The sequence below is a fragment of the Neodiprion pinetum genome, chromosome 3, assembly GCF_021155775.2.
Source record: "Neodiprion pinetum isolate iyNeoPine1 chromosome 3, iyNeoPine1.2, whole genome shotgun sequence".
Classification (NCBI taxonomy): Eukaryota; Metazoa; Arthropoda; class Insecta; order Hymenoptera; family Diprionidae; genus Neodiprion; species Neodiprion pinetum.
The window spans coordinates 39,836,752-40,869,589 of NC_060234.1; the positions used below are offsets into that span (position 1 = coordinate 39,836,752).

The 1,032,838-nt window shown below is 42.6% G+C and overlaps 27 protein-coding genes and 5 long non-coding RNA genes across 78 annotated transcripts; 15 read left to right on the top strand and 17 right to left on the bottom strand.

The window, feature by feature from the left end:
• Positions 1-288: 288 nt before the first annotated feature.
• LOC124215074 (ral GTPase-activating protein subunit beta) lies at positions 289-10,432 on the bottom strand. 12 transcript variants are annotated; one of them, XM_046617996.2, is made up of 24 exons: positions 10,280-10,432; positions 9,544-9,964; positions 9,135-9,161; positions 8,813-9,027; positions 8,323-8,506; positions 7,873-8,133; positions 7,062-7,247; positions 6,508-6,612; positions 6,272-6,412; positions 5,924-6,162; positions 5,568-5,798; positions 5,319-5,472; positions 5,127-5,234; positions 4,352-4,453; positions 4,018-4,158; positions 3,898-3,912; positions 3,544-3,704; positions 3,286-3,459; positions 2,796-3,205; positions 2,273-2,684; positions 1,813-2,125; positions 1,302-1,565; positions 814-1,063; positions 289-471 (listed from the first exon to the last, which is right to left on the bottom strand). In XM_046617996.2, exons 1-24 carry the CDS (start codon positions 10,313-10,315, stop codon positions 354-356), a joined length of 4,668 nt encoding a protein of 1,555 aa, XP_046473952.1. In that variant the 5' UTR covers positions 10,316-10,432; the 3' UTR covers positions 289-353. The 12 variants fall into 12 exon arrangements, with proteins under 12 accessions (XP_046473952.1, XP_068990741.1, XP_068990743.1 ...); XM_069134640.1 differs by having other exon boundaries at positions 4,340-4,453; XM_069134642.1 differs by having other exon boundaries at positions 4,340-4,453; positions 10,381-10,398.
• A 642-nt stretch (positions 10,433-11,074) lies between these two features.
• Positions 11,075-17,597, top strand: LOC124215076 (E3 ubiquitin-protein ligase RNF8). 3 transcript variants are annotated; one of them, XM_046618003.2, is made up of 8 exons: positions 11,075-11,738; positions 12,096-12,966; positions 13,322-13,759; positions 14,171-14,305; positions 15,271-15,380; positions 15,655-15,762; positions 15,845-15,952; positions 16,234-16,402. In XM_046618003.2, exons 1-8 carry the CDS (start codon positions 11,622-11,624, stop codon positions 16,267-16,269), a joined length of 1,923 nt encoding a protein of 640 aa, XP_046473959.1. In that variant the 5' UTR covers positions 11,075-11,621; the 3' UTR covers positions 16,270-16,402. The 3 variants fall into 3 exon arrangements, with proteins under 3 accessions (XP_046473959.1, XP_046473958.1, XP_046473957.1); XM_046618002.2 differs by having other exon boundaries at positions 11,077-11,738; positions 13,325-13,759; positions 14,171-14,297; positions 16,234-17,597; XM_046618001.2 differs by having other exon boundaries at positions 11,078-11,738; positions 14,171-14,297; positions 16,234-17,597.
• On the bottom strand, positions 17,197-22,801 carry LOC124215077 (putative lipid scramblase CLPTM1). The gene is made up of 7 exons (XM_046618004.1): positions 22,765-22,801; positions 21,861-22,013; positions 20,139-20,738; positions 19,758-19,875; positions 19,491-19,694; positions 19,194-19,331; positions 17,197-18,835 (listed from the first exon to the last, which is right to left on the bottom strand). Exons 2-7 carry the CDS (start codon positions 21,990-21,992, stop codon positions 18,075-18,077), a joined length of 1,953 nt encoding a protein of 650 aa, XP_046473960.1. The 5' UTR covers positions 21,993-22,013; positions 22,765-22,801; the 3' UTR covers positions 17,197-18,074.
• A 10-nt stretch (positions 22,802-22,811) lies between these two features.
• On the top strand, positions 22,812-33,013 carry Mnn1 (menin 1). Its single transcript, XM_046618005.2, has 4 exons — positions 22,812-23,634; positions 24,571-24,881; positions 24,961-25,100; positions 25,225-33,013. Exons 1-4 carry the CDS (start codon positions 23,070-23,072, stop codon positions 26,024-26,026), a joined length of 1,818 nt encoding a protein of 605 aa, XP_046473961.1. The 5' UTR covers positions 22,812-23,069; the 3' UTR covers positions 26,027-33,013.
• LOC138190688 (uncharacterized) lies at positions 23,789-27,480 on the bottom strand. Its single transcript, XR_011176730.1, has 3 exons — positions 27,377-27,480; positions 25,724-25,811; positions 23,789-24,746 (listed from the first exon to the last, which is right to left on the bottom strand). It is a non-coding gene; the product is annotated as an uncharacterized lncRNA (long non-coding RNA).
• Positions 32,134-101,637, bottom strand: LOC124215073 (signal-induced proliferation-associated 1-like protein 1). Of its 7 annotated transcripts, none has more exons than XM_046617981.2 (15): positions 100,466-101,637; positions 43,836-45,031; positions 40,574-40,775; positions 39,560-40,042; positions 39,157-39,405; positions 38,632-39,027; positions 38,291-38,502; positions 37,940-38,181; positions 37,725-37,831; positions 37,221-37,455; positions 36,719-37,093; positions 36,374-36,640; positions 34,731-36,245; positions 34,400-34,597; positions 32,134-34,324 (listed from the first exon to the last, which is right to left on the bottom strand). In XM_046617981.2, exons 2-15 carry the CDS (start codon positions 43,965-43,967, stop codon positions 34,123-34,125), a joined length of 4,815 nt encoding a protein of 1,604 aa, XP_046473937.1. In that variant the 5' UTR covers positions 43,968-45,031; positions 100,466-101,637; the 3' UTR covers positions 32,134-34,122. The 7 variants fall into 7 exon arrangements, with proteins under 7 accessions (XP_046473937.1, XP_046473942.1, XP_046473943.1 ...); XM_046617986.2 differs by lacking the exon at positions 43,836-45,031 and adding an exon at positions 88,068-88,271 and having other exon boundaries at positions 100,466-100,552; XM_046617987.1 differs by lacking the exon at positions 100,466-101,637 and adding an exon at positions 50,418-50,486 and having other exon boundaries at positions 43,836-43,948.
• Positions 101,638-107,892: 6,255 nt separating this feature from the next.
• LOC124214048 (uncharacterized) lies at positions 107,893-110,159 on the top strand. The gene is made up of 4 exons (XR_006882056.2): positions 107,893-108,115; positions 109,294-109,726; positions 109,823-109,900; positions 110,025-110,159. It is a non-coding gene; the product is annotated as an uncharacterized lncRNA (long non-coding RNA).
• On the bottom strand, positions 108,825-111,401 carry Dbp21E2 (putative ATP-dependent RNA helicase Dbp21E2). Of its 2 annotated transcripts, none has more exons than XM_046616015.2 (7): positions 111,164-111,401; positions 110,842-111,048; positions 110,409-110,717; positions 110,006-110,263; positions 109,797-109,910; positions 109,322-109,719; positions 108,825-109,130 (listed from the first exon to the last, which is right to left on the bottom strand). In XM_046616015.2, exons 1-7 carry the CDS (start codon positions 111,245-111,247, stop codon positions 108,887-108,889), a joined length of 1,614 nt encoding a protein of 537 aa, XP_046471971.1. In that variant the 5' UTR covers positions 111,248-111,401; the 3' UTR covers positions 108,825-108,886. The 2 variants fall into 2 exon arrangements, with proteins under 2 accessions (XP_046471971.1, XP_046471969.1); XM_046616013.2 differs by having other exon boundaries at positions 110,409-110,720.
• Positions 111,402-112,452: 1,051 nt separating this feature from the next.
• GABA-B-R3 (gamma-aminobutyric acid type B receptor subunit 3) lies at positions 112,453-215,656 on the bottom strand. Of its 5 annotated transcripts, none has more exons than XM_046616010.2 (19): positions 215,537-215,656; positions 206,108-207,435; positions 152,235-152,549; positions 150,436-150,540; positions 148,571-148,636; positions 142,484-142,687; positions 137,102-137,326; positions 133,248-133,308; positions 123,007-123,130; positions 122,579-122,695; positions 121,673-121,811; positions 120,799-120,915; positions 120,292-120,453; positions 120,085-120,188; positions 118,967-119,260; positions 118,583-118,827; positions 116,437-116,634; positions 114,546-114,773; positions 112,453-114,471 (listed from the first exon to the last, which is right to left on the bottom strand). In XM_046616010.2, exons 2-19 carry the CDS (start codon positions 207,368-207,370, stop codon positions 113,798-113,800), a joined length of 4,641 nt encoding a protein of 1,546 aa, XP_046471966.1. In that variant the 5' UTR covers positions 207,371-207,435; positions 215,537-215,656; the 3' UTR covers positions 112,453-113,797. The 5 variants fall into 5 exon arrangements, with proteins under 5 accessions (XP_046471966.1, XP_046471965.1, XP_068990324.1 ...); XM_046616009.2 differs by having other exon boundaries at positions 214,879-215,656; XM_069134223.1 differs by lacking the exon at positions 152,235-152,549 and having other exon boundaries at positions 214,879-215,656.
• Positions 174,697-177,445, top strand: LOC138190721 (uncharacterized). The gene is made up of 6 exons (XM_069134848.1): positions 174,697-175,468; positions 175,541-175,725; positions 175,848-176,201; positions 176,282-176,359; positions 177,029-177,351; positions 177,442-177,445. The coding sequence occupies exons 1-6, from the start codon at positions 174,697-174,699 to the stop codon at positions 177,443-177,445; spliced, it is 1,716 nt and encodes a 571-aa protein (XP_068990949.1).
• On the top strand, positions 193,789-194,999 carry LOC124214049 (uncharacterized). Its single transcript, XR_006882057.2, has 4 exons — positions 193,789-193,849; positions 194,109-194,188; positions 194,494-194,654; positions 194,739-194,999. It is a non-coding gene; the product is annotated as an uncharacterized lncRNA (long non-coding RNA).
• Positions 215,657-226,112: 10,456 nt separating the features above from the next.
• Eaat2 (Excitatory amino acid transporter 2) lies at positions 226,113-245,638 on the top strand. 6 transcript variants are annotated; one of them, XM_046616031.2, is made up of 13 exons: positions 226,113-226,342; positions 227,859-227,926; positions 230,720-230,863; positions 234,687-234,812; positions 235,859-236,066; positions 239,465-239,507; positions 239,749-240,002; positions 240,075-240,308; positions 242,454-242,648; positions 242,719-242,853; positions 242,939-243,047; positions 243,120-243,274; positions 243,566-245,638. In XM_046616031.2, the coding sequence occupies exons 3-13, from the start codon at positions 230,737-230,739 to the stop codon at positions 243,609-243,611; spliced, it is 1,632 nt and encodes a 543-aa protein (XP_046471987.1). In that variant the 5' UTR covers positions 226,113-226,342; positions 227,859-227,926; positions 230,720-230,736; the 3' UTR covers positions 243,612-245,638. The 6 variants fall into 6 exon arrangements, with proteins under 6 accessions (XP_046471987.1, XP_046471990.1, XP_046471984.1 ...); XM_046616034.2 differs by lacking the exon at positions 230,720-230,863; XM_046616028.2 differs by lacking the exons at positions 226,113-226,342; positions 227,859-227,926 and having other exon boundaries at positions 229,812-230,863.
• A 1,985-nt stretch (positions 245,639-247,623) lies between these two features.
• Positions 247,624-250,754, bottom strand: LOC124214444 (juvenile hormone esterase-like). Its single transcript, XM_046616716.2, has 7 exons — positions 250,512-250,754; positions 250,153-250,300; positions 249,508-249,853; positions 249,012-249,374; positions 248,706-248,866; positions 248,250-248,587; positions 247,624-248,157 (listed from the first exon to the last, which is right to left on the bottom strand). The coding sequence occupies exons 1-7, from the start codon at positions 250,691-250,693 to the stop codon at positions 247,983-247,985; spliced, it is 1,713 nt and encodes a 570-aa protein (XP_046472672.2). The 5' UTR covers positions 250,694-250,754; the 3' UTR covers positions 247,624-247,982.
• Positions 250,755-251,801: 1,047 nt separating this feature from the next.
• LOC124214446 (carboxylic ester hydrolase-like) lies at positions 251,802-255,710 on the bottom strand. Its single transcript, XM_046616717.2, has 7 exons — positions 255,273-255,710; positions 254,924-255,068; positions 254,297-254,642; positions 253,799-254,164; positions 253,496-253,656; positions 253,075-253,385; positions 251,802-252,982 (listed from the first exon to the last, which is right to left on the bottom strand). Exons 1-7 carry the CDS (start codon positions 255,527-255,529, stop codon positions 252,808-252,810), a joined length of 1,761 nt encoding a protein of 586 aa, XP_046472673.2. The 5' UTR covers positions 255,530-255,710; the 3' UTR covers positions 251,802-252,807.
• Positions 255,711-258,986: 3,276 nt separating this feature from the next.
• On the bottom strand, positions 258,987-260,786 carry LOC124214058 (uncharacterized). Its single transcript, XM_046616027.2, has 4 exons — positions 260,564-260,786; positions 260,262-260,422; positions 259,857-260,137; positions 258,987-259,774 (listed from the first exon to the last, which is right to left on the bottom strand). The coding sequence occupies exons 3-4, from the start codon at positions 260,132-260,134 to the stop codon at positions 259,600-259,602; spliced, it is 453 nt and encodes a 150-aa protein (XP_046471983.1). The 5' UTR covers positions 260,135-260,137; positions 260,262-260,422; positions 260,564-260,786; the 3' UTR covers positions 258,987-259,599.
• Positions 260,787-266,997: 6,211 nt separating this feature from the next.
• Tbc1d15-17 (TBC1 domain family member 15/17) lies at positions 266,998-271,197 on the top strand. 2 transcript variants are annotated; one of them, XM_046616026.2, is made up of 9 exons: positions 266,998-267,457; positions 267,703-267,795; positions 268,096-268,594; positions 269,132-269,236; positions 269,522-269,616; positions 269,763-269,961; positions 270,074-270,291; positions 270,415-270,729; positions 270,821-271,197. In XM_046616026.2, exons 1-9 carry the CDS (start codon positions 267,431-267,433, stop codon positions 271,115-271,117), a joined length of 1,848 nt encoding a protein of 615 aa, XP_046471982.1. In that variant the 5' UTR covers positions 266,998-267,430; the 3' UTR covers positions 271,118-271,197. The 2 variants fall into 2 exon arrangements, with proteins under 2 accessions (XP_046471982.1, XP_046471981.1); XM_046616025.2 differs by having other exon boundaries at positions 266,999-267,457; positions 269,063-269,236.
• A 3,456-nt stretch (positions 271,198-274,653) lies between these two features.
• LOC124214610 (uncharacterized protein F10E9.5) lies at positions 274,654-276,509 on the top strand. The gene is made up of 2 exons (XM_046617037.2): positions 274,654-275,187; positions 275,380-276,509. Exons 1-2 carry the CDS (start codon positions 274,880-274,882, stop codon positions 275,909-275,911), a joined length of 840 nt encoding a protein of 279 aa, XP_046472993.1. The 5' UTR covers positions 274,654-274,879; the 3' UTR covers positions 275,912-276,509.
• A 16,448-nt stretch (positions 276,510-292,957) lies between these two features.
• ds (dachsous cadherin-related 1) lies at positions 292,958-533,313 on the top strand. Its single transcript, XM_046619356.2, has 16 exons — positions 292,958-296,027; positions 481,900-482,080; positions 485,470-485,937; positions 499,315-499,475; positions 499,916-500,320; positions 502,081-502,489; positions 509,608-509,886; positions 510,518-510,741; positions 511,352-512,018; positions 512,276-512,623; positions 515,563-515,889; positions 515,956-516,439; positions 519,517-520,447; positions 520,525-520,810; positions 525,054-525,350; positions 529,439-533,313. The coding sequence occupies exons 1-16, from the start codon at positions 294,324-294,326 to the stop codon at positions 532,078-532,080; spliced, it is 9,813 nt and encodes a 3,270-aa protein (XP_046475312.1). The 5' UTR covers positions 292,958-294,323; the 3' UTR covers positions 532,081-533,313.
• LOC124215682 (uncharacterized) lies at positions 397,575-399,110 on the bottom strand. Its single transcript, XR_011176532.1, has 2 exons — positions 398,130-399,110; positions 397,575-397,692 (listed from the first exon to the last, which is right to left on the bottom strand). It is a non-coding gene; the product is annotated as an uncharacterized lncRNA (long non-coding RNA).
• LOC124215680 (serine/threonine-protein phosphatase 2A regulatory subunit B'' subunit gamma-like) lies at positions 532,821-536,303 on the bottom strand. The gene is made up of 7 exons (XM_046619368.2): positions 535,852-536,303; positions 535,603-535,736; positions 535,079-535,465; positions 534,655-534,980; positions 534,324-534,537; positions 534,090-534,217; positions 532,821-533,973 (listed from the first exon to the last, which is right to left on the bottom strand). Exons 1-7 carry the CDS (start codon positions 535,895-535,897, stop codon positions 533,862-533,864), a joined length of 1,347 nt encoding a protein of 448 aa, XP_046475324.1. The 5' UTR covers positions 535,898-536,303; the 3' UTR covers positions 532,821-533,861.
• A 3,850-nt stretch (positions 536,304-540,153) lies between these two features.
• On the top strand, positions 540,154-543,683 carry LOC124215678 (putative fatty acyl-CoA reductase CG5065). 2 transcript variants are annotated; one of them, XM_046619363.1, is made up of 10 exons: positions 540,154-540,229; positions 540,319-540,458; positions 540,599-540,721; positions 540,778-540,903; positions 540,958-541,118; positions 541,320-541,429; positions 541,796-541,994; positions 542,087-542,329; positions 542,462-542,719; positions 543,433-543,683. In XM_046619363.1, the coding sequence occupies exons 1-10, from the start codon at positions 540,181-540,183 to the stop codon at positions 543,557-543,559; spliced, it is 1,536 nt and encodes a 511-aa protein (XP_046475319.1). In that variant the 5' UTR covers positions 540,154-540,180; the 3' UTR covers positions 543,560-543,683. The 2 variants fall into 2 exon arrangements, with proteins under 2 accessions (XP_046475319.1, XP_046475320.1); XM_046619364.2 differs by lacking the exon at positions 543,433-543,683 and having other exon boundaries at positions 542,449-542,627.
• On the bottom strand, positions 541,848-545,538 carry LOC124215681 (uncharacterized). Its single transcript, XR_006882425.2, has 3 exons — positions 543,440-545,538; positions 543,114-543,313; positions 541,848-541,984 (listed from the first exon to the last, which is right to left on the bottom strand). It is a non-coding gene; the product is annotated as an uncharacterized lncRNA (long non-coding RNA).
• A 3,317-nt stretch (positions 545,539-548,855) lies between these two features.
• Positions 548,856-552,925, top strand: LOC124215679 (fatty acyl-CoA reductase wat-like). 2 transcript variants are annotated; one of them, XM_046619365.2, is made up of 10 exons: positions 548,856-548,947; positions 549,092-549,231; positions 549,397-549,519; positions 549,597-549,722; positions 549,778-549,938; positions 550,090-550,199; positions 550,621-550,819; positions 551,329-551,571; positions 552,341-552,598; positions 552,683-552,925. In XM_046619365.2, the coding sequence occupies exons 1-10, from the start codon at positions 548,899-548,901 to the stop codon at positions 552,768-552,770; spliced, it is 1,497 nt and encodes a 498-aa protein (XP_046475321.1). In that variant the 5' UTR covers positions 548,856-548,898; the 3' UTR covers positions 552,771-552,925. The 2 variants fall into 2 exon arrangements, with proteins under 2 accessions (XP_046475321.1, XP_046475323.1); XM_046619367.2 differs by having other exon boundaries at positions 549,778-549,923.
• A 682-nt stretch (positions 552,926-553,607) lies between these two features.
• Positions 553,608-566,969, bottom strand: Ndg (Nidogen). 2 transcript variants are annotated; one of them, XM_046619358.2, is made up of 21 exons: positions 566,701-566,969; positions 561,615-561,893; positions 561,289-561,497; positions 561,118-561,209; positions 560,589-560,735; positions 559,888-560,121; positions 559,240-559,762; positions 558,994-559,160; positions 558,714-558,842; positions 558,535-558,630; positions 558,120-558,353; positions 557,324-557,467; positions 556,593-556,721; positions 556,305-556,430; positions 555,786-556,129; positions 555,375-555,711; positions 555,041-555,269; positions 554,696-554,871; positions 554,500-554,608; positions 554,295-554,413; positions 553,608-554,182 (listed from the first exon to the last, which is right to left on the bottom strand). In XM_046619358.2, the coding sequence occupies exons 1-21, from the start codon at positions 566,908-566,910 to the stop codon at positions 554,046-554,048; spliced, it is 4,170 nt and encodes a 1,389-aa protein (XP_046475314.1). In that variant the 5' UTR covers positions 566,911-566,969; the 3' UTR covers positions 553,608-554,045. The 2 variants fall into 2 exon arrangements, with proteins under 2 accessions (XP_046475314.1, XP_046475315.1); XM_046619359.2 differs by lacking the exon at positions 557,324-557,467.
• A 1,143-nt stretch (positions 566,970-568,112) lies between these two features.
• On the bottom strand, positions 568,113-878,587 carry LOC124215676 (uncharacterized). Of its 2 annotated transcripts, none has more exons than XM_046619357.2 (17): positions 878,399-878,587; positions 844,782-844,858; positions 825,282-825,460; positions 798,680-798,818; positions 767,629-768,447; positions 764,369-765,132; positions 663,562-663,751; positions 599,722-599,910; positions 589,282-589,375; positions 583,418-583,615; positions 577,493-577,705; positions 575,438-577,045; positions 574,985-575,233; positions 574,044-574,499; positions 573,569-573,847; positions 571,937-572,200; positions 568,113-571,452 (listed from the first exon to the last, which is right to left on the bottom strand). In XM_046619357.2, the coding sequence occupies exons 3-17, from the start codon at positions 825,452-825,454 to the stop codon at positions 571,265-571,267; spliced, it is 5,823 nt and encodes a 1,940-aa protein (XP_046475313.1). In that variant the 5' UTR covers positions 825,455-825,460; positions 844,782-844,858; positions 878,399-878,587; the 3' UTR covers positions 568,113-571,264. The 2 variants fall into 2 exon arrangements, 1 of the variants encoding a protein (XP_046475313.1); XR_011176625.1 differs by having other exon boundaries at positions 571,315-571,452; positions 571,937-572,246.
• LOC124214519 (uncharacterized) lies at positions 690,556-969,012 on the top strand. 9 transcript variants are annotated; one of them, XM_069134330.1, is made up of 3 exons: positions 690,556-690,574; positions 958,024-958,144; positions 965,117-969,012. In XM_069134330.1, exons 2-3 carry the CDS (start codon positions 958,030-958,032, stop codon positions 967,684-967,686), a joined length of 2,685 nt encoding a protein of 894 aa, XP_068990431.1. In that variant the 5' UTR covers positions 690,556-690,574; positions 958,024-958,029; the 3' UTR covers positions 967,687-969,012. The 9 variants fall into 9 exon arrangements, with proteins under 9 accessions (XP_068990431.1, XP_046472806.1, XP_046472801.1 ...); XM_046616850.1 differs by lacking the exon at positions 690,556-690,574 and adding an exon at positions 933,646-933,760; XM_046616845.2 differs by lacking the exon at positions 690,556-690,574 and adding an exon at positions 934,641-935,254.
• On the top strand, positions 909,329-914,157 carry LOC138190636 (EF-hand calcium-binding domain-containing protein 11). Its single transcript, XM_069134404.1, has 4 exons — positions 909,329-909,589; positions 913,598-913,693; positions 913,762-913,909; positions 913,997-914,157. Exons 1-4 carry the CDS (start codon positions 909,329-909,331, stop codon positions 914,155-914,157), a joined length of 666 nt encoding a protein of 221 aa, XP_068990505.1.
• LOC124214142 (ATP-binding cassette sub-family C member 10) lies at positions 914,177-922,388 on the bottom strand. Of its 3 annotated transcripts, none has more exons than XM_046616217.2 (17): positions 922,119-922,388; positions 921,448-921,608; positions 920,547-921,308; positions 920,036-920,305; positions 919,560-919,845; positions 919,259-919,482; positions 918,827-919,064; positions 918,473-918,741; positions 918,166-918,393; positions 917,875-918,086; positions 916,919-917,780; positions 916,609-916,835; positions 916,030-916,536; positions 915,753-915,944; positions 915,366-915,609; positions 915,076-915,215; positions 914,177-914,927 (listed from the first exon to the last, which is right to left on the bottom strand). In XM_046616217.2, the coding sequence occupies exons 2-17, from the start codon at positions 921,589-921,591 to the stop codon at positions 914,810-914,812; spliced, it is 4,923 nt and encodes a 1,640-aa protein (XP_046472173.1). In that variant the 5' UTR covers positions 921,592-921,608; positions 922,119-922,388; the 3' UTR covers positions 914,177-914,809. The 3 variants fall into 3 exon arrangements, with proteins under 3 accessions (XP_046472173.1, XP_068990406.1, XP_068990407.1); XM_069134305.1 differs by having other exon boundaries at positions 920,036-920,301; positions 920,543-921,308; XM_069134306.1 differs by lacking the exons at positions 921,448-921,608; positions 922,119-922,388 and having other exon boundaries at positions 920,547-921,007; positions 921,219-921,307.
• Positions 922,247-924,175, top strand: LOC124214143 (coiled-coil domain-containing protein 97). The gene is made up of 3 exons (XM_046616219.2): positions 922,247-923,403; positions 923,597-923,759; positions 923,853-924,175. The coding sequence occupies exons 1-3, from the start codon at positions 922,484-922,486 to the stop codon at positions 923,907-923,909; spliced, it is 1,140 nt and encodes a 379-aa protein (XP_046472175.1). The 5' UTR covers positions 922,247-922,483; the 3' UTR covers positions 923,910-924,175.
• A 10,577-nt stretch (positions 969,013-979,589) lies between the features above and the next one.
• On the top strand, positions 979,590-984,196 carry LOC124214447 (nose resistant to fluoxetine protein 6-like). Its single transcript, XM_046616718.1, has 10 exons — positions 979,590-979,852; positions 980,493-980,856; positions 980,932-981,208; positions 982,206-982,366; positions 982,540-982,708; positions 982,965-983,167; positions 983,238-983,358; positions 983,455-983,644; positions 983,803-983,945; positions 984,014-984,196. The coding sequence occupies exons 1-10, from the start codon at positions 979,591-979,593 to the stop codon at positions 984,194-984,196; spliced, it is 2,073 nt and encodes a 690-aa protein (XP_046472674.1). The 5' UTR covers position 979,590.
• Positions 984,197-988,456: 4,260 nt separating this feature from the next.
• Positions 988,457-1,016,564, bottom strand: MESR3 (misexpression suppressor of ras 3). Its single transcript, XM_046615255.2, has 4 exons — positions 1,016,108-1,016,564; positions 992,786-993,046; positions 992,393-992,605; positions 988,457-992,310 (listed from the first exon to the last, which is right to left on the bottom strand). Exons 2-4 carry the CDS (start codon positions 993,038-993,040, stop codon positions 991,972-991,974), a joined length of 807 nt encoding a protein of 268 aa, XP_046471211.1. The 5' UTR covers positions 993,041-993,046; positions 1,016,108-1,016,564; the 3' UTR covers positions 988,457-991,971.
• A 10,161-nt stretch (positions 1,016,565-1,026,725) lies between these two features.
• LOC124213701 (uncharacterized) lies at positions 1,026,726-1,030,705 on the bottom strand. 3 transcript variants are annotated; one of them, XM_046615256.1, is made up of 5 exons: positions 1,030,010-1,030,705; positions 1,029,418-1,029,578; positions 1,027,888-1,028,286; positions 1,027,551-1,027,688; positions 1,026,726-1,027,216 (listed from the first exon to the last, which is right to left on the bottom strand). In XM_046615256.1, exons 2-5 carry the CDS (start codon positions 1,029,479-1,029,481, stop codon positions 1,027,014-1,027,016), a joined length of 804 nt encoding a protein of 267 aa, XP_046471212.1. In that variant the 5' UTR covers positions 1,029,482-1,029,578; positions 1,030,010-1,030,705; the 3' UTR covers positions 1,026,726-1,027,013. The 3 variants fall into 3 exon arrangements, with proteins under 3 accessions (XP_046471212.1, XP_046471213.1, XP_068990700.1); XM_046615257.2 differs by lacking the exon at positions 1,030,010-1,030,705 and adding an exon at positions 1,029,764-1,029,973; XM_069134599.1 differs by lacking the exon at positions 1,030,010-1,030,705 and having other exon boundaries at positions 1,029,418-1,029,708.
• Between the last annotated feature and the right edge of the window lie 2,133 nt (positions 1,030,706-1,032,838).

A 1,032,838-nucleotide genomic window follows, 5' to 3' on the forward strand; every position in this document is an offset into this window, starting at 1 on the left:
CTAGATTAATTAAGACCTCATTACTTTTTTCATACATGCAATCAGTGCCATTATTATATATCATATATTATATAAACACCGTTTGCATTAATAAGACCACAGTATTGTTATCACATGATGCAGAAATGTGTGAGCTGGATTTCATACATTCGTGATCTATTGTTCGCGGAATTTTTCATTTTGCTAACTGAAACGAAGAGATTGATATTCTTGTCTATATATTCTCGAGTTGAAAGTTCAGATCCTAACTGGGTTTGCTGTTGGCTGTAATCAGGGAGCTGTAATATGTTGTGGATATCGGTATTGTTGCAGCAAAAGTACTAATAGAGACAATAAACTGTTTTTTTTTTTTTTTAATTTTGAGGACTGCTGAACAAAAATGTTAACAATTCGGGCTGACTAAGGTTGCATCGGTATTTTTGAACCATGTCTTGGACCTTCAATCGTCTGCGAACATGCGGTGGGTGATAGCTGAAAGAATAGTAATTAAAAACTCATTATATAAATTCTTCTTTTGAAGTTTGAAAATTTGGTAACAATTTCATTCTCTTCACTTTAGACTCTAAAAATTTACGTAAAAAAGCAAATTACATATATTGGTTCCATAAAGTTTGAATATCGAGCGTTTCGTGGTCACATATTTTGTATATCATACATAATTAATTGCTAGATAATCACAAGCCAGAAAAATGCATTATTTTCGTTGAGGCAAAAACTTTTTTACTAGCATTAGTTGTACATATACATTCAAAATTACCTCTTAACTAAAATTTGAACAGTCATCTGTGTGCTTCATTTTTGAAAAACACTTACCTATCATTGTCCAGCCTTCTTCGACGTCCCATATTTAAAGCGGTTTGTCTGACTAATGTGCCCAACACCCGTCGAGACAGCACCATGCCATCAACCAATGGAGTAGCTAAATTTATTCTAGATACAGGGCCTTGTAGTCTTACTCTCATCAAACCACTCGACAGTGAATGTAAAAAAATGACTTGAACGTCAGAAGGCCTTACACCATTGGAATGCTCGAGACCAGTATGAGTGCAAGATAGAAGGTCAGCTGCAGTAAGTGTTCAGATTGTTATTGATTAGCTGTACATTTATAACAATGCATAAAAATGGGTGACGGACACATACATTCAATTGTGCTTGATAATTGAAAGGTTAATAAACTAGTCGATTTACTTTTATCAAATGTTCAGTTTAAGGTTCTATTTTCACCTCACAATAACTATTTAACGTTGAATAGGAATTGCCCTTTGATGTAACGAGTGGACGAAGATTTATTGTTCACTTACCGATTGGAAATTGCAAGTGATCTTCTAAGCTCTCTAGCCAAACAACTAATATTCTTGTATCAGTTTGCATAGGGAGACTGTGCTTCGTGCTTCTTCTAGGTTTAATTGGATCCCCACTTGATGTGCTGGATGGACCAGAGCCTGGTAAACTGGGAGGCTGTTTGTCAAGGTCTAACGACATAGTTCGAGAATTTTGACTTCCTGACTGATTAACCGAATACGAACGGGTTCCAGCACTTTCACTAACGCTTCGCTCGAACCAAGCTAGAATGAAAATTTTTGCCACAAATAGGATCAGAGAATTTGGTAAAGCAAAACTGAAACAAAGAAACAAAATTATACCAATCAAAAAAATATGGGCATGGCTAAAACATATTTCAAAAAATCTTTGAGAATTACCACAGAGTATTTTCATATCTCACATCATTGTTTAAAAATTTGTTGAGTATCATTGAGGTGCTACAATGAAACTAAAAAAGTAAATAATCCAAGTCATGTGTATTTGCATTACCTTGGCCACCGCTTATATCGCTATTATAATTAGACTCATCAATGGAATCGGAGCTCATGTTCCCCATCAAATGTGTCGGCACTATAAACGCCACTTCTGAGCTCACATCAGCCCAGTATAAAATATGCGTGTCGCCGTTATACAAAGCACCGCCATGATCGCTATGAGCCGGTTGCGGTACAGTAACTGGAATTGTAGCACGCCACGATGTAGAGACATGTCCTGTCCATCCTGCATGAGATGACACTGAGACTGGCCAGCCAAGTGAACTCAGGAACTCCAAAAAATGTGGAGATACGCTCGTTTCATGTAGCTGTCGCGTATAATTTATCGACAAAAAGAGATGATATCAGTTTCAGGTGTAGGTTCAAAAATCAACCCCTCAAGTATTCATTTGGCTCCATTGAATTCTTCATTCAAATCTGTACATACTGTAAAAGTGGACAAGAATCGAACTCACCACATTAGAGAGTATTTCTTCAGCAGATTTTTGACCAGCTCGAACGTAAAATACGTGTACTGTGTCGCAGGTTCTCGGACTTGTGTGGTCCAAACTTTCCAAGTCTGTGCAGAATCCAGGCATTGACGGATCCAAAGCTGTGAGCCCGCTCGTGGTAGAATTTTCGTTGTCATTTTGGTCTAAATTCAAGAATCCAAAATGGCTGAGGAACAATCTGGCTGTTTGAAATTCGTGACAAATTTTTGGCGGGGTACATTCTTCAATCTTTTCATCTGCGTTTCGAGCCAAATCATTACTGGACTTTGATTCCAGATTGATTTGTCTCTCCAGTAATTGTGACAAAAGATGATGCTCGTTTTTTACTGTATCATTATCATTCATTACTGCATCCAAGCTTGGTATTGACTCATCCCTATTATATCCACAATCAAGAATATCAATAATTAACTTGATGCCAAATCAACAGCCTCAATTCTTGTTCAATCATTTGAATAACTGTTACTGCATGTCAATATCTACTTACACTCTACAATGTGGAATGCGATCAACATTATCAGGGAAAAATCTCGGCTTATAATCTGGTCTTGGTGTAGCCTCGGCCAAAGGCAATGGGCGCCCAGGATTTGAGTTCATACTTCTCACGCTGGATTTATGCCTGGGTAAATGTCTAAGTTGCATTGTCCACGCATGTCGACCGAATGGACCTCTTATTAACACTGTAACAGTAGGTTGTGGATCCTGATCATTCCCTAACGGCTCTTCTAGCAGAGCTAGCATCGTAGCATTTTCAGCTACAAAGTAACGGAATCGTTCAACTGCAGCTTGTCGAGCTACGCGGCCGCCCGTCCAGCTGTTACAGTGACGAAGTAGCAAAACCTCGTCAAGTAGGGAAGAAAGAGATTGCGCTCCACAGGCACTTGGAAAATATCCTACCTGATTGTAGAATTATTGAAATTAAAATATTTAACTAACATGATCGTTCGTTTACAGACTTCATTCCGAATAGAACTTACCTGTTCTAATATAATTGTCAGGAGTGCATCAGCTGCGTCTCTAACTCGCATTGATGCTGGTTTTAATTCTTTTTCATCTTTCATTTTAATTGGTTCTCCTGGCTTACCAATGCTCTTGGTACCAGACACACCTAATTCAACTACTTCCAAAACTGTTGTAAGACAATCCTTGTCCTGTAAATGTTTATCGTTATTAGTAACCAATTCAGCTGGCATAAATAAGAAATCATTCAAACGTCTTGATTGTCTTGTACAAACTTGTAATAATTGTGGGTGAGCAGATAACCATGTGGTTAGACAAGTGAACGCTGCGACAATAGATGAATGCAAGTCCTTAGAATGAGCTGGTGGTGGTCGCCAACATTGGTAAGTGATATAATCACACAACCATTTTACTGCTCGTTTACACTCAAGAGCATCTATGACAATATGTTGTTATGAGGTTTTGAACAACTTATTCAAATTATTTCTAGGACATTCTTTATACTATGATATTTTCAATATTTCTAATATTCCTAAAAACTCAAAAACTTTTTTACTGAAGAAATGATAGAGCGTGATGGGAGCTAATTGCTTTTTGGGCATTACACAAAACATAATTGGAAGTCCAACCTGTTAGCTTCCGAGCTGCTTGACATATGTAATGTTGTTTTGATTAGTCATGATGTTTTAGTACGAAACAATCGCAAATCTCTTGTTATAGTACAACATAGAATAAACCGAAATATTTACCTGTCTCTCGAATATGCGTCCTTGCTAAACCTGCTAGCAATTCTAATGCTGCTAATGAAATGTTCAAGTCTGTTTTCCACGATGATATTAATCTGTGACATACCAAGTATGTGGCTCTTACAAAAAGAGCATGTGCAGAATCTGTAACAAAATCAGTATACGAATTTAGCCTGAAAGTTCCTTTGATGAACGTTTTGCATGGATGTGGTAGATAAACAGTCAAATACGTTTACAATTGGTGATATTAACGTCAAGATTAAATTACATTTTGGACAATCGGTGAGTGCACAACAATTCAGTACTGCAGTACAGAAATAATTACCAAAGTATTTACCAAAGGCAGAGTTTTCCTCTTGAAGTGTGACAATATCAGAGCCATCTCCAAGTGAACGTAGATCACTGGAAATGCTTACTTGACTTGTTGAATCACTGGCGACTATCAAGCAGGTGATGATGGTACAATGGTGAATGCGCAACGGAACACAACCCAAAATAAAAATGAGAAACAACACGTCACAGAAGCGTGAGAAGCAATCAAAGATAAAATGGTGATTGTTACGACAAAACTAAAGTTTTAAGAGCAGGTGTTTGTGTTGCAAAATCAAATGCAAATTTCACACCGTAGCAAACCTGTTCTCTTACGGTCGATACAAATTATCGCAAGCTAAAAATTACAATAAAAGGAGATGCTTGCAGGTTAAACTTGTGATTAGTGTGCAAGACCGCCATTATTGAAAATATACCACGTTTCGATGAAAACGAAAATGGTACAATTAGCCAAATTCGTTTGTATAACAAATCGAAATTGAGAATCACTGTTCATGTATATTGTTGAATTTACTCTTTGAACCCTGCGAGTTGTAGCATACTTTATTTTAAAAAATATTGTGCTTTGAGCAAACTGATTAACTTTTCAATTAGTACATGCTATTTATCAAACGAAACAGTGCGAAGGCTCAGTTACAACGTGGCAATCAATAACAATGAAATTTTGTTCTGCTTGAAAAATTCGGAAAAAAGTGTGTCTTTCTTAAAAAAAATAATATCCCAAATAATAATTACTGTTAATTCAATCGTAATAACAACTGATTCCTTAGACGTCTTATTACCTGATGATAGCAAATTAGTTGTAGTATCACTGGTGATTGTATCAGGTTGAGTTACTTGTTCAACCTCTTCAGCAGCTGCCGAGTCTTGTACGCTCAACATCAACCCCCCTGTAATAACAGTGAAAAATGAAAAACATCTTTGCAGAAAGAGAAGAGTTGGATAAAACTTGTCAACTAATATCTCAATCATACCTAAGAGCATGTGTGTGTTTAAGGGATCAGATTCGACCTGTAATGCATTTATTAGCAAGTTCATGAGTCTGGGTTTTAATTGTACAAACGTCACTGGATTCTTCTCCTGATTGATTATCGCTGTTAAAGACGGTAACTCCTTGATAGGCAAGTTCTAGATTAAAAAAAAAAATGCACATAAGCCAAAATATAACTTTTACAGAAACCATTGAAATCATTGATTCACCAACAAACGGATGTTACCATTACCTGTAGATTTAGCGGAAGTGTCAGCATAGATATCAGCAGATGTATGGAAGCTCTTCTCAATTCGATTCTGGACACAGCATTTGACTTTAATTTCAGTTCCTTTTCTGGTAGCACAATTTCCAAAGCAGATATAACAGCTGGCACCAATACTTGTACACCGTCAAGATCAAGACGAAATAAGTCTGCTGAATTTAACAAAATACTGGCCAAAGTTTCTCCACATTCTCGTGTCTAAAAAATGTAAAATGAACGTTTCATCATTTCAGAATAGCGTAGTGTAAATTGCTGATAAAAGTTTGCCCATCTGAATACACGATTGTTGAGATCCAAGAGAAAAGACGATTATTTGCGATTACCTCGTTTATTTTAAGGCCGTGATACATAGCTTGATAGAATCTAGCTAAATAAACTGGCAAAATTTCTTCCCCAGTCTTCTTTGCACAAAATATCCTGCAAAGTGCTCCCATAGCTTCGGCTCTACCTGATTCATAACGGTCAATACCAAGCGATGGTGGGATTTCACTAGTTGTTTCTTGCAATGAACTTGGTCCATCGACAAGAACTGATGATGGACGCTTTGAAGCACCTGATGGCTCTGTAATAATTTTACAAATTATAGGTATCTGTTAACTGACTTGGATGCAAATTCAAAAATATTTCAACCTATTTGCAGATTGATATAAAATTTGAAAATGAACGCTTACGAGGCAAATTTTGTGACCATCCATCTGTGCCTATAAAAGCTGCTTCGAAAAGCCATTCTCCAAACAAATGTAATATACTGTTACATTTTGGCCTTCCTGGTGCTAAGGGAGGCCTGATGTCTTGGCCTAGCGATGTTACAGCTAAAAAGGTAAGATTTTAACATGATTTTCAACATTTTTCTCATCTAAAGTTTCATTCCATTATAGCAGCTTCTTACAACCTCATTTAGCCTTACACGTTATGCTCGAAGTTGATGAGGGGCCAGAGTTGGGGGTCGATGCAGGCGGGTTGCTAGATATGCGACTTGTTGTTAATCCAATTAGAGAAGCTTTTGGGATTCCTGATCAATAAAATTAAGCACATGATGATAAGTTGTAAATATATGATTTTTTTTTAAGAAGCACTTCAGTTAGCTATAACAGATTTTCCGAAATCCTATAAATATTTTGCATAAGAGTCGTCAAAAGTTTGGTAAAAACTGAAGCATATGCTGAGATGGTAAATGTGCCAATAAATGAAATTTCCTAACCATCTCGTGTAACAGAATAGCAACGTGCAAAGACAAGTTTCATACTAGTGATGCATTGTGCTAACAAGTAAATTGTATTCAGGAAGCTGCTCTCATAGGTTTATAGATATTATTTGTATGTATAACTGTAAAATACAAAGTAATTTCGCAGATCTCATAGGTTCAAAGGTATTGCATCTTGCGCTATTACATCATGAATGAGATAAATGCAGGAGTTCTCTAAGAATTGTAGTGGTAAATCAGTGCACTAATAATAATACCCTTAGTAACAGCAGAAGGTGTGACACTGAAACTTTTGGCCAGTCTTCGCTGTGTTGGTGGTGTGGGGGAGGGCTGTGGCTGATCTTTACCGCCAGCTTTATCTCCCGCCACACCACCACCTCCGCCACTTGCAGATGCAACACTAGTGATGCAACACTCCTCCCAGCAGCAAGCCTGTGATACCCCTGGAACATTCGCATTACCATGCGACCACAACCAAAAAGTAGAAAAGGTTGCGAAAGTGCTGGATTTGGCATTGATAGCCATGTAAGTGGTATGTGATATTTGAATTTGAATAAGACTTTACAATGTAATATGTACATTTAATTTATACTTTGTAATAAATTTTTTTTTTAATCTGTAATACACTGAGAAATTGAACAAAAACAGAATATACAGATTAATTTCACAAAAGATATCAAGTTTTCATCAAGGTGTTATCTAGTTGGTGTGTATCGACACATTTCTAATGAATCAAAGGATTTCACTAACGCCTCCCCCATACATATAAATATGAAAAACGTGCTTCAAACCACCCACATTTGTATAAGTGAACAGAGAAACAACTGTAGCCACTACCGCTTTGACAAACAGTAATGAAATGGAGACCCAGCTTCTTAGCTTGAATTATTATTGTATTGTATGGAATGGGAAATATTGCTGTTGAATTATTGATACGTACAGTTCGAAAATTGTACAAATATTTGAAACCTTTTATGAAGATATAACGAAATTCATTAATGTGGTAAATTTTATGATATATACACATGATATTACAAATATAATCATAATGTCGGGGATTCTACTCACCCAAAAAAGCATCAACTTGACCAGCAATACCTTTGATAGCCTTTAGAAATATTTGTGGTAAGCCCTGTAAGCAGGGATGCTGGCATGGATCAACCACGTTTTGACTAGCGATAGCGTACTGCAAAAATGCTTGTGTTTGAGATACTACAGCTGGTCTGCACAAATCTACTGGATCGCCAACAGTTCGTAGTAATCTGTACCACGATTGTGCCACTGCTTCATCAGACATTGTTTGAGGTACCAGGTGTGCGTCTTCGTCACCTAGTTTGTATCATTATGTTCAAAACTCTGACAATTCATACGTTAATGTTAGTAAAATTTAATTAGAGTTTCATTATTTCACATTTTCGAACAAGAAAAAGTAGTAATCTCGTTGATCAGTCCAAATGTAGGACACTAGAGTTAAGAGGATCTCGGCAAGCAGATGGTTCTTAATCTGAAACTACTTACTGATTTTTAATTCTGGAAACATTGGACCGTACATAACTTGCAGTAATTTTGCGGTCAGAGCTAAACAAACACGATTCCATTGCTCTACCAGAGCTAATCTATGACGCCATCGTAAACACGATTCTCGTAATGTGCGCCACAGTGGAGGAGATGGAAAATTGCGTTCACAGGCGACGAGCCATACCTGAAACAAAGTGACATTCTCCATACATGAATTGGTCTGAAATAAACGAGATTGAAGATAGCAGCCAGAATTAGCAGCCAAACGTTCTAATGTTCATTCGAATAATGTAGCGAAGACCGAAAATCAAATTTTTGTTAAATACCTTTAATCTGTAATACTTTTATAGGATTATGAGAATAAAACTGAACTGTATTTTTCTATTTCCGAAAAGTTTAATACGTTTGGCTGTGAATTCTAGCTGCTAGCTTCAGCTTCACTAATTTTAAATGCTTGTTATTTTTCTCAAAAGCATTGAGTAATTTTTACCTCCAACAATACACCAAGAACTCTTTCACATAGCTGTTCACCTGCATCCTCTCTAACAGCAGGTGGCGCTAATAAAGCATCGTTTATTCCAATTAAAAACAATAATAAGCTTTCCCATGTTTCTCTCTCCAAAGTTGCAGGTCCTCTTGCGACTTGCTGGAGAGTTCTGAGCACCCTGTGACATAGCACAGCTTGTCTATTTATTGTGTCAGCCCCTGCAAAAGAGTGTAACAAATTGTTATACAACAAAAAATGAAGAAAATACTCAAGATACCTAAGATATTGAAAGACAAGTGCAGAAAGTGTTAGTTTAGTCCTTTACCTAAATCCTGGTACAAAAATGGCCAGACTATGGACAAGAAATATAGAAAAAATTGGTTAGTCTATTGATAAGGGTTACGTAAGACAATAAACAATTGGTACAGTTTTGTCAAAGGAACAAAAATAGTCGCAAAATTACTCAAACTGAGCCTTAAAAGTTATTTTGTTCCCATTGTAAGTTGATACAAAATAACTTCAACTAACTAACTAATAGAACTTTAAAACAGACAAATGATTCTAAAACTGTGCTCAGATTATTTTCTAAAAGACTTATATGTTATAATTATAAATTAATTATTATTAAACTGATCAGTAATATTGCATTAACTTGAAAGACATTCTTGTTATTACAATCTCACCAACTGAACTAACAACAAAAACAACAAAAAACAGTGTTAAACATATCTTACCTTCTCCCTTTCTTGGTACAAATAAATTATGGAAGTGGCTGATTATTTTACGTGCATAAAAATTTGGGTCCTCGACAATGGGTCTTGGTACAGAAATTTTTGGCGATGAATACAGAGCAGATAGCCATTCGCAATAGACATTAACACAGTCTCTGACAGTATCATGCTCCGCCAATGGCAACGAAAGTCCGAAGCAAATGACTTCCATACACCACTGAACTTCTCGATCCGTAGTCAACGGGCTGTGCTCAGCTGCCTGTGTTATGCCAAGATTGGTAGCTAGCTGACGAACGATCGAGAGCGCTACTTCTCGTCCAGCTACAGGGTGGAATTTTTTTAAAACGCTCTGGCTGTCCTCTGAGCCATTCTGAACCAGTGTGCTCAGGGAGGCCCATTCTGAATACATTCCTCCTCCAGAATCCTGTGCAGAGGTAAGGTTACGATATGAAAATAAAAACATGGTTATTAAACTCTGAAACGCATATATGCGATGTCGTGATATTTAATTTTCTACGAGAATATCGTTCGGCCGTAATTTCTCCATTGTTATAAGACATCATTAACCTTTCGTTTGCTATCTCCGACGATTATTTAATAATTTACCGAGATCGAGTTTCTTGGCCCAGTCATTATTGAGGTTATACATGCAACTTTGACAAGTGTCGGGCTTTGCATCAACGATAGTCTACGTGTCAAACGTAATATCGAATGCTGGACTGTAAGGCGTATAAGTTACCTTGAGATTAACCCTGTTGAATACGCCTAAATTCATAGATTACCATGCGCAAGTATGACGTACGATTGGAAAGGAATAATTAATTAACTTCCTACTCTGACCTGTCAAACTCAGCCAGAAAACTTCGAATATAGCTCGTGTAGCTGAAAAGCTGGTAGTAGCAACGCAAACCTAATCCGAAATCCATCCACCTAGCGGTAATTTGGCAAAAGTAACTCTGCGCGCAATGCGCATGCGCACTAGCTGATTTGCTTCATGGGTATTAACAAAACTACGAGCCTAGAATAGAAACAAACTGAGTGTGGGCGAGTTATCAAAGATAGGTGTAAATGATGAAACAGATTTTTGGTCATACAAATTTAATCCGAACAATCAACTCTTTGTAATGAAAAAAATGAGAAAACCTGTGGACGTCCAATAAATAAATGAACCAAACAAATCTGATCATTAATCATTTTAAGTGAACTACGCATAAGACTCTGGGTTGAGAACCAGTATTTGAGAACACAATTTTGGCTTTCTTGTTACATTAGCTTTATTCAAGGGAGGACGGGTAACTAAATGATTGGTACACCTGGATGTATCACAGATAATGAGTTATCGTTTATTGAAGAGTTCAGAGGTAAGTATCACGCGGTTCTTCTTGCCACCGCTCTGGCTGAGTGTAACAGGTCTTGCTTTCTTGGGCGCGCGCGCGTGGTGAGTTCTCGAACGATCATTCGTCGCAGAGACGGAACGTCAGCGTCTGCTTACGCTGCCGCTTACGATCTGGGGCGCTGCTCTCAGCTCTGACGACGGGCGAACCTGGTCGTTGTCGAGAGGTCGCCACACAATAAACTTCCGCTGGTTGCGCATTGCCAGAAATTTGCTGCAAGTGCATTGACAAAGATAAACAACGGTATTTTAAGTTTGATGCATAACTTCAAGTACATTAAATCATAACGGTGTATTTATCGATTCAAAGTGGGATAAGTGAAATATCAGTGAGGGTTCAGAATTGCGTCAATTCGAAATACTACTGATAATACAAAAGATTTAATTCGCTGTGATGAAAGGTTATCGTTTCGGCGATAAAAAAAAGAGAGAGTGAAATTTTTCACTTCCTATGCTGCGCGAGCTGCTTTTGTTTACATGAGTTTAGCTTCGGTAATAGGATAGTGTTTTGCAGGTTTTGAAGCAAGTTCCCTGAGCGATTCCTCGTTCCCAAAACAAAGCACGCAATGTTATAACATGAATTAACCGATTTTGATGTGATATTCGGCGTGTTTTTGATAATTAACGCAAGATCGGCTGCGGTCGCCATCAAGTTTTTGAAAATTGTCAAGAACATTCATCAATCACGATGGAAGAACAGGAAAGTCATAGTTCGAAAAGAAACATGTCTGATAGTCTGGAGGCCGTGCTTGTCAACGTTGAAAATACCGATCCAAGTAGTTTCATTCACATTGACAAAAATGAGGTATTACAGTTGGAATAACATTACTCACACTATAAACTTCACCAGCTTCTTATTGGTGTCAGGAGTTTCATGCACGAATTTTACCATGTTCTATCAAACACTCACTCACAAAAGATTTCCTCATCTTTGAGCCGCGCAGTTAGTTTTAATATATTTCAGTTCAGTTCTATTTCAATCATTGCATGTCATAGAACCCGTGTTCTATTTTTCATAGGTTAACAAATTGCCGAGTATATATATTCTTTTTTATATATATGATTTTACCACCAAATTATATCCTTTTTGTATACATTATACAGTTACGACAGAATCGATAGCATGATTTATACATCATGAGCATTTCCCATTTTCTCGCAGTTTAAAATAGGTAGAGGACGATCGAACGACGAGATACTGGCTAATATTTCGATATCAAGGCAGCATTGTATTATCAAACGCTCAGACGTTGGCGAATGGACGATACAGGATTTCAGTACGACTGGTACTTTTGTCAGTGGGAATCAGTTGGCACCAGGAGAAATACGGACGATTAAAATAAATGATTCTGTACGGTTTGGTCCGATGTCTGAATTTTTGTACAAAGTGCAACTACTCTCTAAGAGTGAGCCGCTCGCCAAGAAGGCGAAGATGTCTGTGCCAGAGATGGATTTACAAGATATTGTTATGAAGCAAAAGACTTTTGAAGAATCGCAGCAAATGGAAAGGGATAATCTTGCGGAACAAATGAAAGCCAAACACAACGAGCAACTGGAGTTGAAAAATGAACTGCAAAAGTTGTTGAACGAAAGAGAAGCGGCAAAGGGAGTGAAGGATCATTTAAACAATCAGATCAACATGCTGGAAAAAAATATAGAGGAAGTCAAACAGGCCGAAATGAATCTTGAGAAACTGAATCGAGAGTTGTCGGAACGATTAGATAAGGAGAGGCAAGAGTTTGAGACAAAATTGAACGAGGAGAAAAAGAAGCTGGAAGAAGCCTTGGAGATTAGTAGGAAAGAAAAAGAGATGTTGGTCAATAATATGAAAGAACAGTTGGAGAAACTGAAAAATGAACAACAGATTGAGTGCAAAAAGCTAACCGAGTCACTCAGCGAAGAAAAGAAAACTGCTGAAAAATTACAGAGTGAAAAGGTTGAAATCGAACAAAAACTTAAGGAGACGGAAGATGCTTTACTCAAGATAGAATCAAAAGCCAATGAACTTCAAACTACTCTTGAAAAACAAAATGGTAATTTTATCTACTGTGGAAAGTATAGTTGAGTGGGTACGATGGGTAAAATAGATTAAAGTCATTTCTTCATTTCAATTCTGGAGTAAATGACTAATATTGAAAAAATCGTGAATAGCCACTTCAGTTTTGCATAATATTTCTTGTCCTATTCTAATGAGTTAATGTTGTTTTTTACGTGAACGCAAATTTCGCATCTACACATATTATAGTTGATTTTTTTTTTTTTCTCTCAAAGTTATTAAGAATAAAAATTGTATCCTTTTTAAGTTTATTATGAAATTGTGGCAGTGTTAATCTGAAAAAAAAAATCAAATGTTTCTTGTTACATAATTTAGTCATGATTATTTTTCAGCAGAGTCAGCTGCAAAAGTTGTCGCCCTCGGTACTGTGGCAGAAAACGTTGAGATTATTGATGAGTCACATCTGACGATTCTAGATACGATAGATTTGACTAAAGAAACACCTACGAAGAAAGCTGCTCCACCGAGCAGCACAGTGTCAGCTAATGAAGACGTCTTCAACAAAGTTGGCGATATCATGGATGAACAGTTGACATGTAGTATTTGTTCAGAACTATTCGTAAAAGCAACAACACTGAATTGTACTCACACATTTTGTCAGTATTGCATAGATACTTGGGAGAAGAAAAAGAAAGAATGTCCGGTGTGCAGAACGGCAATAATTGCCATGAATCGATCTTTGGTTTTAGACAATTTCATTGACAAAATGGTGGAAAACTTGTCAGTGGAATATAAGAAACGAAGGACAGATATTGTTGAAGAACGGAGAGGTAAACTCGGCCTTCCTCTATCTGTTGTAAAATCTAACGCCTACCAGTTTTGCACTGTATTATAATTTGTAAAATTGTTTTTAGTATAAATTACATACATTTTTTTCCAAAACGGTGGGTTTTATTGATTCTATTAGGTATTATTGACTTTAAGTAAAGGAAAATTAGTTACAACCATCTGACAGTGAATGTCGGTGGAACGATTAGTATTTCCAAATCGTATGCTATGATTGATTTATGATAGTGTATCCATCATACGAAATCTGTTGAAATTTTATACCACAATAAACTGGTAGGTGGTGTAATTAATTGTACTAATCTTATTAATATAGAATACGATACATCAGAAGTCGAAATCAAGATGCCATATATCCTACATTTTTCTCACAGCTTTAAACTAATATTTTTCAGAATATGAAAGGGCAGCAAAGCAACCGGCGAATCAAGCACGTGGAAAGAAAGGTCGAGGCCGAGGTAGGGGAGGAAACGCGAATACAAATACTAATCGTACTGGAAATACTTCTACAGCAGCGACTAGGTCAGTAGGTCAGTGTGTAAATTCATCACAATAGATACTGACATGAGCTTTTAATTCGAATCGCATTACTACGTAGGGCGATGTATACATGTACCGTTTATTCATTCACATTGAGTAGAGTAGAAATTTCTGGTGGATTTTTCAAATCGACATATACTTGTATTACCCATCTCAATTTAAAAAGGCGCCATCTACTGAAATGTTGAAATATGTAACCAACCCATGAAAAATAACCACCTTGCGTTTGAGGAGTTCGAAACTTGTATTCATGATTAGTTTCCTTTATTTTTACGTATAATCGAAATGTGCGCCAGCCTCTTGGTGCTTTACTTTTTTCGTGAAAACAATTTAATATTCCTGATGCTTTTTTTAATTTATTTTTTAATGGAATTTTCATTGCATGTATAATATACACACTCAAAATCTTTTATATTGTACTTCTTACTAAATATGACTTCCCTTTGTCAATAATTAGTTAAAAAATTAATTATCGTTATGACAGTCTCATGTACTTTAGATTGAGATTTTCACATGTTTCGACATGGCTTTGTTAATGTTATCTACATCCTGAAGTTGATTTTACTTGTCGAAAAATGTTTACATGTAAACAAGAATGATAGTTACCATATTATTCAAGTTTGTAAGCAACTTTCGTCTGATTTGGCCAAGTTATTTCTCCTTATTAGAATTAACATATCTAATTGTGTGCCTGTTTAAGAATATGTTCGAACTTATTATTATTTTTATATGAACGTGAGACTGTACGTGGTTTAGTAACATTTCCTGTTACCTAAGTTTCACCAGCAATACATCTATGACAATATTAAAAGGTTTTCATAATCGATATACTGTATTTTTCGAATTAGACCCTCGGGACAAAAAAGAGATTTTATTCAAAGATAAACCGCATAACTGTATGAAAATTGAATCATATAACTATGAAAATATCAAGCGATTAAAATTTATCTGACAGTCGGACAGCCGGTAACAATCACATCCCAGGCAGGACAAGCGGTAGCAATCCGGATTGGAACAATGCCTCAGGGTCAAGCGGTCAACATCGCCAACAACGCTCAAGTAGTGGTAGGTGTAAAAAGAAAGGACCTCATTACCCTGCAGAAATTGTGTTGTGCTGTTCCATTCTATTCTAGGAAGTAGTCTTACCATTCGTTGATGAGTACTGAAGAGCTTTCTTGGAATGTACATATGTGTTATGGTATATTCAATGATTGGTACAAGATGTGTACCAAAATGTGGTTTCAGTAAGATGAACTAAAAATGGGGTTGATTTTTGATAGTATTTGAGAAAACACAATATACGTTATTTATCAGTCACTTCAATTTATATTTATTTCAGGTGGTACCACAAATCATGAACAGACACTCGCATCCACCCAGGGTTCAGGTAATACAACCCAACAGACCAACGATGATGATGACGGTTCAACGTGGAGCACGTCGACAGGTATATACAATTTTCTATCTTTATTGACCTGGCAAATGAATGGCACACAAATACCAATTTTTTTGGATTGTGTTTGCAACAGACGGCGACGGTGAGGATACCAACTCCCTCTCATCCGTCTACTCCTATAGTCAGACCTCTGAGGATCCGGAGAGCCACTCCGCAAACATGGACATCTCAATCGACTCAGGTATGTCCGATCCTGTGTATAGTATGTGTTTTTCGAACTGAAGGATTTAAGGCTGAACCGTTCATGATTAAAGTTTTGGAATGAATTTTTAAAGGATGAGTCAGTAATGACTCATTCACTATTGAAATTTACGGTTTTGAACATTAATTTGCATATTTTTTCGGCAAATAATTAAAAAGATGATTAAAAGGGTGTATTGCCATTTAGAAATTTTTTTTATGCGATACTTGCAAGGCGATTAAGGTCTCTTTCATGAATCTTTTCTCAATGTCTGACTTCAGATGGCCACAGCAGCGACGATAGCTGGTCGGGAATAGTCGATGGATATGAGGATTATTGGAGCGAACCACAGGACGACTATATAGAAGGTCGAATTGGTGCCCTTTACGGTGGATATGGTAGTTGCTATTCCTGCGGAAACAGGGGGCATTGGGCTCCGGGATGTCCATTCACATGATTTTGTGAGATTGACAAGTGACTGAACATATTCTAGAAACGATTTTGAGGTGTATGCAATATTTATCATTTTCAATCCACTCGATTGAGTAAAATTTCGTTGCTTCGTTGAGTGACTTATGGACCAGATTTATTTGGGTCATTTACGAATAGCATTATTATTATTATTGTCATTAAATTTTGATGATAATATTAGTTGAGCACTTACTGTCGAAAATTATACGCAGTTATTTAAATCTCATCAATCTCGTTCATCCCGCGATATTCCATATTCAGTGTATCAGCTATAACCGAAAGTACTCGGAAACTTTCGAAAAGCCATATTAATAATTTGAATGATATCTATTTTCTAAGTTCAGACATCCCCGGATATTGATTAACGTTATCGAAATTATTCTGTTACAGTAAGTTCGTCAGTAGTGTTGTCATTATTTACGTATAGGGTTGATAACAATTTTGGAAGGTGAAATATTCCCGAAAACTTATAAACGTTATCATATTTAATTTTGAAAGATTTTGCAGAAGAAAATCGTGCTCATAAGAAAAAAAATTAAAATTCAGCACACTGGTTGTACAAGGCTTTGAGATGATTACTTTTCATTTCTTGGATTGCAGCAGCATTATAACTTCACTGTACATTTTACAGTGAATGAATACAAAACTTACTGCTGGAGAAATGAAATTAAATTGAAAAATAATTACTTGTATACAAATATTACTTTTAAGAACTTTGCTCCAAAATTTACGTTGTAATATTTGTAATAATCAGTTAGAGAATAAATGAAAAATTATTTTGTAAACAAGGAATATTCATCATTTATTAAAAACAATTGGTAAATTCATTTCTAATAGTACGTATCTACATTTCATCACACAGTGGTACATACAGATCTTATGTCGTACTTCTTGTAATGTCGCGCGATCGAATAAAGAATGGAAAATAGTTGAAATTAGTCATAATGAGGCAGATGGTCTAGTGACTTGTAAAGTTACAAGTTGGACTAGCACACAGACGAGATCCGTGTTTTATGAATTTTGGTAGACATTTTTTTCTCACGATTAGTCATCACATTAAACTTATTCTTGTGCCAATCGACGTTATATGCACTGATTATTAGATAACAGTGAACATGTTTAACAAATGTGTGATAGTTTAACTGTTCAGAAAATCAGGCCATACTTCATGCAATCTTTCGTTGAAAAATATTTTTCTTTCTAATTAATATTACGAAATATTAACGAACAATTAATGCAAATTGTAAGATGTTGAGTTTGATGACCTGGTGAAGTTCAACAATTGGAACTTGAAAAAATTCAATGTTGTATTACTGAACCTTAAATTGAGCTGCATACACGCATACAGCACGGCTGCACAATGCGCACACGGATTTATATCAACGATAGACAAAAGCTCAATAATGAAAAACAGTACACCTACGTTTTTACTTATCTTGTCCTTCTTTGTTTTTAAATAAGGTTAATTGTAATATTAAATCGCAATGATACGATATTATCACATGAAATATGTGTTTGTTCATTACAAATTTTAAATATTGTAACTATTATATGACAAACGATGACGTATTTTTAAATACTTTAGGTTCGTTAAATTTATTTAAATTTAATTAACTGAATACAAACACTTATTTAACACATTTGCTAAATGTTAATCTTTTTTCTTATCTGTTTCAGTTTTCGGAGCATTTTCTATAGCTTTTTGTCCTTCGCCATCCTTAATCTCAGCTTCCATCTCGCCAGAAAATCCAAACTCATTTACCCTTGTGAGATCAGTCTTGTAAATCCAACGCTGGTATAAGAATATAAAGAACACAATATCGTCACGGAAACAGCCCAGCCTGTATAGCGTTGGCATTTTTATAACAAATGCAAATATGTCATCGATGAAAGTGTTCAGGAATTTATAAGACATCATGCGCCAAGGTAAATGCGCAACACTTTTCAATTTGTAGTTAATAAAAAGTTGGGGCGTCATCATTATAAATCCAAAGGTGAGTAAAAATCCGTAGAGCATATTAAGGACCCAAGAATACCATCCTTTGTGCTCGAGGTATAAGAGGGAATAGATAGCGTAGCCACCCAGCAACGGGTATAATGCCCACGACAGGTATCTAAATGCGAGTCTATCATATTCTTTAGTGGAAGATTCAACGTACGACCCTTTGTCGTGGAATGATAATTTTGGAATTATTCCTAGGATCCTATCATCTCTTCTGACTGTGATATCCACCACTTTGTTAATTTTCCATATTTCTATGCACAATCCAATAGCACAGCTAATCCTCACCACAGTATTGGTCTCATTATCCAGTACGTAAAGTAGAACTATTAGAGATTGGAATACGTTGAAGAATACTGAACGGACAGATAACCCTTCAAGGGATTTTCGATTATTCCAAAATTGAATGTCTGAAAAACAATTACAGTAAACATGGTATTAGCCAGCTGTTTAAGAGAAATAAAAATTATGTGCTTCATATTTAACCCTTCTGAACTGAAAAGAAAATATGTTGAAGCATAAGCAAAAGCAGTCAACTTGTCGATTACAAAAAAAAAAAAAAAAATCAGGTCTTATATTTTTGAGTCAAGGTAACAGTAAAAGCTATGTTGTAAAGCAGAATGTTATCTTCACCTGTATTATCACAAATGTTTATCTATTATTTGAACTGCTTTATAAGATATGCTACTTGTGTATTGAGAAGGTTGTATTTCAATAATTCACTATTCAGGTATACTGGAAAAGTAATGGGTGAAAATTATTACTCACCATTTTTGAAGGCTAAAAGTTCAAAAACGCTGTGCAAAATTGATACAGCAATGGTCATTCCTAGCAGATACGGATTTGTTTCTAACAACGTTTCTTTCAAAGTGTCTTGATCACTGTCGTCCTCCTCTGCTGCATCACCTAAGTAGAAAAAAATAACTTCTGAGTTCAATAATTGTACAAACTAAGTTAACAGTTCTTCGCGAAAATTCCAAGGCATTCAAAATTGTGCAGGGAGACGATTTTCCACATTACTTTCAAAATATATTTTGAAAACTTCCAAGCTTAAGGACTAAATACCCATAAAGGATGAAGTCCATTTATTCCTCATAGTTTGAGCAGAATAGAGTTGCCATTTGAATAGAGATAGTGGCTGGTATGTTAGATGAAGTTCAAGTTCCGTGACTGTCTCATTCAGTGGCTGGTAATCACGTTGCATGTTCCAAAAATCATTGGTGAAAATTACTGGCTTGTACTTCGCTCCCCCAGGTAGGAAGTAAATATCTGTAGAAAAGAAACAGAGGTCATGTATTTTCATCGAGTGATTTATTTCATCAGCACACTCACATTCGTCTAAAGGTGGTGGAACTTGTCCTTGGACCCAGTTTGTTTGATCTGTCACCAGATTAATTGTTAGGTTGGGATGCCAATGTGAAACAATTTCTTCCTTCATTGATTCTGCTTTCTGAAATAATGAAGAAATTTATAGGTAAATATGCCCGCTAAGTTTGAAATGAAAAAATGAATAATCATTTGCCATGATCATTTTCTTTTTTCTTAGGAATTCTACAGTACAGTTAAATTAAAATCAGAACAATAGCAGTATTCTAGAATTTACTGTGGTTATCTAAATTTTGAAGAAACAACAAACAAAGTAATCGATATGATCATAATATTTTTACAAAATAGGTGCATATCCGTTATTTTGCTAGACAAAATTAATGTTACCTCAATTTCTACGGCTGTGGCTGATGTTTCCCCAGTGAGTAAATTGTGCGTCCTCTGGTATTTGATTTTCTTAAATTTATTTAGCATTTTCTTTGTGTACGATACATACTGTCCGGCATAAACACCTTTTCCTGCACCAGGATCTGGTGATTTTCCATTTGGAGTAACGTAAATGTGTAAATAAATGGATCCATTATGTTTTAATTGGTCTGGCGGTGCAAATTTGTGCTTCAATACTTTAGTGCCATCTTGATCAGGTCCACTGTACCAATCGCCATAAATCATCCCTGACTCCAACCAAATTAGGGCATTTGGATCTTTGTAATCCTTAAAGTCTTCAGCTTCTGACAAGTAAACGTACAGATCGAACAGTGTTCCATTTTCAAAAATGTTTACCGCAGGTACTTTGGCAATGCCTGGACCAGCACTGCCACTACTTCCTGCTGCTGTTGTAGCTGGGTCAGTTTGAGGACGCCGGAAAAAGGAACTTATGAAGTAAATTATGAGAGCTCTGATAATCAGTGATTTGGTGACAGCGAAAAATGACTCTAGACGAGTCGGTTGATACTTTTCTCTTTGTTGGTCAATCTCTGCATTAATCTGAAATTTAATGACATTGCATTAATGAAACAGATTATACTAGAAAATTTAGATTCGCTAATAGAAGAATACTATTGATAAAAATTGTAGAGTGGATTATTGGAAAAATTTCACTTGGTCCAAACTTGCACAATAGAGAATAATTTGAATCATACACAAGAGTGTATTAACAAGCAGCAAGCGTAACATTAGAAACAGGTGACTTGCATCTGACCTAAATGGCCTAAATTAGAAACTTGAACACACAGGGTTTGAAAAAACACGAGCACTGCCAACTGAAGCGGCACACAGAACAGTTGAATAAATCTGTCACAATCTAAGATAAGAAATATTATTTGCAGACTGTACGATTTTTTTAAAACATGCACGTGCACAGGTTTCTAAAACCTTCAACTTTTGCAATAATATATTAATAGCGGCAAAAAATTTCGCGACTATATCAAGGCCAGTTATTTAACAGATGTCCGAAACCTTGTAGTTATGTAGCGAGTATCGAGGCATGGGGATATGCAGCTTTTTACTGATGTCCTTGCTTTGTCAAGCTGTCCTATTACATACCAAATATGCCTTGCAATGCAGAAAAATATGAATTTGTCATACCCAAATTGCGACATTTGAGGTGCTTTCTATGAAATTGCGAACTGAAGTGCGAATCGTAGATTGGCGAGACCCTGCATACCGTCATATTCTTACAATCAGTTACTTGAAGGTTAACCCATATGATCTGATAATATTAACGAAGAGCCCGATTTCAAAGTAATATTGGATTTTTAGAAAAGTTGGCATTTCCAGGGATAAGCCGATGCAACGTGATAGATAAAAAATTTCGGACTATTTTCGTTTATTTCGATTCCCATTTCGCGTATTGATCTCACATTTCGCGAACTTGTCATGTATGTTAGGTTAGGTTAGGCGTGGGTTTATTTCTCACCGCAAACAAGTGGTCATTAATTACGTGTGCACAGGTGACGTATGGTATTAAGTTGTCGTCTGCGTTGCGGTTTTTGCAATCGACACTTTTATCGAGAGTAAACTCCCGCAGACTAATTGGTATTAATTAATTTTTGACACAACGAAACGGGAGTTTTCGTCCTGGCGGGGTTGTAAATAGGATTTACTTACGTCTCGCGGATTATCGGGGTCATCTGCTGTCACTAATTCTCCATTTCCTTGATGGTTTTCCATGTTTTCTTGCCTTTCCTCACCGTTAAGATGATTTTCGTTTTCCTCTCCGCCCGCCATTTTCGTTTTCATGCAATTGATGAAAAAACAGTGCTAGAGAGAGAGAGCGATGCGTGAGACGGGAGAAACAAAGGGGGAGCGAGTCTGACGGAAGTCACTAGACTATGCGTGGAAGGGGATTCGATATTCCCATCAAGTAGGTTGCAATTGCGCAACACATTTTTAACAGGAAAAAAATGATCCCTAAGGCCCAGTTCCACAACTTTAATCATTGAAATCTACAATCCGAATTGGAATTCGTTAAGGATTTTGTGATAAATGTTTACTGAGTTGAAATTTGTTGCAATTACGTTGGATGCAACGCTTATCATACTCATATCGATGAATAAATTGTTAGGTATAAATTTGTTTGAATTGCTCAATTCTGTGGAAATTGTTGACGGAAAGTAAACTGATTCGACTACACATATGGATAAATGATCTAAGCAAAAAAAGCAAAATCGATTCCACTCTAATTGATGAGAATTTGTAATTTAAGTCCTTCAGTCAACGTTTTTGTGAGTAAAAAAGGAGTAAAGTTGCTTAGGCTTAATAATTCAGTTATACGTATTAAAAACAATCTATGGAAGGTAATGCCATTTCGTCTGCGATAAATCAGTGTTGATAATGATATATGAAACAAAATGAATTTCAACATTTGTATTTCTGATATTTAGATCAACGGATGTCACGTGGATGACGAGACAGTAAACGTGTGTCAAGCATGATGAGATCAATTACACAACGTGAATAACGCGCTTCAAATTATTTAGGTTACCGGATAATAAAATAAGTTTAGAATTACCGTCGTGTAAAAATTGCTGTAAATTACGTAAATACACTTGGTTATGTAACTTGAAAATATTTCGAAATACAACGACGCTGTCCGCCATGCTGGCGTCTGCGAGATTCAACGTTTTCTGTCAAAAATGGTTAGTTTTAAAGTAATACGATGAAAAGGATCGACTAACCGGGTGAAGTAAAACGTTGATCGTTGACGTAACTCGATCCGAATTTCCTGAAATAAAAGTTTCAGTCAAGATAAAGGAGTACGGTAGAAATTTCTCCTCGGGCAAGACATGGGAGCCCGTGAAGGGTGCCAGTCGCGACATGGCGGGTTTTCGAGAAGAGGATAAGGCGCTATTTCCCATTCAAAGTATATCTTCGGTAGTAGAAATATTTAAAAATCAATTGGAAAACAGCTCGGAGCCCGACTTAGCGTTGTTGTCAATACTCGTTGGTGCGGTTGAGAATTCTTTGACGTGTAATCGGACATTTGCGTCGCAAGAGACCGCTGTTTACGACGAGCCGAAACTTCCAGCGGTAGAATTTCACATCGCCGAAGCTTTGTACACGAAATTTCACGCGGTTATTAAAGGAGCCGTCGACCTCACAGTTTACGACACTAAATACGCGACCAGAGAGCTCGTCAAGAAAGTGTCAGATGTCATATGGAATTCTTTGACACGCAGTTACTACAAGGATCGAGCGCATCTTCAAAGTTTGTACAGTTACTTGACAGCTAATAAGTTGGATTGTTTCGGTGTCGCTTTCGCGGTCGTCGCCGGCTGTCAAGTTTTGGGATTCAAAGATGTTCATCTTGCTATGTCCGAAGACCATGCATGGGTTGTATATGGCGAAGACGGTGTCGAGACTGCTGAGGTCACATGGCACGGTAAGTTCCTTAAGGATTATTCATTTCCTATAGAAAAAAACTATTCGTTAGGATCGCTGTAACCCGTATCAAGTCATATTATACGTTGCGACTGTGCGACACGCTCAAGAGACCAGTTGTACGTTATGCAATTTTACTCATACGAAAGGTTTGACATTGCGTCATGGTGGATACGAGTATTCCTCGAACTTAAGAAACTGGCAAATTACCACTTGAAAAATTTATTGTATCACATAACGGTGAGGATCTAAAATAAGTTTGATCGGTTTGTAATACACGGGGCATTTTGTGAGCTTGTTTGAAAGACTGTAAATCATGCGAAGCCTATTCTGTTGATTTAGAATGTTGCCTCATTCTTACGTGTGCTGATACTTGAAGTTCATCGAACAATTTATAAATAATACAATCAAATATGATATAAGTGAAAGAGAGTTTAGAAACTCTTTTTCAACTCAATTCTTTCAATGTACCGAGAGAAGTACCTAGCTACCAGCTCTGAAACTATCAGCACGTTAGTCCAACATAAAGTTCAACTATTTCTATTTGTAAAAAATGTCTGACATCGAATACCTCACCGTTTAATTTCATCTTGCTTCTTGCTCTTATGCTCCTAAGGGTCGAGAGACAAGTTCTAGATACATTTATCTAAAATCTGAGATTTTTTCTTTCTTCAAAGGAAATGTGAAGGTAAGTTGACTTTAACTAACAATAAGACATTCTACAAGAACATTTTATATACCTTGTCCTCACAATTGCAGAGTTAAGTTGAATTGAACCAAGCAAGTGGTTCGTAATAATGTTTGTTGGATGCTATTCGATATTTACTCTTAAGGAGTCAATGGCGATTTACTCATGGATGAAATGTTTGAACATCCCATATTTTACTTGGTCTCGTATGATAATATTCTGGATAATATATTTTCTGTTGATTATCAGGAAAAGGGAACGAGGATAAACGTGGCCAGCCAGTTGAACCGGGGATTGCATCTAGATCCTGGTTATACGTCAATGGTCAAGCAGTTGTATGTTCACGAACGATGGAAGTTGCTACAATTGTTTCTGCCATAAATCCGAGTCTCAGTGCGACTGCTGATGCGGCTGAAGTGGCTCTACTACAACAGGAATTATTGTGGTTATTATATGATCTGGGTCATCTGGCAAAGTATCCAATGGCACTTGGAAATCTCGGAGATTTGGAAGAAGCCGCTCCTACACCCGGCAGGCCACCTGCCGTTCACTTGTTTCAGGTATTTGCCCATCTGTTGTCAGAGCCAAGGATTGACAATAATAGAGAATTGCCTAAACGTTACTTTGATATTTTTGCAGGAGGCTGTCAGATCAGCGAGAAAATATTATGGCAATGCGCATGTTTACCCATATACTTATCAAGGAGGATATTTGTATAGGCATGGGTTACATGCAAACGCACTTGCATCATGGGCTGGAGCAGCAGATGTTCTAAGAAAGTTAGTGAAGCATTTCAATAGTATAAAAATTAATTTAATACCAGGTTGCTGTACATGCAAAGTTTATCGTTGAATAAATATATAACATCGGTAAAAAAGTATTGAAATATCCGTTTTGCTTCAGGTATGATTATTCAAGAGATGATGGTGAAATATACAAGGAGCTACTTGAAATAGCAAATGAATTGATACCCCACACAGTCAGGGCAGACGAGCGTCTTCTGCGACAACCGCGCTGTTTTGCTTATCTTCTGCGTTTTTATGATGGCATATGTCAGTGGGAAGAAGGTGCGAATACACCAGTTTTGCACATTGGTTGGGCGAGACCGTTGGTGAATACAATATCGAAGTTTGACGCGAATATCAGAGCTCAGGTCATCATAGAATGTTATGAGGCAGATCAGAAGTCTGAAGAGGATAAGGCACAAAAGCGGGAGACAAATATTGACGAAACGCTAAATAACAACAATAATAATTATTGCAAGACGAAGGAGAGGGGTAACACAGCTCGCGATTTAATAAAAAGTCTCGAATCAAAAGTCCCCGCAACTCCGGCGCCGACGCATCCGAGTATTCAAGCTCTGACTGCCGCATGCAGTGAAAAAATACTAAACAGGGATTACCTGCTACAAGGAGGTGGGGAGCCGTTCGTAGCACCACCAGAAAACGCCTTGCCTGTTGAGCCATCCACATCGCAGGAACCGCTTGATCCTGAAATTGAAAGCGATTTGGAAAGTGAGAAGCCAAGAATAACTTTGTACAGTCAGAAAATGAAGGGCTTGAAAGACTTGTTACTAGCCGAGAAGTTGAACACGCATGCAATATCGTTGCAACTAACCGCCCAAAGCCAGGTACAAATTGGTAAAAAAGGTAGAGGTAGCGACGAAGGTGTTAGTCAGCGTCCAAAAAGGACGCGCAGGGAGTAGCATTGGCATACATGTTTTGTATGATTGAATATTAAGATACAGTATCTTATATCTTCCTAAGAAATCTCTTAATAACAATGATAATAGAAGCAATCGATCCATTCTTAACTATCAATTATTACAGTAAAATAGATTGATAAATTAGCATCAACGCGGTTGCAAATTCAAATATCACGTTGTTCATACGGAACTCATTTTTTGTTCGGATCAATGATTAATTTGATTAATTTGTTCATACCAATAATGGCCGCGACCTAACCTTTCGCTTTGAATTATATGTTTAACTGGATTCTTGAACTGGTCCGTTACATCGTTTGGTAGTATGAATTGGTACTCTATTATCTGTTGGTGGTGCATAATAATTATACAATCCAATGTAGGTTTATCCAGCCCGTAAAGATAGGATGCTTACATTACACATGAAATAATAAATATTATTATTATTATCGATAGGTGTAGGTAGTGTAGAGAAAGTATGAGAAAAAAAATTTTGTAGGAGAGTACAAAAAAGTTATTTGATTTTCGAGTCAAATGAAAAATAGGTGCTTGTGTCATGTCTTTTTATGTGAAATTAATGAGGCCTAGTTAAGATTAAGAAAGAAATGATTTGTAAGTATTGTAAAAAAAAAAAACGAAACAAAGGAGAAGAGAAAGAAGTGACGTTAAATTTTTCGGAGTAAAATACTTCTGGAAAATCTCGTTTGTAAGTGAAAAATGACTGAAAAAAGTTTTGGGCAAGTACAAAGTACCAGATCGCGATGGCGTATTTAATCAAACGCTCAACGTCGCGTAGTATTAAATTGCTCGTTACTCGGAATCTAGATAATAAAAAGATTTGACATCTGCATCTGTAAATAAAAATAAGGTACTATGCTACCTGTTCTATTAATCACAATGATTGCTCATCAGTGATGATGGATTCACACACTTATTAGTCTATTTCTATTTTCTTGTTGCACTTTTGCTTATTTATTGATTCAAGTTTTTCTAATTATCTATTGCACTATTAATTATAATTAACAAGTTAATGTTAATGTTTTTTACGTGAAGTAGATGAACTTTTGTTAGAATTACGCTTTTAAAATCTAGTATCAACGAAAGATAGAGGTAAAAAATAACCTACAAACTACAACATTCCACTCCATAGGTGGTGCAAAATGATTCATTTTATTTAACTAAGATATTTTAAGCATCAAATGCTCGCTTATTTTTATAACTATTTATTTCCAGAGTAATTATGAGTATTTTTAGATTAATTGTAATTTTTATTTTCCGGCCCTTTTATCGCCACAGAATTACTTGTAGCTCGGATATTAATTTGAAAAGCTCGTATAACATATTTCTACATACTCATTCGATGATCTGAGGATGGAAATAGAATTTCCAATGGATACCTTGACTAATTCAAACGCAACTTTCCTAAGCTTTAAAGCGCGTAGTAGGCAAAACTGGACTTTATTACCAGTCAGATATTTCTTTGGTTTCTTATAGATACTTGAAGAGAGAAAAAGGTTTAAATATATCAGCAGTCAGCGCATTTTGTATACAACTAATTATCACCTTAGAATGTTTGAGTTACAGCATTTTATGGTAATATCCATGCAATAGAGTAGCACATAAATCAAGTTTTGGTAATTGCGTGTTATTCTTTGCCAGTGTTAGATTTTGATAGGGAAAATTTGTTTTTCTAATTGAATCGTATTTATTGCGCGAATGATAAGAGGCTATGTATTCACGTAGAAAAAATTTCAACCAAAAATTGTCTCATTTTTAAATGTAAATTACAATACTTGTTTAACCATGATACGCGAAATGTCATATAATCAGTTAATCTGTATTTCAGAATACGATTTAGACAAAATGAAAAATCGAAATTCATTTTTTATAGCTCATAAGCTACTCTAATAATATTGAAATTGTATGTGATTTACGACACTTTTTGATCAGGAAGTTAATTTCACTGAATATACTGATATACGTATAATATATTTATCAGTACTACTTGCGAGTCAATTTTTAGACCGTATTGTATGAAAGGTATTTATCAGGCGCCAGCTGAATACTATTGGCTTTATTTCTTCATGTAAACAAAGAGCTTGATAGAATTTTTCAAAATTTTTACGTGTAAAAAATTGGTCGTTAATTTACCAAATAATTTGCAATTATGTGTTGAAAAATGACGAGAGAGTATATTATCAAAGAATATTCTATGGATTTTAATGATCAGTACAACTGATGACAGCTAATAATTTACAGTTGGCAACTGGAACTAAAACAATTTGTATATACAATAATTCGTTGCAAAGTAGGTACATAAATAGTATTATGTAGCATCTTTCCGTAATTACCTCGATGTTTCATAAACTGAAGTACCAATTACGTAGCTAAATGGAGGTGAATATCCATGTTCGACAAATATATGTCATGACATTCTTATTTTCATTTTTTTCTTTCATCTATGAGCAGCATCGTGAGGTATTCATTTTATAATGTTTGATAGGTTGTTGAAGAATGGTTTGTTAGATGGGAATGAGAGTAAAAAAATCTAATAAAAAGAACAATGGTCACATAATATTGAAAGGCGCTATCTTACTGTGATGCAGAATATGCTATATTATACTAGTGATGATAGTAATAATATAGGAAATATATTAAATATGAATTGTCTTAATGATATCGCTTTATCTTGCAGTAAAGAGTCTCCGAGTACAAAATTACAAATGACACGCCTGTATATGAAGCTTTCTTCGTTGGAAGATATTCATTCAAAACTTATCATTCACGGCTCATTTCTTAATTTTCCAACAATACGATACTGCTTGGGAAAATCGTATTCCCATTTAAAAGTATTAAGATGGAAGATATGACGGAATTGAGAAAACGTCAACGGTCAGTTTCGAATATACTTTTTCCAACTAAGACATTCGATCGATGTAATGAACTGATTTTTTATGTTTAGTGGATAAACTCCTATTTTTATTTTGCGATCTCTTGAAGTTGTTATTTTTTTATATTCACACCGAAAATGGTGTATTCACAAGAAGCATATTACCTGATGTAACACTAACAATTGGCACATTAGATTCAACATTATATTCATAGTATTTTATCACGATTATCCAACAATGGATGAGAAAAGATGTAAGAAGGCAGTAAATTGTCATGTATTATGTCAAAGAAGAGGCACGATAAAAATTGCTTCAAGGTATCGCGAATTTATAAATTAAAATATGCAAATCCTGCAGGTGAGAACTGGTGCATAATGTGTAGCATGAAATTTCTATAAAATCTATCATATAGTAAAATTTGTAGCGTTAGTCACTAAATAGCGCTCACTGGAAGAAAAAAAAAACATGAATTTTTAACGCACAGTACATTTGACTGTTGTCGGCAAAATATTTGCAAACTGTTACGTTATGTAGAATCAGCTCCTACATATTATAATAGTCGTGAAACATTTTGTACAAGCATGATATCTTCTTCCACATTATAACTTATTGTATACGAAAAAACAATATGACAAAAAATGAATTTGACGAATGAATTGCAAATGATGTTCAGTACTTGGAAAATTCAACTTTGTTATGAGCCATTGTTAATTTCCAATTAAGGTATTTTATAACAATTTCAATATGCATAACTTTATATTTGCAATTATGCAAATATTTCTATATACGTATGATATACCTATAATGGAAGTCGTAGGCTATTTATGCACATTTAGATCGTGTATTAAGCGTAGTAAGAAATATATTTGACTCGAGTATGCTGCGCGCCATTCTCAGTATTTGATGTTACATTGACTAATTTATTAGTAAATGGTAAATGTGAAGGTGTTAATGTGCATAATACTAGCAACGTAAAAAAAATGAAAAATATGGTAAACAAAACAGTATTTTTATATTAGCAAAGTATAAACGTGAACTTGGCTTTTTAGTTGGATTGAAAATTTTGTAGCAAAATTGTATTGCTATGAGCAATTAATTTTTTTCACTGTTCCGTATATAATTCTGACAAATGTTATCTCTGAACATTAGCTATCAATGCTTCGAATTTTTAATTCAAATTCAATTTACTTTATGTGTACTTGTACATTTTAATCAATATGACGTATATTGAAGAATATCAGAGACAAATTTAGAATATCTTAGAGGCACAAAATATGAATTATATTATAACATACCTACTTGTACCAATAATCTCTTTCAACATTTTCTTATCATTAATTTAAAATACGACGGTTGTATAATTAATATTATTACGAATATTATATTATTTTATTTCTTGAAAATTGCGTGTCTAATGTTACTGAGCCAAGTCCACTCAAACATTCATCTGAGTTTGGCAAGGAAGTGTTTGGCATAATTAAAATAATACAATAATATATACATAAATATTTGTCAAATGTACTTCTTATTGTCAAAAGAATATTTAAACTCCATTGGGCGATGCAAAGACCAAAACCGTAAAATATTGACTACTCAATCCTCCAGTACTTTCGATTTTTCGGATCAAAAAAGAATTGTTCAATACCGCCATGAAAAAGAAAAAAAAAAAAAAACTGCCGTGACTGATAGATTATGATTTTTCATCTAATTTATTTTTTCTATTTTGTATTACGTTTTATTAATTTTACATAACTGATCACCCCGCTATTTCCTTTCTGATACATACGAGCCAACAGGAACTGTTGTGTGCCATAAACTGTAATTTTTAAATTAATAATAATAATATTATTGATATTCCATGTAGCATGTTACATGAACCAAGTTTTTGAACATCCAGCTTATTGTTTCCGATGATATTTCTGTAATTGGAATCTATATAATACCAACTATTTTATTTTCCCAGCAATAATTACTACTTAATTGTTGTTTGCGCACAAATTGACCTAATGTATCAGCTATTTGGTTTGTTATGTCGGCCGACCTGTGTTTGAGAAATGTAAATAAGTAATGCTTGAAAATTTGGATATTGTATAGATGTATAATACTAGTGTTAGTATATACCGAATAGGGAAATACGTATACCAAGTTGAATATATCTGCTCTTTGTTGATAGAATCTGTTGAATTAAATTTTTTAAATGCAGCATATTCGTTTCCTTGTGACGACAGGAAAATTTAAAAAACTACATGCAACAAAATCATAATCGCTAAATTTTAGGCAAAAGTCGAATATACCAACAATGAATGTAGCATATGCGTTCACTGAACTTTTGTGCGGCATGCATATTTTTGTATTGAATTTGCTTTATCGTGATGCTTTAAAAATATTTTTACCGACTTATTGATCGCTGAACAAATGGCGCGAAGTATTGCATCTATATTTTATCTCTGTCTTCGAGCTGTTATTGAATTTAAACTATTTAGAATTTCTCAATTAATCGTCATAACTTCCATAGTGAAAAACTTGTTAGAATCAAAGCCACTAAGATAATGCAATTGAATAATTCATTTCAGTTAGTATCTCTCACGTACTTAAAAAGCTTGATTTCAAGCTGCATCGGTGATACATTAATAGTAATAATGATGATTCTGAAATCCGCAAGTGCAATCTGTTTGCGATAAGAAGAAGTGACTTTATTCTAATAATACTTCTACATTGTTCGCAATGTAATTACAAATCTTAGTGAAAACAATTCAATCAGAGAGAAATTACAAGCTATGTTGCAAAGTGATGAACAAAATTTATATCGAGCCATGCTACTGAAAACAATCCTTCTTCACATCGCTGCGGGGCATTCATAGAGCACCATTTCAATTTTAGTTCAATTTTGTATGGAGTTTTACTATACATCTGGTACTTGGTGGTGGCAGTAAAGTAAATGAAGAAGACCTTTATTGTCATTTGCTTCGGCCCGTTCTTGAGACTTATGGATGAAGTGGTGCTCTGCAAAGTATGCAGATTTTATGTTGATTATCCACACATTGTTAAAAAACATAACACTTGAGTTGTAAAAAATATTGAAAATATGTCTTGTTTTTCTGTGGATCATAATAAACTATTTTATTCTAAATTGATGACGTGTCCAACCATTATTTTAATAAAATAATTAAGCTTCACATTGTCTTAGATTGTGCAAGATTGATACTTTGTTACAAGATGTAGAGGATACATTATACATTTATTGTATCATTTACACAATTTTAACAAATGATGTCTTGTCTATTTCAGTAAGCGGTAAAGAAAATAATACGAATCGATGTTGAATATATATTATTATCATTATTATTACTATAATTATTATTTGTAGGCACGAGGAATGTCCAGAAATAGCAATTTTTTGTGACATAAAAATGATGAGTCTATAACTAGAACAAGGATTGATTATAATATAAAAGATTTAAATAAATTACAATATTAATTAGGGTAATTCTTAATCTAACAGTAATATTTGGTCATTGATCGCTTTTAACATCAAAAGCTTACGAATAGTAATTCATTCGATTCAACCAAACCCATCTATTTAGGTGCACAGAATTTAGTGATAGTGGGTAATAATTATCATAAACGAAATCAAAGTCTAATACAAAAAATAATAATCATTTCTTTCAAAGATTAGACAAACGAAATTACATATCAGTATCAGTTTAATTCAGTGCATATAAACCGTCAAAGAAGTACGGTGCGTTGGTAACTTATAATTTATATTATATTTGAGGTTTTTACTTTGAGAAATTATAGCTTTTTCTTAGTTAACGCAGTTACAAAAAAATAAAATAAAAAAATAAAATAAAAGTCAAGATCGCTTATGGCTATTCAGTCACATTGTAATTGGTTTTACTCTATTGTAATACCAAATGATTTTTGTAATGTGGCGATATGACTAATCCTCGTGAGTCGTAAGCTTCCTTTCTTATGATAGAATGATCTGTGTTACAGAAAAAGTTTGGTGATACGATTTTTAAGGTACGTACCTACACGAACATGTAGGATTGATACCATTTTGAATCAACTCCTATAATTATGATAGTATTATTGTTTAGCTAATTGAAAAAAATGACTATAATATATTCTTACCAATAATTGTGTCGCGCAAAAATAATAAAACAGAGAACATATCGCACTTAGAGAGACAGTTGAATTATCCCAAAAAAAAAAACGTTTATGTTATCAGTGCGTCGGTAATTATATTTTCAGCGATAATTGTAGCATTAAAAATGCGTTTACCGATAATTGTTTAAAGGGATTTAACGTGAGGGAGTATTTTCAAAGTGCTTTTGTCATAAAACTTATAAATCAATTCTTAAAAATTAGTTTGCCTCGAGTTTGCGTTGTAAGTCAAATTACATATGTCGATTGGTGTTTTATATTTAAACTTTAAATTCTGTCCTTAATACTGTATTTACACGTTATTACTAAAATAACTTAAAAATAATTACAGCTAATGAAATTGCTTGATTAGAATGCTGCGTGCGGTTTGCACATAGTTCTCGAAACAGTGTGCAATACTTGAATGACTCACCTGTAACTGTTTTCGAAAATTTATCTACTATACATATATCATTTATTGAAAATCAACGTGTCACTCGTAAATAACAGATGCAAAGGAAACGGACATCACGTAGAAAGGAGCCACCTGAAAATGGTACGGTTACAAGTCTCAAGATTGGAATGGTGCGATGTAACATTGATCTTTATGATACGGTTCTACAGAACGTTGTTAGAAGGTGATCAGAAAAGAAGTTTAAGAACTGAAATTGTAATTTAGAAATGAGTTGCGAGTTAGAATACTATTGTTTTTGTAATCAATGAAGCACCAGTTTGATTTGTAGGTCATTTCAGGCGATGCAAGATGCATGATTAGATTCAATTTACAATCGCTTAACATTCTCAGGCATTGTATTCTATTCTGCTTATATCAGTCTTTAGTCTTTTGTATTTCCACAGATTCTTAGTATTGACGTTAATCTCTGGACAATTAATTATATTCCAGTTGAACTGGATTATATACTTCTTAATATAATATGAGGGATGGTTCCATTCTACATAATTATATATTGACAGGGTATCGTGTTACTCATATTATTTCTCTACTCTACACATAGTTCACATCTACTTTAGATAAGATATCAACTACAGAAAATAATATATTTATTGATGATCAATTGTTTGGAAGAACCATTCTGTGAACCGACGCAGTTGCTGAGCAGCCGCATGGCTTTCATCTTGCAATCGGCGATTTTCATCTCGAAGGCGACGCACTTCATCCTCCAAAGAAAGACGACGCCTTGTTTCTCTTGCCACTCGCAATTCTAAAGTCGATAAATGAGATTGCAGGTCGCAAACGTTTCCCCTAAAAATTGAAACCAACTTAGTCGATACAGGAGCTTAGCCTTTAGTATTTCAAAATTTAATTGTCTGCACTTACGAGACAGTTGTACCTCCATCGATGACTCTTTCTTCCGACCAGTCCTGGCCTAATTGTTTTATAGTTCTATTCGCGGAGTCCATGAGACTGGGCCAATCTATCTCTCCTTCAATCTGCGATTTTGAATCTCGTGCCACGGTTAAATTACTTATTGGCTTTGACGTGGTATGAGGGGACTTTGTGACACGTGGAGATAATCTGAAATATTTTTTTTTAAATTTATTCTCAGGGTTAGTATATCGATCGATGATTTATTGAAGATAGAGTACAGTGCCAAAGGATTGCGCACTTTAACAATAATAGTTATTCAGTAAAAGTTCAACTGCCTCACCTCTCCTCTTTGGATAATTTGTTTTCACTCGGTGCAGGGCTAGATGCTGTACTCGCATTAGAGATCACAGTAGCAGGCCGGGCCATCGTCAAAATCACTTCCGAGACGTTTCCATTTTCCTGTCCATTTGTTGGCAGGACGCTCAGCGTTGAGGTGCTGTTTCCACATAAATTTTCCCTCGATCTACATCGATTCTGTATCTCAATCATATTATTGTTCAATTTGTTTGAGTTTTGATTGTTCGATATAATAGTAGGTACATTGTTATTTGGAATAGGATTATTTGATAGCTGCATATCATCAGCAATGTAGTCAGGGTTTATCAACTTCATTAAATCCTCTTGCAGTGTACTAGACGATAAATTGGCTGAATTCCTGTGTGAATTTCTAGCTCCAGGTTTTGGCCTCGGGCTCTGATTTCTAGAACTACCACTTGACGGCGTTAAATTTCCACCTCGATGTCGATTAGCTCTACGCAATCTGGGCGATACGTTTCCGGAACCATTTGACAACTCGTCTTCACTCGGAAGTGTCGAAATATCAGTTGAATTCCCGTCAGTCATTCTCGTATCCGGAGGTAAACTAGAAGTAATGTCTTTTTGTCTGTATTCAACTTTGTGAGGCACTGGCCTCTCTGAGATACTGGTTTTTAAGCAAGTCACCTTCTCACCGACTTTAAACTCATGTGGAATCTCGTATCTTATTATATCTCTGTTGATATCAATTTGTTCTGCTTTCTTGCCATGATGTTGATGGTCTATACCGTACTTTGTGTCACTCTGAACAACCTCAGTTTCGTACTTGCTTTTCCTGAGTTCAGAATGTACTTCTTCGAACTCGTAATTGTAAATCCGCTTATCATTAGTTTTATTATCGTGATGTTCACATTTTCCATTCCTGTCATTAATTTTCACATCATATATATCAAATTTCGAGTTTCTTTCATTCGCTTTCAGGCCCTGTTCATACTTGACGTTCCCTTTGTCGGGCGTTGATTGTTCGTAATCACTAAATCTCACCAGATTATTATTGCTTCCGGATTTTGGTAAACTGTAAGTAGCGTTTTGAGCTAGTGGTAATGAATTCGAAACTGTTAATTTCTGATGACCGTGGTTTTCATTTTTATGCAAATCTCTATGCGACGCGTAAACGTTTTCTTGTTTAATTTCGTATTTTTCTTTCTGAAGCTTGACGTAGTTTGACGTAGGTTCTTGACTACGTTGCATGTTTTCAATTCTCTGATAATTTTCATGTCTACTATTTTCCAAAGCTCTTTGTGACATATAATTACTCTCTTTTGAATAATGTTCATGGTTGTGGTACTTCGCACTACTGCTGGTACTTTCGACCATCTGTTTTGTCGTCGCATAGTGACCATGTTCCTTTTCCTTTTTTTGAGTGGGTCCGTTTTTGTTCCCCGTTAATACTTGATAGTTTTGTCTAGCTGGAAGCGGCGGAGGCGTTCCGTCCACGCGTAAATTGGTATCATGTTCTTGTGGCTCCAGGAGTTCATACCTGTTGGAAAAAGTAATATTTCTTAACTTAAACGGTAAGAACACTTGAATCATGTTCATATAAAAATCGTTTTTACAAGTATGTGGACCTGAATTAGTACTTGCAGGTATTCATCAAAATTGAATTACCATCTATCGTCGGCGCTGCTGTGCCCACTGCTGCTGCTTGTCATGGTGCCTTCAAGAGGAAATCTTGGATCATTGAAAGATCTCGAACTGGAACCTGTACCATATCCAGAGCTGTTACTTGACCGTGGTGGACTGAAAGATCTGTCGTAGCGTCTCTGGTGTGACATAGCAGTCTGTTGCGTCGGAGTGCTGTCAGGATTTGTGACATTCTCGTAATCACCTTCGTAGTTATTTGACAAGTATTGACAGTTTTGCAAAGTGCACCCTCTGAAAAGAGCATAATATCATTCACTGCTGATTCTATCAATAATGCAGCTTAAATTTTTTCAGTTTTAGTAAACTGACCTTCGTGGGTTGCCGTCAGGCATTGGTGGCACCACAGTGACTGTAACCTGTGCGCTGGTTTTCAAAAGATCAACCATTTGATCGTGACTCAGGGTTGAAACTGCAACTTTGCATATCTCGACCAGCCTTGATCCTTGCCTGAGTCCAGCCTGCCAAGCAAGTCCCATGCTCTCAACTTGGGTGACAACGCCATCTGGTTGAACGTGAAAACCTAGTTGACCCAAATTATTCCGTTTGAGTGACAACTCGGAAGCAGGGAATCCTTGTGTTACAGCCCGTAATCGCGAAACGATCTCCATCAACTCATCCCTTTCTCCATAGTCACCACGAACGTGAATCGTCACGCATTCACCTTGGTGATAGTAAAGCCTCAGGCTAAAACAAAACAGATTGGGAATATTTATTACTTGAATGGCATCGGTTAATTAAGCTAAGCCAAGAGCAGATCGATATTTGATAATTATCAACGTTTAGGTATTTGAAAATGTTGAAGAATTATTACCTGTTCGTCTGGGCATGCCAACCAAGGATGCTGACGCAAGCAGCTACAAATACAACTTGTCGTGAATGTTCTTCGATCAAAACTATTGTGTCTACACTTATGCCTAGGTAACAGTCTGTGTTTTGATTGCTGTCTTCTAAAATCACTTGCCAGCATATACCTCCTCGCTGTGTCGCGTCGCACGACAGGCGAGGACGAATTGGTACCTTCTTTTTACTGCTGAACGAGAGCATAGCTAAAGAAAAAAGAATATTAATTTAATTACAACAGTTTTAGAATTTCGTTCTCGTTTTTCGCAAAACGAAATGAACAAATGTAGAGAAACAGTTATTAGCGTTCCTGAACTTATAACTTTGGAACATCTTGATCACGTTTAATTTACTACTTATCATCAGTAGATGATGCATAATCAAAGAATGTAATTCCAATTCTAGTAGAGGAAGAATCGTAATATGGGTTCTAGGATATCTCTATAGTTCTACAACAGTATAGCATCGCACTTACAAAATTTTTGTCCGGTATCAACAACAGTGGTAGATGAGTAATTCGTAGCCAAATCTTTGAGGTACTCTTGCCTCGTTCTGGTAGCCATTGTTGCAAACTTTTCAGATCTGCGAAAAAACCATACACAAAATTCGTACATTGATTCGATAAGAAAACTGTATTCACCATTTTTTTAAATACCAGCTTACACGCTGTATCGTCGCTGTTATAATTACCTGTGCGCAGCGTTTTCGGCATTTATTACTTTTGCAAGGATAAAATCAGCAAAACCTTTTCCTTTGCTAAAAGTAGCGCCTGCTTGAATGGGTGGCCCAAATATGGGGACTTCCTTACTTCTCGAAACAGCAACGGCGTACTGTGTATTTTCCGAGCACGGATTAATCGCTCTTACAATGATGAACACATGTTGAAACTGAGATCGTATTCTGCGAGGACTGAATGGGAGCGCTCCTGGTTCCTGTAGAAAAGATGAAATTTTTATTCACTTACACAGAATATGTGTAGAAGACCATGGAAAAGTTCAACACACAGCATCGAAGAAACTAAAGGTATACACGATACCGCACCTGGAAGACTATGGTGACAATATCATTTCCGATGTGTCTTTTCCTCAGCAATTGTTGTCTGTTGTTAGGTGTGAAAGGAAGCATGGTAGATACGTGAAACGTAACTTCCACACCTCTGTGGCTCGCAGCGACAGCATGAGTGCCGGTCGAGTCTGTTTTGGTATCCAAGCCTGCTTTGTATCCTTCAAAACCGCGCAGTCTTATTCTTTGGCCTACGTAGAGACGTTACATTGAACCACATTAGACGCACCGTTGAACGCAATAGCATCTTCGAATGTCACATCGAATGAAGAATAATTAACATTAAACAGAGAATCGACAATGAGCAAATAAGTTCTTACCCATAGTATCTAAAAATTCTAAGAATGCTGGTCCAGCATGTTGATTATTGTACATTTCTTCCTCAGTCCTTTGACCGGATCTACAGTAAAGAACGCCGACTTTATACTTGTTGGAAAGTCCCTGCTCGTCCAATCTTGCGACAGCTTCCTCGGCCGCGGGTGTTCCCAGCTTAAGACATCCAAGTTGGACCTCCGGAGCGACCAACTCAAGGATTTCTCTCATCGGCGATCTACCTTGCGGTCTTATTCCCAAGGCCTCCTCGGGAACTGTTCCGCGAAGAGTCAGTAGCTCGGATGTTCGAACTATTATTCGGTACTGATTCGAATCCTTTCGAATGCTTATGGCGACCGGCCCAAGCTGCTCGTCCATGCCGAACCAGTTCTGGTGTTCCCGACCTGACCGAAAGTAGAAAAATTATAATCAGTCAACGAGCATGCTTGTTGGGTTACTCAAATTGTGACTTGAGCGATTATTACTACGCTTTAAATGCAAGTTTCGCGTTACAATTGTCAGCACGAATTTACCCAAAAAGTATCGCCGGTAATAGTGAGCTCCATCGTCGACGCTTTCGATCGGCAACGGTCTTCTCTGAAGAGGGCAAGTGTGTTTCCACAGAGTTTCACCCGGCGGTGGTTCAAGAACGGATACTCCGTAGGCTAACGGAGGTCGATGAATTCCGTTCGCCATCGTGCAGCGAGTCAAGCCGACTTCTCGCTCACCCTCACCGCCCGTTTCATTCCGGAAGAACGGACAGGACTCCAAAAGCTCGTTGCCTGGTATGATCGTAGAAAAATGAAACCACGGGTTAGAGTATTAATAAAAACCAAATCAACCAAATCTGACCAAATCATGATCAGATCATAGTGCCATTCAACAACCCACAACCACTTCCAGCATACAACATTTATCAGAATAAAAGAAATTAACCTTTCCCATCGCCGATGTCATCCTCTGGAGCTTCGTCAGGGGTTGACGCTCGGAGCGAACTGGCAGCAGAGGCTCCGGTGGCTGTGTTTCGCCTCCTGGCCAAAAGGATGCCCCTGAGTTTGGCGGCATAGCCAAGATTAGCGGTGAGAGATTGGCAATCGTAATGGGCGAAAGCGCGTCTTCTGTGTCTCTCCTCGACGTCGGCGGACACCGAAGGACTAGCCGGGTTCTGGCATTGTTCCTGGTCGACGCCGCGTGGAGGTTTTCCGCTCCAGAAGCGATTCAGTTTCAGTCGCAACTTCGGACTGGAGCCGGTCGGCCCGCACACCTCGTCCGTGTCCGGCGACTGGCCGTCCTGCAGCCGACGGAGAAGCTCCGCGTTCGAACTTGGGCTTCGCTGATCCGGGGAACGAAAGTCCTGGAGCATTGCAGCGAAGAAATTTTCTCCAACTGGTACCGACTGCGCTACGACATCGATGCTCCCTGAAGCAGGATATATTATGTGTTATTACGAACATTTGTCACGTACGTTACACACGAGGATCAAGATTTTCTATTCTAGTCATATTCCCAATTATTAACGTTTCATAGCAGAATATGCCGAGTCGCGTTTCTAACACAATATTTTGCTAATCCGAGTCTGTCGGTGATTTTTCAATATTTTCAAAGTACCAACAAAATCTTAAAAATTTCCGTAGCATGGTGAAATTTTTATTTCAATCCATTTCAGACACATCTCGTAGATATAAACAGTTTTACCATAAAGCGCAATATTTTCATCCTCTCTATGTTTAGGTCAAAGTTCGCAATTGACGTGAAAGCATTGAAATGTTCAACATTTAATCACGGAATGTCAAAGCAAAATTCACTTTGAATCAGTTGCAGGGAAATCGTAAAGCACGCGATAAGAACTACAGCCGGGACTGACCGTGCACTTGGAATAGAAAAGAAAAGAAAAGAGAAAAAAACAAGAAAGTGTCCCTCAATATTTCATTAAAACCATGTAATATTTACCGTGGGAGCCATACTCTCGGCGAAGAGGAGTGTCGGGAACACGAGAAGCTGGGTCCGGACTGTGGGGCAGCTCGAGACTGGAATTCGAACGATGAAGTGCTAGACTGCGTCCCACACGGCTCCCCGGTCCCCCGTTACTGCCACCGCCTCCACCGCCGCCACCGCCGCTGTTTACTGGAAGACTCGCGATCATCTCATCATTCTGTAACAAAAATAAGATGTAAAATATGAGTAGGTTTGACAATAAGACAATAATAAGGGAAATCATTGATCACAAATCAGAACTATTAAATACAGGTAGTACAGTATTTGCATTAACACCCAGATGATTACTGATTTTTTAACTATAATAAATGTGAGGAGATGTGTAACATAAAAATTCGTATCATTTTTGTAATAATTGAACCAAGGGGGGAATGTTCGTCTCTTTAACATTCGAACGAACTGATGGTAAACCTTAACAAGAAGAGTGGAGAAAGAAGCGTCGAGGTACTGTTTTAGTTGATATTTGTGACCCAGTTTCGAAAGCCACCCTCTGATAACGTCGTGAAAAAACTTTTTTTCCAGTCTTCTCAGCCACTTCCACTTATAATTGTATACAAGCTTGGTCATACGTTTACGTACATTAGACTTCGTTGAACGAGTACATAGTACGTAAGCACATAGCGAAAAAGTCACGTGCGAATGCAGCGACTTTTTATTATTGTGCCTCCGAATAAGTTTCGTAGTGTTACATATATACGTGTCACGAGACAGGAGTAGTAATAATGGTTAGCGAGCTATTCTAAATTTAAGTGCTTCTAAACAAGACCAAAGTAGGACAGCTAATTAGATACCTCCCAAGAGAACCAACGCGCTCTCTCTACACATGGTACACATGGTACACATGGATCTACACACCATCTATACATATACCTAAAATGTACATGTGGAAATAAAAATTGAAAAATAAAATTATCCATGTGATATACCTATGTATGTCTACGTGTTTTTCACGTAGGGATGATGAGGGCAGTCCTTGTGGTTCGTTGTATACACGTTCGCTCATTTCGTTGAGAGGCTTTTTCCGTGGTCTTGCCACTTTTTAATTACGCTAGTGGGACATTTCTCCTCTCCCCTCCGGCCCTCCGTTTTTTTAAATTTATTTCTTCTTTCCTTTCATCTCTTTATGTCATTTTTACAACCTCGTGTGGATATAATCCGGCTCTCATGACTCTACGGATAAGATTACATATGCCCCAAAGGTGCTGACGACTATGCCCTGCGAGTTAATTTGCCCAACTTTAATCGGTTACTCGACTGAAAAATACTTCGTGCATGAGAATAATACGTTATTATGATTATATACTGGCGTTGCAGAAATAAAAACAGGAAAATTATCGATATTTGAAAACGAGTATCGTATGTGTAATAAATTCGTTCAGAAAGGAATAACTTCTTGCAACGTACGCTTGACGGTTGAGATCGAGCTATAGATGGAAATTCGTTACATGATCGTTAATAAAGCTTCATACTAGCAGATATCGCGTGATACAAATTTTATTAGCCTAAAAATTTTGAAACCCAATTGCACGCGACAGATTACATAAGGATTTCTATAATTGGGTAATATTCGAATATAGAAATTGCGTTTAGAGGTAGATAAATGTGAAATCTAGGTAGGTTTACAAAGGAGCAACGGTACGAGGCCATCTTTGATTGCAGTGCGGTTTATATGTTTGAACTCATATGGAACAGCTTCTAAAAATGGCGCCGTCTCGGTCCGCAAGAATCTCATCTTCGTATACGTTAATTAGCTTCGTTCTACTTCCAACGAGCTATGCTCGCAATGTTCGGCATGTTTTGATTGCTCATCTTGGAACGAAGATCGCGGCGCCGTTGTCTGCCCATCGCTTTCCTCTTTATGCGACAGATTTAGTACAAGAATTTTCTACGATTTTCAGATATCAGACTCTAATTTGGGGTGGACGTCGCCTGAAATAGAGAGAACCGTGCGATCGTCCGTAACGAAGTTCGATAATTAAACCTTTCAGTACGAGGATGGGAGCAATTTTTACTAGAGGATTCTTATAGTCAAAGGATTTTTTTTTCGATACAAAGATCTCGCACGAAACTGTTCGTGTGGGGAAAGCAGGAAGTCGTTGGTATTTCGTGCCCATCCGGGAAAATTCCTTATCTATTCGATACACGTTATACACGTTGCACATATCTCATTGTAAGTAAGTGAGTCTAAAAAAGTTCAATAACCTCACAGCGCTCGGATTCATCAGAAATTAAATATATAAATGAATTTAGATTAATGATTGAAAAATAACCACAAAGGAGACTAAAATTTTTCCAAAAATTTGACTGGTGAATGAAAAATACATATCCACCAAGGATACCTACATAACTATAATAAAAAATGAAATTGAGCAATGAAAAACTAATCCAACGTTAGTGCATGATTTGTGCTCCTCCCGTCTAACAGCGTAGTCAAAGAAGAAAGAATTGGATCTATGGGGGTTAGATTCCTCGTGAAAATCTGAAACCGAAGTTTCTTTACCAAAACTTCGAGAGACCGATAGTTTTCGAGTTACAGAGCTTGGAAGTTCTACAACCAATAAGGAGCTCACGTTTATTGCGCATGCGTCCCAACGAGTCACGTGTCAGTCTCCCGATTGGCGAATCACGAAATTCCCTGTAATTCGAAAACTATTAATCCCTCGGATTTCCTGCAAAGGAACTTTAGTCTCGAATTTTCACGGGAAATCCACCCACAAAATTTAATCTGTCATTATCCGACGTCCACCCTTCGTATCGCATGTCGTTTCGCGAGACGAACGCGTAAAACGTGCGAAGACGGATACATGTATAAAATACATGTCACACATCTGCGCACCGCAGGGTCGAGAGTGTTAATAGAATTCTGCTCCCATATCCGAGGGATCGGACGACCCTACAATCAACGTTTCTACACCCTCTGCAGTGCGTCACGTGGTTGTACAGAGTACGGTAGACAAGGGCTGCCATCGACCGGCACCAGCGGAACGAGCATAAGTTTGGAAGTCTGCAGCGAAGAATGAAAAATGGTTATTATTCCCGGAGGGGATGGAATCGAACACCGGTAATGCGGGTCTAACGGGAGGTCCGTTCTGATTTCCATCACCCTTTGTTGTGTCAAGTGATTCTTCGTCACGCATTCACGCACGCACCCACCCACACACTTCATTATCACGTTCGCCTTTGTTACCACGGTGGTTAATTCTTCTACCAAACTTGCCATTGATCGCTCAGGATGGGTGTGAGCTGTTGCTGCAGTAGCTAGCTTCTCGTAATTGATGGGGGTAGGGTAGCTGCTATCTGTCGCTTTCAGTTGACCCATAAAAACGACCACTGTTTCCAGAAGTTGCATACGAGGGGAAAAAAAAACTCATGATAATATTCAAACAATTATAAGCACAACAAATTCTGGTATAAAATTTCCGGTACCAATAACACAGTTACTCTTTTTCCTTTCGAGCAGTGTTTGGAATTGATTTTTACAAACTCAATCGTATATTGCGATCGTGCGTACCAGAAAAGGTGAAACAAAAACTGAATTACACAATTCTCCGTCGATATTGAAGCAAGAATTTTTGCCCTATAATTTCTTTACTGCATTTCGATAATAATTCGATTTTAATTGCACACCCAAAGAAATTACAAAGAATAAGCTAGGCAATCAAACTTGGTGTTACAAAATGATCTCCTGATATTTGTATTCTGAGATCTCTCACTCAGGAGTTAAATGTCAATGCCTCTACATGGTTTAAGCATGACCTAAATTTCCAGGCGTAACCGTCCATCATAGCTACATGCATATAGAACGGCAAAGTAGAGCCTGGGTTGCAATTAATATCACCCTATTAAACGTCGTTTGGAAGACAAATGAATTGAACGTGTTTCCTGAGAGTCACAACGTACCGCATCAGCGGTATCAACCCGACTAATCGAATAAGGATGGAAACAGGGAAATCTCAAGTGTCTCGGTGTGGTATTCATTTGGAATGTAGCCGGGACCAAATTTCAAACGAACACCAAGTTGGGCGGCAGAGCTCGGGGACTGAACATTGCGCGAATGCCATCCATAGCTGTTCCTCGATGGTCGCGTATAGAAACTTTTATCTTCTATTCCCTGCAGCACGTAACCCGGTCCAAAGACCGGATGAAGGACGACACAACAATGTCGATCCTCGCATAGCTACTGCGTAGTTTCATCGCATTCCAATTCCAAGAACGAGGAAAGCGGTATGGTCAGAAGGTCCCAGAGAAGGAAAAAGAACCAGAGCCGCGGGCACGCCTCATTATCTCAGGATGGAACCTGCAGTCACGTTGCTGCCTACCCAACGAATCACTGCCTTCTGTCCCTTTAATGCGTGGTTAGAACCTCAGCTCCGCTCTTCTATGCACCGAAACAGCTGCGATAATTCCACGCTGCTGCAGTCAGGTATGTAGAAACCAAACCAAAAACGAGAAACAAATAATTTTATACGAAAGAATTCAAGACTGCAGTTCCAAAAAAAAAAAAAAAAAAAAATAATCCGTTCCAAACGTCCCGAATTAAAAGTGTACACTGTACAAGTAGATTTGATATTCTTCAGTTTCTCCGAGTGTACATAATACGAGTATAATGTAGCTCCGAAAATCAATTTCGAGATTTAGGAGCGTCCGCGATTGAAATTGAAAATAGGAATGAAGTTTTAAAAATAAAGTAGGCAAGAGAGGAAAAAAAAAAAGAAAGAATTCTTGACACGCGATCGTCCGGTCAGCTGTTCATTGACATTTACACCGAACACACACGATCGTGGCACGTTAGCCGGTTACAACGTCTGTAACGAAATCGCTGCAGTACCAACATCGTTTCGTTTCATTGAAATTTATTTTTTTGTTTACAAATAAGTCGACCCGGCAATATCACCGTCGTAATGACGCGAGTGAGGAAGAGGCCGGTTTTTTAAATGAAATATTTCGGTTAAACGTTTCGACCTTGTGCGCCGTCGTGTGTGTATCCGAGTCTCGAGGCGCCACCGCGGGATAATAAAAAATAAAATCCACCACGCGGCGGCGCATCAGGTACCCTAGCCAAGACAGCTCAGAGAAACCAGTTATATAATAATATCTGAAATATTTTTGAACAAATTTTACGACAATGACTGACAGTGCGAGGATCTTCCCGACTATCAATTAACCCACACAACCGTCAGTCTTCTGCGTTTAATGTATACGTATACCTTGTACCAAACGCCTTTTACCAACTGCCATGTAATAAAAATAAGGTAAAGGAGGTAAAAGAAAGAAAAAAAAAAAAACAAAAAAAAACAATAATTATGTACCCTGCAGAGGTTTTTCCATTAATATCATAGTCGGGGAATCCGTAAATCAATTCGATCGCAATCAATCGATTCCAAAAAAAAAAAAAAAAAATAAATAAAAAATAGAAAAAACGTACGGATCCTTGTAAAATTGAGCATATCAATTAGGATCCGGCCGACGCGGCGGTCGGCATTCCACGTATCAAAAGTCAAAACATTTATTTTTCGCATCCTGTTCCAGTATCGCGTAATTGATGTTAAATGTAATTTATGCAGCTACTGGATATTGACACCATGAAACCAGCGAGTTGATGCAATCGACGCAGTCATAATCGGGTTCTATGGAACAACAACCGTGTACTAGTGTGACAGTCGTCGCACAGACGACGCACATTGCAACAACAACCTACCAGAGACAAGACCAGTTACCTGCGAATTACTGCTCCATACATGTCCGCACCACGTGACCACACACATGTGCTGAAGTTTATTACCTGCACCACGTTTCATACATGTGACCGTAATTGCAAACCGTAAAGGGTTCGTTTTATTCTTGTTTTTCTTCTTTTGCAAAAGCACAGGTTCACCGTAGAGAAAAAAAACATACTTTACCGTTAAATTAACATGTGCTGTTATGCTGTAACTATGCTCTCCTGCCACACCATGTCTTCGTTATATTTAATTATTTCAAGTTTATAATGTTATATTGCATCAATTAACCGTAGCAACAATATTCACAGAAAATGAACCAGTAGCAACTCCTGTACCCTTATAACTGATTGCCGTTGAATGTCTAAAGGAAAAGAAACCCGGCATCAGCTTCGGAAATCGACACTCGATACAGGCGCGATTAAGGATCACACAACGGTCTTTTTATGCGGTGGATAGAATGGGGGGGATGGACTCGGAATGAAGAAGGGAATTAAGAGAGGAGAGGACTATTCGTGAAGGGATCAATTTAGCTGACGCTTCCGCCTACACGGGTTTGTATTTCAAAAGCTGAAAAGCGGACGGGATGTCGTGTTATTTATCGAGCGTTATACACACACACTATATATGTGCACATAGGAAACGGGATCTATATATATTTTTTCGGAGGCCTCGAACCAGGCCGCAGAAAATACCTACAACTTCCTCCACCTTCGAAGGGTTTCCGACACACCGTTCCACGCCCGATTTTCGAGTTCACAGGTATAGCGTAATATTTTTGGCTTCCTAAATCCTGTCCCTTTCATCATTATTAGAGGTGCAAACATTTCGCGTTTCCGTCATCCCCTGATCACACGATGTATACGGTAAGTAGTAGGTATGTAAAAATCACCAGGAAACACAGAGTCGTTCCCTGTACATATTGTACATACCGGGGCAATCTCTTGGAAACTTGAAAATCAACCGATCATGCGCTAAATAATTAAATCTCATTGGTCGGCGAAATCGTCCCGCCACGTAATTCTTGTCTGCGACGCAGGCGTGCCAACGTATGAAAAATGAGTACGTTTGAATTTTCAAAGAGCATAAGCATTAAATTCCGACCGTTCTTTGAAGAATCAATTTTCCGAGCAAATAACAAATGCTTTCCAAACCTTTCCGAGTCGCTGCCTCAATTATTTGATATTCTGACCTCGAAAATTCACATCAACCAGATCGCCGACAGAAACAGTTTGACAGCTGAAAACTCAGGATGGGCAGCCTGCACGAACAACCGATAAAACTCGCGCATGCGCGGTTGATTTTCAAGTTTCAAGAGATTGTCCCGGTACACAACACGTATAATTATCGTTGCCCAAAGAATTTCGATATGTTAATTCAACGTATAAGATGATTAACGAGTTTCTCTCGAGTGTAATAAAAATTGACCAGCCAATTACTCCGCGCGTTGGTTGTTTCTTCGTGTAAATGACAACCCGCGGTGCTTTTCGCTAGTACATGATACGTATAATACGGTAACTCTGGGCGCAGCATTAACTACATCGAGGGTAGCTAGGTGGGTACGTATATATAGATAGGCGGGTAACTAAGGCTGCGAAGACGAGGTTCATTCAACGGTTGGGTACTCGTAAAGCGTACTCCCACGGTGGTTTACCTCCCGGATAAGCGTGTACAACCGAGAGGAACGCTGAGAACGCCGCCCGTCTCTTACTCGAGAGAGAGCCGTACCGCGATAGGATGAACCGGTACCCGGTGCATGCCGTTGGCTTAGGCTATAATTGGAATATGTGCCAAGAGGGCCTATGGTACAGCAGACAACATCGAAACGAGACCTGCATTCACCGAGGTGCCGTTTTCGATCGCGGACTCGTTAAGTTCGTTCCAAAGTCGACCGAAGACCAATCGAATGGTCCACGTGTCCCAAAACGCGCCTCTCCTCCTGGGCACGCTGATATTATATTTCACACCAGAAATATGTACGTTTTACACGTTCAGTGAACGTTTGAAAAGGCACTTCGGATCATTACCCGACCCTGTAGTTTGGAAGTGTCGTATCTTCTGCCGTATCACTTTTCAAAGCGTCTATATGCACTTTTACATCGTTATGTAATACAACTATACGCGATAAGCTGTCGGTAAGTATATAATGTAAAAGACTGACGCCAGGCAACCTCACCCTGCGTTATATCCGTTTCATGAGTTTCGAGTGCCATAAAATTCTGACGGGAGGGTTATACGCTATGATCGTCTTCAGCGGCTCTGAAATCCTATCCAGATCAGGATTACATAACTATGATGGGTATACACTAAACGTTGCACGCACTACGTAATAGTTACTGTAATAATTTAGTAGATACGTTCTCGACGACGCGACATGTTTTACGACTGAAACTAAATAGTAAGCCATGCCGAGGATATAAAAATAACGTATATATTCTGCCATGAAAGTGCCTCGCATTCGAATGGATACATTTTTCAACGATCCGGCTATTTCTATCACTTTCGAAAATATACACCAACTACAAAGCCAGGTTATCATCAGTTGACTCAAAGTTCATTTAAAAAATGCACTTACGCTGTGTTTCTTTGCACGCCAATTTTACTTGGCTTCGGTAATAATAAAAAAATAATTTGGCACCGGCAAAACGAGTTAGAAATCGCAACGCTCGGTTATCATCGGTGTTGGTTTTTTGAAAATTTCTTTTCATTTTACGCATTCCTCGTTCCGATTTCCGTTTATATTCTCTTTAGTGTTGTGTTTCACGTCCGTTAGAGATCATTGGTCCAATTGTTTTTGTTTTCTTTTTACCTGACTTCTCGCGATTCGATCCGAGCACGATATCCGCGTTCACCGCCAGTTGCATACATCGATGCTGCTGCTGCTGTTGTAGCAAAGATCTTATCTCGCGAGCAATGTGCGTCGCGTCGTCGCCTTATATACGCCGGAAGGCACTCGTTTCTCCGTCTCTTTCTACAAGTCCAGAGCTTACACGTACATACGTATAATATACACGCATATGTACACCTATGCAAGCGATCTCGTATGCAAAGTACTTATTCGGGAGAGGCTCCGGTCAGCCAGAGTAGGCCAACGATATTCGCATACACGTACCTGTGTGTATATATCGTTAAACGACAATCACTGTGTATACATATCGACCCAATGGAGGAAAATCACTCTTGAGCTCCACAAGATCAGTATAATCGTACAGGTTACCTTGTACACCGGTACATATCATTCAACGCATGCGGTGTCTGCTTCTTAACGTAAATTAAACGGAGCTACTTGTATTTGTTGTTGCACGTTGCAAACACATCATATACTCAGTGGGTTAAAATCGTAATTCTCAAATCGAGCAATCGTTGAACAAGATCGATAGAGCAAAAGTTCGGTCTAGACTATCATGTACGAAACTCGTATAAAAGAATGGTACCGATGTTCACCAAGTACCAACGAACTGTCACATCATAGTTCTCACAATCAGTTTTCCATACTCTGAGATCACTGTGATAAAATGCCAAGAATCCCACGGGTATGGTTACTAAGGTACCAATTATTTTCCCCCCCAAAATGTGCCCATGACGTTATAAAGACAGCGATGCGCAAAAAAATGACGTATCAATCGAAGTTGAGCATATTGGCAAGTGAGTTCTCACTACGAAACAACCACACTACTGTTCAACAAAGCTCATTACTGAAATATAGTAACTTGTTGAAATGACCGGTCGAGGTTAAAACATCGGCGTGACATTTAGTCGGTCAGTGTCTGGAGTTTGGTTAGAGAGCTGAACCTGCGGCAGTCTAGGTTTCAAGTGGCTGCTTCGTCTCTCATACAGAACATAGCCGCGTGTACGTGCAACCAAGTTTATCCGACGCGTGACGATGTCCAAGCTGGTGTATGTTCATGGGAATATGCACGATGCGTGCAGTGCGTGCAAGCGATGGGTGGTGGAGTACGCGCATGTTGGGTAGGTTGATAGGTGGAAGGTAGTCGGTGTGGCCGTACCTGAGCCGCAGGTGAATCAAAACCAGTGTGTGCGACATGCGCATGTCGTGTATATATACCCATACGAATACGCACCTCGTGTGTTACGCTGGTTTTGACCAGTTGCTGTGCTGACTCCAGGATATTTGCTTCGATAGTTTTCACGGCCGGATCGTTTATTTGAATGAAGGATCAATTACAGGGGGTCTATGATATACATAGAGCCAAATGGAACCTGTCGAACAGACGAAGTACCAGCATTTACGAATCCATGAAGTCAAGTTATTACTCGGAGAAATCTAAATTCAAAGTGAACAACGTTGTGGAAAATGATTCTCGTACATGGTTCGATGTGAAATAAGCATACTGAAATCGACTATCGGCACTTTTGTGACAATGGAAGTTAACGTGGCATTCCATCTGATACGGAGTGACTGTTTTTCTCATGGATCCAATTTGCAGTCATCCTCCACTTCTTCGCTGTCATTTGTTTCAGTATGGAGATGGTTCGATCTCCCATTGAATTTATTTCTGCTACAACACGTCAGCTGGGTGTTCCACACCTGAGAATACCAACTTTTCTTGCTTTTCCAGACCGATGAACACCCTAGTCACTGGTGTAACTGACAAACGAGTACAACCATACCCTGCACCATCCCTGTTCTTCCGCAAATTCAAAAGTGCAGGCAAGGACTGTCCTGCTTTTGAAGCATCAGGTATGTACAATGTTTGGTTGTGTTCCTGTACGTAAGGTGAGTATGGGTACAGTACATATCGTGTAACACATATATACCTGTGACTGGTCAAGTGTTCGACGATTCGCGTGGGATCGCCTCGAAGGACACGAGTTCCGTTGAGGATATAACCAAGCAGGCACTGACCGTGGCATCGAAAACAGGTTTCTCAGTTAGATTTTATACGTTATGTAAGGCAAACGCGTGCAGTATGTCATAAGCACCGGTGTTTTATTACGGACATTGATTGTAGGCAGGGGTGAAAATTTGCCGAGAGGGTGGAAATTTCGACCGACGGCCAGCGTTAGGTAACTCTTTGTAAAACCATCAATTTAACGTTCACTAAAGAAATGCACAAGAGGGCAAAGTTATTGACGTTACTGTAACGATGCATGTTTAGGAAACATCGTTACTTCGTATCTTTCGCAGTGTCGGAAATTTAGTAAACCTTGATAAAAAAAAAACCATATTCTTATTTTCGAAAATCAAAAATCAACTCCTTCAAAGTTGTTCGAAAATTGCGCAACAATGATTTTTTCTCTAATGTTTCGTTACGTTAACGTTACTAACTTCAGCCATATGACTTCTTTTTTTTTTTACATGTATCGGAAATCTTTTTCTAAATTATAATAACGACGCAGGAGATCATTATCACGATTCAGTTGAAATGAATTCCATCAATTTGCAGTCTACTGAATACGGAAATCATTATAAACACACGAATAAGATCCATCCCATTGATTTTCAAGAAAAAAGCCCACTTTGTACAGTGTACACTGTATTATATCTGCTTAATTCATACGATTGTTCGAATCTCGAGTACCGATCTCTACCCATGCGTATTATGCCTTGAATCCTTGATCAATTCCCTTGAAAGTTTGTCTGTGTCTTCAAATGTTTAATACCTACGGCTACGGTATAAGTTCCGGTTGGCAAGACATTGAGCATGACGACAAATAAATATATGTACGTATATCAACAGTTTTGTCTTTGCCGATGGCGTTAGTATCTACAATGTTATACACAATAGCTATTCCTAGGAGCAACGATTTCCTTTTATTGCGGATAGAAATAGATGCGAGAAGAAAATACATTTTTCTACGTGATATCTATTACACAAGACGAAATTTGTAGGCCAATATAATTATAATATACCCGTAGTACCTATTTCGAATAATCTTGTTCACAGTTATCTCCATCCCACGATGCTACTGCCTTTTATTTCAATTTCGTTTTTATTTTTTTTCACTTCACCTGTTAGGAATGTAATATAATCCAATTGTCCCACGCACGACGGGTTTTGACGTACAACACGTATAAGGCAAAACTAAAACTGAATATATTGATAGGGTCATTTGAAAGCTTTTTCGTTAGTTAATCTGACTAGAAAAAAAAAGAAGTTGAAAATTGCGTAGATTATAATTTTACAGACCTGGGTTCGCGAGTAATGATGAAGAATAATTACGAAACTGAAACAGACACAATGAGTCGAAGACCAAGTTTCCGGTATTTTACTACAGCAGAAGGTCGTCTCGTCTGCGAAGTAATTTTTTATTATTCGTGGGCGGTCAGCCGAGCAGTAAGAAAAAAAATTAGTAAAATTGAATCGCATGGCGAGAAACTGGTAGGTCTAATTGTAATCCGACTTGACGGAGATAATGTGAATAAAAAAAATTGAAAATAACATTCAAATCGATCAATCATCATCCACCGATTCATGTCACGGCCGAAGTCGGCGACATTTTGTTTTTTTCCCTCCAATGAAGTTGAAGTTGATAAAATTCACCCAAAGAAGAAAAAAAAAAAAAAAATAAAAGGAGAAATAAAAAATCATTTTCTGTAACACGAGGCTGTAGAGTTCGAGGGAATCGATTTTGTAAAATTACACGAGTATATATTTCAGTCTTCCAAGATAAGAAAGCACAAAGAAAAAGAGGTGGACTAAGAAAAATGTCGGCTGACCCCAAGACTGGCGATCGAGACGATCGCAGATGACCTTTTGCTAATTTTCTGATTCCCAGCACGCGACTACAACTATGTGCAAAATTATTGAAGGCATGAAATGCAGGCAAATTTGTTCAGGGTAAAATTTATTCATACAACTTCCGCTGAACGTTAGTGTAATAAAAAATACCGACGCTATGCATATTAATATTAGCAGATTCGTGTTAAAAAGAAAAAAAAAAAAGAAAACAAATCGTATGTACAGAATAATTAAATCCCCTATATAATCAAGATTCATTTGATCACAACTTTCAATTCGCGTCTGAGGCGCAATTAATTACGCTGTAATTAACTCATTGTTGGGGTTTTTTCATCACATGCCTCTGTAGATAAAGTGTGAAGAATTTCGCACGGGATGAATATTTTTCTCTCTGTTCTTTGTTTGTTTATTTATTTATTTTTTGTTTTCGATTATGACGTTTAATTTGTTATTACTATACTGTTTTTATTATCGAATGTAACACGAACGCGTCGTTAGGTCACTGTACGAGTTAATTACGAGGTGTAGCCACCGGAGTCCATCCTGGCTGGGGCTAATGATAGGTTCCCATATCCAGAGCATCGTCGCCCCGGGCCGGTGAAACGCCATCCTCCACCTTCTTCTTCCTACCATCTTATTTCAGGCCTAAGATTACGCCTTAAATTCGTTATTCATCGAACCTCCCAACGATCATATTCCGTTTTAAATCGTCCTTCAGGAATAATTTCAGTTCATTCAATCTCACGTAAAGCTCCGCAACGTCTGTACGATCATTCGAAATCTAACAGACTTAACAACATTGTTTCAGAGCTTACAAAATATTCCTTTTTATTTTATTTTTTTATGTTTTTTTTTTTTTTTTGTCTTTATCCTTCCCGTCCGCCGTACACGGTGCGTGAAATATGATATTGAATCGTTTACACCGCTCTTTGAACATTTCTCCAGCCGCTGAAAACGACAACAAATTCATAACCGGAAACTCGAACGTATATAATTCCCATCGCTGATTCAACCGGAATATACTCGCAGCTGAGGTGTGAAAACTTTCTTGCAAATGGAAATTAGTTCTCTTCGATGCTCGGTAATAAACTTACACATTAAATTCATTGTACATTGTATAAAATCACACGCGCACAGAATCGTAACAACTGTCTAATGGGAATGACTCTCCTGTAGGGCATCGAACCCTGCTGCTCTGCAGGACTCGAGAGATTCCGTCTGTCTCTCTGTCCATTATTCGTCTGCGGTAAGTCGACGACAGCTGGTCTGGTACTTATCCGACTCTCTTCTACCTCCCTTCGGTCGTTTTTCCTTTCCTTTCTTTTCTTTTCTTTTTTTTTCCCTCACACCGTATTGTTTATATGATTGTTTAAAAAAAAAAAAGTTCCTTCACCATCTTTTTATTGTTAGTCCCGCGAAACTCGCGCACTGCGTTTCACGTAACATATATTATGTATACCTATAAGCATAAATTTTTTCCTCCTCCCTCCCTTAAACGACACATGGGTTTCTTTCGAAAGAAAATCTTATGGGAGACATTCTTAGCGGTGGTCTGTCATAACTTTTTTCTGTATATATATATGTAGAACGCGTAACGTATTACACGCACACTCGATCAGTCATGTATGGCACAGCTTACGCAAAAGGCGTTCATTTCTTACTCGCGAATGGAGTGCATCTTTTTTTTTTCTCGAGTGTTTGGCACGAAATCGTCGTTTCTTTTCAACTTTTATTTGCAAAGGGCTTGATCTTGCAGATCGGTAAAGAAAAAACGTATTTTAGATATGATTTTTAAAAAACCAGGTCGACATTTTTTATTGTTTCTTTTTTTTTTTTTTTTTTTACACTTTTCACAAGGGAAAATTATAATTTTCCAATTTTAGAATTGAGTTTAGCATCCGGTAAATCGTAATGTAGCCAAAAATTATGTATCATATTCAGCAAAGTAAACTCCTGCATATTCATTCCAAGGTTATAAGTTAATGATACTGTTTTAAAAATATATCATCACGTTAACTTCACTTATAAATTTAACATCGTTCTTATAACTCCATTACTATAATCTTCTTCGCAAAATCTTTCACACGTACACAATTTTTTTCCCCTAACACAACTTTCTGCAGTCAAATTTTAAATAATTATCAGATAAATTTCATCTGCTTGATGAAAGATTTAAAATAATTAAAACAATGATTCAAACTGCACTTTGAATACTGTCCGTATAATGCCAACACCTCGATTTCCGTATTCGCTGTATATTAATTATTTATTTTCACGCAATATCGGTGCCAATGTCAATGCACGCATGCGATATATATATATATATATATATATATATATATATATATATATTCGAAATGTATACATATACCTATACAGGATAGGTAGCTGGATGCCGAAGGTATCTGACTCGATGACTAACGCGATTCTCATTGGGATATGTATATACATATACGTAATACTACTTCGTAACTCTTTCAATTCCAATCGATTATACATGCAAATATTTGTGTGTGTGTGTAAATAAAATAGTCACCGCCTAAGCGTACATGGAATGCCATCGGGGATTGCCTGCGCGTATACATAAAAGACTATGATGCTAAGGTACCCGAAGTTTACACGCGTTTGCCTGTACATAATTATACGGCGACACGAGTTACACACCGCGTGAGACGTTGGAGTGTACTTACGCGTAATGAGGTATGCCAACGCATTTTTCCAAGTGAAAGGAAACAACGGGAATTTGAATAGAAACATAGAGTAAAAAAATGAATAAATAAAAAAATTGGTAACGTTATCCCGTCAATTCACGATAAACAAAGCGATCGAATTTGTTACTGCATCGGATATAAGTGAACATTGTTGGTTTCGGTTTGCTTCTTTTGTACCAATTTGGAAGTTCAGTCAATAATGCAATCTCGTTACGTCTCAAAGCCAATCCAACTATACCGATGCTGGAATTGAAAACAAATTGCAAGCCTTGTTCGGTTATGTTTAACGATAAATAAATATGGTACTGCGGAGGGCTTTGCGCATTATAAGTAATTGCTTAATGTACTCTTTGTTTTTATACCGGTGGTCGTCGAAGTGCATAGGGTCGCAAAATCTTACGTCAGAGACGAAGAAATCTAAGACAGTATAAATATAAATGAGAATATCGAGTTTTCACTCTCTCTCTCTCTCTCTCTCTCTCTCCCTTAAAAAAAAGGGGGGGGGGGGGGGGGGGGAGGGGGGAAGAGAAAAACAGTAATAAGAGTGAGGAGTATGCGAACTGCATAAAAGAGTAGAAGAAAATAAAGACACTCAAACATATTCTAACAATCTCTTCTTCATTCACGGGAATAATTATTATATAAATAGTTATGGGCAATGATATAAAGCAAATATTATCAAAAAAATAATATCGTGTGCGGATATAATTTCATTGCCGTGAATAAAAATACTGTAAAATTACAAAGTAAAAAGGGGTCAAAAGCCTAGGACTTCCATTTCAAATTTTGGTCAATAATTGTGTCGGAATGCGGGGCCCCGAAATTCCGACGCTGATGACGAAAAGGCCCTTTGGCCGGTTTGGTGATTCATCGAGCAACAACCACCACGTGTCCCACCATATCCTCCGTCCCTTACTCCCGTAAGAAAGAAGCTTCGAGGTATGAGAAAAGCAGGCGGTCATGCACGTGTGTTTCTTTCTTTTCTTATGTAACGCTGTACTGCAGCATGGAATAAAGGGCGGCGGTTCAGGGCCCAAAAATGGCCCATCGAGAGATTCCGGAGCAGAAAAGGGCCGCCCACCCTCCCGCCTTGCGCTTCTGCACCCGGGATCGCATTCCGGAACGCGTGTACAAGCAGCAGCAGCAGCAGCAGGCATCGGAAACAGCGGCGTAGGATTCGCGCCAAATTTCGTTTCTGTTTTATATGATTTATTTATTCGTTCGATAATTTTTTTTTTTTCTTTTCCTTTTTTTGTTTTTTTTTTTTTCCCTCCACCGTGCCAAAAATTGAAAATCAGGAACAACGAAACGAGGATCGGGAAGAGAGAGAAGGAACGCTGTGTACGGCATTGCGAAAAATTGAACAACAATCGTGCGGAAACAAGCGTAATAATTGAATCTCTCCGTGAATGCGCGCACATTGATCATGATGCGATCTATTAAAAAATATGACACTCGGGAATTTGTCCGTGAACGTTGAATCAACGCGTCATTCTCGATCCTGATGCCCACACACACCCTGGACAGCCTACGTAAATCTAACCGTAAACGGGAGTAAAGATTACAGGTGTAATCCTGCTGACCGAGTGTATGTATCGATCGTTCGGAAAGAATTCGCGTTATTGGCATTATTTCGATTAATCGATTAGTTGGTTAATTAATTAATCGAAGGTGAGCGCAACTACGCGTTAAAAAGACGGGAAAGATTAGCTTGGTTTGTTTTTTTTTTTTTTTTTTTTTTTTAATTCGCCCTAAGAAAACGATTCGTTTCAAAGATCCACAGTAGAGAAGATCTTTCTAAATATTTTACATCTGGTTTAGTGTACGATAAATATTCAGTTCGTAACATATAAATATAATTCTGTACAAGTAGGTGTTTGTAAAATATTTTTTACATGTTTTTGATAGAAATATAAGAAAAAAAAAAAAAAAAAAAAACAAACCAAAATTACATGCAATTCTTTCGAAAATTTTATAAATCCATAACTGAATACTTTTCACCGTGAATATTGAACCGTTTTCAACGTTCCATTGATTTTTCTGGTGAATTGAATCGAACTGTAAAGCCCCCCCCCCCCCCCCCCCCCCCCCCCCAAATTAATCAATTTATAATTTGCGAGAAAAAAAAGTTTTCCTCCTCTTTCATTATCTCGTAAATAATGCAGTCGTAGTAACGGCATTAGATCACCGAAGTTCACGATAAATGTACGATTCAGCGAAAATTTTCAACAAGAATCACAAGAATCACAAAAATCGCAGGCATCAATTCGTGAAATTCTTATGGAACATGAATGGATGGATGAGTCATGCATCTGCATGATCACGCAATATGTGTTATATTTCAGACGCGCGGAGCATGTGAAATTCAATTAACCGAAAATGAATGAATGAACGAAGAGATGCCGGAGTATATCAAACACGTGCATAAATTTGAGGACGATACCAGAAAAAAAAAGAAGAAAAAACTAGGAAAAAAAAAAAAAAAAACAATGGCCGGAGAAATTACCTCTTTCACTGGTTCTTTTCCGCGTCGTTTTATTCCGCACAACGATGACGAGATCAGATTGGCAATTCCTTGAAAACATTCGCCACATTTCATCTTTCGCTCATCGTCAAAATTAAAAAAAAAAAAAAAAAAAAAAAAAAAAAACACAAATAAAAACGAACAGACAACCGAATAAAAATTCTCATTCGCAAAAAACGAAACACAAAAACAAGCGTCGCAATATTATCGCGTAATAATCACTCGCAAATAACTCTCGCGCACTATGATTAACGGCATAATTATATATTATATCATTCGCACGGTCGTACTGTATATTACTATTATTATTGTTATTATTATTATCGCACAAGTAAATCGCGTACAACGAACAATATATTCCCGATACGTCGACGACTTCTCTCATTCGCGAATCGAATATAACTGAAAATCAAGAAACAGATACGCGCTTTTCCACCTCTCAAACCGTCCGCTCCCCGACACGTTCTTCGCCTGAGTGAAAGACAGGCCACCGATTTTGTCGTTGCCGAAAACTACGCGTTTACAATGTCTAACGGATATCCGAACCTAAACGTGCTTCGACAGGCAAAATCATGCCTTACCCCCCCCCCCAACCAAAAACAAAATAATTGCTTGCGAGCTGTTTTCGCATGGTTCTGCAAGAATGGAATTTGCGCGAGCTGATATCCTTACACACACACACACACATAAATATACATTTTTTTATATGTATAGTTGTACGTATGAAAGATAGGAAATACTTGGCAATATGAGCATTCGAACGGCGCTACGCCGTTGTTCGAAACGCAATTCACATCATCAGCTGTACCCTGTACGTTACTGACACGCTGCGGTTTATCTCTATGGTGTTCGTACGTACGTAGATACCACATGCGCGTGCGTATGCATGGGGAATAAGGGGGAGGAGGTCCTTCTCTTTGACCAAGGATTTGGGTCAGATGGTATCGGTGAAGAGGAAAACGAGCCTATGACGTCAGTTTACGGTTGAAAAATACATGTTCGACAAATTTGTTTCACTATAAAACATATTTCTATTTTTCACTCTCTAATATTGTCATTATACGTATATAATACAGATTTTTCACGTTTTTTCCTTCATTTTCTTTTTCTTTGCACGCGTCGTTCGGTGATGTAATAAAAAATGAATAATAATGAAAAAGGATGAAAAAATGGAATGAAGAAAAAAAGTTTTCGCAACATTTTTAGCATGCACAAGTTATAGATTTTATGCAGTGATTATAAATACTTCTTGTATCGAGCCCACCGTTTCATTTATTTATTTTATTTTGTTTTTTATTACACGTATATCGAATGTATTACGCGTACATATTTCTACATTATTTATTCATACATACCTAATATACCTATTTACGCGTATGCATGTAAAAGCCGGTTTACATATTATACCTTATATTGCCGGAGTAAATTCTCACTCATTGAAATAGAAGATAATAAGAAAGATTCCCTTTTTATTCTACGTTCTATAAATAGGCGCACCGATTTGACTTATCATTTTTATCAGAGGCAAGGCTTCGATAATCATCAACCAAGTTACAACAGACTTGCGTGTATGAACGTCTGAAATAATCGAAGTATGGACGACCCGTACAACATATGATACGTATATGGACCTACGTAGGATCCTAAAATATATTATCGAGGATACAAACTGTCGACAAGTAAAACCAGATACCCATTATTTCTCACCTACGAAGAAACACGAACCGACTTCCAATTAAATATAAAAATAAGTAGGTGGATAACATACGTGTACGTGTACGTGTATGTATATGCATATACATTTGTAATATATTATAAATAAAATAAAGGATGTATATTTTAGCCGTTTCGAAATTATCAATACCGTAAGTTACGGTATAATAATATGCAAATGGTATTATGTGAATATGCTAATAAGAGATTTGAACGTATAATAATAATAATAACAATAATAATAATAATAAGCGCAGCTTCCTTTCTTTGTCTTCGCGTTACGTCTTTTCGATTTGACGCCAAAAGTCGCAAAGAAATTGAAAATTAAATCACTGCCTCGCTTGGACCAGTTTTGTTGCAAATATTTTCCTTACGTGTCGATTTTTTTTTTTGCCGTGTCAAGTAAAAATTTCAAAAACCATCTATAACCGGTTACATATTTCTTTAATTTACGTACATCGTAATTTTGCTGAAAGAGAAATCGCAAACACGTTATGGGCGCGTTTTATACAGAACTGGCGCTTGTTAATGATTAGAAAAAATTAATTAAAAAATTAAATAAATACTCCACCCTTTCAACAATGAGTTGGCAGAGTGATTATGGAGTTGTTTGCCACGGAATAAAAATACTCGTAGAGATCCGAAGATTTCGGTCGAAGCCGTACGTATAACGAAGATTTAATACGAGGTACGCATGGAAATTATAATATCAATATCATGTTTAGGTATTATCGATATACGCGTTTATATTCTGTAAAGATCATGCAAAATGGATGCATGCATCTGCCTCGCGTGACAAGAAACGATCACTGTTCAAGTTTTACGTATTACAACTCACAATATTAAATCCTGTACCTTATAGAGTAAGATGATTATAATTATTGTTCTTCGGTTTTTCAGTTTTTCACCTTTTTCCTTTTTGCATTTCGCTCGTCGACACACACGCACGTGTATGATACGTACGAACACCTCTCTTCTATATACTTTGCACACATATTTGCTGCAGCGTAAACGCGTAATTTGCATTTAACCCGTCCAATTATACAGTAAAGCATCATTATGCACAATCAAGTTTTGTCGTAAAAAAATCAACACCGAACACCTATTGTTTTCAATAAATAAGAAGATAATTGTGGAATACTGAGAAGTTGTTGCCGATTTTCAAACTACTTTACCTCTGCATGTACGAAATCTTTTCAATCATTTTTTGCGTCGTTGATGTACAACATAATCGGGTGTAATCTGACACGACTGAATAAATGCGCCGGATTAAATGAACGGTATTGAATTCGTTCATTATACGCATATAATTTGTCCAACAATTATTCTCGTAAGGTTTACAATGTACGTAACGTATAATTGTAAACACGTGCAGAAATAATTCCTCCGGGTACAATAAAAATGACGTATTATGTGTCTACATATACCATCTACATGTTTGTACAATGTACATGTATACAAACATGTAGACGAAATATACTCGCGCTTATTGTTAGTTAGAGACAGAAAGACAGAGCTTGAAAAGGTTAAGGACCGGATCAAAAGCCGATTGTAACTTCGCTCAAATCGTTCATTGTCACTTCTCCAGGTTGGATCAGGCGATAAAACTTTCGAGTGCAACGACTGATTCTTTGTTACTAGCAATAATAATAGACAGTGAAAAAATGCACAAACTTGATACACAACGCTTAACGAAACATACAAAATTTCAAATGATCTTCGTTTAAGTAAAATACGTATCGAAAGCCGGTATGAAACGCGAAGGCGGCTGAATCTGCGTAAGAAGATCGAAGAGGTGAGAGAACCTTGTGCGAGTTACCGTGAAAGGCGGGTGGTCATTATTGTTCCAGGTAAGCGTACATAAAGGAAGGATGAGAAACTATAATGAAAGTACGGAGAGAGGGAAGTGATGCAATAAAAAATAATAAATAAAAAAATAAAAAAAATTAAATAAAACTGTTTCAACAATGATACGCCTCTCATCCCTGACAAATGACTATCGGCGTATAACCACCTCTTCTGACATAGATGAATCGTGACAGGGTAACGAACGTTTCAAAAATCACGCCGATAGGATCGTCGCGTTCTAAGAATTATTCACACATATATACAGTGTATATATATTATATATATATATATAAAAACACACACACAACATATATTGTATATTATATTATATAGCTGCCAACGCGCGTGGGTCTGATTTAAATTGATGAAGAAAACGAGGACGACGACTATCGTCTGTATTATACGGACTCGGTTCAACCACCACCAACCACTTGAAGCGATGTTATATGTGTATGAGGCAGGATTCGTTGTTCGACGATTTGTATAAAGCCAGTCGCTGCTTCGCCTGCGAATATTTTCAAATGCCTTGTTGTGGGAAAACTTTTACGACACAGCGATACTATGTTCTCGTAAAATTTTTCGTAGGTTTCATCGAGACCTCGAAAACACTTGAACGTAACTTTTTGTTCATCTACAGTAAGAGTTTATTTAGTCAGCCTTCCCGTATAAGTTTGTAATTCAGGTTCGGCTTGGCTTAGAAATATCGTTACATCTCCAAAAGTATTTATCTGGTTGTAACGATACTGTAGCCTGAAACTTGTCCAGACGTGTATATCAACAGAAAAAAAAACGGAGTCAAAATCGGTTTAGGAGTTCCGGAGTTATAAGCGAAGTAAAGAAGAGGAAGAAGAAGAAGAAGAAGAAGAAGAAGAAGAGAAGAGATGAGGACGCTGTGAATTTAATGGAATTACAAAGACTTGGAGAACTTGAAATCCTTCAAGTAGATTAATGAGTTCAAAACTAATTTGCTATTTCCATGATGTTCCCAAAAAGTGTACAAAACGGAAATACTTGAATTAGGTATAAACAAGAGTTTACAGATATCGAACTGTCGTTTGAAATTGCTTTGAATGGTAAAACATCTGGTAAAAATTCATTCAATTTTAATAATATGACTTGGATAAATTTTTATTTATTTTTTTTTTTTTTGAGAAAATTAATTTGAAACATTTTTAAAAAAACTTTTTTTATACTGCCAAAGTTTTTTGATAAGAATCTAAATCAGTGCAATCTTGAATAGTTAAATATTGAACGATGCAGTCAATGTGATAAACAAAAGTGTCTCTGTGCAGAGATTCCAGAGAATAATCTTTCGACTAAAATGAGTTATCGTTGAGTAAAATCGAACGAATCTACCAAATTTTCGAACATTTTTAAACGATTTCAAACGAATAAACGTGCAGTCCAATCTTGGCGGACAATTTCCACAGCTGCCGAAGAGATATACATTACAGTGGTAAAAAACCTAAAGTAATGATACGAATACAATCGCTCACTTATGGCTTATCATCGGTCTCGAATCAAATATTTACTCGATCGATACAACTCCGTTTACGTTGATGCGTACATAGGTATGGCTCTATAACGCGATAATATAACACCGGATGCATTGCGTGCTTTACGGTCGAGTTTAACAACCGGATTTGAGAAAAGCCACGCCCTGCACTGCAGTTACCGATATTTGCCGTTTAATTTTTTGTCGTTCTTACCGATTACAAAAATGTATTACTCACTATTCGCGGAACTATGTTATAACATATAATATATATATCTCAAATTTGATAAAACGAAGAAACCATTGTTTCGTCGATGATAAGGAAACGATGACGATAAGAGATGTAACGATTGTATCAAATACATCTCATTCGTACGCCGCTATCGCGAGCGAGTGAATATTTAAAAATAAAATCATATCAAACCACGACCTTAATTCTATAGCTATTCGATGTATATCTTCATGGCGATAAGAAAAATCTAGGTTAAATTCTATTAAAACATTGCTGAAATTTTTTCTTTACGTACCGCTTGTGGCCTGCTTAATTGCCCAGAGTAGTAAATTTTTAACCAAGTAAAAGTTCACGTAGATTCATGAATGAAGATGCGCAGCCTACGGGGAGGGGTTGAAATTGCGAATTTTAAGAGTTCCGAAAGCGCCAAATTCGATCAACCTTTGACGAAACATCAACGTCTCGAATGGTCCGAAACTCGACGCTCAAAGTTCCGAAAGTGCGAAAATGAGAAAATTTAAAATCCGAAGCATCGAAATTTCGAGCGGTCAAAGATTATCAGGTATGTGAATTTCTGATTTGATAAAATTTCACCACTTTGATCTTTCTTTGTTTCGGACTTTCGATATTTTTACTTACCGAATTCTGGTCATTGTGATTTTCGGTTTTTCTCATTTTTCCCACCCGCTATCTGAATAAAAATACGCTGCGCAAGTATATTTTAATTTGCGAAATTTTACTCCATCGAAACTTTGTTCTTCGGCATTTTGCTCTATCGGAATTTTACTTTTCGAAACTTTACTCTACATCGTAACTCGAATTTTCGGAATCTTTATTTCAAAACCTCAAGTCCTCGGATTTTTTGTTTCTTCAAAGTTTGCTTCCTTTACTTCAAGTTTCGCCACCGAATAATTCGAAATTAGGCGTTTTCGAAACTTCAACTCCACCCCCAGGCTTCTTATCCGTTTCTTGCGATCCGTCGAATCGTCGAGATTTGCCTGACTGTATAAGAATAAAATACATCCGCACAGCCGTCTCATCGAAGAGGACCAAGCTTAAAGGATGCTGGCTGCAGCTATGCGGGATTATTTAGCATTGAATTAACACGAAATTAACACGGCGCGCTAGCAAGTAAGAGTAAATATTTGCGGCTGGCTCCCCTTTTCCCACAGGCAATTCACTCGCTCTCCCTAAAGCCTGTTCCCGACAGCAGGGTCCAGGTTTTTCACCAGTTTCCCGCACATGTTCCTGCCCGCAACACGCGCACATCCAACCCACGTGTAATTTCCGTATTTTCGAAGGGACTGCAGGCACAGCAGGAGGCGAAGCAGATATCGTATACCTATTTCGTATGTTCGGTGTCAGTAACGCGTCACTGCACACATTTTCGTCAATATTTGTTTGTAACATAATACGATAGTTTAAGTTGCGCGCACGTAAGCGTAATATAATTTGACACACCCAGAAAATACGTTTACGGAGAAAATAATGGAGTTCAGTTGTACGTACGTAAAGAATTTTCGACGCTTGAACGATCAACGACATTTTATAACAGTACACTGAGAGAAATTTTTAGTCTTTAGCTATTTTCATTTTTTACCACAATCGAAAAATATATACTTCTCGCAAAAATTAAGGGAACAACAAAATTTTCGAAATTTTTTGGTGATTTTCAACAGGCTTTATTTCAGTGAAAAATGGTCGTACAAGAAAAAAAAAACAAAGCTTTTGAAGCTTGAAGACTCTAGTTTTTGAATTTTTTGGTTAAAAATTTTTCGAAGCACTATTAGCCATGCAATCCTTGGATAAAGCACGAAGAAAAAATTTTCAAAATTTTTTACATTTTTTTTTTCGCTGTACGGGCATGGAAAATTTTTTTCGAGCTAAACCAATGCATAGGTCGCATAGCCTGTTTATTCAGCTTCAAGATGCTTTTTTTTAAACCTCGATACGACCATTTGTCTTCGAGATATCGAATTTTGAATGCCAAAGGATCCTTTTTCACTCAACTGCCGATATCTCTGGAACTACTGGTCGCACAGCGAGCCGAAGGGCAGTTTCTTTTTCTGCAGAAAATTTCCTACAAAAACCTGTCATGGTTGATGTCAAAAATTTTTGATGATGTCAAAAATTTGAAAATGATGTCAAAATGTCAAAAAAAATGTAAAAAATTTTGAAAATTTTTTCTTCGTGCTTTATCCAAGGATTGCATGGCTAATAGTGCTTCGAAAAATTTTTAACCAAAAAATTCAAAAACTAGAGTCTTCAAGCTTTGAAAGCTTTGTTTTTTTATTTCTTGTACGACCATTTTTCACTGAAATACAGCCTGTTGAAAATCACCAAAAAATTTCGAAAATTTTGTTGTTCCCTTAATTTTTGCGAGAAGTGTAGTTCTAGGTAGAAAATGAAAATTAGTTGTCTAGTTGTTACCATAAAGTCTAGCATCCGTTACTGTTCTTTTTCATTGCGATCACTGTTGCTATATTTTCTTGCAACTGTTGCGAAAATTTAATGCTTGTGCAACGATAAATTGACGCTAAAGCCTTGTTTAACTAAAAAAGTAGAGTAAACCTCAGAAATTGATTTTGCGTTGCAATTACCAATAAAGGATCCGCAATAGCGTAAAATGTTTACGCGTACCTCGTTTTTCGTAATTCCAACAATATTCAAACAGTTTTTTTTAACGATACCTGCATGACTGAATATTTCTAGTTACCATAACAAATGAAATTTTTCTCAGTGTATCCGATGATCATGTGCAGTCGATGTGATAAGAAAAGGAAAAAAAGAAAGTCACACCGATATCACATGAAAGAGTTACACTTCGGCTTTTAACCGATTACACACACACACACACACATATATATATATAAATTTTACGTAAATTATCACCGGAAATAATATGATACGCATATATGTAAATACATAAAATACACTTGCGACAAGTTTTTTTCAATTACTTTAAAATGTCACGGTTACGTGACGTTTTCGTTTCGCAATGAGTGAACGTAGATTTTTACCGATCACAAAATTCATTGTTCAGTGCTTTTTCAGTATCTAAAAATATATTCTCATAATCGTACTACCGACTCCTTATATCTCGTTATAAATTTTGTTCACTGACCTGAAAAGATTATGGTTCATCCACCTTTTCTCTCCAGTTATACCTTGTACGATATACTCGCTAAATGTTATACACTGACGTTTGTACATATAACGGTGGGTATAAATATACTGAATATACGTACACATGTGTATGGATATCGTATATCTACGTTCAATCTGTATACCTTTAGGTATATTATATATGTAACAAGTTGTCGTGTCCGCTGCATTAAATCGAATCAAGCGAAAAAAGGGTTGTTGAACACCGTTTGATATCAGGTCAGTGACTGCTTCCAGGCTTCGATCGAGCGGATATATGTGTATATATATATATAGTATATGCTTATGTAATGCGCCATCGTTACATAGGTATGTAATACAAATATGTACGAAAACGAAGAATTCCGTCAGTTAATTAAAGAAAAGCTGCGGTACGTGAGGTAATTTGATCCTCCGGATGAAACTGTACGCCTATGGTTCTTATCTTACGTAAACAAACAATATAAGCAGAGCATTGAAACATTGTCAGTGAGTTTTTCTTATCAATCAACCATGCGCATTATACAAGCAACTTCCTTTTCCTTCTACACATCTGTAACGCATGATATAAGGATGCGTATCTCGGAGGAAATACATCGTGTGATTTTTCTTTATTTTTCCACGAGAAGATATTGTATAATCCAAAAACGTATAAGACAGTCGGTATCCTGATCAACGACGATTAATTCGATTCAATCCTTAGAATTTTCACTTTATGTAGAACGTGCAGGTCCAAAGTACAATTTATCTTATGTTTGAAACGGTTCGACTGGGTTTTTTTTTTTTTTTTTTTTGCCTTCAAATTACAAATTTCGAATGAGAACAGACAAAAAATCGACAATTTTCATTCTAGTAACTCGTCAAGATTCTCGGTATTTTTACACCAATTTCGGAAAAAATCGGTGAAAACAGTTCGGCGCTTTTGACAAGTACATGAATAACATAACAATGTTCAAAAACGCAATGCTATGTGTATATAACATTATACGCATAACGCGAAGCTATCACAGGTCTAAAACAGCGGCATAATATTACCTGCAGTCTCGTGGGTATAATACATATGTATACCGTATTTGTATGTATGTATGTATATATATATATATATATATTACATACATGCATACATTGCGTATATATATACACCCGCGTGTAAAAGCCCGTACGGCTGGCATGCTTGACCAACGTAACGTAATTAACGGATTTGAATTAACACGTTAATTGCTGATTGGTGTAAAAAAGTTATACGCATATAGTAGGCGCCTTGCCTGGAGTATATTATACCTCTAGTACTCGTTATTTCAGGTGCTTGATCCCTGACTTATGACCCCTATTCATATTCCGATCCAAGTTGATACGTAATACGTATACATATATGCAAGTTGAGTATTACACCGTGTGTAATGGACAATGGGAGGATATAAAGGCAGAATCAAATTGAATGAAACTTACACGCTGAACAAACTCGGCCGTAGTATAAAACGAGTTTAATTCTTTATTTTTTCTTTTCTTTTCCTACCAATTATTGAACAACAACCGAGCTCGTTCGTTGATCGTTTGACAGAAAATATTTCAACGAGTCGACGTAAGGAAAATGGGAAGAGTTTTTATCGTTTGTATAATATTTGAAATTGAATTGAACGGGCATCGAATTGGATTGCTTGTGAAAAAAATAATATCGTCTTTCATCTTATTCTTCTTATACCTTTTACCTTTAAATTTTTACCGGGGAGTTGAATGTAGTCCCTACTTGCTGCCGGTTTTATAGCGGTATACATAAATATATGTATAGTGGTAGAATTTACTTACATAATATATATCGGCCAATTAATTATGCCGGTTAATTAGGCATTACAGAAAGACCAGGCGACTGTATAATCCGTCTACACGAATGTTATTATGCGCTTGTCAAACATGGAATAATATACGTGCATGTGTATATATACATATGTATATATTTTATATAAACATGTGTAGGAAACAGCGAATATTTAAGATGCCACATAAATCAACGGACCGCTATAAAATGTATCATAACTCGGCCCGCATCCGAATTCTGACTTGTTAACATCGTTACTTATAGACGCCTCGCCGCTTGTCGCTTCGAAATTTAGATACATAATATACTACTAGGAAAGTATTGTACAAGTTCTTGATAGAGGTAAAATTTATCAGCTGTAGTAAATAGATGAAAGAAGTTGAAAGAATATGAAGTATTATATTTTAGTATCGCGTAATAGCGAGATTTTCTCTATTTCACTAATGCAAAATTCAAGTTCAGGTTTGAATATATTGAAAACCGGAGGTGAAAAAATATTTCGAGCAAAGGATCACGATGACGAAAACGACGTAAAAGCCTCTGAGGATGAGATAGGATCGAATCGGTCTAATCGTGAGCTCTTGATGAATTCGACCATGACCATGCATGTATGGATTGATCCTTAGAAATGATTCCATATCAGTCAGTCCACTTGTCGACGATGGACTGTTGTACGAAAATGGTTTGTCCATCATTCCGATCACGTATCAGACCGACGAGTTATTCACTTTGGAACTCCTACGGTACGCTGGTCTCGGAAGTCTTTGTAATTCAATGGAAGTCATTGGTAGTCTTTAAAAGTAATTAAAAGTCGCCGGAAGTCACTACGGAATCATATGTAGTCTTCCGCAAGTCATTGGAAGTCGATGAAAGTCTTTAAAAGTCGGAAGGTCAGTTGCACACCCAAAATTAAAGCGAGTTGTCCCTCGTATCGGAGTGCGTTTTTTCACAAAACAGGCAATTACAAAAGTACTCGCGTGCACCGTTGTTGAAAGGTGAGTAAATTATTCCTCGTCAATGATGAATCGCAGCTCAAAATTGGAGGTAGGTTATAGCAACGAAGAAGAAGAGGGCCTTCGTACGTCCGAAGGAGCGATCGGTATCGCGTCCTTCGAAGTTCTTCGACGGAACATCATCGAGTATATATAATATACAAGGTACAAGGTGTAATAATAGTACAAACAGGCCTTGAACCTGGTGCATGCGGCACGGTTCAAACTATTTCTATAGAAACTATTACGGTAACGCATTGCGTGTTGCCCGGAGGGTATCCAGGCCTAGATAAAAGATATTACGGGCTTTGGTATACCGTGGATGCTGAATGTCCGCCGGACATCATCGAGGATGAAGACGAACCGTCTGTTATCCCAAGGGGGGGAACGAGCACAGTGCGGCCTGGAGCGTTTCTCAGTTTCTTCTCGGTCTCTAGGGCTGAGACCTTATCCCGATGGTTCCTCACAACTCGACCAAGTCTTGCTTCCTCGCTTGCATTACTCACTCGCTTGCTTACTTACTTCCACGCACACTGCGCGTGGAACTCCAACAACGCCACAACCACTTCATGGTGGTGCACAATGCCCCTGCAGAGGTAATGCTTCGGTTATATGCATGCCTTCCTCCAGAGGAGAGTGAACCAGCAAGCTAGTGAATGGTTCAACAGCGAACACACTCCGCATGCTGTACATAGGTATCTATAGTGTAGCCTTCCTTTGTTTAGTCACTGCTGCTGCCACCATAAGAACGGACTGCTTCAGTCCTATCCTCGTAAAATATACATTGGTTTGGTGTGATGCGGTGTGTGTGTTCGTGCGCTTCACTCTCGACCATAAGCGACACACACACACACTCGCACATGATTCGTTACATGCCTACTCCTAAGCATGTATCAATGTACCTTATAAGCTGGTACCTCATACATGCACATTTCCCGATGCAATGTGTAAGGTACTACGATTGTTTCCTTGTCCCATGTATATACCCAGTGTTCGTCGCATTTCGCTGCACAAATTGCCAATTCTTGCATACTCTGTTCTTACTCGTACATATTGTATTGTTCCGTATATCGTCATCACTGTACTTACCGTACCTACATCGTGAACATGGTTTACTTCGTACGGTCGGATGCGTGGATTGCGTAATGATTGATTTCAGTAATTTTAACAACTTGTGTATTAGTTTCTACAATTGTAATAATTTTCTCGGAGAAAACATTTCCAATTAATGTAAGAGCTGTGATGAAAATTCAAGCGTTCGCGTTGATGATGAAGATGGGATGTAAAGAGAGGAAGGATGAAATAAAGGAAGAGTGCCCGAGTATCGGTACTTGGCAAACCTTGTAAGGATTTCTCTACTTAATATTCATTATTTCATGTAAATTTATACCCTCCACCTCCTCCTCCTCCTCCTTAGTTACGTTTGTTTCTTGCGTTACGCATTTGTAAATGTATAAATATGTGTAACAATGCGTGATTAGATGTGTACGCGAATGAAAACGCTTTCAGAGTTTCATTCAGGAAGTACGTACGTGTATTAGCTGACGTTTTATACGTATTTATGTACCTATGCACAAGTTTCCTGCAACATCCTGCGGCTGATGGAGTCGGCGTTATGCTGCTACTGCGTTCACATTAATTACAATCTTTAATTAGCGCTGCGCTTTGTAATTCAATGGCAATCTCGTACCAACAATCGGATATTAACGCACGGGTTATATTATATATGTATATATGGGATATAATGCGTTATTACGAAGGCGCATTATAACAACCCCGTAACCAAATGGGGTAAGTATGTTGCATGCACTTGCACATTACGTACGTTGCATCGCGATCCTGCAGAATAATATCATACTGCCTGCATCGTGCATTGTTCGTTCTCAAGACTTATTACATTTGATTATACTTATAAGCGGGTATTTCGTAAGAATTACATGCGTTTAATACATTAATTTATCATTTTCACACGTAAGTATTTATTACGGCATGTAACCTGACGATCTACCCGTTATAATACACGATTATAAATTGTTACACGTATGTCCAAGGTGGAATTACTTTACTGTTCGTATTACAATAATCGGGATATAATTGAAAGATTATGATTTACGCTTCACGTTATATTATACACGCATGGCTAATTATAAAACATCTCGCGGTTATCTCACTGATTGACGATACACTTTTCACAAATCTCATTACTTAGATCATCGGAATTAACACTCAGAAAGACTAGCCTTAAAGATATATATTCGTGATTAAAATTTCCGACTTTGCCGTCACGGGCGTTACAATAAAACTGGGTGAGCTTAAATTTTTCGGTTCATTCATTCGTGCGTTAATGAATGGCCAGACCTAATGAATAAAAAATAAGTTTATCGTCAGTAAATCAATCGTGTATACATCAGACAGAATTATCTCGGAAACAAAAACCGTGTCAAAGAAATGGAAAAAACACATTCTTTGCAACAATTTTTCACCTTCGGCGTTACCAACAACGTTTGACTAAAGAAAGAAAAAAAAGAAAAAAAAAAAAACGTGCGATAAGATATCGCCTGTGTTTAGAACGTGTTCAATGATTCACAGGAACAATTATTTTTTTTTTTATATCATTAGGTAAACGCGTCTTTTTCTCCAAGAACATGAGCATTTATCTGATTGACACAGAGTTGACGATGCCAGGCTTTGGTGTGTGAACGACCAACGAATGGGCTCGTGATAAAAGAAAAAGTAAGAGAAGAAATGTAATAAAAATCCGGAGCATATGCCGTTGTCGCCGCATGTGAATGCCCCGCGATGTCCCACGTGGTCCAGATCGTTTTTGATCGGCATATGCTGTCTATATCCATATACGCGTATACAATAATCCTAAACTACAGGACAGACTCTGACTCGTCGACCGTGAATTCATTAATAATAAGTATGCTAATTTCCGTACGCTTTGGTATATCATGCCGGGACTAAGAAGCATCTGTCGGTTTCAATTTAATTAAAAGTAGGTATTTTAGAGATGTTGGTAGGTAGGTATAGAGAAGTAATCGTTGATTAAAATTGGGATTGAAGCATATGGCGCGAGGCGCGTGGCACGAAGGTACAATATTTATTTAACGATTTCACGATGTAGTCGTTGTAGTCTGATTACCACGTTCTCGTATCACGTCCATTAATACATCAAACTGTGATGAAATCGTGTAATTTTACCGTATAAACGTAAGAGTGCGGTGTCAATTTTTTACAAGAATGTCCTGTGAGAAGCATACATGCGTACGTATGCCATAATATCGTAAACGTAAAAGTTACAACGCGTGCTTTTAATCAACCTAAAACATTTTACATTGATATAATTAGCAACGATATGAAAGCGTATCAGAGCAGGACTGACTGACGCAACTCGGACACGACGTTTGTGTTCTACACCGCCGAGTCACGAAAGAAGCCGGGGGGTTGGATAAATTTTACCAACTGACTATATGTATATAATTACTGCGAGACGGAACATGTACGCATATATATGCTTGTTATAATTACCGGGCAATTTGGAAATTGAAATTTACCTCCAGACGTTTTTTTCGAACTATGTACTAAACTCTCGTACGATGATTATACAATTACTTAAAACACACTGCTCGACATTGCGCGCATGTTGTATCTTGAAATTCTTCAATTACGGAAAATTTCCTCAAGCCGCGGTACACTTTGTAATAATTGACGTTACATGCCTGAATTCATTAACTCGCGGCGAAAGTTTATAGTTGAAATAATTAGAGTTGTTCTTGATCATCGCCGCCGCACGGAACGTATATCCAGTGCAGCGGTTGACCAGACTTTTTATTGTGTCTTCCGGCGCAGCCGTCTGTTTAACCGACAAAACACAATGGGTACCTTTATTGGTGGAAGCGGGATTTACGGAAGATGAGGAGCAATTAAAGCAAATGCAGAATAGGAACGTAAGCGTTTTGCGAACGCGATCGAAGTGAAAAGAAAAGATGGGAAATAATTGAAGCTGTTGCGTAGATAACAAATCGAGAGAGAGAGAAGGAGAAGGAGAAGGAGAGAGAGAGAGACGAAAGACTGCAGCAGCAGTTCCAAAGATACCAAAGCGAAGAAATACGGCACCTTTATTGCCGCGGATGCATCAACGAAATTTATTACTAAAGGCTTTTTCTGATTTATCGCATAAAAAATAAAGACCACTTTAGACGAGGGCTTATATTATAGGCATATGTATGATACAACAAGCCGGGCCGCTACTACCGTTAATTTTAGCCGATGTATTTTAAGCCTTAAGGCGAGATTAAAAGGCTAATATCACGACGAGGGCGCTGTACGTGTAGGTATACCTCGTGCCACGATTGCAGAGACCACATGTCGGATTACTTTTCTGTAAACGGTAGATTACGCAAGCCTAAATACCGCAAATTAATTCTACAACGCAGCAGGAATTTTACAGGAAATTTTTCACCCTCGTTGGTACTTTTCCTTGCATACATTTGTAGCTCGGTGCAGTGGATTTGTAAATCATCTGCAATTTATCTCAAGAGTGAAGTCGAGGCTTGTAGGTACGCAACTCGTTCCTTGAAATGCTGTAGTGGTCGTAACTTTAGAAGCTGCAACGCGCGCATGACGCCTTCGAAGGACGTAGGTACGCAGATGCCTTCAACTTTACGATAGCAGTGCAGAAATAAATGCATTATACAGCAGACTGTCGACACTACACCGGCTTCGTATTACAGTTGGGATTCGTACCGGCGTTGATTTACAAAACAAAAAGGCCGGTGATTCTTCGTTAGGGTGTATAATTTATTCCCACACGCGTGCGGTCGGATGGATGAAGAATGTTACATGCTGCGCGAAACGTCAAGTTTCATCGATATGATTAACGAAATTCATTGATAAATTTTCCTTAGCAGCTAAGAAAGTCTCACGCGACTTGACGGTCTTGAGAAACGTGACATCGAACGAAAATTATGAGTCAATCCAAGTATTACCGGGAAGTAAAAAGTCCTGTGATTCTGTTCTCGACTCTACCTGCATGTCTGTAGGGAGTCTCCGAAAGTCGACGTGCTTCGGCGTTACCGATTCGTTTTGGAGACGGTAAACGGTATAAGCCGGTACCAAAAGAGAGACCCCCTCGGTCTATTTGTGGGCGTCCCTGCAGCGATTCCGTAGCAGTTTTCGTCTTTTACTGCTCCGCCGGATTTAGAAACCATGGCACCGGCGTCGTGTTACTTATACAGAGAGATACGATTCAAAGAAGAAAAGCTGCCGGTTCGTATATAATTGACCGCGGTGCGTAAACGGGGTCCTCCTCTCCTTGGCAGCCTGCAGTCAGAAACGTCCGCCTCCGATGTAAACCCATATTTCTTCGCCACGTCCAAAAACTGTCATTCATTCCGTCTTCCTGTCTCGGCTATCACCCTGCACGAAAAATTCTCTCATCTTCTCTTCCGCCGTTGCACACGATACTCTTTGCATCCACCTTGTTTGTTTTTCGATTCGTTAATAACCGTACTACGCGAAGGCTTGTATCGCACGAGCCGGAATGATTATTTTTAGAATTGTACGATACCGGCTCCAGATTTCCTCATTATCTCAATCGCCTTCAGGGCAAACAGGCTGGAGATACGCTTTTGCGATTACAGAAGGCGGGAGATTTCAATGAAACAGACAATTGAATGAATTCATTCCAGGCAAGTTTGCAACGCACGGAATGGGTTTCGTAACAGTTTACAGACTGCTGCTGCAACGTCCTCCATCTGGTCTTACGGTCGAAGGATGTTACGCGTTAGGGTTTACGTTGCAGGGGGAAACTGAAACAACCGAACTGTGTAAACCGGAAAAAAGTACAGTGTTAAATACCTTTTTATTAGATGTTAAAAAAACACCTAAGGGGATGCAGAGGAATTAAAGCTCCCAAGATAAAATGGTTCATTAAAGTTTACTAATTATCAATGTTTTCACGACTGTACTCACTTTACTTAGTAATACGAGATCGGTAGCAAAAAATTTGAATTTCGTATTACGTACACGATAGTTTGTGCGGGAAACGGATGTGATTAAATTTAATACACATTAAAACAGTGAGAGAAAAAAAAAAAGAAAAAAATTGCCGAGTTTCCACGGTTCGCGCTGGAAAAGTGTTATAAGCGTAGAAAGACTTCCTGCCTAAGAGACGACGAGGGTCTAACAATCAGCAGCAGAAGTTCTTCCCCCACAGTCAGGTCTTTATAAGGCTAGAATAGCCAGCGAAGGTATGCAGGACGTGAAATTCTTCGTATTATAATAGAAGTTAATGACAGTGAAATAGGGCAGACTTAACCATGTATTATTTAGACGTTATTCGGCTTTCCAACTCCCGCATCGAGAAACCTCGGTAATAAATTCGTTCGATTTGAATACAGCGTGAGTTCCAGGTCATTCTTCTTCAAAAGGAACGAGTAGAAGGGTCAATCGTATACGAACCCGGTTTTTATCGTGCCAACATCTCACCGCTTCTGTGGCATCGTCGGATCAATGCTTACTCGGAGAAATCAGTCGGAGGATTTTGAATGAAAAAAGAGAGAGAGAGAAAAAAAAAGAAACGAACTACACGCGGAGTCCGGAGGAAAATCTCGTCATGCCGAGAGTGTAACCACACTTAGTGAGGATTATCTTGCTGCGAGGTGAAGCCGGGGAAGCGGAAGTACCCGTTTCCCGTTTAGGTACTGCAACAATGGGTAGGTAAGTAATTGGGGTCGGTTATAGGGCCCCATTGAGCCGATCCAGGCCTCCTTAAGCGATTAACGGATGACAATTGCAATCAGGCTGGCTCGGCACAAAAATCCTGAATTTCCGAAATTCCTGATCCTTTCTGACTTAGGCCCAACGAAATCGATAGATAGTGGGTTTAAAATCGACCAATATTGACAGATGCGGATTACTGATGATAAAATTTTTGCAGTCGATTAGAAAATCCACCATCAGATGGTTTAAGAACTTAGATCGACACAAAGTGTAGTGTGTGCAGAAGAAGGAGAAAAAGTAAAACGATAACTCCGGTGATCTTCCAGTTTACTACAGAAACTCTGGTCGCTCTGTAGGCAGAATTTTCGATTCATTCAAAAATTTTTCTTTTCTTATTTTCCACGAGGACGAGCGGCGTCATCTGGCAAGAGGGTAACACTAGAGTATGCGTCAAGCTCGCGTGGATCGACGTTGGAAAGGGCCGTCGGTCAAACCGAGAGAGCGAGACAGGCGACGGATGAGACGATGCATCCTGGGTAGAAGAGAAGGACGCTCAAAGGCACCGGAAGTTCCTCCTCGCCCCATTGGCCGGAGCCGCATACTTGTTGTCCGCTTCGAGGCTGCAACGGGCCGACGACCATGCCTCTCTTCAGTCCTTTCCTCCACCCTTCGCTCTCTCTCTCTCTCTCTTCCTCTCCGCCTTGTCCGCCCTATTATACCTGCATGCACGGCAGCGGGCTAGAAGACTGGTAGGTTAACCAAGTTACGAGTTGTGCACAGAGTTTGATGGAAAAAAGACGAGATAGAGAGAGAGAAACTAATTTCGAAGAGTATAATACCAATGATGAAAATAACAATAAAGCCTTGCTGCAATTAGTCGAAAAAGAGGATTGATGATTATCCCCATGCTGAAAAGGAAAGGAGAAACGAGAACCAAGGCAAAAACAGTTTCAAGTCCGTGGTAAATTTCAATTAAATAAAACAACGGACGATTACACTGAGAAAAATTTCATTTTTTACAGTAAATAGAAAAATTCAGTAATGCAGGTGTGGTTAAAAAAAAAACTGTTTGAATATTGTTGGAATTACGAAAAACGGGGTACGCCTAATCATTTTGCGCTATCGTAGATCCTTTTTTGGTAATTGCAACGCAAAATCAGTTTCTGATGTTTACTCTACTTTTTTAGTTAAACAAGTACTTTAACGTCAATTTATCGCTGCACGAGCATTAAATTTTCGCAACAGTTGCGAGAAAATATAGCAACAGTGATCGTAATGAGAAAGAATAGTAACGGATACTAGACTTTCCGGTAGCAGCTGAAAAACTAATTTTCATTTTCTACCTAGAACTACATTTTTCGATTATGGTAAAAAATGAAAATAGTTATGGACTGAGCGGTAACCGGAACTAAAAATTTCTCTCAGTGTATAAATCCTGCTGATAAAACGAACGTGGATTGAACAAATGCGAAGAAGGCTTGTTTAAAACCGTGAACGGATCTCAAGTGTCTTGGGGGGGAATCGACGTCGTAGAATTTTTCTCCCACGGGTGGTGATCGCGTCGTCGTGAGTTTGAGTTCAGGTCATGTAGTCGGTCTAGCGTGTTAAGAGATCGAATCCTCATCCCCTCCCGCCTCCATCGGGGCTTCGTTCAAGTTTTTTCGCCTTCCTTCACTGGAGTCTCCGTAAAGAAGTTGAACCTGTCGTGGCTCGGTATAAACTACAAGGTGCCCTCCTCTCCGACTCGGTGCCCAACACCAGTGATCTGCAACCCCCTCGACGTTTCTCTGACATCCGCACCAATACCCCGAAACCGTGCACGCATTGCGCGATCCAGTTGTAGCAGGACTTCGAAGGTGTTAGGTAAGGTGAACCAACGTCAAAATGGGACTTTTCAGCGGTTTAAACACGCTTCACCTTCGGTCGGCAATCTTTCTTCCACTGCGTTTTGCTCCTCGACACAAATTCATGGTGGTATAATCTTCTCAAGAGCAATTAAGCACTCGCGGTTCAAGATACTCTGCATCAAATAATAAGAGCTTTGTATCTAGCCAGAGGAATGGCTTTTGCATGTTTCACAAATGGCCTCGAACGGTATTTAAAGTCAGAATCCTGCTCAGTCGCAAGACGAAGATCTTGATCAAACCTGAATTAATACAATACTCAGTTTGAAATCACGTTTTACAGTCGCGTAATTTTGTTTAAAGTTTACTGCTCGGATAATGCACAGATTCAATTTTTCCTACGACACGGTCTCTTATCTCGTGTCGTATATGTAATAAAAAAAAAGAACAAACTGTAAAACTGCCATAAAAGAGCGTTCATATCAAGATATTCATTCGGGACAAGTCGGCACGTTTTTCGATACAGTCACCACGTACCTTATCGAAAGATTCAATCCAAGGTTCACGTGGTGAAAAATTGCATCAAGTAACTCCCATGAGGTGTGTTTAATGCAATGATAGTGCGCAAAGTTTATTACTTATTCATAACGCACGGCAGGTTTTACCGACGCACATGTCCGCAGCATATCACCGCGCATCCTGCAACAACATATTGCATGAATATATCCGCGGATCATATCTGACCGTATCTCTGTGCCAGGGGCGAGGGTTTCAACCGCAGCAAAGTCGTTCTTTTCCTGTTTCTCTCTTTTTTCTTCCCCTCTTCATATCGGGAGAGTAAATTGCTATACGGAAATGTTTCTCAACGGCGCATCATAGCACGAGGTAGATGATATTGAGCCGTGTTTCAGCGGCATGGCCGCCGCGCGCACCTGTCCCTCTAATAATTGCCTAGAGCAAAAGCGAGATCCATAGATTAGCAGGCGCATCATCATCTCTCATTCTCCATCTTCCTATCTCCTCCACATCTCGAGGAACGATTCGTCAGTCGCGGTTATAAAGACACCGCGTGCTCTGCCATTCGCGAAATATTGTAACATCTACCACGAACCAATCATTACTCAATCGCTGTGCGCAATGTAGTTTCGTCAAGAACCCGTTGTCTCTCGATCAAGGATTGCGTCGAACTTTCATTCGCCAGGTATCACTGGTAGCCAGACAATTGTCTCCCTTGTTACGTAGGTGTAAGAGGGTCACACCCAAAGTGTCCGGATATCGATTCCATAACCACAGCTGCAGACTTTCTATAACCTTTTAAAATTGTAACACGTATCACGTGCGGAACACCGGATTAATTAACTTGCGAAGCTTCTTCTCAACCGCTTTTTAACGACTCTGGTATTTTTCACATGATAAACATCAATTTCAATGCAGTTCATTTTCCGCGGAAAATCGTTAAACTGCGTATAAACATACACGTATGTTGCGTCAAGGATGGAGTAAAACAGTGGCAGCAAGCTAGCGGTGTGAACACTTTTTTCGTTTACCTATGACTAACGATAAGCTGCGAAGCGATGTAGTGTAATAAGTACATGGGAAATGCATCAACTGCAGGTAACATATACACCCAGAGTATAATCGCGCCGTCTCTCTATTTTCCACGAGTCTGCTGCCACGGACACGTGCATAGGGTACATATTGGAAGTTGAGTAGCAACGTTATAAGTGCATCCCGCAAGCTTTCACTACTCCGTAAAACCGTAGTTATATGGGATCGGATTTGTATACTACACGTATTACAGCTTCGCCGAGTAGAAACCCAAGTCACGATATACGCGCCGGTGCTTTGAAGAGCAAGTTTCATCCTCCTCCAACAGTATTAAGGCCTTGCGACTGACAGATCGCGAGAAGGTTCATAGAAGTAGACAGTATTTATTCATTACAGATACCCTCCAAGCACTAAGCTGATGCAATTATGCACTATCCAAGCGTCCCTGCGTTACGATATACTCGGTGTCGCTTTGACATCATATAAACGTATCTAATCGAAATACACTAAATAGTAGTTACGGTCGGAATGTCAATGATATACAAATGGAATTGCAATGATAATTAAAGGAATACAGCATAGACCAGACATTCGCGAACTACTTAAAGACTGTGAATAAAACAGGTTGGACTAAAATACCGCCATTTTTCACTCACTTTTCACAGCCAGAACCCTGATTTTTCACTTACTGTTAGTGTGGCTAACAAACTGTCGAGCAAACCAAACGTACTGTGTGGTAAACTAGTTTGAACTCCGGACTTCCTGATCGTATAGCGCTTCTTCCTCATACGTGAAACAGTATCAGATTTGATGACGTTCAGGTGGAAAACAACGACACCAATAACCAACCAAAAACGATCGAAAAGTAGAACGCGCGGCGATCATCAGTATACGCCATTGGTACCCACGTGGTACGGGAGTATGTATCAATAAGTTAGAATCATAATTCTCGGGCAGCTGAAACCAGAGAAACGGTCAACGGATCTCACATGGGCAGGTGCGAGAAGATGCATGGACACCGAAAGGAGTGCCGCTTATAGTATTGGTAGGAATGCACTCGGCATACCTCTGAGAGACCTTAACGCGACGTGTACATGGACCAGAGTATAACAAAGGAAGACAATCCAAACCATGCAGGGACATTCGGCGTGGAACGACTGTCACCAGTGACAAAGAATACATTGTGTCAGCGACGTTCGTGATGCCGTCTTGTTCTCGAAAATTTGCGCATAACTAGCATCGCGCATCTTGGTAGGTTTCGTTACGTTGTTGAGGTATGAAACACGGTAGCTACACAATGACGTCCATTTTCAAGCGACGGTTGGATAAAATTTTCATCATCGGTAGTTAATGACTTGCGATCGCATGATTCAACAGGCGTGATGTTAATTTCGTCGTTATTATGAATCACGCGCGTGAATCAGCGTAAGGTGTAAAGATTGAGACCAAAGAGTTGTGATGAGCTTTGGTAAACAGGCTTCTTATCGCGCTGTAAGTCTCAACGTGATACGTAGGCATTACCTATACATGTATATATGTATATTATACACATCCACACAAAGGTTGGAATTGGAACGCAACGTCGCTAAAGCCGATCTTGTCAACGGACATCCATTGCTAGGTCTTCTTTGCCACGATGGAAACTTGTCAAACCAGAAATACTGAACATCAGCTGTTTTAGCCTTGCCAAGGTTTTTCCGCGGCGTGACTATTCAGCTGCAACAGTGTTTGTAACGAGCGAAAAGGATGCAGTGATCATGTTTTGCGTTAATAGAAATAAAAACGAAATTACACTTGGTCCAGGTAATTGCGCTACAAGCAATTATAGTTCATGTTAGCTTTCTCGTATTTTGACTACACCAATAATAAGATATTCACAAAAATGTAAGCTTGTTTTTCGCAAACTGAACACAGTGTTTCCTCACCTCGCCCTGAATGTTATAATAACAAAAATTTGCGTCACATTTACTAACAGAAATGTAACAAATAACCCAAATATAAAGTGGATCCGTTGGGATATTATATTTAGTTAAACTTTTTCAACAGTGATAACTGTAATGGCGTTTCTAAAGTTTTATTTTTCTGGACCTTCAAAATATATGCTAGAATATTCAGCACGCGGCGTGCTATTTCAGTAGGTACCTGGCACACGGTCAATCAATAAATAAATTACCACCCTCGCGTTTTGTATATTTAACATAGACTGAGCAAGTAAATCATTAGAAGACCGCTACTCGCTAGCGAAGGCGACGATCCGCGTGCTACGAATTCGATTTCAATCTACAGCAGACGTACATATGTTTTCACATGACGCGAACGCATGTTTCATACTTGCACGCATATGCAAGAAAATGAACGACAGTTTCGCGTTAGCTAAGATGGTTTATTTTCACACTCTGAAGAGTCCGCTGTTGAAAACTGCCGCGATGAGCGAAAGAGTATAAGAGAGATTCTTTCACGACCAGTACTCTGGAAACTTAATAGAATCACCACAGACAGTGCGTTGTTGGTCATCCTACTTATATCATTCCAATGGAATGTTACATTGGCCTGATATACCGTCAGTGTTGAATCTTAAGGGGGTGACATGGTCGATTTCGACGTTAACGTACCTCCAAATATCCAAGTGCACGTATCGGAAACGTGAAAAAGGACTCAACGTCGTAACTTTGAATAAAAACATTCCAACACATTTTCATTTGACGTAGGAACAAAGAACCTCACCCCTTTAACCATAATTCATTGTCAGTATTACTTGCAATATGACGTAAATCCGACATTTCTACATTATAACACGTAGTTAGAAAAGGGATATGTCACATGGCAAAGTCGGACCCAAAGTTGACTCTAAGGAAACCACTTCAGAGGCGTTTCCTTCAGCTGGTCGACGACCATCGTCTTGCGTAGACAAAAGGGAAAAGGCAATTGTCACGTGTAATACCAAGAATCGAAGTCAGTTCACAAAGAGAAGAATTTCGTTCGTGGTGCCATGCTGCGGGGCCAGGGGACCAGGAGGATGAAGACAAGGTGCGGAGGAGGAGGAAGTGGAGGAGGAGGAGGAGGAGGAGGAGGAGGAGGAGGAGACGGAGAAGGAGAAGAAGGAGGAGGCGGAGAGGGCGACGCCGACGGGAATCCGGGGGCAAGTTTGTGTATCCGACATGCCGGGAACCCAGCATATGCCGTTATACTTGCGAGGTAAATCTAACCCAACCAAACCCAACCGGCGACTGTTACGGGCAAGGCCTTCGACGGCCGGGCACCTTGGCCGAAGGTGTACCTCACATCTCCCAGCATCTCGCATCACTGACCTAATCAACAGACAGAAAGGAAAGGGGGCTAAAAACATAAAAAAAAATTATCGCGGATACGAAAACGACCAAGCGTTATGGTTTCCATATCGAACGGTATTCTTGGTAAACCTCAATTTCCTTTTTTGCCTTCTTTATTTCTTTTTTTTTTTGGAAATCGTGTCGGTTAAATGGGGAGTGAAAAACGTCTGGGTCCGTGAGACAAAAAAAAAATGTAAAAAAAAGAATCGTCATTCCCTCACCTTGATCGTCACAAGTTCTGACGGTATTTCAACGAATGAATGTTAAAAACTTCCGTTGTTGCAACGTGAAACATGTTCTCACACTGGACGAACAAAAAGAACGGAAGACGGGGTCGAACCGGCGGATGTTGAGTTAGAAACAAAAGATAAACAAAAAGACGCTTTGGTACCGGACCACGTTTATACCACTTTTTGCCCATCCAATTATGGATTCGTAATAAATGATGCTGGCAATAACGGCGAGGTGTACGGAGCAGAAAAGAAAAATGACTTGTGTGGTGTTAGGTGTAAAATTTTGATGAGTTTCGATAGGTTCGGATCTACCGTATGCATGTATAATACATATTCTTCACATTCAGCTCGACTATTATGGATTTCCGGCTGACTTCTCAGTGGCGTCTTAGTGTCTACGCGTTTATCGATTTAGCGTGAGAAGAAAGGCGAACTGACTTTCGCGAGGTACGTAGCAGAGCGTTGTCGTAGCGCCGAAGAAGAAGAGTCCAAGAGGCGGAAATTGAAAAAGAAACGACTTACCATAGGATCGCGTAACCGATATGCCCGAGCATAAATTTTGAGGTTTATCGCACCGGCGGATATCTCCGTGAATTTAACCGCACGGCAGCGGAATTGCATGACGGAAAAAGATACGTGCTGCTGAGTTTGCTTGTTTGCGATAGTCGAGCATCGTTATCTTATTCTTCTTCTTCTTCTTCTTCTTCGTATTCTTGTCATGGTTCAGACTATATCGGTGTATTGAATCTATATCATAAAATCGTCTCCGGGGGAGGAAGAGAGATACACGGAATGGTAATGGCCTGCTGCAAGAGGTTTGTTCCAGTATCCGAACACAGATATCGTATACACATACAGGACATGCACGGAAAACGTGACCAAGGAATAAATATGGTTTAAATGTAAAGAGGTCAACAGTGAGAGAGCTGCGGGAAGAAGATGCTTGAATCGTAAGAGCTGCCGTGTCTTTTATTCATGCACATAAGTATTTACTCAAGAACGTTGCAATTCGACCATAAGACGATACCGAATCAGGAACAAACCGTTTCCGTCCAATAAACGAATGCACGTTTCTACTCACCATGATATTTATCGTCGGTAAATAGTTCATTGGGTATATACCAATAATTCTCTGAAATAATTCCTTACGTTGGAATCCAGTATCTTATAATACTATCCGAATCCAACGACTGCCAAAGCTATAAAGACACGATCGGTTTATGGAATACAAACACAAGTAGTAGGACAGGATCAAAGTATTATAGGTAGAAGAATTGAGAAAACAAAGCAATTTGTCATTAGGACATACAACGTAATCTACCCTAGAAGAGGATATCCCGATGTCGTTGTATGATACGTTAGTGCTTGCACGTGGATAGCAATTCTGATATTCGAAACTTGAAATTCGCACCTACTCGGAAAGTTTAAGTATCCAAATAAATCAGTGCCCTACAACTATTCAAATAGTTCGGATAGTACGGATACCCGGATTTGATCCGTTGGATTTGGAGGATCTGTGTTGTTCGTATAAGCCGAGTACCTGAAAAATTCGTAGCTCTAAGTACCCATGTATTATATATATTGTCTCGGGATTCACTAATCGTCTTAGAATTATTACAGATGATATCCGAAAGCCAGAGGCTAAGGACGCGATGTCCGCACCGCACGTTTCATACTCGCGGCAAAAGATGTACATAAAGTACCGTACGCATAATATACACCGATGACGGTATCGAGGTGTGAAGTTAATTGAATATCACAATCTGTTAGATCGTTTGAGAGTTGACTTGCGATTAGCAAAATTATTTTTACGTTGGCGAATACGCCAAGAGATTTATCACGGGGGATCTTGCAATACCTTACACACGTTTGATCAAATCTCGTACCGTGTAACCACGACGAACAAGTCGTGTGTTGTTTTCATTGCCAGAAGGAAGTGTCCGACCAGACTCTGCGAATACCGATTTTGCCGAGTTACCTAAAAGTCCATGCAATGATTGAACTATCTTCCTACATCCGAAATTCACGATCGTTCGCAGTTAGGGGTTCAGCTACTTTCAATTACACACAAATCTCGCTAACTATGGTCCGACAATCGTTATCTAAAAAACCACCAATTACGAGATACGGTACGCAACACGTTGTGCATAAAATACGTCCAGGCATACGTCAAATCTACTGTTACAATACATTTTCACTTGGCTAACTGTAAAGCACAATCCATCCACTTAAGCTCAACGGTGCTGTGTAACCTACTGCTGACAGAATACCCACTACGTGGATATACGTGCCTACGTCACACGGTTCGCGGTTGCCTCGTTCGATTGTTGTTACACGTTATTAAGTGCATTCAAACTGCACAGCAGTGAACACACTAATAATACTGCATACAGGGATGCGGAGGCGTTTCAGGCAGGATATCCTTATGCAACACCGATTCCAATGCGCGACGAATTCTGATTCGACCTCCATTATTTTCGATCCCCAACCGAATTGACCGATAATTTATTCACGCTGGTCTGCACGGGGGCTGCAATAAGGCAACCTGTACAAGCACGCGTGTGCCGAGCTGCTGTATTCCCGGTACCGATGGTCTCACACGGTGTATGAGGATTGCGTATCACTCGTCGACCATTATGCGTGAACCGGTACTTTTATATTATATATCTATAGTCTATACACAACACCTTCGTGGCATATACATATACGGCGTAGCAAGTGTAGTAAGCCAAACACACTCGATGGTTACAAGCACGCATCGGCATGAATTGTACAATAACGTGAAAACAAATAATTTTTTTTTCTAATGGTGTATGACGCGAAGGAAAAACTATGATGCTGACAAGTGTGTCATTAATCGGAGAAACCGTCTTTTCATTTAATCTTCGCTATCTCTCATTCGTCCTCTCTAGTTTAGCAATTTGGTAGGTAAAAATTTAATACTGGTAATCGTGATACTACGAAATGGTTATTGATCAGAGGATGCGCTGAGTTAATGAAAATATTTGAAACAGCGACGAAACTGATGGAAATTGTAGGTAACGTACACATCGTCCCTTTTTGTTCGATCAGTTTTCCAACTTCGAGACTCGGAATTAAGGATTCTTCAATGTTGTATACTACTGTAGTTTTTCAGGGTAGTTGCTGTTTCGACAATTTGAGTACAATTGACACTTTGATTACGTATTTCTCATGATTCCTGTAATCCTAAATAATTTCACACGACAATCTTGACGATTACTAATGCAAACTTTAATCTTAATATTAATAGAAGTTCTTGTACTATTCTAAGCGATAGGCGATCGGAAAAGTGTTTCGAAATAGTGCGTGAGCTTCGAGCATCGGGGTGCGGGTATCTTTTCCTGGGTAATACGAAAATCGTGGTTGAGTGATTGTTGTATAAAAGGCGATAGAATACAGGGGCGATGTTCGCGTGAGGTGATCCCCGGGTGGATTAATTTATGCCCGTCTCGTCCGGCAACGTCGTTCTCTCTTATCTTCTCCTCTTTCAACCCCTCCGATGTGTATACATATAAGTCACGGTACTCAAGGAGTATTTCCGACAGTTCCAGACCTCGCCCTCATCGCGATGATGGAAGACGCGAAAGGGGGGGAGTGAAGAAGATGACTGGTGTAAACATTTCGATTTAGCTGAATCGTCAAAAGCGAGGAGGAGTCTCAAGGATCTGGGGACCGTTTTGTCCCGCTCCCAACCTCTGACCCCTTCCTCCTATTCATCAACCCCTTCACTCGTGATGAGTTCGACCCTCGCTCCTGAAAAATGAAACGCACCCTGTGCACAGGATCCTCAAACTGTGGCAACGATGACGCACAGCCGAGTCGAAAGTTCAGAAAAATTAACGCCCGTTTAACGGTTTCCTCGTTTTACAATTTGCGGATTTTTAAGAAAAATCAATCAATAATCGAGTCTTTTTGAATTCCTTGCCTGTAATTTTGAAAGACAGTTTTGATCGGTCGTTTTCCAAAAATGTCTTGTGTCTGCGTTAGCTAACTTTTTAATGGTTTCACTTTCTCTTATCTAACCCTTTGAGTCATAGTGAAATGTAGGAATTCTTACTACCTATTTCATATCCATTTTTGTATGTTTATAGAACTTTTCAATATATTTCTTTGCGGTTGTTTTTGCTATTTCTGATAGAATACTGATGGGTTTTCAATACTCGAAAGTAATTATTGCGATATAACGTTAATTGTAATTGTTAGAAACAAATTGATTGAAATAAACTTGTGAAAATTGAAGGAATAATTCGATTCCGAGAAAGTTACCCCTCTACACATATCACGTTTCACATAAATTATAAGTTTTCTGGGTCGCCGATTATGAATCTGAAATCGGATTTCAAAAATTCAAGGTGGCGGATCCAACATAGCGGACAAAAACTTCAAACACGATCGAACCTGGAGAAAAAACTCTGTCCATGGGGTTTTTGGGGTTGCTGACAACGAATCTGAAATCAGATTTTGACAATTCGATACGGCAAGTCAAATCAGCGGCCTCGAAAACCCTTGCATAGAGTTTTTTGACCGTATTCGATCAAATTTGAAATTTTCATCCTCTGTCTTGAATTATGAAAATCTGCTTTCAGTTCCGTAATCAGCGACCCTAAAAACCATACGATACCATCTTGTAACAAACGTTGAGTCAGCACAATAACGTTTGACTCAAAGGTTTGACTGGAAAGGGCGAAAATATGCGACTGTCGATGAGGAGGGCCATAATTGTGGCCATTTTTTTATCCTATCGGAAAAGCCTTTGCGTTCGGAAAGCCTCTTTGTCCGATCGTGAATTTTGGGAACGGCTTTGCAAAGTATGCGAGGGACTGCACATCGTCTCAGGAATAAAAATATTCACCCTTAAAGCGTAATTTTCGTCCGTCTGGCGATCCCCCGCTTTTCTCTCATCTTCTTCGCACACTTTTTTCCCCCTTTGTTCCCACCCGCTACGAGACGGCGGGGGCGGCGCGGCGTTCCGCAACACCATCGAACCAGCAGCAGCAGCAGCGGAGAGCTTTGGAATGCGCTCATATTGCATCCTTTGTGCTCTGCAGCCAGTCTTCTATGCACATATAGACACACGTATATAGCAACGTCTGAACACAGCGTTCCTCGGATTATACATGTGTAGGTGGACGTACGTACGCGCATTAACAACGCTGAGGAATTTCCGGAATGGGGAACAGCCGAAGGGCCGAACACACATTTTCGCATATTGTGTACAGAGGTGCAAATACGTGTGAATCGTTTTTTCTGTCTACTGAATAACAGGGAGAGAAATCGCTCGTCGGAATTTCTTCGATAAACGTATCGAACAGTTTCCGGCTTGCATTTTCATACGGATCCTTGATCAGTGAGGCGAATACGGATTACTCGGTTCGCAGGATGGACGAAAGATACTAACGATATGCCTTGAGAGAAATTCATGATCTCAGTTTAGCGCTTACGAGAGCTGATCACCCCCCAAACTGACTTTTGAAATATAAATGTCGGAAAAATCATTGAAAACGTGTGGAATTATTGTAAAATCTAGCACAGTCGACGATGAATAGCTTTTTTTTTTTACCGAGCCTTCAGAAAAATTATCATTTTTTCTCGACCATTCAAGATTTTCCAAAGTGTAACGGCGCTGCTACAGATATAAATTAGGGCGTAATTTTGTACCTGAGCCGGAGGAGTAAGTCGAAACGAGATTCCTTGTGCGTGCTATTTCTCTTTTTTCTCTACTTGGCAAAGGACGCGAAATATTTTCACGTTCCAACGCTTCGCCCCGTGAGGTTGTTTCACAATGGATCGGTTACAGTAGGTACCCTACGTATATATTTTAGTTTTTCATTCTGTTTCTTCATGATTATTATTCCATTGAACGAACCACTCCTAAATAATTAATACGATAGTTACGGTACCCGTACGCATTTAGGGTCGTTACATACGTTTAGGTCAATGATTGGGTCACGTATTACACAAATATACATCATGGGCACGGTAAAACGGGTGCAACGTCCTTTAATATCGTCAATATAGTAGAACGATCACAAGTGATAAGATATAAACGAATCAATGCCAGGGTAATAGTTCAATTGTCGCAGATAAAATTTTACTCGCAAAGATAAATGTGTAAAATATGTATATGTATTACATATACGTATATCTGACGAGTAATCGATTGTCACGAGGGATGAGATCTGAGCGAAACGACTATCATAGACTTTTGTTAGTTAGAAAATATATTTTTTATATTAAATACAACTTCTCCGCACGTGTTGGCAAGTTTCAAAATTTCTCGATACTTCGTTGATTATACGAATAGATGAAAACGAATTATAAATCCATAAAAAAAAAGAGAGATTGATTTGAAAATTCGTTTTCACTTTCAACACCCTGTATAAGAAAGCGTATAGGAGCCACGGGTATAAGACTTGAATGAATTTGCTCGGGCGCCAGAGGGTCCTGTTGGTAATATTAACACGCCAATCGTCGCATCCGGCTTCAAATAAAAACCGCTCTGTATTATACATATACATGTGCATCATACAGGTATATGTGTACCTACTAACTCGTATTGCGATAAGAAGCTCTTCCTGTTCGCGAACTTTACACTTTACATCACCCTCCAATATTATGTTATTACGTATTACAGACGTGTCACACACACCCCAATCTTGTTGTAAAAATTTGTTCGGAAAGATACTGGGCAAAAAAGCACTAGTTACAGTTTGGAAAAAATATATCCATTTTTCTTTTCTCCCTCGTTTCAAGACAATTTATTAATATTCACCGCGTGATATAAATACGTTTGAAATGAAACGAGAACGTACAATATTGCACATTCATCGCTCCTATAGATTTATTACCTTTTTTTTTTTTCTCTCAATTGTGGAAACTTAAATTGTAACTCAAATCTATTTTTCAAACCGCAAGTTTTGCCCGCAGAAAATAAGCGAGAGCGTAAAACCTCGCAAGAGCAACAGACTCTCCGAGTTCGTAGTAAATTCGCTCCATCATCCGTTAGAATTGCCATAAATTGCCGCGAATTGCCGTAAATTACTACAAGTCTTACGATGATAACAATAACAACAACAACAACAACGACAACAAAAACAATAGCCGCGACTTTACACGTGATGCGTGCGGTTACAGCAAAAATTGCATACAGTCTTTACTACAATCTACGTATAAACTTTTATCGATTACTGTGTATTTTCTTGTAAAAAATTGATAAAAAATTTTTTTACTTAACACTAGAATGCGATAAAACTTGCACACGTATTTTTATTTATGTAGGTACACATTCAACGACGAATGTATTCGCAGCTAGATAAAAATCTCTTTTTCTTCTTCGTTGTTTATTCTCACGTCTTCCAAGAATTAATTCAGTATTGGCATCAGATCAAACATTTTTAACAGCCTCGGATGAGGCAGAGTTTGTGTAAACGCACTGCTATTTACTTTTTTATTCTAATTTTCCATTTATCTTCCAAGTCCGTGTCAAATAAGAAACAAAAAAAACAAAAAAAAAAAAAAAAAAACACGAGGGTCGAAGACCTGACACTAGATTCCACATACCGATTAACGTATTTTCGGATCTAGGTGTGAGCAAAGTTATGCCCTATATATGTATATATACTAGACTGGGCCAAAAAAAACGAAGAATTTTTTTTTTTAATGGTACTGTAATAACATTGTTCATTACGACAAATAAAAATTATCCTCAAAGTTTGAGCCCTTAATATTAATATTAAGGGGTGTATCGTTACAGCTATTGATTTTTCAACAGTTACCGCATTTTTTTACCCAAAATCCGTCAATTATCAGTCTGAAAAATTTTATCAATCCATATTTAAAATTTATTAGACATTGAAATTACTTTTGAATACAATTTCAATGTCGAATAACTTTTAAGGGAGAGAATTTCATGAAAAATGTCAAGAGACCTTTTTTGTAGAGCATCAAATTTACCACAAAAATAATGGTTTGATCTATGAAAATATTGATTTTTCTGGTAATTACAAAAATCAAAAATTCAAAGAAAAATTTGAAAAAACAAATCAATGTTTAAGGCACGATTACAAGGAAACTGCTCGATCTACGTCCATTTAGTAAGAGAGCTTTTTTGTAGGAAATTTAACTTCCTTCAAAAGTATGGATTGATAAAATTTTTCAGATTGATAATTGACGGATTTTGGTTAAAAAAAAAGCGGTAACTGTTGAAAAATCAATAGCTGTAACGATACACCCCTTAATATTAATATTAAGGTCTCAAACTTTCAGGATAATTTTTATTTGTCGTCATGAACAATGTTTTTACAGTACCATTAAAAAAAAAATTCTTCGTTTTTTTTGGCCCAGTCTAATATACACAGGAGAAACCTTGCCTATTTCTTACAATCATAATATCGAAAATAATCAACTCTCGCATCAACCGATGAACAAATTAACGAGGTGAAAGTTATTAACAGGAAGGAGGAATTAATTGGGAAAAAAGCAGAAAAAGAGCTCTTCAAATTTTTTTAACAAATCGGAGGAATTATAACGATAAAAATATATTCAATGGCCCGCAAGTAAGCGGAGTCGGAATTCAAATGACTCAAGGTTGTTGTAATGCAAATTTCAATGATTCGCACGATTGAAGGGTTCGAGGAGGCGATTCGACGGGAAGATCATCGTGCAACAACTAAACGCAGCGAGCGACGCATAATGAGAAGTCGTTGCACTCCTCTTCTCCTCCCGCAGAAGGATAAGGTAGCCGTCCTCCTGCAGAGTCAACCAGGACGACGAGCTGCAGGATATATCTAACTATCGCTCTCCTCCAGCACAGGTTGGTTGGTATAGACCAGGTATGCGGTATTACGGAGATGAGGTGAGGTGAGCTCAAGAGTGCCTTGGGATTGAACGTCATTGAGCTGCGTGTCCGCAGATACACACCCGAAGAGATCTCGGCTCTTCTATAAGCTGCGATGCAATTGGAAACTGGCTTGATTTCCACTCTTCTGCTCGCAGCGTTGAAGCGTCGACGTCTTACGGTTTAACCCTTTGCGTCACGCATTATTGTGCTGACGATAAGTCAAATTTTTAAATAAAATAGTGTTCTGTGAGTTTTTGGGTCGCTGATTGCGAATCTAAAAGTAGATTTTCAAAATTTGGGACAGCGGATCCAATATGGCGTGACGAAAATTTCAAATTTAATCAAATACGATCAAAACACCGTATGCCGGGGTTTTCGGGGGTTCCTGATTGAATTCGCTGTACTGAAGTTTCGAAATCTGATGTCAGATTCGTAATCAGCGATCCCGAAAACTTGTAATTAATGTAAAACTTTCTAGGAATCGAATTGTGCCGTCAATTTCCACGTTTTTTTTGCACTTAATTTGTTTCTAACAATAATAGTTGACATTATATTGCAATGATTACGCTAGAGTATTGGAACCCTGCTATCGGAAATAGCAACAAATAAACCGCAAAGAAATATGTTGAAAAGTTCTCTAGATATAAAAAAATAGACGTAAAATAGATGGTAAGAATAACTCATTTCCACTATGACTCAAACGGTTAAAGAAGAAACACTTGCATTTTTTTTGACCATCGATATTCCAAACAGTGGAAAAAAGTTGATTGGCATCTTGTTGTGCATAATTATTTCTGCGTCTAGATACATGTAATTGTCATCTTCATTCCATCTTCCTTCTTATCTCATCTTATCATATTATTTTCTGATACATCTTATTATTTTCAGCGAAGAATTTCCTTTTTCGAATTTCTTGCCGCACTAAAAGTAAGATAGCGGAGTCAAAAATAGAGACAGCCAAATTAGCCAATCAGCGTTTTAAAGGTGAAAAATTCACCTTCATTTCGATTTTTTAGAAAAGTTTTTACCATTTTTTATTTTGCATCCAGTACGCATTTCGGATTAAAAACTTGGAAAAATCAATGCTCTTCTTCTGAAAAAAGTAAGGCTTTTACGGACGAGTAAATATGGAAGGGGTAAAAAATGTAAAAATTTTTTTTAATCATTCCGATTCAATTTGAGGCGTGTGACCTTCGAAATTCGATTTCACTCTTCCGAAGGACGAGTCTAATATACATACATGTAATATAGTTATGTATATATATAATTCAATTGTTATAATATCGTACAAGGCGTCGATTCGCGATGATAATTAGTTTCGATTCAATTATTGCTCATTGTGTGACGCATTCGTTACACGCTTATGACTGACCGAATAGGTAAGTCGCCATTGCAGTGTCCGCGTTCGCTAACTTAACGATACGTACGCCACATGATAAATTGCGTTAGAAATATTTGCCAGTGTCTTTAATTATATAAGTAATGAGCTTATCGCTTCTTGACATATAGTCGAGTTCGTGAGAGAAATTTCACTCGCGACGACAAAGTTTCTTTTTTTTTCTTCTATTTTTTGTTTCGAAACGGACTTGAACCTAATTTAAAACTAGATACACCGCGAAAGCGATATTTCTACAATAACTCTGGCTGGGAGCAAAATTGTAGGGTCGATTTTTCAGAGGTTCGTCGTTGACGGGTTGCGACGAACCTTGAGGATATTTGCGAAGATTGGAGAGGTCGGAGAGGAGTGCAATTAAGGTTTCCCACAGGAAGTCGACGCATATTCAAGAAAACCGCATTCCAAACCACAACGGCGTTCAGCTTAGGTATACATAACGCGCATGTGTGCGAATGCAGCGTATAATACGTTACACGAATACGCATGCGTGAACACATAACGCCGAGGTACGATACAATAGCCATTCTGCGTGCAGGTACGGCGAATCTGAAATCGTAAATTCCGTTTCATTCAACAATTTCAGCTCTCCTCTCGATGCACGCACGCGAAGAAACGAAACGCGAGAATTTTCTATTTCCTTTTCTCACAAACTCAGCGTGAAAATTGACATCCCGATGCAACGAGAATTGCTACGAGGAAAAATCGAAGTCCTCGTTCTCACAGACCGCGTGCTTACGGTTTGCTTGCGTTTCTTCCTCTGCACGTGCGAATATCTACATCCGTTAACAAGCCGAGAAGGTCGCTAATTCTTATTCCGATCGCAGAGTTTTTGGTACACGGGCAAAATAATCACGTCTGTCCGGCCTGCGGCGTGTCATACGAACACGATTCTGACGCAGGATTACGTTTATCGAGTAACGAAGAATTAATTCTGCTGATTCTCAATCACGGAAAGGAATTTTTACTTTACTTTCCTTTTCGTTTCAATTAAAAATGGCTCAACTGTCATTCATCATCCTTTTTTAAAAATCTATATTAAACTTTATCCAACTTGGCGCATTTCTTTCATCGCGTATAGTATTTGCGAAGTGTAGAAAATTCGTGTACATTCGTACATGCAATAAATTACACACCGACCGAGCTGAATAAAAAACTTCCGTCTGTTTCTTGCTACATTACGGCCAGTGTACGATGATAATAACGATGATAATCGCGCGGATATATTAAAAATAAACTCTTTTCTTATTACGTCTCACGGTCGTGGGTATAAAATAATACATATAACGCGTAATTAATTAGATCTCGTTACAACGTGCAAACCGCGAATGGACGAATGCACGCACGGCGTGCATGCAGAGCCACCTTATTATGCATCGTGCATTGCACGGTGGTTGCATAAGACAAACGAGACGCGGGTATCAGATTACAATGGAAACCGTTGTCAAGGATATATTTCGACTTCACCTTCAGCAGCAGCAGCAGCAGCAGCAGCAGCATGGACCGAAGTTTCGCGTATATCGGATGCCGAGACGTCTGCCTGCCATTGACACCGGCAGGTTACAGAATTAATGAAATTCTACACCATCGCCGTGCGTGCGGAATGACACAGACACGTATGTACATGTATACGTATATACACGGCATGCTTGTAATTTTTTAAAGAGCGACGTGAGAATAAGACGAGAACAACTCGTGCGTGTTATTATTTTTGGCATATCATAGGCATAATATAATATTTTTTTTTACATACAACAGATGCACCGAGGCGAGGTGAAGCTTAAACTACAGTCTGATAATTAAGCTCCGGATTTTCCCGCAGCGTAAAACTATCGTGAATACAGGATTTTTTTTAACACGATATTCAAAGTTTGTAGAAGAGGAATGAAAAGGATCGATGAGGTAAAACGAACAAAAAAAAATAAAATAAATAAATAAAAAATATGTCGTGAATTTAGTTAAAGACCAACTAATTATATTTTCGAGATTGGTTTTTATATACGATTAAAAATTAAAAGGAAAGAGAAAAAATTCTTTATGACGTAAGCCTGCACCGATCCTTTCAAAAATTTTAAAAGTTGTTAAAATTTTCTCGATTTCTCTAAAAGCATAAAATATACAAATAACATTCGTAATAACGTTTCAACGTTATTATCGTAAACTAAATAACCCCGTATCGAGTATTGATTACAACAAACGAATGCATGTATAAATCAACGCCGTATTACAAAAACCAAAGTCGTGTCGAAATTGTCGTATTTATAATACACGCCAAACTCTCATAACTAAATAAAACGTGTAGGTATCTGTTTGAGATAATGCGTAAATAAATAATTATTCATCACGCAGCCGCATAGAGCGAATCGCACGTGTCGGATTAGTGAAATTCAATCCGTAGCACGAGTAACGCCGAGGGGCAAATTTTTTTGCGGATTTTAAAAACATGCCGTTTTGATTTCTCCTTTTCCCTCTCCTCCTCCTCTTCTTCTTCTTCACCTTCTCAATCTCATTCTTATTCTTCTTATTCGTATGCACCACTTGCGAGGATAAGTGTGTCAGCACGCCAACAGCTCTGCAGAGAAGAGCCCCCAGATATATCCTTCTCGTAATCGTTTTATTGCTAAAACTGTTCATCGAACCAACCGCCTGCCTCACAGAGTACTTAAGTAAGTACCCTGTGTCGATTCCGATGCGCACCTGATACCTCTCGAATCTCAAACGGGTATCGCACTTTTTATTCGCCATTCAAAATCACCGCTTCCGCGCGTTTAATTATTTTATTTTTTTTTTTTAAACTTACTTATTAATTTTTTTAATTCTCTTAGATTCGTTTCTGTGTACAATTTTCAATATCATTTTTTCTTTTTCAGAATATATCACATTTCGTACGAGGTATGCGGTTGAATATAAAAATATATGTCATATTATACAAGCGCTGTGCGTAATAAATATGCGAAGAGAAGTTATCGATACCGTGTAACTAGGCAGGTAGAATAATAAACACGGTCATGTAAACAAACTCTTGTAATACTTTTGAAATTTTTTCAAGTAGGCAATTCGGTCAGCGTAAATTATGTTATTATACTATACCTGTACAGATATAATAACCGAACGTTGTAACCTCAACAGTACCTATATTTATTTACCCATGTTTAATTTAAACCGCTGCAGCACGCGAGAGCATTAAATTCGAATTAAGTATACGTAGTATTATTATATTAAATTTCGTACGCGTGAAGAATTTGAGAAGAAATGTGCATGAATATTTACACGGTTCGTATTGTATTATCAACGTGCGACGTTTGTATCGATGATATTTGATAACACAGGTCAACGAAAGAAAGCCAAATTCTTTCCGAGTTCATATCTGAATCGACAAATTTCGATTCTATACATCGAACGATAGCCAAAGTCTTAATTTATTACTTATAAAGTTTTCTTTTGTCTTTTTTACGTTGATCGTTGAAATCGAAGTAAACTTTATCTAATAAAATTATTTTTTCTCTCTTATTAGTTACGCGGAAGAAATCAAAATTTCACATCTGGAACTTACCTCACGTGTTTAGCAAACTTTATTACATTGTGTGGACGGTATAATCGCAATTCTTATTTTCCTCTCAAAATCGGTCGATATATCGGGACATTCTTTAACAGAAATCTTTGTATTTATTCATTTATTTATTTATTTATTTATTTATTTATTTATTCCTTGAATTCTCAAACTCTTGACACAAGCATGCAGGAGGAGTTATATAGTAAAAAGCATCGAATTTCCGGACGTAAAACATTCAAGGCCACTGTCGTTCACCGTGATCACGAAATGCCGATGGCGTCGCTCGGTCGATGGACGCCACAGCGGCGGTAGATCGGTTGGATCGGTTGTTCGTGACACGCACACACACACATGAAACAACGGTAGTTGTTGAATTACGAAAGTCGAAAGTATACCGCGGTGTATGTATACTATACTTTTCTGCACTGACTGTACAAAATCCACGCCTCGTTATTCGAAAGAAACGATACAAGGCTTTGAAAAGGAAGAAACAAGAAATGAAAAAATTACGCCGATTTTCAACGAGTACAAATAATATCGTGTGAATATTCTATGAGTTTCAACCATGCGTTTTTATAACCGTTATTTACGATGTATATGAGAAATCAATTTTCTTTCACGGAGAATTAAAAGTCGAAGGATAAAATTTTCAATTCTATTATTACTGTTTCTCGACGAAGATGGATTGCCGATTGATTTGACGATTGGTAGATAATCAAGACGACAGTTTCGTTTGTAATATCGTTGAATTTACTTGCGATTTTCGTTTCCGAAAAAACTACCGGACACTCTCACAAAATGTTACTTAGGTGTGGTGAATAATAATATTTAATAGAAACTCGACTGTATCGTTATAGATTTATGCTCTGTGGTTTTCTCGACTGGTCAAAGTTCAATATTACGTTAATTTTCACCGCACGTTGTCGATTCGTTGAATCGGAACGTTGCAAATCTGCGGTTATTCGCGGCATAATTGATCGTACATAAATATTGTACGATTAATCCATTTCGCACACCCTATAACGATACACACGCGGAAGACGAAGTTAAATATGTATAGAATTGGCTCAGTCTCTACAGCCGTAGTTACTGAAACCCAAGTAAAAAAAAAGAAAATAAAAAAAACCAGCGTAATATCGAATTGTATTGCACGTACCTACTTTGTAATGGAATGCTCGTAAGCGAGGTTGAGAAACGAGCCGATTGCGATACAAGTGAAAGAAGAACCGCAGAAAATTTCAACTCTTGCTTTTCCGCACGATTTCTGTAATTATTTATACGCTAGCCAAAGATTCGGACCCAGATTCATTAACTATTTACCGATCTCGGTTACACGCCTGATTTAACTCCAATTTAAATTCGATCAGCGAGATAAGCCAGGAATGAATTGTGAACATTTTACAATATATTGAATTTATACGCGTATTACACACGCAGTTTTATAAATAATCGTACATTCGGGCCACGTGTGTTTTTGCGTAAATCATTTTTATTTCAATTCGTATAAGTGCGAAATTTCAAATCTATTCTCGTCAGAATTGCATATTTTTCCACCATCGAAATAGCTTTAGGACTGTGGAGCAATAACTAATAACCTTAGCAGATAAGATTCGTAGTTCGTTGAATTATTGAATCCATAAAGTCGTATCTCAGGTCACGCGCAGGATGAAATTGAGTGTAGATAGTTTTTGAATAATGTTACCTACGGTCTATTATGTAGAGTCTGTACTGTGCCAGATTTGAATGACCGGCCATCGTGTAGAGCGAAGTGAATGGACCGCAGACCGGATCTCGGTCAAGACGTCTGAAATTGAGTTCAAAATTATGTCTGACATAATCCGAGACTCGTCATATTCCCTGCAGAGAGGTCGAGTAGGTACGCATACATATTACAATGTCCGAGCAATTTGATGTTCGTATTAAGCTGAAAATTTTTACGCCCAAACTTATCACCATTTATCTTTTCTGCGCTTCGACGAATTACAATCACAGTTTGATCAATATTCGATTTTTCAATTCCTTCCATAATCATCGATGGACAAAAATTGCTGCCGTTTTGAAGCCGCTTAGCTCCCATGACATCGAAGTCGGTAAGTTATCGTAACGAAATATCGGGGAAAAAATCACTTTTTCCTCAGTTTTACGATGATTTTTACGGAACTAAGATTTCTAAACATGATTGTGTTTTGTTTTAATACGGTTTACTGAATTTCGGACAATTCCAAAATCGCGAAATAACGATTTTTTTTCTACTTCGATATGATCGGCTCCCTGCAGTCTCATGACGTAATTACAACTACAATAGTCGTTACTCATTGTCATGACTATTATATGCTGTATGAAGAATAGCACTGAATTTAGAATTTCATACATTCAGGTTGAATTGATGATCGATTATTATGCATGGCAAGGAAAGCTCTACTCGTTACGGCATCGACTGAATCATATTCCGTCTCAGTCGTCAGTTTCAAATGGAACAACGATAATAATACATAATGTAATATAGGCATATAATCTTGACTACAGGTCTACGCCTATAATAGTATAATAATATAATAGTCCATGGAAACAAACAAACAAACACCGGCTGTGACACGAATCGCTACAAATTGGCACCGTTCTTGCATTGAACGTTATTAAACTTTTTTTATACGGTGAATAATTTCGCTCGTTGTGTGCATCGCAAGTGGAGGTTAAACACACGGAAAAATTTCTCAACCGAATATAACATACAGCGTGAATCGTGAATCGTGATACGCACGCTTGCTTCGCTTCCATGTTTTGCTTCCTTCGTACGCCTTGTTTTCGTTTCGGTCTTTCACTCTTCGTTTTTTCTCTCATTCACCGGCAAAACCGAATAATCCGGACGACGTGTTTCATAAAACTACACAATAAGTGGATAAGAATAAAAAGCGAAACACATACAGAGTCGTAATATTTCAGATCGCTTGTACGAGCGCGTGCATTTAGCGCTGACAAGTCGATATAAATATAAAACGAATCGCCTTGAACTCCGCTGTTAGTGTCCGCCTTGAACGTTGACGGAATTAGGTACCTACGAATAAATCGTTCGAGAACAGATCTCGCGGGGCTATAATAGGCGCGAGTGTTTGTAAAGAAGAATACATAAAACGAAAAACAATCGAAAATTCACACAGTGTGGAAAGGATTTCACGATGCTGAAGTTAGTAACGTTAGCGTAACGAAGAAACATTTCGGGGAAAAAATTACCATTTTGTAACTATTTAGTGACTTTCAAGCGGCCGAGTTTTGAAAATATGAATTACCGCATTTCAGAGATTCGTCAATGTTAAGGATACGTAAAAGAAAACGTGTTGTTCGAAACGTGAATCGTTACAACAACGTTACTAAATTCAGCCTCGTAAGATTTTTCAATAACCACGTGATCAAATGCGCAAGTCTGATGACTGATTAAAAATAAGGAGGTTTTGAAACTCGACTTACGTTTTCTTGCTGCGATGAGCGTCTCTGCCGCGGCACACAGAACAGCGGCACACCGTGCTCCTTTTTTCTCTCCAATATAGCGGCTTTCGGTCTCGGGGTTCACAAAAACAACAACAACAACAACAACGACAACGACAACAACAATATTTAACCGTGTAATACGGGCACCGTTACCACGCCCAAATGCGACTGTACCTGTGTTATACCTAGGTAAATAGGTAAATTCACTCTCAACAACAAGAGACACACAAGCACGCACGAAAACAAAAGAAAACAAAAAAAAAAAACCAAGAGAAAAAGCACTATATTTATTTTTCGCGCGCAAACGTCGTTTGCTTTTGTTTTTCACGTGATTTCGTCGTTGTTATTCTTCCTACAGTTACGACAAAGATACAGTAAATATGCAGAGCCTAGTGCACCACCGTAACAGGTTGTTTTTCCCCACCGACTTTATAGATTGTTTAAAAGATATAAAACGAGGGATTGTTTTCGCTCCGACGCAGCACACGGTTGATTATAGTGGAAAACCACAAGAATAATAAGAAAAACAACAGACCGTGGATCAAAATCCCGCGTGCGTATTTCACGTCGTCGAGACTTGTGCTTCAAGCCAGTTTCCACGGAACTAGTTTCCACAACGCACAATCCCACACATAACACCTAAAACCGCTGGAAACAAGTTTCGGCGGTAGTTTAAACGACGGTAGCGACGCAACGGCGTTGTACTTTTGTTTCGCAGTTTTCAAATTTCCCGCCAAAGGTAAAGCGGGAATCGCGGTATCCCGGATTCGAGATACGAATGTGTGTGCGCGCGTCTGTTTCACCAGCCGCGCTTCACTGATCGGCGTGTCAACGTAGTTTCGGTCGGTTTTCGCCGCCTTCTCAAACTATGTCACACTGTGTGTATATATATATATATTCGTACAAGTCAAACCACGCGAGAGGCGCGATTTATCACCACTGTCCAAACTCTTATAACTGCACAGGGGTAAGCGAGCGCACGGATCGAACCGATTTTAAAATCGGCGATCAAAATCGGTTGATTTTACTATTCGCTGAATAATGTCCACGCTCCGTTATTCGGGAAAATCAAATACTCTCCACGACACGACACACGCACCGCCGGCTTCGCAACCACAACTAAACAGCTCCTGACTGCTGCTCCTTCGTCCGGCAGTCGGCACCGACTCCGAAAGCACCAGCCATCCCTACTCCTCCGATTTCAGTGCTACCACCACCCCTTCCCTGCGCCCCTCCGCCCCCACCCCCCCCCTACTTGTCGCCCTCGCAGGCGAACGCCGAGCGCTGCGAACAATGCAAGCGCGCGTGCCTTTGCTACGAAACACCCGACGCGAGGCTATCCCTCCCTGCCTCTAATTTAAACGTACACAAACAATCCTTTCTGGACGGTTGTGATGCTGCTAGTTTCTGGTTACATGACTGCAACGCAATTGTTTTTATTCAAATCTTGGAATAATGTATAATGTACCGATTCAGCTGACTGCCTGATGGGTGAATGATAACTTGTTGTTTTGCTCTTTTTTTTTTTTTCTAACCATGCGGTTGAGTTTATATATTCAATAACAAAATGAAAAGGTGTGTTATTTTCATAGGATATATGTATTATTAAGATCGTCGCTAAGCATGTTGTCGGGGGAATTACGAGACACTCGGAATTTCCGCGCTTTGTATGCATCAGGGTAGAAATTTCGATCAGGATTTTATCAAGCTTGTCTTATCAAGCCCTGATGACGATGAATCATAATGTAACGTAGCGTTCTACATGGGATCTAGTAGAGTTTTCCTGACTCGCGCCTGATTAGGTATCCTGGCGTTGACCTGATCACGGTTGGGTGGAAAAAAATTTCTGCGCGGGAAAACGTAAGGATTACGAACAAGGATTGGACCGTAAATTTAATAGCAAGGAATCGAATCAACGAATGAGGGCACAAATTACTGTACACGGTAATTTCGAGATACGGAATTGCGGAATAGTTCTTGGGTCCGTGTTTATACACGGATATATATTTGTATATTATTCAAGAATACGTTTATGCTCGATAAAAGGAATCCCCGTCCGCGTACTTTATTAATACGAAAATTTCGCAACGCATCGTGTGCATTATTTATATATGTCTAATTGTAAGATGTGTATGTATAACCGCAGGATGGAACTGCAATTTTCATCGAAGTATATCGAGGACGAATAGAAACGAAAAAAAAGCATGACTGACAATATGTTATGGAATTGTTCTGTGAACTGATCTTTTTCAAAGAAATCGTCGTATCACAACAGTCGGTTAAAAATACCTACATCGGTATTATTTGTTACACGCATTACACACAATCCTGAACTTATTTACAATCTTTTTTCGATTATAATTCTGTACGTCACTGCAAAATAAAAAATAGTTGAAAAGCAAAATAATGTGATTTATAAGTTTATTCCGCACATGAAATTTTATAACCGTGCAGACGAGTGAGATCTAATGAAATACCTTGTACCGTTGCTGATGCGTAATCACGAGGCGTGAGAATTTAGCACACCTACTACGTGATATAATGACGTATACGCGAAATATTCGACGCGTTACGCAGGAAGTTTTCGGCCGAATAAAACCGCTGATACATACCGAATCATTTAAGCAAATTTTAAAATCCTCTACACTTGACTTGTTCGCCGAATGCGACGAGTACTTATCTTATATACCTTCGTGAAATAAAAATTTCCGAGATCTGGATAGGTACGCGCTATATAATACACGAGCAGCAATTTCCTGTGCCGTATCGTACGAGTTAAGCCCACTTCACGTGAACTGTTTAGGTCCTTTTTAGTCGGTCGTAGCGAACGTCCATAGTGTGAGTATCGGTATATCAGGTTGCGCAAACAGGCCTTATCTCACCGTAGAAGAGAGTCACATGGCACTTATAATATTATATGTATCCAGTATGTGAAATTTTCTTTTTTTTTTTTACTTTTTACGGCTGTACAACCCTTGCCTGCACGTTTCCCCTGATTCTTGCTTAAATATTTGAGAGCCACGCGGCAGCCTTATCAAAAGCAATTCCCGCGAGAACCACACGGCATCCTTTTACAGTTCAGACTCATAGACAGGTTCCGCACCTGCCTTGTTTAATTACAGAACGAGCATTGTCTTTTTCTTCATTCTGGATTTCTTCATTTTTTAAACGACGATGCAAGTAAGGAGTCGTGCTGATGATCCTTGTACTGTTTTACGAGTCGCATTAAAATCCAATTTTGCGACGAGCCATTCCACGGACCAAGAAAGAACCCCCGGTATACGTATAGGTAATTTTAAATCGTAATCTGTCTGGGACAATCTCAAATTGCACGTTAAATTATCTTCACGCTAGTTACGTGCTTCAATTTTAAACCCGAAATTCTAGCGTAATCCCTGAAAAAGCCTTGAATACTTACAATATTATGCGTATTGCATAAGGGAGGATGTTGTGTGGTAATGATTACAAAAATGCAAAAATGTCATTTATTTGGCAAACTACAATATTGTGTTATAATAGAATATCGGCATCTTCAGAACGTTTCATGTAACGTATATTAATAATTCTCCGTACGTTCTATCCCTTTCATAATATCCTGATCGATAAACCACTTGTACAATTTAAAGACCTAAATTTAATGTTAACATTCTGTTGGCTTTGATACCTATCTCCAGAACTTGTCAAAAGTCTAAATTGTTATTAAAAGGTCTGCAGGAATGTCCTTTGGTTAACTGCATCGTCACTTTACCGAAGGTTGAACGATTTTAGTGGCAGATAGAGTCATTACTACATCAACGGTCACTCATCTCAATGTTATCTACATGTATGCATGCATCAAGTTAATTTTATTACCCACAGGGCGTAAAAACTACAATTATACAGTACAAGCCACACTCGTCAAATGACCATACTAAACACTGTGTACTCGACATTCCAATTTTGATAAGCATCGCGGTCTTAATAACCAAAGGTGATATCGTTCCGTAATTACTTTTGTGGATTTAAAAGAATGTTTCGTTGGAATAGTTCAGTTCAATTTGTTACTCCACAAAAACATGGAGATCTTGTTTGCTCGGAAACGAAATATAGAAACGATGCGCCGGTTTCGCATTTAGTTTTGCAGACTGGTAACAATCCCGAATGTCATAATTTGTGAGTATCCCCTATTGCGCACAGAGACCAGCTGGTCCCATGACGAATTTAATGCCCTCTCAATTAGTTGGCTCCAAGTAAGGCATGCGACGTAAATTTTGAAACTCTTCATAAATGCAGAGGGCGTGCAGCTGCGCTCAAGTTTTTTGGTGTCATTGGCGTTACTGCATAAGCGACGCGTGTGGCAACGCCAAGATAAGATCAGGCTGCTCTTATGTGGTCTCATAGAGTTCGCCCTGCATGCTCCCGCATCTCTCTTACGATGTTTCGACCGAATCCGTCACTCGACCGTCACTTTATCCTACACGTCTCTCGTGTCACGGCCCTAGTTCTGTTAATTAGACAATTATATCATCAGAACGTTAGAACGGTACCACATTTCATACCAATTCACGGTCACTTATTACGTTCCGCATACACGTATACTTTCATGCCTCGATGTAATAATAATCATGTCCCAGAGACAAGCATCCTCCAATGGCAGCTTCGAGCCTTTGCTTCACGTTCTTGTGTATCATCCGGTTTTCCTGCTTGCACTTGAAACTGAGCATGTCTGGAAGATCATCCGATTCAGTATGCATCTGAGAACTAAAATGGAGGAATGACGTCGCGGTCGCGCGGTTCAAATTACTGGAATCAAGACGGAAATTGCCAGATGCTCGTATACTAGAATTCCTGTACTTACCGGACAGTAACCACTGAACTATTCACGTCAGGGTATTTCGACACTAATTTCCGTAATTCACAAAGTGAAAACGTCGCAGCATCAGTCTCTGGCCTTAATTTCATCGTACAAAAGCGTAGCGAAAGCAATGATTCTTATCTTCTTTCCTACATCAAGAATAGTACCTTCAGAGAGAATAACTTCCGTGAAAAAATTTGCGTAACCCAATAATGCCTGATGTCGAACAGGGACGTTCTTCAGTTTGTTTCAACGATCTACCCAAAACTAATACCGAAACGAGCGAACTGCGACGTCCAACAAAGGTATAACAGTAACGATTCATGTTCGGGATTTCCATAGTTTAATTGACGTAAAAGTGCGGGTTCCCCTTCGCAATGATGCACGTTCATACCGTATGCAGATTACGAGGTAATAGCCAGAGAGAGAGAGAGAGAGAGAGAGAGAGAGAGAGAGAGAGAGAGAGAGAGAGTAGACAGCGCGTCTAGACGGCCGTTCATAGCTGGGGGTCAGTATTTGTACGAGGGGAATTCGGTAGTGTGTGCGAGTATTCATTTGCGTGGGTGCAAAAGCGTGGGTGTGTCCGTGCCGGACATACCGGACATAGGACACAGGGCACGAGGGGCGATCAGATAGGGAGATGCATGTGGGTGGAAGCTTCCTCCGGAATCCGGTGTGAAACCCGGCTGATGTATGTGAGTTCATGAATTCGTTGCGATAAAACTTTCGTCCCGACAAAGGAAGCCCGATCATGGGTGATCAACGAGGAAGTCGCGGGAGAAAAATACAGGCGACATCCTCCGGTCGGGATTAAAGCTGTTTAAATCCGCAGGATGTTCACCGTTTGTTGATAGTTCCTGAAGTGTTTTTTTTTCTCAACCATTTCATACTCGACTTGGTCGAATTTGGTGCAGTGTACGGCGAACGAGGTATTGCTGGCTTCGAATTTTTTTCAGTTCTATGTCGGGAGAACGGGACTGCAATGCACTGCAGTTTGCTTCCGGGTCTGCGATTCTCGAGCAGTATAATCAGCCCATTCGAACGAAGAAGCTACATCACGGACTGTAAACAAACCGCAACGGGCGCCTAACGGATCTGCTCAATCTGACAATGAGCATGATTTGCTGTGTGGTTTGTACTGGTTCACGAACATCTGCAGTGCACCTATTCATACTTGACACGGAGAGGAACCGGTGTGTTTACGGAATTGGTGTTGGTAGGGTTGATCTGCCACAACGATAAACTGGATACATTTCATTTCAATTTATAGTACGGAAAAAAGTGAAATATCTGACAAGTGTAACAGATCAAAAAGCGATTTCAGGTATATTAGGTCGAATTTTAGTGTATAACACCTAGGTTGATGAAACTGCTCAGATAAGCGGTAGCCGATGACACGCTCATGAATGAATTAGGTGATTTACCGCCTCTGATAGAGCGATCCGATTATACGTAAGGACTCATTGATAATCGGTACCAACGACAGCGGTAATCACCGTATGGATGCGAAGCTTGTTTTAACGAAGGAAGGGTGTGTAATAACGATGACCACTAAGCTAAAAATAATCGATGCATCGATTAATCGAACACGACTCGATTGAATTGGCAAAAATGAATCAATTAATGGATTGTTTCATATTATTTTGAAACGGTGAATTTAAAAGTAAGGTTTGGTAAATTTCAGTATGTAATCTTAATAGCGGAAAAGTTTTCTTACGATTTATAGTTTCATTAAAAATATTTTTCAGTTTCACGTATAAATTTACCGTATCAAATAGGTACTCAGTAAGACGATGATACTGATCGATATTTTAATCACACGAATCGATATTGTACTGTGTCGTTGACGTGAGTAAAAAACAAAAACCGATTTTGAGTAAAAATAATCGATTCTACTCGATTAATCGGGGAAAAACGACCGATTTTATCGAAAATTGATTATTTTTGGTCGTTCTTAAGTGAGCAAGTCCCGTATTTTTCTGCAGATGTGGAACTTCGAATTTGACCGAGTTATACTTCAGCGACTGACTAATCACTGAAATGGCTTCCGCATCGGTTATGCGGACATGAACGTGTATCTACACGTGTACACGTGGGACTAATTGGCAGCTGAAGGATACGTTATTACGAAAGATCTGGTGGGGCTGCCGGGAGTAGCTGGTTGCGCTTTGATATCGCACTGGTGTTACCCACTTGCGTAACAGCGATGCAGCGAGCGTGGAATTGGAGAAATGGAATCGCGAGACAGCGCCGCAGTTGTATTGCAGATTCTTCCTTTTTAAAGCGGTGTAACGCGAACTGCACGGCTTTTACTCGCGTTTTTCATATTATATATCGCCGTTGATCACGCGCAGGTGTTAATATTGGTAGGTAAACATATACGCTGCAGTTAATGCGGTAGGTCGTATAAATGCCGCCTGTCGAGATATCTCCATCTTGCAAATTATGCCGCCTTCTAGTACCCGTTGCGCAATCATTACGTACAGTATCCGTACATCGATCATACATTTCTTACGGATTCTTTTACGATCTGATTGGTCAGTGGCTGGGCTCACAGTAACGTACGTGGAAATCTACGCTGTGTTTATTCTTAAATTGCATTTTTCGCGTTGAGGTGACAGGAATTGATTCGACTCACTGGACGATTATACCAGCATAGAGATAAACGTTCGAAGGCTTTTTGCTAGCGAGATAATCACATCAACGACGCACTAGAATGGCTTCAACGTCGCGATCTTGCAGAAACGAATGAGCTTATAGCTTGCAGTCAAGCCGGAAGTCACTGAACTAAGCTGGTAAATTGTTGAAATCCGTCTATCGCTGCCTTGATTTTTTCATTTCCGAATGAAACTTAGTGCTTATTTTATTCGTGAGGTGTATGAATAAGCTGTTTTCGTATCAAGGGCGTAAAGTGTTATGCCCGTGATGCGAACAATATTTTTCGTTTTAAGTACGCGTAAGACGGGATTGAAAGATCCGGGCACCAGCGTAAAATCCCGTTTTCGGCCGACTATGACGAAAATCTCTAGTGTTGGTTCGTCGTTTCGTAATCGTGTATAAGTTAGATTTCGTGAAAATTTAAAGAGTGTAGCGATTGCGGAGATAGGAGAAGCAAATCATTCCCATTGTTGCGAGTCCGTATAGAAAGTTGTAGCAACGTAGTATCGTAATTACACACGTTGGTTGCTCGGTCTGCTTTCGCTCTTCCGTTGTGAAATGAAACTTCTTCTTCTTCTTCTTCTTATTCATCTTCTGCTCGACAATGCGAATGTTTGTGGATATAAGCAAGTACTAACAGAGAGGATCGCGGTTTTTTCTCTCAACATTTTCGATCTCGCTGTCTATGCGAGATTTTGTATAAGATAAGAATGTGTTTAATCGTCGGACCAAACCAAAAGAAAATTGTACGAGTGCGGTAAAAGTGAGTCTTATTTTACGGAGATTCACGCACATTATGCGTTGCCAAATCTAATATAATACGGATAATATAGCGATGCTTTCGAATGATCATAATATTTCTATTTATTTTATTTAAACAATGATTAAATGAAACATGTGAATTCGAATTATTCTTCCATTTCCGAATACCGGGGACGCATGTTTGCGTTCAGCAATTCTTTGACCTTTGCAATATTTCTTTCAATATTATCTTTTACAATTTTTGTTATGTTACCGTCAACTTTCGGCAGTAGTTTACCCTTCCTTATTGACATTTCGATTTTTTGAGCCAATTCGACGTCTCGGTCACCAGAGATGAAATTCGTTACCTGACAATCCACCTCGCCACCCAATCTCCCGGTTCTTCCGCACCTGTGAAACGAAAACAAAAGTACAACGAGAATCAATGTTTCATAGGTAGAATCGGCGTTTTTGTCAGATCGACCAGCAGCGAATAAACCGATGACCCTTAAAACATTAAATTACAAATTTTCTACTTTCAAGTCATTTCGAAAACTCGAAATTTTATTTATAGAATTTCTCATCGTTCAATTAACGCTCACCTGTGAATGTAATCGGCCGTGTGAAGGGGAAAGTCGAAATTAACGACGTGCTTAACCGTCGTGGTGTCAAGTCCCCTGGAACAAGCATCAGTCGTAACGAGAACAGTGGTGTGACCCCTTTGAAATTCAGCAAATCTATCTAACCGTACTCTCGCTGGTAAGGTGCCGTGAGTGTAGGAGCAGTTCACACTCATTTCGCTCAAGAACAGGTATAACCATTCGCAAGACTTTACGGTGTTGCAAAAAATCAGTGTTTGACGTTTCTTCTCCGAATTTTTTTTAGCAATTTTCAACACTTCGCCTGAACGAGACGAGTGGCTAACTCTAATGAACTTTTGCCGTACTTGGGGTAAAATCCGGTGCAGTTTATCCGTCGTCAGACGAACAAGGGAATTGGTCTGTAAAGCAAGTGGTCTTATTTAAAATTTTTCCCATGAGTTTTGATAGTAAAAAACAGATCAGACGATATTCTCACGTCAACGATTGCCTCCAATGTCGCAGGTATCTCTGTCGGCATCGTTGCTGACACCAGGGTCAATTGGGCGGTACTTGGTAATTCACTTGAAGTTCCCATACCAGGTGAGTCGAACTGTAAATGTCAAGTGTTCTGAGTTACATAATTAATAGATGTGAAAAGGGCATGCCATTTCGATTGAACTGAAGATTATACATGGTGTGACTTACAGTGATTTTCTTCAAATAGTGACGAAGTTTTTCCGTGAAGCTATCATCGAGCAAGGTGTCAGCCTCGTCGAGTACCATGTGCCGTATGGATGAGGTCTTCTGTATACATGTAGTTGTGAATTTACTAATAATTCCAAGAGATCCGATCAACAGATCGACTTCATCCACTACAGGATTAAGCATTTTCTTTTTCGTGTGTCCACCGATTAATACCTGTATCTTGATATCCGTATCGGCAGACATTTTCTTTGCAACTATCTGCAAGAGTTAACAACTGAATCAGTGCAGTTTTGTCAAATTTGTATTTCAGCTATTAAACACATGCTTCTCAGCCAATAACTTGTCGTATGAATATGAAATTTGAAGAGAATGAAATAGATAAATCTCTTGAAAGTCAACAAACCCCGATCTGTTGCGCTAAGTCTCTTGACGGTACTATGATCACTCCTAATGGCTCGTTCACGCTGCGAATTGCCAGCTTTTTCCAATGGGTTATTTGTTGGAGCATAGGAAGCAGGTAGGCCAGTGTTTTGCCACATCCTGTTTCTGCAGCTATGACGCAATTCTTTCTGGACAGCAAAATAGGGATGGCCTTATTCTGAATTTCCGAGGGATTATCGATATAATTTGTTCTTAGATTCTCGATCAGCTGTTTGTTCAAGCCCAACTCCTCAAACGACGCTAACTCCGTATTGTCAAGTGCGGGCTCAGGCTGCTTTGGAAACATAATTAATGCATTGGTATACATTTTTGAATAATACGCAAGACGTCTGTTTTTTCATTTAATTACTTTGCATTTTTTACAAAGGATATTCATCGCTGTTGTATGTACGTACAACATAATCTGGATAAACGACAAAATAGTCACCAACGGATTTGTTATGGCGCCATCCCTTGGATGCCAGTGGTATTGGTTTAAATTTCTCGTAAGTTCGACCGGCAGTATAATTGAGAGATTCGTTCTTACACTTTATTACTATAGGTGGTCGTCGCTTTGGTTGGATTTTTTCTGAAAATGGAATTTCCAGCGCGACCGCCGGACTCTGAAACGATTCATGAACATTTACGGATAGATAATGACCGCTCGGAGGCCCCGTGTAGAATAAGATTTATTGATGTGATAATAGAACAGGTTAGATTAGGTTAGGTTTGACTTACCGCATGTTTTCTGAGGATAGAAGTGAACGAATTTATCGTGTGATTCAGCGACCCGCGGCATGAGTTGTGAAGTAAACAGAACATTTCAAGTCCTGGTTAAGTTAGATTCTTTTCAATGTGTTGCATTTCTTCGTCATTTCATCATATAACCTATTTTTTTAACCAATGTAGACATTCGATTCTCGATGTGCACGAAATCTCCGTACCATCTTTCAACTAACTCTGAAACCTCTGAAGTCCGACCAAAGTCGACATGTGACTCTTGAATTGGACGATTGGTAGCAGCACTGTCTGATGTTACAAAAGGCGTTACATCATACATACCTATATTCCATGACTAGAAAAGTCACGTTCGAAATCTGAGAAACGTGATCGAGCTACGATAGGTGCTACGACTGTGCTCCGTCGGTAAAAAATATACGTCGACCGCTAAACGACACTCGGACAAGACCGTCTAATGGTAACCGTTGACTAAAGTGGTATCTTCACATTTTGTTTGCACGAGCAATTCGCTTGAAATAATTTTATTTTTCAGACAAGTCTTTTTTTTAAATACAAAATCGCTTTCAGAAATGAATATGAATCATTAAATAATTGTACCTAGTGAAATATTGTTATCGGTACATCGAGTCTTCTTGCAATTATTGGCAAATAGACGAATATGATATCTTCATAGGACAAAACACGCTTGATTTCAATTACGCACGAATGTTTGAAATTGAGTTGAATATCGACATTTTTTTGTAATTTCAATTTATCACGTATACAAAGCGATAACTAGGTCATTATTGGTCTATGTATTTACTTATTATGTTGTATTTTTGGGTAAAGACCGATTTAGTAACAATTGCTCACATGGATCCACGGCCACCGAATGACAAGTTTATACAATTATTACATTTTCACTGTTCAAATAATTATGAAAATGTTGTCAATAAAGGGCAGTTCAAACTTGATTGGATTAATTTAATTCATGTAATAATGTATATACGTATATTTATCGTACATTAATGTGGCTGATGTACAATTATACATATAAAATAACTTATTACAACAAATAATATAGGATTTCAAAAATATATCTGTACATGCCACTGATTATACATGTAAGAGCATGAGAACACCGTGCAGTCGTATTAATACGAGCAATGCTGTAGTATTACACGCGAGTATATTAATATGAGATTAGTTAGCCAACAATTTTTTCGACAACCTTTCTTCGTCGTAAAGGGAAAACAATAAATAGAAAAATATATAAGGAAATACAAGGGGAGGAAAAATAATCGATGTACAATATATATATATATTTATATTTATCGTATATGCTATCTTTTCTTACGATTATTGCACAGACAATGCTGATTATTGCTTATTATTTAAAGATTGATCATTGATTGACACATCGAGACACTTATGTATTAGTACGAAATAAGTAATTGCAGTTTACATGATCTCCGGATATACAAAACGAGGGGATGCCACCGCTCGCGTATCTGGTATAATACATAACAGGAGCACGAAAATATGTATACGTTTCATCGTCATCCTCCATCGTCATACTGGTCAATAAATTTCATTTACCCTTACCTAATATGTAGATGTAACATACGTATATGTATATGTATACAGAGGGACCACGTGATATCACGCCAATGCAGGTACTAGAGAGGGAGCTCTGAACACTTTGGCTCTGGGCCCGCAGAATTATTTCACCAAATATTACACGCTCGATTTACTGAGCCCGATGATCCCACATGCAGCTGCATATCCTACAATCCCCAGGCGACGACTAGATACAAGATTATTATGATTGACAGTAAACGGCTTACAGTCGGATTTCGAACAGATGCAACTGTTTGTACATTGGCCCCCAAAATATTATGCCCAAAACGGCAATCTTTCCCGTTTCTTCAACCACGCTGTGTATTTTTAAAGGAAGGATTTATTACATATGGATATTTTAGTCAAGGAACAATTGATAATACGACGAATACAAAACTATTGTAGGTATCTATGACAAACTATTCCAGGGCAACGAGGTTGTAGCAGAGAAATTTCGATTTTTTGCTTTGCTTGCAAGTTCACCATATAACTAATATACACGACAGCTTGGTCACTTCAAAAACGATTTAATATTCTTTCGGTAAATTGATTCTACTATGCGTTGAACGCAGAAATTTTTATATCAGGTTCATGTTCAGTGACCCCAAGGATATAAACCGTGAAAATGACTCTGCTGCAAGTCGCTTCCGGATAGCGAAGGAATCGATTAATAAATTGCATTCGCATCTTCTATTGTTCATATAAATAGTCGAAACAAATCTACCGCAAGGTGCAAGAATTTATCTATTTTACCGTTGTCCTTTCTACACTTCCGTAAACTCAACACACCGTCTAACATGCGTCTAGCTTTATTTTTCCGTGCCATTAGACACCGTTATCTCACCTTTCCCATATTCACCTAGATAAAAAGTTCCCGCCGTCCGAGGTTCTGCGGGAACAGGATGTCTCGACGAACGCCACTCATACAGGTGTACACCAACCGTTTCCTCCACTCATTAATTACTCGTTAGATACATATATTTCTGCGGGACCTAATTGGCACACGACTATAAGGAACACACAGATTAGGATCTAGGTGGATCCCTCGTTACCGTTTGTCTCGGCCACCCGCCGTTGACCTTCGACCTCGGAGGATCCGGGATGATGAAGAACGACCTCCTGTAAAGCTTTCGCGATTACTTTAGGGCTGTGATGATCCGGGGTGGAGTGGAGTGAGAGAAACCCGGAACCGTTTCCACCGATAGGAGATTCGGAATTCGAGTCACTGACCGGGTCACTGGACACGATCAAGGGTACGGTCAGACCCGATTCTGGCCTGATACCGGACCCCTCAATTTCCGGACTTACATCATCGTTCCGGTGGCAGTCTCCCGGTGATTGCTCGCCGAAGAGCATCCTCAAGTCGCTGCCCAGCCAGCTGTTTGGACTTACGTCAGAGACAGCTGGGATGGTCAACGGCAGGGTTTCCGGTGGTTTTCTCCCTCTCGCACTGTTCGCCAGCTCGCTGAGGGGGATCCCGACCTCGGACGTCGCCCAGACGTCGCAGTTTGGACTGAGCGAAACACCCCGTGGAATCTGGGTCGGCTTAGGGCTGGTGGCCGCGACTTCCATGGACCGCCATCGTTGCGGTTGGTCAGGGCTAAGGGTGGAAATGGTGCCGAGGCTATTGGCCGGGACAATGCGATGCGGGAACCGAGGGGAGCCTCGGATTTTTTCCCGCGAAGACGACTGGCTCGCGCTGGAATCTGCGGAATTTGAGCTTTGGTCAGTGCGTCTGCCGCCTCTCGCCTCTTCGCGGCAAATCCGACGATGCACTTACGTGGCGGAAGCGTGAAGTTCACCCTTGGCTCGCTGCACTCCTTCCGCTGGAGGCCCAGGCTCAATCTTCGGTCTTCCTCGCTGGTTATGCTGATTATAGGACCGGAACCGCACCGAGGATGCGGTGGTCGAGTTCCTTGGGTGTCCACCTGACAAGTTGACGCGGCCTTCGTACCCGGAACCAAACCAGCGATGTACCCCATGTGGACACGCAACGCCGAGGCAACCCCTGAATCGCGTTAATAACTGTCGTTAGGTAATCACCTTCTCGAGCAATTTAACCCTTTTCGGTAAGCTCGTGGGCTTACAGTTATATAGGGTGGGTTTTATGGGAGGTTAAATCGTTGCTTTGGATGCTTGGGGCTGACTAATTACGAACCTCATCTTGAAATTATCGCGACGCTCAAAACGGCGGAGTGCTGAATGGTTTGGATTTCACCGTTTCGAAAGTTTGCAATCGTTGCAATTATAGTTGTTCTGGATTCATAGTTCAATATTTCACAGTCTTACATCCGATACGTAACGAGTGTTGGTAACTCCAGCGAAAATCGCGCGTGTTCTCGTATTCGCTGTTTTTGAATTCCCGATTTTAGCCTCAAATACGAAAACAACAATCTGCGATCATCATGGACTACAAATCACCGAAATTTTGTCAAATGTACGGCCAAGGTCCGTTCGCGATGGTTTAAATAAGACGCAGCTCGTGCACCGAGACAGTTTGTATATTGTACCTAAATACCCAGTTGCAATAGTTAAACCTGCAGGGTACCGGTAACAACTTACTTTAGGTCGTGTTCATAATCGTTTGCCTAAGTGTTATGCATGCGAAGTCTTATAGCCTCCTATTAAATAAATATGCTGGGTAACCCGGGTATATACGAGGATAGTTAATGTAATCGTCGAAAACTCTGATATTATACCGGGTTAAACCGGTTCTTGAAGCTGTCTAATACCCTTGTAATGAGTCCAGAAATTTAACTCGAGTGAAACTGCAACGAAGTAGTTATGCGCGCAATAATATCTATGTCATACGAGAGAGAATAATATGAGAAGAGTAACTGTAAAAAAAATATATATATAAAAAAAAAACGTAAAACATGTCATGTACAATTATTCCAAATAAGCAAAGGATCGAGCCCTGCGTATTATCTTTTTAATCAATACTTCTCAATCACTAATAAGAGTAAAATGCATCGACTGTATAACTGATAGCGAAAAAGAAACGGAGTCTTGCACCGCAAAAGCGTCGGTCTCAGGGGACGGCAGGCTTTCATAGTGCAGAAACTGAGCTACTGCCGACCTTTAGCCATGCATAAAACAAAGAAAATCCTCATCTAAATCCTTCTCCTTACCAATATTTCCGACATAATGCTCATATTCTCCCGGCTTACCACTCCATATGTATAATGGCTGGAAGTTTGCAGCGACTCGGGAGTCCTGACTAGGCTCACCGCACATAAACTCTGTCCCATTTCACGTACGTATGCAGTCTCTTTGTCTCCGTCGACTCCGTCGGTTTGTAAACAAGAATCACTCGGCAATATTGCAGAAATGTGAAGCATCTAAAGAGCCGCTGATTGGTAAGCGTGAAATTTATACCCATACAGCTACTTCGTGGCGACGTTTGAAAGGTCATGTGTCGTATGCACGTAAGCCAAACATGCAAGTTCCTGTTGCATTTCCTATTGGCATTTCGGAATCGACATCGCTGACCTAGTTCAGGGCTTACCATACTTGACGTGGGAACGAACACTTGAGATGAAACCACTGTGAAAGCGATTTGAGTCATTTCAAGTCCTGTCGAGTCGTTTGAATTGGGGTATCGAGTCAATGTCCGGACCATGGTTTGGGATGGGAACATGTTAAGGAGTCGTTCCCAAATAGTTTCTTACCGGTGAAGGAGGCGGTGGATGTTTTTCGGCTGTTGGGTCGACTGCCGAAGAGGCTGAAGAGTCTGTTGAAGACGCCCAGCCGGTTTGGTCCTTCCGTTTCTCTGCGCTGATGGAGCTTGTAGATGTCGGCGAGACTCCTCCGAGGGCCGTCCTCGAGATCCGGCTGACTGCTAAAGGCTACGGTTCCGCGGCGCATGCCTACGTTCACGGAGGAGGACGGGTACAATGTCGCGTTTTTTGGGAGAGGACTCACTTCTCGACGAGTGGTGAGAATTGGAGGACGGGGCACGGTTATTCGACAACGACTGATGGTCGTGAGACAGGCGAATCTTGCCTGGTGCAAACGGTATCATCGTCTATGGGTCGGCTCGGAGGCGTGCATTGACTCTATTATACACGCGGATCATTGATTCTCGGAGAATTTTACGATTCTGGCTATTTACATCTCAAACGGAAACTATACAGAGCTACGAGTATGCATATCAGGGTGGTTTTTGTTTAGTTTTCTTTTCTTTTCTTTCTCACGTACCTTTGGAAAAGTTAGATTTTAGCCTGAAGCAAAGCCTCGCGAAACCGAAACTCGATAGCAAAATTCTAAAAGATGACTCATCCGGTTTCGAGTTTTGCAAAGAATCCAACCGAAATGACTCAAAAAGTATACAAGTTGGGAAGCTGTAATTGGTTTCATTTGGTAGATAAACAAATTTTCTTCAAAAGTGGTGCCAACCACTATTCACCTAAAAGTTCATCTTGCTTAAGCATAATAAGCTTCTTCATTCATTCATTCAATCCACTCAACTTTAAACGTTCGTGTCGAATATAAGATGAGCATTTAGGTGTGTAAAAGTCCTGACCTTTTTTATAGAAAATTTTATTATATACAAAACGAAAGAAAAAAGAACTTCTCAACTTGTATAGTTTTCGAGATATTTGCGTTAGAGTGTTTGAAAAAATCAAGCCGAATGAGTCATCTTTTAGAATTTTGCTACCGAGTTCCGGTTTCAGGAGGCTTCGTTTGCGGCTAGAAACTAACTTTTCGAAGGGTGAGTAAGAAAAGAAAAGTTAAAAAACAAACCACCCTACTACATAGGTATGTATTTCTCTTCAGATTAATATATGTACACGGGTTATCTGTCTTGATACAAAGAGAGGTGGATTCGAGAAAGATAGCGAGAAGAAGAGAGAAATAGTGAATGAGAGGTAGAGAACAGGGTGAAAAGTTCTCGAAATTTATATACTAACGGCAACGGAGGTGGGTGACTGACGAGACTATTCATACGTTATTTATTCGTTTCTATAGGTGGTAGAAAACGAGAACGATATTGATAACAAACTATAAATAAATAATATGCACAAACACATGCAGTAATACGAAAATGTTCACCTTTTAGAGGTACCTGAACGGTGGAAACGACAGGGAGAATATAATTATTATCACGATAGAGGCTTTGAGAGGGTCCGTCATATATACGCGTTCGCAAAGGTACGTTTGAATAAAATTTCAGGCTTGAACATCGCTGCAATTACGTATGAGGGTGTTCTTTTTCATTTTCCCGTATATCCCTGGCTATTCCTACCAATTTGACAAACTCTGGGGAAATATCCACGGGCTTTCAGTCCCGTAGGAATATAAACCTGGACAAATAGATCGTTGACACAATGTCCAAATATTTTGTGAAAGTGTAACGTTTCGCATGGAAATTCGCAGTCGGAGATAAGAGAAAATTCTTCGTTCAATATTTCGTCACATCAATGCTACGAGAATGCTTGTATCGGTTCTGCACTTTTCTCAAACCTGCGAATACTGCACGGAGGGAAAAGGACATCCTACCGCTGACACCAAAATTTATAGAACGTGTCGTTGAGGCGGAAATTTATGAAAGGAACGACGAAATCTTGTCCGGTTCACTTAAACCTTTTCAAGCTTTGAGTATCGCATGGAATAGTGACTGTGCTTTTATCGTACAAGCGCGCGTTAGGCACTCGTTCACTCGGAACGGCTAAACGATTCGAATCCAAGGAAAATGAAAATGCAACTTCAAACGAAGGGGATGCGAGAAAGTGGCGCCCCGTTTTCGTCCTTGGTAGGCACATATGACGGACCTTTTTCAAGTACGTAACCACGAACGACGCGTGAATCTCTTACCGGACGGGTCGGCTGAAGGCCAACTTGCCCGCGGAATTACGGGCGGCAGAACACTCAGGAGGAGAAGGGGAAGTCCGCCCCCTATGCTCGGGTTTCTCTGAGGGATCGAAGCGTTTGAAGAAGCCTGGGAGGGACCCGGAGGTTCCTCGCCGAGCTGCTTTTCCAATCTCGCAAGCTCCAGTTCCAGTTGAGCCATCTCTTTGCGATACACTCGGTTTTGTACCTCGACTCGATACTGCAGCTCTCTGTGGAAAAATAGCGCGTACTTATTTCTCAGACTCGCTGGGTGGTTGGATTTTATTCCTTAGAGGAAATGTAAATCAACCCTTGAACTTCCATTCCCGCCTTCGACTGCGGGACGTTCATACAGGGATGAAATCGCACCTTCTGTCGTCCGTGACGAATCGCCTTGTGTTACACTCGATCTTCAGTCCCAAGCTCTGCACGACCGGATCCGCTCTTTCTCCGGCTAATATGTTCGCCAATTGAGGCAGAAAGAGGAGCGCCAGGGTTGAAGTCGTTGAGGCCAGAATTAAAGCCGTGATCGTGACAAAGGCCAGGGTTGCTCGGTCGGACATCAGATTGGCCAAAACCACTACGATCACGGAGGTAATAACCACAGAATAAACGCTCATCCCGATGTACTGAGAGTCGTTCAGTGCAGGAATTTTCACGTGTCTGAAAAGTTCGTTCGAAAGCTGTTGAAATACTTGCGATTCGTTGCCGCACCATTCTGACAGAGTATCGAAGTTGATCGTTTTCGAAAGAAGATCAGTTTCGCTGATACTTCACACGTATTTTGGTCAGTTCTTGAAGTGATTCTTCAATTGTTACTGAATTTCGCTGGTTGCAATCGAGTTCCAGTGGAGAGTTCCGTCAATGTTTCTCAACGGCTAAGCTGCACCCTTCATTGTGGATACCTTCTCTACAATTTACAAAATCTATGCATACCAATACCGATGGAACGGACTGTTATTACAACGTCCCAAACGAATTCACAACATTTTTTCCTCACGGTTTATATTGGATCAATCGTTTCTAGCTGTCTAAATATTGTCTAAAAAAAATGTTGTAACTTCGAAAAGCAGCATTACGTATTCTTTGAAGCGAAGAACACATCTTCGGCAATTGAGCTTCGAGAATCGTTTACAAAGGGTCCGTTTTCGACACGTCATGAATAAGAAATGGTGTTGAACAGAGAAAGCAGCGAGAAACAATTGACCCCGAGTATTCTTACGAGTCTTCTCATCGATGGTGAGAGTAGAAGTGGAGAGGATAAAGACCGGTGCATCATCTACCATAACGGCATTGAAATACAGTGTACAGAGAATGTGTGACAATTAAGGGTTGCACGGCATGCCGTTCATTGTCTTCCCGAACAAAGCGAAGCGTCTTGCGTCGAGAGGATCAGTTTGTCCAACTCGTTACAAAACTTCTGTCAGTATGCGGCTGTAACCATGAGGCACATTGTCTGGGTTGTTTGGAATACTGAATTTACAGACCTCGTTTCCCATGCCATGTAAACGCCGACGACAAGCAGAAGTCCCTTGTAAGCGTAGAGGGCTCCAAGCCAGCCGTTGGTGTGCTGGGACCGGCAGACTTCCACCTGGGTAAGATGGCCCGGAGTTAATTGGTGATCATTAGGGATAATTGTTTGGAGAAACCTGCGCGGAAGGCTTGCTTCGCCTCGGCGGTCCTGCCTCTCCTACCTGGGGCTGATAGACGACACCTCGATCCTGCGAGCTGATGTCCAGGGTGAGATTTCGCAAGTGTCGCTGCATCGGATCCAAGGTCACCCACAAGGTAACGACCAGTCCGTCAATCAGCAGCAGAACGAAGATCAGGCTTATCAGCTGCGTGTCTTGTAAAAGCTGGAAAATCGCGTGTTTTGCGACATCAGACACGATGGGTCGCAACAAGTTGGTCAACTTTACGGAGTATAATTACCATATACAAAGGTATAAAGAAACTCGAGAGGCTCGTCGGCAAGAATTGATAACCCGATCGGAGGACAGGAACAAAATTGATGCTTCTTTGAGGAGAAATAATTAAGTCTTCCAACCACATTTGCGGAATTCATTGCTTCGGAGATGAAAACATCTTTATGAATAACATTGTTATTCAGCGGATAAGAGGGTGAAATTTTGTAGGGTCGATCCTCTCGAATTTCCGTAACGGTTCGACCGGTGTGTACAATACGATTTAACTTGGTTTACCTTATTCTTAACAACGCCACTTCTGCTCCTCGTGAATATCCTGTGAACCCTGTAAGTCTTGGTGAACATCGAGCCAAAAGCGAGCGAAAATCCAGCTGACAATAGGTAGACCCTGGCCTGGATAAATACACCTAGATATACATGTATGTATATTTCTTTGTGAAAGCTGGATTATTGTTCGGCAACCGTTGCCGATTTTTTGTTATACCTACACGAGTGTAATGACGTACCGTGTGCGTTACGATTTCAAACGCAGTATCATCTGGTGATTAGAATATTCAATAGGATCTAACTCATTGGCCAATTTTCATTTCTTTCCAATTAGACAATATATGTATGCAGCATACGTAGAAAACAATGAAAGGTAATTACTGTCATATCACGCAGTATGAAAATGAAATGAATAAAACTAAATCCTGGTTCTTAATTGGCTTTTACCGACGTTTTGCAAAAATCCAGAGGCTATGGAAATATTCATGCAAATATTCAACTGCGTTTCAGTTTGAAGCGATAAAAAACTGATTGTTATTTTATTATCTTATCGACCTAACCTTTGTACCCCCTGCACACTCTTTTGAACGGTACTCATCTTCTGCCAAAACAGTTATTCAAACAATTCCTAACTTGTAAAAACTTGTCAAATCTATAATTAAACCGTAAAACGAGATTGCAGTTGGAAACGAATAATTAGGGAATAAAATACTGTATTTTAATTGACGTTTCACTCTGTATTACGGTTTACTCAATTCCCGAAAATCCTAAGGTTGCAACATCGTTATGATTTTTCCTAAACATTAATCGTCATTACAATACTAAGCGTTCACTTTCGGCTTAGTGTATCGGTTTAAAAAATATTTGGTAAACATAGACTTACGGTGCAGACTATCGGAAAGTATGCGTCACTGTCAGATAGGGTAGCATCGTCGAGTCCCAAGAGAATCACAGCTCCGTAGACGAGGGCGCAACCAACGGCAGCGATGTTATTCAGTTTCGGACTTGACAGTTTTATACTTCTGTTTCCACATAACGAGTCGCGTTTTATTTCATGAATTATCATTACACGTCGACAATAAAATGAACTCTTTCAGTCACGCAATTCTGTTTTTTTTTTTTTTTTTTTTTGTCACGGAAGTGTAATTATACGTTTCCTATGTAATTCTCGACGCTGAATGCAAATCTGATGTAAAAAATTTAATAAAACTAAGAACAACCCATAAAATGGCATGGAAACGAGGTGAATTATCAACATTGTTTCAGACAGTGTTCTTGAATGAGGTTTATATGAATATTTATTTTGAGACAGTGCGATTTTAGGCCGAGAATAGGTGCAACACTCAATACTATTTATATGCACCCCTGAGGAGGGTAAAGACTACCCCTATGCATTGAATTTTGTAAATCCAATGGCCATTCTGAGATCTCTGTTCGTCAACCAATGAATTCCAAGCGTTTTTAGTATACGTTTGTTACAAAACATCTCCGCTACCGAATGACATTGACGAAAATACATTTTTTTTTTTTGCATGTGTTTATTGATAAAAACTGACAGTGACTGAAAGGGTTGAAGAAAAAGAAAACAAGAACCGGACAGTAAAGGTTGCCCGAAATTCTAATTCCGTAAAACAGAAAGATTCGAAGTACAAAGAGGCAAAAAATGATTCGCATATATATTGCACGTTTTCAAGCAATTCTGTACGCTTATATTCTTAGTTGGGATCGTAATTTCGCTCAACCTTATTCAGCGCGTATAAAACTGCAAGGCTGCAAGTTTCTAGCTTACTTGTGCTTCCGGAAGTGGAGGTTGAAGGCGAGGAAGGCCAGGGCCAGGGTGGCACCGACGCTGGCGAGGCAAGCGACGGCGAGGAAAACTCCGGGGGCGACGGTAACTACCCTCAGTCTGAAATTGTGCCGAGATAAGGGGAATAATTATTTATATAGTCGATTCCGCACGCGGAGCTCAACAATTGGAATAAGTGTCAATTAAAAACTACTTCTTTTTTTCTTTTTTTCTTTTTTCATTGTAATCTGTATTATATTCAATGGTGTTTATTTTTTTTTTTTTTTTGTTTTTTTCATTTTGTTTCGTTGCTTTCGCTTTTGTATTCGTTTTGCTTCTTTCTCCGCCCATTCTTCCTTCCGTCATTAATCTCTCGACTCGACTACGTTCGCGTATCTTTCCCATTTTTCATATTCATTCTCCCTTCGTACCGGCAGACTCGGCGAGCTGCTGGCGGATGTTCACCTGGCCACTGCGGAGTTGCACAACCTGCGCAAGTCATCGTCAAACTTCCGTTCGTCGGTGTGTAGATGGCTATTCTTCTCAACGTGTGGCCTGGAAATTTTTCGTAAAATAAATCGTGAAATCAATGTCGAATCAAATTCAAAGTACGTCGATCAATTATCGTTACAGTTATCATCAGCAATACATGAACCGTTAATATTTAGCGCGTTGATTGGCTCGGGGCTGTGAAAATTGTCGACGATGAGAATATTTTTTAATTATTCAGCTCAGTGGAAGATGAAATTATTATCCATTTTCGCTTCATTTTTATTCGCGTATATCGAATCGGACGCGCAATATTTTCTCTTATATACGCAGTAAATTCGGTCCGTTATTAATCGAGGCACTGTAAAGGTTTGCCCGAAAAAAATTACCCCTCTGATTCTTAATCTAATTAGCGTTTAAATGTATAATATAGACGTATATTTTCCACTTCCTCACCGCATTTAGCAATACGACCGGCAATTTAGCAATACCTTGGCATATTTTTTAGGACAAGGAATCGAAAATGAAAGACTGGAAATACGTGACCCCTAAAAACAGGCGAATCGAACAATGCTACATTTCGCGATAGCAAACGTCGATCTTACGGAGTCTGCAGCACAAGCGCATACTTAAGTGTGTATTGTTTTTTATCCTCTTCTCATTTCTTTACATCCATTTTTTACGAACAGTGAACAACGCACGACGAGCTTCAACTTCTCTAGTGCGGCTGCTATTCGATCAAACGAATGTTTACGGCATGGTTAAGAGGGAAGTTTTGGGATGGAGCTAGCAATAAATGCGTGAAGTGGACCTACGCGTTAGTCTGAATAACCGTAAATTAATCTGTGCGTACCTACAATAACTTCGGTATAAATGATGGCTGTGTGAAAAGAAAAAGTGTAATGGAATTAGAAACAAACGTTTGGGTATCGATGCTTCGTTGCAAACCGTTTAAAAATGGTTTAATGTATACTAGATTTATTCGATTTTACTCGATTGTTCAAAATTTGGTTCATCTGTTCAACATCCTATTAGCAGTAGATTCACTGAAATGCTTCCTTTTCACCATGTTGACATTGTTGAAAATTTAATTTCACAACATTGCATCGATATTGATTACGTTCACGAAATGTCAATATCGAATTGACTAGTGAATAAAATGAGCTAATGTAGAGTGAAATCGAACGAAGCTACTAGACTTTTAACCATTTTCAAGCGATTTGAATCGAAGAATCGGTATCTAGGCTTTTATTTGCGATTCCAGCGTTTTTATTATTGTATTTATGAAAGTTTTTAGTAGCTCAGGAATGTAATACTTTTGATAAGCAATCAATTTACGACTATCACATTACGAAATTAATAAAAACTATCGATTTCAATCCGACCGACCGACAATCTTAAATCTGGGAGCTAATTCGTTCAAGCAGATAACGCGACAATACAACAGGTGAATATCACATTTAGATGACTTGAATAAGTTTTCCTGATCCAACGAGTGGAAGCATTAATCTCCAAGAAGCATGAATGTTTCATAAAGAACTTATAAAGACAGATGTGTATATATTCCCGATTATTTAGAAGACCTTCAATTATTGGATGTTATAATCGTTGGACCATAAGATAATTAGTGATAGATTGATTAGCGTTATAAATTATACAGCATTCTACGTGTTTGGCTGATTCACCCCTTTAACGATGCTTTCGCTTATCACTGCACTCCGCTATATGTTTTCTCCCCCATCGCGAGATGATTTACGTTTAAATCCGCGTTATAGCGTTGAGCGTAAAACCGTCGAGGACCACAAAATTTTCCTCAACAAACATCGATAATTTTGGTGATACTCGTATGCCAGATAGCAGGTGACAAGCTGTCGCATAGCATTTTTCCTCGTTTCAACTTACATACCTTTAGCCACTGAAGGGCAGAGAATTTCCAAGAAACGGAAAGTTAAGTTCCAAGTGTTAGGAGGGTTGGAAAAAACATAAAGAAGATTGGATACCGATGTTTGGCAGAGTGAGAATAACGAATTGTTCGACAAGGTGTGAATCCTGCTGATTGGATCGACTGAGACTTGCGGTTTCAAGATTCCTCTCCGTGCGTACCCGCATCAATTAATTTTATCAAAGAGTTTGGCAAAGGACGGTTTGCTGTATCTATTCTACCATAAAATGATGCAAACGAGATAGAGAGTGAGTGAGTTACCGATAGAGATAGAGAGGGATAAAGAAAGAGAGGGACAGAGAGAGAAATTAATCTAAACACAAACACGACGCGTTTCTTTGCTCATGGATGAAGTTTAATTAACCGCATCCCCGCATGAATTGGGTTCGCTGTCATTAGAGAATATCATAAAGCGCTGAATTTACCCGCCTGTAATCATCGACCTTGTCCCGAGATATTCGGAGGGTGTTTTATTTGTCTTTTTTATTTCGGTTCGTTAGGCATAATTTCCCAAGTTGCAAAAATGTACGATATTTCGTAACGATCAGTGGCCGGCCGTTTTTTGTATACAAAAGAAACTGAAGACGGATGGTGAGAAAAAAGACTCGCAGGGTTATCCTTTGAAATAAATTGACCGTTATAATTTAACCACCGCTTTAGCTGCTACATATCCCGCCATAATTTGGTCGGTCTACTCACAATTAGTCTCTTATCTTCTCCTCGGAGAGGCTTCCTCCAAATTTTCACATAGCCGACGGTTATATTCTAAGCCGCTTACGCGAGACTCCTTTCAATTCACGATACAGTGATCCTTTCATTACTTGCACATATTCTCGTAATCCGCGGACCATCGTGGGGATAGTTTTTTAATTATCCCTGCCCTTTTTCTCAGAGCTGAAAACTTGTTCATTTTTTCTTAATCTTAAGCCATGTTCGACTAGACACTTATTTTCAAGGACTGTGTGAATTATTCAGAATGACAAAATTCGATTTCGACTTGAAGGTGCGAAACGGATTTTCAGCGCGAGTCTGTGTTACAGGTTTCGATCGTACGGGGCTGTAGACATATAAAGGACTTTCGTAATGTGTTTTACTTTCGCTCGTCTGAGAAGCTTCGTCAACTTTTCCAAGTACGCAAGGACGGTCGTCGGGCAGCAGAAAAGGTAATTCGAAAGTTGGATCGCTTTTAGTAAACGAGAGGACGGTCGTTTGTTCTTCTAGATCCCTGATCAGGATTTAAGATATTGATCGTTGACTGTTTAACTTCCGAACTCCTCCACCGTGGGGCAAACTTTCGTTGAATGATTGGCAATGTCGTCGTCGAGATAGAAGTTTCTCCCAAAAACCACGTCATCTTCTTCATAAATAAAAATTGATAGTTGCCCAACTCACAAGTGGCTTCAGACTGGCAATGAGCCAGCTCTCCAAATTCCCGTTCACACACTGCAGATTCCAAGTTTATAGTGAAAGAAAAGCATAATATCCAATTCGAATTTCGAACTAAAAATTCAGATTTGTGATTAATGCTTCTGATGCCTTTGGATACCATATTACGTGAAAATGTGACGATTTGAAAAAATTTTTAACAACCATAACGGATCCACCATTAACAAATTCATCGCATACGTGTATAGACACACACACGTCCATCTAAAAACGATTAAAGATGATTCTCTGTACTTCAAAACGTGGAGATCTAGCGAAAACTCAACTTTTCATTTTCAGGTTGATCACAATAATTGCTTTTTTTTTTCTCTGAGAACGGAGAAACGGGGGACTTAATAAAAAGGAAAAAAAAAATCAAGAAAGTAAGAAGACGAACCGAAGATCAGAGAGAATTACCAATCAGAGTGTTAATATTCGCCAGGGCATAAATGGGGTGAAATTTACCGTAAGAAGGGGAACAATTTCGTTCGACAACTTGATCAGGTTGATAATGATAAATGCGATAAAATGGGGTGAAATTCATCGGATTAACAATCACGAATGCAGCGAAGTCAAAAGACTCGGTAATCCGCAGCGTTCCATCTTACATCGAAGATGTTCCGTCAGAACGACGGTACAAGGTTTCCGGATTCTTTTGGTGGGTTGAAACGCGTAATAATACTGAATTCGTAACACATTTGGAAAGTGCAAAGAGATAAAGTGCGAATCCTGCTGATTGAAAAAAAAAAAAAACAATAAACTGCTCGTTTGAAATTTTGCAAAACGAATTGCGTATCAGCGATGACAATGTGACGTTTTGCGGGATGTATGTTCCCCCTCCTCCGACGCTCCGACAAAATTTTCAGCGACAACTATCCCTGCCTGCGACGTTATTGCGTATGCAAGAAGAGTCCCAGATGGGGCAGCCCAAGAATTCCCAGCGACAGGCGGTGAATTCCGAAGTCTTTCCGAGGCCTATTTTCGACGGAGGCTTCGCCTCGACGGCCATAAATTCAGTCAATCCCTTCGCAAAATCTCGTAGGTACGTCAGGTGTCACTGTCGTAATTGCCCTGAGGAACTTTGCGTCCTTTCCTCCTCTCTTCCTCCCTCCGTCACTTTGGCTTAGGATTTTCTCTTTCGTTTTTCACGCCGCCGTGAGGAGGAGACCAAAGTTAGTGTCTCGTGATGCCGGTATTAGTGCAACACGTTCAAGGGTCGGGAAGAATTCTGTTCACCGTATCTGATCAAACCCCTGCGGATAACCAGACGCGGGAATTATTCCCACTGAACGACGTCGATCAATCGAGGCGTTAACAATCCTCAGGTGCGATCTATTTTCCTTGAGCAAAACTTTGGGTCGAGCGAATGGACGATTATCATTAGATCGTTGATCCAGACGGATGATTTCGTCGCTCGACGTAATTTATTTTACGCTCGACGAGTTCAACCCCGAGTCTCAATATTGATCAAGATACTGGGTACACTTGTTTTCTTATTTTCGGTTTGAAATTATCGGCGTTCGTGTGACTTCGTAGCCGTGAAATATGGTCGATATTGTTATCGTGATTTTCAACGCGAGTCTCGATGCTGTTGTACCCCGCTGTTCGGTTCTAATTAAACGTTTCAAAGGGAAGGTTGACACGTTGATGAACTCAATTAACAACCATAGAACGAACGTGCTTGCAGGAAAGGTCAAAGGTATGGGCATATTGTTCTTCTGTTATAGCCAGACGATCATCGTCTCCATCCAAAGTTAGATTTCGTGAATACTTAACTGTAAATGATGGTGGGCGTATGATCGTAAATTATTTAACTTGCAGAAGGGTGAGAGAGGAGGGTGAGATTAAATTTTGGATGAAAATTAGAAGCCGTAGGTATATACAAGCGTATAATCAAAAGCTGGAGTGAAAAGAAGCTTCCCGTTATTGATGGCTTCCGAAATTTCGTTTCTGATTCTGCCGCCTGCCGACTAATTACAAAATAATAATACGGTAATCCAATTCCCACGTAACAACATTTGACGCGAAGTCAATCGAGTGTTTATTTCTGTAATCAACATCGGAATGCTCAAAATATCGGAGACAAAGTCTCTCCGGATGAGAACCAAAAGCCCGCAAATCATGATTTACGCGAAATCAAGAGTCAACGGCATCGTTTGCGTCGGTGAAAGTCACGGTTCTTGACTTTATTGGTATTAGTTGCGCTAGAAGTGGATTTCAGATCCGGTGTATCGAGAGGCCGGAAGTGCTTACGCGACGGTAGCGATTCTAAACGAATCGCAAAGCTCGAGGACACGGCATAAAAGATGTTTCTAAGTGTCCAAAGATGCGGTAGATGAAAGCGATACTCTCTGTTGGAATCCGCTTCATCAAGTTCGGAGAGCACAGCAATTTGCCTTAATTATATGGAGTACCGACGGAATAGATTGCTTCTCAAAAGTAGAAAGTTCTTATTGAGTTGTCGCCTCGTTCCTTCATTTAGAATTTAGTACAGATTAGCGTGAATTCTTCACGGAGAATAATTAAGCCGCTGTTCAAAGGTGTTGGATATTCATACGTCAAAACAAAGTTTCGTTGAGTATCTGTATTATACAGGGTGTCTCATCTTAATCAATCCACTCAAATATCTCTGTGAGTAAAAACTCTTCCGGAAAAAAGTTGTAAGGCGCGAAGTGGGAAAGAAGACGAGAGTGTCGGATTTTCCGCAAGTGGACCCGCCAAGGTCAAATAAAGGTCAACTTGGTTTATTTTAAATGCAACAGTATAGTTTTCTCGTCGGCATTTAAAAGGGAATCAAAAAGTACCGGCATTCTTACCACCTAAACATGACTGGTAACGAGATACGAGCCGGTCCATTTACTTGTTTTTCAAGTTGTATCTTTAATTTTCTAAATTATTAAATTTTTCTAATTTATAATTCTAATTGTTCAGTTTAAATTTTGGTTAATTCGAAATTTTCATATTTCGACTATTTTTAAAGGATGTTTATCCATTTTATCAGAATCTTCAAGGATGAAACTGTGTTCGCGAACCGTATTTACAATAGCAAATAATCCAGAAAATTAAAGATAAAAGTTATAATAAATATAACCATTAAAAAAAAAAAAAAGGTAAAAAGGGTCACAGTGGGAGCGTTTACTTCGTCCCCTGTCAGATGCAGACCTTTGCGAATCCTGTATAACATGCGAAATTCATGAACCAAGTACTGCAGGAATCTTCCATTTATAGTAACTTGACCGACTCGTATCTCATTATCAGTCATGTTTGTGTGGTCAGTACGGCTGTACTTTTTGGAGCAAAATTAAATGCCCTTTCAGATGCCGATCCGAAAAATATACTGTTCTATTAAAAAAAAAAAAAAAAACAAAGTCGACATCCATAATTACGGAAAACTTGACACTCTTATTTTCTTTCCCTCTTCGAACCTTACAGCTTTTCTCTGAAACATTTTTCACTCACACTTTTTGTTTTCGAGGTATTTGACTGCATTGATTAAAACGAGACACCCTGTATAATAATTACATTTGAAATTTTTCGCCAGAATTTCTAAATCCGATTTTCATTCGCTGTATATTTGCTGATTTTTATTTTGAATTTGTCACGTTTTACAGGTACACAAAGTGCATGCACTATGTGAAGAAATTAAACCGACCCACCCTCGGTTTACGATGCGTTTATTACCGTAATTTTACCGTCGAGGATTTTAGTAGCACTTCGCACTTCCGACTACCGAGAATAATTTCTCCTGCAAGAATTTTCGGTATTCGCGTTGTAAAATATTTAATGACGGTCATGTAAAACCTCTTTTCACTACATGCAGAAATTAACTTTTTTCTCATCTCTCTTCAAGTACAGAAAATGAAGTTGCGAAATTTTGTATTACATTCAATTACAGAAATCGGCAGCATCCGTTGAGCACTTTTCGCAGACTGACAATGAGTTTGAGGTGACTGAATTGCGGTAGAATTTTAGCAATCGCATCGATGCTTACAAGCCACAGTTGCGAACTAGAAATTCATTACGCCGATTCCAAATCGCCGCGCAAGCACCAAGAACAGGGAAGAAAAGTTTGAGGTTCCGACTCTCACCTTTTTGTGACGAATAATCAGCACGATTTCTAATCACTTTGTCAGATCTGTCGAGCCAAATTCTTTTCGTACAAAAGAGGTATCCGAAACTCTCCGTCGCTGATCTATCTATCAAATCGTCGGCGAGTTGGCGTCGTTCAAACGTCCCCAATGAGCAATTCTCGATGAGCTTAGTTGAGGGAAGTTGTACTCGTGCTATTGGAAGTTAGAATTAGTTGATCAAAGTCAAAACTCGAGTACGCAGTAACTAATGACATTCGATCCAAGTTTCCCTCGATTTCGCTACCCTCAATACGATACGAGGATTGTGATGGCCACTGGAGGTTAGCTGTGATTTCACTGAAAATGAGCATGAGAAAATTCACTCGATGAAATCAAGTTGGGCGAGCGTTTGACGGTCTGAAAACGGGACTAATAATAAGGCAATCGATGTGTTCCAAGCCTAGGCGGCCTGAGTGTATATATCCGTTCACGGTCCTCCGAGAAGTCTTTGAAATTCGATAAGCCGAGGGACTCTTTGGTTTTTATCATGTCAAACGATAAATACATCAGTGCTAAGCCGGCTCACAGTTCACATCGCATTTTTTCCCGCCTCAACCGTTTTTATCTTGTATGAATAATAAAAAGAGAGAGAGAGAGAGAGCGGAATAAAAAAAGAAATCAAGCCTGGATCGTCAGATGCGTGGGGAGCGAGGGAAATTACGATATTCAGCGAAATGGATATTTAAGAGGGTTTCGCTTGCCAATTCCTTTGATCTAGTAACGATGGATTCTTTCCTGTCGTTTATTTTATTTCTAAATACTCATTTGACATTTGCAGGGATTTACCGTTATTGTTCTTCAATTTTCGATAATTCCACATCGGTGTTTGCTGTCTTCTTATCGGAAATACTATCGTTTTACTCGCCGAGTTAATTTGTGTTTATAAAAATAAATCATCGACTTATGTAATTTTGCACATCGCTTTGCGAGTCTTCGTTACTTATTCCTTCGACTGTCTAATTTAAGATATAGTTTTTCGTTGAAACTGCGAGTTTTCCGTTACCTTGATAGGATTAAAGTTCACAAGCATGTGAAGCTTACCTCGTTTAAGCTGATTGGTCAGCATATTTTGTAATTAGTTTACCTCTGCAAGCCGCTCTCCGTGAATAATTAATTTGAACTTATACAGCACCGGTTTGCTTGATAAAATTCCAAAATTTCACTATCAGAAATTTCCGATAATAATCACCGCGTTAATATGCATATAATCGAAAATTTCATGAAACGAAATTCACGTCTGCGATATTCTCCGAAATTGGAAATTGATTGACAACACAGTACTCGTTTAATCAAAGTTGCTCTGCAGGATTATTATTCGACAATATTTTGAAATCAGATTCAGTATTCGACAAGTATAGGAGGAATATATGTGCAGGGTTGTTTTTTCACTCTTGCTCAAAGGCGGGCAAGTCACTTGGGAATCGGCGCCCGCGGATTCAGATTCGATCGACTTTTTCTTCTGATAAATTTTTTTCCGTTTTATCAAACATTTGGTTCAAAGTTGAAAAGAGAGTGAAAATGCAAAATATCGCGCGTATACAAAGAGGAGCGCGGAAAATAACTGCAATTTATTCCGAATTCGTAACAGTTTAAATAATTGTCAGAGCCAGAATTCGCGGGCAGTAAGTGAATTTTCTTTTGTTTAATCAAGCAAATGTGGAGGAGGGTCAAAAACACGACCCTTAATCTATTCTGTAATGCAACAAGGCCGACGTACGGTTGACAAGACCCGATGTTCGCGGTAAGGGATGTCGTTAATTTGTTTTCACAGTGAGGTATGAGGGTGCGCTAATTACTTGCATCCTCGATTCGAGCCTGGAGAAATTATTTCAACGATATAGAATTCACGGGGAAAACTAATTTAAATAGTTTTCTACGGTGTGTTAATGCGCAGTCGTGGACGGCCGAGGAATTACGGTCGTAGAAGTCAAGTTGCACCCCTCGGGATCTCGTTTGGCCCATTAATTACAAACGTATTATGGAGAGAGGAGCTTTGACAGCGTTGTACGAATCTGCCTAAGTTCTAAAAGAGAGCAAAACTGGCAGTGAATCGATTGCGATATTTGAAAGCTTTACTCATCGCGTGAATAGCAAACCGCAGGTGTCCCAATTTAAATCGCAGATGTGCTACAAGGATGGAAACAGTTCGTGATCAGCGGTGAAAAATTTATCGGGATAAATATTGTTATCGTCAAATCGTCAAATGTTATCGAAAAATTTGAGATGACGGAAGTTGGAACATTCATTTAATTTGCCCAAAACAATGATGACGTAATAATGATAATGGCGGTTCTGAATTTCGAGAGCGTCACATCACCGCAGCTGCATCGCATCCCGCAAGCAGGGACAACCACAATGCATTGCGTTTGCCCCTCAATTGCTTTCATTCTGGCCGGTCTGCAAGCATGGCTGAATTATCAGTGTGCAGCTCATCGCGCGTGACGAACGTTTCCAAAATGCAGGACCATTGTCCTGCTGCCAAATATGCAGAATTACCGCGTCACAATTGTTCGTAAGCGAGTGACTCTAATGTTGTGAAAAATATGAGGAGGTTGGGAGTTTATTGGTGGAGTATTTATAGCAGCGATCTATTTTCAGCAATTGCGTGAAACAGCTTCGAACGATCGATCACAACGATTAATACATCTGATAAGACGAAGACATTTAAGAGATTAACGAGGCTTACCGTGCATTTGATAAAAAGCCGAGATGCCGATTCGATCCGCACCTTTAAACGACACCGGACCCTGAAACAGAAGGAGAAAAATGTTGATACCTGATATGCTCGGAATCGATAAGAAGAACGCATCGGTTACAGAAATCGAAAAAACTAGCAGCGGCAATAACTCAGCTGTTTCTGAAACTTCGGGTTTCAACTTAATCTTGACAAATTATTCACGCGTGATTAACCACAACGGCGTGACCCTGAACCAAGGAGGGAACATTCAACCTCGGCAGTCTTTGGGACAAGGTATTCGGCTGGCCATGAACGAGCCCATTACGCTTCTGAGATGAGCTACTTAGTTCGCTTCTGATCTGCCATTATTCCAGTAAATTGAGCTGCTGCTTTTTCATCGCTGACTTGTAACCCACGCGTCTAAAAAATTGTTCACGCAATGAGAAAGCGTCGGTGGATCCACGGGTTGCACCAAATTCAACCGATACAAGCCGTGCATTGGAATGTGGATGAAAGAAAATGGCGCAAATAACGATCCCAAGGGTCCAACCGTGGATGAACCTCGCTTTATGAGGTCTTGAAATTGTTTGCACGATTTTGCCTCTACTCGGTTCTTATTTTTATACCGGGCAAGCGAGGCCCGATAAGGGCGCTGCAGCTGGTCTAACTGGCGTAAAAGCCGCGGCCAGTTTACGAGGGAAACCTTTCCAAACAGTTCTGATATTCACGCTTATTCCCTGCTTGTTTCGTGGCGTAACGACAACAAGCTCTTCGGACGTCAGAGGCGTCAATCAACAAGTTTGCCCTGTGGCTCAAAGGTAAATCTTTTTCCTCCGATTCCCCGGACTACATCCATCCGGAGTCTTTTTCAGCAAATAAAGGTTCTCTTCCTTCCACCTTCCGGAGCTGGGTCACGATGTGCGATTCGCGTGTCATACGTCATGGTTAAATTTCAGTCTGCGATTCGATCCCGGAGTTAAGAATGATGGATCGGCCTGTCCGAATCAAAAGTTAGGATCAGAGAGAACATATCCGGTGATGTTATTTCCCTCGATGATGTAGTGAACACTAATTAAAAAGCATCCCTACTTCGCGACAGGAATGGATAGAAGCAAATCGGAATGATTCAAGCTAAGATGTTAACAGTTTGAGAAAAGCTTTAATAATTACAGGCTTCAGAATTATAGAAATCTGGTGTTTTTCATCCTATTTCAAAGTTTTCGATTCTATTTCGTTTACTTTATAAATTCCCAGGAAATCATCGACAATTTTTTTTTTTTTTTTTACATTTTATAGTTATATCCAGATAGGATGAAAATAGATTTGTGTCAGTGCGTTAATTATTGCAACAACTGTATTTTCGCCGTTAAAACCTCACTACCTCTAATAATGCAAAATGTCTTGAATCTGTATCGGACAATCCATGTGGAAAATCTACCCATCGAGTAGAGCCCAGAAACATTAGAATCGTATCAATGTCACCAATGTGTTTAATCATTTTAAACGTTCAACTTGTAGAAACTTTTCTCAAATTGTTGACATTTAATTATAGCTTGTGTTATTCTAGCTTGTCCAGAACCATTTACATTACCTATTGCAGAGATGAATTGATTCACTAGTGTTCACTGCCATTAGCGCAATTAACAACAATCCTAACTTTCGATTCAGGCGGCTTGCCTGATCCATCCTGAATTCGGGTGGAAGTTTTCGTCACTTTGTGCCAAATGGTGCGTAGCTGGCTCCGTTAGCCAGCGACCAAATCTGCGGAGGGTTGTCTCGCCATCCTTGTCCTCCCGGAGTCAATCTCTTTCCCCGTATTTCACCCTTCATATTTCCCTTCGCCGCATCCTCGCCGATTCCACAGAGTCACCTTGTCTTGAACCCTCTCGTTTCCGCGCGGTTTCGCATCTATCAGCATAAACGTGACATTGTCAGACCTCTGGACCGTTCCTAAGTGTGACGGATACCTACCAAACACTTTCAAGGCATTAGACGAGCTATAACGGCCGCGAAATGTTTTACCATCGTACCAAATTCCCCTCTTTGGAGGGCGTTAATGTGATTGCTTTTTCGTCAATGGTAAATGATATTGATGCTTCGGAGTGCCGTGATTTGTACAGTCCTGACGTTCCCAGCTGGTCCCTCAAATTTCCTACCTTTCTTTCGGCGTAGAGAAAGAGAGAGAGAGAGAAAAAAAAAACGTAACATGATTTTATCCACCTTCCGAAATGGCTTGGATATTATAACGCTTGGGGGAAATCCCAGCTTACGTTGAGATCGATACGTTATATCTGTGCAAAATAATGAACGAATACATAAACTCGACTTTCAGACACGTATACATTACCCGAACTTTTAGTCCGAATCATATTTCATTTGATTTCTATATGAAAATTGTATTCGTTCGAAGATTTTCGGTGATTTTATTTTCAGACCTGCATGATAAAATTGAAAAAAAGCGACTGAATAGTTCAGTGAAATTTGTTTTCCGACGTTTCGGAATTCTGGAGCATCGATTATCTGACGTATGTGTAACAAAACATCGAAAACAAGAGATTCGATTTTTCTGAATTGTTCAACTTTTGTGGGCACCTACATCTGGGAATTTTTCGCAGGGATTCAGATAAAAAACCACCAATACTTACAAAAATACATTTTTAATAATACCTACGACCGAAAATAAATCACCAGTTTTTGATCACCTCTTTTTTCCCATCTCTTCAACATCTGCACAAAACATTTCAAAGACAATTTCGTTCGCTGTCTCCCACAACTAATTATCTACTTCAATTTGTAGGGTAAAATTAAACCTGAGATTTTTCCCTTGGTGAGTAAAAGCGGAAGAGAGAGCAGGGACGAGACGATCGACCGGCAAAGGGTTGCCTGAGTGCCAATTTTCTCTGCTAAGACTGCGGAGAGGCTGCCGAAGCCGACAAACCCCGGAGCTTCGTGGCAGAAACAAGCCTAGATGTACACACGGGGATAGTAATTCCCGGACGCTTAATTTTTCGGCCGAGTCGATTACGTTGGCAATGTAGAATCAGCCCGCAGCGCCACCGTCGGCTGCCCGCGAAACAGGCTCGAGCAATCTTCGACACATGGAGATTAGAGCACGGTCGTAGATACGGATCTGGAAAGTCCGATAGTGGAGGGTGTCACACCCATTGTGTCCCTCAAATTGGAGTTTTTTTTTCCTTGCTTTTTCTCTCCCCGATAAAAATAGATCACAAAATCATGAAAGTAATGTGATTCTGCAATACATTTAGATCGAGGCATGTAAAAAGAGTAAAAAAAGTAAAAAAAGTAAGAACAATTCCGACATGAAAATGCTAAAAACTGTTTTGGATGAAATCTAAAAATTTGTAAGGGCGAATTTTTCGTATGTTCCGAATAGAGATTTGACTCCTTTACTCTGGTCTCCATGCTTCGAAACCTAACAAAGCCTAAGAATACAAAATATGCCGGCGGTGGCGTTGCGAGTCTGCGTCCTTGGAGTTAAGCGTGGTCTTGGCCGTATTGCGCGCATGCGCATTCGCAGAGGAATCTGACATTGGGAACGATTTTTCGAAATGGACGATAATCAGATTTTACGTTTCGGTTTTTTGACACCGAGAAATGGTTCCAATAGACTGGAACGATTGAATCAATAAATCATATTTACATTTGAGATTCTACGACGCTTGAACCTAACCTCAATTTCATGCAAAAACACGTGACACGCTTTGGTTATGTAAAACACCGTGTGCACCATGGAGTCACAGTATTTCTACGCCTCGCGTATTCGCAATATTTGCCTTCAGCTCACGCTAGGCTTCGAAAGACCGAGTGTGCTTCCTTGGTGCACGGTATACCATTTCACTCACCGAAACGCCCATAAATTCAAGCTGGCTGAGCTGGCGCAAAATGTGGTCCGCAAGGTCTCGCCTGCCGTGCGTGTACTCGGCCATGCTGATGTTTCTGTGATTAAGGTAATTCTCGGCGTTGGACAAGGCGAGGGCCATGGCCCAAACTGCGTCGAAGGTCTGCGCGGCGTACCTTGACAAGGTCACGCCTCTGGCCGCCAGCTCGGTGGTGAACTCGGCTGTTGTCTGAAAGCGATAAAATACGAAGAGAGCTTTATCAAGCTGCAAAACAGCGAAACATGCTTGACGTTTGCAGGCGGCGGTCCCGCAACTCTATACAAAGTATCAAAATACAACACGGTTTGTTAAGGGGCAGGCAAATCATACTTATGTTTGGAAGTTTTTTTCCAGAATTCAAAAACACTCAGAGTAATTTGAGTTTGAGGGATTTATCATTCATAGTTTCGAGAATATTTTTGAGAATTTTTTCATCGAAATTAATTACAAAATGGCGCCATGGCACATGTAAATAACGAATGACAAAACTTGTTTATCGATTCGATCTCGTGGCTAGATTTTTGAATTTCGATTTTTTTATATAATTTTTTCAACAACCTTACGGTAAAAAAATTAAACTTTTTGTTCATAATCGTATATATTTGAAACTTTCTTTTTTAATATTTGGGCTACGAGCTCGAACCCGAAAATGTGTTTTGAACTCGAAAAAATGTTTCTATCTGTTATAAATTGGACAGTGATGTCAGGAGATGCGCAACCCCAAAAGCCTCCGAGTTCGAAGTCGTTCGCTACTTCCATGCGCCACGCCGCCATTTTGTCATTTATTTCAATGAAAAAATTCTAACCTGTTCTAGAAACTACAAATAATAACTGCCGCAAACTCAAATGACTCTAAGTGTTTTCATTTTCTTGAAAAAAAAAAAAATCCTAAAAATAGGCATGGTTTTAGACCGTCTAAGCTGTGCCACCCTTTAATCACGTTCCAGGAGCTTATTAATCCAAAATGAAAACCGAAGTTGTAAGAAGATCACTGCGATGCCTGAAAAAGTTTTTGTCCTGTATGCGACCTCTGTGCAGTTACAATGAGAATTACTGTAAAAAAAAAATACGCCAATTTTAGCATTTCATCAACGTTTCAGAAGGGCGCGGAATTCGGCGTATAATAAGTGAAAATTTTGCCAATCGATTGGCTGTCACGTTTCACGTTATGATTACGTCTCCGATTTCTGATCAATGGGATGAAGCAAAAATGAGAAGACTTCGAAGGCTGCTCAATTATATTACAAATTGGGGATCATTTTTTTCCGCTTGGTTCTTTCGAATCAAATCAGGCGGTGCAATTTTCCACAACCGAGTATCGGGCAAGCCCTTCCATCTTTGCCAAGCGTTTGGGTCTGCGTCTATATACGCGCAGACTCTGTGTACTCAGTCATTATACCTTCGACGATAGGAGAGAATAATATATCGCCTTTTCAACGTATCTATCTGGAACACGCGAAGTTGGAATCGGGGGCTACCGCAACGAGGTGTACGCTACCTATCTTGTGCACCATACGAATACCGTAACATCCGAGTCAACGTGTATTCCACACTCGTGCAATATCTCAAATTACCGTACAGGCAACAATGTAACCCAGCAGACAAAGATTTGTTAAACTCTCAAGGTTCTTCTCGGTGGCGCAGTCAATGTAACAAATTTCCGAACTCATGCCGGGCGGAATGAAGCTTCTTGAAAATAAGTTTGCAGACTTTCAGACCTTCGTCTTATAATATCGCACTCGTATTTTGACCCACTTTGAAGGGGAATGTGAACCGAGGTGAGTGAAAAAAAAAAAAAAATTAAAACCCTAAGGTTGTCAACTTGCGCCGTTCAACTCAACGAACATTTGCAAAACTTCACTTCACGGTTTCCGCATAACCTGTAGCTCTTTCGTGAGATTCTTCGGGACCGAATATTCTGAGGGCAAAAGAATAACAGAGGTTGAGATGAATCGTGAACGAAAGCAGGATTGGAGAGGGTGTGGAAAACTCACCCACGTCGGAGTTCAAAGACGTCGAAAGTCCGTCAGGAGCTTAGGTCAAATCTCGTTAAGAACACCGCGAACGCTTCGGTGGTAGCATTGGTTTTCGATATAGCAGGCAGTCAGTTGAATGGAATGAAGTGAGTGCGGAGAAGAGGATCTTGGCGTGATTTATTATTCGAGGTAGAGGAAGAGGAAGAGGAAAAGGAAGAGGAAAAGGAAAAGGGTGAGGAGAATGTATAAAAAGCGGGCGTGGAACTCTGCCTGGCAAGCTGCTACCGATATCGGTTTTAATCATACATCCCGAACACTCTATAAGCTTTAGCCTGCAAGTTGAAAAGAATTTGTGATTTCGCATTCGGTCAGAGGTTGATTTGAATTGTCTCTCAGAGCGGATTTTTCGAAACACATCAAAGACCGGTTAGAAAAAACGGTATTCCTGAATAAAAATCATGTGAATTCGATTTTCCAGCGAAATCGCGATAACGAACGGCATAGTGGAACAGGAGGGAAAATGGAATAGAAACAGCCACCGTCACAGCTGCAACTACCAACGATAAATTCCCGCGAAATACGGGGAGCGGAGACAAAACATGTACATACCTGTACATATTGGCATATGTCGGGTGGAGACGCGTCGTTTATTTTTTTAGCACCGACTCTGGAACAAAACGCAGAATTTCTTGTTTTTCTCTGTCAGCTCGTTATTATTTACAGTGCGTGACGAAAACGTAACTGCACAGTTTTAATTTCCAGCTGCACGGCGAGGGATAAAATACACGCATTCGCACTTTCCGCACTCGCAATTCACTCTCCGATGTTGCATACCGGTTTTATACGCCAATTGAGTAATTACTGAATTCAGAATAGATTCGTGTATCGCGTATTAATTCTGCAGTTATCACTGATTACACATATGCATGTATCATAGTTCGCCAAACATTCAGTCAAATGCACAGTCGTGTCTGCCACCCTTGCACGATTCCCAATTCATTAAGCGTAGTCGATTCCAGGGGTAAATTGTTTGATCTCAAAGGTCACTAATTCCAATAAAGCTATCTCTCATACAACTAGGCACGTATAAAAGCTCCGGTTAAACAGATTCAGGCGGATCGTTCACGGCAGTTTGTCTTATAATTAACCACCTGCCTTTGTAGGCAGTAATAATAATTGTCCAACTATTATTAGTCTACACGAGATAATTATTCCCATCGTTTAATATTCACGTTACCCTCAGACGCGATGAAATTTTCTAAATTTAACATCGAAGATTTTTCTGAAGACCAAAAAATCCAATCTCGATAATGAAACGTTAAATTTATGTTTACACGCACGTGTGTTAAAATCAGATTTTAACACAGCTCACCCGTCTGCGTATAGATAAAATAATTCCTCGCTTGTCGTGCCTTTGATTGTCTTGAAAATGGTATGAAAATTCTTATGTTAAAGTCGCAGAGTCGCTCGTGCGTAAGACTGATTCTGTATTCATTTTCGATAGATTATCCTGGAAAGGCAGCCGACCGCGTAATCGCAGGACCCTATTTCCGATAAAATTTCCAGAGTGAAAAAATTATACCCCCGAATTTGCACCTGAAGCTAAAACGTACAAATTGTGGTTTCGCCGCAGCCACGACGGAATCGAGTTTTCATTAGTCAGTGGTATCGCGTATCGGTGAATAATTCAACTCTCGAGTATCGATTTCAGGCTACTTTTGTTTCACCCACCTGTGTACGTTAACAAACGCGACCGTGTAGCCGTAGGATTGAGGCAAATTTTTAACCAACGTGTGGTAGTTGGAGGCAAACGTTTGTTCAAGTTGATTAAATAATTAAAATTAGAGAGTAACCGTCGACGAGCAGCCACCGTGCTAATTTGTCATTCATTGCGTTCCCGTTAAAAGTTTCCGCACAACCGCTGCTGATGAATTTCACGGAAACAAACACGGGATGTGATTAAAACTGCGGACGGTACTGCAGGGTGGAAAATATAGCCGAGAATTCTCGATCGTTTAAAAAGAAATTCACCAACGTCGCATCCCGAAATTTTTGAGGCAACACGACTCGTCCACTCCTGAATAATAGTCGAGAAACCCAGAAGCCCGGGTATTATTATCGACTGAACGTGATGAATTCTTGAAAAGCTTCGTGTCGGGAGCTTCGGATGTTATCCGATCAGATTCGAGACTCGGTTCGGCTCGCAGGACCCTTCGATCATCGAGGTTCAACGACAAGTCGAATTAGGAAGCCGTGTTCGAGATTAAGGGGTAACACCGCTCTAAAATTTTGGAAAGTTCCATGTTTTTTTTTTTTTTTTTTGTTGGCTTAAACAATATTTTAGGGTCATAAAGACAATATCCAGTTGGTCCTATAGTGAAAATTTTATGTTGAAAGGTTCAATTCTCGATATTGCCACAGTACCTCGGAGCGCGCGCCGAGTGCTCGTAAAACTTGAAACGTATTTTTCTCGAAACCACTTTTTTCAAACTAGGAGGACGGAATACTTGAACACCGTTGCACGGATCGATTTGAAATTTCGACAGTGGCTTCAAAATTACATTCTCCATGAAAGTGCCTACCCGTTTATTTATTTAATGTGAACTTTTTTCTTCTTGTAAACAATTTACTGCTTATTTTTTGGCAAAAAATCGATTCATTTTTTCAAAAGTGCACCATTTCTGCAAAATTTGATAGAAAAAAAAAAAACAAAACGAACCAATCCCTCCGTACCTCCATGGGCAACAATATATAGAATCGAAAATTTGTTGGGTTTTTTGTGCCAGGTCTTATACCTTGCGAGAAATCCGTCCTCCCGTAAAGGAATTGAAAAAAAGGCGATTTCAAAGATTGGCTCTGTCGCCGCCAATGACGATGACGTTTTTTTTTCACACTTCAATACGTGTTAAACAAACCCTATGAAAATAAATCCTATTCCTTTTTCCATACTCCTAAAACAAATCGTCAAAGTTGGGCCTTTTTTCGGAGCACTGAGGTTCAAAGGTCGGTAATCAGGCAGTCGACGTTATCGACCGCTGCAAGGTGTAACAATTAATGACACCACCTCCCCCATCTCGGAATAATAAAGCACCGCAGAACGGTGTGCTAGAAAAAATGAACCGAACCGGGCTCGCTGTCAGTTCGTGAATTATCCGAGGGTAGTTGGGTTCAGTTAGCAGCTGCGCCTCCCCATAGATCTCGCAATTACAGATCGCCTTTTTACTCTTCTCGTTCAGCTTAAATTCCCCGCCAATCAGACTCCGAAGTGGCTGGTAACCCGTCCGTAGATCTTTCCGGAGATTCAGACACCCGCTGTTTTTGGCCCCGGGAGATCTCCCGGAAATAATATAAAACAAATTGGGTCCCTTACCCAGCCGGCGTCGCTCTTACGCGGACCCAAGACCACCGTGTGGCTCTTGACGATGACGAGGCCGTCCAAGGTCGAGGCCAACTCGGAGGACGAACAGTCCTCGGGTCTTGTGTGCCACCATTCTCCTGTCACCCCGGAAAGGTCGACGGCGTCCCCTGGAAGAATCCAGGCGTAGTCGCCACCGTGCATCCCCAGCTTCCAGGCCTGAAACGAGACGAGTTAAGAGAAGTTTTGTTGCACCGGTGGTAGGATGAGGAACGAGGTCGTGTGCCTGAAAATCGTCAGGATTTCCCGAAGGATGTATTTCGATTTTTTTTGGGGCTTTTATGGGGGTATCGAAATAATTGTAGTAAGAATCAAGAGTTTGAGAAGAAGGAGAAAAAATGTTTACAGGATCGTGAACACGAATTTAACACGACGTTCTTACTGTGTGATTTGATGATTGATCTGAGAAAATGAGAATTACACGAGCTAAGATACGAACAGTTTTAGGAAGGATTTTATAATTAGAACCTTGAAAATGATTAATCCTTGACGTTTTTGGTCTGATTATAATGTTTTTGAAACCTGACTGAAAAATTTTTACAGTTAAATTAATTGAAAGTAATATAGGGAATCCTAACGCAATTTCGAGGCTCTCGAGAAAGTCTTGTGGATAATTTGGACCAGTGTCGAACCTTGAATTTCACTATAAAAATGATTTTCGAAGATCAGTGAGAGTAAATCACTTGTTAACCTTGACCACCAAAGTTCTTATTTTACCGTAGCATATTATACTTTGCAATAGCTGCAGGCAAAGTATTCCGAGCTGCATTTTTGAATTTGAACTGAAACTGGGCATGTCTTCGAGACATGTTGCATACCTAGTTTTTTACCGTAAAAATTCAAAGTGCGCGAGGCGTTCCAAATGACTGAAAATTACACACGGCGCCGCTTACGGTGTGTAATACACATACTTAACATATCCGACTTACGCATCTCACGTTTCCATATCCCGCACCATCTTTTGTAAATATTATCCTGAACGAAGGATACGACACACGTGTATGTGTAATATAAAGCGAGAAATCGCGGATCTATTCAAAGGAACAGCTTGAATTTAAAGCTAGACTGTCGCGTGGGTTAGAATCTCGCGAAAAGTGTATCGTCTGCAGCACGATGAATGTATGTCAGAGTGCATTCGTTGATTCGGTGACACCCGGAGGTTTTTCAAATGATTATATTTGCATACCGTATGTATCACGTACTCGCTATCAACGCGACTGCGACCAATTGAAAAACCAACGCGATAAATAAACATTGATATACGGTTTCACGTTTACGTAGCCCACTTTGTTTCATTTGAAATGGCGATAAAAAATATTTCACAATTTCGAAGCTGCAAGGATTATATGCAGGCGGTATTCGTGCGGCACCGAATCTTCGATATGTGTGTACCACATTTTCCAAACCAATCACGTCTGGCCTTCACGCCTGTGCTTCGTGGGGTGAAAAGACATGAAAGAATCGCATTGAGGCTACGCGAATTTATAAGCCATTTTATATTTTCAAGCTAATTACGTCTATATTCCTATTAAATGACAGTGAAACATTCTAATCACGTGGAGTAATTATTAGCTTGGAGTAATCATGGTTACAAATAATCCTGACAGCGTACGTTGAGGCTGGTATAAAATTCCTATGAAATGTGATGTATAGCTTTTGATAGAGGAGTAATTAAAACCGAGAAAAAAATCCGCTAAAAATGTAAGTGTAACAGGGAAAGAAAAGCAGCGAAAAATCCAACGCGGAAGAAAAGCGTTTAATCATATATGATTATCCTCGGTAAAAATTAAATCCTTAAGAAATAAAATTCCTCCGCCAATGTTACGAAATGACAATCCTCAAATATCAGCCCGTATTCTTCCGTGTTGCGAAGAGCATTGAGTTTCGTAAATGCCGAATCGTGGGTGGATCTGGTGGATGGCACTTATTCAGTTGCACAGTAAGAAGAGTTGGCTTCCGGGAATCGAATGGCTCGGGAAACTCCATCCACCAAACGGATTTGCGCTTGATTTTTACCATTTTCACAACGTTCGAGTGCCTTCCAGGGCCAAAGAAACGGCGAGCGTATTTAGTAGCTCGCGGAGTTTGCACTTTTGCAGTTTATCTCGGATTACTGAACCTGGCAGGTAATTATTTTCCTTTTCCACCTTCCCATGAATACGCTTGTTCTATGAGTCTGCTACGAGGAAATTAACTACGCGTATAGTATCCGAGTGTTTATAAAGATATGGAAATATAATATATATATATATATATATATATATATATATATATATATATATATGTATATAGATATATATACAATTGAAAATCAATCTTCATTTATTGAAAGAGAAATTCCTCGAGATAAGATCGACGGCGAAATTGGGGCGTTATAACGCGGTAGAAAGTCGGGCTAAGCTTATTCGATTTGGCAGCGTTTTTAACCCGACTGAAGCGGCATAAATTAGAATTCCAATGAAGCGATATTCGATTCATTCATCAGAATTCTATGAAGCGAGAAAATTGGCGAAGTTAGTGAAACCGCGAAACGAATCAACCTCGCAAATATCTCTGGAATATTCACCGTAAATACCGGAATATTATTATCAGTATTTACACACTATATTTTTTCACATCGAAATACCTAGACTTGCTTCAAGGGGAGTTACACTAACACAACTTTAGTTTTCATCGCCCGTATCTTGAATTCTCCAGACCGAACGACAATATCGAAAGATCGATATTCCTTTGTCTGGGAAACCTCGATAAGAATGCATAAACGTGTTTCAAGCTGCAGCTCCGAATAACAACCATTCGCATTGACAAAATTGATGATTAGAATAAAATCTCAGGGAAATTCTTTGCCGAGATCGAGTAAGGGGAATAAATTTTTCAACAAATTTGTTTACGAAGGTTTCAGAATTCTTTAAATCTCCGTAGGACGTTAAAATTGTTACATTGAAATCGAAAAAAACGATGGAAAATTTCCTCAAGAGTCGGTGACAAGTGAAGAAGAAAAAAGCGTCTACTTTCGGAGGGCGTTCTCACCTCTCTAAACGCCGAGATTTCGCGACGATGGTTCGCCCCGAGCAATATCGAACCTGGCTGGTCCCTCGTATAATAACGGCAGCCCATGCGCTCATATATTCCGAACAACCAAGTTAATGAACATAACCGCGGGCGGTTTTCGCAGCATAAGAGCAGCGGCTGAGGGCATAAAGGTAATAAAGGCAATTAGGAGTGCGAGTTTCGTATTTCTCTGCCCAAGGAGGCAGCCTTTGTGCCATGTAAAAAAATGGTTCGAGACTTCGAGTAAACAACCGGTTGAGAAAGCGTTTGGCGGAGGAACGCCGCGTCAAAAAAGATCCGATCTGCAGCCATCACGATGCAATTGTCAAACAATTATTATCCCAGCAATAAATTGACTCAAACTCCAGTGACGTCACCTCCTGTTAGATATCGCCCACCTCCTTCACCGAGGTTCTCTCGACTAATTACGAAATCTCATCAGAGCCGTTGAAAAGCTGATATTATACCGAGCGTCGACTAGAACCATTCCGGTTATGTAATTATAAGGAACGTACCTTCAAAGGGAAATACTTTCATCGAAGAATATACTAGAGGCGAAAGCGTTGTTGCGTCGGTTGAATTTGGTGACAGGAATTTTTTTCTCCTTAACGATAAACTCGAATTTTATATGGTTGAAAAAAAATCGCGCTCACAATCAGGGAAAAACAATATTCTCTTCACGCAAGTTAAACATATGACAGTTATATTATCACTTTGCAACAAATGTTACGAAACTTTCCCGCGAAGTAATAAAATCTCCTTACGAATCCGGCCGACGTTCATTTCTCGCACTTTTTGTTTTCATTCGTTTTTTTCTTTCTTCTCCGGGACGGGAACTCGGTAAACAGAAAATATTGTTTGAACGAGAGAGAAGAGAGGGAATAAAAATGTTAGAAGAAAATCAATCGATACTAATATCCCGTGCAGGGAATTTGTTTGCGTTGCGATGTGAAAGGCAACGGCATGAAAATTAAAATAACTGCGTTTTCCCTGTTGGTTTTTTGGAAAGTACTCTAATTCGGACGTTGAAATTGAATCGTTAGTTTTCAGGCGAGAACGAATTTTGCGGAACGTTTTAACTATCTGTTAAAAATATTCTACCTACGAACAAGTCTGATGGACGGACATAAACAACCTAGAGAGTTATTGCAATGGTGTACAATATTTCTTTCCGAATTTTCTGCTCCGAAGATTCGCACGCCGATTTTACTACGCGTAACGCGCCTATTTTCGACTGCCAAGGGTCTGAAGAATAACGATAGCAAAGGAAGAATGGAAACCGAATTGTTTTTCGTGGCGAAGGAACCGTTCAACTGATCACTGCCAGGGACAGCGACTCTTAAACCGCAAAGTAGTGGAAATAGCTGTTCCATATTCAAGCGATCAACGAAGTCGATGTCCATTTATTTTCGTACAAGCGTTGAAGTAACAGACGACGCGATTACGAAGACTGCAAGTAGGAGTAAAAAACAAGATCGTTTTTCCCCGCGAAATACACTTAAATCTGTCAATCGAAAAGAACCCTCCCGTGTCTCGCGAATTCTCAGCAAAAGCTCTGGGGTCGGGTGAAGATCTGAAGAATGCAGAAAGCCTCGAGGCGTCTAAACCGCAGCAGATGTTTCTCGGGAGCTTTTGTTCGTCGGACTTTTTCACGGGGCGCGTGCAAACGGGAAAATTTTGAGCCGAGTTGATCGAACTCGCGAAAAACATCGCGAGAGATTTTCGGCACCTTTTTGCACCCTCAAAAGCGAATTTCAACCACCCGACTACCGAACTTATGATGTACAGCGAATGTCGGCAACAACTCAGAGTGTAAAATATCCTGCAGGACTATTCAAGCCTGGCGAAACTCCTCGACAGGGTATTTCGTGTAGTTCGAACCGCAGGACTTACTTAGCGTCAAACTCCTCGCCTGAAACTGGTTTTCATACAGAGGATGCGAAACTTCTGTTACCGGAAAGCAGACGACCCGGATTTCGGAAACAATTCCGTCCCCGATTCGAGGCTTTTAAACGTCGTTCATTACCAGACTTGCGGACTTGATTAGTCGACGAATATTCGAGGAGGGTGAAAATAAGACTAGGATTTCAAAGATGACCGCGAAGATGTTCCCGACGAGTCGAAGAAAATTGAACCCTGCTATTTGGCTTTGATAGATTTTGGGAAATGCCGGAAACTCGTGTTCGAATTGCGCAACTTTACGAACAGTTCCAATGAAAAATAGCCCGACGATCGTTATAAAGTTGAACTTCGCACCGGGAATACAGGCGAGTGTTATAAGTTTCAAGCATTTCGGTTCCACGGTTTTCACAGCATTAATTACACCCGAGGAAAGTTTGCCACTTTACTCTACCGCACAGAGGACTACACGTACAGGTATATGGTGAAGTGTGCTTACGGGGCGATACATAACTTATTCCCACAATAACACGACGTGCTTAGCAAAGTAAAAGTCGCTTGAAAACGTGTCGACGTAGCATAATTTGCACCGGTGAAGATGAAATATTACCGCCACGTGGCGAAGCGAAGAGGAAATGGACGTGGTTTTCAGCGCTGCAGCCACGGCGTTTTAAATTCATTTAAGAGGCTCTGAGAGGCTCTCGAAAATCCCTTCTTTCAAAAGCCCGACCCCCAACCCTGCACATCGGGCTGCAGACTGAACTTCACTCGGACTTTGAATCTGAAAGATTAATAGGAACTGAAAGCTCGGCGTCTCGGCAACAACTGGAGAAGACTCCCTCGGGATCAGCGATCTTTACAGGTTCGTTCTTTCGATCCGGGTCTTTTTGAATTCTCGATCCCTCGATGTCTCGGCCAGGAGGCTAATTGCGAGTCGACGGTAGCTCTTCTTTAATCCCCTGCACCGAGATTCCCGGGTCAAGTGTACGTTTTTGTTTCATCTGAAGTTTATTTGGTAGTCTTTCCATTAGGAGAGTCCGAGTTATTAAGGGTTGAGGGTTTTGTTATATTCTGAGTTCCGTCTTTGCTTACCTCGCAGAAAACTCGGGGTGCCAAGACCGGGGAGAAGCTTGCGATGATTATCCGTGTGTCCAGTTCCTGCAATCCAATGAAAAAAGGCTTTTTAATTGTGAGTTGACCGATGCGTTCGCTGTTTTTTTTTTTCAACTACCCGTTTCCCTGTTTTCAGAGAAAAAACGGAGGTTATTATAATCGCCGAGAAAATGAAAAGTTGAGGTTTTACTAGATCTACACGTTTTGAAGTATAGAAAATCACCTCCAATCATTTTCAGATGGGCGATTGTGTGCGTATGTAAATACCTATGCGATCAATCTTTTGTCCGATGATATTTCGAGAACGAGTTATCGGATTTCAATAATTTTGGTCTCAACCAACGCAGCTTTTCCAAACTTAAAACTGATTAGATTTTGACTTTGATCGGTTGGGTACATTTTGAATTTTCTAAATAAAAAAATTTCAAAAAATTAAATAAATATGATGATATCTTGAGACCGAATGAATGGATTCGAATGTAAACTGGTATCGTAATACAATAGTTTTTGGGCTCCTGATTACGATTCTGAAGTCAGATCTGCCAAATCCAGAATGGCAAATCGAATTTGGTGAAAGAAAATTTTTCAAATATTCGGATTTTAGTAAAAATTGATAGGAAGCAGCATTTTGCGTCACCGATAAAGAATCCAAGGCTAGAATTACAAAATTTGTAATGGTGGATCCATTATAGTGGTTGAAATTTTTAAAAAAGCCGACATTTTCCTGTAATTAAGCTTCTAAATCGTTAATCACGAATCTCAATTTGCAGTTCGAAATGCGAATTGGATATTAGTATCTTATTTTTTCTGTAAATTTGGAACCTGCGGTGAGAAAATGGGAAGTTCGAAGTCGGCTTGTTTTTTATCTATTCAGAATTCCTTAGCCGGTTCTCTTACTTGATACTGCGAATGATGAATTGGCCAGTCGATTAATTAATCACACTATCCCACGAGGCTGTCTGTCGCGAGCGGCCTGAGAATCGTAACACGAAATCGCACGTATCGGCAAGTTTATCTTGAACAAAGGGACGGTGAATTAAATGCTCCCAAAAAAGTTTTCGCATGGCTAGGGAATGGGGGTCTTCGTCCAGATGCGAGATCAAGCCAAAGACGATGGTTATGAATCATCCTGTCCCGACGACATTCAAAGGTCATATTCGAGGTCTGCTTGTTCCCGTGCCTATGGGGACTGTGCAAGAAGACGGTACGATTCAAATTGGGCAAATAAATTATCAGTCTCTTGTTCAAGGGTCCCACGGGGTATTAAACGTTCGTAATGCATAAAACTTGGCCCCTCGCATTTCAGCTCTTCACTTTCAGCATCCTGAGGGAGATTCGTCCGCATATAACATCCAAGAGAGCAAACATTCCTTATATGTACAATTTTTAATCCCCTCGACATGTTACATAGTTCAAAACTTCGTACGCATCAGCCGAGGAACTTTTACTCCCTGTGATGTTGGAGCTTCTCGTTCCTACAACGAAATAATCCGGGTCTCCTTCCGTTCTTCTCTTGTAAATTTGGAGGCAAGACGCGGAAGAACCGAATAACAATAAGTCGACTACCGCGGGGAAGACGGGCCCAGAAATGAAATCTTCGTTGTCCCGGAAACGACCGAAGCCTCGAAAATTTGGCTCTTTGCGTGTTTTCCGTTTTTTTCAAATTAACCCATTTCAGCCGGCGGTGTTTTATTCTCTGTACGAATAACCGTGATTAAAGTGCGAACGAGTTTTGAAATTAAACTGAAAGCACCTTAGGCGAAAATCCCTTAATTCTAGAACAATATAAACGGGCAATTTCTTCCCCGGGACAAAACCGTCGTAAGAAACAAAGTCAGGCTCACCTTTAAAGTGCGCAGCTGCTCTTTGTAGTCGTTCGCTGCAAACGTGATGGTGGCGGTACACGTGATGTTAGCTTGTTCCAGCTCCGTGACCAAGTCATTTACCGCCTGAAACGTGAAACATGTACATCAACATATTTTTTCCACCCCCGCAAAGAAAGGCGAGACATTCTCTCCCCTGCCGAGAAGCGAGAGAAGGTCGGCCTAACGCGGGCCAAAATCGTTCCGGGCTGAGAGCTTTTAGTGCTTGACGCTTGTTCCGCGTACGTTGGCCGCTTCTCATCAGGTAATGTTACAGGATTCAGTTCATACTATAACGCGGCGTCGATCACCCCGAATTAATATCGCGTGTTTTCTTGCCAATTCTTTTTCACGCTTAGGTATATCTGCGAATGAATATATATTGTCTCTCCGAGGCGTTCCGAATTTCTTTTATTGATCGAGGAGCAGCGTTCGATACGTGTTGACCTTTTACCGCTAGAGCCGCAGATGAGCCTTCCCGGGGTATGAAAAATCTATCGAATATCCCGCCAAGATGAGACTTTGACCGATCGGTCATCCGATTTTAGGACCGGCTCTCGATCGTCCGTCCAGAGATGTAACTCGAAAATGTGAAAGTTGATAACAGAAATTCCTCGGAGTCTACCGTCACCCTGGACAACTCCGTAACTTGTGATGAGCAAAGTTTTTGATCCGGGTGTTCGATTAGCACGAAATCTCGGAGAAATTCTGCCGATAGGCGGTATTAATTTAATCTCAAAAACGCTAACAGCCCGAGTCGAAATGTTCCCATTTTCAAAGTCCAATGCTCAGGAGATTCCGAATGGTGGCTTCTCGGATTACGCGAAGAAGCGAGCCTGAGCCTGTAACACGGATTAAACTATAGATCTTCCGGATTGCTGTCGTTTCACAACGAACGCTCACCTTCGATGGTTTTGTATAATTTGGTTTTATAAACCGTAGCTGACCCAGAGAAATTTCTAGTTATATGTAGTTACTGTACGGTCCTCGACTATTCTCACGTCTTACAACAACCGAAAGGTACAGTTCTAGGTAGAAAATGAAAATGAACTTTGTACGTGTACCTAATCAGATAATCTGATGTTGGTGGAGCGATAAATAGACGTCACGGATTAACTAAACGTACAGATTTCATGCCGCATTTAATGAGCAGAAAATGTGATATCGGCAACTATGATCCCACTAAACAGTGACTTCTACCACACTTTCCCACAATTTTAACAATTGCAACGACACGCGTTTTACTATAATTATATAGTTACTGCATGACAAATTTTCAATGATGTTTCGATCTTATCTTAATATGTATAGAATTCTCGATATCGAAGGTCAAAATGAATGGGAGTCAAGATTTGACGTTTCGATTGTGAAAGGGGCCCTGATCCTCAGAAAAATTCGATTAAATATAAAAACTTCCCGTTGACTTGGATGATAAGTGAATTACCATCAGGGTTGGTGGATGCGTAATGGATATTATCTGGTCTGTGGATTATTAACTTGATTTTCACCGCTGTTGCGGGTTTTTTTTTGACTTTCTTTCATGTAGAAAGTCTCGTCTGATACGAGGTTGCATAAGTATAATTAAATTTTTCTACGTATCAGGACCCCCCTCAGGGCCGAAACGTAAAACCTTGACTTTCATTAATTTTCACCTTTGACATAGAGAATTCTACACACGTATAAAAAAATGTCACATATTTCTCAGCGGTCAGGCAGTTCTTCGCATTCGGGTAAAAAATCGGCGTCGGGTATGATCCGGTAAGAAAACTGGGCTCACCCACCAGGGAGTACATGTCCCCGTTCTGCGATAGCGCCGTGACCGTGTCCCAGCCGAGGTGCTTGATCAGGGCGATCCTGGCAGGGTTGTGACTCGAGTCTGGTGCGACGGTGCGACGGAAAAGTGGAAACTCTGTGGCGTCGGACAGCGCCGGAGCCGTAGATCCGAAGGAGACTTGGGCAATGCTCCAGTAGGGGACGATCTTTGCCAGGGTTTCAGTCACCTCGGAGCACGCTGTGCCCAGGAGAAGAGGCATCAGGGCGTCTCGCCTGGAGTAGAGAGCGTGGAAGAAACGGTCGACACCGACGCCCGGGTCGCACTGAAACAGAATTTGGCACAAGTTGGATCGTCGCTGGTTCGATTTGGCGATTTGGAAATTGCGAGTTGACTCCCGGAGGCGGCTGCAGATCCCGTAGATGTGCTTCCGGCTCCGAGGGAATCAACAGGTATGTACCTGCCGCCCAGAAATCTGCGAGCACGAGTCTCTGCACTCTGAGCTCGGCATATCAGGTGTCGGAATAATCGCACTCAGACCCGCCGTACTCCAAACTCGATTTCGCAAGCTTGAGTTTGGCCGGTTAAAAGCTCCCTACGCTCCGCCACAAAGGAAACCACCGAGCCTCTGCAACCCCTTTTTTGAGGGTGTAACTTTTCCGGACGAGGCTGGCTGGTCGAGTCTGCGCCACGTGTGTCGTAATGGAATGGAATTACGCGTTATATTCAGTTTCGAGGGGGGGTGACGAGCGAGGGTGAAATGAGAATGTTTTATCGGATGTAATGGAAGGCGAGATTTGAGAGAATTCCGGGATCTGCAGATGGAGAAAATTATACGTAGAGTGAATTTTAATCGGGCATTTTCTGCAGTTCAAGCGGGCAGTGTACTTTATTTGGCAGCTGAAACGGCGAGAGCTTACAAAGCTTTTGGTATACTTGAGCCAAAAATGTGTTTCCGGATCTGCGCAAGGCTCGGAACATCAAATCTCTCTCTACATCTCCATTTCCTTTACGCGCAAGGCTCGCTTCACTCTAAATTGTAATCTCTGACTGGGGCGAGTCGAAGGCGAGCTTTCGCTGTTTGCAATACAGTCACGATTCCACGGGGAGGCCTTTTGTATCCACGTACCCACTTCGGCTTGCCGAAGTAACTTTCCGCTAAATGATTGATAGTGGCTTTGTGAATACAAATATTCCCCGTAATTTTTCGAACAATGTTCGAGAATCCGTAAACGCAAATGCGTGATGGAAATATAAGTGGAGAAATTTCGTCGGGAGAAAAATAAGAAAAATAGAATCCAGAAATATAATCGAAAACCCGAATTCAACCCGATAAAAACGAGAAAATTAATTAGATTGAAAATCCGTCACTTATACGTAAGGCATTATAAATTCTGCGTTGGACTCGTGATGACGCGTTTAGATCGAAACCGCTTTCCCGTTCACACGCTAGGCGAAATTGGAAAGCGTACCTACAATTTCTCACCTCGTTACTAAACTGGACGTTCAAACGAATTTTGGCAAAACGCCTGACCAGTAGAGAACTGAAGCTTTCTCTGCGTTGTATTCGCCCCAACATTTTGCCCCGAGTTTCAAATAAAAACCATTATTTTATTTCCGCAGCCGTATGTTCGTTTTCTCATTTGTTCGTTCGTTCGTTCTACGATCTCGGTTCGCTGATTATTTTTTTTCCGCTCGAGGCGAAAATTGCATATGTAGAACATGGGTACAGTTATAGGTATTTACCTACGTATAACAGACAAGCTTATGCAAATGTTCGTATTCACGTCCCGTTGCAAATTTGAAAACCGGAAAATATTCACCTCTTGTAATTTTCCTCGAACAATAATAACACGGAACTGCATAATTTTCTCATCCTGTGATTTCACCGGGTTTTCTCTTTCGCAGCTCTTCCGTAGAATGTTTCAATCGATCGACATTTCTCGTTCAAATCACTTCAGATGTGGTACTTTGCTAAATGGCGAATGTGCACTTTGCAGTTTGGAATTAAAAAACTGGTCGTTTTAAAAATGTTTCATTTCCCCATTTCTCTTCACGTGCACTCTCCGCGTTCGAGGAAAGGTCGTAATGGGCCACAAAAGACTGTCAGTGGTTTCACAGACCCTTCAGGGATCATGAAAACCTTTTCCAACCAGCAACCCAACTTTGTATACGTCAAACAAACAACTGGGCTAATTTGTGAGGTGGAACTAGCCTTTATTACATGAAAATATTACCGAGGGTGGATAAAACGTACAGCATTACAGTATGTCTCTCGCTGTTGTGCAAATTCAAATCAAATTTGCAACATGAACCCACCCCGTGCAACCGAGCGGAAAAAGGACTCGCGGAATAAATAAAGCTTGATACTAACTCGAGGAATATCGTGGGGTCAATTTTCCGCAAAAATCGTAGCCATTCCACTACGTAAAGTTGCCACATCTCGTTGCCCGCAGTTTCGCGGAAATCGCGATTGCGAAGTTCACCGACCGTCGGCAGACTTCGGAGGAAAAAACGAGCAAGAAAGCAGCATTCATCGAAGTGGCTCAGTGGATGGAAATACTCACGCGATAACGACGATTAAAAGCGAAAAGCGACCGTCGCACAAAGGAGCAAGAATCAATTGTGATCGTTGAGAGTTGAGGCTAAAGTGCTCTGACAAAAACCTGGGCATATGCGTTGCTTTTGTTATAGGAACGTTTCGCAATGGGTTAGGAGTCGAGACTTCGGTGTGCAACGCGATCGAGAAAAGAACCAACCGCTCCCTTTATCGGCATAGATATCTGATAGTTTTTGGAAACAACAATGTCGCCGAGCTGCAAAAGTTTTTTCATCACTTCCGTACATGTAAGTTCAACGTGACACAATGAATTCTGCAAGTCGATTTTCTATTAGCCGAGATAAAAATCCGCTATTCAGCGAAGGTTTTCCAAGTTTTTGTGAAAAAAGTTTCTTACGTCAAGTCGATTCTTATTATTTCCCTTTGCGTGTAAGCAGAAACGTTGGGAAATGTGGAGATCAAGACTTTCGAAGATAGTTTGATCAATGAAAAATTGGTGTTAAAAAATATCCTGCTTTCTTATCATACACTGCAAATATTGGAAAAAAATCGTACGATTCATCGAATTTCGTCCTCCTTAATTGTTCTAGTGATGAGGTTGAGGTTACTTCATTTTAACTAAAAAATAACAATCTCCCAACATTCTTCTACCGCGTTACAAAATTTTCACGCGCCATTTAGAAAAGCTTTTTAAACGTGCCACCTCGGTCACGAACGTCTTCGAGCTTCCTACGCTGTCTCCTTTAAATGGCGGCCAGCTTCTAGTCAGAGTAGGGCTTTCGTGAAACGTGACATTGTATACATTCACGCGATTCGATTGAAATTTTGAGTACTTGTGGGACCGGCGTCGAGATTCACGACTCACGCATCATATCCGCGATATTCCAGATTGAAGAATCGAGATCGCGTTGCCGCTCTTTTCCCTCTGGCAACACCTGACGAACGGATCCTCGTCCATCATATCTTAGCCACCAAGACGGGCATCACTACGTGCCTTAAATTCCGGTGATAACCGGAGGATGTTGAGGTCATTGGGGGTGGCAGATATTAATGACAGTTCGACGCGTTAGTGGCATTCTTGCCATGATACGTTCAGCCAGTCGTTTTTTCTGGTACGTCATACAGCCAACGGCGTCGGAGACGAGGGCCAGACACGTCGACGGCAAGAGGGGAGTCTCAAAACGCCTCGAGGCCTTCGGGGTGTCGAGGGTCACGTTAACCAGCCTAATTCAAATACCGGGTCCGCCATCTCGTCGCCTGAACCAATTTCGCAAACTTTTTTTCGAAAGGATTCTCAGCATTTCCTCTCGTCGAATTGTTCGATTGAATCCTGAAACTTCTGGCTGGCCGGATGCTTAACAGGCGACGTTCGGGACGTTTGCATGAATAAAAAGTGAGGTAAGCAAGACGCGAAAGAAATCGATAGCGTGAAAATATTTCTTCGGAGTCTCACGAGACCTGGACGCTGAATCAGCCGGCACAGAAAACTGTCCTGGGTCACTATGCGGATGCCACCCGGTACGTGGGGTTGATTTAAAATAAACAAGATCCTGCAAGAGTGGCAGACGTAGCCGTAAGCAAAGAACTTTTCGAAATTTTCTCGGTACCAGGTTGTGTATCTTGTACAACGTTACTCGAGGAGGCATCCGTACGTATAATTTCAAGCGAGGGTAGCCGAATCGTCGGAGAGAGGATAAGACAGTGCAAGGACAAACGTTCTTTCGTATTCCTGCGCCATTCGGCCCCGATGTAACGGAGAAATTGTGTACTGCGATATATGGCGTAGATTGTAGCTACCGTGGTTCCATTGTGATATCCGAAAGCTCATATCGCTGCAGCTTTCCAGGCTTTTAAAAGTCAGGACGACCCGCGTCGTCAAAAGACTCGCCAGATCCCGTTCCACTCTTGTTACTCACTTTTATTCGTGCATTGTGTCAGCTTTTCTGTACGGTTCGCATCTTTGCTAATGTATAATAGCACAGCATTGCCTTGAGACTTTCGGGGACAGTCGGATTTGTATTTTCTGCAGGAGTATTTTGCTCGCCCTATTGTCACTAGGAAACTAGGATGTGAAAAAATTGGTAGTGCAATTCGACTAGTTTTCGCTGCAGATGTTATATTTCTTAAAACATGAACTCTGGAAGAAGTTTGCGCGACGCCTGTTTCGTTCTACTCGAATAAATTTTCAATTCAAACATGTACAGTACGTGAAATATACTTTCGTTTGTATTTATCACTGAATAATCCCTGCGACATTCCAAATGGAGGAAAGAAACGCTCAAGATTTTCTCCCCTCTCGAAAATGACGAGTGTTTCGAATTGTCAAATTCATCGGAAAAGTTACTATCCGAGAAATAATTCATTCTTGAATGAATTTTGAACAAGTCTTTACAACCCGTATGCACAGTTCAATAGATAAAACGTCTCCACGGTCCGAGAACTTTGATTTGGCAAAATGGCGATGTTAATATTATCACTAAAGACACTCGCCTGGAAATTGGTTAATACAGCTTTATGCGATACATAAAGTTACTTGATGTACGAAGTATATTTATTTTTCCTTCTTTTCTTTTTTTAAACGAAATTTCGAAAACGTAGCGCGCATCCGGGGCTGAGAACGGAATTCAAACTTGATCCTATCCATGCCGCGTTTCAATTAACGTTTCATATGGAACCGCGAAGTGATTGTCACTTGTCAAATTAGGCAACGAGTGTATACCATGACTAATTGAGCAAAATCCATCGGTTGAGACCAACTGTATAAACTGACGCCAAAACAACCCCCCTATTCGAACTCGCGACCCTCGGAATTCATCGGCCCCCTCTGAAGTTCACAATACCAAATGCGGTGGTATAAATGACCCGCAATTTCAAACCTAGATGCACAGCTCTGAACTAAATGTTTAACGAGTGGTCAAAAATCAGCGGGCGTTGCACGCGTATCGGCGTGAGTTTGACTAGACCGGAAGATGATAAATGTCACTCAAAACGAGACGATAAATTATAATTTTAGTACGAAATTCCTCCAGGGGTGAACATTGAAACCAAGGCCACTCGTGGACGGAGCTCAAAAACCATGCTCTCCGAAGTTCCGAAAGCCGGGACGAGGGTTGAGTTAGAATTCAATCAACGGGGATTCTAATTAATACGTCAGGCTGCAACGTAGGCGTCAAAGGCGTCGGCCTTTGTTTCGGTGTGATGCGTGACGGATCGGCCCAACGCAATTAAGTCGCGAAATGCCCGCTCATCGTGTGCCTCTCCAGTTTGAAATTCATGCAGGTTATACGGAGATCGTCCGAATGGCGCGGGAATACCGTGAAATATTAATATCTGATTCGCGCTGGTGCTGAATAAATTTCCGGCCAGATCCAAATCACCCTAATAGACGGGACGAGACGTTGGCTACCTCGATGTCAGAGTTACGATTCGGGATCCGAACCCCGGCGCCAAGTTGAAGACTGCTGATTGTTGCTGACTGGTTACTAACCGGAAAACCATTCGTGACGTAGTCTTGTAATCTTGCATTTAATTTTCGTGTGCACTTGTTTAAGTTCAGCTGATTACACAGGCCTGCCACGAAATCCTCCTTCAAACAAACATATTACGGACATGAAGGATTTCATTTTCCGGATCCATATCTGCTTTCCTTTTTTTCCATTGCAAACCCGGATCATATTGCACATAGAAAGATGATGCAACGGAAAATAGTCAGAAGGAATGCTTGCGGGTTTTTGTTGGTCGATTCGCTGTGAAACTCCAATTGATGATATCAATAGAAAGAAAACTACAAAATAAGTAGAATTATACTAGTGGATAGATTTTCTCACGAGTTTAATGTTTAAACTTGTTGACTTGAAAACTCTTTTTTTTAGCTTGTCTGTTTAATTATAATTTATAAGCAAAAATAACGTTTACATGAAAAGTATACGTTGTAAATATTTTTTATTAGTATATTTCGATTCAAAATCATCAAATATTTTATAATTACACATAATTTTATGGAGAGAAGAAAGTTTTTTTTCTCGCAGATCAGTGTTAATGGGTATAAACTTGAGTCACCAGCTGCTTCGGTGCTTTCCAATATCTTCGATCTTCACTTGCGCTTACTTCCAGTTCAGGTGATTTAGTTTTTGATTGATTCCAACTTGACAAAGTTGGCTATTTTTCCAACCATATGAATGGTTCTGAATCTATAAAGCTGTAAAGTGAGAGGGATGTTGAGCTTGGACTGAGCATGGAAAAGGCGACGAGACAATCTTTCACGCAGTTTGAATTACATCCCTATCCGAGCCTCTTTATGGTGAGTTACGTGCCAAGCTGTCTCGAGATGGCCACTCGAACCGCTGAACGGTTGCCTGACTCTCCGAGTGATTCGTTCGATTCCTCTGTTTTTTCATTTATCGAAGGGAAGCCGGTTGACAAGTCGACTGAGGCATTGTAATCCGATTAGAAGAGCAGGCGCATGCCTCGTCGTCAGTTTTTGGGCGTCGTGTACTTTGAGTTGTTGAAAATTTATAAGCAGCGTTGCGACGCAAAAAAACGTTAAGCACATTGTATTGGAAGCAGGCACAACAGGCCTGCGTGTATTTTGGTAGTAGCAAAGCGTTACTGCGATAAGATTAACGTGAATTTTTCACCTCCGTTTTTCTTTACGGGCATACAGCAAAAATGTCGATAAGTCTTCATCGGTTTCCCGTCGATCGATTCAAATTCACTATCACCACTCGACCACTGCTCATACTAGAACTCGCCTGCACCCTCGGTTCGTGCAATTTTCTCCATCGTAAAAACATGTCCTTCAGTAGGATGACCTGGCTCACAACATTATCTACGTCCTATTCTACTTCAGCGTGCTGGAAAGCAGTCACTCTAGATTATTGAGGAATGATTGAATTACGTATTTAGATTCAAAGGAACGGTTGTGCTTCTCGAAGGACCGTTTTCGGTTCCACTGGCTTTGCGACTGACAGATGGCGAAGTACTCGTGAGATAACTCGCGGAAGCTTAGCTTCGATTACTTGCAGAAATTAGTGTATTTATACTTTCTGTTCTGCAGTATCGGATAAGTAGCCGTTCTAATTTGTAGGTATCGTAACTCCGAGAGTAATAGAATGTTCTGACTGATCGTTTGATTTACGACCTGTGCACAATTATACGTGTATCAATATTTTCTGGCATGGAAATACATATTTACATAATTTATATATCGATAGAACTTTGTTGAAAAAAAGTAACTTTACGAGGAGTGGGAATTTCGAGCCTGAAACGTGACAGCAACGTGACAATTTCTCGTTTTTTCCGAGAAAATTTACCCTGCAGTAAATAGATAACGGTAGTTGGTGGCTTCAAATTTGTTGTCTATTTAGAATCGATCGGGGATTTGTGTCACTTGAAAACTGAGTTTAGTCATTCGAACGCAGCAGACGGTTTGGCATCTCTCCGTAAAAATGCTGCTGATAATAATTTCTGTTTCATTGATGTGCGCGATCAGAGAATCGCATTCCAGAGTGGAGGATTATAAAGTAGAGGTACAGGTGCCAAATGTAATGTTCTGCTTAAATACCGCGCTAAAAACGCTCTACAGGGAGCAACGTAACATTCTGTTCGTTTCGGGACCGCCAGATTATCTTGAGAATGTCATAATAAAAATACCTCATTTTCGTACAAACGACTGGGACAAATTGTCGAGTTCAGATTACGCAAATTTGGGATCGTCGATAATATTTCTAGAGGGAAATGCGAACATTGATTTGAAGAACTTGAATCGACTACAAGGCATCCGTATGATACCGCAAATTCTTATGGTCTGCGTCTCCGACGCGGTTTGCGGCTCGGAAATCTACTTGACGACAATTGTCGACGTCGTGGACAGCACCCAGTTGCATTACATTGCAATGGATAGGGACGGATCAATTAATATATACCAATATTCGGCTGTAGCCGAGAGAAATTGCAGCGGAGCGCAGCTACTGAGACGAACCAAATGCTCTGAGAAATTGAATGACGATAAAGCTTTCCGGTCACCGATAAATTTCCACAGATGCCCAATCAGAATAGTCACCTGGCCCTGTCCTCCGCATACGCTAGATTGCGGGCCTGGCGTCCCGAACACGTTATGTGGAATCGAAGGGCAAATAGTCGAGGAAGTGGTCAAAGCTTTCAACGCAACTCCCGTTTTAACTATGGTCAAGAATCCTTCAGGTACGTTCAATACCGGCAGAAAGGGCTCGTAAGGCACAACTTTCTGCTCCGAATTTGTCTTGCATAAGGATAAACTGGGAGCTGATAGGACTTTTTACTTTTGTCTCATCTGCTGTGCACATTGGAATAAAGATGATAGACGCATAGGGAAAAGTGAATGTAATTGTCCTCAACCTACCAAGAACTGATTCTCTTTCCAATGGTGTATCGACGGCACTATTAACACAGATTAACAAACTATTTCTCACGCCGGCTTTAACGCAGAGGTCAAATCGCTCGTTGCAAATCGACAAGCAGATCTGGGTTATGGATTGCTGGATGTCCGTTCTTTTGACGGCGTTTCTTATTCCACACCGTATATATTCGTTGAGGCGACTGTAATCGGACCTCATTCAATATGGGCTTCCAAACGGTCGCTTGTAAACGTTTTGCTGCCGTTCGAATTTCGCGTAAGTAGTGCAGATACCATTGCATTTTGAAAAGTTTTTCATTCTTTATCAATTATTCCAAGGTTTGGATCGGCATCGGTGTTGTCGCAGCTTCTACTTATATATTAAGGAAATTCGTTCCACATTTTCGTCGAGTTCCGTTGCTTAAGCTGTTGGGAATGTTCCTTGGAACCACCGCAGCAATGGAGCCTCACGGTACTGCTACCCGAATTTACTTCTTGTGGTTGGCGTTATTCGGCTTCTACCTCATGCAATTCTATTCGGCCGAATTGACAAAAGTTCTTTCGGCTCCTCGGGAACAGAGAATCAGGACGCTGGATGACTTGGAAAAGACGGATATCCGAGTCGTTGGACCTCTTGCAGCCAAGCAGAAGTTCAGGGATGATTATCCACGTATTTTCAGAGATTTCCAGGTTAGAGATCGCTTTTCTCCTCCTGTATCGTCTTTTCCTCATTCACGAACTATTATACTTCATCTTTTTAAGACATTGACACGATTCCGCGCATCTTGTGATAATGCATTGACAGATTTGCTTCCTTTCAAGCTGATAGAGTTCCCGACGTATTATGACGAGCTCTACAAACTACTGGAGGGCCATTCTACCTCGGTATTCTACGTCAAGGTGGGTAAAGTCCTGGTAATAGAACGTGCCCAAACGATAGGATCACATTTTCGACGAATATAATATTTTTTCAGAACACAGGAAGAACCCTTTCCAAATGGAAGAACACCGAACCCGTAGAAGACAAGATCAGCTGGTACCCCATCGGTCTGGTGGCAGCGAATTCTAGTGCTCTTCTGAGACCTAGTAGCAGAGTTCTCTCAACGTTAGTAGAAAGTGGATATACGAAAGCGTGTGAAACTTTCCAGATAAACACCGGGCCACCTCCAACGTTCTTCGGGGTCAAAGCGAAAATCGATCACAAAGCGACCAGGATGAGGCTGGATGATTTATACTTAATATTTCTTCTGCTTCTAGTTGGATTGAGTATAAGTACTAGCGTACTCTTAATCGAGTTCGTAACGGCATTTGTAAAACGGAAATTAGCATCCAAAGAGCATGGCAGCGTAATTCGTCCTTTTCGACCGCGGCATCCATTTTGTGACCGTTATAGACAGGTAGATAGAGTTTTATTAGGCTCTAGTACTAAGTCCCGTCAAGCTGAAGCCAGAAATAGTTTGATAACTTAAAAAAAAGGGAGCTGTAAATCCTAGTGGATAGTAACAATGAAAATAATACAATAAATAAAAATAAACAAATTAAATAAATAAAGATAAAAGTAGAACTAGAATACAGATAAGTAATGGGGTTGGTTATGCAATTTTCGACCGTTTCCCGTCTCACCACACCTTCGAGCTACTCGATCCATTCTTCGGCAAAGTTTGACGGGGACGAGACGAAAGCTACAGCAAGCAAGTACACCTACCATAATTTAGTCATTGAATACTTATCGCTGAAAGTGAGAGAAAGCAAACCAGGATTTATCGCATAAAGTGAGCGAGACGAAATCCATTCGTCATAAAGAATAATTGATTGTGAGTTGTAATTCATGATAAAGAAAGTCGTAATAAATTTGCACTGCACGTGTAAAATTGCGAAAAAATATTGTATCCACTGTACTTGACCGACTTTCCTAGTACCGATTATGGATCGTAGAAAATTTTGATATTTTCCTCAAGTTGGTCAAGCTCTGCAGCTCTTTCTTTGTTGGTTTTTCCTTTTATCGCATAAATATTCAAAAGTTGTGAATTGCTCTTCGTTACTGACTATATTTTCTCACCCTTGCATTGACCTTGACTGAAACAAAGAAATGCGATTACTTGTTGTTATTTAACAAGCAGATGTGGGTTACGTATTTCCGGACATCCATTCGTATACAGGTATTGCGTACATATAATTGAACTCCATTTGAATTTGTGACGCTATGAACTGAATGGTATGTTGAGCTTGAAGACTGAAGAGGCGACGAAACAATCTATATCGCAACTTCGCCGGTGGTAAGGTTTAAGCTTGAAATAAGTCCCGATTCGAGCCTCTTGCAGGGTGAGTCACGCGCCAAGCTGTTGGAATGGACACTTAAATTTTTAGTGGTTCTCTGACCCTCCGAGTGATTCATTTGATTACTATATTTTTTCATTCGTCGACAGAAAGTTTGTTTATAAGTTACTTACAACACTGTAAGACCAAAAGGAGGAAGCACGCGTTTCGTCGCAGCTTTTCTCGAGCCGTGTACTTTCAGTTGTTGAAAATTTATGAGCAGAATATCAAAGTTAAGGGTAAGGTACACATTGCGTTATGAGAAAGCCCTACAGACTGTGTATATTTTAGTACCAGTGATACATTACTGTGATAAGATTCCTGTGGATCTTTCACGTCTGTTTATCCTTCAGGCCGTCCATTAAAATGCCAATAACGTTGGAGTGTTTTCATGTTGGTGGCATGACCTGGCTTACGATATTATCTAGGTGCAGACCTGTGTCAATGCGCTGGCATGCAATTCACTCCAGATTATGAACGAATAATTCAGTTATTAAGGTTGGACGAAATGGTACCGGATCATAAAAGTCTGTTTTCGATCAAATTAGCTTTGCGATTGACCAATGGTGAACACTCACGGGCGAACTCTCATGCCTTCAGCGTGGATTACTTTCGGAAATAAATATATGTGTCCTTTATTTAGTACAGTATACCGGATGTGTAGCGGTTCAGACTTACATGTATCATAACTCCGAAAGTCATAAGATATTCTGATTAATCGTTCGATTTAGAAGCCATACACAATTATACGTGTATTAATATTTTCAGATATAGAAATGCATATTTGCATAATTGATATATTGATTCGACTTTGTTGAAAGGGACTAACTTTATGCGTGAGAACTTCAACCCAGGGACATGACATCAATGTAACGATTTCTCGTTTCTTCTGAGAAAATTTACCCGGCAGCAAATAGATAAAGGTAGCTGGTCGTTTCAAATTTGTTGTCTATTTAGCATCGATCGGGGATCTATGACACTTGCAAATTGAGTTTAGTCGTTCAAACACAGCAGACGATTTGACGTCTCTTCGTGAAAATGCTACTGCTAATAATTTCCGTTTCGTTGATATGCTCGATCAGAGAATCGCGTTCCGAAGTGGAGGATTATAAAGTTCAGATACAGGTGCCGAATGAAATGTTGTGCTTGAATGCCGCATTGAAAACGCTCTACAGGGAACAACGTAACATTCTGTTCGTTTCGGGACCGCCAGATTATCTTGAGAATGTCATAATAAAAATACCTCATTTTCGTACAAACGACTGGGACAAATTGTCGAGTTCAGATTACGCAAATTTGGGATCATCGATAATATTTCTAGAGGGAAATGCAAACATTGATTTGAAGAACTTGAATCGACTACAAGGCATCCGTATGATACCGCAAATTCTTATGGTCTGCGTCTCCGACTCGGTTTGCGGCTCGGAAATCTACTTGACGACAATTGTCGACGTCGTGGACAGCACCCAATTGCATTACATCGCAATGGATCGGGACGGATCAATTAATATATACCAATATTCGGCTGTAGCCGAGGGAAATTGCAGCGGAGCGCAGCTACTGAGACGAACCAAATGCTCTGAGAAATTGAATGACGATAAAGCTTTCCGGTCACCGATAAATTTCCACAGATGCCCAATCAGAATAGTCACCTGGCCCTGTCCTCCGCATACGCTAGATTGCGGGCCTGGCGTCCCGAACACGTTATGTGGAATCGAAGGGCAAATAGTCGAGGAAGTGGTCAAAGCTTTCAACGCAACTCCCGTTTTAACTATGGTCAAGAATCCTTCAGGTACGTTCAATACCGGCAGAAAGGGCTCGTAAGGCACAACTTTCTGCTCCGAATTTGTCTTGCATAAGGATAAACTGGGAGCTGATAGGACTTGTTACTTTTGTCTCATCTGCTGTGCACATTGGAATAAAGATGATGGACGCATAGGGAAAAGTGAATGTAATTGTCCTCAAGCTACCAAAAACTGATTCTCTTTCCAATGGTGTATCGATGGCACTATTAACACAGATTAACAAACTATTTCTCACGCCGGCTTTAACGCAGAGGTCAAATCGCTGGTTGCAAATCGACAAGCAGATCTGGGTTATGGATTGCTGGATGTCCGTTCTTTTGACGGCGTTTCTTATTCCACACCGTATATATTCGTTGAGGCGACTGTAATCGGACCTCATTCAATATGGGCTTCCAAACGGTCGCTTCTAAACGTTTTGCTGCCGTTCGAATTTCGCGTAAGTAGTGCAGATACCATTGCATTTTGAAAAGTTTTTCATTCTTTATCAATTATTCCAAGGTTTGGATCGGCATCGGTGTTGTCGCAGCTTCTACTTATATATTAAGGAAATTCGTTCCACATTTTCGTCGAGTTCCGTTGCTTAAGCTGTTGGGAATGTTCCTTGGAACCACCGCAGCAATGGAGCCTCACGGTACTGCTACCCGAATTTACTTCTTGTGGTTGGCGTTATTCGGCTTCTACCTCATGCAATTCTATTCGGCCGATTTGACAAAAGTTCTTTCGGCTCCTCGGGAACAGAGAATCAGGACGTTGAATGACTTGGAAAAGACGGATATCCGAGTCGTTGGGCCTCTTATGGCCAAGGAGAGGTTCAGGAACGATTACCCACGTATCTTCAGGGACTTTCAGGTCAGAGATCGCTCTTCTTTTCTTGCATCATCTTTTCCTCATTCACGAACTATTATACTTTATTTTTCGAAAACGTTGACACGATTCCGCGCATCTTGTGATAATGCATTGAAAGATTCGCTTCATTTCAAGCTGATAGAGTTTCCGATGTATTATGACGAGCTTAACAAGTTACTGGCGGGCCATTCTACCTCGGTATTCTACTCCAAGGTATGTAAAGTCCGAGTATTAGAATCTACTCAAATGATAGGATCACACTTTTGATGATTATAATATTTTTCAGAACACACGAGGGACCCTTTCCAAGTGGAAGAACGTCGAACCCGTAGAAGAAAAGCTCAGCTGGTACCCCATCGGTCTGGTGGCAGCGAATTCAAGTGCTCTTCTGAGACCCAGTGGCAGAGTTCTCACAACGCTAGTAGAAAGTGGATATACGAAAGCGTGTGAAACTTTTCAGATAAACACCGGGCCACCTCCAATGTTTTTCGGGACCAAGGCAACTACCGATCACAAAGCGACTAGGATGAGGCTGGACGATTTATACTTAATATTTCTCTTGCTTCTGGTTGGATTGAGTATAAGTACTAGCGTACTCTTAGTCGAGTTCGTAACGGAATTTGTAAAACGGAAGTTAACATCTAACAATGCGGGCAAAGGTACTATACGTCCTGTTTGGCCGCGGAATCCCTTTCGTTATAGATACTCTGCTTAACTTCCATTGCGGTTCATCGACATGCAGGCGAAGTGATGAAAAAGAGAATTGTACTAATCATTCGATTGAACGAATCTGGGACTGACTTCTGTATACCATGCACATTAATTACGAGGTGTTTCATGTCCACGTGATCGCAATTTCACTTTTCAAATATATTACAGTCCATGGTTGATAAACTAACAAATGATCGTTACTCATTGAGAACTTATAATGTCAGCACTATCAATTAGTAAACAATTCAGGCCGAGTCAAAGACTGGAGCGATTCGTCAAATAATCTACTGCACTATGGATATTCTACCCATGTTTTACGTCTTGGCATAGGGCAACTAGTTTTCACTGCTGTTGTCTACTGATTAACATTAACCACTTTGTTTACATCGGCTTGCCGCAATTTACTACGTCGTAAAAATATGCCTGCGCCCTTCGTTCTTTCCACGAAAATTAACTGGGCAGCAGCGACATAAAACCACTGAATATAAATTCCGTACACATATCGAGCACCTGTGTTACTTGCAAACAAAGTTCAGTCTTCTCAACAAGGTGCAAGGCTCAACGTCGCTTTGCCCAAGATGCATTCGGTGATAGTTTTCATCGGCTTGTGCTTCATCGGAAAATCTCATCAAAGATTAGAGGCTCACGAAGTGGAAACAGTATCATCGGACGATATCTCGTGCTTAAACACGGCACTACAAACGTACTACGAACTCAATTGCAACATACTTTTCGTCTCAGTACCACCAAACAACATTTATAATGCTGTAGTAGAAGTTCCTCACTTTCTGACGAACAAATGGAACGCTTTGGACACGGTAGCCGGCTTAGTACCAGGAACGGTGGTTATATTTCTCGAGGGAAATGCAGACCAGGATTTGAAAAATTTGAAGCGTCTTCGAGGCACCGATTTCATAAGATCGGTTCTCGTTGTTTGCGTCTCCGACGTGGTTTGCAGCTCAGAAATTTACGTGAAGATAATTACCGATATCAAGATTAATGTACGGTTGTATTACATCGCCATGAACCAAGACGGGTCGATTTATCTTTACGAATACACGAAGAACGCTGAGGGAAGATGCGGCGAGGCTCAGCTTCTGAAGCTCACCAGGTGCTCGGACAAGTCGATTACACGGAAAACGTTTCGGCCGAAGTTGAATTTTCACAAATGTCCCGCACGATTGGTCAGTTGGCACTGTCCACCGCATTCGGTAAGTTGCAGACCTGGTGATTCGAAAAGGCTATGTGGAATCGAAGGACAAATCATTAACGCGTTCCTTCAAGATTTGAACGCAACTCCTGTATTAACCATGGTTCAATCTCCCCAAGGTATACGCATACATTTTCTCAGTATTGTCTTCTAGTAATTATATATGGGCAATGTTTCCTGCTTGCAAGTTTTTCCAATCATTCACATTTCGGCCACGGTCATTGGCACTGCAGATTTAGGTATTCATGACACCTCTGTCAATCCTGGCAACCCGGAATTTTCTCTTTTTAGATTATCTGACCCAAAAAAATATCAGGTGTAATCAGAGCGTGTAACTACATGCAAGTGGTTGGAATTATTTGAATATCGTTTAATTGAATAATCGACTATCTTCTCGTTTTGAAATGAGAAAAAGAAAAACAATTGTATTAACGCGAAAAAACTTTGAAAGCAGAAGCAGAGAATTTTAGTGTATTCAGTTAATTATAAACGGCTTTGTCTTAGAGACATGTTTGTTTACTATGTAAGAAATAGAGATTCTACAATTGTTAATGGAAAAACTTATTGTAATGAAATTGATATTTATTTCCTACTCAAATAAAGAGGGACAGGAAAGTGGACTTTCCTACAAAAAGTGAAGTAAGCAAATACTATCAGTAGTAAATATTAACTCAGGGCGAGTTCAATTCATGAAAAAAAGTCGTAATAAATTAGCATTCAAAAATGACACATTAAAGTATAAATAATCGTAGTTTCGATAGAAAAAAGATTACATTGTACTTGCCAATTGACTAACTTTTCTAGCTTGGAATGTGGGTCACAGGAAATGGTGTAATTTCCTTTTAAGGTTGCTAAGCTTTGCAGTTCTTTTATTTTCTCTTTATCTCCAATGGTACGTGTATCGTAAAAGTGTTAAATAGTTCATAGCTACTAACAGTGTTTTACTATCCCCTGCATTGCCTGGCTGAAACAAAGAAATCAAATCACTTGTTGCTAGCGAACAAGCAGATCTGGGTTATGGACTTCTGGACTACCGTCTCTATGAAGGCATTCAGTATTCGTTGTCGTACATGTTCGTCGAAGGAACTGTCATTGCACCTCATTCGGTGTTGGCCGACAAGCGATTACTCGAAAATCTCTTAACGCCATTCGAACCCCAGGTAGGAAGATATGTTTAATCATTAGAAAAGGAATGTATTGATGAGATTAATTTGAAAATGTATCTTTATTCGGACAGCAACTATACGTATACCATGTGTGTACCCCTTGATGTAATTTTCAATATTCAGGTCTGGGTGGGTCTCGGAGTGGTGGCTGTCTTGACCCTGATATCAAGTCGACTTTTTCCTCCTTTGCAAAGAATTCCAGTATTGAAACTATTCGGCATACTTATGGGGATAAGCGTACCACTTCAACCGCGAAGATTCGCCAATCGAATATTCTTCATATCACTGCTGTTCTTTGGATTCAACCTGATGCAATTTTATCTAACCAATTTAACGGAAGTGTTCGCAGTTCCTCGACGACTCAAAATCAGGACACTGGATGACCTAGAAAAGTCGGAAATCCAAATCGTGGGGTCACCTTCGTACAAGTTTAGATTCAAGGATGAATATCCACTCATTTACAATAACTTTGAGGTTCGTATTTTCTTGACGACGAACAAAACGAAGACACAAAACGTTGTCGAAGGTGTGAACGTCATCATAAAAAAAAAAAAACACTTCCCTTTGTTCAAGGAACTGGATTTCCCAACGTACTATAACGAACTTTACGAGTTACTATCCGGCAATTCTAGCTCAGCATTCTACGTTGAGGTGAGTCGAGCTAACCCTGACACTGCAACAATTTCCCTCCCTCGCATGACATTCAAGAATTTTTCGTTTCCTCAGAACACAGAGAAGACCATTGCTCAGTGGAAGAATGTCGAATCCATAAAAGAGAGGATAAGCTGGTACCCCGTGGTAGCAGTCACACCAAATTCAAGTGCTCTTGTTTACAGCCTGAATAGAGTTATTATGGAAATTATGGGAAATGGAATCATCAACCAGTATGAAAATTTGTATTATTCGTTGAAAAAATCTGCAAAAATGTACAATCCTAACTCGACTCGTGGTCAGGCCGCCAAGATTAATTACGATGAATTGTACGGTACATTTATTCTGCTTGCCATAGGGTTGGTTACGGGTACTGCTGTATTGTTACTCGAACTTGCGGTAGTATTTGTCAAAAGAAAGTTGACGGCAAGAGACGGAGAGTATAGACCTCGTCCTTTTTGGCCATTGACTCAAAGACACGTCCTTAACATACCTCGTGCACATAGACACTATGATTGAGTCCGGAGTACGAGATTATAGTATTAATTATTACAGCAAATAATCAAGTGGGCACTTTTCCACGCTTTGCAATGATTCCCGCGTAATTTTACCTCGTACTGTATTATACAATTTTAGACTTATCAGTTTGAAAAAGGATTAGGAGGATCATTCGAGGTGCTTTGTATCAATTTATAAAGATTCCCAGCTTACGTTAGATTTTTTTCGGCTTTGAAAGAGAAGCTTCGTATACATAATTTTGGCTTGATTATATGTTTGTGTAACGTACCAATTGATTTAAAATAATACCCGAGTAATGGGAGATGCTTAATTTATATGTGTGAAGGCATTTTCGCTTCAGCATTCAAATCGTGTACTCCAGCAATAGTAAAGTTGTGAAAAATATGTCATGCCAATGTTTTCTGAAACCTTATATCGTCCGACATCCCGACAGCACAGAGATCTTACTCGGTTTGTTACTCTTGTTCCTCTGTAAAAGTCAATAATTGCGGTCTAAAGGAAAATGATATCCTGTAAAACCGTTGGCAGAATCGCGATCTAATTTTCATTATAATAGCATTCGTAGGGCATGGAATTTCAGCGGCGGATTTCCTCTTTTGTTACAACTTCGTCCCATTATCGGTTTCATCTCGTATGTCAGACGCAAATTGCCGCCGAGTTTTACCCCTGAATTGAAATTCAGGATAGCGAAATCATTAGCAGAAGCTTGCCGTTTGCTGGGTCTGATTTTCGACGCGAGAAGAATGATCGTATCGTTACGAAGTTCCCAGGGACGAATCAGGGTGCGTAAAAAACTTTTTCCTTCTGGTCTGCTAATTGAGCTCTGTATTTTTTGAACAATTCCTATAACACAGAGACGAAATCCAGATTTAAATATTGCGTACGAACCTGTTTACATTAACAAAATTGTTATATCGACAGCTAATGGCTACTCCGCTGATTTCGTATTTAAACACTCGTAAACTGTTCTTCAACGATTTTCCTGTGGTATCACTTATTTTTAGTCACCAATGAACTGTAATTGCACATTTCAGTTTTCCCCTGAAAAGCTACAAGCCTGACTACCCTACAGCTTCGGAGCAATTTCGAGGGCTAGGCGGTGTATTAGATGGAGATACAATCGGCAAGAGAACGAAATACGATATTACGGGGGGAATTTTCTTTGCAAGAGTAACTTTTGCCAAAATTTTTTACCTTCACCGACCCTTGATCATTTTTGGCTACCGCGAAGACAAGATCTCGATCTACTATCATCGTTTCTTGATTCTGTCGTACGAGGTGAAAGATAGCGTTCGCATTGCCTCATAAATTTTCATGACATCGACATCGTCATCCTATGGATTCGGTGTACCTGGATTCAAAAGTTTCTCATGTAACTCCCGGCTCGTCTCACTTCAGATCCTCCGTCTGACACCGGGATAGGTTATCATAAATAAATTGATCGCCCCCCTCCCGTTCTTCGAACCAATCGCTGTCTAAAATGTAATTCCGGTATTATTTCGCGGCTGAATATATGTCAGAGGGAAAGGTTATTTAGGTGACCGAGTTGTACGAGTTTTTTTTTTTTTTATTTTCAATTGGACTACATCTTATTTCGTAACAAGTTGGAAAGTTTTCCTGCATTCAATAGCGTTCACCCAAAAATGTTCTTAACAAGACGATCGTCGGAGTTCATCTCCGTCACTTCGTCACTCGATCGTACTTTTTCTTTCTACCCTTTGAAAAGTATCCAACTTCTGAATCGCCACAAGTTCTATGGGTTTTTTGTAACCGCAAGCAGTTTGAGAATAAATAAAAAAAATTTCAACCACATGAAAAGCATTTCTGTCATTTCGTCTCTTTACTTTCTTAAATGTTATTTATTTTCGCAATATCGTACCAAAGGAGAAAGGAAAACCTTCAAAAGGGAAAATCTTGCGTATCTGGCTACCTCGATTAGTAAACAAAATCGTAAATACTCATCGATTAGATATTTCACGTGTACAGCTGACTGATATTCTCGATATCAGTAATGAGGTACGGAATGTTGACGTGATTTTTCACGCTCAGTATTTTATTTTATATCAATGAAAGAGTGCGGTGATTCTCAGAGGAAATTCTATTACTCCGAATCAGATTTCAATGCTTGTTGTTCAACGATTTCAATCTCGTACGAATCGAAAGTTACACGAACATGTATACATCCTTTTTCTACAGTTAAAAAATTTTTTTTTTTTTAAATTGTATAAAACGTATCGTCGAATACTCTGATTGAGAGGTGATATACGAACACATTCTTGATTTTGTGGCCTACTTCAGCGGTCTGAAAGTGTTGTTGAACGTAAATTCATCATTATCACAGATGGTTGCAGATATATCCTCAGTTTGCAGAATTTTGACGACACTCGGTTTATCCGGTGAACTTAATTTTCTATTCTACATGTCTATCATGCACCGTGACATCGGGCCGAGCTGTACATGTTTGAAAAAAACTATTTCGTTTTGTACATTTGTTTGATACAATTTGACAAGATAAAATTGCCCTTAAAATTATACCGGTCATTACGACTTATGAAGTGTACGTCGTTCGTACTTTTCACTTTCACCTTTATATCACTAGACTCAGTTAATTGCATGTTCGTTTACTTCGTTAACTAAAATCAACGATCGCATACCACATTTCACATAGTTTATTTAAAGTAACCGAAACGTCAAGCGCATTCATCGTGTGTTTACACTCGGATCTATGGGGCACAAGACGTCGTCGCGTCGCTTAACGACGACTGCTTCTCAAAAAAAGTCAAAAAGCGCTTTCATTTGTGACGATGTATATTTGGATAGACGATAGTAACAACCGAAGTTCGGACGGATCAGCGGATCAGCGGATCAGCAAATTAGTAGGCCTACGACTTTAGAAGGAGAGAGTTGTGTATGGAGGTGTCAGTAAATAATAAAGTGTGTGAAATTAACCCGAATCCTGATCAGGTAACAAATTAAATAAATAACGACGAAATGAAACAATAAAGAAAGTCACACCATTCTAAAATTATAAACACGACACATCAAACACTCTCCCTTCAAATTCTCCGAATAGTTGTTCCGCTCGATTTTATCTATATACCCTTTTACCGTCCGCTTTTAAGTTATTGTTACTATTTTGTTTTATTCTTACTCGACTATTGTCTCTTATATCTTTTAACTTATGCACCTGTGCCGTCCACTTATATTTTTTAAACTATCAAACCAAGTTTGTTGGGTTGCGACGTGCAGGGACTATAAATTTGGAATTATGTACTATTAAATTATAATTGACTTATTAAACCAAAATGACCCAAATAAATGCATAATTTTCTCTTTGATCGTCAACAACTATTTCTCGCAATTGTCTATTTATTTCCCTTTCTTTTATATTTGACTTATAATCAATAAACAAAATTCATTACACATTGGTTCTCACGTAATATCAACTAATTGAATATGTGTGTACTTTGTGAAATAGTATCTTATCCATTGAAGTTATCCATGATTTTCGCGTGTCGCGCGAAACGACCAGTGTAAAAATACAGTTGTGTATGTGTACACACACATGTTTACTTACGCGCATGTCGCTCTAGAGGCGAGTGTACGTTGGTCAACAGTAAGACCGCGCGTGTAACCTGAATTCTTAGGCTCGCGCACCTTTTTTCCCCTCCTGATGAACAGGAGGTGGTGCTGATCAGTGGCCACAGATCAGTTACTCCTCATTCACTGCGGTAAACGGTCGAGGGTTGAAACGAGGCAGAAAAAGAAAGAGAGATAAAGAAGGTTGGTGTAAAAATTCGACCAGAATCAGGGCTGAAAATTTACGGAAACACATTTCAACTGATACCAACCTCTAATTAAGTATCAATTCCATGGAAATTTTGACTCAGCGTTGGCCCATTTGAGTATTGACCATCTGATTGAATCATTGTTTCGAATTACTTAGTAACGGGTGTAAAAATCGGCAGATGTACGTAGTTCTATTTCCATTTTTAAGCGAGTGCAAGGCATAGAGACTTTGTAGGAACTGGTAATAAAATGGAGTTGAGGTAGCTGGTATCAATATCGGATGTTTACTCGGGCAACTGCACCTGTTTGCGTACTCATTTGATATTCCGCTTGCAAATTTTCCCCGGAAACACTACAAAATTCACGGGCTCGTGTCCCGGTGCGATTCCGCGGTGTTTCGAAACCCATGATACCCACGTCCCTATAAGAGTTGGCGAAAGCTCGGTGAGTGTGCTTTCGTACGGCACTCGCGGCTCGAGGCAGCAGTCAAGACTCGGTGAAAGATCGTGAACTTTCAAAGGTAAAAATGCGTTCGACTCTGGCTTTAACGTTGGTGGCGATATTCGCGATAAGGAGTAGCGAGCAGATGTTGTCTTTTTACTCAAAGCCCCCAGACGAGGGGTGCATTTTATCCTGCGTAAATCGACTAGTGAAACGGCACTTCGATTCGGAGCGTCAAGTGACTATTCTGAGCCCAGGATCAAAGGGCGACTACGTTAGAGGCATAAAGAGCGAGGTTCGGTTGATCGTGAATACATCTAAATCAGATAAGGTGCCTTCGTTTTCCCGGACGAAGCAGGCGGTCGTTTTACTCGAAGGAGATATGCATCGGGACCTGAAGACGCTTCGCTTCATCGAGACCTTTCCACCGCGTACCCGTTTCCTCGTCGTTTCTTTCGTCGCCGGTACCGCCGGTTCGTCGGCGAACAGTTACCTCGAAAAGCTCGTACAGTACCTCGACGAGAACCACCGATACTCCGTCGCCATCGCCGTTAAGTCCGTTGATCCTGACCCGCGTATATACGGGTACACAAAAACCGCCTACGCGAACTGCGGCAGGCCCCAAATACTGGATTTTGGAAAATGCTCCAGCGAGGAAAGCGTGTCGGCCGTATTTCCAACCACCGTCAACTACAACCTGTGTCCAATAAGACTGGCCACCTTCACCTGGCCACCCATGACCCAATTCTTCACGGAGAACGGTGAGATCAAGTCGAAGGGAATAGAGTCCAACATGGTCAACTTCATCGTCGAACATCTAAACGCCACTGCGTCTTTCCTCGAAATTGCGCCGTCCGGTAAGCATCGATTGATTGCCTACCCATCTAATTTCACCAAGTCAAACCCTAATACTCCTTTGGGGTCCACAGAGATCAGGAATTTCGTCAGTAATTACCGAGCGGACATAGGTTGGGGCCAGTTGGTGATGTTCGACGACGACGAATGCTCCTACACAAAGAGCTACGGTTTTGTCGAAGGATCAGTGCTGGTGTCAAAGCGGTTAACCGGGGCCATCATGTCACCGCTGAATAATTTAATGCCGCTTGAAACGACGGTGCGAATGCATTTACGTGGAGAATATGAACCACGATTTTTACACTGGCTTTGTTACATGTACCTAAGACACTACCTTTCCGATTTTGAGCTCTTCACGCGAATGGCACGTTTCCTTTACAGGTTTGGATCGGCATAGCTGTGGTCGCACTCGTCATCGTGATATTGAGGAGCTTTTTGTCAACGTTCAAGGCTATTCCGTTGCTCTACGTCCTGTCACTTTGTCTGGGCACTAGCGTTACCAGATCGCCGCAAGGTTTGTCGAAACGGTTATATTTCCTGTCATTGCTGATATTTGGGTACTTGATCACTCAAGCATACTTGGCCAAGTTGATGATGATCTTCACCAAGGCCGGTGACCAGACGGAAATCAATTCCCTTGCTGAACTGGATGAGTCGAAAATTCCCTTCGGCGGCAGTGTCACATCGCGAAAATTATTCATGGATGTATATCCAAGAATCTACAGAGAGTACCAGGTAGTATGAAATTGTTTTTACCTTACACCGTTGAAGCCGCTCTCTAATGAATTTCATCGCGTCGAACGCGCTGATTTTAGGTTATGAACTTGAGCGAGTTCAAGAGAAACATTCAGAGATTGAAGACCGGGGACGGAGGCTTGGCTACGTACGTAGATGTGAGTTGTGGCAGTGAATTCGTCCCAAAGACGGAGCACTTTTGATAGATTAATTATTTACTGAACGTATTTCTCGTTAACGCAGTTTTAATACTTCAGCCGGGATTTTTGAGACGTCAACTTTCACGGTTACTTAAAAATCAGGCAGATCAAATCGGACCGCGATTCGTTGCCAAAAACAAATTTAGCCCCAAATACTTTTGAATTGTAAATTCTGCTCGTTTATAGCTAACCTGTCCCTCGGTGGATAAACATTCATGAATATTGCAAGGACAAAGCACAGTACATACTGTTGAATAAATAAAAGCGACGCAGATGTTGCAGACGTATAGTTATGGATTGTTCCGGAATTTTACATAGTTACGTAACGTTCAATCGAAAACATTCTGCCTGTCTGCCATAAACAAGACGACGCGACGTGTTCGCTACAGCAACGACTTTTACCTTGACCGTTTCAAGATCCAGACTGTTTTATATGCTGTAGAATACTTGACAAGACTTGTGAAGTGCTTCGGTGTAATTGTTTTATGACAAATTTCATGGCGACGCATCAGCACTTTAGAAATACTTCTTTCAAAGTGTAGAATATATGTTCAATAATATATTTAAGGATCTATCAAGCAGCATGGCATCTGCAATACGACTAACAAAAACAAATATTTCAACCAGAAAGTCCAGTTTATCACCTACGGAAATTTGGAGAACATCGCCGCATTACCAGAAGTACTTACTTTACAACCGATCGCGATAGTTGCCGCTAATGCGAGCAATATATTGTCAATTTGCAACCGGATCATCACTGGCGTCGTGGAATCTGGCCTTCTGAATCATTGGGCAAGTGCTTCGACTTACGAAAAATCCGAAGGGGACATTTCCTTGAACAATTTTCCAGTTGAAGACAACATTGATCTAAAGTTGGATCACTTAAAAACGATATTTCAATTGGCGCTTGTCGCTAAACTTGTCAGCCTTCTAGTTTTTCTCGCTGAATTGTTAGTAGATTTTTTTCGAAAAAGAGCACTCCATGTTCGGTCATGAATTGAGAAGGACTAAATTTTCTTTGTTTTAATCGTCATTCACAGTTAAAATGCAAAAGGGGCTTACAAGATTTATTGTTAGCTCCAAGTAGTTAATCCAAGCATAACGCAATCAGAGTGAAAATAACAAAAAGATGAGACAATTAGTTCAGTCTTCTAGCTATAATGCTGCTTGTCTCAGACTTGAGATAATTTTAAAAGATGTTGATTTCTCCGTCTGTGTATAATCAGATGACATTGAAAAAGAACCTGTTTGAAATTATTTTCATAATGCAATTCTGAAAAATGGATATGCCTTTATTAGCTATTACTTGGAACATAAAGGTCGTAAATTAACTGTAGACTATTTCCAAAATTCTATAATGTTAGAAAAATTATGATCTGTAAGGTTTCTTATTCCGCATCTGTTATCAGAGAATATTTTACTTAATGTATCAAACATTGAACAGCGTCGAAAACAGACGGAAAACTGCATTTTTTTGACGATTTCTTGCCAGAAACTCGTGCGGGAATTCTTTTCGATTAGACCGCGGTAGAGTTTGAAAGTTTGATGTTTCGCTGAAAAGTTCGCCGAAAGGGTGCAACTTCATACTTATAAACTAAGGAGAAAGAGAGCCAACGTAAATGTTTGCCGGACATTTAGCGCTCCACTTAACTGTTCCGTCAGGTTCTTAGCAGCCATTTGAAGACGCGTAATTGCCGATGCTTTCACGCGACAGTCTTAAAAGCGTCACCCTTGGCTTCTGTAACTGTGAAAGAAAAATGACGAAACATTTTTCACCGAGTCACTGATTATCCTTCTGTTATAACACGGTGTTTTTTTTTTTTTTTTATTTCTTTATCCACATTTAATGTATTTATGCAAGACTTGTCACACCCAGAAAACAACATTAGAAAACCCGTTGAGTGACACGAAGGTTAAAACGAGGGGGCAGGGAATAGGCATTACTGAGACGCAAAACTCAAGTGTCAGGCGCAGGCTAGTTGAAGAAACTAACTAACGTCGAACTGGTCTGAAAGTTGGGACCGGGACAGGGTCATTAATCGTCCTAGCAAATGGAGGGTAAGGTGGTTGAAATGTTGCGTGAGCATAAAGTGTCTGTTCCACATGCAGTCTGGCCGCAGTAGTGTTGGTCCGTATATGGTCAGCCGATATTCGAGTGTTTTGCTTAGATGTTAGATCATGTTTGGGCGGTAATGAAACAAAGATACTGCTGTTTTGCTGAAACTATCGATAGTTAAACCGAACTTTATAGCTGTGAAATTTCGCACGCGTTCCTTACATTAGTCTTGTTAGTTAACATTTTAATTAACTCCCGCTTATTCCGTCAGGATTCAAATTACAGTATGAATTCTTGTGGAGAAATTATGAGTTTTGATCAAATTTGCGTAATGAAAATGTGAAATTTTCTGCAAGCTTTCTGAGAATGTTCTTTGGAATAGGATGTATGCTGTTTAAAAGAGTTTCAAATCCAAAGAAATTTCAAAACATACACACGCACAACGCATTCACAAGGTACTAAAGTATCACGCAAAAGTGATACTGAATAATCTTGATTATACTGAAAAATGATCGCGATTGAACAGTCACATAATCTCCAGTGATTGAGGAAAAAGATTTCGCAGCCTGTAAAAGCTTTTGAATCTTATACATAAGACATTCTTTAATGTTACATCTGATTTAGAATTGTAATGCGGTATTTCGAAACATCCTTAATCCGTTCGTGAAATTGTGAAGAAAAACGGTAAAAGAAAGCAGCGTTGGAAAAGTGGCATATTTTTTGCTCCTTTTCGGCTTTTAAATACACGGACTCTCCCTCCCTCCCTCTCTCTCTCTCTTTTTCTCTTTCAACAAAATTGCAGAAGGTTTGTTTTAAGCCGGTCGTTGTTACACTACCAGCTGATGCAGAGGCTTTTAGATTCCAGCAACTGGCTATACATTATCAAAGTAAAGATTAGTTTCTCGCTAAGAATTCCTCGCCATTCAAGTGAAGTTGCCACTTTTTCGCGGCAGCTGAGCGTCTTCAGGAATCAGAATTGGAGGATAAAACACTCTGGATTTGTTTATGTATTCGTTCCATCGATGTTAACGGAGAGACGGAACGTAGTCACGTAGCTTCTTCGAAAATTCGTCAACTTCTGCACTTACACGTTCAAGAGAGAAATACTAGTTCCATTTCTAAGTGCGAACAGCCCAAGTGGAGCATAAAGAACGAGGAAAAGAACGGCGAGGAAAATTGTTGGGAAATTCCTGCAAGGCGAAATAGCAGAGTAGTAGACGAGTGAGCGTATAACTCGGTCTTTGACGTGAAATAAAGTTACGTGTTATGTACCGTCCATAAAACAGCTCTCCGGGGGTAAAATGTTTCTGTGTTTTTTCGCCCGCAAACAGGATTCTAATTATCCACGGCGTGTGCATTGCTCTGAGAAACGAGTTACGCTAATTCGTTGTCAGAAACATGCAGGTAGGTATTAAACACATACACACCGAAGAATGACGGTGTTTACCCTTAATTCAAGATAATTTCTAAACTGATATTTCACACGACTAATAATTTTAGTAGCAAAAAAATACTGTAGAAATAAATACTTTGTCTTGTTAATAATAATGATTGATAAAGAGGGAGAGAGAGAGAGAGAGAGAGAGAGAGAGAGAAATATAAAATTGTTGTTGTAACAAAGAAAGGGTTATTAATGATGCCCGCATTAGCTGCAGTGTGTAAGGGAGATTGCTATAGCTGATATCGATCCAGACGAAAGAAACAGAAAACCGTTTCTGGAGGTTCGTTAACATTCATTTAAAGTTTCAAAGAGTCAATCTTTATTAGTAAACGTTTGTATCGTACCGATGAACCTGTCAAGCACTAGACAGCTGCGATAGCAGAGGGTGTACTTAAACTGACAGGCGACATTCGGAACAATATTAATGATCTGCGACCGTGGAATGAAGTGGATAGAGTAGAGAAGAGAGTAAAATTTTGAGACAGCATGACGAATGATTATAGAAACGCAGATCAGTTGTTTTTTGAGGCTTTAATCAAAGTCGGCAGTTAAGAAATAAATTTCTTCAGCAATCTTAAAGAACGCATTTTAGTAAAAAAAATTTCAGCAAAAGTTGTAGCCAATTGCGTGAGACCAAAGTCAAGAAAGAGATTTCGCCAGCCACCGGAAACGCTTCTATATTCCAGACGAGTAGTTGCTTACGAACTTTAACAGTGATAAGATTACAAATAGATTCGTATTTTCTGTTCTCCGAAACTACTTTCTCCGTTCTCATTTTACCCCGGTGACTTGAAAAGCTCCGGTGAAATAATCTTATTCAACTACTTCGATGTTAATCTTATTATAGCTTCAAAGTAAAGGAGACATCGTGTAATGAACATTGCATAAATTAGCCTTTCTCTTAATTTTTGGACTAACAATAGGCTGTCGCATTATTCCGCGCAGCCCAGCTGGGCCTGCGACAGCCACTAATTAAAGATAGACAATTAATTTATCTTGGGGTGATTAAAAAGTTTAACACTTAACGCTCAAAAGTTTCGTCAAAAGGATATAACCTGCGGGGCTATAAGCTGTATTACCCAGAAATTTACCGACAAGTCGCGCTGGCATCAAAGATACGGCTCTTTGTATAAACGGAGTATTCCAAGCTATTTTGACCTGACCTTGCTGTCATCGCCATTTTCAATTTTATTCCTCTCTTGGTTTGTTACAGAGCGTTGGAAATGAACATGACCTACAAAATTTTAGATCAACCCTTTGCCGGCGATAATTTTTTCCCTTTTAACTTCTTCAATTTAACGTCTTCCAGAATAAATGTACGACGGTTTTCGCTCTGGGCTTGAAGTTTTTCAAAAGTCAAAATTTCGAGACAAAATTTTCAATTATCAAAGTCGATTACGGCTGTAACAGCGATCACTGAAGAATCGATTGTATTTTTTTCAATTCGAAACTCTGCAGGCCATATTTTTTTCTCTATTGCCTTATGACAAGACGCTGGGAGGAGAATAAAATTAACCGCTAAAGGCCTGACACATTCCTCATACGCTTCTGAAATATACAAACGTTTAATCGCAGTAGGAAGATTAAGCCGCGCCTTTCGCTCATTGAGGGTATAAATGATCCGGGTTTAAATGGGAAAACAAATGGTTTTCAACCGTCGGTGTTTTCGGGGAGAGCTTTACTCCGAGCGATTAGAGCAGAGCTCGGAGGGGATTTTCGCATCAAGGCAATAAAATCGATATTATACGTGCAGGCGAAGACACGAAAGTAACGAGTCTCCGTAGGTTTATTCATTAAGGTGGAAAGGTCCTCCGTCGCTTACAATTATTGTTAGAGTTGACGCTTCGCCGCCTTCCCCGTAGGCGAATTATGCGACGACATGACTCGGCCGTCCTTTGCACATGAAAAAAGTGACAGGATTACCGGGTTAAATTGGCAGGAATTAGGCCTTCGACGACGTACATCGAGTGGAATAGGCAGATGACTAACACGTTTATCATCGAAGAGAATCTACCAGCCCATCCGTTTTAGTGTCCACTCGCGTGACGCAATTCTGATGCTACATACGATGTAGGCAAAATAGATCAGCAGGACTACGTTGCATGAAAAAATTTTTTCCTCTTGAAACTGTTGTTTACAATGAAAAAGATTCAGAGGCCCCGCTTTCGAGTTTTCGTTTTTCCATTGAAACAACGCGTCAAAAAATGCTTAACTTGACTCGCTGTCGATTTCGCGTGAAAATATAGATGAAAATGAAAAATATTAAAACCTTTTATTTTCTCTGTATTTAGTAGGATTATTTTTGATTTTTCAATTTTTTCTCTTTTATGTCAAAATATTTCTGAAAATATGCAAAATTGACTAAAATATCCGGGGAATTTTTTTGCCCTTAATATTATTGCCTACCAAAAAAGTTTCTTTGATATTTTTCATTTTCGTTTGTATTTTCACGCGAAATCGACGGTGAGTTAAGTTAGGCCTTTTTTTTACGTGTTATTTCGATGTGAAATAAAAACTCGAAAGCGGGTTCTCTAAATCTTATCCAAACAAGCTCAAATTTGCAGAGGATTCATTTTTCATCGTGAACAACAGTTTTAAGATAAAGCGACACTGAAAAAAAAATTTAATTTTTTTTGGTTATCCACCAAATCTCTACTGTGCATACTTGAGGCGATATGCTTCAGCTGCCAGGATATTTACTCGGCAGTTTGAGCCGACGTGACGTCATTAGGATCAGATCCTTCCCAGACCATGCCAGGGTTCGTTTCTCTCGAAAATGGCAATGTCGCTTCAGGGAAACCCTGGTAAAGGGGTAAAGACTCCACTAATGAACACTTCCATACACTTAACGTCATGCAAAGTCCTACACGTAGGATTATTCGTTGGAGCTGTTCTCGTCGGCTCCAAGTGTTCATTTACTTTCGCTATTTCCGCAGTGTCGAGTAATTAATTTTGAGAAATCAACAATCACAAATTTAGTTACAGGTCTAATCGCCCGCCACTGAAAGCTTCACCGTTCTTCGCCACCAACGTCGAAGACAATTATATTTCGCAGAAACAAAAGGAACGAAAAATTTTGCGTCGTTATGAGTTTTGTTCAAATTTCTCGGGGGTACACAGAAATATGGGCGAGCTTATCGCCGGGACCTGCTCGAAACCCGGCCGTTTGTTCTTCTTTAATACCATCAAAATCGTATCACTTTCGAGTCCGTAACCGGCTGATGGAATTGTTTGAAGCCTGTTTAATCCCTTTCGGTGCTACAGAGCCTCGTCCGAATGGATCCGAGCGGTCCAACCCTGCAGCTCGTCAGGTTTACTATTAATCTAGGAAAGCCATTCGCCCACGTTAGCTTCTGGATTCTCATTTGCCAAGCAAATTGTAGAAACTAAAATCCGCATGGGCGATCGTCTGTACGAAATGATTCTCATTTATGTACAGCGTCGAGATTTTATCCACCTCGATTATTTTCCCGCTTTATTGTAATCCACACAAATTTTACTCTGTTTTTCACCTCGAACTGTAGAGTAAGTATGTAGCGAATATAAGCTACGCTATAGGATCAAGAGAAAAGTTACTTTTCTGCTTTATGTATTCAATCTTAACATTATCAAATACAATTTACGTTGCGCGATATCCACTCGGAAATTCATATTACCATTTCAAAATCCCATTTTCTGCTGTGTATTAAGAAGATAAGATTCACGTTTTCTCTTTCGGATATCTCGAGCTCTCGAGGAATCCGATTATGCGCAAAAAATAACAGGTCGATTTTAATTTATACGTATTATTTCACATTTTCATCTTACCTCTCCAATATGCGAAGACTAGCAAAATTTCAGAATATATAAGCACGCAGGTCTCATAATTGTACTGTCGTGTCGTACGCAGTTCCATTTGCTAAAACAATTACGTAGTTTCATGCATGCCAAAAGTAATTATAGCGTCCAAACGACGAGGATCAGCCAAAGAGAGATAAGTGACGAGACTGTTCCATAGGCAGCGAGCTAAACTTGACATTAGGCTACTGTCAGTGTGCGAAAATTCAGGGGTTAATGAATACAGCTTCGAATACTGGTAAGGCGACCTAAGAGAAATTGAAAATCGTGCTTTTTTGTAAAAAGAAATACGATCGAACAGCGCTCAAAAATATTCTGGAAGTGTGACGTGATTTTGGTTCTCATAGAAAGAAGGAAGGTATCGATCAATAACTGCCGGGTAAAAAACTTCAAGAAATTATGAATCTCTGGACATTGGCCATGGTCCGTGATGTGCAAATAAAATCCTTATCTCTGTCAGTGATTTATACTTATTTGTCGCATGACATAAGCTTTGCTTCTCAAACCTGCATCGAGATAACTCAGCTTGCAACGGAATAATACCCGATGGATATCTCGAACAGCGGAAACAATATTAAGGCCTAATAACCATGAAAGCCCACCGATATACATCCGCGATGCTATTTCTGCAAGCGTCACCGCTTTAACGCGAATGAGGACGAGGTCAGAAAAACGTTATTAAAATGCAAATTGCGCGCACAAAGAGACGTTCGTAGCCCCAACGCTTATAGGAACTTCATAATGATCTGGTTGTAATACCGTTATATCGAATTGTTGGTCCTCCACGCTAACAACAATTTCCAGTTTCTTTTTTTATTAAAGAGGCAGCGTACCTCAAAGCGGCTGAATGAATCGCGTTCACGAGACTCGTGATTGCAAAGGTCAGTTTGATCTTTTTTGATATTGAAGAGAAACGATTAGTAAGGGGAAAAAGTTTATCTTCGAGGGATATTGATTCGCACAATTTTTTTTTACATTTCTCTTCTTCGCGCCGGTTCATTTCGCAGCGAAAACTGAGAAACAAGCTAGAAGTGGATAGAAAACTCATTATGAGTTATGCATTATTCCCTTGATTTGCTCCGAAACCGGATCACGAGCTTCGGCTCAAGTCTGCCAATTATCTGCTGCAACTATCGGTAGTGATCGATCTGGATTAAATTGGCGTGGCCTTTTCCCCGTGATGGGAAAATTGAGCTAGTAAGTAATAAGTTCCGTCTCGACTTTGTTCGTTCGGTATGAACTCTCGACATAAGAACGACCATCCCAAACCTTTCCATCGGATTACTCAAGCTGGTGGTATCATATTCTGTAAGGATATATCTCAGAATTTCATTAACGACTTTTAAACTTGTTCCTCGAATTCTCGAGTTCGTTTTCAATCGAGAAGCAAAAAAGGCTGCAGGGGAGGGAAATAACCGAGCAGCTGCGGCAATTAACACGATTGCTTTAATTTACTTTCTATGATCGTAAATGAGGAACCGATCAGCTTCGAAGAGAGGATTTATAAATCGAAAGGAAATGGATTTTTCAGAAGGCATTGCGGTAAGTTTAAACGAATAGACAACTACCTGTAGTCGTGTTTTTGTTTTTTTTTAATTTTTGATTTGTTAGCGTCTTTAACTTGCGATATTGTGTTATAGAATTGGAAAACAAAAAAAAAAAAAAAAAATGGAGAGATAAGTTTTAATGGTATTCTTAATACGACTGTTACAGAAATGCCAATTTAATGGAGATTCCTGGAAAAAAAAAAAAAAAAAATAAGATTATCCGTACTCGAGGAAATCGCAAATTATATCCTAGTCTTAGGTGCAGATTGAAATGGATCCAGCTATAAGTTCCAATCGTAAAGAGCGAGAGGGGGGATAAATCTCAAGGGTGAGACTAAGCCACGGTAAAACGAATCGGAAAAGTTGGCAGGGTGCAGAAAATTACAGTTAATGCCCAACGTAAGTAGGAATTGTCTAGAAAAAATAAAGTCAAATTACAGTGCGGCGTGAACCCCATAAATATACAATTATGGATATAAATTGGACTTTTGTTAAATCCGCGGTTGAATTTTTTTTCCTCGCCAATGAAATCGACGAAAAGAGGTTCGAAGGTTTTCACTTGGGGATACATTTTCAAACGCGTTCGGAAATCGATCCTAGCACGATCAAATTAATCTTCTCAAAGGTAAATACTTTCCGTGGGACTCAATTCCCCTGGGATTTTTTTAGTCCGAAGGACTTGAGATTTCATGCTGGAGACCTGATACGGAAACATACACAAATTTTCTGAATTTCTCATTATAAATCCCCTCCTAACTGAAGATTGTGGCTTTGCCTTCCTCGTCCTTGCCAGGTCTTCTTAATTCCGCAAGATTACGGAGTCGGTCGATCCTTTACAATTGTACAAACAAGAGAAAATAAAACTTTATTCCAGCTTTCAATTACAACGAAAGAATGCAAATCAATCGTAATTACTGTATAAAATTACGCGTGTTTCCTTTGTTAGACACCCGTCTTACGAAATCAAAGAAAAGGAAAATTGTCCTATAAGAAGTGAACGATTCTTCCCGAACTAATATAATCTGAACCTAAAGGATCAATTTATGAATATTTGTCACATAAGCTTGAATATACGTTCATTGATCATTTTTCCTAGGTCTTGAGAAATTCCCCACAGTTTTTGAGACGCGTAAACATTTAATTACAACAAATCTTGAAGGTATGGCAGTCAAAGGGTTGAGGATTAAACGCCCATCTTGTCCAATATATATCCATCTCTCCAAATAGTCAATGGCATCGAGGAATCTAGATGGTTTCGTTACGATGATCCTCCCTGAAATATGCTTTTCCCCCTCTTCCACGTTAAATCATTATCACTCTTCGTTGAGTTCATTGGCTAATTCCGTAATGAGATTTGTTGCTAACGATACTCCAAATGGTAATGGATGCATCTCAACTATCCCAAATACCACCTGCGACATTGACAAACTATAAGTCAAAGCGAAAAGGCGGAACATCCGCTTATCTCATCTCTCATTTGATTCATACCAGATTCAAACTTACTCATCGATGCCATTCAATTTGTCAGAATTGTGTCGCAAATATCAAGAAAAGTATTATATTGTGAAATAATTATTAGTTGTTCAAGAAAAGTTCCACGTAGAATTAAACGAGATTCATCTCAATGGAAACATCGTTTCACCGCTTGGCTTGTTTAAATTCTCAATTGTAAGTTGCAAACGAGTTCACTGAAAATTTATTTACTGAATTTAGTTTAAATTTTAATGGTTTAGAAATATATTTTATCTATTTTTGTGCTCACTTCTATAATAGCCAAACAACATGTTCTAAAACTGATATATGAATACTTAAAATAGTATCTTGATGAAGTTACACTGGTTCTTGATAGAATTAGGAACATTTGAGACTTTTAGATTTTTCACCACAGCCCTCGATACATCTATCTACAACCAATCTAGTTTCTTTCATGTCAAGTTTTAATTGGTTTTGACAGATTTAGCCTCGTTTTCTGATATGAATTAAACGCCTGTTATTATGACAATATTCAATACAAAATCCAAGAAAATATTCCCCTTGCACTCTTAATAAACAATTTCAAAAAAAAAAAAATTATTAGCAACACGGAAACGGAGGCCGTTGAACAAAAATTGAAAGGACGAATTAAATTTCTCTTTCCTACGTTTTATTCGTCAAGCTCCACTCAAGCAGTTCAGAGAGAACTCGTTTATTTTGAAGGGGAGTGACGCGGATGACTAGAATCACGAAAATAATTAGACCTCTGGTTGTTTCTTCCGTACAATTGCAGACCGTTTTACCCGTCCTCGTAACGACATTTGTTTATGATATTATTTCGGTAAGACAACAGGGGGGTCCGTTTTCCCTGAGATTGGTGAACCCAAATTTATAAAAGCATCGTACTCAGTATAAAGTTGAGTTGAAATCTGTTGACTGAAAAATGCATTCAACTACTGACACGAAATGGAGCAATGAACAAAAGAAACTCTATCTGGATTTACAGGAAATTGTTATTGATTAGTCTTATTTTTCGATTCTCTCAAGGATTTTTTGAACACATTTTCCAACGTATTTCAGGCGCCGTTAAGGTCGCAGTTCAGTTTATGCAACAATGAGTGAACTGCATAAGCAGCTCAGCGAAAGGAACTGCCAAAAAAAAAAAAAAAAAACACATTTATCTTGAATGATGAATAATATACATCAACCTGACTAATTTGAATACCAGCCGTGCTCAAGATCCGGGCTAATTGTTAGTTGAGATTTTGTATTAGCATTTTATCCACTTGAGTAAAAATAATTCACCGAGAGAAATCCAGCCATGATTACAAGCTTCTGTGGAAGACGAGTATAACAATAATAATAACTCGAGACTTCGGTCACGTTGCATAACGAATACATATAATACGATGCAACGGGAGAATATGTTTCATTGTGAATCTGTTATTCGAATTCAACCGAAGCAACTCGAGTTCTTCATCGCGTGTATTTCGCCATCATGAAATGCAAAACTTACCTGTGAAGTTTCACAGGCATTTCCGCAGAATTTCGCAGAAAGCTTTGTTTGAATCGGAAGATAAAAATTCATAGCAGATTGTCGCAGAAAAAGATAATATTTATTTCGCTCGTTTTTTTTCCATCAATTTAATTGCCTACTCGACTGTATGATTTCAACTTTGTTCTCACGATTATTCTCTAAAATTCTGCTAACAATTTGAAATCAGCATGCTTATTTGCTGCAGACTTGATCTAAATTTTTTTTTTTTTTTTTTTTTTGAACGGGAAAAATTACGGTGTTCGAACCTTGTTTCGGTGCAAAAATAAATGGTATCTCTATAATATTGTCCTTGTTTAAAACAGTGTAGTACATAGGGATTTGAAAAAAGAATGCGAAAGGAAGAAAAAAAAAAAAAAGAAAAGAAAAACTGCACAGAGCGAGAAATGGGCCTTCCCATTATTCGGAGGATCGAACATCTTCAGGCTAACGCATACACAGGTATACAGAAGACGTCTGAATTTCGGCGTAAAGATTTTCCATTGTCCGACGCAAAGTGTTTGGTTAAACAAAGGGACTCTGGATACGGAGAAAAAGCGTCGAGTAGCGGTTAGAACCACCCATCCAACCACCAACGGCAGGAAAAATATCCATTAACACACGAGCAGATGAGTTGGGAAAACTGAGCTGCTCGTGAAGTAAGAAGCCGATCGACTGTTTGCTCGAGCGAAGTACGAGAGGGAAATTAAAGCGATATTGGTGCGGGATGTGACCGGGGCGGGAAATCAGGTGAAATAAAACTAGGAGCACCCCAAGGCGACTAATCCGTAAACCTCGGGGGTACAAAATAGCGGAAGCAGTTGCCCGGATCCGCAATCAGCTTCAGCGTAACTCGCGAATCCCGCGAGACCGGCAATTCGAAAGCGTTCAGCAAGCGGCGTCGATCGGCGGCCGAAGTAACATTTGAATTTCAATTCGCACGATAGAAACTTCAGCTTTACGCCCCGTTTTCCACGGACGCGATAATCCGGCTTCGACGAAGTTCGTCAGGAATAATTTTGCGTTATCGACGATCGACGAATCGAATTGGAAGAGAATAAGAGATAAGAAAGGTAAACAAAAGAAAAAAGAAAGAAACAAATTTCATCGTCCCAACCCAACCTTGCATCGATTTTTTACACAACGCATTTTCATTTTCTTCGCGCCCTTTTCTCCTCCCCTCCGTTCCACGTTGCCTCTGAACTTTTTCGTTTTTTGTTTTCACTGTATATAGGTTAAATTCCAATTTTAAATTCAGCGATGTTGCGGCGTCCACGGGATATCTTTTTATTCCTTGGTATATCGGGGAGGAAAATATAAGAAATTGCAAAAGTGCTTCGGGGTCTCGCCTTATACGGTCATGTGCGAGGGATATGTTGAATACAATAATTCTTTCTCTCACCTCGAATACAGACTCGTTTTGCGGGTTTCTCTGGCTGCTGATGCACCGAAAGAATCTGAAAAACCTGGACGAGCTCCTCTTTTTTTTTTTTTTTGAAAATTAAGGCGAAATAATAATACGAATCGCGTATATCTATAGATGTTGGGACGGCCTGCTGTGATCTGAAAATGGATGGACGCGGTTTGATCAAGTTATTACCGAGACTCGATGGGAAAAGGTCAGCGTCTATCCAGGTGTAGTCGTTCGACCCATCCAATCTCGATGAACGTCAATTTGTTACCTCTAATGGATGAAGTCCTTGTTGGCGATGGGTATTCCCGCAACCGGTGCAATAAAAGTAGTAAAAGACATCGAGCCGAGAAAATCCTCCTGCTTTTTTCCCCTCCAAGCATCGCGTGACGGCTGCAGAAGCGTCGAATGGCTTCGAATTGCGTGTTGATGAATTTATTTCATCTTGTTTCGCAAAAATTGACAGATTTTTCAGACAGCGTTGAAAATAGACGGCGATATTCAGGGACCGAGAAACCGGGGTGGATTAGCCTCTCGGTATCGCAGCGACCCGCGGTTACAGTTATCAGAATGTTTTTATTGGCCTTCACACGATTCTGTCAAGCCGTCCTTTACGGTACACTCGAGGCATTATTTCCAGCAGGGAAACTCGTTAAAAATGTATTACCGCATCCTCTTAGGTCCTCGCTGCCGGAGCGTTGTGTCGTTTTAGAACGAAAATACATCCGACGCACACACAAGCGCACACATCGCGACTGGGTGCGTGGGCGGCGATAAAAAGTCGACTCGCAGGTTCGCGAGTCGCCTGACAAGGGAGAAATCGCTGTGAAAAAGAGAGCAAGTAAGTGCAAAACGAGAATGAAAAGCTCGAACGCTGTGGAAAAAAAAAAAAATGGCCCAAAGACGAAAACAGAGTTTCGTTCGAGTAAAGAGATTTATATCGAGTCTTGAAAAAATTTGGCATCGGTGCTCGGCGCACTTCGCGTCGCGATGTTTTTCAGCGATAAACAATTCGAAATTATTTCGAAGCCCGTACTTCGGCAGCGTTTAGGCGAAGATGAACGAAGCGAAGCGTGCGGTTCAGTCGACTGTAAATTCGCATGTTTTAAAAATTTTCTTTCCTTCTTGGTTCAATTTCAGTTCTCACGTCACTTCGTACGTTAACGCGAACATAAATCTCTTGCGTCGTAGTAAATTGCCTGCGCTTTTTGGCGTGTTATTCGTGAAATAAAAATTTGTAATGCGCGGTATGAGCTTTTGTCTGTGATGGAAAAAAAAAAAAGAAAAAAAGAAAAATAAAACAAGTACACGCTACTCGCTATAAAGCAGAATCGATTCCAGAATGGAACCTTTGCAAAAGAATTTGATCGAATTAAACGAATTCAAAGGCTTCGATTCACCAGACCTCCCAATTAAATAAAAGCTTAATCGAAATGGACGTCATACCATGGCTTCCCGGTACAATTTCAATTTATTCAAGATACGCGAAACAAAGTTAACTACAAGTTTTGTTTTTTTTTTCACAATAAACCAATTCCTTCATCACGGGATGAAATTTGTGCTGAAAATCAGAAGATTTTCTTATTCTTGATATAATATTTGGAGTAATTCTTAATTCCTTTTCACGTAATTTCCGAGTTTCAATCAGGAATTCTAATTCTCATTAATAGCTATGGTTCGGCACGCGTGAGTGTCAAAAATGAGACTATACGTACAAATATTGGGAAATGAGATGCCTCGTAAAGGCGTGAAATCAAATAATTCGCAGATCAAATATCCGAAGATCTTGCAGATGAACCGTTTCTTTGATCGTTGGAAACTCGTTGCCTTTGAGAACTTACAACTCCCTGTGCGCTTTGTTTACCGAGAGACAATTTCGTCCAATTTGTATTTTTCACCCTGCACTTTTCCTATTATCAAACTTTGAGCGTGCGGAAAAGAGTTCCGGTGCTGAAACCAGTATTCGTTCTACGCGATTCCGATAACAACTCGCGCAATACTGGCTGCAAACAAATCTCTCAACTGACCCGTATTCTCGAAATGAAGGGAAGGCACATCATCTAGATACCTCCTTCCATTAAATCGTGAATTCAAACAGAAGAGAGTAGATTTTCACGTCGCGGGGAAATTGCATGGAGTGAAAGACGCGGAAGAGATTGCGACTTGTCGTGGAAGACACTGGCAATTTTTTTTTTAACATCGGTTTCTGTTATCGCGTATATTCAGTATATGTCACGCATGAGATCATGATCAGAACGAAGTGTAAAAGTATTCTCATGCTATTTTTTCATATTCGAGATCATGATCGGAACGAGAAAGCAGATCCTCGCTATCTTTGGTACTTGAGAGCATGGACCAGTCTGTGAATGTTTGTCTCTTCTCTATGGGATAAAAATTACAAGGATATGCATTTCGATCGATAATATGATGGATAGCGGAGAGAGGGCGGATGAAGCCGAGACGAAGTCAACTTTCTCAAGACAAATATATTATAACTTTCACGTGATGCTTCAATTCACTTTATTTCCTGTTATGAAACAAATTATCAAAGTTTCTTCCACCCCCCCCCCCCCCCCCCCCCCCGGGTAAAGTGCCATCCACATTCGTGAGGTTCTCGGATTTCAGGAAATTCACTTTTCGTGGTAACTCTGTTGCCTTAGTTTTCGATCGAATGTAGACGTTTTTTGGTACACTTGAGGATTAGCGTAAATCGAGACGGTAAAGCGAGTCGATTCGCACTTATTACTCGACGTTTAGCCACGGATATAAAATTATTAACATTCGGTGCCGAATTCACGAGTCGGTATAAAAACCGCGGGAGAATGAATCCCGAATTGAAAATCGGCCGGATTTACGACACACTGCGCAGGAAAATTTTCTATGCCCCATCAAACTAGGATATGAACTATCTTTCAGAGCTGCTGTTCCTGCAACTATACCTATAGGAGAAGATCGTAAAGAGGGCCGACTTTACAGCTGGGCAAAATCGGATTCGAGGCAGCTGTTACCGGATAAAAGGGTTCTTCGTTTGTCGGTAAAGCTTTCCGGCTGATTGAAAATTGGTTAGAATAAATATTATATAGAGATATAATATTTAGGTGACTTCAATGAGAAGAAGCGAGGTGAAAATGTCGCAATGCATGCGTTAAAATATAGCTACCAAGATCCGAGGTAACGATGGATCGGTGCGATATGGTTACCGATCTTGTTTCGAAGATACCACGCAATACGGGATTATCCGGGCTGTCAGGCAACCCTATTATTCTTCAAACGTTCGTTGCCCGAAAACTCCCTACTGACAGAGTGAAAGCGATCCTTTCTGCAGAAGACGTCTTGCTCGAGACCCGGCCATGTGGGTTGTCGCACATCCGGGGAACGGTCAAGGATCGCCGAACATTTGCTGCCTGTATTCTGAGATCGTGCAGTCACGCGAATTTTGATCGGGGAACAGAGAAGAAGAGATAAAAGAGGGTCGAGCATGCGGGGCGAGTAATCACTGTAAAAGGCGCCGGGTCCGCACATACCGATGAAAAATACCGGCTATTCTCGAGCCAGTTACCATGGTGACCATGCGGAGACGTGCAACGCGGATATGAGACAAATCAAATTCCTCGGCGATTGACTTTATAGCCGGCGTAATTGACGCTGGAAATTGGGTGGAAAACAAGAAAGACGTCAGAAATATTGCGGGGTGTTCGAGGCTATTATGATGCAGAGGAGGAAAAGAAGTGAAACAATTCAATTGCCAAACGTTATCTGGTTTTTGTGGGTAAATAGAATGGCTGAGAATTCCAAGAGCATTTTGTAATTTGCTTTCTAGGCGTAAACGTTACTCGTGAAACCATTCAGGCGTGATGACACTAATTCTTGTCATTTGTTCAATTGTAACCAGCTCGCAGAACCTAATGATGATCGAAAAAATAGAAAAAATAGGTGCTTTCGGACCCGACAAACATCTGAGTCAATATAGACTCTGGATTGCATATTTATAAACTAAATCGTGTCAACCTGCAGATGTTCACCTTTGTTGCGAGTAAAATAACTCGGCGTATATAAGTCGACACTATTCTAAGCGACATCCAGTGTAACACCGTCGACTGGATATAAATTTACCTGAATATAAATTCTTGTCGTCGTCTTTGAAATGGGGTAAGGTATATACTTCGCGTATCGTCTAAAATATGGTATTGCTCCATTCCTCATCTTGGGTAATTTTTTTTCGAAAACCACGAAGCACCGTTAAGCTCAGTTCAATGTCAGTATGATGCGAATGCAATCTGATGAAAGAATTTTCATCGACGAAATTTATGAGCTATCAAAATTCCGCATAAACTTGATAACGACCTCGAAGCAAAGATCGCAACCCCATTGTATACCTACCCTTTAATGTAACAAAATTTTGTTGCAGGAGTCTTGTGAAATTTATATTCGTCGCAGCTGCGTTCTTCCTCCTGTTATTGCACCCGTCTATCTGCTCTCCGTACTCAGGTGAGCAAAATTGCCTCAGTGTCTCGTGAGAACGTGTGGAATTGAGTGATTCATCCATTCGAGACTTGACCCAACTAACTGACTGACATGTTCGTCGATATGAGCGACGAATTGACTTCGAAAACACGGCCATGGTTAAAACCTAGATAAAACCACGGTGATTTTATCCCCCCTCTGCCCTCGTAACAACAAAAAAAAAAAAAGGAAAAAAACAAAAGAAAAAATCGAGCCAAGAAAAGTGAATCCAGTATGCTGCTCGTACTTGAAACACTGATTTGCTACTTTCTTTGTTCGTGCCTATTAAGAGCTTGGAGAAACGTGTCCCCCTTTCGATCAACATCAGGACTCATCCGAGGCGCGATGCGAACCAGGCACTGCCTGCAAGAAATTGGGTCGAAGCTACATGTGCGTGGTGGAAGGTGATTTGAACGAGTAACGAGGGTCGACACTGTGCGTCGTTATTAAGGTGGTTTCAAAATCTCGCCACTTAAGAGGCTCAAAAAGTGATCGAGGAATACGAGTGTATAAATCGTTTGCAATGATGTTCCAGATTTAGATAATATATATACGTTATCACCGTAAGGTCAAGAGGCAGTTACGAAATTTTCGACACCGTGGAAGGCGATAAGTTTGAAATCGAAAGGAAGAATTTGGACTCTACTTCTGTTGGTTTTCATCCAGCTACGCTGTTATTTATCATGTATTTATTGTTTGAGATTCTGATTCATTTAATCACCTCATTAATTTATAGCGCTCACCATTTTAGTCGTAAGTTCATTTATTTCAAGAGTGGATTCATAATATACAAATAAAGCACACCATTTAACTATATGATATCCTCAGTGTACGGTTTCAGTATCGCATACCAGATGTTTTCCTATTTATGCCCTTTAATCCCACCCCATGCAAAAATAATGTTCTCCAGGAATCATCGGAAATTAGTTTACAAAACGTACGGAGCTGCGACGCGTTAGGCAATGATTTCTGTCAGAAAAGAAGATCCTGAAAGCATATCAATTCCATCGTCCGGCCATTATACCCTTTCACAAAAAGAAGAGGGGCACATGTTAGAAAATTCAATTTGACTCTCCTCACTCTTTCGTTCGAACCACTGCCGGGTCAAAAATTCTCTTTGTGCGGAAGCTGAAAACGGAAATGGTACGGGCGGGGGATTATATTGGAATTGTGAATTCATTCGACGGTACGAAGCTACCGAGCTGATTCTGGGTATGACAGAGGTTTATTTCCATTCCAAAATACGGTTCTAATTTCCTGACTTATCTCGCGTCCGGAGATCGCGGATATCAGATTCGCCTGACACACACAGACCCTGGTCGAAAGAGTCCGGATATTTCCAAGCGGAAAGGCGATAAGCAAAGGACTATCCGCCGATACGGTGTAACTTGCTTCAAGAGTCTCGCATTCTCCGAGATGCATATTCCAGGTGAAAGCGCTCTTTGATGGGCAGCGGCTCACGAGCCAGCTCATCGTCGTTTTGCCGAAGTAAAAGCGAGACTTGCTGTCAGCATTAGACTTTTGTCGTTGGTGCGCAATTTCCAGAATCGACTGTTGTAACGCTCGCATACAAATCGTCATCTTTGTGTCAAAGGTTATCTAGTATCGCAGCTCCGACACTCATCTACTCCAAGGGATGAAGGATTAAGTCTGTAGCGCGCGGGATCCATTGTCCATTGTCATTTCTCGTTTTTGTGCCGGGAGACCGTCGTTAGAACAATTCTCTTCGGGGGCGAAGTAGTATTCCGTGAAAGTGAACACTGCCTGGGCTCTCTGTAACCATTGTGTGTAATACCTTGTTTTGGGAGATGCTCATTACCGGGGTGAAAAATGCGAGGCTCTTTGTTACAATTTCGAACATCACGATCGCATGTTTCGCGTTTAATGTTGTTTAAAGTTAGATGAAAACGAAACATAGAACGCCTTGGAAACAGACACGAAAATTAATAATCGGGTTGAATTTCATTCAAACAGTGTCTCATTAACGTGGAAGAATATTCAGACATTTCGAAACTGAACTAAAAAGCTCAGATTTTCAAGTCGACCAGATTATTGTGTGATTCATTTCTTACATCAAACTAGATACTGTTTTCTAAAGGATTCTTGATTAAATTGATTTTTTTTTTTTTTGTCTTAATGCAGTTCTAAATGTATTTTACCAGTCAATCTGCAACGCAGTTTAAACAGAGTATCGCAAGAAAATAATTCTTGAATCCTACGAGCATACGGTGAGTGAGTGAAAGTTTGAAAGGAACTTAAGGCGCTAAAAATTCGTTAGGCTGCATAATATTAATAATAACTTTCGTAACAGCAGTTCGTAAACTGGATAATTATATTCAAGCTGAAGGTTCGCCCGAATCTCTCAAGTATTCATTCATTCCAGAGCTTGTTTGCATATCCGTAACGCATTTTGTTCAAATCTCTTTCCACTCTCTCGCATTTTTTCATCAAGCAAACCGAAGTTACGTTTAAAAAAATTTTCCGCTCCTTGTCGGCAGGCATTCGAGCTGCCTGATTTCGCTTTCAAAGTGGATTACCTGCCAGTTGACAACCGTTTCACTGACCATTTGACATACCGACGGCGATGCCTTGCCGACAAAAATCCCAAACTCTTTCCTCGGGGATTTCAAAGTCCGCTTAGAATATAAAGAAGGGTAAGGAACTGTAAAGCTCGGATGAAGATGGGATTCTCTTCGGATTCCGTGAGCCAATGATCCAGATGAAAATCTTCCCAGTAATTGGAAGAACTTCTTTCAACCCAGACACCGATCTGTTCCCCTTTTTTCCTGGGACCACCGAAAGAACGAATCACCCTCACAGCGATAAGTACTCAATTCGCAATCAGTATGCATCTACGCTCGTTTGTATTTGGATTTGATTATCCATCGCCCCGTCACAATGTCTTTTAACGTTCGCACGTGTACGTAGATAAAACGAGAACATCGAACGAGATACGAGCCTGTAGAATATAATGGACGTAGAGCTTGAAATTATTGGATGCGCGGACATAACAAAACCCGCTTGGAGTGTTATTGCGTGATTATGAGCTGTAATCGTCTCATCAACGTCCTCCATAAAATGTGCACCAACTATAACGCGCATTGAAACCTCGATTCGTTTTAATGCTGACATTATCATTTCGTGTTAAACGCGATGTGGATACCTCGATACTCCGTGATCCGTACTCTGGTTCTATTTGCGCAATTTTGCGACCCAACTTTCGACACTCAAATTAGGGCAAGTCAACTTCTGGGACTCGTTAAATGTTTCAGATACCAACTTCTTACTTTTGAGCAAATAGAACCTGAGTGTGGATTGAAATAATCACACGCATTAGGCTAGCGGCGCGAGTATCACACCACGCGCCATTATAATCTTCATTATTCCTGTGAGGCATTAATTATTGATGCCAACCGTGCCTGCAGAGCTTTGTTACAAGGGATTGTGCGAGCTTCCAGGTGTCGGAAACGGTCCCCTGCAACCAGATGGTGGCTGAATTTCGTAGCGACGAATTGGGCGGGGTGAACACGAAGACCTTTGCAGCTAGTTGTGCTTGTCGCCTGAACGGAGATTCGCGCTTTTGGACGCTAGGGGAAGTAATTAAAGCTCGAACCAATACGAAATATATTGGATTTGGGGACTTTGTGGAATGCAGGTTTACAAATAAATTCATGCATTATACGGAGTCGACGTTTTAACGAATCCGTACGTGCAGTCAGCTCAAAAGTGTGTCGAACCGAAAACTGGGCCAAACGAAGGTTCGAAAATCATACGTCGTTGAGAAAGTATCCGTTGAAAGAACTTTTTAAACATTGGGGTGAAACTGTACTCATGCTGTTACGTTAACAATACAAGAGAAATTACATTATCTAACTATTTCCTTTACTAAAGAATCCATACAGTTCATCTGATCTTGATGAATAATAGTTAATTATCATCTCATTCAAAAATGAATACCTTTATTCAGGAACAAAATGAGTTATAGTGGATATAGTATAATATTCAAGGTTTTTCACATAATGCGGTTTTTACTTTTTACATTCAGTGTTTAAAATGTCTCGTATCAGCGGAGATTTCTTTATTCATACGCAATACTGCGCGGTTACCTGAAATAAGCATTCTTTTAGCGTGCGTTTGTTTTATCGGGTAATTTTTGTTTCAGTTTCTTTTCACATCCCGTACATCCTGCGGGTGGATGACAAGGGCAACGTATGAGCTTGGCGTCTCTTTGAACGGAGCATGTGCGCCTTTGATCTCTCTTTGGAGAACCGGCGTCGCCGGCAAGTCGGAGAAGGATATTCATTACAAGAGTCGTGGGAGCGTGAAGCTCAGACGAAAGAGAAAAAAAAAGGAAAAAAAAAAAAAAAGAATTTCAAAATCGTGCCGGATAATCAATCAAATATTTGATGTGTTTGTTCCGACGCAATGACAAACACGATGTGAATGAGTGTGTCGCGCGTCGATCGTCGCATCGCGTTAGGTGTAAGGAACGCGTAGATAAAAGTGTCCGTGTAGAATTCCATCCACTTGGATTAAGATCGTAGATATATCTATACGGGATGCGCGAAGTGGGTCGAAGAGACGCAGACACGAAGCAGGCGGAAAATAAGGCGAATGAAAATGTTAGAAAAAGATTCGTACCGAAGGAAATTGAGAATTCTTGAATTTACCGAGTCGATTCGCGTGCGATTCTGGGGGGAAAATGTGTGTTCGACAAATAAAAGCCAACGTTGTTTAACGTGCTTCGAAGCAGATTGCTGATAAAATATTTGAATTTAACCGGAGTTTACGTACCCACGATATCCCCGAATGATCGTGATACACATACATATATACATGTACGACACCCTTATAATCTTGATGGAATTTCTTTCCTTGACGGATAACAGCTCCGTTAGAAAATCCATTAGACATTATCGAGAATTACGCTTCAGACGCCGGGAAACGAGAGGAGAGATATTCGAGCCTGAGTTTCACCTTGTCCACTCGACGATAATTACATCAGGCAGCTGAAGTTCAAGACTTCGCCAAAACGGCGGAGTTACGAGAATTTTCTCCGCAATCATCTGGGCCTAAAAATATCTCTTCATTTGGCAAAACGGTCAGCGCTTCTGCCCGATGATAGTAAACGCGATGATACAAAGGTGGGTACCTACATACGTTATTTTCAAGGATTCGAGTCGATATTTCGGGCCCACATTTGACCCTACCACGATTCTTATAAGCCTACTTTGAAGGAAACTGAACCTAGGAATCCTACTTTAAACCTCCAACTCTTAAAAATAAAAGTACTATACCGTACTTTGGCGCTGTTCAATCTCCAGTTTCTCCATTGGAACTGTAACTCTTCCTCTGTGGATATATTATTACAGCGAAATTCAAGTATTCACAATGAATCGTCCAAGGGCTATTTCGACATAATTTTGATAAGTTTGAATAACATTTGGCAATCAAGTATTGCATATCAACTGTATTTATTCAATATTATTACGGATACAAAAATCCTATTAACGAAAGAAGCTCCAAGTTAATATCAGTACAATATTCAAAAATTTATCGATTCATTGGACTGCGCTATCATTGAAGGTTTAAAGGAGGTTCTAAGCAGACCCTACTTTGAGCCTAAGCTTGGTAAATCAGGAAATTTCCGATATTTTTAGCGTCAAAGTAAGGTCTGATATTGCATTGAAATAGAATCGACTTTAGGAGGTAGGTTTCGACTCGGGGTGATGCCGCATATTGTAATTAAATTGTTATTTCTTTTTTTCGCCCCCATCTTCGGCAAACACAATGCGTAATTTTCCCTTACGCGTATAATTTTTCAGGCTCGTTTACGTAATTGGTGTAAATTTATTTAGTCAGAGTTTGTCGCCTGCTGCTATTACAAATGTCCGTGACTATCGGTAATCCGAAAGTATATTGGCAGATGTCCAATCCTGACTGCTGTTATCATTAGCGAACCTATTTTTATCTTTACTTTTACGCTGGGATTAAAAAACTGACAAAATGTGTCCCAATCGAGGAAGAAATCCCCGTACGGCGATTTCGCCAAGTTACTTACACACACAAGCCGGGCGCTTTTTAGTCATATCTGGCGGGTAAAATCGGGCTGGGTAGAAAGTCGCAACTGTTTCGAAGTCGAATCAAGAGTTTGTCAAGGTGAAAGTATACCCCGAGGTCCTTTTTCTCGTCCCGAATATCTAGATTCAAATTTGATTAAATCTGAATCCTCCACCAGAAAAAGGGTTCCGTGAGCGAAACTCACGATCGCCTGCACAAGAATTTCTCGAAGCGAATGTGTAATAGTTTAATCTGGCGGATGAAGATTTGTCGCAATTAATGTCACCCGTTTATCGATTTACCACGTCGGCAGCTGTAGAAAAAAATTTGAGATCTATTCTGGTCGCAAAAGGAAACCGTAATTTTAGTATCACGTGTGATGCGCAAAGAAAAGAAAACAAACGTTTTTTCGCATCGATCGTTCGTTCCTTACGCGAACTGGTTAATCCCTATCCCGTTTAATTTCTCCAGATCCCCGACTATGCCTGCGGGACTTGAATGCGAAGAAGGTGAATTGAATCTATTCGTTTTCTTAACGAGAATGAAATATATAGGTACCTAACCTGCACCCACCCTCTTTCCTCGGGACTTTCCCTCTGGATTCTCTCCAGGTAACCCGCGATGAAATTACGTTTGCGAAAGGTCTCGAGAGCCGTACAGCGTCAGTTATCAGTCTTTTCGTTTCGACTTTCTATCCATCGAAGTGCAAGTACTTGCAGTTTTTCCCTCTACACACGGCCATTGTAAGTGTGCACTGAGAAAAATTTAATTTCTTATTGTAACTAAAAAAATTCAATAAAACAGGTATCGTTAAAAAAACTGTCTGAATGTTGTTGGAATCAGGAAAAACGAGGTACGCCTAACCATTTTGCGTTATTGTCGATCCTTTTTCGGTAATTGCAACGCAAAATCAGTTTCTGAGGTTTACTCTACTTTTTTAGTTAAATAAGGCTTCAACGTCGATTTATTGCTGCACAAGCATTAAATTTTCGGAACAGCTGCAGGAAAATATAGCAACAATGATCGTAATGAGGAAGAATAGTAAGAGATACTAGACTCTCCGGTAACAGCTATAAAACTAATTTTCATTTTCTACCTAGAACTATATTTTTCGATTATGGTAAAAAATGGAAATAATTAAAGACTGAGCGGTAACCGGAACTAAAAATTTTCCCTTAGTGTAACGATACTGCATTTTGAAATTATTATCACCGTTTTAGAACCGTAATAATTTTCAGTTCCGACGCCATAGGGAAGTGTGCTTCGTCTCGCACGAAGTATACGGATATTATGGTGTAATAACTTGGCGAGAGAAGAATACAACCGCGATGATAAGCGGACCGCTGACCTTTACCGGTAAATTATCTTTTCCACCTGAGTCGGAATAAGAGAGGAAGGAAGAGGGTGGAAGAAAAGGGGCTGCCGGTTATGTACCGCGGGGATTTATCATGCCTCCGATTAATAACTTGGCGAGATGTATAACTTTGGAGATTGTTCGCATTTAATTAGTACCGTAAATCTACTCCACCGAGACTCTTGGCGTTCGTGTGCGTGTATAAGCTTTTATTCGTAAGTGGTACAGTTATACGACAGTAGAAAGCACGGCGCGTGTCCGATTCGCAGCTTTACAGAAAATAACGCGTTCCCGTAACAGCGAAAGACGCATTAAAAAATACCACCTAGCTTTCGCCTTACGGAAACAACGAATTGCACCTCTCGCCAGTTTTTCAAGCCCCGAAGAGATTTGCCAAATTATCAAGGCGGAATCTATTCACCTGCCGACAAATTACTCCCGGGCCTATTCCTGCGGAGGAAGAGGCTTTCTTGGCGAGACGAAGGGCGACGCACCGCATAAAAGCCGCGTATCACCCGAGGCCTGCATTTAATGAAGCCGCACACGTTCTTGCGACGCCCCCGCGACCGCAGCGAGGATCTGAAGCTGCGCCCGGAGGAGACGTGGGGATCCTGAGGGAGCGCTGGATCGCCACCTGGGACCACTTCAGCCACCCCAACTTGTTGAATTAACTCATTCTTCTTCTCTGTAACGGAGAAAATAGGCGGAGAACCACGCAGCGTGATGCGGGATAAGTAACGGGATGGTTGATTAAAAATGTCTAAAAATTGCCGGGAAGTAAACGTCGGGAAACGGGTAACAGAGTCCCGCTCTGTATACGGAGAGAGAAAGGCCTTTTCATTTTATTTATTTACTTTGTTTTCTTTTTCGTGTTTCGTATTGCGGGCAACAGAAATATTTCCTACTAACAAAAGATCGGGAAAATTTTAGTTCTAATTTTCAACTCCCAAAAGTCACTTACGTTTAACTCTTTAATCTTTTTCGTTGAAATTTTTTCCTACGAATTCTACCGATATATCGTCTTGTTTACCGCGATTTATACTGCCTTTTATTCGATGCCTCGATCAAAATGAATTTTAGCGATCATTTTCGCGGCATAGAAGACTAATTAGTTATTTATACTTCGATGAACTGTCGCGAATAAACGAGGATTCACTTTGAATCGTAGATATATTTGGAATCGTGCCTGATTACAATAAGAAAAAAATTAATAAATGAAAAAAAACTGTTCTTAATTCGGCTGAAATCTTCTGGAGATAAATATTTCGTTTATTCAACGTTTTTCTTGAATAAAATATAAAAAAAAAGTAAACCAAACTTGAATAAGCTTCGAAAACAGTTTTTACCGACTTTTACCAAAAATGTTATCGCACCATTTTTCTTCTCAATCGATCGACAAGGAGAATAAATCGAGGCACCCGATTTTTTTGTAATGTCCACGAGCCTCAATTCGTCAATTGGAAGTCAAGGGATGCCCTTTGGTTTTTATTTTGTGAGATATTAAGATATTCTTTCGCAGAGAAGTGATCAATGCGTTCAACGAACTGACGTATAATATTCTAAACCATGTGCCTGTTAAATTTCTTCCACGTAGCCGAATTAGGGCAGAAATAATCGGGTAGGGAAGTTGACGTCGGATTATCTCCGGATACAATTAGTTCAAGGTTGTGAAAAACCGAAACAATATATACATATATTTATCTAATTGAATACTTCGTTTGAGCTTGAGCTGAAAAAAGTTTAACGTCAGGATGATTCCAACCCTTCGGATTCGAGACGAACGGTCTTATCTCCGACTGGCGAGTTCTGTTGCAACTGTAACTTTGGCTTACGAATTTGAACTATTCATCATGGAGGTCGATTTTTCTCGCGGCCTCCCGGCTATTAAGAGATCCTGTCACTTGGGAGCGCGATAATTTTCTTGCCGAAGAAACGGATTTCAATTTCGCGATCTCCCAACTCCGGGCTCCCAGTGCCCTTTGGGTCAATGGGGAATTTACTCTTTCACGATGAATTTTAGTCATTTAGACTTGCGCCAAACGAACAAGGGAAAACTTTTACCACGGAAGCACTAAAATTGATTACTTTGACCGCAGTTTCGGAATTATTTTTCGTATCAGGCTTTGGTTTTTTCGGCACGAAATAACGAGCTCGCAATTAGTTGGCGTTGAACAAGAGAATGACGCACAACGGTCGGTGAACTAAAATTGTATCCGGTAATTAATGGGGGGGGCTTTATTCATTCAACGAGCTTTTAAAAAATTGGTATCCATCTTTCCAGAAGTTTTATGACCAATCATTATTAAAAGCCGGATTTGAAATTTAACAAGCTTTCGCCCGGGCACCGTTTTAATGCTTCTGTAAAATTGGGAAACTTTTTCCAAACCCTGAAAGAAAAACTTTGAACATATATTATTATACGCGTATATATTTATGCTGCACATTTATACACAGATTTTTGTATTTTCCACTTGTTCTTTTTCTCCACGTTCTCTGCTTCTTCGAAATATTTACTACCACACGGGAGAGATTCGTATTAGTCGGGTAAAAAAAAAGAGACACAATTGCATCGAACATTAAGCATAAACGATTATGAAGCAATTTAAACTTCGAAGTGACAAAACTGATTCATCCGTGTCCTTCGAGTTTGGCATACCTATCTTCAACGCCTTACATTCGATACATCAATCCCTGAGAATACACGCTGCACGGTGTAGTCGAGATTGCGCAGAGTTTGAGAAGATCGAACGAAGTCGGACCAAGAAGTTTGAAGAATTTGGCGAGGGCTCAGAAGCCCTTTGCTATTCGAAACAGGTCGCGAAAGTTGGTGAAGACTTGTAGCTGAATGCAAAAGTACCCGACTAAAACCACTTTGTTGTATTTAATCTCGGGTTACGCTTTGCTAATTTCCGGGAGCTATGGAGTACCCACAATACCCCCCCAGTCATCCTTTCACCCAGTAAGATCAATTGGCGCTGGAGAATTTTCGCAGCAAGATTTGAAAAGTGCGCGTATCACCGATCCATTCAATCGCAGTTCACTGTTCGAGTACCCGCTCTTTTGGATTCGTGTTTGAAAAAATTCAGCACAACTAGCAGCGCGGTGTAAAAGCGACGAATACTCGTATATCTGCTGCATCGGGTGCGCTTGGCTTTTTGCTGAATCCACAAGCCAACTTTACACGGCCAAGCGGTTCAACCGATCCCCTGATAGAATCTGCATCTGGCAGAAACGTTCGCTTTGCTACTTCGAGTAATTTAAGCTCATTCAAAAAAGGTTGGAGGTTCTCAAACGCGGGCCAAGAGGATTCTAAACTCTATAAACTTTCGAGGATCCTCTCGAAACCTGGCAGCCACAAATGCGGGCGCATAATCACTGCGGGGAATTCAATTCCTCGAACATCTGTTGTCGTTACGCATCCACTCTCTTTGGCGTATTTTTTCTCTTAAAGATGTTGACGATAGTTACGCTCGAAGGGGGTTGAATTCAATTCATCAATCTATCCAAGTTGAGACTCAGACAAATAAGGTGAGTGTACCAGTTATTGACACGCTTAGGTCCACTTTTCGGACCTTTTTATTTTATACAATTATAAATTTACTGCACAAATTGTGAACTTCTCGGTGACTAAAACCAATTACTAGAGAGTTAGACACTGCAAATTTATGTATTGGTAATTTTAGAACTCAGGATTAGACAGATACAAACAAAAATGGTCAATAACTGGCACACTTACCTTAGGTCAGAACTACCTTGGGTGACGGCGTAGAGTATAATGCAAGTCTACGGCAATCACTTTAGTCTCACATTGTTCTACGTCCAAACTGATTGAACTTTGGTGTTTCTGTTACGATTATGACGTGTTTAGACTTGTTTGGTTCGCCAAAAAGATCTCCAGAAATCGCACAAATATTTATTTCCATGGTAAATAGAGACAAAGTTTTGTAAATACGGTACAACAGAATTTTGTCAAAAATCAAATTTGCGCGTCATAATTATTATTATCAAACCTAAAACACTAGAATCGGATCAAAATCACCAACTTTCAATCACGTTGAACATTCTAACTTTGAAATAGATTCTCAACTCGTTAATATCCTTGTTTGTATCATGCGATTTTGTTCATACAGTGAAACTTCTCTTAACGGACTCCCAATAACGGATTCCTCTTTACAACGGACAGTATAAAAATCTCCAGCAGCACAATTTACACGTTAATGTTGTTCTGAATAACGGACATTCCTCAATAACGGACAATATTTTCAGTCCCGAAGGTATCCGCTGTTGGGAAGTTTCACTGTATTGATTTCACAGATACGTATCAGGGATGTTTCATTCGTCTTCACCATCATCGTCGCAAATAACATTTCTGGCGATTTTTCAAACGGTTTTGTCAGTCCTCCAAGCTTTCGACTCAGGCAATGGGTCGCGTTCACCTTCAATCGAGTTCATCGCATCGTCCATGTACCGCAAGAGGCAAGCTGGCTTACCTTGGTGTCATTATGCACGAGGTGTATCCTGAACCTGGGAGTCTTGTCCATCTGGTTGATCCTCTCGACGGCGAGCCTGGCGGCCTGAAGTTCGCTGAGTCCTTCGGGTCTGGGTTCGTTGCCTTGGGTCAGCTCGAATAGTCCGAGAATAGTCACGTTTATCTTGTCACCTTCACTATCACCAAACCGCGTCCTGTCGTTCGCGAAACCGACGGACCGATTCCTGACCGATTCGAATCCGCCGTTCAGGTCCCTCAGTATTCCAAAGTCGTCGATACGGACGGCCGGGGTTTTCGGCAAGGTCAGGTTCTCCAGATTGGCTTCGAAGCTTCCTCTCACGCCGCCGGTTCGACTCCCCGCCCCGGAACCAGGCAGCGTTTCGTTCCTTCCATCGAACAGAGAAGCATTCGACATTGTTCCTAAAGCTCGGAGGCCGGGCGAAGTTCCGGGAAGAGCTGCCGAAGAGTTTTGGTGAGTCGCTTCCGGTCCGACAGCGGTCGAGTTTGGATCAAGTCCGTCCTCCCGCCGCTCGACCTTCGGATTGTGCAGACCTACATCTCGACTCGGGCTTTTTGGCAGATCCGGTTCCGACGTCGATCCAGACGAGCCGCTCTCCTCCGTTTCCGGTTTGGCCAGTCCAAAATGGCGCCTGTCAAACTTCTCCGGGGGCGGCGGAGGCTTGTAGGTCGGTCTTACCGGAAACTTTTGGGAACCAACGAACCCCAGGAAAGGAGCCTCGCCCCCAACTTTCGCCTCGAGATTAGCCCGGTCCGTTGTTCTTTGTCGTCCCGTCGAGCCTTCGTCGTCTTCGGCGTCGTAATCGAGGCCTGACTTCGTTACTACGAGTTCGTTTTTATCCCGAGTCGTCGTTATTCTCCCATCGCTGTCCGAAATTTTAGGAAAACTCTGCCCTCTCAAGTTCAAAATTGCGACGCTGGATTCTCCGGCATTGCCACTTGCGTTTGATAAAACCGTTCGCTTATCGACGTTTCCGATCTCTCCGTAATTCGTACTGTTTATCAACTTTTCGAGATACTCCCTGCTGCTGTCACCCGCGGCGAGAATTTTCGTCTTACCGATGTCAAAAATCTCGGTATCATTGCTCTTCTCAATACCATCGACGCCGTCGCTCCGGGCGATTTCCTTCGTCGAGATGACATCTTTCAAAGAGAGCGTAAGAAGGAGAGCAGATAGAAGGTGGAGGGTCGTCGAGGGGGATAACGAAAAGATGTTGGACCGACGAGAGCGCGCTGCTCGCGACATACTCAGTCACCCCGATATCAACTCCTCCAGACTTTTGGTCCACTGCAGCCTCGCCTCGACCTCATCTGAAACAGCGTCGAAATACTCGGTTAACAACTTCGAATTACCAGCTATGGAAAATATTTTTTTTCCTGTTCTTTTTGCACATCATTGATTACAAGTTCTTCTCCGAAATTAGTTGTCATTCGTTATTCCTTCGAGGAAAAACTTCGTCGTATGTTTGGCAGATACTGGAAAAATATTCTTTGAAATAATATCGAAGAAGGGAATATCTTCACGAATATACGTACGCGGGGTATGTTTTTGCCGATTTATTTACATCGCATGCGGAGCAATTTGAAAAGAAAACTCGAACTTGCGTCCTCGTAAGTTATGAATGAATGAAAGTGAAAGAATTTTTCTGCGTGTTTTGATACTTCAATATAAAATTTTTTCGATGTTTTGTTTTCACTTCTTTTCGTCAGTCATGTTTCATTTTTACTTCGAAGGAGTTACAAATCTATTCCGACTCCTTTACATATTTATGTACCTATCTCTGTTGGAAAAACATATTGTACGTGTTCGAGTTCAGTATACGTATAAGATACGTGGGGCAAAGATGCTTCCGACAAATTCGAATTTCATGCACATATGTACACGCATTTGAGAGGGTACGGTATAATGCATGCAACTTTAAGAGTCCTGCATTTTATGAATTTATGATCTTGATACGCCGTATAATACTCTCAGTCGGTCTTTAGACTATCAGTCGTTCAAAATTTAAAATCAGAAATTGGGAACGGGGGTAACTTTTTTCGAAACTGAACTGTTTAAAAGTTGTTAAACTTACCGAGATGCGAACTCGATAACTCGAATAATCTTATAATAGTATGGAAAAGTTTCATCACTTCCAGGAGACGAAACGACCTTTCTTAGCGAGCAATTGCATACGAAATTATGTAGGATCGAATCAGTATGCGATTTGATTACCGACGTAAAATTGCTTTTTCGTCGCATTACTTGTACTATGTAATTACGTTTGCTCATGGTGAAACGTACACCAGTCTTGCAAGTCTCGAATTGCCCCGATTATGGTTCAAAAGATTAGCCACTTGCTGTGACAAATTGCGTTAGCAAAAAAAAATACCCTTGAGACACCCCGGTTCTTCAAATATATCAGAAGGGCGTACGCCCGAGGCTATGACTGAGGACGCACCCCTACAGCTCCCTATTTCACCCCTAATCACATTTCAAGAGGCTTGTAAGCCTGCGTAATGAGACCGAATGATGGAAAGTTTCTACTCTCCGTACACACCGGTTGTTGGTCTTGCTACGAAAACATTCGTACCTGATCCTTGGGTCGGGTTTACAGATCGGCTTACTGCACTTGAATGGAAAACAAGTGCAGCTGATTGCGACGTCGCTGTAAAATCATATCAAGAATAATTCTAACTGTACCAAGAACTCCAACGGCGTCTGGGATCCGATCGCGGATCTCGGTCTCTCTGTTCAATTGAATGAATTGCGCTCTCAAGCAACGTCTGCCGGAAAGAAAGGAGTCGTCTTGCAGTATTGTAGGTCGAGGACCAAATCCGCACATTGTTTCGTACTTAGGAAACAATTCATGAAAGCTTCGCTCACAGTCGGCGAAGCTCCCTCTGATATAGACCTCGCGCTGCCATTGGGGCTTAAAACTGCAACGTGAGTTTATTGGCACTGAAAGTTTTTACCGGGGTGTTGACAATTTATCACGAACAGCGTTGTCTGACCTGCTTGTAAAGCTCGCTCTTTCTCTCATTCTTTATTTTTCCTTCGAACAAATGTGAGAGTAGAGGAGAAATTGTCGCGAGAATCAGCGTCGGGCGTCTTGTCCTCGAAAAACTTGGCATGCCTGAACATGTGCTGGAATTTGATGATAGGAAGAGACGAGGGTTGAGTTCGATCGTTAGGAAGAACTAAATGGCGTGACTAAGGCGTTCAATTTGCAACGCTTTGACGTGTAATAAGATTTTCCACTCCATTAGTAAGGCAGTGCCAAATACATCCACCGAAAACGGCGGTGTGAAAGTGTCGAGGAGGAAATCTTGCAGCAAGTAAGTTGACGATATTAAACGCGTACTCAGGTGGTCCGCAGGAACCGCGGGAAGGTAAGAAAAACAAGTCATTGTTTTAACTGCCGCGAACAAAAGCGGCCTATTTTTGTTTCGGTTTTCGCTCTTCGTTCGGGGATTAATCACTTTAGTGATTGATTGTGCGGCGAATCAATCACCCGCAGAGTTTTTATTACCGCCGAGTGGTGATCATTCTAATCGTCGTGTTCTTGAATCTCGAATCATTGATAACTATGCTCCTAGTTTAACAACACACTCTACGTTTGATATTAGAACGTGGTGGAATTGGGATTGCCAAATTTGGGGACAGCCGGCGCGTTAATTAAAGCCGATAATCATGTATCATCGTTTCAGAAGTTTTCCGAGGTCAGCAGAGGGTCGATACTCGCAAAGCGGACCGCTGCTAATTAGCTTTGTTCCGAATTTCGCAATCATGGCAGATTAGCAGAAACGGACGATATCCAGCCCCCGTGCTCGCAAATTGTAAATAAAATAAAACAATATACCGTTGGGAAAATCCGCGCAGTTGCGAAAGTTCCTCAAACACTGTCAACGCCATAACCCTGCCTGCAGTATAATACCTTGATTGAAGTAACCCTAATCGAATCGCTTCTACCTTAGGCGCAGGTTGTTTGCCGATCGGTGGATGAAGTTTGGGTAACATTAGTTCGCATTCATCCGACGAAGGTTATCGGCGTATCAACGAGGCAACAGTCCGAGCATAAACCTGCCTATCCGTGCTGTTTCACCGTGGCTGTTGGTCTCAGCCGTCGAAACGATCGCTGAACTGCCAAACACTTGCTGCAGCGTGTATTGTCAGCACGGACCAATCTCCGGTTAATTATCAGCTTGATTGGAAATTGCAAACTTGGCAGTGCCAGGAGCCGTAAGCCCGGTCGAACCGCAGCGGCGTGGTGTGCCCGTGTCTTCGCGAAGTGATTCGCTCTTCGTCGTCGCAGAGGAATTGTTGTGCCTGGGAGAAGCGAGATAAGTTCAAAAACACGCGTGCTTCGGACTCTCGGCTTCGGCTTTAGTGGCCGTTTTGCCTTTTCTGGAAGAAATAGATCCGCCTTGGCCGTTCCGCTGAACTTTTTAACTCTTTTTTTTTTTTCTAAATCATTTATACGTTTCGTCGGGCTAAGCTGCTACCCTTTTCGGATTTATGGTGACGGGTATGCCCCGAACCGAACTTAAGGCTCCCATTGTGTATTTACGAGGCAAATATCTCGGGGGTCGCGGACCACTGCTATTTCTGAACAAAAAATTGTACACTTGGCTTTTCAAGTTCTCTCTCTCTATATATATATTATATATATATACATATATTTATATGTCATTGCTAATGTGAAGTTTTGTTTCAATTATGAGTAACAAAAATACGATCTAATCTAATCTAATCGGTCTCTCTCTCTCTCTTTTTATCATTATAATTATCATTAACTATCACTAATTTTTTGCGAGCATCTGCGTTCTACTTGTATTTATAACCAATTACAATTATTAATTAGAATAATTATTGCCGTCCTACCTAATGGACTGTCCTTAATTATTATTATTATTAATCATACGTTACTCGACTTGATTGTCTCCCGTTTTCTCGACGAATTCTCTGTGTTATGTTGTTTTTATTGTCTGTAATTTGTTGCCTCAAGACATAACCAAGGCATAGATAAAAATCAATCATTAATCATCAATCAATCTCTCTCGTGTCTTGAAGCGATTCGCTCCGGTTCTGAAAATCGACACACATATCGCAGATTCCACTTCTCTCGGAACCCAGATAAAACCTACTTTCCAAACTATCCAGCGATGTGTCTGCCGTTAAACCATATATACGCGATGCATCTGACCGACATGAACATAAAGTTTCACGACTCGGTATTAAATTTTTTACTCCGATTTCGTTTTGACTGTCCATACCCGAGATGGGTGATCATTGCGACTGTAAAAGTAGTGATTTTCTCTTATACCGTCGGCATTTCATGGGGGAAATCTTCATCGCAGTCGGTTCCAAGGTTCGTTGAGTATTTTCCTGTGACGCTGGTACCAGTGAGATATATCGATTCCAGCAGACCTTTGCTCATCTGGATTCCTCGAGTCACCGGGGTATTATCTCGTAGCAGTTTCGAAAGAATTACTTTATCCAACGTGATAAATCAATTCGACTGCATAGTCCAGGTAACTCGTATCCAACTTATTGTGATACGAAGTGTTGCCGGAACGTGGTGTGGAATAACAATTGTGTACACGCGAAACAGCTTCTGCAAGTACCGAATGATCGCGATACACCTACGTGGACGTTTTACAGAGTGACTCATTTGAATTAATGAAAGATTCGAGCACGTAGATCGCAAATATGGTTTTACCCGTTCTCATGCACGTATCAATTTTAATCGCCCCGAATTCTGCAATCCGGCAATGAATTTTTATCGTTGGTCATAACACTGCAAAAATATTTGCGAGAATCTGGAGAATCTGAATAAAAATTTGTTGACATAACGTGAAAGATAAGCTTGTGTTCTTTGTCATTTTCAAACATTGCTGTGAACCATAGAAATTCATCGAAATGAATAATTAGAAGGAAATTATGGTATCAGTTGTCCATTGAAAAATGACGGATCCTGTGGACAAGAATTTGCGTGATTTTGGAATTATGTCATATATTATTTCAGTGTCACGCTCAGCGATGAAACTGTTTAGTCTTGATGGTTATTGGGTTTGCCTCCGGAGTTTGTCAGGTTATAGGCACCTCGTGTGCAGGTAAGAACGGCTGTCAGTGTGCAAAGTCGGCTAAACTAACATGAACAGAAATGAGGCAAACGGAAGCTTCATCGTTTACTTTGTTAATTACAGTAAATAACGAATAATCTAGTCTGCGGGAGCCCGGCGTAATCAAGAAATGTAAATTGGTGTAGTTTACGCAAGGAGTTGAAAAAATTTCGGTAAAAGTGAGAACAAACAACACGCGAGAGAATGAGGAAAGTTTAATTACTCGATGTCAATTGAGAAATTGCGGTAACGGGATGGAGAGAATTTCCATGGCAAAAAGCGGTTCAAACTTTTTCTGCAAAACTGTTTTCAGGCATTTGTTTGCGATGTATAAAGCATTACATTTACGACAAGATCAGGCGCTTTCAGTCTCGAATTGAAAGTGGCTTGGATATATTTTCTCGCACTGACGATGAGAAAGAAAATTAGCTTGGCCTCTTGCAAAAGCTCTTCAAATTATTTCTTGAACGAGTTGCCGGTACTTGATGTTCGACATCGGAAGTTAAACTTTTCCAACTTTCCAAGTAGGTATACCTGCTTCTTTTCCCGTACAAGAGGCGGAGTGCAATCGTGAGGGGTAATGAATTTTCAAATTGTTCACCACTGCTTGTATTATTCTTCGCGAACTCTTGGCTAGAATAATTACTACGTTTTTTCTACACGGATTATTTATGCGAAATTAAAAATCAGTAAACACCGGTAAGGGTTCGGTATTATTCAGCCGTGGTATTCGTTCCTGGATTCGTTCATTTTATCATCCAGAAATTGAATCCACGTTTTTGCACCCTCATGTTAATGAGCCTATTGATCAAAACGACGAGTAGAGAGACCCCGCGCAGAAAAACCGAGCATATCGGCAAGCGCTGAAAATATTTTCACTTATCGGGTAACTGAGTGGTGGAATTTCAATGCATGCGAGAGTTGGAGACAAATTGGGGTATCCGAAATGTCATGTGAAAACGTGGGGGAAAAATGAAACGGTGAAAAAATGCGGTCCTCGATATTCCCGGCACGCACACACACCCGGTGTATTTCCTACACGTTCACGGGTATATATGTACGTCACGTAAGACACGCCAAGACATAAACTCATGCATACATGGTCTCCTAGTTATTTCTAGTGCTTCCCGAGCTGAATATGTAAGGGAAATCCTTCGCCACTTGACCTATCGGCGAATCTAGGAGTCCACCCACTATCTGCAAACTCGAAGCTTCAGTTTTGAACCGCCAGCCATTCCTCGAGCCTATTCTGGCCGGGTGTCTAAGCACGATTCGTGCCGCACCTAGATCCAATAATCCTGTACCACTGAGAGGGGATTCTGGATTGAGTTACATACTCTGAGGTACTCTGAGGTATTTCACTCCATTACAGTTACTCCGAATGTATACTATAACTACTGTAATGTAAACAACTATTTTCACGCAGTACCTACGGTAGTCACTGAAAGAAAAATTCGTTTAGAACTTCATTTGCGCAAAGAACTAACGGTTCATAATTTTAGAATATCAATCAGAGTTTTACACAGATTTCATGAAATTCGTTTACAACATTATTCACGACATTATTTGGCTATTACTTCATAGAGGTAATGAGAAATTTCTTTAACTGAAATATACTTTCTTTTTTTTTTAAATAAAACCGAATCAATTAAATTGTAGAATCGAAGAATCACGTTCACAGATGGTTCGAGAAAAATTTTTCCTCGTATTGTCCGTTCATTGCGTTCGTCAGAATTTTTCAGCAGAACAAGATCTTCACATCACTTTGTACGTAATTGCATCATAACCGAGTTATTATATCCGAAAACAAATTTAGTACGAATGACAGAAAAAAAAGTGTGACAAAATAAAAGTATTCGAGCCTGTTCCAAATTTCCCGAATATTTTAAATTTGGAGGAGAAGTTTGCGTTTTTGTAATTATGGCTTATACCTTCCGTCCTTGTGTCTAATAAAAATACCAATAACCGGTAGCAGAAAATATTCCGAAAGATGAATCACGGTCGGTAGATAAATCAAATTGCAATTCATGAGCACGGTTATCTGGGATTTGTCGGAAATTCCGGTAGGCACGAATACCGCAGATGCATGGACCAAGTATCCCCGAGGCGTGCATTAACTGCACGAAGGGCAGCAGTTGCCGGATAGTTCGATAACGTAATATTCCGCCGGAGAGAACGTGTTTAGATGATGGAAACAGTTAGGTTCTACAAGCTATGGGCATTGAAGAAACCGATAGTACATTCACAACTGCATGCTGTCCTGCACCTGATTGCAGAAATTTCGAATTGTCCGGAAACAGAGCCGTGCGAAATTTCTGGATCACCGATTCAAAGACGTAAAAGTTAATTTTCTGGAAAAGCTCGAGGTGTGACTATGAATCGGTAAAAATTACCGCGGAACGTTAAACGTTTGGGGGATCTAAGCCTTTTTCCATAAACCAAACACGAGCGCAGTTTACGGGTCATTTTTTATTTTATTAATAGCGGTGATTTCGGAAATCGTTACGTGCATGACGGATCTAATTTCACGGTCGTCACGTGATGGCCGATTGGGGTCCCTGGGTCACGGGACATTATAAATAACGGTCATTTTATACGAGGACGTAGAAATATAGCACCATAACAAATGCGAATAACCGTATCCCTTACCTCCAGAAGTACTCCGCACGCCTCACTGGGCAAGGGTTTTCAGCACTTTTTGACCTCCGCCTCATCCTCGCACTGACCTTTTCAGCGCACCGGATCGACCGGATTAATCGGTGGGAACATTTTTCCCCGACGTTGGCGAACTCCCGAAAATTCAGTAGCTCTCCACCTGCGTCACGGGTGTCTCTACATCGCTGAATGATCGCGAACCTCGGGAAAAAGCTGACGTTTTTCAACAACACCCGTAGTCCGATTATTTACCGCGCATTCACGCGTGACGCAGATATTATCGAAACAACTTTTGTATCGACCTATAAGTTAATTGTGTTAATTATACATTCGCCACTGGAGTCCGTTCGCTTCCTATTATCGTAAAATTATCATTTCCCCACAAAGTTTCTATATTCAAGAAAATTGTGCAACTTATTCTCTGCCCAAATCGCGCGAACAGCTTACTCACTAGCAAAGATCTCAGCTTTTTCCCCGCTGGTTATCTAAGCATCGAAAAACTTTGGCCAAATTTAGATCGATTCGCGACTTGATCTAATCCCGAACTTCGTCTCCACATAACCGATTGAGTCAAGCATCTCGGTCGTTTCCCAGTTAATTTTTCATCGATCTTTCCGAATCGTCCACCATGATCATTATGGTCAAAACCTACTTCAAAAGCTTCCTCCGTCCGTTATATAGCGACGAGGGTGATTATCGGTATCGGTGATTGTCGAATGGCCTTGACATCGGATCGAGCGAGGGTCAACCGGGAGACCAGCGCATCGCGTGGAGGCAGTGCGCGCACTGGTTGCCTCTTTGACGTGGGGTTGATTTTCCCCGCAACTCGAGGTGCTACCTGTGGTGGTTTGTACCGCGCATGCGCGCCGAGGGATGAGACGGGATCTCATCTTCTCTGTGCAGCTTCTCTTCAGGCCACAAAACTGTCGGGGATAGTAGATAAGTAATGTGGTCACTACCGGAACAGAAAAGAGCGGCAAACGATTCGACGTTTTGGCAAGTACCTAAACTCCCGGGTACACATGTAAAGTACTCGAGCTATGAAGTTCACGAGACCTCGAAGCAGAGACTACGAATCGCAAATACACACTTTGGGTTGACGGTTGATCTCACAAGGGAGGTTCAGGATAGTCCCGAGAATGGCAAGGTTCTAGTTTTGCTTCAATGGAAGTTGCCGCAAAGATGGGCACGTACTCCAAACTTCGTATCTGGGGTATCATAGTTTCACTTACAATGAAATTATCCACTCTGGCTTGTAAGCAACACGCGCTATACACCTGTATGTTGATAAAGCTCAGACAACACGTCGGTTGTGTCGAGTATTGATCCAAAATCTTTGTTTACGTCGACGATATTCAGACCTGGAATGTCGACTGCGAATTGGTGTATTATATGAAGGCTGTTTTCCGTATTGCCGTGTCAATCGAACCAGATTTAATCTCGGTCACCGCGTGCGGAACGATCCAAACGTGGATTGAATGATCGAAAACCGTCGTAAAGTTCTATTTGCGCAATACCTGCAGGACGATATAATAATTCCCGTCTATCGCCATAAATAAATTCTCATTCATCTATCTTTACAGTATATAACAATCATCCCTCTTTCCTGAAAGTTAGTACAGGCACCGAGCCACGGTTAAACCGTGGTTTATTACCTTTCTTGATCTTATCTGACTCAGCTCTTACCTACCTTGTTGTCTCCAGAGTAAATACCTCAACTATAGGACGCGAGCAAAGTTTTCCAACAAGCTTAAACCAGAAAGTAATATTCCGGCATCATCCGGGCGTGAATAATGAAGCGTTTACAAAATGATTCGGTACAACAATTGCTACTCGTGAACAACCAGGTCAAGTAAAAATGTGGCGTGTAGGCTGCTTCGCACAGATCACAGAAGTGGTAAATGAGTTTCAAACCAATGTACGCACAGTTCGAGTAATGTGTGAATGCTGCAATTATCCTCGATATCATAATTGAATCAAATGGCACGACGCGACGGTGGGATAAGCCACAACGCCACATGTGCCTCGACATGTTTTCATAGGTATTTGATTAACGATGGTGTAACGCACCGGCGTACCGAACGACGTATGATATGAGCAGCGATAAAATCTTGACATAATTTACGAGAAAAGAGGAAATATTATTTTCTTCTTTTTTCCCAGTGAACAAACCCTAGATTTGTCACGTTTCTCACAAAAGCGTGACGGCCAGGGCAGGAGAGCACTTCTGGGTTTCGGCCTCGCTTTAAGCACTTTTACCTCTTTAAGTATTTCCTCCTGACCCAACTTTTCACCTACGAAGTTGAGGCTTGATTCGACGTTACGTACTTTGTGCTCCGTGCCACATGTCGCCCGGAAACACTAACGTCGTAACGTGTCTGACAAAAGAAATTGAAAATGAGAACAATTCCGGGAAAGTGAAACGTGTTTCATACAATGAATAAGTACGAGACAATTCATTGGATTTTAGAATCAAATAATGTAAATTTCTTCAATAATTTGAGGAGCAAAACCGACTGGTATCATACATGTAAAGGAAAAAGGACTATCGGTGCTTGCAATGACTTCTCCACACTTTCATCGTAACGTGTTTTTCGCGAAATTCTTGTCGCCGGTAAAAGTCTTGGGGGTATTTTTCCAATCTCGTCAAAATTCGATCGGGCTATACGAGCGGCCACTCCGGGAAAATGCGATTACGAAACCCTTCGGCTGCGGGCTGAGCAATAGCAAATCGCCTAACGATATCTGGAGACGATTGAAGATATTTTCGAAAAGGCGGCTGTATATCGAAAAACAGGAAATAAGAGTGGTTCCGTAACTTGGAAGGCTGCTGTCCGAAAAAAAAAAATTTATATATAACCCGCGGTTACATTCCACTGGCAATTCTCATCCCAAAACGATTTATCCTCGGTTTGACAGACTGCCACTGTTGCTGGCTGGAGGAGCAAAAGTTTACATGGATACCGGAAAAGGTATCGCTTATGTACCCACCCAAAGTATGCATAATGCATTTTAGGGATCCGAAGTTGGAAAGCTCGTACATTCGAGTTTCTCCTGGACACGTATAAGTCTGGACGCACTTTCCGTTGAATAATCGTGGTTCCAGACGTTCCTGATAATGGTGATAATAACGTCGGACGGATCGCTGATGCAATTTTTCGTGATTTCACGTCTCTTCAGAATCGAATCTCTCTCGTTACTCTCCCCTTCGATCAGCCGAATTGCCAAACGATTCCGACGGGATGATCGAAGCCCGGAGGACGGATCATCCGACACCGTTGCTTCGTAAGACCCCGAGGGATGGACGGTTTCTGAGTTACAGTAGACACTCGATGAAAGCCGCGCTCTCTAAACAGCGAGGGGAGAAATTCTCCGAATTGCACAATGTAACGAGATTCCAGTCTCGATGCAGAATTAGAAGATTGGATTACTTTGAACTCTGCCTACCCAGCATCCGCCGGTCAAATAGCAGGTACCTGAAATTAGTAGCTGTAGCAGCAACGCGATATCGATCAACTCGTATTTCGCTGGATTTAGAGATCGATAAATTTCAAGGCATATTTCGCGAGGAAGCCCTCGTGCCTAACGGCAGTGCTTCAAGTCTAATTCATTCGTTCGAGTCGACACTTGCTTTATACCCTCTGCGAGAATGAGCCACTTTCTATGCCTGATCCCGATGCATGCCAGGTATTGTAACCATTGTTTCAATTAATCTTCGTTAGCCCGAGCGCAGCGTTCCGGTAGCGTAGTTTCATCATCGTGAAATTTGAATGAAGAGGATTTCTGCCAGAGAATCGTCGGATTGAAATGTATGTACGAATGTACGTCTGGCATTGCTCATTTCAGTTTACGACGTTACAATGACCTCGGACATTTTGGATCTGTTTGTTTCTTCGTTGGCACACCGGGAAACGATATCACGATTTTATCTCACTCGCGAAATCAGGTATATTCGCTGCAGTTCTGGACTCGTGTGATCATACGAGATTTTATACGGTACGCAGGCTGAACAGTCGTAAATCAACTTCACTTTTCACAGTGTTAAATGTAACTTTTGAATCTCAACAAGAAAACGACCTTTAAATTCAAATCTAATATCCGAGGTACCTCAAAGTCTCGTTCATTGTTGGAGGTACTTTTTTGCCCTTCTCTTCGTCTACAGATATTCGATTATTCACTCCGCGATCTTTACGTAAATTTTCATTCATATATCAAATTTCTATTGCGAATACCAAGTGACCGCTATCTAATCAATGCTGCAGTATTCCATCGAAAAGAAATTGGAATGCAAAATAGAAACCGATGCTAAGAAGTCGTTGAAATGGTTGACGTTTATAAATGAGCCCCTTGTTCAATACCTTTTTCTCGCATAACTATAATACCTTCTGCCGGTAAAAGGATCACCTTTGGAGGCACGTTCTTTCGGACAGCAAAGAAAAATGATCGGAAAAAAAAAATCTATCGGATGGAAATCACGAGCCTTCCGTTGCAGATCTTTTTGTAGACTATAAAAACGAGACACTCGAATCGCTCTGCGCGAGAATGCTGTTATGAATGCAAGATTCATTCAGCATTAGGGATGAAATATCTGTATAACCTGTATCACAAGTTGTCTTTTCGCCAGACGAATTAATTCTGGTACAGTAGACAGACCCAAAAGCTGGTAATTCATTCCAATCGTTACTGCAGGGGAAAGGAGTAACGCGGTTGTCGCTATGAAACAATAAGCGTGAAATGACCAGTAATGAAGTTTCCTCCTCCCCCCTGAATATTGGGGAACAAAGAATCACGAGGCTTGTGATAAGATTGGTTTCGGTGGATCGCTACTATCTCTCATCACTCGGCAAGTCCTGAGATCCATTTCACAGAAAACCACGGCTACATGTGAGCTCTTATAACGTGCCTAGAGGAAGGGAAAAACTGAGCTCTATCGAAGGCACCTGTGCTCGTTGACACGTATTTTTATTTGTCGTTAGCGGCAAGTAGAGTTTCTCGGATAAGCAACAGCTGCAGCTGACTGTAAATATCGAGTCAGGTGTGGTACAGTCATAACGACAGTGTGGAGGAGACGGAAAAATTCTTCAATTACAGCGAGATTTTCGTTAACGAAAAGGCGTGGTTTTAACGTAGACTTAAGCTCGTCTGCTGGCACAATGATCGAGCGAAGAAATCGTGACTTGACTGAAATCAAAGTTGTTTTCAGACGCGACTGCATCCTTCAAAAGCATAATAGATGCCACGTGCACCAATAAGAAATCAAATTTGAAAGGATTTTTTGTAACCTTCTCACCGGAGAACGCTTTGATCGAACGCAAGGGATTGCGTCGTCGCCAACGGGATCGTGTTCAACAAATTTTCAAGTAGAGCGGTTTCCCTCGGAAAGCGATTTGCTCGGAAGGATTTCAGAGATACCGCAAGGTTCAAAGACTTTTCCAGGCCGGTCTTTTAATGGCCCTCCTCCTTATTCGGCTCAAGGATAACTGGCTTGTCTAGTGACCGTCTGGCCGACGACTATTGCACCGACGCGACGGTCAAGCGCTCCTAGACAAGGGTGATCCGTCAGAACGACCTCCCTGTCAGACCCGCGGTCTTACGCTGTCCTCAAATCAATCCCAGCGAGCTTCCAGACAAAGCGTTGATACCAGCAGTCTCTGCACATCCCGATACCTCGGGTTTCCAGGTACATCTAACAACGAGCAGCCCTCGAGGTTTCGCAGGAGCAAACAGGCAGCTACATCCACCTTTGTCGCGACGTGTTCGGTATGCGTCTGACAATGATAGTGTTCCACGAATGCTCGAATTAGAGGGTGGATATATTACGTGGGGATGACGTCGTTATACTTATCACGGGTTGTCCTACCACCCTCACAACCTGCAGCCTCGAAGCTCACTTGTCAGGACCTCCCTTTGGCTTGCGAGCTTTGGGCTTCGCTTATCCTTTGCATCCTGACCTAGCAGTTTCTCAAATTTCTCGGGATTGCGGGCGGAATGTGACGCAGGATTCCGCGAAGAGTAATCTTCGGGTCGAGGTCCTGCCGCTGTCCCAACGCAATCAAGGACTCACGATGTTCGTGTACGGAGTATCGCTTTCGTTGTGCTCCTGACCCAGTCTTCGCGCCATTGAAGGCTTGGATCTGTACCGGCTGGTTAGACACTCGACCCTCGCTGACGGCGCGCTACGTGCCGGCATAATGGCCCTTGTCCTGAGCAGCTCAGGGCGCCTGGCTTCCCCCGGGATCCGTGCGACGTCCTTTTCTTTCTCGCAGCCTCCGCGTAACCTTCGACATTTGTCGACTCGCTCACTCAGACATCGAACACGGGGTGTTTCTATTCAACGACTGAGTGAGTCTGGAGGTATCTTTTCGGTCGAATCTGCTGAGCAAGTTGCGCAGGGCGTGACCTTTCACCCTGTACTGTTTAACTGGCCTTTTTTGATCGAGCCAGACACTCTAGTTCATTTTTACGAGTTCAAAGCTTCTTGTTACTTTTCTGTGGAACTCGATTTTCTCGGGTCCAACGGTACGCAACTCGCGAAAGAACGCGCTCGAGGAAACTCATCCCTTACCTCAAACCAGACACGATTAATTTCCGTACCACGTCAGCTCGCCGGTTATAACTCAAAATCTCATGCATCTATACACGATTTCAGTTGCACCTTAAATCTACCATAAATTCTAGTTTACTGCACGCCCTCTGCAACGAGGTCAATCTGGGTCACAATCTGGAGCTAAACTACCCGTCGGTTCAACTTACACTACACTATATCAGTACCTTTTAATGGACTAAGGCTTTGACGGAAACACCTCTGTTACACAGTATTTCGATATTTTCTTCTCACAACGGCGGAGCACTCAAGTGTTCGAAGTATATCAACACTAAGCTTCCATCGCAGGCATGTAAAGTCGAACAATAATCAGTCGTCTGGAAAGAAACGTGAAAAGTGATCGGCGAGCGAGAAAAAAGGTATAATTAGATCTGTTTAGCCGTCGGCGGACCTGTAAAGTTTAAACATTCCACGAAGGCAGTCCATGGCAGATAATTGGCGAACTCAAGATTCGAATACCTGGCGAGTTTGATCTACGTGGCCGAATATTAATCATCGAATACGTTAACCGCCAGCATTTTTCGAGCTTTGCCCGCCGCTCTCTGTTGCTGGATTTTCCTGGGAAGATTGTGATATGTTGTAAGTATAAACGGCCTTCGCAATTTATGTTTCAGTAAAATTAGCGCAAAGGGTCTAATCTCCTTCTGCGCATATTTTACTTCTTTTTCTTTTTTTTTTCTGCAGGCATCAATCCCAGGTGAATTTTAAAATCCTTTCGAATTGCTTCGAAGATTTTTCGAATTTAACCAAGCAGTTCTTTTACCCTGGGGCCGATGAAGTTCACAGACGAATAAAACCCGGGCGAATTCAGAGCATGACTTGCCTTAAACCAAGGTCCTTTGTTCACATGAATGATCTCGTTATCTTGGAAGAAGAACGAATGTATAAGACGAAAATGTCTTGAAGTTTCAAAAACACTTGGAATTCACTTAGAAAGTGTTTAATTAGCCCAAGAAGCTAAAGTTCAGAAACTCCGCTGAAATCGAGGTTCACCCTGTTTCGCCACGAACTTGATTACGCTAAATGGAATTAGCACGAGAGATATTTTGCAACGTTCCACTGTTGTTTTTGTTTACCTGTTCAGAACCTACCCATAAACAGAAGTTTATACGGTGGGAATGGAATTCATTGCGGCCACATAAAGCGCAATATTATGCTCAGAGTAAACCAAAATTTCCAGAAAGCAAATACCATCAAACAAGTGTCTATTGCCTCTTCAGATTTTGAAGAATGCTATGAAGTCTGTGGAATTTAACTCTCTGGTGGAGAGAACCGCAGACAATGAAACTCAAAGAAACGAACGGACAGGAGTTACTGACTTTCGTTGAATTTAAATTTCACGTCTACGAAACCAAACAAATGCTCCAGCGAATCGATTAGGATTCACACGATTTGATACTTATTTCAATCCAGGGCATAGCTGGGTTTAAATACGAAAATTTTTCAACATTTTCAACTGGGGAAAGCAACTTTATCGAATTTGTCGTAGTCACAACAATATTTTATTGATCGTTGAGCGGAATTTTTTTAAACTTTTTGACTTTTGCAGCCTGGCGATCATATTGACTGTCAAACAAAGTAGTGATGGATTAAATTTTCCCGCGTCAAAGAGTACCAAAGGTGGAAAAACAGAACGGTACAGAATTTTTGCGATAATCGACAAGCCCGACAGTATTGTGCTCTAGTTTTTTATCGAAATGAACGACAACGGGGTAAAAAGGGGTCTGATCGAGGTCCAAAGTTTTTTCACTCTCGTTCTGCGACCAATGACAATGCAAAGTCATATTTTCACTCTCGACGATGTCGCCGAGCTACAATAATACATAACCTTAAGTTTGGTCTGGTTTTTATTCGGTGAACCGAAATCTGACTAGCATACGGAACAAGTTGACCGGCTAGCTGCAGCTTCAATTCCTTTTTCAAAAGTCTCGGAACAAGGTGGCGCTTGTTAAAATCTTGCAAAGAGTGCTGCTCAGTGTTGATTGGCAGCTGCCCAAGTGGCGGGGAGCCTCGAGTGCGGTAGAAAACGAGAACTGTGCGTACTTCAGGTCGCGTCCAACCCCGGTTCCTGGAGGATACGAGACTCTGGATCCATCCGGAATCAATACCTAGCTCGGAGTCTGTATCTGCACTGATTCCGGATCCTCGACCCTCTCTATAAACAATAAGACCTCGAAAAGTGACAGTCAAAGTCACGGTTGTGCAGCTCGCGCTATCGGCTTTCCCTTAATTCACCAAGGAGAGGCGCCAGATGTGCGACAAAATTGGAAAATATTCCCATTGAATCTCAGGGCTCATACATCAGCTTTCTCCCGGCATCCGTGTTCCTTGCCTATTTACGAGACAGCTTTAAACCCACGCAGTATTTCGATTCTTTTCATTACTAGACCCAGACGTATAAGATAGGTATGCCAGTTTGTTTTTAGATGCACTTTCGAGCTTGGAAATAGTTTGAATTTCAGGAGTCACGAATACTGCCACAGCATTCGTCGCATTTTATGCACACTGTCAAACGTACGAAATGCAGTCTCCGTCGTTTGTTCACGATATAGAATACGGTTGATATTTTGGTGAAAGTATAACTCACATGGTTCGCCACTTCTTTAGTCGCTTCTGCACAACGAACGTTATCTGGAACTGCTGCCGTGATTTTCGAACAAACGGAAAAATTGTCGAACCAATTTTGACTCGTTTTGTCCGAGGAACAATGATGTTTGATGGCCGTGAAATTGGCGAAGTGAGTTTTCAAACAAGTTTCTCTTGTCTCGTATATATGCTGTCATAATGAAAGATGAAATTAATTTAGAATTTGGTGATGGAATTCCTGACTGATTGGAAAGTTTTTAAAATATAGTTATAACCGTTGTAGAACTATGATGGGTAATCAAAGAAAAAAAAATATATATATATATATAATAGTTAGTAGTAATAATGATGATGAAAACTACGTAAAAACTGTGACAATACTACCAAAATTTGTAGCTCGAACGATGGGAATGCAGTACCTCTTCGCAGGAATTCAATTAAATAGTTCTGCGTAACAGGGTGAAATTGTCGTATTTTATACCTCTTCAACGCAAACAAGCTGCAGTGTATTATGAAAGTTAGTTAGCTGTCGCCCATTTCCCTGTAATGATTCAACTATTTACGCACTAATGGCGCACGAAGCTCATATTCAGTTCACGAGCTACCATACGTGTCATTTTGATTACACGATCGCAATAAGTAACTTTCGAGACGAAGTATTTTCAGTAATTATTCGAGATGTGCAAGGAGTCTGAATGTCAGTGTTGGCGGATCAAAGTGGCTGGAATTTGGAGTATTTCCTGCATCTCAAGAGGTGCAATTTGACTGCCAGCGTTCATATGTAAAGAAACTTTTTCCCTGTACCTATTAGAATAGCTTCTCAGAGCTTGGTGCATGAAAATTTGCTCAAAAGCTCGTTAAAAGACGGAAATGCGACCTAGAAATTCGCCATCTATCAGCATTTTATGTGTAAATTGACCTTGTTTCAGGAGTCTACAGTTTCACTTGACACCCTTGGAGCGAGTCTGCAAATACCCATAGAGGGTTCAGGAATTTCAACGTTACCAGCGGATGTGAAAAGTAGATTCCACCGACCGTTGTAAAGATGATACTGGCTCCTCTCCCAATTTTTAACCCCACGGTAAGTCGCGCATTGTTTTTGATCGAGGATAAAATTGGTGGCTGTTTCTCGATCCATTATCCTACCGTACGCTACGAGGGTATTTCTTTTACAATGACCGTCCGAGCGGTGTTCAATAATAATCAGTAAAGCCAACAATAAAGACATTGCTCTATAATTGATACTTTATTGTTTCTCAAATTACGCGTAAAAGAATTAACGTCACGCAATATCATCGTTTCCATTTTTAACGTGCTTTAGTCTTTGTCTGTACCTCAAATAAAACTGACCAATAATATATATAAAACAAAAAATTATAAAAAAGACGGCATTACCCTGCGAACAATGAATGTCAACTAGTATACCAAAAATATAATATAATCTGTATCAATAGTGAGCAACGCAACGAAGTGCTCAATCAATTTGCTAAAAATATACTTGGAGTCGTAAGGCCAATCGCTTTTGGCAGAGAAATAAAACCTTGGCCTTTCACAGCGTAATAAATAACAAGATCAGGATTAGGGGATACGGTACGTTACATAATATACGATGAAAAACGATTGCCGTTTGCGCAGAAAGGCCGCAGTTTTTCTGGTTTATATTCATCCGTCGGAATTGATCGCAAAATAAATCACTGAGACTCGGGAATATTGCTGAATAAATAAAACGTCGCTGTCGATCGTTCTTAAGCCTGCAGTGTAACATGCACAACTAACCTGACTAGACGAAAATGGTCAGCAGGAATCACCGACGTGGTGTCCACGGAATGAGATAAAGAAAAAAAAAATAAATAAATAATGACAGTGGGCGTTATTTATTTTCTGTACGTGATGTTAATTCCTGTGTAAGACATTTCCAATAATTCTTCAGGCGCAAATTAGTCACGTGTCTTCCTCTTTCTTCGCCGTCAGAGGTGAACGAAGCCCCTTATGAAATACCGCTTGCGACCTCGTTGCATTAAGAATGAAAAGCTCGTTTCATTTAGTCAAGTTTCCGTGGGCGTCTGACCAGCACAGACTCACACTACTGTCGAGTTCCACATTTCTGCCTCTCGTCGCAGAGGCGCAAAAGTGCTAAATTAAAGAAAACTAATTATCGAGGTAACTACCTTGGCTAGAGTAAAATGCCATGCATCTCCAAGAACCTTGATAATTTCACGGTCAAAGAGGAAAGAAGACTCCATTTCAAAGGGCTTCGTGCAATTGCAGGTGAGTTTTCATTTCGCGATGATGAAAGTTCCGTTCCAATGTCAAGACTTCAAAAGAGAAAACAAAATCAGTTTTGCTATGTTCGGATCTCGATAGAATCTATACAGTTAATTAGTACACATTAGTTTCCAATTCACGAGCTGAGGCTAAAGAGACAATAGAAACGTTGGAAACTCTAGAGCAAAACGTAACTCAGGTTTACATTTTCCGTCGCATCTTAGGTAATCGTACGTTTGAAAATGAAATTGTCCAACTTTTCGAATACTTAGAATAAACGGTTTCGGCAACTATCGTTAGACGTTTCAACACGATTTTGGAGCACGATCAGAAACAAAATGAGGAAAAGTTTGCGTAAGCGTGAAGATCTTTCCAAACATCGTACTCGCCGACCAACAACTATGAGCGTATTTTACTTCCCCTCTGAAAAGAAAGAAGAAAGAAGCCTGAATAAACGGACAGCTGCGCAATAGACAAAAAACACTTTATACAGCCTGTGGATAAATACACAGTGTCGGTTTATTGTCCGGCCAGTCGGCGTTGAGGAAGAAAGTGATTTTCCTGAGTAGGAAAAAAATCCACTTCTTTTAATCACCTCGAGCTCGTAACTATCAAAAGCTCCAAGCATCGTTGCCGTGTCGCAAAACTTGCCGGTCGGGCTCGGTAGTTAGACGATAAAATTGTCAATCGATAATTCGCCTTTGACGTACGTAGTCCGATTAGTCTTTTCACGATCGCAAGACTGTAGAAAACGTGTTTCAATTCAAGATGTGGCAATCTGGTCTCGGGGTAATTACTGCTACGATTTTGCACAAGCTGTTTTCCAACAAGCAAACAGAGGAAACAGCAAACAATTAACGTCTCAAGCCGCGGTTTACAGACGCAATTGATGTACGGATAAACGATAATCCAGTGCGAATCGGATGACGTTGGATTCAACAGACTTGCAGAATCGAACTCTGCACAACTGCATTTAACCGTGCGATGTCGGAAGAAGCGGTTGTAGGTAAGTGGCTTTGTCCAGTATCGCGAGCATGATGTTTTGAAAGATCTAAATCCAGCAGCTGTACCGAACATCTTCATTCCCGAAATTGAATCTCAACTATCTCACTTACAATCAGCTACAGCATTGAAACTCCATTTTTTGCTCAGCTCGGTTGAACACTCGGTTTGCAAAATGTTTTCTTATAATTTCGAGTCTGGACATAGATATCGGAGAGACGCGGCCAAGGGCATCTGCGATTACAGTCCTGGCCCAGCGCCAGAAGTCCGCCAAAATGTTTCACGTCTGCCTGCAAGCGGATAGTCCGATTCCTAAAAAACGTAAAGGTTTCTAAATTTCAGGAAACTTGGATAGGAATTTGAGTTTTCTGTGGCAAAAATTTCACTCTACAATGATAAGCGAAAACTCTTATGGAACTAAAACACAGAGCTAATTCCGACGGCTGAGCCTTGACAATATACTTGAAGTGAATTTTCCTCTCGAGATTCGCTTCCACTGATCACTTTTTCTGCACAGGGTAGCCGAGGCTTAGATTCGGCGAACAAGCGGAATCACCTGCTCCAGTTTCGCTCTGTATTTGTGAGGTAAGCGAGTAGCTTAACACGTTTTAAACCATTTCGAATTAAGCGCGTTTAGTACCGACTACTTATTGTGAGTGGATTGATTTTAGTCTTGAGCGGGGGCTGGTGGGGCCATTCGGATCGGTTCGACCGGTCGAATGTTTCCCTAGTCGTAGGGTACGTGACCTCTGACCTCCGTTCACATTCGTTAAATATAGATTCGCTTCTGGGAAAAAGTCCGCCCGGTGATTGATCGGCGGAAAACTATCCGCTGATCGGATCTACACGCGTGCAGAGAAATCCGAGTCAACGGTTTCTCGAATCCACCGGTCATATCGGTTTTGCGTCAAGCACGCGTGGACCGACTCACATGTAACGATCGGCCAGGTCCAACCCTCGGCGGAAGGTCAATCCGTGACATTCGTTTCACTACGAAATTGCTCGGGCCTTGAGATGCTGATAAGCAATCAAAAAACGGAAGAAAAGTGAACGGAATAAGGATCGACAGAAGAACAGACTTGCTTTTATGGTTGGATGAAATGTCAATGACACGATTCTGAAAGTGTAATCTGCAATGCCACTGGTTCTGATATGTAATAATAGAATACTATAATGTTTGTCAGACGGTGTGTCAGAATTTATAACATTTTTGAAACGTCGTGAGCAAGTACGAAACATGCGAAACAACTACTCCTTTCAATTCGGGGTTCAAAACAGTTGCAAAAAATTAGTTTAAAGCTAGCTTTAAGTGCGTATGGAAGATTGTACCTCGTGTTACTTGGAACGAAAATTTCCCATCACATACTCGTTACATGTCTGCAAAAAGTGAAATTTTTCAACGACATCAGGCTTAACGAGCGTATCGCGTTATTCGCGCGGTCATTTCAGCTGGGTGATCAACTGGTTGTTGGAGCTGCGTAAAGGCTGCGTTAATAGACATGGCGATTCGTTGCCATTCTTCGAAATGGCATTTTGACAGTTTAATGTCAACTGTCGCAGTGATGCGAGCTGGGAAATAAAATTCGCACGCGATTCCCGGCTTATCTGGGTCAGTTGAAATTGAAAATTAAACGGTAAACTGACGCATGAATACTATAGGTATAGGTATTCGCGCGGATTGAGATATCCATTAATTCACAATTATTGGTTATCCCGCAGCCGGGTAGCTGGCACCACACGAATTGATCTGCTAACATTAAAACGCCCGTCTCTTCTTCTATACGGTGTATTGGTAACTCACGAATCGAAAACAAGGGGCTGAAAGTCCTTGGGGAAAAAATTGTTGTATAGCGGTCAGCTGCGAGTGAGCTCGCCGGAATTTTAATAGCGTCAAAATTTAGGTGGATTACGTAAACTCTAACGAGGTTGAAAAAGCAATTTGGTTAGGAGTCGGTTCCGCTAATGGCTCGGAACGCAATATCTCTTCCGTTTTATCTAATTATATACACGCTCTGAATTCGATCAGACCCTAATATTTCGCTACTGGAACTAATGAGGGGCGTCTGCTGGAAGTTTTTGTCGGGTTGAGATCTAACGGGGAGCGAGTTAACAATAAGATTCCATCGTTCGTCAAAAAAGTCTCTCTTTCTCTCACGTTCTTGAATTTTACAAATCAAAGATGCAACAGTCTTACAGTTTGACCGAGAAAAAGGACAGACACTGTTGCGGGAAATATCCGACTCAACTTCAACGTGGTTGAGAAAAATCAGAGAAAAGCACTCGAGCGTTAAGCTGTGGGTAAATTTTTCAACGTATATGTGAGAATTCATCGAAAAATTATTACACCATAGCCAGGAGAATCGTAGCACGCGTATAATTATTATATATTCAACGTGTGGAAATAATGAAGTGTTTGGCGTGTACTTGGAACGGAGATAGATCGCAGCTTGCGCAAGCGCTCCAAAGGTCGTTGCCGAGGAGCTGGAAGCTCGGAAGCTCCCTTGCAATCAATACGGCAATGGCCGACGTCGTACGGCAGTCAGGGCTCGACTTCGGACGAAAACGCATCAGGCAAAAATCCCAGCGACGCTTTGGCACTCCTTTGCAGCCTGTCTGAGGGGACGCATTATACCGCGAAACTGCACCGGTCAGCAGCTTTCCAAAAGTACCGAAGGATCCTCGGAAAGGATGCGCTGCTGCTGAATCCTCCGAGGTGTTCCGCAGGGTCGAGCGAACCCCGCAGGGATAACTGACCGTGCCCAACGGTGGGAATTGACCCAGGCATCGGTCGCATTGGCGCGCCGAGGTTCGAAAACGGCAGGGTACGAAGCGCGAAACCACCCCTAAACGGAGTCATCCCTTCCTCGCGATTTAACATCATTCTCGAAAGCTGCGAAAGTACTCGCAGGACTTCGACTCGGTTCGAAGACGAAAGCGGTGACTTTTGTCTCTCGGTACACGTTTCCGAGTCGGGCTGAAACACCGGGGGTAGCTTGAAATCCGGGAAAACGGAAATCCGATCGAGCCTGATTCCCGGTAAAGGGAACCGAGATCCGATATTCCCGGAGGGAATCGTCGGGCGAAGCACGTGCCGGGTGTCTGGGGATATTTGGGCGACGAAGCTCGGTATCACGGTCGGATTTTTGGGCTCTGTGAACGCTGAAAGGATCCTCCATCTCGTTTTCGGGGGTAGCCGCAAGTCCGACGGGAATTTACAAAAACACTCTCAAAACGGCAACCCGGCGACGCGATTCGAGGGCCCCGCCAACCACCGAGCGAGACCGCGAACGAGCCAAGGGTCCGGTTCCCTTAATTCTACCGCTCCGGAAGGCATTGCGACCCGTGAAATGGAGGAGAAATCATCGGCCCGATTTTCAGAGTACCTCTTTGCCAAAATGGGCGGGCAGGACGTCCTGGCCTCGCAGGGTCCCCGCAAGGTGACAGCCGACACGAGGAAGTGGATTCAGGACAACCTTCTCCTCCTCATCACATTGTCGGGTGTTCTGCTTGGCGTCATCCTCGGTGAGTAAATCATTCTTCGTATTTCGTACGATTTTCAAGATTTCCTGCCGGCCCCGCCGGTATAATAAATTTTGGTTTATTCAGAAAGGAGTAATTGCCGATCCCATAAGATCGCATGTTTTCCTGATTGATAAGTCCATTTTCGCTGGATTGATTATTTTCATCGTTGAAATCTTGACAGTCATCGTGTCTGACTTTGCAGTATTTTGTGATTGTATAATGTAGGCTAAATATACCGTTCCTTGTGTTTTCTCAGCTATTAACCATTTTAAATTAAGAAGTTTTCTTTGTTCGATCGACCTAATTGTAAGACGAAATTTCACTCACAGAAAATACTCTCAACTTGGAAGTATATTTGTACCACTCATTCCAGTAAAAAGATTCGAGAATACAAACTCGTACCCGAGATAAGGATTTTTTTCGTAAGGGTTCAGAGATGAGAAGGATGTTTTATTGTTAGTTCTGAGAGAAGCTAATCTAGAAAAAATTATTTCTCGCAAACCTTCCATAGCCGCGATACTGTTCAGTTCGAATCATAAAACACAAAAATTCTTAATAAGGTTGATCATCTTTTGCCTCTCTTTGGTCGGGTTGAATTCACTTCGAAAAACAATAACAAACAAACAGCATGGTCTCCATTGTGTTACAGCGACTAAAATCCGTCAATTAATAAAATAATCACCAAGCACAAAAAGAACAAAAATTCGAATACAGGTGATAAGAAAAATTAACAACAACGTAGTCATGGCGGCTAGGTGGTCTAGTGGAGTAAGTCTCCGGCAAAGCATCTCTAAATGCTAGGTTCGATTCCCAGCTCCGTCGTGAATTTTTCAAGTCACCAAAATGTTAGATTTTAACTTTCAATAACAAACAAAGGTAGAACATATTCTGAAATCATGGCTGCTAAAATGCCCTAAATGCATCACGAGCCTCTATTACCTGCGCCTGCATGCACAAGATGAAATTAGAAACACTTGAACGAGTTTACCACTATACGGAGCATACGCCGAGTTTGGTGCCTTCACAGAAGCGTGGATGTATGAAGTGCAAGTGCATATCGAGCGCAATATTAATTTTATCTGCTCGGAGAAGCAAGCCGTGTAATGACCCTCGATTGATACTTTACCAAACCAATTGTCGATGCTTAACTTATTATGCTCATTTGTGTAAGGGATCTGGTTAAATAAGTACTGGACAAAGGACGAACAAAAATTCAATCATTTATCGAGAACAGACTAAAAATACGCAGAATATTGAGAAGAGAATGGTTCTGAATTGCAAATGTTCATTGGTCGTGACTTTACCGACTTGTTGGGCTTGCGTTCATGCGACTCATTTTATTTTAAACGTGCATCTCGTGGGCTTTTCTCCACAGTGCTCGCGATAGTCGGATAAATGTTTATTGGTCCGTGTATTGTTAGACTCTGAAATACGGGATCAGTTTGATTTGCTGAATGTATCCGCGTGACGGTAAGTCAAGTACCTAATCGTGGTTCGTTCGAGTGATTGGCGCAACTAATGTCAACTGGTACCAGTTGATCCGGCTGACCGCCAAATATACTCGTTTAACTTATCGTTATTAGAAAAACTGATCTTGGAATTGAAAGTAATCAAGTAATTGTATTAGAACTATTCCACTGTAACAAGAGAACGAGTATTATTCCAGTTTTCACCGATCCCGTGCGAATTTTCCTCTGGTGAAGCTTGTGATGACTCCTGGTTTTGTAATTTACGAACCATCGCTTTACAAAATCTTACGATCTTACAAATTTCAGTTTTTCGAATTGGGCGAAAAACCTGCATCCCTTCTGTAAAAAATATTTCATAGAATTGTGCGAAATTCAAAGTTAAGTTCCAGCTCCTTTTCCTGGTCGATATAACCGCGGGACAACTCCGAAAATAAAGATGAATCGACAGCGTCAAGTTTCGGTGCCAATTGAATAATCAATAGTCTGAGCCGCAACAAAAGTTTCATAATATTATAGTGGTTAATTAAAATTGGTGTACTTAATTGGCCAAAATTATACTTCAACAAGGAACTCATGCGACATGGGCATCAAACCATGAATTGAGTTAGGCTACTACTTAGGAAGGCCGCAAAACCAACCGACAAAAGAAAAATTCAATAAAAAGCAATTTCGTACCAATTATCCTCGTGCGAATAATGTGAACGACAATCAAATCCTAGCTTCAGCAATGCGTCGTGCTTGTGAGTCACGTGAGTCGTACCCAGAGTAAATTACAAGGTCCGAAAGTTGGTCACGCGAAAACGTTCAATCAAGTTCGTCCGACTAGGTAATGGAATGTCATAAGCACGGAAAGTTTGCTGGTTAAAACTGGTAGGCTGATTTGATTGACTAGCTCGAACGTCTGCGCCAAATGAACGACGTTGGCTTACCTTTTGAGGGCAATTAGACGGTATCACCCGGATTGCAGTCGAGCTTCCGTTCATCACTACGTAATAGTTCAGCAGACGTTGCGAAAGTAAGGGATACTAATATCCTTCAAGGGCTTCCGTCAAATGTCGCGTCTACTTAAAATTAGCTGAAATACCCCTTCTGCGTCGTCGGTTACGTAATATTATTATAACGAGATCACCGCAGCAACAATCGACCCTGAAGTTTTAAAAACCATTCGCACATCGCAATAGCAGCGCAGCACGCAGTTGCGAATTATTTGAATTCACTGGGGGGCATCAGTCTTCGTTCCTCATGGCGAATTGTTAAAATGATCGACCATTCCACGAAGGATAACGTTAAGCAACTTAAATCATGAACAGTCCAGATAGAATACCTATAGACTGGCTTGTGCTAAACAGTGGGAGGGATTATCTCAGATCACGCAAATCGTTCTAGTTAAGTCTAATCGCGTAAGCTATTGCCTGATCAAAACTATACACAGTGGGATAGTTGGACGTAATGATCTTGGCGGTCCTCCAAGAGGCTCGAACTGCACGAAAGGCACATGCATCAATAATAGCGAGCTTATACGGTGTGTGAACCTGATCTAATTAGACCACCGAATAACTGTAAACTTTATTTGATACACCAGTTCTTGATGTACGGATCGACGAGGAGCAATTAGATATAAGTGGTTTAACTTATACATGCTGCTCCACGTTCGTTCCATAATCGAATTCTCGATATTCCGAAGGATAGAACCGGGCTCTTGTAAGTTCTCACGACATTTCGTCCAGCTTAGATCAATGGACAAATGATTAATCATCAGCGTATATTCTGGAATACTATATCATACATCACTCACGTTTGTCGACGAAGACGCTGCCGGAGATCTGTATACGATAAATTTTTATTCTGCTTGGAGAATTTCTTTCTGCATTGAAAGGACCTGAAGTTTACGAGTCGTGGAAGCTTTCAATGTCGCAACAAAGCGAGCAATGGTCCGTAGTCATTATCGACTGACTTCGAGTGTCCTATTTTTATTCAAGTTTACAAGGATTTCTTTGTTCGTTATATTTTCACCACTTTCCGCTTCAAATCGATCGACATTGAAGAGCTTTCCGAAGGCTTTGAAGAGCTCTCAGAGATATTATTTATGCTCGATTATTTTTTGGCCAAAATTAATCAACGAAAATAATTATCACAGCAAATAATTTTCAGAGACGTTGCATACGTAAAAATGCAAATAATAGCCACGGTGGGATTCGAACCAAGAAATCCACAACAAACCTGCAATCGTCGTGGAATGAAGATGATTGAAAGCAGCTCTATTGAATGCAAATAAACATTTTTTCGATGTGACGACCAATTGTGATGAGTTTTAAGCGAAATGCGATCTGAGACCGTGACATTTCTGTTCACAGGCTTCGGATTGCGACCCCTTGAACTAGGCGGCAATGCAGTAATGCTGATCAGCTACCCCGGAGAGCTGTTTATGAGACTACTCAAGCTGATGATTCTGCCCCTGGTAATAGCCAGCCTAATATCGGGTAAGTCAGTCAGGCTGAATTGAACTCTCTATAATTCATCTAATATGGAGTACGATGAACTCAAATGTTGACCGAAAACAATGCGCGAGACGAACTGTGTGCCTGCACCTAATTCGCACTCCTTTTATTCAACATCACGTTATTACATCACATTACTTTCAATTTCCAAAGAGTTATTTTTGCCACCGAGTCACTTTAGCCGAAATCCGAGTTGGCTGACCCGATTGCAAGAAACATGAATTTCGCTCGACTTCTCGTGTAACGCCGTAAGTCATGATAACATCGCTGATCCTAACACGAATTCTAAATTAATGACGACGTCAGAATGTCTCGCATACAATATTCATGATAGAACGCGAAATAATAATCAATCATGTTGTCGCTGATATACATATATATGCTGAATTAATATAATACAGGAAGAAAATCCGAATATATTTTTTCATTCGTGATATTTTTCCTACGCTAAAATGCAACCCTGAATTATTATCGGGCGATCCGAATTCTCGGAAGTTAGATTTTATCAAACAACTGACCCGGGCACCGTAAAATTGACAAACTTCTGATATGCAACGATATTCGCAGAAATGCAGGCAAGGTCACATCGATTCGAATATCGCAAATGGTACCGTGAATAATTTAGTGAATAAATAAAACTCGGATTCCCCTCAACAACAGGCAACCGACACGCGCAGAATATCTATCCACCGGTTTCTCTGCAAATCCGTGCTATACACGTCACATGTGTTCAATAACGGAGAAGCCATCTCAGCGGACAGGATCGCGTGCAAGCCCTTTGAAATTTCTTCGATTATCCACCCACCGTCCATCAATTACATCGGTTAAATTTTCAATTCTTCACCCATCCATCAACCGATTGTTTTCCTCAAATAATCGACCTTCTTTAGTGACCTCACCGCTGAGCATCGTTCAACGAACTCCGATCAAAGTACTCCTTGTCGATCACCATTGCAAATGAATGCAAGGGAACGATTTACAAGGGCAAAACTTAGAGCGTAATGGTTTGCATCTCCGTATCTCCCCAGGGTCGGCGAGTCTGAACGCTCGAATGAACGGCAAGATTGCGGTGAGAACGCTGGTCTACTTCATCCTGACATCTCTCTTCAACGCCATACTCGGAGTGGCTTTAGTCATAGCGATTCACCCGGGAGATCCGGGTCTCAGGGAGTCACCAGCGACGGCGTCACGTGCCAGAGTCGTCAATATCCTGGATAGCCTGTTGGACCTGGGAAGGTAATGGAATTGATAATCTGGCTCCGCTAAATCGGGTATCCACCACCAGCTCCCATCGGTATTAGCACGGCCCTCTTTATCTACTCAAATTTCTTCAGTCAAGGCCACGGTTAGTGGCTGCTTGAATTGCAAAATTGTAAATGGAGAGCTCCTAGTGACTTAACGGTAATGAGCTTCACAATGGGAGGCCAGACCGCGAAGTAAGGAGATCAAGAGTGAGCTCGGCAGTTATATGACACGCAGGAGAGCTTGTGGCTCAACTTGAGTTGCGTAACGCTACAGCTCGAGGCAGCGTGCATGTCGATTATTGTGACTAACCTAGGCAAGTTTCGTGACTTACCAAATAGTAGAAAAGATCCCGAGCACCCTATTTGAGCTTTTGTCCCTGGTACAACCATCTGCAATCGCGACTTGAACTTACGGTGAAGCAAACGGCTTCCCCTCGGTATTTCATAATGGCCACGCGTTGCCAAATGATCAAACAGTCAATCTGTTACTATTTATCTCCTAATGAAATACGGTACAACACACTGCTAGCGAATATCAATTAACGGGAAAGGGGAATTATATGAACGTTTCAAGCAATTGCTTGCCAGCGCCAATCATGAGGTACGTTTGATCGGGGAAACAATCCGTCAAGTGAACAGAAGACTTTCGATTGTTACGGACTACACAGAAACATAGCAACGCTACTTTGAGACCTGACAAAAGTCACATTTGTTCTATTATGCTAATTCCAGTTGGGAAAGTTCAGGAAAAAGGCGATTATGTTTATTCGCAAATGCTGCTTCGCGCGACTTGAGGTGTCTAACATTAGGACTTCATGTGTCACAGTTTTATTCCTTTGACTTGCCTCAATCGTCTTATGCCAATTTACGAGGGCATTTCTACCCCTTAATACAGCGGTGTGGATATCTACCCTCAATATTCACCGTGCTCTTTGTTTGACCTCCGCGGTTTGCTTTATGATAGCAAAGGATTTGAAATATTTGATCCAAAAAAAAAAAAAAAAAAAAAATGGAAAAATCATAATTCCGTAATGCCGTGAGCCAAGCACGAGGCATTTATTAATCAGCCGCTATGACGTTAGGGTAGTACAGTTCCTGGTCTTAGTGTAGGTCTGGGGCATGTTTATCGATTCGTGACGGGTTCTTATTCCCACTGTTACCCCGCGTCAGAAAACACCGAGCTTACCGAGTGTCGCATCCACCAACACCGAGCTTTCCGCAAAGCCCTGAATCTCCGCGAAACAATGTATGTGTAGAGTCTCGTCCGTAGAAGTAAACGGTAGACGTCATTGGGCAGCGCGCTGTGTGTGCCCTCAGGATCAAAGCCGGTTCTTTCGAATGAGCGAATCTGTGTCACCGTGTGACTCAGCGAAGCCTTGCAACGGCGGGTAAAAGTTTTAAGGTGAAAAAATCAGGGCAAAAATACATTGAGAGCGACCCCAATTTTCAAATACCGTGAGACCATTCTCGATATACGATACCAAGGTATGCACTTGTGCTTGCATTCAAGACCTCGAAGCAGCTTCTCGACTCGACGTCGATAATCGTTTTTGCGCTGTAACGCAGAGGATTTAAGCCGTGCGAAAGTAAAGAATTTGCGATTTGGTACATTTACGTAAGTGGAAAGCTATGTTTTGCCCACTTGTCTACACCCTGTGACGCGTAATATTTTTTCACTCACTTCAGCACTCGTTGTCAGTTGTCGGCGATTTGCTCATTCCGCATATTCCGGCTCAAACAATTCAGCCTCAACTGCAGAAAATAAAGCCTGCCAAATGAAGTTGGGCTAAAAACTTTTAATTACATGTTTCGACGCAAGCCAAGAGTGCTTCGGTACTTTCAACAGCGATAACCGTTACAGCGATCGAGTTTCAAGTCACGATCAATTCGCATTTCCTTAATGTAAGCGTATCTTATACTGAAAAGTTCGAAACTTTATAGACACTTTATATGTATAATCTTGAAAACTTTTTCTATGATTTGTATTGCGATGCAGCCGACAATGAGAACGGAAATTTCTGAGCTCATCACCTAAATTTTACCTTCTGTTCGGAATCTACTCACTAACCACTCTTCAATTGCCATCCATCATTTCCTTTTTTTTTAACTCTTAATAAAAGTTACATCATTGCGGTCTGATTTTTCCGGAACGCTTGAAAATTACTCACTGACTTTAAACTGAACGACATTTTGATTTTTGTTAGCAACGTATTACCCAGTGAATGGAACTAAACTTTTACGTTCCAACTGGTTGAGAACAGTTCAATTTTTTTTCCTTTCATTCGATTCAAAAGAAGGTAAATTGGTTTCGTTTTGTACCAGTGCAATAGATCAACGTTGCTGTTTCAAATTAATTTGTGAAATGGGACGAACGTCATGTCCCCAAGAGGTCTTGAATTGAAGTATCGACTGAAGCGTACATAAAACATAAAACTCAGACGCCGATAGATAGGATAACATCGACATTTGAAGAGTTTGAGAAGTACTACCTACCATAGTTCAATAAATTACGCTGTTCGTGCAGTCGTAATATCGATCAATACGGCATGTCTTGACTATATCCACCAGGCAATAGAGATCCAAGCGCAGAATTTTCACCAAGTAATAAATTCTGATTCCAAATCTAGCTGGTTGGATAAAGTTGCCTCTTGAAATTCAAAGGCATGATGAAACTTTGACCATCGAGTGGATTGCCAAAACCAAAGAGACCCCCCGATCTCCTTTGAACCTACAGTTGATAACATACGTTTGAACGTCAACATCAATGATCGTTGCTTACGACGATAATGACATACAAACATCTCACGAATGTTCCTACTCCGAGTTAAATTAAGCTAAAGTCTTCAGCAAAGACTTGTAAATATCTGATTGGACACAGAATCGCATAACGCTCACAGGGGGTGAAATTCACCCAAAACGTGATATTTTGCGTAAAAAATGAATTCTAAAAATCTAACAAAAAGGATTTAAGGATTGCAGAAAAATCTCTTTCAGTTTTGCCAACTAAAATTGATTGTTTAAGTATTGTAAAATTTAAAAAAAGAATTTATTTCGCATGAAGAATGGCGCCAAGAGGCCCAATTCCACGACTAAGTGACTCTACGATGAGTTTGAAAAATCTTTGGGGTGAAATTCACCCCCACTGACCTATATGAGGGTTAAAAATTCCTTTGCTTCAGCAAGCAGAATGCTTATCATCTCCGTTTCTGCTTAGTATAGAAGATTGCGAAATCACCCGAGTGTAAAATAAATTTATACCGAATATAAATCCACCATGGGAAAAATTCCTTTAAAGTTTAATATCAGAACCTTGCGTTTCCTGTTCGTTATACCGTGACGTACAGCAAACTTCATCGTCATACTAATCCCAGATTTATATTCCATTCGCAGGAACATGTTCCCGGACAATCTGTTTCAAGCGGCTTTTCAGCAGGTTCGTAATATCCAGCCATTCAGTGTAAAGTATGAATAATAAATCCGCGAACATATAGAGCAAAAGACGGTGAGAGTAAAATTGCGACTTATGCTACGCTCTGATTACGTGACGTAGTTTACAATCCTGGTCAATCTGTCACTGTATGGGATCGATGAGATTACGTTGCTGTTTTTAACGTTCGAAAAATTCCTCACTTCACGCACGGACAACCGATTGAGCATTCTTACGGACCTTTCAGGCACACACTGTATATGTCCCGAAGCATCAGTCGATCCTGAACGACTCGGTGAAGGTGCTTCCGGAGAGTCTCCCCGAAGAGGAACTGACCAGGGTGGTGCAGTACAGAAGTGGCACCAATACGTTGGGCATCGTATTCTTTTGTCTAGTGTTCGGCACCTTCCTGGGCACTCTAGGCGAGAAGGGTCAAGTAGTGATCGACTTCTTCAAGGCGGTATTCGAGGTGATAATGCGAATGGTCTCCAGCGTGATGTGGTGAGTGATTCCTTACCCCGACGATTCCTTGCTACTGGGGCCCAGTTATGACGCATCCTTTCTTTCGAGCAGGTTGACACCGTTGGGAATAACATCAGTGATCGCCGGTAAGATACTCGGGGTCGATGATCTTGGTCTCGTGATGTCGCAGCTGGCCTGGTTCATCATTACCGTCGTCGTCGGCGTCTTCTTCTATCAGCTGGTTATCATGCAGCTGATCTATCTAGCCTTTGTCCGCAAGAACCCCTTTAAGTTCTACGCGGGTCTGGCCCAGGGCACCCTCACCGCCTTCGCCATGGCTTCAACGTGAGTCCCCGGCCATCCACAAACCCTGTAATCGAACCTATCGCTTGCCTCACAGGGCCTCGGGCTTCGTTTGTCTCTTGTCAACCGTCACTTCGCAATTGGTCTACCCTTCCAACACGCAGTATTACTTTCCTTTGGATTGTATAGTTCGTACCTTCTGACGTTTGTTCACAATATATGTACAATATCTGATCAGTAGAGGAATCGGACTTCGCGAATCCGAGTCCCCGGAGCAAAATTAATCAACCTAATTTAAGATGGAAGCGACTCTGTTACAGCCGGCGTGTAAGGAGGCTTTGCGAGGCCGCGGTGTTCCCTAGCCCATTATCCCTTTGGCTAGCATTGCACAGCGTTTCCGAAAATCATTCGGTAGTTTTCAGCCCGGTGAGACGCTGTGAAATGCCACGGCCTCTCCCGTCAAACCTCTGGCCATCCTCGATCGCATTGAGGGACATTTTCCCGTCCCCAAGAGGTATGCAGTTCCGGGTGATACTTAGAATGCTGATCCGAGAGTCCTTGTAACGTAATTCCACGAAAAGTTCGCAGGTTTCCGGTATCGCTGGCAACTTTCAAACTTTGAGTTTAAAACAAGTAGGTCAACATAACGGAGCAACTGTGTTGCGATGCCGAAAGACGTGGTTTGCTTTGTGCAAATGTGCTCTAAGGCAAATCTAGTGACCATTGCAACGGTTCGATTTGATATTTATGGGTCGGAGATCGGCAAACTCCGTAACACCTGGACTGATTCAGGCGTGGAGGTGCGAGCTTGGATCAATCAAAGCCAGGACCTTCACTCCGGAGAAAAATGTTCTGATTTAATTGATAGGATATAGAAATAACGTGCCTTGAACATGAATGCAAACTGGGAAAATATTATTCGTTCGCGTTGACTCTAATCTCTGGCAGGTGATGATTGGTGTTGACGATGGCGAGCAGAGCAGACCTTCCCAAGACTCTGAAAGCTAGGTCACGTGTAACAACGATCATTTCCCCAGTTTTTCACATTTCATCATTATACCTTCCAACCCTCGATCCTTATACTACACGGCACAGTTAAACTATTTACATCTTCGCTGTGACGGTGAAAACATTAAACTGAATTTAGAATGTTTTTTATAATTCTTACAAAAAATGTTCTCAGTTCGATGGCTTTCACTCCACGTGATTAAACGTATTCTGCAATCTGTATACAGAACGCTTAATTATAATGACCGCTTCAAGTACGAATGGATAGAAAAAGAGACGCGTGTGTTTTTCATCCGTTCTTTCATTCTCGCCTTTCCGCAATGTGTGTGCCATACCCTTGACCTCCGTTATCCTGGTCCAGCCTGTCATGTCTAATACACAAATCGCATTAACCGAAATCTCATTAACTCAACATTGTGTGTGGATTAACTTTTTACAGAAAAGCGTACAGTACAGTACTGAACTGAGTCAGTCTCTGAACATACTATATGGTATCATGATGATGTATTAGAATGCAGCATGCGGCCATTTGCAGGTGGTCTCTATAAGGGTTTTGGTAAGTAAAATGGCCGCGGATAAACGATATTTGTATGTTCCAGGACAGCGAAGACGGCCACGAAACTGCTTGTGAAACTAATTCAGTCCTTCACTCACCACATGTTAAATTTCAGTTTCGCACTGGGCATTCTGGCTGATTTTTCACGGCGACAGTTCAATTGACGTTTTTAAGCTTCCTAAATTTGGAAGTGTACCACAAATGGCACTGCACGATCCATATCTCTCTTTCTTCTTTTATCTCAATCTTCCACTCTCCTTTCTTCATCTCCTTTGTACAGGAATGAATTTCTTCATGCAATTACTCGCAAAATTATACTCCAATATTTTAAGGTCAACGAACACGTTCCAATATACGAAATCAAAGTGAATGGAACACTCGCGATTCCTCGACCGTAAAGAAATGCGATACCCTAGAGCACCCTCAGTAAATACATGAATGGTAAAATAAACAAGTACACGCGAACATCTTGTTATACCACGAGAAACAAAGCCAGAATGGCCTTGTACCCGGCAGTATTCGCAGAGAGGCAGACGTCGTTAAAAAAAAAAAACCAAAAAAAAAAAAAAAAACCCCTAATGAAGCGTGAATTTCGTAGATTTTTCTAACGTAATTTCATATAGGGCCGCCGCTCTTCCCATCACCTTTCGGCTGATGAACGAAAAGCTCCGGGTCGATCCGCGGATCACGAGATTCGTCCTGCCCATCGGTTGCAACATAAACATGGACGGCACTGCTCTCTTCGTCGCTGTAGCCAGCATCTTCATCGCTCAAATGAACGGGATCTACCTCGGCTTTGGAGAGATCATCACTGTGATGTGAGTATAATTGTGATTCACCGTTGCGTCAATCCTCGGCTCTTTCAACTTTTCGTCTCTTGGCTCGCAGACTGACCTCGACTGCCGCTTCCGTTTCATCCGCATCGGTGCCCAGCGCAGCTTTGGTACTTCTTCTAGTTGTCCTCAGCGCCATCGACGCTCCTGTTCAGGACGTCTCGCTTCTATTTGCTATCGACTGGTTTGTGTGAGTCGAGAATTGTTCAAGAAGTCTTTACTGAAACGATCGATCGTCTCGTTGAGTATAATTTTTTCTGCTGATAATTTTTCAGCGATCGCGTTCGAACCACGAATAACATGCTGGGCGATTGTTACGCGGCTGCGGTTGTCGAACAGTTGTCGAAAAAGGAACTCATGGCGGTTGACGCTGCCGCGTATCAGGTAACGATGGAACGCCCAATTCGAACCCGATATTACTTGGCTAATATACGCTTGATTCTCCAATGGTTGAAGTCAGAGACTAAGGTAGGGCCATTTTTTTACACGCAGTCAGAAGCTGTTCTGCCCACCACAGTTGCAAATGGCTGCATTTCGGCGAGCAGAGTACCGGACCCAGACACCGTGATCGTCGAGATGCAGGATGATTCAAAGAAGAACGGCATCGCCAAGTAAACATGCTTGTTGGTAGGGCTAGACTCGAATTCACGATTATAAATAGCAGCTATCAAAGCTGATTGTCGCTCATTGTCAGCTGTGTTCGTTTTCCCGAAGAATGCTTTCGCAATAAACTCATCTTCTTTCGTGGAATGAAAATAATTCTCCTCACGCTTCCATAATTGCACTGAAGTTTGTAGTGTTACCAGCTTTTTTTTTTTATTGGCTTTTTATAACATTTCAGACGATAAGAACCTTAGAATTTTTACTAATCGTTAATCGCTTCAATTTTTCTGTCCTCACAGCGGAGCGACGAAGGCGACAAAACCGATCAACGAGGAGACGGTTTAACGTAATGAGCGTATCATCTGACGTGGTAGATTTGCTGGAATTAAAACAGTAAGGTAGCACCTAGCGATGAGGTTACTTATTCACGGACTAGAAGGGTATATTGAAGTTAAACTTGTTAGTGAGAGGGCAACGATTTTTTGTAACATTATAACACATCTGCGCCCCGTATATAATGAGCTAGCTTTTACGCTAGTACATGAATCATGTGCAGCGTCAGGTACGCTACGAAATGAAAAATAATACAGTTACAAAAGTAGGGTACGTTTATTTTTTTTTTTTATCATTGTTAGAAAACAGAGAAAAAGGGAGAGAAAGAGTGAAAGTCAAGTCCTACAACAGTTAAAATTAATATGTAATCATAGATTGTAGAGTACCGAGACCCTCCGTGTTTTTATAATTTTATAGTTTCAACAATTTGCGGTTGTTCGCAAATACATAAGTATGCAATACACTTTTAGTATACGTAGCAAAAAAGGCCTATAAGATATCGATGAAACGGTGAATTATTGGAATCTCGTACGCTTCTGGTGATTCATTAAAGTAATTTACATATTCGTCTCATATTTTGTAAAAGAATGTATAATTATTATTTTTCTTTCTTTTGAATCATGAAGAAAACACATCAAAAAGTTACGAAAATTCCTGGTACCGGAAGGGTGCAGTTGTTACTTGAACAAATTGTTACAACATTTGCAATGTGAATTAAATTCGCGATCATGTTACTGGCAATAATATGTATGAGTGCGGAAAAGATGCCGCGGTGTTAATTCAATTGTAAAAAATCAGGTAGCTTGGAATTTTAATAGGCTCCACAAACTCCCATCTATTGGAAATACATGATCCACATCACTCTACAAAATGCGGAAACACTAAACTTGGTCCAATAACGGAGAACTTTGCAAAAAGCTTGTAAAAAGTTTAGTGTAAATGAAGCGTCGCTGTACACGACTGAGTAACTTGACAGATCTGGCAAGAACCGAGAACAAGTTACTACAGGATCGTGTGACGGCAAGCGTGACGTATTCTCCTATATTTAATGCAAAAGCAACAATATTGACGTATACAACATATAAACTTACCGATAATGCATAATAATAGTAATAGTAATGGTGAAAAAATGACGTGAAATATTAACTGAGAAAAATTGTACTTTTATATTTGTCACTTTTTAGGGTCAAATTGTCAATATAATGAAAGTGTAGTTTAGGTATATCACTGTGATACGTGTAATCGAACCCGTACATTCCAGGAACACTTGTTTCGGGGATTATCCAACTTCAGTAATTAAGGTTCTCGCGACCTACAAGTTCCACTAAATGACATGACTTCAGGTCAAACGATACGCTGATTTCACCCCATCACTTGGCCAACAAATAAATGCGAGTGCTGTTCGCCAAGAACAGCGTGTGTTCAGAAACATCAACAAGCGTATGCAATTAATGAACTTTCTCTGAAGCCATAAGGTTAGTGAAACTCGTATAGTCTAATGTGTACCCCAGTCATACGATTGCCTTGCGTTACACTTTCAGATCCAGAACAGTAGAGTACAAAGTGCAAGCTGAGGTGAATCGGTTATTTATTCTAGCAGCGGTACCGTTCAGGGTGGTTGTAAATGAAGTTCATATACCAGTTCAAGGACATATCCAATTAGAGTAACACGGGAATTGAGTGAATTTACGACTTTCTGAAAACACGACGAAACGTTTCAAAACTATCATGGAGTAAATTTCATCCCCGGAACAAGTAGTTGCAATTAGCGTAGCTCGATTAAGATCCGGCATTAAAACTTTCGTTCGTACATTCGCGATTGGAAACAAAAGGAAATTCGAGTGTGGTGCCTTATTTTGACGTTTAAAAGGTGCTGGATTTGTGAAAGTATATTTTGAAAATTGGTTTCCACCGTCGGCGCACGATCTTTGAAAGATCGGGTCGGACATCGGACGAGACTCTCTGACATAATTTGAATAACTGATAAAAATGTATCCAAGATCGGTGACTCGATCGAAATAAAGTCGGTATATAATTTCGCTTTTGTATATTATATTTAACTTTTCAGTAACTATACTCGCATAGAAATAAGCTATGATTGTCGAGTTAAGTGGTAATACCTTTGGTAAACATTTCAAATGAATTTAAATTTAAAGTAATCATTATAGGTAATGGTTTGAACAGTGTTCTACCAATGAAACTGAACTGTTGTAATCATTGCGGAAAACGGTGAGTGAACTGTCGTCATTCTCTTGAATTTTTCAAATACGTCTTTATCATACTTCGCAGTCTTCTTTGGAGGTAGTAATTCTACGAATCGCTATTCTATCGTAGTAAAAATTAAGAACGCAATTGAGCGACTGCATAAGAAGAAAAATAAATTCCTAATTTCAAACTTCGACTCATGATTAAGCTACATGCATTTGTAAGCATCGCGATACCATACTTGCGGATTTGTTATTGATTGTTGGCGCTGGCTCAATGTTCCATATCACCCAAAGCGTATTATTTCACGGTTTACTACACGCCTGGGTCTAACGAATGTTATCACCATTCATATGTACGAACAATAAACAGTCGTGTAAGCTCATAAAGGTCCGGCTTGAAAGCACTTCTTGCAGCAAGACTGCCTGCGAATGCATCACCGATAGCAATGAATGACCGTAAGCATTGAAGAATTATTGATTATAAGGACGGTAGATCCAATGTGTTTGTCCATGGATCGCGCGTATTTTGATCAAATTGAACCTTGTCAAATTGAACAATCAATCCATACTGTTGCATCGAGCCGGGCCAATTAATTTAGAATGTTACATCTGTATATTATAATACCTACATTTCATAGCTGTATATTACTATAAATGTAAAAAAGTACTATGATTCTATGTATACTTAGGAATTAACATGTTATATCGATATATACAGGTTTATACTTCAGAAGGAACTGTTTACATTATTCGATGACCTCCAGTTACCATCTAAGTTATCTTCAAGGTGTTCTTTGTAGGTTTGACCGAAGACCAGAAGAGGGTAAACCATGAAAACAGTCGTTGGCAGTTAAAGTACGTCACAGCGTTGGAAAGTCGCCAGTCCCTCTCAAAATTGATCATTCGAATGTCAGAAATGTGAGAAGAGCTCGAAATTCGTGTCCAAGACGTGAGAGCTATTACTTCCACGACGTGGCCACAGTGAGATGATCCCAGAACTGCATCCGTTCTTGAGGTAATCGTATCTCATTTCTAGCGTCACGTGAGATTCGTTTCCTATCCGGAGGCGATTACCACGAAATACGAAAGAAGTCCAAAACTAGACGCTAAATAGAGAAGAACCGTTGTCAACTATAGCCTAGAACGAGCATCCTCTTTGATTATCGGATGTTCTATCGTGGACGTATTCGAGATTTACCCAGTAGTGGTAAAGGATGTCCACAGGTTCATAGTGTTCGCCATTTTCCAATCAGTATCGATGATATTCCCAATTAGCGAGTTCAGAAAAAATAGAGAAACGAAAAGTTAAAAGCTATTACGTATCACGCAAAAATAGATAATGACAGGAAGCCAAAATTATCGAAATCGTTTACAGTAACTTGTAATTACATTATCGTGTACAACGTCTTATTGGATAGGTGTTTGTTTCGTTATATGTATTTATTGTTTAAGTTTGATACATGACCATAATTAACTAATAATACAGGAATGCAGCAAATTCGTCGAAGTAAGATGATATTGAATAATATGGTCAACATCAGAGTTGACAGTATCTTTTATTTGGTGAAGGTTTCGGTGCAACTTATATCAATTTATAATTTACCCTCACAAAATTTCCAAAATCTAATTTTTATTGTAATCTGAAAAGTTTTTAGCACAAATTTCGCTGTATTGAATCTCCCATTTTGTTTATAATAATTCCTTCTTCAGATTTGTAATCAGTGATGTCGAAAGCCACGGTATACCAATTTTTGTTAAAATCCCACTTGTTTTTCAACGCATGAGTTTGCTATTTTCGGTTCCGCCATTCTGTTTATGAAAATTTCGACTTTAGATTTGTAATCAGCGATCCCAATAACTTCGAATTACTAATTTTCTATCGAATAAAATGATGCTTTGAGGTCTTGGCCAGCTTCTCCAGACTCGGGACCAATATGCGCCGTTACATGAATATTGTATGACGAGTATTTCAATAATATCATTTTCGAAAATCCATAGATTCCACGGTCGAAAGAAAATTTCTTCATTTATAATATCAGGTATATGTTATTAGTTTATGAAAGCAGATATTAGTTAGATTTTGCCAAGCCAAGCGTTCAACTTTGAAACACAATCGACTAAAAAGATACGTACAAGCCATGCGGTTCAGGACGTATTCAAAAGAATTATCCAAAAGCTATTTCAATGTCGTAGCCCTGGTCAATTTGTCCCAAACCTGAATTCGTTCTTTGTGGAAACCATACTGAACTTCAAGTACTACGGCAGATCCATTACCAATACGAAGATAATTATCACGAGACGAAAAGGGAGACCAAATCGTTGAATCATCCGAATCTAACGTCGCCGGTACTCTGAAAGTGGGATAAACTTGTATGAACGATTTCTATTCAGACTAGCGACATCGAGATTTTAGCCTTAATGGTTCCGCAGTATTCACAATTACCCAGTAGTCGCGAAGGATGTCCACAGCTGAACCATCGTGTCCACCATTTTCCGATCAGCATCGCTATATTCCCAATCTGTGGGTCCATACCAACTCTTTGGTCCAGGAAGAAGATACAGCAATTCGTCAGCATGTGCAACTCCGTGGTTGACTGGACTACCACTGTGATAACTATAATTGAACCTACCGTGATAATAACTGTAACTGAACCTACCGCGATATTCAAAGGAACAAAAATACTGGAAATTCTTAGCTTTAGTCAACTGTTCTTTCACCACTCTGTATGTTGGATATGTAAACATGGCATCACCTATGAGTTGAGTAATGTTCCTCAGTATCTGAAATATACGTATACCTCAATGAATGAATTCACATGAAGAACGAATATTCATACATACAATGATAAATGACGCCATATCCTCAACGGAGTTAGCTACTGACTCGCAAACAACTTACCAAACTTCTATTGGCAGTAAGGTCGTTTAAGTAGTATGACTTCAAGGTCGAAGTGAAGTCTGTCATATTTTCAACCAAGCCTTCGTATTGTATCATTATAGGTAAAATGAAATCAATATTGTTCAAAAAATCCTGAAGCACGTCTCGATTTTCGAATAATGCTGATAACCCGGAAAGAATTGGCTTATTACAAGAACTAACTAGTTTGGTATGAAAAACAAGATGTATTATTCATAACTATACAAACTTGTGCAATTGCATGGACAAACCAACAACAGCACTTAGTTTCAACCGGACAATACTTACGTAAGCTCAATTCAAGTCCCTCGTCTCGAGTGACAAGGGCGATCGAAGGCAGATCGCGAATTTTTCCAGCAGCCAAGAGGTTTGCAGGACTATCGGTCAGTAAGGCCCCTTCTACGTCTGGTTCGATAGTTGGGCCCCACACGACGACTGGGTATTGGCCCCACTCATGAAACATTGAGGTCATTTTGACGAGCTTAGATGCACTAATACCTTTTAAGCAATTAACAAGCATATTTGATGAATCCGTCGGACACGCTAGATATTGACCAAGCCGAATGGCACGATTCGACGATACGCTTCTAGGTGTCATGGCAGCGGGCGTAAACGCCGTTCCACTTTGCAATATGTACCTATGGAAGAGTCCTGCCAAAAAAATGTGTGATTTATTGCCCAGCTTTAAGAAAGCTGGATTTTCGATTCTTGAGCTAGAGCGAGCGATGTCCACCAGATGAGTAACTTATCTCATTGGTTATTAAAATCTCAAAACAGAGCTCACCATCAGTCAAGTTCGACAAAGTCAACAGGTGAACCATAACTGAACCCGAACTTGACCCAAACAGAGTCACTCGGTTGGCATCACCCCCGAAATACTGGACGTTATCCTGAATCCATTTGAGAGCCTGAACCATGTCTTTCAGGCCATAATTTCCTGGTAATACTTCGTCTCCCGTGGTGAGGAATCCTAGCACTCCAAGGCGATAGCTAGGAACGACAAGGATTACGTTTCTGTCAAGAATGAAACGTGGGTCGCATCGTGTAGAAGTAATGTTTCCTAATTCAAATCGTCCGCCAAATATGTACACCATTACCGGCAACTGCTTGATGTTGTTGCTAGTGGAGAGCTGCAGAGTCAAGATGCTCAGAATTAATCAACCAGGTAGCATTAATGGAATATAATTGTTCATTGGTATGAAACATTCATCCGTCTACATGATATTGTTTTTCGATAATTTATACATTATTGCCTACATGTGGATTAAATTCGAAAAAGACAGTTTTAACTGATCGGAATGTACAATGTTAAATGAGTTTTGTTTATCAGTCTTCTTGTATATTTTTCATTACTTGGTAATGAACGTGACCGATAGCTAATGAATGGTAGTACGGACTACAAAGCTATCGACCGAATAAATGTAAATACCGGGGGTGTGTAGATGTTAAGATACAGACAGTCTTCATTTCCAGTTGTGTCTTCATAAATGAGGGGTTCAAATTGAATACATTGTTCAGATTCATGGTTTGAATCTATAGTCCCATTCCAAGGGTCCGGTGGCATTGGATCTTTGAACCTGTTAATTTTCCTTTGAATTATATATAATATATGGAAATCGGTATTAACTTTTATTATTCCTATAGTCGAATTACGTGGACATATCCATGTGCGGATTTTAACTTTTCACGTTCGATGTTACACTTGACATCCATAAATGGTTCCTATTTACCGAAATCAAAGTGAGATCGTGTCGAGATACTAAATATCTTTTTGGTAACATAGCAAACCTGAGATCTCCAATGGGCGGCTTTGCGTACGGGATTCCATTGAAAGCAAAGAACGTTTTGTTGCGGTAACTGACCATCTTTGCACCACGAATTGTTCCTTGCGGTAATGTCACTGCTGGAGGCGATATTTGTTCGTCAATTAGAATTTCTCCATATGCTTTAGAGACTATACCCCAACTCATGTTCCAACCGCCCAGTAAGAACAATACGGCATATGCAGTTACGTTAAAATACCACACCGACGCCATATCTGACACCTTTGTTGTGCACTAGTTGAGTGTTCGACTCGGTATGTAGAGTGTCGAGGTAGGAGAGCGAGAGTGAAACAGTACCTAATGACAGAGTAATTAGCTAAAACCAAACTTATCAAAAAAGTTTCCGCCCACTACAAAATGTCTCGGGAATGTTTCGGAAGTTGTTTATTCATAAAATAACTCTAGAAATATTTTTGGAACGTTCTAAAGCGTTTTCCGTTTCCATCGACAAAGTTTCGCTACACTATTGTCGATTGAGATATACCGTAAGTTAGTGTTAGTAACTCATCGATGCCTCTGCAAGCATTTCTAATTCGTTTCTTCATATTTTCTGGAGTGGTTGGTATGGTGCTGTAGACTTTTTCTCTGATGTCGTATAAAAGAAGTTTGGAATAAAGGTTTTTTTTATTTTTATGTGTAAATTGTAAATGTATGAAAAAAAGTTCATGTTCCTATTTAAAGAAACAATGTTGACCTCCAAATGACCTTGTAAATCTCCACCAAATCAAAAGTACGATGACACAGTGTTTTTCTCCTTTCGAACCACGAAGCTTTCACTAAAATGGCTGGTTCTCGAGATATTTCGCTGTGTCAACGTAAATGGACCACCCTGTATATACTAATTAACTTTAAACGGTAAAATATGTGCATCCATCAGCAGATAAAAATCCTACGTATCTCGAGCGGACTTCGGACCTGAAAATTTACCATACATATAATCAACACATACAATCAACAATTATTCCAAAGTCCAAAGTTGTGGAATGTACCAGCATTTATCTACGTTTTTTCAATATATGGTATACACATAAACATAAATATAGACATGAAACCTCGCGTGATACCAAAATTATTAAAATTTTTTACGGTATCGTGCAATTACTTTACCGGGTACAAGGTCTTATTTGATAGATTTTTGTTTCGTAATACACGATTCATGTTTAAGATAGATTCATCACCATAATTATTTAATAATATGGCAACGCAGCAAATTGGTAGAAGTAGGATGGGTAAACATTAAATGGTACAGTTCGTATCAAAGTGCACAGTATGTTTTATTTTGATAATGGTTTTGGTGCAAATTATATCAAATCGTAACCTAGATTCACAAAAATTCCAAAATTTAATTTTTATTGAAATCCGAGAGATTTTGGACACAAACTTCACCAACTTGAATATCACATTTTATTTATAATAATTCCGACTTCGGATTTGTAATCAGTCATCTCGAAAGCCCCAGTATACCAATTTGGTTGAAATCCGACTTGTTTTTCAATGTATGAGTTTGCTATTTTGGTCTGCCAATCTGTTTATGCAAATTTCGAATCCGGATTTGTAATCAGCAATCCCAATAACTCCGAAGTACCAATTTTCATTCAAATAAGATCATGCTTCGAGGTTTTGGACAGTTTTTCGGGACTTGGGACTAATGTGCGCCGTGATGGACTTGTAGAAAATATAAGTTGCCGCAGTAATGGACTTCCGTTTGATACCCATGGTAATTACTTTATATCGCTTTAGTGACCGTTGTGATAGTCACTTTCTCCATGTGCTTCTGAAGGACGCATTATTCTAAGGAGCCGGCTCATAAATGGGTGGCAAGCCCATAAAAGATCGGTAAGCCCACCTCATTCTAGGGAACGTGTCTTAGAACTCCCCCCTTATAACCATCACGTAGCAGTTTATCATTCACACGACCCTTACAATTGATGTGGTGTCAAACGACTCCCAATTGTATCCACATGAAATACCTCGTTGTTTGATTTTGATTTTATTCTTAAAAATTTAGTGATCGTGGAAGCATTCGTCACATACATATTTTATTACGAGTATTTCGACCATGTCAATTTCAAAAATCCACAGATTCCACGCGGTCAGATGAAAATTTCAACAATCATAACATAGGAATATATTATTGGTCTTTTAAGGTAGGTATTTAACAGATTTTTCCAAGCCATGCGTACTCCTTTAAGCCACAATTGACTGAAAAGTTGTAAACAGACCATGGGTTTCAAAACATGTCCAAAAGAGTTATCCAATGGCTATTTCCATGTCGTAGCAGCGGTTAATTCATCCCAAAACTGCATTCGTTCTTTACGAAAACCATACTGAACTTCAAGAGTTACGTCAGATCCGTTACCAATGCGAAGATAATTATCAAGAGACGAAAAGGGAGCCCAAATCGTCGAGTTATCCAAACCTAACGTCGACGGTACTCTAAAAGTGGGATAAACTTGCATGAACGATTTCTATTCAGACTAGCGACATCGAGATTTTAGCCTTAATGGTTCTGCAGTATTCAAAATTACCCAGTATCGGCGAAGGATGTCCACAGCTGAACCATCGTGTCTACCATTTTCCAATCAGCATCGTCGTATTCCCAATCTGGGGATCCATAGTTGCTCTTTTTTCCAGGGAGAAGATACAGCAATTCGTCAGCATGTGCAACACCTAAGTATACTGGAGGGGCACCGTCATAACTGGAACTGAACTTACCGCGGTATTCGAAGGAACAGAAGTACTGAAAATTTTTAGCTACAACCAACCGTTCTTTCATCGATCTATATGTTGGATATATAAACATGGCATCTCCTATGAGTTGAGTAATGTTCGTTATTATCTGAAATATACATAGACCTATGAATACACATGTAAAAAGAATATTCATGTATAAATGATAAATGACGCTAAATCCAGTACAGGATTAGCCATTGACTCTACACAACTTACCAAACCCCTATTGACAGTAAGGTCGTTCAAGTAGTATGACTTGAGGGCCGTTGTGAAGGCTTTCACATTTTCAACTTTGTATTTGTACTCTAAGATTACAGGTAGGGCGGAATCGATATCATCCAAAAGATGCTGGAACATGTCTGGATTTCTGTAGTACGCTGACAACATTGATAAAGATGGTTTACATGTGAAGCTATCAATTTAAGGAAAAACACACAGCGTTCTTCATGGTGGGACAATCTTGTGCAAGTGAATACATAAACTAAGGGCAGCATTTCTTTTTAATTGGACAATACTTACGAACAAGAGAATAGATAAGTCCCTCATCTCGATTGACTAAGGCGATCCAAGGCAGATCTAAAGTCTTTCCAGCAGCAAGTAGGTTTGCAGGATTATCGGTCAGTATGGCCCCGTCTATATCTGGTTCGACAGTTGGGTTCCATATGACTTCAGGGAATACGCCCCACTCGCGAAACATTGAGGTCTTTCCGACGAGCTGATAGGCACTGAGACTCTTCAAGCAATTGACAAGAATACTCGATGAATTCGTGGGACACGCTAAATATTGACCAAGCCGAGTAGCGCGATTCGATGATACACTTCTAGGCACCATTGCATTGATCGTTAGCGCTGTTCCACTTTGCGTTATGTACCTATGAAAGAGTCCTGCAAAAACATGTGTGATTCATTGGGTCGTTATCAGAATGCCGAGTACTCAAGTCTTGAGTCAGATCAAGCGATGTCCACGAGATGAGTAAGTTATTGCATTGGTGAGTCACGTCAAAAATCAGAGCTCACCGCCAGTCAAGCTCGACAAAGCCAACATGTGAACCATAACTGAACCCGAACTTGACCCAAACAGAGTCACTTGGTTGGCATCACCCCCGAAATACTGGACGTTATCCTGAATCCATTTGAGAGCCTGAACCACGTCTTTCAGGCCATAGTTTCCTGGTAATACTTCGTCTCCCGTGGTGAGGAATCCCAGCACTCCGAGGCGATAGCTAGGAAGCACGAGGACCACGTCTCTATCGAGAATGAAACGTGGATCGCATAGTGTAGGATTAATGTTACCTGCTTGAAATTTTCCACCAAATATGTACACCATTACCGGCAACTGCTTGATGTCATTGCCACTGCGAAGCTGTGGAGTAGAAATGCTCAGAATTCATCAACCAGATAGCATTAGCGGAATATGTCTATTCATGGGTATGAAACATTAACTCGTCTACATGTTATTCCTTTCCGACAATTGTTACGTGATTGAAAATGGTAGTTTTAAAACTGATTGGAATATGCAATTTCGAATGAATTCGAATTATCGGTTTATCTGGATTTTTTTATTACTTGGTTATGAACGTGGCTGGGGTCACTGTTAAATAGCTGTGCGGACTACAAAATTATCAACTGAACGAATGTAAATACCCGGGGTGTGTAAATGTTGAGATAGAGACAGTCTTCATTGCCAGTCGCCGCATGAAGTTGGGGATCAATTTGAACACAGGGTTCGGGATTACGGCTTGCATCCATAGTTCCACTCCAAAAAACAGGCGGTACAGGATCTTTGAATCTGGATTAGAATCATGAACCGGAATAGTATCTACTGTTATCACTTTTGCTCCACTAATCAGTTGCAGATATGCACGCAGTTTTGACGAATACAAAGAATTTCGCTAAGCTTAACTTCACTCTCGACAACCGTCAACATATATTCCTTATTAACGATTTTGAAAATGAATTTTGGGGATACTGATAGTTTTGTTATCACACGAACCTGAGATTTCCAACCGGTGGTTTTGCGTACGGGATTCCCTTGAAAGCAAAGAATGGTTTATTACGGTAACTGACCATGTTCACACCTCGAATTGTTCCTTGCGGCACTGCTACTATCGGAGGCGTCATTTGTTCGCCGATTGGAATTTCCCCATATTCTTTCAAAACTTTTCCGTAACTTATGTGACAACTACCCAGCAAAAGGATCACAGCACATGCGCTCACGTTATAACACCACGTCCACGCGATATCTTTCATCTTCTTTACGAAGTAGTAATTTGTTCACTTCGGTAACCAGCTACTTGAAAAGACTAATTAACTATAAAAGAATACTGCAATGTTATCTTGGCTTATGCAGGAAAGCGGAAATAGAGAATAGAAACATATGCTGCAACGAAATTTGTGTATATGTTGGCGTTGGCGGTGTTGCGTGGCTCGGAGCTTACCGTCCCATACGTTACGTTCAGCCGATAACTACGGCGACGTTCTCTCTTCGCCTCACCTCTACCGATGTGCAGTTAAAATAACAGAACCTTCCGCACCTTTGCCGTAGTTTTTAGCGTTACCGACAAAAACAGCTGCCATCATAATGTCCAATACCCTTGCACTGCGAATTCTCACACGCCTTATTACCCGTTATTGCATCAGCCACATTTACATCCATGTAGCATTAAACAATGTCTATAATATAATTTTCGTATTTGACCATTATACCTTTTAATACTAGCTTTGACATAAAATCCTTAATTTATGATCTCAGCTGCAAGGACTGACACTTGCAATAGACGATGAGTTTAAAATCTGTTGCGCTAAACACCTGCGGTAGATTTTAAACTCATCACTTAGTTGAGATAACTTCATAGACTAAACAGAGGAAACGTGGTAAGAGAAATTATGGATAGCGCACAAAAAGATAAGCCCTTATTCTTAGAACTGGGGATAGCGCCCTTGTTTTAACAGCGACGCGACTAATTAACGCTTGACTGCTTATTTCCCCGAATGAACCGTATCACTCTAGCAGCCCGCCAAGATATTATTCACCAATCAGAAACCTTACACTCAAATATTAAGCAGCCTCAGCCAATCATTCTAAACCCATGAGAAATGGCTGCTCTTTAGAACTCATCCTACTTTTCCACCAGTCCAACCCCTATTTAGAATGGGACAGAGTACCATGTCAGACTTCACAAAGTAGAGATTCAAACACCAAACTGTGTAAATAAACGTGTATTAATCCCAAGTGTTGTCATCAATAATTACTTTAATCACGCATAGTGATGCTTGGCTGGACCCAAAACCCAATGACAAACTCTAAGAATTTGGGTGAGCTGAACGAAAAGACCCGAGGAGCTGATAAGCAGGTTTCCGAGATTTATATGCATCAAACAACGTAAGTCAAGAAGATGACTAAATCACGTAGCGAATGAGGGTCAACTTGCAACGTTCTTCTCGGAACGTAACGCATAGGTTCCCTGTAGATTGGTAACAGCCACGTGAGACTTTCAGGGAATCGAGGCTCACATGCACACGTTACGTACACAAACACTCTCAAAAGTAATAATAAAATATCCGAATAAACAGAACAGCTAGACTCGTGAGATTTGACTTGTGGTCGCTACCATTCGTGATTTAGAATATAGTGTAGCTAAAACGCGATGTTACAAGAGATTCTTCAGCGGAAGTAGGTCGAAGTATATGCTGCGCTGCTGTTCGGATGAATAAACTTCAAGCAGCGAAAACTTACGCCGAAAGTGCTAGTAACTTTCAGTTACTCCATTGTGCCGCTTCTTTTTGCTGCCCATAAAGACCTAGCTGATGGTGACGAATATTTCAATTATTACTAAACTTCTTTACAGGGTAATATTTGACGATGTTTTTAAATCGAAATCTAACAGCTAAGTCTTTCATTTGGACACAGTTAGTGACTATTACAATTGTATGATCACTTTAAAATAAGTGACTCTCCGATAAAGTGAGGACTTGCAACAAGCACAAAAAAATATGGGGAAAAATCTGCATTTCTTAATTATATTGCTCTTGCAATAATATTGGTTGACGTAGCAGCCTAGTAATTCATGTATTTACGACATGCATTTATGTTTAAGCATTGTGATTCCCTTGTTTGATCATACAGAGTGAGAGGTTGGCTTTGTTACACCATTGCACGGAGTACGATACAAAATTTATTCCAGTGCTAATGAATCTCAGATTTTGAGGTAACTATCAGTTGTCTCACCTGTGTGGCAAGAATCTACTAGAAGAAAACCCGAAATTATTGAATTGCTGTTTTCACAGACTCAAACGATGCGTGCCGTTGCTGCATTCGCTTGGACTCGGGCATGTGATTGCCGTCGCTATATTTTATTCCCAGACACGGACTTAGGCTTTGCCATCGTCGCCGTGTTCCTAATTCTTTGTGAATATCCAACAGTCCACAGGGTTTATGCCGTGGCTGCCAACCACACTCCGGTTTCATCTAGGTCTATACGTTTGGGTATGGCATCGAATGCTTCACCTGACGCATTGAAACTGATCATTTTCTCTATGATATCCCTATTTGACCCGGCTAACAATTTACAATGTCAGTGAAAATCAAAAACGAAGGTTAGATGAGTGCTTGAATAGCACTGTTAATTTCATATGGTAAGACATAAAAAATACTAGAAACTATGGATAATAAATCAAAGCATGAAATCAACTGAGAGATAAACTCGGTCCGTTATTTTTAAGTTACCATTCCTACTCGGTTTAAAGAGAGTTATGTTAATTTATAGTCTTAATTGAAGAATAAGTTTTGCTTCGAATGGTGTAGAACCTTATCGGAAATTGAAATATCCAGCAATTTGCTCCCATTTCCTGAAAGTTTGCAATGACTGATTTTCCGAAAGAAGGCAATTTACCTGAATATTTCCCAGTTATTAGATTGACTCTGTCTGGCTCGCTTTGAGTTCAGCAGCTTATCGAATCCACTACGAGTCAGCCTAGCGCTATGCTGAGAGTCTCTCTATGAAAACGCGGTATATATGAATTAATTGTAAGTCTAGGTTACGCATTAAAGGAATGTACACTCAGGTCTGTATGAGACAGTGTGACAATATTTTAAATTCAAAAGTGCCCGCGAAATTTTACCTAGTACAGCCATCACGATTTCGGCGTCAGGCGGACGAAACGGCTGAGTATTTGAAAGACTCTGCGGAAAGACGCCAACCTGAATAGTGCTCCGATGGAATACTCCGCAGCAGTCAAAATTTCAGTCTTGTCTTAACTTCAATACCTATTTCAATTATTCACAACACGAATTTCACCAAATAAGAGGAATCTGTGTGATCTTCGCTACTGTTATTACAACTTCAACATGTGCAGTCTACGAAACCTGTCGGTCCCTCAATACTGAGATGAGGAGGGAAAACTTTTAAAAAGCCGTGAATGTGAACCTCATCGAAGAAGTTACAACATAATTTAATTGATTACACGACGGAGCTGCTGCCGAGTATTTAAATCAAGGGATAAGTGATTTTTAATATATTTATGACTGACCAACTTTTTACCTCATCACTATAGACAATTTTATATCCCGGTGTGAATTCTGGCGTATTTTATCTTAATTTATTTGTGAATGTTTGGAATGAATGTGTAATTTTAATCGTTAGAACAATGGACTGGATTTAGAGAGTTTTTATATGTTATTTATATTTTAGTTATATTTCATCTACATTTTATTTATTTTTCATTCACGTTTTATTTATATGTTATTTATATTTCATTTGCATTTTATTTATATTTAATTTATTCAATTAATAGTCAAAGTCGTATTTATTATCGTTCTTGTCATTTTTTTTTCCAAGCCTGTCCATTGATTTCATCTTTTTCTTTTGTGTCAAAAAGAGATTCAAATTCTTCACCGTCCCCTTATTTATATTATTTATCTCCCCCTATTGACATATGTTTTTGACCTCCCACATTAAGCAAAATATAGGCTAAAACAAAAATAAAAACAGTTATTTACAACAGGACGTGAATACCCGGAGATGAGTACCTATATATCAGAGGAGATAAAGAAATAGAAGTCAAAGTTAGACCTAGTAAACGTCACGTCACAACTTCATTGAGTTAGGGTGAGGTAAGGGGACAGCATCTGAAGGTGCGTCAAACGCCAAGGACAACGGAGGCAAGGAAGGAGGGGAAATGGCATTAGGCAGCTATGTCACCGCCGGGAGGTCAGGAAGAGGAAAGGTGGCAGTGGGTCATTCTCTTTTACGCCATAATCAACTAACAACTCTTATACAGACTATGGGTTCCAGGACATGGTCAAAAGAATTATTCAGTAGCTATTTCCATGTCGTAGCAGCGGTCAGTTCATCCCAAAACTGCATTCGTTCTTTATGAAAACCATACTGAACTTCTAGTGCCACGTCAGATCCGTTACCAATGCGAAGATAATTATCATGAGACGTAAATGGAGACCAAATCGTCGCGAAATCCGAATCTAACGTCAGCGGTACTCTGAAAGTGGAATAGAACGATTTCTATTCAGACTAGCTACATCGAGATGTTATCTGTACGGGTCCTCAGTAATCAGAACTACCCAGTAGCCGGGAAGGATGTCCACAGCTGAACCATCGTGTCCACCATTTTCCAATCAGCATCGTTATATTCCCAATCTGCGGGTCCATACCAACTCTTTGGTCCAGGAAGAAGATACAGCAGATCGTTAGCATGTGTCACTCCGTAGTTCGCTGGAAGACCACCATCATAATTAAAACTGAACCTACCGCGGTATTCGAAGGAACCGAAATACTCTAACTTCTCAGCTTTAACTAAGTGTTCTTTCATCACTGTATGTTGGATATGTAAATACGGCATCACCTATGAGTTGAGTTATGTTCGTTAGTAACTGAAACATACATACACCAATAAATACATATGTAAAACGAATGTTCCTACATGAAATAATAAACGCCGCGAAATCCACTACGGGGAAATAACTTACCAAATTCCTATTGACAGTCAGGTCATTCACGTAGTATGACTTGAGGGTCGTTGTGAAGGCTGTCACATTTTCAACCAAGTATTTGTACTGTACGATTACAGGAAGGGCGGAATCGATATCATCCAAAAGATGCGGGAGAATGTCTGGATTTCTGTAGTATGCTGACAACATCGAAAGAGATGGTTCATGTGTAAAGCTATCAATTTGGGCAAGAAACACGGCGTTGTTCACGACTGTACAACCTTGTGCGACTGAACAGACAAATCAAGGGCAGCACTTCGTTTCAATCGAAGAATACTTACGAACAGTAGAATGAAGTCTCTCGTCTCGAGTGACGAGGGCGATCGGAGGCAGATCGCGAATTTTTCCAGCAGCCAAGAGGTTTGCAGGACTATCGTTCAGTAAGGACCCTTCTACGTCTGGTTCGATAGTTGGGCCCCACACGACGGCTGGGCAAATTTTAGACTCGACATTCGTCGATGCATTTTTACTATCGATTTCAAAAATGAATTTTGAGGTTAATGAACATTATAATGGATACCACAACGTATCTGAGATTTCCAACCGGATGCTCTGCGTACGGGATTCCCTTGAAAGCAAAGAACGTTTTATTACGGTAGCTGACCATGTTCACACCTCGAATTGTTCCTTGCGGCACTGCTGCTATCGGAGACGTCATTTTTATAGCAACTTATATAGCAACTGCCCAGCAAGAGCAAAACAGTACATGCCCTTACGTTATAACACAACGTCGACGCCATATCTTTCATCTTCTGCGTGAAGCAGAAATGTGTTCACCTTGGTAAAGCGGACGGTGTGTGAATTGAGGAATTGTAACCACACAAACCGACTGCTTAAAAAGATGGATCAAATATGAAGAAATACTGCGATGTTATCTAAGCATATGCAGAACATCGGAATAGAGATTGGTAAATACGGGGTCATCGTAACATGACATCGTTACGTACGATATTAGGGAAATCTCTGATGAGAGAGCAGATTCTGAGCCACGGTCACACCGCCGACGCCACACACGCACAACTTCTACGCGAGTCGAGCAAAGCGGACAAATGCTCTGAATGAAAACTTGTGTACCCTAAAGCATAGATTTTTCCACGTACTCAGTTAAATTTTGTAGAGCACCTGACTGCAGTTACTAATACGCTCAAGATTCTCGTTGGATATATGTTTTATTTTGAAAATAGCATGGGTGATACAGATTAGCATAAAGGAGCATAATTTTGAAACTGGTCGGCATCAAGAGAAGCGCCTAGAACTATTCTGTTAGATAATTTTAAAGCTGGCTGTACTGAGAAAATATTCATACGTCTACTTCGGGGAAAGCCAACAAGGGCCGAAAATTTCCGTCGCAGAGTCATAGCTGAATCCTGGTTTCTATAGGCATTCGTAAATTTAGTTTGTCAAGATGACACCAGCTGAACACCAACTAATTATGAACTGCGTCATTCTTATGTGAATAGCAAAAATTGTTACTTATTTGTGAAAATTACCCGCTGCATTCTGGGCTCAAATTCATAATTTAATCCTTGGGGTCGACGATACATATCGGTATACTGGAATAAAATAACTTGAAAATATTGATATTATGTCATATATGTGAATGTGTCATTTTAACAAAATGCGACAAGTGCGTTAAAAAACTATGATGAGGTTATTTTGTCCCCGAATCTAGTAGTTACAGTTAGCGCAGCTCGGTTGAGAAAAATTCAGGTGTGGTCCCTTATTTTGACGTTCCAAGGGTAGCTGGATTTGTGGAAGTATGTTATATCAATTGATTTCCGTGTCTTGTAGCTCTGTCAGCGCACGATTTTTGAAAAATCAGAGCGCTCGTCGGACAAGATACGGGCACTTCAACATCATTAAATAAGCGATAAAAATGTATTTAATATCGGTGCATCGATCGAAATAAAGTCGGTGTATAATTGAATTTGTCAGTAACTGTACCCACGTAGACATGAGCTATAATGTTCTAGTCGCGGAAATATCTTTGGCAAACATTTCAAATGAATTTAGATCTGGAATGATGATTAATTATTACTAATGATTTGAACATTGTTCTACTAGTCAAATTAAACCATTGTTATGATAGCGGAGAACAGTGAATGAACTGTCATTATTTCCTTGAATGTTTGAGGACGTCTCTGTAATACTTTGCAGTCATGTGTAGACGTGGCACGGAATTACTATCTATCATGGATCAAACTTATAAATGCACTTGAGCGAGCAAAGGAGAAGAAAAAGAAATTCCTGCTTTCGAATTGAACTTACGAATAAGTTATATACATATGTATTCTTAAGTATCACGCTGACCCGCCTAATCATGTATAATGACTTTGATTATTTTAGTATAAACTCCAATTTATAGAATGGGTGCAAAATTTTTGAATCTTAAATAATAACTGATCAGAATGACGAACCTTTTTCCATGCCACCGTTTGAAGGTTGGCGATTAGAATATGTACAATTCCAATCGTCGTTGTCACTACCGTCTATTGTATGATTGGAATCTGTAATCTTGTGAATAAAAACAATTTTTCTGACATATTATGATTCATATATGATAGTCATGAGAGATTAATGTGAACTTACTCCTGCTAAAGCTGATTCTCGCTTGAGCTGATTTACGTTTGCCATCGTCTTGCGTTTCAATGTGGAAACGAATACTCGAAGTTTTACATCACTTCAATATAAAGATTTTATTAATTGATCATGATTTTTTTGAAGTTAGTGCATCATTTGGATGACGATGACAGAAACACGGTTATATTCTGTGAATGAAAACATAGCGCCAACTGTCAAACTGACACACGGCATATCGACCAAGCAGAGAACGAATAAAATGCCAACAATGTGCTCGATATTTCGAGAACTTTGAGATTCGATCGTAGCATCAGTTTTTTATAAGTGGATTTCATTATCATTTGTAATTAGATAAGTTTGGGGTCAGTTTGACTCCACCGTGGCAACAGTGTAATTTCAGAGAGATGTGCAAACTCCGGGTTAAGTTTCAATCATGCTATTATTGTGAATTAACAGACGTGTACTTACTTGGTGGTAGAATGTGATTTAAATCTTCTATGATGAAGGATGACGATATTTATGCATATAGTGTTTTTGTGAAATGTTATTTTTGTACTAGGTGATTTAATGCATATTGCATAATGGTATATCGTGATTGAGAAATCAGTTATAAATTACAGCATCGAGGCACATTCCTTTCCACCCTCTTAGAACGAAAGTCAAGTATGAAATATCGAAATTAGCAGGTACCAAGAACTAAGCTAAGAAATACCGAGTCAAGTACAGGTAGCTCAACCTATGAGTACATTCAATCTAAAAAGAGAGGTATAATTATAATCAACTTGCCAACTGTAGAACCAATAATTGTTCAGGATATATGTTTTGATACCGACAATATTCGTACCAAACTTAAATCATGTAGTAGGTACAACACTTTCAAAAGAACGTAAACGATTGAATTAAACCGCTTCAGGCAAATTTAATTAATATTTGGTCTGTGGATTATTCGAACCTTGCACGTGGTCTTTTTGCCACGTTTATAACTCTACACATGCTGTTATTTCGTTGCGATTATTTGTTGAAAATTTAAATATACGAAGTACAAGTACAGAAAATGTTCTGAGATGATTGAGACATGCTGCCACCTGTAAAAATATTCCTCGGAATATCGGCTGTTTCACTGTCTGTCAGCAGTGTTTGTTCACTCTCTGGCGCGAATAAACACCGTTGATCCGAAGCATGTATAAATACGGAACAGTTATTCGCCAAAAAAATTACTTTCCACAAATTTATCATGCAAGTTGAAAATCATTAAAGAGTCCCTTGTATTGAAATTTTTGGTGCCCTCACACTGTCAGCGCGAAGGAATAATTGAGATACCGAGTTTTTAGATTTTCATCATGTATATTCAAACAATGAAATCACAACATCTGAAGATAAATGCGTGCCATTAAATAGATGAATTACTGGGTGACTTCGTCAACTATTGCCCTTTTTGTTTCTGGTCTTTGTATACTTAACTGCATTTGGTGATATTCGTCTTTTTGTAAAATACCGCATATTCATTTTAAAAGAAATCGAAGACACGCTTTTATCGGAAAAGGTGAATTCTAATGCAACTTCGCTTACCTGATACGCCTTGTTATTTGATATGTCACTGGAAGAAAGAATAAATGACGATGATTTCAAAGTCAGAATTGCCCTGTCAAATTCTGATAAATATTTGTTTCTTTTTTCACCGTGAAATTTTGAATAAATATTATGAATGTATTACACCAATATTTATCAAAAATGTTACAAAAATATTACGAATACTATTTTTCTGTGTGGACAATATGATGTTATGATAATATTACACAAACATGACTAGATTCGTTACAGAAACGTGAGATATTGTAGTCGTAATATTTCTACAATTTTGTTATCATTTGATTGTACTATGTGTTATTTGTCTACAGTAATCTTGTGTGTTAGCGTTTTTTCGACTTTCGTTAATGTAGCAAAGCTGATGATAATCAGCGAATGACCAGCATGTGGTAACGACTACAGGTACTTGTAGTTTCAAACAAATAAAGGCCAAATAGCTTGCGATCACTTGAAACGCTAATTGGTTTGAACTGAACACAGATAATCGAAGAAAAAAAAATAAACATACTATCGAAAAGAACGCCGAAATTACTTGGGGCTAACAAGGTAGTTAATACTTCAAATCTTACAAATGCATATTTCTAGTGATAATTTTACTATTCTGTCATTCGTTTTGAATAATAGTCTGTATTGAAATTGAATCCGTAACCATTCATATATATGATTTAATGGGTGTGGGTAAGAATCCCGAAAGACCAAAACGTCAACTGGTCGAAAACCCGACATTTTCGAGATACGAATTTTAAAACAATGAATGATCAGCGTACCGATGTTGGGATTTTCAATAAATCACTCAGTAGAATAACTCTTCGCTCCAAAATTCGTTTATACGAACGCTCTCTTATCCGAAAAAGTATTTTCAAAACAGGCGGCATTCCGAACGATCCAAGCACAGAATGTGGAGGTACAAAAAAAATGAAAATTCCGAAATTAAAAATTGCGTACAGGTGATACTTCGAACTGCCGCAAAACCCATGAAATTAGTTCTTGGCAATCAAAGTTCAGAAGGAGCAAAATTACGATCCGCAAAATGCAGAAGGGCCAGAAAGCCGAAAGGTCGCAATACGGTTGTCATAGTCACGTAGACTTATACTAAATGGCACTAGACACCAGCCATCGGATACGTGTGGCGTCGCAGAGAATATATGGGTTTCCAACCTTATTCAACCTTTCGGAATTTTGGCCATTTTGTCTTCGGCGGCTGTCGGAATTTCGACCTTGCGAATCGTTGGCCAGTCGTTATTGATAACTACGAATTCGAACATTTTTGATAAAGACACGAGTCTAAGATTTGAAAAGTTGACTTCACAACTCTTCGGTATCTTCCAAATTCAATATTTTGTTCTTCGTAATCTTGGCCATTCTCACAAAAAAAAAAAAAATGTCGGTATAAATTTATTTCCACATTTTTGCGTTCTCAATTTTTATGTTTCTGCCAGTCATCTTTTCGTATTTACGGTCTTTTTACGTTTTTAACTTGCGGTAGCTTGACTTTCGAGATTTCGTCCCATCAACTTCTTGGTCTTTCGCATTTTTGTACCCCACCCGATTCAATTCAATCTGTCGTGAGTTATAACCTATTCTAAAATTGTGCAGTAAGCAAATCTAACTTTGATACAGTAAACCGACAATAATCACCGATTCGGGGTACTCTATATGTTTTAGAAACCTCTCTATAAGATAATACCATCAATCAATATAACATTTCAGATTGATCCACCGTATGTACTCCTATAGAAATTTGAATGACAAAGTTTTCCCGCATGATTCTCTTCTGTCATCAGTAGCGACATTGCGGCATAATTGAACACTAGCAGGCCTGTTAAGCCGGTCAAGTCCACATCTATAGCGCCGATCCATAGTTGATGTACAAACCCAGCCATCTGATTGGTTTGTTCCGGTGAAACGGCGCTGTGATTCGATGAATACGCAGATTCACTGCTGGTTGATATGAAGCGAGAAGCAGGTGCAGCGGGCGTGGTGTGAGTATACATGGTGTGCCTAGAACTCCTACGACACGCCCCTTTCTTCGAGATCAAAGCCTTTAAGTAATTTTGTACCAAATGTTCAAAGAAATTTCTATATTTAAGGAATTATTTTTCTTGTACTTCCTATAGATTCTTAAATGGGGCTCAGTTTTATTTTATATACTTTGGAAATAGACTGAACTGAGCTTAAACTCGGTTTAGCCTTGCGAAAATAGAGTATTATTCATTTATTAATACATAACAGTAATGTCATCGTGCATTTTGCGTAACACCTAATTTCCGTAATTCATTTTTTGTACCTCGCATTGATATTAAAATTATTCAATGTTTCAAAAATTAAGTGTATTCTCCAGAACACGAATCGCGTAATATTATCGCTACAACTCCGAAGATACTCAAAAGACCCGCTCATCTTTTCCCCGCGCAGATTCAACGTTAAAACAATTAATCACCACAGATCTAGGGTATTTTGACGCCATTGGTATCGGGTTTACGTAAGTCCAGTCCAGCGCGAGAGAGAAACTTTTTTAGAGAGAGAAACTGCACTCCTAGGCACACCATGTATACTCACGCCACGGTAGCGGGGCGAGCTCACGGAGAGTTGAGAACGTGTTGAGACTAGAGGGGCTGCTGCGTAAAAGTTGAGTGAATCACCGAAATAACGAGTGACTGCAGGGGACGAGTTGAAAATTCTTCGATATCCGTATTTCAATTCGAAGCATATTCGAACACAATACGGTGACTAGACAGTTACGCTAGTGGCATTTGATGGTTCGGAAAAACATGTCAAAATTTTACGGGGACATATGAAGTGTTCTTCGCCACCACGATTCAAACAGTGTCCACTACTTATTTCAAGTCTGTAAATGAGAGTATCATGCGCAAGTTTCCCCGTTCAGCGATCCCTGCAAATCACAAATCAGTAACGCGTTTCGAGCCTGGCGTACCACATTAACCTAGTTTCAATTCGTCAGCACGTAATCAGTAGTTAGAATGTTTGAACCAACGGAACAGGGAAAGGTAACAACGTAAACATATCGCTTAGACTTTGCCTAATCCAAGTATTGTCGCTGCTGTCAACGCCCACGATTGACTTTCATTTCAATATTTATCCTCGTTGAATGACGTGCGTTTTCCATACGCCCACATGGTACATCAAAGTCACAGGGTCACGACACGGCCAATTATACCTCGAAAATTCCATACATATATGTATATGCATACCTCGCCAATACGTATACCTTTTCTTTGATTTTTACTTCTAGGATATATCCATCCATAGCGGCGTCGTGCTGAGAGGTGCGAACACGAGGGAGGATGATGTTCACAGCACGGGGACACTTTCGATTGTTGAATATGTGAGCATTTTGCAATTTGAGTCCAAAATTATAAGGATGAAGTTAGTAACATTATTGTAACGATTCATGTTTAGGAAAAATCGTTACTTCGCACCCTTAGCGATGTCAAAAGTTTATTAAACCCTGACAAACAAAATATACTGTTATTTTGAAAAGCCAATGCCTTGAAAGTCATTATAAAATTTTGCAACAATGATTTTTACCCTGATGTTTTGTTATGTTAATGTTACTAACTTCAGTGTCATCTGAAATTACCAAAGTATACATTTCAATAACATTTCTCTCACATTTCTATTTTAGACCTTTGGGAAATGCCTGGAATGGAAGCCGACTGAGGTTTCGGTGGTTTCAGAAAGTCAAGACCAAGACCCAGAGTGGTCGTTGGTCAACACGCACACACGGACGCGAACAGTTTCAGAAGGAACAGACTCGTTGGGTCGGTCCAGAACTGTCAGAATATTGTTGTGCGATCTGAAATCGTTTAGGATAAATAGAAGCGGACAACAGCTCACTCTTATGCTGAAAGATGGAACGAATTACGTTGTTTATTTCCAACTTTTCAATGCTGACTCCTTCGTCAGTTCACTCAAGGGTTTCCTGAAATTCATCAAGTCAAGGAAAGACCGAAACATGTACATCGTCATGGAGGCGGAAGATTCAGTATTAGAGAAATCTTTCGCTGAGTTAGATCTGTTTCAAGAAAACGCCTCGGACTATGTGTGGAAGTTTGTAAAAAACTTACACGACAGACCTTACGAAACAACGATGGAAGCTTGCAGCAAACTGACTGATATACTTCGTGAGTATATGGAATCAACGCACATAACTTAGATCGTGTTTAACATACTTTTTTTCGTTACATTTCTTCCGTAATAGCCTTTGCAACAATGGTCAATAAGGTATTTTATATCATAAGAAGTAAATTCACTCAGAATACTGTACAATAAATAACCTAATTAAAAATGCACCGTATTATCTCCTGCTTCTGCTGATACGCATTCAAATTATATGATGTTTCATATTTCCATAACATTTAGTTGTGATCAATTACACCTTTAATTCGGTGTGAGCAGTATAGCAATAATTTCCGTATTGTGTTGTTTCTAAATAATCTACACAATTATGAAGTATTTTGAGGTCACGTATGTTTACTGCACGAAAGATTACAATACTCTTACAATAATCATTGTCTCCATTGCGTTTTACATGAGCTTGAATTTACAATGACAATCTTGGAATTCAGAATTTAAGTACGAATGCTTTTCAGTTCATAAAGAACCAACACGGCCTGTAGAAGAAGCTGTTGCTGACCTATTGAACCGTTCCCTGACTCTAGATATTCCTCAACCAACGATTTTAAACGTAGCAGGAGAGGAGTATGAAGTCATTGGTGAACCTGGAGTTAGTGTGGTTTTACCACCAAGACCTCCATGCCCAAGAGGTAAAACTATTCACGTTTCATATCAAAATGACTGTTTTTACCTATTTACAGCAAGGGTGACTCTAATTTCCTCTTTTCACTGTCGGTTGCCGTATTTTGAAGTATTATTTTATTTTTTGTCACCAAACCGTTTTGTAGCTTCAAGAATAATGACGTCATAATAACAAAATCTTGATAACTGTCATTTTCAAGCAATATACACCTATTATTTCACTTTTTCGTGATGGTACAACAGGTACCAGTCCTGTTATAGTCATTATCGATGCAATAAATGACTATTCCCAGGTGCACCATTAACGCAGGAACAATGGGAAAGGTGTAAGGATACAGATGGAAGAATAACGAATTCCGAGGCTCTCAAAGAGATGATATTCAGGGGGGTATGTGAAGATTTTATGAATTAAAAATATTGCAACACTGCCATTGTGTGGATATAAATTTTTAAAAGCTTGCTATATTTCAGTCCGTTATTGTGCGTATGACATTCTCGCTATCTTTGAACATCTGGTGTGCTTTTCTGATTCAGGGAATTTCGCCAACTCTCCGTTACGAAGTATGGAAGTACCTTTTAAACTACTATCCGTGGGAAGCGACAAATGCGGAAAGAATAGAACTGAAGAATAAAAAAACTGAAGAATATTTTGCTATGAAATTACAGTGGAAAACCATGACCCCAGAACAGGAAACTCGCTTTTCCGACTTCAGAGATCGGAAGAGTTTAATTGGCAAGTCCCATTTATATTTCTGGCCGCTCACAGTTTTCTTCAGATATAATTCAATGCTGCATTGAAACAGAATCCGATTCCACGTATATCAAACAAAATTCTATATTTTCAGAAAAAGATGTAAATCGAACGGATAGAACACATCCGTATTATCATGGAGACAACAATGATCATTTAGTACAGTTATATGATATACTTATGACTTACGTAATGTACAATTTTGATCTGGGATATGTACAGGGAATGAGTGATTTGCTCAGTCCAATTTTATGTCTTATGGACAGCGAAGTCGAGGCCTTTTGGTGTTTCGTTGGATTCATGAACAAAGTGGTATGTGGTATACAAGATAATGTTCATATTTTTTCATGCTGTCTCTGGTACTCTCGCACATCCCTTTAATAATTATTTCTTGCCAGATCGGAAGAAGTTTTATAATTCATTACATGTTTGCAGAGTACAAATTTTGAGATGGACCAGGAAGGGATGAAATTGCAGTTGAGTCAACTACATTCTCTAGTAGTCTTAACAGATCCCCAGTTAGCGCAATATTTGGATAGGCATGAGTCCGGAAACATGTTCTTCTGTTTCCGATGGCTTTTAGTTTTATTTAAAAGAGAATTCAACGCAAACGACATATTGATGCTTTGGGAAATATTGTGGACTGATCTCCCATGCAAGAATTTCCTGCTCCTAGTGTGCGTGGCAGTTTTAGACACGGAAAAAAATGTATTGATGGAAAATCGTTATGGATTTACAGAAATTCTGAAGGTAAATACTATTTCACTAACCAGATATTTTTCCAATCAATCCCACAAATTTCCAAATCCTAGAAGAGAAATATATGAATATATTTTTTCAGCACATAAACGATTTGTCACTACGCATCGAACTCCCGTGGACTTTGTCTAAAGCAGAAGGCATCTATCACCAATTGATGGCTGTGGCTGGTCTCTTACCTGATCACATTCGTGTTATAATTGGACTCGAGCCGCAGCTTAAAACAGCGATAATCGATTCAGAAGAAGAAAATGCAACAGCTGAACCACAGCTTGATGTCAATGATAGTCGCCCGAGGCACAGTACTGGTAGTGGGAACGTTATATTTGGTAATAATGAAGTATCATTCGAGCGAGGGATAAATTTATCGTATATGTGAGGTTACGACATGTCCTTTGTGATGATTTTTTAATAAATTGTTATCCTCTCCGCGACAGAATAAATTACAACCTAGACATATTTTCACGAGAAATTATAGAAGGAAACAAAAGTACCAAGCCGTTTGTCTACAGGTAATCCGACAGTATTATCGCATGAACGTTGCTGTTCAAATTTTCTTTTACAAATTAAAGAGAGCCTAAAAATTGAAATGTTTCACTGTAGAAAGTGTAGTCGAAAATAACAATAAGTCATAAAAATCAGTGGACCGTAGAATTTTTTTATTTTGTATCTCCGTATGTGGTAAATATTACGTTACCTTGAGAGCAAACAAATGTTCTGTCGCGTAGTGTGAGTTATTTGGACATGCCAATTTGTCGAATCTTTGAGAATTGATAACTTTCCGACTATTTGCAAAACCGGGGAACCTTAAAATCTGCCTTAAAATCATTATCTACTATATCACGATTGAATCTTTATAAAAATTTTCATGTTCATAGATACGTCGTTTATATATTTGTATTTGCACGACGTAGTTGCAGGAGGCTTGATCCAGTCACTGTGTAAATGAATATAAATGCCTGATGTCACAAGTTCTATTAATTGTTAGACGCACAGTTCTGTAATAATTGAACCTTAATCCTACCATTAATTATGAAGCAATCAAGTGAAATACAAAGTATGAGTGTAAATGGCCAGATCTCTAGTTCAACGCGTTTTCAAATCCCAAATCTGTGTACCATTCATGATTCTATTGCTAAAAAACCATGTCTCATTACATCTTTGCGATCCTGCAGATGAACTCTTTCTGCAAGCTTGCCAGGTTCGCGGTCTTATTATCAATCGTACCAGTTATAATACCACATTAAGATATGCAATGTTCAACAGTCATTAAGTAATGAAACCTTAAGGTTTATACAGTATGTATTTCAAAAACATCGAAAGCAGCTATTCCTAAATCAATGTATGCTCAGCCATAATTTGAATGTATGGAGTATGAACTCTAATGAAATCAACCCAAAGGAGTAATTTACATCATTTTTTTATTAAGAGGAAAATTAATTTGAAATTAAAAATATTCGTAATAGTGTTATGTAATTACGTGTAATTTGTTACTTTTATAAATATTTAATAACGAGTGACTCGCTTATAGTCATTGCTAAACTTGTAGCCATCGTTAAAACTTACTACACGGTGAATTTTTCTAAAATTTGCTTTTAATAATGGTATAAGTTATTTATAGCCCACGCACACATAAACACGTTATTTATAATAATCTCGATTAGAACTCGTGATGTTTTTTTTTTTTTTAAGAAATATAAAAATTACGTATAACCCAGTGATACCACAGAGCAATATCAACTGATGAAGGTTGCGAAAAAGAGGACTGAAAGGCCATAAGCTTGATTTAAATTATATATTTACATAAGTAATGCTGTGTCGTAACGAAATTTTAAAATCTCCAACTTACGGTACCTCAGATTATTGTTTCAACCCCTCAAACCAGCAACTAATAATCACTATGCTGAATACTAACACCTTATTTAGTGATGTAACCATACGGGTTATATAGCAGTACAATGATAAGTTATAGATCATATATTCATGTTTCAACAAATGTTACAAACGTTCAGGTTCCGATTAAAATTTCGATAAATAAAGAGTAATAGTGTACAATAGCGATCATTACAATGGTGTATATTTCTAATAAAAGATAATACCAAACTCGCGTTTTCAAATAGTAGCATTCGAGAGTCATACCGATGTAAACATGTTTCATGTTTGCATCAAAGTTCATTGTGTCGATCATACCGTCAACGAGTAGTTTAAGCGTTGACTGAGGATAATCTTCAGTCAACGGTCGTAAAGTCCGTAGGGTCAGACGGGTATTCTCATGAAAACAAATTCACGAGGAATCACGAACATAGTCCGTGGTCCGAACTTTGCCGAGTGAACGGCCATATTGCAGCAGGCTTATAAAAGTAACCCGAACTTGCGCAAGTCAAGACGCGTTCGCCGCCAGTCCCGGAAAGTTTTATTCCGTTAATATTATAATATAATAATAATTCTTAACCAAGACACGGAGGATTTGCGATTAAATTCAGATCTCGACGGTTGTTAAATCTAGTGAATTACATTTGCATGGACGGAATCGGTTTGTTTTATCGATGAGTTAACATGCCTGCGGATGGATACGATTGTTTCGGCTGAATTATTACTTGTGAATAAATTGAAGTACGTATTTAACGTAAATATTCTGTTTCGCTAATATCGCAGATAGGTTCACTCCGTTAATAGTTTTCTTTTGTCTTTCAATTTGCAACACTTGTGTCGCATTGTTGTCATAGGCATAGACATAGTTGTTGTCATACGTGTGAAATGTAATTCCAAGTGTTCCTTAGGAAAAAAAGTATTGTAAGTTCTGTACTTCCAAATGGATACTCTGGAAAATCAGAATCAGCGGCAGTTGGTTACGAGTACAATGTGGGCGACTTTTATCTGCAGGCATCATGTGACGGGTAAGTTTTGTAACACGTGAAACAGTTCTGCTGAAAAAGCGTGCTTTGTGCTTTTATATGAATATCAGTTTTGTCCTCTCTCTTTTTGTCCATCTTGTAACGTTCTTAAACAGCATTAAATTGATTGGACTTTTCGAATCTGCGTCATTTATCGCCGGACTTAGAGCGTAATGGTTCTAAGGTTGAAGGGATCAGTGCGTAATTGAAAATTGACTTGCATTTTAATCAAAGTTCATTTCACTTCGAAAAATTTTCTGAAAAACCAAAATTTGTTTCCGAAGGAGTTACACTAAAGGCTCAGCTCACCCTTGCGATGAACCATTTCTCATCATATGAATGTGATGATTTGGAATAATTGATCATAGACTACTCGCATGATTTTTTGTTTTCAAAACCCTACATTGAAACAATGAGTAACAGTTTATCGAAGGATATGAGGTACCGAAAGAATGAATCAAGCCATGTATATGTAGAAAAATCCTCAAGACTCAAATTTTATTTCCAAAAACATTTTTTGTGTCAAATAAAATTTTGTAGGAAATGAATCGTCTTTAGCTTATGTTAAATTTTTTACAAATAGCTTTACTATTTGTACTTGGGCTCGGTAACTTCAACTTTATTTTTTGTAATCGGATAAAGTGTTGAAAGTCAGCATTTTGTCTAGTTAGTTTCAAATATTTGGATTGTCTTTCATCACATATTTCTCGTAACTATTTAGTGAAAACATTCTGAAACTGGGGACTTATTATGGTTTTTAATTTTTGACATTTCCCACCATCCAAGTATTTTGATTGGTTTGTAAAGTTTAACCAACCAATCAGAATGCTTGGATGGTGGGAAATGTGAAAAGTGAATAATTGTAATAACACCCCTGTTAAATTCCCGCAAATACAATTTTGACTTTCCGCCTTATTAGCTTCTACCAAACATACATCAATGCATGCGAGCCCCTTACCTTCAATGTACCAACCGAAGTTGCACGATGCGCTTGAAGCAAAAACTCACCTCGCTGCGTGTCGAGATGCATTTGTAATTTCGTATCAAACGAAAGTTGTTTACAGACGCTCACGCAATCGAAGCGAAATTGTCTAAAAGTTTTTCCAAGTGATATGGAGATGCATTTGCACTCTGTACTTCATTTTTGTACGCTCAAGGAAAGCAAATTGTTACAATTCGATTTCGTTCCTACTTCTGTCAAATAGAAACAGAAAGTTACGAGCGATTTTGAGGATGTCTCGCTACCCATGACTAAACCTATACTTATACTCGGTTCTGTGTTTGACAACCTTCCGGATTGCGAAAACGTCATTAACCAAGAGATGGACGTTAACTTAAACGCGAAGCGACCGAAGACAAGAAAGAGAAAACGTCACTCGAAGATTAAACGCCGGGAACAAGCCCGCCTTGAGGTTAGGTTTGCCAAACGTCGTAAACTCGTGGCTGCCGAACGTAATGTTTACGTTTCTGTTAAGTCGAAGGAAAAACTAACGAACGCCATGCAGGCGAACACATTCTGGGAAAACTACAAAGCCGCTCACGAGTGGCAACAAAGGTTACCTTGAAATACAATACTTACACGAGATTTTTATTCCCGTTCATATTTTAATTCAGCTCAAGTATCTCAAGCTCTGCAGGAACACAAATTTAACAATGTCAGTTATTAAAAACCCTTACGTGACACTCAGTTTACATTTTAATAACCAAAATATCTGCCCGTTAGACTTGTTTTTCATTGTTATTCCAGGCATAGTGTAGAGTGGTGGAAATCACGGTGCGTTGCACTGGAACATGAAAACGTTATTCTGCGTGATAAAATAAGGGAGTTGACGTCAAACTCGATTCGACACGGAGTCAATGATTCCTCCGTCAAGCTAGGCAGACGTAGAGGAGCACGGACTGAGAGCCTTCGACGAAGTAGTCGCAACAGGGGGGACGACGAATGGCAGGAGCAAGAAGAAGCTTCAGATAATGATAACCTGGAATTTCAAGTTGACGAAGATATGATGAAGTTTTTCGAACAAACTATTAGGCACAAGATAGAATTAAAGGAAAAACGGGACGTCGAATCTGCCCGGGAAAAGGCGGAGCTCGAGGAGGAGGTTCCAATGGAAGGTGGAGCCGCTTGGATGCGGACTAAACTTGAAGGGGCTAAATTACTTTACGGTACTGCTAGTCCCAGAATCTTGGCCATGGAAACCGCTCTGCAGGCTACAAACGATCGGCACAAAGACCGAGCAAAGCCGCAGTACTGGCCAAATATTCCCCTGAAATTGTAGATAGTTATTAACGATTTTTATTTCACTGGTCGCTGGTAGCAAACTTCATTTTCATTTTTAAAGGCAGTTAGCCAGCTGTTAACGTATTAGATCCTGCTATGAGCATTGCGTATTTATTAAACTAAGTATTATCATACAGCAATTGCTTTGTGGACTTCATAGTTTTATGCGTAATATTTGGTTAATATCTAGCGATAATGTGTATATATATATATATATATATATATATATATATATTTTCTAGTACAGTTATCCAATGTTTAAACATAAATTGCCAACATTAAACTGCAGTAAAGTCATTATCATTTCATTCTCGATTTTAACTCAGCAATGTGGAATTTCTTATCACAACCTTGATTGATTTAAGAAAAGTTCATCCGAATAGCGTAAATATCGAAAATTAATAATTATGCTTTAGCATCTAAATTAGATCTAATTTTTCGTCTGTTGAATACTAAATGTGTATGAAATTTAGCTATTATCAAACCTACTCCAGTCATTTTTCAGACCAACATTCACTCTATCAGCAAATTTATCTGCGTTCATAATTAATTCGTGTGACGGCTAATTAAATTCAAATTGCAATATCGCCCAGAAATGTGTTTCAATTTTACTACCAGAGTTATTTGTTCCGTTTTTTTTTTTTCTTAATTTATTCTTACATTTCTTCTACCTCGCTACATATAAATCAGCAAGTATAGTTTATAATGCACACATATATGGATACGCGGATAATTTATTCAAATGTCCAAAAGATATTGCAAATCAGTAGCAAGACCACGTTTCATAATTACGAACATCAAAGTTGTTCCGGTTATTTCAAAGTACATAAAGCGATCTATTTGATAAATTGATATTCAAATTATACAAGAAATATATTTATATCCGTAATATTTGATAATTCGCGTTGAGACGCTTGATGGTAAATTAATAGTTCGTATCCTATTACAACGACCGGAATGATTAATGTGTTTCTAAAACCGTGTTACGAATCCCTTGTCCGAGATTCACTCTCACCAAGCGATTGAAAGAAGTATAATTACCACATTGTATTACAACTTACGTGTATTTTTGATATATCTCGGATGGATATTACATTCGAATAAAAGAATAGAATCCCTTTTTTCGACGTTGATTGCTAGAAATGTAATAATAATAATTACAAAAACTGTGAAAGAGCGGCGTGGGATGCAGGTCTTAATATCTAGAAATACGCGTCATTATCACGGGAGTTTGGGATTTGATGTGCCTACTTACGGAACGGAAAAAAGTTTGCGATCGAGCTTATTATTTGTTATACATACAGTAAAACTGACGACTTGACTCGCGAAAGAAAAGTATAACGACCCTCTCGCGTTTGTGCAACTTCGCTGTTTTTGGCATTGCGTAGAATATTGTCGGAGATATATCCTTTTATATAAATCTATAATTTCTTACTCGTTAAAGTCGCGGGGAGGCGGGGAGAGGCCATGATTTCTCAATTAACTTAATGCCCTTTTAATAATCCATTCATTCAGTAGTTGGCCTTTCTCTTGAGTCTCGGAATTTTTGTCTCCGTCGGCGGAGCTGTAAGCAAGCATCATTCGAAACTTTTGAATAAGGAATGTTTTCCTTAGGAACGAATCTCATTGAGGCCTCATTGCAAATGAGTACGCAAATTGGTGGTACAAGTATTCATTTTCGATGTAATTGTATTATTATTTAAAGATAATTGTAAATCCTTAGCACAACACTTTGAAAAAAATTATCTGCACGCTACAGCTATAACTTTGAGTTTTTTAAAAAGTTGTTGCAGACGATTTCTCGTACGATGAACAATTTGTACGAAGATTCAATCGAATTTGAAGAAAAAAAAAAAAAAAAACATGAAGCATGATTTATCTGTGATATTTGATCTTTGTAAATGCGATTGGTGAGGGAATCTGCGCGTTTTATTGATACTCTCGTAGGTCTGCATGTAACAAGCAAAATATCCAGATTTATTTATACAACAGAAAATTTTGAAGCGTGACGCGCGTTCCTCGATACTTGTAGTCGATCGCTTGAGTGGATAGCGAATAAAAACTTCCCTAGACTATGTATAGGTGTATAATAGAGAGCTACAGGGTACAGAGTACAACCACTATTTTTAGCAATCAACCAAGTGAAACATCTCCATAGCTATTATTCCTGCTTCAGTCTCTGCACAGACTTGTAGAATTAGCATCAGCTTCAGAATCGTCGTATGATCGTCGACGGAAATGTACAAAAATCCGATGTAGAGTTGGCCAAGAATATGATGTGGAAATTTATATAGTTTTGTGTTTGACTATTTCATTCAAAGTTATTTTAATTCGTAAAATATCACCTCGATTACTATACGATACATTAATAAGAATAGCTTCTAAAAGATTTTTTTCCATGTACCTAAGGCTGCCTGTACTTGTAAGGGTTACGCGGTTGTGAGTGCAGTTACGGCTTGGCAGTAAATGACACTTATCTGAGGAAATATACCAAACCAATTAATGAAGGTAATCTGAAATACCAAGCAATACTTTTATGTATTATTATTACTTGCATCAGAATTATAATTGTTTGAGTCGAGCTGGTATAATTTTATCACCGCTGGACAATTGGAATTGTACCGGCTTATTTTATGTGTTATACCATGGTGCACGTTATACTTAGCATTTCTTCATACTGCATCTTCTGACACGCCATGTTATAGATTATTACGTTACTGTTTTTAAATCACACCTGAAACCCGGTGTTATTAATTTCACAGAATTATCTTTCATTTAAAAATTTTTGAATGCCTTTTTTGCTTGTATTTTGACTTCACTTTTCTACATTCATTATTGATACTTTGGAAGACGTAACACCAAATCTTAATGCCAAAAGATGAATCGTATCTGAGACAGCTATTGTATTTCTACATAGTAGATATAATTAATTTCTTTTATCGTCTTTTCGCTTTTTTTCCCTTCCTCTTTGTTGCCGTCATATTGCAATAAATACGTCATAAAATCTTTGTGAGAACATCCATCGCGTGAATAATATAACATGCAGTGACATGCTAGATAATAACGAAAAAGGTCGCCTGCGGATAGGCAACCCAAATTTCTTGGTCAAGTATTTGTGCAAGCGATGAAATTTCGGTTGCCGATCCGCAGGCGAGGCTTCTTTTTCGGGATAATCTCTTTGCAGTATGCATGCGATGCGTAAAAATGAGAATCGTGTCCGGCTAAATTTCGTTTTTTCTTTCGCTTCTTTCTGTCCATACACATGTTTCTGATCTAAGGCGTGTAACTTAAAACCTTCACAATGAAACAGACTCCTTCTTCCTCCGTCGGAGCGTAACCTTGTAAAGTTGTGAAGTTTTCGACGCAGCTGATCCGGATCGACCGGAAATGGACACCGCTACTCATCTAGCGATCCCAAACGACTATACCAAGGAATATAACGGCGATAGAAACAAGAGTTCCGAGAACCGACGGTCGCGATCCATAGATCGGATGCGCAGATCGATAGGCGAGCTACTATAACCACAAGCACTTGGGATTATAGTTATAAAGCATGCAAGCGAAATAGTTGTGTCACGCATAGTATAAGTAAATTATACAATCTAGGAGGTAGTTATAGTTAGTTACAAGTATGTATACATAGTATCGTGTATTCGAAAGGTCGGTTAATCAGCAACGCGAAAGCTAATAAAAGTTTCAATATTTTTGCAACATGTATCGTAATCTCTCAGTGGGAGATCAATCCATCTTCCGTACTGTGAAATCAGTTAATTCTCACTTACATAGTTTTCAGTCATGCGGTTTTCGCCACGTGTTTATTCTTCCTTATCTATAATGCTCCTCTAAGCTATACGTATACCATTGATTTTCTTACGCGCGACAAGAAGTGGAAAAATGAGTTTTACGGTCGTTCCATTAATTCCCTCCGGACGTCGCTGTTATGGTGGCGCAGCTCATTTACGGGCAACATGTCGGTGCACATACTACGTTGGTTCATGCAACCATCTCTCGGGGAAGTTGACGTGCGTATACCAGGTATACTCATATACCCTTGAAACAAGTTATTAAACCGATGCTCGAATCAGATTAGTTTAGACTCGCGTTAGTGTAGCCAATACCCGGAGGATCTTTGGTACGTGTACGAAGGTACAATACATATTTCGTGCACCTTATTGACGCCCAGGTTAAGGGTGAAACACTAAATCTGTCCACGTGCAAAACGAAATTGCCACATGTACAAAACACGGTTGTGTGGTAGCACTTTCGAATTTTAACCTTTGTAGTACAACGGACGCGATGCGAGTTCTCTTCGTGATTCGTACAACGTGATAATCGAGGTTTCAAAAACCAATCTCTCAAACTGGATTCATATTTTTATTCGTTAAAATGGTTCGTCCTCGAGGAAAATCGCTATTTATTCGATCGTCAAATAAAAAAATATGGCTGAATGAGTATGAATTTCGCGATTCCGGATAGATCACTTGATTTAAACAAAGATACAGTAGTTTCAATGATAATTTCGACTGAGAATTACTTCAAGCGAACGATTCTTCATTACTAATTGTAAATTAACTTGATAATTCAGCAAATCCTTTGTGCGTTTTTGAAATTACTATAACTGTATTCGATAGTTTAAAATTTTCGCATACATCGATCATGAACGTTTAACAATTCATTCCATTAAACGTCAAATTCAACACATTTTTTCACCATACCATGTTTCTTGTTACCTCATATTATATGGAATAATTAATGACCTCCTAAAAATATCATTTCAACGACTTTTGTATAGGATTCAGTTATACTGTACAGAGAATCACAGAAAATTCTTTAAGAAACCGGTGTAACCTCTCGAAAACTTTACTTGTTAACTCCGATGGGTAGTAAAACTTACTGCTACTACTTATATAACTTGAGATTCATCGATTACCGATGATTCAGTCTGTTCAGCCAGGAAAGAATAATGGTTGAAATGACCTAAGTCTTCCATCGTAATGGCAGTGAATCTATAATGTCATTCGGAATCACTGCAAATTTCACAATTGAATGTCATGTACCGTTAGTCAAGATCGGTGTATAAAACCAAACAAATTTTAAACACGGAAATAAAATCACAGTGCACTGCGTTGATTTCATAGCGCTGCAAATAAAACTGAATTACCATCGCGTTGCTTGTATGATTAATGATTTATCTTGGTATTCTTGTGTAGTCATGACTCGGTTGTAAGGTGTAATTTATACCCAAGAATTCTGTGCAGTTGCACGAAGAAATTTTTTTATTTCTTCTAGTTACTAGAAAATTTTAGTAAAATGGGTATTGTTACAATAACGCTTCAAATATTGTTGAAATTATGTTAAAAAATAATACAATCACTAACTATTGACCGTGATTATAGTTGTCAGTGCTAAATTTTCTGGTTGTCGCAATATTAGGTCCATTTTCTTTAGATGACTACATTTTTGAAATAAAGAAAGCTTATCTTTTACCAACATCGTCAAATCATCGCAATATTTACAAAAAAAAAAATATATATGGGTCGTTCCATGTCAAATCGACCAATGGTTGTACTCGACCCCTTTTGTTTTGGATGAAATTTGGTCAGAAGTTTTCATTTATCATACAAAGAAGTTCTGCCAAAGTCAAAAAATTAAAATGGTTTTTTTCAAAAGTTATGCAACTTTTAAAATTCCACTATTTTTCCTGTTTTTTAAAATTATGCTTCAAAGATCTCGAAAACTATTATAATTACTCGAATGATCTGAGCTAGATTTTCAAGGTGATACTCGAAGCTACCAACAAAAAATTTTTTTATTTTTATTTCTAGAGCTATTCATTTTCATTTCAAGAGCTATATTTCTCGGTCATGGGAAGAAACGAAAGAGATATAAAGAATGTACAATAACACGAATTGAAATTTTCTTCGATGAGTGAAAGGCACAGTTAAGTAAGTAACGTGCAGGGTACTGAGAATCCATAGATATAACCACCGGCCGACGGAGCAGCCCGGCAATCCATCATCCACGAAAAGTTAGAAGGGAACTTGAGAGTTAAAAATCACTCTCACTTCCACCCTTGCATCTTGGCGGTTCCACATCGGCTTCATATATACATCGGCCTCTCTCTTCCTCTCTTCCTCTCTTCCTGTCTTCCTATCTTCCTTCTCCGCTCACGTCCGACCGTTACAATAACAATTAGTTACTTGACCGTACGTCCAGCCCTCTAATTCCCTTCTCGGTATCTATATGCAGGTAAAACTGAGGGCTCGGAGACCTTGAATTAAGGTGCGTTGTATGCAAGGCGCTTCGAGTAGCATCGCGGAACGCCGGTGAAGGTTCAAAGCTTGGTTTGTTCCGCCTACACCTTTCGTTCCTTCGAAACAAACCTGAAACCGTTTTTAAGGAATATAGAACCTGACAGGGGAGCGAGGTCCAATGAAGTGCACTTTTTCTTTCGCCCTCTACAAATTTGCAAAACGTAGTCGTAAGTTTACCTGAATTATGGAAGGCAATTCCCTGCGCGGTGTAATTAAATTAGTCCTGGACTGTAGCGGATGAATTTATTGCGTACTATCGTTATAAATTCTTTTCCAAAGATTACCAACTTGTAGTTTATCAACAATTTCAAAGGCCTTACCGCATGACGTGTATAATATGGAAATTGCGCGTCCAGGATATAAAGACAGAATCGTAACTGTCTATAATTAAAACTAGGTATTTTACGAAGAACTTACTTTCAACGAACGAATGACTTACATTCTGACCGACGGAATTAACGGATCAGCAACTAGTCTCGATTTTCCTTTCTTCTTCACCTCTTCGCCGACCCCTCAACACGTTCTCTGGATTTCCCGGTTTCCTTTAATCTCGGTAATCTAAGGGGGAAGAATTCATTAATCGAGTCGGTTCGAGGCCCCATTTTTAACCCGTATTTTCTATCAATGTATTCTCTTCCCGCCGCACAAGTCGCACGGCGATAGCCGTACATGTTACACAACATTGTCGCCATCGGAAATGAATAATAATTCGAATTAACCCGCAACGTACCGATGCGATATGAGAACAAGGAGAAAATCATTCCACGGATGTAGATTTTGAATCGACATTTGAATCGAGTGACCACTTTATCAATCGTCTCAGGCATTAACGCGTCGATGCTTTGAAAAACGGACCCCGTCGTGTTTTAGGATTCTGTGTTTCGACGGCGACGGCGGCGGCGGCGGGGTGGGAACGGGTTTTAAAAAAAGTCGGAGAGCATATAAGGCGGCCGTCTATGCAGGCCGTCTTGGAAACACAGTATTGGGCTCGGCTATTCCATCAATAGTTATCTCTGGACCCAGCGGTTGACACGGGACCTGGAACTTGGAGAAACCAGTTCGAAGTCTCGCCCGATTCCTTGCCCGGGGAAAGTCCCTAATTACCGAGATAACGCGTGTCGCGATGTCAGCCCCGGTTACGAATCGGTCTCCTAGTCGTCTGAGCTTCGACTTGACTAGTCAACGGCATATCCTCACGGCGCACCTACACGCGTTGCAGAGGACGTGGTCCACTTTCGGTCGATCCTGGCTCTCCGAGCGACGGATATTCCTCTTGTGAACGAAACACGAATATTCGAAAACTTGCGCGTCGGGGGATTATCAAGACCGAGTAAATGGAAACGCTACCGAACGTGACGTGCTACAATTAGTTGATATCGGATCCAATTATCTCGATTCCGCGGTGATTTAGGCTGCACGATCGAGGTGAAAGATATGAGGGATACAATTTTTTTTAGATGAATTAAAAAATTCTACGGACATGAAAGCTTTGAACGATACTGTATCGTGATGGCGAAGAGATAGGAACCGAGGTCGCAAGAATTGTGCAAATAAATTCTGCCGATTGCGACGATCAAGAAATAGATTCAACGTTGCACCATCCAGAATATATCGTATCGACTACAATCGAAACGTATCGAATTACGCTAAATAATCACCGTGCCATGTTTTCTTGGACTTTCAACGATATTGAAACCGTAATTGTGTCGTTACAGAAGTGAAATTTTTCTCCGTGTAATAATGAGAAGAACGCCTTTACCAATACGAATTCGAACCTGATACGAAAAATGCGGATTCCTTGGGACACGGGATATTGCTGCGGAGAAAAATTGAGCCCGTGAAAGGGGAACGGAGGATTGAAAATTGAGGAACGGCCGGGGTGATGGGACCAGCGGCATAATGACAGGGTGCACGGCTCGCTGCGGACCGCTAACGAACCAGCTTTGGGTCGGCCGTTGGTCCGATGCCCCGGCCCAGACTCGGCTAGGAGACAACACTGTGTTATTTCACCACTTCGAAGGTCGGAGCATCATCAGAAATCATCGCCGAATCCATATAATCAGTAGAGGGTTACGTGCAAGCATCATTTTAAGAGGGCTGACTCCTAATTGCGAGAGGTCCTTTGAAGCAAGGAAAGGATCAACGCGGAGAAATAGGAGCTGGAAGATTCAGTCGTCGACGTAGACTTGACGAAAACTCGAATCATTTTACCACCGATATTGAGATGAAATTTTAAATCGTTGAAAATCGTGGGTGGCGAATATAAATTTGCTGAATTGAAGTTCACGCATTCTCAAAGTTGTTCTTTTATCTTACATTCATGATTACTTGTATTGAAATATATCTTAATTCTCAATTCCAAGATCAGTCAGTACAAAATTAACATTTGACACGAGTCAGGTGTTTTTTTTTTTTTTTTTTTTGTTGAGTCAACATTAAAATTTGCAGCAAATCTGGTCCGTCCTTTCTTTTCCTGTAGCATTGAAGGATAAAATGGTCGTCGTCGACCAAGGCTCTGTGTGCCTAAAATTTCGATCGATCGAGATTAATAAAGAGCTCTGAAAATAAGGTCTCGAAGAATATGAATAGAAACTCTATCATAAGCCATTTAAAATCACGAGCTGCAGGTGAACGTTCCAGCTAAACATTCCGGCACTCGTACCGTATTTTGTCATCATTATAACTTCGAATGAGCGAAAAATTTCGCCATTCGATGAAGCTTGATCGAGCTAAGCATCAGATACGTACGTTATAAAGCTGCAGGTTATTTTATTCCCCCGATCGCAGCTCGTTCGGTTCTCTCTCCCCTTTCTCACTTTCCTACTTTTATCCATCATCGGAGTTCTGACCTATCCTCACCTCCTCTACCTTACGGATGTGCTGCATAAATCCCGTAAGTATAATGTTGAGCCGGGGCTTCATGATAGCCGAAGAAAGAGCGTTTTCCTCGCTTGGCATTTCGGCGGAACGCGATATCGTGACCCTTGGTAAGACCTGCTGCCATATGTAACCTCCTACATAAGCGACTGCAGGTGTGTGTGTACGATGAAATTATACGCGAATCTATAATTGCGAGCGCAATCGGCATCATGTGCGGAGTAGCGGCAGCACCGGGGATTATTATAGTTTCTGCAAGCGTTGCAGGCAGTCTGCGGAAAACGCCGCCGCGGGCGAGACGGCGTCGAATTGTGGTGAACTAATCAATTTTACTGCAGTGAAGGTGCAGGAATATCGTGATAAAATTGAAATCGCCTTTACTATAACATTTTCTACGCTTTAAAATATACCTCGGAATTTCGTTGCGAGTGGCTGAGCCAAGAAATTACAATCTATACCAGTAACCTGTAATATCTACGCGATCGGGAATCGGTCAGATTCTTCGATCATTCACCGTACTTGCTTCGATTTAATACCGTTTAGTCCGATTTCAGTCGCTCCTGCGTTTCACAAGCGCGAAGGTATGGTGAAAAATAAAAAAGTGTAGTTACAATGTACTCATTTTCTGAGAGTGGCTACAAGTACCGGAATTAGGGCCAGAACAGAGAGAGCAGACAGCGAACTGCTGAATCCTGTGCAGGTGAACAGTTATTGAGATATGAATGAAATTAATGGCTTACAGGTAGGACACGAGTCATTTCGCAGGTAATGACGGCGTTAAAATTAGTTGGAAAGTCTTTTGAACGCAGAATCTAAAATGCCATGTATAGCTCATCCGCAAGACACAGGCATGTATCAGAAAAACTGTACACTGTGAAAAATTTCATTTGTTACAGTAACTAGAATAATTCAGTAAAGCAGTTGTCGTTTAGAAAACTGTTTGAATATTGTTGGAATTACGAAATACGAGGTACACGTAACCATTTTGCGCTATCGTCGATCCGTTTTTGGTAATTGCAACGAAAAATCAGTTTGTTCGGTTTACTCTACTTTTTTAGTTAAACAAGGCTTTAACGTCAATTTATCGTTGCACGAGCATTAAATTTTCGCAACAGTTGCAAGAAAATATCGCAACAGCGATCGTAGTGAGAAAGAATAGTAACGGATACTAAACTTTCTGTTAACAGCTAGAAAACTAATTTTCATTTACCTAGAACTGTATTTTTCGATCGCGGTAAAAAATGAAAATAGTTAAGGACTGAGCGGTAACCGGAACTAAAAATTTCTCTCAGTGTAGGTACGTTATGTTCAATAAGTCAATAAATATTGGTTAACAGTAAATAACAGAGCGATCGAGCGTCTGTCGATCTATCGGATCATAATGCCCGGTAAAAACGAATCTCTGCGTAAGTGTCCGATATCGACGAGAGATTATTCCGACATTTTTCAATTTCAAATTCCCGCCTGCAATGATCGGGAATTGATGAATCTCATGGCGTGACCATAGACTTTCAAAGTCCTTGTCTATGGGTGCAGGTTTAGATATAAAGTATTATACGCAAGCTGTTAACGTCGGCGAATTAATTATTTTAATAATCATAAACTTGGCCTACGAGCAAGAAGTTCTTCTCTCTTTTTCTAACCCCCCCCCCCCCCCCCCCTTCTCATCTCCTTCTCCCTATCGTTGCTTTTCGCTGTTGTTCGTTCGTCTACTTTACGACTTGCTCGAACTCCCGAGTTTCGTTTTATTTCATTTTCTTTTTTATATTTCTTCTTTATACCCGGCTGTAATAACGTTGAGAAATATTATCGACGGGTGGACAGAATATGTATGCATATATGGTGTGACGTCACGCTGTAATTATCGCCTACTGCTAATTGCTTTATACCTCTATCCTTCCTCTTCCTTCTCCTTCTATACCCACTCCTTACTCTTGTACATCCTTCAATTTTATCCCACTACTTCATCATCGCGTGTCTATCTTGTAATCATGTCGAAACACCAAATATACTATAACCTAATCATTCTACATCATAACGAATAATCGAATTGAATTTAATATCTCTCTTACCGTTAGTCGTAATTTTATAGACGATAAACATAATGCGATAATCATCGTACAACTCGGATTCTGGGAAGTTGAATTTTTAAAATAATATCTACAATCAGGGTGGTTATTTTATTTCACAACGTCTCTCTGCGTTATGACAAGTATGTCTTGCCCTGTATTGTCACCAATCTAATATTTCGGATGAGAGAATGGATTGGATTGATAAAAATGTTAGGAAAAATCGAGTTCCTTCAACAACAAAGACGAAGAAAGGCGAAACAAATAATTGTTACAAAATTATCGAACTCTTATATCACCATAACGAGTTGTTAGATATTCCTTTCGAAGTTTATAATATTTATCCTCCGAGAGGATGTCTCCTACAATTTTCTCAAGTCATACTGATGTAATCACGATCCGTCCTTCACAGATCTATATACAAGTGTTTTTACGATCAGGGATATCTGACGAGCAAAAAACGTGCAGGAGTTTACGCGATTCGGCATTACGTCTAATTACAGACCCTGCAGAACGCGCGGCTCGGAGAAGCCGACCTAATCCAATCCGAGTCGAAGAAATGACGAGCAAATTCGCGTCGTAAATTCCGCGTATCAATTTGCGGTTGCGGATATAATATTGACAAGATGTCGGCGAGCGGGATTGTCGACAAGTGCAGGAGAGCGAGGTGCTTTAGAGCGTGGCCTTACATCGTACACAGAACCGAATATGTCCCGAGTTGAGAAAAAACCGCAGACCGCGGATTGCGGATTGCGTTTCGGCGAAAAGTTTATCGAGCACACCATGCACACGGGGCTATAATTCGAGCGGGGGCGAGCACTTACCTTAATTTCGACATAGGTGTAGAGCGTTCGGGGTGTGTATTGGTAGCTCGAAATGCCGTAATCATTTTGTTAATGACGCGCGGGGACTCTGCTAATAATAGATACCGAGTTGGAGCGATTTTGTAGTAGACGAATTACAGCGGCGGCGGCGGCGGCGGCGGCTGTGTCCTTTTCGGCGATCCGTGATCCTTAGCCGTCGGACCGATCCCTCCGAGCCACTCTGTAATTACACATCGCGACAGTCCAGGCGCCGTTCAGAAAGCTTTCCAAGGACTACAGCTTCCGCAGGCTGCATTCAAACAATCGTCCAATCAGCTTCTCGGCAAACAACCGGACAAATTTAATGTTCCTTCGAGATGAAAATACAAATTTTATTCGAAAACTAAACCTCGTTGTTGAACCATTTTATTAACACGTCTAATAACGTGGTAATGGAATCAGAAATCTTATCCCCTCGAAGCAATAGCTTTTTGCCGAGAGGATGAAGTTTATTTGATCTTACAATTAATTAGAACGCAGGTGTTTGCTATCTCGGTGGAAAATTGAGGTCTGGGTTTAATCAAAGTTCTCCAAATGCATTCGAGTTCATGAAGTCAGTGTCTCGCATTCGTTTCTACGGTACATCGTGCGTCGGGGTAGAGATATTATAAAAGATTGCTGAGTTTTCAAAAGTTGAGGGGATGCCAATATTTCAAATAAAAAGCTTGAGGTTTGAAGACTTATTGCCTGACAGGGTAAGCTCGTCTGATGCCATGGTACCTCATCCTATTGTCAACATCTTGCCAATATCTCGTCGCGTCACTAACAAGTGCATAGATTATCTAATTTTCAAACGCTATGCTATAAAACTTGATCAGTTGAGCGCAATAACGTTGCGCCATTTATCACTGTTCCAAAGCACGATTTCGCTTTACGATCTTCCTTCCATACGTTTCCGTCAATGAGAGGCAATGCCGATTTTTCTCCGTTCGTTACAACTCGTCCATTGTGCCTTTTTTCGCAATAATATTCTGCATATAATAATGCCCGTCACTCCAGGAGTGATGAATCGCCATTCAGGCGTCTATTAAGACGATGATAAAGACCCATGGAAAATCATCGAAGGCGAAGAATTAGCGCCGTCGTCTACGCGGGGTGATTAGTGCGGTAAGAGGTTGCCTACGTCATATATTCAACAATACGTGCGGTGAGTTTACCGCCACGCAGTGGTTAGAACTTTTCTGCAAGTCGCGCGCGACGGACGGACGTGGGTAGAATGGACAATTACGTATTGACAGCTCGCGGAAGAAGAAGTAAGGAGCCTGAATGAGCTCGACCCTGCTCAGCGGGCAGTTCGAGGATAGGAGGCGTTTTCCGGGAGATATAACGCGTACAAACCGAGTCATAGTTCACGGTCTGGGTGCGGAAAGAAATTGCATGGTGAAATGAAATCCCCTTGCACCGGACCGACGTGCATTCGCTCACACGTAAAGTACGCAGGCACCTCCTCGTTCACGGCTATGAAGAAACTGATACCCATTGCCGTCGACGTTAGTTACAGCTCTCGGTCTAACCGGTCTTTCGCTGGTAAAAAGCTCGTTTCTCTAGTCAAATTGATCCGGCGCTCAACGATAGGTACTCTAGCTACAACCGTCATTAGAGCCCCAGTTTCAGTACCAACTTGCCGCGCATCCTCTTGTATGGGATGCACTTCGCACTGGCGGGTAACTGCATCTCTTGCCGGCCATCCACCCCTCGCACTCTTCCTCAGCGAAAGAAAGAAAACTAACAAACCGTGCCAACGTCGGACATAAATCGAAGATTCGTTCGATCTCTTGCACGCTGTTTTCAGTTGGTTCATGATTGTTTGGTTAATTGGATATCAGGGTGCAAAGTTCTTTCGAGTACCTATGTGCGATAACTCATCCACGTCACTGAGGTCTGACAATCAATGAAAGAATTTCATTTTGAACGAGTTTCTCGTGGCACGGTTGTTACAGCTATATCGTTAATTTCCGAACCGATATATTAGATCGAGCTTATAACCCACGTACGATGTGGGTGAAGTGAAACACAGACTCTTTTACACGGTAGTCATCATATTCAGAAATTCATCCGTAATGCATGAAGCCGCGGCGGTTATAGTTTAACATTGCTACTCGCTTTTATCACCTGCAGAAATTGAATTTTTACGATCCTCCGTTGCAACAGTGTCAATTAAACGAAACCCACGTTACGTAGAAGTGAAGAAAATTGTGATAATGAAACCTACGCGTTCAGACCGTTACCGTAACGAAAAGAGAGAAAAAAATATGTATCTCTTTTCGTTGATTGCAATTTTTATTGCTACTTTCGTTCACAGTCTTGTTTATTTATTTATTTATTTTTTTCGTCATACCCAAAGGATCGTAAAATTGATACCCTATAGGCTGTGGCCTCGGTGTTTAAGCGGTTCGCACCTGCAAAATGCGCTTTCAGTTCACAGCCCGTAACCTGCAACCTAGTGTGCCCTATACAAACACAAATAATGCCCCATTGTAGGCATTGTCAGTGGGACCGGCGGCAGGTCTATCTGCCCACTCTCCGAGCCAGGTATACATACCTCCCTTGGTCTCCCTTCCCGGCCCTTAACTCCGCGTTTCAAAGGATACGCGTGTGTGGAAGAGACGACTACGGCATCAAGGAAAAAGGCGATGACTTTCCGACAAATTTCCATGGCTTTTTATAAAAGCTTTCTCCCCGTTTCCACGTTCTTCGCGTCTTTTTTATACTCCGGGAATTACATTGTATTATCATCTCGGTTTCTGTGTCCTTTGTACAACAAGGTTGAATTGCGATTGAAATGACAGGAGTTTTGAATGAACTCAATTCAGTGTTGAGTGATCTGCATAATTATTTTAATCAGCCCTTTAAACCTCTATAATACAGATTCTTATGTAGATATCTTTGGATAATCAAAATGCTTAACCTTTTTACATATCAATTAATCGCGTACTACTACGCTTTGCATCCGCTGCAGCGACAGGAAGATTCCATAAGGTCGAAAGCTCGAATATCTGATCGGTGCAGGTCCAAGTCAGTTCGTCGTTAATCGCTGATCAATCGCGTGAAATGCAATATACCTACACACAGAAATCCACCATGTAGCGTGCACGTTTAGCTCTTTGCGTCAAACAATCGCTGCAAGCTTACAAGAAGATAACAGTGCATGCACACATGTTCCGCCGCACTTGCGAATGATGCAGTTTGATATGAAACCACTGTAACAGGGCTCCGCACGGCGACTCTATAGCTGCGGTATCAAAGAGAGATCGTACAGCGTATCATGCGCGTATATACCCATGTAATATCTACGCACATGCACACGGACGATTCACACGAATGATACAGCGCCCCACCAACACAGGCAAATACGTTACGGGAGTGAAGATTTGCATCTGGTATGTTAACGGAGTAAGCAATTAATAACAATTGCTAGCTGGAGTAATCTCGGCCCACGTGTGTATTCGTGTGAACGTGTTTAAGTAACCGATGCATATGCTGCAGTCTCTCGAGTGTCGACTTACAGAGACGCGCCGGTATCCCAGGTCGTAGGTGTGGAGTACACGCTGCAGGTTGTACTCACGGATAAGTGGATTCCTCCAGAACTGTGGAGAAAGGTCTTCACTCGAAATTACTATACTTGAACGAAAATTAAAAGAAGAAAAAAAGAAAAGAAAAGAAAAAAAAAACAACACTCCGGCTGATATTCAGGACGACTGTCTGACTGACGTTACGTACCTACGTTGTTGAAAAGATTATAGTTGTTCGTATTAATAGTCGGCTTTGGTATGTGAAATTCCCATAATACTGTTTAAATAGAATCGTCGAATGAAGCGAAGGCGTGCTAAAACCGTCTCAACGTTAGTGGCAAGATTGTCCGGAACACTTCGATTGTAAAGCAAACGAGTCTCAAGTTCGCGTATCGAAATTTCCACAATTTTTAAGCATCGTTGATTTTTTTCGTGTACACGTGTACGTATAATATTTAAATAGATACGAAGATCATAACGGATAGTATTCGCAGAGAGTGATTAAATGCCAATAACCCGCGCAGATATGGTACATATCTTTGAAGAGATCATGTATGCAAGCATGCAAGTCACCTCATATACACGCACGCAATATCGTTCTCCGTTGCCGTATTACGCATCACGTAGGAGTTTCATTTTCTTTGGCAAGGGTAAAGATTTACAACTCGTTAGTCTCGCGTCAGTTGGAAGTGCAGCTGGTTAATATTGTATTGGTAATAAAGGCAGGCTGTGTACCTACGAGCATATCCGCCTCGTCCCCGACGAATCGTTTAAATAGCCGCTGCACTCCGATCGATGGCGCGAATGCAATATATCATGACTCTGAATCATTATACCTATATACAGGTAAACGTAGAATGAAGACGATACGGTATTCGCGTGTGAATGGATATGGGAAAACTTTTGCGGAATGTATTTTATTTTTTTAAACAATTAGCTAAAAAACAAAAAAAAGTAACGAAAACAATTGGCAACATTGACGGATGTACAAACGAGACCATTTACCATGCAGGCCGGTACTCGTGGCACGTATCAGGCCTGCATACCAGAACAATGCCGGTGGAAAGACTGGGCAAAGTTTGAGCGTTGATCCGACGGAGGAAAACATACTCGTCGGGGCCGGTAAAAGGGGGCTCTTCACAGGCCGGTAGGCAGCCGCGAAACTGGGCCCGTACACGTAGGCAAGCTGGAGGCTGGGGCATCACGAGGCGAACAGGCAAGCGGGCAAGCAGGTACGAGTTCTCGGCGCGACGCGGTGAGTTGAATGCCGGGGCCCCGAAGCTTGGGCCTGATCGGACCCCCTCTCCAAGATGGCCGCCAGGTAGTGGGTCCCTCTGGCAGGAGTTGGAGAGCTGGTGCCAGGGGAAGGGTGCCGGATCGCAGGTGCCGCCATGTCAGTACATGCCTAACTTCGAAGCCGCGTGGAGCAGACGGTCGTAGTCACGCGAATCCGCGGCTCAAGCACCACGTTACCACGGGATTCCTCAGCGTCGGTTAAGGCCCCTCGCAAGCGTTTATCCGGTCGTGATAACGGGGCCCGCTGTCCGAATCCTCGGCTGGAGTGCGCGGCCGATACCGATAACGACACGCCGCTCCTATCGAAAAGCAAACTGCCGCGTGCGAGTTACGGTCCGATCGCTCTGTACGTACGATACTTCGTACTGTAACCGAGGCCGCAGTGTAGACCGTAGAGTGTTTTGTGCGTGCGTGACCCGGGTTTTTTCGCCGCCTCTTTACCCTCGTTTTAGTCCCCGTTTGCCAGTACGCCGGCCGCTGGACCGACTCGGGATCTTGCTCGGAGAGCCGATCGGGGCCCGCTGAGAAGAGCGGCACGATACTCTGTGTATGTATATACGTGATACTCGAGTCTGGCCGCTTCAGGCCTGCCCAGGCTGCAGGACTCGACCGAGATACGTAGGGACGACAGAAAAATATTTCAGGATCATACCGGTGCACTTGCCTCGATCTAATCAGACTCCAACGAGTCCCGGTCCGATAATTCCACCCGCGGTCACGTGCGAAACTTTATTCACGGGATAATTAACCGCCGCGTTTACTTCGGACTGATTCGCAATATTGTACGAAACAGATTTTATTCTCCACGTTCGCTTCGCTGCGACAGTATCAAGATTGAAAGTAGACGGAAGTTTTATCCAGCTCACAATCTGGTGCGAATTAGGGCGATTGGGATTACGTTATGACGGTACCGGTGTTTTTCGCGCGTTTTCATTCGCCATGACGAGATGTTTGTTGGATTTTACACACTGCAGGACGTACGAAATTTTTTTCGACGATTGATAAGTGCGACCTTTTTTCAAGTGTCTTATTCGGGTGAAAAGCAACCGTTGTTGTAATTTATGGAAGAGATATTATTCGTCCGGATCGTAATATCATACTGTGACAGTGAAGTTCGTATTTGTAAATACACACATGTATGTATATAGTGAAAATAACATGTACTATTTGCCGACCGCACGGCATATGTGTGTATAATATATGCATGTATATATATGTGTATATATAACCTTCGTGATTAAAAGTGTTTTGTGGTGTTAAAAAATATCTCTCCATCCATCTCTCCGACAGGATATTATTCTATCAAGGATATAGCACTCGGTAAGGGACGGCTGAGTAAAGTGATCAAAGTGCGAAGGGGGTAAGTTCCTCGAAGAATTTTGGAGGATCAAGAATCCCGCAATAAAAGTGAGAAACCTGCAGCGCGAGAGGTAAAATGGAACCATCTCGCAGGTGATCCTCGAGGTACGAGGCACCAGGATGCAGCCAGCCCAGGTGGTCCTTCTGCTGGTCCTGGGTACGTCCTTCGTCCCGGGACCTCGAGCCGAGCTCGTGCGGCACCTTGAGGTGTCGGAAAATGCTCCAGCGGGAACCCGAGTGGGTATGATAGACGCGGAGAGTCCGCCGTACCTGATCGTCCCGGTTCTGGGATCGGCGGTCGAGGCCGATCTGGTCGTGGACCAGGCGACGGGGGAGATAAGGACGAGGGTACCGCTGGACCGAGAGACCAGGGCGTCGTACAACCTGGTCGCGCTGCCGCCGAACGGGGAGAACGTCAGGGTGGTGGTCAAGGTCCTCGACGAGAACGACAACGCGCCGGTCTTCCCGGTGGATTCGGTCGACGTGGAATTCCCGGAGAACTCGCCTCGGGACGCGAAGCGCGCTCTGCCGCCGGCCAAGGACCCGGACTTGGGCCAGTACACGACTCAGCGTTACGAGATCGTCTCCGGGAACGTCGGCGAGGTCTTCAGGCTCGCGGCTCACCGCGGCAGGGACGGCGTCCTCTACCTGGATCTGCAGAATTCCGGATCCTTGGACCGCGAGGCCCGGTCGAACTACGATCTGGCGATCGAGGCGCTTGACGGCGGAGCACCGCCGCTGCGATCGCGTCTCAGGGTGAACGTCACGATTCAGGACGTAAACGACAACCCTCCGATATTCAATCAGACCCGGTACTCGGCCAGCGTGCCGGAGAACGCGACCGTCGGAACGGCGGTTCTCGCGGTGAACGCGCAGGACTTGGACGCCGGCGATAACGGGAGGATAGAGTACTCGATAAACAGACGTCAGTCCGACAGGGAGGAGATGTTCAGGATAGACTCCGAGACGGGTATGGTTTTCGTGAACAAGCCTCTGGACTTCGAGTCCAAGGACAGACACGAGCTCGTCATAGTCGCCAGGGACAGGGGCGCGCAACCGCTCGAAGCAAGCGCCTTCCTCTCCGTCAGGGTGACCGACGTCAACGACAACCAGCCGGCCATAACCGTGATATTTCTCTCCGACGACGCCACCCCAAAGATATCGGAGAGCGCTCAGCCCGGTGTGTTCGTCGCGAGGATATCCGTAAGCGATCCCGACTCCAGGACCGAGTACTCGAACGCCTCGGTAAGCCTCTTCGGCGGAGACGGACACTTCGAGCTCGCAACCAGGGACAACATCATCTATCTCGTCGTGGTCGAGAAGCCCCTCGATCGAGAGGAGCAGGCGGTATACGATCTCTCCGTCGAAGCGACGGACGCTGGAACGCCGCCGCTACGAGCCGCCAGGACCTTCAGACTCGTCGTCACCGACGTCAACGACAACGCGCCCAGGTTCGACAAGGATCGCTACGAGGCCCATCTCCTCGAGGCATCCGAGCCCGGCGATTCCGTCGTTCAGGTGTCCGCCACCGACCTTGACGAGGGACCGAACTCGGCCATAAGATACTCGATCCGCAACACCACGTGGTTTGCCATCGACGAGTACACCGGTCTTATCACAACCGTGACCCACATCGATTGCGAGGCTGATCCCGCCCCCAAGCTTATCGTCGTTGCGACGGATTCCGGTCGCCCTCCGCTCAGCAGTAGTGCCACAGTTCAGGTCACCGTTCACGACCTCAACGACAACGAGCCCATCTTTGAAACACCGTTGTACAACGTCAACGTATCCGAGGACTTTCCAACCGGACGCTGCTTCATTAAGGTAAGGGTGAAAACAACGTTATACTCACAGGGTCGTCAGTTTTTGCGACGATTTTTCTTCGCCTTCTCGCGGTGGTCGCGGTCCCGAATTTTCGTCCGAAAGAATCTCGTCGCGAGGAGATATTTATTATATTCCACCGTCACGCGCGACGTCAATGCTGGCGAACAATGGACCACGCGATACCCGAAACAATCGATTCAGGAGACAGGAGGGATCACAATGGTATGGTAAATTGGATCGGCGATACCGAGATGCTACACGTGATTTTCATTCGGTATCCGCACATTACGGGTACGGATAAAGCGGTGCAAAAAATAATTGTTAACCTCCGGATGGATATCTCGAGGCTCGTTTTTTTACACCGTTGAGTGAATACCCGCGTGCAGGTTGCGAGGAAGAATGTGCGGCGATAATTCACGCGGAGCTCTCGCCAAGTTTATTCCTTGTAAAATGTTGAGGTACATCACGCGGATGATGTAGGCTTGAGAGTTACGTCTGGTATCGTCCGACGTCGGTTGGGTTCGGGCTATCATTCACGAAGGAAGGGATCGCGGTTTGGTCAGTTTATTCAGCCGGGATTGTCATCCGCGCATTGATACCCGACGGAGCGCCGGATACCCTCAGGAAATACGAAAGTGGAAGCTGCGGTCTTGCGAGTGCATTGGGTTTTATACATGGGAGGATGATCACCGTATCGTTTGGTGCCCGAGAGCTGGCTGCCAGGCCGGCAAGTTTGGATGTTAATTGTTAGCCCGATGTCATATTTTATTGGTGTGTTTCAGTACCTAGTTCAATGTTGATTTATAATTGTTGTCAAGTCGGCTATAATTATTATAATTACAGATTTTTCGTCTTCCCCTCCCTCTCCTTACCTCTCTCTCTCTTTCTTCCTCTCTATCTCCGCCCGGGAGAACCGAGTGAAATTGACCGGGCGTTGCGTGTATACACACACGTAGGTATGTATGTACCCGCCTTGGACGCGCCCCACGAAACTGGTTTAGGACCCGCTTGTATATACACTCAAGAACGATGCGCCAAATATTAATTAGCAGTTCGTGATTCGCGGCTAGGCGACCCGCCGACCAACCGACAAACCCGACCGTTGTTTTCATTATCCTCTGACTAATATGAAACTATTTGCCGTTTGACTGTAATTAGCGAGGAACCCATTAGTTCAGGGATCTTTCTACATCTGTCTCTCTTTCTCTTTACCTCACACTCACATTCGCACGCACGCACTCCGCGTCCACGCGAACATTCGTGTACGCATTACTGCAGCGTGGCACCGTCAGTCGGAGTCAGTGAATAAACGAGTCGATTTTTTTTTCCACCTCGTGCAAATCTCGCGGTCCAATTCTCTCGATCCTGGAACACTGGAGGAAAGAAAACGCACGCGGGCCAAATTCTAGCCGCATTCCAAACGTCCTTCGCGGATTATTCTTCCTCGGTTTTTAAAAATTCTCGTCAAGATAGATCGATAAACGGAATCGCCACTGTCCTCGGTTTCGTTTAATCTAGTTTCTTAACGCGTCCGAAGCTTCGAGGAACGAACCCAGGCGACGTGGCAGCATCGGATCCTTAAGGGGTGCGGGAGGCGGAGGCAGTTAAGACGAACATTAATGTCGCCTCCTTCGCCGGGACTTACGTGTGTATAACCCAGAGGGCAGTACAAAGTGGTGGCCAATAGTTAACCACCATCTGACATCTGGTGTAACGTCAGACTCGTCGTACAAGACGCGGATGACTTGTCGTCGAAAGGATGCAAAGTTTCGAGTATCCCTGGGCAAAAGAAACGGACCGTTTATCACCTTCCGTAGCCTCTGTCTTCCACCTTTGCTTTTTTGCGCAAGGCTAGATGATCATCGACATGAATTTCGAATGCTTATGCTACACGAGGCTGCGATATTAACGTTTATATGCTTCCGCGAGGAAAGTCTCTCCGTGCGTTGTCCATTTGTGCAGGAGCGATTTCAGGGGATATGTTATGGTTATAGAGGAATTGCACGCGAGTTGTGAAGGGGGGAGTTTAAAAACTCGGGTGAACAAACCTCCGAGTTAATCTTCCATATAATTACTCTGGCATCGCTATGCGCACTGCACCGAGCGAGAGTAACTAAGAGAGTGAGAAAGAAAAGAGCGGCTAGTCGTATATATTGTGTTTCATAAATTATCATCGGCAAAACAGTCTCCGGCGCTTATAATACATGACTTAGCTTCTGTAGCCGAGACAGCTATTGCACAGGCATCTGTGCTGCGGTTTAATTGTTCAGCACATGCCGGTTTCACCTCTTATCTTCTTCTTCCTGGGATTATTTACTTCCTGTTCCATGTTGCACTGTGAGAAGAATCAGACCCCCGAATTATTCATTTGACGATTACCCTGCGAGCTCGTTGCAGGTTGGTTCGTTTTGCGCAGCGCGTAGAAAAGTTGCGAGAAATATGCGGAACCCGTTTCTGTTAATTTCAAAAAATATTTTAGATCTTACATCTCATGTGGTCAATGTATGGACAACATCTTCTGGCGTTAAATCTACAGTAATTGTGGCGAGAGTTACCAATCCCGTAATAAAAGTAATAAAAAAAAAAAATAGCTAGTTCCAACATGCTTAGATAGACATACCGCAATTGATGTAGATTTGACTCCAAAAAACTGCTCTCCACGCATTCACCACAACAGATGTAAAATCTACATTACATTTTTTTCCGTTCATCGCTAGATAAACTCCTATAGTACACATCCTAGGTCGTTGACACGGTGCGGAATACATACGAGAATTATGAGCGACGAAAAAACACCGAAGCAATCCCGCATATGTCTTTAACTAGCAAAACGCCACCGGGTATGATTACAACTGCGGCGGTGCAGGTTCTGACGCACCGCATGGGCAAATTTCTTTCAATTAACCGTATGTTGATGTAAAATTACCCGCGGACCGATCCTCTCTAGCTCCTCATTACTGGCCAGAGGTCGCCGGTGTCTCACTACCGGCATATTGCCGAGAGAAGAGAGAGAAAGAGAGAGGTAGAGAGAGAGAGAGAGAGAGAGAGAGAGAGGCGGAAGTGCGTTCTGCACTCTCGAGCCCCGCGATTTCGCCGTTCGCGTTCTCTCGCCGCGAAGCTTGCGGAAAAGTTTAACGTTTAGAGATAGAAAATTTTTCTCCTCTGATATTCAGGAGGTGCCGGCGATTATGTTGATCGGGTGAAATTATCGGGTAAAGGAATTCGACGATGGGCATGGCCTCGCACACCTCGAGGACCGACTGATCTATCCCCCGTAGGTATACCACGCGGACGGGAGAACGCGGAGAGTCAAATCCCACGCAAGTATATCCCGGTGAAACAACTTTCGACGAGTGTGCATCGCGCTCTTGCTCTTGCTGCTTCTATCCACGCCGATGCAACGATGCACACGTTGCGTATATGTATGCCTCGGCTAACGTCGTAAGGTAATCGAGGGTGCGATTATGTTGGTGCCGAGCGGAGAAAGCGGCCTTACTTACTCGCGACTACCAGATATCACGAGCAATTTGTAACACATGCATGTGCATCATTTTCCGCCTTGGATTATAAGCAGGTATTAGCATTTACATTCACACGTATTCAATACCGCTGCCAGTGTGGGTCGCGTGTCCTCGGGAAAAACGTGAAGCCTTCCGGAACCGATTCGCGTGGGTACAAAACTCGCGAACGATTTACTAAGTTTCGTTTCACCTGAGTTGGAGAAATTATCGCCTTAATATTATTATGCGTGAAATTGTTCGTCTATACCTATTTATTCCGCACAGATAATTATCATGCTCGGAAAATTGTTCATATTATTATCGTAGGGATTTTTTTTTTTTTGTAGAACAACTGGGTGCAGTATAGTGATTCGAAGGATTAGTACGCGTATTTACTGTCGAGAGATGCGTGGCAAGATAACGCGCTGTTTTTTTCTTTCAAGATTTTTTTTTAATCCTCTCAGGAAGGAATAGCCGAGGGAAACAGGAGAGGAGAGAGGGAGGATGTGTATCCTGGGCTATTTTTCTTCTCTCGAGCGTCTTTTTTCCCCGGGCCGGTTTCCCTGGGTGAATCCGGGGATAAACTGACCATGGTATATTACCGGCATATCCAGACATGCCTGGAACGTGTGAACCACCCTTAAGGCGTTACGGCGCTGACATGAATGACCTATTGAGCTCACGTGGTGCGCCTTATGGAGGCTCGGAACACCCGGGGAAACCTATATCAAAGAATGACGTCCGGGGAACACGTTCAAGTTTCGTAACCATTGCGTTGGAGTACCTATACGTATGCCGCGTACCCACCTACAAATGGAAAGGCGGCCCCGGAAAAAAATCCTCAGACTACACGTCGATTATAATGGAATTAACGCTAATTCCCCGGTACACCGGAAAGGACATTCCTCCCAGCCATGTATGCCTGCATAAACTAGGTACGCGGGAATCGGATAATCACCTTATACCACTTCGCTTCAACGCTCCGCCAATATGTATATGTAGAATGTCCAGGTTTCACACCCCGCGTCTCTTGTCACTTATGCTCGATCGAAACAATGGCTATTCCTATTTGAATGGCGAATAAATTTATGCGGCGTTGACAGTGGGCGGGTCGCGATGCAACCCAACGTTTCCTGCGCGGGGGTAAATTCATATCGAAAACATTTTCCACGTCATGCTTTCACTGTCGGCCAGCCAAGTAGAACGAAATATGCAGATATGTTACGTATTTTCTTTCATCGTTGTCGCTATTCTTATTTTTTAAGCATACACGGTTTAATTCTCATAACTTCAGAAACAAGTTTGAAAAAACTCAAACTCGATGATATTCAATCTTCGACCAAGTAACTTGAAGAATTCTATACTCAGTTTTCCTTTCTTCGACAAGTGCCCTTAAAACGATCATTAAACATTGTTCCGACTGAGCTTTCTTTCACGAGAGAAGATTTGAAATTTCCGAACAGAATCCGGGAATGCCGGCAATCTGCGAATATTCTCACTCATACGTGAATCTCTGTATTACGTGATCGAGACCGAATTTTCATAGGACCCAATCATTTTCATTAACCGATCGGCGTCGACTTGTGATGCCTGCGGAAGGAATATATCGAAGCATCACGGTATCTCGACGGTCGTAAGTTCACCCGGCGAAGATCGTCACGATGCAATTTTTTCCCCAGACGTCACGCTTCGCCGTGAAACGAGGTTAGTGTTACAGAACTACGCGATCTCGAGTGATCTTCCTACGTTGGCTTGGCCAACGGAAGATTCTCACATCCGAGCACCGATTCTCCCCCGCGAATATCGCAAGTATTCGCAGGCGCGTACCGATCCCGATTTATGGGCCCAGAGTCATTAGTCCGATACTTTCCCCTTCCCTCCTCTCTCGCCTCGGTGCAGATGAGAATCTTCACCCGCAGTCCGCGGCCGATAGCCGCCTTAAAGACCCCCAAGAAACGCAGATTAGCCGGATGATGGCACGGGCGGAGTCCTAAGTACCCGAGTATAACTCCGGCAAGGAGGATTACCGGCATCCCACTATCGCCCTTATCACTCGTTCATCTACACCGGGAACCAACAACCTCCTCATATTTCTGCGCTGTCCAGCCTCGCCGAGCAACCGCGTGCGCATTTCATTCGAAATCCTTTACATCGTACATGCCATGCGCTCGTACAATATACCTTCGTATAATTCCTTATATACCCGCACCAGAGGATCACTTCATCCCGGTTCCCGCAGTAACTGCATATTCGTAATTGTTATTATACGGTTGTATTCCGCAAGTTGCGGACACGGAATAGGGGTTTATACTTCTCGCCAAACGTGGATAGCTATCATCATCCTTCATTTTTTATTTCACCATCCTGCACTGATCATTCGTAACCAAGTGGTCAACATTAACGGGGGTTTTTCTCTAATCGATACAATTCATATCCTTCAAATCTACAGTGCAATACCTTTTCCAAAACGGTTTTCCTCGGCGAAATCCTCCCCGAAATGTCTGTAAAAAAAAAAAAAAATTAAGCGCGCCCGCAGGACTCACATTTCTCGAGGTGAACCCTGCGGTATACCTTTGCGTTACAGCCGGCCAAGAAGTGAGCGAATCTCACGTGCGAGGACCGTATCACCTTCTGTTGTATATTGCGTATTAAAGCTGGATATGCGGAACTATCCGCTGCACGAGCGGTATGTGCCGGGTTCTCCGCTACTCCCGCAGGATTTGTACACACGTGCACACGTGGTGAGTCGAGCGAGGAGAGCGAGACGTCGAAAGAGGGCTAGAGAGGAAGATCGAGGTGGACGAAGCGGGGAGAAAACTCTTGACTCTCCTCTCCGCGACCCACGCTTTCATAACTCCTGCATTAACAACCGCCTTCACCCACACCGAGCCGGTACTCGATATCCTACACGCCGGTGTTCAGATACGCTATCGCCCCGGCCTGCACCCTCGGGCTACGCTGATATTCCTTCGGATCGAGAACCCGGCTTACCGGGGCGTATTTAGCGGTAGGCTCGTTACGGAATGAGTTTATAAGGCTCGTTGCGCCCCGATTCCATCCTCTTCTGGGGCTAGGATGCGATCCTCCGAACAAAGATTCACCAGTTTTACACCAAGATAGGCGGCGAGACTTAAAACTGAGGCACATTCTAACAATTCGTTGATACTTGTTGGTAGCTCTGAACTCGATATTTTCAACTGATCTATCGGCATTATTCGCATATTGTTCGGATTGAATGGAAATTTTCTGCAACAACCTTTTGAGAACGAATGAGAAAGAAAAACACTTAATATTAACCTACAGCAATGTTACTGGGATCAGTAGTAACGAACGCAACAATATCCTTCTACTGTGTGATTGAAACGAGTCTGAGGAAATTCGAATAACACAAGCCAAGGTATTGAAAAATTTGAGAAACAGAGGTTCGAAATTATTAGACTCTGCTGTTCTTGACAAAATTCTAATGTTTTTTTTAACCTTTTCCCCATTCGTCCCGAACAAATTTATTTCAACAGTGGCAAAAGATTTCGTTTAGGTATTAAAAAAAATATGCAACGCCGCGTAAAGCGACATAGAATGATGATTAGACCGTCAAATCATGGTGATGCATGAGATAGAACGTAACCTTCCTGTATTAAGCGAGAACAAGCTGCGGAGTCTGCTCACGAAGTCCTCGCAATCCTGGCTGGGCGCAATTAATCTCGAGCAAGCTTGAGAGCAGCATATAAGACGTTACCCGTAAAAAATCTTTATACCGCCTTGGAGGAATTCATCCTGAGTATCGATCGTTATAATAACTACCATCAGCTCTGTAACCAACCAACCAGCCAACCTACCCCGCTGCAAGCCTGTTAATAGTTCAAACTCGGATATCGAACGCGGCATCTGTTTTAACCAACGACGGGACAAGAAATTGCAAACGCATCAACGTCCATGCTCCAGCCAGCTAGCTGGCTACGTACTGCAAGTGCATACACGTACGATTTATCGCGTATATTGTATACGCGGACTGCACACACGTGCGACTCTTGCACAGGCATTATATGCCGGGGGATTATCGTTGCATGCGTGCCCGATGATATGCACATATCCGTGCAATACGTATTTGCGCTATCGTGACTAGAACTGCAGATTCTTCCGCATTTCCCTAATTGCTCTCGTCACCCGCGACGCCGTTCTTCGCTGTCAGTTCAAAGCTGCACGCTGCGTCGACGCAGCATCGTCGCGAATGGTTCTCACAGTCTGCACATGTGTAATTAATCCGATGCAGATTCGGATCGTCGCGGTATCCTCCAAGATGCGTCGGACCTTTTCTCTCGGAATATGAGCGAAGGGATGCGAAGAATCTCCGGTATTGAACTACCTCGAAAGCGACAGTTGGCGGTTCGGTAATAAAAGTACAGTGGCAGGTGGAGCTTTCTCTTGGCTGCTGCTGGAGCAGCGGGCCGGTAATGCGACATGTGTTGATCCTCATTAGCCAACGCGTAGCTCAGCTCCTCGTCGCCTTTTATTGAGCATCGAATTATCCGAGGTGACCCTGGGAGCAGCTGCCGCGATCTGGATCGCAAAATAGGCGAACAAGATGCAGGGCTGGACCCTGGTTCCCTCAGGAAACGAGGGACGCGAGCTGCGGCGGATACAAGATCCCGACTGTTATGACGGCGGATACGCTAAACCGATTCTTGGGAACGCTTTTGACCCGACCACCTGCTGTTCGCGCGCGTCCCGGTTCTTCTGGTATGTCGTGTTCACCTGTGGTATAACACCGAATACAACCAAGGCTTCGTGGTATGCCGCGGTCACACGTCACCGGAACCAGATTACGCAACCTTAACCCCGGTCAGCCATCTCGACGGGTCGCCGACTGCACCTTGCGCGATTTCCTTATAACGGCGTCCTTGCATCGGACGTTTCGTTTCAACTGGTTATAGACTTGTTTTTTCTCTCTTACCTATTCTTTTCGTCGTTTTTGCAAACAATTATTACGAGACGACCGGTCCGGATCAAGGGAAGGTAGACTGATGGAAATGGAGGATTTTCATTTATGTGAAACCGAAGTACGTCTGGCTGAGGGATTTAGAAATTTTTAAAAAAGAATAAAGTCTCACGAAACGATTCCCAAACTGACTACGAGCGGTAATTTATAAGTTTTTGAAAAGGAGATTATACGGAAGATCAGTTCTGAATGGTCAACTTCTGATCAGTCGTAACAAGGCAAATCGATCCATATTACATATTTCAATAAAAGTAAACAGAATCGAATCAAATTTTTACCCTTAATTTAATTTTGATTTTCAAGTTTGTTGGCATCCGAATAGATTGAACTTTTCATTTTACGTAAATTTTTGTTGTTCATTCGAGCATTCTTCGTTGATCGAGGTTCCATTTTACGCCTTGTCTTTGATGCTTTGCGATATTTAACGAAACGACAATTTGTTCTTAAGAATTATGTTATTTAAGAATTGCACTATATTATACACTCAAAAATTTCCAAGTCCTGCACGTTTCGATTTGAGATATCGCGGTTCGCGAGTCGATCGTTTCAAATTTCCCGCCAAGTCGGAACGACGATCCGTAACGATCGTAGGCGGATATCTTCGCGCGTATAAATTCCAAATCGCGTCAATTCTCGATCATGCCGCACACGGTGGTGGTTGAGCCGCTAAGATGTACCCGGAGCATCTCGTTTTATGCCGTATATATATATGTGCCGGACGCCGAGACGCCCAGACGTTGGAGGACAGTTTACGACCTCGGCGCTCTCTAGGCCTTCGACCGACCACCTGTCGTTGCTGCACCAGCGTCCTGATGTGCAACAACCGGGATAGAAGGAGAGAAAGAGCGGGAATATCGGGAGAGGAAGCGAGAGGTACGAATCCTAGTGAAACCCACACGTCTCCGAGGTATATCCGTAAAGATGCGCGCCAAGTAGGCCTCCCACAGGCGCAGGAACACGGGAACCGATACGTGCAACGATAGCCGCGATTTCCTCCCGCGGCAGGCCGGAAGATCGCCGGGATGATCTCTGTAGGCGAGTTCATGCGAGAGCTAGTCGGTGAAATCCTGCGAGATATCTCTATACTCCATGAAGTCGGGAAAGCTGTCTCGAGGGATGCGATGAGGCGAGGGGAAGAAAGGAGGGGGAAAAAACGTCGACCCAAAAGTGTGGCAGACTCGATAATAACGGGGTTAGGGAGAGAGAGAGAGAGAGAGAGAGAGAGAGAGAGAGAAAGGCGGGGAAAGGGAGAAAATTCGATGGTTCGTCGGTTCTCACACCTTTTATAACATATGTAACAAAATGCCGCGACGTCGACTCGCGGCACCCGGTGCAAAATCCCATTCGCGAAGCCCTCGCGGGCTTCTACCGTCCAATTATAACAGCTATAGAGTATAACCTTTATGTCAGTTAGTATAAGTATGGCCGAGACGGTATAACGCGATCCCGGCTTTACCTAAAGCGTTTAATGCTCCGTCCGTCGTATATATATTCTCTAATTAAGCGTATCATTAGATTTTTACCCTACCCCCACCTCCTTATTCCTTATTTCTCCCCATCCAACTTTTTTTCTCATCTCCTATTTTATACACAGATGTATAAGGAATATAGATGTGTGCACGCGTGTATCACGCTTTTTCTACGCGCTTGCTGTCCGGTATATAAGATTGCTTTCTTTCCTCCTTGGTTACTTCCATGATCATTACGGACGGTCGACGGAGAATCTTGCGACGGATAAAAAGTGTACTGTTGACGGGTTAAATCTAACTAACTTATACAACGCTTTAGAAATTGTGAAAATATCGTTTTTATTAGGACTTGCGGGGACGAGTTGTCAGCAAATATTTTTCGCCGATGCAGACTGATTGATAAAAGAAACTGAATTCCTCGAAATTTCATCGAACGTTGTGTAAATCCAATCACAGAACGGAATGCGTGGAATATACCTGACAAAGAGACGTATAATTACACGTTTCTGCAATAAAAGTCCTATGACCAACATATTCCAAAAATAGAAATCAGCAATTATTCGAGTTTTACGTCATGCTGAATTTTTATGTAATAAGTATGCACAGTCACTTAGGCTAAGACGTTCTTTAACGCTGTTACAAAAAATGGTCTGAAATAAATTATGCAGGGATAATTTATTGCCTGAATTGATGGTCGCGACAAGTTTTGTATAGCATTGATGTTTTTTGTGGCATGTTTTTATTTTCCTTCTTTACATAAGCCAACGACTTGAACTGCACAGGCTTGTTGTATCTTTTCTGCCGTTTTGTGGGTTAAAGAATAGCTGAACGATACTTATCGAAATTTGGTACATTTTTTGTTACCATTTTTTGTAGAAAAATGTGATTCACAGAACAAGCGATAAAAAATACATCGTTTTATTCATTTCAAATTTGGGCGTATACGCTTCTTTCGAATTGGTAACGAAATAAATTGGTATCCAACAGATTCGCCATCTCGTAATTCACTTGGGCAGATAATTGGGTCGATTTCTTTCTCTTAAAACCAGCAACGATCACGTTCAATTATTTCGTCTTTCGTTAATTTCTCCTTGTGGTTATACATATACCGTACACTCAATCTCGAGTTGCAAATGTAGTTCATTAGCGATATCGACACACTTTCCGTTCGTTTATTTTCCTCGCACGTTTATAATATTTCCCTGCACTCGATCAACGTAACAATTAATTTCCTCCATCCTTATCCTTTAATCGGGTGGTAGAATTATCTTTCAATGATTTTTATTTCTCCTCATACGCGTACGCGACGTTCAGGTTGACATTGATGATTTACCACGCCCATCACTTTCGCACTTTCTAATTCCTCGTTCAAAAGTAAAAGGAAGAAAAAAAAAAAAACTTGTAACCTGCATAACCTGCGTAAGTTTATTAACAGACAATCTTCACTGCAGCGTTGTAGCTTTCTCATCGATTTGATCGCGCACCTCGCAATTTGATTCTGAAATTTCTTTTCAAAGGAACCTGATGCGTTGCGTAATTACTCGTTAATCGGATTTCGCTCTCCCTCCTCGATTCCTGTCGTTCTTTCAATCGGTCCAAGACCTGAAACGGCTCCAAACGCGTCTTCGAGAGTTCGGAACGCTGCTGCGGTTCGGTTGCAAAACTCACGAGATCCCCAGGGAGACAGGAGATGAGAGTCCGAGTGAATAACGCGTATCTGATATCAGTCGCGCGACTGGCATTTTGCAGAGCGCGCGAATATCTTGCCGCGTGCGAATGTGTGCAGGACGAAGTATACATGCGCGATATTTCCGAGCTGCGGCGAGATTTACCGTCGACCTGAAACGCAGGGAAAGGCGAGGCTAGACGGTCAGGCGAACTTCTCGGCAGCTTTTACTTCAGCGCGTTCTCGAGTTATTGCTCGAAACCGTGGATTCTTGAAAGCTGCAACATTGAGCAGCGCCTAGTTGCATTCGCTCGGCCGATGTGCCACCTACACACCTGCGGCCTACTCGCCTACCTTAGCAACCTCGCGGAAATACAAACCAGGCAAATGCTAACGACTATCGTGTAGGTACTTAGCGCTGACGATCAACACCGAGCTCTGTAATCTAACCACCGAGAGCGACGATCGCGCTTTCTTCCACCTCGTGTCGCGAATATTGGTAACTTACGACTCAAAGTTCACCAGGAAGATCTACGGTCTGTTTGGCGACCTGAAAAATTTGCAACTTCCTTATAAACACTCTGAAATATACTTTCATAATCTTTGTTGTGGTTAAATTCTCCATTTTATACTTACCTAGGTCCTTTTTGGGTTATATTTGTCAGCTGGTAATTTTTAATTTTTGCCATTTTTTCACCGTTTCTAGATCACTCTAGATGTTTTCAGACCACGAGTCTTTCTTCTGTTGTTCTTTGGCCATGCTCGACTAGTTTCGAATGATATTTAACTTTTTAACCAACTCTTACCTCTTATTCGACTATATTGGGTCAGCATTAACGATTTTTGGTTATTTCTACTTGTTTCGAGTATTTTTCCCCCATAAATATATTTTTTCATAATTATGTTAGTATCTGTGCGTCTGTCTCTGATTCTTTTGACCTTTTACACCACTTTGATCCTTTTTTACAGTGGCTAAAAGTGTCGATAGACCGTTGGACGAATGTATTGATACGAAACAGGTTGCAATAAAGATTTTTTTTTCTCAACGCGAGGAAGAAACAAGATCAAAGAAAAAATCAAGCGTCAGGTTTATCTATCCAGCAAAAGTTGAACGCTGCTAGGACTTGCTTATGACGTTCGTTAATTTGAAAATTTACGATTGCTTCGGTTTAATTATTGCTTATCCACTGAGGTTAGGGGGTCCGCCATAACTCAGCATCCGACGAGATGTATACGCATCCAGACACACACGCATGCGCGCACGGGAGTCGCAGGAGCTGGACCGATCGTCTCTGTATTTTGAATTCAAGCCTTTTTTGTCGTCTTATTTGAATTTTGTCCTTCTAAAACTGAATTATAAAAACATACATGTCCGTGAATTTAAATCTAATCATACGTTTCGCGTCTAATATACATTTATACCTAGCGCGGGCTTAAAATCTAAAGTCATACAAATTACTCTATAATGTTGCCTTCTTAATTACCGGGAACACTGGTCCGGCCATAGTCAAATTCGAGAGGAGGCATAACGCTGCAATTTTAGATATAATAAAAAAGACGACGAGGAACGTGTGCAGCCAACAAAAATGAAACAACCTTGTTCATTTGTTCGAAAATTCTAAGTACGTACATAGCGTGCATCGTTTCATATACGCGTACAAGCTGCGTGTAGATGCATGTACGTGCATACGATATATATATGTATATATATGAGATGGGACATTTGTGTGTAAGAGGTAACGTGCACGCGGCTTTGGCGTCGCGAGATCGTACGTGTGTCGTTAATTCACTAGACTTTTTCACGGTTGCAAATTACACTTTGTTCCGGCGGGTCTCCGCGTGCCGAGGGGAATTAAAACTTTTCAATTCAAACGTACGGAATTGCAACTGCAAGCAGTTATGCCAGAGCCACGGAACGAAGGGAGCGGAAGAAGGCAGAATGGGGAAAAAAAAACGTGAAATAAAAATAAGGGGCGATGAGAGAAGAAAAGGGAAAAGAAATAATAATTTGCAAGTCGTTATGAATTTGCTTCATCCGGTGGAAAAAAAAACAAAAAAAAACAAAAAAACATTAAAAAAAAAAAAAAAAATTAATTCCCAACGTGTGTTCTTCGCATCGCGTATTATACGTATATATGTATGTATAAGAAGCGACATTATATAGATACGCGGGCATGCGAACCGCGTCGAGGGAAACCAACCTCCCGACTGAGAGAACATCACGAACCTCCTCACTGCAAATGAACCGCCATTTTTATACCTCTTCTTTGGCTGCCGCAGTGCCAATTCCTGCGCGTTTTCGGTCGCGTGAATAAAAACGAAGCGAATTGAAATAATATACGAGATTCATTGTGAACCCTTTCGGATCTCGCCTGCATCTTTTCACATGCATGTGTACACACACACACACACACACACATTTGTCAGTTGCAGATGTGTAACGATTATCCCGAGAGGCGAGAGGCATCCTCGAAATGTCTGCCGATTTCAATCACCGGATAAAAATCTGGTTAGACAAATCGAATTCGCTTATGCGATTTCACTAACTGGTATTTTATCATCTCACGCAGTGTCAAAGTGTTGGCCAATCATCGGACGTTACTGAGATGAAATTTAGATTTTTCTTTCAGCATGAAAATGCAGAAAAGAGTCGATACGAATCCAGAAGCGTATACTTTCAGCATGAAAAGAGCGACGAGAGGTCGGAAAATCACAGTAATGGCCGTGTTATCTGATTGCCGAAATCAGGGGTCCGGACAACCCTTCATTCTTCTTCGCCGGGGAAGAGAAACCGATCTTTCGGACGAGGAAGAGAGAAGAAGCGAGAACAGAGGCGAAGAAGAAGAATAAGAAGAAGAAGAAGACTGTTGGGTTCGGCGCTTTTTCAACCGGGTGGGTCAAACTGTACAATGACAGATTGGCTTTTAGCGAGAACATGTTTTGGCAGTTTTTCTAAATTGCTTCACCTTTTCACCCTCGCCCAGACTCGGCGCGCATGCTTTCTCCTCGCTATCCCAGGCCTATCGGAACCGAGACGCGTCGAACTCGCAGGCGTATATTCTAACCTCGAGAAAATCAGGGACGAGTCTTCGGCTGCCTTGAGGACATTTCTTCGTGACAAATTATTATTCATCACTGTACATCACGCTGCAAGTATTCTTTGTGGAATGAAAAAATTCTCAAAAAGAATTATGCTTCAACTTCGGTGCCGCCGACCTTGCGGTTTTTGTGAAATGATGAAAAGAGTGGTCCCAGGTATTCTACCTGGTTTTCAACGTGCGATTCGCGACTGATTAAAATCCATTCGAATCTTGGACGCGAAGGGAATTCCTCTCTACGGGGTTATGGATGAAAAAGGATTTTGCATCGTAACGTCTGGTTAGTTTGGAACCAATGTGCAGGGAGGGTGAATTCTATTTGCCCTGCACCTTATATATATAAGTATATATATACCTTTGCCCAGGGCGTATCGTCGAGTCATGAAAAATTTTGTGCAGCAGGCTGGTTGGTTTAATTAATCTTCTCGGGTTAAGACAAAGGCGGGTGTATGCAGGGTCATCCGGGCTCCCGGCTCTTTACAAATGGACAAACGTCAAAACTGTGATGATGAGAACAAAACCGCGGGCGGCGCGGCGCGCAGTCCGGCTCTTGAAAAGCGTGCAAAATATACATGGCCTCCACAGAGGCGTGCTACAACATCGTGCATTATACCACTGGAAGCGGTAAAGTGAATTCTAGTCCAGAACCTGGGCTAACGGTTCCCAGTCCGCTCATGCGATAAGCGACGACGTCAGGCGGAGGCTGTGCCGAAGCGACACTCCTGCCTTCTCCGAGAAACTGGATTCCCCTAATCAAATAGTTACCTCTCTTGACCCTGGACCATTTTTTCTTTTTTTCCATTCGATCACACTCACTCCGGTTCTCGAAGACCTTCCGTTTCTGTCTCTCTCTTCGCGCATACCTCGAGAGATTTTTGTGAAGTAAGGAAACAACGAGATTTGGGAGCTTGAAATTCACGATTAATGGAGAATCTGAGAGTAGTTCACGTTGGCCGAAAATCTCGGCCGTCTTCTCCACCCATGGGTCAAGGTTGCTCGGAGTTCGCTCAAACTTGAATGACTTCTCTCGACCCGTTGAACCAGGCTGCAACTGCATTCGGTCCCCATAAATTGCATAATAGGGTTACAGTTACAGGACCTGAGGCATGCGATCGTTAATCGGTAATATTTCACGGTGTGTCTTTAGTGGGTTGCGTCGTGATCCATGCAACCGACGGACGGACGGGTTGTGTGCCGCATGAGTCAAGGTCCACCCAAGTTTCTATGCAGCAGTCTAGTTTTTAATGAGGACGAAGGCCCGTGAGGACCGGAGGTATATAAGGTACCCTGAACTCGGGTATACCGGATCAGCGGAGGATCGTGGCTGCATCGGTGTCGAGGTTGGAGCGTTGGGCTAGGTCGACACGGTCTTCTTAAAACTTTAGATACAAGTTGGGGGTTGTGTGGCGCGGGGCTCGGCGAGCGGGGACCGAGGATGGGCCAGGGGTTCGGGAGGGCCCCGAGAGGCCCAGACGACGAGGGAGAGAGCGAGAGCGCAGGAGCGAGCGAGCGAGCGAGAGGAGGCCGGCATTCCACGGGGCCCGTATTAATTATACCGGGTCCAGTGATGCGCGCGAGTGCAAGCGAGACTCGCCGGACCCAAGCTAGTCGGAGAGAGACGAGAACGCCTACAGTGGAAGTACGGTAACGCAGATCTATTTTCTTCAAAACCTTCTATACTCTGCCTTCTATACGTGCAACACGCACGTGCGAGGAATCCAATATCCCGGCCACTCCGGTTTTTCGTCCAATTTAACTAATCGATAGGAATCGACGTTTTTCATCGCCTTCACCTATCTCGGCACTGGATCGGTAGGATATTCCACCGTCGCAAAATCCCCGGTACTCCAGTTCTCGACTACGCGTCTTCCATGCTAATCGTCGTTTCTTGTACTTGGACTGCGGGCTTCCATGATCACGTGTATAATGGTTGGAAGCTCATCAAGTCAAGCGGACAAGCGACCATGGAACGGGAACGAATGAAATTGGCACTGAGCCGATGTGTGCCGATGTCGATTCGAGGGGCTCTTCGGAAGGTTTGACGCGAGAGCGCCATCGAGGATGGACAAAACGGCGCGCAACGTTGTTGCCTCGAGTGAGTCCGGAGTCCGTAGAGTTAGCTCGGTCGAAGTATAAGTGACTTGACCACAGCGAGACGAAGAACGAGGAAGAGCCTCTTGGACAAGGGAGAAGGATGGAAAATAAATTACCTCTAGGACCGACGGAAGGTAGGGGTCGGGATCGGATGGGTTGGGTTGGGTTGTGGCGGCGATCCGGCCTGGCCCCCTAGTAAAATTGCACCACTAAACCCCAGGCCGCTGTGGCCACTGGAGCCACCGAAGTAGCGTTTAAAATTCTTCTCCTATATTCTCGCTCCTCTCGCGGCTTCTTACACGTATCAGTAAGTCGGATCCTTGTCCCTGTCCCGTGCTGCACACTCGACTGTCGGACCCTCGAGGAGCCACGGAACAACGTCCGTGCCGTGCAAGCTTTGTTGACGTTGTTTCATCGCGTGCGGGGGCGAACGCGGTTTGTCCCGTTTTTATCACGCTCGTGTGCTCTAGTCACCGCGGTGCGGATCAGTAGAAAATGGAACTCCCTTCTTGCGATCCGTCGGTAGTCTCATTTATTGGCAGAGTTTTCGACTCGCTAAAAGTTTTCGATGCTTTTCTGGACAAGAAACTACATGCATCGAGCTTTATGGATGTGCGGCAATCCTGTGTGGATATAATTTTTGTGTATCGAGTATCCAGATATCGTCTTGAGGTTATAAGTCATGAGAAGGGTTGACCACTACCGTTTCTAAGGAATTATTTGAAACCGTTCGTTCTGTGGTCCGAACTAATTCCACTAGAATTCCCATAAACCCATTGCTCAAGATGGATAGAGCAAGAAGTTAAAATTTGCGGCCTCTCGAGGATCAAGTTCTCAGTTTTCACCAAAGGACACCGAAGCCGCACAAAATCGGAAGTGAGGCCGACCGGTTGGATCATTCTAGTGAACTCTCGTGTTCAGCCTACATGTGACCGCGAGATAGGTTGAGGTCAGGGACAGTCGAGTAGGTACGATAGTGGGCAGCATACCTGTGGCGGTTTGCGTGTATTTCCGCGAACCAATTTGTCGGTTGTATTGGAGTAAGAGAGTGGCGGAGGAGCACCGGGATATCGGGACGGGGCTTCTTGCCTTGCCAAGCATCGGTTGGCGTGTGAGATGATTTCAGTGTCGGGGCCACGCGATCGCCGCGGGCGTCTTTGCCCCCCTTTACTTCTACCAGATATGGCGTCCTGGACCTCGTCGTCCTTCTGTTATCCGCGTCTCTCCAAGGAGCGACCCCACGAGAGCCATAGCTGCTCGAAAACTTTGTATTCGCGGGTTTTAATGCGCGAGTCACGCGATCCGGACGCGAACGTGGATCTGCAGGGCCGATGATGGAAGCGCCACGTCTATCTTTGATTCGGAAGTAGCCAAAAAGTCGAGGTGAAAGAATTGGCCCACACCTCGCGACGCGAATCAGGCACCGTGTTTCTGACCCAATTTCTTCGTCTCTGCCAGGACTCGCAAGTCCTGCGGTACGCGCAGGATACGATCAGCGTTAACCCGAGTCCGTTGTGAGAAATCGAAAAACAAATTAGATCCGGGGTTTTTTTTTTTAGTTTGTTCGAGTCACCGGCGGACGATTTATCAAAAATTAATTATCCATTAGGTGGAGGATTGAGTAGAAAAATGTAGCTTTGTGCCGGACAATGGATAGGGAAACGGCAGGTACGTATTATACGCGCACTCACACAAACCTCCGTAGGCGTGCTTTCCTCCCTGTATGTGAATGCCCGGGAATACGTGTACGTAACCACGAATAGGCCAGAGAAGAGAAGAGAAGATCCGAGAGTCGAGAGTTGGGAGGGAAGGCACAAAAAATACATCCACGCCTACCGGCATCCTGCTGGCCGCATCGCGGAGGATTTTCTTCTCTCCGCCACATCGGCAAAGCATCCCTTTTCTTTTGCGTGGGTGCTCAAGCTCTGCCCGGTACTGCGACCCTCCAATTTCTCTGCTATACCAACGACTCGGCGTCGCGTCGGGGTTCTTCTCTACTTCGATGTATAATGACCAGAGTTCGTACCGATTTCTGACTTTAGTGCCAAACTTTTACAGCTCTCGTGCTCATCCACGAAATCGGGGGAAGATTGACGATTGATTGAATATTTCTTCGCAGGTTTTCTGCAGATGTTTTTCACACCAAGCCCTTCGATTTAACGGATGCAAATGTACGAGGCGTTAGTCAGAGGTCGCGATATTTAACTCGCGTATATAGTTTAGAGAAGTGAAACGGCCCGAGGCGAGGTGACACGGCATACCTTTGGGTTGTTAATAACGTCGGAGGAGCTTGGCTGCTGCAGTGCCGTGTCAAGAGATGCAAAAGGACATTTTAGCAGATCACGTTAAATCGTAGAATTAGTCTTTCCCGACTTCACCCCGCCCCCTCTTCACGCCTCCATCGCTGATTCCCCGACCCCCGGCTATAACTTATGGTATTTATCTCGTAAACCTGGCTTTCGCCCTGACCCCGCAGACCTTATTTATAACTGTGGACAGGTTCACACTATTCCAGGCTCCAACCGACGTCCGTACAACCCGGAGAGTATCGTCCGCCTCCTTTCTGACGGTTACATGCAGCGTCTTGGCGCAACCAGCGAATGCGGTAACCTTACGTTCCGTATCCAAGACGTTGCGAGTAGGCACGCGAAAAGACGCCCAGCAATAAGGCGTTTTATTTTTGTGGGTGCAGCTTGAATCTCGGCTATTCACAAGGCAGGAACGACGTGCTTCGTACAAGCACCGCGATATTGGATATCCCGGTGTGTGCCTCTTGAGCGAACTCGAACTTGACTCGCAAGAAGTTCGTGAATTTGAACGACGAGTGAAATCACCGTCTTGTAATCGTAATTCGAGAGCTCGAATCTGCGAGTGAAACATTCCCGCAGTAATTTTTCGAGGAGCCTTGGAGTTTTACGAGCTAAAAGAACCCAGCCTTGTTCTAAGGCAAGGATCCCGGCGCGTGTTTATTTTTGGCTCGAAGATTTAATTAGACCAGAAGAGCCGCTGCAAGGGCAGCCTTTTCTCTCCCTGGGTTTAATTTGAAATCATTTTCACCAAAGCTTTTTTACCGCCGGTGTTCGTAATTAAGCATCTAGCGTTAAAGAGATGCAGTGCTGCGTTTCTCTCTCGGTCTTTCCGTGCAGTCATCGTCCTTTTCGACCAGAGATTCCGCAGCTTCGACTCACACGCAGAGTGCGTTTTATTCTCGCTCCCGTTTGCGGCCGGGGATATCTGAATTGCACGCCCTGCGTGAAATATTTTCACGAATCATAAATTTACGAGTTTTGCTTTCGCAGCGTGGGCCGCAGGGCGCGTGTCACGAGTATATTTGTTTCTCAGTCTTGACTGGTGCCGTAGTCGACCGGACCGCGCTGATCCTCTGCCGCCCGCTTACCGTGCAGGACTTTTCCTCCTTCCGAACGCCCCGGTCTTCAGGATCGGCGATATCGTGGTTACGCAACGAACGTGTTGTTGCATCAAGACGCCGTGCACTGGCCGAACGAACCGTACGCGACGCTATGTTCTCTGCACGATCAGTAGCGAACCTAGGACAGCGTGTACGTTCCTGCGATAGAAGTCCCCGGACCCCAGGGCCCGTGGTACTACCCGTCCAGCGGAGTTGGGTCGGTTCCCCGGGGGCCCGATGTTTGAAATTGGTTCAAACGGGGAGAAGCTCCGAGGAATTTGTAATTCAAAGCCAAAGGACGCGCGACAAGGTTTCCAACTTAAAATTCCTCTTTTTTTTGGAAAGGTCCAGAGATGGCGCTCCGTGCCTGAGCGCATGAAGCCCGTAATGAAATAAGCACACACGGCGAGAGTGAGGGAGAGTGGCGGGGAATCTTTCCTCTCAAGAATGTCGTCCTTGGGCATGTTCCCGCAATCGTATTTCCTAACGTAAGGTCGACTCCCGCAGGACGATGCCCAGCTTCCCGCTCGGCTGGCCCTCGAAAAATCCCCACAGCTCGCGCAAAGTCGGTAGCCGAGGTTCCGTTGATCGTCGGGAAGAACCGGCAGCCCAATGCCCTCGAGGAAGGCCGACAATATCACGTTGCGCGAGCGTAACGTTCCCGTCGTCGTCGTCGGACTCTCGGCTCTCTTTATTTCTTCCTACCTCCGTTTAATTGTCTCTCCGACCGGCGGTTCCCCGCCACCTCTACGCAGTCCCCGCTGCAAGATCGGTGATTTTGTCGGCCCTCCGCTCTCCCTTCTCCTCTTCCTCCTCCTCATCCTCCTCCAAAGACGACGATCACGATCGCGACGACTTCTCGACGGCCGAGAGAGGAGCAAGGAGAAAGATGCCTGTCATAGCTTCGGCATTGGGAGAGAGATTCCCAAGTGTGTTTTGTTGAGCCGCGTGCCGCCCTCGCGCCTCTATGACACCGAGTCACACCTTCTCTTGGATATTATTGTTACCCATCGATACGCAATTGCCGATTATTTACAGAATTGTTACTGCAAATCTGTATATTTCTTGGAACTGATTTCTTCGAGTGAAAACAATTCGATTTGCCATTAATGTTCTCTCTTAGTTTTCAATATTCAACCTGTGAACTATTGGAAAAATCACGGTATAAATCTTTCTATTCCTGACACCGAGTGGTCTTAAAATAGAGACCAAAATAGCGTGGACGTCTGAATAATATTTTCGGTGTTACATTTAACACCATATTTCTAACGGTGTGTGATACTTTTGAACTCACGTAAAAAACCCCATTTCGAATTTTAATAAATCTGACAACCTATCGTCACGCTCAGAATTGCTTCTATTCAGGTTGAAACCGAAGGGGTAATAATTTCAAAACCGTATTTATTCTGCAAAGAGTTTGCGTTGGGTTCGAATGTATAACATGGTTGAATTAAATCTGCATGAATGAGAGTTGCAGCCATAGTTTCTTAATCGTTTTTTTTTTATTGACCTAAAATATGTGACGTGCCCAGGTGACCCGATTTTTTACACACTGCAAGATATTCATTGATTTGTGGTCCACAGAATTGTGTCGAGCTACACTCGAAGCGTGTAATATCAATATTTAATTGATTTTTCTACGACAAATTATGAAATTCTGGTCAAGATCGATCGGCGGAAAAGCGTGGCAACATTTCACAGAATAGGGTGGTCGTACGATGTTGAGCCGATTTATTGTTAGGTTACGAAATAGAAGGTACGGTGGTAAAGGTCCGAACGTGGCGGCGTCGTCCATCATCCTAATCCCTTATTAAGAAGTCAACCGGTGAAATTAATACTGCGCGAGCCGGCTCTTCCTGAACCGGGTTCTCATCAGGGACCGTTGGAAAAAATCGAACCTGAAGTCGCGTCGAACCAGCCAGAGTGCAGGGCGGTCGAGCAAGGCCAGTGACACTCAGAGTCGTTAAAGTCAACGCGGGATCATCCACCTGCATCGATTCAGCTAGCAAAGACCAATCCACGGTCTAAAGCCAGCGCAAAACTGACGCGACAGACCAGCGCTCGAATTCCAGAAGTCATTGCTCTCCGTGAACCCTTTCGGAAGTTTCGAGATCCACGTTTCTTTGACAGCTTCGAGCACGGCTGCAGGCAAATAGATCGACTCTATAAAATCGTAAATCGAAGTAGGCATCGGCCGGACAAACATGTGTGCACACTAGCCGATTCGTTGCAGGCAATGCAACTGAACTCAGAAAATGATGAGACGAAGAGGAGAGAAGAGAAGAAGTTGAAGAGTCGGCGAAACGTTGAGCACTAAATACTCGACGTCGGTGCGACGCGTTCATGGGCATGCTGGGCATCCAGGACTGTTGGATGTGTGGAGGAGTCTGGCACCAATCCTGGGGTGTAATGGCACTGCTGGTGTGCTCCACCACGGTTGCGGGGTCAGGAAATATCGAGCGGTGGATATAGAAGCATGGTTAGAAGAGAAAAAAACGCCCGCGGTATAAATTGTCAGCAATTATTGGTATACAAGTGATTATTTGCTGGGATGCGAGCTGAGATAAATCAATAAGCGTACAGGTGACTCGTGGCTGCGTAATCGATGCCTCAGTACGAGTCCTAGTAACAACGGATCTCACATCTAATGATCTGTCGAAGGAGTATGTTGGACATTGTTTCGAGTGGAGTTGGTTGAAACTTTGTCATTGGAAATGAAAATTGGTGAAAATTGTAAGGGTTAGAAAAGAATGAAGGTTTACCAGTGAGACCTACGGAAGCGGATCCGCGAATGATATTCGTATTGGTGTTCGGCGCGGCAGCCCCGAGTTACGTGGAGTACAAAGAACGCGTGATGAGACGTGCGCGAGATGGAACAAGGGTAGGATAAACGGGAAGCATCGAATGCGTGGCAAAAGGACGTAATTTGCAGTGATGCGTTTGGAATTAGGACGTGTGTAATGTAAGAGGGAGCTGCGGAACGCCGTGAATGCATGCATCGATGGGTATATGGCTTTGGCGGGGAGAGAGAGTAGAGAGAGAGAGAGAGAGAATTCCAGAGCGTTCGTGATTTCGAGCAGTGAAGCAGTGGCTGTAATTATTGATTCTGACTGGGCAGCGTGGCTCCTATGATGTAATTTTCGCAATAAATCAGATCACGGCGTAAGTACTGGCCTTCGTTTTTAGAAATGCCAATGCCGGGGTGAATATCGAGTGAAATCCGAGCCGGTCTTGAATCGGACGAAATTTTAACCGGACCGCAGAAGAGTGGGGTTCATTTTTCAGGAAGGTATCCTACACATGTATATCCGTGAAAAGAAACGCGCCCGGCATGCGTCGGCTGCCCCCGAGTTCCGAACGGCCAATAAAAGACAGTCCCAAGTTTTATGAACATCGGCATCGGTGCGGCTCGATCGCTGCGTGGTGTTGGGGGGCAGGCATTAGTTGCGCCGTGCCGCGTATATCCCAGACGCCGCCTGTATCCACACACACACACACACACACACATAGCTCTGTTTTATCATATAAGCGAACAAATTGGTTCTGCACGCTCTTGACGCCTCTCTCGGCGCGATACACCCGATTTCAAATTAATCTTCTCTCTTACCTCTCGCGCGCGCCCTCGAAACGAACGAGAAGAGAAGGCTTATATGCATCGCGAGTTTCTCATCCCCGGATTCCGCATGCGGCAGTCCCGCGAAACCCTCGCGATCCCGCAGAGCCGGCGTACTCTCTGTTTCTATGAAATTTATTGCATCAACAAATCTATATAACTCATTCGCGCGCCGCTAAAGTGCTTTGATCTGCTGCACCGGAGTGTGCAGCGTGCAACGTGGAGCGCGCGGCGAGCGCGTTGCAAGTATCGCCGATATTCGCCCCCCCATATCCTCGAGACTTTACTCAGTTTAAGGAATGCACTTAAAAACGCGGTTAATTAACCAAGATTATTAAGTCATTTCCCGTTCTTGGCCGCTGGTGAACACGACTCGCTATTCGGAAACATAGATCGATTCGATACCGCCGACACTGACCGTGATCTACTATTACTGGTCCACGAGTCATTGAGAGCTTTTCTTTAGCGCTACGGCAGTACGCGATATAGATTTTCCGACGCCGCCGCCAGGGCGAGCTTTGAGCGAGTTGAGGACGGCCGGATAAGAAAGAGAAGAAACTGGAGCTGGTTGATAGGCGAGGAAAACCCGGTTTCGGTCTTTCGCATTATGCTAGGCAGAGATTGTATACGTATACCTCCTACCGATCTTCAAGGCTGTAACAAGTTGTAACAGAGCCCTTCCCCCCCCCCCCCCCCCTCCCTTGCTCTCGCAGACGGGGATGGAGAAAGGAGCGAGCCGTACTGCCTCCCGGATTGTAACTCTATAAAAGCTTAATTGTTTCTCATTTTACGGTTCAATCCTGCCTCGCTCTCCTTATACGCGCCGTTTCTTCTTCTTCTTCCTATTGCAGCTCACCCGTGAGCCTTGGCTCTCATCTCCGGAGCGGTTTCACTCCGAACCTCTCCTTCCCTCCTTGCCTCCCTCCCTTCACCCCCTACCACCTCCCACCCTCGCCCAACGTTCATCTCTTCTCTTCTCTTCTCCTGTACGCATTATACTTACCTACTCGTTCCCATTGCTGTTTCTTCTTACACGCTATTTTTATCTATAGACACTGAGTTCTATTTTCACTTATTTTACCTCCTTCCCCCCCCCCCTCCCCCCCTCCTCACCGCAGTGCCCTTGGTACTTGAGTATCCACTCTTACAGCATCCACTTTATTCCAGAGTAGTCGGTTTTATACTTGCGGGAAGACGAACCATTCTGTCGCACGGTGTATCATCAACCTGATGATCAACTATTTGCAGTCCGTCATTGAACATGTGGAAAATTGACACGGGCTCGATGCTGATTGCAATTTTATCCAATTGCTTTCAAACCCTGAAATCCAACAAGTGTTCTTCAGGTCGATGGTGTGAAGTTTGACTATTTTGTACATGTATAAAAATGAACTCAAGTTGAGCTGCTCGGCTGAAATTCAATCAAACTTCATCTTAGCAGTTACTTTAAACCATGACTTAATAAAAATTTTCGATCGTATTGTCTCAACGAGTATGAAAGATCCTAGGAACTTGTTTGTCAGAGTATTGTGCTGTCCGTTCTGATGTTGAACGTATATATATATATATATATATATATATATATATATATATATATATATATATATATATATATATATATATTTGTATATATATATTTAGTGATGGAACGAGCGTGTGTGTGGGAACTTGAGAAATACCGCTAAAGTTGAAAAAGAGATAGTCTTGCTGTGGAAATATGAAAAATTCATAGATTCATGAAAAACCGAATAACGAGGTTAAGCCTGCGATGGGACGGTGAGATTTTTTCGTCGCATATAATCAGTATCCTATCCACAGTAAAGCGTTTCTTTGTACGATACGGAATCGCTGTTTCCAAGGATAATATTGCGCTTACTTATACGCGTTCGTCTCCAGAACGATAAGACGAGCCGAGCTAGAATGCTCATTTAACCGCGGTAAGACCCAACTTCTCGGTCATTCTCCCCATCCCGTAGGGTAATATTAACGTGCGGTTTGCTTTCTTGAGTTGGAAGCTGTTAACATGACGGGATAGTATAAGGCACTCATATACATATATATCAGAGATGACGTAAACGAGGTCGTCCACCTTACTCCATAAGCGGTCGAGCTGCGGTTCCGCTCTTGCACTCGTCATGCCAAAGAATTTCTACAAAACGCGTTCGGCTAACTGTGGCGCAGGCGTATCGAGCCGCGCTCGTAAATTTTCAAAAACAAGATTATTCGGGGCACCCAACCCAGCTTCAGATCGCGTAAAACCCGCCGCATGGCACACGATCACTTCTTAGAAACATAGTTCTTCCCGTCGTTAAATTGCCCAGGGACTCCGAGCTTATAGCCCTGCAGGGTATCGGGACGGCGGCGAGTATCGGAATGTCGTAAAATATCTTTCGCTAAACAAAGAAGTGGAGCGGGTTAAAAACCCTGTAATAACGGATTGCCGGGTCGTAGTAAGTAAAAATAAATGAAATGGAAAACAAAGAAAAAAAGAAGCATGAAAAAATGCCAAAAAAGTGAAAATAATTGGGGTGGAAAAAAGTTATCACGCAGCGAAGAGACGACTCTTGGTCGCACATCGATGAGCGTTGCCTGCAATGGGGTGGCGAACTTTCCAAAGTCCATAGGTTGTCGATTACAACCGAATACGACGTGCCAGTTGTGTCCGACATCGGGCCCCAACGACAGATCGAGTAAATAACCACTCGGCGAAGGGATTGAGAGGAGGAAGAGGTATGTAGGCAGCAAAGGCGGACGAACGCGCGCGTGCTTTTTGGCTGACGCGCCTACGCACCTCGATCCACGGACCGCGTCCAGGAGGCGGCAACCGCGAAGGGAAATCCGACGGTATTATGCCTGCAACGGATCGAGTCGGTACTTCAAGGTCGTGTTCGCCAAAGGCACGATGTGTTCCTTCGGCAGGCTCGCGGTGTTCAATGATTCACTGCGCGCTGCCACGACGAGGATCCGACAGGGGATTTTCCGACCGGGATTTGCCTACCCCGCGTGATCCACGTCTCACTCCTGCAATCGAGGGAGGATGTCGAACCGTGTCCCAGAGATACATGGCGCCGCTCGCTTCATCAGCCAAGCGATAAGAAACGGGACGCTGCGCGTCGGATGACTCGAGCTGAAAATTACAGTCGAGACATCGTCATTATTTCACTTCTTTATTCGTAATCTCTCATCGTCTCGGGCGGGGATAAAAACCGGAGAAAAGAAGTCGAGTATATTATATGGTACGTTTGAATAATTGAAATTGGTCACGTTGGTCCAAATTTTCAGAGAATCGGAAGAAACGCGAGTAAGACCGCAATTTTTTTTTATTACTTTTTTCAACATCCTCATTATCGGATCAGTAATCTTGTAACACAGCAGACGGAAGTCCGCTATACGGCCAGTAATTCTCCCGAGACCGAGTTTCCGAGAACCGGGTTTGGTGTCGGTCGTGTAATTGTAGTGATTAGGGCTGGGTTGATCGGCGTGTCTTTTGGAAATACTAAAAATTATCCCTGGCAGGAGTTCCCGGCTTAGTTTGGCCGCTTTGCCCGCGCATCTCGCGATGGTCCCGATATCCATTTGCCCGGAGGATCGCGTCAGCGCCTGCGCTGTTCGAAAAACGTTAAAGGCTACCTTAGCATCGTCCCGATAGTCGTTCGGTGGTTTATGTTTATTCCTCGAAGGACAATGGTCCGTAAAAGTTCTGTCATTTTCCCGGAATCATAACCCTCGCAGCACTCGCTTCGCGACCTCTGACGCGATCTTTGTCTTCGCTTCTCTCAAATTGCTCGACTCGGTTTCGCCGGTTTCACGTGTACTCCGCGTGCAACGCCGCTGATCACACACCGCGGGTAAACGACGCTTGTAACTCCGGTTCGAGGAATCAATCTAGCCTTGCGGTATTCGGGATTCGCTACTCCGGGAATCCTAATTTCATCCTCGATTCAATTGCCTCTTGTCACGCTTCGATTATACTTCGCATTGGCAATCGAACCAGACGGAGTGCGTCGAAGACGGGATGTATTCCCACATTTTTTTTTTCTACCAGACATGTATGATTTATGTCCTCGCCATTGTACAACCTCTTTCACTCCGGTATAATCCTGCTAAAAAATTATTGTGCAATAAATTCACGCGGCTGCCACATTCGCATTAGCTTGAACCCAGTTGTACATTTTTATACAAACAAAGCGAACGGACGTTAGTAGCTGGTTAAAGACAGAGACCCGCGGTCATCGCGTACAGTCGTGTCCGCTAATAAAGTCGGAACCGTTTAGTCATTTGTAATTTCCAAAGACTCGGCGGACTGAAAGGAATTAAAACGAGCTGAAAGGAACTGGTTTTGCTTCAGAATTCATTCTAGTTTCGCTCCATTGCAAAGCATGAGAATCTCATCCTAAAATGGATTCTGCATCTCCGTATCTTTTCGTTTCGGGTCAATGACCCCGGTTCACCGTCCGAGGCAGAATCCTCAAACACGGTTGAATTTCGACTGGATAAAACGGAAAGCGCGCTTCAACGCCATTAAAATTTCTCCGTTAGCAATTCCCTGAATTCCCACAGGGCGGGGAAACTAGCCGCGTTACTATTCCGCTCGGGAATGATCGCTGCCGAAGCAATGCGTGTTGCCATAACGAGGAGGGGGGAGGAGCGGTCGAGTGCATAATAAGTGTGCGCGCTCGGTTGGCGGATACCAGAAACAGCAATGAGGGGCGAAGGACAGTTGATCTCGATCAGAAGGGACTCCCCCGCTTTCGAGAATGGCGGGGAAGTTACGATCGGCTGAATCGCGGATCTCGCGGGCGAGCTGCCGGCAGGAGAGTCAGCTACACTCCAGTCCGCGTCGGTCCAGCTGTATATCACGTGTAAACGACACGAGAATTAGCATATCTGTATCTCCGGTTGTCCCAATGGCAGTGCTGCCAACTACCGGGGTTAACGCTCCGCGGGTAGCGAGCGCCGGGGATCCTGGAGCAGAGATGGACCCGGAGATGCGTTCGGCTAAATGATGTGACTTTGTTCCTCGGCGATGCTGCAGCGAGGAGTCGGTCGGTCGGGCCCCCTGTACCAGGGGGCCCGGGCCCCTTCGCCCCTGACCGTGAAACACGCGAGTCCTTAAGCTTTAATTGGCCGCTTACGCGATAAGTCGGCCGTGACGCCGCTAGTAGGCGAGGCCCGCGAATTCGGGGCCTTGACGACTGACCCCGGTGGATTGATTTTGGGAATGCCAAGTTTCGGGGGCACGTGTGTATGCGCATGTTACGTATGGAAGCCCTGGAGATAATCGTCGAGGAAAGTGCAGCTTATACACGCTTGGCTTCTGCAGCCGCAAAATATATCGCTATGATCTGGACATTTCACGAGGCTACCAGGTATACGTGTATAGCCTGTGTTTTGTACCCTTCTGCCTGCCTCCCTGATACCGCGGGAGGGGCGGTATTGAATTTCCGGAGAGAAACGTGAGACGCTTAAGCCTAGACTGCTGCGGTGCCTCCTTCTCGATGTCCGTTTGTACGTCACGGTTTCATTTCTCCTCGGCTCCCGAGCGGTCCTTTATTCATTCCTACCTTGCCAGATTCGACGGTTTTTTTCTTTTCTCTTGCCTTCTTTTGTTCTTTCTCGAGATACATACGCTGTGAAAAAATTTTGCTGCGCAGAAATTAAGTAACCGGTTATGACCTTGCTTGAAACGCGAGAATCGACCACGGAATTATGTTTGTTTTTTCAATAATTCTGTTAGCAAGAATTTGAAAATATTCACAAGTATTTTTTTAATTGGAATATTCTTGAAAATTCAGAAGCTGAGGCAATCAAAATTCAAGCTATTTTATCAAGCGAGCGTCCAAGCTCGAATATATAGGAAGAAATCGAAGCTTTCTATCCTGTTTCCCGGAAAACGTATAGACAGAGAGGGATGGAAGGATAATAAAAAGAATGTTTTGTGCGATGAAATTCCTTTATGTAAAATGGTTACGAGCACGGTGTGAATGACAAAGAATAACAGTCCGGTCCTTAGATGCCCTACACCGTTTATCGTGTATTCCGAGAAATGGTGAAAACAACAACTCGTGCCTACAACATATATGTGCGGCCCAGTTAGCACGTCCACGTTGAAAGTCTGAGGGTTGAATAGAATCGAAACAAACGTTCATAATGAGGCGCAGGAAGAAGCGATTATTGTGTTTAATTTTTACCCCGAATAAGAAGAGGGCGAAAGAAGGGGAGTTAAAAAGAAAAAAAAAAAAAAAACAGAACGAGAATAAGTGTCTTTGAAAGAAGACGAGTCCGGCATACTGAAAATCGAACGTCAGACAAAGCGTTTCTAAAATTGATACAACCCTCGGGCATTCGAAGTCGAAGAATGGAATTGCCGGTGCAGGCACCGTGGATTACCGCCGTCTGGCATGCTTGCTTGCGATCATGGGTGTAGGTAGTGTTGGAGGTAATTGACTAGAATGCAATCGTAGAATCGTTCTCTAATCACCCTCGAAGGAGGGCCGACGGCCGCCTCGAGCCCGGAGCCTGGATGGCCTGGAAGCATAATTGCGTCGTCCTTTTTCGCCGGTTCCTCTCTCGTTGCGGTAGGGGGGAAAGGGAGGCAGCGTCCCTTTTTCGTATCGAATCCGGCTCGTGTAATTCGACGGAGCTCTGCTATATTTTTCTAGCCAGCCGTATAATTTCGTGTCATTTGGACAAAACAAATCGACGCTCCTGATTACGGGGCTCCCGCTCCTCGGTCCTCAGATTCGACCGGCAGCCGCCGCCCCGTCAATTGCCTCGGGAGAGTGACCTCGCCGCCACCGCACCGCCACCTTCTTTTTCCCCCCTCCCATATCCTCGCCGCAAACCGTTTCGGAAATTTACCAAATACTGGTAGCATTGCGGACGGGGTGATCGGTTCCCCGGTTTACGTTCCTTTTCTCGTTTTCCTCGCCCCCCGTTCCCGAGGGAGCGTCTCGGAAATGTGGGCGGAGGGTCGGAGGAGGGGGCAGAACGTGGGTGTCCGCATCCGCTGCCGTTTCGTAATTGCGACCAACCCGCTAAACATGCAACGACATTCTTGGGCACGCGATGCACTCGTCGAGGTGGAGGCCCGACTGACACATGCGAGCCTGCAGTGCTCCTCGCTGCTCCTGCGACGCTGCTACCGTTCGAAAGTGAAAAATACACGCCGAGCTGCCCGGGACGATGCGAGGTTGAGGACCTTGGGGCATCAGGCCCCGCGTATGTGGGCATGCCCGCGTCCCGCGGCGTACGTCGACGTAACGTAAACCGCGGAACGCGTCGCTCCGATACTCGACAATCGTCTGCACGCATGCAATACGTCCGAGGGAAATATTACGTAGCCGGCTTCCTCGGCGCCACAGCTGCACCATGGATTCTATCGCGGTCTTTATATCATCGATGCAAACCGTTATTATCGGCAATGGGTGACACTGTCGATCGTCGATCTACGTTGCGATATGACATGTTTGAATGTTTTACGCGCCTCGTTTCAATCAAAAATTTGATCCTGCGGCATTCGTTTCCGTTTGATGTAAACACCGTGCGATCGATTGTCGCAAAGTACGTTCTTCATCGAACTCCAATATCTTCGTTTGATCCTTTAGGTTGAATTCTTCAATTGATCAGACGGTATGCGATCATCGATAACTGACGAACGCTGAAAAAGCGAAACAACGAATATAGACTCTGTTGAAACCTGAAAAAATATCATGGATTCAAAATTCCGGATTTGATTCAATGGTCATTCTGAGAGAGGAAAAATTAATACAGAGACCGTGACGTAATCGTCGGCTATTTCGAGGATGAGTGCACGCCCGGATGGCGACAGGGGGAATTCGCAATTCTCAGCCGGAGTTGCGGGACGTAAGTGCACGATTGCATTCCCTGAAGCCACCTTGAAGCTCCCGAGGATGCTGGGAGGGGCTTGGCAAGGAACACGCGGTGTGAAAAACTTGGTGAAAGCTTCTTACGCGGCGTCGATGATGCCGGTGATGTCGGCGATGGTCGGAGATGGTTCGAGTGTTGCGTGTAAACCGTAAACAGACAGGGGGTGCGGTTGCGTACGGTTTGCACCGTGTTTCGTTATAGCTGTACAAAACAGTGTATTTTGTTTGCGCAAATAAAAGAGACGGCTCTCGGACTCGCGCCGCGATCCTCTCTCTCTCTCTCTCTCTCTCTCTCTCTCTGTCTCGGCTCTTTAAAGCGCAGCTTCGATCCGTCCCGCTTTATTTTCCGTGCACACTGTCATGCGGGTATTCACACGTAAGACAACGCCTTGAAGGCCGGGCTCTTTGCACAGCACTCCCCAACTCTAACCCGCTCTCATCATTCTCCACTCCTGGTCGCTCATCCAAGGTACGTAGGTAGGTAGGTAGGTAGGTGGTAGGTGCGTAATTAGCAGTCTCTCAGACCGAGCACGGGTTCCTTGGCAGCTTCTCTTGATGAAATACAATTATTTACAATGTAGCACTGCGCGGTCTGTTGTGCCTTGGAACTTCCTCATTATCCGTTCACGCGCCTCGCAAGCTCGGGTGTTAAATTTTCTTTCTGTGATCAAATTTTACCTTCTTTCGGAAAACCACCCGGTCAACTCTCGACCGCTTTTCGACCGCAACTTCTCGGAACGCGATTTCTAATTCCGGGCGATGGCGAAGCCCCGAGGGTCGCGGTCTGCGAGATGGGAAAAGATTGTGATCTGCCGGTTGACGGAGGCTGCAGACGAACACTGCGGGGTAATAGCTCGGAAATTTTCCCATCATCGCGGTTTCGGAGGAAATAAGCTTTTTAATGAGAGCTCCAGTGGTAATAAGGTGCGATTATATACGCCGCTATCGTCTTTAATACGTCCAAGCGTGCGGCGGGTTTGTGTGGGAATAGCTGGGATTCGAGGTTGAAAGCTTTTCACGTAATATCGTCGTCTGATGCGCCTAGCGAAAACAGTCTTTCACGTAATATACCCACTAAAGATATATTTCGGTGCGGCCCCGATACCGCACGCCAGCCTTAGCGCGGTGTTATTATTTACCGTCGAAACGGACCCTGGGTTGATCGATCTCATTTTTCTGTCCGTTTTCGGCGCTGCAGCTTTCGTATCCGACGAATAAATGAACGAACGGTGGGACGTTTTATTTTCTCGTTCGTGATCCTTGGGTTCTTCGCAGTAATTGCGACCAATTTGCTATCGTCCCGTTACCGGGATTCAAACCGTCTGTTTTAGACCCGCGCGTATAAAGTCTGTTGCGCCAACACGCGGAGGCGAAAATTTCCCTTCAATCAAACGGAACGACCTGCCCGCTACGTTTGTACCTACGGGCTTCGAATCGCTCGACGGACTCGAGCTTATTGTCCGCATATGTATTTCACACGGGTTCGAAAACAAAAATAGATGAAAAGATCGAGTAGGATTCAATGAAAATGAATCAGCCATCTCCCGAGGCGAAGAGGCGGTGTTTTACACTTTTTTAATAGTCCGATCAATTTGGTCCGCAAGAAATTTCGAACCGCATAAATCAATGCTCATTAATCCCACACAAGTGAAAGATTACAGAAGCCTGAATTACTTTAAAAACAACGCACATGTAACACGTTCGCGGACAGTGGTATGTAATACATGTTGTTGCACGCACGGCGCCGTTGAACCGTAGAGTTGAACGGTTATTAAAATACAATTTTTTATATTCTCGTCGTAACAATATTTATTTTCCTTCGAATTATACGATCCACGCCATACCTATAACATATCTACTGTTATACTAACCATATACATGTGTATTCGTTGTAACTGTCGCATCGCAATTTGTAACGCACGGTTCACAATTAAGAGTGATTCGATCATGGTTTATTATTTTATCGCGTTCCCCAACTGCAGCGCCGTGGTTTTAATTACCGTGTCTCTCCTCCTCCTCCTCCTCCTTCTCCCACCACCCCTTCACCCTCTCTCTCTCTCTCTCTCTCTCTCTCTCTCTCTCTCTCTCTCTCTCTCTTTCTTTTTCCCCCATCGCTGGCTCGTTCGCTTCTTGTTACACTCATTATACCTCACAGGCTGATCACGCCACAGAGTAGTCGTGCGGCTTGCAATCGCTCGGGATCAAACCGCTCACACGTCATTCACACGGCCGTTTGAGGCGCCCCAGCTACCCTGGGTTATTGTGAGAATACACTGTAATACACTGTGCTACAATATAATCTCTACCTTGGCAGAAAAAAAAGTGGCACAGGAATGGCGGGGTGGAGGAGGAGGAAGAATAAAATAAAAAAAAAAATTTTATGAGCCCCCCACCCTTTTATATAATCGGAATCTTTTTCTTACTTACAAACGAAATTGAATATCAATCGCATTCGTTAGCTAATTACAATACATTACGTGAGGTGAGGTGAAGTCGACCATGTTTGTTGTTCTTCCTATTATAATATACCTACACTAATTTCAGTCCACCTATCTTTATGTCGGGGACATGTAAATACATCGAGTTAAGGTAATCGATGGGAGACGGTAGGTGAAAACAGAAGTATCGGGGACCCATGCGTGCTTCCGGTCGTGAGATCAGTGGCAGGCATAGCGAAGGCCCCCTCCGAAGTGACTTCGAAGTGGACAACCGGACACGCAAAACGAAACGTCCTACGATTTATCAATTGTGTCTTTTAACGTTACAAGGTATTACGGGAAAAATGCTTGTACCGCGATAGCTGTTCGCCACGGGGGGCGGCGGCCCTCGTCCTCCTCTTCCTTGCCGCTGTAGGTATATAAGGCCACTTTGTGAACACAGGATCACACGTATATCTCTACCTCTTCTGTAAGCGCCGACCAATCTGTGTACGAATGAAACATCTACTCGGCGAGGATGCCGCGCATTCGTGCATCTCATATCACCGCAGCGTATTCTTTCAATGATTTCCACGAGGTGAAATTCGTACGTCGCGTCTAAGCAGAAGGAGGATTAATTAAAACGTGACTAATTTTCATACTCAGGTTGCTTCGGGCTGACGAAGCGTGAGACCAGACTTGATAAAATTATCCTATTCTGCTTTGCTATTGTATTGTATGCTCCACCGTACGTTACGGTACGATATGCCGTACTAATTGTAATTTACGTCATCAATCATTCCAATCATAGCGAAGGAGATTCATATTGTTCAATTCGTTAAGTCCACGCGTTATTATCTTTCAGTAGATAAACGGAATCACATGAAATCATCGAAATCTTTAAATATTGGACCATGAGTTCGAACAAGAGGTCAACACAAATTTGTCGTCACTAAAGTTATCCGGTCATTTCAAATCTGTAATCATTCGTGCCAGACTAATCAACGTAGGAATGAAATAAACTTCTAGTTACTCTGTATACAACCTCACAAAGTGTTGAATCAAATTGATATTTCATCACAAAAGAATTATAACAAAGTGGAACTATTAATTCGAGAGAAACTTGACGATAGATGTTGCTTTTCAAGTCACCGTGTATATGTGTAGCTATGAATAACACGCGAGTACCCGAGGGCTTACCGCGGCAAAGTGATAGAACGTGATTTATCCGTCGAGCTGGGGGAGTTGCGGAATTTTTATCACCACGGCAAAGGTGCTTGCGCAGTTGCGGTTGTGCGGTGCAGATATGCTTTCGCGCATGTGTGAGTATAAAACGTGTCGTAGACGACCTGCGAAAACCGAAATATGCAATCCTGAAGGATGTGCAGGTTTCGCTGCATTCTTAAAGAGACGAGTCGTCTTACGAGGTGTTTAGCGCCTGTTTACAGAAGATTAAGTCGCGGTTCTGTGCAGGGCACGCTCAGCTAGTCACGGTGGTGACGGTTAAAGCGTCGAGTGCAGCGCAGGCTTATTTCCTATTCGGACTCGAGCCAGAAGAAGTGAAAGAGGAGGGTAATGAGAGGGAGAAGAAAGACGCCGACAGGCGGATGCTGCAGATAGGACTGGCTATCAAGCCGGAGCCATAAACTGGCTAGGATTTTTGGTTAATTTCTTTTAAGAAGCCGCAAATTAGCGTGAAATTAAGAGAGCGAGTCAACTCCGGGGGAGAGAGCCGTTCATGTACTGCAGCGATGCGGCACACGCATGCATGCTGCCAGTAATTTATTGCGATGAAATTCCACAACGTTTTTGAAAAATCTATGCTTGGAGTCCTCGATGTGCAGTTTATTCTTCGCTAGTTTTAGTTATAAATATATTATAATTGATACGGGCGGTAGCGTCGAGATTATTTGCTAAACCTGTAACGCGGGTGATCAGAGAGCTCTACTTGTACGCACAGTAACCCAAAGTTCTTACGCGGCATTGAGGTCTTTTTTACTGGAAAATTTTTCGTGTAATAGATTTCTTTTCGTTTCTCAATCTTTTATTATACCCATAACGATATTCTCTGTATGTATAACGCTGGAGTAACACGAAGATGAAACTGGTGTACTCATGGAGATGGAAGAATATGCAGCCTTATAACGTTCACATGAAAGATCGAGGATCGAGCACTTGAAGCTGCTTACGTATTAAAGCAGTTAGACTCTCCGTATCCGGAGAGCTACAGAGAGATGGAAGAACCTGTGGTGGATATGAGAACGGTGAACGACCGGTTTATTGATATTTCCATGAAACTAATATACGAAACCAATAATGACTGTGAGATATTAGTGGTGTTATATTGTATACCTGTTCCCCGATAGATGGGAATTACATGCCAACAAAGTCGAGGCGCGGGCTGGGTGGAAGCCACGCGGACATTACGTACTCTACGGAACGGTATAATAATGCGTTACACGGGATGCGCGTGCGTGTGAAACGCGCGCACTCGGCCGCAGCCTCCCTAAGTGCGTGATATGCAGTCCGAGATCTATAAAGACGCGTCGGACTTAAAGGCGCGAGAAGGATGAGAGCGGCGCGCAGCACATTCACATATCCGGTTCCTGTGCCCGTTGCCAGCTAATGATTACAAATGACCGCCCCCGCCGCCGCCGCCGCCGCCGCCGCTGCCGCTGCCGCGGAGCGAAGCGTCAAGCGTACTTCAAATCGGAAATTAAATACCGGGGGGACAGAGATACGAGGATGATACGAGAACGGAGAACCGGTGTCGAATCACGAGAATTCGCGAAAATTGAATAAGAATATTATGGCGGTATAACAATCGGTACCGGCGGGAATGAAGCCGTTCGCTTTCTTCGTTTTCAGACCTCCGTATAACATTGCGAGATTCCGGCTCCTTTATTCCTCTGGCGCCAATCGACCACCCTAATCGTCCTGCCGCGTTCTGGCTGCAGCCTTCCAGAGAATACACGCCAAAATGTCTTGGCTATGTACATAATTGTATAATTTCGTGCCGAACGCGAAAGACGGCCAGCAACGCAAGAATTTCACATCCCGACGCCTTTTAGCCTCTGGCTGTCTTGTTTCGGGAATAATTCTCTTCTACGTATAATCCTCATTCTCATTCTTCCTCCTCCTCCTCCTCTTATTCTTATTCTTTATTCTTCTTTCTTTTCTGCAGTTCGTTCCGAAACGTAAGAGAGACTCCGCTGGTTCGATTATCTTTGTGTACGTACATAACTGAGCTTTGCATGCTGAAACAAACTCGCCAGTTCAATGATGTATTAACCCCGATCACGTATCAGTTTGATTCGATATTATTCGTTCATTCGTTGCGCAGATCCCAACCACGGTTCACTTTCTAAATCATGCAATTGCGCGGCGTACAAAGTAGTTACAATCGCACGATCAGACGATAAATTGGCAGGTGAACCGAGACGTGCGATAGTGTGTCTGTGTGTGTATAAGTCAATTCGCGTGTTGTTTCTCAAAGACCGTTCTTCAATTATCGTACTTTTATAATTGAAAAATTTAGGGACAAAAAATTCAATCAACCGTCGGATCAATTAGTCGCTAAGAACGAGTGAGATTAGACGAAGTTACGGGTTTATTTTTGTCTCTACAAAGAGATGAACGAAGTATTTGAACCGAGAGAGGTGATGACAAAAACAAGAAAAAAAAGAAAAAAAAAAAAAACGAATCCACTGCCTTGATCTCAGAGGTTGGATTTTGAACCGCTCCGTGGGTGAATCTGCATGAGAAGAGTCATCTTGGCCTGAGTCGACTCGGTGTGTATGATTCATTACCGTAAGCGACGTGATCGGGCTCACTGCACGGGGGCGAAGCCGCATGGGGAGTATAAATTAATTCTCGATGTACACGTATACGCTGTATAGGGAACTGCGCGAGCACCGTGATATTACAATATTTGTTGCTCGTCGAGCGTTGATGATGATCGCGAATCGAACATTGCAGCCGGCTATATATATAAGTCGCATTATAACCACGGTGAACCGCGTGAAGGGAGTGAATGGGATGTAAGGCACGAAATGAAGAGGCAGGTATGCGATATTATACCCATTTAATGGCGAAACTGCTTTTCCACCACTTTGACGGGTCGCGTTTTGTCCCCAGTGATATACTGCCTCGAGGCACGCACAGCTGCTTCTCCCCTCTCCGCCTTCCACCCCACGCTTCTCGGCCAAGCTCATTTATATCGGCATACGTATGCGCAGGCTAATTAAACGAAAACCCACAATTAGCTCACTCCTACGGAAAATCAAGTCCTACATGAGAGTCTTACTGAACCTTGCAGGTATAGACTTTGACTAGTTATGAATGTATGTGTGCTTTTGTGGCGTTGAAGCTAATCTAGAGCCCTCGATAACTCTCGCTTTCTTAATTTTTATTCTTTGGAAATACGCGTCCGGGTGTGAGATAAGTTCTTCTCATACGTGCACTGGCACAAGTAAGAATTCACGCAACCGCGCAGAATCAATATGGCTGCCTTTGACGCGCTGGCGTTTTTATTTCAGCTGTAAGATTTATCCTGGAAGTATCTAATTTACGAATTAAATTTCTGAAAATAGAGAAAGATGGCAAGATTGATTTCATCGTAATTGGACCTCCAAATGTTAACCAATAACTAAGAAATTAGCTCTTAAAATTTACCAGCCAGTGTTCGCATGTCTGGCCAGAATTTTAAATAAAAGAAAATTCATACTCTTTCTGACATTATACCTTGTGCTTCCCACCTTGGGCGAATTACGTCGAGAGTAGTGGATTGTATTAATTCTTGATCAACGGATGTCGCAATGTGCGCAATCCTTCGCGTGTGGGTTTTGAGGAAATAAATTGAGCGCTATCATCTAAGGCGAGATAGAGGAGAATGGAGAGCGAGAAAATAGAGAGAGAGAAAGGTATAAAGTTACACGTGCTAAGAGCGTCTACGCCCCACTAACAGCAGTACCGAGTTGCATGGCAGCGTACGCACACCAGTCGTTCCGAAAGAGAGTTTGTAGGAATCACAGGTGCAGTTTGACATGGCAAACTGGTATGCTGATGCAATTAGTAGCGGCCATATCTATGTGTAGTTTCTACGTTCGACGTACGCACCCACACAATGATCGATACATGCCTGCAGGGGCTGCCTATGCGAAGTTACACGCACGCAGTCTCACAGCCCACTGAACCAGGCGCAACTCCGAGGTACGTGTGCTGTTTATAAATGTGTGCCATTGGAACGCGTCTGTCGAACATGTCGAGATCACGAAGTTGTATGTCGCTGGAACACGTGAGACACGGGTGTTTTGATTTGCTTTAATTAGACCAAGTTCGTGTTTACACAAAGCCTACTGCGGCTGATGGAAACTTGTGAAAAACCGGTAAATCACCGCCACCTATTCCTGCATGGCTATCCACACCTTGCAACAACTGCAGGTTTCCTCGCCTTGTTCAATCAACCGTATAATCGTCGTGGTCTCCCCTTGTTCACACCGTAGTCGTTTTCCCCTCGCACGTGAAGAGGCTTTTTCTCAACTGCGATCGGTTTGAAAAATCCGATCGATCTTGATCGGAAATATTTTGCAAGCTCAGAAAAATTATTTATTTTATATCAAGTTTTAAAGTAACGATGGCCACAAGGCTCGACCATTACACCGGTGAAACAATATACTCATCTTGTCGAAGTTATTTGTAGTCAAGCAAGATCACCTGTTTCATGATCCAGACTCTGAAAATTTTTGAGACGATTTTTGTTTTGCGCAAGCCATCGTCGAACTGTATTTTTACAGAATTGATTAGGCACTGTTCGCCGATCAATCATCTGCTGCATAGTTCTGCGTGCATCTGAAATCGGTTAAAATCGGGACAAGTTAATAGTAGCTGTTAGATCGTGGTGCAGCATAGCGTAAAAGTGCTAGTATTTTCTTAGAAGAATAATCTAGGTCCGCTAAATCGTTGCCAGCTCAAAATGGGCGCGCCGCAAATTGTGCCTCATTTTCCCAGAGCGTGGGAAACTATAGCGCTTGGTTTTCACAAATCGATTTACCCACTGACGATCCGTGTAACGACCGTCATTTATCAAATTACATAGGTTACCAAAAGTGGAGAAACGATTCTCGTAATGCATTTCAAATTTAATAGTACATTACTAGCTGCCCAGTCCCAAGCATTATTCGCGGTGTCGCTGATCTGGTAATTAATTTGAATACCGACATAAGAATCTTCATAGTAGGTACATAAAAATTGACACCGATCAATGCCGATAACACGTACAAAAGAAAATATCACAAATCGGTCCAGCTTAATTTAACGGACGGTGGATTTATCTCGGTGGAATTTCGAAGCCGTTAATTAGGCTAAAAGTAGTTCTGGTATACCCACATATATGTATATCAAGCGGCTCGCGAGGATATGGACTCGATTGCAAGTGCGGACGCGTCTGCAGCCTGTCCTACGTGTGTCTGTGAAGATGGTGCGGGAATGTTTCAGGATTCGTTAAGGGAATCGAAGCTAATTTACGCGTGTGGTGAGTCAGGCGATGTGCCAGTAATCCAATAAGATATCTCCCACCGTATTTTATACCCAAGGCTACACTCCGGTCGGTCTCCACGCCGTAAAGTGGCTTCTTTCAAGGAGGAGTTCAGGAATCTCGAACAACTCGCGGAAACAAGTTACGAGTATGGAATAAGTCTCTCATACGAGAAAGGACTCGCCGTAGCCGCGCAGGGTGCTCCTTCGCTTCGTCGTTCTCTTCGATATTTAGTACCCTCAAACCCACGGCTTTATCCGCTTAACCGTAATTAACTTAATCAAGACCAATTACCTCATGGATGCGAAATTATCTCAAAAGTCAGAATAATCGCAACGAGTTCTCGATCGGATCAGCAGTGGGTCCGACACCGTGAAGAACCATTCCGCGTGTCTCGAACTTTCAATCGATGGTCTATTCGAGCTAAAACGTGATATTCACGACCATTATAACCGCCAAGATGATCTTTGTGAAGGGTTATTCCACCGTTGAGTTCAGGTTGAGGCCAACATTCACTGCAGCGTGTTCCCCGAGTGTCCTTATAAAGTCACAAACATCGCTGTATCAAATGGTCTTGCAGGCAATTACTCGAAGCAGTGTTGAGGCCAAAAGTAGGTAGCACGCGTGTCTGATGACGCCGGATGAGAAGAGATTCGGTGCGATCTTCGTCTCCCGGGGAGTACACACATGCCTATCTAGGTATATTATGCTCGTAGAGTGTAGACGAAGCAGCCGGATCGAATCTGACGTTTACAAGACCCCGTTGATGCCTCGGATCGGAACCAGTGTGAGGTGAAGTCGCGTCTTTTGCAACGTATCGGCGTTCCGACTGCCGTTCGTAAATTTCCTCCCCATTTTTTCCCGATGACAATCTCACTCTCACACGCAACCGCGGCAAGGGATGCTGTAGCTCGAGATAGCCTCGCTGGAGAAAATAATTTGTCGATGTCCGCCTCGCGATGTCTGTGGTTGAGCCCCGCGGACGAGGGAAGGCGGTGAGGAGGCCGAGGGTCCCGAGCTTGGCGCTCGACCCTGGGTTTATTAACTCCGAGTAACTCTATCCACTCCTCACCCGGTCCTCCGGGTCCTGCAGTGCACTCTCTTTCTGCTTTCCTCTCTTTTTTTTCACAGCGTTTGCGACCTCCGCGTCCCGTGAGCTCTTCGCTTGTAAGAAGTCTTAGAGTTCCAGATATGCAATTATTTAATGTTCTAATAGTATTGCAAGAGATGAATACCCGGGGAGAGTGTTATGTTCGTCATCGAAACGAGCTAAAAATGACGTGTGCGAAGTCTATGCTGACGTTTGAAAGAGCTGGGATCATCGATGCAGGACTGGCGAATAGTCGTAGAAACATATAAAGCGGCGTTCGAAGTAGAGGGGAAGTAATGGTGGTGGAGGTCTCCTTATACTCTGGCCGCTGACCACTGGTGGATACAAGAAACGCATTCCTTCGTAAAACACGGTATAGGCTGCCTGATAATTATCTTTACTCGAGAGCTCTGGTCTGGCCTAGGAGAGCTCAGGCTCACTTACTCCGGCCGTACCGTGCCGGTTCAGCCGCGATTGTAAATTCGTGTCGCTGTAAATTCATAAATCGATCGATTCGATCTTACGGCATATAATGTACACGCGGGACTAGTCGGCTGTTCGTTTCTCCGCCTAATTTACTTGTCTTATAACTACGCGGTGCCACGACGATCGGAGAACACGGAACACCGTTACGTCCCAATGGATAAAGCGCTGAGAGTGGACTCGGAGAAGAATGAGGTGGGGAAAGAAGGTAAACAGTGGGATGAAAAAGTGGCATTCGGTCCGAAAGTGGTAACGTTCTGAACTGAAGTTTGAAAAATTCCGGGTTAGTCGAAGTGGCTGAGTCACTTCATGGATTTCGAAATGATTCAGGAAGCTGCGAGTAGCCAATTCGTAAAAATGGTACGAATAAATTGCCCTAAAAGATACTGACTCATAGTTCTTTATATCACAGCGATACCATGGTCTCAGGATCGAGGGAAAATCATGTTATGGAAGTTTGATTGGCACCACCTCTTACGTCGTCGCTGAATGCTTCGAAGGTTCGGTGAAATCCAACGGCTCCGTGTTTTTTGTGGATACAAGTGCAGCCGAGGCAGTTGCTGGGAGTACGAAGGAGGTTAACCTCCATGCATGCACGCGTGCGTGCGTGACCGAGTTTGTTCGAACACGCGTGTAATTATTATATATGTATACATGCGCACCAATTGCGGTTGTTGACGCGAAAGTCTCGCGGTACGATGGTCTGGAAGCGAACCGCTGCGGCGAGAACTGGCGGCGATGATGCAACCGGGCCGGTGAAATATCTCAGAACGATTCAATTTCAGATATTGTACCAAACGGAGGAGCATCGGGTCGGACCCCGGTCTCGCACGATGACGCTGGAATTAATGCACGGGCATATCGCCGGCTCGCTAATAGAATACGGAGGCCACTCGAACCGTAAGACCCGGGAGTAGTTACCTAATGGGATCAGTTTAGCTCGGCAGTCATGTCGCGAAGAGCTACTCGAAGACAGCCGTTCGGGATTAAATTACTCCTTCATCCGCCGCTTCCCCTCGGCCGTTGCTTCCTCTAAGCCAAGCGAACACGGACCTCGGACTCCTCGAGGTCTTCCGAGTGCCGACAACGCGATTAATAAGCATGCACATTCCAGTACGTGTACGTTACACAAAAGTCGTGATGGCTAATTTCAATACTCCGATTCTCATCGCCATGTATCTCTTTGTTCACCCACGATTGTGAATGTTCAATTTATTACAGGTCTCTACTAGGTTACCATTATAGTACTTGTACCAATCTTTCTCATCATTGGATATTGATATTGGATTGATATTTTGAGGAAACATGATTGAAACGATATGAAATTCGCCTGAAGATGAGCGTGTGAAGAAGTGAAAGCGAACGGAACTGGTAGGAGAGGAGCGGGTGTTGACCGCGCTGGTCTCCAATCTTCCTTCCTTCCTTCCTTCTTCTCCTCTCTTCTGGTGATCCGAGCGCGGGTCGATCCCCCCGTGAGCTAATCTCGCTTAATGTCAAAAACATTGTGATTTTATCACTCCTTTCAATTAACTTAACAATATACCAGATATACAACAAGAGATAGCCAACAGCTGCGCAGTCGTGGGGGCATTGGAGGTGACGCGGCATGGAACGGCGGTCCCAGATCGACGGCCAATATTTTGTCGCAACGCCAGCAGCGTGGAGTGACGGGCCCGGATTTCGGCGTGCCCACATTTGTATTTCGGGTGGTCACCAGAGGGCGACACGGTATCGGCGTCATCGGGCCTCAGCTTCTTCTCTCTTATTCCGGATCGTCGGGGTTATCGGGAGTCGAGGGGGAGTCAAGGTCGGTGGAAGTATTTGCGACTGGATGAATTCGGGACCCCATTCCTCGCTCGGGGTCACGATACCCGGGCCCCGAAGAGAGCCCCGTGCGAAGGAGTTGAGTCGCGCCGAGTGCAGAGCTGAGCAGAGTCGAGAGTCGAGTAGAGTCGGTGTTACCCCCCGTTGAAACCAAACGCCTCTCTCGTGTCCTCCGTATCGCAGAGTCATCCCATCGCCTTCGTTACTCTCTCTCGATAATAGATTCACTCCTTCCCTTCCGTAACCTCGCGCCTCTAGGCCGCACGGGCCTGCTGGACGGACCCCGTGTGCTATTCAACCTCGACGAACATCCCGTGAGGCCCAGCCACACGGCTGATGCGGCTTTGCTCGCATGTGGGTACGTTCTAGGTACCCTACAGGCTACGTCGCCACTGGCTAACAATACATCGAGCCGCACGATGTGTGCTGAGCTGATCACCCGGCTCCAGCTATCTACGCAATGAGAATAAAAAATTGATCCAGAGGAGAAGGGGGAACGAAAAGGCAATATTACCGCGCATCCTTACTTCAAGTCACCGAATTTTCCCACCTTGCTTCAGGCTGCTTAGTCCGGTGATTGTGAATTGTTGGTGATTCTGCAAGATTGCATTGTGACGTGGACAGGTTTGATTGTCCTGACTTGCATCCTGCGGTAAGGTTCCAATAGGACCTTTCATAAACTTGGCGGACATAGTTGTTTCCATGAATACAATATCACCATTAGGGGCTTAGGTAAGGCTATAACAGTAGTTTTTTCATGTACCGTTGATCGGGAGTATCTTTTTTTAATATCCGTAGTGAACACGATTTTGGAACATTAATCAGCGAAACACTGTCCGTGGAATCGCATATCAGGGTAGAACTCACAACCGCTTTTAGCTGTCTTGAATACGTTGCCGGTACGGTGCAGCATGTTGCCTCTCCAGCAGAACCTCATGATTCCGTGCTTCGAAGGAAATCCATTAGATACCTGATGACGTGGTGACAGGGACACGCAATTGTGGAAGGGATAACTAATCCCGACTGTGACATTAACGGTCCCGACTCCATTCCGAACAAATTTCGACACGAGTGATGGACATAGGAGGCTCGTTGCGAGTTATGCAACGTTGTGCGCAGTCCCTTTGAGAATAGGCACATCATAGGTGTGTACTACGCGTGCGTGTAGAGCGAGGCGCATGGTGCCGTTGGGATTAACTTGCAGGAACCGAGCGAGAAAGTTAACCAGGGAATATAATTCTTGAGCTAGTTGGACGGGTTTTGGCCTCTGCTTCGCCATGCTGGTGGTGATGGTGGTGGTGGTGGTGCAGGAGCCGCTTTGTAAAAATCCGGGACAAAACCGTGTGAGATAAACCCTGCCTCCCGTGTAGGAACTGCTTCAGTTACCCGCATTGTTCACGCACATCTGAGCGATCTACGCCGGTTCTCGTACGTCCGAAGCTGCACCCCGCGGTCGCTCGTCTGGGATTCAATCAAGTCTGCTGGGCGCTCTCATCTTTCGGGCCCTCGGCCGAAGGAGCAGAAGAAGAGGAAGAGGAAGACCTCGAAGACGAGGAGGCCCCCGCTCGATGAGCGAGAGAGACGCCGCTGGGCCCCTTCGCGCGATGCACTAGGGGCCAGGTGTCGAACATTGTGCCGAGGCAACGAACTCACCGCCCGTAAAGGGAATAAAACCGTTTCCATCCTCCTTCAATGCTCGCGCGGTGTGTAATGATTGAAATTGCATCCGATGGCGGGTCGTGCAGAAGGACGGGGCGAGCGCGTTGCTCGGTCGGTAACCGAGATGCGATGATGCATATGGTTACGTATGTGTATATTCCGAGAAACGGCGAGCGTATTTTTCGACCGCGTTTTTTCTCTGTTAATTCCTTCTTTTCTTTTTTTTTACTGGCTCAAAAATTTAATATCATTTGTACGCTGATACGTGTGCCTGCACGCTGCGGGACGCACGCGTGTGTCCGCGCATAAATCCGCGTTATGACTCGCATTTTCGTTTATATTATAAGAAATTCGTACACGTTCCGGCAGCTCGTGCCGAGCATATCGTATAAAGAAACCCTGAGAAATCTAAACTACAATTCCATCGTAAACCTTATCAACGGTTCATCTTTCTCATCTTTTACGAGGTTGCGTCCAGGTCACCGCGGTCGAATCCGCTTCCTCCTTTCCTCCCCTTCGGTGCTGGCTCTTCTCGAATTCTTCATGCGGTTCTATCGCTACCTTCGTATCTCTGGAAGCGGTACAGATCGCCGCGCCGTGAAAAAATTCAACAAACTCATGGTTACCCAAAAGAAGCAGGAACACCGCACCCGTGATTTAATAAACACTGTAACCTCGTAACGAAAATCGCAACGTGTTCGTTTCTCGCTTGTGTAAGAATGAAGGATTCGCTAATGGCGACAGCGTCAGGCTAGCCATCATCAGCAAGCCAGTCGTTAATTATCGCGAATATAATATTCCGTCCATTCGGCGCCTGCGCAAGCAGCTAATATAAATAATCTATCAACTTTCTTTCGTTTTTTTGTTCCAGGTACGTACAGCTGCGCATTTCTTTTACACACGGAAATGCCGACGAAGTAGCGAACTAACGTCTAAGCTCTGAACCCCGACCGATGTCGTTAAGCTCATTGGTAAGTCGTCGCGGCGTGATTACGCTTGGTAATTAGCACCGTACAGTCTGAGGTTTTATTTTTCCCCCCTCTGCAAAGGATAACGCCAAGGCAGGGTTTATATATATGTATACCCGCCCCATTCGTAAAGATAACTTGTTGTTTATTACGCGCACGCAAAACACCCCGGCAAGAATCCGGGAGGCACTTCACTTACACTTACTCGATACCCCTAACTAGCGGTAATTAGAATCAGCCTCGGCAATCTCCGGCAATCCAACTATTCCCGTATGCTTTTCAACGCCGGGTTTTGCTTTCCCGTTGCTTAAGTCTTCGGATTACTCCTGGGTGAAGGATTCTGTAATTGAGACCAGTACCTCCTTATACGTCGTGCTGGACGTGTGTCTGACTATTTATCCGGAGAAGCTGCCCAGACGATCAAGAATGTTGATCACGATGCTGCGAGTGGATTTTCTCGAAAACGCCTCACGATTATTCGCTTTCACGGGTTTACGCGCGATAAAAATCTTCGGAATTCAGGTGCATTGCACATTCCGCGTTTTTTTAATTATTGTTACGGTGCGGGGATGTTATATCGATGAATCGCACTGTCGAAAATCGGTATTTTAAATTCATTACCGTTTTACCGAAATCAGAATCGTCTGAGCTGCTGACCTCCTCCTCCTCCACCTGATCCTCCTTCTCCTCCACCTTCCCCTTTTCTTCCTCGAGTTGCATGGAAGAGGTCGATTGAGACGTGCCGGTATCTCGCGCCTCGCGATCTAATCTCCGGAATCGACACCACCGAATCGCAATTAGCGCCTTCGTCTGTAAAATCGAATTAACGCTGGGTTTCCGATTGGTTGCCGGAGCGTTAATTAAAATCTTGAAATCGTAAACGGTTCGCAGTCACCGCATGTAATTAGCTCTTGGATATCAAGCCAAGGCTGAATCGATTCGCGCGTATCGTGTTCGTCTATTCGGTCGCGGTTTTTTCACCGGGTCTCCTTTTTTCGTTGATCGCTTCTCTCTTTGATGGAAAAATAATCGTTAAAATACTCCGAGGATCATTCGATACTGCCGCGTTTGACGCCTGCGTTCATCCTTATACCCGAAGCACGCCACCCGAATCAGCTGCTGCAATTGTTCACGGTTATCAGGTAATTAGAATCACACCGATTGCTTGAATCGTTAATAACCAAATGGCCCTCGGCGCTCGATCCTCTTTGTTCGAGAGGCTGTATACAGTTGGAACGAATAATAACAACGATGAAAAATAATCAACATAAAAAGCACTTAGCCAACATACGTGTACACCTCTCGCGGTGTCCGCGTTCAAACGGTGATGAGAACTTGAAAGCGATCCTGATCAATAATCATTACATATCATGCCGTTTATAGTCGTTTACGTCTTGCTGAGAGGAGATTTTGTCACACGTCGTTCTCAGCATGCGGCTATTTCTATTGCAGAGAACAAATTCGAAGATCAGTATTTCCGACTAATCCGGGCTTCGTTCTTGGGAACATCAAAGCTCGGACGGAATCGTCATATTATCACTTGATCGCTACAGGGGATCGGGAAAACCAAGGAACCTGTTGTTTTAGCATAAAAATCTACCGACATATGTATATACATCCCGTTCAACTACAGTCGTTGTATGATGCAACGAAGGTTTCTTCCTGTAGAAATAAATCCTGCGCGTTTGGTACAGCCAGCTTTTACCGCATAGTCTGTACAGAGATCTCATATCGATGGTCTGGAAGAATTTCAGCGGAAGGCAGTATAGTGCGGTTGCATGGCTCTCGACAGTCTGGAATCGGAATGTTCTCTTGCAGCGTTGACCGAGTACCCAGCATCCCAAATTCGAGCAAGAGGAAAAAGGCTCGTATCAAAAGAGCACAAAGTTTCCAGTCCATTCATCGATGAGCGTGTGTGGAGGCCACCCTAATGAAGCGCATCGAAACACTGCACCGAGTGGATCTGACGGTTAATAGTTAGACGTTGGTCGGGTCCGTGTCGATTTTCCATAAATTCCCATGGCCGTTCTTGCATGCGCTTCAGCGCGGGGAGGAGAGGGTCGATCGGTCTATTAATGAGGCCAGACTGCGTGGTCCTCGGTAAATGAGTAACAGAGTAACGCATATCATGCGTGCGTGTGAGGTGAGCCGATCTTCTTCTTCTTCTTCTTCTTCTTCTTCTTCTTCTACTTCCCCGGCTCATTTTCTCCGCATCCACAACACAAGTCTGTGTATAACTCACGTACTTTATGGAGTCACTCCAGTAAAATGAAGGAAGACTCGATTTGGGCGTCGATATTCTTTACCCTCCGGCTAGTTCACCCGGCTGCGTCGCTACCTGTATATAGGGTACCCTGCACACCCTGCCTCAGGTGCAACGCTGCTACAGGAGCGAGTTTTCGAGCTATCGCTTTATACTTAGGAACTGTATATTATGGCCGATCAAGATCCTGCCCATAGGCCATTCGGCCTCGTCAACCACGCTAGGTGATTTTCTCGTCCGACGATCTTGCTTTCCGCGGCTATAACGGCACCACAGCTTGCGGTGCGGCAACGCGTCAAGTCCACTTCATGCGTGAAGCTCCGAAACGTTCCGCTTTTTTTTCACATTTTTGATGCTTCATTTTACATCTCCCGACGAAGTGCAATCCTCAAAAATGGAAGTTAACGATTAACGTCGTGGAAGTGGCGTCGTCGACGAAGAACACGACGCGTAGCCCAGTCCAACGCAGGCACCTGGTGCATTGGTAACGCGGACCTCGAGGGCTTGCGGAGTGGACGTGGCTGGCAGGTAAAAGCGCGTAGGAAGGCGAGTCTAGTTGGTTCGGCGTAGCGAGCAACGTCATTTGGATGGTGGACGCGCATTCAAAGAGACCCCGGACAAATTATCCCTTGGCTTAATACGACAATGTGCCATCAACTGTGGCCTACGCGCTGACAGCTACTATTTTATAACTATCATGGGCTCCCGCGGTGTCATTCTTGCCCAAACTTCCGTATAAAATGCGATTAAGAGCCTGTAGTAGAGTCGCCTAGTCGGTAGAACGCGGTGCCATGCGGGTCTACATCCATGCTACCTGCGCATGTGCTGCGCGTGGCCCATGTCCGCATTGTCGGAATATGAGTGTCTCGTGCTGGTGCAGAGGCAGCAGCACCAGCAGCTGGACGCGTGTTCGGAACGGGTTTAATTTCAAGAATTGATTCACCCGGCGTTCGTTCGGTTGCATAATCGAAATACCCGCGCCTCGGTCGGATTAAATCCATCGAATTACGAGCGGCCGGAACACCGCAGATTTTGAAATCACACCTCGGGTGATTTGTCTACTCCGTAGAATGAAGTTCGGATGCCGCGAGGCTACGGACACTTAACGACCTCCAAGACTCCTCCCAAAACTGTCTCTCAACCTGTCCCGGTATACGCGGGTAGAAAGTTCCTTCTTTATTTCTAAACTTTTTCGACTATTCCGACTTCTCCACAGCTGCATAAATATTTGTATATATAAAGCGCGTGTCCTCCACTCCAAGTCTTCACGTAGATCTCCTCCTCTCGCTTTATACGCTGACGTAAGGCACCCAAGAGTCCTCGTGTGTGCGCTCGTACATACCTGCAGTTTATCGACGCCGATGCACATGCATCCGCGCTGCAACCGCATATGCAAGACGAGCATTCGCGGTGAACGACCTGAACCTAGTAGAAAATTGTGCGCAATCGTCGCGGAGCCGGAAGTCGGGGGATACTTGGTACCAATCACGCTGGAATTCATCCTCGGGATATTGATTTTTTCAAACAATATCAATTGAAACCTTGAGGAAATAGCGCCGAAATGGTTGTCTCAATGCCGCGGCAGCTATTTATATTAATATACAAATTTTACGTTATTAACATCAGAAATGTGAATAATTAAATCAGCCAATGAATAAATGAATCAGTAATATCCCCGTAGTCGCCACTTGATGACACCGAGTGATCTATGCGCGTCAAGTTAATAGGTTGCAAAACTCTTAATCGGTGGTTATTGGTTTTTAAATGATCATCAGATCCGTTGGTTCCCTGCAAAATTTTTCTCCCACTTCTTTGTGTTCGATTTTCAGGTTAAGACTGTAGCTTATGGGTTTGACAAATGCCTAATTTATATATATATATATTTTTTTTTTAGTCCCATTCTGCTTTTTTCTTCTCATTATTTCAGACAAGTTTTAAGGCATCTAATACCTCATTTGCTGCGTATACGCTTCCCAAGATTCGGTACAACCAATTTTTAAATTAAAGTACCCATAGTTTAGTGCACAGCTCTCGTAGTTCAATCAGTTTTTACTGTGGAATTTTAGGTCCAACTTTCGTAATGATAATTCTTGCAGGTTTCTTTTTACCATCTTCTTGTACTTTTTACACACGCGTGCGCTCTTTCTCTCTACCTCCCTCTCCCCTTCTTCCCAGACACCATGCCATGCAATCGGTTCTCTACACGTCAGCTTGAAATGAAGTTATGATAGTTTCCTGCATTTTATCTCTCATCAATCGCGTCCCACTATGCTTTCATCTTCACAAAACCGCGTTTCCTTTCTAGTCACGATTATACATCAGCGCTCGATCAATAATCGTGCAACCACGTCGTGGTAAATTTGATCGGACGTCATTAATATTTGATGTGAGTTCTTTTATTACGTTTTTTTTTTATTTGACCGTTTGTTTGTTTCTTGTTTATCTCTTCGTTATATGTAGACCTGAAAATCACTAATCTCACCATATTTGTTCCGAAGACGACATAAGAGAAACGTTCCGTGGATGGACAAGAACCATTTCGGGAGCTTCCATAAATCACGTAACGCGAAAATTTAGATTTTCGCACCCCTCCAATGTGACATAATACTTTCCATTAGCGACACCCTTTTTTCGAAAATATTTAAAGCCAATTGTTGATGAGAAACAAAATGTATTGATCAATGAAGAAATATCGTTACGTAACGACGATATGAAGCCCTCCCCCCCTTCACCCCCTCCGTCTCCTCGAGCCGCGTTACGTAATTTATGGAAGCTCTCTTCGATCATCAGTAATTATTAACAAAATTGAATTTCAACTTTCGATCACGCGACGTATGTTGTGAAAAGTCAAGTTACACCGGTGATCGCTTGGCGCGCCAGGAAATGAGTGGCTTCTTTTTATTGCGGGTACAAAGTTGACTGTGTTTATGCCGGCCTCGTAGAAGAACAATTGATTCGTCCGAGTATGCACTTGAAGTACATACACGTACCACAGTTAGTACGAGTAAGTTGCACACGTACATGATCGTGGCATGCGCATTGTGAGCCGTGGCGAGTTGATCGTCTAATAATAGAGTGCCCTCTACGGGCTGAGGATCTCTGGCACGTGAGATATCTCTGAATCATTAACAGCAATTAAAACATTGATCAACCTTAGCTAGGCGAGGATGCCGTTGCGGCTTGACCGGCGCGGCCGAGGGGGGCGAAGACGTCATGCGGCGAGAGCATATTACTCCGCGGGAGGCTGCGTAGCCCACCTCTCTTCTCTTCGGCCTCTTCTCTGGTCTCCTCTTCTCATCTACAGCTTCGTCCCGGCTCCCCTCTCCTCCTCCTCCTCCTCCACCGCCACCTTCGTCCATCCCACTCCGCCACCGCCGCCGTGACGGAAGATACCCTCAACATAGGCAGGGGTTCTCAGGCGCGGATCATCCGCCTCACTGTTATAGCGGGCGCGATACACAGACGCGTCACACCCGTACGGAAATGACAAAAAAATCGCATCAATCACTCCCGGTATTTTGATAAGATCGCGCGGATTGTTCTACCCGCACGGAGTTAAGTCATTAAAATGTTTTAAATTCCCCGGGTTCCACAGATTTTGTATGTATGTGTTATATATATACGTACATATATACCTCTGTGGGTATACATATATCTAACCCGTATTCGGTGTTGTTGGTTTTTCTGATTCCTCTTTTTGTTTTTTTTTTATTTTCGTCTTTGCGGTCAATGTGGGGAGGTTTTTCTTTTTGATGTATGTTTTTGTCTTCTATTCTTTTCAGTGGTGTCATCAATATTTGAGGGGTTACCCTAGTCGATTTCGACAATGTCGTATACATCTCCAATTATCGAAGTTCACGTACCTCAAACGCGGAGGAGCCCCATTTTTTACGCAGTTCCGAACAAAAACGCTCAATAACATTTTCACTTGACGCAGAAATAAAGAAATAGCATGGATTATATACGAAGTAGAATTTATGCCATTTCTTTACTTCAGCGTCAAATGAAAATATGTTGGAGTATTTTTGTTCAAGATTGCGTATAGGATGAGGCTGTTGAGCCCTTTTTCTTTTTCATACCTACCCACTCAAAGACACGAATAGTGGTTTTTTGAGCGATACAACCAGGACCCTTTGCGCACTCCTTCAAATCGCACCACGAGCCCGTATTTCCATCCATTCATCTCCGCGCAGCGCAGGCATACATATATACGTTCGTTAATTATTAAGTTTCGTCCTAATATTATGCGGAGACTGGCTACCTGCGTCTCTTAATCCGATTCTTTGAATAAATATCCAGGAGCCAAGGCGGCGTCGGTGACCGTATTCGGTCCACATCCACACGTGGGGCCCGTGCAACCGGGGCTTCTGCTGCAGGGTCGAGGGGACACGGAAACCCGGGGTCTCGGGGACTCGGGGACCACCTCCGTTAATCGGTTTAAAGACACCTTCGCTGCGTGAACGTCGCGGCATGACTCCCGTCGCCTTTCGAGGATTAGGGCACCTTCGCTTTAACTCGATCCCTTTCGTTTTCTTGCCCGTCGAGATGCGCAACGCGTATGGCACGCCCCCGAGATCCAAAATTCGATAGAAATTTGCAACCCTGAAAAAGTCTCTAATTTTCTCGACTTCTTAAACATCTATTTTCACTTTGATCGCAAGGTATGCCGGGAGACTTCGGTGAAACTTGCTGCTCAACGCCGGTGGATAGACAACCAGGGCTGCATTCGACAATGGCGGGTATTCCAGACGCACCTTTGGTTGCCTATCTGCCGGCGCCCAGCGGCAAGTTTCACTGAAAACTCCTGGTATAATCTAATCTTACAACCGAGATAGGAGGGAACAATTTTCGTATCACTCCTCGCTTCGCCCGTTGCCCTCCCGCTGGGAATTGACGCGTAAACGCTGCTAAACAATCCTGGTAAGTGGTTGGAGGAGCCGGCTTACCGCGAGTACATGCAGTCCGTACGCATCGCGCTGTCCTCATCTTTATATAGGAGGCGCCGCGTTCCGTAATAAGCTAAAACGAAGCATGAGCAGCCGAGAGAAAGAGAGGCGGGGAGGAGAGAGGAAAAGGGAAGAGACGGGAAGAGAGAAGAGGTGTCGGCTATCGTGTTGTCATTTCTCAACGCGGAGGACTCCGGAGACGAGCAAGTCCGCGTGTCCCTCCCTCGGTTTCTTCTCTCTTCTTCTCTCCCTTCCATCTCACGTCGGCGCTCTTGTCTCCCGTGTCTCTTGAACTGCGGCTATTTATTTAATATTGTCATAAGTCAGGATGAAGGCGTTGTAGTAACCCGTGAAACGTCGACAAGTCGCTTAGCTGCCGTCTTCGAGATCGATGGCGCTTCCTGCGTCTAGGACTTTGACATCGTCTCCAGTCTTCGCCCTGCCAGCTCTCCGTTGTTGGTATTTTCCTACAGGCTCTGCATGTTCTTGAATCCGGCTGAACGCCCCGAAACGCGTGGGTGAGAAAATATTAAAAATTCTTTTTACACCCGTCGAGGCGTAGATTATATCAAACAGATTATACGCCTGACCATTCGGAATAGAGATATATGAACCCACGAAGAGAAGTCGACGGCCGTCGAAAGCAGAAGGAATTATACATACGCGGCGGTGAAAAATAAATTCGGTACACGGTACACACGAAAAATGAGTCCGGAAATACGATTTCTACCCACGATACGTTCCCCCACAGCCCCGAGGCCGCTCTTATAACGAGAGACGACTGCCGTGTGTGGTCGACGTCTGCGCGTGCGCGTGAATACACAGACGAAGATGGGCGCGCGGCACTTATCTTTCGGCTAACGCCATCAGGGCAGCCCCTTTCCGCAATATCCGTTTCTTCTCCTTGCTCTCCTCTTCTTTCCGCGACTCTCTTTCTCTCTCTCGATCTCTCTCTGTCCCTTGGAACGGGAATTTTTTTCGGTTTAAACGTCGGAATGCTTGGTTGTCGTAGCGCTTGCGCGAGATATCCGTGGCATGTGTCTCTGGACAGCCGCCACTGCTGTCCTGCATCGCGGTCCCCTTAGCTCCGCGATTCTCTTGGTACGACTGCTTATTCCACCGGGGGCGTCGCGGACTGAGAAAACGAGAGGACCGAGCTGGACGGAGATACAGCCGGTCGAGAACCGCGGCCAGGGCTTCCCCATCCTCCGTTTCTGACATGCCGAGGATATATTCAAGTGTCAAGACTCCACCGGGTCCGCGGCTTTTCTCCGCCCTCCTTGTCGATACACAAGCAATCGTAGGTAACCAAAACTGACGTCAGTTCCAAAACACAAGGTGATCCCCTTCTTTCACGGGGGATGACAATTAGGGCGTTGCGTTCGGATTGTTACTTTGCAATGCGGCGTCTGATGGAAAAAAATCATACCAATGCAACCAGACTGACTGTCGACCGTTGACCGTGTTTTTTCGCGTATGAATGGCAGAATAAGTATGTTATTTAGTACGTCTTATCGATTTACGTGGCATGAGTAACTTTTTTTTGTTGCATTGATCCTGATTTGATCCTTAGTTCTGGAGTTAGAAAATAAAAAAAATTTGTACCGTCTGAGCTTCCAGTAATCAGGTTTAGTCATCGAGAAATTGACAATTTATGCCGTCAATTTATAATTTTATAAAATAAGAGGGCACACAATTGGGTCTAAACGTGTGAACAACTGGTACCCTTAGCTTGCAAAATGAAAATGAGTCTCGTAGCTGTGGCTTCAAAAAACCATAGCCATTTCACTAGAATCATTTATAATAAGACTTTTACAGCGCACGTTTGATAAACGAACGCATAATTCTACCAAAACTTGTTGTTAAGAAATTAATTTGTTGCGAGGGAACGCAGCTTTAGTGCACGGTCAGAACTGCAGTGCGATAAGAATTTTTCTCAGGCTAAAGTTATTTTTTCACTTATTTCAGGCAATTAGCTTTTTTCGGTGAGTATAGGCGCGCCTTGCACTTTGCCTGCACGGCATTCCCCTAGCTAGAGTTATAATGTCCGTACCTATACGTATAATAATAATCGCGGGTCTCCCACACCCCGCAACTCGCGCATTACCTTTGCCCGTTTCTCTGTATACATGATGTTGCCCCTCGCAAAACTGCAGCTTATACGCTGTGCACGTTGGAGGAATTTAAATTGGGCCCGTTAAGAGCCGGGGAATTACTTTAAAAATCACCGGCTCGCCCACGCGCTTATGACGGCGGGAATCTTCGGGTGCATGCTCTTGGTCGCACAGCTCTCGGGATGCTGCAGTTTAGTTTTAACTCCGTAAGTTTTCCGCGTCATGCGGCCGGACGACCCTCGCAGTTCGCGGAGTCTTTATAGGCGCGAGCCGCTCCCCCTCAGCATTCGACTTTCTCATTTATCCCGAACCAGTCGGAGATTCTTGCGAAAAGATAGCCTGACGAGACCGAATTTGGCGAATCCTTTACCAAATTAACTTGGATGCTAAATATTCTGATCCCGATGATTAGCCTGGAGGGGGGGGGGGGGGGAAGATTGCGGCCCTTCGGCCATGTGTCTTTTCACTTATCTTATTTCCCCGGCTCTCCTTCTAATTCCTTTATTTCTCAAACGGATCTTCCTGCACCGAGCGCGGCTACCGCAGCTGTGTATCTTCCTTTCGCGGAGGATTTTTTCTTCTCATCCTTCTCTTCTTCACAGACTTATCTGATTATTTCCCCGTACGACGCCCAATCTTGATATCCGATTTCCTGGCTAAATGCTGCGTTGCAGTTTCAAAGATTTCGTGTCTCTGGATTCCGAATATTCGTTCTCCGGGAGAAATTCAAAGCAAAATAGTTTTTCAAGGCGGAATTCGCTGGAGCTGGACAAGACCTCCGCCTGCTGCTGCTGGTGTTGCTAGTGTCTGCAGATGTAGGCGAAAACGAGAACGGCCACGCATTATTATTTGCTGTAATTTCAGTCGGAAGAGGAGGTCGTCTCCGCTATTCTGCAACGTGATATAAATAAAAGTGACCAATAGACGCTCGACGGTCGCTGAGTGGCGAAAGAACCCTAAACGCTTCTTCCATCCGTCGAGACGATATCAAGTTTATCGAGTATAAGGTTACCGGGTTCCCATTCCCTTCTGATCTGTCGCATACGGTACCCTTCGAACACTCTCTCGCTTCTTGGCGGCGGCGTCCTGATCCTTATTCAATGTCCTTGCGCTTCTCGTCGCCTTCACTCATAACTCCCTAATCTCGTACTTCAATTTATTATCGCAATATTTTAGCTCGAGGATGGAAGAGTCATTCAAAAACGTTTGAATCGGACTGTGAACCGTGCAAAATTCGTACATGGTACATTCGTGTACCTGAATTAATTTCGGTTGACCAAGGTGAACCGAAAGCTCTAACGACAACGTCTTGAAACTCGGAAAGTTATCGAAAAGCACTAAATGGTGAATTTGAGGCTAAATATTCAATTGGCTTACATCCTTTTATTCTATTGAAATAATGACGAGTATACTTGAGCATAAAAAGCTTGACCAATCAAAACTTCAGATACGTGATTCATCTCGGGTCTAAATCTCTCCTGTTAAATTACGAGCCTGTATGATGTCACTGAACTAATTTCGCATTTAAATACGTATTCGTGGCTTCAAAATTGTTCGTAAACCCATGACGACTGAATTACCGATAATCACACCCGTGGTTCCCTCCCGCCATTATAAGACCGAAGAACCCGTTACGGAACGCTCGCACAAACTCCGAATCCTCAGCATCATATTAGCCCAGATATGCAGAACCGGGAGGAAACTTGCCCTGGCCCGTGAACGCGCATTTACAATCTTTCGCGACGAAGTTCTGCTCGTCTTCATGCCTCGCGCACGCGATCCTTTCCCTGAGTTAATTTCAGAAGAATTGACCTCGGCTGAGACGCCGGCTAATTGCGTGGCACTGCAGTTTTCAGCTTGAGTAAAAGAAACGCCCGAAGAAGAATCTCGGAGTGAAAATAAACGCCGGTTTCGTTTCGTGAACAGATTTTACGATCCAGGATTACAAAATTTGGTGACGGTGAGAGAATCGTATTCGTATTTGTCGAATTGTGTTTTCTCAATTTTTAATCCTCTTCCTCTTTGATTTTACGTCTTCTCAGTTCTTATTTCTCGGCTCTCTTTCGGTGTCCAAGGAGCGGGGCGAAAAATGAAGTGATTTGTATGCGCACGGACATTCACGAAACACAGAAACGGACGGAGAAATGGACAGCGTACGTTCAGCGGCCTGTTTTACGATCTAACCATAAGCCGCCGCGCAATGCAACGCGCGATACCTTCGCAGCCGTCTGCAACCCGCCCAGACCGGAAGTAGAACTCGTATAACTCGGCTACGCGTCGTGAGAGCGGACTCGTCACTTCGTCGCTATAACTAGTAATTTACATTTTTTCCACGCACATACATATACGTATATGTTTCATTTCGTCCCTCATTTTTGTCATTCTTTCTTAGTCTCCAACTTCTCGTTAAACGATCAGGATATAATTTTTCATTTACATTTCTCCGGTTCGTACAAGTTTTCTTCAAATCTCGCATCATTATAAATAGAATACCCAACCCAGAAGTATAATTCGATTTCGTCTATGGATGTAAGTACGGAGTACCACTGAACTAGCGTGACCGGATAAATTCCCTTTATCTATGCGAAGACGCGATTAGCATTTGACCCCGTCCTGGGGCGAAAATCCGAAGGGCAGAAAAGCGATGCTCGTAAAAGCCGGATGACGTTTTGTCCCTTAAGTTGACCGGGACCCCGTTTCTATTAGCAATAAAATTTCCTCGAGGAAGCGGGGAATTGTTTCCACTGCTAATAATTGGGTGATACAAGAAAAAGGTATTTTTTAGAATGTATCCTCGAAGCTGGAGGCGGTTCTAATTTAATTATGTTTATCTGCGTACGTCTATAAGTATGCTTTCGATTGTAGACAAATGACACGCTTGCTGGCTTCGGTTGCTTCGAATCAAAATTCCGTTTGTCAGCTTGAGAACTACAGAGGAAGAAGAATTAGAGAGTCGATGACTGAGTGATTCAAGCGATTCCAAATTCTCGTTAGTACTTATTCTATTCGAGTCAATGAATTCGAGATAGCTAATCTAGGCGAATTTGTGGTCAGTGAGTTTTTTCACCTGCAGGATAGATATTCGAATAAACATTTTTTATTTGTCACTTTTAGTGAACGTTATGCGAGTCTGGTTCCCGTACGTAAGCGAAAATATAAGAAACGGATGATTTCTTGGAGAATCAGAGGCCGGAAAACAAGGAAAAATCCGATTCATGCACAAGGCGAATGGAAGGGGGCAAGGGGTCCGAATCTTGCATGCGTAATATCTGATCCAAGGGTCCCGGGAATGCGTCTCGACGCAACTCGAGCTGGTGATTGTTTTACCCCTGACATGATAATACTTAGCTTAAGCATATTTAAGGAGCGTGGAACGAGGACGATCTGCAGGACGAAGGACGAAGGACGAGAGGGTGGCAGAGCGCGGGCCCCACTCTATTGTCCTCGTGTCCGCAGCCTTTTTCAATTCAAATTGAAGAAGCCGCAAAAAAAGCTCTCGGCACACCGGCAGGTCTTCCGCTGCTGCTGCTGCTTCTGCTGTTTCTGCTTCTGCTTCTGCTTCTGCTACTGCTTCGGCAGTTTCGAGCCTTCAGCCGCTTCTCGCTGCCCGGCGACGTATATAACCGGCTGATTCTATCGGTCCCTAAATATCACCGTCACAGACCCGCGCATCAACCGATCCGTGCACGCACCTTCGACGTATGTGCGTAAGTTTCGACCGGATACCTATGCATGTGTATTATATACATGCGCGTGTGTACGTATGTACTCGAGATATCTACTCGCGCTGCTTTCGCGGAGAAACCGGGCAGCGCCGATCGCCGATTCCTTCTCTCGTCTCCTCTCAGTCCTTGCCGCTGGGAAGATCCTGATACCAATACTCGGCAGTGCCGAGAAAAGGACCTCTTTCTTCGATTATACATACCATATACTCTTATTCGGAAATGCGAGCCAAGCCCTTACAGAGTGCCTTATACCCGACTTTGCTTTCACATTGTATTTTATTACAGGCTTCTGAAATAACGATATTCACCCGCACCCCTTGATTCATCCACAATTTTATTCAAGCATGAATTTATCAACGCTCCCCACGGCTGTTTTTTTTTGCGTGCAACGTTCGTCAAGAAAATTATAAGTAGATTTGATTTCTGAAAATCTGACGTAGTTCGCAACGAAAGAGGTACGGATCTGATTATTTCTAACCTAACTTTAAATTCAACGTATATATAATTTACGGTTATCGATGAAAAATCATGAAATTTGTTTTGGTATTTTGGAATTGGGTTGTCTTTTTAAAGATAGATCAAGGAAAGTGTTATCATTTCGCTACAAATCCACTTTCACTTAACAAAACTCTTTCAATCAACCTGAAACGGTATAAAAAATGAAATTTGTAAATACACATACGATGTTCCGACAAATTCAGCCTCTAACCTTTATTTTACACCGCAATGAATCGGAAGGACGAAATGCGTCAGATATAGAATCAGTAATCGCTTTCGTATCCCGATTCCGCCGCACTTCCGTCACGAACAAACAACGCGGCGGAATCTTTTTGCCGTAAAAATTCGAATAGAAGCCGAAGCGAGTCCGTCGAAAAGGTGGAAAGATCGCGATAATGGCCGTCGAGTATACCGGGCCGAGTATACATCGCCGTTCCATGATCCTCTCCGATCACGTTTAATGGACCGCAAATGTACGCGGCAGCGGCAGACGCCCACTTTGCATTTGCAGTCTTGATCCGGGATCGCGCGGTGTCCGTTCTTTGGAGGTTCCCCCGATGCTTCCCCGGCCGGCTGTCTCCTCCGTTTCTCCGTTCGACCCTTTTCGCGAAGGCCCGCGGACAGCCGTCGGTCCCTAAATTACGGACCGTAGGGCCCCGGCTGGCAGAAGAGAAGACGGAGAGCAACTGCACGTTTCGGCTTCCGTGTGCTCCCGTTAATTGATAACTGATATCTGATCGCCGGACAGTTTTCTTCTCTCTTCGAGGGCCGATTCACCCTCTCCTCCCTCCCCCCTTACCTTGCGGCTTACCTCTTCCCCGCCACCTCGTCGTTTCTTCGACGGGTCCCTCTGGCCAATGCAGACGGAGATCAGGAACGGGCCCGAAGGAACGAACAGTAGACGCGCCGACGATCGTTTCGTTTTTATTTTTCCTCGATTCTCTTCTTTCTCTCCTTTTTTCGATCACCCCTTCCACCGTTCGGGGTCCACTTTTTTCCTTTATTTTTGTCTTGTTTTTTTTTTTTTTTTTTTTTTCATACCGTCTTCTGTCTTACCCATTCACTTGCTTTATTTTCTTGCGCTCTCTCGCCGACTTATAAGGCTATTCTTCCCGCACCGATGAGAATAAGAAGCGACGATAACAGAGAAAGGAAAGAATTCCTCAACCTTGTCGAAAAGTATTGAAAAATCGGTGGAAATCTCCGACAATCGATGCGTTCAATTAATCACGTACGTTGCGATTTTTGTTACAGCTGCATGCATCGCGGATGCGAATATAAATATCGCAACTGCGTCTCTAATTATATTGTAAGCGTGCGGGAACAAGATACTTACAATTAACGTTGGTAGAAAATCGTTTGTCTTATGCTGCGGTATTGCAAGGCAAACGGGAAATCGAGCGGGGAAATCATCTTCGGGGATGTCATTTGACCGGGATTCTCCGGTGAAGTTATCGCATCTGCACGCAACTCGGAATTCTGTTGATAATGAATCGTAGCAGACGATCGTTGGTTCAATTTCGCCTGAAAACCGATTCGAGGGATTCGTGCGAGTACAACTTCGGCTCTGATTGGTTAGTAATTACCCGTGGCTTAACGTTTCACGCTTCACCAGCTGCAAATTTTTCGTAAATCGAATGTGCAGCAGGTCGATCTCGCGAATCACGCGCGCTACTTACGTATGTTACAATATACTTACCGCCCATTCGTGCTGCGATAAAGCGCGCGGAGAAAGTGATTAAAAAATTTTAATACTAACGAAAATGAATTGTGTACGCCGTGTAGAAAGTTATTTGAGAAACACCCGTAACAAAAATAATAATAAAAACAACCCGTACAACGTTAAATCGTTATACTCTCGCGCTGATCACTTTGCCGTCTTTTTCTACCCCTTGTGTTCTCTATTTTTTCCCTCCATCCGCGCATTATATTCGGCTTCCCTTGTTATGACTTCCTTGTCTGCCGCAGTGAATGTGTCCACACACGGACACACACACCTGTCCGTGCTTTTTCTTCCGCGAGCGTCTCTCTCCTTCACCCTCCGTCTCTCTCGTCGTTCGTCTTTTCGTTTCCATTTTTTCTTTTTTTTTTTTTATTTTTCGTAACTCGCTTTTTCGCCTTTTTGCTCCTTTGCTTTGGTGCGTTGATCCTCGGGATGTTGGCCCCGTCGATACAATCTGGCATTCTCTCCCCGCACTCGAAACCACTGTATGTGCTCCCATACACGTATTTTATACCCCCGTGCACACACCGCATCCTCCGGCTCTGCGTTTGGCCAGCGCCGTGCACACAGTCTTAAATATCTTCTCCCCGCTGCGCGCGCACCGAGATGTCACTCGAAACGGTGAACGAATGTGCCGACGATGGACGCATTCTTCTCCGTCGCGAAATCTCCGCCGAAGATACCGGAGGCTCGGGATGCTGGATCCGAGGTAAAAGTCGAGAAAATTCCCTCGGCCTCGCCACCAAGCCCAGTTGTTAAAAATTGGCAGTTCGGAAGATGCGCGCGGATTTGGAGCGCGTTTTTCAACCTTTTCCTTCGTTTTTAAAAGCCCGTTTTGCGAACGTGGGTGCGGCGGCGATTCCCTTCTAACGAATCGCGGCAGCTGACTCTCCGCCATGTGAACCGCAATTAAGGTAGAATTGCGAAGAGGCTCGGGGAATGCGAGGTGCTTCGCTATAATCGCGAGCCATGCGCTTCGCGGAGAAGGTTCAATTTGGAGAAACGCGGGCCGGATGTTTGGGATCGCGCTCCACCAACAATGGGGAGGGTGATAAATGTCCGTCGAGGGAGCTCTTTTCCCTCTTTGGAATCGGCCCTCGAGTCTAGGGTTCTCGCACTCACGGCAGCTCCTATCTCCATCTTGAAACGGGATGCCGCTCCTCCGAGCTGCCGCGGTCCGCTTGCATTCTAATGCACGTGCCTTCGTCCTGCACCGCCTGCAACTTGTTTTCTCCTTCCTTCTCATCCACCTTCTCCTCGCAATACGAATTCGACCCTTTCTTCGTCATTGAGAGACACATTGTAGACACCAATCCCAATAGATTCGCAAAATGTCACTGGGGTGCAGTGCGGATCAACCATTCTTCAGAAACTGTCACACTCCACGATACGTAAGGGAATGTTTCTTTCTGAAGTGTTTAAGATTTCCTCAATCACAGGATGTTCACTTCTAGACAATTCCAAAACGGTATCGATCACCATCGATTTCCATCAACGACAGTTTGCCTTCTCGCGATGCTCGCAAGTTGCCTCACGGTTTGGGTCTGAGGTGACGAGTACAAGGACCGTGATCGAGGCGCGTTGTTGTTTTCTTAGAGAAAATGGGAATCTTGTGAAACGGAGTGATGGGGCCTTGGCATACGCAACAAGAAATGAAAAACACATAGCGTGTACCGTTACCATGGGTCTAATTGATAGCTTCCCCCGCGTTCTTCCTATTTTCTAGGATGCGCTCGATGCCACGGCTCCTGCGTACGAAAACAGGCCGCGGGTATTTCAGCCGGTAATAAATCCCAAGCTCTTTTCCCCGGAATCGGAACCGTCATATCTCAAAATTTCGTCGTCCCTGTGATTTGTGAGACTTGTGGAACCTGGTCGGCTGTGTGGAGACGAATATGCACGCTGGTTATCCCCGAGCGCTAACACAGATTCGTTCGCCGAAGCGCTTAGTATTCTTGGGCCGAGTCTTTCCTGCGCCGGGCATAAGAAGTAGGATATGGTGCGTGCGCGTATTGTCCTAGGGCCGACCGAATCCGTGTTGGTGCCGTGTTCGTTTCCCCGGCGTTGTATCAGAGCATTAATAAGCTGTTAACATAAGAGCGCACGAGGTGCGCGCGGCTCGCTAGGCTCACCGAGCGTATGTTGAATTTTAAATACACGGAGAATGGCCAGCGGGCACTTTTTTTATTTTCATTCTTCTACTTCTTGCCCCTTTTTTCACTTCTCTCCGGGTTTTTTTTTTTTCGACCCCTTTTCTTCAATCGTTAAAAGAACTTTCGCCTTATACCGGAGCACTTACTCGAGGAGGAAGAGATCACGTGCATCACGCTTACGATCTTCATACCTGCGTTTTTCTCTTTATTTATTATTTCCTAGTCTCAAGTCAAGTTATATATCCTTCGTCGCACTTTGCGTCGTCGAAGTGATTAACAACAAGCTTGTGTTTTGCTCAACAGTTCAGAGCTTGGCTCTCATTGTGCAAGCTCAGATAAAAATTACCTCACGTAGCGTGCGGTTATTTTTGTCAAGCTTCAAAAGCTTTTTCGCACGTTTCGGTACGTCTGAGTAACTCGATGAAAAATTCTTGCTTCTCGACAAGTGTGCTTGTATTGCGAATGTAAAAAGAAAGAGAAGTAGAGAGTACAGAAAAGAAACCAGAAACCGGTGAAAAAAAAAAAAGAGACGGGACCAACAACGGTGTTAGCAAATTTTAACCGAACGAGATATTTTTAAGAACTGAGTGAGTTTTAAACGGTCCTAATCGCTGTGTTCCGTGGCGAAAATAATGGTAGGTTTTTTAAACAGTGTGTATAATACGTCGCACGGTAATACCGAGCCGAACATTGTTGTACCCGTATCTTATAGCCGTGTGTGGAGCGCATAGATGATTGTTGAAGGGTTTCGTTCACGTTCACGAGTTTATGGCGGACGGTTGTATAATTATAAAAATAAAAAAGGAACGTGGAGAAGCCACGTACAGCGGCTCCCTTCCGGGCAAGATTTACAATATAATACATGCTTACGTAGAATAAGAGTTGCTAGGACCACGTGGTGAGCACTGCGCGGCTCCTAATCTCCGATCAATAATCACGGCAGCAGCAACAACAACAACAACAATAAACACGCGGTGGCCGAGTCGAGTGGAATTGAATTGGCTCCGCGTTCAAGGGCGCCGTAGGTATAATAAGGACGTAGAGAACAAAATAACAAACGTCGCGACGAAATCCCCGGATTCGTGGGTGCCGTTGATCTCCTCGAAATCCATCGAACTCGGGTGGTTCCGGGCCCACAAATCCCGCACCGCGGGGATTCCCGTTGTCCGATAAGCGTGGGTCTAGGCCCGGCTGATTTTAAATTCTAGATAACTTAATCCCGCGCCTCGCGTTCCTCGGCACACGAATAGGACCGGAATCTCCTCGGGGCTTACCGGCTCCGTTTTTCCCGAGCTTTTTCTCCACTTTCCAACGGACGCACGGACGTGCTCGGGGTCATAGTTGGGTCTGCGGAGTCGGAGACCGATTGTGAGGGGGTTCGCATGTCTCTGCAGGAGGAAAGCTCGTGCCGTGTATTAATTACGGCCACCGTCCTGCAACTCGGTGGCCCACCTACGGCCACTTTGCATACGTCGGACGGAACGCGCGCAGCTCCCTCTCGGTCCCCGTTCCGCCGTTCCGTCGTTCCGTCGTTCCGCCTCGAGGAATGACGCCTCTCCGATGCCTGGCCCAGGATTTCGTTTGCCACTGGTCCCGAGGCCTGATTATTTAGGCAGCGAATGTTTAATCGAAGCATTGTATCGCCGCTTGGCGCAGGCTGTCCGTTCGCTCGCTTCTCTTCCTCCGCCTCCACCTCCTTCTCTTCTGTTTCGTCGTCTTCCTCCTCATTCTCCCCCTCCTACTACTCGTCCTCTTCTGGTGCTTCTTCTTCTTCTTCTTTATTTGTTTGTTTATTTGTTTATTTGCTGGTGGCTGATACCTCATTACCGCGACAGATCCAGCGATAAGCGCAGCGTTCCTGGAAACACACAATGCGCCCCTCCAACGGCCTCCGCCGTGCAGAACTCGGCCCTCCTACGTCTTTCCTCTCTCTCCGTCTAGCTTTCTTCCTTTGTCCGCCGCTCCTCTTTGCCGAGTATTCGTTCCTTACCACCGTGTCTGCGGGGAATTTGGCCAGATATCTTTGCTATGCTATCGAATGTATACAGCTTGGTAGAAAATTGGCGTATTGCTTTATTTGACTCAATTCGAATATCGCCGTCCTCTTTATCGGGCAACGATTCTGCGGCGCAGATCATCCAAAAATGTGACGCGAGATTTTGATCCTTGGGAATTTTATTCAATCCCAGTCCGTGTATTCTTCTGAATTCGATTTCAATTCTCGATACGTGTAGTGTTTGCTTACGGTTTAATCAAGCTTTCGATACGCATTCAATATCGTTACAAGCACGATTTTTGATCTTTGGTACTGTCTAAATTTATTGCGAAAATATCCAACATTTTTTCATCCAATTTCATTGAATGATTCTGTAGTATTTGTTTACGAATTCACGCTCAGATTTCAATCATTATCGAATTTAATCGAAATTGAAATTCTTTTTGCAAATACGAATGATCATTGAACCATCGTGAAGGATTTCATTCCGATTTCTGTAGGAGATTTTCTTCTCGAATCAGATCTCGATAATATTAATTATCATTCAAACAATCGCAAGCTCAGTCATTTCTCAGTATAAACTTTATACCGGAGTAAAAACGTGGTAAGAACACAAGAAAAATCTCTAATGCTGACACAGTATTATCTGCGCGTATACTTTATGCCGACATTTTACCGAATCGGTCCCCGAATTTATTTCCTCCGATTCGAGTCACCGATGCGTTGTTCGCAGGAATCGCGAAAGGAATTACATAAATCTTTATTAGCCCGCAGCCGTCGGACGTTTCGCGTGCATATTTCGGGGAAGAACAAAGTGTCCTTTGGAAGTCGCGTTTTCGCCCCGAAGGAAGACGAAGGAGCTCGCGGCCGATCCCGGTCCGCATTTTCTCTCCCATAGGTAAAGTCCCTTTTCCGCACGAAGTATGTAGCGGCTCCCGATCCAGGCCGTCCTAAGCTTTAGCGGGTGGATTCGCATAATGCTGACCACTTATTTACTGCGGTAGCTTTCGATGCTAATATCGCCGCGAGCCATGCCGCGATCCCAGACAACAAGGGCCTCGTCGCCGGTTGGGTAAGTAGCTATAATAATGCCCGCGTTCCCTGTTCGGGGTCCAATTACAACAGTTTTCGCACTCCGAGATTTATTCGCGGAAACGAGGAGCATACGTACGTGCCGGGGCCTTAATTAGTGTCACCGGTCTTTATGCTCGCCCGCGCTTCGACTGTTGAAACCCGGGCAAGAATTTCCGAAGGTGCGTGCACAGTGCCGTACGGATACGTGTCTCCCTGCATCGTGCGGAGGTATTTGCTTATTCATTTATTTATCCGGAATTTTTCAAACCCCGCTTCGTCGTATTTCGCGCATCCTTTTTCTCCGAGCCAGCAGCGCCGAACCCGCGCGGAAAGCAAAGAAATCATTTGCATCGAAATGGCGAATGGCGTCGCGCGATTATAGCCCCCTCCGCCTCCGGCGGAAGTTCCTCCGAAGCCTTCGCGTAATAACCCCGCCGCCGTCGCCGCGGACGCGGCGATTTCCGCGTGGTCACGTGACGCCGGCGGGGGCAGAAACTCCTCCGCGATTCAAGGCTGCGGTCAACGCGATCCGGGGGAGAGTCGGAGGGACGTGGGATAGGACTGCGGTGTTTCGTTTAATTAGCATCGCGGTATCGGAAGACGAGAGGATAGCGACCGCGGGGACGAGGGGGCGGAGGCGGGGGGGGGGGGGGGGTGGTGAGGTTGGGGCAACAGACGGACGGACACGTTGACGAGGAGTCGGTGCTGCAGAAGCCATGCACGGAGTACAGAGGACTAATTAAATAAATCCGGGAGCGGCTGACCGCGGTGAGGCCCCCCCAAGACTTATGCCGTCTCTGCGCAATGGTTGCGCTCTTTGCGTGGTCCATCGGTCTGTACCCTCTGCAACTCCGTCATTAATTCGTTTACCGAGAAGATGCGTTCTCTCTTAATTCGGGGAAAGAAAGGATGTTTTCGAATTGATATTCTATCGTTTTTACATACCGTTATCTCGCTCGGAGTACAATATCGACGTCACGATGAATTTCGGGGATCGGAAGTCGGGATTGAGGTTTAGAAATATCCGGCGATTGTCTACGACGGTGTGGATTCGAATTCAATCTTCATCTCTGACACCCACCCACACCGATTTAGGATACCTAGGATTTTTGTACCGGAAAAAAAGAAGATACAATTTCAACCCGAGTTTCGTCGGTTGTCGAAGAAGATAAACCGAGATTCTATCCGTCAAACGGAAGCGATACTGTGTAACTATATGCGCGTACAGGGGCAATCAAATTTCTCAGCATTTGCACCGAGCAGCTGCAGCACTTGACCTTACTAGAATATTACTCACGCTCCTTTCTTCGCAGCTCATTAATTATTCATTCTTTTGCCGATCAGATATTGTGTCAGTAAATCGTAATTAGCACCTATGTTTATCACGCCAGTTTACGTTAATCACTATTACATTATTTTTAGTTTCTTCTTCTCTGCTGTAGTCCTCAATTGTAATTTGGGATAATTATCCTATGCAAATTGGAACTTGATATCGATCGGAAAGAATGATTTTCTCGGTGAACGATGATCGTCATTCAAGTCGAAATGACCTAATGACGTAATAAAATTTGACTTCAAATCGTCGAAATTTTTTTACAGATTTTCAAACACTGTAGCACGCCTGGAACAACTGTACGGAATCGGCATCGGCTGCACGCGTTCGAGAATAAATAAAACAGAATTGGATGAATCGTTCTATCGAGCGAGCTGCGATAAGATAAGATATACGCACGCATACGAACGCGGCTGCAGCACGGCTCCGTAGCGTTTTCTGCCTGCAGATCGCTGTTCTGCAGATGCGGAGGAAGTCGTTTCAATTAGTAAACACAACGAGTATTGACGTGGCTCGAGATCGTTTCGCTGCTGAATAAGAAGTGTAGGAATAAAGGGAACGAAACAAGGCCAGAAGAAAAGGAGAAGCGTTCCGAAGCGTATAACAGAATAGACGCGACGCGGCACGCAATTTCGCGCAACGGTTTATTCTAGTCGTTAGCCGGGACCGTGCGAATCGTCGACGGAATATCGGGGTTAAATCGCGACGCGCGGTTTGTCGATCTTTCGATAATAATCCGCCGGGTTAGCGTGGAAATTGATAGGATGGCGATGGGCGAAACGATACGTTACCTCTCTGGTTTTTTCACCACTCGATCCCGATCCTCGCGGACTCGGCTAGATATCCTGCCAGGATCGAAGGACCGCCGAGATCTACGAGCAGTATAACATCATCGCAGCTAGAAACAGCCACCGCTTGTATCCAATCAATATCAAGTTTCTCGTCCGACGTTTCCTGCTCGTCTTCTCGCTCACGTTAGTTACGCTATACCAAAAAGATAAGAACCCAACGCTCTTCGCCGTTTAGCTAAATAGTTGTACACACCTCATACCTTTCTGCGGATCCGCGATCTTGCGGAGAACATATCGGATCGGTTTCTGGAAATTATGAAATTCTGAAAAACGCATGAACAGCAATTCCTAGGTGCAATGTCGATACATTTCTCACCAAGGAATCACAGTATCTGAATTTCTAGTCAATCGGTATGGTACATTCCGTTAGGCATGAAATTCGGTGTTTCCTTATTCCGCGATAATCGGTGTCCAAGCGCATCTGGTAGCGAAAGCTGTATATTCTGTGTGTAATCAAGTTTTCATCTGTATACCTATGCGCTCGGATTGTTTATTAATTTAGCTGACGTTTCGGTTAAATCAAGGTCGACCTTCTTCTGAGCCTATGAACAAAGTTATACATATACATAGATATAGTTTATTATCTGCAGTTAAAGACTACTTTACCATTTAACAGACTTACATATTTGTGGTTTTTGATCAAATCTCGCATTGACTCATCCGTGACAACCATTCAAACATTATATGAGCTGTCTATTCTGTAGTGGTAGTTACGAGCGTGAAATGGGCTTGGTTAGAAGTAGTTAGCCAGAGATTGGCACTAAACACTGTCACGGAAGCCACATAGTCGGATCCTTAGCGCCGAGTTGGCGAACGTCTCGGCACGATGACTAACTGCTTGGACAAATTGAGCTTGGCATTAAGATACGTCGGTTGGTATTGAACCGGAATTGCATCTGTGTTCGAACGGTCCTCAGTTTCCCATGTACGTTAAACAGACAAAGTCTCTCTGCGGCAGCTGGTTTCTTCTCATCTTCAACGCGAGCTGTGTATCCCCTGCAGATAAAATTCTGCACGTATGCAAACGTTCGAAAGCTTTGTGCGTTAAAGTCTAGCTACCGTTCCCACATGCGAACCTCTGCAATATTCAACCGAATGTTTGCAGTGACGATAATCACGGGAAAGGTTGTAATTGAGGAGCGAGAAGAGCCGGTGAAGCACATTCGCAAGAGGCAAAATCGTTCCGGAGCTCCGAGACGAGGAAACCACGGCGGTATTTCGTGGCGCCTGCAGCCCCCCTGCAGGTTGGGTTACAAATGTTGGAGAATCTGCACCGATGGGGCTTACACGAAGGGGGCCCGGGTGGTGCGTGTGCGCGAGGACCCTGGCATACATAATTAATATTTAAAACAAGTAACGTCAGCGCCTGGATGTGCCTGCCAGCCTCCCTGCTTGCCTGCTTGCCCGGCTTGCACGAGTAGCGTGGCGCGTTTACTTAGCCCGGTTATGCGGTTCGTTGTCTTAACTTCTTCTCCTTCTCCTTCTTCCTTCTCCTTTTTCCCTGCTCCAACTCCGTGCAGCCCTATGCAAAGCACAAGAAACGCGTACCTACGTATACACATGTCTGTTTACAAAAGGTAATTAGGAGGTTACCTTCCACCATAAACAAGTACCTTACTGTCTACCACGTTGCATTAATTTCCCATTCCCTCCCTCCTCTCTCATTGTCAGCCTTTCCTCGCTATTGATATTCGTAAAGTTATGTAGCCTTCCGCAGTCTATCTAGCTTTAGGTCTGTACATTTTTCAACGAAAATCGTATAATTTTCAGTCTGCCATTCGTACATTATTGATGTGCCTCTTTCGATTCTAGGAAATTCGGTTCAAGTTTTTTTTACCAAATTTTCATTTGCTAGAAGTTCTGACGGAAACGTACAAACGGCTGGTAGCGCGCTTAAATAGTTGACCAAGGTCTAAGTTAAAAATTGAAACCCCAAGGCTGTAGTAGACCCCTGTTTCTACAAAAAATTAAGATAAAAATTACACCATCTGCACGGGAGGTGAGATAAAGATTGCAAGTGAATTAACTTTATACTTGATCACGTCCGGGTTTGAAATTCATTTCGGTAGTTCATGGACGCAACTTAACTTCGAGGAACGAAACGGAGTGAAGGCGAAAAAAAAAAACAATCGGACCGATCTCCTATACGAGGGATTCGGAACGATAGATTTAACGGCGGGTATGATACGATTAGCCGGATAGATTTCTTCTCTTCTATTTTAATTATCCCAAGGTGTGCGAGGAAGGTGGGGGGGGGGGGGGGGGAAGATAAATGTCGATCGAATACGTGAACAGGGTTGCGGGACAACTTCCGTCGGCGGATACGTAGACCCGTACAATCGGTTCGGAATACGATTCGAGATAAGGAGGATGGTTAATTCGGATAGCGCGTTACAGCGGTAGAAGTGAATCGCGGTGTAGTTGAACATCTTGGAAACGGGGGCCGGGTGGAGCATATCTATTGAGTTATGTGTCGGCGTCCGTCGCGTAGAAAATAATAAATAAATATCGTTTGCCGCGGAGACGCCCATACTTTAATAACCAAGAGCCAAAATATAAATAAGCCCGGGCGGCGGGGCGGCGGCGGGGGCCGGACGAGGAGAGTGGAAAAAGGACCAAGACGCGCTCCCGGCTTCGGAAAGTTCGATTAGAGTTTTTGTTCGGGACTCACCGGCGCTCGCATATCCCGTCCTCGTCGCGCGCCCAAGCGTCAATGCGCCACCCCTCTTCCTCGGGGGCCTTAACCGAGAGAGAGTCGATTTTTTCTCGCTTGTCTTCGATCCACGTGATGCATTGCCCGCGCCGCGTTCGGGTCTTGCAGCAGCAGCAGCAGCAGCAGCAGCAACGGTGCACGGAGCGGCCGAACGGGCCCCGCGAGTCTCGGTCCCAAATTTTCGGCACTAATTTAACCGTAAAATTTCTCTCGCCGGTGCGCGGTGACGTCAGCGCGTGCGCGCGCGCGCATCAAAACCCTGCAATCTTTAACTCTGTTAAGAAATTCTCGCACTCCGCGCATCGTCTCTAATATTATTTCGAGGCTCGCTGACAGGCCTCCGAGTCCGAAGTTCCCGAGGTCCCGAGGTCTCGAGGTCGCTTTTGGGCGTGGTAACCTGGGCCGCAGTCTCTCTACCTGCCCTATGCCTTCGCTTTTACCCAGAGTATACCCGAACACTGCATGAGAAGTCGACGGAGTTTCTCACTCCGGCCCCTTATACTCGGGTCCTCTATTTTTTTCCCTCCGGTCCTATAGAGGGGTGTACAAAACCAGCCCTGTCCGCCCCGGACTACCCCCAGAACCATTGTCTTCGTCCCGGCAACAACTATTCTTCCTTTAAATTAAACCCCAGGGCGATACGCGGAAATGGAGGAGTAGTATCGCCTCTAACTACCGGCTGCGATGCTCGAGGGTCTCATCGGTGATCGATTTGCGCGGGTCATTAACGGATTTTGAAGGATTAAATTTCAGTGACTGCGGATCTGCTGAAATTGAATTTCTATGCATACGCAAATGCGTAATCTAGATCTCACCGGATATCGAAGGGGTATCGAACTAATCGTACGAGAGCTTCTCTCGCAATCGGTTGATATAAGGTACCGCGGAAAAAATTCCCGTGGATTATACCAAGGTCTAAAAAGTTGCAAGGCAATATCTTCGATTATTCACCCACGATGACACATCCGGTAAACAACCGCGCGCTGGAGGCGGGTTTATTAAGAAACGGCGGTACTGAGGAATTTTCCGAAGTAACAATGCTCTATAAAGCAGGAACGATAATACCGCGCGATGTTCGAGCTCGGCAACAAGTCTCGTACACCCGAGGACAATATCCCGTCGGTCGGGTGCTGGTATAACGCTATAATACGTGCGCTGCAGACTTCCGTGTCTCGTTTGCGGATGTGTTATTCTTGCGTCGTGTGCACGGGTATTTACCGCTGCGCGGCTGCGCTTGCGGGGGCTGAGAAGCGGAAAACGTTTCGCCCTCGGCTCGTTGCGGCGACAGTTCAAGATGGCCCTGCGCTAACGAGAGATTATCTCGAGTTCGCCTACCGGGAAGATAAGCCGCGCAATCGCGGATGAGACACACGAGCGAATAACGCGGGACACGCGGGGTCAGCCGGCGTAAGGCCCTTGATTGAATCGGCACATTTGACCCTAGGATCGACGCCCTTTGCCGGAAATAAATTCGCGCGTCAATCGGTGTGTGATTCTACTGATAATAATAAGATAATAATAATTCTACTCTGATTCTTATCGCTAATGAAATTCCTTATTTCTCTTTTTATGTTGCAGGTAAGGCGATCAAAGCTGCAGTATACATATATAATCGACGGGTATAACTCAGCGTAAGGTCGAATCGATTCTTGGCGTTGCAAAGCCGTTCGGCTGCGGTATCTGCGCATGTCCGAACGTCGGTAGTCTCGGTAAGTGATAAAGCGTTACATTTTCCTTAATTATAAATAATCGGCCGGTCGAGTTGCGCGTTCGACGGTTCTCGATGCTGCTCGCATTGCGCAGAGGCGCCGCAGCGAGGCATGAGCTTGAGCCAAAATGACAAACAGGTCGATACCGACAAATAAATTAACAGAGTCCGGTGGGCAGGTATATAAGAGCTGGTCACTGCAGGGCGGTGCGAAAGCGCCACGGCATCAGACTCGCGCTCGAATAATTTGTCGGGCTAACGAGCCGAGCGCTAATTTCAAAAGTAATGAATGAATTCCTTGAAACTTGTCACCAGGTACACGTATAACGTTCGACTCCTCGTTTTTCACCCCGTTGTGGTACATATACATATACATATATGCAGACATATTTTTTTTCCTCCTGCCCTTATATCGCTCTCGCTATCTCCGGACTCTGTTTTTACCTTTTGCGCTCGATCCCCCCCCCCCCCCGGACCCAACACCCGTCGATTTCCTCTCGCTCAGCGTCCCAGCGACACGCATAGGAAAGCCAGAAAGAAAGGATGTAGGACCTCGTTATGTAACTTAAGCTAAATTCCGGGTCTTCGCTTCGTCGAGCGCGCCGGGAGAGTAATAATTTCTATGATTGCGCCCTAATAACAGCCGCGTTATACGTCTTCGGTCCCGAGGGTCAGACGTACCCGGTCGCCTTCACTAATGCCGAACTAATGCCGATCGCGCTAATGCACCCATGCAACCGACAGCCGCGGCGCTGTGTCGCCAGACTCACAACCACAGGGCAATCCGGCCGCCCGCGATTAACTCTTACTTTATACCTCTGCTACCTAACGGCCGTTACATACCTGTTCCGGGTACCACCGGGCACCCGTCCTCCTCGGGCCGTCACTGCCTCGGGTAGGGCAGCCTACTGTGTAATTATCCTTAGTGGGGTCCTTCGGTTTTGAGCCTCGAGAACGCGGCCGCGCCGAGTCATCCGTGCGCTTTGGGCCCGTCGCTCTGTTTCCCTTCGGAATCTCAACTCCTGCGGGAACAAGAGGCACAACCGTTGCGTAGAAACATCTCACAAGTATTACGATCCAAGGTCGAGTCGCAAAATTTGCGGCTCAAATTTTAAGTACAGATTCCAGTTCCCTTGTCAAACCCTCTCAGCCACGTTTCCACGTCCTGCTTTTGACGAGTATAATGAATAACGAAAGGCGACACGGAAGACAGATGGATTGCGTAAAAGGAGACCGTGCGGCTGTGATGAATTCCATGATTAAAAGAGAATACGGGGCTAGTTTGTTCGTTGTTCTTTGGGTCCGTGTAACGGGTAAAGAGAAAAGGTATGGCCGTGGCTGGGCGAGCGCATAATTCGTTACTTGGTCTGGCTACTGATGGTAAAAAAGCAGAAGGCTATCGGGCAGGGCGGTTAAGAACGATGACTGGTCAGAGGGTCGGAGAAGTGGAGAGGAAAGGGGAGACGGTGAGGTGGAAAGGGGAAGGGGGAGTATAGTGGTGCCACGGTATACTTAGCATTTTGCCTCACCTTCAAATGATTATGATTAGCCGCCATTCCTGGGAATGAGTCGATTAAGCGTGGAATACCGACTGAATTCGTCTTTGAGTGCTTTTCGTTCAATTGACTCGAAATATTTATTACTATACACGCGCGGGTAACCGCGTACGGTATATTCGACGTGACAAAAGAAAAAAAAAACGAAAAATAAGTGAATAAATTAAAAAAAAATAAAACGAGTAAGTAACAAAGAAAGAAAAAAGAAAAGTCTTCCTCTCTTTCCCTACCTTTTTTTCTTGACTCGCTCTTCATCCCGCCGCACGGACTCGTATATTACGACTTTGAACACCGCGAGCCAAACCCAGATGCGAGAAAATTTGCTGCGGTTGCTCATGCGGCGGTACTTATACCCACCGAGTCGGTAAATAACCTTTTGCCATGATGGCATGACGCCTGGCTGAGGGAGATTGCCACCTGACGAGCATCGGCGGTGCCTAAAAGCATCAGCCGAATGGATGATACGAGATACGGATTTGAGCGATCGGAGTTTCGAGTTCAAATTTCTCGGGTATCCAGTGAAATTTCATAAAATAGAAAACTCGCACGACTTCGGACGGTTATTTTTCTCTCTACTTGAATCAGGGTTAGGCGGGCTCCGTTTGGGCGAGTTTTTAAGGGGGTGAAAGAACCGAGCTGTGCATAAGGTGCACACCTACGATTGTTTTTCGAGATACAGTCGAAGGAGCGCGAGTCTCCCTTCGCCACCGAGGAAAAGAAAGTGCCTTTAACGGGTAAAAGATGGAGGAAGGCACTGCAGGAAGGTCTAATTGTGAGACTGGAGCCCCATTACAGGGCTCAAAATTACAGGGCTCAGCCCCGACCGTCCATAGATGCTGGCGCGCTTCTTGGGCTCTGTTCGGCCCCGACCCAACCCGGCATTCCGAGAACATGGCCTCCTCATTATGCCATATTTTTCGTTACGTCATTTCACTTCTCGCCCCGCACACCTTACGGTCCGAATTTTCCTCTCCTCCCGGGCCGCGGCTCTCGTCGACTGCCATTTTTATCCGCGATAATTATCACTCCTCCTAATGCATAATCATACGCTCTTCCTTCACCCGAAGAGACTTTCTAGGCAATATCGGCGAATGCGAAACCCTCCGAACGTCGCGCGTATTAGCTGCTGAAAACCAGTTGTGCGCGAGTGGGACTAATTGGGTAAGCGAGCGTCAAGTGAAACGAAATCTTACAGTGGCCGTAAATCATTGCGAGCCTGCGAGGTAACAAGGCTGCACCTCGTGCCGCAGGACCTACCCTTCTCGTCCTGTAAGCGTGAAACTAACGTCCTTGCCGTTCTCGCGACTACTTACCGAGCTGCGTTATACGCGGTTGATTGGATCGAGAAGCGATAATTGACGCGGTGTAGTCGCATTTCGGCAATCGATTTTACACGGTGTCGCAACTTGGACGTTCCAACCCCGTGAAGAGTCCTTTTTCGCCCCGTCTGTCGTCGAAAAGCGATAGAGAAATGTCACCCACGTCGTTTCGGTAGCGGAACGGCCGGATCGTGAGTCGGTCGAAGACTGGGGCGGCCGTATAATATCACCGAGAAGTGTGAGCACGGCATTTTTACCCCGCGTTCCATAACTGGGCTCGATCTGTCATCGGGACCGTCCCTTTCCATTCGGGGACTATTAATCAGACCGTCGGACCGAGCCAAAGTCCCTTTTTCCACCCTCTGTGAGGGACACCGACAAAGGGAACTTGGAAAACAGAATCGACCGCTACCTCGCGTCAGCTTAATTCTTCGACGACAGGATATTGAATAGGAACGTTCTAAAATTGTTTTCATCAAAATTGCGATCCGCGATACGCCGAACATATGGATCTTCGCTAAAAGTAACGGAATACCTAGCGATATTGAAATCTGGTTTTCAAGACGCGCTGCGGATTGCGTATTGAAAAAGTGAATAAAAATTTTACCACCGTACCCAGCACCGTACCAAATTTGAATTTTTCTTCCATTCTCCTCAGGTCGACCGAAAATTGGGCGCTCGCATTAAACCTGAGGGGCTTTCCGCTTTGTGGCGCCTCCATTTCGCGGCGGGTTCACCGAATGTACCACCGCGCGGTACTCGGTCGTCATTAAATATGGCGTTGTAGGTTCGTTGGTTCTTCGGGCGCGCGAGAGGACGTGGCGTAATTTCGGGCATAAAATTTTTTACACATCTTTTTTCCCTTACCTCGCCCTCTCCCTTCTCTCTCTCTCTCTCGCGCGCGTATAATACCTTACATGTAAGCCACAAAATATAATAATTTTTACGGTACACGATGTATATACAATGTACATCCATGTGTACACCTTAAAAAGGTGTATATAATGCGCGGTGCTCACGAATCGCCGCATGATAATGCATCCCGGTAAAACCGAAATGTCATTCGAGGTAGGAAACCGATAGACCACTGTGATGATACTTCTTATTCAGCGGTTGAGTAAAAACTGCGCCATTGCGTACTACGGTTTTAGACCGGATTACGAGGCTCGCCTATTGAATTTTTCCGGGGAATAATAATACCGAAATTGCTTTACTATGCCGGGGCAAGGTTTCTTCGAAGCCAAGTGGCTGAGCCAAATCGCGTGCGCAATGGACTGAGCTCAAAAATGCTGAAGGCCCTGCAAGCTGGGATCCGATACGAGCTCTGATCTTATCGACTTTCTTATTTCTCGAAGAGCGGCTGCAGTCGCTTCCTATCTCCTGGAAAACACCCGAAATTCCAAAATCTCCGACATTTTTTGGTACCCCGTAGAGTCGGAGGCGGAGGCGATACTCGAGAGCGGCTGAAAGTCATCGAGCAGCTCGTCAGACGCCATCGGTTCCACCACCACAGGTAAGGGATCGGTGGATGTGGAGGATGCCACGGGCTGGTCCAGGGATCGAGAAACGTACACGAATCGCCTCTCAGTGTTTTTGTTGGCATCGGCCGTCGTTGCGGGACCTTAGGTCCACAATGGTTGTTGACACGGCTGTGTATAGAGGATCGTGGCCCGATCGGTGGGACCTGCAGGGGTGCGAGCGGTCCCCATTGTAGACCACAATGGGCCGCATTGTCGGGCTCCGCGCTCCATTAAACGCCTAAACGCATTGATTTTACTGAAATCTTGAGCTATTCAAGGGTTACGTCATTATCGGTACCACGCGATGCTCAGGAATGCTAGCCTGTTCTTATATGCATATTCGAGGGAGAATCGACTGGCTATCCCGATATACCTGTACGTGTATATCTGTGTGCATCCGCTCCTAACTCATTACGTTTTTCTTTACCATATACAGGATGTGTGTTGTATAATGCACGCAATAACTTTACGCGGGAATGGATCGTGTAGGCAAAAAATCGTTCTCGTTCTCCCAGTTCAATACTTTGTCGTCTTCGAAATTGACGTTAGAAAATTCACTACCCGTTCTTGACCCAGGCCGTCACGCTGGTGTTAATTTTTGCACACTGGGGGAGATTACGATCACTTCACATTGTTCGAGGCACGAATTAATGCGAAATTGGCGCCAAAAAAACAATAATTCGTGTAGTAGAATTCCATCGGTTTTCTTGAATAAAAAAGCCCAAGTCTGTGTTCGGTGGGTCTGTGATTTACGCTATAGCGATTATTGGTAAGCATTCCATTTGGGAAGTTCGAGTTTGAGTGGTTCGAACGCACAGCGAGCCTTCGATGCACGCGCTCCAAAGCGTATCAGGGCACGATTTAGGAGGTACGGACTGTGCAGTAAGACGTCGGCACGCACCGGAGCAGTGATGCCGGGTAATCTATAATAAGAAAAGTTTTATGGAAGGGATTGATTTTAATCGATGACCGAATACGAGAGCGGCTGCCCGTGATATTGGTGCTGCAAGGCGGGCGCGCGCGCGCGTTCGGTAGACTAATAATGAGTTAAATGCAATTAGGCATCCGATACTCTCTCTGTCGGAGGATACCGGGCGTGGGAATGAAATATTGTAATTCATTTAGACCCCGAGGGATAGCGGAATGCGCGGCCCGTTCCCGAGTCCACGAGGCCGTGATAGCAGCGCGGTGCAGGTCGTGGGCCACAACGTTTGGTTCACCACTATCCCTATCGACGGTTTCGTGTTCGAGGCAAACACGCGTGCCTCGTTCACCTCGACGCCTGCTACTTCGACCAGGGCTTATTCTACTCCCGCGCCGCCTAGCGCCTCCGCCTTCCCTCTGTTTTTGAACGGACCAAGAAATGACCCCAGATGGATATCGGTTAATAGCTTTTTCGGGTGTTTAACAGAGCCAGCCGGCTGTCGGGAGCTCCGTACACTCCGGTAGAAACTGTTTAACATACCGTAATGGTCGATCGGTTACCACTCGCTCTCCTCCAGCAGCTCGTCTCTCCTTCGCACCGGTGCAAATGTCATCTGATCTTGGGTGACATCAACTTGTACCTTAACGATAGTTTCTGCTTACCATTTATACTCCTGGTCTTTTCATCCGCATTCTTAAACTCACCAACTGCAGGGCGTCACTGTGGTGGTCGAACCACTGTTACAGCTTCTGCCACCATTCATGAGGTGATACGACAATGTCAAGCTCATGAAAACACCGCAGGTACGTTGCTAGTGTGACAATTCCCGAAGCGATCGTGACGCAAGTGCTTCTCCGTTTAGTGTGATTGAAATTTGTCCGACCGTAGAAAAGAACAGCTACTTTTTGTGATTTGACGAGTGATGTTTTACTGTAACAATCATACTTTTCTTCGACGAATCGTAAACTTTTTTCAGACACGTGTGTTTCGAATCTGCTATGATACAATGAATTACTGCCAACGCGTCATGATTGGACGGATATTTGACCGTTGAGTCTGGAGGTAGAAGCAGCGGAAGATGGGTAGTGGAAGTGAGTTGCGTCGTCGACTGTACGAACGCTTATAGATGACTGCCGAACGAAGATAACTAATTACGAGTGATCTATCACGCTGGTGTTGGGGTCAGTTGGTTGCACGCAGCGCGCAGGCTAGTCCGGGTGAGGTTCTTCCTCCATCCTCCTTTCCGTTTCAAGGTTTATGCCAGGTCTTTGTCTGGCCGGCGTGATAGCCGGAAGGTTGGTTATATTCTCTCGTTTTCCACGGTGCCCCGACTATCGCGCATTGACACCTGAGCTGGTCGCAAGTGGATGCACTCAGGGAGCAGTGATCGAGCGCGACTTTGATACCCTGCACGCTTATTGATAGAGGCGCAGCGTTTATTTCTCCACCGCATCGTCGAAACCCTCCGTGGCCGCGAAAGACCATCGCAATTATACCCGGAGATTAATGAGTCGCCGCGAGAAAATACATGCACGCATACGTACGCAAACTCGCACCTTCTCCTATCCAACCACACGTATCTTGACTCCTAGGTTAGACCCGCGGAACCCGCAAAGACTGGAAACGGAGGCTAGGCGGCCGTCGATGCGGGGGAATTTAAGCGGGTCCCTCCTCTTTGCGGCCGAACTGCCAATCCCCGCTACCGCGAACCTTCGTACGCGATCGTCGAGATCGGCCACTTGGCTAATAATTATAATACACACTATCTTCCTGCACGTAGCGAGGCAGGCGATGAACTATCGGCTAGAGGAGAACCGCAAGTGTCTGCAACGTCTTTTTTTCTCTTCTATATTTATTTTTCATTTTTTTTTTTAACCGACAGTTCACTACGGTTTATTGCAGCGTGATGAGGCGTTTGATCCCAACTACCGATCGTCCTATTCATACATTTGCGATCGGATCTACTCTACAAACTATCACGGTCTGTTAAGGGAAGCAGCGTAAGCGGAATGAAAAATACGGAATCAGTCGTGCCTGAAGCGAGCGTATCTTTGTAACGCTCGCCGATTTTTATTGCCGATAACAATTACACCTTGATCGTCAAGACGGAATCTTCTTCACGTTTGTCGCAAGGTCAGATGGTATTGATTTCCTTGACCCTTTTATGACTCTCGATAATCTAGCAATTTTTTTTTCCTTGTGATAATAAGAACGAACCGCTGTATGATCCAGGAATAGGTTACTCGATACCGATCCTCGAACTTTGGCGTCCATCGAGCTGTGTGAAGTACATTTTAATAAAGTCAAGGTTACCGAGCTGGTCTGACGTAGGGTCAGTGAAGTCACGGAGTCAATATATTTTTTATCCAAGCGATGGAGAAGGCACCGCCTCGGTGTTTGTTAATTACCGATCTCTCGTCCCCTGAGCCCTGGTAAATCAATTATGAGCTTGCATATTGTCTAGACGCTTTGGCCCCGTTGCGCTTCGATCTCACTCGAGACCGTCCTCATACAGCCTTAATTATTTCTCGATTTAACGAACTCACGCTAAAAGTATTATACTTATATATGTATAATATTGAGGTGGCTGCAATAGACACGACGTGAAAACATATTTTGTAAACCAAAATGAGAAAGGCTTGATGATATGATTTCCAAATAATTCGTCATTTGTCATAATACATCAGTATTCATTCGGGGAAAAAAACTGCGAAAGTATCTCGGATTTATTTCATTCGTGAGTTATCAACTTGCACATATGTAACGCTGACCGTCGATTTACTTTATCGGTGTTGTCCAATCGTCGAGCTCAACGATTGCGCGAGAATATCGACACAGGAATCGAATTAAGTCCAGTGACTACGTTACCATCTTTCTGGGCAGTAATGACAAGCATATATATTCGAGTGTATCGAAACATGACATTTTTCAAATTTCGACAGCGACTAGTGAGGAAAACTTCGGTCTTGATCAAAACGTAAAGTGGTTTCAAGGAGAACATTTTTGGTTAATATTTTCAGCTTGAGCGAACGATGTTAAATTTGGGAATATCTTTAATACATTTTTTTCAATAGTTAGCTGTAGGGGAATGAAATAGGAATCTCCAAAATTTAAAACCTTTTGCTCAATCTGAATATATTGACCAAAAATGTTCTCCTTGAAACCACTTTTCTTCTTTTTTTTATCAAGACCGAAATTTTCCACACTAGTCCGTGTCGAAATTCGAAAAACGTGGTTTTTCGATTAACCCTACTATATATGTGCAGCGTTCCAAGTATAGACGCGCCGCGCGGTAATTACAACTCCGCTATGCCAGACGGAGGTATAATACGTTACGCGTTGCTTTGAGGATACAGGATATAAATACGCGCATCATAAATCTCGGTGCCGCGTCCTTCTCCGCGTATGATCACGTTTTACAGGACCTCGACAAGCTTTTGATGGAGCGATATTAATTACTAATTAGCAAGCTTGTATTTCAGAAATTACTCAGACGGCGTGTATTGTGTGTAGCCGCATCAACGAGTCAGAGGTCGAGCCGCGGAAAAACACTTCGGTAGTTGATTGGGTTTGAAAAGTTCATTGTATTATCGTTAATTGCATACCCTTTGCTAATTAGATGCAAGGCGTGAAAGTTCGAGACGGAGAAATTGTAAGAGGGGCGAATAATAAATCGAAAAATACGGGTAGCTACTTTGATTTTTTTATGAAAACTCTTTATCCCAAAAATAAAGTTTAGCGATATTTTTGGGGTCAGAAATTTCAGTTCCCAAAACTGAACCTCTTCCTTATTATAAATTTGATTTGAAACCGTTTGATCAGAAGTGTAACTCGGCGTAAAAACTGCCTCTCTTTCTTTACACCATTGCAAGTAATTCTGGACGAGATAAACATTGCGCTGCAGGTGCATCACGATCCTGGTTATCCCCGGGCGGACGCATAAGAATTCAGCAACAAAGTTGCATAATTTGAAGACAAGAACGATAATGGCGGGTCTGGTTTTCGCCGCCCTCTCGCTCGGCTAAATTTCAGATTCAGTCACTCCGCCCAGGAGACTCATCGCGCTTTTCTCGCGCAGAAGTAATGCGAAACAAAGTAGAGCTTGCAACAAATTAAAAGTTTGGGAGTACGTCGGCGGTCGCGGCACGGAAGCTGCAGCGGCGAGGCCCGCGGGTCCGATCCGAGATTAGGGGGCCCCGCGTGGCGCGAGTGCCGCGGACGGAGGGACCCGAACCTGCAGCAGCTCGACGAGCAAGCATAGCGGAAGCTGCGCCGGCGGCCCGCAAAATGATCAAAACGCAAATTTCATACATTATTTTCACTTTAATGCTACCGTATCGCAATTTATGAGAGGGCCGCGATTTATGCCAACGCTGAGCGCCCCGCGTCCGGTGCACTCGACTGCACCGCACGCCCGCTTCGTCGGGAATTTGCGGGGCACAAGCCCCAACCGAACTTCGCCCGGCCCCCGATCGTAAAGAAGTTTATATTAAAATGTTGTACGTCTGGATCGTTTATGCCAACAACAGCTGAGTTGTGGGGTCTGGATCGGGGTTCCCGTAACAGACCCTCGGGATCCGCGCCTCTTTCCTCTCCCTCGAAATCCTCCCGCGCTGCCTAATTGCGAGCCGAATTACAGCGCTGAAATTATCTCCACACTTTGGCGAATAACGTTCAAGAATGCTGTCTCGCAGAGAAAGTCTGCGAGCGTCTTTTTCCCCAGCGCAAAAAATTCCGGGCGCCGATATATAGCTGCACGTTATAGCAGAAATTAAATTTTTTTCTTACCTCGGACTGTAAGTGCGATTTTTTTTCTCACCAAGTGTTAAAATGTCCTAAAAATTTGACTGGCCTTAACCGGTCTATGAGGTCGTCGTAAGTGAAATTGAACACGAGCCCACGCAACGCCTCCGATTTTATTGAGTGATCATGAAAAAGGCGCGGGAGTATAGTTAGGGAAGGAAGGAAGGAGATCGAGCTCGAAGCAATCTACCAAATTGATACGTCTTGAGTAGGAATTTGCTTTTGTTCTTATTTCGATCTTTCGACCGCGTATGCGTGATGTATGAAGCTACAGCAACGGAGAAAAAAAAAATAAAAATAAAGAAATAAAAAAAAAATAATAAAACAAGACAAAACAACCGCAGTTGAATCTCTCTACAAAAAAAAAAAAAAGATTATAGAGCGTCAAATTAAATGCTTTTGACAGCCATAATGTCGATGGATATTTATTGATTCTCATATATTTTCGAGATGGAGAAAGAATAAAAACGAAGAAAGAAAGAAAAAAAAAAAAGAAAAACGAAATTCTACGCCCCGCACGTATAAACCGCTTTAGCTTAGAGTTCATTCCCATGCTCTCTCCAGAATTATTTAACCGTTTCTTCTTCTCCTGAAATCGAAAACATTCGCGGAGCATACGTCGCGGTGTAATTATTTTAAAACCTTAAAAATTCTTCCCGGCTTATCTCTCTCGAAGTATAACCGAACATAATCGCCGGCTCGGGGTTGTAGAGAGTAACAGTGCGCAGGTGGCGGAGGGCATATCGTGAGAATCAAGATTTCGCAGTCTTATGTAGGTTTCTTAATTAATACGGGCGTTTAGCGCTCGGTTGTGGGCCGTTAGACGGGTGGAAAACGAGTCTTGGGTCGTGGTCAGGAATCTCCAGGGATCGTCGGGATCCCTTTCGAGCCACGTGTCGACCCATAAAACCTCAGGTTTTACGAACCTCGAAATCTTCGATGCCGAGGCGGCGGATCCCGCTTCGTTCATTCGCTCCTGCAGCTTCGCCGACCAGTCGCAGTCGCGTAGCCGTCCAATGCACTCGCTATCTGTACACCATTGACTCAAGTCTCGGCGGCGAAGAGTCAAAGCGTTTTCTTGTGTTTTTTTATTTTATTTTATATTTTACTTTCTGCAGCCGACAAATCCAATTAGAAAAGTACAACGGATCGAGTAAAAAGAAATGGTTTCTAAAGAAATTTTGCACATGTTATACCAACATAACATGTGTCAAAAATTGTGGTTCCAGTTGCTAAAACAGCAACCGTCGATTTCGCGATGATATGGGCGAAATTATCTCTGAACAATGAAAATGGTCAGGAAATACATCGACCGAAGACGCGAAGTTCAGCGGTAAACAATGTAGTGATTTACCGTTTCTCAGGCTGGCCCTCCGACCCTCAAAGGTACGGGGGGAGGGGGGGCAGTAATTGCATGCGTGAGATTTAAGTCGAGTGAATATGAGCGGAATGGAAGCGCGGGCTCCGCGAGAGAGGAAAACCTTTGGTTATGCGGCGACGGGGTAACACGTATAATCGCGTGTCTCGGTAACGGCGAGCGAAAGGCGAACCGATAAATCGATCAATTAATGCCGGGAACATAATTAATATCGACAAGTGAATTACGCCGGTTGTGTTCACCCGCACGTTTCACGGTTCAATGCTGCGGAGCCGCGCTCTTTGCCGACGCTTCGCAGCAGCACTTAATTCGTATAAATCTCCCACTCTTGCCGCCATACTGAATTGCGATATCAGGGATTCATCGGTGGAATATTCGCGGGTTCGATCAGTTATCGAGGAAACGTAGCGTGGAATTTTGAGAGCTTAACGCTTTACGTACCCAAGCAATTTAGCTACCAATTTTAGAGCGCCTGCATGACAGGTTGCACGTTTTTCCGCCTGTCATTTTTGCCGAATGGCCATCGCGTTGAATGATTGAGAACCGCTTGATGTCAGTGATACGAGGATCGGATCTGGTCCGGTAAGATCGTAAAGTATATATATAAAGTATTACGATATCATCGCCCCGCCGGACCGCGGGTACATGTACGCATGAAATTTAGCCTTGGTATTCCGAATGTCATAAACTCAAATATTGACGCTTTTTTTTCCTTTCTTCTTATTCTTCATTTTCTTCTCCTTATTCTTCTTCTTCTCTGTTTTTCTCCCTCTCTTGCCGCCTCTCACCGGCATAAAGTTTCGTGAATCGACGGTCTGCAGGGCGTGGTTTGTAATTATACATCGCCTCGAGATACGGTATGAAAGGAAATGAAGTTTCACAGAAACATATTCGACTGCGTTATAATCGACTGCAGCAACGGTCAATTCTTCGCCCCGATCGAGCTTCTTTCGCAGCTCACTTATCCGGGAACACGTGCGCTATGCAAATGGGGGACATTTTGGAGCTGTTAAAAATGCGGATAAATACCGGTAGCGAGGTGATGGGTATTGGAAATTTCTCGGACGATGCTTAGCTTCTTGTTTTTGTTTGCCGACTGATAGAAGCCGCAGCCTACAGCTTCGCGGGGCATCGACACCTGATGATCGGAAGTCTAATATACGCCGCTGGGTCGTAAAATACTGGTTATTAACATCGGAAAATAAAGGAATATAAATCTAAAAGTACTATAAGAAATAAAAGCAACTTGACCAGGTACTATAACGTAAATATATCGGAGCCTTGGCAATCAGGGTTCACGCTTGTTTGCCCTAATACAAGCTGACGCGTATTAGATTTGATAAGAAAGCCGGGCGTCTCGGTACGTTCGCCGAGATCCCGTATCTTTGAACATAACTTTGTACTCAACGATTTATACCGCAATCGTGACATGTAACAGGGCACATTTTCCACCGTCCTGGGTTATACCTACGCCGCTGGAAAGGCACAACACACTCGGGGGTTTTTTGGGGCACCGGAGTGAAGTTGACCCGTGGCGTTTAGGCAGCTGCAGGTATGCCACGTACGTCGCACACCCCGGAGACGTCATCGGACGTCGTCGCATCTCGCGTCGTGTGGCAATGGAATAATTTGGAATTCCGTAGATTACGTGAAGTGCCACCAGAATGGCTCAATCCCAGCTATCTGGTCCATGAAGTGCAGCGCGTACGTCTCCTCTTATCGACCAAAGGGAACCGCGGCGCTGTGCAGCTGCAACCGCAGCGTTATAAATAAACTATAATTTTCCCCTTGTCAGTGAAAGGGGAATGGAAAGAAAAAGAAGGGAAGAGGAGAAAACGGTCGACGAACACCGATACAAATTTTACGAGGGTATACGGGAAACTACACAGTGTCTCTTAGTTCGGCAGCTCGCTTAAACACATTCCACCACTTCGTCCTCGATTTTAAATCCCGCTCTCTGCACCCCCGCTTCAGGACAGCGCCCGAAACGCGAGACTTGGGCGCATCGAACCTGGACAGATAAAGAACTCATTAGAGTTTTATTGCCCGCTGCTGCCGGCGCCTAATGAGCACCCTGACACCTCTACTCCTGCACGTCAGGGATGATTTTACCCGCACCGTTCTTTGCCGTGGAGCTCGCACTCTATACGCGTCGTAAAACAAACTTGCTTCCCTATTTATGTAGGTAACCTACGACGTTTTCTCTCTCTCTCTCTCTCTCTCCCACTTTTTCTCTCACTCTTTTCGACCAACGTCGAACAATCGATTAAGTGGCCTCACCCTCCTCCCTTTAAATAAATACGTCGAGAGTTTTCGGAGGGGCGGAGGTACCGCCATTCGAGTTGTAATTCAATTCCAGGTCCCGGCTAATGTCCTTACCGCTTCACCGATCCCCGTGTTCTCACGCGAGGAACTGAAATGGCTGGTACTCTAGGGTCTCGCTTTTATCAGGATATTTAATGTTCCTTCCAGCCTAAAGGCTCTCGCAATTGATTCTTCAGTATCCCGGAATCACCCAGAGTCCGAACCGCTCGCCTCCCAGGCTCTGTATGGCTACTGAGTCGCCTTTTCACGTGAGTAATTGCTTAGTTTTTTTTTATAATTAATTGATGTGAGGCGATCCTATATTGCTAGCAAGGTTCAAATCCAATTTTCTCATTTAGGTCCGAATGAAACCAAATTCATTAATCTTGAATGAGATAGGAGTCGATTAGTTATCTTATCATCCTTTCAAAGATCACAGAAAGGTTCTACGATTTATTTAAAAAGGTTCTGAACAAGTTAGAGCTCCAATCCGGATTTGTTGTCGCGTCCGCAACAAGGTCTCTTTATCACCTCCTGATCGAGTCAATGTCAGGATCTGATTGGATTTTTAAAAAATTCTAATTATTCGCCGTTCAGAAAAGTAGATTGTCCGGTGCCCATGGATTAACCAAACTTTGATCCACCTCACCAAATGATGAAATTCAAGTTGGGGAGAACCAATGAACTTTGTACCGTTGCGTTTCACCTTCGGCAGCGCTTGACGAAGAGTCCGAGTGAACGCGACGTTTTTAAATTCAGCTGCGTAGTGATAGGCAAGACCGCAACGTGAATAAAGGATCCTTGAGCCCTCTGGTGAGACCCTTAGCATCGGCGCTAATCAAACTCCGAACTCTGAATCGAGACCCTGACCGAGGAAGCTGGACTCATCGTTATTATAGAAAGGGGGGATAAGAGTGCTCGGTTTCTCAGCTTCGGAGGTTCTAGTGCGAGGAACACGGAGGCCGCCGGGTGTTGGCGCTGGTTTATGGGCATAAACCAAAGAGCAAACAGCGCCGCAGAGTGCATCCAGAAAGGAGCCGCCGTATACCCCGTCCGTCCTGGTCCCGTGGACTTAGCACCAACGTGTTACATTGCTACTATCCCTCCGGAGTTAAAACCTGCACCCTGGAGTGCCACCGCGGCAACCCGCACGCGCGTCCTTCCTACGTCAACGGTGCTAACAGTGCTAATAACACGGAATGGCTATTCGTACCGGTGAATTTTTTCAACCAAACTCTGATTTTTTCTTCTTTTATTCATTCTTATTCAAACCGCCACAGAGGTCTGTGGGCGATTCACATCGGTAAATAAAAGTTTTCGCCAGTGTACCTTGGTCTCGCGTGGTGGAAAACGGGTATACACCAGCTTTGATTCGAACTTGTCAGAAAATATACGAGATATAACTTGAACAATAACTTTTACTGTTTGGGCGCAGAGGGGTTGCGGGGGAAGGAGAGCCCCAATACAATACTAAACGTGATCAACCGTTGCTAAGAAATTCTAGATAGGAGCAACAAATTTCATTTCGATTTTGAAAATGTCAACGGAATAGTCGATCCTCAGTTACCCTCATCAGCAATGAAATATTGTTGTAATTTTTTTTTATCTAATTCACTTTTGAGAGACAGGAATCGTACGCGAATTTTATTTTTTGATAGTATTAAATGCACCATGAGTGAAAACCGCATCCCGGAATGATAGAGAATCATTCCGACGCCGGTATGAAAGTTTGAGAGGTACCAAATCCATCCGTCGGTTACGCAAGGCGCTTGGTACGCGCCACCCACGCGTAATTAATTCTTCCAATCCGTGGCTCAGCAGTGGAATAAGCAAGCCTGGGCACCAGCGGTCAGAAGCAGGATATATGGATTATGAGGGTAGGCGTGGACTAAAAATTGGTCCAGTATGATATTGCGGTACGGCGGAACACCTGCGTACAAGTATAGTATACAGGAGATGGAGAGTTGCGTCACGTCGCAATCAGAGCTACGAACTTCGGATGACGTGCTCATTGCCGGACGCGTGGGGAAAGAATAATACGAGGGCGATGAAAGGAGTGGGTGTGATAGGCGCGAATGGTCCGCCTCCGTGGAAGTGGCCTCCCCAAAGTCAATTGCTGCTAGTAGTCACGTTTGAGTTACTCGGCTCCAACCGTCCCTCGGGACGCCGTCGATACAAAGGATTTGAAGTCACCGCGGTTCTGGTATTTACAGGAGTTGTGGATCCCCTCAAATATTTGACCTTTTAGACGTATTTGAAGAGACGCTGGCTAGGCGTTTATAACCCTCTCCAAGGTAAGCACAGCGTCCCGAGATGCCTTGCGACCACCGCACTGCCATTCCCGCAACGCACACAACCCTGCGAATAATATTTACCCCGGTCTCTTTTAGCCTCGCTTCCAGATACTACCCGACTTCACTCATACTTGTCCCTTATATTCCGCGGCGATCCTTTTACCCTCGCACAATTGACGTCCGCGTCGAACGGCCTCGAGAGTAATCGACGACGATCGCCGCTGACGTGAAAGACGAAAGAGCTGACTCGAGCGCGAACTTCAGAGCTAGGTGTAACACTTTGATTTGATTATAGACCAAACAAGGCTAGCCAATCCCGACTGCATTCTGACGGTGTGTACAAAGTCCGGGAACGGATGGCAATCGGATCGACAGATTAGTCCGCTTACGGTCCGGCTACCTCCTCCTCTTCTATGTTCGATTCTCAAGTCAGTTAACCGCGACCAAGAACCGCACGTAGACCACCAGCGAAACGTACACTCGTCAATCCCGATACCGGCCTGATCCACGCGCAACGTTAATGAGGCCGGATACAGCCAGCCAGTAAAACCGGGCATTCGTATATTACCACCTTCTGGAAGAACAGTACTCCCAGTCCCGCGGAGCTTCAGGCCTAAAAGACATTCGTCGAGAGTCCTTCTCCCCGAAACTGATCCCTTTCTCCCTCAGAGGACCGAGTAGCAGAGTCAAAAGGATGCTGTGACTCTGGATCAAGGGGTGTCCAATGCACAACTAACCGAAAATAAAATTGCTGCGTTGTTTCTAAGAACAAATTCAAAGCCAGTTGTGCATTTCTGTGAACACATGAAATTATCTCACAGTGAAAGGTATGAAGTTTCACCTTGGAGCGATAATTGGGCTCGTCGGATGATTCCTGCGTCAAGGTAACAGGAGAGCAGCACCGTTCAGGTTGGATCCAAGAACGCTGAACCCTTGGATTGAACACCCCTGTAACCAGGAGTATACCTGCAGGCTAGGAAGGTTAGAAAAGGAGTTTAAAGAGGGAAGAAGAACGATTCATTCCCCGCAGAAGCACGGATGGTCGGCCTCTTGTACGACTTGACAGCCGCCGAACGTTACTCATTCAAAGTCAAACCGTTCAGCGACCTCCGGAGGAGGATGGACTTTGCGGCTACACGTGCAAAAAGAGGATGAAATGTCACAACAAGCATTCCCTGGTCCCTTTCAGTGGGACTTTGAACGCGGATATCGCACAGTGCGAGCCGCTTGCATATTCGCAATCTTTCTCCATTTCTCGTTATTGCAAGGTCTGCATTGTTTTGTGCAGGATGTATGCAACGTGCAGCGCGATGCAGTGCGGTGGGTCGGGTAGAGTTGCATGCTGCTGCACTGGTTACGTAACTTTGCGCTGTCCTCTCGTTGCGCTCATTACACGTGCATTTCCTTCTAATTTTTTTTTTCTCTTCCTTCTTCTTTTCTTAATATTCCCGCTCGTCCTCCTGAGGAGCCGCCGCTGCCACTACTTCCATCATTCTCCGGAGGGCCACGCCTCCCCCGTGGCGATCCTATCGCCCCCTCCTGCTGGTCCCTCTTCCTCTTTCTCCTCCGGTTCGTTCACTCCCCTCGTTTAATTATCTTGGCGCTGATTGGTAGCCCAGGAATTTCGCGTCGAGTAATTTTGATCCCTCCGCGTCGCTGCGCCCCAACTCCAATCTCCGTAATATTATATTCCCGTAAGCTTCTTTGCTCCTTATCCTTCTTCTTCTTCTTCTTCTTCTTCGTCTTCGACTCTCATCCTCGGCCGGAGCATTGCTTCCAATCTTCTCGTTTCCCCGCCAACCCTGCCAAGCCTCCCCACTCACATTGCAATCATATCGTTTCAACTCACCACGCAACGATCCAATGTTTCGCTTCGATGGCGTGTCGAGTTGAGTGTGGTTCTTCAAAGAGCGGTTTCCTCCGTTCTGATTGTGAGATAAACGCATAGCACGGCTTGTCGTATACGGAAGTAACAAACGCTCATCTCTACCGCCGCTGAACTGCTCTACTTCGGTTCACAGTTCGCATGACACGTCTCGAATCAACCCTCCTCCATTAGAATTCCACATACTTGATCGGTCAAGGTTACCATTATACCCGATCTTTTCTCTCCAAGCACTCGAAAGTTCGTAGCTCGCAGCTGGTCGAAAAGTGAAAATCATGACGCTTACGTAACCTCTTCCGAGTCCTGGAGATGCGAGTTGACCTCGTCAAGGTCGTTCGAAGACGGAGCAGACCACCGTCAGTCATTGGGCTCTTGAAACTCCGGGCGTTTCTTTTTTCGTCTGTATAAGAGACTCAAAGGTTAGGGGCTAGTACGTGTGTTAGTATCCGCTGCAGTTGGATGTGTGGTTGCAGGAACAGAGGCAGCGCGATTCAGGGTTGCACTGGTCCGAGCGAGAGGGCCGATCTCTAACGGCAACTGGTAATTATTCGTAATAAATCATTATTCCGTCATTATTGTTTAATTATAATCAAAATCGGGACTTGAATATTAATTAAGCCGACGTACCTCTCGTCTCGAGAGCTCTTCAGAGGCTCAGAGCTCCTTCCGTCTCCCCCTGAAGCCGCGGATCTCAAGCGCTAAGTTATTAATTTGTAAAGAGCTTTCAGACATGCTAACGCGTCCCCGTGTACCCCGATATCAACCTGCATCGCATTCGCTTGCCTAAGCTCAAGGATATTAATCACACATTTATTTACCGAAAGGAATAACGACCCTCCCCATCTCCCCCCAATCTTCTTCTCTTAATTTTAATTTATCCGTACTTTAAACGCTCCCATCACGTCGGACCTTGATTTCTCCCGTTCCTTCTTTCCCAGACATGGATTTAGGGTTTGTGGGAAAATACCGAAACGTCTCCACCATCGATACGCAATGAATCCTTCTTTTCCTGGTTGTACAGTATTCGAACCGCGTTTTGATCGGCATTCGATCGCAATATCAAGCGAAAATGGTCAGTTGATCGATTGGAAATACCAAATAGACAGCGCGCGTTTTTCGCAGGATCGAAACACCTCGATGCGAGATGTGGTACGGCCTCGCATAGACGTGTAAATCCCTTGGAGTGAAGGGAGTAGCGGGTTGGAGCGAGGTTCGAAGCTTTTCATCCTTCTCGGCTCTTCGCCCCTCTCGATTCGCCGGCGTTCTCTTCTGGGTAAAGGATGCTGCGCCAAGGAGAGAGAGCGAGAGGGAGAGACTATCGGCCGAGAGCTCCTCGCGGGCGTCCGAGAGAGACGGGAGTAGATCCAATCAAGTATAGCCGCTCATAATTCTCTGTTGTAATTATTGTAGAGTCCAGAGGGGCGCGCTTCGTCCGAACGATCCTCTTATTTTATTTATTAAATTGTTATTACGTTATGTTGCTTATACACGCCGGATCCCAGGATAGCCGATACGCAACGCGTTCGTTCATTCGAAGCGTCCGCAAGCTTCGGGGAGGAACCAAATAAATATGTCAGGGTGCCGGGTGATTCGGAGTCGCTTTTACTCTCCTTTCAGCCTCCCGTCGACCCTCGCCGCTCCTCTTACGATTGATTCCACCACTGATCGGCCGCAGCCGCTCTGAATGCTCCACTCTTTGTACACCATGTTGAGCATGCGATCCGATATGTCCTACTAGCTTGTCGGTCTCACGATAGAGTCAGCTGTCCCAGTGGCCGCCCCGCTGTGCCACGTCGGACAAATCGTCCTGGCGACAAGTTGTCCGGCAAAATATACCGGATACTCACGCTGCATCGATGGAGGGGGGGGGGGAGCGGATTTTGCTGGCACTTTACCGCTGAGACATTAAAACTAAACTGCATCGACCTCATGATTTTTCAGAAACATCGGCAGTATTTTCTCCTTTTTCTTCCTAATTTTTCGTCGATTGTTATACCTTTAACGGATTTTTTCACACGAAACTTCGCATCGGTATTGACAGCCTTGCTTCATAGATCCAGGATGACGTTTGTCGGGAATAAGTCGTGGGATAAATTTTGGAAAACCTAAACTGTTTTGAAAAAAATCGACACTCTTTTTACGGAATAAATTCTGTCAATATCAACTGTTAATTTTTGTAATGATGTAGCTGACTATACCTGAAAAATAATTAATTAGTCTAAAGGTTTCTGACACTAGAGAATACTCGAAGAGCTGGAATCTTACACGGTCAAGCAGTGATTCATGGGAAATATCAAAATCTCAAGAATATAATGAAAATCATTCACATTTTCGACTGGAATTTCATTAGGTATTGTAATCTTTATGCTAAAAATAGTTGATTTATTGACACGGAATTAACCTTGCAAGTTCCGAAAGCATCGAATGGTATATGAAGTCGAACTTATTTTTTGCGTAACATCATATCTCTGCAGGAGGCGAAATGGTACGAGGATCAAAGAAAAAGATGCGTATACATATATAACCTATCGAATAAACTACGTCCGTTGCAATAGCTTCACTCCAAGTATAAAAACTCTCACGACTCTCGCTGTGTACATCTACCACATGCACAAGGATATAATATATTAACAGAATTGAAAAGAGGGGGCTAAGGCTATATCCTTTTACGAGGTTTGCTGAGATTTTTTTGTTATTATTCCTCCGTTGTAAAATACGCTGACGTTTTTACGCCGTTTTTGCGATGTTCCGTATTACGGAGGGCGGTACGCCATGCAATAGCATCGGTAACTTGGGGGTATAATCGACGGTTTCCACCGATGTACCGAGAGTCCCGGGTGGAGCCGAACGAGCAATTGCGCTTAACTGCACGTAAGAACATTAATTGGATTTAGAGAAAAACGGTGAGCAATCATCGTTAAAATTCAAATTAACCATTTGGAAGAATCGTGGCGTTATTCCCTGGATTGCGCAACTGAACATCGTTGCGTTTCCAATGCCGTAAGCATGTGCGATGCAGGTATTCGCGGTGATCACTTGGGTATCCTGAGCCATTTCCTCTCTCGATCCTGACCGCCGTTATGCTGTACGTGACGGGCGCGTTCTACGTTCGACGAAATAATAACAGAGGGCGTTATCGTTTCATAAAGTATCGCTACGGAATTAATGGGGGTACATTTGGTGTTTACCGTTCATCGCTGAGCGTTCGAGCTCGGTTAGCTCTCGCCTTCGTTCGAAATCCTGACGGTTGCACGTGGCAAAAGCCGACGAACAATTCGTCTCCGATGGTCTATCAACGGGCCGACGACCCTGGAGGAGAAAAGGAACAACACGCGCCGAAATTTCGCTAACACATGCCCCGATCCGCAATTAACCCTGATCGTGGGCAGAAGATGCTGCAGGCGCGCCGCAATCTTTAAGTACGTATTTGTCGTCGGCCGGGCATAAAAAGACAGCGAGAGTAGCGAATGGCGAGGGAATTCAGCAAGGATCTCGTCTGCCCCATATAATAATCTTGATAGCTGCCATATAAGTTGGCGAACGGAGATTGGTCGATGAGGACCGGGAACTCGCGAGGAGAACGTTGTTGGATAACGGCCTGGACATGCAGCAGCAGCAGAAGCAGCAGGCGGAGGGCTAATCAGACGGACATAATTGATCTCACTTGTGATCTTGAGATTCGAAAGATCGTGGACGAAGGCTCGAACCAATAATTATTGTTAATATCAGCCTCTATAGGCCGCGCATGAAGCGGAGGCTGGTATAACTATATCGGAAACCCCCGTCGCTCCTTCCATCGTACCTTTATTTATATTAATTTCGTCGATTTTTCTTACTTTTCGCCGGGGTTCTTGCTCGACCCCTTACACCGATGGCACCCTCCGTCGGTGGAAACCCACGTTACACCCACATGCACGCGCCCATAACCGCGAAATATAAGAACAACAAGCATTATAATCATGATCAAAATAATAATAATAATAGTAGCAATAATAATAATGAGCAATTTGCCCTTGTACATAATGATACACCGTCGGAATACCCGGGTATACAACCATAATACCTTCAGCGGTCAACCCCTGTCCAAAGAGAGAAACTCGAGTCGCTATAAAACCGTACTTACCAGCTTCACGAAATAATTCCTCGATAAATTGTTTCATATCGTTTATCTCTCGTTCTGTCCGTTTAAAACTTTTTTTCAATCATCGTATACGAAACTCCGTATTGCCGAGGAAGTTTTCTTACTGCAGGGAAACTTAATCTGAGCTTGACATTAGAACGGAAAAGGCAAGTAAATAAATACCGTATGTTATTCAAGTTGTGCAATGACAATAGTTGGAATGACAACATGTAGACACGATATGATGATTTATTGAGATCCTCCACAGATCTCCGAAACCCTTCTGGTTTCAGGCTTTCGACTTTAGCGACATTTCTATCCTAAAAGCTTGTTATTCGGGTTCACCAAACTTCTGTCTGCTATCGACTAGAATTTTTATCTCGGTAAAACTAGATTATACCAAACATTTCCCGAGGAGTAACTATTCCGATGGAGTAACGTTGTCTCGTCACGACATCAAGCTAGTATAAAAGCACTTATTTGCCTGTACGGAGGTAATATTTCGAGTTTCGATCGAGTTCCTTGGCGGTCCAGCCGTCTAATATCGGGGCAGATTGGGAGTCGGAATTGGGGGAGGGGGGAGCTATTGCAAGTCGATGCAAAAATGTAAAAAAATTCTATGAGATCTCCCCGCTGCATGCAGTGTACCGCGGCGCATATACCCTTATATATACTCCCCGTTGCGAGCGAGCGAGGCAAGCGATGTTATAATTTAGATTGAAAAACATCGCATTTTGTCCGAAGCGGAGATCGCCGCTTCGACGGGGCAAATATATATAATTAATCCCGAAATTTGAGATAATTGTATCGAGATTGTCGGTGATAGGGGGTGCAGGCGGCACACAGTCGGACGTGATGGCGCGCCAGACGGACCTTTTTTACCCTCTTTCTCGCTCCGTCTCCCTCTCGTTTCACCGCGCCCTGCACCTTTCCTCCTCCGGATCCTTATGAAAAACCGATGATACTTGCTTGGAAAATTTTATCCTGGAATAAATTTCTTCGGCGTTTTTCCGCCACCGGTTGGACGTCGGTGTTAATTTTTTTTTTTCTTTATGGTATGCCTGGTCCTTTTATTATTATTCTTTTTCGCGTCTGAGATGCGAAATGTTCGCACCTCGCCGCAAATTATACGATTGGAATAAATGAAAGAGTAGAAAAAAAGTAAAAAAAATAAATAAAAAAAGAACGGACAAGTTTGAAAAACGAAGAAGAAAAAAGAAGAATAAAAATGCCAGTCGTAACGTGACAATGGACGTTTTCTCCGAATGGGACAGGTTCTCGGGGTTTATGGTTTGAAATGAGATTTGGGTACACTTAGCGGTCATAAACCGGCTGAAGCAATGCGAAGCTTCGCGGAGGGACGTTCGGTCAACGGACTAGAAACCGAGGTGCAAAGAGGACCATGAAGACTTTACGGAGTTTCGACACCCCGTATCGTCACCGAAAAGCGGCCCCTTTTATTCGGCTATCACACAACATTACATACGAGATCCAAGAACGGACACGTTTATTCACATCTCGCCGAAGGTTAGACTCAGGTCGCTTCCATCAATTTTCACCTTTCCGAATGGCGGGACTACTGCACGGAATTATTGGTCCACCTCTACACACGACCCAGTTTTTGTAGTCAATGATCGATTCAAAGGACAGTAGGGAAAACGATGAATGATTATAAAAATAGTTTTAGATGATAGAAGCTGCTTGAAAACGCTGAATATAAATTTAAATATGAAAGGACAATGCAATTGCCGAAGAGAGTCTCTCTGGTTTGTAACAAAAGCAATTACGGGTACAAGTTGCGGTGGCACGGTGGTAAATCGGAGATATTTTTTCAACCTTAACCTTCCCCCTCATTGCCTTTGGCTTCGTCTCTTTGTTTGGAATTATACGAGTCGGTCTCTTGGTATGGGAATAATTCGCGACTGTTGAGGAGAGTCTGGGTTTCCTTGGCTGGCGCGAGACGGTCTTGTAGCTCACACCCAATCAACTCAGATCCTTTGATCCGATAGTCCCCGAGCTCGAATGGGATTTGCTTGCGGGGGCGAGCGGATGCAGGTATAACTTGGCGCAAGTCGCAAGCACTGGGACGCAAGCAACGTTGCTGGCATGCACCGGGTAACGAGCTTTCATTAGCGACGGTGTAGGCTAATGAGCAGTGCTGCTCTTCGCGACCAAGTCAGCTTCTCTGGGTCCCCGGGACCATCTTCTGTCGCCCGCGCCCCTCCCACCCCTCTTTCTCGTTCCGTTTCTCGTTCTGGGCATTTATTCGCCCCCAGAGGATCATATCGTCTTCGAGAGGTACGTAGGCGATCCAATGCTTCGTTCTCTCGATATGACAATTGGTCGTCAGAATGCTGCAATTGGTATACTGAATCATCAAACCACCAATACCACGGGTATTTTCTCAGGGAGATAAACAAGTTTACATTCGATTGGCACTTGTCAAGGAAAAGCACCACCGGACAAAGAAAATCGACTTTGAAACGTTGCAATAAAATAATTGCATTCTACGGTGCGTAATTGTGCGGGAGATTTCAAATAATTATATACGTAATTACTTGGACCTGCTCGTCAGAAGTCAGGATAGAAATTAAAAACTAGGTAAAATCCAAGCTTCGTGTAACGCACTTCGTGTAACGCACCTGCCCATGTTTCCGTACCTAAGTGTCGCAAAAACTGTCCAGCATTGATTTTGATCTTTTTTTACTTGATCTTGAGTTCACTCGAAACATCAGGCGTCAGTGTTCCCGAGTTTCAGTGGCCAAAGTGCGTGGCAGCAGTTCCACTGCAACCGGAGGGACAAGTAGGTATATTAAATATTCAGAAGGGGCCAGCTAACAGGGAGGCGGAGACCGGAAAGGGGCGAGAACTCGGCGTTTTATAGTATACGCGACATGAACAGCGGTATTGAAAAGTTTGATTGCCCTGGCGGTTTAATTTCACCCCGGAGCCAAAACTTCCGTCTACCATGCCTGGGGTCCAGTTTGGCCCTTTGCAATGCCGAAGACGTTATTGGACTTTGGCGGCAGCGCGACGGTCCGTGGAAATTGATTTTGTGAATCTATCGCTGCCACCGACTATAACTGGCAATTCTTCCAGAAGGCCAACAGCCACTGCTAATCTTCAGACACTGCCAAAGATATTATTACATCCGTTCATTCAATTCAACATCTTTATTTTCATTTAATTCTGAAGAAAAGTTCATTCACCTTTAGAATTTCGTAATTCAAGAATACTTTCCGACGCACAGATTGACTGTTCTTCAAACTGCGGCACTAGCATGTTACCACTAAAAATTATCTGGATCATTTTCAATCCGATAATAATTTTTGTTTTTGTACATGATTTCAGGTAAGTTCCAGTCGCTTCGAGTCTTGAGAATAGCTGAACCCTTTCGGTATATACCAAGGGTATACAAGTAAGATACTCGGTCGAGTCGCTCGATGAAGGGTGAGTATAAACTCGTCTTGATAAAAGGAATTGACTCAGTTCGGAATGGGTCTGCAGCATCACACAGCGACGATCATCGAGGCAACATGCGCGATAAGTTAGAGCGATAGAATGTTAAGATTATGGTCAGAAGTGGCAAGGGGGGGGGGGGGAGGGTTAGGGGGGTCTTCTGGCATAATAGGAGCGGGGTCCGGGGTCCGAGGCCCCAGTTTCCCCGTTTCGATCGGCGGTATATAGCAGACAATCAGGGTATAACCGTGAATCCGATAGCGGAGTAACGTTTTCTAGCAAGTAGCCTGGAAGCGGTCGTATTTATGTTAATTACTGTCAACGTTAATTAGAGCTTGCGGCCAGCCTCCGCAAGGCAGAGATCCGCCGGAGGCTGAGAAACGGACGGGACGGCGCTGAGGGCGCCGGTGGGGGGGGGGGGGGGGGGGGGGAAGCGGCGATCGAGCATTGTCTGTTCTAACCAATCGAGTTTCGTGCATTGATAAGTAGCAGTAAGCAATCCACTTCGTGGAACGGGGAACCAGAGTCGACGCTACCGCCGCATCTATGGCTCCTTAATGAGATATCCTGCTCGCGCGCGACTCTTTGTATATTATTTATAACACATAGGTCCGCGCGTATCGGACCCTCGAATAAAAAACAGGCTACACCCGCCGCGGCGTGGGCGCGGTAATCGATCACTGCCAAAGTTGGCATCAAACGGGACACCGTCGCTTCCAACAGCCTTACACTGTAAAAAATTTGGTGTCAAAATCAACACCATTTTAACACCACGCGTAGTCCCGAAAAGTCCACTCCGTTGGTGTGCATGCTTGGTGTTAACAGACGGTGTTAAAAGTTTGGTGTTCCGAAGTAACACCGATTGCAGTAACACCCGAAACCTGACACCTTCAGAATAACACCAGAGTATTGACGCCCAGACAATTATGACACCATAAAAATCAGCACCAAGGAATTTGAACCCTGCGAAATAACAACATCGAAATGGACACCATAAGAATCCGCACCGCTGAATAAGCACCTTGCGAATGAACACCAGCGGATTAACACCCTGGCAATAACACCAAAAAACTGACACCCAGTTGATAACACCAGAAAATTGACATCCGCAATATAGCACTATACAACAACAAAAAACAACTCCAAAAAATTGACACCATGGTAATAACACCAGAGAATTGGCAAACCGACTATTTTTTCTTATATGAATATAGGTATATGCATATATGACACATGAGGTAGGGTTTAAAAATAAAATACAGTGATTCATAAGATAATCCAAGTCAATATATAATTTCTATTACATAGGTAAACACCTTACATGTGCTTTCAAATATATACATATATAAACTTATTTTTGCTTATACATATATATATAATATATATAACCACATGAACCTTAGAATAATCTTACATATTATATATTTGATATCAAAAGTACAAAACTTATTTTCTCTTTAACAACAAATTGGCTAAATAATAATTAATCATTATTGTTTGTACTTTCCGTTCTGCGGGATAGGAACTTTTAAATACCGTATGCATTTATATGAACATATGAATTGAGTGACACGAAACGGCGTAAAAACTAATAGTACAATATACATATAGATTATAATTATGATAATGATGAAAATAGTAGCATATAGGTACGTTTAAAAAATATGACATTTCGGCACTACGAACGTAGTAGTTTTGTGATAACTTTGATGAAATTCATAGGCATATTTATGATCCAACAGATTGAGATCGATTAAACTATAGGTCTTTATAATTTTGGGTTCGACTACAAAAGCATGGTACTCGTCACTAAAATATTTTGTTTTACATTTGGTACAAATAACGAATGGTACATTGCGATGTACAAAGATATGAGTGATGACCTGAAATACGGGTAGATCCGTCTGTTCATCAATATGGGTTGCAATTGAAAATCCGACTTTATAAAGAAATCCAGAAACTACTTTTTTCACCACGAATATTCTATCGGATGGATTAAATTGAAAATCGCTTCTCGCTAACAAAAATTCAGATATAAAATTGTCATACCTATCAAATTTGCCTCCGCCTGTGCCAATAAAATTTCTTTCTTTTGTGTCTTAGGACAGGCATTGCGGAGGAAGATCAACTGTCCTTGCGCACTTTCCTCATTGTGAGGGTACACATTTTTGGGGGTCGAACGTTTTCTTTCTGCTCAATTTTAACTTCTTTACTTGGCACCTGACGACGTCTATTGAGGGTGCGCAGTCTCCAGGAGATGTAACCTGACCGGCCTTCAGGGTCATAGAATATTTCCTGAAATTTAAATCAGTAAATGCTAGATAGTTTTATTAACACATAAATAATTCGCTACTGTATATGATCCTGTAAAAAATATCGGGCTAAAGTTTCACTTATATATAGATAAAATATGTTAATTCAAAATTTTTTTCAAAGCCAATGCCGACTAGAATGTGGCAGTATTTTATTCCAATTTAATAATTTATTTCCAATAAATTCACCAAATGGAGATAGGTTAGTGTACACCGAGCGTTTTGGTAATTCAGTACGCGGAATGAAATGATAATGCTTGGTTGGTACTCAATTATACAAGTCAGCACCAAATGGTTTAAAGTAACACCATAGAGCGTTGAAAGAACCCTAGATACTATTCAAAGAACACCAAATAGTGTTAGATGAACAGAAAATAGCATTTAACGATTTATTGGAAAATATTATTTATTAACACTTACCTGTAATAATAAAATCATTCTATTCCAAGGGCTTGCCATTGGGAGTGAGCACTTTTATCTATTTAGTCTCCCCGTTGTATCGTCCCTTTCGCAACTGGAAAGATGTCCCGGTAACAATGTCACCACTATCCGGTGCATCCTGCACATTTGCTGCTTGCTGCGCACTATCAATCAACACATTTTCCATTTCAGGGCCATCCATATTAAGCAAAGTCACGGTAAAAACATTAACAAAATCTGATTCCGACATAATTAGAACCATACACGAGGCAGACAACACGTTTTACCTGAAATGCGAAGCGACTGCTTGTAAGCGCGCGTGGAGGAAACTGAGCTTCTCTGACTGCGGGCTAAGGACTTGCGGCATGTTAAAACTTGTACGCGTAAGAGCTTTCGACATCAGATTGACACCATCGGTGTCAATTCAACATTATATCGGTGTCAATGCAACACTGTGTCGGTGTACACGCAAATCTGTGACAGACTTGGATTTTGAGGTTGACACCATCGCCGTCAAACCAACACATTGTAAACAATCGACGGTGTGAACTTCTATAAAACTTCTATAGACTGCATTTCGGTTTGGAAGCAACACTATTTGGTGCTTTTTAACTTCCCGTTTCTCCATTTTCGGAGAAAAAAGGAAATTATTGTCATCACCCCGAAAATGAAAAGTTAGGTGTTCACTAAATCTTGACGTTTCAAGATCCAGAGAATCATCTCCGACCGCTTTCGGACGGACGACTGTGTGTGTGTATGTGTGTATGTATATACGTATCTGATCAATTTTTTTATCCGACGATATCTCAAAAACGAGGCACCGCATTTCAATGATTTTGGTCCCAATCGACGCGGCTTTTCAAAACTTAGAACTGATTAGATTTTTGCTTTGATCGGTTCAGTACTTTTTGAATTATTCGAACAACAAATCTCCGAAATATAAAATAAAAATATCCTGAGAATGGATCAACGGATTTGAATGAAAATTGGTACCATGAGATTTCTGGGGTCGTTGATCACGAATATGGGGTCAGATTTGCAAAATCTAAAATGGCGAATCCAATATGGTGGAATAAAATCTAAAAATATTCGGATTTTGGTAGAAATTAGTAGTCGGAGGTTTTTTGGGTCACCGATAACAAATCCAAGGTCAGAATTCCCAAATTCATAATGGTGGATCCATTATAGTGGTTCAAAATAAAAGAAAATCATATTATCTTCATGTAATATGGTATCCAAGGACTTTCGACACATCAATCACGAATCTGAATTTGTAGTTCGAAATTCGAATTGGATATTAATATTTTTTTATTCCGTCAACTTGGAACCTGCAGTGTGATAACGGGAAGATCGAGGGCTGGCTCACGGTCAGCTTGTTAAACACACGCAACTCGTCATTTTCGACACCATATAGTGCTAAATTTTGAATTAGCGAATAAATGTTGCCCATATAATATATACTAATTTATACATACATGCGTATAATCTGATATAATCTTATTGGATCAAATACGAATTGTAATTTGTTTGTTTTTATTTAATTTTATCGTGTTAGGGCGGACTATTTTTTTCCCGAGTAATCTCGCGCACGGTGAGATATAATCACTGAATACAATTCTCAAGTTATGTACGAAGATTTCCGACATCTAGACAGTGAGTATACCTCGTACCACAGACGAGGCTCATTGTGACTATGAGAATTTTTATTTTGAAGATATACTAACTTCTGAAGAGGGTAAATCAACACCTTGATCATTCAAATTGCACCGAAATGTGTCTGTTTGAGTAAAAAACTGCAGATGGTGTTGATTCACGTAAGATGACATCATTTTTAATCCCAACAACATTGCCGGAGTATTTCATAAACTTTATTGGTGTTATTCGTGACACCGAAATTCCCAGCCAATAACACCGAGCTTGCTTACTAACTTCTGAAGAGGCTGAATCAACACCTTAGTCATTTAAATTGCACCAAAAGGTGTCAGTATGAGTTAAACACTGCAGATGGTGTTGATTTAGTTAAGATAACACCATTTTTAATTACAACAACATCGCCGGAGTCTTTCATACACTTTATTGGTGTTGTTTGTGACACCGATATTCCTAAACAACAACTCCGAGCTTGTTTACACCGCAAATTTTTTACAGTGTACGCCTCGCACGCTGTTCGATAATGTTCGATTACCGATTCAAGTGTGGCTACTCAAGTCCGAGAGATCAAAATTAGCACCGAGACATTTGGACGCGACATATTCGACGGTGCGTTTATCAAGCATTCCTTCGAAGCAGGAAAATACGTGGACTGATATCACTTGTCGATTCCCGGACGCAATGAATTTCACCGGGACGCCTAGAGAGCAGGATGCCTCCTGCCTGATGTCCCATGTTTCTCTCCTTCTTCCTGATCCTGGATATCCTCCTTGAGGTATTCTTATGCTGCGTGGCGCAGCGGCTGAAGGGACAGAGCCGGAGACCGCGGGCGGACAGTTTATGATCCGGTGCGAGCTGAATACTGAAATGCCGACTGTTTGGACTCACGCACATGCCTGCCTCGACTACCAGCGACGGAAACCCCGACTAAATAACCCATACAAGAGAACAAGACGTTTCTCCGCCTCTCTCACTCTCTTCCACCGTACTTGCGAAACGAGAGAACCGCGGGCTGCTTGAGAGCTCCTGTAGCTGCTCCGAAGAGTCCTTCCAATTACGGGAATGAAGATTGCTGCGGATAGTTTGAACGCATTGCAGTGTGTACCTAGTACAGTCATGCCTTACCACCGCGGCTTACTCCATGGATTACTTTCGTTTCTTTTGCTTTTGTTGATAAGTCAAAAAAAAAACGTCCAGACTATAAAAATAATAATACGAACTCGCCGAAGTTGCATTTGTAGAAAGAGATCTCTCCGCTATATTTCTATCTTCACTTCTTTTGTCGTCGGTCCGTTTCCACGGTCTTGCCCAAGATCTCTTTTAAGCTTCTTATCTAACCTGCATATCGGAGCGGGTGTGTTTCGGAATCTCGTTTAGATCCTTATTAAGAAGATATATATACATATATATATATATATATGTATCCTCATACTAAAGATATTCCCAAGCATCAACATTGACGTGATTCCATTTCATGATCCCAATTAATCCTCGTAATAGCTTGGATACTCGCCGATGGTAAATAGCAGTCGCGGCACTCGATCCTTTTCACTTAATGTTTTCCAACTCGTTTATTATAATTTTCTTTTCAACTAAGCAATGAGGATGACATCAGTTAGTAGGAACACGAAGAAGTCAATCCACTTTCAACGGCTTCTCAGAATACCTACAGCGAAATCGGCATGAGTTCTCAGAGATTAAAGATAATCTCGAACCATAGTAGACAAAGCTAGTAACTCTGTATTAGTCTTGAGTGGATGGTAAATTGCCGTTGCAAAACGTTCTCCTCAAGTACGCTCATTCTCGAATATCACTAAAGGCCATTACAATTTCTGAAAAGAAAGCATTGTTAAAAGTGGTCATCGTCACAAGATGTAACGTTCATCTCATTACGAATGACTGCTAACTTCTTATACCTTGATCAAAATTTGAGGATTTCCCGCGAAAATGAAAGCCGGAAAATTGGGATGGAAACGATGCCAGTCGATCCTTTCACCTTAGGTTGTTGTCACCTCGTGTTAAATGTATAACATGTGCGTAGGCTCACCTCCAGTAAGAGTTGACCAAGAGTTTGATCAGGTGTGGGTAACGGAGACCCTACATATACAAGGGAGCACAAATAATGACATGCAGAAGTCGATTTGCGACTACCGTCACATGGTTCCGCCCCACATTGAGTCGTCCCAACGTCCCATGTACACATGGTTGGCAAATGAGGTGATGCTTGAGAGGCAAATCACCGAGAACACTGTTCGGCGGTGATTTTCGCCATTGTTATGGTAGGCACGAGCTTTCCGGTTTCGTTAGATTAGAGCACGGTTGCATCGAGGCGTCGTCCTTTCACCTGCTCTGCTCATAATTAAACGTGAACTGACCCTGTCCTACCCGTTGTAAATATACAAGGTGGATAAATTACTCTGGATGTTCTACTGACAGCTGTGCTGCTTCATTTTATATTATGCCTATATGCGTACGTCCCGTTTACCAAAACTCCCCGATTCAAAACGGCCGCATGAAACGTCTGTTGAATAGGTCAGTGGGAATAACTGAATGGGGGAGATTAATAAATTCTGCCGAATACTGAAACACGCAGTGAGAGAAACGGATCCTCTGACCACAGGACTCAAAGTTTCCAAAGTTGGTTCGAAATCGTTCCTTCCCATGGTTTTTAAATTGCTTTACAGTCTTCATGCTCCAATCCATCTGCTCTAGAGAGTCCACGTAATTGAAAACATCCCTGGATATCAGACTCAATATCGAAGCGATTTTTCAACCTGAAACCCACAATAGCAGACTTTGCATGAAAATTAGAAAACTAAGTTCAAGTATCGTGCTGTATCCATCGAATACAGTTGTTTACGTCACTGGCACGAGGCTTGAACGAGACGTGTAAAAGGCGGTAGAGAACTCGCGTTAGCTTTCGCACATGCGCATCGGTCGAGGGGGTATTTTTATTAGCTTTGAGACTGATTAGTTTTACGACCCGCCTGGAGGCAGCCTCACCGTTAAGCCGTAACAGTCCTGAATATATACAATTTGTAGCCGTAGCAAAGAATCTGTGAATACGCACTGAATCAGATACGAACATAGCGAAAGCTCGGTTTTATCTTCTCTCGTAGTTTTCACTCGATGAGACAGGGAACGAATTAATTGTATAAGGAATTCCGCGTGCCTTGTACGTACTCGTTTAGCCGCTACGAGGTGTTTTCGTTCCGAAAGGCGTGTTACCAGCGGTTATAATTTCATCTCGGATATTCAGTGTCATAAGCCGTTCATATTACGATTCTTCAATTATTCTCGTCTATATCATTTCGGCAGATTGTAACCTATACTCTGTGAGAATTTAAATCATAAAAAATCGCATGAACAACCGATCATTAAAAGTAATTTTGCATCTAGGCCTAGTATAAGCTACTCAAATCACGAAGCGGTTCTCCCGGTATTAGATACTGAAGCGAGTTGCTCGAGGGTAGAAGAACGGAATGAATTTGATGAAAAACCGTCGTACACTAACCTTCGATCACGGGGACCATTCATTAGACATTAATGGACGGTGATCGAGTATGGGTTGTTCTTATTCCACGCCTAGAATCTGACCTCGAATATCCGAAATCAGACACACTATCGATGCTGCCCAGCTGCGATAGGGTAGAAGCTACCGGATGATCGTGACCGGCAGACTCCCGCAGCAGGATCGCAAATCTTCGTTCCTGGTCCGCAGAGCTGACGCGACGACATTGGTACCTACCCGATACGCGCTGATCCCTGGGAGCAGAAGAGCTTCGGGGTACGAGGACGTAGACTCGGCCAGGCGGCGAGGGCGAGAGCCGACGTACCACCTCGAGACTAATTAATGAACATTGCTTTGATCAATTTACATTTACGAAGGTCCCTACGGCTCAGCGCTAAGCGTATGCAAGCCGCGGTGCCGTGGTGGCGAGTCGTTCGTTAGCGCCCGCGACGGGCAGGGCGACGATGTCGAGACCCGGACGACCCTCGCGCGACCCTGCCGACCCCGAAGTCGCGTCGTGGCCAGTCCGTCCTTCCTTATCTCGAGCTGCTCGCGCGAGCGAGCGAAGCGTCTCTTTCGCCTCTTATTTTCCATCTGACATTTTTTCACCACCGTTGCTACGGTCACATACGTATGTAACGCTCGCCGATCGGTACGTGAGCTTTTTAAGCTCGCAATTAGCGACTGAGGTCGGAAACTGCCTCGCGAAGAGCGGACCGCAGAGGTCGTTACTGGTCGCGGCTAGACCGCCGTGCAAAAATCGGGACTTATCAGGCTTAGGGGCCCCATCGCCGCCGCCGACGTCGTCGCAACGTTCGCGGATGGTTTAGCGGTCGCGGACTTAAACGACAATGGGACGAGGAACGAACGCGGATGATTCTTCTCCTCTCCTCCGTTTCTCCGTCTTCTCCGACTCGGAGCTTTTCATCGTCAGTGCCTTTTCAGTCCGACCTTAACGGCGCTACAGGTAACCGACGTGAGCACAACCGAGCCGCACATTCTTATACCGCTTCGCAGGAAAATTGAGTTAAATTACTGCGGCCTTGAGTCATGAGCCGACAACCTGTGTTGTAGATAACCGTGGTCGCTTCTCTTTCCTTCTTATGGTTAAAACATCACCGATCCCGCAAATATGCATCGGTGGTTTTATCAAGTATGCAGCGTGTTAAAAACGAGAAGATGATGGAGAAGGGAATGCATTGCACGAGAAAAAAAAAACGGCGATGCAACTGGTACCACGCGTGAGCTGACCATCGGATCATTAATTTTTTGGTTCGACGCTTTTCTGCGAGAAAATCGTTTCAAAGGCTCACCTGCACATTCATCCGCAGTTCTAAATTCTTTAATAGTTCACGCGTTTGCCGGCAACTGGATCTCTTCTCGTGAGTTCGAGAATCGAATTCGGGTACCGTAGCCGAAAACCGGCGGAAGAGCTAGCCGACGAGTAATTTTTACTGATCAAAAGGAAAGTTGATAGTTGGTTGAGTCGAATGGCGCCGCTCTTGCGCGGTCCGTGACTCTGGCCACTTCTTCTTTCTCTATTTCTTTCTCTGGTCGACGAATTGCTTTTGCGGTTGGACGGAAAACAATCAGGTATATTTTTCTTCCGCATCATTATGCGCTTCTACGCAGTGCTTTGTTGTGGGTAGAGGATGTATCCAGAGACCCTTACGGCCGCTTCGAAGAAATAAATGGATCGAACTTCTTCCACAGACGCACAATATTACATACGCGTGCGTCGATGGCCGTGAAGAAGAGGAAACCGAAACCCCGAAGACACAGCGACGTGACCCCGTTGAGCTTATTCTTCATCTCCTTAGTCCCAGCCTGCTCATTTCCTATCTAGAACACCATGTCACGTAGTATCAAGGTTTGATTATTCCCTCACCCCGAAAACGATGAGCCAGGCAACCCAAAATCGGGCCTTGGTTCTTGCCCACGTACGTTTCCGCTCTTTTCTCACGAGGAGTGCTCTCTGTCTCTGTCTCTCTCTCTCTCTCTCTCTCTCTCTCTCTCTCTCTCTCTCTTTCCATCTCAGGATTCACCACAGCTCATAATCCTCGCAACAGATCGTACAGTCGAGCAGCTGCTCGAGTTTTGCCCTCGGTTGAATTCTTTACGAGGCACCGTCGGGTAACGTTGGCGTCGATATTTTACTGAGTTTATTGGCGACGATTCGACGCGGTCACCCATCAGTACAGGTAAGCCTCACGGTAAGTTGACCGGTAGGCATATGGACTCTTTCCAAGGATCGTTGTTACCGAAATTAGACGCCCGCCCCGATTGGCTTGACGCTGCAAAGTCGCCCGTGTATGTGTACCTTCAAGAAGAAACTGAATTCGATGCAATTACTTGGCCGGCTCGTAATTTGTTTTTCTGCATGATCCTCGACTGCACCCTGACCTCGGCGAACCGGAAGGAGTTGTGTCACAAAGGCAATGAGCTGAGGATACTTACGAATACCTGCGGTTTAAAGGGTTAGTGGTAAATCTTCCTGCTGGTTATAATTCACATGGTTTGATTACGAATGTAAGAGCCACGTGAGCATGGACCACGCAGGTGATAAATAATTGTTGGATCGATGAGGAATGCTGATGGGGGATCCGATAGTCCGTTCGGTGCACGTATCGGTGGCGATCGACTGCGTAATAGACTCGTCTCGGTGTTGTCATCCCCAATATGTACACCAATACTTAGATTCTAACGCTACACGATCAAGCCGGGCAAGCGACCAGGCGTGAGCAACTTGAACGTTCTCTGCCAGCTCGTTGTCGGTGTGTGTGTAAACGCGCCTGCCCACCAATGTGATTGACCTCGTGATTGGATCCCAATGCTGTCCTTCTCCCGCCTCGGTCCGATCGCCTTTCTCTGCCGATCTGTCTCTTTCTCTCTCGTCTATTCCTCCGCTCGTCTATGCCACTCTCGCATTCTCGACTCCTCGATCCCGCTTATTCCATACCGTCGCGAGCGTACGTGGTCCAGGACCAAACCGCGTGGGTCATCGCGTATCAATCAGTCCGGTTTTTCGTTATAGGCAGAAAAAATAAAACGAAATAGAAAGAAGGAGCAGAAATAGAGAAATGGTAAATTCGACCCACGTTCAGTTTTATGCGAGCCAGTTCGAATGGTACAACTCGAGGAGATTAACGATGTTTAGGAATACACTTTGAATAGGCTCGATCGTTTGGCCTGGAAATTCTTGAAATGTTTCGTGAACGAAAAACTTTACGAAAAACACCGAAGCAACCGTGCGTTGCGCTGGTACTTTAGTACGGTAATCAGACACAACACCGAAACGCGTGTTGTTGAGAGAATTCCCTCCGTTCCCAAGTCTCAGGGTTTGATTTTAAGTTCTTATTATGGCTACCCTCTGGGGCAAGAAGTCGACACCAAACATCGCGGCCGGTCTCCACTAGTCACGAACCTCAACCCGCGGTTTATCAACAACCTCCACCTTCTCTACTCTTACTTTGGTAAAAATACACGGTAACGTTTTCATTGAAATCTATCGACTGTGATACAATATCCGGATGGTTTTACTCAATCTATCCAAGTATTCAAAAAGGACTTGTGTCTCAACAGAAATGTGAAGAAGAATCAGGATAGCGAGTAGAACAGAATGATTTCAGAGTTTCTGAGATGTCTGCGTCAAAATTTGTATCCACGTATTCTGTGTTCGTTTGATCATCGAAAGGTTGAAATAGCATCCACTATATAATGTACTCGGAAAAGTGTTAGGAAGTCGGGACCAATTAATCATTCCACGGTCATTATGACAATTCCGAGAGAGTTGAAGATTGTAGAAGGATTTGTCATTGAGAGCATACAAGCGAAGAGCGGAGAGTCCGCGGGTTTGGCATGTGCGGTAGCGGACTTGGCTGTCACATCCTCCCTGTGAAATGATCGCAATGTGGGGAGCGCTATGTGCGGAGTCACTCAGCAGCAGCAGCAGCAGCATCAGCCAGTTGCCTCCTGCTATTCGAAGCCAACAAGTTGATTGGTATTTAGGTGGGAGTCTATTCGTACGTGTGCGAATGTACGCGGTGGCAAGTTTCAATTTACGACCGCCGTGTATAATATTACATATAGCGAATGGCGAGTAGTTGTCGCATGTGCGATAATGTGGAAACCGGTGAAGAGCTTTGAAAATGGGCGCGTCAGTATTGTTGTATGACAAATACCGGCAAGGAGTGACTCTTCGAATTAGACAAATTCATTATTTTTCTCATTAACAACTTCTGACCGGGAAATAAAGCAGAGAGAGAACAAACCGAATCAAAATAGGTATGACGGATAAGGTCATGCCACGCGGTAATATTTCTTCAGCAATTATTCAACCCGACGAGGTGGTGTGGCAATCATTAGCTTCGAATATCCGCTCGACCTATGGTTGAGAATGACTAAAATCAGTTCGCATACAGGCAAGGCGATACCGTAAAGTACTGCTTGTTTAGTTTTATTGTTCACACCCAGTCAAAACTGGCTAACAAACATATCCAGGATTAATTATACATGTAGGAGGAAAAGAATTAAGACACGATCAGTCAGTTGGAACTCAACGGCCATTGTGCACCAATTTCTTATAAAAAATTAAGCTGCTTGATGAAGAATAGACGCCTGCACTTACAAAGATGGAGATGAAGAGATGATCGGATCAAGCTTTTACACGAAGATGTGTGATTGTAGTGCAATCAAAATACAACTGTTTCCAACTGGTCGGGAACATCGGCTGTTGGGGATCAATTTATTATTCAAAGCGCCGCGTTTCTCCCTTGCTCCCGGTTCCCGGTAATCTTCGAATTGCAATTTTAGTAGCTTAGCGCCACGGCTAGATGGACACGCACTCTGTAGGTACGTATGGTAACAGTTTTATACACGGTTTCCGGTTATGAATTCGCGGGATTTTTGGCTCCCTTGAAAAATGAACTTTTAAAATTAGGGCCATACTTGGTTGAACACGCGCCATCGGTCCCCTGCAGCTCGTAGACGAGTACGACGAGTGGAGAATATCGCGTGTCTCTTCGCAGCAGCCCCCTGCGCACAACGAATCGCAGTTTATCAAACCGTCCGTCCAATTAGTTGGTTGCGCGCGACTGCGGACCGTTGACGGTTCTCCGACGAGTGGGAAAAAGAAGTCCGACTTACCCCCGAAAAAAAAGGATATCCACCCAAGTCGAAAATGGCCTGGTTATGAGGCGTGTGGGCTCGACCAGGACGAGCATGTAATATCGAGCTAGATAAATCACCTCGAGGAGGCAGCTTACAAAATGAAGAAATTGAGAATGAGTTATTTCAGCTGGTGCATTCGGCGACTACTCAATTATGCTCTTTGTCGGGAAATTGCTGGATCGCGATTTCCTCTTCGCGCGGAAGAGCCGTAGCTTCGGTTTCGAATGAAGTTGAGTCAATCGCATCTGGTATCCGCTCACGGTTTATAAATACTCGATTCTTTTCTTACAAGGCTGCAGTCCGGTGCCCAGGGAAGCCAATCAAACTGCCACCTGCTCGTTTACCGCGCAGACTACCGCGCTCGAAAAGAAGCCTCGACTTGCCAGAGTCCAGAGAGACTCGGAAGTTTTTTACGCGTAGTCTACGCAGGGTAACACTTCTGGTTCTAATAACCATAAATCTTGGGCAAATGGATATTAGCGCAAGATGGGTATATGACCGACCGGCTTGCCTGCATTGCGCTGCACAACGCCATGCTTGAACAAGACGTGGAAAGTGTCCGGCGAAGAGTTGCAATAATCCCATAGTTATTTCCCTCGGTTTAATGACTCCGATCGAAAGATTACGTTCCACCGAATGAATTATCGCCGTTCTCGCACCGCAATCATGATTCAACCACTCTCTACTCGTCGCTGATCTCTACGCTACCGACGAAGCGATCCGAACACCTCTTTCCATGTTTTCACTATTTTAATACCAGACTCGTCCTCTTCGAGGCGTGTTCCGACAACTCTCGAGTGTCACTCTGGTCTCAATCGTACCTCGATCTTGCGTCACTCTGTACGAAGGTATTGACAGACGCGTCTTTGAGCGCGCAAAAAGAGGCCTGATTATGCCCCGGGAACTGCCTTCGAACCCACGGATGCTAGTCGCGAGTCATTTAAGATTATGACATTCAGCTCGAGTGCTTGAAAAATCTAGGAGTAGCGGCGATGAAAGTCACGTCGACTCTCGAGGTGCGGGAAAAGTGTCGGAAAACGACACGGTGACACGCTGCAAGTTTCATCGCTCGCTATTGATAACTAATTAACATTGAACATGAGCCAAGGTGAAACCGACCAAGGTAAATTGCCATTATTCTCAAAGTCTTTTCTTGCTTTTTGTTACAGGTAAGGATCTCACTAATTACACCGTCTCGATCAGTACCATAAGCGACGTTGTCGACCAGATGCATTCAGTCGATCCCAGTGACGGTAAGACAGCCGTTAAACTCGCCTTCGATAAAAAGTTTTCGCATGTAGCCAGCATTCGAACAGACTTGACAGAAAGGTCGGCGCCGATCGCGTCCTCCGATCAACCAATGATTAAGTTTTCAATTCCAGTCAATGAAAAAATGGAAAGTGCGATAAATTGCGGCGTAAAATAAATTTAAACGTTTCAATTATAACGTTCCTTCTATACGTAGCTACATTATATCATTTACGTGAGAAAGGTTTAATATTCCTACCTACGCGTAAACACTGAGTAGATAAAAGTTGGAATTACGCTACGTGAAAAAAAGAGAAGGAAATTGAAATACCCATATGTACACACGGCGTAATATCGCGATGAGGATGCTCCTTACGTTTCCCCACTTCGTCTCCATCCGTTCGTTCGTTCCTCGGCTCGTCCATCCGTCCGTTATTAGCTTCTATCTTACACGACCATCTTTACGCTGCCGCAGCAACCAAGGCGTATCTTTCGAGTTGTTGCTTTCCTACCGGGTCTCCCGAGCGAGGTAGTCGTTCGTCTCCCCACAAAATTATCCGCCATATTTTTTTATCATAATACTTGATTTTTACGCCAACAGCTTGCATGCTTATGAGCGCATGCTCCTTTCCATTCGCGCCCCTTCCGTACCCTACCTCCACACCTCAGCTTCTCATCGACCGCCATTTATACGTGTACATACCTTTACGTATACATTATATAGTACATCTGTACACATACACTTACGCGAATACACGCATTATATCATACATGTACGTAATGTTTGACGGCCTCCTCCTCTTCTTCGTTCTCTTCTTTTTGTTTCAATCGCCAGTCTTACTCGGCTACTATATGTGAACCGACGCCATTTTGGGCAGGTACCCTTGTTTTCCTCTTTGTTGAATTATTCCCTCCAATCATAGGGTATAGTGTACACCGTGAATCGATGCCGGGCCCCATGCAATTCGGGGACTCGGGGCCCGCGACGATACCGCAAGAAGCAATACAGATTTTTTTTCATCCTCATTTATTTCATTTATTTTATTTTATACTTCTTCACGTTTTTCTTATTTTGCAATAACATACAGGCCGAATTTAAAATAATGATCATCCTTTTCGGCTTTCTCACAGCCAGCGCCCGCACACTGCGGCTTTGGAGTTAATGAGATCACGCGTAGCCAAAAATTGTTTGCTGCGATTTTGGGGGGCCATGCTGCTCCCTCTTTCCTTTTCTTTCATCTGTCTGCGGTTGTCGGAAGCCATTATTAGGCCGGCATAAACCTCGCGTCCGTTCGCAAATCGCTCGATATAGCAACATTCGATTCTTACAATTCATACGTCGGTGAATTATCGATATCTCAGTATTTCACAGATTCAAATCACTCTCTGTCAGTGAATATATCGATGAAATATTTTATTCAGAGATCTTCTGCCGTGGCTACCTGAACTGATTCATTGTCCGCAAGTATAGCGCCCTGCCACAAGCTAATTAAAGGTATTCTTTTCGACTTCGCCATTACTTGACTAACAAAATGAGGTACTTTTGTTGAATGATCCAACCTTTCTGAAAAGACTGAGCAATGTCTTCCGGAGCTTGAAAGAAGAAAGCCGCCTACAAGGGAAACGCTTTGGGAACTAAGATCGGGTCAATTTGCATGCAGAGAGCCATGATGTCAGAGGGTATATAACAAAGAGACGCCAATGAAGATGTTTCGCTTCTTTGTTTCGTAGGAGGTATAATTCATTATTTGAACGAGCGTTTGTAACTCCGTTGCGGTGGGGAAGTTTACCGCGTGTCTTTGGGAGTATATAACTGGGCGGTGAGTTTATGGTGAAAATATGCAGATAAGATGGTATTACGGAATCCCAAATAGCCCTCGCAACACAGGGACAGGGCGAATGCCAATGATCTTAACTCATAGCTGAGCAGATCGCCACGAGCCGATAAGAGAGTGGTGTGTCAGCGATTTGTGAATGAATAATTATCTATAAACCATCTTTCACCGCAAGCCGGCCCTCCGCATGTCGCGTCGTCTCTGCAACGCTGCAGCTTCAAACAGACAGCGAACATCAAAGTCCGGGCAATAATTCTCGGCCAAGACTTTAACCGGATTCGAGTGCATAATATATCTATATTCATAACCCTACGAGGTGCGCGCTGGCGTTTCGCTCCTCCGCATACACCCATGCACGCATGCGCCCTGTACCCACAACGCTGCGTCCGCAAATATCACGTACTCCGGTGGTGCGCATTGCCGCAACGTGATCCTGTCTACAGGTGTGAAATCGGTGGGCCAAGGATCCTAGGAAAATATGAACTCGAGACCCGTATCCCTGCAGCGCAAAAAGCACGCCGAGTACGAGAGATAAGTACACTTGGAGTACGGGGCCAGCATAATACGGAGGCAAGCTGGGTGCAGGAGGTAGGCAGGCGGCAGCACACCGTAACGTGTTATTAGGGCGGCCAACCGGTGTGACGCTCCGTCCTGCGGGAGCCAATGAGACCGCTTCGAGTCCAGCTTCCTTGCGCCGCATCAGGAATGCGAACACTCCTCCCTCCCCGAACTCGCGTTTCCGGCACACTGACGCCCAGCTAATTCTCGCGTGTACCTACCTCCGAAATAAGAAGACGAAGAAGAAGAAGAAGAAGGAGAAGGTGGAGATCGCGAGAGAGGTTCACGGCCCTCGTCACACGCGTACAAAATCCGTTATCCTTCAGCGTCGACGTGTACGATGGGGTTGAAGTCTCCGCCAAGATGGCAGCGATTGAGCAATCGCTACGACCGGCGGATGGCGTCGTCTAAGAATAATTCACCTACTTTTTTGGGAGGTTCCGCAGTCCCTGCTAATGGCCGGGGTCGTTACCGAGACAATGAAACGTCCGCCTGAATCGAGGGCCTTGGCTGCTGGGCCCCCGGGAAGTAATTGTGCTAATTCGAGTTGCGCTTCGTCGGATACATACAGCCTGCACGATAGCTTGTAACTATCTAAGACCCGCCTAGTGGTATGAGGAGTACAGTTTATATTGGACACGCAACGCGGCCTCGTCCGCGCTGAAAAAGTATTGAAATCAACTCTCTCGGGACGGATAATTTCATCCGCGAGAACCGCTCTGTATTACCGTTCGCAGCCATTTTTCTACAAATAGACGTTAACCAGCCGGTTAACAACGGTCTAACCAGCTAGTAGTGCATGGCTGCCTTGATTGCTCGTTATATTAATCAGGGTCTTGGCAACACTTTGCGATAGAAAATCGTTGAAATACCGCTTATCACAAATCGTAAGTATTTATGGTGTGAGTTCAGTTTTTTCTTTATCAGCTTACGTCATTCTCGCACCCAAGGAAAGTCGGAAGTTGGTAGGAAGAAGCAATCGTACTTCCGCGTCGTAATATCGAATGTTCTTAGTGATACGTGGAATTGGATTTACCAGCGAACAAAGAGTGGCGGGAACCGGACCTTGTTCCTGATCTAAAGAGGAAACGAAGATACGAGACGCAATTAGATGCCCTGAAGCAGTATCAACGACAATAAGAACCACGATGATGATTGTAATTACAGTGTGGTCTATATCTTCAGGTCTAGACAGTCAGGGCTGAGCTAGAATTGCCTGACTTACCATCTATCACTACTCCTGGGGACAATTTACGAGAGCAAAGTGGCTCATAAATGTAATTGCGGCTTAATTATGATTACATAGCCAAGGGTTTTGCTAACTTCATTCCCGCTTTTTGCCATAGACGGAGTGAGATATGATGAAGGAAATACGGATTTCAGAAATCCCGGGCCTGAAAATAAAAAGTGCGTACCTGATATTTATTCCTATAGATCGAAATTTGAGACGAGACCAAGGCGACTGGATCACCGGGCGAGGACGCGTAATTGGTCTCCTCATTAAAAATAATTCTTCTTCGCTACAATCCAGAGTTGGAAGTACGAGGGTAGGGGTCAAAGCAAGAGGATGAAACCAACTGTGTGGCCAATTGAAAATAAAGAGGGCCTTCTCCTCAAATCCCCCGCGCAGTATCTTGCGATGCACGCTCGCCAATTCGTAATCATAGAAGTTCCACGCTATGCTTATTAAATCTGGGCAATCAACAAGTCCCTAGCCACTGGGTCCATCATCCCAAACCCGCATTACTTTTGCACACATGCGTACCCAAATAAAATGCGGACCATCGAAGTCAGAGATGAGAAACGGAAGAGGAACGAGTTCATCCAATGGGTATAACTTGAGCACTTGTTAACGGATCCTGCATGATTTTCTGGGTCATTGCCCGTCACGCCGGACTAGTCAGCGGCTGCATCCCGATACCTTTGAGTATACGTTCGCCGCGGCGCGGCGCTGCTGCTCAGTAGGACGAAGTATGACCCTAGTAACACCTCTAGGAGACCGGAGGTCATTGAGGTCACGAGGAACTACCTCCTAGCCATCCTGAAAGCCCCCTGAGATCGAGCGTGCCTTGTCTGCTCCACTACATCGCCCTTCACTGGACTCTGCTTTGAAGCTCGTCAACGTCTCTACATGTATATTATGTGATAGTACCCAGGGAAGCGCAAGCGGCTTCAGCCGATCGCAACGAATCAGCTTCCTCTGGCCTCGAAGGCCTCGGGATTGAGTGACCGATAAGAGCTACTCGAGTGATGTTTCTAGTTATTAGCGCGTCCAAAACTTTCGTTATCCTCGAAAGAAATTACAGCGCTGAAATTCTGTATAAGCTGAACGAAAGACGATGTAACACCAATCATCATAACGAAACGTTACAAGTGATAAAATGAAACAGAACCTCGTGAAAGGAAAGACGAAAGGTGTCCGACGAATGGTGACTTCTTACCGAATGAATTATTTATTCGTTGTCTTGATTTATCGCGCTTAAGTCAAGAGTACGAAGTAGCGTATGAAATGTCCTTGCTCTTTCTTAGATCATGACTTCACCTAATAGAAGTGTGATGAGAGTAACTCAGGTAACAATCGACTGTCTTTGCAGCTGTACTCTCCCACGATTAATTTTTTTTCATCATTTCCCGAGCCTTTCTTCGGGCCCGGATTACACCATCATTATGGGACTGTAACTCAGTAGGTAAAGTGGCGTGAACTCTAACTAAGTAGTATCGGTTGAAGAGTTGTAGTAATAGCAAAACGAATATTTGTACTAATAGTAAAACAGTTGATATCGGCTAGTGTCATTTGAAACCATATTTGCAGGTTCAAAATCGAGACTTGCCGCATCTTGCGATGAAAAGTATCACAAAAAAGTGTTTCAATTTATTTTTTGTTAAGAGTGAACAGAGTCGCAGCGTAAACTGTATCATAATCTTGTCAATATCTCCTGGACTTACTGGACTAGAACTCGAGGCTACTGAAAATACGGGTCTCGTTCGCTCATCGCTCGTCTCTCAATAATTCCCCACCTTGAAAGAGATATGATCCATTTTTCAAATGACGCTGGCTATTAAAGTGACTTTGGTACACGATATGGGTATTTTTTTTTACCACCTCGTGAGTGTCACTGTATAGTGATAACTAGAAGATATCTCTACCTCTGTCGACATCTCCGATGTTAACCTCCTCGTTCGAGGGTGCTTGATGGGCTCGTAACGGCGTAGGTATAAGAAGTCCTTCGTGTAACTCTGACTTGAGTGACTTTCGACCGTCGACTAGCTCCTGGCTCCGGGCTTCTGGCCGGTGTTCGTCAGGCGTCAGGTACGAGCACTGGCTTATATCGCGCGAGTCAATCTCCGGTGTGCCACGGCGTGGTCCCGGTCACTTCCGTGTTCCACGATCTAAGACACAATGCGCTGCACCCGCGCATCGTCGTTTATGTTGTCGCATAACCAGCGGCCATTCCTCAGGGACACCCCGGTAACTTGGCCTCTTCCAACCGACAGTTAAACGCGCAACCATGCTCCGTTTTGCCCGTTCACGTTATCCTTCTATGATAACACCAGGCGTCTTGGCGTCTTCGATCCTTTCCCAAGACCTTCCCGTTACGATACTTCTTCACCAGATATGACGTCACTGACCTCTGGTACTGCTGAAAACGTGCCGCCACGCTGTAGGTCACTGCTAGTATATGAAAAACCAGTAACCGATCACTCGGGGTCCAAAGCTACCACAATCCAAAACACCAGAAAACAAAATACCAAGTCTACCGAGCAACGGAAATTTTAGAAACAGTATGCCAAGTCCGAAGACATGTAGGGTTGGACATGACGGACAATCGAAACGAGAAGTACTCGAGGTGTGAAAAACCGCACAGATATCTCTATCAACCAGTTTGCGCCAAATGTTCGATGGTGTTCCCGTGTAAGATGATGGTAGCACTACAGGTAGCTTCGGTGGTCGCCTGCCCCCTCAACCCGCCATAGCCATTGAAACGGTTGTAAATCTACAACAGAGCGCCAGGCAGCATACATGATCAGAGCGCGTGGGTGTCAATGATCACGATGGTGGCGGATTAGCTCGGACGCCAAGCCGTCACAGGCACGCACTGGAGAGAGGGGCATACACCGGTGTAATGTGCCTTTATGGGTGGGTATCGTTCGCTTACGAGGGGGCGGAGAGGATGGACATGTGCGAATGATCCCGGCGTTTGTACGTGGAGGCATTTCAGCCGTTCTTCCGCAGCTGCTGATGGATGTCTGAACGAGGCAAACGACCCGGAGGCAAGGCATCAAGTCAGCGTATCACCAAGTACCGTATTTCGTGTTATTAAACAATCCGTAGCCGCATCCTGCCGCTCTGCAGTTAGTTGTTCCTTCTTGTTCAGTCGGGTTACGGCTCTGCCCTAGCCAATTCACCCGGCAGTACGCGTTGCTCTGACTATAGCAGCGCGGGAACATCTACCATCTCTGAATACCTTTATGCTTACTCGTTCAGAAACAACTCATCCCCGCGCCAATTTCATCCAGGAGGTCAATATGCCGTGTGGTAAACACACAATGACGTCTTGTTAGTTGTCGTTGATCAAGAGTTAGTTATCACTCGCTAGGAAATTAACAAATTGGATGTACGTAGGCGTCTTTAGTAAAATGCCGCTTTGAGCAATAGCGATGGCTTCTAGCAATGCTGAGAATGATTGCGAATTTAAACATTGCGGATAGAATCCATTGGAATACCGAGCTCACGAACTGTTGCTTTTTGTATACTTGAACACTGATTACTAGCGAAAATCATTGGTGGGATTGTAAGCGAAAATAAATGTAATATATGCCACTCGGGCACTTTCACGAATATTAAATTTCGTACTTCACATTCTGTCGGGGAGCATTGTAGTAAACTTGTAGTCAAGACTGTTATGCCATTGTGGGAAAGATAGTGAGAAAGTGTTTCGATAGCCATACATTAGTACATTTAAGGAACTTTTCCTAGCTTTGTTTGCGTTAGCATACCTTGTAGCGTATAAGGATGAAATCATTCAATGTACGAGACAATGGGAACAATAGGGGTAGTTAGTAAAGCACTTAATTATGAATACAACCTTGGGAGGTGAGATCTGCGCGGATTTTTGACCTCATTGTCAGCCAAGTTAGAAGAGCTGGTGGGTATGAGGCGTTGAAAGAATGGCTCGCATGAAATGCATGCGTGGAAACCGCACGCGCCTAACGAGTCCCTATTATTAATATTTGCATTCATAAGCACACGCTGTGCATTCTGTGAACAGTTCCTGACCCACCTGGTCGCGAGCCGTTCCACCACGGCGCGCGAAGTCGCGATCTTATCCGATTGCTAGTAGGCGCCTTTACGGTGTGTTGAATGAAAGACCATCGAGAACGAATCTTGGAATACTGCCTCGATTCCTGATGCCTGACGACGCTACCAGCCAGTCGATCATTTAATCACCTCTAACCATGGCGTCGGAAGAACCACGCGACTCGATTCCTGCATCGACTTCCTAGGAGGTCGTTGTAACCGTTTTATAACACGACTGAGACTGAAGGAACCTTTATCTCATCTTTATTTCTGCCCCATTCAGAACCGAGCGTAACAAATTAGCCGCGTCGCTGGCCTTCATCTGCCTCTCTCATTAAGCATCTCGGTAGAGTGAATAGAAGGAATCAGGCTGCTGCAGCGATGACGGAACGACTCTCCCCGGTTGTACCAGATGGGTGAGGAAGAGGGCACCCACGTCAGTCGTAATTCCATTGCGCAACCGGCTGCATGGCTCTGCGCTGTGGGCCGCCAGCAGCGTCACTTCCTTCGGTAAGGAAGAGCCCAGGATAGTGTCGGACCCGGAATTCTTCTTTTTATTCCCCGCCGGTGTTTTGTCATAGTTTATTTATCCATTTCACGTTATTTTCATTGTCTTCGTTTCACCGGGCGTTATTGCCACTTGACCCGTATATTAAGCGGTCGAATACCCGGCGAAGAGCTTCTTGCCGTGGCTTACTATATGACGAGCCAACATTCTCGGGAGGTCGCGATCGCTGCTCAAAGACCGCGTGTAGCCTCTTCTCAGAGCTGGCCACTTCAAAGGCTGCATAATACACACGCTGAATGGCTGGCCATCCGGATCGCTTGGATTCTTTGTATCCCACACGCGTGCTTAAGCATGAGTGCGAGATGAATACCGTGTTAAATTCAGACCAGATATATGCCCCTCAATATTTTGACAATTCACTCATTGTTTGGATGTATCAAGGCCCGGTATACTATTCAGACTCGCCCGTGATCTTGCGCTTCGAGCACACCACATCTTCCATTAGCGTAATGGGGATTACGGAACCGGAGAATGAGACGTCGTTGCGCGGGAACCGATGAGATAGGAAACGAAGAATCCAGCCGGAAGATCGGCTGTAAGTGACAGGACAGCACGACGCCGGCTGGTGCTTGGGACTGCAGACTCTTCGCGTAGTCCGCACCCAAGAAGATGGCTCACTCTTCGGTTCTCAACTGGACTGTGGTGAGAGACTTACAACGCGAGGTTATCGAGTCCTAGAGCCGAGATTCAGGAAGAACTCAAGCTCGCCCCTGAGCGCAGGATTCGACCAAGCTCGATCGGCGCAGCGGGCTAATGCCTATGCTAATATTTGTAAAGCACGATAGTTTAAGCAGCAGCTCGGTACAACGTTTCAGAGAATCCTCGGTTTGCGGGGATTCAGGAAGCGTCGTGTGTTGGGCCCCGGATCTTTATGGCTCATGAATGAAACATACGAGTGGATTTAACCGCGCGAAGCTTGGAGCGAAGCGCAGAAGCCCCGCGGAAAGCCCCGCGGAAAGCCATATGGGATACATTTTGCAGCGGTGGCTCGATGCCGGTACCTCGAGCTTTCGAACCCGCGGAGGAACCTCGAGGCGTCGAATTGATTTAGAGAATCTATTAGCACTCCTTGGATCCGATTTACTGGAGATTTAGCTGCAAATTCAAGTTGTCAGAGTCGGAGATTTACGCCTCGCGGTACTCTCGCGCGTGAGTACAGGAGACAGAGAGAGAGAGAGATAGAGAGAGAGAGGGAAGGAACCAGGCCTCGGTAATGGCTGGGGATTTGTTATGAGCCCAGCGACGAGGATCGAAGAGTTTGTTCTGCTTCTCCGACGCCCTGCGCTGGTCAACTGTACCGGTTGTCTAATTTGCATGCTGCTAGTCTGCTACCAGTTGTGCTTCGGGAGTTGAGTACCCTGCGCCGACAATAACCGCGCTACCCAAGATCATCCGCTCTCCCGCAAGCACTCGGGCATTTGTTCCTGCTCTATCGTCAGCTCTCTCTTCTCCTATTCTCGCCGATGTCTCTGTTTTCTCATAATTTTTATATCCCTCCCGAGGCATGCACCGGCAGCACCCACACCAACCGGCGTACCCTCGTCGTTCGCGACCTTCTCTCTCGTCTTCCTCATTCCAATCCTCTTTGGCATCCCGCTGCAGTATGCGCCGTTGTTCGCGCGTTGCTCGCGTTTACTCCTGCTTCTGCGCAGCTACAAATACGCTACAAAAACGCGGGCTTCGTGTCCGGAAGATTCGTGTTTTTCAAGGAACGGTGTATTTGCTCTTCGATGCCGTTGCTCTCTCGCATCTCTCTCTCTCTCTCTCTCTCTCTCTCTCGGTCTCTCTGTTCTCTATCCACCTCTTCCTAGCTCCTGACTTACACAATCTGCGGATCTTAGTCGGAGCTCATCTTATTACACGTTTTCTGCAATTTTTCTGTGCCGTCGACCGTGCGCCTTAACGGTTTATACAATAGTGTATGAAAGACGACGCAATCGTTTATTCTTCTTTCAAATAGTTTTCCATATCCTAATGCGTAGCCGTGCAGTCACCAGTCCAGTTTCATTCAGCCTGCGGCAGATTGAACGCTGTAAACTAAGCACGATCTTCTTATATTTACTCGTACCTCTTCATTAGGCACAGGTACACGAAATACGATCCTCAGAGACACGTTCTGGTGCGAAGAAAGCTCGATTCGATTAGCCTTCAGCTTCGGGATTACTACTGCTGACTATGCGACCACGTGACATTAAAATTGAAAAAATATAGGAACGAAGGTTGTCCGATTAGAAATTCGTGTTTCCCAATTTGAAAACAGATTCAAAGATCCTTTTCCTCGTTCTTATCGTCCCAAATCGATTCTCCGGCACGTACGTCACCTCCGCAGTCGACCAGGAGCGCGTGAATGTTTCACCAACGATCGCGATCGCTTAAAAATTCCGGAAAAAAATCTTTTACCCGGAGTTGAATTCGCGTGGCAGCGACTTTGAACCAGCAGGCGGTTAATTTCGTTTGTGCGGATGGCACGGCGCCGGTGGTGAATATCCGTGCGAAAGTTCCGAATTTCGATGTCAGCGCTTGAGGTACGAGCGGTCCGCGCATGGGAGTGTCCACTCCGTTCTCACCGTGTACAAATACCGTAGAATACACACACACGTGGACAAACAGCGGGAGTGTGTTCAGGTGAGCGTGTATCAGTCGTGTTTGAGATGGCGGGACGAAGGTACGGAGTGCAGGCTGCGGGTACATACTACCGCACTCCACTACATCTATAGAAGCGAGGAAGCGATGGGGCGAAAAGAATTTCCCAGAGATAATCAGCAGTTTGCCTCGCTCCAGGGAATCGCTGGTACGCTGTGCGAAACCCGATAGCAATGCACCCAGGATTTATTCCCTGCCGCTTCGTTCGCTCCGACCTTCTAGCTCCGTTGCTGTTGCTGTTGCTGTGAGCTGTCCCGCTCGGCCGCGATAAGTAATTAAGACTGCGCGAAATAGCTCAAATATTTTTTTCACTTCCCACGAGCAACGCTTCAGCGTTCCACATTATCAATTTAGCTCGTAAATACACGCTCGGACTCGCGTATAAAGGCCGTTCGCATTTCAGCCGACGCTTAGCTTTTCTGGGTTAAAAGGTATGCCTAGGTTGATATATGGAATGTGAACGCCGAACCTGATACCTGTGAATTAGAGCTTATCAGTGACGGCGTTAGCGGAGCTGAGGAACCGGAAGTACCCTCCGTGCAGGGCATAATTGTAACCGGAGCTGAGTAACGGGTGAAAAGAGTGGGAGATAGAGACAAGGATTAGCGTTATATCTCGGGCACGAATTAGAGGATTTGGTTTAACATAATGTGGCGTAATTGGAATGGATACGGGCCGGTGGGTATCTCGTGCCCGCAAATGTATACACCTTGTGTATATACGCCGAGGCAGGTATACGGGTGGATCTTGAAGAGTTTCTAGTCCCGGAGCCCTGGCGTCGGGCACACGGATGCGAGCCGACGAGTGTGTATCCTGGAAACACAAACGCAGGACCCGCGAGAGCACGTCGGTAGACAAATGAGCAGCTCGGTCTACATAGATCCCCTTAGTTAGATTGGATCGAGTTTCTCGTGTCGAGAGAAGTCCGAACTCTGGGTTGGTGGGTACGAGACCGCGGCTTATACCGTCAGGCTTGCCCTGGAATACGCGCAACTATTATCCGCGGTGATAGATTAGCGTGCAAGGACGTACCCGATCTGATAAGAACGTCTTAAACTGAAACCCTCTTGCTTGTCGGTCCTCTGCCCAACGAGCTTCAACCTCTCACTGCCACACGTCCGTCACGCGGACCCTCCGCATCCGTCCATCAAGTCCTGCCATGCCATGGCGCTTCGTCAAACTTAACGCCGCCCGTCAGCCGCGTACCGTCTAACCAACCTTCACGGAAGTTCGTTCTTCACGTCTGTTCGGTGATCATTCCTTATTCCGATAAACGACGGATGGTAAGAAATAAATGACTAAATTATTGCAGGTATAATACAGTACCTTATACAAATGGCTAGAGGGTCCACCTCCAAAATTCGTTGGAACAATTGATTCTACTCTTATCTTCTGCTCTAGTGGAATTATGTACGCTCATTGCAATTGGTAGAGGTCATTCGGTGTGTAATCTACACTGGTGTGCGTATTCGGAACTCACTCGTGGATCTGACGTAACGGTGTCGCAGCCGATCGAAGGCCCGTCCGTATAACGTAGACAGACCGAGAGGTGATGGTCTCGAATTACCGACTGCAGCGTAGGTCCGCGGGCATGGTGGAAAAGCTACGGGAGGACGTAATGGTGATTGCTTCGTAGAAGTGACCCGAGGAAGACGCAAGCACCTCGGAGGAGAGGCTGGTTGGTCGGGATGTACATCATCAAAATTATCATTTTTCTTCTTGTTCTTTTAGTAATTCTCGTTCTTTTTTATTCTTCTTTTTCTTTTCTTTTTCTTTATTTTTTTGTTTTTCTACTTCCGTGCGGTGTTGTTGCTTTTCCACACGAGGGTTACGTGCTTGCCGAGCCTAGTTACCACGTCGTAGGCTCAATTGCCGTGTATAACTTGCCGTGCAAAACGATATGTACCGATCCGGAGCATCGTGCAACGAGCACCACGCAGGCATGCGGCAAATCGCCACGTGCACTAGCTACGAAGCAGCTCACAATCGACCGATCTGCCTCGAGCAGCCTGCGGCGTTTACCTCGTCGATTTTATTTCAGTAAGGATGAATATGCATATTGTATATCTTGTTATTCCGTATTCTACCGGGTAATGAAGACGTTCCTGTTAATTGAACCGTTTCGCGTTTCGAGATATGCGGGATATTTCTGCTATTTCCTTTTCCTACACCTGTAATTTCAATCTATCTATTCCCGCACTGACATTAAATTTGCCGTATCTTCAAACATTGATGCCACGACGATTTGATCGCTCCGGAATTCCAGCCGGGGTATTATTAAAATATCTGAACGATTTGAAATTCTAGTCCAGTCGATCATGATCGCTTGTGTAATAAACTTGTTTGAATACTCGGTGCTCCCGACACTGGTTGTTATTATATCTACGTGCCAAGGGTAGCCAAGTTTCTCTCGCCCACGTTTAGATTGTCATAATATCTCCCGTGAAAGAAAATAATGTCCTATAAAAATTTGAGAATATATTTAAGAATGTTTCTCGACCGTGCAACGCGGCCAATATATTCTGACTGACAAATCAAATCCATGACTTATTGCGCAGCTTACAGCAAGGCAGTAAATCACAATTATAATAAAAGAATTGTTATCCATGATTAATTGGTCCGTTTATGCATGACGGAAACAAATAACTCGCTTACATGTAATACACGGAGGTACAATTCGTGATTTCTAATTTACAATTCTAATTTCGGGATCAAGTAGCAGCACGCGGAAAAATATCCCTCCTCAAAACTCCTTCGGTAAGAATGAAACGACAAAATTACGTCAGAGATAAACCCGTACAATCTACTTGATGTCCACCAAGATAAAATTATTCGCAGCGTCGCGTCAGCGCGCAACGCATACATTTCTATCCCGGCGATCAGCCCTCAGGGTTAAACCATATCCGACTTTCCCACTTTGCCTGTAACCGTCGACCCCATTACCCGTTCCCAGCAAACAATGATCAGCAAGTAATTAACGTTCTGATGGACAAAAATGAGATACGGATTAGCCGCACGGTGAAGAACGACGAAATTCCTCAGCCCGTAGAATCCTAGAACTTGTTATCGAGCATAGAAAACGACGGTCGGCTCTTCGCCCTGCAGGTTCAGGGTAATTTGTTCCTCCATCCTGAAACGGTTAGGGGGCCTTGATTTACGACCTTACGTAACCTCGCCACGGCGAATAATAACTCGGAATTCCGCGTGATATCCTGAGCCGTAATAGCGAGTCCGGCGTAAGTAGTTCGGTAGCCGGTAAGCTAGCGCTCTTCTTCGGATCTCGTGTCGGCTTCAACAGCGCGAATGCTGGGCCCGCACCCAGCTGACGGAATGACGCATAGCGCAGAAGTAGCTGTTGCCACTGGGCCCTGGGGCCTCTGACACTCGTTTGTTTGACGGACAGTGGTCCCTAGGCTCCAGCCGGTCCATTCTCCTCCACACCCTCTGCCCCCTTGCCCCCCGTACTTCCGCCCCGCGCCGCCGTCCGATCCAGGAGTTCCTCTTTCTTTTTTCGTTCACGTGGTGGGCAAGCATTCACTCCTAGCCTGTCGCGCATCCACCTATCCACGTCCAACCTAATCATTCGTGTCATCAATCCCTGTTTCATAACAAAGTCGGATTAATGGTGATACTCATAAAGATTGAAAATGCAACTGATTCTGCACCTCGACACTCCTATTTTTGACATTCAAACTTTACTCAGTGCAGATTTCAACCTGGCTTAAAAAAAAAAAGAAAAAAGATATAAAAAGAAAGAGAGGCAAAGTATAGACGTACGCTGTGAGAGAGCGCGCTGCGGCCCAAAGTATAGTTGTACGCTGTAGGAGAGAGAAAGAGGGGCGAAGTATAGTCGTGCGCTGTGAGTGAGAGAGACCGCTGCTGCCGTCTCCCACCCCAAGCGCTGAGACAGAGAGAGAGAGCGCGCGCACACGCTGGAATAGAGAGAGAGAGAGAGAGGGAGATCGCGCGCACTATAGCAAACGAGCACTATAGCCAAAAAGTGTCGGTTTTTTGGTGTCGTTTTTTTCCGCCTAGCCCCTACGGTGAACGAGCGATAAGGAACTTCGTTCCAAAAAAAATCCGTGTAAACGACGAGCTGACGGTCCATGCTTAAAAAAATTTTGAATGACGAAAATTTGGGCGGGGAAGTGGCTAAATAATTGATTTTAGTTAAAATTCTCATCATTTCCTTTGAAATATATCTGTGTAATTTCATTTCGCCATTCTCTCAAAGCTATTTCACAATGTAGGATGAATAACAAAGATGAAGAAAAAGTGAGTTGCTTGTCAAACTACTGAAAATTTTTATTTTGTTACCGAAGCGCCTCCTTGAATAAACGGTTAATTCGATCGAGTGCGAATTTCATTCGGTGGAAGCTCCGAGGGGGATGGGTAATATAGGGATGATTGGTTCGCCGGGTGAAAGTTCAGCCAGTAAACTCAGGGCGGCCCGCTTTGCGGCAGGACCAAGGCGCGGAGTGTCTTCTCATGGTTTACGAGACAGGGAAATTAGTTAAATGTGTAATAATGCCCAACGGGGGGCACGCGGTTGCCCGGCCAGTCGACTGGACGGTCCCAGATGCTCCCTGCGCTGCGTATAACACAAGGCTCGGTAAGGCCCATACAAAATAACCCGCTTCGCTGCGACGCCTCGTTCACAACCTGCGGTTTATTGCATGTGGGACACTTTGGAAATGTCGCGGTTATAGGAGCCTCAAAAATATGCTGAAAGGTTTGAGTAACTTCGCATTAAACAAGTCGAGAGTGATCTTTCTTCAACTTTGTCGTCGTTCCTCCACAGCTCGTGCAATACGTGACAATATTTTCGCGATCATCAAGTCTCATTTCTTCCGATAATAAATCTATTCTACATGAATCCAAGTTCATGATTGGTGATATGTTCGTCGTCTGCGGCCAAACAAGAATCAAGAAGACAAAGTTTATTATACCCGTGCATTTTATTTGTGACGTTTATTATTTTTTTTTTTTTTAAACAAACAATTTATCACTTTTGGTTTTAAAAAAAGTTCAACTGTCCGTGATGTGGACCGTACAGAAAGCAAGACCTGCGAAGTTTCTCACGATATAGAAGCGATAAGGAGCTAAAAATTCTTGCCACTGCAGGTTTGCGAGTATTCAAAGACCCGTTGACGTTTTTTTTTTTTTATCTTTCTGTTAAGCCGCTCCTAAACCAAAATATGTAGAATAAAATTGACAGTTTATGACTAGGTATAATTCAACGTACAAGAACAATCAACACAGAAGTGCTCATTAATAATTGCCATGAATAAATCGTAAAATCACATTAGAATAAATTATTTTCAATATACGTATATACATGCGTATATGTATTTGGATATAAATTTGAATATTCAAAACGATCATGATCAGAGAATGTTCAACGTGCCGCGTAATATACACGTGACCGATGAGTTTTATTTATTGCGGTGAATAAGTCGTGTTTGTTCCAAACAAGTCATCTCTCCATATCAATTATCAATTTTACCTCACGTGCACCTGGCCGTCATACCTGCTAGTGGGACTAATCATCGCCACAGATACCGTGAAGCTGACTCGTTCTCTCCCCGCAGTGCTCATATACAAGAACGTAATATCTCCGCTATCGACCGACTTGATTATTCGGCACCGGCATCCGTCCGTCTCTATCAATCTATCCGTTCACCCGGTCAAATTGTCCGAGACAGTTGCGCGGTAGGTACTGTATAATTAGGAGCAGATCGCAAGCAGCACATCGATCAATGGAGGCGAAGATCGGCAAAAACCGAGCGTCGCGGTGGCCTTTGGATTGGTCAATTCCGATGTCGGGTGCCAATCAATGTGGCACGTCAAAGACGCGGGGGCCCGAGATGCACACACGACGTCTCCTGCGTATTATATCTCTCGAGAGTGGGATTGAGCCAGTCTTGGGGGGCAAGAAGGGGGGCCCATAAACATTTTTTACGCTCCGGGCGCCGCGCATCTTTCTACGGTCCGAATGAGGCAGCAGCGGGAGAGAATGCGCGAGAGGTTCGTCCAACTTTTGTTCGATTCATTACTGATAAGCGTGAACGAGTTTATTCCCCGCGCATTTCAGGGGAAATAATCAATTGCTATCGAGGCCTGGATAAGCTGAGTCTAGGGGCATGAATTTATGGTATTGTACAGAATTTGATAGATGTGTATTTAAAGACAAGGCTTTACGACGGTATTAAGTCCCATTTGATTTTGACAATCGAGAAAATACGATCGGAATACTAAATTATAGAACAATTATTCACCGTACCGTAGTCCGAGACGTCTGGACTTCCATTTTTCTTATCTTCTTAAGCATCTTCGTTCATTCTCTTTTTTTCATGCCTGTTTTTACCGACTTTCGATTTCATTTTCATGCATGCGAGAAGCCGCGAAGCGAACCAACAACGACGAAGATTTTTACGATGTGTCGACGAGTTTTTACAAAGAAAAGAGAGAGAAAAAAAAATAAACGAAACGAAAATAAGATTTCAAGTTTCTATTTGTACTCAAGTCCGGTATATAATCAACACCGCACACAACGTCTATAATTTATTCACATACACTTTCCCTCGCCTTTCTTAATTTTTGTTTATTCGGCTCGTTTCCTTTATTTATTCGTAACCGAATTCAAACCTCTCACCACTTTGAGCCTTGTCCGATCACTTTGACACATCATTAAGTACAAATCGCCTTGCGCGTATAACGCGTGAGGCCGGGAAAAATTCATATTTTCTCATTCGTCCACCCGAGGCGTGTGGGTACACGGCCGGCGATTTCTGGTTATGATAATCTCGAACCGTGACAGCGAGCCCGAGTATACCTGTTAGTTTGTTACTTTAATAACGATTATTTGTTAAAACATAACCTCGGGTGAATAATAATTCGAGAAGTGGAGAAGAGAGAAAAAAAAAAGAAAAAATTTAATAAAAAAATTGAACGAAGCTAAAAAGCAACGACACCGCGCGATGTTCTCTAACGAGCTATATACAGAATCCTTGTAATCCAAGAGCGCGGAGAACAAATCAGTTGACAAATTTGACACCATTGATTTTGATTCAACGATCCGAGTATAACGATCGCACAAAACCTGCCCGATGGTGCAGTAATTGGGGTAGAAAAAAAATTCAAGAAAGTGAGAAGGTTCAGTTGCGGACTACGGACAAACAGCGAAGATAGTACGAATGGTTGTACGAGTATGCGGGTCTCTGGCAGAAGGGGGCTTGCTTCAGATCTGAGAATCAGAGCAGCTTGCAACGCTCGATGAATTACCCAGTGACCAAGTCCCATTATAATCCGTACGTTTTATACCGTCGCCATTCGTTGCTCGTACCGATTATACACCTGTACATGTACATCTGTAGATGTAACGCAGAGAGTTCCACTAGCAGTAAACTTGTCAATGAGTCATTCATGCCCTGTTGCCAGGGTTTTCTGAGCCTGCATGACTGCAGTGGAGTCGAAGCGGCGCGTGATTGCAGCGATGTGATAATAAGCGGCGTATTATAGTTATGGCAGTGATTTCATTATTTTTATTCAATCACCGGTCGCCGTGAAGAAAATTAACGTTACAGAGAAGGGACATTTGTCAACGGGGATGCCGCAGCTGAACGCGCAATTGGCCGCGGCTGCCAGGAGCGCGCGGTTAAAAGCTATTCCGAGGAAGCCAAATTACGGAATTATATACGCATCAATGTAATATATTGTAATAGATGTGGACTGCATTTGCATAAGATAGATGTCCGATTACCATATCTAGACTGGGCTCGCTGCACTGTTTTACGCGCGCTCAGCGCAAGCGCATCCTTGCGTTGTACGGGCTGGTAACTATCAGCGTGCATTGGGCCTTTTGCGCTCGCTTCGCCAGCGATCGGTTTCTCCACTATTTCACAATTACACTGTCACCCGGTTCCATGTTACTCGTCGTAACGGCTGCAGCTTTGCACCGGAAAGAAAATGGACTGATGGATGCGCGCTTCAGGTTGGTCACGTCAGGGCGAAACCGCGATCGCTGCAACCAAGACAGGAATCGATTTGGGATGTTTGTTTATTTTTTGTTTTTCAAGGGTTACAAACGGCACTTAGCAGCTACGACTTTGTCTGCACGATGTACGTTTATTCAGGGATTGTGAAATACGGGTGGTTGATGTTCGGGCTCCTCTCATCATAGTGCTCAAACTTGTGTACGACAAACTATTTTCCAAGAAGCACCGCTAGGCGCACGCACCGTCGTTGAATATTAATTTTGAGGAAGGCAGAGTCACGACAACTCGTTATTCACCATCTATGAATTTCTTCGAAATTCCTATGATCAATTGTTGGAAGTTGAATGGGTTCCTGAACGACCTCGCAGTGTCTGGAATCAAAATTAGGGGGATCATGGAACGAGGAAACAAGTCAATTCAGTACCTTTTTCTCATTTTTTCCAAGTAGTAGATTTCTTGAGTCAACCCCGATGAGAGCGAGAACAATTCCATTGAGCTCGACACGCTGTTTCAATATCGATCCATGCGGGTAACCATTACTTATAGAAATGGAACATTGCAGTAACTTTTGCATATGGCGAAGCAGGCGATTCGTTGATCCCTTTTTTCGCAACAAACGACAACGAGCCAGCTCTTTTCGATGGTTCATTACGAAAAAGGCGCGGGGCGATCATTTCTCAGGTAGAATATAGGTAGGTAGGTACGTAACGTCGGGTGTGATGCATAATTTGGCTTGAGGGTCTCCTCCCAGAGTTTGCAATCAGGTTTATAGGCTGTTACACGCTCGTAAAGGGCGGAAGTGAGCTCGTAATTAATTCGGACCAATGTCTGGTCCCGTGCTACAACCATCGACCGCATCCCTCTTTGGCGGTTTTAGCGCAATCGATTCCCCCGGCCATTCCGGCGCCTTTTTTACTTTAGAGAAGTTACGAAGCTGTTGTGTGAGTGGGCTCAGTAGCGTCGGTTTGACGCAAGTGTGTAATGGTGTGTCGTGGAGAGTACAGCACGAGAGCAAGACTCACTCGTGCCCTAGCCTCCATAGCATTCGCGTAATTGTCAGTGTGACTCAAATGAATAAAGAGTAAATCATCCGAAAATCTCAATCGTTCCTCCTACCCCTTTCACTTCTGCGTGATCGAGAACCCGGGGATGCACCCCTACTAGTGTGTTTTCCCAACCATCAACATATCAGGAGCCCTCCGCGCCTCCGAGCGCAAGTGATCTAAACGCGGTAATTCTAGCCATCCAAAACGTCAGCCACCTCGCCTCAAGAAGACGGGGGAAAACGGGGGCGGTAAACCGGCCCATTAAACCTGCAGCCTCCGAGAGGCGGCTTCGATCTCCCGTTACCACGGCCGGGCCTCCTTCCGATTTTCTATTTCAGGCTGCACCTCGACGCGGATCCTGCCGGTGAAATCCGAGAACCGGCGCGCGGTCGCGAGGATGAATATCCTCGGTTCACGTGCCATCCGAGTGCAGGCAGGTCGGCCTAGGCTCACCAGTAGCTAGGTGGCCAGTTAGCGGTAAAGCGTCGTGTTTGCTTTGTATCGTCGTAAACCATCCGCGGAGGAAGGACCCGGAGAGAACCGCAACGCGCAGCGGTGGCCAGAGCTAGGATCCCGTCGCTCCCTCTGCTCCGGAGTCGCCGCAGCCTCTTCTCTTCTCCAATAAGTCTAACCTTAGCGGTCGTCTGCCCAGCCTCCGAGCTCCGAGGATCCGCTCTTTACTCTCAACTCCCAGGAGCATACGACCTCCAGGTATATAATGGGAGTGCAGGGTAGGTACAGTTTGCCTCGACTCCGAGTCTATACCTGGTGGAAACCCACTGTGTGTACCGTATGCTTCGTACATGTATGTATGTGCATACACACCGCGGCTGTACACCGACTGTCAAGATAAATACACGCCTTTCCGCATCTACTGATGAACGACCTTCGGCGTCAAACGGTCTTCGTAAATCTTCGGCTATGGGGTGACGCGAGATCCGGAATATATATTTATCGGGAAAAGTACATACCTATATACTGTCATCACGGAATACCGAGGGTATATTCGTGTTTGGTTATGGTAGCTAACGATCGGACCATTTTAGTTGTTCCTTTAATGACGGGCATAACTTTAAGGTCTGAACTCGTGCGAGAAAAGGTAGTGGACGTCGAATGATACGCTTGAACGGTCTGCGTGATCATTTCTTTGATGACGGAATATTCGTCCTGCGATTATTTGACATCGTTTCGTGACAAAAGATTCAAAACCAAACTTTCAGCGTTGTTTCACACGATTCGTGCACACGATAGCTGAAACTGGAATCCAGAACGCAATTGAGTATTCACTATTTCAAAAATGTGCCGACAATGTTTTACATAGTGATTACCGAATATGAATACAGATGAAATGCCACTTTACTTTTAGAGCTATTAACAACCCACCGGCATTGGACTGTATGTTACATGTATGAATTCTCGAGCCTTTCGGGCCTGCCATTCCGGGACTCCTTGTGTTGCTTGTGTGCCGCGCGGAGTAAATTTCGGTCCCAGAAGCCAGGGCGAAATTCTAAGAGGCACGGGAAGTCGGAGGGAGATGAAGAGGGGCCCGATCCGTTCACTGTGTTTTTCAATTACCATCGTGTCAGCGGGTGCGCTGATCAGCCCCCGGCTAAGTTGCCAGTTTACCGGTCAGCGGGCCTATCAAAATACTTTCGGCCAATATTTATGTTAAACGTCCTTGTTTCTCCCTCACACTTCTTACGCGGTGGTATTATTGCGGATTTGAATAACTCCACACGCGGTAAGGCAAGGCTATACCTAACGCGTGTTCGAATTTGCAAAATTGCCGTAACATTGAAACGCTTTTTTGCATTTTCAATTTCACTCCACCTACGTGAAAACCGAACGGGTCACTTGCCGCGTATCTGATTGGGAAGAAATCTATTCGTTGGGTTTCGGCTGTATCTGAGGGGCTCTTCGCGGGCAACTCGCACTGTCTGCATTCCAGGGTGTCTAGAGTCGAAGCCTCGGTGAGTGCGGACCGTGGGCCTCATCTACAGTCGAGATTTCAAACGAGTTCCGCTTCACTGCGTGCTTCTTCACTCCACTCGCCGTGCCTGCGACTCGGAAAACTTTTGCCCCGATCTCACGGGGATGATGGCTTACCCCGCAGCGACGAGAGCTGTCCTCGTATTTCATCCTCGTGTTCTCCGTGTTTTAAGAAAATCGAATGAGGCCCAGGAATTCATCGTAACACATTGCGCGATGACGTGTTTTACGCCAGTGTCTCGGTGTCTTCCAGTCACTCTTAGGCGCGATTATCGATGCCTTGAAACGGGGAACGATGCCTTTATTCCTGTTGTCATTATTCAAAAACCCGCGAGAACCTCCGACCCGTTTGTAGAGTGTAGTGCGTACCCGTGACGATGAAAGTCACAGCGAACGAAAGAGACTGCAGCAGCCAGTCCTCATCGGAAGCTCATGAAAGTCGATGAACCTTCTAAAGTAAATAGTCATTTGAATGATTCTCACATACTAATGCACCGGGACACTCCTTCCGAGTATTTCCATGGAGATTCAGAAATGCACCGCCCGTGCACCTTGCTTGTCGGTGTAATGTACACACACGCTTCTGCATTGGGCCAGTTAGGAGGGAAAAACGAAGAAAACAATTATGCAACGCTGAGGGTCTGTCAGATTTCAACGAAAATTCGTGCACAGGGATTCTGGGAAAAATTCTTGCGGAGAGTTGTGAAATTCTTCAAGTTCTCTGACGTCCAGTAACGTGCGTTCGAGGGTGACTGGATCCAATCAAGGTGAATGTGCGAACTTCTCCGTTCGTTAAAGATACGAGATGACTCGGAAAAGAATATAATACAGGAATTCAAGTTCTGTTGATTCAATCAGATGTTAGCGAATGATTGTGCAAAAATTAGATTCTTCAAATCGTTCGAGAAGTCGGTCAAACTGACCACCAGCTGCCAACACGTGACGCAGCAGATCTACAGGTTCCTCGATCCCGACTCGCCTTTTTTCGACGATTTGTTTCTTCGATTTTTTTTTTTCCTTTTTATTTCTCCCACTGTATAAGATTTTTTCGCGAGGGCGATAAGTATTCTTATACCCTTTCGATGCAGATGCTGGCAGTGTGCAGTTGTGGAGGAGGCGGATTCACGGTGAGGAGGAACCGAGGTAGGTATATAACGCCGGTTTGGTCAGCGGGGTCATTTGAAAGTCATATTCGATTCGAGTCCCCGGGAATATCATTTCGAGTTAGTTCTTTTTCATTTCGTGTACGACTGCAGCGGTGCAACGGATCGAGGAGGAGCAGCGCATACCTCCTCGGTGTCGGCGGATGCAGTTGGGCCCAAGATCGCCGGTGTGAGGCCCAAGGTGTGGGGGCTCTGACGGGGCTATTTTCGCTCTGTCGTTCTCTCGTTTAATCGCACAATAGGCTTTTCGTGATAATCCTTTATCACGGTGGCGGTTCAGGACTTTTACACAACGCGTATTCACGCATCCCAGGATCATTAGTCGAGTGGATAGCCGCTGCACGTCAGCCCCTTATCTTCACACATCCGCGTTAAGGGTACGGTTGCGTAACTATGAGTCACGCAGGCGTGTTATCATTCGTTTAAGCCTGTTATCTGGGTCAACTTCAATCAATTCAATATCCAATGTTGTACGTGATAATTAAATTGTGCAACCAGAGACAGTTTCGCTATGTTGAGATGAGCGGCAAACCGTGAAACTTTACCAAGTATTCCGAAATATTCTTCACCATGTCGAAAAGTCTTTTGAAATATCTTTCGAATTTCGAAAAAATTCTCGAATAGCGTGAAATCGTCTGAAATATTTCAAAAACCCCTTAGCGATGCGTTTTCGTACATCCTTCAGAATTCTCCGAAAAGAACACATGAAATCCCTCGAAGCATTGAAATCTAGTATAGCGGGCAGAAATTTCCAACAAGATAATTATCGCCTGGGCCGAGTTAATGCGAACTTGCAGGGGTAGAACTGGCACCTGTACAATGCGCGAGAGCAGATAGCGCGAAACAAGTTCCACCGGAATTCGAGGATAGATTTTGAGGTGACCCGGTGAGCCAAGATGTTGCGCAACCCATATCGGGGGGTTCGGGTCGGCGAGCTGTGCTCTTAGCCAGGGGGGCCTGGCGTCGTAACTCAGTGACGTCATCGTTCCGTGATTACGAGTCATTAAGGGGCCGCGAACCGGTCAGCAACAGGCAACCCTTTGTGCGGGCGGTGGCAGGGCACGCGTTACCCACCGAGCGGTTGATACGTGCGCGTTGTGTCGAGCCGAGCGCAGCAGCGCAGCGGCGCACAGCCGGTGCAACATTCTTGTAACTTTTGGTCATTGAAAGGAGCGAGGGTTCAGCCCCGGGGTCATTTTTTAGCGTTGAACTCGACGGGGGTTCCCTCGTGCGCGTTATTCCGTCCCCACGCAGCGGTAAGGCAGTGCTCGCCGCTATCGAGTGAGCTCGCGTGCAGGTACACACATCTCCTATCCTGCGCGCAACGCGCGCGGCTTACGCCCGAGTACAGGACGCGTGCGCGCTCTGCGCGTTCCACGCGTGCGTCGGCCCACATCGCGCGGTTTTGTTCGACCCGGTGTTGTCTTTTCCAGCATTGCCGCACGGTTCATGCACGCGGGGCACCTGTCCCCTGAGCATGGGAATTATTATTAAAACGTAGGCCGAAACGTGCGGTATATTATCCTCGGTTTTATCTGCTCCGTTAACTTCGCTTCTGTCTGCAAACGGAGGTGTCTTTACAAAAAGAATTATTGCCGCGCTCTGGTGATGCGCTTCTTGAATCGCTATGTTGCTCCTCGTCACGGTGAAACTTAACGGCGATAACGCTTTACCAGCTTCTACGCACACTAACACGCTCTCAGTCACTTTGCAGCTCGCTCTTGTGTCCGTGCGCGGATCGCCTGTATTATTATATACTTACCGGTTGGAACACCTAACCGAAGATCGTGTCGGTGCCCCGTTCATGTGTGATGCAGCAGCTCTACCCTCGTCGCACTGCACCATCAGACCGGAGAAGGACGGATACCTATATAACGTTACCACATCTACATCTGTAACTTGAGGACATCCACCGCTCGATTATATTACGAACGACAGCGTTTTTCGCATCTTCGATATTTTTGACATTCAGGAGGTATGAGCGAAAATTTCGGTGTTTGCGCGATGCGATCGCGTGATGAATCAGGAAGTTCAAGAAAATTCACAGAGTAAAGACACCGTCGAAGAACCAGAAATTCTCTATCGAATCATTTTGATTTCTGTACAAGAGTCCTTAATAACAGTTATATCGGATAAATATTGTCCGATGGTTCTGAGAACTGCTTTAGAATGATTACTTACAAACCAGAAGCACAACTACTCATGGAGTGAAAATATAAGCTTAACAATTTTTCTGTGGTACAGTTATGAGTATAGATTCGAGATAAAAGAAAAGTTTGTGAAAATAGTTGAATGAACTTCATGTAATGAAATTTGGTTTCCATTTTCTCAAATAAACCTCGAGGCATGCGCGTGCGCCGACAAAAAGAAATAAAACCAGAAATTTGAACCCACGATCGAATAGACATGAACAGATATAAATTTTATATCAAAATTAGAGATCGGATAATAGTAAGATGAAAAAAAATAAAAAAATAAAAATAAAATAATGATCTATACTGGATATCAGGAAATATACGTGCCTCACGCATAACGTCAATGATAGCGTTTCCCGCATGCAGTCGCGTGTGTGAATGTTGTAATAATCCCCGGCTGAGGGGCTTTCAAGTTCACAAAGTGGATGCACGCACATGCGTTCGTCTCTCGATAGGCCGGAGGCGAGGAACAAGAGCTTGAAATTTTCATGGGCATGGGTCTCTGTCCGTTTCTAACTCACATCCCAGACTCGATAAGGGGCCTGTTCTTCTCCCTTTGTACAGTCTAGACGCTCTGAACTCCGGACCAGAGCTTGAGTCATATTAGTGAAATGGAATTACTGAACATTCACGTGCGGTTTGAGGTAAAACAATGATCTCTGCCCACACGAAACGACCCGCAACGACCTCTCTGGTCACTGGACCCCCTCTCTGCCCTACGTTTCAGCATCGCTTCTTTCTTATCCGTACCATCTTACCTAGACCCCACGACGCGCGTCCTCGTTCCGCAGTCAACGTCACGGGAGGAAAAAAGACCGCTATCTCGGTTATGCTGCACGTGAGACAAATTCAAATACGCGAATCTTAACGTTTATCTGAAAGCTGAGCTGGCCTCACTTGTCCGCAATGGAAGATTCTGTGAAAGAGTCCAAGGAAAACTTTCCCGCGAAGGAGAAAATTGAATGACGCGGTCTTGGGACAGAGCATACGGAGAATTACGAGGGATCAGAGCTTCTGAGATTAAATAATCCGAGGATTGAGGCTCCCTGCAAAACGCCTCCAAGTGGACAGCCGGAAGATGTATCTGCAAGAGGAAGGAGACGACGTGGATGGAGCGAATGTGACTAATCCGCGGTAGCGACAGGCGAAAGAAGCCTGAGAGCCATCGCGTAGGTACAGCTAAACTGGTGTAAACTTTTAGATTAGTTTCTCAGGCGAGCGTATCGAACAATGACTCCAAGGTAAAAAGGATTCCGCGCAATGTTGATGGATAGGATAAGTGCAGGCGAGTATCTCGAGCCTCGTCACCATTTAGAGAAACGAGGCTCGGAAATCCCTCGAGCAAACCTTGAATTTTTTTGCTATCGTGGTACGACTGCTCTTGCGGTTTTATATTTCACCCGGTTCCGAGAAATTGTTACGTGGTTTTGAGCCGCCACCAAGCCGGCTCGGTACATCCTAATGGAACGTTGTACCGATTCCTCGGGTCTCAGTTTTTCGTTTTTCCCTCTTCCTCGACTCGTTTTTTTCTCGACGAACCGTCTTTCTAGCCGCGGTGATCGACGTATCTCGCCAACCAGAAACGGGTGTCGTGTGCTGCAAATTTTCGCAACACGTAAGAGCGTCGTCTATTCCACGAGGCGAGGGTAATCGCCTCGACACAAATGTCTCCCGCGAAACGCACGTACCGCGCACTTATACAGCGCGCATAACGAACCGAGTGCACTGATGCTTGCAAGAAAATTCACCGAGACACGCAAGAAGCCGAGTTGGCGTAATTCCAGTCTAATGTTTGCCTCGCATGTGTCCAACGGACAACACGTGACAATATTTCTATCCACCTTATGGCGTATGCGCCTCTAGATATTCCGCGCAAAAAGCCAATCGCCACCTTGGGCTACTCCGACTAGCTACTGAACCGCATTGTTCATCCTCGCCGGAGGAGACGATTTTTAATTTATCGTAGCTACGATTGACTAACGTACTCGACCCAGAACTCCTCAACGAGAAAATCTGTCTTTCCGATTCTCGTAACCAATGATCTCGCGATCGCGGAATTCCTCTGCGCCGGAAGTTGCGAAATCTTTCGACCGGGGTCGCGAATGCAGAGCTGCTTCTGCGAAGGGCGGATATATGCGCGGGCTAAAAGCACACCGTGCGTGCGTGTATATGCGTGTATAATAACAGTGCGCAAAAGGTGGGCAAAAAGTGTGTAAATTTACGTCTGTTAATGGCTCTGGCCCTGAACTGTCCATTAAGAGATGGTGTTGCCACGCTTTTACTACGTTTGCTTACTTCGTGCCGATGCTGCTGCTGCTGCTGTTGCCGATGTCGATGTCATTGCTGCACAGCGAAGCTACCGGCTCAGTCGGTCGACAACTGCAAAAAAAGTTATAGTGCGCATGTGGATTTTACACCGCATCCTTCTTCTTCTCTCCTCCGCGGGCGCAGCCTCGAGCTCTTCGACTGCAAAGCCCTGCTCTCTGGCAGTGGATATGTCGCTGATATTTCAATACAAGAAACTACCGTATAAGAATTTTGCCCACGAGTTTCTCGACAGACTTGGTGTGTATACCAGGTACGTGTACGTACGTACCTCATACCTCTTACGTATCCCACAGTCGCGGTTCAGCGTTTGCAGACGACCGCGGCAAATGAGATATTGTCGCGGAAAAATTCTTAGATATTATTTCCCATTAAACCGAGAGACAATTTAAAAGCTATTACTGGATCCCATGGCCTTGCAGCTTATGCGCTTTCCTCCTTCCAGCCCTTCTTTACCGCCTCCGCGCCACTCGGACCTAGACGATTTTTATCGCGGTAGGATCGTTTCGCGTGACCGCTGACTATTTTCTCGCCGTGATCACCTCTCTTGAATTTCGCCGATGTGAATATATACCGATATGACATGTTTCCATAGAGGAATACGCAGAGCGCGAATTCGTTGATGAGCCATTCGGAGACGCGGGAATGAGTTGATGCGATGAAAAAAAAAGAGGAAGGAAGCGTCGAGGAATCGCCTTTGGTGTAATTTTACCGCCCTGCATTCCGAAGAAACTGCAATATCGAATCCGCCGTTTTACGCTTCCGTCTCCGCGGCGCGTTTGACTTGGAATATAAATATCGTACGAGCCGAGGTGAATTCTAAGGAATTTAAGCCCCAGATTCGGTACCCCGAAATATCGTGTAATCCTGAAAGTGATGTATATGCCCGGCTTTGAACGACTGGAATATCCAGCCATCGTCACTGTCTAACCTCATTAGCCAGATACGAAATAAATGTTAGGGAAATAAATAGTAATTTGAAATTACTGAAACCTCGAAGGTTTGATATCTCGAGATCTCTCGCTTCTGTCGTCGTCGAATAGCGCTTAATGAAACGGACAGCTTCACGAGGACCGAAGGAACATTTTGTCAGACTCAAAATGAATGGAGCTAAATATATATCCAGAAATACCCACCGACAGTTAAAATCTAAATTACAATGTTGGCCAATTAATTACACTAGTTTTCAGCCTTTAAGTACATGTAGATTAAAGCGTGCTCAAACAACGCAGAGACGTATCGAGGTCCGCCTCGCTCAATGCTAGGGCATTTGTCGTCTATCTTCGACATCAAATCTATCGGGAAAGAATCGGTAAATCACTCAACGCGGTCGAATGGAAACAATTTCAAGCTCTGAACCCCGATAAAAACACCTTCCTGTCACTGTGCCGATTTATCACACTGCCATATGAAATCGACGGGGGAAATTTACGAGCATGAAACGCGCGGCGGGAAGCTGGTTTCGCAAATCCGTCTTTCCTTCCTGTAATTCAACCAGGCATTGCGGTCACTTGTACAGCTACAGATGTAACAAGAGTATCCATTCGCTCACGTACCCAGAGATATAGTTGGTAATTAGCGTTAGATCCGAGCGCATGGTGAGCGGGAGCAAATGCCGCGCTGCAGCCTTCCGCAGATCTCCGCTGGTGATAATTGCTCTTGGCAGGATAGCGCACGTTTCTATACAGCGGCGCTTCAATCTTCGCTGTAGCCCATAAGTTCGACGGGATTTAGAAAAGCTGAGAAACTTGAGGAAAACGACTCGAAGACAGCTGCTTGACAGACTTATGTCCTCGTATTATACCTCTACCTGCTATCCAAGCCTTCAGGCTGTTCCTGCAATCCACACTTTCTACATGTACACCTACAGTTTTAGCGATGCGATACCGATAACGATATCCTACCATACTCGCGCATGCATATAACCACTCACGAATCGCACTTGACGAGAGAAAGAACGTAGCACTACACATCGTTCACTTGCGGTTCGTATAATACATACTCATTTCTCTTCTGCGAACTATTCGATTGCCATTTTCGTTTCACTTTCGCACTTTGGGTTACAGCCTGATATTTTGAACCGGAAATAAGCATGAAAATTTCATACATTCTGAACAGTTTCGAATGAACATCTCGACAGAAATTTTGGTCTACGGTAATTTAGCAGTTATAGATTGAGTGTTGTGGTAAATCACTTCACCGATGTTCGATTCGTTGACTCTTCACCAAAATTCCCAGTCTTCTATCACTTCTCCGATTTAGAAACAAATTTTTTGACGAATCAATCGCCATCGGACTAAATCTTTCACACTGTGTCTGTCTTCTAATCTGCATATTGTGCGACATTTTGAAGTGACAGGTACAATGAATTCTGGCTTTCAACTTTGTCCCCGCTTCTCGGTTGATTTTCATTAGACTTCTACTTTTCTTGGCGGCATGACCTGCAAGGATGCTGCCTACATAAGAGGACTTCAAAGCTCTCTTCCCTGATTGTCCAGACGTAACTCTTTTCTCCCAGCTATTTATTTAGCTGAGGTTCACCGCGGCGCAGAGCACGGTTAGACGTGTACAAGATAGATCTTATCGCTTTCCAAAAACACGATGTTCACGCTGCTCCTCTTCGGGGGTCGTCCGCGTTGATAGCCGCAGTACGGAGCGCTGTGCGTTCAGGTGGCCGCGGATGGTCAGCTCTGAGGAATGAATGTAAAAATAAATAACTGTAAAAATTAAAGAGTTTAAAAGGGAAGAAGAAATGACGCCTCTGCCGCAACCGACCGCGACGGATATTTCAGAGTAGGTACTTGTAAGATGGTGAAGGAGAGAATCCACATTACTTCGTGGCTTCACAAGGAGAACCGCGCGTGAGACGCGTCGACGAATGCAATTATTCGCTGAAGCCATTACCCGGCCGTAGCCGCAAAACGGAATGCGTTACTGCCGAAAGAGCATAAACCCCGTTCACGGCGCGGTCACCAGAACGATTAGAATAATATGACGTTCAACTCCGACGTACCGAGGCTTGGGTGTGGCCGAGTGGAGTCGTAGTCGTTGTGGGAAAACAACTCGCCCTTCGCTCTTTAAGTAATTGCGCCCTTTCCTCCGCTATCTCTTCAGATTATTACTACCGCCAAAGACGGTAGCCTGATTTCCACCACTTCTACTCAAATATATCCTCTCGGAATAATTATCTGGAAAAAGAGTTTTTGAAGTTGTCGTGTATTCTTCGTCTTTTGTCTCTATTTGAAAAAATCGATCCATGCCCAAGTATGTGCTATACCTACCTTCAAATGAATGAAGCATTCTTTATGAATCTCGTTGAATCTCGAGGGTTGAAATAGATGATCTTTCTTTCGAGGTCACCAGTGGAAATTAATTAGTTGAAATCATGTGAAGTTCTTACACGTTGAATCAATTCATTTGGAGTCGGATGAATCCATGAAGTGGTTCTTTTCCACCTCACTAGTAGTCATTTAGTCAGTTGAAGTCAAATGAAGTCGTTACAAGTCGTACGAAGTTACTTATACTCTGTTGAAACGACGAATCAGTTCTTTGTAAGTTCGCTAATGGTCATCTAGTTAGTTAAAATGGAATGAAGTCGTTACAAGTAGTATGAATTCACTTCGGGTCTATTGAAACCACTAAATACCACTTAAAGGTTTGAAGTAAGTCGTGTCGGAATGTCCTTCTTTGCTTCCATCCATTTCCGAAACGTAATTAATTCGAATCTATGGACTCTCGCCAGTAAGATCAATTGTATCGAAATTCATCTAAGCGTCAAGGAAAGTTCCCTAAACCAGTTCCCCCGAAGGCGCGCAGAGTCCTTTATCGGCTTTTTCAACTCTCCTCAATCGCGTCGATTAAACAGCGCGTGTCTTCGAGTATACTTGCCGAGAGATGTGTGCGTCGCATGTGTGACACCTGTCCGCATAAGTGGCGCGTGTATAAGTATAGGTATTGGCTAGGATGAACCGCGTGTTCGATTACAGGCTACTAGAAAACTTCTGTCGCCAGTGAATCGAGGCTGCAGGCGGGGGTTAAGTATCGAGTTACCGATGTCTGGAGTGTTAACCTACTCGCATTACCGCTCCCTCGCCTGCAGCTCATCGTCGATTGCGGCAAGATTCATACGAGGAAAAATATCCCCCCTCCCCGCCCCTCTCTCTCTCTCTCAAGGAGTTTCAAGGTTGCAGATACCGGCCTCCGTTGATTTTTAGTTTTCCTTCGACTTGTTTCTGCACCTATCGAACATCTTGTGATCTTCTCGATCCGCGTATCACGGATTCGTTAAGTGACGAGCATCCCAGATCTGGAAGGAATCGAATGCCAGACGGAAGTTCTCCCGTCGCGTTTTCACCGCAGCAGCGTGTCGCGCGATAGCGTCTCGAGTCCGTTCTTGGAACTCACTAAAATCCCCCGGGAATCTCATGAACCAGGTCGTACCGCACGAAGGAGATCTACGTGCCACGTCCGCGGCATGATATATACCTCGTCAGATCGCAGACCGTCCAGCCGCCCTGTCCCCACGCTCTCAAACGGGCCCCGTACTCGCTAAACGCGTCACCTGCACGTCCCATAAACCCGAACCTTAATCCTAGAGCTTGTTTAAATCACGAGATACCCACCCTACCGAGAAATACCCGACAGTAGACCGACTTCGTGAACTACGTCGCGTTGTTATTCTGCCGAGCTTCTCTATCCTATCAGGCATTTTGGTTCACCTCTTAACGTCTCCTGCGGACCCGCGTTCCGTCCATGTCGTTAAAACGAGACACCACGAGACCCGCTCTCACAGCAACTCGCTGGGAGTAGGTACTTGAATTTTCAATCCGAATCGGCAACGACGTCAAGCCATGAATTCCACTGCAATACAGAATGCAACTGAACTTCTGCTAACATTTGTCTCTGTTTACACATCGGAATTAGTTACACCAGCCATATGGTATTGATCACTTTTCCAGTCAAGTGCTAAGATTTCATTGACTTTGCTAAACAATCTAAAATCCTTTAACACCCTAGAAGTGACGTGAAATCTTAAAATTTGGTATCAACCAAAATCGATGAGCATAGTCAACCCTTAGATCCTTCGCAGACGAGTTCATTACTCAATAATCAACCCATCCACCAAAAAATGGAAAAATATTACCTTAAATCCGAATTAATTTATGCAATTCACACCGTCGCGTCGATCAGTTTTGAAGCGGGTCATCCAGGCTTGACGGATGGATGCTGCGGAGTTCCGCCGAAGCAGTCGTAAATCCGGACAGTGTGTACAGCATAAACGACAGGGGGTAGAGAAGGTCGCGAAGAGATGAAATATATCATCTACATAGAAGCTTCGGAGAGGTCGCTGCTGCTGACAGGAACGACTCAGGATCGAAGGGCGCTGCGGAACTTCCGTTGGAGTGGATCTCTCAAAGGACCTGTACAATGATGCGCGGGGGTTCGGTTGGTGCTAATAAAACCGTTCAACGAACGATGGGAGCCGACGTTCTTCTTCATCGTCGGTGTTTGTTACCGCCGTAGAGCCGTTTTGACTCGACACCCGAGACTGTTTGATTCCCGGCTTCGTCGAAGATGCGAGATGAAAATTGAAAAAACAAATGCAAAAGAGTCCCTGTTTTTCACCCGGGAGTCGAGCGTCCTCCTCTTTGCTCCGACTTGTTCTTAGCTAGCCTCGTTTTACGACCTTTTCAAAAGTTAAGGATTATGTTACAGATAACCGCGGGACCCGTTCGGTACTTGGAACTGCTCCGTTCGATCGAAGCCGAGTCAAGTTGCAGTGGGTCAGTTGTCTCGTTAATTAATAGATCGGTGGTGGTAGCCGGCTGTAAAGGTTATTAATTAATAATGAATACCGGGATTTCGTACCATTATCGCGGGTCTTGATGCCCCGGCGTCGATGGCCTTTTCGAGAGCTCCGTTACAGCCTCCGAGATGCAGAGAAAAGGGAAGCAACCGTCTTCGACTCTTCGCTTTTCTCGCCTCATTGTGTTTACGATCCGCAGCATCGCCGCGATCGACCTCGTGTAAAATAATAATCGCGTCGCCGTTTCTTTTGCTAATTGGCATAATTTTCTCGAGCGAAAGTAACTGCAACCCGAGATAAAAGACGTGAATTATATTATACTCTCTCGCCCACCTTCGCCTCGGTTCTCCAACCGCGCCTCACACGCTGCGCCCTCCAGCGGTTGACCGCCACTGACCACCAGGTGTCGGCTGTATCAGTCGATTGCGGGAGTCGATATATAATATCATGTTCTCGGCTCGGTGGGGTCCGCACTCTATCCTCGTCACACCCCAGGAGTCAGTCGCCGACTGGACCGAGGCGAGAGATAAAAAGAGACGGTCCGCGATCAGGAGTTCCAGGCTATTCAATATCACACTGTGGCAATAGACACGAATCTCCGGTGACGGTTGGGGTCCGAAGTCGAGTTTGTCGGCCGCCTGATGTTTCGCGAAAGTAATTCCCTCTTCTAGAAGCCACCATTGCAGAATTGGACGACTATAATCGCGGCTTTACGGGGTGGCCGTGTACATACATCGCGAAAACTCGCGTAAGCTTGAACTCGAGTTAGCAATTTGCTCGGGTGCTCATCCCCGTGCGTGTAGCGGCCATTGGGCGCGATGAATAGGCGTTTAGTCATCCCCCGATAAATGCAATTCGATCTGACCGTCGGTCCGTTAACCTATGGAACGGTAATATACCTTCCCTGTATCGATCAAGAACGCGAAGGCGTAAAATCGAACCAGGCGATAAAAATGTCCATTTTATGTTACTGGTAAGAAACCAGTTTGCATCGAAACTGTAATCCATTGGCGAGACCGCTTCTGTTCGCCGCTGCACAACCTGCGCCACTCCCGATCATGAAATTAGTGAGTAATAAATATCACCTGCAGTCCCACACTAGATATGCATCGAAATTTCTGCACTGTCTGTATCTGATATTCTCATCTATCGGCCTACGCGCAAAACGGCTTTCCTCGCCTTTTTCTCACCCTCATCTAGATAGCCACTCGCTTTGTTATCAAAACCTGGTGAATTACAACGAATGCCATGGACCGGTATGTCGCATGTACCCTGAAATAAGCGGAGTTACAGTGACTTTTGACTGTAAAATTACGCTGGCACAATCATCTTCCGTTCTTTTCTACGCAACGCGGTCCGGCAGCATCGGTGACTCGTTAACGTGCCGAAGCGGAGATGATTTTGTTTGAAATACAGTAGTTTTGACTAAACATATATCTCCGGGTGTAAAAGTGGCGAGGTACGTTAACGGTGGGTAAATATACTCTGGCTGAACGTGAGGAGCCAGCAACTGCGAGACAATGTGTGACTGGCGGTATGCGGTGAAGTATAAGTTGGCTTCGAGGCGTACGTGGGAGGTATATATAAGAAGTAAAGAAGAGGAAAAGAGAAAGAAGGAGATGGCGATGCGGCAGGGGCCGAGAGGCGAGGGAGGCGGTGGCGGCGAAGAGGTGAAGAGATGAAAATACGCCTCGCTCGTCAAGGATTGAATGCGATTGATGAATGGTCCCGGTAAATTACTTGTCAGAACTGCAACGGCGCATTTTTCTATCACGTAATTACTTATGGGTTCCTCGCGGGGGGCGCTATCGCGAATCGCTCCAACCAAGATCTCCGGCTCTTATGTGTTCTCACCCCTGCGGCAATGCCCTTCGCCAAAAGACCGAGGAGTCGGGATCGGAGGAGGTATTGAGGAGTTTCAGCCGCTGCAGAGTGGTTCAATATATTACGATATCGAGCTCGTGTCCGGCCCAGTGTCAATTTGACGCCTCTGCTTCTTCGTCTCCTTCCTTGGTACCCTACATAACTTATTCCTACAGTCCGTTTTACCTGGAATGAACTTATCGCTCTGTGACAAAACGCTTTCAGGACCGCATCCTCAGGCTTAAAACACCGCGATCTTACCGGGAACACGATGCGCCAGAGCACACGGTGAATATGAGACGTCGTTAATTACGTTCGCATATCGAGAGGCGAGGCTGTCTACTTCGACGGCACGCTGATTCGGCCTTGCTTATACCTTCCCCGTTCCCTGTCTACAGAGTGTTCATTTACCTCACGCTCTCCACTTTTTTGCACGCTCGTCGTTGAGTTATGAAAAACAAACCTTTTATCGGCTTCCATGGTTTGTACAGGATCAAGCCGGTGCAACAGAGATTGTCCGCAATGCGGTTCAAATTGTTCAGATTGACTCCCTAGTTCTCAGAAAGTACAGTATGATCTCTTTGAAAAAGAAGCTAGTCCACCACGGTCTACATCAGATTCAAAAAAATGTAAGCGGAATGAAGTTCCTCAAGAATTTAATGCGGTTGTTAATATCCGAACACCGTGTAGATGCGCATAACGAACCGAACGAAAGGTAAAAGAGTGAGGAATGGCAGAAAGCAGGGTGGGGTACCAGCATCGACGTTGCGGCGTGTAACGGGTAAACTTGAAGATCTCGCTGATGTGTGTTTACGTGCATGTAGGTACCTACCTCGTACTTCATTGTTTTCGTTACACAAGTAGATACATGCTCCTCCTTATTTAGCAACAAGCCAGTTTAATCCCCGGGGGGTTCGAGGTAAAAGTCTCACTGACAATGAGCGGAGTTTCAGATGCGGCATGCGCAGGTTTAATTGTTCCAGCGATGCCCGTGTCGCGAGAGGTGTACAAGGGTTCAGAGTGCAACCTGGCGTTCACTATTTGCATAAAGGCGTCGGCGCAGTGTCCGGTGTAAAGACAGCGGTCGCATGGTAGCGTGGGGCTATTTGTCCGAGTGGATAACGCGCCAGAGGAGGAGGACCGAAGTGCACCTAGGCTTGGATTATGCTGCGGCGCACCAACTCCGGGTCGCACGAATCAATTTACCGGGCGAAAGCGTGTCTTTGCGCAACATCTAATTGGTAATTAAGCTTACAGTTACCACGGGGCAGCGTTTCGAACCTACCGACTAATGTCTCATTACACGGGTTGCGTCACTGTCCTATCCCGTCGGATCCCATACGCTGGAGTGTTATTCTCGAGGTTCGCTCGCAGGGCCGCGATTCGCCCCCAGCTAAGCCTCCCATTCACGTGTGCCCTTTGCGCTGTGCATATACACCGCCGAAAGCTCTATCTCTCTCTCTCTTTCTCGTTCTCGTTCCCCCTCCGACGGATTTCTCACTCGGACGCAAAGGATCATTTGTACACCGATCTCACGTTATACACACCAAAAATCGACGTGGCAAGGCCCTTGCAAATTGATGTCTGGAGTTTCAGGGAGGTCCGACCTTGTAAGTGGGACAAAAAGGTCCCTTCAGCGATTCTAGCGGTGAACAAAAGCTCGTACGTATGTACAAGAATAAGGATACGAGAATAAGAAGAATAAGGAAGAGCGAAGAAGGGCAGAGAAATTGTGTATTTACACATGAGCGAAATTACCGACTACAACGAGACGAATCGGTTCTGAATATTGAATATAATGCAACCGCAAATGACGGGGGGGATTCAGAAGGTCGTGGAAAGAAAACAATAAAAGAAGAATAGGAATACAAAAACGGAAAGTACAAGAAAAACGAAACACGAGAAACGACATAATCCTGATCAAAATAATTCGGGTGAAATTTGCGGTAAACGATCTGAATCGGATAAAACTTTGATTAGACCGTAATTTTCTCTGTTTTTTTCCCCCTTACTCGTCTCTTTTCTCTCTCTCTCTCTCTCTCACCTGCAAGAGTCTCCCTTGCAAATTTTCGCAGGGAATCGCGAAATCTTGATACGCCGGAACAGGACGGCGTTACACATAACGCATGCACGTAGGTATATGAGACATTAATTCGCGGTCTCCCGTCGCATATTTTCCCCGCCGCGGGATTCAGGGAGCGCGAAATGAAACCGGCTCGCTGCTGCGCGTTGCTTCCGTTGAAACTGATCACCGGCTACTCGCCGAAGGAGGGCGAGAGAGTTCAGCAGGAGCGGGATAAAGGACTCAAGTACGCCCCGGGGCTCGCCGGCCGTGTGCGTGATCCAAATTGTTCAATTCAGATGACACCGGAGTGCCGGACTCCCGGCGAAGCGAGATGCACGCGGGCAGATTGCACGGTAACTTTTTGCCGGCTCCGCGTGGATCCTCTTTCCAAAACGTGCGATTAGAACCCCCGAGCGTAGATGTGTTGGTGCACGGTTGATCCCTCAACCGTTCGCGTATGATTCCAGCAATTTTGCCCGCTCGATTCGCGGATTTAACTTCACCCTAATTGACCGAAAAGTAAATGCGATATGTATACGCCAGTTTAAGGATGTTAATCTCGGGGTGTTTCATTACTTCACGCTGGGTTTCACGTACCGCTTTGTTATGGTTGAAAACCTGCTCCCGTAATGTACGCGTTTCGCACTCTGAGAGATGAAAAAAAGAAAACGTGAAATTATCAATTTCGAAGTGACAGAACGATTTCAGCACGATCTTTGGATCTGGGGTTTACCGTAGCGTAATATATATTTCGACTAAATGTTGCAATGCAAAATGACAGGTGCCCGTTTGAATGACCTCTTTTGATTTATTATATACCCGCGTTCGCAGATCTTAGGAAAACTGCCCTCGAATCCCCGGGGGTAGAAAGTTACCGAGAGTTTACTGCGCTAATTTTACTGACACGAATCCAATAATTACTTGCTACAGTCACACGTGCGGGTATATGATAATCGAAAAGAGGATTAAAAAAGAAATGAAAAATCACGAGCCAATTACGGTCATCGAATATCGTTCTCGCCGTTACAACTGCAGGCTTCGTGTGATTACAAGTATAAGAGAAGTGTGACGTCACGGGGTGATTTGTAATGAGGCAATTCGACGCGATAATTGAACCGAGGAGTTTCTCGGTCCCAGAGATTGTTGGAAGGGACGACACCCGTGTGATTTCTGTGTCGTAGGCAACGCGACGATTGTCGGGTAATAAATGGCGGATCATGTTCCGTCGTACATTACTTACAATTTCATTCGTAATTATACGAGCCGTGTCTCGCCTGGCGCAGTATATCGCCAATCATATTTACATAATTAGTCTTATAATAATTAATTTATTCTAGCTGCCGCGGTGCTCCCAACGGAAAAAACGGAACGGCATACAAGACCGCGGCGGTTCCTCCGCCTCGCCCGCCTCGCACGGTCTCGTGTCACACCGCGCCCCCCACAGAAGGGATAAAATATTAATGTTCGGGATTGAATTATAGCCGGTAAATTAAGATCCCTGGTTCGAACGCACGCTGACAAGGCGTACATTTACCTCGCGCGCCCCGCAAGAAGGTGATGCCCGTTGCTTATATTTATTTACACACATGGACGGAGGCCTGCACACCTTGCGCCTTCGTCCTCCTCTATGTACACACCTGCGGCAAGCTCACGTACGTCCGGGTATCTAGCACGCGAACGCACGTATCGATGCCCACTTCGGTCACCTGCACCTCGCTTCACCTTATTCGAAGCCTGGGTGGCACCCACGTGTGAGTTGATCTGCTCGTTTTTATGAGAATTTAATCCGGAAATTATTACCGTAGTATCGCAATCCCCGAATACTGTCGATTTGTAAACGGTGGGGTTAAAACCTTTCAATGGTTTGTAAATCAACTCCAAAAACACAGTGAAATGGTTGAAATCCTCCTCGTCGTACTGGGAAACTTATATGTAGTTATGGCTAAATCAGATTAGTGGAATCTAAATTTCTTTGACAGAATACTTCTTCATCTTTGTTTGATTGGCAATTGACAAGTCTGGTGAAATCGATGATCTTGATTTGGCCAAATTTGTGAGTTGAACGTAGAATAGAACAAGTTCCATTGCAAGCTTGGCACGATATGAGTGCAGGTTGCACGATCGTTGATCATGGATCTAGTGACCTTTGTTTATTGTATGGTATTGGAAACACGACGTCGGTCTCGATTCCAAGATCGCGAGAAGATCTCCAGATGCAAAGATGTTGTATCGCGGAGGAGGATAACTTAGATCGCATTTGAATATTCGAAGGCTATAAATAATCCTAAACAACCATGGAAGCTGGGCCGTCCGGCCTTCTCCCGTCGGAATAACTCGCCCGTGTTAAGAGTAAACAAAATTCGTGGTCGGGTATTAATTTATTCGGTGCAACAATGTTTTTGGGAGCCATTCGGGCCCCCGGAGGGTTGGGCGGCCGCGGGTTTCTCGCGGGGTCCAGGGACGAGGATTCCCCCCGTTGCCCGTGGGGCCGTGTTCGTCCATGTTGGAAGTCAACGATAATTCAGGCAAGAACGCCGCGAACACCGGACTTAAGCCGGGCCGAAAATTATTTTTAATTTGCAAACCGAGGCTGCAACCTTCCAGCTCCGGCAAGGCTGGAACATGACGCGCGATGCAGCGCCGGGTCGTATCGTATAATCCAGTCGAAAATCTCGAGGGGCAAATGAATCCAGGAATACAGCGATGAGGCGTGAGTCCGAGCTCGACCGTGAATATTTCACAACTCTTTTAATTTGTCAACACATATCGGCAATCGGTTTTTGTCCCAAATCGGATTCCATCTCAATCTTCGTCTGTCAATAAAACCCCGGGTCCGGCATGTCGCCGGCGGCGGTTCTCAACTCCGCGCACGTGGATCGATCGATCCGTCGATCATTGCCGATCGATCGCGACCCCGCCACCGATCAGGTGCACCGCCGAATGGCGGGGCGAGTCGGGAAACGGACTACTTACACTTGTACCGGGCGCGGGTATTCATTATTCATGTGTGCAGTCATGTCGGGGCCTACGGGGCCCACGGACCCCGCGAGTATGCAAGCGCGTACATGCGTGCTGGCGGGTTGGCGGGCGGAGGTGGGTACCTGCCTGCCCGTGTACACCGAGGTTCTGGAGTTCTATGAAAGGAAAAAGTATCGAGATTAACATCTCGATCCGAGTGCGTACGGCCGCCGCACCGCTGCCGCACCGTTGGGTAACGATCGGCGAGTGCGTGTGTGCGTGAAGCGAGTGTACGCAGCGATCAGGCGGGTTTGAATGACATCGGAAATCGGGTGATTGGCACCTACCCAATTAGATGTGGAAATCAATTTAATTGATCGCGCTGCTACCGGCTAATTGGCCAATTGCGAAATATTCCGGGATTTCAGCCTTGACCGTCGCACCAGTAGCAACCGTGCAGCCTGTACCGCAGGAATTCTTGCGGAGCCATCGCAGCTTCTTCAGCTACGGAACGAATCCTCGCCGAGTGCTGCGCGCGAGATTCTGATTTCGCTAATTCTTTCAAGGACAAATTCCTGCCCCACACTGCCGCAGACCCGTAGAAGGCAAATCCGGCAGCCTTCCAGGATCACGGGAAAATTAGCAACGACCTTCTGGCATACCGGTGATACCGACTCGGGTGAAAGAGATTCCTCGGATGCCGATGGGGAAACGATGTACAGGCGTCGATATATTCCGCCTCGATTTTCATAAACATTCAAATCGAACCCCGCGCCATCTTCGTATATATTTCAGGCGATAACAGCGACGCAAAGAGCATGTAAATGTTCACAAATTGTTCTTTAAATCGTGAACAAAATATTTCGACTTTTTTTTTTCGTTTCGTTTGTATTCTAATCTTCCAGCAAACCAGCGTGCATTCCGTCCGGCTTGCCGAAGCTCACGATCTCGCATTTAATAACAACGCGATGCAGAAGAAACGTTATTCACCCATGCGTTAGATGTCATAACGACGGTGTGATATCGACGAACGCACAGCGCAGCCGAGATGTTAAGGCGTCGTGTGAGGTCCGTCGGCATCGACGTTGGCGTCGGCTGCTGCTTCCCGTATATATACTCACGGCCTTTGGCTGTATGGAATCGCGCCGACGTGCATCTATTAACAGGCTATTCAATTAAAATCTCGATGATAAAAGGGCATTCATTGTACGGTGTGGTGCCATATCCGTACTCCATCTGTTAGGTATATCTTGTGTTTGTTTTGGTAATTTCTTTGAGAAACACAGGTACAGGTACGTGCGTGAGTAATTGACGCACGCACTGCGGCCTTTCCGCTGCTACGGACGACGAATTTTCATCCGCTTAGGGCGCCCAGAATTCAGCAGATTGAGAATACAGCCGACTCGATAAGTTGCCGAAGCCCTGAGCCATGCGCTCAGGCCGATTTCTTCCACTCACTCCTTTTTTTCCTTCTCTTATTCTTCCTTTTCTTGTTCTTGCTCTTCTTTTCTCCCGCTCCCCGTTTCACTCACTCACTCTCTCTCTCTCTCTCTCTTGCTCCGAGTGTCTCTCTCGCACGGAGAATCCAATCCGTGTAAGATCCTACGGAGAGCCACACACGCGCTGCCGAAAGAGCCAAGGCGAAGCGAAGCCGGTCGGACCGAAGCTGCTCTCTTCCATGGGCTACGTTAAATATGATATATGCTTATTGAATTTGTAAGTAAACGGCCCTCGAAACTGAGTCAGTCTGGTTTTCGGTTGGTAGTTTGTACCGCGGCGTGAGTTTGTTCCCCGGAGAAAATAGTCCCTGGATAGCGAGAGCCTCGAGCTCCGCAGCGGCATCGTGGAAGGCAAAGCGCATGGCAGCCTGGTAGCTGCAGTGGTGGCAAACCATGCATAATTAGGAGGAATTCAACGGGGATTACCCTTCTATGGATCCCATCCAGTCATCCCGTCTCCTCTTTGTCGAGCAACTAATTTATTTAATCATTGCTCCGCTGACCGCCGAGCCTCCATGCGGCTTCTTCTTATTTGCCGCCCAAGGCCCGGCTTGTTTAATCGTCCACCACACCAAAGGCCCAAAGACCTTACAGCCGGTGGAGAAACCAGGCTGAAAAATCACGCAGGGAATTTCCTCCGCACCTTAGCGCTTCGGAGTGCTCCAGACTTTCACCCTCCACGTGGAATCCGAACTTTGAATTCTCCGGGTGACTCCAAGACGTGCAAGTACGACACCCGACGACAACATCTCGAGTTTGCGTCGAACGGCGACGAGATCGAGAGCGGATTCGTGGCGAGGTTCTCCTTCATTTTATTAACACGTACGGAGACTGACTCGCCGATAGAAGTCGCGATAATCGGTGGGAGGCCTGGCGTATCTGGCGTATCTACTAATTAATTTATACAGCCTTCTCTTTCTCTTGTATACAACTTCTCCGTCTATCATCTTCTTCTCTGATCCTTTCATACCGAGCGGCACGTCTGCCGAGGCACACCGCTATCAAAATAATTCGACACCCGTCTCTATCGCGATACACACGTATACACACAAAGAGAAAGAGAGAGAGAGAGCGAGAGAGGCAGGCACACGGGATACCTAAAGTCCAGTTTCTGTTCTCCGCTCGCAGCAGGTAAAATTCAAACAGCGAAAGATGAAGCTTGTCATTTCCGTGGTAGGTGCAACGTCAAGAATATCAGCATGGAGATAAATCGGCAGCGACTTATACAACCGAGAAATTGTTCAATCCATGTACCATGAACCAAAATAGTGGAATGCAGCGAAGCAGTTTTCTCGGTGTGCGAAGCCCGATCACCAAAAAGTGTGATCACCAAAAAAGTGTGGAAAGTATAGCGCATGGTGTGAGTGTATAGATTAAACCGAAAGCAGATGGTTTACTACTGACAAAATGAGCGTTAATGTTATTTATTCGATAATTAAATATGCCCGGGGGGGAATCGCGTATATCGAGAGCACGCCCCGGGGCATCATAAAACATGTTTAATGCCTTTCCAATTCAAATTCGACCCTTAATAGCTTTCCCCTATACGCTCCTGGAGCATGACCGTAACTCGGAGCCTTACCGGTCAGAGGAGTGAAATGAGTTTTGCACCTGAAAGTCTGAGCAGAGACGTGCAGAGGGATCGAGGTGTGCTGGAGCTTCTCGGCTGCTTGGTCCTTTCACCATTCATCGTATTACAACCTGAATCGACGAGGACGCAACACGATCTCGGCTAAGTCCCCGAGAGGTGAAAAATGGACGATTCGGAGTACGCCGGTGCTCGCTGGGGTTACTTACGGTAAATTAGGCCCGTTCACCGTCCTCTCCCCGATAACCTCAACCTCCCCAGTAAAAGAAGAACCCTTTAATCCGGCCATGGTCAGCCTCGGGAATACTTGACCACTCGTTCGCTCAGCTCTCGAAGGATAGAAAGAGAGACGGGCACTCGTTGAGCGCGTCTTTTGATATGCCCCCGGACTTCTCAGAACGCCCTACTTACTCAGGAGCACCCGTGGAATCTTGTAAAGTTGGACAATTATTAAGAGATAAATGGTGAGAGGCAGCACCCAATCATCGGCACTGAGTACCGAACCCATCCTACGTTTTTATACTTTCTACGAAGTCAACGAGATAAAGTAGCTCCGTCTCACGCGCCTATGGTCGAATAACGCTCGACACTAATTCAGACGAAACTCCGTAACAAGAGTCGATGATTAGTAACAAAAGTACGAGTCACGAAATTGCTCAATCTCGTACCGAGCTATCATAACCATGTTACAGTTATTATCAATTTCCGTTCACATCTTACACGCTATAGTCACCATGTGACAAAGGCTCAGCGTTGCAAAATTGTTTCCGCATTTGCTACCGGTTACCAGTATCGTTCGTAGGCTCGTGTAATCTTACGAAGAAGTTGAGCACGGTTCGCAGTCGCAATTCCATTCGGGATTATAACCATGTGACGCTAATCGCGCTATTAAAATGCGAGAGACAGTAAACCATATTTGGACAGTGCGTGTACATTGAATCGAATCGAATATAATCGTCAAGGAGCGAGATGGGTCGGAGAAAATCCACGGTGGTGCGTATAAAAGTCAACAGCCTTATAATCCGGGTGACTTTTATCGAGCAATCACTCCGCGATCCCGTCCAGGAGCAACTGTAGCACAGGCTAGGCCGTTCTAAATCCAACGGCAAACTGTTCTTTTCAGAAGTCAGTCTGGAGGCTCTCCGCTCTTCGACACCGTAAAAATGTGGATTATTTCGCGTTGATTGAATCTTTGAGTTCCTAGAAGAGCGTGAACTACAACCGGCCCACCTCCAGCTGCCCCGTAACTCCAGAATCCCTGGTATTTTCGAACCCTAGGTCTTCCTCCTCCGTCTGGATCCTCGATGTCATGCCCCTTCGGCCCTCAAGCCACGGGCCGCATCGTCGCCAGCCTCTGTCTCCGATTTCCTCACCTTCTATCCTTCTCGCCGCTCTTCCACACCCGGTGAGTCGGACCCCGGTAAATTGGGTGATCCGTTATCGAGGTAATTTCCACTCTTTTATCTGCCTGATCCGATATCGTGCGAGACGATTGAATATCTCAATGCAAGAAAGTTTTAAAGTGCCATTTTTCATCCGATTTACCTTTTCACGATACGGTGATTCCATCCTGTCATCTTGGATCGATGGATGGATGATATTCCAGAGCTTATTTGTCCAATGCGTAACTACTTTGCTACAGTTTACACTTCCATCGATCTCCGTGTCCCTCTTGCGATGGTTCTCCTTTTCCGTAACGAGGCAAATCTCTTGCAGTACGCGGGAAAAAGCCGCGATTAAACCAAATGATGTCTAATTTGAGCCACGGAAGAGTCGGGAGTGAGGCACGGGTACCTACATCTAGCGAGAAACCTTCGGCATCATTCAATTGATCTCGAGGAATGTATTGTTTTTCCGCTCCTATTTGTGAATGTTTATTTTTAAACAGAATGAAAAAGATTCGTTCCGGCACTTTCGGATTTAGATCCTGACCGACAGACCATGAAGAGAGCCTTCTGAAAGAGCCGACGAAGGATTTTTCTCCGTATAACCCGTACAGTTCAGGCCTGACGGTAGCAGCAGCCCGGAGGGATAAATCGAACGAGCTTCTGCTGGGAGGGGGCTCGATTAACAACTCGATTAGATCCCAGGATCGAGCTCATCGGGGTATTTATTCATCGTTCGGCCTTAAACCAAGCGGACGTAAAACCCCCACCAATTTTCCATAAAACATCGGTTTCACCCGTACGCAGCATTCGTTCGCCGCAATGCGATGATCGTCTAGATCGCAAGCTCAGTCCATCTTGCAGCCGGCGAGTACTGAACGTCGCCATCAATCCTCCGAGAGGATCTTCCTCCGTAACCTCACCGGTGGCATCGGGATGAGGGACACTGGTTTCAATAAGGCAAGAACACGGCTCTGTAAACCGCAAGTCATGTTGGTTCATTACGTCGCCTCACGCGAGAGTGAGACGGCAGTGGGCTGGCCTAACCTCCGCCGTTACCACAACCCGTATAAACGCGAACTGGTGCGTTGGCTTGCCTTGCGAGTCGAGTCGAGTTGCGTCGGACAATCAGACGCCTAAATATTGCCCACCGTCCAAGAGCTGGTTAAATATTAACTGAGCTGTAAAAAAGATATTGTTACATCAATTCGCACGGGCAGATAACTTCAGTAACCATTACACACCACTTCGGCTCGCAAATGTTTCGGAGAACTCATAAAGGGTCGGCATGAATCCTCTGAAATTGAAAACAATTATGATGTCAAGATAATGGGCACCGACAATCTTCTGGAATATATCAACCGAATTATATAAATGGTGTTTCGAATCCGGTAACTATCCAAGAAACACTGTCATTTGTTAGTACCTTAACAAGAACTTGGAATTGCCAATGAATTTTATATTCAGTCCCAATCAACTACTTTGCGTAGCATCCGAGTCCGACCAGTTTATGAATCCTGATGAATCGTAATCGTTTTAAACATTTCATTCCTACGTGCTAATGGACAATTTCTAGTTGAGATTAAACTCAACGCTCATAAAAATGTGAGGTATTGTTCTCTTCTTCATAACGAACATGATAGAATATCCGGGCGGGATTTCAAACCCCATACCGTATCCTTTGATCACAACGTGGTATACGAGGTTTGTCGGATAGCTACATGGCCTGGTCCGCATGTATGCACGCTGAATGAGTTAGAACCGTTAAACCTCTAGCGGTTATTGCACAGCTAATTGGAATTTAGTGATCATAAGTTGGCAAGAGGCATGTATGAGGTACGCAGGCAGGCCGGAAGGCCGGCTGAGCTTTGCTAGGCGGCAGTGTAGTAGCCACCGCTGGATATTACTTCGGCATTACTTTCGTACATAGTTAGAACACACTAGTTCGATACTACTTCGGGATTCAGCTTCGTTCGGCCATCTTCCATGCGTGCATGTATCGAGTTAATACGTCGAGCAGGGTAGATTTACGGCTAATTTGGTACCGCCTACTTCGGAGTTCCAATATATCGGACATCTCCGGTTGCGTTCTAGCTGCTCGCCTAAAAATATACATCACTTGTCCGCATGCCGGCCGTATTAATATGCCCCACAAGTTATTTTCTTTCCACGTCGAGAGTCGATGAATCGATGAACCGAGTCGCTACTCCAATGTCCGAGCGATCAACGTTCCTCTATATAAATTGTAAACGATGTTCGTTTCATTCCGAAGAGTAAGAAGCAGGCCTCGCCTTTCAGTCGACGCGAGGCAGTTTACGCTGACCCGAGATACAATCATTCTGCAAAACAGAATGTCCAAGTGTGCGCCAATTCCTGCTGAAAAGCCGACTCGCGATCGGGGGACCTGATGACTCTGATCGTTCTCTCGGGCTGCTTGCTTCGTATATATGGACTGAGAGACAAAGATCGGTGTAGTACCACCGGACGTCGTGTAGTCTCCGTTTATAGCCGGTATTTAAATCGTATCATCTCGCTCCAGCCGAGTATATACGCGGTGAAAAGTGAACGCGTTGAAAACGTTTAACACTTTATGCAGATGCAAACCGAGATTGCTGCGGCCTGTACTCGCATACTTACATAACCCGACGAGGAGACGGACATACACGTACACTACGACATTGTAGCCCAGAGCAAAGGATGCGGGACGCAAGTATCTTCCTACGCTCGAATCGGGCCGAGAATTCTGGATTCTAGGCCGGGTGAATCGGGTTCAACAAGCGCGTGAAACGGCGTAAATTTGCGGCAAATATCGCTGCAATAAGTGACGTGCCAACGAGACGTCATGCCGTTTTCGTTTCAACGCGCGGTGCAGTGGGACGATTCAATCGGTCATGGTACCCCGACGCCCCCCGCGTTCACCGGCGACTTGGTTCAACCTTGACAGGAAAAATCTTGTCAGTTTTCACCGCGTACCCGCACCTGCGATGCAGTTTGCGCATCAATTGGTCGGTAGTCGCAGGTGCCGCTGCAGATATACATATAATACTTAACGGCACGCTGCAGTTTTACCGGTATAATTTTTCGCGAATACTCTATCTCCGATCACTTGAATGGGACAGGTATCTCCTTACTTTGCGTGTCGCAGGTCGCGGCGAGGCGAGCGTTCAGGGAAGCAACAATTTAGCGCCGATTTTCATCTGTAGCAAACTGCTACTTTTTACTCCTTTCGCGCAGCTTGCAGTTAAATTATGACTTAGGTTTCATCATCGCGCATGCACAGGAAGTTCGCGGCGCAGTTCAAGCCGCTGATAAATACGGACTAACTCTCATTTGCTGGCCTATATAAGAATGACGAACTTACGCTCGTGAGTGCCTCGACTCCCTGAAGGTACTCGTTAGGCTATCACCATGAATTTTCCGCTCACGCCAATAGCGAATGATATACATTCGGCAGCTGGATGCGCATGCGTGACTGCGAGACGCTTGATTAGCGGGAAATCCTATGTCGAAATAGTTCCAGTGGTGTAAACGTACCGTTCTCCGGGAAGTTATCGTCGCAGGGACTCTTCTGCTCTTGGACAGGTCGCGGAACACCGTTGAGATGCGGTTAGGGAGATTCGTCGACGAGTCGGTGGTAACGACCTTACCGATTTTATCACCCACTGGGCAGACGCATCCGTGACACGGCCACGGGGTGCAGCCTAAAAGCGCGAGACACGGCGGGGGGGCGTTATTCCATATTTCAAAAGAAAAACCTCCTCTACAGTGTCACGGTGGGAAACCGGGCCTCAAATTCCGTCACGTGCTATTGGGACTCCGCTAGTGACGTTTTGGGGACGGTCGACGCGTCACTGATGGCCCCACCCCTGACGGACGCCCGAAAGATTAACATGGACACGCGTGCAGCCCTTTTCGTGTTTGGGCCAGCGCTAAAACGCCGCGCGGCTCTCTATGAAATATGCATCGATGCGGCGCATCCGGTGTGCGTCAAGGTCGCGCTTCTCCGCCCGGCTGGAAATACCGTCCCAAGAGAAGAAGAAGATGAAGAAGAAGAAGAAGAAGAAGAAAACTGGGATCGATGAAGGCCAGACTTCCCGGTCTCCCTCGAAACGGGCCCCGAAGGGAAATTTAAATATCACTCATTACTAGCCCGGCCACGGCAGCTGAAATTCGAACGAGATTTCCCGCCCCTTTGGGCCCCTCTTCAACGACACCGCATGGTCCCACTTTGCGTCGGTTCCACTACGCATTGGGACCGTGATTCAAGCATGGCGTTCAGGACCGACGACTCGCTCCGGCTCAGTCGTCGTCCTCTTATCTCAGGTTGGGCGTCGTTATGACATGACTGATCGGCACATTAGCGCGCTGATTAGTCGAGCCTTCTCTCTGTGTACATATCCGAATACTTGGAGAGAGGGACCCAGCCCAGAATATGGGTATGGGCATGGCACTACCGATGCAGCGACGCGCCTCTCGGCTCGCCATCGCTGTTGCAGACCAATAAAAATTGAACACGAAAAATAAAGAGACAACACTTCCCATGACTTCGTCCCGCTTACAACGAACAACGACTTAATTAACGACAGATGAGTCCGCCTGCCGCTTCAGCCCCCTTCCACCCCCTTCCTCGCCCTTCCAATCCTCCGTCACACACGGTTCGACAAATCCAACGCTCCTCAAAGTATCCAATCATCATTTCGCTGGCGCCGCGAACACGATTTTTGTGGTCCTTAGGTTCGTGCATTGATACCTGTTTCCACATAACTGAAGGGGTTAGCTAAGATTTCTTGTTGCGATTACTCACCTAATACGAACTAAGATTGGTTCATCGGATCGAGATAAGCGCGACAAGCGGATCGTGCCTGGAGGGAATAAGAGTTAGCTTCACATAATTCATCATCGCGTTGATATTAATGCGTGGTAGCCGGGACTGCGAACCTGGTGGACAGGGGGCGCCGTGGGTACGGGTAAGGGGACACGGCGTACTCTCGGAGATGAGTAGCGATAGGAGCCACGGCCGAAGCTGCACTCCGCGCATGAATTTTATTGATGATGAAATACGCAATCAGGCTCGATCTAGCGTCGCTTCTTCAATTAAATATAAATTATTAACGGTGCGACAATATTTTCACCAATTAAACGACTCCCCGCAATTATCCTCCCCGCAGCTCGGTCGCTGGATTTACTCGTCTTTGCCGATTATCACATGCGTGTGCAGCGTCGCGATTCCGACTTCGATACTAATTTTTTAAACCTTTTTTTTCGTCTGTTTCAGGTACGTAGGTCATGCTCACTCGAGGTTTATCTGGAAAGTGAAATCCATGCGGAATCCGTGAGTAACTGTTCGAGTAGTTCTTGAATCAGCAGAACACGAAGACGAAAGCTTTCTGTTTTTTTTTGTTGGCCTTGTTGATGTTTCCGCGCTAAAAACTCGTCGGTTAACACAAGAAGCTGATGACACAATGTCATTCACGGAACAATTGACTTGCGATATGAAAATTTTGGTCAGTTTACGTAGAACTCGGGGTAAAACAGCGATTCGAAAAGTATCAGTCGCATCGAAAAGACAATACCGCGATCTACCGCAGCACGACGGCTCAAGCGATCGTGCCCAAAAAGGCGAAAACGCGACGATGTCGAATTTGTTATGGCGATAAGGCGGAATCGACAGTGAATTAGCGAGGCTATCGGCGTTGCCGGTCGTTCGTATTTGGCTGAAAGGATCGAAGCTGCACCTGGGCGAGGTGCGGGGAATTCGGGACGTCGTCGGAAACTCCGGCGGGTCCGAAAGCTCGGCCGTTTGCGCAGACGATGCCAATCTCCGGTGACGCGTGCGGTGTCCTGACCGAGGACGAGTAACGAGGCGCGGAGAATTCGGCCCTGCGTCTTCTCCGTCTTCGCGGCGCGGCGGCCGTGTGGCGGAATTAAAACACCGAGATGAACGATAGCGCAAACCCGGGATCCGCTCGCTGCTTCAACTGAGAAAGAAATATTGCCGATCGGGCGCAATATCTGCGTTTAGTCCCGGGATCCTGCCCCCTGTTGCCCGCCGGATTGAGTCACCCGAAACTCCGAGATACCCCACCGGACTGAGAGCTTACTAGCTGCCGAGTAACTAATTATCCAGATAACACCGCGAAAGAACCGTAGATTGGCGTTCCAGCTGCAGCCAGGGCGAGGATTCGACTCGCTTTATCTGTCACTCGCCTTCGCCCCTTCGCCGGACTCCGTACAGCTTCCCAGAAATCCGACCGTTCAATGTCCCGATCGGAATCGCCACGCTCTATCGCTGCTTCCAACACCCGGGTCCTTCGTTCTAGAAATATCTTTTTCAGTCGCTTCTCACATTCTTTACACACTTGAGTGAGATCGTCGTATATGAGTAATTTTCGCACCGTAGGAATTCTCTGAATTCTCAGAAATCATTCACGAGTACCTTTATTTTTTCCGGAAAGGATCAGAGGCGCAGAGATATTATTGAAACCGTTTACACAAACTTTTGGGATAGAATATCGTAAACGTTGTAACAACAAATCGTCAATTTTTTACAGATTGAAACTGTTTAACGGAAATTTTCCGCACCATATTCATTGTGGTTTACATTTATTCAGGCAAACGTTTGTAGCAACAATAAGTGAGAACGTCGAACTATTCCATATCAAAAGATCGACAAACGACTTCAACGAGACCCTGAATCAAAAAATACTCAAGACACGGCAGTTGCTCACAAAAATGGCTGCTGGAGATACAGGCGGATGGTCGCATCTCCGAGGGTCAGAAGTAAAGATACTCTTGACGGAACGGATAAGCCTTCTGTGGTTAATATGCTTACCGAATGTGATCCAACTTTTGTATAAGCGTCTATTGTGGCAACAGTGGTGTGATTGTGAGACTTGACTCACGCGGGCGGTCGGTCTGTATTGATTCAATGGGAATTCTTCACCACTGTTTCTTTTCTTTAACGTGAAAGGTAATAAATCTCTCCGGACGCAAGAGGCGGCATAAATTGGGCTAAAACGTTTCGAGGAACCGCGTTCATCTATCCGGAGACTATCACTGTGAACGCACACCGTCCCTGCGTTCTAACTTTGTTTGTCGAGGGAGTACGCCTGTAACTCGCCCGTGTGAAGTGATCTGCGCGTATTTCGGACCCTTCGGAACTGCAAATTTTCGGCTCCGCTGTTGAGGCCGGGTAGAAACCGGAGCAACGGCATAGGTCGGGGAACCGTATAGGTTTACGAGTCCGTAACGAGTCTGCGGCAGTTTCTCATTAGCGCGCGGGTCCGACGCACGCGGCGGTTTTTCTGCCAACAAATTATAAATCGTTTTTATCGCTTTCAAAATTGCTAATCAACCCACGAGCATCGTCACGCGGGATCCTCTTCGGCTTATTATTTACGCGTGAGATTTTGCGCACTCGGCTATATACAGCCCGTACAATTTAATATCAATTTTGGGCCAGCTCGCCACGAGCCTTCGACCCGGGTTTTACGACTCAGACGCGGATCGCGGTATTTTTGACGGAACTTCGGACGATGCGCGGTTTGCCTTGGAACGCGTGGAAATTTTTATTCTTTCTCTTTCGTAGTGAAAGGAACCGCCAGTGATCACGATCGCGTTACACCTACAGCCGGTTACGTACGTGTGAACGTACTTACATGCAAAGGTAATTAAAAGAGGATCTAACCAAGGCTTCGAAACGGTCTAGGCTCGCAGGCTCTAGCATAATTACGCCAGTGCCATCATTAATTTTCCACCGTAGTATATTCAAAAGTTTTGACAAGCTGACATGACGTGAAACAAGACTCTTGACAGTTGTCCAGAGAGTGTAGCCGGGTACCTGCTTCGAGGCAGGCGCAAAGTCGAGGCTGGACAGCAGCCAGTAGCGAGTCTTCCTCTCGTTCAAAGACCCTGTAAACCCGTTACTAATTGTGTTACAATTACACGCGCCGCGAAGGGTTACGACACAGCCGAGCATTCAACTTGTCGGCTCTTAACCTCCGAGCCCTTATCCATTTCACGTGGCGGATCGGCTTCTACACATCCGCCGCGAAATCCCGAATTTAACCGACACCTCGAAGCCGAGCACGATGATCGAGAAACGGAAGAGAGAAGAATCGAGGCGGTAATGAAGTGGGCTACCTTATCCGGCGTGTGAGCTGCTCCTCTAGGACGCGGGGCGTACATTGTAGCGCTTATTCGTTCCTTACATTTCTATACAACATTAGAAAAGGTTTGGACGCGCGTTGATTGATCGGTCCCAATATAATGAGGGCCGATAATGACCGACATGGGACACGGCCCGAGGAACTGAAAGCGATGGGTCCCATTGATAGCGTCGACCAGCCAATACCGGGATACACGGCTCCAGCTTCTTCTCTTCCCGTCTCTTCTCCTCCCTGCTTGCGAGGGAGCCTCTCAACCCCGCCGTCAGGCGTATCTTCCTCACGTACGACGCCGGGTTCTCTGTGTAACGCGACACGTGGTCATGTGCAACGGGGCCGTTTCGAAAGATAGTAGCGGTCATTCTTCTCCGCGTTGGGATCGAACCGCGGCCGCAAGGACGAACCGGAGACCGTCGGTCTCATAGCTGCTGCTGCTGCTGCTGCAAACACTGCAGTGAGATGTTCGATCGGTGCGGGATGTCGAGGATGAGAAGGACCATCGGCGCTGATCGATTGGCCGGGTTTCCATTGTCAGGGCGACTGTTGACCCTCGATATTCACTCCGGGGTTTGATTTTGATCCCTTAAAGATACCGGGCGCTGCAGGTACCGCGACTCCGGTGCAGCCTGAGTCTCCTTTTCGGTGCCGCCGCCCGGCGTCACGAGAACCACGATCTGAACCTCATTGGTCGACGGGATGATGTTGTCGAGGTAGTGTCGTCGCTATCTCGACACGGGAGGGCACTTACCCACCGATAACTGCTCCTCCGGTCTTGTCCATCCGCGGCGCTGCACCGATCCACCGAAGAAGAGGAGCTGGCCCATCGGGACCGGACCCCATTCCTGAATTCGGTCTCCGAGATCCACCGTAATGAAACGTATATCGCCCTGGATAGCACCTATATGAAACGGCCGCTAACCGCTAGCCACGCGTAATGAGATGAAAATTATCCTATTCACCCCAAAGTACCTGCGTTTATGTAAATTACTACGTATCGTGCTGCCTTCCCGTATCGACGTTCATCTACCCTGGGATTCCTGCACCTATGCTTGTACCGAAGTATTCACCAAATCGTTTAACGATTCGCGAATACTGTAAACGTGGAAAAAAATTTTTCAAGGCATATTCACATCTTGACCGCAGGGTAGTTGTACAATTACCTTGCAGAATCGCAAAATTTCACTGAATCAAAATTTCGGATATTCCAAGATAGTAAAAGAACTTTCTTTGTATCGTTGGAAGTAAATCTGATATCATGTTAGAACGATTTTCATCGTGACTGACTTCAACAATGATTTTGAGATCCTGTCACACCTATCGGAAATGCAAATGATACGTCATTCATATTTTGACTGGCTTCTCGCGGTATACGCGAGATGCAGATATCATTGTCAATTGGAAAAAAAGGACTGAACCGAAATGAGGAACAAGCTGTGGGTGGGCTGAATAGGTACGAGATCGGTGTCGAAGTTACCTAGTGATGCATTCGTTGGATGCTTCTAGGCATAGAAATATGCGGCAACAATTCCAAAGCGAGTAATAAGCGTAATGGAAAGAGAAACGAGCCGGCTCCTTCACGCAACGAATGCTAATTAATTCACCGGATGAGATTAGTGCTCGGGCAGTTTCGGGAGTATGCATATAGTCTGCATGTGTTTTATCACGCGACTCGGGGTTTACGGGATAATCATGCCGCGCATGTGCTGGGCGTATAAGTACAAGGAAACCATTAGTTAATCAGGTAAATGGCGGATCTTTGAGGGTGAAAAAAAATTATAACCTAATTACCGTCCGGGCGTGTACGCATCTCGACCATTTTTATTCCGATTCAAGCGTTAAGGAAGCGTCGGTAATAAGGATGAAGAGGACGCGTATTCAAATTTCACCGAGAGACACTCCGGAGCGATAAGTCCTCGGAATGAGTTCCAAAACCGGCTGAGCAGCGTGAACCTAGTCGCGAAACGACGCCCCGTGGAGTTCCGCGTTCCTCCGAAATCCCGTGCGAAAGGGAAAAAGCCCGGGGGGGTTGAAAAATAAGATAAATCGAAACAAGGATGGTGCTGCGGGAGTGAATCGTTAAAAAGAGGGCAAAAGCTTGCGCAGGAGAGAGCTCTTTATACCTTGGACGTATTAAGATGTAAGTTTTCGAGGACTAATAGCGCGACATTAGTCATCTCGCTCGCGCTACCGATAAACAAATGGACGCATCAATAACGGGCGAGTTATTTCCAACCAAAGGTGCGAGAGCGTCCCGGGCAGCATGCGGAGCGCCCGAAGGAACCGCGGGTTTTGTCCCGAAGCGCGACGTGCCCGAGGATGAAATCAGGCTGCAACGGGATAATTATATCATTGTTTTAAACAAGGCGGTAACGGCGTGCGGTCGTTTCTTCTCGTTGTAAATAATAATTAAAACTGGTTAACTCCCTTATGCTTCTCGATGGAAAGGAGAGTACTTTTCGAAAATGACTCGTTAATTACCCATAAATTGCAATTACATTAACGCGGTCCTGGAGGCGCGCCGGACTCGCCGAGCCATTATATCCAATCAATGATTCGGCTCCGGTTAGATTTAGTGTTTAATTACGTACGTACCAAACGTGAAAGTCCGCGGGCAGATAGACGCAATATATATGCATGCTTTCGGCCATCGCTCGATCGCTCCTCAAACCTCCTACTGTCGCCAGGCTCTCCAAGTTTCAGGGCCACTGATCTTGACGTACCAGCTATACGTGTTAATTACAAATCCTCGCTATGTCAGAATCTAATCGGCGGTCCCACCTGGAGAGCTTCAAACGATAGACGTCCCCGCCTAAGCGAGACTATAAATTTTTCGGGTACATTAGCGTGTCTTTTTTTCTTGTCTGGTTCTCCTAAAATGCAACCTTTTACCTGCGTCACGCGTATTTCTATAACGCCAGAATTAGAGCAAGACGGAGAAGAAACAGCAGCTGTCGCGAAATCTAAGCCCTATTATCGTATTCCTCGATAATTTATTTTTGCAGCGTGTACTTTGATAATTTCATATCACAAGAGTCCCGCAGTAGGTTTTCTTTCTTTTCTCTTATTCCCATTATTTTCTATACCTTTTTCTTCTCGTGTGGTCAAACAACGCTATCAGAATTTTTCTCTCGCGAGAATAATAAATCTTTCCAGGCACACTTAAGCCGAGCAAAATTGATGCGCTGAAAATCGTTCGCCGTGATATTAGAAGCGTTTTGATGTATAGGAAGATTTCACGGTGAGTAAGAATTCCCCCGATTGAATTTGCACCATGCAGCTAGAGCCTTTAAATTCGGGCACCTTTCTTCAAAGGCCGATATTCCGGAGCTTCGTTTATTATGCTTTAGCACGGGGCCCACTTATGCTAATTTCATGAGGCCCCGTACAGAGCTCTTTTATTTTCCCAAACTAAAATTCGCCATCACTCAACCCAGCTGTCCAACAATGAGCACTGAATTATAATATTTTCAGGAGAAACTCGCGTGGCTTATGGCTACTACCGTTCCAAAAATGACACTTTTTTTTTCATCTATTCAAGCGGGAAAAATTACGCCTACTTCGAACTCACCCGGCGCAGTTCGAAGTGCGTTCGAATACCAGGACACGATACCGAGCGAAAAGTATGCAGACGTGTCCCTGACACATTGGGTAGATAGGAGGACGCAAAGATGTTTAAAATTTATTGGCAGAATTTGATTAATGTTTGGCAAGTCGGGATACCTGCTCTCCTCTCCCTTATTCTCCTTCGCCGCCTCAGCCTATTCGCTTCGTTTTGTCAGCAGCCCCCTCGACGATGGGAATGGCTCGAAAGAGAAATAAGAAGAAAGCAAAGGGGAAAAAAGGAGAGAAAAAGAGAGAGAGAGAATAAAACTTGATTATTCGCCGAATAGTGGGAGAGTGGGCGAGTCAAGTTTCGTCGGGTCCATAACGTTGCCTTTTCTTAAGTTAACCATTAAATTCGTACGTTATTGTTCTTTACCTTTTTTCTCTCGGTGTTTCGATGTTATTACTCTCTCATTGCTCTCCACGGCTCTTTGATTTCGCGTGAGAATACCAACACGTACATTCGCGAAACGCGATCGCGTTTCATCAGTTTTCGATTTCAAAGGTGAAAATAAATCCTCACATAACAGGATCGAACTCATTAACTACATCTTCTAAACAGCTAATTATTTCGTGTGTTTATCACGCTTTAAAAAACCGGCTAAATGTTAGCAAACAAGGAAAAAATGATGTCCTCAAAAAAAGAATTATTCCTTTGTGAGTTTTCCTATGATTAAAGTGGTGTCCTGGTCGATTTTGACGTTAACGTATATATTTTCAAATACCTTATTCCACGTATTTAAGTTAAAAAAAAAAAAAAAAAAAAACAGTCCCATTCTATACGCAATTATAAACAAAAATACTTCAAGACATTTTCATTTGATGCAGAAGATAAAGAAATTCGCAATAATAAATTCGTACAGTTCACGCCATTTCTTTATTTCTGCATTAAGGGAAATTAACTTGGACTGTTTTTGTGCAGAATTGCGTAAAGAATGGGGCTATTGAACTTTTTTTCGCGTTTGATATACGTGGACTTTGATATTTGGAGACATATGACAACGTCGAAATCGAGTAGAGCAGCTTCTTAAATTTAACTTCGATATCCGCAAGGATTATCTTAGAATTAAGGATAATGGCTAAGGTGAGGTTAGGAAAGCACGGACGACTCATGCAGGTATAGATTTGCACAGTAGCGCAGCCCGAGGTGCCAAGCAACGCGGTGAAGACCATCTCCCGTTATTTATCACAATATCAACTCATACTTCGCGCTCAGTCAGCATCCCACACATTCATAGCCGCAGATGGGTAGATATAGGCAGGTACCGTGGTACAATGCAATCGACTTGGTTTCAGGCTTCGACGGCCTCGTCGCTCTCTTCGGTTCTCTAAACTTGGAGGTTAGCGTCTGCTGACTCACAATCGGAGCAATCGTTTTTTCCTTCTGGTCCAGACCTCAGGAAAAGTTATTTCAGTGATTGAACTTTCTCAAAATGCCAGTGCTTTTATTGTGATGTTTATATTGTAAAGTTAGGAGTTAATACGTGAATTTCTGACAGACAGTCGATCCCTTTATTAATAACAATTCTGATAGCTGAAAACTGTACATGCGAAACGTACCGATGTGAAGATATTCGGATATTGCTAAAAGAATGATTCTATTGTTAGGCCGCATCGATAAGAAGCGTCGCATAAACTAGGTATATCGTTTTTCCCAGGTAGGCCCAATTAACTCGAGCGATTGTCGGCGGTGGGCAAAAACGAACCGCGGGTGCGCGTTATACGACTAGAACTAATCTCGGCGGTGAAGGGTATGCGAGAAAAACGCGTCGGGTGTAAGTAATAATCGGAAAGTCCTGCTGCCGCTGCTGCTGCTTCTGCCTGCTGCTACAGGTAGGTATCTGCACGCGCGAGCGAATCGCACTTCATACGCGGATCAACTCGGCGCGCGTTTACTTGCGTGCAAAAATTAATGCCCTCAGGTTTCGGCGCGGATGAATTGGCGGGCCTTTATCTCGGCGGCCACGCGGCGCGGCGGCTGCGGAACGTCGAGTTCGCACCTTCGTGAGAAATCACTACTAAATGATCCCTAATTCCCTTGCTCCACTACCGCTTCGCGCGACGGCCCAAGGCTGCTGCCGCAGAGCTGCGCGCAACATTCGCGCATGTGCGATCCGCTCGGGCGAATAGCTCGATGCCTGACGCGCAGCCTACCGCGCGCAACGCCTCGGCGCATGTGCAGGCGTTAATTGGTAACAACGAATGCGAATGTATGCCCAGCCCCTCGCTGGTCTACCCGCCGTCTTCATCGTCGTCGTCATAGTGTCGCAGAGGCCATCATCGTGCCCGCCAGCGTCCGGCAGGCTGTTAAATGCTTGATTAACACGCTGATTGAGTGCGGCAAGAAATCGAGGCAAGAACTTCGGATGGTTGCGGTACCTACGTGAGGTGCGCGCCATTGCTGAGAGTTATCGCACTTGTTAAATCTGCGCTAAAAGGTGCCAGGTGAGGTGCTTGTAATTCTTCCGGGATTAGCAGCAGATCTTGATCGTGAAGTGGACCAATCGAATCCCGATCTTCACTTCCGGATTACTTAAGACTGCGCTCGAATCGCTGGCCTCGCCTTGGGCTTTTTTGGAGCCCGATTCTGGACCACGAGACAAATATCTTGCGATCTCTCTTTGTTTTTCTCCTTATTATTCTTCTTCTTATACAGGCTCGAGAGTACAATAGACCATCAGCAACGATCCGCGCCCCTGACGCATCGTCGCGGGCGTCTCCGGGGAGATGGCGATGAAATCATAAATCGGCAAACACAGACCCGCCGGCACTGATAGCGAACAACCAATAATTATGCTAATATACCCGAAGAGGCGGCCGGCTATTCGTACCCAGCTTGCGGTATACCGACATATACCAGCAGGTATCTCTATACCTTCGAACTATAGGTCGAACTATAGGTGAACGCTGCACGCGTCTCTTCGCCGTCCCTTCTCTCTCTTTCTCTCTTTCTCTCTTTCTCTAAACTTACTGCAGTTGTATGTTCGGTCAGCGGATACTTCTTATGAGAAAAACGCTAGGGTTTTGTTTCGGGACAGAATTGTTTAGTGCATTAATTTACTTTTCTTTATTTTCAATTTCAAATCATCTTTATTGAATAGATAAACTCGAGTAACCCGTTACATTCATACAATGGAGAAAAAGAACAATCAGGTGAGAATTCTTCATTCCACACACATAGGAGTGAAATAATGAATGGGAGATGCTGTGCCGTCATTGTGCTTGCAGGGTTTGTGTTTTTCTGAAAATCCTACTATAACAATATTTGGGAATAGCTGACCTGCGTTTAAGTCAAATTCGCAGTAAAATTCAAGAAAATTTTCGAATCCGTGATATGAAATATCTGGATTCTGCGGACAAATTTTAGTGCAATAAACGGTATTGAAATCGTTCCAATAGATCTGAATTAGCCAATAATTTATCCGGTAATGCAACTTTGTTGAAAGTGTCATGATCTCCCTTTACAAGCGGAAATTCGATGCAAATCGAGGTGAAGATATATCCTCGCAGCGCGCATACAGGCAACACACGTCCTGGCGTAGGTTTACGTCATAAACAGTTCGAGTACCTCTGGCGTTATCGGCGTTGTATACGACGTGCATTAGCTGAAACTACAAAGTTTATAGATCAGCGTGAAGTACCGGGGGGCCTGACGGGGGTCCAACGGGGGCCCGAGCCCCTCGCCTCGTAGAGAAAGAAATGCCAAAGGTGCGAAAGCCGTCCGCCTACGCGATTTCGCGGCGGTGGGACGAATTTCTAAGATCGGCGGGTATCCGTCGAACCCAGTGCGCGGAGCACCGTTTTCACCCAAAAGATGGCTTTCGACCGGTGACGATACCTCGTTAATTCAATCCCATAGATAAAAATGTTTTCACTCATACTTTTTCATCCGCTCCTCGTGTACATCTGGGTGGATCCGCGCTGCGGGCAGACTCGCGGTGGTCACATTAGGAAGATAATTAGCGACTGTCAACCCGAGTGTTGAAAGACACCTTCTAATTATTTATATTGGTAATTCATGGCTTCGGAGGATATTATGGTAATCCTCGGGGTATATTATATACATACCTATACACGTACACTTATTAAGACGGTGAGATTAATTAAACGAAAAAAGCGTGTTTATTTCTTGCTATATGTACATATTTCTCTCGAGCTCCGATCGCGGTATATCCGTTAAATCGACCCACTTCACCGTTCGTTGATAACCTCGATTTATATATATTAAAATATTTATATATACTTTCGGTTCTCACACGCTTACGTTACAACGTGAAGATTTCAGCGGAACCTCGTTTTCATCAACCGCTTGGGTTCTTATCTTCGTAACGATCGTTTAAACTTTACTGTGAAACCTCAGAACTTGACTGGATGGGAAAAAAACTTTGAAAAAGTTTAGGAATCCTCTTTTTCTCTTGCAATAGTCGGGTATTTTCTGAATTCGTTTATTTCATTTGTATCTGCAAGTCTCCCAGGTAAGAATTTGACGACACGACGCATTTACCGCATGATTTACTTTCCCACACATGGCACAATTTTCGACGCCATTCGGGGGTGTAAGGAAACCCTCGGTTGTAAGGCGCTTTGGGTTTAGATCAAGTCATTACACAAGCGCCAGGTATAACACGATGGGGCCTCGTCCTATCAATTCTCTTATCGGCGTCACTAATAACGTCCTACTGAACCAGGAAGGTCGTTTTTCAACGCTGTAAAATTAACCGACGCAGAAGGCGGCGAGACTAGGCGATGTTTGGTGAACGGACCGCGGAAGAAATAGTCGTATTCTCATACCATTCCGTGTGACAATTCTAAATCGTTGTTCTTGCTAACGGGAGGAAACCCGTGAACCCGGGTTTAATGTTCGTTAATGACTTTGTCGTTACTCTTCGGCGAATAACCCGTTCTGCGTCGAATCGCCTTAACGTGCATTAATCCTTTACACCCCGCTCGCTACTCTCGAAACTGATATTACCATACACCGAAGTGCTCGGTAATATTTGATAACGCTCTCATAAAGTAAGCGGAAGGGGATAAAGCCTGTATATAACCAAATTATTGCGACAATAAAACGTGGATCGCAATTGCAGAAAGTGCTGATATTCACAGGATTTAAATATCTAAAATATAGATCGCACATGTATTCGGAGTTTCAAATTATTTTCATTCCTACTTTCAGCGGTACACCAAAGTTCTACGGAATAAGCTCTAATTTTCTATGAAAGAAACGTGCAGATAAACACGCTCCAGAATATTTTCGTCTTAACTTTACAGAGATATTTTTACGCTGGCTTTTAGGTCTCATTGAACTTTCTATGAAAAGAATGATGTGAAAATCCGAGACAAATTGAAGTGTAATTACGGTAAGAGCCTCAGATGCAGATACGACGACGATGTTTGAAGAAAAAAAAAAAAAAAAACGTAAAATCAAGATACGTAAGATGGATCGTATCTCGTATCAACTGTTGTTATAGTTTCTTGCGTAATAAAAAATCGAATAATGACGGTAACGCAACGTTGAGGAGGGGGAAATCGAGGGGCTTAATTTAAGAGAATATCACGGCGAGTGTTATCAGCCGAATGAACGTGTAGCACCGTCGTAGCGGTGAGTCGGAATCAGAAGCCGGTAAATTATTCGAAACCGGGCAGGAATCTATTAAGATAAGTGATCGCTACCCGCGCGAACGGGGTACGCGCGGCTTATTACGTAGGTTTAATCTATCCGCGGGACTATTTTTATGCCTAAAAGGCTTTAAGCCAGAGTCCCCCACTCGTGATCGCAGCTTGGTCCCCGTTTCTAATCTACGATACTTAAAAGCGGCGTGAGATAGTCTTGCGACGTGCGGTGGCTGAAGGTCATGAAAATGGAAACGAGACTGTAATTTTTTACGGCTTATTAATAATTCCACCCTGTCGTGCAGGCTTCGCAGCATTATTTTAATACATACGTCGTTTTACTTTCCACTCCCTGTCTCCCCGTCTTTTTATACGAATTTAGAAAACTGGAACCCTTCCCTGCAGCGTCGTCGCCTTGTTAAGAGGCGTTAATTACCGCGTAACAATTATCTCAGCCCGAGGCGAAGCTGCCCTTATCGGGATCAGAGTGCAAGACACGCACCGTACGCGTGTTTTCACCTCCCGGACGGAGTTTCAACCCCTTTACACGAAATTTTTATCTCTTCCAGAAAATTACCCTATACGCTATAATTGCACCGTGTTGGGTGCGGAAACCCAGTCAAGGAATGGAACCGATACCATATGTAACCAATGTACAGCCATAATGCTTTACGTAATTACGTACCACAATAGAGCTGTTAATTACAAACGTTAATTGGCGCGAATTGACGGTGCCCTCGGGAGACCGGGAATAATCACTATTGATTAATTGCCTACATTTATTGAAATCTTAAGCCGCCGCATCTTGTGTCGAATCAATTATCTATCGCTACCAGTCCAGCTTTACGACGGTGCCGGTTTTACATCCAACTCTTCCCTAAAATTGAAATAGCGCGATCGAGAAGAAGTAATAAAAATGTATTCGAGCGAAAGAAACGTACAAGGTACACAATAGTTAGGTATACCAATTTGTGCGATACCTCGAAAATGAAATTGAATGATACAGGGACCAGGGACTGAAACGTGAATTAAAATATTTGTCAGGAAATAACGAGAGGCGTTGACACTTTGCCGAGGATCGGAAGAAGGATGCCGAGGGGCGGTGAGAGGGGGGAGAGTGGGCTGGACCGCAGGTGAACGTATTTATAAGCGAGAGGATAGAACGCCAAAGATACGTCTTGGAGATAAAAACCGGCACTTAGTGGTAATAAATTTCTCGGCTATTCGATGCTACGACTGCCCCCCCTGACTTTGCCTCTGCACTCTACCGAGTAGTTCCGTGGGCCTTCTCAACCACTATCATTTATAGACAAGCGTAAAAATATTCCAAGGTAATTATAAATCGACGACGATTAATATAATCGTAACGAGAAACGTTCTGTCGGCTATATTGCGTACCGTTGCGTGTGCGCCTAACTAACCAGCCGCCATCGTCGTTCTCACATGTCAAACGCCGCTCACTTCAATCTTCGGCAATGTTTTGACCCCATAAACTCGGATGTGACGTCTACCATCCATTGATTTCGATCGAACAACGGAGATTCATCCGATTTCGTACAACTTTACCATTCTATTTTCTATTTGAGGTAGATCGTCGATCGATATGGAAAAAAAATTTACAAAACACAAAAAATTTTATGTGTGTAATAGGAAATATTGCGTTTTTGTTGCCGCAACAAAGAATACTTTTGAACGTATCGATATATTGTATTGTATGCGGAATTTTGAAATCTGTCATACTTGGGCTTGTCAATACAAGAGAAGCTGGGATTTAAAAAATTTGGAATATGTATGAAAAACTGACGGTAAATCGTAAAACTTGGCTCCCCAAGGATTTGCGAGGACGATGTTAAACGGGCCTCGAGCAACGATGGAACGCCGTGAGTCCGGGACGCATGAGAGGAAAGGAGATGAACTTCCTGAAAAAAATACTTGGAAAAAGAAGCCTCCCCTTCGGTTTGCCGAAGGAACGGAAGAGGGTGAGGCAGGAGAGAGGTATCTTAATCGGCGACCTCCGTTAACCCGGCAAAGAATTGCGGGGAGTTGGGTTCGCGGCTGAGTTGCGGCCTGCTCTTCTCTCTTTTTTCTCTCTTTTCTCTTTCGTTCTCTCTTCCGAGTTCGGGACAAGATTCAGCCAGGTTTTGAGCATCGGCCTGGCCCCCGCGAGTCGGAACGTACAAGATCAATCTAAGCGTGGGCGGTTGCCCAATAATAAGAAAACTGGTTAAAGTCTTGTCCGAGCGAAGACTGCGGGTCGGGTGTTTGTGTGTGCGAGGGCTCGGTACCCGGAGAGAGGAAAAAGATCTCCCATGAAGTTTCAAATTTCAAAGTGAAGAAGGTTATACGCGCCGGGCGTCGAGGGAGAGACGCATAAGCGAGATCGAAGCGCGTTTCTGCACCGCCTGCGTTCCGAATAACGTGTACGGGAATAAATTCAGAGAAATCCACCCCGACCTCCGGCGAAAAACGTTCCGGTGACAACGAGACAAACAAGCGCCATTAAGAGAACGCCGAATTGGCAAAAGAAAAAAGCAGGAGGTGTGAAAAATCGAGGAAAAAAAAACCTCGCTGGCGATTTCAAATATATATACGGCTCAAACTACGGGGCGAAAAATAACATGGAAACGAAATACAAAAAACCGAGCTCACGTCGAACGGAGTAGCTAACAAATTGTTGGGCATGCTTCGCGTCGCCGTAACTTGACAAATATATATTAAACTATTTTAATGAGTGGTGGCTGCGATTTTTCAACGCAATTAACCGACAGCTACCCGCGGTGGCCGCGACATGCTTCCCAATCCACCACTCGCGATTTAACACGCACGCTGCGCTTCTCGCTAGGGTCACGCGAATTGACCGCCTTTGTACGCTCACTTTTCACTCTCAGTCTCCACACTCATTTTCGATATTTCAAATCCTCTCGGCTTGTATTCAAACTCTTTAAAAAACTCACTAAATTCGCATGTATTTATCACAAATCGGTTTGTAAAGTCAGTGCAAACAAACATACGAATGTGAAATTTTAATCGTGGTTACCTGTGAATTACCGAAAAGGTAATAATTTCAAGTTCATACTCTGAATTTTTGAATCTTTTGACACTCAAGGTAACATTTTCACCCGAATCGAAACCAACTGTTAAGAACTTTTTTTACTCGCAATGAAAGTTTATTTTTGAGATTGAAATTTACTTCGCGTTGAATCCCTTTTAATGAAATCAGATGAAAGCTGCTCCGCCTCACGCCGAACGAATATTCCAACAAATTGTCGTTTGAATAAAATTCATGAGTTTTGGAGCAACACATTTCTGTCTTCACCCTTTTTGCACCGATCGCTACAGTTGTTAATTATCCCTTGCAAAAACATTCAGTTTAACTAATCCCATTTCCGTTCATTAGGATCCAGCGTAGGATCCGATCAGCGGTTCCTTTCTCTTAAATTTTCGTCCCGGGAAAAAACGTCGACGCAGTTTGGGTGCCGGGTATTATTCTAGGCAAAAATCTTCGGCCGGTTCCCGCAAAAGGAAATTCGCGTCCCTCTCACGGAGACCGGGAGTCCTGGATCGTCCTGCGCCGTTGAACTGGTTACGCGACGGGAGCCCGGCTTGCTCGCAAGCTCCTCTCAGCCGGGAGTGAGTGACAGCTCTATAGCGTTGGTTGTAGGCTCTGTTGAGCCTGGTAGCATTGTGCGGAATCCCTCGCGAGTCTATAACCCGCCGCGCCTGAGTAAAGAGACTCCTACACAAGCGCGTGCCAACCTGCGTGTCGTTTTCCTACACGGCTTTAATGTCCCGGTGCAACATGAGGCCCCCGACTTGCGCTCGCGCGGGTTCCGTTTAGTCGGAACCCCGCGTATCATGCCACGCTTGATTGTTTCATACGGTGCGCTTAGAACCGCTTTGTGCGGGACGTCCGCCGCAAGGACCTCCGATCGTTTTTTATTGCGTAATTTTCTTCCTTTTTCTTTTCGGGGTCCTTCCAGTACATTCTTAGCCGAGCTTCTCGCCTCGTTATTCTTCTTCTCCTTCTTTGCTTCCTCGTTTGTTTATTTATTTATTGTACAATGGAGGCATAACGTGCTGCATAGTGCCCAGCTAATTACACGCGGCTTGTGCCGCTTGCTCGGTACGCCTCATGCTATTCGATTGCTCATTACCAACGCCGAGGGTCGAATATTAATTTCTCGGACAAAAAGGCCTCTGCTCAAATTCCTGAGAGGACTCGCTGAATAGGCTCGTTGATTCGTACGTTTAGAAAATAAAAACAGGAACTGTAAAAACTATTGTTTTATTGAACATCATTTCTATTGTACGTATCATTCGAAATTTCATCAAAGTTTGATGGCCTTCACAGTTTGACAAGCGTCTGAAACTTCTTGGTCGTAGGTATCTATTACAGCCATTAAAGAGCCGTGGATTCAACGACGGCAAAACGTTTTATCGTTGTATGATCGGTGTTTTTTTTTTTTTGTTTCTTCGTTTTTGTTTCAATAAACGAGGATTGGTTCTTGGCTTGATTAGTTGTGACAACATAGATGTAGACAATATCTAAGGATGTGATCAAATTTATTGGGTATAATTCACATGAAACTGTACAGGATAAAGGTTACGGAATTTAAAATATGCGCGTTTTACGCACTCTCAGATTGATTATACATCGTTGTTGGAAGTGGTTTTACAAAATTATAAGCAAAAGAAGCTTCTACTTAATTCTTTTTGTCGCTGTTCGACCTTATCGTAGTCAAGTAAATAGAGATTCACTGAATAATTGATCAGGGAACGAAAGGAGATTATGCAAACGTCGGAATAAAATAATTAGGGTAAACGATCGCTACTGAGTGTGCGATGTGCGTTGAAAAAGGATCAAGGTATATGGAGGAACAGGGAGCGTAAGAGGGATAGAAAGAGAGCGATTAAAAGCGCGGAATTCTGATTACACGAAGTATCCATCTGCGGATATCTAATCTTCGACAATATACAGCGTTCACTAAGCCTTCGCAATGGGTATGTTAATTGACATTTACATATGTCACTGTGTATTAGTCCTACTTAATCTTCGCGGCTGGGCTTTGCGTCATCGAAAACATACACACGTCGACACATCTTGGATCGCCTTCGTCTTCTTCTCTTCCTTCTCTCATCGCGACGATTTAACCAACCGCAGTCTCACACCGACAACGGACACGGATAACGAGTAGAAGTTGATTTCAGACTTAATTAATTTGACCCAAGCCTAAACAATCTTGAGGGAAAAAGGATAAAATGGATTGGTACTGGAGCCAAAAACGCCCGACTTGAGTCGCTAGCGCGTCCGCGTCGAAATGGCCGAACCGGAAGCCAAGGCACCAAGGATATCCGCCGGCGCCACGTGGTGATGACTTTTTGTGTCACGATGTCAAGTCACGAAGAGCGGATAGAGCCGTCGGAGGCTGTAAAGTGTAAGCCATCCGAGGCATCCGCGGCGCGCGGCTGACGGAGTGACGTACCTCGATCGCGTCTCGCTCTGCAGGGCAAATAGTCCGTCACAAACCTTGACTACTCGGGAACGGCAAGCTTTTTCACTCTCTTACTCTCTCTCTCTCTTTCTCTTTTTCTCTCTTTCTCTATCTCCGTCGTTGATCCAAAGACGCCGGCATGGCATGGCACGGTGGTGAGGCGACTCCTATAACGGCCGCTCGTTAAATCCACCAGAGATCGTAAGGCTGGCCCGGTTCTGTCATCCTCGAACACTCGGCACACTCCCGTCAACAGGTCCTTTGTACTTCCAGTTTTATTGCCCGTCGGTATGCCAAGATTCCTTCGATCTAGTCCTCCTGAGCGAGAAACTTAATCGCGTTTCCCCAACGCAACCCGGCATTCTTGTTACCCTGGTGTAAGGGAGTCCAAATAACGGAAAGGCAAGTGGCCACCGCGCGTCTCGCGTGACCTTTAAACCCCGGAACCTGTTCCTCCTGGTCCATGACTTGGAACTTCTAAAACTTGGTCTGTATCGCCAAAAGATTCAAGCGGTGATATCAGACTTGCTCGGAGCTGCCAGTCGGCTGAAATCGTCCAGACGGACTCGAAGGAATGCGTTTCAGACCTGCACGTATTAGCGGGGCTACCAATACCATCAATTTCCGTCGAGATTCCTGCCGTTGCATCTGGAGATGTTGAACACAAGGTACCAGCAACGTAATGCCTAGGTGAGCGCTGATGCGTACGCAGGATACGAGTACCGAGTGCCTGCTCAACACTACGGGGGAATGAATGGTGCGCCGGTCTTACGGCCGACGATAGGTGAAGGGGGGTTTAAAAATGAGCACATCGGCACGCCACCTTCCACGGGGCCCGGTATATCGCGACGCAGGCTTGGCCAAAGGGAGCCGACGCCGGTCGGGTGGCGATGCGTTCCGTGCGTAATTATCCGCGTGCGGGACATCCGGACACCACCGACGGGGACCAGCCCCGTCCTTCATCCTTTGCGTGCATCCAACACTCGCGAAAAACTCTCGGCATACCAGAGGCATCGCGCTCCGAGTCCTCCACGATTTACTGCGATAACTTTTCCTCGTGAACAATTTGTAACTGTTGCCTTCTTCTGCTGTGCCTGGTAGTTAGCACAGCTGGGTAAGCAACTCTCGCGCTGGCTTCACAAGCTTCTCGAACTAACGGTGCGCAAGTACAAGCTTAATTCATTATACCTTCGATAAGCGAAAGCCAAAACCTGGTTCAAAGTTCCATGGAAATCGTGTAACGAAACTTCACTTTTCGAATAACGAACGTCACTGTCTTATGGGAATCATTTGGGGAGTTACTTAGTTCTTCAATCGACAGTTGTGTTATAGGATGGATGTACGTACCATTTTCAGCCTCCCAAGTTAACCAAAACCGTGCTTTAGCGCTACATTCAATCGGTGATAAATACGAACCTTAATTGACTCTGTTTTCAAGTTATATCAAATATTGTACAGTGGAGTCACTGATTACAGATTACAAGTTTTTTTCGGTCCGTTAAATTTTCTCTCTGTCCTGTTTTTTCAACCTGTTCTGACGGGAAATTTTCATTAGTACCACTGGAACAACTTCGATATAAATCTTCGCAGTATTTCTAAAACGTGGGACCATCAGAAGGGCCCTTTTGCACTAACTTTGCATCGAGAATTCTTAAAGTAGGTACACAGCATCAGTCGAGCGTGGCTCGGGGCTGAGACACGCTGAACAGGTACCTTGGGCATTGCAGATATCCACCTAACTATATACACGTTTTATGCATGCTTGTATGAGAAAAAAACGGTGTCTAAAGACGGCAGCGCGTCAGACCCAAGTTGGTTCAGAAGAGGGTCGCCGTACTTTATAACCGGTGTAGACAACCGCCGCGCCGTTGCGCGATTGTGCGTTACACAGGCATATATGACGCAGGTACATGCATAGAGATGAACGGCGAACGCATCTGAAATTGCACGGGTATATAGGTGTACCATTCGGATACTGGTTGCGCGCATATATCGCCGGGATATGATAGATTCCTTTATAAGCTCGTTTTTTTTCTTTCTCTCTCTTTTCTTCAACGCGGCGCGCGCTCCTTTATTGCGCCCGCGTGGGAGAGGATCCTCGGTATCCCTTCGGTGTCCCTCTCGCGTACACCATGGAGAGAAATATTACACCCGGAGTTAATTCATCAAAGTGCTTCAGCCGGCGAGACTCGAAGCCATTGCCTCAACTCCTCGATGGATGATTATAATTAACCCGCATTCCGGAAAAATATTTTTCTCTACCGTCTGCCGTGCAGGCGCGGGATTTTCCTTCCGGGACCAACGGAGCGCTGGCCCAAGGAGACGGGATGAGAGATGCGGCCACGTCGGCTATGCGGCCCACCCAGATAGGTGTGCAGGTCGGCTAAACACGTGATTTAATCCCGGAGCAGGCGTCCACCGTTTCGTCAAATCAATCGCCAACTCCTCGTCCCCGACTTCCTGGATAAAGGCCGATCCCAAACTCGGTGACAAGATGACCGTCATTATTTCGCGACACGTGCCTCATTCGTCACAGGTGGGTCGATGTTGTGAAATCCGCGAAAATTATTCATTTGCATTCGCGGAGCCGATCAGAAGCCACTGGCTGGGCGCATAAATTTAACTCGTACCGCAGAACTGCTGATTGGTATTCAATGATCTAAGAACGCGTTTTTCTAGCCTCAGCGGTCACAGGTCTCTTTATCATGCGTTCACTCACGCCCCCACATAGCTACGGTCAATCGAATTTTCAAACACGTACAACACGGTGACGCTTTATGCGAGGCGTTTCGAAAATACTAATCATGTTTAGGTTGATACACCGTCGGGTCATGTCTTGGAATACGTTATTTTCGAGTTCCGATAGCCCGTTCGGTCAGGATTGAATATCTATAAGTCGTAGCGTTAAGGTACCCAGAAAATATCGCAATTACCGAAACTCAGTTTCATTATTCATACCGGTGATCAGCCCCTCCGAATTTACAAGCAAGGAATTTAAAGAATTGTTATTTCAACGCCACTAAGAAATGCCGGGAGATCTCGTCTCGAGCAACCACTGGCAAAACCGCGTAGTCAGAGTCGCATAGGAATTGCAACGGATTGTTCTCTCGGTGCTCCGATTGAAATCGATATTCTCCTCTCAAGGCCAGAGGAAACAAAACCAATAGAACAATGCGTTTTATACAATCTGCGGTGAGGGTCTACAGCGCGGATAACAAGTACAGGTCGATGCAAAGGTGTACCGGATACCCAAGTCCAGAGGTACAGAAATGGGTGGAACTAGTATAGAACCGGCTGCGAAGTCCTGAACTAATACGAGATAAAACTGTTTAATTAGCAGAAGCTAATTGCCACGGATGCGCCCCTGTGGAAAAAGCACAAGGAGATAAAATCGGAGCCTCTCAAAGAGTGAGAATCATAGAGTGCAGGTGAACGCCGTACGAAGCCCCAACGACTGATTCAGCCTAAGGTGCGTTCCGAACGCCTGTTTTTCCGGGAGTGAAAACACAGATAATGCATCAATTATCACGCAGCTGCTATCTCGAAATCGATGAAAGGAAAAAACGGCCTGGTAGAAAGTGATAGCCGGACTCCGGAGCGTAACAAATGGGGCCGCGAAGCGGTTCCGAATTAGTAGAGCAGATCGTCGCCGATAAGGCAGTGCAGTAATTCATTAACATGATTGTCGGGGTGGAGAAACAGGCCCGATTGGTCCCCATTCCCCGGTCCCCCTACCGCGGCCGTGAAGCCACCCCGAACGAAAACCCGGGCTGCGATCCACTCTTGAGGTGGCAACAGTGTGGCGGGAAGATATTCGACTGACCGCCACTAAATCATTCGCGGACCGGACTCCTGCTTTATTATCCGCTCGTCTCTACCACTCCCGCTCTCCTCTCTTCTCCTCACCTCTCCTCTGAGATTGTCTCGCGCAGGCTGCCCTGCGCTCCTTTCGTCGAGACCCTTTCAAAAAGATACGAGATCTCGACCGTCCAAGTAGCGCAAACGAGATATAAGCCGCAGCTGCAGCGCCGCATCGCCGTTCCGAAAAGCTTTTCGCGCATTTCGAATGCCTGCGCGGAGGCCCGATTGACCACGTTTTCACTCATCTCAAAAAACGCAGCAACGCAGAGGCGTCAGCCGAAATCCGCGGCCACTCGGCACCGGGATTAGCACATTGCGGATGAAGAGCGCAGGCCTCTCCTCCGGGCATTAAGAAGTCAGCTGATTTGCTTTAATAGTTTGGGGGCCAGGGCGCCTCGATGCTCACCTGACGTCCCCGAGAAAGGAGGTGGCGATACCCTGCCACATAAATAACAGCCTTCTGAGCTCGCGGCGTCCGTCATAGCCGCCGTACCGACGTCCGCACATGTTATTCAAGCGAAACCATGATGCGGGAACGGTGCCAGGTTCTTTTATCGACAGCTCAAGTATCGAGCCACAACCAAATCTATTCAATTCAATTTGAACTCTGACCCCCAGTGCTAACATGCCAAACGAACCTACCAACCTAATGAGCGCATTTTCTATAATGTTTCAGGTGCAGGCGACCGACCCTGACTGCGGAGTCAACGCCATGGTCAACTACACTCTGGGAGGAAGTGGAATCGCCACTGAACAACTCATGGTGCACAGTGATACTGGCGAAATCTGCGTCAGGGCACCTTTGGACCGTGAAACAGCAGCCTTTCTTGAATTACCGGTCATCGCAACTGACAGAGGTGCGTAAACTACCCTGCGTAACATGTTCCGGCATTGTATTCAATCGAGAATAGAGAACTTGTTGGTCATACCGGTATGGCCATAAACGAAGAGAGCCTTTTTACTAACAAAGAAAATACGATCGCAATGAACACTCTGAATCTCTAGTATTCGGTGCACCAGTTTCTCACAGAGTTTATTTTTTTGTTTCATTCTTCAAAAAAGGCACGACTGTAACGATAAGTCGAGGGTGCGTGTGAATTGCCTTCTCGAGTTCTGCGAGTGGGCATTTAGTTAGCGCGAAGTGGTTGGGTACTCTTGTTGGGCCGTTAAAGAGAGCCGATATCTTCTCGGCGATGGTGAGTATAGGGTAGTGTGCAGAAGAGGCGGCCTATCGGCGTGGCAAAATCTAGTAGTTCTATAATAGGCTGTATGATTTACGTTGCCAGTATTCCGTGGCCATTTTCAACGAGTATACGTTGCCCATATGTAAGGACAATGGGTAAAGTCCATTGGTGGTTCATTGTGCCTCAGCCGCGGCTGTTCCATCGTCCATGCGGCGGTAGCCGTTGCAACAGCTTATACCGTGGCCGACTCAACGAGCGTCGTGCGTCTCGTCGCTCTTGCGTCGCGACGCAACCGCTGAGCGACTATGGTTGCATTGTCGCGCAGCTTTGTAGCGTTTTATGCAAGTGGCTGTCGTTCTCCTTATAATTGTTCCTCGCTTTATACCGACACGATTGTTTCGCCGGTACCATTGTGCCACGCGGAGTTGCATGGGGATGTCGAGTCCTTCGTACCTCGCTGCTAGTCGGTGCTTGAAACATATTCGATAGTCCGTGGTATCAATTAAACACTTGATCTAGCGAAATTCCGTTATGGAAAATCGGATAGCTTGTTAAAATATTTCGTGGATAGTAATTAACCCCAACGATGCTTTCAAATGGACTGCTAGACTATGAGAAGATAATATCGTGGAGAAATTTTCTTTCCAGAGAGACACGGAAGTCCCTCAAAATAATCCCTTAAAATCCGACTGTGAGATATCTTTCAACTTCACCTCGTGGATGAGGACATGAATCGTTTTTGTGAGTACATATATGTACCTGTTCAAGTACTAAACCTCACAAATAATTTTTAATACTTAACACGGAGGTGAGCCTAGCATACGGACGAAAAGAGATTCACAGCGGAAAATTGTGACAGGTATTATCCTGCCTGAAATACGAGTAGCATAAGACACTCGGCATCAATCGCGGATACAGCTATTGGACAGCGCCTATTCAAAGTCGTCGCGTTCGAATTGAAGAGGGTGAATTGAAAAACGGCGAGGAGAGGACCGGAATTCGTGGCACGCTGATCGTTGATGGAATTTCCATGCGAAGTCCAGGCGCGTTGTAAATCACTGTCAACAGCCGGGTTCGCGGCATTTTGCACATGCGTCAAACCAAGGGTATATAGGTAAGGCACAGGGCACACCGAAGCGAACAAATTCCATGTCCACACGCCGAACCCATTTCTCTCAAATCCGCACCGAGGGAAGAAATGCCCCACATCCGGTACCGCCGTGCTGCCTTTCAAAGTTGCTTTGGGGAGGTGGTGGAACGGTTGAGAGCCCCGGACGCCCTCCACAAGGATAGAGGAACCAGCCCTATAAATCTCTCGGTTTCTCTCGCATCCTTCGGCTCAGGCCCTGCAACTCGTCTCTCCCACCGTCCTCACCATCAACCTAGCGCTGCTTTTGCACTGATCGGAAACGCGACACGGACGTGAAAGCGCTCGCGTCGTTCTCGCCAAGTTTTCTTAATCAAATCGGAGCTTGGGGAGGAAAAGTCCTCAAGTTGGGTCCATGGGAATCGGAGAGGTCGACGATTCGTGGGACTGTAGGAAGTTCCGAACGCCGCGAGGGTGAAGGGCAATGAAGGGGGAACGAATGAGGCTCCGAAGATGGAGGGGTGGGGGACTCTTGACGCATGACTCCAATGACACCCAAGGCCATAAATCTCCTGAGTCTCGGAGCTGTGCCGGTGCGAGTCCATACATTACTATGAGTTACGGTTGTGAAGCGTTTAAACAGCGGATTACCAGTTTTACATACTGTCTTTAATATTAACACTTGCGTTAAGCCCTACCGAGTCACCCCACAGCAGCCGGACGCGGATCGCAGAGGATCAACACCGTTCGAGCGTTATTAGCCAGTTTCGGTTTCGACACATCCACCGTCGATGTCACTACAAAGAAAGAAACGAGACGTGGCCTCAGCCACGGATAGACGATGGACCTCGGCCCGTGTAATCCTTAATTTTCGTAATTCTTTACTATTTTTCTCTCCCCGAGAGTCGTTGCGCAACGGCGCAAAAGCCGATCAGGAATCCTTGTTTTAACCACCGGTTACCGTACTCGACATGCTCATTTTCATTTTACTCGGGGTACAGAGACCAGCGAGGCTAACGGCACCGAGTCGTCCGATGCGGATGGAAATAAAAACCAACTCCACACGCGTGCCTTGGTAGTTCGACTATAGGCTACTTATTAGCTCTTGAGCAACCTACGGAGGGCCGTTGGCGGTCAACGTCTCTGTTTCCAACGAAATTACGTATTCGAGACTGACTGCGGGCAGAGAGCTGGTGCAAGCTCGCCGTGAACCTGCAGACTACCGTAGTCCATGGTGATCGAAAATGGAGTTATGTGTCAATGGATACGTCTATAAAATTCTGCCTACGTACCTGACGTGACGACCGAAGGTACACGCGTTTGCGTGCGCGCGTGAGTGCAGGTGAATAATGAGTTGGCAGCTACGACTTAATTGGTCCCTCCGTGAAATGACACGAAACGCCGACAACGTCGATTTTCAACTCAAACTTAACGCGGTACGATTTACATACGGCATTGTACCGGCGCATATCCGTGCTGAACGCAGGAAGATACCGGCTGATCGCGGTTATGGCGAGTCGATGCGGATGAACGCCGGGTGTTTGAGCGGGTTTTTTTAACGGGTTTTTCGACCGACACCCGGTACGTTGCGATCTCACTTGAGCGAGAGTGTTGCAACGGGCACTGCCGGTTGATTGGCTTTAAAAAAAAGCCCATCGAACGTGGTCTTTATGATTTATGCGTAGCAGTCTGAGTTCGCCTTATGGGCCGGTATGCAGCTGTGTAGGTATAGGTGCAATGCAGCGTTGTGCCAGCGAGCCGTGCCGATTCGATCTCTCTGTATGCGGCTAATTTCGGAGGCGTTATTTAATTCAATAAGAGGATTCTCGATGGATTTCACATCCCAGTGTTCGTTACCAATTCCCCGGAATCTTGCCCCTCCCCCCTCGATTGACCAAGCTACGGACTAGCGCGAGACTGGACGATCGCTCACTCCTCCATTCTCACCAATTCTTTCTCTTTCCGTCTTCCTTAGGAGGCCTCAGCACGACCGCTATAGTCCTGGTCCATGTGATGGACGTGAACGACAACCGGCCTGTTTTTGACCCCTGGCAGTACAACGTCACCCTGCGGAACGACAACCCCGTTAACGGCGCGGTTCTCCGGGTCCTGGCAACCGACAAGGACGCCGGTCACTTCGGTCTGGTATCTTACCGAATCTCCGGCGGAAACGACGCTGGCGTCTTTGGCATCGATCGGACTTCCGGCGATCTCTACGTCGCCAAGCCCAGCCTGCTCGGCAGGTCCCAACTTCACCATCTCAACGTTACCGCTACCGATGCCGCGGGACTCAACTGCCTCAAGGATGCCGAGGTAAGGATATCCGTATCATCCGCTGGGAACAAAATTGCTGCCTGTGAACGACCCAAATACTCAATCAGCGTCAAGGAGAGCGTGCCCCAGAACACCATCATCGGCAACGTCAAGGCTGCTTCCGATTCCGGTAAGTCGATGTTTTCCGATTTTTTTAATCGCTTTAGTATAATAATTATCGTATTTGTATTTTCGCTTTTGTAGAATCGTAGGTATATAACGAATATGATTAAAAGCTTCGTAAAATGCGTGGTCACTGTGAGGAGAGCTTCATCGTCGGTTTCTCAAGAAAACGTAAAGAGTAATCAAAAACAGTTTTAAGGTCAAGTTTCGAAATGCTCGGTTTAGTTAGCGGGATTTTCGTCAACAATTGAACGCGGCATTTACAACTCAATTATGCAAAAATGTGGGTGATTTTGACGTTGCAAGTAAACATATATCCGGGTGATAAGAGAGCGGTGGAATCTGGCCAGCCGGTATTCGACGCCTGGGAGGTTTGACCGGTGCATAAAGCGCGGTTATATAGCGTCGTCACGAGTGGAACTGATGGCATGTAAATCATACGAGGGAATCTCCTATTCTGCACGAGGTCGTCGAGCCGCAGGAGGAGGAGGAGGAGGGAGTCGCGTCAAAGCGACGTGGTGCACCATACGTCGAGGATTCGAGGAGCGCGGGCGGTAAAGGAATTGTCCGGCTAGCGATACGGCTGTCAGAGGTCACGAAGCCGCGATCGAGCGCAGCGCTTCCCGTATACGGTTCGGCATAATGTGCTCGCAGAGGCTTCGGGGAGGTTCGGGGCTACGTGGAGCTTATCGGGGTCCTAGGGCCCAGCGGCACGCTGCGCTACGCCCGTGGAAACAAATAAATTTGAATAAAAGAGACGCAGAAATGGGATACGAAAGCGCGCGGGGCGCGCGACTGTTCCGTGCTCAGCTTCTTCGTGCGGGGCGCCCCCCGATGCTCACCGAGGAAGAGGGGCACTGTATCCGTGTTTCCACACTGGTGGTACATCCGATGCAAGATAGGCCGCGTCACGACCAGCGCGCTCTTCCCGACGCTCCAGGATCGACTCCCCCGGGGTGGACGGACCCCGTGAGGATCGGGCCCCCTTCTTCGGGCCCCGCGGCACACCACCTCGTGGTTAGTCAGTGTCGTGGTACCTTACTGGAGGTCGTCGCATTGTTTGCCGCCGCCTCTCCTCCGCCTGCGCGTATGCACTCGTCTCTACGTGCGCATGTCTTCATGTATTGTATGCAACGATGCACACGCGCCCCCGTGTGAATGTCATTATATCGCATGGCGTTGTGCCAATACCTACGGCAGTTCGTAAATGTCGGCGAATATTGACGTGCCCTCTGATACCGACTCGGGCCTTCTTTACTGCGCATGGATCAACGTCCGGTAGGAATAACACTTTACGATTTCTTCGGTTGGGTCAAGCTGGATTGACCCCTTCACTGCTAGTGACACGTGTACCGTGTATGGGCAGGAAAAAAAATAGCTCTACTTCTTCTTTGAAATAAACACGCCTATATCGTAACGATTTGATTGTACTTGGGTATCTTGGTAACAAGTCATCGCGTGCATCTACACAACTTTTCTTGTCACACTGGAAGAGTGGCACGAAATTCTCATTATTGCCAGCCAGTGAAGGCTTTGAAATTTTCCGATCCTTAGAAACCACCCTAATTAAAATTAGTATGAAAAAATTGCCACAAGCCTGGACTCCAGCTTGCGATGAATTACAAAGAAGTGAGCATAATCCCTAGAATGTTCATCGAAGCAATTGGTTATTCTGGAATGCGAAAATATACCCTTTGGAAAAAACCAAGGAGCGCTAAATTCATCAACGTAATCGTCCCGGATACGTTAAGACCTTTCGACAAGATCGTGGAATTCGTTTGAAACACAGGGATACCTGATTCATCGATCATGCGACTTGCATGACGGAGGGTTATAGAACGTAACGTCGTATACTGGTGGGTACCTAGAGCAGGATGCAAACGTGAAACGGCATACGGTACACCGGAGTCATGGATAGTTTGAGTGCCGGCGTGAAGTCATGATTCTCTCAATCGACCGGTATAATAAATTTTCACCACTTCAATTAGCCGAGCGGTTATACGTGTTATATACGCGCCTTGTCTACCTGCTATGCGAGGTTGTTCTAGCCGCGCAAAGAACGCCGTGCCCACGACGACGTCGACGACGGGACGATGATGTCAGCAGCGAACGCCGTTCGAACGACGTACCTACCTACCCGATATTTCTGCACCAGGGGCAAACCTGTTCCTGAAGAGTTGCACGGACTTTGCGTGGCCTTCGCTTGTAATATTTGACACACAGCAGCCAATCAGATTATCAGATTAAGTCGCGAGCGGCCTCGCTCAATCGCCCTGACCATTTTTCGTGTATATTTTTTTTTCGTTTTTCTTTTAATTCAATTCCGAGTCATGCCGCTACCATTTCTAGTTCCCCGTGAAACAGGGGCAGTCATCGCACAGCTCGCGATCGAATCGGGTGTATCATTGGAGCGAAAATTCTGTCGTAGAACTGAACTTGCGATGGAACAGCTCGAGCCGTGAACCGATAAGGCTTCGACATATTCAACCATGCGTCAATCCTTATCGTGGATCCAGAGGAACCGGATCACTGGATTCGCAGACCACGGTCACAATCCTGAATATCAAATTTCGCTAGATTATTGAGTGTTTTACTTTTTTTTCTTTCTCTCCCTCTCTCTTCGTATCATCGGGGATTATCAAAGATCAGCGGGGAAAACTGTTGCAATTTGGGGACAATCTTCCGGTGTAGGTATCCGTTCTGCTGTTATAGAGGCGAGGCGAACCTGAGAAATACGAGATCCAGAAACGAGTTGCGCGGCAAGAGAGAGAGAGAGAGAGAGAGAGAAACAGAGAGAAAGAAGGAGTGAACGAGAGAAGGGCGAAGGTCTGGGAAGACGAGCGAGTGAGACGGAAAGCGGGAACGCCGTCCGCCCGCATAAATCGTCGCGGGCGGATTCCGGGCAGCCGAACGCAGCTCAAGCCGCCATTGTCCGCGCCTTTTTGCACCGCTCTACTCTTTACATACGCTTTAAATATCACCGCTCGCGACTGCTTTCAGGTTCGCAAGGTGTACCCACTCTTCCTCACTCAAGCGACGATACTTCGTTTCGCCAGCTTTTTTGTCCCGAAATTCAAAGCACTTCTAGGCCCCGAATTACGGTTCCCATGATCAGGTACCGCCTAGCCTTCTTCGGGATGATAGGCGGACCGAAGTTCTAAGCCCTCAGCAGAACACAAACTTTGTAATTAGGAATCCAGGTTCGCATTACATCGTACGGCGGTTACAAAAATAAAAAATTCCACACTGACGTGAGCCTTGAGTGAATTCAAGCTGATTGCGGGATGTCTGCAGGCGTTCAGAGCGAATTATTATTCCGTTTGAGAGACGAAAACGGATCGTTGGAAATCGTTAGCTTCACTTCATTTCTACATGCAATTTCAGTTCATTCGATTCAACTAATTGAAATTGTTAATCAAAATTCAAATAATAAAATATGGAGCTTCTGATAGTGTGTTTCATCCATTGGGCCTTTCTTCACTTTGATTAAAATTGATTACAGTAGTAGTTCAATGAGTAAGATGCCTTAGTAAACAAAAGCTGATGTGTATTTTGCCTGAAGTAGTAATATTTATAGTCCTATTTTGAAGTTTCGTTGACAGGTTCTCACGCATTCGGGTGTAAACCGATATATTATCACTTTAAAGCCATAGTAAAGTATAAAATGGAAAATATTGTAAAGCAAAGAAAGGATCAACGGATGGGACTCCACATCACAAAAAAACACCGTCAGAAGTTTCAGCAGAATCTGTAGTCCGGTTGCCTGATACGATTCATGTAAGTCGACAGCAGCTCTGAAAATCAATATAAGATTCGAACCGCAGCGCGCTTTTGTAACCCACCCTGAAGGAAGTCGACAACAGGATTGAGCAAGTTTTCGCAGAATGAGATGTGCTCCGAAGGCCTGGAGGTTGGAAAATCGGTTCGTGGTGTAGGACGAGGTTGTTGGAGCAGGTGATATTGGAGTTGGAGGCTGTTCGCGGTTAGCGCAGCAAGCGGAGAGCTGCGATACGAACAAATGCGTGTACCATGAGGAGGCTCTAATTGGTGCGACTACTGCACGAGGCTGGAGGAGGTATAAGCCAGGCAAACGGGTAATTATTTCACCGTGTCTCTGGCTGATTGTATTAGCGTCGTTTTATATTCCGAGATTATTTTAATTGTGTTACACCAGTCGTTTAATTTATTTATCGAATTCGAATAACCTGCGTCCGATGGGGAGGGATCGCGATCTAGATCTGGATCGGGATCTGCGGGATCAAAGCCTGTAAGCTTGGCGTCATGTTTACCTTTAGCATTTGCAAATCATCGCCTCTCGCGCAAACAGTCCCGATCATGTCCGCGTCATGCGCTTTGCACGCTGATCGATGTGACGCTTGATCACGGAAATTATTGACGTACTCTGTAGCTACCTTCGTGGAAGTACGTCATTCCCGGTCTATTATATCGACGTGCATCGCCTATATACCAACTCCTCGGCGTTCACCCGGCCGACTATACGGTGGCCATAAATCAGATGATGGTTCGCCCGGCGGTTCTTGGGCGAAACAATACAAACCGTTCGACGTCGTGACGCCTCCTCGAGGGCTGAGGACGGCTCCCGAACCCTCCGCCTCCCCCGCTTCCTTCCAGCTACCGCTTTCACCAGACTTGCAAATTTCAATCCTCTCCAACGATCGTCGTGGCTGTTGCTGCTGGCTTGCATCGCGCTTCTTTACCGCGACGCTACGACGAAACGAAGACGACGACCACACCGCGCTCCGTATCATACCCCGCAACTTCACCATGCGCCAAAGATGCGCTCGAGATACCACCGCCACCATCGCTGCACCCTCCCCCTCCGGCCAGTCCCAAAGAAATCCCGCTCCTCGTGTCACAGAGATTCGCGTAACTTCCAATGTTCCCAGAAATCGTTCCCTCGGCATCTTCAAATCTTTTCGCATTTTCACCTTCGGCTAGCTTTTGACACACCCTTCAAGCTCTCTTCGTACACATGTAGTGAAAATATGCTCGATCGACTCGCGTCACGACATCGATTCCGGGGCTGTAAGGAAATCTGCAGTAACGATCGAGAGCAAAAACGTGCGCAATTTCGCTACAAAATTTTTAGAAAAAAATTGTCAGAAGACGCGATTCTAGCGGTGCGGTTGCAAGCTCGCTGGTAAATTAGCATTTAAGGAAGTTAGGCGGTGGGTGGCGGTGGCGGATGGTTGGGTAGGAGGAATCGAGGCTCCGTATGATAATCCCAGCTGTGCAGAAGCTGCTCACGAGCCTTTCGCCTCTTTGCTTTTGCAGCCTCCTTCTTGCCATACTCTCTTGCGAACCCCTCTCCTGTTTATATCATTTTCGACGCGACTGTTTACTGCCAAATGCAAATCCTCGCGCTGGTGCCACCGCAGTGGAACACGCGCAGCATATTTCTCTGCCTCTGCAGCAATGCATATAAGTTTGAACATACCTATATGTGCGCATCCGCACCTCGCGCACGCTTTGGCATAATTCGGTCAATGGCATTAGGTACGTATTAACGGAAATGCATACCCCGTTTGATCTCAAATTTCAAACTTTCAACCCTGACGTGTGAATTCAGCAGGGTTAAGCTCTGAAAAAAATCTAAAATTCAGAACTCAAAATCCGAGATCAATTCCTAAATTGTTCAACGCACAAATAGAACTCCGTGGAGATTCAAGTCCCAGTATACGGGCGTGCATGCGCAGGTGAGATTCCACTTACCGACAAGATGGAACGAAGCCGAAGACATGAAAAGGTGGAGAGGGGGACCATTGAAACGGGTGCCGAGAGAGAAAGAGAGAGTGACTATTCGTACTTTATACTTACATCGGCGGTGGCGATGCTGAGTGCCGGGATCCACGAGATGCCCACTGTGATTTTTCTTGTTTTTATTTTTATTTTTCCCTCTTCTCTCGTCGGCGGAACTGGGGGATTCGCGAAGATAGACGCGTACCTGCATCTACACACGAAAGCCGCATCTGCGCGGAGATGTTGGTACGAAATCGTCGAACAAACTGAGCGCCTGTACGTATTACGCTCGGGGATCGATCCTTCTCTCGCAGCTGATTTTTCCGCCCTCTCTCACCCTCCCCAGTTAAACGTATCTATACCTGTATCTTTCGACCATCTGCAGCAGCGAATTCCTTCCTTGCTTTGTGCTGCGTTGTTCCGTGATCCTTGTACGTGTATTAGAGGATTGTTTTTTTTTGCTTCGTTCACTTTTATTCTCACTTAGTACTAGGCATCGAGCTCGCCTCCGATCATTGATTATTTCTGGTCCCGTATTATCTTGGCATTTTATCTCATCTCGTCTGTAGAGCTGTAAAAATCAGGGTCAGATCCGCGATCTAAATGCGAAAGAAATCCTCCTTTTGGACTTGGTGCGCAGATGCTCCGATCGGTCAGTGCGCGATATTGCGAATACTCGAATCCTGAACGATCGTTTTCAATCCTCTTGAGTCAGACTTTTTACTTGCATCTCCATCTTTGCCTCTTCCGCGATTATTCGAGGGAACAATTTCACGAGCAGGATATCACGCCACCTTCGTAATTACGTAAAGGTGGCAAATTCTACCTCGCAGCGATACGAGAGACCCTATAAATCGGTTGAATTGCCGAGGAATATGCTCCCGGAGAAACCGAGTGGCAATGTACGAATACTTCGCGGGTCTGTGCGCTTGTAACGAAATTGGGTTTACGGCGTGCTACACCGCCTTTAAATTAACACCGAAAGGTCGTTACGCGGAAGTGCAGCTTGTACGTATTTCGAAAGTACAGTTAATGAGAAGCTGAGACCGGGCCCTCGATGCTTTCGGAAGTGAGGATAAACATTGGGGGCAAAATCCAGTCCAAGAGTAATGAAAAAGAATAAGCTAAAAAGAAAGAGAAACCAACCACTTCCCCTCTCTTCGGACGGGGGATGATTCTCAGGGAGAGACGAGGGCCGGGGCTGAGCTAGAAAGGTGGCTGCAGGGAGAACGCGGTAATAAGGTGGAACGACAAGACAATGGATGGTGACAATAAGACCGGGTGCTCGAGTCGAAAATAATACCTGAAGCCAGAGGCGAATCACTGAAAGAGGCTTAGACGCGGCTAAGGCAGGACTCTTAAATGGATGTAGGTAATCTCGGCTAGGCTGTGAACGGGCCCCCCTTCGGAAGCGGAGGAGCATCTCGAGAGGGCCGAACGACAGGGTCCATTGTGCACCCGTTATAACGAGACATTCTTTGATCGAACGCGGGAATCCCTCGTCAAACCAGATTTCGTTCGATAGTCAACTCGCGAGGGTTAATTGACGGGTAATATGTGTAGGCATTTGTACTCTCCGGCTGCTGTTGCAGAGAGTGACGGAGCAGCGTGGTTCAATTTGCAGCCAACTGTTCAAGCATTCCAACTTTGTTGTGTTCTTCAACCATTTTCAGTCTGCACTTTGGAATATTTTTTCCCTGGGCCAAGATTCAATTATACCTACATGTTAGTTGTCATCGACTATTCACGTGACTGTAATCATAGCGGCAAGGACTTGATATTTTTATTTCATTGGCCAAATGTTCTTCGTTGGTTTTTTGCTTGGTTTCCGTCGAGGAAAAAACCGGACCAAGGAGCTTCTGCATCACCCTAGAACGATTACCAGCGCGCCGACTTCTTTTTCCCTTTTCTTTGTCCCCCAAATTATCATTTGAATCGTGTTTTACACCGGTTTTTAATAACGCTGAACCGTAGGCGTGATCGGATTGTCGATCGACGTACACTTCCAGAAGGTCCGTGGCGATTGGAGTAAAAAGTAAAAACGTTAATCTCGGCTGCTGAAAGAGGGGAGAGGGAAAGAAGAGAGCGAGAGAGAGAGAAAGAAGCCGACGTCGCGTCGCCTTTGAGTATTCGTGCGTGCACTTAAACCCGTCCACGTATCACCTTAAATTCATGGCAGGTCACTTCCTAGAGGTCCGAGCAGCACACCTGACCGTACCTGCGGTTCGTCGGGAGACGAGGCCCGGCGTGCGTCGAGAGTCGGGGCCCATCGTCCTTAGAGGGAGCGAGAGTCGGGCCCCGCAGGAGTGACGGGAGCCTGAGGGAGCCAAGCTGCAGACGTATCGGTTCTTCATCGCATTCGCGGCATTGCTCGACGTGGGCTTAACCGGCTAATCATCATTCTTTAATTACAAGATTGTTTTTAGCCGCAAGTGTCGGGGCTGAAACGGCTATTCATATTTAGTCACGACAACGTCGAGGACGCGAGCCGTGCGGCGATCAACCGATTCGAACAAGATTGTGAACGGAAGATCAGAGCGGCGAAATGTGGCAAAACATCCGAGATACATTTCAGCCGCCCCGTCCTTAAGGCCAATTAAAATCGCTAGAATTATGCAGATCCGATTTTTATACGCCAGCAATATATGTGCACACACGTAAACTGAGCTCGGCTATATTCTATGTATAACCAGAATTTGTCAGCTCTTATTATACGCTGTGGAAACTCCGGTCCATCGGCGCTCCGATGATCTGAATATGGCGCGGCACACTTCCACCTTGTCGGCAGAGGCCGACCGGCTCTGCGTGGTTTAAAACCCGATTAAGTCCATCCATTGGTCCGCCGCAAGGTTGTACCGAGCTGATCCTCACTGCCTGGGTCAAAAGTCGTGAGATATGGACCTTAAATGCCGGAAGATATGTTTGAACGAATCGGTTAATCGATTACCATAATCTTCTGGTCTCATTTCACGTCTCCGCAGCTGTGTATGTGTTACTACACACACCGGCTGTAGTAATTTTAGGAATTATTCATTCCGAGATCCGGTTGCGGCTATTCCGCAACAAGATCGGATCGGTCGCTCGTTGAAACGCGACAGATCTCAATCTGCATCGGCCTGACTTGACCCGCGAAGTTTAAGACGGTGCCGAAAAGTCGATTGAACGATTGTGGCGTTGATAAGCGGGGATTTTGTGTCGAGTCGTTACCGTACGGCGACGATGTGTGCAAGCCATGCAAATCCATGGGTGCGACCTGCGGTGACGTTGAGAGTCGCATAAGAAAAGAGCTGGAGGAGCGAGCGAGCGAGTGAGTGAGTGAGTGACTGAGGAATTACAACGCCCACGAAGTTGTTATCCGGTGCAACAAGAGTCCCCGCGTCTCTTGGACTCGAGGTACCTACACCTGACGCGTCCTAAAGAGAGGGAAAGAGAGAGGAGAGAAGTGCGTGAAGAGCCTCTACAGGCGAGCGTTTCCCCGCGTCCAGGGACTGACGGGAGGTGCAGGAGTCAAGGAACTAGAAATGGATTCCGCTTGGCCGATAGAAATATGGTAAAATGCCGGAGGGACAGAGAGAGAGGGAGAGAACACGCATTCAAATTTCCCGGGCTTCGCACGTGGATTGGGCGCTTAATAAGGTGCAAGCGATTCGCCGATACTCACGTTCAACCGCGATTCTCTCCGCAACAGTTTATCGAGAATAACAATAATACCCGAAAGAGATTTCATCGCTTAGCGTATGTTTTTTCGAAGATAGCATCGAACTGCGGGGCAATTTCTTGAATTGCAACCGAATTTGCGAGCAATTTGTCTCCGTTAGACCGAGCAGAGGGCGGAAGCGAGGAGAACCTGGAAGAGAAAGCGGATCTGGAAGAGTGTCGACGAAACAGGCACGGCGAGACCTGATCTCAGCCGAAGTGAATCGGTGAAGCGTACAGGGAGATGGAAAAACGCTTAAGTCTTGCAATTGTAATTTATTTAGTCAATAAATACTTGGCTCTATGGAGCCAGGGCGAGATACCCTCTCAAGGTAATCTTATAATGAGTTGTAGCCGCCCGCAAAGCTATTGTCAGGATGTTGATTTAAACAGGATTTGGATGTCGTCATTATTCAAGCGGGAATACCTCTCTACTCTCTTCCAAAGGCAAGCCAGAGGCCCGAGTCTGAAAATAAGATATATTGCACGTACCTTTGTGCGCGCATGCATTAGGTGGACGCTGCGTGCGAAATGCCAAATTAGTTTCTTACTTTCGAATCGCGGGAGTGATGCAGGCCCATTTTCAGCCACCGCTCAATGGCCATGAAGTGAGTCCATCCGACTGGACACAGTCCGAACGAATGTAAAGGTGCATGCCGATCGATTTACATGGAACATTCTCTTCGACGGATGGGAAAAACTCGGAAGAAACAAAACGACGAGTAATCGCCAGAGAATTAAGTCCGCAAGGCATGATCATGTCGTCTTTAAGGCGATCCCAATGTCGTCCTGCCGTCGACTGTCGGTGATCATAGAAGTGGAAATAACTCACGGCCTTGATCGGGCCCCGGGTGTCCCTCGTCGAGACACTGCAGCATCGGCTGCTCCAGTTTTTCATCCTACAATTGAACAAGTCGGCTGGCTCCAGGGTTCCAGGGTCATCGTTGCATCTCGCGTTGAATTTCTCCAAACGCCAGACTGCGTCGTGGATACCACGCGTTGTAATCTGTTCCCTAACTATGCAGCGATTCTTAAGATTCTTAAAACGGTAGCTCTTTAGCTCCGGTCAAAGCTGTAATGGACATTCTAAACGAAGGCGTGCGGTTAGGGAAAATTATTCCTTTGAAGACGGGGACGCGAGAAGAATTTTTTTCGAGTTATCTCTTCTCTCCGTGAACGCGTGAAATTTATTTCAGCGTTAACAAATCATCGGCATATGTGTGAGAGTAACGCGCGTGCAGAGATAATTTGTGAGAGACGGTGACCAGCGACAACCACGCCATTTACCCTCATACGTGGGTATGTAGGTAAAGAGAGACTGTGAACGATGGTCATCTCGCTCTATCAGTTTCGGTTAGAGCCTTTAAGGTATTTTCGGGAGTCTGCATGATGCGCGGGGCGGAGGAATTCGTGCGTCAAGTCGTTTGTTGTCGGTGATCCCGAGGTACTCGTGGCGTAGGTGGACAAGGTACAACACTGCTTATATTTCGAATACCACGCAGGCCTCCGTCTCACCGTTAAATCATTCATCACGAAATTACATCTGCCAGCAGTAATGCCCAAGCCAATTTGCCTATTAATTGATTTTAAGTGGGGTCATCGCGTTAGTTTCTTCCTCGTTTTGTCTCACCCATTGTTCTCGTTTCTATCACTGAGTATCCGTATGTACGTTTACTTTCTTTTTCTTAAATACAACGATTTTTTAGTTTTTTCTCTCCTTTCCATTTTCTTTTTTCACGTCAAGTCAGGGGGTCAACGCATCGGCTGTTGGCCATCAATCACTAGGCGATGATGGCTGCCCATGGCGATCGAGCAATGAACTCCTAGTGAACATCGAGTCCTTTTACACCGCGTTGGTATCGGTGAAAATATTTTCAAAAGCGTTTTTGTTTTCCCCTTGATCTAGGTCACAAGAACGAAAAAAATTTATCGTTCGATACAAAGTCTGCGTCAGGGAAAACGACTTCACAGCGATAAAAAGCACGTGCACATTTCTGGAGGACGGGGCATGAAACGTATAATAAAGTGCGGGCCCATCCCGGGCAATCAAAAGACCCGAAAAGCGTGGGGTGGAAGCATATGAGGCCAGGGCGCTGCAGAATTGCCATGGGTCTTTTGTCCTCGTACCGAAGAAGAGACATCCGTCGTACCGGCTGACGTACAACAAAGGCAAAACGGTCGGCCATATGAGTTTGGACACCCAGGTCTCGGAATTTCAGTGTCTCAATTACACCCAATTCCCATGTAGGACCGACGCCGTAAAACTTGATGATTTGTTGGCATTTCCATGAGGTCATTGGTCCGCGGATCGCAACTGGACCAATCGATCGAACGTGTCGGGTAACTACGCAGAGGCAGTGGGAAAGACGCGGACGGGCACGCACATCGTGAGCTGCCGGCGTAAAAAGTTAGGATGAGCTCTACTGCGCTGAGAATATAATTAATGGAGAGGGTGGCTGCGCGTGTACAGTGAGGCTGAGAAGGCCTTGGTTCTTGCGTTAATAAGCCGCAAAAGGTCCCCGCCATTGGGTCCGAGGTCTTGCGGCGCGGCGCCCTGAGCGTCATGAACGCCCTGAACGCGAGGGCCGGTCTCAAGTCTCGAGCATGCCAACAAAAAGCCTAATTATGCACACCGGAGACTCCATTTATCCCCGCTCACCATCACCACCACTCTGTCAACAAGTGGCAACGGACGAAAATGCAAGATCACTTCATATACATCCATGCACTCGGTGTCGCATTAACATCGTTCTGTCCCCCTTGCTTCGCTAATTCCTAATGCATTACATACCAGACACTCACGTCATCCTTAAACCAACTATTATCTTTCACTTTTGATTCTGAAACACAGTATACATAGTTTCATTCTGAAAGTTTTTCTCTGTCGTCGGTATTTTCAATATTTTTGAAATGTAGAGGTAGGAAATTACAAGCGAAAAATTGCTTCGAGTCATATTATTCGCCCAGTCGAGTCCTTAAACAGTTTCAAAGAAAAAAAAGAAAAAACACAGACTCGAGGATCTTCAGTCCAGCACGAACAGTTGGTGGAAAGAAGAGCCTCTTGTCTTTCCTGAGGCCACCCTGTGAATGTGAGGATGCGTGTACCTATACACGTGCTTCAACTTCTTCGGCTGAACGAATGAGATACTACTTCGAATTAAAACGATTGCGAGCGTGTTTAACGGTGCAAAAAGTGGAACGTTAAAACGGAGATGAGAACGGTTATGTTCAGGCAAGCGCTAGGCCTTGGCTAGAGGGTCGCGCAGCAGGGTCTATTACTGGGGATAAAAATGGTTGAAAAGAACGGTCAAATCCTGGCAACGTAAGAAGTCGAGGATATAAATAGCCTTGTATCGTAACTTGGGACGGAAAGATATGCGCAAAAATTTCACTGACCGAGTGCGCAGAGCGCGTAGTTGGCTCTGATAGATTTTCCGTGGCCAAATGTGCCATGGACTTCACTGTCGAGCGTGACGCCGATTCCTGCAGGGTATAAACATCAGTAGCTACTGTTAGAACGGTGCTAAAAATCTCCAATGGATGTTCGTATAAATCCAATCCTCACCTATGTGACGTACTCCTCCCTTATCACGTACCCCGACCTTGTCTCCCGTCATTCCTGCAGCGAGCGCGGAGTACATATTTGCAAACAATGTCCTCAATCAGCCCTGGTACCCCGCTGCCCGAGGCAGGGGCGAACCATTCCGCCCAACCGCTACGAACAAATAGATAAATGCTCTCTTATGCGCCAGTCATCGGTCGAACAATATACACAGGAGAGCCAATGCCCTTCGATCACCGATTTGAACCATGAAAGCCGGTCATTGCGGTGAAACGCCGAAGAGAACCAGCTCTGGAAGAGTGGTGACCAGGCGATGACGGAAAAGTCACGACTGTCAACGTGCTCATCATCTTTTTTTCGTTTCAGGTGGCGCTCTGCGATTTTTCCTAGCAAGTGAAGAGCCTCATGTGTCAATCGAAGCCGGTACCGGACTCCTGCGAACCCAACTGCCATTGGACCGGGAAACTCGGTCGACGTACATGCTGAGCATAGCGGCATGCAGCGAAGTACTCGTAGGATACTGTCAAGTGAGTACGCCACCGTTCGTTTGCAAATCTGGCAAAAAGTTGTCTGTGGAGGTTGAGGAGAATCATGAAGAAAAAACTTTATTCGGCAAACAAAGCTGAAAGCCTTGCCTCACGCCGAGTTAATTACTGACTGGCTGGTTCCGTTGAGGCCAACCAAACAATGCCTGTACGCCACTGTCAATGTTTGCCAATATCAATTTACCGCTCAAACCGGACTTGGTTTACCCGCATACTCCGCGCACTCCATCGGGCGTCAACATTACAGCTGCTTACGTGTCCAAAGGAGTTGCACGTAATATTTTCCGAGCTCATAAGCATGTGTCAGCGGTAATGCAAGCGTTGTTTGGTCAGTCCCACCCGTTCCGTGAACCAATTGACTCGGTGAGACGGTCGCTCCTCGGAGCATGAGACCGAAGCCTGACCCATTGTCTCGTGTGCAGGTCGAGATTGAGGTTAAGGACGTGAACGACAACCCGCCATCCTTTCCGACGGCCTCGGTGCGCATATCGGTGCCCGAGTCTCACCCTCTTCACACGCCGCTCTACGTGGCGCACGCCACTGACCCGGACATCACGCCACCGGCACCGCTCCGCTATCTCCTTACGCAGAACAGCAACGAGCTCTTCGGGATCGACGCGAGGCTCGGCGAGCTCTACCTTGTGAGGAGGCTCGACTACGAAACCCAGCAGAGGCACAGCCTGCTGATAAGCGCCGTGGACGGCGCGGGTCTCTTCGCGAATTTCAGCCTCAGCGTCGAGGTTCAGGACGTGAATGACAACCCCCCGGTGTTCGAGAGAAACGAGTACCACGTGGACGTTCCTGAGGGCGCCAGACTCGACTCACAGGTGAGAAAAATCTTCATTACACGCCCGTCGCGCTCCCTCGGGCTTCAACTCGATCTCTGCACTCCCAGAGCTACTCGAGGAAGTTATTTCGCGTACATCTTGCGCGCATGTAACAACCTGCGTCCCACCTTGCTAAAAGTGAACCTTGACCTGTACGTGTATAACTGGCACCTCGGGCGGCCTCGAGGGGAACCGAACAACATTTAATCTTACCGACGTTAACCTGGAAATTGGAAAAGTAATTAATTCTAAACGCGCCTGATTACGACGCTTTCAAGTGTGTAATATCCCTATTAATTTCTCTCTCCTTCGGACCGCTCAAGTTTTGACTCTCCCCGTACCAACACGTCCGGTCCCACAAAAAACCTATCTCCTCGTTTCTCCGTGGTCAAGATGAATTCGATGGACATTCTACCAGCTAGGTTGAACCTCTCGTTTCCTCTTACCTCTTCCCATCTTCCAACTATACAATCTTCGTAGTGTCTTCAAATATCTTGAAATATTTCTTCCTTTCTCACCATGCATTGTTTGCTTCATGCTCTTCGCCGAGTTCTACAACTGTAACAAGGTTGCATCTCGAGCATTCGACCAGTATCAACTCTTTCTACAGCTTATATCATTTTTCCTCGTGTCTTTCGAACAAGTATGATACAGTGAGACTTGAGTTCAAACCTACTTGTTGTTCTCCGACGAAGGGGAATTATTATTAAGCGAGTCGAGGTGAATACGTGTATCCGGAGATGACCGACTGCTTTGGTCGAGTTGCCGGTATCAAGATTCCGGACAATATCTTGGCTCCTGAGGAGGGGAGATCAGGATAACATGGCTGCCGTATAACCGTAACCCTTCACCCGCCTCGAACTAATAGCATACAGTTAGACACATTACTGGTGGCTCCCATGTTAGGCACTGTTCTAATGATCGTTCATCCAGTACTCTCTGCCCTCCATCTATGCTCTCCCTCAGACTTCCTTTCCCTCTCTTCATCCATCATTCTCAACCCGGCCTCACTTTGCTCAATCCCCTGGTCCCTGCGACCAAGGATCCTAAGTCTCAGTCCGAACTCTGCGCAGACTGACTGACTGACTGACTGACTGACTGCCTGGCAGCCTGCCTGCCTACCAGAGTTCTTGGCCTTTGTTTTTCCCCGTTTTGTACTTTTTTCTCCTTTTTCTTCTTCTCTCTCACTCAGGCTAGAAAGTTTGATGGGCCGGATGGATGGGTTTGTGTTTACGGACCGCGCATGGTGTGATTTAATTAATACACGGACAGACAGAAGGACGGGGTGCACACCGTCTCTCTTCCTTCATCTTGCTCTCTTTTTCACGCCTCTCTTCCTCAGACTCTTTCCTTCTCCACGTCCCATTTCACTGTGTCGAACTACCAACACGGCAGCTCGAGAATGTTTTCGGGACGGAATGGAGAACAGCAACTCCGGATTGTTTAGATTGTTTGGACAAGCTGATATAATGCCCAAGCGGTGCAGATGATCTCCCGCAGCAGCCAACGCAACTTAGCTCACTGGTCTCAGATATTTTGCCTCAGGTTTTAACTTGCTCAGCCGTGTCAAGGGAGGCGAGAAAAAAGACGAACTCGAGGTAACGCATACCTCAAATGTCTCGCCTCGGCAGTACCCGTGATTCCAAATTCCGTTCTCTTCGTTTGTACTTTCTTCTCTTTCTCACCTCCACCGATGGTCATCCCCTAATTTACACCCCGAAGATTGCTTATAACGGTCATCGAATTCATGTGCTCCACAGATACTGCAAGTTACGGCTGTTGATCTGGACACTGGTAACAACGCGCGTCTCAGTTATCGACTTCAGGGATCGCCTTCGTTTCGCATCAGTCCGAACACAGGGTGGATTTACCTCGCCCAATCTCTCGATCGAGAGACAGTAGATCGTTACGCCCTGACGGTTCTAGCGACCGACAACGGATCGCCAGCTGCAACGGCGAACGCTTCCGTGCTGGTCACCGTCCTCGACGACAACGACAACGAGCCTCGGTTCAAGAGGGAGTCGTACAGCTTTGAACTCCTCGAAAACTTGCCAGCCGGCACCCTAGTTGGTAAAGTTTTTGCCTCCGATCCAGATCTTGGGAAGAATGCTCTCCTTCGGTACGCCATCATCCAACCGAACAGCAGCTTCGTCGTCGATCCTGAAACCGGTGAGTTGCTTCATACTTTTTTTTCAACCTAGGGAATCGAAACGGGGTCAGAGAACAAGCAGATCTGCCAAAAATATACATACGTGCGATTTCCGCGAATTGTTTTTCATCCGCACCTCTGAGGGTGGAACGAGACGCGCGTGGTTCCGGGAACGACGAAAGCGGACGGAGCTGCGGTCGAGAAGAGGTGAGGATAGCAAACTCGATTCGAAAAGTCATTGAAAACGATACACCGAATTGGTGTTTAGCGCTAAGCGCAACGAATTCACCGCTGAGTTTATTCAAACGTCGCGAGCCGTCATCGTTGAGTGTTTACGAACAGGGGTCTCGACGAAATGAGCCTGGACCACACGTAGTCGCGCAAGCCTCGGGTTCTCCGTCCCGCTTCTTTTCTCCTCCCCCGGCGTTGTAGAGACGTTTCGATTCCTGTCTCATCATAACATTTAACAATAGTGTTGCCTCCTCTGATCACCGTGGATTGTCGAGGCTCAGCTGGTCCAGCTGCCAGTCAATGAATCGGAAGAGTTACAGTGTGGCCAGTGTGTGGTCAGTGCGGTCAATGCGGTCAGTGATTCCTCATCTGCTTCGGCTTCACCGCGCGGATATAAACCCGACCAGCTCGGGGCCTCGCGACCAAGACTCGACGTGAACGGTCCCACACAGACACGCGTGTCTGACCGTGTGTGGGGGAGCCTGGGCCCAGTCTCTCAAGAGGAATCGTACTCCGAGGAAAGATACGAATGCACTCGCTCGCGCGCCTTTGGTGTCTCTCTTTCTCTCTTCGCATACCTTTTCTCCAGCTTCTCACTCTCTCTCACTCTCTCTCACTCTCTCTTCCTCGCGGCAACGCTTGCTGACCTCAGTGGTTCTCAATCACACCCCCATCACCCTCTCTGGAGGATCCGTGAAATCGAAACATCTTAGCGGTACCGAATGGTCACCAAATCACACTGTGGAGTGAACGTGGACAACGAAATTCGGTATGGTACAGACGGTCGTCTTAAATTTTAATTCAGAAAGGTCACGATTGTTACTTTGATTGCGCCGTCTCAAAAATTGCTCCAACGGCAGTTTTTACTCTGCATTCAGGAGCAATTTTCTCAAAAAAGTAGCGTGATGTGAGTTTACAACAACAAATCATGTTCGGAATCATTCGCAACAGTGTTGTTTGGAAAAAATCATGTTCTTGCCAAAAGGTGGTCGATTGGCACTGCAGTACCTAGAGCGAATTCCGGGTAATCAAAGATGCGGATGATTTGCAAGAGATACGATTACCAGCGGTTCCGCGGTTCCATTTCCTCAGCTCGTCTTCCCAGACTCGTTTCTTCTTTTTTTCCAAGGGGACCAGAGGGAGGGGGTGAGTCGACGCTCTGACCGGGTTGCTGGCTGTGTACACAAACACTCTCGTGTTGTATGCCAATCAAAGAAGCGGGCAAGTTGAAGGGCCTTTGGACCCGGAGGGATGCTGAATCGCGCTGCGCGAGTCGGGACGGAAGACGCGTGTGTCGGTTGGTGTTAGGGCCGCGTAATTATAAGGAGGAGAAAGTGGAAATGCCCTTTTGAGGATGCCCGCTTACAGCATATCCCGCGTGTGTGAGCGCGTATTCTGTGCTCGGTGTAATGCGCATTATGTGCCCCGTAACGGTGCGTTACACATTTTGAAAATGTGAAGTAGTTGGTAATTGGGAACGTGCCGCGTAAGCCGTCGGGAGTCCGCGGCCACTGCACCGTAGTTTTACTATCGCCTGCACTTGAGGCGGTTTTCTATTATGTTGGCAATTGTTGCGACATTACCAGCTATAGGCCGGCTATGAACAATAACCTCATATAAAACACATTCCTTTGTGTAATAACCCACTGGACGTAAATTACGCGTGTCGACAGTTAATAGCTGTTTAGGAAATTAATTATTCACCGTATAGAGAAATCGAGATTGATCTTAACTACTTTCTGGCTACCTTAAGCTACAGCCTGGCGCGGCGGGAAAAAAACTCACCACGGACGCGTACGCTCTTACACAATATTACCTTCGCCTCATTTTTCGCTGAACGTAAAAAATTATGTGTACAGCAGAGTTGATCACGATGCTCGATTTACGAGTTCCGATCGATTCCACCAGAATCTCTCTGATCTGTGATTGAAAAAATCGTGACACCAGCAGGTATTTCTTATTCCGTTCATCGATATTATTTTTCTCTAACGCGAATCGAAGCGAGATAACATCAACATCGTGTTTTGTTGGACCTAAAATACCGCGTGTACTTATAATTGTATTCTATTGTACGAAAGTTCCACTGTCTCGAAAAACATTAAACCGTCTAACAATGTCGAGCCGTTATTTCAATCACCGAGATACAAGGCGGAAAGAATATACTGATTGCGATAAATTTGGCATGCTTAAATTTCGCGTAGCTCCAGCGCAGAGCTATAGTGATTTTTTCGCCTCCGGCATTTTTTTTTTTTCAATTTCTGATACGTGGTCCTTGGAAGGTTAATTGAAACTGATCTCTTATCTTGATCGAGGAGCATTGCACAGAAATACGTCGTTACCATCGGTGTCCCAAAAATATTCGCGAAGACTTCGCATCGCTGGGAATCGCGCTGAATGAATAATGGTTATAAAAAGAAATTGTGAAATACTCGGGGAATTTTCTGAGGCTAATTAATGGCGTGGACAGAATTGCAAATGGCAAAATAGAGGATGACGAGCACACGTCTTTGTTGGCGTATAACAATGTCGACATGATCCGTATTCTACAGGTATACCCGGCGATAAAATATACGTGTATAATGAGAAGCGTTAAACAGAAAGACCGAAACACCACGCGACGTGACGTTATTCATTGCACACCTGAATCGATAGAATCGGAACCCCTGGAATTGGATAAATTGCAAATTGAATTAACATGTGTCTGCAGTTTTGTCGGATTAATCACAATGGAAACTCAAAATTTTGTTTATTCTTTGCACGAATAATAAAACAATATATATAAGCGGAATATTTAGCACGAAGTTAACCATTCCGTGAATTTTGATAACTGACATACGAAGTCTCGTGTACTCTGCAAGACTTGATTATCAGAGTTATTGTTCGAACCTGATCAATTGGTATATCAGGTACACGAATTACAACTTCGAAGCGATGACGATAAAATGACATCCTCTAGCATCATGCTAATAGAAAAATGGGAAACTGCTGAAATAAATCGTTTCTCAATTGTTCGGATTGGCTTCGCTGTTTACAAATGAGCTTCATCTGGGAAACTTTGTTTTAAAATACCCCTACGTAATGCGCTGTGGCCATGTGAAATACTAATTATCTATCGAATGGTCTCGGCTGTTGACGCGTAGTTTTGTCACTCACTAAAAGTCGTCTTCTCCGTGGCTGTCCCCGCGGTCCATAAACAACAAGTACACAGGATTATAAGTGGGTACGAATATAGAAGAGGGCCTACGCTCTCCGGAATGCGAAGTAGTTGTCCCCGCATCCACGAAAGCACTTCTCCGGTTGCCGTAAAAAGTAACCTCCTCCTGCGGCGGGTGCCTGATCCTGAGCCGAACAGAGCCGAGTCGAGCCGCGTTGCGTGCACGGAGGTGGAAGGTATATACATATCTGCATAAAAATTTCAATTTGTCCAATCCACGGTGTGGCCAACCGGAGCCGCTCTTTTCGGAGGAGATATTCAATACCGGGGCTCTCGGGTTACGCAACGGAACGCGAAGTAACGCGACTTAACAAGTGTAAGCGACCGCGGTATAAAAAGTGGCAAAAATACGAGCCGGGAGGAAAGACGCAAAACTAACACGGTGACAATGGCGGCGAAGCTAGACAACTCGAGCCGGGGCTCACCGTGTTAAATTCAGCCGGCCAACCTTCAATGCGATATTATTGGTCGGTTGGGAATTTTAAAAGCATTCCATTGCTGCGCTTCGGATGCACGAGGCGCCTCGGCTGCACGTGCGGTGAATCCTCTGCCACCTCATACATTTCAATCGTTCGACGCGAGCTTTCCGGCATCCGTCGACTACGCACGCTGTCCCTCGCCTCAACCTCGGTCACGCTCACCTCCGCTCCTTCAAAATCCTCTCCTTGTGCTTACGGTACTGCACTTACCATATTCCTCGACTCGAATTTCACACCTCGATTCCCGCCTCCCAAATCCGCCTCACATTACCAATTTTCAATCTTTTCACTCTCTCAAAGAGGATCGGTTAGGACATATCTACTTAAAATTGACCATTCTATGGATGGATATGTGTACAATAGCCTATCATACTACATATCATAGATCAAAGTTGAGTTATAGGTATAGCTTATACAGAAGGAATACTGACTGTCAAATCACTTGGCCGAAGCTTTCCCAAAATTAAACATTGAAAACCTGAATCTATTCCTATACGATTCACAAATTTTCTAAAATGAAACTTCCTCGACATGGTTAGAATACCGATTAGATGTCGGATATTTGTGTCAATTTGTGACGAAAAAAAAACAAGAAAACCCAAAAAGTACAGTTCATCTTCGTACAACATTGTATTTGATTTTCTGAGTAGCTTACGCTGCTACAAATGGTAGCAGTAGTAGTAATAGTACGAGCAGCATGAAGATCTAACTTGTCGTACTGGGACTATGCAGGAACACCTAAAAAAAATACCGCCAATCATATTACGTATAAACTCCCTTACGCGAGTGTGAGTACTCGGCGGCACGAGAGGAGGAAGAGGTGAATAAGACGAGCTGACGAAGAGGCGAGGATACGGCGAGTAGAGAAGAAGGATGCTGGAGAACGTGGCCCTCGGCGGAGTCAACAATCCGTGACCACCCCGGCTCGAGTTTGTTGCCGCCCGTAATTCTATTGTTCGGACGTGGCATCATCTCTGCTATCTGCCTCCTCTGATTTCATTCTTTTCGCTTCCCGAGCTCGTCCTCTACAGCCGGCTCCGCATCCCCGACCGACTTCCCCGAGTTCCCCAGGCATTTCGGGCCACCGACGCCTCCGGGCCCATCGAAGACTGCAACCTCGAGTCGACGCAGTGCCGCCTCGCGATGCTTCGGGACCCACCGCGAATACAATGCCAGAGTAAATCAGTCTTGCGAGGCAAAATCAATTCGCGTTTGTATAAACGTAGAGCGTTCGTGCGGTGCGCACAGTCGGAATGTAGCCTGGCTTACGAGTTCATCTTCTCATTCGCGCGGATGATCTCCGGCTTTTTTTCCCTCCCGTTCTTGCGCCGACGCCGAGGCCGGGTAAAAAGAGGAATACCGAGTGTATGGAGAAGAGGAAGGGGTGGTTAAACACAAGAAGTTCAACGCTGCAGGTGAAGTTGCGCGCGGCGAAATCCCTGAGAGTTGGTCAAATTCGGTTTTGAGCCTGTACACCGTCCCTCCTCGTTCGCCCCTCACCTTTTCCTCATCCTCAACGACGAGGCAAAGTTTGTCCAAGTTTTGGTTGACACGTATTTTCAAATATTGGCCCCTCTATTGCGCCTATTGGCCGTCCGGGAAGCCGCCGAGTTTACGGACAGGGAAAATGCATTAAGTCCTTCGTTGGTACGCGGCCATCGGTGTTTATACAGACATGCTCGTTTCCTCGTGCAGCTGCGGTGGTAGCAGAATCGTCGGTTCCGCTTCTTCGGTCTCTCCGAATCAGAGATATTATCTCACGCCGATAGTTTTTGGTGCGAGCCGCCCATTTCCACGCTCCGATCCTCCTGATCGCGTCGCGCAATCCCAGGGGCACGTGAAAAGCTTTACGAAAATGTTCGAATGTCCGACATCCCCCACACCTTTCGCAAACTGTGTGAACTGACGGTGGTACATACACATTATATCCCGAAGAGACGGATCTGCCGACCGCAACGAAAGGATCAATATTGAACAGTCCTGTTTGCGGAATATCGAGTAGAATTTTGTCCCTCTTATATATAAATGTTGCACCATGCTGCGTACGGTTGGTCGTGATTAAATAGATTGAGCAAATGCCACCGATGTACTCGGTACACGGGTCTTAAAATTTATACGGTTCCCGGGACGTTTGTCAATGGAAAGCTATTTGTGGCTGATGTTTGATTTCCCGATGCTTCACACACATTAGCCATCCTCCAGTTTATTATTGTAAACTCCAAACGCACGAGGCTGAATCGTCTGGGTCGTAAAGCGAAGAATTCCCGGTGTCCTTGCGTCGTGTCGTTACGTTTGAAATTTTCAACCACTTCCAGTGCTCTTTTTTATTCCTCTTTCGTGTAAATTGACGGAGACCCAAGCCCTGGACTGCAGGTCGGCGGCGTCGCCGTAGTCATCGTCGTGGTCGTTCCTGGAAGCGAAAATTGGATAATTAGTGGTGATTTGGCGTAAAAAGTCCCGACGAACACCGAAAAGTGCTCCGACTGGCCTATTTCACCCTTCGCATTATAATAATTGCTAGCGTCTTTTTCTACCTGTGCCAGGAGCAGCTCGGTCAGTGCAGCGTGCTCCGCGTACTAGAATAACCATGCGGTGCTGCTTCCACCCGACCGCTAACACCGACGGACTCTCACCCGTGTGCGTGCATTACGGACACGTGCATAAACGGGCCTAGGTAAGCCAATGCGCGCCCATGCACACGCGGAACCGGGATCACATTGAACCAAGTAACGAGCTACCGGGATAATTACGACTACGGCATGAAGGAAAATCAGAGAAACAAAATAGCCGCGTTGACTGCAAGCTGCAAGCTGCAGCCACGCCGCGTGTTGTACCTTCCCTGGTACGACATGATCTCTGGTCGCGGGGCTGCGGGGGGATTAATAAATAATTAAATGCTACGAGGCATGATTCGGGGAACGATTAGGATAATTTGTTGCGCTGGCCAGGTTCACTGTGTTCGGCTTGACGCCGTGCCGTGCATGATGCCACGCCGTTAGCTGGCACGCCGATGATCTCCTGGTGAGCCCGAGTGTGAACCCTAGGCACTGCAAGAGGTCGCATGATCAAAACGTCTCATTGTTGTTCGAAGGACCGAAACACCGCTGTGAGCATCTCCAAAGACGGAAATCACACGGAGATCGATACCGCGGGCATTGTGCGGCATGTGTGACTTCTCACCAATAACCTGTTCTTCTTCTTGTTTGTGTACTAGGGGAGATAAGGACCCACGAACCTCTCGACCGGGAACTTCGCGCCCTTTACGAACTCGTTCTGGAGGCTCGAGACCAGGGAACGCCGTCGAGGGCGGCGAGAGTTCCGCTCAGAGTTGCTGTTTTGGACGTGAACGACAACTCACCGGAAATCGTTGATCCTCAGAGCAACGTGGTCAGCGTTCGCGAGGAGCAGCCACCCGGGACGGAAGTAGCCAGGGTCCGGGCCCTGGACACGGATCGCGGCGAAAACGCTTCGGTCACCTACAGCATCCTAAAAGGTTAGTTAGTCACGGCTGTCCGTCGACCACGCCGCGCTGATATTACGACTTGAAATTGGTAATTTACGATAGTTCTTTCAATTGAACTTTCAACACTCTATCGTATCTGGATGATGAACCGTGTCGAACAAAGCTAGATGAAAAGCGCGTTTAATGAGCCGCGATCGCCGATTGTTGGTAGCAGGAGGCAACAGGAGCAGAAATCGGGGAGATGCGTTTCAACATGGGGACCAAACACCGACAAACAACGCCTCGAGCAGTCTCCTGTCTCTTGAGCTATGCACGCGTCTACTTCTAATGCTTTTCCTAGTTGCAAACACACGAGTCTGCTGTCACAAACTTCGAGAGTACCTTCCGGTGAAGGGATTATTGACATAATAGCTCGAACGCAGAGAAGGGATAACGTGAAATGGTAGATGTGATACGCGTTGACGAAATGGAATTGCGTTATTACCGGGATATTTGTCACAGAGTCTAATTCGATCGGACGGGTACGCGGCTTATAACGGCGGTACATCAATTCATCCAATTCATCAACCGCGGTGTAGAATGGTCAGGACATTTCGTGCCGTAGAGACGAAGACGTTGATTGATTCGGTTCGATTTTGGTTAAACTTAGCTTTGATTACAGATCGTGACTCCGACGGTTACAATGTCTTCACCATTGACCCCACCACCGGCATGATTAGGACCAAGGCGGTACTCGACCACGAAGAACACAACGTCTACCGCGTGTCCGTCAAGGCCAGTGACGCCGGTCGGCCACCCCGACATAGTGTCAGAGCACTACGTGTCGAGGTTTTGGCTCTCGCCGACAACAGGCCAACCTTAACTAGCAGCAGTCTGGCATTCACGGTGAGAAATTCCTCTCGTTGTCCGATCCAGTACATGTCCCAACTATTTTCACAGTTATCTATTCCGATTACCTGAAATTATATTACGGAAGTGTATCCAAAGCCACTTGAAAACATGGAAAGTGTTTCAAAGTCTTCTCAAGTCGACAGATAAGATCGTTTGAAATTTCATAAAGTCGTTTCACGTCGCCCAGTCATCTAGTGACAGTCTTTTGAAATGTCTGCAGGAAGCCTTGTGAGGTCGTTTAACATCGCTGACAGAACTGTTTAAGCTATCTATAACTTATTCAAAGACACTTAAAATTACTTCAAACCATCTGAAACCATTCCTAATCGTTCAAAGTCAGGTACCCGATTACGTTCAAAATGATCGACACAATTTGAAGTTGCGTTTAAGTCAGATAAATAGGTTTCGAAGTGATTTGACATAGAAACTCGATCAAGGAATTATCTAATATCATTTAAAAACATCTTTACGAATCCTTTCGAATTCCCTAAATCTTTACCGAGTCTTGCTTAATTTAGGGACAAATTTCACCGACAAATTCAAAGTCATTTTGTATTCCTGTCTGAAACCTACCTTCTACAACGACCTTATTCTATATGCACAGGTCCGCGAAGACGCAATGATCGGTTTCGCAGTTGGCTCGGTAGCCGTATCTGAACCGAGTCATCTGGTGGCGTACACGTTGGACTCGTTGACACCGATCAGCGAGTTTCCAGCTTTCGACGTGTCCAGGGGTTCGGGTCAGCTGGTAGTGGCGCACTCTTTGGACCGTGAAAACATCAGCGTTTACCACCTAGAGATCCGGGCGTTGGACACGACGTCGATAGGCAATCCACAGAGCATCGCGATCTCGGTGAAGATCACGGTTGAGGACGCGAACGACAACGCACCGAAGTGGCCGCTGGACCCAATAATGGTCAGGGTGTCAGAACGGTCGGCGATTGGCTCGACGATCTACAACCTGACCGCTACTGACCTGGACAGCGGCGCCAACGGCGACCTGCGCTACAGCCTTGTCACCGAGCTACCACCCACCGGAAACTTCGCCGTCGATTCACTGACCGGTGCCTTGACTCTTACTCGACCTCTCGACCGCGAGAAAAGGACCGAGTACACTCTGGTCCTCAAGGCTTCGGACCGTGCTCCTCCAGCCGAACAACTGGCGGCTACTGTAACGGCCCGCATACTTGTCCTCGATGAAAATGACAACGACCCCGTCTTCGTGTCGCCCGACAATCCACGGATAGCCGTCACCGTGGACCTTCAGCCAGGCAAGTCGGCTCTTATTTTGTCTCGAGCATTGATTTGCCTCGGCAATTATACCTTGGAAAGAAATAACTAGATCCATGGTTCAACGCGGTCTGCAACGGATCATTTCTTTGGCCGTATTCAGCGCACCGCTCGCTTAACGACCAGCGTCGAACCATAACCTCGGACTGAGATGATCCTTTTGGAAGAGAAAAATGATTAACCTTCGCTGTCAACCACAATTTCAAGTCCTTGTTAACAATCTGTAAAAACGTTTCAGGCGCTCCACTGTCAAGGGTTGTCGCGGTAGACAAAGACAGCGGTGACAACGGACGCGTGTCGTACATAATAACATCTGGTAACGAAGGAGGCATATTTTCAGTCGGTTACGATTCGGGAATCTTGACCTTGGCGCGGCCAATGAAGGGTTCAACGGAGTTGGAGATAACGGCCAACGATCACGGAACGCCGCCGAGGAAAGCCTCGCTGAAGCTACACCTAACAGCCTCCGGACACGCCGCCGGACCCCCGAGACTCCTGCAGGCCAATCCGTTTGCCAAGATATCCGAGGATGCTCAGGTCGGCGCTTCCGTGGCAAATGTCGCCGGTCCAGCAATGGCCGATCAAGGTAAGGGGCGCGGTGCAATTGGAGCACTCCTTTTCTCCGATAGTCGGACATAAAACGTCGGAGGGACTGAAACCGCGACGCGTACCTTCCTTTGTCTCGGTCCTCGGGGAACCCGGGGTTATTGTTTCGGCGGACTTGGGCATAAACTGTACCCCCCTGTGGAACTAGGGAATGTCAATTTAGCCCACTGCTCTCCCGGAGCACATGCAGTCCTCGCGCCGCAGCCGTGAGACTGGAATTACAACTGGCCGTTGCGCCTGTGTGCACGATATAATCAGGGTGTCGAGAAACCCGGCGGATCCGAGGCTAGGCTAGTTAATAGGAAAGTTCTGCTATGAAAATAGCTCGAATAATTGCATCGCATCTTCGCTAGGGCCAGTCGCCCCGCATTATGGCTACGCCAGCTAAATCACTCTCGGCAAACCTGTACCGCGCAGCTTCCTCGGCAGAATCGTGCGTGGACGCTTCACGCGCCTGCAGCCCGAGTGGTATATATCGGCATAACCCGTGCCCAAGACGCGTTTATCCCCTACCCCAGGGATTCCCAACACTCGCATTCAACGTTCTCAGAAAACCGGAAACTCCGTCATCCTTCAAGGCTCTTAAATTATTGGACTGTTGATTTCATTCGCTTTTTCCACTTTACAAATCGTCGAGTCCTTCCAAAGCTGCAGTTTATGGATTTAAAAGATCAAAGCCACAAACCAAACGAATGATATAATACCAACTGCTCTCCAAAATGATGCCACCTAGGGGGCACTGTTCCATGGTAGTAAAATTCTATTCTATTCGACGTTTAGTGTCAGGATAAAACACCTATTTAAAAAAGTATTTTTCAAATGTAGAATCTTGTTTCTACTTTTATCTAAAAACACACCGTGACAAAACGAGCATTATTTTATCAGGTCATTCTTGGACATGTTTCGAAAGACACGATGCAGGATTCGAGCACAAGGCCGCGGAGGTACCATAAATTGGTGCTGAATAAAACCGGGAGTTATCGCCGACGTAGTTGGTGGCTGGTGGTCGCCTTAGTTTCTTAGTCACATTATAAGATATGCGAAACGCGTTTTCAGCACCATGCAGCAGGCCTCTCTCGGGATGTAGACGGCGGCTGCGGGGCTGCCCGAAGGGTCCGACTGTCCGCTCCTCTTCTTTCTTTGCTCCTGCGTTCGGTCGGGCGCCAATCAGAGGGCGTCTTTAGAAGAGCAAGGAGCCAACCAACATGCCTTCCCAGCGGTAGTCTTTGGCGAGATCGCGAGTCCTGCCGGTGCGCGCAAACAATGGCCGCGTATATCATCGTGCCACCGGTCGCCGTTGTACGCGTAGGCAAATCACCACCCCACATCCACCGACACCGATACCCACCACCGCCTCTGTCAACAGCACCAATACGCGCGAGTCCCGCTTTGTCTAAACCCGCTAAAAAATCGCAACAGCTAAACGTCTCCCCTGGAATTTGAGAATCGAATGCATTAGCCGGCCGCGGAATAAGAGAGAGACGAGAAAGATCGGAGAAGAAGAACGGGAGAAAGGACCGGCATAGTGCGCTGCCAGCAACGCAGCTCTCATCTACACGGTGTTCAAAGTGAGAGAGACTCGGGCTTCTGCGTGGTCAGATCTAATTTTCACGCACACAATTCAGAATTATCGTTAAATTTCTGCACCAGCCTCCAGCTTTCAAATTCCGCACTTTGAAACCAATGCGAGAGAATCGTGCTAAAAACATTGGTGATTTGCACACATCGCGTTATTCTCTTGATCGCGGCAATCTGCACTGGATTTTACATTTTACTCGCCTCTCGATCCGGAGACGTGTAATAACCATATTTTGCGTAGCACTAAATCAGGATGTAGCAGGACAAGGCGGTGATTTTGAAGAGTACAAATTTGCAACAGTCGCCTCCGCGACGTAATTGCCTGGCGCCCAAATACACGCTCGGGAAGATTTGAATAAAGATTACTCTGTGACCCGCGTTGAGGAAAATAAAAAAAAAACGAAAGAAAAACCTTCAACTCGGGACTGTGCAATACTCCTTGGATGGGAAACGATAAATTCTGTACGACTTTGTTGCGGAGATTATCGGTTTATCTTGTTCGTCGTTTATACCCGCGGAATCTTTTACCCTTTACTGTTTTTTCACTCCGTTTTTTCCCAGGGAATATATTCTACTTACACCTGACAGCGTCGGTCCCGTCGGTCCCTCCTCCTCCCTAACCTCTTCCTTTCGAGGCTCCGCGTTATTTTGGAACTCTCGCGAAGTCCGAAGCTCTACGTTCGATAACTTACGGCTTGTCCAGTCCCCTTATTTCGGACTGTGGAGATGTGACAGAGAACGAGAGCCCGAGAGAGAAACGCAGAGCTTCGAGCCGCAAACCGCATCGGCTACAAGTATTTACCAAAGGTGTGGTATGAGGGGCCCGAGATCGAGCAGTTCGACTCTGCCGATTCTCTGCCCTCGGCTACATGCCCTCTTCTTCAACGTCGTCGTCGACGTCGGTGGCGGCGACGACGACCGGCCCCCGTCATCGACGCGTAAACTTTTGCACCGCTGGGAAGATACGCCGCCGGATCGGATTTCGGCGCAAGCGTTACTCGCCGCATTACCATAATTTAACCAAAAAACGTATACACTAAATTGTATGAAAAGCCCAGCGCGCGCCGCGTTTCATCCGACTCTTCGCCCGACTCCGAGCTCACTGTATGAACTCGGTTTTGGACCTCGCGATTCCACTCCCCTCTCCCTCCTCTCTCCGAACGAACGAAAACGAATTGATCATTCAAAAAAACGTCAGATTGTATTTCGCCTCGAGAAAAATTACCTTGTTGAACAGGTTTCGTTGGACTCGAATTTAATTCGTTTCAACTGAACATAAGCTACGATTGTCACGAACAATCGTAAAGCCTAGGAACTCATCTTCTGAACTCTTTTTTTCAGGCAACGTCACTTTCCTTATTCCGAACGGACTGGCGTCGAATAAGTTCGTAGTCTCATCCCTCGGTGTAGTAACACTTCAAGGTCCACTTGATCGCGAAATCGCCGGTCACTACTCGGTGCCGATTTTGGCCAGGTCCGCGAAACTGTTGGACCTCACAACCTTGGACGTGATTATACTCGACGAGAACGACAATGCACCTGTCTTCAAGCCGGGCTCTTGCTACACCCTGACCATTCCGGAAAACCAGAAACTGTCCACCGTCCATACGGTTGTTGCGAGTGACTTGGACGAAGGGAAAAATGGAGAAATATTCTACAGTATAGTCGGTGAGCATCCCGTTGTTGTTATTTTTCTTCTATCAATAAGGGTTATACGATACGTTAATATTCCAGGTGGCAACGTCGGCTCGAAGTTCAACCTCAACTCTGCGACGGGCGCTTTATCATGCTCGAATCTTGACAGGGAAACTGTATCAAAGTACGTGTTGACGATATCGGCCAAGGACAAGGGTCGCCCAAGCTTAGAGGCTAGATGCAACATAACCGTCTTCGTTCTCGATATAAACGACAACGCTCCAACCTTCGTCCAGAACCAATACTCCGAAACTCGTCCTCGAACCGCCTCCCTCAATGCCAAGCCTAATGATATCGGCAACCTTGGATCCTATACCACCCAGAGGAATTACCGGACCGGCTATTCTTCCGAAAGGTATGCCGCTACCATTTCCGAGGACGCTCCACCCGAGTCCAGCGTCATGACAGTCAAGGCGACCGATCCAGACCATGTAAACAACGGCAAGATCACCTACACCATGGCCGATGAAACCACCTGGCTCTTCAGGGTCGACAATCTCACTGGCGTGATAACTACTGCTGGGTAAGTTGGATCACTTTATTCTTCTCAGTTCAAAACATAAGGAAACGTTTGAATGGAAATTTAAAAGTCTGTAATTAATGGTTTGTGCCAACACTGAGCTCAACGACCTGTGAACTGCGTTACTCTTTTCACTCTTTGTGCCTGTACGTACTCTGCAGGATTCACTAGCCCACATGTGCAGTTCAGGATGTTCATTAATTCAATTATACACTTTATTGCCGGCAATAGCCCAGATATTATGACATGTGCGCCGTTGACTACGTGCGATATACAGAGGTATGAAAGATCGTAAAATAGAAAGGACGACGAAACGGTCTCAAAGGTTTGGTGGAAAGTCTATTTGTGGGTTGTAAAGTTATAGGGTCCGTCGAAATAGTGTTGTGTCAAAATTGATACGATAAAATTTGAATAGGAATAACAAATTTGAATTTGTAACTTGTAACTATACAGTCGCGTATTATAGACACGTTGACTTGTTAACATCCTGCTATAAAAATTTCATTCGAGAAGAAACAAAGAGAGAAAAAAGGTTTTTGTTTCTCTCTTTCTCACTTTCGTTTCATGCGATATACTTATGTGCGTAAGGTCCATTACATAAAACCTTGAAGAAATTCGTCTAATCTTTGATTATTGTACGTGAAAGTTGAGGTGCACTCTATCTTCTTATCTATAAAATTTCGAAGTCAATTACCAAACGGGAATGAGAATCTGTTAAACTTTCGTAAACGGACGAAGATTCGATACTGTAATAGCTTATCTCACTGAAATTAATCCCAGAAACCGAGTCTTCTTAACCGAATACCACACACCCGGTACCAATGCTTGCAAGCTTGGCGTATTTCTCACTTTCGAGGATCGCGTCAACCGCGGCCAAGCAAATCAAGGCAGGCGGGCGGCGAGGTACCTGAGAAATTCGATGGCCTGCCGTGAAGCGATAAAATATACTACCGTTGTTTAACGTGTTCATCTTTGTAAAAAGAGGGTTTAGAGATTAAACCTGAAACGCTTGTCGCTGAGGTGACAGCGGCGCCCTGCCGGTGGATCTTTGTTTATTAATCTGCATTTCTCGGTCGTCTGCGTGGTTCTCCTCGTTTTACTTTTATTCTTTTCCCTTTTTGCAAACTACTCGCTCTCTCCTTTTATTACTAGTCTCCTTTCGCTCGCACATACATGTGCGCCACCGCTCCTCAGTCTAATCCGTAGAACGGAACGTCCCGTGATCTTGTAGGCGGGTAGCGGAGGGTGTATCGCCGTCCCGAGGATGGCAACGGCGATTTTTCTTTTTTTTCTTTTCCTTTATCATTTCGCTTTCGTTTTATTTCCATTTCTTATTTTCTTTATTCCGACAACCGTGTGTCATTCGACCGTGACAACGTGTGGCATTTCAATGCGTTATTTAAGACGGCAAAAATCCTGATATGCAAAACCTGCGCCTTGCGTTATCCTCTACCAGCTACAAGATAAAATGACAAAAATAATCCAAATAAGCAAATATATGTTAAAAAGAAAGTCACACGTGACCGATTAAGCGAGTTTATCAATGAGCCAGCTCATTTTTGATACACGACAATTATATCCCTAGGATAATCACTTCGCCATTCAACGTCGACTACCGAAACTCATCAAGATTCTATGCGACCTCATCGCTGTAGGGTGGTCAGATAAATATTACGTCATCTTTTTGATCTTACATTCTAAAAACAAGCCATCATCAAACAATTTCCAGAACTCGTGAGCAACCTCTTTTATTTCATAAATCAAAACACCTTCCGAGACCATAACTCGAAACATTCGCGTGAGATGAGATATTATTAAAAAAAAAAAAGAGTCGGCTAGTGAATATCGTGAAAAAATTGCAAGTTTTTTGTCAACACCTATTCTTCGGGCTCTAAACGTCTTTCATGAGCTCTCGACCCTATTGCGGGTGATCATGATACAAGGGTCCCAATTTTTGAACGGTTCGCAAAAGCCGGCGGCGGGTCTTCGCTAAGCTACACGGTAGCATTGTCGGGCTGTCATACAAGCCAAATAGAAGAAGTGGTTTTAAATCAGTCGGTTGGTCGGGTTCCTGGGTTGCAGAGCGGTACTCTCCGTCCTCTCTCCCTCTCATCCGCCTTCATCTCGCCTGCGTTGCGGACCGTCTCTCTTACCTTCGAGCTTCGTCTCTACGTGCCGCCTATCCTGACCAAATCTTAAGCCCGAATGGTCCACGGGAGATCTGACTGCAGGAATCTAGCGGAAAGAAGATCTACAGTCGAGTCTCCGTCCGGGACTCGTTGAGTTATATTTATTATTTGCATATAATTCTTCGAGGGCCGGGGGCCGAACCTCTCGCGCGACCGAATCTCTGATAGTGATTTCGTACCGGAGGTATAAGAACGTATAAGAACGGGTGTGCACACACACCGAGTTTATTCGACGCACCGCGCTCTGCAGTTTTAGGCTCCGCGTTCATTCCCTTATTCGGGATTTAAGATGCAACTTTAACGTGTACCTATAACGTCGAGCGGCAAACCGCGGCGCAACTCCGAACGAACGCGGAGAGGCCTGCAAAAATCCCGCAAACTTATGGTAATGGCCGCTGTCGCGCGTGGATTCTGATCGCTATACGCGATTTAGGCTCCCGTCACTCCTCCCGGTTCTTTTTTGCCCCTACTCGAAGTGTCCTGACGAAAAGAGTCGGCCGCGTTGGCACGGGATTGCGGTTCGAAATTCCCGCCAAACTCAAACCGGAACCGAAACCTCTTTTCCCGGCGACTTTCGACCTTGGCTTCTCGAGTCCAAGGCTCCCTGCCAGCTCCGGTGGTCTTGTACTCTACGCGTCCTAAAGCGGCGGCTTGTTTCGCAGTCGGTATGGTTACTGGCCGATTAAAAATCGGGAACACACGAGACTGCGGCATCCTCTGCGGTGGCAGGCGTCCTGTTCGAGGTACAATATGGCCAGACAAGCGCCGTGTTCCTGGATCGCGGAGTCCCCTTTGGAATCCCCATTCAAAATCGCGCGCATAACCTGAGCGGAGAATCGAACGCGGCGTGTGAATGCAGAACGTATAATAAACCATTTCTCCATCTTGCAGCCCCCTGGATCGCGAATTCCAGGGTGTCTACAACTTTCTCGTGGTGGCAACGGACGGGGGAAAATACGACGCGAAGAGTACTTCGGTCCCGGTGCAAATCACGCTGACCGACGTCAACGACAACCGACCCGTCTTCACCGAGTACCCGTTCCTCGGACACGTGGCGATCGGCTCGCAGCCTGGGCAGAACATCCTTCAGGTGAAAGCGACGGACGCGGATCTCGGAGCGAACGGTGAGGTCGTCTACTCCTTCCTGGACGAGCAGGAAAAGCCGAAATTTCGGATTCACCCGAGCTCCGGCATCGTCACGGCGACTTCATCCCTCGCCCAGGAGAACGGGAAGGTCTTCCACCTGGAGGTCGTCGCCAGAGACAAAGGCAGTCCACCCCAGAGCTCGAAGGGTCTGATAGAAATCCGCGTCGGTGAAGCGTTGGATATGTCGCCGGTGCTCAAGTTCCAAAACGATACCTACGAGATCGTGATGACCGAGAACTCGCCATCAGGCTCTGAGGTCATCCACGTAACTGCCGTCCGTTCCGACGGAAGACGGCAGCACATTTCCTACTCAATCGAGTACGGTGACGAATTCAACACCTTCTCCATCGACGAGAACTCCGGCCTGGTACGCGTCAACGATCCAAGAAGACTCGACGCCGAGATGTGGGACACCGCGGCGACCCGCGACGACGAAGCAGTTAGGAGCACCTGGCGGAGGTCGATGGAAGGACAACCGACCAAGGAGGAGCCCAGAGACTCGGCCACTCACACCCTGACCCTCGTGGCCAGGACGATGGGCCCCGATCCGTTGATCGCCTACGCAAAGCTAGTCGTCAGAGTTTCGGACGTGAATGATAACCCACCGATTTTCACCCAGATGCAGTACTCGGCGACGGTGCTGGAGGGAAACACGAAAGGAGATTTCGTCGTGACGGTGAGTCGGATTTTCTTTGTTAAAGTCGTGATTATTCGGTTGGTTCTAACTTCTTTTTTCAATGATCGTGTCTTAAGGTTTCGGCCAGCGATGCGGACCAGGGACTGAACAGCCGCATACTCTATCACATCGTCGACGGCAATCCGGACAACGCGTTCACCATCAATCCACCCTACAGTGGCATCGTTACCACCAACATCGTTCTCGACGGTGAGGTCCGCGACAAGTACAGACTCACCATCATCGCCACTGATCAGGGAAACCCTCAGCTCACCGGCACTGCTGCTCTCAGTATTCGTGTCATCGACGTCAATGACAATCAGCCTACTTTTCCTGAGCCCCGTGACATGTTCGTCTCCGAAGGTAAGTTCATGACGATCGTATTGATATTTTTAGTCAAAACGTGAAGAGGCCAATAAAAATGACACCGAATCGTTGCATGACCGTGTCATCGAATGCAACGGTAGCTAGATTATTATTCTTCAAATACAAATTCTGCAGCTTGGTCCAACTTCTGAATCCTGATCAAATGTTCGTAACGTGAAATTTGAGAACGAACGGAAAATGCGCTACACAGAACGAGAAACAAAAGATCTTATAATATCTGTCGATATGCTCATCATTCGTCCACATTTGCGAAATTTCCGGATGTATTCCAGTCCGCACTGCAGCTTATAGCTAAGCTGGTTACGGAAAGCGGATGCTGATCACGACAGTGAAAGATAAAAAGAAAGAGAGGCATAGAGGTAGGAGTCCTGCTCTTGAAATATAAAGTTAAGTGGTAAAGGATTTATGCCGACATTAAAGTCCAACTGTTGGGAACAATCTGCATAACTTAGCCGCAGCTCGGGCTGTTGTGCCGCGGCGCAAGCTGCGATTCTTCTCTCTCGTTCCTTACTCCTCTCCGTTTCTCCTTCTGTCTCACCGACAGTCCTCGCGTCTCCTTTCCTCCGTCTCTCTTTCTTTCGTATCGTCTTTGTCCTCCCCCTCCGGCCTTTGAGCCTCCGATATTGCTCCTCATTGACAGATACAATTCAATGGGCTCACGGGCCCCGGCTGGCCTTAGCCCACGGTGGCGCGACTTAAAGGACCATTTAATACGGTGCGTAACTCCCGCCTCCTGATCCCGAAACGCTGAGGACACTCACTCGGGTCAATCGTACAAATTTAAGGAAATACTCCGATCGCTTTTGGCGGGTACGAAATTCGGTGTGGATATTGGATTTGGCACGAAACTCGACCCCCGCGGCATCAGTAAATCACTCGAAGCTTCAACCCGCGCGCGGGTTCCTTTCACCTTGAACGAAAACAAGGTGTACGCGTATCTGGCTTATTCGACTTGCCAGCGTTCGATGCCGCCTCAAGTGCTCAGCTGCCAAGAGGAAGAAGAAGAAGAAGAAGAAGAAGAAGAAAAAGATCGAGAAGAATAAATAAGAACCACACGATACACACACATAATACAAAGAAATAATGAACGAAGAGTTAAGTTTCGCCGCGCGCCAACCGGAATATCTGCAGCTGTGCAGAGATTTCGCGCGTGTCTTTTCCGCGGCGCATATCAATTCGGTGAACAATCGCACCTTGCAATCAGGGCGTAATTAAACCAGCTTGTAATCTCGGTTGCGACAAGCCACGTTGCGTGGAAGATCCTCGCAAAACTGCGGGGGTCGTATACTGACAAAAGAAATTTTTCCTCGGCTCTCTTCGGGGTGCCGATGTGCCTGTATTGTATCGCCTCGTTTTAAATGAGCTCGAATTACGTCAAAGTCGAATTTGCGCCTGACCGAAAGTCAGCGAACGCATCTTGTTTTAATGCGTTCTTTATTTATCTATACACGGCACACCCGAAGCTCTCTCCTTATTTGAGGCTTCGACGAGCCGACATCGCGCTGCAGCTTCACCGCTTACCGACTGGCATATATATTATTAATGCAAATTAAACGCGTCGAAATTAATTACATCGAAACTCGGGAGTGTCGTTTTTTGAAATTTTTTTTTTCTATTTTTTATTATTTTTTCTCTACGCTTTGCGATTCTGTTGAAACTCGCCTTCTACTTTTTACTCAAATTTTTTTTTCACCCGGGTTAAATTCTTCGGGTTCCTCGACCTTACCCTCGGCTTAACATCCGACATTTTGAGACTTATTATTAATAGCTGCCGATATGTATGCACATACAGAGCCCTTTTGACTCCTCGAGAATTTATTCCGTACACGCGCTGCTTCGCCGCAATTTTTAATTTCCGCACGAACATTCACGTCAGATTTAACGGCGTACGAAGCGCAAGCGCTGCACTTCGGTTGCTGCCCAATCGAAGCGTGCACGGCAATTAAAGATTAGCAAGTAACAACGCCCGTTTCAAAAGTTAACAATCGAAAAACATCGCGATCTGGGAATTGAAAGAGAAAGTTTCGATCAAAAATTTGCCGCCTGATCCAATCGAGGTAAAAGAGTTTAATTGTACGTGAAATCAAGGCTAGCCAAACAATTACGGTGCCATGCTTGTTCGAAGATATCCAGAGCACGCGAGCGCGTACAATGTGCGGGAACAGTTGTAGCTCCCATTAAGCAAATCAGCGTTTAGCTAGGAAATCTCGACGTTGACATAGCCCGATTATGGCAGCGTTGAATACGGTATGTGGAGAAATTTTTCCACGGTAGGCATTCGTATTACCGTATTATAATAATGGGCAACTTTCCTCGCGATCTAGGCGCTCGATCTCACAGCCGACATTCGACTCAGCTTATCGGTCGCATTAACGAGCGCACGGAGCGTTATGCAGTTGATTTTTTGAGCGAGTACCATATACGTATATCTCAACCGCTTGCGGTAACACACTTGTGGATATTACGGGTGAGGCGAGTAGATAGGCAGATATTATAATCCGTGTAATAAAAGATTCCACGGTGGAGATATCGATGGTACATCGGTGGGCGACGGCGACCAGAACTAAATGCGCGTTCTGTGCCAATGTGTGCGTGTCTCGCCGCGTGCACATGTGATAAAAAAGCGAGATGAACGGGCCCTGCATCGGTTGGGCCAGGTAGTTTTGGAAGGGGGAAGTGGCACGCGGAAACATTGCCCATATATTATAAACGGCTGTTAATGTCCAAATCGATTTTGGAATATGCGGCCCCCCTATGCGCCGGACCGCCAACCGTACCGAGTCACCACTTCCTCTCGCTCTTGTCTGTATCCAAATCTTTTCATCGATGTTCCTATATCACATCCACCTCGCCTGCCAAATGTCCGTTGGTACAAGGATGTATCCGTACAATTTTCAGTGATAGTAAATGTTTGGGATGTTCTGAGAGAAATACTGGTGATGAGGTAGACCGGTTAGATTGTGAAAAATCTTTTCGCAGTAGTTGAGAACGCGGTTTGCACGTGTTCGCTAACACATTGATCTGAGTTGAGACGACGATGAGAGGTTCGCGCAAAACTCGACGAGAAATTTCACCAATAAAAACGGTTACACGAGTTGTGGCGTGATATTTGACTAATGAAAAAATTCGAGAGATGCACGTGGTTTTGATCAGGTAAGTGCGCAGGCGCAAGGATTTGAATTAGTGATTTTCCCATTGGTCAGCTTTTCGCGGGCAGCACGAAATTGAGACGTCAGACGGCGTGTCAGGTGCCTCTCTCGACAAGTGCTGCTGCCATACGGGCAGCGCGGTTTTTGAACAGTAAATGAATATTAATGGTCTCTGCAGTAGTGTCTATAATATTAAGGTACCTTAAGTAAGGGTTCAGGAAGAAGTGCGGTAAATGATTTTCTCATCTACAGTACCTTTGTGTCTGCGATTCGTTTGCGATTCAGTCGAATGAAGAGAACCGAATTGAGAGTTCAAATCAGGAATTTTTAAAACAATGATGATTTTTTCTTCTGTCTCACATCACGCTCGGTTCACTTTGTCGAGTGCGATACTCAGCGTACCGCATAGGGGCATGATGCAGGGATTGAAAGATGAAACGAGACGATATCGTGAATTCGATGCATGTTAAGCAACTTTAGCGTAAGCATGGATCGCGAGGGACGAGAGTAGCGCCGAACGCTACGTGTAAGAGCGTCAGTGGCGGGATTCGCATTCGTCGGCGAACCGTCCTTACGGCCGTGATGTCGGAAACAATCAGCGGCTGACAATGCCTGCAAAGTGGTTGGATAATGCAACCTGCATCAGCTCTCGCGCGGCTCAAATCGCTCGCTCGTTTATACTGTATATAGTGTATTATACATTATACACACAGAGACAAGCAGCGCTGCAGCAGAAGAAGAAGCAGCAGCAGCAGCTCATGCATACCAAACGAAGATATTTAAATTCGCGAAAGAGTCGCCACACCGCGGTAGACGCTACCGGAATTAATTCTTATCTGTATCTTGGGCTGCCTTTGCGTGCCATCAGACAACGGAAAACGAAATAACCTGCACCCTGCACTTTTCACTCTCGCGAATTATTGTTGTATACGTACGTATACCGTCTCCGACACGTCTTCGCTGCAGTGTCCTCGACACTGACTGTGCGCATTTCACAGAAGAGAACTCGATTCCATCTTCGTCCCAGCACAGGCACGAAAAGTCTAACCCTCGTGTTCTTTCCATTCTAGGTACCGAGGTTGGCTCTCTCCTGACAACGTTGACCGCCAACGACGTCGACAACTCACCGGCCCTCGTTTATCAGTTTGATAACAACACTGGTCCTGGTCCATTCAGCATCGATCGATATAGCGGAAAAGTCATTCTCTCGAAGCAGCTGGACGCGGAAACGCAACCGGAGTACAATCTTCGTGTTTTGGCCAGTGACGGCATCCACGAAGCGTTCACCGAGCTCAACGTCAGAGTCGACGACCTCAATGACAATTCTCCAGAATTCGAACAGGCTGCATACTCGGCCTCGCTTCCAGGTTGGTTTTTTGTCTGAATGTTCTAAAAATGCCTCCCGATCTAGAAGAAACTATGTTTGGATACAAAGAATATCGTTTTATCATAGAAGACTATGATAAGATGTCTCAGTGGCCTCACGACTCTACCGAAACTCATGAGCTGTCTCTTAAAATCCCGCGTCGATAATCTCGTCTATTAATTTCTACGAAAAGCTTGTCACTTTTTCAACTGTGCCGTGTTAGTTTTTTTATTACGAATAATTTGTTTCAGTGGTTTTTTGCAAAGTCTGACCAATCCGCACTTACATGTACAGACGGGATTACGTTATCGGCCGGGGTGGTCGCCGTTAGTGTCACGTATGTGACAACAACGTGTCGAGCGGTTTGATTTTTTGCCATTCAACACCGGGAGATGCAATTTCGCAATAATCGGCGCCACGCGCTATATGTCTCACCCGCTCACAGCCGGTTCTCATGCAGTCGGTCATTCCTCTCTTGAGATATCCCTCTTAATCCCGCGTCCTGACACATCCCACGTTTTGTAAGGCAATTTGTTCCTCGCTCACGCGACTCATCGATACCTCGAGCCGACACCAATTAAGCATTAAGCCTATTTACAATCCTTCACGGTATCTAAATATATTATGCTCTATCCGTTGGACACTTATTATGACTCAAGGCACGCACTCATCGCTAGCTATCTCATAATGCCTAAACTATGCGGAATAACCTGTGTCCAATATTTCGCATCAATAACAGTTCTTACACACGCAGCAGCAGAATTAAGAAAAAAAATGTCGACAAAAAAACAGTCGTATATTACACATCTTCAGCTGTGATCTGCGATTTATTATACAACCAAGGAACCCTCTATTAAGTCGTCAATTAGTTTATCAGCGTGTTTGCTAAAACTTTTATAAAACGTAAACATTTTTAAAAGATACTTCGTTTTTTTTTTTTTTTAATGAATAAATTCCAATCTATTCATTTGAAATTTTTGCAGTTTATGGCGTTTTAACTACGGCTAAGGGACTTGACTGATTAGGAAAAAAAAGAATTACAGAAATTAGTTGGAAAGTAATATGCGGTTAATCGCGTTAGACGGAACGAATATTTAATGAACTCGATTCAAAGTTCATTAGATCGAATTTATTTATCACAGATTAATCCTAAGATTTCACAAATTTTTTATACCACGTGTCAGCTGTTGCGCGAGATTGGCCATTGCCTGGCTCGTGAAATGTAATACATGGAGGAATTTTTATCAAAATAGTGAATCGTTTTGTATCCAAATACTAAAATACCGTTTTCGAATAATATTTCGTATTTCATTCCCGTTTCACGCTGAAACATTAGATTTTATAGCAAAATAATTTCGAGGGAACTCAATCTGCATGATATATTCTCAATTATCTCAAAGTCAATTCGGATTCCGACTCTGAATTCTAGATTATTTTTGCCGTATGCCTTAACGGCAGCGTTGCGTAAGCATACGTTACAGACATCTGGCAATATCTCAAGCCCGTTATCTTGAAAATGACAACTAGCAGAGGACGTGGAGAAGCGCGGGAGTTAAAAAGAAACGGCTTTTCTTTTTTTATTATAGACAAGTTGTCCCGTTGCTCGTGTCCTAAACTCGAATTGACACCGGTCCAAGATAACATACTTGTGTAAAAGCTGAACGAGCAAACTAACGAACGTATAACGTACGGTAGGTGAGAAAGCGCGACACTGAGAGTGAGAGCAAGAGAGAGAGAGAGAGAGAGAGAGAGAGAGTAAGAGAGAAGAGCGAGAGCCGGGACACGAGAAAGAGAGAAATGAGAAGTCGCTTGGCGCTCGCGATTTACAGGTATCGCGCTATGCGCTGTCGCTGTTTGAAGGGAGATGGAACGAGCCGGCAAAATACGAGACCAAGAGAGAACGTTGCACATAAATAAGTCCCCATGCGCAATACGTTGCACCGCTCGTGAAGCCGCATGCAGCCCGCGTTTCTTTGCAGTCCCGATTGTTTAATGCGGCTTAAGACTTATTAAAAATGCATATCGCCCGTATATACGACACCCCGACGGCATAACAGTAATTTAAGAAAGTGAACGCGGGGGGCGAGGAAATCATTTCCAAAAAAAAAAAATTTGTAAAAGAAAAAAGAGAGAAGAAAAGAAAAAAAGTTGAAGTTGAAAAAGAAATTCCTAGCTCTCCGTCGTACTTGGGATGAGGGACGGCTTACATACGTGTATCGCGATTTGTGGTGACTTTAACTCAAATCACGACTCCACTGCCTGAACTATGTTGGTGTACGCCTACGTTTAGGTACATCACAATATATATGCATGCAGGTACGAACGTACGTACAGGTATATCGGATACGTTTAAGACGTATTAAAAGGCTGGCGGTGCACGATCGCACTGTCGGTGTATTATCATAATTCTTCCCTTTACGGGGAATTAAATGTTTATGCTCTAAGAAATTCACTTTAATGAACTGCACAAACGGAGGTGCACGTATAGCTGGACTCGAATGCAGGGTGCTAACCTCATGCGAAACTCCAACTCCGATCCCCATTGCGAGGCACAGCGCGGTGCCCAACACCGGGACCACAAATCGTTCGCCACCCGACAATGAATGGCGTTATGCGGTCGATAATTTATGGAAAATGTTCCGGGGTCGCGGCTCCGCCAACACCGCACTAAACGGCCCCAAAACGGACCCTTTTCGAGGTAATATCTCTTTTTCGAGCGTCGTGCAATTTCAGCCTCGCAGTATCCTTTGTCGCAAAAATCAAGAGCGAATGACACGCTCGTCATGAGAGGGTATTAATATGTATGATGTAACGACTTTGAACAAACTGAGGGGACAAATCGGGGAAGTCCCGAGATGAAGGAGTCTTGACGTTGCGAGGTGGATGCAAATTGCCCGATTAGTCTGGGTAAATTCTTGCCGAGAGATGCGAGTATGGCTGAGACTCGTCTTAGTTCCGAGGATCGTATCCTTGCGGTGGGTTATTTTAGATCGTGGAGTCTGCTTGGCGCATTAATGCCGAGTTATCCAACGATTTGAAACGCATCGGAATGATTTTTTCGCACTGTACTCGCAGCACCGCGCCGCATCCTGCCGCGATTTATACGACTGGTTATTATTTCATACTTCCGTTCAGTTGGTGTCAGGACAGCTTATCCTCCGGGGCTCGGTCCGGCAGTACTGACCTGGCCTTGCCTGCAGGACCGTGTCCGTTCATCCTGGAGGCCATCTGCCAACGCGGCTGATACACCCGGATAAAAATCGAAATTAGCAAAGTTTTTTTTTTTTTCAACGCGAAAAAAGGCTATTTAGCAAGTTCGTTTATCGACTTCGCTACATCCATGAAGGTAATGATAGCTTGTCTAAATAGTCGATTATCGATTTACAGCAGATGCCGCGGCAAAAAATATTCATCAGTCAGAAAAATTGTTTCGAGTTTGTTTTTGTACACAATTCTTATGCACCCTTGTCCGTCAAGTTTTGTACCTGCGTCACCTCTCGACTATATGATATATACTTAACGCGGCTTACGTATGGCATATTAATTCAACTCTACCGACATTGGCGTTAATTAGTAAAAGCGACCTCGCTCGGGACTCTCAGGCTTAACGTCGTCGTTGGTGCAGTTTCATTAGCCGTTTAAAGAGACCTTCGCCATTCTCGAGGACGTCTGCACAGACATATATACATGAGTAAAAAGCATAATATTGAACCCAACTCTCTCACTCTCTCTCTCTCTCTGTTTCTCTCCATCACGGTGATGAGATTAATTAACCTGAGCACCGCGACGTAACCTTGCTGATACTTTTCTCGAGTTCGTTTCAGTTGAGCCGTCTCTCTTATAACGGAAACTTAATACAGTGTAGATTCGATCTCCACGATAAATCCAGTAACAAATATCTATAACCTGGGAAAAAATAAATTGCAAACACTATAGTAGCGAGGTGGTATGAAAAAAAGTTTCTAAAGCAGCCGCCTCAATTCTTGTAGTTAAATAAGTACAAGAATAACATAACTCGTTCGTTCGAACAGACGTTTCTACAACGTGCATGAATCGACGGATGTTCACCCGACCCTTTTTTTATTCCAGATGGTCAAGGCGAGATTCAAGAAGTCCTGGCGGTCAACGCAACGGACAAGGACCTCTCGGAAAAGAATTCGAGGATCCGGTACAACCTCGTGAGTCCAGTAAAGGGATTCAGCGTCCATCCGGAAACGGGGATGGTGCTGGTGAACAGAACGGCGCTTCCAAGGCCGCTGCCGAAGGACGTGGAGCTCGCGGTATCGGCCCAGGACTCAGGGCAGCCGTCGAGGTCATCGGTCTGCACGGTGGTAGTGAGGCTAAGCACGCTGAAGAGCACTCAACCGGGCAAAGAGTTCCGAATCAACGTAACGGAAAACGTGGAGCGGGGCACGACGTTGATGAGACTCTCTGACATAGACCTGATTGACGGAGACGCGATATTGTCCGGTGACGAGAACGGGCTCTTCGAGGTCTCCCGAGGCAAGCTGATCCTGGTTAAGAACCTGGACAGAGAAACGAAGGACCGCTTCGTCCTGCGGCTCGGATCGCGGGGCGAGAATTCTTCGGCCTCGGTGGTCGTCGTTAACGTCGAAGACGTGAACGACAACTATCCGGAGTTCGATCGAGCGCTCTACGAGGTATCGATAAAAGAGGACGCCGAGAAGGGCAGCACCGTCGTCGTAGTCAGAGCCAGGGACACCGACAAGCCTGACACACCGGCGGCGACCGTCACCTACGACATAACTTCCGGTAACGATCTTGGCCTCTTCCGCGTCGAGAAGGCTTCCGGTATCGTTCTAGTCAACGCCAGTCTAGACTGCGACCTCGGTCCCGAGGTCCACGTGCTCGTCATCATGGCATGCGACCTCCACCCTTCGGCTCCGCTCTGCACACTCACCAGACTCCGCGTCCACCTCGAGGACGTGAACGACAACTCGCCGAGGTTCCCGGTCTCGGAGTACCTGGAGATCGTGGGTGAGAACGAGTCCATAGGGACGAGGATATTCACCGCGAGAGCTACAGATCTTGATCGAGGAATCTACGGAGCCTTGAACTACTCCATAGTCTCGGCGGCGGCGTCGGGCTTTTCGGAAATCGACGACTCGTGGAGACTCTTCGCCGTCGACTCGAAGTCGGGGCTCGTTTCAACCCGCGCCGTCTTCGACTACGAGCAGAGGAACCACTACGCCTTCACCCTTCGGGCCACCGACACCGGCGGAAGGACAGCCGCGATTCGGGTCCGCGTGGAAATCGACTCCAGGGACGAGTTCTACCCCCAGTTTACGGAGCGGATGTACAAGTTCGCGATACGGAACACCCTCATTACCCCCGGCACCGTAATCGGTCTTATCACCGCCACCGACAGGGACAAAGGACCCGACGGTCGGGTCGTGTACCAACTGACGTCCCAGCATCCGTCCTTCAAGCTTAACCGAACCACCGGCGCTCTGATAGTAAAACAAAAGTTGACAAATGTCGCCGAGGAATCGCGACTCGTGGTGTCCGCGAGCTCGGGACGACAGGGCTCCCTCTCGAACATGACCGTTGTCGAGATAACGATCGACGAATCGGCCGCTGACATCGGCTCCAACATGGCGGTCGCGGCCGCCGGGGGTCTCGCCGACTGGGCCCTGGGCCTGCTGATAGCGCTGCTGCTGGTGGTGGTCGCCTTCGGCGGGATATTCTTATTCCTGCACATGCGGAACCGGCGTCACAAGAAGGGAGCGAAGCCGAGGCTGAACGGCGAGAGCACGGTAACGACGTCGAACAGCTACGTCGATCCCAGCGCCTTCGACACGATACCGATACGCAGCGGGGGGGCGACGAGCCAATTCGCGCCACCAAAATACGACGAGATACCGCCCTACGGCACTTCCGGTCAGTCGGCGCCACAACAGGCCACATCCGAGATCTCGGGCAGCGATCAGTCCGGCTCCTCGGGGCGGGGATCGGCCGAGGACGACGGCGAGGACGAGGAGATAAGAATGATAAACGAGGGCCAACAGGGCGGCGACTCGGCGAGCGATCTCTCGGTTCACAACACTCAGGAGTACCTCGCTCGGCTGGGAATCGTCGATCCGCCAACCGGGACGCCGAGGCGACCACCGGAAGCGCTCCCGCTGGACAGCCTACACCTTTTCGAGGACGAAACCTCTGCGGAGGCGGACATCGCGACGCTGATATACGGAAAGATCAGCGAGGCCGGGCGGCCAACTTCCGGTCTCGAGGCGCCCCAGCCCTCGATGAACGGCTCTCTGAGCTCCATCGTCCACTCGGAGGAGGAGCTCACAGGGTCCTACAACTGGGACTACCTCCTTGATTGGGGACCGCAGTACCAACCGCTCGCCCACGTCTTCGGCGAGATCGCGAGGCTCAAGGACGACGCGGCCAGCGTGCAGAGCGGGAACTCTGCGGGCAGCAAGAGCAAGCCTGTCCATAAGGCCCCCCCGCCCCCCCTCCTAACATCGGTCGCTCCCAGGTCGCTCGCGGCCCCCGCGCTAGCGAGGGGGATCGTTCCGAGGTCGCCGATCAGCCACGACGGATCGACCTTCCCGTCGGCCGCCCTAAGCCCCAGCTTTTCCCCCTCTCTCTCGCCCCTCGCGACCAGGAGTCCCAGCATAAGTCCCCTCGTCCCCCCCGGGGCCCAGCGGTCGAGCCAAGGGCCGCAGCGCGGCATGCCGGTTGCGGATTCGGAGCTGAGGATCTAGGCTGAAGGGGGGTGGGAGATAAATTAATAGGACAATGTTTCAAATTTTAACTGTAGTAGGTATCCGCGACTTTGGACTGCTGCTACTCGGCAGCTACGAAGCTGGTGAAGTGTGCGTGATTCGGATATTTATAAATCACTTTGTTTACCAGTGACCGATGCGGTGTGAATTTGTTTTAACGATGCGACGATATACATATTATTAACGGTGTAAATATGAGTATATATAATTGAGAATAAGAAACGACTGAACTCCTAGGACTTATCGATACGTTGTGTAGGATCGGACTCGCGATTACTGAACTCACTGAGGAACCTCGCATAGCGCGGGTATGAGCGTTGAATACAAATATATACGTAAGTTGTGATTTTGGTCGAGACGCGTAATATAATGTCGCGACCGACGCAAAACTTCGAAATATACTCAGTATTTCATTGTAAAGCTTTTAGATAGATATGAAAAAGTGGCCATATATATAACGTTCCAAAAATTTCATTCGTCAGTGAAATGGAATTTAATATACCGATCAATATACATATAAATGAAACTACATCTTGCCTTACTGCATTGCCACTTTTGTACAGTATGATAAACGATTAGTTTTTAATAAATATATACGTATGCTGTAACTATGTTATACGGGACAAAACGAGTGTAAAGTAAAAGAAGATTTAGAATGTATCGTATACGACGAGGTGTTGAGCTGTATTATTGATGATTGAATACAGGTACATATAATATTTGGTGAAAAATAAATTTTTATTCAAGTAAGCACGAGGAAGCAGGAAATAAATCTGTACATAGATAATTTTGCCTGTGCCAGGATTTCCATCTAGCTTTATACGCACGTTGCTGAATTGTACAGAATAACAATAAAAGAAGACTAGAACGAAAAGAAATTAATCTGTGCTTGAGTAGCCTTGTACATACACATAGATATATAATTTTAATGATAATAATATTAAGGATAACGATAATGATAACAATTTTTGTTATAATCAAAAAATAGACTGCCACAATTAAGTCGGTCTGGTTTCACTGTGTTTAGTGCATTGTTTTTGGAAATTGAAGCGAAAGAATTTTAGGAAAAGAAAATAATGAGAAACAGTAACTCGCTAAATGAAACGAGTTGTTGTAAACTATATGTAATATTGTTGTCTAGCACTTAACGAAAGTATAAGTTAAATTATTATTGAACATAGGGAAACCGTCCCGTTTATATTATTATTATTATTATTAAAAAACCACGAACGAACTGATTTGAATCGTGGTTTATGTTGAACTCATGTTGTTCTTGTATTATACATCGCACGCAGGCTATATAGTAGATTTCAATTTTCAAATTAAAAAACTGGAGAGCAGAGAACGTATTACGTAAATGTAAAGTAAAAGAAATAGCGAAGCGCGTTGCCATGAATGTACTATCTTACATGGTACGTGAGAACTAAGATATTACCGTTTACATATTATATTTTGTATAAAAAAGAACCTTTTCCCCTCCTGTACAAACCTTTAAAAACGAAATCCACTATTGTGGGCCTTAATAAATGAATTTTGTAAAAAAAAAAAAAGAAAATGGTGTACCAAATTCACAATCATAATTTCGTTATTCATTCCTACTACTTTTGTTTCATTGTTTTTTCTATAATATTCATTTCACGGATGGGTGAAAATTATTTAGATATATTTAAAACTGTACCATTAATCAAAAATTAAATATTGATGAAAATGTATCAAAATTCTGATCGGACAGTGTGTAGCGTATTTAAAATACTGGTGCGTCAAACGTGGGAGGACTCATCTCCATTATCCGCTGCCATAGCTTCTCGATTTTCGTAAGCCCAGAACCCGTGAAATTCTATCAAAATACTGACCATAGTATCGCCTTGTCCACTGTAACGGAAACAGGAATGACAATTGTCAGATGAAAGGGCAATCCAATCGCCGATCCAACTGGAGTACGAGTATAATTTTTCTATCACGATGACAACAATTCGCAATTTACTCACCACGATAAAAGATCTTGTAGCGTGATTTTGCAGGGATCAGCTGGTTTTACCATGTCAAATATTTCATCCTTAACATCTTCAAAACTTACTGGCTCCTGACCATGCATCGTCATTTGCTCTTGGATCGCCTAGACCATGAATTGAAAGTATTAAATTATAAATTGTTATAATCGCCTACTAATCAAGTTAAAATCAGGTTTACAGAACGATAATAATAATCATACATTAACATACCCGAAAGAAGTAATTGAGGCAGAAAGTATCGAGGTATCCACGGTTATTAATATCGAGAATACGGAATAAGTAGTGGAGACTTTGTGGTTCGTGACGGTTTTCCAGAGCCAGGACGAAGTCCAAATACGTTTTATAGTCCATCTCACCCTCGTAAGTCAAACACTCCTGGAAGACCCTCTCAAGAAAGACTCCGGTGAGTGTACCTGTACCATAGCTGCACAAAATGAAATTATATCACAAAATGAAAAGTAAGTAACACGAGAACAACGGCATTTTTCATTTAGAAAAAGTCTTCAACGATTAAATCAAAATGTTACGTAATTATTTTTACCCAGAGAGTTCTTCTTTGTTGAGCATGCCATTATGATCTCGATCGAGATTTAAATATTGACCATAAACTTTCAGGGCGGACGGTGCAGAGAACCAGTTGGCTTCTTGAAGATCCTTGGGCAGATCCTCGTCACGCAACTCTAAAAGGTCATCAAGAAAACTACATGCTAAAATGTCTTGTATTCTCACTCTTCCTGTCCTCAGTGGGTCTAGGAAAAAGAGGAATTTTCTAACTGCGGTACAAACGTAGAACGAATGAAAAGATTTCTCAAGCCCTTCAAGCTGTGGTAGCGTGGGAATTAGTTCCAAAATATAATTCTCCAAGTCCTGAAAGGAAATCGTAATGTTATTAAAATGTTTAGTCTGCTTTACGAATTCCCAGTAATTTTTCAAGTAACTGACAATAATATGGCGTCGATTCTTACAGACTCTCTGAGGTATCCCTGTCCAGTGACATCGTAAAGGGATAAACCAATACGAGTTTGGTGAAGCCAGACTTTCCTCATGACGTAGTTGAACAATGCCATGATACTAATGCGCCCGTGAGGATCGCCTTGCTGCAGCTTGGCAAAAACAACCGCTGTAAAGTAAGGAGCACATTTCGAGCCTGCGAGAGCACCAACTTTTTTGAAATCCTCATAATTGATCAATTGCTCGTCCCCTGAGATTGGTTTACTGTGGTGTTTGTCCAAAAGTACCCACAGAGCCTTGAGCTCATTGTTATCGAGCAATTGGCGAGACCGTTTTTGAAGAAATAAGGCTCGCGTTTCCTCTCGTAATTTCTGTGGTAGGATTTCATCCTCTTTCGGTAACTAAAATTTTTACCGAATTAAAGACCGTAAGTAACGAAGTCGAATTCGAAGTGCAATTGTGGACGTGTGGAAGATTTGAATCAAAGATTTGTATATTTCAATTTTTAAATACCTGTAGAATATTGACTGTAATATACCTTGAAATAAAACTTTGGTATGACTTTATAGGTTAGATCCTTGTCTTCAGCCTTGGTCCCTTTCCATTCTCTGTATATTTTTTGAAATAGCTCGTCCTCCTTCCTCTCGAGTTCATGGACGCTTTTTTCGTCGGCTATAAAGGTAAACAAGTGTCATGATGTCAACAATACGATCAACGATTCGTGTTAATATCGTCATCATATCATTCTTGCTAAGTATTTATTCGAAGATTGGCTGGTATACTTTACGTTTATTCGCCAATGCGCATTTATTCAACAATTCTGTCAAATCCATTAATTTTCACTCTCGTCAATACAAACGAAAAATATTTCGTTAAGTAATACAAACAATAATATTATTAAAAAGAACACTATTTACATCCGTACGACGGGACTCGCAGATTGGATCCACGCTGAATCCACAATTTTCAGACCTGCGCGACTAAGCGATAACCAACAGACTACAACCAATCATCGCACAGCCTGAGAACGTTGATCACTGAAACTAAACAGCATTGGTTATCGTCTGTTGTTCGTTTGTTGTCTCGAATTCACGGTGAACGCGCAATGTCAGCAAACTATTCTACGAGCGTTGCCGGAGACGTTGACTGAAGAATATAAGGACGAATACCCCTGGGTAAATATTTGTGACCAGTTTTCGTCGGGCAAATGGGCCCAGGTGGGCCTGAGAGAGTAGGAGGGTTCTGCTCTATCGACTCTACCTAACGGGCTCGCACCGACATTCGTAGCAGCCAAAGTAGTGTCGGTATGGAAGCTTGAGATTGTGTCGGTACAAAATGAGTACGTGAAACTACTTAGCGACTGCGACTTAGAATTGTCGATCAGCTCGATCATCCCTGTAAGAAGACGCGTAACCGCGTCAACCGCCAGACGCCTCCGACGACCACCACGTCGACCGCCAACGACCGCAACAACCTCCAAGCACCTCCAACCACCATCTACCACCTCCGACCACGTTCGTCTTCCTCGTCCACCTCGCCCCGTCCTCCTCCTGCTCCTCCTTCGCCCCCCCGCCGCATCTTCCGCGTTATCGTCGTGCTCCTCGACCGCCGCCGATCACTTCCGAACATCGCCAAACACTTCCTACCCCCTTCAATCACCTCCACGCACCTCCTGTCACCTCCTTCCACCTCCAAATGCCGCCGACCACTTGCTACCACCCCCTGTCACCTCCAACCTCCACCTACCAGCTTCTACCATTCCCGAACGTCTCCAACCACCTTCGTCCTCTTAGTCCCCCTGATCCACCATGTATTCTACAACATTAATATTCGTAATTATTCCAACAACCTTTCACTTGCTCTCTCGATATTGAATTTTCGTAGGCATAGAATCGAAATGCTGATTTTTGCAACTGAAGAATATATCTAGTGAACGGCTGACCATCAAGGAGCCTAGCTGATTGAGTCTGGAATCGGCAGGAAAGATAAAGTGTGTATTTCTTGTCTGAAATGTAGAAACTGAAATCATTATATATACATCATATCATATCATCATACATCATCATACATCATACATCATACTTAGTAGTTCGAAACCAAAGTTCCGATGCACAATTTTTTTGATGTGTTGTGATACTTAAAATGATTATTACTATTTCAGGTATAACCCGAGGTGGTTATCGATGGTTACTGGAGGTGGTTGGCGGTGGGTGGAAGTGTTCGGAGGTGGACGAGGAGGAAGACGAGGAGAACAAGGTGGACGAGGATGACGAGGATTTGTGCACTGTGAGTATAACATTCTGAAGTAACGAATAGAGTAGGAGTAGGAGTAGGAGTAGAAGTGAGAATAGGAGTAGGATCAGGAGTAGGTTCACGAGTAGGAGTAGGAATAGGAGTGGAATGAGGAGTAGGAGTAGGAGTAGGATCAGGGGTAGGAGTAAAAGTAGAAATTGGAGTAGGAAGTGGAGGGAAGGGAAGGGTAGGGTAGGTCAGGGTAGGGTAGGGTAGGGTAGGGTAGGGTAGGGTAGGGTAGGGTAGGGTAATTACAAGCCACATCTGAGTTTAGAGAAAAAAACGCGGAATATTTAAGACGAAATCTTACCTCGGAAAAATCAGTGATTGATTTCTGTGCTGTCACAATTTTTTTTTTGGGGGGAAATCATGGACCATTCGTTGCTAAGCCTTGTGAACCTGATGAATTATGTACAAATTCGCTTGATTTTATTAATTACATTAATCGAAGAAACTGATCATGGCAGAAAAAAGCACTTTTTGAGAAGTTTGTTCGTTTTAAAACAATTTTAAGATTACGGTAAAATTAATCTAACAATCGGCCGTTTTCAGTGCTCATGATTTATAACTTTTCACTGTAGACCTCAGTATCTGAGTTACTTGATTTGAATGTATTGTATCGAGTCACGTTGATTTGACAACTATTAAAGTCAAGAAGTATTGGAATTTTTAGAAAAAATTCAGCGACCTGCAATTGACGATCAAGACCTATAATTCTGGAACCATTCAAGCAGCTCCAATTTCTTTGCCCAATAAGATATTATTCGTGGTAAAAATTTTATATGATAGTTCGAAATCCCAGCTCCGATTGGGATCACTGTTGTGACGACTATAACAAAATAATCCGTAAACATTGTCATCCAGATAATCAGTGTAACTAACTTTTTCCCTAAAGTAATGTACGAAACGATATTTTTCACGCTGAGCTATCCTTTCTCTTAACTATAAATCACTTCCTGTTTCATTGAATACAATTGCCATTTACATTCTTCGAAGTACTTTATTTAAGCCCACGCAAATATAAATGCGTTACGAAATAAATCGTCATACTGGCTGTATCATCAGTGTTAACAATATTCACGAGACCTTTGATATCATTGCGAATATATATACTTATACTCCATTATTGTATAAGGCGTCCAGGTTTCTAACACTTTGTACGAAATGAAGTTAAAGTATAGTGATACGGTGATTCACTGAAATCAGACCATTCTGAATATTATTGTAAATTACATCCCATGGTGAGTAAGGGGTTGATAAGGATGACAGAAAGAGATGAAAATAACCAAAATTCATTCCAACGTTGCTGATCCATCGTCAACAGCTAACATTCACCCAAGTTTCGTTCTAGGTATTCGATGTATTACTTTCGATAAGAGACCATGCTTTGTCGAAGAGGTATAATAAGTGCGTATTGATCGTGCGTCTTTGCTTTACATCAGCCGTTGAAATCAAGACCGAATTCCTCCAGGTTTCAGTTATTTTTCAACCAGCTACCACCTTCTTCTTCGGGCATCTTCGTTGTTTATTTATCACTCAACGAATTTAATATTATCACATTTTAGTCTGGGATTCACGTGTCTAGTGCGCTTAGCCATTACATCCGAAAGTCCATCAACAAAGGCCGCAGCTTCCACTGATGGGGTCGAAGGACGTAATGCTGTTCGCTTCCAAATTGTAGGCTCCTTATGCCTAACGGCACATTAATATTTATAACCACTTATTAACTTAAAATGTTATATCAACTATCTTCAATGTCGATGAATCTGACAGAGCACAATAGAGCAACGGCTGTGTAATTGGCGACTTTCTATGTCGTTTATACTCACAGCATTAGTTTACACCAAGGGTCCAGGATGGAAGAAACAAAAAGACATATCTCCGCGTTACAAAACTTGGCTGCATTCTGGTCGGGAGTGTTTCGTTCCAATAGCACGTCTCGCAGCGCCGATTTCGTCTCTTGCACTGCACTTGATGGCTGGCAAAACAAAATGTTAACTAAAAATTGTGCGCTTATAGCGAGTTCAAATTTCCGATGGAATGCAACAGACGAAACAGCGCTGCTAGTGCGATATCGGAACTATAAACTTCCGATCAGAATGAGTCCCACCTCAATCCCACCCTTACCATCGGAAAGAGTACGGAGTTATGTCTCCTCCCTTCTTGCCTCCTGCACGGATCAATTATAAAAAATAGACAACTGCATTTATCAATGATTTTATATCGATATACACTAGAAAGCGTATAGCCTGGAGACGACGAAAATTCTTAATAGAACTGACTATTTCGACTATGTTGAGAATCTTACGACTGGTGTCTTTCAGCTCTCCGTGTATCGATCGTACTGATATAGGGCTGAAATGAAAGCTCTTGAAATCTATAAACTTGTCGGCTATAGAATTTCATAGTGAGAGGAGGGAAGTGTGTGATTATTATATTTGCGTCGGCTACCGCCGATCTTAATAAAATGTACAACAATTTATGTGCGCTACACGTAACTGTGACTCGAACAAAGTTTCCTAGGTTTTGCACCGTGGTTACCTGAGTGACCCACCCGGGTCACTTCGTATAACGTAACCAAATTCAATATGCATCATCCTATTTCTTGAGTATTGCGATTAAATCCAGTTCGGAGACCATATACAAAGTAACAAATTAACATAACGGTTGTCTCGTCGTTCGCTTAAATAGTCAGCGATTGAAGAATTACCGGAAGCATTTTGTATTCAGTATATTCAAGTGCGGTTGGTATGCGAGAGCTGGTAGAATTCCGGTACTCGGTAGTTGTTACTTGTATCTCATCAGTCAAGCTGTTACTTTGAATATGTCCGAAATACAGCAATTCTATGCTGGACAAAAAATCTTCATTACCGGTTAATATTGCAAATGATATAAAAAAAATATCCTAGACCATTGTCGTATAAGGACCGCGATTTACAAATACGTTTTCTAAATTTTTCAGGAGGGACCGGTTTTTTGGGAACAGTATTAATAGAAAAACTGCTCCAAAGCTGTCGAGACATCGGAATAATCTACATCCTAATCCGCCCAAAGAAGGAAAAAAGTGTTGAGGAACGCCTGGATGCGCTACTTGGTAACAGGGTAAGTGAGTAGAAAAATACAAAGTGTCATCTCTTTGGAACGAGTGATAAAGTACCTAGGAATGCATCGCGCCAGTCGAAACTCACTTAAAATTCTTAGTACGCTGTCAACAACGATAACGTACCCAAATTTGATTTCAGGTTTTTGACTTACTGCGGAAAGAATATCCAGAATTTTCCAAGAAGATTGTTGGGATCGAAGGTGATACTGCTAAGAACGGGTTAGGACTTTCGCCAAAAGACTATTCACGCCTCACCGACGAGGTATGTTGAGCGCGACTATATTTTGCCTCTCTTTGACCAGCACAAAATTGTTTTAGGTTTCGGTGATCTTTCACTTAGCTGCCTCTGTGCGTTTCACTGAGAAACTCGAGAGGGCTGTTGCAATTAACGTGAACAGCGTGAAACACGTCATCGACATTGCAAGGGCGTGCAAGAACTTGAAGGTGGGGGCGTCTCTACTTTTTTCATTCAACCAAATTCATATTGTCACATTTTAGGCTGGTATTCACGTGTCTACTGCGTTCAGCCATTGCGTCCGGAAGTCTATCAACGAAGAGCTGTACCCTCCACCAATCAACTACCAACAGGTCAACACGTTTGTTGAAATGTGTGAAAGAATGAAATGGTCGGAGGACGTGATGGAATCAGTCACTAAAAAGTAGGCCTTTCGGATTTTAAGGCTTGTATTACCACAATTCAGGTATTCGGTTGCTGATTGTACACAACATTCACGTGACTACGACTAGACTGACCATTTGACTCTACCAAACTCTACACAGTAGCGAATTGCTCCATTTCGAGTACACTCGGGCACTTTCATACATGCAACACGTCTGATAAGGAAATAATTTGCCCGCAGAATAGTAGGAGAGTGGCCGAACACGTACACTTTCACCAAAGCTATCGCCGAGGGTGTCGTTGCCGAGTTTGCTGAGGACTTACCGTTTGCAATATTCAGGCCCTCAATCGGTAATTCACCTATGTGACAAGCTTTTATTTTACCCTAGAGGTTACACAAAGTCTACCACATTGTGGTTCAATTACATGTTATTCGATCTCGAGCAGGTTTATTCGAAACAGTCATACATTCTGTCATGCAATTCAATTATTTCAATCAAAGAGTTTTCGACGGTTAATTTGTAACAACTTCCTTCGTAATCGTGAGGCTGTTCTTGAGTACTTTAAAACCGATTATTGAATAGATTTTTCTCGTGTATTTCATGAAACTCAAATTGAGAAGAATACGCAGTAGGTAATTGTCAAGAAATTATATTTCGGGCATTCTCTCGTTATCCTTATCAACATGTATGTATGTGAATTATTGCTGTTCCTCAGTGACAAGTGCCTTCAAAAGCCCCATTCCAGGATATGTTTCTGGCACAGCGGGTATGGCAGGCTTGGTATATGCCTGTGGCATAGGCATCGTTCACGTCCTCCTGCAAGACACCAGTAAAATAGCTGATATTGTCCCCGTGGATTACGTTTGTAACGCACTAATTTCTTCAGCTTGGAACACAGCAATTACTGGAAAAGCGTAAATAAATTTATCAAGCTTGATTCATAGAAATGTAGGTTAAAAATATTACGTTTCAGGTCTAACACTTCGCGTATTACATGTATTTCCAGATGCTCAGATGATGTTCCAGTTTACAACTACACTTCTGGAAATGAAAATCCTATGACTTGGGGAAAATTCAATGCTACGTGCATTTATTACAAAGAGACCTATCCGTCAGTAAAAGCTGTTTATCATGCGTTTGAATTGAACACGAAGTCAACATTTTTGTTCGGCATACTTAATTTTCTATTCCATTTGTTCCCGGCAATAATGGTTGACCTCATCGCGGTATTGATGGGTAAACGGCCAAAGTAAGTTCGAAATATATACAGTTCTTAATTTTATTGGTTATCATCAGCAGCCTAGTGAATATAAAATTATAATGAATGTACTCATGAAACCAAAATTTAACAACGAGTTTCAAAATTAGGTTGCAATTACAGAATGTACCAGCTTATGAAGAACATTCGTAAGGCATTTTTCGCAATGAAGTATTTTGCGACCCAAGAGTGGTATTTCGGCAACCAGAAAATTCAGCAGCTTTGGGGCCAGCTTGGGCCTGAAGACAAGAAAATATTCCCCTTCAGTATGCGCACCCTCGATTGGAATGATTACTTGTTGAACCTAGTTAGAGGTACACGTCAGTTCATCGCAAATGAATCTGATGAAACCTTGGAAAGCGCGAGACGGTGGGGCTATCGGTTAGTAAAAATCCTTGAGAGAATGCTATGGTCAGTTTTTACTTGCAGAGATACATAGCTTTTCCTTTTTTTTCAATATCGATAACAACTTGGATACTGTGATATGAAATATGTTCATTCAATAGTTTATCAGTATAGAGGAATATCAAATCGAGCTAGGAAGCTAAAATTCACAGAATTCAGTGCAAAGTATGCCTGTCACTGATTGTGACTATTGTCAAAACGTACGTTTTACTGCTACGATAAGCTGCCGTGCACACCATTCTGCATGCAATGTTGAATACATACATCGAATGACATTAATTTTTCACGCAACAACCACGCGAGGAAATATGTTTCCGTGATTACTGATAATTAATGTTGTCAATGGACGAGAGCAGCCATTGTTGCATACCATCTTTCCTCGGCATGACCATTCACACGCAGATTAACTATCTTTCGGACGTTACAGGATCTAGTGATCATTGCTTCTCCCAATCGTGCGGAAAACCTCAAGTTCTCAATCAGTGAATCTTGCGTTCTAGTTCGAAATTCTTCTTCGTAAATCGTCAAATTAGTTCACTCTGTACGTCCTGGTCTTAGTTTTTCGTAAACCTTCAGAAAAATAGATGGATCTGGATTAGTCAAGACTGGCTTTAGCATACTACAACAATATTTCATACTCTACTCCATTATTCGTATCTGTAAATGCTGAATTGATTGATGTATTTTAGTCTTTACCTCATCCATATCGCAGTCTGTCTAATACTTGGCATCTTGACTTTGTGGGTCATCTGGAAGTCCTTTGGTGGAATCGACGTCACCTCTGCAATACCAAGTATTCTTTCTGAAACGTTTTGAGTGGTTTTTACGGAGCTGCAGATTCAACTAGCCGCAAATCGTCAACGCTGTTGTCGATATACGACGGTGATGATGAAATTCCACAATTGTATATTTTTAATGCAAATAAATCCGTTTATATATATTCTGCGTCGAACCTAATCATGGAAATTTATTTGAATCTAATTAATACGGTTTCTCTGAGTGCTGTCAGGAACCGTAATTTTCAACGATATCGTGTCACATCCTCTATGCCCTTAGCCCCTAAATACTAGATAAATGAATTGATGTATCATTTAATGAAATATTTTATACATCTACAAGGTTATAAAAGTAGTATAGCAAGGGGGGTTCTACACGCAGATTCCTGTTACCGACACTTACCGACATTCTCCCCAGACAAAACCCTTTTTTGTTATCAATGAATCAATATTTTTATAGAATTAGCAATTTCATAGATTAAAACCATTCATCAAACAAACGGTATTTGCTTTGGGTAGAATGTCGCGATGAAAAAATAGGTTAGTTCAAATTTATGCGAAAGACAAAGGAAGAATTCTTACCTGCACCCATGGGAAGAGATGGGGTGGCCGTTACTGACCCCACTACCCCTAGGCTCACGGGGCAGAAATAAAAAAGGCGAATGAGAAGACGCGAAATATTTCTTACACTCTTATGTAATTTCCTCGACGGTTCGACTTCCTTGGACTTGGAAAGAGCCAATCAGAGAGTTCAATAGATTCCTCGAATCAGCAAACGAACTCCAACAGGAATATATTTGCTTAACTAGAATCAGTCACTTCAAAAAGATTCTTCTACCAGAGCAGTTCTAAAAAATCTACTGGTGCGACAGTTAATCATTTCTACAAGACACCTTACGCACTTACATAAAATCTTTTTACAAGAAAAGTTTCAAATTTTAACCTCTGAGGGAAGCATTTCTTAATTCGAAACTCAAAGTATGCGAATAAGATAATTTTACATTGACTATTACCACCTTTGTCTTTTGTCAATAAATGCATTTTAAAATAACTACGTTTGAGTTTTATTTATAAACATATATTCTGATTTAACTCTAGCCACTATATATGTTCTAATTCATTTGTTTTTAATAAATATTAGCTTCAAAACCATCGCTCGCTAAACCTCGCTCGGGGTCGGATGCCTGGTGTAACTGGTTTTTGTACTCGTGCGCTCGCTTACTCGTTGTCAGTGTTTTACCAGATAACATAGTTGTAGGGGAGACTGGGCCATGATGGACTCCCCAAAAAATTCTGGTATTTGCTTCACAGTATACAGAATGAACACTGTCTTTGTGCACGTGACGCAAACCAAATCTGACCGTAAGATTTTTTCTATATAATATTACCAATCACATTTACACATGCATGCGAGTATAACGTGTTGTGATTTTATGAAAATAAATTTCTGTCTAAGTGCTGACAGATTTGAAACACGACACGCAGCAATTTTAGCTCTGATTGAACGACGTTATCGTCACGTATTTCTATGTATACTATGCCAACTACTCACCAATTGCAATTTATTGATCCTGGTCGTTCGGTTTTTTTTCGTATTGAAAATGTTATCCGAAGCATGCATATTGGTTTGATAGTACAAAACATGACGTTTTCAATAATCAAACTTGTAAACTTAAAAATTAGTCCGAAAGGTTAAAAGTCATCAGGTCAAGAACCTGTACAGCCAGAACTACGGAGCGCTTGTCCGGGAGGTTAAAATCCACCAGTTCGAGGCCTTTGACAGCCAGAACTACGAAAAATTAGTACTGAAAGTCAAAACTCACCGGGTAGCGGACCTGGAGCGCAGGAATCACGGAGCGCTTGTTCTGGAAGTCGGGTTCCTGCAGATAGTGGACCTTAAACGCAGAAACTACGGAGCGCTAGGCCTGGAAGTCGAGTTGCACCAGGCAGCGGACCCGGAGTGCAGGATCCAGGAGGTAGAGAATCCGGTACTCGAAATCTGCGGAGCGCGATTCTCATACGTCCGCTCTACTGCGCGGTTGTTTCAACAGTGAGAAATTCGGCTAGCTGAATTTCGTCTACATAAATCGATGACGTCAAGAGAAAATAAAATTTGGGTGACGTCACTGTCTGAAAATCCGAACATCCGAACATCCAAAATTTGATTTCGAACTTTAATACTATGTATGATATGATGTATGATGTATGATGTATGATTTTGTCTTTGTGTTTAATTTTAAATTGAAGTCAAATTAATGAACAAGCCCTCAATTATCGACCGTTGTTCTAATGACATATTATCACATTCATTGACATTTAAAAGACTTTATCAAGTAGTTCAGTTTGCGTCTAGTCGCCGTCGAGCAAAAGCTCATTTCCTCTCGATACAAGCTTAACCAAGTGAGGAAAATTCGTTTTAGGCAATTGTGTATAAAATTTCTAGATACTATTTTCTTCGCAATCAAATTATGTGGTGAGTTGGTCTTTTCGTACACAACTAACAGTCTAATCCAACCCGTTTCATATCCCGATATCAATGATGTGTGCTACGTTGCACCCTAATTTAATATGATGCAACTTTTTTCGAAATGTAATTGAATAATGTATCAAACGTAGACGGATCATAGTTGCTGCTTTTATATTTTTAAGAAACGTATCAAATGTGATTAAGTAATTTGAATTCACAATGGCAAATAATATTCTTAACATGTATTAATTTTTTTTAAGCTACGCTCAATTCAGAAGACGAGAAAAAAAATATGAGACGTCTCCATATTTTAAAAATTAACAAATCTATACATCAAAAAAGTATCCAATTTATAATTTCATTCTGGTACCATTTTTTGTTCCAGGGATTTATTTTTATTATCGTTAGCTTGTCTCACTAGGTTCAATCTCCACGAACATCTCTTTCCCATCTACTTTCACGTTAAGCAGAATTACTGTAAGTACATCATCAAACAAGATTATGTGGCACTTAGATCGATATACGTAAAATACTAAGTGAAGCGAACACTCAGTGTGTTCGCTAAAGTTTGAAAGTAATGATAATAATTAGCGCCTGATTTTTGTGTTTTTTAACGTCAAGTTCTCTATCTAATTGTAAGTAAGCTACGAGAATTTGTCTGATTGATAGAGTGCAAAATGCTATAACTCAATGCTTCTGAAACGTTCTAAGTTTTCGATCAAGTACAATTTTTGCCTATTTTGGTTAATACGAAATGACGCTAAATTTCTAACGGAATTTATTGTTCCTTATTATCTTAACAAAGATTAAGATTAAATATGAAATACTTTCGTCAATCACAAAATTCTCCGTTATCTCATCATTTTTTGACAAAACACAAGTGAGAACAATACTTTGAAATCCTTAGAATTATCGGGATGTAAGTTTATATATTAGGTGTATAAATAAAATGGATAACTGTAAAAATCTATCATGAACAGCCCATTTAAGATTTTGCCTCGCTTAGGCCTCCATTTCTTCTAATTTCCATAGATCTCCGTTGCACTTTAGATATAACTATGAGTTATACGTTTGCTTTATCTGGACCGTTTGTTTTTAAACTAGGTATTTTTTGTTTTATTACGACGAATATTTAAATTTAAGGACGAACGTAGATTCGATAGACGTTTGTAGTTTTTTGGAGACCGCACCCCATATTGCTCTAGTCAGATACGTGTCTATGGTTCAGTCGGCGTCAATGGAATGGAGCTGAGAGATTGTCAAGTCGGAAATCGTCGCACTAATCGCAAAGGTCAAGGTTTCACCTATGAGCTTACCTACTAACTTAGTCAAGTTGTACTTTGAGTTATTCGGGCGCATTCGAGCTGTTACAAATTATCGCACTGCCTTGCGACGAGTACAATCAATTTACTCGTGATTGTAACGTGAGCCAGGTTAGCTGCATGTTCAAACACTGCTTTTTGTAAATCTAACGTTATCGGGTGTGGTTTCATAAGAGCACATTTTTCGTTAAAAAATAAGTGTGTATATCTGCATAATGAAGAGAAAATCTATTCTTGGGAAAGTCTTGAATGTAAATAACCTCAGAGTACAATGCGATACATTATCCATGTTGAATGTATTAAAGAATGACGCAGGTTATTCCAAATACAAGTTAAACTACTGATCATGAATTTCAGGGGTCAAATATTTCGCTTATTCATTAATCGGAATTCAATTGTTCGCATGTAAGCTATGAAATTAAGAGTCCATGTTGTATGTGGATACGTAATGTTTTACGAAGAATATTTTCTCATCAGTCCTATATACCTATAAGTCTAAACTCTGTCTGGAATTGAAATACTCGGACACATGTGACATTGGCGGATAGAAAAAAAATTCCATAAAATTTGAAATGTCAGTATATTGCATGAATATGTTGAAATCGAAATAGATATTGATGAAAAAATCACGGAAGATGTGGTTCTCAAATTGAATAATGATGAAATTACAGCTCAAACATCAAACCAACTTGGTCTTTTCATGATCGTAAAACACCGACTTCCCGCACGTGTAACACAATATGCTATGTTGTCAATAAATTTTATTGCAAATATTGGACCATTCGTTGTGACACTCATCGCGTTTCGAATTATGTACAAATTTGCGTGATTTTATTGACAATATCAATTAAAGAACCTGATTATGATAGAAACAAGTACTTCTTGACACGTTTATTTGTATACCAGCAATTTGAAGATTACAATAAGTGATCGTCCATTTTCATCGTCTACGATTGATAACTTTTCAAAGTTGCCTCCAGTATATGAGTGACTTGATTAACATTTATTGATTCGAATAACAATGACTCAACAACTAGGTATTAAAGTCAAGGGGAATTGTAGATTTGAGAAAAATGTCAACCACCTGAAATCTACGATCAATGCCTATAATTCTGGAACCGTTCAAGCAACTCCAATTTCTTTGTCTAATGTTATATTTTTGACGTCTCAAAATCTTATCTCTGATCAGGATGAGTTGCGCAATGACCCTCAAAAAATGATTTATAAAAATAAATTGTTGTCCAGATAATTGGTACAGCTAACTTTTTCTGTGGAACAACATAGAAAACGATATTTTACGCTTTGTGGTACCCGTTCACTTAGCCAATGACTTATTTGCTTACTGAATTCAATTGCAGTACGTAGACATTTTTCTGAGTGTCGTATTTAAATGCATGTCAATGTAATTGAATTTTAAATCGATTTACCATAATCATTCCTGCAAACATGCATGACTCCTACATACCATTACGCAAATATATGTATAGAATTTTCTCTATATAAAGCTTCCAATTCATACTACAATGTTCGAATATTCGAGACTCGTTAGTTTTCAACAGTCTTCTATCGGGTCATTGTTACGGATTGAAGATGTCGCAAGTACAGCAATTCTATGCTGGACAAAACGTTTTCATTACCGGTCAGTATCTGTCACCTGAGATGGAATCCAATTTCCCAACATGAATTAGTTCCGAAGAACACTTTAAGTGTGAATTTTCAATAGCGATAAGTGTAAACAAAACTCATCAAAGAGGCCTTGTCAGTATACGTTTTTCAATTTCAGGGGGAACCGGGTTCTTGGGCAAGGTATTGATAGAAAAATTGCTCCGAAGCTGTAGAGATATCGGGGTCATCTATATCCTAATTCGCCCGAAAAAGGGTAAAGATGTTCAGGAACGCGTTGATGCGCTACTCGGTGATACGGTGAGTTACTAGTATCGAACAATTCCGAATATTATCGTAAATTATATCTTGTCTTTTTTGAGAAAGTGATAAGGAACGCAGAGAGAGAGACAAGAATATCTGAAACTCATTCTAACGCTGCTGATCCATCGTCAACAGGAAACATTTACAGAAGTTTCGTTCTAGGTATTTGATATGTTACGAAACGACTATCCAGAATTTTCCAAGAAGATCGTCGGAGTCGCAGGTGATACCGCCCAGAACCAACTCGGACTTTCTGCAACAGACCACGCACGCCTCGTCGAAGAGGTATGATGATTCCAAATAGACAGTGCGTCTCTCCTTTCTTTGCATCAGATGTTGAACTCAAGACGGAATTCTTCCAGGTTGGGGTGATCTTTCACCTAGCCGCCACCGTGCGTTTCACAGACACACTCGAGACGGCTGTTGCAATTAACGTGAACAGTGTTAAATACGTCATAGACATTGCAAGGGCGTGCAAGAACTTCAAGGTGAGGGTATCTTCGCCTTTGCTTATTCAAAGAAATCAATATTATTACATTTCAGGTTGGGATTCACGTGTCTACCGCCTTTAGCCACTGCGTCCGGAAGTTCATTGATGAAGAGCTTTACCCTCCACCCATGACCCATGAAGATGTCAACATGCTAGTGGAAAAGTTCAGGAGAATCGAGGGTTCGGAGGACGTAATGGAGTACGTCTCTAAACCGTAAGCTTCTAATGCTCGATGACACACTTATATTCATGAACAATCATAAGCTCAAACTTTTTTTTTTTTAAGAAAAAGCTTCCATACTACACTTACAATCAGTGGCAGTTGAAGTGACTAACTAAACTTACAACCAATCGATTTTTCGCAGCTTCACCGGAGAATGGCCGAACACATATTCCTTCACCAAAGCTATCGCTGAGAGCGTCGTCGCTGAGTACGCCACTGACTTACCGTTTGCTATCTTCAGGCCGTCTATTGGTAATTTACTTATGTGACAGGTATTTATTTTGTCTCGGAAAAGCGGAAAAGCAAAATATTACCAATCTTGCGAAACGATTCCATTGCAATTTTTTGGCAACATAAAATACTGTTTGGTCACTGTACTGAGAGTCAAATGACACATTGATTAAATGTTTTGTACACCTGTATGTTTGCTCGTGACGTAACTGGATAAATGTAGTGAAAAAAAAAAAATATATTTGCTTTATTGACACTCAAATACTCTCTCAATAATTGTTACAATGGTCTCAAGTATCTCTGTTGTGATTACGGAGCAGAGCTTGCGGCTTTGCATTGCAACAGTCACCCAATTCGAAAGAGGAACGAGAAGTTGTCGAAAGCTTGAATTTCTGGAATTTTACCGATATTTCTACTAACGTGTTCATAAATTATTTCACAGTAACGAGTTCCTACAAAAGCCCCCTTCCAGGATGGCTTGCAAGTCCGATAGGAATTCCGGGCATTTTTTGTGCTTTTGGATTGGGCATCATTCACGTTGCTCTCCTCGATATTAAGGTCAGGCTTGACATCGTGCCGGTTGATTATGTTTGTAACGCACTTATTACTTCAGCTTGGAAGACCGCAAAAACAGAAAAAAGGTAACGTTTATTGAAATAAAGTCAGAAATTTTAATTCACGGCATTTATCGTAGTTTGCGCGGCAGCCTAGTGGAGCACCGCGTCTTCCATCGTAATTTGAATTGGCAATGGATGAGCGAAAACCCTGCATATACGTACCAAGAAACGGTATTTCGATGCCTTTGCCTTTATCATTTGACTTGCTAGTGGTTAGGGTAGGCTTATTCAATTTATTTCAAGCTCATAGGGCAAAAAGTTGGCTTAGTCGCGTAGCTTCGGCCAAATGTTTATGGAAATGTCGGGTGTCTTACGGTATAAGACACAAACGAGTCGTATTTTACTTTTTTTTTGCGGGATACTCGAGAAGAGACGAAGAAACTTTTTAAAACCAAGCACACAGTTTTGCTTGACCACTTCACAACGAGACCGCGAACTAATGTAGCATTGTTTAACGAATTTACATTTGAAGAGGTGGATATAAAGAATCCTCGTGTAGGATAACGACGAGGGGCGTTACGTGTGTGTTTCAGAAACTCTAAGGACGTTCCAGTGTACAATTACGTTTCTGGAAATGAAAATCCTATAACTTGGCAAAATTTCAATGATAAAGCTACAGATGCCAGATTGACGCATCCATCCGACAAAGCCATTTACTATCCCTACGGATTCACCACAACATCAAAACTTCTGTACAGCATCCTTCATATTTTTCTTCATTTGCTCCCGGCACTGATAATTGACTTTATTCTAAGATTGAAGGGAAAACAGCCGCGGTAAGCACAAATAAATTTAGTCCTATACAGGTTATACGTAGACAAGTTAGAAGGAGTACAATTTCGAAAATTTTCAGGTGAGTTGAAAAATTAACGACGGAGCCAGGAATCGAACCTGGTATCGAGAGATGCTTTACCGGAGACTTACTCCACTAGACCACCTAGCCACCCTGACTACAATGTCATTAATTTCTCGCATCACCTGTATTCGAAATTGTTTTTGTTTTCGTGTGTCGTGAATATATACATATTTGAAATTCGTCGCGAGAGGCACATTTCAGACTTGTGTGTATGACTTGTTGACATATGCACATTAGAAATCTGTATGTGGCTATTAATGTGTGTATATCATAATACATTACATTATTTGTAGCCCATTTGAACGGCCCAGTCGTTCATTTTACTAGATACCAGGTTCGATTCCTGGCTCTGACGTTAATTTTTCAACTCACCTGAAAATTTTCGAAATTATACTCTTTCTAGCAAATTCTTCTCGCTTAAATATTGATATGATTCTTTCATATCATTTAAAATGAACGGCTGGGCCGTTCTAATTGGCAAAAATAATGTAATGTACTATAATATACACACATTAATAGCCACATACAGATGTCTAATGTGCAAATGTCAAGAAGTCACACACACAAGTCTGAAATGTGCCACTCGTGACGAATTTCAAACATGTAGACAAGTTAGTGAATATGCGTGATTTAGATGTACATAATAAACAAGATTCAGCAATGGGATTAAATGTCAGTGCTAATTTCAGAATTTACAAACTCGTCAAACAAATTTATGAGGCGTTTAACGTATTGGAGTATTTCACCACGCAACAGTGGGATTTCGACAATCAGAACGTTCAGGAACTCTGGAAGCAGCTTGGGCCCGAAGACAAGAGAACATTTCCATTCAGTATGCAAGCCGTTGATTGGGATGAGTATTTTATAGGCATGGTCAAAGGCCTTCGCAAGTACATCTTAAATGAACCCGATGGAAACGAGGAGAGAGCGAAATGGCGACACATTTAGTGAGTGAAAGTCTTGAGCCCTGTGGTACGCTTTACCAAAGATTCACACGCGTCACAAATACTCAACTCCTTCACCTGTTTCAGTCTTTATATCATCCATCTGGCCGTGAATCTGATATCTGCCAGCTTCGTTCTGTGGGTGATCTGGAGATCCTTCCGTGGAATCCTATGAATGTTTGGGCTATCCACGGCTGCTCCTTGTTAGTTTTAAACGTGCAAAACGGTTCTTTATTTTGGCTCCACTGTCATCTAATCGACGATGAGCTATAATAGTTATCATGACTATCGTTTATTTAATAGAGAATAAACACAACTTGCAGGTTTCAATTATCGTAACCTAAGTACCTTGCATGGTTTTACGTGACATCCCTTTCAGTAGATCGATGGAGAGCAGATGTTGCAGACGCGATGCGCGTATCACGTTCATAGACTAGGTTTCACTGCCCGATCAGTGATGCCAGCAGTGCATCTTGCGTTTTCGACATCAATACGATTTAGCTCTAAGTGTGGATACGCGTGAGATCAAATATTCATAAGTCATTTCCTCAGATCATGCGTTCATCTAACGCACTTGAATATGGACTACTCCCTTATCATTTCACCGAAATTGTTTCCAAACCATGCAATGAAAAATCAAAAGAAACAGATTTGTACTCATTCTGTATGCAATCCGATTAGGTTCGCATAGGCAATAGCGATATCTCCCAAAACTCTATTGCTTGACACTATCGCAACTGCAGATCACTTTCCACGGCTATAACCGATGTCACTGCACATTTAGCAATGCATAATTTTCATGACCATTTCGAAAAAATTTTCTGGTCTGTATCTTCAGTTTTTATCTACTGATCGTAGCGACTTACGACGATGTAAAAACGTTTTCTCTTACAGTATGACATCGATATTGCGTGTGAATGAATTAAATATTCTTATCTAAGGCTCATAAATGCAGATCAAAAGTATAAGTATAGTAGGTATGAATTTTCAAAAAACCGTATGCATTACCGACAGATGTTCAGTTATTTATTTCAAGTACTCATGGAATGAAGGCAAATAATTTTCTTATAAATAATGAAATCTTTTGAATTGAATAAGTATGCTGTATGCAATATATTCACACAATCGAGTACAGAATTCGTCTATATGTATTTTTATTAAATATCACTAAATAAACAATCATGCTTAAGAATCTATTTTACACAGTGAGAGTGGAGTAAAAAATGATAATCAGATACATATTATATGTTTTCTAGTATTATATCAAAAATATCGTATATATAGTCTATTCGGTGATGTTAGTTTCGATATGAGCTTACGTAACTACAATTAACTCTTCATCGAAAATTTTGATTTGAACGAGGAGCATGTCTTGTATTTTATTTCTTTATCATGCTTCCAAATTGGGCCGTTAAAAGTTACCAACCTGACGATACGACACATGCGTTGTCTATCTAGACTGATATTCGTCTGTGCACGGACCCGATGCGTTATCTGCGCATGCACACGTCCGTCCACCTTCGCCATCCGGAAGGCAAAGCTGCTCCGAATTGCATCTACCGAATTCGTACTGACAGACGTTCGAGACTGTAGCAAATGGAAGAGAAAATTAAATAACTGATAAACTACAAGTCGAATGGAACTGAATACATTCCGACAACTTCGTGAAACTCTGACAATTTAGGCAGTCAACCTTTACCTCTCGGACAGTATTCCGGGACTGCAACTATTCCATATAGTTTACCACTTCCACCGGGAGGAACTCTCAGAGCCTTGTCTCTTTTGCCAGTGTTCTTAGATGCGACTTCTATTTTGTGCCTGCACGATAAAAAATTCATTCTCGTTTTTCATGTGCACAATAATTCCACTCGAAGTGCAAGGAGCTACGTTAAATAGGTACTCACGTCGTCCAGTCCGTCCAATAATAATGGTTTTGCGATATCGCCAATCCGAATGGGTATGACAGTTTCTCAGCCACGATACGAACTGTACGAGTATCGATGTTTGCGCAGTCTGAAATTAACAACATGTATTATCTGAGTGCAAAATCTATCCCCTCTGTCGTCCGTTTGCGGATTCATATAGGTGTGAGCCACGTACTCAGGGAGAAGGAGCCGGCATCTGCCCAACACAACTCGTCGGTTGACCAATCGATTGCCAAAGAGTTTGGAAGCTTAACGAACTCGTTTTGCATGAATATCGCACGGCCCGTCCCATCCTCGTTAGCCCACTCCAGTTTTGGAGAAGCGCGGTTCCAGTCAGACCAGAAAATTTTCCTGAATATCATGAAATTGAATATTATTCGCAATCGCCGCAGCTTATATGAGAAAACATGTAGTAGGATAATTCTGAAAGCTTTGGATACACCGCTATTGTATCGGAGAATGGTCATGCAGTTTACGACTGTTATGAATGATTGATCGGAAACGTAATGGTAAGTTTTACCCTCGGTAAGGGTGAGCTGTGATTCCCCTGGGGTTAACGAGTCCTTCCGATACCAAAACTTTTCTCTTTCTAGTATCCAAGTTCGCAACCTCCACAGTTTTCTTGTTCGAGTCGGTCCAGAAAGCATTTCGCGATACCCAGTCAATAGCGATTCCTTCAGCAGCACTGACATCCGTTACGAACACTTGCGAATCCGATCCATTGTACATCATCGAAGATATCTTGTTCCCTGAAAGATGCATCACTTGGTCAATGTGGAACTCCATCACTCAGAAACACGATGGCCATGTCAGATGTCGATGAAAACGGGTCATTTTCTGTAAATATCTTTCACCTGAGATGTCACTCCAGTAAGCTCTGCCCGCGGAGCAATCGATGTCCAGGCCCTCGGCTACCTGGGAGGAAGTGATTGCGATTGGACTTCCCGGGTTATTGGGTGTTGGGAAGAAAGGTATCTTCAGCATCGCCACACCCTGATTTATCAGCAGAATATTCGAGTCGAACTGAGGTATGGTTCGGCAGTCGGCACCGTTCCCGGTGAACCCTGCGTTACACACGCAAGTGAACTGGTTCTCACCGGCCGGAACGCAGGTTGCATCGACGGAACAGAGGCTCGAATCTCTCCTGCACGATGACTCTGGCAGGCAGGTGAAACCGTCGCCGAAAAAGCCCTGTGAAGGTATGATGTGAGCTTGAAGCAAATCTAGATATCCAAAATTAAGTGATTGTTGTAAGAAGAACCCACCGGCTTGCATTGGCAGGCGTAGTTAGTGGCTGCCGAGTCGTAACCGCAGACGGCGTCGCGTCCGCAATTGTTGATGATGTTACAGCCAACGTGATCCGGCCGGCAGTCTTGGAAGCCGTCTCCGTTGTACCCGGATATGCAAGCGCAGGTGAAGCCACCTTCAGCTTTCGACACGCAATGGGCGTTCAAGTGACACTGTGACGGGTTACTCGAGCAGTCGGCGATCATGCAGACGTCGTCCACACGGTTGAAACCTCGGAGACAGTCACAGGTGTATCTCGACGTGGTCGGGTTGTAACGGCACTCCTGATTCTGACCGCAGTCCAAATTCTCGCTGCACTCGTCTGCGGAAACAATCGCATCTTGATCAGTGTTGAAACTCACCTCAGAGACTTAGGTAGTAGCTCTTTGAAAGGGGCTGGAATCTCCGCTGATCGTGAGTTTTTCAACCGGGGAATCCGTTATAACGGAACAAGAAAAAACTTATCGGGGCTTTGGAAAAAGTGAAGATGTGAGCACCGATTGGCGTGCAAATTGTTCCGTCGCCCTCGAATCCAGAGTTGCAGACGCACTTGGAGTTCGCTGAATCGTCTGGTCTACAAGTTGCGTTGGGATCGCAGATGTCTGTCTGTAGACAGTCCACTTCTGTTGGCAAAATTAGACGTGTAATGTTTTTGCTGCTATTCTGAGTGCGTATAGCAATTAATGCAGGCGTTGAATCCTTACTTGTTGACAAGTTTATGCAATAAGATTTTGTTATTGCAAATTAATCTGCAGCTCTCAAGTCGCTAAGCGGGTTTCACTTACCAATCTTTCTGCACTCGTATCCATCGCCCTCGTAGCCTGCGTTACACTGACATTTGTAGATTCCTTGGCTTTCCGGCAAGTAGACGCATTGTGCGTAAGCATCGCAGATGTTCAGAACGTTGCAGGATACTGTGAAAGCGCATTATGCAATTACGTTAAAATAATTCCAGTGTAGATGTCAAGCAGCCTTTTTTTAGTGCGATTGCAGTTTTGCTATGCTATTATTATACATTTGGTATTGGGCAATGGACATCACCACATACCTGACAGGAGGTTTACAACTGCATGTAAACGTAGTCCTCACCTGATGATTCTATTTAAGAGATCTGCTATTCCCAAAGACTGATTTACAGCCATGCAATTGTTAATATTCATTTTTGTAGGGGTTTGACAAGACTGCCAGCAATGTTAGCGTGTTAATGTTCATTATGAAATTTGAAATACGTACCACATGCAAGAAGAAACGATAATTCAGAGTTAAATGCAGGATTAGAGAAAAGCAGAAGCGTTCTTGTGGACAGCAACTGTCCATTGTGAATGTTACGATCATCTCGCATGTTGTAACACCACTCACAGGACTGGAGGATGACACAATGTCGTTTCCTTAATTACCTGGCATTACGATGAGCAGTTTTATATTGCGAGACGATCGTGTTCTTCAATTAATTAATTGAAACAGCAGATCGGAATAAAGAGGTTCAGGTGTACATATAGAGGATGAAACTCCGTACATTGATATCCGGAAGAACCCATTGTCTCGTGCTTGTATCCTGGTTGTGGAACGCAAATATCCCTTTGAGGATCGTAGGCATATCCCAAGGGGCAAATACACCGACCAATCTCCGGTAGGCACTGGGGTTGCGGTCGTGGCGATACTAAAATGTGCGGCGGTGGTTTTTGGGTGGAATATCATCTACGGGGAATCTACTAAATCGATAACGACCCATATTCTTTGAATAACCGTATTATTTCGTGGTGCTATCCCTATCGTGCTCTACATAACGTACGCACGGAGTTATAAGTAACCCATGGATTTAGGGATAAGCGGCTACGGAATGCATCATTGGCTGAACTTTTGAGGGGAATTATATGATGTGAAACCTGAATGCTAGAACAGTCCCAGGTATATATATGAGGTATTCCATGCCAACTGGCACTGGTAACATGTTTTAAAAAAGAATGGTCGGAACGAAAAATCTGAAAAAAATGGTGAGTGCTTTTTTTTTGGTGGTAGAATCATACAAAAAATAATGAAGCAAATTGGCGGGGGTCAGGGAAAATGTCCTCTCAGTTGGCATGGAATACCTCATATAGAGTATATTATGTGTCACTGTATTTTTTCGTCGACCCCTTAGAAGCATACCTTAAAATTTACATTCCTACTAGTGTAGATCATTTTCAGACCAGTAGTTGACCTTCTAATTGGCTTTTCAACAAACATGACGGCCTCTTCCAATCAGGCAGAATGCAGGATCAGGTGCAAGTGAAATTTTCCGAAGTCAGTCGCAGTAATTTTCTCATACTCACAGTCTTCATCGGTGCCGTCGTATGTAGTACTGATCTCAGTCCGGTCTTGTCCTTCTGTCGAGCTGTTGTACCCACGGTTCGCCTGGATGCAAGTATGATCGTCTTGGTATTCCCATCCTTCGACCGGGCACCAGCACTGATTAAGGCTACACTGGGGAATTGGTTGTGCTTCGGTCACCCACGTCGGCGTTGTGGTCTCTATGTCCAGCTCGAGCTCACATGTATAGCCATCTCCTGCGGAAGAGGACGAGTGTTAGAGACAGACATACACCGTGTAACATGACAATCCATAAATATCCACGAACAGATCACATATAGATACGACATTGTCGGACGGATTAACATTCTCAAATTATGAGTTTGTAGTCTGATGAATATATTTATTTATAAAAATAACCTCTCACGTTATAATTACCTACGGTACCGCTGTCGCATATACACTCTGTGGTTTGAGTAGCATCATTCTCGGAGCAATACGCATACGGAGAGCACATTTTGTCGCCACAGTTTACTAAAATTAGAATTCGCGAAGTTTAAGTATACAAAGGCTCGAGGGTTTGAAATGTAACGATGATTAGGAGTTGATTTGATTACGTTCTTGGATGGGATAGCAGCCATCGTCTGTTTGCTCGTAGCCCCCAATGCATGAACAGTGCGGAAGTCCTTCGACTATTGTACACTCGGCATAATCACCGCAATCCTTGTCCGCGCAGGTTGGCATTCCTGAAAATACAAAATTTCTTCGCGTTATAGAAAGTGGTCTCATACATATCACAACTGTTTCCTTTAGAGCTAGGCATGCCAGAAAGTTATGAGAGTTTGCATCAATTCCACAATTTGCGAAACCAATACAGAAGTTGTGTACGATCCTTACTCTCGCAGGTACGACCGTCTCCTTCATATCCGTCCAAGCACTGACAGACGTGACTACCTTCGTTGTTGATGCAATTTGCGTCCGGAGAGCACGTATGAATTCCTGACGTACATTCGTTGACGTCGACGCAGTGTAAGCTACCGTCTGCTTCGTACAAATATTGATACCTTCAGGAGTGAAAATCGGGTGTTGATATAAGGTCTTTAGGTTTCCATTCGTTAGTAATATTAAAAGTTTTCGTCCTACCCTGGATTACAGACACACTTGTAGTCGTCGCCCTCGACTATGCATGAGCTGTGATCACCGCAGTGGAATTTACCCTTGATGCAAGGATCCTCTTCCTCGAGAGGTGCGACCTTGGTGTTCATTGCGAAGCGTATAATTTGTTCCTTGGCTTCATAGCTTATCAGACCTCTCGAGAACTTGAGACGTACAGTGTTTTCTTCTCCTTCGTTAGGCGCGTACTGACAGGGCTGATAAGTTATTGCGATGGACTGAGTAAACGGATGTTCGATACTAGACTCGCCGATCAATTTGTAGGAACGGTTGGTCTGAGAGATGATCGTTCCAGGCTGCGTTTTCGTGTAAAGCTCGTCGTGGTCCTCGTATTCAATGCGAGCTTCCGGAGCCAAGTATGGCAACGAACCTCGGATATTCGTTTCCATTTTCAATTGCCCGAAGACGTCTAATCCCAGGTATCGCGAAGTGATGGTCACGTTGTCACCCGTATTTGTGAAGATCATAGAGGCCGTCATGTTGAAGACTCCACCTTTCATGGGAAAGTTCTAAGTGAAATTCGGTAATAGGACGTCTAAAATTAAATGTGAGAGAGAAAGTCTGAAGATGTTGCAAAGGTTCCTCTAATTGGAACCTTCGATGCGAATATTCTGTTACCGGTTATTTGATACCCATTCTTGGTGTTTTCAATGGGCTTCGCGAAGAGCCAGCCGAGGACGCTACCCAGGTTACTGAGAAGCTGAGACCTTGGACCAATTAATTCGGGTACTCTGGACATGGCCGTGTACGTTCTCCCGTCCTTAGTTTGGACGTAACACTGCAAATCCTTCGCTGGGAATTCCTCATTGTTCACGAATCCGGTTACCTTGCCAACTGCCCGTAGAGGTAAATCTGCAAGATGCAGAGTTAATAGTATGGCTGATTGTGAGTCGTTGGTTCTGACTTTGGGACGCGATCGAGACCCATCACAGGAAAGTGAGAAACGTGATCTGCGGCATGTTCAAATACTGTCAAGCTCCGTTTCCTGCAAAAACTTACAGTGCCGCGTTTTACGGTCCTTCTCAGGAAGTTGTTAGGATGTACTACGTCTTGAACTATAAATAGATCTGGGATGTTCTGACCTTGCTCTCTTACACCTAGTTTGCAAAAGGATACACATAGCGGATTTTTGATGCCAAGATAAGCAAGCTACTTCGGCAAGGTTATAATTTGAATATCATTGCCAAACTGGATTGTATTTACTGCATTCTTATTCATTCCTTAGCTTTAGGATGGGTTCTAGAGTCCCTACAACGTTTTTGCTCATGGCGGCGGTATCTCGTACCCTTAAAGAGCGCTGCATAGGAATTGCGACTAACCGTTCTGTTGACAAAACTTTCCGTTCCCAAAGTAACCTGTTTTGCAGACACAGCAAAAACCCTGGCTGTAGTCGACGCATTCTGCTCTACTGTGACAACTCGTCCCATCGGTCACACAGCTCGGGATTTCATTGTTTGCCGGAACATCTGTAATGTATTATATTTTTGATACTAATTAGCGATCATGGTTGTTAGTCAAGTGTTCAAAATGCAGTACAATCTCGAAAAGTTATTTCACGATAAAGGCAACGTCTTGGTTCATACAAAGAATCAAAAGAAAATACTAACGAAACAAAGAATCCCTCGCTAATCAGTTGGTCAATCGCTTTAGGTATTTAGTAGATAGTTGAAAGCAGCAGTTGCAATTAGTAATTAAAGATGGACGCTTTGGTTTAGTATTGTGAGAAATCTCTGTATTATTCAAAAGTACACAAATATTGAAGACCTTGAAGTACTATATTTTTTGAACTCACATAGAGTCAATTCATAAAAAACGATTTCTGCTGATCACATGGCAATTGTTATATACCTTGAATATTGTCAGGGAGTCGAACATTGGCCAAATCGTTGATCGGACCGATCCCCAGAACCCATTTTCCAGGTTCACCGATATTAGACCACCTGGAATAAAGCCGTGTTTAAAGTTTTCACTGTCAAGAAATGTCTGCCATGAGTTGATGATATCATAATGTGAATTTACTTGTCGAGGTTTACAACTTGATCAGAGCCAGAGTCCTTCAAGGTATACATGCGGCCATCCCTGGAGACGACACCCGCCTGAGCTCTGGCATCTGGCAAACCTCCGGGATGGGAGTCGGCTTGGATCCATTGAATACCTTGCGGAGCGTACAGGAATTCAGCGTAACTGTGGGTTCCGTTTGACGAAATCACGACTTGGTAGGTATTTTTCTGGGGTTGTTGGGTCGCCAGAAACAACGAGAAAAAGCAAACGAGGATCAGTTAGTATTAGATTCGATGAACTGAACTTGGAGAAGAATATTACAAGTCCAATTTCGAAAAACTCACTTTGTCGCTTTTTGCGTTGTAGTAGCCGACGTTCTCCCAGGTCACTATTAACAAGCTGATGGGATAGAAGTCCGGGGCGTCCGTAAAGAAATCTCGTATGATTTCACCGGCTTGGGAGATCCTACTCGGATCTTCGGTTTCCTCCCAGTAAACCACCCCAGACCCTCTGGTGTCCACGTGGGTGTACAAAGGTGCTATTACCGGGTAGTTCAGAGGGAATGGAATGTTGAAGAACATTTGCATTGGCGCCAGGAAAGACAAGACTCCGTTTCCGTTCACCTGTAAAACGATGTGTGGTTCGGGATTGACTACGGATCAGTTTTGTAGTAACAATTCAAAAACTACTACTACGTACGTCTTCCTCGTTTTCAAATTTATTTCAGTTCGTGTAGCGTGTATTATTCACAAATAAATCGGGTACTCGATACACAAGTTTCATGTCAATAACGTATTCATACGAAAAGGACGCGGCTGTTCACACAGCTTTAGCGTACAGAGAGATAATGACTATTATCGGTACAAGCCGTTCCGTAGATTATCGCGGGTTCTTTGTGAGATCACGGACTACTGACAGCTGCGGAAGCACAATCTATATTCGAAGAATAATTTTGCCTTTATTTCCTGAACCAAATATGATTCTTCGGTGTTTAAATTCTGAGATGAAACGGCAAGCCAGTTTCAGGCACTTAGACCGAGTACAATGGTAAGGCCTACAATAGTTGTGCGATGGGTTTATGATGCAGTTATTTATTTTTTTTTTCTTTCTCCTTTTTTATCTCATTAACGAGAACAAGAACTTCGGCAACCCCGAGACGTATCACTTAAGCACGAAGATATTACATGTGCGTGACACCGTGAGAGTGCAAGCTTGGATGTAGAGAAGTCATTCACCCAACTGCAACTCGTTACATCAAGTACTCGTTTCGTCAACACGCGTGCGCATATTTGCATGAACTTATTTGTATTTATGGACTTACCCGCAGATTCACTTCGCTAGAAGAGCGAAGAGACGTACACGCGGGATTTGTCGGTAGACTCGCTTAAACGCATCGCTTTCATGATGCAGCCTTTTCACACTTGCTTACGCCTCTGTCAACATAAACACGGACAGAGCTTCATTGTGCCGGGTTATGAAATTTTTTCGTATGTGCAGCTGTTCGGTCAAGCGGCTTGATTGGACGCTTTCCTGCACGAATTGAAACGAGCCCTCTTCCCCACGCTCTGCACTTGCCCTGAAGACTATTTGTTTGTTTTTTCGTTAAAGAGATGTACCCAGAAGGCAATGCAGCGTTGCCGGTTAATCACATGGACCATTCAATGTGAATACAGCCTGTGAATGTACAGCTACATTGTCCAAGTGGCTGATCCTTGTGAGGGTTTACGCTCAAAAGAGCTTTCGACTGCTGTTCGAAACGCAGTTCAGTATTTTGACAAATTTGTAGGGAGGGTAAGACCGGCAAATTTTTGGCCAGAGACTTACCATTTCTTTTCATTCATTACTCGAGTCAGATGGTTCAGACGTGTGACTCTCATCGGGTTACGAAGACCTTTGACCTGACGATAGCTTCATGGAGATAGCTAGGGGCCGTCTGAACGCTTGTCTTGAATAGTGTAAAAAATTGCCCGAACATTTGTCTAATAAATTACTACTCGGGTTGCTTCTCATAGTTCCGTAACCGTCATACTTATTCTCTCAATTTCTTGACAGTACGAAATTGAAACAAAAAGTTAAACTTTCACGCTGACTGATGAAATAATTTATACGATTCCCGCTACTCATTTAACTCGTCTCATAAGTTGTCGGATGCGTGATGCATTGCATTATGAAAGCTGATTATTTCACTGTTGATTGAAAAAATAGTTCCATGTATTATCTATTATCAGCTGTTTTATGTGAACAATGCGGAGCATATAAAAACTTTGAAGAAACATTGTAATATATTAAATATTCAGGATACCGAATCTGTTGAATTTTAATTAATGTACGACTCGGCTCAATTACATTAACCTCTGGTAAAAACAATGTGGGTCAATATTTAAGCAATCATCGTTGCCGAGCTGTTGTCACATGGTGCGGTAGCCTCTTGTGAACTTTGTTGCTCGGTCTCACGACTAAAACACTTTGAACCAAATTAAAACTAATGAACCGGCGTGCCGGACGCTCGCGTATAATATCAGTGTGACGAATAACATACCGTACGTATGCTCACACTGAGAGGGGATAAAGTTTTAATCAATAATTCATACGGTGACAAACTTTCGCACATATTATAAGTTCTAATTGTATTTATAGAGCTGCTATTTTTGTCGAATGTTGCTATGCCGCTGATTCCATTTAATATACAAAAAAGTTTTGGCGAGGTTGTTCAATAATTCATTGACTGATCGGTTGGGCAGTTTTGAATTTCATATGAATTAATTCATCGTTCAACTATCGCTATTATTACTGTTGACGAGGTTCTCACGTACGAACACGTGATTTTTCTGCTAATCCATTCATTCTTTAAGTTCGAACTTGATCTTCAACAAATTGAGCCTATAAAACTTCCTTTGAAAGAGATCTTTGGGTTCTTCCTTTTCACTTAAAATACTTTCATCAGTAATTATCGTACCTCACGAAAGCATCGACTAGCATTGCTCGGCAGGCTCGTCTGTACTTCAAATTCTGTCGAGACTCTGATTTGGGATGGTGGTCTGCAATCACTCTTAATTATACGCTGAGAGGGATCGAGTCATCACCGTCATCGTCGCCATCATCATACACGATAACTGGGAATAGACATGATTACCGTGTGGGATGCTCAAGTCCGTCTCCTAACTAGCTAAGCCTTCTGTCAGCGCCTCGGTTAGATTAAGTTATCTGTGTCATATAATTGTGCGCACTTTTCATTTCGTTAACTTATACGAACGCCCATGGGGTCTGTCTACACACACGATACTGTCCACACGTTTTTCCTCCGTCGCCTTTTCGCCAAAAAGATTCGGTAATTTGTATCATGTAATCTCAGCAATGTCTCAAGTCCAGATGCTCACCGAACAAATATCTACAAGCTTGACTTGCAACGAGTAGAGATGACGAAGAATTGTCCGATTCGTGATCTTCGAATGAGATACTTCATTATACAATATATATGTATATATATATATTATATACATCTCTAATTGTGAACTGACGAAGGATTAAGTTAATGCAGTTACGGCTAAGGATTCACGAACGATACCAAATCTCTGTCGTTTGATGGCTGGTCGATTTTTCATTGTACATGTACGCAGTTCTTATATCCGCAGATCTGCGCCTTTCACATCCTCTGTTTCCCAACGAGAAGAGGTTCGTTGCTTATGTAGCTGCTTATGGTTTTCAATATTCGCTGGCCTTGAGCTCCCCAATCTATCCTTATCGTGCCTTAATTACAAGATATTGTCTTTCAGGTTGTTTACCAGTAAACTTGCGGGTATTCACACGCTTGTACATAGTCATGCTATCGCATATTTGATCCTAGAATTTGATAAGACATATGCACTCACTTATCCACGTTTCCACGTTTGCAAGAAGGAAAAAATATACGCGTAAAAACCGTCCTGCGAAGCCTTTGCGGGTTCTCGATTCAATGAGATGTGCCTTGAGGACTTTTAATCCCCGTCGGCGAGACTGATGTGTGCTATATTTAGTATATTATAAAAATCTCAGTTTATCGCACAATGCTGAATAAATCAGTGATACGAATGAATATGAAATTAAGGTTCAAGCTATCTTAAACCCACTCTAGTTCATTGACCACTGGTGATTTATGACAGTTATAGAGAATTGAAGAAAGACGTTATATTTCTGAATCGATAACTAGGCTTCATTTCAATTCAGCACTCCAGTTCAATTGGAGAATTGGGAAAATTTCCATAGCCTGTCAATTAATGGAAAAGATGTTGCAAATTTGGTTAGAAATAACTGTGAATTTTTTTTTTTATATCTCAAAATATGATGTTTCCCAAATGACAATCCCAGTTGAAAAATATCTCAAAGTTTCCGCGCAGATAACTGCTGCCACAATATTTATCAGTGGCTTATAAAACAGTAAACAAGCTTCGTTGTAACTTCTTACGCAGTGGATATGATATGTATGCGTTTACGATTTACTTTAAAATATCGGCGAAAAGCCATTTGGCATTAATTGGATTGAATGAACCGAATAAAACTTGTCGCAATCAAAAATTTATCTCAAACTGTTTACGGTTGATTAACGGTCAAAGATCACCAGCTTTCAAACACGGATTTCCGTTACAAGATACGTGCACAATTACTTTTTTTGTTGATGAAAATTTACAGATGCGGTCAAAATAAGAAACGGTGCGTCATTGTTTTCCTTTCATTGTCATACACGACGTTATCTTTACCGTGCGCAAATTCTTCGTATCGACAGATGCCTACACGTGGTTAGTGTAACTAGCTCCGTTTGCCCAGATCGCTTATCTCTAAACTCTATACTCCTGACTCTAAATCTAAACTGGCGTAAGTCACGTCAAATTATCCGTAACTTCTTGCTTCGATTCCGCAAACCAAAGGCTAGACGATAATGGCTCATCAAATCGTTCCTAAAATTGCACCTTCAATTTGCACCATTCAAGGCGCGTCTTCGCGAATGCTCTTCGAATCACGACACCTCCTTTTGATCCAGGCTTCGTGTCTAAGTTGCGGTAAGTTGCACGCGGGAAAAAATAAGAACCAAAACAAGGTAAATGACGATAAGAATTGTATCGATCTTCAATTTAAAATACAGTATCACGCACTTATCGAGGTCAACGAGACTTGTGCCACAATCGATGTTCTAGCTGCACGTAGTACGTGCAGGCAGTGTATTGAACATGGATGATACGACAAATATTTTCGTTCAAATCGTAGCGCGTAATTTCTTTCGCCAAGAGATTTGTACCCACAAAATCAACAGTCAAGATTTTCTGTACATCTGTGTATAACACATCGATAGAATATTATAAAAATTGAAATTGAAACCAGTTGTTCTCACACGATCCGCGTACAGCTAAGTCATTCGCAACGAATCTCTTTCTCGTTTCCCCTTTTTCTTTTACTCACGTATATCGTATCGTAGACGTAGTCGTAGAAGCTGATCGGCGTCTTCAGTTTGACCTGAACGGTTTTGAGCTGACCATCGGTGGTCGGCTCGAGGGTCTTGCCGAGTGCATAGGCGTAGAATGGCCGCTGGTACGTTTCGTGAGCCGAAAGAGGTTCGAGCCATGCCACGAGGGCCAAGAGGACGGATGTCCACGCACAGCCAGTCACCATTCTCCTGGAGCGTCTTGGCACAACTGTGTATTACAAACGGGCGTCGTACTCCAACTGAAGCCGACTATATGAACGACTTGTTCCGCGCCTTTAACAACTTCTCGCTGCTCCTCTCCTAATCAACTCTACTACTTTACACGGAGTCACCGCACCGCGGAGAGATTACGCACATCGTACGTCTTCCGCCCACTTCTCGTTTCTACACAAACTTTATTCTTTCATTGCCCGAGTCTGGTATTTTTATGCACTTATTCCGTTTCTCGCCAGATCGATTAACAGCAATAACGACTTGTGGGAATCGAGTAAAAGTTGTGGCTAGGTGGCTGTTGAAACAGGTTCCACAATGTATTTGACGATTTTATGATTTTCAAAAACTTTGGATACTTTTGAATTCATTTTACGGCAAAATTCATAGCTTACAATTAATTTCAATCGAAAATCCGTCAAATTTTGCATTCACTAAGTGGTTCCTTGTCATTGAAAATATTGTGATGCATATCGAATGTGACTCGCGCGATAAAATCCTTCTCGATTCTCTGTACACACAGAAACTAAAAATATTGCAAATTCAAGCTATCCAATTAATGTGTTTTTACTATATCACAAATTTTTCACCTCTTCAAGCAGATGTACAGCAGATATTGTAGGTCACGCAAGTTTTTTAAATTCATTGCAGGGATTTTCAGGCGTTTTTCAGCAGGCCTACGACCGGAGATTTGTGAGTGGCCCGCTATCAGGCGCTCAGTTTAAAATAAGTACAGATAAAAAAAAATATAGATATTAAATTCGAAACCCAGGAGTTTCGTTAAGTTTTCACCCTAATAAAGAACGCCCATCCTCTCAAGTGTCTGGATTACGCAGATTTTAGTAAAGCAGATTCCGGAAATACAATAAAAAACAGCATTACGAAATCGTCTAGAACGATTAGTGTTGTGTACAAATTGACGAGGGTTGAAAACGAATGGAGGTGGGTTTATATTGGATATAATATTGAGTTACCGCGTCCTAGATTTGGAACAACAATTACTCACCTACTACGTTGCTTACGGGTAATATTATCTTGCATGGTGACCATTCGTGCTAATACATCGAGCTTGAATGTTAACTTAAATCAGCGCAGACGCAATACCGCATTTACGTAACCTGCGGAAAGACGAATAAAACAATGGAACAAATCGCGTTTCTCAGTTCCACGTAATGCATACGTTGTAAATCGATCTTTATTACAAGAAATTACATATCTAGTTTGTACATATAAAATATAAATATAATACAAGTATTATAATACATGAGATATATAAGTGGGATGTAGAAGAATAGGATAGACGGATTTTTTCGACATTATACATATACAATGTACATGTACTATGAATATACGATAAATGAGTAAATACATATTTTTCTGTCGCTCATATGTATCTATATAAATTTATGTATATATATACTTATACATATATTTATATAGATGTAACGCGCGAGAAACAAGAGAAAATATCTCGCAACGCGTCATATCATTGTTCTCATTATTAATGTAATTATTATTATAATTATTATTTATTATTATTATAATTACTATTATTGTTATATTTGTATATTGCCTGTGTATAAAATAAAAATGTAAAAAAAGGACTAGAAATAAATCTGTTGCACCCGCGGGAATCACATTATTATATGCGCGTTGAAAACATTTTAATTACACCTTTACATAATTAGCACTGCGATAACGAATTCGGTATCGACGCCAATAACATATATTATTAATATTATTATTATTATTATTGTTAGTATTATTATCATTATTATTATTATTAAAATTATCAGGCGGCGTATAATTATGCCTAAAATCACCCATTTATATGTTGGAAAGAAAAAACGGAAATTATAAAAATTAACGGGAGGAAATATAAGTGTAGAATTGAAATAAGTTCTTGATCCATATTGATAGAAAAATTTAATATTCACTAAAATAAAAAAGGAGGAAAGTTAATTTGCCGGCCTTCCATTTCACAAAGGAATTATTACTATAATTGCCAATCCGCGCAACGTGACATTTGTGTGAATAATCAATATTGTGCAAAAATATAACTTTCACGTCATATTCGACTTGGATACAACGACAGAAAGGAAGAAAAAGAAAAATTGACAAACAGAATTGAGCATACGTGCAGTAAGGATGAAGTTGGGATTTTATACGTATATAAACGACTTTACCAACAATGCATATTTAAATAAAGATTGGAACTTAGTCATTTTTTCCTCTTTTCTTTTACGTCATTTCAATATAACGATGATTTCTTATAATGATAACATACCTACGCGGGATTATGACTCAGTAAATTATTCTGAAATCAAAAATTTCATGCAGTTCAGCAGAAGTTTACGAAAATGTTCGAGATGTTTCGTTACGATTCGTTTTATATTTCTGCTCATTTATTTATTTTTTTCAATTGATCCTAAGAGTCTTTTCCGTTTTGTCCTCTTATTTCCTTTTTCACACTGCAAGTACGAGTTCCTGCGTCTTTTCTCTGTTCGCATCGTACTAATATTGTAATACATATATACATATAACTATATGCGGTCATGAACGAATATGCCCGAGTCATATGAATTCTACAAGTGCGGTAACTGCGGTAGTAACAATTAAAGCTACGATAATATTGAATTAACGTGCGTGCATGTGTATCATTGCCATTACCATTATTTTTATTATTACAACTATTATTATTGACGACATTTAAAAAAATGCTTTCCCTTCTTTATTCGTCATTATATTTATTAAATCGTATAACATTTCTTTTGGCAGTATTATTTAATCATGTTTCTGACTTTTCGTAATATATGATCGAAATCGTTTTAACATCATTTTTATTTATTTTTTATTCCATTTGCAGTCTACGTTAATTACGTGTTTCCGGCATTCTATCGAACCTGCGTACCGAGCATCGTCATTATCATCCCAACGACTGGCCGGCTATGACTTCAGTAATTGAATACCCGCACAGCACGTATAAAATCGCATGTATGCAAATTGCCTGATTTTAATATTACATAACTATTACACTACTCGCACAAGCGTCGCTCGCCTCGTCGAAAAATTCTAAATCTAGCACGCACTAAGTTTCAACTCCGAAGAGAATATTGTTTTCAGCTTAAGTTCGATTCGAGAATTATGTATCCTAAATTACATCGCCTGAGGTTATAATTTTCGAAATATCTCTTTTCATGAAAAGTATCTAACATAAAAAACTACGAATGAAGAAATTGATTCAAAAGAAAAAACGAGAAAACAATTTGGTATATTTTGTAGGCCGGTTCAACTTTTTCCTTAATGTCAATTTATAATATAATTTACGATTTTTTATTCTTTTCCATTTTTCGCTTCGTAATTATGCCGATGCTCGGATGTATAGATATTTTTTCGTGTCTTTACGGTGTGAATTTATGCATTTCGTATGTTAGTCTTCGGATTATGTTTTGTCATTTGAAAAAAATTGCCACACCGTTTGCGCCGATTCACAATTCGGTTGGATCTACGCTTTGTATATTATGTATTGTATAATAGTAGCATATTTTCATACAAAATAACTGTATTTCTATTTTTTTTTTCTTAATGTAATTTTTAGTTTTCGGTAATCTGTTTTTTTTTTTATATACTGTGTAAGTACCTAAGTTACAGTCAGAAAGTAATAATACGTAACGACCATTTGGTTAAGATTCAAAACTCATTCATAAACCCTATAAATATTCTTGCCCGCAGAGGCTGCCGCATATTTGCAGTCTTCAAAATCGGAATAAGTTGCATCATATCCTTCTCCTTATTCATTATTTGACCGTATTTTTACTTTTTCTTTTTCAATTTCTCTATACGTACCACCTCGCATCAGTCAAATATTTAACAATAATATTTACAATCACGTTACATCGTAATAATATATATATATATATATAACAATAATTCTAACCATTTTCTTTCGCCTACTTCTCCATTTTTCTTTGTTAAATAATTAGGTGTAAGTACTATTTATATATATAATATATTTATACGTTTTTTTTTTTTTTTTTTTGTTGCATGTACATAAATTATGGAGAGAAGAATAACTTTTCGTGAAAGGATATCGACGGTTTTATGATTTACCACAATGATAATAAATCGATTGTGTTTCTCTTCTTCTTTTACCATGCGTTGCAAATTCGATGCTTTCTTGATTCGCATTTCAATTATAATCGTTACTGATTCACATTCAATATACGTATATAACTCGAGGACGAAGTATTTCTCTGACATTCCAATATTTCTAGGCGAGTCGATCAGTGCAGGTCAGCAAACGGTCTTTAGCGTCGAGACCAATCTCTGTTAAGTAATTTTTATACCCGGCGGTGGTTCGATCCCTCGACGACGCTCCATCGGACGAGAGTCGAAACATGTAACCAGAAGTACGTGGCTCTTGCAGGCCTGAACCCTCTTCTGCAATATGAACGTTTCCGCTTCAAGGGCCTCCAGGAACGAAGGGTCCTGCCAGTCCATGCTGTCTTCCACGTGGACTGCATCGTTCCCGTAGAAAGTCGCGAAGAAGAAATTCATAAGTTTGAATTCGTGTTACACCGAACGCAGAGAAAAAAAGAATTGAGAAATAGCAATCAGCTGAACCAATCAGTATTGCCCGAAACTATACTCAGCTTAGTTGGATGAACTCAAAACTAGTCGATCACTGAATCTCAGAATAACTACTGGACTACTTGGAAAATTGATTTTTTCTTATCGTCGCACATTAAAATCGGTTTACCAGACTTGAAACTTCGACGGAATTGAGTATAATTCTGAACAGACGACATACGATGAAGCTAGGAAGTAGCATATTTTTCCTAACACGTTCCTAAACACTAAAAAACGGTCAATCGACTATTTTCTGGAATTATGCATATGCACGAAACTCGAATAAGTTTCCAAACGATAGTAGTTTTGTACTTTTTTTTTTTAATTTGTTTTTTTTTTTTTTTTTTTTTTTTGAGGGGGCGAGAGACTCACGTTCGAAGCTCCATCGGTCAGAGGGTATCATGAGTCGTTTTTTCGCCTCCCTAAGTTCTTGCCTAAGAAGGCGCTGGTGCAGCCGCAGGTTGTGTATCCTGGACAACGTGCCACGCGGCTCCGAGCGAACTCGAGCGCGCCGTTCCAGGAGGGCCACGTCCTCGACGGAGTAGGCGAGTATCTCCTCTTGGAGGGCCGGCACCGGGTCGACCGGCACCCGCCGATGCCGCGGCTCCGCGGACTCGTCCACCAGCCGTCCCACCGCTGAAACACCCGCACAACGTCGAAGTTAGAACGCCCAGTGCACCACCTGAGGAGAATCACGCAACAGGGGGACCATTTTAGCCGTTGACGAGTTTTCGTTTTTTTTTTTGTGTGTGTGTTTTATTTTCCTCTCACCGTATCAGAGATTAGTTACCGTACAGTACAGCCTCACAAGAAAACAAAAAAAAAAACTCTCAACTTGGATGTAAATTCGTACCACCAACTTACATAGATAATGCTAAATTCCCATAAGAAAAAAATTGAGAGTACGAATTTACACCCAAGTTGAGAATTTTGTGCGATCGATTGATTCATTAAAGACTTCGATTGACTGTATTTCCAATTGATCGATCAACTGGTTAATCGATATGATTATTACATTAATCGAATAACTTGATCGATCGAAAAGGTCGATAGATAAGAAATACCGGTTATTCGATTAGGTAATCACACAGCTTTATTTAATACAGAATATAGCGAGGGCAGAAAGAATAGCGGTCCACATGAAATACATTTGTGATTGTTTCGATGTGTTGGCGTTTTCTATTGAGGCGTGTGTGATTTTCATTTCATTTAATTATTTTTTTTTATGAGAGGTTGGCAGTATTTTACAACCCAGTCGTGAACGAATATAAGGATGATTTTCTACTCTGATGGAAGAGAATAGCTGGGAAAAAGATAAGGACGGATGCATTTGATATGGGTCGATATATTACGCAGAATTTAGTTTTAAGGATCTCATGCGAGGCTCAAGTCTCACGGGAGATTTTTTCCCGAAGCGGGCTTATTACATTGGTTTTCTTATTTTTACGTAGGCCGCTTGCAAAGTCTGCACAATCAAAAGTTATCAGCAGGTTTGAGAAGTCAATTTTCATATAATACAACCGCATGCCACGGAATCAAAGCTCAAGTGTATTTCTATTCCTGGATGAGTCCTAATCTTTATAAAAGGTACATCGTGTATAACGACGATGAAAAACAGTCTAACCTGAAAGCTAGGGAACCATAAATGGACTTCAATGTGAGAAATAATCGAGGCAAGTAAAAGCGATGCTGAGCGAGTCGAGGGAAAGGAGTCTTTGATTAATGAGTTACGAGACGATATTGAAAAGTGCAACGAGAGGCAATGAAAAATTATTTTTGCCGAAAAGTGGGATGAAAGTTGACGACTGACGAGCTTCGAAAAAGTTATATACCAAGCTTCGAACAGAAGTATTTTTAAACTTATACATACGAGAGGATCGATATCATCAACGATGCATTCGGTGTCGTTAATTGTGACTTGAATTTCTCGCCGATTTGGTATTTTCACAGACGGTGCATGGTTATATTTAAAATTTAAAATTGTATCCGGATATTAGCACGAACCTTGGTGTTCCTGAAGCGCGCTCGTTTGTCGCGAAGAGTCACTCGCTATGCTGCTGGTCTCGCTGTCTCTGACGATGCTGTCGTAACCCGAGCTTTCTGCTCTGTGTCTCGACAGGGTTGCTGGGGATAATTTTGCCGCACGTGGTGTCGAATCCGCGCCCGAATCGTACCCTTCCTTATTCAGGACGAGCGACGAACCAAGACTAAGTATCTTCCGCTGGGTTCTTCCTGGAGACGGGATCGATGATGGCGGAATCGAAAGCTGCAGCGGTACGGAAGCTGAAATGAAAACGAGACATTGGAAATTTGTTCACTTTGCTCGTATTTCCATGTGTCATCAAACTGGAACCAGTGCAACGAATATTGAACATAGCTTTTGGATTAACGTGAAAATTTGTACATGACATAGTCTCGAGGTTGGCCACATTAGATTGACCATCTTGAATCTTGGACATTTTTAGAACCGAACTCTGACCTGAGGTTCCGTTCTCCTCTTCAATATCCGATTTTCCTGTAACCGTCCTCTCGTCCCTTTCGGCGGTGGTGAAGAGTTTTTTGGCCTCGACGTATTCCTCCTCAGGATCAGACCCCGAGGCGCCATTGCCTGGTATCCTTTCAACTTCTTCCTTGAGGTTCGGGTTCGAGGCGCCGTCCGGATGCCTCAAGCTGGATATGCTGCAGTCTCCGAGTTTCCCGCAGTACCTCCTGGGGGAGGCGAGGTGGGCGACGCTGCCTGGATACCAGTAAGAAGCTGTTGCCGGACGGGACATGCTCTGTCGGCAATTGTCGCATATTTTTTCCTGCTCCGTTTTTCCTGGTATGTAAGCCGGCTCGCTGTAAATACTTCCATGGTTGCTCGCGGTGTCGTTGAAAAGGACGTCTGACAGCGACAATGATTGGCAACGGGACGGCGGTCGAAGGACCGTGGCGGCTGCAATATGTCCTGTGTTAGCGCAACAACTTCGTTGTACAAAATAAAAACCTTTACAACGGCTTAAAATCAAACTCTATAAGCTAACTCCAAACTAAGTCTATGATAACCACTTTGGATTTAACTGGCGGCTGTAACTTTCCACTAGACAAAATGAGACTTACCGTCAAGTCTGCGTCTAGGCAAACTTTATCGGTATGTACTTTTAGAATGAACCGATTTAGCCATTCGTGTCAATAAATGAAGGGAGAAAGTCAAGACATGCAGAATGAGGATGATAATTTCAATTTCTTCGTCTTCGTACACTTGAGAATAATATTATACGAGAACGTAAAAAGTCAAGACAAGCTTTTCGTTGGGATAAGATGGAAGAGAATCGGCGATCAACCGCATTAATTGAGTCCGATAACAAGATTGCAAGCTCTTAATAAGGGGGATAAAAAAGTTAATCGAACCGAAAGTAACGACGGAAGAACGAGACTTACATGGTGTGTCACGAATGCTCATCGAAGAGGAGTTCTCCCTCTGATAAGTCAAGGAATTGGAAACGTTCGCGAGGGCGAGTTTGCTCTGATAGAGTTCGTGGAGTCGGGCCAATTGATCGAACTTGTGCCTCGTCTCCTGCTCCAGGAAGTCCTCGTGGTCGAAGTACGGTCGAGGCAGCATCCCCATTCCGGCTGACGGCGGATACTGGGGGCGGTAACGGTCCGTGTCCGACATCACTGACATCGAGTCTGGAAACGAAATCACTAGTAAGGGTTGGTTTATTGTAGTGTCGGTGTTTATTCGTACGCGACTGTCGTTTTTCTCCAGAACAGAACGAGAAACGTTAAAGATGTATTCAGTGATTTTTAAGTTATTCAAGTGAACAGATGCCTCAACTTATTAATATCGATGATTACTATCCAAGTTTGACATACGATAGAGACTATGCTCACCAGTGAAGGTGGAGACGACGGTGAGATTCTCCTGGCTAAGTATCCTCAGAGGATGTTCTTCCTGATCGCTTTCGGGCAAGGGATTCTCACCCATGCAGAAGGCGATGTCCTCCTCGGTGACCTGAAGACAGGAGTCCTGCATGGGAACAGGCTCGAAGTCGTCGACCTCCACGATCTCGAGTATTTCGTCCTCAGAGGAGAGCGAGTGTCGAGATGGAAGGACGACGTCCTTGTGGGAGAGGTTCAAGCTTTCCATCGACACTTCCCTGCTGACCCCGTTGCTGAGTGGTTCGATGAGCGGAAGAGGAGGAGGAACGATAATTTCCTCATCATCGTCGTCGTCGTCCTGAAGGTCGATCTTGCTCCTGTCGAGGCAGTCCTCCATGACCGGACTGGCGGTAAGATCGAGGCCAGAATCGGTGTTGGACTTGACGTTGAGCAGGTTCAACTTCGCCCCGAGCTTGTCCGTGATGTCTTCGATATCGCCCATCTTTATACTCTCGCTGTCGACTATCGACGACTTGTCGTCCTCGTCGCAGGTCTTGAAGGTGGTCATTTCTTTGAACTGCGAGGAGGCGTGACCCGCGAGCTTCGGGTCGATCCTCGGGGCGACGTGCTTCGTTTTCTGTATCTGCGAGGTCTGGTTCTCCACCCACTTTCTGATCATGCTTTTCTTGTGGCTGTCCATAAACCCGTAGCTCGCGGGATGCTGGCCATGGGGCGGTGCGCCGCTCAGCTGCATGGGCCCGTCTATCCAGGTCTCCCGCTTGTGGTGGGCCTCCTTGAGCATGTGCCTGGCTTCGGCAACCTTCGACTTCGATATCCTTGGACCGTCGATCCACTGCTCGTCGGATCCGCCGCTGGGCGCTGGTACGGGGATCTTGCTGATCGGGGAGTCGGTCACCTTGCCGGTCCCCGTCTTTACGGAGGGCCTCCTGGACGGACTGGCCTTCGGAGTGACGCTGTGCGCCGGTGACGTCTGCTTGGAGGCGGTCTGGGTCAAGGCCTTGACGACCTTCGTGGTCTTGTGCGCGGGGCTTCGCTCCTCCGGTATTCGGCTGGGCCTCTCGGCCGCTGACCCCCGAAGGACCCGGCCCATCGCGCAGCGGTTGTCGCCAGAGTTGAGGCTCGGAATGTATACCGGAGGGTGTTCTCCATCGGTCGCGTCGTCGACGCTGGGCCCGACGTAGATTACGGTGTCGGCCGAAAGGTCGCTCGAGCTGGGATCGCACTCGCTGCTCTGCCGAGCGGCCTCCTCGCCGGAACTTCCGCCACTTCCGTTACCCTGCGTCCCGCCACCGACGAACTTTATCTTCCGTCTCCGCATCCGGTGGATCCTCGAGGCCAGCTGGACCGTGGTAAGGGTCTCGGTGTAGTGCTGAGCGTTCGGTGAGACGTGGGCTATCATCGCAGCGTGGCAGGTCAGCGAGCCCAAACACTCCTTGAGCAGTTGGGTGAGCTTGTGCTCCTTGTAGGGGAGGTGCTTCTGCCCGTTGAATATCGCCAGGAGGATGTTGCCCAGCCCGGAAAGTGGTATTCCACCGGACGATTTACCCCGGTCAGAGTTGCCGAGGTCCATCAGGTGCAGTCTGCTCCGACCACCGGCCACTGAAACCATCGAGTCGCGACTTTTATTGGCGGAACAACGAGTTCGAGGGATTCCAGATTGCGTCCAGGTCTCTATAAAATCGATTTGCGGATGCGCCAGATGCGAGCAGCGAAGGCGCAGTGGAAGAAACAGAGATAAAGCGAGGAGGAGGAAATCGAATTAAGATATGATTACACTTTTATTGGGTTCAACCGCGAGAGGAGTTACGATGATTGCAACTCGCGTTCAAGTTTGCCGGAGACGTGAGAGGAGTCTGTAACGGGCTTATTGGGTTATGGAAGTCTCCGCAAACGTGGTTCGTTCGCTTCGCAGACAAAATTACCAAGGATCTCTGTTGTCGCTGCAGGTATATATAACAACTCGCAACGGTTTATTTCCTTTAGCCGCTCAAGTTTCGCGCTGCAGTACAGGCGCACCTTGTATAACCGAATGACATCATGGCTCACCTCCGCCTTTACCAGCTACGCTGTACTGGTAGACGTGAAGAGTGTAAAGCATGTGAGCGTCTCCTTCGTCACGTTGACGACCGGCGGCTGCAGCATCCAGGTAAAAGGCGGCCCTTTCCGCAGTCGGGGCTCTCAGCTCGCTGTGCTGCTGCAGCTGAAGGGTGCCGAAGAGTGGATCGTCCCTGAGGTAGACGGCCGGCGATTGCTCCGAATCTGAAATCCGATTGAAGGGATGAAGAACCGAGCTGAGATCGTACAACGTTGCGCGTTCACCAACATTCTCGTATGGGTAAACTTTATCCTTGGGATACGACGGCGGGTGGAAGGGTAGAATAAAATGTTTTAGTGACGTTTAAATGGGGGTTATGTAAATACGGAGATAGGCGTCGGGGTCCAAGCAACAAAAGTGACGAACTTGGAGGCCTGTAGGCACGCGATCGTATAAGGCCAAACCAGCTACAACCACGCTTCTGATAATAAACATTTTAGTACAGTCATTTGGTCAGAATAGGGAGGCAGAAAGTTGCAGTGAAATGGAAGGAAGAAAGGCAGGAAGGAAGGGTCCTTATAACGTTTCACGACTACTGCCCTCCTCCAGGAACTGTTCCGCTCTTTTGGCATCTCTTACAAGTACGTTTATACGTATACACGGTGTTCGCGAAATTTCCGCGCACAAGGTCATCTACCAAGTGGTACCTAAACATGCAAGTTTCAGAAACTCCCAAATTTCATTGTTTCGAAAAAATTGTCACACTGATCAAGTCGGACGAATATATAATATACAAGGGTATAAAAATCATAGAAAAACAATATTGATCGAGTATTTCTGGTTATTTTCAACCAGCTGCTTCTTTAACACTCTGTGAATTAGGTGTACTCGCCAGATCGTAATTTCTGAATCGAAGTGGATTAGGTACGAATATACTTTTACGACACTGGGTTATCTCTCGGGTGTTGTAATTGCACGCTACAACTCGCAATTGTTACAACCCCCCCAGCTGTATCGTGAGTAATAATTACTCATTGTGTATTCAGGTGCGAATTTACCTCTTGTTTTACAGTCCCGGTCATATTTCACAACGATTCTATCTGCTACCTTTGGTACTGGTCGTGAAGGAGAAGAAATAAAAAATCACCATTTCACAATATGAGTGTCTTCTCAAACTCAAAGAAAGCTGAATTGCTTGGGCGATTGATCAAAGGTTAAGCAGAAAGGTGCTGTAAACTTTTTATAATCAAACAATTTAGCGGGCAGAAATATAAGAGGGGATTAATAGTCGGGACGGAAAAAGAAGCTCCCATTATCTTATTCCTCGTCCATCTAGATTCTTCTTTCGCGCGTGCAAACTACGGCAGTTAGTGGGTTGAGATTCCTGAGGGTGCAGACTGGATAGTAGGAGTTGGTCGGGAAGCGGCTGCTCCTGGAGCAATATCCATGAGAGCATAACTTGTATGGAAGATGAGATAATATTACTAGCATCTGTGCGGCGTGTTGTTTGAGACCGACGAGACGTGGACAAGGCGTGTGTCTGTGTCTGTTAGAAAAGGAGCAAAGACGAAGACAAGAAGAGGGGAGAATTTAGAAATAAAAGGCGAACTCTTGCGCTGTCCAAGGAAAGTCCACAACGGACGAATAATGGATGCGACGACGTCTCACATTTGACACCCACTTACAGTGTGCTGAATTTCTCAAACTGTCAGTTGCAGCACTGTTTTCACAGGATGTATCCGCGTGTAAATTCATGCATAGCGCTGAAACTGACTGAGTGATCACGCGGTTTGATCTTACGATGCACGTAATGCGGTGCCTGTAACGGACGTTACCGTGTACAATTTTGTTGCGATCGGTTTTTCTGTTTTAATAATTTTGCAAGCAGTTTCTACTTCTATTTCTAGGCGCAACTCGAAAGCTCGGCACGCAGCTGCGCTTACGGCACTCCACCCAGATCTCGATCCTAGGGAGAGGAAGCACGGCTTCTTTAATTGCGAGCCAACCTAGCAGTGCCTAACCAGAGGGTCCATAAAAGCTCAAGGAAACTGTCCCAAGGAATTCACTCCGTAAGCTTTGGTCTCATTACACGTACAGTGCCTGACGCTACGGTTTGCGGAGCAGTGCAGCGGCTGGGTAAAAAATACGCGCAGGACACCTATAATTTAGAAATAAAATGTAGGTATAATATATCTGATTCCGGCCGGGAAAGTGGAGCGAATAAATAAAGGCCTCAAGTAAATGAGAACTCCGTGGTATTCGCTGTTCCTTATAGTTATTCTTATTCTTAGAGATCTTTTCCTCTCCCGGATTCCACCCTGGAAAGTCATGTACTTCCGCTCCCTGTTTTCGGCTGCTGGGCGACGCGGTTCCTGGTGATTTATAAAATGCTTTTTATGCAGCCAAGTACATACCTGGCAGTCGTCTTTTCCGAGGCAAGATATATGCATTGTTCGCATACCGCGAGGGTATCTTGCGTGTTTAAATTCATGGGGGTAATTACGAATGCTTTCGCGTGTCTGCCGTGGCAACGGGTCGAAGTATATATAGCCGGCTTGATTCTAGTAGTCCAAAGGAGCGCCTTCACCGTGTCACGGTTTGAAAAATGGCGTCCGTGTTAGTTCTGGCTTGTCAGAACTAGAAGTTCGATTTTTCGTCAAAAAGTAACGATTTTATGATTCAATTACTGCAAATTATACAATATTGTCTCGGAATTCGAAATGAATTGTTTTGAACCGTTTTTTTAGATATCCTGAGTTGAGGTTAATATTGTCAATAATTATGCACCCTGTTGATTGATACCAGTAAAAAAATTTTTTCAAAAATGTAATTGAAGCTCGATCTACATATTTTTGAGTGAAACAAACCCTGATCGAATTCCCGAAATTCACACACCTTTTTATTAGCGCTTATATCCCCTCGAGAAGCTCGATTTCTCCGAAACGCTTCTACTCGAAACTCTGCGCGCAGGGCGAGGGCGAATGAATCAAGATGTAGGGGAAGGGACCCCCGGTTTTCGAAAACATCCTGCAACGAGTGCCCGGGAAAACTTTAAATAATTACCGCTAGGATTATCAACTTTTCAGAATGAAAGAGAGAACGAGCTCGGAGATTTGATTTAAATCCAACTTCACTATACACCCTCTCATCTCCGCTCCTTTTCACTCCTTCCTTTGCTATTTGAGGGAGAGAGAGAGAGGGGGTGATATGCCGAGGGGCGACCGGCTACGCTATACCGACTAATTATTTAATAACCTGGAAAATTAATTGCATCGCTCTTTAATTAGTCCACTACCCTTACACCATCCGCCGTCGACGGGCTTCCGTTCAGCACTTTTCAAGATGTCTTTTGCCCCGTTCCGCGCCCTCTTGTAGTCCCGTGAATTCCGAAACAGATCCAAGATGCGGGCTTGATTCTTTTTTCGTTTAATGTTCCGGCGAATGGACGTACACTTCCGCTCACTCTCGACAACGCTGATTACACGTGTGCAATATACATAATTTACAATTAAAATGACCCGCGCCGCTGACCTCGGGGATCCAGAAATTATAGCAGACTTTCGCGGAGGACGGATTACCGACAATGACACTATCAATATCCCTTTCTTTAAACTCGAGACGTAAAAGTGCAGAACAGAAAGGGAGAAAGGGGTTCCGGATGATACCTAGAGAGCCGGAGTGCCGTATGTCTCGATTTGCCGGTTCTCGAGCGACATTTGCATGCAGATATTATGGGATCCTCTAGGCACTCCGTATGGGAAACTTCGCGAGTAGACGGCGGCATCGGGTTTCGTTAAATCGCCCATAAAAGATACTTTCCTGCTCTCAGGAAGGAGGATATAGATGTCGGTAAAAAGGAGACCGTCGTTGCTTTCGCATAGTCCTTACAAAAGCCGTAATGAACAGATTTCGGAGACGTTTCGAAGCGCCCGACGTTTTGGACTTTGAGAAAGTCGACTGTCTTGTCCTCAAAACTGCGACGCCGAATGCTCGGAGATGCTGATTATTTTTCCTACCCGTTACACACCGTGGGGCTGGCTTATAGACATTCGTAAACCCCGAAAGGGACCCGTAAGAAGCTTTGAGATGATATCATATGCGTTTTATTCCCCGCAGTTTCGTAAAATTGAATCCGTATGCGAAATGGCACTTAGTGGTCGGCGCACCAGCTGCATAGCAATATATTTTGGTCACGGTTCGGTTGGCCGGACGTCGCGTCCTCTGAAAGCATGCACACAATAACATGCATCCGAGTATGCAAATTCCTCTTCAGGAGATTTCAGCCTTCCGGACGAATCGACCGTACGCCGAGCGTCAAGTTCCACGACTGGAGGAAAACAAACCGATTTTCAACGAGTACGTACCAAAGGTTTTCTAACCAGGATTAATCAATTACACGATCGATTACACGAAGAATGCGGTGAGACAAACCATGTTCATTTTTTAATATAATAATCACGGATATCCAACAGCTCCAGTCACATCTGCAGAGTTTTGCGAGGGGTTCCTACAGCGGTAAGGAACAAGAACGAGATGATCTCTACCAAAAGTTAACTCAAACTCCTGCAGAAGATTCCGTCTCGCTATATCACGAGAAATTAACCCCAAACCCTGCCTGCCTGCCTGCCTGCCACCGAGAAACGTTTCAGAGTGTTATTGCCAAGTTTACGGGACTTGAGTGAACTAATGAAAGCCTTCTCCAACAATTATTGCAAACTGTGACAAAAGGTGGGGATAATTCGTCAGGGGTTGGAAGATGGTCGAGGGATCAACGCAGGAATAAAGGCAAAAAAATAATTAAATAAAATAAATAAAAAACGGAACAATAACGATGATGATAGTGGTAAAAGTAGAGTGTGGCGTAAGTCGGGCGGCCATCAAAGGCGATTCCTGAGGTTATCCGCAAGGGTTTACTGATTGTTGAAAGGGGTCGTCTAAGAGAGTGCAGGGGAGAGTCCATGAATTGCGGGGGGAAATCTCTTAAACGAAAATCGCTTCCACCCCTTTTAACCCATTTATACGTTACGGGAAACAATAATTAATGGAAAATTACAGTCAAACTTTCTCGTCATTTGACGAAAGGGGTTCCGATTTCGCTGTCTCGGCTCGAAATAATGCGTCACGGTATAATCACTTAGATTAATTAAACCGAATTGCACGGTGCCGAGAGGGAGTAACTCTCTGCGCGATGCTCCACAATGCGCGAATCGCACGCCGAGTTCCTTGTTCGCCTTGCTTTCACCTTTCTGCAGTTTCTGCATCGGCGATGTCTTGTATTTACACGTGCCGTACGGTCTTCCTTCAACTATTTACCGCTATTAAACTGCGTTAGATAGTTTCAAGCCGGTATAAGTTTCGGTAACTTTGTTTATTGCTAAAAATTTTTTTCATCTTCTTCTTCTTCTTTTCTCTTTTCATGGCGAATTCTTATCGAGAGTTCTTAATTTTCTCCTGTTATAACTACGGTAAAACTTTAGTCTCGTGAGATAGTTATCACAAAGAATTAAGATTGAAAGAATTTTCCGTCTATTCAATAATAAGAACCACGCGTTGGTGCAACGCAAAAGTTTCAAACGAATGAGGAAGGTTCAGGCTACTTTACTTTGTGAATAAAAAGAAAAATAATGAAGAAAAGAAAGAACAAGGAGAAGAAAAAACGAAGAGAGAACATAAGAAAAAAGAAAACTGTCAAGTTCTCTTATTAGAATTCAGATTGCTCATTAAAAGCACGCGAAGCTTGTATGGTTATCGGATACTTTATTACACCTAACCGATGTGTAAAAATGCAAGTACTTATCCAGCGACAAAAATTTCGCGCAAAAATGAACCGGGTACAAAAAAAGTTGATTACTCGATGATCTTTTGTTTCCACAGCGCCGATATCAGAACTCTGTAATGAAACCATAAGAGGAGGAAATTATCTAGCCTCGACTTACCATTCGCGTGTGCGGCTAGAAGATCCCTGATCTGCTGTTGTCCAGCGGTCAACTCGACGCAGCTTACTCGTACGCTAAATCTAGCCCCAGTCCTTTGACGCTGTTCGGAAATTCCCCGAAAGAGCCAAGCGATAGCGCAGGGAATGGCTCCGAGGGTGTGTCCAGCCTCCGGGGTTCCTAGCATGGTGTGAGACTTGCCTGGAAATAAGAATCAGAGGTCATTCCGAGCTTTCGCTTAGTAATAAATTGCGAGCAGAAAAAGGAGAAAATAAAAAAAAAAAAAAGAGGAAAATCTGGTCAAGGGTGATTCGAAGGAAATTTTAGGGATGGATAGGCCTGACAAATGATCGAAGCTTTTCAAAAGCTGAAAGGCGAACGACTCGCGTAAGCAGTCGCAGATTTATCCTCCGTGTCTAGACTCGCGGCTGATGACTGAGCTTTTCATTCCCGGTGAAAAGCGGCTTCGCATTCCGAGCAAACCACCGCCGTCAACGCGCTCCGAAATCAATTGACACCCATTGGCTATTTCGGTCACTCAATATCGACTGAAACAGTGGTCGAACCACTAACGGACACGTCGCGCACCGCTAAACAGAGTCGCGTGTAACGCGCGCACCGCTGTGAACTGCGGTCGCAAACCAAACGTCATCATTGCCATTTCGAACGTCAGGTTTAATCGAAATCATCGAGTCGACGATCCGATTCGTTTGATTAATGCGATTGTCACTCTGACCCCTTCGGTCGAATCTCTTTGCGTTCGTACAGCCTGCAGTGACTGTCGCAACGAATCACTCAATGGGCGAATCAACTGTTTGGGGTAATCCTTGTGACCCTTTATTGCAATCCTGCAGCATTGACGATACAGTGAACACTTCGTAGATTCCAAGTGCAGGTATCACGTATCATTCGGTAAATCCGCCCCGTCGAATCATTTGAAGGTACGAGTAATTCGTTGCAAGTTTTCACACCATCTGCTGACTCGATTCAGGATCAGTCACGTCCTCGTCAAAGGAACAGGATTTCCTTAGAAAATCCTTCGGGTACCCGGTTAGGTACCTCAATTTCCATTCGTAGTCGGCAGTCAGCTTCGTTGGCAAACACGTGGCGTGGGTTGGCAGGGGGTAATTAGCAACACACTACAAAGTACAAACGCCATCATTGTCGTGTGCCCCGTTCCAACGAGCCCCCAGTTTCCCCCGACATCCCTGCAGCGCTCTACCGGGCCGAGGGCTCTGTTCTCCGCACCCAGTTGCTCCGTTCTATATTTCCTGTGTGACAAATCCCGTTGCTTTGAATGCGGGATTCGCGGCTCTGCCGGTGCCTACCCGCAAGCTTCATTTGAGACTCCATTTGACAGATTGGCGCGCTTTGATTACCTCTAATCCCTGGGTTTTTTTTTTCTATCTTTCGACTACGCTACGAGCAGGGACTGGAGCAAGGACGCGGCGCGGTTTGATACTTGCGGAAGCTTGGATCAAAAGCGCGTTTTTACGTCTACGAAGGGATCGGAGTCCGGAGCTTGCTTTGATCCGGCGCATTTTAACGTGTAAGAAAATTGAAGCGTCCGTGGTAGCGGACGGATCGAACGTCGATTCGAATGATTCGCTGGGTGAAGCGGGATTAATTTAAGCACCTAGGGGCGTGAAATGATCGCGCCTACATCCAATTATAACGCGAGGAATCCATCGCCCCGTAAGACCGATCTAAGTTATTACCAAGAGTTAATATAGTCCCAAGAGTCTTGCCGGCTCCCCATTTACCTCTGCGTCATTGGTGTGCGCAAAATGTCGCCCAGGCCAGGCTTCGGCTCTTGACAGACGAGATTTCCTCGTAAATCTTCGACACGGGTTAACAGCTGATAAGTGATACTCTCAACGACGCGACCTGCGGGGACCGAACTTGGCGCAATTAGCGCGAGTTAATAAACAGCCGTTCATTAATTTATACCTAATTTACTCCTCAAATACGGGCTGCCAAGGCCATCCGACGTACAACACTGTTCCAGGGATCTGAAAGGGAAATTACACCCTGTTCCAGATTCGCACCGTACAAAGTTGGATGGATTTATGCGACACAACACAGAATCTGCGCTGCCTTTGCGAGCACATGCGATTATATTATGATTTTTTTTTTCTTTCTTCTTTTATTTGCACCAACGATACTGAAAATAATTTACAAAATATCGAAAAAACCAATTAAGCCAATAATTTTTCGAATATCAGTTGGATTTATTTTCAATTGTAGTAAAAAAGAAACTCGCGTTGAATCGAAGTTTCGTATTGAATAACGTATAAGGTAGATATAGGTAGAAGTTATACAAACCGGCCTGTGAAATTCTAATTTTCTTTTGGCGGAATTAAAACTTTATATTTATCTCACGGATGATACCAGCGTAGAATTCTACGTTTTCTAATTAAATAATAACGTAATTTACGGTATTACATTAAGACAATTAAATATCGTTTAAGATTCAGCTGCGGGCTGAGTTTTCATTATTTTCCCTCGCTGGTTATCTCTCGCTCTCTCTCTCTTCCTCTTTCTCTTTCTCTCTTTTCACGTCTACCGCTTTTCATCTTCGGGGCAGCAGCAGCAGCAGCAGCAGCAGCCCCCCTTCCATTTCTCTCTCGACTCGAGCTTGATTCGTCCTTTCTTCCTTATTCTTCTTATTTTTTATGATTCTTTTTTATTTTTCATCCCCTTCCACGATACCATCTACCTACTGTTTTACGATTTTAATAACCGAAAGCTGCTTTTCTTTTCCCGCGGTAATGAAATATCTCTGCCGCAGCATCAATCGCTCCAACTCCCCCCGATCGTCTACCAGAGCTTGTGTACACACACCAAAGTTATTCATCAATCAGACTGTGACTGCACATATTTAAACCAGCAACTGCAAGTCAACCTAATAACTTGCACTCACATTTATTAGAAACTTTGCGCCCCCTCACGTACACATCTTTATAGGTGATGTACACAAAATTCACGAGAACCGATTCCGCCATCAGCAATTCGAGAATCGAGTTTCCGCCGATGTTTGATTACTTGAGTAAATATAATAACTCGTTTGACGAGGGCTGTAGAGAGAGAGCGAGAGCTTCAAAGTCACTTTCTCTGCTCGTGGAATAAACATGATTTGAAATTATTAATTTATGCTTCATGCCGAATTATCGGAGTATCGATAATTAATGACGATTAATCGGCGAGTCCCAGACAAGACACGCGTATAGATAAAGTCGAAATGACCGTTTAAAATACGTATAATATCGGTAAAATGCATTAATTACAGATAATTTACGCATTATAGTCGGTCGGTTAGACTTTATCTATACGCGTGTTCTATCTGGAATGCAAGTGCCTGGGTGACGACCCAGTTATGCCATATTCGTCTCGATCGCAAACATCCCGAGGTTTCTGCAAGGGGCGCATACATTTTTGGCAAACACGTTTCCCGGCCTGATCCTGTGTATCGACTTGATCCTGTTATCTTTGCCTTGGCAGAGACCCTGGAACAACGCGATTACCTTTGTTTTTGTACAACGGATTTGCGTGAGTGAGAAACCGGTTGTTCGTGTCAAAATTACATCTCGAGAACGCCCCGGTTGAAATTTTCCTCCACAAAATTACGCCGGAAGACTTTGAAATTCGAAAATTCGGAGAAAGATTTGTTGATTCGCTTTGAACGAATGGAATCCAACCGTGAATGGGAATTCCAATTTATCGCAATAATGCGATGCAGTTTAAAAGGAAAAGGTACAACTTCGTAGAATTGCTTCTCGAATTAATTCTGCGTGGAGTGGAATTTTCACCTATACTGCGACATGAATTTGGAGATGAATGGTTACAAGCGTCAGACGAAACTGGGTCAATATCAAATAAAATAACAATCCTCCGACGGATCAGTGGTAAAATGAAAGCGGTATAATGAAAGTCCCAAACAAAGAGAATCAATCCGAAACAAAACGAAACGCGTTCGGCCCACACGTGAGGGGTGGAATTTTACAACCAGGGTTGAAACGCGTCCTGTATACACGGCGTAAACACGAAACACACACGTCCCTAATGGAATTGAACCATTCTCTCGACGTGACTGCAATTATCGTATAAGGAACAGGTTGCTCTGCAGCACGCGACGCGACAGGGAGAGCCAAGCAATGTCGTTTCTAGGGGGTGAAAACAGGCCGTTAAAATGCCGCCGTTTTCGGTGAAAATCTTCGTCGACTGCGAGACGCGTAGCTTTCGTCCCATTGCGCAGTTAGCAAAGGCATATTTCCGTACCAACAATCTGCGAAATTAACCGGATGTTTTTAGCAAGTCATGAAAGCCTCCTTTGTTTAGAAACTGTATCTTTTACCGAATGAACTCGAAGAGCAATCAAGGAAAGAATTAAACGAAATATTCCGCCCCTTGCCCTAAGGATTTTCGAAACTATTTTCCTTGTCTAGGGCTAACTTCCGAGTGAGCAGGACGAAGGACTTTTTTCATCAAGAAATAACAAGTCATGGAGGAGCGAGTAAAGGATCAAAGTTTTCTAATAAAGAGCAGGCCTGATTTGATCCGATGAAATCGGGTGAAAACGAACGAAGGGATGAAACACTCTTCGCTTCGAAGATCTCCTGCATTACATATCTCGATTTTTCCTTCCATTTCCGGCCAATTCCGGATGTCCCTAGCCGCTGCATAATTTCTCGTTGTATCGCACGCGCCGCGATGCCGGCTGATTATTGAATCGGTAAAACTGGCGGAAAAGTTCCGCGTACAACGGATGAACACCGCGATCTGCCAAAAGAAATCAAGCGTGAAGGGAGATCTACGGATCGAATTGTTACAAGGGTCTCGGAATGACGAGTGAAGCTCGATTTGCGGCGCTCTGACATCCGGCTTAGTTTACGAAACGGGTGAAAATCTCGGCGCGGAAAGGGGATGAACTCTTCCTCGAGGATCAACATCCGCGCCCTCACACTCTCTTTCATTTCCGCTGTATAAGGAGAACAGATACGTTCTCAACGGCGGTGGAATATCGCCGAAGCCACGCTCTGCACCCTTGGCTCAGGATTCTTACACCCTTTTTACGGCTTCCCGCTCCTCATTTTCCGCCCCCCCGCCACTTTTTCCTGCTCTTCTTCTTCTCCTTCAGCCGTTGCTTTCCTTATTCGCACCGTTTCACCTCCCCTACAGCTCGCATAATCATCCATTTGCATGCAAACTCGATATCACTACTTAAAATGTAAAACAACCTAGCGATGGATTTTGCCACCGTCGTTCGCGCCATTCGGATGCGCCAACGTCTGCGTGGCGAAACTGTAATGGCGATCATCTCTTCGCAGTCAAGTATAAAAACTCGGCTACAGGCAGCTGTTCGGTTGCTAATTGGAAATAGCGATCAGAGGAGACAATCATCTGTGAGAAAACGCAGATCGATCCGTTCTCCACGGAGCTTTAGGATCTTCGACTCAAGCTTTCGCCCCGATTTTCCCCCTTCTCCTTCCTTCGGTCCCGTCTTTCTTCTCAGTGTCAGATAATGCGATCTTTCCTGCGAAAGTCGAGCAACGATGATACTCTGAAAGCATCGGTTCTATGCGGGAATGGGTTCGATGCCCTCCTAGACAAAACGCCATTGTTACCCCGCTAAGCTCGCCCAGACGCAGACGAGATAATTACATAAACGAACAACTCGGAAATTTGCTCGCGATTTTGCAGCCCACCCATCGTTATATACGTGGTTCTCTTTCGTTCTCTTCCTCACTCTTCGTCTTTGGCTCACCCACTTTCGTCTTGAGGATTCTCGGCGGTTGGATAGGCGGAGTGATTTTGTTCCTAGACTTTGATCCGCGACCGTATCGATCCCTCAAAATAATGTTACTCACCGAGACCGGCGTGACCGAAACAGAAGAGACATCCGTCGGTACCGTTAATCACCGCATGGATCACGTCCGTCAATGCGCTTGAGCAGATTTCAGTCTGAAACAAAGAAAAGAGAAGAAGAAATGATTCAGGGATCGACGAAACCGAACAGCTAATCATTGCCGTCCGCCTGTCAAGCGGACAATTTTCATTCGTGGAAAAAGCAACGGCTAGTCATTTATTCCGGAGCTTTTTTCATCAATACGCTCAAAGCTCTGAGCCTCATATTTCGGCATACACATACTTACGAATTTCTTTGAGACGCCAGGTTGAAATTACCATATCGGAAAAAGGGATCGAACTTTTTATTTCCATTTCCTTCGGCACATTCTCTTGTTCGCCAGCGTGACCGGCAGGCAAGCTTTCATCTTCCTCTTCCCTGCGTCGCAGGCTTTGCAGAGCTTGTCTTCTCCTTACCTGGACGCGGATTGCAATCTCCTGACTCCAAAGAATCGACGGGCGCAATTTGTGCGCCATCCAGACGCAGGGAGATTGGTCGTATTATATACAGAGTGCCTCTAAGCAGCCAGTCCAAGAAAATCGGCGTAACGGATTTCGTCCAAGTTTCAAAATTTGTCGAAGAAAAATCGGGTCCCTGATAATTTGATGTGCAGCTGTGACACGCTTGGCTGACATTGAGATCGTATTATTAATCCGTCATGCAGGAGGTGTGATAATCTGCATTGAAATTCGCCGGTAATCGACTTTCCTCATTGCCAAGTCAAACTTCAGATTCTCGCTCCGACTTGTCGCGAAGGTAATCTTGGGGACTGTCATAAAGACTGTCGTAGAGAAAATGTACCTATACCTAGTCAGAGGTGGTGGGCGAGCTTGCAGTTTCAATTAAAGTCGAATCTCACCTGCAGACACCCGCGGGAACAACCGTCCGTCACAAAAGTAAGACGACACCCTGCAAGCTACCCTCGAAATGCCCACCCTTACACACACCGTTTTGATGCACCAGCTGAAATCAAAACCCGACCCGCAAGGGCGAGGCGACATCCCAGCCTATGAATATATTAAGGATAAATAAAACGAGCTGCGAGTCTCGGGCGCGTTTATTAAACGATGTCTGTACTGCTTTCTTGAACACTTTGCACACCCGACGTCATTATTCCGAAGAGGGTGTCACCCTGTCTATCCGGTATCCATCAGCCACACCGTGAAGCAACTTGTATTATTACAGAGGCCCGCGATCTTGTTCAAGCAGGTTTTTGTTTAAGCAGAAATGGTATCAGGATACGAGAACATGGATGGAAATTTGGCGGGTGTGGATTGGGGTAAATTAATGTGCCAATTTTGCCCACCTTGGAATCAGTTGTGATATTATTTTATCCCGTTGTGGCGGTTTCGATTTTGCGTGATCGAAGGTTATCGCTTCACATGGTACGCAAAGATGTTTAATCTGAGTTTTGTCAAATAGCAATTTTTTTTTTTTATAATAAATTGTAGAGATCTAGTGTTTTCTCTGAAACTTGCTCAAAGTCCGATTTTACTCATGAATTGAATAACCGAAAAGATTGAAAGTCCTGTTGACAAATTCACACAATTTTATGAATGTGGTTAAAAACGAAGAAATTTGTTTTCTACTCTCGAAAATTTAACATGAGGCCTTAAAATTTTGAAAACAGAGCCACGACTTCGGGGATCTGAGGTAACGATGTCTGATATTCTTCAGGGATGAAGGGGGAACGATATTATTATCAACAGTGTTTAATAACAACGGCTATGGGGCGGGAACTGCGCCGTCGAACAATGTATAAAGCAATCCAAACATATTTCGCAGGTGGAAGGGAGAGGAAAGGGAGGTAGGTGATCACGGACGTCAGCAGCCCGCCCCGTTGGTTAATGAAATACGTGACCGGAGCCTCTGTCATAATCTCAAACACTTGATTCCATGGTGTGGCAAGCCCTCGTCGGGCTCTTGGTGGATTCCGAGGGCGAGGAAACACTCGCGCTGAGCTAAAGGAGCGCCGGCGTAATGAGCCACCAGCGCTCTGCGCCCGTCGCATCCCTTAAGGACGTAGGGGTATTATTATTATAGATAAATACGGAATCTTGGACCTTGAATATCTCGAGGATGTATTAAGGACACTTGCGAACGAATCGAGACTCCCGAGATAATTGCCGCCCGAGGTTTTCGAGCGTTATAATATTTATCGCAGAAGCACTTTGAGTGTTTGCTGCGCTCGCTTTATCTCTCTTTCTCTCTTTCTGTAGCCCGAAAGCTATAAACTCGACAATTCAAATCGAAAGCTCAACATTAATTGTAGCTTTACTCGCTTCGTTAATATTGATCGTTCTTTGTTGTCAGAGAATTTTTTATTCAAGGTCAAGAGTCCTGTAAAACGGTATGTAAATTTTTATTTTATTCTTAGCAACAAACAGTTTGAGTTAGCATTGTTAATTTCATTTTCAAACCTCCAATATTGTCAACTGCAGGCTGGACGTAGCAACAGCTTTAGAATCCATTTTGAAGCATATACGGAAAGTTTTAGGATGGCTACGAATCTGGATATAAATAATCTTTGAATCAAAATCAGTGTTGTATAACAATTAAAATTCACTCAGGGCAGATCAGAAATTATTTTTGTGGATTATTTATTTTCTCCAAACAGTGAAAATTTCTCAGTAGCGATGCCAAAAATACTTTATAAATATTGTCGTTTATGACACAGCTAGCAAGTTATGTCCACTTAGTTTTTCGATAAAATCATATTTCTTCCAGAACGTAAGCAGGAAATTATATGTTGGTCATTCCACCGAGCCCTGTACGCAAATCCAGCTTCCAAATCTTTGATTTTTCGTTTTTATGAGATCTTCACATTGTTTAGGAGTCAACAAAAAATTTCTCGAGTATGAAAGGCTAGGAGTTTTTTTTTGGGAGGACGAGCGGAAAATCCTTAGACATGATTTTGATCGGAAATTTTCTGAATTTTCAGAGAAAGAAAATCCGATCTTCAAAAAACATGGTGGAATTGTCATTACAAGTTTTATTTTTTGTAATTCCCGCTGAAAATGAAAATAGCGAAAAAAATGATCATCATTATCGAAAAATTCAGAAAATTTCCAATCAAAATCCGTGTTTCAAATTTTTTTTGAAGGTATTTTTAGAAGCGTTTAATCAGATTCGAAAATTTCGAGGTAAAATCTGATAACTACGAAAACTCCTATTAACCGAAGTCAGAAATATTTTAAACTCGATAAATCTCTTGGTGGACACTTAAATAATGTGAAGAATTCAGAAAAACAAAAAATAAAATATTTGGAGGCCGTATTTGCGTACACAATTTGATGGAATGGCTAATATAAAAACCTGACGACATTTGTTATGAGTTGATAACTGAAGCACCGGGCGGGCACGTATTCAAATCAGCAATTAACTGGGATTTAAAGACTACTTTGAAATCCAAGCCGCGATTGAACTGGAAAGCTTTACTTGAAGGTAAATTAAATAAGCTTGAATTAATATTCCCTTACAACATATAATTCTACCGGCAGAATTTCAATAATAAACAGAATTCTCTTCAGCGTGAAAAATTCAGCCGATGAATCGATGCGATTCGTTTTCCATATCTTCTTTCTTTTTTAATTTTGCTTCTCATCGCCAGTTCGCATCAGCAAAACGAGCATTTGGAACGCGCAACGTCCGCGGAATGAGAACAGTTCGAAAATGACTATAAGCGGGGGTCGTTCACCCGTACACCCACCTGTTATCAAGTTCCCGAATTCCGTCGCCGTAGGCTGAAGAGCCGAGCTACATGGTCGGCCGAGCGTCGTATTAAGAGATTTAGAAGAGCGTCGCGTAGGCGATTCGATTATTTCCCTCCATTAAAACCCCTGGGTGTGCAGACTTGGGGTCGCGCATCCGAATTGCCGGAGGAAAAATTCCCTTGCAATCCAGCCTCCCGCACACACATCGACTTGCACACATGCGCGCGTACACATCGCAGAGAAGTTTTGAAAACACGAGTTTTACATTTCCTCCTCGAAGAAGCTCCCGTTTCGCACGTCCGTTGCAGTTGGGGGTTGAATCATTCCGGCTGCAAGCTCCTGGAAGAAGGTGTCGCCACCCCCGCAGGACACATCGGCTCCTTAGTATTCCGAGGCTGTAGGCCGATATTGCGTTACCAGAACACGCCGCGCAACTCAATCCCAAGGCACCGCGTGTGAGTCTTAGCCATGCTTTTGTAAGTCACACCTCGGCTGGTTCGGCGCCGTTCCTTACGAACCGGCATCCGTTTGGAGGAGTTGCGAGATCTGCGGGTTCCCGGAAAATCGGTAATTTGTTCGTTTTCCCGCGTACTGATTTCGCCTCGGAATAAGTTTCCGTTCATCGGAGTTCGCCATTATTCAACCGGGATAAAGCGGATGAATAAATCGATGCAGGTCGCTGGAGTAGAGCGGCAATTTGTTCATTCCTGGACACGCTTCGATTCCTCGCGTATATATCATATCGATCTGCAGCTGGGTAATTCCCATGGAAATTTGAGACTCGAGGGAGGCTGCAGTCTGGTACATTGCCGCTGTGTTGACGCTCACATCCGTAATGCTGTGGACAGATCACGATTCTCGCTCGAGGCAACCGCGAGATGATGGGTCCACCCCGAATCAGGCCTAATAATTCCCTCGAGCCTATATCCGAACATCCGTACCTACTGCACGTGCCAATAGAATTTATAACCCGGTTTCGGTTTCTCCGCACGCATTCTCAGAATTCGGGAATTCACAACGGGAACATTCTGCAAATATCTGCTCGAATGTAGCCGCTGCGTTTTTTCAACTAAGTGGTATGAGCATTGACCCTTCGTGTTTTTAAAGTTCTAAGACTAGATTTTATACGATCATTTTGGCAAGCTTAGCGGTCGTTCAAACGTGGTTCGTGTTCAAAATCGACCAGTTTTGAATTTTTGCGACAAATTTTCAGGTGGTAATCTTTGATTTACGAACATTCAAGCATTTGTGAGTTGTTTCTTTTTAAAAATTTTCATTTTTCATCTTAATTATTTAAAATCGGGCCTCTTGATCGAATCATTAACGACTTTTTGACGCACGTCATCTTGAAGATATTGAAGATATGAAATTATTCTATAAAATTGGAAATAAATGATTCTATTACGAGGGTGATCTTGAATAATCGGAATGAAAATGCAATTTTTGAGAATTCTCGGAGAATTTTCAAAGAGACTACAAATTAGTTTGAAGTTGCTACTATATTTCACTGAATAAAGTTGAGAACATCCAGATGTTATTTTTACGAGACTTTTGAATTTGTCGCAATGTATTCCCAGCTACGCAGTGCCTTCAGATCAAAGATCCGGATCAAGGAGAAGGATCCTTCAGATCAAACGCATATTTCTCGAGCCAATCGGACAAGCATCAATTTTGGATGACCCCACTCCCATAACACTGATAGAAAGAAAAAAATGTCTATGTAACTTTTATGCTGAATATCTGTATAGGCTGGATATTCCTTCATTGCACCATTCTTTCTCAAGACGAAACAATAAACAATACTACTACAATACTACCAGTAAATGTTTATGATTAGGTCCGAAATGACCAATGAACAGAAATCGAGATTCAAGGTGAAATATCAAGACTGTGTAGTCGTGATGTAGAGCCTCGAAGAGCGGAAACAGTTGGCAAGGAACGAGGGTGAAAAGGGCACATAAAGCGGATAGAGGTGATGGAGGTGATTCACTTGGATCGCGAATCGCGTTTATATAAATCCGAGGACTACAGAAGCTGCAGCGATTCGATTTAGGCTGAGTATCAGTCATTCCGGAATCGGTTTTGGGAATGCGTTTTTGATCCCCCTAGCTGCATCCCGCGGAAGGGGGGAGAAGGGGAACGGCGATAGGGCGACGAGGTCCCCAGACGCCAATGACGCCAATCTCCCGTGTAAATCGCGACATATTTCATGACACGTGGTTCGAATGCCTGCCGCACCCCGTATATATATATATATATTTAAACGCGAATCCGGAATAACCTCAATCCCCGTACTCGTGCCATGTTGGCAGCTGCAGTTAGGCGAACGAAGGATAAAAAGTTTTAAACTTTTAACTAAGGTTTAGCGAGATCACCGAGGTCTTCAAGCCTCCGCAGCTTACCGAAGATCATCAGCGCGAGTTTTGGCTAAGATCCAGGCTTCGACTATCGAAAAGAATGTCGATAAGGTGAAAAAAAAAGGCAGAGAAAGAGAGAGAGAAGGCGAGAAAAAATATGAGAACAACGAGCAAAACGGAGTTCTGATTACACTCCGGATCGTAAAGATCGCAAGAACCTCGTGAAGAATTGCCGGTAGACGGAGGGGCGAAGCGCAAAACGAGTTCTCCATTTCGGCGAGGGGTTTTTGGCAGAGTCGTAAACTTTGGTCTCATCAGGCAATAAAGACTTTCAAAGTGTTCACCAAGATGTCCCTAATGATCGACAATGCGGAGAGGCATTTTCGGCAGCCGAGAAGACAGATGCTGACGACGAGCTTGCAGGACTTGTTATCACCGGTGCGTTATACCGTCTCTCGTAAGGATGTAGGTACTACCTATCCTACAGGCTACGCGAACGAGAGCAAATGAAAACCGAGTTGATGGAAGAGGAGAAATTTGACTCTTCCCAAAAGGCAGAAGGAGAGGAGGCGAAAAAGATGAAACATTGGAAACGAGACGTGGCACCTGACAAAGAGCCTTTGCTGGTAGGAAATCAACTAATAAATGAAACCGTACAGTGATATAATATAGGTGTACGATATTGCAAGTTCCAAACTGACAGACGAACGGACGGCCTCTCTGGGCCAAAAATATCGGGGCTAGTCGCGGCGGGCGCGGTCCGTTTCATAATGTATGAAATCGATTCGCGGTTCTATCCTTCCATCCTCCTCCCGGGTTACGGACCTTCTGTTACGGACCAGCACTCCCAGACAGATGTCTCTATTATTGAGTCGCGTCAGACTTCGCCGTTACATCGGACTATGCATTCGCATTCACCTTTGCCGGTGACCTATCAGCCTCGAATCGCGGGTGTCTGTGTTACACGTCGCAAAAGGGAAAGAATCCGTTGCAATCCAGATCCGTTAGTGTCTAGGCAAGTTCATTGACCTCGGTCTGTTCATTCGTTATTTACGGTTAATGGGTATTTTGAAGGAAACTGTCGAGTATTTGTATCGGATGAGAAAATTGTTGATACCTAGAAGCCTGTGGTTTTTTAACTGGAGACCAGTTTCTTACACTATGTGCAGCGAATTGGATCTTACGACCATGATTCCTGAATGCTTTCAAGCGTTTTTGCAGGATACCAGAATAGGTGATATCCTTGAACCCTGTGCAGGATTTCAGGAACATCAAGACATGCTGCTACGTTCATAAAAAGACTCAAATTTCATTCTGCCATGATATGAAGCACCATTGTTGGACTATAGATATCATTTCCACAATGTATGAGGTAGAAATAATTAATGATCTGCCCATCTCGACGATTATGACTGTAACTCCGGGCTCAAGAGATATAAATGCAAATCGATTCGAAGATGATTTTACGATAAGCAGGCTCAAGTCAGCGAGAGTTCATTGGCACGGAGTAACGCACCGACGAATAGATCAGGGGATATGGCCTCTGTCACGGACCCATATGATTGGTTTAGAGATTAGCACCCTGTCGGTCCGGCACTTTGGGCTCCCTGGGTCAAGCTGGCGAACATATCTCCTGATGAACAGAGGTGCAAGTGTGTGTACGTAGGTGAGTTTGATCCGCATACATCATCCCCGCCACGCGCGAAGCCATCTCTCTCCAAACAGCTCGCATGTGCCAAATATCTGTAACGAACTTTTTCTTCTCGTCAAGTAAAAATAGTTTTACAGGTTTTCAATCAAATCGAAGCAGCAGTTATAACCTTGGACGAGTCCCGTACGCCGGGCGGAAGCGATTAGACGCGTTGATGCTGTGATTTCTGCATGTAGAAGACCGCATCAGAATCTGGTATCGGGGCTCGGTCAATACGGCCGGCAAATGAGCAAACGACCAACAGATCCAGAGGACGCATGTAGGACGTGCATGCGGAGCGAGGCGGTCTACAATGCGACTATTACCGGAGGAGTCAATAATAATCCCCTTGTCCCGGTATCTGTCCATAATGGGCGACTATACCGCGAATTACACCGAACCCGGCTCATTGTCCAGCCACAGCTCTTGGGATAGAATTGTCCCGCAGGTTCCTCGTCGCCTGAACGTCGAAGCGAGGAAACTGCCGGACCCATAATCGAGACGGACATCCGAATCGAAATTGGTTGAAAAAGAGCAAGTGTGAGCAGCATTGACAGTATCGTTTTGCAATTTAAATGACGCTCTTGACTAGAGATTATTTTCTAAAGACGATGAACGGTTCGAGCTTGATCTCGTGTACTTCGAAAAGGTGGAAAAACTTTTGAAACTATAATAGACGATGGGGCGAAATAAGGCACGATCTCGGAGTTGAAGTTTAGTTCAAAGGTGGTTTTGCGCAAATTGGAAGCACAAAGGTATGGGGTTCAAAGTGGGGAAAGTTCCAAGAGATGATCATCGCAGCAGCAGACTCTCTATCGGTTCTGCACCCTCTTTTTAATGAAGGAATTAAACCAGTCCGATATAGTTTGATCAAATATGCGGGCTCTCTGCCCTGAGCTTTCAGTCAACCTTGGGCACGGTGATTTCGCTGTTCTGGATGAGATCCTGGACTGTCCACGTCGCAGTATAAACTCCAATGTCAAGATGAAAACTGATTATGGTATACGGGTTGATAACGGTCCTCTGGTATCGGAGATAACCTTACTGTACGTTTGCGATCTATCTTCCTCAGAAGTCGCACTCTCTTTTTCTTTGTGTCTTCCTTTTCTACTCCATGGTAGGAAATTTTGAATAGAAAGGACGCGCTGCAGATATAACGAATATGCATTTGACGTGATTACGACAGACTGTTGCCACGGCTGGTCCAAACCAATCTCTTTAAAGCGAGTCGAACCAGACCGACCAGAGGCTCTCTCCATTCAAGTGCAACGGGCATTGTATTTTTCGATAACAATCGGTAGCAGACATTTGATCGAATCAATTGATTGCTTTCTATAGTTCTTCTAAACACAGAGCGACTCCGGGTATTATACCTACCCACCGCTGGTACCTACGCGTCCCTTGGGAATCGGTCGGGATCCAGCGGCGTCCCGGGTTTTGCTCCCTCCTCCTACGCGCCACCCACTCGCGTTCCTCCACTAGGCTCATTTGAATCGCCCGCTCAATAATGTCCCCTAGGAGCACCGAAATCCAACGGGGGATAAAAAAAAGAAAGAAAAAAAAGTCAAGAAAGAAAATAAACCTCTCGCTGATGCTTGCATGTGGGAGCGTTCGTGTATGTTGGTACACCTACACGCACGCACGCGTATACGTACACCTGCACACCTATTTATGTGGAATTTTTTATTCCAACACTAAAATTGGATAAATTTAGTACCCTCTTTTATTCCCCTTATTCGCGAGGGGCTTCTGGGACTTGGAAAAAATTCACGAAGTGCAATATATATTCGTGAAATTTTTTAAGAAGAGTTGAGCTATTTCGACATCTCATATTGTGAGAAAAATTCGGTGACGAATTCTGTAGACTAAAGTATCAAGTCAACGGTATTTGATATTAAATTTTTTAATTGACTGCAAACATTAGTCTATAAATATGCTTGGTATATCACACCGATCAATTTCGGTCGATAATAAAACGACCATATTTGACTTGTGCAAATTTTGCCAAACCGTAAGTTTGAATTTCGGTGAAACACTTCTTAAGCTGGTTCCCCAGCTCATTATATTCTACTCACGATTCGACATAAATTTAAATACCGCAGAAGAGAAACTTGAAAGCATGAGCTTTTGAGTAAGTAAAAATAATGTCTCGATCACAGATGAGCAGCACTTTGGCAAAGTTCCTATTGCTCACGGTTATTTTTCAGAAGACGTCAAGCGAGTCGGAGCAACTGTGAAAGCAGTTCCGGCACGCCCAAAAGCAAGTGAGCATAAGGTGTATAACCCATAAACCGTAAGTGCATGGCGACGTTCTGGGTAAAATCGTGGTAAAGAGCGGCGCTTATACTGCAATGGGGTTTCTGGCTGGTACGGTCAGGTAAGGTGGGTCTACTGTACGTAACGTTGGACCGGGCTTAGAGGTTTGAGAAATTAGTTTAGTTACGCGAGAGGCAGGAACGTCTCCACGCGCCGAGGCCATGAGCATGATCAGACGTTGAATTGAATCCCCGAGTGGATCCTCATCCTCCTCCGAAACTTGGAATGCAAAGAATAACCGACTGCGCTTTAAAGCTCTCTGCGCCTTTACACTCCGCGCCACTGCCTTGGTGGTGTGAAATTTGTGTATTCCTGATTTTTCTCACCTGTGAATCTTCCTCCGTGAATATTGCGTCGAAGGCAAACATCTTCGGGGCTGCTACTGTGGGTCTTCGATCCTCGGCCGAAACCGACTGCGCTGATGCTGGGTCCACCAAAGTCACCTGCTTCTTCCTCTTGTCGGCGTTGAAGAAGCTTCCACCTTCACCCGAAGACACCCTCAGCATCACCTTCACCTGGAATCAGAAAATGCGAGTGTTTTATTAGGGTTCGTGGTCCACCAGTAATTTTGAGAAGAGTAATGAAAGCATGCGCTGAAGAGATGTGGGGATCATCATCGGACGAAGTTCGCAATTTCTATAATGGAAATAGCACTTGTGGTCCTTTCATCATATTGCACGTGGCCTGTGTATAATTGAATTCCAGAATTGTCAATCCTATAACCGTGATGAGCCCATTGTCTGCCATCCGTTCATCGATAAAAGACAAATTAATACGAGACAACAGCGGATGGCATTTTATCCACCGGCAATCGGTTTCTACACTCCGAGCGAAGGGTCGAGCCTCGGGATGTAGTGGCAATTAAAAATTGTCCTTCAGTCTCGATTCGCTTTCCGTCAAATCTCTTTATTGAAAAAAGAAAAACAACGATTGTCGGTCGAGTTCGGTTATGATGTGAACAAGGACGATACTCGGGGATTTCTAATTTCTCTAATTGTATTTCCGCTTTCGAGTCCCGAAACAGTAATTAGAGAAGACGATTGGATCCGTTTGGAAACTAGCACGACCCAAAATACTTTGATAGAAAGCAAGCACAGATTAGTAAAACTGTTTCCCTTGACGGTTGATTGTTTTGTACTTTGATTCACCTGTCACTCGGTTTCAAACTTGAAAGAAGTGATTCCTCGTCGATTCTCAACTTGCGAACGAAGACGTCGGTTCGAAATTATTCCATCCGCACAGCGCACTGTCATGTACAGGTGGTAAATCTCTGGTCTACAGAGCCGGAGGTTTTTCTCGAGGAATTCCAACTGTCCAGGAAATTGCGTTCGTCTATCTATCCATCCATCTATATCTATCTATCTGTCTGTTCGGGACGCAGAGTCCGAATCCACTCGTCGTCACTCGTTCCACGGAAGAGTGTGTCTAGTATCAACAAGCGAAGGTACACACGTCGATTGGAAGAGCCGGAAATAAAAATCCTCGTCCTCATTTTCCCCGGAAAAGCGTCCAGCTCTCCCCTAGAGCTTGCAGCTGGGACGGCCACACGTCCTTTTCCACTCAGATTAACATCGGTCAGTCGTCGCTGCGGAGTTGATCCGCGAGATTAATTCCATCGGACGTCCAAAAGCGAGGCCTGCAGCCCAAAGTAACGCGGAAGCAACGCGTTCGGAAATTTTCCTCAAATTGCTCGCTGTCCGAGGGGCAAATTAACGCGAGATTCGAGACGAAGCGCATGCAGTCTGCGACAACAGAAACTACTTGACCGAACTTTGATGGTTATAGAGGGTTTGGGGTTCGTTGCATGGCGGTGCTTTCCGACCTCCCGACGTTGAATTGTCGTTTGGATTGGCGGGGCGCTGAAGACATTCGAGAACGCTATTCAACGAGGGTTTATTACACAGGTTAAGTCATGCCGAATATCATCAGATTCCAAGAGTTATATTGTTGAAGGAAATTTTCAACCCTGCACGTCACGTAGCTCAATAAAGTTGTAATCTTGCTAACGAACGAATTCGCTTTCGTTTTTATTGGGGCTTTTTATTATTTCTTGTGATTCGTTTTACTTCTTCAATTTTTTCTTTTCTTTTTTTTCTTTTTTGACCTCTTTCACTTTCTTCAACGCGATAGCTAACGTAAGGCGACGCTTGAGACGGTTACAACGAAACGTCGCGTCGCGTGTTCTCGCAGAGACAAGGAACGGCAACGATTCGAGAATAAAATATTCCGCGCCTTCTTTGGTGCTCGTCGTTTCTTTGAAATCTCTTCATACAACTCGACTTCCCTGCTGCTCCTGCTGGTGCTTTGCTGTAAGCTTTATTCGCGATAAAACGACGAGAAAGGATTTAATCGTTCCGGCAAATTCCTTACAACATATTTTATAAAGGTAGGTTATAGTATTCGCAAAATTTTCCGCGACGCGATATTATAGGTATACAATACCTTGCCGCGTTTATTGTATGCTTAGAATTTTCGCTCGCATGGTACTCTCATTTCAAAGTGTAATCCGACCACTTTGCGATCTCAAGTAGCGCCAAAGCAATTTACCTTGAAAATTCAACAAGCGCCTCAATTTCTCAAATCCCTTGTTTTTCGCGCACACATTTTATCCTCGTAGATTTTTGAATAAATAATTTAAAGCTCTTAGACCCAGTTTTTGAACGTTTATTCGCTATTATTTTCTACACAGTGATACAATAGTTCGATAATCAGAAAATTTTCATCTTCGAAACTGCATTGCCAACTCAAAACTAAGGAATAGAACTGATCGTCATCTGCGCTACCGGCAAAAATATGTTGAATAAAGACTTTCAGCTAGAGTGAGACACATTATTCAAAACTACGAGTCGTAGATATTGACGGGAAAAAACCCTTTTACATCAACACGGTAACCGACCGTGTGTAAGGTGAATATCTATGCGTTGGCATACGTCAGTATATGCGTCAAATTTTATAAAGTCTGTAATAATGTCAGAACCAGTAGCACGATAACGGGCCCTTAAAATTTTCCGAGACGCCAAGAAGCACCTGCACACATATCGGTAAGTCGTCGACATTTTGTACCTGCGCTACGTATCGCCGTTTCATCATCCGTCGTAAAGTGTACAGGCATACATCTTGAATATTTTCGTAGATGTATTATAAATAGAGCTAGATGCGAGTGTGCGTGTGTGTGTTTGGAGCACTCCGCGTCACGAGAAGCTTGCGCCGTTACTAGATCGTTCGATATATCGAAAAAATAGTTTCAGAAAGTACACGTATAACCTTAGTGGCTGGATATTATACCGTATCGTTTCTTTTCCTGAAAGTTATATGCGCTGCACCTTGCCGGCGGAAGTTACGATATAGGCGAGTCGATTTATTCCCGAGTCAAACACGTAACTGCGGAGGGTTTTCAATGCGCGTTTTACTTCGTTAGAAAAATTAACCCCGCAAAGTAAACCAGCCGACTGTTTTTCAAGAACTAAAACACAGAGTGGACGTAAGAAAAACGAGAAAAAGAAAATCAGGCCTGTTTCTGGAAAACTTTACAACCTGCAAGCGCGACTCAATGTGGGGTGACATTTTTTTTTTTACTACTCGGAATTTATCAAAGTTTGGATAATCTACGATTCAGGGTAATTACAGATAAGGTAAATAACGGGGAGAAATTAGAGCGATATCAGGAGAGAGCGGTCCTTGCCGTTTACTGTATATGAGCAAAGTTACGACCTGCAGTTTGAGCGCCCGGAGCGTTCAGTGCGATTTTGCTTGCAAAAAATTTGTTTTTCAAACGATTGCGCGTACAATAATCCTCAACTCATTCTTACGGACTTATATCACTACACCTAAGCGCGATTGAAGCGATGTACTCGAGTGAATTTATCACGCGGTAAAACGTGCATACACATACAGCTTAAATAGTATTTCAGTTTTAGTAGCAATATTTGATGTAGTCGTTTTTTTTTTTTTATTACAATCACGTATAATTTGGAACGACAAAAAAAACCACCGTAATTTCGTACGCGCATGTCAAATGCAAGCTTACTTGAGACGAATACCTAATTCATTGATATCGATATAACGACATTAACATTTATGAATTTTACAAAACCTGAGTATTTACAAACTTTATTTTCATAGATTAAAGAAGGTTTTTCTTTTTTTCATACAATGTCCGAATTCGTGTAGTTTTAAATCACCTCACTTGCCATATTTTTGCACTGCTCTCCCAGAATAAAACCGCGACTTGCGTAACCGTGAATCGAATATTGCAACGCATATTAAACACCGTTCCGGTTCGGATTCCCCCGGCAGTAAATTTCGCATCATTTTAAGATCTGGTTGGACGCGTCCATTCCGCGGGGCAAAATTTCCTCGGTTTGACTGTTGCGCCGGTTGATCGCGTTGCGGCATCAGGTAGCTGATGTACTTTCCGCCCCCGGGGCATGTTTTCATCCCCAGTGGGGAGAGACGGCGCTCTTTCTCGCTGATATCTCAACTTGTATCTAAATATTTCCCCTCCGGCATTTTAGACGTACGTAGGCTTAGCCCTCGGAATTTATGCCTATATACGTAGATATTCGGGCGAGGGTTACCTGCCAGCCTTGAAGGAGGGGGGGGTCACTGAATGAGGGGCTCGCAAAATCAGGGGTGCAGAAATATTTTCTCCGCTACCTCAACGCCGAATCCATCTGACGCTGGAAAAGTTTTATTACATCGCTTGCACCGACGTTTCGTAACGGAGGCGGTTAAAGTGGCGGAAAATGCTCCAGCATTTGTCCCTCTCTTGTTACGTTTTTAATTTTTTGCTTTTTTTTTTCTTTTCTTTTATTTCCTTTTATTCTCTTTATCGCGTTTTACAGAATGGATTCTCTCTTTTTTAACTATCCCTCTCTCTCTCTCCCTTTTTCCTGGTATCGTCTTTGCCACCAACCTTCGTGCTGTAATGCGGTTCCTCCTTTGACATCGCGTTCGCGCTGTTTTACAACCTGTGTAATAATAATCTGGTGATTCTCACCCACTCTACGATTTTGTGTATTATAGTTATTTAACCGTCGACTTCTCTGACTCACAAACTCTCAGATGTTTACAAAAAAGTCGAAATTCCTGAGATACAAGAGCGCTCTCTTCTATTCGAAACACGTCTCGACGTAACGATGACTGACAGTTGAGCTCCTGACTTGCTTAGCGAAAAAAAAAAAAAAAAAAAAAGAAAGAAAGTGAATGAAGGGCGCAACGCAAAAAAAACCCTCACGAACAACCACGATAGATGAAATAAATTGGTATTTCAACTTGTAACACGACGACATTTGAAAGGAAATACTTCTCGGAAGTTTTTTTTGTATTACCGCGGGGCGTTTAAGATTAAGAAAAAGTAGAAGAAAGGCTTGTTGAGAAAAATAAATTTGCTTTTTTTGCGTAATAAGTTTCAAAAATCTTTCCGCAGATCGCTATAATTCTTCGTTAGTACTGTTGTTATTAATCTTTACTGATATCCTTAACAAGATTGGACAATCTGTCTCAAACAGGAGCTACAAATACGAAACCAAAATTTGAAAAACTAGAAAGTAAAAATACAAGCTTTGAAAATGAAAACAAGATAAAATAAATCTCAATCTAAATAATCTTACCTGGCCTATTGCCAAATTCGATATGGTGGATCAATATTATGTAAAAAACGACATCTCTAACGTAGAATAAACGTTGTTTCTAAATTCCCAACTAATTCTTTGTGGGCTTTCATAGTTTCGTTTTCAATAAGCTTAGGAATATCTGAATATAAATTCTTTCGAATTGTCCGCACAATTTTTTTAATACTTACTTTGCACGGCTTGTGTCAAAACGTAATATCCACAGTAAATTGATGTTATCTAGAAAATGCGGAATTGACCGACTTGTGTTTACTTTCTTAGGAGTTTTGAAAATTGAATATTTATAACAGATGCGTGAGCGGATACTAAAAAAGGCAAAAAGAAAAATGCATAATTTTTGAAAATTACTTTCGACACATAAACCACTTCTTCCTCTGTGAAAATTCACCGACACTGTATATACTTTACAGTTGGTCATTTTTCTTGCGAGAATATGCAATTCGTACACACTGTTAAAAATGACTGTCAATTTATTAATAGATTGACAAAATCAAGTTACAAATTTACGAATTCGATGCAGCGACATAAATTATAATGTATTTGTCTTAAATTCACAATGAACATTTTTCAAACTACCAAAGTATATAGGAAAAACACTAAAAAGTAATTTGAAATTGCTAAATCGTGTAGTAAATTTATTGTATTTGTAAATTGAATAAACAGTAAATGTATGGTGAATTCCCTGTTCCGTATCCGAAAAAAACTTCCAATGCAGTGTTGGAAGTTTTATACAGAAATTTTTAACAGTGCATCTATGCCAAGACACCTCGGTCCTCCATCCCTCGAATAGGGTTGGAATCCCGTAGTTTTGCCGTGCGTTAAGTCGCCCGCGGATTACGATTCGTAACAGAAACAGCCGACTGTCGAGTCCACCGGGAAGCTGCAAGGGTGAAGTATGAACCCCATTCGTCTGGAGGTTCGCGACCCTCAAAAGCCGGTTGGAAAAACTTGAAACACACCGGCTGATTTATACGTACAAGGGGCTGAATGCCCGCCACTTCAACTTTCGCGATTTAAAACCTGATTGATAGGATGCCGCAGCTTCGCTCTCGCACAAATGGCGGAGACTTTACCTCTCGCTTTGGTTTTATCTAGATCAAAATACCCCGAAGCATTCGTCGATACATTTTTCACTGATATTTCTCAGATAAATTCTTATCGTCGGAGTTGGGTTAGCTTAGCTTTATTAGCTCGAGTGGGAAGTGCAGTACACGCACGACTTGAACACCGTTTACAAAAGTCGAATAAACATCAGGATCATCGATTTTACGCGCTTCGTCAACCTCCGTTGTACACTAACAGCAAACTTTTGTCCCACTAAATTATAATCTCCAAGTTTTACACCGCGGCGAAAATCTCGTTAACACTTCCGAAGATCGTTAGCTCGAGAAACGAAGATCCTAACTTTCATCTCGGCAACCATAACAGGGTGGAGAGTTTAACTCGCAAACTACATCCATCTCCAGACTCCAGAATCCTTTGTTTATCGATGAAAAAACCTCAAGTGCCAGGAGTACACAACTTAAGATCTAGGGTTGAATTTCATCCAGTAATGAAAGCGCCGGTGTTTGGTCAAAATGGCGAACCAAAAGTTGTATAAGTAAATTCTTTCCAAAATTTGGATCAAGTAAAAAGGGAAACAGAGACCATACGGCGGATCGAAGAACAACGTAATCTCCGTCGGTAATCGTGGTTGAAATTATTATTTTAACATGCGGGTGTTGTAGCCGCAGGATGTTGCAAGGATACACGGTTAAAAAGAAGACGTACCTATACACCCAAACAAACAAAGCGAAATTGGTTTTCAAAGGTAAACTAATTTCGGAGCACTTCTCGGGGAAAAGTCTTCTGTAATCCGTTGACCCAATTTCTTTATACAGAGGACGTCTCCTCCCCCAGTTTCGTCCTTCGATAGATTCGTCTTCGCGTTTCCCCCTTTTTCTCTCCTCTCATCTCCTCTCCTCTCCGCTCCTCTTCGCTCCTCCGTTGTGAAAGGTATAAAATAAGTTGAATCAAGCCCGTAATCCGTAGGTAATCCCGAATGCAAATGACGGCCTTTGAAGGTCCTTCCCTCCCCCTCGTAGCTACACTTTGAACAACTCGCAGCCCTCTAGCCGAGCTTCGCTCCGCCCCGCCTCGTCCTTGCGTTTACAATAATCCAGGTACCGGCATTTACACAGCCCACGCCCATTAAGGACAGCAATCGGAGAATGAGACCTAATATCGGAGCTTGTCTTCGCGTCGTTGGCGAGATTCTGATAAAACACCTCAAAACGGCGGCGGCGGCGGCGGCGGCGATTCAGGAATTCATAAACATAATCAAGAGGTAGGGAGGACCTCCTTATCTCTTCGCGGTCCTTCGGCTCCGCGGAAATATCCTGATATTAAATCTCCGTCGACAGCGAGAGTTAACCTCGTTTTCGCGCTTGGCGTAGCAAGGACTTCCTAATTGCAGCAGGCCTCGTTCCCTCTCTTTTCCTCTTCCTCCTCTCTCCTCGGGGTTCTCTTAACAAACAAATTGTATACACGTACCACCCGCAGCCGCAACGCACTCCTGGTTGGATATAAAACTTTCATCCTGCTCCTGAATACCTAAGAACGCCTACGCAGAGCGATTTTCTTCTTACCCCGTAGAAAAATAGTCCCACTGACAAAAAGAGGTCGCGTTTATTATAGACGAACCGATTCCAAGAAAAAAATAATATAAAAATTCTCTCATATTTATTGTTATTCCAAATATTTTCCGTACATTTGTTCGATTACAAATAAATAGAACGCTTTTCGGGAAAACGTCGAAAACAGTTTTTTACGATTTTTTTTTTCTCAATAACGAACGCCTATTCATTGCAAACGCCGAAACACGATTCTCCTTATTTTGGCCCAAGAGGACTTCAATTTTTCTTGCCCTTTTTTTTTTTTTTTTGTAAACTCAGCTACTTCACTGCACAACCAGTCCTTGTGAGTCAAATCGCTCGTTTCTCCATCGGAATACCTGCTGCTGGATATGAAATTTCAATTTCCTTCTCCTCCTCTGCGACCCGACGCACGCCTTCGTTTAGCATATTCGTGTTAGCCGGCGAAATATCGATGCTTCCGATAGAAACGGCGAAGTGAATCTCGACGCTTCCCACGGCATTTCCTTTGTCTGACCACCGCCTTTTTGTCCGCCTCTGCTTGTATGCAGAGATCATCTCTACGGCGTGAAGAATTTTCTATACCAGCATGAAAACGAGCCTGCGTCGTTACACGATTCGCGGAGAGCGTAAAAATGTTCCTCGGGCTAATTTCTCTCCCTCTTCGCAGTCTCTCGAAACCCCGAATAAGGATCAATTTTTCTCGCGAGAAATTCACATTCATCGACGCACTCTTTTAGCCCTCCCCCCCAATGAGATATTCTCGCACATCTAGGTCACGGGGTCTCAAGGGAGGCAAGGTCAACTGGCACGTGGTGGAGGAATGCGATTTGATTAATTCTTATCCGGTGAGCCGGGTTCTGCCTCTTGGACAGACCCTCGGGGTTAAAGTCTTGCAGGATATAGCGGCCGCCCGAAGTCTACATATTTAACGTGACCCCGTCTGCATTATTGAACATACAAGGTGATAGCCATTTGTACTTCCCCGTCGCTAACTGCGGGTGTTAAAAATTCATGCCTCTTTTCTCCTTGTATTTTTCCAGCTCCGTATATATATATATATATATATATATATATATATATATATATATATATATATATACATATATGTGTATATATATATATCTCTACTCTTTTTTCTCACGAGTCGTAAGGCACGTGAAAAGTATTCAATCGAAAAGCTCCACGTTCACGTGGTTAGAATTCAAATTGCAGCCGGCTGTGAGGAAGATTCATTACATGGCATCGGATGAATGTTAAGTATCTTTTTTTCTACTTCTTCTCTCTCGCTCTCTCTCTATTTTATTTTATTTTTTTCTTTCTGCGAGCAGGAATGAAGTCAAAATTTGATGTATTTGCGTGGAGAAATTATAAGTCCAGCCTGTTGGTTGATTAAATAACGTACGCCGTGCTTGTGTAATCGTTATTAATCTAAGCGATATATTTTCTCATCGCGGAAGAAGGGTTAAACTGTTGAAACATTTTCCGGACCGGCGGGTTCCGTATAACGTATAATAATGCCCTGTACGCGTTTGTATTAAGAGTAATGACGGTGTCTTTGCCTTTCCACTGAGAGCTTCGCTTTGTCAACGACGAGTAGGTCGTCTAGGATTAGGCTCTGCTGTCGTTTTCCTCATTTCTCTCTCCAGCGCTTCGTGTTTCATGCTTTTCGCGAAACGAAGCTTTTCAGCGTCATCGCACCTACACGCGAACCGCGATCGAAGGCGTTCTACTTCGCGAATCTTCGTCTTCGACGTTATAAGCGTTTCGTTGAAGCTCCGCGTGAAATTGCACACGCGTAACATTATGCCGCAAGCTCAAATCGACGCGGCAAACTCGGAGCGCCCGCGGGCTAATGGCTTCGGAACTCGGTCTGCGGACCTGAAAAATTAAGAATTTATTCATGGGCACCGCGTCAAGCTGATAGCGAGTCGAAATCCCTCGGCACGTTTAACCTGACGATTCAATCTGAATCCGTTTTAAATTCAACACCCTTCGGCGGGCTGCAGCGACAGGATCGTTTTTCACGCAGGAGCGATTTATTTTGATCGAAGATACCCCCTCCCCTCCACCGATGTTTCCGATACTTGCATCAACTACGCGAGGTTCCACCGATCGGAGCTTTTTTTCCTTGCATCCGGTAAGCGCTTGCGGTAGACTCTGCGTAACTTCCTTTCCTCGGGGCTGATGAACCAGCGGGATCGGGGAACTATCGAGAGTTCGCTCTATTCGCGATTTTCTTAATCGAATACCGCCGCAACGCGGTCCGAATAAATATTTCAAAGTGCAGATGATGAATCATCGTCTGATCAATCGCCTCGGTTTTTACATCGTCTACTTCGCGTCACGATCGAGACCTGATTCGAGATCATAATACGGGAAGTTGACGGACGGCAGATGCCGAGAGTTGGCAGATTTCGGAGAGCAGCGTCGAAAATTCGGACCCTCTTGATTAAATCGTCCGATTTTGGGAGGGAATCCGCTAAGCTTAGCAAGCTCGAAGCCTCCCTGAGTATATATACGTATACCTGTATCCAGTATGGCGGTATCCCACATTGATATTAATGCTAAAGCTCTACCAAGGATTAATATTAATTGCTACCCATACTCTACAGTTCGAGTTCCCTTCGCTCGTCGTCTCTCATTATTTTGTATGTATTAAAAAAAAAAATTCATTGATACATTCCCTACACATAACACACGATTTTAAACTGAAATTATATCAAGAAAGGAGAACCTACGTTTCAATTTGACTAAAATGAAAAGCGAAACATGTAACGTGTAGACGTTAAATTCTTCTTTTTTTTTTCACTATCAGAGATAACATTCCGAAGTAGATTGGAAAATATTCCGTTAGCGAAAATATTTTTCAACGTAGTTCAAATACGTGAAAATACTCTATTTATCTTCAATCGCTTTGAAAAAGTTTACGCCAAAGAGCTTGCGTCAACTGTTGCAAAATCAAAAATAGAAAATTGAGAAATTGAAAGTAATTTTTAACACGACAGCAGTTGGGATAATTTATGATGCGGAAAAAGTGGTAGAGAGCCTGACCGAGTGAAATTGCAAAGATAATCAAAGCTCTTGAACACCCGCTTGATTAAATTTTCCGATAATTTCCGAGGGGTCGATGTATTTCCGTGGGTAAACGGATAACGAATTTTTTTTTTCTTTCTTCACCTCGTTTTTCCCCTCCCACAGGATGAACGCGTGACGCGTAAGCCCTTAATTAGCAGCGTAGGTAACAACTTGGTTAATTGGCGAGGAAAGGAAAAAACAAAAAAAAAAAAAAACGAAGCCCGCAAAACGCGCAAAGGAAAGAAGAACCCCGGTCCGTAAAGCTCGCGGCATTCTCGTACCTGGAACGACTTTGCAGCTTCAGGGAAGAAGATTAGAGCTGGTATGCGCGTAATGAGGCAGCTGGGTATTCGATTTCCGTCTCTGTTTGTACTTTTTTCCACTGTTTAATCACTCGAAAGTTGTAAATCCTCCCACCAGAGGATCACCTACCTGTTACCACTCGAGTCATTGATGCTTTCAGCAGACCCTTGTACTGTTTTTATCCTACTCGTTAAAATTTCAATCCTTTCGTTTCACGTTGCCCTCGTTTCACCAAAGGTACCAAGAAACGCAAGGCTTTATACGCGTTGAATGAATTTCACTGTACTTTTCATCGTGATAATAATAGTCGCTAAAGCTCGTTATCTTTGGTTTTTTTTTTTTTTTAATCATTTCTTAGCTAATTACACTGTGTAATCTTCTTGAAACCTTACCACTTTGTATGCATCAAGGAACGGGGGAAAAAAAACTGAATCCTCTCAAACTCAGAGTGACGCAAATTAACTACTCAAAAAATGTGCAGCCTGTGAGGCTTCGAAATTAATTATACCCTACAATGAGAAATGCATATTTATTTGTGATCGATGATGTTGTAAGCGATTGATCGCCGCTCTTGTTGATGGATGAAATTTGCGAATAATTGACGAACAAGTCATTGTCAATCGAACGGAGAGCGGAGGTTCGAAAATTTTCGGAATTTATGATTTGGCACGGGTTTTCCATTCCATTTTCAAAATGAATGGTCAGGCGAGAAAAAGCAGGTTTTGTTTGCAACCACGTCACGACTCGTGGCACGCACTCACGTACCCCTAAAAGCGGAGGTACAGAGACGTATAAACGGACAAACAGAGAGACGGACAAACTGACGGACGGACGAACGGGAAACGCAACCCCCGAAACCCTTTTCAAATTTTAAATTCATTTGTTTGGATTATGTAGATCGTGGCTGGTTGGGTTGTTCCCAAAAATTGATTCGATTGTTAGAACGCAAACAAAAATATGTATGTATATGTAACCCGTCTACATAATGCCTGTATAACCGTCGCCAGCATTTTAAACGGGGTTTTGTTTATTCATGACAGTGTAAACCCCGGAGCTCAATCGAGGGTCAACAACCTCACGGAAAAAATGAGAAGAGAAAAAGAAAAAAAAAAATCAAATAATTACTTTTAGATGGAGATAAAGGAAAGCTTTACAGTTGAAACGATATGCGAATCAAGTCGATGGTTACATCGACAGAGTGAAAGCTCTTTTTCTCTTCGAGTGTCGAGTAGAAATTTTCGGGACTCAGGTTTGAGAAGAACCCGACTGAATGTTGCCGAGAGCCGTGCGAGTAAAACTGATCGATGGACGATATTCGTCTGGCGATATAACCGTGGTAAAAATTGCGATGAATTACAGAACAACGATGCTTTTAGCTGGAGTGCAGCGGCAACTGTTTCGCGAAAAGGATTCATCTTCAGATTGTCAGTCGGGCTTCGCGGTGTCTCTGAGATGTCGCGACGGACGTTTCAAAATTGTTAAAAAACACCAACGTGAGTGACCGGACACTGATATGGAGGAGGGTAAAAATTCCAGAGACACATGTTCGTGGATGGTAAAATATTTTCAGGGAAAGTAATAAAAGTGAACCGTCATCCCGACTTTATACAGCCATACGTGTGCTGTGTGAGGTGTACATGTACATATACGGGTATTGTGCGATGCATACTGGACGATATTTACGAGGAGTCACAAATCTGATCGGAAGTGAGCTCTTGGTTACATATTACAGGTATATTACTCATACCAGTGTAACATATTAAACTCTTGTGCGGACGGACGGCAAGATGAGCTTGCACAGTGAAGACGAAACGATTGACAATTCGAATTTAAAGCACATTTGATCGATCGATCCTCAAACTTTTATATTCGCTTTGGTATTTTGTTCCAGTCAATTTATCACTTTACACTCCGAAAGCGCTTATATTCGCGGTACGCTGCCGGGTTTCTTTGATATTACACAGCCGCACCCACAAAGCGGAACCTGCAGAGCTAACTGGTATGGCCAATTTCAGCCGCGAAGCGGCTTTCAACTTTATGGGGTTATACACTGAAAATTCAAACCATTCAACGTGAAATTGTTACGCAGAGGCTGCTTAAACGGCCTCGGTGAACAGTCGTATTCGCTTATAACCTCGTTTCGGTTCTCGATACTTGAAAGCTCGATTACTTTTCGCTGAGATCACGAGTTCGAACCTGGCGCTTTGGGAGTAGAAAGCTAACTTCCAAACTCTCCGAATTCTGCAGGGATTGTCCGAAGTTCAACAACCGATCTAGAAATTTCTGAGGATTTCCGTTATACGCTATGCACAGCCCCGTGGTTGGAAAATTATCGAGCTTTTCTAGCGACTGGAATATCGTCGTGCTTTCCGGCCAACATTTTTTATTCCTCTCATTTTACCCGGAGAGCATTCTCCGTGTATTCTGACGGCGGCGGGCTGCTTTTAACTCTCCGAAGTAATCCTCGCGAAACGGTGAAGTGAAATAGACGATGACTGAGGCTGCAGTTTCGACGTCGAGTCGTCAGGCTGAATCTCCCAGGGACGCAACCACCGCCCGTTTTACTTGTTGCTCATCGCTGACGTTTCTCTGTGTACGCGATTATTTATTCGTTGGATTAGCCATTTCCACGCTACGGCACACATATGCGGCAGCTACCAGAGTCCACCGATCCCACTCCAGAGTGCATAGCTGAAATATTTAAGTAAACTCCGCGCTGCATGCTATGTCAAGTTCTTTTAGGAGTAAAAACGTCTGTCTGGCTGATATAAATTAATACGTTGTGCCGCTTTTGGACGATTATTGGAAGCCTTTGACTAAATAGATCTCGACAAGTCGAGTAGAAATAAGGTGTCAACATGATTATAGATTAGTTTTCAATTGATGTAACGGCATTGGAGCAGAATGAAGATAAAAAAAAAGAACTGAAAATAAATACACGATATGAAAATCATCTTGATTTGTTGAACGTGATTTTGAAAGTTAGATTGTTTGGAACATGTGTCGATTTTACTTTACGTTACGGAAACAGCAGTTGGTATAATTTTGTTGAGGCACGGATTTCACGGCACTGATCTATATTCACGATTCCGGTGAATCTAGTTGCTGGACAATTGCTTGTATGCGTATGAAAATTATGCGCGAAGAGAATTTTGGTATTTTGGTTGCCTCGTTCGTTCTCAAAGGTATAACAGTCCTGGTTTGAGCAGCTGAGCACGAGGAAAGTGCCGACCCTTTTCCGGGATGCCGGGAGCTTGAAGTCACCGATGAAGTCGGTTTCATACGGAGCTTGTAACGTGGTGAAATTATTCACGCGTAAACGAAATTAAAATTAGACGAACCGCTCGTATGAAATATTTAATATAAATTCATGGAGAACCCGGAGATGAATTATTCAAGGGGTAATTTAGAAGAGAAAAGAAGGAGACCAATAGATTATTAAAATAAACAACTGAATGCAAACACGGTGAAAGGGGAAAACAAAGAACAAATCATAAGAAGGGTTTGTCATCATGCACCGATGCAGAGTCAAGGATCTTGGGATATGGCGATGAAATAAAATACAAAGAGAGAGATGAGAAATGGAATTAGCGCAAACACTAGTTTAACCAGGGCTTCATAGTCCCGTGGTTAAAAAAATTTAAATATAAATTTCGTGAATTTTTTCATATCTCCGCATTAAAAGTGATTTCAATTAAATTTAATACCAAGGAATTTTGGGCTACATTGAGGGACTGAGAGAAATTAGCTGGAAAATAAAACTCCGAGATAATTAAAAATAGTTCAAGCAGAAGAACCTTGTGTGTATGTGCGGAGATGTGTGTACAGTAAAACGAATTTGCGTTACCGTCTATTGACGGAAAAGTGGAAAAGAAAAAATAACCATTTTCAATTTCAATGAAAACACAGTTATATAACATTCGTACCTAAATAAAAACGTTTCCAATTAGCGTATCATATACTTCCGCTACATATTTGCCAACTTGACCCTAATTCCCGTCTTCTGAAGCACGATCTGTAAATCAAATGAAATATAATGTTATACGGTTTCGCAATTATACGCCCAACGCACTCCGTTACCACACGGCTATGTGTGCATGTGTGCGGGAGTATTGAGAACGGTTATAAAAGCATAATTGCAGTACATTTCAAGAGCAGTAAGGCGTGTGAGATGTTCGTCGAAACACGGTAATTAACGAAAAATTTAATTGCAAACCGTTGCCTCATATTTTATACGCATGCAAAAGAATCGGAAAAATTGATTCACGTGAATATCGTAAATCAATGATCGCTGGACCATGAAAGTCAAGTGAAAACTTTATTCGACGAACTAACTCGTGATTGCTGTAGAGTTACGTATGCAAAGTATGTCGAGCTTAGTTGATCGCGGTGAAAATATATCCGAACATAACGGCAATTAAAATTTTCGTAAGTCTTAAAATTAATTCCGTCATCTTCCTCCACTTCCAAAGAAGGACTCCGAGGCTCAGTCCCTCCGCAAGGTAACGGTTCTAGTTGGGAAATAAAAGCTCTAACCGGAAATACCGGAGAAATTTAAAGCCGCACCGCAGGGCCGCGAGCGTATATACCGGTGATAAAATGGCGGCAATGCGAGACTGTGGGTGGGAGCCTCGCTCGGCTAGATCCCTCATAAAAGCGACGGCACAGGTGGCATTCGTCGGGGGCCCCAAGCGGTGTTATTCTTTCCGTCAAACCCGGAACGCGGCTTCGACGAGCGTTGGCACCGCACGGAGTTTCGGCGTGGGCGTAACAGCTGTCGAATACCGATGCCAGGGCTTACGCCTCCGACGACCCGCCGCCGCCACCACCCCCAACACCCACGACGTTTATGAGCCGTTTCCTACCCGGGCTGGGTCAAAAAGTAGTCAAGCTGCGCGAAAATAACTCCCTAAATATTAACGCTAAATGGTCCGTGGTACTGAGAATGAAATAAGTCGGGGGAAACAACGCACCGAGTAAAGTGCAGTGAAGAGATTCACCGAGGGTTCAGATTCGAATAAGACTGCGATTTAAATATCGCCTCTTCTTTCCATTCGCTCGTTCTTCTCGAGGTTCTTCCAATACTGCCGCATCTTATTTCCTGTGAAAAAAAATCCAATTCTCTCGCATTATTGAGATCCGTGTACATGTATTGCAACTTTAATGTGTGTGTTTGTGTTATGAAAATGGTTTATCACCCGGATTTTAACCCTCTAACCATTCGTCCTATCATAATGAGAGCGCAACAGTTTGTGCAAGACTCCTCTTGCTGATCAGCTGATCGCTCCGTTCGACGCCATTTTGCTGCTTTTTCCGCGAGGTTTGTTGCGGGTTAAAGACTGAAGAACTGCGCGGTTTGAATATCGTGAGTAAATCTGAGGACCCGACTGTGATATCAAGAGAAGTCCCCCGAGAATGAATGCATCGAATTTTTCTTCACCATGCGCCGTGCTTGAGAGTCTAAAATTAAACTCCATTCGCACTGGCGTCACATGGCGCTGTGCTTATGCGCTCTCCACGCTTCGACGATGTAACGTATGTCGTATAAATCACCGAGTCTGCGCATTTGTTGGCGACAGTGCGTTTCCATGCGGAAAAGAAAATGTCGTCCTCTCGAGAGGCGTTCATTGCCTGAACAGCCCGGGCCGAACGAAGAACATAGATCAGAACCACCTTCAGGACTTGTTTTTGTGAAACAGATTTAATATACCGCTTCCGCAATTCCGGTCTCCCTTTTTTTCCTTACCGCTATCCAAATTCGGAAGGATCCCGCAGGGTTCACCTTGAGATTTGCACGGTCGACGGAGTTCAACCGCAAGTGCGGGGTGAAATATTTAGAGACCTTTCCGCAGGGGAATCAGTCGAATAAGGTGAGTGCACCCGTCGCTCGGAGGGTTGGTACAGCGGGTGACTGGTGCATTTTTCATCACTCTCGCGTCGAGTTAACGGGCATAGTTCGGTTTATTAAGTCCTGATGCGTTTCAAAATTTCGCGCTATTTTTCATCCCTCGAGAAGCCAGCCGGTCGTCGGTCTTATTACCTCCTCGAAACTGACTGCGTTATAAATGGTCCTCCGTACTTCGATGCGACGCGCGCGGGAGCCGAAAGGGTCTTTCGTCCGGAGTTTCAACCCACTTTTCAATTCTGGGCCAAGAGTCAATAAGTGTCGTGGGGGATGACTTACGGGTTTCGCATGCGTCCAACAACGGCAATCGCAGACGGCGCTCAACGGGATAAAAACTCGGGGAGCAACCACTCGTCTTGAAAATGCAGCCCAAGAATTTCCCCCCATCACGCGGCGTGAGGCGGGTGAACATTTCAAACTCATTTAGCTGCGCTGTCAGCCGTGATCTACGTTTAGATATTTTTCTCATCACCATTTAACCTGCCCGAGCGAGAGCGAGGGTGAAAAGGGACCTGCGTCAAGGTGAGGGTAGCATATTTTTCTCGAAATTTGTCGCCCTTATCGGTACTCTGGGATCTACCCTAGCACCTCAGCCGTCACTTGTCCAGGGGTCCTGCATGTTCCCGTATAACTACTTCGTTGCTCGTTGAGATCACCCCAAGATTCCAGTAAGTCTTTGGAAGAGGAATCCGAGCCGTTTCTAGCGGCTGGATTGGCGGGATGATTTTCACTGGGGAAAAATAGCAGGAGAAAGAAAGTTTGGCACTCCGACTCCTCGCGTCGACGGAAAGTGATCCACCGAATCCCCTTTGAGGACGCTGTTCGCGGGTCTGTGGCTTATGTTTCGGGCTAAATAGCGAAGCGTGTTTCGAATTGGATTCAATTACGTCACAACAAGGCGATATCCGAGCGGTGCGGATGGTTAGCAGGCGGCGAGAGACCGTCTGGTCTATTGCCAGCTGGAGTTTATCCTCCATTTGATGATGTCTCTTTGGCGCACGTGGGGAGCCTCACCGATTTACTGAGATTCTATGGATTAGACGAGCGCCCGTAAGGAGCCCGTAAATTCTCCTCTCCCAGACTAAACAAGGATGCGTACATCACCAGGCAATGAGATATTATAATTTCGTTTAATCTGAGGGTAACCGAAGCTGGTAACGACCAGAAGCTTTGGAGGTACAAAGATGCGAAGAGAATTCTGTTGCGGAACGCGATGCTTAAACCCCTAATGCACTTTCAGAGATCCGTGTGATTTTCAAAAAAGACAAACCGTCAGCGGGAACTGGAGAATCCAGAACTATGATCAAAACATTTCGGCCTAGAATCTAAAATCCAAGCTCCTCGAAGCTCGTTCTTCCGTCACGTAATGAAATTCGATGATCGCAATGTAACAGAATTCGCGAAATCCCGGTTGGCGGAAAGCGCTTCTCCTTCTCTTCTTCCGGCCACTGAGCCAGCCATTTGTCAAGAGGACCGCTTTTCATTATCGGCAAATACCCGGTTTTCCATGGTACAAGGGGGCGGTTCAAGCGTTCGACCGGTCGTCTCCGCGTCTCGTTTCACGCGATACAACGCCAGGCTAAACGGGCGTTCATTGAATGGCCTCAGAGACTCGATAAACTGACTACTCGAACCCCCAGTGGCTCGTAAAGTGGCCCCTCTGCTCCAGCGCCAAGTGTTTGCCATCGGCTATACCAAAAACCGTAGTATATAATACATGCCCTGCAGGCCCGGTCTAGACCTCAGCCAGTTTCCTCTCAGGCATGCAGTCAACTCACACATCCCACGTTTGCCTGAATCTTTCAATAGCGAAATTTGTCGGCGATTTTATACCCCAGGATTCCATTGAACAACAATGGAATTCGATTGTTGCGTTTGCACAAGCCGGAAAGAGTTGCAGAAGAAACAAGGCTCAACATTTCGACAACAACCTCAAAAAGGATGATCAACATTTCCGACATCGCGCGTGTTTACGGCAACCGCATTTCATGCGAAGCTTGTCGTGAAGCACAAGTCTTAGTTCAAACTCTTCTGCTTCCTCTGTTCCTTCGAGAAGCATAAAACTTCTTTTACCCTCGTTAGCTTGGCTCTCCTCGATGTCGGAAGTTGGTAGTCCTGCGATTGTTAGTGCGCACCACCCCTGCTTCACCCAAGTAGCTATCTTACGACTTACACGCTTGAAAGACTCTGCGCAGGACTGTTAAAGTAATGGAACGAGTTGAATTAGTAAGAACGAAACGGAAGCTGGGCTAGGGGGACGAGGTAAAAAGGTTTTATTGGCGGGGGGGCTACTTACTTGTGGATATCTACAACCTGGCTGCTATCCATGCGGGTGTCTGTTTCGCTAGGCCATAAACCAGAACCAGGAAACAAATCAATGTGAGTGCCTAAAGTAGCGACGAGAGCGAGGGTAGCAGTGAAGTGAGAGGGGGGGGGGGGCGGAGTGGGCCAATCGTTTACTCGCCCTCACCGACTTCGGGAACCTCAGGGAGGAAACAGCCAGCAGCCAATATGACTCGGTGAACAGCTGGAAACTATCAATTGAGGCGGCGATAGACGTCGCTTCAAGAGTTTCGGATACACTTCAAGACATGTTGTTCAGCCTTCTTTCGGAGGGTGATGCAGAGAGTCAATATTCTTCGCGATTCGACGTCATTTCATTTCCCAAGGTTACGAACACCGCTTTCCGAAAACTGCTACCGCGCCACCAGCTTGAAGAGTTTTCAGGAAATTACTATTGGATCGTGTTGCCGCCTGTTTCAGACGCTTGACTATTGCCTTGAAGATAAGCGGGATTTTTCGTGGTGGCGCGGTGCATGAATCGGGAATGAAGTTATTTTTGAACCAGATTTTATCGTGGTGCTTGTTGCGTTTCATTCTCCTGCAGCAAAGAGTTAATTGGGTTTTAACAAACGTATCTTAGATCTAGCAGACAGTGTTGTGATACGAATTCTGATCTGCCTGATCTTTTCTAATCACATTATATCTCTTCAACAACTCTAGACACAAGTGCCTTTCAACTTTCTAAACAACCAACTCTCGATAAATTCTAGCCCTTTCTGCATCTCGGGACATCAATTTCAGTCACCTTAACGTTTCCATGTTTCAACATTCTGTGATTAAAGGCTCTTAGGTTCCGGATTTCAGTGCCTGTTTCGAGTTATCTTCACTGATTTTAATGACCACCGAATACTTTCGGCGCGGTTCAAAGGCTCGATTTAAACCATCTTTGAGAAACCAGCGTCGTAAACCAATCAGGCACGTGTAAATTAGTAATCTAAGACAGCTCAAGGTATGAATGATTTAGAGGACCGCTGCTCCACCACCCGAATAAGAGGATTTCCGTGTTCCAGCTTCGGTTATGCATATTGCAACGGCACACCCGTCATTCACCGTCTTCCCTCTACTCTTCCATTCCTCATCTCTGCTCTCGAGACTACTCAGTCCTCTCCCTGGAATCTTGGTATGCTTTACAGCCAAAATTACGCACGCGTATTTCCGCTGCTAGGTGAAAATACCTCGAAGCTTTTTCGTCGAATTGCTCCGTTACCTTCAAGATTTCGCCTCGCTACGTAATGCGCAAAAAAATGTTTCTTATCTCCTCTCAGTAGCGCTGGATACCTCTCCAGCTCTTTTCTTCGCAGCAAAAACCTGAGCGATAGTGCTTAAGCGAACCCTTCATGGACAGAACACGTCCGCTCGCGTCCTTTCGCCCGGACGTTACAATCCATAGGGAAAATTTTATGCACTTCTTACGGACGGGTACTGCATACCTCGATAATCCATTCACCACTTTACAGAGTTTACAAAGGAAAGAGTACAACGTATCCAAGGATAAATGATACGAGGCTCAGCTCTCGTGCGTTTGCTATAACGAACTTTTTTTGCTTTAAATAATTAAGAAAGAACCAGAGCATTTAAAATGCAAACACTGGTTGACCTCATGAATGTCAATCAACTGCCGTGACAGAATTGAATTTTAAAAGATTTCAGACTCTTTCCATTTCTTCAGATATCTTTCCCATCAAGTATTCACGTCCAATGCTGTGCAAGTTGCGAGTTTCTTGTGAACCGAATATACGTCAGGCTTATTCGATCAGCCTGTGAAGGTTGTCAGTTTCTGTGAAATTTTTCAAGTACCTCTCACAGCTTCTTTTTTCAGTGCCTTGAGCCGTGGAGGTCCTGCACATAAACTGTACGTCCTTTCAGAGCTTCGATTTCTCTGAATTTCACTGACATCAGTAGCTTGCGGGATGTCACCAGGAGAAGTTCCAGGTTCTCTTGAGCTGTGCGGAGTATTGAAGAATTTAGAGGGACCGAGTAACCGTGTAGAACGTTAAAAGTACAAAGGCGTGTAACTTTTATCTCCTCTCCAAAGGGAGACAAAAAAAAAAAAAAAACAGTAGCCTTAGCTTGAAGAGCGGTATAAAATTTGTTAAAAAACGTATACCTGCTTATAGCTGCGAGGATGTTTGCGCGTGAATAATAATTTCCACAAAAGGATACCGTATTCTTCCTGCTTGGCGGCGGAACAGCGAATGTATTCACATTTCGGTATGAATTCTTTCATCTCGCGGCATTGCAGGTAGGGTTATGTTTGAGTTAGCTAGCAATGAGGTTTCCCACCCTTCACCCTATGTCCTCTGCCCTCCACCCTCGTTTTCCCGGACTTTGGCGTTGCACTCTCCCCCTCCTTTTACTTTCCCGCGACTGAGGAGAGTCCCTACCGCCAGTTCCGGCAACACCCTAACCCGACCAAGCCTACTAGACGAAGCATTATGCAAATAGACAGATCCACCGGCAACCCGTCTTCCACTCCAGTCGCACCGCCTACCTTCTTCTGTCTCTCTATGACCAGCAACTAGCCCCGTAGCTCACCAACGTCGAGCACCCCTGACCGCGACCCTAGGTCGTTCCCTGACCGCGAAGAAAAGCCGCTCATGACGTATAACTTCCGGTTCCACCGTCACGCACCCGCCGGCAAACTCCGCCGGGTTGAGAGTTTAAAACGCTTATTTAAGCTCCGCTTCAAAGGCTGTGACGATGATCGTGTCAATTTTTTCAACTGTAATTATCTGTACCGCTTGATGGATGATTATTCGGTTGTTATGTTACACTGTGTAGAAGAAAAATTTATTCTTGTATTGATACCTCTTATCACCCAGTGTTTTGCAGAACTCGCTGCATCGTTATGGACAAAAAAAATAAAAAATTACCCTTCACCGCCCTTGGTCGTTCGCACATGCTTATAGTATTATTGTAGTCATACGCTGATTTGCATCTGGGCATGGATTCGGATTTACTGATTCTTAGTGGTCGAAGAAAAATGAAAGTATTCGGAAACTGTGTGAAATATTAGTAAACCAATCCAATGATGGACGTTTGTCATTATAATTTTGGCGACAGCTGTTGGGCTACCACGTATTTGTCAGTGACTAATTGTATTGATTTCGATTACTCTGCAAGAACATGCTTCAATATCTTAGGTCTCAAAACGACAATATGTGCATCAACTGCCTCATAGATCGATGGTCTGATTCACAATTGGTAGATGATGTCTATCATAAATATCATATTGATACAGCGAAGAAGACAGTCAATTAATTAGTATTAGAGAGAAACAGATGACGTTTACAGTAACGAGACAGCCAGCTAGCATCAACTGCGAAGTAATTGTGAATGGCATTCCATCGATTCTCCGGTGATTACGTTAGCGATCCATATGCCAATCGGGCGAACCCAGGGTAATTATAGAGGTTGAGCTACGCACTCCCTTACCGTTGCTTCCTTGTTCACTACGTCTGTCGTTCACTTGAGCGGTTCTTACCCAAGACTGCGTACGTAATATATGTATGCCCGCAGTTTACAATCTGGTTCAAGAAGCGTTTTATTTATTCTCCACAGACCATTTCTCACGAGTCGATCACCAGCTGTCAACGTTCCTTACGTCTATTCAAACATACAGCCAGTGAAAGATTGGAACCAACCATCGATCCGGACTTGATATCAACCGTGTTAAATGCTATTCCCCGTCTTTCTCCGACTTTCCGTAAATCAGGATAGACGGAAATTAATGGTCACTCGACTTTGGGGCGGTTTTACCTGGCGTCGAATAAGGCCGCCAATCACTTCAACGCGATTACAACTTTTCAACGCGTTTATTTGCTCGTTAAACCTGTCACTAGATAAATACGGCGAGAGTAGGTATAAGGTGACTTTGGAGCTAGGTAACTATAGCTAATCGTTAGCGTTATACCATTACGTTGGTACTTATACGTCGGAAAAGTAACACAAGCGTGGCAGAAGTGAATGTTTAGCCAATTTCAACGCCCCAAGTTTGGCCGACGTTGATTAACGAGAAATAATAAGTTCCATCGAAGAGGCAAAGTATCGGCACTGCTCGTGGTTTTTTGCACCCGTAGCTTCGCCTAATTACCCAGCTAGAGGATATTATACGAATATATTTGTGTATGCTGGTACATAGTTACGAAATGGAATCTGCGAGCAATCAGTGAAACCCTATCGTAGATTGCGACCAAGTTCTCCTCGATTATTCATGGTTAATTAACTATTATCGCAAACTAAACGACCCTTTGGGTGTCTGGTGTTGTGACTGTTTCACGATCCACCCCTTCGCTAGTTCGTAACAAGCAAGAAACGGATGTTGGATAACGTTCATAATCCATCGCAGCATTGCAAATCACAGTATACACTCGATTAGATCGAACTATAACGATATTCACTGAAACGTGGTCTATTTTCATTGTCATTTTTGCACCGCGACGATTATGCCGGTTTCATATTGAACGACTGGATGGGGTTTTGGGGTGGAGGACGAAATGATATCTGAGCCCAACGACGCAGTCTGGCTGGAGCTATTAAGCATTTGGGCGATAAGTTTCCCGCAAAGCTGGCGATATTTGATCCACCCCGTCTGGCACCAATCACGCGTCGAATAGTAAACGCGGCGAGCCTGCGGCATCGAGTCGCGGTGGGGCGAAGTAAGTATTGATGTCTTATTGAAATCGCGTTGAAGACGGCTGGCACTTTGAGGGGTGCCGCCTCCCCCCCCTCCCCCTCCCGCTCCTTCTCCAGCGTCTTCTCCATCCTCCTGCTTCGAAAGGCTGCATAAACATGAGGGTACTTTACGGTAATTATCCAATCCCCGGGGGCTCTCTTTCCAAGGAAGCTGTCTGTGCCGTGTCTTTCTAGCCCCTGGTTTCCAGTGTACGGTAACCAACTACCAACAGAGTCCATTACACACTAATCCGTGGAGGTCTCTCCCAAGGAGTGATATCGATTTTGTGAAAACACCTCGAGACCGAGTTAGACTCGCCTTAATGTGTTTCAACTTTTCTCTTTCGCACTTCCAGCCGGTTGCCAAGGACCTTCACACGTGTTCGAGTATCCGAGGCTTGTCGCCTTCGCCTCATCACCTTCTGTAACCATCCGGAATTTCACTTCGAATTTTTCCCTCCATATATACCAATTGAATTTGTATGCTTTATATTTGCTACTGTTTGTTCAACAGGATGCAATTCAAGCGCAGCAAATGTGCAGTCATTGGGTATAAAGTGAGACCTGATGAACTTTGACTACTGCGTATACGACGTTCATTAATAACTAGACACGTCTGTATTTGTGTTGGAATATTTGCACTCACCAGCAATGTAGTATTACAGACATTCTGATGCCACTCTGCACGTAATTGGATGGAATCGTAGTAACTACAAGGAGACAGTTGATAACGTAGATGTGGTGAAATTACTACCAGCGTACTAAGATGATTGGTGGATAACCTATACCGTGGACGGACTAGTTTCGCAGATTTCTTCCGAAGTAATAATTATTTTAATTACCGCCGGGGTACCTGTCAGCGAATAATTGCACACCACGCCGTCCGGAGCACATAATATTACATTTCAGGCTGTAACTCGATACTCGGCTAATCAAATAATCTGCGAACTTCAATTACGCGATGAAATATGACAAGCCCGTTTTCTAAGTAGGACGAAAAATACCTGAGCAGTAAAAAATCTTCCACGATTCAACGCCAATCCAAAGGTAAGCCGGGTGAACGAGGGTCCTAACAGCGACGAGTCTTGTCGGGCACGTGCATGGCCACAACAAACAGCACAGTACCCTTTTATTCGGTTCTCACTCTGTACGCGGGGAGAAATATCAGCCTGGAGGCCGGGTTCCTTGGGGGGTGAGTGTTAATAACACGTTGGGGCACTCAGGGAGAACCTAATTACCGCGAAGTGGTTGCATCGGTTGTTACCTGTACGTCGCCTATGCAACTACCTGCGGCACTGCTTGCCCACCTGAACCTATACACCAGTTAGTTACACCAGCGAACGTATATCATCGATGGCTTGGTTTATTCGTCTGGTTCATGATCGCGATAAGGTGGCGGTTACGACCTATGTCCGGGATTCAACTGCAACTACCTCGTCAGAATTCACTCTAGGCAGGTTCAATCTCCATCAAAAATTACAACGCGCTTTTTACCGATTTCAACCTACCTATGAATATTTATCAGGAAGCGGAACAGAGTGGCCAACCGTGTCAGATGTCAACGAATTTCAGAATGCACATTTTCACTTGGTCTGAGGCCTCCATTTTCATTTCCATACGAAGTTCAGGTGGAATGATTGACAGCGTTAAAAGATTTTGCGGATCAAATCAGCGTTGGACTGTCATTGTGTGCATAATTTCAGTCTTGAAAAATAATACGGTAGTGCAGAGTGAAAAAGAGAGCGATCGGAAAACGTCCTTGCGTCGCACAGTGCATAGAAGTTGTTTTTGGCCATTCAAAAACTCTGATAGCTGATCAGTCGACTGTTGCTCATGATAACGAAATAAATTTACTTTTCGTAAGCCTGAACCTTCACTATAAAATTAGTTGTTTGTCCGGAAGATGCACTTTGCCAACAAAAAAAGAAAACAGCACTACTTAAATCTGTGCATTCCCACATTTGTCAAAGTAGACTCACCGTTCATGGTCTTTTTAACCCACACTCGAAGTTTTCCAAGCCACAACATCGTTTTTCTCCCTGTACACCCGAGGAGGTTGCCATGTAGAGAGGTAAGAACGAAACGCAGAGTGAAAGGAAGAAGAGCTTCTGGTTGCAGCAGCATCTAGTATGGTGTCTAGTACCGCGGCCTCCACGAGGAAAATAAAAATCCGTTGATGTAGTTCGGAGAGAGAAGCGACTCTGCAGAGACGATTGTCGAGCGGCGTTGCGGACTGATCGAGCTACCACCGGAATATTGGCTACACTGCTGCAGTATAGACCGTACACTCCCATCAAAACAGACGATATTTATCGGTCTGCACAACATGCCTGTCCTGCGCACCTGCCGCGCGAATCAAGTTAGTAATGCTGCCAGGAGAGTCCAGACGTGATGAATTCTGGACTCCTTTTCTTCTTCCTTTTCGCCGTTGCCGTTTACACGAAGCAGGCGGTCTGAGACATCGCGGTTGTCGTCATTCAAAGTCTCCTCTCTTTTCCTTTAATCGTGGGATTTTGTTTGTCGGACAAGAGTAGACTACGCGTTACCCGCATCCTTGAGAACATTTTGATCTCGTTTGGAAACGAATATTTTCATTTCTTCGATAAAGACACCCTCTTTTTCCTCAACACTGAATCGTGACTCCGAGCTTCAGACAAGGTATACTGCAGCGATCTGGTTTGGTCAGATGCCAAAGAAAATTGCTAAAACCTTAGAAAGAATGGTGAGAATTCAATTCTCGTTTAATCGTCCTACGATATATTGGTATTGCGGTCTGACTGCATGGCTCGACGCCAAGGTCTTAACGTGCCGAATGGTTTGTCCTTTTAGGAACGAAACAAAAGAGGCGAAAAGAAGAAGGTTCATTCAAACTGTCGCGTTTTCTTGTGGCTAGACGTGATTTCTTACGGTCATAATTACCGTTGGAAGAAAAAAATCGAGAAGTTTTTTTTTAACACAAAATCTTATCAACATTAAAATGTTTGAGAAAGTAGAGGAAAGTTGATTTCAGGGCGGACTTTACGACGTGAGACCCTCTTGGTCTCTACGAATAACGGTCATTGGTTACCGCACCGAAAGATTGAAACACTCGAAAAGCTTTTAAGAACATTCTCGTGAGCTGAGACGAGGCACCAAGGTATAACAAAACGCGTGTCTCCGCTTTCGAGGGTTAAAATAATTTACGAGTTGTCGCACAAAAGTTCAAAGTTGAAGAAACGTTGAATCGTTTTTTGCTGCTTGACTCGCATCAGCAGAGCTATCCTTAAGCCGAAGGTACAATACAACATTTTCCGTGAGATATGGAAAGAGAGCTGCTGTAGAATAAATTATATTTTACGAGAGAGAGAATCTGAATTAAAAGTTTAAAATGTTATCAAGCTCCCAGTGCGTCACGGGGTTTGGACCTCTTCGAACTCAGCTTGAAACTCAGGATTAATTCCTCCATTTTATTGCGCTACGGTAAAAAATTTTATACAGCGATGTTTATCACTCGCGCCAAACATCATCGTTGTTACTATCTCGTTACTTTGCGATGGCTTCAGTCTTGAAATCCGGATCGAGGAAAGATGTACCGGAGTTAGATGATCCATCAATAAGTAATGAGTAATAAGAACCCTTCATAACAGTAGATACCCCATGACTGATCACCTTGTAAAAGGTGACTGAACAGTTTCAAGATATTTACAGATTGACTGATTCGCTGCAGTGTTTCCGAACTTCGCAAAACGCACCTTTCATGAGTTGCGTTCAAATTAGTTTTATCACTCGATCATTAATTATTTTCACCGTAAGACTAACACTCCAGAATTTTTTAAATTTCACCAAAGACTTGACAGATTCCGTCAGTTTAACGAGAGAAAATTAAAGGGAAACTGAAACAAAAACAGCACCAAGTGCAGTCGTGAGCTCTGATCTTGAACGAAGAGTAATGAATGCTGAAAGGGCGACGACATTCGACGGTCGTAATTGTGAACCGGTCACAGAAAACGTCCCATTAGTGATGGCGACGGTTGGCAGGCAGGCTGGCAGGCTGGAGGCGAGGACTGGACACACATCTAGTGTCTAGTTCTACGTAGCTCCAGGGGGCATTAGAGGTGGAAACATCGGAGTTACGTTTGCGGACGACTATCCGGAAGAGAGTGGCCCTGAGGGTTTAGCGAGGAGGATCGAAAGCGGGAGCGATCTCTGAAGCACTTTGGCCTGCACTCGAAGTTTGCGTCGTGGCCATATTTGGTTGTTGTTTTTTACCTCCACTCGACCAAATCCCGCTTATACTTTTCGCGTTTCTTCTTCGTCGATACGATATATATTTTTCCTGAGCAGGTCGGACGGACGTGAGCAACAGCGAAACGCATCGACGTCTTTCTCCTTCGAGAGCTTGCTGTTACCAAAGTAAATATAGGTGCCACGTTTTTCTCTCACTCCGCTTGGCTACTTGTTTCCTCAGGCTTTGGCCATACGCGGCCCGTCACTCCAAGCACCTCCGGCACGTTTCTCTTTTTACAAACCACTTTATTACTCCACCAGGGGTGTTATTAAGCCATTAGGAAATTCCTCGCTGATGTTCAACTCGTTTCGTACGTCTACGTTGCGCGTGCACCTTTTCTAAGGAGGACTCGAGGTTCGTGTCGAGGACAATTTTCGGTGCTATATATCCGTTATTAGAGTAATTAGAAACCTTGGTACGTTAAATAGTTTGAATTCTCCACGTTTTTTAGACTAAAAATGAACTTATTCGACAGGATTTTCAGATTCTTTAAAGTACGTCAAGTAAACAAAAACTCAATGAAATGTGTAATGTTTGATGAATCAGGAATACCTGCGTATAAAATCTGGTGGCAAGCATTCAAAGAGTACCCAAGTCCCAGAGACTCGGTCGATTGTGCTAATTTAAAAATTGTCTCCCATTTTTAGATCTCTAATTTTTACCCGGCGAAAAAATCGTTACGAATGATAAGCGGTGAGACAATTTAATGGCGGTAATAATACAGATCGATTCACTCACTCATAGTCAAATCCATTGAATGTCTTGATTTTTCATTCAAAGACTTCGTTCACAATGGCGTAATGGGATGTATAATACGTACCTGGAACACAAGAAAGCAAAAACCGTTAGGTGTCTGTCTAAAAACGGTAATTCACTGTACAGTCAGCTATACAAAATAAGTGTCATAAGAATAACGACGGGTTTTATTCAACGTAATCACGTATGTCGCGTACGTGGAAAGAAATTTAAAGGGCACATTGTGGGCAACACGAAAACAATTACCTACGTCGGTGTTAACGGCGTAGTAAAGACCCGTAGCAGTTGTCGCGTGCAATGCTCACCGCCGACTCTTTAACCCCGTGACATAAACACCCAGTTTATACCTGCACCCGAAACCTGCAGCAGCTAGCACCAACTTTACAAGCACAAAAGCTTGTTCCCGCAACTTGGTTACTCTCTCACCAGCCTTTCTCACTCGGCTGATCGTTTGTCACGCCTAATCGCCTCCACGCCTTCTTTTTCAGGGACGCTTTAAACCCGACGGTTTTTTCCCAATTATCTCGATACTCTGTGTTTTTCTTTTCAGGTCAGATGACAAACTAGTTCACACTTTTATTTTAGGGTGTTTCTTGTACCTCTCGTTTCTGGATTATAGTGTACAGACTAAAATACAATGTGTCGAATGATCGGCGTTTCCGATATTCGGTACCGCACTTTACGATATTTGTTCGCTATGAAAATCATCCCACTACGGCTTTAACTTCTTTTATTACAAATAGAAATGTATTCGAAAATTGGAGCTTCAGGTATCTGATGAATATGCAACATTGCCTCTATCTACATTGTGAATTATAAAGCTAGGATTACACCATTCCTTCTTGACGTGTTATTTTTTTTAGTGCATTCTACAACTTTCTCGTCGTTGAGGATGGTTCTGTATTTCATAGCAAAAAACGCGCTGGGAAGAACAAAATACGTGACAGAAAAAATACACTAGAACACCAGTGTCCTGGGTTTTTCTAATTTTTGAAACAAAGTGAAGAGAGCTTTTCCACGATGGCTCACGACACATGATTCGAGGATCACCGTTATGTGAAGGGAAAACCGAAGGGTCGGAGGAGTCAAATCTCGGGGCGGGTAGACTAGGCGTCATATTTACGCGAATGGGGGAGTCGCGTGCTTCCCGACATAACGGAGACCGCCAAGCTGTACGTTTTCTCTTTCAACGAGGCCATCTAGGATCTAGTGGTCGTTCGTATCGAGTATATCATTGATAAACGTCCATTCCACACAGCAGATGCAGAAACGGAGGCCCGACGTTTACGTCGCGGAGACTCGGCCTTCTTTTTGTCGTTGCTTATACACCCAGCAAAGCTCCTTATTCGCTGCCACCGGTATAAGAAATCGACTTTCGTCTTTAGCCGGTTCCTAGCATTATCTCATACCGTGAAGGCGAAAAATTTGTCGTGTATATAAGGCGTAACGAGATCGCGGTGGATTTGCTCGTCATTTTTGCTGGCGGTATTGCACAGAAAGCCAGCTCGACGCGGCTTTTTCTCGCTCCTTCATCGTATCTCCGACTTTTTCTTACATCTGACTAATCTCTCGTATTCCAAGAGCTGTAAAGTTCAAAGGTGAACGTAGCACAGCGATGACAAGAAGCAAGCGAGCCGGTGCCTAAAACCGAAACGACGACCACCGTGTACGAGCTGAACGACAAAACATCAAAAATCAAATTCCGACCGAGGTCGTTAATTTTAATTACCCCTCACCGGCGGTCTCTGCTCGTCGATTGTGCTACTCGCGTATTATCTTTAATCTAAATTGTACATTCGTCCAGGAAGAGAGAGAGATACAGACTCCAGATACAAGGTACGAAAGCTTCATCGCCCGAAGTTCCAGGCTCCTTCGCTTTGAGGGTAAATATAGAACAGATTTTGGATAAACAGAATAAATGTCTCTCGGTACGTTTAACACGGTCCTCAAGCCTTATACCCTTCGTCTGCGTTCCGGCATTTTTACACTATTTTTGGTACCACGACTAGCGCTTCTCTACCGCTGCGATGCATTTTCTGACGTTTTCCTCCCCCTCCCATCCCCCCCCGACCCTTAACTTTTTTCCACTTGTCTACCATCTCGAGAATATCTTTTTACACATCGTCTAGGACGGTTATTAATTTTATTTTCAATTCTCGGCTACACCGCGGGGTGTATCTATCTATAGACGATGTGTATACAAACTTGCGGTGTACCGAGCTCTGCACTAATGGACTCTGAATTGCTCGCGATTTTTCACCGTTAATCGTTCCGCCGCATGTCGGCACGCGGACCACGAGAACGCGGTTTGAAATATGACTTAAAAAATCACGTTCAAAGGAAAAAAATCAAGCGATGATGAATCGTTCACCGTGTACGAGTGGTGGATCCCCCTCCCATGAGGTAAGAAATATTGGGAATAAATCAGATAGGAAGTCGGCAAGGTTATATGATATTTTCATGCAAGCAATGCAGATTGTGCATCGTCTATTGATCGGAAGGCTGGTTTTCGGTATCTATATCTTTGACAGAATTTGCAGGCATCTGAATTCTATTCATGCCTAGGCCGTTTCAGAACGGTATCCTGTGCAGTTTTGCTATAGGAGACAAAAGAAACATAAAGAAAACTCTGAATGGCACGTAATGAAACGGAATTTTTACGATCGTTCTAAAGACTGCCGATCGATTCAGAGATAATGCGTCTATGTGGATATATTTATAATACATTGCACTGTAATATAAAACGGGTATAATAGCTTTCGCGTGGATTTCCGTGACGTTATAATCTGACGAAACTGAAATGTTTCATCTCCTATGATTGTAAAGTATTTAGACACCATGATTTTGTAAATCGTTGAAAAAGTGCTCGCCTTCATTCCATTGAATCGTTATTTTATTCACCTTGGAATGTGATTATTCTAATCGGTTTCAATCGAATAACAGTGCCGCGAGTTACATGCAAAGAATATCATAAATCGTTGAAACAGATCTGATTTTTCTTTCTCTTCGTTCGTTCACCGGGCACTCGTGAAACAGAGCTGAGAAATGAGGATCACAAACGCAAACTTCCCTTAACAATAACTTTCCACACCGCATTCCGTCCGGCGCTACAACCTATACCCAAACAAACCTACGCGTACAAAGGCATCGTTCTACAGGGATGGATTTTTACTCGCGTGACGTTTGTAATTTGAAAACTGTTTGAGTATTTTTACAAATGCGCCGATAGGGGAGGGCGCATGTGTATTGCCGGGGGCTTTTGTGTCTGCCGCAGTGATTCGCAACCCCGCTGTGCGAGGTCGTAATATGCGGCACGTACCAAGCGTTGCGCTCACGTAAGGCGGATAACGTTTAACGCAATTAAAGATAACGGGGGTGCAGGACGATGCTAGGGGCGGGGGATATTTGTTGCTCGGGAAGATACCGCGGCTCCGAATGAGCTAACAACGTTAATCCGAAAGTCCGGCTTAGACGCACCTCACGATCCCCTGCGTTCGTCCAGCTTTTTGCACCCCCCCAGGATATACACGTCGCTTAAACCTCCCGGGTGAAACGCGGTTTAAGGGATACGGGTAAACAATGGGAAGACGACGTGTGTTTCGCTACGCGTTACACGTCGCGCCGCGTTTTCTCTGTCCGATGTTATACATATAGGCGACGCATCCCCCTTCCCGAGTATCTCATGTCTCAATTATTTTGAACAAAAGGCAGACGCCTCCGCCCAGCATCCCGCCCCCAACGCTAGCCGAGACGCATCGGGATGTTACCCGACTTCCGTGTCGTATAATAAACATTCATCCAAGAATATCCACGATGCAAAAAATCCAGCTACAGAAATATCTTGTCAAAAAGATGCTGTATTCGTGTAGTTTCATCCCTTTCTCCGCTCTAATCCACCTCTCAAGACGCTTCACCCTTCCAACACTGAGTTACTTTGTAAATTGTATGGATCTCGGTTCGTGAAATCATTTTTTCACCTAAACAAATAACTTCCCGGACACGAATTATCCCGTCTATCGATCCATTTCTCAAAGTCGAGTCGTTCTTGGACAATACTTGCTGGCTTCGAACTCTGGTTCAGTTTTTACTTCGAGCTGTTTGGCTCGATGATAAAAACCCTGTTTCGACCGGTATGCAATAATTTAATCATTGAATCGCGTCATGGAATTTTTAGAATTGCTGCCGGTCATGTCGCATGAGTTGCTCCAGGTTCTTCATGAAATTTTCATTCATCACAGTCTAGCCGGTGTTTCGCTTTATACGGACTTGATGGCGGGTGAGCGTCAAGGCCTGGAGAGAATACCGAGAACAACGAAAAATTATAGCGTTGACGAGGACTCACTTCATTCAGAGTATTCGACGTCAAGTGTTTCCAGTCGTCCTACATGGCAGTCGAGCTGTATCAAAGCACGTTGAGCGTGGCTTTTGACTCCTGAAATGGTTGTTCGCCTGGGAGCAGGATTGGCACAGTAGTGCAGATGGCAATTACAATCCCGTTCTCTTAAGTAGGTTACAATTATCGTCTGACTAGTTCAAGCTGCGCATATCCAAACTATACGGGAACCTGGCTAATTAAACTCTGCAAACACGTAAACGAGGAGGCGGGTAAAGGAGCACGGCATTGTGACTGGTTCGTCAGTTTGTACGCAACCAACAAGTCGAGTGCGTCAAAATTCCGGCATCAAGAGGTTCAACCGTTGTCCCGGAACCAAATTCCCGATTAGCACTTCCGGTACCATCACTCCTTTGTTCCTTTTCGGATGTCGGTTAATACTCGATCGGACACTCCAGGCTTACTGCGACGTTTGCTCTTCTAGTGAACCCAGAGAATCTTGGATCGGAAGATTGAAGCGATTTGGGACCAAAGTTGCCTCTCGATCGCAGGAACTTCGTAAACGAAGACGGAGAGTAGTGCGAGAAACTTGGGAAAAAGGATGAAAATTTCAGCACGAATTTTTTCAGTTTTAAAGCAGAGGGGCCCGTGTTCGAGAAACAGCTGAATAAATCCACTGTCAGTGGCACTGCCTGATTATTTATTCGATGGTTAATAAGCAATCTATATTCCGTTCATCCTCCAAGAGCCAGCAGCTCCTGGCCTACCTACCTTCCAGTTTCACGGACCCCTCCGCACGCGCTTCTAACGCCTTCTACACCGTCCTCGATTCCCATCCCGCACTCCAGCCTTCCACCCTCTCTCAACTCTTCGAACTCTCAACACCGTCCCAAAGACTCGAGCCGTTTCCCTCCTGCAGCGCAGCGCCTAGGCCAGTGCTTTACTGCGTAATTAACAATCTTTGAACGAGGAAAACGAACGAGATAAACTCTCGACGGTTAAGTTTCAACCTTGGATTACACTGTCGCGGTCCAACTTCGTTTAACAGGTCAAACGTATCCTTCGCCTTTCCATCACCCCGTTAAACAAACATCAGAGTCAAACTTCATTCACCGATCATTGTTCGTTATGCTAACCAAACATAGATCACAGTTTCCGCGAATAAAGCGATAATGAGAACATCTACGAGTTTGTAATGTCATCACTGAATTATATTCGAGAAGGTTGACATCGCTTGGAAAATGTATGATCTAGCTTACAGCAGTTTGTGTCAATATCCTCAGGGTTAGAGCCCAAGCAAAGGGGTCTTTCATCTAACGCAGGATTTTGTTGATCCGCACAGCGATTTTCTTGAGTTTTGTAAAGTTTTGAACTAGGTCGAAAGCGACCAGCGTGCACGTCGGTATTCTCATTCAAAATTTCAATCCCGGATATAAAGTTTAGCATTTCGAATTACGAGCGTTTCCGCGGTATGAAAGGAGTCGGAAATGACTTTGAGGAGTGGCCAGTGATTCCGTATCAACGTATAAAACCAAGTCGAAGATGAGCTAGACTCTAAGACTATTTCCAGAGCTACGAAACGCAATGGGTGGGTGATTCCCAAGAAGAAGCCAACCACCAGTTAATGTAGCAGAAGCCTCCGTGCCACGAAACTAAGCCAAACAAGACGCTGCAGGTGATTTATGCATGCGGGGAGAGTGTGCACATTGTCTTGGGCCTAATTGAACCTCTCTCTCTCTCTCTCTCTCTCTCTCGTCCGCGTGATTATGCTTGCATACCGAGTCCAGAAAGGGAGGCGAATCCTACAGGCCTGGGTAATCGGAGAGGCATAGAGCTCGAGTCGTTCAGGCTTGAAGCGCATGTAACGACTGGCCCGGAATTAGCGACGCACAATGCGGCCAAATTGATCGTGACGCACGCGGACTATTCGAGGCGAACTACATTGTTTCCGACTGTTTCGAGGGCTGATGGGATTTCGATAAAGATTTTTCGCGGGGTGCTGTTGATTTGAAAACCTGCTCTTCGTACAAAAAAGGCGAAAGCTCCGAGCTTTTTCATACTTCAGCAATGGACGAAGCTGCACGAGAGAGGGAGCTTGCCGCGCGTTATTATCGCGTCGTTTAATCCCTGCATGTAGCTGCAGCGGAGCTTTATTTTCTGAGAAATGTTACAACCTTGTCGCATAAGCCGTTCGAGTGAAACTTATGGCGATATTTTCTCCGACACGAGCTTACGGCTGCAGGCTGCAGCTTTATTCTTAAAGATCATGAGACAATTGACCTTTACACGGTAATCAAGGGCTAGTTATCTCCTCCGAATACTCGCTTGGAGATAGACAGATCATTTTTACCGCACCGCAACACGTTGTTTACAAACCTGAAAAACGGCCCCAAGATTACGGTTTTTACATACAAGCTGTTCTTCGCCGCAGCTGCTCGGCTTCCGAAAAAGCCATTCACGACTTTCGTGACTTTTGCCAGAGCGTTTCGGATGTCTCGCGTGAAATTTCAGCGCAGCCTGAAATCCGTCCCATCAGCATCACGGGACGCGTAAGATTCCAGAGATTTTATTCCCTTTCCTTTCGACCTCCTCCCCGCTATCTAGAGTTCGTGAAACACACGAAGCTATCCGCGATAAATTCAGCAAATAAATGTCGCGAGCCATGCGCGAGAAACTGCAGAGCCTGCAAGAGAAAGTTGTGTGTTTTCGAGAGGGTTCCATATGCTCGGGCCATAAAGACTACGGCGAAAACTGCGAGCAGGACAAGAGACTCGAGAGCATCACACCCTTAGGTGCAGTTTAGATGAGCAACCCTTTCGAGTAATAATCAGAAACGGCACCCTGGAGGCGGCACCCGCCCCCCGTTCTCCTTCGTTTGCCGCCCCTTCTCGCCTCGCACGCCTCAGCAGACAGCAGTTACAGTATTAGAATGAATAGTTCGTTGCATATTAACAGTCCTCCTAATTCGCCGTTCACGATACCCTGGTGCATCGGAACTCGCCAACTTCCGCCGGTGCGAAACAAATATTTGCTTCACTTCTAATTCCCGTGAATTGTATACCCAGCAGTTGGTCGGTAATCAGAACCAGAAATCATTTAAGTACATCTGAGGTGGAGCGACTTCAAGCAACTGTTCGTCTGTTTAATTATGACTTTGGCGAGGTGTCGCTACCTTGTTTCGAAGAACGCAAGGCAAGAGGCAACCTACCTTGCGAAATAGCACGTTTTTACGGCGACAAAGGGCAGAGTGAAATTTTACGCGCATTACGGAAACGAAAGAGGATAAAATAAAACAAAACTGGGAAATCCTGTCAAAGGGATGGCTGATAATTTTCAGAGCACTGTGCATCGCAAAACGCATCTTCTGGACGCTCGACTAGCCGCTCTGTCACGTTTGACGAGGAGAGAGCGAGAGAGAGAGAAAGAAAAAGAGAGAGCAGAGTTCCGCAGCGAATATGTTACCTGCAGTCTAGCTGCAGGCGGCACATGCCCGCATGTATATTGCGAGACTGCGTGCTCAGTGAATTTTTAATGGGCCAGCCTAATTGAACTTTGAGTTCCACTTGCGACCGGCTTTTCAGAGCAGACGTCGGCATGCTGCGGGAGAAAGGTAAGCGCTCTGAAATATTTACTCTTATACGACGGCCGTGAAGGAAAAGAAATTTTCGAGGAAATTGGAGATATTTCGAAGTTGAAAATGAAGAGGCAGCAGGAGGAAAATAATGGGGATGAACGGAATGATGCGGAAATTAATTAACCCCCGGCTTTTTCATTCGTTAACGTGAATTCCCACGGGTTTCTGGGGCGCAAGAGATGACGGTGACTGACTGACTGATGAATTGAAAAATGAGTTGTTGAATTTCGAGAAAAAAGATCGTGAAGAGCGTTAATCCCCGGTGAGACGGAAATTACCGTGCAACACGTCGTGACGCGAAGTGCTTTAATATCGAGTTTCCTTTCACGGCGAAATGAAATGCGCAACGTACGAACGTTATAATAAGATGCGATTTTTCCCTTCCCTTTAATGTACGTGTAACACGTAAACTGTGGGGCTGTAATTAAAATTTCTAGATCCGGCTGAATGGAATCTGGGTTAGGAACTCGGGACGCGCTGAAATGCTGCTGCACAGGCGGTAAAATGAACCGGGAGTAACGCGAGATGTGCAAGTTGGCTTGCTACCCGGCACGTGAAACTTGTAGCGCAGCATGAAAAGTAATTAGCGACACAGGTACGTTTTGACAACGGAAATAACTGTAGGTTATACTTTATACGGTTTTCTTGTCAATTCGCAGCGCAAAATCGATCCAAGCAAAGTTGAAATAAAAGAATCAAGCAAAAAAGGGCGACCAAGTTTCTCCTCACTGCTATGTATGTATATGTATAGAGGTCTACTAAGTTAAGTTTATCTGTATTGAACACAGCTATTCCGTATTATATACAAACGTTTATCGATATCGTAGGTCAAAGATAGGGAAACAAAAATGTCGTTTTACATTTTCGCGCCTTGAGTCGTCCTCAGAACGATAAAAGTATATTTTATCGATAGTCAAATTTTAATGCGAGTCGATCACACCTCAGTAAAATCGCATAACGGTCACACTGGGTGAAATTTCCCCTTAAAAAGTGATTTTCTGCTTCACAAACAAGTTCTGAAAATCTCAAAAATAAAAAATATAGGTACAGCGAGTAAGGCTCGCAGAAAAAGCTCTCTCAGGTTTCCCAACAAAAATTTGTTGTTTAAATATTGTAAAATATCGGCAAAGTTAAAGAAACTGCCTGAAATGTCGAAAAAAAGGTTTCTACTTCGCATTTCTACGACTAAGGGACTCTACGAGGAATTTGAAGAATATTTGGGGTGAAATCCACAAAGCGTGACCGATCAAAATCGAATATAAACTGTGCAACGATGCGAAAAAATAAAAATCCTTCCAGAATACTTACATTAAGAATATACGAAACTTAGTTCTGAAAAAAGCAACAGTCAATAGGACTCAAATCATGTAGAGAAGAGAGAAGCCAGGTCGTCAACTACATTGACAAGATAGCTAAGTTAGGTTCATCGTTTTTGTCAAACTGCTTCGAACAACAATTACAACAACGAATAAACATTGCAGCATCCCAATCGAAAATATTGAGTTAATTATTCTGTATTTTACCTTTCTCTGCGGTTCATGGAGGGTCTTGACCCCGGAGGCAATAAAGATCTATCCATTTATCGATTTCCACCTGTTTAGTCTGGCGTATAAGACGCACCGAGTTACCATGGAGTACCTGTCAGCTTGCAGTGCTTGTACAGTAACTGAGCTTTCAGCTAATTAATAATCAACGTATTGCGGCGGGTGGCGAACGGACCGCTTACACGGTCCTCTTCTCTCCTTCGCTGTACATACCTACGCATGTAGGTACAGTTATGGATATTATATTTCCACGTATGGGTACCACGGAAGAGTAATTAGCAAGTTAATTACCACCGTAATAATTACCACGATTCTGCATTTCCCATTACAGTTTGCGACATCTGGTGCACAACTGTAATCCGATGCACGTTTTCCCTTTCCCGCGTGGATATATCTTAAAATGCAGAACTGATGCGATTCATTCAGATAAAAAATTTGGAATTCTGTCGCTCGTTATATCTATGAAAGCTCGGAAGAGCGTTTAATTCCAAGGGGAAAAAGAAACAAAAAAATGTTTAGAATTTTAATGCAATCGTTCTTGAAATCAATAAAAGTACTTCAGTATCCTTCCGTCGGAGAGATTTGACAATGAGTTTAGAAGAAAACAAGAAACAAAACAAAAAAAGTTATTCAACCAAGCACGCAAATCGTGCTGGGCTCAAGATCCGTGAATAAAGGGTACGTTTCCGTTGACGAGAGGGTGAACGAATGACGGTGCTCTGCAATACCCTTAATACCCACCTACGCCAAGTTCAGAAAGTAATTTATAAACGCCAAGGAGGCGTCAAATTATTTTGGCTCATTTTCATTACGGGGAGGGGCTTGAAAAGGAGGAAAGAAAAAAAAACCCCACACGCACGCACACGGACAAAAGGGTGGGTACTGGAATAAAAAAACCGCACCCTGTTTTAACAAGACGTTTGACAGACGTACTTATTTTCTGTCTCTCAGTTCGCAGGGAGAGTAGGGTAGGTACATAGATATACACAGGAAAGTGTAGGTCGGACGGGGGGGGTTTCCCTTTTCCCGGCGCTGGCTAACCTGTAACGTCGTCGTCCTCTTCTCTGCCCCGTCGCTTTTCCATTTTTTTCATCAATTACCGGGCGTCTACTCCCCTTGTTTTAACATTTTAATACCTCGAGCGAGTTCGATTCCCAGATGGCTAGCGCGAGCCTCCTTGATTAATGAGTCTTAATTATAAGTCCCTGCAGTGAAATGCCAAGAGATCAGGAGTGAGCCACTGTCTCTTCTCTGTCTGTCTCTCTCTCTCTCTATATATGTATATATATGTATGTGCATATTCCCCTCGTCCGTCCCTCTTCCTCAGAGTCCCGTCACTCTTACCGCGACACACCGACTCGACGTGAAAGAACCACTAAGGCGTAATTAAATGGCTTCCGATATTTTCAACCGCAAGGGTGCAACTTTAATTGAGTCGAATTTTGACGCATCTCAAATCGAACGCAGATACTTAGCACTGTAAGAAGTAACGGTGAAATTTTTCAACGGGTTAATTATAATTAACCCGTCTCGATCGAACACCGAAGAAATTATGTTACAGTATGAAAAATGGTCAAATCTGGCCCAGAATTTATTCACTGGATAGAAAATAACTTTGTGACTGATCATTCTCATGTATTTGTATAATCATTCGATTTGTGAATTTGATTGTAAAAATTTTCCGTCGACTGTAAAAAGTTAAACACTACGACTAGTCGAAAATTTGAAAGGACTCGTTCCGTGTATACGAACTCGATTTATCATCACGAATGTTTTTCATCGCTAGATACTTGGTTAAAAGTAAACCGTATAAGTTGAGAGCTTGGAGGAAATACGTCTTGGACGAGTGATTTGAATTTTGAGAGGGTAATTTTACACCAGACATAACCCACTCGTAACGTTGTCGGTTCGGAAGGAATTATAGCAAGCTTTAAGCAGGGATATATCAGATTAAAGTTTACTTTTCTCCCGTCGGGTTCTGAAACGTAACGAACACAGTGTTTCGGAATAGCTCTACTCATCACACTTTGCATAGTAATTATTCATTCGCCCAGTCGCGTGGGCATGTAATAAACGGTTAAGTCGTAAAGGTTAATTTATATAATACACATCCATCCAACGGGGAGAAATTTCCCCTTCTCTTTTTAGTCTGCCCAAGTTTCAAGAACAAGATTTTTCGCGATAATATATACGTATACAAAAGTGAGGCGGCGGCGGCGGCAGTTTTTCAGCATTTTCCCTTTTTCTTTTTTGCTTTCGAGAATTCTTTAAGGAAAAGAAAAACGCTTCCGTCATCCCAAAGTAATCAAGTATTTAATTTTGTTCCCCATTTCATTTTCTCATTCGTTTAATTTTTATTTTTCTTTTCATCCCCCTCCCCGCTCCTCCTCAACTTTATTCTCTCGGGGAATGCAGAAATTCGGCGCGTCGCGACGTGCAGCCTTCGTGTAGTCCCTCTTCGTCGCCCCCCTCGACTCCGGAACAACCCTTAGCGCCACGAGTTTAAAATTGTACAGTCAAAACACCTTTTAAAACTTTTAAAGCGAACCCTCTAAATGTCCCACCTGAAATCCCAACGCCATTATTTTCAAGGAGGAAAAGAAAAAAAAAAAGGAAAATCCGAAACCTCTATATATGCAGATACATAGGTGCCAGAACGAAAGTTCAACCCCCGTTCGCATAACTCCGGTTGAACCCTGCAGCTAAACCTCCAATTTTTATGTCTCCGAGCTTTTTCAAAACAGGCTAATGATTCTTCGGTTACTCGCTCCCTGATTAAGCCAAATTTATACCGTATCAACCGTAACCCGAACGTATGTTACTATCACTACATTTTCCAACCCCTTGCTTAGATGTCGTATACATTCCAACAAGTATTCTCTCGTTATTTTTCGTTTCATCCCTGTTTCGAAATCCCCCAAAAAGCTCGACTCAAAAAATAAATACCAATAAACGCACGTTTATATTAGTTTTCAGGAAATTTTCAGTACGGCAAAGCAGATTTGTAATGAAATGAAAAATTAACTAAAAATAAGTGTACGCGTTGCTTTAAATTTTGTACAGGATAACAGCAGGTGTGATATAATTGCAGCCACATTATTTGGCAAAAATTGTTCTCCGGCCAGATTCGATAATATCGTGTGCGTTTCATCTCTCTGGGAAAATGCTTTTCGACGATCGCGTGCCTCTCGATAGAAAATTAATGGAAATATCCGGGTGGTCGGATTACAAGCTCAATTTGTGAATTCCTCTGGCTCTGTTACGCCGAGGGGGGGAAAGAGAGAGAAAGAGAAAGGGAGAGAGGGAGAGATGCTCATGATTATTAGAGTGGGATTAAAATACATTCGATATCGCGATCCTTCGTGCGTATGAAATACGCGACTGACAGACGGACGGGTCGTGAAACATTGGAAATTTACACCAACCGGAAAAAGTTATTTATTATTATTATATATAAGTTGACAGCACGTGTTATACATCAAGATGTAATTAAATTTTTAGTTTTCGAAACTCGGTACAACAAGATTCCGATCAGGTTAAATCGATCTTCATTTGACGTCATACTTTTTGTCCACTAATAGGTTCAACAAGACTGAAATTCTGAGCGATGATATAATGGTAAAAAAATTCATCTTTCAAAATAGAGGATAAAAATAATTTCCGCGATCCGTTCCGTAACGAAATAATATTGATAGAACGGGGTTTCAAATCGAGGCATTATTGTATCGACAGCCTATACACACGATACATCCGTCTTCATTTAGTGTCAAATTAAGCCTGACAGATTGTTCCGAAATATGAAACCGAGTATATTGCAAGAGAGTAGAACATGAAATGCGCTGAAAGTTATCTTGAAAGGTATACACGGATGATGTGAATCCATTCTAAAGACGCAGATACTATACCTCCTAACGATAACCGTATCAACTAACAGAGAACGATTGACGGCGGTATGGCGAAATAACGAAAGAAATAAAAAATAAGAGAGTAGGTAAAAGAGAAAATTCGCCGAAAGTGCGACGAGCCATAAATGCAATGAAACGTGTCTCGGGGAGAATTGCTTCAAGGAAAAGGGGGGGAAATGGGGGAAACTCTATTTATACTTTTTTCCCGACGATCCTGGGGGAGGTCTCACTTCGTCCCGATACAATCCGCGAGACGGCCTTAACTCGTTCCTACCGTCTGCACCGGCAGCCGCAAAAGCTGCAGGACACGAAGACACGAGGTTGACCAAGCCGGTCGTTCCGGGCCACTTTGACCACCTTCTACCCTAATTTACGTCTTATTTTTACGGCTCAGCTCTCCCAGGTAGCCATTTAACCGTCGCCACCTCACCTTCGGGGGCCTCGGGCTTGTTCTCTTCTTCTCTTACACTCGTGTACTAGAAAGATTACGTTTTACGATCCCATTTAACTGCCAAGGGCGAGTGGCGCCCACCTTGTGTGCTTATCGCCGTCAATGACTGCCGACACGTCGCCGCGCAAGGCTATTATTACGCAATTATATTGCACCGGCCGGATTTGGAGGAAACGAAAAATCGGTTTCGAATTCGATTTTTTCGAGAGGAAAAGGAAAAATCTTTGTCGTATTTTCGTGTTCGTTTTTTCGGATTCTTCTTTAAATATTGTTATAAATGATGCATGGATTGTCACTTCAAAGCTAAACTCGGAATGCGAAGATTTCTGTGAATCTTTAACGTGTCCGAGTGCGTTTTAAAAAATAGCCTGAAAGCAGGCAGATATAAGGTAAGAAGTATTAATGACACTGTGAGGGAAGCGTTTTCAATGCCCCCAAAAATCTAAACCTTTTATTGATTTTATTACGAAACCGTCGAGCAATGAGTATTCATCAAATTACTACATTCATCAGCTACGAAAATGTCTTAAAAAAATGGCAAAATAGAAAATACGAGGATTGTGAATAAAAGTTCGGATATTGAACCTTCCTTTCAAAATTGCAAATAATCGATCGAATTTGTTCGGTTTTGCTCTCAAATAGCTCATTTTATTCAGATGACTACTTCGTGCAAATTAACTGAAAAACTTTTTTCTTATCACGTTAGCGTAGTCGTTGGATTTATGTACATTTCTGCAATATACTTCACTGATATTGATCACGATCAACAAGTAGTAATATTGAAATAACCACCAAAGAAAACAAAATCTATTTTAGTATTGTAAGAAATAATAATCTGATTAAAATGAGCCGTCGTTGAGTGAAATCAGCTAGATCGAATAGATTTCAAACTAATTTAAAGCAATTTTAAATAAAATAGCGTCGACGTCCAAGTAAACTTTCTACTGAACATTTATAATTCCGGTATATTCGTTTTTCGCATTTCTAAGGAACTCGAAAATACCATTATTAGCATTGATCGCTCTATGTACGATAATGTTTCGTAATAAAATTGATGAAAAGTATCGATATTTGGCTCGGCAACCTCCTCAAAGAACACGAGCCGTTCCATTCCCCGGGTATTATCGAGAGAAAATATTGTTCCCCGAGTAGAATGGCACATCGGTGTAATTCCAAGATAGCTCGGAGTGTAGGCATAAATTTATACGGGGGTTTAGGGGCGAAAAGGGCCCGGAGCCGCAGGGCGAGCTGCTCGACCGCGTTGAAACGGCCGTTGCGACGCCCTTCGATTAATCGATACTTCTTGCCTCCGGTTTTTGTCTCCCAGTGTCACTTGTCAGACCCGTACCTTGAGTGCATTAGAGATTAGGGTCGAGGCGAGTTTGGATAGGTCGGCCCTCCCTGCGCTTTTCCTTCCTCTTCTTCTCGGCTCCCTCGGACCGGAGCTTGGGGGGCAAAAACAACCATGAATATCTCAAGTGCTCACGACACGTGCCGGCTAATTGGTACCGTGTCAAAGTTTTCAACCCTCCCGCTAAGAACGGCTGGCACATTAAACCTAGACGCGGATTCGTTTCTGCTGCGCTGCAACTGCCAGGATAATTGGGCGTCCAGGTTCTGCCCTCGTCAAGAATGACTTCAATCATCGTCAAGGTCCGCAAAAATCCGCACTGGAAGACTAATTTCCACGCAGGATTGTTTGCTTGGAAATATTGTACACCCTGAAGATGGAGACTTTGGACTATCGGCTTGATGGAAACTTTGTTATATGACTGTACAAGATTTTACAGGAAAAATTTACGGATCATCGTAAGGTTTTAAAGACCTATCGGTTTGATGACTCTCCATCAAAACTTGTCGAAGAAACGAGAAATTATTTTTTACAGTGCCACCGGTATCTGACCATCGTGATGCTTATGAACCCGGATCAAACCGGCGTCCTCTTTTTTCTCCACGTTTTTGGAGAAGTGAGTGAAACATGTTCGACGAGAAAGACCGAAGCGAGGTTGAAACAAAACCTACAGTGGCGAAAAGTCTGGCATCGAATAAGAAGGGTGAAGAAGAAAGTCCGAGGCTGTCCGACCTCCTGGGTTTTCGAGTATCAAGGAACAATGACCATGTCTGTCTTTCATCCGATGCACTTTTTCTGTTGTTTTATACACTTTTCCATTCCCGTCCAAAGGTGTATAAATAACAATAACTACTTTCTCGGTTTTCTGACGGCAGAATTAACTGAAGAAAAAACTAGCTAAGTTGAAGAATTCTTTTCAAGATCGTGGGCAAGGGATCATTTGAAATACGTGAGATTATTAGAACTGAAAAGAGAGGACTCTTCGAACAATGTGAAGAGGATTTTCAACCTTTCCTTCTTCTTCCTCTTCTGCTTCTTCTTTTTCTTCTCTTCACATCACATCTTCAACCGCTCTTCCAGATATTTGCGGTACCGCCGTTGAAACGGTCCTCGGTTTATAAAAGAGGAGTGTACCACTCTGTCTCATTGAAATTCCCATTCTCGTTTAACTTGAATTTTTAATGGCTGTCGACCGCGGTGCGAGATGATTGTGGAAAAAAAAGTTTATAACTCGAAGAGTAAAATCAGTCGCCCCGAGCCATCCATCCATCCATCCATCCATCCGTCCATTCTCCCGGCAGTCCAGCCCTCTTCAAGTTCTCCCGACAATTCGCACCCTCCTTCGATACACCCCCGCGTCTCTCGTCCCGGTAAGAAATGCGATGAACCCTTGTAGTACCGGCAGCCAAGCCGCGCTGCACCGAACCACGGCGGAAAATGATAGCCGAGATCTCTTACACCTCAAAAGGGACCCGTTGATCTGACTTGCTAATACTCAGACGGGAATATCCCGTGTATTAAGCTGGCGGAGAGTTGTACCTCAGACCAAAGAACCTCGACGACTTTACTGTGATTATACAGCCCCACCCCTCGCCTCCCATCATACCTATCAAAACTTCCCTACCGTTCCAGCAAGTGTCACCATCATCGAGATCTTTCCAAGTTTTCCGGTCTCTCAAGCTCGTTGATTCCGCGCTGCAATGAAGCGCGTCCAGATCAACGCCGAGGTGTTTGCTTCTACTAAGAGGGAAGGAAGATTTTTGACGGAAAATGTTTGAGACGAGAAGTGCAGCGTGGAAGGAGAAACGCAGCGTCCAATCCGGGTCTGGTATAGAATGGCCAGAGTGAGTTTCTACAGCTCGTCAACTTGGCCCAACGTAGTAAACTTTTTCCGTCTCCTCTCTCAGTCTCTAGATCCGTCTGTGTAGCCCCGGTAAGCGCGAGTGAAAGTTCCGCCGTCTTGCCCTCGAAGAAGAGGAAGAAGAAGTTGAGAGAGAGTTCGACGTAACGAGGGAAAGAGGCTTAAACAATACTTCCTCCCTTCACCGGGTCTCCTCTTCACTATCTGCTCCTCTTCTCTTCCTCCATTCCTCTCGTCTCGGGAAAGACCCTCGACTAGTTCCTCCCCCCGATCGAGCCTAGGTATCCTGGCTTTTCCGTTCAAGTTGACACTGCCGGAGAAAATCGGAATCTCTAGTGCCACAACGGCGATGGAAGAGGCTCAACGTTGAATTTGAGATCTCGGATTTTTGTTCGAGATAAATTCCGGGACCTTCGTGATATTACTCCGGAATTCAAAACCGATAACGGACTTTCAAACGTTTCAATAACGGGGTTGGGTTAAGCGACGAAGAAAAGACGCCGTGAAGACGGGATATCGCGAAATGGTATCGCCCGGTATCCGCAACATCCTCCAGCGGTAATCGTATGTAAACACAGCGGGATGGATATGCCGGAACGATTGCTCCGGGCGAACTCATCCAAACATGCGCCCTTTGGTAAGGCCGCCAGTTTTTCTTCAATATAAAGGGAACCGTGAACGAAAATCAGGTTCCCGTTGAGGGGAATCGCGCACTTTTGCGTGTCTGTTTGAATACACGGAAAATAATCACTTGTCAAGTCTTGGCGAAGTGAAGAGAAAAAGAGAGAGAGAGAGAGAGAAAGAGAGGAAGATAGAGTGGTTCTCATATCAGTGTTCGCTAGCTGACCAGGACAGCCAAGAAATTCAATTTTGGTTACCAGCCGAAATTCAGCTCCTTCGGGAGTTTCATAATACGGCCTCGGGTTGCAAAGAAAACATTCACGTGCCAAGTATGATGGTGTGTATGTACACATATACATATACATGTATATAATATCAACGTTCCAGGCACCAGGTGGTCCAACAAAAGCCAAGTGTACCGTGCACATAAGGAGTAACGTGCAGTTGAGCGTTCAACTCTTTCTTTTCCCCCTCGAAGACGGTCGTCTTTCATCAGAGTTCAAATTTCGCGGTTGTCTTGGCAAAGCGTCAAATATATTACATCATATTCTCAATTTTTCGGAAATTATATGATATTATTCAACTCAATCTGGTATGATTTCCGTGAACTTTACGGCGTTTCAATGTTCTTGAAGATTATATGTACCATGACCTCGTCATTCGGTCTTGAAATACTGAGTATTTTTTTGAGAATTACTCTTATGTTAATTCGATTATTATACGCGATGATATTGAGACTCTGGACCATTTGTGATGTGGGAAAATTATTGAATCTAAACGTCCAAGACTAATGTCAAACTCATTGCAAGGTCAAGGATTTTGACAGCCAATCACGAAAGTCCCGACTGGGGCGTTTTTTAAAACAAGACTTGCTGAGTCGTAAAAAGTGTTCTTGAATAACAATTTCCTGACCAATCGATTGGCAGTATTGAAATCGTGAAGTAACAATGCTGTTTGAGTAAAAAAAAAAAATCATTCTAATCTACCGCAATAAATTTATTGAGATTCCATTTTTGACTAGAATAAATTTGAACCAGTGTGTAATTTGAGGGTTAAGAGAGTTATATAAGAACAGAAATTATCCAAGTGCGCACTGCCACTGTGCCGTTCTTAAACTGAGCGAAAAATGAGAAGATAAACTATATGTACACTGATATCCCACATATATACGTATATGTATCATAAATGCATACGTATGTGTATACGTATACAAAAAACATTGGTATTTCGGATATTTTATTAAAGTCTCAGGAGGCGGTTGGAGCCGGCAGAGATGAGGGAGGAAGTTTGATCCCGCGGGAGGATTCCTCCCTCCCTCCCTCCCTCCCTCCCTCCCGCTTCGTCCATCGTTCCCACGTCGTTCTTTCACTCCCGCAGCCACGTCTCCTCCTTTTATTGATTATTGACCCAAGAGGATACCCTGCAGGTCCATCCCTCCCTCCCTCCCTCCCTACCGCACGTCTCCTTTTCCCTAGGTCCACCTGGGAAATCCTCAATCCTGACAGATGAGCCGGATATTTAATTACACCGACGAATCGGACACGTTGCTGTCCGGCAGCCTGACTGCTCTAGATTCGAGATAATCGAACTCCGAACACGAGCCGATTCCCTCTGCCCCGAAGCGATATTTATCGGAGGTTCCCAGGATTGGTGCGTTTGAAGTGGATGCCATAAGAACGAAACTCTAGATGTGCAGAACGTACTTATAATTGTTGCTTTTGTCGTGACGTGACTTGAGAAGAATTTGACAGGCGTGTCTTCCGTGTCTCCGACGTATCCTTCTCCTATCGTTCGTCAGGTTCTTGATTCTTTTTTTTTTCTTTTTTTTTTTTTTCATTTTCACGTCTCTTTTTTTTCTCGTCCTCTTATTTTTCGTACCACGCGCTCCAAGTATAAAGATCAAATGCAATTTCTATTAGCGAAGCTACGCTGTTGGCTTCGCTTTGAACAGGTAGCGCGGAGACGTGTCTCTTAGAAAGTCCATTAGGAGGGGTAGAGGGCGGGCAGTCGCGTCCCGGAAATCCCTCGGGACCAAGAAAGAGCTATAAGGTACACGACGGTGCCAGCGGCGTTGCGACGATGCGACCCGCGGTCTTCGAGCCGCGGAAGACCCTTGAAAATAATGTCACCGACCCTGCGCTGCACGCGCCTCGAAGCGAAGGGGGTAAAACGAATTGGGCACTTGATGCGAAGGGACGAAAGATAAAAATAAAAAGAAGAGAATAAAGATAAAAAAAAAAAAAAGTAAATAAAAAAAGAAAAGAGAAGAGAAGAGGGAAGAGAGACGCCGAGAAAAACGGGAGAAAACTGTTTCCAACTTGTAGCCTCAGTCTTTCATTCGAGACCTAAATATTGTAGCATTGTAAAGCGGAGAACGTGAAGTGCTATCCGTAAAAAAACATGATACAGGGCCCAAAGTTAGGAAGTAAAAGAAAACAATATTACGGCTAAGGGGAGGATAAAAATACCTCCATCATAACGATTTGTGCTAAGGAAAAACCGTTAATTCATGATTATGAAACTGTTTGAAATTCGGTAAACCGTAATAAAATAGAACATAGTCATATTTTCAAAAGTAACAAAATAGTAATTTTTTCCCAATGTTTCGTTACGATAACGTTGCCGAATCAATCTCGTTGATTTCACCTCAATTACACCTGTGAAATTCATTCTATTGAAGATTCTTATACAAGCGTAAGAGAAGGAAGAGGGTGCGAGTGATGAAGACGCGAGGTCCTTCAGTTCCGGGAGTCCGGGTCCCCCGGGAGTCTCGGGCACCGACTACCTACTACCCTGCATTAGCCCCATCAGCCGAATGTTTTTGCGCTCTCGAGTTACTCGCTGGGCGGCCGTATTCGTATACCTATATCTGACTAGAGAAAATATGAGGTACAGGGATATGGAGGAATGTATAAGCCGAGGGGCACGAGTGGTATTAATTAGGCAAATTAAACTCTGCATCCACCCCCGCCCGTCCACCTTTCTCTACCTGTTCCTCCGCCTCGCACTTTACCCTCCCTTATTTTCCGGTGTAACATATCAAGGTGAAAAGTGGCCCACATTACCCGCCCACCACTCGCAGATACAGAAAGGCCTAAAAACTAGGCCGGATGTAACGAGCGCGGATGATTCGTGGTCTGTGGTCGTTAAAGAATATCCGTTTTTTTTCGTATCAACGGAAAATACACACAAAAAAAAAATGATTCTCTGAACCAGTAAATTCTGGTGTTGAGTATTGATATAGTCTGCACAACAAGAAAATTTATTTGCAACAGCTGAAAGTTAGCAAGTTTTTAGCTAACGAGTTTGCTAAAGTGGAACTTCACTTGTCTGTGTTGTCTCAAATATTGCTGTGACTTTATTAACACGAAAATTAACTGATCCTTTGATATTCTCATTTTCTCATAGAGAATTCGCCGATGTTCAATATTGCTTGAGAGATACCACCATTTTGGTTTATACGCTATTATTTCCAAGCTCCGTTATTTTGACAGGATGATAATGTCTTCCCATGCTCTTTGAAAATAGCCACTGTACATTGCGTTGAGGAACAATTATTCGAATAGATAAAAAAATTGTTGATAATTCTCAAGTCGTCGGTAAATAAACACTTACGTATAAACTTGGTAAAACGAAATGTTCCTAATACACAGAGTTCGTCAATTTGGGATTTCGTCACTCGAATTATTCACTTCAGCAACAATCGCAGATTAATTTCTATCAGTATAACACCGAACATCAAAAAAGCTTGGCTCGTGAAAATTCTCGGCTGCAATATGGAAGGGAAAAATCTCCATGCGATGACTTGAAAAATTTATAAAAATTTTTTAAATCACCAAAAGTGAAAGGGCGTCTGGAGGTAGCAATCAGGGACGAGAAGTCGCAGGAAGGAGGAAAAAAAAAACATTCGATTCAGCAAAATGGCTGCGGAATCAGCGAAAACGTGTCTCCTCCGTGTTTTCGGATCCCTCCTTCTGCCGATCGTGATCGGTGTTATTCCCTCCCACAATCGACCTCCTCATCGGACTTCATCCCTTTATCTTAACGCGTCCGAGCTGGTCGGCGTAAATCCGCAGGTGAATTCCAATCTCGATACTCCGGTAATATCGACACATCGTGTCTCCTCTCGAATTATCGACGCTCGGCGTTTTGCCATTAATTTCATTTTATCCGGGCATGGGATTCGGGCCGATCATATAATGCGTTTTAAATGTAAAACAGGCTTGGCCTGCGGGCTCCGTTATTCCGCCCCTGGAGAAACGAGCCAACGGCGTTGAATGTACGCACGGATATACCTACGGCAGTATCGGAACGGGACCAAATTTCGTTCCAACTTTTTTCTCTTCACGTTTCAGTGTTTTTGCAACTTCATTTGCTCGGTATCAACGCTACAATCGGTCAGAATTTTCCTCTCTCTACTTTTTCACTCGCCATATTAACGATGTGAAAAACGAGGAAACTGTTCAACTTGTCGATATATTTCACCCGGTCGTCACTATTCTCTTCAATACTGTTTTGGAGAAATTTTTCGTAAATCGGCTTGGATTCTGGAGGGTTGAACAATGCGGAACAGGCATAATTAGTCACTTTTCCAGCATCCTTGAGTTGATGGAAAATCATGAATGGAACCAACGCAAAGTTTCCACAACGAAATTTACGAATGCATGGAAGCCGTTCCCAAAAAAATTCAATGACGTAACTCAGGGCGGTAAAATTATCGGATTGTCTCTAATAGCGTTTAATTAATTTAATAATCACTCAATTAGTCAAGAAAAGCATATTGAAGGAAACGCGTAAATAACTTGACAGAGTGAAAGGGGGGTGCGTAACGTGTACGGTATCACCTTCCGCTAAGAGGCTCAGGTTTTCTTTCAATTTCCCCGTCTTATTCCCGTCAGCTTTTCCTTCTCTCGTTCATTTTCTTTCTCCAGCTTCTTCGACCTACCCCGACGATGCTCGATTAAACTCGTCCGCTCGTCCTAGTCCGCATCCCCACACCTCAGACTGCGAGGTTTGAAGTCGGTAACGTGGGATGGGCGGCGTCTATGAATATTCTCTTTGCTACTCGTCGCCGGTAGCTGGATACTTACTTACTTACTTGGAGAAGCCCAATGTAGTCGCTAAGCCAGTAAACGGCGCATTCAGCGTGCCGGCTTTGCGGTAATGGAAAAACGTCATTTCCCGAATCAGATAGAGGCCGAGTTTCGCAGACCCAAAGAGACACCGAATCTCGGAAATATCTGAAATACGTCGTTAATGGTCTACTCGATGCAAAAACCTTCTCCGTTCTCCAAACTTTTTTTCTCCAGCAGAGTATTTTCTTTTTTCCCCCAGTATCAACCACGGGTCTCAATTTTAACCCCGATTGATTATGAGACTCAAATTGGTAACTTTACCGTACAACAGTCTATGTTTATGAAAAATCGTTACTTGGCAAAATTTAGGATTTTCTGATGTTCAGTAAAACATGATAACCGGGACATACTCGTACTACGAAGCTGAAGCTAGCGGCCAGAATTACCAGCAAAACGTGGTAAAATTTTTTGAAAATAGAAAAATACAGTTCAGCTTTATTCTCATAATTCTATAAAAGTATCAAGGATTCAACGTATTTCACAAAATTTTGATTTTCCGACTTACGCTGCCTTATTCGAACGAAGATTAGAACGTTTGGCTGCTAGTTTCAGCCTCCTCTCGTACTTGAAAAAGCCAACTCGTACTTAAACGTCACTCTAAAATTGCAAAATATCGATTTCTTCACCCTAAATTTCGTTACGTCGTACAGTCACCGACTTCAGCCTCGTAAGTGATTGCTTCCGTGCACCATGAGACCGATCAATTCCTAGTCGGGTGTTGATTAAAGGCAATTGGCCGACCGGAGAGCGTTAGGCGGCTACCCTTGGAGAACAACAAGTCAATATTAATAATCCGCTGAGCATTTGACCCAGCCAGGCAGCCTCTCTTCCACCCCCCGATAGGCGCGAAATTATTCAACGCGTTTCTGCACACAGACGGCGTGTGAGAATCCGGCGTTCCCCTTCACACAGACTTCGATTTTCGAGGCTGTGGTTGTTTTTGGAGTTAATTGGGCAGTGGATGGCCTCGCGAGCAAAGTCCCCTGCATAATTCACCGACCCTACACTCCCGCGCTGGCTGACCTCTGGAGTGATCCTGACTGACCCACAGGGTGCATTTCGGCCACCACCGTCGAGTCGAGCAACCGGCTGCGCACACGCGTCCGGTTTTGTTTGCCCAGCTTCCGGTGCCCGAATGACTCGCCGGATCTACCCGTCTCTGCTATTAAGCCATTCCCTTTATAACGCTGCATATTACTCCTTTGATACGTGCCCTGGCTCTTGCAGACCTGGAGGAAGTCCATTTGATCCTTTCTCAATTTACGACCATTTTTTCGGCCTTGGTAATTGTGCCCGGAAATTCCGGGGGGAGGGGGGGGGGGGGGGGGGGGTGAGGGGAAGATTTTAAAATTCAGAAACTCGGAGTGTACGCGAGAAGAGTTGAGATGCGGAAAGGTCAAAGTGCGGAGAAATTAGCGAAACAAAATATATATACAGAGTCGTTGGAATTCTGACCCCAAATTTCGCGGCCAAGATACAGGAAATTTTGCAAACTCAGAACGAACATATTCAATGTTTGCCTTTATTTAAGAAATCGTGAAAACATTTCGTGCCGGAACTATTTTTTTTTTTTTTTTTAATATGAATAAGTCACAATCTACTTTGAGACGCTTGCGGTAACGCTGTTGAAAAATTCATTTTCTATATGTAAAAACAAGAGTACCATGAATTCCGTTTGAATTTCCCGCTCGAGGTTCGAGGCAGCATGCGAGTTTTTCGGAAAAATTCGTTCAACGCGTTGTAAGACTGATTTTTAAAATAAAACAAATTGTTTTGCTTGATTCCTGAACTTTTACTGTACCTACATGAACTATAGTATAAACAATTTTAATTACGTGAAAAAAAATGTTAAACCAGTGTGTAATGATCGAATCTGTGACGATATCGGAATGAATCCCGTCAAGTCTCAAGTGTTGCGTAAAACAATTCACGGGCTGACAGATTCGGGGTATAAAAGGTAAAACACCTCCATGCAGCAACGGGAATCGGCTGTTGATTCAAGTGGGAACGTGATAAAAATGACAATGATGAGTTAATGCAATAACTGTGTACCCTCTGACCCTCGCCACGTCCGTCGATCCGTCGGAAACCTCGCAAACCCCTGCATACGTACACGCGCATTGCATGCGCATCAGGAATCCCGTGTCTATGTAGATGGATGCATACATACAACCGGCATAACGGGGGTAAAAGGGGAGGGAGATGCACGAGGGTGGAAATGGAAACTGTATTTAGTATTTAGTGCCAGCTACCAATTTGCGAGAGCTTTCTCTCTCTCTCTCTCTCTCTCTCTCTCTCTCTCTCTCTCTCTCTCTCTCTCTCTCTCTCTCCCTCTCTCCTACACCTACGTTTTACGCCTGGGGAATGAAGCGGATATCTGCGTACGTGCACGTATACTACATGTATACGTATAGGTAGGTATATACAAGTAAACTAACCAACGATATAAACGGGATTAATACGGCTCAGCTTCCGCCCGAGTTAATAAGAAAATATATATGTATAACTTCTATACAATCGGGTGGGTTCGGCTATATTTTGCAGGATGCATACTTATCGACCATGTGGTTCTCACCGCGCGGTCAAAAAGCGGTTGTTATTATTTTATCCACGGTTAACTGTTATCAGCTGATCTTCTACCCGCCCTGATGCAGCCGACTTCGCTGCTTGAACGAAAATTTGAAATACGATTAAACGAGTGCTGTGAAAACCTTTGTTCAAGATCGTTGTAAAAATTCATGAAATTTCTTATAATCCGATTCACAAGTTATTCACTTTGAAGTACGTTGTTTCGTTACTCACTATTTATGTACCAATGAATTTACCGACGATAATTATGAAGTTAAAGTAATCAAGCGTGTGACTAACAATTTGTATCGTGCAGTTCTTGAAGTGACTCGCGTGAATCCTGTAGCGAATTCAGTAAAACTCTACTAATTAAACGAAAATTGGGGTGGCACTTGATAAATATAAGGACAAAACGAATACGATTCAGCGACAGTGTAAACAGTACGTCGGGTGTTGTGACGTATTGTATAGAACGGAGGCGACGAGGGTCGCCAAGAAAGGTAACGAATGCCCAGTTTAGCGGCTCGGACACGGTAAACTGCATCGGTTTCGGTGGAGATCAGGGTCCCACTGCCGCCCCATTAGAGGAATCATTGTGGGAACGGTTCGCGTCAATTTGTACCCTTACTAACTACGAGCCAAAGGCATTCGTTACACAAGCGTTGGCGAAAAGCGGCAGGGCTGAACCTGAGAGCCGAGCTTCGCGACGCGTCCACTCGGCGCTGGGATTTCAAAGGGGTGAAAAATCGGAAAAACCGACCAAGGGAGTGAATTCGGCGTGACTGATTCGCCGCTTGGTTCCGAACACTGTTAAAATTCACGTGTAATATTCGCATGGATTAACGGTTTCGCGCATTTTGTCACGCGGTAATATACGCGGGAAAAATATGTACATATTTATTTCATTTTGTCTCGTTTTCTTTTTTTTTTCGTTTTTCGCTCTCCTCTCTCTCTCTCTCTCTCTCTCTCTCTCTCTCATGCTCGCAGACGCTGAGAGATAAAAGGTCTCTCTTTTCACCAGCCACGTATACGTCAGGTTTTAATTAAATCCTCCAACAGCACGCTCAAAGTCGTTGATGCGCAGACATCATAATGCGGAGATGTTATTCAACGAAATTACGTTTTCATTTCATGTATTATATGTATATCATATTCTTCGCATTCCCGGAAATTTCCTGGATTTAATTTATTCCCGACTCGTGTACCGGCACGATTTACGTCAACTTTCTTACAGTTTTTGCAAAAATTGCGTCGACCCATCCTCCGGATGCTTTTTCATCTCGATTTTGAACCTCCCTCGATCTCGTCGTGTCTCACACATCGTGCACTACCACGTCTATTCGCGCAACAACGGCATCCCTTTGTCCCTGTATTTATGTGAAGTCAGGGCTCGCGTAACGATCCTGATAACGACTCATCGCTCACCACCTGTAAACCCCAACCAAACTTCCAGAGACAGAAGGGCGGATAAGCCACCCTGCGCTTTGCGCCTTCTACTCCGTAAATTGTCGGATTTGGGAACCCAATTTTCACATCACTGTATCATGTAAACTTTGCGAAAGCAAAAGCGAGTAGAAATATAAACAAACTGATTCAAGCGAGTAACTGAGATCCAGTAAATTTAAGTACAGAAGAACACACTTATACTTTTCAAATTCAATTTCTTCAAGGTGATTCGAAAAATCAAAAAGTAGTAAAGATTTCATTTGATTTTTAGTCACCTTAACGTCACCCTAGCTCCAACCTCATAATATGAATTTAAACGTACACTGAGAAAAATTTCATTTGTTACAATAACTAGAAAAATTCAGTAAAACAGGTATCGTTGAGAAAACTGTTTGAATATTGTTGGAATTACGAAAAACGAGGTACGTCTAACCATTTTGCGCAATTGTCGATCCTTTTTTGGTAATTGCAACGCAAAATCAGTTTCTTCGGTTTAATCTACTTTTTTAGTTAAACAAGGCTTTGACGTCAATTTATTGTTGCACGAGCATTAAATTTTCGCAACAGTTACAAGAAAATATAGCGACAGTGATCGTAATGAGAAAGAATAGTAAGGAATACTAGACTTTCCGGTAACAGCTAGAATACTAATTTTTATTTTCTACCTAGAACTATGTTTTTCGATTGTGGTAAAAAATGAAAATAGTCAAGGACCGAGCGGTAAGCGGAATTAATAATTTCTCTCGGTGTATTATTTGAGCGATAATATTTGCACATGAAATATAAATTATCCTTAATAATTAAATGAACGTATCCAAAATTGTTACACCAGTTTTTGCTTTTGAAAATTTGAATCCTGAGACGCATTCCGAGATACTTGGGCCTTTAGTATTCCGAGACAGAGAGCGGCTATCCGGAGGCCAACATTGTTTCGCGGACCCCAGTTTGTGTGGCAGGTAATAGTTAGGCAACATATCTCCGTCTATTCTGACCCCTGAATGTAGGCGCGTCGGCACGTTGCATCGACGGGTATCCGTGCAGTGTTCGTCGAACATACGTGACGACCCTGCAGGGGTTGTTGTACATACAAGGTGGAAGGGTGAGCGAACGAGCTGCAGGACGAATTTCACCCCGGCTATCGGAGTCGCAATTTCGCACTGGTTGACGAACACGACACGGGAGGATAAAATAACACCGAGTACCTGAAACGTTTCGACTATTTTCATTTTCTGCTTAAGTGCCGCGGATTATTTACGGAACGATTATACCTGTTTATTGAAAAACGCGAATTCTAGCGCGGTGTGATCACGGAATTACTCGCGGCTCATTCGTAAGTCGAAAACATTTTACCAGTCACCTCGTTTCATTTTGTCGATCGACGTTGGCGAAATAATTGAAGAACAAAAGTTTTCTCGCGAATCTTAGATCGACGAATTTTGGAACTTTTAACATTGTTGGGTGCAATGCTACGTCCATAGTTACGAAAATTTCAACACCCTTGAGAAAATTTACGAAACACTGTCGAAAAATACAGACGACCCGGGGAGGATTCGAGGATTTTTCAAACGGCGAGCCGAGGTCACAGCTCGAGGGGTTGAAATTACGTTGCATACGAGGATTTAGCGACGGGGTCGCGTGGAATCGTTAAAACGCGGTGCTAAACCACAACAGTTTCAGCCTCTTCAGACAGGCGTAAATCAACAATTAAAACTATCGCCATAAATAATTATTGCGTGTTGAAAGGAGGGAAAGTAACTCGTTCGTATAATTTTACCCTCCGTGTATCCTTTTTCGTCCTTCTCGTTCGAGGTGACTAATTCCTGGCTGAGAATGAATTAACCGAAAAATAAATGACGAGCTGAGTTGGCGAAAAACTGGTGTTTAATTTATTTTTCAAAAATGTGACTCGTCACGCGGTTCGTAACGAACGGCGATATATTCGAGCGGCAAACAGAAGTCGACTCACCCTCCCCAAATTTTCATACCGACTGCAGGGGATGCGATAATTATTAACTGGTTTATTTAACGCGGTTCTCCCTCAGCGGCCCACCCGCTTCACCTCGCTTTCTCGACTAACTTTGAATTAAACACGAATCCATTTGGACATATTTTCCCACGAGATTGGCGGGCGATTCGACGCGTTTATACCGCAGAGGCTGAACCTACATACATACGCACGTATAAATTTGACGCATCGTGCAGTGGTCGGAAATATAATTTCCGATTATGCAAACCGCGCTGCTGCACCTTTTCCAAGTCAATTTTCCGACAAATTGTCCCGCGGGAATTCCGGCCAAAAATTCTTACCCAATCTTATACGCAAACACTCGGAGTGCATTCCACGCGACGTATCAACTGGGCCCAAGAATTTGACCTGCGGGCGTAAAATTGCGGCGGCCACATCCCGAGAGGTAAATGGCGAAGGAAATCCCCAGAGATTACCGGGCAACACGTGCACGCCCGCTTCGAACATGCCCATCTTTAATTATACAATACTGTCTCGAGTCCGGTTAATCCTACGGGGGGTTGTTATAATCGAGTGTAATTCAGCTGACGGAACGGGGCCCGGGAATCAGGGAGGAGGCAGCTCCAATTATCCTGCGGGAACGGCGTTCCCACCTCCCCTCTTCTCGCCCGACGGAAGGAAAAACGGGATTCCCGTGGGAAGCGGAAGTTGGATGAATTATTGAGACGGTCGAATGTTGCGATCGAGGTGAAATCACTGAACGGACGCGTGGATGGATGGATGCTTTTTATCGTTGAAGAAGCGAAGGAATTTAAAAATTTCTAATCGAATCGGGGTGAAGAGCGAGAACGAGAGGGGAAGGAGAAGTGCCGATGCGAACCGGAGAACTCGGGGCGGATAAGTGGAGCGACGAAATGGGAAAATCACAAATCTTCATTAGAGACACCGCCGAGTGTCTGACCGGAGTTCTCGTTCGGTTCTGGAACAGCTCTGGTTCTGGAGGGTCGGGATCCCGGCCTCCCATCCTGCAGGACGCTCGCCTCACTCCTTTCGGGGATACGGAGGGGCTGTAAGACCGGACATTTCAATAAACCCCGGCAAACGCGACCCCGAACCACTGACCGCCACCACCGACCCCGCAGCCTCGGTTCTACACCCGCAACTTTGCCCGAGACTAAATGCAATTTCACGTCTCTCGAGGAACTACACAATACGGTTAATTGCAATTCATTATTTTCCGGTCTCATTTTCGTCGCTGTTAACCTTACGAGAATTATCAAAGTTGGTTGACGAAAAGAGGGAAGCATCGAGTCGAAAGTCGGCTTTACTGTATTTAAGTTGAGTGGGAAATTTTAGAAATTGGATTATACTGGATTTGATGCTGGGGTGGAATTGTAGAAGAGTCATGAAATAGCGGGAAGGGCACAATTACGAATCTTTAAATACGAGACAACAGACGATACGAAATTTCTAACCGTAAACAATCGAAAACTAGAAAGTCAAAGTATAGAACGCTAAAATTTGTATTTAAAATTTACGAACGTATGGAATCGTTGAAATAATATTTTAGTTTTTTTCATACTTTGCTATCCTACATTTTAACTTTTCTATATTTCAAATTTCTACGTTATAAAACTCTGTAAACTAGATTTGAGCGTTCAGGAAAATTTGATATTGCACACCTGTATTTTACACATTTTTCGACAATTTCACCCCCATTCGTCAATCCGACGTTAAGAGTGTCAAGGAATACGATAAAAATAATTTTCATACCTTCCAAATATTTCAAATCCGACTCGAGGAGAATTCTTTACGTCCGCTTTACGCTTTTACAATTGAATACATTTAGCAAACAAATTCGAAACTTGCAGTAGTGAAAATAACCTTCAATTGAATACGAAACTGCACGAACTTAATTCGGTAAAATGAATTGAATATAGTAGAAAATTACCTTTTGAAAAAAGTTGTAAGTAATTTGTGAGGGGAAAAAGGTTCGACTGAATTGATTTGTACCTAATTTGGCAAGTAAATGATCGCGAGTTCGAAGTTTGACAGTGATCGTGATTCGAAAATCGTGGCTTCAACAACATGTTGGATACGACAAAAACACAAAATGTAGAAGGAGCAGATTTCTCTTTCGTAAAGTTTGAGTATCCGGAAACCTGGAAGCAGACCTAATTTGTCGTCCGCTACATCAATTCCGATCGGATTAGCGCAATGATTTCCTACTATATACGAAAGTGACCGGCCCCTGGTTTTTCCTATAAATCTATTTTCCCCTTCGCTCCACGCTTCATCTGATTGGCTGACATTTCGTAGAGCTGCCGACCCTCTCTTTTACGGATCGGGCTAATGGGCCTGCGAACTACAGATGGGAATTCGTCGAAATAAGGATCATCCGTCGTAATGGTTGAAGGTCTTTGTCACGTGTATTTTTCTCCCCCTCTTCCACCGCGAGCGTCGAATAGAAAGCCCTGTTTAAATTATCCCGAAATTCCGTTGAATTGCGGAATTCGCGTATTACGATGCTAATGAAAATTCAATCAAATCACGCGTATTTCTCTTTTCGCTGTGATCAGAGAGAAGGTCTACGTATTTTTCCAAGACTTAGACGCGGCTCGTCGAAGGAAATTCTGCCTCATAGGCAGGAATCAATTTCGTTTTTCGTTTGAGAATTGCCCCGACGCTGTATTCGAACAGAGACGAAACGACGCCCCTTTTTCGCTCCTCGATTCAACTTCTCTGTCCGAAAATCCGCGCAGGTATTGACGAAGGGCGCGCAATGGTCACGGGACAAATTTAACCGGAAACCTTTCAGTTGCCGACGCGACACGTCGCTCCCTTATACTTCCCTCTCTTCCCGTTCACAGTCCCGAGATCGACTCGCTGATGGAAAAATAAAATTCCCATTCCTATCCTTCTCTCCGCTACTAGGCAGCGATTGTCATTTACACACAATCAGAGTGTGGTGCCTTTTTTCAACCGCAATTTCCGTTTCCCGTTCACGGAAACGGAATTGAAAAAAATTTCCGGATCACCCAGTTTCTAAATTGTCCACTGGCTCGGGAATAAAAAAAAAAAAAAAAAAACTGTAAGAAGTTTATTCCAAATTTGAGCCCATTTTCGTGTCATCAAACGCACAGAAATCCACGCAGCGAACTTCGTCCAATTTGGCAAATTTCGCAAATATCCAATACAGTTGTATTTTTCCAAGACGATTCGCTTTGCGCGGGGTTGGGTGAAAAAATATCCGATATAAGCCTATGAAAATGGCACCATGATAGTCGAAGATGTTGAGTTTGGTGACCGCTGCAGCAGGAAGGGTGGGGGGGGGGGGGGGGAGGGGGTGGTTTCGGATTGAGGGCACAGGTCGCGTATTGGATCGAGATTTGGGATAACTCGAGTACGGCGCTCTGCGAGGATGAAGGAGGGTTTCTCGAGGTCGGAAGGAGGAGGAGGAGGACCAGAAGGGAATGCGAGGGTCTGTCAGATGTCTTCGTTGTAACGAGACCGCGGTCTGGAAGGGACCGACTGACTGACTGACTAGACTGCTTTTCCCGGATAGAATCCTGCACCAGGACTACCCAACCAATCCCGATAACGGCCCGCGGTGGAAGCTCCTTCGCTTCACCCGGTTGCCCATTCTTTAAAATTCAAAGACAGATATATTTTCTTCTTCGTCGATATCTATCTCTCCGGCTCGATTCACCGGCCTACGTCAAACCGGATCAAGATTAATCCCCTGCAGCATCTCCCAAACGGGGATCGGACGTCCCTCGGGAAAACGGAGCCGTTTTAACGCAATGATAACTTGGAGTTCTGTTGTTTTTTTTTTTTTTTTTTTGTTTTGTATTTTGACTTTTTTGTAAAAGAAATTTGCAAGTATAACCAATTTTTAACAGCAGTATGCTTTCGGGCCTCGTTGTAACAATCATAACGAGCAATAACGTCCTGATTTCTGATGAAATGATTTTTTATTTTTTTCTTTAGGATTCTTAGCGATCTTATTATAATGCGAAATGTTCCTGGTAGCAATTCAAGTTGTTTTATTGAGTAGAAGCGATGATGATTGTACGGCAATGGAGCGTATTTCGAATTGAATGGTTGTCATTCGTGAAAAAAATTCGTTAACAGATTTTCTGTTGAATCGCAGACGCTTGAAACTTCCATCGCAGAAGTACACCAGCGAGCTACGTCGATCACATTAGAAGTAGTTCACGTTGTTCAGACAAACAGACGCTGCACGGATCTGAAACGGAGAGTAGAAGAGTAAAAAAAAAAAAAAAAACGGACTGAAAACAAAGATTATACACGATTTAACAGATTGGTGGAGGCTCACGGTGCAAGGAAAATCCAAAGCGAAGAGCGAGGCGGACGTCGAGCCATCTAGCTATATGAGAACGGCCATGGAAGTCGGTTAAGAGGATTACGCGGATGGGATGTCGCGCTTGGAATTCTTGCTTATGCGAATCCAGGAAACAATAGCTCCAGAGTTGGCAGAAATATGTGCACGTACATGTATGCGCTTATTTATACGCATATACGTAAATTATACCCGTTGAATATCATACCGAGAACCTTTACACGCGATCCGTTCGTAATCCTCAACGTCCGATCAACCCAGGTGAAGAATATCCCACCGCTGCCACCAATTTTCGAGCGAATAATTGCTCGAGTCAATCTTGTGTTCATCGTTTCAGAATGCTTTGCTTTTTAACGACTATTTGGATTGTTAACGCTGCCGGATTTTCATTTGAATGAACATTAATTTCAAAATACGTTATGGATTCGAACGATTAGTCAAATTAACTTTCGAGTAGTAGTTCACAGATCTCCAAAGGAAAAAAAAAGAAAGTAAAAATTAGCTGAGTAGGGGAGGATTTTCACTCTCTCTTATGACTGATGGGAGGATAAATTGATTGTCACGTAGCGTAGGAAGGAACGTGAGTCTGGTCGCTTCGGCAGTGAACCCTTTTCAGGATATATCCGTCTTCGTGATTATCCTGAGGAGAACAGTGTTGGCGGAATGTTTGCAATACATACCGACGTCGCGCGATCTCGTAGCTGATATCCCCGGGGCAAATATTTAGACAGTTGTGTTTGCGGATCGTTGAGACTGTAGGTGTAAGGCGTTACCATACCTTACGACGATACTATGCGTTGCGTTACGTTACGTTACGTTTCCCTCCCAGTCTCAGCTAGACCCTAGACAACGGTATCGCAGTCTTAACGTCAAGCTGTCTCCGCTATTCGCATTGACGTAGGTATGGTCGGTTAGCGGATTATCAAAACCTGTCAGATATGCCTGTGTTGAGGAATTCTCGGAGCTGGATTTAACCGTCGCAATTAAAATTGATGAGTATCACTTTTCCTTGGGTATATAACATATACATGGGGAAGGATAATTATTACCTCAGCCGCTGGCTTGCAGCTGATTTTAATAATAAATCGAATTACAATGTGGGTACGTTAGTACATATCTGAAGTTTCGATCGATCAAGCGTGATCCAAAGCTCGAGTTTTCGTTTATTCTGAGTTCAGATCACGAAAGAATATGTGAATTAGTGGAATACTTGGCCTCGAATTCGTGCTTTTTTACTGATCATAACCAAGTTTCTTCAGCTGCTCTTCCAAACTTCACGATCATAGTTCTTGTCATCGTGTATTTTACGCCGAAGACGATGCCAGGGTGAATACTTTTTATTTCCGGTAGATTTCCAGTGAAATCGATGGAATCAAAGGGTGAAAAATCTTCCTACCTTTCCAACACCGGTGAGTTCCTTGACGCCGATCCTCCTGAGAAGCGCCGGAGGAGCCGGTGGGGGAGATTTGAGAAGAAGAGCGGCATAGCCGTTCGGAGAAATCGGTTGTTCATCCGAAGCGATGCCCTCGTCGCCGGATCGGCGTCTCCGATGAGGACTCGATGAGAGGTTTAGCTTTTGCGCGGCTCTGGAACATGGAAACAAGGGTATTAATGCGTTTCACGAGATAACGAAGACCACGAAAATCGGTATGCCGCAAACTCGCTATAATAAAATTGAATAAATATAGGAAATGGGGCTTCCTCGAGCCGCAGGGATCGGACGATTAAAAGCCGATTCGTCTTGTCCTTCCTTCCTGCCTTCCCGGAATTTCGGTGGCACAAACGCGGGCGACATACCTTAGCTCCTGGCTCCAGCTCCTGGAGAAGGGCGCGGTAATCAGGGAAGGTAATGTACCGGAACCAGGGGGTTCCCGGGGGTTCCGGGACGCTTACCTCTCGCTCCCTCTCCCTCTCCCTTTCCCTCCCCCCCCCCCCTCCCCCCTCCTCTCTCACCCTCTCCGCGGCCTCGTTAACCCACGCTCTGTGAAATTGGAAATACCGGTCCCGCTCGTTGCCGGAGGCAGACCCGGTGCACCCTGCGGCTTCAGGGGTGGAGGTAGAGGGGCGTCATAAAAAAATTTCAACTTATCAACCCGCCAAGCTTTCTTTCTGTCCTTATTTTTGTTCCCCCATCTTTTCTACGTCTGTACCATTTTACATGTTCATATTTTGAAGTGCAACACGTCGCTATACGTTATTGTATCCGGTATTTATTTATTCGATTGATAAAACAGTTGTACGAGTACCGTTTTCTTTTTCGCACATCTTTTCAACCGTTATTTTCATCTCTTTGACCAGACAGAAGAAAAAATATACTTCATCCCACATTAGAGAGTATCGCAAGTCAACTGTAAACTTATAAATAGCATTTGATTATTGTCATTTAGAGTAAATAGTATTTTATCCATTTACGGACGATTTTTTATTTCGTAAAACCTTCGGTAATGATCAATTAATTAACTATCGGTTCATCTTTTGTCCATAATATAATACGAGTCAAACTACGACAGCTGATTTTTCAACATTCTCACGCATTCCTGAGTTTGAAATTTTTAAATTTTAGTTTGATCTCTTTTCACCGTAATTTTACAGTATTATTCTCAGTCAGGGACCATTTAACGACGCAAGTACAAAAAATCCTACATGGAATTTTTTTCTTTTTTTACAAGGGTTATCACGTTTAGGTGAATGAGCATGAGAACAAAATAAAAATTCAGGGTATAAGCTACACATTTACCTATGTACATTATACAATATGCATACACTGTGCCTGCGTCCTAGCGTATCTTTTCGGCTAGTTAATTTAGGTTTTAACGAGGTAACGCAGCCAAATTTTGTCACAAGCATTGCGCCGCAGACTCAAACCGTACAAAAACTATACACGGTCCGACGTTTATGATACAGTTTCACCGTTTGTAGCAGTATTTTTTTCTCTGGTTCTATTTTTATTTCAACGTTTTTTTCTACCTTCTTTTTCACCTTTCGCTGTTGTTTGGGTCTTGTTCTGTCGTTCCATTATGGATTTTACGAGGCGGAACTACTTTCACGGAGGCTGAAAAACTGCGTATAGAAACACTGTTACATACACGTCCGTGACGTTTAATTAAGCCGACGAAAAATAAACTTAGATAAAAGTTATAGCCACTCGACCACAGCATTCGTTTACTTATACATATTGTGCTTTCTACTATAAGTCGTTGTTTTTTCTCTTCTGTCCGCGGACTCATTGGGATCCATTTTTTGTGGCTCGTTTATACACATGCAGACGATTGAGGAAAACGCTTACAGGTGAGAAATTTGAAGCTTTAACGGAGCGAGGAAGATGAGAAGAAAAAAAAAACAAAACGAGGAAGACAAACACGCGGGAAAGAAAGATACGTTCATTGATGGAGACGTCGGAGGCGCCGAAGGGTGTCAAGTCAAATTGAGCGTGAGACGCAACCGGGAAGGATCCATCACTGCAGTCTACAGCTTCTGCCTTGCTTTCCTAGTTCGCCGTGTGTATTCTTGCCACCGATTTTCCGTCTGTCTTCTCAACTATACATGTACGATGCGCTAGCAGAAGTCCCTCAGGATATTAGGGAATGGAAAAGGAAGATACCTAACAGGGAGTGAAAGAATCCGGTATACATAGGACGAGTATAAAAACTTGTCTCGAAAATCAAATCGAGAAAAAATTCTATGACGTCCATAGTTTTTCGACGCAAATTACGCGACCGTTTTTGAAAAATCAGCCCAAATTCCTCCTCTTCTTTTTATCGGCGGACTCGACCCGACAAAGAAAGGGACTTTTTCGCGTGGATTGGGTTCGCAGCATTGTTTTATCGACTTCAGGAACGAAGACCCAGGTGCGTGTCACCCTCGCACAATCTAAGCATCAATCAAGATTGCGAGTCCACGATGTGCTTTCGTTCGAAAGACGCGCGTGTCCTTTGACTCTTGTTCCAAAACAGAAAACGATCTATGCACGTATTCGAAATTACTCGTTTGTTTTTTTTTTTTCAAGCTAAAACAGACAATGTTTAAGTTTTTATCCAGCTTTAATTTATTTAGAATCAAATTTCACATGAGAGATAATGAAACGATGAAAAATAGTTTTGGCGAAGTAAAAAATCGTTGAACAAAGTAAATCCACGCAAAGCTTCAAGTGACGAAGAATTCAATTTTTCACATCCTAAATCGCCTAATTTGGAAATAAATTTTATTTAAAATGTATTTATGAATGTATATAGTAAAATGTATATTCAGAATACACTGTTATTAAGATCGTTTCTTTTTTTTTTTTTTTTGCTTTCTTTAAATCCGATCATTTCATTTCATTTTTCATTCCGCGAAAGATTAGGAAGAGTCCAATTAGAATGAAATTTCAACGACGGTCGACGGTTTTAAGGTTCAAACAAAATGTGACACGGTTAATTTGAAAGATAATTTACGTCCGTGGAGACATTTGAAGCTTGGCAGTGAGCCACGGTTACGAGGAAGAGAAGGGGTACGTACGTACTGCAACACTAGACGCTCTGCAACGACGTGTAAGTATAGAGAGGTATCTGGTTAATCACGGAAATTATGGCACGAGCCTTGCTAAACGTCAGAACCAGTTTACCTCGTCATTAGTAAGCCCCGCGCCAGGAATTATTCCGTTCGAATCGCTTCCGGAATGTTGAAGCTCCCGTTTTCAACCTCTAATGTAAAAACAAACGTGATAAACGGTTTTGAAAATCGTTAATCATTCGAAAACAGAGAAAAAGATGGAACTGAACCTTCGGACCGATGATTTATCCACGCTCAAAATTAGTCCGCGATGTATCTTAATTTCAACAGTTTTTGTCGCATCTCCCATTCTTCCGTATCTTGTAATGGATTATCATTGTCTGTTCTCGGCACAGCCTCGTCTCCTCCAGAATTTAATTTTAGCCTCGTTTTTGAATTTGCGAGCTGGTTGGAAAACCTCGTTAAAATGAACATTCTTCCGCCTCTCTTCAGCAACGCTTAAGGTATTTCTGAAGCCTTTTCTCTTCTGGCTCCCTGAAATCGACAGTCTGAAGAACAGGGGTTTCTCGAAGGAAAGTGTAACCTGTGCGGACGTTGAAGGGGAAGAAGACGAAGAAGGAGGAGGAGGAGGAGGAGGAGGAGAAGGAGGAGAAAAGTTAGGTAACGTACGAGGAACGAAGCGAGGCAATTCAATCAGACGTGGTAGCAGCGAACAGCTGAGACCACGCATCCCGGCACTCTTTCTCTTTCTCTCTTTATTTTCCCCCTTCGTCCGTCCCACTTATCCACCGCATGATTTATTGCCGAACATTTTTGCAATCTTATTACACGTATGTGCGGTTGTTTCGCGATTTCGACACAGCTGGTTATCGGTACTACGCATCGCTACAAACAATGATGAATTGAACCTTCGGTTCTTCAAACTTTAACGACCAGACTCTGTTTAATTTCCCGCCAACGGGGCTCCGAGGCCGAAATATGCGTGGAGGATACCATGCTTGAAAGAGAAAAGAAATGACGGACTAAAATAAGAAAAACTTGTAGTTACGGTTTTCATTTTTCACCTCAACCGAAAACTATAGTCCTGGAAACAAACTGAAAAACTGTAACCAAAAAATGTAGTATAATTATTAACAATTTTTTTATTATCGTCCCTAGCACTACATTGTTTGTAATTAAAAAAGTGACTAGTAAAAATTTTCTTGTAATTCCAACAATACTTTAATCGTCGCCGAAACGATAGGCATCTTATCGTAGTTTCCTAACTACTTTAAGAAATGAAATTTTTCGCGGTGTGTGAGCGATAAGTTTTTTTAAAAAAAAAGGTTGCAAAATTTATGGATTATGGAGAAGACCTGGCGTGCACGTTCTTTTCGGTACCCCTGATGGCTGGAGGGGTCGGAAAAGGCAATCGCAAAAACGTGAAATACGGTTATACGCGATTCCTCGTGTCGCCTCGATGACGAGGGCGCTTTCTTCGGCCCTCTTCGGTCGTTCTTTACTCCGTAACTTCGAGGGTTTCGCCGCGTCTACGTGCAGGAAAGGGCGTCGTATGGCGACCGGCTCATTTCATGCCGCGTTACAGTTGTAATTTGAATATTAGCCGGATTTATCGCCGTCATTCTTCGGCTCAGTCCAGAGTTTATTCACGCTCCTATAATATCGAGCCGTTAATCAAACCATAATACCGTGGAACTTCGCGCCTCGCAGTGAAAATTTTCACAGGTTATCGTAATTTTCTTTCATCTCTCTCGGATCGTTTCGTTTCTCGCTCGGCAGATCCAACGCCGCGAAACTGAGTAGAGAGGGAAAGGGAGCGAGTGAGATGATCTTGGAAAGCGAAGCCAATTTTCTAGTACTTCAGAACACGCGTTTTCACCTCTCCACTTCCTCCACCGACTTGACAATTTTACCCGTCTACCTTCTTGACATTTTTTCCGGATTTTGAATAGCGGGAGATGCTGCGAAACCAAAATTGGTGAGACACGCGTTCAGAGTGACGTATTCATTCTTCAATATCCATACAACGGTCGCCACGAATCATGTAGTCGATTCTTCAATCTCCCTTCACGTGGAAAATTGTTCTTTGGTCCGAAATACCGCCAACTTTTTCACCTCATGTCTTTTCTCTCCTGTTTTCGTGACGATTCGACTCAAAAAAACACTTGATATAATTCGACGTCTCGTTCTTAGGAAACCTCAGACTACTTCAATCTCATTCATGAAACCAGCTTCTGATTATACAAAAAAAGAGAGCCATAAGAATTTTTATAGACAGAATCGACGAGGATAGGGATGAACAATGAACGACGCAATTTTTCATCTTCGCCGACTCATCCGATCGCGGCTCTCTACCAAATTCACACGAGACTCTTCACACGATTCAGTTCAATGGTTATGATTGAACTTCCAGGCCTGGTTATTTGACTCACAGTATCGATTTCACGGACCCGTGAATGTGTGACATAAAGCTGACCGTCGAATAGTCGGATCTGGTTTTAATTTGCGACTTTTAGAAGGACTTTCCACGGGCAAAAAGGATCTCGAGTATACCCTCAAGCCAGTCCTTGTGAGTCGAACCTTTTATTGCACAGGGACCTCGGCGAGGAGTGAAATTCTCCGAAATGTATATTGAATCTTGACCGTCCTTCACAAGTCGCTGACAATTTGATTGCATTTTCAGAGATGCAAAGTCAAGCGGTATAATTACAACTAATATAGAATTTCGAAAAAACAAACTTAGCTCTGAAGATATGACACTCTACTGAAATGAGTCTGTAATAAATTCTAAATTCTTTTTGAACTGCTTTAATTGAATAACGAGTGAAAAATGTAGTAAATTAAATTGAATTCAATTCGTAAGACTGAGAATTCATTCCGAATAAGAACGCATACTCACACTCAAACCTATACCGGTTGGCAAAGTTAACCCGCTGAAATTTACAACAGAAATGGGCAAACATTGAATAGCGAAGGGACTCGTCCCGAGTCTGTTGACATTTTTAAGAAATTCCTCAAGCTTACCGCCCCCTCCGTGGGGGTTTAGTCTGACATTATGCTAACCTGCCTCGAAGTCCGCCCCACCTTCTCTTCGCCCGCTACTTTTCCACGGGTTTCCTAGCACGGCATTTCCGCTGAGCTCGACGAGCCGAACCCGACCTCGGGACTTGCATGCCTACTTCGTCTCGAACCCTCGCCTCGAAGAACGCCTTGATCTATGAGCTCGTCCGCCACCTCGTCACTTGTTAACACCTACACCGCCCCCTTTCGATCCGCTATCGCTACCCTCGCTTCGGCGAAATATCCTTAAACTGTAAAAAGTTACGCGTCCCCGGGGAGAGACGGGATCGAAGATCCGAATATCGGTATTTGCATGTGTCTGAAGTCCTTTAGGCGACACAATAGGATGTCCCAATTCTTTCTGAAACGTGTTGTACGTCCATGTTTTCACCCGCGTGCGTTCATCGGAAGTTTATGGGGTGCGGGGGAAAAAATATAAAAAGATCAAAAACTTGAAGGGCCATAATGTCGAATGTTTGAAGAAAGGATAACGTGATAGATAGAATTTAAAAATGTTGAGAGTCCAAGTAAGTAAGTCTGAGAAGGAAAATATTAGAAAGGTCAAGACACAGAATGACAAACTGTGGAATCGTATACAGATTCTCGATTTTGTCATACCATGTTTTGTCCTTTCTATATTTCGACTTACCATATTTTCAACTTTCCGTACTTGAACTTTCAAAATTTTTAAATTCTACGAATAAAATTTTCGCGTTCATGAAAATATTCGATATTTTGTTCCTTCTATCAACTAGCAATTCTAGTTTTTTACCCTCACCCAGCTCATGATCATAGCTACGGTTGAGGGCGAGGAAAATATCATACCTACAGTACCTACTGAATGAGATTAGGTGTGCATATACATTGTTAGAGAAGCTTAATTATGGCGGTATAATATCGTACAGAGCTGTTGTTGACATTGTTGTGCGAACAACGGAACGACAGACGAAGATCCGGGAAAGCAGCTCATCGTCAATCGGATATGGAGAGAGTCGAGTCTGGGGCGAAACAAGCTAATTGGATTACAAGAAAGATCAAAGCGGGGAGGTCTGCAAGGGTAATGAATGATTTGGCGCGGCATCGGTGATAATTACGGCCTTGTGAGATTCGCTCGCTCACTCGCTCAGTCAGTCACTCAGCGCCGTTATATTTCATTCGCCCTGCGCTGTAAGAGGAAACGAATTCCTTGATGTTATCACAATACTCTACGGCGGACTGCAAAGATCGAATGATCAAAGAGAGAGAGAGAGAGAGAGAGTAGGTCTGAAGAGAGCGAACCTAGATACTCATCCGTTATTCAACTGTATAACATGAATATTGAAGGGTTTCCAGATTCGTACAAAGTTGCGACATCGAACCGCGAATAACGGATAGAATTCAATGATCAGGAATTAAATTGCGGGTGGAGAAGCCGACCGGAATTTTCCACCTTCTTCCGCGTCTCAGATGTAAAAGTACAACGAAATGTTTCAACGATTTGATGCCGGCGAAATTACCTCGGAGACGCGTATATACGCGTTCGCTTTAGCGGTATACATACGTGTAAGTTGCCTTTAACGTCCGAGAGGAATAAACGAAATATAAGGGAAACGAGAGGAATGGAAACTGCGAATAAAGACTGGCCCAGCCGCCCGCGTCGGTTTTGTGGGCGAATTTATATTTAAACCATTTATACTCGCGGAAATATCAGCGTCCCTCTGATGTACGCGGCGGCGAAAAGCCGTAAACCGCGACGCTCGAGTACCGCACTTCACTTCCCTCGGTTTTTGGCATTCATTTTCGCACTGTGCGTTTCCCAAATTGTCGGATTAACGTTTCGCCTGAATCACGCGAATCAGTTCGCGTAATACTTTTGCCTCGTGAAGAGTATTATTTTTATTTTATTTTTTTTTTCCGACCCCCGTCAAGTTTTTTACTACTAGAAACGTTGACTAGAAATCAATCCAGTGAAAGGAAAAGCTACAGAGAATAGAGGATTACGACACAATAAGAAAATTTATTGATTTTTCTACGCGGAGAGGCGATTAGTCGTGATTAAAAACAGCAGCTCGGATTGTTGAAAGGGGATTCGTGATATTCGATTCCACCCGAGTTTATTCCGTACGTAAAAAACGATCCTTCTACCGTTCCCTATTTTCGTTACATCGTACCCTACGATATTTTGTGCGAATACACGAGTTGCAAACCGGCCTGGAGTTAATTCTTCACTTTTTACGTACGAGAAAAAAAGTTCAATCATACGAGCAGCGTTGAATCGATCATTCGAATCAAATACTATGCAATATTGTGCAATACTTGACGTGCAGGTGGACCTTCACGTAGAGCAATCAAAATTTAATTGATTCAATGGCGAATGTTTCAATTTTCACTCGGTATAGAGAGACGTTTAATCAAAAACTATTCAGCCTTCTTCGCAACCATCGCTTCATTTTTCTCTCCCTATTACGTAATCGTTAATGAACTTTTATCAATCGTATGTTGATATATGAATAATCGTACGATGATTACAAAACTCGCCGACAGAAGAAAAGTAAAGAAATACAATATATTCCAGCTGAATTTCTGTCCGTTTCGCCTTATCTTACACTATATCGTTACTCTGACAATGAGCAAAATTTTCTTTGTTATAGTAACTATCAAAATTCAGTAAAGCAGGTATCGTTAAAAAAAACTGTTTGAATAGTGTTGTAATTGCGAAAAACGAGGTACGCCTAACCATTTTGCGTTATTCTCGACCTTTCTTCGGTAATTGCAACGCAAGATCGGTTTTTTTGGTTTACTCTACTTTTTTAGTTAAACAAGGCTTTAACGTCAATTTATCGTTGCACAAGCATCAAATTTTCGCAACGGTTACAAGAAAATATAGCAACAGTGATCGTAATGAGAAAGAATAGTAACGGATACTAGACTTTCCGGTAACAACTAGAAGACTAATTTTCATTTTCTACCTAGAACTATATTTTTCGATCGTGGTAAAAAATGAAAATAGTTAAGGACTGAGCGGTAACCGGAACTAAAAATTTCTCTCAGTGTACTTCGGAAGTCTCTCGGGCTCTTTTCATCGCTGCCTTGCGTTTACTTCCTGACATTGTTTTCACAGCAATTACTCCCGAAGACGTGCATCAGACAGCAGTCGGACTCTCGGGAGGTCGCGAAGAGAAACGGACGTCCGGCTAAAGTAGTGTAGACACAGCTGCGGTCAGCCGCGAATGCAGGAGAAGACCGAGTAGTAACGACCGTACGATTCGGACAGGTGTTAAGCCGCGCTGCCTTTTTCACTAGAATTCGCACAACAAATCTCTCCAAACAATTCCGAGCTCACCTAAATTTCCTTCGCGAACTGCATTCGGAAGCTGCAAGCTCGCACCTTTTTTCACTCCCTCACATAATGACGTTCCTGTAACATCTGGTCCATAAGGTTGTCACCAAATTTGTATGTAATATTATTACAGTCAATCCCAAATTGTGACACTTCTATTGAACTTCTGAAAAAATGTGATTTACTTTCCTGTGCCTACTTTTTTTTGTAATTAATTTCTCACTTAGTCCGTAATTTACTTCAAAAATCTCTTGTATCAATATCTCGTTTGCATCAGTTTCGACCTTGAATTCGACAGTTATTGAAAAATCTAGCTTTCCAACTATTTTTCCACTCTATCTCCCCAATATAATCTAATATGTAACAAACAGAACATTTGTTATGAGTTCTGTTCACTGTTACCCAGTATAAAGGACGGTTATACAATTATTTCAAGTCATATTTTCTTTTGTTTTTCTTTGCTAGCCTGAATGTAAGCGGTTAGGCCTGGTCAAAACGTTGAAATAAATATTTATTTAACGACCGTCTCCGACGAAATTTCTTCATTCGTTATAATCACGAGCAGATAATTAGCTCCGCAAGTTGCAAGCAGGAAATGAAAATGCGAAGATTCTGGTTTACATATTTATAGTACCGGAGTTTAGTGAATGAGACTGAATAGTCGAACTACAAGTTGTAGGACAGAGGGAGTTCTGAATAATGTGCATGTGTTCCTGGCTTTTGCCTACCTTCTATACCGTGGTTCGAGCCAATGTATGAGCTTGAGAAACTTCGCAAATACTTGCTCGTAACGCAGGTTCGCAAGCTCTCGCCGTATCCTGCTGGTGCAGTCAATAGCTCTTCCACTCACTCGTCACTAACTCTCCAGCGAGTTCTTATAACAGGCACTGTGATTGTACTTTGCGAGAACACAAACACGCGTGTCACGCGTGTCTCGGATGTGTGGTTCTAGTGTGGAACACAGAAGGCCTTAACACATCCCTTGGCAAATAACTATTCGAAGCTGTATCGTCTTCTCATCCGTTATCGTTTATCTCGGGGATATCCCTGGTTTGTTTTAGAATTACGTGATCACAACGAGTACAAGGTATGAAAGTCGAGTAGAGATTGTGGATTTTAAAACGTCGATCAAACGTGAAACCTCAGTTGTTTAACAGATCCAAAAATGTCGATCGTTTAAAAAAAAACCTTGAAAACCTCAAAAATCTTCAATAAATGTTGAGACTAAAAATGTTCTCGAATATTTTCGAATTGTTTGAAACCCTGGAAACCGATGCAGGAAATGATAAAGGACGTGGGTACACTGTCTTTAAAATAATACGTGCTGATGAGAAAAAAATGTTATAAAAAAATATCTGTCGATCAACATTCACGAGATTTTTGTTTCGTGTTTGTTGAAAAGGCTGCACGAAACGGACAATTTTTTTTTTTCGCCTCATGACAGTGCCTATTAGTAAAAATTTGTGCCGATCGATCGGTTCCTATCTCATAGGCTGCGTAGATTATACCTTGAGGTTGATGAAAGGAAAACGAAGGCGGAGTCCGATCTCGTGAATAACTGTGCGTGGGTTGTCCATCAAGATTATTGTATTTTTATGTAAACAACGGGTTGTGTACGGGAAATTAATAGCCTTCGTGAGAAATGATTTCCATTAACGGTAGGGTACGGGATTTTTTCGTTTTCTTTTTTTTTTTTTTTGTTACCTTGGTTTATACTCCTAGTTTTCTTTTCTTTCGTGTTTAGTTTTCCATTTAGCGACTGGCACGAATAAAAAATACACCAGACTACTCGGCGAGCTTTTGGAATTAATTGGATCGAATCCAGAAGGTGAAGTCACTATTTTTCCATCGCTTCTCTTTCTTTTCCCTCTAAAGAAGAAAAAAAATAAAGAGTAACCCCTGCATCGTCGTGCGTTTTATGACCTGGGTGCGAAAAACTGTAGAAACAGCGAAGCTGAGCCTCTATGCACTTATATCGAGCGTCCCGGTACACAATTGCAGAATATATTCTCACACGCGTCAAGCACTGTTTTACCTGCGTGTGGGTGGAGGAGCCTCTGCACTTACGCAAGAGTTACTGCAGCAGAACTGCCTTCGGGACACGCAAAGTCTGCGTGCCTGCAGTGGAAGTTATGCGACTTCAAAAGCTGCAGGCTCTTAAAGATTTATACCGCGATGCAAAAGAAGCTCGAGGGGTTTCAAGTATTCTCCTGCACGAGTCTGCTTGTTAATCGTCACTTCGATACGCGCCCTAATAACATTTTATCAGTCTTCACGGCTTCCGTATTTATCTAAAATTTCGAAAGCATACAGTCATTTTATTCCGCTACTTCTCAGTTAAGCCTCACGCGGGCTATAAAATTTGTGAGAGTAAGTGAAAAAGAAAAAGAAAAAAAAAAAAAAATACACGTCCGTCAAGAGTGAGAAATGTGTTGCCTTTTTTTTTCAGGAATTGTATACAGCCAACGGGGAAGACAAATTGTAAGGAAAACTGTATCCGATGCAAGCCATGCTGTTCGCCAAGCGGTGAAAATTGTATCTGTATAGGCATAGTCAAAACTTCCGTAGTTCTTCGAAACGCTGCGAAGTGAGTCGTAAATCAAAAGATGGCGCCTACGTCGAGCGTGTCTCGTTGTTGTGGCCGGTGTTTTTTTATTCCACACATCCTTCTCCTCCGATTTGACGTCATTTTCAGCAAAACGCGCTGCTTGGTTGTCATCGGAATTGCACTCGCCGAAAAAACGGGGGGGGGGGGAGGGGGAGGGAGATCTGAAATAAATTAAAAATCGGGATAAGGAAACGAAAGGACGGAAAGAAAGAAAGAAATAAGGAAGGAATGAAAAAGAAATAAAAACTGGCACCGTGCGAGTCGTAAAAATGTCGCGTCTTTGCCCGCGTGCGGTTAATTAGGGGGGCGGAGTGGTCTGTAATGGCGAATTAACCTCAGTCTCTCCACCTCCGTGTTTTATTAGTTTAGAACACCGTAACGACTTATGAGCGGCGATTTACTTCTTCGGTTACCGGTCCTCGCGACTCCCCAAATACTGCGGAATGCCTCGAGGTGTGCCGCTGTATAAGTGTGTTAAATTAAAAGCAAAAGCTACGACAGATGATGTACACGTTAAGCCACCCGGTACTTTTTAGGGGCAGCGATAATTAAGCACAACGAAACTTGGTAAACCATTTAAGGCGCACCGGTTGCTATATATGTGTAAGTATAATATAGACCTCAGGTAATTATTAATTCCCACGGTATATTATTAATTACATTAGTTTCTTCGTACATAGATTTAAAAATCAAGCCGCGTGTTTCAGTTTGTTAATTTTTTTTTTTTTTTCAAACTTTTATTTCTCACAATTATGATTATGATTCGGTGAATATACTTCGGTGAAAAAGAATATTTTTTTTTTTCTCTTTGTCAATTGACAAGTTTTTCTTAATTAACTGGCTCTGTGTCTTTTCGAACGTGTTTTGTTTTTGAATGTTTTCATCACAAACGAGTCCAGAGCTTTGAAAGCAACTATAATTATGTGCATTACTGTCATTCGACAGTTCAACTTTCTCTTCTGCTACTCTTCCGTCCACCGACGTTTTTTTGTCTTGCTGGGGATAAGAATTTTATTTTATTTCCAATAATTATTACATCGAAATATCGAAGTCTTTCATCGGAAAACTGAGTATAAAAGACTGTTAACGAGACAAAAATTTAACGAAAGGACTTGACAAAAGGAAAATGGAAATGGGAAAAAAATAAGAGCCGACATTTAATTTCCTATTGGCCGGATGGTTGACACTTAAGGAGACAGGTTTAGCGGGAATTAATGGCCTGTATTAGACAAATGAGTTACTTTCTCGTTTCACCGTGCCGAGGGACAGGAAAATAAAAACGCTGGTACGAAAAAAAAAAAAAAAAAACACAAAAAAAAGAGGAAAAGATAAAGAAAAGCAAAAAAGAGCCAGAAGTCCCGACGACACATGTCGCGCGAACGCTACTGTGACTTCTATTAAAAGAGGTCTAGTCGTCGTTGAAGAGGGAAAAGAAAAATAAAAAAACGTTGAGAAAAATTAAAAATAAATCGCCCAAATGAGGCGCGTATATTTCATTCATTCGCTCACTCACGGATATAACCGCATTCACTACTCGTCGTCTATTGCTTTCTAGCTGCAACTCGGTGGTGAGAAGCATAAGGGGAAAAAGAAGAAGAATAAGAAGAGGAAGTCGGAAAACTAAGATTGAAAGTCAGATAAGCACAGTCGGACACATCGCGTTAAACAGGAAACAAAGATCTCAAATCGTATATACGTAAAGTTTATTTGCCCGATTTATTTGACGATAAAGTTTTTTTTTTATTTTTTTACTATTAACGCAGGTTGAAAATTGGACAGAAATCCATAATTACCACCAATTTTATCGCTAGATAGTCGTACGATAAATATTTAGTAAATTATTTTATTCGTAAATTACACTAACATCATTTTACAAATATAAAATATAAAAAATAAGGGAATGATAAAAAAAAGCTTGGATATGCTTAAAAACCGGGTCGATTATTTCGGTTTTACTCTACGATGGTTATTCTATTCTGAAAACTGTTGTCGATAAATTCAAGGAAACACGTTTTTCTTCTTATTTCATTGTCAGCGTCGTAAGATATTTGATTTTGGCGCGTTGCATCTGTCGATATTGATTACGATGAAAAAAAATTTCAATATTGTATTGACTGCTGAGAAAAAAAAATAAATCTTGTAGTAAACGATCGTGTCCGTAAAAAGAGCTGTCGATGAGTGAAATCGAACGGACTACAAGACGTTCAACAAATTCACAGTAATTTGAAATGAATCAGCGACATCTAATTGTAAGCTTTTGTTCGAAATCCCAGTATTTATTGTTTGCAAATCTTCAAAGATACCTTCGTAGCCTCCAAACATAATAATTTGCCAAGCACTTGAGTTACGACTACACAGTAGTAAAATGTTAATAAAAGTATCGAATTTGGTTAGCCAGCTTCTCATAAAAAAAAAAACCAAAATTTCACCCTATCATCAAATAGAAACTAGCTCCTCCATAATCAGTGAAAGTGAAAAATGAGAATCATGTACCGCAGGATCTATTTCAGTGAGTCCGTACGGGTTGAAATAAGGGTGAAGCTGGTGTTGTAAACGGCAAATGTTTGTTGTTCTCAGGCGACAGATAAACGTGCCACGTGTTTAGAGATCCACGTTCGTGTGTAGCCTGGACGTCGGCGTAAAAAATTGTATACTCAAGCCGGACTTGAAACATATTTTGTAACTATGTTTAGAATAAGAAGGTGGCTTGGCAGGAGGCGCTTCAAAGAGAGACACAGACTGACAGGATCGCTCGAGTAAGACGAAGAGTCGGACGTGATATCGTTTACAACGTGAATTTTTCGAAACAATTAACATTTCGCATCACTCGTTTATACCGCTTTAGCACATTGTTCAAGCCGCATGAATTATCTACGCTGTCACACTGCGCATTTACAACAGCTCGAATTAAAATTTTAAACTGACGTAAGCGCGTCGACGAATTATTCGCAAACGCCGCTCACGCGCAGACCGAAAATATATAATTGTTTTTTTTTTTTGTTAGAGGCATGTGAATAATCCTAACAAGGCAAGCCATGTGTTTCTAAACGCCACGTTCATGCTCGTTGTCAAATATTTTCCATGCAATTAACAGTGTCAAGAGAGAGTGAATTCGCATCCTCGAGGCCTTTTTGAACATTCCGTTGTAAATTCCATCCAAATCCCACAGCGAGAACGGAATTTTTTACTTTTATTACTTCTTTAACTTTGTTTGTTATACTTAACTGTCATTTTAATTCAATTATACACATTATGTATCTCATTTTGTCATACATTATATATGTGTACTGCAATGTTCACTGATTCCTTCCTTTTCCGGCTAGCTTGTTTTCCATCCGAAACAAAATACAAGCTCGTTTCTACACGAATCATCTGACGATAACTCGTCATTGTCAAACAATTTGTATAGAATCGAACTCGCATTTTTATTCGGAGCGTAAACAAGTCAGTCGGAAGAGGAAGGCATTAACGAACATTATTGTACACAAGTCTGTAATCTGTTCCTTGTTAAGTGGATTTGATAATTACAGTTCGTCAAATGTTCGCCTCGTTATCACGATAGAGGAGAATAATTGGTTATTTTAAATAAGCGAATTTTGTACATACTAGATTGTTAAAGTCATTCCAAGTAATTGTGAGAAGTGATTGTAGTAACAATTTGGTAATTTTCGAGAACGATATTCATGCAGCGAAATAATTATTTCAATCAGCGAAATCCATGGAACTAAGTTAATCAGGAATCACGATAAAACCGACTTAAGCCAGCCGAGATACGTACATTACGTTCATTAAGAATTATTGCACGGTATTGATTATTTCTCGCAACGATCATCGGTGTAAGAATTGTTGAATTCAGAAAAGACCATTTTCCTTGAAACACAGTGATAATAAATAATATAGAAGAAGCATAAAGAATGAACGGAATAAGGTAAATAAATAAAATGCCTCGCTCCGGCGAAAATCTTTTCTTTTCTTTCTTCTTTTTCTTCTTCCGCATATTTTTGACACCTAGCTGTCAGAGTGGGGTCACGCTGAGCAGACACGACGTCGCTGAAGTCCCGAAGGAATATACCGAGGGTTCGGGAGAGGTTCCCGAATCCCCATCCTCTGTTCCTCGAGGAGTTCGAAGAGGCAGCGCGCGTGTTTTGTCTGAATTTCCATGATGGATGCGATGGACTTGACGGATGTAATATGCGAAAGAGGGCCTCGCGTTTTATTTTCATTTCCTTTTTTATTTTGTTTGCTTTTTTTTTTTTTTTTTATCTCAAGTTACATTTTTTCAAAAAGAGTGACGCGATCCCCTCCCCCGTGGATTCCTCTTCCCGAAGCGCTCAAGTTCTAGAACCGCACCGTAACCGATATCGAACCCCTGAACCATGGTCGGAAAAAGATTTTTGTATTCCGTGTATGGAGCGACGATCAATCCCAACGATGCAAATGCCCTCAGAGATGAAGGCCGTAAAGAACCCGGGAGAGACTCGCCCGCATATGCCGATCATGCACCCTGTTATGGGAAACCATATTTCGTAGTGAAATCACATCTGTATCTACGAATTTTCTCATCTTGTTTTACCGCGTGTTACTGAACACGATCTGAAATATTATGACGAGGCGAGTAAAACTGGATTGTAAATATTGTGCAAACCCATTTCTTTCATTGGGTGTCGATCCGCTCGCCTTCATGTTTTCGTTTTTTGGGACTAGACTTATGAAGTTTGAATCAACTCTCGAAATTTCGGTTCAAAGAAGTAATTTTAGTCCCTTTTTGAACTAATCAATTTCAATCAGTTATAAGGATGGAAAAAATTCACCGAAATGAACGAATCTTTCACATAATTTGTTCAGTCGCAATCAATTTCGCGAGCTTTCAACAAGTTTGCAGATATTGAAATATTACACCCCAATTTTCCCCAAACTGTCATTCTCTCTCGTACTTTTTTGCAGGACTTGAATTTTTTATTCTTTCAACCACGAAAAAACCCGAATGATATACCATTATACAATTTAGGGATGAATCGGATTTTCGCACATTAAATTTAATCACGATTCTATGCATCGCGAGTGGGAAACAAAGTTTCACACACAGAAGCGCGTGTCGGGAAGTGGGTCGGGAATCAACGGATGATGCAGGATGACCTTAAGGATCATCTAATGGAGAAATTGAGCGGAGACCATCAGCTGGCTGGGTGTTTAGGATTTGCCGGCATTTAGGATCCAGTGAAACCTGAACTTTTGATATTAACACCGAGGGTTACGGGTCTGCCTTGCGTATGAATACCGTGGTAAATTCGAGGCTCTCAATATCCTCTCGGGCTGCAGCAGGACTGAAGTTTCTCTCCGGAGCTGCGGCTCCGACTTTCTCGTCTCATCTCCTCTCCTCTCCTCTCCTCTCCTCTCCTCTCTCCTCGCGAGAATTCTCATCTACGTGACGTGCACCCCGAACATCCATCGCTCGATACGATCCTAAGCTGGAGTCGTCGCTTCCCTCATCCGCCACCCCATATACACGCGGGAAGGCAGCCCACATCTCTCGTCGACCCCATATAAACCCCATGGACCGCAGTTTCGATATGAAAATAAAATCGATGCTATTGTTTCACCGTTAGGGGCGTTAGGAATTAAATTGAGTCGTATTTTTTGCTTGCTCCTTTTCTTCTTCTTAGTTTTCTTCCTCAAGGGGCTCGATGCATTGCTGCAATGATAGAATTGCTGAATCTCTGACTTTTCGATTCTCCAAAATATGATAAACTCTTTTTCGGTACCGAGGGAGCGGTTTCTCTTCTTTTTACGTTATTGCTCGACGTTGTGTCAGGGTTTTTTCATTTTCTAAACGATTCTTTGAATTTTCATACTATTCAAAATGTCAGTGGTTGACTTTGACTCCGGACCACAATACCTTGATATTTTCATAAAGCCTTGAAACTAGTTCATTCTCTCGAAAATCTGTTCTATCCCGATATCCAAAGACTGATTTTCAGAAAATTCCATCAACTATTCACAAATTACAATTGAATAAACTGAAAGGCTTCGACGGCACACCGCAATTAACAACGAATTCGCCGAATTTTGCGAATAAATTGACAAGGCGTGCGTCGATTCGAAGAACGAGGGATAAGAGCAGGGAGTAAATGAGAGAGAAACGAGAAATCGCGTAAAAAAGGAGGGACAAGGACGAAGACGTACAGAAGAGAAAATTACTCGAGACAATCGGCAATAATAAGCGCTCGGAGTCTCAGAAATTGGTTGAATCGATGATCTGGCGGGTTCTGAATGGACTTGGCACGTTGAATAGGGAAGGTAAAGGTGATTTCAATGGGATTGGACCGAAATGCCTTGCAGCATTATCGCTCAGTGGTCTGCCGGCGTTTACCTCCAGCTCTCGCTTCGGCAGCAACCTTTCGACTGTTTCTTTTACGCCCACTTTTCCTTTTTACTTTTTCATCACATTTTCTCTCTCTCCCTCCCTCTTTTCATCCTTCATTCTTTTTTCTCATTAACTTGCAGCCTCCGGCCGACGTAGTGACGTTACCCTCACTAATACCAAATTCCCTACAACACCAGAGTTTCTCATCTTTCATTTTTTTCCGCCTACCTTTCCAGCCAGCTTTTTCCCTCCACTCTTGACTCGATACCATTTCGATGATTTTTACCATTTCTTCTCCCTACTCGTGTCAATTACAGAACCTGCGTCCAATCTCTTCGAATTTCAATCTACGAATCTACGACCGCATATGTCCAGGTTAATACGTAAAATTTGAAAAACAATATCCACCCGGAAGTGAAATCAAACTTGCATGCTTCGCTGTTTACCTGCAGCTGCACATATATATGTATGTACGTGAAACTTTGCTTTTTTTTTTTTCTTTTTTTAGCTAAAAGTTTTTCAATCTGGCACCATTGTAATGCACGGATGTTTTTTGCTCTACATTCTCTTTTAAACTTTCTTCTACCATTTTTTGCTCATGCCTTTTTTTTTGTTCTACTTTTTTTTTGTCAGTTATATAGTTTAACCGCTACTTTTACCGCGACGCGCACCGCGAACGACTCAAACTAATTTCTGAGGATGTAAGTTATATGCATACACAGAAGAGCAGTACGCGGTAAAATGAAAGCGCCTGGTAAGCTGGTTTCGTTGTGAAAAATGACAAGGGTGAAAAAAATTATCGTAAAAAACGTTGTAAAGGAAAACGTTAAATTAAAACGTATCGTTTCTTTCTCTAGTCAGATTTTCCCCCACTTTATCCTTACGGAGCTCGACTCGTCGCTTGATTACTTTATGACATAATTTGTGCATTAACACGCTTCTCGACAATGGCTGAAAATTTAAGTGAGAATCTTGAAGACGAATTTGATAAGATGATGATTAGATCACGAGATTGGATCCTTACAATCTCGTAATTATTTTGACAATTTCATACGCACTCGTTATGCGGAAAAAGCATCAATAGAAGCACTGATTGAATACAACTCTGTGAGAAAATTCGAGTGCAGCATTAAAAATGAATAACAAATGGCACGTTTGTCACGGCGATGACGGAATTGCGTAATTTCGAATAACGACGCAAAAACAACGCGCCTTTCGAGGAACACCAAGCCACATTCGCAGGATCGAAGAATATCTGAAGCTGCGGGGCAAAAGCTTTAATAAAGCCATACGATCACGTTCGTATAAATAAAGAATAGGAAAAGCAATTTGCATTAGTCTGTATTTCTCCCATCCCATTATTTTTGCATCTTCTCTTTTATCCTTTTTTATCTCCTTCGTCCCATCTCTGTTTCATCTGTTTTTCCATCATTAACGCACAGAGACACCAAGGGGCATTTTTCGCAGCTTGCAGCTTTGCAGGCGAATTAACGAATCGTTTGTTTACCGTCGATGGATAACCCCCAGCGGATGTGTACGTCAAATGAAAAGTCCATCTATAATACCGGCACTTATTACTGAGAAAAACTTAAATTAAGCTGAAAACACTATTTTATTGGTCTCTTGCACCATATGTCACTGTTATTTTTAAAATATATCAAATCCTAACGTTCACCGTGAAAGAAATTAAAAATCCAGGCCTCAATAACTGAAGATTCTATTGCTTATTTTTCCCTACAGGAAGTTTTTCTTGCATTTGAAATCCTGATTGGAACGCATCAATGGATTTAAGGTTCAACGAATGTAATGTGACAGTGAATTCTATTCAATTATATTCACGTAATTTGAAATCTTATCGTTCCATTTTCAATCAGCTTCAAGATTAACGGGAAAAATAATAAATAAAAATCTGAGAACAAAAGTTGAAGTGGAATTCCAACGTTGCGGGTAAGAATTTCATCAAGAATTCAGTACGAATCAAGTTGATGTTTGAAACGTTATCGTATAAATGAAACTTTGAAACGAGTCTCGCTATTTGCCAAACTTAAAATTACGTCAAAGTTCAACTGAATTTTGAAAATATCAGTACGTCAGCTTGATTATGGTTTACCGAATTCCAGACAGCCCCAAAGTTCTGAATTGACGAGTTTACCTAAAAATGCACCGTTACTTTTACGTTGCAAACATCGACCTATAATTAGTATAAATATACAGTACCCATTTTAATTCCCAAATGGTTTAGATTTCGAATTATGAAAGCGTACTTTCACCTCAAGGGCTGAAACTAGGTAGCAATAAATTTCAAACCTTAATTTATTCTCTGGTAATAATATTATGCCCCTGGAAAATAACAGCATAGACAGACGCTCAAGATATTGGTTTGGCCACTGCTAATGATTATGGATGTGTAATCCTCCGATACCAGGACCAGCAGTGTGATATTTGAAGAAAAATTCTCTGTTATAATATCGGACCAGGAATATAATAACGACCAAGGTACATACACAAGTTAAGTAAAGGATATATTTATTATAAATATATAAGAAGAATATTGTCTGCACGGAGTAATATTGGATTTATTGTTTTCCTCGAGCCTCGTGATGGGCGAATCCAGCTCTATCGGCGGAGAGAGAGAGGCAAGAAACGCGGATGGATACGTGGGTATTTGTCGGCCAGAGGAGGGGATTTAATCCTGAGGGATCCTCGACAGGACTGACGAACCTCAGATGCGCGTAAAGGCTCTGATACCAACGGGAGAAAATTCACTGATCCATGCTTTTGGATTTAGAAAAAAACAAAAAAAAACAAGGATTTCACAACCACTGCAGCCACAAAAAAAAGTTGGTCTTAACGATTAAAATTTAGTTCTTACGACGAAATTTCAGGGTTAATATATATCTGACCAAACATTATTTTCACACAACAAAAACGTTTGCTTGATTTTATAGTGCACAGAAAACAATGTTTCAGTAATGTGTAAGAAAAAGTTTTGCAAATGTATGAAAATGACTGTTTAATTGTTGTGACTGAGAAAATTATCGTTTTGTTGTAATTTATGCTACATGAATTACGAGTGGCATGAAACAACAGCAAAGAAATATAACATTGTGAATTAGCAGGTTCATTTAATGGTTTCAGACCAGCGAATGATTTAGTTCTGCTAATTATACTAGACGGATGCCTGGAGGTCGTACTGATAACTGCTCATATTACTTCTCTTACGAAAAAGGATTTTCGATCAGTCATCGAAAGTATTTTTGCTATTTCAACGAAAAATTTTGTTGATTTACGATGCAACGTGTTATTTGATAATGGCAATCAATTAGTAGCTCTCATGCTTGCTTAAATTCTTCTAATTTTTATCCATCAAATAGATTTGGTGAACTGTACGATGAAGAAATTTGGTTGAATCTACCAGAAGGTATTCAATATTTTGATAATTCCATAGAGAAAAGTATAATTTCGTTAAATCGACTGAATTAAAATCGAAAATTCATATTTATAAGTATGTTTTATTCAGTTAAATTTTCATGCAATTTTCAAGCAATCGTGTCATTAATTTTCGTATATTCAACAAAATATAGTGTTACCACGAAAAAAAATATTCTACAAAATGCGTCTACAAATTGATTTTTTTTAAAAAGCAGAAAAAGTTTGCTCTGAGCTTGAAACCAAGGGGGGAGAGAATGAAAATGAAGCTCTAAATTTTCGAGCTTTCATTACCCAAACCGTAAATCTTCTGTGAAATTCGTTAAGACAGAGCTTAATCTTGAGCTTTCGAGATAAAAAATTCTTTCAACGAAGAAGCCCTGAAATATTCGTTCATTCGAATAAAAATCGTTCGAATCAAACAATCAGAATACCAGCTTTCAATCAAAATTCATCCAATGAAACAAACTTTATTCCAATCAACCAAACTTCTCTCGACTTTTCTCTGATTTTGATTGTCGGACGCTTTTCTACACATCCGGGGTTATTTTTCCGCTTTCAATATTCACCGAAAAGCGAAAATTCCGCACAAGCAAGTTTGCCCGCGGGACTGTCATTTTCGTACACCGCATCTGGGTGTTCTTCTCTTTCTCTGTTGCGTTATTTTTTTCTTGTAGTCTTTGAATACTAATGTTTTTTTTTTTTATTTTTATTTTTTTTTTATTTTTCGCTTTTGATTTTATGTCCGTTTGTTCGTTTTCGCTTTCCCTTTTTGCTCCTATTCGTCCACGACTTTTTCTCCTACTCCGTAGTTTTGTCGATCACGTTTCTCGTCTCTCCGCGTTCTCTCTTTCTCTTCCTATTTCTCTCTGAGCGTTTCCATTCGAACAATCTATGGACGCCAGACCGTCCTGGAATCTTAGATACACACGGAGCAACCTGCATTTTGTCTCTTCTCTTACTTTCTCCTTATTTTCTTTCATCCAAATCTGATCAACGCATACGCAAATATTTGATCGGTATTTCCAATAATGAAACTCTCTATTCCTCGAAAACACACACGGCATTCTTTTGTGCAAATACAGCGCATATCTATTATATTATGCATCACATTCCATACGTTCGTACTCTACGATTCGTAAAAAAAAAAAAAAAAAATGATCCGATTTCTAATTACTTGACAATAATCTGATTCACGTTTTTAGGGTGAATAAATATAAAATTTAAATTTGACTTGCAAAAATGTTGAAGAATTTTCAAAACCTTACCGTCGACAAAACATCACGACTCATAACAACCCTCAAATCGTTTCGATATTCGCAGAAAAATATCACGGCACGACTGAAACTTCCAAATTCAAATCACAAACGAATTCGAGATCGATAAGAAAAAAACAACTCCGCGGATGTTTTCAGCAGGGTAGCGAAAACGCGCGCGGTTGAAATATGGCCAAAGCGTATAACATAATTTGCATGAAATTTAAAATTGGCAGTATAGCGTAGAAAATACCTGCAGCTACCAGCCTACCCATCCATCCGTACAACACAAGTTATTCATTCAAACTTTACGTATAATAAAACGAACCTAACACAGGCGTACAAACACAAATACGCGCGTAAATATAAACATATTTATACGTATTTAGAAATTGCAGTCACGTTTCTGCGATGTCACGCCGATTCGCGTGTGCATCGATTAGTACCGCGTACACAAAGACGGATAAATATGTACTCGTGTAAATATGTGTGCACATTGTACATAGAGATGCATATAAAACGGAACCCTGCACCGTGACACGCGGGGCTTTTGCAATGCGTGCCATGCAGTTCTGACGGTCGTTTTATTACGCTGCGTGCACATCCCTTCAGAAACAACACATGCACCTGTATCGACTCCAGCAGAATGCAAGTACAGTCGCGTACATGTGGGTAGACTAAAAACTGCAGCGCTTTCAGGTATGCATCGAAACCGCGGACACGTGGGCGGGTTCAGCAATTTTTTGTCCCGTTATAACTCTTCGCGGTTGAATTTTGTTTTTTTTTTTTTGTTTTTTTCTGGCTTTTTTTCTATTCCAATCAATTTTATCTCTTCCGCGAACTGAAATTTATTCTACCCAACGGACGACTGCATCAACAGCTGTGCGAAAGAAAGAATTTCAATCAACTGGAAATCATCTGCACAGCATACACACACGTCCGGACGGTAGATGATTAATTATTATTTCACTCTTTATTAATGTAATAATAAAAAAATGAATGAAAACTTCTTATCGCAGATCGGCAGTCGCATGTATGCTTTTGTATTACACACACCCCGGGGTGAATTATGAATAATTATACTCTCGTTTTTCATACCTTGGCGACTCCTTTCCTTCCTGTCCTCCACTAGCCATAGTGTTTTTGCTATTTCTTCCTTTTTGCAGTACGATAAGTTGGATATGAAATTTGAGCTGCGGTTTCTTTACTTTTTCTTTTTTAATTTTTTTATCACTGATATTTCGAAACTATCATTACTCCACGCACTTTTATGATATGTTTTCAGAGTATGTTTGATCCATTCTAGCTCCCGTTTTTTTTTTTTTTTTTTGTATTTCGAATAATTGTAATCACTCGTGGTCCGGAGCGTGTAAATTATTCAAAGTTTAAGCTCGATCGGTGACGATTGGTTCTTTTACGATTTACAAAAAACGTCTTTTCACAAAATATTAAACGAGGTTTCAACTCCAAATCACGTGGTCTTGATATTGCTTATATAATGCCTGTTCTATATTTTACAAAATGTACACAAGAACACAACAATTATTGTTAATACCGGAAGCGTAACTCAATTTGATTTCTGATTGGGAGTCAGTTTTTCTTCTGTACAGTTTTACGAAAATTTTTCACAGTAACCGAAACCGGAACATCCGACGTTCAACAAGCAGGTGCAAATTAACATTGCACCAATGATCAAAAACGTAAGCAATATTTTTTACGAATAACAAATTAACTCTGGACTTAATCACGTGCCGGTTAATCACGTGATTGTACGATATTGTAATAACAAATTATATCAATGCGTTGTATATCACACATGTTCACGCTGATGTACAATAAAGTGCAACAAACCGATATGATTAATTAACAGAGGTATAAATTATTTAACGCACAACAATAATTATCAGCTCACGTTTATACAGCCAATTTATTATTCAATAAACATTTTATTCATTCATTCACTTTGGGGATAAATTATTCGAAATTAATTCATCCGCTTTTTGCTACGTTTCGTTAATTTCGGGTGTCTTGTTGCCGATAACTTCAGATACTTTGCACGTGAAGTTTGAAAATAAAAACGTGCCACGTATCCCGATATCATAGTCTATGGGATTGTTGATTTTCCTTCATTTTGTAGAGTAAAAATTAAAATAACGATAATAATTGTATTGATATCAGTTACAAAAAAGTTCATGTCAATTATTTATCCGTCGTTTATCAATTCCTGCACAACCTCAAAAGTTCTCTTCTCATTAAAGGCTAAACATTTTTAAGCACATCGTACGTCCTTTTGGCACGCGTAATTTTTTTGGCCATTTTAAGCGCGTGTCTTTTTTATGTTGGCAAAATTTTGGCATTTCGTTATTATAACGGTATTAATTCCAAATTTCATTAGAAAAATACGGAATAAGACGGAAACGAAGAAGAAAAAAAAAGGAAAATGTAACAGTTGCAAGTATTACACAAAGCATGTGAAATATGATTTATTACGTCACGATTTTCTTTCCCATTTGCGTTGAATTTCGTTTTTCTCTCAATCGTTATCAGAGTCTACAGAAAATGTTCAAACTATATAAACTCGAAAGTCGGTGGATCTTCTCTCCTAGAATCTCCGTAACAATTTTATCGTGTTAACGGTAACGACAAAAGCGATTTATCGTCGGTCAGAATAAAGTTTCAATTACATTCCACAACGTTTTTCATACCCTCGTGACTCGATGTTATGCGATAAGTCGAAAACTTTCACCGCGTAGGCAATCAATCAAAATATGATTCAAATTTGGAGTGAACAAGACAACAAAGAAACAAACGAAAAGAAAAAGAATAAAAAAAATCAAAAAATCATCCAGCAAACAAAACCAAAAGGTAGGGAAACGAAAGAGAAAAACTCAGAGGTTCGGTTACGAAAAATTGAGCTTGACGTGCCGTTTGACGTTCGACGTCACGACACGCGTCTCGAGCAGAGCGGCGGCGTTTCTCAGCTTGAGTTTCGGTACATGACGACGGATATGCTTGCGTGTGTGACGGCGCGCGCCGCGCAACTGCCGCCCGACGCCGTAGCAAAGCTCTGAGCTTTCGACGGACGTCGCGACGCCGGGCGCCGGTTGGCGCAAGCGCTACCGACGTCGCCCGAAGGCTCCCAGCCTGTATTGTTGCTCGTCTTCAAAGCGAACAACGTGAGGAATTGGAAGTGTCCGACGGCTTACGAGCCCTGTTCTCATCCCGCGATACTATACGACACCCGTCCGTCCGACCTTAACCTATATATGGTGCCTTCGCCGACTGCTTTTCCCGTTTAATGGGAATGTTTTGCAAAATTTTTCGCAACCGTTTGCGTCACGCGTTGTGGATTCTTCGAATTTACTATCGCGATTTCGTAGAATCCGTAACATTTCTTCATTTCTGCGCCAAATGACAATGTGTTTAAAGTGTTTTTGTTCAGAATTGTGTACAGAATGGGCCTGCTGAGCTCTTTTTCGATTACTTGATTTGAGACACGTGGACTTTGATACTTGGAGATATATGTACGTCAACTTCGAAAATGTGTAATGAGATTTACAGAAAACCAGGTTCTCTACAGTAACGAAAATTAAAAAGAATCTTCACTGATTCTTAGCATACAGTATTTTGAGGATTAATAGGACGCATAATAAGGTCAAAAATTTATTGAATCGAAATCGTGGCGGAACAAAATTGAGTTAAACAAAGCAACTGGAGCTGATCAAGTTGAATATTTGATTCAAAAAAGTCCCTGTGATCTTATTGAATTCCAATCTCAAACACTCTGTTATCCAGATCTTCAGAAAAATTATATCGGTCCACTATTTTTTCATCGTTAAATCTGTGTAATTTCTCTGATGCCATTCATAAATAATTTATAAGGTTTGTCTTTTTAATTAATTACAGCCAGAGGGGGGGGGGGGGGGCAAAATGAAATTAGCTAAAAAATTTTATAAATAGGAAAAGCAATACTGTATTTACGATTGTAAAATGACACGCGCTGATCCACCTTCGGTCATTTTCGTATTCGCAAGGATTCTGGTTGCCTGCACATACCGCACAACGAAGAGAGGAAACTCGTGACGACGTGTATAAATATTTTACAGCGATAGCATTAAGGGGCATTGGAATTCGTTACAAACTCGTTTCATTCGTAAATGAATTTCCTACAAATTGTCTGACACAAATTGTTTCTTGAGTTCGTTAGTCGTCAGATAGAAATCCGGTACTTACAATCGTAATAATTGAAAGATGTCAATCTTGCGATTCAACTAAAAATACGTTTTTGTAATCTCAATTTGTCTCAGACCATCCGTGTAGAATTGATTTAAAAACTAAATCAGCTATAAGTACCTGGTTTTAATCGGACAAGCAAGATTTTTCGATGAAATGGTAGAATAATGAGATTTCTATGATTTAGTTGAAAATAATGAGGTTTATGTAATTGAATTTCAGTATATTAACATTTTCTCCTCCATCGCGGAACTTCGATAGTTGGATGTAACTAAATTAGCTTTAATGACATTATTTAAAGTTCTGTTTTATCACGTTCTTGTTGCAAAGCTTTTTCACCTGACTGTACACGTCTACATCATTAAGCCTCGCTCGTTTAGAATAGATCGTCTTTTTTTTTATTATTTTCTACGAATTATCACAGCTGAGAAACGTAGATTGTTTCGACACTTTTCTATCATATCATTTCAAACCGACTAGGTAGTTTTTTCGGATTTCACGTATGAAATGAAATACTGTTGAAACTGTCGTTCTAAAAACTTCCTCAAATTTCAACATCGTTGGTAACAAATAAAGAAAAAACGTTCAACGAAGAAGAAAATACTTGAATCAAACTTCAAAATTGACAAAAAAAGTTCATTAAACGTCTCATGAAAAGGTATCAAACGTATACATATTTTTTTTTTTTAAATAAATCTATGGAATTCATTTTGCCGTAAATTCTCCTTAGGGGAATAAATAGAAATAAAATTCGTAGGTAAAACTGTACCTCCAATAGGTCTACAAAATTTCATATTGATTTGTGTAATATTGATTTGATTTTTTTTTTTTTTTTTTCTTACATTCTCGCCACAGAATAACTTCTCAACTTACTACTAAAAATCTATGAATGTGGATTGTCAGTATAAACTGCTTTTTTTGCCTAATCTTTCCATTTTTAAAAGGGTTGTATAAATACAGAGCGCGAGTTGAAAATTCGTTTTGACGCCTGAAGCAATCGTCTGAAATGCTTTTTCCTGCAGAGCCACTCGACTGCACGAGTCTGAAGGTGGTTGTTGACCCTATGATGCAGGCTAAGGAAAGGGTAGCTATGGACCTTCGGTATTTCACAGCATGTATTTTTAAAGTAAAAAAATACCCCACGACTGTTATGCAGGGTTAAATATTCGTCCGCTGAGACTGTGCCTCCAAAAGTGCGGACCGTTCAACTGATCCCGAGCTTTAGTAAAAGAAAACTTCAGGACATGTGCATATGTAATATTAAATCGACCAAGTCTTCGTTAGACTATCGATTACTTCGTGGTTGCTTGCAGCTTGGTGTGCAAACTGTGAAATTCGAACAATACAATAATTATCACGTGTATGAGCACCGTGATAAAAGCATAATTAAGACAATCCAAGAATAAATATCTGAGAAATTTACATTTTGCTTCGTAAATTCATTACATTCTTATAACCAATTGAACACGCTGGTCCGTCTGCAAAAATTGTCTCAACCAATTGACCCGTAGAACCAGATCTAAAAAGAGATAGTAGGTCGACGTGTAATACCAAAGTATAACTTCCGGTCTGCAAGTTTCGCAGGCTTTAATCTGGACACTGCCGAGCGCCCATTGAGCGGAGAAAAAATATCCTCTATAGACGTACGTAGGTATTCGTATAAAAGTAACATAGGGCAAGAGTTTCAGGTGAGCTGTAAACAATGGGTATGGATTTTTAATATCTGCAAGGTATAAACTCCGAGGCGCGGGCTTACGCTGTGAAAACGGTGCCAGGTTTGGATCGGTGGGCGTATTCGGCATTGTTCCTCGTGTGCGTAGCGCCACCCGCACCAGCCGTATGAATTGTTAATTTTTCCCTGCTTTTAAAGTGGGGCAGCAGTGCGGTGCGGAGGCTCCGCTGCACGGAGGAATACGGATGTGGGATCGCGTGTCCCGGATTCCCGTTCCCTCTTTCGCGATAGCCTAACGAGCTCTGGAGCATATCCTGAAACCGCCTGCAAGAGAGCTCCGTTTTCCACCTTCACCAGGGGAAAACTCCGCCCTCCTTTTTCCTCTATCATCCCCCATATCTAGTCCACCCACATGCCGCGTGCCCGTGTAAGACGTTTCCAGATATGAGTTATTACGTACCGCGGGTGTTGATGACGGTGTGTATACCTGATTTCTTTCGAGTGGTGGAATCCTGAGCGGGGGGTGGGGGATCAAAGTAATTGTGTCCCAGTTGCGTCTTCTGGTAACTATCTCACGTACGTTCAATGACCTCGATTATTCATGGTTATTAGGAGCCCGGAGGATACGACGAAAGGAGAGGAAATGCTAAGTGATATGTTCTATGGATAAGTGTACGTTGTACATCTTTGATTATATTATCTACGCAACAACGGTATTTCTGTGACGATCATATCGAGGGAAAAATTACCATGCGACAGGACGTGAAACGGTGTGAAAAGAAAATGACTCAAGTAGTCGTGGATTGATACGTACTCTTATATTTTTCTTCGTTAACATTTGGATCCTACTTTTATAACGAGCTCATGAAATAATCATGGTACAGTATCGAATTCCTTATCATGATCAGACTGGAGTTTCAAAATAGGTGCTTTTTTTCATTGTGCATTTCGTTTGTAGAGTGATAGCTTGGTGTTCGTGCTGAGGGATTAATTCGCTCGTAAAGTTGATGACTCGGTATCGCAATGACGTTAAGGCTGGAAGCCGGATTGTGATTCGAAGTGAATTTGATGATTCACATTGTTAAATCTTCTTCGAAATCGTGCGGAATAAATTCTGATAGATATCTAATCATGCAAAATCATTGCGAATAACTTGCGAAAACATTTTAGCATTGGAAATCATGAAAATCGCTGAGAGTCCTGCAGTAGATTACAAAAATCACAATTGATTCGGCACTGATTCGAGTAATTTTCATGGTTTATTGATAGCGTTATATGGTTTTCGTTGATTTCGTACTATGTATACCGTCTAAATAATTTTCAGTGGGTTTTGGAATTCAGTCACGATTCTCAGCGAATTCCTGTAGTTTCCTGCGATTTAGTGTAATCCGTGAATCATTGTAAACCATCTCCAATACTTTAAATTCGGTTGAAATCAAATTTAACATTACATACCGATGTATACGGATACGCTGGAAATGAACGAAAATATGTAATGCGATGGAAAGCAGTACAAAGATTGTTCTCAAGGACAATCACTGTTACCCTTAACTGATCACTCTGGGTGAACTTGACCCCAAACATTTTTCAAGTTCCTCGTAAAGTTCAGGAATAAAATTTCATAGTTAAAATCAATTCTGTAGAAAAAAGAAATCTTCTGTTTTACAATATTTAAACAGTCAATAATGGTCAGTAAGACCGAGAGAGCTTTTTCTGCTATCCTTAAAAAACATCGAAATATTTTTCTTAGATGTTTAGAACGCATTGTTGAAGCAGTACGTCACTTTTTTCGAGCTGGGGTCAATTTCACCCAGTGTGGCAGTTATGTGATTCTACTAAGGTATGACAATTAGAGTCAACCGTTTCAAATGTAACGACAATCATTAACTGTTGTAAACACTCGCTGGGTAACTAAACCATTTTCTTAGCCACGAAACACGTCCGATCAAAGCCAAGCGATTTGCCACGTTGCAGTGTCATGCAGTGGATCTAATTGGAGCTGAACGTGAAAAGTCGAATCTCGTCTGATATGGGGGGGTGGAAAATAAAACGTGAGAGATAACGGAGAGTGAAGGATGAGATTCGACATCGAGGGAGGTGGGATGGGTGTCTCATACCCATCGCAGTGTTTTCTGGAGTGTTCCAGCGACGCGTGAAAGGTGGACTTCAGCCCGAGGGTTTCTGGGGATGCCTCGCACAGCTGGCCGCATCTCAGATCTACTCTCAAGGCTCCCAGCCTCCGATTCCGACGCCCTTATCTCGGGATCGGTCTCACATCTGGTGACTCTCGGTTCGTCCAACGGAGAGAGACATCCGGTCGTTCTTACTCCATCCCCCCCTTTCGTTCCGCTCAAGTCTGTCAAAATACACGTGCGGACCTTTCCTTTATACCTATGTGGTTAGCTTGTACGATGTATTTCTATCTTAAGGAACTCCGAAGCCGCGAGAGGCTGGCCACCGATCGTCAAGTGCACCTGACAGCTCCATTTGCGAACTCGCCGCTATTTCGAATCCTCTGAATCGGGACGCTCACGCTTTTCCAGGTGCAACGGACGACGAACCGAACGCAGTTTCAACGGAGTGCCGTGTCCCTGGAGACGTACTTTACAAAGATTCGTTCGTCAATCTCTGCGGAAAATTCGAAATTTTTCTGATATTCGGTGTATTTGAAGCTACGATGGTTCAAATTTCATAGAACATGCCGCAGCTTTCACTTATTTTCAGATATAATAATAACGAAAGAATTTATAAATCAGTGATAAATTTAACCTCTAGTTCGCCATTTTGTGATTTTCGATAGCTTATAACCAAGTTTAATTTTGTCTTCAAAATTATATCGTCATAGTTTTCGATCAAGCTTTATTCGTCAGAATTTTATATGGGTAATAATTGTTCACTGCAACGTAACAATTTCAAACGAGACATTTGAAATTGAAAAAATTTCAAATCTACTTTTTTTTATCGATGAACCACTATGGTCCGCAGTAATTTTTTACATCAGTTTCGACATGATGTACGATCTTCGTCGTACAGAATAAAAGCCTCTTCGATCGCCATTTTGAACCGTCAAATTATTGATAGTACAAGATTCGACACTGGATCTTAATAATCCCAGAAAAACAGGTAAAAAATTCTAACCGAAGAATTCGATGAGCGAATCGCATCCATCTTAATATAATCTCATATAACCTAACCTAACTGAACCCAATCGAATAAAAAAACCGACAACGAATAAAAAAATAAAATAAAGTAAAGAAAAAACGACGCCTAATGTGCCTGAAATCCTAAAATTCCGGTAAAATAACGGAAGGGAAGAAAGCTGGAGACGGTGACGGTATGCGGGAGCAAACATCATAATTCAGGAATACGCCGCATACTTCAAGCGTAGCACCGAGGTCCTGCGGGCGGCCAATCGATGGGGTTCTAGGAGACGCTTGCAGGATATGGCGGTCTCTCTACGGTCGGAACTTCGCGTCGCGGCTAGGAAAGCTTCACCGCGATTCTGAACATATTTCATACTGCGGTGGCATAGTTCAGAGTTAATACTCAATAATGCGAAATAAATTTAAGCTTAAACGTCTGTTTCACCTGGGCAACTGAACGCGTACAAACGACAAATCAAGAGTTTTTTTTTTTTTTTTTTTTTATTGTAAGACTCGCCGTTCGACTCCAGAAAAAAAAACCGAAGCTACATTTTGTTTATCTCAATTCTATGTCACGTTAGTTGGATTTGAAAAAACAAAAAAAAAAAAAACATTGCGACGGACCGAACGATAATTATACAATAATGTATTTAAACATCACGCGTGCACCTGAATTTAATTATAAGCAAGTTAAACCCGAACGAGAAGGTCGTCAATTCGATGCAGAAAATGGCAGTAAAGTTAGTGAACGAGAGTTGTGTGTATACTTTGAACGACGTTTGCACTACGTGACCGATTCTTTAAATCAGCTTCAGCAAGACTCGTGCAGGTAAGATTGAACGGCTCAAGACCGCGAAGTGCAGCGCTGAGTGTAAAACTGATTTTAAGAGTGCGAGCGTGAATATATTGGGAGAGAATTTGTTTGAAGATTGAAATTTTATTTGTTTCCACGTAGAGAGAATTGCACTAATAATATACTGAAATTTTATATTTCTCCAAGCGTACAAGCGGGTTGAAACTATATTGTCAAATTACAGTGAAATTGAAAATGATTTTGAACTTTTAATCTCTCGATATTGTTACCCATTTTCTAGACTCGTAATCGATGAATCTTCTCGCTCTACATTCGCAATGGAAGAACGGAGTTTCCGGATTTACGCCCCTGGAGCTTTCGGGAATTATATGCGTCTAGCCGAGGGTCTTAGAGGGGCGTAAAAATCCCCTTGCGGAAAACTCGGGATACGGAATGAAGAGAATAAATCTGTAACAAGTGCATCAGCGGGCTTCGCGGGACTGATTTATAAGGAAATGGCTGGTGAAAATAGCCGTTTAATTTAAAGGCTATACGCCTATATTGAGTCGTCGTATAAATACGGACAAGGCGTTCCGCAACCCAATGACCAATGACAATCCGGCTTAGGTATTCCTGTTCGCGGTACAACGACCCTGGGATAATACCAAGTCCGAGGGTCGAAACGCAACTTCTTCTCTTTCTTCCCTGTTTTTTTTTTTTTCTCTTTTGAGATTAAAGTCTACTGCAGCAAATCACGCTTCAGAAATCTTCCCTTTTCTTCTTACATCCTCGAGTGTGATTCGTCTCTCGAATAAGGGGAATTTGGCGACGAGATCCGGTGGCTGATGAACGTCGACAAGTTCAAGTTTCAATTTCGAATCAACCGATCGGAATAGTCTGAAATTTTTATCAACAATTTCCAGTTTCCTTTTTTCGTTTTTCATTTTTTGTACGGTTAAATTGTGAATCAGTTTCTAAAGAACTTTTTTACTCAGCCAAATTATAAGGGAATCAATGAAACGATTTCATCGACATTCTATCGTAGAACGAAATAGCAAAAAATATGGCATTAAAGGCCCAAAATAGGCCGCGTACAAATTTTTAAGCCTTTGACGGATGGAAGGAGAAATTAAAGCTGCGCGTGGATTGAGATAATTAGACTTGTTATACAGCTGTGGATACAGAATACTCTGCACTAATTATACTCCGCTGTGTTTAATTGGCTATAAAATGCTACTGTGCATTATAGAGCGCTGAACGCAAAGACGACGCCAATTATTCCGATTCGTATTTCAACCGATTTTAAATTCTCGTCGAGCATACAACGCGTTCCGCGGTGAAAAGATGCTCGTTGTCTTTTTTACCATCAGCGCTCGATGGACGAGTTTTTATTATCAATAAAATTGGATCTTATTAAAAGGCGGTCGGAATTTGTAGTACAAAGAAGAAACGTAAGATACAGAGAGAAAAGAACGATAAAATAACAGGGAAATTAAACACCATTATCATCAAAATTTCGAACAAATTCTAGTTTTAATGAAATTTGGCTTGAGCAAAATAATTTGAATCGAATTTTTACGAGAAAAAGAGTGCAAAATCAATATTTTACAGCGAATCCGGAATTTCTACACACCTTTTCGAGAATTTCGAGAGGAATGCAGAAAAACGTGTAATCAACAATTTGATTTTTTCTTTTTACCTTTTTTTACCCCTCAATAGTTGTCAATAAACAATCAGGTTCAAAGATGTACCAAAAACGGAGCGAGCTTTATACCGTACGACCGAAATAGGTTACCAGCTCAAACACACACGTTCGTACCGCAAAGTTCAATAAGAAATCACTTCACGTGAAATAACAAACAGTGATTTATGAATCGAACCAAGCGCGCAAAATCGGCAACTCTAGACCAAGTGAATGAAGAAATTTCCTGCACAATGATGCATCAGAATCGATCTCAAAATAGTCACTGACGAAGGAAACCAATTCGCTAGAGTCTTTACCGAAATCAGTTTCGAAATAATGTAGAAACCGTAACGCATCTCATAAAAATCATGTTCAATACTGTGCACAATAACCACAGTGTTTATCGTGCAATTGTAGTTCAAGGAGCGGGATATTTCGCGCGATCAATCTTTCCCGAGCTTGCAGAATGCACGGGGTGAAACAGCACAAGCAACCCTCATGGATGGCGGAAAAAGTGCGAACGGGAGAAGAGGAAGAAGAAAAAAGAAGGAAGGAAAAACGGAAAACGGGATCCAGGCGCTAATCTCGCGGGATAAGGCTCACCATTACATTAACATAGTCTCGGGATGATCCTGGCTCATTTGCAGGATACTCTGAGGAACGACCCGATAAGGACCTCCTCACCCCGCTGCCCAGTTGCCAGGAAGCTGCAGAGATGGTGGGTAATTGTATTTGCATAGATCTCAGATTGCCTTTGTTACTGTTACGGATTATGCAGGCTAATCGCTTCGAGAACACCTTCGATTATAATATTGTTCATTATTCATGCACAGATTTGAAGGGGTCTCCTCATCCGCGTTATAGTAATTCCAGCTCGGAATAATATATGCCTAGATTGCTACTGCGTTAGGAGATTGTCTCAGGGATCGCTATGATATTATTGGAAACGGAATTTGCGTCAAGAGCTAGGAACGAGGGTGAAATATAGGAATAAGGGAATTTTGGGATCAATTGTCTCAAGCTTGACACTAGAATCGACGAACTCGTTCCTTCCATCCCACTTCTGCCACCAAATGTTACGCGAAATCATACACATACTCAAAAATATTAATAGGTCGATGTCCGTGGATCAAGAAGTATTTAAACACTATTTATAGAATGTATCTCGGGTCTCTGATTTGATAAAAAAATAAATAAACAACCAATACACCGATTTTCTAAGCCCGCATTAGCGATCGTTGAGTTAACGAGAAATCTCGGGACCATTGGCGACTCCGAATGAGTCGGTTCTTAAAATCCCGTAAATCCGAGGTCCAAGTTAAGGAACGGTGAGAATGCAAGCTTTGGTAGAGGAGTGGAAGAGGCTTTCGGAAAGTCGTTATCCGGGACGGTGATCTAAGTTTGAAAATCGTTTAGCTACGACGCTGGCGTTGCACCCAGATTTCGCACCCTATCTGCACCCACCTAAGCCCTTTGAAAATTTCGTGGAAGATTTTCTATTGGCGCAAGTCGACCGATCCGAAACTCGAACCGATCGAGCGAGCTCAGTTTTTTATTTGGATAGAAAAATTTTACGGAAAGATCAATCGCCGTTTCGCACCCGTAGCTGAGGTGCCGCTGCGTTTTCGCCGCGTAAATTAAATCAACGCCTCCCTCACGGACCGACGATGCAACTCCTAACCAGGAACGACGAAACTTTTGCCTCTCGACCGTCAGCCGAGATAAGCCTAAAGACAATAGGGGCTGCAGGGCTGCCCGAGAATTCCCGAGGAAATGACAGTGGGGATTCAAAGTCTGATCTAACCTAGATTACAGGGAAGTACAGGCAGTCTCGCTCGATTCGACGAAGTGCGCCCGGTATTTTATGAACTTTCAAGACCGTCGCCGAACTCTCTCCATCCTCTCCCATCTGCCAACGCTGCTTCGGAACACGGCTCGGAATATAGGTAACGATTTATTCACCCACCTGCCAACTTTTCATCCCACGTTACTGGGCCTTGATGGGTATAAAAGGCGCGATGTACAAAAGTTGGATTATTATACCGCAAAACTTTAGCGTTTTCAGTTACGCCAAGAGTTCGCTTGCTTCGCGGATATTGCAAAGCCTGATATTCTGAAGGATTAAATCAGGAGAAAAATCCAACAAAAACGTTTCTGATACGGTTCTGTTTATAGTGTCATCGGATTGAAAATGTCTTTTTCTATGAACCGACAATCCTCTTCTGGATTTTCTAGTTCTTGAAAACTGAGAACACACGCGATCAAAATTGGACGACAAACAAGAAAAAGAAATTTCTTGTTCAAAGTCTCTATCGAATTTTCGGTTTTCCAAAATCTTGACGGCCCTTTACGAAAATACCTCACGCAAACTCTTTGAGGATATTGCACGACGTAAATCCAGCTGAGTCTTAGACGGTTTTTGTCTGAAGACGGTCGTTGGAAAGACCAAAGTGTTCGGGGTTATGGAGTATAATTTCATCACGAGCCTGGATATGATTTATAACTGATAATTAAAGCGTTGATGGTATGAATTAAACGAGGGGACTCCGTTTCCCCCTCGGTGTTAACGGGGGGGTGGAGTGCAGTACACGCTCGTCGATGACGAAAACTTTAAGCGTTGGTGGGTTGAAACGGGGGTTGGCCGCTTTCCCCAAATTGCACGGGACTCGAAAACTTGAACCATAAGTCAGTGCAGGACGATATTCCGGGCGACCTGGCGAATTATTAAGCCTGGTACTTCATCTTTGATCGAGAGGGTGAATTCGTGTCGAGAGTTCAATTCGCGAATATTTCGCGCAGAGTGTTTCTAGATATTTCAATGATAAGACGGAAATACCGTGATTTAAATGAACGTATAACTACCATAGGCTAGCCCAGCTCAAGCCCAAGGATTTGGAATCCAAAATCGATCTTAAACTCTTACATATTAAAAATTGTAGTATTTATGATTTTTTATTCTTCGAAAAATCTTCGCAGTTTACAAATGTACTTATAATTACGTGGTAAATACGTAGCGTGCGACTGTCTAACCATAATTGAATTTCGAATGACGAATCTTCTCTGATCAAGTCTTGAGTGACTAAACGTCTGAATAATCTACAAAGAACATGTTCCAATCAATAAAAGCTTTCCAACTTTGTCTAATCGAACTATTTTCATCAATGATGAGAACATTCTCACAATCAAATAAAATTTCCAACCGTAGTTTTGCGGACCTTGATTGGGCTCTGAAACGATCAGCTCCGCTTGAGGTGTAAGATCCGAGATGAAAAGTTCGCATCATCACTTTCATAACCCAATTTTAATAAAGTCGGGATAATTTACGAAGGCGCATCGCTCCGCCTAGTGAGGCTCAAAAAGGCTTTTGAGAATCAGTCGGGCCCTTTCAGATCTTCCCTTTTCCTTTCCAGCCCGAAGGGAGAACCGGGTCTGAGCGAGTTTAGGGAGCGGCTAGAGTTCAAAGGCGTGTGTATAAATCTACCCAAACTATTCTATCCGGCAGCGGCACAAGTGTTGTCCCTTCACCCTCTCCCCCCTAACAACACTTTTTATCCGACTTTTTATCCCCCCTTCTCGAAACCGAGAGAGTGAGAATAAATAGGAGCGAAGAGTACGCGCAAAATACGAGAAAAAAGGAAAAAAGAAAAAATCGCCGACTTCCGAGCAAAATTCTTTAATCCCTTCCGGAATTTTTCACGTTCGAAATGGAAAAGAATTCGTGGCGAAAAGAGACTTCGATCTCAAGATGATGCTGTAAGGCTATTCAAGAGCCGAAATTTTCGTCAAGACTGCTGAGACAATGGAGATGATGGTATAGCCGTGAGTTTTCCCGTCGCCGAGGAGCTACGCTCTAAACCCCGACGCTGGTAATCGTTAAAACTTCTGCCGCCACACGATAATGATCGAACACTTAAGCAAGAAGAATAAAATCCGCGAGGTTGGAGTACATTACTCGTTAGAGTCTCTGGGGTGCGGCCTGACAGCGAGAGGGTGAAGGAGGGAGCTGAGTGACTCCCGTGGAATACTAGAAGCGAAAGAAAAGCGCGGCAAGGAGGGAAGTTAAGGAGCGGGGTGTTCTCGCTCGCTTTTTTCTATCCTTATTTTACGCCCCGATCCCTCCTGCTCCTCCTTCGCCCGCCACTTTTACTCCGACCGACTCATGCAAAACTCACCTTCATCGATCTTGTTCCATTTTTTTTTTTTTTTTTTTTTATCGTTTCCATCCTTGCATCACACCTTAACCATTCCATAGATCGTAAAATACGTATCTTTCTAACGTGACGTTCATTCGGGTAACTTGTATAAATACATGTATAAATATGTCTTTATTACACCGTTTCACTTCGATAAAATTCTTCTTCTTCTTATTCTTCTTCTTCGCGTACGCAGATTAATTATACGAGCAGGTAAAAAAAAAATTTGTGTTAATTTATGAATCTGAGGACGGGAGTACGGAGATCTCTGAAGCTGGTACAAAACGGATATTGAAAAATATTAGGAAAATGTAACTTCCACGAAACACTGAGCTGTATTTAATATCGAAAAATTCGTGCCGCATGAAAAGAAAATATAAAATGTTACTTCAAGGCGAAGGCGAAGACAAGGCGACTGTTTGTATATAAGTTTCGGGTATCAGTGAAGCGAGAAGTCGGTAAATAAATGGAGTATTTTTTACGTGTGATAACGACGAAGCTGGTTCATCGAAAAGTCATTTCTCACGGTTACCGCGCTATCTCTATACGACGGTGTCCACAAACGCAGGCGGAGAGAGAGCAAGTGTAACTCGAGAGTATTTAATAAACAGCTCGTTAAAAGCTGGGAGTCGTGACGTCACGGAACGTGAGAACGATACGAGACTGTTTCCAAAACGGGTAACCGCTAGCTGAAAATGTGGCCGGAGAATTTTTCTTTTTTTTTTATTCCATTCTCACGTTCAATTGATAAATTCGGGGCAATATTATTCCGCAATAAAATACGGCGGCGACCGGCCGCGCAACAGTGTATAAAATATTGCAAATAAGGTTTTCCCCCTTCGAAATCGTAAGTTTGAAATGTCGCGCCGACTCTCAAATTCCCCACGTCCTCTGAAAATATTCCTGACGATCCGAAGAAAATTGTCCGCATTCCGTTCGTGACTTTCTTTGGATTGTATAGATGTAAGTATACATATACGTGGCTACTAAGCTGACGAAGCTGCCCGCGTTGCAACCCCATTCGCTTTTCGCAACCCTTGCCTCGAAAGTCAGGCGCTCGATTGTTTTTAAGTCCGTATTGGATTATTTATCGCTCGATTACCCCGAGTCGGTGTAAGGTAGCCTGAAGTCGGTCTTTCAATTACGCAAAGTTTCAACCTGGCGGAAAGGAGGAGGGAAAAAAAATATTGAAAATTACCCCGTTGATGCATGCAGACTGTAATTGAGCCGGGGATACGAACCCTTAGAGTCACTCGAACATTCGATTTACCAATTTTGTCACTCACCTGAAACAGAAATAGTGGAAAACAATTTGATTAAATATTCTGTCATTCTGACTATTTTAGCTTACATGTATAATGATCAGATAATCGGATCGTAATTATTTAATTACGTATACTTTTCTCGAGACACGCGTGAGTTTCTTATCGTTGAGAAAATCACACGCAGCAGGCACGAGGTTGAATAAAATTAATTAACACCTCGTGATAGATGGGCGACTGTACGGTGAGTGTGGCACAAATCCATTTTCCATGGGGACTTGTGACTGTTGCAAAGGCAATACTAATTCCAGGGGGGTGTACTAATTACGGTGTAAATGATAAAACTCTGTATATTTCATTCGTATAACGTACCGTTGTTCTGATTTTCGGTGGATTATTTCAAGCCACGCAACGGTTTATGAAAACAAAGGGTTCTCTTTGCTCGCTGAGTACATAAAGCATAAAAATTATGTCCCTTGGCGGCCTGGCGTATGGTGTATGTTATATACCGTACAGAAGTCGGAAATCATGTTCATGTTTGCAAGTTCGATTTCAAATTAATCTCAAGTTTCAAACAAAAGTGTTGGAAAAGGATTGATAGTAGCGATGATGTCTCAATTTGAAAAATGAAACATACGTCTCTTGAGTGTAAATTTATTGAAATAATCCCTCAAGTTCGAGTAAATAAATAAACAGATTAAAATGAAGAAATCACGAAATTGTTTGATTTCTCAGATCTCAAAATATAGTTCTAATTTATCCAAGTCGGATAATGGATTAGAATTCATTTTGTGAATTTCAAATATTTTTTTCGTCGTGTTAATAATATCGAAGCGGTTTAATTTCAATCTTATCAACTTCGGTCACAGCATTTTGAAACCTGCCTGATAATTTTCTTCCTCATTTTCTCGATCGGCTAAAAATTGGACGCGTTTCCAAAGCCTCCCCGCCTCTCGAATCGGGGAATCCCCTCCACATAAATTGCGACGAAATAAGAACAACTCAACACTCGATCCCAGCCAAGTAATTAGCTAATGGAACTCCGCGGCGGTTGGGCGAATGGTGCGATAGGCAGCGGCGGGAAATTCAAATGTATCGTTGAAATTAGCGGGTCGATGATCGCGACCCGAGCCACGAAGCAGCGGGCGAGACAGCGCTGATATTTCACCTTGTTTTTCCACTTGGAATCGAATTACTCCACCGGCTTCTCTCCTTCCCGGAAACGTCCCGCTGATCTTCTTTTTCCCTGGAAACTCTCCTGTTATAAGTAGACGATTTACCGGAACTCGGTGCTTTCTTTTCACTTGTAAATCGCGTCCGAGTTGGAAGGAGATTTTGCGATTTATACTTTATACTACGTTCCAAAAAAACTTGAGAAATCTGGTCTTGTATTCACGAAGCGGAAATTTCCGATGGTCAACGAATGATCCATACGCTGGAAACTGTCACGACAAAAGATGTGTATTCGCTGAGAAAAATTTCATTTATTATAGTAACTCGGAAAATTTAGTAACACAGGTATCGTTGAAAAAACTGTTTGAATATTGTTGGAATTACGAAAAACGAGGTACGCCTAACCATTTTGCGCTATCGTCGATCCGTTTTTGGTAATTGCAACGCAAAATCAGTTTGTGAGGTTTACTCTACTTTTTCAGTCAAACAAGGCTTCAACGTCAATTTATCGTTGCACGAGCATTAAATTTTCGCAACAGTTGCAAGAAAATATCGCAACAATGATCGCAATGAGAAAGAACAGTAACGGATACTAGACTTTCCGGTAACAGCTGGAAAACTAATTTTCATTTTCTCCCTAGAACTGTATTTTTCGATCATGGTAAAAAATGAAAATAGTTAAGGGCTGAGCGGTAACCGGAACTAAAAATTTCTCTCAGTGTTATGTCTTAAATTAATCCCCGCCTCACATACCGCCACCCCTACAAATCACCTCGACGGTAATTCCTATATAATTCAATTATATGGCGTCGGCTCACTTTTTCCCCTCTTTTCGTGACCCCGTGTCTACCCCGCATGACGCAAGTGCAGCAGCTATGGGAAAGTTGACGGGGACTTACTTGCGGGTGGATGTTGTGAAATTAAGAGCCAGTTCTGACTCGGTAAGGGAGGGAGTAAAGAGGGGGACGAACGAACGAACCAACGAAAAACGAGGGCATGAAAGGCCAAGGGAAGGGAAGGATGCTGCTACACGAGGCAACCGTGCATCAAACACTTAGCTTCCACCCCCATAACGGTTTACGCCGACTCCTCTAACGGCGCAAAACAGAATCCCACTCGGGCACACGTTGGTCTTCAATCTTCCCGAGTTACTTTTTCCTGTCACGAGGGTCATAACTTTCACTCTCTGAAATTCTGCACATCGATGATTGCACGCACTCTTTCTCTTATAAATTTTTTCAGGCTTCTCCAAGCATCCCCTGCGGACTTTTCGTGTGCCCGAGTCGTAACTGTCGAAGGATTGCTTTATCCTGTCGAGTGGTTAGAATTGAGCATCGGCACTTGTAATATTTTGGTATTGAATCGCGTGATTTAGTGAAGGGCCGCGGGTTACGTGGGTGAAATTTAGGGCGAATTGATGGGGGGATTTTTCGGCGATCAATTTTCCGATCGTCGGTGCTATTTTCCCTGCTGCCTTATAAGGAACTGGGTAATTCTTTATATATATGTATATATTTTATATACATACATGCACAGGTACACCCATACGTATGAAGGCTGCATGATCGTTCGTTGTAAATCTGAGCATTTCATCCTTATCCGCGATTCTCTAGATCCCCGCGTGAATAAAATGGTTCGAAAAGCTTCGAGCACGCGAACCAATCTTTATTCTCTTTATATCCCAAGAGAAATAAAATGACGATGATTTACCGAGGACCGACAATCCGCTCTTTCCATACTCGTGGCATCGAAGATTCAATTTTACACCCCATTATTCGCCAGGGCGATTACCGGCTCGTGTGTACAACGTCGAGAATTAGCGCGAATCTTTCGTCCCACGGAGGTCCCGCAAATTTTAATTCCCTCTAACGAATCGTCCGATGCAAAATTTGCTGAATAGATTGCTCGCGTTGTGTAGTCGAGGAAAAACCTCGAGATTGGGAATATAAACCAACAGAGAAAGAAGAGCGAAAGCAAAAACTGTGTTTCACATTGAATCGCGATTCAATTCGATTATGGTCCAATCACCGCAAGAATGGAAAATCGAATCAGGCTAATCACTCTCACGGAGGCACAAACAATTCTTCAACAACACTCCGGAAGGTTCATCGACTTATTTTATACTAGAGCTACCACTTTTCAGTGGATCTAAATTATCCGAACAAACCTGATCCACCGAATTCTTTATTGCAAAAATACACATCTGTTTCTCCAATCTCTTAAGCTCGTGGTGTGAACGTAATTTGTTTGCAAGCTTTGTAAAAATTCTTTGTCAAACTTGGTAGAATTGTCCGGATTTGAAGTTTCATAACTGACAGATCCGAGTAATTAGGATCTACTTCATTCTCACGACTCACTCATCAAGAGACGTACGAAATTTTGATAGACATTATCGTCCGAACCCATTCAGAAAATGGTCTGAACGTTGAATGTGTTCATTAAAGCCATAAACACGTTACAAATTTCTGTACAGAATTTTCCATTCCGGAGTAAAAATAGTGTTCTTCAAAGACCGTAACCGTAAAGGAGATACGACGGAAAGAGTTGCATCCTGCAGACGAATCTGCGTAGCGTTAAGGGATGAAAAAATCCTGAGTCGAAAGTTTGAGAAGGAAAAATGAAGAAGTGGACTGAGACACTGCGTCCCTTCCTTTTCCTGAGGGCTTACTTAGATGGTAACGGATTTTCCCCGCGACTTTGTGCAAACATTTGCCGCGAACGGAACGGAAACGGATTTCAGTCCCCAGCATCAGTAGCAGCAGCAGCTGAGTTTAAGTATTTGTCTAGAGAGGGCACGCCGCTGGTGCTGGTGACGGGTGGTGCTTTTTCTGATCCAGCAGAGCTCTGCATCTAGTCGGGAGGATTTTTCGAGTGGAGTTTCATGTTTAAACTACTTAGACGGTATACATATTATCCGCGTTGGGATAAGTATTCCGCGATTTTCCAACCGGCCTTAAAAAGCATGCCAAGAAATCCGTTGACTGCGATCACCAAGTTTCCACGAAACGAACACGTCCGCCTTCTTCCGTTCCTACTTCAAATTTATCCGGTACTAATAATCAACATTATCGACCGTTTTCTTGCTTTTTTTAACCGTCTCTGAGGGTCGCTGAGCTTCAAGTTCGTCTATAGAATTGTCTTCCCTCAGTGAGATATACTTTGTTGGACCTTCGTAGCTAGTGTATATACGACAGAAACAGTCCTGCTTTTGATAAGTGACTTGGCATCAGAGTTCTCCTCTTTTTCTCTCTCGTTTTCTACCACACTATATCGACTTGGGTCTCCATTCGGACCTGATCCAGTTAAAAGTTTCCGAGAGCTTAATTTTTTGGGTTCAACCGAACGAGTCGTCGCCATGTTTGCCTTTTCGTCCTCGCGCGGTCATTCCTTGTTTATTTTCTCGATGACGATGATGACAGAGAGGCAAGGAAAACTGGCCCTGGTATCGAAGACCTTTATCGGTCATTTTTTCAGCAAAACCCTGTAGCCTATAAATTATCGTCTCTCACAATCAGCCGCACCATCGTTCTTAATTGGGCCACGTATTAATCCCCTTCCGCTTAGGGGATTTATTTTCGGACCTGCGCTGACGTGGGATCGAGGTGAAAAAGGAAAGGGAGATCGGGGGATGGGGGATAAGGGAGATGAGGAGAAAAAACGCACACAAGTCCGGGAAAGTATATCGAGTGTGGGGAAAAGCGAGGAAAAAGAAAGAAAGTATAAAGAGCGGACACGGAGGATTACGCGGTCTTAGAAATTGGAGAGAAAAAACAGGCGAGAAGAAGAAGGAAAAATACGATCGCGGTTAGGTTGCCTATAGTCTCAACCTTAAACTCACACAATATTATGACGATTCGTCCACGCGCTCTTTGAAATTGAATACAACCGTCGAAGAGAAACGCCTCGACGTTTTTCGCTATAACTCTTCCTCCTTCCTCGCAAGTTCGTAGGATTGGACCGCCTGTGAATGAAAAAAATGATAGAACAAAAAACAGGAATGCACATTCGACGTCGTGATGAATTGAAAGGACAAGAGTCACGGGAAAAGCGTCTACAAACGATAAATATTTACCCGAAATTCAAACCCCGCGACTGATCCATAAATTTTTAAACCTTGACAAACAAACATCACGTCCAGATATACCCTCACGGATTAAGTCACAGGCTTCTATGGCGTGTATTTATGGTTGTATAGAGTTCCCACAAGGTCCCAGTGATCTATGGGGGAAGTCCCATGGTGTTGCCACTTCACAGCGCATATATTATACGTCACAAGCCCAACGAACGAAAATATATTGACCGAACCCTGCGAAATTATCAAGTAGTTAATTCTCGAGTGGCTTTATTCAGTGAAACCTAAACGTCGTTAGAAATTTCTTTTCAAGACGAGTAAAAACATTCGTCATCACAGTCTTCGCGTAACAATTTTCTTCCTTATACCCTCTCATTTATCATCTCTATCGGTATCGACTATTTCTCCACACCGCCAATAATTTTGCGTGTATGGGAAGTGCCGAGGCTGGAATTTACGATCATCTGAACGCCTCAGCTGTGCTGCAACACAGTTAAGGTTATCAGGGTGACGGTGAAATCGGCGCAACTTAGCTGCAGCAACGTCTAGTCGTGGGTGAATTAGATGGTTGCGGTACCTTCGGCGGTTTGAATAAGTGGATTGAATTGAGCGGGCAACCCTCTCTGGTCCTCCACCATCACCGACTAGTAAACCCTCAGTCAGGGACGCTGCGCCGTTTGACGGCATCAACAGCTTGTCCGGCAGCATGGCTAGCGCCTGGAGAATTCCACCCTCCTAATCCATTGGTCCCAAAGGATTTCCCCGCGCGTTTCTCGCCAAGGTTAGTTCGAGAAATTAGTCTATATTTGGAGGGACCAGCTGATGAGAGGAGAAGGTATCGAGTTTGTTTTGAGATCCAATGGCCCGTCGACGAAGGACGAGATCCGTCGCGGATACGTTTTCACAAAACCGTCCAAATGGGTCTGAAATTTATGTTTTGTTGCCGGTTTCGCTGTGCCACTTCACGCTTGCGCCTTTCTAGATTTTCCGAGTAAATAATCCTCCGTTTTCATCTCTAATTCCGACCCTGTCGTCTCGACGAAGAAAAATTCCTCCTACGTATATTTTTATTTTCTGATCGAAGGGCGAACAGCGGGGATGATAACGAGGTGAATCAGAGGTCGCGTGCTGCCCGATCCAACGGCATCCAGCTCCTGTCGTCGGGCTTTATTAAGCGTCATGGGGGCATCGTCAATTATCCCCAATCTCCGTCCCATTAGTTTTATCAATAAACTTGTGCTGTATAAATACACCTTATATCCATATACCATGCGCTCCCTGTACACAGATGAGAAAATCGAGATAAGAAACCCGTCACGAATAAAAAAAATGCCGGTCCGTTATCTCATCGTCTATCAAACTAAATTTCAATCAATTACTGTGGATAAATGGACCATTTTTATTCTTTCTCGTCGTGGGAACGGCGAAATTTTTCGAAGACACGTTTCATTTTCTAACGCAAAGTAGTCACCAGGACTATATAACTTATTAAATTTAGTACAAACTAGTGGAACTAGTAACGAATACGACCGAATTTTTACATCGTTTGAATTATTTCTACAATAGTCTACCAAGAACCGTTACTGGGTTTCGAATTCTGATGAACAAGTAGTGAATACAGAAGGACAATTGACAGCAGGCAGCCCGTCCCGAGGTTTCAAAATTATAAACTACACGTGGGGAGACCGGGTAAACGGATATGTATAGTTTTCTCATACCCTTCGGTTTCTCGCTCAGCGATGGCTAAACGGCATCCATTAGAGGTGAAAATAAATGTGAAAAAAGTCCCGATTCGCCAGGTCATTCATCAAGCAGCAGTCGCTGTGCAAGTGCCTATTTTTGAACTCTAGTGCGTGGCACCGTCGTTCCCTCCTAAACGAGTGTCTGTCTGACGGGACGATCCGTGAGTCCTGCGTCCTGCGTGCAGGCGCGTGCTGCGGTATAAATATCCGATCCGCAATGCACGCGTTTACCTCCTGACAGGATCATCTCCGTGAGAAAAAAGCTCAGAGCTCAACGATAAACAAAAAAAACAAATCAAAATAAAAAAAAATAGCGATCGAACTACGCGGTTTTTATTATCGATTCAAACTTCCGAACCGGAAGTTCACTTGACGGAACGTTTCTCTTTTCCTTCCCCGAATCGCCGGTGCGAAAATTGACTGAAGTAATTTGAAAGCGTCGGCTAAAGTTAGCCGCGTATCGTCGTCGGAAAGTGCGATGTGTCCCCGCAAGTTCGGCGAGAGCCAAAGTATCACCCTTGCGGGTGTAACATGACGAACGACTTCGTCAAGACGTCGTTCCCGAGGCACGCCGAGTCGCCTACGAAGACAGACGGCGACTCGGTCGACTCTGAGCTGACTCGATTCATCATCTTCGGTCTGACGTTGGTAGCGAGAGTCGAGCCAAGGTGTGGAACGGTCCGACAGCCATGTGGATTCGCAATTCGGGCCTATTTTCAAATCGGGGAAAGAAGAACAGCCCGGAGAAACGATGGCTAGGACGAAGAAGAACTTTCGTGTAGTAAATTAACGCGGTGGCAAAAGCTCGGCGAAAGCTCAGCGCAACTTCGGAGACGGACGGCATCTATTTGCGAGGCTAATGAGCAGCCACGACGTTCTAATCATCCGAACAAAGGAGAGGAGCTGCTGCTCAGGATCGTCCGACGTCGGTTCCAGAAGGTACGTTCGTCCGGATGGCGCAGATCGTCGCGACGCCACTCAACGCGGTACCAAATGGGTACCAAACTCCAGCAGAACCCGCAAGCCCTGTGACCGCCACATATTCGCTCGAGAAACACGTGACTAACTTTGCCCACCGGAAACTTGAACAACTCGTCGTGTAAACACCAGGGAGAAGCATCGCGGACCGCGAGCTGTTCGTCCTTGGGTTAAACTCCGCAAACTATGGATAACTAACCCTGTGAAAATATCGACGATGATGCTTGACGTGTTGCGGAATAACACTTCGTCATGTTACGTGTGGAGTGCACTTGATATTATAACTGGTTAGAGTTGACGGAAGGTGAAGATGGACTTGTCATCGTGTCCTTTGACGCGGCCCTTTTCTTCAACGGGTTTTACAAGCGTGAGAAATATCCCGATCTCTGCTGAATTTTCATTTGAACACGACGATAAATTGACGTCAAAGTGGAGGTTTGACTTATTCTTAAGAAATTATAACCTTATCTTACGTAACTGTACGATAACGTCAGCCGGTTGACCATTAATAAATAAATCAGAGATGTATATTAATGAGAAAGAAGCATCGAGTCGTCCTCCAGCAACGTGAAATTCAAGTGAAGTACTTTTGAGACACGCGCGAATGAGTATAGAAAGTAATCCTCTAATGCGTAGACCCAGAGTGTATACACGAATAGGTATAAGAGCAAGAGCGAAGTTTTTCTTTGGACACATTTTAAATTATTCAGCTAATGAGCAAACGCGGAGAAAAATACTGAGAGGAAAACGTTGGCCTGAGGTTAATGGAGGCGAAGTAATTAGACACTGAAACCAAACGATAAATAGAGTCACTCCAGAAATGCGAGCTTCTCTCTTTCTCTCTCGCTTCCGTCATTCTACCTCTAACTCCAGGGATGATTATTTGAAGTATGGAATCCACGACGCATCGTGAACTGTCATACTAGCAGGATTCGTGAATTAGTTCCAATAGCCTCGACAAAATGCGTTCATCATTATAGGTACATGTTGAAAATTGCCATTCCTTGCGGAATATGAATGAGCTCTTATTACCGGGGTTTTAGCAAAGGAGATACGGATAAAAACGTCGGAAATGGAAATTTTCTCTATCTCTCATGTTTCCCAATCCGCTTTATTTACCCGTCTGAAGAAAATTTAATTCTCACAATCCAAAGAAATTTAGACCGCTGTCACGCGCGGTTGCTGATTAAATGTCCCTCACATTGCACTGAGAAAAGTTGCATTTGTTACAGTAACTAAAAAAATTCGGTAAAACAGGTATCGTTAAAAAAAATGTTTGAATATCGTTGGCGTTACAAAAAACGAGGTAAACGTAACTATTTTACGCTATTGTCGATTCTTTTTTGGTAATTGCAATGCAAAACCAGTTTCTGAGGTTTACTCTACTTTTTTAGTTAAACAAGGTTTTGACATCAATTTATTGTTGCACAAGCATTAAATTTTCGCAACAGTTGCAAGAAAATATAGTAAGAGTGATCGTAATGAGAAAGAATAGTATCGATTACTAGACTTTCTAGTAACAGCTAAAAAAATAACTTTCATTTTCTACCTAGAACTATATTTTTCGTTTATGGTAAAAAATGAAAGTAGTTAAGGACTGAATGGTAACTGGAACTAAAAATTTCTTCCACTGTGGCATCAACTTTACGACGAGCAATTAGTCAACGCTCTTCAATTTCACAGGTAAAATTTACGACCACATACACTCGACGATTTCTGACAAATTAGGCACGCGAATTGTAACCACAAGTTTGGGTTTCACAAAGTGATGACCCGATGAGTGAAAGCAGAAAATACTCAAGCTCAAATCGTTGACCCTAGAAACACATTACGCTCAACTATTCGCTCGATAAATCAGTCAACGAATCTTGCAGCTTACGCCTTTCAATTTTATTGCTTCTCGCATGTATGAGCAACGATCAAAGAAGTTCCCGCAACAGCGGAGAATAAGCGAGTAATTCTTTTGGCAGTGTGGAAAAAGATGTAAAAAAAATATCAGTCAGCCGCATCTCTGTGCTCGGAGTTGTCTGGTTGAGACAGATGGGGAAACCCAATCAACGCTCATTAACAGTAAGCGTCGAGGAGACAAGACGAGGCTCATCGTAAATTTATCGGCAACAACTGTTCCACTTAACGGGCCGCAACTCACCCGTCCTGGATGTTCCTCTCCCGCATAGAGGGGTAAGACGAAGCGCCGATTTTCCCGAGGGTTGCGAGGCCCCCCCGCCTTTCCTCAGAGTCGGCAAAAACCTTCGACAACTTTTATGGATTTACAGTAAAAATCAATTAGCTTCTGATTGGCGAAGAAGCGAGACGACGCTTGTCCAACCAGCGTTTTTTCCGCTCTCCGCGGCGTTACGACAGCGCAACTTCTCTCCTTCGACTCGCATGCACTTGCGGGCCTTTAATTTTATTTTACTAGAATTCTCGTAACGACACGCCAGTGCTGTACCACCGTTGGCAGCATTGATCACGCCGACACGTGCGCGGATTGTCTCGCTGTGTATCGTACAAAGGTTCAGACGCCAAAGTCGCGGAACGAACGAGATTAGAAACGGCCTCTCAAAATACCACCCTGCACATCGTTCGCCAAGAGTGTTGCGGCCCACCGTGCTAATGACTATGCTTTTCGTTCGTTCTTTGTCAACCTTGTGGTACCGGGATAATGGACTAAATTTTCCCCCTTGACTCTTGACTAGATCAACTTCGACCTCATCTATTAGTATGGTATTAAATCAGCTGTGAACAATTTGATTGATCCGAACACTGATCACACGGTTACTCGTCGCATCCCGAGTAGAAATTTTAGAACTCCTTTAACACTCTTAACCCTCCATTCCTTTATTTGTAATTCAGATAATATGCCAACTTCAATTTAGGTCTCACTTTCATCTTCCATATTCTGACAGCTAAGTTTGACTCAATGGAGCCTCGAATTTGCGCAACTCGAGAAAAGAAAATCTGACGAATTTATTGAGGTTAAACCAGGAATAATTCAACTGACGCTGCCAAGGGTCAAATAAGTCCCAAATTTGATCATCATTAAAACCTGAAACATCGGTATCGGGACTTTTGCGCAGTTTTGAGGTTTACTTCAGGTCTTTTTCACTCGGAATTTTCCCATCTGGTAAGGTCCAATATAAATCTAAAAAACCTCGAAATTTTACTAAACTCCAATCGAGATCTAAGATTTCGTATCAGGATGGTTTTGCGATCACAAATTATCCGAATGAGTGATCGGTGGTGATGTATAAAATACGTATGATTCCAAATGATGGTATTATATCAGCGATAGAAACCATTCTACGACAAAAGCGAGTATCCGCAGCTTTTTGGAAAGTAACGATTGTAGATACAGAGTACCGATGACGATTTGGTACAGTGAATTTGCATACGATAATCTAGCTCGACTTTGGATGGGCTTTTCTGTGCTTCAACAACTTACCCTTGGTACTAAAAATGGTCAATCGTGTGTAACGAATTGCTTGTTTGCCAAGCCAAGTACTATGAATGCATTATAGAAAAGGACATTTTATATTAATAAGAATGGTGAGACAGATAAAAATTGGTCAGGAATCGTGATGGAGGATGAAATAAAATAAAATAATAATAAATACTTAAAAATAACGCTTATCTTTTGGAGGCGTCGTACGATAAAAGTAAATGTTTTTCCGCTCTATTAAATCGTCAGTCCTTATATATTGTTTATTTTAATCAATCTGCTCATCGGATTCTGAACTTCGTCACCTTCCCAACAGGGTTCGAAAATGTTACAATAGAAAAAACAAATAAATAAATAGTTAAAAATTCGGTCGTGGGTCTTAGACGGACGTTACATAGATGTGGATGATTTGACGATTACTGACCGACTGACCATTCTCGCAGCCTCACGATGATCGACACCACACGTATATGTGTGAACCTATACGTGTGATGTCCAAACTCTTACACGTGTGACGGAGCGAGTTCGAAGCAGAGCTTTCGTCGTAGACGCGGTGAGAGTGTCGAGGGCGTGGTAAAAGCGCCGGCTGGGATTTGCGAGCCGTTTATTTACCCGAGTATTTTCAAGACCGAGGTCTGAAGACGAGCGTCTAGACTCACTCGCCTTGCTTTTGCTCACGCGACAGCCAAACTCTAGCTGCCGGGCTTTTTTCACTCGTAGTAAAACTTGCGGATGGGGTAATATTTACCGGCTCTCCCGTTGAGACGTGGTTAAGCGTGCGACCACTCAAAAGTGACGTGTTCACGATTTCCAAGTTTATGTGTTAAGGGGGAGGGGGGGTACAGCTTGGACGATCTAGAGAAATACTTAATTTTAGGAGTTTTTCTTTTTTAAGGGAAATGAAAAAACTTGGAACAACTTCAGTTTTAGGACTTTATTATTCTTACTCTGAAGAACATTTTGGAATTTTTTCATTGTAATTAATAAAAAAAAAAAAAAAAAATGGCGGCATGGCGCATATAAGTAGTAAACGAATCCGTGCTAGAGGGCTTTTGCGGTGACTCTTGTTGAATCTCCTGACCTCACTATTCAACTTGTGAGAAATAGAAACATTATTTTTTTTGAGTTAACGACACCGTTTCTGGTTCGAGCTTGTAGTCCAAATGTTAAAGAAAAACCAAAGTTGATACATATACGATTATGAACAAACAATTGGATTGGAATTCAAAAATCTAGTCACGAACTCGAATATACAAACAAGTTTTAACGATAAAGCTACTGGATTGAAATGTGGTCGTTTGCTACTTGCATGTCCTATGCCGCCATTTTGTTACTAATTTCAATGAAAAAATTCAAAAATCTTCTTAAGACTATGAATAATAAAACCCTTAGGCTGAAATTGTATCAAGTGTTTCCTTCAGAAAAATTCTTCTAAAAATATATATAATTTTAGACCGCCCAAGATGGACTCCCCCCCACCTTCCTCAAGATTTTGGAAAAAGTTGGACGCAATCGCGCGCCGAGAAGGCGGTGGACTTCTCTGTTTATAAATGACTGCTCGCTGACTGACTGAGGGGCGAACAGAGGCGCCAACCTCTTCACGGGAATTCGAGGTGTGAAAGACTTAAGGTCGGGGTGAAGTCTTTATTAATACGACCCGGAGCGTAAACAGTGTCACACCGTTGCCCGATATTTTCTTAAACTAACGTAACTATCTGTCTCTTTCATTAAAGTACATATATAGTACCTGTATGGTTGAGATTAATAAATTTGGTAACTGAGGTCAATTTCCTAAGTGAAAGGGTTCAGTAGATATGAGTTAGAGTACGTCAGAGGTTAAATTGTGAAAACAAGTTCAGCTTGCCTCTCTTTCATTTCTTACGTCAAAATTGAAAGCTTCTGTTCAGCTGTAAAGCTGGTTTGATTAAAATTATTCGCAAAAATCGAACTACGGATACATCGGCAAATTGAATATCTCTAGAGAAGATCGCGGAGCATATCAATCGATTTATATAAAATTACCTGCTTTGCGGACTTTCGGTTTGCGTAGAATGCAAAATATTTCCAAGGAACAATTTCACCGAGGAACAAAACAAGCGTACAAGCTTTCGTAATTTATTTGCAGATGAATCGTCGCAGATGGCCGAAGACATTTGAGCAACTGAGGATGGAGCAGTGAAAAAAAAATAAAAAAAACAACAGAAAATTTGAAACAAAGTCGGATGACGGAGATTGGTTAAAAGGTTCAGCACTTGGGGTCACGAGCGCTGAGCCGTGGACCGAGTTTCCGGTATTTGATTTCGCTGGATGGCGTGGCGCGTCGAAACGGCGGTAACAAATCTCGGCTGAAATACTGAAACAAGTTTCGGTGGTTTCTCTCGTAGGAAGTGCTAAGTAAGCGAATCGGGTATCACCGACCGTTAAGATGACGGAGTAGACGGGAAAGGACCGCAGTTATTCTTCGCTTTTATTTCTCTAAACTCTGTGTAAATCACGAAAGTAACCCCCGAACGTAATATCTTCTTCCCATACCTTATTTCCGAAACTCTAAGATGCTTCGTTCATCTTTGATTCTATCTTCTTCTTATATTATTGCCATGCCTATTTTTTATTTATTTTTTTTTATTTCTATTTTTTGGCATTTTCTTTTTCTTAAACATTTGCCAACCAGTTCTCCAAGTTCAAAAGACTATTCACGAATCCCGACTAATTGTAAAACTTTGTTACTTTATTCCGCGTCATCGGTTGAAATCGCAACAGGAAAGAATGTCGAAACCGTGCATTTGCTCTTTTGCGTTTATTTGCGGTGTGTACAATTTTTTTTCTTTTTTTTTATTTATTTCTACTTTTATTTTTTTCTCGCAGGGTTTTTTAACCTTCTTTCACCCCATGTTCAGCTTAAATTCATTTGCTTATTTATTTATTTGCTTATGTTTCGTTTCTTTTTATTATATACCTACTCCGGAGAGGCTTTCAGCCTTATGCTCACCGCGAGTTCGCGCGGCGACTCGCCAAATTTATTTCCTTCCAAGTCGGATCCGCTGGGTGTGAAAATAAAACGAATGACCCTCTCGCCGCTTTACACGGTTAACATTTTACACACCAACACACACGCATGCAAATGTATAAGCTTGCGAAACTTAAATTCGCGCGTGTATAACGGCTGTTTCAATTGGGTGAAGAAAAACAGCCGCATTTTAAGCCGCTGGGTTGGACGAAAGTTTCTTTTTTTTTCGGCCTTTTTCCTTCCTCGTTTCACTGGAACGTTTCAACGCGTATGTGAAGATGTATGAACCTTTACTCGCATAATAAACACCGAGCTGGGCAACTGACGAATGAAAAATATCAGCCGTGATATCTCACGCAGTCTGTGAATTAGTTGAATCGCTTTGCGAACGATATAATGAGAATATTCTGAAACTTCAGGAGAAAGAAGAAATTATCAAGAGGAGAGACGGAAAGGGTTGAAATTATCTGAAGCACCTGCTCAAGGATTCGAAAATATTTCTCGTGTTTGAAAAATAAATCTAATTGATAATACTGCTGGTACGTGAAAACGATTTTGAACGTGACTCGAAAACCGTTGCAGTAAATAATTGAAGCAGCGTCATTGAGTTTAATTGTATAACACGACCATTAAATTTCAAGCGGGATGAATTTGCTGTTATAATGATTAAAGGACGAGGATTGATTAAAGTTGTTTATTTTAAAGATTAATTTCATTTTTAGTCCATCGATAAAACCGATGAGAAGAATAACTCACCGACGGATCCGACAAACGATTGAAAAATGTCGGCGGAATTACTCCGAATACGAAAACACAAATTACTTACCATATATATTTCAACACTGTAAAGACTTCGGGCTGCACGACTCAACGGCCACATATGCGGAAGTAATTTTGCGATATTGGAGGATGCGGCTTGAATATTGTGGAACTGCAGGAACAGTGGCAACGGACCGGAAGATCTCGTTGACATTTATTATGCCCTCAGCGATATGTATGCCGCCATTATCGTCGAAGAGCGGAAGCTGCACAATTCGAGATTGTCCCAGTCTGATTGCACCGAATAATTTAGAATTCCTGGGTCCCAGACGCCTTGCCTGATCCATATCCCGGATTATCGCACGTCTATGTTACAATATGCAGAATCAAGTCGATTGCTTTATAACAAATTTTCACTTCGTTCCAAACTCCCTTCCAATATTTTCAGCAACACATATGCGTAGGAGTCAAAAATGTCCTGAGATATAGAAAAAACGTACTGAACCAAAGACACTCATATTTTTCAAAAGCCAATTACTTGAAAGTCATTCTAAAACTACGAAATAATTAATTTCTTCCTGTTATTTCGCGACGTTAACATTACTAGCTTCAATCTCGTAATTGAAAAATAAACATTACATTCTTGAGATCCAAATTCTGTAATACGAAGCTCGAACAATGTTTTCGCCGACATATTTCATCTGGTGTATAAAATTCCGTTAATAATATGAAAAAAATGTCTTGTGCCTAACACAAGCAGTCGTTTCTACAGCCTTGACTGGTATGAAAAAATTCCCTAAATTTTTCGGCGAGAGTTCTTCAAAAACGTTACTCACTCGTTCGTGTAAAAGATAAAAAAAAAAAAAAAAAAAAAAAAGAGTAAAAACAACGAAGAAATAAAAAGCGTACGGCAACAAAGGTCTGAAAATAAGATCCGAGCCCGAAGTTAAATTGCTAAGGTGGTCGGTGGTAAGAATTTACGGAATTTTATTTCACTCTCTTCTGGACATATTTTGTTTTCCCCCCTTCCTCCATCTTGTGCGTCTGTATCCTTGCAAAATTTTCCGAATCCCCGCGTGTCGAGGGGGATAGAGATAGAGATAGAGACACATACGAGTATGTACGTTCGCCAGATTGGCGCGTGATTCAGACGACTGCGAGGCGGTTCAGAGGTCACCGTGCACTGATGCGTTCCCATTCGTCAACGACGGCATTCGCCTCCTCGTCGGATGCTCCGCGCCACTTAGCCTGGTAATATATCGCCCCGGTGGTAACCGTCCACGTCCCGTACATTACCTTGTCGTCCTTTTCGTCCCGGAACTTCCCCAGCCGCAAAGCGTCTCGCGGTGCTTTAGAAATTGCCACGATTTACCGAAATCCACAAATTTCACACCTCGTGCAACTTCGCATTACCGATTTTTAACCATTTTTATCAGGTAACACGCGGCTACCGCACAGGCTGAAGCAAATTCATTCTTTATTATTGATTAACGGGAAATTTTTATTCAATTCTAACACACGTTATACGATGACGATTTAAATATTGTTCGAATTATGTGTAAGAATATAGCTGTTCACTCAAGTTTTCGTTAATTTATTTTTGCGCCAGTATGAAATTGCGGCGACAGTTAGAATTGGGAAATTGTAAAACGAATAACCGTGAAGTACAAGCGAATAGTGACAAATGAGATTTTTTATTTAATTGTTTTTTTTTTAATTTTATTTAGTTTTGGTTTCAGCAATAAAAATAATTTTCATTCTGAACCCTGAACTATATTTTTCGGTCATGGGTGAAAACTTTAAAGGGTTAATGAATTTATAATTGTGCCCAGTAACAACTAGAAATTTCTTTCGTCGTGTTAAATTATCACCACTTCTTCAACTTTCATTTTATTGTCGAAGGGGAAAAAATGCGAACAACTGCTAGTTTGAAGAAATTGTGTAAATTGACACGTTTATTTTCTGTCGTTCTCGTTCGTGAAACGTTCTTTCACGACTTTAGAACCTAGAATTCGTAAAACCTTGGTAAAATTGCTGCCTATATCATCACCACAAAAAATAAAAAAAAAATAATATAAACGATTACTGCAAAATTCCTCCAAGTTTGTAATTTATAGAATTAAAAAATTGCAACTTCAGAGCCTCACTCCATATCTTGTACGGTTGATAGTACAATTTGAGTTTCTCCAACAGTTTCATTAAATGTTACAAAAAGTGCGATTTATGAATTCAAGTAATATTTTTTTTTTTTCGTGCCATTCATACAACGCTAAGACAGTGGATTCGCAGAGATTTCTGCATTCGAGCTTTGCGTGTGACATATCTATACAGTTAATTTACGGTAAGGGGAGAAGGTTAAACGATTCTTTGTGTCTGGATATTTTGGCAATTAGTTGTTACAGCAATAAAAACGAAATGTCTGCAGTTTTCTCGTTAATATACCCTGCGGTACAAGCCCGTTTATACACACGTATTGTAACATAACAGCGCCTATCTACACCCCATTCTTCAACGAATTTACTCCACCCTTCTCTCGTTTAGGCCTTTACGCGTTGTTCTCAAAGGCAAAAGATAGCAGTCAACGCTAATAGCCTCTGCCATTGTGCATTAAGTTCTGCAATTATATATACTACGGGTAACGTACTTTTTCTCTCGTAAATTGAATCACGTATTTATCCCACCAGCAAAATTAGTCTTTTCATTCTTTCATCAGAATAGGATAATTCCAAAAAAGCTCCGGTATTTCTGACAGGATCCTCACCTAAGGTACATTTCGCACCGTAAAACCACAACCGTAAAAAAGACCAGTTTTAGCGGAATAGATATAATCGCAATGAATTTACGGTATGAGAACATAGTGTGTGAAAAAAAGAAACGTCTTGAAGGAAGTAAAAGTAGAAACAATAATACAAGTATAAATAAACTCTCCCCCGTGCGCCGCACGCTACTTTTTTTGCCGGGGAATCATAAAGCTGGCAAATCTTTTCATTATCACCGAGGGTACATAAAGTGATACCTATATCATGCACCGAGATATAGCGCGATACCATTTCACGAGCATTAGGGACATTACTTCTGGAATAGTGGCCGTCCGACCTCTAAATTGCCTCGAGATTTTCTCACCCGCGATGCCTGGAGGCTTAGGATCGTAGTAAATTCCTTGACGACTCTCTGATCTTCCAAAAACTCCTTCCTTTCTCTTCTTCTTGCGCACGCGAATATCTCGCCAACAAGAATAACCCAATCCCGACATCGTGCGAACCCATATTATTTTTTTCGCCTTCATTTCCAACTTCGCATTTATATATTTTCAATCGAAATTTGTGATAATTTTTCCCTCTTTCACCCGGAATTTTGAGAATTTTGTAATAATTTGTAAATTGTTGAAAAATTATAGAAAAATATAAGTAATACAGAAAACAGTATGAAAAATTAACAGGATATTTAGGAATTTTCTTTCAAACTATTCAGGCCTGTCTCTCAGTGCATCTGTCAAAAATTTGACAAACATGAGAAAAAGCATAAAAAATATATATCAGCATTTAATTTACTCACGTCAAAATGAACCGTGAATATTTTTTTTTCGTAAAACATTTGCATGAAGCTGCACTAATTAACAAATTTTATATTTAATAACCTATCTGACACGAAGTTACTTGTGAGAATTGAGCTCAAGAATTATAGGCGACATTGGAGCAGCAAATCTAGCAGAGTGTCCGCGCTTAAAGGCGGTTCGCCTAGACTGTAGAACGTTTTAGGGCTAGTAAAATTTCAACGACCAGCTCAGGCGTCTGTGGAAACTCAGAGTGACGCATCGCGCAGCCTAAACTATGTTTTACTACCCCAAAATAATGGCTCGCCTTTCTCATTGTTTATGACAGTCGGCGTCGCGACGCTTGCTGCCTGCTAGAGGAGCCGCGATGCTGTAACGAGATGGGTAAACGCAGAGCTGAATAACTACCTATAAGGTGCATTCGTAAACCAGACCGAGTGCAAACTCACGAAAATATCGGGCGCGAATCCGCCAATCGGTGAGTTCTTACGGTAAAAAGTTTCGCCGATTTATCCTCGCGATGAATCAGAGGGGATTAAGTTGAAAATTGCTACAAGTGCCACTCTAAAAAGAAGAGAGAGTGAAAAATTGATTAGAAAACTTTAGCCTTGGCACGTACGCATTTTCCAAAAGAAAATAATTTTTTTTATTGAAAAAACGGCACTTACAATCTTTTTCATTCCTACTCTGCGAATGTTTTCTCGGTCGCAGGCATCGAGAGAAATTTCTAATAATTCCCGTCAACGGGCAGTATCCAATTGTTGTTATTTTTTGTTACGATCGAAAAAGTTCCAATAAGCAGAAAGTCTATAGTATCGAGAACTTCGATTACATACTAAATAGTAACTTGTATCAAGTTTTCTTGTGATTCCAAGAATTAGACTAGAAATTAGTTACTAGAAATTTCCGGTAACTTCTGACCATCGATAAAACCGTAAAACCAAAAAGCATGTCCACGTAATGACAATTTTCAGGTAAGACAGGCAAACGAGAAGTTTGATTAATCGAAATTGGAATCGATTCGTGAGAGTTTGGAATATCGCGTCATTCCCACAGCAGAATTTTGCAGGCCCAGCGGTACCGGAAATTCTAACGGACTTTGCCTGCCTGCCAGGCTAGGCGTAGAGAATCCTGCACCGGGGTAGAGGGACAATAATTTGATAAAATTGCTGGCGTTAAATTCTCGCGCGCTCGCTCGCTCGGCAGCCCTCGACTGCAATACGTCCCGACGGAATTTCGGGCAAGTGCGAACATATTTAGTACCCATTAAAAGGCTGGCGCCGATGAATCACGATCGTAAAGTCCGGAATTTGTCTATTAGATATTCTGACGTCTGTGCGATTGCAATTGACGGCACATTTCATTTTTTTATTCCTCTATTTCAATGTAGCAAATATAGTTTCCGCAAGTTTCATCTTCTGCGTGTAGAGAGAGAGAGAGAGAGAGAAAAAGAAAAAGTCTTGAAAATTTAGCAATGGATCGACGATGTGAAGAGAAAACCAGAACGCGTTTTGTGTCAAAGAAAATCGTTTGTCGAAAATCAGATAGTGTAGAGCTATAGATATATTAACTAGGACCTTATTTTCCCAGAGGAAGCAATCAGGGAACTGACCGGAAGGAAGGTCTTCCGCTCCTTGGTTCTGTCGCAAACAATCAATTTAAAAATAGGACATTATTTTCGGTTTTTCCTTACACTTCGTTCGATTCGCGAAAAAAAAAAATCTCGTTACACGTAATATCATTGATTATTTTCTTTGTTCGCCGTTATTTAATAACTAGGCAGTGTTGAATCAGCCATTGATTTGTGAAATCTTAGGATTTTGTTACGATATGGTGTACTTGCATTGTATTGTTACAAATATCAATTATTGAGTCGTTTTTCGCAACTTAAAAAGAAAATCGAAAGGCATGTAAATAAAATGAAGTATCGTGAATAAAAATATTGCTAGCAGCAATACGTACGTAGATAAACATTATCGCAGAGAGCAATAAATTCATATAGCGTGTCACAACAGCTGTGTATTTATTATTATACAAAGTAGTAAAGCGTCGCGTGGATAAAATCATGCAGTAATTATTAATAAAATTCACTCGGCTAAATAAAACGGAAACGGCTAATTTATACGTGACTGAACAACGTTAATTGAAATTTGAAATTTTATTCCATCTAGTATTTCACCGGTTCATCGGCAGCGTTTCATTTTGCAATTTTACAAAACGCAACGCAGTAAGAAATCAATGCAACACATTTCTATGACAATATTTTTTCAATCACGTTTTTTCCCCCTATTTATAGGATTTTATTTTATCGACACGTAAAGAAAGCTGTAATCAAGTGTATACAGTTGCTGTTAATTAAGCGACCAACGAAATGCGCCTTTTAAAAATTAAAATTAACAAGAATCCCTAGTCAGAGTAAAGTTTCAAGTTGATCTTCGCGATATCTTCGTAACACACCGAGTATAAAAAATAAAAAACAAAGAAAAATAACTGCCTGGAGATGCTGCAGGACGAAGTCGCGGAGGTGAAAATAGAGCGGAGAAGAAGGGACGACTCATGGTCGAAGGTGCGAAACGAACGGTTCGCCAGACCGCAGACTGCATCTCTTGGAGGGAGGAACGAAGCGGTGCTACAGAATGCGAGGTCAGGGTGGTAAAGTCGGCAGGTATACGGAGTCAGATTAAAGGTTGGCTACCACCGGGGGCGTAAGACACCCGGGAAATCTTGATGCCCGGTGGTAAAGCGTCCGCAAGACGTCGACCGCAAGCCCAAGATCTACGCGACTCCGGGTTCGAGGCATGGTCACATCTAGGTGGTGGTACCGTGGGTACGAGTGTGGAATCCAGATGCCCATGCCTTCCGGTATAACCCGTGTCCCGAACCCCGAGTGGCGGAGGCGAAACCACCGGGATATGAACACATTTTTCACCTGGGATATGAACCTGGTATTAAGGGGTGAGCTTGCGCAGACACTGTTACACCGACATCCAATGCGATTGTGACGCTGACGCGAACCGGAATGCGGTGATGCGATTGAAAACTCTTTTGGAACAACTGTTGAACCATTTTTTTGCAACACGGATGACGTTTCAACCCTTTGAGTCAGACAGTATTGTGCCGAGTCAACTTTTTTGACAAGATAATATTCTGTGGTTCTTCGGGTCGAAGATTATGGATCTGGAATCAGATGTCTAAGATTCAAGATGGCGAACGAAAATTAAAAATTTAATCGAACCCGGTAAAAGTAATTCTATAGAAACAAAGAAATGGCACGAATTCTACGAAATCGTAATAATAAATTTGTAGAATTTATGACATTTCTTTGGTTTTGGGTCAAATAAAAATTCACCGGAGTGTTTTTGTTCAGAATTGTGTATAGAATGGGGCTGTTGAGCCCTTTTTCGACTAGGGCATCCTCTCAATACCAGTCGAAACGTGGATAATACTAACAGAGCCGATTGCAAGAATTCAGCCATCAGGTACAGCACGATAAGGACCTCTTTGTTTTTTATATCTTTTGCCTGTACACTTTTTCGAAGTATTCTAGACTTTCAAGAAAGCAGGAAAAATTCAGAGTTCCTTCTCAGATTGTTAACTACATTATCCAAAAGTTGGTAGACTCAAAAGTTTGGAAGTATTGTTCATAAAAATTAATATTTAGAAAACGAATGTTATCCTAAAAGACCCAGTGTTCACACGGAGAGTTAACGTGCTTTATTTTTTCATATATTACAAGCAATTCTAAGCTAGAATCAATCCTGTGATGAAAGAGTTCGTCCATGCGCTAAGAATTGTGTGTGCTCAATAATTAACACAATTCTTGATTTTTGTCACGGTACAATATTGGCAAAAATATTGGATATAAAGAAAGGTACAGACAGTAGAATTTGACATGAAACAAGTCAAGATTGAACAACCCTAGAGAGGTATAGAAAAGTGAACTTGCAATACGTTTTAATTGTAAAAAATGTACGTAAAAATATGATTACCAATACATGATCAGTAATTGACTTCGGTAAGTAAGAAAAATATACAGAAGAATTCAAACCTCAATTCTTACTGTCGTGGCAGTGAAAACTTTTTCAAACTGAACACACCGCGAAACCGGTTGAACCGAAATAAAATTCACACCACATTCACACCCTGTAGTACATTGTAAAGGTAGCGATTTATCGACCGGAAGCGAGTGCCGCGGTGATGACAGAGATAGAGAGAGAGAGAGAGAGAGAGAGAGAGAGAGAGAGAGAGAGAGAGAGAGTATTTCGGCGTTCTTTGAAAGGTAGGAGAAGCGTCGCAGGTCCATGTCCGAATTCGAACGAGTCTTTGAAGCGGACTCGAATGCGCCGGCCATTCGTACTTTTACGAGGCAAAGCCGTCTCATATTCGTTATGGAAAATACAGGGACTGGAGGAGCGGCTGTCCCCCGGCTTTAGGGCACCGTAAAAACCATCGAGTGAGTCGTAAAACCGCAAACCGTGAGCGTGCAGTTAAATTAGACGAAGAACGTTAATTAACCAGACTGCGAAGTCACCTTCTGAACTACGATGCAGGTCGGATACCAAAAGAGTCCGGCAAAGCAGCTTTGACCCGCTTTTCCGCGGTTTTCCCAAAGCTTCTCTCCTTCGCTGAGAGTTAGGAGAGTTGAAAACAGGTTGCAGTCTCCCGTTGAGCCATGTGCTTGCAAGTTCGAACCGGACCTCTCTCCTCCTCTCGGGCATAGAAAAAACGACGTTCGTCAACTCGGAGTTGCGAAAAAGGAATTCTTCTTTGGCTCGTACGGCGAGCGAGTGACATCCTTCTGAATCACTGATTTTCGACCATATGCCGCATCGGGAGAAGAATTCATATAATATGTACATACGTAAATATCGTTCCTCAATTCCTGCACATTCGGAAATATGCCTGTACAGGGTTTCAAACCTGCGACGCTTTTACAGGGTCTGGGAAAAAACTTTTCACCGACTCATCGAAATTCAGGTATTTTCGCTTTGGCGTAAGCTTACAGTTTTCCGGGGAAGCTTTCGGTGGCTTTCGAATAATTCACTAGAAATTTTTTTGAAATTCAACGTTCATCGATAAATTGTAGGTATCAAGGAACTTAGTCACTGCAGTGTCAAGAACTTAAACGCGTATCTACAAAAATCATATAATACTCAATTTAAATTTAATAATAAACGTAACATCATCACGAGACAGCAGACAAGAAAAGAAATACCCCGTAAAACATTTGTTTGTTCGTTTTGTCGAATTTTCGCGAAGACAATAAATTTCGAAATAACAATTACCAAAATGAACGAAAATTTTCCTTCATCAATCCTCCTTGCTCACGAATTCTGAATAAAATAATTTGTATCGTTCAATTCCGCAATCCTTTCATTCGCCGTCCTCTCTTCACGGTGTCATTATTTCTATTTTCATTAAATTTTCTCTTCAACGTTTCGATCATTCAGGTAAATGATTCACGGGGTCTTGAAAAGGCGGATGTCGAAAGAAAGGAAATGGAGGCGAAGCGAAGGAACAAAGATAACGAAACCCGCCGCAGGACTTCGAAGAATTAGCATAAGCGCGCGTGGCCATCGAGAGGGGAGGGGGGCGAGCTTGCGGGGGTCGAGCTTCCAGAGTCAAACAATAGAGCCAGAGTCGTTCGGGGGCGAAGGCGTCGGCGAAGTCCCTCGCGGATCAAACCTGATCCTGGGCTTCGAGGGGGGGAGGCGACGAGTCCGTCCGAAGCTTCGACGCTATCTCCGAGGGTCAGGGACCAACTTCCTGTCCCCGAAGAGCGTTTCACTTTGAGGTTAGGTATAGTTTTAAAATGACGGGATTTGTGGCTTTGCCGTTAACCCCCTCGGCTCCCGGGAAACTTTGCTCGATGGGTTTGTACCGCCGAGGCTGAGCGGCCTCGAAATCGTTTGGCGTCGTGTCGATTATACGGGCATCAAGATAGCTTCGTTGGACAAAAATCACCATTCATATTTATCTCGAGGGGCCTTACGGGAGTCAGAGTTTTTCTTTCTATTCGTCAAATTTAAGTATCTCCATTCGTGTGTGAGATATTTTAACTTTTCTTTTTGACTTTTAACATACGGGAAATGAAAACCAACCGTAAAATCATAAACTAAAATAAAAATTAAGAAAAAAGTAAAGATCAAACATCCAATTTTTTATTACCTGAAATTGCTTTAAAACGGTAAAAATTAGTCATCCGTATCCGTTTGGTTTTATTTTGCGTTAAATAATTTTATTCAGAATACAACCTTTGTACTGTAATACTTTTTTTTCCTTTTTCTACTGCGTTAGTATTCTTCAATATTTCACTGACATTGACGAACAAATAGTAATATTGAAGTGACTGAAGTGATATTTAGGGGAAAAATAATTTTCTGAACAAAATGAGCCGTTGTGAAGTGAAATGGGACAAAAATGTATATATATACGAGATTTCTCACAATTTCTAAGCGATTTTAACAGTCAAAAATCAATATCGAACGACAAGTTCTTGTTGGTATTCTTTTTTCTTGTGATTTGTAAGAAAATCATCGTAGCTCGCAATACAAAATTCAAAATTAACTAAAAGTATGGACTTGCGTATCTAGTACCTAGTAGTAGTTTTGTTATTTTTGAAGATTTTCGATTGCGACTCAGGCTTGAAAGTAGTCAATACCTTGTACCACATGTTACAAAAATTTCTCTCCCTTGCGTTTATGAAAATGGATTTCGCGTAGATATGTGCTCCGCCCACGTGAGGTTTATATTTTTCCCGAAAAGTACGTTGCACATAGAGAGCGAAGCAGAACTGCTGCGTCGATATACAGGTATGAGGACGAATTTTGCGTCATCAAAATGCGAAGAGAAGAAATGTATCATATATCCCGTCTATATACGCATATATACACATCTGTGCGTATAAATTCTCGGAGAATACCGTAAAAATCAAACGACTATAAATATTAAATTCCAATTCCTCAATCTTCTTTCAGATTCGACGGATAAGTCGGCCTATCTCGAGGCCTACGTGGCGTAGACAGACGCAAGCAAATATACATCCATATACATACGAATAAGATTCGCAAAACTCACGTTTTGCAATTTGCCAACTCGATTATCCCGCAAGGATATCGATTTTTTCTACATATTATATATGATGTGGGCGATTTTTTATCAGCCTCGTATGTCAAGCACGCTGTAATATTTATACATGTATGTATCGTATGTACATACATAATACACTTTATTTTCGGTCGTTACAAATCGCCCGTTAGATAGGGATTCCCTGTCACCGATACATCGGTTGGGTTTCCGGGGCGAAGTCAAAGCGTCCTGTATCCCAACAGATTTGAATACCGTCCCATCATTTCGACGCGCCAATCTACCTTTTCCTTTTCCAACCCGGTGGAAATTCTACGGTTATATTTTCCGATGCACACTTTTTCCCCAGTTACAAATGCACGATCCGTGCCGTGTGAAAAATTGAGACAAAGAAGAGAAAAACCTTTAAAAAAACATCATACCTTCTCGTCGATAGAAATGGAACTGACAAGTTCAAATATATGCTGCATTGAAAAACGTGTAATCGTTAGTAAAATTCAGTTTCGATCCGAATTTTTCCAAAATTCGTTATCAGTCAAGATATCATCCCTGACATTCGTCCAACTTGTACAAAAAATTACGATTTTGGTATTGAAATAAGAAAAAAACTAACATGAGAGACACCTCCGACAAACGTTCACTCCTCTCAACTCAATCTCTGTTTTCTTTTTCTTTCGCTGTCCGTATTTTTCGAATCCTCGCGTCCATCTTCGTTGCACATCAACTAAACCGTGATTCTACAACCCCGTTCGTTAAGTCCTCCAAATTGGATCGGGATATCGAGCTGCGCAATTAATCCTCGATGCCACACCTGCAAATCGGAATAAGGTGAAAGACTCACGAGCGAGATGAAAGTGAGAATCGAGGCTTGTGAATCCTCGAATTTGCCTTGATTTTCACTGCAGCATCGGAGGATATTGCTCCTGCAGGAACTCTCCTCCACGTTCTCAATCCCGCACTTTGGCCCCTTCGCACCGCGAAACTATGAGGTAGTAATCACGCGTCGTTAGGGTGGCACACGCACAATGCGTTAGACAACCCCCTCCCCCATACCCCATCTCGCCACCCCCCACGTGTCTACTCGCGCATGTGGACGTCTACATAGGTATGCACAGCCACCCACGCATCCCATTCTATTCGATTTGTATGCCGGCCCATTGTCTATGCCCGGAATAGATTATGTTCCTGGCTGCCGGTTTTATCCGGTTAAACGATTTCATCGACGTCGTTAGAGAATTTAACCCACCCTCGACCCTTTACCACCACCGACGATATTTCCTCGGTCCATCTAGCCGGATGTATCACCGATTGGACAAACATCAGCGTTGTGTTTGTTCGCGGTTTTTGCTTGTCTATCGTTTTCTATTTATTCGAAGAAATTAAATCACCCGGTTAACTGATACGAGTTTTTCCAGTTTTCGTGCGAAAAATGGTAGTCCATGTACAACCGAACAAATTATACCGAAATTGGTACTCGGAGTTTTTTTTTTTTTTTTGGATCCCTAATTCCGTTTCGGAACTTATTTTCTGAATTTGTCACTCTTTGAGGATTAAAATAAGGGTGAGTCGGAGTAAATTTTCAGTATTATTACGGATTTCGTTGGTATATCCAAATTTGAAATTTGGTGTATTTGTAGGGGTTTCAAGTATTGCTCTCGTCATTTTGGATCCTCCATTATGCAATTCTTCCATTCTGATGACTGACTCATCATCAGCGACCCCAGAAACCTCCGAGTAACAAGTTTCAAAAGACTTATTCCACTTCTTGACTTTTTGGTACAAGGATGCTGAGGCCTAGTCGTAATTACCGATATTTGAAGCCGCCAATTTGAATCCCGCGTACTGATTTTTTTAATTCTGCTTCCAAATTTGGATTCAGTGACTCCAATCAATTTTCATCTGAACTCATCGAGAAATATCAGAGTTATAAAAAAATTTACATATACGATTCAATACCAGTTTGGATACTTTTTTCTCTACATGTATAATAATCCATTACCAGTCAACCGATTAAAAGAGGTGTAGCTTCTGAATTCGTAAAATGTACATCAGATTCGGACTGACAGTTGTTTTCGAAGACCTTAGAGATCGATCGAGTGATACAGAAAGTAAGCGAATCTCTACATTTTCTATCAATTCACGTCTATAAGTATATAAAAATTACTGCGAAGAAACAAAATAAAAAAAAAGAAGGGTTTTCAGATATTCAAAGCGATAACAAAAAAGTTTCAAAAATATTACGACAACGATGTTTGTCCAAATGTTTTTCCAAATTTGCATACGCATATTTTGGCGCACTTTGACAACTTGAAATCTCATCTTCCAAAATAGCGAAACAGTTCAGAAAAGAAACGGGTCAGGAAGGGGGAGGGGGGAGATAATACGAAAGCAAGGGTCACGTGCATCTCAGTGGGATAAAAACGCAATGAACCTGGGGTTATTTTCTACCTGGAAGAAAATTCAAAGAATAAGTCTTCTCGACGTTTCGTCTTTATGTGTGTATATGTACATATATATCATATAATGCAATGGCGGTAAGTTGACGAGGGTGATAAAATCCGCGACGTATTTCGGCTTCGGATTTACGATCGGGACATCATTGGCGATATTTCGGGTCTCCGTGGCGCGTATCGAAAGATCGTGAAAACGAAATATTATAACACGATCTGCAGGAGCGCAAGCGTTGAATCAAGATCTTAGCTTTAGGGGTAGTTTTTCTTTTCGGCTCGGCGCCGCTGATACGTTTGGAAAAATGTTTAGCAAGTGAATTTATATTCCAAGATCGCAACGCTCGCTCGCCTCTTCGGCTGTTGGACGAAACACGAAGGAAAATGATGTCGAGCATCTGTTGTCTGAAGCTCTAGATTCAACCCTGCGAAACCTACGGTGTGCCGATTCCACCCTTCGAATCTCCTAAACGATATATGTAAAACAATCACGTATAACTTCTGGAGAAGGCGGGGTCAGAAAATGCGGCCACTCTGCTCAACATGCTTTCTTGGAATATGAATCACAACGTCGACCGGATTCACCGCCTTTTATACTCTCGTTTCGAAAAAAAAAAAATTCACAAAAATCAGGACCGACGAGCGCTAGCTGCGTTGGTTTTTTATTAACCCTCAAAGTCTGACGCCCGCTCGAGTTGAAGTGATGAAAACAAAAAATATAATTTGTAAAACTGCCAAACATTTTTCTCAATCAGAATATGCGAGAAAAACTCGGCATTTCAATTTTTTCAGATAAATCGATCAACTTTCGGTAACGAATTTCTGGTTTTAAGCCTTAGAACGAAGACTCATCAAAGTTTCAGAGAATTTTCTTTGTGAAATCAGTTTTTTCAGTCAACGCAATTTTTTACTGAACTTCTCTCGGAGCGTTTATAGAATTTTGCACAATCCCATCACTACGAGGCAACAGTTTCGCGAAGAGGTGAATTTAAAAAGGCTGTAAGAGGCTGCAACCAAAATTTATAAACAACGAAGAAAAACTGTTTTTCTTACCTTACCGTAAAATATATTTTGAAAAAAAAAAAAAAAATAGCATTCGGAGCCTTTTTTAATTCACCTCTTTCATTAACGTGCGAACTTAAACCTCACAAATCTCATCCGCACGAGTCGATGAAGGTACGCATATCCGGCATCAGCTAAATCTGTCTGATAATCCATAAAACTGGCCGAGTCCCAAAGCCGAGGTTGGCGTTGAAGCCCTTGATGCGCGCTCCCGAAGGGATTAAAGCGATTCTCCGGGGCACGAGTCCTGTCTCTGGTCCCCATCCAGCCACCCCTGCACACGTCCCTCCCTCCATCCTCGACGAGAGACGTTAGTTTCTCGGGATCGTTGCACTGATTGTCTGCCCTGCCGAATGAAGCCGAGCCCTCGAGCTGCTGATGGTGGAAATAGTTGAGATATTTTTGGCACCGAAAAATGCCGGACAATACTGCAGGAATGGTCCCGGGTGCCACGGCTCCGAATTCGAGGAGACGACGTCCCGGAATTTCGAACCCTCTGACCCAACGATTCATCAGGTGTGAGAAGTCCGAGTCCTTCGAGGGTCGCTTTACCGAGCAAATGTAGCCCTGAGTCGAGGAGACATTCACTCGAGGAACTCGCGAATTCAACGTTTGGAAGACGCGTCGCGAATCAGAAGAAATCAAATTACTTAATAATGTTATTTGTAATCTCGTGGAGTCAATCGATATAGGTGCAACTGATATTATTACAATGCAATTGCAATAGTTGTGTTTTCAATTCGTTCAACTCGTTGTCATCGATGTCAAGGGTGTTTCCTTTTTCCTCCGATTGATCTTGTCGTGTGATTTCATTGACTTTCAATTCACCTTGTGAATTTTCATTAACTTTCAGCGATTTCTCGTCATTTCATGAGATTCCATTTGTTCCGAAAGTGACTTAAAATCATTGGCAGTCCATGAAGATCACACGAAGAAGTAGAAGCATGTGTAGAAATGACTGTCGATCAATTCTGATCAATTGAAATCATTTATTTACTTTACAAACGAATGTCCCCTGGTCGAAATAGACGTTGATGAACGGTCCTTTCCCATTTGAAGAACATCGGAAATTTTCGGTTTTTGAATCATCTGAATCAATCGTATCAACAATATTCACGAAGTAACGAATCGACGACCTTCCGAGGTCAAATAAGCACAGTATTTTCCTTGACTGAAACAAGACTCCAAACTACAATTGTACATTCTTCCGTTATCTAAATTTATCCGAGCTTTTCGTCTACTCCAATCACTGATGAAAAATTAATTCTCTGGAATATCAGTAGACCGACTGTAACTTCGCTGATCAATATCCCTCTCTGCAAGCTCGAGCGTATTGCGAAAGCCTGAAGAGCTTGTTGTCTTCCACATCCGAGACTAATTCTAACGTCAGGCACACACGTCGTGTTGCCACGTGACGGAGTGGATGCGAGATAAGGAAGACGAGGACGTTGTGGATCCTGGGAAGGAGGTGGGAGTTCCAAAAACACAACAATGGCGGGTCCTTATCTTACTTAAACTGGGCTAAGCCCTCCGGCTTGTGGTGAAACAATGAACGAATCCCGGGCCAGTCGCCGACTGCAAGGGAAACTCAAAAGTTCGTCAACCGAGTCGGGATTTTCTGACTGGAACCAGCGGAGCACCGCCGGCTACGATTTGAATAATTAATACTACGGCGGGTCCTGCCGAAATTATACAAGGAGATCCTGCGGCAGGTAGATGCCCGCTGTTTCCCCCAGTATCTCCAGGATTGTTTGAATATGAATTAGACCGCGTTCCGCTGGATTTCTCCGTTGCGATAAGCGTCGAATTCAACATCTCACTTATTCCTTCCTGTGTTCCTTTATTTTAAACTTTTTTCTCGTCCGTTTCAAAACTAAGACCAAGCTTAAAGCTCAAGAATTTTGGCTACAGATCGTTCGTGCAAGTCGTCATCGTTATCACACTAATTCTTGCTTCTAAGGTTTTCTGCACAATGAGTCAAAACAATGCTACAAAATATTGATATCGAATCGATAAATTGAACGATAATTAGCACAGGCTGCTGGAGTGGATCGCAAAATGTTTGGCATCCGGGTTTATCGGAAGGACGGAAGATGAGAGAGAGAAAAACAATGAAAGCAAGAGAGAGAGAAAAGAATCGGGAGAGCGAGGGGGAAACACAGGCAACAAATTATATTCATATTTAGAGGATTACGTCAGCAATCCCTGGGATCAGGACCTTAAAGGGTGGGTGGTGCGGAAGGGCTAATTATTGTACGCCGTATCGCTGATTGGATTCCCGGAAGATTAAATTAGTATTCGTTGTTTCCAGCTGGACTTGTCTCTCTTTTTTTCTTTTTTTTTTTGCAAACCATTCTACCTCAATAAATTTATTTTTCATCGAACACAATTATCTGAAATTCAAATCTTCTCAGAATTCTTAACGGAGCGATAAAAGTGTCCGTAAAGTTTTTTCGTTACATAAGAATTGAGAACTTGAATTTGAATAATACTGTTACCGAAAAATTTAGTGATTGAGTTTTGTGAAGAATTGAAGTATTACAAAAAAAAAAAAAAAGAAAAAAACGAACGAAACTGATTATTGTAACGGATTATAAAATTAATTATATAATTCGTCAATGAAAGCTTTAAGAAACGATTCGCGACGAGAAAAATCGTACTTAAAAATCTTGATACATAAGATTGTGAAATTTGAGTGACAGGGTCCATCTTTTAGAACAGAAAAGCAGTCGAACAAAGATCGTAGACATTTATAATATACAACCAAACGGCGATGGATTGTCGAACGAGGAAAGTTTTAGGAGCTGGTTTAACGGCAGACGAATAATTTGCGCAAAACTCGGCGAAGAGTTTTTCGGGAGGTGTTATCAAGGAGGCGTAGTCGTCTGGGTAGGAAGACGAGGTTGACAGACGGCTGTCATTAAATTCGTGCGGTAGGTATATTTGGGGGAAAAGTTGCGGCTATTCCCATTAAAGAAAGTTATAACCGGCAGGCAGCACGACGACGATTCTCCTTCTTCTTCTTCTTCTTCTTCTTCTTCTTATTCTTCCTTGGTAACTCGAAGGGGGAAAATGGGAAGGAGTGACGGTTCCGTAATTGCCAGCCGTCGCGTATACCGCAGATTCTCGGCTTCTCTAACCGAGCGGAATTTCTCGTCGAAGTACCGAAAGGAGGGATCGAAGGATCGAGGAGTAAGAAATCGAGAAGCCAAGATATGAGCTAATCCCGAAATAATACGGGCCAAGAATCGAATTCTGCGACGGCTCCCGTAATAACTTACCCCCAAGATAATGGAATTTTGAGTATTGGCTGAATCTGACTCGCTCATAATGCTCGAGAAACGACGAATCGACTTCAACCAGACGCCGGTTTTCTTCCCTCTCAGGCTCAACGAGTCGACAATATTTCCCTTACCACGCTTCTTGTAATTTACAACCGCATTTACGCTTAGCCAATTACCCAAATCGTTTTCGCGATTATTATCAATCTTCGATTTATATTTTTCGCCAAATTTTTACATTCGATCATGGCTTTGTGGAATAACCGCAAGCGCTTTCAGATCAGAAATTTATCCGCAGTAAAAGACTTCCGATTTAATAAGCAAATTGCAGAGCTTCTTGTCTGGCAACAATTCCAAGCCATTGATTTCTTTTCAAAACGTAGAAATGGATTCACGTTAATCCAGAAGCCTCGGAAATTGAAATCACACCTCAACCCCTTAATTTGCAAAGCTGAATGAAGAATAGAAAAAAAATCATGCACGGAATGATATTCGTCGATATTATATTCAAAGAAATTGTAATTGCAGAAAATCAAACGAAATCTTCTCGCTTAGCGATGGTTTTCAGGCAGTGGCGCCATCTACGACGTAAAACCGAAGCTTACTTCTCTTCGGATGCTGCCAGTAGCTTTGGTCACTGCCAAAGGAGGAGAAGCTCGGGTCGATAAGCTGCAGAGATCTGTATTTTTAACCCGACCTTACCACCCGCGCTAAGCCGCCGCAGCAGTAATTTATTGAATAAACATTAACTGTTTAAACTATTCAGATAGAATAAAATTTGATGAGTAATGCTTGTATTTTTTTTTTTTTTTTTTTAATATAATTTTTTTTTATTCTTTCTCACTTCATTTAAGTAGTCCTTTTTTGGTAGTATCAATTTTTAACGTCCAAATTATCGCCATTAAATATGATATTCAGGCTCATCGCAACTGTTGTTCTCAAATTTCGTGGGATTTTACATATTCTCTCTGCAAATATATCATCAACAATAATATTGAACCGCTTGCTATTTTGATCATATAGAAATTAACATTTCTGGATTCAGAAACTTGAAAACAGCCAATGAATGACTAAAAATGATAAGGTTATTAAAGAATTGAAAAATCTGTGTAAAGACCATAAGCTTTGACAGTAATCGTAGCGATAAAAAAAATGACGAAAGATTTGATAGAATACAAAGGAAATTTCTACTCATTAAAGAAGTGAAAATAGATGACGTAAGGAAAATTCAAAATAATCTAAAATCGGCAAATGGACTTACGTACGTAAACTGCTATTGATCGATATTTGACTTCAAACGACGCAGCTTCCGATTCGCCGAGTTTTCCCTTGTCACTTCCTGAACGGAAACAATCGGGTTGCAGTTACAACGTTTCGCGTCTGACACAGCAATTATTGGCCGCTCAGATCTGGGAGCCACAAACTGAAGGGTTACAATCGCGTGCGTTTCTCTCCCTTCTCTCTCTCTCTCTCTCTCTCTCTCTCTTTCTCGATCCATCTCTCTCTGCGTACGCACGTGAGAATATGCAATTGCATCCTCGTGAACCTGAACCTATGCAGGGTCAATGCGTACGGCTCAAAACACAGAGACCGATCGTAATTAAATTCCAACCGATTGTCCGGTCGGAAAGTTTCGCACTGAAATTAACCCCCGTGTATATTTGGGAAAAGGGGATCCAGCATCCGATGCGGACGGTAATATTATCGTTTTCACCGGATTCTTTCCACCTTTGGCTTCAGGCTTTACGGAATAATTCGAATACGTGCAAGTATATTTGCGCACTGAATTAATTATTCAATTTCTGCTCCAGCAACAGTTGCAATAAAATTGTAAAATTCCCGCGGTATTTTTGTCTTTAAATTTTAAGGAATATCAAGAAAACTGTGACGCTATGATTATGAATTATAATATGCACGATGTTCTGAGCTTGGGCTTTATGCGTTTATGCGTGGCGATAATTTGGCGTGATTTATTTTTTTCGAAAAGCTTAAAGCTTCAGTGATTAAAGCTTACTGAGCTTGACATGTTCATGAAAAATGTAAAACATAAAACGTGAGAGAAAGGTAAAACGTACGCACCAAATAGAATGAACGAGGAAACAGAAATTGTGGTAGAATATTTCTACATGCGTTACGTACGGTTGGAGCTAATTTTTTACCTCATTGATCACAGCTGGACCGAACAATTAGTTTCTAAACGAGCGGATAGCCACGGTCTGTGAAATATCCGAATAATATTTGAAATTTCACTGCAATACGATCGGAACATATTAAATTATTATATCGTTGTAATATCAGGGTAAGTATGTAAATAATAAAGTTTATAAAGAGCTACTGCATCAAATTTCCCCTGTGTCAAATGTGAAATAACGTAATTTATCCGCTTGAGAGAATGTAACGTTGCCTTTTCACCTCCCTCTCTTTGTTTTCTCCATTATTTTTCTCGTTTATTTTTTTTCATCAACCCGTGCTCTTTCGAAGTTCCAGAATGAAAATCGGAAGAAGAAAAGAAGTAAAAAAAAAAGAAAAAAATCGCATCAGTAGACCAGATGAGAATTCACAATATTGGATTTTTACAGAGCCTGGGGCTGTATTTGAAACGATACAATTATATTTCCTTTACGTAGACTGCACACACAAGTGTAGCATGTTCCATACTAAAATCATCACGTGAAATTGTATTTATAGCTGAATAATTTTAATCGATATTAAAATCCTTTGAAAATGACATTGTTTTCAGTCATAATTGAAATAACTCGATCGTGAAATAATTTTTCCTAAAATAAATTAACCGTAAAGGTGTACAAAATATTTTCTAAATATTTAAACAAGGATTCTTGGCAGACGTACATTTTTTCCATAACTGAAATTGCCTAAAATTTCGAAAGTCAATTTTCACCATACTCATTACACACCTGCAGTGATTTATTCAAGTAATTCATGTAATCAATTTTTCCTCACCAGTCCACCAGTATAGTTGAATTGATTTTCTCTACGTACCAAAAAAGATTTGAGACATTTTCGGATGTTTTATCACTGAATTTACCTTCCGAAAAGACGTTCAATCGTAAGAGCATCGGGAACGTATTTTATTTATTAAAATTAATCGAATATGCAGAGCCGCGTTGATTCGGCTTCTGATTTTTCCCCGCTCGACGAACGCGGATATCGGTCCGTTTTGTGCTTTATGAACTCACTGTCCGTGTTAGCGTCCGTTTGTGGATGGGACGTGTGCCCGTATAATAAGGTAGCGCAGCTTGCACGCGCTCCAAAACCGGTTGACCGGTTGTAAACGGGAGCGAGGATCGCGGAGCTCGAGCCACGCGAGGACGAGGACGAGGACGAGGACGAGAACCATTGTTATATTGCTTGCTAACACGGCATTAATACATCGTAAAAGAATAACGAGTCCACGACATGCCACGAGGCCCGTCGCCGGACACGGTCGACGTTACACATGCACGAAACGCGATCGAGCCCCGTTACGAACCCCATAAGACACAAGGGTTTGAAATATTGTCGTTCGGGGTTAAAAGGTTCGAGATAAAATTAATTCCCGCTTGCTCGAGACCACCCGCGGTCTTTTTTTCTCCCTCGCTTCGTGTCACGGGTACTCGTTGACTGCAATAATCGTCACACCCGTGACGATGGAACACGTCCTGTGTGCAAGCCGTGTGTTTTAATCAATTTTAGTGGTGAAAAATACCGCTCTTCAAATCTCGAAGTTAAGTGAAAAGGTATGAAAGAAGAAAATTGTAGAATTTAATTCAGGAGCTGCGATTATAGCGTACGTTCCTATCGAATGACAATCTCTTCTGAGGCTTAAACTCTTTCTTCGTGGGTACAATAAAATCTGAGATAAACGAAATGTATAGGTCAAGTTTATTTGTTTGGCGGATGAAATTTACTTTACAAATAATCGCCAAGTACAGATGACGTGACTGGGCTGCAGTTTGTGAGGGAATTTGTTCTCTACGCGTATTTGAACAGGTACCTCAAAAAAGAAGATCGTGTCTCTGAGATTGACCCTGTAAAAATAAAACAGACTCTTAGACTCAGACTGAGTAACTTTAATTAGGAATATCTACCGTCTCGAACGCATCGTTTAATCAATAAGTCTCATTCCACTCGAGGATAAATTATACAACATTTAACCCAACAATCGCAGCCGATTCAATTCCAGCTGATTATTCTTTGTTCCGTTCGATTTCTTGGTAAAGAAATTCTCGTAGTTCAAAGTTGACACGTCAAAAAGAGTGGATTTAACGCGTTAATCTGATAGGCATATTTAGCTCGATATGCGACGAGGACTGCAGGGATTTAAAATCTAAATCGATCCATCTAACTTCTAACACGTCTAATAGAACCGCTTCCATTCCGACTCTATCCAACTCTGAGAATCGTCGATGTCTTACGATATGCCAACCGCTGCACGATCCCGCTTCAAAGAATCATCAGTCAACAGCTTTAGACAAAAATCAAAGTTCGTGAAAAATCCCCTGAGGCCACTCGCAGTTCCTTAAAAATAGTTCTCTTCCAGCAATCGTGAAGAAGCGAGTTTTTATGATTTTATGAGACGATGCGTAGTTAAAAAGGAGGGTAAATCAAACCTGCAGACCTCTTTTCTTCATACTCATTCACAATTGATTTTGAGATCGATGTAATCATGTAATTCCCGTTTAAATACACGTGATAAAAAAATTTTTCATTAAAAATGCTGTAACTATTGAACCGTTTGAATTAAAAAAAAATTTCAAGCATATTCTTGCTGGGCATTAAATTTTCTAACAAAGACCCTGGTGTTGATTTTTTAGACTCCAAATTCTTACACTTACGGGCCGTGAAAGTCGAAGAAAAGCGGAAATATGCAGCATAGCTTTGATACGAAATTATAATCGAAATTTAACGAAAAAAGGAAGATCAAAAACAATTTGTTTTGCAAGTAGTGCAATTACATCGCCAGCAATATCTCAATTGGGACAAACCAAGTTTTATCAACAATTGAAAAGAATATTAATGTTTAAAAGTGCAATAAAAAATAATTAAATGAGTAAAAACTCTACTCCTTTGATGAATCTAGTTTATAAACAACATCTTTCACGCACCTTATTTCATTTAAGTTTAAGTTTCATCATTTAGTATGGATATTTTCAATCGTAGATCCCTAAAACTGCAGATTTCTGCTTTTCTTCGACTGTCAAGGCTCGTACGCATGCCAATTTTTGAGTCTAGAAAACCAACTCAGCTATCTTTCTTTCAGAGAATTTAATACCCTACAAGAATATGCCTTGAAATTTTTTTTATATCAAACGATTAACAAGTTATAGCATTTTTAATGTACAAAAAAATTATTCGCGTGTCATTTAAACGGGAAATTTCAAATGGCAGCGACGCCTTTTAAAATTGAGCAAAAAAATTTCTTCAAACGAGAGAATTTTTTTCTCAGTGACCAGGTCCTTTTAACACCGTAGGTTAGTTTTTTTTGCTCAGTGTAGTAAGCAAAATTAGAGTCCCCAGGGCCAAGACACAACACATACCTGTGAATGACAATACGCAAATGAAGATAATTGAAAATTTAATGAAACGGGGATAAAACCTGCAGCAGTGTGAAAGGCAATATCAGAAACAAGGAGCGAAGTCTGCAACGGGGTTAAATATTATTCGGAAGATAATCAGGGGACGTTAATCCCCTGCTCAGGGGGAGGATCGTCGATTAATCGGCGAACGTGGCTCGCAGGTTTCGCGGACTGAAGAAGGTCTTATTTACACGAACGTAACAATTAACCTGATATATCATCCCCGGAGACAAGTTATAAATTTGTTTCATCGTTCACGAGTCGAGTCGAAGTCTGCGGCGACTTCGGCCAGTGGTCACCGTTATCTCAGATGGAGATTGCCCGCCTCTCCTGCACCCGGTTGACAAGGTTATGGATCACCCAAGTGCGTGAGTGCGTGCCTAAGTGCGTGAGGCGAGCCGGGGGACGATCCGATATCCGACGCGTCTAACACTGATTCCAAAATTACGTAATGGACTCCCGAGGAGTAATGAAAATCCGACTGCGACGATTTGTTTTTTTTTTTCTTTTTTTTTATTTATCTCGATCTTTCGTATCGATTATACATGAGAAAAACATGCAAGGGGGTGAAAATTCAACGCATCGTATGCCACGAGTTTGAAAAATCGTACAAGTTATTTGTTTATAAAGTTTTTGAGAATAGTTGAAAATTGTACAAATCAGAAATATCGAATTTATAACCTCTAAAATGATAAGTAATTGACGCACTTTTGATTGTTAATTATTTTTTTTAAGAGCTAGTAAAGACAGGAAACGTATTTCTGTAACGAGTGGTAATTTAATTACAGGAATACATTGTTTGGCTTTGAATTGCATGTAGAATTAATTAATGGCAATATCTTTGCATTTTTTTACCGCCAGTGGATACGTAAGCGTAGGTGATATTCAAAATTAGTGAAATTTTGCTCGATCGGTAAAGACCAACTATAGCATAGCCTTAAAATATTTTTTTAGACTCTGTATCTCTCAATAAATCGTGATATCCTTACAAAAGTTTGTGATGATTTCTTTGTTCGCTTTTTTTTCGCACGAAGAAGGGACGTGCAATTAATTGTTGAATCGACGATTCTTATAAAACTGAACACAATTGTAGTTAGTCAATAAAGTGAAAAAAAAAGAAAGTCAATTCTGCAATCAGATCAACTTTGAAAGCACAATAATTTCCTTACCTTTTCGCATGAACAATCATTTTTCAATAATATTTAAGATTTCATATCGCACCAGCTTGAGAAAAATCATTCTGTTTGTTTCTTTAAATTTATATTGAAATAAATATAAGATTTAACGCATCAAATGATGACCGAAATCTTTGTTTGTTGCTTGAAAAATTTGCTTCTGTCTTTTTTACGTTGATAAATAAGTCTCGAAGTATTTGGTCAGAGCTATTATTTTTAAATAAAAATGATTTTAATGCAAAACTAAAGTTTATTCATCAATTGTTATTCACAATAAATGTTTGTGAAAATAGGTAACTTTTCTTATAATTCGAAATATCATTCCAGTTTCTACAGAAGCAAACTTCATCAAGTAAAACATTTTTGTTTTATTAGTTATGTGGACAAAAAATGAAAATTTGACATCTAGACACTCAGACTGAAAATTCGCGTTAACCGGTGTAGTATTTACGAATTCAAACGGTTTTACCCTGAGATCAACATGACTGAAGAAAATAAACACGTGTATCTAATTTCGATGCAAAATCGAATAAAAAAAAGCTAAATAAAAAAAACAAACGGTCGTATCTCGAGATATAAGACACGGAATTGCGTTGTTTTTACGTAAGGCGCGTGGCGTCTGTAAGGAAGTTAATATCGGCGTGATTTCCATGGTAATTAGTCCTCCCGTAACTAGACGTAGAATTATGAGTCTTTCTCGTTGCGTGTTGAAAGTTGTACGGGTGCAGAGCCATATGCCGCGACTCCGTGCACCTCTGTATATATATACATATGTATACACCCACATACGTACACCGTATAAGGTGGTACGTCACATAAGTTTGCCGAAGGAAAGCTCGGCGACGATGTCGTGCGTGAAAAATTTGCGTGACGATTTAAAGAAGCCGGAAAACGGGAGCTCAGCCTGGGATCTTAAACAACTAACGGGTGAATTCTAACGAAGGAATTCACGATTCCGAGGTAAGGAAATAATCGCACACGCCATCGTGGTTCTTGTATGGAACTGACAACACGGTCCTGATAAACGAACTCGAGGATTATTGATTGGCTCGTTAGGTAATGTTTTTTCATTACATCTTTCTTTGCTCTCTCGATTTTTCTCAAATTACAAAAGCGGATTTCTTCTGCGGGAAAGTCTATATGAATTTTTTTTCTTTTCAAAGCACAAATTCTATTAATTAGAATTTTAAAACCTTCAGAAAATTTAAGCCTTAAGAATAAACCGGATTTCTGCATTATTATCGTTATTGAATTGAACTTTCTCAGATATCAATTTATATTAATTCCTTAAAGGGTTGCAGAATAAATTGAATATCAATTTTTCGAGCTTCCGATGGATTTGGAATAAAATAATCTTAAATAATAGTAGAAAACAAAATTCAAACAAATTAAATTACGCTCATGAAAATCCACGTTGGGTTAATTTAAAATCCGACTTTCAATCACATAGACGATCACCAATTCTAGTTCTGAAAGTTCAATTATTCCAAGTATACCAAGACTGTAAATCAACCACATCTATTTTTCTAACAAATGCTATTATTGTACATTAAAATATGCAAAAGGAGAAAAATTCGAGGGTCGAAAGGAACGGACATAAATATCTGTGTGTTTTTTTAAAACCGATTCGGAGCTCTGAAGTTTTTACAGGGAATAACTCTCCCTGAGTTTGACGAGGTTTGGTAGAAGGGAAAAGGCTTCGAGAGTTCGCATGCCTGAAAGCAATATAATTACAATATTACATAGCGCGACGATAACGTTTTTCCCTCCCCGACTCCGGTGCCTCTCTTTCTCTTCTCCTACAATTAATTGCCCCCGTAAACTCATTAAATTTATTTGTCCATTCGTAGTCGTACAAACACGCGCGTAGAATAGAAACACCGAGCACACAGTGCCTACAAATACGTGCATAGGTTATCCAGAACGAAGGTAAAAACAGAAGCTATGGAATTTCAAGAGGCAAGGCTACCACCTGTAATATATGCGATATACCTACACCCACCTTTTCCTCAAGCAATCACTTCAACTCACATCATCGCGTTTCGATAAATCCAGCGGTTCTAATTTGAAAATTGCTTTTCCTTTGTCGAGGTAAAACTTTTTGTAAAATATTTTCGTCTATTTGTTTTTTTCTTCTTCTTTTTGTTTTGTTTGCGGTTCGTGCGAAGTCAACGAACGTACGGAACTTTTGAAGAATCAGTTGCCTTCTGCAAGTTTTCAGTTATATATTGCTGACATATTTTGCCGATTAAAATTTCTATCCGTTGAATAAAATCGAGAGGGGGAAACGGACGAATTTATAGTTTAATCGAACGTCACTCTGGGCTGCAGGATTTCTGGGTTGACCGACTCGGAGGAATTGGGGTCGAAGAGACCCCTGGGACACCATTTGGAGCTTCGAGGCTGCGGGGAATCGGATTTCATTCGAATTCCACGAGCGCAGAAAATAGATTTGTTCGTACTTTGCGGGCTTGAGTTATTGGGAAATGCCCTTAAAACCGAGAAAGCGTTATAACCGTAATTTATTTATTCCATTTTACCATTTCTAACTTATTTTTCAAACCCGTTTCCTCATTTATGCGTTGTTTTTCACCTCAAATTTTACCTCGATAATAGCACTGAACGTTAGGCCAGAATCAAAAAGCTATTTGTTCAGACACAAATTTTCACAGTGTCTTTTATCGTAACGGTGAATACCAGAAAAACAATGAAAAAAAAATGTGAATTATAATGAAAAGAATTATTTAAATCAGATTACTCAAAAAGGTGAGGGAAAAATTTTTTAGCAATACATTTCCCATAGCGTGCTTTAAACAGTCAAGTTTCACTATGAAAAGAATTTAAAATCTGGCTAATATTAATGGGTTGGTTGAAGCGATGCGATATCCAGCCAAATACGAATAGTTTTATAAATAAATACATGATTAAAGTAAAGTTTTGCGGGGCTCGGTATTGTTTGTTATACTCCAACAGACTGTTTAATACGGTTTGTACGATGGCATCGGTCGATAAGCGGTCTGTAACTGATAACGAGCATGCGAGAATTTCATATATACCGGCCAACGACATGTTACATCCATTAAAAAATGAAAATTGTTTTCGGTGCCAGACCGACCGCGGAGATTCCATCGAATTTCAAGGCTCGAGGCTCGTAATTTTTCACTTTTTCGTGAATTCGAACAGGTTTGCAATATAATACAGTAGATTAAAGCTTGGAGTAAAAGTTATCTGAGGCAAGGATCGCGATCGGTATATTTCTTTTTGTTATACACCTAACAAAAACTCCGAGGTTTCCGGCGCGCCCAGAATAACGCTAATTCTATCTAACAAATAAATTGTCGACTGTGCCGCAATATATATTCTCTCAAATAATAATAAGATTTATCCTGCACCGTGATCGAATCAAGTCATCATTTTCTATTTGATGAAATAAATTGCGCATAAAAGATCAACGATTCGATTATAATATCATTTTTGAAGGGTAGCGACTTTGCGTCGAGAGATAACGATCGTGGATCGCAGATCGATGTCGAATTTGAATATCCGTTACGCAACGAGTCGAGCTTTCATTTTTCCTCTCTCGATCCTCCGGTAATCCTCTCCCTCCTCTTCTATCTTCCTGTTTGTTTTTCTCCTCTGTCGGTAGGTCCGTGACCGACCGCGGCGTGAAGGAAACGGCGAAAAGTTAAGATCGAAAAATGATAAACGAGCTTCGAAAGCGTCGCGGCTTCTCCGCTTCCGGGTTCAGCGTAGGAATGTAAGGCATCAGGGACACCGCCACATTGGTATTCCCGAGTTGCATCGCTTCCATGGCGTAGATATATATATATCCAACCGGTATCTTCGCGTATTGTTCTCGGTCGAGAACCTAACCATACGCCATGCCCATCTCGCAATGCGATATATCTACACGATCCCTGTTTACGCACGAAACACCGATAAACTTGAATATTTGTTGCGAAATAGTTGTCATTTTTAAAAAAAAATTTTTTTCTTTTTTGTTTTCAGTTTATTTTCACTTCAAACGTAGCCTTGAATCGAGGGTAAAATCCATCGCATCGAACGAAGAATCTGGAATCGCACGAAACCTTGTTACGTGAATTGCCGAACACCGATTTCACTCCAATTTGTTTGAAGCGAATGCACAAGTTGAGAGGTGAAAATGAGTACAGAAATCAACCGCCAATATATAACTTGAAATGTACGATTTTAGAAATAAATGCAGATGATGATTTCTCATCGTGCAACAGAATCAAAAAAGGCTGCAAGTGCCTAAAAAAAAAAAAAAAAGAAAACGGTGAAAAACTATTTTTTCTGCGCTGTGTAGTTTATTTATCGCTTTTTTAATTCTCCTCTTCAATTATCCTTCCACAATATTTGTTTTAAGAATATTTTGGCTCAGAGGCGTTGCCAAATTTCCAAAAACTGAGATATTTATGAGTACTTGAGTGAAACAACGCACAACAATAAGTAAGCCTCCTATACGCCCAATGAATCGCCAGTTAAGGGTAAGAAAAATTTCCATGTCATTTGATACAGAAATCAATGTCAAGACTTTGAAATGCGTTTCTTTCGAAACAGCATTTTCCAAAAGTGTAAACATGATATCTCAAAAAGCACTAAACCGATCATGCTCAAATTTTTACAGCATCCTCATTATACCTATTGCATGAACTAAGACGATCACGATTGCTTTGGTATTTTTTGTTTTACGAGCTAAACATATGAAAAAAAATGCGAGTTTCAAATTTTGTTTTTTTTCTTATAGTTCACAGTACATATGTATAACTGGTTATATTCAATATTTCGTCACGAAAAAATTTACAGAATTTGTTTAAATGTCAATAAATACAGTGTGAAATTTATGAGAAATTTTATTTCAATCGATTGTCTTAAAAAAAAAGCTAAAAAACATTTACAAAAACAGCCTTCACACTAGACGACCATCTTAAGACTTAATACGTTGGAAGGTCTCAAAACCGTTTTTTTTTTCTTCCTCGTCGATACGAGAAGGGATTGATCAGCCTGGCAGTGGCGGCGTTGTTACTTATAAAATACACGATGTTTGTAATAAATAGCTTAGCTCGTTAGCGGCGAAGCGCTTGGCGTTCACGGCTTCAGGCCCTCGAGAGTTCGATCAAAGGTGTATCAATTAACCGATTAAGGTCTTATCTCGCACCGTGAAGGTTGTCGTTAACGGATTCGACCCTCGTCAGCGTTGGGGACAAATTAGTTTCCCTCACTGCTGCTTTGCCGTACCAAGCAAAGTGTCATCCCTGCTAAATAAAGTGCTTCAATCTCGGAGAACGGTCGTCGTTATCGGTCTACCTGAACGCCAAGAACCCTCGGGAATATCCTCTGATAACCGAAACCCCATTTTCTAATCTATCGTTGATTTCTAATGCATTGCTGACCCGGGATGAACGCGAGGAAATTTTTGCCCACGTCGGATTTCCGGATTTCAGGTCGTTAACACTGAAATTTTCACCGATCACACAGGTTTCAAATAACTTTCACACATGTTTCGCGAAACACTTCAAAGTATTTCAAATGATTTCAGAAGGTCAAGGAGAAGTAAGTTTCAATAAATTTTGAAAGTCGATTTCAATCAACGATTTCAAAATTCTGTAGAATTTTAAACCATTTTAACAAAGATTTAAAAATCGGACTTTGAATGGATTTCAGAACATTCTGAAGGCGGTGAGTTAAAAGTTCGGAATTGCAAAAGATGTTTAATAATTTCCGAAAAAAAAATTCAACTCGATTCCTGAACATTTCAAAGAATTCCAGGATAAATATATTTTGATAAAATTTATCGAGGTGAAAAAGTGTCGAGTTAATTCAAAAAGATTTCACTGGCTGGTGATCGTAAGTTTTCATGTTTAAAGTTAAAGGTGACAGCTTCGCGGACCTTTCGTTCACCGAATGCAAAAGAAATCGTGAAACATTGACAGAATTACGCGCGCGAGTCTCAAGCCACGGAATAAAGTTTCGATGTAAACTACTTTGCGGTCAAAGTCGTCGAGTACCAAAGTCACGGGGCTTCTCACAAGACGAGGACCTTTCGTCCTGCAGGAGGCTGCGGGTCTACCTGACTTCCATTGCGATGCCTCGGCTGGCTAACGAGCTCCTGGGCTTTCTTAGGCGAGTTCTGGAACACCAAAGGACGGGAGCGACATTTCTCGAATGCTGAGAGAATTGTTCAGAGGATTTCCTCTCTTGGATGAGGCGCTACGTGATCTCGTTCTCCGTTCTGCGTATATAGACAGACAGACGCGAGGTCTGCTGCTTTATGGGCGCGGATTGACGGTCGGGAGTTGAAGTTAAAAATCAGAAACGTACACCTGATTTGCAGTAATCCGATATTAATTAATTGTAAATTTATATATGCTGGTTTGCTGGGGAATTGGAATAAAAAAATATCTCCTAACATCACGATTGTAAGTAAACGTAGAGAATTTGAACGAAGAATCGAAACGAAGTTAAGATTTTCAAGGGTTTATTTTCATGCCTGCGGGAGAGGAAAAAAAAATTGTTTCGAAACTACGGGAGGAGTGAAGATAAAAAAGCAAAACCTGAGAAATTACGATCGACCGCTAAATTTTTATGGATGATGTTATATTATCAACGTTCATCGTTTGCAGATGATTCAATCGAATTTGACTCCATACCTACGCATGGTTTTAAATAATTCTAAAATCACCAAGATCGAGTATAATTGTACAGAATGAGTAGTTTTTACGTGCGAGCAGTTAATGATTCGAGAAAAGCAATCGAATTTCTATTTAACGAAAAAAACTACCAGTTCGTCACAATCGGAATACCAAATCTTCAAATAAAGTGACTTTCAACGTTTTATTACGAATTCAGAAATTTGCTTTTATTTACTTAGCGTAGAGAAACGATCGGCATGCAGAGCTAAGATGTTACAAAGCCGAGCGGCACACGCATTAATTTACATTTTACGAGAAGTTGATTAGCTCAGCGCGGCGTTCATTAATATTAGCTATTCCGTTGAGGCGGTGAGCATTTTAACGGGTAGAGATAATGCATATTGTAAACGTTGAGCGACTCCAAGGTATACGTAAGTGGAGTTTATTGTTGCCGGGGAAGCTAACGACTCAATTCAACCTCCGGACAATAATTAGAAGTTGAAATAACATCGTGCTGCATTCACCGTTTTACATCACGACGAGCTATTCCTACACTATTCTCGCTTGGTAAGGACCAGGTAACAAGGATGTGCAGGAAGTCACCTTTGTCCTTCGCTTATGTTATCGCGCTCGACTACACACGCAGAGAAGAAAAACGGACGCTTTTACACAACCCGACGGAGTTTTCTCGTAAACGATCACAATTAAGAAACAACGAGAAAGAAAAGAATAAATATTATACGCACCTGCGTTTAAGATTCTTTTTATCAAGTTTTGTAACTGCCGCCGGAACGGGATGAATGAAAAACCATTACAAGCAAAGCGTCTAATTAAATCGTCGTACGGTAAACGGAATATAAAAAAAAAAAAAAAAAATATCCAACAATTTCATCGATAAACCCCACGCTTATTAAATATTAATTTTTTCAAAAATAATTGACATACGTTATTAACGAGGAAAAATGGGAGCACTAAACTTTTCCAAAAAGTCTTCAAGATAGAAAAAAAAAACTAGACAATCGCAAAAATATTCAGTTTCTTCAAGCGTAATCTTGAAATTCTGCGAAACAATATGAAAAAATCGATCGCATGCCGCGATACGAATTGAAAAGGAATTCTTCGTGTATTCGTCGTTGGAGTTTTCGGACCGTGAATTGTGGGCAATATAAACGGTCAAGAGTTCGACGCCGGCGTCGCGACGCGATCCGCCGACTAACTCTTCGGCAAGCTCCTCACGTAAGGTTGTTCCAGAGCCCGACGACGACCGGTGCTGAATGAAGGAGGAGAGTTTTTATCAGCTTATTAGGTCTTCCGCATGAAATCTCTCGAGAACGAGCCGAAGAAACTCGCGTAGTTCCATGCACTTCGTTCGGGGTTTCACATGCATTGCGCGTGATGTAAGTGCATGAGAAAGAATTGAAACTGACTTTGGGAAAAAAATTCTATGACATTTCCAGGTTTTCCAGTTCCTAGAACCCAGTTTTCCCTAACATTTTTCCAGTTCTATCAAGTCACTAAAACCTAAATCGTTCGGCTTATTAACTCTGTATTCGATTCAATTTTATTTCGAATTAAAGAAAAATATAATGAACAAAACCGTCAGTGCAAGCCAATTTGTTTTTTCAACCAAAAAAAATTAAACTCTGTTATATTAAAAAATCATTTCTACTTCCCATGACAGAAGACTGATATTTTGAGTTTTGATCACGGCGAAATTAAAAATTCCTTGAGAATTCCACGTTTTCCAAGATCCCTTTCAAATTCACCGACATTTTCGGGTTTTTCAAATTTTTGAGGGGTGTGGCCATCCTGTGAAAGACAAGAAATAAAGGGAAAAAAAAAACAAAAAGTAGAGAAGAAGTAAGACGAGAATTTTAAATCACACTAGAACGAGCGATACGTATTATATATTCAATTCTGTTCTATTTCATCGCTGCGGCGAAGCAATCGACTTCGTCATGTGCATTAAGGCTTCTCTCGACTTATCTTCACCGTCATTCAGAATCAGTCCCATGGCATATAATGCTCTGCAATCGAGAATCGCGTCGTCGACCTGGAGGAAAAAAATCTTCCGCTTTGACCACCTGTCAAGATCTATAATTAAATCTGGGTTCACGGAGAATGTAATAATAAACGGTACACAATAGGATATATCCATACAGTGTATGGATACGACCAATTTCTACCTTATACCTACTCTTGTCACGTAGGCACGTGTCTCTGCTCGACTATCGTCGAGCACGAAACTTTAAGATTCGGTTGAGAAAAGAGAAGAAAAAATTAAAGAGAGAAGCCAAGAAGAATCGGACGTATTTGGTCACAAAAATGGGAGAATCAAACACACGATGAATTTCAATAATGGCTGGAGAAATTGTCTGGTTCAAATTTTCGATTAGCCTTGAAAAATAACCGGAAAATGGAAAATACCGTCTTTTAGATTCTTAAACTGGCACCGTTTTGAGAACCGCTGGGTAGAGCGAGCGTCTGACGCGAATATTAAAACAATTGAGAAAATGAAATTCAGTGCACGCTTAGCCGAGCGATTTTGTTTAAAAAAAAAATTAAATACTCTCCGCTTTGTTCTCCCGCAGTGCACTCCGTATAATACACGTTCGGTATTTTCAAAATAAGGAACCAAAAAAAAAAAAAAAAATAGTCATGGAAAATGGAAATAAAGTCGTAGAAAATGCTCGCGCAGAAATCAAACACAACTGATTCGAGTTGTGTCAAAATTTGAGTATAGGTTGAAATTGTACCAGGCTAATGAAAATTATACAAATTGTTCTCAACTTTATTCACCGAGTTGTTCAACTTTTAATTTTTCGTGTTTTTGCATCGAGCCTGATAATTTTTTCAAAAGAATCAATGTAAAATCACAAAGAATTAAAAGTAAAATAGCTACGGTATGATTCAGACAATCGCTTTCAAATATTACGCAGGTGTTTAAAATAAAAATAAGAACAACTTGTATAACTTTTATTGCACTAACAGGATTTTAACTTACACGCTTGAGTCGCTACTTTTATTATAACAATTTACCGCAGTTACTGCACGAATATTACAACTTTCCGGTGGTTGGTGAAAAACGACAAATTATCGAGCTTTTTCTGTACACGCGATGTTTGCTTAGACAAAAATTAACCTCCATGTTCTTATGTTTCGGAAACAGTGTTGTTTCTTCTGTGAACATTAGCGGCCAGCAGTGTCCGGGTGTGAAAATAAGAGTAGTAGAAGAAGAAGGTGATGATGAAGCTTGAGACCGGGACGAAGTTCGTTTATGAAGAGAACTGGTGTAAAGGAATTTCGACAGCAGTTGGGACAGTTCCAGGAGCGTTAATCGAGTAGCAAAAAGGAGGATCGTTCCGTCCTTTCTTACTTTCCTTTTTCAGGAGACTAACGACTGGAGATGCTCGCGCCCAAGACACCCGAAAGTCGCCCGGCAGAATCCCGTCGTCGTTTTCCTCGCCCATTTTCCTCCGCCCCTTTGGCAGTTCCTTCTTATTTCTCCTCTCTCGGCTCTGCCCGCCGCTCTCGCGGTGATATATGAACCCCGAAAGACCCCCGTGGCTGTGTACTAAATTGATTCGAATCGTTGTGATACAATAATGCCGGGTAATTAATGGTCCGATCCTACGTCGGATGCCTGACTGCTTCTTGCCTTATACATGCGTCGAGATAATTGAAACACCGACTTTGGTTATACACGCGTCATTGTTTCTCGTTCCTGTTGGTCAGCAGGGTAGCCGGTTGTTGCTACTTACCAAAATTACATTTTTAATCTATGCGGTATTCGGGAAGTCAATTTCAAACTCGTTACGATGTAGCAATTCAAGTTACTCACTTATACTCGCGGGTGGAAGATCGTTTCAAGTGTCTAACCGAGAAATCAATCAATCAAAAATATCAGAATGTACATTGCTTTTCATCGATTGATAGTTAAATTACTACTTTTATTTTCATCTTTTCGTAATTTTTCCGACACTGTAAAAAAGATATCACCGATGGAAAATACTGACGATTCGCAATTTAATTTATACAGTGGAACGAAGAACTGTGCAACGGTGTAATCTAGTTGTAATAAAATACTATAAAATACTCTACGCATATGTTTCAAAGAAAAAAATGTTACGATCTTTTTCAGTTCAATAATTTCATTCCTATTTACCGATTGCACAATATCCGTTCTCTGTACGCTGAAAAAGTGTATGATCATAATCGTCATACCGTACAAATCTCTGTAAAAATAATTTAACATCGTTTCATATAATAACAATATCACCTTATGACTCGATAATTTCAGCTCTCTCATATTTATTATTCCTCTCCGACAAATTATTGTGACTAGAGTGGCGCGTATATAATGAGCGAGATTGAGTTGTGTACGAAAGTAAGGACCAATAAAAAAAGAAAAAAATAAATAAATAAATGAAAATAAGAAATACAAAAGTACGTATAAAGAAATTTATTCTTTTCCCACCTTTTAGTTCCCCGAACGTATACGTATACCTATATATACCTGCCTACATAATTGTTAATCAACTCGCTGCAGCCGTTACGGCTGATCTCTTTTTCTTGTTCGTATTTTTCTTCTTTTTTTTTTGTTTTTTTATTCTCTATACAACGAAATGGCCGCAAGGCATGTAACACGAAGAGGCGCGTTATTATATACAACGTGTTGTATGATGAAATGCAAAAATTAGCCGTCTAATTGTGAGAGATGCTTTCGGCAGGCACTCGCAGGAATATTAGGTACGTATACGTGCGTGAATTCATGTGTCAGGAATGAAGCAGCTCTCCATAGGTGCGTATAATGACGTATACAAGTACTCGAAAACCATTTGAAAACGCGCACATGGAGTTTGGCGTTACTCGACTCGAGCTGTTCATGTACCGCTACGTCTAATAAGTGAGTAATTGTTCATATATTCACGATCATCGTTATCATGATTTTCGTAATGAATTTACATCGATCTCGCGTATATTTTTTGTCGGTGATCGCGCAGACTTCCCATAATAATTTGAGCAAATGTGCTATAATTGCTGGTCGTAATAATCGATTTAAAACCCGTTAATATTCTCCGCGATCGGCATATTTATATCTACCCACCGGTATCGGTGTGAAAAAGTCTCGAGGAACCGGGCTTTTTCAATTAAAACTTCAATGTTGGTCAACCAGTCGATAAATTTTCGATATCTCCGCCGGACCAGTGATCGGGAATATCGCGATCCGGTCTACCTTTAACACTTTTAACACTTTTAACACTTTTTAACAATCGTTTACCGCAGCCCGATTCCTCCGCAGCCGAGCTCCGAGAGAAAGTTTGTTATTAACTCTCTACCGATCGACGCGGATGCTGCAGATGGATGATTGCCTACTCGGAGAATGTAATTTGGCGGCATGATCGATTATCGTTACTTTTTATTCGTTTTTGAAAAATTTCGTTTCCACTTTTTTTGTTTATCTTTAAACCAATCCCAAAACTCGCAGCGCATATATATATGTTTGTGTTTGATCCTGGCGAATTGAGATTGAATGTTCCGAATCGGGTCGATCCAACAAACTGCCAGTGCAATTATTTTCCGGAAAGTTTTAACAAGCGGTTTCGTAACAAGATGTTTGTAGGATGGGTAGTGGTGAAAATCGATAATCAAAAATATAACGTCGTTAAAATGATACGTAGAAGTGGTATTATTTTTATTGAATCTGGATATTTTTTAAATTATTAGAATTAACCAAATGTAAGCATAGCTTGATAATACACGAGGAAACCAGAGAATGATAACTATATGGAACGGTATCTTTTTACATCTTTTTCCACATGCGTCTTATTTCAACAGAAGTTTAAGTGCGAATTCTCTCTATGTGAGAAAATATATTATTATCATAATATCCGCGATCCGAATTATAAAAATACGGTATCAACGTCGAAAGCTATAGAATCGATAGAACACGAAAAATCATAGTTTTGGAACAGTAAAACCCCAAGAAGCCGATTCAGGGTGTTCGAATAACGCGGCGAAGAAGAAGAAGGAGGAGGAGAAGACAAAAGTCGACCTTTTCCGTTTCCACCTACCTTTTTTCGCCATTGTCCCATTAGAATAAATGTAAAGTAAGTAGTCCTCGCGCAGAGAGTAAGTAAGTCAGTGATCCCGCACCCCTGCAGCCTGCAGCCACCTAGCGCATTCATGGTGTATTAAATCTGACTGTGAACCGGGCAGGCGATGGGGGCGAATGTAGGGGGCTGCCGCATTTACATGACATGAATATAATGGAGAGGGTTGAGACACGAAGCGTGCGCCATCGACGCTACGCCGCTACCTGTTGAGCGACTCCGGCGCTCCTGCAGCCTCGGATCCACTGACCTAGGAATTAGGGGGTCGTGGGATCTCGCCGCCCTTCCCGGGGCCCATTTGTCGGGATGACTCCTCGGGCCCCTCCTTGTGCCCCGGTAATACCGTACCGTTGATTTTCAGGCCGTGAAAGCGAGACGCTTTCTTTCAAGAGGGTTTCAAAGTCGCACGTTGAGTGTTTGGCGAATTAATACGAGTCTGAAGTTAATTAGTGTACAGAGAGAAATTTTTAGTTCCGGTTACCGCTCGGTCCTTGACTATTTTCATTTTTTACAACGATCGAAAAATATTGTTCTAGGTAGAAAATGAAAATTAGTTTTCTAGCTGTTACCGGAGTGTGGTATCCGTTACTATTCTTTCTCGTTACGATCGTTGTTCCTATATTTTCTTGCAACTGTTGCGAAAATTTAACGCTCGTGCAAGAATAAATTCACGTTAATGCCTTGTTTAACTGGAAAAGTAGAGTAAACCGAAGAAACTGATTTTGCGTTGCAATTACCAAAAAAGGATCGACGATAGCGCAAAATTTTTACGCGTACCTCGTTTTTCCTAATTCTAACAATACTCAAACAGGTTTTTTTGACGATACCTGTTTTACTAAATTCTTCTAGTTACTGTGACAAATGAAATTTTTCTCAATGTAACTACGTTAATATATCGAAATTGTGAAAAAAAATGAATATTCCGGACTTTTAGAATACCTAAAGAAGTTAAATTTACTAAATCTAAGTTTGTTCATGCTGGATTTTCACAGTTTACTAAATTTCAAGTGATCTGAAAGCTGCAAAATAACAACTTTTTCCAAAGATGCATATCATTGGAGTAACGTTACAAACTTCAGACTGATATGTTAATCACATATCTGAGAAGTACGAAGAGCTCTTTGAAAATATAAGAATTAAAAATAATGTGATTGTACAGATGGATAGAATATTTATTTATCCATGACAATGTTGGATGATATTACAAAGCGCAATCAAGAACAGAAAAACAATATACATGTGCATGGCAGAGATAGAATTTGGGTGGAAATATTTTGAAAAAGAAAAGGTGAAACGTTAGAAGAAAAAAAAGGGAGCGACATCCGCAATGAAATATTACTCAACATCAGTCTGAGACTTGGTCTGAAAATAAAAATGCAAAAGACACATGTATCGATGCTTCGTTTTAAGTCGATTCGAAATCCTTGAAAATCTAGTAAATTTGTTCTGATTGTTTTATTCGGAGGATTATTTTCTAACGATACACTGAAACATTTTGGTTTTTACAGTGTTAGCTTCGTTGAATGTTCAATGTTACAGCATAATTGGACCAATATGAACAACAAATTTTGAATTGATCAGCTACTGAAGAATAGAATTTGTTGCAGTCAATTGTCGAAAATGGTCTTTTGAATGGAATGAGGCATGAAAGAGTCAAATTCAATGAATCCATTACATTATCAACAAGTTCAAAGCGATTTGGAATCAAGTATCGATATCAAAGCTTATCGGTTTCTTTTACGTTTTGAGATATCTTTATGGCTTTAGTAGAAATTATCAATATTTGTGAGACCAACTTTTCCAATTGCAATATTTTCAATTTTCCAAAAATTTACTACACAAATAAAATAGTCGAACATCTGTTAATGCACATTTATTACTCAAATATTTTACGATCGAAACCGTGCTAAATGCGTCAATTCATTTATTACGTGAATGCCGAAAAGTTACCAAAAACTGATGTTCCGATTCCTCATTTTTTGAGACTGAATTTTTCAGAGTGACGAGGGTTGATCGACTCTCAATATTGATCATCGCATGAAAAACTTGAACCTGTGGCATCTTTTTGCCGCAATAGTATAATAATTACAAAACTGCGAAGATACGCGAAGACGTAATTGAGGACTGAGGTGATTACAGTAAATCAGACCCGAGCAAAGACCATTAAACAAATTTGAGCGAAGCCACCGAAGAAACTCCGCCCTACAAGAAACTCGTTTTAAACTTTCTCCCCTCGTCCCAGCACCTCCAAAATTATATGCATTGTATTTCCTCGCAGCCAATGATATTTCGGAGTAAATACGGTGCACGGAAAAAAGCGACAATGGGAAGAAAAAAAAAAAAAACATTGTTATCAGGCTTGAAATTTGTCGATGTGACATTTTTTTTCTCGACTTTATTCCGCGTTAAACTCGATTGACAGGACTTGAAAACGATCGATTTTCACCCTTTTTCGAATACATATTGAGCATATTGAGGAGCGAAAAAAGGGGCCGGGATTCATCGTTCAAAGGCGTCGTTATTCAAATCGTCAACCGAAGGGATAAAAACCTGGCACGATCGCGTATACACACATACATACATCTATAAATATGTATTACAGCGATGACGGTTACTCGCGGATGAATATTTTCAATATTCTAAAACATAGAATATTAAGGCATATGTGGTTCACCATATATTTCGGACCTGTCATTTTTCTCGCTCGAACGCTTATGAATATTTAGAAGACTCGAGCGTATCTACTAAACCTACTCAGGTATGTCTATTAGTCAAAGATGCTTTTAAACGATTTCTTCCTCTTTTTTCCCCGTCATCCCCCCCTTAGCTCGTCTCGGTGACGGTTATTCTCCATTAACAGACATCTGCTGACTGTTGAGCCGCAGCGGAATAGAGAAAATAAAACATCTACGTCGTAGAAAATTACGAAGAAACACATTTGTCATCGCAATCTATGTGACATTCAAGATTACAGCTACGGAATTTACAAGGAAATGCATTTCCCCATCTATCAGGTCAATACTTGTGATCCTATTTCCACGAGTGCATTTGCTGCATAATTTCCATGGTTGCCGAGGCTCGAAAACCACGTTAATGCACAACCTTTCTAACCGATGGGTCGACAAGATAAGGCAGAGAAGCAAAGCTGCGCCGCCAAATTTTGCAAAGATTAGAACGGAAATCCGTGCTGTCTCCGATTTCCAATTTCGCGAAACGTAAACAGGTGCATAGAATACCCGATATATACATATATATATATATATATGTATAAGGTACGTAAAGGGGAGACTAGTTTGCTCCACGTATAAACTCGTGTCGAGGACGTTGAAATATTCAGCTTCATTTCCGCAGCATTGAAACAGTTTGAATTGATCGAGATAAAGAAACGTGTTGAAGCAAAATTGTCAAATTTATACGGAATTTGAAAATTTTAAATATTCGTAGCGAAAAAACAAGTAAATAAACAATAACTGACGAAAATTCTGCCAGTGGGAGAAAATTTTTCTACCCACCAGCTGGACGTTCCGTTGATTGCTATTTTTATTATATCTATTCTAGTGCGGAAGTCACGCTTTAAGTGCGGCTAAGCGTCTCTTTCCGACTCTCGTGCCGAGAGCATCATCTCCTCAACCGAGTTTCCTTTAGGCTTTGAGATTTCATTTCATCGAAATGTTCCAGACACAACCTGGCCGGAAGTGAGTCTCGACAAACACTCGAGAGATTTCTACGTGTTTTGTCGTTTTCATCGGAGGCTGATTGGCCTTTCGGCCGAAGAAAATTTCTCGTTGAGTAATGAATTCCGGTACAGGTACGGCGTTATTAAGATGAATCCGATCTTTCCTCTCTGCTCCGAATCACAGATTTGCGTGTCTCGATACATCAACAGCGTAGAATTCGTTCTTCCGATTCTTCGTCAAAAACGACGACGATCCGCGCTGTTTGGATCCGAAGGAGGAGGCGAAAGAAAAAGTGTCAGGATTCCATCACGCCGAAACTACGACGTTCAATTAAATTTATGCCGCGTTCACTCGTTAATCCCCTCAGGGTATATTCCTAAGTTACTGCATTAAATCCCACGTTATTTCGTGATAAATTTTTCGGTTCTCTAACGAGCTCGTTCTGGCTACCTTCTACATCTAACTATCAAACTATCTATCTATCTATCTATCTATCCTGCACCTGCATGGAGATGGGTAAGAAAAAGTTGAGTATATTGCGAAAGAAATTGAGAGGCTTTGTATCAACGAGATTATATTTGACGGTCTTAAGCTCACGTCGTTTCAAATGTTTTACATCGCGGAAAATGTTCCGCATTATATTAAAACCTCATTCCTATTTTTCTCCCTGTTTTTACATTCGTTAAAAAATTTCTATACCCGTCCCAATCCCCAGGTTCAATATCTCTGTCCACTGTGAGAGTGCAAAAATAAAAAAAACACGTGTCTCCATGTAAAAACAATTAAATCACCTCAATTACAAATTATCGATTACAATGGACGATAGATTTCAATCACTGCCTGTTGTGTTTTACTTCACTCTATTTTCTCGTCTACCGATTTGACCCTGAAAAGTTTTCGAGGGTGGATGTTGGTAATTAAACCTCGACTGGCTGATCCATGTCTGAATCGTTGTTACCGTCGAATCGTCATTCGGCGAGCATAAGTTTCGTTCGTAGGCCGATAAATAGCAAAGTTGCCTTGCGTGCAGAATGAGGACGGAAAACTTGAAACTTTTCTGGACGAATTTAAGCTGCAAGCTCGGCATCAGGCACGGTTAGATTCCTGAATCCTGCGCGAGGGATTGTAGGAAACTAATTACTCGTCCTGCTGTACCCGATACAGCTTGTGGAAATTATTCACCAAGTAGCCGCGCAGGATATATATATATATATTATATCTTTTATCTATTATATATATATATATATGTATATCTCGTTCTCGTTCTCTCGACGTTTCAATGTGCAAAAAGATTCCGGGCACAGCCTGAAATACGATCTCTTTTTCCTCTCCTCGATCCGCGGCGGCTAATCAGCTTCCGGAAAAGTGAACATAATTGAGGTCCACTATTTCCTTTGGATCACCGCTGCCATTCATTTCATTCGTTTCTTCAATTCCACGCCCTCGCGTTTCGTTAAAGAAAACATAATGCGTTCCGATGCTCGGTTTCATTCAGTCGATCCTCGTAATTATTGGTGCATCGATTATACCGGCTTACATAAATCTTGGCCGCATGGTCTCGATAATCGATTCAACAAATTGGTCTTTCGTTGCTCGATGTTATCGCAGAACCGTCGATTTTTTTCACACCCGAAATCCTCTTCCGTTATAAATTATCAATATCTCTGAAACTGGAAGGTTTGGGCTTAGATTCGTACATGGTTGGGCGAGGAAAGCAGGTTTGGTTCGAGTTCGGTTAGGTTGAACAGTTATACCGTGCTATGTTGCTATAGGACAACAGTTCCTACTGAAAGGAGGATCTGAAACCGCGTCAAAGGTAGGATTATGAATTCTATACCAGAGGGCATGAATTCATGCAAATCCCTTTGACGGTGTAACTATCTTGCAAAGGGAATGCGTACAGGCAGTTAGGTATATCGAAACCGCTCATAGACTTCAAGATCTGTGAATTCTGGCCGAAACTGCAGTTCCACGTACTTAACGTCACGTTAAAGTAGCTACGGGATAAAATACAGAGAGCGCACAGTGCGCCGGTTGGTCTATGTCGCAAAGGAGACATGTTCAGCTGAATACAGTAGGTATATTATGCGTCTGCATCCTCCTTCTCTTCGGGTGTGCATTTTAATCTGAGTTGGACAGCGTCACAGGAACAGAACTCCTGCAAAGGTATAACGTAACTCCGGCAGGCTCACTTATGTCCCGTATTAAGTTACGTTTGCGCATACAATTCAACGTCGCGTGTTCGTGCAACCGTCAAGCTACGAGCGAAGACCGTGCCGAATCTAATCCCGGTTCTGTAGCTACTCGCTGTTCGATATCCTTACTTCAAATTCCCAGATTTTATCATCAATGATTTGAAATTCAAACTAGTCCCAGGGTCAACGGATTAAATTCGCAATAAATATATATATATATATATATATATATATATATATATATATATATACGAATTTTGTCTCAATTACAAGACTTTGAATGCGAATCAAAGGATTCATGAAACCATTTTTAAGCCACGCTTTGTTCGATCCTCCAATTTTGCTTTTCAATATCAACCTTGAAATTCCGGAGATTTTTTCTATCCTCGAATAATTTCCACGTCATATATTCGTTATTAGCTCCAAGCTCCAATTATATATATATAATATTGCGTGAAGGCAACTTTCGGTCATGTCATCGCCGGAAGAAACTCATCGTCTGACCTCCGAGCTAAAAATTATAATCGATTAGACAAAGTGATTAGCACCCCGTTGCTATATTGAAACATTAATTCATCAATCTAATTTTCGCAGTATTGCAAAAGAAGGATCAAGAAAAAATCAGATCCTTATTCCAGGCGATATCAGGACGAGTTTAATTTTGAAGTACCACTAACCGCAGGCGCGTAATAAACCAGCGTACGTACATAATTGCAAATTGTTGTGTACTAAACACCGAGGCTTCCGAGTCGATGGAAATTCCGTAACTTCCTGTGTAATTTTAATTAGCCCAGTCAGCCGTGGGTTTGAAAATCTACGAGAGTGGGTGACGGCTGGACGAGGACAGTGATGGAAAGAAACGGAGGTGCAGCGTTACAGGTATTGTTTACGCAGTTCGTTGGCGCTGCGGAGGAAGCACAGAGGCAGGCAGACGGATGGGCAAACGAAAAGAGAAGCCCGTTATTAAGCCAATACTCGGAATGAAATGAAATAAAACGAACCGGCAGCCGGTTGTTCCCTCTCTCTCTTCTCTCTCTGTCTCTCTCTCTCTCTCTCTTTCTCTCCTCCTCTTTCTCGCTCCTCATCTCCCACCCGCTGCTACCTCTCTCCTCTCTCTTATTATACTTTACATCTCAAAGGGTGCCTGGTAACAAGTCGTACAGCACCACGGACGCTCCGATAGCATTAACTTGTCCCTCGACTTGTCCCTCCCTAGGTCACGTACGTGCAATGCCTGCGCATTCGCATTTCGATCTCTGTTTTGCAAATGAGGGATAACTTTCCTGACGCTTCAAACGCGGGATCATAACGTATTTTTTTTTTTTTTTTTTATGGCGTTAACGAGGATCGTCGTTATCGCGTGTCAATCTGTCGTTCTAAAGTGAAGTTTTTTGACCATTTCAGGGAAAACATTTCGATTGAACGGACTGTACTACAGGTACAAATTTTGACTATAACTGGTAATTTGGCGTTTGCTGATATAGCTAGATCCCGCAGCGATTATATCCGCAATTCGAGGGTGTGAAGTGATAATTAGAAATAAAAAGCGTTCGAGAATGAGATTTAGATCGGAAATCAATGAGATCGCGCATTCCAACTAGAGATATCAGTACAGTATAATGTGTGCTTATCGACGGTGTCGAAGATGCCGGAAGCTCGAGGGATTTGAAGCCAGAGGTGAGCGTGATTCAGTCGATATAACGCGAGGGTAACAAACGATGTAATGAAAATAGTTACTTGGCTGAGCAGAAGAAGTCATTAACGATTTCACACTGACCGCGATACTCTCTTTTCATTGGACGGACTATTGACCTCGTGAGATTATCGATGATTCGTTTTTTAAAATCAAAATAAAAGCACACGGAGTCATTCTGAAAGACTATTGAAATCCAATAAATGTCAAGATCAGTTCGAAATTGGATTACTTTGAAAAAATCTGTAAGGCTGAAGTTGGTAACGTTGTAGTAACTTTACACGTTTAGAATTGTCTCGGAATTAGTGTACTACTATAACGAAGAGAACATGCTCATATTTTGAAAAGCCAACCGCTTGAAAGTCATTCTAAAATTGCACAAGTAATAAAATAATAACACACAGTAACGAACTTTTTCTCTGATGTTTCGTTACGTCAACGTTACTAACGTCAGCCTGGTGAAAAATTAGTAGTACACGTACAACACTTGAAAGTAAACAGTAAAATGATTCTGTATTTAAATCCTGCGCGCAGTTAAAAGTGATATATGTAACAGGGCCATGAGTTTGAAATAGAAAACATGGGAAACTTTATTTTTAATTTTTTTAAGGTGTTCGGGTTCGTGAATATCGATTTTGGATGTGATTAATGTTGATAACGTTGACGTGACGATGAATTCTCAGTTAAAATCGTTATTTCGCTATTGTAGGACAGTCTGAAATTCCTTAAACAATATAACGAAGCGAAATACATTAAAAATACGAAAAATCCAACACCTCCGAAGTTTTCAATTTTTTTTTTTTTTTCAACACTTCGTTACATTATACGTCAACGTTGCCGACCTGAACCTCATGACTTCGGAACAAGTGATTACAGCGACTCGAAACCACTTGTTACACCGTCAAGCGATAGTGATCGACCTCGGCTTCGACACTGGGACAGCTGAACAAAATTGTTCAAAGACACTGGCGAGCAGTTACTCGCGGAATGAAATGTTACAAAATTGACTTACCTAGCGAAGAAAGCTGCCGCAGCACTGGCCTGAGCAGGAGTACCGGGAACACCGCTGACATTGTACGAGTACTTGGTCTCCTGATAGACCTGAAATACGTTCGGTTTCGGGTGCGCGGCACGGTGATTATAAAAATGTTTATTACCATCGTAGGCGTTGCTGTCACTGTACTTGTCACTGTAAACAATTTTTCCCGATGTTTCGACGCCCGGTTTCGCGGGGGTGACGTTGTACCCTGGAAGGCTCTTCGCGTGGCTCTTCTCGTGGGCCGATGAAGGGGGCGGCTTGTCGATGCTGCCGTAGGACTTGAAGTCGTAGCCGGACTTGACCTCCCCGTAAAACTTGACGCCCCCTTCGACCTGCTTGGCCTTGATCATCGACTTCTCGTGAGGATTGTTCGACTTTTCACCGCACTTCACCACCGGGCCCAATTCCGGCGTCCCCTTGAGGCCCACCTGGGTCTTCAACATCTCCGGCTTCGCGTCCTGCACCGTCACGAGCACCACGTCGACCGGCTGTTGCTGCTGCTGCTGCTGATGCTGATGCTGCTGGTCCCCGAGGTCATCACTGCACTTGACCGTTTCGAAAGACGATTCAACCCTTGGACGCACGTCGCTCTGCTTTTGGGAAGGGCGCTGACGCGACGCTACCCGTCCTGCTTCGCGCGCGGTCGGCGTTACACTGGCGAGGAGAGGCACGCCTCCTGTCTCTGGTACCGGCGCCTGCTGCAATCCTCGGATCCCGATTCGACGTCGCCTTTCCTCCTACGATCGTCAACAAAAGACACATAACAACGCGGCTCTGTGTACCAGAGACGGGGATTAAGCACCGCGGATTTTCTATTAGCGTAACGACGTCGTGGGGATATTTGACGGGTTGGAAATCGATAATTTGCGATTTATGGGGCTGCCCTCCTCGATTTCGACGTTGACGTTTGTATCTACAAATATCGAAGTCCGAGTATCTCAAAATCGAAAAAGAGCTCAGCAGGCCCATTCTATATACAATTCTGAACAAAAAACACTGCAACACATGTTCATTTGACGCGGAAATATAACGAAATGGCATGAAATCTACGAATACACTGTTGCGATTTCGTAGAATCAGTGCCATTTCTTTGTTTCTGCGGCAATTGAAAATTTTTCGGAAAGTTTTATTGTTTAGAATTTTGCATAGAATGGGGCTTTTACGCCCTGTTTTGAGTTTGAGATACGTGGTCTTTGATGTTTTGAGATGTTTAATTCAACGTCAAAATCGATCAGGGCATCCTTAACCGACTACTAGATAGTCACGTGATTCGCATTCGTCGAATAGTTTATTACGTATTTACAAGCTTCGACAGTTTTCAAAAAAATACATAACAGCAAGAGAATTGAGTATCAAAATAATAATCATCGATGGATTCATCGATTCTTTTGCTATATTTTCTACAAATTTATTCGGACGAACTGTTTTTTTTTCCATTCCTCAATTCAATTTTGATAGTGATTGTTGATCGTAATCAAGGCGTTCGTATGATATTGAAAAATTAAATATTTCACGCTAAAAGCGTAATGAAAAAATAGGAAAAATTTGATAAATACTCGATGTGGAGTCTGCAATGAAGTTGGTAAGAAAAATATTGCTTTCTCGGTTCGCAATTCGAAGAAATATTCATCCTTCAATCTTATGAATTTACTTAGGGTGTAATTCTTCCTAATTCTACAGTGAACAAATTAATAATTCATTCGAAATCAAATCGTTTGATAAACTATCGATTCACGATGAATCAATTTCAATAATTACTGCGAATCTTATAAAAAATATTTTTAATCGGAAGTAAGATGAGAATTATCCGTATCGAAATAAGTGCAAAACGCATGACAAAAATAATGTCGTTATTTTGAAAATATTCTCCTTCTGTGCCATAAATTGATACAGCAATCAAAATTCGATCGATGATTAGATTAGTGCGAAAACCGTGCCTCGGTAGCCATTAATTCAATTTTCAATTTCAGTCATTAATTATAAATTTTAGAACATGAAATACATATTCTACAGTTTGTGGAGCTCTGCACGAATCTGCAAGGATGTGTTACACGTACATTACATACGTATACGGTATATATTATACATATATGTATATCTGGTACGTGAGTAGACGGCTGAATTGCTCTCCAGCTTGTCTGTTTCACCTAACAAAGCTCTATTAACTAATTAATTAACACTACCGTATTACTGCTGTGCATGTCTGCAGGAACTGTGGTATACGTCTTGCTTTCGGGACTAGTCTCTGTTTATTGAGGTGGATCCATTCCCGTCTCAAACTGACACGTTGATAATATTAACTAGCGGGAAACAAAGAGGCTAGGCCTGCGAGAATAAGCTCACGAATGGAATTGGGAATTTTCATTATTCCTGGCAGATTTTCTAGAACAACTTAGTTCACTTTATAAGATTGAGAATCTGTGTTTTTTTAATCTCTGCATAAAACCGACGGTAATGGTAAAAAAAAAAAAAAAATCAGAAATTAACTCCACGTCTCAGCTGGTATTAAATGTGGTTTTTTTTTTTTACATACTTAAAGTCTATTGTTTTCTTTCCGTACCTTATACACATTTTCGTTGTGTTTACGGTTCGAAAATTGACATAAGAGGCTTTATGAGAGAGCCAGATTATAATTTTTTTTTATTTCCGTTAGCCTGTAGATGTGAGTTGGTTCTGTGTAAGAGGATTTTCTTTTCAATGTGAAAAATGCTTATAAGCCCCGTGAAACATGCTCGAGAGAAATTGGTTAAAGAAAAATAAAGAAAATGACGTGCGGGTTATGTTCGTAAAAACTAGAAAGCGAAAGAGAAAATGATAAAAAGTAAAATCGTTAGCCGATCGGTAATTATCAAATATGCACGATTATTATTTTCTCTACTCCGTGACTCGACGTCGAAAATTACCGGGTGCATCATACAATTATTCTGTGAACCACGTACTTCCGGTGAAAGCACGACGTGCTCGAGAAAGAAATAAAAAAACAAACCAAATTTAAAAAATGAAGAAATGAGGTGAGAAAAATGTAGAACGCTAAACGAACATCGAAACCACCTTATGATTAGTGAATACATAAAAGTAATGATAATAACATACAACGAGTTACACTGCAGATAATTAGAGAACCTCGAGTACTAACGCGATTTTTCTATTCTATTAATCATCCGTTTCTATTACAATTGGGTAAATATCAAAAAACGAAAGGGCAAGGAAGAAAATCATTCGTCAATTCTCACCTGGGCCCGTTTCGATTCTTCCTGCTGTCTCTTGGCGATCTCAGAATACTTCGGAGGATCCTGAAGGTACTTGGGGGGCGGTTCGGCCTTGGGAGGAGCTTCCTGATACCTGGGAGGTCGGTCATAGGGTCGATACTTGGGGGGTTCGACGACAGAGACGGGCTGCGGTTTCTTGTAATTCGGTATCTGGGCATCGGCAAACGATTCAAAGGTGTTTCGTCCTGGGTCGTATTTTGGAGGCACAGGCTTACCCTGATCGGTAACTCCGTTTGGGTTGTTTTTAGGGATGTTATGCTCCTTCTCGCCCCCCCGTTTATCGCCCTTTTCCGACTGGGCCGACTTCCCCTCTTTGCCTAGCTTCTCCAGCGGCGGTGGCGGCGGGCCGTCGATCTCGTAGAACTTGAGCTCGTTTCTCCCAACGTCTCGCTGCCCCCCGAGCTGCGGCCTCCGGATCTCGAAGAAGGTCAGCTCACGCGAATCTTGCGATTTCGAGCGCGTTTCGTTCTGCGTTTGGTGCTGCCTCTCTGGCTGCGAACGGCTCCGGGTGTATCGCTCTTCGAAACGTGCCAAACCCTCTGGCGGGTGTTTCGAGCCGTTCCTGGAGTCGTGCCGCCCCCCAGTCTTCGAGGTATTCCTCTGCGAGTGGTGCGCGTAGTCCAAGCTGCCGTTGTACTCGTCGCCTCCGTACTTGAGGATCTGCTTTGGCCGCATCTTTTGCTCGAACTGAGAATAGTTGTAGGTGTTGAAGCCGACCTGATTGAAGTTTCGACTGAGGTTAGCCGAGTTGTAGTCCGTTGATGTCACCGCCTCCATGTTTATCTACAACCAGAAATTCGATTCCACCGTCAGGCTGACTAGGGAATGAAATTGTTCGGCGGCTGATTTGCATAAGTATAGCTACGAGCGTTCTGAATACAGATTCCTACTACCGACACTTACCGACATCTTACCCGGACTCAAACCCTTCTTCGCGATTTTGACCTGCGGGTCGGTACAGCAGGGATTGATCGCGGCGACATCATGGTTTCGAGTCGGGGTGAGATGTCGGTAAGTGTCGGTAGTAGGAATCTGTATCTATATGTAACTCTCATAGTTGTACTACTATTTGCGGCGGATTCTACATCGATTTCTATAAAAACTGCAAAGGTGGTGCAATACAACAACTGCAGAAGCAGAGGAATCCTGATCGCCAGATTCCGGGTTAAACTTGGCGCGATGAATCGCTGAGTTGTTTTCGACCGCAGCTCCCTGACCAGAAGTTATAATTTAGCGATAAGTCGAAGGTAGTTGAAAAACAACTGTAAGGAATGAGAGAAAAAAGATGAAAAATGATAATAAGAAAAAAATATTCCTCGGAGAAACTTATAATATCCAGATCCGTCCGGAGATATAATACCGAGGCCGCAGCATCGCAGGGGTAAGACGGAGTGCAGGGAGAAAATCGTGCGATTAACAGCCAACTTCGCGATGCCCCAAAGCCCTGAATCCCTCCGCGTATCTACCGCATCGAAAATGCGGTCCACGTATAACGTATCACGTCGACGAGGTGCGAACCGGTTCTGATCAGAGGCGTGGAACTTCTTTCGCCCATCGCCTGGTTCCTGAAATCCTGCAGAGATGAGCTTACGAATCGCACCCCGATTTCACCCCTGCAAAAGTGTTCTTCTTTCGGATAGAAGAGACACGCCCCCCTTGGATATTATTCATTAAACAAGCCCCTGTTTTGTCCCCCTTCATTTCGCTCTCGTTTACTCTTCGATTTTTTCACCGTTTTTTTTTTTATTTTTTTTTTTGGACGAAGTCTGGCACCGTGCAACGAAATCGTGCCCTACGCGTTTTGTACGAATGTTTCCATAACCGCTGGATTCGACTGCCGTGCAACTCGCGGTCGTTTTGGTGCTTTTATTGGCCACTCGGGACTTCCGTTTAAACGCGTTTCACGGTTTCATCCCAGAATTAACGGCCGCGATGTAGTTGTAAACACTCGATCAGACGCATAAAACGTATGGATACCTGTAATATTTTTGCTCGCGTATCACGCATATCGTCGTGGCTATTAAATTGCACGAAATGCGATCGTAGATGGAAAATATAAATGAACGATTTTTGAATTGTGTTGATCAAAATTGCGATCACGTTTTTTTCGAAATTGTTGTAAAATGTATACTTCGCTAAACAGAAACCCGGATTCTACCACAAAATATCCAGCTCGACGTAATTACAACTTCGGGCCGGATTAATTAGGCAGCGTTTGCTGCACCTTGAACTGGATCTTGGTAAAAATTTCACCTTTCCAGAACACTGTCGAGCCTCGGGCTACGGGGTCAACGTGGTTACGGATCCACTCGCACACAACTCTTTGAGAACTCCGTGTTTCGGTCTGCACTGACCGTCGAGGAGTTTCAGAAAGATTGGAGCTGTGAGTTGAAAGCTTAAAAAATCGAATGTTCTTGTCAGATGATAAGGAAATGTGAATGATCTGAAAACCTTGAGGAATCTTTGATTTTACGTCGATCCTAATCTTTCAGTTATTTTTTGTTTTTCTGCTTTTACCTTATTCTCGATCATTAATTTTGCTGCGAAAAATCATGCAAAGGACTTGAAAGAGCGATTTACTCTCTGTTACTTCGCTTGTTGTTTAACGAATTATAGAAACAGTGATCAATCCATTGAATTTAATTTTTGATTCAACTGAAAAATACGCAATAAGGCAAACAACTTTTTCAGTCATGAGCATCTAAATTCCCATCAACGTTCTTGACCGATTCGTGAGTTTCGTGACACCGGGTAGATGAAAGGCGGGTAGTCGACCACTCTGACGCAAATTATGCGGGAGAATCGGCTCGGGGGCATCTGCGGTTATGCATTATACCCTGCGTGAATGTGTGAACGATATACGTGCCTACGTAGGTATATTCACAGGTTGCGAAGTGAAGTAATGAAGACCGCAGACGGCCGAGCTACCGACAGAGTCTTGTTTATATCCAGCTCTTCTCGAATATATACAATTAGGAAGCTGTGCTCGGACATTCGCGTGTTATATGAAAAGAGGGAACGGATTTGGCAGTCGAAGAGTTACGAGCATTCGTTACGCTGCACCCACTTTGAATCATACGTATAATATATTACACCGATGACAATCTAGCTGCAAAATTTTTCGATTGATAATCGCGGCATGTGCGAATTAGCAGCGTTAATTCGTTTCTTCGTTTCTTTTTTATTTCCATTTTATGCCTCATTTCTTCTGGATTTCGTCTGATATACAGTCAAATCAATATCTCATTTAGGCAAGCACGTAATCGCAATTTGGCGAGGGATTAATTAGGAGATCGTAATGATGATTTTGTGATTATTTCAAATTGCGGCGAGGGGAATTAGAAGGGCGTAAAAAAATTCTCCCCCACAGAATCCCGACACCCCGTATAGCTCCGGAATTACGGGCCTTATGGCCTCGGTCGGTTTTAGTAGCTCGGATATAATCACCGAGGTGAAGACCAGATCTGGAAATTGCTTTTGAGAGAAGACAGGCAGCATCGCGCGTTCTGCGAACATTCCGCGTTCTGTCACATGAACAAGAGTTCTAGGGGAATTTTCTTGATGCGTGCAACTATATTTTTGACATAATAATAATAATGATAAGAAGAAGAAGAAGCAGAAATATATCAGATTTGGCAAATCATATGAGCAGCTGATTGTAGTTCAGCAAGGAATCATTTACGTGAAAATAAACTACGGACTTAAGAGGCCGAGGATGACAAGTAAGATATCGGGAAACTCCTCCACGGATATCTGCGAGTTTGAAAATGAAATTATCCAGTGGCACGCGAGGCTGGACGAAGATAATTGTGTTCGTATTCACTTGTAAACACGCGACCCATCGCCCGAACGAAGTTATATATACGTCGAGCCTGCGTTAATATAATCCTCGGGTCGAATAGTTTGCAAAATACTATACATGTTACGGTGATAATATCCGACGGTGGATTTACAGCTACTGATTTTAATGAATACAGCCCTGCAGGGTGTGTATTATTACGTGTTTTGTACGCATACATACAAGGTGGGATGCAGTGCGAAAATAATCCTTGTTAATTCGATAATCTTCGTTAATCGAATAGCTACCCGAAATTTTGCGGCATTTCAGAAACCCAAATGCGAAATCGCGGTGACTGTAATATTCGCAATGATACATTCCGAAACTTGTAACGCGGTTAATTAGTACCGATTGAATCGAGTGAATTTCAAGAAAAAGTAACAAAATTGAAATCATAGGTATGTGGTTGACTTTCCAGAAGTAACGAGACGTGATGAAGTTTTCGGAACTTTATAAATACCTTATAAAATTTGAGAAACTCGTGATTGATAGAAAATGTTGCAAAAATATTGGTCGTCATGAATTATCGTAGAGCAAGATAAAATTATTTGATGAAATACAAATTTCATGAGTCTTCGTAAAAAAATGTAGTTCAAACCTCGAGTTTGATTGTGAGAGAAATTTTTTGTTCCGGTTACCGCTCAGACCTCAACTATTTTCATCTTTTACCGTAATCGAAAAATATGATTCTAGGTAGAAAATGAAAATTAGTTTCCTAACTGTTACCGGAAAGTCTAGTATCCGTTACTATTCTTTCTCATTACGATCACTGTTGCTATATTTTCTTGTAACTATTGAGAAAATTTGATGCTTGTGCAATAATAAATTGACGTTAAAGCCTTGTTCAACTAAGAAAGTGGAGTAAACCGAACAAACTGATTTTGCGTTGCAATTAGCAAAAAAAGACCGACAATAGCGCAAAATGGTTACGCGTATCCAGCAATATTCAAACAGTTTTTTAACGATACATGTTTTACTGAAGTTTTCTAGTTACTTTAACTAATGAAATTTTTCTCAGTGTGGATTATGGAATGATGAAATGCGAGCCAGTATATATAAGTATATTACGCAGATGAGAAAGCCTTTGCGGGAGTGGTTACGATATATTCTTGAAAAAATAGGCGCTCCACAATTATTCTCCGTTGTTTCAGAAATGAGTCTCTGGTTATGTCCACCAGCCTATAGAATTCGCTCTCAGCTACGGTTTCACATACGTGAAACGTAAAACGGTTCCCGCGAAGGATCGGCGCACCTTTTAACAAGTATCACCGAGATGAACGCGTGGGAAATTCGAGTGCTTAAGCCTACATCGCGGTTGTCGTACGTCCATGTCACCTCGATTTATATCCCCGGAAAAGGCGCGGTTAGACGAGATTCGAGGAGTCCTTTCTCTCCAATTAATATGCAACGACACTGCTTTCACTATCAATTGGCGTCCGTCGATGAAAGAAAGCACGCGGAAATCACAGGTTCAACATTTTTCCGCATCCTTCCAATCCGGTCCACCGGAAATATCGAAAAGGTCACGGGACGGGCAATAAAATCCGAATGCTCATGGAGCGTTTTTAATGAGTCTATGTCGAAAGAGGTTCTTATAGCTCTGTGTAAAAGATAAAATGAAAAAGAAACAAAAAAAAAAAGTAAAAAAAAATTTGTACCTGAAAACGGGGGTCTTCACGATTTACGCGCACATAATTTTCACCACGAAAGTTGAGACTGCAGGCTTGAAGTGCTCTCGAGCATTACTCAGAATGTCCGGAGCCTCGTTTACAAATTATTATACAAGTGTACAGCGCGTATAATACAAACGACTCTCCGGTTCTACCCGCGAGTAATATGCCGTGTTCCAAACTGTGTGTATGAGATATTCTTCTTTTTGTTTTATTTTGTTTTTTTTTTTTATTTTTATTTTTTTTATTAAGGTGTAACCTGGGTCGTTAAATTTCGTGACGCGAGAGCCGGCTGTACGAGAACATTAGAATGAGATACGTCGACCCGGCTGTAGTTTGAACACCGGAATCCGTCGCGGTCCATGGATTTGACGTCTTCTTAAGGTCCCCTCGGAAGTAGGGGTCATCGGAGAATGATCAATATCACTAAAAAGTTTGTTTTCAGTCCGTTCGAGTATCGAGGTCATCGAGCGGCCCAAGTGGACGCGCGTTTCGTACAGTATTGCATGAATAATTCATAACCGAACAGTGAATTCATATACGAAGCTAGTACAATATCCTTACGTCACAACCCTTCAGACTCAGTCCGATAAATTCACGTTGTATAAACAAGTGTAGAGAACGAAAACGGGACATATCTCGCTTCGTTTTTTCGCTTTTTACATGCCTCGACAGAGTCGCCTTGGCTACGTTTCAACGGATGGAGTTACCGCACCGGGCAAGAGGAGCAGTGACGTAATTTCTCCGAGGAAATTCCAGGCGGTATCTTCCTCCCGGCATCCCTTGACCGCTTCTCTTTATGCATTTCGCTTCTCTGACGCATTTCGAATAAGAAGAAGAAGAAGAAGAAGAAGAAGATGGTTCGTAGCCACGAGCCGATAACCGCGTTGCTGATCGATTACCATTACCGGAAACCGTCCGAAACACTTTCCCTGAGACTCATGCCTCCGGCATTCCCTCGGTTCTCATTTTCCAAACCCGGAATCCACCCTGAAAGCAATGGAACCAACCGCTGCTCACCTTCGGGTCACTGAGCGCTGACTGACATTAAGTCACTTGCAAGCAGGTGGCTCAAACTGTCGGGCTAGCCAGTTTCCAGCATCCGGAGACAAAGCTACCAATCGATTCGATCTGCGGCTATAAGTGCCGAAAGGAAGAGGCTTGCATCGTGGCCGGTGGCATGGAGGCGCGTAATGAAACGTGATTTTAATACAACTGGTAGAGCCGCGGGTCTCTTTGGTGTGAAGCGGAAAGAAGCAAGCGAGAGAAAGAGAGGGGAAAGAGAATGACGGACGGCAATCTCTTACGGTTCAGTTTGCGCCGGGTTTTCAGGCCATGGGAAGAAGAAGAAGATGAAGAAGAAGAAGAAGATGGAGATAGCTGGTCGCCTGCCGATCACTCTGAATAATAAAACACGACGTGCACGCGTCATCGCGTCCCCAGGAAGTGGAAAGGCGAGAAGAATGACGCCCGCAAAAAGGGGACTGTAATCAAAACACCGACCCAAAGTTGTGTGTGTGTGTGTATGTGTGTGTGTATTTGAAACGGCTCTCCCCACAACCTGCTTCTCATCAACCCCTGACCGAAGGCCTTCTCACTGCAACTGTGTTTGTTTCTATCTGTTTTCCTTTCTTACAGTTAAATTAACCGACAACGATTTGTAACGAGTTCAGGAAACCGGTGAATTCTGGATAATGGGTTTGTCTTTGGGAACCTATTGCTACTTATTCAGATCCTCAAACAACAAAATTTTTTTGGACAAAAAATTGGTACACACCTCCACGTGTTCTTCCCACCCTCTATGTGCATACAATTCCTGATTCAATTTTTGGTCTGACTTTTCTCGCCTGAAGATTTTCAAAGAAGGTTTTTCATAATTTCAATTCCTTTAGACTCTATGGACCATGATATCTTGTCGGATTCTAGAACTGAGAGTAGTGAATCTTTTTTTTCCGGACAGTCTGATCCAGGCATCGGTCCGTCCAACGAGAAAGAAATTCCGGTGAGACGGTGAAGCCGATAATCCATATTGACGCCTCGGGTTGTACCTGTTCCTAATCCTCGCCCCAGGACTTTCGAATCCCATGCTTATCCTTCTTTTACGCTGGGGTGGAAAATCACGCAATTAATAGATCAGGGGATGATTCTGCGCAACGTGAGCTGAGTTCACCCTTAGAGTCACGAGTGACTGGTCGTTATTTTTCTTCAACCGTTGTACGGCGAGACTTTGACGAGCTTTTGGTCGGTTCGTGGAATTTTCACAACCCACCAAATGTCGATCACGAATCACTGTCGAAGAGAGCGGAGTAGAGTTATAAATGCTCTGAGATTCTGATTACGATTCGAAGAAAATTGAGACAGAAAATATCGCAAAAATTGTGTTCTTCTCCGAATGAAATGAAAATTACAAGTTTTCCATGGATCGTGAGAAATGAAATTTGCGAATAAACGTACGTTCAAGAATTCATGATCACCCAACGTTCGCTGTATAGTTGTTGCTGCCAATTCAATTCAAACACTACGGTACAGGTATACACCTATAAGCCCGCACAGGCGTAGGAAACAATCAGACAAAAGCTACTAGAAAATTCTACAATATTCCTTATACTGCGGAAGTGCAACGCAGGCAGAGCACAACTCTCGGCCACTGCTTGCTTGGCAGTGCAATTTATTAACTAATTGAATATTTAATCAGTTTACGAATTGGAAAGCTTCGCTGGCAATCGTATATACCCGCCGCTCACGTCCCTTGTACAACCACCCGCGGATCTTCGGACGGATAAAAGAAACGTCGCAGGGAGAATAAACAACTCGTATTCCCGGTTGGGGAGGAAGCTGAATGGACCGCAGCCCTCCCGTCTCGTTTTCTCCTCCTTCAGAATCGAGGGCAAAGCCCCGAGCTGTTTCGAAATCTGCGATACATCCGTAATTTACGAAGACGATGTGCTGTGATTATTAATACAACGATTTTCTGTCACTTACGACGAAAATTTCGCAGGCTATTTTCCCTTTTTTGTGACATTGCGCGTTGACTGGGATGCAGGTTTCGCCCTAAAGAGTGAAATTCCTTCCTGCCGTCGATCCTGGTTTCGTTTTTAAAATTCCTTTTGACTCTGGCTTGCACGGTTTCATTGACTTTCCATCAGCAGGATGCAAAAACAAGGGAAGCGCGTTATGTAACTGTCGAATTAAAATTTTTGTCCAGGATAAACATTGGAAGGCTCTTGCAAATGGAGGATTAATTTTATCACAATTTTTGGACGTTTGAAAGGGACAGTCTCTCCTCTCTGCCTGTGGCCATTCAGTGACCAATCCACCGAGTGACCTGACATCAAACAAAAGAGTGAACAAGGACAATTTTAACGGCAGAACGAGCTTTCAGTTGTTAAATTTCATATTTTCAATTTTTTCTTTTTTTTTTTCTTGCGTGTGTGTTTTTCTCCTTCGTTCCATTGACCGTTATATTTTTGTTAACAATTTCGTATATACATATAATATCCGTAACGGTGAGCTTTCGGAAAAGCTTTTTGCGATCGAAAGAAAAACACGACACAGAGCAACGATTCGCTGTCGCAATATCGTATTACCCGTATATATTCAATATTCTCAAAGCTTTGGCGTTTCGTAAAAATATTCTAACACCATAGATACACGGTCAAATGAGGCGGATGAAAATTTATCTCATCGTAGGCTTTTCATCTCAGTGCGCACTATGAAATGCTTTTCACTGTTCTATGGAAAAGAACTTATAGTTTCCCATCTCGGATAATCGTGGTTGCATTTGTACGTTAATAAATATGTACCAGTCTGATCATTAATTTTTTTTCATTCATCTTCTTCAACGCTGATATTAATATGAAACACGTTGAATACGCCTTTAACTCAGGCTAAAATGCGTCTCTCGTTTGTCTGTCTTTGGCCTGATTTTTTTCTCGCGTTATTATTTCAAGCCAAAACATAGCCAAAGAGGCAAAAGGAAACGCGTAGTCGATGACGAGCGAGAAAAAAGGACTCGAAACGAAACGGAAATACGCGTCGTAGAAAGAAAAAAAAAAAAGCTGAAACAAGAAGAAAAGAATTTCAAGAGCGGGGGAAGAAAAAAAAAGAGAAACAGATAATACTTGACGCAAGTTGACAAACAACGACAAACAAGAGGATAAGAGAACCGCTTCGTTTACCCCGAAACAAAAGCGACGAGACAATGGTTTTAATACCGAGAGTCCCGTAACGCGACATTGTATAAGGAAATTATTAATCCACGGATTCAGGAATTACTTCCGGCGAAGCGAGAGAAGAACCAAAAGTGCAAAGAGGGTAGGAACGACGGATATTGATCAATCGATTCCGGGTAACGGGGATACAGAAATGGAGAAAACATTTTTTCACGTCTAATGCAAATCGACCGTGACACAGTTGACCTGACCCGTCGAGAGCGTCGGTCATTTATCGAGGTGTGTGTACCACTGGCTAACTGACGAAGGAGTTGAGTACGCATGGTTCCGTTTACTCAGCGTCTCTCGAGCAGTTTGACTCGTTGAAAAGTTTGCTCGGCATAATATTAGCTCATTCCAAGTTTTATGGTCAGTTACACGAGGATTACGGCACACATATTCTCGACTCATGGTGCTCGCCTCGCCGTTTTATGTACTCCTTATTAGCTATGCCCTATTGGCTGTGAAGGGGATATTGCGGAAGACTGAATACGCTGAACCCGGTGTTGGATCCGGGTGCATCATGCACCGAGGTCCAACGGAATTACCAACCTTGTGAACAATGGATCGTCGTCTGGTTTTAAGACGCGATCGTTGTCGACGAAGAGAAGGAGGAAATTGACTTTTGTGTAGTTTGGTTAAGAGAAAATTCAGTGGCTGGTTACTCGGTAAAGTAACAAGTGTCGACATATTCTTGCGCCTCTATCGATGCACGGTTGTAACGTAGGTGGTTCAGACCTTCGAGCCCATTTGCTCGATTGATTTCAGGCCATATTTTGGATTTTATGATCACGAGGGGCTCCACGGCGTATGCGGAACAAACGGTTCTAATACGTTGTAGACAAATTTGCATTCGTAATCACAGTGAAAACGATTACGAACAGCCCGTTTGAACGGATGAAGGATACTTTAAACTAGAATTAAATTTCAGCTAAGACTACGATTCCAAAGATATAAAAATCCTCGATTTTTGATGCAGTTGCCAGCCTGAAATCAATTGCACGTTAGCGCTTAACTCGAGTGGATAAAGCCGACAGACGGACCAGTGGTACTAGGATAGGAAAATGGACCGCCAAGGCTTTCAAACCCGACTGTTTTCCTTTGGGGATTTTTACCTTCCCTTGGCAAGAGCCGGTAGTACTCCTGGTACTGGCACGTGTTTGCTTTGTGGGTTTCAACAGGCCCGCAGGACGCTGGGTGTCCAGATAATTCTGCAACGGTAGGTGGGGTGGATTCCCTCTTCGTTTTTTTCTTTTCCGTCTTGTTTTTCTTTTGCCTTCAATTTTTTTTTTCCTGCTACTGCTTTTTCTCCCTCTTTCAAGCGGAACCATAAAGAACGGGGAAAACGAGATAGAAGATTGAAGGAAAACAACGGAACTGAGAGTCATGGTCCGAACGATAATATTCTCTGCAACTGCTGGGCGAGAATCTACAACACATTAAACTCCTACCGAACTGCAGTCAGTACCTAGATTTGAACACAAGATCACGCAGAGTTTCTGTTATCGAATAGGTGAAATCAATACTTCTTCTTCTGTTCAAGTCCTAACCTAGTAATTTCTCTGACTTATACCGTTGAATACTGTACAAGAATCACTTCAATTTCCAGTGGAAATGAAAATATGAAAACACAAACTCAAAGAGAGAGTGGGTGGGTGATGATTGGCGTTCATTCTGAGTTGAAGAACACAGAACCAGCTCATGCACTCGCCGATTTGTGGTTACCGAGGTCGCAATGCAAAGGCGTTTACAGTGGTGGCAGCTGAGGGACAAGAAAGCGTTGAGGGTGTCAGAAGAGGGGCCCTTCAGCGTCCTAGTATCGATTGGCATTTCGTAAAGTTGTAATTTCCTGAGTAGAGCGCAGTTGCGGAAGTGGCAAATTCAATATTTCCTGATCGCATCAGCGTCTCACAAACGACAACATGAAGGATATTTCTCACTCGAAACTCATTTCTTCTTTCCTCAGCGCGAATTCTTGTCACCTCCAGTTTTCACCCCGAAATGGATGATCGCTTCCTCCTTCACCCTCGCGGAAGAAAACTTGATATGAAAAGGTTCTGGTCAGAGGAGAAAGAAACTTCATCAAGCGAAGAGAAAGAGGACGACGCTTTGCAGGGGTGGAGATGGCGCATAACGAGCACTGGCACCCGCAATCCATCGCGAGTAAATCCAGCCTCTACTCGTCCAACGAGCTAACGAACCAAACGATCTAAACAGACTAAACAACAATTCTGAGGGGGTTGAAGGGAGAAGGTCAGAGGACAGGGTACGCTGATCATTACGCAGGGATTTCGCGCAAGTCGTTCTCCCTCGTCCCTCGCTCCTGCTACACTTTATCTCTCTTTCTCGTTTCTCTTCAAACCTTGGCTGCTCCAGCAGCTTCCCTACCGCTTTTCCATTGGGGCGATGGTCCTTCGTTAGGCGATGTCACGTGGACACCTGGTGCTCGATTACGTCGACGCGAGGAACACATGGGTACTCCACTCACTCGCATGCGTGTGAGACGCAGTGGTGAGATGACTGATGTGCCGGAGGCCCAGCCTCTGTCTACACGTGTAGAGGTATGTTTGCTTGGTCTAACAGATGGATCCCTACGTAAGATAGAATCGTGCACCGACCACTGGCGCTAATCCGATGGTGTCGTGGTCCCTGGGCTCAGTGTGGATCAAAATGACACGTTGGAAGCAGTGAAAACGTGTTTAAGGTAAACACCAATAACGACTGTTGAGCAGGATCAGGAATCTGTATATTTTCGAAATCATCTGGGTTTGCCAGAGGATGTTTCACGTCGGATTTAAAAAGTGTTCAATTAGTAGTTCACACGTTATATTGGTGAACGACCACCCGGGGTTGACTCGGGGGTTTTTATCCAAACTGGAAGTAGTCCTTTGATATCCGCAGTTACTCAGCGGGACTTTCAGATTCCCGAGAGCAGATCCGCATAGGCACACTTGGTATCCACTGCACGTTGTTGGAAAAAGAGTGTCGAAGTGATTTTTTAATTACGGTGTAATTTCCTCGACGCTTATTCGTCAGCTTTGAAATACCATTAGAGGTTTGTTCCTCCTCGTTGTTGCCGCAGTCGAGATTACAAACTAGTGGGTATGCGGATATTCGTATGTAGGTGCAAGAGTTCGTCAGTAAACGAGCGGGCGTCGATGGCGCGAAGCAATCATGTCCTCGAACGTTCCGACGACTGTCGGCTCAACGCACTTCGCGGTGCTTTTCGCTATTTGTTTGATCCGAGAAGATTAAAGGGGTTTCCCACCAGCCGAGACCGCCAACCCATCCCGACTGCAGCCCTCTCTCTTTCACTGTCCCTCTCTCTCCCTCTCTATCTCTTTTCTCGGCGCTTCTGTCTCCTCGTAGCAATTCCCACAATCGACGAGAAGAAGTATCGTTTGTTCCTCCCGGTTTGATGCCACTTTGCCGCACTGTACTCGGTCCAACGTGTAACACGTGCTCCGATTGAAGTGCACTTCGGCAATTGTTTTTCGCTATTTTCACCCGCAGGTGTAACATTTGTTCGTTACGACTGAGGGATGAAGTCGCCGAGAGGAATCTGGATGGAGGAACGAGAAAGTCGTGCTATCCGATTTGATAAATTCCTTAAAACTTACTAGTCACCGATGGGACGAGGACACGCGGTAAGCAAGAACTATAATAGATTATCGGGGGACGGTAATCGAATACGGTCCAGGGTTAAAATCCATCAAGTTGCCTGTCCTGCCCTCGACGCTGCTGCTGCATCGCTTGACTCGCCTGCTCCTGCAACATCACGGGCAAAAAGGCATGCGAGACTTTATTCAAAACTACTCAAAAACTTCCGTCACGCCCTCCTCGCGTCCACAACACCGACGCTTTTCCCTTGAAAACTTTCCTCCCTCCGCATAACTTCGAGCCCGACCCAATCGAACTTGAGTAACGGTCTCTCACATCCGACCGATGCACTCAAGAAAATCGATGACCGACTCTGAAATTGGTCTGGATCATTTCTTTTCGCTGATATTCAGCTATTGTTGAGGAGCGGATATCTTGATACCCGTTTGAAAAGCTCTTCCGAAATTGTACACTCAAAAGCGGGAACATTAAGTTTTCCATCACAGGTGAACATTTAAGAGTTGGGATAAAAAATTTAATGATTTATTAATTTACTTTAAAAATGAAGCAGTCCGTTGATGCTACGTGAGAAAATACGGCTGTATTTTTTCATGTTATGAAACCGCTACAGGTAGCCTTCTGTATTTACAATACATACATTTTCAGTATTGGACCTCTTGAATTTTCCCGCAACCTCGAGACACGGAGAAAAACTCTGGGGTCAAGTTTTTTGTTCGCGAACCAGACCGTAACGTGGCTTTCTCTGGATCGTTCGGCATTTTGACACGTTGATTGTTTTCTCCCGGGGCTTTTCTCTGCCCACAAAAAGTCGAATTTCTTTTCTAACCCCAATATATACCTATTGCTATAGATCCGCAAAACCGAAAAGGGCCAAACGTTTCTGAGACACCTCGATTTATGACTCGCCACTTTCGCTGCGGTTCTCTTTTCATCAACATTCGATTGTAATCATTCACTGGGTTGAATTTACTGTCCCACTTATAGCCAGGTTTTTTTCCTTACTGGATATTTACTGTCTTATTCAGCCGTTTTTTTCACAATTATAATATTGCCGGTGATCTTTGCCCAAATTCTGTTCATCCTTATCATTTTTTGGTCATTCTATTTTATTTAACGAAAACAAAACAGATCTTTAGTCGCACGTTGAAATTCTGATATTTTGTTTAAAAAAATGGAGTCTGTTATTCTAATCAATCGCATTGAGAATTTGGAACAGAATAATAATGAAACTTGGTCTTGGAATAAAAATCATTTATTTATTACATATTTGACTGTAAAAATACTGCATAAAAGCTATCCGTTGAAATTCCAATTAGCAATAAAATTCTGGTCACCAACACATCTAACAAATCCGTCAGTATTTCTTCCCACAAATGACGCCCCTCGTGCGGACTAAAATTTGCCAACAAATCGCTGAGCATTGATTATATTGCTCGAGGAAAAAAAATTCACCGTAATTATCAGCGCAGTATAAGAGCGTAGAAAAATAGTCAAAGACTACTTTGCTCAATTACTCCGACACCGAAAGGAGGAATGAATGAAGAAGGGGCAGGGAATGGAAGATATACGATCGGCGGCTACGCTGTGTAACCAAACGCGAACATAAACACAACATGGCGATGTATAGACACCGCACAAGCAGAGATCCAGATGACCAGATAAATTGAATCTAAGCGAGCGACCGCCGGTTTAATCAATGCTAAAGATCCGTTTATTATTCCTGGGGGTGAAGAGGCTTTCCGCCTCCGTCTTGCGAGGGTCAGTTATTCCCGCTCCTGCGCCCGAAATTGCGTTAAGCACCCCGTTATTGGTTCCGATAGCCGGGGAACTCTCAAAGCTCCCGCGTCGCTAAGCTCGACGCGTCAAGTTAACCAAACTTAAATGAAAATATGTCCTCATCGATCGACGCCCTCGCAGTATACTCGTCGAGAACTCAGAGTCGTTCCCCCTGCAGGCATTATACGGTGCAAGGGGAAAATGTGACGGAATGTGACTTCCAGCTAAGCATTGCAAGCTTTCATGGTTCTACAGATTCGTCGCATGATCGTCGATCGGCTCAATATCTCGCCTTTCACTGTCTGCAGCTTAAATGCTAATCGTTTAATCATCTGGCTCATCGTTCAGCATCGTGTGAACCGCTTCTCGATTTCAGGTCTTCGTTCTTTCATACTGCGAAACGTAGTATCAACTTTTGCCAAATTCTCCCCAACGCAAAGCTCGCGCGTGAAATGGTAATGGTTGGTAAAACGGTTTCTGGGAGTGCATTCCCCGGGGAGAGGCGGACGACTGATTGAAAATTTACACGGACCCCGTGCGGAAGATGAGTCCTGAAATGAAATCAGCGCGGCCTGGAAGAGGGTCGCAGTCCCGTTTGTGTCTCGGGCCATTAGCCGGCATTAACTCGGTCCGGAGAGGAAAAGCACGGTCGAATTTCCACGGAATTTTCAACCTCCTCGAGAGTCCGAATTTTGTTTTTCTTCCATTTTCCATGCGGTTTAAAATTTGTATTATTCTCTTGATTTACCTTCTCTGCTGCGAGATGAATTATATCCAGTTCGACGAATTTCACGATTATCGTTTCGCAATTCTCGAAACGCGGATAATTATATTTTCGTATAATCTTCATACAAGGGTGCGGAACAAATTTTTCCCTACCCCGATTTTCCACCCGCTGTTACGAAATTAATAATCGCCGCCTCTCCTTGTATTTTCCTTACAATAACGCGTGCGTGTGTGGGTAATGATTATTTGTAAATCTCACACAACACAAGCGCGGTGCGTGTCGCACGGCCATTTAAATTTACACCACATTACCTGGCCAATTGTGACACGGCCTAACGGCATTGACGACAGTTTCACGTGACAAAGGCTCGCGATGTGATGTGAAAAATTACCGCCGACCTTCGGGGGTGCTTCGCAGTTACGCTTATCAGATTACCAATATACGCTGTGTAATTACCGTGGCAGCTTGAGTGCGCGGTTCGCGAATTATTGTAGAACAATGACGAGTGCGAATAACCTGTACAAAGTAACGATACAAGCGCTGAAAAGTTGGCCACAATTTCCTGTAAAACCCGCAATTTTATATTCGCCAAATTGGCATTCTTTTGCCTATAAGGAGGAATTAATTTTGAAATCCGATTCGCTTGTGTAAATTTTACTCAACAGTGGACTCGCGAATTTGACGAGAATTATTTATGCTTACTAACTATTCGAACTGCGGATTACTGCATCAAAAGCGAACGGACCGCCAAAGGGATTGTAATTTACGATCATAGACCGCAGTAATTATAGAAATTAATGAGCATACTCGGTACTGCATCCGATATTGGACCTTTCAGCTTACATAGACCCAGTCTGTGTGCAGGATATTGTAATTGATTATTGGAGGTGCATCACTTCGACTCCAGAAGAACCTAGTTTAATTTTCATAATTCTGTGGTTCGAAACCCCGGAGGTTGAACTTTGCGGTCTATCGTTCATCGGCTAACGATGTTAATATTGCAAAACCGCGAATCCTCTCATCCATAATCACCTAACAGCTACTGTGCCAGTACAATGAATAAATTGATCGGAGTTTCGACTGCGAATAGGCGTATTCAAAAGTCGAAATTGGTCGATCAATCACCCGTTCGCAAAAAAATTGTAATCTTTACGCTCAATTAGTTTATTCGAATAGAATTAACATTTACGTAGATCACTGGAAAGTTGTTTCTGATGTGGCGAAAAAAGAAAAAAAGAAAGAATTTGGTTTTACTTGCGCCGAGTAAGAAATTTTTATCTGTGTAAAATACGCCGACCACGTCGATTTATCTGATTAAAATCGCCGTTTTGCTAATCACGAAAAAGTTGACGAATCAATCGGCCCAGAAAAGTTCACCCCCAGATGTGAAAAACTCGGTTTAAAATTCGTTCGAAATCCAGGAATGATGCTGAATTACAGCAGCACGATCACCGTGGATAGTGAATTGAATTCCGGAAGTATCGCATGTTTCGTTTACTCTCGTCTTACATACTCGCAGCGAGTAAGAGACGTCATTATAACGTTGGCTTCTTTCCGTGGCTCGTTACGTTCGCGTCTCCGGGGCTTGCTGGGAACGGGCGCCGGGACGCCGAGCGTCGAGGGTGCGAGGGGCGAGAAGGAGTCGGGTATTATGGCCGCGAGTACGCGTGTTAGGTCAAACATAATAGGGTGTAATATTTTCAGCCACGTGGAAGTCAGGGTTGGTAGGAAGGAGCCTCGAGTGTCACCGCAGCGTTGGCTTGCGGGAATGAAAGAAAATTCCAGAGAGCCTCCCCAGGACTCGCGAGAGAATCAGACGAGCCTTTTGCGCTTCTATTTTCATTCACTCCTTTCTTTTCTTACGCGAAATGATGGTATATTCATATTATATTTTTTACATCGCGGTCTTAGGGACCGCGCGTAAGTATTAAGAAAAAGAAAAGAAGATGAAGTAGAAGAAGAAACAAGAGTCGGAGGAAAAAAGAAAAAAAAAAACAAAATTGAAATTATGAAAATAATAAGAGAAAATAGAAGGTCAAGAGAGAGAGAGGAAAGAAATGAGAAGTAAAAAAAATTAAGAACGCCCGAGCTCACGAGAAGCGGAAAAGACTTGACACTTGCTTCTCTTGAGTATAGAGACGACGTTTTTCGTTCTTTGCATAACAGGGGTTAGAAAATTTCTCACAATCGCGCACCTTTCGGGCGAATTGGAATTTTTCACTGGAAAGAGGAAAGAAAAAAACCTCATTTTCAGACGCCGGCGAGCCGCGAGGTCCTTAATCAACCCTCCTGATCGAATTCGCACCCCAAATCCCGTCACAGCGCGAGGCACACGCGTCGTCTCGGGATCAGCTATATGGAAAATATTTTCTTAACGAGTATTCAATTTCACCTATCGTTCGCAACGTCGTCTGCAGCCCCGTTGGCTCGGTTAAGCCCATATTCGAAAATTACTTTCATCGCGACGTGTTATAATAGCAGTTAAGTGGGTTTCCTCTTTTTTTCTTTCTTCTTTTAAACTCACTTTTCTTCTTTTTTATCCTCCCGATTCGATACGCTCGTTCCGCGACGTATTGAAATTAAATATCGAGAATATCCGGCGCCGCGGTACCTCGTTGATAAAAATTCCGTTAAAATTTCAATCGTGCGAAGGTAACCCGAGTGAATTATATCGCTTTTGAGGTAGACGAATAGTGTAAAATTCATTCCGCCGCGTGGTTCGACGATCTAAAATTACCGAAAACGAAACGCTTTCCTCGACATGTGAGAGCCGTATATTTATAAGCCTCGCAAAAATGTCAAATCACTCCCGTTGAGAAATAATTACAGAGATACTGGAGTTTCACCCTCGATGCGGAATCGACGAGGTTTAAGGGACCGTCAACGGCTAATGGCGAACAACGGCGAACGACGATTGGCCATTGTTTGGCTTTCCCGGTAAATGGCACATAAACAGAATCGCGGGGGGTTGCGATGACGGGGTGCCAGTTAACCAACCGGACTGAAGTATAATTTATCTGGATGGGGTGAAAACTTGGGCCGAAGTATCAGCCCTCGCCATTTGTTTAGATCCAAGTTATAAGAAAGAGACGAAATGAGCTTGCGGCAAAGAAGCGCAATCGGGAGCAGATATCATCCCGGGTTTTGCCGAATGTCTTTATTATTCAAAATCCATTCGTCCCAGGGTGATAATTTACATGCATCATATTTACCGACTACGCGAACTTATTCTCTCGGTGTCGCGAATCCTCGAGCCAAGCACTCAGCTCTATTGAAGCGGATGAAAGTGCATTCGTCGTCGTCTATATACCAGAGACCAACGTCAAGAATCCCCCCCCCCCCCCCCTTCCCACCCCGTGTAGTACAGTCAAGTTCACCAACCGCGAAAAATGGGATTGGTGAAAAAGATGTTTATTCCCCGCGTGGTGCATTCCTGCAGGGGGATCAGAGACCCCACGTACCGGACAAAGAGTAAATTATCACCAAGTTTGGCATGAGAAATATGACGCTTCTTCCGGAAAGTATTCGGCAAACTTTTTTTTCCCCGTCACTGCATTAAAAGCTATATTACGATTTTGCGGTTGTGATTCACCGAGGGAACAATGCTTCGATGTATCTTCACAACGTTGACGTCATTTATATACTGTACACATTGATTGATTGCAATCTGGGACGGATACGACTTGACAATGACAAAACGTGTTTGTTATATGATGTCTTTTTGTACATATAAGTAGGCATACCGGGCTGATTCTGGATACAGATTCCCATACTGACATTTACCGACACTTATCGACACTTAGCCGAGACACAAACCTTCTGTAATGATCGACGGTAGGGTGTATCTCCACTCTGATTGACTTTATCGATCATTGGAACATTCAGTTGTCCAACGTAATCGGTTGTCCGATAATTACCGATCTAGTACACCTAGTTCTACAAATCCGAAATTCCAACCCTAATCTCATACATAAGTTAAGGAACTGTAAATCAATATTAAGGCCGCCAGTTATCTTTGAATCGAGCCAATTCAATCGACTTTCAAGTAATTCTGGCATCACTGTTCGAACAGCGATTCATGACCCGACTATGAGATTTCTTGATAGATGTTAGCAGGGGAAATCCACCCCGTCGATCGGGAAGTTCCACCCACAGAATGTACGGACAAAGAGAGTGTTTTCTCGTATTTTCACGGAACATTGCCCCCGGAGTTCAGATTCCCAAATATCGTTGCAGAAGCGGGGAGGGAAAAGAAGTTAACTAAGTAGTGGGCAGTAACCTTAAATACTCGTTGCAGGTTTCGCGGGGAAAATTTACGGCCACTTTATATCTCGTCGGAGCTGAACGTTGCTGGAGAACATTGTGGGTAAATGATTGTGGAGGAGGGAGAAAGCTGTACGCGCATTGACTCCGGACTTCGACTGTATGAGTCACACATTTGGGGACCGATGAGCTTTCGAGTGTATATCGCTGGCTGATGAGAGTGCAGGCTCGACGATGATCGGAAGGGGAAAAATGTCAGGAGAAGTTAATACTCGTTTTGCCGTAAAGGTCGTCGAGATAAGTCCGGGAGCATTTTCAGGTCGCGAAGGTTTCAGAAGGAGAGAGAAAGGGAGAGTAAAAGAGATTTGGCAGGCTGAAGGACCTCCAACGAGAAAAAGCTCAGCTTGAGTTCGTATATAAAGGTTATATAAGTATATAAAGAGTTTTCGTCGCGGTTACGCGATATCGCGTTTAGATAAGACGTCTTTCGAGTGATTAAGACGGCCGCCCTCCTGCCTTCTACAGTGGTTCTTACCTCGGTTCAGAGACGACTGAGATATAATCCGATTTAAGTCTTCAGCGGCTAAACGACTTCCAACTTCGAGTCCTTTCGATAAGATATACAAAGAACAAAGATACACGTGAGAATGAAAATACAAAGACGCCTCACCGTCTATTCCTGACTGTCATAAAACTTTTACCTCGATTTATTCTGCGGAGCACTTCATGCTTCGACGACGTTCTGTGCTGAAGGAAGTTGGTTGGTCGAAAATCGATGCTCATACTCGGTAATTTAATTACAAATCGATCGTACATTGAATAGCTGTTGAATTATTACATTTTCAGGCTACAAAGATCGCTTTCCTTCGATCCAGAATTGTGAACATTTTCAATTGTCGAATAAAATTCAATTCTTTATTGGATGCGGTCAAAAGCCAAAGTTTAAAAAAAAGTATGATACATGCTGCAGCGATTTTACAAACGAAAAATAAGAACGAGCGGCAACAAGAAAACAAGAACAACTCCATTACCATTAATAATGTTGATATTCAATGGGGTTTTCGAGCCTCCCGGGTTCCATAGTGCCGGGTGCATACCTGCATATATGTACCATAAAACCCGGAGATCAATCAGTCTTTATGACACCCATGGACTACGCCGTGAAATCCTCAACTCGAAAATCCTCTACTGGTATTTTAACGACGCTCCGATGGCAACCGACGGAGCAACACGACCCCGTGGATTAATTTACAGCTTGTTTTTAAGAGGGTTTGACTTGTCAGGGGTTTAATGGGGCTTTATGGGGATGCGCTTTTCAACCACACTCGACACTCTTCCAGGACCTTTTAACATTTTCATTATTTTTTATTCCATTTTTTCGATTACTTTCCACTGCCAGACAGTAAGAAACACGGTCAACTGCCAGGATCATTCGGTCTATTACGTCGTACATATGGAAGATTTTATATCCGGTAAAGGTCAATAAAAAAATACTTATTACATACACGGTGATGATAAAAATGATTGATCGATTAATCGTAAACTGTCGCTTTTCATTTCGAAAGAATAAGCAGAGCCCATCATTTGATCGAAATAAAAACCAGAAGATAATTGTTCATTTTTTGGTTTGTTATTCCGTTTCAAAAAGCAGAACAATAAGTGCAGCTGAAGATAAATAAACCATCGAAGCGTGGTAGAGAAAAAAAAAAGAAACGAGAAACAAATCGATTTATATTTAGACTTCGCGCAAAGCTGCGAAAAGTATTCGCGTAGCGAAACAGTTGCGTTCGATTAATCAAATTAAAAAATAATTAAGTCCTCTGGTGGGTGGAGTAATTAATTTGCAGATTAATGCGCGATTACTTGGCAAGAAAAATAAGTCCATAAATTAAGTCGTTGGCTTTTCGCTCTCCCCGTTTCGCCACCACCCTCCTCCTACTTCGTCTTCCCGCAGCCGTATCCTTCCTTCCTCCCGCAGGATCCCCGGCAATCTTTTCATTGGCGAACGAACTCTGCGTCGTTCGACGACCCGACTGGATAAGTTATTGCCCAAGAAACGCACTTTGCATTTCCCAAAACGATTACATTCTTCTGTGCCCGTTGTATGTACGTATATTTCTGCTCTCTACCACCGGAATAAATCACTCAACTTTCTCGATTTCGTTCACCGTTTGCTACATACCGCCTCAAGAATACAAAGAAAGAGAGAGAGAGAAAAAAAAAAAAGAAAAAACTAATCGTCACAGACGCCGACTGCATTTGTCACGCAATTTACGGACTTGCGATACCAAATTTCGTAGGTAAATCGTTTTCAATTAGATTACACATCGATCGTCGAAGAACTCTTGAGCTTTTTACATTCATTTTACTCTGCAGCTTTCAGCAAAACCATATTATATTATACCTTAATTCGAGTAAAGATTAATAAAAATATTCTTCATGATACTTAAGTGTCGTAATTATTCTGCGAGTGATCTTAACGACTTGCATTTTCGAAAAAAAGTATGAATTCTTCAATTCCCTGCCGCTGTCAGTTGCTTCAAAGATGGCTTTAAACTCGCCAAGGGAACCGGAAGCGAGTTACGGCCGCAAAATTCGGGGCTGTGATATTGGCAAGGGGACAGCAACACGGTTAAGTAAACGTAAATCGAAACTGCTGACTGTATAACCTGCGGGAAGATTGAAAGACGCGGGACGTTTTTTTATGTGACACAAAGTAGCACTTTGCCAAATGATCCGAATCTTTTCAGAGCGCCCACCGTGCGAAAATCCCACCCGACCGATTCGGATCCCTGCCTGCTTGGCTATGCAGTTGCCACACGACCAAACGACCCAAAGCCAACTCAACCTGACGTCAAAAATCCCCCGTAACTCCATTCTGTGAATCATCAAGTAAATATAAAAAGATCCGCGCTCTCCGATACGCGAAACACAATTTATTCCTCGTACGAATTAAACATACGCATGAAGCACAAGATACGACATCAATTTTTTGCCTGTGTGCAAAATTTTTGAGATTTATCTTCAGCCATCTCCGCAAAACTCTCTTGTTTTAAGTAAGAACAAAATTTGATCACTTCGAACCCTTTGATTGTAAATCCTTTTTCCAAATAGTAATATTATAATATGAGCTTGCGTCATCCGTATTTGCTCGGAAGAATTTCTATCACATAAAAATGATGCTGTTTCATGCTTAGTGTCCAACATCACTGGCACAAACAACATTGCATCTGTTACAGAGATTTGTTGATAAATTTTTCCGCTTCTCCTAATATTCGATTCGGTCACACTCGGCGTCATTTGTCCTCAGGCTTGGAAATCCTTTGACCTTGGATCTTGACTGGAGGATGTTCTCCTCCAGACATTCGACCGCGAATATCAGATCATCAGCTTTCCAAGCAGACGCGACGGTCTTTCTTGAATCGCGAACAGGCTGACGCGACGACCTTCGTCGGCATAAATATTAAACCAAAATGATACCAGGCGAGATCGCAACCCTAAGACCTTGCGCCGATGCATAGAAGAAGGATCACGCGGATTTACCGCAGATTCACCCCTCGTTCTACAATATCGCATTTTTCTCATACGGGGGCGCGTGTATATTATCCAGCACCCTGCAGAAACGCTGTTATTATTTTACGCTCCACGCGAGGTTGAACAATACGCGAATGAAGCGTACGTGCTTCGAGGCGGACCTTTCAAGGGTGCGAGTGCGTATTTAAATCGATTTCGAAAGCCTCGCGCCAACTTCTTACCATGGGAGTCGCCCTTTGGCCCCGCGGCGCTCCTTCGCTCCTTTCAGACGCCATGCCTCGACCCCTCGGCCAAAAACTGACTGATCGAGTCCGCGACACTTGAACCGAATTACACACCCTCCGTATTTATACCGCATTAATCACATTTGCCACGCGGTATTTTAAAACGCCCTGTAGGCCTGCAACGGTTAAGTTATGGGCTCTCATGATACTCTGTCGAGTTCGACCGCGCAGGGGAAAACTCGGCGCTTGATCTGCGGCCTTGACAAATGGGAAGTAAAGTGAATTCCTCGAAATCAGAGGGGATTTTTTTTTTCTCCAAGTAGTTCGAAACGTATGGTGCTGGAAAAGCGGATTACTTCGGGAAGCTGCTGCACGAAAAATCAATACCTTTAATATCAAATCAACTACCTGCTTCAACAAATTTGTATAAAATAGTTTGTTTTTTTTCGGTAAAACGAGCTACGGTAAAGTGTAATCGAACGATTTCACTAAATTTCTAACCATTTTGAAATGACTTTAAGTGAATCATAAAATTATTTCAGCAGTATAAATTCTTGTATTCAAGTATGTAAAAAAGATGTTAATTGTAGTCAACGAATTGGACAATTATTTCAGAATTAGTCAACTTACGACTTGTCTCGTGATAAAGCTAATAAAAAAAATATCGATTTCGGACCAAAGAACCTCCTTCAAATTCCTGAAGAAAAACAAACCTTACACGATAAGGAAGCGCCAAGAAGTAAACTGGTCGCCGTGAGGTGATGCAGTAAGTTGGAAAGAAGCGTGCGGCGTTACACGAATGACAAGAACAAGAATAAGTAAAAGTTCTTATCATTTTCGTCGAGGAGTTGATTTCCCGTTGGAAAAGATATCGCGGTTTTGAAAGAGAAAATCAGAGTTTTACCCGGGTTTTCAAACTTTCTGTCCAAATCGGTGAATATTTTTCACAGCAACGAGATATTCCCGGTTCTATAACATTCCAAAGAAAAAAAAAAATAGGACAATTAATAACAGAGGGGACTTTTGTCCGATTCATTAGCGGAGCACAAAAGTGGCTTAAAATAATTAAGTCTGCTGTGGATAATAGCTATTCTAATATCCTATTGTTGAATCCTCTGGATTTCTGATTCTCGGTTATTATCTTCATGCTCTCCCTCATTGTCCCCGGCGTTCCTTTGTTTTTATTTTATCATATTTTTCCCTCTCTCTCTCTCTCTCTCTCACTTTCTCCTTCCCTCTATCACCGCTTTCTCGGGGCTCGATATCTGCCATCGACCCCCGACTCTTCAGTCTGCTTCATTTAATTCTCACTGTTTTTGACTCCGGCTTTACCGCGCGCAGCATTCTCACGTATTTCGTTTAATTTCTCTTGTCCTTGTATTTTTTTTTCCTTGTTCATTTTTTATTTATTTTATTCTTTTTTCTCAGCTTTTTTATCATCCTTCTCTCGCGATCCTGCGGCGACATGATTAACGTCGCTGTAGGTGAAGAACTCACCGAGTATAAGGATGACGACTACCTCACTCGCTTTCTCCCTCTCTCTCTATCTCTCTCTCTCTCCCTCTTTACCTCTCTTTCAGGTATACTCGTTGGTTTCAAAGAGTAGAAGGCTGGCGGATGTTTGACGCACGGATAGAACAACGTGTGTCTTTTTTCATCTCATTTACCCCCCCGCGGGCCTTTCATCTTCCGTATAATGTATAATATAATCTCGCGAGTTTAATTGAATTTTTCTTTATTATTATACGCGTGTGTATATATATATATATATATATATATATATATATATATATGCTGTATTTGATTAAAGTATATAATACAACGTCTTGTTTTTATTTTCACCCCCGCGACTCGCTCTTCTTATTCGCCGTTTCTTCTTCCCGTTTAAATTCTAAAACCAGACAGCATTCCGTCTCGGGATTCCCGGTGCAGAACGCCACGCGAAAGACAAAAGCCTCTTTTTTAATTATCGTTCGTATATACCAGCCAGGCGACACGTAGTACTTTGCGGAACTTTTTAATATTATGTAGATCCAAATCCCAAGTTAAATAAAGCATTCATAAATTCACTCGTCCGTGGAAAGAAAAATACATGCGCATATTTTAATCCACCCTCCGCCCGTTCATGATCCTTTTATCTTATTTCTTTCACCCTCCTTCTTCGGCTCCTGCCTCTCTTCGCCATAGGTATATTCCTTTGTCTCACTGCGCGATATCTCTTATCTTACGATGAACCGAATTTCGTTCCCGCTCTAAACTCCTCGAATACAGTATCGAGTTATTTTTCACTTGTTTTTCATCTTCTCTCCACTCTCTCTTTTTTTTTCCATCCCCGTTCCCCGTTTCTTTTTTGTCCTTCCGGGTTTGAGAGACCGCTTAAATTCAACGAGAAAAACTTATTATATCTTCTGTTTACTTTTTATCCTTGCCCATAGAACAGGGAGTTCCACTTTTTTTCCTCTCTTGTTTACATTAATCACTAAGCGATGAAAAATGAACGCGCCTCGCGGTAAAGAGAATTACTAAACTATGAACCACCCATTAAAAACTATACCCGACGGTACAGATTATACGTAGACTGAAAACGCGGGCTATAGATACCCCGCACTTTGTACTCGTTAAAAAGCACTCAAGACGGCTTGAATCGCGATAATCAATATGCAAGACGCAGAGTCCTTTTAAGGGGTGGAAAAAATGAATTTATGCTTCAGGGTCGGCTTAGCTGTTGAATCGCGAAGAGTCGGCGATGCCATTCTCACTGCTAAAGGAATTCTAAATTCATACAAATTGCTCGACGAAGGTGAGCGACACTCTGCAAACATCTTACGGAATTTGGATTAAGCGCCATTGCATTAGTCCCGTTTCCTCTGCTTCCGATCACGCCCAACTGCCTCGCCCTTCTTAAGCTTTCCGTTGCATGAAAACGCCAATGGTCATTTACTCCATGGGAAACTGACAAAAACGACGTGCCTAAAACGCGTTGAAACTCATTAGAACCTGGAGCTGACCATTCATTGACCGACAAACAAAGCGGAAAAACGTATTGAACATTGGTAACAAAGTCTCAAAGACGAGGAAGATGAATCTCGAAAAGTTTTTAAAATCGACCTGTATGTATGCGTATTTACTAGGGTGTTTACAAAGAAACAAAAATTCTTTTCCTTCCAAACAGGTTCTAAAGTTTCGTTTAGACATAAAAATACGCCTGTTAAAATTCGAACTCTTAATATTAATATCAAGAGGTTGCGCATCGCACTTTTCTATTTTCCATAAAAATAACACGGTGTGGTTTTTGTTCCGTCTGGTTTTTATAAGGAGCTAATGATGCATCGTACAGAAAATTCACAGACACATTTTCGTAGATAACTGAACACCCTTCAAAAAACGTCTGTTATTATTTACTGATAAATTCACGCGTTCAAAAGTTATTTAAAGTAAAAAGTTATAAAAGGACCTTGAATAACTTTTGAAAGAGTAGATTTATCATAAAATGATAAGATACCTTTTTTTAAGAGCGTTCAATTCTCTACGAAAATATGTTTGCGAATTTTTTATACGACGCATCGTTAACTAGTTATAAAAATCAGAAGGAACAGAAACCATTTTTCCGATATTATCCTGGTGGAAAATAGAAAACAGTGGTGCGCAGCCTGTTAATGTTAATAACGTTAATATTAAGAGCTCTAATTTTAACAGGCGTATTTTTATACCTAAATGGAACTGTTGAATCTGTTTAGAAGGGAACAGTTTTTTTTTTTTTTTTTTTTACACATATTCGACCTCATCGCTCATCTACCGCAGCAGCGAATGTTTGTTCGTCAGATTAACTCCACAAATTCTAAAGTATGAATCTAAACGTTGAGAAAAATTCCATCGATAGTTGCAGGTGCAACCGATAACCGGTGTTTAAAGTGAAATATTTCAAGCGCATAATGATCAGGCATTGAATTCCATTATTCCAAAATGGGATCGCGGGTCATTACGAGCAGACAAACGCAACGAGCAGCCAGGTAATCTTTCGTCCACGGTTCCGTAAGGACAGCCAGACACGGGTTCGTTATTTCATTATATCCAAGGAGGGGGGCTGTTAGTCTAAGCAGGAGCAGGAGCAGCAGCTGAGGCAGTAATCACCAGAGACAGGTTGCCTACGCGTTACGCAATGCGTTGTACCTACGTTATACGCCGAGTTGCGCTAACGGTGCGTGAACTCGTTATTCTCGCGTCTGACCCCGAGTTCACACATATACCTACATATATATATGAATATACATAGGTATGCATGTGTGTATAATTGCCATAGTTGGCTGTTTCGCTCACCGCGTGACCTTAGCTACGTACCTCACTTCCACTTGATTTATCATTCCACTATTATATATCCCCCCCATTCGTTGCACATCCAGAAAGAAAACGCTGGATTCGCGATGCGGTTTCCCTAACACTTGATTGCAGCCTCTACCTTTCGACATGATACGAAACTCGGTTGATTGAATGGAATTAGAGAGTCCAGACACGGTGAGCCAGTGATTGTTCGGTTCGATCGATACCCTCTGATAATAGACGAAACTAGATCCATTCAACCGACCATGCCCAAGGCATAAATCCGTACACTGACGTTACGCTCTCCGATCATCCGTCTAACGTCCACCTTCCGTTACTACGCTGTTACGCAACTATTGTGACGTCCTTGAACCGGTATAATGCCTGGGTAATTATGGGGGTCTTGCAGTATGGTGCAAAACAGCGTGGCGAACTCAGGTCGGATCGTTTGTAATATACATCGTAAAAAAGAATCGAAAAACAGCCGAAAATTTTGGAAATTACACGGAGTCAACTCGTCGAGGGCGATAAGATCGAAACGTGAAACGCAAGCTTGGCCTCACCTCTCATCGCCGTTTAATATAATATAATATACAAAACTTGAGGGTGAAAAATTTCCGACAATTATCAAAGCACACTCTTGACTCCTCGACACGGTGCAACCGGGGTATTTGCTTCTAATAATAAGGGATGGATGAGAAGTGGGTATAGGAGAATGCGGCGAGGGTGAAGAAGGCGGGGGCGGAGGCGAGGGGTGCGGTTTAATCAGAGGGCTGTCTGACGTGATTAACTTGAGTGAGTGTGAGGGTCGGGAAGGAGGTCCCTGTCATTCAGGCTGTTTATCATATCACCGAGCGGTGGCAAATTTTATGCGAACGTTTCCCGCGGTTTTCCTCGGCAAATCGTCGATTCTTTCAAGTAAAAATACGGGAAGAACACCCGGAAGAAATTCATTCGAATTTTATTTCCACTTGATTTATCATTTTTCAAAGCGGGATCTATGCATGTATGCATGTATCGAAAGCCCGCTGGAAAACTCGGAGGATCCTGACCCCTTTGCAGCGATTGATTGTCTGGCTGACGCCATTTGCATAGCCGAACGTTTTTGTTATTCGTGTGGAAGATCTCCCATTTCACGTCTCGCGGAGGATTTCCTCGAGTCGAAGAAGGAATTACGGAACCGCTGCAGGGAAATAATCGGAAGAACTGCCGGGTCTGGCAAATGCTTTATGGGTGTTAAGAATACCGTAGACGGTTGCGAAATCTCGGGCTAATTTAACCCGTTATTATAACGATAAGGCGGGTCGGTGGGAAACTCTCGAGAACTACAATTCTCTACTCTCCCTCTCTTTATCTCTCTACGTCAGTCTCACGTCAGACCAGCTACGCCAGATGCTGCGGGGCTGAAATCTTCACGGTGCTGCGGACGTGAGACGTCATCGCCAAATAGTTCCCCCGGAACCAAGCTTCGCAACGGGGCCACACAGACGTCTAATTAACAATAATTTGCTAGATTTTAACCCGCGTTTCATCCCTTGCTTAAATCTGAACCTCCTGCACGAGGCAGAAATGAAAGAAAATGCGAAGACGAAGTGAAAGATGGAATTTACCGCACCGTCACGACGTTCTTTCGGAATTCTTCACCGCGATCCTGCACGTATTGTGAGAATTTTTCAATGAGATGGCGACGCTACGCGTTGCTACGTCAATCCCAGTGCAGCTGAAGCGACGAGGTACCTTAACAGATGACGAAATACATCCACCAGCTCGCAAGCTTGTTTGGAAATGGAATTCTGTTCGTCCTCTCTCACTGTCGAAATTCAATCAATTTTTTGTTCCACGCGTACATGGATACCGCGTTTCGAAATTTTTAAGAGAAGAGACTGGAGTTCTTACTCTCGGTGCAGCTGGCCTACACGATTAGCCTTCAATTCCGAATGACGCAAGGACTCACGCTTGCTTAGATCCGCTACTCCGGATTATCCAGGCGCACCGTTTCACGTCGAAATGAGATTTCTATTATGTTAATTGTCCGTCCTCGACGGAGAAGCAATGCTACCGTGTACTCGCAAGATACGAACTTCGAAGATTGAATAAAAGAGACGGAGTTTCGCGTCTTAACCCTTTGAATCACATGCGTTATTGCGCCAAGTCAACTTTTACAACAAGTTAGTATTCTATGGTTCTTGAGGTTACTGATTACGAATCTGAAAACAGATTTAAAAAATTTAAGTTGATGGATCCAATATGGCGGGCGAAGATTTCAAATTTGATCGAATGCGGTTAAAAAATACTTTATGCATGGATTTTCTCGGCTGCAGATTAGATTAGCTGTACTGAATTTGCAAAATCTAATTTCAGATTCGTAATCAGTAGCCCCGAAAATCCCTGGACAGAGTTTTTTCTCCGGATTCGATGGAATTTAAAATTTTCGTCCGCCATATTGGATCCGCCATCTTGAATTTTTGAAATACGATTTCAGATTCGTAATCAGCAGCCCCAATAACTTCTAATTTATATAAAACATGCATATGTTCAAAGGGATAACTTTCTCTGAAATGAATTATTCCTTCAATTTCTACGATTTCTTTCAATCAATTTGTTTCTAACGATAATAATTTACATTGTGTCGCAATGATTACTCTCGAGTATTGAAAACCTGTTGGTAGGTTATCGGAAATAGCAAAACATCGCGAAGAAATATGTTTTCAAAGTTCTCTAATTATACAAAAAAATGGATATAAAATATAGTGGTAAGAATACTCACCAAGTCACGTGACAAAAATGTCAAGAACAAGAAGAAAAGAGTTGCAAATTTGTCAGTTCTGACTCACCATCGAAATTAGCCGAGGGTTTATCCATGCTTGCTGCATGTTGTCGTCCAGATAGCGTTTTGCGATTCTGGCGATCGTTTCCTGCGGCTCTTTCTTCTGGATCGAAACCGTGGCAATTGGAACGACATTCGCGTTATTTCTGAAACAGGTAAAAGAGAAAAAACTTTGTACCATCCAAAAAATACTATACTTATACATATGTACACTGTGAGATCCTTGTTTTTCTCGCCATCAAGAGAAGAGCGATTTTCGTTCACAGATCATTAGCCATCGTTTTGCGGGATTCATTTTCGCCGCTTCCCGCAGGTTTATTCGGCTAAATCGCAGCGATTCCGAGACGATCGGTTCGCCTCGCTGCCGGCGGTGTTATCAATAATAGATCCCGATTGCAGTGCGGGATATTCCCCGTCAAGTTTCCCCCGTTTTTGGAACGCCGAAGAGACGCAGTTGCGTTCGCCCCGGGCAAATTCGTGGCCCCATCCTGCGGATCTTGAGAAGGAGTCGCGAGGGACCGGGAAACTACTCGTTTGCCATATACGCCTGTCATAATCCTCAAAGAGATAAGATTTCGGGAGCCTCGGGACAAACGAGAAACGAGACGGCGACCCCCGGAAATCGTAAAAATTCTCGCTTCCGATTTTATGGGAGATGCGCTTCAAACGGATCAAGTAATTGATGCGAAAGAAATAACGCCGTGCCAAATCATGTCCAAGTAAAGTTGTTTTTCAATTATTTATAATTCCGTTAAAAAATTCTAGGATGATACAGTTTCTGCAGCTTCTTCATTCTGACTAATTATCCATGGACGAAACTCTTTCGGTTTAATTCTTGATCTGCTCACCTTTGTAATTTTTTCATTTTGAATATAAATTTCAAGCACTTCGTCGTATTCAGTTCGGAATCTTGTTTCGCGAAAGGTCGAAACATATTCTGAAAAACAGCTGTACGAGACACGCGTTGCGTAATAATCCACCGTACCATGCATCATATTTTCCACGGAATACGCAGTTCGCTCTGCCTTTTGTGGCTACGCGATAGGAATAAGCGAAGCGTATATGCGCGTGATTGCGTCTAAATTATTCGGAATTACTCTCCTATAATCAGACTTTGATTACACAGCAGCCAGAGTCGGACTGTTTCAGAGGAGAAGAGCGTGCCTCGAGATGCAATGGTTATTCTAAACATAATTGAACCTCGTATTCACGGGCGATTATTCTCATCGCAGAAGGAGGGCAAGCTGCTCGTATTTCAACTCTTCGTGTATTCCTTTTTTCGGACAATCATACTTTACAAGCTGTATAAACTTTTAACCTACCTCACCATTTACGGCAACAGTCACTGATTTCTATCTCCATTGTAAAATTAAATTAAGAACGTCGGAATAAACCTTTGGACTGAACTTCTTCTTCGAGTAGTTAACGAATAACATTTTGCCGTGTGATTTAATGGATTAAATTAAAATTCTTCTTCTCTCTGTCCTCTCAAGTTATAATAATATCATACCGGCATTGAAATGGTCGAGCTAAGGATTCGTTGGCTCGCATTGAGCGCACACAAACGGCGAGAAAACGGTTCGCCGTCTAACGGCCAATTTTACATACGGTCAGGTTATGAAGGCTGTTTGTCACGAGTTAATTACGACTGAAGTTTGTTATGACTTGTGTCCAACCCGGGCTGGCTACCATTCGGCAAATGTTAGCTTAGGTTCGTCGGTTTAAATTATTACCAAGCTGTTTTGTGTTTCGCATTCAAACACCTAGGTCACCGTTTCAAACCCAGCTGCTGGCCTCTGCGCTCGGCGAAGAATAAATCACGCCACTCGGCGCCATGCTCGGCTCATTGGTCCGTTCATTCATTCGTTCATTCGTTCATTCATCCATTCATTCATTCGGGCATTCGTATCTTCGTTCGTTTATTTCGTTATTCAAAGCGGTCAGGGCCACTCAGAAACCAAGCTTGAAAAGCATCCTTGGAATTCAACCTGACGATCCAGAGAGAGGAAGAGATAGGGAGAGAGAGAGAGAGAGAGGGAGAAATGTCATTGCCACCAACTCCGGCGATACGAGACAGGCATTTTTACTCCTCCGATTTTTCCCGATCATGAATTATTGTCTATACAGTAAATAAAATTCCTATTTACCATTTCCTGAATATTCCTTAAACCCACTCCTCAAAAGCGGCAACACGGAGGTAGTAGAAGTAAATACTGGGTACATATCCGACTCTTTTACACACCACAGTGGAAGCCAAGGCGAAGGCAATCTGGCCGGCACTCCTTCCACTGCAGGGAGGGGTTCAAACTCACGTGTCATTAACTCCCACGCCCGAGTGGAACACAATGTTAAACGTTTAACGCCGTTTCTCGCCCATGGTTCAACGACGGAAATCTTGACCCCCTCAACTCTTTCTTCACTCGAAGTAGGGTCGTTTTTCTTCACTTTGCGCGAAAACAAAACGAACGAGGTTAGCTAGCAGGAATCATTATTTCTGAGTCTAATTACCAGCTGCCAGTTCCAGATTCAAACTCTAGTTTCCATATTCGTTCAAGAGTCGATCGAAAAATTAGGAACCGATGCTCGCGTCGAGAGAAAAGAAACAGAAATGGAAGAAATGGAAGAAATCGAAGAAATCGAAGAAATCGAAGAAAGCACCACCAAGCCAGGATCACTTCCAGAGGTCAAAGGACGCGAGATCCTGGCAGGTAGGTGGATAGGCCGTGAAGCAGATGCGTGTGGATATACCTGGGATCCTGGGACCGGGCAAAAGCGTGGTCAGGTACCGGCGAGGCCTGCGGAGGACGCTAAATTACGAAGTTTATCGTCCGCGGGGTAATAAAATCCGAAGGGCCGATCGGAGGTGAGCTCCCGGTCCACGTGGTCAGCGAGTTCGATCCCCGGACAGGGTGAATGAATTGTGGGCATCCCCCCACGGGTTTTCGTCCATCTCTGGAGCGGTCCATGAAATATCGTCCGAGCTCGTTACCGACGCGGTATTTTCGGCTCCTCATTACTAGCCGTATTTATTTACGACGTACGCCATAGTCGGGAGAGAAGAAGACGAGGAATAAGAAGAGGAAGGAATAACGAAAGGAAGAAAGAAATACTCGCGGATCTTTCCGTGCGTGTTCGGCGTGTTAAAACACCGTCTCAGCTCGCGTGATATCTCGCCTCCGTAAAACCTGCTCGTTTATCTTTCGGCGGTTTAAACAGTTTTCACAGCCCGTCGACGCGCCGTCCATACACACCAAAATACCTCCGCTTCTTCTTCCTCCCCATCCCCTGGTTTTCAGGATCCTACGGCATCAGCCGAACCGATTGACAGGCGTCAGAGAAGTTCTCCTGTGAACGAGTGAAAGCGCTAAATCGCCTTTCTTTACCAGTTGGTTAAAATGACTCGGAACTAGCGGAAATTCGAACGGTTGCGAACTTATCCGGTGGCGCGAAATTTGAAATGAGAATTTTATCAACTGCGAATTGAGAGACTTGTCCGCGAAGGCTACCGAATAACAATCCGCGGGCATACTTTACTCGGCTCGTCATAAAGTAATTTGAGGCGGACGGTAGCTTTACGACGGACTTACCGTGCTTCATAGGCCCCGCGCTCTTCGAACTCTTCTTTATTGAGTTTATAAGCCGTTTACGTGCCGTTTCACGCCGGTTAATGATCCTGCCTCGAGTTTTACCGGTCGCGAACTGGATGCGGCAACCTTTTCCCGGCGTGACAAGATCGGGTGAACCGAGTTTTGAGGTCGAGAGAATTGCAGAGAATAATAGGAATGATGCTGACGCCGTGGGATTGCGATAAATGTATTCTAAAGACGCGATTTAATGATCCATAACTTTGATGGGGTCTGAAAAAGCGTCGTACTTAATTGGAATGGATTCTTTCTCAAGTGAAATAGACTAAAAAAAAAAAAAATAGGAAAAACAAACTGAACGTTTTATTGATATGAGAAATAAAATGAAACCGAAAATATGTGAAGGTGTGGTATAAAATTCGGAACGACTATGCTCATAATTGATAAACGTGGGTTCGAACATCCCAGAATCTGGTTCTACAGATTTTTTTTTTTTTTTTTACGTCTTTCAGTTACGAAGGAGCGTGAAGTATCGTTTGTAGGAAATTTATCTTGAATCAAAAGGCTTATGGTCCTACTTCAGCTCGCTGAGGTTTATTGCTCGGGTAATATAGTTTCGCAACAAAAGAAAGCACGTCGGCAGCGTGCAGGGTTGGTCGGCTCGTAAAAATTGAACATCGCCGAAAGACGTTTAATGGTCTGAGAGAAAAGTGGCTACGGTAGCTGGGTGAAAAAAAGGGGGAATAGAGAGAAAGGGAAAATCCCCTCCCGAGAAGAAAACGCGAAGAAAAAGTAAAAGAAAAGAAAGAAATGCGTAGTATAAGAGGAGAAGGTGGAAAAAGGAAAATGACACGCAGCTGTGACGCGAGGCTCGGTGTCGTTTGATACGACGATAACGAGCCAGATGAAGTCGTAACGGTTAAGTGCAGCAGCGGTGTGAAATTATACCCTATGCTCGACTTCCCTTCCTGATCCTCCTTTTCCCGCACCCGTAACGCGTCTCCTCGATGCACTTGACGCTTGTAATTTCCATCAGAGGCTCACCTTATTACCGATATCGAGCCGACGACGCGACGCGCAGGTAGAGAGACGGAAGAGAAGGATCGCCTTTTATTGGATCCACGATCCGTTATCTCCTCGTTACATCCAGAGACTGCGGAGCGTGCTTGCGAAGCTCGTCCATAAATTCAGGCATAAAAAACGTGGATAGCTTTCGCAGCTGTTGGACTTGGCAAGCGACTTCGCAGCGTTCGCCACTTTATTCAATTTGCGGGAGTCGCATATTTCGAAATTGAAAGACCGGAGTTCTTCGAGTCATCCGCGACTCCTCGACGCATTGTTATAATACGTGTAATCCCCCGACTTGGTCAGTCTGCACACTGCTGGATTTCGCCCGACGCGCTCCGCTCCACACAGTCGGCGTTCCCCGGGCGTTTACCGCAGAGATTTAGGTGGCTCCCCAGTGATTTGTGGGCCCATTGTTCTCCTCGAGCGGCCAACTAAACTAAAAACTGGGCTACCGTCTAACCGAGGCTAACCTAATGGCCTTCGATTTTCGCCACCGCGGCTCTTGCACTCGCAGAAAACGGCGATGAATCGCGAATCTCTCTGCAACCAAGTGTGAAATTATCAAATCCTGCCGAACTTCGATAAATCAGAGCATAAAGTTGTTATGATAAATCTTTCCTCGTTTAAATTCCCCCGCCTGACCACATATGTTCATCACGTTCGGATAATATATCGACGGTTATCCGGTCTGAACAAGTGCCGAGCACGCGGCGACATGCCGCGATCGCTTTCTTTCCCTCCCTTTTCTTTTTTTCTCTACTAGAAAATTGTTTTCAGGGATTTATCGTTCGTGTAGTATCAAGATCTGGTATCTCTATTGAGAGATCAGGAATCTCGCTGAGAATGCTCGGAACGACACCTCGGCCTCTCCATCGAGACAACGACGTGTGTAAGGAAACTCGAAGGACCATGGAATGCCTGATCGGTATCTGAAATCAGGAACCATCCCATCGACAAGATTATTATTTTTCCAGCTAAATTTTCCGACTCAGCGATCAGTCGGTCAGTGGATCGCGGCTGTTGTAGATCAAGCTCCGCGAGTCCGGCAGGAAAGCTCCTCGCCCATCGAGCTGTCGAACGAGAACAAAGAGGAACTGCACCCTGGTTTATATTCTATTAGCAGAGTATCGGGACACAATTTTGTATCTCGCATCGCTGCATCTTTAATGGCAACGAGCTGTGGCGACGCAGCGGTGCATTGGTCCAGCACTGAAACGAGCGACGCATCGCCTGCAAGTTTCCCTTTCTGAGAACCCAACGAACTGGCTCCGGGCTCGCATGGAGAGCTTCGTTGTCTCAGTTCTCTTCTCCTCTCCTCCATCCCGCGCCATCTCTGCCTTCCAGCACTTGCCGCAGTTCCGTCGTCGGCTCTTCTCTTACAAATGGACCCGTCCGAGGACAGAAGGAACGACGAGACGCGTCGAACGACAGACGAGAGGCAGCCTGCGTTTGGCTTTCGGCTCTCCTTGTCATCGGATCCACTCCGAATCCTTTGGCGCATACAAGAAAAGAAGACGCAGATGATGAGGAAGAACTACAGTATCGATATTACCCAATCATCGCTGGCCAAATGATCGTCGTCAGCTCTCGAGGTTCGGAAAACCTCGTGGAACAGGGTCATCGATATGGTCTCCATACTTGTTCGGTACTGAATTCACGGCGATACTTTTACAACCACGCAGGGACTGTAGAGTGGCGATTTTTCGGTGGCGAAGTCCGCGCACAAAGCGAAACCACCCCAAGACGTTTAATTGCAGAAATCCCTCGGCGTGAACCGCAGCATCGTTTGATCCCGTGGCGCAGAGTGAATGCGAACCAGTCGCGCGCCGCGACCTCGTTATCGGGGATTAAAACTCATCTTCGAGTACGTCGAGGGCCGATCTACACAAACGGGTTGTATGAGTCGTCGGTCCTTTTTGTCTTGAACCTCGTCGACAAAAGCCCGGGAGATGAGACCGATAACGACGTTATGGTTCGCATGGTTATCTGATTGTCCAACTTCTATATCAGAGATACCCATACACTACCTGCTGGATCACCGGCATCTACCGTACGTGCATCGGCTTTACGGCTACGTTGCTGCAGGTTCTCGATTGCCGGATTAGATACAGTTCAATGTGAACCGAGCAATCGTGTCTAATTAGTTGCGATGATCTTGATTAACCCGCCGCTGTTTCACCGCTCTCTACGCATAGTGAACTCTACTCGACGTAGATACGATTTTACTATCAGATTTGATCAAATTTAATCTACACCTTTCGGAGCAGTGGAAAGTTCAAAACTAATAAAACAATGGACTTGGAGAGTAGAATGTCCTTGGACCGTGTTCTCGATCAGTGCAACTTGATGAAAAATTCAGGATGTTAACGTGCCCTTCTTCATTCCGATCTCCTGGATTCGTCTCGTATCTCCCAAGGCTTTCATCTTCGCTGGTGACAGTCGGACCGGGACAGGAGGAAATCGCATGTGCAGTGAATTCCATATTCCCCTCGGTGAATTCATGCTTATGAGTATAGAACGAGCGGTGGAGAAACGAACCCTCCGGTTAATATTATGATAATACACTTATATTCGTATGCAATGAGGGTGTTGTTACTGGAGGCGTTTGCGAAACCGGCTGGGGTCGCGTCCCGGTATCTCGACGAGCGTCTCGGAGCTAAACACACGTCCTGTATAACGTAATTTTATCGACACTTTAACGCACTGGATGCTACGGAATGTCCCTTCCGTCGAAGGGGAGCTGTCAAAATCCATTATTTCGATAGGTGCGTAGTTGTTTGGTTAAGATGGTGTTAATTCAGTGAATTGAAGCTACTCTCCGCCATCTTTAATACCCTCATAGTTGAGGTAGTTATAAATTTTGCTGTAACAACAACTAGCTCCGCTATTTCGTCAAGTTCTGTACGAACCTTTGGATGTAAAATAAACTGAAAATCGCTGACGATTCACTTGGTCCTGACGTTCAGGGGAAAATAAAATTGGGAACCTTTGGTAGCTGGGCATTCGAAATCGATCAACAGGATCAAACCGAATGGTCAGAAGATGAAAAACGGGGGTAAAGACGAGATAAAATTTGTTAAAAATTGGATGAAACCGTCGGCGAGGGGAGATAAATCGTTACTGAAACTCGCAGTCTACACGGCCGGTCCTACGTTTCTTAAAGAGGATGTCGTCGCGCTTCGACAAACAATAAATGTCTGCGCCTACTCGTCTACGGATACATCCTCCTTTCAGCCTCTTCCCCTTCGAACCCTGGAGCGCTCAAATCGCTCCTTTCGGCTCCCTCTCGACCGATAAGTGCGTTGTCTTGTCCTGCAGTGGCGTCGGGAGTGTCCAAATTTCCATAAACCTCGATGGCTCGCCGATCGCTATGAGATCCACCAGGATTCATCAGGCATCTTCGGGCTCCACGACTTTTACCGTTGCAAAAAATGTTTCCACTTAATTGAGGTTCTCTGTACTTTTGCCAATCCTGTTTCGAGATCTGGGAAAATGTACGGTAATGATTTTATCGGTATCTAACATCGCATGTACCGCTGAAATTGGGATCTGGTCCATTATTGCAGTAGCTTGAGAAGTGAAAAATGTCGGTGAGAAGATATTTGAAAAATACATGGTTAACTGGGATTCCTCAGTAGCTGAAGAATGTTTTTTTCTGGATTGTGATTGCAATTGATTTTGAAGCCGAACCTCGACTGGCCTTGGAATAAATTTTTCGATTTCCTCCATCCCACCAAATAATTCTTTTCGTGAAGCTTTCTTTTTCATCTGTAGCGTCAGATAAAACTTCAGGCAAAGTGATCGCGTCATTGATTGATAGAAATCGTGCCCCGGAATTAATTTACGAAAAATATTCCCTGTGCCTGCATGGGTTACACGGAGCTTTTTATGGGTTAGCTCGTAAACAATCGATGAATATGGATGTGGTTCGTCCCGAGCTTCGAGCCTCGAACCTGCTGGATGTGATCTCCGCAGATACATGCTGCTAGAATACTCTGCTGCAGACTAGGCAGCAGCTGAAACGTGCCCCACTTATACTACACTTCGAGAATATCGCTGCTGGAATCTATAAGAAACCTCCTGGGAGTTAAGCTCCCCCTCGTTTTCCATTCTTTCTAAAATATGATATCGCAGTAGCGAAGAATCCTCGCTCCGATCACTGTCTTGAATTCGTCATTCTTCGTTGTTTCAAGCTTATTTTTTTGATGTATTGGAATCTTTTTACAGCAAAAGCTGCATTAATGATAGAAAAAATTGACAATCCTTTACTGCAAACATCGTCCTATCTTACACATCTGACCCGATTACACCTGACATTACAGACGCGGTATCGTCCATTAGGGTTTCATCAATTTTGAGTACTACGTTCGAAGCACGCTCTTCTCCCCCATCTTGCAACACCTCTCAACAGCCTGACCGACTCGAATCTACGCACCATGAAAATTTAAGTGCCTTTTAATCGACATGAATAAAGATCGACGATCAGGTGTGCAGGTCAGGCGCGTCGCTTAAGACACACACGTGGACGCGGAAGCTATAATAACGGTATAACGGCGTACGACGAATACACAATCGACGACGAAGCTCATAAACGGGGTTTCGGAAAAATCGTCGACACCTACAACGAAGGTGCCCGTGCAGGGGTCCTGAAACACATTACGTATAATATATAAATTTATTCCGTAATATCGCTAGGACTTCCTCCATTGTCCCGCAACTCATGATCCTTTATCCCTCGGCTCCTCAGAACCTGCGCACTGTCACTGTTGCTCAAGAGAAGGTATCACCTTCCGCACCTACGTATTACGGGCCCGTTTTCCCGGACCGCATCCCAGCCACCCAGGAATCCTAGCGCCTTACCGCCCGCCGCGAACATTTTCATAAAGTCCCTCATAAAACACTCGTGCGTAGATAAAGCGTCGGGTAACCTGGCGCAGGATCGACTCTCCGTCTCCTTTCCTCCTCTCGTAGGATCGGTAGGAATTTCTTCGACTTAATCCCCCACCCGGGGCCTTTATTGCCCATTCATAAAGGTGTGAATCCATGCACGGTACAGGGGCGTTAATTATGTTTTATGATAGCTTCAGCCTCGGGAACTCGGCGGAAATGGATACCGCGTTTGAACCAAGCGCGGGCGTTTTATCTCTGATCAGGAACCCTCGACTCGACTTTTTTGATGAGTCGAGCTTCGCCCATCCTGTTTCCTGCTTCCACCTTTCGCAAGAACTATTAAACGGACAGTCCGTTCTTTGTTTACCACGCGACCACTTCGGGAAGTCGAAGCTGCTCCCATACTCGTAGGTCAAAGTTTACGGAACGCGTTATTACAGTATCTCCGTCGTTATGATCAGGTGCGATTGCGTTTCTATATTCTGTTGAATTTTTGCCACTTCCAACCATTCTTACATTCCAAATCCACCGGGTATCGAATGTCGGACTCGACCTCCCTACACACTGATGCAACTCTTGAGCTTCGATAAAATATTGAGTATTTTATTTCACACTGTAGCCACCGATTATCCGAAGTATTAATAAGCCGTGTGATATACGATCCTCTAGCTCGGCTGCAGCTGGGATTGGAAATTAATCGGACTTCCGGTTTCTCATGGCCAGTCAATACTTACAGTGATATTTCATTTCCAGCTGGTTTTCCGAATTCAAATTCAAGGTGTCATAGGCAATCGATGAATTCAAGTACGATCACTGAGTCTGGTCAGGTTCCGACTTCGACTGAACCCGTCAAACGAATAAAAAAGAAATATTCAAAGATGGCGATGGTCAAAATCTGCAACATATTGGATCTTGACGACCTAATGTCAAGAAAAAATATGCATACAATCGTCAAGAAGAACGGGATATGTTTTACATAGAAGATCGTTTTCAGATACGCGAGCGTCTTAAGGATCATCAGAGAAAGTGACGGAGAGTTCGAGAGGAAGCGCAGGTGTGTCGTGTCAGCGCAGCAGGGATTCGTGTAGACGAGTTGAAGCGACTATTCAAAGCCTAAGTAAAAGCAAGGATGCAGAGAGCAACGCTAATTGCAGATGCTCCTTCGCTCGAAGATTCACCCAAGCTTCAAAGATTGACTTTGTAGCTATTGACTTTGTTTGAGTTCCCGCGGAAAGTGTTGCGCAAATTTTGTGTGGAACATTCGTTTCGAATCCAACTGGCAACCTGCTTCGTAAGCGTGGTCGGTCAAGGATCAGCTCGTCTATCCGTCTCTCTATCATCGTTGGATAAAATCGATGCCCAGAGGCCGCGAGAGGAGCGCGTATGACCGTTCGGTCCTCGGTGATGTTGATGGATAAGGAGCCGGGGGCGTGCTGAAGCGTGATTTGTCATCGTGGGTACAATACATTCCGCTAGATGCTTGGCATCATCCGAACAAAGATACGCCCCACCGTTACGGTTATGGGAACCGATATCTGCCGGACACTGCTCGCCGCGCCGAGCCGCGGGACGAGAGTGGATTCTCGCCTTTCCTCCTCTCACGCGCCTCTCTCGCTTTCCTCCGCAGTGGCGACACACGGCAGTCCGGGTCGTTGGTTCTATTGTGAACGATACCGAAACCGCGAATTTTTTGCTCGTTGATAAAATATATTAGATATATGCGAATATATAGCCCCCGAGGTTCTGGTAAATGCGCGTGGAAACGATTTGCGGGTTTTGTCGCCTGAGAATCGTACCCATCGACGCGGTGTATGTGTGCACGAGGATTTACCGAAACTAGGTCGAGATATAAAAATGATAAAAACTTGAGCTGGGCTGAAAGCTATGCTCATGCAGATTTGATGGTATTCCAATGTCGTCTCTTTTATTCGAAACGATACCGCAGGAGTTATGGATACTTCTTCGGTAACCTGTAGTTTTTTTTTTTTCACCTTTACTCAGAAGATAATTATCGGAACTAAAAAAATTCTCAAATCTAATGGGCAGCTCTCCACCTTCGACCAACTTATGAATTCTCCTTCTTATTGTTAGACAAGCATCAGCGACACTGAAAATCGGCTATCATACATTTAGCTTTCCCCCCTTAAAATATTCTGCTTATTTGCTCGGTAAATTTGAAGTCCTGTGTTACTTGATTCACGTGCTGAGATGGAGAAGGAGTAGTCAAACGATTTCAAGTACTTATGATCAGGTAGTAGATAACTTGCACAATATAGAAGGTATACGATACCGAGGCCGTATATCGATATATGTTACTGATTTCGAAAGCAACGAGGCTTGATAGATCCACTTTAATAACTCCGGTGTCTTGTCGGTGCTAGAAGCGACGACCTGCTCGTGATCCGTTTTCGATATTAATGATCTCAGTAGTAACGCCTTAGGTGGCGTTCCAATTAGATGTACCCGTTTACTTTTACTGCAGTTATCCACACCTTTGAACCCCACGCTCGTAATTTACCCCTTTCTGTTACTTTGTCGTCATTTTGAACGCAAGCCACGATAAGAACCGGACATTAGATGATCAAATAAGAAGCTTGGGAAATATTTGAAGCACACTGTGATTCACTGTGAAAAGGATGCACGTTTCGAAAGCTCTACTCGGGTTGGATGTCTTCTTTTGACGCAAGGACGCTGATTCTGTCTGAAAGAACAAATCCACTTCTGAAATCTGAAGTATCTCCATCAACGATTTTCCGTCGAACAGTCTTGTGAGTATACATTGAATGAGATATTTTTCTCTGATCCCATTGACCAAACGTGCGCGTGTCTTTCTGACCTCGACAGAGTTTTATTTTTTTTCATCCCAAAACGCTTTCAAGGTTCGGTGAGGCAGCTGTGAGCTGCGATTAACGAAAAGCTTGCTTTTCCGAGCGTGAACTTTCCGGTGAGCCCGAAGAGTGGCTGGGAGGAAAAATAAGAGGACACAAGAGGACAGAGGATCCAAGATGAAGGCGAAGGCGTAGGCGGTTGGAAGAAACGCCTTTCTGACCCACTGACCGAATGTAGCCGCGCAGCCTCCCCAAGGATCTTTTAGGAGGCGATCTTCCGTGATTAAACACGACCTCAGATCCTCCGAGCGTAAATTCTACGACGAACCAGATCCAAACGGCAGTCCCTCCGAAGATTAACCCTCGTAAATAACGGAGCGCCGAAATGACGAGGACTTCGATCCGCGACATCCGACCTAAGGCTCGTTCCAGGTTATCGAATCAAGTCGGCTCCCTTGTCGAGGAAAGGTCACCGTTCCACGGTGTCTTGGGACGTATATCGAGTATGTCGTGAGTATATCGAGTGTGTGACATTTCGGGTCATAACTTTGCTTGATCTTTTTTCTGACTATGAACTGTTTCAGCCGTGGTACGTGTCGAAAAAGTTCAGGGACGAGGTTCGAAAATACGTGCAGAAACAAGGACGAAGGAGTGGAGAAAATCTTCAGAGAAACTATCAAAATATTACGAATGAGTTGCTGGGCGAGATCGAAGCTGAGCTAAGCTAAGCGTCTGGCAAAGCGAAGTCACGTTTCTGATTGACAATGAAAAATGATGGCCCTGCCGATAACTCGGGCGAGTCTTTCGTCTCCGCGAGCTTGTTCTCATCCCCCGTCATCGAAGGTTGTGAAACCTCGAACCTCTGTCATCCGGAATAAAGGGTACAGAGTGCACGTTGAAGGAACATGAGAACCGAGGAGGTTGTGGCTGACTCTATGGGCACATTGTGGATCACACCCATCTTATCTGATGCATTTCAAATGTCAAATTGTTGGCTAATAGATCTTTGCATTACTTTCGATCCGGAACGTGACGTCGAGGTTATCGCTGTGTGTACATTCTTGTCCATAACGTGCGCCACACCGCGATAAGCGCGACTTTCACTCCATTTCAGATTTTTTCGTATCAAGAGCAGCCTTTTGCTTCCGTTCATTTCTCAACGACAAGTCAACAGACGATATTACCGGACAATAGGGTATCGCTTAAAGAAAATTGTCTGTCAGCTAGAGTCATAAATTTCACGTAATTGATGATTATGTATCCACCATGCGGTGATTATACATGAGCAGGGGCTTAATAGCCTTCAGTAGATATTTTACGATACGATATTTAGTTAATTGCTTGTCAAGCCACTACACCAAGAGCTATCAGGCCGAAGGTACAGCCGCTTGTTTGAATCTCATCTTGCCACTCGATCAATTAAAAGTAATTAAGATTTCCTAGCACCTACGGGCAGCTCAACTAGAACCGTAATCACTGGATGTACTTGATTTTTGCGAAGTAAAAGATGACTGCGATTGCTTCATACCAATTGTACTGCCAAAATCAAACAACGGTACTAAAATAATCGCAAAAATTGTCAGGTACTGCCCTACGAGGTCAATAAGTATCGGTGATGGTTGCACACATGCTGCTGCTTAAGGAAGTCAAACTTATGGTACTGAGATAGTTTTCATTACCTTATCGTCGCGGAGTGAATGCACTGCGTAGCCTGCAGAGAGCAATTTGTGCGTCAGTTTACTCTGGAGTCTAGAACCCAGCAGGATCATACCGCTAACATGACAGGTACGGTCGTGTTGTTACATAGAGTCATTAGATGGCCGGTAGAGCCCGAAGTAACTGTATCGATTAAAAGGCACCGGGTAACACGGAGGTACATTTACTACGCGTACAGAACCTGGTCACCGCCAAGTGCAGGCATAAGCAATTGTTGTACAGACGTTCGTAGATTTTCCCAGGTTCCAACAATCTGTTATAATTTAAAAAAGGTATAGATTCAATGTACGGACTTGGAATGGTACCTAATCATCTTCGTATCTGGAGAAAAATGAAAGCATGCAAGGTATGGACTCTGATAATTACTCATAACGACCTGATTAGATGGAAGCATTTTAGAGTAGCTAATTGGTTGGTAACTGCGCTCGACCACCGGCCATAATCATCACTCCAACTTCAAGGAGCTCGACCCTCTTTCGATCCACGTTTGGTACCAACCCTATGCACACGCCGCCGGCCGGATATCCTGATTGCCTGCTGGTTGGTCGAGATAACTGGATAATCACGTAGCGATCGCAACCTTCGTGCTTCTGTAAAAAATGGAGTGATTTTGTCTCGAGCTTGCCCCGTGCATACATTTTCCTGGATGAAAAAAAGAAATCAGGAAACCCCTTTTAATTCGACTGACAAACAGAGCCAAAGCACGCAGTCCCATCTGAACTCACGAATTTTGGGCTTGACGGACACGGTGCCAATTTGGAAGAGCTTACACTTTCAATTGGAAATCAATCACGTTCAATACTGGTCATACACGAAATGACAGTCCTATAGTATCTGTGCGTTGGAAGTGCGGGTGTAAAATGACGGCCGGATTAGTGTTGATGGTTTCGAAAAATGGAATCGAACCGGCTTCTGCCATGGGGAATAATTCTCTGTTTGATCAGTGACAGCCAATTACGACGGTGCACATTCCGGCGATGATCCCTAATTAAAGAAAGGCTCTATAGCTGTCACGTCCATAGTTGACACCAGCGAATTTCTAATGAATTTCGGTTATTTCACATCGCGTGCCCTCTCGTGACCGATGACAAAGAGTGATTATCCGGAGGAAAAGAGAGAAGGGGGCAAAGGGCCATTAATTTCGTCCATATTTAATTTGATGCGTTTCGTTTTGGCCTTTCCCTTCCATTTCTCCGACAGCCATCGCGCGCACTTCCATCTCCTTTCCACATCGCATTCTGGTTGTTTCACACAACAGGTACGCATTCGTAAAACAACAACGTTTCGCATAAACGTCAAGCACACGGCACATTGTTGCACACAGCCCCATTGCAATCGTTTCTGTGTCATTGATCATATCCCTTGACCTCGTGCTCAACTCATAAAAATACAATGGCACTAAACTTTACTCGACTACCGCGAGTTCTCTCAAATGTATCGTATTATTTTATTTTAATGAGGATCGCCATGTTCAAGGCTAAGATAGTCGATGAAGGGTAACAATTGATTTCTGTAGCTGTTGTACATTTCTTTAATTTCGATAGTGATCACATTGTTCAAAGCCATCCGTCAAGAATAATCTCAAGTGACACGAAAGAGGTTGAGAGAGAAGAGAGGTGGTTGGAATGTGAGGTGTCCTCGTTAATATGATTACTTCAGTGGCACCTATAATATCAGCCCCAGAGCTCGAGATTCCAGTATTTCAGTATTTCGTGGGTACATTTCCCCATACCTGGTCACCAGCTGACATGTGACGGTCGCATCAGTCAATGTCACCCCCGTTGTAATTAATGGAACGGACACGGTGCACGCCACTGGGCACTGATACGCTGCGCAGTAACAAGCCTTGCTTATAGGTACGTTGCGATACGTTATGCGTTACAAGTCGTACATGTTCACAAGCTGCGGTCCATCTTCTCCAGCATTTCGGTCAACACGAGTATCGCAATGTCACTGCACTTACCACCTGTCGTAACAAGGTAGCTACAATCCAGCGTCGTTAACCTGCTCATGGTAGTTTGACGATTTCGAAAAGCCTCTCTAACTAAATATTTCTGCCGATTTACTGAGCTGCATGTGTTCGGATACGGATTATGAGACATCTTTTCTCTGGTGCAATACCGCATGATCGGTCGATTATTGGGATAGAGACGTCTCGGAGCGCCGAAGTCCTTGGACGGATTATTACGCTGCAACGACGAAAGGAAGACGAGTAATATTCGGATGCACGTAGTTGGAAGAGTGTATCAGAAAATAATACTTGGTAGAAGAGGATGAGATATTGAAGTGTAGGTGGGAGGAGCTGGTGTAAAAATAATTGGTATACAATAAAAAGTTTCGAGTTTGAAATCACGTGTCTTGAAAGTTGTTTGTTGGAAACTTTTCAAGAATCTCACGGAAACTTGAACCGCTGCTGCTTCCAACAACAATAATCCACTCTTCCGGAATTTAGATACATAATCTCAATTATTAATCAGGAGAACGTTTCACTCTGCTACGGCGAGTGCTTTGAAAACTATAGTGAAGTATTAATTTATGCAAGGATAGTAATATTATCGTAGAATTATGGAGAGGAACCACAACTGCATCGAAAGTTTTCGAAAAAAATGTAGAATTTATGTAGAATGTGGATTCGAGCTGTACTTAATAATCAATGAGTTCCTTGGCACACATCGATTATTCGGCTACCCACTATCGAATTTCATCAAGAATACTCCGTTGGCAACGGACAAGTTGAGAGACCGAACCAATTTAGACCTCAAGTTGGGCGGATATCTAAGTAAGTACGTAGGCCGGTAGTAAGGGAATCAGCCCGCGTGGGCAACCATGGCAGAAGGAGGGAGGAGAAGCCAATGGGTCGTGAACGCTCTTAATAGCTCAATTTCAATTATAATGGCCAATTGAAATGTCGATTGCCGGCGCCAGGCGATCGAACGCAGCTTCATTTTCTCTAAGTGTACGGAATCCCGGGTCCTCATTCTACGCGACCTTACCTCGAACCCTCCAAATTTCCACGACGCTCCTGCATTTCGGAGCGGCTCCCACTTTAGCAGACAAAGGGACGATCCAGCTCCGCGTGGATTGACCACTGGTTCTAAATATAGTCCGGTATAGAAGGAGCTGTATGGTAGCTGGACAGAATCAATGTCATGACTGGTTGGGTTGATTAAATCTTGAGAATTGGAGAGGGTGGGATGTAAGTGTGGCTACCAAAGTGAAACACATCTTGCCAACTGTATCATGCCAAGCATTGTCCGACATTTGGTGCCAGTGCGCTATAGTTCGCCACTATTGAGGATAACTAAGGATGGTGGAGAACAAGTTTCTGCCAGTCAAACCATTGAGTGAAATGATAGAACGAACCTAAAGTTCTACCTTAGGATTTGGATGTGATTGACTCTTCGGTGTGATGTAAATTAACGCGAACTGCTTGCGAGCGGAAAGATTGAATACAACGAATCAAATTAAAATCCCATTGAAATAACAACCGTAGATTAGTTGTCATGAATCGAGTGAACGAGCAATATGTATCCATTTGTTCGTTCGTCAGTTTTCATGCACGATTGTCTATTCCCGAGGGCTTAACAAGCGAATGAGACAATAAGCGAGAGACAGACGGCTCTATTCATTTAACTCTGGACGAACCGCGGCAAATTTATGCGCTAGCTTTACGGTTAAACTAATTTATTGGATAGTAAAGTTGTTCCGCCGTCGTGTAATAAACGGGAGGTGATCAACCAACTTCGGAAAGGGCCGCTCGTACTTGAGTTGAATTTAAATTAAGGATACACAGTTTTGTGCAGGCGGTACATCGGTGCGGTTTTTTTATCGTGGAAAAGTCACCCATGTCGACAGGAAACACGCATCGAACTAACGGTTGCTCATCATATTGGGACGTAAATTACCGTCTTCCGTAGACCTTGATATCAACGTAAATGCGCATGGATACTGATGCCCGCAAAGGATGACTCGACATATAATAGCATGCGAACTGGAAATGTCGGAAGAAAAGCCGGGAAACAGTAAATGAATGTCAAATCAGTTGCTGAACTAGGTTTCAATGATTTCTACATGTGTTTGCAAGACAGTCTGCCAATTTTAAGTACCTGTAACCAGACTTGAACATTTTGAGAATTAAATAGAATTAATTGATGGCCATAAAATCATCGAATAACTGATTTGAGTAACCTGAGATTTGTATTAATGCTCGGAAAAACATTTTAAAAGAAAACTGTGTACGGCGAAATACAAAAACCAGTATCCTAGTTGGAAAAGACAATCCGAGGGTTGGTAACATTTTTCCCGGCTTGTTAGGTGGTTAAGGGAGGAAATGAGCCCTGCATCAGGGTGGCGCCAGCCCTCGAAATATCCTCGAACTAGTTAGAAAGCCTCGACGGCTCGGTTCGCGTTTCCACCACCAGGTCGAAACCCCCGTCGGTCGAGTAAGGGATGAAAACTGAGGTCGATAAGACAGATTCCTACGGATTTGCCGCCTGCGCAAGCTGTGGCAGAGTGACGAACCGCATAATTTCAGTTCTTTCAGAAAGACGGAGCTTCGACCGAGCTTTTCTTCGTTACGAAATTACAATCCGTCAATTCAATACTGTATTTATGAATGCTGGTTCGCTACTTTCGTGAAAAGAAATGTTGTTCTGTATTAAAAAATGTATGTACTTTTGAAAAAAGAGACATTCCTCCCATACATTAATTGCTATTGAATTCAAATTCGAAAAGGTCTAAGGGTGATAATTTTCCACCATAATTTGTAAACTACTAGTCACACAGTTTGTGTAAAAAATTAACAATCCTAACCAGTGATACGAAGATAAATTTCAGCAAGTTTCAGAGTAATGTCAAATTTTTCGGTATTCTGTCGTCGATTGCGTACCTTACAAAAAAATTTTGTAGTCACCGATACCGCGTCGAGGTTTGGCTCGTTAAATTTCCCCCGTCTCTTATGGCACTCGTGCCTGAAACCGAGGAATTATTCGCGAATAATACCGAGGACGAAAAAAATGATTCACTGCACCTTTTCTTTCTCCCACGTTGTACAAGCGAGCCAAATCATTTCACACCATGGTTAAATTTTCCGTTTCGATAAGCAGACGCGTGCGACAGGTAGACTTTGAGGAACTCTTGATATTGTACGCCAGGGAAAAACTCGGCTTTTTTTTTGGGGGGGGGGAGAGTTTCTTTTCTTTCCTTTTTTTATTCCATCGCAGTTTTGACGAAGGTGTGAATTGATGTTCCCCTATCCTGTTTCAATGTCGATTGAGGCACAGCCCCTTCCCCGAAACAAGCTTTTGACAATGAAACAATGAGACCAATTGTGAGAACAATCGGATACGAATGCACGTAAATTTCGTCGTGCAGTTATAATTACTCGGGACCCGTTGTCCTGTGGCTCGTATTTTGACGAGTAATATGTACAATGTACATTTCTTAGTCGTTTTTCGTGATTTTGTACCGGGACGAATGGAAAATTTTAAGCATACTACGGCTTACACTGAGTTCTCTTTTTTTCAATTGTTACGTTGAGAAATATTCTACGCAGTTGCTTCGAACAAATTGAAACTGGATAAATTGACACGAGTTTTATTGAAAACAATTCTGCTGGATAATCGTTTCGAAATTTTTCGCTCTACCAGAAAATCAGCGACAGCTTTCGTAAACAAGAATCATTGCGCACAGATCGATAATGCCGATTACGTATTCTTGTAAAAAGATGTCTGGCCTACGGTTGGAAAAACAGAACAACAGCCGTTACAAAAAACGAAAGGAATAAAAAATGCATAAATCCAGTAAATCCGTGAATAACATTTCACTAACGTGCTATTGATGACTCTGAGTACCTACGAATTCGATGACCATTTTACTCGCTGGTAGACAAACGACAAAAACGTGCCGTCCACCCTGCGCATTCCCAAACCCAACACGAGATGGAGATGTACGGAATGATAAATCTTGAAGATATACTATTTTTCCATGAATCCAGTGAACCGTGAGTCTTGCCAGTGACAGCAGCACGAGTAAACTGCTGGCGAGGTATGAGGTATGTAGGTGGGTACGAGTATGTTCGAATTTAGAATTTATTTACCTTAGGCAAAGCGCGTGGCTTCGGGCAAAGGGTCAGGTTTGTGGTTTTCCCCTGGGCGAAAGACGCGGGTCTGTTTCCGTGCCTCTGATATTCCGAGAAAGCTCGTATAATACCTCGCGTTAAATCTGTTACAACAATTTTCCAAAACCCCTGACGCAGGGCCGAATTAATGTGTGAAACTGTGGTTTTCTCTCCTTTGCCTTACTGCAAGACAGAAAAAGAAAAAGAAGAAGAAGAAGTAAAGTGAAAAAAACCTAGTCGCAGCATTCTTCACAATCTTCTTTATTAAGAAGGAACTACCTCAACAGCCAACCTCGTATTCATCTATGACATAGTTAGTTCCATAGAATACAGCTAAGGAGGTAGTTCAAGGAGCAGGGAAGAAATAAACGAAGCGCAGGGTCTAAGCTGCGTGTCAAAGGGATTCATTAAATTCTTGTGCTTCAAGTAACTCAATGAGCTTTCTCGTAAACAAATGCCCACCGAATAATACTCTAGACTCCTCATTCGCTCTTACAACATCGGATTACCGGGCATGGGATAATTATTTGTGACATGTTCCGAACCAGTTTAAAAGTATTTAAAAAAATTCCAAAATCCATTGATGCTGATCGACGAAGTAGCACTGAGATTTCTTCTAAAAGTGATCGATTCAGAACAATCATTGAATCATCGCCTTTCCGGTTTCTACTGTTCCAGCCTCGCCCGACGTCCGGTATATCAAACATGATGCGAGTGGAGAAAATATGCTTTTGTAAGCTCGCGCGTAGCAAGTTCAAAGAGATGCCTGAGATTCTGCACGGCGGTCGAAGCTGCATGGCCCGGCCTCGGCATCATACAAATAAATTTAGTCCCCGTAGTCGGAGCCGAGACATTGCACGCACGCCGATTAACTTTTATTTCAAAGAGAGAATAAGAAGAAGAAGGAGGAGGAGGAGGAGGCACTTGATCATGCTCGCATGCACCTCCCGAGGCTCGATTCGAATGCACAGGAACAAGAGGGGGCGACGGACGGGGGAAAGGAAAGGTAAAACGAGCGAAAAAGGCGCGACCGTTTTTGGTCGTAAACCGCCTGACCTATAAGTAAAGCGCTGTCAAAGCGGCGCGTGCTCCTGCTGCTGCGCTTCAAAGTCCCATTACTGCGCTTTAATACATCTGCTGGTGACGTAAGGAGAGTCGTTAACATAATTTACGGGGCCCAAGATCGAGTGCATCTTCCTCTGCAGGAGCGGATCAGCTACCTCCTCACCTATCGCCCTGAAAGCAGTGCTTTCCAAAACTCGGCTCAGGGTTGGGATTTCGAATGATCGAATGTGCCGGCTGATTATCGTGCGGAATCCGAAGGAATCGGGATTCTCGAATTCAGACATTTCCAAAATGTTTTCGATCGAATGGTCTCGACGTCTGCAGACGCGATTTTTCCCCACACCGAAAATCTAAGATCCACGATTCTCGACGAGGAGGACGAAGCGTGCGAAACATGCTGGTTCGTCCGTTTCCTCCTGCATAACTAGTTATTGTGTGCTTTACTTTAGACAACTTTTTACTCGGCAAACAGCCCGGCACACACTCTCGGCTTGTACAAGTCTCGGATGGGTGCACTTAGCAGGTATGTATACCAGACAGAGGAGACCCGGAGGTGCTGCTGTTTACCGACTAATATTGATTTTTGAATTACGAGGTAATTAACGCCTAGTCTTCTTCCCTCCAGGGACATTTTTCCAACAAACTATGGATGTACCGGGCGCGGGTCAACGGTTTCAAAATACGACGTAGTTCACAGGCTCGAATTTCACTCAACGATAAAAGTACCATGTTTCACAACTTTCCGTCATTCGAGACTTACGATTTATTGATAATCGCACAATACGCATCGATGAGAGTACAATTCTGTGTGACTATTTTTGTAGAAGTAATAAACGTTGGAAACCATTACAAGTGGATTCGTCTAGCATGATATTATCGTTTTACATGTTGAAATGCAATGATTCAGAACAATTTCCATTACTTTCGAGTATTTGCAGCGTGAGCAACGACATACTTGACGTCATGCGAAGTGAATATAAAAGCGATGAATAATTTCACAAGTATCTTGAAAAAATGTTCAATATCCATATACAGGTAAGAAGAAAAGAAAATACATATGATGCATGATAGCGGAAAAGCAATGAAAAAAAAACAGACAAAAATAACGTTCGAGGAACCAAGGCGGACGCACAAGGTACAACAATGTTTCATCGGAGTCTCTAAAAGCTGAGAGGATGTAGATACAAGAGTATACATATATAATATGCATCGTGTAGTCATTTCATTTCTCAAAATGAAAAAATATGAACAAACAAGGGCCAAGCATCCGCGCTTTTGCCTCGTGGCGGTTCGTTGGAGCGATTTTTTTGAAGGTATAAAATATCCCCAGCTATCATGCGCATTACACAACCAAGAGGTGGAAACAATGCGACGAGTTTCAGAATTCTCAAAGTGATTTTCGGACTCGTTATATTCTGGCTGTTGCCTTGATTGGAAAGCTGTAGGTACTCGAATCGGCGAAGATTAAAAGAAATTGTGAGATATCATTTGATCGTATTACGAGAGCCGCCCGATTTTTAAGCCTTGCAGGAGTGATCTAGCGATTGGTTCGGGAATATTCACCTATAACGGTGACAGGGCCGCAAGAAGGGTAAAAGATAAAAAGAATAAAGAAGCGAGAAGAAGATGAAAAAGAAATGGCAATGCGTAATAATAATGATAATAATAACAAACCGGAGGAGGAGCGAGACGAGGGGAGTATAAGTAAAAAAAAAAAATAAAAAAACGAAAAAAAGAGAAAAGAGAAAAGAGGAAACGTGGAGCTTGTTAAAATTCTGCGCTTGCGATCAAGAGTCGAGTCTCGGGAATGGGGCAACAGGCAGCAGATACCGCTATCAACGCATTTCTCGTATCCGACACACTCTTTGCTTCCGGATCTGTACGGAATTACATTAGAAAAAGTTCTCGACGTTGAACAGTAAATCGAGACGTGAATTGAGCAGAATTTGATCCTAAGCTCGGATATTCATTTTCCTTCCTTCTACGAGCGCTTCTATTTTCTCAAGTCTTTGTACCCTCTGCTCATATTTCTACGAGTCATTCTTTTCTTTTCTCTTCTTTTTTTTTTTTTGTTTTCTTTTTTTATTAATTCTTTTTCCCCAGATCCTGTTCCACGGAATCACGACAAGCGCGACGAGTTTCAGGGAATAAACTTTCGGAGGGACTCGCCGAATTGTAGGATGAAAACGGATCACGACTATTTTGGGAAAAGTTTTGAAACTCGCGAATACGCTCTGTGAATGGGACGTGCATGTAGGTCTCGGGTTATATACGTGCCTCCGGGTCTGGGAAAGACAATTCCACGACCGGCTCCTCAAGGAGCTGTATAAATCCTTCCCTGCTTCCTTCCTTCCTTCCTTCCTTCCTTTCACCGAGTACCAACCATAAACCGGAAGCTGGAAGTAACTCAGCCGGAAGCGAATCACTGAGAACTACGACGCGATCACCCGGAGGCTTTATAATGATGACTGGAGTTTAATTATACGTGGGAGGCTTTGATATTTCAAACTTTGCCCATGTATTTAATCGTATTGCGTAAACATACTTATACCGTTACTTGTTTCCAATTCATTTTTGTTCTTTTCACACAAATTTTATTGAACTCTCGTTAAAAATTCGACATTTCCCGATATTAAAATTTCAAATTTCTTTCGCCAAAAATCTTGTCAGAAATTAAGCAGAATCGTTTTGCATCCGCTGCTGTTTAATACACGCGACACTTTAAAAGCTATATAACTTTGCGTGAATTACGAGAAAGATCGTAATGAGTCACGTATGAGTGCGTAATAAACTGACGAGAGGAAAAAAAATAAAATATTTCGAAGAGATTCGTGTCGAGGTCTGTTCTTCGTCAGCGTGGAAATACCGCGCGTTATGCCGAGCTGCAGAGGCTTTCCAACCTGCACGACAGCTTTATCGATGACGGAGCTAATTAGCCAATCAAATCCGGTATCAAGTGGCGATGGAAACGACTATTTTACCTACTAAAATAACGCGCGACTTCAGACTGAACGTAAGTACAGCCCATCGAGTTGCGCGGAAACGGGGAGTGTTTATAGCCACGTGAGTGAGTGGAAGATAAAATTGATCGTTTGAGAAACTGAGATTATACATATAGGTATACTAACCGCATTTGGTGGCTGTTAAAAGGCAAACGCTTTGTTTATGAGGCGTATATTTTCCTCGATGTAATTTTATTCTCATTTTCGTATCTTGCTTCGTACAATTTTATTTATTTTGATTTTTTTTTTTCTTGGCTTTTTTTGTTTTATTTCTTCTCTCATATTATTCACGACGATATACATTCGAGAGATGAAACAAAGTGCAGTTCTTGCGTAATTTCCACTGTGCTTTCACTGCCACTCGCGGAGGTAAATGTATCGTCAGCTGTCGAAATAAGCTCGTGTGCTTTTACAAAAAACCTCAACCCGCCGGCCGGTTTCGACTGGTTATTCTTGGGTTCGATTGTCGTTTTTCGGTCACCATAGACTTAATGGCCGGTTCAACATACGTTCCGACAGAAGATCAAAACGATGTGGTGGCTGAGAGAATTTTGAAAACCAAAGAAAAAGTCGCGGCTAACAAATAGAAAAGAGATCCGACACAGTTTCAGGATTCTTTTTATTCTTCGTCGTAATTAAACGAAGTCTCGAAGATTGAACAGTTGAATTCTTGAGTGAACCTTCCAGAAACTTCTGAAACGATAAGCACCGCCGTATTTTTACCAACAGTGTACAACAGGGTGTGAAATAATGGCGTGCACCGGCTCTGAACGTTGGTACTCGAAAGGCTACTGGCCCGAATTAACGCCTCGCTTTCAGGGATAAAAACGTCTTTTAAGCCAGCGAAGGCGGGCGAACAGCGGGGGCCGGCAGAAGGATGGCGCGAACTTGAGAGATGCTTTTATCGTTCAAAGCCAGGTATGAACTTGAACCATCGTGTTCATTCAACCACTCTGTAAACTATACCGCACCTCGCTTTTGTTAAAATCATCTTTCTCGTATGTATCGCGATACGTCTCGTTACATTACCGAAACGAAAATTTACTCGGTTGCAAAAAGTAAGAACAATCGAATCCATATTGACAATCGTTCAAAGAGATCGTTGCAAAACGAAATGAACTTCAGAGTGAAAGCTTTCAGGCCATTCAGAGACTGAAATTCAAACGAAGAAGACGAAACAGTTTCGGTCAATTTAATTTATCGCCGTTTTGCAAACCGAATTCTCGTTTGTTTGTGAACGATCTCTTTTATGTAGGCATGATAAAATTAAAGTATAGAAGGTCGATAATCTACAGAAGCAGGAGAGCATGTCACAACTCAAAATTTATGAATTGAATTCGACACAAGCAATTTACGTAATTCTTAGTGCAATTTATACCCTCAGAACGAAAAGGAGGAAAAAACCAGTCATAAAAGATGCTTTTTATCACAATTATGCATAATCATTTTAACTGAAATTTGACTATATTTCAACCGAATAATTATGGAATTTGTAGTGTGTCAGAACACATGCAATCGCTTGATACTGCAGATCAGTTTGTACTTCGGTTATTCAGATTATTTCTTCATACCCTTTTTGCAGAAATGCAGTGCTTGTAATACGATAGTTCTCAAGCCTGTTCTATGCTGTAAAAATTATTTTTTCCGAGCAGTTTATGGTATCTCCCTATCTGTCTCCTTCGAGACTCCCCTTTAATCAAGTGTATATCTAGCAATATTTCCAAAGTAGATTAGATCCGTAGATCAATAGAAAGTCATGAGACCAGAATGAAATAGGATTTAGATTTCACGGATCGCAGGAAAATAAATAATAAATATCAAATCACATTCAATATAAAAGGAAATTAAAGATTTCATTATTTTATCGTTTAGTTTATAATAGCCCTTAATTCTGTGATATTACATATTCTATAATTTTATACCTGTGTCACTTTGATTAAATAAACGGAGATTGTACATATATAAATCCCAAGGGTCGTTACCTTTAACCCAGTTGTATCATTGAAAGTATTTCTTGCATTCCGCGTTGACGAATAAGAAATTCGAATTATTCCAAAGAAAGTAATTCCAAGCCCTCTAAGAGCCTTCTCTGCTCTCCGATTAAAATATCTATCTCTTTTCGCAGTTGGCGTCCAACCATAAAAGAAAAACAGAAGCTAGTCGAAGTGTCTCACTTTTCAAATATGACAAATTATCAGTAAATGAGAATCGATTTGACGAATGGGGTTGGCGTTTATCGCTCAGCGATTCCGGTTAGGTGTAAAATGTAAGGATGCTGATAACAAGAGAAAGGTGGTATTGAAAAACTCGTGTAGTACACGCGTAGAACGTCACTCACCTCTGCTGCTGATTGTTGTTGACAGCAGGCATCGGAGTCGGGACCCGAGGGGGTGGCACCGGTATGGCTTTTCGCCTCCCGCCCCCGGCGAGGGGTGGTTGCACCGTTGGAGTTACCCGACCCGTCGGCGCGATGCGTCCTGCCGTTCGCATGCGTTCCGTGCGCACTTCCATCTTCACCTGAAACACGAGAAATCGAATCCTGGAGGTCAGTCCATCGATCCACCGGCACAGAAAGTTAAAACCCGATAATTATGGGGTAGAAATGTCAACTGGAAGAAAAACTTCATTTTTCAGGATCAAATCAGTGGGCGAGTGAATATTCTCATCAAGATTCGTACCAATCGTTTATTTTTTTACACACACCGTAAGTAGGTATAATTGAGTAAGCTGTACTTCACGTTTTAAATCGACGTTTTTTTTTTTTTTTTTTATCAGATATTCAAAGTCATTACGATATATTTTTTATTACTGATAGAAAGTTATATCGAACTTTCAAGTGCTGGGGGAAAAAAGTTTATACAAGTTTTAAGGATAGTTCTGTGCAGCCGCGAATCGTTTTATTTCATCTTGTGACTTTCAAGTACGGAGTAGATAAACATTATACCGTGAAGAAAAACTTGAGACTGAAAAGTTCGAGTCTTGAAAATTTACGAGTAAGAATTGCAAAGGACCAGCAGTAAATCTCTTATATTATGTTGTATTCGTATCAGATCCCCGTTAGATGTCTGCCGCTTAATTAAACCTTTCAGTTTAAAAAATTTCTGTTTCTCTTTTCTTTTTTCTGTCCCTCGTGATCAGATTCGGTCGTAATTTTCTCATCCGACCGCGTTTCGCGGACTGTGGAGCTGAATTAACTGAAGTTGATCTTTCCTCAAAAGCAATATGCGCAGCACCTTCTCAGAACTTGATAAAATGATCATCTTTGCAGCCGTTCGCTCTTTATTTTACCTTCGTACTCAAACTTCCTTTTCTCCGTTCTTCGCCTCTCTTCAGCGACTAACTAAACGTAAAATGAATCAAATACACATAAGCTACGTTCATTTTTGCCAGCTTTAAGCAACTGGAATTCTTTTCAAGTTACGAAAACTGTCTAGTCAATGGTAAAAAATTTTTGTTCAATTTTTTGTTTGTTCGGGGAAAAGCTGGTTTAAAAATTGTTGTTTTTCATTGCAGTCAATGGTAAAACGCGTCGGAACGCGATTGTGACAGACAGGAAAAGGGTGAAAAAAGTGATGAGTCTGAGGCCTTACCACATCAAACCGATTCCGAAATGCGCGTCCATATTCAGAAGACCGGGTAACCTGGCTCTATCCATTTATGACTCTGCGTGTGTGTGCGTGTGTGTGTGTGTGTGTGTGTGCCAGAAAAGCAGGGAGGGAAAAAATTACGGGTGGCATGTAGGGTGAACAAAGGAAAGCTACCGAGGACGAAAGGAAACTGCGTGCGTCTTTTCCTCAGCCACCGCGAAGAAGTCGAGGTTCACCTTTGAAGCTCCCGACGAGTCCATCGCATCGGTGGAATAAGAGATAAAGACACGAGCTTCGCGATGCTGGAGTCGAGTTTTCGTCTAGTCCGGAGAATTGAACGAGAGCTTTACATCTGAACGATAAATTCCAAAGTACTACTGCGCAAATTTTTCTCTTCTTTCTGGGAAGGTAAAATGCGTATAAACGAAATAAAGTCGAAATTTATTCCATTCGGAGATGTAACGCGGGGTATATTGGTCGGGAATCGTACCGGGTAGGGCGTACCGCGTTTACGTTGAAACTTCATGAATAAAAAATACCCCTTTTCAACCGCTTTTGATGAAAATCAAGCGCACAATTTTTCGCCTGGTTCCGTGTAAGATTTTTTTTTTTTGTTTTTTCTTCAAGTTATTTCTCCGTTGTTATTTTCAATTCTCCTTGATTCGATGAAAAATCGATACGATTGTTGTACACTCAACTTCATTGTGGAATGTCCCTGACAAAATATGCCAATTTTTTTCTTCAAGTGGGGTTGAAATATATTCAATGAATGAGGCGTAAAAATTTTCCCAAATATTATCGCGCTTCAACGTTCATCGAAAAGTTGAACAACGCTATTGTAATTTTCGAAAGTGAAAGACAGAGAGAGAGAGAGAGAGAGAGAGAGCCACTGTTTAACCGGCTAATTATTTTTCCCCCCTTTGATTTTTCGAGTCGGCTATAATACAAAACAGCAGCCCCCTGACACGGGGTATTTTTCGTTAATTAATAAACGGCTCTCATGGCCGTTGCTTTTGAATCGGTATTAAATTACCGAGTACCAACAGAATCGTGCAAATCGCGGGACAAAATTGACGTAAAAATGTTCGCAACCGTGGTAAGAAAAGACTGCACGCAGCGTAGGATTTATCGAAAAGTAAATCAGGCTTTACTCGAATGGAGGGCACTAAAACGGCTCTTCACTTTCGCTCTTTCTTGTCCGCGTCCCCGTGCAGCCTTCGCGCAGGTTCTTCTTCCTCCACCGATTCTGCCTCTCGTTCTTTCACAGTTTATTGAAGAGATCCACGCGCCCGGTTCCAGGCTTTGGGCATTGGGCGTAAACCAGACGCCTCGGGATGTAAATTTCAGCCGTAATCGTCACCCATAAAGCCGTGCGACCGAGGCCTGAGGTGCCAGAAGTCACCCGACTTCTCGACCTCCGAGTCATCCGAATAGTCAGTTGACTGGATGTCGGCCAGAAAATTCATGATCCAAACAAAAACTTTGCGTCTGGGCGGCCCGGTTGATTCACCTCCTTCTTCTTTTTCTTCTTCATCTTCATCTTCTTCACCTCCATCTTCGTCATCTTCTTCATCTCCGTCTTCTTCTTCATTTCCTTCTTCTTCGTCTTTTTCTTCACCATCTTCATGCTTATCTTCATCTCCGTCTCCACCTTCTTCTTGATCTTTTTCATATTCATCTTCATCTTCATCTTCACCTTCTTCCTCCCCCTCTTCTTCTTCTTCGTCTTCTTCATTTTCTTCCTCACGCGTTGCGACGCTGCGGCAGGAGCCTGTGCATAACGCGACCAGTTTACGTTATGTTTCCGTCAATTCCTGAGGGGGAAACGCCGCGTTTCGGAAGACTGGCTCCCGAAGGATGCGGGTAAAAATAGCGCTGGACGAACCCATGCGGACCCGAGCGTTCCTGAGCGGTGCAAAAGGCTCTGAAGCTCTGAAGCACTCCGGCATCCGGTAGGTACTCGACGCCACTTCTTACGCAAGGATTGACCCCAGCCGCGATTCGTAGTCAAAAATTCCTTTTTTTTTCGAGTACTACAGGTTGGTACGAATTTTCTTCCTGCGAGCTTGACGGTCTTCAAGAGGAGGAGTTTCATCTGATCTTCATACGGCAAGCTATAAGGGGATGCGATTCAACCGGCGAAATTTCTTTTCCGGAAACCATGTTTTTTTTTTCCCACCGCCTCTTAACTTTAGCATAAATTTTTCTTCAACAAAGATTCATACAGCGTTATAATTTCGAAAGTATGGTTTAAAATTTCGCCCAGATTCTTTTATCGCATTACCATTACTTTCGAAGCACTTGCCAAACCACCAATCATCAACCTTGTAAAAACGCAATCTGAACGATGTCGAGGAGGTTCCAAAAAGCACACATGGGAAAGTGAATACAATACACGGCTTATCGCCAGACGATGGCAGGTGGACAACTGGTGAATTACGTAGAAATCCCTCGCACGACACATGCAGGCTCCAGACTTAGGTACTCGGGAATGACAGTCATGGGAGAGTAGAGTCACGTGGGACACGTGACGGTGGAGGTATGCAAACGACATGAGAATATCAGTGCATGGAGGCGCGTACGGAACACGTGATTCCGTAGGCTACATACGTGAGTCTGACAATGTCTTCGATCGCTTGCCACGCAGCAACAGAGGATTAAAAGCCATGCCTCGGACCCTGTGTAACTAGCCGTGTCAAAATTCCTCCAAGACTGACATCGAGGGTTTCAAAACCAGCCCCATAATTCTCAAGTCCTCGGTACAATTAGGTTCGACACATACTTTCTCTTTCCACGTTGAAACCTAACGTTGTTTCTTCAGGAGGAGAAGAGACTAATTGTCGAGGATCTCCTGGGATTGTTCATCCATACGTGTTCAATTGCTTGGGTAACGTTGGAAAATTTTTCTTGGACAAAATGAGCTGGGAATGTGAATTTTCTACTTGGTTGGCTGGTCAGCGGCGATTTAATACCGAGGATCGAAAAGCACACGAGGCACGATTTTAAAACCCATAAAAAGGGCAGTATTAAATTACAGGATCAGGTACTCGACGGGACCCTGAAAAATGGAAGACGCGAGGCGTGGATTAACGGGGGGGGGGGGGGGGGGGGGGCAATTATTTGGAGTGTGTTTTGTGTTTACTCTACGACGCGTGCGGTGCCATTCACTGATTATAAATCGTACCTGCGGTCTGTCTCTTGCGGTTGTGATGAATGCGAGATCATTCGCCGTAGTGAATTTCCGGGATGTAATTAGCTCGATATATACACAGGTTGGTAATTAGCACAGAGATTGGCAATAGTCGGGCAACTAGATAATATGCCGGAGAACTGCTGCTGCTGCTGCCGCAGCTGAATTTCGCCACTCCTTCGTCCCTCCGCTGTATGTAACTCTCGACGATTCGATGCAGCAGCACAAATATACACGAGTAGCTACACAAACCTAGATGCAGTACCGCAAGTCAAATAGACGAAATTCTGCTTGTTGTTGGTATAAAACTGTAGCGTTTCAGGAAACCTTACTGCACTATGAGTCAACTTCTATCCTGCACCAAACTTTTTCTTTCAAAAATAGTACCTTCGCAGTGTCCATGGGAGATTCCATCGCGACGGTGACTTCGTGCATCGCACAAATCTATGCCGGTTTCATCAAATCCTCCTTTGAAACCTACGTGACGGTGAACTTTGCGTACGTGAAATGATACTTTGAAGCTAAATATTTCGAGTTTCTACCGCTGCGTGAGACAGTTCAACCCTTCGTCTACCCAGATTGTTCTTCTTTCGATATCCTTTCACCTTTGGGATTAATTGAAGAAAGTAACGACATCGGATTGGATGGTTAAAAATTTGCGAACATACGACGATAAAACGCACATCAATGAAGAGCTGGTAAAGTACGTTTCGCGTATCCCTCGCGCGTTATACTTTGTACGAGTACGTGAATGACGTGACGTTTGTTAACGGATGAAAGAAAAGCGGTGCAGAAAAAAGCGTCAACGTTGTACAGCTATAAGGGTGAGTCGGTTGACGACCCCGAGGATCGTGCGCTCACATATTGTATTCCGCGATATTGTTTACCGGCTTTTGTTGTTCCGGAGGAGTTTTATTGTTCCTGGGTTACGCCGGTGCAACGACGGCAGAGTTTCGCGTCGTGGTAACGTGATTATATTTTTGTACAGATATACCGTACGATTTGCTAAACAGATTTCTCCCGTCCATTGTTGGCGGAAGTCGTGCACCACCCTCGAAGAGAAGTTGGACTGACTGGCGCCAAGATACATACATGTGCACAGGTATTGTAAGCGAATGGAGCAGAGATCGACGGAAGCGCTGTTTTCTCCTTCCTCTTCCGTAATTTATGTTACCATTTCTTTTTTTCTCCTCTTTTCCACGTCAGTGAAATGTTTGTATTTTCTTTTAAACTCATTTTCCCGAACTTGCGTCCCGCATTGTTTTCTACGTCAGCCATCGTTCACGTATGTCAGGGAATAATGAATTTACTCCCCTGCGATTGAATAGACGACTCTGTTTATCCCCTATACATTTTGCTTTCTGTCAGAGTATTTCTTTTCAACGTGTAGATAAGTGCATCCGTCGTTACTGTATTTCCTAAAAAACTACGCGTCACTCCACGTGTAACGCTGATCTGCGGAAGCCAGCATCTCCGCATATTTTGACGCTTATGTTCCCATCAACTGCCGCATTGTGTCAGTCAACGTGTCTGTATCACACGATACGTATATCGCAAAGCCGTGATAGCGTTGAAAACGACTCTAATTTATCCCCCCTGCCCCTTTTATTTTTTTTTTTTGTTTTTCAACCACGAGTTACCATTTCACCCTCGTCAAGCAGGTGACGAACGATGCGCGCGATAAGCCGAAAGTTGTTTCGAATTTGTGCACGGTGAGTAAGACGAATACAGTGGACAAAGGAATATCACCTCTTAAAAAGCATGACGTCAGGAGTGAGACACTCGCCCGCACCAGAAGACGCGAACCGTCTCCTGAAGTATTTACGACCCAATAGAATCGCTGACGGGCTTTTCAAGCGTTTTAGCGTCGTGCGCTTTTCACTTAGCTCGGACTCGTACCTACGAAGGATCGTTTACAATCGGACCCGAAAAGTGCAGGCAAGAATCCGTCGCAACGGATACTCGTGATTTTTGAGTAACGTCAGCGAATCCTCAATTCTTTGTTTGAAGTACGATGGCGAGATCATGCAAGTAGCGCGTCTCATGGATCATTTGCGCGAAAATTAAGGAATGAATTACGTGCTCTATCCGCGTATACGTCTCGTCCTGCTTAATTGAATCGCGTTAAAAATTAACGACATCGTTGCCTGCAGGGGGTGACGGAGTTCTTCGAACCGGCATCCGCGGGGTTAATTGGGGGTCAAGTGAGGCTTCTGGTCGCGTGGAAGCTCCAACTGTTCCTCATAATTCCAATGCAATGCCCGCGTTTATTAAACTTGCAGCCCGTTTCAGGCGTAACGGTAATGGATGGATGTCTTTACCGCGGTCTGTCATGATCAGAGAGAAGGCTTTCGCCTCTCGATTTCTTTGATACCACAGACACGCGTCTTCATTTCACGCGTTATTTGACGAGCCAAGTATCGCTGTATTTATTTACTTACGACGGAGTCTACCAGGGGCTTTTATTTTCTTCTCGAAAAAATTAAAGACTCGGAGAATAAAAACCTTCGGAGAAGAAATTATTTCATCATTTTTACACGAATGAAATTTCAACGATATCATCACGATTCATCAAGGTCATTGAGTTCTTCGCCATTTAATTTACCGACAAAACAAACTAATTCGAAGACGTACGAGTACGTGGAAAGGGAGAAAAAGCTTACGATTTTTAAAATATTTTTTTTTATTTTTTTTTTTCATTCGTCATAGGTGTATTTACTCCACTAACAAACGGCCGTAATGATGTGCAATTAGTTTAATCATCCGTTCGTTGCAGCCAATTAAATGATGAAAACGACATGTTTTCGAATTTTATTTTGAAAAGAAGTTCACGCTAGAAAAAAAAAAGGCGAGACATTCCCATTTCCACCCAACGTTTTAATTAGTACGCCTCGGTGACTCTGGCTCCACTGTATGGCCAGCCGCATATATAGAGGGCCCGATCCCCCCCAAGCTTTGAACACCATTTGGATATTAAACGCGATCCTTATGCCTTTATATACCGTCTAGATATCCACACGCCAGAGAGAACCGCCACCTGGAGTTTATCCTTTTTATATTATCGTAAACGCAACAGATGCATCGCGAGTCAAGTAAGGGATGAAAAGCAATCGTTCAACCATGTCTGTCCATGAAATGGAAATACACATGTATGAGAACTGCCGAATTGTAAGGCTATACAGGCACAAGTGTCGGCGACATTTGAGGCGACGAAAGAATCAATCACTACCCTCTCGTCACGCGTCCCAAATCGTGTGATTCGATCTCACAAGGGGTTACGTCATTCTTTTTACGTCAGCACAGTTTTCATCCTACTGAATTTTCCCGCAAGTTTACCCCCATTGATAATTCCGCTGTGCCGATTTGTGATACAGTTAATAATTGGTAACGAAGAAACGGTAATTTCACAGTGTTTGGGAGAAACGAGTGATGCGACTTGTCCATTGGCATTTAGCAACGATGCTCTGGTGTAGAGCATCGGTATATATCAGGAATCGGATATATTTTTAGCGGTGGCCCGTGGGTGGCCCGACATGTCTTACAACCCTCTCTGCTCCGGCCTAGCCGTAGCACCGCCTTTAAATACGTCCAAAAATAAACTAATTTGTCCCGAATTTATCACCAACGATTTACAGAATAACCAGCTCGAGCCAAGCTGCAAGGCGAGACTCCGTGTATAATGTGCTGCGGAGGCATTAATTATTATGTTTACCCACGAAATCATTCACGGAATCTGTTTGAGAAGTTGCAAGATTGTAACAATTTTATCATCACGTCACAGGAAATTGATTAATACAAAAGTCCTGTTTTCATTGCCATTTCACAAAGCGAGAAAAGGTGAATCGTTGAGTTTGAAAATGAAATCGAACAGGATTCGGCGTCGGTACGGAAATGTAATTTTATTTATTTTAAACCGACGGAAAAACCGTAGAACATTGAAAAAGAAAAACGGAACCTTTGTGCCGAACGGAATGGTCGAGGTTTATAATACCCCATTGTAAAATAACTGCACGTATCCCGAGTAAATTAAAAACAAATATTTTCCCATACGCGCATACAAGTAAATACACACGTACTCGCATCGGATAAAAATTTTACATCACCTAGTCTGATGTAATTAAATGTTATTTTTCGATCTTTTTTCTTACGTTCGATCAACTCGATTGGATATTTTACACGTTTCAATATCCACACCACACACGGTGGTGAACATCTCCTCCAAAATGCTGGCAGTACTGTCATTAGTCGGACAGTCTCCTTTCGCCGTGTTAATCAAACTGTTTATCTTTAATTACGTGAAATTTAATACTATGCATCGAACTCTCCATACCGCGGTGCTACAGTTTACGGAATATGATCAAACAATGCCTCCACATCGCAGCGCGAAAGTTCTTCGCGTTTGAGTCTCACGACGCAGATTGACAAAAGCCTGGAAATTACACCACAGATAACTGACGTTCGTAGATAATTAGCGGTATGTTTACACCAAGTGATACACCGAAGTGAACATATGGCGGGAAATATTCCTCGAGGATAAACAAATACGTCAACGCACCCCAGCGCGCTGCGGAAGCACGGCATCTCGGATGGACCCCTCGCTTCGGATTCTGCCGTCGACAATAGAGGAGTTAATGAAAGATGCGCGACGCTAGTTATAAATGCCATAACTCAACGGAGCTCCCCAGACTCTCTTCTCGGCTCCCCGATCTCTGCGCGTATGAACGACGGGCATCCCCTTATCGCATCGCTCTGTTGTGTGTGACTTCTGACTCACTCCACTAAGCGCGGGCGATGGATCAGCTGAACTTGGGAACCACCACCGTAAGGATAACAAGAAAGAAAAGGTGATGGATCTCCGGAAAGCACCGAGTTTCTACTCTTCATTGACAATACTTGTCTACCTTGGTTTGGGGTTGATTTCTAGTGTCGTCGAATACCTAAAATGGAACCACCGTATGAAGGTGATGAAGAAAATCACCCTGAAGATGATGAAAGGAGAACAGTGCATTATTTACGCGAGGCCAATTACAGAGGATTCGTACCGAGCATGAATGGTCATGCCATAAATGCGACGAGCACCAAAGCTTCGCGGAAAAGCTCGTGAATGGTGCAAAAGCTCGACGATAAGCCGTGACGCTTTTATTGGGTATAATTCCGAGAAAGATTGCAGTAGACGCAATGCGGATATATTTGACGAGTGGTTTACGGTCAATTGAAAGGGTCGCCAAACTGCTGACAGTCGATCTTTCATAATCCATCAAAGGAATCTTTTATCAAGGATATAATCCGACTTGGACACGTGTCTCGCATACAGTCCTGCTAGGGCAGATGTCGTTAAGCATCAAGTTCGCGATCATGATCGATGTCGTTTACGCTGAGAAGGGTGAGACGGAAAATAGCGTGAGTAACTCTCGGCGTTTTGACAAACTAGTCGAAACACTTTTCCAGCCTCCGACTGCCCCGTTATGAAAAAATGGATGTCAAGTTCAGACAGAGCGGAAAGAATTGCGAAAGAAGTTACCGAGTCTGCGACGTCTGACGAGGATGCGCTCGATTCCCAACAACCTGACCAAAATCCAGACGCGCGAGACCTTCGACCGTTGGTGCAACGAAGACTGCTACACGGTCTAGTTAATTCCGGTAAGTACTAAGTCAGCAATTAGCCAGGGTGTCCAATTTGACTCATTAGCGAAATGCACCGCGAGCCCAGTGTGCAGAGCGCCAAAGTCAACTTCTTATTCCACCAAAATACCTCGAGACCATGCAACTACGGCGGGTTTTTCCATCTTCTTTTACCACGGACATAATTAAGACGACAATCCTGAACTCAGACCCTAGGCAGAAAAAATCAACAGTCCCCGTTGTCCCGTATTAACATTCTAGGTGCAACCAGGGACGGTATCAACGACCCGAAAAGAGGAGTAGTGAATCAGAAGCCTTCGAGTAGTAGGTACAAGTGTTTTCCGGAACTATCTTCCACGTTGCTTTTTTTCCAACCTACAGAAATCTGTGGCAGGCTAATCCATTTCGTGACTCCTATCACCGCGTGACGCGCTCCCCTTCCTCGGCTGGTTATTTTATATCTCCTGCACCGAGCGTCGAGAGTGAATCACACTTGACGATACGCAGGAACAGAGCAGAGCCCTCCGTTTCGGCCACGTCGCGGCTCCTCCCCTGCAATTGGGTTGGATTATGTCCGTGTTCATGTGGCTGCTTCTATCGCGCCAGAATCTGGTCCCGAGGTCTTAGGGGCAAACTACGTCGAGGCTTTCGACCGAGTCCTGTCGCTGCGGGAGTAGGTGTAGCGGTAACCTAGAGGAAAGTAGGAACAGTTGTTATCTATTTACAGGCCATTTATCCGGGGGTGTCTGCTGTTTGGTCACTTTGGTGAATTATTTCTCACAAGCATATAGGAGGCGAGATCGGTGATCAGTGCCAGCCTTTCACCGTCGCGTCGTTTCCATTCACCTCCGGCGCACAATGCGACCCTTACGCTCAGCTGCAGCAAGGCTTTCCGGAAGATATTGGTTGCGATGATAAATAGACGTCAAGAGTTGGCGCCGTTCGGCTGACTGGTGAAAATGATCGTCAAATGATCCCGGAATACGGTTGTTGGCTGAGTTCCGCACCTGCGTATCCTGCTGGGGAAACGGGAAGAGGGTTGACGGTTAGAATCCATTCGTCTGGTGTCAACGTGACTAATCCACGCATATCGTACTTGGCACGCTACGTCTCATCCTTCGATTCCGATCAGGTAGACACAGAGACCTTCTTTTGTGCCTTTTGGGGCCCTGTTAAAGTGTCAAATGTTCGTCAAAAGGGATCAGGGCTAGATCGGTAGTTGTCAATCACGTGGCGTAATGCAGCCGCAAGTATGATTTAGATACGGGTATCAGAGAGGATTATATTCCGGTTCGGAATGCAGTCCATTGGACACCCGATATTCGTTCGATGCTGTCGCAGGTTCGTGTTCGAAAATAGTCGATGGACCGATTAAACGCGTTTTCACGAGTGATCTACACGAAGATTATATATGCTCAATGTGATTAATTCTCGACCCACAAAGTGGTAGCGTAAAGTTCGTCATCTGATATCGTTTCAAATTTCACCGTAATTCAAACAAGTTCAGCTCCGTCGATCCGGAGTTCATTTCACGTCGGTAACTGTCGGTCCTCGTTTTATTTCACTTGGCGAATCCAGTTGAAAGGGGGATTTGCTCGGTGATCGTTTAAACAGAAGCTGTGGAAACGTGAACCGTGTTTAAATAAGTTCAACGTCCCTGCCGGTAGCAGGTGGCGATTCGTTTCAAGATTAAATTAATCAAGAACTGCACTATTAGCCGGATACTAGCTTTTGATTAACCCAACGAACGAGACTAATTGCGGGTCTTTTTCATTCTGCGAATATGTCCGCGCGCCACACGCGTTGATGGAAAGTAATCGAGGGCTTTGAACAAAGGTTTAGAATCGCGTGGGCGATCAGGTGAATGTTTACGACGTATATTTGATCGATAGTAATTAGGCTGAAGGTAGAGATTGAAGGAATACTCGGTACAGAGCGTCGATAAAGTAAATATCCTACCGATGTCCTCGCGCAAGTAGGATCGATGAATCAAAAACAAAGCCCAGATCTCCGAGTAACATGACACTCCCAGCTATAGGTGTATGAGATATCTTAAGGAGAAGCTTTATTACGGGTAGTCGGACGAAGTCGACGGTGGATAAAGAGAAATTTATATCTGTAGGTGCGTGTCGCTAACGTTATACAGGCTGGATGTGTGCTGGAGGCGGAGTGCGGGGTGGGTGGGGCAAGAAAAATAATAATAAACAGTTTATCTATCAAGTATAAGCGGATTACCCGCGGGGAGCGAAGGCATGGCAGCGGCTGGAAGGAAGGAAAGACTGGGACCACGTGACCCTTATCTTATGAGTCAGATGAGGCTGGGCAGGATATCGCGTTTAGCCAGTGACAGCTGCGTAAGTGTAACTAAATAACGAACCGAGCTGCCAAGCCGCCGTTCAGTGATCAGCCGAGCCGTAACCGAGTATCTTACACCGTTACATCACCGATGTAAGCCGAGATTGAAGGATCGTGACAAAGCGGAGACGAGAGTAACGCGCGATTTACACATCCTTGTGAACATGCCAGATTCGTAACAAATCGTCCCGGAGTTCATAGTTCCGCGGAGGAACGCAGGAATTCCAATGATTCTACCAATTCGAAACCCATCGATGACTTGGTCGAGTGACTTTGAGTGAATTCGTGGGTTCGAGCGACTCGAGTTGAATTCACGTCGGAATTCAAGTGACTCCGAAGTACTTGAAAGGTCTTCGAGTGAACTGAAACGACTTGTGTCGCCAAGTGTGGACCTTACTTCAGACACGGAGGTTGTAAACTGTTCTAAAAGAGGAGACACGGGCATTAACGAGAAAGTAGCCACTTGAGAGGCGTATGTACGTACCTACCTGCCTATCTTGACTTTTCGGAATTCGAAGGACTCGGCGTAAAAAGGGGGAAATTAAGAAATGACAAGCCTTTCGCCCCGATATACCCGAAAGAAGTATCTTAATCTTTCCTCCACGTTTTAAATTCGGATCGCGAACATTCCGAGAGACGCACAGGCAGACGTCCGGGAATTCAACGGACTCGGTGAAAATTCTAATTTTTATACCCGTCGCAAAGCTGACGGAGTAACGAACGACGTTTACGCGTATATAAAGGCACGCTTCGCGGCAGAGGCGAAAATTAAATTCGATTGGAGTTCGACCTGGGAATGCGATCATCTCCAAATGAAATATTGATGACTGGCCGTCGTTCAAGGGTGTCGCGCGTTCATTTCTTCTCGACGACGATGACGGCGATGTTATAAATATTCATGCTAAAACGTATTAATCCTTCCTCATTTGCAATTCGTTGTTTGTTACGTGGCGTGACACGCGTTGGCTACATTCGACTCGACGCAAAGTTTCGAGATGAAATATTTGACTCGATGAACCGGTGCTTCGCATTCGCGGTGTCGATTACCATGCCTTTCGTTTCTTTCACGCTGACAAAAATGGCAAGACGCGTTGAGAAAGAACAGTTGGCGAGGTAAATAAATCACGTCGTACATGCAGGGTGGGTATAAGGTAAGAGCAAGCGGGTGAAAAAGGTGAATTTGTCAGATTTTTTTCGGGCTCGGTAGGCTGGAGACGAGGCGAATGACGCCTGTAGGGAAATCAGTTGAGATGATGAAATATATCTCGGGTTAATATTAAAACTTTTTCCCGGATCTATAGCCGACTGTTTTCCTCCGAATTCTCAAGACGTATCCGCGGCTGTTTGTATTCGTTATAAATGTACGGTGTACGTTTCAAGTTTTCTTCCGTGACTCTTGAAATACTTGAAAGTTTTCCTTTGCCGTTGGCTCTTCCGACTTTATTACAAGTACACGTCAGTCCTCTTAACGCTGTCGCCTCGTCTTGAATTCCTACGAGACGAAGCAAAGGAATATAGACATCTCGCTTTGCTAAGCTTTAATGGAATATTGCGCAGGTTCGCAGTAAAAGATTCATTATATATCGTATAAGATACATACGCCTGGTCAAAGGATGAAACTGCAGTATGACGCGCTCTGAAATTCGATTAAAATATTCCTTGAAGTTGGAGAAGCGCGACCGTATCAAATCCACGAAGACGCTGATAAGACGAGTCTCATCTTGAGTCGAATCCTCAGGACGCGATCCTCGGGAAAGTTTCTTCGTTTGGTTTCCAAAGTCGGTGGCTTTCCGCAATGTTGATTTCCTACAATGTGACCGGAGACGGATATTTAGGAGGGAACATTGCGGAGATGCGTTCCAAAGAGGGAAGAAGGACATTGTCTTCCCATTCTTCGTTGAATTTCGCTGAATCGTGGAAGCCAGGTGGGCCCGGATCTTCGCAAGTTCATCTCGTCAGCGCCTTGTTGGCTTTTGAACCTCGGAGCAAGGAAGAAGGCACTCAAAAATTCTCCCCTGGGCACTAGTGTCACGTCTCAACAGGGAGTCCTCGGTGCGTCCTCGGGTGCGGGCCAAGTGGTTTCCCTAGTGGGGTAGCTAACCTGACCCAGCAATCCCGCGGCCGCAACCCTGGAATATTAAACAACTGGGACGACACCTCGCGGCGCTCCCTCTTCCTCGTCCTCATCCTCGCCCTCTCTGTCTCTCTCTCTCTCTCTCTCTCTCTCCACTCTCTTTCGGCGTATTCCTCTCGCCGCACCCGCACCATCATCCTACCTTCCTCTCTCATGCTTGTCTAGTGATTACGCGCTTTGATCTCCGTAATCATCAACTGTTTCCCAACCGCCAACGGCTCAAGTTCGCTTTCCGCTATCCGCCCGTTTCACACACCAGACGGCGGTCCCTCCTCTCTCCCTCTAACTTTACCAGCGACATTTCCCCGGCGAATATTCCCATTTCGCTCCGCGTTCATCTGCTGGGTCTCGTTTTTAGCCAACAATCAACGTGCAGGAATTGACTGCGATGATAATCCCCGAGTTAGGTTGGGACTTCAATAGCTGCGCTCCGTTGTGCAGGATCGCTGTCTGTTTCATGCGGGTGCCGATCAAAGATTCAATTATATATAGTCAAGCCGTTTTTCACTATCTGTTGCACTAATCGTATTAGGATCCGTATACTCAATGACTCTTTGCTAACTTTTGTCTTTAGTGAATCAACATTGTCGATTAAAGAATGGTTCATCTCGTTAGCAATTTTTTACAAGATTTAAAGTGATTTCCCGAAGAGTCTATGAAGAGTTACGCTTCAATTTCACAAATCTGATAGTATATAGGTATATATTGAATTCCAGTAAAGTTACCTCAAGGATTTAAATGTACGATAATTGTGCGATGGTTTCGATTCAACGCGAAAAATGACGGTGACTATAAACAAGAGAAGAACAAAGGTTGGAAAACAGTGAGTGAAGAAAAAAAGAAAAAGAAAAAAAAAAAAAATTTTTCGATTACTCTATGCGGAATCGTTTTCGCTGTAGGAGATTTGTTCGGAGAGCGCAACGAGCAGCCTTTGAAAGCGGAGCCGTCGAAGGTGGATCGACAAAAGCCTAAAACAACAATCCCGCAGGCATTTGAAAACCATCCGAACCCTTCAATCGGTATTAGGCAATTTAAATGTAGATCGTTTCGTATCTGACGAATGCTCGCGAGCTTGCAGAGCTTAAGCCGACATACCTACAACGTAAATATATGCATGTAATTGTGTATGCATGTGTATAACCGAAACAGGCGAACAGACGCATGTGTGCCGTTTTGGAACACGTGACGATGTTCGCCCGAGTCACCCTCTTTTATTTGCGGGATAATTGGTGCAGTTGCATCGCCTCGAACGTGTCAGTCTAATCCCAGTTGCCCACTTGATATATATCGTGCGAAGGCAAATAAGCCAAATTGAAACGAGGCCGTTTCAATTCGCTGCTTTGCCGAGATCGAGCGATTCGGCACAGGGTGCCGTATCACCGCCGACTCTTTGCTTAATGGAAAGAGAAACTAGAACCGAGGCCTTAACTCTCCGCCCTCGAAACTCCCCCACCCTGCGGAGTTTGTTTAATCCCTTAATCCTTTTCAGACCAAATTAGCTACGTGCTGATAATAAATGAGCTGGTATTAAAAACAAGAAGAGAAAGAAACATCGTTCAGCATCGCGACTCTTGATTTACATTGGCAAGTTTTGTTCAAAAAAGTAGAATTAATAGAACTTGAGTCCCTCCGAGAGTTGTCGAAGCTCTTGAGATCCGCAGCGGATGCTCAATAGTCGACTTACCTGTTTTCACTCTTACAGTATACTTCTGAACTCGGCTTAAGATGGATTTATCTCGGCTTAATCGATTGTTTCTTACGGAGTCGGGTTTACGTACTCGAATCGTGCAGGGTATATTGTCGCGGTGGATAAACTTCTCCAAATTTAAATACTCGAGCCACGTGTAGCACCGTTGAAGAATATACCGCACATAACTTGAATCGAGCACATAAACAAATATGTTTACCTCAAGAGTCACCAAAAAGACGTCGCCTCGTTCTCGTTGCCCTTCAAACCCTCGCCTCAAAGTTATACCTCGCTTGCTCCACTCATAGTTTCTCTCTACCGTACGCTTACAGTAACTAACGAGGCATCGTAATTTTTCCAGCCACAACCAGTAGAAAAAACCAGAAAAAGAAGAAGCAAGGTGGAAAAGAATATGCGGTCGAAGATGAAAATAGACCAAGTGTTCCAAAGATTTGAGAAGGGTCCTTTGAACTTGGTGAACCTTTTTACAACGCCAATCGAAAGTTCATTATGGAAGCTGTCACCGAATCAATGTTAAGCGGTTATATTCAAATAGATTCCGCATTCATAACCATTGATGTAACTCTGCGGTCAAAACTGTACGCACAACAATTCAAAGTCAAAAATGTTTTAAATAAAAGGTTGATCGTGAATTCGGTGAATTGTAACAGTTTCGAACACTGACATGGAAGGTGTTCCAGATCGATCTCTACGATTTCATTTCTTTTGCAATATGTCACAGCAGACTAAAAACTAAGCGACACGTATTTTTTTTTTTTTTATATCTGCCATCAAACATTGTAAGGATTTGATAATTTTGTTTTCAATTTAGAATACTGAATTTTTCATTTCTCGTTATGAGAAAACTTTTCCAATTGGATTGGTTGAAAAATATTATGTTCTTGTGGGTGAAACTGTCAAATCACCCCTTGACATGCCTCGCTTCGGAAGGTGGTTTCACCCCCTTAAAGTGTTTAATGGCAGGTGAAAAAAAATACGTTTCGCTTAATTTTTAGTCTATTATAACATATTAAACAAGAAATGAAATCGGAGATGTGGACTTGGGATACCTAGCCAGCCCGAAATCCGCTGTTCACCTGAACATTTCAATATAAAATATATCTGCAAGCTTCCAAAGCTGCAATCCAACGACCCTCGTACTCGGCTAAACGCCTATTCCTGTACCGTAGTCTCTTCAGTAACAACTTTATGCCTACTATTTAGTCTGGCTTGAGCAAAATTGCAGCCTTTAAATACCCGCGAGCGTTGCACAGACGGGTTGCAGGATCGGCTGGGGCCGCACTTTTCCCTTCGGTCATGTAGCCCGTAAATGAGTGGAGGCGCAGATGTGGATGTACTTTTACACCACGGAACCACCCGTGTGTACGTGCACGTAAGCAACGGTGATGACGGGGTGTGCTCAAGGAACCCTTTTCTCCACCCTCGGCTGTTGCCCGTCATTGTTGTTTAGGTGCCTGCCTGTGTTCCCCCCCTGGTCGAAGAAAGAAAATTGCGAAATGCTATGAGAAAAGCACGCAACTAACAACGATCGCGTACCGATATGAGAGGATAATTGTGCATGTATGCCGGCTCCATCCACCGTTCAGAAATATCGAGGGAGCCGTATCCTGGTCAGAACCAGTCAGAAAGCGCCGCAACGCCAAGAGCGGACCCAGTCAATGTAGCTAATCGTGAACACTTCGGATGTGCTTAAAGCGATTACAGCATTGAACCGTAGTGGCTGCCTGTTATTAGTTCCGTAAGCGCCTACAGGCTGATTCATACCGAATGGCACCGTGTAGCGGGGTCCATAAGTGCAAAAAGGATTCCAGTTCGTTGTTCATTCAACGTTCGAAATCACGCAGATAATTTCGTTTCTCGCGATGATTTTCAAAGTCACGGATTTGGAATTCGATGTGACGTGTGAAAACCAAACCGATGGGTTCCATTAGATGATAACAGTTCCAATTCGTACGGTGAGGATCCTTGTTATACCGATGCACCGGAATTTATCCCCGTTGCCGAACGTGAATACGTTTGAAAAAGAAGAAAAACAACCAGACGCGAAAAGTAAAATTGCTCTTTTGTGTGGCAGCAACTTCGGTCTGAATGGAAAACCTCCTTATTTCCTTTCTGTGAGCAGGAATTGTGTAAAGTTTACGGCATAGTCTCATTACGGTATTAGAGAGATCAGAGTCGACACATTCTGACATCAGGTTTCAGTAGGTAATCTAAAAACGCTTCAAGCCTCACGAAGCAGTCCATACGGTCGCATCTGTAACACACGTAATGGATTGTACATACATGCGAGGACGGTAAGAAGGTACAAAGCAGACACAGCGAGCTGACAAGCGCCATATGGCTGCTTTGGACCTTTATCCTAGGCAACTGAGGCAACCAGAACCACTCGCTAGTCCACGGGGCTGTGAATTTACGGATTATAACCATTGTCGCGAGGATGTTACGGCGCAAATACGCCACCTCCTCGTAGCCGACATTGTCAAAGTCCACGTGTACCGCGGCGCAGCTAATTAGCTAATCCTTAGCTGTGCCATTATAAGCCCGAATTAGCCGTAGGTACGCCAACCCTTGAAGAATACAACCATAGAAGCAAGCTCCGAAGCGCATGAAGAGGCGTTTCAACGGCATATCCTTTATTACCACTGACGATCCTTTCTCCTGGAAAAAAGTAGGCCGTAGAATTATCCCAACGTCTGTGTTAAAAATTTCGCGTAACAACGTTCTCCACCACCATGATCGTTCGTCGTTTTTTCCCAATTCTCGCAGAGAGTCGGATGAGCTTTTTGATCGAGAGAGAGTTGTTACGGGGGTGGGTGGAGGGTGGGGGGATAATCGAGCACGCGTTCCTGTAGCGATCGGTTTGGCTAAGTAACGCACCGGTAAACATTGGAGTTTTTGTGGTCGTGAAAGGGCAATGACGCCCTCGACATCTGTCCAGTGTAAACACCTCGGTAACGCCGGTCTGTGGCGGGGGGGGGGGGGGGGGGGTGGGCTGGAGATCTCGTGAACTTGAACAACCCCCCCGAGGTCTAACTACCTCGCAGGACTAACTACGATCGAACCTTTTGTCCGACTTGAGAAGGGCGGCGCAGCGACCACCGCCTGCGATATTCAGCGTCTGGCATGCGGCATTTTTATTTCATCAGCGCTGCGGAACCGACGGCGTATCGCTCGTTAAAAACGAGGATGATGAGATGCCGGTGAATTAAGATTGGTTGAAGAGCAACTTTTTTTATACTCACTCTGTTTTATTGGTCCTTCAGTCTCAGCGATTCCTTCGACGCGGCCTCAAGACACGACATGGCAGTCCTTCGTCCGTCTGAAACATAAGGGTATAAAAATGTAATCCCCGTTACGTTACGGAGAAAGGAAAGGGCTGGTCGATGTGTGTATTTCCTTTTAATTTTTTTTTGTTTACTTTGCAAGCATTGATTATGCGAGTCGGTGCTCGAACTCGGGTAACGAAAGGCGTGTATTCAAACAATTTTTAAAGTCCTATTAAAAAACCGACGCCCGAAGCTTCCAAAGCCCCCGTTCACAGCTTGGTGGTGCATCGAGTATGTGCGTTCAGAGGCTGAAGAGTAATTAATCAAGAATCAAAGGTTTCGTATTTATCTCGAAACGGGACCGCGGGTGGGGATCGGAACGAAGATCGACCCGTGATGCTGAGTTTTCTATCACTGTAATTATGCAATACTCATTAGCCTCTGTATTGCGGCTCGAAAGGCGAGCTTGCCGGAGAACTAATTAAGCCTGTACCAGCTTTGAAATATCTCGCGATTGACTGACTGCGAGGCTTTTCTATATTTCATGAAACGTAGACTGAAACTGAATCGCGAAGTGAAACTGAAGAATACAATGCATAGAAAAGCAGGATCAGCTCCGGCAGCTCGGGTTCTTGAATTTTGTATAACTCGATCGTGCGATTATCGAGCGAAACGGTCTATATCTGTATATGCAGTTATGGAAGCCGGGCGAGCTTGCAGAAAGTCCGTGTATTATTCATAGTCGAAATTCCCGAAAGATTTCTTCCCGATTTCCTCCGACGTTCCAGATTCACTCCGAAACTACACACCGTGTAGACAAAAATCAAAGACCGCCTTTCTGCGGAGACGGACTTGACTGTACCTTAACGAAAACAATAATGCCGATTTATTCCGGGTTGTTGAACAGACGCGGCCGCAGCCTCCCGCCTCTCTTCCGCCATCTTTTCTTTCATCTATTCTATGAAGCCGCGATCCCGTCGAGCGGATACGCGTTCGTCGTACTTGGGATTTCATTTCGGAATCCGACGCGATTGCGGCGAACTTCGATCGCAATTGCCTTTCTCCTGCTTGCCCGTAATATCGCGAAGCTCGAACCTCCTCGAGCGCATAATTGCAACATAAAGCGTAATTAATGCGTCGGATGTATTAATGACAGATGTAGCAGCGCCATAAGCACCAAAGAGTAAACACGTGTTGACGCTGTCCTGGTAGTTGGCAATTTGATTAATGATCACTGATGCACGCGCGCTTCTGCAGAGATGGATAGTCAATACGATCCGGTAAATAATCCGCCTCAAAGCTCCCGGCCAAAGCAACACCGCCATTCGACTAATGCGTTGCCTATAAAAAACAAAAAAAAACGCGCCAACCCGGCATCCGCAACTATTTGCTATCGCAGCGAACATTGGCGCTCTTCCGTTCACGCGTCGTGTCGATCCGCTATCGAAAGATCACACCGGATCGATTTCACCGGGATTTCAAGCGCGTCGTTCGGGTAGTTCCACTTTTAAAGCGACTCAATTCTGACACGACATCCTTGTGTACACAAAAATCGATGAATGGTTTACCGCTCGCATGTGTAATGTGTTTTTTCCACACACTGTGTGAAACATTTGCGAAACAGACACCAAGAATCAATGGCTTTTGCAAAGGATTCCAATGAAGTGCTTTCCAAGGCTTCCCAGAGGAGAACGACTCTCATCGTCCGGTACTGTCACCTTTACCCCAACTCATTGTCCCTTGTGTCGAAACCCGAGGCAATAAGAAGTCAAGCACCTTGGCTTACGGGGGCGTGCGGTAAACCGAAGTGATTTCTAGACCACGTTTCCTGATTTTCCGACCTCCTTCTCGATCCCGCAGCGTCGTTGCGTGTCTCATCGACATCGGTTTATTTTACGGTGCTTGTTGTCGGCTGTAGGCGAGTCGCTTAAAGACCCAAGCCTCGAGGCTAATGCGGATGGAAATTTGATCACGGTTCGGGTGAGTGCCGCTGGCTTGAAGCGGTTAATTCGCTCGAGGTCAATCGACCTCGCGTCGTGCTCGCAGTTACCGAATCGCAAGGTGAAGAGGACAAGTATGTGTTCACCGATTCTCCGAAATCGTGTATTCGCGAATGGCGTCGTGCGATCGCAATCTGCGGAACATGTTCAGCGCGGTATCGTACGCAACGTTATTCACCGATTTTTTTATTACAATGAATTACGGCTCGTTTTTTGCGACAGTGTCTTGGCATCGCATGTACTTAACGTAATGATTCAACGGAATCTATCGAGGGTGGCGAGGAACTGCGATGAGAACGAGGTTTTTTCCCAGGCTTGGCTCGCCGTCTTTCGATATCATCGTGAAACGACGGAACTCGATTCCACGAGGGAATAATATTCCAGGATTAACGAACCGATCGGTGGATTCTCATCTGCAAGGCTGGCAAAATTACTCTAGCCCGATAGTTCGGTGCAGCCAAGGTCGCAATCTGCTTTCCAAAGTCCCTTCAATCTGGTAATACTTTTTTATCACTTTACTTGCACCATTCTGCACTGTCGGGTAAAAAGACTTTCGACCGTATAAGACGGGGTCTTTACTGCCAGGGTAAAAGAAATCGACGGAGATCGAGGAGGCTGACAAAAATAACAACTCAACATAAACGAGCATCGCGTGTTTTTTCATGATAAATCGTCGCCTCCTCATTCTCCTTGCGATCCTCGTAGAGACGCCGGAGTGTCGTACAAGTTTCGCAGCATCTTGTCGTATTTGTCTTCTACTCAGCTGTGTAACTCAGGTCGCGGGGTGATAAACGAATGATTTAGCAGATGATCTCGACCCGCGAGACATCGGAGAGAAAGAGGAAAAAAAAGGGAGGTAGAGATTACACGTTCAAAGCCCAACACTGAATGGTCACGCGAATCGCGCCAGGCTCCTCAACAAATCAATTAGCATGCGATATAATTATCGCTTCTCATTCCTGGACCGGTTTGCAGAGTGCCCAGCGAGAAGAAGAATAATGAAAAGAAGAAGAAGAAGAAGAAGAAGAAGAAGAAGACGAAGGAGAAAAAGAAGGGGGAGGAGCTGGCTCTCGCCTTCCTTTTTCACCCAATTCCCATTCCGAGGGGTCATCAGCTGTGGCCTTCTCATCTCGCCCGCGGGAAAAAGCTGACCGAATAAAGAGATCAAAGCAAGGATAACCGGGTTCGCTCGCATGAGCTGCGAGCAGCGTGTAAATTCCGCTAATCGGTCCATAAAATAGATGGTGAATTAGGGGTAATTGGTTTCGGGTGTAAACACCTTGATGGCGGGCTGCCCGCGGACCATTACACATCCCGCAGGACCCATTAGCGGCATCCCCGACCGGGCAAGTTGAAGAGCCTCTTCGAATCCTGGAGCAAAGTCTTTATCCTGCCGGAAAAGTAGGGATCAAGCGGATAGTCTTGGCCCGATTTATCGGGTGTCTGTGGATCCGATCGCCGAAGCAAATCGCGCCCGTCACCTTGTCTAAATAATCGACTTTTAAACGGCTCGAATCCCGCTTTTCTCCCGCTGTTGCTGTTGCTGCTGCTGGTGCTGCTAGATTTGGTGACGAGCATAACACGTGTACAGGATAGATGTCAGTGCATGGATTCGTTCGGCTCCTCTTTACACGCCTTCAAGCGCGTATGAGATGGTTTTAAAATAGAATCTCCTCTCTTCCATCCTGCCGCTGGATGACGACGACCACGACGATGATGATGATGAGGAGGAGGAGACGCGATGCCGAGGAAGCAGAGACCCCGCTTCGAGAGACAAGGACACCGATAAAAGAAAACTGCTGCAGAACCTGCAGACCCACCCGCCCCGCCTAATCTTGTGTGTTTGTTTAGTCTGATTCAGGATTTCCTGCTCAAAGATTAATTGGATGTGACTTTTTTCTGTTTTCTGTTTTACCTCTTCCCTTCCCGTCACCTATTATTTTTTTTTTTTTTTCTCTTAAATTTTTTCTTTTTAGCTTTTCTTCTTTCCAGTCTCATTGAAATAGGAGGCTAGCGGCTTATTCGTTACACTTCGACAAAGGACGATTTGCGGACGCCTGGGGCGGTGATCAGTGCCTCGTTACATCGTCGAAGAGGATATAAATGTGTAAACGAATAAACGAGTCGGCGAGTAAAGGGAAGAATGGTAAAAGGAATTGAAATTAGGGTCCATAACGGATGTTTAATTTGGAAAAGAAAGCTTGCAACGCGGATCGACGATACTCACCGTTGGAATCAATTTAAACGTTTGACACCGACTTCCTTTCAGGGCTTTACAATATACACAAGCGATGCAATAATTGACTACGACTTTCTCCCTCGGTATCAGCATCGTCTTTATTGCGCGACTCAATACGATCTTGAATAAATAAATAAGGAGTGAATATTTGATTCGCAAAATAACCGATCAAACATTTATGAAAATTTATATTCACCTGGATGCACGTACATACGTGAAATTCTCGAGGCAGGATTTTTCGCAAACGAAATTTAAGCGTTAGAATCTGAAATAAAGCTGGTAAAATTTGCGATGCCGTGTTTTCTGTTCTTATTTTCCTTCCTTTTTCACCTAAAAATGCTCGCGCAAAAAATTTTCCTCAAACTCCTGTCCGGCAGGATTTTGCACGTTAACTTCGTATTCTTTCTTTTCCTTTTTTTCTTTCACCTTTCACTCCACTAACTGCAGTCTGCCAAATTGAGCGGTTTAGCCGTTGATTTATTCACGAGAGCGCGTCTCTCGCGAGTGCAAATAGAATTTCGTACACCTGCAGTGCGTGCAGCAGTTCATCATGCATGCGAATCTGCAGCCCTGCGACTAGTTCCGACATACGTATAAGTGAAGTTTTCCGAGTTTATTACGCAAAGCCGCGTGAGCCGGAATAATTCTACGGCTTCGTTGGCATTTTTCAGCTTTAAACTTGCAGAGAGCCGTTATGCAGAATCCTGCTGATCTGCGAATCCTTTCGCTGAATGAAAGAATTAATACATTCGTTTCTTTAATTCCTCGCGTATATAATAGAATGAAATCTCGATATCGAGGAACTCTCAATCGCAAACTCCGGTCATAGGAAATTAATTAATTGGTTATAGACTGAACGGATTCGATCTCAGCTTTGTACAGGTTGCAGCCCTGTCTCGATTCAGACGCTCTTTTATACGATCCTTCGGATTCCTCGTAGATCCTCCGTTTCGCAGGATCGTTTACCGACGATATTATATCCGGATGAATAATGACGGAGAAAAGTTATCTCATTCTTCAATATCGGATCGTCTTCCTTGAATTTGATGAAGAAAATCGAAGAAAACACTCGACGGTAAAAACTAAATCCAATTACATCGTCGATTATTATTCATCACTGTTTGAGGACTACAAATTTTTTCTATCCATCTTTCACAGATGTTATTTTCACCTTTCCGCGCCGCGTGAAATGATTAAACGTGATATTAAATCATAATTATAATTACTAAATTGCATATGTATAGGTATATTATATAAGTTTTCAGGTGCGCGGCGAAAGGTGGAAATGGCGGCCGGCTAAAACTGTGGGAATTTTTATTGCTAATGAGAGCTGGTCGGGTTCGAGGGTTCTAAAGTTAAACCAAAGTTTAACAGGCTCACCGGCTCAAACTGCACGGACTTATTAATAGACTCGCTAAGCTGTTTTGTATGTACCGAACCGGCTTCGCAAAACGAATGTATTGTATGATTTCATTCTCCCTAATTGTATACGCTTTAATATTTTTCGAAAGTTACACGCTACATGATCAAAAAAAATTTATTGGTTAAGGATAACAGAACTAAATTGACCAACATTGTTTTCATCGTTGATAGACTATAAAGTAAAATAACACCAATCCTATAATACTTACAAGAATTTTAGTACTTGCAGTTGTGAAAATTCAGAACTGTAAGGGTTGTGCTGAGAGGAAGATTTTTTTCAATTGAAGTGATTTCATTCTATGAAATGACCAACTTTCGACAGCATTTTATTTTACTGAAATTTATTCAGCCAAGTTGAAGAAAATTTTTGTTGATCTGATAAAACGATTCGTCGCAAACTGGCAATAAAAAATATTCAGACGATTTCACCTCGTAATCACCTTACAAAATATTCGGTTCACTCGTAATAAATGTTTATTGTTCCGGATAAATTTGTCATGTTATTCTTGTAAACCATTTCATTGGCAGCCCAAAATTGATTAATCTTTCTGGACGAATGGAAATATTCTTAAATTACCTGAATACATGAATTCGATACTTGGTAATTACCGAATAACGCTCAATTGAGAGTGTGAAATTTGACGCAGTAAGCAGATTAGAATAAAATTATTTATAATCTATAACTTGAAATCTAATGCATTATTTCCGTAATAATGGTAAATGAAATCACTTGTCGCTCCAATAAAGATAATTTATTACCGTCTGAATTAACGTTGAGTTTGAACGTGATTATTTAATGATTTTCACCTAATGAAATTCGATGATAATCTCACAGTAACAAATGACTTAATTAATTAACGATAGCGGAATATCTCCACGTCTAAAATCCAGTACGCTTACCTCAGATATCAGCGAATACCTTACATCCTCATCGCGAAAGTCTGGTGGTATCAAAGAGTCCTCGTGCTCTAAAGACCCCTCAAAAAATAATCGACCCTTTTAACCCTGAGGGTGGTGAGTTTCAGCCATTCCCATTCTGGAAGTAGGCTCCGGACGAGAGGGGGGGGGGATTCGAAATAAGGGTGAACGCATGCAGCGAGCGGTCGAAATTGCAGTGACCCTCTAAAATGCACCCCTTGGTTTTCCGTCCGCGGGCAGCGTGCAGCGGTAAAAAATGATTCGAAAGATTCGTTTCGCGATTAACAGTCCCCACATCCCGACAGGAGAATAAAAATACGCGTACAGTTAATCCTGGAGGACATGCATCGAAAGATCGATTCGATTATCGGGTGAACGGGGGTGATTTATGCAACCATAGAATGACGCTCAAACTCGTGGACGGAATAAACGAGCGTCTCTAACGCGTTTTGGCGTCGGATTATTTCCCGTATTGCATCGACGACTCGTATTAGTCGGATTTATGCTCGGCCTAATCTCGTCGTATAAATCGAGAGGCGAGGATCCCCTCCCGGTCTCAGGATCAGCGGCTTCTTCTCGTCCTGCGGAAGCTTTTCCGCTGCAGTTCCGTCCGCTCCTGCTGCCAATTCGTCCACGCCGCGAGAGGATAAGAAGTGGCGTTATCTACTTACGACACGTTCCAAGAAATATCTGCTGACACTGAACGGAAGTGACTCGAGTCCTGCAGAAACGTTCGGATTATCGGCCATTAGCGGATAGCAATGCCGACGAGGCGTTAAGGAGAAAGGAGGACTGCGGGAAGGACGAGGCTCGGTTTCTACAGCTAAAAGCATTCCTTGCAATTATTGACGGGCTTCGACCGAGTCGACGACTCGCCTCCTTGTTTCCTGCGGCTTTCCCGCCGCCCTCGTCCCGTCGATCCTGCAGGATCCTCCGAGGAATCGAACGTTCGGAACGCCGGGTTAAAACGAACGGAGGTGTCACTTCCAGGCATCGAGAAGGATCCGGTTAAAAGCATTCCAAAGGATTATCGACAGGTAGAATTTGTTATTACAGAGTCCTCCTGCAACCCCCGATGCTGCTGTGAGTTTTCTCCTTTCCTTATCCTCCGGATATCGTCTTCCTATTTTTCTAGCTCGTTTTTTTCTCTATTTCGCTTCTGATACGCAATTTTCCTTATTTTATTCCATTTTACCTATTTCCTCTAACTACCTCACTTCCCGGATTATTTGAAAGGTAGCATCTATCGTATCTTACCAATACATCAGAAATTTCAAATTTAATATTCAAGTTTTCCTATGGTTAGTATAATGACATTATTCTCGAGTCATATACTTAAATGTTCTGACAACCAAACCAATCAATTGGAATTGAAATAATATTTCAATCTGTGACGGATGCTTCGGGGAATTTTGATAGCTGATATCGACCCACCGACTTTTGAAACAACGTAGAAAGTGCAACGTGCAGGGCTGCAGGGTGGTTTTATAGTTAAGCGGAATTTCACCCCTCGAGAAAACTAGGTTGGGGTCGGTTATGGATTAGTTTATAGCTTCGATGTCGTTCGAGGGGAGAAATCGTGGTTTTTTCCCTTTTTGCACACCGTTTTCGTGTCCTTTTCCTGCGGCAGCAGCTGTTCGGCAATGCGCGTAACAACCGATTCTTCACTCTACGATTTTCTCGGACACATTTGAGAAATCTGATGTTTACTATTCATCAAATTAATTTAACAGAGACACCGACTGATGTTCTCTTTCATCTTGGCCCTCGAGACCATGTAAAGCTTAACGATTAAGCCTCCGAAAGTGTTTTTACCAAAGCTGTACTAATTGGTGTACGAATAAAAATGAGGATAATAATCATACTCGGTCTATTATTTCATTGTCAGTCAATACTTTTCTAGTGGTTAAATATAGCTCCTGTTTCTTCTTCAATTTTCACCTTATGCATATAGTTCCAGAAATCGTTTCGCAGACTCTACGAGACTCCAATTAAAATCACCACTTGCAATTAAAACAAGACGAATCGAATCCTCGCTCTTACATTGAATTGTCTCGCGTATAAACGCTATCAGTTGCGATTCGTCTTCGTCTACTGCATCGGAAAGTTCAGTGTATCTCGATGTGAAAACCACACCGAAAGTTGGTTAAGGAGTTCCGTTGAAGAGTCCGAGGCAAAAAGGACGAGGAAAAGATTGCGGAGTGTAGAAAATTACGTCTTACAGCTGACCAGCTTGACTTGCGTTGTGAAATATTTCTCGACGAGAAGACTGTACGGCTAAGAACCTGCAGCCAAGAGAAGTGAAGAAACTTAAATGGATCCGTATTTAAAAGCTTAAAGAACAAAAAGACGAAACCCTCTCTACTCGCCGTTTAAGGATAAGAAAAAAAGAAAAAAAAAAAAAAAAAAGACGAGGAAGAATGGGGGAAAAAGAAGCAAGTGAACAAATATCAGGGGGCGAGAGATGCGAGTCAGATAATCGCGCCATAAAACGCGGGCCTCTCAAGTTCTTGAGTTCTCAAGATTTCGAATTTTCTAACCGAAAGATTACGCCCGCTGCTTCACCAATACACGAGCATCATTCATCCCGTATCCACACAAGCTCCTTTTAACGTCCGACTTTCCGAAGATCACTTCGTCAGCTTCGGTATCGTGGGGCGTTGATAGATTTAGTCGCTCCTGTATCCCTCTAAAGCGCGCTTTTTATCATTCCCCAGATAAGAAAACGGGGGCACGTCAAAACTGGCGCAATAAACGTGATACTTCAATCTCGTTGCCGAAAAAAATGGCAAAACCAAAACGTTACCTCGATAGGATGGGTAATCAAAAATGCGGAAGCAATGATTACAAGTTCTTAATTACAATATTTTGAAGAACAAACGGAGTATTCGACAAAATTGAAACACTGCTGCAGGTTAGATATTTATAGTTTATGGAAAGTATTTGATGGTGCAGCTAATTGATTAGTATTATGTTAATTATTATTATTGTTATCATCTAGTGAACGAAAAGAATGAGAATGGAAAAGTAGTCGGAAGAATTAAGTTTGGGTCAAAGTTCACGGAAGTCGAAATTCGAATGCGTTCCGATATTAAGAAACTTTTTGAAACCAAAATTTCCAAAACGCTTTAGGCATACGATTTTTTTGTTGAGAACTCGAATCATTCACGACTTAAATTACACCAAGTTATGACTACTCGGATTTTTTTTTTTTTTTCTCTCTCTCTCTTAAAAAGTCATTAACATCTAGTTGACAATTCCCTCGTAGTGCATAAAACTGAAATTCGTTCGTCGTCGGGGAAAAATCAGGGAGACTAATAAAACTTTTAAATTCATCGTTAATATTACGGTGAAATTTGCGAGGGTGCATTTTATAGAGGAAAAGGGTAACTACTACACAGACAGAAGGGCGGACGGGGGAAGGATATACACCGAGGACTAACCTAACGCAACGTAACTGATCCCGAGGGAGGATTCGGAAAAGGACGAACCGAGCCACCCTCGCCGAAGGCAACTCGCGCGGATCGGTGTCATCCCATTGTCTGGGTCCTCGTGACATACTGGCCGCATCCCCTTAAACTTCTGGATAACCAGGGATAACCAGGGATAACCGTTCGCCGTTCTTTCGAACGAAAAAGCCCGCCATCTGCCGTCCGAAAGGAATTGCACCTTCGGTCTAATCTGTTTCTTTTTTTTTTCTTTTTTTTTTTTTTTTATCCACATGCTCGTTTCTTTCCACTTACGGCTCTGTTCTTCCAGCCGATATAGAAGAAGCGAGCAAACACGACGTAACTGGAAATTACACTATTTGTCAATTTCTCACGAGCTAATTGCAGCCGATTCAAAGTGCATTGCATGCAATTCGAACTTCTCCCGTGGCTCGGAGTGAGTAATATTTTACGAGCGATTTAAGTAACCGACCGGGCAACTTGCGCCGCGGCACGCAATATAACCTTCTCCGTGGTTAAGAAAATGAAAAATCTCTTCCAGAACAGCGACGTTTATTAGAAAATTGCACCGCCTTGCGAGCGTGATTAATGCACGTTCACCCAGTGCAGCCGTAGCGCCAAGAACATATCCCACGGAACTAAAATTATCTGAGAAAAGTTTTCTCCCTCCGAACGGTAAACGCTTGCCGAACCGTTTAGAAAAGTTGAAAATGTATAAACCTACTCTGCGTCTGTTACAAAGAAATTATCCAGGTAAGGTTCGTTTCGTCGGTGATGGCGGGGTCCCAAAAAAATTTTGAAAAAAACAAAAAAAAACAAATAAAAAGATAAAAAGAAACCGAAAAGGTGAGAACGGATCGAGGTATCTCAGGTTCCAAGACAACGTCTCATTCCTCAAAGCGTCGAGTGACGAACGTATAACGTAACTTCCTAACAAGAGTACGTTTCTCTTTCAACGAGCGAGAATTCTCTCCATCTCACAATCAGTCCACGATCCGAGCTGAGAGTGCAGTAAAATCTGAGAGCAGTCAACGCTCCGTTGTGGAAAACTGACCCAGATAATACTCAGGAATTACTCATCCAGACCGGAGCCTGCCCTGCACTCGAACTCGGCGGCACTCCTCCTCTTCCTCCTGTACGGTGTACAATGAGCTTTTATGTCAGCACATCGTAATCGTGCCGCAGGAGCGATCACCGTTCAACGTGTATTCCGCCGTCTGCCGTGCACGTCGTCCACGCTTGTGTACACATAAATACACGCCTGACTTGAGGCCTTGTTTCTACGTCGAGGGTGGAGCAAGAAACGGGAGACGGGAGTAAGCCGATACCTCGACACGCTTGCAGGTAAATGACCATGTTTCTCGGTTAATGCTGTACGTTTAGGTGAATCGAGATGTCCCAGTTGGGAAGCGTGTCTTAACCGGACAGTCGTCGAAATTATGTCTAAGGTTCGAATACCGCGAAAGACGTCTTTTAGGCATCGTTTTGATGACTTTGAGCTTTGAGCTTTCTGGGTTTTTAATGGAGCTAAAAAGTTGCGGAACGTCGATTCGACAAATGGATGTTTAGTACGTCAGTCGAATCATTTTGTATGTTCTTATAGGCCGTTGGATGATCGACAATAAATTAAAATAACACCGATTCTCTGATGTTTACAAGATTTTTTGTAATTTCAGTTCTAAAAATTCAGAACTTTGAACATTGCGCCGAGTGGAAGTTTTGTTTCACTTGAATTCATCTGATTCTATGAAATGACTAACTTTTGACAGCATTTTATTTTACTGAAATTTATTCAGCCAAGTTAAAGAAAATTTTTGTTGATCTGATAAAACGATTCGTCGCAAACTGGCAATAAAAAATATTCAGACGATTTTACCTCGTAATTACCTTACAAAATATCCGGTTCACTCGTAATAAATGTTTATTGTTCCAGATAAGTTTGTCATGTTTTTCTTGTAAACCATTTCATTGGCAGCCCAAAATTGATTAATCTTTCTGGACGAATGAAAATGTTCCTAAATTACCTGAATACATGAATTCGTTACTTGGTAATTACCGAATAAGGCTCAATTGAGAGTGTGAAATTTGACGCAGTAAGCAGATTAGAAGAAAATTGTTTATAACGTATTACTTGAAATCTAATACATTGATTCTTTAATATCGGTGTTAATGAAATCACTCGTCACTCCAGTAAGGATGATTTACTACCGTCTGAGTTAAAGTAATTAAAAAATGAATGAAAAATGGCTGTTCGGTACAACAGTCCAATTCTCTGACATGTTCTTAACCCCCATTGGACGATCGTCCGAATGATTCAGTTCCAACCGAGTACGTACTTCAGTCATGGATGAATTTCGCGTACTCGGAGAGCGAGTGATTATATATAAGCTTTCTCCGCTACTCGGGGCGAGTCGATCAAACGCTTAATCTGAAAATCCGGAGCTGCATTGTCCCGAGACGACCGAAACGGCGAGTGCAGATCACCGCGACCTCCGACCCTTCTTACTCTCCGGTACATTCCCGCATCCGAGAAGGGCGATCGGGGAGGAAGACCTCCAGAAGCCACTGACGTCATCCGGACGTCGAGGAAGCGACTAACGTTGTCCGGGTCACGCTTCGACGGTCGGTTCCATGCACAAGGTGACGCAACGCCGGATCCGAAGTCGCAGCATCCCCTGAACGCAGTTATTCAACCCCAAAATGTCGAAGCTGTCACTCAGAATCAGTCGCCATTCGAAGCAGTGTTGCGAAATTGGTCGGATTTCTTGGTGGATAATGTTACGTTGTTATTTATTTTGAGGACAAAGTTTGCGGGAAAGTTTTTGTCTTGCAATTAGAAACGATTTACAGGCTACTTAAAACCTCAAGAACTCAAAAAACGGAACCAGAACTTGGTAGGATCGAAAGTTGAAATAATACGAGAAGATTTGTCCATTTTTACAGTGTTTCCAACTTAAAATATTTCAGGCTAAAAATTATGTCATATTCGTTGTCAAAGACTGCTGAATGTGGACAAAGAAAATTTTGTACGACGATGGCGAACGATGAGAAAATTCCTTGCCCCTGTGATATGTTCGGAGAAATATTATTCTCACGTAGGAAAACCCGAGCAAGAATAAACGCCGGCTATTTTCATCGTTGTACTAATTCATCTGTCACCTGCGTTGTGTATATGTTGTCAGTTTGCAGAAACGAGAGTCTAAAGACAAAACGAGCTCAAAGAGACCTGGCGAATCACGAGTACGCGAAGAGTTTGAGAGATTGGAGCAGCGCAAAGAGATATGAATACGTAAAAAAGAAAGAAAAGCGGTACAGTTTGAAGAATAATTGGAACGAGGGTAGAAAAAAAATTCATCTTCACTTACATTATCGGCGTATCAGAACGAGAGGAGGATTCTTGGGTACATCGTCTGCTCACAGATACGTCTAGTCTGTATATCTGCACACAAGACACGTCACGAATGCTTGCGAGAGCAAAACTACCACGACTTTTCAAACTAAGTACTAACTCGATGGACTAATATTCCTCCATAGCACTCAGGCTAGTTCAGTTTTATCTTGAGTATACCTTACGTTCAGTTTTCTCCGATCCTCCAAAGTTTTCGCATCAAATTTGTCTTGCTCCGAGTGGCCGGGACGCAAACAAACACCGTTGGTTATACATTCGAATAGTTTTATTAGCTGATCGAAAAGTTTCGGTCTTTCGGCTTTTTGACGCGTCTTCTACCCGTGGTATCAGCGTCTCGGCCTTACGATTCTGGATACGACTGCATACGCGATCGGCCAGAAATGAATTGCGAACATTAGCCATGATTATTACTTCGGAGAATCGAAGCGAAAAATTATGGCACCAAGGTCGGAGTGCTAACTGTACCGATAAATTCGTCATCTCGCGATGCAGAGTGTAAAAAAATACGAGATATCGCGGGGCGGGGGAGGAGGAGAATTTGAACGGCGTAAAGAGTTGATTAATTCAAGGAAGAACAGAAGAACGGGAAAAGGAAGAGACGGAAAATGCCCAATTTATTCATTCTCATACCGGGAAATTATTAAATTTTCTTCACGGACGAACCTGCAGCGTTTTTTCATCGTCTGTCACCGGCCCGCTTATATGTATATACTCACCGACTAAACGGGGGTTGAAAGCGTCGAGATTAATTTCTGGACCGTCTATCAACGACTCGAGATCCGGAGCTTTCGCTGTGACGTCGTTTATCGGCTGCAGAAGTTTCTAACTATTCTCGAATGACGAGAGCTGGAAGGGCGTCATGAACGACGCGATATGGAAGGATTGAGAACCCATGCGAGCGCAAAGTAATAAAAGCTCCAGCCCTCAATCCAAACATCCTGTCTTTGGCTTGATGGGAGTTCAGCCGCGACTCCCGAGCCAATCGCATTGCTATACTCGGCTTATATGCTGGCGGATCGTGGCTCGGATTCACGAAATTGATATCAATCGGCGCTTCCCCGATTCTCGTCACGTTGTTTCTTTTTCCGTCTCGGATATACGCTGACTCGGAGAGCGCCTCGATTACAAGGAATTATATTATTTTTTGCTGCATATTCGTTCATTCGGTAGGAAGGAATTCACTCGTTTGCTTTAAAATTAAAATATTCACACGAAATGCTTTCGTTTGAGTAAAGAAACGCTTTTTGGATGATTTTCAAATGCTTTGAACATGTTTCGAAAATTGAGTTTATTTTCTTTTCTTAAAAATTTAAATTTCTCTCGCAATGTGGGCATGATTCTACAAAATAAATATCGGTAATCGATTTGTCAGAAAATGAAAATTGTACACTATAGTGTACAAAAAAGCGAATGGGTTTGCACAATATATCGGCAACAGCCGATCTTCCGGTCTTCTATCATCGGCTTTAACAAACCGGCAAACAACTTCGCATCGACGTGTATAAGTTTCCGAAAAAAATATAACTTCCGGGGATTATACGAATTGCGTAAAAACGCATCACTAAACATCAGCAATTCCAATCACGAAAAAACTGTAGGTTTTCGTACGCCTGGACGTAGAGCCGATGTGTAGGAAAAACTTTCAAATTGACTTCCAAGACTCTGCTATCAGACTGATCGTACCGATCAGACACAGCGAGGATTGATTTCCGGTAAAACACCGTAGAAGCGACCCAATAAAGCAGCCTCCAATTTGTGAACCGAGTTGTTGACTCGGGAGAGTTGACACGTTTCCTTATTATTTGGACACGATATTAGGTCTAATCCAGACCCGGCACACACGCATGTTTCTCCTTATTTTTTACACGACGCGCAAACTGTGGGAGTAAACACGACGCGGTCCGGATATAAGCGACGCACCGCGTCATATTGACGTTTGGCGTCGATTCATAACCGCGGTGCCTACTAGGACAACATTGGCCGACGATCCATGGGGTTGGACATGTTTGGTGAGATAGGGTGCGTCCGTGATGTGAACGCGACGCGACATCTCTCGATGCTGATTCCACCGCCAGACGCGTCTTGCGGTTGGCGAAATACCCTGGCAGCTCCGGCTTATTTGATCTGGAATAATAAACAGCTAAGCGACCGCCGCCGCGACGCTTGGAATTTGATTCAGTTTGGCGCCCCGTGCGTGGATCTTGCCGGAGACCCGAAGATACGGTTTACCTCGAGGCTCGAGAACCGATCTTGATCGTTCTTCCAAGGAGTCCGGCCTGACGTTCTCGATATAAAGTCCCGGCATCCCTGCCCCTTTCATGTCGGATATACGCGGAATATTGGCGCCGATCAAGTTAACGGAGAGATTTTTTACGGATTATTTTATAGGAAGATCGTTGTTACCTTAGTCGAAGAAGTTTTCGCGGGTTACGTTGATTTGTTTTTCAATTCGAGACGGAGTGTTTCATTTCGATGTCAAATCGATGCTTTTGTCAACTTCTGACCGGTCGAGACACTTGGCTTGGCAAAAAAGCTTGGAATCCGAACATCATTCAAAAGTCACTTCACGCGAAAAGGGTTGTTTCAGCTTTGAGCAAAAAATATCTCGTTACGACGGGATTTTCTTTGGACGATATTTCACGGAGACTAAAAAATGCTACGTTTCAAGTGTGAGCTTAAGAGAACGACGACGAAGATTCAGTGACCGAGGGAAAAAGTGTCCAGACAACAAAAAGAAGTATCCTTACTTGCGACGTAAGGTGATAAGTGATTTAACGAATGGATGAAAATACGCCGAATTAAAACACGGTTTTAAAATCTTTCCTCCAAACGACGGGCCGCCGAATCGTCGAGCAGGCGTGATATTACAGCGAAGCAGGCAATCCGCGAGCTAAACGGGCACTTAGAGGAAGGAACTGGAAGGTGGAAATAAGCATCGAGTCTCATCTCCCTGTCGGTGCGGTGGATATAAGGTATGTGTAAGGAAGGAAAGGACGTAAAGAGCGAGATTTATGGCGACGTGACGCAACGACGAAGACGGTGGGAACAACCTCGAACGAAATAAAAGTTGGGTAAGGTTAGGATAGATTCGAATTGTCGATAAGAGAGTAACGGACGGCGACGGGAATCGAAGAAACCGCTGAGGTTTACAGCCGCCTTTTATTCTCGTGTTGCACAACGGATTGGACGCGAATGTCCCTCGTGGAACGCAATAAAATCAAACTACGAATATTTGGCTCTCGATTTGCTGATATAGTTTGTCACTCGATCCTCAAGAAATCATCTCATTTCATCCAGTGCAGAAAACAAAGTTCGATAAATAATCAGTAAAATGAACAACGTAGACTTCCTTTTTTAATATAGTTACCGTATGACTTTTACTACTTATTGCTAGGATGTTTTGTGCTGTTAGAATCTTTCGTTCTATTTTTTACAACGATTAGAGTGAAATTTTCGAATGTCGAACCAGCAGCGGTGCAAAAGCGAGGCAATAATTTGCATTGTATTTATGAATGCCGCATGCAAGGCAAACGCATTTAGGTAGACTGAAATGAATCAGTGCAGAAAAGTGAGCTGCGAACGGAACCGTATTTACTGTTCAACCACTGAATAATTGAAATGCTCTCTGTACACTCGTTGGAATCGTTGAATTAAAAATATTCCAATAGGGTAAAAATTATTCGCCAGACTCGAAATTTGCCGAGTATATGAATCCATTTTTAATTTCAATGTAAAAAAAATCGTTTCATCATTACATATTCAAGATTCTTCAAATGAGAAGTATTTAAGTAAAATTCAATTCGATAAGTCAATTTTACATACGTATAATTTTAATATCTTAGTGATCGATATTTTTGTTTCCCAACGCGTCGGAAAATCAATCGTTTTTTTTTTTAATTCACGTGATCTGGAAATCGGAATCTCAAATCTAAACCGCGTTACGGAATCGGAATGCGTAAATGGAGGCTGCAGCCAGATTTCACTGTATATTAAAAATTTCGCGTCTAGGTACCAACCATAATTCTATCCCACCACTAGCTAGCTGCCTGCGTTCGTCGAAACGCATAAAACATGAGCGAAAGAGATTCACACTACAGGAAGCAGGCCAGCTGATAAATTCTGCTTCCAATGGTACGTAACGTATATGGTTCACATTTATTTATGTATAATACATGTATACATAATATACGTACATGGTTAATATACATAAGTTACTATTCGATCGAAATGTTATGCGAATAAAATCCTCGCAAGATTTTTTCAATTCTCAAATCGAGAGAAATTTTCTATACGTTGGTAAAAATAAGAATAAATAAAAAATGTTATGCTTCAACAATGGTTGAAAATAATTTTTTAACGCGGGCACATAAATTATGTTAAATTTATTTTACCAAATCTGTATGTAATTTAGTAATAAAAATTCACAATTCATCTTATTGCGATTGTAATAATTCGAATACTTACACTGAGAAAGATTTCATTTGTTATAATTGCTAGAAGAATTCGGTAAAACAGGTATCGTTGAAAAAACTGTTTAAATATTGTGGGAATTACGAAAAACGAGGTACACGTAACCATTTTGCGCTGTTGTCGATCCTTTTTTGGTTATTGCAACGCGAAATCAATTTGGTCGGTTCACTCTACTTTTTTAGTTAAACAAGACTTTAACGTCAATTTATCGTTGCACAAGCATTAAATTTTCGTAACGGTTGCAAGAAAATCTAGTAACAGTGATCGTAATGAGAAAGAATAGCAACGGACACCAGACTTTCCGGTAACAGCTAGAAAAACTAATTTTCATTTTCTACCTAGAACTATATTTTTCGATTGTGGTAAAAAAATGAAAATATTTAAGGACTAAGCTGTAAGCGGAAATAAAAATTTCTCTCAGTGTACTTAAGTATATATTCGATCGATAAGTAAAATGGACGCCTATATGAGAATTTGGAAACTTTTCATTGATGAAAAGTGTAACGGCGATTTCGATATTATACCAAATCGCAACGTGCACGGATTTTTCGTTTCAAAGTAAAAAACTTTCACACCGTAGAGGCAACAAAGAGAAATAAATATGTGAATTTGCCGGCCATGAGGATGGATTTGTGGACCCCCCGTAGAAAATTCATCGAGAGAGCCCATAGAGACGTCCATGTATGGATATCCTAGCCGTGCCCCCCATGAAGGAGCGACTGAGGGGGCACGAGGGAACTGTGAAACCCCTCCCGCTATAGAATGAATGCTTGAATTTATTCACACGCATTGTCGATGCACGTGCGTAGATTTTCTGCCTTAGATGCGTGGCTAAAATCCAACAGGAAACCAGATACCCGGGACCGAGGGTCCGGGACGCCTTCCTAGATCGCCACGCGACGCCTGAACCTCCGCCAATTGATTATCACTCCTTCGCACTGTGTATATAGATTCAACAAATTGACGTATTCACCGATAGGAAAAAAATTGCCCTGCCACAATTCTCGGGAGAATATTTTTCAGATTTAAAATATTCATCGCGTGATTCAATCGTTACGAATCCAAAATTCGCCTCTACCACATGTATGAGTCATCGTAGGAAATCAAACGCATTTAAACTGAAATTATTGAATTGGGTAAAAAAGTTTAGTCTATCCTAGGTTTTCAGATTATATTTTCAGATTTTAACTATCCTTTATAGGTATAAGAGTTGCGATTTAAATTCAAGCGATGGCTGTCGTGAAAAATTGACAATTTTGCCAAACACAACGAAGTCTTTTTCACCGCGAAATTTTCATTTTCATTTCACCAAAAAATCGTCGCCGTAACTAGCCGTGATAGCGGTGAAAAACTTGTGTGTATCGAATTTTATCCGCTGGCTGTACGCAATTTTCCTGAATTTTTGCGACCCGGAAGGGTGAAGTTCGAGCTTCAACGTTGCAGGATTTTCGTATAAATGTACGTTGAAACGAGCTTTGTCACGAGGATCATCACACGGCCATTGGCTTCGCGCTGCTGTGCAGTTCTGTACCAAAACTCGAAATTGAGATGGATTTTCGCCGTTTCAATTTGTTCCCCCGTTACGCAAATATTCCGACTCGTGTCTCGTGCAATTTACGTTCCACGACGCAACCGCGTTTATCTAGGGTAGATATAAACGCAGCTTTACGGACCTACGAATGCGAAACTGTAAACTGCGTTCAAAAATTGAATATTACAAATTCGGAACGAGCTGAAAATTTTCACAAATTCATTTCAATTTTTTACACTTTATTTACGCGGATTGTATTTATACAACCGACCACCTGATTTATATAGATGCTGAAAAATTCAACGACCCAATTACGTAATGCGCACATCGCATGATAAGAATCGTAATATTTGATTGATAGTTCACTGCGTAGATCCATTACGAATACATAGTAAAGTGGGTAATACGATATGGTTGGATAGGTACTAAAAATCGACCCGAGCTTTGACTCAAAGTTATTTATCAGATGTATTAACAGCGCTGTCATTATGAATTACAGAAAGAAATTGTCGGTAAGAATAATTGATAATCAAACCACGGTTTTTTGTGCCAGAAGGCCGAAGCTGATGAATAATTTTTCATTCGGCACAATCGAGCGATAAAGAAAAAAAAAAATAAATAAATGGAAGACTACAGAGTGGATAGTTGTACGAAACTATTGGTTGGATCGTGCAGCAGCATACTTTTCAAAGAGTTATTACGATGCTCGCGAAGCCTGAGCCGAAATCAAACCTCCAGCACATTTTTCATTTCCGATACTCACGAAACGACGAGACAAACGCGTTGTCGTCGAAATTATTGCGGATCGTTTGTTGAAAGAACCGAAAGTCGAAATTGCTTTTCAATTGACGATATTTTTCAAACGATAGCTTTCCGCATCGGCCGTATGAGAGAGACACGATATCTCTACGATGTAATAAGCATGAAACGAAACGTGTTTAACAATAACGATAAAGATTTTCCGACATAAAAATTGTTTCAACCCGATACTACTGCTCGATCATTTTTCTGTTTTACAAAAGCAGTTTGACTGCGACTTATTTCAGCCGTATTACACACCCATTCTCAGAGGTATCTACACCTCGTTGCGCGTATACGTGCAGAGCTTTCAAATTGTATCGGAGGAAAATGTTATCGTGAACTCGGCTCGAGCGCGAGGGAATTTCAGAGCTCATAACTCGCAGCCACCGCATCGAGAGGGAGATTTCGAACGGGTGTTCCAAGCTTATCTCGATCCCCTCGCAGATACGAACTTTTTCGACCGATTAGAAAAACGGCCTGCCGTTTTTATTTATTTTATTTCAAACCCCAAAGAGCTTAACTCGTGGAAATATTTTGAAAAAAAGCTTATCGGTTGGTTGTGGTTAAATCTTGCAACTACGTTTTATTCGTCTCTTCGCAATTTGTGGAAGGGAGGAATGTAGGCTACATTAAACTTCGTTTTTTACTTACATCTAGGAAGCAAAATCTAAGATAAATAGATTATTTTCCCATCCAGACGAACCGCGTCGCGATCGATTTCGTTCAACGATTATTCATCCACTTGTGCGTCTCATATTCGAAAAGAGAAGATCTTGTGCGTCACAAACGAGGAGATACGTTGTGCGGTACACAAGACCGGGTTTTAAACTGTTCTCGATCGTAATCAATAACCATTAATCAATGGTGCGATAACCTCGCCTCACAGGATCGTTAATTACGTTTATGTCCAACGTCAGAGTTGATTAGAGCTAGCTGTTTTGGGTACAGAGTATACTAACAGCGATCATATATCCAGGCATTAAAGCACAGGTATGCGTATTTGTTACACCATCTATCGCATCGCTCGTGAAGAAAAATTAAAACCTTTGTGTAACATATCCAGTCACTCTAACTCTTGTGTAGTGTCTAGCTATAAATACGTGGAAGGTCGAATCTGCTCTGCAGGTTCTATTATCATTCTGATTTCTCACAAGTGTATCAAATTGGACAAAGAAAGATGAGGCGTAAAAATAAATTATGCTTAAAAAACAACTCGACTTGGTGCAAAATCATAAAAATTAGTATTATTATACAAATTGTACGATTTCGAAATATTAAAAATTATTTATACAGAATTTAAAAGACAAGTTACGTGTAATCGGTTCTGATTTTAATATCGGAATGGAACGCTGAGAAATCTGTCGTCATCGATATTGTGATCATGGTAGCGAATAAATCCTACGATTAAAGGGAAGACTGGGAAAAGTCAGGAAATTTTGAAAATACGACTTGAATTTTTAGTCAATTCTGAGAAATAAACTCGTTCTTATACAAAGTACCGTCGATCTCAAGAAAGAAAATATTGCACTCAAAATTTTGTTTCGTCGCACGATTTCATACATTCTATGTACAATTCTTGATACCTTTTTTCGATTTTTTCGTGTTTCTTGCGGAAAATCGCCGACTGTTCGTGATAATTTAGTTCCTTGGTAATATTGAAGATAAAGTATTAAAGTGTGAAAAAATTGTCACTAACCAGCGGCATATTTCATGAAAAGTTACTGGAAAACTTCTATTTTCAGGCTGGAATGATTGCCTGAAAAAGTCAGGGAATTTCAGATTCCAAGAAAGTAATTTTTCCGTCGAACTCATAACCACAAATTTTCCCCCATTTCGTTATCAGAGATGTCTGATCGGTGCCAATGAAATTCGAGACGCGGAGGGATAATGGGCGTTCAAATCCATCCAAAGTAGGCCGTGACTGATGGTGAGGAGCGTAGAAGCATAAAAGTATAACACAGCTCGAAGGCACGAAGTAACCTGAGCGTTGCAGCTAAACAGCACCATGAGAGACAGGAAGCATGGTTATGCGTTTCGTTTTGCGCGACTAACCCTGAAATTATGCTAAACCAAAGCGTGCCTCCCGGTATAGTTCTTCGGTCTGGAAAATCAGGCGACTTCTCTTCTCGTCTCCTCATTTCACGAGTTACACGGATGAACCGCAACTGGCGTTTTCCGATCGGACGCGCTCCACGCATCGCCATATTTCTCGTATCTTCCACTCTCACGGTCCGCACGCATCGCTTCGGTAATCCATTTTCCCGATTCCCGGGTCCTTGATCAACTGTGTTACCGTAAAAAGCAGCTCTGGCTCTAAACTTCAAAGAGCTCAAATATACCCAGGAAGAGAAGAAATCTTGTGGTCCTTCTTCGTGGTTCCTAAGTGCAGGCAACGCCTTCGCGATCCCGTTAATACACTGAGAGAAATTTTTAGTTCCGGTTACCGCTCAGTCCTTAGCTATTTTCATTTTTTACCGTGATCGAAAAATATGGTTCTAGGTAGAAAATGAAAATTACTTTTCCTAGCTGTTAGCGGAAAGTCTAGTGTCCGTTGCTATTCTTTCTCATTACGATCACTGTTACTAGATTTTCTTGCAACTGTTGCGAAAATTTGATGCTTGTGCAACGATAAATTGACGTTAAAGAAAAAAAAATTGAATTTCCAAAATCTAAACCGCGAATGGACACTCCTCGAACTTGAGTCGTCCCGGATCGCAATCTGAGCTACCTATCCATCGGAAGCTGATCACAGCAAACCCAGAGTCGTGGTTTTGATATACATTGATCAACCCGTCAGTCGTCCGAGAGTTGTTTATTCAAGGTGTCACGCAGCCGGGGAGCCGAAACGATAAAGATTAAAACCGCGGCTAGTAAGATAGGAGCCAATTCGAGCCAGACACCTTCCGGGCTGCGTAACGAATCACACTCGATTAAACCTTCGCGCAGGATCCTGCAGCCTCCGGACCAGCATTCGAAAAATCTCTCTGGCCACGTGACCAATTTTACGACTCAATAACGACTCACTCCGCGCCCATGAGGAACGTTAAAAATGTTTTGTCAAGCCCGTCGGGGTCGCCGGCGTAACGAGAGTACCTAAGGCCAGAGGTGGTACGTATGTGTAATCAAATTTTCAAACGGCTTCGACCCTAATTCATGCACCGCGGAACCCGGCATGAATCACGCTCTCCATGCAGGCTTGGACTACGTTTCAGGGATGTACGCGATCGTAAGAGTCACATGTGAGGACGCAGTCTCTGCGGATTGCAGACATCCACGCTCCGCTTGAACTTTGGAACGAGTTCTTTCTTCGAATGGAAGGAGGATAATCGAGGGCACGATTGAAGATTCTGGATCACGGTACATATTAAAATGTGTGAGAAGAGTGGCTAGTCGAGTGATTCCAATTTTTAATAATCGCTATCAACATTCGCCTAACGAATCATCGAGGATTGTTGTATATCGGGTGAGGAGGAAGACTTTCAAGGATCGGTTCATCGGAGGGATCGAGTTGTGAGGTTGGGTTTCGGTGATACTGCACAGCCATCGTCAGCCTTCGCACTTTCATCATACACGTGGATATAGGTACGGGCGAATAAACCACTTTGGTGTACACTTATTCTTTTGTTCGTTGTTCGTTAGAACGGCGAAAGCTATACGAGGGTAAACCGCGCATTGTTTAACAAATGGACTATGCAGGGTTCAAGATCCCGGCTTGTTCCCGAATCCCCTAACCCTGAACTGAACTACTCGAATCCTTAGTTCTCTACGGAGAACTGCTATTATATTTCTCTCAGTGAGAGAAAAAGATAAGAGGGGGAGGGAGAGAGAGAGAGAGAGAGAGAGAGAGAGAGAGAGCGAAAGAGAATATTCGATTCGGTAAACGACAATGAGATCGATGTAAATAAATTTCAAATACTTCGTAATATACGTTACTATATATGCTTTGAAATTCTTACCCGCTTCGTCAAAAATTCACAAAGATTTGAATAGAATGAAATGCAAAGCTGGTCAAAAATTACCTTTCGTCGATTTACGAAAATGATTTTTCAATTTCAAACAACATCTATACAGCGGAATTGAATTCAATATTTGGATACAAGATCGCGAAACGCGGGATCGGAAAAAAAAAGGAGGAAAAAGTTATCCAATGAAGAGTCTTCATCGATGTAATCAACCGCATTATTGAGTCTACCGCGACTGTAAAATATACAAGGTACAATTCGCGTTTATCCGTGAATCGCGGGAGTCGAAGAGATCGGTGTATGAATTGACCTGAAATTAATGTAGCCGCAGGCATCGAATGAGAAATATAACAAGCAGAGAAGACAGGATAGAGAATATCACTCGTCGAGTTTCATTGAGAAGAGCGCTCCGCGGCTGAAGATAAGTGGCAATAAATTTTCCCTCTCAGTCACCCGTTCTCCCTCTCTCTCTCTCTCTCTCACCCCCCCCCTCCCCCCTTCCCGCCATTCTTTCCTCGATCATCCCCCGAGAAGCACGGTATATGTGCACAAGAATCTTTTGCGGTAGAAACTCATTTCGCGACCAAGTTGATACTACGGGACCTTAAACTGGCATCAGCTAGCCGAGCTATCATCGTGGAATATCGCCATTTACACCTTAATCCAGATATTAATCTTCATTTGTGGTAATCAGGCGCAGCTTCCTAGGAAGAATCCTATATACATGCATATAATGGCGGAATTAGATGAATCGTAGATACAACGCTTTAAGGTATGCAATTATCGGCTGTACTTAACCCTTATGGTGACACCTGGCATCAAAAGTCATTGCGTAGAATCGGATATGTCGATTCTAATAGCTTGAAAAAATTCGGTGATACTCTTTGTTATATTTCAATGCGAATCAGTTATCTTTAGCAGAATTAAACTTTGAATACGAATAAAAAATTTCCTCAAACAACAAAACACCGGAAAATGTATATCGTTCTACTAAAAAAAAAAATCGTAACTCATTAAATATTCTCTATTTTTACATTTGGATAAAAATTGACTGAGAAACTCTTAAGATACAGATGTTTGAGCAAAAAAATATGCAGACATAGCAGGATGAAAAAAAAAGTTATTATTCGAATGAGTGAAGTTAAATTTTTGGAAAAAGAATGATTCAACGATTTTTACGATATTTCATTATCTGTCTTTGAAAAAATTCAGATTATTTTTTTATGTCTTCATTGAGAAAAATTTCATTTGTTGTAGTAACTAGAATAATTCAGTAAAACAGGTACCGTTAAAAAACTGTTTTAATATTGTTGGAATTACGGAAAACGAGGTACGCCTAACCATTTTGCGCTATCGTCGATTCTTTTTTGGTTATTGCAACTCAGAATCAGTTTCTTCGGTTTACTCTACTTTCTTAGTTAAATAAGGCTTTAACGTCAATTTATTCTTGCACAAGCATTAAAGTTTCGCAACAGTTACGAGAAAATCTAGTAACAGTGATCGTAACGAGAAAGAATAGTAACGGATACTAGACTTTCCGGTAACAGTTAGAAAACTAATTTTCATTTTCTACCTAGAACTATATTTTTCGATCGCGGTAAAAAAATGAAAATAGTTAAAGACTGAGCGGTAACCGGAACTAAAAATTTCTCTCAGTGTTCCGTATGGAATTTTCGTTAATTACGTAATAATCTATCGAGACAATGTCACTGGGGACCATGACTAGGCTGTATGTACAGTTCGCCTAGCTCTGCTTTACTGTCCGTCTAGCAAGTCACAGAGAAAGTTATACAATACATGTATAATATATGCATAATATACGAAACGTTTACTGCTAAGGGTATACATTTGAATTTTTACGATTCCCACCTTTCGTTTTTTCACCTGCAAGGTTCTTTCTTTTTTTTTTTACAATCCTACCTGCACCGAGAGCGCGCGACTTCTGCTGCACTTGCGGGTTAAAAAAAATTTCATACTCTATTAATTAAAATTTTAATTGAAGAGCCCTAGGTTCACCCGGTGCACTGCAATCAGCTCGAACACACGCTGCGAAACTGGTGTTTGTAGATACATGAAACTCTTCGAAAGATGGAAATTAATTTTTCAACAGTGAGAAAAATTTTATTTGTCACAGTTGCCAGAAATTGTTTTAGTCAAATTAGTATCGTTTTAATAACGCTTTGAATATTTTAGCAAGAATGACAAAAAAAAAAAAAGACATAAAAAATACAGTGCCAGTAACCATAATCAGGAGGAAGGAAAATAACGGATAAAATAGATTTTCGGATTACCGATACAAAATTGATTTTCATTTTGTATCCCGAACTGTCATTTTCGATTAAAATAAACAGTTTAAAATGGTCAAGTACTGGATAATAATCAATACTAGATATGTCTGCCTGTGTGCGATTTGCGCATTTGTATATTTACATGTCCATTCTTTTTTATGCTTTTCGTGAAAATCAATTTCAAGCTCCAGAATTTTTTTTCATTGTCAGCCTTAGCAACTCTTAAAAAACAATGTATGTGCGTCAAAGTAAATTGAATAAAAGATTGTTGCTTGATCAAGAGTCTCGGTAGGCCAGGAATAAAAAAAAAGACCGGAAATATCTATCGATAAAAGGATCAGAATATCGATTTTCAAAACTGCGAAAATCTGATTCAGAAAATTTAAAAATGCAAAAAGTACAAGTATAAAAAATTGTAAATGTAGAAAGTCGAAATTAAAAAAAAAAATACAGAAGGATCAAAACGTAGAGCAGCAAAATCGAGAATCTATATACAATTCTATATTATCGAGAGGAATGCTAACGATTCTACACTTCGGCATTCTACGTTCTGACCTTTGTATCCGTTAACTTCTCCATAGTTCGAATTTCAACATTACTAAATTCTATAAACAAAGTTATCGCTTCTTTAAAAATTCGATATTGTGGCCCTTAAATTTTTTGATCTTTCTATATTTTTACCCCCACCCGTCTCAGCGAAGTCTCGAGTATATACCTCAGATAAGATTCTTGTAAACAATAAGTAAAAATAGCCTGCAGCCCTTTCTGCACTCGGAATGTAATTCTGGATGATACGCCGAATCACGATCCAACAGACACGTAACTCCTCTTCGAAGCCTCGAATTACCTCCGTTGGCCAAAACCGGCCGAATCTGTAACTTCCGACATTATCCAAATCCGGGCTTGCGGGCTTTCTTCCTTCGTTCCCAACGGCGAGCCTGCAGCGATGAACAACCCGAAAATCAAGCACTGACGATAATTGCGCTAAATCCACACCGCATTAACTTCGCTTCCGTTGCTCTCGACTCGCAGCAATATCCGCCGAACTCTACACCGAACAGACTGTTTATGCTGGTCGTATTTAATTGGCGCACTCATTGTTAGCGGTTTGTATTTCATAGATCTGTAGATACGTAATACGGAAAACCGTTTCCCAGGTACTTTAACCACCTACTCAATTACACAGAATTCCACAGATCGATTGTTGAACGAAAAATTGATCGCCATTCGTCAAACTTGTGTGGACTGAGAGAAATTTTTATTTCCGGTTACCGCTCAGTCCTTTATATCTATTTTCATTTTTTACCACAATCGAAAAATATAGTTCTAGGTTGAAAATGAAAATTAGTTTTCTGGCTGTTACCGGAAAGTCTGGACATATTTTCTTGTAACTGTTACGAGAATTTGATGCTTTTGCAAGACTAAATTGACGTTGAAGCCTTATTTAACTAAAAAAGTAGAGTAAACCTCAGAAACTGATTTTGCGTTGCAATTACCAAAAAAGGATCGACGATAGCGCAAAATGGTTACGCGTACCTCGTTTTTCGTAATTCCAACGATATTCAAACAGTTTTTTCAATAATACCTGTTTTACTGAATTTTTCTAGTTACTATAACAAATGAAAATTTTCTCAGTGTAATGCTGCAGAATTTATATTTTTTTTTAGCCTCAGACGGTAATTCGTACATGATATTGAGAGTTAAACGACAAGTGCAAAACGAGAAGCGGAAACGATTCTACGGAAAATCGTCATCTTACAATCGTACAATCCGAGTAGTTTCGTCTTATTCGGTCGCTCTTCTGCTGCAGTGCAGCGAGTTTTGCGAAGCTTGTGTCAGCATGAAAACTGAAAATGTTCCACCGTGACGTATTATGCGTAATATGGAAGACCGTGTGATTATGGGGAGATATGTTACCTTAATTACCTTAATTTCAAGTACCGAGAAATGTAGCTTCCGATGCCACCTGACGATGACAGAATCGCAGATCGTGACCAAAACTCGTCACTTAATTCGGAATACTCGTGCTTTTCAGAGCAATTTAGAGTGTGAGGGCAAAGGTTGACGGTCCTTAAGAAAATGGAATGGAGAATAAATTATCCAGCAGTATCGACCGTCAGAGAAGCTCGACGATACCGGCGTGGTGTAAACTATAAATAAAGAATTCTTCGTCTGTTGGACGATAAGAGCTGGGCTTCAGATAAGTCCAGTTTTACAGTTGAGTAAACCTGAGTTATTTACGAGCTTAGCTTACAATCGTAAGTATCCTAACATTTTTGTGGGAGTATAATGTATTTCTTTGAGTCAACGTCTGGAAGTCGAGTCATTGAATAACGATCGATCATGTTTAACTCGAAACGAATTCCAGGATGAATTTTTGTGTTCCGTATTCTTTTTTCATCCAAACTTTTTTACGCCGCTAACAACGCGTAACTAAAATTCCCGGACAAGCTTCAATACCGAATACGGGCTGCAGGTATCAAGTTTCAGAGGGAAAACTGCATAACACGAATTACGGGGCTTGCAGAGAGTTGTTAGGGAATTCCGCAGATAATATACCTGGTGAATTTCCCCACACACCGCGATACGCATTTTGTAATTAAATGAATATTCGTTCTATTATTGTAACGCGAGAGGCATGGATATTATTTTATCCTCGTCGAAAATAAAGTTGAATATCATGAAACTACAGCAGCGAGTAAAACGCAAACTGAAAACAAAACGAACATTGACGATGGTTATTTTTTACAGAGAATGCGAAACAGATTCGCTGCAGTAATAATTATAATTTATACCAGAAATAAAACGCAACGTTTCTAATGTAAAGACTACTTCGTTATTCCGCTGAATTAACGAGGCAGTGGAAATGTGTTTAAAAAAAGCTCGATGAAAAACAAGCAAGAGTATTTAGAAAAATTGAACAACGGTTGAACTTGAGAAAATTTATGCATTTCAGGATTTTAATTAATAATTTTATTGCACAATCGGCCGATAGTAATTATCGCGCTTACGAATTTGCGCCGGTGAGCTTAAACGGTTAATCTGACGCTGTTTGAATTTCGAACACACGAGTAGATTCGACAGATTTCTAAGGGAATGTGATTGTGAATCCGTCCGGATCCAGTCTACCGTATATTCGTGCCGACGTACTCGGCTAAATGCGCGCCCGATTTTCGGAAGGGTTCGAATATCAATGAACATCGAGTCGGTTAAATTGGTCCTGCCTATTGAACCGACGATGTATCATACAGGCCTGGATTACGAGAGTAGGTAAACCCTTTGCGAATCACCAGCTACATCGCGTATTCGAATAAGAAACGAACGTCGCGTTTCTGAATCAAGGAATAGAAAGAACCGATCGTCGATTGTTGAAAAACATTGCAAAAGTCGCATAGTCAAAATCGAAAAGCATGGAAGGAAAGAGAAGATTTCTGGGACATTTCAAGTGAATCTTTTGTTCGGAGTAGAAGCTCCGAGAGCCCTGCGTGGACCGACTAATAAATGATATCTGACCACCCCGGGGCACAGCTTTTATCCGTCCTAATGAGTCGAGGACAAATTTATAAGGAGGAGATAGGATCGAGAGCGTGGCCATAGTATCAATCGACGGACATTAATCTTCGATAAACGGGGTCTACGTGATTTAGGGCTCGACTTTGGTGCCGATCGAGCACGGTTCGGAAATTTCAGAACCTTGGTTCACGCGGAGAAAGAAGCTGAAAACGTAAAGAACTACGCCACACGATTAAAATAATCGATTGATGGATTAGTCAAAAAAACAAAAAAAAAGAAAAAGAAAGAAACAAAGAAACAGATTAATTACAAGAGCTGATTAATTGATTGATAGGAAAAATAATCAACTGAAAAAGCTGATTAAACGTTTTATCAAGATAACAAATTACCGAATGAGATGATTCGCGACGATCGATGTATTGGAAAAACAGTCGATTCGAAGAACTGATTAATCGATTAATCGAACATCCCTGCATGTAATACAACTCTGGATTTTAGAGGAAGGATCAATTATACTCGTAGACAATTTTCATTCGTCGCGAATGAACGTCATCGAGTAAATCTATTGAGATACTTGAATTCAAGTTTCTAGTTGAAAGGCAATCGCTTTGTAGGAAAATTAACCAAACGTAACTTCATTATATGACAACCGTTGCATCCTGACGACGACCAACTTCCCAGTTTACAGATCATGTTGAAGTTAGTAACGGTTCGTGTTTAGGGAAAACCGGAATTATTTGAAATTCGATGAACTGTAATAAAACAAAACATGCTCGTATTTTAAAATCTTAGTTCCTTGAACGTCATTGTAAAAATAAGTAAATAGTTATATTTACACGAACTTCAATCTCGTGTTTTTAGCTCGTTTCGGTTTGTGTAACAAATTTTGATACGAATATGACCAGGTTTGTTATTGTAAAACTTGATTCGCTGTGTGAAAAGTAGGAGAGTCACTATTGCAATTTTAAAATATTACCCAGTAGTTTCGATGCTTGATTTTTCAGTCAAGAATCCATCAAAGAATCTCGTTCATACGCGATTGGGGATGAAAAATCTTCTTCATCGTGAGTAAAAACTCTGACGAAGAAGAAAAACTAAAATTATCTATACTGGATTGAAATGTATTTTCCTACAATCACAAGTACCTGATACTTTTTTTATTCCACTCATTATCGACGATGAACAAAAATCTGCCCACGAATTTTTGCGCAAAGTAATTTTCTAAAACATCCCTTATATTCAAATAACTATATTTGATGGAAAACAGTAGTTTCCAGAAAAATCTGTTCGACATTTGTTCACCGAATATTTTAGAAAAATTATACACGTAAAGTTTTGTCGGGATATTCACTCCACGAAACTTCACATGCAGCGAATAGAGCAGTGCAAAATCCTAACAAAACCAGTGAAAATACAACATTCGTAAAAACGTACGAGAGCTTCTCGTTTCGTCTGCCGGCTTGGCGGGTGGATATTTTTGAATTCTTTTTGTTCTCGATTCTATTCCAATTTTTGTAATTTTAATTTTTTTTTTTTTTTTATTATTACTCTCTCTTTCTCCAACCACCGCCTGCGGTGAAACAATAAACCCTCGATTCGGGAAGCAATTCTTTTCTTCCCTTTTTTATACCGTTCGCAATGTGTATTTACCCTCTCTGCCCGTCAGGAATATATGCATGCAGGGCAACGTTCGTCCGAAACGACATTAATCCGCTCATTCGCTCACACATTCGCTCTTCGCTCTGCCGGAAATACTTCTTCACGCAGATACGGGCCAAAATACGACGGCAAGATTATTTATTATTGATAAATTTCTTTTTTTTAAACGTATCAAAGAATTTCCTAACACGCATCGCGGATTAAAAAACTGCAATATGTTTCCACGTTATTATATTTGTTAAAATACGACAACATTCTTTACTCCTGTACCATCTACACCGAGTATTTTTATTTTTTTTTTATTTTTCAAATTACCGATTATACCGATTTTTGTATCTAGTAGTTGAACGGAATTGCAAAAAAAAAAAAATTAAAAATATCTGGCATTCAAGCAGAAACATTTATCCGCAGATCAATTATTTCTACTCAAAATCACCGTGCCCCGATTTTATATGGTGTGACATGTAGCGGTTTTGAGAATAACTGACGTGAATCGATGCTACAATCTTGAGATTTGAGGGATAAATAACGGTCTCAGCTTAGCAATTAGAGATATTCAATAAATCGCGGATTTCGCAGGCGAAATACGAGGTATATATTCATATATATATATATATATATATATATATATATATATACATATTGGTACAACGCACAGTAGAAGAACTGGGTGAACGAGAAGAGCCGAAGGCAGAAAAGATGAGGGGGGGGGGGGGGGTGAACGGCGCGCCGATTAGTTTTAAAACTTTAGTTTCAATCCAGTTTTTCCCATTACGTTCATCCCCCGTAAAGCCGAGAGCTAAGAGGAGTTTTCGACCGAAAAATCAACCTGCGATTCGGTGAGGTAGGTTCGAACTTGTTGTACGATAGGTGAAATTGTAATATATAAGACAAAGCGCGGAAAAGTTGCGAATGTTTGTGCAGAATAGAAACAGCAGAATTTGAGAATCAGAAATTGGACAATGTCGATGAGTTTCGATTGATCGGAAAAGTTTAATAGTTTGTATCTTGGAGGATAATTACAATAAATGTATTTAATGATTCGTTTGTTAATTGTATTCATGGAAAAATTTAAATGAGGTTGAAGGGATTTTTGAAAATTTGTTTTATTTGTTCAACTTTTTGTTCTTGGCGGAGGTAATATAACGTAGTGAATATCAATCTTGATGACAGGAAAATTCCGAACGTCAGTCAAATAATCGGTGAATTCTTCTTGCGTTATTTGACACGCGGACTAAGAAGAGATTCGGGGAAAATAATGCCCGAGGAAAAACTTTGGGTGAGAAAAGTTTTCGGTAAGCATAGCAATAAAGTGATTTCGTGGTGAATTTTTTATAGCTTACAGACGTTATAAGAATTCTTTTTCTGATATGTATTAACACTCAAAAGAATGCATAAAAAATGTGTTGGACCTGACTAAAAGAAAATCTTACGAAGAGAAAAGTTTCGCCATACTTTTCAATATTCCAATATCGTGTTTACCTGAACGCGTATTGTTCAGTTGGATAAATTTATATCGAACGCAATCAATTTTTTATTGATTTGATCAAACGATTCGTTTGACGATGAACGGTAGCGTATTTGATTGAATAAGAACCATGGGTAAATATTTTTTTCCATGTCTGATGAACCGACGAATTTCTTCTTCTATTTTTATTGAGTTTATTTTGCGTCCGATCACGCAAACAAATTTGACAATTCAATCGAATCGAAGTATGTAAAAATTTCATTCGCGGCTGATTGCGAGTGAAAGAATTTCGCCGTTTCTAATGATCAACGTATCAGAAGCTTGTTCAAATTGTTAAAAAAATGTTCAATTTTTGCTGTTCATCGCTCATCACTCAACATTACGCGTACAATTGTTCTGCGTATCTTTAAAACTTTACTGATTGCGAGCACGAGAAATGAGACACGTAGGCGATAAATGCTTACCGATTTTTTACTGCGTCCGCATCTCTGCCAGCCATCGATTACAAGTCTTCATCCACATGTTGCGGCAGGATGAACGGAGTCCGTTGCAGCTATTACAAATCGCAATTGATGCTGTATAAATATTACATAAATCGATGCAACAAACACCCGAACTAACAAACTTCCCGCACTATCCAAATAAAACTGTATAATAGGTGTTAATATTATACCTACAATAAATAACGAAACTTAAAAACTTGTGTTATATGTTCGATTGATATTTTTTTTTTTTTTTTTTTAGATAATAATTTTCAATTACGAATACATTGTATAATTATAAATCAGGTAGGAATGAATTATTCAATAAATTTATTAATTTATCAACATGAAATTCGATTACGGTTATTGAATTATCGATTAGTGTATTATTTAAATTTGCGTAATTGTATATAACTATATCGCAAATAATACATCATCATCACACGACAATCACTAATTATTAAAACGTGCAATAGACTGTATTATTATTACACCTTTGTTTAAACAATGTACGACGTATGCGTACATCGATTCATTTAATTCAACATGCAAATGCGTGTGGAATAAATTTTAGGGTTTGTGTGAAAAATTCTGCTTTCCGATTCAATGTATCATATATATACATACATTTTTTCAAAACATTCAAAAACTGTAAAAGGTGAAAAAAAAAAAAAAAAATGAGGTACGTTCAAAAAATTTCAACTTCGACAATCGTTCGTTATTAATACGATTTTGACCCCCGATATTCTATCTCTCCTCAAATTCCACAAGTTCAAATATACGTTCCGATATTTCAGAACGATTCAGGTGAAATTTAGAGCAACGAAACATCGACTAAAACTAAAGAATAAAAAACATTCTCAACAAAAATAAGCTTCGATTTTCAAAATCAAAAATAAAAAAAAAAATAAAAAAGCAATTTTCCTCAAGTTCCCGATCTTCCGATACTCCGTCTCCCTGACGATACAATAAAAAATCAAATACAGTTCCAAACGAACCGAGCGAACGTTAATATCGGCGAAAAATCCGGTTCCTCGTAAGTTTTGGTTTGAGGGGTTGTTTCGAGGAGTCGGGTGACGGCGGCGATAATTCGGGAATCAGCCAACCTGTCAATCGCGACCCGAAGCACGTTGCACAATGCCGGTAAATTCGGGGTTCGCGGGTCCAACGCGATCGTCGAGATGCGCACGTTCCGGCGTCTGCGCGTGGACTGGACTCCCGTTGCGCGCCTCAAATTCCCCCGACACATGCGGCTCCCCCACCCCCACCCCCGACCTTCCACCCCCTTCGCCCCCACCCCTCGTTTTCCGACTTCTTCTCGGTTTTCTCTCTCGTTTGGCTCCGCGGGTTCGACTTCTCCGGATTTCCGACTCAGCGACGGCCGCTAATTGCAAGCTAAAAACAATAATCGATGCATCGATTAATCGGGTCGAAAAAATAATCGATTGGGATTAGATCGAATCGGTAAAAATTAATCGATTAATCGATTATTTCGTATTTTTTTGAAACCGTGCAGTTGAAACGAAAATTTCGTAACTTTCGGTACGTGATCTTAACGGCGGTAAAGTTGTTTGATAATTTATAGTTTCGTTGAAAATATTCTTTCAATTTCAGGTGAAAATATTCGTTTATCTTTAGCTTGTTACAACAAATGGGTACTTGGTAAGTTAGACTATGATAATTGTTGATACTTTAATCGTATGAATTGATATTGCATCGCGTCGTTCATGGTAGTGATAAAACAAAAACCGATTTTGAGAAAAAATAATCGACTAGTTTTGGTCATTCTCAGTTTCCGATATATCCGGGTGTAAGCGGGCAGGCAGGTTGCTGGTTGATACCTGAAACGTGGGGCAGCATGAAACCGCAAAATTTAATAATTCAAATACGGTAATACGACGTGATTAATTGATTATCAATAATTATGCGGGTGAGGATTGTAATCTGAGTTTAATCGCGAAATTAAATGTTCCGAAATTTGTACTGATCAATGCTGTTTGTTGCACGCTAGTTTTGGGAATGAAATTTCGATTTAAGAACAATTTTTGCAGCAATTTTTCACGCGTTGCAAAATACGGAAAATTTCATTGCGGTTTTTCTTGTTGCCGAATTCACAAAACTTGTAACGTAGCAACGTCACGATTCGAACTTTTCGCGTATGGTCGAAAAATCAGCGACATCAATCGAGAATCAGAATTTCTGAAACTTGTTACAATTTATCGGTAACCAGCACATTTTCTAACATTATTGCAACGTCGTTGACGTTGTGGTTGTAAAAACGTACGGTACCTACGTATAATTTTGAGAAAACTAAGAACGAGCAATATGAAAACAAAAAATATATCAGTTACTACATTTTCCTCGGTAAAACGCGATTCAAGAATAAACGCATTAGCTCAAACACCGGCGTCCGTTTACGATCTGTTTTCAAATATAATATACATTTTTAAAAGCATTTCACCCAGTTCTCAGACGACGACCATCGGCTGCAACGTCGTCCCAAATCCTGTGCGAGTCATTTCAGCCACACGTGAATATTCACACGCATAGTTTTCACGAGCTTGACACATATTTACGTAACGTGCCCGACTTCAGGGTTTCCCAAAAGTTGAAACGAGATTTTAGCCGGTCAAAAACCGGAGCTCAGATATAATTGATACGAGAGGGATAGAAAATTATGGTTGAACGATAAAAGTTTCTTTCCTCTTATAATCCAGAGCAAAAAATACGTATCAAACCACCCGTCCGTGATGGGAAGTGGTTGTCTCCCGAATTTCTATCTTCCACTGTATTTTATTACGGTTATTTATTTATTTGGTTCGTTACGATAAGTCTTGCCAATTTATCTTAATATGAATTGGTGATTTGTTTAAGATGTTTCCTTTTTAGTTTTGTGAATTTCTGAAATCTCCAGCCGGTTAAATCCCGGTCTTTGGTTATCCGGAAGACTTTTCCTTTTAGATAAACCAAAGTTGCCGGAATCTCTCTGATGAACTTTTACAACAGAGGTGGAACGACTTAAATCGAATAATGAATTTCAATAAACTTTTCTCAGTGCACTTGACGATACCAGCGATATGAAATTCGTAAATGACTCTACTTATTATTCGCAAAACGTCTCAATTTCTCCAAGATCTTTTACCGAATCCCTTCTCCTCCCTTTTCACAACAATCCCGTGAAAAGAGCGTCGTTTATTAAGCTAGAACTTATTTTCTGTCAATCAAACATTCACAAACAACTATAAATTAACTTGGAACTAATTTACAAACTATAAACCAATGAACAAGCCTTTCCCACACACGTCTAACATACTCAAACAATCTGCTGAACAGAATTTCAGTTTAACTTCACTCTCAACTATCATTTTTACGTCAGTGTATATCTGTTGTTGCTATTATTTTGTCTTCTTCTTCTTCTTCTTCTTCTTTAAGCTTGTTGTATCGATACTGCTCGTTCGGTTATTTCTTGACTTCCGCAGGGGATTTCAGCTTTTAATTCCGATGCTCCCAAGGAGGAAGGAACGGATTAAAACGAAGGCGAGATCGTAGCAGGTACCTTCATTTACCGCTCCTCGTCGAGAGGCACAGCATGGCGGCCATGGCATGGTTTCCGACTGTTTCGCGCGTTGCGGTCGGCCGGCCCCCGTTTCTTATGGGGCCGCATCATGTGTTTTGCCCCGACACACATCTGCAGGCCTCTTGTTCCTGCTCCACGTGTGCGAGCCGGGCGCCTGCGGATCGGGAGGAAAAAGAGTGTGGAAAAAAAAAAACATCACACTCTAAAAACCTCGAGCTGCTTAGCCGCCTCGTGTTCCAAAACCACGGGAATTAGCTCCGCACCGAAATAATTTCTTTTCATTCAACCGGTTTTTTCAATGTGGTTTTGCGTCTCTTATTCGTAGCGCCGTTCACGTTTTCTCTATTCGTGTCTAGTCGAGGACGTTTAAAAATGCGGTGGGTTTGAGATTCCGAATTTGAAAAGTTCCGATAGCGCCAAATTTCGAATTCTTGAGTCGTGATACTGGAATTTTTACACTTTGACGAAACATCCAAGATTCGAATGATCCGAAAGCTGACGCTCAAAGTTCCGAAAGTGCGAAAATGAGAAAATCTGAAACATCGAAATTCCCAATGATCGAAGAACTTCGGTTCTGTCAATTTCTGACTCGGTGAAATTTCACCAACTTTGATCTTTGTTTGTTTCGGATTTTTCATATTTTTACGTTCAGAATCCTGGACATTCTGATTTTCGGTTTACCTGAGTTTTCACATCCACTCGTTGAGTAAACTACTTTGTGTGAGTATATTTTACTTTTCGGAACTTTGCTCTATCGTAACTTGAATTTTTTGAATCTTGCGCTACGAAACTTTGAGCCATCGGGTTTCCAACCGTTCGAAACTCTGTTGTTTCTCCAAAGTTTGATTTCTTCGCTTCAAGTTTGGCCAAAAAATAATTCGGATTTAGGCGCTTTCGTAATTTTTAAAATTCGGAACTTCAACCCCACTCCCTAAGAATCCACGCCACAAACCAGGTTCCAAAATTTCTTTCCAAAGTTAGACGTTCTCGTCGAAAATGATTGAAAGCATGGATTTGACCTGAATCCGTTCGGTGTTCGCAGATGTCTAAAAAGTTCTATTTCGATAAAATTTCGACTCTATTTATGGGATCGATTACTTGACACGTGACCGGAATTCTCGAGGTCGGTCAAGGTGCTGACTCAATGGTGGATTTGGGGGCCTTCATTCAGCAGCTCGTCTCCTGCACAGACCCAACCATTCATTCACTAACACATAAGCGATGGGTTTACACGCACGGCTTGGACTCCGACTACACACGCAAATCCACAGAAATGAAGAATCAGCTGGTTCATCCGAATGTTAAAGGGAATCAAGGTGAACGGAAATAGTAGCTAAACAAACAATTAACACATCAACGCTTTGTTACATAAAAAATATACGGACTTGTGAAAAAGCAGTGATGCAATAATAATTATTAGCTGCATATTTTGTTCCTACACTGAGAAAAATTTCATTTGTTATAGTAAATGGAAAAATTCAGTAAATCGGGTATCGTTAACAAAACTGTTTGAATATTGTTGGGATTACGAAAAACGAGGTACGCCTAACCATTTTGCGCTATTGTCGATCCTTTTTTGGTAATTGCAACGCGAAATCAGTTTCTGAGGTTTACTCTACTTTTTTACTTAAATAAGGCTTCAGGTCAATTTATTGTTGCACAAGTATTAAATTTTCGCAACAGCTGCAAGAAAATCTAGCAACAGTGATCGTAATGAGAAAGAATAGTAACGGATACCAGACATTCCGGTAACAGCTGTAAAACGAATTTTCATTTTTCACCTAGAACTATATTTTGTCGATTGTGGTAAAAAATGAAAATAGTCAAGGACCGAGCGTTAACCGTAAATAAAAATCTCTCTCGGTGTATAATATTAATTTTGAACAAAAACATGTCAAACATACGAAGCGTATAATATTTATACTTCTAATCGACAATCTTAACTCCAAATAGAGAAATAATTTACAACACTTTGGTCGATTTCAAATTGAGACCAACTAATCGAGTGACTATGATCCTAAAAAGATAAATGATTTCGTATCAAAGTTAGCATAAGCCTCACGAACGGCGTAAAAATTTTCATTTCACGCCTCGCGACGCAATCGCAAAGGGCCAAAGAGTCCCGGTTTCTCCATCGCACGAGGGACAGGCAGGAGTCAGATCTGGTATAAGGGCACGCAGAGGGCACAAGAGAGGCAAAGGTACCCGGCATGCCCTTGGGCGAGGCATGACGAGGTTTGCCATACGGGGGCTGTCGCTCTTCGAGAATTGAATTATGGCCGGTGGTTTAAACGCCGGGTTTAAATCGATCTCATACATCACATCACCCCAGGCACCTTTATTATTATATTCTCCTCCATTCCGAACCATTCTGTACGTACGAATACATGCCCGTATCAATCCCCGCGAGTTAGCCTCTGTTGTGTGTCGTATTTCTCCCATTGCGCCGTATTCCAACAATAATATATATTTCTCCTCCGTTGTTGTATTATTCTATACGCGTGATTTCCTTTCGTTTCCTTTTTTTTTCTTTTTTGTATTTTATTACACCCAACTCGTGTGCAACCTCACTCCCGAAGCACACATCGTAGACGGAGAGTAGCCAAAGGTTAAGGTTTACTGTTTTGTAACATCATCGGGCTGGAATCGTACAAACGCGTTCACGATACATCGCATCGGGAGATGAATTATTGTTGCCGATGATGGGTTTATTTTTGTTTTTTTTTTTTACACCGGGCCCGAATTATAAATGCATCACGCATGATTTGTTCGATGTGTGAGTAATATTTATTATTTTCAACGTGAGATGACATTTCTTGGTTTTTTATTTTTTTTTTTTTTTTTGCATTTTACAAACAGCGATACATGACATATTTATACGCAACGCGTATCAGGTTTTCATACCTTTATTGAATCCTCGCGGTCAGGTCAAGCTTGTTTGATAATCGTGACAAATTGCGGTAATTTTTTAATTCCGTTTTACCCTCTTTTTCCGGTATTTTGTTTCCATTTTTTTTTTTTTTTTTTTTTTGTTTTTTTTTTATTCTTCTTCCCTCACGATACAAAAAGAAATTCGTTTCACCTTTTTTCAAATGCCAAGCTTAAGCTGCCCCCCACCCCCACGTAACGTCAATTTTTCCGCGTATTAGATGAGTCCTCTTTCCGGAGATATCAGATTACGCGGGACCCCAATCCGCGAGGTTTCCCATTATTTTAGTTTCCATTTCAGATTGCGAAGCCGTAAGTGGAAACCGATAGCCAGGCGAGATACCCGCCTATCCAACCTTATACCCATGCAGTAGGTATACCCCCAACTATAAGCCATAGACCTGTACATATAAAATATACATACATATATGTATAGTTTTAGGTAGGTTAAGAATCTATCCACAACTCGCTGAAACGATCTTTCAAGCGGTTTCGAGACGGCGGCGCTAATGCGGTAAAAAATTTGGCAAAAAAGAGGCTTGGAAAAAGAGAATTTACGAACGGAATCGAAGGATGAAATTGGCCCGCTTTATCATTCTGCCAGAATACCCGAATTTCTGTAAAGTATCGAAAGAAGCGATCGTTTGTTAATTTGAAAGAATATACGTTAGGATATACAGTCTTTCAATAATTGCTTCGTAAATAATAATCGAGCTAGAATCGATGCCACATTCACTATTTTCAGTTTTCCTATTATAGTAGTTATGGAATTTTGTTAAATCACAGACGAATTATTCCGTCTCGATATTTTGACAGCGAGTCAAAGAATTTGGTGCAAGCAAAGTTAATGGATGAATAAATAAATATGGAAACTTAGTATTGAATAAAAGTGGCAAGTCACGCCGTTCCCCGTTCTGAAAAATTCTCTCTGTTCTACCAAAGTTTTCCAATATTCTTGCCCTCTTCGCGCCACGCCGTCGATCCAATCTTCATCAGAGTATAAAATGTCTATGGTGTATTTTTTTATTTTACCTTTATTATCGCGATTAAAAGACATTAATTTTTCTCCGGGTATGTATTTTCTACAAAAACGAATCATCCTGCGGGATATTAATCATACCTATATGTGCGGTGTGATGTATCGATAGGATGTATGTATACGGAGTAAGTGATTTTGAATTCTGAGCTCTGCTCCTCGACGCCGATAAATGCAAATAATCTCGCGAAGGGCGGAATTCTCGCGTAAGTTTCATGCGCAAAAACTTGTTCCGCAAGCTGCACGCATTGCTGCTGTTTATTATCATAAACACGCGTCATAATGCAGATAAATATGCGCTCATCTAACCACTTAAACCATGCACGCAGAGCGTTGAGATGCGTGACTATCTTTCACGCTCCGGAAACTCTCGGTTATCTTCCTCTTGAACGGATCCTGACACGGACATTGTCCTGCCTATGTTATCAATATAATTTGCAGTACCGACCAGAGATGCTAACAATCTCGAAAAGACGAGTCCTGCGGGCTCTCGTCACATAGAATTAGGACTTCCTCTTAAAAAAATGTATAACAACAATTGCAATTTGTCAATGAAAAAATCTCGAGAATCATTTTTTCTTCCCTGGCGTAAATTCTATTCCTAAGATCTTACTCGAAAGATTTCTTTGATTCGCTGTCACAAAATCATGAATCACGGTCTATACCTGTGATAACAGAATTTTCAAGGACATACGTTCTGGAGAAAAAATTCATGGGATACATCAAGCTTAGAAATTACCAAATCAATTTTTTTCATAGATTTTATCTGTACTTATGTTTCTTTTTTTTCTTCTTTCTAATTGCTCGAAATTTCTCAACAATTTTTTATTTTTATCTGCAGTATTTTTATTTTTTGTCTTTTGATTGAGATCATTGAACAAAAAGATACGGATTCTTTATCCGTCAGCACTAGTCAGCAGGCATTTTCTCTAGGATATTATATTTATAGCTGGCCAAACGCCGCAGAGTTATGAATTATGATATCTGAAAGGTGAGAAGTTTTACCTGTTACTTTTTTTTTTTTTTTTTTTTATCCCTATCCATCATTATGTTTCTTACACCACAGCTCGACGTACATAAACTGGTTTCGAGGAAGCTGCAGGATCACCGTGCGGACTCGGCGTGATCACCGTAAGGAAAATAAGGTGCGGTGAGAAATTCGCGAAGCCATATATTCATTCGCCTGACTCTGTTGTCGCGTTTTCTGAGGATACAAACAGAGAAGGTATAATAGAGAAAATCTAGCTCCCTCTGATCCTTGAGTCTTTGAAAACCACGGCTGGAATCTTGCGAGTTGAGATCCTTGGAGCTAAACTCGCCTTGTCCACTTGAGCGCTCAAGGTGATCAAAACGCGTTGCCTTTGCCCTGTTCAAAGCCCTTCTACTATCCGCGAGAACATGAAACTGATAGTCTTCCTCCGGACGGCAGAGAATCGATATCCAAAGGTTCAAAAATCCACTAAGAAGATGTTCTATTTATAGTTCATGCCTCTGTGTTCGTTATTGTGATCTATACAGAGACGAAATAAGGATTGGTTTTTGAACAGTGATGAAAAAATGGATCAAGTCGCTTTGGGATCAAGACTTGGTCGATCAATTTGCAGCATTGTATGCGATTATAATAATCCAGGCATTTTCTTGAGAGCGATTTTCTGTTCGGTTTTTCACGACTTGTCAATAAACCGAAACGAGTTCGCATCACGAAAAGCGGTCATTCGATCCATAAAGCTCGTTCAACGGGAGGGAAATGATATTCGGTAAACAATGTTGGTATTCATAAGATATGTACAACGTAACATATGGTACAGAATACAAGTCTATACATACATATTTAGGAGCTCGTTCTAGGGTGACACCAAATTGCTATTGAACAACTTGTGGTTTTGATACTCTGAAAAGATTGTAGATTTAACACTCGCGACTCAAAGTTCGCCAGGGTAAAAAACGTACGATCGGAAACCGTGTTACGATGAATGATTTGCTATAAAGTAATTAGTTATATATAGGTTTAAGAAAACGCGTTGAGTAAATAATAGGAAAGTCTGCAGAGGGTGAGAAAATCTTTGGAACTTTTTTTACCTTCAAAAATCGTAGCATTGAATAAAGCTCACGTGTCTCAATCTCTTCTTAGCAGATCGTCTAACCTCTTTATTTTCTGATTCAGCGATTGATTCAGTCATCACTATTTTCGCCCTGTTGTCATGACCGAGGAACAGGGTGAGGTACAAAAATGCGAAAGACTAAAAAGTCGACGGGATGAAATCACGAAAGTCAAACTGCCTACAGTTAAAAACGTAGAAAGATCGTAAATACGAAAAGATTAATTGTAGAAGAATAAAAATTGAGAGCGCAAAAATGTATAAATAAATTTGTAAGTTTTTTTTTTTATCTAAGAATGGCTAAGATTACGAAGGGCAAAATATTGAATTGCGAAAATACCGAATAGTCCAAAAGTCAACTTCTCAAAGGTCAGACTGTTGCCTTTGTCGAAAATCTACGAACCCGAATTTATCAATAACGACTGACCAAAGACTTGAAAGGTCGAAATCCTGAAACCCGCTCAAGACAAAATGACCAAAGTGCCGAAAGGTCGGATGACGTCAGAAAGCCATATATTCTCTGGAACGCCACACGTATCCGATGGCCAGTGTCTAGTGCCATTCAGCATAAGTTTACGTAACTATGACAACCGTATTATGGCTTTTCGGCTTTCTGGCCCCTTTTAATTTTGCGGATCGTAATTCTGCTCCCTTTGAACTTTGACTGTCGACAGCAAATTTCTTCGGTTTTGCATCTGTTCGAAGCATCAGCCGCTCGCAATTTTCAATTTCGGAACATTAATTTTTCCGTACCTGCACATTCTGTGCTTTGGTCATTCGGAATGCCGACTGTTCTGAAAATACTTTTTCGGATAAGCGAGCGTTCGGTTAAACGAACTTTCCTGCGAACAGTTATTCTACTGGCTAATTTATCAAGAAACCCAACTTCGGTACACTGATCATTCGAAAATTCGGATCTTTTTCGGATTTGATCTTTCGAGATTTCGACCCCCACCCCAGGAACAACGTAAAAAGTTTAAATCGAATCCCGGCAGCTGATCAAAAATCCACGTACCTTTTTCTCAACCAGACTAGAAAACGATTCAAAAACCGATGATACCGAGACGTATAACCTCGAGCATCGCGCAGTCAGGAAAAACATTGCGAGGATGAAGAGGAGCAACTGCGAAAGAGGAAACATGGCGGAGCGGAGAACTGCGTCCGAAAGTCATCAAGGGATGATGAATAAAACCGTTTGAGGGTGGAGCGACTGCATCGCGACGTCTGCTGTCCGAAAGCTTTTCCAGGCATTCTTACAGCCTACGCAGGAGCCTTGCGGAGTTTTCACCCTTTGCTGTTTTACGGTGGCTCACGTATGGAGACCCATGCACACCCGGCGCTAGACCCACTCCAGCAAACAAAGCCAGTCTGCGACCCTTCGCGCCACGGCTTTACGTAACTTCCCGAGTTGCCTGACGGGTGAATCCATCCTCCGCCGGCCAATATTTGCCAATTTCAAACCGGCGAGCGGCGCCTTTGGGAGAGCCCGTTTTTTTTTACCGAAATTCAATTTGGCCCGGCTGGATGCGACGGTAGAAAAGGAAAATTAAAAAATGAGCTCCGATCGTGTTTTTTCTTTTTTTTTTTCTTTTTCTTTTTCTTTTAACGGGAAAAAAATTTAATACAAGATGGAGAGACGGAAAACACGCCATTCCGAAGACGTTTCAACCACTTTAAACTGTATTCAGTGGTTCGATACCACGCCACACTTTTCCATCTGTCCATTATTCACCGATCTCAAAAGCTACGATGTATTTATTGCGTCGATAAAGCTTCTCGCCAATATTTACCCAGTTTTTCTACTCTTTGTCGACCGATTTTCTTCCCGCAAAATATAAGATTCGTGAAACACGTCAACCAGTTATATGGGTATAATATTCAGAGGGCATCAAAGTTCGGTATTGAAGTTGAGGGGAAGCTCGTGATGAACATGTGGTGAATACATAATAGTAAATACGTGACTGAAAATTAAGAATATTACTGCGTTAACATAACGCTGTTCAAGTCCCAAAGATACGATGTTTCAGATTGCTACGTATTATACTTACAGAATAATGTATGCTGGCTGAAATGTCTCCGAGGAATAAGAAAAAAAAAAAAACCTTTGAAATAGGTTGAATAACGTTTATACCGTGTCAGTAAACTAGTGATAAAAATTCAAATTCTTATCCGAAACTGTCGTTACGAAACCGAGCCAAGAAAGAGGCTTCAACTTTACGAGAAAATTAAAAAGGAGGTTGAAACTTTTTCACATCACCAAGAGAGTTGTATTAGAAATTAAAATGAGCAACGCGAAAGCTCAAGCTTGAAGTACACGATGTATAATCTTCTCACAATCAGCCTGTTTGACTGATCCAGCCAATTCTCTTCACTTTTCCTCCTCCCGAAAAACGATTTATCAAATCTTCTGTATCTTCCGTGCATCTGTCTCGAAACGACCGGCGGATGAAAAAGCTTCAATCTCATTAGCCGTATCAGGTGAAATGTGATTTGATTTCGTGATCCGCGGTCTCGTCTTTGATACTTTTTTACGGTTACCATTGTGCGCGCACGTGAGTTACCTGAGCAAGTTGCGATCGGAGATAATTGGACGAGTTTTTCATCGATCTTTGAAGGGAACAAGAACGCGTAGGCAACCCAAGTAACGCGAGATATCATAAAAGCGGAGCGCGAACTGCGGAATCCTACTTCAGTGTACAACTCTGCAGCAACGGGATTAACTTGTGTCAAGAAAAAAATAAAAAAAAAAAAAATAAAAAATAAACGAAAACTCGAGATTTACTCGATATTGCAGTCTCTGTAACGAGAGCCTCGAGCTGCAGGCTTTTCGCCTTGAGCACAGCAGTCGTAACTATCTCTAAGAAACGCAGCGTTCGATCGTGTAAAAATATGGATAACTGTGCGAGAAAGCAGACACTTTAGTTAGGTATATTAAGCCGAACTTGCGTTCAGCGATCCTGCAGTTACTTATTTATTTATTTTATTATTTTCAAATATTCTGGTCTGTTGATTTTCACTGACACTTGTTACAGTAACTTTTCTTTCTCGAAGAAGTTTACTTCCGTTTCAAAATCTCATTTCATCTTTTTGCTTGCCGTTTAAGCTCTCCGTTTGCCGCTTTTATACGGCATCGTTCGAACTGCATTTTTGCCACTTTTGCGTAATGAAATCGCGAATTGAAGAATTATTCAGAACCGAGGGGGGAGGATTCACTTACAGAGGGAATTCGTGGAGAGAATAAAGCAAGTATATAAATCCCGTCGAAAACTGTTTCGCGACCAAACTGATGAAATTTTTATAAATAGTTGCAGTCTCATTTACATGCAAGTTTTGCAAACTGGCAAATATCAACGATCTTCCGCAGTTGAAGTAGGGAAAAAATTCAAGAACTGATTCTCGGACTCGTGCTTAAAACAAGAAACGCGCACCTACGCAGTGATAAAATTTCCAACCGACGGAAGTGAATACCTCGGATGATTTGCGAGGAGCAGGTTTCAATGTAAAAGCCTTCATTTTGATCATCCAACGTGGCGAAATTTTTTGACAGACCGTTGACGGATGTGCATCGCGTGGCCGTGAAAACGACGCGTTGCTTTTACTCGCCGGAGATGATTTGACGTCGACCTTGAGTCCCTCGGGGCTTGCGGGCACTTAGACAGCGAGCACGTGAAGGCTAACCGCCGTTGTTATTACCGGCATTGTCGTGTTACCGTAACGACGTCCGGCGGCGGTGATGAATTTCAATTTTTTTTTTTTTTTTATTCAGAGTATAATTCTCTTCAGTAAAATCACACAGTTTGTTCTGATTAAATTATTGATATCGCTGAATATTCAATTTTTCAAGATTTTCAAATGCCAGTCTGGACTTCCATCGACTACGATTTGCTGTCATTTAACACAACGAGCCCCAATAATTTCACCCCCTCATGGATATTGATTTTCACTGACAAACAATAAGCAATACCAAATCAAGCGTTGAGATAGAGGAAAAAAAAACAAACTTTTTTACGTTGAATCTTGTAATAAAACGAACAAAAACTATTGTTATTTAATCGCGAAACCTCCTTGGGGAGAAGAAAAATGGTCGCCCGAAGAAGGGGGATGGAATCTGAACGAGGATAAGGTATTGTTGTCGTCGAATATGTCCGTAGACCAAATACAGATTAGCAGGTCTTGAGACCCGGGGGATTTCTCCCCATAAGCGTGCGGCTGCTTCGTGGCTGACATGCATTCGCGTTCATCCGTTCATTCATTCATTCATTCGCATCACCTGCGTTATCCGCCGTTTTTCCGTAATGGCGGAGCTCTCGAGGATTCGAAATCTCCAATTATTAAGTCTGATTACTCTCCCGCTCCGGTCTCGCGGTTGAGCCTTCATTATTTCCCATCTATCCGCTCGTTTTATGTATGCATATCATAAACCGCGGCATCCAGGGACGACACAATAATTGCAGACATACCCGATACCGTCCCACCTTTCCTTCTTCCTCCGAGCTTGCTTTTCTCGGTAATGATACGTCTACTTCTGACACACCGATTCGAAATTCATTGACAGCTATGAGACAGCGGTGAAAGACTTTTGTAGGGGTTAAAACGAAGTAATTAACCATTTGCCGTAACGATTTTCTCTCATTGATATTGGCGGTTGAATTATATTTCACTTCGTTAACATTAAATCAAACAATTTTCTTTTACCGTGTGAAGTAAACAAGTGTCAGAGATAGTTTATTTTCGTTTCGTAAGTTTTAAACATAATCATGGCATACCAAATAAGATATAAAAAAAAGAAAATCATTCATATTTCTCAATTCGATTATTCACCACTATAATTAATTGAACGTTTTCAAAATGAATAACGTTTGAATTGTTCAGTATGAATTGTCTATCCTCTCGTTTCTTTTTTTGTTTTTTACCATCCGAAATTGTCTCTCTGCATATCATTTATATTTCGTTACTTGCAAAATTGTCTCTCTGGTTTTCCTTGTTAAATAAAAGTTTCTTGTTACAATGTAACCGAATGTATCGAAGATAAATCAATCGATTGTCGGCGCACTTTCATGTTCTTACTTCACATTGATTATTTACCGGTATAATCCTCGTCAATATCCACGGTTTGTTTTAAGTAGATGATGTACCATGGACAAGCAAAACAAAATAATGATTTCTTATCATCGAAGGGAGAAGTTCGATCTCTTGAATTAAGAATACGTAAAACTTTAAAACCCAATTAACTACCCCGTTAATGAAATTTAATAAAATTCAGTAAATTAAACTTACGGTTATAAAATTTCAAGATTCTCTCTTTTTTCGTTCATCTTTCAACGCAGAGCTTTCGAAACTTCACACTGAAATAATACTCCTACAATTCCGAACAATCGAATGTTTCTAACGTCCTACGCATTTCTCTTGTTATACATAAATTCGCATCGAAGTAAGTCGACCTTTGCGGCGAGTGCCCTGCAACAGTGAAAAACCTGCGGTAATCGCAGTTGGGTGTGAATCCAACTTTTTCATCTATAATTTCAGCTTCATCCCCCCATCACCTATTATGCAATTTTTATGCTCAGCGAGTTTACACCCGATTAAACGCAATGCAGCGGGAGTTTGCAAGTTTGCACCTTCCACTCGACACTTCTACCTGTCTTCACGTTTCTGTGTGAGTGTTTTATTCACAGGCCACGAACAGACTTCCCATCTTGCCTTGCCGGCATTCATCCGTGTATTCGCTTTGATCGCGGATCCCGATTGTCCCGAAGTTTCTATAACCGATTTACGCTGCACTTGCCGGCAGTCGAGCAGCCTTCGCAATTGTTCTTCCCGTACAAATGATACGCGCTCAATTCTGCAACCCTTGGATTATGCACATTGCGTACATGTATCCACAGTACCTCTCTATTTCCACATATTCACGACGATGCGAGTTATTCGCGTGATTAAGGCGAGAAAATATCCCAACGAGATGAGCCATTTTTTTTTTTTTTTTTTTTTATCTTCTCCCTTCGCGTACATAACACTGTATTTCCACCTCGTCAACAGTTAACGAGCTCAAGGTTGAATTTCCGGCGTCAAAGCGGAGAGGTTAATGCTCAAATCCGTGACGTAATTCGAGTGAGTCTGGAGCCTTATACTTTCATTCATCGTCTCACCTCTCGTGATCTTCTTCACTCCGTCTAGACACCTGCGACAGTTTTTAACTGAATGCATTTCCCGCGCTGATGCGAGACTTGCAGAGGCGATACCGTGAGTCAATTCTTAACGCCACCCGGAAATCAATCGTCACCCGTACGTGAAGTTTTGAAAGCTCTCCGCGAGCTTGCGGCATTGTAACGAATCCGGTGATTATTGTTCCGGTTATTTTTCACCGTTTCACAGTTTCGAGGTGAAATGTGGCCGCGTATGAAGCTGCACTGGCTCCCTCGGGAGGCCGGGAAACGGGAATGAGAGGAGGAGACCAGACGTCCCGTTTTCCCGCAGCATCCCAGCCGGCATTATCTACAAGATTATTATATCTCCGGAAACGGTGCGGTGTGCGCTGTTCGGGAAGGAAAATTGAAACACATATTTTTGAGCCTGTTTTCCTCGTTTTTCTTTCTCTCGCTCTCGCAGTTTGTCCCGGTGAAAAGTTGATCTTAAAATCCTCCATTCTGCGCGGAAATAAACGCGGCATCGTCTCTGAGAAACTGCAACGCGCAGCGAAGGTATTACTACGCGATCTATATTATACGCAAGGCGTGTGTGTGTGTGTGTGGTTTGTTTTTTTATTTTTTTTCTCTTGTTTCCTCTTCTCACTCTACGGCGTTGAAATATCCGGAAGTCGTCTCAAAAACGCTCCCGCGCAAGCAAATCTCGCGATATAGCCTCGCTGAGGAGTCGATCGTAGGTATTCTCAGACACTTGTTACACTGCGTCTGATTGTTTGTCGTCTCAAAGTGCGACTCTAGAACCGGATTTAATAACGTCTATCTAGTCGTACTGCAATGCGGAAGATCATCGGCACTTGATTGTTCTTCTAGATACTTTGGCGGAAAACTTCATCCGTTTGAAATATATCACAGTACGGTGTGCAGGTTTCACTCCGGCGAAGCTGATTGTGAGTACAAAATTGTACGCGTTATATTGGATTGAAAAAGCTTTGCCAATAGCGAATATTTCAATTTCCCTGCCTGGATCCCCCGGTGGTAGTACTTCATACTGAAATATCCTTTTGTTGCATACCGGAAACAATTCAAACCAACCGATCTGTTGAAAAATGAATCATGTATCGTAGTTGGAGAAATTTTTCTCAGCGAGAAGATTATTGCCAACGTTTTGCGGTTGCAATAAAAGGATTCAATCCACGTGGGAAACATGATATGTTTTTCCAATTAATATTCCGTAGGTTATTCGTTTAGTCCTTTTTTTTTTTGTTGCTATTTTAGAAATTCAATGTGAGAACGATACAGATTAATCGTGCAGCGATGAAAACGGCCTATTCCGAAACAGTAAACAACTGCTTTTGACACTTGCATCGAACCCCGAAGCTTCATCGAGTCTGTCGTTTATGCATACACGAAATCTGTCAATATCAGGAAACTTGCGACAGTGAAATTTCAGCTCTTCTTCAGGGAACGTCACGTGCAGCCTGAATTTTTCATTTCTACAAAGTTTCGCTATCGCCGTAAGGAGGTTCCTTATAAAAGGTAGCATAAGCAAATACGCCAGACAGTACTGATCGTTTGGCTCGCGATTCTCTACAGCTAATCTAGGTATAAAATAATAAGGTGCATCTTTTAGAGACCTGTATATAGTGGTGGAATTAATATTTCGTTCCAAATTTGTTGACATGAGTCAAGAATCGTGGCTCGAATTGGTCTCGTCTCACTCACTCTTACGGATCGTGTACTCTAAGATCAGATTAAAAGTCACTTTTGATGGTAAGGTCTGAATTGCTGCCACGTTTGACGTGGAGTTGAATGCGAAACCGATTTAAAATTAAGCGTTATACTCGATTATGTCGGACCAACGACCGCACGGTGATGAGAGAATTAAAACCCTTGGTTCGACACTCAGCATCTTGCAGTTGAATAATCGCCGGTAATTGGCAATTAGGATAAAGGCAACGATATTCAAAACTGAAGACGGTATCGGGCCGTCTTGTTAATCGAGATGCTACGGACTGATTACGGAATAAAGAAGGTCAGAAGATCGTTGTCAGTGACGATCGCTCACTCGATTCATCTGCACAAATTATTATTCCCATCGATTTGTCGTCCCCAATTGAATCGTCAAGTCGCGATTCTTAACCGCGGTTAACGCGGAATCGCTTCGCTCTGCCTGAAAGGAAAAGCATCGCTCATACGCATGGAATAAATTTTCGAAACGCGTTCGAGTCCGACGCGTACACTCGGGAGAATGGAAATAAACGGCGAAGCCTCCGGTTTTTAATCCCGGAGGGTGTGCAGCCTCCCCTTGAAACGTCGAAGAAAGCAGCAAAGACCGGGGCGCCACGGGTTCGAAAAACGTCGAGTATCGCACGAGCATGTCAGACCGCAGACTGCACCGAGTGTGTCCACAAGAAGCTCCTGCAGAGAGAGAGCCGTATCTCAAAGACGTCATCTAGTCTACCCGGGAAATGGCTCTCGCAATCTTTTCTCTGAATGCGGATCGCGGCCGAGGCCTGGCATTCAGTGGATATCAAATGAAAACATTGGAGACAGAGTCGCGAGCCGAGGCTCTGATACGCCTAATATTTGCCCAGAGATATCACAAAGCAGGGATCTGCGGCTGCCCTCGCGGCACAAAAGCACTCGCGGACGACGCTTTTTATACCGTTGAAAAATAACTCGAAAGTCACTCAAACCTTCCCATATTCCGTTTGACCCGACTTCGCTGCCGGTGCAGATCCAGGCCTCGAGTCAGTTCCGGCGAATCATCCTTACCATTAGTCCCTCGGATAAGGATCTTCCGGCTCCGTCTTTTGCCGTCCGGCTAAAGAGCCTGATAAAATAAAAACCGCCCATCGCGCTTCGCGGATTATCCGAACTGCCTCGTGGCTCTTTCGGCAAAATTCTTTACGGCTTTCAAAAATTGGGCAAGGCTCTCTCGAGCTTCGCCGAGCTTACTCGGCGCTCGAAAAGGGAGGGCTGAATAAAAATAGGCCAAGGAAACGGAGTCCCTGCGCGAATCACGAGCCGCCTGAATACCTGCAAATTCAGGATCCTCCATTACATCCTTATTATAATCCCTCCGGTACAGCTGCTTGGCTGAGTAATTGAGCCCCGATCGAGTCGCTTCTCGGTCTTTACGAGGGGGTTGATTGGGCCCCGGAACACGGAAATAAAATGGCCCCTACCTGCCCAGAATAGTTTGGCTAATGAACTCGGCTCGTGCCCGGAATTAGTCCCGGGCAGACCCTGCATGCCTCCGACGTGGAAGGTTGAAGGACGAGGTCGGGGGGCGGTCGGTACTCGCAATATGGACGCTGCCTGATTAGATCTCCCAGTCACTCTTCCCAAGCGGGGGTCCCCGGCTCTCATCCTATTCGTTACACTTTATTATCGAGAATGAGTCTCGGTATCGAATTATAATAATCGATCATTAGAGTGCATCTCATTATTCGTCGAGGCGAACTGAGCTCGTATCTTTTGCTGCATCCTTGCTCACGGGGTTGGACGGTTTCGAAAGTCCGAAGAATTTAATTATTCTTTCATTCTCACGGTTCCCGTGGAATTGCATTCCGCAAACGTGAAAGAACTACGCGTCTGAATTCTTCGGAAGTGTTCAAGAAAAATATTCACGACGGTGGAATCGGTTCTGACGTTAATTTATGCCCATCAAGAGCACCAAGCCGTCCTTGATGATGGTAAAGAGAAATCGTTCCTGACTGGGATTGAAATAAATTGGACCCTTGTCGCTCGTCGGAGATGATTTTCGCGTCTCTGCACGGGTAGCAAACTGCACATATGACAAATTGAGCCTCCGTTGAAATGATCGCGTGAATGGAGTCGCTTGGTGTCAAAAAACGCTTCATATTTCAAACGAATTCTGCCTTGTGGAGGACACGAGTCAAATTACAGTGGATATTATGGGTACGTCAGGTGCACACTAGGTAGGTGTACCGGCTACAAGCGTGGAATTCAATTTCACCCCGACACACATCGACCGCTGGCCTAGGTGCGTGTTATTTATTAATTAAAACGATATTGAAAATGTACCGGCGCAGCCGCAGTTTCCAATATAATATACGCCCGTTTACGCCCCGAGCGATCATACGTGATTACCTATTACTGCCTGTCAGCAGCTTTCACAAACGTGAGTCGCTGCAGGAACGGTTCGAAAAAAATCCTCTCTGCGAAGAGTTCAAAAGTGTAAATCGTAATGGACTGAGAATTTATACAGAATTTTTATCCGAAATCGTCTCAATTGCGGTGGATTGAAAATATCCGTTGAAGGAAAGGCCGAAAATAGAAAAGCTCGTTTTAGATCCAGTTTAGCGATGCTTTTTAATGACGATGAAAATGCGGAAGGACAGGTTATATTTACAATTCAGCCGAGCGCGAATTGCGGGCAACCATTTTCATCCTCTTTTGCAACGTCTTTTCCGTCTTTGTTTTTCTCCCGAGCCCGTTCATCATCCTCCTTATTGTTGATGTTCGGCACCGAAATAGTCGAGGAGTTTCCGGAGGCGTTGAAGCGACAGGAACTCCTGGAGGATCCCTCGATCTTGCCCCCCGAAACACAGGGAGTGTCGTTGAAAAGTCTGTAACGTCCCCCTAAGCCGCACAATCCTCGCTGTATGGCTCGCTGGATTGCACTCGCGGCATTACCGTGCTCCTTCTTTATGTTCGCGATGTCTTCAGCCAGACGTGCCATCTACCTCGAAAATTATGAGGACCTCGATAAGCAATTATATTTTCACGAGTGACAAAAGTTTAGGGGAAAAGGTGAAAAGAACATGCCTAATATTCGCCATTCGTTCGTCATTTTTCGCCGAATATCGACAAAGATAAGCTGAACAAGTGGTGCGAAACTTTTAAACTCTTTCGTTTCGCTCAGACTGTTAGTTATAATAGTATGTACCTGAATTTCCAGCTTGTCGATACGTTTGGATTGCGCAGTGCCGTTTGATGATGGATTGTTTGCTGGAGCTTTTACTCGCTGTCCTGCTTCAACGTTTTTCGGAGAACTGCAACAGACTTCGTCGGGATTGAGATAACTCATTTTCTCACGAATCAATGACGGCTGTCCATCCGCAGGTTTCACCAGAAACTGTAATTTCTCCAAAGAGTTTGTCGAAATATTTTTAAGGCCAAGAGAAAAGCTTCTTTTAAATTTTTTTCACAGGGGTTAGAGAGTTTATGACAGCCTGAAGTGTGTGAAATATCGATGAAATCGAGAACCATTTCCGGTAAATAAATGTTCGAACATTTTCGGTATAGTATCGATCGATGACAAACGAAACTCTTTTTCAAATCGCTGCGTATTCAGGTTTTATTGATGTCAAGGAGATAGAATGAAAAATTGTGTATCGAAAACGGCGAAGTTACAATCTTATCTCTCGGATTTCTTATTCTTCTTTCCACTTTTTGCAATCTTCTGAGTTTTGGTAGCGATTTTCTTTCTGACCGGTGATTTTTGATCGGCAGAAACGGGACTGAAATAATCGTCGACGTCCGTCTCGGAAGACGAAGTCGAGGCGAGAATGTGATCGTCGCGTTCGCCAGCAACGGGATGCTTGAGGGACTTGATCGGGTTCGTCGGTGCTTTGGGATTAACCCCGCGAAGCAAAGCTCGCTGAAAGCTCATTTCGTACTCGGCGCGATCGTTCCTAAGAGCCTCGCTCCGTTCCTCGAGTCGCAAAATTTCTGCCCTCAGCTCCTCCATTCTGTCGTCCGTGCAACCTGCCGAGCATCTTGCGGTTGATCCATTCTCCGGCCTCTCGTCGTCTCTGCCCGACATGATAACTCGAGTAATTTGAAATTTGCTTCTCGTTTTTTTTTTTTTTTTTGTATCCTTTTCTCGGTGAATTTTTCAGGCCATTTTGCTTTCCTTCATCCTTGCAACTCGGTATAACAGAAACCGCGAGTTGACCCGACTCGTTTTTATTCGCGTTTTGCTTGTTTTTAAACTTGATGAGCCTCGTGACTCGGCGGTTATCCGCATTCGTGCAGCAAGCAGAGAGCAAAAATGAGAAAAATAACGTTTGCTGCTTTGTTACTGAGCTTGGAACAGAAGTTAAGAGGACAAGTGAGGCGGTTGTCCGTATCTCGAGGCAAGAAAACGTCTGACGCTCTTGCGCGTATAGACGTTAAGCTTTATGGCAAAGTACCCAAAGTAATGTTTTAATGTGCCACCGTAACGACGTTAAACGACTCTTCACGAGAGAAAGCAAAGCTTTCGCCCAAAGTCAAGTCAAGTTATACATACAAGGTTATAACGAAGAAAGATAAAAATCACGGCTTTCGCACTCTTCGCGTCCACCTAAAAGCTCTTTAATTTCTTCACCGCGCTTGGATTATTCCAATACAGAAAGAAATGTCACTTCTCGTTAGCAGAAACAATTTCACAATCAGTATCGTTGCATGGAATAAAACCGATTCTTGTAGGTGAGTTATGGGGCAAATAAAAGTAAACAGAGGTGATTAAACCGTAAATTAAAAATTATCCATCGCGGTTCGGAGTATAACTCACTAAAACTGGGAGTTCGAGAAGTCAGTTTCTGTAGTTATACACGCGTATATTCCCAGGGCAAAATAACTTTCGGATCGAATCATATATTCCCCGCGGTCAACAGTCGCCTACGTATAGACGAAGTAATAACAGGCCCTGAAATATTCATTGAATAGTTTGAACGATCGACTTGAGTTGGACCTGATATTGGTAGACGCATTCAATTTGTGGTGAAATCCTTGGTTCATATCATACTCTAGATCACGAGAAAACAGCCCTTGATTTGAAATATACATATTATACCGTGTGTAGGATTATACCCATAATTATTTATGAAGATGAAACGATGAGATATCTCTGACATTTAATTACGATCGCAACTTTGTTTACGTTAATTCTCGTGCCAGCAAATGGTTCGGAGATCGTCAGATGCGTACAGCTTTCGCATGAAATTATCAACGTGTAATACCTACTACCGGCAGTATTTAATACCGGAAAATGCGTGAATCTGAACATGCTGTGAAAATATGACGTTTGATTAATAATTTCAAAACTCTTCGGTAACGCTCAAAATACTTGTGCCATAACCATCAATTTTCTAAAACGGAAAATATGTTCTGAGACTTCAAAGCAACGTAGAGTAGAAAATATGTGGCACACGGAACAATTTTTGTCACAACACGGACAGTGTATTTTTTGAAATTTATAAACTAGCGGAGACTCGATTGAAACTTTGCAATGGTGATGGTAAAACGTTTTGCCGCAAAAGCGGCAATCGGTCGAAGTAACCTCACCGCAGCGGCGGACTTCAGGTTACATTTTCGTTGAAAATTGCCTCGAATTTCGTCCGGCAGCCAAAGTCCGACGGTTAATTAGAAATATGGCGAAACTGGGGACCAAGGACGTCGGCTCATTGTACGCCGGGGGATCCTTGGGATCCTTGACGTGTTCAGTGATCTTTGACACTTGTAAGACCTCCGAGTGGAGCACGCCCTGGATGGTCTCCAGTTTCACCCGCGGGGTTCGAACACGCGTGTAAGCTCCGGGGTACGAGACGCTTTCCCGAAAACACGTGTAACTTCCAATTGGCCGAGCACGGAGTCGATCGGTCAAAGATTCCTGTCAGGGTTCCCTAATTAGGTTAAGCAAATTGCGGGGTTCGGTAGAACGGTCAGTCAGCCGTCAAACTGCAATAAGGCGTACCAATGTATGAGGAAATGAGTAAATAGCGGACCGGAATTCACAAGCTTTATTCGACTCTGTTACACCTGATAGCTCTGATCATTAATCATGTTTAATTGTTACACTGCAGTAGATGCTGTTCATAAATCTATCATTTTACTCTGAATGGTAAACTCCGAGATTACTTTATGCAAATTATGTTATAATTAACTGAAACTTACGATAAAATTGGCAAACTTCGCCAGAATACAACTTTCATAGAGCATACTACGAATCGCTTGTGATAACTGTATTTAATGTGGTAACACAGACTTTTTGTCACTGTACAACCGAAAATATATTCAGCTCTTCACGTATTCCTGATTGCCTCTCAAATTTTGATCATTTTTCATAAATGATTGCAAATTTCAGTTTTTTGCTGGAAATTAGGGTATTATTACTGGCGCATGTGACTTGAGTATAACAGAAATGTATTTATATGGTCTTGACGAAAAATCGTTTGAATTTCAGTAATTGACAACTCATACATTGCTGAACTCAGTTTTATCTTATCAATCTTTTTTTCCCTCTAATTGTACCGTTGGGAGGTGGTAAAAAACTAAGAGAATAAAAAAGAGCAATTCTGTTTCCCTGGCTACCACCAAACGCACAGATACAAGGGACACGAACTTACTCCAACGAATACTTAAAGCGGATAGAATAGAGAAATACGAGATAAGTGTTTGTAAAAAACGCCGCAAGTCGGTACAGAAAATACTTATTAATCTTACGCGCTGTAAAGTGTTTCAACTCTGCGGCTGGCGATTAATTTTTTTCATGCACAATTATTCCCCGCATACCGAAAAAATAATTTCGAGGAAAAATTGCGCGTTCATTGTAATTTGCACAGAGTTGCAAATTATTATATCCATGATCGTAATACTCGAGGAAATACGTTCGCGAACCTCGATATGCTCGGATGTAGCCGCGTGTAGCAATAATTTTAATTGAAGTGCTGCATTGCAGCGATACGGCTATATTTTTTTCGCACACATTTTTTGAAACGTCAACGCAACGCGTGCGGCCGCCTAGCTTTATTCCACTGCTGATGAACCTCGACGGTCTCCGACGGTCGACGACGCCACTTGGGTCGGCTGCACTCATCCACTTGGCGACAACCCGGCGCGTATGCGAAACTCCGTCACGGAATATACAGACCTAGCCAAGTTTCCCCCGTGATTACGCGTGTGCGTAAGTACCTAGGTACACACACCACATTTGCACACATTTTGCACGACAAACTTGTGCAACTCGCGCGATGATCCTCGCGAGAAGCCTGCTTCCGCCTCACGTGGCATTTTTAACAGAACAAAGTAAGCACGTTTGAACGTCATGTCCAATTTTATGAAAACGGTTGTGGATGCGGATTCCCTTATCGACACTTACCGACTCTTAGCCAAGTCGCAAACCTTTTTCGAAAATTCAACCGAATCACAATCGGGACATTCTAGAAAAAGGTTTGCGTCCTTGCTAAGTGTCGGTAAGTGTGATTATGGGAATCCGTATCCAAAACCAACCTTGCGTACCTGCTGTAGTAGAAATATTTTGACTTTAATAAACGAAAGATATACTGTACTATGAAAAGTGTAAACAAAAGAAAAAACTTTGCTACTACGATAAAATTATTCAATATTAAAGCGTAATGTCATTGTACAGTTATCACTGAAACGAAGAGTTCAGTTTTTAACCACTTCATGACGAGGCGCTCGATTTCGCTTGTACAAGAAAAAATCCTGCCTTGTAGAATCAGGGATGCATGATTATTCTACCACCGCTTTCACTGTATTCAACTCAATTCGAATTCACTAACTAACCACTTTGGAGCAGTGCAATTATACAATATCCCATGGCTGCCAAGTCAATTACAAATCTGCGAATTTGATTACAGTTTTCTCAACGATATAAAGCCGGCTTTTAATTTTTACAAATGAACAGCAGACTCCTCTCCTTTTTTCATTAGCTTTACAATCGTAGATTAATTCTGGTTCCATGATTCGTCATCTCAATATTATTGAACTGGTTATATTTCTTAATGCTTCTTCCAGAGACAATCGAAGGATTGATCGTCTTTCCAAAGCCTAGGAAACTGCGACGTGTTCCAGGTGTCGAGTAACGTATTTACGAGTTGTATTTACAGATGTGTCGCCGGCTCGTTCCGTAATCCGTATAAACACGGAAGACCGACAGCGCGGAAACCCTGAGAGCAAGAGAAATCTTTTGGGTATACCAGAAGACACGGCTCTCGAAGCTCTCCAAACCACGAAAACAAACCCTACTTCCAGAGCCGAACACCAAAACCGTCCAAACCAGAACTTATCCGGAATACCTAACCCATTATTTGACGAGAACGTTCCTTAAACCGTTCCATGGTGCTCACGGGTTGCAGCTGCGCTCAGACACCGGGAGAAAGGGTGAAGAATTTTTTACCGATTGATCAAGAATATTTCTTGCGTCTTAATTTCACTAGGCAATATTCAAGTCACTAGTTTGTTACTCCTAATTTGAGGTATTCAAAATTAATCCTAAATTGTACAACAAAGGACTTGGAGACTCGTCGAGTCCTCAAAGACACAGCATGGAGTCATTCAAATCAAAAACTCCATCATTTCCCGACCTTTTCAACAATTTGTCGTCTCAAGTCATTTCGGTGCATCATTAAGTGGTGTAAACTGGTTCAGAAATCATTCAAACTTATTTAGTGATGTGTTTTGCAGTTGATTTTGAAGAAACAGAATTTCACTAGTAGCAGAATCTCTTATAACCCTTGAGGTTGAAAAAAATGGCTAATACCCTGCACCCAATAGGAATTGGAATTTCGGAATGCAAGAATAGAGAAAGTAGAACCTTGCGCAACGTGGAGAAACGTGTAAAATCGCAGTCTGATACGCAGCGAAGTGTGCCAGACAATTCTGGGAAAGACAGTGCACACCGACAATCCTGGAATGTTCACACCGTGCGCTTTTTCCTGTCGTATTACAGTAACGTAAATCAAGTCCCGGCTATCCGGCAACTCTAGCAAGGTTGACATAGTTTCACTGCGGAAAAGGTCCGACCGAGGAATAATCGAATGTGCAGGGTGCGTCGCAGGGGTAGAAAAAGAGCAGTTCTCCGTTGTCTGTCCTCCAGGTGTTGGTGAAGCAGCCACCGTTCCAGTATCACATACACGTCACTCTTTTGTTTCTTCCAAAAGCTCGGTGCAGTTCGAGGGTGCAACGACTGCAGCGATTGGCTCGAGTCTCCTTTCGAGAAACGAGACCCCGTCTCTCATCCCTGCACCAGGTTGTATAACCTTCGTGCCGCGGGAGGTTCCGGTGAATTAGTGAAATGACTCCGACACCAGCTCCGGCGCCTTCCGCGCTTCCTCGTCCTCGTCCTCGCCCTCCCCATATCATCCGCCTTATTATTACTCGTTCACATTTTATTCCGCACGGCATCATCTCCAACGCATTAGAATATTACTCCGGTGTTTTGCTTGCCGTCGCGGTCTATACGTATATGAGTGCAACAACACGACCACCGACACGACATCACGACACGCGGTACACGTACTGCAACATGTCGTACACCTTATACCGCATTCGTTTCGCAAATTAATTCCTTTGCGGTTGAAATTACGCCGCCGACGGAAATGCCTCGAGGCATAATCCACTCCGGCTCAAAGTCGCCTTTCCTCCCATCCGCGTAAACTGTGATCTACTCTACCATTACATCTGGAATTGCTCCAGTTTCGTCCTCTGAGTACAGTCCTCATCCTGGCGCATGTCACCTTCGCTTACCATCGTCAACTGATCGCATTGCCAATCTGTGTACGGTTTGTCTCCACTTTGGAACGGCACTACGGCATATTCTTTACTCGGTTCTTCTCAATCTGCTTGGATCCAAGGTATATGCAACTCCATTTTCTTTCGATTGAATTATTTCGATACTCGAGGATTGCGAGGACAGTCTGAAACACGTTCACCTTTTGTAAACATACTTCTTGATGTATAATCCAAAGAAAATAATTCTAGCGTTGATACGTAGCGCACGAACGCCGAGCAGCAAGGTAGGTACATCGGAATTTTTAATCTCTCCAAGAATGGCATCAGAGTTTTAATCTTCTTTTTCGTAACGGTTTATTTATATTTATTCTTTTGATCCGTCTCCTTTTATTTTCTACTACAGGGAAAAGAAACGATTGTGCTGCATGGATTGTAGGTAGACTGCACACCTTATATACGTGTATGATACTCAATTCTACCTGCTAGTGACAAACGCGGGAAAAGTTACTACACCTATAAAGTGAATATTATATGAAGTTTTAATTACAAACCGATGATTGTTCATCCATAAAAATACTGATACGGGTATCTATGGATCGTTCTATCCATCCGCCTCTCCTTATAACTTCGCAGCTCGCGTAGAGGTGGATTTGAGGACCAAGGTCCCGAAGAAGGGTGGCCGTCCCGAGGCTTTCACCTTTCCCTTGGGATACAGGTAACTACCGAGCGGAAACGAACACCGTTCGTCGACCGTGAACGCGGGTTTTAGCTTTGATCGGGTATAACATGTATGGAATAGCAGGAATAAGAGATTCGGCCCTCTTATTAGGTCAGCCGTTCATCCGACTGTGAATTCGAGAGAGCGTCCTTTCGGTCCTCGCCTCATATCTCCATACGATTGCCGATTCACTATACGTGAGGAACTTATTCATGTACTTAAGTAATGCGCATAAAAAAATTAAACATAATTTATCTTACTCTCAGATCGTTATTTATATGGAAGCAACTTTGTTCAGTGATAATTGATGACGAAACTTATAGTTCGTCATAGTCTAGAAAATTACCGTCATTCATTCATCCACTTCACGCACACGCAAACGATTACTTAGAAACTAATAATCACATTTCCAAATGTTAAATACAGCGCAATACATGTATACAGGAGAATTCTTTGACGTCGGAATGAATTCAATGAAACTGAGGACTTGTCTTTATTCGTGAGGTATCGTTGAGTCGGCCACGGTTTATTTTACGTCTAATATCCCCAAACAGGATTCGTCGATACTTGAATACATACAAAAATTATAAATTTAGAACGTCCGACGACCAACTGACTAGCTGCAACAGACTCACCATTTCTCTTGCATGCGTATGAACACCTTCGTATTTACTCTTACAGTGAATCCTGCGAAATCTCGGGTACCATGACATCCGAATTGATAATTTTTATGAACGGCTTCATTCCTTGTCAACAAAATATATCAAGTACAGATAACGTTGGTACGATCAATGTGTCAATTGAGGAGTGAAAGGTTCGAGGGTCAAGAGTTAAGGGTGCAGAATCGGTGACGCGTGAAATTAGCCACTTTTGTTGAAGAAGACGAGCGGCTGAAGGACCTCGGACAACGGAGAGAAAGAAAAATAACCCGACGTCGGAATAAATACAGCTTGAAGTTGAAAAAAGAGTATGAAACCTAAATCACGTGTATACACTGTATGTATAAGTCACGTATGAAAAAACGGGATGTCGACCGTCTGGCGCACATTTTACGAAGAGAAACGTAGACTCGCGGAACATGTGCGGCTACGTCAAGCCCGCCGTCATGATTTGATTTTAAGAATGAATTATACGTTTTTGAGCTATCGACAAAGGTGAAACTATGTCCAAGCCATTCTTGCCATCGCGCTCTTCGGTGTGATGTGGCACTCGATGCTTGGACACGGTTGAAAAAGATTCTTAGGCCGATATAAAATCGCATGTGAGTCGACAACGGCCGCCATGTTGTTTACGTAGCAACGTTTGAGTTCGTCTATCGAACATTCTACAAATGTTAGGCTATGTTTTCGTGTTCTTTTGTTTCTTTGTTTTTATTTGCGATACGAGTCGATTTATCCGCAGCTGACCTGGATCCGATTCATACTTCTTTTTGCATTGTGAAAAACTTACTTTGAAAGTTGAACTGTATACGTGTATGCGCGAGTACTTATGTTTTTGTCAAGATGGGTTACGGTTCCCTCTTGAATCCATCAAGGACAAAAACGTACCTCTTTGATCTCTCTTTCCCCGCGAGCACGAATCCAGGTCAAGCCTGGCGTGATCCTTGGAACCTGCTTCTGAAACATAATTACTTACTGCAATTAGGTCGTTTTGCAGTCGACAATTAAACGGTATTATTCGTTGAAGCATCAAAGAGGGTGCAGCGAAATTTTACCCAGATCATCGCCGATGTTTAAATTCTCACGGAGGATCGGGGAAAAATATTTCCTTTGTCAAAAATTTATTTTACATCTGTATCGTACTCGCTCGATTTCCGAGGGCCCCCCATGGAGGCGTAAAATTTTTTACAGCTGCAGGACGGCGTATGTGTGAAATACGGAGACGCGTGACCGGGTTGTTACCAGAACCTCGAGGTAGTTTAGTACACGTATCGTAACGGAGCGTGGAACGTAAAAAATATTCTTAGCACACTGCACAGCAAGAGTTGAAGAAGTCGGAGAAGGAAGGAAAGACCGAATAAAGGACGGTCTGCGTTCTCCAGCCTAGCGTCCTTCCTCCTCCTCCTCCTCCTCCTCCTCCTCCTCCTCCTCGCCGGGCACGGCTTACTCAAATATTTATGTTATTAATACACCAAAAGCAATAAGTATGAGTATAAGGTTACCGCCCTTTGAAGCTGCCGATGTTCACGTTCCTTACCCTTAACTCGCAACCTCGGTAATACGGTGCTGGTGCTGCTGCTGCTCATTCCGCACAACGATCATCGGCGCCCGTTTGCTTTACTTATACATATTATACGAATACTTCACCATTTGAATTCCACTGACTCTATAGTCTGCTCCCAGAATTTGGAAGATGGTAAAGATTAGACTTTTGTGGCATTACAATGCTACAGAAATATGATTCGAACCAGGTTAGTTTACAGATTGAAAATCGAAATTACACGCGGAGCATATTTATTTTTTATCCTTTGCCCAAGCCGAAGGACAATTCGGGATATCGGATGCGTGCAATATATCTCCTCGCGGAGAGAACGGATCAGGAAAAAAGGAAGGACTCACCCTACCAAAATTTGGAAATAAATAACGATGCCTCAACCCTCTCGAAGGGCGAATAATATTGGTTTAGGTAAGGGGGCAGGAATTGTCCGACTAATAGGGAGCTAATAACTTATTTGTCTAGCTCTAGAGAGCAGCCGCTGCGCCCGTTTTCAAGTGTATAACGACCCTAATAAAAGGAATAAAAGTGAGAAACGGTCTCAGGAGAAGATGTATAAAAAAGAGGAGTTATGACTCGACTAATCCCGTGTATCGCTGCGGCGACGTAACTCATATTCTGTATCACGATGTGACATAATGTCCGACTCCGGGTTATCCTTAAAGGCCTGTACGCAACTCTTCGGATGGGTGTATAAAAAGATTTGAATTATGAGCGGAGTACCGCGCATCGGCGACCTAGGGCAAGAAAACGCCAGACGCGTAGCTGCCGAGGGCGGAAAGTCGGATGAGGGAATCTTGGAGGCGTACAGCCAACAGGGGGAGATTTATTTCAAGCTGCAGGGTAATTTTCGAAGGGATCTTTTTCCGAATTACGACAACGAGAGACTCGGAATAGGAGCTCGGCCATCCAGCATCCAGCATCCAGCATCCAGCATCTGCGCGGCGGTAAGAGAAGTCGATTTTAATGAGGTATGCGCCTCGCATGCAACCCGTGACCGCTAAATGGTAGCAGCTGTTCATTTGTCGTCGATTTGTCAAACCCACACGGATTACAAATTTATGCTTATTTCTCACCCTTAATTACCCCGTTTTGTTCTACGAAGATACTCAGCGGACATCCCGAACTGTGAGTTGACTTCACTTTTGGCTGCTTCCGCACTGAGCCATTCCGTTTGGATCTCGAAGCGATTCTCTCCGGAATTGAAAACTTCTCCAATAAGGACAAAATTTACTCGATTAGACCTGGTGAAAAATTAGCATTTCAAGCTACGAAACCCCGATTGTTTTGGAAGCTGTACGTTCTAACTGAAGTCGATTATTCTAGATGGTGCAAAATGTTTGAAAATGATTAACTGACGACGAGTAATGACAAGATCTGATATGGCAAACGATATAACTGCAGCCGCATTCCGTGTAACGCATCTATTCTTAAATAATTATACAACGTAAATTATCCGTCCTAAATACTTTATATATTATATATTATACAAAGACCAGACTGCCTGATAATTCAGTAATCACGAACGTGAATTTCACTGTTCTCGTCGTACTAGAAATAGGACATATAATCGTTCGAAGTCAGTTGGTACTTGGAAATAATGATTTACGTCCATATATGAATACCTCGCATATGTGGACGTGTTCTCGAAACCGCCGAAGGAGCAAAGTGTGTACAATCAATCATCCGCTTGTTCGCAGACGAGATCGTATCAATTAGCACCTTTCCTCAAACGTGGGTGCATCCTTCGGCTTTGCAGGATGCGCGTAAGTAAAAGAATAATTGTGTCTGTATATAATATATAATCGTAATTACAGACTTGGCGTGTGCAGATTTATGCGCATGAGAACATATTCAGATGTAGATACGGACTTGTACGAGATACATAACGCACAAGAAGTATCACGTAGTAAACCTTTCTGTAAAGTACAGGCAGAAGGACGGCGAAACGATTTCGTCGAGACAAATTAACCAAATAAAAGAGGAGAGGGGAAAGAAATCGTTAAAAATTAATGAAATTTATCCCTGTAAAGTGTACATAAATACAGAGACGCCTGTAAGACGTCATTAAAATAATAATTGATACGTTTTTACCGAGTAATTAATGACTACCCTCCGCACAGGCTGTAAGCTTCAGCTCCTCGCACAAGGTGGTATTTTGTTGCTGGTGCTGGTGCAGCGGTGTTGGATTATCGTAATGTAATTACAAAACTTATAATTACAAACGCCAGTTCGCGTTTGACTAAACTCGTCGGAAATTTTTCACTTCTTTTCTCTGCCTCCCCTTCGTTCTTCCTCCTCGATTTCCTTCTTCTCTCTGTTTACACTGATTTCGAACGAATGAAAGGTGTGCACGTCGTTCACTCTCCCCTGTATTTTCCAACTTATATCCGTTACACGCGTTGCAATTACCGCAGAATTTCCTCCGCTACTCTTGATTATATTTTTTCAAGTAGTGTATAAGCATGTACGCATACTTCATACGTCGCACCTGAAGTTACACAAAAAATCTACATCTACGTATCTTCAATTTGTTTAAAATTTTTCTTCCTCAATTTTTACATCCACGGATCATAATTGTCTGTAGCTATAAAATGTGCTGATCAAAAGGTGAATTTTAGAGAATTCCTATAAGAGACAATTAATTCATATGTTTAGATAAATTTAAAAAACTAGTTCGGTATTCACCCGATTGAAGGAGAGAAGAAAAATTCATCGCTAGGGATGAAATAGCTCGTTAACACTCGAATAGTGACACAAGTCTTCATGAGCCAATTGGGATGATCACGTTCTGTAGAAAGAAAAAACAACATTTCAAAAATGAAGCGACACGTGTATATTTTGTGCGAATGCAGCTTATCCAGACGCGTACGTGCACAGTGGGAAGTTGAGAATCGCAAATGCGGGGGTAATGAATACACATCCGTATTGCACAGAGTTAAGTAGGTACGTAAATTTCCTCGGTTTCGCGTATTCATTCGGCAAACAATATCGTTTCGTTCCCGAATGGTATATATATATATATATATATATATATATACATACATATTCGCATTGAGAATGACGCGGGGAATTGAACGAGGCATTCACGCCGACTATGTCTTCATTATAAGGCGATGAAAACTAATGAGCTGCAAGGCTGGCTAATTTACACCTCGTTTTTTAATTGCCTCCTCCTGTATTCGGATAAAGAATCCGCACCGTGTAACCTCGGAGGAAAACGTCTCGCGTATAACGTAGGCAAGGCTACCCTAGAAAACACTTCGGACCCCCTCTTGTAATGCACTCTAAACGGATAAACCTGGTATTTAATCCGTCCAACACTCTCGTAAAACGCCGGCTTCGCTCACATGAACGACGAACTCCGTTTCAATATAGTATTGCATACACGACTACTAAAGCATAAGCGATGAGGAAATGGGAAAAAATGTGATAATCGGATTGAAGGAAAAGTGAATGTCCTGCCGGAAAGAAAGGCGGAAACCGTGAAAAAGAAATCCGATTTTGCCAATAGTCGAGTTTAAAAAAAACATCAGTTTAATAATCGTATAGATTACAAAAAAAAAAACAAAAAAAAAAAATGGAGACTAAAATATTTTCTTCCCTGTAGCAAAACATATTCCAAACGTACGTAGAAAAGTTTCCACTGACTAGGAATACTTAATTTTTGAGTTTCTTTCACCGTTTAGTGCTAATTTTGTGACCTAAGAGTGACCGATTTCTAATCTTTTTTCAGCGAATTTTGTCGGTCAATTAGTGATCCACACGTGGTGTGAGAAATTAAGGAGATTAGTTGGCCGGAATCGATTACTTTTTCATATTAATCTGATTGCGACTGGAGTATTTATCAAAATATTTTATTTGTAATTTAAGAAGATCTTTTTAAAAACATAACGTTGCGAAATAATGGAATTATAAACAATGGCTTAGATATCGATGTTTCATTTCAAATCGGTTCGAAATAGTTAAAAACCTAATAGATTCGTTCGATTCCACTCTACGATGTGTCATTTTGTTGATATTTTTTCCACAGAAAAATTCATTGACTCACTTTTTCTTTATCATGTCGAAATCGCTAAATATTTAATTTTTACAGTATTATACCGATATGGATATAATGAAAAAAAAAATGGCAATAGATCCTTCAATAATAGCTTCCTCAATAAAATCCGCCAGATTTATAACGATTTCGAAATAATTCGAAGTAAAACGTCGATAATCCAAAAGCTTTTTCTTGTATAACCCCATTTGTTTGTCTATATTTGTATTTTTAAAAAGGATCTTCGTACCCTTACCAATGTAATAGTTTGCCCAAGACTATCTACTCGGGACTATCTCGTAGTAAAATTATTATAAAACATATTTCACAATTGTACGACTCGATAATAGCGCGTCGTAAGTAAGGGAGGGTTTCCCGGCTCTCTGACATAGGTATAAACGACGCTCGGCAAAGAAACAAGAACAATGCAGTTAACGACGAGTCATTTGTTAGGAAGATATCTACGTTACGGTAGAATTGTTTGCCCGAGGAAGCGAAAGTTACACGGCAAAGTTTCCGCACAATTTGACTTAGAGCTTTCGGGGTTAACGGTCAAGGATCAGTCAGCCCCTTTGTTTGATGGACCGCGGACGCAAGGTGAGAACGCCACAAACTCACTCACCACTCGGTGTTACTCTGCACTTTCCTCCGAGACTTCCTGCAATGTTTACCTATGCAAATTGTTCGCAAGTTGTAAGTTCAGCAGGTGTGACATCCGCGTTGTCGACGAGACGGAGACGGAATTCTAAGTCGGCCCGATCCTAACTTTTGCCCGTATTAAATTCTACAGGAAAGGAATCGTTTACTTTTGTATGCAAAGGGAGAAATTTACTTTGCAATATTTAATACGCTGTGAATTTACAAAAAAATTTTGAATAATGAAGGGTTCGTACTTTTGGGACACGCGTAAACTGATCGAAAAAATTGACCATTTTTACAGGCCTTCGCCTACGCCGATGTCGAGGGTAAGAAATTCTTAACGAAGCATCAATACAAGATTGCGATGACCGCGATGTTTGGATTTTGTCCGGATAAAGTGAGATTTCAGGACAACTGCGTCAATTAAAATCGACGTATTTCAATTATAACGCACATTTTTCAAAGTGGGATATCAAGCAGATGTTGGCCGATACTTCAAATAACGGAAATTTAATCACCTTTCAAAAATTCCAAAATTCGGTCAGGAGGAAAATCGATTCTCCTGAAAATTTTCTCGATTTTGACTACTTCTTCACCTGCCTCGATGGGAATTGTGAGCGTTCGCAAATTTATATTCGGAATCATTGAAACCCCAAAATTCGACGGCCCATTAAGCTTTCAATATTGCAACATGTTTCAGCTAAGGGTTACATAATTTTCGACGATCTGTTGACCGCCGCAGAGGAGGTGAATTTGAAAATACCACCAGTGATTCTGAAAGGCGCTTTCAAAGAATTGGATCACGACAGAAAAGGATTTATAAGAATGGATGATTTTGTGGCAATGATGCGATGCAGATGAGATTCAGATTCACAGCGTGTTTCATTTTTAACAGATTTTATCTTCAATCAGCGTCAAAAAATATTCATATACGTGTATAACATATAATCTATCAATACCATAAACGAACACTCTCTTTTTATCATCAATAATTCATATGTAATAATGATACGTATAACGTTAAGGAACGTAATTCGGAACAGTTTACCATATTCTCTTATTATAAACTAGGACTGTGTAGTTGCGTAATAAACTCGTTTCATTCGCAACTCATTTTACAACCCCTTTACTCAATCTGATGATAATTCTTTAAAACGTTTGCAAATGTCCACGATCGCAAAAAAATGCCGGTACTATAAAGAAACCTTTTTCTCAAAATTTCTGCGTTTCTGTGGCAATCTAGCATTATCTCTATACGATACGATACGAATTTACACCCAAGTTGAGGGTTTTTTCCGCGAGGATACGCGTGTACTTTTTTACAAACGCATATCGCTTTACTTACTTACAATTAGCGAAAAATAATGTATACATATAATATTCGTTACACTAAATATCACTATATTTTTACACAGTCACAGATTTGAAAAATTGTTACGTTGTATAACGTAAAACGTAATATGTGAATTCTGCAGACAGAGCAGAGACTCAAAAATGTTACGTTGTACCCAAATCACTCTTTTTCAGAAAACTCTTGACTTGCAAGTTGATAAAAATACGAAGTCGAATCTTGCATCAGTATGTCTGGTTCGTCGAATTCGAGTACTTCTCCGTCACCCATTACCAAGACCCTGTAATTGGTATAAATGAAAACAGTTTTTTAATTTCAATACCGCAGGTGGTAAAAGGCTTTGTCAAATTGAATGGAAACGAAAGCAGAGACTATTGCTGTTCATGCGAGAATATGAGATTTCACATTTTTACGAAAAAACCACTCACCTATCGCAGTGAAGAATCGTTCTTATTCTGTGAGCAATTGTAATAACAGTCGCGCTTCTGAATGAAGACTTGATCGTTGTTTGAATGTATTTATCTGTCTGTTGATCAACGTTTGCGGTTGCTTCGTCGATACACAAAATCTGTGGTAAAAGAAAAAACAATTTTCGAGTATCGGATATTACATACATACATTTTACACAGCTCAAAAGAAACGCGGAAAAACGAAGAACGTAAAATTTTTGTTCCAAAGTCATGTTTAGCGACTCATTAGTAGGCGAGAAAAGTCTGACCTTCGCATTATGCAAAACCGCTCTGACCAAACAGAACAGTTGTTTCTGTCCAGCGCTTAAATTTTTTCCACCTTCATCTAGAACAGCCCCAAGTCCGCCCATCCGATGAACTAGTGAATGAACTTTGCATTTTTCCAATGCCTTGTACACCTGAGAGTCTGGATACTGGTGCAACGGATCAATGTTTTCTCGAATAGTGCCAAGAAACAGAAACGGGTCCTGTGGAATTATTGACAAACGTGACCTGTAAGCATTTTTAATGAAAAGCATTAGAGCTAAATTGTTACCATGTATTCTAGCTGGAACGAATGTAACAGCTATTTCACTAGCTTCGTGAAAATTTTACGCATTCAGCAAACCGTATGGTAATTGCGAGGTGTACTTTACCTCAACGCTTTCAAGCTAAGGCCCATTGTATCTACATTGTCGATTAGTATTTTTCCAGATTCGATCTCGATTAACCTGAACAGAGATACTAAAATCGAGCTTTTTCCAGCCCCTGTTCGTCCCACGACCCCAATTTTTTCAGCAGGTCTTGTCGTGAAGGAAACTCCGTTTAGAGAAGGTACTAAATGTTCTCTGAAATGCAGATGTTTCATGTGATGAGATATGAGTGTGAAAATTTCGCAATTTGCGTCAAAGCTTAGCTTGTTTCCTCCCCCACCTGTACTTGAGAATGACTTCTTTGAACTCGACAACGCCTTGACTGGGCCATGCATATGGTGGGTGATTGCCGTTCACAGGTTCGCAGGGAGTATTTTCCAAATACTGTTTCACCCTCTCGACAGCAATCATTTCTCTTTCGGTCTCTGTGAACGCGTTCACAACTCCGGATAGAAGCCCGGTGATGGAGAGAGCGTAGGCAATGGTCAGTCCGATTAACCCCGGGTCAGCAACGTCGAACTGGTGTTGAATTACTGCGATCAGAGCAACGCCGCCCAGAAGAGCGACTCCTATAAACTGCAACCTCAAGGCCAGCCACTGAGCCGCAGCTAACGACGCAAATTGGGATTTCTGATTCGCTTCTACGAACAACTCATTCTCTCTCTTGAATCGTGACGTCGCTCTGAATGCTCTGATGCTACTCAGACCCTGCAGTGTTTCGTTGAAGTGACCATAAACTGGGGAAAGAGTTGTGCTGGATAACCTTTTGAGTTCCCTCGAAGTCAGTCTGCAAAAAGAAATTGAAAGTTGTGACGTTGACGAAACCAAACATTCGATTCCCATGAAAACGCAAAGATACCTGTAATGGTTTTGCAGCCAATGATACATCGGCACTAATGGTGCGAGGACAAGAAATATCCACGGCAAGCCGTAGATGGTGATGATTATGGATCCGACCAGGCCAAAGAATTGAGCTAGTAAAATATTGGCAATGAATGGCAACGAATCATCTACTGTGTATGTATCAGATGAGAATCTGTTCAATATTCTTCCCAGAGGATGAATGTCGAAGAATGTAGTCCTAGCCTGCAAGAGATTTCATATCGATGAAATTTTTAGAGTTACTCAACGTTTGGAAGTGAACTACTTTTCGAATAAATTGAATATACCTTTAATATTATTTTCAGAAGCTGCTTGTGAATTGTGATCGCAGCTTGAATACCACCGTAGGCAAACAAAAAAGCCCTGAGAAGGGTGCAGAAAGAATTGATTGTGGCGAGAATTCCGTAAATCGTCAAGTAGTATTTGACATTATTTGTTTCATATTCGTCCAAAAACGAAAACAACTTTCCCGTCTGCTGCTGGACGGAGTCAGTGGAGTTCATTGTCGCATTTATGTGCGTAACCCAGTAAGACAACCACAAGTCCGTGAAATTTTTCGATCCTTGCATTAATATCATTGACAAAAATATCGAAATAACCAGATAATTTCCTATTGATTTTAAGTAAGACGTGTAGACGTTGAACTGCACGGTTCCTCTTTCAAAATGTTCTTCACCGAGCAGCGAATCCTTGTCAGCTGAATCCACTGGACCAATATCCTCGGGTAATTCTTTCACGGAAGCTACCTCCAGGTCTGAATCGATCGAATCTGTGGCCAACAAGTATTCTTCCAGGTCCGGCAAGATGTCACTTGGTTTTCCTTGATTAATGACTCTGCCTCTCGACATGTGTACCACTGAATCAGCGTGTATTAAATACTGTGTGTGATGAGTGCACAGGATTCTCGTTTTGTCCTTCAACACACCAAGTATCACTGCTTGGAAAATGTAATTCGCTACTTTCAAATCTAGAGTTGCTAATATATCATCGAGAAGGTATATATCTTTGTCCGCATAAACAGCTCTGGCTAATGTGATTCTAGTCTTCTGTCCTCCGCTCAAACTGTCACCAGATTCACTAACTCCGGTTAAATCCCCTTTTGGTAGATTGTTCAAGTCCTCGGTTAAAGCACATGCTTTCAAAATATTTCTGGAAAAAGGGGACAACTTTTTTTACAGATAACTGTAAATAGTCCATTGCATATCATGTAAATGCAATCACACGAATTCATACGATCACTCACTTATACTTGTTATGGTCGTACGCTTTACCAAAGAGAATATTATCCCGAACCGTGGCTCTCTGGAGCCACGGACTCTGTTTGACGTAGCCAAATCCCTTGTCCAAGTCGTTAACAGCAATGATTCCATCCTCTTTGGTAATTTCAGCTAAGACAGCATCTAGCAAGGTGGATTTTCCGCTTCCCACTTTTCCCATTATACCAATCAATTGCCCCTGTAAGATGAGAATAATTAGTACCATTTACATGTTCGACTAGTTCATAAAAGTCCGCATAATATAGAATAATATGGACCTTCGGAATGGTGATGTTAATATCCTGCAGAGTAAATGAATTCTCATCCTCGAATGTAACGATTTTTCGACTGTCCGAACTGGACGCAGGACTGACCATGTTGTTTGAGGCAGGGGCAGGTGGTAAAAAAGTTTCTTGCGTGTTAACTTTGAAAGTAGCATGCCTCAGCATAACATCTATTCCGACGGGCGGATCGGAGTAATACGCGTCTGGATCTAAATCTGGTAACTATAGAAAGTTTGAGAATGATTACCGAAGACTCTAAAAACAATTTCTGCAATAAGCAGCTGCTATAACTGCTACTCACTTCCATAAATCTTTGGATTCTCTTTATCGAGACCCACGCCTCGGTTAGGCCATTCAAAACCCACGGAAACGCGTTCAATGGTCCAATCAACATATTTAACAATGCCATACTGGTAAAGACTGTTTTAGCATCTAGATTATTGCCGAGCAGCGAATAAGTGGCAAATGTTAGAATGGAAATTAGCACGGGTGTTGTGGCCCAAAAATAGACGCATAAAGCATCCAAGTACTTCCTTCCTTTTAGATATTTGACTTCGCTATCTCTCAATTCTGCAACAATTGATGAAAACATGATTATAACAAGGAACCTTTCTATGATTGACCAAAAGTGTCGATATTTTTTCTATTAACTCACTCAGAATTCTGTCAAGAAAATACTCCTCCCAAACATTAAATCTTATCGTAGTCACACCACGTAATGTTTCACCCATTAGTCGCACCCTCTTATCTTTGCAGTCCATTAGCTTTGTACTTAAGGTTCCAATTTTGTTTGCAATAACCTTATTTATGGGAATTAAAATAATCGCAAATGCGACGCCAGCAAGGAATGATATTCCTAATTGATTATGTAGAAGGTACAAAGTTACCACCAACTGGAAGAAGCATCGAAGATCTATTACAGTCATTGTTCAACCGAAAAACTGACCGAATAATTTCCCCCGAGTATTTTCATTTTAAATGACTTTAGATATCAATCGAATAACGACTGCTCTCAGATCTGTAGCTTTCTCAGCAGTGAGTTACTGTTGAGGATCAACAGAATTCTTTTATAAACATGCATATTCACCTGCAAAGGAATACTCCATAAAGTGTGAAAACTTGGGCAACTGTTGACAATTCTGTCGGCATCTGTACTCATGAAGTTGACAATTTCACCGAATGTGAATTCCTTGGTTAACTCAATATTAGAAGAATGCAAAGTTTTTCTGTACACTAATGTGACTATAGCCGCTCTCATTTTCAATCCAATAACCGAACTCCAGAAAGTAAAGTGAGAATTGCAAAAGGCTCCTGTGAAAAAAAAATTGTATGCTACAAGATTTCAGATTTCTTAATTCCGTTGTATGAAAAATAAACACCTAACTCACCTGCTAATGTAGATAAAAAAAGTAAAGCTGCGTACATGTAACCGAGCGAGAGCTGTTCGCTTTTATCTTCAATAAATCCAACCAGTTTATTTAGCAATATGGGTCCCATAAATCCGGAACAATCGGCAATAAATTTCAAAATACCAACGGCGTAACATTGGATACCAAAACACTTGTGCAACAGTTTCAATAACGAAATGCGAGGTGCTTCTGACACAACTAATATTTCTGGAATATATGACGCCGAAGTTGCATCAACACTGAGGTAACCTCTTCGTTTCTGGATCTGGAATACCAAATTTTGCAGTTGAAATGTTGAGCGACTTAATTTGCCTGACAGTACCAATGATTCGTAAAGTTTGATCAGCAATCCACCTTCCTTCTTACATCTCTCAACTAGATTTTAACAGATTAAACTTATACTAAATATAGATACGCCATATTTATGCAAATGGAAATAATCTTCTCGTACAGACCTGATCATGGATATAGCGATTCACATCATGGCTGACACTAGAGGTACTGACATCAACGGGGAGATCATACAAGTCATCAGAATGATTCAGGAGTCCTTTCACTCCTTTTTGCATGAGCGGCGTAACCCAGTGAAACAGCAGCTTTGAAATAACAGTTGCATCTTCCATAGCAGTTCCGAGATAACTCGGGTCTCGCTCTTCAAGAAAGCCATCGTGAAAGAATGTAACAGAATGACCATGACTGTTCAAGAGAGCTGTGTGCTCCCCTACCTGTGACAAGATTTTTTTTTTACATGTTTTACCGAGTATCTACATTTGCTATGCCAGTTGCCAGATATTACAGCGTCTGTGTCATTCAACACCGATGGTAAGAATTTCAAGAAGTAAGGTATTGAGGGTACATTTTATATCAGTTTTCTGGAGAAACGAAACTAAAAATGAAAGAAACTTGAAGAAAAATTTCGGACTCTAAAACGATGACGCTAAAACATAAAGGTGTAGAAATACTTGCCTGACTATGTTCGACGAAGCTTGCACTGCCTGGGATTAGCGTTATAGCGTACAAGATTAAGAGCATTACAGTAGCGATGCTGAATCCAAGTGAAAGATTTGGCAGTGTATCGTCAGGGGGAGCGTGTTTGACGTGAGAACGTAACAGCAGAATAGAAATACCCATTAATAGAAAAAGTAGAGCTCTGATGGACACAGGACCGCGTGGGTTAAACTGATTTCCATTGCTAAGGCCTAATACAAAACAGAAATGAACAACCCAAGCTAAGCCTTCAGTTCCGGCTACCAAGTAATCAATAGGCTTTGCCGACGTGGCTACATTTTCGATGTTATTATATACTACATAACTATGAGTAGCTTCTCGAACAGCTGAAGAACTTGTCGCAGTATGTGGAAGACTGTTGTTTTCATGGAAAATGCCTTTGACCGCAGTACCAATTTTTTGCATAACTTCTTCAGCTTCTACAACAATGTTAGGTTCATTTGCATCTGTCGTAGGCTTGACGACGATGAATGGAATATTCAAATTATTGTCACTGTCAGCACTTTTATCATTGATATTCGCAATGTCACGATGCAACGGAAGCATTGTTGCATTGCTCAATATGATGTACGCTTTGATGATAGGCAGTAATGCTAGACATGCGGTTATAAAAAGTCTGAGCACAATTACATAATAAGTGCGGTTTGACCGTGAAATCAACACTGTTCGTTTTCCGCAATAGTAGGCTGATAGCATTGCCAAAAAAGCAAGGACTGGAATCTGTAGAACATATAAGAAAAATTAATTAGGGGTAATATCCTTCAAGAATCTTGTTTATCTACATTCACTCAGTCAGTCTGTGATTTAAGTAGTTCGAAAGCTTATATTTATAATTACAATCCGCTGAATAAATTTCTACCTGCAGGCATAACTGCTGAAAGCATGTGCCAAGGTCGCGTGTATTGGGATTAATGGGTCTTATGCTACCTCTGATCCCGCACAGCTCGGTCCAGTTCCAGTGCCATAGTCCATTATCATCGCCATCCATTGTCATATAGTCCATTGTGATTAAATGAGGAACTGCGAACAAATTGGTAAAATATCTCTTAAAGCCAAAAATGTAGCCAAGATTATACAAATCCGAAAATGTGAAGACAAAAGCTCATCCCCCGGCATCTTACCCATAAATTTCCTTATGAAAACTTCGATTGAATCGAAATAACTAAAATTAATCCGGCGGATTGTAGAGTGGAAACAAAAACCAACAACAATTCATGGCCAAAAGAGGACAATTATTAGCTGCACAAAAGCAAACACGTCGTTTGACACGTGTGCTGCAGGGCGCGTATTCGCTTATATTCTCATGTAAAATTCTCTGCAGATCTCGTGAAATCCGTATTCGGCTTAAGATTAAGAGGAATGAAAGTATATTTCTACTTTTTTTTAGATCGTAGAGAGGATTGAAATTGATTTAAACGGCTCGAAAATCAATTTCACAAAATATCGAAGTGGTAACTGGCGAAAAGCCACGGATTTTGACAAGTAAACATAACCTCAAGACATATTTTGTATTACACGATAACGAATTACCTGGTCTCACGAGCTGTTCTTCATAATAACCTCTCCGTTTCTTACCGCTGTCACTTTTCAATCGAATGCAAACTCTCGCTGAGAAAAGTCTTGTGCATGAAATATCGAGCCGACGGCTTATTTTCTTTGTCACCGAAAAGTTCCGAAGGAAACTTCCCGCAGTTCTTATATCTTGTCTTACCTATTTGCTTACACCATTGGTGTAAGTTACCCGCAGTGATTCACTAGCAGACGACAGGGAGTTTTAAGGTTATGTTCGGTGAGTTGACGCGGGTGACGCGCAGTCTGCGTGACACAGTGACAAACTTAAATAAACTTTAGAGAATTGTGACTTTGAGCCGATGATATTTGCGTGATATTTATTGATGAGTAAGGACGAAGGTTCGACAATAACACTCGCAACAGCAGCAGCAGCAGACGATAATCAAGAAGCGAATATGACGGTCGACAGGGAGGCCGGAGATTCTGAAACGAGCGAAACCGCCGAGCAGGCAATTCTCTTCGAGGAGATGATCGCCTGCGTGGCAAATTCCAAGGCGATATTCAAGAGCCAGCAGAAGAACGACCCGGACTTGACAGTTGAGGAAAAGGCGAGCATCGCGAGCGACCTGCTGCACAAAAATCGCTCCATGTTCCTCTCCAGGTTCGGCAGGTTTCTGCGCGGCGAACATCTTCGGTACTTCAACGAGCCTCTTGATCGGCCGGACTACGAAGTCGTATTCCACGTGAACAGACTGCGCCGCTTTCACAACCGCTCGCAGAGGCGAGTCGACGTGAAAAATCGCAGGTACCAGGCCTTAAAATCGCTTATTGAAAAAGGCGAGTACTTCAGCGAGACGGAGATGATGCGGAGGAATCCCCTACTTTACGAACACCTGGTAGGCCAGTACCTTACCGAGGAGCAGAAAAAGGCCAGAGACAATATCGACACCCAGAATATTACGTTCGTCAATCTTCTGCTCGAAAGCATTCAGCGGGACGGGACCAGGAACTTAAAGAAGGAGCAGCAGGATGCCGAGGACGATGTCATGGAAGAGAACGACTCGGACGACGATTTCGAGGGTGCCGTTGACCCCGAGGATGACTCTGAAATTAGGGGAGACTCCCGGTGGGGCGAGATGCCCGGCCAGTCGTCAAACCCGTACGAAAAGGAGGCCAACGAAAAGAAAACTGAGAGCTTCTACCGCGAAATTTCAACCAAGGAGCGGCAAGTTCTTAGGGACGAATTCATTACCAATATGTATCACAGTTTCTTGAATGGGAGGGACAAGGACTTCGACTACAGGTATAACATCTTCATTAACCAAACATTGCCGCCAATCAGAATGTATTAAAAGCGCAATTTCAGTATTTAAATCGCAAAAACGAATACCGTGGATTCTAATCGTTCGAAATTTAAATTTGAAAATAAGCTGCGCGAGCGGTGCTGCCATCTAGAAAAAACCGTTGGATCGATAGCGTTGTGTTCTGTGTTTCAGCACCGTCGACGACGAGGAATCGTATGATAACGTAGATCTGCGGACCCAGGATGAGGAGGAAAAGTATTTCGACTCGGAATCACCAGAGACAATTGAAGAGGGCAAAATGGAGGAGGGAGAATCCAGTGAGGATGAACTGGATAAATATATGAAATCGTTGCAGGTTAAATAAAAATATTGATTACGGAAGAACTTGTTTGCACTATTCTTTTAATTCTTGGCTCGGTATAGATATTTGCTAATTTTTTTCAAATAGGAAACGCCCACTCCGATCGAGCTCGCCGACAAAGTTGAGAAGCAAACGATACATTGAACGGCTTCAGCGTAATTCCTTTATTCATGAGTTTGTAAATATGTATCCGTTTTTTGTTTTAATTAAATTAATTTTCTTTATCACTTACTAATGATCATAAACCTAAATAGGGTCTTCACTTATTGCATTACTATACCTAAGTTCAAACATCCTAATCGTCAAAGCTGTCACAAATGCACGATAAACTTAAGCTTACGTATACTTTGAATATTCAATGCGAATCAATACAGTTGTAATTGTATAATAAACCTGTGTATATTAGATGACGAAGATGTTTTCTGCCTTAAATTCCTTTGGTATTGTAAAAACAGACGAATGTCCCGCTCAGGTTGGTAAATATTATTGCACGGAATCATCTCTCTCATAGGCGAAGTGCGGAACAATTTCGTCAATGTCCGCCAGACCTGTTGACCCAAATTGCCAATTAATTAAACGAGTATCTGCTGTCAAACACAGTCATCAACGCTCATGCGAAGTGATAATAATAATGATAGTAATCACACCGCCGAACGAAGTACACTCTTTGAGTCCGCTTATTCGGGGTTCACATACTCGATTTTCACTCGATAATCATACCTGTACGCCCGTTTGCAAAATCGTAATTGCTCTCTATTCACACCGATAAGGGTTCAACGCAATGTACGTTAATACACACGTTGACTGAAGAATAAACTTCAGTCAACGATACACATTTGCCGTTCACGTTTAAATTTGAAATATGTAATATCATCACACGTTGCAATCAGATCTCGCGTGTACAAAGATACCAAGCTTTAATTTTATTAATTTTTTTCATTCTCTCTCACGAGCATCATCTTCGGGTAGTTACATCGTGATTCACTGTGAAAGAACCAATATATATGTAACGCCTAACGGATATTTCTTGTGAGAATAAAGATTGAATTATTGAGAGTAAACAGTAGGCAAACACACATACACGTGACTTTTGCAAACCAAATTCTCAATTTCAAAACTTCCGTTACAGGTGAATTTAGAACTAAAATAATCTTGCCGTCACCTTGTGTGGCCCAAAACAACATTCGATAACTGACCAGTGATACAAATGATTTTACAGCCGAAATAAAACTCCAAGCGAATCAATGTTGGCCATCTTGATTTTGTATACCGGCATTTGAAATGATGCTGATTTTCTTTTCTTTTCTTTTCTTTTCTTTTTTTTTTTTTTTTGCTACCTAGACCGAGTTGTATATTTGGCGCCGGACATTGGATCAAACGAATCATTATTGCCGTCAGAAACTGGCAAAACATATTCTACAATGCGGTAATTAGTTAGTTCCGAAAATTAATTTAGAAAGTTACGCGCCGCAACAATAAGCGCTAAACCGGGGCCAGCACCTGACGTCCGTTAAGTTAGAATAACCACACGTACAAAATCAATCAAACTTGGTAGGTATGAAGATGCTCTTTAGTTGCTATTTTGTTCCCCAAGTCTCCATTTTGTTGCTCAAAGCGGTTTTGCCAGAAGCAAAGACGATGCCAAGTCGAGAAAGAGCTGGTAATGAAAAACAATGTCGGACTTATTGTTAGTTGTTATTTAGTTGCTCCGTAACGGTGGTAATCTCAGATCGTATTTCTGTGACCCTGAAGACCGCCCTCTTACCTTTGCGAAGTATTTTCGAGAAAAAAGAACCAGGCTAAACTGGCAGACCGCCGTGTGTTTGACTAACAATAAATATCAATAACGCTGCGCGCGTAGATTCAAGTACATTGTAAAATTGTGCCGGTTAATTCAAGTTCGCTGTTTTAGATATTCAAACGCAAGCTCACGAGCAGTGAATAAAGATCTATTGCACCGGTTAATTTCTGTGGTTATTGATTTCAAGATCAGAGTTTTCGGAATTATTAACATAACAAAATACCGAAAATAAATGAAATGATTGAAATTCTTGTCTCGCAGAATAGTCTTTGCTTTATTAATCGATAGTTGTCTTCAATTGATATTCAATGAATAAGGTCTTGCTAGACAATTGTTGGGTGTATTTTTTTTTTTTTTTTTTATCGCAGAAGCTCTAAATATTCAACAAAAAATATACACAAGTGTTATCTTTGCGGTGAAATTTAATTATTGAAGAAGATCGCTGGATAGCTCGCCAATAATAAAACCTACATTCGAAGATCCCGACTAGAGATTATAAATAACGTGCTGTGTTGGTACACGTATAAAGGTAAGTTCTCCATTGGTGCTAATGGAACATAATTAATCAGGTAGGTTATATTTATCTGCATGTACCGGTTCAAAAAGTTGGTGAAAAAAATAAAAATAAAAAAAAAATATAAATTGTACCAGCGATCATGACCGTGCAAATAACGATACATTGTGTAAATTTTGTACAGCTGGGCGAAGTGTATAATAGATCTAGAAAATGATCAATCGATTTTGATTCGACCGCTTGAAAAACGATGTTAATAGAATATTGAGCGCAGTCTACGACTCGAATGATTCAATTATAGCGATCGTTGATTGAACACGGTCGGTATATTGTATCTATATACGTACAAAGCGAACAAATAAGCACTGGCAAATTATTCGCGATTCACAATTAATTTATAATAAATGACGAGCATCACGATGGTGAAAATTTTCAGCAAGCATGTTCACGTTGCCGCTCGTAATTCTCGCTTCGCTATCTTTAGACAATTTGAATTATCGCGGTCAGAGTTACCCGCGAATTTAGAGTAACATCAGACAAGCACTTTCAACCACTCGCACGTCTGCATGCCTGTATGCAATAATAATTAGTAAGGCGTTTAACAGTCGACGATGACAATGCATGTCAGGATAGGCGGATTTGGTCACGGAGTCGTCATCCGCGATAATGTATTATAATTACATCCGAGCCCCTTATATATATATATATATATATATATATATATATATATATATATATATATATATATATATATACATATGTGTGTGTGTGTATATATATATCCATGTGTAAATACGCTTTGCAAATAGATAATCAAGATACGATCTTATACGAGTGAACTGTTGTTGCTATTACATACACTCTCACTGCAAGAACCGCGGCCTGCAGCAATAATTCTCGAGTCGCCCGCGGTCTGTGTATTGTATCCGCCACGCATAATTAGCCGAGGCTACTTTTAATTGCCATTTATAATTCGTTAATTCTACACCCGGCTGTTACCTTTTTACGCATTAGCCTCAACGATTTCGCAATTTTCACACCTGTCTTCCCGCATCGCCACATCCAGATGGTATATAAACTGTCAAGAAAGTTTCTATAATATTCCCAAAATCACACTGCGTAAAATTTCAGGCTTAATATATTCAACACGGACATTCGGATGAACTGTTGAACCTGATCTGCACGGAAACAAGAAGACAAGAAAAAAAAGAAAAAAATGATTAAACCGCCGATCCACCAAAGCTCGCTTCAATTCCAACGACGAGACGTGTAATCCTGAAGTTTCGTAACACGGAAGAAATGGCTGAACTTGGCACAGATTTGAGGCGTGTTCAATTAGGATTTATCTGGCCAGTTCAACGATGTATTTAGCGAGATAAACCGAGATTATATTCCGTCAAGCTGATCGAGTGGAATGAGCGGACGTGAGTGGGCGAGAGCGTATCTCATTGCCGAGGTGATAGTCAGTCTGACTGCTACTCATCGTGGTGTCTCATTTGTAATTTACTATTAATAAATTTGATCTACCGGCGGCGCAACGATAAATCAATCATCGGGTCCAAGTGGCGCCATTCTCAGATTTCTTTCACTTTTTTTCCGGTAATCATTGAGCTCTTGCAGTTCTTAATTTTCATCGCCTCGCTTTGTACGTCGCTGAAATATCAGCCCTTGTTATTATTTTACGGTCCTCTCAAACGACGGAACGAAACAATGGCACAAAAAGTTGGCAAACTTCTCCGGCGCATCCCGCGGCTATGGACCCAAGATCTTGTAAACGTGGATGTCTTTAATTGCATGCCACTTCTAACTTCTACCTTACTCTGAACATAAGCGGGCCGGAAGTTTACGAGATGCCTAACGATCCTGCGCCGCAAGATATACACCGAGCGAAATTCTTAGTTCCGGTTACCGCTAAGTCCTTAACTATTTTCATTTTTTCCCACAATCGACAAAAATTTCCACGGTAGAAAATGAAAATTAGTTTTATAGCCGTTACCGGAAAGTCTGGTATCCGTCACTATTCTTTCTCATTACGATCACTGTTGCTATATATTTTCTTGCAACTGTTGTGAAAATTTAATGCTTGTGCAACGATAAACTGACGTTAAAGCCTTATTTAACTAAAAAAGTAGAGTAAACTGAAGAAACTGATTTCGCGTTGCAATTACCAAAAAAGGATCGACGATAGCGCAAAATGGTTACGCGTGGCTCGTTTTTCGTAATTCCAACAATATTCAAATAGTTTTCTCAACGATACCTGTTTTACTCAATTTTTCTAGCTACTGCAACAAATAAAATTTTTCTCAGTGTACCATCAGTTCTTCAAGTTGTCCTCGGTCCGCGGACATTTGTTGACGGGATTAATGCCTCCTGACGCGAAGCGGAATTATTGGACGTTAGATTTTAATGACAAACAAATGGTTCACCAATAACGCACAGGCGCATCAAGATTTCTATCTTCCTTAAGAAGTTAAGCTACGTATCGTTACGACGGTAATCCTTATCGAATTTGAGAATGACAAGAAACGCGGGGATTTATCGCTAAATTCACGCCAGGAACTACGAACGGTGGATAGAGTAAAACGATCTCCTGCAGGCAGGCTGTCAACCGAACAAATCGAGGCGTATCTGAACCTGCAGAGTGTGAAGAGAAAGACGAAACGGATCCTGTATCGGTTCGATCTTCCCTGTATACCGTACATGTCTAATGGACGAGCTGTGTTCGCGGATGATATTACCACGCGTTTTGCTCAAGCCGAGCATATCTCCTGTCATACTCGTGTTATAAACTGGCAGAAGAAACGGAGAAGGACAGCTCGGCCCACCATCGGTGCAAGCGTGTATCCGAAGCCCTGAAGCCTACGCGGCTTTTCGACGAAGTTGGCCAATCGGTCCAGTGATCCTCTCGTATGCTTGAATCCCAATTAGGAACCTTTAGTCCGCACACTCAATTATACATCATTATACCGAACCGATCTGTGTTCAAGAGTCCAGATACTTTGAAGAAAAGTCTCGCACAGGTCGTAGCGCCATCACAAGTCGTCCGGTTGATGAGAGTGAGTAGAATTTTACCGAAACAATGCGGTCCTTTCATCGTGAAAAACTTAGCAGCTCGAGATCGAAAATACAACCCTATACAATGACCGTAAGGAATTTTTTACTAGGTATAATTTTGGCTCGAACGCATTTCCAAACTTGAATTCCGACTCATAAGACGAAACTTGGGTCGACTCGTGAAAAATTTCGCAGCGGAAGGTGGAGAGGATCGAAATGTCAGCGGTGACCAAAGGCCTGCAGCTAGACCCAGATGATACAAGTTCAGAGCTTGCGAAATGCGAGGTCGTCCATAAATCTATGAGGTTGGGCCAAGGTGAGGTACCCGAGACGTGATCGAGGGCTCACTTTCCATCCGCGCTGTTTCACGTTACTTTCTTAACGACAGGTGACAAACCATGATTCGCTTCACAAGCACCGGCTACTAAAAGGAAGAGCTTTCAAAGTTCACGAGTCTAGGGTACGACTCCAGCCCAATTTTTTGTTCCTCTTCTAAATGGCACCGCGCGCTCCTGCGAATTGTAATCATTTGCTAGGAGCTTGAACCACGAACACCGTGAATTAGACGGTTGAATGAAAGTTGGGCCCTGATTATACACCCGTTCGCATCTTGAATATACGGTTTTACTTTTCGCATTCCGAAATCTTCGTGGTAGTGGTGGATCGAAACGGTCGTCCCGATGAAGAAGCACGTGGACACTAATCCGTTTTTGGTATCGCTAGAAAATTTCACTGACAATAAATTCCGCCGACTTTAGTCGCATGCTAAACAACCGCCGTGTCTGCCCAGCACTCGTGTCTTAATTACATACATTACGTGTGCATGTCCGGTTCTCGAATCAAAGGAATTAGAAATTGACAGACCGATCCTTGACCTCCGGACTCGGCCTTTGTTTCCCGGACAGGTTTGCTCCAAAAAGTTATTCACCGTCGACATGATCGCGTCTTTACAGGTATCTGAATATATGTATGTACATAGTCTGCGTTAAAATCAGATATACCAGACACACGTGTTGCATATTCAATTTCGTTAATTCCCGTCGGCTCGGCATCTGTGATTTCGAATGAATAATCAAAGGTGGTTTTGTTCACACCAGCTGGTTCAATTTCCGAACGCGGTGCACTGACTTTACAGTCGTCAATATTATTGTATTCAGAATAACGGATGATCGAAAAACCGTCACTGAATTTTTACGTTTCATCTCTTCTTTCACGCCGCACCGCGATGAAGTTAAGCAAGACGAAGAAAGAAGAAAAATCTAAGTCAAACGCCGGTAGCCGGTCTAGTAGCGCCGGAATAACCCGCGTGAAACTAGTCCAAGTGTCAAACGAAAAGAGTTGGCTTACCATAAGTTTGAGAAGTGTAACAAATCGAGATGAATGTAACGCCGGCATGGTCCGGGTTGAATAATTTTTTTTCTCACTTCAAATTATCCCGCTCAACAAATCCCAACGCAGAGATCCTACAGGCGTCGCTAATCGAGCTTCGGGCTGCGGTTATACGGCCGACGTTGTAAGCCTGGTTAAGCATATCATGAAATTTATTCCCCGATTCGGAATACCGAGTCTATCGGTAGTCCGTATGCGTGGCGCGTCAAGTGCTACACGAGGAATGCGGGGTAGGTAATGTACCTACGATATTTTCATAAGGACCAAGCCGCGCAGCTTCGTGCCTACCTTGGTATAACGATTTAAGTGTGCTGGACACACGTTCACACGAATGTTAGTTAGGAGGGTACACAAGTGGGTCGTCACCGGGGCACGAATTGACATCCAAATGGATCTGGAAAACAAATGAATAGAGAAAGTGGCGTTGTTGACTCGGTGGTCTAGAAAGCCAATCGATATTATACACACTGCGGCAAGGGTGCGCACATATATATATATATGTATGTATACATATATATACGTGCAGGGAACCTCTTGTTCGACTTCGTATTACTCTTATCCTTTTTTTCCTCGAACAACTAATTGCCTGGACGAAAACCCGATGATCATTAGCATAGAGATGTAACGACAATTAATTAACAACCGGTTCGCCGGTATGCGCATGTGTGTGTGTGTGTCTACGGCCAGCTATTGGACTCGAACCGGTCATCATGCGCAGAGTCAGACTGTAGACATGATAATTTAATTTTCTCAGATGACACTGGTTTAAATAAAATAACCAATATCGAAAGACCGAATGGCACTCACACTGCTTGGGAACACTCTGTTTCGTAGTCTCTCATATAATCGGGGGAAAGCCGAAGCTCGTTTAATCATCCTAAACGGTGATGAAGGTATACGTATAAGTATACACGTCGTATTACATGAGAAAATTCACTCTGGCCTCTCATCGATTTAATCCGATATCCCGATTCCTTCAACCAATCAAAATCTCCCACTGCACTTTAACCTGTCGTCTGCGTCAACACACTTGACAATTTATGTTACACAGTCTGTCCGAATGTTTCGTACAGATGGATCGATCCTCAACGTTATAACTCTGCTTGATACTACACACGAAAACATTGAACCAAGACGCGAGGATGACGTCTTCAAGAAACGGAGCTTAGAAACTCCAGTTCGCTGAAATGTTTATAATTTCAAAATTATGGAAAGAGAGACAATTCAGGCTGAATTACACTCGACAAAATAACCGCGGTGATATCGGATTGCCTGAGGACGTTGTTTTTTCATCGGTATAATCTCGGGGTGGAGGTTGGTTGCGTTATAAAAGCGGATGTCATTACCGAAAGCTCGTCGAGTGGATACTCGGGCATCGATCGGCTCTCCCGCAGCTTGATAACGACGAAATAAGGCCAATGAAGACTCGCTAACAATTGTCATCCGCGGACACAGTTTCTTAGTTCCTTCTTCTGCGGCTTGCTTTATCCATTCGCTCATCCTTTTCTCCTTACTTTTCTCGCCGAAGTTCTACGCGGATCAAGCCAAGGGTCAAGCACCGCGACCACCGCGACCCGTAACCCATAACCAGGATCGAACTTCCTTCAGGATTTGAACGATCTCCGCTTTAGACATGGAAGAACGAACTTACGAACTTTCGAACTTTCGAACTTCCGGGTCGAACGACGCCCTGCGGCTTTGCCGGATCCTGTCGATCCGCTTCCAGGGTTGACTTCCGGACCTGCGAAAGGTCGCCGACGATATTTCTCACCATTCGGCGCAGCCCACGCTCATCTTGGCACTCTTTGTGTCCGGTCACAGGTACACCAAACTTCGATTGGAGGACTCTCGTCTTCGCGTGTAGCCCACACGCGTGACACACGTCATTCCCGTTACCCAAAATCATCGTTTATACTGACGGGTTACACCTGCAGGCGGGCATCTCTTGGTACCAAACATGCGTAGCCTGCACCTTGGATTCAATGGGATCGGTTGACAGCTCACTTCGCATTTACAGTCGTTTGTTTCGCCTCTGTTCGTTCTTAGACAAACGTGTACTATGAATTATGAATTATCTTCTTCTCGCCTCTTATGGACGGGCTGCCTACGGTCAAAGATTGACACGAAATGTCTGACTTGACCGAACTTCCGTCGCAGAGTTCCTTCCTCGTTTTCTCGCATCGCGAAAGGCGTTCTCTTTGTGAAGTTTCGCCACCTTGTTCGTCATTGTTTTATATTATACGGTAGCAATGGTAATTCGATAAAGAATTGAAATACATTATTATTTTTTAAACAAAATTTTGTTTTCGTTTCTTTAGGCAATTGAAACGAGTCTATGTTCAGGACACGGAAGTTATGATGTTGTTCAAACTAATTGAGATTCAGGTTTTTTCATAAATTTCTATGACTTACTTCTGATAAGCACGTTTTATCTGTGAAAGTTTGCTTATATATATTTATATATATATATATATACATTATACCTATTTCAAAGTTTCTGCTGAGAACTTTCATTACCTCCTCATCGAGTGAAGAATTATAAGTATACGCAAATAGACTAAACAGGTAATTTGCAAAGTGAGTTTGTTATTCATTAGATCGTCGTGTACTCACCGTTTTCACAATGTTGGTCAATTTGAGTATTGAGATCGCTTTCCACTTTCAGAGACGTGTATGAAAAATAAATCATTAAAGAAGACACACTAGATTCTAGCATCGCTAGTTCAAATTATAATCGCACACTGTCACACAGCAGATCGATTTTCGCGGCCTGTTTTAAAGTGCTCGTTGAAAAGTAAAGTTTCTCGTTTCAAAGATGAAAGTAGAGAAATAGGACATCTTGAGAAAAACAATAGTTGTGACAGTTTCGGAATTCCTCGTGTACAAGATTCTGAAGTGGCCGGAGTTCAGAAATCCGAGCTTTGTTCAGCGATTTTACATAGTGCAAAAACATCAGGTTAAACAAAAATAATCTCATTTCAGATACGACTTACCTGAGATATGATTGCGAATTCAAAAGAAAACCGAGCAACAAGATTCGCCGGTGATTATCAAGATAACCATACCAGAAATAACCAGATATACATCTGAAACTAGAACTTTCCAGTACTCGACAACTCGAAAAAGCTAATTTCCTGCAGTCTCGCGGATAAAGATGAAACTTCTTCCGAACGAAGATTCAAAACCTTCTCACCGTTTCTTCTTCTTCCAAACAGGATATCAAAGAATCAAGTCTCGGTAAATCTTTCACTTTTTAATACGAGCGGAGTGTCTAGAATTTGAACAAAAGTATTTAACGTGTAGTAAAAGATCAATACGTGAAAAAGAAACACTTTGCAACATATAATAACTACTGTATCAGCGGATAATGTCATCCCTAGATGTTATAAATGTGCAGAGTTTCGAGTCGAACGAGCTAGAAGTTTGAAAAAAGAGAGACCTCAATAATTTCTATCGGCATTTTGGAGGGGATAGTGTATATATGGGATAGCGATGGCCATTAAGCTAAAAATAATCGATGCATCGATTGATCGAGTTTAAAAAAATAATCGAACACGACTCGATTAAATCGCTATAAATTAATCGATTAATCGATTGAATTATATTTTTTTGACACTATGCATATGAAACGAAAATTTCGTAACTTTCAGTACGTCGTCTCAATAGCGGAATAGTTTTTTGATGATATATAGTTTCATTGAAAATATTTTTCAATTACAGGTAAAGTTATTCATTTGGTAATAATTGACACGTTAATCGCATGCATACATTGATATTGCATCGCGTAGTTCGTGGGAGTAAACGAGCAAAAAGTGATTTTGAGAAAAAATAATCGAGTTTGAAAAATGATCGATTTAAACGAAAATCGATGACTTTTGTTCATCTTCGGCTTGGGCCCAAAGCGGAGGCGATTAAGAGCCGCTGATTGTTCCCAATTAATGGCAAGAGACACAGAGAGATCCATCTCTTTCCGGAAGCCGGATAATACGCAAGCTGTGAGTCGTTGGCACGTGAGAAGGCGCGGGTCTAGACTTCGGAGTAGTAAAGGTCCGGCGGCGTCGGGACGCCGGACGCCGGGACGCAGCGGCAGTCACCCACCGGGTTGCCGGTTCAGTCAGTCAGTCAGTCAGTCAGTCAGTTCCCATCCGCGCTGCGAGCGACACGCACATTTGCCAACTAACCAATCCTCATTTTCGTCAACGGGTATTTAAAAACGAAACTGCGCGACCGGATCGATTCGCCCCGAGGCGATTGATAAAAAGAGAAGCAGAAAATAAGAATAAGAATAAGAATAAGAAGAAGAAGAAGAAGAAGAGAAATTCAAAAATTATCTGCCGGATACTAAATCGGCGCTGGTATCGCAGCTGGATTTTTAAATCGAAAAGAGCGGGCCACGTGTCCACAGGCCGATTTTTGTGCGGATAAAATTTTGGATCTTTTCTTTTTTTTTTTTTTTTCGTTCGTACAACTGCGGTTTAATTCGCGCGTTTTAGAGTCAGTTTTTGCCACGTTGCGTTGAATTTTGATTCGAGTATAACTCGGTGATTGTTTTTCTATATATTATTTCGACATATTATCGTCGATCCTTCGAACGACTGCAAGATGAATGTGAAAGAAAAATTACCGAACGCTTGTTAATCTCCGAAGGGAAGCAGATTAGGGGTCGGAAGAATTTTTTGTCATCCTTTACTTCTCGTCGAACAACGTGACGCAAGATTCTGATAGTCCGGCGTAAGTAATTTTCGCTTCCCGAACCGTTGGTGTTGGTGAATCGTTTTTTTTTTCAGGCATGGATTCGGATTTCATTTTCTTTTTCACTGCACTTTGAATTATTATTTTCGACTGCATCAGAAGGAGCATGATTGCGAAAGCCTTCGGGGTGTTCATGCAGCATGAGGTGAATTGAAACCGCGCATGTCCAATCATCGAACAATATCGGTAATGGAAAAGTACACGCGACCCGAAAGCAGATTAAATTCAAGAGTTGAATTAAATTTTTTTGCACATTTATTACTGGACCGCGGTTGCAGATTTCGATTCTCCAAATCGAAGTAAAAGTATGTATTACACACAATTCCTAGCGTTTTATCTACTTGTCCCAGATCGAATAATAACGCCACTTTACTTACATGTGTTTGCAAAACGCATGTAAAACGTCGCATGCAAACTATTCGCGTAGAAATAAAATTCAAACAGGTCAAACGAATGAACGAATGAACGTATGAACGAGTATTTATTTACCGGAAAATATTTCAATTCGTAGGTTAACGGATGTTACAGCATTGAAACTCCCATCAACTAGCAGGGGATTCATAGAAGCCGTGCGCTGGTCTGGCACGAATATTAATTGCTTATAGTATAGTAATTAACAAGATAATAGGTATTTAATATTTTCGACAACATAGTTAGAATTTGAAACAAAATAAACATGTCTAAAGGTTTCGATTGGTATTTACTTTTATCATTTGGATATCAATACACCAGCATCAAACTTCTTTACAATCTTGTCCTGTATCCAAATTTTTAATAGTTTCTTGAATCGTGGTTTGGGTACCAGGATTGTCATATAAAGTTCAGTATTTTACGATTGGAAATCTACGCACTGGCAGACTTTGACTTTATTTGAATCGAAGTATGCATTAAACACGATCAAAATATCTGTAATCGAGAGCTTTAAATGAGTTCAGGATCGAGGGAAATTTGAAAGACCCGTGAAATTTCATTCCGTAGCTTCTCACCGGAGAACGTGTAACGCCTTAGGTGAACACGTATAAATAAAGAAGGAGGTAACAGAAGTAAGGATGTCACCAAACAATCGAACTTATGTTAATCGTGAAATAAGAAAGCTTGTAGGCAAGAATGACTGGGTACGTACGTGCTGATGGGCCTATTACACAAATACACGTACACGAATCACGCGGCACAGAAAAAGTCGCAGAGACTCGTAATGCCTAGCGAGAAATTCGCCGGTGCATAATTCCACCAGCCGAAGTGCATGTACGAATAAACATATATCCGGAGAATAATGCGATGCGGCAAACATCCGCTATCTTTCCTTTTCAGTGATAAATCTAACCAAGCCGCTGTTGCAGAACTGCGGCGCCTTTTCGCCGGCTTCTCCGATGTGCAAACTGCTTTCTTAAAGCTCTAGACGTACCGCAGCTCAGTCATTGCGGATGCAACGCGTGCAATCCGACCCGCAGCAGAAAGACACTGCCAATTGTCATTCAATTCGTGACGTGAATTATATATATTCAAATTCAGCTTTCTATTCACTTCGCGAAGTCTCTCCGCCGGAAATTCTTCCGACGTCTTATATTCAGCGACGAAAGTCAACCGAATGGCGCAGGAACGATGAGATATTGTAATTTTTCATTGTTCCTCCGGCATATTCACCGGCGCCTGCTTTTTTTTCTTCTTTTTTTTTTGTTTACTCGGACGACAAAAATTTAATACACGCAAATATGCCAATCGATCACCACGCCGTTTTCCCGCGGGATCGTGTCGCTGAATTCAATGCCGTAAAAACTCCACTCTCGTTTATTTTGCCTCTAAAAACAACATCCGAATTCGGTTGGGAGTTATGAGGAATAGACATTTTTTAGAAATAACTTTGGGGAGGTAAAAATTTCCTCAATAATCGTTTCGTTCGTTTGATACAGCGACTGATCATAGTCGTATCAAGCACGCTCAATTCGACGCCGTAAAAGCTCCATACGAATTATTTTTCCTTATAAAAAACCACCCGAATTAGGTTGAGAGTTATAAAAACTTGACAGTAACTTTGGCGAAATAAAAAATGTCGTCCATACTTTTCCACTCTTGGATGCAGGGACTTACTTACCGAACGGTTTCAAACCAACCGATCATTAGACATACTAAAATTGTAGCTTGATTAAAAAAACCAAATCACTTTGCTGAGAGAAGAAAATGACCCAGCTTATTCATTTTTATCCGATATCTTACGTTACGAGTTGCAACGAGTATAGCTATTAATAGAAAACCTGAATCGTTAAATTACACTGGTTTTCTTAAAATCATCTGAAAACTCGCGGCTTGTTATTTTTGCACAAAAATTAATAAACAACAAGGCATCATCGCCAAGCCTTTAAGGTTCTCCTCCTCGTCTCTGCGCCTGATATTGATTCTCTTGAACTACTTTGGGAAGCGAGGCTTTGTCGTAGCTGTCACTTTGTGTACAATTACTGTGTGTGTACAGGTACGTCTTTGGCTGATTAGCACACCGATCCGTGCTGTATGTGTTACAGGGGATGGATCGTTAGCCACGGGTCGTGATTGCCGCTAATTGACAGGGCGCTAAGTGTTTCTTCACGCCCGGCTTTTAGCTCGACTCTGGAAACACACACCCAGTCTGGAGCGAATTAACCCTGCGGTAGCAGGTTCGAGGAAAAGACAACCAGAACCGATCTCTCTCTCTCTCTCTTTCTCTATCTCCTTCTCTTTCTCTTCGCTTTTATTCCGCCTGCAATTCCCGGATCAATTATGCGGGCGCTCCTTCGCTCTTGCGCAAACAGTATTACAAGAATCGTTTCTTTCCCCTCGTGTTTCCACTCCGAACGACCTAAAATACGTGATCTCGGACTTTTTTGGAAATAAGTGTAAGCGGTACTTTTCGAAAATTAATATGGTCCTGCAGTCAGTCCTTACTGCCTGAGTAAAACGCCATTTATTTTGACTATTATCAATTCTAGATACATGCAAGGTCGAAAAACAACTTTTATGGTTTCACGCGAAAATACACTGTCAGAAAATTCACCGTTTCGATAAAAGTCCACAGAGATTAGTGTAAGATTAAGCATCGTCGGTGTAAAACGTTCGATTCTTGACACCAAGTGATCTGAAAATCAAAACCAAAATGATGTTGACTTTTATAGAATATTTTCGGTGTTACATTTAACACCGTATTTTTAATAATGCAACTTCAGGAAATGAATAACGAATATAACAAATGGTAATTCGATTACAGGATTAATCTTCTTGGCATTATCGTTGCGCGAATCGAATTTTTGTTCCTTACCTCGGACATTCGTATCCGGCAAATAGTAAAAATAAGTGACATTTTACTCAGTCGGTAAAGACTGACCACAGCGTTCTCCGAAGGGTCTTCTCCCGGTGGAAACCCGAGTCGCAGCTTCTTCCGGGTCGAACCTTCCCTAGCCTGGGTGCAAAAGAGCCGAGAGGTGCGGAGAGATCGATAGCCCGACCCGCAGGTCGCCGAATTCGCGGGCCCGATCCGTTTGACCGAAACCGTTGTGGGCCGGACAAGTTCGACGCCGGGCTTCGGGCCCTTGTACTTTGGTGAAAAGTTCCGTTGGGTGTTTTATATCCGGTGTCTCGTAACGTTCGTATATCTCTCCCTTTACAACCAGGAAACCGCGTCTGTCGGACGCTTTTATAGCTCTGGACGCGCGGAGTGTACAAAAATTTATGCGCCGTTCCGTTGCTCCTCCCGATGTTACTACCTGAGATGCTTAACGTACGCAGACGTCTCGAGGCGTGGGTGCGCCCTCCACGTTTTCGACCCTTTGCTAAACGCGGGATCGTCAAATTCGACGGACATCGGTGACTTGCACGGTAGAAATTTCCATCTCTTCGACATCTTGGCATGTTTTTGTGTTTTGGCCCAGAGTTTTGGTTATCGGATGATATATGTACACTGAGGGAAATTTTTAGTTGCGGTTACCACCCGGTCCTTAATTATTTACATTTTTTATCATAATCGAAAAATGTAGTTCTAGGTAGAAAATTAGAATCAGTTTTCGAGCTGTTACCGGAAAGTCTAGTAGTAATTACGGATTGCCGTAATTCCAACACTGCTCAAACAGTTTTTTTAACGATACCTGTATTATTCAATTTTTATAGTTACCGTAACAAATGAAATTTTTCTCAGTGTATGCACGTGACGATTGGACAGCGGCTTGTAACTATTTTTGCCCTGATTTCGACTGCATGTAATATTTGCACTGACGGTTTTTAGTGTTACACTTATTACTGATTCATATTGAGAAATTACCGCGAATTTTTTTGTTGCAACAACCACGCAATTATTTCGATTCGTCACTGCCAAGCATCCGCGGACAATGCTTTGAACAATAAAAATACAATCTTACTCGAAATTTAACTTACTTTGATATGCTGTCAAAGTTTTTCAATATTCATACTTGCCTGGAAAGCATGGAATAGTCTGGGATTTTTGTTTTACCTGGAAAAATCATGAAATTCTAATTTCTGAAAACAACCGAGATTATAAATTTGAACTTTTATCTATCGTTAATAATCTTACAGTCTTAGATAAATTTTCAGCATAAATGTGTACGATGTGTGATTCAGTTTTGAATGAAAAAATTCAAGTACGAATGAAATACAAAGATTGTAAATTAAATTGACTACAACTTGCAACCGTTGATTCTATTTTCAGTTTATTATTCGAATCATTGTAGAAAATATAAAACTTATGTGAAAATCAGGGAATCTTACCGTTCAAAACTGACGTAAATCCTGAAAATCGGTACGCAATTTGGGAGATATCGTAGTAGCTTTCAACACCGATGGAATATTTGGTTTGAAGAAGAGCAGAACCTACAGCACGATTCCTGAAAACGGAATCTATTAGTGCGACTGGTCACGAGTCGGAGAAATCAGTCGTGAATAGCATAAATTCCCGTTTGATTGGCCGTTTTGAATTCTATGCGGTCCGCACTGAAAATACAACATGTCGAACTTTGGAAAAAAATGAGGCAATTTCAGGTTTACAAAAGAAACAAAAGATTTCGCAAAGAGTGCGATTTCACGAATTTGGCATCCAGTCCTTGCCACAACATTTTATCGCTTATCAAAAATACACAGCTGTACATTTTAGGTTTAGTCTTTTCATTTCGCGGGGGTCAGAAAACAAGAAATAATTAAAGTCACACTACGAGTTTCTCCGAAATCGAAAAACAGGTATATTCAGAAAACTGTTTGAAATCGCTTATATTCAATATTGATCGTAAAATCAGGTTCTTCCTAACCAGTTGATAAGTTTCAAGTTTCATCGATATTTCTACATCACATCGACGTCGGCCTACTGAAGCCTGAATCGACTAACATCGGCACAAGTCGCAGATCAGGTATCGCTCGGGAAGGTTTATTACACTCGGAATAAGTGTGAAAATTTGCACCACGCGGCTTTAAGTCGACGTAAAGAATGACTTACACCCGTATTTACGTACAGTAGGTACAGTCGTGTGAAAGGCGAGAGGTCAAGCGTAGAGAAGGTAGAATGTCTGTAGAATTATGGCATCTATTCGAACGTCGAGGAAGGATTTCTGAAAACGGAACGAACGGTGCAATCTTCCACATCTCGCCTTGGGATTAAATGATTTTTTACGTCACAGGTGTCTACGTTTATCAAAGAATAATTTGCCGTTATTAAAATTTTCTTAAAAACAAAAGGATGATCGGTCGAATCCAGGCAATTGAAAGTTTCTTGAAAACCGAGATCAAGGAAAGAAGTAACGCGTAACAAGAAATATCTCTTTCAAACGTACTCCGCAGGCATTTTGAAACCAAAGCTACTGCCGAACTTGGAACGAAGCACTCGGCTTCTGTATCTTCCGTCAGGAGATTCTATACCGTGAGAAGAAAGTGTAAATATTATCTATTTGCTAGCCACTTCTTGGCACAAAGCATCAGTGGGTCCCCCCATTTCCGATGCCTTTAACTCTTGCCGGCAGTTTTTACCCGCGACTATTTTATTCTATTTCTATTTCTCTTCTCCTTTTCAGTCACTGCAGTGTGTCTGTCCTTTTTTTCCCCCCTTTTATTTTTCTCTCCGTTGTCTTTTTTTCTTTTCTTTTCTTTTCTTTTTCTTTTTTTTCTTATTCTTATTCTTGTCCTCTCGCGAGATGAGCAATTAACGTGTGCCTTGGCTCGATTTAATACCTACGTAACTTACTCCACTTTGGTCCCACTGTACCAAATTGCCTATCGCGATCGAGAGGTTCGTGTACCTGTACCTCTCTACACATACAAACACGTACGCATGGATACATATTTACCTATGCGTATATTCAAGTGTGTAAATACAAAGTTACTACGCTAATCTAATTTCTAGCGGTTATTTGATTTATTTTTATTGTTTTTGTTGTTGTTTTTTTTTTTTTTTTTTTTTTTCTCGTTTTTTCGCTTCTTTTAATTATCACTCACGAATGGTGAACGTCGACCCTCTTTTTAAACCGCGATCCCTAATGTGACTTAATTACGTCACACGATATTTATACATAGTAAGAAAATCGTGTTTTATACTTGTCATTATAATTTTGATCGAATTGATAGTAAAAAAAAAAAAAAAAAAAAAATTTTTGCCAGAAAGATTGATTCTCTTTTTCATTTATAAGCTCTGCGTTTTGAGAACGAATTGAACAGGTTTTTTCTTTCTTAAATAATACACAACATAGGGTGAAATAATTGAAACTTAATTAAAATCGTATCTCTTGCGATCGGTGGTTACACGTATGAGATTGTATTAAAAAGCCAGAGCGCGAGGACGCGATATAGATTTGATCGCGGTGTACAACAAAGTGTTCGAATCGTTCGGGAAACTACCAGCGAGGCAAGCAAACTATATATCTGTCTAGGAATAAAAACTCGTCTTCGAAACTTTCTAACGTACTATAAACTTCTCTATATATATATATATATATATATATGTATATATGTATAGGTGTGTATCTGCTACGGGCATCTCGCCGATCACGAGTGTATAATCTTGAGCCTGCCTCATGGTTGAAACGGCCCCGGCATAGCAATAAAAATCACCCGAATATTATCATCGCCCGTTCGAGAACGGAAATGATTGAATATTCCACTTTTCACATACCTATAGGCCTGTATCATATTGTGTATATATACATATATATATATATATATATATATACATATATATATATAAACCGCGAACACCGCGACGACGGGAATTAGCAAAAAAGAAAAAGTTCAAAATAGAGAAAATAAGAATTAAGCTGAGGTGGAAAAAAACGAAAGACGGAAATAGAATTTAAAACCTGATTCTACACTGCGAGCTAAATTAATATTATACGTACAGTAAACATTATATACATGTATGTATACATCTATATATATAACTTTTTTTTACGAGGCACAAGTTGGAATGGTATAATACATGCTGTGTAAAATTCTTTCCTGAGAGGAATAAAAAAAAAAAAAAAAAACAAGGAAGAAAGAAAAAACAACCGTAACAGGATGATCGATTGAAAATTTAAACAATAACTATAGGTTCAAAGTTGCAGTTTAAATTTATCGTCTATTTCGATTTTTGTTTTTTTTTTTAACTTGTGTTTTCGTTAGGAAGTTTGCGGATCTGATACGAGACGAGAAAAAGAAATGTAATACAGAAATGAAATTGAGAATAAATTTCTGGATCTATAGCTTTAAAAGCGTTCTTACTGTTTTATTTCCTCTTGAAGATCTACATACCCAAAACACTTTTGATATTGACAAAGTGGACTAACGATTTATTGTAAGAACCGTTCTTGGACGGGCGAATGAAGCTAGCAGAAAGGGATTAGGGAGGGATATTACTGTCCGTGGGTAAATAATACATTAGTGCGAAATGAGAAGGGGCGTGGTGAACAAAGCTCTAGGTGGAATAAGGAAACGATCGATATAACGTCGACGCGATAGCGAAATCTACGATCCTGTTATACTTTCCATAAAAGTATCGAAATCGTACGTAATTGGACAGAGAACGCTGTTATTGGAGGGAATATAACGAGAAATATTTGGCAGTAAATTTGAGTTAATTGGTGAAATATTTTTGTTGAATTGCGATCAGGAATTGCCTCCGAGAGACAAAAAAAAAAGTCTCGTATTTTTTATGAAATGATAAATTAAATGGCGAGGGGCACGAAAACGTGCGCAGAAAATTGGAACTACGGTATAGAAGAGATTCAATCGACGATTGGATTCGACTCAAGATGGGCTGCTCGTGTGATTATAATTGCAGAAAATTGAGGTTAAAGAAGAAGAAAAATCTCTGACATGTTTTCAACAATGTGATTTGCGGCAATGATAAAGAATGCGAATAAAAAAGCCACCTGTATGGTGTATGTATCGTTGAAACGAATCAGAGAAGATTCGGATAACGAAAGACAGTTCGTATCAACAATTTGACAAGATGACAAAAGGTTTTAAAATGTTTTTTTTTATTTTTGTTTGTTAACACGTAACGTTTTTCGGACTATTTCGGTCACTAAAAAGATTGCAAAGGATTGGCTGACATATATTTTACAAACAGATATCTCCAGTGTGAATAAAAATAAATTTGTATGATCAAATCAGGTCAAATTACATTTTTGCGATGTAAAATTGATCGAACATTTTCTATATACTTTGTCGGGATCAAGTCAACGAGTAAAATGAGCCCAACAATATTGAAATTGCATCGAAGGCACCGGAGTTTAATAATTTTTAACGTTTTATTTACAAACCCTTTCATAACACAGTTAATATCCCATAGCTTACATTATTCGTGACCATTTCCTCATATTCGTTCATGTCGTTTTAATTCTGTTCTATTTTTCGAACGGTATTTTTTCTCTTTTCCGAACATTTCCTCAAGAAGTCCGGTCGACTCATCCCTAAACGCGTTTCGCGTGCGAATCGGAAGCGAATAGCTCCAACGTCGCGTGCACGCGTCTTTCTCGCGTTTAAGGTAAGTCGACTCGAGACTAAATCTTGAGGCCCTTGATGAGCGACGGGGGAATGAAGGTGGAAGGAGGAGAGAGAAAGAGACGGCGGTCGGTCAATTGGCTCGGCTAAACCTTCTAACAGCCTCGAGGCAAATTGACGCATGAATGGAAAAGGACTGAACCGGCACCACAAGGCGGACCAAGAAATATTCCCAACCACAAACCAACACTCGTACGATACGAGTCGAATGCTTCGGTAGTCAGGGGGACCCGACTGCTTTTGTGGATGGATGGATGTGCTCATGTTGTTCTACGCGCCCGCACAATCGCCTCTCGTTACTGCGCGTCGTTATTTCAAAGGTACTTTGCACCCGTTATTGCTCGTGTTGAGCAATGATCGTGACCGCCGAGTAATTCCGCAGGCTGAGCGAACGATCCCGATCGCCTTTACGAATTTTCTAAATGGCCGGAAACGAGATTTCTTTTCGTACTGCGGCTCAAATCCTGCAGTTTGACACATGACATGCATGCATATTGGCTTCGGTGCATCCAGAGAAAAATGTGGTGCATCATGTTCGATTGTCTAGAGCCACAACCTTGATTGACGGGTTTGACTTACCCAAAATGTCGGAATTTTCACCATCTTTATGGTCATGATGACATTTTTAACGGTTCATCGTGACACCGAATGAAGAGCTGGGGATAATTTTCATCATATTTTTCTCTCACTGTACCTTCAACCTGTCCAATGGCTATGCAATGTCCAAAAACTCGTCAAATGGAGCTTGACTTAAGGTGAATATCGAAATTGAGAATGAGGAAATCTCGTCTCAGTCCATTGAAACGAACGAAGGGCAATTTTTCAGCAAACTTACCGATCGTTTGCGACGAGTGTCCGTTACGAGAAGTTTGTCCCGTTTCGGTTCTCGCCCGTTTCCAAAGAGGCGTGAATTTTCATCGCAAACGAAGTCTGAAAATCCAATGGGTCAATCTTTCAGACTGATCCACGTGTAGAGCCATTGATCAGAAGCGGAAGGTGCGGAGCGGTATTTTGGTCGAGACGAGCGATTGGTTAATGACGGAGAGAAATAATTGGGCTGGAGGCTAGCGATTAGTTTCGAGTATGATATGGGATGAGTACTACACGGGTTAAATCCAGATGGGCAAAGCCACGCCCAAGGTTTTATCGCACGTGGCGATGGATTCGACCGTAATTCGATCATCCGATACCGAGACGGGTCACAGACACGAATTAACAGCACCTGGATCAATTCACCTGGACTGTAAAAATGGACTCCCAGCTTACACGGTACGGTACGGGTGGTGGTAGGTATACTCGCGTGCGAATCTAATCGCTCTAAGGCGTGCATAAAATTACAATACAATTCGATCCCTCGAGCTTTGTATCGCGCTGACTTTCTTTCGACGATAAGTAACCTCTACCTACCTACCAACACCAGCGCACGTCGTGCGTTACGACGGCGATGAGTACTCCACCCGGGAACCAAGTCTGCGTTTCGCTTCTCGGTGGTCGGCAGCCTCGACTCCGCGTTCTATATTAGCTAAAAAGCATTACGCATTCAGGCCCAGGGGCATTACGCCCGTACCCACACTCCTCTGCCCGTCTTCACCGCCACGCAGACTCTTCAACGATGATGGCATTCGCCGAGGAGGGAGTCCCCGCAGGGCAACGCAATCATTATACGCCTGAGACCAACCGAGGAAACTTTTCTTCAGGGCAGAGAATGCGAGAATCTTCGGTGTAGTTGGGACGATCGGACCTTTCTCAAACGATCCTAGTAGTCTTCTTCGGGGGTGGAATGCGTGTGTAGGAATGGCTTGTTTATTGGCTTATAGTTTGTAAATTAGTTCCAAGTTCATTTTTGGTTATTCGTAGATGTTTGATTGATAGAAAATAAGTTCAAGTTTAAGAAACGACGCTATTTTCACGGGATTGTTGTGAAAAGGGACGAGAAGGGATTCGGTAAAAGATGTTGTAGAAATTGAGACGTTTCGCGAATAATAAGTAGAGTTATTTACGAATTTCATATCGCTGGTATCGTCAAGTGGACTCAGAAAAGTTTGTTTAAATTCATTATTCGATTTAAGTCGTTCCACCTCTGTTGTAAAAGTTCATCAGAGAAAAAGAGAGAGAAAAGTTCAACCAAAGACCGGGATTTAACCGGCTGGAGATTTCAGAAATTCACAAAACTAAAAAGGAAACATCTTAATCAAATCACCAATATATATTACGTTAAATTAATAAGGCTCCTCGTAACGAACCAAGTAAATGAACAAATAATAAAGTGGATGATAAAAATTCGGGAGACAACACCTTCCATCACATGCACACTTTCCCATCATCGTCAACTTCGAGTACTCCATCTAATCTCCTGACATCTTCACACATTTCTCTTATTCTTTACAATTTAAGATTTTTTGGAATTTGTAATTTTGCGTTTCGAACAGAAGAGAAGCTTGTGCATATTGTTCCAACGCCTAGGCTGAATGATGTCGAACTTCTTTATTAGGTACGTCTCATTCGCACACGTTGAAAAATATGGGTTACAAGCCAATGGTGCAAAACGTATTCACCAGATGTCACCGAATGCTCGTTGTTCCAGCTCTACAAAAAGAGTTTGAAACTCCAATAATTCCTGGCCACTCTAACCGGGGTTTGAAAACCGAAAACTTTTGGCTTATACCTTCAAGTTATTTAATCATGTCACAGCATTCTTGTCGAAATTTATTGTGGATTTTCACTAGCGGTTAGAGCAAAGCTACAAAGTGATAGTTTCAAATCCCGAAGGATCGGTTAAAGCTATCAAAGCGACATTGAAGCAGGATCGCGAAAATACTGTTTCGCATCATATATTACGGACCAAATTCGGTACCAAAGGCCGATGAGAGAGGGAAAATTAAAAGTACCGAATCACAGACCCGCAAGCTTATACGAAGATCATTTCTCTTCTTTTTAGTTCTGGTTCTAGCGATATTCTGCTAAAACTACAAGTTCTCCACATCGGCAAAAATGATGTCAAACGTAGGACGTTGACCGTCATCGATGTCTTGGTTTCATGTATCCTTCTTTATTTATACTTTACCTTTATATACTTCGAAAATCCAGAAATGAGTCTCTCGATTTATAGATAATTCGATATTTCGACCCTTCCATTGTCCGGTTATTCTGGTTTTGATCCCCTGCACCCTTCTCGACGATCCCGAATATATACCCGACGGTGATTCTCCGACCAGTATCGCGAATTTCGTGCATTCTGTAACCCGATCTGCAGCATGCGGCGAAGCGTTCAGCTCAGTTTTCAAAGTCATTAACACGCGCACCTGCGGTCTGATCGAATCTACCCGGCACAAAATTCCGGGACGGCTAAGCGGCGAACGGTCCCGTATCTGTGAAAACTTTTGGTTGTTGCGCGTTCCTGATCCAATTTGTGCCTGTAAGTTTCGGTTAGTTCGGGTTAGATTAGACGCTGGTGAGGTTCGAGGCCGTGCGAAACGTGGCCAGATTGCAGAATCGTTTTTCGCTAATCGTTCCTCGGCCCCTTCATGCAACGTCACCGGATCCTCTGCTCCGGAATTCGTTTCGCTCGATGATCGATCGATTCATCGATCGCTCTGCCAGTGCATGGAATGTCTCGAGACTTCTGATCCGACGTTAAGCCGGTGAGCCGATGCCACCGATCACTCCCTTTCCGAAACTATAAGACTAATTCCAATGGAATATTGATACTGCAGAGTCACTTATTCAATCCAGGTGAATGTATTTTCACAGGAGCGTTCCTCGTTGCAAAAATCAAGTTTTCGCTTATTTTTACGGCTGATAATGATAATCAATGAATGTTTGTCAGTTGAATATCTAATCTCACATTTGCTCTTGGGTAGCTCATACCAAGTTTAATTACTTTTCGTAAGCTTGTGCAATTATTGAAGAGTTTTGGATCAAGCTTGATCGATAGAAATTCCAGGTGCATTATTTTTCAGTGAAATTTCATTAAGCGAATTAAATGAAAGAAAAGGGATTATCTTGAGTATTCAACGTTTGATTCAGGTTTTAAAAACAGTTTTGGTAAATTGTTTGAAAGGCGCTCGTTAAAATCGTTAGTTTTTGTACTGAACCGTATTCTTATTGAAATATCAAAGCTTAAAAAAATTTCGTGAATTGATTCTGTTGGTAATTTTTTAGCATACAGAAAAATGAATTTTCGTACGTTTAATATGTTTTTTATTACGATATAAACGAAGAATTGAAGATATATAGACGTGAGAACTTGGTTTCACCAAATTTCAGCTAAAGTGGCAAGAATATTAAAAAAAAAAAAAAGAATCGAATAATTCTGTGAATTTCGTTTCAATTCGTAAAACTATACAGATTGCTCTGGGAAATGTTATGCGATTTCAATTGGATTAGGGCGCTTAATGCATGCAGCGTGCGAAACTGAGAACAAACGGCCATTGTCTGTGGATATAAATTTAGTTTAACTAACCGTGTCGTTGAAGGGATTACAGTTTCGTAAATTAGGGATCATTAGAACTATCAGAATCCCAGTTGTAGCGAAAAGAGAAACTGAATTCCATCCCAGGTCTACACCCTCGAAAATTCGGCTGCGGGATATGAGTACGAGTGAAGTTTGAGGGGTTTTCTGAGTTTCCGATAAACGTTACATACCCCGCAGGAACGCGGCGAGCCGCAGTCTGCGGGATTCCGCTTTTCGCTCGCGGTAATTTTCTACGTCAAGTTCCAAGAGGGCTCCGGTTAAATCCAGCTGGCATCGCAATGCCGGAAGCAGCGGCCGCATGTATAGATATAATAATACGACGGGCAGGTATGCATGCCCGTGTACCTATCCGATGGCCGTCCAGCCGAAGGCAGCTGCTGATGGACGTCCGGAGAACGCCTCCAGCATCGTCCGGGATGAGACGCGGAGGGAGACAAAGTGAAACCGGCAACGAATCACGCTTCTGGAGCCACGCTGTCTCGCCCGAGTAGCGCAGGTCCGACTGCCAGACGCGCGGATCGAGATACCGGAAATCATTGCAATCGTACAGTCATCGAAAGGACATTCGGGAACTTCGCGATCCGGGCGACTCTTCCGGCTTCTTTTAATTTTTCATTTTACACGAGGAAGATCAGGGTGAGATTTTATTTCCCCGATTTTATGATGCATAAAAGCGTTCTCTGTTTTGCTTCAGTTTTTTTACTACATTACTTCATTCCAAATTTTTCACAAATTTATAAAGCCTCGCAAGTATCACCGATACGTTTGATTGTATCTGCAGTATTTTACTCGCAACACATGTTTAATTAATGTCTCTGCAGTATTCGTCAAAGTGATTTTTACCTGTATGTTACGGATGTATGTGATATTAGAGTGTTTCGGAAAAATATTGTTTACCATTCTTCACCGTTTGGCATTCCCTGGAAAGTTTGTTTCGGTTAAATGGAAGATTCTGTGAAAAGATGAGCGTTCTAAGTTGTGCGGAAGATCGTGTTCATTTTATTTTTCACTCCCAAAACGCGTAAAAGTTTTACCCAAATTCAGATCATACTCGATTTCGTCGTACTCGACCCATTCTTAAAATCTAGAGTCCTTACGCAAAAGTTCCCAGCTTTTCAGTTCAATTATTAAGATATTTTCCTTCTTTGCGGAATCTTAAAAAATGTTTTTTTTTTGGCTGTTGCCGACAAATTATCCGAAAATGATTTTAAAATTTGAAAAGATCAGATTTTTTTACACAAAATACATAGTGGTCCATATTTTTTTTTCTACGAAGAGGTGCTGAAAATTTGAAGTGAAATATGTGATGGAAGAAAAATCAAAAACTCATTAACGTGTTTCTCGTAAACGGTAGGGCCTAGAAGTTTAAAATTTGAAAGACTTTCATACCTTAGTACACATCATGAAATACCGAAATTGTAGCCAAATTGAATTTTTCCAACATGGCGGTTTACCCATAATTAACGGAATCAGTCATACATATTTAAAAATGATCTAGTCGAAAACCTTGTTCCTCCCGGACTTTGAAATAACCGACAAAATATTATTAAGGAATTTTTTTTTTTTCTCAAAATTCGTACATTGTCTCACGTTTCTTCCGAATTGAGTTTCACAATTTCTCTAAACGATCGATTCATTGCACCTACTCAAAGGAGTAACATTTCGCAGTATCAAAGCGTCTCGAAGGTTGGTCCGTATATCAAATTTTTGCTATCTTACAAATCCTGTTCATCATACGAGTGAAATTCCGAAGGTAGAAAGAAAGGAAAAAGAGAGAGAGAGAGGGAGAGAGAGAGAAAGAGAGATATTTTCTTGAGCCCTGGACTGCCGGTAACCCGTGTCTGAATTCCCGAGGAGAAGCCATTATGTAAAATGTTTGAACTCCTTCCGCACAACGTTGGCCTTAATTCACGAAGGCCCGTGCTTGTTATATTGACGTGAAACGTTCCGTTTTCGCATTCTCAATATCGCAAATCTCACGCCGAACGGCAGCTTCTTCTCCTTCTTCTTCTTCTTCTTCTTCTTCTCGTTATTCGAGCTTACTTGTGTTCTCTTGCGATTCTCACGATCCTCGACAATATCTGCCACCATATTCCACTAGCCAAGTGTAAGATTACATAGATGACAAGACGGGAGCTTTCGACGTGCTTTTACTCGGGATTATCGTTTTCCGTCCCCCGCAAATCGTCGTTCAGCCGCATATTGATAATACGAACGTGTGTCGACCTACATCGACGTAAAAAACCATTTGCCACACCCGCAGAGACTAAACACTTGGTAATTGATTCTGTACACGTTAAATTGGGAGCCTTGCTACAGGTAGGTATGCTTATATCCATCGGTACCGAAACTCCTCGACGTATTTTCATCACACAGGCTAGTTGTGTCTTTGCGTACGGATCAGGGCGTGCCTAAGCAAGCGGAAAAGAAAGCCCGCGGTGATAAATGCGGCCCAGTGCCTTGTATTAATTCTCGGCAATAGATTTGCGACAATGTCTGATGTACAACGCTTGCATCGTCTGGATACTCGTCTAATTTTATTTTACATTAAATCAGCTTTTACGATTCCGACCAAGAATCAATGCTACAATGAAACCTTGATGCCTTTTACATTGTCCGCGATGAATCGGTGCATCGAATAAACTGTGTGAAAATAACGTTAAACCGAGCCCAAGATTTCATTGAAACAATGACGTTACAAAATCGGTTGGAAGAAAACAAAAAACAAAAAAAAAAAAAATGTCACGCGGAATGAAAAAACGAAAAGTCCTGGAATGTGAAACGATACAATGCAGAGCGTAGGATTCTCTTGTCGAGTATACGTGTATAATAACACCTGTCGCCGAGTATAATGTCGGAAATATATATGGGCAGGTAATCTGCATATATACAGAATGACATAACAAATGTGTAAATCGAGATAAGATCCGCCTCTTTGAGAACGAACGAACGAGCGATCGAGAAAATGTACCTACGCCTTGTACGACGATACCTACCCAATATCTTTCCATACCACAATATAATACATGACATATTATAGACGGATGGGATATACTAGACGCATTATATCCGTGAATGCGCCTATGCTCGTCCATAAACCACGCACCATCGGTAAGAGACTTTACAACGATCATATTTGCATATTAGGCCAGCATAAACGCGATGTCCCCGCTGTGCCGGGACGTAATTGATCATCTCGCTTATCAAAGCTCCGATATTAATAACAGCTATCGTAGCCGCGTGAGGTCAGCTCGTGGTGACCCGGAGGGTAGCTTTCGAGCTTCTGCGGATAGTCGCTTAAGCGCGCATTACGAACCGTTACGGGAGAAAACCCTACGGCGTTTTTCGCGCCGATCGAGCATTATTTTCTCCGTTAAGTAAGTAGGCACCGCTATTCTCATTTTGACAATCGTTCAGAGCTGCGGAAGGAATTTGGTACTAATCATCTCTTATTGTATTCCACTCGATTCGTTTAACGATACTTTCTGCCTTTTAGCCGCGGCGAAAGCTTTGAAAGCTCCTGAGTTTACGATACATGGCAAGATGAATGAAGAAATATTCAGGCTATCTCAAAATTGATCAGTTTTATTGTTTTTTTTTCATTTAGTTCGAACACCGTCTCAACTTAGAAACCTCGTGAGAATTTATAGATATTAGCTTCAAAATTTGTCCTCCGATTTCTGTATATTTACAGTTCGTCTTTTTTTTTTTTTTCTCGTCTTACAATAATTCTGGTAATTCTTGTCACAGTTACAGTATCGTCGATGACTTCTGAGAATTCCGTTTGCATCGTTGAATCGGCCGAAAGAAATGGAAAACTCGAATTTTTCAAAAAAAAAAAATCTGAAAAAAATTAATCGACCCTGCGTGAGAATTCCCACGCCTAAAGTTCACAGGTTGGAACAACGATTCCAATTTAGAGCGCGGAAGACTCTCCTCCTAATAATTTTTTATCCAACCGTGTCGTAATGACCGGTGTAAGGATTTATGGAAAAAAGATGTATCAACGAAAAAGAAACGACGTAACGCAAGTCCCAGAAAAAAGTAAAAAAACCGTCATTTGAGGAAAAAAAAATTATAGTTCAGGCACGCTTTGACATTGTCGACGATCGTTTTACGGGTCCGAACGTTGCCGAAGTTGGTTAGCCACCAACACCCGTCAAAATGACGCACATAAAGGCACACACAGGCTGCATAACGAGGCGCGTGCGTGGTAACGGTAGACGCCGCTCGAGGCACCGATTTCCTCCAGTTCCCAGCCGCAATCGCCAGGCTGGACCAGCCATCCAGCCACGAGCTGGCGAGCGGCGCAACTGACCCGGGGGCTAGTAAGTTAAGGTACCTATACATGCGATAAGTGGGAGGAAAGTCTTTGTCGATGCCGCTGCTGCGTCTTCCTACAACGCGATCGTCCGTCGGGACGCCTTCTCACGCCTACGCGCGCTGTACGAGAAAAAGGAAGAAAAGGAAGAGGTTATAAAAGGGGGGAACGAGGTGCCAGGGAAGAGGTATCGAGCGGGGTGAAAATGGGGTGAAACGCAATCGGCCAGTTACATCGGAGACGTATGCTTTCCCTCCTCAGTCCCGATCCGCGAAATCGGAATTTCGGAATACTCTCGACGTTTCTCGAACCGATTTATACGTATTCGACTCTTGTTCTACAGATGTATGAAAATTTAACAGATAAAATGTGTTTAATTTTAATTTTATTTTATTCCTAGGAAACGATTTTAACGATCAATTCTGATCATCGAGCATGAATAATCGATAAAAGTGTCTGTAAAATTTTCAGATCGCGATAGATGTTTTTCAGCGAGACTCGCATATTGACGTTGACGAAACGATTAAAGTTCTCGTTGTTCAGCCGAGTCGAATATGCGTTAAAAAGTGTGTGATAAAAAAACAAAAAAAAAAAAAAGAAAGATGGATGAATAGAAAGCGGTGTGTGTCTGTGGTGATAAAGAGCAGTGTTTGGACCGCAGAGGATGCAGGGCGATAAGAAATACAATTTCACCGGATGCCGAGAATGCCCGTGCAGTGCGACGAGTTATCGCATTTTTAAGACTGATTTTCTATTCTCTGAAGGAATAACGAGATTCCGGCGCGTTCTTTAGCTGATTAAATCTACGATATACCCGCTGAGTGAGAGACTGTTAGGAAACTCGTCGGAGAAGCTTGATTCTCTCTCCGGGTATCGCCGCGTACTTTATATATTATGCAGTGTACGCTGCTGCAACGCGCCATTCACAGCTAGGAAGCAATTAAAGGTTAACACTCGATCGACTTTCTCAGCACTAATTGGCCAATGCAGGCAACGTGTCACATACGTCAACCTCCATTCGGATACCGGTACTCCGGAATCTGGATCCCTTATTAATTATTAATTGTACGTCATTGCGGCGGTGCCTCCTTGACGTTCGTCGCAATTACGGACCCCACGCGTGTAGCGATTCGCAAGATCCTTGCTTGCCTACCGATCGCGAAATTATCACTCCTGCAGTCCCTTTGAAAGGATTTTCAGTGACTTTAAGGCTGCTTGAGTGTGGAGCACACAGAGTTGGCAAAACAAGCACCGTTGATTAGTTGAAATTCTTAATTCAGACGATTTAGATGTGATGTTTCGTCACGCATCTGTACATTTTTGATTGCTCCATTTTTTTTTTTTTTTTTTTTTTTGTAAGGTCGAAATTAATGCAACTGTTTGAGAAAAGAAAAATTACAGTTTTGCAGCTTGAACGTCACATTTGAACTGGTTGAGTTTGTCAAATATGCGAATTGTGTATGTTTTGCATTATCGTATGGTTTACTCAATTTTAAACCATCCAAAATCTGTGAAATAACAATTTCTCTCAATAATGCAATATCTCGCTGTTGTTACTTTTGTTGAACGATTACTCTTCAGCAATCGTGGTTCATACGCGAAATATTTTTCCACCCATGATCAGAAATACTTAAAAACCTTCGAAACACGTCCTAAGCAATCGTAAAAATAATTTGAAATCATCTGAAATCCGTAGCGATTCAATGAAATTCTTAGATTCTGCAGAATATTATTCAACAGACGTAACATGATTTTGACAATATTTGAAGCATGTTGGAATTTGATTGAAATTGTTTTAAAAATAAAGCTGTGAAGCCCATTAAAAGCTTTCAGGATCGTTGAAACCGACTATTCAAAAATGTGAAAATTCAAAATTCATCGGCGTGAAATTTCCGTAAATCCTGAAACCTAGAAATTTGGTGTATTATAGAAAAATTAACGAGATGTTTTAACTCCCGACTTTTGCCGTATGGATTTGCTCGACTAGCTCGATAATCAGTAAAAATATACAATCTACAACTCGTGCAACGAAACGCCCTCGACATCTATTCTCGTTCTCCATCATGAAAATCAAAGATTTTCCCAATTACTTAGAATCTTTTCTCACATAATATACGTCAGTTTCTATGAATATTTCGATTTTTATCCATACAACGGTTTTTTCGCCACACCATTTATCAATGCATCGATCGGTAAAATCCGTATCAAATTTTCGACACGAAACATCATCGAGAATTCAACAGATACGTAAGATACCGTTGGCAAATATCCCATCTTGGGACACGTGTAAAATATGCAAATTCACATACCTGGTATGATGGTACTTTCACCGTAATCGAGGGAGATCAACGGGCGGTGGGGGGGCAGGGGGGGGGGAGGAGGGGGGGAGATACGCAGCCTCCGATTCGAAAGATTGCAGTCGAGTTCGTCTCGAAGCATCAGCACAGAGCATCATCTCCCAGGCATCACTCTTACTGCCTGACTGTCCCGAGGACTCCTCCTATCTGTTTCTTTTCAGCTATTCCTAGACTTTTTTCATTCATCCCCCCCCCCCCCCCCCCTTCCCTGCCTCCTATCCCACCTCCAAGACCACCGAGTTGACCGTGCGAAACGATATTAAGGGGACCGAGTACCCGGTGTCGAGGTCTATCAACACGTGCCGATCAACGGGTGAACGCCCGTTTCAAATATCCAGCTGCTGAATCATAAATTTTGTTTGCAGATATTCGCGGACTTCGATCTCTGCGGAAGAGACGCGGCGGCGATGACTTTCTCGACTATTATGAATACTTATACACCCGAGTTTGTATAAGATTCAGGCGTGTGTCGCCGGCAGCTGAGCGTCTGGCCGAGTGGTGAAAGATATTATCATCTTGTGCAAATTATAGATTTACCACCAAACTAAACATACATTTTATCCACGTATGCATATCGCGAGCCGATATTTTTAACAGGATCGATCCCGCTGTTTACGCAGTGGGAAAAAGTAGTTTGTCGAGGCTGATGTACCAATCGCAGTTCCAAAATGGCGGAATCGCCGCTTCACCTCGAATCTTTGGTCGGAGTTTTTGAGGTATTTTTTGGGTGGGAAATAAGCGGAAAAGTATCGATAGGGTTGGTTGAAATGGCAGGGTGAGGAATGCACGGAGATATAATTACTGAGAACACGGCGTCCTTCGTATTATTGCACATAACCTACGAGACATATTACCGCTGAAATATTGTTGAAATTTTTTTATTTTATTCTTCAACTTGAATGTAAGTTGGAAACTGTCGAAGAGTTTCTGAGAGTAAAAAGTAGGGGCTCGAGTATTTTAATAAGCTTGATCGAACGTGTCAGATTCTATTCGGAACGTCAATATCCCGAGATAAATTTTTGCCAGTGTTGAGAACTCTTAACTTTCGCCTTTTTTCACTCCGCGAGTTATATTGTTTTACTTATTCGCTTTCTATCGTGGTTTTTTTTTTCCTCGTCTCTCTGAACTTTATCTTGTTGATCGCAATATCGGGCTCGAGCCACTTTGTTTCTTTCGATTGGTTTTGAATTCCATCGTAATTGTATTTATCCCGTTCACCTTAATATTTTTGCGCTTCATATCGTGTTTTCTTTGTCTTTCTGTTGGTTATAGGTTTTAATCAGAATCACATTATATTCGCGGTAACGGAATTACGTATAAATAATGCTGCCAGGTCTGTCCCATTGATCCCATTTGTCAAAGTTAACTCTCCTTGCAAACGAAATTATCTCAATTCCAGTTATAACTCAAGAAACTGCTAATTCAATCGTTGTAATTCGATAATCCTTATTTCAACCGATCGAATAAGGGGTTATAGTGTTTCTTCGCCGTTGCGCATCGACTACAGAAAACCCTTTGAAATTTTAGTAAAACCATTTCCAGCATTCCTTTAAAAATTCAACAGATTCGCATGCGTTATATTATAAATTTAACGTTCAACACTGAAAAAACCAAGCGCATTGATGAAATTTCAATCCTGATTTTATTTTCATTCAAACGTTTTGCGATAAAGCGATCCTCCGAATCAAGCTCACCGCTTGGATTTCTATTGAACATTTTCTGGGATGAAGTTTTGCAGCAACAAGGAAAAAGAGAGAAAATAAAGTAAGATAGAACGAGAAACTTTGCAAGGAAAAGGAAAAGCAGACTTAAATTCAGCTGGGCAAGTGATCTCAAGTCGAGACAAACCGACTTCGGTTAAACCTCGTTCAATATAACTAAAAGCGAATTCGAAATCCTTCGGTAAGAAGTTCGCTTCGACTTCATAAGTTTTTCCAACTTTAGGACAATAATTATTTGGTCATCTAATTTTTTCCCGGTCGATAAATTCGAGAAAAAGGTCAACATCGTTAAATGATGTATGTCGGAATTCGACGGACGAAAAACGAAATTGAATAAAACTGCTAGTAAAATTACATAAGTTGATAGTTCTATTCAGGGCGAAAATCAATACGCTGTCTTGCGTAACCGAATTTGATGAGACTGCACAATACAAGGCTAGATGTAACATTTGAGCATGATTCTTTCAGGGCTTTAAATATATAACAATATTGCGGGAGCGGAGAGATTCTCCTGAAGCGGTGAATATAAACCGCGGGAATGTAATTATCGCGCTGCTGATTCGACGTGTAAAAAATTCCTTGGCTATATAATTCCACGGATCAAAGATCAAGGATCCGAAATTGGCGAATGACCCGACGGATCTTTCCGTATCAAAATACTGCAATTACGAACGATCGGCACTTATCTTCCTCTCTGCTAGTTCACATAATCCTTGCTTCGTTTTACTCGTAAGGAGAGGAAAAAAGAAAAAATTAATAAGATATAAAATAAAAACGTGAGTGATGATAATGATGGCAAATACGCGCAGTAAGACGTGTTATTCGTTTCGGTAATGATCGGTCTTAATTTTTTTTCTTGCATTTTTTTGTTACAGCTGACGATGCTGATACCACGAGCTGCAAATCTGACAGGATCGCTGCTCTTCCTGGCTTCGATATTGAGCTGCAGCGTCAACTGCCAGATAGAAATGACCGGACTCGTCGAAAACAAAACCGGTAATGTCACTTTCTTCGGAATGAAAAATTGGGTCACAGAAATGCCGTGATAAGAGGGCGATTTTCACTCCGCTGTAACGGAAATATGATGTGTAAAATTATTTGCTCATTTTTCGATATTGGATAGTGCGTGAGAGTGTTGAGAGAAAATATTTTTCACATCCCAACTTACGCAAGGATTGTACTGTCCGGTAATTTCCAAATTAAAATTGGAAGATCGAAGTAGTTTTGTTAATTTTTTTAAATCGTGTACAAATTTCAATGTCACGCAAAAAATAATCGGTTGAATTTTGATTCTGAACAAACATAGAAAAATTTTACAGCTGAATTCAAATTTCTGTTTTGTTTAATGCATAGATTTACGTATCGCCGCGATTTATAATCGTTACTGAAAGGTCACGTGATTCTTCTTGTTTATAAAAATGCGTGCAAGCTGGCGAGAAATACGGATCTGTACAAATTGCCTCAGAAACCACTCTCTCCAGTCTGTTTCTCATTCGATAGTAATAAATTCTGGGAATTCGATGAACAACCTATATTTTATCCTTCAGACCAGTGTTTTATTTTTTGTTATATTCGATTCAGTTGTTGTTGTTTCGAAGTTCGATGTACAAGATTCAACTCACCGAATGAAAAACAAAATGAATTTCTCCGCGATTGAATCGGAGAAAAGAATTAAAGAAATCAACAATATCAGACTTTCCGTCGAATCCTTTCTCTAGGCCACGTCTCAATCCGTCCGAATAACTGACTAATTATTATAATATACTTCTTCCACATAGATATGCGTGTACGTATGCCTATATACGAGCATGTAATTACAGTTGTCCTCTCCAATCTCAACGTATGGTATATAATAACTATTTTGTTTGTGAGATTTCTTTACAGACACTATACATTTCACTTTCTATCGATTTCGCAGTGATCGTTAAACAAATTGATTCGTCTACCATTGGTTATCCATTTTTACCTTCTATGTTCCGAAAATTAATTATCATCAACACGGTGCGAGACAACCTGATAATCATCGAAGCGTTGATTACATTTCATTCTATTGTCAAGATTTGGATAAAAAATAAAATGAGTAGACGAAGTGAAGAAGAAGAAAAAACTATTGTCCGCGATCATCGGGAGTAGAAATGCGTGGAATATAATTATGGGTACAACGAATTCCCATGATCATTCCTCTGTATCGATTACTGTTATAATATCCCGCTGATGCTCATATACTATCATTTCTATTACTACCGTTTTTCTTTCATTTTTATTTTCTTTCTATTTCTGTTTTCTTTTTTTTGTTCCTTTTTTCACTATCATTACTACAATTATATCGTGATTGTGATTTTCGTTATTATTGTTATTGTTATTTTTGTTAATGCCATCGTCGCGCAGTCATCATAAGGCAATTCCGTGCAGAGCGTGTAACCTGCCTTCTATATACCTATATAAGTATAATAATATATGTATATATATATACATATACATATATATATATATGTATACCAGGTACATATAACTCTTACAAGGCGTATCGCCGATGTTTCAATCAACTCAGACAGATCAATCACGCGATTCGTGTTAGTCGTTAGAATTGGGTGGTTCGAAGTACGCGCGCGCATTCACCCAAGTTTTTTTTTTTTATGTTTTCTTTTTCTCTCTTTTGCTCCTCGGGTTTTATTCGATTTTTTTTTTTTTTTTTTTTTATCTTTTGCTTTCCTTTTCTTGGTCCCATCTTGACGAGATGTAGAGGCAGAAGCGGAAACGGAGGGCGCAATTACGCGGAGTCGTAAAGCCGACGAGCTTTTCGGTGCCTCGCGGTGGGAAAGAAAATTGTAAGGAAAAGAAAAACAATAAAAAAAAGAATGAAAAAAAAAAATGACAGTTTATAGGAGAAAAAAAGAGGAGAAAAAAGTGAACGAGAAACTTACGTCTGTCGAGACATTCATCCCGTCTGCAGTTTCTTTCTCATTTCAGGTCTCTTTCGTTTTTGCTCCTTTTCAATGATTTTCCAATGTCGAACAGGCCAAAGAAAGAGATTAGATATACTTAGAAAAACGAAAATAGAACGTGGGATCTCATTCCGTCGCATTTTTGTTCCTCTTATATTATCTCTTCAGTCGATCAATTACTTTGTCAAGCTTTTACTTTAGCGATGAGACGTATTACACACATTGGCGTTTGTCTGACTATCGAACGGCTTCACCGGTGCGTGAAAAACGATTGTCAAATGCATTGTGGGTATCTTTGGCTGAATTTTTTTCTTCCTCTTTTTTTTTTTTTAAATCCGTCTCATCTCATTTTTACACCTGGCTTAAATGCATAATTTTTACGACGTTTTTACGGCTGCGTTTTTATCACGTAAACATTCCGAACATATTTATCTTTCAAGATAAATTATTATTCACATCCGAGGTTGACTTTATTTTGTCCATTTAGAGACGAACAGGTTGATTTAATCATGCCGTTTTTAATTCTTGAAAATAAATATATGCGAGGATATAATAAAGAGATAAAATCAAAATTACAACCGTTGTAAGACACTTGTACGAGTATATATATATATATATATTATATTTATACCTGTACACAAATAAATGAATGAATAAAATATATTCCTGTGCTTACATTCTTGCTAAAAAAAAAAAAAAAGAAAAAACAAATGATGAAAATGTAAATTTATGCATAATGTCAATGCTGGCAGGCAAAAGAATAATTTCCAATTAGATGTTGACACGTGTGTGGATCAATCAGCCAACGGTTAACCGCTAATTGCACTACACGCGTATAGTGAAAAATTCGAACATCTCATTATACCGAAGAGGGTTTCAATAATTGGCGAAAACGAGATCCGCGGATTATTTCGGACGAGGAAACGACTTGAAACGTGGCCGTCGCGTAGCGGCGTCGGCTGGCGATCGGTTGGGCCTTCTTAACTTTAAAGGGCCCAAATTGCTCCGCGCGCTTGTGATTAACGCGCTTCGCAGTCGCTGTTCAATACGCGTTATGCCTACCCACCTTCCTACCTACCTACAAAGATGGAAGGGATCACCGTGAGCGAACGAGTCAGGCCTATAATTAAAATTAAAAAGCCGGCGAGCAGCACAGCTAGAGCAGGAGGTCAAACAGGTTCAAGAGTCCGCAAGGATATTACAGATACTCGTCGCATATTTTCAGGGTGACTTTTTATTAGAGTTCTGCCGGGAGGTTCATTTTTCATTCGCTTTTTCACCCCAAGCCGCGAGATTTTTTCCTCCTTCACAGGTGATCCTATAATATCTAATCTTATTTGACGGGCGAAAGGAGAGTTTTTCATCGTTTTTTATCGCGCCTTGTTCATGATTTTCATTCATGTTTAAATTCTAATTCATTTGAGAACGTAGCTACAGGATTGAAGTGAGAACTTGAGTCACGTCTGAAAGTTATTTCAGTTAGTTTGTTGTTATCGATTGATGACAATTTTTTTTGAAATTAGTATTCTTTATTAAGGAAAATGAAACCATCGTCGTAAGTTCACAAGCTGATCGTTTGTTTGTTTTCGATTTTGATTGACTCCAAACGTTGACAATGTAAACTTCTGTCGTATGAATGGAAAAGAATTTATTAACAGAATTTTTTTGTACAGCTATTTCAATTCTGGTCTAAAAATTGTTAATAAAGAAAGAAATCTCCTCTCACCACGTAAAAATCAGGTAATTTTTGATGAGGATTGCTGCTTCCTCGCGTTAAACAGGATTTGTGAAAAAAAGTTTCATACGTGACGGATCATTTCTGATCCAACTTAAAAACAACAGTAAAAAATTATGGTTCAGAAAAAATAACCGCGATAAGTGACCGAGCCATATTTTTCCAAATTGTCAAAGTTGAGCTTTACTTGTTACTTTGCGGAAGTTGTACTTCTTAGCACAGACAAATTGGAGTTAAAGAAGCCGCCTGGCCATTTTTACGTCGATATACAGCGAGTCGTGTGTACGTAAGGTGTTCGCGTCTCGTACCAACACTTCGATAGAAACATGTACATGCACGTGCGAGGAACATGACCCACTGACCTGCCATCACCATCACCATTACCAGGTGAGGAGGAGCTATACGGGCGTAAAATCGATCCGCTCGCGTTCAGTGGAAATATAATTACAATCGAAAATAATCAAGATTCAAATGATGCCTCGGTCACGTTTAAATCCAATTTTTATCCCCCTGATCACCTTTGTACTCCTCAATTCAATTTTTTATCCACAATTCTCGCCCGGGTTTCGCCTCCGTTTTTGCGCCCGTGAAATGCGTTTAAAAAAAAACCTGAATCGCAATTTTTTTACGTTGCTGTTTCGTCTTCCACTTGAGCTCCGTTTTTGATCGATTCATTTCGGCTGATTTTTGAAGTTGAACCGACTTTGAAACTTCATTCGCGTATAATCGATTCCATATTGGGTCTCTAACGATCAGCAGTGTAATAAAACGGGAGAATAGAAAACGGAAAAAGTTTCACCAAGTTCGATACCGTATCAGGTCACGAATCTGGTGTGTGGCGTGAAACGACGCGGAAGACAGTCGAGCAATTCCTCGAACGAAATTTTTTAGAGCAGATAAACTGCCGTATTAGATGCAGGAAAGCCACTGATACCAAAGGAGTGCTGTACAAGGCCAGATTATAAAAGCGTTAATTAAAATTCGAACGACGACGGAATGAAATTCAGGAATTATTTTTAAATTGTAAATCGTAAAGTAGGCTATGAAGGTTAGGCAGGGGGAATCACTGCTTTGGTATATTTTACGTGATATAACCGAGAAGCGGAACACAGCTCACTCAGCTAATCAACTCTGCCGCACAATAAACAGACTGAATTGCATTAAACGGAGAGATTTCTTCGATATTACGTCTATCGTCTTCTCGACTCGATGTTTCAGTGTAATTAACAGAAGCCAATCATTGTTTCGTTGGATACATTATCCAATTTCTTTTTCTGACATATTGTCCGTACTTTGTAACCCGTCGAATTTGCAACGTAATTACTCGAGCATCGTTAATTGTTAATAACATTAGAGTACCTGCGGAAGAATCGGCAGAAAATTTCCCACGCTGGTATCCTTGTTCGGAGAACCGGTTATATTCAATTGATCGATGACAATCGTTGCAGGTATTTCAAACTTGCGCACTCTGCTTAATGAACTTCTCGGAGTAACCAATTTCGCGACCGATAGGTTCTGATGAAATTCGTTTCACGGCCTGCATAATCCAATTCCGGTTCACCAGTTTTCCCGAATTCAATTTAAAGTTTGGTCGGAAAGCAGTCGGCTTGAGTTCGGTCTTGCCTTCTATAAGGTAGGTAAATATACGTGCCACGGTTGGGTATAGGAATACATGTAGGTGGTTCGGTAAATATTGAATCAGCTGCCAATGTGACCAAGTTTACCACCAGACTTTATCTCATAAAGAATTTATCTCCGTTCGGAAATGGCGCGCGGGTTCAACGCGTGCCCTAATTTATTCGTTTCTATTTGAATAAGGTATAATTCAATCCCGAATCATGAATTCCAGCACATTCGTAAAACGTATACCTTGTACACTTCGTTCAAACAGACTCCGAGGTGCCTCGACTCGTTTACAAACTCCCGCTCATCTTCCGCGCAGCTCAACGTCTTATCGACGAACGAAGGGAGGAACGTTAATTCGTCGGACGGAATTAAAGGGGAGGGCAACAGCATGGTGGCATGGAATACCTGTGGAAGTGTCAAAGAGCTCGGGTTTGATGGGGCTTTTGACAAAATCCCCAGTTTTATCGCTATCGTAATAAGGACACTCAGCGACCACCTTTGCAGAAATGAAAAAAAAAGAAAATAAATAAACTCGCTTATGGCCTCATCAGCTCAGCTACCTACGCGAAAACGGAAGAGCCTCAGAGGGCTTTTATCACGTGCGACTGACTGGACACTGTGAATCTCGTTGAGTGTTCTTAACCCTGATTGCTCTTCTCGATTGAGCAGTGGATACAGCAGCCCACTAGAGACGCACTTACCACCGGGTCTCGTGGCGTATGTGTATAATATCTACCTCGCAGGCACGTACAGGTTCAACCTTGTATGCACGGCAAACATTATGTAAAACGAGAGATTGGATATACGGCTGCGCATAGCTCATTCCGTCCGTGTCTCGCTTTTGTACGTGCGCTGCGAAGTCGAAACCTGCATCATGTGTCGAGTGTCGACCTCACCCGGCGCTGGCGCCTCCCTTCCATCATGTCGCGCAAAGTGCACTGCACTGCATCCAGGAACTGGTTGCGACGAGCATCAAACGTTTCCCGATGTGAGGCTAGACGGCGCTTTGGACGTTTTGATCGTAAAGAACGCAGAAAAACGTAGCGTTGGATTGAAAGGTCTTTGTGTATGGTGCCAAAAAATGCTGATGACCAAATCGCAGGTTCCCACATCGAGCAAAAAGAAAACACTTGAGCGTTCTGGACGATGAAACTAAATTTCTAACATTTTGTACTTCCCAAGGTGTAGAAAAAGCTGCAGTACAGCTGCGAACCTCATTTTGCAAGCCGCAGATATATTTTTCCACGATCGTATTCCAGGTTGCGTAATATTTCCGACACCTGTATGAACCCGGTTTTGTGGAGTGGATGCGGGATGCATGATCGATTGTAGTTTGAGTGAAATTGAAGTTGCGCATGGCAGGGAAGTTAAGCCGGTTCGGTGGAGTCCGAAACAGGACGGCTGCCCGTTAAACGAAACCCGCGCTGACTTTCGAATCGAATCTGTCAAACGTCATTTCTCATATTCCCTTCGATTCTTCACCACGCTGTAATAATCTACCGTCCGCACTTGCGTACCGAGAGGAAGAACGGGCGTATTATAATATATAGTCAGGATTAAATCAACCGACTGTATAGTAATTGGTTATTATGTTATCGCAGTTGATTACCGTCACAGCACGTACCGCGTGGCTTTAATTTTCACCTCGCATTCTCATTCCAGGCGCAAACGAGAGCCGCTCCCGGGTATTTTCTCCGCGGATGGACTACGACGAGTGGACTCCGCTGGGTCGGGGAGATCCTCTGAAGAACGACCCCACCTTCGACTACGTGCCCCCTGTCCTGGACCGGGTCCAGTACTGGCTGGACTCGCACACCACGGAACCCTCGGCAAAGAGGGACATCCTGGTCCTCGGTGTAACGGCGAAGAAGACGAGCCCCAAGATCCCGGAACAGTTCCTAAAGTTCGTCGACGGGCCGAAGTTCAACAAGAGCCCGGATCAGCAGTACAAGAACGAGCACATTCTACACCGCAACGATTTTACAGGAAGCACTGGGGCCGAGCCACCGAAGATAGTGCGGAATACGAACTTCAGAAACGGCATGGTTGACTACCGGAATCATAACCGGATCCAAAACGTTCCGGCCAGTTACTATCCCAGTCCGTTCTACAACCAGAAACCCAAACCCTACACCATGATGCTACCTCCACCGGTGGTTCCCAAGCCGATCGATGCCGCTCAGCCGACCTTCACACTGCAGAAGGAGAAGATGGTCTACGCCGATCAGAACCAGCAGTTCAGCACGCAAACGGAAGAAGGTCCGATTCAGGATGAACGGCTCAGCTACATCAGTTCCCATATAAACTCTTTCTCACAGCCACGTCCTCCACCAAGGCCGGTGCAGTCTTCGTCCAAGCCTCCGCCGAAGCACCAGCTGTCGCAGGTCGAGGGGCTGAACAGCGTCTATACCCCGCCGGTACAGACGACCAGACAGAAGTTCCAGTCCGTAACGACGCCCTCGGTGTCGTTCGAGAAGTCGAATCTCGTCTACCATTCGACGCAGACGATATCCGGAGGGTGGCTGGCCAACGGTGGTCCATCTTCAGAGGCCAATCAGGTCACTTGGCAGACGCCGTTCAACGCTCAGGAGCAGTTCGACACGGGCGGTGATCACCAGGCGGCCAGCTCGTCGAACCATGAGGTGGTCATCGGTCAGAATGCGAACATTATCGTGGACGGTGAGAATTCTGAGAACGAGGAGGTGGTGGTAGGGAAGAAGGAGTCGCAGCCACAGGATAACTCGATTGATCAAACTCCCACTCCATCCGGCAACGTTCTTCACTCGTCGATCTTTTCAACCGACGACAACGACTCCGGCGACATTGTGGTCGGCCAACCCTCGTCCGCTGACTCGGATATGCAGATGCACATCGTTGTCGCCAATGCCGGTCCTGTCGACGCTGGATTCGGGGGTTCGAAGCGGAAGGAACCTGTCTCTGTTATCATGCCCACCAACTACGTCGAGAAACCGAACGTTACCCTTTCGGAATCTAACACTGAACCGCCCAACGTCACTCACGACGATCGTCGACTCAACAGTCTCGCAACCCAGGCTGAGCAGAATATTCAAATCTCGAAACCGCTTTCCCCGCCAAATTCCATCACCAATCCACCCGCCCCCATTCCCCAAATAAACCACATGAACCACCATCCGTCCCACATGAGTCAGGTGAACCAGATGAACCCGATGAGTCAAATGAACCCGATGAACCAGATGAACCAGATGATGCAAATGAACCAAATGAACCAAATGAACCAGATGGCTCACGCCCACCAGGTCAACCAGATCAACCAGGTTCCAGTTAGATCGGTATTTCCGGGGCCTAACACCCAGCCGATGATCCAACTGAGTCAAAGTTCAGGTCACGCGATGATGCCTGGACATGTGGGAAACGGTATGAGGCGTCCTCCGGGAGGCGTGCCGTCGATGCCGCCTCAGAAGATGTTCAACGAGCATCAGCATCATCACCAGATCGTTCAGGGGATGCAGCACCGCAGTCCTTCGATGTATGCGACGCCTGGTCCAGAAGTTGGAATGACGGGAGGCATGGAGTCGGAATCGTTTCGGACGAAGAGTCCTCCTGACCAGCAGATGAACTCGATGCAGTCGGCGAACGGAGCGGCGGCTCCTCCTCAGGTTCCGTTCCTGCCGACGGCGGCATCTTCGGTTTCACAACCGGAAACGGTGACCTCGAGTCTCGATCTGGTCACGGATTACATAAAGAACCAGTCGCCGTTGGCCCACCTGCTGAACAACGAGATGAACCGGGTGACTCGCACCTCGACAACGGCGGCTCCGACGACCACGGTCTCAAGCCTCACGACCGATCCGATATTCTCGCACTACAAGCAGCCCGCCAAGCCGATCCGGGGCCCGATGTACCTCATCATCCAGGGACACTCGAAGGTCAAGACCTACAAGCCCTCGGTGAACAGGCACGGCGTGCCCGTCGAGTACAACGAGATCCGGGAGGCGAGCACCGAGCGACCGTCGAAGCTTGAACAGCTGATAAACGAGAACACGAAGAGTCGGATTGGGGATAAGAGCGTTCAGGAGAAGCCGGGCTTCGTCGATGAGGAAAAGGAAAAGCCACGTCGGAAGAGAGTCGAGGAACAGGACCTGATCAGTCTCGTTGAGAACAACTTCAGCGGTTTCACCCTTCGGCCGGAATCCCACGTCGAGGAACACCGAAGGGCCAATTCACTCACGACTATAGAAATTAACAATTAGATGTACGTGCTGCATGTTGTCGCTGTTGAGTTGTTGTCGCCTTTTATAACGTTAATCGTTTCGTACTCGCATGCGTGCGTTTCCCCTTTCCGGGCAAAGAGGAGATGAGAGAGATTTTTCAAGAGATATTCCAAAATTAGTTTGATAGAAGTTGACCTGGGTTATTGATTGAGAACTGCTCACCCTGAGTTCGACATATTATAAATTGTATTTTAATCGTTGCTTATTTATTTATTTATTTATATTACGTTTTAACTGTTTCGCTTGTTTTCACTTTCACGTGCCAGTATCGGATTTGGAGTGACGTCGTTCGAGAATAAGGATATAGGATTTTACGTCATCGTTATCGCTGTTATTGAATTATATTACATTATCATACGTAGGTAGAACTCGAAAGTAGTCCGTAATCAGTCAGTCGACAAATTGCCGTAACGCTTGTTTCAAATTTATACAAATATTTCAGAGAAATTATTTAATTTATACTGTATATTAGGGCTATGAAATATATATACGGCATATAAAATAATACATATATACATATACATATATATATACCTATATACACACATGTTAATGTGTAGTTTATAATCGTGAACGTGCTATAGCTGAAAGTATTGAATTATATAGGAGAAAAGTATAAACACATCATATTTCAAAGTTTAGCTTATCCCAGTTTATTTATACGACCATTTATACACATAATTCACCCATACTTATTATAATCATATAATTTGTGATTAGCGTGGATCTGTATTGTTATTGCTATTCTTATTATTATTTATTTATTTTATTTAAATTATTTATGTATATTTACGCGCCTAATCGTATAATATTATACATATATAGGTATTAACACTAGTCTTATTTATACCAGTTACCAAACATATCGATTACGCACTAACAATCAAACGTAAATATAGTAGATGTACATCGCTGAATACACATTAATAGTTGCTAAGATTATTATTATTATTATTTTCATTATTATCATTTACTCTCAAATACATATATATATTACATATATATATATATATGTATACGTATATGTTGCTAATGTATTATTACCGTTATTGCAGTATCTGCTGCGATTACACTAGATAAGATGGAGAAAAAGATAGTAATTAGACAAGATATTTAATAAAGAATTAAAATATCAGCACGAATGAACGTAAAACACACGCTATTATTTATACGCGCTCGTTGTCTCCGTACGATTGATTCGAAAGTAATGTAGCATTATATTATTGTATTGTTTACGTATGATGTTTGTACCTGACGGTCATGTTTTATTGATTATTATTAACAATAAAAGATATATTATCACGATCATTCATTGTCGTTTAATGTGGAACTAGCTTTATGCCGTTACTCGGTTCACTAAATTTTCGCTTTCACCATTTCCCTTCTCTAGTACAACATTAGCTTGGTGCATATTAATATTGTCCATAATAATACATTCCCGAGCACAATGATAATAAAAACTGGCTAAAAAACATAGAAACATTCAATCCAGTGGACACGATGTGTGATAAATATCCTGGAAAATATAACGAGTGTAATTTGTATAATGAAAAACGATAATCAAGCTTAGTGCAGCAAATAAAGCTCCGAGTTAACGCGGCGTATGATAATTCCTTGCACGGATTGTCAGAATCGATTCGACCGAAAGGTTTACATACGAAAACTATTAGCCTTAATAACTTCGAGCCGGTGGAAAAATAGAAATACAGAATTCCCTGATGCCATGCATGCTCATTTGCAATAGAAAATAAAAAGCGGACATAAATACTCCGGCACTTCGTAAGCCTGGAAGATGAATCGACGTGGCTCGCCCGGCGCAGCGTAAGTTTGTTTGGATTTATAATAATTTTCAATTCGTAAGCGAATAATCTTTGGTATTCGAGAGGCAGAGACGAGCCTCAGCCGGGTAGAAATTCAATCATATATTCTCCCCATCCAGGAGCCGAGCGACACTCACTTCGGATCATAAAGCTGGCGTGGTGCATTGTGGGCGAATGGGCAAGAGCTTGCAGCCTCGAGGATCTTGTTATCTGTAAGGACGCTTTCAGGCTCGAGCTCTATCCAATTAAATATACCTACTTGATTTAATTAAGACGGGATTTATTACTCGTCGAATCAAATAAACTTCGAATCTCGTCTCGCGAATTGTCTACTTAAAGTTTAATCCTGCGTACCAGCGGACGAAATTGGTATTCTTCCTACGCCCAACGTCTTCACTGTCGAGACGGGGCCTCCGATCGTTTTGATTGATTTATTGACATTGATCAAGCCGATCTTCGATCCGTCACGGCATTAAACTGCATCGCCGTCGGGTGCTTCGACTCTTGACCCACTCGGATTTTCGTCGCATCCTCTTAACTTTTTGTAAGATTAAAAGAAAAAGATAAAAGAAAAATGTGAAAACCGCAGAAACAGGTACCGAACACCCGGATTCGTTCAGAGGATCATCGACGTAATCAGAACATTTTACCGAAGAGTCGAGTTACTTTTTTACTATCTAACGGTTGGAATGGAAACGATCGGTTCCTTATCGGCGATTGATCTGCTGGACTAAAAGTGGACCATCGGATGACAGGAAAGCGAAATTGAGCCGGCGTCTCGTGATCGAACGGCAAAACGCGACTGGCATACCTATCATCAATCCGCAAGTAAGTAGAAAAAATTGGAATTTTTAAGCCCCCGGTCCTCTTCGGTTATCCAGCTGACCGTGATAAATGAGACGTAAGAATTAGCGGTGATTGATTCATATTCTTACCAGCCGTATTAATTATTCACACCAAATATTGTATATATTAGGTATACGAGCATACGCACACATGGGTCGAATAAGTCTGGTAAACGACTCAGCACCGGAAACACTTAACGCGTTCGGTCTTTAATTATGGATTTTTTAATTAGGCGGACATCGTAAACCAGAGAAAACGAGAACCAAAATCAATGAATTAGTACTTTCAATAACCTCAACTTCATTTCACGGCTTACTTGTGACCCAGAATACGCTGTGTTTCGTCGTTTTTCACGCTGTTTTGATGTTGAATATTTTTTACGGTGTACACTGAGAAAAATTTCATTTTTTACAGTAACTAGAAAAATTGAGTAAAACAGGTATCGTTGAAAAACTGTTTGAATATTGTTGGAATTACGAAAAACGAGGTACGCGTAACTATTTGGCGCTATCGTCGATCCTTTTTTGGTAATTGCAACGCGAAGTCGGTTTGTTCGGTTTACTCTACTTTTTTAGTTAAATAAGGCTTTAACGTCAATTTATCGTTGCACAAACATTAAATTTTCACAACAGTTGCAAGAAAATATAGTAACAGTGATCGTAATGAGACAGAATAGTAACGGATACTAGACTGTTCGGTAACAGCTACAAAACCAATTTTCATTTTCTACCTAGAACTACATTTTTCGATTGCGGTAAAAAATGAAAATAGTTAAAGGCTAAAAATTCCTCTCAGTGTACGAAACTATCGAAAAATTTCAGGGCAATTTTTAAGCGAAAAACTTGGGCAATCATCTTTCTATAACCGTATTTCAATGACTGCAGATAATGCTACATAATCGTGGGTAATATTTCTGCTCCGTTGATGGAGGAAAGGAAAAAAATCACGGATGCTCGTTAGTCATCTTCAGGGCGTGGCGGCCCCAGGGGCAAAGCGACAGCCCGGCATTTCCAAACTGTGACCGACTCCTGGAAGGCATCGTATCGTACGGAATTATTGATATTATATCGGGTTTGAAATATTGCCGATCCCCAAAAGGTTGGGTAAGGGTTGATTCTCCCCCTGGGGGAGAATTATTCGCTTTGCCGAAAACGTGGACCGTTCCCAAAACGTCCGTATACTCAATATTTCATCAGCTGCGACACGGACTGTACTACTTGGGAGTACCGTATTACCGTATAAGCTACTATGTATTGCCGGTGAGTTATGAGAAGAAGAAAAAATTAAGAATTTCATGAGTAATCGTTTTATAAATACACCCATCTTTGGCGGTAAACTTTCACTGAGGCCTGCGATAGACCGTTTCAAAAATGACCGGTGAAAAGCTTGGCTGAAGTTACTGCCGAATTGACGACACGTGAACGGTTCCAGTGAACCGCCATTCTTATTAATTGTTGACAACAGCGGGTAAATACTTTCGGCGAATATCTTTGGAAACTAAGATAAGTGTACCAGTTATTAACACGCTTAAACCCAATTGCTGAACCTTTTGTTTTCCAAAATTATAAGTTGACGGCACAAATTGTGATTTTTTGGATGACTGAAACCAATCGCAAGTGGATTAGACACTTAACGTTCATTTCTTTGGTCATTTTAGAACTAAGGATCAGACAGATGAAACCAAAAAAGGTCGATAATTGGGACACTCACCTTCTGTCAGAGATCTGATTTCGAAGTGACGCAGGAAATTGTTGGTACTTTCGTCTATTGCTGAAACCGAACGGAATTAATAATTTCTCGAGGGTCGATCGAGTCCGTCTGCTGCAATTACCGTAACTCTATTGTGTTGTACTGTACAACGTCGGTATGCGGGAGATTTTTTCCTTCCCAACATGCCTCCGGTCCATAAAACGCACTCCGTATAATATGTCAAGTATGTCTACCGTCAATGTCTTTTTGTCAACCCGCTAAATTTATCGATCGTTTTTCAAGCTGCCGTGCGAGTGTGTTCAGGTATACCCATAACACGAACCACTCTGTCCTGGAGTGACGGGAATTGACGGTTGGACGAAATAAACGCAGTCCTAATTGTTACTCGAGATCGAATCACCGCAGTCTAGCCACTAGATTGAAACCTAACTGGAAAGTGGATTTGAAAGTCACAGTACCACTGACAAATCAGGTATCCGATAAAGGTGTTCTTAATTGATCTTCAGCGAATTTGTTTAACTATGAAGTCAGGCTTCGCTTCTATCCAGTGTTTTTAATCGCCACTAGTCAGAACGACTAGAAGTCGAATTTTCAGCTACGCGTGAGATTTCTAGGCTGCGAGGTTCCAGGTTATATTGAAATTTGAACATATTTCGAGCACTGGCTCCAAGGTAACGTCCAGGGTAACGGTAAGGATGTAGGTGAAGGAGAACAGCTGAGAAGTACGCGGTGCGACATCTCGATAATTTTACTTAACCGTACGGTGGTTCACCATAATGGCGTCCCCCGATTGCGAGAGTGGTTCTCGGTAAAGGAATGAGATCGTCTTTGAGATCGCAGCTTTGTTTCGTGCGATGGGTAGGTAGAGGTTTTTTTCCCTCGCGTCGGCGAACTCGGGGGGCCTGTCCTACCCGGGAGATTTATGCTACCGACATTGAAACTAAATTACGCCATAAATTAACCTTAAGTTTGCGGTTCCGATGGTCCTTTTGGTAATTAAATGCCAACGAACAATGAAACATTTGTTTGCTTCACAGTGACAGCACCTCCTCCCCGGTCTTTTATACTCGCGGAGTGATTGGCCTGATGGACGTTTTCGGAACAACGTCGATTACCAGGTACCCACAATCGATCGTGTCCTCGAACCGGCCAAAACCAGCTAAAAGGTTTACCCGGGATACGGGGAAATGGTTTGTATCTGCAACCTGCCGTTCCTAACGGTACGATGTATACCTGCTTTATTCACGAGCTTTCTCTAACGAACCGAAAAAACTGATAGTCACGGAGCGTCGTTCTTTCGGACCGGATCGGATATCGCCACGCATCGTATTTTAGCCGCCAAAATCTGCACGCTGCGGGTGATTCCGGGTATTTGCAAACCTCGTCAATTTCTCCGGCGATCATAAGTAAGCCGAGCAGACCAATCGAACGAAATGGTATGAAGCCATGGTCTCAGAACGCGATGCATTTATTTCTAGCCGACCCGAGGAAAAAGCAGTCTAGCCTTGCGGGACAAATCTCCGGCGCACATATGGCAGTTGCATCCTGTTTCGATTCTGTCTCCTTTAGCGCAGCCGAAGGTTTCGTCAAATTTAGTGATCGAGTCTCTCGAGCGGAGATTTATCCTCGATGCTGAATGAAATTCATTTCGATTTACGGGACCCTGCGAAACGTACCTACCGGAGGGCGATAAAGATTTAAAACCGCTGCTTTGATTTACACCTACACAGAATTTAAGGCTTGCGGAGCGAAAATTATTGCGCCTGAGAGATGTAATTGATCAGCGAAGAAGTTAGAACTGTCCGAAAAATGAAGCGACAGGTAGAAATGAGAGATAGAAAATTTATCCGAACAATCGAAAACCTTTGATTACCCCTTTTCGTGGCAAAAAGTTGAATTGATATCGCGACGGTGATTGATGCGAATCTGATTGTAGGCTGTTAGATTACATTTGATGTAACATAATTCATCGGCGCCACGCTGAAGTCAACGAAGTTTAGCGATATGCACAGTGCGTAAATTAATTTCAAAGGATCTCGTAACACGGTTTCAGAGTCCCTCTTTTGGCGACGGTATGGCGATGATAATTAAGACCTCCGACATTGTAGGCGAAACGAAAGCCAGGCGAGAAACGAGCCGTAGATCGAAGTCCAGTTTGTCCCGGAAGATGACACCTACGACATCGGTTTACAATGTGGAACGTGGTGGACATCTACGGGGCGCGGAGGCCTCATTGAACCATAGAGGAAACTAGATCCGATAAAAACTAACCCAATATCGTGCCCGATACCGGGAACCCAGAGGCTAGTTACATTCATCCTTCCTTCTCTATTCCCATTCCAATTCTTATTCCCACTCCATTCTTGACCGCGTGGCTCGTACGTCCTGCGGCTAGCCCACGTGATCGCTGCAATTTTCTTTGCCGCGTACGGGAGAAACGGAGCCGTTTCTCTGCACCGGCATAAGTAGAAGTGCAAGATTCATCTCGATTATTCACCTACCGACCGAACCTATGTCCGTAGGCATACCTGAGTGTGCGGTAGTAGTACAACTATTATTAGACACAGATAAAGGACACGAAAATTTTTCAGATAACTTCACAGATGCTATCTTGGTCTAGTTTTGTTCACGAGAGACTGCGGGAGGCACGAAGAGATTTCTCACGAAACATCGCGCGAGTAATAATGAGGTAAAGATGAGTCTAGTCTGCAGTGCGAACGAAAGCCAATAGCAATTTTCTGCAGAGATCGGCCCTGAGAATCAGCTTTATCATGTTTGCCATCTGTTCGCGATATAATGATAGTTTCTTGTCCCGTCCATACGTACGTACGGTTCAACGCTTTCACAGTTCTTTCTCGATCGAGTTAATTATTACCATAAGCTCATTATTTACACACCAATCGAGATCCGCTGCAGTATGCATTATACCGATTAACCGTGAAGTCTTGCCTCCGGTCACAAGCTCCCCACACACATATATAAATATATATACAAGATGCAAGAAGTCGATATCTTTTCAATTTTCAGTTCTTATTTACAGACCGACTAGAAAGTGAGCCTTTATATAGGCAATCAATGTACACGCAGGTTCAGAATGAAATTAGCACATTGAATTCACAAGTTCTGTACTCTCGTCGGAGATGAAATCATAACTAAACAATTTTCGCAATTACTCTATTTCACTTAAAATACCGGTCGATGACTTCTAACTGCTGCAAGCGATCTAGCAGCCTGAATATAATCTCAGGTGTGTCATTGGTAACCATCCAGATTTTGGACCGGTGCTTCAATTTATCCGTCAAGCGCTTTATTAACGTTGTTCCCGCGTAGTTTAACCGAATTTTCACCTGATCCATGCAACTCCACGCCGAGCATTTGGAGCATTTGGACCTGAGGCTTCGTATCCGCAACACCGGAGATTAGAAAAATACATTTTCGTGTTTCCCTTAAACCAAACATAAGTGGGGAGAAGAGGAGGTACATCGTTGGAAAAAGGGGTCCAATGTTTGTCCTCCAGAAATATCGGTTTCTCACAGGCGTGTCACGTACAAATACGACGATGTGATGGGACAAAGAAAAGACACGAACGGGGGTGGGAAAGATGAGCCGATGTCCGAATGGTACGTGAGTTCCAGAAACATACTGACGACTTCCCGTTTCCAGGTAACCGAGTGCCGCAGTCGATGATGTCGCTTGTCCGGCACGCCGAGCGCTTCCTGTCTGAGAATTCCTCAAGACTTTTCTGTTTCCTTGGGAAACGTTACCGGTTCAATGCGATATTGCGCGTAGTCCTTGGTACTCAGCGATTGTCTCAGGCAATCAGGTTCTCTTTATGCGTTATTGAAGGGAAACTTCTCGTGGCACGTTAATCGATGAAAACCTTCAGACGCCGAGTCTCGATGCCAGACCCCCCTTAATAGCGGCAGTATACTTACATATTTACAATTAGATACGAACATTTCCCTACCACTTTAACTCTGACTTACGTGCCGGTAGTATACCTATACACATAGCCGCGCCGTGTTTTATTACATTTTTTTCAAGTGAAACTTCTTCTTATGGCACGTTTTGCGCTTTGCACGTTACCACCAAGTGTCACCCTAGAGGATTATAAGATTATTTTGAAAATTGAAAATTATGCGAAATCAATATTAAGTATATTTCATAAGGTACGAATAGCAGAGTGAAATTTCAATTTATTTATAAATATATTAAAACATGAGCCGCCATTGGGTTTAAAATTCATTCATTAATCCATTCGACAATTCATTCATTCCATGTGTATATTGTTAAAATTATAAATAATTGTAAATAACTGTCTTTCGTCGAGGCACTATATTCTTGGATTTCACTTTTGTTGTTTCTTCGTTTTACATCGTCTCTCTTTAAATCTGGCTTGGCTTGTGGAGTGTATAATAATTACAGCGAAATGTTTGTCCTCGTGGTTTAAATTTACTTTATTATTATTGGTTCGTCGATTATCGATCGGTTACGACTTAATTTCAGAGAGGGGAACCTCCGCACCTCCTTCCTCCTAGAGATACGTACACCAAGCAACCTCTTCTTCTTCAATTTTAAATTTGTGACCAGGTGCCCCGCTCCCTGGGTCTAACCTCATCCGCTCGTTACGTTTTCATTGCGCGGTTATATTTGAATTATTACAGGGTTAAGGCAATGTGCAGCCGAGACAAATCTGAGACAGCAGAATAAGTCAGACTTGTAACCAGGTATTACCGATTACAGTGCAATTACACCGATACATTCTACGTATATTTCTGCAGTGTATTTATTTGAGATATGACATTTTCAACATGGCATTTAAACTGCGCGTTAAAGTTACGCGCACCCGTTCTTTTCATTCTTTTTCGACTACACCTTCGTCTTTTCTCCTTCAAAACGGGGATTGGTGGAGGTATAACCTTCAACGACCACAGAGAAGGGTGACAAAATAGAATTAAGGCAGATAATAAGATCGCTAGACAGAATTTCTTGAAAAAACCCTCACTAATCTCCAGCTTGCACTAAAGTCTTTGGACTGGATCGACGCATCACGTTATGCGTCGTGTGAGTTACGAAGTTTGGACCACAGGGGCAATATGACTTGTAACATTTAGAGCCAACTCTCAAACAAGTTTTCACTGGCGGAAGATTATATGCGGATTCGGGCGTTGAACGCCATCCAATCGTCACTCGAAGATTATTTCAAATCGTATGATGAAAAGAAATTCATAATGCACTGTGAGCTACGAGATCTTTTATTTGAATCATCCCAGGCCGATTACTCCGAAACTAAGCAAGAAACGAAGAAATTTTTCGTGCAAAATATTCAACGTTCAAAGGCGGACGGAACAACGCGTTTTTGAACATCTCTCAACGGTAGGTGGTTCCCAGATATCGTGTGACTAATGACAAAAGGTAAGTGATACTATACGATATTTTATCGTTTGCAACGAAATTAGATTTAAAATGCTGTTAAAACAGCTGTTTCAAGGTAATAAAAGACAATTTTCGAAAAAATTTGCAAGTTCTCAAGAAACAACGACAATAGTCGTGTTTTTTTGTTAAATCTTTTATTTCCGATTAATTCTAAATTCCGAACGTCGCGACGCGTCGTCTGGATGAGTACTCAGTTGCCAGTAAAATCGCATTTCTAGCGCTTACGATCCCTTGTAAATTAGTAAAAGTAAAATACGAAATATCAATTCTGCCCGCACATTGATTTCCCAGTACGTAAAATATAATAATTCGCAACTACTTATTACCTCTTTTCGACGCACATTTCGTGTGAATAAAAGTTTCTATTAATTTTAAAATGCAAGGTCATTTCTCAGCCGAATTGTGGTGGAATTGCCTAGGTATCAAATTTTTTGTAAGTGGAGCCACTAAGGACGGGTGAAGCGGTATAACCTCGCCCATTGTCGGTTCCGCAAAAAATACTTGAGCACGTAAGTACTCTAGCATCGAAAGTTGTCGTAATAGTTTTTTATGTGAAATCTTCAAAGTTGAATAAAGGGCAATTGGTTTGCTTGTATCGTATATTATTCATTAATGGTTATTTGTTACTTACCGGTATCTTGTTCCGTATCTCATTACAAGTCAAGTTTGGGTGACGATTATTTGGGTATTTAATTTTGACGCAAAACTTGATGCTCTTTCGGATGCCGATGAAGAAATTACACTGTTCGATAGAAAAAAAAAAAACCAAGTTGACTTTCGGCGCTGCCTGGCTGCACGTTCTAATCTGTGAAGTATGATTCGCTCGAGTTCAAGATATTCGACTCTGTGTGAACCATGCGTGCGAAAATTGAATAAAATCTTGAACTTTGAGGTTGAAATATGTTACTGCTTAACGCATTTGACGTCCATTTTTCGATGTAAAAGTATACTTCACTTTAATGGATATAGTAAGTACCACGAGATAGTATAAGCTTTGGTATTTTATTCACGGACTAATAAGCTGTGAATGTAATTCGAAATAATTTAAATTTGTGGCAACACAATTCAAACTTGATATAAATTTATCAAAATTATAATAACTAGAAAGATAACTAGACTAGAATTTCAACCAAACAGTAATTATTATATGCTGTTTGATGTCTATTACATATTTTGATGTTATAATTTATTTATTTTGTTTTATGATATTTTTATCCCAATAAGGCCAACGCCCACTGTTGCGGTTCAGCACGGGATCGGAACGACTTTGTCTGGCTGTGGCAAACCGTCGCATACCGTCGCACAGCTCCGCCAGACAACGCACGGTACGTCACTTTTAGTGTAATGCGGTAATAAGACCGGAAGATGCAAAACGACACAGTTCATTTCACCATAATTCTCACTTGTATGAGACAAAAGATTTCTCACGATTACTATTCGCAGCGAATTGGTGAATCCCGTTATTCAACATTTCAGATTGATAGTTATCAAAAGGAATTCAACTTGGCATGATTGAATTTCTTTTTATCAATATCAACACCGAAAACTTCAGATATGGAAGGATTTATCGATTCACCTTCGATTATTGGAATCAACTGCGATAGTAATCGCTGGCCGTAAAGTTCATAAGAGACATTCTCGATTCTCCCCAGAGTCGTCTACAACCCGAGGCATCGAGATGGATGAATCGTAAGACCACCGTTTCATTACGAAATTCAGCTTCCGTTTCCGGTAATCGTTGTAAAATAATTTCTGGGTACTATTTGCTATTAAAATATGTGGCGAGATAGTATTGCCGTACACAACTACTGGTCAGACCGAACCCGTCCCGAAACATTTTATTACGTTTTTTAATGTTCGTCATGATAATATATAATGACCCTCACATTAACCGGCCACATTTATAGCTAACAAGCTGCTGCTAATGAAAGACGCATGCGCTATTAAGGCCTTGTTTTATATCGGATTCATTTCAATATTTTAACATCACTACGAATTTAGGTAGTTGGGTATTTTTAACAAGTCATTCGTTCGGTCAGTCTTCCTGAAATCAACTAACTGCGAAGGCAAGATGTCTTCTCATCTAAACATACTCGTGACAGTACTGTTACTGACTTCGATACTAAGTTTCGGTTTTGCATCTATGGATACGGTTCCATCTATCCATGGTTCGGACAAAACCAGGATGTGGGTCAAACGGATTGTCAGATCTTCACGAGGGCCATGGATAGAAGGTTTCAAATCGATTCTCCACACCTCTGAATCCTCCTGTGCGGATGAAGTCGCGGTGTTAACAGAAGCCATCGAGTCTGGCCAAGAATGGGCTCTGCAAAGTAAGTAATGAACTAATCCTTGTGAAGGGTATGTTAGAAAAAAAAATTCTCGAGTGTCAGGTATGAAGAATGCTCTGTTATCTGTAGATAGAAGTAGCAGAGTCTTTCCATATGCTGAAGTTCACGTCGTACAAAATGTATAGACCCTTTTGTAATAATGTGTGAATATAGAAAGTGTTCTTCCTCTTCGAGACACAACTTGTAAGAATGTCAACAAATGAAAATTGCCTCGTGATTAATATTAATATTGATGATGCATATCCGCATTTCAATATTAGACGGTCATTGACTGTCTTACGAGCTTCGCATCAAGAAGCGTAAGATTCCAAAATGTAAACACACTTACAGACATTCTTACAAGTTGTGTCTCGAAGAGGAAGAACACTTTCTATATTCACACATACTATCGCAGCACAAGAAAACAAATTTGAACTTACTGGTGATGAGAGGAATTAACGACATCAGAGTCAGGGCGGCTAGGTGGTCTAGTGGAGTAAGGCTCCGGTAAAGCATCGCTAGATACCAGGTTCGATTCCTGGCTCCGTCGTTAATTTTTCGAATTCACCAGTTTTTCAAAAAAAATTATACGTTTCAACTTTTGTAATAATGCAGTTAGTAGTGATTCTATTCTCTGTAATAGTGCTGGATGCCTCTTCGAGTTTTCAGTCTGGACTTATGAAAGGAAACTTTAGAGACATCGGAATGTACGACGAGTGCGTCGAAGTCAATGAGCAATTCAACCACGTCAGTATTCGGGGTAAGCACTGCATGGTTTCTCTGAGTTCGATGTCTCCTACATCCCCTCTGGTTGACAGTTTTGATTATCTCCGCATTTTTTCATCAATTTGTGTTCCATCGTCGTGCAATGAAACTCATGTTGAGCAGATCGTCAATTCCATTATTGCAAACACACCCGCTATCAGTGACTTGGAATTAGAAGTTAGTAAAGCGTCTTGTGCACAAGTGGGATCTGATGACTTTAGTGCTGGAGAAATTTGCACACTGTAAGTTGGCATTATACATAGTTTTAGAGAAAAATCCAATTTGCTCGTTTCGTGAAAACATTGCATTGCTTACAGAATTTTTTTTGTGGCCGTTGTCGTTTTTATGACTGCTTGCACCATCTGCGACTTTGCGAGAACACGCAAGCCGACAGAAGCATCTACTTTGATTAATACATTGGCGAAATTCTCCCTCTACACCAATGCACTCGCTATTTTAAGTACGAAAGTCAAACCTGATACGCTGCAAGCGATCGAAGGTATCAGAGTTCTGAGTACGTGCTGGATCATACTGGGTCATAGTTTCATCGCTTTATCGATCAGGCCGGTTGTCAATGCATTCGAAATCTATAAAGTAAGTTGCAATGTATATTCAATGTAATAGTCACCATAATTGATCAACAACTGCGTGCAACAACAACTTAACTCGAATTAGGTTGTTTTTGCTTATACATGCGCAATTACATCTTACGATCCGACATAGACAAGTATGTCGAGTTTGAGAATGAAATCAACGCTTTTTTACATTTTTTGAACGTTGTTTACAAGTGTACGATGGGCAAAGTTGTGTCGCACCGTCCTCGTAACAGACACCACGCGCCTACTGTCATATTATATTTACGATACATTGTTCGCGAATCAAGCGTAGACACAACTTATTGGTGTTGTTGAGAAAATAATACTATGGATGAATAGGGATATTATAAATAATACTGTAAGATGAATATATCTGGAACAGCAATTAGCTCGAACCGTGGTTCAAGAAAAGGTATGAAAAGGAGTCATCGGATGCATAGTCACATAAGTTAGTTACCATACTATTTAAAAAACAGTCTGAAATCAAATATTATGCTCATAAAATCCCTTCTTTTATGCAACAAAAATACAATTTGTCCAAAAATAACTTAATTCAGGTTTACTATTATTCAAACTCTAACTAATTGACATAATAAAAATTATGACCGTATGGGCGTTATTGCGATAACAAAGGTTAGGACAATTCTGTAGAAGCAAAAAAAGTATGTTTTTTTTTTAATGAAAACAACTGTACATCGGTTGACAAATACTTTATTCATGTTTCACTGTTCAAAACTTAACTAGAGTCAAGTTGTTGTTGCACGCAGGGTCTCAATTGCTCTAACGTTTGACGGCTGCTTCATCAGCATGGTAGTACAAAAAACATGCCTTCGGCCCAATAAAGTCCGCTGTTACAATGTCGAATACTTTTCTGAGTGTGTAATTTCCAATGTAGTAGCGACGATTATTGATAGGTAAATTCGCTTCTTTGAACAATACAAATTATCTACCGTTAAGCCAAACAAGTCGATTATATTGTCACAATGGATCCTCAGTGGTTGATTTCATGGGCATCGTTGTACATCGAGGCAGCGCCATTAGTAGTCGAGACCTTCTTTTTAGTGAGCGGATTTTTCACGGCTTACAGCTATCTTAAAGCTATGAAATCGGGAAGACGAATCAGTTGGCCAATGTTCTACCTTCATCGTTACCTCAGGTGAGTTGCACCAGTTTTGAACCAAAATGATGGAGCTCATAGTAAGCCTACACAGTAGATGCACAACGCACGCTTTTGTTCCACAATTCATTAAGGGTGCGATGCGCCACTATGCGTTTAGTCAGAAGCTGCAGATGGAGCATGACTCTTTTTCGCTTGTATTTTTCTCATAGAGTGACGCCATCCATAGCCGCCGTTGTCTTGTCCGTTACATTTCTTGCACATCGCACTGGAAGCGGCCCCCAATGGACAGCTTTGACTACAATAGGCGTAGAAAATTGCCGAGAAAATTGGTGGATTAATTTCTTATACCTTCAGAACTTGGTGGATCCAGAAAATTCGGTTGGTATGCTCTACGCTTTCACTAAATCGAACATACGGTCAGTTTTGTTTCGTCTGGGGGTATTACGAACTAAGAAAATAATGATAAACTTGACAACAATCGAATCAAACAAACTCATATGAGACGCCCTTAAAAGCGTGGATGGCCTTGGGAATCTTCTAATCCTTCGTAAAATGTATCTCTTATTCCTGTAATAAAGCAGAAGTCGTCCCAGTTCAGGTTTTCAATCGTAATGAATGTGATTACTTCATTCAGTGTTTACCCCACACCTGGTACCTGGCTGTTGATATGCAATTATTTTGGATATCTCCAATCGTCATATATCCACTTTACCACTGGCCAAAATATGGAATCGGAATACTCGGTTTCTTCCTCCTCGCCTCGATTGTTACACCAGCCGCCGTTCTGGCTATCAATGATTACACTAACAGATTATTTACCGTGCGCGTAGATTTGGGGTGAGTGAATATTAACGAAATGCGTCGTTCATCGAAAACAAGATGTTCATTACAATTATTTTCGCCTCAGACAAATAGTCTTAATTGACCTCTTCAAATTCTACATGGCAACTTACAATCGAGCCACCGCCTATTTCCTCGGAATTTTCTTGGGTTACGACGTAGCGACTAAGAAGAGGCAGCTTACGAAGGTATTTCCTGGAAAAATTTTCCGCATGACAAGAAATTTAAATCACATTGCGATGACCAACTGATCGTCAAATATCTAAATATTTTCGGATTTTTAGGTGAACGTATTGATCAACTGGACTGTAACCGCTGTACTTGTTCTATTTTGTGCATGTGGTGTCCATTTCAACTACCACAATGATTTTGCGTACAACCGTCTGCTGGAAGTTATACTCGCACTCACGTTACGCCCGTGTTGGTCGATTGCCATTGCTTGGATCATTTATGCATGTACTCACGGATACGGAGGCAAGTATTTATTTTATTTCTCGATGGGAAATTTGCGATGAATTACAGAACACTGTAAAGTTCTTTACTTGAGGGTTCCAGATGCAGGCGAATAGAACTGTGGTCTGGCACAACAATACATTGATGAGACATATGATTTAATATTGAAAGTCTTTCAGGGTTCGTTAACAGATTTTTGTCGTGGCCGTTCTTCCGGCCCGTCAGTCGGTTGTCATTTTCCATTTACTTGATGCACATTTTACTCCAATTTATGAGGAGCGGGGTCGCACGGACTCCTATAGCGTTTTCGAATTCCTTGCTGGTAAGTTTTTTCTTCACAACTTCTGTTTCTTCACCTGCTCATTTCGAATTCACACCATCTCTTTACAGATTTATGAGTCTTTTATTGATTTGGCGCTTTCAATCGTCGTGGCTTTTATGCTGACCTTATTCGTCGAATATCCAATGATTCTGTTGGCAAAAATTTTCGTCAATTCCATATCAGAGTCTAACCCAGTCACCCTGGCGCGAAGCACCGGCAACGAGCGGCAGGTTAACGAGGCAGGAGTGTAAAACGATTCGATGGAGGACTGATGTTGCCATTTTTGTCAACCGTTATATTTTAAAAAATTTTACTTCGATAATTGCTACCATTCTACAATAGTTCTACACACACTACTTGTACTACGACATAATTATCTGTATCGCATTGTACTTGAATACACATACATGTAGAGATTTCTTATCCCAATAAAAATGATCGCTTGATATGAAATCCATGCCGATCCTGGAACCGTGCAAACAAAACCATCCAATCGCGATCGGGAAAACCGAACTACGGGAGAGAAGATAAAACAAATCAAATCGTTCCACACCGATTGACGGGAAGTGTTCTTTAACCCTGTCTCGAGTCCTGATCCTACGCTCCTGCAAAGTGTCCAGGACACATCTGCATATTTAACGCACATTCACACCCGTGATGTGCATCCGTTCAAACAGACACACGGCCGTGTGAATCCTGCAAGTAACGCGGCACGCGTGAGTCGTGATGGCACGCGATGACCCACTTTCGGTCATTTTCGTATTCGCAAGTATTCCGTTGGCGTTGACCAGAAACAGTAAAAATATCTAGCAACGTATTTTATCCGACGACGCGGTACCGACAATGAGAGCCGCATGGAATACCGGTAGAAAACACTCGCCGACTTTGGTGAATTATGCTCATCTCGGCGCTGGCACAATCCACGTCTGCTAGGAGAATTAACCATAATTAAAAGTTGTTGAAAAAAAAATATTTAGCAAGGTCGGTAAATAACCGAGTCAAAGAAAGACATCCGTACAGCCGGGTAGTTTAACTTGTTCACATTCTTTGAATGCCAAATTTATATTTCAGTTACCGTGTAGATTTTTTTTCAGAATGGTGTCTGTGGTGAGTGATTTTTATGTTAACTTTGGCAAAGGCTTGCCGCTTGAATCAGATCTATAAATTTTGTACATGTTATACCGGCCGTTGAAATGAGAAACCGTTTTGAGTATGACCTGCAACCAAAATGCGAGATCAATTGGGAAACGTGATTTGATTCGCTGCCGTACAGTTATTTATCGCCGCGTTTCTGCACGAAGACGGCGAATGCAGGCATCTTACCACGGATCCGACCTCAGCTCTGAACTCGGTGGAACTGAAATATAGGAGTACACTTCGCCGGGCGAGAGCAGCTGGAATTGTTCCTTTTCGAACGTGGGCCACCGGTGTAGGTGGTGAAAGGGTCCATCCCTCATGTTTGCGCAATCCAGTTACCTGGCCGTATCGACAGTGGTTCGATGCAAATACAGAACGTGACTAAGCCAGGCTCTATTGCCAGAGGATTGAAGACTACTCACAACCCGCCTGGTGACTCTGCAAAAGAATATAATCGGCTCGATTATCGGCTCCTCTGAATGGGTTTTTATTTGCGACCATCACAGTACGGAGTGAGAAAAAGGGTGCTTTCGAAATTAACCAAAATTTCACTGCGGATTATTCTAACAGCTGTGACGTGGTAGGAAAATCATTATCTTCAACCAAGGACTTTAGGCCTGATATAAGAGAGTCGAAAATCAAACGTGACGGTATAAGGCTCACGCCCACATATTCTGCACATCACGCACAGTTGCCCGGCAAGTGTGCCAGTGTGTTTAATGGAGTTTGCAAATGGATAACTGTTCGTGTCTCCGTTGTGCCCGGGAGAATTTTAATGCAGTTTTACAGTCTCGACGATTAGGCCGAATGTAGGTCTATTTTGCATAAGAGATACGTTGCGACGACGCCGAAAACTGAAGCGTGGAAATGACCAACCGGGAAGTGTCGCGTTTATGTCCGGGTGTGACGACCTGCCTTCGTTAGGAGCCTCTCCTCACGTACCGTACTGTTACGTATAGGTACTGCTAGATACAATTTATACGAAGAATATATTACTGCCTCATTATTTATCTCAACAGGGGAGCATTGCAAATTAAACCGAATTAAAAACCGCGCTCGCGATCGTTATGCAAACAGCTTGAAGCCCGTGGAGGTCGCGGTTTTCCACCAAATTGACACAGGTTTCAACCTGCCGCGTTTCTTTCATTCACTATAAAGGGGAAGTTGTCATATAATTACCCATAAATATGAGAAGTTGAGTTTAATCTCGATGTTTTTAGGTTTCGAAAATTACCGACGACCAGTTTCACTATGCGATTTATGATGGTTTTGATCTCGAATACCTCGAAACGTTGTTAAGTAAAATGTATTAAATTCATCTGAACTTTTTGAGATCTGGAGAATTGTAACCGGATTTCTATGATTGCGGTCTCGGTTGATGCGATTCTGCCCAACCGAGACCTGAATTATATACATAATTGTGTATTTCTTCGTCCGGCGATAGCTCAAAAACAGATTCATCGATTTCGACAAAGTTTGATCCGTTAGTCTGACATCACATCAATTGAACTCCAAATCCTGTCGTCTGAAAATGTCGATTTCTCAAAAAAGGTGAATAGCAGGTAGTCCCTACAAACTATTCGATTTTCCGTTTACCTAATTTGAATCATTTCTTCACACAAAATCAGTTGCACAACGAACGGTAGAAACTCAAGTATTCGAGGTATTTCCGCAAGAAATCGTTCGATCAGTGAACGAGACAATGGGACCTACGGCCCTTCTCGTAGAGTTCAAGGAGTCTGCCCTCCTTAGAATGGACCGTGCGACGTCTGGAGACAACGATGATCCCATGGCGCTTCCGGTCCATTCTCTCACCGCATACCTTCAGAGTGTATATCTACGTTCTCTCCGTACGTATGGTGGGTAGTCGATGAGGACGCGGGCTTGCAATTATTGCTAATGAAAATCCGGCGGCATCGACGTCTCGATAACGATCTCGGTCTTGGTATTGCAGCAAATCGGTCACCGCGACGATCGGGCCGTCCACCCACCGCAGCCGGGATCTTTGAATCTCACAATCCTTCGCGGTGCGTGCATCGCCGATTGGGATGATTCACATAAGCAAGCGACGGGGGCGCGATGCACGCAGGCGGCTTTGGGCCTCTCATTACTCGACCCGGGCCCAACGAGCCGATCTCGTATCAGTCGCATCTATCTGGAGCACCAAGTTATAGGTATTCTATACAGGGTGCTCGTAAAGTCCCTTACGGGTTCCTTCGAGGCCTGTCCTCAGATCGTCCCTTTCATTTCTTTCTCATCTTACTTTTATTACCGTACCGATCAGGCACGCCACCGGAAATTTATACGTCACACGCCCTTTTCACGAATAAATTTTAACCGCGTTACGAATATTTCGAGACATCTGTACCACGAAAGTACAAAAATACTGTACCTTACGACCGCTCTGAATATCAATACAGAAATTAGGATAAGATTTTTTCAATTTCGAATGCAGTGAGTCCGACATCTTCGTGCTAGATTCAAATGGACAGCCTGAAATAATGTCAGAGCAGTCTGGGATGTGATCCTGTGGCTTTTTTTTTTCTTCGCTCGTTTATGTTACACATCTAATTCTTTTAAGAATATTACGAAAGAGCTTATTGTTAAGGTTGAAAACTCGCGTCTCTAATGCAGTTCATTTTACTACTTTCTCAAATGTTAATTTCTTATAACTTTAGGTTTTCAACAATCAGAGAACCGCGGAAAAGCTTTGCAAATATTTTTGAAAAAATTATTGAAGCTTTGTTTTACTAATTACCAGAGTCGAGCAAAGAACTTCAGCACATTTCTCGACAGGTTCGTGAATAGACAGATGTCTTGACGAATGTACTGCATGGAAACTTGTTTAAAAAAACAAATTATTTACTAATCGAGGGCTTCTGACAGTATGACAGAGGGGGAAAATATCAGCGAACAATAAAACTTACTGTCAATACAGAACCGACAGTCGATTCAACAAACACAAGTCCCAAGGCTTAAGCCGGGCAGTAATGAGTTATCCTTCACAATCCGCAGTACCGACTTGCGATGCACGGAACTCTGTAAAATGATTTCGGCCCCAGAGGTCAGAGAGCGATAAAATTGGTACCGCTGTTCAGTTGTTCTACGTGATAAATTCAAATCACAATGAAAATGGAAAGCGAATTAGATAAAATCCGTACCGATATCGATTAATTGTCACTGTATTTTCGGTGTGTGAAGATTTATTTTAAGATTAAAAATTAGAGAGGGAGGGATCGGTACGGTAAAGTGTGAAAATCGCGCTACAACTACGCACATTTTATTAGCACAATTACATACATAACAAAATGATGACAACTATCGTACTAACCAAAATTGATAATGATTGTTGTAAGGTATAGGATTACAGAATCTAACAGTTACAAATATATTTATATCACAGTCATAGATAAAGAAACATAATATATAAAACTACAGCGAAGAGCCTCGACGGGTCGTATGAAATAATTGCACCAATCTAGTGTAAAAATTGACGTTGAATATCTGCAGTTGGAAAATTGCGACCAAATGTATAATTATACCGAGGCTCTTCATTAATGTTCATCGTTTCGTCGTTTCATCGATTCGACGGTTTTACAAGTCCCTCTGGAACCGATTGAACGAAAAATCAAATTACATATCATACGGATCGATCGGATCCACTCGTAATCAGTAACGCGAATCACGCGAATATTGTGACATCGGGATCTTGTTTGCAATAACTGATGAGAATGTAGATGAATTTTAAGATCTTGCGAAACAAATGATCAATCTTATTGTACAAGCTTACAACGATATAGATTATACTTGTTGGAATACATATGCGTATTTAACGGTACCTATATAGAATAATAATTTGATCAACTTTTAATCTATGGCTACATGCTAGATGGTAAAACCAGTCTTTATAATGGTTGCTGATGAACATCAAAAAGCACAATTTGACTCTTATTATAGATTATCGAGCTACAGCTGAATAATTGTTTTCATTTATAATCTTAATCCAATACAATGTGGTCATCATTTTTTTCACGTTGACAGTAAAATTGATAATATTAGTACAATAATAATATTCGCTATTGAAGGTACGTCACTACCTTGTAAATTCTATTAATTTTCAGGTGCATATGCCGTAATCGTTCTGTAAGAGGAAAATCGCGAATCATTTGCCTTGAACAAACTCCTATATTAAACAAAATTTTTGTACATATATTCTTAGAAAGCTGCTGCATGTCTGAATTCGAAAGAAAGGAAACTAAATTGGAACGACTTTTTTCTGAATCACCCGGTTGATTTGAAAACGCAGAAATGTTCGTTTTATGTCTCACAGATCACCTAGATAAACAATTAGTTTTTCATGCGAAATCGGGAAAAGATACTAAATCTATAAAGAACGATTGATCGATACTTATTATAATACAAAAATAATTCTTAACCGCAGTACACGAGAGAAATTCATCCTTCTATTAAACCATTCACTCTCTCTTTTTCTCTCTCTTTCTCTCTCTCTCTCTCTCTCTCTCTCTCTCTCTGTCTCTCTACGCACAATTCATCAATCTGATAAACAAATTCGTTGAGAAAAAAAAAAAAAAATTAATCGTTGGTCTTGCATCTGCAACAACGATAATAAAAATCGAAAAAAAACTGATTACACTTATGCATCGCACGCTTCGTAAATATTCAATCTCAACATCATTATTTTCAGATCGTGTTTGTCACCGTCTGCAGAATAGTTTTAAAAATTTATACATAAAGCGTACGTTCTTCAAATTTTTCTTAAAATATAGCTCTGATTCCTCTGCTCATTTTGTGTATCCCTATATATGTATATATATATAGACTTATAAATATGTATATCTATATATCAAGCTATATACTCTCTATCAACGAGTTCATTTCTAAGCTGGACAACATTAAAAGATAATCGAAATCTGAATGAATCCGAAGCGTCAATTTCAGTATGAAATCCTCGAATTGAGTCGCTTCTAGCTCTACCTCTACCGCAATGATCTCAAAGCCAGTTGTGGGAACAAAATAAATCAATCACGTTCCAAATTTTCAAGGTTCAGAACGAAAAGAAATAAATTCTGAACCCGGATCAAATGCTTTTGGAACTGGTTTTAATTCGTTTCAATTTGCCGGATGAATCCCCTGTAGACAGTCGGACAGGCGCGCTTTTCAATCTATCAATTCGCACCGCTCAAAGCAACTCTGACCGCTCTATTACACGAATAGATTGTGCGGTGTTAAATCATTCGTCATAGTTTACTCAGCCGATTAACTGGAACGAAAGTTGAAACTGATGAAAATACGGCAATTTACGCAATTCAAAAGGTGTAGAAGGTCTCTTTCTTAATTAGAGTAAATTTTTTATCGGCGGTACAGAAACTAGTCCGAAATGAGAACGTTTTCTTTTCCCTTATCTTCTCTCTGATCTGAATGCCGCGAATAAGGTTTTAAACTTGATTGTACAATAAACTTGAAATTGATTTGACATTTTTCTTGACGCCCAGCAAACGCTCGAAATGTAGACAAATTTAAAAGGATAACACAGCTTGCGTTGGCTTGAAAATTTGACGCCTTGATGAATAAGACTATTTTTACCACTTCGAAGTAACGTTCATTTTAACAAGCCACTTAAGCGCGCCAACGACCCTTTGTAACGCGGCATTAGAGCCTCGTCACTTGCTTCTCCGCGAGATATACGCACGCGGTAATTTCAATGCGGAAAACGACCATTCCTGGCACACGGATCGGGGCCTGATGTCATCGCCGCGCTTAAATTCGCCTCGAAAGTTCGTGTCAATTAGGCACAAATCGCCCGTATGAATTCCACACCGTAATTTTCAATTTCGCGTGGTCGTTTCAATTTACAAAAATCTGCGCTCCACCCGTTTTCAAATCGCGGAACGCGATGCGGACAATTAGATAAAAACCGTTTCGATCTTCTACGTCATTCTTTCTACAGTCTTTACCATCCTCCTTAGCGAGGACGAAAAAAGTCGATAAAAATGCCGTAGCTCGAACAGTCGGAGAACCCACACTCGACTTATTCACGCCGAAATGAAAGTGAAAAAAGCAAAAGTTCTTCACGGATCTGAAGCAGACGAACATACGGTCCACATGTGGCTCCAATAGACTACGACTAACGTATCTTCATCCCCTTTCCCAGTGTTTCAGCGTTTCCATTACTGCCTGTTCGAGTGGCTCTAGTGGCACTAGAAGCGACATGCATTGACAGGAATTCGGTGTCAGGGACCTTTCCATTAGTGTGATTAACGCGATTGTTTGAACGACACTTGGCGGCCGTGTGTTCCCTTTTCTTCAGCTTTCCTCTCTCCCTTTTTCCCTCGACTTTCGAGTGGTCTAGTTCGAGTTACCCGATCTTCGGACGCTCCAGCTGTCGCTGCTTGTCCCGACTTTCGGACTTGTTTGTTCGATCGCGTTACGCACGTCGAAAGTCGAGATCCGGTAATTATCGCTACAACTTCCGGCTAGCGTTACAAGCTGCAAAAATCGCTCGCAAACTGACGCTTGTTGGGATACAAAATGGGTGGTTAAAACCGTGGTACTTATTGCGACGTCTCTCTGTTTCTCTCTCTCTTCGTACAAGTTTCTGGATTTATTTTATTTTCATATCTTCATCTAGAACGATATCGTTCTTACACACAAAGCGGATGATGAATCGAACAAAGTACCTCCGGGTTCTCGGGCCCTTGGACTATGGTGCAAGCACTCGATCGCACCGTGACAAAAGCTCGGAAACTCTTCTGAGGAATGACTGCAGAGCTCTGCCGTCGAGGGTCATATAAATCCGAAGAGCTTCAACTTATCGTGCGCCAGCGTAGCATAGTTGTCGGGAATCTGGCGGGGTCAGGACATCTAAAATCTAGTATGTACCCTCCAAGGAATTCTCGACTTCGGACAAAACCGGCACCAGTGTTTGAAGCGAGAAGTAACGCGACCTGTCAGCCGCGTCCACGCTGGTAACGTGTTGAAACTGGCAAGGCTGGCTGATGTTGCTCTTCGCCGGAAGGACGACCTTCTTTTGGGGTGACTTTTTCTTCTTCTTCCCCGGGATCGACAGGCTGATGTTCTCTGGACAAGACACCAGGCGTTCGATGTGCTGCCAGAGCTCGTTCGCCGCTTTCGAATTGTCAAAGCTCAGACCAGCCAGCCGTGTGTGATCCGAGGAGAGACACATCGTGTGAAAAGCTGCACCGGATACCTGCGGAGAAGGATTTGATAGTTATATCGGATTCCGCTCCGCTGAACGTAAACAGAGGCTCGAAATCAGCGGGTTGCTTCACCTTGTACGAAGAAAGGTTGTCGATAGTCTCTCTCCAGAGCGTGAAGCAGGTTCCACGCTCGGCGAGGAGAATTTGGATGCGCCTTTTAGATCGAGACCGCGTCTCTCCCAAGTCAAGAACCACCACCGGAATCCCCGTGAAACGAAGCTCCCACGCTCCGACCTGGGAGGCGTTTCCCAGATACAAATTAGCCAGGGACTCGCACACGAATATCTGGAACAGTTAAAGTCTTGCGTGAATTTCAAGACCGATTACTCCTTGAAATACGAAATATTCCAGAGAACCCTCGAATGTTTCGGCTTGCGTTCGCTCGAGTGCAGAGAATTTCAAGTGGAAAGGATTCGTTCGGTCTTCGTTAACTTCAGGAAACCGATTGACTCGGTTGTGTCTCACCTGCGTCTTCAGACCCCGAAAGAAGGTCTCGAGCTGTTCGCGTTCCAGCTGACTGACGGGATCCAGCCGCGTTTCGTCGCTGTGTTCGGAGCTGTCGCTACCCTCGTAACTGGACGTTGCGGAAGTGTCGGCTTCCCCGGTGGAGGACAATCGTCTCCTCGTGCTTCCGCTGTACTCGCTGTAGTAAGACGAGCTGTGGAGCGAGAGGTTGGACTGCAGAGCCGGGCAGGAGGATGCGTAAACCGGTCCGTTCATTTTCGCCTGTAACAAGAAGCAGGGGAAAAGGGTTATGATCGTGTAATCAGAAGTCGCTTAGAATTTCCAATCGTCGTTCCGTTCTAATTCGGGATAATTTTTGCCAATTATCGCTGGCTCCCGAGCCTCGCAAGTAATGGGACAAGAGTACCATAAGAGGGGAAGTCCCCATCTCGCAACGCACTTCGACACATCCGGTGGCTCCGATTACCGACGTGTACTGGACACAATGCATTTCCTTATAACGAGACCCCGACCGCAATTTCGAATCACATTCCACTCTACAAACTACACGACTGCTTTCAGAATGCGGGAATACTTTTTCGTCCTCTTCTCAACAGCCGTACCTCGCTTCGTGACACTGATCCTTAAGCCGTGTTATTATACACACGTTAAACCCCAGACGTTTCCAGAACCGGATGTTGCGTCTGACACTCGCTCCGTACTCAGCCTTGAAAACTAGATAACGAACCGACAGATATTCGGGAAAGTCTGTACACAAAATGCAAAATCGTCTTGATCGAGCTTTTTTTTAACTCACGATTTCTTTGTCATTTCAGTGTCTGTCAATGACTTGCTGGCATTTAACGCGTAAGGGGCGAGGATCTGAGGGAACTGAATTTCCCGAGAAGATGTCCCACTTTGGAGCAACCTACTTCCGGTTAGGGTTTCGTGCGTGTCTAGTGGGTGCGACACGTGTGGCCCGGCTTCTCATTACAAATCGTATCGTTGGATCTACTCGTAGATGCTCACGCGCCTGTGAAAATCTCTCCGGAATCCGGGCGGTCAATTTTCCCCGGATGCGGGTACATTTTGTAACGTTTTACCTTTTTGTGAGCACATATTTGTCATACGATCCTGGAACGTGGCTGGAGTTTAAATGGGGTTTAAATTCCACTTGGATTACGAGGGATTTTAACTTCTTAGGACTGAAATTCATTGTAGCATTAAATCCGACCCAAGATACAAAGTCAATTGTGAAAGTATTTATGATTACTGCGACTGAGAAATCTCGGAAGAAATAAAAATGAAAATCAATTCCATACAGGGTATATGATACAGCTACTAGACTCACATCTCGAAGGACTATCCGCAGATATTTTCTGGGGATGAAGGGCATCCGGACGATTATAGCTATTTTTAGTTGCTCTACATGTTATCCGATAGGAAAATCGATGAAGCTATTCGTGCCATGGTAGTTTCTGCTCCTCTATGCGTCAAATTTTAAATCTATATTCTACGGCCTGCATTCTCTTCGATGAAACTGTGCCTAGTACGAATCTGTTTATTACCTTGTAATAATAATCGCAGCCAAACATGTAATCTATAAGCTTCTTGAATTCCGATAACAAATTCGTAAGTCTGGTCGTTTCTACTCACCAATTTTCGCTAAAATAATCGAAATTTTTGTCTTCATTCCGCTAAGCATAACGTCGGTATACATACGTGATCGAAATGTCGAGCGATGAAGCAGCTGTCTTCCATCATCGCAATTTTCGTTAGCTAGTTCGCGTTGAGCAGGGGAATATAAGTTGGCGGAGGTTATCGTAAAAAGAGAAAAAAATTTTAAGATAGATGGGATTTCGCAGACGGATGATGTTTCCACCCCCGCGAATGTGGCCTTCCGAACGGAATACAGCGCTGTTTGCTTCTCGTTTTCACCGAGTGTGTTATACCTGAATCCCGAAGTATGTATGCGCCTGCAGAGTACCGTAGACACAATACCGAAATCCATTCGGCACACGCCTACGCAGGACCAGCCTACCAACCACCAGCCATTGTCAACGGCGTTATTTATGGTACGGTATGCAAACACGGTTTTGCTCAAGATACGACCTCCGCGGTTGCCTCTGTAGTTTGTATTGTGTGACGCGTCGTCGGAAATGACGACGGCGGTGGTGGTGACAGTGAAGTGTTATGTAGGAAGTGGCAAGTAGGTCATTCCGAGACAAGCCAGTCATTCTGACACATTTTCTTCCCGGAACATTCGGCCACAATTTCCTTCCAGCAGTCGTCGCTGTTCAAAGTCGATGCTTGTTCCATGGGTTTCTATTCTTTTCATTTGACTATAAAATTCCGAGCAGTCTACAGAACCGAAATGCCGGTCTTACGGTGCTGTTTGGACGTCTAGAAAACGTTTCAACGACGGAAATAATCTATTCTGTGTTCAACACGTCACGGACGGATGAAATTTTGACGATGCGTTACTGCGGGATACGCATTACACGCAAAGCGTGTAGCAAATGCTTACACGGATGTTTGCAAAAGCCTGAGTGAGAGAATGTATAAATTTTCATTCTTCCAGAGGCAAATATTGACCTCTCACCGTACAATGAAAACAATTTAAAAAAAACATCTGCGAAGAACTTTCTCGTTGTAATGCGTGTATTATCCGTGCGTAAGTATCGCGCGTTGGAGTGATTTTAATTTTTTCAACGATATTACCTACCGCAAGTTTTCACCGGAAGATCGATGTCCGAGATTAAACTGACTGCGGGTAGTCCGCGGTATTAATTCACAGAGCCGGCGCGGTATAATCGATGCCCAGCTTTTACAGCTCGTGTCCAGCGTACAATGCGTTCATGTACACATAGGCATGCATATACCTGACCGATAACTAATCGGGCGATAGAGGTGTCCCACATACTCGGTGACGTACCACCCGTACCGTCAGCTTTTGCATTTTTATACCGTGCAAGCATGCAGCTTGTAAAATGATGACTGGATGCTTATCAAAAACCGTATGCCCGGATTGGATAACATCCGATATTTTATCTTTTTCGAGTTACGAGGATCAGTACAGTGAGTCACATGCCGGCGATCGCGTTGTATTTATTTTCCCGATACAATATACTCCGTACTGTAGAAACGAACCGACGCGAATCGAATTCCGCGTCGTTGATCGAATGTGCACGCTTCGACGTTTCCGCGTCGTATTTCAGCCGGAGCCAATCAACGCCCGAAACCACTTTTACTGCCGGCTAATTTATTGCGCAGGCTGAATTTTGCGCATCCATAACGCGGTCTGGCAACTTATTTATATAACCACAGGCTGCAGTTCGTGGAAGGCAAAAGCGGGTCCGTCTGTGGTGGAGAAAAAGGACGACGAAGGGAAAAAAACGTTTCAAGTCGTATTCAACTCTGCACTTTGCATCCGCATCATATACGCGGTGCACGAGTGTGCGCACTTGTATCGCAGAGTCAAGTTCCGCTGCATAACCGGCTGTTCAACATTTATCACCGCCGTATGAACGTGGACAACGCTTGTGTATATATCGTACATGCAGGCTAGTTGATATTCCATCCGCAAGCTCTTTCCTGATCAAAGATCCTCTCGGGTCAGCCGATGTAAAGTCTTTCCAGCTTTGGAACCGTAAGCCGTGACCTCAACTCCAAGGTACGTCCGCTGTCCTCGGAAGCAGAGAAGTAGAACGCTGCTGAAGCGCGAGTGAAGAACCTCGACTTCTTCTTTTTCAAGTTCTTATCATAGGTACATTTTACGAGCTCGATTCGATCCTGCATTGAATATTGAGGCGTGCGTTCAACGACTTCACGAAGCGTTCGTCAATTTCGTGATGAAGGAATAAAAAAAAAAAATAAAGAAATGACACTAGCGACATATTCGCGTAATCAGCTGTTCGTTCATTAGCTGTTAAATTATACACCGCCTGGTGAAGACGATCCGCGAATCAATATTTCACGAGCGGAGAAAGGGTTGAGACTACGATTATTGCCACCCTCTCGACCCAACGGCCGTAAATGCTCGACGATTGCAATTTGGCTTTGGGCGAGAGGCAAGGATCCACGTCCAAGAGCCGGCGTGTTCCACCGGCCAAGGTATAATGCTGCCACATGATTCAGAAGAGCGTCAAATCTTCGGGCATGATCGTGGGTCGGCAGTCCCTGACCCCGAGAACCATCAAAAGTTCAGATTCGTCGAAAAGGCAATTGCCTCGTAGACCACAAAGAAGGCCGCCCGTGTTGAATTACCTTTGTAATAGCTACACACAAGGTGAAGTTCCTCCGCGAGGAAGAATGAAAGTAATAAAAACCAAGAAGCGAGCAAGCGAGCTGCCGGCAGTTTCAGCGAGCCACTCTACTGTGCATACAACCTTTAAAAGTTCTTTTAATTTTCATTCTTTTTACTTCTTCTCTAATCGATTCTTCATCGCTGCCGTTTCAAAGAAACTATAAGCAAGCATAGCTGCAGACCATCTTTGTGACTTTTAGGTGCTTAAACGCAGTGATTGTTTAATGGAAACAGGATCGCGGATCGTGTTCCTTGGCACCAATTGTTCGGGCACAAGAGTCATGTACATCCATTTTGGCACTGAGCCCGTGAACCTGATCGCCGAAGCATACAGCGCATGATGTGGAAAACGACGTAAAATGACCTTCTGAAATGGTTAGATGTATGTGCACCTATACGATTACATTGTAATTGTATTTATCGCAGGTGTGCAAACCTTTCGTTTCGTTCACGGAGAATCGAGTTGCCCTTTTACCGATGTTAGCAAGTCACGTGCGTGCAGAGGGTGAATCGTGAATATATATATCCTGTTCACACTTGGACATTTTATGTCGATTGATTCTCGTTTGCGTAACCATGCGATACAGAAAGACAAGAACATAAAGAAGGAAGAAGTTATCGCAGAAACCCACGATATGATATTTCACAACTCACAGTATTCGCTTACACGGCTAAGAATTAACTAAATTCACAGGGAAAATTGTTTATGAGGCGATTCTTAGCCTGCTAATTGCACAATTTTCACCAACCGTATCGCTGATCCGATTACGGGTATTAAGTGCCGTGAATCACTCTGGTGTAACGTCGACGTTTGCTTGACTGGACGAGTGGGTAACACGAAGCTGCTTCGACCTTCCAATTGTTCTACGACCGTGAAAATCTCTCCCCGATGACAATAATATGTCTCGACGGTGAGAAAAGCCCTGGAAATGGATTTCATTCATGGCGGAAGAATTCGGGCAAACCATTTATGAAGGCGGCAGAATTAGAGTAGCACATTTTCCTACCACAGTATCAACGATGATGTCTGGACACCGGAAAATGAACAAAGTGAAGTACTCCACACAAGCAGAATCCAGATTCAGTAAAAAGTCGAGTAGAAGAAGCTGAGGAACATTGTAATTCATACTCAAGGGATTCGGACTGTTTCCCACTGTTCGAGGGCATGTATATCATTAAAATAACGGTCATCCGGCCAGCTTCGGAGTGTCTCAATTCAAAGATAGAGAAGAGCAGCTCGCATAATTTTCTGCTCGTTGATGAAATTCGGCACGCAATGAGAACTGCGGCGCACTGAGATGTAGGTCTGATTGTGCTGGGTGTTGTTCTATGGTCGTGTAAGTGACAATAACGACACTGGGTCATAGGCCCAGGCGGTACTTTGCGGAGTCGTTATTTTTCTCCGTGCGTGTAGTTATTAGGTATAATTTAACGAGAATGAAGTTGGTAACGTTGCTGTAACGATGCATATATTTGGGGAAAACCATTACTTCGCAAATTTAAGAATATCTGAAGCACAGTAAGCCACGATGAATAAAACGTACTCTTGCTTTGAAAAGCTCATATGCTCTGAGCGTGGTGCATATCATCGTCGCGTCGCTATTTCAGCGATCATCAGTCATACCTTCTACAATTACACAGTTCGAGCAGAAGCCTGCATCGAGACGTGAGACGGTTTCAAACAGACGCTCAAGAGCGATCTAATTACGTTTCGAGTATGAACGAGAACAGTGAGTCCACCACGTTGCAGACGGTTGCAAAGTGGGCGCTATAAGCGACTAATAGCAAGTTGTCGTCATCATCGTAATCGGACTTGAACGGACGTCTGCGACGCACGCGGCTATCCTCTCACCTCGATGATGATGATGATGACTTGTGCTCATTCTGATGCAGCGTCAATGGAATTGTTAGTGTTTTATTCTCGTAGCGCGAACGTTAATTGCTGTTTTAACGAGACTTTGGTTGCCCTTTGATGCTCGGTGTGCTTGAAGTGCGACGCCTAAACGTGAATTGAAAGAAAAACATGCATCGTATTCAAGTCGATTTAATTGGAAATAGCTTCCAGAGTCATTTGGAACCATTCAGGAGTCAACGACTTCGAATTCAAGGTACGCGGTTCGAAAATTCAGAAGGTTGCAGCTCAAGTGGGATCCGTTACGGTCTACGCATTAACGAGCTCTGGTGGAAATTTTCACAGACTATTATCGTCATCGTTACTGGTCGTTATAATCATCGCAAACAGTGAGTTTGACGAGAAATTAAGAAAAACAACTCGATGCTGCGGGGAGGCAATAAAGAAGGAGTCGAATCGAGGGGAATTCATTACCGGAGGACATCCGAGCATCGCAGGCACGAATTAAGTGCCGTATCGTTTAACCTGCTCAATGAACTTGACAGAGAGTGTTATTACAAAAGAAATTGCATCAGTATTGCGAGTACTCATACTTGTGGCTCGTTATGATGCCTGCGGTACACACAAGTAATGCACAAACTGTATTTACGGTCATTACGAAGCCGCTCGAAAAACTTTTCCTCTTTTTGTTCACGCGCTTACTTCGTGAGTCAAATCCGTGAAGCGGAATGCCTTCAAGATTTGTCAATGCGCAAGTCGAAAATTATCGTTTCAATTAACTCTGGTACTCGTAACCGTTATCGAATGTTTTGAAAATTATTAACAAAGTGCTAACGCCGTGAGGGAGAACAGAAAAATGAGGCCTGCGGTCGAGACCCATGGGACTCTGGACACGGGGAAACTTTCGTCGGGATCCTCGTAACGTTTGGGAGTCACGCACCACATTAGAGGAATTCTGTTTGGCGAAGGCGATTTGGGAATTTCGGAAACACGCAGCTTGTCAGGTGATTAGAAATTTAGAAATTAATTAATTAATTAACGTGTGAAAAGTTGAAGTGAATTAATTAATTAACGGATCGGTGTCTGAAACTTGACCTCACGATCGCGTCGAATGGATTTCCTGCTCGGAAACTGTGACGGACTTGAGGCTTGAAATTCCCCATTTTATGGTGTCGATAAGTTTCAAGGTTTGTGAAATCGTCTTTGTTCCAAATCCTAAACCACTGGCATAAATCCTATATCGTATATTCACTTAGCACTTCTCAGCCGAGCCGAACGTCGAGAAAAACAACTGAATTTTTACAGCTACATTGAAAAGGAGGGTTAAAGCATTGTCTTTTATAAGCTAAGGGCAGTTTGTCAAAGCGGAGTCTCGTCCTGAAGTAATAAAAAACGAAGTAAAAAACAGGCAACCCCCCCGACAAAGACAACTTTTCACTGGGGAGAAGACGAAGTAGTTGGAAACTTTTTGTGGTAATGTCTATTCACGTAACTATGTATCTAATATACATATACAATATATATATATACATATATGTACATGCGTAAATTATACATATAGTGGAAAATTGAAAGTTTCGTGGCATCAACGTTGCTGCGTGGGAAGAAAAATGTACGGATAGTCGACTGGCAGGTCTTTTTTCTCTTTCCATTTTGCTTCGACTTCTAGGATTTGTAGTTGCGTACCTAGACGAGGTTCGTGAATATGTTCGAGGACTTTCCGATCTTCGTGGGATATCCCATACGTCGTGAACGATGCCAGTCGACATTTCATTGTTTCAGGAGTGCGGAAATCAGCGCAGGAAATAAGAATTTCTCTTTTCTTTTCTCAGAGCAATGCGTTTCCTGTTGGAACGAATTTCCTCGCCCGTTTCTTCACACGTATAACGAGTCCGAGTCTCTCTGTCTGGAGTATAAGGATGTCGAAGCGAAGAATCACCTGGCGCATAAACGAAGGTGAGATGAATAATCACGATGACATAATCACCGTCTGAATTTCAGTCTGTTTCACGCATCTCGTCGTCGTAAAGCAATAAACATACCGAGTTGCCTTTGTGAGATCGTAAATGAATCCAGCCAGCACCGAACGAGAAGTCAAACAGAATTAGCATTTGTTTGAGGAGCGGAGAGTGAAAAACACTCTCGGTCTCAAAATGTCCATCATACGCGATCAAACGCCAACACCTTCATATATGAGACACACGATAACTGCAATAATTGTGAAAATTTTGTAACAAATGCTCTGACTTTGAGGTCACTCGAAGAATTTCCATTGCATACACGTTGAGAAGTGTGTGCGCGGAGGAAACGAACCAGCAGAATTGGCGAAAGCAAATTTGAACCAGACGTATCGAGGCTCGCACTAGCGTCGATTCGTGCCCACTTTTTTGCACAATCCATTGGAAGCAGAGAAGAAATATTTTTAGTGTCTAGACTCTTACGCCGCGCCGTGTAGAGGCAGTTAGATTTTATCGATTTGAGGCAATTCGGTTTTCCTACCTTCCACGCATCGCGACATTTTTTATGATTAATACCGTCTTTATCACGGGCGTGCGAACCTTCGAACTGGCTGGTCCACTTCAACCGGACCATTATTCGAACTATCGAAAATGACAAGCGTGTCTCCAATCACCTGGACTTCAAGAAGCTCGATTACGTTTCTTCGCGACGTCAATGACCGATCGTCACCCTGCCAAAAATTAAAATGGACCACTCCTCGGGCTGAATTTTTTGCAATCAGGTTTGCTCGATCGATCAATGCTCTCCTTTTTCATCGAGGATCTCGAGGACGGCTCGCGTCTGTGGTCATCGTCTCTTCAAGTATGTCGCCTAATGGATTCTTACTGATAAATTGGCAACGGAGATTGTTACGGGCCGTGGACAATGATCTGTGCGACAAATTATTCTAGCGGGTGTAAAAGGAAGAACTCTTTTCGAGAAGCTGTTCGTGGGAAAACGAATCGAGCCGGTCGACTCTAAGGTGACTTCCATTGCTAAGGTGCCCATTGCGTGATGTGCGTGTGAGACAGTTGATGAAAATCAGTCGTATAATATTAGGTACTCACTGTCTTCGTGAGTCACGGCTGGCCGATTAGACTTAATTACGCTCCATTGAATCTCCGTTTCTGCGCGATGACGTATTCCAAGGCTTTGATATCCGGCGAAGCAGAGTAAACATCGTTAGAGCGGTTCCGAAAGAAACGTTTGCAATCAGCACGCAGTGACGAGCGGCATGGAATTGTGGAATTTTGCATTTTTACTATCTCATCGACAAACCGCCGAGAGTAAACTGCAGTTACGGACGCATCGGGTTTGGTCACATTACTGAAAAGCATCAATTGGCCGGACAATTGTTCTTTTTGGAATTGTTCTTTCCATATAGACTGCTGCAACTTGCACAGCCTTTGAATATCGAGACTGTATTTACAAACGGGTGTTAAAAGTCGCTTGTTATTCAACGAGGAAAGTGACATCACTGTTCTTGAATCACGTTAAATATTCACGCATGTCATCGCTGATTGAATCGCTTGGATAAATGAATTACCTGAGCATGATAATTTAGCCGGTGTCGCCGCGGTTGTGAATTTGGATTCTGCGAAGCGACCGACAATCAACTCTTGCATTCGGAATCATTTACACTTTTGTTTCTCGTAAAAGTCTTACGCGTGTTCACGGCCCTGAATCAGGCATGCCGTAGTTGTAGGATTCGTTACGGTGAGTCAGGTCAGAACAACACGTTCATTTGAATACCGTGCCTCAGGACTGTCAATGAAATGAGTCGATTCATCCAAGAGTTTTCGCGGAAAATTCAACGTCACTTTTCCCGTAAACTGACCACGCATCACTGCTCAAGAATTTTCATTACTGAGGGTTGTGTTTTATCACGGCAGAGAGAGTTTCTGCTTTTTCCTTCTAATTAGGTATTACGAAGTGCTGATCCAGAGTTGTTCGTAGCTCTGCCAACTATCGTCGTAACGACGCGTTCACTGCGATTTACCCCAGCAGCTCGTGACATTAAGTGATCGTTGAACTTGGAAGTGGCGGTGAACTTCACGAAGCAAATCGGAATGCCCCATTGGTTGAAGTTATATCTGCTCGGGAAATCACCGATACCTGCATTAAATTCACCGCAATCAATAACCGCGATACGTGATACAGAAATAAAAGTCCTCCAATTGGAAACACGTAATTTCAGAATAGCGCTAATGAGATCGAGGGTGGAATTTCATACAAGTAATTCCATCTGCTATGTATACCTTATATATATATTTTATATATCTTTTGCACCCGGGAGTAACCGAGTCAATATTTTCATCCAAGCTTTCCTCCATAATTAATACCTGGATATGTAATAGATAGCTAGCGGGTAAGTTTTATTACATCTAATTAAACGACAGGCAATTTCACGAATGCGAGAACAGCAAGGGAAAGCTTGTCTCCGTTCGAAATATCGTCAAAGTTATCTTTACCCTGTTTCAATCAGATTCAGTATACGTATATCGGAGTCCCTTTCGCCATAGAACAGAAGCTTACGTTCACCAATCCAATTCGAAAAATCTAGTCATCCGATTCAGTTTCTCTTCTCTTCGTCGAGTCCACGAGTTAAAGTACGGTTAAAAAGAAATGAATGAGGACGATACGAGGCGGGAAAATTACGTAGAACATAAAAATGAGCTCGAGGCGCGGTTGCACACAGCGTTAGTCGATTCCTGAGCATGAGATTACGTCGCCTCATTCAAGACCCGCGTTTGCCTAGCCATGCAGGTGTGAGAGCGATAAGGTATCTCTCGCCTGGGGAGCTTGTTGTTGGTTTACACGCGTTACTCGCTGGATGATAACCGCTATATACATCTATGGCTCAAGAATAATTGTCACGCCTAATGTAAACAATGAAAATGGCGTTTCTCAGGCTGCTTGTGTGCGTGTGTTTTTCCCTGTGGGAAAAAACGGGGCAAAGACAATCGAGACAACCGAGTCGCAAGGCGCGTTACGCAACGTCCAACTCGACCTGCGAGAAGAGGACGCAGTCGACTACGAGGACGACGATGATGATGACGGTGATGTCACCGTCGCAAACGGAGCAGACCTGCAGACTGCATGCGACGCAAATTTCGCACTAATCGAGTCTAACAACACGTGCTGAAATCGCGTAAACAAAACGGTCTTGTTTGACTTTTGTAACGGTTACCCACACCGCTGTGTAAGCCTGATTTCCTCATGAATATACCATTCGGAGTCCAATGATGATTCCATTTGCTCTGTCATTCACGTTCGATAAAACCACAGTCTACGGAAACCTCATCGACGACTGTAAGGGTTGCCACTGCAGAGCAAAGGGCACGAGTTCAAGATGAACCGTGAACTCGTAACCCTAATTTTCACCCTCTTGACTCGACTGAAGATGGTCCTGATCAGGACATGGTGAAGCTGAAAGGGTATAACGATCACTTCGTTGAAACGTGAGAGAGAATTTCTCGCGCTCCATCTCGCGCAGTCTGTAGGAGTGGGATTCACCCTTGGAAGAGGGGGTGGAAGGCTTTCAAAGCGAGATCCAATGCGTGTCTGCGAAATTTAAACGCCGTGCGGTGAAACTTTAATCTTCCGAAACCGCAAAGTATCCCGTGGCATCGGAAAAGCCCTTTGCGAGACTTGCTGGACGGGTGGATGCAGGCGATAAAATTTCGCGTGTATAACGACGTCTGGAAGCCGAGGCGACGAGGAGAACGAGAAAAAGGACAAGCTGAAGCAGAAGCGGGAAGCCGGGAGAAAAACTAGCCGACGATGAAAGAGGAACGCGTTGCTTCTCTTCTCTGGGGTCATCGAGCCGGGTGCTGCGGTTATCTTGATGACGCAAGCTCCACCGGATATGGAACAGACCCCGAGGGTTAAGAGCCAGTAATGAATTAATAGGAAAGCTAATGACTCATTAATTCGTGAGAGAAATACAACAGCGGTCTGCATCAGTCGACTTGCATACCGCAGTTTCTAATTGAACGGAACTTGACTTGGAGGTCGAAAATGACAGGACAAAACAGTCGAGAGTACAAAAAATTTCACCCAAAACTGAAAGATTGAGGAAAACTCCGCGAAATATTGATACAAAAAAAGTGCAAATTGAAGCGTGACATTTTCATTGCCATCGCTGCGCTATCTGACCAGAAATTATTATACGTTCGTGAATTGACAGGTGCAAGGGAAAAGATGAGGGAAGAAAAGGGAAGGACGGATGTTCCGAAACACCGAGGCCATTGTCCGGAGAGGTTGATCGATCCCGATGTCGAAGAAACCGGCGACGTGCTTTCATTCGGTTTCCCGCGAATCCCTTGAACCTTTTTTTTTTTATCTATTTTCTGAATCTCGAGCTAATTGCCATTTGCAGTAATTGCAGCAGAAATTGATCATTTTTTATTCTCCGACGAGGTGCGAACGAGTCTGCAGAGATTATCGCGCTAACGCGAGACAATTGGCAGAAATGGAAAGAATTTCCGTTGCAATTCCTGCGGTATGTTTGCAAAATAGTGAAACAGAATGAATATCCATGTGCTGCGAATGGCCGAGCATGGATTTAGGTGAGAGAAATTGTAATTTACGCATCATGTACGGGTTTCTAATTTTCTAAAATCGTATGTTATTAAATGTAGAATAAAAATCTCCGCGACGAGAACGTCGAACGTGACGTCAAGCCGAAACGTCGACAACGCGCCAATCGGATCGTAGCACAGCGGTAAATTTGGATCTGTAAATATCTCGTTAATAACTTAGGCAATATTACAGATGAGATTACGAATCTCGTTTCACGGCCTGTAATTCTCACGAGTCAGGCAAAGTTGGTCAATATAACCGGGTTAATTACCCACCGATTATTACTCTCGTTTTTTGAGAAGATATCAGGTGCGAGTTACGACCTTTGACAAACGGGGGCAAATACGGATTTCTTCGGAATTGTTATAGCTCGTTATAAAATGCAATTGTTCAGGCCGGAAAATTTCCCAGTACGAGAAATCATTTCATTTTCGCCATTTCGCAGAATAAACGATTGATTCTGGCAGGGGTAAAAGGAATTTTATATTGTTTCAACTACCGGTATAAAGTACTTTTAGATCACAAAAGGAATAAAACGATGATTGCCAGTTTAATACGAACAGTAATTGTTGTACATCCGCAAAGCGAAATCGAAGCGAAATTGATACGCATTCAGCGAGGATTGTTCGAATCAGGAAAAATGGGTAATATTTACATGCGCAGTTATTATAAATGGCGGATAGCTGATGGGAATTTTTATTGTCCCTCGTGTACATTAATTGTTGACAAAAATAGAGGAAGCAGAGAATGTCGGGAATTTTTCCGGTTAAAAAAAATTAACCCGCGTCGGATCGTACAATATAATTGCTATCGACGATATTGGGGAATGAAAGTGGATGAAAACCGGATGAAACTTGCAAATGAAACCATGGCATAGAGTATATTTAGATCCGAAGTGGCAACACCGAGAGGAAATAGGTTGAGCGAAAAAACGAGGTTGAAACGACCTGTTAAAAAATTCCATTAGGGAATGTAGCCGAAGGGTCTTATTGAAGGGTCGTACAGTCTGACTCGAAAGTAGTCCCCGCATTATTAGCCTGCTGATTTGGACTCTCGAAAGTGTTTCTTTACCTGTCCGAAGTCGCAACGAAAATCAACCGAAGTATTTGACCGTAATTTTCACCTCCTTGTCCGTGCCGAAAATGCATATAATCCAAGAGTCACGACGTCACTTTATACCTGTTGGTAGCTACTCACTTAGCAAGGTGGCGCAATCCTGAAGAGCGGACGTAAGTAGATCGCGACCCAATTACCTTGCATTCAAGACTTCTCCTTATTCTTCTTCTTCTTCTTCTTCTTTCCGAGCGAAATTGCTGACCCAGTCTTATAGCTGAGAGCAGCCGGCAAGTTTTCCTCTTCATTTTCACCTCGCACTCTCAAGACCGCGCACATTCTTCTCTACCGTCATTCAGTCCATCGCTTGGAGACCTTCTGGCGGTCCCTGAAATGGACGATCCCAGAAATGGGTACCGCAAGGTACCACCTTGAGTAATGAGATGAGATCTGGATTTTCGAGTCTTCTCGATCAAGTCCCTGGAATGAATAATCCTCACTCGACCGAGCAGCCTCTTGTTCAAACAACGTCACAGCTCGGATTCCTCTCTTTTCATTCCCATTTCATCTATAAACCCCCGTGTTTCATCTCCTCGATTTTTGTATCCAATTTACCCAGGACCGGCGCTTGGTCCCCAAGAATTTCTGAGCCACTAAATATCCGTCCATGAGTCACAGGGTGATCCCTTCAACCGGACAGTCAGTGGCAGGTAGAATTTTTATTTGTATGGGAGGGTTTCCAACCTGCGCAGCTTCTTTGTCCTTTTCGTTTCGTCGCTTTCGTTCCCGTCCGACTCCTATTCCTTCATAAATTCCTTATTCTATTCGTCTGCGCGTTTTCTCAAATAGTCACAAATAAAAAAATTAGAACCTTGGCCAAGTGTACCCTCATAAACGTCGCGAGAAACGCTCGCCGAATAATCAAATGATCTACAACTGATGATCGACGATTTTTCTAATTACGGATACAGCAAAAGGGCGGAAAACGAAGTATTGTAAGTAAACGTTTTCACACCTTGCGAGAGAATTCAGCGATTCTTCGGCCGAGTCCCCATTTCACTCTGTTTTTCCATTCATATCATGGACTTCGTCGACTTTCGTAGGGATTATTTTACGACGGCTATGAAAGGGAGTCGAGACGAGCTGCAACCCCGTGTGAAAATATTCCAGTTTCTGAGCGGGTCTCTTTCTCCTCGTCTCCTCCTTCCTCTCCTCTCTGTCTATTCCCTTTGGAGTATTTATTATCCTCCTCGAGGCTTTGGATTCAAGGTCTACGTGGGTCTGAAAGCAATTGACCAAGTGCATAATTCAAAATGGCCCCGTGTTTTCTCAACGATGATATATTTCCTCCGCGTTGCTTTTCATAAAAGTAAGCGCTGATAAAACCAACACGGCCGCGGTAATCCTTGTTAGCCGAGTCTTTTCCCCTGAAGTGGACACAAGGAATTATCAACGAATCGAGAGAATATGTCAGCCTGCGCAAAGCCGCCTGACCGAAACGAGATAAGCCGAAAAATCTCCGCTTTTCTCTTTCCCGCGAAATATTCAATTTCACGAACGCACTTTACCCTTTCACTCCATGGAATTTGCACAACAATTTATAGCGCCAAAGCTGTTTCTGTTCTTTTAATTACTTCGAACTCACTGGCGCTTTACTCTTCGGTGGAATTTTCCCGGGTCTAATTTACACGGCCCTTGAATTACTAGGTTGAAATAATCACCGGGATTAATTTTTATCCGATCCCTCGGTGTGGATTAAATCTTGTTAATGAACCACACTGCGATTATTCTTCGTCGGCGCATCAACCCTGACTACACGTTTTTCAGGTGTAAAATATACACGCCCAGCATTTGGTTCCACGAATTTGGGTTACCGATGGCCAATTCTTTACCGCCTTGAAAACCGGTCAACGAACTTCTTCGCCGGAGGCTTAAAAGAAGCCGGGATAATCGAGCCGCGGTCCATTGGCGAGAAAGTTTTGCACCGAGCTGCTGTTGCATCTGAATTCAAGAGCCACGTCCGGAATTTGTATTCTTTTTACTCCGTTTCTCTTCCGATTTATGTACTCATTTTCCTGTCGCATAAACGGGAATGTTACGGCCTCTTCTATCGTTCCTGCAAACATCGCAGTTTATGCCATCGAGTTAATCCTTCCTGGCGATTAAAGTCTTACGCTTACGCAGCGGACACTTAACGGCGACTTTGTATTTTTACGACGCTGATTGCACTGACAAGATTGCGACAAAGAGTTTGGCCCGAGAGATATTATTGCGTAAATGAGAGTGAACCGCGTTTGATTTAAACAATTTCAAGGTTTGACATTTTCACTTCACATCTGCTGTTCGGTTAATCACACACGTGCTTTTACATTCTGCATAATTATATGTATACGTGGTATAGACTTATGTAAAATTTTCCATAAATTTGCAATATATTTGAAAGTGTGTTACGTTTTGTCGATAACGAATCGGCGTGTATTATAATTACATTGACTCGCGTGGCACACTAAAATTGAAAAGTGCCGAACGATTCCGGCGATCAACGGATGAAACGCGCCGTCAGAATCCTAGATACGGAAGAAATATTATTATAAGTACGAAAGACAGTCAAACTTTTCATACGCTTTTTAAAATTTCTCGTTTACGTAATTATGCATTAGAGAAATGAATACATCGCATCGACTCTGTTTCGATCCAATAAAAACTTGAGCGAGAACTCTCGGCAGTGATTTTAAACTCCAGACGATCGCAAATGTTTAAAACTTTTAACGTGCAGCGTAAAAACTTCCCGAAGATTAGTTCCCTCGATAATTCCTCCAATCGGTTTTCACCTCTCTCCTTCGACATACTCCGCGGAAATATTCTGGCGAACAAATTTTCCGTAATGAAAATCAAACAAAGTAACTCGGAGCGCTTTCGGAAGTAAAGCTGACGGATCGTTTCGAGCTGACAGCGAGTTTCTGGAATCATGGCTTGGCCCGAGACCCCTCTACCTTCGGAACGTGACGTACCTGCCAGAGGTCAGAGGTCACTTGGTGTGCCACTATAACTTCTCAGCTCTCCAAGATCCACGAGACGACGAACTGCGATGTTAGACGCACCAAGAAGAACCGCTCGCTCTTCGCCAAGACGTTCAAGTTCCCACCACGTGATTAAAGTAGCCTCACCAACGGTTTCCAAACAGCTGTAAGGAACCTTCTACCAAAATCGCAGTGCATAGACGACGATGTACACCGAATCGCTGATCGTCGTGATCCACTTTCCTTCGCGATGCGGTTACTTCATTACGTTTCATCATTCGGTAAGAGAGACGATAATTCTTATACGTGGGTTTTGAAACCACTGCACTTGGGAATGAATCGTTCTATTTTGTTTTATTTTTTTTAGGAGAATGTCAGGTAGTATATTCATCCGTTTGCAAGAATAATCCATTAATTTTCGTCGCGTTGCTTTAGCCAGATACATCACTTTTGGGAATATATTACCAAGTCTGAATAGTCGACGAGTAAAAAGAATCATCAATTTGAAGGTTTGACTACTATTTTTTCATATTTAATAACGCAGATGTCTCGATGCCAAATCGAAAATTTATCTAATGTCAATTGTTTACATTTCTGAATAACTGTTACTCGAGGTTTGTTCTGTGGAATGCAACCATTCATGCTTCAGAGTTCATTAAAAAATAACGTAAACCAAAGCATGAGAAGTCTAGGATTGGGTTGAAATTTTCTGCACATATCGTTTTGAGTCGTTGAAATCCAGGATCAAGCTAATCTTTGTTCCGGGACGAAATCATCAACGAAAATCGACGAATGAATGAACCGAAGCATGCAACGATACTGAATTCGGTTCGTTGGGATTTCGGGACCTACGTGAATCAACTTACGATCACTGGAATGAAATTTTTCAATCAAAGTGAGCGGAAGGTTTCCCGCAGTAACGTAATTTCCGACTACACACACGATGCAGGCCAGGTAAGATCGATTCGTAATTCAAATTAGATTGGAACCGGTACGGAATGAGGTCTGATTGCCGGGGTCAGCGTGCTGCTCTCCTCTCCTCTCCTCCCCATTCGAAAAATTTACGCGCGCCACGAAATGATAATGTTATACATATTCCTCTTTGCTCAACGTATGTTTTGTATCTGATGATACACGTTACGCGTATAATTCATTTTATTCGTGTTATATTTTTTCTTCCTTTTCCTCGTGTAATTTGCGATACTTCATTAATTAGCTGGAAATATGTGCATGACTGATCCCTCGATCTTGGACTCTAGTAAAAATAGTCATGTGGAAATTTGTCTGGTTAAAGATTAACAAAGAAACGATTTACATTCTACACAAAGAAATGAGATTTCGTAATTAGTACAAGTTGGACTTACTAAACGATTAGTCTGAGAAAAGTTATGCGTTTCGAACGTATCCACGAACTGATTAACTTCAGTAAACTCAGTTTTCTTTTACGTGATTCAAACTATTATTCACAGTTCTGCGCAAAGTGTTTAATAAATCGGTGAGTAATATTTTTTCTTGTAAAAAATTACTACCTTTTTCACCATATTTGGCTTATTTGAATAAACAATATCAGCGGACTCAGCGCATAACCTTTCTACCCTTCTTGTTTCCGAATGAATAATGCAGGTTCAAATTTTCACGTGAAAAATAAACGCAGAGTTAGTTTTTCAGAAATTACAGGGCTGAGTTTAACAATGAAATCACGTGATGAAAACGCGATAAATACTCCAAAGTCCGTTATATCCAAGCAATTTATTTTCGTCACGCGTGTTTCGCAGTTCCTATAATTCCTAATATCCGCGACAAAAACGGTCTTTGTTGACAAGAAATTGTGGGTGCAGCTCGGCGGCTAGGATTACATTAGAAAGCTTTGACAAATTATCGGACAGAATTTCCTTGCGGCTTCGAGAAGTCGGCGTTCGACTGCAACTCAGGCCAAACGGCGAGCAGTCGTATTCCATCTTGATTTGCTCATTCCTCCCGGATCATCCCTTTATCCCACAAAATATACGCAGAGCATTGATTTTGTGCCAAAACGTCGGCTGAGTTTCGACGCTATTGTTACACGGTTTCATGCGGTCGGCATGCGATAAGCCTGCACGGAATTCCGTTCACCGCATCAATCATTTTGCTCACTGTGCTGCTCGATTAGTTTGTTGGACACAAATGCATTTTGATACCGTTGCTTATGCTGCAAGGTTGCAGGTTTTAAACCGGAAAATCCTGCTTAAAATTAATGTGAAGCAGATAGTGACAATGTTCCTTCGATGAGGAAGAGGGGAACGTTTAACTTCTGTAATCGTATGTTTTTTCAAGATTTTTGTTATAAAAAAAAAAATGGAACACTCTACCGAATTAGCATAAATCATATCTCAAAATATACGATGTAAGGTACATTGACAAATTTTGTTAGACTAAAATATTTCAAATTGGCGGCACTGCAGCTGCTGGAAGCCAGCACCTCAAATTTTCGTCGACAAGTACACAAAAATGAAATTTTATTGTTAAAATGCATTAATAAATTTTGGATGACGTAGAGAAGAGAAATCAAAATTAAAAATTTATAACCTTTTTTTTATTAAATCACTCATTTTTGTATAACAATAAATAAAAAACCATGTCTGTTATTTTTTTAAAAAAGAAACTTGAACGTCATGTAATAGCCGGTAAGTTGCAAAATATTTCTAAAAACTTTCATCTGAATCGCTTGAAAGATTGTAGTCTAAAAAAATTTATCAATATACCTTACATCGTAAATTTTGAGATACGCTTTGTGTTAATTCCATAAGCTATTCCATTTCTGTATAAAAAAAAAGAATCTTGAAAAAACGCAAGCTTACAGGAGTTTCCTTCCTTAAGCTGTTTGAAATTAGCCACTCATAATTGAACAGGGCACTTGATCGTCAGTTCGATAATTTCGACGTGCAGGTGTATCAACGAGCTAATCAAATGGTCAAACCCTGAGCAAACAAGGGCTTGGCAACGACGCAGCTACCTTCAAGATGGATGAGAACAAGACGAGGGGGTTTGCGGAAGGTTTGATATCCGATTACGTTCACGTTACGCGGACGACAAACGTTGACTCGGTGTATTAATACGTCGCAATAATTATGTGTACATGATGTCAGTGTCCCGTGTGTGGGATGGATTTTCGCATTTATTTGCCGCAGATAAAAGCTTCTATCCATCCACGCGGAGAATGACGACACGACATGCGGAAGAGTAAAATTAGGTATTAATAAACGAGGCAAATATTCGCGATATGTATAACTGACGCGTGAAAAAAGCCAATTACGAATTGAATGATCCCCCATTTTTTTTTTTTTTTGTTTTTTTAGACAAAAGTTGCGGCGACACTTTTGTCAAGCTAATTGCGGCAGGGTATTATTATCGCAAAGACGACAATTTAAAAGTAACGATATCTTGTAGAAGAGTCGAAATACCAAAATACAATTAAACAAACTATCGTTCGACTGACAAGACGTTACGGCTCGTACTTATTACGCAGTTGTATAATCGAGTTGGCCATATAAGTGGAATGTGGGTATACCTATGTTAAAGGATTGCGTATAGTCGGTACGAATGTCGTACCGCAAATGGGGTTTTGAAGTCGGTGATAAAGAACATTACGAGATAAAGAGGTTGAAAGAAATAACGAGAGAAGAGAATAGACGGAACGGAAAAGATATAAATAAAAATAAAAAAAAAAAAGAAAAAAAGAAAAAACCACTGAAAGTCTCTTTAACGACCTGACGAAATCGTTTGAAATTCGTTTTACGTGCGTATTCTATTTTATTTAACCTGCGTAGGTACGTTAAATGAGTACTGGCTGGGAACTATCTTGCAAAACTACTTAACATGAACTTCACGTGAATCGAATCAAGACTGTGCACTTAAAGAAATATCATTTCCCAAGCCTCAGCACCCTTTGATCCTCTTTTCCTTTCAGCCAAGACCGATTCGCCGACTGCAGTATCTGTGCCTTGTGTTTGATCCGTTAATCGACGTATCGATCATCGGCTGACAAACGGTGCAGATTGGACCAGTCTACATAGCTGAAGAATAGACGCGTTTGCATCCGCAGCCGAAAGGAGCTGACACTAAGCACAGCAATATCGGCTGGTGTCAAAAGGCGATGTGGACACGTGGGCATCTCATTAAAAGTTAACAGAGTACGGATAGCAACACGGCATTACGAGCAGTTGTTCTAGGATTGTCATATTGACAGGAGAAATCAGAGCCACTGAATGGAGCGTGGCTCGGTGACGTGGAATGCCGTTGCCTCTCGGTTGAGCGAGGATAAAAAAAAAAGGTAATGCGAGCAAATGCAGAGGGACAGACGTACGTCGGTTCATCTGCTTCTTGTTTGTTCCTTTTTCCAATCTTCACCCGATAATCGAATGTACAAACCGAACGACGAACTTCGTCTCATCGTAGATTCGAAACTTCGGCTCGAATACACCTTTGAACATGTATTGAATTTCCTCGACTGGAGATCTTCTCCTCGGAAGTATTGAAACTATGACGAAGCCAGTCAATTATGGATTGTGAATGTATTTGCATACGAAAGCGGTCGGTTCTGAATCGTGAAGTAATCGTAGCTGGAAGGTTTTTTAATACACGATAAGGCATTTTTTTTTTCAAATGGAATTAACTCTTGGGATCACGATTCATCGGCATAAGCTGCACGTGATGCTGTTATTGATTAGCTGATTAGTGACTACAAGCGGCTCAAAGAATCGACGCACAGTATTTACCGCACCCACGGATGGATCAAGGTGGTTCCGTCATTCGTCAGGCTCGAATCGATCAAATTTTACAACCAAAGTTCCGCGGTCATTGATCGGTATGCAAGGTACGTCCAACTCGTAATCACGCAATTTGACATCACGGAGTCCGTCAAGATCGTAAATCGTGTCGGCCGAGGTGAGACTTTAGGTGTGAAAGGTCACCGTATTCGTAAAGTACCTCCGTCCAATGAGTGCGAGTATGACGAGAGATTGAAGATACAGCTGAAAGGGTCGAATGAATGAAATGGGATTTTAATGAAAGGGGGTTGATTATCACATAGCCATATTGAAATTGCAAATAGGCGTCACAGATCGATTAACGAACGTGCGTCTTCGTGCTTACACATGATGATATCGGCGAGAAAACATGACCAGCTTTCGCCGATTACTCGAATCTCGACCGATCTAATCACGAATCAGCATTCAGGTGGCACAAGGTATATTCTCAAATGAGGTGATTCTGCGAAAGATTAGAAATTGAAAAGAAAAGAGAAGCCTAGCGGTTAGCGGATTGAAATCTTACGGGAATCGACGATCCGCTGAAAACGGGTATCGGAAACTCGTTAGGATATACAATCCCTTGCCGCAAAAGTGCAAAAGGGGATGGGAATGAAAAGAGTATAATGGAAAAACCCAAAGTGGGAAAAAGAATACACCGACAAATCGTCGAGCAAAAAGGGACTTTTTTCAGACCGTCGCTGCGTTACTTTCCGCCACATTACGGTGTTTCAATATGCACGTTATTATATCCCATAAAGCGCAAAGACATGCGCGGTTGGACTTGCAATGCACCTGGGCAAAAAACGAATACTGCACCTATATCCGGGAGCACGTAAAGAAGCGCATCGAAGCTAAACAGCGTCTCTTAACGATTCGTACAATGTATTTCATCCCAAATTTCTTGTTCGAGGGAGAACGTGCAAAGCAACGATATTCACTTACAGAAAATCACCGCGTTGCTTTGAACAAGACTCGCCGATCGTTTCCCGCCGGTTATTCGTAGCAGGTATCGTTCGAACGGAAGCTATTCTTACGGGCATTTGTACCGGTTGTTACTCTCCGAGATAAAATCTTGGACTCGAGGCTTCGACTCTGCTCGAACCCGATCTTCTTATTGGTATTAATCGTTTCGGAGCAAAAAGTCGTCTCGCCTTTAAAGATCGAATGCCGACTATCGCATCGTTCCGTAAATCGTTCGTCCGTGGTTCCGAAATGGTACTCATCCATATAAATCGTAACGACCGCCACGAGCACGAGCCCCCGAATATTCAATGATCGAGCTAAACGATAGGGTTCCAAACCTGCACTGTCTCGCCAATAACAACCAGACAGGTAATTTTACGAGGACGAAGTTAGCAAGGTTACCGTAATGATGCATTTTTAGAAAAAATCGCCACTTAGCACCTTTGGCAATGTCCGAAATTTAGTGAACCATGATAGGACGTAAGACAAGACATACTCTTATTTTGAAAAGCCGACTCCTTTAAAACCATTCTAAAATTCTGTAATGATGATTTTTCCCTGATGCTTCATTACGTTAACGTTGCTAATTTCAGCATCATGTAATTTCACAGGGTTCATTTTACGGAGTAAAAATAAACTCGGCGATAGCAATGTGGGCGTCTGCTTTTCGCAGTCAAGTGATTATGACCATAGTGATCGGTATAACTCATTTTTTCATAACGAAGTAAAACCTTACAGGTTCACCATCGCCTAGAACAAGCTCTAGGATGAATTACTCACGGTTTCAACGGTCCGTTAACGAGGTTCGACGGTCGGCAAAGAACCAGATCTCCGCAGGACGAGCTGGTTGATCCTGATTAAAGTCTCTCGCACGTTACTGGTGCGATGATCGCGTCAACCATGATAAACACACATTACAAAGTTTCGAAACAACTCCAGGAACGTACACCACACTGTTTGAAATCGTCCTGGCACTTCGATCGTAGCACAAATGATCGTCCGACTCGCTCCTCGAAGATTAAAAAGGGCCGAACTCTCGGTCGCTCGAAATTTTGGAAAATTCCTTTCAGGCCACACTCGATCCTGGAACGTGGAACTCGATCTTCTCGGTTTGACGGATGAAGAAGATAGCGTGGATACCTGCTTTCCTCGCGCGACTGACGTTCGTAGTCCGTACCTCCCGGTGGGTGACGGTGAACTGCGTCCCGCTAAGAACTCCGGCAGGCCGTCGAGCCGAGACCAGAACCCGGGCCGAGCCGGGCCGAAGCTGCGGCCGGGGATGGCGAACGGATCGCAAACTTACTCCAAACGGCAACGAAACAATGCCGATTCATTATGGAGTAGTTAAACCCTGGGTGATACCCTTCGTCGATGGGGTGGAAGGCCAGAGTTACACCTTGGCCCACGTGGCGAAGCGATCTTGATCCTCGTCTTCCGCCACTTCGATCTTTCGTCAGGATTAATTGCGGCGCATCCGCAGAGATGATTGGCTAGTTACTTATCAACGCTCAGAATCGGGATAACACTGAGAGAAATTTTTAGTTCCGGTTACCGCTCAGACCTCGACTGTTTTCATTTTTTACCACAATCGAAAATTATAGTTCTGGGTAGAAAATGAAAATTAGTTTTCTAGCTGTTACCGAAAAGTCTTATAGTATCCGTTGCCATTCTTTCTCATTACGATCACTGTTGCTATATTTTCTTGCAACCGTTGCGGAAATTTAATGCTTGTGCAAGAATAAATTGACGTCAAAGCCTTGTTTAACTAAAACAGTAGAGTAAATCGAAGAGACTGATTTTGCGGTGCAACTACCAAAAAAGGATCGACGATAGCGCAAAATGGTTACGCGTACCTTAGAGACGAATTTTGATGGTCGGTTCCTTTTTTCCATCGTTAGATAATCGACCTGGTTTTTCCTGACAATCTATATTCGGATAATATTTTCGACTCGTAATTACCGCCCGAGCATTTACTGCTTATTATTTCTCAGCGTAAATACGCTCAGATAAATTTTGATGCCGACATTTTTACCGGTCATTCATTCGATCCCTGGGATTTTTAATTGACTTTGTTTTTTCATTATTCCGAGTAAAATGAGGTGATAAAGTGCAAATGCATATTGCCTAATTATGAATAATACAATTCATAGGCACTTAAAGAATTGAGGAGAGGAAAAATTATTCCATTTCGCATCTTAAACGGAATCTATTCCGACCTAATTGTATATTTAATCGACAGCGAACAATTGAAATTCAAGTACGGAATTCGTGAGTCAGACAGCCGGTTTTTTGTCTCAGGTTCTTCACTGAATCTATTAATGAATCCAATTTATCGCCTCGCGCCATGACCGATTTCCCATGCCGTCACATCCCGTCATCACATTTCTGCAAGTAATTCCCATAAGTCGGTTCCGCAAGTGTGCAATAACTGTTATTGAATTACGCAACAAATTGCCTCTTCATTTTTCCTTTCACGCATATATAATAACAAAGTACAAAACTGTATTGGTATGTAAATTTCTAGCTGCTGGGAATATTTTCAAGGTTAAAACCGCAGCTGAATGCGTCATTGCAGTCGATTGTACGACTTATGAGTTGCACAAGTTTTGCAGCCGCGAGCCGACTTAACGACCGACAAACGCGATAACCGATTTGCGAGAATTCATGCGACTTATACATTCTTTGCGCTTTACTAAACCAGTTGATGTTATGATTTGCAAATTTCAAAGTTCCTTTTTAACTTCCCGGTATTGTTTTTTTTTTTTTTTTTTTAAGTGCAAAAAGGAAATGATTTCAATCGCTCCGAAAGTTGAGTTTTCAGTAGATGTCGACGTTTCAAGATCTAGAAAATCACTTCCGACCACTTTTAGATGGACGTCTGTGTATATGTATGCATATGTATACGTGTGTGATAATTTATCTGTCCGATGATATATCGAGAACGAGTCATCGGATTTCGATGATTTTGGTCTCAATCGACGCGGCTATCCCAATCTCAGGATTGATTAGATTTTGATTTTTATTCGATCCGGTATTTTTTTAATTACTTGAATAATAAGATTCCAAAAAACAAAATGAAAATGATAATATCTCGAGAATAGGTGAATGGATTGGAATGAAAATTGGTACTGTTATATTTTTTGGGTCGATGATCTGATAATGAATCCAAGGTCACACTTTCAAAATTCGTAATATTCGATCCATTCGATCCAGTGGTCCAAAATATAAAAAAAAACGTTAAATTTTAACGTAATACGATAGCCGAAGGCTTTTAAACCGTCAATTACGAATCTGAATTTGTAATTCGAAATTTGAATTAGATCATGGTATTTTTTTTTTTTTTTTGTTTTTAAACTTGGAAACTGCGGTGCGAATAAGGCAAGTTCGTGGGCAGCCTAAGGTCGCTTGTTCCTTCTAAAGTTCATCTTCTGTTTGTTCATCGATTTCAGGGAATGCCGGTTCGTGTTTTCGCCCGCATGATGAAGTTACACGTGCGCAAAAACAATCAAAAAGGCGGTTTTTACTTTCGTTTGATAATCAGTCCGACCTAGTATTGTTACCCGAAGGTATGTAGGCGGTTTTGAGAGTGTGGGCAGCTCGGTGAGCTGCTTTGTTAATTAAACTCGGCTCAGTGCGCTCGGTGAATTCGTTCGAATTAGGCCAGCCTTCTAGCCCTCCCGCAGGTCGCTGTGCTTAGACGCGTTTTACGGCTGATAATTGCGCGTTGAATAATCAACGATTATGCGGGATCGTCGCGTCGACGGAGAGAAAATAAAACGAACCAGGGAAACTCGATTCATTATTATAGATACACGTAGAGGATAAAAGTACAGATTTTACTCAAAACTGCAGGAAAAAAGGGACACATCAGGTTTTTTGGTTAAATATACTTTCCAAAGTGCGGATTTTATTATAAAAATAGTGAAAATTAATCTGTGCAGAGTAAAATCTACTACAGTAACAGTAGAAATTGCAGTCGACGTGAGCATTATTTGTCAAAAATCTTAATGCGTCCCTTTTTGCCTGTAGTTTTGATAAAAATTTGTTATTTTATTCTATCCGTGTAGAGGAAGCATATTTTTTTTCCTCACTATCGGTATCTCGGCACTCAAATTTGCGGAAGTTCATTTTGAAATTATAATGGGAAAAACATCGTGAGTTTCGTCATCCTCCAAGTCTTATGGAAAAAAAATGAAACTACTACTTTCACGAATACTAAGAAATACTTCATGGCATTTACCTCACACTTAATTCTCGTCCGTAAACCTGGATCATCGTGCTACGACTTCTTTACTACAAATGATTGATAATATAAAATTATCCGGTAATAATTTTAATCGCGTCGTTGAAGCAATTAGGTAACGACCTTTATAATTTAACACTTGGTTGCGTGAAGACGGGAGGAGAAAATAACGAAGAAAACGACATTGCGAAGAGTTTAAATCTGCTGACTCGTGAGCTGACAAAGTCACGACTGACCACCACCACAGACACGCATGTGTCTTCCGATCGCGGCTTGGCCTGGATTATGAGCCTATAATTCCACCGACCCACGTGTTGACTGAAGCGTTTCACCACAGTCATTATTTCGATGATTTATCATTTCTCTTTTTCACCTCTGTCTCCAATAAAATGCACGGTTATAGGTTTTCCTACAGTTTACAGTTTCAGCAAAATATTCTCACGCATGTCGGTACCGCGCGATACAAGTATAATCGAATATTCACGGTGACGATGAAACGTGTGAATTGGATAAAACCTATTTTCCAATTTTTCCCGATCTTTAGTGACTTTACGATAAATTACTTCAGCCTCCCAATCGCACATCACGAGTCCAAAACAGGTCACAAAGAAGTTGAAAAAACGTTTAATTTCTCGGATACAGAGACATGGAAGGTAGTCGTCTTTTTGAAACATGCAAAAATGTTAAAATTAAAAAATCGACCCAATATTTCAAGACAACCTACCGAAGCAAATGATTCGTAATTAAAAAGGCTGTCTACATTCTCCTTTTTACCCCATCGCACCGAGTTTGCGCGTGGAGACAGAAAGACATCGGACATCGTACAGCCAGTCATTTTCAATTGAGATTATTGCCTTTGTTGAAGGCACGAGGATGACTCGGCACTGGGTAAAACGTCTGCTGCAATTGATGGAACCGAACGTAGGTGATTTCTGGGCGCCGGAGCGACGCCGAAGCATTAAGCCCTTGGAGAAGAGCTTAACCCGTTTGAATAATGAACGCGTGTGACGGGGATCACCCTTTTTGCACCCTCGTCTCCTGCGAGCGGAGATTATAATTGCGTAAAACGCGTGGATAATTTTCGGCATAACGAAGACGTCTGCAGCGGATCTTCGTCGTCCCGGTGCTGCGTTTGTTTATACCTGGCGTAATGTTAAGCAGCACGTTTCTCGCTCATCAGGCGCGTTTTTTTGTTTCCACGTCTATTTATACCGCGAATTTCTCGCTCCTGCGTCGCAGTTTGCGGTAGAAAATCCTCACCGCAAAACATTTTCAGCGGTTGGGTTAAGACGGAAGGATCGCATTTGAGATAAGTTTTTCGAACTTTCGAGGAATCCGCGTATAGAGGAAAATTTTTCCACTCGCTTAACCGTGTGCGAGATTATTTTAAAATCTCATTTCAGCTCGTCCTTGGACACTTTTTCGGGTCCTGTTAACGGCGTGGTTTGTTTCTCACAGGCATTAGCATCGTGGAAGCTTTTTCGGAGACGCGGAGAGCTTTTCAAGTTTATCCAGCAGTTCGCCTGGGCTTAGCTAATTTCATTTCGAAAGGGTCGAGACCTCGACATGACGTCTCGGAACTTTTACGTCGAGCAGATAAAAAACAAACCCTTTTTTTCACTGGTTAATCCCGATTCACCTTCGCCCTTACTTAAACCTAGACCAAAATCGCGGAGGATTCTCGTACAACTACGAATAAAATGTGGAAACGAGACACCTGATGCAGCCTAGACGCGAGTTGAGCCCCGCAAAAATCACTCGTCCGTAATATTGAAATTTTACGACATTTCTGTAATCGTATTTCTAGTCTCCTGATGGGGTTCAGTCAGAGCTTTCATACCGGCATCTGGATTCGAATTTTTGAGGAATTTCTTTCCTTAAATTTTCCTCACTATATTTTTTATTTTTTATTTTTTGCCAACAAGTATACGAAATTCATTTCGAGCTGCGAGTGAATCTGATACGAATAAATATCCCGTTCTTAAAAACTCCCTCATTCGTTCATTTATTTACCTACTCATCGTGCTTTCTCTTTACGAGTTGATGATTAGGGAGGGAAGGGGGGGTTTCATCACGGACCGATTCGGAACTCATTAAATCCCGATTGAAGAGTCGAATGTGGCGACCGTTAGACAGTCAGTGATTGTTCGTTGATACGATGAGTAATCATGACAAAAAATAAAAGAGGAAAACAAATTGAAATAATAATTCTGACGAGGTGGACAGAGGCGGTTAATCCGCTGTGATGGTTCATGCATCAGATGTCCGGATACAATATGCGTGCAGTATTTCTTCGGATAAATATGGCGTCGCGATGATTGCCGAAGATGAGATTAATAAACGAAAGTGATTGCTCGATCGGTGAAACGTCACAACGAACGTCGCTTTTCAGTTCTCGCTGCGAATCTCGTAAATGAAGGTACGGTAATAATTGAATTTATACACACGCGGAATAATTGCTTCCCGTAGAATTCAATTAATCCTTTTAACGAATGTGCAATGAAGTCTGCAGCTTTTTAATCACTCACACGTTTTGGTAATTAGGAATTCAAGACAGCGCGCAAATTACTGTAGGCACGTATGTATATGTATACGATCCCGCCCATTTCACTTGACGCACTATCGCCGGTTGGTTTGTTACAAAATTTCTCTAATTCCAAGATCATCTTTTACCTTGGATGTTACAAACTCGTCCGCGCATCTCTGCGCGTGAGATAATTGCCAATTACGAGTATTCGTTTATTTTTTTTTTTCTAAAAGTCTTAATTCTCCGTCGCGTTATGAGCTATATGCACATGTATAATTGAGGCTCGAAAGATGCTCCGTTATTATGCTCCGAATGCGGGAACGTGTGGTTAATCTAATTTGCAAAGTAGGTAGTGCGACTAACGCTATGAAATTACGAAAACAATTTCTCACCTCAAGATGCAAACCGCATTATTAACATAACGATGTCACATTTTCCCTTTGAATTGGTAGCCCCATTTCTTACTACGGAACAGGAACACACCGGATTAATCCAGGCCTTGTGAATCGGGAACAGCTATCGATTATCAGATTGGAAAATGATACGATTCTAGGTTTTGCGATTATCGGCGCCGCCGCAGCTCCTTGCATTAATACCTACACCCACAAGGTGCAAATACACCAGAACCCTCGCACCTAATCTGTGTCGGTGACCAAACAGAGCTCGCTGCTTTTCGTTCACTGCAATTATGTACAGAGACTGAATAAATTAGCAGTAAACAAGCACAAAGACGATTCTATACCCGCCCTGTAGAATCCATCTCTCTCTACACACACACACACACACACACACACACGTGACTGTGTAATAATCTCGCGAGAAATTCATTCCGCGTTGCATTCTATCCGTTTGAGATGGTGCTAATTCCAAGATAATCTCAGAGACTGGCAAAGCACCGATGACTGATAATTATCATCGCTATCGCTGTAACGAGTTTCAACTGTTTAACTGATAAGAATTATCCACCATTTTTTGGTTCACTGATTTTTGACTACGTAATATACGTCGTTAGACAAGTTTTTGCGAAACAGCTTATAGAACGATTGGATGTTCGGAATCGTTTCTTCTTTTTCTTCGCTCAATCATGTAAATTCACCAAGTACAGGCAATTTAACGAACCTGACACACATGTGATATTCGACTTTATGCGTTGACAAGATCTTGCATACTAGATCTATCGTTGCGTCGAGGCTGTAACTTGACTGAAAAATTTTCATTCAATGATCATGTATTAATCGATCAATCGCACAGCCCTGATTAGCATCCACGCGAAAAATATTCTCACTTTCATTGGTTAAGGGTCAATTACGACAAATCGTGTGAATTACTCTCAAATTAATGTAATTATAAAGATTAGAAAAGAATTTGAAATCGACGTATGAATTACCGAACACTCAACTATATCAGGAACTGTTCTAAAACGGGAATATATCATCTGTTTGGTAACACTTATTCAGGGTCTAACACTAGTTTTTCTTTTTTTTTTTCCTTTTTTTTCTTGCTAAAAGCATACAAATTGTTGCGCTTGGCTTCTCATTGTCATACTCAATGGCGTAGTACGGGTGATTTTATCTGCCTAAAGATATATTCCGTTTGTTATACAGATCGCGTGACTTGTGCAAAGATAATGCTTTTCATATCGAAGTCACATGTAACCCACATTTCACACGGAAGAAGCCGCTTGTCCACGGTTTTATGGACCGGACTTTCATCTTCCGACATTTCACTGGTTGTCACGTGATATCAAGGATTCCCAAATGAAAATCTGACTTGGAGTAAAGTAGAGTTTTCCCGATTCGCAAAGGTCTTGTTGAATCTCAAAGAAAAATCAAGGACTTACGTGAGTGAATAAAGACGTAATTCCATACGCAAGTTCTTACAAAATAGGCATTTATCTACAGTCAAGACGCTTCAAATCATCGCAAAAGGTACAGCGAGAGCTTTTCTCGGCGATGAAGCACATGCATGAGAAGGAATCGCCGGTGTTCCTACTTCCTTCTAACGTAAACCGAACCGACGCGTCGCAATAAAAGCATTTAAGAGCCGCCGCACTGCAAGTGTTACAACCTCTTCACGTTCCATCGTTTTCCAAGCAGCATCCTGCACTCGTATCCAAATTCTACGAGTCACGGCAGACTGGCTGGTCACAGGGTGGTGCTGCTGTTCACGGTAGAGTAACCAAGGGAATCTGCCTCCTCGGAAGGATACAGTTACTCGCTGCTATGTGTCCGGTGTATCCCGATACGTATCCGACGCTCGCAAGGCTGAAGCGATGTGTGCGTTTCACAGGGAAACAACAATGCATTATACATGAATACTCGTTGCGGAAAAGGTTCTTGGGTATATGTATGCAAGTCCGGTTTGATTTCATTCTGACGTGCTCTCCTTATTCGGGGTTGCCGTTTGGCCGTTCTCATGCAAAACTACGTTCACGTCCCTCGTTTTCAGACGAGTGGAAATATCATCAAAGATTTTGCATATGCAACACGCGACTGGTGGTTGAAGATGGTCGAGCCGAAAAATTGGGCCCGAAAGTATGATAAGCAGCAGTCTGTAACGAACGTGTTGGACGAAGTACATGGGAACCGACAAAAATCACGTTGCCTCGTATACCGTTACACTTATAACGGGCGCGCTGCGCCATGGGAACAACGTATTTTCCATAATATTAGCCTTTTTTAGATCTTTTTACATACGATTTAAACAGAGCCACAACTCTTCTGCAGTTTCGATTCTCGCCTCGGATGGCAATGCGGATGAGTTAACCTCCGCGTATTTACCACTCCAAGGTGCAACGACCGTCTCTGCGAAGAAACTACCGTCGGAGCTTGTGCACGTCATCCTGAAACGGAACACGTTTAGTCTAAGCATCAAGAGTTCGCAGTCCGTATAAAGTGAGGAAATAAACGTTCGCCAAGATGAACACTGTCGCGGTCTGTTGTCTGAATTCGGTTTCGGTTGAGATCTCGGACGCCGTTATAACCAATAGAAATGGAATGCTCGAGCCACATTTTACAGCGTACTCTTGTTCCAGTACTCAATGCTCTTTCTTTCCTGCAGTGGAATCTACTCGATGAAAATCCGCTCATCTTCTCTCTCCAAAGTCACGAGTACAACAAAGTCGTCCGAGCATTCATTCGCAAGATGAAAACTGATCAAATCTTCAACATTACCGAACATGAGAAAATTTTTTACCTGATATTGATATGGGGGGCTGGACTGACCGTTAAGAACAGTTCGGAAATGAAATGTCTGGTGACCTAATCGGTATGGATACCAAAGAGAAGGTAAGAGCTCCGAAAAACTAGATGGTAACGAATCGCCTGCCAGGAAAAGCTGACCCGTCGTTCATTCGAATGTGCGTAAAACAGAGCGACGCCTTGGGAGTTCCGAACCAGTGACCAAGTTGGACGAGGCCCGCTGGGTCCTTAGTGTGAAGGTGATTAGCCACGAGGCGCAATCAATCTGCAATGCGGGACACTAGCGTTTCACTGAGGGGAACTTATTTGAATGGTTGCCGGGTTCCGGATTGGCCTCCCGGCGCGTTATCCTTCGCGGCGTTTGAGAATCTGGGCCAATTTCGCGACGCCGTGACAAAACTGGAATCGCGAATCGAAACCGCGGTGCGTCTCGTGCCTCTCGTTGAGCTCCCATACGCTCGTTCGTACACGTGGCACTGCGGCCGTATCGGACGTGACCAAAGACAAATACCAAAACGGGCCGTTTGCTCGAGAAAAAATATCGCACCCACGTGCAGAATCAAACACCGAATGGCCAGTGTCCGATATTGCATCGGGTAATCGCTTCAGTCTGTCAACATCTCTGTTGTACTCGTTGAAATTGAGCTGAAACGAGGCGATAAAGAAGGACTGTTGTGAAAACTTTACCAAGTTTCGATGCCATTGTCTTTAGTAGATGAGCTATGCTGAATTCATTGGCTCGATGAGAGTTTTCCACGCGTTGTTTCTCCGACAAGCCCGAATGTCAACTACGGAATGATTGCATCGTCAACTACTGATTGCGAGAGTGAAATAAGATATCCAGTGATTGACCCTCTCGCGGAGATCATGCGGCTGTAAAATTTATGGGATATTCAATCATCGCTATGGCTACTTCTTTTAATGGCGTGTCGTTACCGGCGACTACGTCTAGCTAGAGTACACACATTATGGAGGTGGATGTAAGGCGCATCGGTCCGTTACACAAGAGGTAATATCGTAATGGGCGTGATGTATAAGCATCTAGACACACTACATATATCGTTGTTCCATCAGGGAGATTGCTCATCGCGTTGTGACGCGATACGGTGTGCTTATGCCTTAACTTAACCTCCGATAGGCACTTTAATATTTATCCAAACGATGGATCTGAGAAGGTAAACATGTTCAAAAAATATACCTTGCATGAAAATGAACGCGTTATTCGATTGAGTCGTGGTTTTACTTGGATTACCTCTTTCCTGCTGGGATTATTATTACCGAACAAATATTATATTACTCGAATTTATGGATCGGTTACACTATTCGCTCTTTCTCCGTCCCATCTCAAATTCCAGACGATTTTTTCCTACACCGCTTTAAACATCGGTCATCGTACTGGTGGTTTAGAGAGCGTGAGACCAGGGACTTTGGTTGGTAAAATTTTATTTCACAGAATAGTCAATCTTTTTTACACATAAAAATGATCCTCGATCATATACCTACAAATATTTACGAATACCGATGTTGAACAGAGCAGCATATTTTGTATTTGTGGTAAGCTGAAATGAGTTAGGAATACTTAATTATACTAACGATATTACGTGATAATTTGTGCTCCTCTAAAAGTAATTTTGAATTGAGAAACCTGTTCCCAAAATCTGGTCAGAACAGATTTAGCTGATAGTTATTGAAATACTCTGTAAGATAACGAGCAGGTTATCTCGTCAAAACTAACATGGTTAACAATACAAACGCTGATGAAATTCCGGACAAGTTATTTCCGGACGAATTGCAACCGTCTTCTGTGCAAGTTTCGCAGGTTGACAAATTTAGGCTGGGATAATTAGCTTCTTGCAAGCTGTCGCAGGCCGTCGAATCCATCGTTACGCAGCCTCGCTCTGTCACTTCTGTCTCGTTTACTGTAAAGGAAGATAAAACGAGTCGAATGAAATCCAGATTTGTGGAAAATTCCTAAAGCCACGGGCACACCTTCGACTATTCGCACGCCGAAAATGTAAAGTTGGCAGGGTGATGCAAAGACCGTGGGATATGGAAACAAGGATTACGGATTACGAGCAGTGTTGAAAAAACACTTTCGGGGAGAAAGCTCGAGGAAATTATTAACGCGATGCAACCATTTTACAGCCCGCGATCCTCGGAAGTAAAATATCGAAGAGCTCTCGACGAGTCTCTTTCACAGTCGACGTTCCGTCGGACCGTGCCATTAATTGACCCTGAAATCAGTCAACTTACCGACCACGGTTAGCGTGTAGCAGGCAAAACTTTCCGCAGTGTCTCTGATCACTCGTACAACTTGCTCGGTGTTTCCCGACGCCAGTAATCGACTGGCATTCCCTTCCACTGTCAATAACGTCGTTGTTAAAGTGCCCTCTGAAAAACATTGCAAGAGAATACTAAGCGATGAAAACTTTCAACGTCAATTTCAAGACAATTGACCGCATGTTTTTCTCCGTATAAATTGAAATTTGCAATCGTACAAGCCGTTTTTGGAAGTGATCGCAAGTCCTGACTCGTACGCATCGCTCTGCAAAATAAGCAAGCGATTGATTCAGCTGTGTTTTCACCCTACCGTCAGCTGCTCTTGACGTTGATGTTTCGGTTGTGTTTGTCTCCGAAGATTCGGAAACGGTTGTCGAGGTAGAGGAGAGAGTTGTCTCCGAAATCGTCGATATCGGATTCTCCGTTTCCGTAACCAGCGTCGTCGATTTCGACGTCGAATTTGACAATGTAGATTCCGTCGATGAATCGGAAGTGGCATCCGTCGTCACTGTGGTCTCGGTGGTCTCGGTATCCTCGGGGGTCATTGTTTCGGTGGTAATGGAGGTCGTGCTCGAGTATTCGGCGACGGTGGTCGTGGTCAAATCGGAAACCTCCGATGAGGAACAGGTAGTCGGTGTTAGACCGGATAAGGACGAAGTGCAGGCCGAGTTATCGAGCGACGTGCAGACGTAACATTCCAGCGAAGACCCTGGAGAAATGTTTCCGTCTTATTGCGATGAGCGAAAAATGACTAAGAGGCTATTAACGTGGCATTTCCGGTACGAGCGTGTTATTAAGTTTTATTTTTTTTCCCCCGATGCGCGAAATGATTACGCCCTTATCGTTCAGCTTATCTTTACGTGAAAGGTGTGCTAAATTTTTCCCGATTATCAAAACTAACGCTTCTCTCACTGATATAGGCGTGGATACGCCTCGTGTAATCAGCCTTTTTGTAATCGTAATGAAAATCGATCGTGACTCGAGATTCACTCTTTGAAAAATTGGGGAAGCACTGCAGATTTCAAGATATATTAATTTCAGAAAATATCGAAGAGAGAGTTTGAGACATATTAGTGAAGTTTCAAGATTCACTAAATCCATGTCAATTTATTGTCTACCGAGTATTGTTGATGTCCTTATTTGTAAATGAACAAATTACCAGTTTTGGACAATGTTAAAATTGTTGAAAAAAAATAACAGCTTATTCGTCAAAATGACTCTGTTTAAAAAATAGTTATCTACAATATGTTTGTGTACACCATTAGTCTTTCGCATGAAATATTGAAATTGGCTCGACAATTAAATTGAAGCGTTACTAATGATGAGTCGTAATGCTAAGAAATAATGAATTGTTAGTTTTGAGCCTGTATGAAAATCGCCAATCACCGATAACGACTTGTGCAAAAGACGGTTACTCGTATTACTACTTTTTTTTTCTCGTTAATCTGGTAGTTAATTGACTACTTTCTTTTATAATGTGATTACGCAATGTTTCCGAACATGTATTTTTCCAGACGTTTGTCGACGTTGACTTATACCTTCAAATAAACCTCTTTCGCCGCTCTCGATATTTATTTCACAATCATTAAAGGAAACAGAAGACTCCGTTCGAAATCCGTTTTCATAAATGATATCCGCTTACCGCTTCTGAGTTGTTCAAACTCGTCTTAAAACTTCTTAATAACAACAAAGGATAGAACAGAGAATGTTTCAATTCAAATACGAGATGCCTGTAAATTCTTAAACGAGGAGAGAGTCGCTCCAAAAATCACGAAATATAAACAAACGTTTCGAACGATTTTTACCACGGTCTATACAATTTCACCTATAATTTACTCACCATTGTCTAAGATGGAAACGACGATAATTACAAACAACGAGCGAGTGATTCCGTTCCCGAACATTTTCACGTGAGGCTGGAAACCCGTCTATGGAATATCTGCATTTCGGAGAGTGAGGGCAACGAAACTTATCGCGGATCGTCAAACACCCAGAGATAACCTTCGGACGATATAGCGATATCAGTTTTCGATCAATACCATTGCCTAGGTGAAACACGATTAACGGCTAAACAAGAAATTGAGTATTGCACCCTTGTTTGTCCAGCTCGCCAGATACGGCAATAATGACGATGTTCGAAACTACGTTGATATTTTCATCAAGGTCGACATGAAAAACGCACTCACCGTTTCGCTAGGTCGCAAAAATCGTAAATTATCGAACAATGAGTTCCTTGCGGTATTTTTAGACGTGACGATCGTCGATGTTCCCTAAATTTGTCGCCAATTCGCGTATTGCGATTAATTACGCCTTAGCAAAAATTTATTCCGCGTATGCATTCGACTCCGCAACCTCTGGCTCATTGAAACTGCGAGGCAGTTCGCACGTAAACGACTCCGGGATCTCGGATGGCAAAAATGAGCATTACTTGCCTTGACATATGAACTCCCACGCCTGTTTACCCTTGAGATGTTCGTGTCTCTTATTCGTTCCTTGAAGCACGATCTTTGCGCAATGACTTTTCCCGCTCAGACACCTGCAGTTATTTAATTCCAGAACCGCCACATGGCGGATACGAACCGAAAAATCGTGATAATATCATAATACCGACTCGCCGTTCGCCGTTCGCGATAACTTTCTCGACTCGAATCAGCAACACGTCGAGTGATCTAACCGCTGATTTGTCGGGTCTGGCAATTCGACCTAAGGATGAATAAATTACAGATGTGAAATGTACTTCTTCTCCGAAACATCCCGCGTGATGGATGACGGTGAAAGTTACCCAACAGCGAAATACGGAATTACGCAGATTTCTGACCACGGGAGTCACGTTTCGTGCGGTATTCACGCCGCGTCGTATTTCAGAAGAAACTGAACTGAATTAGCATGACTATGCTCGCGGAAATTTCTTCAGGATCGTCGGGATGGTTGCGAACGTTGAATCACGCGTTCATAAACACCATAACGAAACCACGATCGGACAAAATTATGTAACGATTTGAAAAGTCATCGCAAGAGAAACGGCGAAAATTGCGCGGAGTGATCGCCGATTCCTTCTTCCTCAATATTCGCACAGCATAAATGCAATTCCACGTTCGAATCTCGTCGCTGCTGAAATCTTGACTGGCTCGAGGCGCGTTTCGACATTGAAAAGTCGTCCTGGCTAGCCGTATAATATACCGGCAATTTGCGATGAGGTCAAGTTCAGAACGTGCTTGAACCGCGTAACTATTTAAATTACGACTTGCCTACTTTTTCCATGTACGCCTCCATTCGAGAATTTACACGGATACTTTATAGGAGTTTATGACTCACTTGTCGGATTCGTGTTGTTTACGAAGATCGCGGTTGTGCAGAATAGACCGCTCTGAAATTTATTGCAGAGACAATTGAAACCGTGTTTTCGAATAAAGGATCCTTGAAAATAATCGTTCACATCCATTTCTAGCTTCTAATCTTAGGCTAACTATTTCTTCATATTTCAATTACAGCCTGTTCGCAAAAATACCTAGAAAACACGATGCTCGATCGTTTCGGGATTAGTTCCGATCATCTGGCTTATCGGAATGCGAAATGCAGACTCAAGGACATCGAAATTGACGAGGAGGAAAAAGAGAAAATCTACTAAAGCAAATTTATTTTTTTTTGCAACAAAAAAAGGTGCTCCTGAGGTGCAATGACATATATCACATATTATTACTTGTAATAATTACAAAATAAGTTTGCTTTAATTGAAGATTGATTGAATGACATGATTTTATAGCAGCTGAAATGCTTCACGAAAAAACAAAACCACAATATTTTGGGATAAGTCTAGTATTTTAATGTTAATCTCGAAAAAAGTGTATTCTTATATAATTTCAACTTTAACTTTGAATAACTTTCGACAGAGTTGAGTTACTAACAAGTTACGAGACCTTTTTTGTATAACTTTACAGATATGTATCGGACATTTATATACATTATATACATTCGGAAATAACTAAAATTATTTTCGCGTCTTAATTAAATGGAAAATGGAAAATGGCGTTCAGGGAGCACTAAATCTTGACTTTAAGGGCTCAAATTAAAACAGGCGTCTTATCTCCTCTTCTTACAACTATGAAACGTGTGTCTTTGAAAAAAACAAATAGTCGATTGTTTTGGACCATCCTACTGTATGTGCACCAATTTTTTCCAGCGGTTCCCCGATTATTAGTGGGAATTAGTGAATTTTGACTGATTCAAGCTTAGAGAGTGTCACTTCGAGACCTCAGGATTCTACCATTCGAGAAGAAGATAGGCATTGTTCACCTGTCCTGTCCCTCCGTCTCCAGGAACGCCTCTTCCATAGTCGAGTTATCACGCTCTGCGGCCTTCCCGGCTTAATTGTCCTGTGCCTGCCAACAATGCCGACGCCAATTTTGTAATTTCGCAATTTTCCGACCTCAGCTCACCGCCTGCTGCTCAATCAAGTCACAGGAAGCCGCGGAAATGAGCGGGGGCATCATTACACCCATACGTGATCATTCGATCCTTCCTAGTTTCTACACTGCTGTAACGATCAGCGACTTGCCTCGAACGTGTTATACGAGAACGGAGGTGAGGTGTCCGCGGTTTTGGATATCATCTTGCCTCGATCTGACTTGAAAATACTCACGCGAGACTTCCGTTTCGTCACGAATTTATGAGCCGTGAAGTGAATTCCTCTCCGAGCGAATTGAACTGAGTTATCAGCGACACATCGCGTTGGACTAATTCATGAGGATTATGACATTGGTGCAAGAACCTTTCAAGTTCCCATTGAGGTATTATTGTGCATCTAGTCCCACGATTAATCAACGCATACAACATCTCCGAAGTATCCAGCGTGTCCTTCCTGCTGATGGTTTCTTCCGACAATCTTAAACAATTTTCAAGTTCGTAACTCACTTCGAGCCGGAAGGTTACCACAACTTTTCGACACTACCTTGAATCAGACGGCTCGTGGTAGTTCAAATTAAAGTATTTGTAAGTTTGAAAAAACCACTCATCACTCTGGGCAGCAATATTTTCCACTATTCGTGTACTAACATTCTTCATGGATTGAAACATCGGATAAAACACGTGCTCGAATATTGAAATACGGATTTACTATAACGATGATATTTGTTGGTAAAATTCAGTCGTCCCGACGTTATGCGAGACTGAATTAAAACTTTCCCACAACTTGTCTTCCAGTCGGGGTAAAATCCTCGAAGAGTAAAAAAGCTGTACCCACCTACCTACTGCTCCGCAACGTC

What these genes read in the sequence shown, in the direction of transcription:
- LOC124215074 (XM_046617993.2), bottom strand. Translation starts at nt 10,218, where the DNA reads ATGCAAAGCCCGACACTTGTCAAAGTTGCATGTATAACCTCAATAATG. An exon ending in CACTTCCGCTAAATCTACAG is followed by an intron (nt 5,473 to 5,567) that starts GTAATGGTAACA and finishes TTTTTAATCTAG; the next exon opens with AACTTGCCTATCAAGGAGTT. An exon ending in CGATATAAGCGGTGGCCAAG is followed by an intron (nt 1,566 to 1,812) that starts GTAATGCAAATA and finishes TTTTCATTCTAG; the next exon opens with CTTGGTTCGAGCGAAGCGTT.
- LOC124213701 (XM_046615256.1), bottom strand. Translation starts at nt 1,029,481, where the DNA reads ATGTTCGGGAACGGAATCACTCGCTCGTTGTTTGTAATTATCGTCGTT. An exon ending in CGTTTCCATCTTAGACAATG is followed by an intron (nt 1,028,287 to 1,029,417) that starts GTGAGTAAATTA and finishes ACATTTCTCCAG; the next exon opens with GGTCTTCGCTGGAATGTTAC. An exon ending in AACGTCAAGAGCAGCTGACG is followed by an intron (nt 1,027,689 to 1,027,887) that starts GTAGGGTGAAAA and finishes AATGTTTTTCAG; the next exon opens with AGGGCACTTTAACAACGACG.
- LOC124214447 (XM_046616718.1), top strand. Translation starts at nt 979,591, where the DNA reads ATGTCTTCTCATCTAAACATACTCGTGACAGTACTGTTACTGACTTCG. An exon ending in TACCTTCATCGTTACCTCAG is followed by an intron (nt 982,367 to 982,539) that starts GTGAGTTGCACC and finishes TTTTTCTCATAG; the next exon opens with AGTGACGCCATCCATAGCCG. An exon ending in ATGTACTCACGGATACGGAG is followed by an intron (nt 983,645 to 983,802) that starts GCAAGTATTTAT and finishes AAAGTCTTTCAG; the next exon opens with GGTTCGTTAACAGATTTTTG.
- LOC138190721 (XM_069134848.1), top strand. Translation starts at nt 174,697, where the DNA reads ATGCGTTCGACTCTGGCTTTAACGTTGGTGGCGATATTCGCGATAAGG. An exon ending in GAATCTACAGAGAGTACCAG is followed by an intron (nt 176,202 to 176,281) that starts GTAGTATGAAAT and finishes CGCTGATTTTAG; the next exon opens with GTTATGAACTTGAGCGAGTT. An exon ending in GCTTGGCTACGTACGTAGAT is followed by an intron (nt 176,360 to 177,028) that starts GTGAGTTGTGGC and finishes TATTTCAACCAG; the next exon opens with AAAGTCCAGTTTATCACCTA.
- Ndg (XM_046619358.2), bottom strand. Translation starts at nt 566,910, where the DNA reads ATGGTGACTGGCTGTGCGTGGACATCCGTCCTCTTGGCCCTCGTGGCA. An exon ending in ACAACGCAAAAAGCGACAAA is followed by an intron (nt 561,498 to 561,614) that starts GTGAGTTTTTCG and finishes CAACAACCCCAG; the next exon opens with AAAAATACCTACCAAGTCGT. An exon ending in GGGTTCTTCCGGATATCAAT is followed by an intron (nt 556,722 to 557,323) that starts GTACGGAGTTTC and finishes GCGCTTTCACAG; the next exon opens with TATCCTGCAACGTTCTGAAC.
- LOC138190636 (XM_069134404.1), top strand. Translation starts at nt 909,329, where the DNA reads ATGAGCGGAGTACCGCGCATCGGCGACCTAGGGCAAGAAAACGCCAGA. An exon ending in GAGAAGTCGATTTTAATGAG is followed by an intron (nt 909,590 to 913,597) that starts GTATGCGCCTCG and finishes CCATTTTTACAG; the next exon opens with GCCTTCGCCTACGCCGATGT. An exon ending in TTGGATTTTGTCCGGATAAA is followed by an intron (nt 913,694 to 913,761) that starts GTGAGATTTCAG and finishes CATTTTTCAAAG; the next exon opens with TGGGATATCAAGCAGATGTT.
- LOC124214058 (XM_046616027.2), bottom strand. Translation starts at nt 260,134, where the DNA reads ATGCCGTATTTACATATCCAACATACAGTGATGAAAGAACACTTAGTT. An exon ending in ACATCCTTCCCGGCTACTGG is followed by an intron (nt 259,775 to 259,856) that starts GTAGTTCTGATT and finishes TTCCACTTTCAG; the next exon opens with AGTACCGCTGACGTTAGATT.
- LOC124215076 (XM_046618001.2), top strand. Translation starts at nt 11,622, where the DNA reads ATGGAAGAACAGGAAAGTCATAGTTCGAAAAGAAACATGTCTGATAGT. An exon ending in TATTGTTGAAGAACGGAGAG is followed by an intron (nt 13,760 to 14,170) that starts GTAAACTCGGCC and finishes AATATTTTTCAG; the next exon opens with AATATGAAAGGGCAGCAAAG. An exon ending in AACGTGGAGCACGTCGACAG is followed by an intron (nt 15,763 to 15,844) that starts GTATATACAATT and finishes TGTTTGCAACAG; the next exon opens with ACGGCGACGGTGAGGATACC.
- LOC124215678 (XM_046619363.1), top strand. Translation starts at nt 540,181, where the DNA reads ATGTCCGAAATACAGCAATTCTATGCTGGACAAAAAATCTTCATTACC. An exon ending in TTGATGGGTAAACGGCCAAA is followed by an intron (nt 542,330 to 542,461) that starts GTAAGTTCGAAA and finishes TTGCAATTACAG; the next exon opens with AATGTACCAGCTTATGAAGA. An exon ending in GCGAGACGGTGGGGCTATCG is followed by an intron (nt 542,720 to 543,432) that starts GTTAGTAAAAAT and finishes GATGTATTTTAG; the next exon opens with TCTTTACCTCATCCATATCG.
- LOC124214143 (XM_046616219.2), top strand. Translation starts at nt 922,484, where the DNA reads ATGAGTAAGGACGAAGGTTCGACAATAACACTCGCAACAGCAGCAGCA. An exon ending in GACAAGGACTTCGACTACAG is followed by an intron (nt 923,404 to 923,596) that starts GTATAACATCTT and finishes TCTGTGTTTCAG; the next exon opens with CACCGTCGACGACGAGGAAT. An exon ending in AATATATGAAATCGTTGCAG is followed by an intron (nt 923,760 to 923,852) that starts GTTAAATAAAAA and finishes TTTTTCAAATAG; the next exon opens with GAAACGCCCACTCCGATCGA.
- LOC124214142 (XM_046616217.2), bottom strand. Translation starts at nt 921,591, where the DNA reads ATGGACTATATGACAATGGATGGCGATGATAATGGACTATGGCACTGG. An exon ending in TGGCTGCAAAACCATTACAG is followed by an intron (nt 916,537 to 916,608) that starts GTATCTTTGCGT and finishes TTCTTTTTGCAG; the next exon opens with ACTGACTTCGAGGGAACTCA. An exon ending in CTTAGCTTGAAAGCGTTGAG is followed by an intron (nt 915,610 to 915,752) that starts GTAAAGTACACC and finishes AAATGCTTACAG; the next exon opens with GTCACGTTTGTCAATAATTC.
- LOC124214444 (XM_046616716.2), bottom strand. Translation starts at nt 250,693, where the DNA reads ATGAGTTGGGGTATAGTCTCTAAAGCATATGGAGAAATTCTAATTGAC. An exon ending in TTAACATCTACACACCCCCG is followed by an intron (nt 249,854 to 250,152) that starts GTATTTACATTT and finishes TTGACTCTGCAG; the next exon opens with CTCTCCACTAGCAACAACAT. An exon ending in GGGACTTGAATTGAGCTTAC is followed by an intron (nt 248,867 to 249,011) that starts GTAAGTATTGTC and finishes CCGGGTTATCAG; the next exon opens with CATTATTCGAAAATCGAGAC.
- Eaat2 (XM_046616028.2), top strand. Translation starts at nt 230,689, where the DNA reads ATGGAGGAGAAATCATCGGCCCGATTTTCAGAGTACCTCTTTGCCAAA. An exon ending in TCTGCTTGGCGTCATCCTCG is followed by an intron (nt 230,864 to 234,686) that starts GTGAGTAAATCA and finishes TTCTGTTCACAG; the next exon opens with GCTTCGGATTGCGACCCCTT. An exon ending in AAGAAGAACGGCATCGCCAA is followed by an intron (nt 243,275 to 243,565) that starts GTAAACATGCTT and finishes CTGTCCTCACAG; the next exon opens with CGGAGCGACGAAGGCGACAA.
- LOC124215676 (XM_046619357.2), bottom strand. Translation starts at nt 825,454, where the DNA reads ATGGAAGTGCGCACGGAACGCATGCGAACGGCAGGACGCATCGCGCCG. An exon ending in AACTCACCGGTGTTGGAAAG is followed by an intron (nt 599,911 to 663,561) that starts GTAGGAAGATTT and finishes TTCTGATTCCAG; the next exon opens with GTGAAGGTGATGCTGAGGGT. An exon ending in AGAGGAGAACGGAACCTCAG is followed by an intron (nt 573,848 to 574,043) that starts GTCAGAGTTCGG and finishes TTTTCATTTCAG; the next exon opens with CTTCCGTACCGCTGCAGCTT.
- Mnn1 (XM_046618005.2), top strand. Translation starts at nt 23,070, where the DNA reads ATGGCGGGTTTTCGAGAAGAGGATAAGGCGCTATTTCCCATTCAAAGT. An exon ending in TGCTGAGGTCACATGGCACG is followed by an intron (nt 23,635 to 24,570) that starts GTAAGTTCCTTA and finishes GTTGATTATCAG; the next exon opens with GAAAAGGGAACGAGGATAAA. An exon ending in CTGCCGTTCACTTGTTTCAG is followed by an intron (nt 24,882 to 24,960) that starts GTATTTGCCCAT and finishes ATATTTTTGCAG; the next exon opens with GAGGCTGTCAGATCAGCGAG.
- LOC124215077 (XM_046618004.1), bottom strand. Translation starts at nt 21,992, where the DNA reads ATGAAAACGAAAATGGCGGGCGGAGAGGAAAACGAAAATCATCTTAAC. An exon ending in TCCACCACCTTTAGACGAAT is followed by an intron (nt 19,695 to 19,757) that starts GTGAGTGTGCTG and finishes TCTTTTCTACAG; the next exon opens with ATATTTACTTCCTACCTGGG. An exon ending in ACTTTTAGCCTTCAAAAATG is followed by an intron (nt 18,836 to 19,193) that starts GTGAGTAATAAT and finishes ATTGTTTTTCAG; the next exon opens with ACATTCAATTTTGGAATAAT.
- LOC124215679 (XM_046619365.2), top strand. Translation starts at nt 548,899, where the DNA reads ATGTCGCAAGTACAGCAATTCTATGCTGGACAAAACGTTTTCATTACC. An exon ending in TATCTTCAGGCCGTCTATTG is followed by an intron (nt 550,200 to 550,620) that starts GTAATTTACTTA and finishes ATTATTTCACAG; the next exon opens with TAACGAGTTCCTACAAAAGC. An exon ending in ACCGCAAAAACAGAAAAAAG is followed by an intron (nt 550,820 to 551,328) that starts GTAACGTTTATT and finishes TGTGTGTTTCAG; the next exon opens with AAACTCTAAGGACGTTCCAG.
- LOC124214519 (XM_069134330.1), top strand. Translation starts at nt 958,030, where the DNA reads ATGCTGATACCACGAGCTGCAAATCTGACAGGATCGCTGCTCTTCCTG. An exon ending in ACTCGTCGAAAACAAAACCG is followed by an intron (nt 958,145 to 965,116) that starts GTAATGTCACTT and finishes TTCTCATTCCAG; the next exon opens with GCGCAAACGAGAGCCGCTCC.
- MESR3 (XM_046615255.2), bottom strand. Translation starts at nt 993,040, where the DNA reads ATGAACGGACCGGTTTACGCATCCTCCTGCCCGGCTCTGCAGTCCAAC. An exon ending in TTCGGGGTCTGAAGACGCAG is followed by an intron (nt 992,606 to 992,785) that starts GTGAGACACAAC and finishes TAACTGTTCCAG; the next exon opens with ATATTCGTGTGCGAGTCCCT. An exon ending in ACAACCTTTCTTCGTACAAG is followed by an intron (nt 992,311 to 992,392) that starts GTGAAGCAACCC and finishes CCTTCTCCGCAG; the next exon opens with GTATCCGGTGCAGCTTTTCA.
- LOC124215073 (XM_046617986.2), bottom strand. Translation starts at nt 88,247, where the DNA reads ATGCAATATGAGCGCATTCCAAAGCTCTCCGCTGCTGCTGCTGCTGGT. An exon ending in TGACATCGGCGATGGGAAAG is followed by an intron (nt 39,406 to 39,559) that starts GTTAATTTCTTT and finishes CGATCATACCAG; the next exon opens with GCAACGAGCTTTTGGAGTCC. An exon ending in GCCGAAAACGCTGCGCACAG is followed by an intron (nt 37,832 to 37,939) that starts GTAATTATAACA and finishes GTTTTTTCGCAG; the next exon opens with ATCTGAAAAGTTTGCAACAA.
- LOC124215680 (XM_046619368.2), bottom strand. Translation starts at nt 535,897, where the DNA reads ATGGATTTGACAGAATTGTTGAATAAATGCGCATTGGCGAATAAAC. An exon ending in AACAAAGAAGAACTCTCTGG is followed by an intron (nt 534,538 to 534,654) that starts GTAAAAATAATT and finishes CATTTTGTGCAG; the next exon opens with CTATGGTACAGGTACACTCA. An exon ending in GCCTCAATTACTTCTTTCGG is followed by an intron (nt 534,218 to 534,323) that starts GTATGTTAATGT and finishes TTCATGGTCTAG; the next exon opens with GCGATCCAAGAGCAAATGAC.
- LOC124214610 (XM_046617037.2), top strand. Translation starts at nt 274,880, where the DNA reads ATGACTAAACCTATACTTATACTCGGTTCTGTGTTTGACAACCTTCCG. An exon ending in GCTCACGAGTGGCAACAAAG is followed by an intron (nt 275,188 to 275,379) that starts GTTACCTTGAAA and finishes TTGTTATTCCAG; the next exon opens with GCATAGTGTAGAGTGGTGGA.
- ds (XM_046619356.2), top strand. Translation starts at nt 294,324, where the DNA reads ATGCAGCCAGCCCAGGTGGTCCTTCTGCTGGTCCTGGGTACGTCCTTC. An exon ending in CCGGACGCTGCTTCATTAAG is followed by an intron (nt 296,028 to 481,899) that starts GTAAGGGTGAAA and finishes ATAATGTTTCAG; the next exon opens with GTGCAGGCGACCGACCCTGA. An exon ending in TACTCGTAGGATACTGTCAA is followed by an intron (nt 499,476 to 499,915) that starts GTGAGTACGCCA and finishes TCTCGTGTGCAG; the next exon opens with GTCGAGATTGAGGTTAAGGA.
- LOC124214446 (XM_046616717.2), bottom strand. Translation starts at nt 255,529, where the DNA reads ATGAAAGATATCGCGTGGACGTGGTGTTATAACGTGAGCGCATGTGCT. An exon ending in TCAACATTTACACACCCCGG is followed by an intron (nt 254,643 to 254,923) that starts GTATTTACATTC and finishes TCTACTCCACAG; the next exon opens with CTTCGCAGTGGCAATGACAT. An exon ending in TTTGTCGAGCTTGACTGGCG is followed by an intron (nt 254,165 to 254,296) that starts GTGAGCTCTGAT and finishes ATGTTTTTGCAG; the next exon opens with GACTCTTTCATAGGTACATA.
- Dbp21E2 (XM_046616013.2), bottom strand. Translation starts at nt 111,247, where the DNA reads ATGTTCTGTTTACTTCACAACTCATGCCGCGGGTCGCTGAATCACACG. An exon ending in TCGTTTATCCAGATTATGTT is followed by an intron (nt 110,721 to 110,841) that starts GTACGTACATAC and finishes ATGTTTCCAAAG; the next exon opens with CAGCCTGAGCCCGCACTTGA. An exon ending in CATTGGAGGCAATCGTTGAC is followed by an intron (nt 109,720 to 109,796) that starts GTGAGAATATCG and finishes CTTGCTTTACAG; the next exon opens with ACCAATTCCCTTGTTCGTCT.
- GABA-B-R3 (XM_046616010.2), bottom strand. Translation starts at nt 207,370, where the DNA reads ATGTCGCGAGCAGCGCGCTCTCGTCGGTCCAACATCTTTTCGTTATCC. An exon ending in CACCCCGAGTTTTCTGCGAG is followed by an intron (nt 142,688 to 148,570) that starts GTAAGCAAAGAC and finishes GTCTCGTTTCAG; the next exon opens with GCCTGGAAGCTGGGGATGCA. An exon ending in TTCGTCACGGACGACAGAAG is followed by an intron (nt 118,828 to 118,966) that starts GTGCGATTTCAT and finishes ATTTTTCCACAG; the next exon opens with AGAGCTGCAGTATCGAGTCG.
- Tbc1d15-17 (XM_046616025.2), top strand. Translation starts at nt 267,431, where the DNA reads ATGTTTGAACCAACGGAACAGGGAAAG. An exon ending in AAGAGATGATATTCAGGGGG is followed by an intron (nt 269,617 to 269,762) that starts GTATGTGAAGAT and finishes TTTCTGATTCAG; the next exon opens with GGAATTTCGCCAACTCTCCG. An exon ending in GATTTACAGAAATTCTGAAG is followed by an intron (nt 270,730 to 270,820) that starts GTAAATACTATT and finishes ATATTTTTTCAG; the next exon opens with CACATAAACGATTTGTCACT.